Genomic DNA, 1153433 nt, shown 5'->3' with positions numbered 1-1153433 from the left:
TGCTCGTCCATAATTGTATACCTACCTGTGGTGGGGTTTTTTTTTTCTATCTTCTTCATACTAGTAGTTTAGGAGTCTGCTGACAGTGTCCAGCAGGTCCGTCATTATATTATATATACCTGCAGTAGTGATATATATATATTTTTTATATCATTATCATCTCTATACTAGCAGACGCAGTACGGTAGTCCACGGCTGTAGCTACCTCTGTGTCGTCAGTGCTCGTCCATAATTGTATACCTACCTGTGGTGGGGTTTTTTTTTCTATCTTCTTCATACTAGTAGTTTAGGAGTCTGCTGACAGTGTCCAGCAGGTCCGTCATTATATTATATATACCTGCAGTAGTGATATATATATATTTTTTATATCATTATCATCTCTATACTAGCAGACACAGTACGGTAGTCCACGGCTGTAGCTACCTCTGTGTCGTCAGTGCTCGTCCATAATTGTATACCTACCTGTGGTGGTTTTTTTTTTCTATCTTCTTCATACTAGTAGTTTAGGAGTCTGCTGACAGTGTCCAGCAGGTCCGTCATTATATTATATATACCTGCAGTAGTGATATATATATATTTTTTTATATCATTATCATCTCTATACTAGCAGACGCAGTACGGTAGTCCACGGCTGTAGCTACCTCTGTGTCGTCAGTCACTCGTCATCCATAAGTATACTAGTATCCATCCATCTCCATTGTTTACCTGAGGTGCCTTTTAGTTGTGCCTATTAAAATATGGAGAACAAAAATGTTGAGGTTCCAAAAATAGGGAAAGATCAAGATCCACTTCCACCTCGTGCTGAAGCTGCTGCCACTAGTCATGGCCGAGACGATGAAATTCCATCAACGTCGTCTGCCAAGGCCGATGCCCAATGTCATAGTACAGAGCATGTAAAATCCAAAACACAAAATATCAGTAAAAAAAGGACTCAAAAATCTAAAATAAAATCGTCGGAGGAGAAGCGTAAACTTGCCAATATGCCATTTACCACACGGAGTGTCAAGGAACGGCTGAGGCCCTGGCCTATGTTCATGGCTAGTGGTTCAGCTTCACATGAGGATGGAAGCACTCAGCCTCTCGCTAGAAAAATGAAAAGACTTAAGCTGGCAAAAGCACAGCAAAGAACTGTGCGTTCTTCGAAATCACAAATCCACAAGGAGAGTCCAATTGTGTCGGTTGCGATGCCTGACCTTCCCAACACTGGACGTGAAGAGCATGCGCCTTCCACCATTTGCACGCCCCCTGCAAGTGCTGGAAGGAGCACCCGCAGTCCAGTTCCTGATAGTCAGATTGAAGATGTCAGTGTTGAAGTACACCAGGATGAGGAGGATATGGGTGTTGCTGGCGCTGGGGAGGAAATTGACAAGGAGGATTCTGATGGTGAGGTGGTTTGTTTAAGTCAGGCACCCGGGGAGACACCTGTTGTCCGTGGGAGGAATATGGCCATTGACATGCCTGGTGAAAATACCAAAAAAATCAGCTCTTCGGTGTGGAAGTATTTCAACAGAAATGCGGACAACAGGTGTCAAGCCGTGTGTTGCCTTTGTCAAGCTGTAATAAGTAGGGGTAAGGACGTTAACCACCTCGGAACATCCTCTCTTATACGTCACCTGCAGCGCATTCATCATAAGTCAGTGACAAGTTCAAAAACTTTGGGCGACAGCGGAAGCAGTCCACTGACCAGTAAATCCCTTCCTCTTGTAACCAAGCTCACGCAAACCACCCCACCAACTCCCTCAGTGTCAATTTCTTCCTTCCCCAGGAATGCCAATAGTCCTGCAGGCCATGTCACTGGCAATTCTGACGAGTCCTCTCCTGCCTGGGATTCTTCCGATGCATCCTTGAGTGTAACGCCTACTGCTGCTGGCGCTGCTGTTGTTGCTGCTGGGAGTCGATGGTCATCCCAGAGGGGAAGTCGTAAGACCACTTTTACTACTTCCACCAAGCAATTGACTGTCCAACAGTCCTTTGCGAGGAAGATGAAATATCACAGCAGTCATCCTGCTGCAAAGCGGATAACTGAGGCCTTGGCATCCTGGGCGGTGAGAAACGTGGTTCCGGTATCCATCATTACTGCAGAGCCAACTATAGACTTGTTTGAGGTACTGTGTCCCCGGTACCAAATACCATCTAGGTTCCATTTCTCTAGGCAGGCGATACCGAAAATGTACACAGACCTCAGAAAAAGACTCACCAGTGTCCTAAAAAATGCAGTTGTACCCAATGTCCACTTAACCACGGACATGTGGACAAGTGGAGCAGGGCAGACTCAGGACTATATGACTGTGACAACCCACTGGGTAGATGTATTGACTCCCGCCGCAAGAACAGCAGCGGCGGCACCAGTAGCAGCATCTCGCAAACGCCAACTCTTTCCTAGGCAGGCTACGCTTTGTATCACCGCTTTCCAGAATACGCACACAGCTGAAAACCTCTTACGGCAACTGAGGAAGATCATCGCAGAATGGCTTACCCCAATTGGACTCTCCTGTGGATTTGTGGCATCGGACAACGCCAGCAATATTGTGTGTGCATTAAATCTGGGCAAATTCCAGCACGTCCCATGTTTTGCACATACCTTGAATTTGGTGGTGCAGAATTATTTAAAAAACGACAGGGGCGTGCAAGAGATGCTGTCGGTGGCCAGAAGAATTGCGGGACACTTTCGGCGTACAGGCACCACATACAGAAGACTGGAGCAACACCAAAAACGCCTGAACCTGCCCTGCCATCATCTGAAGCAAGAAGTGGTAACGAGGTGGAATTCAACCCTCTATATGCTTCAGAGGTTGGAGGAGCAGCAAAAGGCCATTCAAGCCTATACAACTGACCACGATATAGGAGGTGGAATGCACCTGTCTCAAGCGCAGTGGAGAATGATTTCAACGTTGTGCAAGGTTCTGCAACCTTTTGAACTTGCCACACGTGAAGTCAGTTCAGACACTGCCAGCCTGAGTCAGGTCATTCCCCTCATCAGGCTTTTGCAGAAGAAGCTGGAGACATTGAAGGAGGAGCTAACACTGAGCGATTCCGCTAGGCATGTGGGACTTGTGGATGGAGCCCTTAATTCGCTTAACAAGGATTCACGGGTGGTCAATCTGTTGAAATCAGAGCACTACATTTTGGCCACCGTGCTCGATCCTAGATTTAAAACCTACGTTGTATCGCTCTTTCCGGCAGACACAAGTCTGCAGGGGTTCAAAGAACTGCTGGTGAGAAAATTGTCAAGTCAAGCGGAACGCGACCTGTCAACATCTCCTCCTTCACATTCTCCCGCAACTGGGGGTGCGAGGAAAAGGCTCAGAATTCCGAGCCCACTCGCTGGCGGTGATGCAGGGAAGTCTGGAGCGACTGCTGATGCTGACATCTGGTCCGGACTGAAGGACCTGCCAACGATTACGGACATGTCGTCTACTGTCACTGCATATGATTCTCTCACCATTGAAAGAATGGTGGAGGATTATATGAGTGACCGCATCCAAGTAGGCACGTCAGACAGTCCGTACGTATACTGGCAGGAAAAAGAGGCAATTTGGAGGCCCTTGCACAAACTGGCTTTATTCTACCTAAGTTGCCCTCCCACAAGTGTGTACTCCGAAAGAGTGTTTAGTGCCGCCGCTCACCTTGTCAGCAATCGGCGTACGAGGTTACTTCCAGAAAATGTGGAGAAGATGATGTTCATTAAAATGAATTATAATCAATTCCTCCATGGAGACATTCACCAGCAGCAATTGCCTCCACAAAGTACACAGGGAGCTGTGATGGTGGATTCCAGTGGGGACGAATTGATAATCTGTGAGGAGGGGGATGTACACGGTGATGAATCGAAGGATGATGATGAGGTGGACATCTTGCCTCTGTAGAGCCAGTTTGTGCAAGGAGAGATTAATTGCTTCTTTTTTGGTGGGGGTCCAAACCAACCCGTCATTTCAGTCACAGTCGTGTGGCAGACCCTGTCACTGAAATGATGGGTTGGTTAAAGTGTGCATGTCCTGTTTATACAACATAAGGGTGGGTGGGAGGGCCCAAGGACAATTCCATCTTGCACCTCTTTTTGCTTTCATTTTTCTTTGCGTCATGTGCTGTTTGGGGAGTGTTTTTTGGAAGGGCCATCCTGCGTGACACTGCAGTGCCACTCCTAGATGGGCCAGGTGTTTGTGTCGGCCACTAGGGTCGCTTATCTTAGTCACACAGCTACCTCATTGCGCCACTTTTTTTTCTTCTTTGCGTCATGTGCTGTTTGGGGAGTATTTTTTGGAAGGGCCATCCTGCGTGACACTGCAGTGCCACTCCTAGATGGGCCAGGTGTTTGTGTCGGCCACTAGGGTCACTTATCTTAGTCACACAGCTACCTCATTGCGCCTCTTTTTTTCTTCTTTGCGTCATGTGCTGTTTGGGGAGTATTTTTTGGAAGGGCCATCCGGCCTGACACTGCAGTGCCACTCCTAGATGGGCCAGGTGTTTGTGTCGGCCACTAGGGTCGCTTAGCTTACTCACACAGCTACCTCATTGCGCCTCTTTTTTTCTTTGCGTCATGTGCTGTTTGGGGAGTGTTTTTTGGAAGGGCCATCCTGCGTGACACTGCAGTGCCACTCCTAGATGGGCCAGGTGTTTGTGTCGGCCACTTGGGTCGCTGAGCTTAGTCACACAGCTACCTCATTGCGCCTCTTTTTTTCTTTGCGTCATGTGCTGTTTGGGGAGTGTTTTTTGGAAGGGCCATCCTGCGTGACACTGCAGTGACACTCCTAGATGGGCCAGGTGTTTGTGTCGGCCACTTGGGTCGCTGAGCTTAGTCACACAGCTACCTCATTGCGCCTCTTTTTTTCTTTGCGTCATGTGCTGTTTGGGGAGTGTTTTTTGGAAGGGCCATCCTGCGTGACACTGCAGTGCCACTCCTAGATGGGCCAGGTGTTTGTGTCGGCCACTTGGGTCGCTGAGCTTAGTCACACAGCTACCTCATTGCGCCTCTTTTTTTCTTTGCGTCATGTGCTGTTTGGGGAGTGTTTTTTGGAAGGGCCATCCTGCGTGACACTGCAGTGCCACTCCTAGATGGGCCAGGTGTTTGTGTCGGCCGCTTGGGTCGCTGAGTTTAGTCATCCAGCGACCTCGGTGCAAATTTTAGGACTAAAAATAATATTGTGAGGTGTGAGGTGTTCAGAATAGACTGAAAATGAGTGGAAATTATGGTTATTGAGGTTAATAATACTTTGGGATCAAAATGACCCCCAAATTCTATGATTTAAGCTGTTTTTTAGGGTTTTTTGAAAAAAACACCCGAATCCAAAACACACCCGAATCCGACAAAAAAAATTCGGTGAGGTTTTGCCAAAACGCGTTCGAACCCAAAACACGGCCACGGAACCGAACCCAAAACCAAAACACAAAACCCGAAAAATTTCCGGTGCACATCTCTAGTTTATATGTCACCCTTGGGTTCAGTTATGTGGTGAGGGACAGGATTTGCTTCTGTTTGTCCACATAGTTTATAATAGGCAGCCACCAGCACTGGTTTTGTCTATTACATTGACTATAAATAATTTGACTTGGTCCTGGACCACCAACCCAGGGCACCCCTGCAAGAACCTCGTAACACCCCAGGGTGCCACGGCACACAGTTTGAGAACCACTGAGCTAACCCCTAACAGCAATGTATCTTTATTTCTAGGATACTACTGTATGTTACAACCTTTACCTGTGTGTTTCAAAAGTTGAAGCACTTCTTAAATCAAAGTGTTAATTTTTAGTATACGTGTGTGTACATTATATAGCTATGCAAATATTGTATTACAGTATGTACATGTGTTATATATATTATCTAATATATACACATGAAGAAGAGTGTGAAACATAGATCATTTTAATTTCTCATGACAATAAATTAATGTTTTATGTGCATAATTGTAACTAAATAGTTATACCTAAGGAATAACCCCATTCCACACGATCTATGCTGGACAAAACATTGCTCCTTTGCACGAATTGATGCCTTAATCCCTACCTCACACCTTTGGTGCTCTTTCCCACGGTGCATGGGGTTTGGCCACATCATAGTGAGGCACACTAACCTACTTCCACAATATGCCCATGGGAGATCTGGGGATAGGAAAGTGTGGCTGAGAGCAGCACAGTGCAATGAATGACACCATCATGGCCTATCCCCCTGTAACGTAATGCCATGATTTTTGGAGAACTGATAAATTATGGGAAGGAATCCCACTCTCCTTAGAGATGTGAGAATTATCCCAAATTAAGGAGTATATCGTAAATTCCTGGAGAAAAGGCAATAATGCGATGGGGACATCACCAAATCACAATAAGAGCGTGGTATGATGAGGTGGTGGGAACACCCCAGGGGTACACCTAGTGCTTTTGAAGCGCTAGGTTACCCTTTAACCCACTCCATCACTACTATACAGAGCAGCCGGCAATGCGAACCATGAAGCAAGGCGTGGACTCATATCCACCAGCTGACATCAGCATGGTACAGTCCACTGCAAGACTGGATCCTTCTGCAGCAGTCTTGGCAGGTGAGCTTTGGGCAGATCAGGACATCGGAGATGGGGTGTACTTTAAAGCCCCGATGTACAATAAAACAATGGGATCTCATATTTGTCACTCCAGTGGTCCCGGTTTTGCCTACTATGAGTACCCTGGTACCCACTGTCCCATGGTTTCCAGTAAAAGCCCTGTGTTATTCAGCACAATGCTGTTTTTTCTAGGAGCTGGGCTGGAATCATACTTTTATGCAGATTTCCCCGTAGAATCTGTAACCACGTGCTAAACAGACTGAAAGGGAAATCCCATGTTATGGGTTTTGCAGTTGTGACCCAGCCTGTGACTCATGGTGCTCATTACCACGTTACCAAGGAGACCATAAACTTGTTTTTCTCTTACTTGATTGGGAGCAATCCCTAAGCTCTGGTTCTCGTTATTAATTTATGTGGATTGCAGGTTTTCTTTGGGGGGTGGGGGGGTGTTGTTAACACTGTAGAGATGCATGCTTGTGCATTCATCATTATCAGCACATATCTTTCCTCTAGTCTTAGGAACATGCAAATTCTTACTTTTATGCATAAACACATCCAATCCACCTCTGCAGATGCAGGTAAATAAATGCAAGTGATATCTTACATTTGTCAGGACTTGCTGGGACATATAGTGGCACAATAGAACAAAAGGATCGCATTTTAGTGGTGCAGGTTTATGATTTATGTTTAAATTGTCCTGCACCCAATGGATCAAAGTGGAGTTATCTTTCTTTATTAATAATAATATTTCTGCGTTGTTTTAGATAGGTTGAGGTGGCAGCTCTGCATCTGTGTAGACGTAAGGGTTGTACTGTGCATGTGGGGGTTTCTGGTGTGCCTAATTAGAATTAGCTGCTGGTTTTTGTTGATATATGTAGGTTGTTGTAAACTACATTGTTTTACACTGTAGAGATGTGTGATGGTGCTGTCAGTATGCACAAGGTATCAAAATATACAGTACTAATTGACAGTAAGTGCTTCACAATTTTAGCAGCCTTATGTGTAATGGACACTACTACTGTGGACATTATGTATAAGAGTCACTAGTACTGTAGGCATTATGCGTATAAGGGGCACTGTTGTGGGCATCGTGTATAAGTGACACTATGTGGTATAACTTATAATGTGTATAAGGGGCACTACTGTGTGTCATATATGGGACACTTATTGTGAGACCACACCCAATTTTTGTGCCGCACACGTCCATTTGTAAAGTACAGTATGTGAGGGACGGTGCGCACCGCTAACAGTTTGCATCAGCTGGAAAATGCACCAAAAATGTATGATGTTCCCACACCTGTTGTACCGTGAAACATGTTTTTGTTGCTAAGGTACTGGGTGAAATTTGGGAGGGTTCCCTGGTCTCTCAGATGTCCAGGAGAACCCACACATTTCAGAAGTCTCCCAGGTATAATGGGGGTAATTCCAAGTTGATCGCAGCAGGAAATTTTTTAGCAGTTGGGCAAAACCATGTGCACTGCAGGGGAGGCAGATATAACATGTGCAGAGAGAGATAGATTCGGGTGTGGTAAGTTCAATCTGCAATCTAAATTGCAGTGTAAAAATAAAGCAGCCAGTATTTACCCTGCACAGAAACAAAATAACCCACCCAAATCTAACTCTCTCTGCAAATGTTATATCTGTCCCCCCTGCAGTGCACATGGTTTTGCCCAACTGCTAAAAAATATCCTACTGCGATCAACTTGGAATTACCCCCCATGTTAGAATAGGCAATTAGACACTCACTCATAATTAGCTCTTTTATCTTTACACATGTGTCTGTTTGTTTGCTACATGGTGGTGGTGGTGGGAACCGTCAAAATGTTACAAAGACCAGTCTAATAGCACTTATGGGCGACTCCCTGCATGAATTTACATTTTAGATTTTTTTTCCCCTGAATCACATTTAAAAACTGTGCATCCGTAAATTACCTTTACTGTCTTACACTTTATATAAATCTAGAACAATCACTATCCTGCACTCAGTGTGACTAAGGAAAGAAGAATCCTGGGATTTGTCAAAACACAGGCAGGACCATTCCCTGGGACAAAGTTTCATGAATAATACAAAGAAGATATTAATAACTTAGAAATATCTTCTTTGTATTATTCTAATCATTCTCATAATAAAAACTTGACAAATGCAGCACTCAGTTGCAAAAACAGGAACAGAGGACAGGTGAGGCAGCAATGAGCTCAACCTCAGCTCTTAGGTCAGAAGCTGCCTGGAGCACGGGGCAAAGTGCGCCGCTGCCAATAAAACGGAAAAATAGGATTTGAATTACCCACCGGTAAATCCTTTTCTCGTTGTCCGTAGGGGATACTTGGAATCCAGACTGGTCCACTAGGAGCCATGGGCATTATAGAAGTTTGATTAGGTGTGCTGGCTCCTCCCTCTATGCCCCTCCTGCCAGACTCAGTCTAGGTAACTGCCAAAGGAGACAGGCATACTTTGAGAGAAGGATATAGAAAAGGAAAGTGGTGAGATTTCGAACCAGCACAACCATAACAAGAGGAAAGCCATGCTAACCAAAACTTGTAAACAGGAACAGCAACAGCTGAACCAAACAACAGTAGTTAAATAATTAACCATGCAGGAAGAACGAAGCACCGGGCGGGCGCCCAGTATCCCCTACGGACTACGAGAAATGGTTTTACCGGTAGGTAATTAAAATCCTATTTTCTCTTACATCCTTAGGGATACTGGGAATCCATTTAGTACCATGGGGAAGTACCAAAGCTCCCAAACTGGGTGGGAGAGTGCTGAGGTTCCTGCAGAACTGATTGACCAAACTGAAGGTCCTCAGAGGTCAAAGTATCGAACTTGTAAAACTTAGCAAACGTGTTCGAACCTGACCAAGTAGCTGCTCAGCAGAGCTGTAAAGCCGAGACACCACGGGCAGCTGCCCAAGAAGAACCCACCGACCTAGTAGAGTGGGTCTGTACAGATTTTGGGACCGGCAAGCCTGCTGTGGAATAAGCATGCTGGATAGTGAGCCTGATCCAGACTGCAATTGACTGCTTTGAAGCAGGACACCCAATGTTATTGGAATCATAGAGAACGAACAGTGAGTCTGATTTCCTGTGACAAGCTGTTCTCTTTACATACACCTTAAAAGCCCTCACAACATCCAAAGACTTTGAGGTAGCAGAGGTGTCCGAAACAACTGGAACCACAATAGGTTGGTTTATGTGAAACGCGAACACCACCTTAGGAAGAAATTGCTGACGAGTCCTGAGTTCAGTTCTGTCCTCCTGGAAAATCAGGTAGGGGCTCTTGTAAGACAACGCCCCCAACTCCAACACATATCTTGCTGAAAGGCCAACATGTTGCCAAGACCAACATTGTGACGGTCTTCCACGTAAGGTACTTTACGTCTACCTCCTGTAACGGTTCAAATCAGTCCGATTGGAGGAACTGTAGCACCAAATTGAGATCCCAAAGTGCCGTGGGAGGCACAAAGGCAGGTTGGACGTGCAGAACGTCTGGACCTCAGGGAGAGAAGCCAATTATTTCTGAAAGAAACGTCTGGTCCTCAGGGAGAGAAGCCAATTATTTCTGAAAGAAAATAGACAAGGCCGAAATCTGGACTTTTATGGACCCTAGACGTAGGCCCACATCCACTCCCGACTGCAGAAAAAGAAGGAAACGTCCCAGATGAATTTCCACTGCAGAATATTGTCTGCTCTCACACCAAGAGACATATTTCTTCCAAATATGGTGGTAATGTTTAGATGTTACCCCCTTCCTGGCTTGGATCATAGTCGGGATTGCCTTGTCAGGAATCCATCTCCTGGCTAGAATCAGCTGTTCAACTTCCATGCCATTAAACGTAGCCGCGGTAAGTCTTGATAGACGAATGGGCCCTGTTGCAGAAGATCCTCGTGAAGAGGTAGAGGCCACGGATCTTCGAGCAGCATCTCAAGAAGATCTGCATACCAGGCCCTTCGTGGCCAGTCCGGAGCATTGAGTATTGCTTGAACCTTTTCTCTTTTTATTCTTTTTAGAATTCTTGGGATCAGAGGAAGTGGAGGAAACACATACAGCAGCTGGTAGACCCACAGAGTTGTCAGAGCGTCTACCGCCACTGCTTGTGGGTCTCTCGACCTGGAACAATACCGCTTGAGCTTCTTGTTAAATCAAGAGGCCATCATGTCGATTTGTGGATATCCCCACTGACGTGTCAACCACCGGAACACCTCCGGGTGAAGGCCCCACTCATATTCAGTGACATGTTGTAGGATACAATGTAATCAATGGATATTTGACTAAAATAGACCACTAATTGTCTTATAGTATCATTTTGTTTTTGACCATGATTTTCAACAAAGCATACAATGTAAGGAATGCCTTATTAAGATTAAAGCAAAACGTGGAACCTTTATACAGGAGAGAGTTTATTATATAAGGTTTATTTTGTATTTATGTTATATGTTGTCATGTCTATGTGAGTCATTTTTGAAGTCATATTAAAAGTTAAGTTTTAGATTCAATTAAGAGTGCCCCAACATAGAGAGTTGTCTTTACTACTCTTTGTCTCTACGGTTATATTTCACAACTCCTGGGAGCACCACCGGCTCAATTAATCATTCAGTTCTCAAATTTAAGTGTTCATTTCAGAACTATAATTTGTTATTTAATACTTAGCACAAGATACCGGTATCTATAATTATTTAAATGTTTCCCTTTTGGGATATACCCAGTGTGCCAAGTTTCTGTCCCCACTAATCTCTGCTCCTGTGAAACTGGTATGCATGATTTGAAGAATCTGTGAGGTGGGAGCTCCTGGAACTCCAGTCTGTAGTCCTGGGATATAAGGTCTATGACCCAGGGATCCTGGCATGATCTTGTACAGATGTGACTGAAGAATTTTAGTCGGGCTCCCACTCGACAGTCTTCCAGGCATCGCGGTCCACCGTCATGCAGAAGGTTTTAAGGAAGCAGAGCCTGAACTCTGTTCCTGTGAACCGGCAGTAGCTGGTTTGCGTGGTTTACCTCTAGCACCTCTGGCGGTGGCAGAGGAACCTCTGGCCTTGCCCCTAAACGTAGCCGTCTGAAAGGACTGTAAGTTGGACCCTGAATAGGTCTTCCTAGCTCGGGGAGATGCAGAAGGTAGGTATGTGAATTTACCCGCAGTAGCTTTGGAGATCCATTTGTTTAGTTCATCTCTAAATAAGGCCTAGTCTGTGAAAGGTAGGCCTTCCATGCCTTTCTTGGAGTCCGCATCTACAGTCCACTGACACATAAACCCCTGCGCGCAGACACTGCCATAGCTGTAGTGTGTGCATTAAGCAAGTCTATCTCTGTTATGGCTTCCACCATAAAGTTTGCAGAGTCCTGTATATGTTGCAGGAGCAAAATAATCTCCCCTTGAAGCAAGGTATCTAACCCCTCAATTAGGTTACCTGACCATTTAGCAATAGCTCGCGTAATCCACCCATATGCTATAGTGGGTCTCTGGGACACCCCTGCAGCAGTAAACAAAGATTTGAGTGTAGTCTCAACCTTACAATCAGCTGCATCCTTTAGGGAGGCTGCACCAGGAACAGGAAACACTATTTTACATGAGAGCCTGGTGACCGATGCATCCACTACCAGTGGATTCTCCCATGTTTTCCTATCCTCAGGAGGATAAGGAAAAGATGATAACCGTTTAGGGATTTGAAATTTCTTATCAGGATTAACGCACGGTTTTTCAGTCAGGGTATTTAGTTCCTTTGACACAGGAAAAGTGGCTGAGGATTTATTCTTTATATTAAAATAAGATTTCTCACTCTCCTCTGTCACCTTATCAGGGATATTCAGAACTTCTCTGATACTTTTTATGAGAGCCTCTATTCCCTGCGACAGAGTACCCTCCCCCACCTCTGAGTCCACCTCACCCTCCTCCATTTTTGACCCCTCATCATCAGAGTCAGATTGAAGGATATGGGCCAAAGTACGTTTTTGCGGACAAATGGCAGGGGACTGAGACGCTGGTTTGGGGACTGAGTCTTTTTTCATAAACTCAGTCATAGATTGTCTTAAGTATTCCGTCTCTTTCTTATTCAGAGATAACTTAGTAGAAATTGTGGAAATAATTCCCCTAATGGAGTCCAGCCATGCTGGTTCTGCCCCACTAGCCTTGGAAGGGATACTACACTGAGAACACACTAGTAAACCCCTGGAGAAGAGGAACACTGTGCCTTACACAGTGTCGGACTGGGGAATGAAGGGCCCACCGGGGGAATGCTGTTTTTAGGGGGCCATGCTTAAGGGTGTGGCCAGCTACCACAGAGGTTTGGCTAACCATTTCGGAGTACATGTTCTGTGCCCCTTGGTAAATATAGAATAAACCATGTTCTTGTGAAGTATAATGTAACACATGTATAACCTAATCCCTAGAGGAGGAGAGGGGCCCACAGGTAGTGGGGCCTACCGGCGGTTTCCCCTGTTTCCCTGTGGGACAGTCTGACCCTGGCCTTACATGAAACACACTCTTTGCCTGACATACTGTACCAGTAACAGCACACACACACAGGAAAAGGTTAAATGCACAATTAACCCAAAAGAGCCCTTCCAGGGAGACACAGAGAGAGTATGGAAGCAGCACACTGCGCCCTTATCACTAATGCCAAGCTTAGCCGGGTCGCAGACTAAGTACCTAGATTAGAGACTTAGTACACTAATAATTGTTCCCCCCCTGCTATGACCCGCTGGTACCGCTGAGGTAATCTGGAGTCTCTCCGGAGGAGCTGCGCGTCCCTGTCAGTCAGCGTCTGTGTCAGCTGCAGTAGGGAAAATGGCGCTTGTGAGCTGTTGGATCAGCCCATAGTGAAGCCCCGCCCCTTCATTGGCGCGCGGCCTTCCCGCTTTTCTTTATACTGGCTGTATGTGTCTGAGTGCATAAAATGGTGACAGACTCCTTTTATGGCTTTGTTGCCAGTCTGGGTACTGTGTCCGCTGTTCAGCGTCTGTGTCTGTACACAGTCGGGAGACACAGTCCACCCCGTTCAGAAGCCGTGCGTCTCTGTACCCTCATGCCGCCATAATGGCCGGTGACCTGCTAACTGGGACGCCGGCCTAGTACTCACCACTGTTCATTCTTCTGGCTCTGTTAGGGTTGGCGGCGTGTTCCGGGAATGTACGCACACCGTGGTGGAGCTTGCGAATAGTCCCCTCTGGAGCTAGCGTCCTGTCAGCGGGGAACAGGACCATTAACCCTGAGAGAGGTCCCCCCCCCCCGCTAAGTCCCACGAAGCAGGCATGCTGGTGCCATCCAGTCCTGCCTGAAAACAACAAACTCAGAAAATAAATGCAGAAAACTTTTCAGGAGCTTCCAGAGATGTGACCAGCTCCTACAGGGCACATTTTCTAAACTGAGTCTGGTAGGAGGGGCATAGAGGGAGGAGCCAGCCCACCTAATCAAACTTCTATAGTCCCATATCTCCTACTGGACCCGTCTATACCCCATGGTACTAAATGGATTCCCAGTATCCTCTAGGATGTAAGAGAAAGATAAATCCACATGGCAGGCAGCAGTGACATCTGCCTCACTAAGGGATGGGGGGGACTTGAGCACTCGATGCTGCCACCCGAGTCCCCCAGCAGCAGAGTAAGGTCCCAGTCAACAGGACTCCTGGTAGACCAGGGCCACTTATCACAGCGCAGCATCCTAGCCAAATACAAATAGAGCCCAGCAAAAGCTCCCAGCACCAAGGCTTGCTGTCTAACAATAGGGCCTCCAGGCCAGTTAAGGAGCCCGGGGATTAGAGCTGCATAGGGGCCCCAGGAGAGAGATGCACCCCGTCCCCTCATCTCCCCTGCTGCAATGGCGTTTGGCCATTAGAGGCAGAGACTGGAGAGCCCAGCGCCCAGGGGGTGCCCAGCACCTTGCTCTTAGCCAGCCGCACAGACAGCAGCTCTGACCTGTCCCACTGCCCGACTAAGCCCCTGTTCATGCACAGCAGTGACGAGCAGGTGGCATCATCAATACCAGGGTTTGTGCTTGGGGCGGGCTTGAGAAGCCGAATGCTGAGCCCTGGTAGGCAAGGAGGACCCCAACTAGTAGTCATGCAGCACCAAGCCGGGCACAGGAGGAGGACCTGTTCAGGGACGTGTACGAGCTGCACAACTATTACAAGGTAACCTGGGGCTGAGCAGTTGCAAACCCATGCCTTGTAAATGATTGTCGCTTTAATAAAGTCCGAGTTCGACCGGCATCCTGCACCTCCGGCAAACTCAGGTGCCATTACATCCCGCTGATACAGCCATATACATGAAAGTGCAAGTTCTGCTAAGCTTGAGTAATAAATAAAAACAAAGATTCTGTTGTGGGGAGGGACCTACCTCCGACGTATAAATAAAGATCTTTCAGATTAAACCATGGTCCAATTATGTTCCTACGGAAAGAAGGGGGCACAGTAATTCAGTAATGATCATCTCAGTGTAAATAACTTAGTTTTGTCCTCATGATCAAGAATAGAGCTCTTGGTATATTTACGTTTTTGTATCTTCTTATTAGAAATAAGTCTTACACAGTAAAATAAAAATGTCAAATTCTAATCCCTTTATAGATTTAATAATACTGTAGTATGATCTGGCAAAAATAGGCAGATCGGTAAAGCACATACAGTAACTTATACATGCATCATCTGCCTACCTAACAACTTTATGGCTTCGGGGATAGGGACGCAGCACGCAACCCGATAACAGGGCGAGACCTAGTGTGGAGTGGGCGTGGTCTTGCGCCACTGACCCGTGGTGCAGCATTTTGCGAGTGTGCCCAATGCTCCCGGAGCAGCTAGGCAGCCCCCAGCTCACCTCCAGGCAGTGAAAACATGCCGTGCTCATGCGCACAGCATCTATACAGAGATCACTTGCTGCTTTGCAGAGCAGAGCAGTGGGTGATCAAAGACTCCTCAACTGCTTCCCCCGCCCGCCCGCGGGACACTGCTGCCTGCGGGAGGGACAGCAGGATAGTGTCCGAATAGCGGGACTGTCCCTCTGGATTCGGCACAGTTGGGAGGTATGCATCTGTATGAAGATAAAAATCACGTGACAGTACATAGATTGGTCCATTATTTTAAATAGCTATTTATCAGTAATGCACTATAATAAGGTATCAAATGGTTTAGATAATTGATTCAGACTAATTATCAGTTTTTGCATATACAGTAGATAATAAATATTAGCACACAGATACAAGTTTTCTTAGAATTGATAATTAATTAAAAAAAACATAGTAACCGGAGCTTAATGAGATCCAATATATTAATTTGAGTAAATGATTGTCATTAATGTGATACAAAATATCATTTTAGCTAATTTCACAGCAAAGCGAATCCGTGTATTAGCATGGCCTTATACTATAACACAGAAAACGTTTTCTAGAGTATTTCAAAACTTGGGGCCTCATTCAGAGATGTACGCAAAGCTGATTTCTTCGCAGTTGGGCGATTATCAGCTGACTGCACATGCGTCTGAGTCGCACTGGTTTAGCGATGGTGGTCGCAGTGAGGATTTATTTGCAAAGTGATTGACAGTCAGGGGCCGTTTGGAGGAGGTAATGCATATACTATGGATGTCATACATTACTCTTCTTCAATATAATTACTCGCAGTAGTGGCTCGTGGTTTTGTAAGTGCTCAATTGAAAGGTTTCTAATAACACAACTCATTATTCAATGCCTGATAGACAATCTCCATGTGGACAATAAACTGCCAGAAAATGCCAGTATACAATTGTCACACTCCCCAATTAGGTAAATTGTGCATAAAAGAGAGAATGTGAGCCCTGCCGATGTGTGAGCATACAATAAGCTATTTATAGCGCCTCCATGCTTTATGCCGTCTCAGTGATTTGGCATGACACTACGTAGTATGTAATTTTGAAGGTGACCTTTAACATTTTTTTTCTAAAGACTTTCACACAATTGTAAAACAATTAAATCTGCAGTGTACTTTATTTTATGATTTTATCTCTTTATTATATATGTGGTCCAGTATGGTAAAGGGAAATATTTAGAGGTTATAAGGATGACGCTGAGTGAGTGCCTAGCCAGTTGGTGTAGTGTATATTGCATGACTTTGCCCAGAACAGTGTGCGCCCACAGATTTTTGTGGTCTTGACGGGTATATTCTAACATTGGTAATTAGATTAAGGACATGTTTGCAAATGTAGACTAGAAGATAAGATGCATGCATGTACACCTGACAAAGCCACATTGTTTTTTGGGGGTGGCCAATAGCGGCGGATCCTACTTACTTTTAGTATTCGGGCTGCTGTTACCCAGGTGCCTGGAGAGGAGGGGAGACAGCCAGCCCAGGTCCTGGCACCTGCGCAATGGATCTGGAAGGTGCCGAAACTGGTGCATTCGCAGACTGCACATTGCGACTGCGTACGTGCAGCCCATAGAAGCCGGATTGGGCTGTACAAAAGGCAGGGAGTGGCTTCCTACAGGAAGCCAGCTCTCTGCTTACTGCAGCCAAGCCTGGCAGTCCCAGTGGGAGGAAACACCTCCCAATGAGACTGCCTTGTGTGTCTGTGACTCACAGGTAGGACTTCCAATAGGAAGTCACAAGCAGCCACAGTAAAGCCAGTGCAGCCACGGACTGCATCTGGCTCACTGACACTGAGCAGTCTGGTGGTTTTTACCTGGGGGGCTGCAGTCCTGCAGCCCATAGGTAAAATCCTACACTGGTGCCCAAGGTCAAGGACAAATACTATCAAACTGCTCAGATCAGGCCCACTTTCTAGTGAAATGGGAAGGACAGTGGGGGCGCGATGATGTGATTCTCATAGAACAACATCATATTTACCATGCTCCCTCTTCTGGTATTTGCAGTATTACACCATAAGGGGATGAGGCCCACAGTGATCAGTTACATCTCCAATCCGGATACTCTCCTGAGGGGGAAAAAATTGAAACTGGAAAGTCTAGAGCCAACATTTGCACATAGTACATGGGTCATACAACTGGCTTAATTCCCTAGGAAAAATCCAATTTAATTGTACTTATCCTTTAATTTACTTTTCCCTTTGCAGAGCAACCATGGTTAAGTAGAATCTAAGTAAAAACATATACAGAAGGAACTGGTTGAAAGAAGATACAGCAGTGCAGATTTATTACAATAATGTTTATTAATCGCCCACAACATTACTGCACTTACTGTAATATAATTTGTGCTGGTGTCACAAACTGAAAACAGCCTGAGAATAGTTAAATAAATAAAGAGTCCTTGGGGTATATTTACTAAAGGTTGATTTTGGTCAATGTTGGTCGATGTTGGGCTTCCAGGGTTAAAACACACATTTACTAAAATTTAAAACTGAAAATAAATAAATAACTGCTAGTAAAAGTGTATTTTAATCCTGGAATCCCAACATTGATTAAGATTGATTTGAAATCAACCAGCATCGACCAAAATGGACCTTTAGTAAATATACCCCTTTGTGTTAAAACTTTAAACCAAGTAATATCTTATTCTTGGCCTAACAGTAACTTCAGAGGCATGTAAACATAAGTAGAACTGGAGAGTTGAAGCTGATTGGGTATACTCGACGGCTTGTCCAATCAGGAGACACTACAAACCAGAAATAAAAAGGGAATGCGTTAATAAATAAATAATGAGTTCCCCTATAATGTGTTCTATGTATGTGGCTTTGCTTTTTTCTAGGTGACTGAGTCACTTGAAATAATGCACTTTTAATAGAATCCATTTCATTTAGCATACTGAACACACTGTAGCAGTAGTTAGTTGTTGGTCCTTTTTTTCATATGGCAACAATATTTCCATAAGATTGAAATAATTGGAAGTCAATGGGCAGAATGTATTTTTATTGTATTATTACTGTACGATTGTCTATATACCAATGCAAAGTAGCCTGGATTTTTCATTATTATTCTTAGTGCAGCTTCCTATTATTTTTAGGGGTCATGTCAGGTGTAGCGTGTGTTTAATATAGTATGGTTCATTAGTAAAATGTTAATCCTCATTTCTCTTGCCACAATTTCAGAGTGGCTAATTCTTTTTTTTCCAGTACCCTTTTGCTTTGACAGATGCACTAAATACCTATGTAAGAATAAAAGGTCTGAATAATGAAGAGTCTTTAAAATAGTTTGGGGGTTTTTGCCTATCAGATATTTACTGCAGACTACTTACAAAGTGTATAGCGGTGGGATGGTACAAAATGAGGGTAAATCAATAATAATTTACATATATATATATATATATATATATATATAAATATAAAATCCTTTATTTATATGGTGCCACAAGAGGTCCACAGTGCCTTATAAAGTACATAAATAGAAGCAGAATGAACAAAACGGCAAAGGACGTGGTTTAAAAACATTGCCGTACCTGTAGTTATAATACTCAAATTAGCAGCAGGATGGCAGAAACCAACGCTTAGGGGGCACTGTAGGCAGTATGGAGTTGATGATGGCATAAGTGAGGGAAGGAAAAGCACATGAGGGAAGAGGGCCCTGCTTGTGAGAGCTTACATTCTAAAGGATAACAAATAAGTTGCGATGTTTATGAGTGAGTTTTAAATATGTTGTCTCACATGAACTGATTGCAATACAATGTACTGTTTTAATTAGCTAATGCAGCATTGTTTTCGATATGTGCTGCTTTCATCCAGCAGAGGGCATTGTTAAAATCACTTTCCCCTAAAGCGGTGATTTACAAAGCACAGAATGGTTGAGGTGCAACTGTTCATCCTGTGTGGTAGAGCAGTGTTCCTTGATTTGTGCAAGAGAACCTAGAATTCCACAAAGAGCACATAGGCTCATGAAGCAAAAGGGCTATGTTTGCAGAGGATTGTTGCTGGGGGTTCAGTATGATTGACCGGTGGTTAGGATGCCGGCGGTCACAATACTGACACCGGCATCCCAATCTGTGAAATCCCGACAGGGGCGAGGTAAGTATGTTCCCCCCTCTCCCATACCCCTAACCCGCCCATCCTGCAGCCTATCCCTAACCACCCCCCTTAGTGCCTAACCCTAACCTCCCCCAAGTGGTGCCTAAACCTAACCCCCCCCCCCTTCCCCACAACCTAACCCTAACCGTCCATTCGTAGTGCCTAAAATGAACCTCACCCTGGTGGTGTCTAACCCTAATCCCCCTCCCCGCTTTCTGACTCTAACTTCCCCCCTTAGTGCCTAACCCTAACCTCCCCACCCAGTGGTACCTAAACCTAACTCCGTCCCATTCCCCACAACCTAACCCTAACCATCCATTCGTAGTGCCTAAAATGAGCCTCCCTCTGGTGGTACCTAACTTTAACCCCCCTCCCTCCAGCCTGACCCTAACCTCCCCCACCCCTCCCAGCCTAACCCTAGCCTCCCCCCTTGGCCCTAACCCTAATCCACCCGCTACACTTACCTCAGGATGTCGGCTGTCGATATGCCGGCTGTTGGGATGCCTACTGTTAAGGTGGGTACACACTAATAGATATATCTGCAGATCAATTGATCTGCAGATATATCTATGGACGGATCGGGCATTGAGTTAAGCATACACACTGCCCGATCCATCGGGGACTGAGGTCATGAACTGGGCGGGCGTGTACACATGCCCGCCCAGTTCAGCTGTCAATAACCGCCGGCCGCAGCAGCATGTGTACGGGCGGTCGGCCGACCGCCCAGCACACACACAACGACGCGCCAATATATCGGTAGATATATTGGCCGTCGGCTGTGCTGCGCGGCCGACGCGATACGTCTGTGAACGACGGAGTTCACAGACGTATCGGCCGTACACACTGGCCAACGATCCCACGATATATCGATATATCGACCAGTGTACGGGCCTTTAGGATGTGCCGGCTGTCGAGATGCGGCGACGGTCTCCTGAGTCCTGACCCTGTCGGGATCCTGGCGTCTGCATTCTGATGGTTTCTGATGCATTCTGATGTCAGGATTCCGGCATCAGTATTCCAAATGCCGGGATCCCGACAGCCGGCATCTTAACCGCATTCTGTTGCTGGCAGCAGCTCCTTGTTGTATAAGGGATGTACTATAATCTGCAAATGCACCCACTTTCATCATCCATAAGGCTTTGCACCCCTTCATAAATAAACCCAGGGCAGCTAAGAGATTTATCAAGCACAGCACGTGGGGCGTGTCCATACCCTGTATGGACTGGGGTCATCTTTACATGCTGCACAAAAGGGAGTAGGGAGGTGTGATCACGCCATATTGGGGAGATTTGTTTTGTTTCCTTTTTCTGTCCCATTCCCACCCTCTTGACACCCCTGAACTAATCTCATTGTACACTATAATAAAATGAGACCACCAATGCTGGGTGGAGTTACTGTTCTCCATTAGCAAAACAGTTATGGGTCGTTGGATAGACACAACTTAGGTCGACAGTCATTAGGTCGACCATGGAAGGTCAACATGCATTAGGTCGACAGGGACAATAGACCAACATGGTCATTAGGTCGACATGTAGTAGGTCGACAGGTCAAAAGGTCGACATGGGTTGTTTGACTGTTTTTGGCATCGTTTTCTTCGTACAGTGACCGGGAACCCCAATTAGTGCACCGCGTCCCAACGCATGTATCGCTTCGCTCACCATGCTTCGGGCAAGGTGAAATAGATGAGTGTCTTAGCGCACACCTAGCATAAATGTGTGAATTAAACCTTGTGTTTGCAAAAAATATCCACAATGAGACAAAATCATAAAATGTCAATTTATTTATATTGGATAAAAATAAATGAAAAATAATAATTAAAGATAAATAGAGATATATAATAGGGTTCTAAAAAGCTTTATAGATCTTAAAGGTGAATGTTAATCTATGTAGCTTATACTACTAAAAACTCTTTTACCCCCTAGTACCGGTACTAGGGGGTAAAAGAGTTTTTAGTAGTATAAGATACATAGATTAACATTCACCTTTAAGATCTATAAAGCTTTTTAGAACCCTATTATATTTCTCTATTTATCTTTAATTATTATTTTTCATTTATTTTTATCCAATATAAATAAATTACCATTTTATGATTTTGTCTCATTGTGGATATTTTTTGCAAACACAAGGTTTAATTCACACATTTATGCTAGGTGTGCGCTAAGACACTCATCTATTTCATCTATCACGCCACAAGTGGGATCCGGTAGTATTCCCACATAGTGTCACGAGCAGCAACCAGCCAGAAGGGGGCTGTGTATAAGAATAGCGCAGTTTTTCATTTCTTTTTCTTTAACTTCGGGTAAGGTGCCTCGCTCTGCTACCGCTTCGCTCGGCGCAGGTTACCGTTCCAACCGTAGTCCACGTGGATCATTAAGTATGAAAAAAATCCAAAAAAATTAAAGAAACAAAAAAGTGAAAAACTCATGTCGACCTTTTGACCTGTGGACCTAGTACATGTCGACCTACTGACCATGCATAATGTATCTCAACCTTCAGTGGTTGACCTAATGACTGTCGACCTAAGCTGTGTCAACCTAACGATCGTATCCCAGCAAAATATATAGTCATTATTAAATATATAGCTCTAAAATGCTTTTTGGGTGTAATAGCCATTGCTAAGACTTGGCTGGGCAAGCACTGCATGACTATGTCACACCTGATTAGTGTAGGTTATCTATGTCACACTGTCTCCTGAATATAATAGGTTTACATTAGACACACAAGTGCATCAGGTGCAGAACTGATTGTGCAGAATGGGATTATTATACAGCCTTACAATACTTTACAGAACTTTGTAACGTAAGTCACCGAGATATAGAAGTTTGTGTGCGCTGCGCAGAGGGGGTGGGGAGAGGTGGGGTGAGGTGGGTGTTTGTCACTGTTTCCTATTTTTGCTTAGTACAGCTTAAAATACCACCCAAAATAAAATTTGTCTGGGCTGATCTAACCTATTGGTAAACATGCATACTTTACAGTTCCCGGTGTGATTTACACCAGAAAGCACTATCACGTTATGTGGGTAATTCAGATGTGGTTAAAGTTGCTTAGTCCGTCACAAAGTACTGAATGGGTCCTGCAACAACGGATGCAGGACATCAGACTGTCAGTGATTGACAGTCTGATGCCATTTGGGGGGCGGTGACCTCCGTTTCTTCAAATGGAGGCGTGTCGCCACCGTTGCAGGAGTGGGAAGAGGCCAGGATCCCCTGTCAGAGGATGGAGATTTCCTGACCTCTAGGTAGCAGCTGTGGTGGCCGACTTGCGCGATCCCATGGGTCACACAGCCGGCCGATGGTGTCGGAGATGATTTGTTACTGCCTTCTTGGACACAAATGGGATCAGTAATGCATGCAGGAGGTGTGACGCCCCCTGCTGCATTACTATATTAGTGCTATCCCTGCTGCTTCTACATAAGCAGAAGCATCAGCTCCTCCAACCACATTTGAGTGGGGGCCTATGGGTCTAATTCATGTTTGTATGCAATGTACCACGCAATGGAGCAATTATTGTCAGACCACGCATGTACTGCAATCACAATGCACACGTGCGAAGGTGCCGCTGCAATCTCGCTCGTCATGAGGATTACATTGCAAAGTGATTGACAGGAAGTGAGCATTTGGAGGCATCAGCTGGGAGTTTACAGGAAGTGGTTTACAAAACGCTGGCGTGTTATGGACGTTATCAGGGTGTGTATCTGCTCGTACGTGCTAAAACATGGCGCCTGTGCCGCCACTGCTGCTGTCCAGTCTGCGTAACCATAGACCATGTAGGCTGCGAATGAGTATGCAATTGCGAATGAGTTTGTGACGGCTCCGGTGGACGTCTCTTTACACTGCTGGGCGGCAGCGTCACTTGCTAATATTAGCAGCTCTGTAGCCTAGAGAATCTCAATTGCATTTGCGTAAAACATGAATTAGGCCCTATGCTCGGTCACTGAGCTCACTGTATAACAAGTTTCTGCCTCAGTAGTACAGTACTTCAAAGCTTCCTACGTATCAGTCAGCCCACTACTTTTAGTTCGGTGTTTTAATTATTTTCGTTTTAATTTCCTTGCATCATCTTGACAGGAAAATTAACGATTGTGCAAGTTTTGTTTTTCAGGCTTATTGAGAATCTCACCTTATGGAATTAGACAAATTCAGCTGCCATAGCAGCGTATTACTGAGGATATTTTGGACATTCACATCAGTCCCTGCCGCAGTGAAGTTTACAGTCTATAGTCCCACCACATGTACACACCTATCTACGGAATACATATGATTTGCCGGCAGTTGGGTTGCCATCGGTCACATGACCATCCACGGCATTCTGACACTGAAGATTCAGATATTGGAGGGGGAAAGTATTTCTATCCCCCATCCCACCCACCCCCGTCCCCTTCACTAGCCCTAGGGATAACTCCACCCCCACCCCAGTGCCAAACCCTAGTCACATGAAGAAAACAAAAAACTGTACACAGCTAGCTTGCACTGATCAATGTGACATGCAACATTTGTATATCTGTGTGTGACTGAGCCTGGATCTGTGTAATGGGTCCTGCACATTGGGCGATAATACTGAAAGATATGAAAATCTCGTTCATTAATGAATGAGATACCGTTCATATCTTTCAGGGTGGAGGCAGCAACGATGAAGGATGCGCAGCCCCGTGCTCGTTAATCGTTGGTGCCCAGTCGCTTGTGCAAGCATGCCAATATGGACAATCTCGTCCATATTACCATGCACTGCTATGGAGCCGGGTGACGGGGGGAGTGAAGAAACTTCACTCCTCCAGTCACCTCCACCCCCGCCGCCGGGACACCCGTCTGCCGTATCGGCGGTCGGGCAGCTCGGCCGCGGGTCGCGCAGTGTGTAGGGCCCTTAAGTATTACTCCAATGCAACTGCGACAAATTCCAAGTTGTGTTTAATCTGTAACTTTGTACCTGGTTAAAAGTAATTCCTGTGCGGATAAAGTTGCAGGCCAGCATCTGTAATACACTGTTGGGGTTAGAGAAGGATCTGCGATGGGATGCTCAAAGTACGGATTATCAGCATTTTGCACAGAACCCGGTCTGCTCGTGCACAAAGGGGTCCTGCGACGTAGTGCGCAGTACAGCATCAGACTGTTAGTGATTGACAGTCTGATGCTATTTGGGGGCGGTGATGACCTTCATTTCTCCAAACAGAGGCGGGTAGCAGTTGTGTATGGGAAAGGAAGAGGGATCTCAGTCGTTGGATGGAGATTTCCTGGCCTCTGCGACAGGCAGCTTGCACAAAGCCATGGGTGCCACAAGCCACCTGATGGTGAGTTACTGATCCGATACTGAGGGGCAGATGTATTAACCTGGAGAAGGCAAAAGGAAGTGATAAACCAGTGATATGTGCAAGGTGATAAAGGCAGCAGCCAATCAGATCCTAACTGTTAATTTACATATTGGAGATGATTGGCTGGTGTCTTTATCACCTTGCACATACAGTATCACTGGTTTATCACTTCCTTATGCCTTCTCCAGGTTAATACATCTACCCCTGAGTCCTAGGATGCAGGTTGGATCACTAATGCACTGCTGCATCACCATTCTGCGCTATCACTGCTGCTTCCAAGGAAGCAGCAGTGATAGTAACTCCAACCACTTCTGAATCAGGCCCAGTCAGTGGTGTTTCGCTGTGTCCGTAATGCGAATAACATGCACAAATTGAACTAAAAATACGGTACGCTACTCCTTGGATCGTATCAGTTGTTCTGGGCAAAAGCGGCACGGAAATTGGACAGCTTTATTATTTAAATAAAACAGTACAGAAGAAGGAGCAGTGGATCCACTTGTCCTAGCGCAAGTTCACTTTGAACAACATCTGCATGGGCCAATTGCCCTAACAACAATGGCAGAGAAGTGAAAAGGTCTCCAACTATAATACCAATAGCACATACAAAGTTCACCCAGCCAGGTGGAGCTGCTGACCACAGTAAGGCAAAATCAGCCTAGCCAGTGTACTTCACCAGTCATCAAGATGGCTACCTAACTGCCGTGCTTTTTGGCCAACCACTCACAAAGCTGACAGAATGCCATATAACAAAAAGCGGAGGGAAAGAAATTCAGGAAACAAGGAAACAGATCACAAGCCAACCACCCACTATAAACCTGAAGATACACCCAATTCTGCCTCTACTTAGCCATAGGCTGATCAATCTGACACCTCACCACATCCCAAAATGGAGTCCGCAATGTAAATTACATTTTACACACAACCTGTCCCAGCCTTGGGGGCTTATAGGCAATCCCGCTTACTTCAGCGTTCTGTTTTGTAATGTCAGTTATAGGCAATCCCGCTTACTTCAGCGTTCTATTTTGTAATGTCAGTTATAGGCAATCCCGCTAACTTCAGCGTTCTGTTTTGTAATGTCAGTTATAGGTAGTGATGAGCGGGTTCGGTTTCTCGGAAACCGAACCCCCCCGAACTTCACCCTTTTTACACGGGTCCGAGCCATACTCGGATTCTCCCGTATGGCTCGGGTAACCCGAGCGCGCCCGAACGTCATCATCCCGCTGTCGGATTCTTGCGAGATTTCTGATTTTATATAAGCAGCCGCGAGTCGCAGCCATTTTCACTCGTGCATTGCAAATGTTAGGGAGAGGACGTGGCTGGCGTCCTCTCCATTATTGTTGAATTTGATTGTGCATTATTGCTTAATTCATTGTTGGGAGGACTGGGGAGCAGCTGTATAATATAGGAGGAGTACAGTGCAGAGTTTTGCTGATCAGTGACCACCAGTTATCCGTTCTCTGCCTGAAAAAAACGCTCCATATCTGTGCTCAGTGTGCTGCATATATCTGTGCTCACACTGCTTAATTGTGGGGACTGGGGAGCAGCTGTATTATATAGCAGGAGTACAGTGCAGAGTTTTGCTGACAGTGACCACCAGTATACGTTGTCTGCCTGAAAAACACTCCATATCTGTGCTCAGTGTGCTACTTTATGTTAATGTGGGGACTGGGGACCACCAGTATAATTTATATTATATAGGAGGAGTACAGTGCAGAGTTTTGCTGACAGTGACCACCATTATACGTTGTCTGCCTGAAAAACACTCCATATCTGTGCTCAGTGTGCTGCTTTATTGTGGGGACTTGGGAGTCGGGACCACCAGTATAATATTATATAGGAGGAGTACAGTGCAGAGTTTTGCTGACACAGTGACCACCAGTATACTATATATAGCAGTACGGTACGGAAGGCCACTGCTGTACCTACCTCTGTGTCGTCATTAAGTATACTATCCATCTACATTCTATACCTGTGGTGCATTTTAGTTTTGCAGTTTGCTGACACAGTGACCACCAGTATACTATATATAGCAGTACGGTACGGAAGGCCACTGCTGTACCTACCTCTGTGTCGTCATTAAGTACACTATCCATCTACATTCTATACCTGTGGTGCATTTTAGACAGTTTTGCAGTTTGCTGACACAGTGACCACCAGTATACTATATATAGCAGTACGGTACGGAAGGCCACTGCTGTACCTACCTCTGTGTCGTCATTAAGTATACTATCCATCTACATTCTATACCTGTGGTGCATTTTAGTTTTGCAGTTTGCTGACACAGTGACCACCAGTATACTATATATAGCAGTACGGTACGGAAGGCCACTGCTGTACCTACCTCTGTGTCGTCATTAAGTATACTATCCATCTACATTCTATACCTGTGGTGCATTTCAGTTGTGCAGTTTGCTGACACAGTGACCACCAGTATATATAGCAGTACGGTACGGAAGGCCACTGCTTTACCTACCTCTGTGTCGTCATTAAGTATACTATCCATCTACATTCTATACCTGTGGTGCATTTTAGTTTTGCAGTTTGCTGACACAGTGACCACCAGTATACTATATATAGCAGTACGGAAGGCCACTGCTGTACCTACCTCTGTGTCATCATTAAGTATACTATCCATCTACATTCTATACCTGTGGTGCATTTTAGTTTTGCAGTTTGCTGACACAGTGACCACCAGTATACTATATATAGCAGTACGGTACGGAAGGCCACTGCTGTACCTACCTCTGTGTCGTCATTAAGTATACTATCCATCTACATTCTATACCTGTGGTGCATTTTAGTTTTGCAGATTGCTGACAGTGACCACCAGTATATATAGCAATACGGTACGGAAGGCCACTGCTCTACCTACCTCTGTGTCGTCAAGTATACTATCCATCCATACCTGTGGTGCATTTCAGTTGTGCGCAGTATATATAGTAGTAGGCCATTGCTATTGATAGTTACTGGCATATAATTCCACATATTAAAAAATGGATAACAAAAATGTGGAGGTTAAAATAGGGAAAGATCAAGATCCACTTCCACCTCGTGCTGAAGCTGCTGCCACTAGTCATGGCCGAGACGATGAAATGCCATCAACGTCGTCTGCCAAGGCCGATGCCCAATGTCATAGTAGAGAGCATGTAAAATCCAAAAAACAAAAGTTCAGTAAAATTACCCAAAAATCTAAATTAAAAGCGTCTGAGGAGAAGCGTAAACTTGCCAATATGCCATTTACGACACGGAGTGGCAAGGAACGGCTGAGGCCCCTGCCTATGTTCATGGCTAGTGGTTCAGCTTCACATGAGGATGGAAGCACTCATCCTCTCGCTAGAAAAATGAAAAGACTTAAGCTGGCAAAAGCACAGCAAAGAACTGTGCGTTCTTCTAAATCACAAATACCCAAGGAGAGTCCAATTGTGTCGGTTGCGATGCCTGACCTTCCCAACACTGGACGGGAAGAGCTTGCGCCTTCCACCATTTGCACGCCCCCTGCAAGTGCTGGAAGGAGCACCCACAGTCCAGTTCCTGATAGTCAAATTGAAGATGTCACTGTTGAAGTACACCAGGATGAGGATATTGGTGTTGCTGGCGCTGGGGAGGAAATTGACAAGGAGGATTCTGATGGTGAGGTGGTTTGTTTAAGTCAGGCACCCGGGGAGACACCTGTTGTCCGTGGGACGAATATGGCCATTGACATGCCTGGTCAAAATACAAAAAAAATCAGCTCTTAGGTGTGGAATTATTTCAACACAAATGCAGACAACAGGTGTCAAGCCGTGTGTTGCCTTTGTCAAGCTGTAATAAGTAGGGGTAAGGACGTTAACCACCTCGGAACATCCTCGCTTATACGTCACCTGCAGCGCATTCATCATAAGTCAGTGACAAGTTCAAAAACTTTGGGTGACAGCGGAAGCAGTCCACTGACCACTAAATCCCTTCCTCTTGTAACCAAGCTCCTGCAAACCACACCACCAACTCCCTCAGTGTCAATTTCCTCCTTACCCAGGAAAGCCAATAGTCCTGCAGGCCATGTCACTGGCAAGTCTGACGAGTCCTCTCCTGCCTGGGATTCCTCCGATGCATCCTTGAGTGTAACGCCTACTGCTGCTGGTGCTGCTGTTGTAGCTGCTGGGAGTCGATCGTCATCCCAGAGGGGAAGTCGGAAGACCACTTGTACTACTTCCAGTAAGCAATTGACTGTCCAACAGTCCTTTGCGAGGAAAGATGAAATATCACAGCAGTCATCCTGCTGCAAAGCAGATAACTCTGGCCTTGGCAGCCTGGGCGGTGAGAAACGTGGTTCCGGTATCCACCGTTAATTCAGAGGCAACTAGAGACTTGATTGAGGTACTGTGTCCCCGGTACCAAATACCATCTAGGTTCCATTTCTCTAGGCAGGCGATACCAAAAATGTACACAGACGTCAGAAAAGGACTCACCAGTGTCCTAAAAAATGCAGTTGAATCAATGTCCACTTAACCACGGACATGTGGACAAGTGGAGCAGGGCAGACTCAGGACTATATGACTGTGACAGCCCACTGGGTAGATGTATTGCCTCCCGCAGCAAGAACAGCAGCGGCGTCACCAGTAGCAGCATCTCGCAAACACCAACTCGTTCCTAGGCAGGCTACGCTTTGTATCACCGCTTTCCAGAAGAGGCACACAGCTGACAACCTCTTACGGAAACTGAGGAATATCATCGCAGAATGGCTTACCCCAATTGGACTCTCCTGGGGATTTGTGACATCGGACAACGCCAGCAATATTGTGCATGCTTTACATCTGGGCAAATTCCAGCACGTCCCATGTTTTGCACATACATTGAATTTGGTGGTGCAGAATTATTTAAAAAACGAGAGGGGCGTGCAAGAGATGCTGTCGGTGGCCCGAAGAATTGCGGGCCACTTTCGGCATTCAACCACCGCGTACAGAAGACTGGAGCACCACCAAACAATCCTGAACCTGCCCTGCCATCATCTGAAGCAAGAAGTGGTAACGAGGTGGAATTCAACCCTCTATATGCTTCAGGGGATGGAGGAGCAGCAAAAGGCCATTCAAGCCTATACATCTGGCCACGATATAGGCAAAGGAGGGGGAATGCACCTGACTCAAGCGCAGTGGAGAATGATTTCAACGTTGTGCAAGGTTCTGCAACCCTTTGAACTTGCCACACGTGAAGTCAGTTCAGACACTGCCAGCCTGAGTCAGGTCATTCCCCTCATCAGGCTTTTGCAGAAGAAGCTGGAGACATTGAAGGAGGAGCTAAAACAGAGCGATTCCGCTAGGCATGTGGGACTTGTGGATGGAGCCCTTAATTCGCTTAACCAGGATTCACGGGAGGTCAATCTGTTGAAATCAGAGCACTACATTTTGGCCACCGTGCTCGATCCTAGATTTATAACCTACGTTGTATCTCTCTTTCCGGCAGACACAAGTCTGCAGAGGTTCAAAGACCTGCTGGTGAGAAAATTGTCAAGTCAAGCGGAATGTGACCCGTCAACATCTCCTCCTTCACATTTTCCCGCAACTGGGGGTGCGAGGAAGAGGCTAAGAATTCCGAGCCCACCCGCTGGCGGTGATGCAGGGCAGTCTGGAGCGAGTGCTGACATCTGGTCCGGACTGAAGGACCTGCCAATGATTACTGACATGTCGTCTACTGTCACTTCATATGATTCACCATTGAAAGAATGGTGGAGGATTATATGAGTGACCGCATCCAAGTAGGCACGTCAGACAGTCCGTACGTATACTGGCAGGAAAAAGAGGCAATTTGGAGGCCCTTGCACAAACTGGCTTTATTCTACCTAAGTTGCCCTCCCTCCAGTGTGTACTCCGAAAGAGTGTTTAGTGCAGCCGCTCACCTTGTCAGCAATCGGCATACGAGGTTACTTCCAGAAAATGTGGAGAAGATGATGTTCATCAAAATGAATTATAATCAATTCCTCCGTGGAGACATTCACCAGTAGCAATTGCCTCCACAAAGTACACAGGGACCTGAGATGGTGGATTCCAGTGGGGACGAATTAATAATCTGTGAGGAGGGGGATGTACACAGTGAAAGGGGTGAGGAATCGGAGGATGATGATGAGGTGGACATCTTGCCTCTGTAGAGCCAGTTTATGCAAGGAGAGATTGATTGCTTCTTTTTTTGGTGGGGGCCCAAACCAACCAGTCATTTCAGTCACAGTCGTGTGGCAGACCCTGTCGCTGAAATGATGGGTTCGTTAAAGTGTGCATGTCCTGTTTATACAACATAAGGGTGGGTGGGAGGGCCCAAGGACAATTCCATCTTGCACCTCTTTTTTCTTTCATTTTTCTTTGCATCATGTGCTGTTTGGGGACAATTTTTTTGAAGTGCCATCCTTCCTGACACTGCAGTGCCACTCCTAGATGGGCCAGGTCTTTGTGTCGGCCACTTGTGTCGCTTAGCTTAGTCACACAGCGACCTTGGTGCGCCTCTTTTTTTCTTTGCATCATGTGCTGTTTGGGGACAATTTTTTTGAAGTGCCATCCTGCCTGACACTGCAGTGCCACTCCTAGATGGGCCAGGTGTTTGTGTTGGCCACTTGTGTCGCTTAGCTTAGTCACACAGCGACCTTGGTGCGCCTCTTTTTTTCTTTGCATCATGTGCTGTTTGGGGACTATTTTTTTGAAGTGCCATCATGCCTGACACTGCAGTGCCACTCCTAGATGGGCCAGGTGTTTGTGTCGGCCACTTGTGTCGCTTAGCTTAGCCATCCAGCGACCTTGGTGCAAATTTTAGGACTAAAAATAATATTGTGAGGTGTGAGGTGTTCAGAATAGACTGGAAATGAGTGGAAATTATGGTTATTGAGGTTAATAATACTATGGGATCAAAATGACCCCCAAATTCTATGATTTAAGCTGTTTTTGAGGGTTTTTTGTAAAAAAACACCCGAATCCAAAACACACCCGAATCCGACAAAAAATTTTCAGGGAGGTTTTGCCAAAACGCGTCCGAATCCAAAACACGGCCGCGGAACCGAATCCAAAACCAAAACACAAAACCCGAAAAATGTCCGGTGCACATCACTAGTTATAGGCCATCACAAATGGATACAGAGACTGGACTTTGCATTTCATTCTCTGTGACATTTTGGGATAGCTCTTAGGTTAGATTTGGTGTCATTAGACATTTGAGCAGACATTTATTTTAAACAGGATTTTTGCAATTCCATTTCCTATATACTGTATTTGCCCAGATCTGTGATTCTGTGACACATTTCCTAACGCTGGGCGTGTCTAGGAGCTTTCATTGGGTTAGCGCCAGGTCTATCAAACCCAACCCACAACTGATTGGCCGAGAAAAGCCCTCCCACACAGGTTACATCCAATGGGAGGCTCTGCCCTTTGCCTGCTGTGTGTTCCCTGGACTCCACTCAGCTGCAGAGGGACTCGCCATGGGGGAGAAGCTGCAGTGCCTGGCCCAGGCACAGGAGCCTTCACCGCCTGCTGCAGGGAGCGCCAACAAAGGTCAGCAGCTTAGCTGCTTCCAGGAGGAGAAGCAGGAGAAGCATTACCTGCACCTCCCCCTCTCCCAGCACCACTGGCCCCCTCCATCATCCACAGCACCACCGCAGCTACCCAACCGCTCTGGGCACCCACCCGCAGCACCACCGCACCCACCCCTCACCCACCAGCGGCATCCCCACAACCGCCCCTCCCCCACCCGCGGTGGCTCCGGACTCCCTCCCCCACCCGTGCCCCCTACCGGAGGCACCCCCTCCTCCACATGCGACACCCCCACAACCGCCCGTCCCCCACCTGTGGCACCCCCACACCCATCCCTCTTCCATCCGCAGCACCACCGCAACCGCCCCTCCCCCACCTGCAGCACACCTGCACCTCCCCCACCCACGGTGGCTCTGGACTCCCTCCCCAACCCACGGCACCCCCGTACCCGGCCCTCTCCCACCCGCAGCACCCCCGGCCCTCCCCCACCCGTGGCTCCCCCGCACTCATCCCTCTTCCATCCGCGGCACCCCCACACCTGCCCCTCCCGCACCCACAGTGGCTCCGGACTCCATCCCCAACCCACGGCACTCCCGCACCCGGCCCTCCCCCACCTGCAGCACCCCTGCACCCGCCCCTCCCCCACCCACGGTGGCTCCAAACTCCCTCCCCAACACGCTGCACCCGGCCCTCCAGCACTCGCGGCACCACCACACCCTCCCCCACCCGCGGCATCCCTGCAACCACCCCTCCCCATCCGCGGCAACCACAGACCCCCTCCCCCAACCGTGTCTCCCCAGCACCCGCCACTCCCCCAACCACAGCACCTACTAGGTTATTCATCGTGCCCTGCGTGCGCTATTCACGTCGTCGCAAGGGACTACGGCCAATTACTCATAGCACACCTTCGTCCGTGCAATATTTAACCATTCACAAAATTAAGATTGAAGGTAATACTCCCAAGGGCATGCAAGGGTTAAGGTGGCGTAGCCCCTGGTGACGGTGTGAAGAGCGCCTGTAGGGTGCGATGAGTCACCTAGTATTTCCATATTAAATAAACAGTATGAGTTTTATATTTTGCCTTTGTATTTTTAATGACTATGAATAAAGTGTGACATTTTAATGTACTGTAACCAGCGATGGGCTGGGGACGCTTTTCGGGCCTGGCATGCGTGTTCACGTTAAAGGCGGCGCTCGCACGCACATGAAAGGGGCGCTTGGATACTGCTCACCGTGCTGTGCCGCGAGTCATAGGGGAGTGGACTCGCAGCACGCCCCCACATATCTTAAAAACAGACCCTTCCGGTGGCGAGCGGCAAACAGAGAGCCGGGAGCTGCGTGTGGCCTTCCCGGCTCTCTCTGTGACCGGATCGGCCCCTCTGGCATTTGTCATAAGTGCCAGATGGGCAGTCCGGCCCTGACTGCAACTAGAACACAACTCATCATTTATCTAAATGGATATTGTGTGAATTTTAGAATTAATTATTGAGGGGATAGAATCATTGTGGGCCTGATTCAGAGGAGTATGCAGTTACAGCATTGGATGCAGCGTCTGATGTTTTCAGTCTGTTCATGTGTCAGAGTCAAACTGTGCATGCGTTCTGATAGATGCAATTTCACTGGGAGTTTCTTGGTGGTAACAAGGGGGGGGCTAAACAGTCAGAGGTGTGTAGTGGGCATGACGCAGTAATCCAGGCGGCCACATTCAGAACCTCTACACCTGCACAGGGCTGGTGCAATATCTGATGGTTGTGACAGATGGTGCGTCTTATGACAACCGTCAGCTGCTGCAGTAGCGGCTGTAGCAACAGAGACAGAAAAAACTGCAACTGCATCCACCTCTGAAGCAAGCCCTATATCTCAATCATTTTTCGAGCATTTTGGAGAGCAATCTCATCTCATGGAAAATGCTAAGTAATATATATTATGAAATTATACATTTAGAATTCGCAAACTGTTAATCTTATGACTGAAGCTTTATTATGGAGACAAACTGAGAGAGTGAGACAAACTGAGAGTGAGAGCAAGAGAGAGACACCTGGATCTAGCCCTCTTGTAAAACATTATATCAGCCAAGGAAATACACCGGATAGCAGAGATGGCACTCAGGGTCTCAGTATAGAACTGACCGTCAAAGTTTCCAACATTTCAGTTTTATTAACGGTTTTACTACTCCATATACCAAGCTCCTGAGTGTCACTTCTGCTTACTGTATATTCTGTATATACAGTACTGTGCAAAAGTTTTAGGCAGGTGTGGAAAAAATGCTGCAAAGTAAGAATGCTTTCAAAAATAGTGTTAATAGTTTATTTTTATCAATTAACAAAATGGAAAGCAAATGAACAGAAGAGAAATCTAAATCAAATCAATATTTGGTGTGACCACATTCCCCTTCAAAACAGCATCCGTTCTTCTAGGTACACTCGCACACAGTTTTTAAGGAACTCTGCAGGGAGGTTGTTCCAAACATCTTGAAGAACTAACCACATATCTTCTGAGGATGTAGGCTTGGTCAAATCTTCATGTAATCCCAGACAGACTCGATGATGTTGAGATCAGGGCTCTGTGGGGGCCATATCATCTCTTCCAGGACTCCTTGTTCTTTTTTACGCTAAAGATAGTTCTTAATGACATTGGCTGTATGTTTGGGGCCGTTGTCCTGCTGCAGAATAAATTTGGAGCCAATCAGATGCTTCCCTGATGCTATTGCGGGGGGTGGGGGGGGGGGGGGGGGGAGTCGGGAGGCAGAGCAGTGGTGAATAGGCACACAGGTGAATGTGTGCACACAGCATCTACTCACAGGAGACAGAGGGGTTGGGGGCATGGCCAGCAGCTCAAAGAGCTGCCCCGACAATGACAAAAACGGGAGGCATGGCTCGCGATTGTGGCAAACCGTGAAGCCATGCTCCTTTTAACTGAGGTCATGCCCCCTCATAGCCAAGCAGAATGTTGGGAGGTATACTACTGTAAAATTAGTACCACTGAGCAATAACAGACATCCACATGAGAAAATGCTAGAACACACACACACACACACTTATATAAAATGTAAGCTCTCACGAGTAGAGCCCTCTTCCCTCATGCACAGGGTCGGACTGGTCCACAGGGGTACAGGGGAAGCCACCGATAGGCCCCACTGCCTGGGGCCCCACTCCTTCCTCTAGGGATCAGGTTCCAGACTGTGCACTTGTATTATACATGGTAGATATGTTGCATTACACTGCACAAGTCTATTGTGTATTTCAGGCCTCTGTGGGGGTTGTCCACACCCCCTTTGTAGGCTGACCAAACCCCTAAGTATGGGCCCCTATCGCTGCATCCCCCCGGTGGGCCCTTCATGCCCCCAGTCCGACACTGCTCAGGCACTTATCCTTTTCTTACTTAAATCATCTTAGACGGCACCAAATCCCTTGGTTTTCTGTCACCCTGATACTTACTGTATGACAGTGTCATCTGCTGATGTAGTTATTAGAGATGAGCGCCGGAAATTTTTCGGGTTTTGTGTTTTGGTTTTGGGTTCGGTTCCGCGGCCGTGTTTTGGGTTCGACCGCGTTTTGGCAAAACCTCACCGAATTTTTTTTGTCGGATTCGGGTGTGTTTTGGATTCGGGTGTTTTTTTCCAAAAAACCTAAAAAACAGCTTAAATCATAGAATTTGGCGGTCATTTTGATCCCAAAGTATTATTAACCTCAAAAACCATAATTTCCACTCATTTTCAGTCTATTCTGAATACCTCACACCTCACAATATTATTTTTAGTCCTAAAATTTGCACCGAGGTCGCTGTGTGAGTAAGATAAGCGACCCTAGTGGCCGACACAAACACCGGGCCCATCTAGGAGTGGCACTGCAGTGTCACGCAGGATGGCCCTTCCAAAAAACCCTCCCCAAACAGCACATGACGCAAAGAAAAAAAGAGGCGCAATGAGGTAGCTGTGTGAGTAAGATTAGCGACCCTAGTGGCCGACACAAACACCGGGCCCATCTAGGAGTGGCACTGCAGTGTCACGCAGGATGTCCCTTCCAAAAAACCCTCCCCAAACAGCACATGACGCAAAGAAAAAAAGAGGCGCAATGAGGTAGCTGACTGTGTGAGTAAGATAAGCGACCCTAGTGGCCGACACAAACACCGGGCCCATCTAGGAGTGGCACTGCAGTGTCACGCAGGATGTCCCTTCCAAAAAACCCTCCCCAAACAGCACATGACGCAAAGAAAAAAAGAGGCGCAATGAGGTAGCTGACTGTGTGAGTAAGATAAGCGACCCTAGTGGCCGACACAAACACCGGGCCCATCTAGGAGTGGCACTGCAGTGTCACGCAGGATGTCCCTTCCAAAAAACCCTCCCCAAACAGCACATGACGCAAAGAAAAAAAGAGGCGCAATGAGGTAGCTGACTGTGTGAGTAAGATAAGCGACCCTAGTGGCCGACACAAACACCGGGCCCATCTAGGAGTGGCACTGCAGTGTCACGCAGGATGTCCCTTCCAAAAAACCCTCCCCAAACAGCACATGACGCAAAGAAAAAGAAAAGAAAAAAGAGGTGCAAGATGGAATTGTCCTTGGGCCCTCCCACCCACCCTTATGTTGTATAAACAGGACATGCACACTTTAACCAACCCATCATTTCAGTGACAGGGTCTGCCACACGACTGTGACTGATATGACGGGTTGGTTTGGACCCCCACCAAAAAAGAAGCAATTAATCTCTCCTTGCACAAACTGGCTCTACAGAGGCAAGATGTCCACCTCATCATCATCCTCCGATATATCACCGTGTACATCCCCCTCCTCACAGATTATCAATTCGTCCCCACTGGAATCCACCATCTCAGCTCCCTGTGTACTTTGTGGAGGCAATTGCTGCTGGTCAATGTCTCCACGGAGGAATTGATTATAATTCATTTTAATGAACATCATCTTCTCCACATTTTCTGGATGTAACCTCGTACGCCGATTGCTGACAAGGTGAGCGGCGGCACTAAACACTCTTTCGGAGTACACACTTGTGGGAGGGCAACTTAGGTAGAATAAAGCCAGTTTGTGCAAGGGCCTCCAAATTGCCTCTTTTTCCTGCCAGTATAAGTACGGACTGTGTGACGTGCCTACTTGGATGCGGTCACTCATATAATCCTCCACCATTCTTTCAATGGTGAGAGAATCATATGCAGTGACAGTAGACGACATGTCCGTAATCGTTGTCAGGTCCTTCAGTCCGGACCAGATGTCAGCATCGAAGAACGCACAGTTCTTTGCGGTGCTACTGCTTTTGCCAGCTTTAGTCTTTTCATTTTTCTAGCGAGAGGCTGAGTGCTTCCATCCTCATGTGAAGCTGAACCACTAGCCATGAACATAGGCCAGGGCCTCAGCCGTTCCTTGCCACTCCGTGTGGTAAATGGCATATTGGCAAGTTTACGCTTCTCCTCCGACAATTTTATTTTAGGTTTTGGAGTCCTTTTTTTACTGATATTTGGTGTTTTGGATTTGACATGCTCTGTACTATGACATTGGGCATCGGCCTTGGCAGACGACGTTGCTGGCATTTCATCGTCTCGGCCATGACTAGTGGCAGCAGCTTCAGCACGAGGTGGAAGTGGATCTTGATCTTTCCCTAATTTTGGAACCTCAACATTTTTGTTCTCCATATTTTAATAGGCACAACTAAAAGGCACCTCAGGTAAACAATGGAGATGGATGGATTGGATACTAGTATACAATTATGGACGGACTGCCGAGTGCCGACACAGAGGTAGCCACAGCCGTGAACTACCGCACTGTACTGTGTCTGCTGCTAATATATAGACTGGTTGATAAAGAGATAGTATACTCGTAACTAGTATGTATGTATAAAGAAAGAAAAAAAAACCACGGTTAGGTGGTATATACAATTATGGACGGGCTGCCGAGTGCCGACACAGAGGTAGCCACAGCCGTGAACTACCGCACTGTACTGTGTCTGCTGCTAATATAGACTGGTTGATAAAGAGATAGTATACTCGTAACTAGTATGTATGTATAAAGAAAGAAAAAAAAACCACGGTTAGGTGGTATATACAATTATGGACGGGCTGCCGAGTGCCGACACAGAGGTAGCCACAGCCGTGAACTACCGCACTGTACTGTGTCTGCTGCTAATATATAGACTGGTTGATAAAGAGATAGTATACTCGTAACTAGTATGTATGTATAAAGAAAGAAAAAAAAACCACGGTTAGGTGGTATATACAATTATGGACGGGCTGCCGAGTGCCGACACAGAGGTAGCCACAGCCGTGAACTACCGCACTGTACTGTGTCTGCTGCTAATATAGACTGGTTGATAAAGAGATAGTATACTCGTAACTAGTATGTATGTATAAAGAAAGAAAAAAAAACCACGGTTAGGTGGTATACAATTATGGACGGACTGCCTGCCGAGTGCAGACACAGAGGTAGCCACAGCCGTGAACTACCGTACTGTGTCTGCTGCGACTGGATGATAAATGATATAAAAAATATATATATATCACTACTGCAGCCGGACAGGTATATATTATATATTATATAATGACGGACCTGCTGGACACTGTCTGTCAGCAGAATGAGTTTTATTTTTATAGAATAAAAAACAAACAAACACACAAGTGAAGTCACACGACGAGTGTTTAACTTTTTCAGGCAATCACAATATAAGTATACTACTAACTATACTGGTGGTCAGTGTGGTCAGGTCACTGGTCAGTCACACTGGCAGTGGCACTCCTGCAGCAAAAGTGTGCACTGTTTAATTTTAATATAATATGTACTCCTGGCTCCTGCTATAACCTATAACTGGCACTGCAGTAGTGCTCCCCAGTCTCCCCCACAATTATAAGCTGTGTGAGCTGAGCAGTCAGACAGATATATAATATATATAGATGATGCAGCACACTGGCCTGAGCCTGAGCAGTGCACTGCACAGTGCACACAGATATGGTATGTGACTGACTGAGTCACTGTGTGTATCGCTTTTTTCAGGCAGAGAACGGATATATTAAATAAACTGCACTGTGTGTCTGGTGGTCACTCACTATATAATATATTATGTACTCCTGGCTCCTGCTATAACCTATAACTGGCACTGCAGTAGTGCTCCCCAGTCTCCCCCACAATTATAAGCTGTGTGAGCTGAGCAGTCAGACAGATATATATAATATTATATATAGATAATAGATGATGCAGCACACTGGCCTGAGCCTGAGCAGTGCACACAGATATGGTATGTGACTGACTGAGTCACTGTGTGTATCGCTTTTTTCAGGCAGAGAACGGATATATTAAATAAACTGCACTGTGTGTCTGGTGGTCACTCACTATATAATATATTATGTACTCCTGGCTCCTGCTATAACCTATAACTGGCACTGCAGTAGTGCTCCCCAGTCTCCCCCACAATTATAAGCTGTGTGAGCTGAGCAGTCAGACAGATATATATAATATTATATATAGATAATAGATGATGCAGCACACTGGCCTGAGCCTGAGCAGTGCACACAGATATGGTATGTGACTGAGTCACTGTGTGCTGTGTATCGCTTTTTTCAGGCAGAGAACGGATTATAAAGTAAACTGCACTGTCCTCACTAGTAAACTCTCTCCACTCAGTCTCTACACTTCTACAGTAACAGTACTCCTCCTAGTCAGCTCCAGTAAATCTCTCTCAGTCTCTTATAATCTAAATGGAGAGGACGCCAGCCACGTCCTCTCCCTATCAATCTCAATGCACGTGTGAAAATGGCGGCGACGCGCGGCTCCTTATATAGAATCCGAGTCTCGCGAGAATCCGACAGCGTCATGATGACGTTCGGGGCGCGCTCGGGTTAACCGAGCAAGGCGGGAAGATCCGAGTCTGCTCGGACCCGTGAAAAAAACCATGAAGTTCTGGCGGGTTCGGATTCAGAGAAACCGAACCCGCTCATCTCTAGTAGTTATGTTAATATACCCTGTACTTATATTGTCTACACTGTCCTATATTGTCTTCAACTGTAAGTCACTGTTTTGCTGTTTTTATATTTATATATTTCATTTATGTACTATGTAATTGGGTGCTGCAGATCCCTTGTGGCACCCTATAAATAAAGGATTTTATATATATATATATATATATATATATATATATATATATAAAATTACTATCCTTTATTTATACGGGTAAATGGAATAGGGTCCGAGTTGCCGGACTTCAGGCAAGAATGCCCATTTTTTAAGCGGCAATCATTTACAAGGCAAAATAAGCTTGGTTTTGCCTTGTAAATGATTGCCGCTTTAAAAATATGGCAACTCTCATCTCTGGCAACTCTGACCCTATTACATTTACCTCAGAGTATCTGTCTGCTGCTTGCAAACACTTCGAAAATGCACACAAAAAAAAAAAAAAATACTAAAAAGTTGCAATATGCTACAGTAAACACTGCTTAGTTTATAGCTACTGCGTGACAGGCTACACGGTTTTACATTAATTCCAATAGATCTGGATTTCAGAAGCTTATTTGTCTGCTAGATGAAAACACATAGCGTTTGTGATTGTCAGAAGCTTTGGAAACAGCGAGTGTACAGCAAACAGCAGATTCCAGAGACCGTAGTGATATAAATTAACAGCAGATATCAGCAGACATTTTACTGACCCCTACACCGCTGCTTCAAAAATGCAGTTGTACACCAGCTTCATTGTAAAGCTAATAAAGATTGCAATATTTTTCTGTAGACTGGGTCCACTGCAGAAGGGGCTGTGTGCCAGACCAGCATTGCGTAGGAGTCGGACGCATGAAGGGAAAAATCATTACTTGCTAAGAAGTGTGCAAATGAATGGCCACAGATACAGATTACTAGCCGTGTTCCGCCTTTTCTGATTTACATCCAATCACTTATAGTTCTCTGGTTTGGAAAGTCCCTCCCCTCCAATTTTTAAATATATATAAAATACATGGCTGCAGTATACAAACACTTTCAGTGTAGATAAAGTTCAAGTTGTTGCTTAATAAATAGATTATTATAAATAGCTTGTACCAAGAGGTAATATGTACAGTATGCCTGACAATAAATGATCTGTGTGTACAATACAGGTAGATGTAACGCAACTACAGTGTATAACTAGATAAACTTATTACATACAGTATGTGCTTTACTGTATAATGGATTTCAGCTAATGCTATTTGGAATCAAAATGGCTGCTCAAGTATGAGGAAAAAATTAGAGTAATTTGGAATCAAAATGGCCGCTCCAAGATGAGGTAAATAAACAAAATGACTGCCAAGCAATGAGTGAACTGGATCCAAAATGTTCATTACAAGCTGAAAATATCTAATAAAAATAAAAAAAAGAGGAGCAAAGTTTGTAATTTTAGGGCAAAATATATAAATGGTGTAATAGTCCCAAGAGCAACAACACAAAGCTAATGTCGATCTAGTAAAATAAATCTATTTACATTTTTTGGAAAGTGTTTTTTCATCCATAAAATTTAACAACGCAGATGTCCTGTGATTTGCATTTGCCAGAAGAGCCCATTAAACCAGGTAATTTTAATCAGGAAAAAAATGAGAACATTTACATACTTATACCTTTTGTTATCTAAAGAATGAGATGTGCATTGGCAATATGCTATTCAGCAACTTCTACGTTAAAACACTTTGAAGCTTGAACACATTGTAGCATTTAGCAAGTATAAATTAGTGGAACAGTCGGTAATAGCTTTGCTTATTTTCACAAAATACCAGTTAACATAATGTCACAATGCTTTTTAATTTTGCATTTTAAATATTGTTTGCATGTGTTTTATTTTAGCCTTAAAAAAGCAAAAAAAAAAAGCAATTGAACGGCTGTGTAATTAAAATGCTAAACAGCATGCGGATGGTTGATAAATATTTGCTCTAATTCCCGCAATGTGTTTTTTATAGACTGGTTGTACTGCAGAGTTTATAGAAATCTCTTAGCTGAAAATGTTAAGGTGGGTACACACTAGTAGATATATCTGCAGATCAATTGATCTGCAGATATATCTATGTACGGATCGGGCAGTGTGCTGTGCATACACACTGCCCGATCCGTCGGGGGACTGACGTCATGAACTGGGCGGGCGGGCGGGCGCCCGCCCAGTTCACGTGTCAATCACCGCCGGCCGCCGCAGCATGTGTACGGGCGGTCGGACGACCGCCCCATACACACACAGCGACGCGCCAATATATCGTTAGATATATTGGCCGTCGGCTGTGCTGCGCAGCCGACGCGATACGTCTGTGAACGACGGAGTTCACAGACGTATCGGCCATACACACTGGCCGACGGTCCCGCGATATATCGGCCGTTCAGGAGAATGGCCGATATATCGACCAGTGTGTACGGGCCTTTAGGCTATCGTTGTGATGTCATTAAAGATGAATATTTATTTATTTATTAACAGTTTCTTATATTACGCAGCATATTCTGTTGCGCTTTACAATAAGAACAACAGTTATAGAACAAAACTGGGTAAATACAGACAGACATAGAGGTAGGAAGGCCCTGCTCGCAAGCTTACAATCTATAGGGAAATAGGCATTGATACACAAGGATAGATGCTACCTATTGCATAATGGTCCACCAGATTGCTAGGTTCTTAATGGGTTGTATGATATGATCACCCAGCAATGTTGGCCAAGGGTCAGGAGGGTGTGAGAGTAAAGAAAGACAAGATATGTGAGGTTATGTGTGGACTGTACAGAGAGGATGCAATTAGATAGGGAAACACTGAAGGTTATGTGGGTGGGTTTGGAATTTGATAGGCTTGTCTGAAGAGGTGAGTTTTCAGAGAACATTTAAAGGTTTGGAGACTAGAGGTGAGTCTTATTGTGCATGGGAGGGCATTCCACAAAATGGGTAAGGGGGGTAATTCCAAGTTGATCGCAGCAGGATTTTTGTTAGCAATTGGGCAAAACCATGGGGGTCATTCCGAGTTGTTCGCTCGCAAGCGGATTTTAGCAGATTTGCTCATGCTAAGCCGCCGCCTACTGGGAGTGAATCTTAGCATCTTAAAATTGCGAACAAAGTATTCGCAATATTGCGATTACACACCTCATAGCAGTTTCTGAGTAGCTCCAGACTTACTCGGCATCTGCGATCATTTCAGTGCTTGTCGTTCCTGGTTTGACGTCACAAACACACCCAGCGTTCGCCCAGACACTCCCCCGTTTCTCCGGCCACTCCTGCGTTTTTTCCAGAAACGGTAGCGTTTTTTCCCACACGCCCATAAAACGGCCTGTTTCCGCCCAGTAACACCCATTTCCTGTCAATCACATTACGATCGCCAGAACGATGAAAATGCCGTGAGTAAAATTCCTAAGTGCATAGCAAATTTACTTGACGCAGTCGCAGTGCGGACATTGCGCATGCGCATTAAGCGGAAAATCGCTGCGATACGAAGATTTTTACCGAGCGAACAACTCGGAATGACCCCCCATGTGCACTGCAGGGGAGGCAGATATAACATGTGCAGAGAGAGTTAGATTTGGGTGCGGTGTGTTCAATCTGCAATCTAATTTGCAGTGTAAAAATAAAGCAGCCAGTATTTACCCTGCACAGAAATAAAATAACCCACCCAAATCTAACTCTTTCTGCACATGTTATATCTGCCTCCCCTGCAGTGCACATGGTTTTGCCCAATTGCTATAAAAAATCCTGCTGCGATCAACTTGGAATTACCCCCAAAGCCCAGATAAAGTCCTGTAATTTTGAGTGTGAAGTTGTGAACAAGTAATACGTGTGGATGAGAGACGCAGATTTTGTGCAGAGCGGAGAGGTCGGGTAGGGAGATATTTTGAGATGAGTGAAGAGATGTACAGTATGTTGGTGCAGGTTGGTTAATAGCCTTGTATGTAAGTAAAAGTATTTTATATTCAATACGATAGAATACCGGTAACCAATGGAGGGACTGACAGAGTGGATCTGCAGACGATTAACGTCTAGCGAGGAAGATTAGCCTCGCAGCTGCATTCAGAATGGATTGTAGTGGTGAGAGTCTCGTTTTGGGAAGACCAGTCAGGAGGAGACTATTACAATAATCAATGCGGGAGATAATGAGAGCATGGATTAGAGTTTTTGCTGTGTCTTGTGTAAGATATGGTCGTATTTTGGATATGTTTCTTAGATGTATGTAACATGATCTTGAGACAGATTGAATGTGGGTAACAAAGGACAGTTCAGAGTCAAGAATGACACCTAGGCAGCGAGCTTGTGGAGTAGGGATGATTGCCGAGTTCTCAACAGTGATAGAGATATCAGGTTGGTAACTATTGTAATGTAATGCTATTGCAATGTATTATTTTAAACACGATATTGTTAAATACTTGTAAATTAACCTTGGCACTATAATAAGTAAAATATTAACGCTACATACTGCCTCTCCCCTAGACCATCCTGCACCCTGGTCCATGCTGCCTCCCTGCTACATACTGCCTCCCCATGCTATATACTGCTTCCCCCTGCTCCATGCGGCTGTTGCCTACTCCCTGCTTCATACTGCCTCCCCATGCTCTGTACTGCCTCCCACTGCTCCATGCACCTATTGCCTTCACCCTGCTACGTACTGCCTCCCCATGCTCTGCACTTCTTCCCCCTGCTTTGTGCAGCTGTTGCCTTCCCCCTGCTACAAACTGCCTCCCCATGCTCTGCACTTCTTGCCCCTGCTCCGTGCAGCTGTGGCATTCCCCCTGCTACAAACTGCCTACCCATGCTCTGCCCTTCTTCCCCCTGCTCCGTGCAGCTGTGGCATTCCCCCTGCTATGTACATACGGCTTCCTACTATGTCCTGATCAGATCCCAGAGGGAGATGTAACTTCATTGTCATGGTTGCTCACCATGACAATGATAGTAAGTACAGTAGAAAAATTGACAAAAGTCTGTCACTAAGAAATAGAGATTGCTGACTAAGGTGGGTATTCAATTAAGTGCCCTTTTTTTCGACTGGTCGAAGAAATGGCACTAATTCAACACAGTGCATTCAATTGCGGGCGTTTTCGCCCATTTTTCAATCCATTTTCGCCTATACCATTTCACCTTTTTTTTGTTGAATCGGCATTGGCGCATTCAGCGTTAAATGCTGGAATCTATGGGTTTTCCCTCCTGCCAGTGGGTACATTTAATGCAGATTTTTCCTGGCAGGGGAAGTGTACCCTCTGGGGCTTAACATGCAGGGACGTGGCACTAATCGAATAGGTCCAGTCAGACAAAGCCCACTGCTGATTATCTTCGTGGACCTATTCAATTTAACCTACCCCTAAATCACACACATTATTTACTGTGCCAGTGGTTTTGGGTATGAATAGGGGTCTCTCTCTTATCCATTTATAGTTTTTTGTTTACATTATTTATATACCCTACACATATTATGCAGCGCTCTATAGAGACTTTTAATCATACACTCCAGTGGAACTTACAATCTATATTCCCTGCCACACATGAGGGTTATTTTTTTTTTGGCAGAATCCAATTAACCTACTAGCATGGTTTTGAATTGTGGGAAGAAACAGAAGCACCTGGAGTTAACCCTAGCAAACATATGGAGAATGTACAAACTCCACATACATATGGCATTGGCTAGAACAGAACTCATCACTATTGTTAGCCGCTGTGTCACTGTACTACCTTGTCTTACCACTACTGTTAGAAAGATAAGATCCTGAGAAAACATAGTGGAATTTATTTTACCAATAATTCAAACAGCTATTAAACAGTGACATTTTCATTTGAATACGGAAAGTGTACAGATGTTATAAAATCACCAATGATAATATAAAAAAAAAAATCACATTTAATAATCATTCAAACAGATGTGAACAAATGTTTACTTAGCAATATGTGTGTAGACTACGGTATTCAGTTCAGTCCTTGAAACCTAACATGCAGCGAATCAAACATAATCCAACATGATGTATTATAAAATATCTGTTAAAATTTTGAAAATGTGTTAGACTGTGTTCTAACTACACACATTTATATATTTAAATGACTACTAAACACCAACATTAAAATTCTCACATATGAACGCAGAGCAGAAATTGCACATACGGTAGTTTTTGTATTCATTAAATAAAAAGCTTAGTGCTTGTTAAGCATGCATCTGATTTTTATTAACTTTCTTCCAACAAATAATTATCTCATTTTCAAAGTCACTCTGGTAGGCACACAAGCTGCTAGTCACACACATACTGATGCAGACTCAGCGCCGTAAGAGAGTAGCAGTGCTTCCTGTGCCGGTCCTGCCCCCTAAACCCATGACATCATCATGTCACACCTAGGGGGTGGGGCCACTGACTTTTGTGAGTAATACTGTCCAAAGTATCGTAAGGACGCTGTGGGCAGCCCCCCAGGCAGCTCTGCACTACAGTTGCGCTACTTGCTATAGGGTGCTGACCCAGGCTATCTGTAAGTTACCTGTAGATGCGTTGGGGCAGTGACGGTGCCATCCACAGACAGGTGCGGATTTAGGGGTTGTGACACCCCTAGGCACAACAGTAAGGTTGTGCATATTTAATATATATGCATATTTACTAAGTAACAGCTTACAGGGGCAGTCCATTTACACTAAACTCAAGATTCCGTATGGTAGAGTGGAAATATTTTGCAATTATTGGTAAATTTTGGGCTGACAGTTCTAAAACAAGTATCCTAGTGCCGCCCCCCAACAAGTTCCTCCCCTAGGCACATGACTCATGTGCCTAATAGGAAATTCACCATTGTCCCAGGGCTTTGGGCCCTGTGCGAAGGTGCTGCTCGCATTCCCCTAGTTATAGCCAGCGGTGGATTGGCATGCCGGGACGCTGGCCTGGATTCCGTTTGGCCGGTCTGGTCCTCCCATCATTGGCTGCCCTGCCACCCCTATGCAGGCCGCCAGCCGCAATCGCGGCAGCGTTCACTGAAGCACTTTGACAATGGCCGCCGTCTGAGCTTCTGTGCATGCGCAGCAACCCCTCCTCCCCATAATGCATAGTATTCGGAGCCGTCAGTCACTACTGTTACGCCTCCCCTCCAGCCTGGGCCGTCACAGCAAGCGCACTGCAAAATGGACTTGTGGTGGCTGCTGCAGCTAGCAGGCACAGCAGGAGCCGACAACCAGCCAATTCTGACTGCGTCACACACCAGTTGTGTGACAGTCAGTAAGTAATGTACAACTAACTGGTGCAATACGTACAACAACTAACTGGTGCAATATGTATAATGTGCTTTACCTGGTGCATGGTGTATAATGTGCTCTACCTGGTGCAATGTGTATAACGTGCTCTGCTTGATGCAATATGTATAATGTGCTTTACCTGGTGCAATGTGTATAATGTGCTTTACCTTGTCCAATGTGTATAATGTGTTCTGCCTGGTGCAATGTGTATAATGTGCTCTGCCTGGTGCAATGTGTATAACGTGCTCTACCTGGTGTAATGTGTATAATGTGCTCTGCCTGGTGCAATGTGTATAATGTGCTCTACCTGGTGCAATGTGTATAATGTGCTCTACCTGGTGCAATGTGTATAATGGGCTTTACCTGGTCCAATGTGTATAATGTGCTCTGCCTGACGCAAAGTGTATAATGTGCTCTGCCTGGCGCAAAGTGTATAATGTACTTTACCTGATGCAATGTGTATAATGTGCTTTACCTGGTGCAATGTGAACAATGTGATTTACCTGGTCCAATATGTATAATATGCTTTACCTGGTGCAATGTGTATAATGTGCTTTACCTTGTCCAATGTGTATAATGTGTTCTGCCTGGTGCAATGTGTATAATGTGCTCTGCCTGGTGCAATGTGTATAACGTGCTCTACCTGGTGTAATGTGTATAATGTGCTCTGCCTGGTGCAATGTGTATAATGTGCTCTACCTGGTGCAATGTGTATAATGTGCTCTACCTGGTGCAATGTGTATAATGGGCTTTACCTGGTCCAATGTGTATAATGTGCTCTGCCTGACGCAAAGTGTATAATGTGCTCTGCCTGGCGCAAAGTGTATAATGTACTTTACCTGATGCAATGTGTATAATGTGCTTTACCTGGTGCAATGTGAACAATGTGATTTACCTGGTCCAATATGTATAATATGCTTTACCTGGTGCAATGTGTATAATGTGCTCTGCCTGGCGCAAAGTGTATAATGTGCTTTACCTGGTGCAATGTGTATAATGTGCTCTACCTGGCGCAATGTGTATAATGTACTTTACCTGATGAAATGTGTATAATGTGTTCTACCAGGTGCAATGTGTATAATGTGATTTACCTGGTCCCGTGTGTATAATGTGCTTTACCTGGTGCAATGTGTATAATGTTCTCCGCCTGGCGCAAAGTGTATAACGTGCTCTACCTTGTGCAATGTGTATAATGTGCTTTACCTGGTGCAATATGTATAATGTGCTCTGCCTGGCGCAAAGTGTATAATGTGCTCTACCTGGTGCAATGTGTATAATGTGCTCTGCTTTGTGCAATGTGTATAATGTGCTCTGCCTGGTGCAATGTGTATAATGTGCTCTGCCTGGTGCAGTGTGTATAATGTACTTTACCTGGTGCAATGTGTATAATGGGCTCTGCCTTGTGCAATGTGTATAATGTACTTTATCTGGTCCAATGTGTATAATGTGCTTAACCTGGCGCAAAGTGTATAATGTGCTCTGACTGGCGCAAAGTGTATAATGTGCTCTACCTGGTGCAATGTGTATAATGTGCTCTGCCTGGCGCAAAGTGTATAATGTGTTTTACCTGGTGCAATGTGTATAATGTGCTCTGCCTGGCGCAAAGTGTATTCCGTGCTCTACCTGGCGCAAAGTGTAGAACATGCTCTATCTAGCGCAATATGTAGAACATGCTCTACCTGGCACAGTGTGTATAGGATGTTCTACCTGGTGCAATGTGTATAAGCGGCACTACTGTGTGGTGTAATGTGAATTGGCAGTATTATGTGGCCACACCCCTTACCCATGAAGCCATGCCCCTAAAATTTTGCATCGTGCCTGCGGTGCACATTTTCCATGCATACCGATAACCAGGCCTTCTGAGCAGTAATCCCACCCACTTGACAGACTCCAGCCCCTCAACAGATCCCACCCCTATTAGGGCTGCTTCCATAAATTTCCTGGACTGGTTTTCGATCCCAATCTGCCCCTGGTTACAGCCCTGCATGTGATGACAGAGGGGTGAAAAAGTTGGAGGGAGGGTATATTTTACAGCACACAGAGCTGAAGGGTGTTACAAATACTCTCTGCTAACTACATCAGATTACATGTGACTGTGGCTGCCATGGTAGCCATTTGTCACTGCTGAAGCTCTGCATAAATCATTAATAACAGTCTGAAGAAATATACCAGGGACAATGTTGACCACAGAGTTTCTTGTTATTGCCTTCCACAGTCATTCATGTTAAATAAAAACAAACCTCATTTTTTCATGGGTAATACATTGTTTAGTGCTAATCTTATATTACACTGCATATTTCTATACTGTTTACCCCCCTTATCCATTACAGACAACTGTGGCAACTGGCAACTTCCATTTACAGTAATTAGCAGAGTGTCCTGAAGGAATGTCATAGAGGCATACTTACCTACTCTCCCGGAATGGCCGGGAGGCTCCCAAAAATCATGTGGCCCTCTCGGCCCCCCAGAAAAATAGGCAAGTCTTCCAATTCTGAAGGTCCTCAACTACCCGGCCGCCCGCTTAGTGAATAAAGTGGGCGGTCCGGGCAGTTGATGATGCGATTCTCGCAGAATCGTGTCATTATAGCCACGCCACCTGCAATATCGGCATTACAGAGTAGGGGCGTGGCTACAACGACGCAATTGCGGTACCCACACCCCCGTTCCGCCTCTGCCCCGCCCTTTCAAGCATCATAACCCCACCTCGCCCCCCTGCTGAGCCGGCCTGGCTGCTCTCTCCCGGAGACATCAGCCAGGATGTTGGTAAGTATGCATACATGTCACACCACGCCGGCAGGCGTGGTATGCTAGGCCGACAGCTATAACATTAACACTACATGCAGCACTCAGCTCCTGGCACAGTGTAGGAGTCGGCAGTGCAGCCACACAAGTCTCCTGGATCAGCCCAGCATCTCTGGGGGATGCTGTGCACACCTCCGAAGTGATAAAACAGGTCGCCCTCCCGTGAGGCCACACCCCTTTTGGCAGCGTGTGCCTTCGGTGTAAGAACAGGGTCCCTAGAGATGCCCCTGCCTGGTAATATATTATGTTAGTAGTAACTTAGGGTACAGATGTGTCTTAGGTGGTTAACCTATTAGCAGCTGTAATTTACCCCTGCTAATCTATTAGCCCTAATGCCGGCGTCCTGATCCCCCGATGCCAGCACTTATTGGGGATTATACTTCGGGTGTCTCAGACATAATCACTGATAAGTAGCCCTTTAGACCAATGATAACACATGGGTCCAGGAACTTATCCCCTATTTCCCGATAGCGGCACATTTTTCTTCCCCAAAAATGTAATAGGATAGCCCGATACTCACCATCAGGCTAAAATCGCCATATCAGCCTATTTTTTCTGGCCAAAAAATTGGTGGGGATAATAGGATACCCTCCCTTAGAGGAGAGTAGTGATTCTAACCCACTTAGAGGAGAGTAGTGATTTCTCCCCACTTAGAGGAGAGTAGTGATTTCTCCCCCCTTAGAGGAGAGTAGTGATTTCTACCCCCTTAGTGGAGAGTAGTTATTTCTACCCACCTTAGAGGAGAGTAGTGATTGCTCTCCTCTTAGAGGAGAGTAGTTATTTCTACCCCCCTTAGAGGATAGTAGTACTTTCTACCCCCCTTAGAGGAGAGTAGTACTTTCTACCCCCCTTAGAGGAGAGTAGTGATTTCTCCCCCCTTAGAGGAGAGTAGTGATTTCTAGTCCCCTTAGAGGAGAGTCGTGATTTCTAGCCCCCTTAGAGGGGAGTAGTACTTTCTACCCCCCTTAGAGGAGAGTAGTACTTTCTACCCCCCTTAGAGGAGAGTAGTGATTTCTCCCCCCTTAGAGGAGAGTAATGATTTCTACCCCCCTTAGAGGAGAGTAGTGATTTCATCCACCTTAGAGGAGAGTAGTGATGTCTACCCCCCTTAGAGGAGAGTAGTGAATTCTAGTGCCCTTAGAGGAGAGTAGTGATTTCTAGCCCCCTTAGAGGAGAATAGTACTTAATTCTAACCCCCCTTAGAAGAGAGTAGTACTTTCTACCCCCCCCCCCCCTCAGAGGAGAGTAGTGATTTCTAGCCCCCTTAGAGAAGAGTAGTACTTACCCCCCTTAGATGAGAGTAGTGATTTCTCTCCTCTTAGAGGAGAGTAGTTATTTCTACCCCCCTTAGAGGAGAGTAGTACTTTCTACCCCCCTTAGAGGAGTGTAGTACTTTCTACCCCCCTTAGAGGAGAGTAGTGATTTCTCCCCCCTTAGAGGAGAGTAGTGATTTCTAGTCCCCTTAGAGGAGAGTCATGATTTCTAGCCCCCTTAGAGGGGAGTAGTACTTTCTACCCCCCTTAGAGGAGAGTAGTACTTTCTACCCCCCTTAGAGGAGAGTAGTGATTTCTCCCCCCTTAGAGGAGAGTAGTGATGTCTACCCCCCTTAGAGGAGAGTAGTGATTTCTTCCCCCTTAGAGGAGAGTAGTGATTTCTACCCCCCTTAGAGGAGAGTAGTGAATTCTAGTGCCCTTAGAGGAGAGTAGTGATTTCTAGCCCCCTTAGAGGAGAATAGTACTTAATTCTAACCCCCCTTAGAAGAGAGTAGTACTTTCTACCCCCCCCCCCCCCCCCCTCAGAGGAGAGTAGTGATTTCTAGCCCCCTTGGAGAAGAGTAGTACTTACCCCCCACAGATGAGAGTAGTGATCTCTCCCCCCTTAGAGGAGAGTAGTGATTTCTCCCCCCTTAGAGGAGAGTAGTGATGTGCACCGGAAATTTTTCGGGTTTTGTGTTTTGGTTTTGGATTCGGTTCCGCGGCCGTGTTTTGGATTCGGACGCGTTTTGGCAAAACCTCCCTGAAAATTTTTTGTCGGATTCGGGTGTGTTTTGGATTCGGGTGTTTTTTTTACAAAAAACCCTCAAAAACAGCTTAAATCATAGAATTTGGGGGTCATTTTGATCCCATAGTATTATTAACCTCAATAACCATAATTTCCACTAATTTTCAGTCTATTCTGAACACCTCACACCTCACAATATTATTTTTAGTTCTAAAATTTGCACCGAGGTCGCTGGATGGCTAAGCTAAGCGACACAAGTGGCCGACACAAACACCTGGCCCATCTAGGAGTGGCACTGCAGTGTCAGACAGGATGGCACTTCAAAAAAATAGTCCCCAAACAGCACATGATGCAAAGAAAAAAAGAGGCGCAATGAGGTAGCTGTGTGACTAAGCTAAGCGACCAAAGTGGCTGACACAAACACCTGGCCCATCTAGGAGTGGCACTGCAGTGTCAGACAGGATGGCACTTCAAAAAAATAGTCCCCAAACAGCACATGATGCAAAGAAAAAAAGAGGCGCACCAAGGTCGCTGTGTGACTAACCTAAGCGACACAAGTGGCCGACACAAACACCTGTCCCATCTAGGAGTGGCACTGGAGTGTCAGACAGGATGGCACTTCAAAAAAATAGTCCCCAAACAGCACATGATGCAAAGAAAAAAAGAGGTGCACCAAGGTCGCTGTGTGACTAAGCTAAGCGACACAAGTGGCCGACACAAACACCTGGCCCATCTAGGAGTGGCACTGCAGTTTTCTAGTGAGAGGATGAGTGCTTCCATCCTCATGTGAATCTGAACCACTAGCCATGAACATAGGCCAGGGCCTCAGCCATTCCTTGCCACTCCGTGCCGTAAATGGCATATTGGCAAGTTTACGCTTCTCATCAGACGCTTTCAATTTTGATTTTTGGGTCATTTTACTGAACTTGTGTTTTTTGGATTTTACATGCTCTCTACTATGACATTGGGCATCGGCCTTGGCAGACGACGTTGATGGCATTTCAACGTCTCGGCCATGACTAGTGGCAGCAGCTTCAGCACGAGCTGGCAGTGGATCTTGATCTTTCCCTATTTTAACCTCCACATTTTTGTTCTCCATTTTTTAATGTGTGGAATTATATGCCAGTATCAATAGCAATGGCCTACTACTATATATACTGCGCACAACTGAAATGCACCACAGGTATGGATGGATAGTATACTTGACGACACAGAGGTAGGTAGAGCAGTGGCCTTCCGTACCGTACTGCTATATATACTGGTGGTCACTGTCAGCAAAACTCTGCACTGTACTCCTCCTATATAATACTGCTGGTCCCCAGTCCCCACAATAAAGCAGCGTTAGCACAGATATATGCAGCACACTGAGCACAGATATGGAGTGTTTTTCAGGCAGACAACGTATACTGGTGGTCACTGGTCAGCAAAACTCTGCACTGTACTCCTCCTATATAATATACTGGTGGTCCCCAGTACCCACAATAAAGCAGTGTGAGCACAGATATATGCAGCACACTGAGCACAGATATGGAGTGTTTTTCAGGCAGACAACGTATACTGGTGGTCACTGATCAGCAAAACTCTGCACTGTACTCCTCCTATATAATACAGCTGCTCCCCAGCCCTCCCCACAATTAAGCAATAAGCACAAATATTTGCATCAAGATTAATAAACGGAGAGGACGCCAGCCACGTCCTCTCCCTAACATTTCCAATGCACGAGTGAAAATGGCGGCGACGCGCGGCTGCTTATATAGAATCCGAATCTCGCGAGAATCCGACAGCGGGATGATGACGTTTGGGCGCACTCGGGTTAACCGAGCCATACGGGAGAATCCGAGTATGCCTCGGACCCGTGTAAAATGGGTTAAGTTCGGGGGGGTTCGGTTTCCGAGGAACCGAACCCGCTCATCACTAGAGGAGAGTAGTGATTTTGAATGAAGCTGTGTTACACAGTTTGGAAACTGATGGGCCTGATACACATGCGTCTAAGTCGCACTGCGATGAGCACGCAAATGCAGTCACAGAGAGGATTAATTCGCAGAGTGATTTATAGTCATGGACCGTATGGGGGATGGAATAGAAGAGTGGCGGCAAAAATGTGTGTCGCAAGCATTTTGTGGGCGAGTTTGAGACTGCGACTGTGATCCCATACGAAGCCGCAACGTCTCACTACCCGCACCCACGCTTTATGTCCATACAGCTACAGGAAACTTCAATAAGTGACTGATCTGTGACATCTGCTGCATTTTTGTACTCAGCACTTGGGCTCTGCAAAACCCCTGCGGGCATCTCAAAACAAATCCCGGCAACTGCGACATTTGCATATTTTTGCACATTTGCATACTATTTTGCGCATCTCTGAATCAGGCCCTACAGTACATTACTGTCCTTGATGGCAGTGGAGGGATAGGGCATTGTGTATATAGGCTTATAAGCCCTGTCCAGAACTCTCTACGCAGAAGGGTGTAATGACATTCCTAAGCAAATGTGATTACACTTCATGTAACGAAGTAGATGTGATGATGTCTGATGATGCTTGCTTAACGAAAATGACTGCGCACACCCCAGGCCGTGTACATGCTTGCATGCGTTTATCTCATGCACACATACAGAATCATGTGAAAGTGCACAATAACCTTGTACATTCACACTGGAATCATTACGATTCTGCTTAGATATACTTAGGGATGGGACATCGATATTATCATCAACATACAGTATTACCAATGATGGTGGGAAACATCGACATGTCGCCATCAATGGCATAAACCCTCACGAGCATTGTGTTTGCAAGACATTACTGTTTGATTACAGTTGCTGTCTTCTCCAAGAACCTAATCAGAAACCAGCAGGAGGCAGGAAGTTGAATACGAACGAAAATTGGTGCAAAACCATCAATGGAACAAAGAAAACAACAAAATCAGACGTCAACCTCAAAATATCTACTGTATGTTTACAAAACGTCAATGTAATATTCCCGTCCCTAGTTATGTGTACACTGTGCCTCCCAGCAATGAAAGCAGGCACATACAGTACCCACCATGTGTTTCGTGGCTGATGGGAACAATAAGAACAACATTCCAACCACTACTTTATAAAATGTGACACAAGAGTGAATCATACTTGCCTACTCTCCTGGAAAGGTTGGGAGGCTCCTGAAAATCGGGTGGCACTCGAAGCCCCACAGGGAAGTGGACAAGTCTCCCGCATACCACTGCACCCCCGCCGCACCCCCCTTCCCCCTGCGCACCAGCACCCTTTCCCTGCAGCATTATCCACCACCGGTAATGGGGCACTGAGAAGCGTTGGGCGGGACTACTATGATGCAATCACGTCACCACGCCCCCACACCGCCTCCTCCACACCCCCTCCTAAGTGATTTGGCTGCTCCCTTTTAGTAGACAAGTATGTAGTGAATATACATGGGTACTATAGACATAAGAAACCAACTTATCTATAAAGAACTTACCTGGGTATGGGGAACTTCTCTCCCAGCACTGTAACTTCTACATATTATATCAAATACCTACAAATCTATAAAGTTGTCTATCACAAGCCTCTTACCTTTGCAGTGCACCAAGAGAAGAACTGATGTTACCGCATGATTGGAGTATATGTAAACCATACCTCCCAACTGTCCCGATTTTCGCGGGACTGTCCCGTTTTTTTTGGCCTGTCCCGCTGTCCCTCCCGCGGGCTGCAGTGGCCCGCTGTGGGTGGGGGGGCAGTTGGGAGGCTCCCTATCACTCACTGCTCTGCTCAGTCCAGAGCAGAGCAGCGGTGAATAAACGCCGTGTGCGTGCATGCGCACAGTGTCTATTCCAGTGAGTCAGAGGGACTGGGGGCATGGCCAGCAACTTACAGAACGCTGGCCGTGTTCCCACTGTGACGAAAATTGGAGGGTTTAAATAGGCCACGCACCTTTTTTGGCACCGCACAGCTTCGCCGCGCCTGGAGTTCCTCCTTGAAGCCACCAGATGTTGGGAGGTATGTGTAAACCTTAGTGTGTACTCACCTAAAAACACTGATTGACTCGCAATTTTATATCCATAGACTTCACTGGACAGTGCCACCAAGTGTCCAAAGCATAACGCATATTTCAAACAATAACCTTATTTTATTGCATTTTATTAATTATTTTATTAAAGCAGTAATTTCATTTACAAAAAAATTATATTTATATATATATATATATATAGAGAGAGAGAGAGAGAGAGAGAGAGAGAGAGCGCAGAGGCGGCACTCTCAGGTCTTTGTAAAGGTAAAATACCAACAGGCGTCTAGCACCTTATTGCAATCATATATATATATATATATATATATATATATATTTACATAAATCGCTGTGGCAGACTATAAGAAGAATGTGTCCGTTGCATATTTATTCAGACTATTATTAATAATTTAGAATTTTACAAAGTTTCCAATGTGTCATTAGCCTACCTTACCAACCACAGTCATATGGTACATGATGCAGTTAGTAGAGAGGCTTTGAAATACCCATCTGAGAGGGTCATTCAGAACTGATCGCACGCTAGGTTTTTTCGCTGCGCTGCGATCAGGTCAGAACTGCGCATGCGTAATCACCGCAATGTACAGGCGCGTCGCACAGGTACAAAGCGGATCGTTGCTGTGCGATGAGTTTTACGAAGAATCCATTCGCACCGCCAATTGCAAGGAGATTGACAGGTAGAGGGCATTTGTGGGTGTCAACTGACCGTTTTCTGGGAGTGGTTGGAAAAATGCAGGCATGTCCAAGGGTTTGCAGGGCGGGTGTCTGACGTCAATTCCGGTCCCGGACAGGCTGAACTGATCGCATCGGCTGAGTAAGTCCTGGGCTACTCAGAAACCGCAAAAGATCTTTTTGTACCACTCGGCTGCACATGCGATCGCACACTTGCACAGCTAAAATACACTCCCCCTGTAGGCGGTGACTATCTGATTACAGCGCTGCAAAAAATAGCTAGCGAGCGATCAGGTCTGAATGACCCCCTGAGTCTGCAATGTGAACTGTTTGCATCCCACCCTGCTCCTACAGATGACATGGTATCTGGATGATAAAGACAGTCAATAGATAGGCACCAAACTGTATGTTAGACAGACATTAGGTCGACAGGGTCAAATGGTCGACATGAAACCGGTAGACAATACAAAAGGTCAACATAGTCAAAAGGTCGATATGAAATGGTCAACATAAAAAAGGTAGACATACCTTCTCTATCCATGTCGGCATAGAGTTGGTTATAAACCTTGTGGTGAGCGCAGCGCACAACCAAGCCACTGAGCCTGAAGCGTGGCGAGCGTATGCCTTTCTACAATTGGGGGTCCCAGGTGACAAAACTATCCACACAAACCCCAAAAATGAAAATAAATAAAAATAAATGGTGTCTACCTTTTTTATGTCGACCATTTTCATGTTGACCTTTTGACCATGTCAACCTTTTGACCCTGTCGACCTTTTGACTGTCTAACATGTGGTGTCTATCTATTGACTGTCTAACTAGACACTGTCTATCTATTATAGCACACCCGTCTGGGGTGAGGTTGGGCGACAAGGGGAGTGAGTTCAGTTGGCGTGTCTACGCTTTTGCAACAGCAACTGGCTCTTAATTGAATTGACCCCTAAGATTCTGTGTGTGTGTGATTGTCAGCCATACTGGAGATTTTGAAAAGTAGATCATGATTTATAGGAGTGCAACTAAAAAGAATGATCAGATGCATAACAGGATCTTATTTCACTGTTTCAATGAAACCAAGTCCATTTTGCAGATGGCTCTTACGAGTTTTAGTACTGCACATGCTCTGTAGCTGAGATTACACAACTGTGAGCAATTACAGGTGATCCAGAGTTGTGTGCAATGCCACTAGTGACTGATGGTGCGTAACTGGGTGGCCAAGGGGCATTCGCACTTAGACATTTATTATTTATTTATTAACAGTTTCTTATATAGCGCAGCATATTCCGTTGCACTTTACAATTAGAATAACAGTAATAGAACAAAACTGGGTAAAAACAGACAGACATAGAGGTAGGAAGGCCCTGCTCGCAAGCTTACAATCTATGTTATGCTGAGCTGAGCGCATGGAGATATCAATCTGACTTTAGATGACAGGGATTTTCAGAAGTGTATGTATTGCAAACTTGCCCACTCTGCCAGAATGAGCGGGAGGCTCCTGAAAATGTGTGGCGCTCCCGGCCTCCCGGAAGAGTGGACAAGTCTCCTGGAGCCGGACTTCACTCTCTGCCCAGCCGTCCACTTATAGAGTGACGTGGGCAGACTCGGTGGGCGGTGACGCAATTCATGCTGCATTGCGTCATTGTAGCCACAACCACCCCCCCCCCCCCCCCCACACACACATTTTACAATGCCGGCAAACACAGCACTGTACAGCGGGGGTGTGGTCACGCAGCCAAGCCCCCCGCACAGCCTCCTTAGCTTCATCACAACCCCAAACCGCTCCCTATCCCAAGCCACAGGCCCCGCTGAGCTGACCTGGGGGCAGACAGAAAATTGTCAACTATGATGTATTGTTTGTGGTGCTGCTGCCCCATAGATGTGGGATATCCTGAGTTTGCTGAGGGTTACTCAGATGTCCGATGGTCATGCAGAGTGGTCTGATGCTGCATCCTCTGACACAGCAGCAGATCACAAAAACTGGTAGTGGGCATCTTTTAGCTCAATACGCCTCCTGTGGCTTCTGCATATTTTCGCACAACCTCTGGGTATAATTATCATTTACCTCTGTATCAGGTCCCTAAATACTTGCACAGTCTTATTATTATACTATGCTGTGCAATTAAGGAGTGATAGTATACAAGGAGGTTGGAGGGTTTGTGGCATACTTGCTGACTCTCTGGCTGCCCCATGCTGGAGGGGGCAGCCGGGTCGGTATTACAGGGGGCTTGGTCTCATCGTGGTTGGGCGGCATGCGGGTGTGTATGTGCAGTTACGTCATTGTAGCTCCCTTCGCCCCCCCCACCCCACTATTCAATGCACTGATTATCAGCCATGACTAGCAGGGGGTGGGACTATGATGACATCAGCGTTCCTGGACTGCTGACTATGGGGAGGGGGCTTTGGGGTGAGGCCAGATCTGGGAGACTTGCCTACTTTTCCGGGGTGGGAGCGCCATCCGATTTTCAGGAGCCTCCAGGCAGTAGCGGATCTTGCCACGGGCAAGCAGTACTTTTGCCCGGGGCACCGCCTTCCGGAGGGCGCCGGCGCCATCCGGAGGGCACCGCACCATGGCAAGATCCGCTGCTGCTGTGCCCCCCACTGCCCGCTCTGTCCCGCTGCCGCTGCCCCCCGCTGTGAAGGGAACTAGACGCGTAGCGTCTAGTTTCCCTTCGTGGAGAGGACCTTTACTGTGCGGTGCGCGATGATGTCATCGTACACCACACGTGTCTAGTTTCCCTTCGTGGAGAGGACCTTTGCTGTGATGTCATCGCGCACCGCACATCATTTCAGCGGCGCTACTTCTGTACCGGGGGCGCAACTGACCACGCCCCCTGTATGAAGCCACGCCCCTATTGCCCGCCGGGGAGCTAAAAGCCCAAGAACCGGCCCTGCCTCCAGGCCGATCCGGGACGGTAGGCAACTATGGTTTGTGGCTAGTTTACTCAATGTAAATGAAAAAAAATTCACAAAACTATTTTCTGTCTGATAAGATGTCTTTTGTAATGACTCAGAAATAATTGATCAAAATTGGAAAAATGACGTTTGACAGGGAAGGGTCTGTACAGAAATGTTTAACCTATTAGGTGCTGCTCTGCGCCCTGTTTGTAAGAGCATTCCAAGCTGACTTTTTCATCGGATGGAATTAGAATGCTGAATGGGATCCTTATGATCAAACAATAACATAATGGCTTTTGTCTTGTGTCAGATTGCGTTAGCCAATATGAGAAGAGAAAATAAGCAGTGACTTGTGTTAGTGCCTCTGCTTTAAAAGGCCTTTCCATCTGGTCTGAAGCCGAAATCATCAGCATTGTAATTAAAATGCAATTACTGTCCCCCACCGCAATCCCAAGACAGCCATTCCATCTGTGTGATATTCAGTGGAAAAAGCACAATTTTTTGCACTTTTCTGGCCCTATTAAGTGTATTCTCTTTCTATTAATTAATGTAGCAGCACAGAGGGGTTCTTACATTGCAAGCCCTCGTGTCACAAACTGTGCAAACACAAAAGATATATTTGCATGTGTTTCTATAAAACTCTGCTCCGTCCCCGTGACACCGAACCTTAATTACATCTGACTAAATCTGTAATTAAAATGTATCACCAGCGCAGATTTACCTGCATGTGTGGGTGTTAGTGTGCATGCTTCTGTGACTGTCACAAATGAATCTCTCAGAGATGCTTAGATACAAAGATTAGGACGCAGCACAAAGGATGCAGTGTGCAGAATGAAAACGAAAAACAAAATACACGGAACAACGTGAAAACAAAGACGGCTGCGCCTTCAAGGGATTCTGTAAACCTCCTCCACATCAACAATAAGACACACTGTTTGTTTCAGTGGTTTCCTCATAGTTTCCCTGTTGTGTTATATATTTCAGCCAATATAGAAATCAAATATTTAATTCATTTGTGAAGGTCGTAAACCCAGCTCATATCTAAATGAAATGGCACAAAGACATAGAAGCCTAGCTACAGATATCCCCGGTAACGCACAAAGAGGGCCATTTAGATCTGATTGCTGGGCTGCTAATTTTGCTCTCCTGCGTTCAGATTGTCGCCGTTTCCAGGGGGAGTGTAAATTCACCATGCAAGCGTGTGCGATCGCATGTGTACGCCGAGCTGCTAAAATCCACTTTGTGCAGCCCAGGACTTCTCCTACAGTGCGATCACATCAGGCTGATCGGGGCCGGAGCTGACGTCAGACACCCTCCCTGAAAACGTTTGGGCACACCTGCGCTTTTCCGAACACTCCCAACAAACGGTCATTTGCCACCCACAAATGGCTACCTCCTGTCAATCACCTTGCGAACACCCGTGCAGATGGAATTTTCGCACCATCCCGTCGCTGACCAGCAATTCCCTTTGTTGTTGTCCGACACACGTGTGCATTGCGGTGCATACGCATGCGCAGTTAGTACCTGATCGCCCACTGTGCGAAAACGCACAGCAGCGATCAGATCTGAATGACCCCCAAAGACAACTATACAAACGCAGGTTTATAAATACTATACCTAGGAAAGTTATCTAATGGCACAGAAGTCGTATGACCTATTCAGTACAGTACAGTACAAGTGCCTTTCGGCATCTACAAGACCAGCAGAATACTGGTTTGCCATGAGTTCCATAACATACAGTTTGTATGTACAAAGGGGGTCATTCCGAGTTTATCGCTCGCTAGCAACTTTTTGCAGTGCTGCGATCAGATAGTCGCCGCCTACGGGGGAGTGTATTTTCGCTTTGCAAGTGTGCGAACGCTTTTGCAGCCGACGGCACAATTTTTTGTTTTGCAGTTTCTGAGTAGCTCTGGACTTAGCCTCTGCGATCACTTCAGTCTTTTTGTTCCCGGAATTGACGTCAGACACCCGCCCTGCAAATGCTTGGACACGCCTGCGTTTTTCCAAACACTCCCGAAAAACGGTCAGTTGACACCTATAAACGCCCTCTTTCTGTCAATCACTTTGCGTTCGGCTGTGCGAATGGATTCTTCATTAAATCCATCAACCAGCACCGATCCTCTTTGTAGCCGTACGACGCGCCTGCGCATTGCGGTGCATACGCATGCGCAGTTTTGCCGAGATTTAACCTGACCGCAGCGCTGCATAAAGTTGCTAGCAAGCGATCAACTCGGAATGACCCCATAGTTCTTTGCTTTGTGATGATAAAATGCTCATACAGATACATACTCATACATCATTGCTGCGCCAAACAGCCCCTCTTGATGCGCCAAGTCAAGTGAGGCTTTGCTAGCCCCGGGCATTTTCTTTGCATGTTTTTGACAAAAATGCATCTTAAGGCCCCCATACACTAGGCCAGGGGCTGGCTGGCAACTTTGGCCCAGCTTTTCACAGGGAATGCAATGCAAAAAGGCCCTGGAACACTTAAATTATGCTGGCCCAGGGTGCAGATGTCCCCTGCCCCCCTGCCCAGCCAGCCCCTGCACTAGGCCGACTTTTCTGAGCTGCATGTCACATCAGATTTCTCTAGAACTCTCCGGCAGCTTACCGGGAATTGGATTGGATCCTGGGCTTAAATTTTCACTAGATTCACTTCAGATATATCTGATGTAATCGATCATGTGCCGACAGATCGCATCAGATATATCTGATGCACACATGCTACATGTGATTAATCTGATGCGATATTTAAATAAAATAGGCTGGGCTGTCGCCGCGTCCTCGTGGTGGGTGGGAGTGGCCAGGGAGTGACGCTTTAGATGAATCTGATGCGATACATCTGAAGGAAAAAAAAACACTCTGATTTCTTCAGATAAATCCTTGGTGCACCACCAAAGATCTATAACTCAGACATATTTACAGGGAACCGTGCATCGGATCGGAGGAACTGTCCGATGTGACACTTTTCATCATATTTTTCAGTCAGATGCGTCGAAATCTAATGAAAACTGCCCAAATCGGACTAGTGGGTGGGGGCCTTTAGTCACAATGTGACTAGGACACACAAAGAGACTGTGCTGATTAATTTGATATGCGATATCTGTGTGTGACTGAGTCTCTGAATCTGTATATGAAGTGCTACAATGTAGCAGCTGCTGCTTTTTTCCATGCCACGTTCCATTGAGCTTTGCATGCAGATTCGGTCACGGATATGCAAGTGTTGCATATTAAATTACTCGTGAAAATATGTATAAAGTGGTATCTATAGTAAGCGCTATTCCATTTTGAGTAGTTGCAAAGTGCAGTCCAAATTAATGAGTCTGATTTGTATTGAAAGAAAACGACATGTGTTTTATTTGGACAAGTTACCAAAGGTATAAAGTGACACAGTGCACATACCCATGGATATACAATAACACATTCCCGGCCGGTAGAGCGCACACTTCCGGTTCCGGTTTAGCGGTGGAACGCAAACCGCAGGAACCAGGGAATTATTAACTTTACAGCACTTCCGGACTAGGCATTTAAATAGCGCCACAGGACACACACCAAAACATGCACTTGAAAAAGGATGACCTATCCGAAACGCGTTGTGCCAAAAATGGGACTTTGAACATTTGGACTCTTACCTGCACTCGAGCTGTATCCACCTGCATTGAGGCAAAGTCTGTGGTGTGTTGCTGGGCTGCCTGCTGGGAACCTATTTTAACATCAGGGCACACATCCCATACCTTAAACGGTATGAGCCAGAAGTACTGTTTTTCCAATTTATGACATCAGCACTGAGATTACCCTCACAAAATGTTGACATGTTAATGTTTACTAAAAGGTCTGTGCAATACTTTATCTTTTTTTGTATTTTTTATGTGTTATTTTATATACATGGACAGTGTCAGCACGCAGGGGCTTATGGCTACGTCAGTGGACTGCTGACACGGACTCCCAAAAAAAAAAAAAAAGTGTGGAAGGCCTTATTTGACGTTGAACTTGATAAGTGGATTTCCAGGGCTACTGCAGGTAAATCTACCTATCTTCCTTCTGCAGCTCCGCCGGCTAGAAAGACCTACTCAAGATCCAACTTACAGTCCTTTTGGATGGCAAAGTTTCGGGGCAGGGCCAGAGGTTCCTCTAACGCCGCCAGAGGTGGTAGAGGAAAACCAACCTCTGTTGGTTCTCAGGAACAGAGCTCCAGCTCTGTTGCCTCATAGCCTCCTGCATGATGGGGGGCCAACATGCCTGGAAGAAAGGCAGGCGGGAGCCCGGCTAAAATTCTTCAGTCACGTCTGGACAAGATCTTGCCAGGACCCCTGGGTCATAGACTTTATATCCCAGGGCTACAGGCTGCAGTTCCAGGATCTCCCACCTCACAGATTCTTCAAATTAGGCTTACCAGCTTCACAGGACGCAAGTCTAACCTTACAAGAAGCTATTCAAACACTGTTAATGACTCAGGTCAATGTTCCCGTTCCATCTCATATACAAAACAGTGGATACAATTCCAGCCTGTTTGTAGTTCCGAAACCGGAAGTTCGGTAAGACCGATTCTAAATCTCAAGTCTTTTAACCCGTACCTACGGGTGTTCAATTTCAAGATGGAGTCTCTTAGAGCGATGATCTCAGGTCTGGAAGAGGGAGAATTCATGGTATCTCTGGATATCAAAAATGCATACCTTCACATTCCGATATGGCCGCCTCATCAGGCTTACCTACGGTTTGTGTTGCAGGACTGTCACTACCAGTTTCAGGACCTGCCTTTTTGTCTCTCCACGGCACCAAGGGTATTCACCAAGGTGATGGCAGAGATGATGATGCTACTCCGCAAAAAGGGAGTGAACATTATTCCTTACCTGGACGATCTTCTAATAAAGTCTGCATCCAGGGAGCAGTTGTTGTAGAACACTGGTCTTACAACCAGATTGCTCCTGGATCATGGGTGGATTCTGAACCTACCAAAATCTCACCTAGTGCCAACACAGGAGCTCCTTTTCCTGGGACTGATCCTGGACACAGAGTCTCAGAAGGTGTTTCTTCCCTTGGAGAAGGCAACGGAAATCCAGTCTATGGTTCAGGCTGTCATAAAACCTACCCGAATATCAGTACATCAGTGCATCCGTCTTCTGGGGAAGATGGTGGCCTCTTACGAGGCAATTCAGTACAGAAGGTTTCATGCGAGGCCCTTCCAGCTGGATCTGTTGGACAAATGGTCCGGATCACATCTACACATGCATCAGAGGATATATCTGTCACCAAAGGCCAGGATCTCTCTCCTGTGGTGGTTGCAAACTTCTCACCTGGTGAAGGGTCCAAGCTTCTGGATTTAGAATTGGATTCTGTTAACCACCGACGCAAGCCTCAGAGGTTGGGGAGCAGTCACCCAGGGGGTGCAGTTTCAGGGAAGGTGGTCAAGTCAGGAAGTAAAACATCTTTCCCTTAAACATGCTTGAGGTCAGGGCAATCTACAATGCCCTTCTACAGGCCTCTTCTCTTCTTCAGAATCAGGCCATTCAGGTTCAGTCAGACAATGTGACGGTGGTGACGTAATAAACCGACAAGGCGGAACGAAAAGCAGAGCATCAATGTCAGAAGTGTCAAGAATCCTCCTCTGGACGGAGAAACATGCTGTGGCGTTGTCAGCAATCTTCATTCTGGGAGTAGACAACTGGGAAGCAGATTTCCTCAGCAGACACAACCTGCACCCGGGGTGATGGAGCCTCCACCCGGAGGTATTGAAGGACCTGACACGTCGGTGGGATTATCCTCAAATCGAGATGATGGCCTCTCATCTAAACAAGAAGCTGAGGCGGTATTGTTCCAGGTCGAGGGACCCACAGGCTGTGGCGGTCGACGCCATGACATCTCCGTGGGTATACCAACTGGTATTTCCTCCAATTCCTCTGATCCCAAGAGTTCTCAAAAGAATAAAAGGGAAGGAGTTCAGGCAGTCCTGGTTGCTCCTGACTGACCAATAAGGGCCTGGTATGCGGATCTTCTAAAGATGCTAGGTGAAGATCCGTCCACCTCTTCGAGAGGACCTTCTGCAACAGGGTCCGTTTGTTTATCAAGACTTACCACAGCTGCGTTTGACGGCATGGAAGTTGAGAGGCTAATTCTAGCCCAGAAAGGGATTCCCGACAAGGTCATCCCGACTATAATCCAAGCCAGGAAGGGGGATTCGTCACTACATTACCATCATACTGGCAAGGAATATGTCTCTTGGTGTGAGAGCAATCGATATTCTACGGTGGAATTTCATCTTATTCTATGGTGGAATTTCATCTGGAACATTTCCTCCTGTTCCTGCAGTCGGGAGTGGATGTGGGCCTACGCATAGGCTCCATAAAAGTTCAGATTTCAGCCTTGTCTATTTTCTTTCAGAAACAATTGGCTTCTGTACCGGAAGTACAGAAGTTCTTGAAGGTGTCCTTCGTATCCAACCTCTCTTTATGCCTCCTATGGCATCTTGGGTTCTCCAGTTGGTTCTGCAATTTTTTCCAGTCGGACTGGTTTGAACCATTACTGGAGGTAGAAGGAAAGTATCTTACGTGGAAGACCGTCACACTGTTGGCTTTGACTTCAGCAAGACATGTGTTGGAGCTAGGGGCATTGTCTCACAAGAGCCCCTACTTAATTTTCCATGAGGACAGAGCTGAACTCAGAACTCGTCAGCAATTCCTTCCTAAGGTGGTGTCGGCGTTTCACATCAACCAACCAATTGTAGTTCTGGTTGTTACTGACACACCAACTGTTTCAAAGTCCTTGGATGTGGTAAGGGCTTTGAAGATATATGTGAAGAGAACAGCTCGTACCAGGAAATCGGATTAACTGTTCGTTCTCTGTGATGCCAACAAGATTGGGTGTACTGCTTCTAAGCAGTCCATTGCAGGCTGGATCAGGCTTACTATCCAACATGCTTATTCCACGGCAGATTTGCCGATTCCAAACTCTGTTCAGGCCCACTCTACTAGGTCAGTGGGTTCCTCCTGGGCGGCTGCTGGGGGTCTCGGCAATACAGCTTTGCCAAGCTGCTACTTGGTCGGGTTCGTACACAGTTGCAAAAGTTTTACAAGTTCGATACCTTGGCTTCTGAGGACCTTCAGTTTGGTCAATCAGTTCTGCAGGAACATCAGCACTCTCCCATCCGGTTTGGGAGCTTTGGTACATACCCATGGTACTAAATGGATTCCCAGTATCCCCTAGGACGTAAGAGAAAATAGGATTTAAAATATCTACCGGTAAATCCATTTCTCGTAGTCTGTAGGCGATACTGGGTTCCCGCCCGATGCTGCGTTTTTCCTGCAAAGTTCTTTGTTAACTGTTGTTTGGCTCAGCTGTTGCTGTTCCTGTTTCAAGTTGTGGGTAGCATGGCTATCCTCTTGTTAAGGGTGTGCTGGTTCGAAATCTCACCACTTTGCTATTCTATTTTCCTTCTCGCGAAGTATGTCTGTCTCCTAAAGGCACAGTTTCCTAAACTGAGTCTGGTGGGAGGGGCATAGAGGGAGGAGCCAGCACATGTAGTTAAACTTCTTAAAGTTCCCATGGCTTCTAGTGGACCCGTCTATACCCCATGGTACTAAATGGATTCCCAGTATCCCCTACAGACTATAAGAAAAGGATTTACCGGTAGGTATTTAAAATCCTATTTTTTACCAGATAAAGGCCCAGATTTATCAAGCCTTGGAGAGTGATAAATTGCATATGATAAAGTACCAACCAATCAGCTCCTGTTATTTTTCAAATACAGCCTGTAACATGGCATTTAGGAGCTGGTTGGTTGGTACTTTATCACTCTCCAGGGCTTGATAAATCTGGGCCAAAACATCTCAACTGGAGAAAAATAACTCTCTAACTGTACAGCAGTGCTGTCACTAGACATTTTAGCGTTGTGTGCAAGAAATGGCATTGGCGCCCCCCTTTACATCAAATAGAGTCAGTGCTCGCCTTAGGCGCACTGAAAACATATAGGGGCGTTGCTTCATAGGGAAAGGGTGTGGCCACAAAATAATACCAATTCATATTACGGTGCACAGCATTCTCCATTATTCAAATTATGCAGCACAGTAGCGCTACTACACCAGGAAGAGCCCCTTTTACACATTACGGCAGCCAGTCCCCCTTTTTAAACATTACGGCAGACAGGGTCCCCTTTTTACACATTACGGCAGACAGGGTCCCCTTTTAACACATTATGGCAGACAGCGTCCCCTTTTTACACATTACGGCAGACAGCATCCCCTTTTTACACTTTACGGCAGACAGCATCCCCTTTTTACACATTACGGCAGACAGCGTCCCCTTTTTACACATTACAGCAGACAGCGTCCCCTTTTTACTAGAGATGTGCACCGGAAATTTTTCGGGTTTTGTGTTTTGGTTTTGGATTCGGTTCCGCGGCCGTATTTTGGATTCGTACGCGTTTTGGCAAAACCTCCCTGAAAATGTTTTGTCGGATTCGGGTGTTTTTTTTCAAAAACCCCTTAAAAAAAGCTTAAATCATAGAATTTGGAGGTAATTTTGATCCTATAGTATTATTAACCTCAATAACCACAATTTCCACTCATTTCCAGTCTATTCTGAACACGTCACACCTTACAATACTATTTTTAGTCCTAAAATTTGCCCCGAGGTCGCTGGATGACTAAGCTAAGCGACCCAAGAGGGCGGAACAAACACCTGGCACATCTAGGAGTGGCACTGCAGTGTCAGACAGGTTGGCACTTAAAAAAATTGGCCCCAAACAGCACATGATGCAAAGAAAAGAGAAAAAGAGGTGCACTGTGGTCGCTGGACGGCTAAGCTAAGCGACACAAACACCTCAATATCACAGGAATTATTCATTCTAATCAATGGTATTATTGGTCCAAATCACTGGAAGAAAATGACAAAATCACTGGAATTATTCGTTCTAATCAATGGTATTATTGGTCCAAATCACTGGAAGAAAATTACAAAATCACTGGAATTAGTCCTAAAAATTTGTAGAAAGTCGCTGCTTTCTGATTACAGAAATGCTCAGATATTCCTGCGAATCTTCCTCACCAAACGCACTACGTCCACCTCCCCTCTCCTACAAGCCTTCACTGGCTTCCCTTCCCTTTCAGAATCCAATTCAAACTTCTCACTCTCACTTACAAAGCCCTCACCCACTCCTCTCCCATTTACATCTCTGACCTTATCTCCCTTTACTCTCCCACCCGTCCTCTTCGCTCTGCTAACGCACGCCGCCTCTCCTGTCTTCTGATTACTTCCTCCCACTCCTATCTCCAAGATTTTTCACGTGCTGCTCCCTTCCTCTGGAATTCTTTACCTCTCCCCCTCAGACTCTCCACCACTCTACAAAACTTCAAACGGGCTCTTAAGACCCATTTCTTTACCAAACCCAACCAAATCTCATCCTAACCCTCTGTTCCACGCTCTCTATGTACCCCATCTGTGTCACCCCCTGTCTGTCTACCCCTCCCCTTAGAATGTAAGCTCTCACGAGTAGGGCCCTCTTCCCTCATGTGCTTATCCTTTTCTTACTTTAATAATCCTCAACTGCCCAAATCACGCAGTTTTTTGGCCACCTGGAACTTATCTCTGTCATTTACTGGTGTAGTTATGCTTAGTTACCCTGTACTTGTCCTAAATTGTCTTCAACTGTAAGTCACTGTTTTCCTGTTTTGATTATGTGAATATGTACTTTGTAACTGGGCGCTGCGGAACCCTTGTGGCGCCATATAAATAAAGGATAATAATAATAATACAGGTTGAGTATCCCATATCCAAATATCCGAAATACGGAATATTCCGAAATACGGACTTTTTGAGTGAGAGTGAGATAGTGAAACTTTTGTTTTTTGATGGCTCAATGTACACAAACTTTGTTTAATAAACACAGTTATTAAAAATATTGTATTAAATGACCTTCAGGCTGTGTGTATAAGGTGTATATGAAACATAAATGAATTGTGTGAATGTAGATACACTTTGTTTAATGCACAAAGTTATAAAAAATATTGGCTAAAATAACCTTCAGGCTGTGTGTAGAAGGTGTATATGAAACATAAATGCATTCTGTGCTTAGATTTAGGTCCCATCACCATGATATCTCATTATGGTATGCAATTATTCCAAAATACGGAAAAATCCCATATCCAAAATACCTCTGGTCCCAAGCATTTTGGATAAGGGATACTCAACCTGTAATAAAATCCACAATCCCTTCCCAGAGGAAAAAGAAATTGAGAAACCGTTGTTTGAGAACGTTTGTTCTCTTTCCCTTACAAAGGAACAAACCACTTTCCAAGAAGACTGACGTTTTTGGGATTATGGAGACATAATGTTTTTGAGTATAAATCCTAAAGCAGGTGGTGCAAGAGACCAGCCATGCAGTTTCTGAAATATTATGACAAAATGTTACTGTATTTCATAAGCACTCATTCCTAACTCTGCTAAGTACTGTTTGGTATACTGTATCTGGCTTCCATGAGGTAGTTGTCCATTATTTCAGCTTCCAATGACCTTTTTGAAAGCGGTAGAAGTTATTGATTCATATTTTTTATTTTTATTTTCCCCTATTTTTAATTTTCTCCTGCATAGCCCAGTAAAATGTTGCAATGTTAAGTATTGACTTGTGCCTTCTGGGGGTCCACTTCTTCACCAAACCCAACCAAATCTCATCCTAACCCTCTGTTCTACGTTCTCTATGTACCCCATCTGTGTCACCCATGTCTGTCTACCCCTCCCCTTTAGATTGTAAGATCTCACGAGCAGGGCCCTCTTCCCTCATGTGCTTATCCTTTGTCTTACTTTAATTATCTTCAACTGTACCACATCCAGCAGTCTTCTGCCACCTGATACTTATTCCAGTGTCATCTGCTGATGTAACTATGTGTATTTACCCTGTACTTGTCCTATACTGTCATCAACTGTAAATTGCTATTTCCCTGTTTGATTATTTATGTACTCTGTAATTGGGCGCTGCGGAACCCTTGTGGCGCCATATCAATAAAGGATAATAATAATAATAAAGGGTGTATAATCCCCAGGTGTATCTCACACATCGCTCAGTACAGTATATAGCATGGGTCTTCAACCTGCGACCCTCCAGCTGCTGTGGAACTACACATCCCAGCATGCCCTGCCTCAGTTTTAGCATACCTTAATAGCAAAACTGTGGCAGGGCATGCTGGGATGTGTAGTTTCACAGCAGCTGGAGGGCCACAGGATGAAGACCCATGGTATATAGGGTGTATAATCCCCAGGTGTATCTCACACATCACACAGTACAGTATATAGGGTGTATAATGCAGGTGTATCTCACACATCGCTCAGTACAGATTACAGGATGTATAATCACCAGGTGTATATCACACGTCGCACAGTACAGTATGCAGGATGTATAATTAATTATCAGGTGTATCACACACATCGCACAGTACAGTATATAGGGTGTATAATCCCATGGTGTATCTCACACATCGCTCAGTACAGTATACAGGGTGTATAATCACCAGGTGTATCACAAACGTTGCACAGTACAGTATACAGGGTGTATAATCCCCAGGTGTATCTCACACATCGCTCAGTACAGATTACAGGATGTATAAAATCACCAGGTGTATAACACACGTCGCACAGTACAGTATACCTACTGATCACAACAATGCAGCAGATCTTGAGCACTGATCAGGATACTAGAAGTGACACAGAGCTGCAAGATACAGCAATGGCCTACTGTACTGTACTATATGTATACTTCTGGTCACCAAAATGCTGCACTGTCTTACTATATACTGCTCACAATAATGCAGCACAGAGATAGTATACTTGACACAGAGCTGCAAGATACAGCAATAGCCTACTGTACTGTACTATATGTATACTGTTGGTCACCAAAATGCTGCACTGTCCTATTATATACTGCTCACAATAATGCAGCACAGAGATAGTATACTTGACACAGAGCTGCAAGATACAGCAATGGCCTACTGTACTGTACTATATGTATACTGCTGGTCACCAAAATGCTGCACTGTCCTACTATATACTGCTCACAATAATGCAGCACAGATATGGACAGAATACTTGACACAGAGCTGCAAGATACAGCAATGACCTACTGTACTGTACTACTATAATTATATACTGGTGGTCCCCAGTCCCCACAATGCAGCACACTGAGCACAGATATTTGCAGCACACTGAGCACAGATATGGAGCGTTTTCAGGCAGATAACGTAGATATTTTCAGCACACTGAGCACAGATATTTGCAGCACACTGAGCACAGATTACGGAGCTTTTCAGGGAGAGAACGCAGCCACGTCCTCTCCGTTCAATCTCCAATGCACAAGTGAAAATGGCGGCGACGCGCGGCTCTTTATATAGAATACGAATCTCGCGAGAATCCGACAGCGGGATGATGACGTTCGGGCGCGTTCAGGTTAACCGAGCAAGGCGGGAATATCCGAGGCTGCCTCGGAACCGTGTAAAATAGGTGAAGTTCGGGGGGGTTCGGATCTCGGAGAACCGAACCCGCTCATCTCTACTTTTTACACATTATGGCAGTCAGCATCCCCTTTTTACACATTATGGCAGACAGCGTCCCCTTTTTAGTTTTTACACATTAGGTAGACAGCGTCCCCTATTCACACATTACGACAGTCAGTGTCCCCTTTTTACACATCACGGCAGACAGCGTCTCATTTTTACACATTGCGACAGACAGCGTCCCCTTTTTACACATTACGGCAGACAGTCCTCCTTTTTACACATTACGGCACACAGCGTCCTCTTTTTACAGATTATGGCAGACAGTGTCTCATTACGGCAGACAGCATCCCCTTTTTACATATTACGGCAGTCAGCGTCCCCTTTTACACATTACAGCAGACAGCATCCCCTTTTTACACATTACGGCAGACAGCGTCCCCTTTGTACACATTACGGCAGACTGCATCCTCTTTTTACACATTATGGCAGACAGTGTCTCCTTTTTACACATTACGGCAGACAGCGTCCCCTTTTTACACATTACGGAAGTCAGCGTCCCCTTTTTACACATTACGGCAGTCAGTGTCCCCTTTTTACACATTACGGCAGTCAGTGTCCCCTTTTTACACATTACGGCAGACAGCGTCGCCTTTTTACACATTATGGCAGACAGCGTCCCCCTTTTTACACATTACAGCAGGCAGTCCCCCTTTTTACACATTACGGCAGACAGCGTTCCCCTTTTTACATATTACGGCAAACAGCATCCCCCTTTTTACACATTACAGCAGACAGTCCCCCTTTTTACACATTACGGCAGACAGCGTCCCCTTTTTACACATTATGGAAGTCAGCGCCCCCTTTTTACACATTACGGCATCAGCGTCCCCTTTTTACACATTACGACAGTCAGCGTCCCCTTTTTACACATTACGGAAGTCAGCGTCCCCTTTTTACACATCATGGCAGACAGCGTCCCCATTTTACACATTACGGCAGACAGCGTCCCCTTTTTACACATTACGGAAGTCAGCGTCCCCCTTTTTACATATTACGGAAGTCAGTGTCCCCTTTTTATACATTACGGCAGACAGTGTTGCCTTTTTACACATTATGGCATACAGTGTCCCCCTTTTTACACATTACAGCAGACAGTCCCCCTTTTTACACATTACAGCAGACAGCGTCCCCCTTTTTACACATTACGGCAGACAGCATCCCCCTTTTTACACATTACAGCAGACAGTCCTCCTTTTTACACATTACGGCAGACAGCGTCCCCTTTTCACACATTACGGAAGTCAGCGTCCCCTTTTTACACATTACGGCAGACAGCGTCCCCTTTTTACACATTACGGCAGACAACGTCCCCTTTTTACACATTACGGAAGTCAGCGTCCCCTTTTTACACATTACGGCAGTCAGTGTACCCTTTTTACACATTACGGCAGACAGCGTCCCCCTTTTTACACATTACGGAAGACAGCATCCCGCTTTTTACACATTACAGCAGACAGTCCCCCTTTTTACACATTACAGTAGACAGCGTCCCCCTTTTTACACATTATGGCAGCCAGTCCTCCTTTTTCACATTAGGTAGACGGGATAGATAGATAGATAGATAGATAGATAGATAGATAGATAGATAGATAGATAGATAGGATAGATAGATAGATAGACAGATAGACAGATAGAATAGATGATACTTACCATCTCTCTGCTGGCTCAGGTAGTCAGGCTCCTCGGTGCTGACAGCTCCAGAGGCAGGGGAGAAGGAGGAGGAGGGAGGGGGACTTGGAAGCCGCATCAGCACACTGTAATTGGTAGCGACGCCACATGCAGCTGTACCTCTCCTACCGTATTGCCTGGCCGCCGCCGCTGTGATGAGGGAAGCGCATCCCAGCATTCACAGCGGCAGCGGCCAGCCTATGTGGAAGGAGAGGGACAGCTGCAGCGGCGCCGCCACCAATTACATAGCGCTGCTGTGGCTCCCTCCTCCCCCTCCCTCCTCTTCCTTCTCTGCTGCCTCCGGAGCTGCTCCTCTCCTACTCCGGCGCTCACAGGCCGCTGACTCGGAATGTGGGTAGTTGCGCCCTCAGAGTGGCTGCACTGCGTGCCAGGCACACCTGGCACACACGTAGTTGCGGCTCTGCTGCACAGTATGCCAGCTTAACAGGTGACAGTATCACACTCTATTTGAATACGCACAGCACATTCCCTATTACCTTGGCTTTGTCTACCCTGCTCTAGTTCAGTAAATGCTATAGAAGAGAGGTGTAAGACAGTGTGCACAGCACATCCCCACACATTCACATAACAGCGTGATGACTGCTGCCTGTAACTGGGTCTTACACATTACTAATTTAGATGCAGCCCTAAATTAATAACTCAGGGCAACACTGTGTGCATGTCAAACTTGCCGCTATATTATGTGTATCATGAGCTATATTTGTAATAACTATAATTTAGCTCTGAATCTAATCATAGACGAGGTGGGGGAAATATGTATAGCATGTAACGTAATCATGTAAATTGTATGAATAATAGTTCCCATGTTTGTTTAGAATTACAACCGTGAGAGTCAGGCAACATGAATTCTGCCTAAACTGCATCAAATTGCTACATTTCTTCACAAAAAAAACAACCTAAAATTTAAGAATGACTACAATATATAGTAATATACCTTTCAGCATTCACCCAGCCCAAATCAGGCCTAAAGAAGCCCTGCCCCAAATTTGGCCAAGTAAATCCCTATATCATTCACAACGTGCCAAACTTACAAATCCGCTGTCCTCAGGGCCACCTGACGCATATGCGGGATTTGCGGTCACACAGAGCACCAGGCAGTAGAGGGCGCTGCTGTAGACAGTGAGTCACCGTGACTCATTCTCTAGTGGACACAGTTCTCTCTGCACCACAGAGCTGTGCGGCTTACCGGCTCCCAGCCCTCCCTCAATGCCCGGAAACAGGGAGAGGGAACATTGCAGCACGTGGTTACGATGGGGAGCTGTAGCAGCCCTATGACAGAGGTGAAAAGGTATGATCCTCTGCATGGCTGCCAGCTCTCCCTGCACAACATGTGTATGTGTGTGTCAGTGTGCCCCTGCTCCCTGTACAATGTCCCTTGTCACTATCTCTCTGTCACCCCTGCCTCAGTCATCCACTATTTCCCTGTCACCCCTGCCTCAGTCAGCCACTATCTCCCTATCACCCTTCTCAGTAACCCACTATCTCCCTGTCATCCCTGTCTCAGTCACCCACTATCTCCCTATCACCTGTCTCAGTCACCCACTATCTCCGTCACCTCTGCCTCACTATCTCCCTGTCATCCCTGTCTCAGTCACCCACTATCTCCCTGACACCCCTGCCTCAGTCACCCACTCTATCCCTGTCACACCTGCCTCAGTCACCCACTATCTCCCTGTCACCTCTGCCTCAGTCACCCACTATCTCCCTGTCACCCCTACCTCAGTCACCCACTATCTCCCTGTCATCCCAGTCTCAGTCACACACTATCTCCCTATCACCCATCTCATTCACCCACTATCTCCCTGTCACCCCTGCCTCAGTCACCCACTATCTCCCTGTCATCCCTGCCTCAGTCACCCACTATCTCCCTGTCACCCATGCCTCAATCACCCACTATCTTCCTGTCACCCCTGCCTCAGTCACCCACTATCTCCCTGTCACCCCTGCCTCAGTCACCCACTATCTCCCTGTCACCGCTTGCTCAGTCACCAACTATTTCCTCTTCACTCCTGCCTCAGTCACCCACTATCTCCCTGTCATCCCTGTCTCAGTCACCCACTATCACCCTATCAACCGTCTCAGTCACCCAATATCTCCCTGTCACCCCTGCCTCAGTCATCCACTCTATCCCTATCACCCCTGCCTTAGTCACCCACTATCTCCCTATCACCCTTCTCAGTCACCCACTATCTCCCTGTCACCTCTGCCTCAGTCACCAACTATCTCCCTGTCACCCCTGTCTCAGTCACCCACTATCTCCCTGTCATCCCTGTCTCAGTCACCCACTATCACCCTATCAACCGTCTCAGTCACCCAATATCTCCCTGTCACCCCTGCCTCAGTCATCCACTCTATCCCTATCACCCCTGCATTAGTCACCCACTATCTCCCTATCACCCTTCTCAGTCACCCACTATCTCCCTGTCACCTCTGCCTCAGTCACCAACTATCTCCCTGTCACCCCTGCCTCAGTCACCCACTATCTCCCTGTCACCCCTGCCTCAGTCACCCACTCTATCCCTGTCACATCTGCCTCAGTCACCCACTATCTCCCTGTCACCTCTGCCTCAGTCACCCACAATCACCCTGTCAATCCTGCCACAGTCACCCACTATTTCCCTGTCACCCCTGCCTCAGTCACCCACTATCTCCCTGTCAACCCTGTCTTAGTCACCCACTATCTCCCTGTCACCACAGCCTCAGTCACCCACTATCTCCCTGTCATCCCTGTCTCAGTCACCCACTATCTCCCTATCACCCATCTCAGTCACCCACTATCTCCCTGTCACCCCTGCCTCAGTCACCCACTATCTCCCTGTCATCCCTGCCTCAGTCACCCACTATCTCCCTGTCACCCATGCCTCAGTCACCCACTATCTCCCTGTCACCCCTGCCTCAGTCACCCACTATCTCCCTGTCATCCCTGCCTCAGTCACCCACTATCTCCCTGTCATCGCTTGCTCAGTCACCCACTATTTCCTTGTCACTCCTGCCTCAGTCACCCACTATCTCCCTGTCATCCCTGTCTCAGTCACCCACTATCACCCTATCACCCCTCAGTCACCCACTATCTCCCTGTCACCCCTGCCTCAGTCATCCACTCTATCCCTGTCACCCCTGCCTTAGTCACCCACTATCTCCCTGTCTGTCACCCATTATCTCCATATCACCCTTCTCAGTCACCCACTATCTCCCTGTCACCTCTTCCTCAGTCACCAACTATCTCCCTGTCACCCCTGCCTCAGTCACCCACTATCTCCCTGTCACCCCTGCCTCAGTCACCCACTCTATCCCTGTCACACCTGCCTCAGTCACCCACTATCTCCCTGTCACCTCTGCCTCAGTCACCCACTATCGCCCTGTCACTCCTGCCTCAGTCACCCACTATCTCCCTGTAACCCCTGCCTCAGTCATTCACTCAATCCCTGTCACCCTTGCCTCAGTCACCGACTATCTCCCTGTCACCCTTGCCTCAGTCACCCACTATCTCCGTCACCGCTTGCTCAGTCACCCACTATCTCCCTGTCACCACTTGCTCAGTCACCCACTATTTCCTTGTCACTCCTGCCTCAGTCACCCACTATCTCCCTGTCATCCCTGCCTCAGTCACCCACTATCTCACTGTCACCCCTGCTTCAGTCACCCACTATCTCCCTGTCACCCCTGCCTCAATCACCCACTATCTGTCACCACTGCCTCAGTCACCCACTATCTCCCGGTCACCGCTGCCTCAGTCACCCACTATCTCCGTCACCACTGCCTCAGTCACCCACTCTAACCCTGTCACCCCTGCCTCAGTCACCCACTATCTTCCTGTCACACCTGCCTCAAAAAAATAAGAATTTACTTACCGATAATTCTATTTCTCGTAGTCCGTAGTTGATGCTGGGGACTCCGTCAGGACCATGGGGAATAGCGGGCTCCGCAGGAGACAGGGCACATCTAAAAAAGCTTTTAGGTCACATGGTGTGTACTGGCTCCTCCCCCTATGACCCTCCTCCAAGCCTCAGTTAGGTACTGTGCCCGGACGAGCGTACACAATAAGGAAGGATCTTGAATCCCGGGTAAGACTCATACCAGCCACACCAATCACACCGTACAACTTGTGATCTGAACCCAGTTAACAGTATGATAACAAAACGAAGTAGCCTCTGAAAAGATGGCTCACAACAATAGTAATAACCCGATTTTTGTAACAATAACTATGTACAAGCATTGCAGACAATCCGCACTTGGGATGGGCGCCCAGCATCCACTACGGACTACGAGAAATAGAATTATCGGTAAGTAAATTCTTATTTTCTCTAACGTCCTAGTGGATGCTGGGGACTCCGTCAGGACCATGGGGATTATACCAAAGCTCCCAAACGGGCGGGAGAGTGCGGATGACTCTGCAGCACCGAATGAGAGAACTCCAGGTCCTCCTTAGCCAGAGTATCAAATTTGTAAAATTTTACAAACGTGTTCTCCCCTGACCACGTAGCTGCTCGGCAAAGTTGTAATGCCGAGACTCCTCGGGCAGCCGCCCAGGATGAGCCCACCTTCCTTGTGGAATGGGCATCTACATATTTCGGCTGTGGCAGGCCTGCCACAGAATGTGCAAGCTGAATTGTACTACAAATCCAGCGTGCAATAGACTGCTTAGAAGCAGGAGCACCCAGCTTGTTGGGTGCATACAATATAAACAGCAAGTCAGACTTTCTGACTCCAGCCGTCCTAACTATATATATATATATATATATATATATATATATATATTTTTAGGGCCCTGACAACGTCTAGTAACTTGGAGTCCTCCAAGTCCCTAGTAGCCGCAGGCACCACAACAGGTTGTTTCAGGTGAAAACGCTGACACCCCTTTAGGAAGAAACTGGAGACGAGTCCCAGTTCTGCCCTGTTCAAATGGAAAATTTTAATATGGGCTTTTGTAAGACAAAGCCGCCCATTCTGACAATCGCCTGGCCGAGGCCAGGGCTAACACATGGTCACTTCCCATGTGAGATATTGGTCGACAGCATGGTCACTTTCCATGTGAGATATTTCAAATCCACAGATTTGAGCTGTTCAAACCAATATGATTTTAAGAAATCCCAACACTATGTTGAAAACCTCACGGTGCCCCTAGAGGCACAAAAAAGCTGTATATGCAATACACCCTTTACAATCTGGACTTCAGGAACTGAAGTCAATTCTTTCTGGAAGAAAATCTACAGGGCCGAAATTTAAATGTTAATGAACCCCAATTTGAGGCCCAAAACACTCCTGTTTTCAGGAAGTGTAGAAATCGACCTAGTTGAATTTCCGTCGTGGAGCCTTCCTGGCCTCACCCACGCAACATATTTTCACCACATGTGGTGATGACGTTGTGCGGTCACCTCCTTCCTGGCTTTGACCAGGGTAGGTATGACCTCTTATGGAATGCCTTTTCCCTTCAGGATCCGGCATTCAACCGCCATGCCGTCAAACGCAGCCGCGGTAAATCTTGGAATAGACATGGTACTTGCTGAAGCAAGTCCCTTCTTAGCTCCCCAGGCGCTTAGTCCTCTGTGAGCATTTCTTGAAGTTCCGGGTACCAAGTCCCTCTTGGCCAATCCGGAGCCACTAGTATAGTTCATACTCCTCTATGTCTTATAATTCTCAATACCTTGGTTATGAGAAACAGAGGAGGGAACACATACACTGACTGGTACACCCACGGTGTTACCAGAACATCCACAGCTATCGCCTGAAGGTCTCATGACCTGGCGGAATACCTGTCCCGTTTTTTGTTCGGGCGGGACGCCATCATGTCCACCTTTGGTCTTTGCCAACGGTCCACAATCATGTTGAAAAACTTCCCTATGAAGTTTCCACTCTCCCGGGTGGAGGTCATGCCTGCTGAGGAAGTCTGCTTCCCAGTCGTCCACTCCCGGAAAGAACACTGCTGACAGTGCTATCACATGATTTTCCGCCTAGCGAAAAATCCTTGCAGTTTTGTCACTGCCCTCCTGCTTCTTGTGCCGCCCTTTCTGTTTACGTGGGCGACTGCCGTGATGTTATCCCACTGGATCAATACCGGCTGACCTTGAAGCAGAGGTCTAGCTAAGTTTAGAACATTATAAATTTGCTCTAAGCTTATTTATGCGGAGAGAATTCTCCAGACTTAATCACACTTCCCTGGAAATTTTTTTCCCTGTGTGACTGTTCCCCAGCCTCTCAGGCTGGCCTCCGTGGTCACCGGCATCCAATCCTGAATGCCGAATTTGCGGCCCTCTAGAAGATGAGCACTCTGTAATCACCACAGGAGAGACACCCTTGTCCTTGGATATAGGGTTATCCGCTGATGCATCTGAGGATGCGATCCGGACCATTTGTCCAGCAGATCCCACTGAAGAGTTCTTGCGGGAAATCTGCCGAATGGAATTGCTTCGTAATAAGCCACCATTTTTACCAGGACTCTTGTGCAATGATGCACTGACACTTTTCCTGGTTTTAGGAGGATCCCGATTAGCTCGGATAACTCCCTGGCTTTCTCCACTGGGAGAAACACGTTTTTCTGGACTGTGTCCAGAATCATCCCTAGGAACAGTAGACGTGTCGTCGGAAAAAGCTGCGATTTTGGAATATTTAGAATCCCCTCGTGCTGTCGTAGAACTACTTAAGATAGTGCTACTCCGACCTCCAACTGTTCTCTGGACCTTGCCCTTATCAGGAAAGCGTCCATGTTTCTTTTAAGAAAAATCATCATTCCGGTCATTACCTTGGTAAAGACCCGGGGCGCCGTGGACAATCCAAACGGCCGCGTCTGAACTGATAGTGACAGTTCTGTACCAGGAACCTGAAGTACCCTTGGTGAGAAGGGCAAATTTGGACCTGTAGGTAAGCGTCCCTGATATCCAGTGATACCATATCGTCCCCTACTTCCTGGTTCGCTATCACTGCTCCGAGTGACTCCATCTTGATTTGAACGCTTGTATGTAAGTGTTCAAATATTTCAGATCTCACCGAGCCGGTTGGCTTCAGTACCACAATATAGTGTGGAATACTACCCCCTTCCTTGTTGTAAGAAGGGTACTTTGATTATCACCTGCTGGGAATACAGCCTGTGAATTGTGTGAGGGGGAGACGTCTCGAATTTCCAATGTACACCTGGGATATTACATGTAGGATCCCGGAGTTCCCTTGCGAGTGTTGCTGAAACTCTTGAGATGACCCCCTACCGCACCTGAGTCCGCTTGTACGGCCCCAGCGTTATGCTGCGGACTTGGCAGAAGCCGTGAGGAGCTTCTGTTCCTGGGAATGAGCTGCTTGCTGCAGTCTTCTTCCCTTTCCTCTACCCCTGGGCAGATATGACTGGCCTTTGCCCGCCTGCCCGTATGGGGACGAAAGGACTGAGACTGAAAAGACTGTGTCCTTTTCTGCCAATATGTGACTCGGGGTAACAAAAGGTGGATTTTTCAGCTGTTGCCATGGCCACCAGGTCCAATGGACCGCCCCTTTATACGGCAATACTTCCATATGCCGTCTGGAATCTGCCTCACCTGACCACTGTCGTGTCTTCGTCTGGCAGATATGTACATCACATTTACTCTTGATGCCAGAATGCACATATGCCTCTGCGCATCACGCATATATAGAAATGCATCCTTAAAATGCTCTATAGACAATAAAATCCTGTCCCTGTCAAGGGTATCAAAATTTTCAGTCAGGAAATCCGACCAAGCCCCCTCAGCGCTGCACATCCAGGCTGAGGCGATTGCTGGTCGTAGTATAACACCAGTATGTGTGTATATACTGTTATGATATTTTCCAGCTTCCTATCAGCTGGCTCCTTGAGGGCGGCCGTATCTAGAAACGGTAACGCCATGTTTTTTATAAGCGTGTGAGCGCCTTATCCACCCTAAGGTGTGTTTTCCAACTCGCCCTTACTTCTGGCGGGAAAAGGGTATACCGCCCATAACTTTCTATCGGAGGAACCCCACGTATCATCACACACTTCATTTAATTTATCTGATTCAGGCAAAACTACAAGTAGTTTATTCCCACCCTACAAAATACCCTTATTTGTGGTACTTGTGGTATCAGAAATATGTAACACCTCCTTCATTGCCCTTAACATGTAACTTGTGGCCCTAAAGGAAAAGTACGTTTGTTTCTTCACCGTCGACACTGGGGTCAGTGTCCGTGTCAGTGTCTGTCGACCGACTGAGGTAAATGGGCGTTTTTACAAGCCCCTGACGGTGTCTGAGACGCCTGGACCGATACTAATTTGTCCGCCGGCTGTCTCATGTCGTCAACCGGCTTGCAGCGTGTTGACATTATCACGTAATTCCATAAGTAAGCCATCCATTCCGGTGTCGACTCCCTAGAGAGTGACATCACCATTACAGGCAATTTTCTCCGTCTCCTCACCAACATTTTCCTCATACATGTCGACACACCCGTACCGACCTACAGCACACACACAGGGAATGCTCTGATAGAGGACAGGACCCACTAGCCCTTTGGGGAGACAGAGGGAGAGTTTGCCAGCACACACCAAAAGCGCCATAATGTATATAACAACCCTAGAAGGTGTTGTTTCTATATATGCGCTCTTAATATATAATTATATCGCCAATTTATGCCCCCCTTCTCTTTAACCCTGTTTCTGTAGTGCAGGGGAGAGTGGGAGCCTTCCTCACCAGCGGAGCTGGTCAGGAAAATGGCGCTGAGTGCTGAGGAGAATAAGCTCCGCCCCTTTCTCAGCGGGCTTTTCTCCCGGTTATTAGGAAAACTGGCCTGGGTTAAATACATACATATAGCCTTAATGGCTATATGTGATGTATTTATTTGCCTCTAAGGTAATCTATATTGCTGCCCAGGGCGCCCCCAGCAGCGCCCTGCACCCTCCGTGACCGAGATCAGTGAGCCGTGTAGCAACAATGGCGCACAGCTGCAGTGCTGTGCGCTACCTTCATGAAGACTGAGAAGTCTTCTGCCGCCTGTTTCCGGACCTCCGTTCTGCCGTTCTTCAGCGTCTGTAAGGGGGATCGGCGGCGCGGCTCCGGGACGAACCCCAGGCTGACCTGTGTTCCGACTCCCTCTGGAGCTCAGTGTCCAGTAGCCTAAGACTTCAATCCTCCTGCACGCAGGTGAGTTGCAAGTCTCTCCCCTAAGTCCCTCGTTGCAGTGATCCTGTCGCCAGCAGGAATCACTGATTAGAAACCTAAAAAAAAACTTTTCTACACAGCTCTTTAAGAGAGCCACCTAGATTGCACCCTCTCGGACGGGCACAAAAACCTAACTGAGGCTTGGAGGAGGGTCATAGGGGGAGGAGCCAGTACACACCATGTGACCTAAAAGCTTTTTTAGATGTGCCCTGTCTCCTGCGGAGCCCGCTATTCCCCATGGTCCTGACGGAGTCCCCAGCATCCACTAGGACGTTAGAGAAAACACTATTTCCTTGTCACTCCTGCCTCAGTCAGCCACTATCTCCCTGTCACCCCTGCTTCAGTCACCCACTATCTCCCTGTCTCCCCTGCCTCAATCACCCACTTTCTCCCTGTCACCCCTGCCTCAGTCACCCACTCTATCCCTGTCACACCTGCCTCAGTCACCCACTATCTCCCTGTCACCTCTGCCTCAGTCATCCACTATCGCCCTGTCAATCCTGCCACAGTCACCCACTATCTCCCTGTCACTCCTGCCTCAATCACCCACTATCTCCCTGTCACCGCTGACTCAGTAACCCACTCTCTCCCTGTCACCGCTGCCTCAGTCACCCACTATTTCCTTGTCAATCCTGCCTCAATCTTCCTGTCACCCCTTTCTCACCAGTTACCCCCTAACTTCCTGTCACCCTGCCTCACCAGTTACCTACTATCAGTTGTGTAGCCACACCCCTTTCTTGTAAGACCACACCCCTTTTGTTGCACGTGCCTTTGGCACGCACTGTCTCTTTAGAAAGTTTATCCCATCAAGGGGCGCCACAATTGATTTTTGCTTGCTAAAAAAAAATAAGCTTAGGCCGGCCATGGCTGTCCTGAAAGCTCCACCCCTTTTAGGGCCCACAATTTGGAATCATTGTCCACATGTATTTTTTATAATGCCAACCTGAAAATATATCAAGGTTCGGGGTTAAAATTAATCAAATTTTGCAGAGAGATAAAGTGGAGAGAGAAAAAGAACCAGCCAATCAGCTCCTAACTGCCATGTTACAGGCTGTGCTAGAAAAATGACAGAAGCTGATTGGTTGGTTCTGTACTTTTTCTCTCTCCAAGATTTGATAAATCTCCTCCTACAGTACTGTAGGTGCCATTTGATCGTCACTAAATAGAGAGGCATAAAAGATATTACCAGCTCTCTCTGGGCACACAGGGTAACTTACAAGATGTACTGTATGTACTAAACTCTATCTAAGTTATATATGGGTCCGGGAACTCATCCCGGATCCCATGTGATATCGGCCAATAGTGAGTAGTTTACCGCATGGCAAAAACAGGCTACAATTGGATAGCCCGATAATACCATCAGGCTAAAATCTTGATATTAGTCCATTTTTGCAGTGCACTAAACTACCGCTGGCAATAGGATTCCTCCTTTACACTGTTCGTCAGAAAGTGGTGATCTAGTGACATCTATAAATATAATCAAACTGTAAAGGTTGTGTCTGTAAATGCCTTTTTTTTTTTTAGAAATATACTTCTAGGGACTGTTTATGGACTATGGAGACAACAAAATATTTGTAGGAATTTATGTCTGTTTGTTCATTCCGGCACCACGCAAAAACTACTGATGTATTTGGATTGCATTTTCACTATTGTATAGCTTAGTGACCTACAAAGAAACTGGGGAATATATGATCTCTAGGTGACATCAGGGACAGGAGCAATAAAGGAAAAACTGGACGCTTGACACTTGGCATTGTGCGGCTTGCTCATGAGTTAGTAGCCCCAAGCATCTTTTTGTGTTAATCCCTGAAGAAAAAACTGCAAATATTGTGTACAACGAAATTTTGTGATCAATTTGTACAATATCAAATATATATCACAATATTAGATGGCACTACTGTTTTTAAAATTAGTTCCGCTGAGCAATAACAGACACCCACGCGAGCGAATCTGCAGGCAAACGTGTACTTTAATACAATTACAACCCCTATCATTAGTTGATCAATGATATTAGATGCACACACCAAATGGGTACAAAAGACTCACCAAACACACTTGGGGGTTAATCCTATTAGCCGCGACGATATCGCAGGTGTGAATCATCGCAGAAGCGGCCACACTTAACGGCGGCCCGAATTCGCACAACAGTGCTTGCTGCTCCATAGGGCTCCAGGCTTTGGGGAGAAACCAGCCAGCGAGTGGCACAAGGTCGGGTGCCGTTGCCGGCATTTAAACGCTGCGGCAACGTCACATCGTGGATAACAGGATCGACCCTTTGGTGTTCATTTACAAACATCTTTCAGAGAACGAAAAAATACACTAGTGGAAAAGTCTGATGGGAATCTACTGTATGCTGGGTTAACCAACATTTACAAGAAAAGAACAAAGTTGATAGTTTATTATCCAACAAATTAAAATCCAATAAGGCAATGCAAGCTATATATGATATTAAACAGATAGACAAACAATGTTAAGAGCTTAAACAAATCAATGGAATGTTTAAATCATATTACCAAACTCTTTATAAATACATGAAACAACTACAAAAATATTACTCTGCAAATTATTGAATACCCCCGACCTTTAAACTGACCGGACCTGACTCCTCATAGATTGTCCATTTAAAGGAAATTACAGCAAACGAAATGCAACTGGCTATTAAATCCTGGAATCTCTCTAAGGCTCCAGGGCATGATGGTTTCCCTATGATATATTGCAAGACAATCAATGAAACTCTCGCTCAACACCTAGCTAGCACTATTAATAAGATTGGAAAGGGGGCATATTCTTACTCTGACAACGCCAGAGCTAAAATCATTATTATCCCCAAAGCCTGACAAGGGCTCAAGAAACTGTGCTAACTACAGGCTAGTATCATGGGGGGTCATTCTGAGTTGATCGCTCGCTAGCAGTTTTTAGCAGCCATGCAAACGCTATGCCGCCGCCCACTGGGATTGTATTTTAGCTTAGCAGAAGTGCGAACGGTTGTATCGCAGAGCGCCTGCAAAAAAATGTTGTGTAGTTTCAGAGTAGCTCAAAACCTACTAAACGCTTGCGATCACTTCAGACTATTCAGTTCCGGATTTGACGTCACACACCCACCCAGCGTTCGCCCAGCCACGCCTGCGTTTTCCCTGGCACGCCTGCGTTTTTCCAAACACTCCCTGAAAACGGTCAGTTGCCACCCAGAAATGCCCACTTCATGTTCATCACTCTGCGGCAACCAGTGCGACTGAAATGCATCGCTAGACCCTGTGCAAAATTACATCGTTCGTTGTGCCCGTACGTCATGCGTGCGCATTGTGCCGTATACGCATGCGCAGAATTGCCATTTTTTAGCCTGATCGCTGCGCTGCGAACAAATGCAGCTAGTGATCAACTCGGAATGATCCCCATTGTTCAATGTGGAACTTCTAAAAGTAACCGCATTGCTCACCAATTTATTAAATACCTTGTTGACAAATATTATAAATCCTGATCATGCGAGATTGGTTCCTTCCCGACAGATGTAACATTTATAAATATAAGATGCACTCACATATATATAGGCGTTTGACTTCATACTAAAGAAACTTCAGAAATATGGATTCTTACAGGCTTCTTACAGGCTATTGCTGTTCTATATCACGGCAGTAGTGTTTACTGGTGTCACATCAGATTCCCATCAAGTAATAGAACACGTCAAGTTCCCCATATCCCCATTTCATATTTACATTAATTACAGGATCTCTGACTACCAGACAAAGAATCCAGGGTGTAGATGGAAGATAGTCACTTCAAAATCATCTTATTTTCTGACAAGGTCCTACTGACTCTAACCAAATCCATGACGTTGATCCCCGAACTTTCATAGGCAGGAAGAAACAATGAAATCAATGTTCAGATATTCAGATATTTATAATTGTCCTTACTCTTGAAGTGTGGAACATAACCAACAAAAATCTCCATCTGTCATACTGCCCAAGCCAATTGACCCCAACATGGAACCATCCATGGATAAAACAAGAAGCAGAAGGAGAATTCTCTAATCATTGGATACCGGCAAATATTTTGAAAAAATTAGCTCTCATTTACTGTAATTCCAGAGAAAAAACAGATGTAAAAGTAAATTCTTCTAATAATTTAAAATATTACAGTTTGCAATTCCCTCAAATGAATTTCTTCTCTTTGGGAAATGTCCCAATTTAATTAAGCATGTGTCTTATCATCTTTTCAGAGCAGGGCAATTTAATTTCAATACCATACAGTCTTAACCCCGAAATACTGTAATCAGGGAATTGCATGAAACATGGTGGGTGTTCTTCTAGAATAGATAGAGACACTTAGAACCAAAGTAGCTCTAAGCCCAAAAATGTAATTAGTGGTTCCAATGTATACAGTAAATGGTATATAACACATGAACATCTACTACACCACATATATTTAAACATATCTAACCAGTGTTGCAAAAATTATGGCATGATTGGTTCCTTTACCCTTATATGGTGGTCTTGTCTAGCGATATACAGCAGTTGCTGTCATGGAAAACCTAGAAGATTAAGGAGTAGATGTACTAAGCAGTGAAAAGAGTTGAGAAGTGAGCCAGTGGAGAAGTTGCCCATTACAACCAATCAGAATTGAAATAACACTTCTAATAATAATTAGCTAGTGATGTGCACATTTTTCGGGTTTTGTGTTTTGGTTTTGGATTCGGTTCCGCGGCCGTGTTTTGGATTCGGACGCATTTTGGCAAAACCTCTCTGAAAATTTTTTATCGGATTCGGGTGTGTTTTGGATTCGGGTGTTTTTTTTTACAAAAAAACCCTCAAAAACAGCTTAAATCATAGAATTTGGGGGTCATTTTGATGCCACAGTATTATTAACCTCAATAACCATAATTTCCACTCATTTCCAGTCTATTCTGAACACCTCACACCTCACAATAATATTTTTAGTCCTAAAATTTGCACCAAGGTCGCTGAATGACTAAGTTAAGCGACCCAAGTGGCCAACACAAACACCTGGCCCATCTAGGAGTGGCACTGCAGTGTCAGACAGGATGGCACTTCAAAAAATAGTCCCCAAACAGCACATGATGCAAAGAAAAAAAGAGGTGCACCAAGGTCGCTGTGTGACTAAGCTAAGCGACCCAAGTGGCCGACACAAACACCTGGCCCATCTAGGAGTGGCACTGCAGTATCAGACAGGATGGCAGATTTAAAAAATAGTCCCCAAACAGCACATGATGCAAAGAAAAAAAGAGGTGCAATGAGGTAGCTGTGTGACTAAGCTAAGCGACCCAAGTGGCCGACACAAACACCTGGCCCATCTAGGAGTGGCACTGCAGTGTCAGACAGGATGGCAGATTTAAAAAATAGTCCCCAAACATAACATGATGCAAAGAAAAAAAGAGGTGCACCAAGGTCGCTGGATGGCTAGGCTAAGCGACCCAAGTGGCCGACACAAGCACCTGGCCCATCTAGGAGTGACACTGCAGTTTTCTAACGAGAGGATGAGTGCTTCCATCCTCATGTGAATCTGAACCACTAGCCATGAACATAGGGCCTCAGCCGTTCCTTGCCACTCCGTGTCGTAAATGGCATATTGGCAAGTTTACGCTTCTCATCAGACGCTTTTAATTTAGATTTTGGTCATTTTACTGAACTTTTGTTTTTTGGATTTTACATGCTCTGTACTATGACATTGGGCATCGGCCTTGGCAGACGACGTTGATGGCATTTCAACGTCTCGGCCGTGACTAGTGGCAGCAGCTTCAGCACGAGGTGGAAGTGGATCTTTATCTTTCCCTATTTTACCCTCCACAATTTTGTTCTCCATTTTTTAATGTGTGGAATTATATGCCAGTAATATATCAATAGCAATGGCCTACTGTACCGTACTGCTATATATTATATACTGGTGGTCAGCAAAATTATGCACTGTCCTCCTACTACTGCGCACAACAACTAAAATGCACCACAGGTATGGATGGATAGTATACTTGACAACATAGAGGTAGGTAGAGCAGTGGACTACTGTACCGTACTGCTATATATTATATACTGGTGGTCAGCAAAATTATGCACTGTCCTCCTACTACTGCGCACAACAACTAAAATGCACCACAGGTATGGATGGATAGTATACTTGACGACACAGAGGTAGGTAGAGCAGTGGACTACTGTACCGTACTGCTATATATTATGATAGAGTCAAATATTTACCTTTTAACATAAGCTATATACTAATACCGTGTAGCCGTAATGGCCGCTAAACCACGTGCACGTGCTGCGTACTTTATACGCAGTTTGCTTATAAAGAACCGTACGTGGTACGCACGTTGCGTACACACGTTGCGCTGAGTGTATGGAATACACGCAGCGAGCGTACACACAGTTGTTAACCTTTAAACCTTTTTCAATGAACACTGTAAGGGTATGCTTATACTGTAAACCTTAGTACTGTAATATTACCACAATGTAACGATGATTAACCTTTGTTATATGAAAGCTGTTTGAGCGATTGAGACGCTCAGAAACCCTCTATAATGACTGGTGAAACACACACTGCTTGCTAAGGTTCCAACACCTTTATAGATGATATTTCGTACGTAAAAAGGGGAAAACAGTTACAGCTCATACACTACAGACCTAACATTAATACCTAAAACAGAATAACTAAACAGAAATATAAACAATAGCGAACGATCGCAAATACACATAAACAGAAAGAGAATAAATGGCAAACACTTAAAGGATAACAAAAAGAGAACAATTGCATACACACAGAGTAACGAAATGGCCACAGAGAAACTTACACACGTGGGAATGACTCGCAGGCGCTATCTGGAAACCAGCCTTCAGCTTTTCACCATGAAAACCTTTGTAGAGAGAAGTGAGTGCTGGTCTAGCTATGGTGGTCTTTATATACACATCCTACAGTACAATACAATGGTCCCTACAATCTCATTGTTTATTGGACACAGGAATGTGTCTCTGCATTATAACAAAAGGTCATAGGTGGATTTGAACAGGTGGGCTGTGACTATTTCAAACTGCTCAGGTGGGAGGTATCCACAGGATTCCCGCCGCATGGATAATGAACTGCAAATACAGTAAATGTCCATAAACTTCTTATAGACATAACTATACGCAGGAGCGATTAATCTCTTCCTAACCAACACCGGAATGTTTCTAATAAAATACTCTTTAGTTAGACACTAGACACCACCGTTCAACCTTTGCCTGACCCTTCATATCATGCAAAGAGGAATCCCTGAGTCCACGAACAATTTACACTAATTATACTCGCAGACATTATTAAGGGGACCATTATCTACAAAACGCACTATATTAGTTAACTATGCTATAAACGAGTCGCCCGCTACAAGCTCATAAACTCTACCGTAAATACGCATATACCGCGCGTAATCGCCGGAGCGAGTGTACGCAATTTGCGGACATGTGCACGTACGGCAGACTAAATGCACGAGCAGCGGGCATGTGCATTGGGGTTAGTATAAGGCATTGTGGATTACGATATTTTTCGACTTTGACAATTATATACTGGTGGTCAGCAAAATTATGCACTGTCCTCCTACTACTGCGCACAACAACTAAAATGCACCACAGGTATGGATGGATAGTATACTTGATGACACAGAGGTAGGTAGAGCAGTGGACTACTGTACCGTACTGCTATATATTATATACTGGTGGTCAGCAAAATTATGCACTGTCCTCCTACTACAGCACACAACAACTAAAATGCACCACAGGTATGGATGAATAGTATATTTGACGACACAGAGGTAGGTAGAGCAGTGGACTACTGTACCGTACTGCTATATATTATATACTGGTGGACAGCAAAATTATGCACTGTCCTCCTACTACTGCGCACAACAACTAAAATGCACCACAGGTATGGATGGATAGTATATTTGACGACACAGAGGTAGGTAGAGCAGTGGACTACTGTACCATACTGCTATATATTATATACTGGTGGTCAGCAAAATTATGCACTGTCCTCCTACTACTGCGCACAACAACTAAAATGCACCACAGGTATGGATGGATAGTATACTTGACAACATAGAGGTAGGTAGAGCAGTGGACTACTGTACCGTACTGCTATATATTATATACTGGTGGTCAGCAAAATTATGCACTGTCCTCCTAATACTGCGCACAACAACTAAAATGCACCACAGGTATGGATGGATAGTATACTTGACGACACAGAGGTAGGTAGAGCAGTGGACTACTGTACCGTACTGCTATATATTATGATAGAGTCAAATATTTACCTTTTAACATAAGCTATATACTAATACCGTGTAGCCGTAATGGCCGCTAAACCACGTGCACGTGCTGCGTACTTTATACGCAGTTTGCTTATAAAGAACCGTACGTGGTATGCACGTTGCGTACACACGCTGCGCTGAGTGTATGGAATACACGCAGCGAGCGTACACACAGTTGTTAACCTTTAAACCTTTTTCAATGAACACTGTAAGGGTATGCTTATACTGTAAACCTTAGTACTGTAATATTACCACAATGTAACGATGATTAACCTTTGTTATATGAAAGCTGTTTGAGCGATTGAGACGCTCAGAAACCCTCTATAATGACTGGTGAAACACACACTGCTTGCTAAGGTTCCAACACCTTTATAGATGATATTTCGTACGTAAAAAGGGGAAAACAGTTACAGCTCATACACTACAGACCTAACATTAATACCTAAAACAGAATAACTAAACAGAAATATAAACAATAGCGAACGATCGCAAATACACATAAACAGAAAGAGAATAAATGGCAAACACTTAAAGGATAACAAAAAGAGAACAATTGCATACACACAGAGTAACGAAATGGCCACAGAGAAACTTACACACGTGGGAATGACTCGCAGGCGCTATCTGGAAACCAGCCCTCAGCTTTTCACCATGAAAACCTTTGTAGAGAGAAGTGAGTGCTGGTCTAGCTATGGTGGTCTTTATATACACATCCTACAGTACAATACAATGGTCCCTACAATCTCATTGTTTATTGGACACAGGAATGTGTCTCTGCATTATAACAAAAGGTCGAAGGTGGATTTGAACAGGTGGGCTGTGACTATTTCAAACTGCTCAGGTGGGAGGTATCCACAGGATTCCCGCCGCATGGATAATGAACTGCAAATACAGTCAATGTCCATAAACTTCTTATAGACATAACTATACGCAGGAGCGATTAATCTCTTCCTAACCAACACCGGAATGTTTCTAATAAAATACTCTTTAGTTAGACACTAGACACCACCGTTCAACCTTTGCCTGACCCTTCGTATCATGCAAAGAGGAATCCCTGAGTCCACGAACAATTTACACTAATTATACTCGCAGACATTATTAAGGGGACCATTATCTACAAAACGCACTATATTAGTTAACTATGCTATAAACGAGTCGCCCGCTACAAGCTCATAAACTCTACCGTAAATACGCATATACCGCGCGTAATCGCCGGAGCGAGTGTACGCAATTTGCGGACATGTGCACGTACGGCAGACTGAATGCACGAGCAGCGGGCATGTGCATTGGGGTTAGTATAAGGCATTGTGGATTACGATATTTTTCGACTTTGACAGTCCACCCTTTGGCAGTCAACAATAACTGCCACTTTCCAAACAATTCAAACAGAAAAATATATATGTCATCGTGGATTACCTTATTATGATTGGGTAGAGGGAGGAGAGGAGAAGGTGGGAAAGATATGACCTAGTGAGATAGTGAAAGCATGTGTGTATGAAATCCATGTCTGAGGGGTCATGTATCATCGTGCCGTACATGTTCTTAATCAAGCTTCGAGGTATTGCGAAGTATACATTTGAATCCTTCTTATCCCGTATTAAGGGTCTGTGGATGGGCTGTCAAACTCTACCGAGCTCTTTTCGGCTTTTGGTTACAACAAATGGGGTGCACATTAGTTGATGATACATGAAAGGGGAGAATATGTGAGTGCTAATATGTGAAAATCACCTGTCGACTATGTGGGGTACTACCTGGAGGTTGTAGAGATGAAGATAAGAAACATGCGTTATAAATGCAGTCATGTGATTATGTATGTCTTCGCCGATTGGGGTCTTGTTGATGTCTTGTCTGATGTCTTGTCCGGATCGTCGTATCTTTACTGTAGCTTTGAGATTTATTGACAAACAAAAAGCTTCTTCAAGTGTCCATAAAAAGAATTACAGTCTCTAAAAGCTCGTTAGGTGTCTGTGACACAGTTCATCAGTGGTCTTGTATAGGGGGTCATCAAATTCTTCTTCCAGGCGGATCTCTTGGTACCTCGGAGAAAATCAAAGGAGAAACGGGTGAAAGAAACGGACCGTGGAATCACATTTTATCACAACATTGTCTCGATTGACGGGTCATAAATTAAATTAGTTGTTGTTACAATGCCCTCACTCCTCAGACTCATCAATTTGGTACTACGCTTGCAATTTGTTAGAATCAGAACACATCTGAATACCAGACCAATCAGTACGATAACTCCCAGAATACATAGGAGGAACTTCCCTACAGTAACGATAACATTTTGAGCCCATTCTCCTAAACCTGAGAACCAATTTCGTGGGTTCAACCATGATACCCAGCCGGTTAGTTCATTACCCACAGAAGCAAGGGTTAGGTTGTGCCTCCTTCGGAACTCCCACTTCAATTGCAAGATATCGTCCATCTTTTGATCTATGACTTCTGTTGGGTCCTCAGTGCTGTTTGTGATATATGTACAACATTTCACACCATACTGAGTTGCTAGGGTGACACAATACCCTCCTGTCACTGCTGTGAGGTAATTTAGAACCATCCTGTGCTGTGCCAGTTCCGTTTTGTAAGCTTGCAATTCTCTCCCGGTATACCTGAAGGTGTCATCATACATCTCGGTGATATTATCTAACAGGTTCGCTAGCGCAGTTATATACCTATAATTTATAACTCCTCTGGCGGTACGGGTGATATCTAACGCGAGTAGGAATTGAATCCCGGTGGATTCGTGAATCAAATCAGAGGCCGCATGCTCTGTCCTATCTACAAGGTGTCTCTTTACAATGTGTTCGTAATGAGTGTGAGTGTAAGGAGCTTGGGCACTGCGGTGAATGTCTTTCATTTTGTTATGGGTAATGGTTATTATTTTCCAACGTAACACAATCCCTCTGAGTTTGGGGCAAGCCACTTATACGCCTTTCTCCCACATATGAAATATGAATCATCGGGGAGAACATATGGGATAGAAAATGACATAACCATATTACAAACCTTCCATAAAAACAGTCCTATCCCTAACTCTCTCATTTGTCTAGTACACGTATCAGGCTGTATGACATGTGCACAGTATCCTGGTGATACTTCTCTAACTCGCATGATCCTACTTCCTAGAGTGTACCTATACCGGAAATATTTTCCACTGTCGGCTATGTGGCGTATAAGCTCTGAATCTATGGGCATTCTGTCGGCTCTGTGTGAAAATGTCATGGTTTGGTTGTTCCATGACACCTCCCAATTTCCCGGCTTTCGGGGATTGGAAATGTTAAAACATATTAGGGACCTATCTACATGGTATTGTTGGAGCTTCAAACTAGGAGGACTAGAAATATTAAATCTCTTGTCCACCGGTCTCCCACCCGTTAACGCAAGTACCTCATCTACCGTTAAAGGATATGGCACTAGTCCTGACTTTCTATGACCTTGAGGTACTTGTGAGCATACCCAACAGTCTGTCTGATTTAACACTTTACCCACCAATGAGTGATAGTCACTCAATGGATGCCGGCCCATGTTGATATTAAAACGGGACTGACATTCCTTGATGCAACCGTCCTCAACTATGTTGTCACAATTTCTACAAATACAATTCTCTTCAGCTAACAATCCTTCACAATGTCTATTAATAACATGGCTACCAGATCGTTTTCTAATACTCGCCTTTGCTCGGTGATTGTGTTGTTCTTGGAATTCTCTGCCTCCATCTTGATCATCAGAACCCATTCCAGATCCCTCTTTGGCCTCTCTGGTACTCTCGCCGAAACAGACTGCTCTGGTCAACAACAGGGTCAACAGGAAAATCCGGAACACAGTCTCTTGGGGCAAGTCTATCTTAGAGGAGGGAAAGGAGAAGAATAAGAAGGGGGGAGGAGAATAGGAGGGAGATGGGAACTGGAGAAAATAACAAAAGGGAAAAAGAAATCTGGCTCGACAACCGCCTCCGATCTTATTGTTTTCAGCGCTCAGGTGTCGTTTCAACCTTCCTGGAACAGACACTCTAGTGATACAATTTCCTCTACCGTCTGTTCTTTGTCAACTCTGGATCAGCGACCTTCTTACAGTGAGACGAATGAACCCAAGTCTCTCTCTCGGCAACCTTTAACGCTGTCGTGCTGGTCAATAAGACTTGATATGGTCCTTCCCATCTGTTAATAAGGCAACCTGAGCGTAAAAAGTTTTGAATCATTACATAATCCCCAGGTTCAATGTCATGACAATTACTGTCTGTCAGATCAGGAATCACTAGCTTTAGATTGTCATTTTGATTCCTTAACTGCTTACTCATCTTAACCAGATATTTTACAGTTACTTCATTGTTACATTTCAAATCATCCTGGGGGTCAATCATTACATGAGGTTGTCGACCAAACAGAATCTCAAAGGGTGACAGGTTAAGAGGGGACCTGGGAGTGGTTCTGATGCTATACAATACAAGTGGCAAAGCTTCCGGCCACAACAATCCTGTTTCAGCCATCACTTTGCTCAATTTGTTCTTAATAGTGCTGTTTACTCTTTCCACTTTCGCACTCGCCTGGGGGCGGTACGGAGTATGCAGCTTACTATTAATTCCCATCAATTTACACATTACCTGAAAGACTTCACCTGTAAAATGGGTACCCCTATCGCTTTCAATTATCCTAGGGATACCATACCTGCACACAAATTCCTGCACAATTTTCTTTGCAGTAAACGTAGCGGTATTTGTGGCAGCAGGAATGCTTCAACCCAATTTGAGAACACATCAATACAAACCAATACATACTTTAAATTTCTACAAGGTGGTAATTGTATGAAATCAATTTGTATTACCTGGAAAGGACCATCTGTAGGAGGGATATGGGATGGCTCTGTTGGTATTGCCTTTCTGATATTCTTCCTCAAGCAGGTGAGACATGTCATCGCTCTTTTACCCGCATGGGAAGAAAATCCTGGTGCGCACCAATATGCTCTTACCAACTTACACATTCCTTCTTTGCCTAGATGAGTCAGCCCATGTGCCGCTTCCGCTAGACTTGGAAGGTATGCTCTGGGTGCCACTGGCTTACCTTGTCCATCTGTCCAGAGTCCTGAGGACTCCTGGCCATATCCTTTTGACCTCCAAACTGCCTTTTCTTGTGGTGAACACAAATTTTGCATTTCATACAATTTCTGTGTGTTTACAGTATTAAATACCATCAGTTGAGCGGTGTCTGTCTGTATGGGGGTACTGGCTGCTGATTTAGCAGCTTCGTCTGCTCGGCTGTTACCAAGTGACACTGGGTCTTGGCTGTATGTGTGGGCTTTACACTTGATAACAGCCACTCTGTCAGGTTCTTGTATTGCTGCTAAAAGTCTTTTGATGTGGGTTGCATGTGCCACGGGTGTGCCAGCTGCCGTCATGAAATTTCTGAGGCGCCATAGGGCCCCGAAATCATGAACTACTCCAAAGGCGTACCTAGAATCTGTGTAGATATTGGCTGACTTACCTTTAGCCAATTCACACGCTCTGGTTAGGGCGACCAGTTCAGCAACTTGTGCTGAGTGAGGTGGGCCCAGGGGTTCCGCTTCTATGGTACCTTTGTCGTCTACGACTGCGTATCCAGTACACAAGTCTCCCGAGTCCGTCTGTCTGTGACAACTACCGTCAGTGTAGAAAGTAAAATCTACACCTTCTAGTGGATTGTCACTGATGTCAGGCCTTGCCGTGAAATTTTGGGTCAAATATTCCATACAATCATGTGAGTCAGTGTCTGTACTAAATCCTCCTTCGCCATCATTCTCATCCCCCACCCTTTGTGCCTGTCCAGGCACACCTGGGAGATACGTTGCCGGATTTAGTGCACTGCATCTCTTTATGGTGATGTTTACAGGGGCCATTAGTGCTAATTCCCACCTTGTAAACCGTGCGGATGAGACGTGTCTGGTTTGGGCAGAATTTAATAAGGCTGACACTGCATGAGGTGTATGAATTGTGAGGTTGTGTCCTAGCACTACATCTTCTCTTTTACTTACTAGCAATGCCATTGCTGCAACACTTCGCAAGCATGTGGGGAGGGATCGCGCTACCGTGTCTAGCTGAGCGCTGTAGTAGGCTACCGGCCTGCTGGCATCACCGTGCTTCTGGGTTAAGACACTTGCCGCACATCCAGCATTTTCCGTACCATACAGTTCAAAGGGTTTTCCATAATCTGGCATACCCAATGCTGGTGCCTGCGTTAGGCACTGCTTGAGTCTCTCAAATGCCAGTTCAGACTCATCTGTGTGCGAAATCCGATCTGGTTTGTTTGATGAGACCATTTCCTGCAAAGGTAGGGCTAGTATGGAAAATCCTGGGATCCAGTTACGACAGTACCCACACATTCCTAGGAACGTGCAAATCTGTTGCTGAGTCTGTGGCAGGGTCATGTCATGAATTGCCTGTACTCTATCAGTGGTGAGGTGTCTCAGTCCTTGTGTCAAACAATGCCCCAAATATTTTACCTTGGTTTGGCATAATTGCAACTTGTCCTTTGAAACCATGTGTCCTGTATCAGAAAGATGAAACAGAAGCTGTTTCGTGTCTCTCAAGGATGATTCGAGTGAATCAGAACACAGCAGTAAGTCGTCTACATACTGTATTAATATTGATCCGCTCTTAGGTTGAAAGGATTGTAAACAATCATGCAAAGCCTGCGAGAAAATACTTGGGCTGTCGATGAAACCTTGTGGTAAACGAGTCCAGGTGTACTGTACTCCTCTATATGTAAATGCAAACAAATATTGACTGTCAGGGAGCAGAGGTCAATTACAGTGAAAAATTTGGCAGTGGGAGGGATTTGCATAAGGATGACAGCTGGATTTGGCACTACGGGGAATTGGCTCTCAACTATTTTGTTGATCCCCCTTAGATCCTGCACTAACCTGTAACCCCTCCCCCCACTCTATTTCACAGGGAAGATGGGACTATTGGCAGTGCTGGACGTTCTAACCAGAATGCCCTGTTGTAGCAATCGCTCTATTACTGGGTAGACTCCTAACTCCACCTCTGGCTTCAGAGGATACTGTGGGATTTTTGGAGCTATCCTACCATCTTTTACTTGAACTACTACAGGAGCTACATTTGCCATTAATCCAGTGTCTTGTCCATCCTTAGTCCAAAGTGATTCCGGTATCTGGGAAATCATTTCCTCTACCTTGGACGGACACCTATCTGTAACAGCAGTATGCATCATTAACCTTTGTGGGGAATCTAGCATATCCTGTACTTCCTGAGCATGATTCTCGGGAATATCTAAGAACACACCTCCAGGAGTACAATATATGACACACCCCATCTTGCACAGTAAATATCTCCCAAGTAGATTAGTCGGAGCCAATGCAGCTAGCAAAAAGGAATGCTTGGTCTGCAAAGGCCCTATCGTAATCTCTGCTGGTTTGCTTAAAGGGTAGTGTTGTACTACTCCTGTTACTCCCATGGCTGGAATTGTCTTACCAGTGGTCTTCATACCCACTGCTGAATTTATCACTGACTTGGCCGCCCCCGTATCTACAAGGAAAGGTAGAGATCTACCAGCTACATCAATTGTGACCTCGGGTTCACTGCCAAGGCTCGCAATTAATTTCACTGGCTGTAGACTACAGGTGTGGCCCCACCCCTATTGTATGTGGTGACCTCCCCGGAGTGCGTTGGCAGCTACAACATGTGAAGGGGGTACCTGGGAATTATCAGAGACTTGCCAGTCTCTTTTTGGTGGGTACCTTTTTGTTTCCCCTGCATGTGGCTCATAACTCCGTCTCTGCGGTCCCTGATCCCAATTACGTGTGTCTTGTCGTTGTCTAGGGGGTTGATGATATACCTTGTGTGTGTCTTTAAACATACAATTCCGTGCAATATGTCCCTCTTTTTGACAGTTGTAACATTTTATTACATTTGACTTACCCACAGGGGTCTGAGGCCTATACTGAGGTGGCTTTGTTGTAAGGGCTTGTATACTCACTGCCATCAGCTTATCGCCCTGTGACTCCCTGTGTCTCATGATGTTCCGATCATGATCAATAGCGGCCTCTCTCAAAGTAGCCACCGACAAACCTCGCCAACATGGTTGGGTGGTCTGTACCCTCGTCCTCAATACTTCCTTTAAACCATCCATTAACACAGAAACTGCTACTTCCCTATGATGCACATTTGTCTTAATGTCTTCTATTCCTGTATACTTAGCCATTTCCTGCAATGCCCGATGGAAGTAATCAGAAGCCATTTCACCCTCTTTTTGTCTTATGGAGAAGATTTTCTTCCACTTGACAACAGCTGGGAAATATGTTCCTAACTGCAGGTTTATGCGTCTTACATTCTCCTGATTGTACTCATCAGTGAGGGGCATTTCTTCATCTAACCCACAATCAGTGATAAATCTCACAGAGTCAATGTTGGGGGGCAAACATGCCCTCAACACTGTTCGCCAATCTTTGTTATTGGGTTCTGCGGAGTTACCTAGTTCTCTAACAAACCTTTGACATGCAACTAGATCTTTCCTAGGATCAGGGAATTCAGACATAATTGCTCTTAATTCTGTCCGGGAAAAAGGGCAGTGCATCGCAATGTTTCTGACGGGAGTGACTCCCGAAGTGTCAGTTTTCCCATTTGGGACCGCAATTACCCTGACAGGATTAAGTTCAATAACGTCCCTCTGGGTTGATTCTACAATATGTGGTGTAATTGTTTCTGCGTAGTGTACAGTGCCGTACTTACCTGCCGACACGACCTCACCTGTCCCTCCACTAGGGGCCTTTGCTACTCCTCTTACTGGTTGGGCCGTGCCCACTGTAGTCTCTGCTATGGTGGCTGCTAGAGAGAGAGCCGATATTGTGGTAGGCTCATCTTCCTGCTCGCAATCCTGGGGGAAGTTTAAGATGGGATACAACTTGCACGGGTTAACAGTAGTATCAATACACTTATCCACTTTACTCTTATCACTAACACATTTATTAAGTACATTTTTATCATATACCAGTGTGCCATTCTCTGCAGCCATTTTCTCTCCTGTTATGTATGGTGGTGGTGGTGCGGTAGCTATCAGTTTCCTGATAGGATTGGAACCAGCTGCTTGAGCTAATCCTCTTTGAATCTCACCTTCCTGTTGCCATAACTGTAAATAATCATAATGTCTAATTCTTTGCTTCCCGGACTTTATTAGACATATCCTTCTTCTTAAATTGTGCAACACCTCAGGATTAAAACTGCCCACCCTGGGGAACTTTTCCCCATCGTTCACAGTCATTCGTTCCCATTCATTGCATAAAACCTCGGCGTGTGAACCATATTTCTCACACATTATGTACCTGGCCGACCCAGCTGGTCGTGGTACTGAATCAACCTGAACCTTGGTTGATCGCCCCTTACTTGAGCAACTGGCCCCCATTATTTTGCAGGTATTTGCTTTTTTTCAGCGAATTTCCTACAAAAACAACCAAGTTCCCAGAGGTAAGGCGACGGTGAAAGTTCAACGAGTACCTTCACTCACTTCTCGCCCACGTCGACCAATACGCCCACACACTGCCTTAGCGCTGGCGTACTCAACCCAGGGCCCCTGCAACCTGAACCTCTATTTACTGGGGCGTGTGGGAGTATGCTACCCTCCCCAGTAAATATCAGTTGCTGGAGAATTCCTGTGTGATCAGCGAACCTCCCTTAAAATAAAAAAAACCTACACAAATCACGTTAGAATGTACAAATAGCGTTTATGATCCCACAAAACTGAATGGGTATCAAGGTAACCAACTAATGCACACAATTACGTGCGGTACAGTCGCACTGCGGTTAAGTAACTATTACTTATTCGCCTTACGACCAGCGGAATCGGTTGTTTAGGCTGCGAAACCTTCAGCCGGAGCGTATTCTCAACACGGGCCTATATGGGTTTTGCGTTAACCTCTCTGTGGGTTGCGCCCACTACCTCTGACCTTTCTTAAGTCAGGGTCTTCAACCTTAGCGACCTTCTGGTCTGCTGTAACACTAATTGCTCCTTTTACCTTAAATCACTGTTAACGTGAGATGGCCTTCTCCCACGCCACCACGTGTTCACTTCACGGGTGTACTTCTACGAGATCTCGAATTCTCTAAAGGTTCACCCAATAAAAAGAAAAAATTCACTTGCATACACACGCTTCTTTTACTTTGATTTTTCTGTACAGAAAATTTGTTTCATTCAGGTAACACAGATTAATCCCAGAGGAGCTGCAGCAAGAGAAGGATCTTTTTTAAACTAGTTTTGGGAACTGAAAGAACTTGTGCTATTATCACGTGGCTACTATACCGCCCACACTAAAACAATGCTATCGTGTGATTTGTATCTAGTGGGCGTATCTGTACGCACGTTGCGTAAACACGCTACGTGTGTACGCCTTTGCGTCGCGTACGCTTGACTCGCACTCGGTGAGAGACACGTGTACACAGGCTGGATACGTCTACAGTAACACAAATAACACGCTTCTATAAATGTAAGCGATATTTCACTATAATCACTTACCGTACACCACACAGTATCTTCTATGCTGTGTGCGTGTTTTTACAATTACTCCCTTAAGTATTACTGTTTACTTTTAACTAAAATAGCAGCAAATTTTCTCAGTACGTTATCAAATGCAAATGGCAAACAGGATGGTGAGATATGCGAAAAATACACAAAATGAGAATACAGGTGTGTGCGTGTGTTGCGTATGCAATTTGCACCAATACAGAAATTTAAACCAGAATTAAAACAATAGCTGTATGTTCTTACCTTTCGGTTCCAGATACCACCAGCATTCCTGAAACCGAGCGGAGCAGACGCTTATCTAATCAGCACTACTGTATCCCCAACCACAAACACGGATACAGGGGATACTACCTTTCCGCCCTTTGCTGATAGATAAAGTCTGCCTGGTTCCGCCAAGCTGTGGATATGAGGAGGACGGACGAGGCCCCAATTGATAGTCAAATATTTACCTTTTAACATAAGCTATATACTAATACCGTGTATACTAATGGCCGCTAAACCACGTGCACGTGCTGCGTACTTTATACGCAGTTTGCTTATAAAGAACCGTACGTGGTACGCACGTTGCGTACACACGCTGCGCTGAGTGTATGGAATACACGCAGCGAGCATACACACAGTTGTTAACCTTTAAACCTTTTTCAATGAACACTGTAAGGGTATGCTTATACTGTAAACCTTAGTATTGTAATATTACCACAATGTAACGATGATTAACCTTTGTTATATGAAAGCTGTTTGAGCGATTGAGACGCTCAGAAACCCTCTATAATGACTGGTGAAACACACACTGCTTGCTAAGGTTCCAACACCTTTATAGATGATATTTCGTACGTAAAAAGGGGAAAACAGTTACAGCTCATACACTACAGACCTAACATTAATACCTAAAACAGAATAACTAAACAGAAATATAAACAATAGCGAACGATCGCAAATACACATAAACAGAAAGAGAATAAATGGCAAACACTTAAAGGATAACAAAAAGAGAACAATTGCATACACACAGAGTAACGAAATGGCCACAGAGAAACTTACACACGTGGGAATGACTCGCAGGCGCGATCTGGAAACCAGCCCTCAGCTTTTCACCATGAAAACCTTTGTAGAGAGAAGTGAGTGCTGGTATAGCTATGGTGGTCTTTATATACACATCCTACAGTACAATACAATGGTCCCTACAATCTCATTGTTTATTGGACACAGAAATGTGTCTCTGCATTATAACAAAAGGTCATAGGTGGATTTGAACAGGTGGGCTGTGACTATTTCAAACTGCTCAGGTGGGAGGTATCCACAGGATTCCCGCCGCATGGATAATGAACTGCAAATACAGTAAATGTCCATAAACTTCTTATAGACATAACTATACGCAGAAGCGATTAATCTCTTCCTAACCAACACCGGAATGTTTCTAATAAAATACTCTTTAGTTAGACACTAGACACCACCGTTCAACCTTTGCCTGACCCTTCGTATCATGCAAAGAGGAATCCCTGAGTACACGAACAATTTACACTAATTATACTCGCAGACATTATTAAGGGGACCATTATCTACAAAACGCACTATATTAGTTAACTATGCTATAAACGAGTCGCCCGCTACAAGCTCATAAACTCTACCGTAAATACACATATACCGCGCGTAATCGCCGGAGCGAGTGTACGCAATTTGCGGACATGTGCACGTACGGCAGACTGAATGCACGAGCAGCGGGCATGTGCATTGGGGTTAGTATAAGGCATTGTGGATTACGATATTTTTCGACTTTGACAATTATATACTGGTGGTCAGCAAAATTATGCACTGTCCTCCTACTACTGCGCACAACAACTAAAATGCACCACAGGTATGGATGGATAGTATACTTGATGACACAGAGGTAGGTAGAGCAGTGGACTACTGTACCGTACTGCTATATATTATATACTGGTGGTCAGCAAAATTATGCACTGTCCTCCTACTACAGCACACAACAACTAAAATGCACCACAGGTATGGATGAATAGTATACTTGACGACACAGAGGTAGGTAGAGCAGTGGACTACTGTACCGTACTGCTATATATTATATACTGGTGGTCAGCAAAATTTTGCACTGTCCTCCTACTACTGCGCACAACAACTAAAATGCACCACAGGTATGGATGGATAGTATACTTGACGACACAGAGGTAGGTAGAGCAGTGGACTACTGTACCGTACTGCTATATATTATATACTGGTGGTCAGCAAAATTATGCACTGTCCTCCTACTACTGCACAAAACTTAAATGCACCACAGGTATGGATGGATAATATACTTGACGACACAGAGGTAGGTAGAGCAGTGGACTACTGTACCGTACTGCTATATATTATATACTGGTGGTCAGCAAAATTATGCACTGTCCTCCTACTACTGCGCACAACAACTAAAATGCACCACAGGTATGGAGGGATAGTATACTTGACGACACAGAGGTAGGTAGAGCAGTGGCCTACTGTACCGTATTGCTATATATTATATACTGGTGGTCAGCAAAATTATGCACTGTCCTCCTACTACTGCGCACAACAACTAAAATGCACCACAGGTATGGAGGGATAGTATACTTGACGACACAGAGGTAGGTAGAGCAGTGGACTACTGTACCGTATTGCTATATATTATATACTGGTGGTCAGCAAAATTATGCACTGTCCTCCTACTACAGCACACAACAACTAAAATGCACCACAGGTATGGAGGGATAGTATACTTGACGACACAGAGGTAGGTAGAGCAGTGGACTACTGTACCGTATTGCTATATATTATATACTGGTAGTCAGCAAAATTATGCACTGTCCTCCTACTACTGCGCACAACAACTAAAATGCACCACAGGTATGGATGGATAGTATACTTGACGACACAGAGGTACGTAGAGCAGTGGACTACTGTACCGTACTGCTATATATTATATACTGGTGGTCAGCAAAATTATGCACTGTACTCCTACTACTGCGCACAACAACTAAAATGCACCACAGGTATGGATGGATAGTATACTTGACGACACAGAGGTACGTAGAGCAGTGGACTACTGTACCGTACTGCTATATATTATATACTGGTGGTCAGCAAAATTATGCACTGTACTCCTACTACTGCGCACAACAACTAAAATGCACCACAGGTATGGATGGATAGTATACTTGACGACACAGAGGTAGGTAGAGCAGTGGCCTACTGTACCGTATTGCTATATATTATATACTGGTGGTCAGCAAAATTATGCACTGTCCTCCTACTACTGCGCACAACAACTAAAATGCACCACAGGTATGGAGGGATAGTATACTTGACGACACAGAGGTAGGTAGAGCAGTGGACTACTGTACCGTATTGCTATATATTATATACTGGTGGTCAGCAAAATTATGCACTGTCCTCCTACTACAGCACACAACAACTAAAATGCACCACAGGTATGGATGGATAGTATACTTGACGACACAGAGGTAGGTAGAGCAGTGGACTACTGTACCGTACTGCTATATATTATATACTGGTGGTCAGCAAAATTATGCACTGTACTCCTACTACTGCGCACAACAACTAAAATGCACCACAGGTATGGATGGATATACTTGACGCCACAGAGGTAGGTAGAGCAGTGGACTACTGTACCGTATTGATATAATACTGGTGGTCACTGGTCAGCAAAATTCTGCACTGCCCTCCTACTATATACTACAATGCAGCACAGATATGGAGCGTTTTTCAGGCAGAGAACGTATAATACTGGTGGTCACTGGTCAGCAAAACTCTGCACTGTCCTCCTACTATATAATACTGGTGGTCCCCAGTCCCCACAATAAAGCACACTGAGCACAGATATTTGCAGCACACTGAGCACAGATATTGGTCGTTTTTCAGGCAGAGAACGTAGATATTTTCAGCACACTGAGCACAGATATTTGCAAGCACACTGAGCACAAATATTTGCAACACACTGAGCACAGATATTTGCAGCATACTGAGCACACCTGAGAGAACGCTGCACACGTCCTCTCCCTATCATCTCCAATGCACGAGTGAAAATGGCGGCGACGCGCGGCTCCTTATATAGAATACAAATCTCGCGAGAATCCGACAGCGGGATGATGACGTTCGGGCGTGCTCGGGTTAACCGAGCAAGGCGGGAGGATCCGAGTCTGTCTCGGACCCGTGTAAAATGGGTGAAGTTCGGGGGGGTTCGGATTCCGAGAAACCGAACCCGCTCATCTCTAATTAGCATAATATAAAATCATACAGACCAGCTGATTGGTTACCATGGGCAACTTCTCCACTCTTATCACTGCTTAGTACATCTCCCCCTAATTCTAAGAGAGAGAAGAAGGGCTATCAACATTGTGGTAATAACAATATTAAATCAATGGAAGTATTGTAAAAAATGTGTGTATTGTAAAAAATGTGTGAAAGGGTCAACCCGGGTTGACCCTTTCACACAGACGAAATACTGTGTTGATCCCCAAATTACCGGGTAGAAATTCTGGACCCGGTGATTTGCTTGTCTGTGTGAAAGGGGGGTCAAGCAGGGACCAGCAAAACGACCTGTCATTGAAATGCCGGGTAAAAGCCGTGACTTTCATACATTTCTGTCTGAAAGTGATAGAAAGGACGCAGCAGAGTGATAGAAAGGACGCAGCAGAGTGATAGAAAGGACGCAGCAGAGTGATATAAAGGACGCAGCAGAGTGATATAAAGGATGCAGCAGAGTGATATAAAGGACGCAGCAGAGTGATATAAAGGACGCAGCAGAGTGATATAAAGGACGCAGCAGAGTGATATAAAGGACGCAGCAGAGTGATATAAAGGACGCAGCAGAGTGATATAAAGGACGCAGCAGAGTGATATAAAGGACGCAGCAGAGTGATATAAAGGATGCAGCAGAGTGATATAAAGGACGCAGCAGAGTGATATAAAGGACGCAGCAGAGTGATATAAAGGACGCAGCAGAGTGATATAAAGGACGCAGCAGAGTGATATAAAGGACGCAGCAGAGTGATATAAAGGATGCAGCAGAGTGATATAAAGGACGCAGCAGAGTGATATAAAGGACGCAGCAGAGTGATATAAAGGACGCAGCAGAGTGATATAAAGGACGCAGCAGAGTGATATAAAGGACGCAGCAGAGTGATATAAAGGACGCAGCAGAGTGATATAAAGGACGCAGCAGAGTGATATAAAGGACGCAGCAGAGTGATATAAAGGACGCAGCAGAGTGATATAAAGGACGCAGCAGAGTGATATAAAGGACGCAGCAGAGTGATATAAAGGATGCAGCAGAGTGATATAAAGGACGCAGCAAGGAACTCTAAAGCCTGGCTTTATCAATATAGAGTGGCATAATAGCTTTCATACAAAGAAGGTACCCTTTTGTTTCAGCAATTCCTCAGCTTCCAGCAGAACCTGCATCTTTCCATACAGACCATAGTGATAATGCACCTCAAATCACTTTAACATTTTAAGTATAATTTATGCCTTTATTTTAATTATTGCTTAAATTTGCGCTTGATCTATTAGAGGAATCTTCCTTTCCCACAGGGCTCTTCAGACTAACTAAAACTCAAAGAAAATGTTAAAAGAGTAAATCTCCCAATTGCCGCTACAGTTCTTCTACTTAATAAATCGTGGACTCTACTAATAAGGTAACAAGTTGATTCTGAATATCTGCCATGCAGCCAAATATGAAACTGCGTGAATATAACATCCTAATCAAATTGTACAAGATTTGCAAAAAATGATAATTAATTATACTATTCATCCCCAATTCCAGATCCTTCATCTCCTTTTTCTCCCACCGCCTTCTTTTTATTCACTTCCTCTCTTTCCCTTTGTCTCTGCATAAACCCCAACTCAGAAGTATTTACCTGGACCTTTTAATAATTCCATACACATTAATCCATGGTTCTTGGCATTATCCGAGGAGCACCCATAGCAGATATGATAAAGAATGACAGGACCAGTTTTGTAATTTATTTAATTACACACACTGGAGGTGCAATCCAAAGTTTGATCCAATTATCCATTTGGGCGTTATCGTTCATGCAACGCAAGCCACGCATCGGTAATGATGTCATTATGTCAACCCCCTTTTCATCCCCTTAGAGGAGGTTTATTAAAATTCTAATTACGTAGTTTTCCTATTTCCCACCTGAAGAATGCCTATGTTATATTTCAGCTTCCTAACATATCGGGAAGTAAGAGAATTAGAGTCAGTCATTCAGTGAGTGAGGGCTTTCGCATATATATATATATATATATATATATATACATGTTTGTAGTCATGTGTATATATATATATATATATATATATACAAGCAAGAATCCGGCACTCAGACTGAATCCGACAATAGTCTTGCCAGGTGCCCTCCGTATTAAGCTGATCAGCATACAGCCCTATATAGCATCGATACCCGGCGGCACTCTGGACTTCTTATTCGGAAAGAATCACCAACACATGTTTAAGTTTATCCACTTAAACATGTGTTGGTGATTCTTTCCGAATAAGAAGTCCAGAGTGCCGCCGGGTATCGATGCTATATAAATATATATATATATATATATATATATACATATATATATATATAGAGAGAGAGGGGGGGGGAGAGGAACAGACGGGCGGCACTCGGAGCTTTTGTTTTAGTAGGTAAAGTGCAGTGACTTTATTGTCAACCTTAACATCAACCTTTCGGGGTCGCAGCCCCGTCGTCAGGACAAAGGCTCCGAGTGCCGCCCGTCTGTTCCTCTGTATTACTGGGCTGCAACCCCGTGGGAAGGCACCGGGAGCAAGGTACGCATTACAAAGGGTCTGCGAGTGCCAAGTCGTTCTGAACTATATATATATATATATATATATATATATATATGTTGGTGGAAGGCGGCACTCAGGAGACTTTCACAAATGTAGAAAAACATGCTTTATTGTGCGTCTACGTTTCGGGAGTCGCACTCCCTTCCTCAGGACACAGCAAAACAAAGTATATATATATATGTGTGTGTGTGTGTGTGTAACAATGTACGGTGGAATAGACTGTGATTTACATGCATTTTTATTACTGATGTAGAGTTGAATGCAAGTCCATTTGCAGAGCCATTTTGCATGTTTTCACACTGCGCATGTTCCGAAACAAAGCATATACAACTATGGACCATGCAGAGACATATACATCTCAATCTCATCTCCAATTAATGCTGGGACGGTGTAACTACTGTATGTTGTAACTGCGCAGATAGTTCTGAAGCAACACAGAGTGTTGATGTAATTGCTGACTGTGCTAAGGGGTGTGATACAGGTGCTGGATGCTGGTGGTCAGAAGACCAACAGCGGCATCCCAATAGAGGAGATATCGACAGAGATTCGGTAAGTGTACTTACCCTCCCCATACCCTCCTAACCCGAACCCTCCCTTTCCGCAGCCTAACCCTGAACATATCCCATGTAGAGCTGTGCCTGTGTGTAATTACACATGCTGGTGCCAGTGTACACTGATTATGATCGTAGCTATGAAACCTAGCGTACAGATAGAGGTCTTGTGGCAGAGAAGTATACTGGTGAATATAGTACAAATATGTGGACGCTCAACGATGATCCCTCAATCCCTGGGATTGGAGCTGGATCGGCGGGATCCCGGGATTTAGGGCCAAAAACGGCCGGGATTGGCCACCATAGTATATATACATTGAATATCAGTGGGCTGCTATAAGCCTGGATTGGCTTAAACCATGAGGCTGGGGGCAGGCTTGAGTGGTGGTGTGGTTTGTTATTTAAGACTCTTCAGGGCTCAGGCCTCTTTCAATCAAGAAAATTACCCCACGCTTCCTATATTTCTTAGCGGTTGTAATTGTTAGCTATTTTGGCCGGAAAGCACAACTAATAATCATTAGCCTGAGAGCAGTTGGCTTGGTGGAGTCACTCACCTTCACTGAGATAGTTACCCTCACAGGGGCAGCAAAACCGCCTTTAAAGTGGAATACTATGTTAGAAGTTTTACCTAGATTGCCTGCTTTTGTTTTAAGGGCACCCATCGGTCAGACACATTCTGCAATGCAACTGTTGTTGGGTTTGCATTGTTGGGCTGTACCGAGTAATGAACGTCCTTTCTATACCACTATACAGTTCTTGGTTTACTCTCAATAAATAGATAACCTGTTAAACTCCAAATTCTTGCATCTGTGTCTTTATTTCTTACGTTTATTTACAGGTGCACATACACGCACAAGACACACCTTAACTGTTAGTAGGTTTATATAGGTTTATATTAGCGTATAACACTTCCTGCTTCTCCTCAGTCATTACAGAACAAAGCAGGAAGGGACATCGACAAGATGTATTAACATCTTGTCAGCCGAAGCCGGCGATGGCCTCCGAGTACAGAGCACGTCAGCTCAGATCAGATGCGCTGTGTCTCCTTCCCGCATGCGCAGTATCTCGTTACTCACGCGAGATCCCCAGCACAGTCCGGAGCTGGCACCTGCCACAGCCAGGGACAGCTCTGCCCCTGCGGTGGTGTATGGGCATCGCCACCTGCAGCTGTCGAAATTGACAGCTGCAGGTGTCGGAACGGTCAGTGATGCTGACCGTTTATACATTGCCCGTGCATATTGGCCTGCTGTCTTTTGCGATATGGACAGGCATGCATGTCGCCTATGTTACTATGCCCGCACCACAGCCATTATACCTGGGGGAAAAGCGGTATAGCGCACATAACATGCGCTTATACCGCTTCTTCCCCATAGCGCCAGTTCATACATTTACCCCATAATTCTGTGCATGTAATGCTGGAGCAAATACAGACACCTTGTTTTGAAGACTGCATAGGTCCTGTATTGAAGATGTGCGGTTCAGTCCTCCAGACATTCGACTCCATCTGAATTTTGTAGATCCGAACTTAACCCAAAACTCGCTGCAGAACTCCTGACTCGGTTCAGATCTTCAAAATCCCAATTTTAGATTGTAAAAATTACATGATTTTAGATGTTTTTATAGACGTTTATGGGGGGAGGGAGGTTTATCAATGATTATCAATTTTTTAATCAAGTTTTTTTGTCCCACCAAACCGAAAACCGAATCTGAACACCTGAGGGTGGTTTTGCCAATACCAAAACACGATGATGAATTAGAACCAAAACTCAGGGGTCCGCGCACATCTCAACTCTAATATGTGCTCTCAGCAGGTGCTTAACTCCCAGAGGCAATGGAGGTGCCTGCCTCCGGACTCCATGCCCTGAAGGGACACTTGCACGTACAGCAGTACCTGTGTGGTTCAGGGCTGGATCCAAGTGTGACCGCTGCTCTTCTAACAGAGCTCTGCAGCACACCCACTGCGGCTGAATAGTTAAATGACTCTATCCCAGGAGTCCTGCTAACACCTGCTATAGGGGGACGACTCCCGCTTGTTACCACTCAGCCTGTGCTGCAGCAGGTGATGGTGCAACCACCACTGCTGCTGGACTGTGAGAGGGGACCCACAGGTGAACGCTGATTCTGCATGCTGTAGACAGCTGAATCTTGTGAGTCTTACCCTGAGTCACCGGTCATTGTCACACAGCATAGCTGGACCCCTGACAATTCACTGCGGGCTCCAGTCCCTGCAGACTGGCTGATAGATCTATCTATATAATTCTGTACGTTTCACACAAATTCGCATACACCAAGGGGGTCATTCAGACTTGATCGCTGCTAAGCGTTTTTGCACAGCGGGCGATCAGGTCCTAACTGCGCGTGCGTATGTGCAGCAATTCGCACACGCATCAGACAAGGCCATCGCCAGTCAGCAACGGGATGGTGCTAAAAATCCGATCGCACGGGCGTTTGCAAGGTGATTGACAGGAAGAGGCCATTTGTGGGTGGCAACTGAGTGTTTTACCGGGAGTGTCTGGAAAAATGCAGATGTGCCCAAGCGTTTTCAGGGAGGGTGTCTGACGTCAGCTCCGGCCCCGTTCAGCCTGATTCTATCGCACTGGAGGAGTCAGTCCTGGGCTGCGCACACACTGCACAAAGTGTTTTTTAGCAGCTCGGCGTACAAATAGGATCGCACACTTACACAGTGAATATACACTCCCCTGGAGGCGGCGACTATCTGAACGCAGGACAGCAAAATAAGCAGCCCAGCGATCAGGTTTGAATGACCCCCTATATTTGTTCCCTTTTTCTTTAAAGGGGGGGGGGACCAAACACCAACTTACCTGCGGGTGACTGAGATGAACGTACGCCCGTGGCTCTCAGGAACAGATATGGCAAATATAGAATGATGGCACTGTGAAAAATTTCTGGCAGTAACTATGATTCTATAGTTGCATTATTCTATAGTTGCATTATTCTATAGTTGCATAGTTGCTTTATTTTCGAAAATAATGCAACTTTAGAGTTATACCTGTCTGCAGTGTATCGGCTTTCATTGGAAAAATGTATTTTTGGTGAAAGAAGCTGTTTAGGCCACAAAGACGCACACTTCAGTTAACACACATTGCGATTGACATGCGCAGTTAATGTGCTGTATATAGCAAAGCTAAATGCCGCAATGAATTCCTGAACTTAAACACGTTTCCAGGCGAGACGTTGCACATTTAACTTTTCCACTTTGCCAGCTGAAAACAGTTAGTGAAACTCAATGTAATTTTAATCACCAGCTTTTTATCATCACTTATCTTTTGGTGGTGTCTCTGAGCTATCTTGCTGAATTTGTCAGTAAATAATTGCATTTATCTTTAACAAGGTTATATTGAAGAACCATCTATAGCAGGGGAAACAATTGCTGCATCAGCACCAGTGTCGCAGGATGAAGGGCATTAATTACAAGGGAAATTAAAAGGACTTGCGGCAACATTCAGCTCCTTGCACATCATGGACACGAGGCAGGAAAGCCAAATTGGGTTTGTTTTAAAGTTTTAGTTGTAAACTTTTTGTGAGTGTGTGTACTGGTGTGTTAACACATTCCAAACACATATCATCAGTTAGGAGCGTTCCTTCTCCTTTTGCTGCAGGAAGAAGTAGCAGAGTTCAGGCCCAATTTTCCCTACTGACACCCAAAATTAGGATTGTCTGACCAGTGGTGTCCCAAGTGGGGTGCGGGCCGCTCCCAGGTGTCACCCTTCCAGGGGGTGACAGGAAAATTGCAACTATTCTGCAGTAACAGGAGCCGGCCGCATACTTGCCGATATTCTGGCTGCTCTCTGCGGGAGAGAACAGCCAGGTCGGCTCAGCAGGGGGGCAGGGGCAGGCTCTGACGTGGGGAGGAGGTGGACCGGAGGCGGGGCGGAGGCGGAGCAGGGACGGGCCGGGGGCGGAGTTATACGTCACATCGTTTAAGCCACGTCCCCCGCTCTGTAATGCCGCGATCCCCGGCATTACACTGCAGGGGGCGTGGCTATGATGACGCGATTCAGCAAGAATCGCGTCATCAACTGCCCGGACCGCCCACTTTACACAGTAAGTGGGCGGACGGGCAGGGTGACAGCTCGTTCCGGGAGACTTGCCTGCTCTTCCGTGGGGCCGGGAGGGTCACCCGATTTTCGGGAGCCTCCCGGCCATTCCGGGAGAGTAGGCAAGTATGGAGCCGGGTGCTGCCGTGTAACATGAACCTGCAGCACATGGCTCCTGTCACTGAGAAAGTGCCGTCAGTGCTGGAAGAGTCTCAGGGGGCAGGCTGGAATGAGATAAGTAGGGGCTTCCTCCGCAAAGCCACAACCCATTTAGTGAAGGGCCACGCCAACTTTTTGGATGGGGGTCTCTTGGCTACACCAGCTGTCACCAACCCTGGTTTCACCACTGCGTCTGACCATGGACCTTTCGATGGTCAACATTCCACTTAATAAATGTAGGTGGTGGTGTAACCTGAATCCAATCAGCAACTCTCACTCCAACAGAGTAGGGACTGATAGTGGATTCCTTTTCTCTTCATTATCAAGTGGGTGATTCCATGATGATGTAATTCATGTCTTTGGTTCTTGTCCCCGTGAGGACGTCATTTGTAACATTGTGCAGTGCTGTGCGGGGCCTGAGGATGGAAATCATGTCATCACTCATTGTGTTATTCCAAAACATGGGAAGAGGGATTGATATTATACAAATTGCATCACCAATGCCTCTTGGAAGTAGGAAAGTATGTCAATACACATTCTGAAATATTATCAGAACTTCCAAACAGTTTAAATAACCACAGAGAGCCTCATACCTTGATAAAGTCATAGGTTCCTAGTGCATTGATGGCCCCCATTCTCATGGTGATTTGTTTAACTCACAAACAGACCGCCTCCACTGTGTGTGCATCAATAGCTATTGGGGGCAAACCAAGGGGCACTCTAAGCGGCGCTTCCCCACCTACTTGGAAGTGCCCCCTCTTCCCCAGGTGCTCTGTAGTTCCCTTCCTACTTTACTGCCTCTTACCGTCCCCAACTGGTAGTGTGGAGATCCTCAGTCTGAGAGTGTGACATTATAACCATGCGTCACTTGCCCAATGTAACAGTGAGTAAGAAGCTGCTGTTTGCTTCTCATCTATGTAAGAGGCCAGCACATCATATGGGGGCGCCACGGGGGCTTTAAAAACACTGAATGATATTATGCAACTAATCAAGTTGTTTTTAGATGCCCCCTCACTACTGGCACCTTAGGCAACCTAGGTTTACCCATATATGCCGACATCCTGGCTGCCCTCTCCGGGATAGAGCAGCCAGGTCGGCTCAGCAGGGGAGCGGGGCAGGGCTCTGACGTGCATAGGGGGTGTGGGGCGGAGGTGGAGCGGGGGTGGGGTTATCGCAGCACATAATTTGAGCCACGCCCCCTGCTTTGTATTGCCGCGATTACCGGCATTATACAGCAGGGGGCGTGGCTATGATGATGCGATTCAGCAAGAATTGCGTCGACTGCCCGGACCACCCACTTTACTCACTAAGTGGGCGGCCAGGCAGGGGGGGGGGGGATTTGAAAAATAGGGAGACTTGCCTGCTCTTCCGGGGTTTACATAATGGTAGCACCAGCCCTTCTAGCCTCTCGCCCAAATAACATGCCATCATCCCCATGGCACAGTGCTCTAATAATCTCTGAAATTAGGAGATTGTCCGTGTTGGGGAGGGCGGATAAGCGGTGCGGTTGCTGTTACACTCAAAACAAGATAACCACAATATTTACAGATATTAAATCCCAATGCTACAGTACAGTATATTACTTTAAATAAAAAAATAAAGCTGACCAGTGAGTAAGAAATATAATGGAAACAGCTGCAATCTAGATGCACAAGCGTCATGTGTTTGACATGTACTGAACACGTCTTATGTAAACCATAGTAGGTGCATAGCTTATTTGTTTATCGATAATTGTGACTTTGTGTATTTATATAATTGATTATGACATTCTCTATATTACAGATTTGTGCTGTCTACATACAGAATTATAGAAGACATTTACCGGAAGAGCTTTTTAATGATCATTATGGATTTTAAACATAGCTACAACACGAATGTGGGGTTTATTAGACATTAGGCTAAAGATTAGGTGAATAAAACTCCTAGCTACAAAGTTGTGCAATGCCACAGAACAGACATTGTCTACACTGTATGTAATATTCTAGTGGGTGGTGGCCGACAATCAGAGCAAGCATTTATATACAGTAGTGCCGAGAAAGATCATTTGGGGGTCCGGACTATGGATAGACAGTGTCTAGATAGAAAGTAAATAGGTAGACTCCATATGGCTGACAGGGTTAAAAAGTCAACAGATACAGAAGGTTGACAGATACAAAAGGTCAACAGGGCTTAAAGGTCCAACATAGCAATGGTCGACACAAGTTTTTGGGGGTTTTCAAATTTTTCTCAGCTTTTGCTTGGTTTACCATCCACGTAGACTACGATTGGAAACAGTAAACTTGCCCGAAGTGTGGCAAGTGAATTGTAGCGAGCGAAGCGGGTCCACGAGGGTCTATATTTACACTAATTGGGGTCACAGACAATGAAACATACAAAATGGCGACCTTTTTTATGTCGACCAATTCCATATCGCCCTTCTTACTTGTTGACCTTTTGGCCTTGTAAACTAATGCCTGTTGACCATATAGTGTCAACCCATTGACTGTCTATAATAACTATAGGTCTTCTATACCACACCCGATCATGTGTTACCTAGGACATATAATTGCCCTCTCACTATCACTCCCCAACTAGCAGAATACAAGTTTGCTCCCAATCATTAGAGGAAGGTAGGCATGAACTGGATGGATAATATCACATACCTGCTTCTATGCATCTGGTCAGGTATAACTGGAGCCTCTTAGTGCTATAGGAAGATTATTACACATGCTAGCCGTGATCCGGTCATGTGACCGGCATTTGGCATCCCGGCGGCCACCATGCTGATGCCGGGATCCCACCTGCTCACCAGCCCAACAGTCAGCATGCCAACTGATAAGGACTATTCCCACTTGTGTCCACGAAACCCATAGAGTAGGAATAAAACCTGCGGCGAGCAGAGCGCGCCACCAAGCCTGCTGCGTGGCGAGCCCGCAAGGTGCTTTGTTGTGCTCATACCACCACCACCACCCCCGCCCTCCCGCCGGCATTCTGCTGCCGGGATCCTGGGGTTGGTATGCTGACTATCAGGATCCCCAGTGCCGGTCTCCCAGCCCCAACCCTGCTAGCCAATTACCAGATCTATAGTAATCTTCTGAGCGCATTTTCCAACATGAGGTTTTTGGAAACTAACCAATCAAGAACCTGGCCAGCATTAGGGAGCAATAAGTATTTTGGTTCAGTTTGTAACTTTATTCTTAGCAGTTGTATTTTGCTTCCCATTTGAAGGTCCAACATAGCTATTATCTAAAGCAAACAGGAAAGTGGTCTTATTCAAAATGATTTATAACAGCTCTGGAAATGAAAATTGACTCCAGAGAACTAGAGAATGAAATTGTGGATAGAGATAAGCACTAAAAACTAACCTGTTACATGTGACGGTATATACTGTAATAAATATTTCACAAAAGTATTTCTTATTTTTTTTAAATAGGCATACAGGTACAGGAAAGCGACAGTGACAGAATGCTAAGGTCCATATGTAACAGCCTGCAATATACGGACACCGGTATGATTCAAACACACGCTAGCTTTAAAGCAGCAATTCGTTTAAGGCTAAACCAAAAATAAATTGACATGTTAAATCTAGCGTCTGCCGTCTCTTATAGGAATCATGCCGGCGCCCTCTAACCGTGGGCTAATACATATGGGTCTACACAGTTTTTTTTTCTATTTTGTGGATACTGGCCTATTACCTTACATGGGCTGGGTGGTTTATATATATATATTGTGAGCACAGTCTGGAGTGTGAGTGAGAATGGTTTGAACTTGATTCTGGGAGGGGCAAGAAGCCAGTGGAACAATTTTCAGAGAGCGGTAGCGGAGGTGGAGTGGTGAGAGAGGAAAATCAGGTGGGCAGTAGTGTTAAGAATATAAAACAACAGAAGTGGGGCAATAAGGGACATCAGTAGACCAAGAAGAAGTACAGTAATATCGCAGCAATAAAGGCGAGAGATGACAAGGGTGTGGTTTGAGGGTGTTAGTGATGGGTTGGGTATGAAATGCCGGCTGTTGGGATGCCGGCGATCAGGAGACCGACAGTGACATTCCGACAGTCGAAATTCTGACAGGGGTTGGCAAGTGATGTAACCAGTGTCGGACTGGAACATGAAGGGCCCACCGGGAGAATGCAGTTGTAGGGGCCCATGCTTAGGGCTATGGCCAGCCACCACAGAGATTTGTCTAAACATTAGAAACTGTATGTTCTAGGCCCCTTGATAAATATATATAGTAAATACAGCTAGTGCATGCCTGATAATGTACCAGAGTAATAACAGCAATGCACTGTAGAGAATACACCATAGTCCTGTGCAATATAATGTAACACATGTATAGTGTATAACTCAAGGGCACAGTCTGGAACCTGCTACATAGAAGAGGATGTGGGCCCACAGGCAGTGGGGCCCACCAGTGTTTTCCCCTGTACCCCTGTGGGCTAGTCCAACCCTGGATGTAACCCTCCCATTACCCTACCCTAACCCTCCCTTTTAGGTGCCTAACCCTAACACCGCCCCCCCGCTGCCTAACCCTAACCGCGCTGGATGTTGCCTAAACCTAACCTCCCTGACATCACCCTAAATCTAACCACCTGACCCCCGCAGACTAACCCTAAACCACTGGTGCTGACTAACCCTAAGCACCACTCCGTGCACCCTAAACTTAACCCAAACACCCCCACCCCCTCGCACCCTAACCCTAAGTCTGTAAGGGGATTCCCAAACCTAACCCCGGCATAGTACTTACCCGATCTGCATTGTGTACGTTCGGGATCGCGGCGGTCTGTATTCTGGTGTCATTGTCCTGTACCCTTTCAGGATTCCAGTGCATTCCGATCGACGGGATATTAATCGCATCCCTTAGTGACTGCCAGGCTGAGAAAGGTTTAGGTGGAAGAGGTGGAAGACAGGCAATACAAAGATTTGGAGGGTTTTCAGAGAACATTTAATGATTTAAAGATTGTGGGAGAGCCTAAGCGATCATACTAGGGAATGCAATAAGTGGGTAGGGCCCCGGGAGACTTGATTGTTCACTTTTTTTTTTCTCCAGAAAGTGGCAACATTTTCTGGATCACTAAAATTTTGTCCATCTCTACATCCTACATCCTAGTAACCAGTTTCCCACTACCGAGAGCTTCACTTACCAGTGAGGGGAGAATCTGTCCCTCTGTTCTTGTAGAGCCTAATGTTGATTTTCTAGAAGAGGAATATGTCAAGTCGCTGATACCCTTTTCAGACAAAAATCCTGGCAATTAATTACCCGACATTTCAGTGCCGGGTTGTTCGCGGTTTCTGCCTGACCTCCCTTTCACACAGAGAAGCAAATTAAGAATTTCGTCTCGGTTATTTGCGGATCAACACGGGTATTTCGTATGTGTGAAAGGGTCAACTTGGGTCGAAATTCCCGGGTCTCCGACCTTGGTAAATTCCTGGATCTAAGTACCGGAAATTTCAACCCAGATTTACCCTTTCCCTCAGAAAAAGGACCCGTGTTTTTCAGCAAATTACCAGGTAATTTTATTTTCTGTGTGAAAGGGGTATGAGATACCAAATGTATTCTTACATCATTCCTTTGGCTTTCTGAAGGTATTTTGCAAAAAGCAAAACGTATGCACTGAACCACAAATACAGTTTCTGCTGTGTCCCTGTTTTGTACCTAATCTTCCACCAAGAGCAAAATGGCTGCATTTATGAAGGAGCAAACCTGACAATGTTGTTGCCACCTGCCAGACAAAAGCGACATCTCTGTACTAACTGGAATCTACATTTTTTTATCGCTGCAGCAGGAGAACCACGCGTTCATGGTCCTAATGTAACAGGTGGAACCTGCCAAGGCTATCCAATACATACTGAGGTTTCCTCACTCACTAGCATCAATGCGCCTCATAGCGTGAGGCACCCAGTGCGACTGCGTCACTCTGAGATTAGTAGCGTACCATAACTTTCTTTACATTTTGCACCTCAGAGGCAGCAAAAGCCACTCATAGTGTACCAGAGACGCCCCCCTGGCTGCAACTTTAACTGCACAGGAATTAATGTTACACACGTACAGTCACAGGGTAAGCACAACGGAACTTGGCGTGAGGAAACGCCACCACTACTCGCCTCGAAGACCTGTTTACACAGATTCAGACTCAGTTGCACACAGATGTAGAATTGTCTCACATCAAATTGATCAATGTCATTTAGCTACGTAATTTTGTTGCTCCCAGCTGTTTTATATATGCATATAAGAAGCACATTTTAAGCAAGAAAGATGCTTTCCGCGTCAGGGTCGTCCAGGGCCTAGCACAGTGAGAGGGGCTATTTTAGTGCAACTGTAGCCACAGTGTATAAGGACACAGCTATACCCTGGTTGAAGATTTGGTGAGGGAGCATGTTGCATTTTTTTCAGCAAGTGCCTGACAATTAATACTAATACCTACAGTAACTTACACCAAAACAGTATATTCATTTAAGCTAGGATGAGAACAATAGTTATTTCACATTGCACAAAACTTGTATGCTTTGGTCTTTTCTTTCATCAGACAAGTGTAAGGTAATGCACTGTGGGGGCAAGACCAAAAATTACACCTACAGTACATACTAAATGGGGTGATACTAGGGCATTCTGTACTGGAAAAAGACTTAGGGGTTCACATAGATAACAAATAAAGCAGCAGTACCCAAAGTAGGAGTGCAGCAAAGAAGGCTAATAAGATATTAGCATGCATAAATCTGGGAATTGATGCAAGGGACGAGAGTATTATACTCCCATTATATAAATCACTAATGAGGCCACATCTTGAATACTGTGTGCAATTTTGGGCACCATATTACAAAGAGGATATCCTAGAGCTAGAAAAGGTTCAGAGGCGGGCGACCAAACTAATCAAGGGCATGGAGATGCTGGAATAGGAGGAAAGGCTTGCAAGGCTATGCCTGTTTACATTGGAAAAGAGGAGACTAAGAGGGGACATGATCAACATCTACAAATATATAAGGGGTCAATACACAGAGCTCGGTAGGGACCTGTTTTCTATAAGATCAGCACAGAGGACACGTGGTCACTCGCTTAGGTTAGAGGAGAGGAGTTTCCGCACATTGAGGCAAAAAGGTTTTTTCCCAGTAAGGACAATACGTGTTTGGAATTCCCTGCCTGAGAGAGTAGTAACAGCAGACTCAGTCAACACCTTTAAGAATGGGTTAAATAAATTCCTATTGGATAAAGATATTCAGGGTTATGGTGCGTAGGCACGCATTATAGTTAATATAACTAGTCCTAACATAAAAATAACTAGTCTTATAATAAGACTACATAGGAGACCACAAATAGGTTGAACTCGATGGACAATTGTCTCTTTTAACCTTAGTTACTAGTGAAGTGATAAAGTGGAAGGTGATAATGCACCAGCCAGTGAGCTCCTAACTGTCATTTTTCAAACCCAGCCTGTGACATGGAAGTTAAGAGCTGATTGGCTAGTGCGTTATCACCTTCCACTTTATCACTTCACCAGGCTTAATACATCTGCCCCTATGTTACTAGTGCAATCTGTTACGGTGCCATCTGGTGGAAGAAAAAAGTATTACTGGTAATTTCAATATTAGGTTTTGTAAACCAAATGCGATGTACTGTGTTTCCTTTAAGAGTCAGTGAACATCAGTTGGATGAGATTGGGTTGTCCCACTGTAAATCAAAATGTACTATAGCAGCAAGGCAGAATACAGTACTTGTATGCATTGGCATTAACAGTATTCAGTGCATGAATACCAAAAATGTGTCCACAGTCAGATTTTTGCATAGTTTTACTTTTGACTTGCATCTCCTTATGTCTGGAAATGGTTAAGAAGGATTTGAAAGCATAAGCAGAAAGTGTGTGCTCACATTAGTGTGACACAGACACAATGCAAAAATTCTTGCATTCCCAAATATGCCTCCTATGAAGCATAACTCTTGTGGACAGTGAAGGCTGGTGGATACATGAAGATGACAAACTATTTAACCACTTCTGATTGAGTGCTTGCTTATTGACCTCTCTGACTGATACAAAGAGGAGTCTCTATAATAGATGCCCATTTTCCCAACAATCTCTGCATGCACAGTAAAAAAATCACTATGACAATGGCCATCAGAATACTGCTTGTTCGACAGCTAGAGTAGATGGTGCGGTCTGATACAACTTAATACACTAGCTCTACATTATATCAAGTTACGGGTATTGAAGAACTAGATCAGAGGCCCGAGGGAGGTGGAGTATATATGTTGTGGAAGGCACTTAAAGGAAGGATTGGTTAGTAACTTAATTTGATTTGTTTGATTCCGAAAATTACAATTAATCATTAGAGGCATTAGTGACAGTCTTTGTTGCATCAACAAAAATATTTATTGGTTATTGCACTAATCCGACCATTACTAATTTGCAACATATTTTTAATAACCAAAAAAAGAATACAATTTTATAGGCAAGGATTCCTGACAAGGCTTACAAAGCTAAGAAAATGAACAGCTGCAGAACTGCAAATATTCCAAAATTCACCAACAAACGGCCCATAATTAAAAGAAAAGCAGTACAAGATGGAATTATCCTAGGGCCCTCGCTTATGTTGTAAAGGAAAGGACATGCACAGTTTAGCAAACCAAGCACTTCAGCAACAGGGACTCCAGCTTTTGGGGCAGAAGTGCTTAGTTTGTTTGGGCCCTACAAAATAAACTACCAATGGGCAGCTGACGGTGCTGGCAATGATCTCTACAGAGGCTCTACAGAGGTAAGATGTCTTCGCCATTATCCTCCTCATCCTCACCCTGATTAGTGTGTTCATCATCTTTACAAAATATTAATTTGTCCCCGCTGGAATCCACTATTACAAATGCCCCTGTGATGTAATTGCTGGGAAAAGGTCTACTTCATGGAATTTGTCGCACATTTTTATGAGTATCATCCTTTTCACATTTTAAGGAAGTAGACTCACAACAATTGCTGATAAGGTTCCCGGCTGTGCTGAAAACTCTTTCAGAGTACACACTGGAAGGTAGGGAGCTTAAATAATGCAAAGCCAGTTTGTACAAGGGCCTCCAACTTATAATTTTTTCCTCCAAGTACTCAAAGGGACTGCCTGACATGCTCATTTGTACACTGTCATCAAAATAATTATCCACCATTCTTTGGATGTTGCCTGTATCTGATGGAGTCACGGTAGAGATGTTGCTACTTTTTGGGCAATTCTTTTAGATACGACCAGATGTCAAAATGTTGTGTTGTTGACTCTTCTGCATCACCGGTAGGAAAGCTCAGTTTTTTCCTAGCAACACCAGTTGATGGAGAAACTGAAAGAGGAGACATTGTCTTCATGTCACATGCCGCTTGAGATGACAACTTGCTCACCAGGAGCTCTTTACAGCTCTTAAGACCTGTGTCCATTGGAAAGAAAGAAATCAACATATGACTGAAACCTAGGATCAAGTACGGTTGACAAAATATAGTGATCCAATATCAAGATACTGACAACCCTTAGATCCTGGCAAAGCAAAGTCTGACAAACTTAGCGGAATCACTTTGTTTCATCTCCTTCAATTTCTCGAGCTGCTTTTCCAAATGTCTGATTAGGGGAAACACCTGACTCAAGCTGGCAGTTTCTTAACTCAAATCACAGGTGACTACTTTGAAGGGTTTCAGCGCCTTGCACAACATAGACATTATTCTCCACTGTACTAGAGTAATATGCATTCCCCCGCCTCTCCCTATGTCATGACTCGTTGTGTAGCTTTGAATGGCTTTTTGCTGTTCATCCATCCACTGAAGCATATAAAGGGTGGAATTCCACCTTGTTATTACCTCTTGCTTCAGCTGATGCCAGGACAAATTGAACTGTTCTTCTCTTCTTCTCATCTCCTCATAATATTTGTTGCATTATCAGAAATAAAAAATCCAGAGGAGTCCAAGCGCGTTAAGCCATTTTGCAATGACATCTCTGAGTTTTTCTAAGAGATTGTCACCAGTATGCCTCTTAATGAAGCCGGGGACAAAGAGTGTAGCCTACCTCTAAATGAGTTGGTGTTTGTTAGATGCTGCTGCTGTTCCTACTGCTGAAGGCAATTCACCCACCCAGTGGGCTGTCACATTCATGTAATCTTTAGTTTACCCATTTCCGCTAGTCCACATATCTTTGGATAAGTGGACAGTGGGTACAACGGCATATTGGGGGCCAATAATTACTTTTTTTTTTTACGTCCATTTACAGACTGGGAATTGCTTTTCTAGTAAAATGGAATCTAGATGGGATTTGGTAGCGGGGACACAGGACCTCCATTAACTGTCTAAAACGGTTATCATCCATATCAGCGCACTGCACAAATATTACAGCAGTGACCCTTGACTGACCCACTGACCATTAGACAAGGTAGCCCAGCCTTCCTGTGTTGGCTGAATGCACACAAGTTGGAAAAAAATAAAATTTGGTTTACTTAGTGTCAGTGATAGTGACCAGTAGTGACAACCACAATGGCACAAACACAGCCTTTTCTTTTTTTACAGACAGGGAGCCCATAGCCCTGAACGGGATCCGGTCTGTAGGTCGACACTGTCTAGGTCGACAACTATAGGTCGACATGGATGGAAGGTCGACAGGGTTTCTAGGTCAACATTTACTAGGTCGACAGGTCAAAAGGTCGACATGAGTTTTTCAAATTTTTTTGAACTTTTTCATACTTAACGATCCACGTGGACTACGATTGGAATGGTAATCTGTGCCGAGCGAAGCGAGGCACCTCGCCCCAAGGCATGGCGAGCGAAGCGAGCCATGTGAGGGGACACGGTGCACTAAATGGGGTTCCCGGTCACTCTGCGAAGAAAACGACACCCCAAAAAAAACAACCTCATCTCGACCTTTAGACCTGTTGACCTACCACATGTCAACCTAGAAACCCTGTCGACCTTCCATCCATGTCGACCTACTGACTGTCGACCTATAGTGGTCAACCTAAACATTGTCGACCTAGATACTGTCGATTTGATGATCCACACCCGCCCTGAACAGTCCAGGCTCCCTTACTCCACTCCACACAGACAGTGCCCCTGCCTATACAGACTTGTAGGCACACTGACTGTGCACTACAGGAGCTGCTGCTAGCTGTCACTGAGAGCCCTGCCTACACTGCCAACTCTGTCAAATCTCACTCGTGAAATGGCGCACGAACACAGTGAGTGACTTTTATATGCGAGTCAAAACACGCAAGATCTTATGCTAATGCATCAAATAATACGGCTTTCACAGACGCATATGGGTCTAAGGGAGAGGTGTACTAAGCGGTGAAAAAAGTGGAGAAGTGAGCCTGTGGAGAAGTTGCCCATGGCAACCAATCAGCCTTAAGGTAACATTAATGATGTGCATACTATAAAATTATACAGGGCAGCTGATTGACTGCTGTGGGCAACTTCTCCACTGGCTCACTTCACTGTTTTCACTGCTTAGTACATCATCACTAAATAGCCCATTACATATGCAGTAACGTTCTGCATATGTTATGTAATGGGCCATTCATTATTAGGGGTCTAATAGGATATTCAGCAAATTCTTCAGATGGTAGTGGTTCTCAGAGTAGGACTCCTTCCGCCGCCTCCTCACTGTGTGACCAACGGCAATGTGCAGGCCTGACCTCAAGTCACACTAGTGCAGAAGATGTAGAGCAGCTGGCCCCGCACCGTAACAATGTCGCAGTGCCGTAACTAGATATTTTACCGCTGTGTGCAAGAAAAAGCATTCCCGTCTGACGCCCGTTTCACCCCGCAGCACAGCAGGGGACCTTTCCATCACCCCCCATCGTCCAGGAACCAGGACAGTTCCCTCAGCTCCCTAGCTGCTATCCGGATTCCGGCCGAGCAGAATGCAAGAGGCGGAGCTGCTGGGCTGATGAGTCAAGCATGCCAGGGGAGGCAAACGACAGGGTTCCTCTTCTCGTTCTGTTCCCCTGAATCCACCTATGAGCGCAGCGGTGAATAATAAACTCTTCAGCACTGCACCGCTGCCTACAGCAGACAGCGCTGCAACACAGGACAGGGCAGCCAATCGGGGTCACAGTGCACAATGCGCTCTCACCTAAAGTGCGCTATGTGCAACTGTAGTTACCGCCCTGATGTTGAATTGCCCTGGTGGTAAGTATACCACGCCGCAAGTTGGATACTTAATCGATACTTAGTTGGATGTGTACGGCCCTCGATGAGGACTAGACCCATAAGAAGTTAATGTATCAAGCAATGAAGAATAGGAGTACACATTACCCCCCCCCCCCCCCCTCTCCATTGCATCAGATCACATAAATGCATACTTACCTACTTTTTGGCAGCTCTCTCCGGGAGAGAGCTGCCAGGACGGCTCAGTGGAGGGGCTGGGCTGAACAATGATGAGAGGAGGAGGCGTAACGGGGTGTGACGGAGGAGGGGCAGAGGCAGAACGAGGGCGAGGTTACAGCGGGACACTGCTTAAGCCACGCCCCCCGCTCTGTAATGCCGCTATAACCGGCATTTTACAGCAGGGGGCGTGACTATGATGACGCGATTCAACAAGAATCGCGTCATCTACTGTCCGGACCGCCCACTTTACTCTCAAAGTGGGCGGCCGGGCAGGGGGGTACTGAAAAACCGGGAGACTTGCCTGCTCTTCCGTGGGGCCGGGAGGGTCACCCGATTTTCAGGAGCCTCCCGGCCATTCCGGGAGAGTAGGCAAGTATGCATAAATGATGAGGAACATTTGATGTGCATATTGCATCTCATATGCTACGCACCTTTCCATATCGTTCTGCTGTATAAAATGTAGCATATGAGCTAGATTAACCTAGGACCTTTGCCTGGCAGATTCCTCTCTAACATGGAAAGTAATAAAGCACAGATCCTTGCGTGTTGCTCCTGAATGGAAACGAGTAAATCATGCATAATATGTGATGTCAATATAAGCTGTTCAATATATATAATGAAAAACACATTCGATATAAAAGCCGTGAAGCAAGACACAAAATATTATGCATATACAAAAACAGAATTCAATATTATTTGTGGACCAATTGGCCCAGGAACATTGTGGCTCTCACCCTAAAAACCAGAAGTGATTGGATAGGGCTCTGGTCCATCCATGCCCCCATCAGAGCTGTACTTTACTGCATAGCTTCCTAATGGTCCAGCAAGTCTTACCTTGTATCCTGACCACTACACTTGGTTTTGTCAGAGCTCAGACTATGGACATGGTTCTAAATCATGCTCAGAGAGAACAGGCAAGATAATGAACTGTTGTGTTTAAGTCAGCACTGAAGCTCAGGATGTGTATTCTGTATTGTTGCAGCCTGTAAATAAGGGTATGCTATCCGCCTCCTTTATTTTCTCTGCTCTAATGTAATCAGAGCATGAGTAGCGAGCGCAGTTCACCTTTGTCTGCATTAGATTGACCATGATATGAGCTTCACGGAGTGGGGAATGGAACGTCTCTGCAATCAGTACATAAATGTAATAAAAGAGAGAAGTGACTGCAGAGCTGATGGGAGAAGCGTGCAAAGATTCGCTGTGGTAACCTTCAGCAGGCAGCACTATGCACTGCTTCCAAATAAGCTTTCTTATCACACTTCTTTATCACATCAACCTCCTCAGGTTTAACTTAATCCGTAACATATGGTTTATTGCCTTCTTACAGTATTTGGAATTTTAGATATGAAAGAGGTCAATGAAAAAAATGCAGTTTAATTGGAGCAGGGGAGGGCTGTTTGGGAGAAGCTGGATGCCCTACAATGGTCCTAGCGGCATCCCTTCATCTTAGCTTCATAAACTTGTGCATCAAACACCTGGCTGCGTGGATATTTACTTAAACGTGTGAGCTGGACTGATGGGTAAGTAGCGGAACGAGGAGGCGTAATAGACAGCGCATGGGAACAGAACAGGAGACAGCTCTGATCAGGTGTCAGCCACAATTGCTGGGTATCCCGCTTCTCCTAACCTACAATAGTCTTCAGCCATAGTAGCAGCCATTTCTTTTAGGGCTTATTCACATAGTTACGCAGTGCACAGTGCATGCAATGCAATAATACAGCGCTAACAGCATTTGCAGTGCTCCTCCCACGGCACAAAACCTAAGCGCGTTGTGGGAGGATGGTAATCAGTAGCAGAACCCAGAGCATAGTTACTTACATTAACTTATTGTGTTCCAGGAGATCCAGTTGGGAGGGATGGGGCCGTGACACCATATATCGTGTCATTGTGGCCTTGCCCTTATGATGTAATGCTACAATTCACTGCTTTGCATTGAGGAGGGGAAGAAATAGTAGAGATGTGCACCGGAAATTTTTCGGGTTTTGTGTTTTGGTTTTGGGTTCGGTTCCGTGGCCGTGTTTTGGGTTCGAACGCGTTTTGGCAAAACCTCACCGATTTTTTTTTTGTCGGATTCGGGTGTGTTTTGGATTCGGGTGTTTTTTTCAAAAAAACCCTAAAAAACAGCTTAAATCATAGAATTTGGGGGTCATTTTGATCCCAAAGTATTATTAACCTCAATAACCATAATTTCCACTCATTTTCAGTCTATTCTGAACACCTCACACCTCACAATATTATTTTTAGTCCTAAAATTTGCACCGAGGTCGCTGGATGACTAAGCTCAGCGACCCAAGTGGCCGACACAAACACCTGGCCCATCTAGGAGTGGCACTGCAGTGTCACGCAGGATGGCCCTTCCAAAAAACACTCCCCAAACAGCACATGACGCAAAGAAAAAAAGAGGCGCAATGAGGTAGCTGTGTGACTAAGCTCAGCGACCCTAGTGGCCGACACAAACACCTGGCCCATCTAGGAGTGGCACTGCAGTGTCACGCAGGATTGCCCTTCCAAAAAACACTCCCCAAACAGCACATGACGCAAAGAAAAAAAGAGGCGCAATGAGGTAGCTGTGTGAGTAAGCTAAGCGACCCTAGTGGCCGACACAAACACCTGGCCCATCTGGGAGTGGCACTGCAGTGTCACGCAGGATGGCCCTTCCAAAAAACACTCCCCAAACAGCACATGACGCAAAGAAAAATGAAAAAAAAAAAGAGGTGCAAGATGGAATTGTCCTTGGGCCCTCCCACCCACCCTTATGTTGTATAAACAGGACATGCACACTTTAACCAACCCATAATTTCAGTGACAGGGTCTGCCACACGACTGTGACTGAAATGACGGGTTGGTTTGGACCCCCACCAAAAAAGAAGCAATTAATCTCTCCTTGCACAAACTGGCTCTACAGAGGCAAGATGTCCACCTCATCATCATCCTCCGATTCATCACCATGTACATCCCCCTCCTCACAGATTATCAATTCGTCCCCACTGGAATCCACCATCACAGCTCCCTGTGTACTTTGTGGAGGCAATTGCTGCTGGTGAATGTCTCCATGGAGGAATTGATTATAATTCATTTTAATGAACATCATCTTCTCCACATTTTCTGGAAGTAACCTCGTACGCCGATTGCTGACAAGGTGAGCGGCGGCACTAAACACTCTTTCGGAGTACACACTTGTGGGAGGGCAACTTAGGTAGAATAAAGCCAGTTTGTGCAAGGGCCTCCAAATTGCCTCTTTTTCCTGCCAGTATACGTACGGATTGTCTGACGTGCCTACTTGGATGCGGTCACTCATATAATCCTCCACCATTCTTTCAATGGTGAGAGAATCATATGCAGTGACAGTAGACGACATGTCCGTACTCCGTAATCGTTGTCAGGTCCTTCAGTCCGGACCAGATGTCAGCATCAGCAGTCGCTCCAGACTGCCCTGCATCACCGCCAGCGGGAGGGCTCGGAATTCTGAGCCTTTTCCTCGCACCCCCAGTTGCGGGAGAATGTGAAGGAGGAGATGTTGACAGGTCGCGTTCCGCTTGACTTGACAATTTTCTCACCAGCAGTTCTTTGAACCCCTGCAGACTTGTGTCTGCCGGAAAGAGAGATACAACGTAGGTTTTAAATCTAGGATCGAGCACGGTGGCCAAAATGTAGTGCTCTGATTTCAACAGATTGACCACCCGTGAATCCTTGTTAAGCGAATTAAGGGCTCCGTCCACAAGTCCCACATGCCTAGCGGAATCGCTCAGTGTTAGCTCCTCCTTCAATGTCTCCAGCTTCTTCTGCAAAAGCCTGATGAGGGGAATGACCTAACTCAGGCTGGCAGTGTCTGAACTGACTTCACGTGTGGCAAGTTCAAAAGGTTGCAGAACCTTGCACAACGTTGAAATCATTCTCCACTGCGCTTGAGACAGGTGCATTCCACCTCCTATATCGTGGTCAGTTGTATAGGCTTGAATGGCCTTTTGCTGCTCCTCCAACCTCTGAAGCATATAGAGGGTTGAATTCCACCTCGTTACCACTTCTTGCTTCAGATGATGGCAGGGCAGGTTCAGGCGTTTTTGGTGTTGCTCCAGTCTTCTGTACGTGGTGCCTGTACGCCGAAAGTGTCCCGCAATTCTTCTGGCCACCGACAGCATCTCTTGCACGCCCCTCGCGTTTTTTAAATAATTCTGCACCACCAAATTCAAGGTATGTGCAAAACATGGGACGTGCTGGAATTTGCCCATATTTAATGCACACACAATATTGCTGGCGTTGTCCGATGCCACAAATCCACAGGAGAGTCCAATTGGGGTAAGCCATTCTGCGATGATCTTCCTCAGTTGTCGTAAGAGGTTTTTAGCTGTGTGCGTATTCTGGAAAGCGGTGATACAAAGCGTAGCCTGCCTAGGAAAGAGTTGGCGTTTGCGAGATGCTGCTACTGGTGCCGCCGCTGCTGTTCTTGCGGCGGGAGTCAATACATCTACCCAGTGGGCTGTCACAGTCATATAGTCCTGAGTCTGCCCTGCTCCACTTGTCCACATGTCCGTGGTTAAGTGGACATTGGGTACAACTGCATTTTTTAGGACACTGGTGAGTCTTTTTCTGAGGTCTGTGTACATTTTCGGTATCGCCTGCCTAGAGAAATGGAACCTAGATGGTATTTGGTACCGGGGACACAGTACCTCAATCAAGTCTATAGTTGGCTCTGCAGTAATGATGGATACCGGAACCACGTTTCTCACCGCCCAGGATGCCAAGGCCTCAGTTATCCGCTTTGCAGTAGGATGACTGCAGTGATATTTCATCTTCCTCGCAAAGGACTGTTGGACAGTCAATTGCTTGGTGGTAGTAGTAAAAGTGGTCATACGACTTCCCCTCTGGGATGACCATCGACTCCCAGCAGCAACAACAGCAGCGCCAGCAGTAGTAGGCGTTACACTCAAGGATGCATCGGAGGAATACCAGGCAGGAGAGGACTCGTCAGAATTGCCAGTGACATGGCCTGCAGGACTATTGGCATTCCTGGGGAAGGAGGAAATTGACACTGAGGGAGTTGGTGGGGTGGTTTGCGTGAGCTTGGTTACAAGAGGAAGGGATTTACTGGTCAGTGGACTGCTTCCGCTGTCGCCCAAAGTTTTTGAACTTGTCACTGACTTATGATGAATGCGCTGCAGGTGACGTATAAGGGAGGATGTTCCGAGGTGGTTAACGTCCTTACCCCTACTTATTACAGCTTGACAAAGGCAACACACGGCTTGACACCTGTTGTCCGCATTTCTGTTGAAATACTTCCACACCGAAGAGCTGATTTTTTGGGTATTTTCACCAGGCATGTCAATGGCCATATTCCTCCCACGGACAACAGGTGTCTCCCCGGGTGCCTGACTTAAACAAACCACCTCACCATCAGAATCCTCCTTGTCAATTTCCTCCCCAGCGCCAGCAACACCCATATCCTCCTCATCCTGGTGTACTTCAACACTGACATCTTCAATCTGACTATCAGGAACTGGACTGCGGGTGCTCCTTCCAGCACTTGCAGGGGGCGTGCAAATGGTGGAAGGCGCATGCTCTTCACGTCCAGTGTTGGGAAGGTCAGGCATCGCAACCGACACAATTGGACTCTCCTTGTGGATTTGTGATTTCGAAGAACGCACAGTTCTTTGCGGTGCTTTTGCCAGCTTAAGTCTTTTCATTTTTCTAGCGAGAGGCTGAGTGCTTCCATCCTCATGTGAAGCTGAACCACTAGCCATGAACATAGGCCAGGGCCTCAGCCGTTCCTTGCCACTCCGTGTGGTAAATGGCATATTGGCAAGTTTACGCTTCTCCTCCGACGATTTTATTTTAGATTTTTGAGTCCTTTTTTTACTGATATTTTGTGTTTTGGATTTTACATGCTCTGTACTATGACATTGGGCATCGGCCTTGGCAGACGACGTTGATGGAATTTCATCGTCTCGGCCATGACTAGTGGCAGCAGCTTCAGCACGAGGTGGAAGTGGATCTTGATCTTTCCCTATTTTTGGAACCTCAACATTTTTGTTCTCCATATTTTAATAGGCACAACTAAAAGGCACCTTAGGTAAACAATGGAGATGGATGGATACTAGTATACTTATGGATGACGAGTGACTGACGACACAGAGGTAGCTACAGCCGTGGACTACCGTACTGCGTCTGCTAGTATAGAGATGATAATGATATAAAAAATATATATATATCACTACTGCAGGTATATATAATATAATGACGGACCTGCTGGACACTGTCAGCAGACTCCTAAACTACTAGTATGAAGAAGATAGAAAAAAAACCCCCACCACAGGTAGGTATACAATTATGGACGAGCACTGACGACACAGAGGTAGCTACAGCCGTGGACTACCGTACTGCGTCTGCTAGTATAGAGATGATAATGATATAAAAAATATATATATATCACTACTGCAGGTATATATAATATAATGACGGACCTGCTGGACACTGTCAGCAGACTCCTAAACTACTAGTATGAAGAAGATAGAAAAAAAAACCCCACCACAGGTAGGTATACAATTATGGACGAGCACTGACGACACAGAGGTAGCCACAGCCGTGGACTACCGTACTGCGTCTGCTAATATAGAGATGATAAAGATGATAGAGATGAACGAAAAAAATACAACACTACTGCAGGTAAATATTTATATAATATAATGAATGACGGACCTGCTGGACACTGTCAGCAGAATGCGTTTATAGAATAAAAAAAAAAACACCACAGGAGTGTTTAACTTTTTCAGGCAGACAATATACTGGTGGTCACTGGTCAGTCACACTGGCAGCAAAAGTGTGCACTGTACTCCTGCTATAACTGCACCCCAGTCTCCCCACAATTCAGCTGTGTGAGCAGTGAGCACTCAGCACAGTCAGATATACATAGATATATCATGCAGCACACTGAGGCTGAGCACAGATATGGTATGGAGCGTTTTTTTCAGGCAGAGAACGGATTAAAAAAAACTAGCAAAACTCTGCACTGACTGTACTCCTCCTAACAGCTCTCCCCAATCCTCCCCACAATAAGCTAAGCAGCAATCAGATCAACTAACTACTAACAGTAACTATAAACGGAGAGGACGCCAGCCACGTCCTCTCCCTATCAATCTCAATGCACGTGTGAAAATGGCTGCGACGCGCGGCTCCTTATATAGAATCCGAGTCTCGCGATAGAATTCGAGCCTCGCGAGAATCCGACAGCGGGATGATGACGTTCGGGCGCGCTCGGGTTAGCCGAGCAAGGCGGGAAGATCCGAGTCTGCCTCGGACCCGTGTAAAAAGGCTGAAGTTCGGGGGGGTTCGGATTCCGAGGAACCGAACCCGCTCATCTCTAAGAAATAGGCGGAGTTCAGGAGACTTGTGTATTGCTACTGTGAGACACAGAGGCAGAACTCTGGGAGGCAACGGAGTCAGCTGCCGCCGGACTCCTGCTTTGAAGGGGGTCACCTCTCCTCCTGTTCCATGTGTTCAGTGACATTAATCAGCCGGTATCTCTTCCATAGCCAACTTCCCCACTAGTCACACCTTACAAATCACACCCTCTTTATTATAGATACACTGGAAGCAGACACCTTACTGATGAAGCTATTTGCCCCTATAAAGGAAACATGAGAATTCTTACTATATGAAGTTATTTCTCAGACAATTACAAGTAACTTCATATACTGTAGTTAGAATTCTCATACTTCCTACGCATGAGCAGATATCTCCATCAGTAAGGTGCATGCTTCCAGTGTAATAGGTTGTGGGTTCTAATCCTGGATATGACACTTGCAAATTAATTGTCAGAGAAATAATCAGCATTGTGAGTGACTGAGCAGATCTATGTAGTGTGTGGCTGGACCCCTACATAGATCTGCCTAGTTGCAACGGTTTTGCAGTAGCTTCATATAGTTAGAATCTGCAGGCTTGCTATGCAGGAGCAAATATGTGTGTATATCTATCTATCTATATATATGGCGTATAGGACCGGCACTCACCTCTCACAGAATATTTTCTCCGGTGCCCTCTGAAAATAATCAATATTCCAAATACATCGTACAAGCAGCGGCACTCGGAGGCTTTCACAGGTGTAAAAAATTGTGAAGATTTATTCCATATGGCCTGAACATATTGTAATATGGAATAAATCTTCACAATTTTTTACACCTGTGAAAGCCTCCGAATGCCGCTGCTTGTACGATGTATTTGGAATATCTATCGATATATATATATATATATATATATATATATATATATATATTGTAACACTGTAGGGGTGCAAGGCGCCTCTTCCTGGGGAATATGGCAGCACGCAGCAGCTAAGGAACAACACAAGTCCAGTTTCTGGTACAACTGGCCCCGGCCAGTTTTATTGAAACAGAAAATAAAACAAACACCAAAAGAAAATACCTTGCCTGTCCGGCACTAACTAAACACAAGATGTTCCTAACTATCACTAAACAAAAACACAGGGTTCTCCAGTAAACACTGTATAGCTCACTTGTATCCGGAAGCGTGTTTCTCTCACACAGATCCCTCCAGTCTTCCCAGGCAGTCTGCCCATACTAATCAGGCTAGCAGCCCTATAACACTCTTACACAGCTGAAACCCTGATTAGCCCTCTGTGAGGCGAAAGACCCGAACTGGGCCCAATGTCTAGAACTCGCCTTATCTCTCTCTCAGAGCCTTTACCCAGCTTTTACAGCAAACTGAAAAGGTTCTGACAAAACAAAAGCATTTTTCCTAGAAGTTTTCATTTTCTAAAACATGTAAGACAAGAACCTGGGACAAACATACCTGCCCTCAAACACTATCCCAGTGTTCTTGTCACATATCCCCCTCCCCTGTTTCGACCTAGGGGCCGGAACACTTGTAGCCCCCAAACAGAAGATGCGAGACAATGCATCTGCGTTGGCCAATTGTGTTCCAGGTCTATGTTCGACCGTAAACTTAAAGTCCTGCAACGCTAGAAACCATCTAGTTACACGAGCATTCTTGCCTCTATTTACATACATCCATTTTAAAGGGGCATGGTCTGTCACTAGTCTGAATTGTCTACCCAAGAGGTAATATCTCAAGGTATCTAGTGCCCACTTAATGGCCAAAGCCTCCTTTTCCACAATGGCATACCTTTTTTCATGCTCATTGAGTTTCCTACTCAAATAAATGATAGGGTGTTCGTCCCCATCTCTGGTTTGGGACAGCACAGCACCTATCCCTACCTCTGAGGCATCTGTCTGTACCACAAATTCTTTTGAAAAATCTGGTGTTATCAACACCGGTTGTGAACACAAAGCCACTTTTAACGCTTGGAACGCTTTTTCTGCATCAGGGTTCCATTTCACCATATTTGACTGCTTCCCTTTGGTAAGGTCTGACAACGGCACCGCTGTGGTCGCAAAATTGGGAATAAACCGTCTATAGTACCCAGTAATTCCCAAAAAAGCCCTTACCTGTTTTTTATTCACTGGACGAGGCCAGTTTTGAATAGCATCAATTTTATTCAATTGGGGCCTAATCAGACCTCTGCCTATGGTGAAGCCCAAGTATTTGACCTCCTCCATTGCGAGGCAGCACTTCTTTGGGTTAGCAGTTAACCCTGCCTCTCTGATTGAGTCCAGTACTGCTTGTACTTTAACCAAATGGGACCCCCAGTCTGTACTGTGAATTACCACATCATCCAAATAGGCAGCTGCATATTTTCTATGGGGCCTCAAAATTTTATCCATCGCCCGTTGAAAGGTTGCTGGAGCCCCATGCAACCCAAAGGGTAACATCTTATACTGGTACAGCCCCTCCGGAACCGAGAAGGCTGTTTTTTCTTTGGCGCTATCAGATAAAGGTATTTGCCAGTAACCTTTGGTCAGGTCCAATGTGGTGAGAAACCTGGCTGTTCCCAGCCTTTCTACAAGCTCATCCACACGGGGCATGGGGTATGCGTCAAACTTGGACACCTCATTTAACTTACGAAAGTCATTACAGAAGCGTATGCTACCGTCGGGCTTCGGGATGAGCACTATGGGACTGGACCACTCACTGTTAGACTCCTCTATGACTCCAAGTTCTAACATGGTTTTAACTTCTTTAGAAATAGATTCTCGCTGAGCTTCAGGAATCCTATATGGCTTTAAATGAACCCTGACCCCTGGTTCTGTGACAATGTCATGTTTTATTATGGTTGTTCGGCCAGGCAGCTCTGAAAATATCTCCCTATTTTGGATGAGAAATTCTTTAACCTGATTGTTCTGATCAGCTGATAATGTCTCTGACACCTTCACTGCGGGAAGCAACCGGGGTGAAGACACCGAAGGGCAAGGCTCCGCTGACAGAGACAACCTATCTTTCCAGGGTTTGATTAAGTTAACATGGTAGATCTGTTCGGGTTTTCTCTTTCCCGGCTGGTATACTTTGTAATTAACCTCATTCACTTTTTCCCTAATCTCAAAATGGACCCTGCCATTTAGCTAGGAATTTGCTTTCCACAGTGGGTACCAAAACAAGAACTCTATCTCCAGGAGCAAATTCCCATATCTTGGCACTCCGGTTATAGACCCTCTGTTGAGCACTTTGGGCCTGTTCCATGTGCTCTCTGACAACAGGTACCACGGCTGCAATCCTATCCTGCATTTGTGTTACATGTTCAATAACGCTCCTATAAGGAGTGAGCTGTCCTTCCCACGTCTCTTTGGCAATGTCCAACAGCCCTCTGGGGTGTCTACCATACAACAAATCAAATGGAGAAAACCCCGTAGAGGACTGAGGAACTTCTCTGATGGCCATTAACAAGTAGGGCAACAAACAATCCCAGTTTTTCCCATCTCTCTCAACAACCTTTTTTAACATACTTTTTAATGTTTTATTAAACCTTTCCACCAACCCGTCGGTTTGGGGATGGTAGATGGACGTCCTGAGGTGAGTGACCTTAAATAATTTGCACAATTCTTTCATGATCCTTGACATAAATTGAGTACCTTGGTCAGTCAAAATTTCTTTTGGTATTCCCACTCTACTAAATACCTGCACCAGCTCCCTAGCTATCGCCTTGGTTGTGATAGTGCGTAAAGGGACAGCCTCAGGATATCGAGTGGCATAGTCCATAATTACCAGGATATACTGATGGTCCCGAGCAGACTTTAACAAGGGCCCCACGAGATCCATGGCTATTCTGTCAAACGGGACCTCTATAATAGGCATGGGAACTAGTGGGCTCCTAAAATGGGGTCTAGGGGCATGATACTGGCATTCAGGACAGGAAGAACAATATTCAGACACTTCTTTATAAACCCCTGGCCAAAAGAACCTTTGTAAAATTCTTTGTGTTTTTTTCTGCCCCTAAATGTCCTGCGGTAACGTGACTATGAGCTAAATCTAGTACCGTTCTCCGATAAGGCTCGGGAACTACCAGCTGTTCCACCACATCCTCACCCTTTTTGACAATGTGGTACAAGAGCTCATTACAGATGGCCATGTGGGGATACGTAACCCTGTCACCTGGTACCACAGGCTCCCCATTAACAATCTTAACATTCTCTCTAGCCTTTATCAAGGTAGGATCCTTTAACTGTTCAGATGCAAACAGATCCTTTTTTACCTCCAGGTCAGGCACACTTTCGTTTCTAACTACTATGTCTCTGTTCCCAGCAAGAGGGTCCTCACTGGACTCCCCGTCTGTCACTTCCCCAGCCAAACTGGCAAAAGGCAAAGGGTCAGAAAGTTCCGAAGACACACGTACATCCATACAATCACCGGTATTACCAACTGGCTCTTCACTTCTCACATCTGTTGATAAACGTGATTCCCACAGTTTCCAAAAATGAGGAAAATCCCTCCCTATTATGGCCTTATGCACCAAGGTGGGGACCAGTCCTACTTTAACCATTGCTGACCCACAACATGTTTCTATATTCACTTCAGCAGTGACATAATATTGGGTATCCCCATGTATGCAAGTTACCCCAATAGGTATTTGCTGGACCTTTAAGGGGTTCACTAACCCCGCTTTCACGAGGATAACTAAACTTCCTGAATCTAGCAAGGCCTCTACCCGGTTACCCTCTAAGAACACATCACACATTTGTTTTTCCAGCTCAGGTGAAGGTACCACAGTACAGGCTAACCTAGCAAAGAAAGACATTCTGCGACATTCAAAGGCAGCATCACATTGCATGGGTTCTTGCATGACTGGGCAATTGGCAATAACATGACCTGGCATACCACATCTAAAACATTTAACCACATGATTATCAACCCGTTTGGGCAACATAGACCGTTCTAGCCCCATTGGCCTGTCTCCAGGGCCAGTGTTTACAGTCTCTCCAGCCTTGCGTTCTCTTAACCGCCCAGCAACGTTTTCCCACGGAACAGTCTTACCAGTCTTTACTGAAGGGCGCTGTCGAGGATCTATGGGTTGCTGGGTGGTCATCAGTAGTTCCTCTGCTGCCAAATACCGCTCTACCATGTCCACTAATTGGTCAGCAGTACCCGGGTTTCCATGGCTCACCCACTTGCGCAGGACCATGGGCAAAGATCTCAAGTAGCGGTCCATGACGACTCTTTCAACCATCTGGGGACCAGTTAATGTCTCTGGCTGTAGCCATTTTTTTGTTAGCTGAATAAGGTCGTGCATCTGGGAGCGCGGAGGCTTCTCCATGGCGTACACCCAACGGTGCACCCGTTGTGCTCGTACTGACAGCGTGACTCCCAGGCGGGTCAGGATCTCAGTCTTTAGTTTATCATAGTCCCGAGCCTCAGCAGGGCTTAAATCAAAGTACGCTTTTTGGGGCTCACCTGACAAAAAAGGTGCCAGCAGACTGGCCCACTGCGCTTTCGGCCAGTTCTCACGCTCGGCAGTCCTTTCAAACGTGGTCAGGTAGGCCTCCAAATCATCAGCCTCTGTCATTTTCTAGAGGAAGTGACTGGCCCGTATAGAACTAGAGCTGGTCGGAGCACTGACGGCCACATCTCCAACCCGAGCTGCAAGTCTCTGCACCACTTCTGCTAAGGCCTCTCTATCCTGACGCTGTTGCCTCCAATTTTCCTCCATTGCCACCTGCTGCTGTCTGTTGGCCTCCTGCTGTAGTCTCCAATTTTCCTCCATAGCCACCTGCTGCTGTCTGTTGGCCTCTTGCTGAGCCGCTGTAGCTTGCAGCAGGGCTTTAAGCAGTTCCTCCATGTCGACAGATTTTTCAGGCGGCTTTGTAGCTGCTTTCACCCAGGACATATATCAAACCCTCGGGGTGAGTCTCAGCAACTTCACACTGGGCTGTATCTGCATAAACCACCGTTTTCTGCAGGCCTCATAAAGCTGCTGCTTTCACTTATGCGCAGAGCGGCATGCTCGCATTCTCCACCAAGTTGTAACACTGTAGGGGTGCAAGGCGCCTCTTCCTGGGGAATATGGCAGCACGCAGCAGCTAAGGAACAACACAAGTCCAGTTTCTGGTACAACTGGCCCCGGACAGTTTTATTGAAACAGAAAATAAAACAAACACCAAAAGAAAATACCTTGCCTGTCCGGCACTAACTAAACACAAGATGTTCCTAACTATCACTAAACAAAAACACAGGGTTCTCCAGTAAACACTGTATAGCTCACTTGTATCCGGAAGCGTGTTTCTCTCACACAGATCCCTCCAGTCTTCCCAGGCAGTCTGCCCATACTAATCAGGCTAGCAGCCCTATAACACTCTTACACAGCTGAAACCCTGATTAGCCCTCTGTGAGGCCAAAGACCCGAACTGGGCCCAATGTCTAGAACTCGCCTTATCTCTCTCTCAGAGCCTTTACCCAGCTTTTACAGCAAACTGAAAAGGTTCTGACAAAACAAAACCATTTTTCCTAGAAGTTTTCATTTTCTAAAACATGTAAGACAAGAACCTGGGACAAACATACCTGCCCTCAAACACTATCCCAGTGTTCTTGTCACAATATATATATATATATATAGTCCCTCTATTGCTTTATGAGCAAATAGCACGTCACTCCAGGTTACTGAAAAAAGGATTTTAATAATTGCCGCTGCTCGTGTAAAACATGACTGGAAAAAGCACTAAGTGCTGCAGAGAACAGAGTGAGTCACTCTGTTCTCTGCAGAACTTAGTGCTTTTTCCAGTCATGTTTTACACGAGCAGCGGCAATACATCCTGATGACGGGACTAGGTCTTGAAACGAGCCGTTGAGATTTTGTCATGCTGCACATTTAATCATTGTATGACTATGGAATTTGTCATGGATTATTAAAATCCTTTTTTCAGTAACCTGGAGTGACGTGCTATTTGCTCATTTAGGAATAGAGGGACTATACAAATACAGCACGGGCACCTAGGTCACTGGTTTTCTCTATATAAGGAGTGCCGGATGATTTAAAGATACATATATATATATATATATATAGGGGCACCAATATTTTTCTTGCCTTCGGGCAACTGGGACAAACTTACGCCACTGGTGAGACAGTAGAGCTACGGGTCATATAGAGCCAGAAGACCTGAGTCACAGGCACAATGACTGTAGTTGGGGGTGCGGGCCGCACCTGGGTGTTACCCAGTGAGGGGTGAAACCAAAATGATGACTCCCTCTCAGTGACAGGAGCCGGGTGCTGCACTGTAACATTACATGCAGCACCCGGCTCGTGTCACAGTGTCGGAGCTGACACAGCATATACTGACTGGTCCCTAGCAGCAGCACGTATCTCCAGGACCCCCGGAGTGATGAAAATGGGGGTCCAGGTCGCAAGGCCATGCCCCACCTGCAAGGTCACACACCTATCCACGAGGCCCCGCCCCTTTTGTCAGTGAGTACATTCAGCCCGCGAACATTATGTCCTCCTGCACCAGGCAGGGATGCTCCTGTACTAATGTGAAATTGTGGGGGGGTTGTGCATCTGTAAGTGGTAAACAGCGCCACCTAGCTGCCGCAACCACAGTAGCTTTCGGCATTTGCACCAGATTCCTGCTAGGTGCCAGAGATCTATTAAAAACAGGCTTCCCTTCCCCAAACGCATGACTTGCATTGAGCGTTAGATACATGCATACCTCCCAACAAGCCATGCGTGACCTGAAAAGAGGCAAGGCCATGGGTGGGAGAAGCGTGGCTTCCGCATAGTGGGCGTGACCTCACTCAGTGGACCCGGTTTTCCGTCATTTTGGGGGGCATGCCCATCGCTCCCTGAGCAGTTGGGCAGCCCCCTGCTCCTCTCCCAGCACTGAATACATACCATTCACATGCGCACAGCATGTATTCAGAGATCACTCGCTGTTTTGTAGAGCAGTGGGTGATCAGAGGCTCCCCCAACTGCCCCCCCGTGGGACACTGCTGCCCGTAGGAGGGACAGCGGGACAGTGTCCAAATAGCGGGACTGTCCCGCTGGAGTCGGGACAGTTGGGAGGTATGTACATGCCCATGACGCTCCCTTGACACACCCACAAAACAAGGCGGGCCCTTGAGCTTACATTGTTGATGACCACTTGCCGGATGGAAACACCAATTTCACGAAAATACAGATCCAGCCAACCTCAGTCCCATAGGACGGACATACAGATGGAGCCGTGATCATCTGAGGCTGCTCCATCGCAGGCGTGCACTCCCGGCGTGACTAGGCGATCCGTCCACCTAGCCCTGCTGGGAGTGTACAGAGACTCTCGCCCGTTCTAGTGTGGCTCCATCTGTATACAGAAAAATGTGTATATTTGTATCTGCATATGCGCTGTATGCGGGTTGGGGCTGTGTTACCGGTGGCCGGGTTCCCGAGGGCCAGCAACCCGGGATCCCGGCTGCAGAATGCCGGCAGGAGGTTCTATTCCCACTCTATGGGTGTCATGGACACCCGCGAGTGGGAATAGTCCCTTTTAGTCGACATCCCGACTGTCAGGATTTTCAGGGTTCGGGATGCAGGCGGAAGTATTAACTACATCCATAACTACATCCCCTGTATGCAAACACTTGCCACTGACACCCTGCACAGAGATACGTCCATCTCAGATCAGAGTGTACATTTGTGAAAACATAATTAGATGCTACTCAGAGTAAGAGGGGCCTAATTCACACCTGATCGCTAGGGTGCGTTTTTTGCATCCTTGCGATCCGGTAGTTGCTACCTACAGGGGAGGGGGAAATCACTGTGCAGGGGTGCGATCGCATGTGCAGGAGAGCTGCATAAACAGAAGTTTATGTAGTCTCAGCACAGACCAGGACTTACTCTTCCAGTGCGATGATCGGGGTCGGAGCTGACGTCAGAAGCCCTCCCTTCAAACGCCCGGTCCCTCCTGCGTTTCTCTGGACACTCCTTAAAAACGGTAAGTTGCCACCCACAAATGGCCTCTTCCTGTCAGTCACCTTGCGAGCGCCCGTGCAATCGCTTTTCTCGTACCATCCCGTTGCTGCCCGGCGATCCCTGTCGCTGCGGACCGAAGCACCTGCGCATTGCGGTGCATGCGCAGTTCAGACCTGATCGCAGGCTGTACGAAAACACAGCCTAGCGATCAGATCTGAATTAGGCCCTGGTCCATTTATCAAATAGCACTGAAAACAGGACACAGAAAATATGTTTAAGGCATAATCATCTGTGGTTTTCAACTCTAATTCTCAAATACCTACAACAGGTCAAGTTATCAGGATTTCTTCCTGTGGAACTAAGTGGGATAACTACTGACCCAGCAAAATAAACTCATAAATTTCACTCGCCTGTGAATGATTAAAGAAATCCAGACAACATGACCTGTTGTGGGTACTACAGGATGGTAGTTGAAAACCACTAAATTATACTTTTGTATACACTGCATAAACTATCCCTGTGCAGTTATGTGTCTGGAAATCAATTGTCATCCCTCTTTAAATTAGAGATGAGCGGTTTCGGTTCTCAGAGAACCCAACCCTATCGAACTTCACGTCCCGAGCCCGGATCCGACCCCGGCTAGGGTTTTCCTGCCTGACTCGGAAACCAGAACGAGGCAAAACGTCATCATCCTGCTGTCAGATTCTCGCGGGGTTTGGATACCATATAAGGAGTCGCGCATCGCTGCCATTTTTACTCCAGTCCTGGAGAGTGTAGTGAGAGTGTCTGTGCGGGCGGGAAAGTGGGGTGGCGATTATAGTGCTGTCTTGTGTTGCTCAGTTCAGTGTGGTGTCTTATGCTGCATCAATCAGTCCAGTGACCAGTCACAGTGGTGGTGTCCTCTGCTGCCATATGTCCAGTGCTGCTGTATAATAAGTGCTGCTGTATAATAAGTCCCTTACAGTGTCACTGTGTTGTCCTGCATCAGACCAGTGGTAGTGTCCTGTGCATCAGTCAGTCCAGTGACCAGTCACAGTGGTGGTGTCCCCTGCTGCCATATGTCCAGTGCTGCTGTATAATAAGTCCCTTACAGTGTCGCTGTGTTGTCCTGCATCAGACCAGTGGTATTGTCCTGTGCATCAGTCAGTCCAGTGACCAGTCACAGTGGTGGTGTCCTCTGCTGCCATATGTCCAGTGCTGCTGTATAATAAGTCCCTTACAGTGTCGCTGTGTTGTCCTGCATCAGTCAGTCCAGTGACCAGTCACAGTGGTGGTGTCCCCTGCTGCCATATGTCCAGTGCTGCTGTATAAGTCCCTTACAGTGTCGCTGTGTTGTCCTGCATCAGACCAGTGCTAGTGTCCTGTGCATCAGTCAGTCCAGTGACCAGTCACAGTGGTGGTGTCCTCTGCTGCCATATGTCCAGTGCTGCTGTATAATAAGTCCCTCACAGTGTCGCTGTGTTGTCCTGCATCAGACCAGTGGTATTGTCCTGTGCATCAGTCAGTCCAGTGACCAGTCACAGTGGTGGTGTCCTCTGCTGCCATATGTCCAGTGCTGCTGTATAATAAGTCCCTCACAGTGTCGCTGTGTTGTCCTGCATCAGACCAGTGGTATTGTCCTGTGTATCAGTCAGTCCAGTGACCAGTCACAGTGGTGGTGTCCCCTGCTGCCATATGTCCAGTGCTGCTGTATAAGTCCCTTACAGTGTCGCTGTGTTGTCCTGCATCAGACCAGTGCTAGTGTCCTGTGTATCAGTCAGTCCAGTGACCAGTCACAGTGGTGGTGTCCTCTGCTGCCATATGTCCAGTGCTGCTGTATAATAAGTCCCTGACAGTGTCGCTGTGTTGTCCTGCATCAGACCAGTGCTAGTGTCCTGTGTATCAGTCAGTCCAGTGACCAGTCACAGTGGTGGTGTCCTCTGCTGCCATATGTCCAGTGCTGCTGTATAATAAGTCCCTTACAGTGTCGCTGTGTTGTCCTGCATTAGACCAGTGGTAGTGTCCTGTGCATCAGTCAGTCCAGTGACCAGTCACAGTGGTGGTGTCCTCTGCTGCCATATGTCCAGTGCTGCTGTATAATAAGTCCCTTACAGTGTCGCTGTGTTGTCCTGCATCAGACCAGTGGTAGTGTCCTGTGCTGTATATTATTTACTCCAAATAAAGGGGTTATTAACATTTAATCCAAACATAATTTTTACAGGGTTTGCCCTGTGTAGTGTAGGGGTACACTCTCCTGTGCCGCATATTGGGGGTCATTCCGAGTTGATCGCTAGCTGCCGTTGTTTGCTGCGTAACGATCAGTGGAAAAAATGGCTAATCTGCACATGCGTTTGCTCCGCAATGCGCACATGCGTCGTATGGGTACAAAGTCCATTGTGGTTTTGCACTGGTTCTAGCGACAATTCCAATCGCACAGCCGGCCGCAAGGAGATTGACAGAAAGAGGGCGTTTCTGGGTGTGAACTGACCGTTTTCAGGGGGTGCTTAGAAAAACGCAGGCGTGGCTGGGCGTTCGCTGGGCGGGTGTGTGACGTCAAAAGCCGTCCCTCCGTCGTTAGAATCAATGCACACGAAGAGTAACTACAGGGCTGGTCTTGTTTTGCACAACACGACTTTGCAGGCGCTCTGCTGCACAAGCGTTCGCACTTCTGCAAAGCGAAAATACACCCCCCAGTGGGCGGTGACAAAGCGTTTGCACGGCAGCTAAAAACATTGTGTTATATAACTCACTCCAGAAAAATAATGGAGAACAAAAATTTGGAAATAGGGAAAGATCAAGAACCACTTCCTCCTAGTGCTGAAGCTGCTGCCACTAGTCATGACATAGATGATGAAATGCCATCAACGTCGTCTGCCAAGGCCGATGCCCAATGTCATAGTAGAGGGCCGCTGCCTCAAACAACAGGGGAAGTCACTCCCACAATAGACATAAAAACAACAATAAAATGGAGGATGCGCTGTAATACAATATTAAAATGAACAATGTCAAAGAGCAAATAGAGATTCTCTAATTGAGCAATTTAATGAAAAATAATGTCTTTTTTATATTATTTTTCATTAAATTGCTCAATTAGAGAATCTCTATTTGCTCTTTGACATTGTTCATTTTAATATTGTATTACAGTGCAGCCTCCATTTTATTGTTGTTTTTATCTCCTTGGGATTTGTGATATCGGACAACGCCATCAATATTGTGCATGCATTACATCTGGGCAAATTCCAGCATGTCCCATGTTTTGCAATTAATTTGGAGGTGCAGAATTTTTTTGAAAAATGACAGGGACGTGCAGGAGATGCTGTCGGTGGCCCGAAAAATTGCGGGCCACTTTCAACATTCAGCCACCTCGTGCCGAAGACTGGAGCGCCATTAAACACTCCTGAACCTGTCCTGCCATCACCTGAAGCAAGAAGTGGTAACGAGGTGGAATTCAACACTCTATATGCTTCAGAGGATGGAGGAGCAGCAAAAGGCCATTCAAGCCTATACATCCACCTACGATATAGGCAAAGGAGGAGGAATGCACCTGACTCAAGCACAGTGGAGAATGATTTCCGTCTTGTGCAAGGTTCTCCAACCCTTCGAACTTGCCACACGTGAAGTCAGTTCAGACACTGCCAGCTTGAGTCAGGTCATTCCCCTCATCAGGCTTATGCAGAAGCAGGTGGAGAAATTGAAGGAAGAGCTAAGACAGAGCGATTCCGCAAAGTATGTGGGACTTGTGGATGGAGCCTTTTATTTGCTTTGCCATGATTCAAGGGTGGTCAATCTGTTGAAATCAGAACACTACATTTTGGCCACCGTACTCGATCCTAGGTTTAAAGCCTACGTTGTATCTCTCTTTTCGGCAGACACAAGTCTGCAGAGGTTCAAAGACCTGCTGGCGAGAAAATTGTCAACTGAAGCAGAATGTGACCCGTCAACAGCTCCTCCTTCATTCTCTCCCGCCACTGGGGCTGCAAGGAAAAGGATAAGATTTCCTAGCCCACCGCTGGCAGTGATGCAGGGCAGTCAGGAGCGAGTGCTGACATCTGGTCCGGACTGAAGGACCTGCCAACGATTACTGACATGTCTACTGTCACTGCATATGATTCCGTCACCATTGAAAGAATGGTGGAGGATTATATGAGTGACAGCATCCAAGTAGGCATGTCAGACAGTCCATATGTATACTGGCAGGAAAAAGAGGCAATTTGGTCGCCCTTGCACAAACTGGCTTTATTTTGCCTAAATTGCCCCCCTCCAGTGTGAACTCCGAAAGCGTGTTTAGTGCAGCCGGTCACCTTGTCAGCAATCGGCTTAGGAGGTTACTTCCACAAAATGTGGAGAAGATGATGTTCATCAAAATGAATTATAATCAATTCCTCCAGGTAGACCTTTACCAGCAATTGCCTCCAGGAAGTACACAGGATGAGGTCGACATCTTGCCTATGTAGAGCCAGTTTGTGCAAGGAGAGATTGATTGCTTCTTTTTTGGTGGGGGTCCAAACATACCAGTCATTTCAGCCACAGTCGTGTGGCAGACCCTGTCGCTGAAATGATTGGTTTGTTAAAGTATGCATGTCCTGTTTATACAACATAAGGGTGGGTGAGAGGGACCAAGGACAATTCCATCTTGCACCTCTTTTTCTTCTGTCTGACACTGCCGTACAACTCCAGGGGTACTGCCGTATAAGTCCAGTCCAGTGGTGCAGTCTTGTGCTGCATCAGTCCAGTGGTGGTGTCTTGTGCTGCCATAAATCCAGTGGTGGTGTCCTGTGCTGTATATTATTTACTCCAAATAAAAGGGTTATATACATTACTTATATTATTATCCAAATCATTTTTACAGGGTTTGCCCTGTGTGGTGTAGGGGTACGCTCGCCTGTGCTGCATATTATTATAATAGCTCCAAATAAAAGGGTTATTATTGTCCAAATTAATTTCACAGGCTTTGCCGTGTGTGTGTATGTGGTTTAGGGGTACGCTCTCCTGTGCCACAAATATTGTGCGTGTATTACATCTGGGCAAATTCCACCACGTCCCATGTTGTTTGTGATGCACACTTGTGTCGCTTAGCGTAGTCATACAGCTACCTCATTGCACCTCTTTTTCTTCTTTGCATAATGTGCTGTTTGGGGCCTAGTTTTTTTAAGTGCCATCCTGTCTGCCATTGCAGTGACACTCCTAAATGGGCCAGGTGTTTGTGCCACACACTTGTGTCGCTTAGCTTAGCCATCCAGCTACCTAATTGCACCTCTTTTTCTTCTTTGCATCATGTGCTGTTTGGGGCCTATTTTTTAAATCTGCCATCCTGTCTGACACTGCAGCGCCACTCTTAGATGTGCCAGGTGTTTGTGTCGCACACTTGTGTCGCTTAGCTTAGCCATCCAGCTACCTAATTGCACCTCTTTTTCTTCTTTCTATCATGTGCTGTTTGGGGCCTATTTTTTAAATCTGCCATCCTGTCTGACACTGCAGTGCCACTCCTAGATGGGCCAAATGTTTGTGCCGCACACTTGTGTCGCTTAGCTTAGTCATCCAGCCACCTCGGTGCAACCTTTTGGCCTAAAAACAATATTGTGAGGTGTGAGGTGTTCAGAATAGACTGGAAATTAGTGGAAATGAATGTTATAGAGGTTAATAATACTGTAGGATCAAAATTACCCCAAATTATGTGATTTTAGCTGTTTTTATTTAGTTTTTTTTTTAAATCATCCAAATCCAAAACCAAAACACGAAAGGGTGGTTTTGGCAAAACCAATCCTGATCCAAAACACGAGCATGGAACCAGAGCCAAAACACGAAAAGTGCCCGCCGGACATCTCTACTTTAAATAAGAATTTAAATATTTTAAGCTATTTCCAAGTGTTTTACTTCTATGATATGGCAGCATGTCGGGAGTCACAAGTGTAGCAAGTTACGCAGTTACAGTACGTACATGGCTTTCAATATGTTTTTTTTTTATCATGCTGATAAAAAGGACATACTGTATAATAACTGTATACATAATCTTACGCTTAGAGAGCTAGGTTTAAAAAAAATTACATGTTTATTGCAAGGGTAACATCTAGTTTCTCCTCGTGGAGAGGACCTTTCCCATAAGCCCCTGGGTCCATGTCACAAACTTTTTGGCATAGTAACCTGTGGCAAGCGAAGCATGGCGGGCAAAGCGAGACCGCGAGGGTCCAATGATGCATGGATAAAACGAAATAACCTCAGAGAATGGATAAAACATTTAGGTGCTGTAAGGGCGGAAGTTATCTTCTGCCCTCACGTTATGTCACTTCCTAGTCCTGATCACGAAGAGAAAATATACACAACCTTATTACAATGAGCAGCATAAATTATATCCTCTCTGTATGAAACTGTCTTTCCATGATTGGAGTTCTCTTGCGTACATTTTGGCTTCTTGTCTCCATTCTATATTTGTTTGGTCATTTGTGCAGTAATATTGTGTATGACAATGACAACAAAAACAATTCTCAGTCCTCTTATCTGAGTTTCTAATACAACCACTGAATGTTCGATTTATATGTAGATTAGATAAATTTGCCCATGAGCAAAGCAAATTTCATTCCTAAAACCTGATGTGACTATTGGGCCTAATTTGAGGGTTGAGTTCTCTTGAGCTAAATTTGTATTACCTCTTGTCCTTGGTTTATTGTAATAAAGAAAGTGACTCTTCACTGAAGCAGTGTCTCTCATTTAGCTACCAGCCAAAATGTAAAAACGTACATAGCGAATCAACTGATCTATTACAATAAAATGTCTTTTTTGTTATGCTTATATGGGCCACGCTGCATCGGAGCCCAGATGGTTTCTGGCGGTTATGGAGCAAAGACTACTCTCATATGCTCTGTATACTGTGCGCTGTAACAGAATTGGCAGAATTCCGCTTACCGTGTGCTGGGCTACTGTGTGAACCTACGTGGTTGTGCCTGCTCTGATCATACGTGTTTGCTAACACATTCATTTTCTCTTCAGAGCATTCTTACCTACAGGTATTCTCCCTGATCCTCAGGGAGACTCCAGAATTTTCATGTAGTTCCCAGGGCACCTGGAAGGGTGGGTGGCCCTCCTGCCTCCCACCTCCAACCCACTTACTATTGAAGTGGGCCGGCTGGGGGGAATAATACAGAAAATTGCAGGCCTATGCAAAGGGGGCGGAGCGATTACAACTTAATTGTATAAGAATTGCATCATTTTGGTCATGCCCCCTCTTCATAAACCAGCCCCATCTCCCCTCCAGGCCTTTCCAGGAGGGAAGACAGTAAAAGTCGTCAAGTATGCGTCAAAGCTATTGTAGCAAAACAGAGAGGGCAGGGAAAAGGTTCTATGCTGTGCCGGCAAGCCTATGGGGTATATTTTATTAAAGAATATTTGTGGAAAATACCTGAAAACACCCATTTTCCCAGGGTACCCACAAATATTATGCCCCCCCCCCCCCCCCCCCCCTGTATGAAACAAGTAGGGGCCGTAGCACATACAGTCTGTCCAATATCTGCTGCAGCCGTTCCATTTCCAAACGCAAAGCACAAGTGCATTTCTTTGGAAGCTGCTAAACTGTTGGATTTACCAGGCTTCGGAATGCAAAGATGCCCCGGCAGCTAACTCGTCTTCAGATAGCGTTAGCCTGTTGAAGCCAATAAGCTACACACGGCACTATTTTTAGGAGTGGGTTCCTCCCACTGACTGCTTGCACATATTACAACAGCACAATGAGGGTCCAACATAAATTGCCTTTACTGAAAAAAGCAAATGTGAATCCAAAAGCACTTTTGGGAGAGAGGAGAACCACTTCCAGTAAGCCACAGGTTCCTCATATAATAGGGCAATGCATAGCATAATAAAAGCCCAATAAAACCAAAATATATGGCATAAAAAAAATCTACTGTATAATTCAGTGATCAGCAAATCAAGAGCAGCTCTCAACTTTTGCAGCACTGTTATAACCCAAGCATATGACTGTTTTTTGAGATGGGATTACAAGATTTCATAGATCTATCTTAGAGATCTCCCAGCTGGCCCTGTACAAAATGTCCTGTTTCAAACCAGACTCCACATCTCAGCACCCTTATCTAGATTGAGAATACGTATTGTACATACAGTATGGAACCAGATCCAGAAACTTCGAAAGGACTCAGTTTCAAAACAACTGATAGATCACCAGCAAATATAAGTAATTACAGTTATAACCATATATTGATGATATATCGTGTGATAGTGTGTGCCCAGCTTTACAGCACATTGTAAATTGAAATTGAACTAGGAGGTATACCAGCCCAAGTCCAAATGGGTCAGTTGCTGTGCTGACATTTCTGATCAAAGTAAATAAACAGAAAAAAGACTATAGGTCACTGAGAACGGGTTCAGTATGATTTGCCAATGGACGGGATGCCGGCTGTCAGTATACCGACAGCGGCATCCGGTCCATCAGAATCCCAACGGACCCCATTAATAACCCTAACCCTTACCTTTTCCCTACCCTTACCCTCCCTTGTGGGTACCCTAACCTTCCCTGGTGGTGCATAACCCTGACCTGCCCCACTTGGTGACTAACCCTAACCTCCCCTTCTAAGTGCCTAAACCTAACCCTCCCTGCCCGGTCCCTATCCCTAACCTTCCCATCCCTGCTCCCTAACCCCCCTACTCCTGCCTGAACCTAACACACACCCCCCCGGACACCAGCGCATCCTGCTGTGAGGACGATCGGGATGCTTGCTGTCGGCAATGTGACCCCAGCATCCCGAGCGGCGTCGGTATGTAGATGCCGGCATTGCATCCTCCCTCGGGATTCCTGCATCGGTATATTGACCGCCAGGATCCCATCCGTCGGGAAGCTAACTGCTTCCCCTGAGAACACACAGTCAACCCAAAGTAAGCTCATTATGCATGATGTCACACCTCTCTTCTAATAGGACACGCCCCTTTTGTCAACCAAAAACCACGTAGTGAGAATAAAGTAATAAAGGGAATGGGACACTGGTAAATATTAAATTCGGAGCGCTGCAATATAACTTAATCATGGCGTGGAAGAAAAATGATTATGTCTTATAACTAATTACATGTTAATCATAAGGCAACTGTAAACAGAAAAAAATAATTGCGGAAAAAACCCAGCGTTTGACCTGTGGTAAGCCTGGATATGCGCAGGTGTGTCTTCATTCCTGGTAATATGTTTGCAGACCATTATGGCCGTATTTGTAGGGAAGCAGCACATATTGAGCCACAGCATGTTGCCTTGCAGAGATGGCAATGTTATAAAGAAATACTCTTGAGTTGGTCTGGAAATGTGGTCCTTTATAAGTACAGGACAAAACTGATCAATGCCAGCCTTTGGTGGATAAGTGCACATTTCTACAGTATGTGCAATCCAAGCAATGAAATAAAATGTTTCACAATAGGATGCGGTTAAGGTGCCGGCTGTTGGGATCCCAGCAGTCGGAATTCTGACGATAGAATCCTGACACCCGTCAGAATGCCAACGCCAGAACATTAACAGGGTCAGGAGACCTACGCCGCAATCCCGGCAGCCGGCATCCCGAACTTAAGTATAACGGGAAGTTTAGGATTAGGGTCTGGGGGGAGGGGGGAATTTAGGTTTAGGCATTACCTGGGAGGGTTAGGGTTTAGCTCTGCGCGAGGGTGGGAGAGGTTTGAGTTTGGATGTGGGGAGGGTGGCTGTCTTAGGGTTGGCCACCAATGGGGGGGATGTTATTTTTAGGCACTAAGGGGGAAGGTTTAGGCTTAGGCTGCAGGACAAGGGGGGGGGGGTAGGTTTAGGCAGCACCGCGGGGAGGTTAGGGTTAGGCACTAAGATGGGAGGTTAGGCTTAGGTTGCGGGAAGGGTGGGTTAGGGTTAGGAGGTAGGGGAGAGGGGGGAACATACTTACCTCGCCCCTGTCGGGATATCAAATATTGGGATGCCGGAGTTGGTAATGTTACAACCAGCATCTGCCAGGAAATCATACTGAACCCTTCAATACCCTGTAATAGTTTAAGCCTACTTGAGTAGAACAAAAACATAAGTGAAATTGCTATTTTGTATAAAGAGTAGGACGCTGGATGCGGTTTTACACTTATGCACAATATATTCAGACCACTGAGGCACATACTGCACTTGCTAAATTAAGCTATTTTGGGGTTGAGGTTGCATCCCATCAGAGAGGGGGTGTGGCTGCAGAAATCTGGGGGCGTGACTATTTTTTTCTGAACAATTCCATTTTTTAAGCCATGCTCAGTAGAGGAACCAACCTCCATAGTTAGGGTGTGTACACACGGTGAGATCCCTGCTATGTTCGATTGTGACTATGCGATTTCCCTTGAACTCCCCCAGAGCCCAGATAGCACAGATTGCACAGATTTTGACTATCTGTGCTTGAGATTTTTTCTATGTACGATTTTGACTAAGTGCCAATTTTGACTATACTTTGTTCTAGATTGTACACTAGATAGTCAAGATTGACTTGCCTGCACAGTCTATCTAGCCTTACGATACCGACCCCACGGGAGCGCGCATCGGGATCGAATGTGTATCGCAATCTGCCTAGCACCAGGAGATATGCACTAACTTTTCATAAGATTTTGACTATATAGTCAAAATCTCACAGATTTATCTCACCGTGTGTACACACCCTTAGACTTGCCATACTATCCCTTTAAACTGGGACACGAATGAATTACACAGGTTCTGTGGCTGATTAAAACCAGGTGACATGCAGGATTGAAGTCAAACAGCCACAGAACCTGTGTAATTCATGAGTGGCCTGGATTAAAGAGATAGTATGGTAAGCCTATCCATGGTGTATACTATAGTAATTACCCACAAAATGGGACAAATGTCCAGATCATGGGACGGTGGTAAAGTTCTACAGTATGAAGTCAGAACTGTCACTTTTGAAATCAGATTGTTAGGGAGGGGTTGGGTACGGGATCCCAGCAGTCGGAATACCAACGCCAGGATCCCAACTGCCAGAATGCCGGCAGGGGGGGGGGCCAGCGCAACAAAGCTTGCAACAAAGCTTGCTTGCCATAGGTTCTATCCCCACTCCATGGGTGTCGTAGACACCCAGAAGTGGGAATAGCTGTGGCGGCGCTGCCGTCATTCTGGTGGTCAGGATCCCGGTTGTCGGAATTCTGACCGCCGGCATCCTGACTACATCCCGATGGGAGATATGCCTTGGGCGTGCTTTGCGAATTCCCATCAGTTGCCAACAACTTCACAACTTAAATACAGTCACATAATGTATCCTTTGTCAATGCCGTCCAGCTATTTACTGTAGATGAGATAAACCTGTGTGATATGTTACAAATATGTATTTTCACAGACTGTACACCATAAAAAAAAATGATTTGCACAACACAATCTATGGATATTGTCTGAGCTTCAAAATCCCCTGAACCTGCCGTGACAACATTTGCAAATACTCATTATTTAAAAGAGAAAAGAGAGGAAAAACTAGTTTTGGCCAGAAGCTTAATTTCTTTATTGGATCTACTGCAAATTGTGATACCTTTAAGCAACGCAGCATGAACGTTATTAAATAGCTGTATGGTTAGTATATATTATCGGTACATCGTATGACTGCAGATGTTCTGTTCTCTTTATTGGTTTGCTGTTCTAGATTAGTAATACATGCTGCAATGATATAAAGTGTCTGGAGAGCCTGTCTGTGAGCGTTTTGCGTGCAAACTGCTTTCCACGTGAATATTTATTTCCTTCCTTGAAACAAACAGGAAGTCCCAAGACTAGTGATATAGGGAACATGCCACTAATTGAGCGCTGGCCTAATACTGTACACCAAGTCCTGATAGCTCCTCTTAGGCTTTCACAGTGAGCGTCTTCTGGAGTCACTGATGAAAACAGCATGGAAGTCAATGTGAGCCACTGGAAATGGATAGAACTGTTATACTGTCTCAGCAGTTAATGTGCGTTTAAATGTTTTTCAGGCGGTTAATGCAGTAATTCCTGCCTTCCAGTTTGCTATCTAACGGTCTAATGACTGCTGAGGCATACTGTATGTTTTAGATTTAGCTTTATGTTTTGTTCAGCTAACTTAAATGGTTTACAATTACAGAAAAATAATAATTTGTAAGATGGCTAAATGAACGTCTCTTGTTAATGAGTTTTAAAAAGTTTACGTGGAAACAAAAAGGAACGGATAAGCTTGTTTTACATTTACCTGGAGGGACACTTGTGAGGTTTAGGGGACTATTTATCATAAAAAATTTGCAGGATACTCCATGAGAAACAGGGCGTACCCGTAGGGCTGCCATCAGAAATTATGGGGCCCGGGACTGACAAAATAGGCAGACCCCCACCCTATTCTTTAAGTGATACAGATACTATGCTCCAGCGATGTATCACATAATCACTAAAAGTAATCCTATTATTCTGTACTTCAAGAAGAGTAAAGGGCACAACTGGCCTGGTGATTTAAGCAGAATTCACTAGGAGAGCAAAGAGTTTCACAAGCATTGGCCTCACTACAGGAGGGGGCGGTGACATGGACTAGCTGGGTGGCAAAGCTGAGTAACGGCACAAGCATGTCCACTTTGGGTCTCTGCTAGGGATCACTTTGGAACCATCTTAGCTGGCCCCGAGACCAGAGTAGAAGATGTCTCAAGCACTGGTATTTGTGAGGGTGTGTGGATTCTGTCACAAGAAAAAGATGGAGGTACAGTAGTTTCCCAATAAGCCAAGGGTTCTCCTTTTAAGAAGTGCTATCAGAAGAATGAAGCTCGTGTTTAGAAATGTCATAATTGGAGAAAGGCTGCACCTGTGCCTGTGATGGAAAAGGAAAGAGATGGATAGAAAAAGACTGTACTGATGGTCCGATTCCTCTTTTTCTGCTGTCCCATTTACATGCGGCACTCCCCAAGCCGGCAGAGGCGGACGCGGCTCCTCTTCTCTTCACTAATGCAGCTTGACATCATGAAGTCATGACATCATGCTACACCATATAATAAACTTTATTGTACAGCGAGTAGCAGCCATCAGGGTTTTTCTGCATCTGCTTTCTCCTGCTTGTTACTGATGTGCGAGCGGCGAGTGGCGGGCAGTTCGAGTGGGCGATCCCCGACAGGTGTACCCACAGTACCCTCTTGATGGCGACCCTGCGTACCCGCAAATATTTAGTATCCCCCAGATGTATTATGGAGGGATTGAAGATATCTGCTGCTGTCCCTCCTTTTCCAAAAACAAAATAGGTCTCTAAATGATGTTACCCTATAGCAACCTATGGACTACAACGTTGCCTCCGGCTCCCTCTCTGCCGGCCCCCTGTGATGCATGCACCGGCCTGGGTGTGGTACAAAAGATGTACAGTTGCACAATACAGGTACAGTATAAACAAAGGAATACTACATACAGTATGTATTAGGAAATGTAATATTTAACGGGTTAACCAGTCTAACTATAGGAAGCTTGATAACTAGACAGGTTAGCTTTGAACTTATACTTAAAACTTAAGGGGAGATGTATCAAATCTTTTAAAGAGGACATTTGCAGAAGTTGCCTGTAACAACCAGTCAGCTTGTAGCTATCATTTATCTAGCATATAAAATGATAGGTAAAATCTACTTGGTTGCTATGTGCACTGACCTTACCAATGCCTGAAATCATATGTTCACCAGAGCTTGGGTAACATCATTGTCTTTGTGCAGGGTTGTAGATGGGGGCTGGTTGGGATAGCTGTCATACTGACACCTCTAGTACTGCAGAAACACTTGGGGGTAAATGTAAAAGCCTGCTGCCGGCAGGCCTCAGCAAGTTTCCGGTTGCTTTTGCCTTCAAAACGATTGCCCCTTTAAAACATTGCGCCGACTCGCTGGTAACTCCCCGATGCCTGCCAGCTGCAGGCAGAGATGCCTAATATCTTTTCACCAATTTTACACTCCCGAACCACATGAACTAAAATATTGTGGGGCAGATTTATTACGCCTGGTAAAGTGATAAAGTGGAAGGCGATAATGCTCCAGCCAATCAGCTCCTAACTACCATGTCACAGGCTGGGTTTGAAAAAATGACAGTTAGGAGCTGATTGGCTGGTGCGTTATCACCTTCCACTTTATCACTACACCAGGCTTAATAAATCTGCCCCTGAATTATATATGAAGGAGACAAAGCTCCGTCTAACTGGAAATCTGAAAATGAGAAATGACAGAGATAACCGTTTTATTGTTCAGGATCCACCTTATGCTGACGGCAAAATATTTTCCTTAAAGAAGAATTTTAATAAAATAAAATTTGCCTCTTGATAACTAATAATATCACAGGACGTCCTTTAATTGGTTGTACGCAGCAGGGCAACATGAAAGCACTTGGAGGTAAATGCATAATTGCCAACCGCCAGCCCTATATCACACCGAGGTCCATCACACCTGGGGCTCATTAGCTACAACTACGCATCTGGAAGGACGACAGAGAACAGCAGTTACGGGTCTGTCTTTCTGGCTCAACAGGTGCTAGAGCAGCTCTGAAAAGCGTCTAGTTATAATATATAGTCTGTCCCTGCTGTTCAGGTGGGTGGTCTTCAGTATTCCGACTGACGGGATCCCGGCGCACAGTATACCGGCGCCGGGATCCCGACAGCCGGCATACCGACACTTATTCTCCCTCGTGGGAGTCCACAACCCCCCTGGAGGGAGAATAAAATAGCGTGATAGCGCGCCACCGTTCCCGTAGCGTGGTGAGCGCAGCGAGCCCGCAAGGGGCTCATTTGCGCTCGCCACACTGTCGGTAAGCCGGCGGTCGGCCTCCCGGTGTCGGTATGCTGGTCGCCGGGAGCCCGACCGCCGGCATACCATAGTGAACCCGATCAGGTGATTCCCGAAACACGACAACAAAGCCGAAACAGGTTCTACCACAGCAACTCACCACACCCAGTAACTGGGACTGTGATAGTCGCGTGCTCAAAAGAAAATAGAAAGGGAAATATAAGCTTCTAAGTTCTAACGACATTGGGCCTGATTCAGACCTGATTGCTGCTGTGCGTTTTCTCAAAGCAGAGATTATCGATTGACTGCGCATGCATATGCACCGCAATGCGCACGCGCGTCGATAAACAGTGACAGGCTGGTGCAAAAATTTTGATCGCACAGCCATTCGCTAGCTGATTGACAGCAAGAGGCCGTTTCTGGGTGGTAACTGACTAGAGATGAGCGGGTTCGGTTTCTTTGAATCCGAACCCGCACGAACTTCACTTTTTTTTTCACGGGTCCGAGCGACTCGGATCTTCCCGCCTTGCTCGGTTAACCCGAGCGCGCCCGAACGTCATCATGACGCTGTCGGATTCTCGCGAGACTTGGATTCTATATAAGGAGCCGCGCGTCGCCGCCATTTTCACACGTGCATTGAGATTGATAGGGAGAGGACGTGGCTGGCGTCCTCTCCATTAGAATAGATTAGAAGAGAGAGAGAGAGAGAGAGATTGTGCAGACAGAGTTTACCACAGTGACCAGTGCAGTTGTTGTTAAGTTAACTTTTATTTAATATATCCGTTCTCTGCTATATCCGTTCTCTGCCTGAAAAAAACGATACACAGCAGTCACACAGTGTGACTCAGTCTGTGTGCACTCAGCTCAGCCCAGTGTGCTGCACATCAATGTATAAAAGCTTATAATAATTGTGGGGGAGACTGGGGAGCACTGCAGGTTGTTATAGCAGGAGCCAGGAGTACATAATATTATATTAATTTAAAATTAAACAGTGCACACTTTTGCTGCAGGAGTGCCACTGCCAGTGTGACTAGTGGTGACCAGTGCCTGACCACCAGTATAGTAGTATATTGTTGTATACTATCTCTTTATCAACCAGTCTATATTAGCAGCAGACACAGTACAGTGCGGTAGTTCACGGCTGTGGCTACCTCTGTGTCGGCAGTCGGCACTCGGCAGGCAGTCCGTCCATCCATAATTGTATAATTATATACCACCTAACCGTGGTATTTTTTTTTCTTTCTTTATACCGTCGTCATAGTCATACTAGTTGTTACGAGTATACTACTATCTCTTTATCAACCAGTGTACAGTGCGGTAGTTCACGGCTGTGGCTACCTCTGTGTCGGCAGTCGGCAGGCAGTCCGTCCATCCATAATTGTATTATAATATATACCACCTAACCGTGGTTTTTTTTTCATTCTTTATACCGTCATAGTGTCATACTAGTTGTTACGAGTATACTACTATCTCTTTATCAACCAGTGTACAGTGCGGTAGTTCACGGCTGTGGCTACCTCTGTGTCGGCAGTCGGCAGGCAGTCCGTCCATCCATAATTGTATTATAATATATACCACCTAACCGTGGTTTTTTTTTCATTCTTTATACCGTCATAGTCAGTCATACTAGTTGTTACGAGTATACTACTATCTCTTTATCAACCAGTGTACAGTGCGGTAGTTCACGGCTGTGGCTACCTCTGTGTCGGAACTCGGCAGGCAGTCCGTCCATCCATAATTGTATTACAATATATACCACCTAACCGTGGTTTTTTTTTCATTCTTTATACCGTCATAGTCAGTCATACTAGTTGTTACGAGTATACTACTATCTCTTTATCAACCAGTGTACAGTGCGGTAGTTCACGGCTGTGGCTACCTCTGTGTCGGAACTCGGCAGGCAGTCCGTCCATCCATAATTGTATTACAATATATACCACCTAACCGTGGTTTTTTTTTCATTCTTTATACCGTCATAGTCAGTCATACTAGTTGTTACGAGTATACTACTATCTCTTTATCAACCAGTGTACAGTGCGGTAGTTCACGGCTGTGGCTACCTCTGTGTCGGAACTCGGCAGGCAGTCCGTCTATCCATAATTGTATTATTATAATATATACCACCTAACCGTGGTATTTTTTTCATTCTTTATACCGTCATAGTGTCATACTAGTTGTTACGAGTATACTACTATCTCTTTATCAACCAGTGTACAGTGCGGTAGTTCACGGCTGTGGCTACCTCTGTGTCGGCAGTCGGCAGGCAGTCCGTCCATCCATAATTGTATTATAATATATACCACCTAACCGTGGTTTTTTTTTCATTCTTTATACCGTCATAGTCAGTCATACTAGTTGTTACGAGTATACTACAATCTCTTTATCAACCAGTGTACAGTGCGGTAGTTCACGGCTGTGGCTACCTCTGTGTCGGAACTCGGCAGGCAGTCCGTCCATCCATAATTGTATTACAATATATACCACCTAACCGTGGTTTTTTTTTCATTCTTTATACCGTCATAGTCAGTCATACTAGTTGTTACGAGTATACTACTATCTCTTTATCAACCAGTGTACAGTGCGGTAGTTCACGGCTGTGGCTACCTCTGTGTCGGAACTCGGCAGGCAGTCCGTCCATCCATAATTGTATTATTATAATATATACCACCTAACCGTGGTTTTTTTTTCATTCTTTATACCGTCATAGTGTCATACTAGTTGTTACGAGTATACTACTATCTCTTTATCAACCAGTGTACAGTGCGGTAGTTCACGGCTGTGGCTACCTCTGTGTCGGCAGTCGGCAGGCAGTCCGTCCATCCATAATTGTATTATAATATATACCACCTAACCGTGGTTTTTTTTTCATTCTTTATACCGTCATAGTCAGTCATACTAGTTGTTACGAGTATACTACTATCTCTTTATCAACCAGTGTACAGTGCGGTAGTTCACGGCTGTGGCTACCTCTGTGTCGGAACTCGGCAGGCAGTCCGTCCATCCATAATTGTATTACAATATATACCACCTAACCGTGGTTTTTTTTTCATTCTTTATACCGTCATAGTCAGTCATACTAGTTGTTACGAGTATACTACTATCTCTTTATCAACCAGTGTACAGTGCGGTAGTTCACGGCTGTGGCTACCTCTGTGTCGGCACTCGGCAGGCAGTCCGTCCATCCATAATTGTATTACAATATATACCACCTAACCGTGGTTTTTTTATACCACCTAACCGTGGCAGTCCGTCCATAATTGTATACTAGTATCCAATCCATCCATCTCCATTGTTTACCTGAGGTGCCTTTTAGTTCTGCCTATAAAATATGGAGAACAAAAAAGTTGAGGTTCCAAAATTAGGGAAAGATCAAGATCCACTTCCACCTCGTGCTGAAGCTGCTGCCACTAGTCATGGCCGAGACGATGAAATGCCAGCAACGTCGTCTGCCAAGGCCGATGCCCAATGTCATAGTACAGAGCATGTCAAATCCAAAACACCAAATATCAGAAAAAAAAGGACTCCAAAACCTAAAATAAAATTGTCGGAGGAGAAGCGTAAACTTGCCAATATGCCATTTACCACACGGAGTGGCAAGGAACGGCTGAGGCCCTGGCCTATGTTCATGGCTAGTGGTTCAGCTTCACATGAGGATGGAAGCACTCAGCCTCTCGCTAGAAAACTGAAAAGACTCAAGCTGGCAAAAGCACCGCAAAGAACTGTGCGTTCTTTGAAATCCCAAATCCACAAGGAGAGTCCAATTGTGTTGTTTGCGATGCCTGACCTTCCCAACACTGGACGTGAAGAGCATGCGCCTTCCACTATTTGCATGCCCCCTGCAAGTGCTGGAAGGAGCACCCGCAGTCCAGTTCCTGATAGTCAGATTGAAGATGTCAGTGTTGAAGTACACCAGGATGAGGAGGATATGGGTGTTGCTGGCGCTGGGGAGGAAATTGACCAGAAGGATTCTGATGGTGAGGTGGTTTGTTTAAGTCAGGCACCCGGGGAGACACCTGTTGTCCGTGGGAGGAATATGGCCGTTGACATGCCAGGTGAAAATACCAAAAAAATCAGCTCTTCGGTGTGGAGGTATTTCACCAGAAATGCGGACAACAGGTGTCAAGCCGTGTGTTCCCTTTGTCAAGCTGTAATAAGTAGGGGTAAGGACGTTAACCACCTCGGAACATCCTCCCTTATACGTCACCTGCAGCGCATTCATAATAAGTCAGTGACAAGTTCAAAAACTTTGGGTGACAGCGGAAGCAGTCCACTGACCAGTAAATCCCTTCCTCTTGTAACCAAGCTCACGCAAACCACCCCACCAACTCCCTCAGTGTCAATTTCCTCCTTCCCCAGGAATGCCAATAGTCCTGCAGGCCATGTCACTGGCAAGTCTGACGAGTCCTCTCCTGCCTGGGATTCCTCCGATGCATCCTTGCGTGTAACGCCTACTGCTGCTGGCGCTGCTGTTGTTGCCGCTGGGAGTCGATGGTCATCCCAGAGGGGAAGTCGTAAGCCCACTTGTACTACTTCCAGTAAGCAATTGACTGTTCAACAGTCCTTTGCGAGGAAGATGAAATATCACAGCAGTCATCCTACTGCAAAGCGGATAACTGAGTCCTTGACAACTATGTTGGTGTTAGACGTGCGTCCGGTATCCGCCGTTAGTTCACAGGGAACTAGACAATTTATTGAGGCAGTGTGCCCCCGTTACCAAATACCATCTAGGTTCCACTTCTCTAGGCAGGCGATACCGAGAATGTACACGGACGTCAGAAAAAGACTCACCAGTGTCCTAAAAAATGCAGTTGTACCCAATGTCCACTTAACCACGGACATGTGGACAAGTGGAGCAGGGCAGGGTCAGGACTATATGACTGTGACAGCCCACTGGGTAGATGTATGGACTCCCGCCGCAAGAACAGCAGCGGCGGCACCAGTAGCAGCATCTCGCAAACGCCAACTCTTTCCTAGGCAGGCTACGCTTTGTATCACCGCTTTCCAGAATACGCACACAGCTGAAAACCTCTTACGGCAACTGAGGAAGATCATCGCGGAATGGCTTACCCCAATTGGACTCTCCTGTGGATTTGTGGCATCGGACAACGCCAGCAATATTGTGTGTGCATTAAATATGGGCAAATTCCAGCACGTCCCATGTTTTGCACATACCTTGAATTTGGTGGTGCAGAATTTTTTAAAAAACGACAGGGGCGTGCAAGAGATGCTGTCGGTGGCCAGAAAAATTGCGGGACACTTTCGGCGTACAGGCACCACGTACAGAAGACTGGAGCACCACCAAAAACTACTGAACCTGCCCTGCCATCATCTGAAGCAAGAAGTGGTAACGAGGTGGAATTCAACCCTCTATATGCTTCAGAGGTTGGAGGAGCAGCAAAAGGCCATTCAAGCCTATACAATTGAGCACGATATAGGAGATGGAATGCACCTGTCTCAAGTGCAGTGGAGAATGATTTCAACGTTGTGCAAGGTTCTGATGCCCTTTGAACTTGCCACACGTGAAGTCAGTTCAGACACTGCCAGCCTGAGTCAGGTCATTCCCCTCATCAGGCTTTTGCAGAAGAAGCTGGAGGCATTGAAGAAGGAGCTAACACGGAGCGATTCCGCTAGGCATGTGGGACTTGTGGATGCAGCCCTTAATTCGCTTAACAAGGATTCACGGGTGGTCAATCTGTTGAAATCAGAGCACTACATTTTGGCCACCGTGCTCGATCCTAGATTTAAAGCCTACCTTGGATCTCTCTTTCCGGCAGACACAGGTCTGCTGGGGTTGAAAGACCTGCTGGTGACAAAATTGTCAAGTCAAGCGGAACGCGACCTGTCAACATCTCCTCCTTCACATTCTCCCGCAACTGGGGGTGCGAGGAAAAGGCTCAGAATTCCGAGCCCACCCGCTGGCGGTGATGCAGGGCAGTCTGGAGCGACTGCTGATGCTGACATCTGGTCCGGACTGAAGGACCTGACAACGATTACGGACATGTCGTCTACTGTCACTGCATATGATTCTCTCAACATTGATAGAATGGTGGAGGATTATATGAGTGACCGCATCCAAGTAGGCACGTCACACAGTCCGTACTTATACTGGCAGGAAAAAGAGGCAATTTGGAGGCCCTTGCACAAACTGGCTTTATTCTACCTAAGTTGCCCTCCCACAAGTGTGTACTCCGAAAGAGTGTTTAGTGCCGCCGCTCACCTTGTCAGCAATCGGCGTACGAGGTTACATCCAGAAAATGTGGAGAAGATGATGTTCATTAAAATGAATTATAATCAATTCCTCCGCGGAGACATTGACCAGCAGCAATTGCCTCCACAAAGTACACAGGGAGCTGAGATGGTGGATTCCAGTGGGGACGAATTGATAATCTGTGAGGAGGGGGATGTACACGGTGATATATCGGAGGGTGAAGATGAGGTGGACATCTTGCCTCTGTAGAGCCAGTTTGTGCAAGGAGAGATTAATTGCTTCTTTTTTGGGGGGGGTCCAAACCAACCCGTCATATCAGTCACAGTCGTGTGGCAGACCCTGTCACTGAAATGATGGGTTGGTTAAAGTGTGCATGTCCTGTTTTGTTTATACAACATAAGGGTGGGTGGGAGGGCCCAAGGATAATTCCATCTTGCACCTCTTTTTTCTTTTCTTTTTCTTTGCATCATGTGCTGATTGGGGAGGGTTTTTTGGAAGGGACATCCTGCGTGACACTGCAGTGCCACTCCTAGATGGGCCCGGTGTTTGTGTCGGCCACTAGGGTCGCTAATCTTACTCACACAGCTACCTCATTGCGCCTCTTTTTTTCTTTGCGTCATGTGCTGTTTGGGGAGGGTTTTTTGGAAGGGACATCCTGCGTGACACTGCAGTGCCACTCCTAGATGTGCCCGGTGTTTGTGTCGGCCACTAGGGTCGCTAATCTTACTCACACAGTCAGCTACCTCATTGCGCCTCTTTTTTTCTTTGCGTCATGTGCTGTTTGGGGAGGGTTTTTTGGAAGGGCCATCCTGCGTGACACTGCAGTGCCACTCCTAGATGGGCCCGGTGTTTGTGTCGGCCACTAGGGTCGCTAATCTTACTCACACAGCTACCTCATTGCGCCTCTTTTTTTCTTTGCGTCATGTGCTGTTTGGGGAGGGTTTTTTGGAAGGGACATCCTGCGTGACACTGCAGTGCCACTCCTAGATGGGCCCGGTGTTTGTGTCGGCCACTAGGGTCGCTTATCTTACTCACACAGCGACCTCGGTGCAAATTTTAGGACTAAAAATAATATTGTGAGGTGTGAGGTATTCAGAATAGACTGAAAATGAGTGTAAATTATGGTTTTTGAGGTTAATAATACTTTGGGATCAAAATGACCCCCAAATTCTATGATTTAAGCTGTTTTTTAGTGTTTTTGGAAAAAAACACCCGAATCCAAAACACACCCGAATCCGACAAAAATAATTCGGTGAGGTTTTGCCAAAACGGGTTCGAACCCAAAACACGGCCGCGGAACCGAACCCAAAACCAAAACACAAAACCCGAAAAATTTCAGGCGCTCATCTCTATAACTGACTGCTTTCTGGGAGTGTCAGGAAAAACACAGGTGTGCCCAAGCATTTTCTGGGAGGGTGTGTGACGTCAGCTCCGGACCCGATCAGCCTGTTCTCATCACACTGTAGGAGTAAGTCCTGGGCTACGCACACTGGGGGTCATTCCGAGTTGTTCGCTCGTTAGCTGCTTTTAGCAGCTTTGCACACGCTAAGCCACCGCCTACTGGGAGTGTATCTTAGCTTATCAAAATTGCGAACGAAAGATTAGCAGAATTGCGAATAGACACTTCTTAGCAGTTTCTGAGTAGCTCCAGACTTACTCGGCATCTGCGATCAGTTCAGTCAGTTTCGTTCCTGGTTTGACGACACAAACACACCCAGCGTTCGCCCAGACACTCCTCCGTTTCTCCAGCCACTCCCGCGTTTTTCCCAGAAACGGTAGCGTTTTTTCGCACACACCCATAAAACGGCCAGTTTCCGCCCAGAAACACCCACTTCCTGTCAATCACATTACGATCACCAGAACGAAGAAAAAACCTCGTAATGTCGTGAGTAAAATACCTAACTGCATAGCAAATTTACTTGGCGCAGTCGCACTGCGGGCATTGCGCATGCGCATTAGCGACTAATCACTCCGTTGCGAGAAAAAAATACAGAGCGAACAACTCGGAATGACCACCACTGCACACACTGGAAAAACCATTTATTGTGGACGAGTTGCGAATGGATTTGCAGCTGTCCACTGACTGAGGGACATTTTCGCACTGCATACACATGCAATCACACACTTGCACAGGCAAATTTACACCCCCCCTTGGGTGGCGACTATCTGGTCGCAGGACAGCAAAATGTGCAGCACAGCGATCAGGTCTGAATCACCCTCTAGGGCCTTAGTCAGACCTGAATGCTGCTGCTGCTGCTGCGCAGAGGACGCATTTAGAAGGCCTGCGCACCGTGTGTGACCCTTCACCATGCGATCGCATCCCGGAAGGATGCTATCACATGGTGATAGACAAGTGATGGGCTTCCGGGGGGCGGTGACGCAGCGTTGGCGAGGAGGAGAGCAGGAAACGCAGGCATGTCATGGGAGTTTTCGGGGCGCCTCTATTTGATATGATCGCAATTGAATTGTGATGGCGTCGTGGGGTGGAGGTACACATGCTGGGCTGGCTTACCCTGTGCTGGACGACCCCAAGCATGTGAGTACTCTAAAGAACCCCCATAGGGACTGATGCAGAGTTGGCTAGTTTGATCAGCGAGTCTTGCGTGAATTTTCTTATGGAAATAGTACAGGTGATGCATAGTATAATACAATTCATTGGCATTTACACTCGGACCTGAATAGGCCCAACGGGGTTTTGAGTGCAGGGGTGTGAGACGAGAGTGGTGACATCACCCAGACCACAGCACCATCGCTACACCATTGCAACTGCATATGGCTTGCAGGGTCCCAGGGATGGCTACCCGCAACAAGTAGCACAGCTGCAAAGCCGCCCGGAGTATCCAAGGGATGCTCCTGGCAGGCAACCTGCATCCTGAGTAGCTACTGGCCAGCGTCCCCGCCTCTCAGACGTTATGTCATAATGTTATGGGTTTAGGAGGCAGGGACGGCACAGGGCGGCATAAAGGCGCATTCAGAGCATTCATCGTTCAGTGATAGTATGATCACAGGACTACAGGCTATGCAGGTGTGGAGATAAATGACAATATGCCAATGATGTCTCTTGCAAGCTAACAATACAGGGTTGGTGCAAATGCACATTGATGATAATAATTAGCAGTAAGCCATGCACGCACACAGACAATGGGGGTCATTCCGAGTTGTTCGCTCGCAAGCTGCTTTTAGCAGCTTTGCACACGCTAAGCCGCCGCCTACTGGGAGTGAATCTTAGCTTAGCAAAATTGCGAACGAAAGATTAGCAGAATTGCGAATAGACACTTCTTAGCAGTTTCTGAGTAGCTCCACACTTACTCGGCATCTGCGATCAGTTCAGTGCTTGTCGTTCCTGGTTTGATGTCACAAACACACCCAGCGTTCGCCCAGACACTCCCCCGTTTCTCCAGCCACTCCCGCGTTTTTCCCAGAAACGGTAGCGTTTTTTCGCACACACCCATAAAACGGCCAGTTTCCACCCAGAAACACCCACTTCCTGTCAATCACATTACGATCACCAGAACGAAGAAAAAAACCTCGTAATGCCGTGAGTAAAATACCTAACTGCATAGCAAATTTACTTGGCGAGGTCGCACTGCGGACATTGCGCATGCGCATTAGCGACTAATCACTCCGTTGCGAGAAAAAAATAACGAGCGAACAACTCGGAATGACCCCCATGGTCACATCTAGACATGCGTCTGCATATACACATACATGTGTATATATATATATATATACAATATATATATCTCCTATATATTAGCCCAGATCTGTGACTTTGTGACTCATTTGCTAACGCTGGGCGGAGTCACATTGCTGGGCGGTGTAAAGTCAGAGATCTGCCCTAATATATTGGAGAGATATAGGAGAATAGGATAATTACTAGAGATGAGCGGGTTCGGTTTCTCTGAATCCGAACCCGCCCGAACTTCATGTTTTTTAACACGGGTCCGAGCGACTCGGATCTTCCCGCCTTGCTCGGTTAACCCGAGCGCGCCCGAACGTCATCATCACGCTGTCGGATTCTCGCGAGGCTCGGATTCTATCGCGAGACTCGGATTCTATATAAGGAGCCGCGCGTCGCGGCCATTTTCACACGTGCATTGAGATTGATAGGGAGAGGACGTGGCTGGCGTCCTCTCCGTTTAGAAATTAAAATAGATAGGAGAGTGAGAGTGAGACACTTCATTTACTTACTGGAGCTTAGGAGGAGTTATACTAGTGACTGATGACCAGTGACCTGACCACCAGTGCAGTTTTATAATTTATTATTATTTAATAATCCGTTCTGTTCTTGTTCTCTGCCTGAAAAAAACGATACACAGTGACTCAGTCACACTCACATACCATATCTGTGCTCAGCCCAGTGTGCTGCATCATCTATGTATAATATCTGACTGTGCTCACACAGCTGAATTGTGGGGGAGACTGGGGAGCAGTTATAGGTTATAGCAGGAGCCAGGAGTACATATTAAACAGTGCACACTTTTGCTGCCAGAGTGCCACTGCCAGTGTGACTGACCACTGACCACTGTGACCAGTGACCTGACCACACTGACCACCAGTATAGTATATTGTGATTGAATGTCTGCCTGAAAAAGTACACTCGTCGTGTGACTTGTGTGGTGTTTTTTTATTCTATAAAAATTAAAAAACTCATTCTGCTGACAGACAGTGTCCAGCAGGTCCGTCATTATATAATATATACCTGTCCGGCTGCAGTAGTGATATATATATATTTTTTATATCATTATTTATCATCCAGTCTATACTAGCAGCAGACACAGTACGGTAGTTCACGGCTGTAGCTACCTCTGTGTCGGCACTCGGCAGTCCATCCATAATTGTATACCACCTACCCGTGGTTTTTTTTTTCTTTCTTCTTTATACATACTACATCTCATTATCATCCAGTCTATATTAGCAGCAGACACAGTACAGTACGGTAGTCCACGGCTGTAGCTACCTCTGTGTCGGCACTCGGCAGTCCATCCATAATTGTATACCACCTACCCGTGGTTTTTTTTTTTCTTTCTTCTTTATACATACTACATCTCATTATCATCCAGTCTATATTAGCAGCAGACACAGTACAGTACGGTAGTCCATGGCTGTAGCTACCTCTGTGTCGGCACTCGGCAGTCCATCCATAATTGTATACCACCTACCCGTGGTTTTTTTTTTCTTTCTTCTTTATACATACTATATCTCATTATCATCCAGTCTATATTAGCAGCAGACACAGTACAGTACGGTAGTCCACGGCTGTAGCTATCTCTGTGTCGGCACTCGGCAGTCCATCCATAATTGTATACCACCTACCCGTGGTTTTTTTTTTCTTTCTTCTTTATACATACTACATCTCATTATCAACCAGTCTATATTAGCAGCAGACACAGTACAGTACGGTAGTCCACGGCTGTAGCTACCTCTGTGTCGGCACTCGGCAGTCTATCCATAATTGTATACCACCTACCCGTGTTTTTTTTTTCTTTCTTCTTTATACATACTACATCTCATTATCAACCAGTCTATATTAGCAGCAGACACAGTACGGTAGTTCACGGCTGTAGCTACCTCTGTGTCGGCACTCGGCAGTCCATCCATAATTGTATACCACCTACCCGTGGTTTTTTTTTTCTTTCTTCTTTATACATACTACATCTCATTATCATCCAGTCTATATTAGCAGCAGACACAGTACAGTACGGTAGTCCACGGCTGTAGCTAGCTCTGTGTCGGCACTCGGCAGTCCATCCATAATTGTATACCACCTACCCGTGGTTTTTTTTTTCTTTCTTCTTTATACATACTACATCTCATTATCATCCAGTCTATATAAGCAGCAGACACAGTACAGTACGGTAGTCCACGGCTGTAGCTACCTCTGTGTCGGCACTCGGCAGTCCATCCATAATTGTATACCACCTACCCGTGTTTTTTTTTTTTCTTTCTTCTTTATACATACTACATCTCTTTATCAACCAGTCTATATTAGCAGCAGACACAGTACAGTACGGTAGTCCACGGCTGTAGCTACCTCTGTGTCGGCACTCGGCAGTCCATCCATAATTGTATACCACCTACCCGTGGTTTTTTTTTTCTTTCTTCTTTATACATACTACATCTCATTATCATCCAGTCTATATTAGCAGCAGACAGTACAGTATGGTAGTCCACGGCTGTAGCTACCTCTGTGTCGGCACTCAGCAGTCCATCCATAATTGTATACCACCTACCCGTGGTTTTTTTTTCTTTCTTCTTTATACATACTACATCTCATTATCATCCAGTCTATATTAGCAGCAGACACAGTACAGTACGGTAGTCCACGGCTGTAGCTACCTCTGTGTCGGCACTCAGCAGTCCATCCATAATTGTATACCACCTACCCGTGTTTTTTTTTTCTTTCTTCTTTATACATACTACATCTCATTATCAACCAGTCTATATTAGCAGCAGACACAGTACAGTACGGTAGTCCACGGCTGTAGCTACCTCTGTGTCGGCACTCGGCAGTCCATCCATAATTGTATACCACCTAGTCCTACCCGTGGTTTTTTTTTTCTTTCTTCTTTATACATACTACATCTCATTATCATCCAGTCTATATTAGCAGCAGACACAGTACAGTACGGTAGTCCACGGCTGTAGCTACCTCTGTGTCGGCACTCGGCAGTCCATCCATAATTGTATACCACCTACCCGTGGTTTTTTCTTTTCTTTCTTCTTTATACATACTACATCTAATTATCAACCAGTCTATATTAGCAGCAGACACAGTACAGTACGGTAGTCCACGGCTGTAGCTACCTCTGTGTCGGCACTCGGCAGTCCATCCATAATTGTATACCACCTAGTCCTACCCGTGGTTTTTTTTTTCTTTCTTCTTTATACATACTACATCTCATTATCATCCAGTCTATATTAGCAGCAGACACAGTACAGTACGGTAGTCCACGGCTGTAGCTACCTCTGTGTTGGCACTCGGCAGTCCATCCATAATTGTATACCACCTACCCGTGGTTTTTTTTTTCTTTCTTCTTTATACATACTACATCTCATTATCAACCAGTCTATATTAGCAGCAGACACAGTACAGTACGGTAGTCCACGGCTGTAGCTACCTCTGTGTCGGCACTCGGCAGTCCATCCATAATTGTATACCACCTAGTCCTACCCGTGGTTTTTTTTTTCTTTCTTCTTTATACATACTACATCTCATTATCATCCAGTCTATATTAGCAGCAGACACAGTACAGTACGGTAGTCCACGGCTGTAGCTACCTCTGTGTCGGCACTCGGCAGTCCATCCATAATTGTATACCACCTACCTGTGGTTTTTTCTTTTCTTTCTTCTTTATACATACTACATCTCATTATCAACCAGTCTATATTAGCAGCAGACACAGTACAGTACGGTAGTCCACGGCTGTAGCTACCTCTGTGTTGGCACTCGGCAGTCCATCCATAATTGTATACCACCTAGTCCTACCCGTGGTTTTTTTTTTCTTTCTTCTTTATACATACTACATCTCATTATCATCCAGTCTATATTAGCAGCAGACACAGTACAGTACGGTAGTCCACGGCTGTAGCTACCTCTGTGTCGGCACTCGGCAGTCCATCCATAATTGTATACCACCTACCCGTGGTTTTTTTTTCTTTCTTATTTATACATACTACATCTCATTATCAACCAGTCTATATTAGCAGCAGACACAGTACAGTACGGTAGTCCACAGCTGTAGCTACCTCTGTGTCGGCACTCGGCAGTCCATCCATAATTGTATACTAGTATCCATCCATCTCCATTGTTTACCTGAGGTGCCTTTTAGTTGTGCCTATTAAAATATGGAGAACAAAAATGTTGAGGTTCCAAAATTAGGGAAAGATCAAGATAAATAAAATTTTCGGAGGAGAAGCGTAAACTTGCCAATATGCCATTTACCACACGGAGTGGCAAGGAACGGCTGAGGCCCTGGCCTATGTTCATGGCTAGTGGTTCAGCTTCACATGAGGATGGAAGCACTCAGCCTCTCGCTAGAAAACTGAAAAGACTCAAGCTGGCAAAAGCACCGCAAAGAACTGTGCGTTCTTCGAAATCCCAAATCCACAAGGAGAGTCCAATTGTGTCGGTTGCGATGCCTGACCTTCCCAACACTGGACGTGAAGAGCATGCGCCTTCCACCATTTGCACGCCCCCTGCAAGTGCTGGAAGGAGCACCCGCAGTCCAGTTCCTGATAGTCAGATTGAAGATGTCAGTGTTGAAGTACACCAGGATGAGGAGGATATGGGTGTTGCTGGCGCTGGGGAGGAAATTGACCAGGAGGATTCTGATGGTGAGGTGGTTTGTTTAAGTCAGGCACCCGGGGAGACACCTGTTGTCCGTGGGAGGAATATGGCCATTGACATGCCTGGTGAAAATACCAAAAAGATCAGCTCTTCGGTGTGGAAGTATTTCAACAGAAATGCGGACAACAGGTGTCAAGCCGTGTGTTGCCTTTGTCAAGCTGTAATAAGTAGGGGTAAGGACGTTAACCACTTCGGAACATCCTCCCTTATACGTCACCTGCAGCGCATTCATAATAAGTGACAATGCTAAATTCCTTTGTCGTATAAACAACCCTTTATGAAGTCTAAGAACACAGTACGCTGTTTACTTAAGAAGTACCGTAAGGGTACGCTAGTTGCGTAACGATCGCTCAGCCGTAGGCGAGACGCTCAAGCGTCGCGTTCGCTCACGGCCCAGTGATCACAGCACGTTAATGGCTATGACTAGAGTAACGATTCGCTATGGCGTAGCGGACGCTCGAGACCACGAGGAGATCACCAGCGGCGCAGACGCTCACAACGCTATACCTTTATGTCTAAACCTTTTATCAATGTAATACACGGAATACCTTAATGTGAATACAGGGTGTAAGTGCAACCTTGTGTTCCCTGTCTAACTACAAAGCTGCTTGAGCGTCACCGACGCTCAAGTGAACACAACACTATGAGAAAATACACAGATACCTGTTTAGGGTCCAAAGCCTATCAACTGTATTATATCTAATATACTTGTAAAAGGGGATAACAGTACAAATGATACACTACAATATAACAGAGACTTCCTAACCAAAATACAATACTATCTAATACAATACAATACTATGCTGATCTAATACAGTACAATACTAGTCAATGAGAGATACGAGAGAAAAAGAAGGGAGAGAGACGGAGAGAGAGAGAGATTGGCTCACAGTAAGACAATATGATTACGGAGAGAAACTTACGCACAAGGGTAAACGATCGCATGCGCCTGGACATCCAGCACCCGATTTTCAGCAATGAGAACCGTTGAAGAGTGAGAGCTGGATGTGGTCGGCCTGCCTATTTATGCCCCACACACAATGCAATCCTACAGTCCCTACAATCCCATTGTCCATTGGACGTCGGAATTCGGCCCTGTATCATAACAAAAGGTCATAGGTTGATTCATACAGGTGGGCTGTGACGATCTCAAACAGCTCAGGTGGGTGGGGAACTAGGTTTCCCGCCGCATACCTGAGTATGAGTAAATAGTAGAAATGGACATAAACTTCTTATGTCCATAACTATCCGCACGAGCGATTAATACGCTCCAAACCAACACCGGAATATTGCTAATTAAATACTCTTCCGATGGGTACCAAACACTGCTGTATGATTCCTGTTAGACCCTTCGTACAATACAAAGAGGGATTCCTCTGCTCAGGGACATTCTATATTAACCAAACTTTCAGAATCTATCAAAGGGACCATGATCTACAAACTACATTAATTGTGAAAATATGTAACGATTGGGTCGCACGCTACGACTACATACTCTTTACCGTAAATACGCATACCGATGCGAGCGGGTGCACGCATCAGCGGGTATGCGCTATCACGGGAAAGCGCACGCATGCGCAGCACGGACCAGCATGAGGTGCAAATATGGCAGCGTGTATAGGGATATTTTTCTGACTTTGACAGTCCACCCTTTGGCAGTCAATAATAACTGCCACCTTCTAAAACATTTCAAAAGGAGAAAAATATATGTCAGGGGTTAATTCATTTCCATGGTTGGGTAGGGAGGAGAGAGGAGTAGGTGTGAAGAGGGTATGACCTAGTGTGATAGCAGAAGCATGTGTGTATGAGTCCATGTTTGGAGGGTCATGTATCATCGTGCCGTACGTGTTGTAAATCAAGCTTCGAGGTATTGCGAAGTATACATTTGAATTCCTTCTTATCCCGTGGTACGGGTCTGTGGATGGGCTGTCAAACTTTACCGAGCTCATTTCGGCTTTCAGTTGTAACAAAAATGGGGATGCACATTTTAGTTGATGATACATGAATGGGGGAGGTATGTGGTTGTTGATATCTGTGCCTGTATTCCCTATACTATGTGTGTTATTACCTGAGGGTTGTAGAGATGAAAATGAAGAACACTTATGGAAAATGCAATGATATTCTATGTCAGGTAAATGTACATCTGTCGTCGAAGTTTTGTTCGGTATCAGTTGAAAGTCGTCTTCTTTGCGCTGTTTTGCTCCTTAGGCATGAGCAACAAGCTTTGTCAGTGCCATCAGATTTACAAAGAATGTTGGGCTAGCGTGAGTTTAAAAATACTAGGGAAACTGGGGATCCATGGCAAAGTTCATCAAGTGTCCATTTCTCAAGTGGTCAAAACTCTTTCTTTGGTCCGTCCGTTGTCTGTATAGCGTCTCGTCAACTTCCTCGTCCAAGGGGGTCTTGTTATCTTGGAGAAAAGCAGAAAAACAGGTGAAAGAAACGGACCGTATAATCGCATTTTCATCACATCCTGGTTTCTATCATTGGGTCATAAATCAGATCCAGGTTAATTACGGTTTCCTCACTCCTCAAGCTCATCACTTTTGTACTTTGTTTGCACCTCATTAAAGCCTGCCCGCATCTAAATATCAATCCAATGGATATAACAACACCCAAGATACATAGTAGAAACTTTCCAACATCCATTATGACTCCTTGAGCCCAGTCTCCTAAACCGGAGAACCAATTTCGCGGGTTCAACCATGACACCCAACCAGTCAGCTCATTACCTACAGCAGTAAGGGTGAGATTGTGTTTTCGACGAAATTCCCACTTTAATTGCAGAATATCGTCCATCTTTTGGTCTATGACCTCTACCGGATCCTCGGTGCTATTTGTGATATACGTGCAACACTTTATGCCGTACTGTGTTGCCAATGTAACACAATATCCGCCTGTTACTGCTGTAAGATAATTAAGAACCATCCTATGCTGAACTAGTTCTGTTTTATAAGCTTGAAGTTCTCTTCCAGTGTATCTGAATGTGTCATCATACATTTCAGTGATATTATCTAACAAATTGGCGAGTGCGGAAATGTATCTATAATTCATCACTCCTCGAGCGGTGCGAGTGAAATCTAACGCTACCAGAACCTGAATCCCGGTGGATTCATGGATAAGATCAGAGGCCGGATGCTCTAACCTTTCTGACAGTTGTCTTTTAACTCGGTGCTCGTAATGAGTGTGAGTATAAGGAGCTTGGGCACCACGGTGTATGTCCTTCATTTTGTCATGTGTAACAGTCATCACTTCAGGCAATACTTTTCCAATATAACACAATCCTTCAGAGTTTGGGGCCAGCCACTTGTACGCCTTTCTCCCGCATATGAAATATGCATCATCGGGGAGAACATATGGGACGGAGAAGGACATTACCATGTTACACACCTTCCAGGTGAACTCTCCTGACCCTAATTCTTCCATCTGCTTAATGCACGTATCAGTTTGTACGATATGTGCACAGTATCCTGGTGATACCTCTCCAACTCTAGTAATCCTATTTCCTAAGGTATATCGATACCGGAAAGATTTTCCTCTACTGGCTATGTGGCGTACAAGCTCTGTATCTGTAGGCATTCTATCTGCTCTGTGTGAAAAGGTCATGGTAAGGTTGCTCCATGACACTTCCCAATTTCCCGGCTTACGGGGATTGGAGATATTAAAACATATTAGGGACTTATCCACATGATATTGGTGGAACTTCAAACTAGGAGGGCTGGAGATATTAAACCTCCTGTCCACCGGTCTCCCACCCTTTAGCTCAAGTACCTCCCCTATCGTTAAAGGAAATGGTACTAGCCCTGATTTGCTATGACCCTGAGGTACTTGAGAGCATACCCAACAATCTGTTTTATTTAACACGTTACCCACTAAGGAGTGATGGTCACTCAATGGATGCTGGTCCATATGGATATTAAGACTGGATTGGCATTTCTTGTTACAGAGCCTACAGATACAGTTTTTCTTTTTGAACTAACACTCCTTCAAAGAAAATGTTTACAGATAACATGGTTGTTAGATCGTGCCCGGTACTCGCCTTTGCTTGGTGATTGAGTTGCTATTGGAAATTTACACCTCCGTCTCAGTCATCAGGACCTTTCTGGATCCTTTCTCGACCTCACTGGTACTCTCACCGAAACAGACTGCTCTGGTCAACATCATGGTTAACGGGAAAATCCATATCACAGTCTCTTGGGGCAAGTCCATCTTACAGGAGGAGAAAAGAAGAAATTTGTAAAGGGGGTATAAGAAAACAGTTTGAGGGGGAGAGAACTTGTTACGATAATAAGTTCTCTCGTCTTGTTGTTCTTCTTGTTCTGCTGTCCTCTCAAAGGTGCTGTCTCTCAGTCTTCCAAACGAACATTCTGGTGATGCAATATTCCTTCCTAACCGGCGATCTTTCTGTAAGGAGAAAAAATCTGGCATTACCATTGGTCCAACTGAGGGGTGACATACCATCTTTAAACCATGAAAACATGAGTGAGAAGAGAGAGAAAAACAAAAAAAAAACACAAGAGATAGAGAACAATTCATGTGTATATATACATTACATAACTCAACAATAACCATCAATAAGAAAAGAGAAATAAAATATTTTTAAACATTGTCAACATTAAGAAAACATTGTTAGCGTTAGAAAAACATTGTCAGATTATTAGGCTGTCATATCTACGTGTCTAATGGTCTCCTTGAGCAGTCCCTCCCCACCAGCACCTGCATTACTCCACTGTCTGTATCTGGCCAGAAATACATTGTGGCGGAGGTCATGCTGGGGTTTGGTAGACTTCTGCAAGGACCAAGTGGGTATGCAATGTGTGAATTCTTACCAATACTCGTCAGAGATGGGGATAGAGAGAGAGAGAGAAAAACAGTTTTCACAAATACATTTACAACTTTTCACCTGGTCATTCCTGTGTCTTCAGTGAATGACCTCCCACTTTATTAACCGTTACCTCAGGCTTGCCTCCATTCCTAATAATCACCTTTCCTGCCTATGTGATCCTTGATTATAATGGTGTGTATTTTAATTTTGCTCATTTCTTGGTCTAGGGGGTCTAACTTTATGTGGGTTATTACAGTTGTTGGCATAATGCCCTTCTCTTCTACAATTGTAGCAAATCCTTGGCTTTCTCCATGTGCTAGGGGCCTGGGATTCCGGTCGACTTGATGCATTCTCTAGTGCTTGGATGTTTAGTGTCATCAACCGCTCTCCCTGCGCTTCCCTGGTTCTTTTGATATTTCGGTCATGCTCGATAGCGGACTCTCTTAATGCCGCAACCGAGATACCTCTCCAATGAGGTATTGAAGTTTGTACCCTAATTTTTAGTGTGTCTTTCAAGTTGCTCGCTAATACGGACACAGCTACCTCTCTGTGGTGTACATTAGTTTCAATGTCATCTATACCAGTGTACCTAGCCATATCCTGCAGAGCCCGGTGAAAATACTCTTCTGCGGATTCACCTTCTTTTTGTCTTATTGTATAGATTTTATTCCACTTTGCTACTGTAGGAAAATATTCTTTCAACTGTAGATTGATTCTTTTTACATTATCTTGGTTATACTTGTTTGTTAGTGGCACTTCCTCATCTAGCTTACAATCAGTGATAAATTTCAATGAATCAACATCGGGGGGTAAACATGCCCTCAAAACTGTCCTCCAATCTTTGTTACTTGGCTCTGCAGTATGTCCTAGCACTCTAATGTATCTTTGACAAGCAACTAAGTCTTTCCTGGGATCAGGAAATTCAGACAGAATTGTTCTTAATTCTGTTCGGGAAAAAGGGCAGTACATGGCGATGTTCCTGACAGGAGTGATTCCTGAAGAGTCAGTTTCCCCATTTGGTACTGTGATTACCCTAACAGGATTAAGTCCAGTAATGTCATTCTGAATTGATTCTATGATATAAGGTACATTTGTTTGTGCGTGATGTATATTACCATACGTACCTGTGGACACGACCTCACCTGACCCTCCATTAGGGGGTTTGATTACAGTTTTTACCGATTGGGTCGCGTCCACCTGGATGTCTTGTGTGATGGCTTCTGGAAGAGGTGTCGACATCGTTCTGGGTTCATTTTCTTGTTGGTGTTCCTGAGGAAAGTTTAACATGGGGTGCGACTTGCATGGGTTAATAGTTGTACATTCAACAGCATTACAATTAGCATTGTTACATTTATCACATTTATTCTTATTATCTGTACTACTGTTGCTAAGAGCATTTTTATTGTTTACCCTTGTGCTTTTCTCCGCAACCACAATCCCCTCCATCGCCATCTCTCCCCTCTCAAGATGAAAGTTAGGTAAGTAAGTTACATTTCTTTGCATTTCACCCTCCTGTTGCCATATCTGTAAACAATCATAATGCTTGATTCGTCTCTTTGCTGATTTGATGAGACATATCCTTCGCCTTAAATTATGCAACACCTCTGAGTCAAAACTACCTATCCCGGGAAATGGTACCTTATCCCCCGCAGTCATTCGTGTCCATTCATCACAAAAGGTCTCAGAGTGGGGACCATATTTCCCCCACATTACTAACCGAGCAGACCCTCGGGGTCTGCAAGCCTCTGGAGTCTGAATCCTGACCTCCGACCGTCTCTGTATTGTGCACTTGGCTGCCATTGTGGACCTTTTTAACACAGAAAAACTTCCTAAAATGCACCAAACACAGAACTTCGTTGGAAATCCTTAAAGCTCTTCCACTGAACTTCTTCTGCTCCGGGTATCTCCGTTCCGCCTTCTAGCAGACACGTGTAGCCGTTGCAGGCCCTATCTCTAGAGATTTTCCTGAGAAAATTCCCTTCCTTTTTCTTTTACACAAATCACGCTTGCATGTGCTCCCTACAACACGTACGAGGGCAAGATTTACGCATGGATATACGACCTCATATCACGTTGCGTTATTGGTCACACATACAACCGTGCGGTCCAATCGTACCACTTATAGACACTTGTTGCCCATAAATGGTAGGATCATTGGAGTCTCCCTACTGTGCTCCAAAACAGCCAGAGCGTAATACAACGAAAACTTTATCACACTCTGTTGCACGTTTTCACTCAGATCGTGCTCATCACGTTCCACATAGATCACAAAGTTCACAAAGCGGGATTATCACATAGATCACAAAGTCCACAAAGCGGGATTCAATACACTCATACCGTTTTCAACCCAATATCATTCTTATAGTTTTCTGATCAGAAAAATCATTTCCCGTAGTCTGATAGCTCTCCCCAGAGGTATTACAGTAAAGTAAGGTATTTAAACTAAGTTTTGGAAAGCTGAAATCAATTTGTGCTATTTATCGCCTTGCGCTATTTACCGCGTTGCGCTATTTATCGCCTTGCGTTATTTATCGCGTTGCGCTATTTATCGCCTGTTGTTTGAGTTACATGGGCGTACCCAGACGCTCCGTTGCGTAATATACGCTGCGTGCGTCGGCCTTTGGATTGTGTACGCAAGTCTTTGTTAGAGACACACGTACGCAAAGCAAAGATCCACCGTAACACAATTTATACTTTTATCAATGTAGATGATCCTTGATCATCTACCACGCACCACACTGACAAGCTGTGTGTTTGTCTATGTTTTAACTATGTTACCTTTACTCAACTTATTGAAATAGCGGCAAATTTCTCTCAGCACTTTTATCAACTATAAAACTAGCAGACAGGAGAGTGATATACGAAAATACACAAATGAAAAAGAAATGCAGATATATATGTGCGTGCGTGTGTACGCAAGACAGAAGAGAAATAAACAGTTTTAAAAGACACAAGCGTTTTGTTCTTACTTCCGGTTCCCGGATTCCTTCAGCACTCTTTATCTAAGTGAAGCAGACGCTTATCCCGTCAGCACTGGGAGACAACCTCCCACCCTTTGCTGGGGGATAATGTCTGCTGATCTACCTAGTGCAGATATGAGAAGGATAGGACGAGTCCCCAATTGACAATGCTAAATTCCTTTGTCGTATAAACAACCCTTTATGAAGTCTAAGAACACAGTACGCTGTTTACTTAAGAAGTACCGTAAGGGTACGCTAGTTGCGTAACGATCGCTCAGCCGTAGGCGAGATGCTCAAGCGTCGCGTTCGCTCACGGCCCAGTGATCACAGCACGTTAATGGCTATGACTAGAGTAACGATTCGCTATGGCGTAGCGGACGCTCGAGACCACGAGGAGATCACCAGCGGCGCAGACGCTCACAACGCTATACCTTTATGTCTAAACCTTTTATCAATGTAATACACGGAATACCTTAATGTGAATACAGGGTGTAAGTGCAACCTTGTGTTCCCTGTCTAACTACAAAGCTGCTTGAGCGTCACCGACGCTCAAGTGAACACAACACTATGAGAAAATACACAGATACCTGTTTAGGGTCCAAAGCCTATCAACTGTATTATATCTAATATACTTGTAAAAGGGGATAACAGTACAAATGATACACTACAATATAACAGAGACTTCCTAACCAAAATACAATACTATCTAATACAATACAATACTATGCTGATCTAATACAGTACAATACTAGTCAATGAGAGATACGAGAGAAAAAGAAGGGAGAGAGACGGAGAGAGAGAGAGATTGGCTCACAGTAAGACAATATGATTACGGAGAGAAACTTACGCACAAGGGTAAACGATCGCATGCGCCTGGACATCCAGCACCCGATTTTCAGCAATGAGAACCGTTGAAGAGTGAGAGCTGGATGTGGTCGGCCTGCCTATTTATGCCCCACACACAATGCAATCCTACAGTCCCTACAATCCCATTGTCCATTGGACGTCGGAATTCGGCCCTGTATCATAACAAAAGGTCATAGGTTGATTCATACAGGTGGGCTGTGACGATCTCAAACAGCTCAGGTGGGTGGGGAACTAGGTTTCCCGCCGCATACCTGAGTATGAGTAAATAGTAGAAATGGACATAAACTTCTTATGTCCATAACTATCCGCACGAGCGATTAATACGCTCCAAACCAACACCGGAATATTGCTAATTAAATACTCTTCCGATGGGTACCAAACACTGCTGTATGATTCCTGTTAGACCCTTCGTACAATACAAAGAGGGATTCCTCTGCTCAGGGACATTCTATATTAACCAAACTTTCAGAATCTATCAAAGGGACCATGATCTACAAACTACATTAATTGTGAAAATATGTAACGATTGGGTCGCACGCTACGACTACATACTCTTTACCGTAAATACGCATACCGATGCGAGCGGGTGCACGCATCAGCGGGTATGCGCTATCACGGGAAAGCGCACGCATGCGCAGCACGGACCAGCATGAGGTGCAAATATGGCAGCGTGTATAGGGATATTTTTCTGACTTTGACATAAGTCAGTGACAAGTTCAAAAACATTGGGCGACAGCGGAAGCAGTCCACTGACCAGTAAATCCCTTCCTCTTGTAACCAAGCTCACGCAAACCACCCCACCAACTCCCTCAGTGTCAATTTCCTCCTTCCCCAGGAATGCCAATAGTCCTGCAGGCCATGTCACTGGCAATTCTGACGAGTCCTCTCCTGCCTGGGATTCCTCCGATGCATCCTTGCGTGTAACGCCTACTGCTGCTGGCGCTGCTGTTGTTGCTGCTGGGAGTCGATGGTCATCCCAGAGGGGAAGTCGTAAGCCCACTTGTACTACTTCCAGTAAGCAATTGACTGTTCAACAGTCCTTTGCGAGGAAGATGAAATATCACAGCAGTCATCCTGCTGCAAAGCGGATAACTGAGGCCTTGACAACTATGTTGGTGTTAGACATGCGTCCGGTATCCGCCGTTAGTTCACAGGGAACTAGACAATTTATTGAGGCAGTGTGCCCCCGTTACCAAATACCATCTAGGTTCCACTTCTCTAGGCAGGCGATACCGAGAATGTACACGGACGTCAGAAAAAGACTCACCAGTGTCCTAAAAAATGCAGTTGTACCCAATGTCCACTTAACCACGGACATGTGGACAAGTGGAGCAGGGAAGGGTCAGGACTATATGACTGTGACAGCCCACTGGGTAGATGTATGGACTCCCGCCGCAAGAACAGCAGCGGCGGCACCAGTAGCAGCATCTCGCAAACGCCAACTCTTTCCTAGGCAGGCTACGCTTTGTATCACCGGTTTCCAGAATACGCACACAGCTGAAAACCTCTTACGGCAACTGAGGAAGATCATCGCGGAATGGCTTACCCCAATTGGACTCTCCTGTGGATTTGTGGCATCGGACAACGCCAGCAATATTGTGTGTGCATTAAATATGGGCAAATTCCAGCACGTCCCATGTTTTGCACATACCTTGAATTTGGTGGTGCAGAATTTTTTAAAAAACGACAGGGGCGTGCAAGAGATGCTGTCGGTGGCCAGAAGAATTGCGGGACACTTTCGGCGTACAGGCACCACGTACAGAAGACTGGAGCACCACCAAAAACTACTGAACCTGCCCTGCCATCATCTGAAGCAAGAAGTGGTAACGAGGTGGAATTCAACCCTCTATATGCTTCAGAGGTTGGAGGAGCAGCAAAAGGCCATTCAAGCCTATACAATTGAGCACGATATAGGAGGTGGAATGCACCTGTCTCAAGCGCAGTGGAGAATGATTTCAACGTTGTGCAAGGTTCTGATGCCCTTTGAACTTGCCACACGTGAAGTCAGTTCAGACACTGCCAGCCTGAGTCAGGTCATTCCCCTCATCAGGCTTTTGCAGAAGAAGCTGGAGACATTGAAGGAGGAGCTAACACGGAGCGATTCCGCTAGGCATGTGGGACTTGTGGATGGAGCCCTTAATTCGCTTAACAAGGATTCACGGGTGGTCAATCTGTTGAAATCAGAGCACTACATTTTGGCCACCGTGCTCGATCCTAGATTTAAAGCCTACCTTGGATCTCTCTTTCCGGCAGACACAAGTCTTCTGGGGTTGAAAGACCTGCTGGTGAGAAAATTGTCAAGTCAAGCGGAACGCGACCTGTCAACATCTCCTCCTTCACATTCTCCCGCAACTGGGGGTGCGAGGAAAAGGCTCAGAATTCCGAGCCCACCCGCTGGCGGTGATGCAGGGCAGTCTGGAGCGACTGCTGATGCTGACATCTGGTCCGGACTGAAGGACCTGACAACGATTACGGACATGTCGTCTACTGTCACTGCATATGATTCTCTCAACATTGAAAGAATGGTGGAGGATTATATGAGTGACCGCATCCAAGTAGGCACGTCACACAGTCCGTACTTATACTGGCAGGAAAAAGAGGCAATTTGGAGGCCCTTGCACAAACTGGCTTTATTCTACCTAAGTTGCCCTCCCACAAGTGTGTACTCCGAAAGAGTGTTTAGTGCCGCCGCTCACCTTGTCAGCAATCGGCGTACGAGGTTACATCCAGAAAATGTGGAGAAGATGATGTTCATTAAAATGAATTATAATCAATTCCTCCGCGGAGACATTGACCAGCAGCAATTGCCTCCACAAAGTACACAGGGAGCTGAGATGGTGGATTCCAGTGGGGACGAATTGATAATCTGTGAGGAGGGGGATGTACACGGTGATATATCGGAGGATGATGATGAGGTGGACATCTTGCCTCTGTAGAGCCAGTTTGTGCAAGGAGAGATTAATTGCTTCTTTTTTGGTGGGGGTCCAAACCAACCCGTCATATCAGTCACAGTCGTGTGGCAGACCCTGTCACTGAAATGATGGGTTGGTTAAAGTGTGCATGTCCTGTTTATACAACATAAGGGTGGGTGGGAGGGCCCAAGGACAATTCCATCTTGCACCTCTTTTTTCTTTAATTTTTCTTTGCGTCATGTGCTGTTTGGGGAGGGTTTTTTGGAAGGGACATCCTGCGTGACACTGCAGTGCCACTCCTAGATGGGCCCGGTGTTTGTGTCGGCCACTAGGGTCGCTTATCTTACTCACACGGCTACCTCATTGCGCCTCTTTTTTTCTTTGCGTCATGTGCTGTTTGGGGAGAGTTTTTTGGAAGGGACATCCTGCGTGACACTGCAGTGACACTCCTAGATGGGCCCGGTGTTTGTGTCGGCCACTAGGGTCGCTTATCTTACTCACACAGCTACCTCATTGCGCCTCTTTTTTTCTTTGCGTCATGTGCTGTTTGGGGAGGGTTTTTTGGAAGGGACATCCTGCGTGACACTGCAGTGCCACTCCTAGATGGGCCCGGTGTTTGTGTCGGCCACTAGGGTCGCTTCTCTTACTCACACAGCTACCTCATTGCGCCTCTTTTTTTCTTTGCGTCATGTGCTGTTTGGGGAGGGTTTTTTGGAAGGGACATCCTGCGTGACACTGCAGTGCCACTCCTAGATGGGCCCGGTGTTTGTGTCGGCCACTAGGGTCGCTTATCTTACTCACACAGCTACCTCATTGCGCCTCTTTTTTTCTTTGCGTCATGTGCTGTTTGGGGAGGGTTTTTTGGAAGGGACATCCTGCGTGACACTGCAGTGCCACTCCTAGATGGGCCCGGTGTTTGTGTCGGCCACTAGGGTCGCTTATCTTACTCACACAGCTACCTCATTGCGCCTCTTTTTTTCTTTGCGTCATGTGCTGTTTGGGGAGGGTTTTTTGGAAGGGACATCCTGCGTGACACTGCAGTGCCACTCCTAGATGGGCCCGGTGTTTGTGTCGGCCACTAGGGTCGCTTATCTTACTCACACAGCTACCTCATTGCGCCTCTTTTTTTCTTTGCGTCATGTGCTGTTTGGGGAGGGTTTTTTGGAAGGGACATCCTGCGTGACACTGCAGTGCCACTCCTAGATGGGCCCGGTGTTTGTGTCGGCCACTAGGGTCGCTTATCTTACTCACACAGCTACCTCATTGCGCCTCTTTTTTTCTTTGCGTCATGTGCTGTTTGGGGAGGGGTTTTTGGAAGGGACATCCTGCGTGACACTGCAGTGACACTCCTAGATGGGCCCGGTGTTTGTGTCGGCCACTAGGGTCGCTTATCTTACTCACACAGCTACCTCATTGCGCCTCTTTTTTTCTTTGCGTCATGTGCTGTTTGGGGAGGGTTTTTTGGAAGGGACATCCTGCGTGACACTGCAGTGCCACTCCTAGATGGGCCAGGTGTTTGTGTCGGCCACTAGGGTCGCTTAGCTTAGTCATCCAGCGACCTCGGTGCAAATTTTAGGACTAAAAATAATATTGTGAGGTGTGAGGTATTCAGAATAGACTGAAAATGAGTGGAAATGATGGTTTTTGAGGTTAATAATACTTTGGGATCAAAATGACCCCCAAATTCTATGATTTAAGCTGTTTTTTAGGTTTTTTGGAAAAAAACACCCGAATCCAAAACACACCCGAATCCGACAAAAAAAATTCGGTTAGGTTTTGCCAAAACGCGGTCGAACCCAAAACACGGCCGCGGAACCGAACCCAAAACCAAAACACAAAACCCAAAAAATTTCCGGCGCTCATCTCTAATAATTACACAGGCGAATAGGCTATATAGATAGAATTATTGATGATACAAGTACCGCAGGATGTACTCAGAACAATACAGACCGCTGGTGGATTGTGTGGAGACATCAGCAGTTGCACCACGTTAAGGCTCCATCCAGGTCCCGCCCCCGACACCAGCCATTGGACAGATGGCGGAAGCCCGGGCTGTGATTGGCCGCTGCGGCTAGCTGCGAGCAGCGCAATACTTGACTCCTGCTGGGCCCCCTCTCACACATGGAGCTGCTGCCGGACACTGGGATGCCACGCGGTGGACAGATCGGTAAGGTGCCCGTGCCCGCCGTCCCCAGACTCATCCGCCGTCCCCGCTAGATGGAGGGAGCTGGGGATGCTCTGGAGCATGCACACCAAACCGCTCCTCTGCCCCTGCGTGCTCCAGAGCGGTATCAGGCACAACCTCTGCCTACTCGCCCTGACCTACAGCAACAAGTGCATACCCGGCCACTATGTGCGGACACCGGAGCGGGGGCAGCAGCAGTAGCAGGCGGAGGGAGCCTGAGGAGAAGGGGGACACCCAGCACATAGATCCAGAGGCTGCAGACCTGCATCTCCCTTCATATACAGGGTAACCCACCTCCCCACTATCTTATACTGTATATGCATTAATGTATTCAGCCTCTGTATAACATATATACTAAACCTACCTCCATCCCACCCACAGCACACCCACCCCTACACCACCCGTAGAGCCTCTGGAACCCATCCACTGCACCCCCGCCCCTCCCCCACCCACGTAATCCCAGTCCCTCACCGGCCCACCGCACCACTGGACCCCCAACACCACCCGCAGCACACCCGCCCCTTCCCCACCTGCAACACCTCTGGAACCCCTCCACCACACCACCACCTCTGCCCGTCCCCCACCCACATAACCTCAGCCCCTCACCAACCCACCGCACCACTGAACCCCCAACACCACTCGTGGCACACCCGCCCCTTCCCCACCCGCAACGCCTCTGGAACCCCTCCACCATCCACCGCACCCCCACCCCTGCACCTCCCCCACCCACATAACCTCAGCCCCTCACCGGCCCGCCGCACCACCCACTGTACACCTACCCCTTCCCCACCCCTAGCACCTCCGGAACCCCTGCCACATACGCAACAGTCCTGCACCTGGCCATCCCTCACCCCAGCACCTCCAACGTTACCCCAAACACAGCACTTCCCACCCCCTCCTCCATCCACCACTCCTCCCCCACCACCTCCTGACCCCCTCTCCCACCTGCACCCCCCCCCACATATGCCCCCCCTCCACCCGCAGCATGCACAGACACCCTCCCCCATATGCGGTCACCCCTGTGCTGTTCACGCCCACAAAAGGGCCTACGCCCCCTTCACCATCAAACTCACTATTGCCGTTCAATATTTACACACTCACAAAACTAGATATGCACCAACCACTCCTGCTATATATTTGGCCAGATCTGTGACTTTGTGACTCATCTTCAAATGCTGCCCAGAGACACAATGCTGGGCGGAGTCACAGATCTAACGTGTCTGGCCCACCCACTGCTGCTGTGATTGCTGTGTGCTCTCCCTCACGCTCCTGCCTCCCTCCACACTGCTGCTTGGTGCGTCCCGCCGCCATGTGTGAGAGCTGCAGAGCCGGGTAGTGCTGTTGTGCTTTCCCCACCTCCGTCTTCCTCACGTGTCAAGGTGGCCACGCAAGAGAGGCAGCCGAGACATCCCTGTTTGTCCCCTTGACCTCAGCATCCACCGGCCACACCTCCTGCCTCCTCCTCCCCCAGCCCACGCCTACCCACTTACCTGCGGCTACTGCTGCACCACCCACGCACCACAATCCCCCACACATGGACATGCTGGACCAGAGCCTGGACTCCACCGCCGCCGCCAGCTGTATGCCCTGTGTACTGCCCTGCGTGTCTGTTGCTCCTATCTCACGCCATGCGTATGTTATTTTTATTAGAAGCGCACAAGGGGGTCATTCCAAGTTGATCATTCGCTAGCTACTTTTTGCAGCCGTGCAAACGCATAGTCGCTGGCCACTGGGGAGTGTCTTCTAGCTTTGCAAGTGTGCGTATGCCTGTGCAGCCGAGCAGTACAAAAATAATTTGTGCAGTTTCTGAGCAGGTCTGAACTTACTCAGCCGCTGCGATCACTTCAGCCTGTCCACTCCCGGAATTGACACCTGCCATGCAAATGCTTGGACACGCCTCCATTTTTCCAACCACTCCTTCAAAACGGTCAGTTGATACCCACCTGTCAATCTTCTTGCAATCAGCTGTGCAAATGGATTCTTCGTTAAATCCATCGCCCAGCACCGATCTGCTTTGAACCCATACGATTGGAAGTCATCTGTGGTGATGTTCTGTAGATCACACTGGTGCAGTGTGTGCAGTGCATATGGGCCTCTCGGGACCAGGGGGGTCCACACGGCCCATGCAGCAGCCATTTTATCAGATGTAGCCATGCTCATCTTTGCTGTAATGCAACATGCTGCAACACTGCTTGCTGCATGGCGTGCCAAGCTGCGACTATTCACAGCCAGCGATCGCTCCATTGATTCCTAAAGGAATTAATGAAGTGATCGCTGGCTGGGAATAGTCACAGCTTGGCACGCCATGCAGCATGCTACATCGCAGTAGGATGAGTACGACTATATCTGTACTCACCTCTTCGGAGTCCGGCATCTGCTGCGGCAGCCCTGTAGAAACACTGGGAAAACTGTGCAGCGCCCATTTTTCTGTCGGTTTGCACATGCACAGTAAAGGGAATCACAGTGAAAGTGTCAGTCACGACATTTCCCAGAGTCCTGCGCATAAATAGTAGACTATAGCACAGCGCTAGAGTCTACTAGCGGCACCGTGAGTCCCATGACGAGAGACTACGCTGCAGGTAAGAGAGAGAGGAAGGGGCTTGGACGGAGTCTCCACATGGGCCCCATTCTCTCTTACAATACCCTGGGTGGATCATTTGCATGATTGGCCTATTTCAGGACACCTCTGGTTGGATGAATGTGTCAAGGCCATGGAGACTATGGAACAGATCAATCTCAATGCCCAGGTGGGTTGGATATCTGTGTTGGGTAGATAGAGGTAGGATGTTCACTTACTTGGGTTTTAAGGGCATCTGATCGGGAAGAAGACTTTCTTCAAAGAAGACACTGGGGTACCTCTGCTACAGTCTATCATGGTGGGAAAATGATCAGTTGTGTCCAAGGCCTCTGTCAACAGTGGTTTGAGAAATCAGCTAAATCACCAGACCAAATGAGTAACATGTAGTAGAAAGGGTCAGACCACAGAGGTTGAGCCTGAGGATGCGGGCACGTGGCCAATTGGGCAACATGTGGCAGCCTGTAGAGGAGCCCAGACAATTTGAGCAGCCAGTAAAGATTTGAAGCAGCCAGAGCAGACAGATAGCAATAGCAGCTAAACCGCTAGACAGATGAAGGGCTCAGTGAGCCAGATGTTGAAACGATATCACTCCCAATGGCTTGGGGTGATGTGGAGCCAGGGGAAACCTTGGCAGTTTATAGTCTGGGTCACTGGAGTTAAGTAAGTGGCAGAAGAGCCCCATTCAGCCAGGGAAACATCTTTACGTGGTTAAAGCTTTTTTAGGTGTATGAATGGACAAAATACACATCCAACTCTAAATGACCATACAAATATATAGGTACAGTATATGGCACAAAAAGAATGAACAATCCTGGTCTAGAGCTAAGTACAGTAGCCTGAAGTTAGGTGCCCACTTGAATGATCCAATCATATGAACATCGGATTTCCAGTGTATTTACTACTCATATATTGCTTCTATCAGAATGTAAAAAAGTCCTGAAAGACTGTTGGGTGCTGTTTTTAATGCACTATGATGGCCCAATTATGTACACACTAGATTTCAGAGCAGATCTGACAGGTATTGGAACGATCGTTGGCCCCAGGTGCTGTACACATGTGGTGCATTAATCAGAAGGGGTAGCCAAGAATTGGTTGTTCGATCCCTTTATCATAGAGTGTGCACCCAGCTTAACAAGTGAGTGCTGGATTGGCCACAGTAGATTACTACTGCACTGTGTAAGTTTGTGTCTGTCTATCTATCTATCTATCTATCTATCTATCTATCTATCAGGATTCAGTTTATAACAGCAAGTAGTAAAAGTCTGGAGTTAATATTTCTGTATTGTGATATATAGGTAGCTGAAGAATTATTAGTGTGATCACAAACACACTTTAACTAAAACATGCAGGGCTATAAGTAGGGGTGCCAGGGCTGTGCCGCCTACACAGAGCACAGTGGTCTTAGGGGGGGCAACGTCACTGCCCCATGTCTCTTGCCTGTGGCTGGCAGGTTGCCTTGAATTATCGCCCTGGGAGCATTCTCACAATGCCCTCTGTGCAGTGCTGCACTTCCCCGGTGCAGATGCTCCTCCCCCTCAGTGCAACATCATAACGTGTTATGCACTTGGGGGCATCCTGGAGCCCTGCTACGGCTCTTATAACATATGTATCGGGGTAAGGGGGTTAAGTCCCCTTTGATTTCTAATGTACACTTAATTATATATGCTAGTAAGACATATTCAAAACACAATAACTAGAAACAGCCTCTAGTAAGCCCTGTTTATAAGTATTTTGAATTTTAATTTAAGGCCTTTGTACAGACATTATGTTGCAGTGTAATGTATGATTAGAACATTCTATTTATTCCCTTGCCTTTGGAAACCTGTTGGGTTCAGCAACTGCATTAATCCAGTCATATTATATTCTACCTGCTCTACTGCTAATGAGCTCACTGGGGACTTCATCATCATTTGTACACATACTACAGACAAAGACCAACAAGACTGTGAGTTAATCTTCATCATAATGACCCTTGCCCTGAACTTGGATTTTATCTCAACCAGTAAGTAATTAAAATCCGCTCTTCAGTTTGAGGAGACATATGCCATTTGCATGTGTACATTTATTCAAACATTTATTTAAACTCTACCGACTGTTGCATGATATACCTTATGTAGGTTAGGTTTCTCCTGGATATAGTCTCAGCGGAGGGCCTATATTTAATGACTTAAGGTCACAGAGGTTTTCACCCCCTCATGACCAGACCAAGAAACCTATTCATCATCCGGGGCATGAGTTGCGGCAGGGGGATACTTAATTACCAGAGCAATTCAGCATTGCTCCGGTGCGGGGACAGCTGCTATGAAAAGCTCCGCAAGAGCACTGCCGGCTATGCTGAAAGAGCAGCGATTGAGAAGGGGCATCACAACTTCCCACCGAACATAGCACACTGCAGCCCATAGGTGGAACGGCAGGACAGTGCATGAAAAGTGGGACTTTCCCACCAAAATCAGCACTGTTGGGAGTGGTTGATATGAAATGACAACGTTCAGGATGCCGGTGGTCACATGACCGACTGCGGTCACCCTGATTTTGAAAATGCCAAAAGGGGACAAGGTAATTAATTTACCCCTCCCCTGCCCCCTAACCTAACCCTCCTTTGGTGGCGACTAGAGCTAAGATAGTGGGCGGTAGCAGCTATGGATAATCACGGGGGGGCGGCTGGGGCTAAGACTCTGGGGGGAGGGGGGGTGGCTACAGCTAACCCCCCTTGTGGGGTCAAACCGTAACCCCTTCACCCCTCCACACCGGTCCTAACCCTAACACGAATACTTACATTCGGGATGCTGGCGGTCGGAGTTCCGGCGTTGGGATTCCAAGTGGTGTTGGGATTCCGGCATCGGTCATCTGACCGCTGGCATCTACACTGCATCCCGTTGGGACGTATGGTTACATACTGTAGGACACTTCTTGTGAAACTTCAGTCTGTATGAAGCTTTTGGCAAGTGATTATAGGGGAAATATATGCAATTTATACGTAGTGTGCATTTCTGACATATACGTCTGTAGTTTGTAGATATTGTTAATTTGTTTATTTTCCTTATATCACTATGATTACTCACATATATAATAGTTGAATGGGTTTAGCCATTCTTTCCACTAAGGAAAATATGTATACTTTACATGTAACTTTCACTATTGTATAATCTATTGTCCTTTGCCTTCTTAAGCATTTACATTTTCCATGCATTTTAACAGCTCACCAAATTACAAAACGAATGAAAATTGGTTCTTGTTTCAATATGAATTGCAATAAATAAAGATTGTACAAATGCATCCTATTCATTTTAGTATTGATTACTAGGAAGGTAGAAAATGATGTCGTAAAAAATTCAGTTGAATCCCTAACTTAATCCAAACCCTAATTAGCAAAACAATTGTAAACAGGGGACTGGCTAAATGATCAAATCATATTTGTAATGTTCTTTTCTGGAAATTACATAGTTGTATAATTACATCGTTAGTAAGACTGAAAAAAATAAAAAGACAAAGGTCCAACATGTTTAATCCATCATAAATTCTAATCGTGTGGTTCCAGATTGAAGTAGGCAAATCAAACCACCAGCGAGACAGTTGCCAATCTGGCCTCGGGGGAAACAAAAATTCTTGATTACATGAATGGCTTTTGGATTAATTTCCTGGATCAATCGCCCCCTTTAATGTCCTCTATTAATAACAGCTAAAGATCCATTTTTTGCAAATTGTGTTAATTAATTTGCAATCTCCACCTCCCGTGGAGAGGAAGTGACACATGCTATGAATTCAGTAAAAAGCTTTAGGGTTCAGCCAAATCCCAAGCCAAATCCTGGATTCCGTGCAAACAGGGCTCTTTCTTCCGTAAAAGAGATATCTTGAGGATGTCTCAAGAAATGTTAGATGCGTAGACTGAAAATAAGAATAAATGTAAAAGGCAGGGCCCAGAGGCAGAACTCTGGGAGGCAACAGAGTCATCTGCCGCCGGGCTCCTGCTCTGAAGGGGGGCACCTCTCCTCCCATTCTGTGACACCACTGAATTAAGTTAATTGATAGCTGTCGCTGTCTTTTCAGTGGCGGACTTCCTCACTGGTCCCTGCACCTTACAAATCACACCCTCTTTATTATACTGAATATACACATTTTACAAGTATCACACCCAGGATTAGAAATCACACCCTATTACACTGGAAGCAGACACCTTACTGATGAAGCTGTTTGCTCCTGTATAGGAAATATGAGAAGTTTAACTATATGAAGATACTTCTCTGGCAATTACACGTAACTACATATAGTTAGAATTCTCATGCTTCCTCTACAGGAGCAAATGACTCCTTCAGTAAAGTGTCTGCTGGCAGTGTAACAGATCATGGGTTCTAATCCTGGGTATGACTGCTAAGAAATGTGTGATTTAAAATAAAAGACAATTAAATGTATAAATACAGTATATAATTTTTTTTCAGAACACTCCATAACACACACACACACACACACACACACACACACACACACACACACACACACACACACACACACACACATTTATCTTAATATAGGATATAGGGGGGCACCAATATTTATCTTGCCTCCGGGCAACAGTGACGAACTTACGCCACTGGCAGGGCCATAACTAGGGGTGTGCGAGTGGAGCTGTCACACAGAGTGCGGACTTTGGGGCAGTACTGTCGCTGCCCCACGGTCCCTGCATCACTGCCCCGCCCTCCCGGAGCATCTTGTGAATGCTATGGGAAGTTCTGTTCTTCCCGGTTGCTGGTGGCCCCACCCATTTGGCATAACATCACGCTCTCAGGAAGCGTAGCCAGTACAGGGCATCGTAAAGCATTGTTACAGAGCTGGTAAATGAAAATGGTTTAAAATTGGTTTCATGAATACCAATGAATGATTTCCTAACCGTTGGTTTACCAAAGCTGACGACGAGGGGCGGCTATGACCAATAGATTTAAAATAGCAACTATAATAAATGTTAAATCAGGCTTAACATTCATTGCAGTTATCAATTTAAATCCATAGGTTAACCGACGATAGGTGGCTTTGATAAACTGATCAAACGCTGGCTTGTGGTCAGATAGTTACTGCCAATGCGTGAACCTCTGGACCAAAATCACTGATATGTCCAGTCTGTGCAATGGTTACCACTCTGAGACGCAAATCAAAATTGTGCACAGAGGACCTGATTCAGAGATGGACGGATAGTCAATGCCGTTTGTAAGCAGCTTCGAATTGCCGTCCGAGTTGAAGGAGGAACATGCAGGAGAAGTCTCAGTAGAAGTGATTCCTCCTGAATGTAGCTGTGATCCCACCACTGCAACCAACGTCACAAGCTGTGATCCAACATCGCGACCATCGTTTCCATGCTTACGCAGCTGGCCAACGGAAGCTGGGGCTGCAAGGCTCTCCCCTCCCTGGAAACAGGGGCAATATGCCACCTTTCCTAGGAACACAGGTCTCCCCCCAACTCCTCCCCACCCCCTCAATGTCTGATTGACAGAGTGGAACTGTGGGAGACATTGCAAAGCCCATTCTGCATATGTGCAGAACGGACTTTGTGCAGCAGCAGAATCCTGATAATAGGGACCTGCGTGTTGCCGCCCACCTGCATTGAGCTCTGAATTAGGCCCAGAGATATTGATTTCAGTGGGCATTCCTGGGAGGTAACAGGGAAGGGGATTAGCCAGACGCAGGTGTGTTAGGCGACTGAAGATGCAGTAGCACTGACACAGAAGACCATATTAAGTTGGCATAATTGCACCTGCCATAGGGCTGGTAGAATGTTGTGACAGATGGTGCACCTAACTGTCGACCTAGATAGAATTGCGCAGCCCCGGAGATGCGATCCCATCACAGTGATGCGAACGTCTCTGTCTGATTGACAGGCAAAGGTGCTCGCAGGGTGGTCGGGTTGGCAACGAGGCGTTGAGGAGGCATGGTGACGAAAATGTAGGGCAGTCCGGGCCATTTTTGGGGCAGCCACTGTAGCGGAAAAGATGGAGCCGGTGCGCCCGTATATTATTATTATTATTATTATTATCCTTTATTTATATGGCGCCACAAGGGTTCCGCAGTGCCCAATTACAAAGTACATATGCACATAATCAAAACAGGAAAACAGTGACTTACAGTTAAAGGCAATATAGGACAAGAACTGGGTAACTAAGCATAACTACACCAGTAGACGACACTGAGATAAATTTCAAGGTGGCCAAAATTTGGGCAGTTGAGGATTATTAAAGTAAGAAAAGGATAAGCACATGAGGGAAGAGGGCCCTACTCGTGAGAGCTTACATTCTAAAGGGAAGGGGCAGACAGACAGGGGTGACAAAGATGGGGTAGACCAAGCATGGGACAGGGGGTTAGGATGAGATTTGGCTGGGTTTGGTAAAGAATAGTGATGTGCACCTGAAATTTTTCGGGTTTTGTGTTTTGGTTTTGTGTTCGGTTCCGTGGCCGTGTTTTGGGTTCGAACGCGTTTTGGCAAAACCTCACCGATTTTTTTTTTGTCGGATTCGGGTGTGTTTTGGATTCGGGTTTTTTTTTCAAAAAACCCTAAAAAACAGCTTAAATCATAGAATTTGGGGGTCATTTTGATCCCATAGTATTATTAACCTCAATAACCATAATTTCCACTCATTTTCAGTCTATTCTGAACACCTCACACCTCACAATATTATTTTTAGTCCTAAAATTTGCACCGAGGTCGCTGGATGGCTAAGCTAAGCGACACAAGTGGCCGACACAAACACCTGGCCCATCTAGGAGTGGCACTAGAGTGTCAGACAGGATGGCACTTAAAAAAATAGTCCCCAAACAGCACATGATGCAAAGAAAAAAAGAGCTGCACCAAAGTCGTTGTGTGACTAAGCTAAGCGACCCAAGTGGCCGACACAAACACCTGGCCCATCTAGGAGTGGCACTGCAGTGTCACGCAGGATGGCCCTTCCAAAAAATACTCCCCAAACAGCACATGACGCAAAGAAAAAAAGAGGCGCAATGAGGTAGCTGTGTGACGACTAAGCTAAGCGACCCTAGTGGCCAACACAAACACCTGGCCCATCTAGGAGTGGCACTGCAGTGTCAGACAGGATGGCACTTAAAAAAATAGTCCCCAAACAGCACATGATGCAAAGAAAAAAAGAGCTGCACCAAAGTCGTTGTGTGACTAAGCTAAGCGACCCAAGTGGCCGACACAAACACCTGGCCCATCTAGGAGTGGCACTGCAGTGTCACGCAGGATGGCCCTTCCAAAAAATACTCCCCAAACAGCACATGACGCAAAGAAAAAAAGAGGCGCAATGAGGTAGCTGTGTGACGACTAAGCTAAGCGACCCTAGTGGCCGACACAAACACCTGGCCCATCTAGGAGTGGCACTGCAGTGTCACGCAGGATGGCCCTTCCAAAAAATACTCCCCAAACAGCACATGACGCAAAGAAAAAAAGAGGCGCAAGCTCTTCCCGTCCAGTGTTGGGAAGGTCAGGCATCGCAACCGACACAATTGGACTCTCCTTTGGGATTTGTGATTTCGAAGAACGCACAGTTCTTTGCTGTGCTTTTGCCGCTAGTCTTTTCTTTTTTCTAGCGAGAGGATGAGTGCTTCCATCCTCATGTGAAGCTGAACCACTAGCCATGAACATAGGCCACGGCCTCAGCCGTTCCTTGCCACTCCGTGTCGTAAATGGCATATTGGCAAGTTTACGCTTCTCCTCAGACGCTTTTAATTTTGATTTTTGGGTTATTTTTTTACTGATCTTTTGTGTTTTGGATTTTACATGCTCTGTACTATGACATTGGGCATCGGCCTTGGCAGACGACGTTGATGGCATTTCATCGTCTCGGCCATGACTAGTGGCAGCAGCTTCAGCACGAGGTGGAAGTGGCTCTTGATCTTTCCCTATTTTTTTAACCTCCACATTTTTGTTCTCCATATTTTAATGCGCACAACTAAAAGCCACCACAGGTATACAATGTAGATGGATGGATAGTATAGTATTATATTACTTATGGAGGACGAGTGCACTGACGACACAGAGGTAGGTACAGCCGTGGCCTACCGTACTGCTTATATATATAATATACTGTATATAACGGACCTGGTGGACACTGTCAGCAGACTGCTAAACTAGTATGAAGAAAAAAAAAACCACCACAGGTAGGTATACAATACAATGTAGATGGATGGATAGTAAGTATAGTATTATATTACTTATGGAGGACGAGTGCACTGACGACACAGAGGTAGGTACAGCCGTGGCCTACCGTACTGCTTATATATATAATATACTGTATATAACGGACCTGGTGGACACTGTCAGCAGACTGCTAAACTAGTATGAAGAAAAAAAAAACAACCACCACAGGTAGGTATACAATACAATGTAGATGGATGGATAGTAAGTATAGTATTATATTACTTATGGAGGACGAGTGCACTGACGACACAGAGGTAGATACAGCCGTGGCCTACCGTACTGCTTATATATATAATATACTGTATATAACGGACCTGGTGGACACTGTCAGCAGACTGCTAAACTAGTATGAAGAAAAAAAAAACCACCACAGGTAGGTATACAATAATGTAGATGGATGGATGGATAGTATAGTACAGGTATTATATTACTTATGGAGGACGAGTGCACTGACGACACAGAGGTAGGTACAGCCGTGGCCTACCGTACTGCTTATATATATAATATACTGTATATAACGGACCTGGTGGACACTGTCAGCAGACTGCTAAACTAGTATGAAGAAAAAAAAAAGCCACCACAGGAGTGTTTTTCAGGCAGACAAACGTATACTGGACTGGTGGTCACTGTCAGCAAAACTGTGCACTGTACTCCTGCTATAACTGCTCCCCAGTCCCCACAATTAGGCAGTGTGAGCAGTGCACTCAGCACAGATATATCATGCAGCAGTGCAGCACACTGAGCACAGATATGGTGGAGCGTTTTTTTTAAGGCAGAGAAAAAAAGGATTAAACTAACTCACTGGTGGTAAACCCTGCACTGTACTCCCTAACAGCTGCTCCCCGTCCCCAATCCTCCCCACATAACTAAGTCACTCAGTTTACTCTGTTCTTTTCTAATATAACGGAGAGGACGCCAGCCACGTCCTCTCCCTATCAATCTCAATGCACGTGTGAAAATGGCGGCGACGCGCGGCTCCTTATATAGAATACGAATCTCGCGAGAATCCGACAGCGGGATGATGACGTTCGGGCGCGCTCGGGTTAACCGAGCAAGGCGGGAGGATCCGAGTCGCTCGGACCCGTGTAAAAAAAAGGTGAAGTTCGGGCGGGTCGGATCCCGAGGATCCGAACCCGCTCATCACTAGTAAAGAAGTGGGTCTTAAGAGCCCGTTTGAAGTTCTGTAGGGAGGTGGAGAGTCTGAGGGCAGGGGCAAACGCAGGATTTAGTCAGGGGGGTTTCCGTGGGGTCTACTACGGCATATCGGCGCTCGGGATCCCAGCGCCCAGCATACCGGCGCTGGTATCCCGACCACCGGTATGCCAGCAGCGGGGCGAGCGCAAAAGAGCCCCTTTGCGGGCTCGCTGTGCTTGCCATGCTGCGGGCACGGTGTTATGCTACATGTGCCACGCTATTTATTTTCCCTCCAGGGGTGTCGGTATGTCGGGTGTTGGGATTCCGGCGCCGGTATGCTGAGCACCGGGATCCTGACAGCCGGAATATGAAGTTCCACCCGTTTCCGTGTGTGTATGTACGTATATATCTATACTGTATGTATATATATATATAGATATATAATTATATATACATATATATTAAATGTACATATATATAGCACACAAATTCATACATACACACATACATACACAAACATACAGACATACACAAGCACACAAACGAACACACATACTTACATAAATACATACCTACAATTACATACAAACACGCAAACTTCATATACAGTATACATACCGTATATGCTGTACATACCAGGCACCAGGGTCAGGGAGGCAGGAGAACACTAGCGGCAATCACTGTAAGGACGGAGGAAGCTGCTATGGCTGAGCACGAGCAGCCAGCAGCTCCCCCCGGACATTCTCTATGCAGAGAGCTACTGTATGTAGCTCTCTGCTGCAGGAGCAGTTCCGCAGACACGATTGCGGTTGCGATCGCGACTTTTACTGAGACGGAGACAGCAGTGTCTCCGTCTCAAAAATAAAAAGTTTTGCTCATCGGGGGAGTTCCAGGTACTTGGAAACCCCCCCCTGCGTGCGCCACTGGAGGGGGAGAGGTAAAGAATTCCAGAGAAAGGGAGCAGCCCGTGAAAAATCTTGGCAATAGGAGTGGGAGGAAGTAATCAGAAGACAGAAGAGTCGGTGTGCATTAGCAGAGCGAAGAGGACGGGTGGGAGAGTAAAGGGAGATAAGGTCATAGATGTAAATGGGAGAGGAGTGGGTGAATGCTTTGTAAGTGAGTGTGAGAAGTTTGAATTGGATTCTGAAAGGAAAGGGAAGCCAGTGAAGGGCTTGTAGGAGAGGGGAGGTGGATGTAGTGTGTTTGGTGAGGAAGATGAGCCGGGCTGCAGCATTGAGGATAGATTGGAGTGAAGAGAGGTAATTGTCAGGGAGGCCAGTTAGGAGGAGATTACAGTAATCCAGTCTGGAAATAATCAGTGAGTGAATAATAGTCTTGGTGGCATCCTGGGTGAGAAAGGGTCTGATCCTGGAATTTTTTTTTTTAGATGAAAATGACAGGTTTGTGAGAGGTACTGAATGTGTGGTTTGAAGGAGAGGGAGGAGTCAAGGATTACGCCAAAACAGCGTACTTGGGGATTAGAGGAGATAGTCGTGCCATCAATGGATAATGAGATTGTGGGAGGTGAGGCTGTGCGGGAGGGTGGGAAGATGATCAGCTCAGTCATAGACATGTTGAGTTTAAGAAAGCGCTGGGACATTCAGGAGGAGATAGCAGAGAGACAGTTGGAGGTACGAGTGAGGAGAGCCGGGGAGAGATCAGGGGAGGAAAGGTAGATTTGAGTGTCATCAGCATAGAGGTACTATTGGAAGTTAAAAGAACCAATGAGTTCACCTAAAGAGGACGTATAGAGAGAGAAAAGGAGTGGACCAAGAACAGAGCCTTGGGGGACACCAACAGTTAGTGAAAGTGGGTGGGAGGTAGTGTCATGAGAGGAGAGAGAGAAGGAACGATCAGAGAGGTAGGAGTACAGTCAGAAGAGGGCAGTATCACGCAGACCAAGATAGTGAAGGATTTGCAGAAGAAGAGGGTGGTGCACAGTTTCAAAAGCAGCAGAGAGGTCAAGAAGAATAAGCAGAGCGTAGTGGCCCTTAGATTTGGCTGCAAGGAGTTCTTTGCAGACTTTTGTGAGGGCAGTGTCAGTGAAGACAATGGAAACCAGACTGGAATGGGTCAAGCAGTGAGTGAGAGGAAAGAAAGGCAGTGAGGCGATTATAGACAATATGCTCAAGGGGTTTGGAGGCAATAGGGAGGAAAGAGATGGGTAGATAGTTGGAGAGGGTGTTTGGATCAAGGGTAGGTTTTATTAGAATAGGGAAGACAAGAGGGATAAAAAGATACCCTGGGGTATTCGGGCGCTGTGAGGCGAGGTGCTTGGCTAAGCAGCAGCCAGTTTTTTAGGGGAGTCACTCCCTATATGGTAGCAAAGAAAAGAAAAGGAGGCTGCGCTGTTTAGAGGAAAGAACAGTACCAAACACTACGTGTGTATAATTTTTTAAAAAACAATTTATTAAAAAGACAATAATAACTCTTTAAGAAAAGCAGTTTTTCGTGCAAAATAAGCCAATTAAGCAGGAAATGATTTAGCCAATTATATAGGATGGATAGAGTTTACCCCTGGAGGTGATTCAGGACTGATGTTTTGTATTCTCAGGATCCGTTCCACATTTCGCCCATAGATAGTATGTCCAGTTAGATTCCACTGTAAAGAGTCCCTTTTAGATGGTAATGTAGAGAGTCCAATTATTTTTTTTTTTTTTAATTATACACACGTAGTGTTTGGTAGAGATGAGCGGGTTCGGTTTCTTTGAATCCGAACCCGCACGAACTTCACTTTTTTTTTCACGGGTCCGAGCGACTCGGATCTTCCCGCCTTGCTCGGTTAACCCGAGCGCGCCCGAACGTCATCATGACGCTGTCGGATTCTCGCGAGACTCGGATTCTATATAAGGAGCCGCGCGTCGCCGCCATTTTCACACGTGCATTGAGATTGATAGGGAGAGGACGTGGCTGGCGTCCTCTCCATTAGAATAGATTAGAAGAGAGAGAGAGAGAGAGAGATTGTGCAGACAGAGTTTACCACAGTGACCAGTGCAGTTGTTGCTAAGTTAACTTTTATTTAATATATCCGTTCTCTGCTATATCCGTTCTCTGCCTGAAAAAAACGATACACAGCAGTCACACAGTGTGACTCAGTCTGTGTGCACTCAGCTCAGCCCAGTGTGCTGCACATCAATGTATAAAAGCTTATAATAATTGTGGGGGAGACTGGGGAGCACTGCAGGTTGTTATAGCAGGAGCCAGGAGTACATAATATTATATTAATTTAAAATTAAACAGTGCACACTTTTGCTGCAGGAGTGCCACTGCCAGTGTGACTAGTGGTGACCAGTGCCTGACCACCAGTATAGTAGTATATTGTTGTATACTATCTCTTTATCAACCAGTCTATATTAGCAGCAGACACAGTACAGTGCGGTAGTTCACGGCTGTGGCTACCTCTGTGTCGGCAGTCGGCACTCGGCAGGCAGTCCGTCCATCCATAATTGTATAATTATATACCACCTAACCGTGGTATTTTTTTTTCTTTCTTTATACCGTCGTCATAGTCATACTAGTTGTTACGAGTATACTACTATCTCTTTATCAACCAGTGTACAGTGCGGTAGTTCACGGCTGTGGCTACCTCTGTGTCGGCAGTCGGCAGGCAGTCCGTCCATCCATAATTGTATTATTATAATATATACCACCTAACCGTGGTTTTTTTTTCATTCTTTATACCGTCATAGTGTCATACTAGTTGTTACGAGTATACTACTATCTCTTTATCAACCAGTGTACAGTGCGGTAGTTCACGGCTGTGGCTACCTCTGTGTCGGCAGTCGGCAGGCAGTCCGTCCATCCATAATTGTATTATAATATATACCACCTAACCGTGGTTTTTTTTTCATTCTTTATACCGTCATAGTCAGTCATACTAGTTGTTACGAGTATACTACTATCTCTTTATCAACCAGTGTACAGTGCGGTAGTTCACGGCTGTGGCTACCTCTGTGTCGGAACTCGGCAGGCAGTCCGTCCATCCATAATTGTATTATTATAATATATACCACCTAACCGTGGTTTTTTTTTCATTCTTTATACCGTCATAGTGTCATACTAGTTGTTACGAGTATACTACTATCTCTTTATCAACCAGTGTACAGTGCGGTAGTTCACGGCTGTGGCTACCTCTGTGTCGGCAGTCGGCAGGCAGTCCGTCCATCCATAATTGTATTATAATATATACCACCTAACCGTGGTTTTTTTTTCATTCTTTATACCGTCATAGTCAGTCATACTAGTTGTTACGAGTATACTACTATCTCTTTATCAACCAGTGTACAGTGCGGTAGTTCACGGCTGTGGCTACCTCTGTGTCGGAACTCGGCAGGCAGTCCGTCCATCCATAATTGTATTACAATATATACCACCTAACCGTGGTTTTTTTTTCATTCTTTATACCGTCATAGTCAGTCATACTAGTTGTTACGAGTATACTACTATCTCTTTATCAACCAGTGTACAGTGCGGTAGTTCACGGCTGTGGCTACCTCTGTGTCGGAACTCGGCAGGCAGTCCGTCCATCCATAATTGTATTATTATAATATATACCACCTAACCGTGGTTTTTTTTTCATTCTTTATACCGTCATAGTGTCATACTAGTTGTTACGAGTATACTACTATCTCTTTATCAACCAGTGTACAGTGCGGTAGTTCACGGGTGTGGCTACCTCTGTGTCGGCAGTCGGCAGGCAGTCCGTCCATCCATAATTGTATTATAATATATACCACCTAACCGTGGTTTTTTTTTCATTCTTTATACCGTCATAGTCAGTCATACTAGTTGTTACGAGTATACTACTATCTCTTTATCAACCAGTGTACAGTGCGGTAGTTCACGGCTGTGGCTACCTCTGTGTCGGAACTCGGCAGGCAGTCCGTCCATCCATAATTGTATTACAATATATACCACCTAACCGTGGTTTTTTTTTTCATTCTTTATACCGTCATAGTCAGTCATACTAGTTGTTACGAGTATACTACTATCTCTTTATCAACCAGTGTACAGTGCGGTAGTTCACGGCTGTGGCTACCTCTGTGTCGGAACTCGGCAGGCAGTCCGTCCATCCATAATTGTATTACAATATATACCACCTAACCGTGGTTTTTTTATACCACCTAACCGTGGCAGTCCGTCCATAATTGTATACTAGTATCCAATCCATCCATCTCCATTGTTTACCTGAGGTGCCTTTTAGTTCTGCCTATAAAATATGGAGAACAAAAAAGTTGAGGTTCCAAAATTAGGGAAAGATCAAGATCCACTTCCACCTCGTGCTGAAGCTGCTGCCACTAGTCATGGCCGAGACGATGAAATGCCAGCAACGTCGTCTGCCAAGGCCGATGCCCAATGTCATAGTACAGAGCATGTCAAATCCAAAACACCAAATATCAGAAAAAAAAGGACTCCAAAACCTAAAATAAAATTGTCGGAGGAGAAGCGTAAACTTGCCAATATGCCATTTACCACACGGAGTGGCAAGGAACGGCTGAGGCCCTGGCCTATGTTCATGGCTAGTGGTTCAGCTTCACATGAGGATGGAAGCACTCAGCCTCTCGCTAGAAAACTGAAAAGACTCAAGCTGGCAAAAGCACCGCAAAGAACTGTGCGTTCTTTGAAATCCCAAATCCACAAGGAGAGTCCAATTGTGTCGTTTGCGATGCCTGACCTTCCCAACACTGGACGTGAAGAGCATGCGCCTTCCACTATTTGCATGCCCCCTGCAAGTGCTGGAAGGAGCACCCGCAGTCCAGTTCCTGATAGTCAGATTGAAGATGTCAGTGTTGAAGTACACCAGGATGAGGAGGATATGGGTGTTGCTGGCGCTGGGGAGGAAATTGACCAGAAGGATTCTGATGGTGAGGTGGTTTGTTTAAGTCAGGCACCCGGGGAGACACCTGTTGTCCGTGGGAGGAATATGGCCGTTGACATGCCAGGTGAAAATACCAAAAAAATCAGCTCTTCGGTGTGGAGGTATTTCACCAGAAATGCGGACAACAGGTGTCAAGCCGTGTGTTCCCTTTGTCAAGCTGTAATAAGTAGGGGTAAGGACGTTAACCACCTCGGAACATCCTCCCTTATACGTCACCTGCAGCGCATTCATAATAAGTCAGTGACAAGTTCAAAAACTTTGGGTGACAGCGGAAGCAGTCCACTGACCAGTAAATCCCTTCCTCTTGTAACCAAGCTCACGCAAACCACCCCACCAACTCCCTCAGTGTCAATTTCCTCCTTCCCCAGGAATGCCAATAGTCCTGCAGGCCATGTCACTGGCAAGTCTGACGAGTCCTCTCCTGCCTGGGATTCCTCCGATGCATCCTTGCGTGTAACGCCTACTGCTGCTGGCGCTGCTGTTGTTGCCGCTGGGAGTCGATGGTCATCCCAGAGGGGAAGTCGTAAGCCCACTTGTACTACTTCCAGTAAGCAATTGACTGTTCAACAGTCCTTTGCGAGGAAGATGAAATATCACAGCAGTCATCCTACTGCAAAGCGGATAACTGAGTCCTTGACAACTATGTTGGTGTTAGACGTGCGTCCGGTATCCGCCGTTAGTTCACAGGGAACTAGACAATTTATTGAGGCAGTGTGCCCCCGTTACCAAATACCATCTAGGTTCCACTTCTCTAGGCAGGCGATACCGAGAATGTACACGGACGTCAGAAAAAGACTCACCAGTGTCCTAAAAAATGCAGTTGTACCCAATGTCCACTTAACCACGGACATGTGGACAAGTGGAGCAGGGCAGGGTCAGGACTATATGACTGTGACAGCCCACTGGGTAGATGTATGGACTCCCGCCGCAAGAACAGCAGCGGCGGCACCAGTAGCAGCATCTCGCAAACGCCAACTCTTTCCTAGGCAGGCTACGCTTTGTATCACCGCTTTCCAGAATACGCACACAGCTGAAAACCTCTTACGGCAACTGAGGAAGATCATCGCGGAATGGCTTACCCCAATTGGACTCTCCTGTGGATTTGTGGCATCGGACAACGCCAGCAATATTGTGTGTGCATTAAATATGGGCAAATTCCAGCACGTCCCATGTTTTGCACATACCTTGAATTTGGTGGTGCAGAATTTTTTAAAAAACGACAGGGGCGTGCAAGAGATGCTGTCGGTGGCCAGAAAAATTGCGGGACACTTTCGGCGTACAGGCACCACGTACAGAAGACTGGAGCACCACCAAAAACTACTGAACCTGCCCTGCCATCATCTGAAGCAAGAAGTGGTAACGAGGTGGAATTCAACCCTCTATATGCTTCAGAGGTTGGAGGAGCAGCAAAAGGCCATTCAAGCCTATACAATTGAGCACGATATAGGAGATGGAATGCACCTGTCTCAAGTGCAGTGGAGAATGATTTCAACGTTGTGCAAGGTTCTGATGCCCTTTGAACTTGCCACACGTGAAGTCAGTTCAGACACTGCCAGCCTGAGTCAGGTCATTCCCCTCATCAGGCTTTTGCAGAAGAAGCTGGAGGCATTGAAGAAGGAGCCAACACGGAGCGATTCCGCTAGGCATGTGGGACTTGTGGATGCAGCCCTTAATTCGCTTAACAAGGATTCACGGGTGGTCAATCTGTTGAAATCAGAGCACTACATTTTGGCCACCGTGCTCGATCCTAGATTTAAAGCCTACCTTGGATCTCTCTTTCCGGCAGACACAGGTCTGCTGGGGTTGAAAGACCTGCTGGTGACAAAATTGTCAAGTCAAGCGGAACGCGACCTGTCAACATCTCCTCCTTCACATTCTCCCGCAACTGGGGGTGCGAGGAAAAGGCTCAGAATTCCGAGCCCACCCGCTGGCGGTGATGCAGGGCAGTCTGGAGCGACTGCTGATGCTGACATCTGGTCCGGACTGAAGGACCTGACAACGATTACGGACATGTCGTCTACTGTCACTGCATATGATTCTCTCAACATTGATAGAATGGTGGAGGATTATATGAGTGACCGCATCCAAGTAGGCACGTCACACAGTCCGTACTTATACTGGCAGGAAAAAGAGGCAATTTGGAGGCCCTTGCACAAACTGGCTTTATTCTACCTAAGTTGCCCTCCCACAAGTGTGTACTCCGAAAGAGTGTTTAGTGCCGCCGCTCACCTTGTCAGCAATCGGCGTACGAGGTTACATCCAGAAAATGTGGAGAAGATGATGTTCATTAAAATGAATTATAATCAATTCCTCCGCGGAGACATTGACCAGCAGCAATTGCCTCCACAAAGTACACAGGGAGCTGAGATGGTGGATTCCAGTGGGGACGAATTGATAATCTGTGAGGAGGGGGATGTACACGGTGATATATCGGAGGGTGAAGATGAGGTGGACATCTTGCCTCTGTAGAGCCAGTTTGTGCAAGGAGAGATTAATTGCTTCTTTTTTGGGGGGGGTCCAAACCAACCCGTCATATCAGTCACAGTCGTGTGGCAGACCCTGTCACTGAAATGATGGGTTGGTTAAAGTGTGCATGTCCTGTTTTGTTTATACAACATAAGGGTGGGTGGGAGGGCCCAAGGATAATTCCATCTTGCACCTCTTTTTTCTTTTCTTTTTCTTTGCATCATGTGCTGATTGGGGAGGGTTTTTTGGAAGGGACATCCTGCGTGACACTGCAGTGCCACTCCTAGATGGGCCCGGTGTTTGTGTCGGCCACTAGGGTCGCTAATCTTACTCACACAGCTACCTCATTGCGCCTCTTTTTTTCTTTGCGTCATGTGCTGTTTGGGGAGGGTTTTTTGGAAGGGACATCCTGCGTGACACTGCAGTGCCACTCCTAGATGTGCCCGGTGTTTGTGTCGGCCACTAGGGTCGCTAATCTTACTCACACAGTCAGCTACCTCATTGCGCCTCTTTTTTTCTTTGCGTCATGTGCTGTTTGGGGAGGGTTTTTTGGAAGGGCCATCCTGCGTGACACTGCAGTGACACTCCTAGATGGGCCCGGTGTTTGTGTCGGCCACTAGGGTCGCTAATCTTACTCACACAGCTACCTCATTGCGCCTCTTTTTTTCTTTGCGTCATGTGCTGTTTGGGGAGGGTTTTTTGGAAGGGACATCCTGCGTGACACTGCAGTGCCACTCCTAGATGGGCCCGGTGTTTGTGTCGGCCACTAGGGTCGCTTATCTTACTCACACAGCGACCTCGGTGCAAATTTTAGGACTAAAAATAATATTGTGAGGTGTGAGGTATTCAGAATAGACTGAAAATGAGTGTAAATTATGGTTTTTGAGGTTAATAATACTTTGGGATCAAAATGACCCCCAAATTCTATGATTTAAGCTGTTTTTTAGTGTTTTTGGAAAAAAACACCCGAATCCAAAACACACCCGAATCCGACAAAAATAATTCGGTGAGGTTTTGCCAAAACGCGTTCGAACCCAAAACACGGCCGCGGAACCGAACCCAAAACCAAAACACAAAACCCGAAAAATTTCAGGCGCTCATCTCTAGTGTTTGGTACTGTTTTTTCCTCTAAACAGCGCAGCCTCCTTTTCTTTTCTAGGGAAGACAAGAGCATGCTTGAAGGCAGAGGGGACAGTGCCTGATGAGAGGGAGAGATTGAGAAGGTGGGCAAGATGGGAACAGGCAGGAGAGAGGTAGTGGAGGAGGTGGGAGGGGATAGGGTCAAGTGGGCAGGTGGGGAGGGGGACAGATAAGGGCCATGACTTCCTCACCAGATACATAGGAGAAAGATGTCAGAGTTGGTGAGAGGGAAGGGGAGGGGTGGCAAGGGATGGGTGGTGGCTGGTTGCTGGTCTGGTGGGATGTGATGTCCTGACGTATGAAGTCAATCTTGGATGTGAAATAAGTGGCAAAGTCAAGAGCAGACAATGAGGAAGGGAAAGGAGTTGGTGGTGGGCAGAGGAGAGAGTTAACCGTCGCAAAGAGGTGCCGGGGGTTGGAAGACTGGGTAGTGATGAGAATTTTGAAGTATGAATGTTTAGCGAGGGAAAGGGCAGCACTTAAGGATGAGAGCATAAATTTGAAATGGAGGAAGTCTAAGAGCGTGTTTTCCTCCACTGTCGCTCGGCAGTACGTGTGCATTTTTGTAGATATCTGGTGCATTTAGTTTGCCAGGGTTGAGGTATTGATCTGCGAGGGTGAATAGTGGTTGGTGGAGCAACAGAGTCAAGAGCAGAAGTAAGATATGCAGCCTATGCAGCCTGGCTGAGTATATAGGGGGCTTCCAGTAATTCCCGATGCCTGTGTTGTGTTCAAAATGCAGGGTGGCCCTTTACATGCTGGGCGGCCCCCAGTATGCAATCGTAAGCAGGTGTATTTTTGCTATTTTAGCAAAACTGCAACTGAAGCTGAATAAGGTCCTAAGAACACACTGGCGTATTTCCAATTTGTCCAGTGTACGCGGTGCACACGGGCCCCTGGGGGTCCAAGGGGGCCCACACTGCACACCGTGCACCCATTAATAGACTAATAATAATAATAATACTTACCCTCCGGAGTCCCGTGGCGCAGCAGCAGCGCTGCCGAAATCACTGCGCCATTTTCCCGGTGTTTCGTGCATGTGCAGTAGGTAAATCACTGGGAAAATGGCTGCCGCACCACTTTCCTGGAGATCTGCGCATGCGCTGTAGACTCTGGGACAGCGCTAGGGTCCCCTAGTGCCCAGAGTCTATACAACGCTGCCGGCTAGAGATGAGGGAGCCCAGCCGGAGCCTGCACATGGGCCTCCTCTCTAGAAACACCCCTGTAAGAACAGTAAGGCGTGTGCGCAGAATTAAAAAGTGATGCAGCCCAACACAGATACATATCAATCATAGGTTCAGTAGGGCAGGTGCAAATAAAAAGTGATGAAGAAGATGATGACCTTCACTAGTGTTATGGCAATTACCACCAACAAAGAAAAGGAATTCTTTTAACCACAAAGTCTTTGTTATTATCCAGATATAGGGCCTAATTCGGCATGACTCGTAGTTGTGCAAAAATTCGCACAACTACAACTCATTCCACTAACATGCGGGGAACCGCCCAGCACAGGGCAAGGCCGCCCGCATGCCGGGACACCCCCCCCCCTGCTGAAATGCAAGGGTTTTGCTGAACTGCGAAGTGCTGGCATATTAAGGGTAGGCCTCTGCCTGCACAGCCTAGCTGTGACCCACCTCACAAATGGTCTGGACACGAATGCGCTGTCTGGCCCGAGCCCCCCCAATGTTGTGTCGACACCCATTAATCACTGCATCGATGCCCTTACCCGACCAGCAAACACCTCTGCCTGTCAATCAGGCAGAGGCGTTCACATAAGTTAGATGTCGTTGCATCTCACTGTGTGCGCACGCGCAGTACGGCTCCTGCGCGTGCGCACACTGCACAAGGCCTTCAGTATGCGATGCACCTATTCGTCTGTGATAGTAGCAGCCATCATTATCAGTGTGCAGCCTTACCCTTGGTGAAAGAGATTTTTCTAAAGACAAACGCAAGCCTCTGAATACCGTGTGTGACACAATTCTGCCTGCATGTCCATGACACTCTCACTCTACGTGCCACCCAGTCACAGCCATTTCAGCCTCATGCAGGGCCGTCTTTTCGTATGGGCTCAATGGGCTCTTGCCCAAGGGCCCCAGGAGTATAAGGGCCCTAAGCTGATAGCTGAGGGTTCCCTCTTTCCAGGGGTACCAGATTTTTGAAAATCGGCCTTGGGGAACCGGAGATATCCAACGTGAAAGCAGTGGTCCCCATCCGAGCCTATTAATTGCTCTTCCCAGCCAGATATCTCAGGTTCTGTCTAACATAGAGTTTTTCTGAGGGTATAATCCAAAAGCTGAGACTCTCCCCTTTTGCTGGACACTATCAGCTTGTCTCTACTGTGCCCAGAGCTAGAGATATCAGCCTTCCAGCAGCTGGTCCCTGCTCCAGCTCCACACGCCTGGTATACAGTTTTATATATTCATTGGAGGATTGCTCTGGCTCCTGACCTCTGATCCCCAAGTCCCCAGAACCTTCTGAAAGGTGGGACTCTCTAGTTTTTTATCCCATTCAAAGCTAAGAAATATATTTTCAGGAACTTGAGATATCTGCAGTCAAGCAAGCTGCCCTCCCACCAGAAAATGATGAATATTAAGCACACTCCATTAGCCACCCCTCCCCAGCGTATTAAACACCCCCTACCACCCCGGAAGTCAAGTACCAGAGCGCCGTCATTCAGCCCAATGCCCCCTTCTACAGTTTAGTGTTCTCCCTCCCACCCCATCTGTGCAGTAAAGGAGCAATTAGCAGAAATTACTGCTCCAGGTCCTACATGCTGAAAGGAAGATAGAACACTCCCTACCGCCCGCGGGACATCAAAGCTGCCGCTGATAGCACACCCCACCCCTACCGCTGGAGGATGGGTAGGGGGCCCAATGCATTGCTGTGCCCAGGGGCCTACACTGCCGTTAAGACGGCCCTGGCCTCATGTGAGATGTATATGGCCACGGATCACTCATAGATCTTCGAAGTTGCATATACTGACCTCATATGCATGTGCAGTGTGAAGGGACTTGTGGCCAACTATGAATGAGGCCCATAGTCTTTAGCTGTACTGTAAGGGTGATATTGCAGTTACTAGTTTTCTTATTAACCTTGTTGTTCTGGCATTTTCAAAAGTTTGGGGGTCTATTCATGAAGCAGTGAAAAGAGTGGAGAATTGCCATGGCAACCAATCAGCTGCTCTGTATAATTCTATAGTATGCAAATTATAAATGTTACATCAATGCTGATTGGTCGCCATCGGCAACTTCTCCACCGGCTCACTTCTCCACTCACTTCTCCACTCTTATCACTGCTTAATGAATAGACCCCATTGTCACTTATTCCAAGCACTACGTGACCAGCCAGCACACTGCACGCACATTACATATCAACATACACGGCTAAATGTAATAGCCCCCAAGTTCCGGAGATGCTGCCCATTTTTTAGAGTAGCAATAATTTACAAGGCAAAACCAGATTGCCACATCGCTTCGCTCGCCATGCATTGGGCAAGATGCCTCTCTCCGCTACCGCTGCGATCGGCACAGGTTACTGTTCCCAATCGTAGTCCACATAGATGGTAAAGTATGAAAAAGGTGAATAAAATTGCTAAAAAGCCCCATAAAGCTGTGTCGTCTATATGTGTGTCAACCATTTGAACCTGCCGACCAAATGCACTGTCGACTTTTTACATGTCAACCTACTGACCATGTCGATCTTATGAACGTCAACCACTATTGGTCACCCTAATGACGGTCGACTTTTTCAATGTCGCCCTATAGTCCGAATGGGATCCGGTCTCTAGGTCGACAGTAACTAGGTTGACACTATCTAAGTCAACCACTATCGGTCGACAGTAACTAGGTCAACAGGGTCTCTAGGCCGACATGTTCTAGGTCGACAAGTCAAAAGGTCAACATGAGTTTTTCACATTTTTTTTTCTTTTGTTGAACCTTTTCATATTTAACGATCCACGTGGACTACGATTGGAATGGTAATCTGTGCCAAGCGAAGCGAGGCACCTTGCCCAAAGCAAGGAGGCACGAGGGGGCACGGTGCACTAATTGGGGTTCCCGGTCACTCTACGAGGAAAACGGCACAAAAAATATATATTAAAAAACTCATGTCGACCTTTTGACCTGTCGACCTAGACCATGTCAACCTAAAGACCCTGTCGACCTAGAGACCCTGTCGACCTAGTTACTGTCAACCAATAGTGGTCGACCTAGACACTGTCGCCGGTGCATGCCAGACGGCCGAAGGTCGTAGCTGGGCTGCGGTCGCCTCTGTCTGATTGACAGGCAGAGGCGGTCGCTGGGCGGGAGGGAACGGAACGGCAGCATTTGGCCACCGCTTCGTGGGCGCGGTCCAGCCAACGCAGGCGTGGCCGGACCGTAGGGGAGCGGCCCGCAGCGTCTACGTGACGCCATAAGCAGCCGCTGCGTGCCAGGGAGGGACGAGTAGCTCCCGGGCAGCATGCTAAAGCTGCGCTGGTTGGGAGCTACTCTTGAAGTGCACAGGCATCGCCGCTGTGCGATACCTATGCACTTCTGCGGGGGGGGGGGGGGGGCGCACTGACATGCGGGGCGCATGTCAGTGTGAATGATCGTAGCTGTGCTAAATTTAGCACAGCTACGATCATCTCGGAATGAGAGCCCCAGTCCGAATACCCTTTTGTTATGAGCACACAGCCAACAGAAAGACTTGCATGAAAAATAAGACTGTATCCCATGAATAAACGATAAAGAAAAACATGAATTTGTTGTTTATACTTAATGTATTGATTTCATTCTGTCAGTAGACTGGGTCGGAGGTTAACTCATCGCTAATTAAGATATGCAGGCTAATACTTTGAACCAGACTAGATATTTTTCTTGCAAAAGAAATGAATTTAGCAGCGATGAACTTGCAAGAAATGAGGTCACTACAGAGATGCAGGAAGCCGGTACATTTAATACAGCGCTGTATATTCATGACCCAGGCCAGGGTTTATGTAAAATAAAAAAGAAACAAATAAAAGTTTTGCTTCTAATCTGCACGTAAAAAAACACTTTTTAAAACATTTTTTTTAAACCATCTCATATTATTACTTTGTTGGAACAAATGTAATAGTTTATGTAATTAGAATAATTAGAATTCTGTAAGCTATATTAAATACTAAGGGTTTTTTTTTAAATAGAGAATTGGAAAACTTTTAGTCCACAATTATGATAAGCTGAGAAGATTACCAGTTATATAATTAAGCTGTATTGGGTACAGTCAATACAATGGGATCCTACTAATAAATAAACTCAGCATATTATTTGCACACATTTAGGTCTATGGGGTGTAGTATGGTATGCCAGCGGCCAGGCTCCCGGCAGCCACCATACCGGCACTGGGATCCCAACCGCCGGCATACCAAAAGGGAGAAAAGGTGTCGGTATGCCGGGTGTCGGAATTCCGGTGCTGGTATACTGTGCGCCGGGATCCCATCAGCCAGCAAACTGAATACCACCCTGTCTATGTACCAGATAAAAATAGGCCCATCACCATGACTGCATGATACCCAGCCGGTCACATGATTGCCATAAAGCAAGTCCTTGAGTCCTGTTTGGAGAAAGAGCGCTATATAAATAAAATTATTATTATTATTATTATTATTATTATTATTATTATAAGAATTAAAATGATATTTCCACTTTCCTTACAAAGTGATGCTATTTTTCTACTGTAATGTATTTTGGGAGACATTGGGACTTATATTACATGCCCCTATGTCACTATCCACACCCGCACAGCATTAGCCACGCCTCCTCAACTTCTTACAATAGGCCCTTGATCATTATCAGCTCCAGGCCCATGTGGACCTTAATCCGGCCCTGGTGTTTGTGTGCGCGCGTGTGGGAGGGGGGGGGGGATTATATACAGATGGAGCACTGCTCATCTATCCCTTTAATAAAATTAATTGAGCCAGTGCTGTCAGACTTAATCCCCTGCTGTGTTGTTCTCTCTGTATTGTATTGCATCTGAGAACAATATATGAAAGGCTTATGCTAATAAACCTTGGTGCACCTAGGCGCAGCAGAGAATGCTAGATGAGTGAGGCTTCATCTGTATAACAATGAGAGATGAGGGGCATGTGTTGCAAGGGGAGGCAGGGCTGGAGACATAAAGGGAACACAAAGGGTGGGAAGTCTCACAACTCAGAATTGGATTGGCTCACTGGGGTATTTACAGGAACCGCTGCCAGTCCATATATGCTGGGACGGTATTTAGAGGCACCCAGCTCCCTGCACCCTGATGTACAGTCAGTATCACTGACATCATAGCGATGCTGACTGTAGGTGGGAGTGTAGAGAGCTGGGTGACTCTAAACACTGTCCCGGCATACACGGACTGGCAGCAGATTTTGGTAATATACCTGTGAGCTAAGGGCCAGACTGGCTCACAGGTGCACAGGGGAAAACCCCGGTGGACCCCATACCCACCTCTATGGGTCAGTAACTTGGTGGAGCAGGATCAGAATGAACATGTGTGCTTGGTTTGTTCTATGGAAACTACAGCAAGATTTGCCATCCTGCCAATCAGAATAGGTGGTCCCGACACACCCCTGTCCCCTCTTTTGTAAAGGGGCCCTGTTCATTACATGTCCTCTCTTAACAGTTACCCAAATCCCTCCATGGTGCCTCACCCTCTCTGGTGGATGGCCACACCCCTTAAGTTTGGGCTTTAACCACTGGATTCCCGGTAAATGCTCTTGTAATCCTGGGGCCCAATTAAAAAGATAGCTCTGCTGATGGGGCAGTCTGATTCTGTCACTACATGACAGAGATACATTTTTTGACAAGGCTAATGTATGGGCTGGAGACCCATAGTGTACATACGGGTCAGGGCCCCAGATCATATTAACCCCTCACTACAAGCTCTTCCTATTAATCTAGGGAGGTATTATGGGCCATAGCCTGTAGTGAACATCTGGGGAAAGTTGATTTCTAACCTGAAAGTACAGTAAGAAGGTATAGGCTTTAGAACAGTGGAGGAGCAGAGCTTTGGAAGGGACAGAAAGACAATTGTAGTCTTCAAAATGGAATGGATCAGAAGAATGTGGGTCTTGGAACTGACTTGGAGCCTGTGTAAAACGCATGCTTAAGAAGCATCTGGATCATGACTAGAATGTTGGCCTTAGATGGTATTAAAACCAATAGGTGAACTGTGAGGGGTCTGGAACCATTTATTCCCTGCCCAACCTTACAATCTAATCTGTCCTATATCTCAGCCTACACATCAATCAACCACATCATCCTACTAGCCACTGAACAAACTGTGTTTCCTCTGTTTTACGCACACACTTCATTAAATACTGAATGGTCCTAAGACAGAGAATAACACAGACAGAAAAGAAACGAGACTCCGGAAATGTCTCTGCTTGTCTGAGCCACTGGCGGCAATGGTGTCTGCATTATAATAAAAGAAATCAGCGGTAAGAGCAATAACCTTGCTTTCCAGTTATTATGGAAAATCACAAACTGAACCTGTCCGTTCAGTGATGTGGATATTACTGAATTTCATGAAGCACAGTTAGCATTACAAAGTTTCCTGATCTAATTTCTTTTTAGTCCTATGCAGCTTAAACTGGTTTTGTATAATAAAAAATTATAATAACATCGTAGATTGTAATATAGTAGGCTATATTTCAACAAATTCAATTTTCATGAGACCGACTCAGGTGGTTATTTATTACTGTGTATGTACATATAATCTAGATGTTTTGAAGGTGACTCGGGCTGACTGAGTAAGTAAGCCTGAGAATGCCAGCTAAAGCATTTGCTCAGCAACTAAGGTACCTATTACAAGCTCAACTCTGCATGAAGGACAATTTGGAGCTTGGAGAAGAAGGAAGCTAAATCAAGGACAATGGGAGCATTAAACGGCACGGCGCATATAGACCAAAGCACAATTAAAGCCGTGGTGAAAGAACCAGGAATCTAAGGGGTATACAGAATAAGAAGAAGGGTTCATTCATGAACACATAAAAATACTTAAACAAAGATAGACAAGTGACAATAGAGAAAATATAATATCAGGTGTCTGCAAACATTCACTGCGGAAATCAGGCAGAGTTGATTGTACGGTATTGCAGGTCTCGCCCCCTCCTGAATACTGAGCTGTGATAGTCTATATGTTTGAAGATTAGCCAGCTCAACTGTACCTACGGGCATAGAACAATAGACAGTGTAGGGAATAGAAGGGGGTACAGGTGTAAAAGTGCATATGAAAAATAACACGACTCATAACTTACTGCAAAACTTAAAAGAGGTAAACAAATGAGAAAAAAAAATACAGTAAGTGATCTTGTAACCGGGAGTGTGCTAAGTCATTCTGCGAAAACTTTAGCAGGCAAACAACATCTTTTACGTGTCCTTGGATCTTCCAATAGAGTAAATACAACAATTTTTTTGCAGCAAAAATTTTATTTTTTTAACTACCCGATTAAACATGATGCACTATATGGATCTCGGCGGTCGGGATGCATTCCAAATAGGGTCACAAGTCCAGTGCCGGGATACCAAGTGAGCTACTGCCGGACCGTCTGAGAGGTAAGCTGCAGGGAGGGAGGTTAGGTTTAAGTTGTGGTGGAGAGCATTGGCGTTAGGCTGCGGGGTGGGGGTGAGGGTAGGTTAGATTTAGGTACCCCTGAGGAGAGTTAGGGTTAGGCTGCGGGTAGAGGGAGTTAGGTTTAAGCACCGCCGGGTAGGGTTAGGCTGTGGGTTGGGTTAGATTTAGGCTGCTAAAAGGAAGGGTTAGGGGGCCATTGGGGGAAGGTAAGTATACTTACCTTCCCCTGTTGGGATTCAGAACATCAGGATGCCACGGTCATCAATCCCAGCCCCGCTATACAACTGCCACTGGTTGCTTCATTGTAGGCACAGTCCTGCCACTAATTTTCCAAAATGCAAATAGACAGATGAGCTGCAAAGAAAAATCCTTTTCAATTTCTTTTGTGACAAATTACAATTGTTTTTCCCCCCCAAAAAGTAAACAGAAAGTGTCTGATTTTCTTTAGCATTTAATTAGGTCAATAACATCTATTTTAAAATGCCCCCGTGACATTTCCCAGTGTCCACAGGGGCATGAAGAATGGGGCGTACGATTACTCGTGCCTAGGCTTGTTTGAGAGGCCTGACAGGGGCCTGGGCCAGCTGTTGAGGGGGACAATTGCTTTTGCTTTGTAGGGGCAGACATAGTATCTTTCATTGATTTTTCCGGGGAGGTGCGGTTACACCTCCTGAATGGGGCCACACCCCTTCAGTATCACTCAGGCCCACAAGGCTCTCCATGGTCCTGAAAGTCCATATGTCTCCACTGTAGCTTTACTCCCCTGCCAATACGTGTATCTTCTAGTATTAACCCACCACCACCACCCTTCCAGTGTCCATATATTTCCATTGTAATATTATAGCCGCCCCACCCAACCCTAGTGGCAATAAGTGCCTTGGTTGAATTAAGCCCCTCCCCCAAGTGGGAATCATTACTCCTAGTGGCATTTACATTAACCCCTCTACCTCATGTAGAGCGTATCGGAAACCCTCTGCACTGCTACCACCAGCAGTAGCTGTGACCCAAATGTACATCAGTGTGGGAATAAGATATATATATATATATATATAGAGAGAGAGAGAGAAAGAGATAGATAGATAGATAGATAGATAGATAGATAGATCGATAGCTAATATGCTCCTTACTGTGATGTATTAGACGTCACCAACGCGTTTCGTGTCCAAATGAAAGTATTAGACTGCTTTCCTACAACAGAAAGAATATCTGTAGTAAGCCACACAGCAATGTCTAGTGAGATTCTGTGGCAGGTGAAGGGTTAGAGTTGGGAAAGGTGCAGCGGTTGTGCTGAATTAATTTCATACCAGTTATATCTGGCTGAGGTAAAAATGGAAGAAAAACGATGGAAGAAAAGAATGAAGCACGGAAGCTTAGGTATTGTTCAGTTATATCAGCCACTGTAACGTGTATAATCTTTATCACTGTGTATCCATTGCATGTGTCTACATTGTGGTGAAAATATTGTTATCCTTTATGACTTATGACACCAGAGAGTGACAAATAGCCTGATGCAGAGGTGCACGCAGATCATGAGGTGCTGCGATTAATCATGATTTCTCAAGTGTGAAAATATGCAAATGCCAGTGTAAGCATTCCCCTTGTGAACGTCCATGCGATGGACTGAGCAAACCCTGCGACGCCCACTGTACTTATCTGAGCAATGCTCAAGTGCACCGGGGAAACTAATCACTCCACTGCCTGGTGCAAAGTTTCTGCTGTAATTTTCTATAGATATGACCAGGGCTGTTTTTTTGCCCGGAACAGAATGCCATTTCTGCAGGTCTTTGAAAAATGACATTATCAAGAACGCTATTCCGGAACCTTCTGTGACTGTCAGCAGGGCCACTGGCACTTCCAAAAACTCCACTGGCAGAGTGCCAGCCAGGTGGGCACGTGCAGGGGTGAGTGAGGATCACACCCTGCGTCAAGCACAGTCTCCTCTACCGGGTGATCGTGTGACTGTCCTGATAGACGAGGCAGTGGAGGAGGAGAAGCGCTGCGGTTAATGAGTGATGGGGTCCGGCAGCAGTAGGAAGTGAGTTGAGTGCTGGGAACGTGCGGGGTCCCTGGTGCTCAGCAGGGCAGGCTGGGGGCAATATGTTGTGTGTCACCAGTTGCCCTCACTGGAAGAGAGGTGTGCAGTGGCATGACATGGTGGCAGCAGTCATGGTGAGTTTGGGATGTCGGTCCTTCCGTCAGGGTTATCTCCCATTGTGATGCCCAGCACCCCCTCCTCTTACTCCCCTTACCCTACAGTTGCATGTATATTGCTGGTCACTATACTGTATGCTGTTGCTGAGTGACACAGCTGCCTGTACTTTGCAGGGGGCTATTACTGTGCCTGCGTATTAGAGCCAAGCATACAGATAGCCAGCAGTGTACAGTACAATATATGTCTCCCTGACCCACTATCCAGTCATCAGTGTATATGTCTCCCTTCCTCCCCCGCAGCCATCAGTGTATACAGTATGTCTCCCTTCCTCCCCCGCAGCCATCAGTGTATACAGTATGTCTCCCTTCCTCCCCCGCAGCCATCAGTGTATACAGTATGTCTCCCTTCCTCCCCCGCAGCCATCAGTGTATACAGTATGTCTCCCTTCCTCCCCCGCAGCCATCAGTGTATACACTGTCTCCCTTTCTCCCCCGCAGCCATCAGTGTATACACTGTCTCCCTTCCTCCCCCGCAGCCATCAGTGTATACAGTATCTCTCCCTTCCTCCCCCGCAGCCATCAGTGTATACAGTATGTCTCCCTTCCTCCCCCGCAGCCATCAGTGTATACAGTATCTCTCCCTTCCTCCCCCGCAGCCATCAGTGTATACAGTATGTTTCCCTTCCTCCCCCGCAGCCATCAGTGTATACAGTATCTCTCCCTTCCTCCCCCGCAGCCATCAGTGTATACAGTATGTCTCCCTTCCTCCCCCGCAGCCATCAGTGTATACAGTATGTTTCCCTTCCTCCCCCGCAGCCATCAGTGTATACAGTATGTCTCCCTTTCTCCCCCGCAGCCATCAGTGTATACAGTATGTCTCCTTTTCTCCCCCGCAGCCATCAGTGTATACAGTATGTCTCCCTTCCTCCCCCGCAGCCATCAGTGTATACAGTATGTTTCCCTTCCTCCCCCGCAGCCATCAGTGTATACAGTATGTCTCCCTTTCTCCCCCGCAGCCATCAGTGTATACAGTATGTCTCCCTTTCTCCCCCGCAGCCATCAGTGTATACAGTATGTTTCCCTTCCTCCCCCGCAGCCATCAGTGTATACAGTATGTCTCCCTTTCTCCTACGCAGCCATCAGTGTATACAGTATGTCTCCCTTTCTCCCCCGCAGCCATCAGTGTATACAGTATGTCTCCCTTTCTCCCCCGCAGCCATCAGTGTATACAGTATGTCTCCCTTTCTCCCCCGCAGCCATCAGTGTATACAGTATGTTTCCCTTCCTCCCTCGCAGCCATCAGTGTATACAGTATGTCTCCTTTTCTCCCCCGCAGCCATCAGTGTATACAGTATGTTTCCCTTCCTCCCTCGCAGCCATCAGTGTATACAGTATGTCTCCTTTTCTCCCCCGCCGCCATCAGTGTATACAGTATGTCTCCCTTTCTCCCCCGCAGCCATCAGTGTATACAGTATGTCTCCTTCCTCCCTCGCAGCCATCAGTGTATACAGTATGTCTCCTTTTCTCCCCCGCAGCCATCAGTGTATACAGTATGTCTCCCTTTCTCCCCCGCAGCCATCAGTGTATACAGTATGTCTCCTTTTCTCCCCCGCAGCCATCAGTGTATACAGTATCTCTCCCTTTCTCCCCCGCAGCCATCAGTGTATACAGTATGTCTCCCTTCCTCCCCCGAAGCCATCAGTGTATACAGTATGTCTCCCTTCCTCCCCCGCAGCCATCAGTGTATACAGTATGTCTCCCTTTCTCCCCCGCAGCCATCAGTGTATACAGTATGTCTCCCTTCCTCCCCCGCAGCCATCAGTGTATACAGTATGTCTCCCTTCCTCCCCCGAAGCCATCAGTGTATACAGTATGTCTCCCTTCCTCCCCCGCAGCCATCAGTGTATACACTGTCTCCTTTTCTCCCCCGCAGCCATCAGTGTATACAGTATGTCTCCCTTCCTCCCCCGCAGCCATCAGTGTATACACTGTCTCCTTTTCTCCCCCGCAGCCATCAGTGTATACAGTATGTCTCCCTTCCTCCCCCGAAGCCATCAGTGTATACAGTATGTCTCCCTTCCTCCCCCGCAGCCATCAGTGTATACACTGTCTCCTTTTCTCCACCGCAGCCATCAGTGTATACAGTATGTCTCCCTTCCTCCCCAGCAGCCATCAGTGTATACCATATGTCTCCCTGCCCATCCAGCTTCCACTGCGTTGTCTCCATGTCACCCTCCCCCCAATCACCGGAGTGTATTGTCTCCATGTTCCCCCAAGCCCCAGTATTTATCTGCATCATCTGGCTTTTAAAGAGTTTTGTATGTGGATCTGACTTTTTTCTAAACATTGTATGTGGATCTGACTTTTTTTTGGGTACATTGTATGTGGATCTGACTTTTTTTTTGGTACATTGTATGTGGATCTGACTTTTTTTTTTGGTACATTGTATGTGGATCTGACTTTTTTTTTGGTACATTGTATGTGGATCTGACTTTTTTTTTTGGTACATTGTATGTGGATCTGACTTTTTTTTTTGGTACATTGTATGTGGATCTGACTTTTTTTTTTGGTACATTGTATGTGGATCTGACTTTTTTTTCGGTACATTGTATGTGGATCTGACTTTTTTTCAGTACGTTGTATGTGGATCTGACTTTTTTCGGTACATTGTATGTGGATCTGACTTTTTTTTGGTACATTGTATGTGGATCTGACTTTTTTTCAGTACGTTGTATGTGGATCTGACTTTTTTTTTGTACATTGTATGTGGATCTGACTTTTTTTCGGTACATTGTATGTGGATCTGACTTTTTTTTGGTACATTGTATGTGGATCTGACTTTTTTTCAGTACGTTGTATGTGGATCTGACTTTTTTTTTGTACATTGTATGTGGATCTGACTTTTTTTCGGTACATTGTATGTGGATCTGACTTTTTTTTCGATACATTGTATGTGGATCTGACTTTTTTTTCGGTACATTGTATGTGGATCTGGATTTTTTCTAAACATTGTATGTGGATCTGACTTTTTTCGGTACATTGTATGTGGATCTGACTTTTTTCGGTACATTGTATGTGGATCTGACTTTTTTTTCGGCACATTGTATGTGGATCTGACTTTTTTTTCGGTACATTGTATGTGGATCTGACTTTTTATCAGTACGTTGTATGTGGATCTGACTTTTTTTTTGGTACATTGTATGTGGATCTGACTTTTTCTCCGATACATTGTATGTGGATCTGACTTTTTTCGGCACATTGTATGTGGATCTGACTTTTTTTCGATACATTGTATGTGGATCTGACTTTTTTCGGTACAGTGTATGTGGATCTGACTTTTTTCGGTACAGTGTATGTGGATATGACTTTTTTTTGGTACATTGTATGTGGATCTGACTTTTTTCGGTACATTGTATGTGGATCTGACTTTTTTTTGGTACATTGTATGTGGATCTGACTTTTTTCGATACATTGTATGTGGATCTGACTTTTTTCGGTACATTGTATGTGGATCTGACTTTTTTTTTCGGCACATTGTATGTGGATCTGACTTTTTTTTTGGTACATTGTATGTGGATCTGACTTTTTTCGGTACAGTGTATGTGGATCTGACTTTTTTTTGGTACATTGTATGTGGATCTGACTTTTTTTCGATACATTGTATGTGGATCTGACTTTTTTCGGTACATTGTATGTGGATCTGACTTTTTTTCGATACATTGTATGTGGATCTGACTTTTTTCGGTACATTGTATGTGGATCTGACTTTTTTTTCGGTACAGTGTATGTGGATCTGACTTTTTTTTTTGTACATTGTATGTGGATCTGACTTTTTTCGGTACAGTGTATGTGGATCTGACTTTTTTTCGGTACATTGTATGTGGATCTGACTTTTTTTCGATACATTGTATGTGGATCTGATTTTTTTCGGTACATTGTATGTGGATCTGATTTTTTTTCGATACATTGTATGTGGATCTGACTTTTTTCGGTACATTGTATGTGGATCTGACTTTTTTTTCGGTACAGTGTATGTGGATCTGACTTTTTTTTTTGGTACATTGTATGTGGATCTGACTTTTTTCGGTACAGTGTATGTGGATCTGACTTTTTTTTGGTACATTGTATGTGGATCTGACTTTTTTTCGATACATTGTATGTGGATCTGACTTTTTTCGGTACATTGTATGTGGATCTGACTTTTTTTTTGGTACATTGTATGTGGATCTGACTTTTTTCGGCACATTGTATGTGGATCTGACTTTTTTTTTGTACATTGTATGTGGATCTGACTTTTTTTTTGGTACATTGTATGTGGATCTGACTTTTTTTCAGTACGTTGTATGTGGATCTGACTTTTTTTCGGTACATTGTATGTGGATCTGACTTTTTTTTTGGTACATTGTATGTGGATCTAACTTTTTTTTGGGTACATTGTATGTGGATCTGACTTTTTTGGGTACATTGTATGTGGATCTGACTTTTTTTTCGGCACATTGTATGTGGATCTGACTTTTTTTTCGGTACATTGTATGTGGATCTGACTTTTTTGCAGTACGTTGTATGTGGATCTGACTTTTATTTTGGTACATTGTATGTGGATCTGACTTTTTTTCGATACATTGTATGTGGATCTGACTTTTTTCGGCACATTGTATGTGGATCTGACTTTTTTTCGATACATTGTATGTGGATCTGACTTTTTTCGGTACAGTGTATGTGGATCTGACTTTTTTCGGTACAGTGTATGTGGATCTGACTTTTTTCGGCACATTGTATGTGGATCTGACTTTTTTTTTTGGTACATTGTATGTGGATCTGACTTTTTTTTTTGGTACATTGTATGTGGATCTGACTTTTTTTCAGTACGTTGTAAGTGGATCTGACTTTTTTTGATACATTGTATGTGGATCTGACTTTTTTCGGTACATTGTATGTGGATCTGACTTTTTTTTGGTACATTGTATGTGGATCTGACTTTTTTCGGCACATTGTATGTGGATCTGACTTTTTTTTTGGTACATTGTATGTGGATCTGACTTTTTTTTTGGTACATTGTATGTGGATCTGACTTTTTTTCAGTACGTTGTATGTGGATCTGACTTTTTTTCGGTACATTGTATGTGGATCTGACTTTTTTTTTGGTACATTGTATGTGGATCTAACTTTTTTTTGGGTACATTGTATGTGGATCTGACTTTTTTCGGTACATTGTATGTGGATCTGACTTTTTTTTCGGCACATTGTATGTGGATCTGACTTTTTTTTCGGTACATTGTATGTGGATCTGACTTTTTTGCAGTACGTTGTATGTGGATCTGACTTTTATTTTGGTACATTGTATGTGGATCTGACTTTTTTTCGATACATTGTATGTGGATCTGACTTTTTTCGGCACATTGTATGTGGATCTGACTTTTTTTCGATACATTGTATGTGGATCTGACTTTTTTCGGTACAGTGTATGTGGATCTGACTTTTTTCGGTACAGTGTATGTGGATCTGTCTTTTTTTTGGTACATTGTATGTGGATCTGACTTTTTTTCGATACATTGTATGTGGATCTGACTTTTTTCGGCACATTGTATGTGGATCTGACTTTTTTCGGTACATTGTATGTGGATCTGACTTTTTTTTGGTACATTGTATGTGGATCTGACATTTTTTCGATACATTGTATGTGGATCTGACTTTTTTCGGTACATTGTATGTGGATCTGACTTTTTTTCGGCACATTGTATGTGGATCTGACTTTTTTTTTGGTACATTGTATGTGGATCTGACTTTTTTCGGTACAGTGTATGTGGATCTGACTTTTTTTGGTACATTGTATGTGGATCTGACTTTTTTTCGATACATTGTATGTGGATCTGACTTTTTTCGGTACATTGTATGTGGATCTGACTTTTTTTCGATACATTGTATGTGGATCTGACTTTTTTTTTATACATTGTATGTGGATCTGACTTTTTTTTCGATACATTGTATGTGGATCTGACTTTTTTTCAGTACATTGTATGTGGATCTGACTTTTTTCGGTACATTGTATGTGGATCTGACTTTTTTCGGTACATTGTATGTGGATCTGACTTTTTTTTCTGCACATTGTATGTGGATCTGACTTTTTTTCGGTACATTGTATGTGGATCTGACTTTTTTTCAGTACGTTGTATGTGGATCTGACTTTTTTTTTGGTACATTGTATGTGGATCTGACTTTTTTTCGATACATTGTATGTGGATCTGACTTTTTTCGGCACATTGTATGTGGATCTGACTTTTTTTCGATACATTGTATGTGGATCTGACTTTTTTCGGTACAGTGTATGTGGATCTGACTTTTTTCGGTACAGTGTATGTGGATCTGTCTTTTTTTTGGTACATTGTATGTGGATCTGACTTTTTTTCGATACATTGTATGTGGATCTGACTTTTTTTGGCACATTGTTTGTGGATCTGAATTTTTTTGGTACATTGTATGTGGATCTGACTTTTTTTTTGGACATTGTATGTGGATCTGACTTTTTTTCGATACATTGTATGTGGATCTGACTTTTTTCGGTACATTGTATGTGGATCTGACTTTTTTTCGGCACATTGTATGTGGATCTGACTTTTTTTTTGGTACATTGTATGTGGATCTGACTTTTTTCGGTACAGTGTATGTGGATCTGACTTTTTTTTGGTACATTGTATGTGGATCTGACTTTTTTTCGATACATTGTATGTGGATCTGACTTTTTTCGGTACATTGTATGTGGATCTGACTTTTTTTTCGGCACATTGTATGTGGATCTGACTTTTTTTTTGGTACATTGTATGTGGATCTGACTTTTTTTCAGTACGTTGTATGTGGATCTGACTTTTTTTCGATACATTGTATGTGGATCTGACTTTTTTTTCGATACATTGTATGTGGATCTGACTTTTTTCGGCACATTGTATGTGGATCTGACTTTTTTTTCGGTACATTGTATGTGGATCTGGATTTTTTCTAAACATTGTATGTGGATTTGACTTTTTTTGGTACATTGTATGTGGATCTGACTTTTTTCGGTACATTGTATGTGGATCTGACTTTTTTTTCGGTACAGTGTATGTGGATCTGATTTTTTTTCCAGTACATTGTATGTGGATCTGACTTTTTTCGGCACATTGTATGTGGATCTGACTTTTTTTTCGGTACAGTGTATGTGGATCTGACTTTTTTCGGTACATTGTATGTGGATCTGACTTTTTTTGGTACATTGTATGTGGATCTGACTTTTTTCGGTACATTGTATGTGGATCTGACTTTTTTTTCCGGTACAGTGTATGTGGATCTGACTTTTTTCTGTACATTGTATGTGGAACTGACTTTTTTTTCGGTACAGTGTATGTGGATCTGACTTTTTTTCCCAGTACATTGTATGTGGATCTGACTTTTTTTTTCTGTACATTGTATGTGGATCTGACTTTTTTCGGTACATTGTATGTGGATCTGACTTTTTTTTCGGTACATTGTATGTGGATCTGACTTTTTTCGGTACATTGTATGTGGATCTGACTTTTTTTCAGTACATTGTATGTGGATCTGACTTTTTTCGGTACATTGTATGTGGATCTGACTTTTTTCTAAACATTGTATGTGGATTTGACTTTTTTTGGTACATTGTATGTGGATCTGACTTTTTTCGGTACATTGTATGTGGATCTGACCTTTTTTCGGTACAGTGTATGTGGATCTGATTTTTTTTCCAGTACATTGTATGTGGATCTGACTTTTTTCGGCACATTGTATGTGGATCTGACTTTTTTTTCGGTACAGTGTATGTGGATCTGACTTTTTTCGGTACATTGTATGTGGATCTGACTTTTTTTGGTACATTGTATGTGGATCTGACTTTTTTCGGTACATTGTATGTGGATCTGACTTTTTTTTTCGGTACAGTGTATGTGGATCTGACTTTTTTCTGTACATTGTATGTGGATCTGACTTTGTTTTCGGTACAGTGTATGTGGATCTGACTTTTTTTCCCAGTACATTGTATGTGGATCTGACTTTTTTTTTCTGTACATTGTATGTGGATCTGACTTTTTTCGGTACATTGTATGTGGATCTGACTTTTTTTTCGGTACATTGTATGTGGATCTGACTTTTTTCGGTACATTGTATGTGGATCTGACTTTTTTTCAGTACATTGTATGTGGATCTGACTTTTTTCGGTACATTGTATGTGGATCTGACTTTTTCTAAACATTGTATGTGAATTTGACTTTTTTTGGTACATTGTATGTGGATCTGACTTTTTTCGGTACATTGTATGTGGATCTGACTTTTTTTTCGGTACAGTGTATGTGGATCTGATTTTTTTTCCAGTACATTGTATGTGGATCTGACTTTTTTCGGCACATTGTATGTGGATCTGACTTTTTTTTCGGTACAGTGTATGTGGATCTGACTTTTTTCGGTACATTGTATGTGGATCTGACTTTTTTTGGTACATTGTATGTGGATCTGACTTTTTTCGGTACATTGTATGTGGATCTGACTTTTTTTTTCGGTACAGTGTATGTGGATCTGACTTTTTTCTGTACATTGTATGTGGATCTGACTTTTTTTTCTGTACAGTGTATGTGGATCTGACTTTTTTTCCCAGTACATTGTATGTGGATCTGACTTTTTTTTTCTGTACATTGTATGTGGATCTGACTTTTTTCGGTACATTGTATGTGGATCTGCCTTTTTTTTTCCGGTACATTGTATGTGGATCTGACTTTTTTCGGTACATTGTATGTGGATCTGACTTTTTTTTCAGTACATTGTATGTGGATCTGACTTTTTTTCAGTACATTGTATGTGGATCTGACTTTTTTCGGTACATTGTATGTGGATCTGACTTTTTTTCGGTACATTGTATGTAGATCTGACTTTTTTCGGTACATTGTATGTGGATCTGACTTTTTTCGGTACATTGTATGTGGATCTGACTTTTTTTTCGGTACATTGTATGTGGATCTGACTTTTTTCGGTACAGTGTATGTGGATCTGACTTTTTTTGGTACATTGTATGTGGATCTGACTTTTTTTCGATACATTGTATGTGGATCTGACTTTTTTCGGTACATTGTATGTGGATCTGACTTTTTTTCGATACATTGTATGTGGATCTGACTTTTTTTTTATACATTGTATGTGGATCTGACTTTTTTTTCGATACATTGTATGTGGATCTGACTTTTTTTCAGTACATTGTATGTGGATCTGACTTTTTTCGGTACATTGTATGTGGATCTGACTTTTTTCGGTACATTGTATGTGGATCTGACTTTTTTTTCGGTACAGTGTATGTGGATCTGTCTTTTTTTTGGTACATTGTATGTGGATCTGACTTTTTTTCGATACATTGTATGTGGATCTGACTTTTTTTGGCACATTGTTTGTGGATCTGAATTTTTTCGGTACATTGTATGTGGATCTGACTTTTTTTTGGTACATTGTATGTGGATCTGACTTTTTTTCGATACATTGTATGTGGATCTGACTTTTTTCGGTACATTGTATGTGGATCTGACTTTTTTTTTGGTAAATTGTATGTGGATCTGACTTTTTTCGGTACAGTGTATGTGGATCTGACTTTTTTTTGGTACATTGTATGTGGATCTGACTTTTTTTCAATACATTGTATGTGGATCTGACTTTTTTCGGTACATTGTATGTGGATCTGACTTTTTTTTCGGCACATTGTATGTGGATCTGACTTTTTTTTTGGTACATTGTATGTGATTCTGACTTTTTTTCAGTACGTTGTATGTGGATCTGACTTTTTTTCGATACATTGTATGTGGATCTGACTTTTTTTTCGATACATTGTATGTGGATCTGACTTTTTTCGGCACATTGTATGTGGATCTGACTTTTTTTTCGGTACATTGTATGTGGATCTGGATTTTTTCTAAACATTGTATGTGGATTTGACTTTTTTTGGTACATTGTATGTGGATCTGACTTTTTTCGGTACATTGTATGTGGATCTGACTTTTTTTTCGGTACAGTGTATGTGGATCTGATTTTTTTTCCAGTACATTGTATGTGGATCTGACTTTTTTCGGCACATTGTATGTGGATCTGACTTTTTTTTCGGTACAGTGTATGTGGATCTGACTTTTTTCGGTACATTGTATGTGGATCTGACTTTTTTTGGTACATTGTATGTGGATCTGACTTTTTTCGGTACATTGTATGTGGATCTGACTTTTTTTTCCGGTACAGTGTATGTGGATCTGACTTTTTTCTGTACATTGTATGTGGATCTGACTTTTTTTTCGGTACAGTGTATGTGGATCTGACTTTTTTTCCCAGTACATTGTATGTGGATCTGACTTTTTTTTTCTGTACATTGTATGTGGATCTGACTTTTTTCGGTACATTGTATGTGGATCTGACTTTTTTTTCGGTACATTGTATGTGGATCTGACTTTTTTCGGTACATTGTATGTGGATCTGACTTTTTTTCAGTACATTGTATGTGGATCTGACTTTTTTCGGTACATTGTATGTGGATCTGACTTTTTTCTAAACATTGTATGTGGATTTGACTTTTTTTGGTACATTGTATGTGGATCTGACTTTTTTTTCGGTACAGTGTATGTGGATCTGATTTTTTTTCCAGTACATTGTATGTGGATCTGACTTTTTTCGGCACATTGTATGTGGATCTGACTTTTTTTTCGGTACAGTGTATGTGGATCTGACTTTTTTCGGTACATTGTATGTGGATCTGACTTTTTTTGGTACATTGTATGTGGATCTGACTTTTTTCTAAACATTGTATGTGAATTTGACTTTTTTTGGTACATTGTATGTGGATCTGACTTTTTTCGGTACATTGTATGTGGATCTGACTTTTTTTTCGGTACAGTGTATGTGGATCTGATTTTTTTTCCAGTACATTGTATGTGGATCTGACTTTTTTCGGCACATTGTATGTGGATCTGACTTTTTTTTCGGTACAGTGTATGTGGATCTGACTTTTTTCGGTACATTGTATGTGGATCTGACTTTTTTTGGTACATTGTATGTGGATCTGACTTTTTTCGGTACATTGTATGTGGATCTGACTTTTTTTTTCGGTACAGTGTATGTGGATCTGACTTTTTTCTGTACATTGTATGTGGATCTGACTTTTTTTTCTGTACAGTGTATGTGGATCTGACTTTTTTTCCCAGTACATTGTATGTGGATCTGACTTTTTTTTTCTGTACATTGTATGTGGATCTGACTTTTTTCGGTACATTGTATGTGGATCTGCCTTTTTTTTTCCGGTACATTGTATGTGGATCTGACTTTTTTCTGTACATTGTATGTGGATCTGACTTTTTTTTCAGTACATTGTATGTGGATCTGACTTTTTTTCAGTACATTGTATGTGGATCTGACTTTTTTCGGTACATTGTATGTGGATCTGACTTTTTTTCGGTACATTGTATGTAGATCTGACTTTTTTCGGTACATTGTATGTGGATCTGACTTTTTTCGGTACATTGTATGTGGATCTGCCTTTTTTTTTTCGGTACATTGTATGTGGATCTGACTTTTTTCGGTACATTGTATGTGGATCTGACTTTTTTTCAGTACATTGTATGTGGATCTGACTTTTTTTCAGTACATTGTATGTGGATCTGACTTTTTTCGGTACATTGTATGTGGATCTGACTTTTTTTCGGTACATTGTATGTGGATCTGACTTTTTTTCGGTACATTGTATGTAGATCTGACTTTTTTCGGTACATTGTATGTGGATCTGACTTTTTTCGGTACATTGTATGTGGATCTGCCTTTTTTTTTTCGGTACATTGTATGTGGATCTGACTTTTTTCGGTACATTGTATGTGGATCTGACTTTTTTTCAGTACATTGTATGTGGATCTGACTTTTTTTCAGTACATTGTATGTGGATCTGACTTTTTTCGGTACATTGTATGTGGATCTGACTTTTTTTCAGTACATTGTATGTGGATCTGACTTTTTTTCAGTACAGTGTATGTGGATCTGACTTTTTTCGGTACATTGTATGTGGATCTGGTTTTTGTCTAAACATTCTATGGGGATCTGACTTTTTTCGGTACATTGTTTGGGGATCTGGATTTTTTCTAAACATTTTATGGGGATCTGACTTTTTTGGTGCTTTGTGTGTGGATCTGGCTTTTTTCATTGCAATGATCTGGCTTTGTATTTGTATTTAGTATGGAGTCTGGTTTTCTGTGGATGTGTGTTTGAACTTACAGACATGTTCTCTCTTTAGTTTAATATATTTTATGATAGATTGACATGTCACAATAACACCCACCGCCACAGAACAAACTTTGACCATTTTTTTTAAATTAGCTTACACATCGATTGATGCCCCACCCCACTGTAGCTACTCCCACATTACCCACAGCTCCGCCCACCCCAGGAGTTCCTGAAACTATTATGACTGCGGCGCTGTGAACGAGATAGCAACCGCATGCTGAATCACACCCATGACAGCAATATATTGGTCATCTTAAATAAGTAGCTCATAAAGTTTCTTCTTTTCTGAATTCTAAAATAAATAAAAAAAACACATTGTATAAATGAATAAAGCTAAAATGAATTCTGGATTTGATCGTATGTTTAGCTGTGGCAGTCACAGACCATTTCCCCATCAAAGCAGTTTTGTCAATTTAAGTGCCATAAGAGATATGTAAATGTATTGTCAAAATGGATTTTTTGGGCCTTAAGTAATGATAACAGTTCTTTTTTTCAGTCTAAACATGTCATTTTCCATATCAGTATTTGGAATATATTAACACGCATTAGCATAACTTTGTAAAATTAAAAAGCAGAACAGTATGGAATTGGATTTTGAGCCACCGAGAACAACGAAAATGAATCTTTTGTTAATATACCAACGCGCCATTTAAAAAAATCAACAGCATCCATGTTAGGATTCTATTACACGCAACAAATCAAAACACCGAGCAGTGATACTTATTTTAGAAATAACAGGCCAAAGGCAGGGCCGGTTCCGGGGCTTCTTGCGCCCCGGGCGGCATTAGGGGGCTTGGCTTCATACAGGGGGCGTGGTCAGTTACGCCCCCTATACTGTAGTAGGATGTGCGGTGCGCGATGACGTCATTGCGCACCGCACAGCAAAGGTCCTCTCCACGAAGGTAAACTAGACGCTAAGCGTCTAATTCCCTTCGTGGAGAGGACCTTTGCTGTGCGGTGCGCGATGACGTCAACGCGCACCACACATCATTACAGTAAAGGTCCTCTCCACGAAGGGAAACTAGACGCGTAGCGTCTAGTTTCCCTTCACAACGGGCAGCCGACGAAGGGAAACTAGACGCTACGCGTCTAGTTTCCCTTCACAGCGGACAGCGGGCAGCGGCAGCGGGGGGCACAGCAGCAGCGGATCTTGCCATGGTGCGGCGCCCTCCGGATGGCGCCGGCATTAAAGTAAAACACATTTAAAGATTAATTACTATTTAAGCTTGATTAACATAGTATAGAGCTATATGAGGGTGGATCAATAAGTAAGGTAACAAGTCCACCCACGTGTGTACTGGGGTTGGGTACCTGTGACGGTCACCATACGGACGGCGGGATCCCGGCTTTTAGATGGCCAGTGGGGGGGGGGAGTATCGCCAAGGACCGTATGAGTATGGCCGGCGGGGGTGGTTACCACAGGGTCTATTCCCACGCAGTAGCGGATCTTGCCACGGGCAGGTAGGACTTTTGCTCGGGGCGCCGCCTTTCAAAGGGCGCCGGCGTCATCCGGAGGGCGCTGCACCATGGCAAGATCCGCTACTGTGCCCCAGGCTGTGTCCCCCGCTGTGTCCGCTGCTGGTCCTCCGCTGTGAAGGGAACTAGACGCTACCCGTCTAGTTTCCCTTCGTGGAGAGGACCTTTGCTGTGCGGTGTGCGATGATGTCATTGAGCACCGCACAGCATTGTGGGACTGACACAGACGCTAGGGGTCATAATTGACCTCTAGTGTCTATCTATGCTGTGCTATGGGAGAGACGTCATGACGTCTCTCCCATAGATCCGAGGAGAGGAGCGGCGCCGGCGGAGGTCTGCAGCGGTCGGGAATCAGGAGCAGGGATAGTAAGAATGAAAAAAAGTTTGTGTAAGCGGCACTACTCCTATAGGGGGCACAAATGGGGGCACAACTCTACAGTGGGCGTAACTGACCACGCCCCCTGTATGAAGCCATGCCCCCATTTTCTGCCCGGGGCGCCAAAAGGGCTAGAACCGGCCCTGTTCCCACTCTATGGGTGTCATGGACACCCATGAGTGGCAGTAGTCCCTGTCTGTCGGCATGCCGACTGTCGGGCTATTCACCATTTGGAATCACGTCATCGGTATAGTGACCGGTGGTCGGTCACATAACCGCATCCTGTGTAATGTTCTCTATTGCAATTAAATTTCCTGTCAGGCCAGAGCACTGCTTCCCCTCACGGCTATTAGACTGCTCCTCATATCAGTCATACTGTTCCTTCATCAGGTGTAAGATGGTAGGGCTGGCGGGAACATGTTCACACACTGCGGCGCGTAGTGTGGTCAGATTTCTGCATCTAAAGGACACATCAGCAGCTGAAATTCATTGCCACCTCGTGGAGGTGTACCGTGATAACGTCATGTCACAGAAACAGGATTGGGTTTAGTGCACTGACTTTGATAATGGCAGGACAGACGTTCAGGATAAGCAGCGATCAGACAGGCCAAACACATCCAACACAGATGGCAATTTGTGCTGCGCTGAAGGTCTTAGTCAGGAAGAGAGACGCATTTGAGTTATGGGCCCTACACACTGGCCGACATCACTGCACGATATGAACGATCTCGTTCATTAATGAACGAGATAACGTTCATATCGTGCAGTGTGGAGGCACTAGCGATGAACGATGCGCGCACCCGTGCTCGTTCATCGCTGGTGCCCTGTCGGCTGTGCATGCAGGCCAATATGGACGAGATCGTCCATATTTGCCTGCACGTCTATGGAGCCGGGTGACGGGGGGAGTGAAGAAACTTCACTCTCCCCATCACTGCCCCCCCACCGCCGGGTCGCTCGGCGGCCGTATCGGCGGTCGGGCAGCTCGGCGGCACATTGCCGAGTCTGTAGGGCCCATTAGTGATATTGCTGATAAACTCAAGATTTCAGTTGGTACTGTGCACGGCATCCATCATGAGCAACTGGGGTACAGGAAAACGTGTTCACCCTGGGCACCGAAGCAACTTACAGATGTTCGCAAAACCAATAGGATGGGATAGTCTCTCATGCAGCGGTACCTAGTAGCATACTGATCAGGGACTACTGAGCCGTGTCTACATTCTACAAAGAGAAGTACACTTGTGGCAGACTGCATCATCATCAGAGACATAGGGCCTAATTCAGACAAAAGGCACAGGTCCGAGCCCAAACAGCATAGAATAGTGCAAAATTTCGATTGCACGGCGTACGCAAGGTGATTGACAGGAAGTGGACATTTGGGCGTGGTAACTGCCCGCTTTCTGGGAGTGTCAGGAAAAACGCAGGCGTTCCCAAGCGTTTTCAGGGAGGGTGTGTGACGTCAGCGCCGGCCCTGATCAGCCTGTTTGTATCGCACTGTAGGAGTAAGTCCTGGGCTCAGTATCGGACTGGGGCAAGAAGGGCCCACCGAGTAAATGCAGTAGTAGGGGCCCATGCTTAATGGTGTGGCTAGGCAATAGTGCAGGTGTGGCCACCCACCACAGAGGCCCGGCTAACCAAAGAGTGCATGGGATGGGCCCCTTGATAAATATATATATAGTAAACACTGCTTGTGCATGCATGATAATGTAGAAGATTAATAACAGCAATGCACTACAGATAATAATATACCATAGTCTAGTGCAGTATAAGGTAACATATGTATAATTAAAGTGCACTAGGATACAGTATGGAACCTAATCCCTAGAGGAGGGTGTGGGCCCACCGGTGGTTTTCCCCTGTTGGCCAATCCGACCCTGCCTGGGCTACACACAGGCTGCACAGACTGGAAAAATCATCAGATGGTGAGTGAGTTGCGAACGGATTTGCAGCTGTCCGCTGCCTGGCGAAGCTTTCGCATGGCATACACATGCATTTGCACACTTGCAGAGGGCGGGTCTTCACTCTCCCTGGGCAGCGACTATCTGATCGCAGACCTCTGCTAATTTGCAGCACAGCGATCAGGTCTGAATTAGGCCCATAGTGTGAGGTAAGTGTATTTTTGGTATATTTGGTGTTACATGTATTGGCACACACACAGGGGAGAGATTTTTAGGTGCGGAGGTTGAGGGGGGTCGGGTTTGAGAGTGACAGAGATATTAGGCCTCAAGATTTCTGTTGCCAGTCCTGCTGTGGGCTATGTACAGTTGTGTGTATGTGTAAATATCATACCTACCAACATTTACACACATATCAAATCTCAATGACATCCCATCCACCCAAACAACTTCCTGATTCACCCAAACACCGCCCCACAGAAACACCCACTTTGGGGTAAACACACAGGTTTAATATTATATCCAGGTAATTTGTATTAACAAAGGGTAGCTTCCATTTATAATAGTGAGCTAAATATTATACTCATTTGATGTTACATTTTCTAAGTGCTTCAGAAAAGCAGCCAAAGAGGGTTGTCTTTGTTACATGAATATGGACCAAAGCTGCATTTCTGTCACACCCCTGATGAAGCCCATATGATGAAATGCGCAGGGTAGCCTCAATGCTGAATCGTCTATCACAAATTCAGCACTTCCTCTGGTATGCAATATTTGATGATCTAGGAATTTGTAAGCTCCAGTGGGATCTGTAGCACCAGACAAGCCTTATTATTACTACCAGTTATTTATATAGTGCACACATATTCAGCGGCGCTTTACAGAGAATAAGCCTTCATTTCTTTTTACAAACTAGATTATTTTGACCTAGTAAATGCACTTTAATAAAAGTTAGTATATAAAATAAGATTTTTAAACAAATATAAAACACTGAACTTGGACTTATTAAGGGGGACATTTACTAAGCAGTGATAAGAGCAGAGAAGTGAGCCAGTGGAGAAGTTGTCCCATCAACCAATCAGCAGCTCTGTATAATTTTATAGTATGCAAATTATAGATGTTACTTCAGTGCTGATTGGTTGATGGGGCAACTTCTCCACTGGCTCACTTCTCTGCTCTTATCACTGTTTAGTAAATGTCCCCCTAAATACAGTAAATGGGGTTCATCTGCTTCATGAGGGATGTAAAGAGCCATATGGGCTAAATCAATAAGCATTGAAATGCTACCGAATATTCCGCAATCAGTGTAGATATATCACCCAACGGTCCAGATTTTTGCGTGACAATCCCTTTTTTTGGGACGGTCCCGCTGTCCCACCCGTGGACCACAGTGTCCTGAGGTGGGGGAGGGGCAGTTGGTAAGCCTCCTTTCACTAGCAGCTCTGCAGTGAATAGAAGCTGTATGCATGCGTACAGCGTCTATTCATGGGTGACAGACGGACTGATGGCATGCCAACAGCTCATAGAGTGATGAACGATGGGGGGCGTGTCTCGGGTTCACAGCATTGCCTCGAAACCATGCCCCCTTTTATACATAAGTCACACCCCTTTTTGGGAGCGCGCTACTTCGGGCGCATGAGAGGTCCCTCTTTAAGTTTTCAAAATATTGGGAGGTATGAGATAGGCTCAACGTCGCTATTTGTTTTTCCCTGAATGGTACATTGCGGCTGAGTCACTAAATCAATCATCCCCATAGCCTGTGTTTTTGAACCTTTAGAATTTATAGTAACTGTCCCTTTAAACCGGGACACTCATGAATTACACAGGTTCTGTGGCTGATAGAAACCAGGAGAAATACTAGCTTGAAGTCAGCCAGCCACAGAACCTGTGTGATTCATGAGTGTCCCAGTTTAAAGGGACAGTATGGTAAGCCTATGCATAAAACATACACATGTGAATAGACAAGTGGGGAATCTTTTACACAGAAACTGCTTATCCAGAAACATTTATAATTGCTGCTGGTAAGTAATCATTTCATAGGAATAAGAAAAGTCTCCTAAATTCACTGTGAAGAGCACTGCAAAATGATCTAATGATCAAGGGAATGCCACGTGTAATAAGATATTTACTACCTTGTAGATTTTAGACATTGCTCTCTTATTTATCCAGAAATCATTATAGCCTAAGAATTCCAGACAATAGCACTACACCTACATTTGCTGTAAATGTGTCAGTCCTACCTAAAGCCTAATAAGGACCCCATGGGACCCAAAATCATGCACTTTGGTCTCAAAAATCCTAAAGCTAAATACAGTATTAATGGCACTATACTGGAAACTACTGAGGAGGAAAGGGATCTAGGAGTCACTATTTCAGATGACTTAAAGGCAGGTAAGCAATGTAACAAGGCAATGAGGAAGGCTAGTCAGATGCTTGGCTGCATTGGGAGAGGAATCAGCAGCAGAAAGAAAGAAGTAATAATGCCACTGTATAGGTCATTGGTACGGCCTCATCTAGAATACTGTATTCAGTTCTGGAGGCCATATCTTCAAAAGGATATTAATACATTAGAAACTGTACAAAGGAGGGCAACTAAAATGGTGCATGGCCTACATCACAAAACATACCCAGAAAGACTAAGAAATCTCAATATGTATAGTTTGGAGCAGAGAAGGGAAAGGGGGGACATGATAGAAACTTTCAAATATATCAAGGGTTTTAACAAAGTCCAGGAGGGAAACATTCTCCAAATGAAGAGAAGCAATAGGACACGAGGACATGCACTGAGACTATAGGGGGGGAGGTTCAGGGGAAATTTGCGGAAAAATTATTTCACAGAAAGGGTAGTGGACAAGTGGAATAGCCTCCCATCAGAGGTGGTAGAGGCTAAGACAGTAGAGCAATTTAAACATGCATGGGATAGACATAAGGATATCCTTACAAAGAAATAAGGATCAAATAAGGTTAGAGATAAAAATAATATAAAAAAAAAAAAAGGGGCAGATTAGATGGGCCAAGTGGTTCTTATCTGCCGACAAATTCTATGTTTCTATGTTTCTAAGCATTAGGCTGGTTTAGTCCTCCCTCCCTTCCCTTATTTGTCAAAATAGAACGCTTGTTAAAGTAATCCAGGCCCTTCAGTGCCCACTGGGCTACAGGCGGGAGTTTAGGATGCCTAATAGATTATCCGACTCTTGTACCCCATACAGAATGAATTGACTGTCAAAGCACAACTCAATTTATAAACTTGATGCAACGTAAGGTTTATTCTATGACAGCTCCAACCTATACCTGGGTCTCAGTAGTTTCAATTAAGCAAAAATCTTACACTTTAATAGAAAACATAGGGGGGTAATTCCAAGTTGATCGCAGCAGGAATTCTGTTAGCAATTGGGCAAAACCATGTGCACTGCAGGGGAGGCAGATATAACATGTGCAGAGAGAGTTAGATTCGGGTGCGGTGAGTTCAGGGCCGGTTCGAATGCCCTCGGCGCCCCGGGCAGGGAATGGGGGCGTGGCTTACTACAGGGGGCGTGGCCAGTCACGCCCCCTGTACAGCAGAAGCGCCGCTTAAATGCTGAGCGGTGCGCGATGACGTCATCGCGCACCGCACAGCAAAAGGTCCTCTCCGCGAAGGGAAACTAGACGCGTAGTGTCTAGTTCCCTTCGCGGAGAGGACCTTTGCTGTGCGGTGCGTGATGACGTCATCGCGCACCGCTCAGTAATGGTCCTCTTTGCGAAGGGAAACTAGACGCTACGCGTCTAGTTCCCTTCACGGGACCAGAGCCGCAGGAGCCGGGGGGACACAGCGGGCAGCGGAGGGCACAGCAGTGGCGGATCTTGCCATGGTGCGGCGCCCTCCGGATGGCGCCAGCGCCCTCCGGAAGGCGGCGCCCCGGGCAAAAGTACTGCTTGCCCGTGGCAAGATCCGCTACAGGGTGAGTTCAATCTGCAATCTAATTTGCTGTGTAAAAATAAAGCAGCCAGTATTTACCCTGCGCAGAAACAAAATAACCCACCCAAATCTAACTCTCTCTGCACATGTTATATCTGCCCCCCCTGCAGTGCACATGGTTTTGCCCAAATGCTAAAAAATTTCCTGCTGCGATCAACTTGGAATTACCCCCATAGATACATCACAGAACTCCCCACATTCTTCAGACAGAAACTGTGTTGATTTATTAAAGCAACAATTATGTAAGTCCATTGGCCTGATTCAGAGAGGGAATTCTGTAAGCAGCAGCAGTCCCAAATTATTATAATGTCGCAGGAAGTGTCATAAGGAAAAGACACCCTCCTGTAGCGTCTCTGATCTGCGGCTGCGGCCAGAGATACAGCATCGGAACACTATTGGATCACCATCGGGAAACATCAGCCAGCTGAGTAAGCCTAATCTTACTTAGGATGGCAGCCCAAACTGCCCTGCTGAGGCCAGTAGATCTGCATCGGAAGACACAGACACTGGCCTTGACATGCCCAGAAAATGGTACCAAACTGCCCCTGCTTTCTGAAACATCCACCCTCTGTGCCCTACACCGCGTCGCAGCACATACGCACTCCCAATATCTGACAACTGCGAGAAAAATTTAAAATTCGTCCATCTCTGAATCAGACTCTACGTTGTGGGCAGGCGACAGATTTGCTCACACCACACCCCAATACGTAAATCTGCTGATTTAATAAACCAACACTGGCTGAAAGACACAATGAGTTCTGTGAAATGTCTGCAAGATTTCTTGGTCTTGCTAAATGCAAATTACCAGTCACCATGGTGATGATGTTGCAGATGGAGCCTCTGTTATCTTACCTGGCTGAGGCGCACATGCGCACTCCCGGCGTGACTAGCAGATCCGTCCGCCTAGTCACGCCTGGAGTGCACGAGCCGCTTCCCATTCAGAGCGTCTCTGTACTGGCGAGCGGACGGAGACGCTCTCCATTAAGGTGAATGGGGCGCGTCTTCATCTGGGCGCGCGCGCCCGTCCAGACGGAGACGCTCACAGTGACTAGGTGTGCCCAGGCTAGCGCGCCTAGTCACACAAAGAGCCTGAATAACGGAGGCTATATCTGTATCCCTTCTTCTCCCTTTTGAAGGGACACAATTGGGGGAATACAATTGTTTTGGGTGTCTAATTGTCCTGTTTAAACAGGACTTTTTAGACACCCAATTAATTATCACTATTCAGTAGCTGTTTGGGCGTGTAAAGCGGCTAAACCCATCTAAGGTTCAGCTTCATTCGAACGCCCAAAGCGCACATTTCCTCATGCAACGCCGGAGGCTGCGAGAAGAAATGTGAACAATTGAATTGCTCCCTGTTTTGCACCCTCTAGTGGCAGCCACGGATTGAAAGTTTCTTGAAACAATTGAATCGGCCTCATACTGTATGTTTTAAGTAGAAACCTATAATGTGAGCTTTTGTGCAGTTTGGAAAATGTCCCCTGTACTACAGTATATTAGAATGAAAACTGCGTAAATTAGAAAAACAGAAAAACCCACAGGTTAAACCATCCAATGAAAAACCATGAAAGTGTGGTAGAAAACTGGATCCCCGGTGGAGAGAGAGCGGGTGCTCACACTCACTGGGCAGCGTATTATAGTGACTGGTGTGGGCATACAACAGAGGAAGATTGCTGTTTACATGATCACTATCTCATGCTGTAATCCTTGTTTTTGTAACACATCTTCTTATAACACAGCTCCTGTGACATGACGTCAGGATTGAGCACTGTCTTCTATATCCGCCATCAGGAGTTTATTATTCTTTATTACCTTATTGTAGGTACCAGAGTGTTTGCAATCTCCAATTTATATTCATGAATGCAAGGTTAATAATGTTACGGACACAGCCATTGTTCTGCTGTTGATCCCAGACATATGACAGGGGAGCCATGGCAGTATATCTGTTTCCAAACATCTGGCTTCTCCTGGGCTTACTTTGATTTCTTAGCTAAGATTTGCTGTGTATAAAGTCAGTCGCTGGCAGTGTCTTTTATCTTCATTATACTGATGCCAGTGGGGCATCCCCATGGCATCAAGCGACCATCCTGATCCATCCTCTACTCTAGGACTGAATATCCAGCTTGTCTACTCATTAGAATCTACACTACCGTATGTGTAGTAAGGCATTTCTATACCCCAATATATGGCACAAATCTGGGAGATCACTTAGGGAACTATGTACTAAGCCTTGGAAGGTGACAAAGTGGACGGAGATAAAGTACCAGCCAACCAGCTCCTAACTTTCATTTTTCAAATACAGCCTGTAACATGACAGGTAGGAGCTGATTGTCTGTTACTTTTGGGTTTATGTACTAATGTGTCTATGTACTAAGCCTTGGAGAGAGATAAAGTACCTAGCAATCAGGTCTTAACTGCCATGTTACAGGTTGTGTTTGAAAAATGACAGAATCTGATTGGCTGATATTTTGTCTTTTTACAAGGCTTAGTGCATAGACCCCCTTAATAATGGGTGGTCTTCAGGTTGTCGGCGGCCGGGCTACCGACGACCACCATACCGGCGCCTGAATCCCGACCGCTGGCATACCGTCAACTTTTCTTCCTCTTGGGGGTCCACGACCCCTCTGGAGGGAGAATAGATAGCGTGGCGCGATTAGCGCTCCACCGTGCCCGCAGCATGTCGAGAGCAGCGAGCCCGCAAGGGGCTCATTTGTGCTCACCCAGCTGTCGGTATGCCGGCAGTCGGGATTCCGGCGCCGGTATGCTGGTCGCCGGGAGCCTGACCGCCGGCAACACATACTACACCCCCTAATAATAAATAGCTATATAGAAAATAACGGTGGAGAGGAAAAAGTGGTGCTCAACTCAAGCGTGATGGAGAACTACACGCAAGCTGGCTGTTATTAAACCTGCATTTGCCCATATACTGTATACACAGTTGCAGCATCTACAGTATGCAACAGCACAACCATTATCCGTACCCTTGGTGTCATAGCAATCGTAATTCTCAGGGAGTATTTGCCCCGGCCCTAATCTTGGTGCAAGGGATCCGTCTAACAATCCATCATGTCACCCTCTCTAAACTAAAGGGACACTACAATGATATGTCTGAGGCTGAAGTCGGAAGCTATTTCCCTTGAACTCTCCCGGGAGCTTCCCGGAAGTGGTTCCATATGATTCCATACGATTTGGTACATTTTGCATGCAATATATCGTGTGCGATCCCAGCCATGCCTGCGGGAACCAACATATCACGAGTGCAGCATTAACGAACTAGGGGAGCCGATCCGACCCTCACGGGAACGTGCATCAGATCGGAAACACATCCAAAATGCCCGATTTCACCTGATATATCGGCCCGAATGCCCGAAATTGTATGAATTCGAGCATTATCGTTCTAGTGTATGGGGCCCTTAAGCCCAAGTGCAATCCTCAGTTATAACCCTTCAGCAGCAACTGAAGATGCCAATAAATTGCATACAGGGCAGTAGAGAGCCGGCTGTGCACAGGTACTTTTCAGGGGGCATGGCCTAATCACAGAGGGTGTGGTCATGCAAAAAAATACTGAATAAAATGGTGTTTTAAGCACATCAATGGCCACACAGCAGCCAGCACACAGCAGCATGTGCTGGGCTGAGGAATAGACCTGCAGCTGCTTCCAGGTAAGGGGAAGGGGGCCTGGGGCCCCCTCTGGGCCCCTCAATCAGACCTGGGCCTGGGTAATTTACCCCCCCTCTCTGCACCACTGGTTGCATACAACCACATCTCTAGTAAATGTATGAACTTGGCCCTAGAGTATGCTCAGTGTGAAACAGACCCACATACAGCAGCTCTTCATCAGCTCCTTAGTGATTAACAAATGATAAATTCCAGTGCAAACAAATCAAAATGGCAGCCAACCTTGAGCCAGATAGGAAACCCTGCAGATAATGCAGAATGCCTCATAGTGTAATATTCGTATTTACATATAAGTAATCATAAAGTGAATTTAAGTATAAATAAATCATCCTTACTGATCTGTCATACCCTGTAATCTGTCATACCCTGGTCTTGTTCCCGGTGAAAGAAGGATTAACTGCCCGTGATTCCTAACAGAGAGACGGAGGATCGGTTGTGGGAGAGAGCGGCTCCGGGGCTTGATTGCTATGTGAAGGACGGAACGCACCATTTTAAACTGAGATGTATGTGAGCATTTGTTTTTAATAAATGGAATTGTAAACCTTTTACTTACACCTGCGCCCTCCATTCTTCTTTCGTTTTATATATATATATATATATATATATATATATATATATATAATTATTATTTTTTTATTATTATTATTATTATTATTATTATTATTTTCACCAGTTATTTTTTGGCAATGAATGGGTTAATAACACTGTCTCCCCAAAATAGCAGAATGAATGTAAGAAAGATGGATGAGGGGGGAAGGGACACGACTTTTAGGAGGCTGATGGACACATCCTCACCTCAGTAATGTCAGTGGGAAATTCCCACTTTTATGAGTGCCACTGTCTGATCCTGCGGAACTCCGCCAGCGGTCAGCCACAGAACACTTCAAGTTCTGTGTGTGGGTTGGCGGGCCGTGTGCGGGATGACAGGACAGCGCAGGACGGACGGGCGTGAGGGAGCGTGGTGTGATGTCAGCATGTCACACCGCAGCCAGGAACACAGCACAGGGCGGCCAGGAGCACAGCGCGGGGTGGGCATGAGGGAGCGTGGTGTGACGTCAGAACGTCACATCGCGAGCCGGCCGGTGCTGGACGGGGCTGTGTCTCGGCAGCGCGACCGTCCATTACCCCCAGGAATTTAATTTTTACCCCATTTGGGGTAATTTACCCCTGTTCGCTGACCACTGATCTACCTATATGTTTTGCAAACTGGCACTTACTATTAATTCATACCGATTATTTACTGTATGCTGCTCCATGTTATTAGTGTTTCAATATCAACTGAATAATCTACTTTTACTTTTAACTGTTAGCTAGTGTATACTTTCTGACTGTCTCCTCTTCAAAAAGAGGAGCTGGGAGCTTTCAGGCCCTTCAGCCTCGTGTCCTGGATGGCAGCACTGGTTGCACCACCCTTGATATAGACCTTCTGACAAGGTACTGTGTGTGTGTGTAATGATTGGCTACATGATGTGAGCCCATCACATTACATGTGTTTAGAATTTTCCAACTTGCGTTTGTAACTTTGTATCAAGATAGTTTTCCTGTGCCCAGAACAATATCTTAAATACAGGTAGGGTGTGATTCATATTTGTACGAAAACCAGATGGTTTGCAACTTTGCACACATTTGATCTGCATACAATCCTGCGATTTATCGCACCAATGCGGTCGAAATCGAAGGATTGTACCAGATATCTCACAAGTGTATGGGCACCATAACTCTCTCTGCACATGTTATATATGCCCCCCACCCCTCCACCCCCCCTGCAGTGCACATGGTTTTGCCCATTAGAGAACAATTTTGCTGCTGCAATCAGCTCTGAATTAGGCCCAAACATGTGCAGGCCCTATGTGCAGAAAGGATAGTTTAGCAAAAAGTGACACTTGCATTTTACAGATGACAGAAATTAGTTATTTGTGACATGCACACCCAGCTCATAAATGCAGGTATAATATCAGTGCTTGTGGAGGTGGGGGCCGCACTACCGGCGGGATCCTGGTATTGTGACCGGCGGTCTCCTGACCGCCGATCACATAACTACATCCCATTTGTGGCAACACAGATCAATAGGTTTTGTTCCGCGAATAAAATAATGAAAGCAATTGATCTATTACTGTATGTCAGTGCCCATGGATTTTTGAAAAGTTTATGGAATGCATTTATTTTCAATTGTGTTGTATAAACTGAAATTAGATCATGCTAAAACAGGGCCATTGGTGGTCATTCCGAGTTGTTCGCTCGTTGCCGATTTTCGCTATATTGCGATTAGTCGCTTACTGTGCATGCGCAAGGTTCGAAGAGCGCATGCGCTTAGTTATTTTACACAAAAGTTAGGTATTTTACTCACGGCATAACGAGGATTTTTCATCGTTCTGGTGTTCGTAGTGTGATTGACAGGAAGTGGGTGTTTCTGGGCGGAAACTGGCCGTTTTCTGGGAGTGTGCGAAAAAACGCTGGCGTTTCTGGGGAAAAATGCGGGAGTGTCTGAAGAAACGGGGGAGTGTCTGGGCGAACGCTGGGTGTGTTTGTGACGTCAAACCAGGAATGAAACTGACTGAACTGATCGCAATGGCTGAGTAATTCTGGAGCTACTCAGAAACTGCTAAGAAATTTCTATTCGCAATTCTGCTAATCTTTCGTTCGCAATTCTGCTAAGCTAAGATACACTCCCAGAGGGCGGCGGCTTAGCGTTTGCAATGCTTCTAAAAGCAGCTAGCGAGCGAACAACTCGGAATGAGGGCCATTGTTAGGTTTCTATCATCGGATTGGGTTTGCGCAATGGCGTTTGGGATCCTGCCAGTCACCATACCGACATCGGGATCCCGAGCTTTAGACTGCTGGTAGGGGGGGGTCGACCGCCGGTCACATAACTACATCCCCTATCATCATAGTGACACCATAAGCAGTTACTTATGACCATAGCGCTAACTAATGTACTAAGGTATATCTATTACCGGGAACTGCTCTATAGAGAAACAGTAACATTATACATACAGTTATTCTATGCAGAGGCAGAACTCTGGGAGGCAATGGAGTCATTCTGCTGCCGGGCTCCTGCTCTGAAGGGGGGCACCTCTCCTCCCATTCTGTGACACCATTGAATTAAGTTAATTGATAGCTGTCGCTGTCTTTTCAGTGGCCGACTTCCTCACTGGTCCCTGCACACTACAAATCACACCCTGTTTTATTATACTGTAGATACACATTTTACACTTATCACACCCAGGATTAGAAACCACAGCCTATTACACTGGAAGCAGACACCTTACTGATGAAGCTGTTTGCTCCTGTATAGGAAATATGAGAATTTTAACTACAGTATATGAAGATACTTCTCTGACAATTACACGTAACTTCATATTGGGGGTCATTCCGAGTTGTTCGCTCGCTAGCAGATTTTAGCAGCATTGCACACGCTAGGCCACCGCCCTCTGGGAGTGTATCTTAGCATAGCAGAATTGTGAACGAAAGATTAGCAGAATTGCGAATAGAAAATTCTTAGCAGTTTCTGAGTAGCTCGAGACTTACTCCTACACTGCGATCAGCTCAGCCCATTTCGTTACTGGTTTGACGTCACAAACACGCCCTGCGTTTGGCCAGCCACTCCCCCGTTTCTCCAGACACTCCCGCGTTTTATCCTGGCACGCCTGCGTTTTTCCGCACACTCCCTGAAAACGGTCAGTTTCCGCCCAGAAACACCCACTTTCTATCAATCACACTCCGATCAATTCAACGATGAAAATTCTTTGTTCGGACGTGAGTAAATCTACTAAGTTTTGAGCTAAAATACTTAGCGCATGCGCACCGCGTGCCATGCGCATGCGCACTTTTGCCTTAATTGCTCCGTTGCGAAAATCGGCAACGAGCGAACAACTCGGAATGACCCCCATAGTTAGAATTCTCATGCTTCCTCTACAGGAGCAAATAACTCCATCAGTAAAGTGTCTGCTTTTAGTGTAATAGGTCATGGGTTCTAATCCTGGGTATGTGGGTATGACTGCTAAGAAATGTGTGATTTAAAATAAAAGACAATTAAATGTATAAATTAGAGATGAGCGGGTTCGGTTCCTCGGAATCCGAACCCGCCCGAACTTCAGGTTTTTTTACACGGGGCCGAGCGACTCAGATCTTCCCGCCTTGCTCGGTTAACCCGAGCGCGCCCGAACGTCATCATCCCGCTGTCGGATTCTCGCGAGGCTCGTATTCTATCGCGAGACTCGGATTCTATATAAGGAGCCGCGCGTCGCCGCCATTTTCACACGTGCATTGAGATTGATAGGGAGAGGACGTGGCTGGCGTCCTCTCCGTTTATAGAGAAGAGAGTGAGACTAGAGTAGAGAGAGACACAGTATTTATTTTAGTAATTTTGGGGAGCATTAGGAGGAGTACTACTACTTGCTGAAGTGATAGTGTGACTGTATATCTGACTTGTGGGGGAGACAGTGGGGAGCAGTTAGAGTCTGAGAGCAGGAGTACATATTTTAACGTACAGTGCACACTTTTGCTGCCAGAGTGCCACACTGCCATTGTGACCACACTGACCACCAGAATATATTGTGATTGTCTGCTTAGGAGTACTACTTGCAAGTTGCTGATAGTGTGACCAGTGACCTGACCACCAGTTTAATTAATCACCACCAGTTTAATATATATATAATTGTATATAATATATATATAATTGTATACCACCTACCCGTGTTTTTTTTTTTCTTTCTTCTTGATACATACTACTATAGTAGCTTACTGTAGCAGTCTGCGGTGCTGCTGAGCTGACAGTGTCCAGCAGGTCCGTCATCAGTCATTACATAATAAATATATATACCTGTCCGGCTGCAGTACTAGTGATATTATATATATATATATATATATTAATTTCATCTCATTATCATCCAGTCTATATTAGCAGCAGACACAGTACGGTAGTCCACGGCTGTAGCTACCTCTGTGTCGGCAGTCGCTCGTCCATCCATAATTGTATACCACCTACCCGTGTTTTTTTTTCTTTTTTTTCTTCTTGATACATACTACTATAGTAGCTTACTGTAGCAGTCTGCGGTGCTGCTGAGCTGACAGTGTCCAGCAGGTCCGTCATCAGTCATTACATAATAAATATATATACCTGTCCGGCTGCAGTACTAGTGATATTATATATATATATATTAATTTCATCTCATTATCATCCAGTCTATATTAGCAGCAGACACAGTACGGTAGTCCACGGCTGTAGCTACCTCTGTGTCGGCAGTCGCTCGTCCATCCATAATTGTATACCACCTACCCGTGTTTTTTTTTTTTTCTTTCTTCTTGATACATACTACTATAGTAGCTTACTGTAGCAGTCTGCGGTGCTGCTGAGCTGACAGTGTCCAGCAGGTCCGTCATCAGTCATTACATAATAAATATATATACCTGTCCGGCTGCAGTACTAGTGATATTATATATATATATATACAGGTTGAGTATCCCATATCCAAATATTCCGAAATACGGAATATTCCGAAATACGGACTTTTTTGAATGAGAGTGAGATAGTGAAAACTTTGTTTTTTGATGGCTCAATGTACACAAACTTTGTTTAATACACAAAGTTATTAAAAATATTGTATTAAATGACCTTCAGGCTGTGTGTATAAGGTGTATATGAAACCTAAATGAATTGTGTGTATGTACACACACTTTGTTTAATGCACAAAGTTATAAAAAATATTGGCTAAAATTGCCTTCAGGCTGTGTATATAAGGTGTATATGTAACATAAATGTATTCTGTGCTTAGATTTATGTCCCATCACCATGATATCTCATTATGGTATGCGATTATTCCAAAATACGGAAAAATCCCATAACCAAAATACGTCTGGTCCCAAGCATTTTGGATAAGGGATACTCAACCTGTATTAATTTCATCTCATTATCATCCAGTCTATATTAGCAGCAGACACAGTACGGTAGTCCACGGCTGTAGCTACCTCTGTGTCGGCAGTCGCTCGTCCATCCATAATTGTATACCACCTACCCGTGTTTTTTTTTTTTTCTTTCTTCTTGATACATACTACTATAGTAGCTTACTGTAGCAGTCTGCGGTGCTGCTGAGCTGACAGTGTCCAGCAGGTCCGTCATCAGTCATTACATAATAAATATATATACCTGTCCGGCTGCAGTACTAGTGATATTATATATATATATATTAATTTCATCTCATTATCATCCAGTCTATATTAGCAGCAGACACAGTACGGTAGTCCACGGCTGTAGCTACCTCTGTGTCGGCAGTCGCTCGTCCATCCATAATTGTATACCACCTACCCGTGTTTTTTTTTTTCTTTCTTCTTGATACATACTACTATAGTAGCTTACTGTAGCAGTCTGCGGTGCTGCTGAGCTGACAGTGTCCAGCAGGTCCGTCATCAGTCATTACATAATAAATATATATACCTGTCCGGCTGCAGTACTAGTGATATTATATATATATATATATTAATTTCATCTCATTATCATCCAGTCTATATTAGCAGCAGACACAGTACGGTAGTCCACGGCTGTAGCTACCTCTGTGTCGGCAGTCGCTCGTCCATCCATAATTGTATACCACCTACCCATGGTTTTTTTTTTCTTTCTTCTTGATACATACTACTATAGTAGCTTACTGTAGCAGTCTGCGGTGCTGCTGAGCTGACAGTGTCCAGCAGGTCCGTCATCAGTCATTACATAATAAATATATATACCTGTCCGGCTGCAGTACTAGTGATATTATATATATATATATATATATATATTAATTTCATCTCATTATCATCCAGTCTATATTAGCAGCAGACACAGTACGGTAGTCCACGGCTGTAGCTACCTCTGTGTCGGCAGTCGCTCGTCCATCCATAATTGTATACCACCTACCCGTGGTTTTTTTTTTTCTTTCTTCTTGATACATACTACTATAGTAGCTTACTGTAGCAGTCTGCGGTGCTGCTGAGCTGACAGTGTCCAGCAGGTCCGTCATCAGTCATTACATAATAAATATATATACCTGTCCGGCTGCAGTACTAGTGATATTATATATATATATATATTAATTTCATCTCATTATCATCCAGTCTATATTAGCAGCAGAAACAGTACGGTAGTCCACGGCTGTAGCTACCTCTGTGTCGGCAGTCGCTCGTCCATCCATAAGTATACTAGTATCCATCCGTCTCCATTGTTTACCTGAGGTGCCTTTTAGTTGTGCCTATTAAAATATGGAGAACAAAAATGTTGAGGTTCCAAAATTAGGGAAAGATCAAGATCCACTTCCACCTCGTGCTGAAGCTGCTGCCACTAGTCATGGCCGAGACGATGAAATGCCAGCAACGTCGTCTGCCAAGGCCGATGCCCAATGTCATAGTACAGAGCATGTAAAATCCAAAACACCAAATATCAGTAAAAAAAGGACTCCAAAATCTAAAATAAAATTGTCGGAGGAGAAGCGTAAACTTGCCAATATGCCATTTACCACACGGAGTGGCAAGGAACGGCTGAGGCCCTGGCCTATGTTCATGGCTAGTGGTTCAGCTTCACATGAGGATGGAAGCACTCAGCCTCTCGCTAGAAAAATGAAAAGACTCAAGCTGGCAAAAGCACCGCAAAGAACTGTGCGTTCTTCGAAATCCCAAATCCACAAGGAGAGTCCAATTGTGTCGGTTGCGATGCCTGACCTTCCCAACACTGGACGTGAAGAGCATGCGCCTTCCACCATTTGCACGCCCCCTGCAAGTGCTGGAAGGAGCACCCGCAGTCCAGTTCCTGATAGTCAGATTGAAGATGTCAGTGTTGAAGTACACCAGGATGAGGAGGATATGGGTGTTGCTGGCGCTGGGGAGGAAATTGACAAGGAGGATTCTGATGGTGAGGTGGTTTGTTTAAGTCAGGCACCCGGGGAGACACCTGTTGTCCGTGGGAGGAATATGGCCGTTGACATGCCTGGTGAAAATACCAAAAAAATCAGCTCTTCGGTGTGGAAGTATTTCAACAGAAATGCGGACAACATTTGTCAAGCCGTGTGTTGCCTTTGTCAAGCTGTAATAAGTAGGGGTAAGGACGTTAACCACCTCGGAACATCCTCCCTTATACGTCACCTGCAGCGCATTCATAATAAGTCAGTGACAAGTTCAAAAACTTTGGGTGACAGCGGAAGCAGTCCACTGACCAGTAAATCCCTTCCTCTTGTAACCAAGCTCACGCAAACCACCCCACCAACTCCCTCAGTGTCAATTTCATCCTTCCCCAGGAATGCCAATAGTCCTGCAGACCATGTCACTGGCAATTCTGACGATTCCTCTCCTGCCTGGGATTCCTCCGATGCATCCTTGCGTGTAACGCCTACTGCTGCTGGCGCTGCTGTTGTTGCTGCTGGGAGTCGATGGTCATCCCAGAGGGGAAATCGTAAGACCACTTTTACTACTTCCACCAAGCAATTGACTGTCCAACAGTCCTTTGCGAGGAAGATGAAATATCACAGCAGTCATCCTGCTGCAAAGCGGATAACTGAGGCCTTGACAACTATGTTGGTGTTAGACGTGCGTCCGGTATCCGCCGTTAGTTCACAGGGAACTAGACAATTTCTTGAGGTAGTGTGCCCCCGTTACCAAATACCATCTAGGTTCCACTTCTCTAGGCAGGCGATACCGAGAATGTACACGGACGTCAGAAAAAGACTCACCAGTGTCCTAAAAAATGCAGTTTTACCCAATGTCCACTTAACCACGGACATGTGGACAAGTGGAGCAGGGCAGGGTCAGGACTATATGACTGTGACAGCCCACTGGGTAGATGTATGGACTCCCGCCGCAAGAACAGCAGCGGCGGCACCAGTAGCAGCATCTCGCAAACGCCAACTCTTTCCTAGGCAGGCTACGCTTTGTATCACCGGTTTCCAGAATACGCACACAGCTGAAAACCTCTTACGGCAACTGAGGAAGATCATCGTGGAATGGCTTACCCCAATTGGACTCTCCTGGGGATTTGTGGCATCGGACAACGCCAGCAATATTGTGTGTGCATTAAATATGGGCAAATTCCAGCACGTCCCATGTTTTGCACATACCTTGAATTTGGTGGTGCAGAATTTTTTAAAAAACGACAGGGGCGTGCAAGAGATGCTGTCGGTGGCCAGAAGAATTGCGGGACACTTTCGGCGTACAGGCACCACGTACAGAAAACTGGAGCAACACAAAAAACGCCTGAACCTGCCCTGCCATCATCTGAAGCAAGAAGTGGTAACGAGGTGGAATTCAACCCTATATATGCTTCAGAGGTTGGAGGAGCAGCAAAAGGCCATTCAAGCCTATACAATTCAGCACGATATAGGAGGTGGAATGCACCTGTCTCAAGCGCAGTGGAGAATGATTTCAACGTTGTGCAAGGTTCTGCTGCCCTTTGAACTTGCCACACGTGAAGTCAGTTCAGACACTGCCAGCCTGAGTCAGGTCATTCCCGTCATCAGGCTTTTGCAGAAGAAGCTGGAGACATTGAAGGAGGAGCTAACACGGAGCGATTCCGCTAGGCATGTGGGACTTGTGGATGGAGCCCTTAATTCGCTTAACAAGGATTCACGGGTGGTCAATCTGTTGAAATCAGAGCACTACATTTTGGCCACCGTGCTCGATCCTAGATTTAAAACCTACCTTGGATCTCTCTTTCCGGCAGACACAAGTCTGCTGGGGTTCAAAGACCTGCTGGTGAGAAAATTGTCAAGTCAAGCGGAACGCGACCTGTCAACATCTCCTCCTTCACATTCTCCCGCAACTGGGGGTGCGAGGAAAAGGCTCAGAATTCCGAGCCCACCCGCTGGCGGTGATGCAGGGCAGTCTGGAGCGACTGCTGATGCTGACATCTGGTCCGGACTGAAGGACCTGACAACGATTACGGACATGTCGTCTACTGTCACTGCATATGATTCTCTCCCCATTGAAAGAATGGTGGAGGATTATATGAGTGACCGCATCCAAGTAGGCACGTCACACAGTCCGTACTTATACTGGCAGGAAAAAGAGGCAATTTGGAGGCCTTTGCACAAACTGGCTTTATTCTACCTAAGTTGCCCTCCCACAAGTGTGTACTCCGAAAGAGTGTTTAGTGCCGCCGCTCAACTTGTCAGCAATCGGCGTACGAGGTTACTTCCAGAAAATGTGGAGAAGATGATGTTCATTAAAATGAATTATAATCAATTCCTCCGTGGAGACATTGACCAGCAGCAATTGCCTCCACAAAGTACACAGGGAGCTGAGATGGTGGATTCCAGTGGGGACGAATTGATAATCTGTGAGGAGGGGGATGTACACGGTGATATATCGGAGGATGATGATGAGGTGGACATCTTGCCTCTGTAGAGTCAGTTTGTGCAAGGAGAGATTAATTGCTTCTTTTTTGGTGGGGGTCCAAACCAACCCGTCATTTAAGTCACAGTCGTGTGGCAGACCCTGTCACTGAAATGATGGGTTGGTTAAAGTGTGCATGTCCTGTTTATACAACATAAGGGTGGGTGGGAGGGCCCAAGGACAATTCCGTCTTGCACCTCTTTTTTCTTTTTTTCTTCTTTGCGTCATGTGCTGTTTGGGGAGTGTTTTTTGGAAGGGCCATCCTGCGTGACACTGCAGTGCCACTCCTAGATGGGCCAGGTGTTTGTGTCGGCCACTAGGGTCGCTTATCTTACTCACACAGCTACCTCATTGCGCCTCTTTTTTTCTTTGCGTCATGTGCTGTTTGGGGAGTGTTTTTTGGAAGGGCCATCCTGCGTGACACTGCAGTGCCACTCCTAGATGGGCCAGGTGTTTGTGTCGGCCACTAGGGTCGCTTATCTTACTCACACAGCTACCTCATTGCGCCTCTTTTTTTCTTTGCGTCATGTGCTGTTTGGGGAGTGTTTTTTGGAAGGGCCATCCTGCGTGACACTGCAGTGCCACTCCTAGATGGGCCAGGTGTTTGTGTCGGCCACTAGGGTCGCTTATCTTACTCACACAGCTACCTTATTGCGCCTCTTTTTTTCTTTGCGTCATGTGCTGTTTGGGGAGTGTTTTTTGGAAGGGCCATCCTGCGTGACACTGCAGTGCCACTCCTAGATGGGCCAGGTGTTTGTGTCGGCCACTAGGGTCGCTTATCTTACTCACACAGCTACCTCATTGCGCCTCTTTTTTTCTTTGCGTCATGTGCTGTTTGGGGAGTGTTTTTTGGAAGGGCCATCCTGCGTGACACTGCAGTGCCACTCCTAGATGGGCCAGGTGTTTGTGTCGGCCACTAGGGTCGCTTATCTTACTCACACAGCTACCTCATTGCGCCTCTTTTTTTCTTTGCGTCATGTGCTGTTTGGGGAGTGTTTTTTGGAAGGGCCATCCTGCGTGACACTGCAGTGCCACTCCTAGATGGGCCAGGTGTTTGTGTCGGCCACTAGGGTCGCTTATCTTACTCACACAGCTACCTCATTGCGCCTCTTTTTTTCTTTGCGTCATGTGCTGTTTGGGGAGTGTTTTTTGGAAGGGCCATCCTGCGTGACACTGCAGTGCCACTCCTAGATGGGCCAGGTGTTTGTGTCGGCCACTAGGGTCGCTTATCTTACTCACACAGCTACCTCATTGCGCCTCTTTTTTTCTTTGCGTCATGTGCTGTTTGGGGAGTGTTTTTTGGAAGGGCCATCCTGCGTGACACTGCAGTGCCACTCCTAGATGGGCCAGGTGTTTGTGTTTGTGCCAGGGTCGCTTAGCTTAGTCATCCAGCGACCTCGGTGCAAATTTTAGGACTAAAAATAATATTGTGAGGTGTGAGGTATTCAGAATAGACTGAAAATGAGTGGAAATTATGGTTTTTGAGGTTAATAATACTTTGGGGTCAAAATGACCCCCAAATTCTATGATTTAAGCTGTTTTTTAGTGTTTTTTGAAAAAAACACCCGAATCCAAAACACACCCGAATCCGACAAAAAAAATTCGGTGAGGTTTTGCCAAAACGCGGTCGAACCCAAAACACGGCCGCGGAACCGAACCCAAAACCAAAACACAAAACCCGAAAAATTTCAAGTGCACATCTCTAGTATAAATACAGTATATAATTTTTTTTCAGAACACTCCACACACACACACACACACACACACACAACACACACACACACACACACAAACAGTCACACACACACATACATTTATCTTAATATAGGAAATAGGAGGGCACCAATATTTATCTTGCCTCCGGGCGACTGTGAAGAACTTACGCCACTGATTCTATGTTCTGTAGAAAATGCATGAATCATTTATATGGGCATTTGTTTTTATTTTATACAGTGCAAGTTTCCAAACCGTGTATCTTTTCCCAGACTGTTCATCGTCTCCGTATAAAATACTGCATCTGTATTCAAATGCTGTGTGATTCTGCCTTGGCGTTTAAACAATGTACATTTCACCTTATGTCACAGTGGTTTAGCGTCAAATTGATTGCATGGTTTGGATATACTGTATACGAATGAGTTCATGTTTTTATCTGTTTCATTGCAATTCTGCCAGCACAGAATCAAAAGAAAAGAGACAGTACAAGGTATTGCAATATTTGCTTTCGTTTTCTATAACATATACTTGAAATTAATACTCTGAGACAGTGGCGTATCTATAACAGGTGCATTGTGTGCGGTGCACACGGGCCCTGGGTCCAGAGGGGGCCCACACCGCACACACTGCACTAATTTCTTCTATACTTACGTTTCTGGTGTCTGTGAGTGGGCTCCCTCCTCTCCGGTCCAGTAGCTGGCAGTGGCGCTGTTAGCGCTCTGTCTGATCACTAGTGACTCTGGCGCAGTGCCAGAGTCTACAGCGCATCCGCAGGTCTCCGAAAAAATGGCCGCCGCGCCATTTTTCTGGAGACTTGCACTTGCGCTGTAGACTCTGGCACTGTGCCAGAGTCTCTAGTGCTCAGACAGAGTGCTAACAGCGCCGCTGCCGGCTACGGGACAGGAGAGGAGCGGGTCCACACCTGGAGACTGCACACGGGTCCCCTCCTCTCTAGATACGCCCCTGCTCTGAGAGGTGTAATTGTGCGTTCACATGATTAAAGAGTGGGCAGGAAAAATACCTTTTGAAGGCAGAACTGTATGTTTTGTTCATATGTTTGTAAATCCAGTCATAAGGACACAGAGACATGTGAGTTCACTGCTGTGCTTTTTATTCCATCACCAACTCCAGGCACACTGCACACTGGACCACCCACTTCCCAGCATCCCCCTGGTCCCAGGGACCATCACTGAAGATTCAGGCTTACACAGATTAGTAAGGGAGTGTCTACAAATATTAAGCATTCTAATACACTAACATCACATCCTCTTTTCTTTAAAGATAAGCCCTGTACGCTTCAATGCAACAATTAACAACATCATATTAAGAACATCATCTAACACGTTTCAATGAGTCTCTCAGGTCTGCGTATTTCCCTTTTGGGTCTTTCATACACAGTCTGTGTTTCATCTACCATGTTGGACCTTTCTAGAATCGTGGTTTGTTCACCATTATGAGGATCATCATACATGTCAGATGAAGGGTATTCTTCAGTCATGTTGTATTCATTATGGTTAGGTTGAGATCTTAAATCCACCCGATTTCTTCTTACTTCCGTTCCATGCCCTGTACGTATAGTATAAGATCTTGGTGCTACTTGTGCTTGCACAATACCTTTACTGCACCCAAATACCTTTCTCGTGATCTCTGAGACGGACTTGGTCACCCGATTTTAGATCAGATAAGCTTTTTGCTCGCCTGTCATGGAACAGTTTCTGTTTCGCCTGTTGACGTTCCTTACTCAGTCTGACCAACGCTGAGTTATGTGTATTAAGCAGTTCATCATGTATCGGGATATGTGCTCTAATCCTCCTTCCCATCAGCATTTGTGCAGGAGAAAGTCCATTCTGTAAAGGTGTACTGCGGTAGATTAAAAGACTTTTGTAGAAATCTTCTTTACCTTCTTGAGCTTTTTTCATGAGACTCTTTACAGTTTTTACTGAACTTTCCACCAACCCATTTGAGCGTGGATAGTGGGGACTTGACGTAGTATGGACAAATTCCCACTCAGCAGCAAATTGTCTAAATTCAGCACTGGAAAACTGAGCACCATTGTCAGTGAACACTTCCATAGGAACACCATGCCTTGCAAAGATTGACTTCATGCAATTGATTACGGCTTTACTAGTAGTTGCATGTAGTGTCTCCCCCTCAGGGTAGTTAGAGTAATAATCAGTCACGACAATGTACGTTTTCCCATTACAATCAAACAAATCTGCACCAACTTTCTGGTACAGTCTCTCTGGCACTGCGTGAGGACTCAGTGGCTCGACTTGTTGTTTCGATCTATACATAAGACATAATTCACATGTAGCTGTAGTCTGTGCTATGTCTTGGTTCATTCTTGGCCAATACATAACTTCACGTGCTCTCCGCTTACATTTTTCTTCTCCTAAGTGGCCTTCATGTATCTTGCACAGCATAGTTTTTCTTAGTCGTGCAGGTATGACAACCCTATTGCCTTTGTAAATAATACCATCGACAACTGTAAGGTCACTGCGGTACATCCAATATTCATGGATAGACAGCGGGCACGCATGTTTTTCTGCTGGCCAACCTTTCAACACTTTCATTGTGTCATCTGTCTCAGTTTCTTTCCTAATCTGTTCTTGTCTTGCAAGAGACACTGGTGGAGAAGCTACGATCAAATTAACATAGGCTTCTATCTCTTCATCTATCAGACTTTTGTAACCTTCACTTTTGTCCACAGCACGAGAAAGTGTATCAGCAATGTACATGTATTTGCCGGGACTGTACAGCAAGTGTACATCATATTTCTGTAGTCTGATAAGCATTCGTTGAATTCTCATGGGACAGTCATGTAATGATTTAGTCATGATAGCTACCAATGGCTTGTGGTCAGTTTCCACTGTAAATGTTTGACCATACACAAACTGATGAAATCGCTCACATGCATATGTGATCGCTAGAAGTTCTTTTTCTATCTGAGCATACCATGTTTCAGCACTTGTCAGTGCTCTTGATGCATAGATTACTGGTTGCCATGTATCCTCATGTTCTTGTAACAGCACTGAGCCTAGGCCAAATTTCGAAGCATCTGCTGAAATTCTTATTCTTTTCGCAGGATCAAAGAATTTTAGCACTGGTTGCTCTGTAATGATCTGTTTCAAGTTTTGCCAACTTTCTTCTTGTTCATGTGACCACATCCACTCGTTATCTTTGTCCAACAACCATCTAAGAGAGGCTGTTCGTTCAGAGAGTTGAGAAATAAACTTTCCTAAGTAAGTATTCATTCCTAGGAATCTTCTGACGTCGTCTTTGTTGTTAGGATGTTCCATGTTCACTATGGCTGATATTTTCCTTGGGTCTGGTTTTACACCTTGATCCGAGACTACGTCGCCCATAAAAGTAAGTGTATTCACGCCAAATTCACATTTGTCCTTGTTTAGCTTTAGATTCACTTTCTTGACAAGTTCCATTACTTGTCTCAATCTAGAATCATATTCTTCCTTTGTAGATCCCCAGACAATAATGTGTAACATCATTGTTTCAACATCTGGAATATGTTCAAAAATCATGTGTATCTTTTTGTGATATACTTCTGGAGCAGACAATATTCCATATGGTAGTCGAAGAAATCTGTATCAACCTTCTGGTGTATTAAATGTACAAAGCTTTGAGCTGGCCTCATCTAGCTTCATTTGCCAGAATCCTGAAGATGCGTCCAATTTACTGAACCATTTTGCTCCCGCAAATTGCGACATGATTTCATCTCTGGTTGGTAGTTTGAAATGTTCTCGTTTAATAGCTTTGTTTAAATCTCTGGGGTCTAGACATATTCTGAGTTGTCCATTTTTCTTTTCAACAATTACTAAGGAACTTACCCATTCAGTAGGCTCATCAACTTTCTATATCACACCCAAGACTTCCATGCGATTTAACTCTTGTTTCAGTTTTTCTCTCAGCGCAAACGGCACTTTTCTACAGGGGTGTATCACTTAAGAAACTTGTGTGTCTATATTTATTGTATGCTCTCCAGGCAAACAACCTAGACCTTCAAACAAGTCTCTGTATTCTGTAAACATCGATTTGCAGTCATCTTCTACTTGTGATGTCACCAAAAAAACTTTCTTTAGCAAGCTTAGTTTCTCACAGGAACTTAATCCTAGAATCGGTTGCACATTTTTATCCACAATCAGTAGAGATGTTTTAAACTGTTGACCCTTATATTTCAGTGTCACTAAGCATGTACCTTTCACAGGAATTTCCTCCCCAGTGTACCCTGTAACTTTCACTTTGGCTGGATGTATTTTAGGTTTTACTCTAAAAGTCTTATAGTCTTGAAACAATATTAAATTCACCTGCGCGCCAGTATCAAGCTTAAAGGGAATGACAATCTCGTTCACAGTTAAAGGGACAATCCATTCTTTCTCATCTGCACTGCAAAGTTCAATGCAATCCACAAAGAATTCCTCTGTTTGTTTAACAGCATGCACAATGGTTGTTTTACTTTTCATTTAACAGCATTTGGCAAAGTGATTAAGTCTACCACATTTCATGCAGGTTTTGCCATAAGCCGGGCACATTTTAGGATTGTGAGCATTTCCACATCTACTACACATTTCCTTATTAGACTGTGGCTTAGACTGCTTCATTCTTGAGAATGGAGGTTTGCTTGGCTCTGTTTTGTGCACTACATGGACAGCAGCATCAACATCCTTGTGTAACTTTTTGGCATGAAATCTAGTTACTTTTGCAGATCTGCACATAGTCACTGCCTTTTCTAGTGTTAGATCTTGCTCTTTCAGCAATCTCTCTCTGAGTCCATTATCAGGTATTCCACAGACAATACGATCTCTAATCAGTGAATCCTTTAAATCACCAAACTCACAGGTTTTACTGAGTGATTGCAGCTCTGTAACATACTGATCAAATCCATCTGCAGACTTCTGATCACATGTGAAAAACTTATATCTTTCATATGTCACATTTTTCCTTGGCACAAAGTAATCTTCAAACTTTTGCATTATAGAAGATAGCACCATATTCTGCTCCTCAGCAGACTGAAAACTATTATAAATGTCCAGCACATCCTCTCCTATCACATGGAGGAAAATGGATGCCTTCATTTTGTCAGCCTCTGTATCAGCTCCACATGCAGCAATATATATTAAACCTTTGCTTAAATCTTTTCCAGTTGTCAGACAAGTTACCAGACATCAGCATGCCGGTTGGAGGAGCCAGTTTATCCATGGTTACTCACTGTTTGAAGAGAGGAGAACACGGCAGGCTTTGCAGACACCGAGTATCAGAGCCTTACAGACTTCTGCAAGATTCTTTCACACTCTGAGAGCACTAGCAGTCCAAGTTAAACTTCTTCTGACACCATGGTGGTCATTCCGAGTTGTTCGCTCTGTAATTTTCTTCGCAATGCAGCGATTTTCCGCTAATTGCGCATGCGCAATGTTCGCACTGCGACTGCGCCAAGTAAATTTGCTATGCAGTTAGGAATTTTACTCACGGCATTACGAGGTTTTTTCTTCGTTCTGGTGATCGTAATGTGATTGACAGGAAGTGGGTGTTTCTGGGCGGAAACTGGCCGTTTTATGGGTGTGTGTGAAAAAACGCTGCCGTTTCTGGGGAAAACGCGGGAGTGTCTGAAGAAACGGGGGAGTGTCTGGGCGAACGCTGGGAGTGTTTGTGACGTCAAACCAGGAACGAAACTGACTGAACTGATCGCAGTTGCCGAGTAAGTGTGGAGCTACTCAGAAACTGCTAAGAAGTGTCTATTCGCAATTCTACTAATCTTTCGTTCGCAATTTTACTATGCTAAGATTCACTCCCAGTAGGCGGCGGCTTAGCGTGTGCAATGCTGCTAAAACAACTCGGAATGAGGGCCCATGTTTTGTTCATATGTTTGTAAATCCAGTCATCAGGACACAGAGGCATGTGAGTTCACTGCTGTGCTTTTTATTCCATCACCAACTCCAGGCACACTGCACACTGGACCACCCACTTCCCAGCATCCCCCTGGTCCCAGGGACCATCACTGATGATTCAGGCTTACACAGATTAGTAAGGGAGTGTCTACAAATATTAAGCATTCTAATACATTAACATCACACTGTATTTTCATATTTAAATATAAATTAGGAAATAAAAAGGATTGGCATTTAGTGTGATTCTGAATTGAATGCAGGTGTGGACAGTAGCCACAATATTTACTACTTTATGCTGATGTGAGTATTCATGATGCTTTTACATGTAGTTGTACTATACCTCCCACATATGACCACTTCCTAGTGAAGTGTGCAGAACGTGGCGATAAATACAGGGAACCTGCAGCCCCTGAGAAGGGGACAGGGCCTAGTGATGTGATTCTTCAGTAATTGCAACATTTTAGCCCCACCCCTTTGTAAATTTTAACCAATAGTAACATTTTCCTCACGAGGGGGCAGGGCGTAATGGTGCAGAGAGATGTAGGGTGGTAGGAATGGGATATGGAGATGCAGGCTGGTGGGGAGGGGATATAGAGACGCAGGCCTGTAGAGATGGGATAGAGAGATGCAGAGCAGTAGGGAAGGGACAGAGGGCGGGATGTACTAAATGACATCACCGCCATTCGTCACGATGCTAAGCGCATATGTACTTTCATAGGCGCTTAGCATTGCGAAGGACAGCTCGTCCGATAACAGCTGTCCTCCACGATACCTGGCGTCTCCTTGGGTTTCGGGCCCCTTGTGTCATTCTGCGCATGTGCAGAATGACGGAGCCGGCCGTAGGGCATGCTGGGAGGGATCCTCACACAGCGCTGCGGTGAGAAGTCCATAGCCTTCTATGGGGTATCGCCAGCAAAAGCTGGCGAACCCCTCCGCAGCGCTGTCCTGCTGGCCGGGTGTTGTTAGTACATTAGGAAAATGAATGGGGGGTTTACCGCATTTTTGTTTAGTACATCCCGCCCCCAGAGATGCAGACACAGTACAATTTACTGTGCTGTACTTGTAGCAGTTTATTAGGGCCGTATCATGTGTGCCTGACAAAAGTCTCCTCACTGCCAGTAAGTAAGCCGAGGAAGGAGGAGAGGAGTGAAAGTAGTGGAGATGATGGATCCCTGGGGCGGAGATAATAACAGGCCCACACAGCGGTCCCTGTGTGGGAAGATGTGTTTCACTACCAGCTGCAGGGAGCACTCAGGGGCAGGGAGAGCTCACTACACAAATGCCTCTTTCACTTAAACACACGCACATACCTCATTCTCTTAAACACACACATACCTCTTTCCCATAAACACACACACATGCCTCTTTCGCTTAAACATACACATACCTCTTTCACATAAACACACACACATGCCTCTTTTGCTTTCACACACATGCCTTTTTCACTTACACACACATGCCCCTTTTGCTTGCACACACGCACCTCTTTCACTTACACGCACACACACCTCTTTCACTTACGCACACATGTTTCTTGCACACACATGCCTCTTTCACTTACACACACCTCTCGCTTACACACGCCTCTTTCACTTACAAACACACTTCTCGCTTACACACACATGCTCTTTCAGTTACACACGTGCCCCTTTTGCTTACACACACACATGCCCCTTTCGCTTACACACACACATGCCCCTTTCACTTACACAAACACATGCCTCTTTTTCTTATACACAAACACATGCCTCTTTCGCTTACACACACACACAGTCGCCTCTTTCACTTACACACACACACACACACACACACACACACACACCCCTCTTTCACTTACACACACATGCACCTTTCGCTTACACACACTTCCAGCTTACACACACATGCCTCTTTCACTTAAACACACACACATCTCTTAACACACGCATGCCACTTTCATTTACACACATGCCTCTTTCGCTTAAACACTCACACACAGACATGTCTCTTTCACTTAAACACACAACTTTCCTTAAAAAAACACAGACATACACACACACAATTGCCTCTTTCACTTACACACGCACACACACACACACACACACACACGCCTCTTTCACTCACACACACACATGCCCCTTTCACTTACACACACATGCCTCTTTCACTTACACACACACACACACATGCCTCTTCCACATACACACACATGCCTCTTAACACACACATGCCTCTTTCACTTACACACATACACACATGCCTCTTTCGCTTAAACACTCACACACAGACATGTCTCTTTCACTTAAACACACAACTTTCCTTAAAAAAACAGACATACCCATACACCTCACTGAAAAAAAAGAAACATTAACACATTAACACAACATTTATTAAAGTCACTGCTGGCACCCCACCCCCCACATGCACCACACACATGCACAGTGCACCTTGAGGCAGGTGCTGCCAGTGCATATCTGTGACTATCAGCCTGGATGGAGGCAGAGTCAGAGAATGCTTCACCCGGCCCTCTCAATTGGAAGGGCCTGGGAGGAGCTGGGTGCTGGAGCTCCCCCTAGCTGCAGGCAGTGCCGGCTCCCAAGAGAGATGAGGAGGCAGCTGCCGTGTCACTGACACAGCTCTGCTCCTCCATTTAAGAAAATAATGCAGCAGCGGCGATGAATCAGTGGGCAGTGGGAGACAATGGAGGAGAGATGCACCCTTCAGATTAGGAGCCCGGTGGCAGCCGACTCCACTGCCTCCCACAGTTCCGCCACTGGCGTTAGGGTTAGCGTTAGAGTTGCTATTAGGGTTAGCGTTAGCATTAGGGTTTCAGTTAGGGTTATGGACACACTCACATTAAAAAGACACTGGGACAACGTCAATGATATTGACAATGTTGCCCCACATGTGAATTTTGCTAAGAATTGACAATACGCATATATATATGACACTGAACCTAAGTCACTTAGATAGTCCCTGTCCATTAATTATCTATGAACACCTCACGCTGAAATGAATCAGTGTTAGAGGGGGCATAGAGTGTCTTTGATAAGCAGCTTGGAAAGAGAGAGAGCGATTCCCTAAATCGGGAAGCATTTGATATGCCAGCTGTCGGGATCCCGGCGCTCACCATACCGAAGCCGGAATCCCGACAGCCAGCATACCGACAACTATTCTCCCTGTTGGGGTGTCCACGACACCCCTGGGGGGAGAATAAATAGCGTGGTGCGTGTAGCGTGCCACCGTGCCCTCAGCGTGGCGAGCACAGCGAGCCCGCAAGGGGTTCATTTGCGTTCTTATGCTGGGCGCCGGGATCCCAAGCGCCGGCATAACATACTATACCCCCCTAAATCATTTGAGCCTACAGTTTCTTTAAGAAAACTTTTGTTACTGTAATTTAATACAACTTGGAACGTAACTCCTACCATGACATTTCTGGAATTTTACGTTTCAGTACTCATTTGCCAGTAAATGAAATGTAATTCTTCACGTCCTATGAGGAGTGGCATTATATTAATGTGATTCTTCCTATCATATTGATGTGGAACTGATAATATTCTACTGGGAATATGATATAATCATATAAACGTTGCGGAAGTATTTAAAAAAAAATAGTTACTATATTATTTCTAGCTCACTGACAGCCAATCTACCCGGGAGGAACTGCATTTTTTTTTTGTTTGTTTCTAAAGCCATTTATAAGATCCCAAATTAGACAATTATTGGACAATTTTAGCGTAGATACACAGCCAAGAACCACGCTGTCCCAGAGATCTTCAAACAATTGCTCTTAAGAGAAAATAAGCAGTCTCAATACCATTTATAATGTGGATAATTACCTTACAGTATTGTGGGAAGGTGCTTGGAAGGATTGTCATGTCATGGCTCAACAATCATTTTTGAGATGCAATGCTTTTTCAATTAAGAAATGCAAATGCCTTTAATGATCTGCTCTGCTGTGTTTAGAAAAGGTCATAGGAAACTTTTATCGCTGTTTACAGGAAAGACATTTTTGTACTCCTTGTCATTTCCATAATGTTCTCCTAGGTGCATTTCCACATTCGGATCTGTGTGTCCTTTTTCTCCTTTATATTACAGAAAGTGCACTGCCTTCTTACTTGTGTTTTTTTTATACTTGCGTCACATTTAATGGTTTATGTCTTCTTTCAGAAGCTTTTAGCAAGCTCAAGTAATCCCCATATTTGCTTTTTTTTTTCTTTTTTGAGCTGCAGACTCGTAATGCTGTGATTAGCATAGCAGTCAATTTATTATATAAGCTACTTAAAGAGCACAGGTATACTACAGTATCTCTGGCTCTCCAGTAATTGTCAGATAGAATGAAACTTATAAAGGGTCTAAGTAGGATGGCCAATCCCGGGACTGGCATTGGCGGGATCCCAGGATTTTGGTCTGAGATTGGCCCGGGATTGAATCCCGTAATTGGAGCATCCAATCCCGGGATTTGGGCCAAAGTTTTTTATATAATGCCGGGCAGCGTCTGAGCCGGCTCCTGGCTTTACGCAGTGCGCAGCTTGACGTGGTGTTAGAGGTCACACTGCACAGAACAGCACAAGCCGCGCCATTGGACGGAAATCCCGCACCACCGCCTGCTGTCCAGACTCTTTGCTAGCTGGACCCGCCGACAGCACCACCACCTGCCGCCGGACACGCCGACAGGCCAGCCACCTGCCGACCAGACAGCCGACAGCCATATCTGAGGAGGGTGAGTATTTCTTTTTTTTTTCCTAGCCAATCTTGGGTATCCTGGGAATCCCGGGCCGTTTTTCAATCCTGAGTCCCAGGATGTTAAAAAGCGGCCCGGGATTTGCCTCCCTAGGTCTAACTTGAGAGCAAATCACCCATAATTGCTCCTTTTATGTTCATCCATATGCAGAGGCATATGCATCTTCACAACTAGACAAGGACCCTAGCTAGGAGTGGAAAACGGTTCCCAGGCTACAGAGGCACAGAGGGCGGCATCAGTGCAGAGTCGCCAAGAGCATCTTAAGGAGTTCAGCTTGATCCTGTTTCTGTTGGCCCTGCCCCTTTTGTGACATCATGATGTCACGTGTCTGAGATGAAGGGTGGGCAAAGAACACATTTTGGACCTGCTACAGCCGTGAGCTCGACCATCCCTATCCTTATGCTTGGTTTCATACCCATCATCATTATCAGAACACTCCTGAACCAACTGTATATCTGGTTCAAAAGATAATCTGAACAAATACATTTATATGCATACGTGGCCGACAACTTCGCATAGCCTGAAATTATGCTGACAAGCCCACACTGGTCATTGCCTACATATGAACACCCCGTTACTACCCAGTTATACACCATTTACCTTCAGGTGGATATGTAACTGTGTCATGTACCAGGAGCGTCACACCATGACACCCAGTGCGCTGTAAATACTCCTGCACGCAGCCAAGGCACATGCCGGCAAAAAGAGGGCATGGACTCGCGAGAAGGGGCATGGCCTCACGGCCCAACCCCAGAGGCATCGGAGATACTGTCCCCGGAGACTGCCTAGCTGCACTGCCGGCTCCTACACTGTGACAGAAGCCGAGTGCTGCATGTAATGTACCAGTGCATCACCTGGCTCCTGTCACTGAGGAGAAGCTGCCATTTTGTTATCATCCCTCGGAGGGTGACACCCGGGTGCAGCCACAACCCCCTAGGGACACCACTGTAGTGTACATCTCTGCATCGCCCGTACTTGGGATCCGGTCTCTAAGTCGACAATAAGTAGGTTGACAATGTTTAGGTCGATCACTATTGGTCGACAGTAACTAGGTCGACAGGGTGTCAAGGTCGACAGGGTCTTTAGGTCGACATGTTCTAGGTCGACAGGTCAAAAGGTCGACATGAGTTTTTAATTTTTTTCCTTTTTTTGAACTTTTTCATACTTAACGATCCACACGGACTACGACTGGGAATAATAACCTCTGCCGAGCGCAGCGGTAGCGGGGCGAGGCACCTTGCATGAAGCATGGCGAGCAAAGCGAGTCATGCACGGGGACAAGGTGCACTAATAGAGGTTCCCTGTCACTGTACGCAGAAAAAGACACCAAGAAAAAAATAAGAATTTACTCACCGGTAATTCTATTTCTCGTAGTCCGTAGTGGATGCTGGGAACTCCGTAAGGACCATGGGAATAGCGGCTCCGCAGGAGGCTGGGCACTCTAGAAAGATTTATGACTACCTGGTGTGCACTGGCTCCTCCCACCATGACCCTCCTCCAAGCCTCAGTTAGGATACTGTGCCCGGACGAGCTGACATAATAAGGAAGGATTTTGAATCCCGGGTAAGATTCATACCAGCCACACCAATCACACCATACAACTCGTGATACTATATCCAGTTTGACAGTATGAAAACAACTGAGCCTCTCAACAGATGGCTCAACAATAACCCTTTAGTTAGCAATAACTATTTACAAGTATTGCAGACAATCCGCACTTGGGATGGGCGCCCAGCATCCACTACGGACTACGAGAAATAGAATTACCGGTGAGTAAATTCTTATTTTCTCTGACGTCCTAGTGGATGCTGGGAACTACGTAAGGACCATGGGGATTATACCAAAGCTCCCAAACGAGCGGGAGAGTGCGGATGACTCTGCAGCACCGAATGAGAGAACTCCAGGTCCTCCTCAGCCAGGGTATCAAATTTGTAGAATTTTGCAAACGAGTTTGCCCCTGACCAAGTAGCTGCTCGGCAAAGTTGTAAAGCCGAGACCCCTCGGGCAGCTGCCCAAGATGAGCCTACCTTACTTGTGGAATGGGCATTTACAGATTTTGGCTGTGGCAGGCCTGCCACAGAATGTGCAAGCTGAATTGTACTACAAATCCAGCGAGCAATAGTCTGCTTAGAAGCAGGAGCACCCAGCTTGTTGGGTGCATACAGGATAAACAGCGAGTCAGATTTTCTGACTCCAGCCGTCCTGGAAACATATATTTTCAGGGCCCTGACTACGTCTAGCAACTTGGAGTCCTCCAAATCCCTAGTAGCCGCAGGCACCACAATAGGCTGGTTCAGGTGAAACGCTGACACCACCTTAGGGAGAAACTGGGGACGAGTCCTCAATTCTGCCCTATCCATATGGAAAATCAGATAAGGGCTTTTACATGATAAAGCCGCCAATTCTGACACTCGCCTGGCTGAAGCCAAGGCCAATAACATGACCACTTTCCATGTGAGATATTTTAGATCCACGGTTTTTAGTGGCTCAAACCAATGTGATTTTAAGAAACTCAACACCACGTTGAGATCCCAAGGTGCCACAGGAGGCACAAACGGGGGCTGAATATGCAGCACTCCTTTCACAAATGTCTGAACTTCAGGTACTGAAGCTAGTTCTTTTTGAAAGAAAATCGACAGAGCCGAGATCTGTACTTTAATGGAGCCTAGTTTTAGGCCCATATTCACTCCTGCTTGCAGGAAATGCAGAAATCGACCTAGTTGAAATTCCTCTGTTGGGGCCTTTTTGGCCTCGCACCATGCAACATATTTCCGCCATATGCGGTGATAATGCTTTGCCGTAACATCTTTCCTGGCTTTAATAAGCGTAGGAATGACTTCCTCCGGAATACCCTTTTCCTTCAGGATCCGGCGTTCAACCGCCATGCCGTCAAACGCAGCCGCGGTAAGTCTTGGAACAGACAGGGCCCCTGCTGTAGCAGGTCCTGTCTGAGCGGCAGAGGCCACGGGTCCTCTGAGATCATCTCTTGAAGTTCCGGGTACCACGCTCGTCTTGGCCAATCCGGAACCACGAGAATTGTGTTTACTCCTCGCTTTCTTATTATTCTCAATACCTTTGGTATGAGAGGCAGAGGAGGGAACACATAAACCGACTGGTACACCCACGGTGTCACTAGAGCGTCCACTGTAGGAGCAGGGATTTTGCTTGACTTAGGGCATTGTAAATGGCCCTTAGTTCCAGAATATTTATGTGAAGGGAAGTCTCCTGACTCGACCATAGTCCTTGGAAGTTTCTTCCCCGTGTGACTGCCCCCCAGCCTCGAAGGCTGGCATCCATGGTCACCAGGACCCAGTCCTGTATGCCGAACCTGCGGCCCTCCAGAAGATGGGCACTCTGCAGCCACCACAGTAGAGACACCCTGGTTCTTGGAGACAGGGTTATTAAGCGATGCATCTGAAGATGCGATCCGGACCATTTGTCCAATAGGTCCCACTGAAAGATTCTGGCATGGAACCTGCCGAAGGGAATTGCTTCGTAAGAAGCTACCATCTTTCCCAGGACCCGCGTGCAGTGATGCACCGATACCTGTTTTGGTTTCAGGAGGTCTCTGACTAGAGATGACAACTCCCTGGCTTTCTCCTCCGGGAGAAACACTTTTTTCTGGACTGTATCCAGGATCATACCCAGGAACAGTAGCCGTGTCGTCGGAACCAGCTGTGACTTTGGGATATTCAGAATCCAGCCGTGCTGGTGCAGCACTTCCTGAGATAGTGCTACTCCCACCAACAACTGTTCCTTGGATCTCGCCTTTATTAGGAGATCGTCCAAGTACGGGATAATTAAAACTCCCTTTTTTCGAAGGAGTATCATCATTTCCGCCATAACCTTGGTAAATACCCTCGGTGCCGTGGACAGTCCAAACGGCAGCGTCTGGAATTGGTAATGGCAATCCTGTACCACAAATCTGAGGTACTCCTGGTGAGGATGGTAAATGGGGACATGCAAGTAAGCATCCTTGATGTCTAGGGATACCATGTAATCCCCCTCGTCCAGGCTTGCAATAACCGCCCTGAGCGATTCCATCTTGAACTTGAATTTTTTTATGTATGTGTTCAAGGATTTCAAATTTAAAATGGGTCTCACCGAACCGTCCGGTTTCGGCTCCACAAATAGTGTGGAATAGTAACCCCGGCCTTGTTGAAGTAGGGGTACCTTGATTATCACCTGCTGGGAATACAGCTTGTGAATTGCCGCTAGCACCGCCTCCCTGTCTGAGGGAGCAATCGGCAAGGCAGATTTTAGGAACCGGTGGGGTGGAGACGCCTCGAATTCCAGTTTGTACCCCTGAGATACTATTTGAAGGATCCAGGGATCCACCTGTGAGCGAGCCCACTGATCGCTGAAATTCTTGAGGCGGCCCCCCACCGTACCTGGCTCCGCCTGTGGAGCCCCACCGTCATGTGGCGGACTTGGAAGAAGAAGCGGGGGAGGACTTTTGGTCCTGGGAACCTGCTGTTTGTTGCAGCCTTTTTCCCCTACCTCTGCCTCAGGACAGAAAAGACCCGCCTTTTCCACGCTTGTTTTTCTGGGTCCGAAAGGACTGAACCTGATAAAACGGCGCCTTCTTAGGCTGTGAGGGGACATGGGGTAAAAATGATGACTTCCCAGACGTTGCTGTGGAAACTAGGTCCGAGAGACCATCCCCAAATAATTCCTCACCCTTATAAGGCAAAACTTCCATGTGCCTTTTAGAATCTGCATCTCCTGTCCACTGGCGAGTCCATAAGCCTCTCCTAGCAGAAATGGACAATGCACTTACTTTAGACGCCAGCCGGCAGATTTCCCTCTGTGCATCTCTCATATATAAGACTGAGTCTTTGATATGGTCTATGGTTAGCAGGATCGTGTCTCTGTCTAGTGTGTCAATATTTTCTGACAGTTTATCTGACCACGCGGCGGCAGCACTGCACATCCATGCTGACGCAATAGCTGGTCTAAGTATAATGCCTGAGTGTGTATATACAGACTTCAGGATCGCCTCCTGCTTTCTATCAGCAGGTTCCTTGAGGGCGGCCGTATCCGGAGACGGTAGTGCCACCTTTTTAGACAAACGTGTGAGCGCTTTATCCACCCTAGGAGGTGTTTCCCAACGTGACCTATCCTCTGGCGGGAAAGGGAACGCCATTAGTACCTTCTTAGGAATTACCAATTTTTTATCAGGGAAAGCCCACGCTTCTTCACACACTTCATTTAATTCATCTGATGGGGGAAAAACTACGGGTAGTTTTTTCTCCCCAAACATAATACCCTTTTTAGTGGTACCTGTAGTTATATCAAAAATGTGTAACACCTCTTTCATTGCCTCAATCATGCAGTGAATGGCCTTAGTGGGCATCAGGTTAGACTCATCGTCGTCGACACTGGTGTCAGTATCAGTGTCGACATCTGGGTCTGCGGTCTGAGGTAGCGGGCGTTTCAGAGCCCCTGATGACCTTTGAGACGCCTGGACAGGCACGAGCTGAGAAGTCGGCTGTCCCACATTTGGCATGTCGTCAAATTTCTTATGTAAGGAGTCTATATGTGCACTCATTTCTTTCCATAAGCTCATCCACTCAGGTGTCTGCCCCGCAGGGGGTGACATCCCTTCTAAAGGCATCTGCTCCGTCTCCACATCATTATCCTCATCAAACATGTCGACACAGCCGTACCGACACACCGCACACACATAGGGAATGCTCCAACAGAGGACAGGACCCACAAAAGCCCTTTGGGGGGACAGAGTGAGAGTATGCCAGCACACACCAGAGCGCTATATAATGCAGGGACTAACTGAGTTATGTCCCCTATAGCTGCTTTTTCTATATAAATGTATACTGCGCCTAAATTTAGTGCCCCCCCTCTCTTTTTTACCCTTTTCTGTAGTGTAGACTGCAGGGGAGAGCCAGGGAGCTTCCTTCCAGCGGAGCTGTGAGGGAAAAATGGCGCCAGTGTGCTGCAGGAGATAGCTCCGCCCCTTTTCCGGCGGACTATTCTCCCGCTTTTTCCTATATTCTGGCAGGGGTATTTTCCACATATATAGCCTCTGGGGCTATATATTGTGGTATTTTTGCCAGCCAAGGTGTTATTATTATTGCTTCTCAGGGCGCCCCCCCCCAGCGCCCTGCACCCTCAGTGACCGGAGTGTGAAGTGTGTGTGAGGAGCAATGGCGCACAGCTGCAGTGCTGTGCGCTACCTTGGTGAAGACCGATGTCTTCTGCCGCCGTTTTTCCGGACCTCTTCTTGCTTCTGGCTCTGTAAGGGGGGCGGCGGCGCGGCTCCAGGACCGAACACCAAGGCTGGGCCTGCGGTCGATCCCTCTGGAGCTAATGGTGTCCAGTAGCCTAAGAAGCCCAAGCTGGCTGCAAGCAGGCAGGTTCGCTTCTTCTCCCCTTAGTCCCTCGCTGCAGTGAGCCTGTTGCCAGCAGGTCTCACTGAAAATAAAAAACCTAATTTCTATACTTTCTTTCTAAAGGCTCAGGAGAGCCCCTAGTGTGCATCCAACCTCGGCCGGGCACAAAATCTAACTGAGGCTTGGAGGAGGGTCATGGTGGGAGGAGCCAGTGCACACCAGGTAGTCATAAATCTTTCTAGAGTGCCCAGCCTCCTTCGGAGCCCGCTATTCCCATGGTCCTTACGGAGTTCCCAGCATCCACTAGGACGTCAGAGAAATTAAAAACTCATGTCGACCTTTCGACCTGTCGACTTAGACCATGTCGACCTAGAAACCCTGTCGACCTAGCATCCCTATTGACCTAGTTACTGTCGACCAATAGTGGTCGACCCAAACATGGCCGTCCTAGACACTGTCGTCCCTATGAATTACACCCCCCGTACTTGCCTGCACGTAGTTCCAGAGCATGGGTAGTGTGGAAATACACAAGATACTGTGGGCGGTATTCAAATGATATATCACACCCAATCTCCTTTCCAAAGTGATCCCCGTTATCGCGCATATCGCACCCATAGTAATCAGGCTTAGCTGCGTAAAGGTTTGGGCGCCCTCGCTACCCTGGGGGTAGCGAGCTGAAATGATTATACTAAGCCCATCAGCAGAAACAGAATGGTTGTGGAAGGGGGTGAAAAGAATTGAATACCGTCCTGTAAGTCTGCAAAACCAACTTGCAGCAGCACCAAAATGTGTAGGAATAACATGGCAACCGCATAAGTCAGAGGTTCCCAAACGCGGTCCTCAAGGCACCCCAACGGACTGTCCAGGTTTTAATTTATCCATGCTTGGCCACAGGTGACTTAATTAGCACCTCAGTCAATTTAATTTAACCATCTGTGCTGAGCCATGGATATACCTAAAACCTGGACTGTTGGGGTGCCTTGAGGACTGCGTTTGGGAACCTCTGGCATAAGGCATACCATATTGAAAAGTAGACGTCTGGGTATCTATAATAATTTTTTTTTTTTTTAAATTGCCCTCTGTTAACCATGATTTGGTTATTAAATATAAGCAGTTTACAGTACAAGTGACTGGTTTACGTCTGCGCCTCTCTATTGAGTTATTCACATGACACACTTCCATTTATTGAAATGAGTCATTTCTAAGCAAGAATTCCCTCATACCTTAATGCACTAATGTTTATGTCATCCACTTCCATGTCACTGGCACTGCATTGCCTTGTCTCTCAAGGCTCTATACTTCCAGTAAAGTGTGTCATTGATTAGGACGACATGCACAAATGATGAGTCTTGGAAAGACCCTGAATGACTCATCTCCCACAAACAGTATAGTATGTCTACCTGCAGGCAGCACTTCCATATTCCATCTACTGTATGTGTAACCCCATTGGGAAATCCTCATGATCTCATGGAACTATTGCTAGTAAAGCAGAATGAGATAATTCTGCTGCGTTTTGTCTTAATAATTTAATAAAAAACTGAGAAGTGATTACCACTCTAATTAGGGTCATATACACAGTATTCTGCTTATTATGTAAAAGGACACCAGCTCTCATGAAAGCATTTGAGAGGTGCAATATTTACAGCAGTAGTCAACGTTCAGTGTTACGTGCTTCCATTATTTATATGTGTGTAGATACAAGGGGGTGGTTCCAAAGTAAAGAGGCCCAGGCCTGCCAAAGAGGCAAAGCCAGACGCCCAGAGCCACCAAGACAAACTTGTGGGCTTCCTGGGGGACCGGGGGATGGGCCAAAGTATCTTATCTCTTCAGGATAAAAAAACCCCAATAAAAACAATGAAAAATACTAGAAGACAGTTCCATAGGGTGCTCGCTCTGCAGTGCGGGGGGGGGGGGGGGGCTGATGAGGGGGTGTCACTGAGGTGGGGTAGATTATCCTCCCCCACAGCTTGATGGGCTTCCTACTGGCCCCTCAGATAATGCTGGGCCCAGATAATCAACACCCGCTATCCTCACTCTCAGCGGCCCTAATGAAGCCACAATGTTGTGGTGCTGGGGTGCAACATCTGCAGAGGGGCCCAAAATTCCCAGTGTGGCCCATGTTCCCATCGCCATTGCCATGCTCCCTTCGTTGCAGTGCCTGCAATTTCTCATGGATGCCCTGAGACTAAATGGTACTACATCAGAACTGGGGCTTCCTGTACTCAGTCAAATATATCTAAGTATCTAAACTTTCTCTGTTTAGCTACATTAGGGCCCGATTCAGCATGGAACCCATCTACGATGCCTTCGCATGCTGAAGCCCTTTTGCAGTGTGCGCACGTGCATCTCACATGTGTGTATGCCTCTGTCTGACTGATCTTATCTTGTGAGCATGTGCAGTGTGAATGGTAATGCGAGTGCAGAGAGCGACCGATCTCTTATAGCACAGCAGCCATCGTATCCCCAATTTAAAAATGATGGATGGTGTAGAACAATAACTTGCACTCTGATACACAACAAACAAACAAACAAACAAACAAACAAACATATCTTACATTCTTTCAAGGTAGAGGAACATCCAGAGGTGTAGCTAGGTGCCATGGTGCCCAGAGCAAGGGTATGTTTTGGCGCACCTCCCCTTTACTGAATTGGGGGCATGTTACATTTCAAACGAAAAAAATAGAAAAAGCCAACATTGGTGACAGGGCCGGTTCTAGACCTTGTGGAGCTTAGGGTGAAAGTTTATTTTGGGCTCCTCTCATGAGCAAAACAGGGACAGTGCGCGTCGAAGGCACGCCAAAAAAATATAGGGGCGGTTATGCCACAGTAGAGCCGCTTATACATGTTTCTCTGCAGCTTCTAATGCAGAGTGAGGTGCTGTAGCAGCAGCTGAGGCAGAGAAAAGTGCTGTAGCATCAATGTAGAGAGAGGTGCTGTAGCAGCTGAGGCAGAGAGGGGTGCTGCAACGGCTGAAGCAGAAAGAGGTGCTGCAGCAGCCAGGACAGAAAGAGATGCTACAGCAACTGGGGCAGATAGAGGTGCTGCAGTAGTCGAAGCAGAGAGTGGTGTAGCAGGTCAGAAGTTACCTGCTGCACAGTTACAAGCAGACAGTGAGACATACAGTATAAAGAGGGCGGCAGAGTTCCGGCATGTGCTGACTGTGTCTCCTGCTGTCACCTCTAGCCTGCCCTGTTCACTACCTAGTCTCCAACACCGAGTCAGTGTGCGCTCCTCTGCTTCTCCTCCTCCTGCTCTGCAGCTGCCTGTACAGCGGCCCCTGGTATAGTGGGCAGAAGCAGGGGGTGAGCAGGCGGTGCGCCCTCTAACTTTTTTGGCGCCCGGAGCTCGTGCTCCACCGGAGCCACCCTCGCTACACCCCTGGGAACGTCTACATATATACATCTGTAGATGATATTTATAGCTGCTTCACGGAAGGCGAATTGTGTGTTACGTTTGGCGCTTCCTTCAATGCTTGCAGGTAGAGCTCGAGTTGGCGCTTACTACTGTACAGAGGCGGAACTACCGCCAGTGCAACCAGTGCGTTGCACTGGGGCCCGCCTCTGTCCAGGGGCCCAAAGCATGTAATGAGTCAAACTGACTCATTACATGCCACTGTGCGCTGCGGGCAACCGCTGCCCGCAGCGCACAGCCGCCCGGATAGGAGAGGAGCAGCGGTAGTGTACGGGGGAGAAGGAGGAGGAGGGAGCCGAAGGAGGGAGCAGCAGCAGCGCTTTACTACTGGTGGAGGCGCTGCTGCTGCTGCCCCTCTGCTTCACTATAGGCTGTCTTCCGAGAACAGCCTATAGTGAAGCAGAGGGGCAGCAGCAGCAGCGCCTCCACCAATGACACAGCGCTGCTGCGGCTCCCTCCTCCACCTCCCTCCTCCTTCTCTCCAGCCCGGGAATCGTCTGACTCTGCACCGAGGAGCCTGAGCCAGCGGAGAGGGTAAGTATAATTCTTTCTTTCTGTCTCTTTCTTTCTGTCTCTTTCTTTCTTTGTTGGGACTGCCTGCCGCTATGTGTAAAAATGGGGGACTGCCTGCCGCAATGTGTAAAAATGGGGGACTGCCTGCCGCAATGTGCAAAAATGGGGGACTGCCTGCCGCTATGTGTAAAAATGGGGGACTGCCTGCCGCAATGTGTAAAAATGGGGGACTGCCTGCCGCAATGTGCAAAAATGGGGGACTGCCTGCCGCAATGTGTAAAAAGGGGGGACTGCCTGCCGCAATGTGTAAAAAGGGGGAATCTGCCTGCCGCAATGTGTAAAAAGGGGGGACTGCCTGCCGCAATGTGTAAAAAGGGGGGACTGCCTGCCGCTATGTGTAAAAATGGGGAATCTGCCTGCCGCTATGTGTAAAAAGGGGGAATCTGCCTGCCGTAATGTGTAAAAAGGGGGACGCTGTATGCCGTAATGTGTAACAAGGGCACGCTGTCTGCCGTAATGTGTAAAAAGGGGACGCTGTCTGCCGTTATGTGTAAAAAGTGCACGCTGTATGCCGTAATGTGTAAAAAGGGGGACGCTGTCTGCCGTTATGTGTAAAAAGTGTACGCTGTCTGCCGCTATGTTTAACAAGGGCACGCTGTCTGCCGTTATGTGTAAAAAGTGTACGCTGTCTGCCGCTATGTGTAACAAGGGCACGCTGTCTGCCGTTATGTGTAAAAAGGGGACGCTGTCTGCCGTTATGTGTAAAAAGTGCACGCTGTCTGCCGTAATGTGTAAAAAGGGGGACGCTGTCTTCCGTTATGTGTAAAAAGTGTACGCTGTCTGCCGCTATGTTTAACAAGGGCACGCTGTCTGCCGTTAGGTGTGTAAAAAGTGTATGCTGTCTGCCGTTATGTGTAAAAAGTGTACGCTGTCTGCCGCTATGTGTAAAAAGGGCACGCTGTCTGCCGTAATGTGTAAAAAGGGGGACGCTGTCTGCCGTAATGTGTAAAAAGGGGACGCTGTCTGCCGTAATGTGTAAAAAGAGGAATCTGTCCGCTGTAAGGTGTAAAAGGGTCTCTACCTGGTGTAGTGGTGCTACTGTGCGGCGTAATTTGAAGAATGGAGACTACTGTGCACCGTTTTATGAATTGGTATTATTTTTTGGCCACACCCCTTCCCCACGAAGCCACGCCACTATGTATTTTTGCGCGCGCCTACGGCGCGCACTGCCCCCACGTGCAGGGGTGGGGCTCCGATGCCGTTTCTTGCACACAGTGCTAAAATGTCTAGTTACAGCACTGTTGCTAGGTATCCATTTCTCTGGCCCTGAGCAGGTCCCCCTCACCAGATCCTCTCCAGGAGTGAGGGGGTGGGCTTGGATGGGATGTGGGGGGGGGCCAAAGCATTTTGTCGCACCTGGGCCCACCGCTCGCTAGTTCCGCCACTGCTACTGTAAATAGTCACTTTCACTCTATAACAGATCCTGTCAATAGTAAATAACTCACAATTTCAAGCTGCCATTCTAGAGAAAAATGATAGTCTTTACTTTGATTTATAAGCCACGTGAAACAGATTTACCGGACCTCAGGTGGTAATATACGAGAGACCCAGTACATGCTACATGTAGCTAAACTGCTGGAAAAGTACTGTCTCTGACTGTGTGATTACTCTATACAATATTAATAGCCTGTGCTTTCAACCCCAGCTCTTATGTGCAATTCAAAATGTAAGTGGAATGCTTTGTGGTACTCAGTATTAGACTCAAGTATTGACCACGAAAATGCTTCAGATCTTATGCAATGCATTACATCAATTTTATGCTTTGTTCTTAACGTCTGTGCTGGCCAGAATATATAGCTTATGTTAATTACAAAATCGATGCTCTAAAATAGTTAATGTGTATTGGCGAGAAACAGACATTATTCAGCAATTCTAAAGTGACTTTCCAAACATGAATATCTGATAGAGCTTCTGTGCAACAGCAGTTTTCATATTAGGGATAGACATCTCAGCAGTAAGAGACAGTCATCTCCCACCAGCCTGATCCATGTTGTTTCTTGTCGTATAGTTTTAATTTATTTCTTCAGCTACCCCAGACGATTACACTGTCAAGAACATGTGTGATGTTGTGACTCAAGTGCTTGGAGAGCAAAATTAATAATTTAATGGCTGGCAATCAGTGAGCAACACAATTGACACTCATTGATAAGCTGCCTGTAATCTCCTTTTAAATCAATTTGTTTTTCAGTGCTTAGTGATTGTAGTACACTGATGAGGAGTAGGACGCACTTGCAACATTTATTCCGAAATCACTTTATACAGGTTGAGTATCCCTTATCCGAAATGCTTGGGACCAGAGGTATTTTGGATATGGGATTTTTCTGCATTTTGGAATAATTGCATACCATAATGATATATCATGGAGATGGGACCTAAGAATGCATTTATGTTACATATACACTTTATACACACAGCCTGAAGGTCATTTTAGCCAATATTTTTTATAACTTTGTGCATTAAACAAAGTGTGTCTACATTCACACAATTCATTTATGTTTCATATACACCTTATACACACAGCCTGAAGGTCATTTAATACAATATTTATAATAACTTTGTATATTAAACAAAGCCTGTGTACATTGAGCCATCAAAAAACAAAGGATTCACTATCTCACTCTCACTCAAAAAAGTCCGTATTTCGGAATATTCCGTATTTCGGAATATTTGGATATGGGATACTCAACCTGTATAATTAAAAGAACTATATCATACTTCCCAACATCTTATAAGCATACAGTAGATCAGGACAAAGTGTGGCCGTGATGTCAATAGGGTGTGGCCATGCTGCAGAGGTGTGTGGCCACACTGAAATGGACTAGGCGGCTCTTTCTCCCTCTCCTGTCTAAGCAGTGACTTTTATACTACAGCACGCATCGGTGACAGGTGTTTGCCACATCCATTCTCCACTGCTTTAAAGTGTAAATGGGTCATACCTCTCAATTCCTGGGCAATGCAGTCCCGATTATGACAGAGGGACAAAGCCCTCAAATAGACACTGTCTAAAAACAGGTAAAACAGGTAATACTTTACAGAAATCTGTCCTGATTTTGACAGACATATCCTTGGACTTACAGTAGCTGCAGGGCATGTTAGGCTTTATGTCCTGCTCATTACTGAAAGTGGGTGCCACACACACTTATTGTGCACGCAGAAATGCAAGAGTTATTTTAGAGGAGTGTTATGCACACCAGTGCCAGCAGGAATGTACTGGTGTCTGAACGGAGAGGGATGCAAAACAAATGAACTCACAGACAGACTGGGGAATATGACATTACATACATAGAAGGTGATAGGGTAACAAAATAAACACAAAGTGAACAGAGAAGCCCAAAGGCTAAGAAACTGGGTGTCTCCCTAGTATTAGGAATGCTCAGATGGAAAGAAGCGAGATGTTGTGATTTAATACGTAGAGAACCCGAAATGCTGTTGCTAAGGGCAACAGCAAAACCCTAAAGGGTTACCAACGGGTGTGGCAGTAAACTCCTTGGTCAGAGATGGAATAATAGACACAAGGAGAGTCTCCACAATCCTAGTCCTCACTTGCAGTGCACTGGTTCAGCTTACTGCCACTAAACTGACACCTGAACACCTTGCACAGTGAGAAAGGATTTTGGCAGGCAAGTCTGAGAATACAGCCGCAAACCTGCTAGGTTCACAGAGTAGCAAAAGAACCCCAGCAGGTTAAACAACTGACTCCAGTCTTACTGCTAGGTCTGGATTGGCAGAGTGTAATACCAAATCCCAAGGCCTATTTGCAGTAAGCAACAAACAAATACAAAGTTTACACAGTACTAGCTAGCTTTCAGGAACTGACTAACCAACAAAGATTCAGCAGCATCTGCCTAACCTGAGAAGAGGGTTTATATAGCAGGTGCGGTCCATGCCCCACTCAGACCTCACAGACTGTGAGCACAAAAACCAGCACCGGATCCCCTACCGTGCACAGAGCCTGTAACCACTGCACAGCAAAAGACCCGAACCGGAGTATCAGCTACGCTCAGGTTACTCCGCTAGCACTTGTCTCCCGGTTGCCATGACGACGTGGCAGCACAGAGCAGGAGACCCTAACAGTACCCCCCCCCTCTGACGAGGGGTCAAATAACCTCTACCACTGGGTTTATCGGGGAACTGCGAGAAGAAAGAGCGTAACAGTCTGGGGGCATGAAGATCACAACTGCGCACCCACGACCGCTCCTTCGGGCCATACCCCTTCCAGTGCACCAAAAATGACAGCCGACCCCGAACCATCTTGGAGTCAAGAATCCTTTCAACAACAAACTCCCTCTGGCCACGTATCAGAAGAGGGGAAGGTCTTCCACTGGAAGAAGGATTACAAATCGCCCGTTTTAAAAGGGAACAATGAAATGTTTTATTGATACCCAAAGAACGGGGTAGATCTAACTGAAATGCCACCGGATTGATAACCCTAGTGATCTTATAAGGACCGATGAACCGGGGGCCTAACTTATGAGATGGCTGTCTCAACTTCAAATTCTTGGTAGACAACCAGACGAAGTCTCCTAATTTGAAGCTGCAGGGTCTTTTCCGCTTATCAAAAACCCTTTTGGTCACTAATGACACAGACACAAGGGCTTTCTTCACTTTCCTCCAAATACCTCTAAGGACCAAAACCACAGAGGAACCACCAGGCGTGGAGTCCTGGGGGTCAAAAGAATTGGCCTTAGGATGATGCCCATACACACAAAGGAAGGGAGAGATCCCTGTAGCAGAGTAAGCCGCGTTGTTATAGGCAAACTCCGCCATGGACAGATGAGCAACCCAGTCAGTCTGACACTTGGAGACATAACACCTGAGGAACTGCTCCAAGGACTGGTTCACCCTTTCAGTCTGCCCATTAGACTGCGGATGGTAGCCTGACGACAAGCTGACAGAAATCTGGAGATCGGAACAAAATGCCCTCCAGAATTTGGCCACAAACTGGGATCCGCGGTCAGAGACCACATCAAGTGGCAACCCGTGGAGGCGCACAACATGCAGCATAAATAATTTAGACAGGCGTCTGGCCGATGGCAGCCCAACCAATGGAACGAAGTGCGCCATCTTCGAAAATCTGTCAACGACAACCCAGATGGCTGTCATCCCCGAGGATTTGGGCAAGTCCACCACAAAATCCATTGAAATGTGGGTCCATGGCTTAGATGGAATAGAGAGTGGATGTAATGGGCCAACAGGAACCCCTCTAGGAGTCTTATTTCGGGCACAGATGTCACATGCCCGAACCCACTGATCCACATCCCTAGCCACCGAGGGCCACCACACCGCCCTAGATAGCAACTCCCGAGTTCTGGCAATACCCGGGTGACCTGCCGACTTCTTGGCATGGAATTCCAGGAACTCTCGCTGTCTTAACCTAGGAGGCACAAACAAAAGACCTACCGGAAGGTCTGGAGGAGCCTGCCCCTGTGCTCTAAGGACTAATGACAAGAGGTCCTGGGTAATGCCCACTTTAATACATGATGGGGACACAATGGGCAATGGCTCCTCGGTGGTCTCCTGGATTGGAGCAATACTCAGCGAGAGCGCATCAGCCTTGATGTTTTTTGACCCAGGGCGATATGTTATCAAAAAATTAAAGCGAGCAAAAAACAAAGCCCATCGTGCCTGCCTGGCATTGAGGTGCTTCGCTGACTCTAAATATGCCAAATTCTTATGGTCGGTGAGAATTGAGACCACAAACTTAGCCCCCTCAAGCCAGTGTCTCCACTCCTCGAGTGCATCCTTAATAGCCAACAATTCCCGGTTACCCACGTCATAATTCATCTCGGCAGGCAAAAATTTACGGGAAAAGTAAGCACAGGGATGAAGGCGATTATCAGACACCCCCATCTGAGAGAACACTGCCCCAATACCCATCTCAGAGGCATCCACCTCCACCACAAAAGGACGCTCTGGATCTGGGTGTCGCAGCACCTTGGCCGAGACAAATGCCCTTTTGAGATGGGCAAAAGCCGCTTTGGCCTCACAAGACAAGTGAGCAACATCCGCCCCTTTCTTAGTGAGTGCCACCAAGGGCGCCACTATAGACGAAAATCCAGCGATAAATCGTCTATAAAAATTTGCAAAGCCCAGAAAACGCTGAAGCGCCTTCAAACTAGTGGGCTGCACCCAATCCAGGACTGCCTGTACCTTGGAACCCTCCATTTGGAAACCTTCTGGGGAGATAATATATCCTAGAAATGCGATTTGCTGAACTTCAAATTCGTACTTCTCCAGCTTCGCCCCAAGCCGGTGGTCTCTGAGTTTCTGGAGGACTAAGCGTACATGCTTCCGATGTTCCTCCAGGGAATGGGAGAAGATTAGGACGTCATCTAAGTATACAACTAAGAATATATCCAAATATTCCCTGAGCACATCGTTCATGAAGTCCTGGAAGACTGCCGGGGCATTACAGAGCCCAAAAGGCATCACCAAATATTCATAATGCCCTGAGTGGGTATTAAAGGCAGTCTTCCATTCATCCCCCTCTCTTATTCGGATTAGATTGTACGCCCCGCGTAGGTCAATCTTAGAAAAAATGGTGGCAGTACGAAGCTGGTCAAACAAGACCGAAATGAGAGGCAGTGGGTATGAGTTTTTAATCGTGATACGGTTCAATTCCCTGAAGTCGATGCAGGGTCGCAACGAACCGTCCTTTTTACCCACGAAGAAGAACCCCGACCCAACTGGAGACTGTGAAGGTCTGATAAATCCCTTAGCCAAGTTCTCCTGAATGTACTCTGCCATAGCCTGAGTCTCAGGACGAGACAGGGAGTACAACCTGCTCTTGGGAAGCTTAGCATTCGGCAACAAATCAATGGCACAGTCATAGGGGCGATGGGGAGGTAGTACCTCTGCAACTCTTTTGGAGAACACGTCCGCAAAATCTGCATAACACCCTGGCAATCCTGGCAAACTTAGCTGCGAAAGCCTGACTGGAAGGCTCAAGCAACTCCTGAAACAATCAGTACCCCAACTAAGAATCTCCCCAGAGACCCAGTCAAATTGAGGATTGTGGGCCCTTAACCAGGGTAACCCCAACACCAATGGGGCAAAAGTACAGACAGTCACATAAAAGGACAATTTTTCAGAGTGTGTGGCTCCAATAAACAAAGAAATCTGGCTAGTGCAAGAGGTAATTTTACCCTGGGATAATGGTTCCCCGTTTAACCCACAAATCTCAATCTCCGATGCCAAGGGTACTAAGGGAACAGAGTGTTTCAGGGCGAATTGGCGGTCCATAAAAACCCCGTCGGCCCCACTGTCCACAAAGGCCTCAGTCTTGACAGTTTGACCGAGGATCTTCAAGGTCACCGGAATGATAAAAGTCTTCTTGGGAAATTCTGACTTCTGGCCTGACAGGATATTTCCCATCACCCTCAGGCCCTGAAGTTTTACGGCTTTTCTGGGCATGATACTACCACATGACCTTTATTCCCACAGTACAAACATAACCCCTGCTGTCTCCTCCGCGTCTTCTCACGCGAGGCGAGGCGGGTAGCCCCAATCTGCATAGGCTCCTCGGAAAATTCCTCAGAGTCTGAGGTTCCCTTGGGAAAGAAGGAAACCTCGGTCTCCCTTTCAAGCCTGCGCTCTCTCAGCCGTCTATCCACCCGAATGGATAACTGCATGAGCTGATCCAAGCTATCAGGCAAGGGATATTGTACCAGTTGGTCTTTTAACTGGTTAGAAAGACCTCTTCGGTACTGGTGTCTCAGGGCTGGGTCATTCCACTGGGTATCATGGGCCAACCTCCGAAACTCCGTACAATAAACCTCAACTGGCCTTCGCCCTTGCTTAAGGATCGAAATCTGAGCCTCGGCTGAGGCCGTCTTGTCAGGGTCATCATACAGCATGCCCAGTGCCGTAAAAAAAGCATCAACACTTTTAAGCGACGGACAGTCAGGCTGCAACCCATATGCCCAGACCTGTGGGTCTCCTTGTAGCAAGGAAATCACTATGCCCACCCGCTGAATCTCCGACCCAGAAGACTGAGGCCTAAGCTGGAAATATAGCTTGCAGCTCTCCTTGAAACAAAAGAACTGCGAGCGATCTCCAGAAAAACGATCCGGGAGATTTACTTTCGGCTCCTTAACCCCTGAAGGCACTGCTGCTGCGGGAGCTCCGCCAGCGGCCTGCGAGGTGTGCATTTTAATGGACAAATCATTAAATTGTCGAGTCAGGACCTGCACCTGATCGACCACCTGTTGCAAAGTATTTTGAGGGGTATGCTCCATATTCCCACAAAATTTCAACAGGAGTATTAGGCTGCTGAATATGTTATGCACACCAGTGCCAGCAGGAATGTACTGGTGTCTGAACGGAGAGGGATGCAAAACAAATGAACTCACAGACAGACTGGGGAATATGACATTACATACATAGAAGGTGATAGGGTAACAAAATAAACACAAAGTGAACAGAGAAGCCCAAAGGCTAAGAAACTGGGTGTCTCCCTAGTATTAGGAATGCTCAGATGGAAAGAAGCGAGATGTTGTGATTTAATACGTAGAGAACCCGAAATGCTGTTGCTAAGGGCAACAGCAAAACCCTAAAGGGTTACCAACGGGTGTGGCAGTAAACTCCTTGGTCAGAGATGGAATAATAGACACAAGGAGAGTCTCCACAATCCTAGTCCTCACTTGCAGTGCACTGGTTCAGCTTACTGCCACTAAACTGACACCTGAACACCTTGCACAGTGAGAAAGGATTTTGGCAGGCAAGTCTGAGAATACAGCCGCAAACCTGCTAGGTTCACAGAGTAGCAAAAGAACCCCAGCAGGTTAAACAACTGACTCCAGTCTTACTGCTAGGTCTGGATTGGCAGAGTGTAATACCAAATCCCAAGGCCTATTTGCAGTAAGCAACAAACAAATACAAAGTTTACACAGTACTAGCTAGCTTTCAGGAACTGACTAACCAACAAAGATTCAGCAGCATCTGCCTAACCTGAGAAGAGGGTTTATATAGCAGGTGCTGTCCACGCCCCACTCAGACCTCACAGACTGTGAGCACAAAAACCAGCACCGGATCCCCTACCGTGCACAGAGCCTGTAACCACTGCACAGCAAAAGACCCGAACCGGAGTATCAGCTACGCTCAGGTTACTCCGCTAGCACTTGTCTCCCTGTTGCCATGACGACGTGGCAGCACAGAGCAGGAGACCCTAACAAGGAGTGGCCATCACCAAGTGTGACCATGCTCCCTTTCTTGTCCCGCTATGCTAGGAGGTACGGTAACTGATCATTGAAAGAGTAGAGCAGGTGATAATCAGTTATTCCCATTAGACACAACACTGTCCTCTAAATCAAGAACAGTATCTGGATAAGGCAAACCTTGTAAAGCCACAGCCACTACTTTTGCACCAACATTTTCTTTCAATCTGTCACATCTAGACACATCTTGCTACAAGACTATAGGCAAGGTGGGTCATTAGACAGCCTTGGAGTGTCATGTGATTGTTCAAAATATCATCTGATAACTAGAGATGAGCGGGTTCGGTTCCTCTGAATCCGAACCCGCCCGAACTTCAGGTTTTTTACACGGGTCCGAGCAGGCTCGGATCTTCCCGCCTTGCTCGGCTAACCCGAGCGCGCCCGAACGTCATCATCACGCTGTCGGATTCTCGCGAGGCTCGGATTCTATCGCGAGCCTCGGATTCTATATAAGGAGCCGCGCGTCGCCGCCATTTTCACACGTGCATTGAGAGTCATAGGGAGAGGACGTGGCTGGCGTCCTCTCCGTTTAGAGAAGAGAGAGACACAGTATTTTGGGGAGCATTATTAGGAGGAGTACTACTATACTGTATACTACTATACTACTTGCTGAAGTGATATTTATAGATTAGATAATAGATAGTGTGACTGTAAGTGTATTATCTGACTTGTGGGGGAGACACTGACAGTGGGGAGCAGTTAGAGTCTGAGAGCAGGACTCAGGAGTACATATAACGTACAGTGCACACTTTTGCTGCCAGAGTCAGTGCCACACTGCCATTGTTGTGACCACACTGACCACCAGTATAATAATATATTTTGTGATTGTCTGCTTAGGCCTCGGAGTACTAGTTGCAAGTTGCAACGTGACCTGAAGTGACCACCAGTTTAATAATCAATCACCACCAGTTTAATATATATATATATATATATAATTGTATATAATATATATATATATATATAATATTGTATACCACCTACCCGTGGTTTTTTTTTTTTCATTCTTCTTTATACATACTACTATAGTAGCTTACTGTAGCAGTCTGCGGTGCTGTGCTGACCTGACAGTGTCCAGCAGGTCCGTCATCAGTCATTACATAATAAATATATATAGTACCTGTCCGGCTGCAGTACTAGTGATATTATATTGATTTCATCTCATTATCAATAATTTATCATCCAGTCTAGACTCTATATTAGCAGCAGACACAGTACGTTAGTCCACGGCTGTAGCTACCTCTGTGTCGGCACTCGGCAGTCCATCCATAATTGTATACCACCTACCCGTGGTTTTTTTTTTCTTTCTTCTTTGTACATACTACTATAGAGTATAGTAGCTTACTGTAGCAGTCTGCGGTGCTGCTGAGCTGACAGTGTCCAGCAGGTCCGTCATCAGTCATCATTACCTAATAAATATATTATCTACCTGTCCGGCTGCAGTACTAGTGATATTATATATACATACATATATATATTGATTTCATCTCATTATCAATCATCCAGTCTATATTAGCAGCAGACACAGTACGTTAGTCCACGGCTGTAGCTACCTCTGTGTCGGCACTCGGCAGTCCATCCATAATTGTATACCACCTACCCGTGGTTTTTTTTTTTCTTTCTTCTTTGTACATACTACTATAGTATAGTAGCTTACTGTAGCAGTCTGCGGTGCTGCTGAGCTGACAGTGTCCAGCAGGTCCGTCATCAGTCATCATTACCTAATAAATATATTATCTACCTGTCCGGCTGCAGTACTAGTGATATTATATATACATACATATATATATATTGATTTCATCTCATTATCATCCAGTCTATGGCCCTCATTCCGAGTTGATCGGTCGCAAGGCGAATTTAGCAGAGTTACACACGCTAAGCCTACGCCTACTGGAAGTGTATCTTAGCTTCTTAAAATTGCGACCGATGTAATCGCAATATTGCGATTACAAACTACTGAGCAGTTTCTGAGTAACTTCAACCTTACTCTGCCTGTGCGATCAGTTCAGTGCTTGTCGTTCCTGGTTTGACGTCACAAACACACCCAGCGTTCGCCCAGACACTCCCCCGTTTCTCCAGCCACTCCTGCGTTTTTTCCGGAAACGGTAGCGTTTTCAACCACACGCCCATAAAACGCCGTGTTTCCGCCCAGTAACACCCATTTCCTGTCAATCACATTACGATCGCCGGAGCGATGAAAAAGCCGTGAGTAAAAATACTATCTTCATTGTTAAATTACTTGGCGCAGTCGCAGTGCGAATATTGCGCATGCGTACTAAGCGGATTTTCATTGCGATGCGATGAAAAATACCGAGCGAACGACTCGGAATGAGGGCCTATATTAGCAGCAGACACAGTACGGTAGTCCACGGCTGTAGCTACCTCTGTGTCGGCACTCGGCAGTCCATCCATAATTGTATACCACCTACCCGTGGTTTTTTTTTTCTTTCTTCTTTGTACATACTACTATAGTATAGTAGCTTACTGTAGCAGTCTGCGGTGCTGCTGAGCTGACAGTGTCCAGCAGGTCCGTCATCAGTCATCATTACCTAATAAATATATTATCTACCTGTCCGGCTGCAGTACTAGTGATATTATATATACATACATATATATATATTGATTTCATCTCATTATCATCCAGTCTATATTAGCAACAGACACAGTACGGTAGTCCACGGCTGTAGCTACCTCTGTGTCGGCACTCGGCAGTCCATCCATAAGTATACTAGTATCCATCCATCTCCATTGTTTACCTGAGGTGCCTTTTAGTTGTGCCTATTAAAATATGGAGAACAAAAATGTTGAGGTTCCAAAATTAGGGAAAGATCAAGATCCACTTCCACCTCGTGCTGAAGCTGCTGCCACTAGTCATGGCCGAGACGATGAAATGCCAGCAACGTCGTCTGCCAAGGCCGATGCCCAATGTCATAGTACAGAGCATGTCAAATCCAAAACACCAAATATCAGTAAAAAAAGGACTCCAAAACCTAAAATAAAATTGTCGGAGGAGAAGCGTAAACTTGCCAATATGCCATTTACCACACGGAGTGGCAAGGAACGGCTGAGGCCCTGGCCTATGTTCATGGCTAGTGGTTCAGCTTCACATGAGGATGGAAGCACTCAGCCTCTCGCTAGAAAACTGAAAAGACTCAAGCTGGCAAAAGCACCGCAAAGAACTGTGCATTCTTCGAAATCCCAAATCCACAAGGAGAGTCCAATTGTGTCGGTTGCGATGCCTGACCTTCCCAACACTGGACGTGAAGAGCATGCGCCTTCCACCATTTGCACGCCCCCTGCAAGTGCTGGAAGGAGCACCCGCAGTCCAGTTCCTGATAGTCAGATTGAAGATGTCAGTGTTGAAGTACACCAGGATGAGGAGGATATGGGTGTTGCTGGCGCTGGGGAGGAAATTGACCAGGAGGATTCTGATGGTGAGGTGGTTTGTTTAAGTCAGGCACCCGGGGAGACACCTGTTGTCCGTGGGAGGAATAGGGCCATTGACATGCCTGGTCAAAATACAAAAAAAATCAGCTCTTCGGTGTGGAAGTATTTCACCAGAAATGCGGACAACATTTGTCAAGCCGTGTGTTGCCTTTGTCAAGCTGTAATAAGTAGGGGTAAGGACGTTAACCACCTCGGAACATCCTCCCTTATACGTCACCTGCAGCGCATTCATAATAAGTCAGTGACAAGTTCAAAAACTTTGGGTGACAGCGGAAGCAGTCGACTGACCAGTAAATCCCTTCCTCTTGTAACCAAGCTCACGCAAACCACCCCACCAACTCCCTCAGTGTCAATTTCCTCCTTACCCAGGAATACCAATAGTCCTGCAGGCCATGTCACTGGCAATTCTAACGAGTCCTCTCCTGCCTGGGATTCCTCCGATGCATCCTTGAGTGTAATGCCTACTGCTGCTGGCGCTGCTGTTGTTGCTGCTGGGAGTCGATCGTCATCCCAGAGGGGAAGTCGTAAGCCCACTTGTACTACTTCCAGTAAGCAATTGACTGTCCAACAGTCCTTTGCGAGGAAGATGAAATATCACAGCAGTCATCCTGCTGCAAAGCGGATAACTGAGGCCTTGACAACTATGTTGGTGTTAGACGTGCGTCCGGTATCCGCCGTTAGTTCACAGGGAACTAGACAATTTATTAAGGCAGTGTGCCCCCGTTACCAAATACCATCTAGGTTCCACTTCTCTAGGCAGGCGATACCGAGAATGTACACGGACGTCAGAAAAAGACTCACCAGTGTCCTAAAAAATGCAGTTGTACCCAATGTCCACTTAACCACGGACATGTGGACAAGTGGAGCAGGGCAGGGTCAGGACTATATGACTGTGACAGCCCACTGGGTAGATGTATGGACTCCCGCCGCAAGAACAGCAGCGGCGGCACCAGTAGCAGCATCTCGCAAACGCCAACTCTTTCCTAGGCAGGCTACGCTTTGTATCACCGCTTTCCAGAATACGCACACAGCTGAAAACCTCTTACGGCAACTGAGGAAGATCATCGCGGAATGGCTTACCCCAATTGGACTCTCCTGTGGATTTGTGGCATCGGACAACGCCAGCAATATTGTGTGTGCATTAAATATGGGCAAATTCCAGCACGTCCCATGTTTTGCACATACCTTGAATTTGGTGGTGCAGAATTTTTTAAAAAACGACAGGGGCGTGCAAGAGATGCTGTCGGTGGCCAGAAGAATTGCGGGACACTTTCGGCGTACAGGCACCACGTACAGAAGACTGGAGCACCACCAAAAACTACTGAACCTGCCCTGCCATCATCTGTAGCAAGAAGTGGTAACGAGGTGGAATTCAACCCTCTATATGCTTCAGAGGTTGGAGGAGCAGCAAAAGGCCATTCAAGCCTATACAATTGAGCACGATATAGGAGGTGGAATGCACCTGTCTCAAGCGCAGTGGAGAATGATTTCAACGTTGTGCAAGGTTCTGATGCCCTTTGAACTTGCCACACGTGAAGTCAGTTCAGACACTGCCAGCCTGAGTCAGGTCATTCCCCTCATCAGGCTTTTGCAGAAGAAGCTGGAGACATTGAAGGAGGAGCTAACACGGAGCGATTCCGCTAGGCATGTGGGACTTGTGGATGGAGCCCTTAATTCGCTTAACAAGGATTCACGGGTGGTCAATCTGTTGAAATCAGAGCACTACATTTTGGCCACCGTGCTCGATCCTAGATTTAAAGCCTACCTTGGATCTCTCTTTCCGGCAGACACAAGTCTGCTGGGGTTCAAAGACCTGCTGGTGACAAAATTGTCAAGTCAAGCGGAACGCGACCTGTCAACATCTCCTCCTTCACATTCTCCCGCAACTGGGGGTGCGAGGAAAAGGCTCAGAATTCCGAGCCCACCCGCTGGCGGTGATGCAGGGCAGTCTGGAGTAACTGCTGATGCTGACATCTGGTCCGGACTGAAGGACCTGACAACGATTACGGACATGTCGTCTACTGTCACTGCATATGATTCTCTCACCATTGAAAGAATGGTGGAGGATTATATGAGTGACCGCATCCAAGTAGGCACGTCACACAGTCCGTACTTATACTGGCAGGAAAAAGAGGCAATTTGGAGGCCCTTGCACAAACTGGCTTTATTCTACCTAAGTTGCCCTCCCACAAGTGTGTACTCCGAAAGAGTGTTTAGTGCCGCCGCTCACCTTGTCAGCAATCGGCGTACGAGGTTACATCCAGAAAATGTGGAGAAGATGATGTTCATTAAAATGAATTATAATCAATTCCTCCGTGGAGACATTGACCAGCAGCAATTGCCTCCACAAAGTACACAGGGAGCTGAGATGGTGGATTCCAGTGGGGACGAATTGATAATCTGTGAGGAGGGGGATGTTCACGGTGATATATCGGAGGATGATGATGAGGTGGACATCTTGCCTCTGTAGAGCCAGTTTGTGCAAGGAGAGATTAATTGCTTCTTTTTTGGTGGGGGTCCAAACCAACCCGTCATTTCAGTCACAGTCGTGTGGCAGACCCTGTCACTGAAATGATGGGTTGGTTAAAGTGTGCATGTCCTGTTTATACAACATAAGGGTGGGTGGGAGGGCCCAAGGACAATTCCATCTTGCACCTCTTTTTTCTTTCATTTTTCTTTGCGTCATGTGCTGTTTGTGGAATGTTTTTTGGAAGGGCCATCCTGCGTGACACTGCAGTGCCACTCCTAGATGGGCCCGGTGTTTGTGTCGGCCACTAGGGTCGCTTATCTTACTCACACAGCTACCTCATTGCGCCTCTTTTTTTCTTTGCGTCATGTGCTGTTTGGGGAGGGTTTTTTGGAAGGGCCATCCTGCGTGACACTGCAGTGCCACTCCTAGATGGGCACGGTGTTTGTGTCGGCCACTAGGGTCGCTTATCTTACTCACACAGCTACCTCATTGCGCCTCTTTTTTTCTTTGCGTCATGTGCTGTTTGGGGAGGGTTTTTTGGAAGGGCCATCCTGCGTGACACTGCAGTGCCACTCCTAGATGGGCACGGTGTTTGTGTCGGCCACTAGGGTCGCTTATCTTACTCACACAGCTACCTCATTGCGCCTTTTTTTTTTCTTTGCGTCATGTGCTGTTTGGGGAGGGTTTTTTGGAAGGGCCATCCTGCGTGACACTGCAGTGCCACTCCTAGATGGGCCCGGTGTTTGTGTCGGCCACTAGGGTCGCTTATCTTACTCACACAGCTACCTCATTGCGCCTCTTTTTTTCTTTGCGTCATGTGCTGTTTGGGGAGGGTTTTTTGGAAGGGCCATCCTGCGTGACACTGCAGTGCCACTCCTAGATGGGCCCGGTGTTTGTGTCGGCCACTAGGGTCGCTTATCTTACTCACACAGCTACCTCATTGCGCCTCTTTTTTTCTTTGCGTCATGTGCTGTTTGGGGAGGGTTTTTTGGAAGGGCCATCCTGCGTGACACTGCAGTGCCACTCCTAGATGGGCCCGGTGTTTGTGTCGGCCACTAGGGTCGCTTATCTTACTCACACAGCTACCTCATTGCGCCTCTTTTTTTCTTTGCGTCATGTGCTGTTTGGGGAGGGTTTTTTGGAAGGGCCATCCTGCGTGACACTGCAGTGCCACTCCTAGATGGGCCCGGTGTTTGTGTCGGCCACTAGGGTCGCTTATCTTACTCACACAGCTACCTCATTGCGCCTCTTTTTTTCTTTGCGTCATGTGCTGTTTGGGGAGGGTTTTTTGGAAGGGCCATCCTGCGTGACACTGCAGTGCCACTCCTAGATGGGCACGGTGTTTGTGTCGGCCACTAGGGTCGCTTATCTTACTCACACAGCTACCTCATTGCGCCTCTTTTTTTCTTTGCGTCATGTGCTGTTTGGGGAGGGTTTTTTGGAAGGGCCATCCTGCGTGACACTGCAGTGCCACTCCTAGATGGGCACGGTGTTTGTGTCGGCCACTAGGGTCGCTTAGCTTAGTCATCCAGCGACCTAGGTGCAAATTTTAGGACTAAAAATAATATTGTGAGGTGTGAGGTATTCAGAATAGACTGAAAATGAGTGGAAATTATGGTTTTTGAGGTTAATAATACTTTGGGATCAAAATGACCCCCAAATTCTATGATTTAAGCTGTTTTTTAGTGTTTTTTTAAAAAAACACCCGAATCCAAAACACACCTGAATCCGACAAAAAAAATTCGGTGAGGTTTTGCCAAAACGCGGTCGAACCCAAAACACGGCCGCGGAACCGAACCCAAAACCAAAACACAAAACTCGAAAAATTTCAAGTGCACATCTCTACTGATAACCCAATAGCAACCCTAAATGGCTGTCTAGCTGAACTACAGGAGTGGATGAGCGCCAGTTGGCTGCGACTGAACCCGGATAAAACAGAGGTCCTTATGATACGACCGCAACATCAAAGGACAAGACTGCAGCATAGCCAACCAACTGGACTTACACTCGGGGATTCAGAATTACAGACCAGTGATCGTGTGCGGAATCTTGGCATTGTCCTGGATGGTGGCTTGACACTTAAACATCACATATCAGCCACAATCAAATCCTCATTCTTTCACATGAGGAACATAGCCAGAATCAAGCACTTAATTCCCTCAGATGATATGCCAAAAGTCATACATGCATTTGTATCATCTCGTTTAGACTACTGTAATGCCCTCTACCTTGGTCTACCAGCAAAATAATTGCAACGCTTACAGCTGGTGCAAAACACAGCTGCCAGGCTATTAACCAACCAGCCCCGTTCTAGCCACATAACACGCATCCTCTACTCCCTTCACTGGCTGCCTGTAAGATGGCGAATCATCTTCAAGATTGGCTTACTGAGTTTCAAAGCATTACATGACCAAGGCCCAAGGTACCTGAAGCAGCTTCTGACCCCATACTGCCCCACTCGATTACTGCGATCTGTAGATGAAGGACTTTTAGCAGTACCTAGAATCTACCGTAATTCATCTGGGGGTCGAGCTTTTAGTCATGCGGCTCCGACTCTATGGAACTCACTTCCCCGCACAGTGCGAGAGGCCCCAACTATAGAATCCTTCAAAAGTAGACTCAAGACTTTCCTGTTTACTCAAGCATTTCCATAATGTCCTTTTTAGTATCTTCATGCTTCTGTATTTTATGAAAACGTACTTCATTATTTTCTGTACTATATTATGCTATGTATCTGTTAAGCGCCTTGAGTCCTATTGGAGAAAGAGCGCTATATTAATAAAATTATTATTATTATTATCTTTGGCCCTGACGTCGGCATACAAATCAAACATTCTATCAAACATCTATGGATCCCATTTCTCTTTCTTGCAAAGTAGTAAGGGCCTTGATGATGCAAATCACAATATCGGGTCCAGATTCTCGTCATCATGCAGAAAAGGTTGACCTGACGATGCGAAACGCGCAATGATGGACTTGCCCCACCAAACAGTATCACGCAATATATCACGCAATGTGTCATTGTGCAGTGGGGAGCAGGGCTATAATGATGCCAATTTGGGCTCTTGCCCCTTGGATCAGAAATAGGCAATTTAGTCATACTTACTGTCAATCCGGCTTCCCCCCTCCAGGGCCAGTTTGAAGCAGTGCGGGGTGTGATGCAGCAGCGGGGGCATGGCGAGGATGGCAGATGACTTATAGGGTGCGGGAATGAGAGCAAGGCCGCACGTTTGCATCATCGTTGCCCCATCCCCACCTTTATCGGCATTGCTAGGCAGGGGCCGGGATGACTCAAATCACACCATCTGACCCCCGGGCCGCCCACTTTGGAAAGCGGTATGGGGGGGTTGCCAGGGGATGCGGGCGGGGGGAAACGGGTGGCTGGATGATTTTCGGGAGCCTCCTGGCCATCCCGGGACAGTAGGCAAGTATGAATTTAGTTCAGTGCAAAAAGGGTATCAGTCCTTGCACAAGCTTTGGAAGGAACTCCTCATCCGATTTATAATTTATTCAAGATACTGTCATTATTCTGCAATGTTTTTAATTGTGAATTTCCAGCCTGCAGTCATAACGACGGCTGTTCTACACACCATCACTAATGACAGATTTTAATAGAGATCCCTGTTTCCTTGTCCAGATACGGCAATGTGCAAATACAGACCTGTTTAAACTGATAGTCTCTACTACATCTTTTTTCTGTATAATGATCTGTGTTACTTGGACATTTACTATGCTTTAAGTGTTCCCTTTGGAAAAAGAAATGTTTTAACTGGCAAAATTACAATTCGCCAGTGGGCATGTGCATATTTAACTACCCATCAATTACTCATTTGTTGAAGCAAAGCATTTTACCACTGTTAGTAGCCAAAAAAAACAAACATTTTGAGATGTCCATTAATATTCCAAATGTCCCTCTAATAAATCACTTCTAACAAGGAAACTAGGTGATTTGGAAAACCGTGATAGTATACACTACAAAAAATACTTATTTCATCTATGTATATTTTGTAGATCACTTTTTCATAAGAAATAGAAGACGACTTCCTAGACACAGGTATATATGTGTACAAAATACGGTAACTTTAAATCTATATTTCTGATTATTTCCTCATGCAGGGTTTCCTCTAAGTCGACCGCAGCATAGTATTCAGCAGTGTATTAAGATCAGGGGAGATTAAACCTTCTGGGGGCCTGAGGCACTTCAGACAGGGGGGTCCACACCCAATCCTCCAGCCCTCCCTCTCTTGTCAGCAGTGCGCGGGACTCAGCCGGCTAAACTGCAGCAGTGCCGCGGGTACTGTCATTTACTGCAGCAATGGACAGCAATCACCAATGGGAGTTGTCTGAGCTTCACTCACAGGTGCTGTTGGGTCCCCCGAGATGTGGCTGGTGACACTGTGACTTCAGCAACGGCAAGTGCATCGCCACTCTGCTGCAGTGAGAGTCGGAGACTAGCGGTTGCAACAGAAATCCTAAGCAGAGGGATCCGGTGCACATTGTCCCTGCACCCCCCCCCCCCATCCAGCTGCACACAGGCCCCCTACATCAAAGTGGGCCCTCCTGTACCAGTTTGTATCTCCCACATGGTACATCAGCTCCCCAAACCTCTACCATGGTGCCATTATTTTGATGATGAATTCGTCATGTGCCAAAGAGCTCTAATAGTTAGTGCTAGTATGGACCACCCTCTCCTTCTGCAAATGCGTGATACTGCCCTCTCCTGACTGTCCTACTTCCTCTCTGATTGTTTCTTCTCTGTTTCCTCTCATGACGCCACCTAACTGGAAATTCCACTAACTGTAGGTGTCCCCCAAGGTTTTGTTCTTTCTCCTCTAATTTTTTCTCTCTATTTGTCCTATTTAGGTGAGCTCATTAGTTATTTTAACTTCCAATTTCTATGCTGATGACACTCAAATCTACCTTGACCTACCCCATGCTCTCCTCACTCGTATCTCCAACTGTCTCTCCACTATCTCTTCCTGGATGTCCCAGCGCTTTCTTAAACTCAACATGTCTAAGAGCTGATCATCTTCCTAACCTCCCACGCAACCCCACCTTCCATAATCTCATTATCTATAGATGGCATGACTATCTCCTCAAACCCCCAAGAACGCTGTCTTGGAGCAAACGTTGACTACTACCTCTCCTTCAAACCACACATTCAGCACCTCTCACAAACCTGCCATTTTCATGTAAAAAATATTTCTAGGGTTAGCAAAAGTGTTATTTGAGCACGCAAACGACACTTTTTGCGTTGCGCCCAGCACTTTGGTTTAGCTGTTTTATTTGGCAGAACATGGCCTATCTGGGCATGATTAGCACAATAAAAAATTCTTTGAATTGTGCCCCGTGATCTCCCATCACTTTAGACGGGAGATTGGGCACACAAAACAATTGAAATGCCCCCATAAAGCATAAAACATAAAAGTCAACAAACGTACAAGATGTTGGCTCTAGTAATCAGCTGAAGTGCTCTATTTGACTAATAATTTTGACTTGTGAAGTTGTGACCTAGTACTTCATATTAGGATTCTTTAAGCTAGCGGTGTTCACTGAAGGAAAACAATATTATGGACAGGCTTTCATTCATGTGCATTTAAAGTAGAGATGCACGAATTTGGATTTACTCCGTTTCTAACACCAAATAATTTCTCCTGATTTTTCTTTTTGGCTATCCAGAACACATGACAGCCTTATAGCCAATCACATGACGTTTTGAGATCCAAGTAAATCAGGATAAATCCGGGTATATACGAAACCGCACATCACTCATTTAAGGCCATGAAAATACATGTTTGACAAACTTATCATATAATATCTCAGTATCAGGGTTAATATAATGTAAATAAGTCAATTAAACAGTCATCAATAATTACTATGATGTAGTTAAATTAAAATGTACAACAGCAAGGTTGATTCCATTACCAAAACAGGTTAAAAAGTTTGATTACTCAAATTTTGAGAAATTACCTCAAAATTCAGTTTTGTATTAAAGTATACTATGCTCTTTACCCACTTGGGGATTCCGTTACTTTATTAAAAAATGTGTCCAGGTTTCACAAATTGTTATACTTTTACCAAATATATGTAGATGTACCCCCAGGATGTCCCCATCTTGTAATACAATTGTGAAAATGAAGAGTTACAGATGTGTCCATTTAGATCTTTGCATCGCGGGCTATAGACAGCAGCACGATGTGGCGTTGCGTACCTTTGCGCACGCTCCAACTTGCAGTATATGCACCTAGCAGGGGGCAGCCATTATACGTTTGTGTGGTTCATAGGGTTGACCCTAACTAGGTCGACAGTCACTAGGTCGACCACTATTGGTCCAGAGACCTGAAATAGGTCAACACGGTCATCAGGTCAAACATGAAAAAGGTCAACATGGGAATAGGTCTACATGAGGGGTTTTTTTTTTTTTACTTGGTGTATTTTTCTTCGTAAAGTGACCGGGAACCACAATTACTGCACCGTGTCCCCTCTCATGGCTTGCTTCGCCCGCCATACTTCGAGCAAGGTGCCTTGCCGCGCTTGGCACAAGTTACTATTCCCAGTAGTAGTGCATGTGGATTGTAAAGTATGAAAAGGTAAAAAAAAAAAAAAATTGTGAAAACCTCATGTCGACCATTTCATGTGTCGACCTACTGACCATTTCGACCTAAAGACCATGTCGACCTAAAGCATGTCAACCAATAGTGGTCGACCTAAAGACCGGGTGCCATTCTAAGTAGTGGGAAGCGGTTCTGCCGCTGCCCACTACTACTAGGAGCCAGCACAGGGTATTTTATGTGTGTAGCGGGAGCTTGTGCTTCCGCTACATGCTTATGTGCAGCAGGGAACTGACGGCCAGAGTGGGAGCGTGCATATGCACGTTCCCACAATTATACACATACAATAGACATACTGTAGCTGCCAGATGCTACGCTATGTCTCGATGCATACATCCGGCAGCAAAGATGTCTGAGGACACATCTGTAATTCTGGAAGCTGAATTTATCACTTTTGTTTACACACACTAATACCCCTTTTCCACCCCTTTTCCACTAGCTCAAAAAACACGGGTAAATGCACAGGGGCGCGCATTTACCTGTGTTTTTTGCAAGTGGAAAAGGGTCCCCCCGCAAAAACCAGGATCAAGTGACCCGTGAATCCTACCCGGGTAACTACCTGGGTAGGACACGGGAATGATCCGGGTAGGGTTGTAGTGTAAACGGGAGCCGTGTCGATGCGACACGGCTCCCGTTTACACTGTATGGAAGGGCGGCACTGGGAGATCATGTGATCTCCCAGCGCCGCCCCTGCCGTGTCACTAGCAGCATCACCAACTCGGCAATATGCTGATGGGAAAGGAGGCTGAGCACGGGCCGCAGCCGGGTAGCACCCGTGTCAGGCTCCCGGCTGCGACCCGTGATCATAGGTGGAAAAGGGGTAATAGTAACATGTGTGATTATAGGTGTTTCCGTTGCTGACTTTGAAAGTAGCCTGATTAATCAAGGATAACTTACACAGAATAGCACTTGTTGTTTTGATAGTATTTTATATGGGGTTTATTGTGGTCTGTTGGGTTATGACAAATTGATCACTGTAGTGCTGACAGTTGTATACAGAATAGAGTTTATCACTGTAAAAAGGTGATTCCGTTACTGGTGGCATTGCCCCAAACCTAACAGCAAATGCGTATTTTACCGATAAACCAAATGTTTAAAAATTTTTGAATATCTGATGTACTTTATGCCATTATTTTTATCCTTTACTATTTTTGAAAATGCGCATAAGCGAATGTGGACACAAATATGTACAAACTCAGTATCAGGCCTCATATGTCAGAATGATACTATAAGAGTTAGTCTATGATAATTTAGTTATTATAGTAGGTGGCATTATTTACTTCTGTCATTGGGTAATATACACAGGGCAGTTTTAACAGCATTGAGCCACTACACACCCATTCACGGTCGAGAACCAATAAAAAAAATCATAATATGCCCCTCCTGTGGTCCTGTCCCAGCTCTCCATATGGTTCCATACAGTGAATGGCTGTCATCTCTCTGATTGGTGGATAGCTCCAGGCATCCGCCAATCAGCATGCTGACAGCCATTCACTGTCTGACTGCAGCCTGGGCGGCAGGTAGACAATGCTACTTTGCTGCTCTGATTGTATGATTTAGATATTAGGTAGAAAATAGACAACACTGATCAGTCTTTTTTTTGTAAGATGATTCATATTATAGCTGTAAACAGATATTAAGCCATAACCAAATCAATTTAGGGATATCCTTCTATGACTTTTCAGCAATCTCTGTGAAGGGTTAAAAGAATAATATATCTAAAATATATGATCCATAAAGATAAACAGCATGATTGCCATTAATTTTCCCAGAGTCCGAAAGAAAATGGAATTTTTTTAACTCTGGAAATCTAAAATATATTTATATATAATGTCAATATTTTTATCTATCTATCTATCTATCTATCTATCTATCTATCTATCTATCTATCTATCTATCTATCTATCTATCTATCTATCATCATATCACTGTGGACTGGCCCCCTGCAATACAAAGCTGCAATTCATTATTCAGGGCCGCGATGATATGAAACAACGTGAATCACATTATCAGCAGGAGTGAATTGGATAGCATATATATACCATGCTTGCCTACTTTCCTGAAATGTCCAGGAGGCTCCCAATTTTCAGGGAGTTCCTGGATCCCAGAAGAGCAGGGGTTTTAAGTAGAGATGAGCGGGTTCGGTTTCTTTGAATCCGAACCCGCACGAACTTCACTTTTTTTTTCACGGGTCCGAGCGACTCGGATCTTCCCGCCTTGCTCGGTTAACCCGAGCGCGCCCGAACGTCATCATGACGCTGTCGGATTCTCGCGAGACTCGGATTCTATATAAGGAGCCGCGCGTCGCCGCCATTTTCACACGTGCATTGAGATTGATAGGGAGAGGACGTGGCTGGCGTCCTCTCCATTTAGATTAGATTTAGAAGAGAGAGAGAGAGAGAGATTGCTGTGATACTGTAGATTAGAAGAGAGTGCAGAGTGCAGACAGAGTTTAGTGACTGACGACCACAGTGACCAGTGACCACCAGAGACAGTGCAGTTGTTTGTTTTATTTAATATATCCGTTCTCTGCCTGAAAAAAACGATACACAGTCACACAGTGACTCAGTCTGTGTGCACTGCTCAGCCCAGTGTGCTGCACATCAATGTATTGTATATAAAGCTTATAATTGTGGGGGAGACTGGGGAGCACTGCAGGTTGTTATAGCAGGAGCCAGGAGTACATGATAAATAATATTATATTAAAATTAAACAGTGCACACTTTTGCTGCAGGAGTGCCACTGCCAGTGTGACTAGTGGTGACCAGTGCCTGACCACCAGTATATTAGTAGTATTGTATACTATCTCTTTATCAACCAGTCTATATTAGCAGCAGACACAGTACAGTGCGGTAGTTCACGGCTGTGGCTACCTCTGTGTCGGCACTCGGCAGGCAGTCCGTCCATCCATAATTGTATTATATACCACCTAACCGTGGTTTTTTTTTTCTTTCTTTATACCGTCGTCATAGTCATACTAGTTGTTACGAGTATACTACTATCTCTTTATCAACCAGTGTACAGTGCGGTAGTTCACGGCTGTGGCTACCTCTGTGTCGGAACTCGGCAGGCAGTCCGTCCATCCATAATTGTATTATAATATATACCACCTAACCGTGGTTTTTTTTTCGTTCTTTATACCGTCGTCATACTAGTTGTTACGAGTATACTACTATCTCTTTATCAACCAGTGTACAGTGCGGTAGTTCACGGCTGTGGCTACCTCTGTGTCGGAACTCGGCAGGCAGTCCGTCCATCCATAATTGTATTATAATATATACCACCTAACCGTGTTTTTTTTTTCGTTCTTTATACCGTCGTCATACTAGTTGTTACGAGTATACTACTATCTCTTTATCAACCAGTGTACAGTGCGGTAGTTCACGGCTGTGGCTACCTCTGTGTCGGCACTCGGCAGGCAGTCCGTCCAACCATAATTGTATTATATACCACCTAACCGTGTTTTTTTTTTCATTCTTTATACCGTCGTCATACTAGTTGTTACGAGTATACTACTATCTCTTTATCAACCAGTGTACAGTGCGGTAGTTCACGGCTGTGGCTACCTCTGTGTCGGCACTCGGCAGGCAGTCCGTCCAACCATAATTGTATTATATACCACCTAACCGTGGTTTTTTTTTCATTCTTTATACCGTCGTCATACTAGTTGTTACGAGTATACTACTATCTCTTTATCAACCAGTGTACAGTGCGGTAGTTCACGGCTGTGGCTACCTCTGTGTCGGCACTCGGCAGCCCGTCCATAATTGTATATACCAGTGACCTAACCGTGGTTTTTTTTTCTTTCTTTATACATACATACTAGTTACGAGTATACTATCTCTTTATCAACCAGTCTATATATTAGCAGCAGACACAGTACAGTGCGGTAGTTCACGGCTGTGGCTACCTCTGTGTCGGCACTCGGCAGCCCGTCCATAATTGTATATACCACCTAACCGTGGTTTGTTTTTTTTTCTTTCTTTATACATACATACTAGTTACGAGTATACTATCTCTTTATCAACCAGTCTATATATTAGCAGCAGACACAGTACAGTGCGGTAGTTCACGGCTGTGGCTACCTCTGTGTCGGCACTCCGCAGCCCGTCCATAATTGTATATACCAGTGACCTAACCGTGGTTTTTTTTTCTTTCTTTATACATACATACTAGTTACGAGTATACTATCTCTTTATCAACCAGTCTATATATTAGCAGCAGACACAGTACAGTGCGGTAGTTCACGGCTGTGGCTACCTCTGTGTCGGCACTCGGCAGCCCGTCCATAATTGTATATACCAGTGACCTAACCGTGGTTTTTTTTTCTTTCTTTATACATACATACTAGTTACGAGTATACTATCTCTTTATCAACCAGTCTATATATTAGCAGCAGACACAGTACAGTGCGGTAGTTCACGGCTGTGGCTACCTCTGTGTCGGCACTCGGCAGCCCGTCCATAATTGTATATACCAGTGACCTAACCGTGGTTTTTTTTTCTTTCTTTATACATACATACTAGTTACGAGTATACTATCTCTTTATCAACCAGTCTATATATTAGCAGCAGACACAGTACAGTGCGGTAGTTCACGGCTGTGGCTACCTCTGTGTCGGCACTCGGCAGCCCGTCCATAATTGTATACTAGTATCCAATCCATCCATCTGCATTGTTTACCTGAGGTGCCTTTTAGTTGTGCCTATTAAAATATGGAGAACAAAAATGTTGAGGTTCCAAAATTAGGGAAAGATCAAGATCCACTTCCACCTCGTGCTGAAGCTGCTGCCACTAGTCATGGCCGAGACGATGAAATGCCAGCAACGTCGTCTGCCAAGGCCGATGCCCAATGGCATAGTACAGAGCATGTCAAAACCAAAACACCAAATATCAGTAAAAAAAGGACTCCAAAACCTAAAATAAAATTGTCGGAGGAGAAGCGTAAACTTGCCAATATGCCATTTACCACACGGAGTGGCAAGGAACGGCTGAGGCCCTGGCCTATGTTCATGGCTAGTGGTTCAGCTTCACATGAGGATGGAAGCACTCAGCCTCTCGCTAGAAAACTGAAAAGACTCAAGCTGGCAAAAGCACCGCAAAGAACTGTGCGTTCTTTGAAATCCCAAATCCACAAGGAGAGTCCAATTGTGTCGGTTGCGATGCCTGACCTTCCCAACACTGGACGTGAAGAGCATGCGCCTTCCACCATTTGCACGCCCCCTGCAAGTGCTGGAAGGAGCACCCGCAGTCCAGTTCCTGATAGTCAGATTGAAGATGTCAGTGTTGAAGTACACCAGGATGAGGAGGATATGGGTGTTGCTGGCGCTGGGGAGGAAATTGACCAGGAGGATTCTGATGGTGAGGTGGTTTGTTTAAGTCAGGCACCCGGGGAGACACCTGTTGTCCGTGGGAGGAATATGGCCGTTGACATGCCAGGTGAAAATACCAAAAAAATCAGCTCTTCGGTGTGGAGGTATTTCACCAGAAATGCGGACAACAGGTGTCAAGCCGTGTGTTCCCTTTGTCAAGCTGTAATAAGTAGGGGTAAGGACGTTAACCACCTCGGAACATCCTCCCTTATACGTCACCTGCAGCGCATTCATAATAAGTCAGTGACAAGTTCAAAAACTTTGGGTGACAGCGGAAGCAGTCCACTGACCAGTAAATCCCTTCCTCTTGTAACCAAGCTCACGCAAACCACCCCACCAACTCCCTCAGTGTCAATTTCCTCCTTCCCCAGGAATGGCAATAGTCCTGCAGGCCATGTCACTGGCAAGTCTGACGAGTCCTCTCCTGCCTGGGATTCCTCCGATGCATCCTTGCGTGTAACGCCTACTGCTGCTGGCGCTGCTGTTGTTGCCGCTGGGAGTCGATGGTCATCCCAGAGGGGAAGTCGTAAGCCCACTTGTACTACTTCCAGTAAGCAATTGACTGTTCAACAGTCCTTTGCGAGGAAGATGAAATATCACAGCAGTCATCCTACTGCAAAGCGGATAACTGAGTCCTTGACAACTATGTTGGTGTTAGACGTGCGTCCGGTATCCGCCGTTAGTTCACAGGGAACTAGACAATTTATTGAGGCAGTGTGCCCCCGTTACCAAATACCATCTAGGTTCCACTTCTCTAGGCAGGCGATACCGAGAATGTACACGGACGTCAGAAAAAGACTCACCAGTCTCCTAAAAAATGCAGTTGTACCCAATGTCCACTTAACCACGGACATGTGGACAAGTGGAGCAGGGCAGGGTCAGGACTATATGACTGTGACAGCCCACTGGGTAGATGTATGGACTCCCGCCGCAAGAACAGCAGCGGCGGCACCAGTAGCAGCATCTCGCAAACGCCAACTCTTTCCTAGGCAGGCTACGCTTTGTATCACCGCTTTCCAGAATACGCACACAGCTGAAAACCTCTTACGGCAACTGAGGAAGATCATCGCGGAATGGCTTACCCCAATTGGACTCTCCTGTGGATTTGTGGCATCGGACAACGCCAGCAATATTGTGTGTGCATTAAATATGGGCAAATTCCAGCACGTCCCATGTTTTGCACATACCTTGAATTTGGTGGTGCAGAATTTTTTAAAAAACGACAGGGGCGTGCAAGAGATGCTGTCGGTGGCCAGAAAAATTGCGGGACACTTTCGGCGTACAGGCACCACGTACAGAAGACTGGAGCACCACCAAAAACTACTGAACCTGCCCTGCCATCATCTGAAGCAAGAAGTGGTAACGAGGTGGAATTCAACCCTCTATATGCTTCAGAGGTTGGAGGAGCAGCAAAAGGCCATTCAAGCCTATACAATTGAGCACGATATAGGAGATGGAATGCACCTGTCTCAAGTGCAGTGGAGAATGATTTCAACGTTGTGCAAGGTTCTGATGCCCTTTGAACTTGCCACACGTGAAGTCAGTTCAGACACTGCCAGCCTGAGTCAGGTCATTCCCCTCATCAGGCTTTTGCAGAAGAAGCTGGAGGCATTGAAGAAGGAGCTAAAAGGGAGCGATTCCGCTAGGCATGTGGGACTTGTGGATGCAGCCCTTAATTCGCTTAACAAGGATTCACGGGTGGTCAATCTGTTGAAATCAGAGCACTACATTTTGGCCACCGTGCTCGATCCTAGATTTAAAGCCTACCTTGGATCTCTCTTTCCGGCAGACACAGGTCTGCTGGGGTTGAAAGACCTGCTGGTGACAAAATTGTCAAGTCAAGCGGAACGCGACCTGTCAACATCTCCTCCTTCACATTCTCCCGCAACTGGGGGTGCGAGGAAAAGGCTCAGAATTCCGAGCCCACCCGCTGGCGGTGATGCAGGGCAGTCTGGAGCGACTGCTGATGCTGACATCTGGTCCGGACTGAAGGACCTGACGATTACGGACATGTCGTCTACTGTCACTGCATATGATTCTCTCAACATTGATAGAATGGTGGAGGATTATATGAGTGACCGCATCCAAGTAGGCACGTCACACAGTCCGTACTTATACTGGCAGGAAAAAGAGGCAATTTGGAGGCCCTTGCACAAACTGGCTTTATTCTACCTAAGTTGCCCTCCCACAAGTGTGTACTCCGAAAGAGTGTTTAGTGCCGCCGCTCACCTTGTCAGCAATCGGCGTACGAGGTTACATCCAGAAAATGTGGAGAAGATGATGTTCATTAAAATGAATTATAATCAATTCCTCCGCGGAGACATTGACCAGCAGCAATTGCCTACACAAAGTACACAGGGAGCTGAGATGGTGGATTCCAGTGGGGACGAATTGATAATCTGTGAGGAGGGGGATGTACACGGTGATATATCGGAGGGTGAAGATGAGGTGGACATCTTGCCTCTGTAGAGCCAGTTTGTGCAAGGAGAGATTAATTGCTTCTTTTTTGGGGGGGGTCCAAACCAACCCGTCATATCAGTCACAGTCGTGTGGCAGACCCTGTCACTGAAATGATGGGTTGGTTAAAGTGTGCATGTCCTGTTTTGTTTATACAACATAAGGGTGGGTGGGAGGGCCCAAGGACAATTCCATCTTGCACCTCTTTTTTCTTTTCTTTTTCTTTGCGTCATGTGCTGTTTGGGGAGGGTTTTTTGGAAGGGACATCCTGCGTGACACTGCAGTGCCACTCCTAGATGGGCCCGGTGTTTGTGTCGGCCACTAGGGTCGCTAATCTTACTCACACAGCTACCTCATTGCGCCTCTTTTTTTCTTTGCGTCATGTGCTGTTTGGGGAGGGTTTTTTGGAAGGGACATCCTGCGTGACACTGCAGTGCCACTCCTAGATGGGCCCGGTGTTTGTGTCGGCCACTAGGGTCGCTTATCTTACTCACACAGCGACCTCGGTGCAAATTTTAGGACTAAAAATAATATTGTGAGGTGTGAGGTATTCAGAATAGACTGAAAATGAGTGTAAATTATGGTTTTTGAGGTTAATAATACTTTGGGATCAAAATGACCCCCAAATTCTATGATTTAAGCTGTTTTTTAGTGTTTTTGGAAAAAAACACCCGAATCCAAAACACACCCGAATCCGACAAAAATAATTCGGTGAGGTTTTGCCAAAACGCGTTCGAACCCAAAACACGGCCGCGGAACCGAACCCAAAACCAAAACACAAAACCCGAAAAATTTCAGGCGCTCATCTCTAGTTTTAAGCATGAAGCAGTGAAAAGAGTGGAGAATTAAGCCACTGGAGAAGTTGGCCATGGCAACCAATCAGCTTCTCTGTATAATTTTATAGTATGCAAATTATAAATGTTACTTCAGTGCTGATTGGCTCTTCTCCACTGGCTCACTTCTCCACAGTTTTCACTGCTTCATGAATAGACCCCTTGGTCTTCTTCCCACCTACCACTCACTTCCAAGAGAAATGGGAAGGACTGGGAGCATAATGCCGCAATTTTCCAGTCCATGGGGAGTGGGCGGGGCATCATGTCATAGTTCTATGAGAATCACATAATTTTAGCTCCACCCCTCTTCATAGACACAAAGTGCTCGTCAGGCCCCCATCAGCAATCAGCTGCATCTCCCCTCTGGGATAGCAGTAACTTTGCCAAGATGGCTCTTATCGGGTCCCATTACATGGCAAAAGAAATTTCTTAAATTCAAGTGAAAATATTCAATGTTTTAATACTAATGTATTATGGTGCTGGCATTGCTTGTTTTTCATTATATCATAAATAAAACTCTATTTAGATACATATATAAAGCTGTCGCTGCATGCAGGTATTTGGCAATCATAGTAAATTGTGTCCAAACATTATTGCACCTATGGCGAGTGTACACATTTCACGATGCGCATAAGATGTGACATCATCAAGGCAAACGATATTGAGCATACACACTGATATCGTTACTGATATCGTCCGTGATGGCATCCACCCACAAAGGTACATGCGGTCTTGTCCAATATCTTAAGATTGCAAGGCTCGAGCGGGTACAATGCGGATCGCCGCTCAGCGATGGGTTTGTGCGACGGATCCGTTCGCACGGGCGATCGCAAGGAGATTGACAGGAAGAAGGCGTTTGTGGATTGCAAACGGACCGTTTTCAGGGAGTGTCTGGAAAATTGCAGGCGTGGCCATACGTTTGCAGGGAGGGATCCTGACGTCAATTCCGGTCCCGGACAGGCTGAAGTGATTGCAGCGGCTGAGTAAGTCCTGGGCTGCGCAGAGACTGCACAAAATCTGTTTGTACAGCTCTGCTACACATGCGATCGCACACTTGCACAGCTAAAATACACTACCCCTGTAGACGGCGACTATCTGATCGCAGCAGTGCAAAAATCGCCTGCTAGCGATCAGGTCTGAATTACCCCCAATGTGAACGATATATCATCCAATCCTAAGAGTCAAAAATACTGTAATTCTCATTTCTAAGCAACATGTTACCAGGATCAATAAAATGTCAACTGGGAATGAGGAAGTAAAGTCGGCCAAGGAGCACAGTTTACAGTACCAGTATGTGATACTAATAGACTCTCATGGAATCTGTGTGAATGTGTAAGGAAAAGTGGTGGATCAAAGGCGACAAAAAATTATGGACATAATAATATAATACAAAAAGGGATCATCAAACCAATATACTCCTTCATTTGTGCTGTTAGGCAAGGTATCCCCGTCTAGTACCTCCTGACAGGGACACGATATTCCAATACAGACATGCAAATTAACAAAGAAAGCAACTATGTGTAATAATGTCCCAAGTTAAATCAAAAACAAATTGTGTTCGGAAAATGAGAGGTGGTTCTGTAGATTTCCGTGGCAGATATAGGAATAGGATCTCCCCACCACTCAAATTGGTAAACAGTGTACCGAAGACTCACTTAGAGTGTGTGGTCGAAAGACACGTAAAGGTTTCGTTTAAAAAAGGTCACAAAAAGATGGACTGGACTCAGTGCTGAGACCAGCTGGCTTTATCCCGGAGACTCTGGGGGTCATTCCGAGTTGAGCGTAGCTGTGCCAAATTTAGCAGGGTGACGCCCAGCACAGGGCTGGTCCGCCCTGCATGTCAGTTCCACAACCGGCACAAATACAAAAGCGATGCCTTTGGATTTGAGGAGTAACTCCCGGCCAGCGCAGCTCCTGCGGCTGGCCGGGAGTTAATTGTCGCTACCGCTGGCCCGCCCCCCCCCCCCCCCCAACGGTCAGCCTCCTCCCATCCAGCGACTGCCTGTCTCAGTGGCAATCGATAGGCAGTGCGCCGGCGCATGCACAATTCCGACCCGATCACTGCGCTGCGACAAACTGCAGTGAGCGATCAGGTCGGAATGACCCCCTCTGATCAATCACTCTGGCAGGTATGCTGAAGTCTTAATACAGGTTTGAGTCCGGACATGGTGACCTGTTTCTTGACTTTTTGATTTACCGTTGCCACTACTCACCATCTGATTGGGACATTTAACTGTGTACATGGACTTCCATAGGACTTTTCCTGCATCATTCTTTTAATGTTATTTTAATTTGCTTTGTAATACATTTTTCTTGATTACGTCCTTCTGGTGTGGGTACGCACTGTTTTCCTGATCGGCACCACCATTTCGGTCCAGTCCTTCTTTGTGACCTTCTACCACGGAAACCTGGGTGTGTTATGGAAGGTAGATAGTAACTAGGTCGACAGTGTCTAGGTCGACCACTATTGGTTGACAGTAACTAGGTCGACAGGGTCTCTAGGTCGACAGGGTCTCTAGGTCGACAGGGTCTAGGTCGACATGAGTTTTATGTTTTTTGGTGTCGTTTTCTTCGTAGAGTGACCGGGAACCCCAATTAGTGCACCGTGTCCCCTCGCATGGCTCGCCTCTTAGCTGCGCCCGCAGGAGGCCCGCTGCCATGTTTCTGTTAGTGGTGGCTGTATGTGATGTCACGCAGTCGCCATGACCATGCCTCCGCCACGCTCCCATTCGTGCCCCCCCATTTGCCAGCCTCTACCCCCGCAATGCTCCATCTTCGCCTAGGAAAATGGAGCATTGCCGCCCCATCCCCCCTACCCGGCGACCGCCTCTGCCTGATTGACAGGCAGAGGCGATCGCATTTTCTGTCCCCCCCCACACAGAAAATGCAGGCGCATGCGCAAGATGGGTGCTGCGCATGCGCCCTCATCTTTTTTATACATTTTGCGGTTGGATCGCACACTGCGATCCAACCTGAGTTAGCCCCACAATAATTTAACTTGTGACATTATTACACAATGTTGCTTTCTATGTTTATTTGCATGTCTGTATTGGAATATCGTGTCCCTGTGAGGAGGTACTAGACGGGGATACCTTGCCTAACAGCAGAAATCAAGGAGTATATTGGTTTGATAATCCCTTTTTGTATTATATTATTATGTCCGTAATTATCTGTCGCCTTTGATCCACCACTTTTCCTTACACATTCCCCTTATTCCCGCTATCTAATTGAGCAGATACCTAGTGGTTAGGATTGGGCTGACTTTTCCTTGCGCCCGGGCTCATTCTTACATTTCACTTTAGCCCTTCTCTCATGGAATCTGATAGCTTGCACAGAGCCAATTGGTTCTGCCTGTGTATGGGAAGTTTTCATCTCTTTTCAGTGTTCCCTGTTGTATTATATTATTTTAGCAATGTTTTCTATCCAGCTTTAAATACAAGAAATAGTTATTTCCCCTGCTTATTTTAACTGTAAAGAAATGACTTAAAGAAGCAAGAAACAGGTCATGTTAGGCAACTTTTAGACAATAATCAAACCTAATTACCATGACACGCTAAAAATCTACTACAAAGGCAGCTGTGGCTCTGGCATGCGATCATCTCGTGCTTTTACATTCTACATCTAAGAAAACTTTCTCAGTCTCTAATGAGTAATCAAGGATTGAAGTTTCTAGGCTACAAAAATCCTGTTGTGGTTCGGAAGGCAGCAACCTAACACCCAAATCAATACTATATTACTCTCTCCGCAGGCAAAAGCTGCTGGGTCAGAGAAATCATGAAAAATTCATATCGGAGGTGGTCAAGTTATCCATAAGACGGCAAAAATAATGCAATATCTAAAGATCCCCTGAGCAATCGAAGACACTTTATAGATTTCACTGTGGATAAGTGCTGGTTTGTTTCATCTCTGCACCTTAATACTGTTGCTATCTTAGTTTTGACAGTACATGTGGACACTTTGATCTATATTTATAGTCTTTCTTATGTTTTTTACTCATTCTTCAATAACCCATTTTTGAGTGGCTGCTACATTACGCAGACTGGGGATAAGTCTCCTGGCTCTTGGGTCATACTAATATCATGGAACAAAGCAATTCTCAGGTGTTAAAGGAGGATAAACAAGTCTGTTGTACAGTATGAACATTGTACATAGATCTGTTTGACACCAAAATCTTTTCTGATTCCATTTGGCAAGAGCCTAAAATCATTGCTCTGTGCTGTTTGAAGATTCTGCTCCTTCCACTATCTAACTTTCAGTCTGTGGCTTCCTGTTTGCCTACTACCACTTTCTTACTTCAAGACAGTAGTACTGTAAAATGCAATACTGTTCTCATTGGCTCACATGAGTGGTCTCTTACAAGATAAGTAGACACATACTATGGTACTTATGCATAGTACGCACTGTGCCAGTTTGCTGAACATAACTAGTATGAAATCTCTATGCATGCTTACAAACGCATATATGTATTCCAGGCCTGTCCATATCTGGTATTTGCAACTATTTATGACTTGAAAGGTCCTACCAGGATAGACGTGAGAGATTTAGAGCAGGTACAGATTACCTTGGCCCTCTGGGGCCCATACAAGACCCAGATCAACTTAAGAGGAGCAGCAATGACCCCCATATAGTGCTTCAAATGGAAAAGTATGGCGTAGCCACACCTCCAAATTTGTTGACACCCCTTTTCTAGTTCTGGTGCTTGCCTGATGTCTCGTGGGTGGAATGGGATAGGGAGGAGTACTGATTTGCAGAAGCAGGCATATAGACCTCATAGGAGGCATATATTTTGTACATGCCAGAAGTCAGGGGAAAATACATACTGACAAGGATGACTTGGTGTAAAGCAAGCATATATGCTGCTGAGGCATAGGTATCTTCAGACGAGGAAAGCTGCGCATATGGGTAGAAAGGTATCCGGTCTATAGATCTACACTAAAAAGGTCTACAGTCAATAAGTCTACCACTAATGGTCGACTTGCATTAGGTCATTATGGTCAAAAGGTCAACAGGTTCAAAAGGTTGACATGACACTGGTCAACACACATATTGTCAACACTAGGTTTTTTATTTTTATTTATTTAAACTTTTTCATACTTTACCATCCGCGTGGACTACAATTGGGAATAGTTACCTGTGCCAGGTACAGCGGGAGTGGAGCGAGGCACCTTGCCCGAAGCGTGAGCCTTGCAAGGGGACTCGATACACTGCTGGGGCTTTTTGTGGCAGAAAAGTGGCAAAGCACCCCCTTCCCCCAAAAAAAAATAGTGTTGACCTTTTTGTGCCGACTGCATCCATGTCGGCCCTTTATACTTGTCGACCTTTTCTACGGTCTACTTATGTCTACCTAATTTATGTTGACCATAAGTGGTCGACCTATTGACTGTAGACCTTTTTTTAGTGTAGATCTAATGATCCACACCCAATAGAAATGTGTTATTTTTGCATGTACTTTTTGTGGCCATTTCCTGAACAACTACAGTATGCATCAGCCCTACTGTATGTGCGGCTTTGATTTAATTGGCTAACAGTTGTTCTCTCGCTGCTGGTTTCCAAACTGGAGCCATATGGACTAACGAAAAAAATGATATGACCCTAAATGCATCTTAAAAATGGAATGCCCACTTTACAGCCCAGAGCTGTTCTTTTAGCAAAATGGCAAATCAAATATCCACAATAGGACATAGCAGACAAGATGTAAATTATGTACAAGCAGTCAAGTAATAATAGTAATCGCACGTAGCACTTTCATTGGGCGGAATACATCAAATTACTCAGTCTTCTATTCAGATCTCTCTCCAGCAGCAGACGGAATGTTTGCTTAGTGCGCTTGTAATTTTAGATATCACACATGTATTTTACACAATGGATAACCTGATATTTTGTGTCTGCTTTATAAGACATAACAAAATGTTTCTCACTTGAAGAACATTATGTTTCAAGACTGGAAAACTTAAAGGAGAAATATCACTATAATGTGGTCTATTTTACAATAACATTATAAAAGCAAAGATATCAAAATATAACTATAATGTCACTCTCTATTTATCAATATTGAGGAAATGCCAGGAGGAAATAATTAAAGCATATTTATTAATGTATATTTGCAGAATAATTGGTATTTTCAAGGGTATCCACAATTATTAAGCATCCCCAGGATTTAAGAAGGTGGGTCCTTAGCAGAGATCACCGATGTCTGCCGTGGTCTTTCCATTTCCGACCGCAAAGTAGCCCCCATAGTTTTCTATGGGAGCCAGTGCTATAATAGGGTGGCACTGCATTCTGTGCGCTTCCTGTCCACTGAGCTTGTAACATCATGATATTGCACCAAAGGGGCGGAGCCACCAGCACTGAGAAGTACGGTATTGCCTGGGGGAACCGTAGGATGTTGTGCAGCAATGCAGTGTGTAGTGGCAATACTGACTGCAGGGTGTCATGCCAGACACCCTGCTAGCCAGATACAGGGGTTGTGGAGCAGTGACGCTTCCAACCAAAAGGCCTTTTGCCCTGGGCAACGGCACTGCTGAGACTCCCCTAGAGACCCTGATGGGAGCTGCTGTGTTGTTGGTCATACCATGCTTGGCCTCTGCAGCTAATGCCATCTGAAGACCAGAGATCCAAAGCAGGAAGTAAAGAGATCATGTATGATTATTCATCGCAGAACGTGGCAGCGCCCCAGCATGAAAAAGTCCTGGGCTCCTTCTGGGAGTGAGCAGATTATTAAAATGATATACAATGTCAATAGTAATAATGTTGGCATGAGAATGCTGACATGGTCATTTTGTAGACACTGATGAAATGTTGACATGTTAGATTATCAAAATATTGTCCCTGGTGGACCAGCACTGACTTACCTGCTCCTGATGGCTACAGCGGCTACAGCACAGCTAATGTGTTCCCGGTGGTCATGTGACCATCAGTTCCAAGTCAGACCGCCGATCCTCCAGTGTTCCAGCAAGTATTATTCTACTAGTACTCAGGGCCGGCGCCACAATTAGGCAGCTTTAGGCAGCTGCCTATGGGCGCTGGCCACTGGAGGGCGGCACGCTCCCACTGAATCTGTTTTATTATGTTTTCCTAAGCTGCTCTTGCAGCGGCCGAGGCGCGGGACCAGCCAGCCAGCTGCAGCCGCCGCTGTTTGTCACTCTCACCACCGGCAGTGCTGACACCCATCTGTTGTGCTGCTGGCTGTCCTGTGGGGTGTTGGGCACAAGGGGGCAGTGTGAGGTTGTGGAAGCAGTATAGCAGCGCAGTGGCAGCAGAGAGCCATGCGTCTGACAGCAGAGCCCTGCGTGCAACCCAGTACCAGCAGAAGAAGAGGAGCAGGGGAAGTGGTGACAGGAGGAGCCCAATCCCCAGGGACGCTGGGCTGCTGCAGGCTGCTGGAGGGAGGGATGTAATCAGTAGTGTAAACGAGACCACGCCCCTTTAACTTAGGTCACGCCCCTTTTCCACCCATGGACGGCAAAAGGGGGATAATAGGGTGTGCTCCAGATGTCACCAGGTCCAGGTGACGCCTCTGACAAGGAGAACACCATCCAGTGAACACCTCCATAGGGGAATGGATTTCAGAGAAGACTCAGGTATGGCTCATCAGCGTATAATACCTGACTAATCACAGTTGACTTAGGGCTCTAGTATCAGGAAGAACCAGGTGGTGGCACCCCCTCCCTTAGGTGATAAAAGTCTGCAGCACTGTGCGGCATGGATATGCAGTGGCAAAACTAGAGAGGGTGCAGGGGAAATAACTGCTATATTGCCCAGCCAGCAAGCAATCCCATTCAGAGCAATATAAAGATGGGGGGGGAGTACCCAGGGCCCCAGTCTCTAATGGGGACCCCCGGCCGGAGCTGCTGTACAGTGACGGTTCAACTTCTCTTCATGCTTCAACATCAGCAGCAGCCTCCCAGCAACAGCGCAGCAGCAGAAGCTGCTGCAGACTGCGGAGCTTAGCGAACAGTTGGATCGTCTGCCTGCCCTGCTGCACCTACAGTATATCTGTACCCTCAGCGGGACGCGGCCTGAGCAGAGGTCAGTGTATAAAGTTATGTGTGTATGTGTGTGTGTGTGCTTGGTGGTTGGGGGGGGGGCGTTAAATATATTTTCTAAAGTGGAATTGAGCGCAGTTAACTAATATTTACAAGATGGGGATGAGGTGTGATCATCAAATATTGAAGAGGTGGGGATTATATATAATGGATGCGAGGTGTCATTAAATATATAAGGGGTGGATGTGATGAGTTGCTGGGAAGGGGAAAGAGAGAGACACACACACATATACATACATACATACATACATACATACAGAGAGGTGACAGGTTGCAGTCTATTGACTTGTTAATAGTTTCAAAAACGTCCTATATTCCTATGGTTCGGGTTAGCGCCCATTGTCAGGCATTATATTGTGCCCAATGATGGACACAAGCCCAAAATCGTTTTTGTAAACTATTAACAAGTCTGCTGAGTGCAACCTGTCATCTCTTTGCATCTATTGGGTCTACCAACCCTGTCACCATTTGCGAGTGCCAGACACATGGAACAGGTTTTATATATATATATATATATATTATTGAGTATAGTTTGCCGCGCTTGTGGAAAAAAGCTGCTCAAGTTGTTGTTTGACGTGTATAGAAATTTGGACCGAGCGCTTGTGTGTGCAAATGTATGATGTTCTAAGAAAAATCAAAAAAAGTGAGTAATAAAAATAAATATAAAAAAATATAAATAAATATAAAAAATAAAAAATAATAAAAAATAAAAATAAAATAAAATAAAAATTAAAGGGGTTGGGAATGGGGAATTGGGAAGGGGAGGAAGTGCAATGTTTACAGCTCCTTTTTTGAAAAATTGTGGAGCTTGTGGACACTTTTGTGAGAGGGTACAGTCTGTCCTTGAAAAAGATTCCTGCTGCGATTCGAAACGCGTTGGAGTATAAGAAGAATAAAGCAAACACAGAGGACACCGAGGATACGAAGCCAGCCGCCGCTAGCGCCCGAATACCGGAAGTAAACATCGCAACTTCCGGTTTGACGAACGGAGCCGCGGCCACAGTGCGGCTAGGAGGAGAAGATCACAAGTTACAGCACCTGAACGCTGCCACCAAAGCCTCCAGCCGCATTTACACAGTTATATAGGGTAAGTCAGGGAAAGTTCCCAGCACAAAAGAACAGACTGTACCCTCTCACAAAAGTGTCCACAAGCTCCACAATTTTTCAAAAAAGGAGCTGTAAACATTGCACTTCCTCCCCTTCCCAATTCCCCATTCCCAACCCCTTTAATTTTTATTTTATTTTATTTTATTTTTATTTTTTATTATTTTTTATTTTTTATATTTATTTATATTTTTTTATATTTATTTTTATTACTCACTTTTTTTTTTATTTTTCTTAGTACATCATACATTTGCACACACAAGCGCTCGGTCCAAATTTCTATATATATATATATATATATATATGTATATATATATAATCTCCTGCAAATGGGGAGGTGGCACAGTGGGCACAGTCAGGGGTGCGGTGGTGACGTGAGGGAGAGGCCCCCCTATCTTAAGTGCCCCAGGCCCCCCAAAGACTTAATCTGGCCCTGGTCCCACTGCACCCTTTTGGGGGGGGAAAAATATTTTTTTAATTAGTACTGCCACGCATCGGGATCGGGACTCGGCAGTTTACTTCCTGGAAGGGAGGGTGGGAGGCAGGGTGCAGAGCTTACCTCAATGTGTGACTGGCGCCGCTTGAGGGAACCCAGAAGCATACAGTATCTGCAATAGCGCTGCATAGCTGACAGACAGATTGTGTTTGGACAGTGCCACACAGAATCACTGACGGTGAGCCCCCCTCCCCTACCACCCGTCCTGTCTGTCTGTCCGTCTATGCTCTGGTGTTCTGTCTATGCCACCCCACTTCCATCTGTCCATCTACCTATAACCCCCCCACCACCACCACCGTCTGTCTATGCCCAGCCCATCATCCATCTATGCCCCCATATGGTTTTTTACCTATGCCCCCACGTCCATCTATCCATCTATGCCCCCATATAGTACTGTGTCCATCTATGCTCCCCCCCACCATCCATCTATGCAAGCCCCCCGTCCATCTGTTCATCTATCCATCTATGCTCCCATGTGGTACTCTGTCCGTCTATGCCCACCTTGTCCATTTTTCCATCTATGCCCCTATATGGTGCTCCGTCCGTCTGCCCCCTTGTCCGTCTATGACCCATATGGTGCTCTGTCTGTTCGTCTACGCACCCCGTCCATCTATCCATCTATGCCCCCATATGGTGCTCCGTCCGTCCGTATATGCCCCCTTGTCCGTCTATGACCCATATGGTGCTCTGTCTGTCCGTCTACGCACCCCATCCATCTATCCATCTATGCCCCCATATGGTGCTCTGTCCATCCATTCGTCTGTCCATCTATGCCTCTCCCTGTCCGTCCGTCTGTCTATGCCCCGTCTGCCCATCCATGCCCCATATGGTGCTCTGTCTGTTCGTCTATGCCCCTGTCTGTCCATCTATGCTCCCCCCCCCCCGTCCCGTGCTGTAGTCAGGTAGTGTCTCTCCTGCTCGCTCCCCCCCCTCTCTCTCTCTCTCTAACACCCTCTCTTGTGCCTCTCTCTCTTTCTAACACTGTCCCTCTCACCCTCACTTTCTTCCTGACTCTCTCTGACACTGTCTCTCTCTCCCTGACACTATCTCTTTCTTCGACACTGTCTCTCTCTCTCCCTGACACTGTCTCTCTTCCTCTCTCTCTCTCTCTCTCTCTCTCGCTCTCTCTCTCCGACACTGTCTCTCTCACTGACCCCCTGTCTCTACCTCTTTCTCTCCCTGAAACTCACTCTCTCTTCCCTATATCTCTCCCTCCCTCCCTGACACTTTCTCTCTCACTCCCGCTCGCACTCCCTCCTTTCTCTCTGTCTCTCTGATGCCATCTCTCTCAATCCCCTCTCAACCCCATTCTCCCTGACACCCTCTCTCTCGCTCCTCTCTCTCCTTCTCTCCCCCTGATACCCTCTTTGTCTCTCACTCCCCTCTCTCTCTCCTAAGGGGCATTGTAAAGACAATGATGGGGGGGGGGGGACTTTCAAGAATTTGCAATGGGGCCCACAAAGTATTAGTTTCACCTGTGGATCATAGTGGTCCATTATCTTAAGGAGATCTGTAGTAGTGTGCCAGTCACTAACAGCAGCATGACTCCGCTATAAAATGCACAGGAACACAATAATCCATGCTATCATAGTCATAAAGAGTTATGCACAGTGACAGCAGTGGTATCTGCCACATAGTCATAGAGATGTATGTACGGGGACAGCACTGATTCTTGCGCCACAGTCATAGAGATGTCTTCACAGGGATAGCACTGACTCCTGACACCATAGTCATAGAGATGTATCTATAGAGTCCAGGGCTGATCCCACCTTTAGGCAGCTTTACATAGTTGCATAGGGTGCGGGGATCCTGGGGGGTTCCCCTAAGTCTGGCTGTCACAAAATGAAGGATGTCTCTGAGAGGTACCCTTGTTGCAGTTAATGCAGATGGTGGCTATGGAACTTCTAAGACACCACAACCACCGATTCATGCGAGGGGCTGAAAAGAGGGTATTGCTGTGTGTGTGTGTGTGTAGGGGTGGGGGGGAGTAGGCTGAAGTTTTGCCTAGGGAGCCAAGAAACCTTGCACCGGCCATGCTAGTACTAGTGTCTAACCCTAACTCTCCTGCCTTAACCTGAATTTCAACATTCTGACAATGTCAACATCATAACAGTCAACACTGCAATGACTACATCCCTTTAAATAAAATGATTGCATATAGCGCTTATTACAGCAACTCTTGACAAGGTCAGAGTATTATAATATCATTACGGATAGCCGTAGAAGTAATAAACATAGTTATTATGTTAGTGATCTGATGACAGCAGCAATGCTTGTGGACCTGAGTCTAATCTTTACTTGCTCTTTTAAGATTGAAAGAAGCACTTATGGAAGCTACTTAAATAATCATGAACATAAATTGACTATAGCATGAGAGTTGTTGTAGATCATCAATATTCTGTTTTATGAAGTGCAGATCAAATACAAAGTGCATCATCGCAGAATCTGGGAGAGCGCCACAATAAAACTGGAAGATAAAAAGAACACAGTAGCCTACAGTAGCACAGTGGACAGTTGACCATTCTAACAGTAATTTGTAATATTACACAGAAATAAAACAAAATTCATCAAACATACAAAGTGAGGGGCTTCGGGAATATGATAGGAAAACAGCATTAAGATATTTGTACGGGATGTGGATAAGAGGTGGGCTCTCGGTATCCAGGCAATCGCAACACCGACGCCGGAATCCCGACACCCGTCAGAATGTCGAGGCCAGTATCCCGACAGGGCCAAGAGACTGTAAGTATAGGATTAGTATTAGGGTCGGGAGGGGAGGGGGTGTTTAGGTTTAGGCACCACCCAGGGGGGTTAGGGTTAGGTTGTGAGGGAGGGGGGATTAGGCTGCAGGTAGTTAGGCTGCGGGGAAGGGGGTTAGGCATCACAGCGGGGAGGTTAGGGTCAGGCTGCAGGGATGCGGGGGTTAGGGTTAGGCATCACAGGGGGTAGGTTAGGGTTAGGCACGGGTTCTATTCCCACTCTATGGGTGTCGTGGACACCCACGAGTGGGAATAGTCCCTGTTGGTCGGCATGACGGCCGTCGGGATAATGAGGGGGCGGGATGTAGGTGGAGGTGTTGTAGCAGCTCATTAAATAACCAGAAGCATTTATTGTTTACTCTGCACCTGTTGCCTGAAACTATTCCTTTTGGGTTCCCTGCCACAGTGTATGACCCAGCTTACTCCTTATGACCCTCTTTGGGTGCCTGACCGGTATCATGGCTGTTTGCTTATATGCCAACCACAGTTACATTAAGTGTCTGCTACTCTATACAACTACTGTAGATTATACTTGAATGCTCATGAATTGCTTTCATTAAACGGATCCAGAATATAATGAGCTCTGTCCCCTTGGATTTCAGCTAAACGCAACAATATCATGACTGGACTCAATCACAAACAATAGTCCATGGAAGATATACCTATTGAGCATTCCATAGCATGTTAAATAATGCGAATAGAATGCCAGAGTTGGAATTCCCAAAAGATATTTTCATAGCATTTCAGTTACAGCTGGAAGCCGGAAATTCATGTTATTTCACAAAAGACGCAGAACGCACATTGTAGTTTTGTAGGCTGCAGGAGGGGCTGGTTAGGGTTAGGCTGTGGGAGAGGATGGTTAGGGTTAGGCTGCAGGAGGGGATGGTTAGGGTTAGGCTCTGGGAGAGGATGGTTAGGGTTAGACTGCAGGAGGGGATGGTTAGGGTTAGGCTGCAGGAAGGGATGGTTAGGGTTAGGCTCTGGGAGAGGATGGTTAGGGTTAGACTGCAGGAGGGGATGGTTAGGGTTAGACTGCAGGAGGGGATGGTTAGGGTTAGGCTGCAGGAAGGGATGGTTAGGGTTAGGCTCTGGGAGAGGATGGTTAGGGTTAGACTGCAGGAGAGGATGGTTAGGGTTAGACTGCAGGAGGGGATGGTTAGGGTTAGACTGCAGGAGAGGATGGTTAGGGTTAGACTGCAGGAGGGGATGGTTAGGGTTAGACTGCAGGAGGGGATGGTTAGGGTTAGACTGCAGGAGGGGATGGTTAGGGTTAGACTGCAGGAGGGGATGGTTAGGGTTAGGCTGCAGGAAGGGATGGTTAGGGTTAGACTGCAGGTTAGGCTGTGGGAGAGGATGGTTAGGGTTAGGCTGCAGGAGGGGATGGTTAGGGTTAGGCTCTGGGAGAGGATGGTTAGGGTTAGACTGCAGGAGGGGATGGTTAGGGTTAGGCTGTGGGAGAGGATGGTTAGGGTTAGGCTGCAGGAGGGGATGGTTAGGGTTAGGCTGCAGGAGGGGATGGTTAGGGTTAGGCTGCAGGAGGGGATGGTTAGGGTTAGACTGCAGGAGGGGATGGTTAGGGTTAGACTGCAGGAGGGGATGGTTAGGGTTAGGCTCTGGGAGAGGATGGTTAGGGTTAGACTGCAGGAGGGGATGGTTAGGGTTAGACTGCAGGAGGGGATGGTTAGGGTTAGGCTCTGGGAGAGGATGGTTAGGGTTAGACTGCAGGAGGGGATGGTTAGGGTTAGACTGCAGGAGGGGATGGTTAGGGTTAGGCTGCAGGAAGGGATGGTTAGGCTGTGGGAGGGGACAGCACAGCTACGATCAACTCTGAATGACCTCCAATGTGTTTTAATTTGATAATGAGTGGTAACATTAGTGCAGCCGCAGTGCTGCACAGTGATGGGCACCCTGGTAGCAACAACCTTTGCAGTTATTTTACAGTAACAGGAATTAGACATCACTTACACTACAGCCAATCCATATATGAAAAATTATTTGATAATAATTTTATCATGATGTGTCTAATATAAAAATAATGTTTGCGCGTCTTGCAAATAATTGAGTTCAACCTTTCTTTCATTGACCATATGGGCTACACTGACATTGAATATCATGTACTATTGAGCAAATCAGTGTATTATGGTTTGTACTAAGGCGTTTAGTAAACTGAAGTGCGTGAATGCTTTGATCACCATGACAGCATTCACCTAACATAGGCACCCAGAGACATAACCTATGGACAGTCTCTGCAGTAACGCAGGAATTGTTCTACATTCAAAGACTTTGATAGGGCAGCAGAGGGTCTAGTACAAAGGTTATCCCCAAGGGTAATGGAAGCTTTTCCACCTCTAGATCTAGTATAAGAGGTATTAAAAAAGAAAAGAAAAGAAGAAGTTTGGAAAAATAGATGAGTGCAGGGAACAGTTTTGAAATATATATATGTATATTTATATATATATATATATATATATATATATAATTTTTTTTAAGTATATCACCCATACTGTTTACTATTGTAAAAAGTTATTCTGAATAACTGGGATAGTGTATGGTGTGTATGGTGTGTGTTATTATTCTATTATAGCTATTTATTGACCTGATTCTAGAATCAAGTAAAAATGGCTGGTTCTATATTGTTTATGTAGCTAACCTATTTATCATTGCCTGTATGATGGTGGTGGTGGGGTTTGGTATGGGGTTGAGTATGATATGTTGTCAGCCATTCCTCGTATCAACATGGTCATAATGTTGACATTGGCAATGTCAACATTTATCATGTAGACAGTAATGAAATTGGTGGCCCAGTGGTGACTTACCTTCTCTGGGTGGCTGCAGCGGCTCCAGTGGTGTCTTCCTGGATCCGGCAGTCATGTGACCATCACTTCTGGGTCAGGCCTTCAATCCTCCGCCATACTGGTAAATATTTCCCCGCTATCACAAACCCTAGTCCCTAGGCCACCTTCTAGTGCCTGACTTTGTAACCCCCCCAAAGCCTAACCCTAACCTCCCCCACAGCCTAACCCTCACACCCACAGTCTAGCCTTAACTTAACCCCGCAGCCTAACCCTTAACTTCTTACCCACAGTCTTACATTACAGTCAACATGCCTCCCATCTGCCATAGTCATAGCCAGGAAAAATGGGTGTGGCCTTGCTGAAGTGGGCACGGTATTGTTAAAATGGTCGTAGTTTTGCAGGAAAATGTTACCTTTACCATAATATGAGCCAAACAGTAATGCCACTAGCCCCATATTATGCCCCACACTGTATTGCCCCTAGCGCCATATTATGCCCCACACAGTAATGCCCCTTGCACCAAAGTTTGCCCCACACATTAATGCCCCTTGTTATGCCTCACACAGTAATGCCCCTTGCACCATGCCTCAGTAATAATCACATCAATGCCCCTTAAAACTGGCACTGTTCCTGGTCCTGCTCATTGTCAGGGGTTGTTTCATGCTGCTGCTAGCCAGGCCTGTTCCCTCCGCTGCCGCCCCTGCCGCCACATTCCTGGCAGGCACTGCTGTGCCATTGCCTGCCTCCTTTCCCTGGGCTCTGTCTAAATGTCCCTTCCAAAATGGCCATTTTGGGAGGGACGTTTTCACAGTATTCTATGTGGCTGGCCAGACTGCATAGAATACTGCACACATTGCACGGCTGGCCAGACCGCATAGAATACTGCACACATTGCACGGCTGGCCAGACCGCATAGAATACTGCACACATTGCATGGCTGGCCAGACCACATAGAATACTGCACACATTGCACGGCTGGCCAGACCGCATAGAATACTGCACACATTGCATGGCTGGCCAGACCGCATAGAATACTGCACACATTGCATGGCTGGCCAAACCACATAGAATACTGCACACATTGCACGGCTGGCCAGACCGCATAGAATACTGCACACATTGCATGGCTGGCCAGACCACATAGAATACTGCACACATTGCACGGCTGGCCAGACCGCATAGAATACTGCACACATTGCATGGCTGGCCAGACCGCATAGAATACTGCACACATTGCATGGCTGGCCAAACCACATAGAATACTGCACACATTGCACGGCTGGCCAGACCGCATAGAATACTGCACACATTGCATGGCTGGCCAGACCGCATAGAATACTGCACACATTGCACGGCTGACCAGACCACATAGAATACTGCACACATTGCACGGCTGGCCAGACCGCATGGAATACTGCACACATTGCACGGCTGGACAGACCGCATAGAATACTGCACACATTGCATGGCTGGCCAGACCGCATAGAATACTGCACACATTGCATGGCTGGCCAAACCACATAGAATACTGCACACATTGCACGGCTGGCCAGACCGCATAGAATACTGCACACATTGCATGGCTGGCCAGACCGCATAGAATACTGCACACATTGCACGGCTGACCAGACCACATAGAATACTGCACACATTGCACGGCTGGCCAGACCGCATAGAATACTGCACACATTGCACGGCTGGCCAGACCGCATAGAATACTGTACACATTGCACGGCTGGCAAGACCGCGTAGAATACTGCACACATTGCACGGCTGGCCAGACCGCATAGAATACTGCACACATTGCACGGCTGGCCAGACCGCGTAGAATACTGCACACATTGCATGGCTGGCCAGACCGCATAGAATACTGCACACATTGCATGGCTGACCAGACCACATAGAATACTGCACACATTGCACGGCTGGCCAGACCGCATGGAATACTGCACACATTGCACGGCTGGACAGACCGCATAGAATACTGCACACATTGCATGGCTGGCCAGACCGCATAGAATACTGCACACATTGCATGGCTGGCCAAACCACATAGAATACTGCACACATTGCACGGCTGGCCAGACCGCATAGAATACTGCACACATTGCATGGCTGGCCAGACCGCATAGAATACTGCACACATTGCATGGCTGACCAGACCACATAGAATACTGCACACATTGCACGGCTGGCCAGACCGCATAGAATACTGCACACATTGCACGGCTGGCCAGACCGCATAGAATACTGTACACATTGCACGGCTGGCCAGACCGCGTAGAATACTGCACACATTGCATGGCTGGCCAGACCGCATAGAATACTGCACACATTGCACGGCTGGCCAGACCGCGTAGAATACTGCACACATTGCACGGCTAGCCAGACCGCGTAGAATACTGCACACATTGCACGGCTGGCTAGACAACATAGAATACTGCACACATTTGCCCTTATTCCGAGTAGTTCGCTCGCTAGCTGCTTTTAGCAGCCGTGCAAACGCTAAGCCGCCGCCCTCTGGGAGTGTATTTTAGCTTAGCAGAAGTGCAAACGAAAGGATCGCAGCGCGGCAACAAAAAAAGATTGTGCAGTTTCTGAGCAGCACCAGACCTACTCAGCGCTTGCGATCCCTTCAGACTACTTAGTTCCTGTTTTGACGTCACAAACACGCCCTGCGTTCGGCCAGCCATGCCTGCGTTTCCCCAGGCACGCCTGCGTTTGTATCTGACACGCCTGCGTTTTCCCACACACTCCCAGAAAACGGTCAGTTACCTCCCAGAAACACCCACTTCCTGTCAATCACTCTGCGGCCAGCACTGCGACTGAAAAGCTTCGCTCGACCTTGTGTGAAACTGCTACGGCTGTTGTGAAAGTACATCGCGCATGCACATTGTGGCACTTACGCATGCGCAGAAGTGCCGCTTTTTTTACTAAACGCTGCGCTGTGACCGAAAACAGCTAGCGAACAACTCGGAATGACCAAGAAAACGTGAAAGTGTGATCCTACTAAATTGGGCGCCGCCTGAATTGTGCTACCGCCACACAAATGTGATCAAATGGAAATATACATTCCTTGTAGATGCTTCATGAACCTTCCCATCCACATCGGATTTTTTTTTATATCATCCACTCCGCATGTGGGAAGAAAACATAAAGATTTTCATGTGCAGTACAGTAGATTTATTACAATACACACAGATAAAACAACATAAATCACTCTAATGTTCCACAGTGGTGTCCCCAAGGGACTGAACAATTACCAGATGTAGTGGAGAACTGATGGTAAGCAGTTCTCAACAACAGTTCTTATTAATCATCCGAAGGAGGTCCACCCGGGTAGGCAAACTCCGGATAACGATCAGTCTGGTTCCCGCTCAGCACCCTCAAGACAGCTCCAGAAACCTGGACTCTCCAACACAGTAGACCAACGCGTTTCAACCCTTTTAAATTGTGTCTTTCTCAAGGCAGTGTGTTGGAGCATGGTTCCTACAGTCCTTTTAAGTGTGGTCCATCCAATCAAAAAAGTCCCTCCAGTGACGTCCGTTTCCCGCTTTTTTCAGACTCCCGCTTCTTATTAGGAAATACATCACAATCGTCTCTGCTCCCTCTGACCGGCGCTCCGTCTCTGACGTGCCTCCTGCAGGAGACGCGTCATCCAGAGCGGCCGTCAGTCCAGACCGGAAGTTTCCCGAGGACACCGTCATCACGTGCTTCCGCTCTATCGACATCCTGGCGGAAGTGTCCAATAGTTCATATAAACGGCCTGGCGGAAATGTCCAAGTATTGAATGTAAACAGAAGAACTAATTCCTCACTTATAGAGTCCACATTTAGTCCTTAAATAGTAAAACACCTATTGCAAAGATAAAAAACATTGAAGATAGAACAAAGCATTAGCTTAAAAAATATATTAATTAAAAATGATTAAAAATAGCAGCATGAATTGACAAACAGTGAAATACAAAAACTAAAATGTCTATCTATAAAAACCATTTCAGTTCAGCTCGGAATGACTACCTTTGCACGGCTGGCCAGACCGCATAGAATACTGCACACATTGCATGGCTGGCCAGACCACATAGAATACTTCACACATTGCACGGCTGGCCAGACCGCATAGAATACTGCACATACTGCACGGCTGGCCAGACCGCATAGAATACTGCACACATTGCACGGCTGGCCAGACCGCATAGAATACTGCACACATTGCACGGCTGACCAGACCGCATAGAATACTGCACACATTGCACGGCTGGCCAGACCGCATAGAATACTGCACACATTGCACGGCTGGCTAGACCACATAGAATACTGCACACATTGTCCCTCATTCCGAGTTGTTCGCTCGCTAGCTGCTTTTAGCAGCCGTGCAAACGCTAAGCCGCCGCCCTCTGGGAGTGTATTTTAGCTTAGCAGAAGTGCAAACGAAAGGATCGCAGCGCGGCAACAAAAAAAGATTGTGCAGTTTCTGAGCAGCACCAGACCTACTCAGCGCTTGCGATCCCTTCAGACTATTTAGTTCCTGTTTTGACGTCACAAACACGCCCTGCGTTCGGCCAGCCATGCCTGCGTTTCCCCAGGCACGCCTGCGTTTGTATCTGACACGCCTGCGTTTTCCCACACACTCCCAGAAAACGGTCAGTTACCTCCCAGAAACACCCACTTCCTGTCAATCACTCTGCGGCCAGCACTGCGACTGAAAAGCTTCGCTCGACCTTGTGTGAAACTGCTACCGCTGTTGTGAAAGTACGTCGCGCGTGCACATTGTGGCACTTACGCATGCGCAGAAGTGCCGCTTTTTTGACTGAACGCTGCGCTGTGACCGAAAACAACTAGCGAACAACTTGGAATGACCAAGAAAACGTGAAAGTGTGATCCTGCTAAATTGGGCGCCGCCTGAATTGTGCTACCGCCACACAAATGTGATCAAATGGAAATATACATTCCTTGTAGATGCTTCATGAACCTTCCCATCCACATCGGATTTTTTTATATATCATCCACTCCGCATGTGGGAAGAAAACATAAAGATTTTCATGTGCAGTACAGTAGATTTATTACAATACACACAGAGAAAACAACATAAATCACTCTAATGTTCCACAGTGGTGTCCCCAAGGGACTGAACAATTACCAGATGTAGTGGAGAACTGATGGTAAGCAGTTCTCAACAACAGTTCTTATTAATCATCCGAAGGAGGTCCACCCGGGTAGGCAAACTCCGGATAACGATCAGTCTGGTTCCCGCTCAGCACCCTCAAGACAGCTCCAGAAACCTGGACTCTCCAACACAGTAGACCAACGCGTTTCAACCCTTTTAAATTGTGTCTTTCTCAAGGCAGTGTGTTGGAGCATGGTTCCTACAGTCCTTTTAAGTGTGGTCCATCCAATCAAAAAAGTCCCTCCAGTGACGTCCGTTTCCCGCTTTTTTCAGACTCCCGCTTCTTATTAGGAAATACATCACAATCGTCTCTGCTCCCTCTGACCGGCACCTGTCTCTGACGTGCCTCCTGCAGGAGACGCGTCATCCAGAGCGGCCGTCAGTCCAGACCGGAAGTTTCCAGAGGACACCGTCATCACGTGCTTCCGCTCTATCGACATCCTGGCGGAAGTGTCCAATAGTTCATATAAACGGCCTGGCGGAAATGTCCAAGTATTGAATGTAAACAAAAGAACTCATTCCTCACTTATAGAGTCCACATTTAGGGGCAGATGTATTAACCGGGAGAAGGCATAAGGAAGTGATAAACCAGTGATATGTGCAAGGTGATAAAGGCAACAGCCAATCAGATCCTAACTGTTAATTTACATATTGGAGCTGATTGGCTGATGCCTTTATCACCTTGCACATATCACTGGTTTATCACTTCCTTATGCCTTCTCCAGGTTAATACATCTGCCCCTTAGTCCTTTAATAGTAAAACACCTATTGCAAAGATAAAAAAACATTGAAGATAGAACAAAGCATTAGCTTAAAAAAAATATTAATTAAAAATGATTAAAAATAGCAGCATGAATTGACAAACAGTGAAATACAAAAACTAAAATGTCTATCTATAAAAACCATTTCAGTTCAGCTCGGAATGACCACCTTTGCACGGCTGGCCAGACCGCATAGAATACTGCACACATTGCACGGCTGGCCAGACCGCATAGAATACTGCACACATTGCATGGCTGGCCAGACCACATAGAATACTGCACACATTGCACGGCTGGCCAGACCGCATAGAATACTGCACACATTGCACGGCTGGCCAGACCGCATAGAATACTGCACACATTGCATGGCTGGCCAGACCGCATAGAATACTTCACACATTGCACGGCTGACCAGACCGCATAGAATACTTCACACATTGCACGGCTGGCCAGACAGCATAGAATACTTCACACATTGCACGGCTGGCCAGACCGCATAGAATACTGCACACATTGCACGGCTGGCCAGACCGCATAGAATACTGCACACATTGCACGGCTGGCCAGACCGCATAGAATACTGCACACATTGCACGGCTGGCCAGACCGCATAGAATACTGCACACATTGCACGGCTGGCCAGACCGCATAGAATACTGCACACATTGCACGGCTGGCCAGACCGCATAGAATACTGCACACATTGCATGGCTGGCCAGACCGCATAGAATACTGCACACATTGCATGGCTGGCCAGACCGCATAGAATACTTCACACATTGCACGGCTGACCAGACCGCATAGAATACTGCACACATTGCACGGCTAGCCAGACCGCATAGAATACTGCACACATTGCACGGCTGGCCAGACCGCATAGAATACTGCACACATTGCATTGCTGGCCAGACCGCATAGAATACTGCACACATTGCACGGCTAGCCAGACCGCATAGAATACTGCACACATTGCACGGCTGGTCAGACCGCATAGAATACTGCACACATTGCATGGCTGGCCAGACCGCATAGAATACTGCACACATTGCACGGCTGGCCAGACCGCATAGAATACTGCACACATTGCATGGCTGGCCAGACCGCATAGAATACTGCACACATTGCACGGCTAGCCAGACCGCATAGAATACTGCACACATTGCACGGCTGGCTAGACCGCATAGAATACTGCACACATTGCACGGCTGGCCAGACCGCATAGAATACTGCACACATTGCACGGCTGGCCAGACCGCATAGAATACTGCACACATTGCACGGCTGGCCAGACCGCATAGAATACTGCACACATTGCATGGCTGGCCAGACCGCATAGAATACTGCACACATTGCATGGCTGGCCAGACCGCATAGAATACTGCACACATTGCACGGCTGGCCAGACCGCATAGAATACTGCACACATTGCACGGCTGGCCAGACCGCATAGAATACTGCACACATTGCACGGCTGGCCAGACCGCATAGAATACTGCACACATTGCACGGCTGGCCAGACCGCATAGAATACTGCACACATTGCACGGCTGGCCAGACCGCATAGAATACTGCACACATTGCACGGTTGGCAAGACCACATAGAATACTGCACACATTGCACGGCTGGCCAGACCGCATAGTATACTGTACACAATAGCCACGGACTGGTTCCCCGTGCGAATGCATGACTGGCCTTGCCCTAAAAATGCTACTGATCCCCCCATCTTTTTTAAGTGTTCCTGTTTGACAGTGTACATCAATATCTGTTCTCTAGATGATGATTATATTATTATTATGATTATTATGATTATGATTATTATTATTATTATATTTTATTTATAGGTATACACAAAGTATTCACAGCACATTACTTGGTTAAAAAAAAAAAATTGTACCAATACATACAGTAGGAAAACTATAACAAAATTATACAATCCTACATAGGGTGGTTGAGGGGAAGGGTAGAGCATCTCATTATGGCTAGTGAAAGTAATAAATATAAATACACTTGGAGGAGGAGAAGGAAGAACTTACCAGCAATGATCCTGTTCCCAACAAATGGGCAGACACACAGGATCAGAGAGTTTGGGTAGGTAAAAACCACTAAATCAAAACACAACTATTGTAGAAAATAAACTTCAATCAGGAATAAACTTAAGAGGAGAAAGTAATCCTTGTTTACATAACTGGCATTATATTTTAGTAATTTATTCTGAAGAACATTCAGAGATAGGCAAATATAGAGTTGGGCTGGCCCACAGGAGAGCAGGGAAAATCCCTGGTGGGCCACACTGCCCGAGGACTCCACCCCCTCCACTAATGTCAGACTGTGTACTCGAATTATACATTGTTACTCTATTAGAAGGTCTGCTGCATGGTAGAGTAGGAACATGGATGAACATGGGTGCTTGGTTTATTTCTACAGCAACCACATCAAAACTGTCCTGGTAATGAAATTAATGTAGGTGCAAACAAATGTAAAAATAAACCCCCCCCCCAAAAAACTAACGTTTAAATCATCCCAATGGTAATAAACCTCCGTGGTAGCTGGCCACAACCCTTAATCATGGACCCCTGCCACAGAATTTTCCCGGTGGACCAGTCTGACACTGGACAAACCAATGGGTAATAATACCTTCAGGTACTACTTACTGTTAAGCCCTTTTCCACTGATGACCCGGGAAATTACCAGGTCTAAGCCTGATCCTGGTAATTAGCAGGGTCGGGAACCTTTGTCCTGGGTAGTTTGCATTTACAATGACCAAAATCCTGGGTTGATGTGCATTCACGTGCAAAAACCCAGGATATTGAAGTCAGTGGAAAAGGGGTTTTACGGGTTAAAGGATGTGGCTGTCAAGGTCATTATTATTTTATTTAATAATAAATACTAAATAGCACCTCCATCAGCCATGCATGGAGAAGGCTACTGAAACATTCTGTACAACTGCTTTGTGGTTATTTTTGTCCATTGTGAGGCCTTAGAGACCTTTTATTACTGTCAATCAAAATCTTCCAGAAATTGCTGTTGCTGCATGACTAAGACGTCTACATAGTACCTGATCTAGTAAGCAAAATCTAAACACAGAAAATATCAGAGATATGTATTATGAATTGTTAAATACTCACGATTCTACATGGACTGTGGTCTTCACCAATTTATCAAGGTCCGAAAAGCAAGCTTTGCAGAGCCTGACCCCCTGATAGCTACTGTATGTACCCCTCCTTTAGATGGCGATAGTCACTTTAGCCTATAGGCATCAGAATTGCCATATTGGGAACCTTCCCTGGTAGCCTGGAGTGTGTGTATTCATAACCCAATGACCATGTATATACAGTTCTAAAAGATCCTTCACTGCTATGATAAGGAACCGGTGACAGTGCTTCTAATGACATAAAGAGGGGAGATGTACTAAGCAGTGATAAAAGTGGAGAAGTGAGCCAGTGGAGAAGTAGCCCATGGCATCCAATCAGCATTGACGTAACATTTATCATTTGCATACTATAAAAGTATACAGAGCAGCTGATTGGTTGCCATGGGCAACTTCTCCACTGGCTCACTTCTCCACTTTTATCACTGCTTAGTACATGTCCCCTAGTCTCCTGTGTAAAGCGCTGATTTTTCTGATAAATTGACATACTGACAATAATGCCAATATCAAATGTCAATAAACATGTAAAACTGTGGACATGTACATATAGACCCCTTAACGTGGAACAGCCAAAATGATAAAATAAATTCCTTGATCTTTGATGCTTGTCATCGTTCATCAACCAACTAATTAAGGCAGAGGTTCTCAAAAGCAGTCTTCAAGCCACCCCAATGGTCCAGATTTTAAGAATATCCATGGCTCAGCACAGATGGTTAAATCAAATTGACTGAGGTACTAATTAAGTCACCTGTGGACAAGCATGGATGTACTTAAAACCTGGATTGTTGGGGTGTCTTGAGGACCGCGTTTGAGTACCTCTAGATTAAGGTATTGTTCCTTCCACAAATCTGCTTCAGCGCATTATAAGTAAACAAATTTGCATCAGGGTTGCAGAACAGTATTTCTAGCAATCCAATGGGATAGAAAAATAACTATTTCAGTGCTTCCCAAACGCGGTCCTCAAGGCACCCCAACAGTCCAGGTTTTAAGGATATTCATGCTTGGGCACAGGCAACATAGGGGCAGATGTATTAAGTCTGGAGAAGTGATAAATCAGTGATAAGTACAAGGTAATAACGCACCAGCCAATCAGCTCCAATATGTAAAATGACAATTAGGAGCTGATTGGCTGGTGCATTATCACCTTCCACTTATCACTGCTTTATCACTTCTTCAGGCTTAATACATCTGCCCCTTAATTAGTACTTCATTCAGTTTGATTATACCATTTGTGCTCAAGCAGGGATATCCTTAAAACCTGGACCGTTGGGGTGCCTTGAGGAACGCTTATGAGAAGTGAGAACCACTGAGCTAGTGGAATCTCCATGCATGGCATACTTGCCTACCTGACCCTCTCCATGAGGGAGAAACTGCTCTGTTCCTGGACCTTCCTGGTAATGTATGATTGCCATCACCTGCGGTGAAACACCTTTCTAAAGGGCCCTACTCACTGGCCGACCCGCCGCCGAGCTGCCCGACGGCGGATACGGCCGACGAGCGACCCGGCGGCGGGGGGGCAGTGACGGGGGGAGTGAAGTTTCTTCACTCCCCCCGTCACGCGGCTGCATTGAAGTGCAGGCAAATATGGACGAGATCGTCCATATTGGCCTGCATGCACAGCCGACGGGAGACCAGCGATGAACGAGCGCGGGGCCGCGCATGGTTCATCGCAGGAGTCTCCACACTGAAAGATATGAACGAGTTCTCGTTCATTTATGAACGAGATCGTTCCTATCTTTCAAAAAATCGGCCAGTGTGTAGGGCCCTTTAGCAATTAACTAGCTCACCACAGGTGATGGCAATCATACATTACCAGGAAAGTCCAGGAACAGAGCATTTTCTCCCTCATGGAGAGGATCAGGTAGGCAAGTATGATGCACGCACATCTCTTCTTCAGTCAGATCTCAACATATTTTGTAAATAACATCACTAACATTCCCCACTCCAGTGCGGAATGTTAGTGATGTTATTTACAAAATATGTTCTCTTTTTTTTTATTGGTTCTGGAATCCCCATCTTAAAAATTGAGCCTGTTTCCACTGTATGATAATGCAGCATATTTAAATGCTGAACGTCTGACATTGTATCAAAGCATTTGTATTATTTATTTCTTTGGGCTTGATGTTTCTTTGACTCTTTGGCTGACACCACAGGGTGCCAAACACTTATGACAGTTTACAATGGAAAAACAATATTGTTTTTAGTTAACAATGTTAGCTATGAATATATATTGACAGTATTTTCACTGCAGATTTTGCTGCCAACATAATACAAAGCAAATAGCATTCAATATATTGAAACACTCTAGGGAGTTAAAGAGTTTCAGGAACAAATTTATGGCATTAAGTGCGGAATACGAAATCTAATGAAAATGCAAATCTGCGAGTACTTTGCACACACACACGCTTACAAGAAATATACTGGCAAAGTGATAGAATTAACCTCTTCACCTCTGATGAGGTTTTTCACTGATTACAGCATTTATAGCAAAAAGGATTCAGCCACTTTTCCGTGAATGGCTTATTAAATAGCCCTGTTAATACGCTTGTGATCCATTATAGTTAGAGCAAGTAGCACAGACTCCGTATGGAACGTACATGACTAACAATGGCAGACATGTTGGACTAAGGATTTTTTGTTTTAAGCTTTGATATGTCTTTGTGGCTGACAAGGTCATTACTTGTGTTGTTTGGTTATACAACTTGTAATGGCAGCTAAGGATGTGTGGCAGCTATTTAACATACAGTTGTCAAGTTGAGAAGGATCTAAGTATATATAATTCAGGGTCGGGAACTAGAAAAATGCCATTTAATTGAATCACTCAAGCTCCCGAGTGGGACTAAATTAGTGTCTATAAGGAAATGAGTTTTAGTAATTGAGACTAACGGCAGATGGAGTAAAACACGGTGAAATGGATTCTCCCGCTGACTCTAAAAACTAAACTTATAATTCATGTTTATTCAATTATGGACAGATGATGGTCCAAGTCCAGTTATCTTATCCTTCCTGATTTAAATACATGTTCTAAAAGCAATTTTCTCATCTATTTTTCTTCAAACTCTACCAAGCAATCCACTCACAGACACAAATTGTAGACATTACATAAAAACCACTTGGCCCATCTAGTCTGCTCTAAACACATATACATACACACGCTTACACAACAGGGTTCATTTTTTTCTCAGGAGACAATTAACCTACAGTACCAGTATATTTTTGGATTTTGGGAGGAAACCGAAGTACCCGGAGGAAGCCCACATAAGCATGGGGAGAATATACAAACTCCACACAGTTAGTGCCATGGTGGGAATCGAACCCAAGACCTGAGTGCATATAGGCAATAATGCTAACCACTACACCATCCGTACTGCTATTAGTACTGTATAATTTATTTGTTTACTTTTACATACATTTTTAGGTTTTTATGTGATTTGAAACATATTACATGGAATACATGTGTGATATTTTCAATATGGTCTTTTGATCAAAAGATGAAAAACTATTTTTTCAATTTTTCAAATGTTATTGCTTCACATGAATTGAGTGGACAGAAATAGAAAAAATACGTATGTTCATGTTATATACAGTCTTAAATACTGAAATTAACAGCAGGGGTCAAGGCTGCCCCTAGATACAACAGTATCGGTCACCCCCAATCATATCACGGCCCCCTTCATGTTGGGACCTCCAACCTCACCCCCCCCCCCCACACACACACACACACACACACACACACCACCACCACAATTTACTGACCATTTCCCCCCTCCTCCCTCAACAGTTGCAAAATAAAATAAAACAGTTGTAATGAGAAAAAAAAATCACCTGGCCTCATCTTGCCATAGTCCTAGCAGAGCTCCCATGCATGAAAGCCTGCTGTGCCGCCCTCTTAGCCAAGTGTCACCCCTAGGCAGGTGCCTCACATGCCCAGTGGGAAATACATCACTGCTAATGAGGGACCTACATCTAAATGGCAATAACCTGATTCCCAGATGCCAATCTGATAAACCGATTGGTGTTCCAGGATTCCGATGACTGGTGATCTCACAGGGGGAGGTTGCATTTTTGGTGTGTCAAATATATACGTATACTGTATTGTTAGTTGATTGCGGATGCACACTTGTCAGGAGTATCGTTTGGGACGGAAGCACCCGATCCGCTGACTGAGATGAGATTTATAGGTGGAATGCACGCCACGATACTTGTGAAGCGAGCCATGCGAGGGGACGCGGCGCTCTAACTGGGGTTCCCCGTCACTGTACAAAAAAAAACAACACCAAAAACAGTCAAAAAAACCCATGTCGACCTTTTGACCTGTCGACCTTGCATATGTCGACCTAATGACCCTGTCAACCTAGACACCCTGTCGACCTAGTGCATGTCAACCTTTAGTGGTCGACCTAATGCATGTCGACCAAACGACCCATACCCCTACTACCAGTGCTGGATTTGTCACTAGGCACGTGCCTACGGGCGGCACCTGCTGGGGGCAGCAAGGCAGTCCCCACCCCTTGCACTAGAATAACGGCACTGCAGGGCCGGATTTCCAATTCCAATTTCATTACCATGAATCACACTGACAAATCAGGATGAGGGCATTGTGGGTGTGTGTGTGTGTGTGTGTGTGTGGGGGGGGGGGGGGTCAATTTGCAGGTCCCATTACTAGTATTAATAATAAAATGATTATATCTTTAGGTCTGGACAGTGGCATTACTAGATGGAGTTTTCACAAGCAGAGGGATGGGGGTATTATGGCCACTTAGATGCATAGATGCATACAATTATCATATTATTATTCTTATTAAATACTTTATTCTTTACATAGTTGAATGTGCTGAAAACAAAATCACACAAAAATTATCAATGGAAATCAAATTTATTAACCCATGGAGGTCTGGATTTGGAGTCACCCTCAAAAATAAAGTGGAAAAACACACTACAGGCTGATCCAACTTTGATGTAATGTCCTTAAAACAAGTCAAAATGAGGCTCAGTAGTGTATGTGGCCTCCACGTGCCTGTATGACCTCCCTACAACCCACACAAGTGGCTCAGGTAGTGCAGCTCATACAGGATGGCACATCAATGCGAGCTGTGGCAAGAAGGTTTGCTGTGTCTGTCAGCATGGAGGCGCTACCAGGAGACAGGCCAGTACATCAGGAGACGTGGAGGAGGCCGTAGGAGGGCAACAATCCAGCAGCAGGACCGCTACCTCCGCCTTTGTGCAAGGAGGAACAGGAGGAGCACTGCCAGAGCCCTGCAAAATGACCTCCAGCAAGCTACAAATGTGCATGTGTCTACTCAAATGATCAGAAACAGACTCCATGAGGGTGGTATGAGGGCCCGACGCCCACAGGTGGAGGTTGTGCTTACAGCCCAACACCGTGCAGGACGTTTGGCATTTTCCAGAGAACACCAAGATTAGCAAATTCGCCACTGGCACCCTGTGCTCTTCACAGATGAAAGCAGGTTCTCACTGTGCACATGTGACAGATGTGACAGAGTCTGGAGATGCCAAGGAGAATGTTCTGTTGCCTGCAATATCCTCCAGCATGACCGGTTTGGCAGTGGGTCAGTAATGGTGTGGGATGGCATTTCTTTGGGGGGCCGCACAGCCCTCCATGTGCTCACCAGAGGTAGCCTGACTGCCATTAGGTACCAAGATGAGATCCTCAGACCCCTTGTGAGACCATATGCTGGTGCGGTTGGCCCTGGGTTCCTCCTAATGCAAGACAATGCTAGACCTCATGTGGCTGGAGTGTGTCAGCAGTTCCTGCAAGACGAAGGCATTGATGCTATGGACTGGCCCGCCCGTTCCCCAGACCTAAATCCAGTTGAGCACATCTGGAACATCATGTCTCGCTCCATCCACCAACGCCACGTTGCACCACAGACTGTCCAGGAGTTGGCGGATGCTTTAGTCCAGGTCTGGGAGGAGATCCCTCAGGAGTCCATCCGCCACCTCATCAGGAGCATGCCCAGGCGTTGTAGGGAGGTCATACAGGCACGAGGAGGCCACAGACACTACTGAGCCTCATTTTGACTTGTTTTAAGGACATTACATCAAAGTTGGATCAGCCTGTAGTGTATTTTTCCACTTTAATTTTGAGGGTGACTCCAAATCCAGACCTCCATGGGTTAATAAATTTGATTTCCATTGATAATTTTTGTGTGATTTTGTTGTCAGCACATTCAACTATGTAAAGAACAAAGTATTTAATAAGAATATTTTATTCATTCAGATCTAGGATGTGTTATTTTAGTGTTCCCTTTATTTTTTTGAGCAGTGTATTTTAATTTTGCCTGCAGTGAAAGGTGAGTATTCTTCCTGCCATGAGTAATTCTGAACAGCACAGTGACAGAGGGGTTAAATTGTACAGCATGCGGCCAGGCAGTGCTCTGAAGACCGTCTTATAAAGAGAGCATGATACAGTGTATTCCACAATACAAATGACATATTTAAACTCGGGAGGAGGTATATTAATTCTTTTAGCTTTCAGGAACAGAAGATTTAAGACCGTGCACTGTTCTGCCTGGAATTCAGATTTCTGAAGCTCATCTTCTAGAATGTTCTGCTTATGTATTTCTTTGTCAGAGCATTAGGGGCCCTGAGCCACTAATGCTCCAAAATGTGCAATTCAACACTATAACATGTCTCTTTGTTATGATAATTGTCTCATCCTCACTGCTGCAAGAACATCTGTTGTTCCATACTAAATACAAAGCACTGTCGGTCGCTTCATCGTCTGCCTTAACCTGAAGTTTAATGCCTCTCTGCGTCACCAAAAGGAACAGCATTGGAGATCCCCGAAATACAGTAACCACTGCTAGAAACACCAGATATAGATTGTGGATCTATTAAAAGAAAGGTATTGTGTCTGTCATCTGCATGCTAATGCGGACTAGTGTAGATCAAAAGGACGCATTTCTAAGAGACAACAGAGACAACTTAGATTTCAGTGGCCCAGAAGGCTGAACAAACACTCTGTAATTGGAAATATAATCATACAAATGCATGTATGTAAATGTCACTATGTCAGGGGATTTGCAGTCTTTCTATTGTACCATCAATGGGGGTCATTCCGAGTTGATCGCTCACTGCCGATTTTCGCAACGCAGCGATCAGGTGAAATAACGGCATTTCTGCGCATGCGTATGGGCTGCAATGCACACGCGCGTCGTACGGGTACAAAGCTCGTTGTGGTTGTGCACAGGTTGTAGCGAAGTTTTCCTTCGCACTGACAGCCGCAAGAAGATTGACAGGAAGGGGGCGTTTCTGGGTGTCAACTGACCATTTTCAGGGAGTGTTTGCAAAAACGCAGGCGTGTCTGAAAAAACGCAGGCGTGGCTGGGCGTTCGCTGGGCGGGTGTATGACGTCAAATCCAGACACGAATAGGCTGAAGTGATCGCAAGCGCTGAGTAGGTTCAGAGCTACTCTGAAACTGCACAAACTTTTTTTCAGAGCTTGGCTGCACAAGCGTTCGCACTCCTGCCAATCTAAAATACACTCCACAGTGGGCGGCGGCATAGCGTTTGCATGGCTGCTAAAACTAGCTAGCGAGCGATCAACTCGGAATGACCCCCAATGTGCTGGAGTTTGCATTCTGAATTTTAGATAGCAAATTAGCACCGTGAGCATAAATCAGATGTGGACACCAGGGCTGTTGATCGGGCCCCAGTACTGGGAGGGAGCATGGCTTTCTCGATTAGTTGTGGCCAGGCCACACTTACTCTCACACACCTTAGTATCAAGGCATACCTCCAAACTTTGCTCTCTTCTAGGGAGGGACATCATTGCGCACAGAAGGCATGCGCCCAAAATTAAGGGTCGTGGCCTATCAGCTAGGGGGCATGGCCTCACGGCAAGGAACATGATCGCAAGCCATGCCCCCGTTTTTTGTCATTATGGGGGCAGAAACAGCGCTCAGTGAGCTGCTGGCCAGGCCCCCTGTCCCTCTCTGCCGGGATTAGACGCTGTGCGCATGTGCACAGCATCTATTCACCGCTGCTCTGCTCAGATCAGCGAGTGACAGGAGGGACCTCCCAACTGCCCCACCACCGCGGGACACTGCGACCCGCGGGTGGGACAGCGGGACAGACCGTGAAAAACGGGACAGTCCCGCCAAAATCGAGACAGTTGGGAGGTATGAGCAAGGTGAAAATATACTATGCGCGCCCCGTAAAGCGGTCCCATGCACCTCACAGTGGGGGGCGCTGGTAGGTGCTCAGATGGGCAAATGTATGTGTGTGTGTGGGGGGAGGGAGGGGTCGACTGTGATTACTCCACCCCCCACCGCACATAATGTAGGGAGAGAGAGAGAACTGACGTGTGTACCTACCAAGACTTATCGCGTTTACAACAACAACAAGCCCTGGTTCAACGCCCAGCTCAGGCAACTTCGTCGGGCCAAAGAGGAGGCCTATAGCAGTGGTGAGCACTATACAACTGAACGAGGAACTCTCTGACTAAAGAAATCAGTCTAACAAAAAGTGGTTCACGGACAAGCTGACAAACGATCTCTCCACCAATGATCCCGTATCTGTATGGAAAGGAATGTAATCCATAACCAACTACAAGAAAACATCGAGTCCACCACCATGCACCAAGACCTAGCAGACGAGCTGAACCACTTTTATTGCAGGTTCGCAAAAGAAGTCCCCTGCGACCCCGAACACCGACGGCCAACTCCAGGCACTGCAAGTCGACGAAGAAGAGGTGGAGGCACTGTTCAAAAGGGCCAAACCCAGGAAAGCTGATGGAGTGTCACCATCTGCCCTGAAAGCATATACGAGTCAGCTCGCCCCCATATTCACCATGATCTTCAACAAATCGTTGGAGCTACAGAAAGTCCCGTCCTGCCTCAAAAGGTCCACTATCGTCCTGGTCCCCAAGAAACCCTCTATCACGACTACAGGCCAATAGCACTGACGTCTGTGGTCATGAAAAATGTTCGAGCGTCTGGTTTTGAATCACCTAAAAACTGAGACTGGATCCCAACTGGACCCCCTACAGCTCGCCTATCGATCGAATCGGTGTGTCCAGGCAGGGCCGCAACTAGGGGGGGGGCTAGGGGGGCATGTGACCCGGGCGCTGGATCAGAGGGGGCGCCAGGACAGTCACTTTAATGCCTTAACACCGGCCTCCCCCTGCGGCTGCAAGGAGCCGGACGCACTGGACTGAATAAACCGCTGAGACTGGCGCACAGTTTACACGCCGCCACGGCCAGCCAAGTACCGGGCACTGACTGTCAGCCGCTACCTGGGAGAGCCGACGCCTCCGCAGTGACGCTCCAGGCCTGGGTGATGACAGCAGCCAATCAGCACCGGCTGCCCCGGGCTCGCTCCGGGCTTCGTGTGCAGCAAACAGGAGTGCAGGAAGAGCCGGGTGCGGTGAACAGCAGTCGGCTGTGGGTGATGACTGCTCCACCTGCCTGTGCAACCAGCGTAAGGAGAGACACCCGGGGCCAGAGGTAGGCAGCTGCCGCATTCGTGCATTATATAACACAGGGGAGGGGGACTACAAGTTCCAGCCGGTGGGACAGGCACACCTGCCGTGTAATGAGCAGCATCTCCAGGTCAGTTAATTGCACCGTACACCCATGCCTGGCTGCAGCTGCTTCCAGGCACTGTCAGTGTACAGTCCTCATATCATATGCTGCACTAGTGTCTGTGATAGAGGGATGGTAGTGTACTCATTGCTGTATATTATACACCTGCCATACACCCATGCCGTTTTATATTTTTTCTGTTAATTTGTATTTTTATTACAATCTGTTTTATTTTATTTCTGTATTTTTTTATTTGTGGGGGTGGGGTGGGGTGGTGGTGGTGGTGAGGGGTGCCAAATTACTGCCTTGCCCCGGGCGCTGAAAATCCTAGTTTCGGCCCTGGTCCAGGGTGCAGTCAACCTGGGCCTGCACTACATTCTACAGCAGCTAGACATTCCCGGTACCTACGCGAGGGTCCTGTTTGTCGATTTCAGCTCGGCCTTCAATACAATCATCCCCAGCATCCTCCACCCCAAATTACTTCGCCTAGAGGTCCCAGAAGCTACCTGTTCCTGGATAGTAGACTTCCTGACAGATAGGACACAGGTGGTGAAAGCGGGGGAATTCACCTCTCAAGCGCGTTCCATTGGTACAGGGGCCCCTCAGGGCTGTGTCCTCTCACCCCTGCTCTTCTCCCTGTACACAAATGACTGCACCTCAGAGGCGCAATCAGTAAAGATCATCAAATTCGCAGACGACACCACCGTCATCGGCCTCATCAAGGACGGGGACAAATCGGCCTATAGACAGGAAGTAGACCGGTTGGCCCAGTGGTGCAGCCACAACAACCTTGAGCTCAACCCCCTCAAAACTGTCGAGATGATAGTGGACTTCAGGAAGAAGTCAGCTAGTGCACCTCCGCTAACGATTGCTGACAGTGTGGTTTCGCTAGTGGACTCCTTCAAGTTCCTAGGGACCACAATCTCCCAGGATCTTAAATTGGGGTCCAATGCTGGCGCCACTGTCTGGAAAGTGCAGCAGAGGTTGTTCTTCCTCAGGCAACTAAGTTCAACATCCCACAGAAGGTTCTGCTCCGCAATTGTGGAGCTGGTACTGTGCTCCTCGATACTGGTATAGTACGGCTCCGCCAGCGCGAGGGACAAATGCAGGCTCCAAAAGGTGGTTAGAACCGCAGAGAACATCATCGGGACCTGTACCTGTCCCTGTCCAGAGCTAAAAAGCGGGCAACGAAGATAGTAAAGGACCGGCTACAGCATGTTTAACTTGCTTCCTTCAGGGCCGTCCATGCCGGGTCCACCAGAAGCCTCAAAAGTTTCTTTCCCCAAGTGGTCCGTCTGCTGAACTCCTGAACATTGACTGACTAGACGACCATGTAACTCACTTGTGTCCCTATGGTACACCTATCTGTATGATTTTACTTGCCCCCACCTGCTTATTTGTTACCTACTTAGCTGTTATATAGAAAACCGAAGACAAATTCTTAGTATACGCAAGTATACCTGGCCAATAAAGCTGATTCTGATTCTGCCACAGCAGCCTCTCTCCCCAGCCCAGTGCACAGCAGCAGTCTCTTCTCTCTCCCTGCCCAAAGCACCGGTGCCGCTGTATTTATCACTTTCCCCAGCTGTAGGTTGCTCCGATATTCCATGGTGCAAATGATGTGTGACCGATCGTATGTCTTAATACGCAAGTGTCGAATTAGAGGTGCAGCCGGTGAGCATCGCTGTGTAAATTACAGCTGCTGCAGCATTAGTGTACTAATTTCTCAATTCTGCTGCATACAAAGGTACAGTTACCAGGGGATTAGCACCCACCTTTGTGTTATCAGTTCATATGAGGAGCCTTGTTCTTCCACTAATGAACTCAGTTTTCCTCTTTTTTCCTTTTGTTTTATTTCTACAAGGGAGATCTTAAAGAATCCTAGGGGACAATGTTTTTACAGTGCTAATACAATTGGTGTGAATCATTCTTGCCTACTTTTTAATGGAGATCCAGGTCACGAAGGTCCAGGTGGAAAGTGCAGGATGTGTGACATCATGTCCTCATTTAAAGTACTTTTTTGCAGGGAAAAAAAAGGTGGTCAGTCTCCTGCAAAAGTGCACTCAATAGTCACAGTATGAAATGCTGCTTTTGGAGATAGGTGCAAGTAAGCGCGCTTAGACGTCTAAGAAACGCCGCCCTATTCTCCTGTCTGATGGCACACATTATGCATTCCCACAGAGGCGTTCGAAAAGGGGACGAGGCTTTGCGGGTATGGGTCGTGGCCACTTCACTATAGGGGCGTGGCCTCAATGGAAGCCTCCCCCTGGTTACATCACTCTGGGGGCGTGCCAATGCTGGACTGCCCCCGGAGACTAGTGTCTGCACTTCTGGCTCTTCTCAGTGACATGAGGCGAGTGCTGCAGGACGTATGTCACACTGCAGCACCCAGCTCCTGTAGCTGCAGAGGAGCAAGCATTTTGGTGTCACCTCCTGGAAGGGTGACACCCAGGTGCACCCCCCTTGTGATGCCTCTGATGTTGAGCATTGTGGAATTAGCACGTAAGGCGCACAATTATGGTCACCACAGATAATAGCCAATTCTATCGCTCAACGGGGGTGATTCCGAGTTGATCGCTCGCTGCCGCTTTTCGCAGCATAGAGATCAGGCTAAAAACCGGCTGTTCTGCGCATGCGTATGGGCTGCAGGGCGCACGCGCTAAGTACTTTCACACAAAACTATGCAATTTTACACAGGGCCGAGCGACGCTTTTCAGTCGCTCTGCTGATCGGTGAGTGATTGACAGGAAGTGGGTGTTTCTGGGTGGTAACTGACCGTTTTCCGGAAGTGTGCTAAAAAAAACGCAGGCGTGTCAGGCAAAAACGCAGGAGTGGCTGGAGAAACGGGGGAGTGGCTGACCGAATGCAGGGCGTGTTTGTTAGAGATGAGCGGGTTCGGTTTCTCTGAATCCGAACCCGCCCGAACTTCATGTTTTTTTTCACGGGTCCGAGCGACTCGGATCTTCCCGCCTTGCTCGGTTAACCCGAGCGCGCCCGAACGTCATCATGACGCTGTCGGATTCTCGCGAGGCTCGGATTCTATCGCGAGACTCGGATTCTATATAAAGAGCCGCGCGTCGCCGCCATTTTCACACGTGCATTGAGATTGATAGGGAGAGGACGTGGCTGGCGTCCTCTCCGTTTAGACACTTGATTTACTAATTTTGGGGAGCATTAGGAGTACTCAGTAGTGTACAGTGCAGAGTTTTGCTGATAGTGACCAGTGACTGACCACCACTTTTATTTATAATCCGTTCTCTGCCTGAAAAAAGCGATACACAGCACACAGTGACTCAGTCACATACCATATCTGTGTGCACTGCTCAGGCTCCGGCCAGTGTGCTGCATCATCTATTATCTATATATAATATTATATATATCTGTCTGACTGCTCAGCTCACACAGCTTATAATTGTGGGGGAGACTGGGGAGCACTACTGCAGTGCCAGTTATAGGTTATAGCAGGAGCCAGGAGTACATAATATATTATATAGTGAGTGACCACCAGACACACAGTGCAGTTTATTTAATATATCCGTTCTCTGCCTGAAAAAAGCGATACACACAGTGACTCAGTCAGTCACATACCATATCTGTGTGCACTGCTCAGGCTCAGGCCAGTGTGCTGCATCATCTATATATATATTATATATCTGTCTGACTGCTCAGCTCACACAGCTTATAATTGTGGGGGAGACTGGGGAGCACTACTGCAGTGCCAGTTATAGGTTATAGCAGGAGCCAGGAGTACATAATATTATATTAAAATTAAACAGTGCACACTTTTGCTGCAGGAGTGCCACTGCCAGTGTGACTAGTGACCAGTGACCTGACCACCAGTATATAATATTAGTAGTATACTATCTCTTTATCAACCAGTCTATGGCCCTCATTCTGAGTTGATCGCAGCAGCAAGAAAGTTAGCAATTGGGCAAAACCATGTGCACTGCAGGAGGGGTAGATATAACATGTGTAGAGAGAGTTAGATTTGGGTGGGGTGTGTTCAATCTGCAATCTAATTTGCAGTGTAAAAATAAAGCAGCCAGTATTTACCCTGCACAGAAACAAAATAACCCACCCAAATCTAACTCTCTCTGCACATGATATATCTGCTTCCCCTGCAGTGCACATGGTTTTGCCCAATTGCTAACTTTCTTGCTGCTGCGATCAACTCAGAATGAGGGCCTATATTAGCAGCAGACACAGTACAGTGCGGTAGTTCACGGCTGTGGCTACCTCTGTGTCGGCACTCGGCAGCCCGTCCATAATTGTATATACCACCTAACCGTGTTTTTTTTTTCTTTCTTTATACATACATACTAGTTACGAGTATACTATCTCTTTATCAACCAGTCTATATATTAGCAGCAGACACAGTACAGTGCGGTAGTTCACGGCTGTGGCTACCTCTGTGTCGGCACTCGGCAGCCCGTCCATAATTGTATATACCACCTAACCGTGGTTTTTTTTTCTTTCTTTATACATACATACTAGTTACGAGTATACTATCTCTTTATCAACCAGTCTATATATTAGCAGCAGACACAGTACAGTGCGGTAGTTCACGGCTGTGGCTACCTCTGTGTCGGCACTCGGCAGCCCGTCCATAATTGTATATACCACCTAACCGTGGTTTTTTTTTCTTTCTTTATACATACATACTAGTTACGAGTATACTATCTCTTTATCAACCAGTCTATATATTAGCAGCAGACACAGTACAGTGCGGTAGTTCACGGCTGTGGCTACCTCTGTGTCGGCACTCGGCAGCCCGTCCATAATTGTATATACCACCTAACCGTGGTTTTTTTTTCTTTCTTTATACATACATACTAGTTACGAGTATACTATCTCTTTATCAACCAGTCTATATATTAGCAGCAGACACAGTACAGTGCGGTAGTTCACGGCTGTGGCTACCTCTGTGTCGGCACTCGGCAGCCCGTCCATAATTGTATATACCACCTAACCGTGGTTTTTTTTTCTTTCTTTATACATACATACTAGTTACGAGTATACTATCTCTTTATCAACCAGTCTATATATTAGCAGCAGACACAGTACAGTGCGGTAGTTCACGGCTGTGGCTACCTCTGTGTCGGCACTCGGCAGCCCGTCCATAATTGTATATACCACCTAACCGTGGTTTTTTTTTCTTTCTTTATACATACATACTAGTTACGAGTATACTATCTCTTTATCAACCAGTCTATATATTAGCAGCAGACACAGTACAGTGCGGTAGTTCACGGCTGTGGCTACCTCTGTGTCGGCACTCGGCAGCCCGTCCATAATTGTATATACCACCTAACCGTGGTTTTTTTTTCTTTCTTTATACATACATACTAGTTACGAGTATACTATCTCTTTATCAACCAGTCTATATATTAGCAGCAGACACAGTACAGTGCGGTAGTTCACGGCTGTGGCTACCTCTGTGTCGGCACTCGGCAGCCCGTCCATAATTGTATATACCACCTAACCGTGGTTTTTTTTTCTTTCTTTATACATACATACTAGTTACGAGTATACTATCTCTTTATCAACCAGTCTATATATTAGCAGCAGACACAGTACAGTGCGGTAGTTCACGGCTGTGGCTACCTCTGTGTCGGCACTCGGCAGCCCGTCCATAATTGTATACTAGTATCCAATCCATCCATCTCCATTGTTTACCTGAGGTGCCTTTTAGTTGTGCCTATTAAAATATGGAGAACAAAAATGTTGAGGTTCCAAAATTAGGGAAAGATCAAGATCCACTTCCACCTCGTGCTGAAGCTGCTGCCACTAGTCATGGCCGAGACGATGAAATGCCAGCAACGTCGTCTGCCAAGGCCGATGCCCAATGGCATAGTACAGAGCATGTCAAAACCAAAACACCAAATATCAGTAAAAAAAGGACTCCAAAACCTAAAATAAAATTGTCGGAGGAGAAGCGTAAACTTGCCAATATGCCATTTACCACACGGAGTGGCAAGGAACGGCTGAGGCCCTGGCCTATGTTCATGGCTAGTGGTTCAGCTTCACATGAGGATGGAAGCACTCAGCCTCTCGCTAGAAAACTGAAAAGACTCAAGCTGGCAAAAGCACCGCAAAGAACTGTGCGTTCTTTGAAATCCCAAATCCACAAGGAGAGTCCAATTGTGTCGGTTGCGATGCCTGACCTTCCCAACACTGGACGTGAAGAGCATGCGCCTTCCACCATTTGCACGCCCCCTGCAAGTGCTGGAAGGAGCACCCGCAGTCCAGTTCCTGATAGTCAGATTGAAGATGTCAGTGTTGAAGTACACCAGGATGAGGAGGAAATGGGTGTTGCTGGCGCTGGGGAGGAAATTGACCAGGAGGATTCTGATGGTGAGGTGGTTTGTTTAAGTCAGGCACCCGGGGAGACACCTGTTGTCCGTGGGAGGAATATGGCCGTTGACATGCCAGGTGAAAATACCAAAAAAATCAGCTCTTCGGTGTGGAGGTATTTCACCAGAAATGCGGACAACAGGTGTCAAGCCGTGTGTTCCCTTTGTCAAGCTGTAATAAGTAGAGGTAAGGACGTTAACCACCTCGGAACATCCTCCCTTATACGTCACCTGCAGCGCATTCATAATAAGTCAGTGACAAGTTCAAAAACTTTGGGTGACAGCGGAAGCAGTCCACTGACCAGTAAATCCCTTCCTCTTGTAACCAAGCTCACGCAAACCACCCCACCAACTCCCTCAGTGTCAATTTCCTCCTTCCCCAGGAATGCCAATAGTCCTGCAGGCCATGTCACTGGCAAGTCTGACGAGTCCTCTCCTGCCTGGGATTCCTCCGATGCATCCTTGCGTGTAACGCCTACTGCTGCTGGCGCTGCTGTTGTTGCCGCTGGGAGTCGATGGTCATCCCAGAGGGGAAGTCGTAAGCCCACATGTACTACTTCCAGTAAGCAATTGACTGTTCAACAGTCCTTTGCGAGGAAGATGAAATATCACAGCAGTCATCCTACTGCAAAGCGGATAACTGAGTCCTTGACAACTATGTTGGTGTTAGACGTGCGTCCGGTATCCGCCGTTAGTTCACAGGGAACTAGACAATTTATTGAGGCAGTGTGCCCCCGTTACCAAATACCATCTAGGTTCCACTTCTGTAGGCAGGCGATACCGAGAATGTACACGGACGTCAGAAAAAGACTCACCAGTGTCCTAAAAAATGCAGTTGTACCCAATGTCCACTTAACCACGGACATGTGGACAAGTGGAGCAGGGCAGGGTCAGGACTATATGACTGTGACAGCCCACTGGGTAGATGTATGGACTCCCGCCGCAAGAACAGCAGCGGCGGCACCAGTAGCAGCATCTCGCAAACGCCAACTCTTTCCTAGGCAGGCTACGCTTTGTATCACCGCTTTCCAGAATACGCACACAGCTGAAAACCTCTTACGGCAACTGAGGAAGATCATCGCGGAATGGCTTACCCCAATTGGACTCTCCTGTGGATTTGTGGCATCGGACAACGCCAGCAATATTGTGTGTGCATTAAATATGGGCAAATTCCAGCACGTCCCATGTTTTGCACATACCTTGAATTTGGTGGTGCAGAATTTTTTAAAAAACGACAGGGGCGTGCAAGAGATGCTGTCGGTGGCCAGAAAAATTGCGGGACACTTTCGGCGTACAGGCACCACGTACAGAAGACTGGAGCACCACCAAAAACTACTGAACCTGCCCTGCCATCATCTGAAGCAAGAAGTGGTAACGAGGTGGAATTCAACCCTCTATATGCTTCAGAGGTTGGAGGAGCAGCAAAAGGCCATTCAAGCCTATACAATTGAGCACGATATAGGAGATGGAATGCACCTGTCTCAAGCGCAGTGGAGAATGATTTCAACGTTGTGCAAGGTCCTGATGCCCTTTGAACTTGCCACACGTGAAGTCAGTTCAGACACTGCCAGCCTGAGTCAGGTCATTCCCCTCATCAGGCTTTTGCAGAAGAAGCTGGAGGCATTGAAGAAGGAGCTAAAAGGGAGCGATTCCGCTAGGCATGTGGGACTTGTGGATGGAGCCCTTAATTCGCTTAACAAGGATTCACGGGTGGTCAATCTGTTGAAATCAGAGCACGACATTTTGGCCACCGTGCTCGATCCTAGATTTAAAGCCTACCTTGGATCTCTCTTTCCGGCAGACACAGGTCTGCTGGGGTTGAAAGACCTGCTGGTGACAAAATTGTCAAGTCAAGCGGAACGCGACCTGTCAACATCTCCTCCTTCACATTCTCCCGCAACTGGGGGTGCGAGGAAAAGGCTCAGAATTCCGAGCCCACCCGCTGGCGGTGATGCAGGGCAGTCTGGAGCGACTGCTGATGCTGACATCTGGTCCGGACTGAAGGACCTGACAACGATTACGGACATGTCGTCTACTGTCACTGCATATGATTCTCTCAACATTGATAGAATGGTGGAGGATTATATGAGTGACCGCATCCAAGTAGGCACGTCACACAGTCCGTACTTATACTGGCAGGAAAAAGAGGCAATTTGGAGGCCCTTGCACAAACTGGCTTTATTCTACCTAAGTTGCCCTCCCACAAGTGTGTACTCCGAAAGAGTGTTTAGTGCCGCCGCTCACCTTGTCAGCAATCGGCGTACGAGGTTACATCCAGAAAATGTGGAGAAGATGATGTTCATTAAAATGAATTATAATCAATTCCTCCGCGGAGACATTGACTAGCAGCAATTGCCTCCACAAAGTACACAGGGAGCTGAGATGGTGGATTCCAGTGGGGACGAATTGATAATCTGTGAGGAGGGGGATGTACACGGTGATATATCGGAGGGTGAAGATGAGGTGGACATCTTGCCTCTGTAGAGCCAGTTTGTGCAAGGAGAGATTAATTGCTTCTTTTTTGGGGGGGGTCCAAACCAACCCGTCATATCAGTCACAGTCGTGTGGCAGACCCTGTCACTGAAATGATGGGTTGGTTAAAGTGTGCATGTCCTGTTTTGTTTATACAACATAAGGGTGGGTGGGAGGGCCCAAGGACAATTCCATCTTGCACCTCTTTTTTCTTTTCTTTTTCTTTGCATCATGTGCTGATTGGGGAGGGTTTTTTGGAAGGGACATCCTGCGTGACACTGCAGTGCCACTCCTAGATGGGCCCGGTGTTTGTGTCGGCCACTAGGGTCGCTAATCTTACTCACACAGTCAGCTACCTCATTGCGCCTCTTTTTTTCTTTGCGTCATGTGCTGTTTGGGGAGGGTTTTTTGGAAGGGACATCCTGCGTGACACTGCAGTGCCACTCCTAGATGGGCCCGGTGTTTGTGTCGGCCACTAGGGTCGCTAATCTTACTCACACAGTCAGCTACCTCATTGCGCCTCTTTTTTTCTTTGCGTCATGTGCTGTTTGGGGAGGGTTTTTTGGAAGGGACATCCTGCGTGACACTGCAGTGCCACTCCTAGATGGGCCCGGTGTTTGTGTCGGCCACTAGGGTCGCTAATCTTACTCACACAGTCAGCTACCTCATTGCGCCTCTTTTTTTCTTTGCGTCATGTGCTGTTTGGGGAGGGTTTTTTGGAAGGGACATCCTGCGTGACACTGCAGTGCCACTCCTAGATGTGCCCGGTGTTTGTGTCGGCCACTAGGGTCGCTAATCTTACTCACACAGCTACCTCATTGCGCCTCTTTTTTTCTTTGCGTCATGTGCTGTTTGGGGAGGGTTTTTTGGAAGGGACATCCTGCGTGACACTGCAGTGCCACTCCTAGATGGGCCCGGTGTTTGTGTCGGCCACTAGGGTCGCTAATCTTACTCACACAGTCAGCTACCTCATTGCGCCTCTTTTTTTCTTTGCGTCATGTGCTGTTTGGGGAGGGTTTTTTGGAAGGGCCATCCTGCGTGACACTGCAGTGCCACTCCTAGATGGGCCCGGTGTTTGTGTCGGCCACTAGGGTCGCTAATCTTACTCACACAGCTACCTCATTGCGCCTCTTTTTTTCTTTGCGTCATGTGCTGTTTGGGGAGGGTTTTTTGGAAGGGCCATCCTGCGTGACACTGCAGTGCCACTCCTAGATGGGCCCGGTGTTTGTGTCGGCCACTAGGGTCGCTAATCTTACTCACACAGCTACCTCATTGCGCCTCTTTTTTTCTTTGCGTCATGTGCTGTTTGGGGAGGGTTTTTTGGAAGGGACATCCTGCGTGACACTGCAGTGCCACTCCTAGATGGGCCCGGTGTTTGTGTCGGCCACTAGGGTCGCTAATCTTACTCACACAGCTACCTCATTGCGCCTCTTTTTTTCTTTGCGTCATGTGCTGTTTGGGGAGGGTTTTTTGGAAGGGACATCCTGCGTGACACTGCAGTGCCACTCCTAGATGGGCCCGGTGTTTGTGTCGGCCACTAGGGTCGCTTATCTTACTCACACAGCGACCTCGGTGCAAATTTTAGGACTAAAAATAATATTGTGAGGTGTGAGGTATTCAGAATAGACTGAAAATGAGTGTAAATTATGGTTTTTGAGGTTAATAATACTTTGGGATCAAAATGACCCCCAAATTCTATGATTTAAGCTGTTTTTTAGTGTTTTTGGAAAAAAACACCCGAATCCAAAACACACCCGAATCCGACAAAAAAAATTCGGTGAGGTTTTGCCAAAACGCGTTCGAACCCAAAACACGGCCGCGGAACCGAACCCAAAACCAAAACACAAAACCCGAAAAATTTCAGGCGCTCATCTCTAGTGTTTGTGACATCAAACCAGGAACCAAACAGTCTGCAGTGATCGCAATCTAGGAGTAGGTCTGGAGCCACTCTGAAACTGCATAAAAAGATTTTCTAGCAGTTCTGCTAACCTTTCGTTCGCTATTCTGCTAAACTAAGATACACTCCCAGAGGGCGGCGGCCAAGCGTGTGCACTGCTGCTAAAAGCAGCTAGCGAGCGATCAACTCGGAATGAGGGCCAATACTCATTGTTCAATTTGGTCACGCCTGCGGATAGTCAAATCAGATGAGACTGGATTAGTAATCTGAAGTTTACCCCACACACAGATAATAAATGATCTTGTTGCATTTAATAGGACAGTTATCTGGCATCACAGACAGTCATATTAGGGCAATGCAAGGTGTAATAGTAAGCCAATTACTGCAATATCATATCATAGCATGTTGCCAATTTTAGTTAAGTAATTTTACTAGTGGCCTTGAGAGGATCCCTTAAATGTAGTCTTGATACCATCACATACTTGTCAGTTTATTGTGTAATCTCCATGGTTACCACCTGTGCTTTCCAGCAAATCATTTAAAGCATCCGGACTATTTCTTTGTTTGTGTCACCCTTAGACACAAACAGTGGCGCCGAGAGAGGGGGGTGGGGGGAGGGTACAAATTACCTGGGCCCAGGTCTGATGGAGGGGCCCGCTGGGGGCCCAGGTCCATGCCTCCTGTGATTAGGCCATGCACCCTGAAAAGTACCTGGGCCCAGCCAGGCTGTCTACTGCCCTGGCTGGGAGACATGCCATGGTCCTGTAAGTGGGTGCTTCTCATATACTGAACACGCCCCCAAAGAGATGTGGCCATGCCCCCGGCATGCTGTGGTCACACCCCCTCGAGGGGGGCAGGGGGCCCTGGAAGTTGTTATACCGGGGCCCAGGATTTCTCTTGGCAGCCCTGGATACAACACATACCTGCTTTACTCTCTGTACTGGATACAACTGAGACCAGGGCAAAGAAAATTAACTCTTTCTATATAGCAAACATACATTGCTGAAGAGCACAGCATGAAGATACGATTTGAGTTTGTCTACCATGTATCATTTATCTGGGAGTATTACCATAACTGTGTAGGGCAGGCCTGGCCAACCTGTGGCTCTCCAGCTGTTGTAAAACTACAAGTCCCATCATGCCTTGCCAAAGTTTTGCTATTAGGGAATGCTAAAACTGTGGCAAGGCATGCTGGGATGTGCAGTTTCACAACATCTGGAGAGCTATAGGTTGGCCAAGCCTGGTGTAGGGCATACGTGTGGTGAAAGAAAAATAAACTCATGAAAGTAAATAGTTAATATTCCCAGTTATATAAACATAAAATAGAAGCATACGGCTGTACAATTGGATATATTTTATACAAAAAAAAAAAATCAGCACCAGATGAAATGACGGCATAAAACAATGTATTAATGTAAAAAAATGCTATGAGCAAAGTTAGACAACAGAAGAGAACACCCCTACCCCTAAGGGTTCTCAAACTATATGGGACGTTGTTAGACTATAAGGCACAGTAGGGAACATTTGCATCACAAACCCTGCTGAGAGTCAGCCATCTCACCTCAGTACAATGTGATTCAAAGCCTTCAGGCAAGAAAGGGGTTATATTCAATTTAGTAAAGGTCACTTTTGAAAAATTAAAATGATATTTATAGCTTTGGAAATAAACTGCTTTTATGAAGTCATATATATATATATATATATATATATATATATATATATATATATAAATCACAGAGTAGTGCCCGGCACTCCAGTATCCCCCAGGGTATAGTGCTGTGGTGCCTTCCCGGTGGCCAAGGGTCACAAAATGATACAGCAAGAAAACTTGGCGGCACTCAGCAGACTTCTTTCAATCCTTTAATATGGTCTTAAAGCCGACATGTTTCGGGGCTTGTACCCCGTCCTCAGGGCCAGAACAGAGAAACTCTGTTCTGGCCCTGAGGACGGGGTACAAGCCCCGAAACATGTCGGCTTTAAGACCATATTAAAGGATTGAAAGAAGTCTGCTGAGTGCCGCCAAGTTTTCTTGCTGTATATATATATATATATATATATAATATATACACATACATACATACATACATACATACATACATACATACATACAAGTAGAGAGATGGGCAGCATTCAAAGGACTTAACTGATGTGTAGAAGATAAATGAATTTATTTTCTACTACACATCAGTTGAGTCCTTTGAGTGCTGCCCGTTTCTCTACTTGTGTCAATGTTAAAGATGGTGGAACGTGGTCTATCAATCTGTATTTAAGCGATATAAAGCTCTGGGTAGCCAGCGCAAAATGCCTAGCGACTGGCTGCTCAATTTTTCCTGATGCTAAAGCAGCCTTAATAGATGAACGGTGAGCTGCCATCCGTTCTTTAAAAAGCCGTTCGGCCTTGCCCACATAAGACAAGCCGCAAGGGCACACTATCTGGTACACAGTGAATATAGTGTTGCAATTCAATCTATGTCTTATATATAGGGGCTTACCAGTATGCGGATGGTAAAAAGTATCACATTCCACCATCTTTACGTGGTGGTAACCGTGGTCTGAAATTATTGCAGTGTGACGCTCGCTGGATCTTTCGTTTGGGGACATTAGCCCCAAAGGGGCCAATAAGGCATTAACTTATTGGCTGCTAATAGCTAACAATGTATATTACATGGTGCTATACATAGGCGTGCGCAGCACATTTTATTAGGGGGTGCACCGTTGGAGGGGTGTGTCTAGCACCGACTTTTGGGCGTGTCTAGCACCATCTATTGATGGTCAACGCAATATAAAATATCCACCCTTGTACCAATCCTAATAATGCAGAAGCATTGTCAGATGTTGTGGTGTGCACCAAACAAATACCCCTGATGGCACTCACTGCAATTACAGTGCTCTTCCTCAGCCTGGTCTGGCTCCCCCTCTCTTTCCCCTGCAAGCTCCAGCAGCTTACTTACAAGTCAGTAACTCACTGATACTGACAGTCGTAGACTAGTACTGCTGCTGCTTGAAAAACGAGTGACGTGTCAATGCTGCTGCATACCGCCTGCCAGTATTGAATTTGTCTTCCTAAGAGGAATGTTGGTTGCATGCTGCTCCTCATCAGTGGCTGGCATTGGCATAGAATAGAAGGAGAGAGGTGGGCATGTGGCGGGTGTGACGGTTTGGCATGCGAGCAGCATGACGTCATCACGTCACATCACGCAGTTTTTGTACATGGAGATGGAGCCGGGAGTTTGAAAGCCGGTGGCAATGGCACACTTGATTAATCCAGGCGTCCGGTCAGTAATGCAGTCCTGACAGGGTGCAACGCAGAGGAGTCAGTAATCATCCTGCTCAGCGATCGCTGCATCAGGCATGTGAGATCGGGGTACCGGACTTTAGGGGGTGCCTGTGCGCACCAGGCACCCCCCCTACGCACACCTATGGTGCTATATCAGTTAGTATATATTTGCTTTTTCAGTCCTATATGATTGTGTTCATGTCTGTATTGTTGTGTATGTTTAGATGTTTCCATGGTGATGGGTATTGCACGTGACGGCCGGCGCGCCTTCTGACAGCGTCATGACGTCATCGCGTATGCGCTGCCGCCGGGTGTGCAGTCCCGCTGCGGACTGGCGCCACACTGGGTGATTTCTCTTTTTAAAGGGTTGATGTTCTATTACTTTTTGTATTACCTGATGAAAATGCTGCTCCATTAAAAGGCATTGAAACGTTGTTCTTCATTATACATCCGCCTGCAAATCAATGGAATGCCGCACCATCTCTGCGCTGTATTTACTCATATTGTGAGGGCACCCAATGTTACATGTGTTAAGTGGCCGTGCCGGACCCCTGCTTGTTATATATATACAGGTTGAGTATCCCATATCCAAATATTCAGAAATACGGAATATTCCAAAATACGGACTTTTTTGAGTGAGAGTGAGATAGTGAAACCTTTGTTTTTTGATGGCTCAATGTACACAAACTTTGTTTAATACACAAAATTATTAAAAATATTGTATTAAATGACCTTTAGGCTGTGTGTGTATAAGGTGTATATGAAACATAAATGAATTGTGCGAATGTAGACACACTTTGTTTAATGCACAAAGTTATAAAAAATATTGTCTAATTACCTTCAGGCTGTGTGTATAAGGTGTAACTGAAACATAAATGCATTCTGTGCTTATATTTAGGTCCCATCACCATGATATCTCACTATGGTATGCAGTTATTCCAAAATACGGAAAAATCCGATATCCAAAATTCCTCTGGTCCCAAGCATTTTGGATAAGGGATACTCAACCTGTATAAGGATTCGGTATGATATACCGATGGACGAGATGCCAGCGGTCAGAATAACAACAGCGGCATTCTGACCATCAGAATCCCAACAGCCCCCCAGAAAGTACCTTAACCCTCCCCTGAACCCTACCCTTACCCTAACCCTCCTTGTGAGTGCCTAAACCTAACCCTCCCCGGTGGTGCCTTACCCTAACCCTCCTTTCCATGCTGCCTAAACTTAACCCTCCCTGCTTGGTGCCTAATCCTAACCTCCCCTTGTAGGTGCCTAACCCTAACCCCCCCTCCCCGGTACCTAACCATCCCCTTCCCATCCCTGCACCCTAAACCTACCCCCTCCTAATGCCTATACCTAACCTCCCACCCCCTGTGGCAGGACGCGAGCATTTGGGATTCCAGGTGTCAGCATTTTGATACAGGAATCCTGTTTGGTGGCATTGTACCTACAACCCATATATATAGTAAATATCATCTGCATGACTATATATATATATATATATATATATATATATATATATATATATATATGAAAATGGAGTCAATAAAAGCGCCTACTAGTGTTGGTGGGAAAACCTGTGCATTCAGGTGTGGTAATTAAAACAATGAATAGCAACTTAGATTTAAACACTTTCAGGCTGATGACTCCTAGAAGCGGGGCATGTAAAAAAAAGATAAAAGCAACATAGTGTGTACTGTTTTTAAAACAATATTTCTACAGCAGCTCAAGATTTAGGAATTCTGCTAATTCCAATAATTATTAAGAGAGCAAAGTAAAAATAAAAACAGCAACAATTTAATAGGCACAATCCTGCCACAAATGCAGGTAACAAACGTACAAGAATCTTTTAAAAAAATAGGCAAGTCATCTGTCCATAAATGCAGGTAACACACGTACAGGATTGAATAATAAAAACAGCTTATCTGTCCGCATATGGGGAGTCCAAAGGGTAAGCAGCAGGTCCCTGACCCAATGCGTTTCGTCCTATTATGAGGACTTCATCAAGGGGATAATCATTGTGGGCAAAACAGGATATTTATAGTACTAGTAAGTGGTCACATGTTTAAGCATATGGGTATGACATCACTTCCTATCAAAAAAACTAAGATAAACTAGTATATATATATATATATATATATATATATAAAGAGTTTAGACAGTGATTATTAGTAGCGACAAAGAAAATATATAACAGGAGCAGATAAAACAATTTGTAATCAATATAAAAGGATTAAGAGAGCGAGTGGTTAAAAAACAGCGGTGGAACACAAAAAGCGACACTTCCGTCTGCGATAGCTATGGAACGCAAAATTACGTCACTTCCGCCGAAAATTATAAAACAAGTTCTAGCAATAGCTATATGATTTATATTATGAGTTTTTTTGTAAGAGGCAAACTTAGTGAATCAGCTGAGGACAAAGATAACATAAAAAATATACATAAAAAGAGGTAGAGAAGGCGGGTAGTTAGAGGATGGCGGTGGAACGCAAACGTCACTTCCGCAACAGTGGTGGGACGCAGACGCGTCATTTCCGCTGGGGGGGGGCGGGGAACTAACAGTATTATGTAGGGATGTAAATAACGTTGCTTGCAAGGTATTAAACAGTCAATAATAGGAAGCTAATTCTGTTGGAATGATGGTTTCGTACTATAACGATGACGTCATATCCGGGTGTCTGTGGCTCCAGGTGGAACGCATAATGAGGCGCACAGTCTCTTCCACTTTTTCTCATAGGCAGTCAAACATCATTTAATGGTTAGATGAAAAAGGGTCATTTCCGGTAGTCGACACGCACGGCCATCTTTGCTAGGCTAGTTCTTGGTATAATGTATAGTATTGGGCAAGATCCTGGAACGTACAGCCATTATAAATATAGAAAATGAATAAACAGAGTATGTTGTAATGAAATATATAAGGACTTTCAATTGTGAAAAAAAGTAAATAAAGTGCATAATTTAGATGTATGATCTAAATGTGAGTGCTTTTTTTTTTCAACATTAAGTTTTTTATTTATGGTATAGAATCAAAACAAAAACACCATAAAGACAAAAGAGAATAGAATAACAATGGGGCAAAAACAATATTATAGGGGGGGAGACAGGACATCTAAAAGCAGTACAGAAAACACAAGAGTATACATAAATCATGGATTTTCTATAAGTAGAGGGTCGCCCAAGTCACAGGGAGGGCTCTGTATGGTGGGGGACGAAGGTAAGATCGCCTTATTCTTGGAGATGTACGTATGCCAGAGGAGCCACTTCATGATAGGGGAAGAGGGGGATGTAGAGTATGTAGCGTCCCTGGTTTCCATCTCAAAATGGAAGTGGGTCTTAGAAATAACTTTAGCAAAGGGGGGGGGGGGGGGAGGGATATTTCCAGTTTTGAGCAATTGTAGCTCTGGCTGCAATTAAAATGTGACCGAGGACATAGCGAGTTGACTTGGGGACAGTGTCTGGGTACCAGTGCAGCAACGCCAAGGAGGGGTCCTGAGTCAGGCTGAGGTCAGTGACCGAATGAATAAGGTCATATACTTTATCCCAAAAGGGGCGTAGGGCAGAGCAGTCCCAGAAAACATGCAAGAGTGTACCTTCGTGGTGGCAGAGGCACCAGCAAAATTTAGAGGTGGACGGCCAGATCGTGTATAGCTTAGAAGGGGTAAAATACGGTCTATGTAAAAGTTTAATGTGCATTTCGGTGTGGTTAGTACACTTAGAAAGGGAGAAAGAAGAAAGATGAATAGATTCCCACTGTTTAAGAGTGAAAGTACGATGGAGATCAGCTTCCCACTTAATTTGAGGGGCAGATTTAGTCATGGCGATCGGAGGGGACAACAAATTATACCAGTCAGAAATGGCTCCACGAGATGAAAGTTTAGTCAATCTATTCAGAACACTGGTAGTGGGGAGTTGAAAGACGTTAGGGTTAGTGGCCATACCAACTATCCAGTGTTTAAGTTGGTAATAATAGAGCCAGGCTGAAGGGTCGAGGTTATATTTAGCTTGTAGATCAGGAAACGGCAATAGGGAGGCCGGGGAGAAGATATCAGTGAGGGATTCCAAACCTAAACGTCTCCAATAGGAGAAATGGAGAGAAGGTAACACTTTATCTAATGCAGAGAGAGAAATGTTTCTAGTGGGTACTGTAATGTTAAAGGAAGGTGTGAGTCTAGAGTCCCAAATTGTGAGGACGTCGGTTATGGAAGAGGGTGACAACGGATAGCGGAAGCGAAGTTGTCGGGGTAGCCACAAGAGATCGGTGAAGGGGGAGTCCCGAAATAGGGCACGTTCCAGATCTACCCATGGTTTAGCGTGGGGAGGGAGAGACAGATCGGACAATTGGGAGAGCATAGACGCTTCATGGTACCTGAGTAAGTCGGGGAGTGTGAGGCCGCCCTGTGACTTAGAGCGAACCATACATGTGTAGGCCAATCGAGGAGGTTTACATTTCCAAACATACGATAACATCAACCTTCGCATCTGGGTTAACAGTTTACGAGGAACTGCATATGGGATGGCACGGAATAAATACATGAGTTTTGGTAACATCATCTTGAATGCTGCTAAGCGGCCCAGCCAGGAGACCTCGTAGCCCATCCAAGTAGAAGTCAGTGAGGATAGGTGAGACAATAGAGGCACATAATTGAGAATGTGGACATTTTGGAAATGAGAGGGAATGCAGATTCCCAGGTAAGTTAAGGAGGATTCTTTCCATGTATATGGAAAGCGCGCCTTGAGGGACTGTAAAACAGAGGTTGGAATATTAATAGGGAGGGCATCCGATTTCGCAATATTCAACTTATAATATAAAACAGCGCTAAAGCGCCCCAAAATATAATGGAGGATGGGCAGCGAGGTCCCCGGGTCAGAAACAAACAGTAAAACATTGTCTGCGAAAAGGCAAAGCTTATGGGGAGTATCACAAACAGTAAGACCGGGAAATTTTGGGGAGTCTCGAATCATTTGGGCAAGGGGTTCAATAGCTAACACGAATATCAGCGGGGAAAGGGGGCACCCCTGCCTGGTACCATTGGAGATACGAAATGGGAGGAAAGGAAACCATTACTAAATATTCTAGCAGAGGGGCCATTGTAAAGAGCTAAGATAGAGCGGAGGATGTCCCAGCGGAGACCAAACCTGGATAACACCCGGCTCATATAACCCCAATGGAGGCGATCGAACGCCTTTTCGGCGTAGAGAGAGAGTAGGAGAAACGATTAATTAGTACGGGAAGACCATTCAACTAGATCGAGGACTCTCCGGGTATTGTCGGGGGCCTGACGGCCAAGGACAAAACCTACTTGGTCTGGGTGGATGAGATTCGGGAGTAAGGGATTCAAGCGATTGGCTATTAGCTTAGCATAAATTTTTAGATCGTGTTAAGGAGAGCAATAGGTCGGTAATTCTTGCAGTCAGAGGGGTCTTTACCCAGTTTTGGGATGGTTACAATTTGAGCTTCAACCATTTCCGCCGGGAAGGACCCTGTATTGTAGGCCTGGGAGTAGAGCTGCAGGAGGAGAGGGGAGAGTACCGGACTGAACGTGGAATAAAAGGAGTTAATAAAGCCATCAGGGCCGGGAGCTTTGTCTTTTGGCAATTGTCGAATCACGAGTTGTATCTCCTCCAGAGACCAAGGGGCATTCAGGGATGTCAGGGCGTCTTCATCCAAGAAGGGGAGGGAAAGGCCATCCAAAAAGGAAGAGATAGAAGCCGCAGAGGGCTGAGGTATAGTAGAATCCTCACGCAGGTTATATAATTTTGCATAGAATTTGGAAAATAAATTAGCAATATCAAGGGGATTAAGGCACGGTTTGCCTGAAGGGGCAATGAGGCATTTGATACGATTACGGGCCTGGCGGCTACGAAGCTTGCGCGCTAGTAAACGGGTGGCCTTGTTTTCTGCCATATAAAATTTGCTGCGGAAGCGAGCTAGGGCCGATTGCATATGAAGCATAAAAAGCTTCTGGAGTAGGGCTCGCACCTCCTGGAGCCGTTTACGCAAAGCACGAGTAGGACGGGTTTGATTCTGAGACTCCAAAGACCGTAAAGACAACTCTAAGTCAGCCTGCGTTTTCTTAGAGCTAACCTTGAGTTGAGCCCCTTTTTGGATAGGCGTGCCACGGAGCACGGCTTTCAGAGCGCACCAATACGTAAAGATAGAAGTATCCGCAGGGGCATTGGTCTGCATATACATTGATAAAGAGTCAGTAAGGGCCTTCAGAGTCTCAGGATTCGTCAATTGATATTCCGGGAGTCGCCAAGGGCGGGGAGGGGAATGATGCGAACCCAAGTCCCAGGACCACAATACAGGGGCATGATCTGACCAAGTAATGGGAAGAATTTTAGTTTTACGAGTATGTTGGAGAGTCCTCTTGTCCAGAAGAACGAGGTCGATCCTAGAATAACTGTTATGAACAGCAGAAAAAAAAAGTATAATTTCTCTCTGTAGAGGAGAAGACGCGCCAAGCATCATACAGGTCGAACTCCGCAAGTAGTTTTTTAAAAGCAAGGGACGGGCCTATATCTCGAAGAGGGGGACTAGGGCCTTGCGAGGAAGATCTATCCACTTTAGGGTCGAGGACTAGATTAAAATCTCCTAGTAGTATAAGCGCCCCCTGTCTAATCCTACATAGTTCCTCAAGGAGTTCCCGCAAAAACGGGATTTGACGGGAATTAGGGGCATACACGGATACAAGGGTCACTAAAGTGTTGTCAATAGTACCAACAAGGATGAGATAACGGCCATTTTTATCCTGGATTTGTCGCTGTAGAGTAAAAGGAGTGTGTCTATGGAACAGTATAGCCACGCCGTTACGTTTAGCGGGGCCATTAGCAGTATAACACGTGGGGTACCTATGGTCTCGAAAAACAGGGGGGGACAAAAAACAAGAGGAAAAATGTGTCTCTTGAAGAGCCACAATATCAGCTCTATAATTATGAAACGTAGAAAGAGCCAGTCTACGCTTATGAGGGGAATTGAGGCCTTTGACATTGAAAGAAATAATCTTAACCATCAATGAACAGAAAAGCAAAAGCGCGTATGGGTGCCATGGAAGTACCTGTCTGGGGAACATGAAATAGGGAAAAAGTACAAAGGAGAAAAAAAAGGGGGGTGGGGAGAATCAGGAAAACACAAAAAGAACCCAAAAGGCCCAGTATATCGAGCCACAGTAGGTGCCGCAAAAAAAAAAAAAGGAGGCAACATAGTTAACTTGTGGGGGGAGGCCATTGCAAGCCCCACCCATGGAACCTAATACATAACAACACATGGTAGAACCACAAAAGATTATGCATATAAACGAAGCATGGGGGCATAAAAAATACAGCAGACATCATATACAGATACAAGAATGAAACAATATTTGCGAGAGTAACATCAGAACCCAGTGCCAGTCCAGGGAGGACAGTAACGAAAGTCCCTTCAAAGACGAAAACCCACGTCAGGGACAATCCATAAGAACGTGAAGAGACAACAGAACTAAAGAACATAAAATGTCCCAGCATCAGGCGTCCTGGATCCAATCAGCAGGGGCTAGAAAAGGTAAAGGCATCGAGTCGGCAGGATATCAGCCCACCTTGGACCAGTCCGATTGCACTGGAGGGCCTTGAGAAGACAGCCGGACCGAAACAGGGATGTTCCAGTCGGTCAAGATTTTGACGCCAGCATCCAGCGATGAGATGACGAAGGTGGAGCCATCATTCCGAACCAGCAGTTTAACCGGGAAACCCCATCTATATTGTATTTCCTGGTCACGGAGGGCCTTCGTAATAGGTTGGAAGGATCTACGTTTATTTATAGTGTGGAGTGACAGATCCGGAAATATTTGTAAGCTGTCCAAGACATCCAAGTCCTCTGCCATACGGGTGGCCTTAAGAACATCCTCTTTGATGTGAAAGAAATGGAGACGTAGGAGAGCTACTCGGAGCGGAACGAGGCTTCGGCAGGCGATGTATTCTATCAATCAATAGATCTCGGGTGTCGACGGAGAGCAGTAATTTTTTAAAGAGGGAAAGAGCGAAATCTTGAAGGTCGGTGGTCAGAACCGTTTCCGGAACACCCCTGATTTTAAGGTTGTTTCTGCGGGATCTGTCCTCAAGATCGGCTAGCTTGTCTTTAACGGCCGACAGTTCCGCCAAGGCCGAGTTGTGGGAGGTAAGAAGCTCGTTGTGAGAAGATACCAACTCCTGCACTTTATCCTCCAAGTTGATGGTGCGGAGGCCGATATCGGTCACTTCACCAGCAAGCTGAGTGATAGAAGACTGGAGATCGGTGGTGATATCCGTTCGTAGGGCCTGGAGCATTTGGTGAAGCGTGGGGACAGTAAGAGGTGCATCCGAGGCAAGGTCCGGCCCAGGGGCGGGGAGTGTGTAGCGGTGGATGTGGAGACCGCACTGAGCTTCCCCTCTAATACGGGTTCAGGGGTGCGATTAGAGACAAACTTAATAGGAGGTGCGAGGGCGATATCTTGGATTTTTTAGGAGGCATGATGCCCGTCCGGAGAGTGTAGTAATAAACAGCAATAAAAATGTCAGAAAGGTTGAAATTTGTGGTTCAGCTTCAGGCAAGAGGCATTAGCGGTTCCATGGGTGCATAGGAGAGACGTTACACGGGCAGCATGATGTGAAGGGGGGTATCCGCAGGGCGTCTACACCACACCTGTGGTGGTCTGACCCTCGGGAGCTATATATATATATTTTGTTTATTTTCTTTATGGTATAAGAAATATACACTGGGTTCTCCAATACACCTTACCCTTGCAAAGGACAGAGTTTGCTGTGGCTGATTACCAGGGTGACTCAGCTGAGGGGGATACTGTCCCTAGAGCCACTAGACAGAAACTTATGACACCTGTTAGAGTGTGTACACATCTAGTGTCTCCCGGTGTTTGTTTTCTGCAGTGCCCACAATCAAGATGGCCGCCGCTGCGTCCGCTTCCAGGCTACAGCAGCCTGTAGTGCCCACACTGAAGATGGCCGCCGTGGTGTCTGCTCCAGGGACTCCCCGCAGACCTGGTGCCACTCACCGGCTCCGGGCCGCACTCTCCTGCAGCGCAAGGCCCAGCGAGAGCCACCGCTCCCAGGCAGAAGCAGCCTCGGTCTCCGGCTCTCACTTCACTTCCGGATCCCCGCAGTGAGCCGCGGAAGTGTCAGACACTGCCCTGGCCGCTACCGCCACCACAGTCCTCGGTCTGAAGGGTGAAGGCAGGCCGCAACCCGCAGGAGCCCGAAAACCGGCTCCCCGATTCCGCGGACCTGCTCAAACACCGCAGCGATGCTTCAGCAAGGTAGAGGGGCAGTGTCAGGGCGCTAGGGAGGGTTTCTGTCACGTATAAACCCTAATCTAGTCACTGAGCATACGGAGCTCTCGTTACAGGCAACCTCTCTCTATGGTGTCCAGGCCACGCCCTAAATGTGAGTGCTTTGATTAAATATATGCATGCTGAATAGTGACCATAAATAAATGGTGCATAGATTAACGGTGTGATAACCAAGATACATTTATACCATAATCATTTGCATATGATATTGAAGTGTCTAAAATATTTTTAATAGTATAATACAAAAAAATTACTTATAAGAAAGGTGCGATCTCAAATCCTTCGTTAAATCCTAAAGGTGCCATCGTTCTCAGTTCACATATCCAGAACATTTCTCTCTTTGAAAGTTTATTCAGGATGTCTCCGCCCCGTTCGCCGAGGTTGACAACTTCTATACTTTTGAAAGTAAGGTCTTCTATATACTGCTGAAAAAAATAAAGGGAACACTTAAACAACACAATGTAACTCCAAGTCAATCACACTTCTGTGATATCAAACTGTCCACTTAGGAAGCAACACTGATTGACAATCAATTTCACATGCTGTTGTGCAAATGGAATAGACAACAGGTGGAAATTATAGGCAATTAGCAAGACACCCCCAATAAAGGAGTTGTTCTGCAGGTGATGACCACAGACCACTTCTCAGCTCCTATGCTTTCTGGCTGATGTTTTGGTCACTTTTGAAGGCTGGCGGTGCTTTCACTCTAGTGGTAGCATGAGACGGAGTCTACAACCCACACAAGTGGCTCAGGTAGTGCAGCTCATCCAGGATGGCACATCAATGCGAGTTGTGGCAAGAAGGTTTGCTGTGTCTGTCAGAGTAGTGTCCAGAGCATGGAGGCGCTACCATGAGACAGGCCAGTACATCAGGAGACGTGGAGGAGGCCATAGGAGGGCAACAACCCAGCAGCAGGACCGCTACCTCCGCCTTTGTGCAAGGAGGAACAGGAGGAGCACTGCCAGAGCCCTGCAAAATGATCTCCAGCAAGCCACAAATGTGCATATGTCTACTCAAATGATCAGAAACAGACTCCATGAGGGTGGTATGAGGGCCCGACGTCCACAGGTGGGGGTTGTGCTTACAGCCCAACACCGTGCAGGACGTTTGGCATTTGCCAGAGAACACCAAGATTGGCAAATTCGCCACTGGCGCCCTGTGCTCTTCGCAGATGAAAGCAGGTTCTCACTGAGCACATGTGACAGATGTGACAGAGTCTGGAGACGACAAGGAGAACGTTCTTCTGCCTGCAACATCCTCTAGCATGACCGGTTTGGCAGTGGGTCAGTAATGGTGTGGGGTGGCATTTCTTTGGGGGGCCGCACAGCCCTCCATGTGCTTGCCAGAGGTAGCCTGACTGCCATTAGGTACCGAGATGAGATCCTCAGACCCCTTGTGAGACCATATGCTGGTGCGGTTGGCCCTGGGTTCCTCCTAATGCAAGACAATGCTACACCTCATGTGGCTAGAGTGTGTCAGCAGTTCCTGCAAGACGAAGGCATTGATGCTATGGACTGGCCCGCCCGTTCCCCAGACCTGAATCCAATTGAGCACATCTGGGACATCATGTCTCGCTCCATCCACCACAGACTGTCCAGGAGTTGGCGGATGCTTTAGTCCAGGTCTGGGAGGAGATCCCTCAGGAGACCATCCGCCACCTCATCAGGAGCATGCCCAAGCGTTGTAGGGAGGTCATACAGGCACGTGGAGGCCACACACACTACTGAGCCTCATTTTGACTTGTTTTAAGGACATTACATCAAAGTTGGATCAGCCTGTAGTGTGTTTTTCCACTTTAATTTTGAGTGTGACTCCAAATCCAGACCTCCATGGGTTAATAAATATGATTTCCATTGATAATTTTTGTGTGATTTTGTTGTCAGCACATTCAACTATGTAAAGAACAAAGTATTTAATAAGAATATTTCATTCATTCAGATCTAGGATGTGTTATTTTAGTGTTCCCTTTATTTTTTTGAGCAGTGTATATATATATATATATATATATTTTTTTTTAGACACACACACACATATATATTTATACAGTATATATACATATATATATATATATACACACACACACACACACACACACACACACACACACACACACACACACACGACATTAGAACAAGTTCTCCCTCCTCGCTTTCTGTAAGAGAATTTTTAGTGCTGCTGCGGCGCTTTCAGGGAGCGATCTTGACAGCAGCACAGATGGGATACTAGTAAAACAATTCTGATTGGGATGAGCTGAACTTTACTCCTGGTTTATGACACCTAATTCTCTGAGCAAATGGTTTGAAGCCCCCACCTTTTTCTATAGCTCCTAACACAAAGCTTTTGTAGAGCATGTCAGGGAACTTGCAGTAACTGACTAATATTACTCTTAAATAAAAAAATAAAAAAAAAAGTCAGCCCATCTAATACTATCAGCAGCTGCCACCAGATAAAAATAATGAGCTACAGGGGCACTGAGCTAGTGCTAGTATGAAAATTAGACGCTTTCATGTAGCTCCTCCATCTGCAAGGAAATTATAAGAGCCGTCAGTGCCGTTGAGTGTTAGAGCAGACATTTTCAATCTAGGATTATGTGTTCAACTGTAGCTTCTTTGTGCTAAAGGCTGTTATGTGAGTGTAAAGATGCTGATTTTTTTGTACTGCTCACGAGAAGAAGCCGTGACTCCGTTCTCTGCCTCCTGGAAACGTTGCTTTATTTTTAAAGGAAGCCGTCTCGTGTCTAAAACCCTCATTTAGAACAAATGGGGAAGCGTTTTGGTGATGTTAAAAGGGGATGTTCATACCAGTCCCCCTCTTTATATATCCTACTCTCCCTGCTAATTGGGGTGGGATTCCTAACCTGGAATCCCTGCTGTTACTTAATGGCAGGACCCATGCTGCGCTTCTTATTTAAGGGCAGTCACTGCAACTCACAGTGTAGGAGCACTCAAGCCGTCCAGGCTGATTCATCAGAGCAGAATGGAACATGTCTATTCGGCGCTATGGAATGGGACTGGACAGATTAAGTTCTCCTGTGCTGTGAGAGGCAGTGGCTGCATTCATATAAAGAAATGAGCTGCCTGGCATCAGGTCAACTTGGGAATTTCAGAGGAGGAACCTGGGATTTGCGGCACAGAGGAGCAGAACATACAAAATCAACAGGGAAAAATGGACTTGGTTATTATAATGGTTATTTTTCTGATTGTTAGAAAATCGCCGCTGTTTATTGGTTGAAAGGTGAAATCACCGACTGTGTATGACAATTTCAAAACCCATAAATCACATATTGCTTAGAGAAAACTTCTATTATTAATTACAAAAGAACCCCCACCCTCCCTCTTAGTAACTAATGGGACTTGCAACTCAACACTAACTAATTATAAAGTAATTATATCTTATTAAAACCAAAAGTCACAGCCTTTTAGGGTGCACAATATATGTTATATTGCAATGGGGGCATTACTCTATTAAAAAAAGAAGGCACAAGATTTACAGTATCTTATTTCCATGGTACCCCAAAAGTGGTACAATGTTGCTTAGAATTGGCATTTCTAGGTGTGGGGTATCTTAGAAGAACAGGCACTAAGAAGAACTAAGAAGAACTAAGTAGCATGGTTTGCTACTAAAGAAGGGTGCTGGACTTTTTTGTTTTCTTTTAACACTTTATTTCTTTATTTTTTTATTTGATCTATTACTGGCCTATTAATCATTACTGATGGCCCGGCCGTTACACATGCAGAAACACTAGTTACCGCATACTTTATGTAATGGGCCATTCATCATTAGAGGTCCAATAGGACCACTTGATATTCAACCAACTCTGTACGGTCCCAACTGATGAATAAGTCCCCGTTTGCGGGGTGGGCCGCAGAGGCTGCATGACATCACACGCAACCGCTGCGACCATAAACATGGCGAGTCGACGCCTGCCTCTGCAGCTAGGCTGCGTAGGCAGAGAGCTACTCGGCAGGTGCGAAAGCATTACCGCTGTGCAATGTTGCGGGGGGGCAGGACCCAGCATGCGAAGCGGACTTACCCTGTCCTGGGCATCCCCCTGCATGCCAAAGATTTTGATTGTAGATGTGCGTTTTTTCATACATCTACGATCAGGTGTGCATTAGACCCAAAGTCACACTTTTTGCACCTATTGTACTCGCTGTCACGTGTAGTAACTATGCGTCAAATTCTCTTCTGCTAACATCTGATAGTGCATAACAGAATAGAATATACCGCCACCTACTGACTTTACTGAGCTAGGATACTTAAGTCGGGTACACACTGGAGCAATGTTTACCCAGATAAAATGCTGGTCGATGTGCCAACATATTGTTACAGCGGTACACATCAGATCAATGTAATAAAGGACAGGACAATCCCTCGTTCCGTTCTTCATTAACTTGTACAGCGCTACATGCGATTTTGTCCGGTAGGCCGCGCAAGAAGGCCAACTGGAAGATATCGCTAACATGCGCAGAAGTGCACTGATTGCCCGTACACACTGTACTATCCGGCCGATATGTCGTTCTGATATGGCCGGAAAATACACATCAGCCTGATATCGCTCCAGTGTGTACCAGGCTTAAGAGTCGCTTCATTAGAATACAGCTCTAAGGATCTTCTAAATGCAGCTACTACACAACAGTGCTGCAAGACAAAAGTAAAAAAGATAGAAATATTTTTATAACACAGTGAGCATTCATCATTGAGATTTGTAATGAAATGAGACAGCATATTGACAAGCCGTGTACGAAGACGGCTTCTGTTCACCACTCGTCAATACGCTGTCTCTGTCTTTTCTAGTCAATTTAGATGCTGTATTAGAAATAAGAAAGTCCTTCTAATGACAATTTTATGATGCCCATTGGTTGAGCAAATACCCTCTTTTGATGTTGTGCCTAATGACTATACTAATATTGTATAGTGTACAGTACTGTTTCTACGGCATAGGTGTATATTTAATAACTACAGTAAATGATGGTTTTCATCGATCTTCATCAATTTCAAATAGATGAAAATCGATCTAATTCAGTACTGTTTCAGGGGCTAAAACACATATTTACTAACATTTAAAAATCAATTATCAAAAATAGTCTGTTAGTAAATGTGTGCTATAGCTCCTGAAACACAATATCAATTTAGATCATATTTGTATGGTGGGCTTTACATCACTAGACCCCTCACTAGGGTGGGCTTTACATCACTAGACCCCGCCCTCAAATTGCCACGATTCATGGGTCCACTGGGAGGAGGCTAACTGATGTGAATTTGTGTCATTTAGCCCTGCCCCCTCCACACGGAACCTCAATTCCCAGTATGTTCTGCTAATACTGCCCGCTTCACTGGGAAGTGAGTGGGATGCAGGAGTTTCGGACAATCTTCCGTGGGTGCGGGGGACTGCCAGGAAAAAACGTGAGTCTCCCGGCACTGGCAGGAGAGTAGGGAAGTATGATTTAGATCGATTTTCATTCTAAACTCTATAAAAACGACCTTTAGGGAATATACCCCTTATTGGCTCAAAAGTCTATTGAGGATTCTATTTAATAAGTGACCTAAGGAAAGGACCTATGGAAGAAAGGAACATTTCATCCCATGAAATGCCATAAAATAACACAAAGCATAGAATAAAAGCAAAGCAGAAGACATAAGAATGTACATCCCGCCCATCGCCGGTCATCGCAGCGATGCCGTAATAACATGTGTGATTGGTATCGCAATGCAATGATAGAGGCCCCTTGTTATACCTGTGAGAGGGTGTGCGGGGGTTTCCGTCACCTACCAGCCCTGGGAGATGATGTCTGTAGCCAGTCCTGGGCTCCTCCTCCTCCCTGCAGACGGAAGGACAACTAGCGGGGTAGGAGGATGTTGGGGGATCAGAGAGAAAGGCGGGAGGCTGACAGAATACAGGTGAGGGGGTTCGGCGTGAGGGGTTGCGGAGTGGGCAGCCAGGGTTTACTACATTTGAAAATGCAGTAAAAACCCAGAAAACTGTGTTTTTACCACATTTTTTTTTTAGTGATTCCTGCTCCAGAACAGAAATTAAAATCATCCAAAAAATTAAAATAGATGAATAATATGAATGAAATTATGTGTTCAGAAAAGTTAGCAAAAAAAAAATCTTACTGTAGTTACATTAATACAATATTTTGAAAAACAAACAAACCACTTCTCCAATGCAGGATAGATTTCAGTATATTGGGCTGATACTGTTTTCTCCCACACACTGCAGATAGGAAAGTATCAGAGACATGAAATACCCCTGGCTGCACTGTACCTCGTTATCTGCAGTTACAGCCAGTGGACTGAAGGTTGTTCCAGGGTAGGATGTGACCCAAACATCCTTTCAACCACTTTAAGAATCAGAACAATTGACTAAATAGAGTATAATAAAAACTAATGTATGTGAAAAAAATAAATGTCAGTGTTTATATTACCTACTATATAAAAGTGAAAATGTGCCCTTCTGTCTGTCTTTCTATACAAATCCACAGTTTACAAGCAAAGATCGTGAAATTTCACATACGAGCGTATTAAAACACGCTGGGGGCAACTAAATTTTTTTTTAAATCCCTAGCACCCCTAGGGGGCGGGACAGCAGCACAGAGTATATCAGGAGACAGCATAACTCCGGAATTGCTGTACCCATGCACTCCAAAATTGGTACACATCTGCCTTACAATCTGGAAACAAACACTGCGGGGGAAGACACCCCTAGCACCCCTAGGGGTGAGGCAGCAGCACTGAGTATTTCAGCAGACAGCATAACTGTGGAAGACCTGGAGCACTTTATACCAAACTTGGTACACATCTTACTTACAATCTGGGAACAAACTCTGTGGGAGTAAGACATCCCTAGCACCCCTAGTTTTTCAGTAGACAGCATAACTCTGGAATACCTGGAGCAATTTACACAAAACTTGCTACTCATATGACTTACACTCTGGGAACAAACACTGTGGGGGTAACGCACCACTAGTACCCCTAGAGGTGGGCCAGCAGCATAGACTATATCAGGACATGCATGATATGTCAGTGATGACAGGGCTGCATGTGACAGGGCCAGTGACATGATGTGAGGAGGGGAATGCAGGTAGCACAAACCCACACACAGCGAGTTATATAGTGGAAGTAGCACGGTCCCGCAGCAGCACAGAGTATATCAGGAGATACATAATGTGCTGTACTATATAAGAAACTGAAAGAAGATCGATAATTTCACAGGGGCACTGACATTATGTGAGGAGGGAAATGGAGGCAGCAGGAAGCCACAGACTGAGAGTTGTATAGTGGGAAGAGCAGGGTCCCTTGGGGACCAAAAAGGGGTACGGCCACTACACAAAGTGTGTCAAGGAAGCAAGATATGCCTACTGTATATACTAGATCTCCAACCAACGTAAATTAACGAACAACTATCATTTTAATTTACAATTCTCATCCCGTAAGCGAAGCACAGGTATTCAGCTATCTACAATGTTATTTATACTGTGTGTTTAATATTTACATTTATTTTGTAAAAAGACATTCTTAAAATCCCAGGCAACGCCGGGTACTCCAACCTAGTAACTACATAAACCTCAACCACAACTAACTAGGGGATTCTTTTATGACCAGACCAATTGAAACTTTTTGTCATGCGTCCTTTTAAACAGGAATAACTTATTTATTTGAATTATTTTTGTCTTCTGGTACAGATATATCTTGTATAAGCATTACTGAACATTACTGAGGGGAAAGCAGGAAAATAATAGGACAAAAGAAAGTTTTCCTATAGTTGTGTCCAAAGACAAAGCAATGAATCATTTGTGTAAACATCGGTCATCTGAGAAACAATCAGGTTACTTAGGATTGCTGGGAAATTAACACAGCTGAAGCCAGTGAATCCAGGACGCAGCCACTGGATTCAGCACGCTCAGAAAATATGGACAACACCCCCTCATTGACTCCAATGCTGCCCATCGCCGCTCCCGCTACAGCCCCCAAACAGAACACGGAATCTGCACATGTGCAATGCGTATATCTCTTACTATGGGAATTGTATGTACAACTCTGAATCTGGAATGCCCATTGGTGGGTGCAGTTGGTGCTTAACAACAAAGGCATAAAAACATAGACAGGGGACCACCAATGATTTACACCAATAAATGGACATCCTTGCTGTGTGAAATGGGAGGTGGCATGTCATCATAGAAAGGGCAGGGCCTATCAGCATGCTGGGGGTAGGTCTTAGCTCTTAAAAAAGTTGCTGGCTCTCAGCCATGTTTCGGGTCTTTGATGGTAAAAGCATTGTTAGCAGAAATCATCAATGGTTGATAACAATCAATAGTCGATGGTCATCCCTCTTCCTCCCACCACTGGCTTGAGTCCCTGCCGGTCCACCTCCCCCGCCCCCCCCCCCCTTCCCAGAAAGCCTTGGCCTAGGTAATCTGTCTATACAAGGTCTGACAAAAGAGCAAAAACACTATTTTTAAAAAACGTATTTGAAATTATAGTACATTATTATTTACTTTTTATTGTTATGAACTCTTGACAATGGTATATCTGTAATGGGTGCAAGTGTCCAGGGGGGGCACACACCGCGGCGCACACCCTGCCCCTATTTCTCTATACTTACCTGACTGTAGTCCAGCATTGGCAGCCGCAGCTCTGCAAAATCACTGGGAAAATGGTGTGGCGGCCATTTTCCTGGCATTTTGCGCATGCACAGTAGGGAAAACACTGGGAAAATGGGCGCCGGTCAATATTCCCGGAGACCTGTGCATGCACAGTAGACTCTGTCCCAGATCTTACTAGTGCTCAGAACACTAAGCAGCGCTGCCTGGTAGAGGGGAGGGGGCCCGGACGGAGGGGGGCCCTGACTCTTGCTATAACTTCCTGTTACTACAGAATTTCAGAGTAATATATATTTTATGTGGATATACTTGTATCGTTTGCTTCCGCATTATTCCTTCTGCCATTTTGCATGTTGAATTTTAAAATAAACAGCACTAAGCTGCTTTTTGTGTAGACATTTTCTCAGGGAATAACAGAATACACAATATAGGATATGGAGATATATAATCATGCGTACATTTTAGAGGGTAGAAAAAAATTCTACTCTTTCTGTAAGAGACACCAAACTCATGAAAGCAACAGTGAAAACCCTGAGCGCTGGTAGTTTATTAGAGAAGTGGAGACAGCAGATGATCATATAATAGTGTTTATATAATAACAGTTATGTGCGGAGCATTTCAACAGCAATACAGATCTACAGCGCAGCAGAGATAAAACAGAATGGAAACAAGATAAACAGACATAAGAACAAAATACTGGTGACAAAAGTGATACATCAAGAGCCCTAACACTTTAACACAGCCACTCACAACGTCTATTGACTTAAGAGTAAATGATGTTTACAACAGTTACAAAAAACAATTAGAGATCTTAAATTACCTTCAAATACAGTACATCCTTCCCAGTAAGGTCACAGTAACGCTTTGCATTAAAACAGCTTGAATAATAATTGAAGAAATCTTACAGCACTTGGCATAATAAGGTTAATACTAGATAACTACGGTATGTAGCCCTCTGTAACCCTATTGCCATGCAGATGCCTAGTTGCCTACTCTTCTGGAATGTCCAGAAGACTCTAGAATTTAAGAGAGTGCTCTAGGGGGATGCAGTCATAATGTCGACACCACAATGTTGACAGTTATGATGTGGACATTGTTGCTATGTCGACATGAAACATATTGACATGTTCAAATTGTCACCATTCTGCAGGGTTAGGGTTAGACTGCGGAGCGAAGTGATAGGGTTAGGCTGCGGAGTAGAGAGTTAGGGTTAGGTTGCAGGAGTGGGGGGTTAGGCTGCAGAGTGGAGAGTTAGGGTTAGGCTACCGGAGCAAAGGGTTAAGGTTAGGCTGCAGAGTGGAGAGTTAGGGTTAGGCTGCAGGAGCAGAGGATTAGGGTTAGGCTGCGGGAGTGAAGGATGAGGCTGCGGAGTGGAGAGTTAGGGTTAGGCTGCAAGAGTGGAGGGTTAGGGTTATGCTGTGAGAGCAGAGGGTTAGGCTGAGGGATCTGAAGGTTAGTCTGCAGGAGCAGAGGGTTATGATTAGGCTGCAGGAGATCATCAGGATTAGGCTGCATTAGGCCTAACCCTCTGCAGCGATACAATACTATACACTAGTGTCTAACCACTGGCATATTTATAAGTGCACATGGGTCCCCAGGGTACAGGGGGCAACACCACACACACTGCACCCATTTTTTCCAATACTTACCCCCTGGAGTCCCACGACAGCAGCACAGGGCTGCAGAAATCACCAGGAAAAATTGTGCAGCAGCCATTTCCCCAGTTATCTGTGCATGCACACAGAGCCAGCCATATGCATAGGCAAACTAGGCAAATGCCTACGGCATTTGGTATGCTTAGGGGCAGAAGCAGCTTCTGCTGATTAAAATTATATGCAGCATGCCTATAGTCTGTGTGTGACTGCGGCTGTATCTGCATACGAAATGCTACGTTACAGTGTATTCCTGGAAATCACTGTAATTTAGCATTTCATATGCAGATACAGCCACAGTCACACACAGAATATAGTCATGCCACATATAATTTTAATTAGCAGAAGCTGCTTGTGCATCCTAGCCACATAGTAATGCAAATAAGACACATTTTTGTCAAAAAAGACGCCCAACGTTAGCAGAGCTGCCAGCTGACTCACACCAGGCACCTCCTGCTGCATGGCGTATTGGGGAAAGATGTATGAGGGCACATTTGTATCCAAGCAGAGGCCGATGTCACAGTGTTAGCAGCCATGTGAGTGCTGTGTGTGCGGGTGGGTTGGTTGTGCAGTAGTGTTCGGCATATGTATAAGGGGCATTATGTGTGTCATGTCCATAAATGCATTAATAATGTGTGGCATACGTGTACTAATGTGGGGCACTATGTGTGTAATTATGTGTATAAGGGCACTAATAATGTGCGGCATATGTGAAAGGTACATTGTGTGTCATTATGTGTATAAGGCCACTAAAATGTGTGGCATATGTGTAAGGGAAATTATGTGTATAAGGGCACTAATAATGTGTGACATATGTGATAGGGACATTATGTGTATAAGGGCACTAATAATATGTGGCTATGTGTAATGTACATTATGTGTAAAAGGGCATTAATAAGGGTAGGCATAATGTGTAAGGCGCATTATGTTTATAAGGACATAATTTATGTCAATCATATGTGTAAGGGGCATTACTGTGTGGCATTATGTATATAAGGCATTACTAATGTGTGGCATTATGTGTATAAGGTGCTCTACTGTGTGGCGTAATGTATAGAAAGGGCACTACTGTGTGATCTAATGTGAATAAAGAGCAATATGGTGTGGTGTAATGTGATTAAGGAGCAATTCAATGTGATGTAATGTTAATAAGGGGCACTACTGTCAGGAGTAACATATATAAGGTAACGTGGTACTACTGTGTGATGTAACATGAATAAGGGACACTATCGCATGATAAAATGTGAATAAAGTGGCACTGTGTGGCCTAATTTGAATTGGGGGTACTACTGTATGGCCATGCCCCTTCCCAGCAAAATCATGCCCCTTTTTGGGCTGTGCACCGAATGTGTGCACTGTTACTATTTAAAATATAGGGGTTAAGAGCACCAAAATGAGGATTGCTATGGGTGAGGGATGATGGTGCTGGGAAAGGGGTGCAGGGTCAGAGTAGCGGCAGTGCTAGAGGGCACCAGCCAAAATTTTGCCTAGGGCATCATATTGGTTAGGGCCAGCTCTGCATGCACAGTAAGTGTAGAGTGCGCATGCACAGATCTCTGGGAAAATGGTGCGGTGGCCATTTTCCCAGAGATCTGCGCATGCACTCTACACTCTGGGACAGCGCAAGGGTCCCCTAGTGACCCTATTGCCCAGAGCTACAGTACTGCTGGGTAGAAAGGAGGAGGCCCAGACAGAGCTTGCACAACCAATAACAGCACTGTTTGTTGTAACTTAGCTTATACTAACCCCAGGCTAAAGACAACTAAGGTTTCAGTGGCCAGACAAATGGAGATCTGGATTGTGCAATAGTAAAAAGACATTTTATATTGCTCATCAGATGGGGTACTGCATTGTATACTTAGTAAACAATATAGTAGTCTTTTACCTCTACCAATGTATAATAGCACAACATGTACTGTACTGCAGTGTAGACAGATGATATCAGCAATACCACTATACCTGACTGCCTGCAGTGCTGAAGAACCTAACTTTAGTTTCTGCATTATTGTGGTCAAGCTTCACTGGTAATCTTATTATATTGAACCCAATACATCATTTTGGATTTTTTAGTCCTCTACACAAGATTTATCCATATGGGCAGTGTCAATCCGTGTATAGCCCCTGATTGTCTGTTTCAACACAGGGTGGCAGGGGGGGCATGGGGGAGGGCACACCATACTTACCGACTTTTTCATTCTCCTCTCCGGGAGAAGCCTGGAAAAGAGACAAAACATGTCACTTTGGGGGGCAGGGCGTAACTGACTTGTCAGTAGGCCCCCTCTCCCAGCACTAGGAAACACACGTGACTCGCAGGTCTACAGTGATGGGCGGAGCTTAAGACCCGCCCCCAAGTCAGGAAAACATATACGATTCGCATGTCTACAGAAAGGGGCGGGGCTTAAGGCCAGCGCCCAACTCAGCAAAACACCATCTCATTTCAGCCGTTTAGCCCTGCCCCCTTCTTGCGGACCTGCGATTGCCGGAGACTTTTACACCATCTTGCAGCGCCATCTTCACAGTGATATTTGGGAAGATGACACTGACAACTAGAAAGCAAAGACTCTGACACAGTGCCAGAATCTTTGCTTTCAATGTGCGGTTCAGCATCATGAATATATCACAGGGAAGATGGCGCTGCCACAGGTAAACCCCAGGTACAGATGGAGCCCTCCTCATCTATCCCTTTAATAGGATTAAGTGAGCCAGGGCAGTCGGACTTAATCCCCTGCTGTAATGACTTAATCCCCTGCTGTATTGTTCTCTCTGTATTGTATTGCAGCTGAGAACAATAGATGAAGGGTTTATGCTAATAAGCCTTGGTGCACCTAAGCACAGTAGAGAAGCCTAGATGAGCGAGGCTCCATCTGTATACCCCGGGGGGAGGGGAGGGCAGCAGACCCGGCCCATGTTGGGCCGCTCTAGCAGCCCAGACCCAGGTAATTAGTACCCCCTCTCTCTGCTCCACTGACTCTGGGGTCCTCTTACTATATGTTAAGTGGACAGTGCCATGAAAAGCTGTCCTAGCTTGAAAGGCAATCCTGAAAATAAAAAGGTATACAGGTTGAGTATCCCATATCCAAATATTCCAAAATTCGTAATATTCCGAAATCCGGAATTTTTTGAGTGAGAGTGAGATAGTGAAACCTTTGTTTTCTGATGGCTCAATGTACACAAACTTTGGGGTATATTTACTAAGCTCCCGATTTTGACCGAGATGCCGTTTTTTCTTCAAAGTGTCATGTCGGGAATTTACTAAGCAAAAATCTCGGCAGTGATGAGGGCATTCGTAATATTTTGGAAGTCCTAGGAAAAAATCACGTATCAATACACCATCGGTCAAATACGCCTGCTATTTGGTAGAAATCGGGAATTTACTAAAAAGTGCAAATCACAAACACTGCCGACAATAGCCAAACACTGCCGTGATAAAATACAAATCGTGAAAAAGTGCTAAAAAAACCCAGACCTGCTTTTTTTTTACCGTGTTTTGATAGGCATGCACGGATCCATGAGAACCGTGCATGTTTATCAGTGGGAAGGGGATGGGAAAGTGTTATTTTTAGGGGGGAAAAAATGCGTGGGGTCCCCCCTCCTAAGCAAAACCAGCCTCGGGCTCTTTGAGCCGGCCCTGGTTGCAAAAATATGGGGGGGAAAATGATAGAGGTTCCCCCATATTTAAACAACCAGCACCGGGCTCTGCGCCTGGTCCTGGTTCCAAAAATACGGGGGACAAAAAGCGTAGGGGTCCCCAGTATTTCTGAAACCAGCACCAGGCTCCACTAGCCAGATACATAATGCCACAGCCGGGGGACACTTTTATATAGCTCCAGGCGGCCCTGGCATTACATAACCAACTAGTCACCCCTGGCCGGGGTACCCTGGAGGAGTGGGGACCCCTTCAATCAAGGGGTCCCCCCCCTCCAGCCACCCAAGGACCAGGGGTGAAGCCCGAGGCTGTCCCCCCCATCCAAGGGCTGCGGATGGGAGGCTGATAACCATTGTGTAAAAAAATGAATATTGTTTTTAGTAGCAGTACTACAAGTCCCAGCAAGCCTCCCCCGCAAGCTGGTACTTGGAGAACCACAAGTACCAGCATGCGGAGGAAAACCGGGCCCGCTGGTACCTGTAGTACTACTACTAAAAAAATACCCCAATAAAAACATAAGACACACACCTTTAAAGTAAAACTTTAATGCATACATACACACCTCCATATACACATACTTACCTATGTTCACACGAGGGTCGGTCTTCTTCTCCATGTAGAATCCATTGTGTACCTGTGGAAAAAATTATACTCACATACTCCAGTGTAGAAGCCTCTTCTTCTAGTAATCCATTTGTAATCCAGGTACTTGTCAAAATAAAAAAACGGACACCCGACCTCGCACTGAAAGGGGCCCCATGTTTTCACATGGGACCCCTTTCCCCGAATGCCAGAAACCCCCTCTGACTTATGTCTAAGAGGGTTTCTTCAGCCAATCAGGGAGCGCCACGTTGTGGCACCCTCCTGATTGGCTGTGTGCTCCTGTACTGTATGACCTGCGGCACACGGCAGTGTTACAATGTAGCGCCTATGCGCTCCATTGTAACCAATGGTGGGAACTTTGTGGTCAGCGGTGAGGTTACTTTCGGTCACCCGCTGACCACAAAGTTCCCACCATTGGTTACAATGGAGCGCATAGGCGCTACATTGTAACACTGCCGTGTGCCGCCTGTCATACAGTACAGGAGCACACAGCCGATCAGGAGGATGCCACAACGTGGCGTTCCCTGATTGGCTGATGGAACCCACTTAGACATAAGTCAGAGGGGGTTCCTGGCATTCGGGGAAAGGGGTCCCATGTGAAAACATGGGTCCCCTTTCAGCGCGAGGTCGGGTGTCCATTTTTTTATTTTGACAAGTACCTGGATTACAACTGGATTAAAAGAAGAAGAGGCTTCTACACTGGATTTTGTGAGTATAATTTTTTCCACAGGTACACCATGGATTCTACATGGAGAAGAGGACCGACCCTCGTGTGAACATAAGGTAAGTATGTGTATATGGAGGTGTGTATGTATGTATTAAAGTTATACTTTCAAGGTGTGTGTCTTATGTTTTTATTGGGGTATTTTTTTAGTAGTAGTACTACAGGTACCAGCGGGCCCGGTTTTCCTCCGCATGCTGGTACTTGTGGTTCTCCAAGTACCAGCTTGCGGGGGAGGCTTGCTGGGACTTGTAGTACTGCTACTAAAAACAATATTCATTTTTTTACACAACGGCTATCAGCCTCCCATCCGCAGCCCATGGATGGGGGGACAGCCTCGGGCTTCACCCCTGGTCCTTGGGTGGCTGGAGGGGGGGACCCCTTGATTGAAGGGGTCCCCACTCCTCCAGGGTACCCCGGCCAGGGGTGACTAGTTGGTTATGCAATGCCAGGGCCGCCGGGAGCTATATAAAAGTGTCCCCCGGCTGTGGCATTATGTATCTGGCTAGTGGAGCCCGGTGCTGGTTTCAGAAATACGGGGGACCCCTACGCTTTTTGTCCCCCGTATTTTTGGAACCAGGACCAGGCGCAGAGCCCGGTGCTGGTTGTTGAAATATGGGGGAACCTCTATCATTTCCCCCCCCCATATTTTTGCAACCAGGACCGGCTCAAAGAGCCCGAGGCTGGTTTTGCTTAGGAGGGGGGACCCCACGCATTTTTTTTTTCCAATTTAACACTGATTTTTTTTTTAAAAAAAGTGCACAATGAAGCCCAGCACGGATCTCTCAGATCCGGACGAGATTCATTGTATTAAAGTCGGCAGTGTTTTACAAGTCACTCACGTAAAACACTGCCTAAAAAAACCGAATGACATCGACATCGGTAAAACCGAAAATGCAGAATACGGCAGCTTAGTAAATTAGTCGTACTAAATTCAAAAAGTTGCATATTTACACTTTCGATGTCATTCGTGATTGAACTTTGACCTCAAACGGAAAATTACGAATCTTAGTAAATTTACCCCTTTGTTTAATACACAGTTATTAAAAATATTGTATTAAATTACCTTCAGGCGGTGTGTATATGGTGTATATGAAACATAAATGCATTCTGTGGTTAGACTTGGTCCCATCGCCATGATATCTCATTATGGTATGCAATTATTCCAAAACACAGAAATATCTGATATCCAAAATACTTCTGGTCCCAAGCATTTTGGATATGGGATACTCAACCTGTATTTAAGACCAAACTCATCTAACTGGAGCCACACCCATTCACTTTCCACACCCCTTACATGTGGAACGTTCTAAAGTCATTGGTGCCAGCAGCAATTCAGAGCTACTTTGGTTGAATTACAGAGGATTTGAAGTGGCCTAAAGCTTTGCTAGTATTGGTTGCACCCTGCAAGGATATTGTACACCCCCAACGTGTCATATAACCATGTCTCTTTTTTTGCCCGCAAATCACATCACCCTCAATTTGTTCCAGTTCCCTCTATGACAATCTTGTAATGCATGCAAACACAGGCCCAGATGTAATAGCCTGAGATTTGCAGGCATCGGTGCAATATCACTTCTAGACTTAAAGAGGCAATTTGCCTTAAAATTGCAGTGTTAAATCTAGCATCTTTGTTGACATAATTGCTCTGTTGCCTGCTTTGACATTTGGGCTATAGATGTAGTTAGGGCTATCTCAATGTGTTATTTCAATCCAAATGATAAACTAAAATAAAGGCTAGCTAAGCTGTATTTCTTGGATAAACTTGATATGTTATATAGGAAATACCTTTTGGGCAATCGCGTATCTATAATGGGTGTTGTGTTTGCTTTGGGCCCACACCACACACCCTGCACCCAATATATCTACATTTCCGGAGTCTGGCACCAGCGCTGCAGAAATCTCTGGGAACGTTGCGCTTGCACCATGTTCCAAGAGACCTGCACATGTGCAGTAGGGAAATCACCAGTAATATGGCGCAGGTTCCATGTTCCGGAAATCTACCTGTAGACTCTGGCACAGGCAGGTCTCCGGGAACATGGCACATGCGCCATGAGTCTACCATGAGTCTACCATGCAACTGCGCTAGCGAGAGAGGAGGGTCTGCATGAAGACTGCACACATGCTCCCTCAACTTTTAAACCGCCCCTGCTTTTGGGATGACAGCGGACACGGGTTGGTGGTCCAGGGCCAATTATTTATGGTCAATCTCATATGCAAAACCAGTGCTTGTGGCTTCCAATCACATAATATGTGGGCAAAAATAAAAAAGAAGCAAATCTTGTTCCTCACCACACAATGGACCTAAAGATGACATATAAACTAGTGATGAGCGGGTTCGGTTTCTCGGAAACCGAACCCCCCCCGAACTTCACGCTTTTTACACGGGTCCGAGGCAGACTCGGATCTTCCCGCCTTGCTCGGTTAACCCGAGCGCGCCCGAACGTCATCATCCCGCTGTCGGATTCTCGCGAGGCTCGGATTCTATCGCGAGACTCGGATTCTATATAAGGAGCCGGGCGTCGCCGCCATTTTCACACGTGCATTGAGATTGATAGGGAGAGGACGTGGCTGGCGTCCTCTCCGTTTAGAGTAGACTAGAGAGTAGTAGAGAGTGACACTTGATTTACTAATTTTGGGGAGCATATTAGGAGTACTACTTGCTGATAGTGTGACCAGTGACCACCAGTTTAATTAATCCGTTCTCTGCCTGAAAAAAAACGATACACAGTGTGACACAGTCACATACCATATCTGTGCTCAGCCTCAGTGTGCCCTCAGTGTGCTGCATCATCTATGTAATACTGTATATCTGACTGTGCTGAGTGCTCACTGCTCACACAGCTTAATTGTGGGGGAGACTGGGGAGCAGTTATAGCAGGAGTACATATTTTAACAGTGCACACTTTTGCTGCCAGAGTGCCACTGCCAGTGCCAGTGTGACTGACCAGTGACCAGAGGCGTAACTAGGGTTTTTGGAGCCCAGGGCAAGATCAATAATGGCGCCCCCTCCCCCCCCCCCAAAAAAAAAAAATAATTTTTTTTTTCTTAATAAAAATAATAAATTAATAAAATGATAATAAAAAAAAAAATACAAAAGGAAAGTATGTGCAGACGCCACTGGTGTCACTGCATATAAAGATGTCAGGGTGTGTGTGTATGTATGTGTATGTAGGTGCGGTGGTCGAAGTTGAATTTTTGAAGGTGGAATGAAAGAGTGCAGATAGCAATTATGCGCGCGCGCTCCGGAAAAGGGGGCGTGGTCACTCAAAAGGGGCGTGTCCTTCCGTGTAGTAGGACCCCTTATACTATCTAGTACTGGTGCCCCTTTCACATTATAGCACACGGTATGAGCCGAAATTCACATTATAGCACACAGTATGAGCCGAAATTCACATTGCCCCACACGGCATGAGCCGAAATTCACATTATAGCACACAGTATGAGCCGAAATTCACATTACCCCACATGGTATGAGCCAAAATTCACATTATAGCACACGGTATGAGCCGAAATTCACATTATAGCACACGGTATGAGCCAAAATTCACATTACTCCACATGGTATGAGCCAAAATTCACATTTCCCCACATGGTATGAGCAGAAATTCACATTACAGCACACGGTATGAGCCGAAATTCACATTACAGCACACGGAATGAGCCAAAATTCACATTACCCCACATAGTATGAGCCGAAATTCACATTATAGCACACGGTATTAGCCAAAATTCACGTTACAGCACATGATATGAGCCAAAATTCCCATTATAGAGTTAGGGGATCCTACCCCCAGAATTAACATGGCCTGTGGGGCACTATGATGAGGGGAGCCCACCCCCTTAATAGACTAATTGCAGAGTTTAGCAGCGGAAGGGCTGCAGCGGTTTCTCACCCCAAGCTGCGGCGCTTCTGCCACCTCCGACACTCCACATCTTCGGCACCACCCGGGATGCAGAGCACCGCACCGGGTATGCACCCTTTTCAGTGTGGCCTGCTGCGCTCCGAAGGGGTTCTTGTTTCATGCTGCAGGATCCCGATGTGCGCCTTCCTCCCCGCTGTTACTGTCACGGTAAGCATTAGTATCGTTTACCGCAGAGGCCATTTTCTGAGGCATATGTGTTAAACCTCAGGAACTGAGATGCCCTTCTCACCATACAGCTGTGTGGCCGAGCCGGGCGGGGGGACAGCCAGCAGCAGCATGCCGGATATCAGCAGCAGAGGGTGCGGGCTGTACATACTTGAGGCAGCTGGATATTCAACAGTGCTGAAAGCCTCCGGAGCCCGCACCCCCGGAGCTGCAGTACACCGGCAGAGGACACCCATCCCCCGAACCCTGCGTAGCCCAAAGCCGGAGATCAGCAGCATGTTGAACGCGGAAGCAGAAGCTGCTTATTGCCGGTCAGCATGCTGCTGATCTCCGGCTTTGGGCTCCGCATGTGCATTACAGCCCCCACCCTCGGCTGCTGATATCCGGCATGCTGCCCCTGCTGCTGGCTTTCCACCCGCCCGGCTCGCCCACCCAGCTGGATGGTGAGTGAGAAGGGCATCTCAGTGCCCGTGGTTTAATACATATCTCTCTTCGGTAAATGGCCATTAGTACATCCCACACACACTGATTACACACACACAGACTGGCCACCCCCAAATCCTACACACACCCACTCAGACTACACACACACACACACACACATTCTCATACTTTCCTCTCCCCCACACACACACTGGACTGCAAAAATTTACACACACTGACACTGTTCCACACACACACAATTAACACACACTCACACTGTCCCACACACACAATTAACACACACGCACACTGTCCCACACACCAGTGGCGTGCGGTGAGGTCAGTGGCGTGCGGTGAGGCACTACAGCCATAATGTCCGCCGAATCCTGTCGATGAACCCTACCGCCACCGAGCCAATGCCCACCACTGCTTCTGAGCCGATGCCCGCTGCCACCACCAATGGCTTACAAACTCGCCCACCATCAACTGACCCAGCCCTCCGCCACTAATTTGCAACTCAGTCCAAAGTCGCCAATGCCCGCTGCATGCCTGCTCATCATACTTATGATATATTGTACATTTTTATAGAAAAAATTAATAATCAGTGTTTGGGACTGGGAAGGGAGCGGGAGGAGGACATGAATGCAATTTTGTTGTCCAGGGTTTCCATTAACTTAATGGAGAAGGGTCTGAATGGGTTAAAAATAAAAAAAAAACTGCGTGAGGTCCCCCTCCTAAGTATAACCAGCCTCGGGCTCTTTGAGCCGGTCCTGGTTGTTTAAATACTGGGAAAAAATTGGACAGGGGTTCCCCGTATTTAGACAACCAGCATCGGGCTCTTAGTCCAGTCCTGGTTCCAAAAATACGGGGGACAAAAGATGTAGGGGTCCCCCCGTATTTTTAAAACCAGCACCGGGCTCCACTAGCCAGGGACATAATGCCACAGCCAGGGGACACATTTATGTAGGTCCCTGCGGCCGTGGCATTACCCCCCCAACTAGTCACCACTGGCCGGGGTTCCCTGGAGGAGTGGGGACCCCTTAAATCAAGGGGTCACCCCCCCTCCAGGCACCCAAGGGCCAGGGGTGAAGCCCGAGGCTGTCCCCCCCATCCGTGGGCTGTGGATGGGAGGCTGATAGTCATGTAAGTAAAAAAATAATATTGTTTTTTGTTGTGGAACTACAAGGCTCAGAAAGCCTCCCCGCTTGCTGGTACTGGGAGAACCTCAAGTACCAACATGCAGGGAAATAACGGGCCCGCCGGTACCTGTAGTTCTACAACAGAAAAAATACCCAAATAAAAACACAACTCACACACCGTGACAGTAAAAATTTATTAAAGCACACTGACACACTCACACATACTTACCTATATCCCACGCCGGTCACGTCCACTTGTCCAGTAGAATCTAATAGGGGTACCTGTAAAAATGAGAGACAGATTACTTACCTACATCCCACGCCGGTCACGTCCACTTGTCCAGTAGAATCCAATAGCGTTACCTGTAAAAATGAGAGACAGATTACTTACCTACATCCCACGCCGGTCACGTCCACTTGTCCAGTAGAATCCAGTAGGGGTACCTGTAAAAATGAGAGACAGATTACTTGCCTACATCCCACGCTGGTCACGTCCACTTGTCCAGTAGAATTTAATAGGGGTACCTGTAAAAATGAGAGACAGATTACTTACCTACATCCCACGCCGGTCACGTCCACTTGTCCAGTAGAATCCAATAGGGGAATCTGTCAAAATGAGAGACAGATTACTTACCTACATCCCACGCCGGTCACGTCCACTTGTCCAGTAGAATCCAATAGGGGTACCTGTAAAAATGAGAGACAGATTACTTACCTATATCCCACGCTGGTCATGTCCACTTGTCCAGTAGAATCCAGTAGGGGAATCTGTAAAAATGAGAGACAGATTACTTACCTACATCCCACGCCGGTCACGTCCACTTGTCCAGTAGAATCCAATAGGGGTACCTGTGAAAATGAGAGAGAGATTACTTACCTACATCCCACGCAGATCACGTCCACTTGTCCAGTAGAATCCAATAGGGGTACCTGTAAAAATGAGAGACAGATTACTTACCTACATCCCACGCCGGTCACGTCCACTTGTCCAGTAGAATCCAATAGCGTTACCTGTAAAAATGAGAGACAGATTACTTACCTATATCCCACGCTGGTCACGTCCACTTGTCCAGTAGAATCCAGTAGGGGAATCTGTAAAAATGAGAGACAGATTACTTACCTACATCCCACGCCGGTCACGTCCACTTGTCCAGTAGAATCCAATAGCGTTACCTGTAAAAATGAGAGACAGATTACTTACCTATATCCCACGCTGGTCACGTCCACTTGTCCAGTAGAATCCAGTAGGGGAATCTGTAAAAATGAGAGACAGATTACTTACCTACATCCCACGCCGATCACGTCCACTTGTCCAGTAGAATTCAATAGGGGTACCTGTAAAAATTAAAATGATACTTACAAACTGCAATCCACAGGAGGAGAGAGAGAGAGAGAGAGAGAGAGAGGGGGGGGGGGGGGAGACTAACCTGCTGCTGCTGCTGGGGAGACCGGCACACACTGCAGGGCCACGACGGGAGGACGGAGCCGGCGGAGGAGGGGGAGAGCCGCACACCGCCGCTCCTGTCAGCGGCAGCGGAGGAGGATGGGGCGCACATTACAGACGCCAATAACCGCCGGGACAATTAACACACACACACACAATTAACACACGCACACTGTCCCACACACAATTAACACGCACGCACGCACACTATCCCACACACACAAATAACACACACGCACACTGTCCCACACACAATTAACAAACACGCACTTTCCCACACACACACAATTAACACACTCACACTGTCCCACACACACACACACAATTAACACACACACACTGTCACACACACACACAATTAACAAACACGCACTGTTCCACACACACAATTAACACACTCACACTGTCACACAGACACACACAATTAACACACGCACACTGTCCCACACACACACACGCAGTCACACACACACAATTTACACACACTCAAACTGTCCCACACACACAATTAACACTCACACTGTCCCACACACACACAATGTCCCACACACAACACACACGCACACTGTCCGACACACACACACTTAACACACACACACACAAAAAAAAAATGTCCCGCACCCCCTTCCCGCTCACCTGCACGCCACTCACTGCTGTCAGGGCTGAGGGCAGGGGCCGCACGCACGCCCCCCCCCCCCCGAGGTCGCGCACGCGCATGCGCGCACCTCCGCGATCGCGCACACACACAGTCACTTTGCAGGGGGGAGTAGGGGGAGGCTCCTGGCTGCCGCTGCCTGTCTATTGTGACAGGCACAGCAGCCGGGGAGACAGGGAAAGCGCCGCGGGTAGCGCCGGCGGAATCCCTGAAGCATGGGGCGAGTGGGCCGTGCAGGTGCCGGTGGCGCCCCCCTCTGTTGGGGCTGCCATGGCGCCCAGGGCACGTGCCCTGCTCGCCCCGTGCTAGATACGCCTCTGCCAGTGACCACTGACCACCAGTATATTGTGATTGTCTGCCTGAAAAAGTGAAACACTCGTCGTGTGGTGTTTCTTTTTATTCTATAAACGCATTCTGCTGACAGTGTCCAGCAGGTCCGTCATTATATAATATATACCTGTCCGGCTGCAGTAGTGATATATATATATTTTTTATATCATTATCATCCAGTCTATATTAGCACTGCAGCAGACGCAGTACGGTAGTCCACGGCTGTAGCTACCTCTGTGTCGGCAGTCGCTCGTCCATCCATAATTGTATACCACCTACCCGTGGTGTTTTTTTTTTTTCTATCTTCTTGATACTAGTAGCTTACTTTAGGAATATGCAGTGCTGAGCTGACAGTGTCCAGAAGGTCCGTCATTATATAATATAAACCTGTCCGGCTGCAGTAGTGATATATATATATATTTTTTATATCATTATCATCCAGTCTATATTAGCAGCAGACGCAGTACGGTAGTCCACGGCTGTAGCTACCTCTGTGTCGGCAGTCGCTCGTCCATCCATAATTGTATACCACCTACCCGTGGTGTTTTTTTTTTTCTATCTTCTTGATACTAGTAGCTTACTTTAGAAGTCTGCAGTGCTGAGCTGACAGTGTCCAGCAGGTCCGTCATTATATAATATATACCTGTCCGGCTGCAGTAGTGATATATATATATTTTATATCTCATTATCATCCAGTCTATATTAGCAGCAGACGCAGTACGGTAGTCCACGGCTGTAGCTACCTCTGTGTCGGCAGTCGCTCGTCCATCCATAATTGTATACCACCTACCTGTGGTGTTTTTTTTTTTCTATCTTCTTGATACTACTAGTAGCTTACTTTAGGAGTCTGCAGTGCTGAGCTGACAGTGTCCAGCAGGTCCGTCATTATATAATATATACCTGTCCGGCTGCAGTAGTGATATATATATATATTTTTTTTATATCATTATCATCCAGTCTATATTAGCAGCAGACGCAGTACGGTAGTCCACGGCTGTAGCTACCTCTGTGTCGGCAGTCGCTCGTCCATCCATAATTGTATACCACCTACCTGTGGTGTTTTTTTTTTTCTATCTTCTTGATACTAGTAGCTTACTTTAGGAGTCTGCAGTGCTGAGCTGACAGTGTCCAGCAGGTCCGTCATTATATAATATATACCTGTCCGGCTGCAGTAGTGATATATATATATATTTTTTATATCATTATCATCCAGTCTATATTAGCAGCAGACGCAGTACGGTAGTCCACGGCTGTAGCTACCTCTGTGTCGGCAGTCGCTCGTCAATCCATAAGTATACTAGTATCCATCCATCTCCATTGTTTACCTGAGGTGCCTTTTAGTTGTGCCTATTAAAATATGGAGAACAAAAATGTTGAGTTTCCAAAAATAGGTAAAGATCAAGATCGACTTCCACCTCGTGCTGAAGCTGCTGCCACTAGTCATGGCCGAGACGATGAAATGCCAGCAACGTCGTCTGCAAAGGCCGATGCCCAATGTCATAGTACAGAGCATGTAAAATCCAAAACACCAAATATCAGTAAAAAAAGGACTAAAAAATCTAAAATAAAATCGTCGGAGGAGAAGCGTAAACTTGCCAATATGCCATTTACCACACGGAGTGGCAAGGAACGGCTGAGGCCCTGGCCTATGTTCATGGCTAGTGGTTCAGCTTCACATGAGGATGGAAGCACTCAGCCTCTCGCTAGAAAAATGAAAAGACTCAAGCTGGCAAAAGCACAGCAAAGAACTGTGCGTTCTTCGAAATCACAAATCCACAAGGAGAGTCCAATTGTGTCGTTTGCGATGCCTGACCTTCCCAACACTGGACGTGAAGAGCATGCACCTTCCACCATTTGCACGCCCCCTGCAAGTTCTGGAAGGAGCACCCGCAGTCCAGTTCCTGATAGTCAGATTGAAGATGTCAGTGTTGAAGTACATCAGGATGAGGAGGATATGGGTGTTGCTGGCGCTGGGGAGGAAATTGACCAGGAGGATTCTGATGGTGAGGTGGTTTGTTTAAGTCAGGCACCCGGGGAGACACCTGTTGTCCGTGGGAGGAATAGGGCCATTGACATGCCTGGTGAAAATACCAAAAAAATCAGCTCTTCGGTGTGGAAGTATTTCAACAGAAATGCGGACAACATTTGTCAAGACGTGTGTTGCCTTTGTCAAGCTGTAATAAGTAGGGGTAAGGACGTTAACCACCTCGGAACATCCTCCCTTATACGTCACCTGCAGCGCATTCATCATAAGTCAGTGACAAGTTCAAAAACTTTGGGCGACAGCGGAAGCAGTCCACTGACCAGTAAATCCCTTCCTCTTGTAACCAAGCTCACGCAAACCCCACCAACTCCCTCAGTGTCAATTTCCTCCTTCCCCAGGAATGCCAATAGTCCTGCAGGCCATGTCACTGGCAATTCTGACGAGTCCTCTCCTGCCTGGGATTCCTCCGATGCATCCTTGCGTGTAACGCCTACTGCTGCTGGCGCTGCTGTTGTTGCTGCTGGGAGTCGATGGTCATCCCAGAGGGGAAGCCGTACTCGTAAGACCACTTTTACTACTTCCACCAAGCAATTGACTGTCCAACAGTCCTTTGCGAGGAAGATGAAATATCACAGCAGTCATCCTGCTGCAAAGCGGATAACTGAGGCCTTGGCATCCTGGGCGGTGAGAAACGTGGTTCCGGTATCCATCATTACTGCAGAGGCAACTAGAGACTTGTTGGAGGTACTGTGTCCCCGGTACCAAATACCATCTAGGTTCCATTTCTCTAGGCAGGCGATACCGAAAATGTACACAGACCTCAGAAAAAGACTCACCAGTGTCCTAAAAAATGCAGTTGTACCCAATGTCCACTTAACCACGGACATGTGGACAAGTGGAGCAGGGCAGGCTCAGGACTATATGACTGTGACAGCCCACTGGGTAGATGTATGGACTCCCGCCGCAAGAACAGCAGCGGCGGCACCAGTAGCAGCATCTCGCAAACGCCAACTCTTTCCTAGGCAGGCTACGCTTTGTATCACCGCTTTCCAGAATACGCACACAGCTAAAAACCTCTTACGGCAACTGAGGAAGATCATCGCAGAATGGCTTACCCCAATTGGACTCTCCTGTGGATTTGTGGCATCGGACAACGCTAGCAATATTGTGTGTGCATTAAATATGGGCAAATTCCAGCACGTCCCATGTTTTGCACATACCTTGAATTTGGTGGTGCAGAATTATTTAAAAAACGAGAGGGGCGTGCAAGAGATGCTGTCGGTGGCCAGAAGAATTGCGGGACACTTTCGGCGTACAGGCACCACGTACAGAAGACTGGAGCAACACCAAAAACGCCTGAACCTGCCCTGCCATCATCTGAAGCAAGAAGTGGTAACAAGGTGGAATTCAACCCTCTATATGCTTCAGAGGTTGGAGGAGCAGCAAAAGGCCATTCAAGCCTATACAACTGAGCACGATATAGGAGGTGGAATGCACCTGTCTCAAGCGCAGTGGAGAATGATTTCAACGTTGTGCAAGGTTCTGCAACCTTTTGAACTTGCCACACGTGAAGTCAGTTCAGACACTGCCAGCCTGAGTCAGGTCATTCCCCTCATCAGGCTTTTGCAGAAGAAGCTGGAGACATTGAAGGAGGAGCTAACACAGAGCGATTCCGCTAGGCATGTGGGACTTGTGGATGGAGCCCTTAATTCGCTTAACAAGGATTCACGGGTGGTCAATCTGTTGAAATCAGAGCACTACATTTTGGCCACCGTGCTCGATCCTAGATTTAAAACCTACCTTGGATCTCTCTTTCCGGCAGACACAAGTCTGCTGGGGTTCAAAGAACTGCTGGTGACAAAATTGTCAAGTCAAGCGGAACGCGACCTGTCAACATCTCCTCCTTCACATTCTCCCGCAACTGGGGATGCGAGGAAAAGGCTCAGAATTCCGAGCCCACCCGCGGGCAGTCTGGAGCGACTGCTGATGCTGACATCTGGTCCGGACTGAAGGACCTGACAACGATTACGGACATGTCGTCTACTGTCACTGCATATGATTCTCTCCCCATTGAAAGAATGGTGGAGGATTATATGAGTGACCGCATCCAAGTAGGCACGTCAGACAGTCCGTACTTATACTGGCAGGAAAAAGAGTCAATTTGGAGGCCCTTGCACAAACTGGCTTTATTCTACCTAAGTTGCCCTCCCACAAGTGTGTACTCCGAAAGAGTGTTTAGTGCCGCCGCTCACCTTGTCAGCAATCGGCGTACGAGGTTACATCCAGAAAATGTGGAGAAGATGATGTTCATTAAAATGAATTATAATCAATTCCTCCGTGGAGACATTGACCAGCAGCAATTGCCTCCACAAAGTACACAGGGAGCTGAGATGGTGGATTCCAGTGGGGACGAATTGATAATCTGTGAGGAGGGGGATGTACACGGTGATATATCGGAGGATGATGATGAGGTGGACATCTTGCCTCTGTAGAGCCAGTTTGTGCAAGGAGAGATTAATTGCTTCTTTTTTGGTGGGGGTCCAAACCAACCCGTCATTTCAGTCACAGTCGTGTGGCAGACCCTGTCACTGAAATGATGGGTTGGTTAAAGTGTGCATGTCCTGTTTATACAACATAAGGGTGGGTGGGAGGGCCCAAGGACAATTCCATCTTGCACCTCTTTTTTCTTTCATTTTTCTTTGCTTCATGTGCTGTTTGGGGAGTGTTTTTTGGAAGGGCCATCCTGCGTGACACTGCAGTGCCACTGCTAGATGGGCCAGGTGTTTGTGTCGGCCACTAGGGTCGCTTAGCTTACTCACACAGCTACCTCATTGCGCCTCTTTTTTTCTTTGCGTCATGTGCTGTTTGGGGAGTGTTTTTTGGAAGGGCCATCCTGCGTGACACTGCAGTGCCACTCCTAGATGGGCCAGGTGTTTGTGTCGGCCACTAGGGTCGCTTAGCTTACTCACACAGCTACCTCATTGCGCCTCTTTTTTTTTTGCGTCATGTGCTGTTTGGGGAGTGTTTTTTGGAAGGGCCATCCTGCGTGACACTGCAGTGCCACTCCTAGATGGCCCAGGTGTTTGTGTCGGCCACTAGGGTCGCTTAGCTTACTCACACAGCTACCTCATTGCGCCTCTTTTTTTCTTTGCGTCATGTGCTGTTTGGGGAGTGTTTTTTGGAAGGGCCATCCTGCGTGACACTGCAGTGCCACTCCTAGATGGGCCAGGTGTTTGTGTCGGCCACTAGGGTTGCTTAGCTTACTCACACAGCTACCTCATTGCGCCTCTTTTTTTCTTTGCGTCATGTGCTGTTTGGTGAGTGTTTTTTGGAAGGGCCATCCTGCGTGACACTGCAGTGCCACTCCTAGATGGGCCAGGTGTTTGTGTCGGCCACTAGGGTCGCTTAGCTTACTCACACAGCTACCTCATTGCGCCTCTTTTTTTCTTTGCGTCATGTGCTGTTTGGGGAGTGTTTTTTGGAAGGGCCATCCTGCGTGACACTGCAGTGCCACTCCTAGATGGGCCAGGTGTTTGTGTCGGCCACTAGGGTCGCTCAGCTTACTCACACAGCTACCTCATTGCGCCTCTTTTTTTCTTTGCGTCATGTGCTGTTTGGGGAGTGTTTTTTGGAAGGGCCATCCTGCGTGACACTGCAGTGCCACTCCTAGATGGGCCAGGTGTTTGTGTCGGCCACTTGGGTCGCTTAGCTTACTCACACAGCTACCTCATTGCGCCTCTTTTTTTCTTTGCGTCATGTGCTGTTTGGGGAGTGTTTTTTGGAAGGGCCATCCTGCGTGACACTGCAGTGCCACTCCTAGATGGGCCAGGTGTTTGTGTCGGCCACTAGGGTCGCTTAGCTTACTCACACAGCTACCTCATTGCGCCTCTTTTTTTCTTTGCGTCATGTGCTGTTTGGGGAGTGTTTTTTGGAAGGGCCATCCTGCGTGACACTGCAGTGCCACTCCTAGATGGGCCAGGTGTTTGTGTCGGCCACTAGGGTCGCTTAGCTTACTCACACAGCTACCTCATTGCGCCTTTTTTTCTTTGCGTCATGTGCTGTTTGGGGAGTGTTTTTTGGAAGGGCCATCCTGCGTGACACTGCAGTGACACTCCTAGATGGGCCAGGTGTTTGTGTCGGCCACTTGGGTCGCTTAGCTTAGCCATCCAGCGACCTCGGTGCAAATTTTAGGACTAAAAATAATATTGTGAGGTGTGAGGTGTTCAGAATAGACTGAAAATGAGTGGAAAATAAGATTTTACTTACCGATAAATCTATTTCTCGTAGTCCGTAGTGGATGCTGGGGACTCCGTCAGGACCATGGGGATTAGCGGCTCCGCAGGAGACAGGGCACAAAACTAAAGCTTTAGGATCAGGTGGTGTGTACTGGCTCCTCCCCCTATGACCCTCCTCCAAGCCTCAGTTAGGATACTGTGCCCGGACGAGCGTACACAATAAGGAAGGATATTGAATCCCGGGTAAGACTCATACCAGCCACACCAATCACACCGTATAACTTGTGATCTGAACCCAGTTAACAGTATGACAAACGTAGGAGCCTCTGAACAGACGGCTCACAACAATAACAACCCGATTTTTTTGTAACAACAACTATGTACAAGTATTGCAGACAATCCGCACTTGGGATGGGCGCCCAGCATCCACTACGGACTACGAGAAATAGATTTATCGGTAAGTAAAATCTTATTTTCTCTGACGTCCTAAGTGGATGCTGGGGACTCCGTCAGGACCATGGGGATTATACCAAAGCTCCCAAACGGGCGGGAGAGTGCGGATGACTCTGCAGCACCGAGTGAGAGAACTCCAGGTCCTCCTCAGCCAGGGTATCAAATTTGTAGAATTTTACAAACGTATTTGCTCCTGACCAAGTAGCAGCTCGGCAAAGTTGTAAAGCCGAGACCCCTCGGGCAGTCGCCCAAGATGAGCCCACCTTCCTTGTGGAATGGGCATTAATATATTTTGGCTGTGGCAGTCCTGCCACAGAATGTGCAAGCTGAATTGTACTACACATTCAACTAGCAATCGTCTGCTTAGAAGCAAGAGCACCCAGTTTTTTGGGTGCATACAGGATAACAGCAAGTCAGTTTTCCTGACTCCAGCCGTCCTGGAATCTATATTTTCAGGGCCCTGACAACATCTAGCAACTTGGAGTCCTCCAAGTCTCTAATAGCCGCAGGTACCACAATAAGCTGGTTCAGATGAAACGCTGACACCAACTTAGGGAGAAACTGGGGACGAGTCCGCAGCTCTGCCCTGTCCGAATGGACAATCAGATATGGGCTTTTGTGAGACAAAGCCGCCAATTCTGACACTAGCCTGGCCGAGGCCAGGGCCAACATCATGGTCACTTTCCATGTGAGATATTTCAAATCCACAGATTTGAGCGGTTTAAACCAACGTGATTTGAGGAATCCCAGGACTACGTTGAGATCCCACAGTGCCACTGGAGGCACAAAAGGGGGTTGTATATGCAGTACTCCCTTGTCAAATTTCTGGACTTCAGGAACTGAAGCCAATTCTTTCTGGAAGAAAATCGACAGGGCCGAAATTTGAACCTTAATGGACCCCAATTTGAGGCCCATAGACACTCCTGTTTGCAGGAAATGCAGGAATCGACCGAGTTGAAATTTCTTCGTGGGGCCTTCCTGGCCTCACACCACGCAACATATTTTCGCCACATGTGGTGATAATGTTGTGCGGTCACCTCCTTCCTGGCTTTGACCAGGTTAGGAATGACCTCTTCCGGAATGCCTTTTTCCCTTAGGATCCGGCGTTAAACCGCCATGCCGTCAAACGCAGCCGCGGTAAGTCTTGGAACAGACATGGTACTTGCTGAAACAAGTCCCTTCTTATCGGCAGAGGCCCTGAGTCCTCTGTGAGCATCTCTTGAAGTTCCGGGTACCAAGTCCTTCTTGGCCCATCCGGAGCCACGAGTATAGTTCTTACTCCTCTACGTCTTATAATTCTCAGTACCTTTGGTATGAGAAGCAGAGGAGGGAACACATACACCGACTGGTACACCCCTGGTGTTACCAGAACGTCCACAGCTATTGCCTGAGGGTCTCTTGACCTGGCGCAATACCTGTCCAGTTTTTTGTTCAGGCGGGACGTCATCATGTCCACCTTTGGTCTTTCCCAATGGTGCACAATCATGTGGAAAAAAATTTCTCGATGAAGTCCCCACTCTCCCGGGTGGAGGTCGTGCTGAGGAAGTCTGCTTCCCAGTTGTCCACTCCCGGAATGAAAACTGCTGACAGTGCTATCACATGATTTTCCGCCCAGCGAAGAATCCTTGCAGTTTCTGCCATTGTCCTCCTGCTTCTTGTGCCGCCCTGTCTGTTTATGTGGGCGACTGCCGTGATGTTGTCCCACTGGATCAATACCGGCTGACCTTGAAGCAGAGGTCTTGCTAAGCTTAGAGCATTGTAAATTGCTCTTAGCTCCAGTATATTTATGCGGAGATAAGTCCCCAGACTTGATCACACTCCCTGGAAATTTTTTCCCTGTGTGACTGTTCCCCAGCCTTTCAAGCTGGAATCCATGGTCACCAGGACCCAGTCCTGAATGCATAACTGTGGCCCTTTAGTAGATGAGCACTCTGCAGCCACCACAGAAGAGACACCCTTGTCCTTGGAGACAGGGTTATCCGCTGATGCATCTGAAGATGCGATCTGGACCATTTGTCCAGCAGATTCCACTGAAAAGTTCTTGCGTGAAATCTGCCGAATGGAATCGCTTCGTAAGAAGCCACCAATTTTCCCAGGACCCTTGTGCAATGATGCACTGACAGTTTTCCTGGTTTTTGGAGGTTCCTGACTAGCTCGGATAACTCCCTGGCTTTCTCCTCCGGGAGAAAACACCTTTTTCTAGACTGTGTCCAGAATCATCCCTAGGGACAGCAGACGTGTCGTCGGAGACAGCTGCGATTTTGGAATATTTAGAATCCACCCGTGCTGTCGTAGAACTACTTGAGATAGTGCTACTCAGACCTCCAACTGTTCTCTGGACCTTGCCCTTATCAGGAGATCGTCCAAGTAAGGGATAATTAAGACGCCTTTTCTTTGAAGAAGAATCATCATTTCGGCCATTACCTTGGTAAAGACCCGGGGTGCCGTGGACAATCCAAACGGCAGCGTCTGAAACTGATAGTGACAGTTTTGTACCACGAACCTGAGGTACCCTTTGTGAGAAGGGCAAATTTGGACATGGAGGTAAGCATCCTTGATGTCCAGGGACACCATATAGTCCCCTTCTTCCTGGTTCGCTATCACTGCTCTGAGTGACTCCCTTTAGAATAGGTCTCACCGAGCCGTCTGGCTTCAGTACCACAATATAGTGTGGAATAATACCCCGTTACTTGTTGTAGGAGGGGTACTTTGATTATCACCTGCTGGGAATACAGCTTGTGAGTTGTTTCCAATACTGCCTCCCTGTCGGAGGTAGACGTTGGTAAAGCAAACTTCAGGAACCTGCGAGGGGGAGACGTCTCGAATTTCCAATCTGTACCCCTGGGATACTACTTGTAGGATCCAGGGGTCCACTTGCGAGTGAGCCCACTGCGTGCTGAAACTCTTGAGACGACCCCCCACCGCACCTGTTTTTACGGCCCCAGCGTCATGCTGAGGACTTGGCAGAAGCGGTGGAAGGCTTCTGTTCCTGGGAATGGGCTGCCTGCTGCAGTCTTCTTCCCTTACCTCTATCCCTGGGCAGATATTATGGGGACGAAAGGACTGAGGCTGAAAAGACTATGTCTTTTTCTGCTGAGATGTGACTTGGGGTAAAAAAAAGGTGGATTTTCTAGCTGTTGCCGTGGCCACCAGGTCCGATGGACCGACCCCAAATAACTCCTCCCCTTTATACGGCAATACTTCCATGTGCCGTTTGGAATCTGCATCACCTGACCACTGTCGTGTCCATAAACATCGTCTGGCAGATATGGACATCGCACTTACTCTTGATGCCAGAGTTTCGCATATATAGAAATGCATCTTTTAAATGCTCTATAGTCAATAAAATACTGTCCCTGTCAAGGGTATCAATATTTCCAGTCAGGGAATCCGACCAAGCCACCCCAGCGCTGCCCATCCAGGCTGAGGCGATCGCTGGTCGCAGTATAACACCAGTATGTGTGTATATACTTTTAGGATATTTTCCAACCTCCTATCAGTTGGCTCCTTGAGGGCGTCCGTATCTGGAGACGGTAACGCCACTTGTTTTTATAAGCGTGTGAGCGCCTTATCCACCCTAAGGTGTGTTTCCCAACGCGCCATAACTTCTGGCGGGAAAGGGTATACCGCCAATAATTTTCTATCGGGGGAAACCCACGCATCATCACACACTTCATTTAATTTTTCTGATTCAGGAAAAACCACATGTAGTTTTTTCACACTCCACATAATACCCTTTTTTGTGGTACTTGTAGTATCAGAAATATGTAACATCTCCTTCATTGCCCTTAACAAGTAACGTGTGGCCCTAAAGGAAAATACGTTTGTTTCTTCACCGTCGACACTGGAGTCAGTGTCCGTGTCTGTGTCTGTGTCGACCGACTGAGGTAAAAAGGACGTTTTAACGCCCCTGACGGTGTTTTAGACGCCTGGACAGGTACTAATTGGTTTGCCGGCCGTCTCATGTCGTCAACCGACCTTGCAGCGTGTTGACATTATCACGTAATTCCTTAAATAAGCCATCCATTCCGGTGTCGACTCCCTAGAGAGTGACATCACCATTACCGGCAATTGCTCCGCCTCCTCACCAACATCGTCCTCATACATGTCGACACACAAGTACCGACACACAGCACACACACAGGGAATGCTCTGATAGAGGACAGGACCCCACTAGCCCTTTGGGGAGACAGAGGGAGAGTTTGCCAGCACACACCAAAAACGCTATATTATACAGGGACAACCTTTATATAAGTGTTTTTCCCTTATAGCATTTTAATATATATATACATATCGCCAAATAAGTGCCCCCCCTCTCTGTTTTAACCCTGTTTCTGTAGTGCAGTGCAGGGGAGAGCCTGGGAGCCTTCCCACCAGCATTTCTGTGAGGGAAAATGGCGCTGTGTGCTGAGGAGAATAGGCCCCGCCCCCTTTTCGGCGGGCTTCTTCTCCCGTTTTTCTGAGACCTGGCAGGGGTTAAATACATCCATATAGCCTCCAGGGGCTATATGTGATGTATTTTTAGCCAGAATAAGGTATTATACATTGCTGCCCAGGGCGCCCCCAGCAACGCCCTGCACCCTCCGTGACCGTTGGTGTGAAGTGTGTGACAACAATGGCGCGCAGCTGCAGTGCTGTGCGCTACCTTCATGAAGACTGAAAAGCCTTCTGCCGCCGGTTTCTGGACCTTCAATCTTCAGCATCTGCAAGGGGGGTCGGCGGCGCGGCTCCGGGACGAACCCCAGGGTGAGACCTGTGTTCCGACTCCCTCTGGAGCTAATGGTGTCCAGTAGCCTAAGAAGCCAATCCATCCTGCACGCAGGTGAGTTGAACTTCTCTCCCCTAAGTCCCTCGATGCAGTGAGCCTGTTGCCAGCAGGACTCACTGAAAATAAGAAACCTAAAAACTTTTTCTAAGCAGCTCCTTAAGAGAGCCACCTAGATTGCACCCTGCTCGGACGGGCACAAAAACCTAACTGAGGCTTGGAGGAGGGTCATAGGGGGAGGAGCCAGTACACACCACCTGATCCTAAAGCTTTAGTTTTGTGCCCTGTCTCCTGCGGAGCCGCTAATCCCCATGGTCCTGACGGAGTCCCCAGCATCCACTTAGGACGTCAGAGAAATTATGGTTATTGAGGTTAATAATACTTTGGGATCAAAATGACCCCCAAATTCTATGATTTAAGCTGTTTTTTAGGGTTTTTTGAAAAAAACACCCGAATCCAAAACACACCCGAATCCGACAAAAAAAATTCGGTGAGGTTTTGCCAAAACCCGTTCGAACCCAAAACACGGCCGTGGAACCGAACCCAAAACCAAAACACAAAACCCGAAAAATTACGGTGCTCATCACTAATATAAACACAATTCACTTGATTTAATATTTCTTTCTACATTTCTCAATGAGAAACTTTTGGCCTAGGGGTGGCTTGAAAAAAATTCTTATACGCTGGGGCGCCATGATTCAAAAAAGTTTGGAAACCACTGATATACTGTATGATGTAACTAATTATTAAAGCGGTGTAATAGCTATAACAAGTTATCAAGGGTGCAAAGAAAAACAGTTTATAAAATAATGGGGGCAGGGTGATCATTCTGAACAAAATACACCCGCAATTATATACTGAAAAGCCCTGAAATCGCTATATAGGTGCAGCACACAGCTCTTCTGGCTGAGTCATGCCTGTTCTCCCTTACAGTCTATCCGTATAGATTCTCGAAACAAATGAAATCAGTTAAACCTTTGTGAATCCATGAATATCTCCCAGAAGAAGAGAGTATTGACTGCATAGGAGAGAAAAGAGTTAAACATCTGGGGAGGGGTGGACCTAGCTGTTAGGAAAGTACAGCCTTTAAGGGGAGGGCTTGATATATATAGGGAAGGCGAGGCCATTTTAAGTCTCTTGGTGATTTGGTTTTATGCAAGACAGTGCTGCGTCTCCCTAGGAAAAGGGGGACAAAGCCTGATAATGCAGAGGAGACAAAGATCCCCTTTTGAAGGGATCTGCATCACTGGGAGAGGCACAGGCGATCCTCTGCAAATCATCTGGCTGTGAGTACTGGTTGTATTAAGGGCCAGTTAGCACAGCTTCCTGCATATGACAGGTTTTAGAAACCATTTATTGTGGTCAGTTTCCCCCTCCCCTCTGTATCGCAGCGGACACACCGCTGTGAGGCGGCCGGGATCCCTCCCGCAAAGTTTCCCCTAACAGGGAGGCGCCCTGCGGGACCTGATCGAGCGGTCCCAGCGCGCCCAGCCAGCGGGAGATCCCAATGCCGTGCGGCGGTGCACATGCCCTCAGCCGCCGGAGGCGGGGAGCAGGGGAGAGACGCGGCAGTGAGCACGCAGCTGAGGAGATTTACTCAGCTGCGGGCAGGCACTGAATGGGTGCTAATCACCAGCGGCCAGGGGGAGAGCCGCGTCCGGGACATTACCAGCGTGCGGGGAGACACTGTATGGCGCCGCTACGGGACTTGGTGTGAAACGGTCTCGTAGCGCATGCGCACACCAGAGACGCCGCAGTGTTTCCGGGCGGCTGTAGGAGAAGTTCTCCTCAGCTTTGTGTGGGGGAGAGGCCGCTCAGTACAATAGCGCGCCTCCCCATATGGTTAGAATTATTAAAAAGGTCTTAATAGTCAGCTATCTTAAATATCCCAAACGAGCGCCATTTACGGGGAAGGGATAGCCCCCCCCCCCCCCTGTATAGATCAGAGGGATGTTTTATGTATGCCAATAGCTCCCTCTAATGGCGAAAAAGTATATGCAGAAATGTGAGGATCTACTTTACAAAATAATCCTTTGGACTATTGTATGTCCAAAGGACTTCTATTATAAAGATCCTGAAAGGAATACAACGAAGCAAGCGGATACCAACTCTACCGCGTAGCTGAGTTACAGTTAAGGGTGTATATCGGCATGTCGGCTGGTGGTTTAAACGTTTTTCCCCCATTTATTTATATATATACATTTCTCATGTTCTGGATTCTATGTAAAGAAGAGAACAGTAATACCAGCCGGATCCGATAGCCTTGCTCCGTCATCACTCACAGCCTTTCTCTTCCTAGTTAAAAGGGTGGCAGTGCTGTGAAATACCCTGGTACGGGGTTTTAACCAACATGTCTAAAGCAAGGACCCTACACCTGGAAACAGTGCTCCGCATAGGTCATGGCAAAGGACTTGGCAGATGGAATCTCCAGGTGAATCGCAAAATCACGCATGCAGCACTAGAAAAAGGCTGCGAGATTTATATATATATTCATTTATAAGCTAGGATCAGACCGGTAACGGCAGGGGAGCACGGTCGCTGCGTATTCCACGCGGGGTGCCCGGCGTGCGCCGCAGGTGGGGGCCGCCCCCCCCCCCCCCCTTTTTTGTTTTATCTTCCACAGAGGACCGAGGTGACAGGGATTTGGCAGACTTCGTGATTGACGATGATTGGAAGGATGACGACGAAGAATCCGGGTCGGAGAGGTCGACGGCATCCGGTGAGTTGGGACAGTCTTTATCAAATTCCGCCGCGAGCTCGAGTTCGCGTAACTCTTCATCCCCCTCCTCATCCTCCTCTTGGGCATCGCAGACGTCCGACGCTGATAGTACTGCTAGGACACGGAAGGAGACTGAGAAACTTGCCAAAAGGGCGGCAAAGCAGCAGAAGAGGCGTAAGCGGCAGGCGAATGTGGGAAGAGGAGCGTAGGGCGAAGAAGAGGCGAGATCTTCCGGGGGTAGTGCGCTGCGGGTATACGGCAGTGACGCGGGGCCTGCGAGATAGCTTCCGCAAACAGATACGTAGGGGTGACTTTGTAGACTATTTGGTTTGACTAAGGCCATGAAGAAGGATTACAAAGCGGCGGCCGCTACAAAGGGCATGGGGGCGGAAGCTTCCAGGTCTTTTGATAAATGGCTGGCCGGATTGGGGTGTTTGCGGCTTGCTATTTGGAGGACAGGCCGGAAGAGCACGTGAATATCACCCGGTACCTTCATCTAGTGCACGACATGCAGCGCACATCCTGGGGTTCGGAATGGCGGCGATATGACCAAGAGTTTCGGGAGAAGCAGGACAGGTTACGGGTCATGGACTTCGCGTTCAAAGACCTGGAGGTCTGTCTCAAAGTGACCCGGGCATCCCAGCGGGAGGACGAGACCCAGGAACAGGGTACGGGGGGGCGCCGCGGGGGGTCGTCAGCGCAGGGAGCGGGCGCGGACGGGGCATTTGCCAAAACAGGCGGATTGGCCGTTCGCATGGGCGGGCGGTCTGCCCCTCGGGGGAAATGCTTCGCTTTTAACAGCGGAGCATGTTCATTGACAAACAGTGCCGTTTTCGCCACTCTTGCCAGCAGGGCGGTGGAACCCAACCAGCCTCCTTTCGTTCCAAAGGGGGACGACAGGGCAATCGGGGGAAACAACCCTACCCTAAGCAGGCCGCGAGCGGGACCGCTCAGCAGGGCACCAGCGCCAGTTAAGTTGGAAACTATGGGTAAATGGTTGGGTCTTTATCCTAATAAACGGGATGCAAATTTTTGGTTAGATGTTTTTAAGTTCGGGTTCCGCTTGCCTGTTGCAAGCGAGATGTCCGTGCGTGCGCACAGAACCTTCAATCCGCCCGAGCTTCGCCGATGGTGTTGCGGGAAAAGTGGATAGGGAGCTCAGGTTGAGCAGGATGGAGGGGCCGTTTAAGTCAATCCCGGTGGATGACTTGGTCATCTCCCCGGTTCGGGTGGTGCCAAAGAAGACTCCGGGCGCCTTTCGGCTGATTCAGCATTTTTCTTACCCGCCACGAGCGTCGGTCAGCGACGCCATACCACCGGCTCATTGCTCGGTGGTGTATCAGTCGTTCGACGAGACGCTAGGTATGGTCCGCAGCTACGGGAGCGGGGCCCTCATGGCTAGGATCGATGTTGAGTCAGCTTTTAGATTACTGCGGCATCCTGTCTATCAATTTTGGGGGAATGAAATTGACACCGTGGCGGGAGAGTGTAGCCCGCCCCAGGACGAAGTGTCAAAGCTCCGCGAAACTATTCGCCGTTTCAACGGCTCGCGTAAAGTCACGCTGCGGCAGGCTCAGTCCGTGCGGGGCATGCTGAACTTTGCTTGTCGGGTGATACCGATGGGCAGGGTTTTCTGCAGGAAGCTCGACAGAGCTGCAGCGGGGTGTGCCAGGCCGCATCATTTCGTTCGTTTGTCCTCTGAGTTAAAAAGGGATTTGGCCGTTTGGGCTTCATTCCTGGAGGAATTCAACGGGGTGAGCATATGGCAAGCGCCAGCCATTGACAGCGAGAGTTTGCAGTTTTTTACCAATGCTGCGGGTTCCTCTGGATTCGGCTGTCTTCTGTAGGGATCGTGGTGTGCGGCATCTTGGCCGGCGAAGTGGCATAGCGAAGGTCTTAAAAAGGATCTGGTGCTGCTTGAGCTTTTTTCCCATTATGGTGGCGCTGGAAGTTTGGGGCGATCGGTTGGCTAACCGCAGCATAGTGTTCAGGGAGTTAATCTGGCCGTGGTACATGCGATTAATAACCAAAGGGCGAAATCGCTGGTGGTACTACGGGTTCTTGTACAACTGCTTTTCACTTGCTTGCGTAAGAACCTATAGTTCCGGACGCAGCACGTGCTCGGGTTGGAAAACGAAATCGCAGACGCGTTGTCGCGTGGACAGTGGGAGAGATTTCGGGGGTTTGGCTCCCAAGGCCGAAGAGCAAGGTTTTCACTGTCCCGGTTATGTTTGGCAGGTGACCGTACCGGACTGAAGGGTTTAGCGTTGCGGTCAATCGCGCCGGACACGCGCAAGGTGTACGGACAGGCTTGGAGTGAGTGGGAGGAATTTGTCCGGGGGCGGCAACATCAAGGTAAGAGCAGGCATCGGCTGTTGCTTTCTGTTAGGTGGCAGCGCTACGTCTCCGACAGGTCACGAGCAGTGGTTTCTCGGTACTTGGCAGGCATTTCTTTTTCTGCAAGCTGCGAGGCGTCCCTGACGTAACGAAAAGCGAAGTTCTGCGGAAGGCAGTGAAAGGGTGGGCGCGAGTTGCGCCGTCGCCACCAGATAGGAGGCGGCCATCGATGCGGCTTTGTTGCCGGCCGTAATAATGGCCGGAGGGCGAGTTGAGTCGTCCAGGTTTGAGACGCTTTTGTTTAGTTTGGCGTTCTCGATGGCTTTCCACGGAGCCTTTCGATTTTCTGAGTTGTTAGCGCCTTCCAAGAGAGCAGATTCGCGTTTGCTGGTCGAGGACTTGGTAGTGGGTGAGAGGTCCTGGCTGTGCAGGTTACGACGCTCCAAGACGGATCAGGTGGGGAGAGGGCGCTGGGTTACAATGGTATCAGCGCTGGAAGAGAGCGTTGCCCGGTGAGGCTGGCACTGCAATACGTGGGGGTGCGACCCGTTAAGGAGGGGTCTGGGCTGTTGCATTATGATGGGCTGCCAGTCACGAAATACCAGTTTCAATGGATGCTGAGTCGCTGTTTGGCGGGCCTGGGCCTCCCACCCACTGCTTTTGGTACCCACTCCTTTCGCATAGGCGCAGTGACGTCGGCTGCTGCGGCGGGCTACTCCAGAACGGATATACAGGCGGTGGGGCGATGGAAAGCAGCGAGTTATAGACGATATATTCGCCCCGTCGCATGAGAGGTCGGTTTGCGCTTGGTGCTTTGCGTAAAGTCGCAATGTATTATGCTGTTACAGTTCTGTGAATTTGTGGTGTTGTGCGTCTGTTGGTGTTACCCCTTTTGTTTTGTTTTTGTTTGTTATCCTACTCAGGGATTAGCTACTCGCCGTTGCTGGCATGAGTCGGCAGCGGGGGTCTGGAGTTATTTGCGATTTTTTGCCTGACTTGACGGACTGAATTCTAATCCATAATTCGGCTAATTTGGTCTAATCAGAGTCCCTCAGCAGGTCTTTACGTTTCACCTCCAGCTGAGTTATTACATGTGTTTCCCATTTTATACCCCCCCCCCCCTTCCACCCCCCCCCCTGTTTTTATTTCGTTTAATTTTATTTGATTTTCCCCCTTTGTGTCTTTAATTGCACTTCTAAATTGGCAACGAAAAGTGGTGCAGTCGGCTAGGCCGTGACTGCTGCAACAGCGAGTCCTAAAGTTTTCTTTTTTGGCAGATCCTTCAGTATAAACAATGAATAAGCCTCTTAGTAATCAATCCTACCCCTCTTTTTCCCTTCAGGATGGTTTTAAGTCAATTTGACCATTTGGGTGGTTGGCCACTCTTACATTTACGGGGCGGCCAGGTTTGTGGCCTCAGAAGGGTCTCAGGCATTGTTTGGAATACAGGGTGTCAGATGGCTTGGCTGGCGCGGAATGATGTGGGGTGAGCTGAGTAGTAGGTTAGTGAGTCAGGCCAGCAAGCATGGAGTCCCTAAGGTTTTCGTTGTCCATCTAGGGGGCAGCGACTAGGGGAAGAGGACATCCTTGGAGCTGCGGTGGGCCATGATACAGGATCTGGCAAGTGTGACCGCGCAATGGACCAATTTGTGTGTTGGTTTTTTCCATGATGGTGCCGAGATTTGTGTTGGAGGGGTGTGGCGGATGGTCGCCGGATTGATGAGGCCCGGAAAATGGTGTAAGGAGCTGTGGCACAGTGGGTGCTGTCCCACGGCGGGTAGGGTGGTCCGCCACCCGAGGATACGGTGCAGAGACAGCCACCTTTTCCGGTGCGATGGAGTACATCTATCCGAGGAGGAGATGATGTTTTTTCTGGAGGATCTAGGTTTCGCTTTGCAGGAGTTAGGGTAGGTTTCTGGTGGCGGTGCGAAAGACTTTGGGGATGAGTCTTTCGCTGTTGGCGGAAAAGAACGGCAGTTTCGTATGGTAGAGAAAACTGTAGTGTTTTACAGTTTGTTGTGGTTTAGGTGCACTCACCTCCATCGACTTATGGCCGCTTGACCACCCATCCGGGAAGGCAGCGGCAGGGCACCCAGGAGCGGTGGGTAGCCACTGTGGGGGTTGAGTTGTCACCTATTACCAGTTTATGGTAAGCTTTTAGTAAATTTATAGGATTGAGTTATTTAAGTTAATTTAGATTAAGGAGCCGTTCTTTTGGGCCGCCACCATATGCCAGATGGAGCGGCATATTAAATTAATCTCTTTTTATTACAGGTTTCCTAATGGTTAGGGACAAATAAATAGCTAGCAATTTTCTGCCAAATTCAAGTCTCAGTGTCGTTATTTCTGGTTATGATTATGAATGCTTTACTTTCAAAGAAAGGGGTCCACCAAATATCACTAAGATGTTTAGAAGAGAGTATTGACTGCATAGGAGAGAAAAGAGTTAAACATCTGGGGAGGGGTGGACCTAGCTGTTAGGAAAGTACAGCCTTTAAGGGGAGGGCTTGATATATATAGGGAAGGCGAGGCCATTTTAAGTCTCTTGGTGATTTGGTTTCCCTCCCTCCCGCCCTGGTAGTTGGAGATTGTGGCACGTGGTGCTTTGGCTCTAAGTTGTTGGCTGTTTTCGTTGGCTATTTATTGGCGGAAAAGAACGGCAGTTTCGTATGGTAGAGAAAACTGTAGTGTTTTACAGTTTGTTGTGGTTTAGGTGCACTCACCTCCATCGACTTATGGCCGCTTGACCACCCATCCGGGAAGGCAGCGGCAGGGCACCCAGGAGCGGTGGGTAGCCACTGTGGGGGTTGAGTTGTCACCTATTACCAGTTTATGGTAAGCTTTTAGTAAATTTATAGGATTGAGTTATTTAAGTTAATTTAGATTAAGGAGCCGTTCTTTTGGGCCGCCACCATATGCCAGATGGAGCGGCATATTAAATTAATCTCTTTTTATTACAGGTTTCCTAATGGTTAGGGACAAATAAATAGCTAGCAATTTTCTGCCAAATTCAAGTCTCAGTGTCGTTATTTCTGGTTATGATTATGAATGCTTTACTTTCAAAGAAAGGGGTCCACCAAATATCACTAAGATGTTTATAACAATGCTTCAATTGCACGTTCAAGCACAATGCACACAGCTGAATGAAAATGAGAATTGCAGACTATTTATAAAAGAGCAGATCTCTGAACTCTAAACAAGTTTTGATATTATTAATAGATTGAAATTAATCAAACTGCAGTTCTCATATCTGTCCAGTGTAAAACATATTGCATAAATCATATTATTTGCATAACAATTCACCATTGCCATCGGAACTACGTTGCTTTCCTAACTTACAGTATCATTCACATTCAGTGGCATATCTTTAATCGGTGCCAGGTGTGTGGTGCACACGGGCCCCTGAGTCCAGGAAGCCGGCACTGTACATGCTGCACCAATTTCTGGAATAGTTACCCATGCGGAGTCTCGACTCGCTGACATCAGTGCTGCACAAATCACTGGGGAAATGGTGCGGCATTCAATTTCCTGGCATTTCTTGCAAATGCGCAGTGGGAAACTCACGGGGAAAATGTCCAGCACGCCATTTCCCTAAAGACCTGCGCAATCCATTCCATACAGCACATCTACAGTGGTGCCCATTATTCACATTATACCGCAAGCAGAGCCCCTTATACTTGTTACGCCACACAACAGAGCCCCTTATACACGTTATGTCAGACAGCAGAGCCCCTTATACACATTACACCAGACAGCAGAACCCCTTATACACGTTACCCCAGACAGCATAGCACTTATACACGATACGCCAGACAGCAGAGCCCCTCATACTTGTTATGCCACACAACAGAGCCCCTTATACACGTTACGCCAGACAGCAGAGCCCCTTATACACGTTACACCAGACAGCAGAGCCCCTTATACACGTTACACCAGACAGCAGAACCCCTTATACTTGTTATGCCACACAACAGAGGCCCCTATCACGTTACGCCAGACAGCAGAGCCCCTTATAAACGTTACACCAGACAGCAAAGCCCCTTATACATGTTACGTCAGACAGTAGAGCCCCTTATACACGTTACGCCAGACAACAGAGCACCCTTATACGCGTTATGCCAGACAGCAGAGCCCCTTATACATGTTATGCCAGACAGCAGAGCCCCTTATATACGTTACGCCATACAACGGAGCCCCTTATACACGTTACGCCAGACAGCAGAGCCCCTTATACATATATTAATAAAATCCAAAGGCACCACAGAAGGGAAAAGTAGGGGACACAATGGGGAGGGTGGGGCCACAGGGGGTAGAGTGGGGGACACAGGGGGTAGAGTGGGGACACAGAGGGAGAGTAGGGAACACAGGGGGAGAGACGTAGACACAGGGAGGAAAGAATGGGACAGCGGGGATCACGGCACCACACAGGAGGAACACTATGTGAAGAGGCGCAGGTACTCACCTGCAACAATGGCCATGCATCGGGGGGAGCAGCAGCCGACTTGTAGCAGCTCCGGTGCCGGAATGATCACAAAGGGAACCCAGTAGCCTGGGCTGCACCTGCCCCCCAGAGCTCTATCTGTGGCTTGGCTCTTTCCTGGGCAGAGATGTCCAGGGTCTGCTGGCAGTCCGCCAGCTCGGTCTCGTAGAGCTCCTTCAGGCCGCTGGCCACCAGGCTGCGCACCTCCTCCCACTCGGTAACATGCAGCTGCAGCACCCTGTTCTCGCTCTCCATGCTCTGCACATGGCCAGACGGTCATTGAGCTGCTGCAGTGTCTCTTTCTCCTGCAGGCGGGAGATGCAGGTCGGGCTGAATGGGGTGGTCATGCTGCTGCACTGGCCAGACTGCCGGGTGGGGGTAGCTGTCGCCATGAGATCGGGCGCAAGGTGATAGCGGGCTCTATGTGAGTGCACCAGCTCCTACACGGTCGCTCCACATAGACTGCAGCAAGTACGGAAGACCTGGGAGCAGTGATAACGGGCAGCCCGCGTACAATATGAGCTGCAGCGCAGGAGAGTGGGAGGTTTGTCCTCAAAATGGCACCATAAAGAGGGCTTGTCACTGTCGGGCAGAACGGCGTACCGGCTGCCAATCTCCTAGCGGTATGCCGTACCGCCATACTTTCACCGCTGCTGTTGGCATAAAGTGTGTGAGATCACAGCTTATGTATAGTGTAAGATCACTGTAGGTACGGTGGTGCCTATTTACCAAAGGTCATTTGCGGAATATCCCCTGAAAATACAGTACCTGGGGATATCTCAGTGTCCCATGAATGTATCCACACATCCAGTCTCCTGTACCCACAGACTACATAGATGTGTAAGGTGACTGACTGCAGGCAATCGGGATGCATGAGCAGTGCGACTTTTATGCATACACAGTACAAAAAACATGGATCAACTGTGCACATACAGTATCGACACTGTGTCCCCTACCCTTGTCCAGGCACTAAAACAAAGGCATAACTACCATAGGTGCAGGGGGTGCAGCTGCAATGGGGCCCAGAGCGGACAGGTATCCATTTGGATGGTCGACCATGTTATGGTCGACAGTCATTAGGTCGACCACTATTGGTCGATATTGACATGGTCGACATGGACACATGGTCAACACATGAAAATGGTCGCCGCGTAAAAGGTTGACACATGAAAAGGTCGACATGAGTTTTAAAAAAAAATATATTTTGTGGAACTTTTTCACACTTTACGATCCACATGGACTACAACTAGGAACGGTAACCTGTGCCGAGCGCAGCGAGTCACCTTGCCCGAAGCATGGAGAGCGAAGCGAGCCATGCGAGGGGACGCGGTGCACTAACTGGGGTTCCCTGTCACTTTACGCATAAAACTACATCAAAAAGTAAACAAAGCATGTCGACAGTTCCACGTGTCGACCTTTCATGTGTCGACATTTTCATGTGTCGACCATTTGTCCATGTCGACCATGACAATGTCAACCAATAGTGGTCAACCTAATGACTGTCAACCATAACATGGTCGACCATTCATACCGGAACCGAGCGGACATGGTGGGTAATTCAGACCTTATCGCTGCTGTGCGTTTTCGCACAGCAGGCGCTGAGGCACAAACTGCGCATGTGTATGCACCGCGATGCGCAGGTGTGTCTCATGGGTACAAAGCAGATCGCCACTCAGCGATGGGTTTGTGCGATGGATCCGTTGACACGGGCGATCGCAAGGAGATTGACAGGAAGAGGGTGTTTGTGGGTGTCAACTGACCTTTTCAGGGAGTATCTGGAAAAACACAGGGGTGTCCATGCATTAGCAGGGAGGGTTCCTGACGTCAATTCTGGTCCCGGACAGGCTGAAGTGATCGCAGCGGCTGAGTAAGTCCTGGGCTGCACAGAGACACAAATCTGTTCGTACAGCTCTGCTACATATGCGTTCGTACACTTGCACAGCTAAAATACACTCCCCCTGTAGGCGGCGACTATCTGATTACAGCAGTGCAAAAATCGCTGCCCAGCGATCAGGTCTGAATTAGGCCCATGATGTGTAATCACACCCCCATTTCATGTCGGCACCGAAAGCTTGAGCACAAGAACTCGAATGTGAGGACATCTAGTGGCGGCCAAAAAGCAGAATGCATCCACCACACATAACTACACAACACATACATATACACACACATCACACATACATATACCACACACATATATACACATCACACACAAATGCACACACCTATATATACACTAGCGTTTTCCAGCAGTTTTGCTCTTGTGGATGTCTGTTCCGTGGAACTAATTTTACGAAGACAATACAGGTTGAGTATCCCATATCCAAATATTCCGAAATACGGAATATTCCGAAATACGGACTTTTTTGAGGGAGAGTGAGATAGTGAAACCTTTGTTTTTTGATGGCTCAATGTACACAAACTTGTTTAATACACAAAGTTATTAATAATATTGTATTAAATGACCTTCAGGCTGTGTATATAAGGTGTATATGAAACATAAATAAATTGTGTGAATGTACACACACTTTGTTTAATGCACAAAGTTATAAAAAATATTGGCTAAAATGACCTTCAGGCTGTGTGTATAAGGTGTATATGTAACATAAATACATTCTGTGCTTAGATTTAGGTCCCAACACCATGATATCTCCTTATGGTATGCAATTATTCCGAAATACGGAAAAATCCGATATCCAAAATACCTCTGGTCCCAAGTGTTTTGGATAAGGGATACTCAATTTGTAGTAGCATCTTATATTGTGATGTATTTTAATATTTTATATTGTAGACATAAACCTCATATAGTCTGAGGATTGTCCGTAACATAAACTATAACATTTTAACACTTAATTATAATAAATAAAGACACGGAGACTTGAATTTGGCAGAAATTGTTAGCTATTTATTTAAGTGAACCATTAACTGTGAATAATTAAACTAAAGTATGGTGGCCAGAAAGAACGGCTAAACAACCCTATCCCATAGATAACTATCTTATAAAACAGAACTTACGTAAACCTTCCAACACACAAATAGGTATCCGCTCAACCTCCATCCTGACTACCCACCCGTGAAGGTGATGAGGCTGCCACCCGTGAAGGCGGTCCAGCAGATGTAAAACCAGTCAGCGAAGGAGAGCGCACCTAAAAATCAACAACCAAACGACCTCCAATCCACTCTTTAATACAACAAATGTTAACTTGCCGTTCTTTCCCGCCAACAGCGAAGTTCTGTTCCACAGAAACTACGCACCGCCACCATACCCCTAACCTACCGAACCAACCACCGAACACAGATCCTCCAAAAACATAGATAGTCCCTGTCCTGTCAAGTGCACACCATCAGGTCTAAACAAGTAGAAGTACCGAAACTTGATCCGCTGATGCCAAACCACGGCACCGCCATGGGCCACCACAAACTTAGCCACCACAGCATTCACCTTCCGGCGAGCCACATCGATCGCCCGACAATCCACCACTCCACGCCAACACAACCGCGGCACCATACAAGACCAGATAAGCCTACAGCCTGGCAAGGCGCCCAAAATCACTTGCAGATCCTGAATAATGGCCAATCGAAGATTCACTGCCTTCCTCCTACCTAGGTCGTTCCCTCCTAAGTGAATCACCAACAGTTTGGGGATGCCAAACCGCCGAACCTGCTCCATAAGCTTCGCTTTCAGGTCATGCCAAAGCATACCACGCACACCTATCCACCGCACATCATCCGAACCCACAAAGCAAGGAGCCCCTTCCGTAGCCAAAAAATTGGCTGCCCAATAAACATAGGAATGGCCAATCACCCACACATCACACACATCCACCCGCCAACCTAAAAGGGAAAAAACAGATAAACAAATGTGAATATGGGAGATAAAACCAAACCCAGCCCAGAACAGGAACCATCTATCAGAATGAGGATCTGCCAAAAAGAAAAAATTGAATAGAGGACTATAACTTTCCTCTTGAACAAGCTTCAGGCCAATCGAAGCAACAGAAAGAAACAAAAGGAAAAAACAAAAAAACATAAAGGGGGGGGGGGAGTTAGAGCTGGGAGGGGGGGGGTTTGGGGGGAACACAGAATAACTCGGCTGGAGGTGAAACGTAAAAACCTGCTGAGGAACTTGTAGTTAGATGCCAATTAGCCGAATTGAATGAATTAAGCCAAAGTAGTTCGTCAGTTCAGGCAAAAAATTGCGAAGCACTCCAGACCCCCACTGCCAGCAGTGGCGAGTAGCTAGCCATCCGAGTAGGGAGGACAGGGGAGACAAACAAAACAGCACGAACACACTGAACTGAAACACATAACGCAGTAAATGAACAACATGTTAGTAGAAACAAACTCGCTTACGCAACAGCGGACCGAATGTAACGCTTATAATCTGCCGACTTCCAGCGGCCCAAAGCCTTAATTTCGTCCACAGCGCGCCCTGCAGATGCTGCGGAAGTGGCGGCCCCGATTCTAAAGGAATGTGAACTAAAGTCCCGAGGGGAGAGGCCCAAACTGGACAGGCAGCGCCGCATCATCCATGTAAATTGGTACTTCGTCAATGGCGACCCATCGTAATGTAGCAGCCAAGACCCCTCAGACAAGGGCCTGACCTGCGCATACCGACTAGCCAACGCCACCGGACAACAGTCCTCACCACCCGATGGTGCCAAAGAGATCCAATGGCCTCTACCCATCTGATCAGTTTAGGAGCGGCGCAGCCTGCACAGCACGGACCCCCCACCCACGACAACATCCGCGCGCCGCATCATGGCCTTGGACTTTTTAGAAGCCGCAACCAGCTCAGAAACCCTGAACGCGCCATGGAAAGCCATGGAAAAAGCCAGCTGAAACAGGAGCGCTTCAAAACGGGAGTCCGCCACCCCCGCCACCAAGAGGTAAGAAAGCAGGGATGCATCAATAGGGCGCCGACCATCAGGAGGGACCGGTGCCGAGCGCGCCCAACCTCTAAGCGCCCTCACCAGCAGGAAACCCTTCGTAAAATCCAGCATACCCTTCAATTTAGAATAAAAGGATATCCCGGCGAGGTATCGAGACACCACGGCCCTCGATCTCCCCGTTACGAAGAGTTGCCAAACGAAGTCTAGAAACAAGCTCTGACCCCTCGTACCTCTAGGCCCTTGGTCACGGGAAAAGTCTTCCCACTCCTTCCAGGCCCGACGGTATCCAGCGAGAGTGGACGGAGCCAAAGACAGCTCTGCTAGCCCTTCCAATCCGCCATGATGACCTGCCAAGAAGGGCAGGGCAAACCTGCCGAATCAGCCTCCGGGGCCAGCAAACGGAACCTATCCCACTGCCCCCTGGACAATGCATCGGCGATCCCATTATCAACCCCGGGGACGTGTTGAGCCCTAAACAGAATATTGCTGCGCATACAAGTCAGCACGAGTCGCGACAACACCCGGAGGGCCTTAGCTCTTTCGTTGTTAACCGCGTGCACGACCCCTAAGTTATCGCAGCGGAAGAGAATACTGCGATCGCGTAGGCGCTCTCCCCAAACCTCCAAGGCCACCATGATGGGAAAAAGCTCCAGCGAGAACAGGTCGCCGATCAGCCCCTCCCGCGACCAAGACTCGGGCCATGAGGCCGCGCACCAAGCCTCGTCTAAGTAACAACCGAACCCCGACGACCCTGCCGCATCCGTAAACAACTGCAGGTCGAAACTGTCAACGAGCGGGGCCATCCAGATCAGCACACCATTGAAATCCGCCAGAAACGAAACCCACATAGCGAGGTCCCGCCTAATCTCAGCCGAGAAACGGACAAAATGGTGCGGCTTGGACACCCGAGCCGTGGACCGTTCCAACTTCCGACAAAAAACCCGGCCCATGGGAATCACCCGACAGGCAAAGTTCAACAGGCCTAGGAGGGATTGAGCCTCCCACAACGTCACCTTACGCCGCTCCGAGTACTGCGCAATGGACTCCCGAAGCTTCGCAACCTTGTCCTGAGGCAGCCGGCAAGCCCCCGCGACCGTATCGATCTCAATACCTAAAAAGGATAAACAGGAGAGGGACCCCTCCATCTTGTCCTCGGCCACAGGGACGCCAAAATGCCCCAACAAGGCACGCAGCGAAAACAGCAGGAAACCACAGCGAGGAGAACCCGCGGGCCCCACGCACAAAAAAATCATCCAAGTAATGTGCAATCCTGCTACCTCCGCAAGAAAACTCCACACACCAATGTAAAAAGGCTAAACTTTTCGAAAAATGCACACAAAACGGAACACCCCATAGGCAGACACTTGTCTACAAAGTATTCCTCCCCGACGCGGAAACCCATGAATCGAAACGACTCCGGGTGCAAAGGGGAGCAAGCGTAAAGCCGATTCAACATCCAGTTTAGCCATGAGGGCCCCGGGGCCACAGCCCCCGAACCATGTCCAAAGCTTCCTCAAAGGACTGATACACCACCGAACAATATTCCGGCGAAATTGCATCGTTCACCGAGGACCCAGATGGATAAGACAAATGTTGAATGACCCGGAACTTACCCGGAGCCTTTTTGGGCACGACCCCCACCGGGGAAATAATTAAATCCTCGATAGGCGGCAGTGCAAAGGGGCCCGCCATTCTCCCCAGGCGAACCTCCTGCTCAACCTTTTCCCGAAGCACGTCGGGGAAATCCCGAGCAGACTGCAGGTTCCTGGCGGCCCAAACCAAAACCTCCCCCCACCACTGGTAAACGAAAACCCGACGCAAAACCCTCCCGCAGAAATTTTGCGTCGTCTGTGTTTGGATACCACCCCGACCAAACGAACCGGGGTCGGTGCCCTAACTAGCGGCAAGCCCCCCAGCTGTTTTTCCGGCTGGGCCCGCGGCCGCCCTGAGACCCGGTCGCCCCCCGCGGAAGCAATTGGAAGCAGGGTGGGATCCGTTACATCGTAAGCAAAGGTGGCGAAAACGACCCCGTTGCCCGAGGGGGCACGTGGAATTGTTGAACGCGAAACACTTCCCCTTCACCGGCGCCTGCTGCGGAGAATGGGCCGCGGCCCAAGGGCGGCGCGGCAGAGCCTCAACCGCGGGCCAAAACTGACTCGCCGCCGCAGCCTGTGCCACAGCCGCCCCCTTAGTCACCATCTTCATATCCTGCGCTCGCGTGACCCGAAGCCATACCTCCACATCTTTGCATCCGAAGTCAATGATGTGCAGGCAATCCTGCTTCTGACAAAATTGCTTGTCATAATGCAGCCACGAATCGTCCTTAGACTGACGCTGCATGTCATGCACGAGGTGGATATACCTGATGACGTTCATGTGTTCATCAGGGCGATCCTCCAAGTAGCACGCCGCGAAGACACAGAAACCCGCCAACCAGTTGTCATACGAGCGGAAGGCCTCCGCCCCAATACCGCCCTTCGCAAGCGCTTCCTTACCTTCCCTCTTGGTGTCCTCCGTCAACGTAAAAAGGTTGACGTATTCCCCCCGTCTAATCTTCCTCCTGCAACTCTCACGCAACCCTCGCAAGACTGCCGTGCACTCGCAGCGAACCACGCCCGGCAAATTACGCCTCCTCCATTCCCGACGGGAACTACTACAACTCTTCCGACACCGTTTATCCCGGTGCCGCGCCTCACGCTGCGCGTACTTGATAGCCCTCTTCCTAGCCTTTCCGGTGCTACTAACCGCAGACTGGCACGACGAAGAAGAGGAAGAAGATCTACTTGATGTACTGCCGTACGAGGAAGAAGAGGACCCCAGTGACATAGCAACTGTATCGGCGTCCCACTCACCAGCAGGCCCGCCTACGGAAGGCGAAACGTCGGCCACGACTGGCTCCTCGTCCTGATCGCCATCCGGATCCGCACCTGAAAAAGAAGGGACAACCGCCACAGGAGCCGAAGCCCCCCCGGCGGGAATGAAAGCAGACGCCCCTGCGGGCGATGGGGTAGCGCTACCCAGCAATGCAGCGGCGGAGCCCAGACTGCGACACGCCTGTAGAAACTGCGCCATGGCGGGGCCAGAAGCACCTGGGAGAACGGCCGCGTCGACCGAAGCGGGAACCACGAGGATGGCTCCAAACGCGTCTTCACGCCGCCCAGGTCGGCCCCGCCTGGGACCGGCGCTAGCCGCTCTAAGAACCCCCATTCTCTCCTGCGGTGCACCATGAGCCACAGCGCTGCGCCGGCCCCCACTGCCCCCCCCCACCGCCTCCAGGCATCACCCCCCCCCCCCCCTCTGGTCCCGTACCAACACCACCAAAGGCCCCCGGGATCCCCCCCTGCTAGAGCGAGGAGAGCGCCCAGGGAGTCCAGCAGCCTCACGGGCGCGCGCACGCGCCCGCAACACGGAAATCGCCTGGCTTAAGGGACGGCCAGTGGAAGAGCCACTGGCCCCATCCCTACAAGCAGTCCCCTCATTCTCTGGGGAGCCGCCGGTGACTCTCAGCGGTGGAGGGTGCAGGGAACGCGCGCGCACGCGTCCCCGCACCGCAGCAGCTGGCGGGGGATTCACACCAGCGGGCACCCCGGCCGGCTCCCCCCGCCGGCTGCCAGATCCAGTTCGCAACCGGCCGCCGCCCTGTCCCCCGCCAGCCGCCGCCGCGCCAGAGGGATCCCCCCCGGCGCCCGCGGCCTAGCCGGCAAAGGGGCGGACGCATGCGCAGCCGCACGCGCCCGTGGACGGGCGCCCGCAGCAGCGCCAGCAGGCTCAGCCCCGGCCGTGAGCAAAGTGCTCAGGCCCGGGGCACCGGACGCCGGCTTCCGAGCAGGAGCTGCATCAATATAGCGGGCATGGGGGCCAGAGGAGCGGCGGGGATGGGGCATGGCAGGCCACAAGTTCATACCCTCCAACTGTACCTTTTTAATAGGTACAGTACCTTTTTTTTTTTTTTTTTTAATGGTCTGTACCGATTTTTGGCTCTTAAAACTTCCATTGAAAGCATAGGAAATGGGCGTGGCCACGCTCCCCTTACCCACGGCCACGCCCCTTTTTCGGATTTGTACCAATTTTTCTGTGTAAAATGTTGGAGGGTATGCAAGTTAATCCCAGGTAATGGGGACAGAGGAGCACAGTATAAAGCACACTGCCACAGCAGCAGCAACCTAATATTTCACAATGTGCAAGCAGCACAGCAAGGACACAAAGGGGGGAAGTGCACTCACCCTCACCACGACAAAAGCAGAAGAGGCTGACCCAGCCCCTTTCTCAGGCTTAAGAACCCATTCCACCTACCCCCAACATTCATTCCTATTGGCTAACAATAAAACTCCCATAATGCCTTACCGTCCTGCCCCCAGACTAGCTGAGGTTTAACCCACTCCTCTCCTATTCTGTGAATTCGTTCTCCTTAACGAAAAAATGTAGCGTGGCTACATCGGTATAGTCATCAAGAGGAGTTTCTTCCTAGGTCACTAAGCTATACAACAGTGTAATTGAAATCCAAATACCTCCCATAGTTTTGGCCTTATGCCGGAACGAAGAGACAAACAAAAATTCTGAAAAAAGGGTTTTGTGTCTCCATAGTTCATGCACAGTCCCAAGGAGTATGTAAAGACACAACCATTACAACTTCATTATAAGTATATATATATATATATATATATATACACACTATCTCGGATACGGCACTCGGAAATTAAAACTCAGACAATGGCAGGTAAGTAGATCAACTCTTTGTCAGGATACATCCGAGATGGTATGTTGGGTCCTGGCAGGGGACACCTAGGAAGGCACTGGACATGGGGGGGTCATTCCGAGGTAACTATTTTTTGCAGCGCTGCGATCACATAGTCGCCGCCTATGGGGGAGTGTATTTTCGCTTTGCATGTGCAGCCGAGCGGTACAAAAAGGTTCTGTGCAGTTTCTGAGTAGGTCAGAACTTACACAGCCGCTGCGATCACTTCAGCCTGTCCGGTCCCAGAATTGACGTCAGACACCCGCCCTGCAAACGCTTGGACACGCCTGCATTTTTCCAAACACTCCCTGAAAACGGTCAGTTGCCACCCACAAACGCGTTCTTCTTGTCAATCTCCTTGCGAACGGCTGTGCGAATGGATTCTTCGTTAAATCCATCGCCCAGCAACAAACCGCTTTGTAACCGTACGACACGACTGCGCATTGCGGTGCATATGCATGCGCAGTTTTGCCGAATTTTGACCTGAACACAGCGCTGCAAAAAATAGCTAGCGTGCGATCAGGTCAGAATGACGCCCATGGTATGAAATGGCTACTGGTGTGCAGCCTTCAAGTTACGTTTTATATATATTCATATATATATATATATATATATATATATATACATATATAGCATCGGAGGTGCGGCAATCCTGGCGGCTTGGAGAAGAAGACTCGTGTGACAGCATATGAAGACAACATTTCAATGACTTTTAATCCGTCATTTTCATCAGATACCTGATGAAAATGACGGATTAGAAGTAATTGAAACGTTGTCTTCATATGCTGTCACACGAGTCTTCTTCTCCAAGCCGCCAGGAGTGCCGCACCTCCGACGCTGTATGTACTTAACTGTGAGGGCACCCGTGCATTTGACCTTGTATTGGGAGAGCCGGGCACTCTGCGCCTATATATATATATATATATATATATATATATTATACAGTATATGTGTCGGCTGACCGTCGGGATCTCAACCGGCAAATTGATTGCCTCCCATATATATATATATATATATATATATATATATATGTTTAACAAAGAATTATATATATAACCAAATTACGCTATAATAATTCGCCTTAGACCCAAAATGTCCTTGGGGAAGATCAGCTGCTATTCTCCAAATAGGTCCTCCTGCCAGTCGAGAACCAGGCGGTTAACAATGTATATCAAATCCCAAATGTGATCAAATCCCAAATTGAAGGTGTATCCTAAAGAGAAAAAAGTTAAAGAGACACTACAGTACTACCTGTTGTGAGTGCTCTCCATACAACCATCTACATATATATATGTTTGTCTGTATTAGTGATGAGTGGGTTCGGTTCCTCGGAAACCGAACCCCCCCGAACTTCACCCATTTTACACGGGTCCGAGGCATACTCGGATTCTCCCGTATGGCTCGGTTAACCCGAGCGCGCCTGAACGTCATCATCCCGCGGTCGGATTCTCGCGAGATTCGTATTCTATATAAGGAGCCGCGCGTCGCCGCCATTTTCACTCGTGCATCGGAAATGTTAGGGAGAGGACGTGGCTGGCGTCCTCTCCGTTTATTAATGTTGCTGCAAATATTTGTGCTTATTGCTTAATTGTGGGGACTGGGGAGCAGCTGTATTATATAGGAGGAGTACAGTGCAGAGTTTTGCTGATCAGTGACCACCAGTTTTATCCGTTCTCTGCCTGAAAAACGCTCCATATCTGTGCTCAGTGTGCTGCATATATCTGTGCTCACACTGCTTTATTGTGGGGACTGGGGACCAGCAGTATTATATAGGAAGAGTACAGTGCAGAGTTTTGCTGACAGTGACCACCAGTATATATAGCAGTACGGTACGGAAGGCCACTGCTCTACCTACCTCTGTGTCGTCAAGTATACTATCCATCTAGATTCTATACCTGTGTTGCATTTTAGTTTTGCAGTTTGCTGACAGTGACCACCAGTATATATAGCAGTACGGTATGGAAGGCCACTGCTCTACCCACCTCTGTGTCGTCAAGTATACTATCCATCTAGATTCTATACCTGTGGTGCATGTTAGTTTTGCAGTTTGCTGACAGTGACCACCAGTATATATAGCAGTACGGTACGGAAGGCCACTGCTCTACCTACCTCTGTGTCATCAAGTATACTATCCATCTAGATTCTATACCTGTGGTGCATTTTAGTTTTGCAGTTTGCTGACAGTGACCACCAGTATATATAGCAGTACGGTACGGAAGGCCACTGCTCTACCTACCTCTGTGTCGTCAAGTATACTATCCATCTAGATTCTATACCTGTGTTGCATGTTAGTTTTGCAGTTTGCTGACAGTGACCACCAGTATATATAGCAGTACGGTACGGAAGGCCACTGCTCTACCTATCTCTGTGTCGTCAAGTATACTATCCATCTAGATTCTATACCTGTGTTGCATTTTAGTTTTGCAGTTTGCTGACAGTGACCACCAGTATATATAGCAGTACGGTACGGAAGGCCACTGCTCTACCTACCTCTGTGTCATCAAGTATACTATCCATCTAGATTCTATACCTGTGGTGCATTTTAGTTTTGCAGTTTGCTGACAGTGACCACCAGTATATATAGCAGTACGGTACGGAAGGCCACTGCTCTACCTACCTCTGTGACTTCAAGTATACTATCCATCTAGATTCTATACCTGTAGTGCATTTTAGTTTTGCAGTTTGCTGACAGTGACCACCAGTATATATAGCAGTACGGTACGGAAGGCCACTGCTCTACCTACCTCTGTGTCATCAAGTATACTATCCATCTAGATTCTATACCTGTGGTGCATTTTAGTTTTGCAGTTTGCTGACAGTGACCACCAGTATATATAGCAGTACGGTACGGAAGGCCACTGCTCTACCTACCTCTGTGTCGTCAAGTATACTATCCATCTAGATTCTATACCTGTGTTGCATTTTAGTTTTTCAGTTTGCTGACAGTGACCACCAGTATATATAGCAGTACGGTACGGAAGGCCACTGCTCTACCTACCTCTGTGTCGTCAAGTATACTATCCATCTAGATTCTATACCTGTGGTGCATTTTAGTTTTGCAGTTTGCTGACAGTGACCACCAGTATATATAGCAGTACGGTACGGAAGGCCACTGCTCTACCTACCTCTGTGTCGTCAAGTATACTATCCATCTAGATTCTATACCTGTGGTGCATTTTAGTTTTGTAGTTTGCTGACAGTGACCACCAGTATATATAGCAGTACGGTACGGAAGGCCACTGCTCTACCTACCTCTGTGTCATCAAGTATACTATCCATCTAGATTCTATACCTGTGGTGCATTTTAGTTTTGCAGTTTGCTGACAGTGACCACCAGTATATATAGCAGTACGGTACGGAAGACCACTGCTCTACCTACCTCTGTGTCATCAAGTATACTATCCATCTAGATTCTATACCTGTGGTGCATTTTAGTTTTGCAGTTTGCTGACAGTGACCACCAGTATATATAGCAGTACGGTACGGAAGGCCACTGCTCTACCTACCTCTGTGTCGTCAAGTATACTATCCATCTAGATTCTATGCCTGTGGGGCATTTTAGTTTTGCAGTTTGCTGACAGTGACCACCAGTATATATAGCAGTACGGTACGGAAGGCCACTGCTCTACCTACCTCTGTGTCGTCAAGTATACTATCCATCTAGATTCTATACCTGTGGTGCATTTTAGTTTTGCAGTTTGCTGACAGTGACCACCAGTATATATAGCAGTATGGTACGGAAGGCCACTGCTCTACCTACCTCTGTGTCGTCAAGTATACTATCCATCTAGATTCTATACCTGTGGTGCATTTTAGTTTTGCAGTTTGCTGACAGTGACCACCAGTATATATAGCAGTACGGTACGGAAGGCCACTGCTCTACCTACCTCTGTGTCGTCAAGTATACTATCCATCTAGATTCTATACCTGTGGTGCATTTTAGTTTTGCAGTTTGCTGACAGTGCCCACCAGTATATATAGTAGTACGGTACGGAAGGCCACTGCTCTACCTACCTCTGTGTCGTCAAGTATACTATCCATCTAGATTCTATGCCTGTGGGGCATTTTAGTTTTGCAGTTTGCTGACAGTGAGCACCAGTATATATAGCAGTACGGTACGGAAGGCCACTGCTCTACCTACCTCTGTGTCGTCAAGTATACTATCCATCTTGATTCTATACCTGTGGTGCATTTTAGTTTTGCAGTTTGCTGACAGTGACTACCAGTATATATAGCACTATGGTACGGAAGGCCACTGCTCTACCTACCTCTGTGTCGTCAAGTATACTATCCATCTTGATTCTATACCTGTGGTGCATTTTAGTTTTGCAGTTTGCTGACAGTGACCACCAGTATATATAGCAATACGGTACGGAAGGCCACTGCTCTACCTACCTTTGTGTCGTCAAGTATACTATCCATCCATACCTGTGGTGCATTTCAGTTGTGCGCAGTATATATAGTAGTAGGCCATTGCTATTGATACTGGCATATAATTCCACACATTAAAAAATGGAGAACAAAAATGTGGAGGTTAAAATAGGGAAAGATCAAGATCCACTTCCACCTCGTGCTGAAGCTGCTGCCACTAGTCATGGCCGAGACGATGTAATGCCATCAACGTCGTCTGCCAAGGCCGATGCCCAATGTCATAGTAGAGAGCATGTAACATCCAAAAAACAAAAGTTCAGTAAAATGACCCAAAAATCAAAATTAAAAGCGTCTGAGGAGAAGCGTAAACTTGCCAATATGCCATTTACGACACGGAGTGGTAAGGAACGGCTGAGGCCCTGGCCTATGTTCATGGCTAGTAGTTCAGATTCACATGAGGATGGAAGCACTCATCCTCTCGCTAGACAAATGAAAAGACTTAAGCTGGCAAAAGCACAGCAAAGAACTGTGCGTTCTTCTAAATCACAAATCCCCAAGGAGAGTCCAATTGTGTCAGTTGCGATGCCTGACCTTCCCAACACAGGACAGGAAGAGCTTGCGCCTTCCACCATTTGCACGCCCCCTGCAAGTGCTGGAAGGAGCATCCGCAGTCCAGTTCCTGATAGTCAAATTGAAGATGTCACTGTTGAAGTACACCAGGATGAGGATATGGGTGTTGCTGGCGCTGGGGAGGAAATTGACAAGGAGGATTCTGATGGTGAGGTGGTTTGTTTAAGTCAGGCACCTGGGGAGACACCTGTTGTCTGTGGGACGAATATGGCCATTGACATGTCTGGTCAAAATACAAAAAAAATCCCCTCTTCGGTGTGGAATTATTTCAACACAAATGCGGACAGGTGTCAAGCCGTGTGTTGCCTTTGTCAAGCTGTAATAAGTAAGGGTAAGGACGTTAACCCCCTAGGAACATCCTCCCTTATACGTCACCTGGACCGCATTCATCAGAAGTCAGTGACAAGTACCAAATACCATCTAGGTTCCATTTCTCTAGGCAGGCGATACCGAAAATGTACACAGACGTCAGAAAAAGAGTCACCAGTGTCCTAAAAAATGCAGTTGTACCCAATGTCCACTTAACCACGGACATGTGGACAAGTGGAGCAGGGCAGACTCAGGACTATATGACTGTGACAGCCCACTGGGTAGATGTATTGCCTCCCGCAGCAAGAACAGCAGCGGCGGCACCAGTAGCAGCATCTCGCAAACGCCAACTCGTTCCTAGGCAGGCTACGCTTTGTATCACCGCTTTCCATAAGAGGCACACAGCTGACAACCTCTTACGGAAACTGAGGAACATCATCGCAGAATGGCTTACCCCAATTGGACTCTCCTGGGGATTTGTGACATCGGACAATGCCACCAATATTGTGCGTGTATTACATCTGGGCAAATTCCAGCACGTCCCATGTTTTGCACATACATTGAATTTGGTGGTGCAGAATTATTTAAAAAACGACAGGGGCATGCAAGAGATGCTGTCGGTGGCCCGAAGAATTGCGGGCCACTTTCGGCATTCAGCCACCGCGTGCCGAAGACTGGAGCACCAGCAAACAGTCCTGAACCTGCCCTGCCATCATCTGAAGCAAGAGGTGGTAACGAGGTGGAATTCAACCCTCTATATGCTTCAGAGGATGGAGGAGCAGCAAAAGGCCATTCAAGCCTATACATCTGCCCACGATATACGCAAAGGAGGGGGGAATGCACCTGACTCAAGCGCAGTGGAGAATGATTTCAACGTTGTGCAACCCTTTGAACTTGCCACACGTGAAGTCAGTTCAGACACTGCCAGCCTGAGTCAGGTCATTCCCCTCATCAGGCTTTTGCAGAAGAGCTGGAGACATTGAAGGAGGAGCTAAAACAGAGCGATTCCGCTAGGCATGTGGGACTTGTGGATGGAGCCCTTAATTCGCTTAACCAGGATTCACGGGTGGTCAATCTGTTGAAATCAGAGCATTACATTTTGGCCACCGTGCTCGATCCTAGATTTAAAACCAACATTGTATCTCTCTTTCCAGCAGACACAAGTCTGCAGAGGTTCAAAGACCTGCTGGTGAGAAAATTGTCAAGTCAAGCGGAACGTGACCCGTCAACAGCTCCTCCTTCACATTCTCCCGCAACTGGGGGTGCGAGGAAAAGGCTAAGAATTCCGAGCCCACCCGCTGGCGGTGATGCAGAGCAGTCTGGAGCGAGTGCTGACATCTGGTCCGGACTGAAGGACCTGCCAACGATTACTGACATGTCGTCTACTGTCACTGCATATGATTCTGTCACCATTGAAAGAATGGTGGAGGATTATATGAGTGACCGCATCCAAGTAGGCACGTCAGACAGTCCGTACGTATACTGGCAGGAAAAAGAGGCAATTTGGAGGCCCTTGCACAAACTGGCTTTATTCTACCTAAGTTGCCCTCCCTCCAGTGTATACTCCGAAAGAGTGTTTAGTGCAGCCGCTCACCTTGTCAGCAATCGGCGTACGAGGTTACTTCCAGAAAATGTGGAAAGATGATGCTCATCAAAATGAATTATAATCAATTCCTCCGTGGAGACATTCACCAGCAATTGCCTCCAGAAAGTACACAGGGATCTGAGATGGTGGATTCCAGTGGGGACGAATTAATAATCTGTGAGGAGGGGGATGTACACAGTGAAAGGGGTGAGGAATCGGAGGATGATGATGAGGTGGACATCTTGCCTCTGTAGAGCCAGTTTGTGCAAGGAGAGATTGATTGCTTCTTTTTTGGTGGGGGCCCAAACCAACCAGTCATTTCAGTCACAGTCGTGTGGCAGACCCTGTCGCTGAAATGATGGGTTCGTTAAAGTGTGCATGTCCTGTTTATACAACATAAGGGTGGGTGGGAGGGCCCAAGGACAATTCCATCTTGCACCTCTTTTTTCTTTCATTTTTCTTTGCATCATGTGCTGTTTGGGGACTATTTTTTTAAGTGCCATCTTGTCTGACACTGCAGTGCCACTCCTAGATGGGCCAGGTGTTTGTGTCGGCCACTTGTGTCGCTTAGCTTAGTCACACAGCGACCTTGGTGCGCCTCTTTTTTTCTTTGCATCATGTGCTGTTTGGGGACTATTTTTTTGAAGTGCCATCCTACCTGACACTGCAGTGCCACTCCTAGATGGGCCAGGTGTTTGTGTCGGCCACTTGTGTCGCTTAGCTTAGCCATCCAGCAACCTCGGTGCAAATTTTAGGACTAAAAATAATATTGTGAGGTGTGAGGTGTTCAGAATAGACTGAAAATGAGTGTAAATTATGGTTATTGAGGTTAATAATAATATGGGATCAAAATGACCCCCAAATTCTATGATTTAAGCTGTTTTTGAGGGTTTTTTGTAAAAAAACACCCGTATCCAAAACACACCCGAATCCGACAAAAAATTTTCAGGGAGGTTTTGGCAAAACGCGTCCGAATCCAAAACACGGCCGCGGAACCGAATCCAAAACCAAAACACAAAGCCCGAAAAATTTCCGGTGCACATCTCTAGTCTTTATGTATGTTCATCATAAACTCGAGAACTAATAGATTCCTGAGTAACATAAGCTATGAATCATCTTGCTATCATGCTACTTGGCTAATTAGCAAACACAATAATGGGGGTGATTCCGAGTTGTTCGCTCGCTAGCTGCTTTTAGCAGCATTGCACAAGCTAAGCCGCCGCCCTCTGGGAGTGTATCTTAGCTTAGCAGAATAGCAAACAAAAGATTAGCAGAATTGCGAATAGAAATTTCTTAGCAGTTTCTGAGTAGCTCCAGACTTACTCAGCCATTGCGATCAGCTCAGTCCTTTTCGTTCCTGGTTTGACGTCACAAACACACCCAGCGTTTGCCCAACCACTCCCCCGTTTCTCCAGCCACTCCTGCGTTTTGCAACTTGAACGCCTGCGTTTTTCCGCACACTCCCATAAAACGGCCAGTTTCCGCCCAGAAACACCCACTTCCTGTCAATCACACTACGATCAGCACAGCGATGAAAAAGCTTTGTTATGCCGTGAGTAAAATACCTAACTTTTGTGTAAAATAACTAAGCGTATGCGCTCTGCAAACTTTGCGCATGCAATTCGGAATGACCCCCAGTATATGCACCAAATCATCTCTGTCATTGTGCAACAGAGCAGGCAACGGGAATCAGATCCACACATGGGTAATGGGGTGGGGGGGGGGGGGGGGGGTCAGAGACACATGTGTAAAGACGCGTGCCTGTACGGAAGAGATGGGGCAAGGCAGGGCCAGTCAGTGGTGGGTGGGGTTCACGTGTGTTGGTGCCCTCATGATTGTGCCTACACATGCATACATAGTTGCCGTATCACTACCACAACACACCCAATAAAGATGAAACATGTACAAGTCAGGGACGTGCAGTCAGGGGAGGCAGGGGAGGCAGTGCCTCCCCTGCCATTAATGAGCCAGTTATGATTAAAATAATATAATGAAGATACTTATGACACATATTCTGTGTCATAAGTAATCTCTTTATATTATACTATGCATTTTAATATTTTTAATCACCTCGGGAGGCACTATTAGCAGTGCCTCCCATTAACAACTAGAAAGGTTGAGAGAAATGGGGGCGGGGCCACGCACTGGGCTGTGAAAGCCCATTAAAAAACGACGGGGGAAGCGGCACTTATGCCAGTGCCTCGTTGACAGGGGAAACCCGCCCCTGTCAGCGAGGCAGATGTGATTGGACAGCGGATCCAGTACTGGATCCGCTGGTCCAATCACCGATAGGCATTGAGCTGCAGCTGCGGCGGGACCCGGCGCTACAGTGGAGCCGCCGGTAGCATCTACAGGAGAGGACCTTCTGGAGCCACCACTACAGGACCGCGGCGGGAGCAGGGGGCAGCGGCAGCGGCGGGACCCGGCGCTACAGTAGAGCCGCATGCACAGGAGCGCGGCGTGTGGCCAGCGGCGGCGGCGGGACCCGTTGTTGGAGCTGCCTACAGCAGCGGCAGCTCCAGCTCCAGAGATAACGGGAGCACCACAGCTGGGGACAGCGCGGAGGCTCCGGACAGCGCTGATACCTGACCACCCAGGCGAGGGGGTGGGGGGGCAGTTGTGGGGTGGGAAGTGTCTGGCCAGCTCACCCCCAGATCACTTAGACTGCAGCTCACCCCCAGATCACTTGTACTGCAGGGTCAAGGAAAAATAAATAAAATAAATGTAAAAAAATTATTTATCTGTATCACAGCTGCCCGCCGCCCACCGCTGACCAGCACTCACTGCCGCACGCAGCACCGCCACTGAAAGCTGACCACCGCAGACAACTGGCGGCGGTCAGAGGGACATCAACGCCGCAGCGACGAAGGACAGCTTAGTACCGCTGCATCCCCTGCAGACCATGGGCTCATCTGCCACCGACAACCACAGTCCCTTCCGCACCTCCGCTGCACATATCAGGTAATGTTCCCCTGCTTCCGTATGTCCCTGCTGTCACTCTCTCCCTGTATGGGTATGGGTCATACCGTGTGCTATAATGTGAATTTCGGCTCATACCGTGTGCTGTAATGTGAATTTCAGCTCATTCAGTGTGCTACAATGTGAATATCGGCTCATCCCGTGTGGTAAAATATGAATTTCGGGTCATACGGTGTACTGTAATGTGAATTTCGGCTCATACAGTTTGCTATAATCTGAATTTCGGCTCATACAGTGTGCTGTAATATGAATTTCGGCTCATACCGTGTTCTGTAATGTAAATTTCAGCTCATACCGTGTGCTGTAATGTGAATTTCGGCTCATACCGTGTGCTATAATGTGAATATCGGCTCATTCCGTGTGGTAAAATGTGAATTTAGGGTCATACGGTGTGCTGTAATGTGAATTCCGGCTCATACAGTGTGCTGTAATGTGAATTTCAGCTCATACAGTGTGCTATAATCTGAATTTTGGCTCATACAGTGTGCTGTAATGTGAATTTCGGCTCATACCGTGTGCTGTAATGTGAATTTCGGCTCATACCGTGTGGTAAAATATGAATTTCAGCTCATATGGTATGCTGTAATGTGAATTTTGGCTCATACCGTGTGCTGTAATGGGAATTTCAGCTCATACCATATGCTGTAATGTGAATTTCGGCTCATACTGTGTGGTATCAGGTGAAAGGGGCGCCGGTACTAGATAGTATAAGGGGTCCTACTACACTGAAGGACACACGCCTGTTTGAGTGACCCCCCTCCCCCCCCCCCCCTTTTCCGGAGGAGAGCGCATAATTGCAACCTTCACTTCTCCATACCCCCACTTAAAAATCTCAGTGCCTCCCCAGCCAGGGACCTCACCGCACGCCACTGGTACAAGTGACAAACTCAAGTCTACGTCTATAGTGTTCCGGTTGCACAGGCACTGTGTGTGCTGGCTTCTTATGAGTCAGACGTGTCCATGCAATCCTTAAGAATTTTCATATTAGTATCTGTGCACTTTTGTTAAGATATCTGTTTTTCTCATACGTCCTAGAGGATGCTGGGGTCACTTCAAGATCCATGGGGTATAGACGGGATCCGCAGGAGACATGGGCACTTTAAGACTTTCAAAGGGGTGTGAACTGGCTCCTCCCTCTATGCCCCTCCTCCAGACTCCAGTTTAGAATCTGTGCCCAGGCAGACTGGATGCACTCTGAGGAGCTCTACTGAGTTTTTCTGAAAAGACTTTATGTTAGGTTTTGTTATGTTCAGGGAGAACTGCTGGTAACAGTCTCCCTGCTTCGTGGGACTTAGGGGAGAGAAGTTAGACCTACTTCTGTGAGTTTCAAGGCTCTGCTTCTTTGGCTACAGGACACCATTAGCTCCTGAGGGTCTGATCGCTAGGTACGCCTAGATGCTCGTTCCCAGAGCCCGCCGTCATCTCCCTTGCAGAGCCAGAAGTCAGAAGACAGGTGAGTAGAAGATCTAAAGACTTCAGTGATGGCTTTGAGGTACCGCACAGCCATTGCACGCTGCGCGCCATGCTCCCACTACACAGCGGCAATACAGAGTGCAGGGTGTGGGCGCCCTGGGCAGCATATCTACCTGGCAAGAGTGGACTAAGGGGGTCATTCCGAGTTGTTCGCTCGTTGATGATTTTCGCTATATTGTGATTAGTCGCTTACTGCGCTTGCGCAAGGTTCGCAGAGCGCATGCGCTTAGTTATTTTACACAAAAGTTAGGTATTTTACTCACGGCATAACGAGGATTTTTCATCGTTCTGGTGATCGTAGTGTGATTGACAGGAAGTGGGTGTTTCTGGGCGGAAACTGGCCGTTTTCTGGGAGTGTGCGAAAAAACGCTGGCGTTTCTGGGAAAAACGCGGGAGTGTCTGAAGAAACGGGGGAGTGTCTGGCCGAACGCTGGGTGTGTTTGTGACGTCAAACCAGGAACGAAACTGACTAAACTGATCGCAATGGCTGAGTAAGTCTCGAGCTACTCAGAAACTGCTAAGAAATTTCTATTCGCAATTCTGCTAACCTTTCGTTCGCACTTCTGCTAAGCTAAGATACACTCCCAGAGGGCGGCTGCTTAGGGTGTGCAATGCTGCTAAAAGCAGCTAGCGAGCGAACAACTTGGAATGAGGGCCTAAGTGCCAGGGCACTGTCCTGACCTCCGCCAGTATAAATATTTTTTTAAAAAGAGCAGGTCTGAAGCGTGCCATTACGGGGGCGGAGCTTAGCCCTCACAGCACACAGCCCGGCGCCATTTTCTCTACACAAGGCTGCAGAGACGCTGGTCCTTCCTCACACTACTGTACAAGTAACAGGGTGCAAAACGGGGAGGGGGGGGGGGACACAGTTATTTTGGTGCATTATGTGTAACTTATAAAAGCGCTGCAGGTCTGGAACATTTTCTGTGGTGTTTTTAGAGATGAGCGGGTTCGGTTTCTCTGAATCCGAACCCGCCAGAACTTCATGTTTTTTTTCACGGGTCCGAGCGACTCGGATCTTCCCGCCTTGCTCGGTTAACCCGAGCGCGCCCGAACGTCATCATGACGCTGTCGGATTCTCGCGAGGCTCGGATTCTATCGCGAGACTCGGATTCTATATAAGGAGCCGCGCGTCGCCGCCATTTTCACACGTGCATTGAGATTGATAGGGAGAGGACGTGGCTGGCGTCCTCTCCGTTTAGAATTAGAATAGATTAGAGAGACACTTGATTTACTAATTTTGGGGAGCATTAGGAGTACTCAGTAGTGTACAGTGCAGAGTTTTGCTGATAGTGACCAGTGACCACCACTTTTATTTATAATCCGTTCTCTGCCTGAAAAAAGCGATACACAGCACACAGTGACTCAGTCACATACCATATCTGTGTGCACTGCTCAGGCTCAGGCCAGTGTGCTGCATCATCTATTATCTATATATAATATTATATATATCTGTCTGACTGCTCAGCTCACACAGCTTATAATTGTGGGGGAGACTGGGGAGCACTACTGCAGTGCCAGTTATAGGTTATAGCAGGAGCCAGGAGTACATAATATAATCCGTTCTCTGCCTGAAAAAAGCGATACACAGCACACAGTGACTCAGTCACATACCATATCTGTGTGCACTGCTCAGGCTCAGGCCAGTGTGCTGCATCATCTATTATCTATATATAATATTATATATATCTGTCTGACTGCTCAGCTCACACAGCTTATAATTGTGGGGGAGACTGGGGAGCACTACTGCAGTGCCAGTTATAGGTTATAGCAGGAGCCAGGAGTACATAATATATTATATAGTGAGTGACCACCAGACACACAGTGCAGTTTATTTAATATATCCGTTCTCTGCCTGAAAAAAGCGATACACACAGTGACTCAGTCAGTCACATACCATATCTGTGTGCGCTGCTCAGGCTCAGGCCAGTGTGCTGCATCATCTATATATATTATATATCTGTCTGACTGCTCAGCTCACACAGCTTATAATTGTGGGGGAGACTGGGGAGCACTACTGCAGTGCCAGTTATAGGTTATAGCAGGAGCCAGGAGTACATAATATTATATTAAAATTAAACAGTGCACACTTTTGCTGCAGGAGTGCCACTGCCAGTGTGACTAGTGACCAGTGACCTGACCACCAGTATATAATATTAGTAGTATACTATCTCTTTATCAACCAGTCTATATTAGCAGCAGACACAGTACAGTGCGGTAGTTCACGGCTGTGGCTACCTCTGTGTCGGCACTCGGCAGCCCGTCCATAATTGTATATACCACCTAACCGTGGTTTTTTTTTCTTTCTTTATACATACATACTAGTTACGAGTATACTATCTCTTTATCAACCAGTCTATATATTAGCAGCAGACACAGTACAGTGCGGTAGTTCACGGCTGTGGCTACCTCTGTGTCGGCACTCGGCAGCCCGTCCATAATTGTATATACCACCTAACCGTGGTTTTTTTTTCTTTCTTTATACATACATACTAGTTACGAGTATACTATCTCTTTATCAACCAGTCTATATATTAGCAGCAGACACAGTACAGTGCGGTAGTTCACGGCTGTGGCTACCTCTGTGTGGCACTCGGCAGCCCGTCCATAATTGTATATACCACCTAACCGTGGTTTTTTTTTCATTCTTTATTCATACATACTAGTTACGAGTATACTATCTCTTTATCAACCAGTCTATATTAGCAGCAGACACAGTACAGTGCGGTAGTTCACGGCTGTGGCTACCTCTGTGTCGGCACTCGGCAGCCCGTCCATAATTGTATATACCACCTAACCGTGGTTTTTTTTTCTTTCTTTATACATACATACTAGTTACGAGTATACTATCTCTTTATCAACCAGTCTATATATTAGCAGCAGACACAGTACAGTGCGGTAGTTCACGGCTGTGGCTACCTCTGTGTCGGCACTCGGCAGCCCGTCCATAATTGTATATACCACCTAACCGTGGTTTTTTTTTCTTTCTTTATACATACATACTAGTTACGAGTATACTATCTCTTTATCAACCAGTCTATATATTAGCAGCAGACACAGTACAGTGCGGTAGTTCACGGCTGTGGCTACCTCTGTGTCGGCACTCGGCAAGCCCGTCCATAATTCTATATACCACCTAACCGTGGTTTTTTTTTCTTTCTTTATACATACATACTAGTTACGAGTATACTATCTCTTTATCAACCAGTCTATATATTAGCAGCAGACACAGTACAGTGCGGTAGTTCACGGCTGTGGCTACCTCTGTGTCGGCACTCGGCAGCCCGTCCATAATTGTATATACCACCTAACCGTGGTTTTTTTTTCTTTCTTTATACATACATACTAGTTACGAGTATACTATCTCTTTATCAACCAGTCTATATATTAGCAGCAGACACAGTACAGTGCGGTAGTTCACGGCTGTGGCTACCTCTGTGTCGGCACTCGGCAGCCCGTCCATAATTGTATATACCACCTAACCGTGGTTTTTTTTTCTTTCTTTATACATACATACTAGTTACGAGTATACTATCTCTTTATCAACCAGTCTATATATTAGCAGCAGACACAGTACAGTGCGGTAGTTCATGGCTGTGGCTACCTCTGTGTCGGCACTCGGCAGCCCGTCCATAATTGTATATACCACCTAACCGTGGTTTTTTTTTCTTTCTTTATACATACATACTAGTTACGAGTATACTATCTCTTTATCAACCAGTCTATATATTAGCAGCAGACACAGTACAGTGCGGTAGTTCACGGCTGTGGCTACCTCTGTGTCGGCACTCGGCAGCCCGTCCATAATTGTATACTAGTATCCAATCCATCCATCTCCATTGTTTACCTGAGGTGCCTTTTAGTTGTGCCTATTAAAATATGGAGAACAAAAATGTTGAGGTTCCAAAATTAGGGAAAGATCAAGATCCACTTCCACCTCGTGCTGAAGCTGCTGCCACTAGTCATGGCCGAGACGATGAAATGCCAGCAACGTCGTCTGCCAAGGCCGATGCCCAATGGCATAGTACAGAGCATGTCAAAACCAAAACACCAAATATCAGTAAAAAAAGGACTCCAAAACCTAAAATAAAATTGTCGGAGGAGAAGCGTAAACTTGCCAATATGCCATTTACCACACGGAGTGGCAAGGAACGGCTGAGGCCCTGGCCTATGTTCATGGCTAGTGGTTCAGCTTCACATGAGGATGGAAGCACTCAGCCTCTCGCTAGAAAACTGAAAAGACTCAAGCTGGCAAAAGCACCGCAAAGAACTGTGCGTTCTTTGAAATCCCAAATCCACAAGGAGAGTCCAATTGTGTCGGTTGCGATGCCTGACCTTCCCAACACTGGACGTGAAGAGCATGCGCCTTCCACCATTTGCACGCCCCCTGCAAGTGCTGGAAGGAGCACCCGCAGTCCAGTTCCTGATAGTCAGATTGAAGATGTCAGTGTTGAAGTACACCAGGATGAGGAGGATATGGGTGTTGCTGGCGCTGGGGAGGAAATTGACCAGGAGGATTCTGATGGTGAGGTGGTTTGTTTAAGTCAGGCACCCGGGGAGACACCTGTTGTCCGTGGGAGGAATATGGCCGTTGACATGCCAGGTGAAAATACCAAAAAAATCAGCTCTTCGGTGTGGAGGTATTTCACCAGAAATGCGGACAACAGGTGTCAAGCCGTGTGTTCCCTTTGTCAAGCTGTAATAAGTAGGGGTAAGGACGTTAACCACCTCGGAACATCCTCCCTTATACGTCACCTGCAGCGCATTCATAATAAGTCAGTGACAAGTTCAAAAACTTTGGGTGACAGCGGAAGCAGTCCACTGACCAGTAAATCCCTTCCTCTTGTAACCAAGCTCACGCAAACCACCCCACCAACTCCCTCAGTGTCAATTTCCTCCTTCCCCAGGAATGCCAATAGTCCTGCAGGCCATGTCACTGGCAATTCTGACGAGTCCTCTCCTGCCTGGGATTCCTCCGATGCATCCTTGCGTGTAATGCCTACTGCTGCTGGCGCTGCTGTTGTTGCCGCTGGGAGTCGATGGTCATCCCAGAGGGGAAGTCGTAAGCCCACTTGTACTACTTCCAGTAAGCAATTGACTGTTCAACAGTCCTTTGCGAGGAAGATGAAATATCACAGCAGTCATCCTACTGCAAAGCGGATAACTGAGTCCTTGACAACTATGTTGGTGTTAGACGTGCGTCCGGTATCCGCCGTTAGTTCACAGGGAACTAGACAATTTATTGAGGCAGTGTGCCCCCGTTACCAAATACCATCTAGGTTCCACTTCTCTAGGCAGGCGATACCGAGAATGTACACGGACGTCAGAAAAAGACTCACCAGTGTCCTAAAAAATGCAGTTGTACCCAATGTCCACTTAACCACGGACATGTGGACAAGTGGAGCAGGGCAGGGTCAGGACTATATGACTGTGACAGCCCACTGGGTAGATGTATGGACTCCCGCCGCAAGAACAGCAGCGGCGGCACCAGTAGCAGCATCTCGCAAACGCCAACTCTTTCCTAGGCAGGCTACGCTTTGTATCACCGCTTTCCAGAATACGCACACAGCTGAAAACCTCTTACGGCAACTGAGGAAGATCATCGCGGAATGGCTTACCCCAATTGGACTCTCCTGTGGATTTGTGGCATCGGACAACGCCAGCAATATTGTGTGTGCATTAAATATGGGCAAATTCCAGCACGTCCCATGTTTTGCACATACCTTGAATTTGGTGGTGCAGAATTTTTTAAAAAACGACAGGGGCGTGCAAGAGATGCTGTCGGTGGCCAGAAAAATTGCGGGACACTTTCGGCGTACAGGCACCACGTACAGAAGACTGGAGCACCACCAAAAACTACTGAACCTGCCCTGCCATCATCTGAAGCAAGAAGTGGTAACGAGGTGGAATTCAACCCTCTATATGCTTCAGAGGTTGGAGGAGCAGCAAAAGGCCATTCAAGCCTATACAATTGAGCACGATATAGTAGGTGGAATGCACCTGTCTCAAGTGCAGTGGAGAATGATTTCAACGTTGTGCAAGGTTCTGATGCCCTTTGAACTTGCCACACGTGAAGTCAGTTCAGACACTGCCAGCCTGAGTCAGGTCATTCCCCTCATCAGGCTTTTGCAGAAGAAGCTGGAGGCATTGAAGAAGGAGCTAAAAGGGAGCGATTCCGCTAGGCATGTGGGACTTGTGGATGCAGCCCTTAATTCGCTTAACAAGGATTCACGGGTGGTCAATCTGTTGAAATCAGAGCACTACATTTTGGCCACCGTGCTCGATCCTAGATTTAAAGCCTACCTTGGATCTCTCTTTCCGGCAGACACAGGTCTGCTGGGGTTGAAAGACCTGCTGGTGACAAAATTGTCAAGTCAAGCGGAACGCGACCTGTCAACATCTCCTCCTTCACATTCTCCCGCAACTGGGGGTGCGAGGAAAAGGCTCAGAATTCCGAGCCCACCCGCATCCAAGTAGGCACGTCACACAGTCCGTACTTATACTGGCAGGAAAAAGAGGCAATTTGGAGGCCCTTGCACAAACTGGCTTTATTCTACCTAAGTTGCCCTCCCACAAGTGTGTACTCCGAAAGAGTGTTTAGTGCCGCCGCTCACCTTGTCAGCAATCGGCGTACGAGGTTACATCCAGAAAATGTGGAGAAGATGATGTTCATTAAAATGAATTATAATCAATTCCTCCGCGGAGACATTGACCAGCAGCAATTGCCTCCACAAAGTACACAGGGAGCTGAGATGGTGGATTCCAGTGGGGACGAATTGATAATCTGTGAGGAGGGGGATGTACACGGTGATATATCGGAGGGTGAAGATGAGGTGGACATCTTGCCTCTGTAGAGCCAGTTTGTACAAGGAGAGATTAATTGCTTCTTTTTTGGGGGGGGTCCAAACCAACCCGTCATATCAGTCACAGTCGTGTGGCAGACCCTGTCACTGAAATGATGGGTTGGTTAAAGTGTGCATGTCCTGTTTTGTTTATACAACATAAGGGTGGGTGGGAGGGCCCAAGGACAATTCCATCTTGCACCTCTTTTATCTTTTCTTTTTCTTTGCATCATGTGCTGATTGGGGAGGGTTTTTTGGAAGGGACATCCTGCGTGACACTGCAGTGCCACTCCTAGATGGGCCCGGTGTTTGTGTCGGCCACTAGGGTCGCTAATCTTACTCACACAGTCAGCTACCTCATTGCGCCTCTTTTTTTCTTTGCGTCATGTGCTGTTTGGGGAGGGTTTTTTGGAAGGGACATCCTGCGTGACACTGCAGTGCCACTCCTAGATGGGCCCGGTGTTTGTGTCGGCCACTAGGGTCGCTAATCTTACTCACACAGTCAGCTACCTCATTGCGCCTCTTTTTTTCTTTGCGTCATGTGCTGTTTGGGGAGGGTTTTTTGGAAGGGACATCCTGCGTGACACTGCAGTGCCACTCCTAGATGGGCCCGGTGTTTGTGTCGGCCACTAGGGTCGCTAATCTTACTCACACAGTCAGCTACCTCATTGCGCCTCTTTTTTTCTTTGCGTCATGTGCTGTTTGGGGAGGGTTTTTTGGAAGGGCCATCCTGCGTGACACTGCAGTGCCACTCCTAGATGGGCCCGGTGTTTGTGTCGGCCACTAGGGTCGCTAATCTTACTCACACAGCTACCTCATTGCGCCTCTTTTTTTCTTTGCGTCATGTGCTGTTTGGGGAGGGTTTTTTGGAAGGGCCATCCTGCGTGACACTGCAGTGCCACTCCTAGATGGGCCCGGTGTTTGTGTCGGCCACTAGGGTCGCTAATCTTACTCACACAGCTACCTCATTGCGCCTCTTTTTTTCTTTGCGTCATGTGCTGTTTGGGGAGGGTTTTTTGGAAGGGCCATCCTGCGTGACACTGCAGTGCCACTCCTAGATGGGCCCGGTGTTTGTGTCGGCCACTAGGGTCGCTAATCTTACTCACACAGCTACCTCATTGCGCCTCTTTTTTTCTTTGCGTCATGTGCTGTTTGGGGAGGGTTTTTTGGAAGGGACATCCTGCGTGACACTGCAGTGCCACTCCTAGATGGGCCCGGTGTTTGTGTCGGCCACTAGGGTCGCTTATCTTACTCACACAGCGACCTCGGTGCAAATTTTAGGACTAAAAATAATATTGTGAGGTGTGAGGTATTCAGAATAGACTGAAAATGAGTGTAAATTATGGTTTTTGAGGTTAATAATACTTTGGGATCAAAATGACCCCCAAATTCTATGATTTAAGCTGTTTTTTAGTGTTTTTGGAAAAAAACACCCGAATCCAAAACACACCCGAATCCGACAAAAAAAATTCGGTGAGGTTTTGCCAAAACGCGTTCGAACCCAAAACACGGCCGCGGAACCGAACCCAAAACCAAAACACAAAACCCGAAAAATTTCAGGCACTCATCTCTAGGTGTTTTCAGACTGGGATTGGGCGCTGGGGTGTGAGCTGGCAATAACTCCCTCTATGTCTCCCTGACAGGCTTTACTGTGGGTCTGTCCCCTATACGCCCAGTGTGTCTGCGTGTGTTGGGTCCACGTGTGTCGGCATGTCTGAGGCGGAGGGCTCTTCCCAGGAGGAGACTATGTTAGGGACACAAACAGCTGCGGGAGTGACCCTGTCGGCACCACCGACACCTGATTGGGTAAATGTGTTGAGTGCTTTGAATGCTAATGTGGCTCTGATAAATAAGAGATTGGATAAATCTGAGTCTCAGAACCAGGCATGGAAGAAATCCGTAGAGGATGTGTTGATTCAAGTCCAGACCCCCTCGGGGTCACAAAAACGTTAATTTGCCCAGCTGGCTGACACGGATACCGACACGGACACTGACTCAAGTGTCGACTATAGGGATGCCAGATTAGATACAAAACTGGCAAAGAGCATTCAGTATATGATTGTGGCAATAAAAGGTTACATATCACTGAGGACCCTACTGTTCCTGATACTAGGGTCTGTATGTATAAAGGAAAGAAACCTGAGGTAACGTTTCCTCCCTCTCATGAACTGAACATGCTTTGTGAAAAGGTTTGGGAAAATCCTGACAAAAGGTTTCAGATTCCCAAAAGGATTCCAGTGGCGTATCCGTTTCCCTCTGGGGATAGGGAAAAATGGGAGTCACCCCCCATTGTGGACAAAGCTCTCTCTATCTAGGCTATCCAAAAAGGTGGCTCTTCCGTCCCCTGACACGGCAGCCCTAAAGGATCCTGTGGATCGTAGGCAGGAAAATACATTGAAATCCATTTATGTCACCACGGGTACGCTACTCAGACCAGCCATTGCATCTGCGTGGGTGAGTAGCGCTATCGAAAAATGGGCAGATAACTTGTCATCTGAAATAGATACCCTGGATAGGGATAGCGTTCTTTTGACACTAGGTTATATCAGGGATGCTGCAGTCTACCTAAAGGAAGCTGCGAGGGATATTGGACTCTTGGGATCAAGGGCCAATGCGATGGCAGTCTCGGCTAGGAGAGCATTGTGGATTAATCAAAGGAATGCTGATGCTGACTCTAAGAAAGCTATGGAGTCTCTACCGTATAAAGGTGGTGTATTGTTTGATGACGGCTTCGCTGATTTGGTATCTACGGCTACCGCGGGTAAGTCATCATTTTTACCTTATGTGCCTGCACCACAAAAGAAACACCACAATCAGATGCAGTCCTTTCGGCCCAATAAATACAGAAAAGGCCGAGGGTCTTCCTTCCTTGCTAATAGAGCAAAGGGAAATGGTAAAAAATCACCGGCCGTTGCCGGTTCCCAGGAACAGAAGTCCTCCCCGGCTTCTGCCAAATCCACCGCATGACGCTGGGGCTCCTCTGCGGGAGTCCGCACCGGTGGGGGCACGTCTCAAGCTCTTCAGTCAGTTCTGAGCTCGGTCGGCCCTGGACCCATGGGTTTTAGAAATAGTGTCCCAAGAGGGCCTTACCAGCTTCTCTTCCAGACAGGGAGGTGGTATGCGCCGCAATACAACAATTGTGTCACAATCAAGTCACTGTCAGGGTTCCCCCGTCGCAACAGGGAGAAGGCTTTTACTCGAGCCTGTTCGTGGTCCCGGAGCCAGACGGCTCAGTCAGACCAATCCTGAACCTCAAATCCCTAAATTTCTACCTAAGGAAATTCAAATTCAAGACGGGCACTGATCTCTAGTCTGGAGGATGGGGATTTAATGGTGTCGGTAGACATAAAGGATGCCTACTTACATGTTCCCATTTATCCCCCACATCAGGCTTACCTGAGGTTTGCAGTTCAGGATTGTCATCACCAATTTCAGACGCTGCCGTTTGGTCTGTCCACGGCTCCGAGGATTTTCACCAAAGTAATGGCCGAAATGATGGTTCTCCTGCACAAGCAAGGGGTCACAATTATCCCATACTTGTACGATCTCCTGATAAAGGCGAGGTCCAAGGACCAATTACTGAAGAACATTACGCTCTCCCTGACAATTTTGCAGCAACATGGTTGGCTCCTAAACTTGCCAAAATCACAGTTGGTTCCGACGAGACGGCTGTCGTTTTTGGGAATGATTCTGGACACAGAATTACAGAGAGTTTTTCTTCCAGTAGTGTCAAAGTCAGAAAAATGTCTCTATGCACGTTGCCATATTTGCACCGCACACTGGTCCGCGCTGCGCATGCGTACGCTCTCCCGTGAAGGCGCATACCCGCAATAGCGTGCACTCGCAGGCGCGGTATGCGTATTTACGGTAGAGTTTATGTAGTCGTAGCGTGCGACTCATTCGTTACATATTTTCACAATTAATGTAGTTTATAGATCATGATCCCTTTGATAGATTCTGAAAGTTTGGTTAATATAGAATGTCCCTGAGCTGAGGAATCCCTCTTTGTATTGTACGAAGGGTCTGACAGGAATCATACAGCAGTGTTTGGTACCCATCGGAAGAGTATTTAATTAGCAATATTCCGGTGTTGGTTTGGAGCGTATTAATCGCTCGTGCGAATAGTTATGGACATAAGAAGTTTATGTCCATTTCTATTATTTACTCATACTCAGGTATGCGGCGGGAAACCCAGTTTCCCACCCACCTGAGCTGTTGGAAATCGTCACAGCCCACCTGTATGAATCAACCTATGACCTTTTGTTATGATGCGAAGCCGGATTCCTGTGTCCAATGGACGACAAGATTGTAGGGACCATTGGATTGCATTATGTGTGGGGCATAAATAGGCAGGCCGACCACATCCAGCACTCTCTCATCAACGGTTTTCTGCTGATAACCGGGAGCTGGATATCGAGGCGCATGCGATCGTCACCCTTTGTGCGTAAGTTTTCTCTCCGTAATCATTGTCTTACTGTGAGCCAATTTCTCTCATCTCTCTCCATTTCTCTCTCTCTCCCTCTTTCTCGTTTCTCTCACATCTCCCCTAGACTAGTATTGAATTGTATTAGATAGTATTGTATTTTGGTTAGGAAGTCTCTGTTATATTGTAGTGTATCATTTGTACTGTTATCCCCTTTTATAAGTATATTAGATATAATACAGTTAATAGGCTTTGGACCCTAAACCAGTATCTGTGTATTTTCTATAGTGTTAATTGTTCACTTGAGCGTCGGTGACGCTCAAGCAGCTTTGTAGTTAGTCAGGTTACACAAGGTTGCACTTACACCCTGTATTCACATTAAGTTATTCTGAGTATTTCATTGGTATAAGGTTTAAACATTAAGGTATAGCGTTGTGAGCGTCTGCGCCGCTGGTGACCTCCTCGTGGTCTCGAGCGTATGCTACGCCATAGCGAATCATTACTCTAGTCATAACCAATAACGTGTCTTGTGATCACTGGGCCGTGAGCGAACGTGACGCTTGAGCGTCTCGCCTACGGCGGAGCGATCGTTACGCAAATAGCGTACCCTTACGGTACTTCTTAAGCAAACAGCGTACAGTGTTCTTAGACTTCATAAAGGGTTGTTTATACGACAAAGGAATTTAGCATCGTCAATTGGGGACTCGTCCTATCCTTCTCATATCTGCACTAGGTAGATCAGCAGACATTATCCCCCCAGCAAAGGGTGGGAGGTTGTCTCGCAGTGCTGACGGGATAAGCGTCTGCTTCGCTTAGATAAAGAGTGCTGAAGGAATCCGGGAACCGGAAGTAAGAACAAAACGCTTGTGTCTTTTAAAACTGTTTTATTTCTCTTCTGTCTTGCGTATACACGCACGCATACATATATATCTGCATTTCTTTTTCAATTTCGTATATCACTATTCCTGTTTGCCAATTTTTATAGTTGATAGAAAGTGCTAAAAGAGATTTGCTGTTATTTTCATAGTAGAGGTAATAGTTAAAATATAGACCAACACACGGCTTGTCTGGGAGATAAGGCAGTCAGTGTGGTGTGCGGTAGATGATCAGGGATCATCTACATTGATAAAAATAGAAATTGTGTTACGGTGGATCTTTGTTTTGCGTACACGTGTCCCTAACAAAAGACTTGCGTACGCAATCCAAAGGCAGACGCACGCAGCGTACATTACGCAACGTAGCGTCTGGTTACGCCCACGTAGCTCAAGTCACGAAAAGCGATAATTAGCGCAAAGGCGATAAGTAACGCACAGCGGTAGATAACGCGACGCGGTAAATAACGCAAATCTATTTTTGGAAAAAATCTGAAATTTAGTTTAACAGATCCTGCTCCTAATTGGTAACACAGTTGGACTGAAGAAAAAATTTCTGCGCAGAAATAGATATAGAAACAAAAGTGTACATGTGTTGAGTGAGTGTGTTTTTATCACATAAGTTTATATAACTTAGAGGTTGAACCAAAAGGAAAGTCGGGTACTCGTCAAGGGACATACGTGTAAGTGACATATACGGTGGCTAGGGAGGCATCCCTGGTTAAATAATATTTGAGCATTAGAGTATAGCGGACCATAAGGTAACAAGACCAGGAGGTCATAAGGTAACAAGACCAGGAGGTCACAAGGTACTAAAAGGTCCGCTATAAAGGTACAAGAGGCACAACGCCTGGGGTGTTGGTGCAGAACCCATATAGGCCATAAGCTCATGCTGAAGGAATCGCGGCCGGAAACATCGATTCCATTAAATCTCTCAGTACATAACAGGTAGTGCTTATGTACTGAACGATTGGACCGCACGTAATTGTGTGCAGTAGTTAGTAATCTGACCTAATACCATTAGAGTAAAGTGGTCACAAACGCTATTTGTACATTCTGACGTGATTTGTGTAATTTTTTATTTTTAAAAGGGAAGTTCGCTGGTCACTCAGGAACTATCTAACAACCCCACCTTTACTGGAAAGAGTAAGTGTCCTGCGGGTAACCCTCATATGTTCCAGTAAAATAAAGGTTCACAGGGGCCCTGGGTTGGGTACCGCAGCTCTGGTTACAGTGATTGCAGTACTGGCCAACGTGGGCGAGAAGTAAGTGGGGTACTTGGTAAACCGCCACCGCCGGCCTGCCCAGGACATCTTGGTTTGTTTGTAAGGGTTCGCTGAAAACCTTGATATAAAGATCCAAGGAGGAATAAGCAACACCTGCAGATTATGGGGGCCATTTGTTCAGGTAGGGGGCGATCAACCTCGGTTCGGGTTGATTTAGGGAACCGGCCAGTCGGGTCGGCACGATATGTGATGTGTGAGAAATATGGAAATCACGCTGAAGTTTTATGTGATGAATGGGAGAGAATGACTGTCACTGTACAAGACAGGGAGAAATTCCCAAGAATAGGTAGCTCCAGTCCAGAAGTGTTACAAAATTTAAGGAGGAGGATATGTCTCATTGAACCAACAAAGAGACGAAGTAAACATTATGATTATTTGCAGTTAGGGCAACAGGAAGGTGAATTACAAAGAGATTCAATTGACTTTTCTGAGAGGAGAGATAATGGCATCGGGGGAGGAGTTGATTGCGGAGAGAAAAGCACAAGGTTGAACAATAAAAACGCTCTTAGCAACTGTAGTATAGATTATAAGAATAAGTGTAATAACTGTAACAATGATTATTGTAATACTGTTGAATGTACAACTATTAACCAGTGCAAGTTGCACCCCATGTCAAACTTCCCTAAGGAATACAAACAAGAAAGTGAACCCAGAACGATGTCAGCACCTCTTCCAGCAACCATCACAAAAGCCATCCAGGTGGACGCGACCAAATTGGTAAAGGCAATAATCGAACCCCCTAACGGAGGGTCAGGTGAGGTCGTGTCCACAGGTACGTACAATGTTTCATATCACGCACAAACAGATGTACCCCAAAATGTAAGACCAACACCAGATGATGTAACTGAGCTCGATCTGGCCAGGGTGATCTCAGTCCCCAATGGGAAGACTGACGATCAGGGAATCATTCCCGTCAAGGACAGTGCAATGCGCTGTCTCTGGTCCCGGACCGAATTGAGATCAATTATGTCTGAATTTCCTGATCCTAGGAAAAATCTAGCCAAATGTCAAAAGTTTATTAAAGAACTAGGAAACGCCACAGAACCCACCAACAAAGAGTGGCGGACAGTGCTGAGGGCATGTTTGCCCTCCAGGGTTGACCCTGAAAAATTCATTGCTGATTGTAAATTAAACACGGAGGTACCTTGTATGGAGGAACACAATCAGGAATGTATTAGGCAGATTAACCGACAGTTAGGAATATATTTCCCAGCTACTGTCAAGTGGAATGACATTTTCTCCATAAGGCAAAACGAAAGGGAAAATGTTTCTAATTATTTCAATCGAGCACTGCAAATAATGGCTAGAAACACTGGGATCGCAGACATCAAGACAAATGCACAACATAAAGGAATAGCGGTTAAGGTATTAATGAATGGTTTAAAAGATGAATTAAAAACAAGGGTACAGACCACCAACCCAAACTGGAGAGATATCTCGGTGACCGCACTAAGAGAGGCCGTCATCAATCATGATCAGAATATCACCAGATACAGAGAGTCACAAAGAGATAAGTTAATGGCAGCAAATATACAGGCCCAAACCACCAGACCACCCCAACAAAAGCCCCACACCCCTGCGAGAAATCCAGATATGGAAGTCTGTTACAATTGTCATAAAAAGGGACATTTTGCAAGAGATTGTAGATCAAGAGAAAGACAACACCATAATCATAAAATCCAAGGAATCAGGGAAGTACAGGGGAAACGATTGATGATGATGAGCATCCGAGCGTTTGAGGAGGCATCAAATCAACCAAAACCTCAGGTCATTGACACGTGGAGGAAGCCCAGGATTTGTTATCATTGTAGAAGAGAAGGGCATTATGCCAACAACTGTAATAACCCACATAAAGTTAGACCCCCTAGACCAAGAAATGAGCAAAATTACAACACACACCATTATAATCAGGGATCACATAGGCAGGAAAGGTGATTATTAGGAATGGAGGCAAGCCTGAGGTAACGGTTAATAAAGTGGGAGGTCATTCACTGGAGACACAGGAATGACCAGGTGAAAAGTTGTAAATGTATTTGTGAAAAATGTTTTTTTTCTCTCTCTCTCTATCTATCCCCATCTCTGACGAGTAGTGGTAAGAATTCACACATTGCATATCCACTTGGTCCTTGCAGAAGTCTACCAAACCCCAGCATGACCTCCGCCACAATGTATTTCTGGCCAGATACAGACAGTGGAGTAATGCAGGTGCTGGTGGGGAGGGACTGCTCAAGGAGACCATTAGACACATAGATATGACAGCCTAATAAGTCTGACAATGTTTTCTTAATGTTGACAATGTTTAAAAATGCTTTGTTTCTCTTTTCTTATTGGTGGTTATTGTCGAGTTATGTAATGTATATATGCACATGAATTGTTCTCTATCTCATTTGTTTTTTTTTGTTGTCTCTCTCTTCCCACTCATGTTTCCATGGTTTAAAGATGCTATGTCACCCCTCAGTTGGACCAATGGTAATGCCAGATTTTTGCTCCTTACAGAAAGATCGTCGGTTAGGAAGGAATATTGCATCACCAGAATGTTCGTTTGGAAGACTGAGAGACAGCACCTTTGAGAGGACAGCAGAACAAGAAGAACAACAAGACGAGAGAACTTATTATCGTAACAAGTTCTCTCCCCCTCAAACTGTTTCTTATACCCCCTTTACAAATTTCTTCTTTTCTCCTCCTGTAAGATGGACTTGCCCCAAGAGACTGTGATATGGATTTTCCCGTTAACCATGATGTTGACCAGAGCAGTCTGTTTCGGTGAGAGTACCAGTGAGGTCGAGAAAGGATCCAGAAAGGTCCTGATGACTGAGACGGAGGTGTAAATTTCCAATAGCAACCCAATCACCAAGCAAAGGCGAGTACCGGGCACGATCTAACAACCATGTTATCTGTAAACATTTTCTTTGAAGGATTGTTAGTTCAAAAAGAAAAAAAACTGTATCTGTAGGCTCGGTAACAATAATGCCAATCCAGTTTTAATATCCATATGGACCGGCATCCATTGAGTGACTATCACTCCTTAGTGGGTAGCGTGTTAAATGAGACAGATTGTTGGGTAGGTTCTCAAGTACCTCAAGGGCATAGCAAATCAGGGCTAGTACCATTTCCTTTAACGGTAGGGGAGGTACTTGAGCTAAGTGGTGGGAGACCGGTGGACCGGAGGTTTAACATCTCCAGCCCTCCTAGTTTGAAGCTCCACCAATACCATGTGGATAGGTCCCTCTTATGTTTTAATATCTCCAATCCCCGTAAGCCGGGAAATTGGGAAGTGTCATGGAGCAACCTTACCATGACCTTTTCACACAGAGCAGATAGAATGCCTACAGATACAGAGCTGGTACGCCACATAGCCAGTAGAGGAAAATCTTTCCGGTATCGATATACCTTAGGAAATAGGATTACTAGAGTTGGAGAGGTATCACCAGGATACTGTGCACATATCGTACAAACTGATACGTGCATTAAGCAGATGGAAGAATTAGGGTCAGGAGATTTCACCTGGAAGGTTTGTAACATGATCATGTCCTTCTCCGTCCCTTATGTTCTCCCCGATGATGCATATTTCATATGCGGGAGAAAGGCGTACAAGTGGCTTGCCCCAAACTCTGAAGGATTGTGTTATATTGGAAAAGTATTGCCTGAAGTGATGACTGTTACACATGACAAAATGAAGGACATACACCGTGGTGCCCAAGCTCCTTATACTCACACTCATTACGAGCACCGAGTTAAAAGACAACTGTCAGAAAGGTTAGAGCATCCGGCCTCTGATCTTATCCATGAATCCACCGGGATTCAGGTTCTGGTAGCGTTAGATTTCACTCGTACCGCTCGGGGAGTGATGAATTATAGATACATTTCCGCACTCGCCAATTTGTTAGATAATATCACTGAAATGTATGATGACACGTTTAGATACACTGGAAGAGAACTTCAAGCTTACAAAACAGAACTAGTTCAGCATAGGATGGTTCTTAATTATCTTACAGCAGTAACAGGCGGATATTGTGTTACATTGGCAACACAGTATGGCATAAAGTGTTGCACGTATATCACAAATAGCACCGAGGATCCGGTAGAGGTCATAGACCAAAAGATGGACGATATTTTGCAATTAAAGTGGGAATTTCGTCGAAAACACAATCTCACCCTTGCTGCTGTAGGTAATGAGCTGACTGGTTGGGTGTCATGGTTGAACCCGCGAAATTGGTTCTCCGGTTTAGGAGACTGGGCTCAAGGAGTCATAATGGATGTTGGAAAGTTTCTACTATGTATCTTGGGTGTCGTTATATCGATTGGATTGATATTTAGATGCGGGCAGGCTTTAATGAGGTGCAAACAAAGTACAAAAGTGATGAGCTTGAGAAGTGAGGAAACTGTAATTAACCTGGATTTGATTTATGACCCAATGATAGAAACCAGGATGTGATGAAAATGCGATTATACGGTCCGTTTCTTTCACCTGTTTTTCTGCTTTTCTCCCAGATTCAAAGACCCCCTTGGACGAGGAAGCTGACGAGACGAGATGTATACAGACAACAGACAAGCACCAAAGATGAAGTTTTGACAACCTATGATATGGACACTTGATGAACTTTGCCATGGATCCCCAGTTTCCCTAGTATTTTTAAACTCACGCTAGCCCAACATTTTTTGTAAATCTGATGGCACTGACAAAGCTTGTTGCTCATGCCTAAGGAGCAAAACAGCGCAAAGAAGACGACTCTCAACAGATACCGAACACAACTTCAACAACAGATGTACATTTCCCTGACATAGAATATCATTGCATTTTTCGTAAGTGTTCTTTATCTTCATCTCTACAACCCTCAGGTAACGACACACATAGACGATAGGGAATACAGGCACAGATATCAGCAACCACATACCTCCCCCATTCATGTATCATCAACTAAAATGTGCATCCCCATTTTGTTACAACCACAGCCGAAATGAGCTCGGTAGAGTTTGACAGCCCATCCACAGACCTGTACCACAGGATAAGAAGGAATTCAAATGTATACTTCGCAATACCTCGAAGCTTGATTTACCACACGTACGGCACGATGATACATGACCCTCCAAACATGGACTCATACACACATGCTTCTGCTTTCTCACTAGGTCATACCCTCTTCACACCTACTCCACTCTTCTTCCTTACCCCACCATGGAAATCAATTAACCCCTGACTTACATTTTTCTCCTTTTTGAAATGTTTTAGAAGGTGGCAGTTATTATTGACTGCCAAAGGGTGGACTGTCAAAGTCAGAAAAATGTCTCTATGCACGTTGCCATATTTGCACCGCACACTGGTCCGCGCTGCGCATGCGTACGCTCTCCCGTGAAGGCGCATACCCGCAATAGCGTGCACTCGCAGGCGCGGTATGCGTATTTACGGTAGAGTTTATGTAGTCGTAGCGTGCGACTCATTCGTTACATATTTTCACAATTAATGTAGTTTATAGATCATGATCCCTTTGATAGATTCTGAAAGTTTGGTTAATATAGAATGTCCCTGAGCTGAGGAATCCCTCTTTGTATTGTACGAAGGGTCTGACAGGAATCATACAGCAGTGTTTGGTACCCATCGGAAGAGTATTTAATTAGCAATATTCCGGTGTTGGTTTGGAGCGTATTAATCGCTCGTGCGAATAGTTATGGACATAAGAAGTTTATGTCCATTTCTATTATTTACTCATACTCAGGTATGCGGCGGGAAACCCAGTTTCCCACCCACCTGAGCTGTTGGAAATCGTCACAGCCCACCTGTATGAATCAACCTATGACCTTTTGTTATGATGCGAAGCCGGATTCCTGTGTCCAATGGACGACAAGATTGTAGGGACCATTGGATTGCATTATGTGTGGGGCATAAATAGGCAGGCCGACCACATCCAGCACTCTCTCATCAACGGTTTTCTGCTGATAACCGGGAGCTGGATATCGAGGCGCATGCGATCGTCGCCCTTTGTGCGTAAGTTTTCTCTCCGTAATCATTGTCTTACTGTGAGCCAATTTCTCTCATCTCTCTCCATTTCTCTCTCTCTCCCTCTTTCTCGTTTCTCTCACATCTCCCCTAGACTAGTATTGAATTGTATTAGATAGTATTGTATTTTGGTTAGGAAGTCTCTGTTATATTGTAGTGTATCATTTGTACTGTTATCCCCTTTTATAAGTATATTAGATATAATACAGTTAATAGGCTTTGGACCCTAAACCAGTATCTGTGTATTTTCTATAGTGTTAAGTGTTCACTTGAGCGTCGGTGACGCTCAAGCAGCTTTGTAGTTAGTCAGGTTACACAAGGTTGCACTTACACCCTGTATTCACATTAAGTTATTCTGAGTATTTCATTGGTATAAGGTTTAAACATTAAGGTATAGCGTTGTGAGCGTCTGCGCCGCTGGTGACCTCCTCGTGGTCTCGAGCGTATGCTACGCCATAGCGAATCATTACTCTAGTCATAACCAATAACGTGTCTTGTGATCACTGGGCCGTGAGCGAACGTGACGCTTGAGCGTCTCGCCTACGGCGGAGCGATCGTTACGCAAATAGCGTACCCTTACGGTACTTCTTAAGCAAACAGCGTACAGTGTTCTTAGACTTCATAAAGGGTTGTTTATACGACAAAGGAATTTAGCATTGTCAGTAGAAAAGGCACTGGAAATTCAGAACCTGGTCAAACAAATTCTGAAACCAGCAAAAGTATCGATTCATCAATGCACTCGGTTGCTGGAGAAGATGGTGGCGGCCTACGAGGCCATTCAGTTTGGCAGATTCCATGCCAGAGTGTTTCAGTGGGACCAGTTGGACAAGTGGTCCGGGTCCCATCTGCACATGCACCGAAGGATAATCCTGTCTTCCAGGACCAGAATCTCACTCCTGTGGTGGCTGCACAGCTCTCACTTTATAGAGGGACGCAGGTTCGGGATCCAGGACTGGATCTTAGTGACCACGGATGCGAGTCTCCGAGGCTGGGGAGCAGTCACTCAGGGGGAAAGCTTCCAGGGAAGATGGTCAAGCCAGGAAATTTGTCTACACATAAACGTTCTGGAGCTAAGGGCCTTTTACAACGGCCTTCTGCAAGCGGTACATCTTCTTCGCAATCGGCCCGTCTTGATTCAGGCGGACAACATAACAGCAGTACGGTACATAAACCGCCAGGGCGGAACAAAAAGCAGAGTGGCAATGGCAGAGGCCACAAAGGTGCTCCGTTGGGCGGAAAGGCATACAAGCGCTCTGTCAGCGATCTTCATTTCAGGAGTGGGCAACTGGGAAGCAGACTTCCTCAGCAGACACGATCTCCATCCAGGAGAGTGGGGTCTTCATCAAGAGGTCTTTGCAGAAGTGACAAGTCTTTGGGGAATTCCTCAAATAGACATGATGGCGTCTCGCCTCAACAAGAAACTTCAGAGATATTGTTCCAGGTCGAGAGACCCTCAAGCACTAGCAGTGGACGCCCTAGTGACACCGTGGGTGTTTCGGTCGGTGTACGTGTTTCCTCCGCTTCCACTCATTCCAAAAGTGATAAAGATCATAAGAAGAACAAAGTTTCAAGCGATCCTCATTGTTCCAGACTGGCAAAGGAGGGCTTGGTATCCAGATCTTCAGGAATTACTCATAGGAGATCCCTGGCCTCTTCCTCTGAAGGAGGATCTGTTACAGCAGGGGTCGTGCGTGTTCCAAGACTTACCGCGACTTCGTTTGACGGCTTGGAGGTTGAACGCCGAATCCTAGCCCGAAAGGGTATTCCCGAGGAGGTCATCCCCACTTTTGTTCAGGTCAGGAAAGGAGTAACGTCTAAACATTTCCACCGTATTTGGAGAAAATACGTGTCTTGGTGTGAATCCAAGAAGGTTCCTGTGGAAGAATTTCAGTTAGGACGTTTTCTCCATTTTCTGCAAGCCGGTGTGGATGCGGGCCTAAAGTTGGGCTCCATTAAAGTACAAAAACAATTGGCTTCCCTTCTAGAAGTTCAGACCTTTGTGAAAGGCGTGTTGCACATCCAACCTCCCTTTGTGCCCCCTGTGGCACCATGGGATCTTAACGTGGGTTGCAATTCCTTCAATCTCATTGGTTTGAACCTTTACAAAAGGTGGAGTTGAAATTCCTCACTTGGAAAGTGGTCATGCTGTTGGCCTTGGCATCCGCCAGGCGGGTGTCTGAATTGGCGGCCTTGACTCACATGAGCCCTTATTTGATCTTTCATCAAGATAGAGCAGAGTTGAGGACTCGTCAGCAGTTTCTGCCAAAAGTGGTTTCGTCGTTCCACTTAAACCAACCTATTGTGGTGCCAGTGGCTACTGACGCCTTGCTGGAATCGAAGTTTCTTGACGTAGTCAGAACTTTGAAAATTTATGTGGCCAGAACGGCTCAGTTTAGGAAAACGGAGACTCTGTTTGTCCTGTATGTTCACAACAAAATTGGGGCTCCTGCTTCCAAGCAGACTATTGCGCGCTGGACCTGTCATACGATTCAGCAGGCTCATTCTACGGCTGGATTGCTGTTACCGAAATCGGTGAAGGCCCACTCTACCAGAAAGGTGGGTTCGTCCTGGGCGGCAGCCCGTGGGGTCTCGGCATTACAACTTTGCCGAGCGGCTACTTGCAAAGTTCTACAAGTTTGATACCCTGGCTGATGAGGACCTCATGTTTGGTCAATCGGTGCTGCAGAGTCATCCGCACTCTCCCACCCGTTCTAGAGCTTTGGTATAAATCCCATGGTTCTTGAAGTGACCCCCGCATCCTCTAGGATGAGAAAAATAAGAATTTACTTACCGATAATTCTATTTCTCGTAGTCCGTAGTGGATGCTGGGGACTCCGTCAGGACCATGGGGAATAGCGGCTCCGCAGGAGACAGGGCACAAAAGTAAAAGCTTTAGGATCAGGTGGTGTGCACTGGCTCCTCCCCCCATGACCCTCCTCCAAGCCTCAGTTAGGATACTGTGCCCGGACGAGCGTACACAATAAGGAAGGATTTTGAATCCCGGGTAAGACTCATACCAGCCACACCAATCACACTGTACAACCTGTGATCTGAACCCAGTTAACAGCATGATAACAGCGGAGCCTCTGAAAAGATGGCTCACAACAATAATAACCCGATTTTTGTAACAATAACTATGTACAAGTATTGCAGACAATCCGCACTTGGGATGGGCGCCCAGCATCCACTACGGACTACGAGAAATAGAATTATCGGTAAGTAAATTCTTATTTTCTCTGACGTCCTAAGTGGATGCTGGGGACTCCGTCAGGACCATGGGGATTATACCAAAGCTCCCAAACGGGCGGGAGAGTGCGGATGACTCTGCAGCACCGAGTGAGAGAACTCCAGGTCCTCCTCAGCCAGGGTGTGTCCCTGACCAAGTAGCAGCTCGGCAAAGTTGTAAAGCCGAGAACCCTCGGGCAGCCGCCCAAGATGAGCCCACCTTCCTTGTGGAATGGGCATTTACATATTTTGGCTGTGGCAGACCTGCCACAGAATGTGCAAGCTGAATTGTACTACACATCCAACTAGCAATCGTCTGCTTAGAAGCAAGAGCACCCAGTTTGTTGGGTGCATACAGGATAACAGCAAGTCAGTTTTCCTGACTCCAGCCGTCCTGGAAACCTATATTTTCAGGGCCCTGACAACATCTAGCAACTTGGAGTCCTCCAAGTCCCTAGTAGCCGCAGGTACCACAATAAGCTGGTTCAGGTGAAACACTGACACCACCTTAGGGAGAAACAGGGGACGAGTCCGCAGCTCTGCACTGTCCGAATGGACAATCAGATATGGGCTTTTGTGAGACAAAGCCGCCAATTCTGACACTCGCCTGGCCGAGGCCAAGGCCAACATCATGGTCACTTTCCATGTGAGATATTTCAAATCCACAGATTTGAGCGGTTTAAACCAATGTGATTTGAGGAATCCCAGAACTACGTTGAGATCCCACAGTGCCACTGGAGGCACAAAAGGGGGTTGTATATGCAGTACTCCCTTGACAAACTTCTGGACTTCAGGAACTGAAGCCAATTCTTTCTGGAAGAAAATCGACAGGGCCGAAATTTGAACCTTAATGGACCCCAATTTGAGGCCCATAGACACTCCTGTTTGCAGGAAATGCAGGAATCGACCGAGTTGAAATTTCTTCGTGGGGCCTTCCTGGCCTCACACCACGCAACATATTTTCGCCACATGTGGTGATAATGTTGTGCGGTCACCTCCTTCCTGGCTTTGACCAGGGTAGGAATGACCTCTTCCGGAATGCCTTTTTCCCTTAGGATCCGGCGTTCAACCGCCATGCCGTCAAACACAGCCGCGGTAAGTCTTGGAACAGACATGGTACTTGCTGAAGCAAGTCCCTTCTTAGCGGCAGAGGCCATGAGTCCTCTGTGAGCATCTCTTGAAGTTCCGGGTACCAAGTCCTTCTTGGCCAATCCGGAGCCACGAGTATAGTTCTTACTCCTCTACGTCTTATAATTCTCAGTACCTTAGGTATGAGAAGCAGAGGAGGGAACACATACACCGACTGGTACACCCACGGTGTTACCAGAACGTCCACAGCTATTGCCTGAGGGTCTCTTGACCTGGCGCAATACCTGTCCAGTTTTTTGTTCAGGCGGGACGCCATCATGTCCACCTTTGGTCTTTCCCAACGGTTCACAATCATGTGGAAGACTTCCCGATGAAGTCCCCACTCTCCCGGGTGGAGGTCGTGCTGAGGAAGTCTGCTTCCCAGTTGTCCACTCCCGGAATGAACACTGCTGACAGTGCTATCACATGATTTTCCGCCCAGCGAAGAATCCTTGCAGTTTCTGCCATTGCCCTCCTGCTTCTTGTGCCGCCCTGTCTGTTTACGTGGGCGACTGCCGTGATGTTGTCCCACTGGATCAATACCGGCTGACCTTGAAGCAGAGGTCTTGCTAAGCTTAGAGCATTGTAAATTGTTCTTAGCTCCAGTATATTTATGTGGAGAGAAGTCTCCAGACTTGATCACACTCCCTGGAAATTTTTTCCTTGTGTGACTGCTCCCCAGCCTTTCAGGCTGGCATCCGTGGTCACCAGGACCCAGTCCTGAATGCCGAATCTGTGGCCCTTTAGTAGATGAGCACTCTGCAGCCACCACAGAAGAGACACCCTTGTCCTTGGAGACAGGGTTATCCGCTGATGCATCTGAAGATGCGATCTGGACCATTTTCCCAGCAGATCCCACTGAAAAGTTCTTGCGTGGAATCTGCCGAATGGAATCGCTTCGTAAGAAGCCACCATTTTTCCCAGGACCCTTGTGCATTGATGCACTGACACTTGGCCTGGTTTTAGGAGGTTCCTGACTACAGTAGCTCGGATAACTCCCTGGCTTTCTCCTCCGGGAGAAACACCTTTTTCTGGACTGTGTCCAGAATCATCCCTAGGAACAGCAGACGTGTCGTCGGAGACAGCTGCGATTTTGGAATATTTAGAATCCACCCGTGCTGTCGTAGAACTACTTGAGATAGTGCTACTCCGACCTCCAACTGTTCTCTGGACCTTGCCCTTATCAGGAGATCGTCCAAGTAAGGGATAATTAAGACGCCTTTTCTTTGAAGAAGAATCATCATTTCGGCCATTACCTTGGTAAAGACCCGGGGTGCCGTGGACAATCCAAACGGCAGCGTCTGAAACTGATAGTGACAGTTTTGTACCATGAACCTGAGGTACCCTTGGTGAGAAGGGCAAATTGGGACATGGAGGTAAGCATCCTTGATGTCCAGGGACACATATAGTCCCCTTCTTTCTGGTTCGCTATCACTGCTCTGAGTGACTCCATCTTGATTTGAACCTTTGTATGTAAGTGTTCAAATATTTCAGATTTAGAATAGGTCTCACCGAGCCGTCTGGCTTCAGTACCACAATATAGTGTGGAATAATACCCCTTTCCTTGTTGTAGGAGGGGTACTTTGATTATCACCTGCTGGGAATACAGCTTGTGAATTGTTTCCAATACTGCCTCCCTGTCGGAGGGAGACGTTGGTAAAGCAAACTTCAGGAACCTGCGAGGGGGAGACGTCTCGAATTTCCAATCTGTACCCCTGGGATACTACTTGTAGGATCCAGGGGTCCACTTGCGAGTAAGCCCACTGCGTGCTGAAACTCTTGAGACGACCCCCCACCGCACCTGTTTGTACGGCCCCAGCGTCATGCTGAGGACTTGGCAGAAGCGGTGGAAGGCTTCTGTTCCTGGGAATGGGCTGCCTGCTGCAGTCTTCTTCCCTTATGGGGACGAAAGGACTGAGGCTGAAAAGACGATGTCTTTTTCTGCTGAGATGTGACTTGGGGTAAAAAGGTGGATTTTCCAGCTGTTGCCGTGGCCACCAGATCCGATGGACCGACCCCAAATAACTCCTCCCCTTTATACGGCAATACTTGCATGTGCCGTTTGGAATCTGCATCACCTGACCACTGTCGTGTCCATAAACATCTTCTGGCAGATATGGACATCGCACTTACTCTTGATGCCAGAGTGCAAATATCCCTCTGTGCATCTCGCATATATAGAAATGCATCCTTTAAATGCTCTATAGTCAATAAAATACTGTCCCTGTCAAGGGTATCAATATTTCCAGTCAGGGAATCCGACCAAGCCACCCCAGCGCTGCCCATCCAGGCTGAGGCGATCGCTGGTCGCAGTATAACACCAGTATGTGTGTATATACTTTTTAGGATATTTTCCAGCCTCCTATCAGTTGGCTCCTTGAGGGCGGCCGTATCTGGAGACGGTAACGCCACTTGTTTTGATAAGCGTGTGAGCGCCTTATCCACCCTAAGGGGTGTTTCCCAACGCGCCATAACTTCTGGCGGGAAAGGGTATACCGCCAATAATTTTCTATCGGGGGAAACCCACGCATCATCACACACTTCATTTAATTTATCTGATTCAGGAAAAACCACATGTAGTTTTTTCACACTCCACATAATACCCTTTTTTGTGGTACTTGTAGTATCAGAAATATGTAACATCTCCTTCATTGCCCTTAACAAGTAACGTGTGGCCCTAAAGGAAAATACGTTTGTTTCTTCACCGTCGACACTGGAGTCAGTGTCCGTGTCTGTGTCTGTGTCGACCGACTGAGGTAAAAGGACGTTTTAACGCCCCTGACGGTGTTTGAGACGCCTGGACAGGTACTAATTGGTTTGCCAGCCGTCTCATGTCGTCAACCGACCTTGCAGCGTGTTGACATTATCACGTAATTCCTTAAATAAGCCATCCATTCCGGTGTCGACTCCCTAGAGAGTGACATCACCATTACAGGCAATTGCTCCGCCTCCTCACCAACATCGTCCTCATACATGTCGACACACACGTACCGACACACAGCACACACACAGGGAATGCTCTGATAGAGGACAGGACCCCACTAGCCCTTTGGGGAGACAGAGGGAGAGTTTGCCAGCACACACCAAAAACGCTATAATTATACAGGGACAACCTTTATATAAGTGTTTTTCCCTTATAGCATTTTATTATATATATACATATCGCCAAATAAGTGCCCCCCCTCTCTGTTTTAACCCTGTTTCTGTAGTGCAGTGCAGGGGAGAGCCTGGGAGCCTTCCCACCAGCATTTCTGTGAGGGAAAATGGCGCTGTGTGCTGAGGAGAATAGGCCCCGCCCCCTTTTCGGCGGGCTTCTTCTGCCGTTTTTCTGAGACCTGGCAGGGGTTAAATACATCCATATAGCCCCCAGGGGCTATATGTGATGTATTTTTAGCCAGAATAAGGTACTATCATTGCTGCCCAGGGCGCCCCCCCCAGCGCCCTGCACCCTCAGTGACCGCTGCTATGAAGTGTGCTGACAACAATGGCGCACAGCTGCAGTGCTGTGCGCTACCTTATGAAGACTGAAAAGTCTTCTGCCGCCGGTTTCTGGACCTCTTAACTTTTCGGCATCTGCAAGGGGGTCGGCGGCGCGGCTCCGGGACGAACCCCAGGGTGAGACCTGTGTTCCGACTCCCTCTGGAGCTAATGGTGTCCAGTAGCCTAAGAAGCCAATCCATCCTGCACGCAGGTGAGTTCACTTCTCTCCCCTAAGTCCCTCGTAGCAGTGAGCCTGTTGCCAGCAGGACTCACTGAAAATAAAAAACCTAAAAACTTTTTCTAAGCAGCTCTTTAGGAGAGCCACCTAGATTGCACCCTTCTTGGCCGGGCACAAAAATCTAACTGAGGCTTGGAGGAGGGTCATGGGGGGAGGAGCCAGTGCACACCACCTGATCCTAAAGCTTTTACTTTTGTGCCCTGTCTCCTGCGGAGCCGCTATTCCCCATGGTCCTGACGGAGTCCCCAGCATCCACTTAGGACGTCAGAGAAATAGGATTTTAATACCTACCGGTAAATCCTTTTCTCTTAGTCCGTAGAGGATGCTGGGCGCCTGTCCCAGTGCGTACTGTATCTGCAGTTATTAGTTGTGGTTACACACATGTTGTGTTACGTTTATAGTCAGCCTGTTGCTGATGTTGTTCATGCCATTGACTTGCGTTGTGTTTAATGCCATGTTGTACGGCGTGCTAGAGGTGTGAGCTGGTATGTATCTCACCTTAGTTTGACAATAAATCCTTTTCCTCGAAATGCCCGTCTCCCTGGGCACAGTTCCTATAACTGGAGTCTGGAGGAGGGGCATAGGGGGAGGAGCCAGTTCACACCCATTTGAAAGTCTTAAAGTGCCCATGTCTCCTGCGGATCCCGTCTATACCCCATAGTTCTTGAAGTGACCCCAGCATCCTCTACGGACTAAGAGAAAAGGATTTACCGGTAGGTATTAAAATCCTATTTTATTCTTCAACACTATTTAATTGATGAAATAAATATTACTCAAATAAATAACTACAAGATATTAAGGGGTCTATTTACTAAGCCTTGGATGGAGATAAAGTCGATGGAGATAAAGTACCAGCCAATCGGCTCCTAACTGCCATGCCACATGCTGTGTTTGTAAAATGACAGTTAGGAGCTGATTGGCTGGTAATTTATCTGTGCCCACTTTATCTCCATCCAAGGCTTAGGAAATAGACCTGTGAGAACTAGAAAAAGGTGACAGAAAAAAATGTATCAGTGAATAAAATGAATAATCTCGTGGCAGCCCATGTCACACACCGTAAGTGATATTTCATTGCGATAAGGTATCCTAATTATTGGGACAAATTCCCTGTGTACAGTATGGCAAATCTGCCCCTAAAGCTGGGTATTCATTAGACACATTTTTTAATGATTTATCATTTTGAGCCGAATCGGAACAATAAATCGTCCAGTGTGTCCTCACTATCGCGAGCTCCATTGCATCATTCATCACATCTTCCCATCTGTCGTACATGCAGGTCAGTCTGATGATATTGTCAACGATCGTCTAGGGTGTATGCCCTAGCTACATATATGCCTGATATATTCATAACGACCAAACGACACAAGATACAGGTGTGTAAACTTATAGGCCCTACACACTGGGCGATAATACTCAAAGATATGAACGATCTCGTTCATTAATGAACGAGATACCATTCATATCTCTGAGTGTGGAGGCACAAGCGATGAACGATGCGCGGCCCCGCTCTCGTTCATCGCTGGTGCCCCGTCGCCTGTGCATGCAGGCCAATATGGACGATCTCGTCCATATTTGCCTGCACTTGTATGGAGCCGGGTGACGGGGGGAGTGAAGAAACTCCCCCGTCACTGCCCCCAGCCGCCGGGTCGCCCGTCGGCCGTATCCGCCGTCAGGCAGCTTGGCGGCGGATCGCTCAATGTGTATGGCTCTTAACATCTAGCCTCCCTGAATGTTAAACAGCCCTTCTATTTATGGCATGCTTTGACTTTTTCCATTAAAATGCATCTTATTCACAAAACGATTTCAATAGGATGCACAAGCAGACCCTGCTGATTAAAATTATATGCAGCATGCCTGTATTCTGTGTGCAGCACCGACTGTATCTGTATACAAAATGCTACACTACAGTGTTTTCCTAGTAACATAGCATTCTGTATGCAGTTACAGCCTGCAGATGCACAAAGAATATAGGCATGCTGCATATCATTTTACTCAGCAGAGTCTGCTTGTGCGTCCTATTTGCATAGCGATTTGAATAATTTGGCAAAAAAAGACGCCCGATACTAACAGAGTTGCATGGGACCTGTCAGCTCACTTATACCTGGCATCTCCCGCTACATGGCGTATTGAGGCAAGATGTATGAGGACACATCTGTATATCATTCAGTCGTTTGTAAGACTGCACAGTGTGTATACACTGTAGGGATTATTAAGAGATGAACGTAGGTCGCTGCATACGCAGCCAGATCTGAGTTCATCTCCGCACATGCTTGGGGCTGCCCAGAACAGGAAAAGGCCACCCAGCATGTGTGAGGGCCCCCCCCCCCCCCCCCGATGCGTCCGCATTTAGATTGCAGAGGCATTGGATAAAAGGTTAACTGCCCACGTAATGCTGAAACTCCACAACGCCCACGCCTGTCAATCACATTGCGGCCGCATCCTTCAATCATCCTGTCAATCACATGGAAGACCACCTGCGTCCAGGTCTGAATCGGACTCTATATTGTTTGTCTGGGGGATCATTTGAAAATGGGATTACCATCGCGTCACTGCACATCATATAATGTGACCCCAATTTTAGTGTTCCCCACAAGCTGCTGAATAAAAACAGTTGCTTTGAATGTACTATGAAGTGCCCCCTTTTTATTATGTTACAGCATTTGCATAAAACAAAAGGGACATTTAGCTGTATTTCAGTGATATATTGTTAGTTTAATAAAAAAAAAATGCCCTCGCTACACAATTTCTATTTCACAGCTGCAGTATATCTAAATAAAGCAGCCGACACAAAAGGACGAGAATGGATTTACCCCTGAAAGCAATCTTCTAACGGTACGTCCTCTGTGGATCCATACAATTGAGTTGGTGAGCATTCTCCGCTTGCTACTCAGGGAGCAATTTTATATTTTGTTATCAGCAGTTTTATATTCTGGTGATCTGATGTAAGATATCTATTTACTGCTGTAACTTATGCCTAGCCAGTGACATTTACAGTGAAGCAAATAGACATAAGACCGTCTCCAGCCAAAACTTTTTAACCATTATAAAATGGTGTATCACTTGCAATTCCAATGTATCCATCTGTAAATTGTAAAGCACTAATGTTTACTAATTCAGAATACAGTGAGTACTAATATATTACAGATACATACCTCCCAACTGTCCCGATTTTCGCGGGACAGTCCCGTTTTTTGGGGACTGTCCCGCTGTCCCACCCGCGGGCCGCAGTGTCCCGCGGTGGGGGGGGGGGGGGGCAGTTGGGAGTCTCTGTCTCTCGCTGCCCTGCTTAGCAGAGCAGCGGAGAATAGACGCTGTGCGCATGCGCACAGCGTCTATTCATTGGAGACAGAGGGAGAGGGGGCATGCCAGCGGCTCACAGAGCGCTGGGCATGCCCCTTCAGTGACGAAAACAGGGGGCGTGGCTCGCGATCGCGGGTCCTCCCGCGAAGCCACGCCCCTTTTCGCGGGCCACGCCCCCTTTTCGGGAGCGCGCGCGGCTTCGCCGCGCATATGTCCCTCTTCACAGATGACAAAAGTTGGGAGGTATGCAGATACCATCAGCTAAACATGGGTAATGCATACCTAGCTACTTTAGAAAAAGCATTTCAGGGAGATTGTGAAAGTAGCGCCTACACTTGTCCCTTACAGCTTTACCAACAAAGCATTTGCATCTCGGGCTGTGTGCCGTGGCATAATGTATGCTACCGCTACCCATACAGTATATCTGGTGGAGCCGGCGGAGGTAGCGGGGAGCATAAGTATAGAGGAGGGCCTGCGGAGGTCCATTAGCAAGAGTAGCGGGAAGCTATGGGCCCACTACCCGTAGCTTTGTCTGTGGTAGCTGGCGATGGTAGCGGCCTCACACTACCCCATAGAAGTGAATGGGGAGCTGGCGCCTGCAGCAGGATACGGGAGGGAACGCTATGCCGCGATGTGTACGCATTGCGTCAGCACCGTAACAAGCTGCTATATGCTGGCCACATCTGTATAAGCATGTCTTCAGAGAGGCGTGCCATAAAAATGACATATCCAAATCTAAATAGGCTCCAAATCTACTTGTTAATGAAAAGAAAATGGATATTTATTAGCGGGAGGCACTCCATATCCCGGCTGTCGGGATCCCGGCGCACTGCATATCGGCACTGGGATACCGACAACTACTCTCCCTCTTGGGGTGTCCATGACACCCCCCTGGAGGGATAATAAATAGCATACGCGTGCCACCGTGCCTGCAGCGTGGCGAGTGCAGTGAGCCCGCAAGGAGCTCTTTTGTGTTTGCCCCGCTGCCGACATTCCGGTGGTCGGGATCCCGGCGCCGATATACTGGGCGCTGGGATGCCGAGCACCGGTATATTGTAGTACACTCTTATTAGCGCTTGCTCGTGTATTGTGTTATAACAATAGGTTTGATATCAGTGACCACGAGAAACCTTATGTAAAAAGGCATGTAGCCATATTCATCATTGTGCTTTCTAACCTATGCAGGGAAATGGCACTGATGATCCCATTTGAATGTATGTAGCTCTGATTTCTCCTCCTCCAAGAATATAACTGCTACATAACGGGGGTAAGGTACAATCCGGGACATTTCTAGACTCGTCAGGGAGAGCGCTACTATTTCAGGAGTCTCCCTGACAATCAGGGAGATTTGGAATAATGTTGAATTTGTACCTTTGTAAGCTTAGTATCTTTACGTAATACAGTACGACGTGCCTGGTGTGACGGAAACGCCAGTAGCCTGCCGTACTTTTAGGTAAATTTTAGCTTTATACTCTCATTGCAAAGCCACTCAGTTTACCAGAGATGCTGGGCTGCAAATTTTACCGCACAGGAAGGTTTACACACATATGGCGTATCAAATGAAACATAACGCAACTTTACCTGAAGAAAAACCGCAGCTGCTCACATCAGAACCTTTTTAACACAGGTTCACATTTTAAGTGAAAAAGATGTTTGGAGCTTGTGAATCGTGGAGGAACTGCGTGCTGAGAAGAGCTGTTAACACGACAGAAGCCACAGTACAAAAGGACACATATGTACATTATTATTATTATTATTATTATTATTATTATCCTTTATTTATATGGCGCCACAAGGGTTTCGCAGCACCTATTTATAGAGTACATAAGCAAATAATCAAAACAGGAAAACAGTGACTTACAGTTGAAGACAATATAGGAGAAGTACAGGGTAACTAAACATAACTACATCAGAAGATGACACTGAGATAATTTCAGGATTTGGGGCAGTTGAGGTTATTAAAGTAAGAAAAGGATAAGCACATGGGGAAAGAGGGTCCTACTTGTGAGAGCTTACATTCTAAAGGGGTGGGGCAGACAGGCAGGGGTGACACAGATGGGGTAGACCGAGCGTGGACTTCTTCAAGCCAACTTCTATTTAGGGTCTAAATTCTAATCAATTATTCAGTTGTTTTTTTTTAACTATAACATGGATTTTTTTGCATTTCCATTCTCTTCAGTGTAATCCTTAACTCACACTTATTAATGTCACCAAAGGGTCCCAAAGTAATTAATGAATGTTTAGGTGGAAGATCTAAGCCACTGAGCTGTAGTAAGCTACTCTCCAAAATATTTTCCTAAATTTTGCTGGTGAAATGCTCTGTTCATTTCAATCATTAAGGAGTACAAAACTAGAACAAACGGCTTGGGTATGATTGGTCAACAGTTATGTCGACATATAAATGTTGACATAATTGAACTGTTGACATGCTCAGCATGTCGACAGTGACCATTCGCCTACATGGATGATACAGTATGTCGAAATGATGAACTCTCGATAAATAATCCTTTGTGGTCTAGTTGTGTCTTACTTTCTGGTTTAGCAGTGTCTCACAGCACCTTCTGATCTAGTGTAGTCTTCCCTTCTGGTCTAGCAGTGTCTTACCTTCTGGCCTAGTGGTGTCTTACCTTCTGGTCTAGTGATGTCTTACCTTCTGGTCTAGTGGTGTCTTACCTTCAGGTCTAGCGGAGTCTTACCTTCTGGTCTAGCGGTGTTCGATCCTTCATGTCTAGCGGAGTCTTACCTTCTGGTCTAGCAACCTATTACTTTCTGATCTAGCAATGTTTTACCTTCTGGTCTAGCAGTGTCTTACCTTCTGGTCTAGCGATTTCTTACCTTTTGTTTTAGCGATGTCTTACCTGCTGGTCTAGCGGTGTCTTACCTTCTGATCTAGCGATGTTTTACCTTCTGGTCTAGCAGTGTCTTACCTTCTGGTCTAGCGATGTCTTACCTTCTGGTCTAGCGATGTTTTACCTTCTGGTCTAGCAGTGTCTTACCTTCTGGTCTAGCAGTGTCTTACCTTCTGGTCTAGCGATGTCTTACCTTTTGTTTTAGCGATGTCTTACCTGCTGGTCTAGCGGTGTCTTACCTTCTGATCTAGCAATGTTTTACCTTCTGGTCTAGCAGTGTCTTACCTTCTGGTCTAGCGATGTCTTACCTTCTGGTCTAGCGATGTTTTACCTTCTGGTCTAGCAGTGTCTTACCTTCTGGTCTAGCAGTGTCTTACCTTCTGGTCTAGCGATGTCTTACCTTTTGTTCTAGCGATGTCTTACCTGCTGGTCTAGCTGTGTCTTACCTTCTGATCTAGTGATGTTATACCTTCTGGTCTAGCGGTGTCTTACCTTCTGGTCTAGCGATGTCTTACCTTCTGGTCTAGCGATGTTTTACCTTCTGGTCTAGCGATGTCTTACCTTCTAGTCTAGCAGTTTCTTACCTTCTGGTCTAGCAGTGTCTTACCTTTTGTGTAGCGGTGTCTTACCTTCTGGTCTAGTGATGTCTTACCTTTTGGTCTAGTGATGTCTTACCTTCTGGTCTACTGATGTTTTACCTTCTGGTCTAGAGGTGTCTTACCTTCTGGTCTAGCGGTCTTACCTTCTGGTCTAGAGGTGTCTTACCTTCTGGTCTAGCGGTCTTACCTTCTGATCTAGCAGTGTCTTACCTTCTGGTCTAGCCGTGTCTTACCTTCCAGTTGAGTGGTGTCTTACCTTCGGGTGGCATACTATTAAACCCTTTATCCCTAAACCTAATTTCTACCCCTAACTCTAACCTTGCCCCTAGTGCCTAACCATAACCTTCCCAGCGTCGCCTAACTCTAGCCATTGCCATCCTCAGCATGTTGACATTTCAAATGGAAACAGTTCAGATATCGAAACTGTGAACATGTTGACACTGAGGATGCTGACATAGTGCTTGGTGACCGTTCAAACCTTGTTGACATTCTCATGTCGACATTGTGGCATTGACATTATGAATGTTGACATGGTTACTGCCGACCAGGGCCGTAAGGGTGCACAGGGCGGGAAAGTTTGGGGGCGTACTAGCCGTACCTTCCGTCGGCTGCATGCCGCCCCCTCCAATGTCTCTCGGCTCCTGCTCTGTGTAGGGAGAGATGTTGTGTCTTCTCCCTTAGTGCCGTGGGAGCTGTTCTGCTTCTTGGAGCGTCTGTAAGATGCTCTGAGCAGCAACTAGTGAACAGATGCACTGAGACCCACCCACCCTCCCCCTGGGGTGATTAGCAATGATGGTGTGAGCGCCGTCCAGAGGGTGGGTGAAGCACAGGCTGCAGTGTCGCCCTGTTATGGTGCTGCTGACAACCTTCTCACCAGATACCGCACAAACTGAAAACAGGTAAAACAAAAGATTCTTCCATTTACAATCTCTCCAGAAGACGTGGGGAATGAGCTGCTGCTTGGAGAAACATTCTCTGAAGTTATTTTGTAACCAATACGATTTCGACAATTGTATTGATTTGTATCTATACTCCCACTGTAACCAGCTGCAAAGCATCTTTTCGTATTGAGATGGGAGAGGAATATGAGCCCTGTGCCAAGTTTAAATAAAAGGAAACATTACTGTATGATATAAATAAATTCTTATACTGATTAAATCTAGTAAACCAGAAATTACATATATTGGCCTTTAGAGATGAATGCAAATAGAATTGCAAACGGTGTCCAAAAAAAACCCCAACTTATATTTTTGTGATCCGTTCAGAGTTAGAGGCATTTGTCGTTTTGTAGTTGAGGCTCCCTCTCGTTCATGTACTTGAGATAGATTCAACTTGGATACGACAGGAGGTCACTGCAAGTACTAAAAAAACACAGGGGGTCAATCCAACCCGATCGCTCGCTGCAGTTTATCGCAGCGCAGCGATCGGGTCGGAACTGCGCATGCGCCGGTGCCGCAGTGTGCCGGCGCATAACGGATGGCCGAAGGCCGTTGTTTCCTAGCGATCGCCTCTGCCTAATTGACAGGCAGAGGCGGTCGCTGGGCGGGAGGGGGCGGCAAGGCGGTGTTTGCCCGCCGTTATGGGGGCACGGTCCGGCCAACACAGGCGTGGCAGGACCGTGCGGGGGGCGGGCCGCAGCGGCTGTGTGACATCACATGCAGCCGCTGCGACCAGGGGCAGCGACAATCAACTCCCGGCCAGCTGCAGGAGCTGCGCTGGCCGGGAGTTACTCCACAAGTACAAAAGCATCGGCGCTGCCCTGTGCTGGGCGTCCCCCCGCATGTCAGGGAAGATGATCGTAGCTGTGCTAAATTTAGCACAGCTACGATCAACTCAGAATGACCCCCACAGTACAGTTAATGGCTGAATAGTGCAGATAATAAGCACCCAAATGGACTGGAACATATGAAATACAAAACAGGTGCAAATACAGATTTTTTTTTTGATTTTTTTTAAATGGGTACAATTACTTAGCCAAATTCTAAGCATGGGAACCCAACTGCAAATATCAGCCGGGAGGTACATTTTATGCCCACATGAGCTTCTTGTTCTAAAACAGCCTCGTGCCCCAACTCCTGCTTGGCGCAGACCTCCATAGTTCAAACATCCACTCAATGCATACTTACCTACATTTCTAACCTCCTCTCTAGGAGATGCCCGGAAGTAGGTGGGTGGCGATGGGGCAGAGCTGAGCTAATTGTGTCATAAGGCCCTGCCCACTCGCTAGTAAAATTATGAGATTGGGCCAAAGTTTGCATAGGAGTGACGCAAATTGTCATTGGGTCCCGCCTCCGTCCGCCGGGTCCGCAATTTCACCATATTTATCTCCCCATTCTGCCCACTTCACTATGAAGTGGGCAGATTGCGGAAGAGGTGCACACTCTTCCAGGGCTGCGGGGACTACTCGAGAAGCTGGGTGTCTCCCACAGAATCCAGGAGAGTACGTAAGTGTGACTCAATGGCAGATCTATAATGGGTGCAAGGTGCGCGGTGCATACAGGCCCCTGGGTCCAGGGAATCCACCTATTTCTGCACAAGATGTTCCCCTTATGCCAGTACTATGTAACCTTTCTGATCTGAGCCCGCTAATGCCTCATGTATTATTTTTTACATTTTTATTAAAAATCAGTTTCTGTTACACAGTATTTGAGTTTTTTAATGTACAGTACATTTAATATCATAGTATATTTCTGTTTAATGTGCACTGTTTTCTATACTGTTTTTATATTGCATTTTACAGATATTTTCTAGAATTGTGATTGCTAGATTTTGAAGGTGACTTCATAACTAGATGGTTATTTTTGCTTACATCAATATTGTCTTAATTTAATGTTTATGTTTTATTTAATCAAATTCTGAGCCCACAATTGCTCACCCTGTTGGAATGGGCAGGGTGCCCATCAACAAATCTCCTATCCAGAAATCTATGGATGGCAGAGGTTACCTGAAACTCAGCATTGACTGTTTTTTATGCTGACACTTGTAATATAAATCTGGCTCATACATTTATGACTGTCAGTATGGAATTTTGCAGCCATATTACAGTGGCATATCTATAATGGGTGCGGTGTACACAGGCCTATGGGGCCCACAACACACAACCTGCACTGATTTCTTGAATACCTACCCCTCTGGAGTCCCACGTCGGCGGCAGCAGTGCTGCACAAGTCACTAGGATAATGGCCATTTTCCTGGTGTTTCACACATGCACAGTAGGAAAATCACTGGGAAAATGGCCACCATGCCATTTCCCTTTGGAGCTGAACATGTGCACTAGACTCTGGAACAGTGCTAGGGTCTCCTAGTGACCCTAGTGCTCGGAGACTACTGCGCTGTCTGCTAGAGAGGAGGTTCCCCAGATGGAGACTGCACAAGCAGTTGCACACGCATGGGGGGTTTCCGAGTACTTGGAAACCTCCCCTGCCAGGTCGATCCATCGCAGTTCAGCGATTATTATTTATGTATTTGTGAGAGGAGCCGCGAGCTTGGGCTGTGATCTGTGCTGCCACGGATTTTGCCCGAGAAGGGCTGTATTTTGAAAGCTGCAATAATTTACAAGGCAAATCCATTCTTTAACGAAATCTTGGACCTCTGCCAACTTGGGCCCTATTACATTTACACCGTTGTGTCTTTTTTGCTCATTATTTAACTCAATATGCATCTTTTCACACTGCTAATGCAATAAAAGCTCAAGCTTTTCATACCCTGCACACCACTAGTGGATCTGCATGCTACAGCATTGTGAAATATACATTAATCTAAGAAAAAGGCCTTAGATGGGGGACTGATATGACAGCCACACTATGAATCCCACCACACCGCATTCTGCAAATGTACACTGCCACAACTGCGTGCAGGGCCATAACTAGGTGCTGCCCCTAGTGCCCAGTGTGCAGGGCCCCAGGGGCAGCACTGTCACTGCCCTACACAACCACTACATTTGGCTAATACAGTACCCTGGAATTAGTATTGCTGCTGTAGGGCACCCAGAGCGTCCTTTGGATACTCCATACACACACCCTGCAGCCTTGACAGCCGCCAGGAATGTTCTGAGGAAGCTCTGGGCAGTACCACACTTCCTGGTACTGGTGGCCCTGCCGCCTCTGTGCGACTTCATGTTGTGGCACTGATAGCGAGAAAAGGGGCAAATCTTAACTCCCTAGTGCTATCTGGGTGTGGCATCTAAGTTGCACCATATACAGTAGAGCAAAAACACTAGTTGTATGAGTACACATCTGCAAATGTTCTCCCATATGTGTCAGTCCCACATCAGATACACTTCCACTTAACCTGGTCATTAATACAAGAGAAATGTAAAACATTGATTTGGATAGCGGAAAATGCATTAGATTTCATTTAAAAAAAACACCTCTATAATACAGTATGTATAGTATTTCATCTTGTATACAATTAAAAGTAGCAATGAATTATATGTCCATAAAATCATATATCTCCACTGTCATCATCATCATCATCATCATCATCATCATCATCATCATCGTCACCATCATCAATGAATAAGGTGCTATCAGCTTCAGAGGTCAATCCCCAATCAAAGCAGCTACAGCCAGCTAGTGCCTGCAACAATCCTCAGCATCAGTGTGCATTGGCACCGGCCCGTAGGTACCCGCAAGTGACACTATTACTGACACATCTACAGTATATGTATCCCCTGTGGATCTGCCTCTCCCTTATTATACTCATTCTGCATATGCACGACCCTTCCCTCCCTTTTTACACTTTCGGGAGCAGGTTCTGTTGCCATACATCTGTAGGCATACGCTTTATTTGAAGGCGAGCGCAGTACACATTTGCATATGTCACTAAGCACATGGGCATACGCCCAACTCAGATAGAACCTAGAGTTTTTAATGTGCTAAATTGTAGACTGCAATAGAAAAAAAAATGCGGAGCTTTTACTGTTATCTCAGTAATAAAATCCAGAGTTTTTATGCTTCCAATAAAAAATAAAAGGTGAAATGATACAGCATGTGTTGGCTGCGTTTGATTACATTATGGCATTTTCTAAAACTGCACTCACATTTGTTTATGAAATTGTAACACAAAACAAGATTATGGGTTATGAAGAGCAGTATAAATGAAACAAATGGCACTTGAAATTCTTATTTAACGTCACTTAAGAAAGAGAAGTCCTCTGTGGTTTAAAGGAGAAAGCCATGATAACATCTCAGAAAGAAAAGCGCAAAACACCATTATTGCTGTCTCCAAACAATACTTTTATGCTCCATGTCAGTGACGTTCTGAGAATTGTTAATGAAAAGCTTATTTTTTAGAACACATTTCATGATCTCTAAAACAAAATATATATTAGGAGTTAATGTGGATTACGTATTTGAAGCATTGTACTGTTCCTTGTTAACCGCATCAAAAGGAAGATTAACAACTTGGATGCAAGAATGTTGGGCTTTCTGCAGATGTGCGTTTGACACTACAATCATCTTGCACTAGTCTGACATGAGCCTAAATGTGGGTACACACTAGAGCGACGGGGATTTGTTCCGAAGTCGGAAGATTGTGTGTACACACTGGGGCGAATCTAATGAAGGTCGGAACAAACATGTTCCGTCCTTCATTAGCATAATAGAGGATGCTAGTGACAACGCTTGGTTTTATGTGCAGCACATTGAACCAAGCGTCCATCGCTAGCGTCCACGGGTGCACACAATCCCCCGTACACACTGAGCGATGTAGGTAATATATTGTTATGATATTGTGCCGACATTGCTGTAGTGTGTACCCAGCTTAACACAAACCTCCCAACTTTGGTCGTGCTGGAGGAGGGACAGCTGCGCGCGCCAAAGTTATCATGTTGGCGCCAGCTCTGCATATGTAGCAAAATGTGATTTTTTTTTTCTGCATGCATTGTACATTTCAGTTGTCTCCAGCTCCTAATGTTTCTGGTTCAGAGGCGCACGTTGTAGCGATGCGGAACGCAAAGCCGCCGATGTTTTCAGTCTGCGCATGTGTCCAAATCGCAATGTGCGTGCGTCCTGATGGTTACCACCATGAGACGCCGATTGGAATTGCATGCAGACAGATTGCTTTCTGTGAGTGTTCCTGGAGGATGGCGGTCATTAGGTCGACATACATTGGGTCGACCACGTTTGGTCGACATGCATTAGGTTACATGATCACTAGGTGAACCTGGTCATTAGGTCGACATGTACTAGGTCGACATGGAAAAAGGTCGACATTAGTTTTTCAAAAAAAAATTCATTTGTTGACCTTTTTCATACTTAACGATCCACGTGGACTACAATTGGGAACGGTAACCTGTGCCGAGCGCAGTGGTAGCGGAGCGAAGCGACACAAAAAACAACAACTCATGTCGACCTAGCACATGTCGATCTACTGACCATGTAAACCTAGTGATCATGTCGACCTAATGCATGTCGACCAAACGTGGTCGACTCAATGTATGTCGACCTAACTCGTGTCGACCTAATGAACCACACCCGTTCCTGGGAGATAAGAGGGTGGCATCTAACGACACCGGTGGCCGTATTCAGACAGCAAAACTGCACATACCATAGGGCTGATGCAATCTTGGATGTTGCAACAGATGGTGCACCATAGTATGCGTCGAGCTGGAACAGCGCTTCTGCTTGTAGGCGTCTCAGTAGGCTCAGAATCGGTCTCGGTATTAGGATAAAGACGCAGTCACTGTTGCAGAAAAAGCTTTTGCATGCAATTCGGCAGAAAGTATATCATTCTTATTAGTTGTCCGCACCTTATATTTTCTTTTGCACTTTAAAAATATGTTTTGTGTTGCTGCAAACCTATTTAAATGTTGTGAAAGATTAATGAGCATGTAAATAAATAATATAAGAGGATGGGATTATATTTGTTTCATGTTTTATTATGTAGAAAATATATTGCTTTAATCTTTATACAGTAGCACTGATTTTAATAATAAGTATACACTATATACCCTATGTGCTGTTTCTGTTCTCTGCCTGCTTATCCCTCCTGCTTCCCCTTTCCTCTTAGCAGCAATAGTATTATTGACCTTGTTATTTAATTCCTAAACAATATTGTCCGTTTATTATTCATTAAATATTATATTATCCACATAACTCACATGTTACTGTTTATTGTTAATATGAACCCAATAATAAATTAACAAAATACTTCTGCACTCTAAATGTATGTTTTAATTGTTTGGACCCCTTATTTGTTAATTAGAAACAATTGTATATGTATATGCAGGTGCAAACACGCACTCTAAAGGGGGGTACTCACGGAGCGATATTCTAAGCAATCTGACTAGATTGCTTAGAATTTGAGCATTATCGCTCCGAGTGTACCCCCTACAGCGATGCGCAGCCCCGCGCATCGCTATTGCTGGTGCTAGATTGGTGCAGGCCAATCTAGCGGGTCACTCACTTCAAATGAGCGCCCCCCGCACGCTCAGCACAGATCGCGTTGTGCTGAGCGGCGGGAGAGATGTGTGCTGAGCGGTTCGCTCAGCACACATCTCTCCCGCATCGGCCCGTCTATATGGGCCTTAACTACTAAACACTGCTACTCAGAACAGTTATAATAAACTCTGCAATTTATCATAGAGTAAAATTGGGGTGCTTAGCATAATTTTGCCAAATATATGGTCCCTCCGTCCGCGACCAGGTGACCTCATCTGGTGGGTTGCTAACATTCAGCTACTGCAACGGGAAAAAAGAAGACTCTTCTAGGGGCACTCTTAACTTTTGTAAATACAATAACATCCTAACATTCCTAAGGTTCAAGTCCAGAGCATGGGCCCCTTAATTTTAATGTTACATTGCAGTTTATTATAATTGTTCTGATTAGCAGTGTGCAGTACTTAGAGTGTGCACCTGCATTTTCTCTTTTTCTCCGTGTGGTACTACTAGTCCCAGCATGGTAGCACCTTTCATTATGCTTAGAATTTGGGTTAGCAGGCCAGCCCCCCAGTAATTATATACTGTATGTATGTTTAAGGGGTTTCTGTATGATGTTCTGGTTGGACAGGTAGCTCATGATGCATGCAGGGTCACCTCTATTTTTTGGCGATTTCTTTCAGCGTAATTTCCAGCAATTTGCAAACTCACCGATTATTACATTGGATGATTTTCTTTTAAAACACTGAAAAAACACTTACCTTGAAAAAGGGTCTGGAACAGACCTGAAACGCGTTGGTGCTGTGAGAGGGATCATCCAGACGACTGTGGGCAAGAGTGATTACCGGTTCCAGGGAGCTGTTAACCCGGGTGGCTACCTGAGATTTGCTATTACACCTATGCGAGTTTGAGAACTTTTTTAGGTTCTCCTACTATCCGGTATTTGGAGAGAGAACAGAACGAAAGAAAGAATGCTGTGTGGATAGAAGGAGAAATCGATCTATTACATGCTGATGATACAAGCCACGTACAGGAACGTATATTGCTGATCTATTCTCTTATACCCACTGAGATTATATCTATGCATATGTGGAGATAGAAGGGCGCCATTTTCTGATTCACTCACTTTTTAACTTTGTAACTATTTTTGGGAGTGGAGGGAACACCCCTGTTGTGTTTTGGATTTAGGCTGCTCCTTATTGTTTTGCGCACTTACCTGGGAGCTAGGTCTTTTTTCACTAAGATATCAAATACACCTTAAAAGGCACATAATGACCTTAATGCCAATGGTCCAAAAAAGTATATTGTATGTATGGTAGCATCACAATATGCAAACGTAGGGAAATCTCTTTCGGGGGTAGACTGTACTGGATAAATAATAGCTAGAATCTGATTATTGATATCGGCAACATTCCCATTTTTCTTTTTAGAATTTTTCATAAATCTAACATTAGGTCTGTTATTGAGCAAAATTGCTATCTGCAGCTCAATCTTATCAATCTTGTTTGCATTGCAATGGGAATTTTAAATGGGAGAAATATTGATTGAGGGCCTAATTCAAGGTTGATTGCAAAACAACATTATCCTCTAATGGGCAAAATCAGGTGGGGCACATATAACATGCGCAGAGAGAGTTAGATTTGGGTTGGGTTATATTGTTTCTGTGCAGGGTAAATACTGCTTTATTTTTACACTGCAATTTAGATTTCAGTTTGAAATCACCCCACCCAAATCTAATTCTCTCTGCACATGTTACATCATCCCCACCTGCAGTGCACATGGTTTTGCCCATTAGAGGAAAATGTTGGTTTGTAATCGACCTTGAATTAGCCCCTAAATAAATAGTTATATGTAAAAGTATAAGTCTATTTCATTATATAGGATAACTATAAATATCACCACACAGTCGCAGATCTCCTGTCAGGACACCTTGGGGAAAGGTCTCCCGATGCCCCACCCTTAGCACCTTGGCAAATCCGTCATGCTCCTAGGCAACACCCTATCACTTTGTACCTGGAGCTTATAGGTGAAGTCCAGGATTAGGCAGCGACATTCACACAGTGCAGTCTGTGTAAATGTGTACTCTATAAATGGCCTTGCATTACCTGTAGCACATAGTCATTTACATAGGCTGCATTTCCACTCTGTGTTGGCATGGTGGTAAATGGCTGCGGCAGGCATAACCACATGGCAGATGACTTAACCAAGGGCGGTTTATTAAGCAGGTAGAAGCAGGAACAGGTAAATGCAGGATTAATAGCAGGTTCAGGGTGACAGCATTTGGTTACGCTGGGCATTGTGGTGCGACAGCTTGAACACTCACTGTGAAGGATCATGTAGCGATGGCACTGGAAAAGTTATTACACAGTGTGGTGGTGTATTAATGGGGTTTATACACTCCTCTACTGCAGGGGGTACTCAGGGGCACATCAGCTAGCATGGTTGGATGGAAGCGAAAGATGCAACGGGCTGCTGCGCATGTAAAAAAGGCGCAGTTCGAAGGCCGCACATTCGGCAAGCGCTCCAGGTCATAGTGCTGTCTGGCTATGGAAAGTAACAGAGGCAGCGCAGAGCGCTCCTCTAACAGTTTGTACCGTTCAAAGTTGGAGCTGTTCCTCCTTCCTCTCTCCTGGGCACCCCCCTGACAGCTAACGCTTTCATTGCCTCCAGGAGTTACGTCACTGTCACCACAATTCAGGGCTATACAAATCAAAGGAGCAGATTTATCAAAATGTCTAAGGGCAAATTTAGTACAATGTAGGTCTAAATTTGCTGATCCTGACACAATTCTGGCAAGATAATCGCTAGATTTCAAGTGGCAATTAATTTAAAGGCAAAAAAATGGCTTTGCTTTTAAAACTAATCGCTACTTTAAATCTGCTGGTTATCTCACTGTAATCAAGATCAGCAAACTGGACCATTTTGATCAAAGTTTATAAAAAGTCTGAATGACATCCCTACTTTATATGCGAATTGTTCGTGTCTTATTGTGTTGTTTACTAGTAATATCCCGTTTTGAAAATGGAGATATTAAATTAAATACATATTAAAAGTTACAAACCCCCAAGTCTTTCTCAAAGTCCAAACCAAAGAGGCAGATTTTTTGGATTGATGGGGGAGATCTATTCCTGTTCTATGGATAATTTATCAATAGAAGTCAAGATATTGTAGTAAAATTCCTAAGAGTGACTACATCTGCAATATTCAAAAACAATTTTAGAATGAGCTCTACCCTATGTGTACTGTAAGACATAAAAGTGGATATGCTGAAATCTGATGCTAACAGTGGAATCTTTGGTCCTTCCTAATACTTGATTCCACTCATCATCATTAAAGCTGCAAACATCCATCTGTGTCCTAGGGTGAGATTCAAATGTTATCGCCCCCTATCTCCCATCTAATATTACTGGAGATCGCAGGGGGCAATATACAAATGTCCCCCATTTTCACACCCACAGCAGTCGGTTTTAGCTGCATAAAGTGGCTAAACCCAACTAAACTATTGGGCGCAATGCAAAAAGTCCCATTTAATTGCCAAAACGGGTCACTCTTCGCGCATTTCAGTGTGCCACCCCCTGGGGTAGCAAGCTGAAATGCTGATGTTATGCCCACCGGCAGCAACATTTGAATGGCTGCTGGCAGGGGCAATTGTGGGAGGGAGGGGGGGCAGACATTTGAATCTCGCCCCTAGTGTCATTAAAAAGCTATATATTTAATTGTGTTTGTTCCTGCTCACGACAGCACTAGCTATTTATGTAAACTGTTTTATTTTACACAGCGGGAGATAAATAAATCTCTTCCACTCCAATTTCACAAAAAGAAATTGAGATCAAGCTCACATTGAGACTTGTCAATAACTGATATAAAGGTTAGCATAATTTGGTTGCTTACCTGGTGCCCATGGCCGTGCCAAGAATATGGCAATACCAACTTTTATCAAACATTAAATAATTATGTCCAAAAATAAAACGGTTGGAACAGTAATGAAATAATTCAATCTAAGAGTTCAACAGTGGCTTGAAAGTAATTTATGGTTCTGCAGTCTGCTGTAGTTTGACAATGAATTATAAAAATGTCATCTTTAATATTCCAATTATGTAGCTGGGTTATTTTTCATTAATATTAGTCTCTGTTACTGTAATGTGAATGTGAGTCAGTTACTTTTGTTTTAAGTACTATATAAACAAGAAGACTGACAATGTGTTTCTGAGAAAGTCTGTTTCTGACATTCTGCCATTAAAGCAATAATGCCATTTCTTGAAAGGGATGAAGGATAATATAACAAATGATCATTTACGAGACCCCATTATCTAGCTGTTTCATGTAAGTTGGCTAGATGATAAATATATTGCTTAGTTGGATAATAAACTAATCTTTGATACATTTTAATGTTATTTAAGATTCTTGTAGACTACATACAGATGTGTCCACTTACATCTTTGCTCTTTGTGGTACAAGTCATGTTACACATAACGTGTGAGTGCAGTGTAACTCGGCAGCACCGAGCGTCTTCTTTTGCTTAGACGTAAAGTAATGTAATAGGTCGCACGAGCAGCTTCTGCTGATTAAAATGTGACCGTGACTGTATTTGCATACAAAATGTTATGCTAAAGTGTTTTCATGGAAAACACTGTAACGTGTCATTTCGGATGCAGATAGAGCCGCAATTACACACAGAATATAGGCATGGCGCATATAATTGAATCTATTACATTACTTTGTGTCTAAGAAGCATTTTTTTTTTTAAATGCAAAAACATATGCACCCAACTCCTATTAGTACACTTGAGTTTGATATTAATCATCATTATCAGTGCACACTTGCACCAGCCTACTATTGATGGAAAATATACTCTTCCGATCAGGCATATTGTTGTCTGAATTGCCCACATCTGCATTGACCAGTGCAGCCAAGTGATGCCGCTTCAGTGTATATGCAATTGAAATGAGTCCAGTTCACTCAGCTCTAGGTAGGGGTGCCGAGTGGGAGGGAGACTGGATACTTAGTGCCCGGGTTGTTGGAGCATCCTGGCCAGCTGCTGAGGTCAAATGTCCCTTTTTGCAGCGCAAGGTACCACTTTCTGTTGCTGCGCATAATATTTTCCTTTGTTTTTTTATGGTGATGCTGTGGTCTTGCCTCCCAGATTGGGCTACGCCGCCTTCAGTACTTGTCTCAGCGCCCACGGCTTGGGGGCACACACAGTGCAAAACACACACAAGATACTCAGCTCCAAAAGGAATATTTTCAGTTCATCATCAGATCAATTATCATTGATCTTATGATGGGTGGTCTTCAGTATGCCGGCGGTCGGGCTCCCGGCGACCAGCATACCGGCGCCGGGAGCCCGACAGCCGGCATCCGACACTTATTCTCCCTCGTGGGGGTCCACGACCCCCCTGGAGGGAGAATAAAATAGTGTGGCGCGCGTAGCGCGCCACCGTGCCCTTAGCGTGGCGAGCGCAGCGAGCCCGCAAGGGGCTCATTTGCGCTCGCCACACTGTCGGTAAGCCGGCGGTCGGGCTCCCGGCGCCGGTATGCTGGTCGCCGGGAGCCCGACCGCCGGCATATCGTAGTGAACCCCTTATGATGAACTACATGCATCCTCTAGACATGTAATAATATCTTTAAAGTTTCTGTAAATTTCTTTGGCTTATTTGGCAAGTGCAAACAGCATTGTATGATTCATTTTTACATTATGTAATGTCTCATTCCAGTGATTTTTGAAAGTTGCTCAGTGTTGACTTTTAGATCTAGAGAAAGTTGCTGATTTACATATGAAAGTAGCACAAGAGATGCAATTGGATTCTAGAAACATCGCTTTCTTTGTAAAATATGTTTAGCTTAAGCTCCTAGTGGTTTTTTTATACAATGATGTAAACCCGTTGTTTTCTTGTAGCTGGATTTGATGGGTTTTTTATAACAGTTCAGTGACTATTATTTCCCAGTCGTCAGAACTCAAAATACTTTAGTTCTGCTCCTTCTAAATTCTGTTGTTTGAATTTTTTCAACACAAAGTATCAGTTTTGCCCCAAAAACCAATGATCTTACATTATCTGTAGCTATGATTAAAGACTACTGCTGCTAGATTTGTGATATACTGAATTTTGATATGTAAAGAAAGATATATTTAATTTATATTTTGTTCTTTATCAACACCAATGTGATTTGATAACTGTTTATATTAAAATTTTATTTTAATATGATATTTGTAAACAAGGAGGTTCATTGAGAGATGGATGTAAGCCTAATTTATTTGCATAATAATATTATATTTGCATATAATACATATTTCCTTACTATGTACCACAAACATCTATTTGGTGATGGACAACATCACAGAACGGTGAAATAAATAAGTACAGTATTGTCACACATATTGTTTGGTACATTATGTGATAGGATCTCTTTAAATGTTTCCGTTTTTGTATTTAGTTCTGCTTTAAAAACCATAATCAACAAATTGCTGGAACCGTGAATATTGTGCACATAGTGTGTACATGTCAGAAGATTAGCCTGAGATAATTACCTATTAAGAACTGAATTATTACCATCAGCTGTCAGACTCAGAGACCAGTTTTCTCTATTTATATATCTGGTAGAGTGTCAATCTTTGGACAGCCAATCCAATTTCAGCGCTACCCAAGCTTTACTTTCTTACAATATAAACACATTCTAGAAAATGTAGTAAATTATGGGACGGAAGGAACATATGAAATTCAAACTCTAGAAATACTGAAGCCACTTTCCTAATTACATTGCAAAACTGACATTTGGGATCTATCTTCCGCTTTTTACATCCAGACAAAAATACACACATTGGGGATATTTTGTAAACTATTGGGCTTTAGTAATGATAATTATGATATTTGATAACCACTTATTGTGGCTGTAAGAAATGATGTGTCAGTAGACTTATGCATGGACAGGGGATCCAAAAGAATGTGTTAAAAGTAAAGTAATGCTACTGTAGTGCAATCAGTTCACTTCTTTGGGAATGACTTAATCCCCTGCTGTATTGTTCTCTCTGTATTGTATTGCAGCCGAGAACAATGGGGGTCATTCCTAGTTGATCGTAGCTGTGCTAAATTTAGCACAGCTACGATCATGTTCCCTGACATGCGGGGTGACGCCCAGCACAGAGCTAGCCCGCCCCGCATGTCTGTCCGGCTTCTCCACACAAGTACAAAAGCATCGCACAGCGGCCATGCTCTTGTACTTGTTGAGTAACTCCCGGCCAGCGCAGCTCCTACGGCTGACCGGGAGTTGCTCGTCGCTGCCCCAGGTCGCAGCGGCTGCGTGTGATGTCACGCAGCCACTGCGGCCCGCCCCCCGCACGGTCTGGCCGCGCCTGCGTTGGCCGGATGCGCACTCAAAATGGTGGCCAAACGCCGTTGTGCCGTCCCCTCCCGCCCAGCGACCACCTCTGCCTGTCAATCAGGCAGAGGCGATCGCTAGGAAATGACGGCCTTTGGCCGTCCGGCATGCGCTGGCGCACTGCGGCGCCGGCGCATGCGCAGTTCCGACCCGATCGCTGCGAACAACTGCAGCGAGCGATAGGGTCGGAATTACCCCAATAGATGAAAGGCTTATGCTAATAAACCCTGGTGCACCTAGGTGCAGCAGAGAAGGCTAGATGAGCGAGGCTCCATCTGTAGATAGATACAGTACTGTAGATAGATAGATAGATAGATAGATAGATAGATAGATAGATAGATAGATAGATAGATAGATAGAAAGTTTTTAGATTTTCAGAATGGACTTTAAAATAAAACTTACATAATGGAAAATATTTTTTTGGGCCCAGGACAGGTTCAGGAACACAGTTCCTGATTATGTCATATTTAATAAGAGTTCCTGCTGGTTCTTGCTGACAAATAGCACTGCCTTTAACAGTAAAAGGTGCAGAAAGTATCCTATAGGGTATGCGTTTAAGATGCCAGCTGTTGGGATCCGAGCAGTAGGAATCCCGACACTGAAATCCAGTCACCGGTTAAAATGCCGACAACGGAATCCCGTCAGGGTCAGGAAACTGACACCGGAATCCCGCCAGTCGGCATCCCGAATGTAAGTACAGCGGGCGGGTAAGGGTTATGGCTGGGAGGGGAGGTTATGTTTAGGCGCCACATGGGGGGTTAGGGTTAGACTGCGGCGGGATGGTTAGGATTAGGCTTCGGGAAGGGAGGTTTAGGTTTAGGCTGCGGAGGGGGTTAGCCACCACTAGGGGCAGGTTAGGCTGAGCGCTAAGGGGGGTGAGTTAGGATTAGGCTACGAGAAATGAGGGTTAGGGGATAAGGGAGAGGGGGAACATACTTACCTCGGCCCTGTCTGGATTTAACACTTCGGGGTACCTGCATCGGTATTGTGACCGCTGGCATTCTGTCTGCTTCCCAATAATACTGAATCCCCCTATAGGTTACAATGGCTTTCGCACTCTGGAGCTTGGTAAATGTGTTAATAAAGCAGCACCCACAGAAACCTATGGGGACTGCTTCTGCAGTCAAAACTATTTTAGTACAGTAAGTATCCATGTACATACATTCAGAGGATGCTCAATATTTATGGGTACCCCCTGAAAACATCCACAAATCTAAATTGCCAAATAGGCCCCTTTAGGTGTTTAATCCTGCAACACTCTTATTTGTCCTAGGCGAGTTGATCTCTTTAATACTGTAGCACAGATGGCACACATTCACATGCACCAGGATGAGACTAAGAACATTTCTGGCCGGGTATCCAGTTCCTCTGTGTTTGCTGGGAAAACGTCAGAACTTTCTAAATGTCCACGTTTCAGGTCACTAACTGCAAATCACCTACTGATGGTCACTTAGTTTTATTATAAAGACAAGAGGATCATTTTCTTTCCCTGGGAAATAGAAGCAATAATTATGATGCATAGATTGGGAAAAACCATCCCTTATGATTGATATAAAATTAAAGCAAATGGGAATGCATAAGCCCAACCATTAGCAGTTAAGATAATTTATTTCCCTTCAGATAATATTATAGGGGGAAGAAGAGATTTAAAAAGAGAATGTGGTCTAACAATAAACAATTTAATTAACAAGAATAGGGAAAATTCATCATGTATCTGCTGCCAGTAATGAGCCGACAGTGATTTCCTTAATGAAATAGGACTTTCTTTGTATTGTAATGTATAAGTTACCATGTAAATAGACGAACTACAGCCAAGGGCTCATTCACACGTGCAAGCAAACTGCAGATCTAGGCTAAATTGTCTCACTGATATAATAAGTATATCATTATAATAAGAATTTACTCACCGGTAATTCTATTTCTCGTAGTCCGTAGTGGATGCTGGGTACTCCGTAAGGACCATGGGGAATAGACGGGCTCCGCAGGAGACTGGGCACTCTTTAAAGAAAGATTAGGTACTACATCTGGTGTGCACTGGCTCCTCCCTCTATGCCCCTCCTCCAGACCTCAGTTAGGGAAAATGTGCCCGGAAGAGCTGACATTACTAGGAAAGGATTTGGAATCCAGGGTAAGACTCATACCAGCACACCAATCACACCGTACAACTTGTGATAACTATACCCAGTTAACAGTATGAACAATAGCTGAGCCTCATTCAACAGATGGCTCAGAACAATAACCCTATAGTTAAGCAATAACTATATACAAGTATTGCAGAAGTCCGCACTTGGGACGGGCTCCCAGCATCCACTACGGACTACGAGAAATAGAATTACCGGTGAGTAAATTCTTATTTTCTCTGACGTCCTAGTGGATGCTGGGTACTCCGTAAGGACCATGGGGATTATACCAAAGCTCCAAAAACGGGCGGGAGAGTGCGGATGACTCTGCAGCACCGAATGAGCAAACTCAAGGTCCTCCTCAGCCAGGGTATCAAACTTGTAGAATTTTGCAAACGTGTTTGACCCCGACCAGGTAGCAGCTCGGCAAAGTTGTAATGCCGAGACCCCTTGGGCAGCCGCCCAAGAAGAGCCCCCTTCCTCGTGGAATGGGCTTTCACTGATTTAGGATGCGGCAGTCCAGCCGCAGAATGTGCAAGTTGAATCGTGCTACAGATCCAGCGAGCAATAGTCTGCTTTGAAGCAGGAGCACCCAGCTTGTTGGGTGCATGCAGGATAAACAGCGAGTCAGTATTGCTGACTCTAGCCGTCCTGGAAACATAGATTTACAGGGCCCCCGACTACGTCCAGCAACTTGGAATCCTCCAAGTCCCGAGTAGCCGCAGGCACCACAATAAGTTGGTTCAAATGAAACGCTGATACCACCTTAGGGAGAAATTGGGGACGAATCCTCAATTCTGCCCTGTCCATATGGAAGATCAGATAAGGGCTTTTACATGACAAAGCCGCCAATTCTGACACACGCCCAGCCGAAGCCAAGGCCAAAAACATGACCACTTTCCACGTGAGATACTTCAACTCCACGGTCTGAAGTGGCCCAAAACAATGTGATTTTAGGAAATCCAACACTACGTTGAGATCCCAAGGTGCCACTGGAGGCACAAAAGGGGGCTGAATATACAGCACTCCCTTAACAACGTCTGAACTTCAGGCAGCGTCTTTCCTAGCCTTTAACAGCGTAGGAATCACTTCATCTGGAACGCCCTTTTCCGTTAGGATCCGGCGTTCAACCGCCAAGCCTTCAAACGCAGCCGCGGTAAGTCTTGGAACAGACAGGGCCCCATGCAGTAGCAGGTCCTGTCTGAGAGACAGAGGCCATGGGTCCTCCGAGATCATTTCTTGTAGTTCTGGGTACCAAGTTCTTCTTGGCCAATCCGGAACTACGAGTATAGTTCTTATTCCTCTCTTACTTACTATCCTCAGTACCTTGGGTATGAGAGGAAGAGGAGGGAACACATAAACCGACTGGTACACCCACGGTGTCACTAGTGCGTCCACAGCTATCGCCTGAGGGTCTCTTGACCTGGCGCAATACTTTTTTAGCTTTTTGTTGAGGCGGGACGCCATCATGTCCACCTGTGGCCGTTCCCAACGGTTCACAATCTGCGTGAAGACTTCTGGATGAAGTCCCCACTCTCCCGGGTGGAGGTCGTGCCTGCTGAGGAAGTCTGCTTCCTAGTTTTCCACACCCGAAATGAACACTGCTGACAGTGTTAGCACGTGATACTCCGTCCATCGGAGAATCCTTGTGGCTACTGCCAACGCCATCCTGCTTCTTGTGCCGCCTTGTCGGTTTACATGGGCGACAGCCGTGATGTTGTCTGACTGAATCAGCTCCGGCTGGTTTTGAAGCAGGGGTTCTGCTTGACTTAGGGCATTATAAATGGCCCTTAGGTCCAGAATATTTATGTGTAGGGAAGTCTCCTGACTCGACCATTGTCCTTGGAAGTTTCTTCCCTGAGTGACTGCTCCCCAACCTCGGAGGCTTGCATCCGTGGTCACCAGGACCCAGTCCTGAATGCCGAATCTGCGGCCCTCGAGAAGATGAGCACTCTGCAGCCACCACAGCAGAGACACCCTGGCCCTCGGGGACAGGGTGATCAGCCGATGTATCTGAAGATGCGATCCTCACTTGTCTAACAGGTCCCACTGAAAATTCCTTGCATGGAACCTGCCGAAGGGATATGCTTCGTAAGAAGCTACCATCTTTTCCAGGACTCGCGTGCAATGATGCACCGACACCTGTTTTGGTTTCAGGAGGTCTCTGACCAGAGATGACAACTCCTTGGCCTTCTCCTCCGGGAGAAACACCTTCTTCTGTTCTGTGTCCAGAAACATGCCCAATATCAGCAGACGCGTCGTAGGAACCCGTTGCGACTTTGGGATATTCAGAATCCAGCCGTGCTGTTGTAGCACTTCCTGAGATAGTGCTACTCCGATCAACGACTGCTCCTTGGACCTCGCCTTTATAAGGAGATCGTCCAAGTACGGGATAATTATAACTACCTTCTTTCGAAGGAGTATCATCATTTTGGCCATTACCTTGGAACACACCCTCGGTGCCGTGGACAGACCAAACGGCAACGTCTGGAATTGGTAATGGCAGTTCTGTACCACAACCCTGAGGTACTCCTGGTGAGGTGGGTAAATGGGGACATTAAGCATCCATGATGTCCAGTGATACCATAATATCCCCCTCTTCCAGGCTTGCAATAACCGCCCTGAGCGATTCTATTTTGAACTTGAACTTCCTTATATAAGTGTTCAAGGATTTCAATTTTAGAATGGGTCTCACCGAACCGTCTGGTTTCGGTATCACAAACATTGTGGAATAGTAACCTCGTCCCTGTTGAAGGAGAGGAACTTTGATTATCACCTTACTTTCTTTATAGTGAACTCAGGAGAGCCCACTAAGTGCATCCAGCTCTGGCCGGGCACAGATTCTAACTGAGGTCTGGAGGAGGGGCATAGAGGGAGGAGCCAGTGCACACCAGATGTAGTACCTAATCTTTCTTTAAAGAGTGCCCAGTCTCCTGCGAGCCCGTCTATTCCCCATGGTCCTTACGGAGTACCCAGCATCCACTAGGACGTCAGAGAAAATATGAGTGATATAATGAGAGGACTGTGAGCAAAACACTCGTACACGGCCGGCATTTTAGTCAGTATATACAATTTAAATAGGGACTAATTTACTGTAGATATAATGGTGTGATGTATACACTACGTTCTATAACTCAACTATGATAGAAACTGGCTGCCTCAAAGATACCGCTACAATTCTGGCTGCATCCAGTGGCAGAAATTCCACCACTGCAGGAGATACAAATGCTATGGGGCCAACAGGCAATACCCATCTACCCTCCTAAGTCCTGAGAATGGGCATAGGCTGGTGCATGCACAGTGATGTCAGTGAAGTCTAGTTTGGAGACTACTTTTGAACATGCTCCAGGTTGTACCCTGATGCTTTGTTCAGCCTGTCTGATTCCATAATAAGAAAGCAGTGATTCTAGAGACATGTTTGCTAACAGGGGCGAGTACTGTATATAGTACTGTATAGCTTTTTACATTTTTCTAACCAGAATTCCTAGTTCTTCTCCTACACTCGGTGGGGGCCCCCGGACAACAAACTTGTGGGGGCCCCTTTCAGAGAGAGAGAGATAGAGAGAGGTGTGTGTGTCCTATAGAGAGAGAGAGAGGTGTGTGTCTGTGTGTCCCTTTGAGAGAGGTGTGTGTCCCTTTGAGAGAGAGGTTTTGTGTGTGTGTGTGTGTGTGTGTGTGTGTGTGTGTGTGTGTGTGTGTGTCCAATTGAGAGAGAGTGAGAGGTGTGTGTGTGTGTGTGTGTGTGTGTGTGTGTGTCCCTTTGAGAGAGAGGTTGTGTGTGTATGTCTTACCCACCTGCTAGCGACGACCAGCTCAATTCCTCCTCCGTCCACTCTTCACCTTGCAGCTCCAGCATGCTTGCTGCCTCGGGTCTCCCCAAAAGCACTATTGCGACACCTGCACTGAACCTCCGCGGCGGCCGCTATATACAGTGCAGCTAAACCGCCGAGGAGTCCATCTCATTACATACACATTGAAGGCCCTATATGTGTGGGGGCCCCAGGACGACCGCCCCTGTCGCCCCCAACCCCACACCCCACCTTCATTAATCTGGCACTGATCTACCTAGAGCCAGGAACTAGTACTGCATATTTAATTACCAAATGACTGGTGCAAAGAAGTAGGGCTATGCTGTACCTACAATTATAATGTGTCTGGAGCCAGGAACTAGTACTGTACCTGCATATGCAATCTGCATGGAAAAAGGAACTAGTGCTGCACCTGCTGTACCTGCAATTCACACTTGACTGTTTGGAGCCAAGAATTAGTGCTGCACCTGCAATTATTACAGTCTATAATGATTTTTTTTCTGGTACTAATTTTTTTATGTGCACTGATTTACATTTACTACACCTAGATAGGGTTGTGTCTATGTTACCTTTGTGCTCAGGACCTGGAAGTGACATAACGAGACGGCAGGAGACAGCTTCTGCCCTTACAGCACATAAATGTTTTCTCCGTTCGTTTGAGGGTTTTGTTTTTTTCTATGCACCTTTGGACCCTTGCGAGCTCGCTTCGCTCACCACACTTCAGGCTCGGTGTCTGGCTCCGCTCATCTTCGCTCGCCACAGATTACTATTCCAAATAGTTTGTAATAGCCCCTTTACACTGCCAATGCCGGATCCCACCAGGGAATTGGAAGCGGGTTCTTCCCGGGTGGGATCCGGCATTGGCAGCTGATGCAGGCTTTCCCGACCCGGCAATAAGCCGGGCAGGTTGCCATAGCAGCAGGGGGGGCGGAGGCGGGGGCGGAGGTGGAGGCGGCGCTGGGAGATGAGCTCATCTCCGCGCCACCTCTCCCTATCTAGTAAACGGGTCCCGGGTCGCATCGACCCGGGAGCCCGTTTACGCAGCCAATGACCCGGTATTCAACTCGGGTATAACACTGCTTTATACCAGGGTTGGATTGCCGGGTCAGGCGACCCGCGATTTCGGCAAGGCCCCTTTCACACCGCACGCCGACCCGTGTCGACCCGGCAATATGCCGGGTTATTTGTGCAGTGTGAAAGGGGTATAACATGGACCCAGGGGGTTATGGGATAGGTCCTCTCCACGAAGGGAAACTAGACGCTACCATCTAGATATGCTTTCCTGTTCTATCTATATTCAGATACTAGGTCCTCCAGGGTCAGGAGTACACAGCTTTCCTTGAAGACCCATAGTACAGGGAAATATTCTAAGCAAAATTATTTATTTATTATCAAAAATAATTAGATTTTATTTATATATATTTTTTAAATGTTTGTCAACATTTAATTTAACTTAGTAACATATTTTATTACAAGGGGAACTGAAAACCCAAGTCAGGTACTGTACTTCCGCTTCAACTTAGAGATGTGCACCGGAAATTTTTCGGGTTTTGTGTTTTGCTTTTGGATTCGGTTCCGCGGTCGTGTTTTGGATTCGGACGCGTTTTGCCAAAACCTCCCTGAAAATGTTTTGTCGGATTCGGGTGTGTTTTGGATTCGGGTGTTTTTTTACAAAAAACCCTCAAAAACAGCTTAAATCATAGAATTTGGGGGTCATTTTGATCCCATAGTATTATTAACCTCAATAACCATAATTTACACTCATTTTCAGTCTATTCTGAACACCTCACACCTCACAATATTATTTTTAGTCCTAAAATTTGCACCAAGGTCGCTGGATGGCTAAGCTAAGCGACACAAGTGGCCGACACAAACACCTGGCCCATCTAGGAGTGGCACTGCAGTGTCAGGCAGGATGGCACTTCAAAAAAATAGTACCCAAACAGCACATGATGCAAAGAAAAAAAGAGGCGCACCAAGGTCGCTGTGTGACTAAGCTAAGCGACACAAGTGGCCGACACAAACACCTGGCCCATCTAGGAGTGGCACTGCAGTGTCAAACAGGATGGCACTTAAAAAAAATTGTGCCCAAACAGCACATGATGCAAAGAAAAAAAGAGGCGCACCAAGGTCACTGTGTGACTAAGCTAAGCGACACAAGTGGCCGACACAAACACCTGGCCCATCTAGGAGTGGCACTGCAGTGTCAGACAGGATGGCACTTCAAAAAAATTGTCCCCAAACAGCACATGATGCAAAGAAAAAAAAAGGCGCACCAAGGTCGCTGTGTGACTAAGCTAAGCGACACAAGTGGCCGACACAAACACATGGCCCATCTAGGAGTGGCACTGCAGTGTCAGACAGGATGGCACTTAAAAATATAGTCCCCAAACAGCACATGATGCAAAGAAAAATGAAAGAAAAAAGAGGTGCAACATGGAATTGTCCTTGGGCCCTCCCACCCACCCTTATGTTGTATAAACAGGACATGCACACTTTAACGAACCCATCATTTCAGCGACAGGGTCTGCCACACGACTGTGACTGAAATGACTGGTTGGTTTGGGCCCCCACCAAAAAAGAAGCAATCAATCTCTCCTTGCACAAACTGGCTCTACAGAGGCAAGATGTCCACCTCATTATCATCCTCCGATTCCTCACCCCTTTCACTGTGTACATCCCCCTCCTCACAGATTATTAATTCGTCCCCACTGGAATCCACCATCTCAGATCCCTGTGTACTTTCTGGAGGCAATTGCTGGTGAATGTCTCCACGGAGGAATTGATTATAATTAATTTTGATGAACATCATCTTCTCCACATTTTCTGGAAGTAACCTCGTACGCCAATTGCTGACAAGGTGAGCGGCTGCACTAAACACTCTTTCGGAGTACACACTGGAGGGAGGGCAACTTAGGTAGAATAAAGCCAGTTTGTGCAAGGGCCTCCAAATTGCCTCTTTTTCCTGCCAGTATACGTACGGACTGTTTGACGTGCCTACTTGGATGCGGTCACTCATATAATCCTCCACCATTCTTTCAATGGTGACAGAATCATATGCAGTGACAGTAGACGACATGTCAGTAATCGTTGGCAGGTCCTTCAGTCCGGACCAGATGTCAGCACTTGCTCCAGACTGCTCTGCGTCACCGCCAGCGGGTGGGCTCGGAATTCTTAGCCTTTTCCTCGCACCCCCAGTTGCGGGAGAATGTGAAGGAGGAGCTGTTGACGGGTCACGTTCCGCTTGACTTGACAATTTTCTCACCAGCAGGTCTTTGAACCTCTGCAGACTTGTGTCTGCTGGAAAGAGAGATACAATGTAGGTTTTAAATCTAGGATCGAGCACGGTGGCCAAAATGTAGTGCTCTGATTTCAACAGATTGACCACCCGTGAATCCTGGTTAAGCGAATTAAGGCTCCATCCACAAGTCCCACATGCCTAGCGGAATCGCTCTGTTTTAGCTCCTCCTTCAATGTCTCCAGCTTCTTCTGCAAAAGCCTGATGAGGGGAATGACCTGACTCAGGCTGGCAGTGTCTGAACTGACTTCACGTGTGGCAAGTTCAAAGGGTTGCAGAACCATGCACAATGTTGAAATCATTCTCCACTGCGCTTGAGTCAGGTGCATTCCCCCTCCTTTGCCTATATCGTGGGCAGATGTATAGGCTTGAATGGCGTTTTGCTGCTCCTCCATCCTCTGAAGCACATAGAGGGTTGAATTCCACCTCGTTACCACCTCTTGCTTCAGATGATGGCAGGGCAGGTTCAGGACTGTTTGCTGGTGCTCCAGTCTTCGGCACGCGGTGGCTGAATGCCGAAAGTGGCCCGCAATTCTTCGGGCCACCGACAGCATCTCTTGCACGCCCCTGTCATTTTTTAAATAATTCTGCACCACCAAATTCAATGTATGTGCAAAACATGGGACGTGCTGGAATTTGCCCAGATGTAATGCACGCACAATATTGGTGGCGTTGTCCGATGTCACAAATCCCCAGGAGAGTCCAATTGGGGTAAGCCATTCTGCGATGATGTTCCTCAGTTTCCGTAAGAGGTTGTCAGCTGTGTGCCTCTTATGGAAAGCGGTGATACAAAGCGTAGCCTGCCTAGGAACGAGTTGGCGTTTGCTAGATACTGCTACTGGTGCCGCCGCTGCTGTTCTTGCTGCGGGAGGCAATACATCTACCCAGTGGGCTGTCACAGTCATATAGTCCTGAGTCTGCCCTGCTCCACTTGTCCACATGTCCGTGGTTAAGTGGACATTGGGTACAACTGCATTTTTTAGGACACTGGTGACTCTTTTTCTGACGTCTGTGTACATATTCGGTATCACCTGCCTAGAGAAATGGAACCTAGATGATATTTGGTACCGGGGACACAGTACCTCAATCAAGTCTCTAGTTGCCTGTGAATTAATGGTGGATACCAGACACATGTTTCTCACCACCCAGGCTGACAAGACCTGAGTTATCCGCTTTGCAGCAGGATGACTGCTGTGATATTTCATCTTCCTCGCAAAGGACTGTTGGACAGTCAATTGCTTACTGGAAGTAGTACAAGTGGTCTTCCGACTTCCCCTCTGGGATGACGATCGACTCCCAGCAGCAACAATAGCAGCGCCAGCAGCAGTAGGCGTTACACTCAAGGATGCATCGGAGGAATCCCAGGCAGGAGAGGACTCGTCAGACTTGCCAGTGACATGGCCTGCAGGACTATTGGCTTTCCTGTGTAAGGTGGAAATTGACACTGAGGGAGTTGGTGGTGTGGTTTGCAGGAGCTTGGTTACAAGAGGAAGGGATTTAGTGGTCAGTGGACTGCTTCCGCTGTCATCCAAAGTTTTTGAACTTGTCACTGACTTCTGATGAATGTGGTCCAGGTGACGTATAAGGGAGGATGTTCCTAGGTGGTTAACGTCCTTACCCCTACTTATTACAGCTTGACAAAGGCAACACACGGCTTGACACCTGTTGTCCGCATTTGTGTTGAAATAATTCCATACCGAAGAGGTGATTTTTTTTGTATTTTGACCAGGCATGTCAATGGCCATATTCGTCCCACGGACAACAGATGTCTCCCCGGGTGCCTGACTTAAACAAACCACCTCACCATCAGAATCCTCCTTGTCAATTTCCTCCCCAGCGCCAGCAACACCCATATCCTCATCCTGGTGTACTTCAACAGTGACATCTTCAATTTGACTATCAGGAACTGGACTGCGGGTGCTCCTTCCAGCACTTGCAGGGGGCGTGCAAATGGTGGAAGGCGCAAGCTCTTCCTGTCCAGTGTTGGGAAGGTCAGGCATCGCAACCGACACAATTGGACTCTCCTTGGGGATTTGTGATTTAGAAGAACGCACAGTTCTTTGCTGTGCTTTTGCCAGCTTAAGTATTTTCATTTTTCTAGCGAGAGGATGAGTGCTTCCATCCTCATGTGAATCTGAACCACTAGCCATGAACATAGGCCAGGGCCTCAGCCGTTCCTTGCCACTCCGTGTCGTAAATGGCATATTGGCAAGTTTACGGTTCTCATCAGATGCTTTCAATTTTGATTTTTGGGTCATTTTACTGAACTTTTGTTTTTTGGATTTTACATGCTCTCTACTATGACATTGGGCATCGGCCTTGGCAGACAACGTTGATGGCATTTCATCGTCTCGGCCATGACTAGTGGCAGCAGCTTCAGCACGAGGTGGAAGTGGATCTTGATCTTTCCCTATTTTAACCTCCACATTTTTGTTCTCCATTTTTTAATGTGTGGAATTATATGCCAGTATCAATAGCAATGGCCTACTACTATATATACTGCGCACAACTGAAATGCACCACAGGTATGGATGGATAGTATACTTGACGACACAGAGGTAGGTAGAGCAGTGGCCTTCCGTACCGTACTGCTATATATACTGGTGGTCACTGTCAGCAAACTGCAAAACTAAAATGCACCACAGGTATAGAATCTAGATGGATAGTATACTTGACGACACAGAGGTAGGTAGAGCAGTGGCCTTCCGTACCGTACTGCTATGTATACTGGTGGTCACTGTCAGCAAACTGCAAAACTAAAATGCACCACAGGTATAGAATCTAGATGAATAGTATACTTGACGACACAGAGGTAGGTAGAGCAGTGGCCTTCCGTACTGTACTGCTATATATACTGGTGGTCACTGTCAACAAACTGCAAAACTAAAATGCACCACAGGTATAGAATCTAGATGGATAGTATACTTGACAACACAGAGGTAGGTAGAGTAGTGGCCTTCCGTACCGTACTGCTATATACTGTATACTGGTGGTCACTGTCAGCAAAACTCTGCACTGTACTCTTCCTATATAATACTGCTGGTCCCCAGTCCCCACAATAAAGCAGTGTGAGCACAGATATATGCAGCACACTGAGCACAGATATGGAGCGTTTTTCAGGCAGAGAACGGATAAAACTGGTGGTCACTGATCAGCAAAACTCTGCACTGTACTCCTCCTATATAATACAGCTGCTCCCCAGTCCCCACAATTAAGCAATAAGCACAAATATTTGCAGCAACATTAATAAACGGAGAGGACGCCAGCCACGTCCTCTCCCTAACATTTCCAATGCACGAGTGAAAATGGCGGCGACGCGCGGCTCCTTATATAGAATACGAATCTCGCGAGAATCCGACCGCGGGATGATGACGTTCGGGTGCGCTCGGGTTAACCGAGCCATATGGGAGAATCCGAGTATGCCTCGGACCCGTGTAAAATGGGTGAAGTTCGGGGGAGTTCGGTTTCCGAGGAACCGAACCCGCTCATCACTACTTCAACTGCGTATGAATGAACCAAGTCTAAGCCAGAACAGTGTTAATACTAATCTTACTGCTGCCAGAAGGTATAGACAGGCAGCGGATATTACTCAACTACTACTGAATCATGGCAATAAGATGTTTTCTGTCACTGTGACCGGCCTTTTAAACACTTTTTAGTAAATATACCCCACAGTGCATATATGTTTTTACTTTTAAGGAGTACACACTTGGCTGACAGCGCCACGACTAACTGACACAGCAGCTGCTCGACCGATTTTGGTAAGGATACACACTTACCCATCGCTGCATGATATGACTGGCCAGAAATCACAACCGGATGGGCATTTAAATTTGCCTGCCGAATTGTGATGTCATTGTCAGCGGTTCTTGCTGCCAGCATATCAGTTGCATGTACACACAGTCAGATGTCCCAGTATATAGTATCTGTGCTGCAAGCCTGCCGTGATATGCCTGTGAACGACATCGGTCGGGTGTATACACAAGCCGGTGCACTTAACCACGTGTCGTTCACCGGCTGTACGAACGATATATCGCCTAGTGTGTACCCAGCATGAGAGACCAAAAATTAAATAAAAATGAAATAAAATAAAAAAAAAACACAAAAAAACATAGGTGAATTGCTTTTCTATAGGCTAAGACGTTAATTCAAGTTGATATACTTACTGTGTGTTCCACTAAATGAGGTCTAAGCATAGATTAAATTCAAGCAGGTCTCATCTTGACGGAAATTGCAAGAGATGAAAAAAAGATTATAAGGAGAGATATAATAAAAACAGACCTCACAAGTCAGGCTAAATAGTAAAACCATTCCTTTCATGTAGACTATAGAGGAAGCAAATATCCTGAGTTGCACAGATATATGGTATCTCCCTGCCACATCTCCTTGTCTCCTAGTTCACACACATTCTCATTCACTCACAGAGTACTGTATATCATTTGATTGGAGAAAACTAAAGAACAGCAGGTAGTGGATTGATAAGAAAAAGGATCCAGAATCACATAAGCATTTTTTATGATGTCTCGTTTTTGTTCCAACTAATACACGGGACTATGCATGCATGTTCCATCAAAAACTAGAATCAGATCAAAAGTAACAGACCTTATTAATATTTAAGAAAATATAATAGCGGCATTATGACAAAGTGTTCATGAGCAATTCAAAAGGACAGTATGTGATTATAATCATCCATTGTGTTTGTGCTGTGTGCAGCGTTCCATTTCTTTTTACCCATACAGATGCATTCACAATACAGATGGAATAATAGATGGTTTAAAAAAGAAAACTGTTTAATTTTATGTCATATCTATCTATTTATTATTGAGACGCTTCTGTACGTCTGATTTTATTGCCGCAATTTAACAGCAAAAATATCACCGGTGGCAGATGGGCGGTACTCTGGACTGCTTACCCGGAAGTGCTGGTCCGGAATGGTAAAGGTTAACCAACCACTTAAAAAGGAATGGCCTTTTGAAAGAATGCGTAAACGTGAGCTGGCTAGTTGGCTGATGCATGCACAGTGGAACCGAGAGCCGAGATGTGGGGTTCAAGTTCCAGTGATGTCTAAAGCTAGATTGAATTTATTTTAAATAATTAAATAAAACATATATTTTGAATATTATTGAATTAAAAAATGCTTTATTGTCAGAATAAACCATTTTTAAACATGTTTACTTATTTTCTCATGCTGGACTCCAGGAGAACCAGAGTGGGTATGTCAAGGTTGGAGGATGCAGGGGACAATGATGCCGCAATTCGAAACACAGTGGTGTAATGCCATGATTGGGAATTTGAGCAGCTGGGGCAACGGTTAAACCAGTGTAGTGGGCAGAGACTTTGGGAGAGTGGACAGACATGTTTTTAAATTATTTGTATCTATTGCTGCCATCCAGAGATGAGGGTAACAGAAAAGGCCGTTTCTACTATTACATTTTGGTGATTTTTGCTAGAAGCATAAAAATGAAGAATGAGACTATACTAAATACTACACAAAGGAAGATAAGTCATACATGGATCCTCCCTACAGTGGTGCAGAGGGGGGGAAGCAGGTACTAATTACCCTGGGCCTGTTGGAGGGGTATGAGTCCATGAGCCCACTCCCTTATTACCCATTAGGCTGTGGCACTGCAGCCTCTCTTCCCAGCCGAGCCTTCTGCACTGAAACCACCGCCCAACCATTCCAGCTTATTTTTTCCAGGATGGTGGTAAAGAGTTCTCTCTTGATTCCTGAAATCTCCATATAACATTTGCACTGAGCAATGTGCATTCCTTTCACTAAAAAACTCACAGAACTGTAAGTAACTCTCAGAACCAGGTGACGCTCATAGCTCTACATGTGACTCAACCCTCCAAAGATGAATGAGTCCAAGTGAAAGTAAAGAGGGAATCCCCTTGAGTGTTATGTGTTAAGTGTTGCAAAAGGCATCTTTTTGGAAAGCGATTAAGGGGCTGATGCATCAAGCAGTGAAAAAAGTATAGAAGGTGACCAGTGGACAAAATGCCCATAGCAACCAGTTAGCATTGAGGTAGCAATTATCAAGTATATTCTATAAATGATAGGTTGCTACAGTGCCGTAACTAGACATTTTAGCGCTGTGTGCAAGAAACGGCATCGGCACCCCCCCTTAATGCAAACCGGCGGCAGTGCGCGCCGTAGGCGCGAGCAAATAATATAGGGGCGTGACTTCATGGGAAGGGGTGTGTCCACAAAATAATACCAATTCATATAATGGTGCACAGTAGTCTCCATTATTCAAATTACGCCGCACAGTAGCGCCACTACACCAGGTAGAGACCCTTTTTCACATTACGGCGGACAGATTCCCCTTTTTACACATTACGGCAGACAGCGTCCCCTTTTTACACATTACGGCAGACAGCGCCTCCTTTTACACATTACGGCAGACAGCATGCCCTTTTTACACATTACGGCAGACAGCGTCTACTTTTTGACACATTATGGCAGATAAAGTCCCCTTTTACACATTACGGCAGACAGTGTCCCCTTTTTACACATTACGGCAGACAGCGTCCCCTTTTTTACATATTAAGGCAGACAGCATCCCCTTTTTACACATTACGGCAGAGTCCCTTTTTTACACATTACAGCAGACAGCGTCCCCTTTTTTACACATTAAGGCAGACAGTGTCCCCTTTTTACACATTACAGCAGACAGCATCCTCTTTTTACACATTACGGCAGACAGCATCCCCCTTTTTACACATTACGGCAGATGGCGTCCCTTTTTACACATTACGACAGAGAGCATCCCCTTTTTACACATTACGGCAGACAACGTCCCCTCTTACACATTACGGCAGACAGAGTCCACCTTTTACACGTTACGGCAGACAGAGACCCCCTTTTACACACTAAGGCAGGCAGAGTCCCCCTTTTACATGTTACGGCAGGATAGGTCCCCCTTTTACACATTATGGCAGGCAGAGTCCTCCTTTAACACAGTACGGCAGGCAGATTCCCCCTTACACCCCCCCCACCACCACCACCCTTAGAGTGTAGTGTAGTGTGGTGTAGTGTAGTGTTGTCTACTGTAGTGAAGTGTAGTGTAATATACTGTAGTGTAGTGTAGTGTACTGTAGTGAAGTGTAGTGTAGTTTAGTGTCTGTGTAGGCACTTACGTGATGTGTACGTTCTTCCAGTGCTGTTGCTGGCTCCTGACTCCTCCTGACAGACTGTCCACTTTACAGACAGAGAAACTCAGCCGCAGCGGTGCCGGGACCTTAGCAGCAGTGGCGGCTTAAGCTGGACACAGGCGGGCGGGCGGCGGCTTCAGCGGGACACAGGTGCGCGGGCGGCGGCTTCAGCGGGACACAGGCGGTTGGGTGGGCGGAAGCTTCAGCAGGACACAGTCGGGCGGGCGGCAGCAGCTTCAGCGGGACGCAGGCGGCAGCGTCGTCAGTGGGACACAGGCGGCGCCGCCTACAGCAGTGAGTCATGAGTCCTACTCGGAGCTAGCGGCCGTGCGGTTGTGATGCTCGATGGTGCGCCCTCAGGGCATTTGCGCTGTGGGCAAGGCACCATCGGCACACACCTAGTTACGGCTCTGGGTTGCTATGGGCAACTTCTCCATCAATCCACCTCTCTGTTCTTTTCACTGCTTGACATATCAGTCAGACTTTGTAGGAGCCTAATTACCAATTGATCTTTGTATTCAATGGAGTCTTGGGGCTTAATTCAGACCTGATCGTAGCAGCAACTTTGTTAGCAGTTGGGCAAAACCATGTGCAGTGCAGGTGTGGCAGATATACAATGTGCAGAAAGAGTTAGATTTGGGTGGGGTGTGTTCAAACTGAAATCTAAATTGCAATGTAAAAATAAAGCAGACAGTATTTACCCTGCACAGAAACAATATAACCCACCCAAACCTAACTCTCTCTGCAAATGTTATATCTGCCCCACCTGCAGTGCACATAGTTTTGCCCAACAATGGGGGTCATTCCGAGTTGATCGCTTGCTAGCTGTTTTCAGCAGCCGTGCAAACGCTATGCCGCCTCCCACTGGGAGTGTATTTTAGCTTAGCAGAAGTGCGAACGAAAGGATCGCAGAGCGGCTACAAAAAAAATATGTGCAGTTTCTGAGTAGCTCCAGGCCTACTCAGCGCTTGCGATCACTTCAGACCATTCAGTTCCGGATTTGACGTCACAAACACGCCGTGCGTTCGCCCAGCCACGCCTGCATTTTTCCTGGCACACCTGCGTTTTTTCAAACACTCCCTGAAAACAGTTAGTTGACACCCGGAAACGCCCTCTTCCTGTCAATACCTCTGCGGCCAGCAGTGCGACTGAAAAGCTTCGCTAGACCTTGTGTAAAAATACATTGGCCGTTGTGAAAGTATGTCGCGTGTGCGCACTGCGCCGCATGCGCAGAAGTACCGGTTTTTACATTAATCGCAGCGCAGCGAACATTTTTAGCTAGCGATCAACTCGGAATGACCCCCTAAGTTGCTGCTACGATCAGGTCTGAATTAGGCCCTTGATCACCGCGATAAGGTTTATTAATGTTATGAAACAAAGATATATCACTGGGACAACTGGGCGATAATCAGCTGCCCCGGAGGAACTGGCCTGGAGCAGAAAGACTTGACTTTTTCTGATTTGTCAGGCCAGCCTACTGTATTTAGCACATGCATGAGTTGGCTTAAGGAAGCAGAACTAAAAGCCCAGTATTAAAAGCCATAAAAATATAAAATAATAAACAAATCCAAAAAATCAAGAACAATAAATACATTTTTAATGGCTGAAATTTGTTATCACCATCCTGAACCGATACTAGTGCCAAGTCCCAATTGTCTCAGTTCTCCAAATGCAACAGGCGCCGTTTCGACTAAATGTAGGCATTTCTGGGCAGGGTGGTTTAGGCAGATTGGAGTGGGATTTGAGTAGATTGGGGTGGGGCTTGGGGACAAGAGGGTAGGATTTGGGGGGTTGGGGTTGTTTTACCGGCGGCCGGAATCCCGGTTGTCAGCATCCCGGGATCCCGGCCGTAGACTGCCGGGGAAGGGGGGGTGTTGGGCGGGCGAGCCACAGGTTCTATTCCCACTCTATGGGAAGTCTGTTAGTCGGCATGCCCACTGTCGGGATTTTGCACGGGCGGGATGTAGGGGTCAGTATTATGACCGCTGGTCTCCTGACTACATCCCGATTTGGGTAGACTTAGTGAGGTTTTGGAGTATTTGGGTGGGGTTTGGTGGATTGGGGTGTGGCTTGGGTAGAATGGGGTTGGGGTTGGGGTTTGAATAGATTGTCCTGGGTTTTGGGTGGATTAGGGTGGAGTTTGGGTAGATTGGAGTAGAATTTGAGTAGATTGAAGTGGGATTTGGGGCTTGATTGAGTAATGTCCTATTTTATCCCAGTTTGGCATTTGAAAATGTTGGCATGTACACCTCCTGAATGTATAGAATTAGGAAGAACAGTACCGACTGACGTGCCTGTCCTACCTTCCCTTATCTCATGCTCTCGTCCCAATTCTCAGTAGAATTAAATGAAAAGCTACATCACCAGTGAAAACTCCTATTTTCCCTGGCAATAGGATAATAAATCTACCGCTATACAGTACAGTTAGTTTTGTTTCAAATACCGGTGTGGGCAGTATCTATGCTACTGTACCTGCAGCTTGGCTCTAGACTTCTTACTGTTCCAGCATTTGTCTGTTACGTAGCATGTGCGAGTAGCTAGTGAGAGCATTCACAATCAAAGCTCCCTGCTCATAATAGTATTTTAGAGCTTTCTACTAACAATACTTCCTAGTGAATACGATTAGTGTATTGTAACATGATCAGATAGAAAAAGCAAGGAGTCATGTTAAGCTCTTTGTCACTCCACAAGAGTTTAGTTTAAAGGTTGCCAAGCAACAGGACAATAGCCGGAGATGAACATACATTTGAAAGGTTGAATATAAAAAGAAAGAAAGAAAATTGCTGTAAAAAAAAAAAAAAAAAATAGTGGGAACTATATCTGTGTTCTATACCTACCAATTGCCACAAAGTGAAGTATGTTGCTTTGGTCTATTAAAGGAATGGAGGAATGGAGAGAAAGCTAATATAAATTTATTTGTGTTATTTGCTGTCCACAGCACATTTATTTGTATTATTATGACTACAGTACAAACTAGATTATTGCAGATTGAGTACATTTTGCGGTTGCTGGTAAGTGTAGATAAACAGATAGCAGATGGCCGACAGCAAATGGAACTGACATTCTCTTACATACATTTTCAGTGTGTGCCTTATGGGTCTATTTAATGGTGGGAGAAAAGCCCATTCTAACCATATCTATCTATCTATCTATCTATCTATCTATCTATCTATCTATCTAAATATCTATCTGTCTAACTCATACTTATCGACAGGGTGCCCCATAAGGATGGACATTAAACATCAATGATTCAAAATTATTTATTGGCTATGCTCATTGTTGAATACTTTTACCATCAATGGGGGGAAATTTTGGTTTCCCGCCATCGATGATACAGAACCACCCAATGGTTTTGTTTTGTTTTTCTTCAAGGTGCCGGGACACGGAGCCTAGCTCTGGCCCCCCCAATGCACCCATGAAATCCCACGCCCAGGTTCTGATTGGCCCGCAACCCAGTGAATGTGAAAGCAGGGGTGACCATCAGTGGGTGAAACCATCAGTAGTTCCCTTGCAGATGGTTTCACACCAACGAGGTTAACCATGAATGGTACCATCAATGGTGACGATTGATGGTTAACCCACTGATGGCCATCCCTACTGTCCCATCCCAGGGGACATGGAAGGGGCGGCGCAATTTTTGGGGTTATTGTGGCCCTGCTGCTGCTATATAATGCAGCAATTTACAGCATTATTCTTGGCCACAATGGCATGATTCAATGCAAATTTATGCAGAGAGAGATGAATAACCTGAAATGGTACAAAGGTGAGCAGTATACTGCTAGAGGTTTTTAGGTTAGTGCAATTTTTGAGAGTTATTTAAAAATGGCCTTTTCCTCACTCAGGAAACAAGTTATGGGTTAAAAACCTACAGCTGTTCTGCAACAATGAAAACGAGACCTGCTTGGGCCCTGGCGCACCGCCGGTGGACTACTGAAGACTGGAAGAAGGCCTTACAGACCGATGGATCAAAGTTTGAAATGCTTGATTCATCAGACAGGTTTTTTGGGCCTGATTCAGTGATGTACGCAAAACCAATGGTTTGCGACTGACATGGTGATGGGACAGGGGTGGCCACCAGTACCGTTTTACAAACTTTTGTAGCCATGTCGAAGCCAGGGTCTGGCAGATTACTCTGAGTAAGCATTGGATGATGACGGCCACCATGGTGAGATGATGATCTGAGGCTGCATCTTCGGACGCCTCCTGCGGCAATAGCATATTTTCACATCCAATGACGCAGCAGTAAAGCAAATAGTGTCCGTTTCTGAATCAGGCCCTTTGTACGCTGCGGAGTAGGAGAAAGAATGGTTCCTCCGTGTGTCGGGTTTATTTACTAAGTGTCGGTTTGTAAAAGCCGCCACTTCCCGGTGTGTTTAAAAGCCCATAATGTATATGCTTTCAGTGGCAAATTATTACCTCATGACTTTCTGAAGTATATCTGACAAAACGTGTTGGGCGGCCTCCTACATTGTGTTTGTCATGCGGTGGAGCAGCAGCTTACAGAGGACCACAGCTTATACAGTAGATGCTTAGGACTGGATTGGGACTTCTGCTTTACCATGGAAAGATAAGTACCGCAGTTAATAGGCGCTGACTGTAAAGGGGGGTACACATGGAGAGATCCGTGCTTAATTTCTAAGCAATCTGACTAGATTGCTTAGAAATTATGCACGGATCTCTCAGTGTGTATGCCCATAACGATAGCGATGCGCGGCCCTGCGCGTCGCTTTCGCCGGTTCTAGATTGTGCCTTGTCAGGATGCTCACTTCACCACTGTGTGAAGTGAGCGCTCCCCGTCCCGTCCCCCTCCGCTCAGCACACATCTCTACCGTGTGTATCCCTTTAAGAATTCTTGTGGTCAGATACAGTACATGTTGGCTATTTTAATATAAGATTTGCTTATATAGGGTTTATATAATTTTGTGAATTGAAGAACTAACAAGAAAGACCAGATAAGCTCACAATTCTCTTTCCCAAAATTCACATAGGTTTGCCTTCTAGGTGTGTGGTGATTGCCTTCATTTTATCATTTGTACTATATTAAAGCATACTTCCCAACTTTCCTCCATCATGAACTTCGTGCACCTGAAATAAGGGGGCGTGGCCTCACAGCTAGTGGGCATGGCTTAGAGGAAAATGTTGTGCTCAGGAAGCCACGCCTCCATTTTTCATCATTGTGGGGGCACGCCCAGCGCTCCAGGAGCAGCTGTACATGCCTGCAGTCCCTCTTTAGGTGCCATGAGCATGAAAAATGGGACTGTCCCACCAAAATTGGGACACTTGGGAGGTATCAATTGAAGTGAGTCTATAAATAGACATGAGCAAGGATGCACCCATGTATTTGAATACAGTATGTGAACAACTGCAAGTGCATGCTGGCTTATACTATAGATATTTATATATTTATCTACTTTGGTTGTACATTTTGTCAGCAAAATAAACATTCAGTGCCTGAGGCATTACAGAGGTTCGCTTACAACGCTCCTGTATAATCACCTGTATGCTTTGTTTATTTTGACAGGGTGTCATACACAATCTGTCTACTGACAAACATGTGTGGCTGCATTTTCATGGATTTGTTTACTAGCGCTTGTATCACCTCTACAGTGATTAATCTCAATCAATAGTTTTCTTTTAAGTGGTTTTGATTCCCGTACTTCCTACTGTGTCATTTCATAGAATGTTCCTGGAAGTGACTTACGTCTTACAGAGAGTACACAGTGTCATCCGAATGTAGATAACCTCGGCTGGTAATTGGACCCTCACCCATGCAGCTTCTTACTAGCCTGGCTAATGCCAGGAGCAAGTCGGATAGGAGATCTCTTTGTTCCCTACAGGTAGCCCAAAATCAGTCAAAATCCCCTGTGTTATAACTTCTGATTAAAACGATTCCCTCATTGTTTTATTTTCTAACTTTGGTCTCTTATCATATGTTATAGGGGGTCATTCCAAACCGATCGCTCGCTGCAGTTTATCGCAGCGATCGGATCGGAACTGCACATGCGCTGGCACCGCAGTGCGCCGGCGCATGGCAGCCGTCGTTGCCTAGCGATCGCCTCTGAGGCAGAGGCGTCGCTGTAGTGATCGGGTCAGAACTGCGCATGCGCTGGCGGCGCAGTGCGCCGGCGCATGTCCGCCCGTCGCTGTGCTACGATTGCCTCTGCCTGATTGAAGGGCAGAGGCGGTCGATGGGCGGGAGGGGGCGAAATGGCGGCGTTTGGCCTCCGTTTCATGTGCGCGGTCCGGCCAACGCAGGCGTTGCCGGACCATGCGGGGAGTGGCCCGCAGCGGCTGCTTGACCTCATACGCAGTGACTGCGGGCCGGGGAGCGAAGAGTAGCTCCCGGCTAGCACGCTAAAGCTGTGCTGGTCGGGAGCTACTCTTGAAGTGCAAAGGCATCGCCGCTGTGTGATGCCTTTGCACTTCTGCGGGGGGGGGGGCGGTACTGACATGCGGGGCGGACTAGCCCTGTGCTGGGTGTCCCCCCGCATGTCTGAGTGCCTGATCATAGCTGTGCTAAATTTAGCACAGCTGCGATCAACACAAAATGACCCCCAGAGTTCCGTGAAATTAGACTGTGCATGGATATACCATTAATACAATAGATTGTACAGTATATACAATTTATATTAGTATATTTTTAAGTTGATTTTTGTTTCACCAAATTAGCTGCCTCCTTCAATGGTGCTAATTACTCTACAAAGCTTAATCCTACAAGCAGAAAGCCATTGTTTCTGTCTTTGTCCCATAAATCCCATATTATAGCACAAAACATTCCTGTCAGTTTCATTCATGTCAATAATCATATTATTTATTAACATTTATTTGTTATTTATTGACAGTTATTTATATACATCTATTATGCAGTGCTTTACAGAGAATATTAGTTATCAGAATATTAGTTATTAGAATATTAGAATATAGTCATTCACATCAGTTCCTGCCCCAGTGGAGTTTACAACCTATATGCCCTATCACATAGACACACACACACACACACACACACACACACACACACACACACACACACACACACACACACACACACTAGGGATTACTTTTGTCAGGAGTCAATTAACCTACCAATATGACTTGCAATGTGGGAGGAGCCGGAGCAACCAAGGGAAAAAAAAACAAATACACTTTGAGAGGACATACAAATTGAATACAGATATCCCATGACCAAGAATTGTCAAGACCTCAGTGCCGTGAAGTAGTAATGCTTAACACTACACCATCCATGCTGTCAGTTACAATACAATAACATTTCTCTTTGGTCAAGATATTTAGAGTCTAGAGATGTGCAACGGACACTTTTCATGTTTTGTGTTTTGGTTTTGGATCTGGTTCCCTGCTCATGTTTTGGATCTGTATAGGTTTTGCCAAAACTACCCTCTCGGGATTTGGTTTTGGCTTTGGATCTGGATGATTTTAAAAAAAACCCATAAAAATAGCTAAAATCACAGAATTTGGGGTAATTTTGATCCTACGGTATTATTAACCTCAATAGCATTACTTTCCACTCCTTTCCAGTCTATTCTGAACACCTCACACCTCACAATATTGTTTTAGGCCTAAAAGTTGCACCGAGGTCAATGTATGACTAAGCTAAGCGACACAAGTGTGCGGCACAAACACCTGGCCCATCTAGGAGTGGCACTGCTGTGGCAGACAGGATGGCACTTAAAAAAACTAGTCTCCAACCAGCACATCATGCAAAGAAGTAAGAGGTGCAAGGAGGTAGCTGTATGACTAAGCTAAGTGACACAATTGTGCGACACAAACACCTGGCCCATCTAGGAGTGGTACGCAGTGGATGAATGCCAAAAGTGGTCCGCAATTTTTCAGGCCACCGACAGCATCTCCTGCACACCCCTGTCATTTCTCAAAAAAATTCTGCACCACCAAATTAATTGTATGTGCAAAACATGGGACGTGCTGGAATTTGCCCAGATGTAATGCACGCACAATATTGGTGGCGTTGTCCGATATCACAAATCCCCTGGAGAGTCTAAGTGGGGTAAGCCATTGTGCGATGATGTCCCTTAGTTTCCGTAAGAGGTTGTCAGCTGTGTGCCTCTTACGGAAACCGGTGATACAAAGCGTAGCCTGCCTAGGAACGAGCTGGCGTTTGTGAGATGCTGCTACTGGTGCCACTGCTGTTGTTGCTGCGGGAGGCAGTGGCGGATCTAGACTTAACTTTTAGGGGGGGCGGTTTAAGAATAATGACTCCTCCCCCTAATCATAGCCCCTCCCACTTAGTAATGCCCTTCCCGTTCGCTTCTAAAATTTCCTATTGTTGCCATTACTAATAAAATGTTGCCAGTTAGTGGAGAGAACCCTGCGCACTGGTGATACAGACTGGCGAATCGCCATTCCTTCCATCAGGGGTGGTAGAGGATAAGACAGTAGGGCAATTTAAACATGCATGGGATAGACATAAGGATATTCTTACAAAGAAATAAGGATCAGATAGGGTTAGAGATAAAAATAATGTAAAAAAAAAAAAAAGGGGGCAGACTAGATGGGCCAAGTGGTTCTTATCTGCCGACAAATTCTGTTTCTACAGCACACAGAATGAGCCGAAATTCACATTATAGCACACTGAATGAGCCGACATTCACATTATAGCACACTGTATGAGCTGAAATTCACATCATAGCACACTGAATGAGCTGAAATTCACATTGTAGCACACTGTATGAGCCGAAATTCACATTATAGCACACAGAATGAGCTAAAATTCACATTATAGCACACAGTATGATCCAAAATTCACATTATAGCACACTGAATGAGCCGAAATTCACATTGTAGCACACTGAATGAGCCGAAATTTACATTGTAGCACACTGAATGAGCCGAAATTCACATCATAGCACACTGAATGAGCCGAAATTTACATTGTAGCACACTGAATGAGCCGAAATTCACATTATAGCACACTGAATGAGCCGAAATTCACATTGTAGCACACTGAATGAGCCGAAATTCACATGATAGCACGCAGAATGAGGGAAAATTCACATGATAGCACGCAGAATGAGGGAAAAATCACATTATAGCACACTGTATGAGGCAAAAATGACGTTATAGCACGCAGAATGAGCCGAAATTGACATTATAGCACGCAGAATGAGGCAAAATTCACATGATAGCACGCAGAATGAGGGAAAATTCACATTATAGCACGCAGAATGAGGCAAAATTCACATGATAGCATGCAGAATGAGGGAAAAATCACATTATAGCACACTGTATGAGGCAAAAATGACATGATAGCACGCAGAATGAGGCAAAATTCACATGATAATAGCACGCAGAATGAGCCGAAATTTACATTATAGCACGCAGAATGAGGTAAAATTCACATGATAGCACGCAGAATGAGGCAAAATTCACATGATAGCACGCAGAATGAGCCGAAATTGACATTATAGCACGCAGAATGAGGCAAAATTCACATGATAGCACGCAGAATGAGGCAAAATTCACATGATAGCACGCAGAATGAGCCGAAATTGACATTATAGCACGCAGAATGAGGCAAAATTCACATGATAGCACGCAGAATGAGGCAAAATTCACATGATAGCACGCAGAATGAGCCGAAATTGACATTATAGCATGCAGAATGAGGCAAAATTCACATGATAGCACGCAGAATGAGGCAAAATTCACATGATAGCACGCAGAATGAGCCGAAATTGACATTATAGCACGCAGAATGAGGCAAAATTCACATGATAGCACGCAGAATGAGGGAAAAATCACATTATAGCACACTGTATGAGGCAAAAATGACATAGCACACAGAATGAGGCAAAATTCAGCCAAATAATGCAGGGAGAAGGGGGGGGGGGGAGAGAAATGGGAGACACACACACACACACACACACACTCACACTCACACACACACACACACTCACACACTAACACACACACACACACACACACACACTCACACACTCACACACACTTCCACCTCATAGATGGAGGCCGGGTCCCGCCGCGGTATTGGGAACGGGGTGCAGAGCGGTGCAGCGCGGCGGAGGACGAAGACAGAGAGAGAGCGTCCTGACGCGCATACAGGAAGGAGGGGGCGTGGTCAGAACAGAGGTCGCTGTACGCGCGTCAGGACGCTCCTCTCTCTCCTCGTACCCCACCGCGCTGCACCGCTCTCCACCCCGTTCCCAATACCGCGCCGGGACCCGGCCTCCATCCCGGTGCCGGTATATGTAGGGGGGGCGTTCGCCCTAATCGCCCCCCGCTAAATCCGCCACTGGCGGGAGGCAATACATCTACCCAGTGGGCTGTCACAGTCATGTAGTCCTTAGTTTGCCCTGCTCCACTTATCCATATATCCGTGGTTAAGTGGACAGTGGGTACAACCGCATTTTTCAGGACACTGAGGACACTTTTCTTAATGGAATCGCTTTCCTAGTGAAGTGGAATCTAGATGGGATTTGGTACTGGGGACACACTACCTCCATCAATTGTCTAAATCCCACTTTACTAATGGCGGATACTGGACGCACGTCTAACACCAGCATAGCTGTTAAGGCCTCAGTAATCCGCTTTGCAACAGGATGACTGCTGTCATATTTCATCTTCCTCGCAAAGGACTGTTAGACAGTCAATTGCTTAGTTGAAGTAGTACAAGTGGTCTTCCGACTTCCCCTCTGGGATGACGATCGACTCCTAGCAGCAACAACAGCAGCGGCAGCAACAGCAACAGTAGGAGGAAGTGGTTCTTGATCTTTCCCTATTTTATCCTCCAAATTTTTGTTCTCCATTATTTTTCTGGAGTTATATAACAATATGCAGCACAGGAGAGCGTACTTCTACACCACACAGGGCAAACCCTGTAAAAAGGATTTGTATTAAATATTAATAACCCCTTTATTTGGAGTAAATAATATACAGCACAGGACAGCACCAATGCTTATATGGCAGCACCACTGGGCTGGACTTATTCGGCAGTACCACTGAACTTATACAGCAGTATCACTGGACTTATACAGCAGTATCACTTTACTTATACGGCAGTATCACTGAGCTTATACAGCAGTATCACTGGACTTATACGGCAGTACCACTGGTCATATACAACAGTATCACTGGACTTATATGGCAGTATCTTTATTTGGAGTAAATAATATACAGCAGAGGACAACACCACTGAACTTATATGGCAGCACCACTGGACTGGACTTATACGACAGTACCACTGAACTTATACAGCAGTATCACTGGACTTATACGGCAGTATCACTGAGCTTATACTGCAGTATCACTGGACTTATACGGTAGTACGACTGGACTGGATTTATAAAGCAGTACCACTGGACCTATACGGCAGTACCACTGGACTTATACAGCAGTACCACTGGACTTATACGGCAGTACCACTGGACTTATACAGCAGTACCACTGGACTTTAATGGCAGTATCACTGGACTTATACGGCAATACCACTGGACATATACGGTAGTATCACTGGACTTATACGGCAATACCACTGGACTTATACGGCAGTATCACTGGACTTGTACGGCAGTACCACTAGACTTATTCGGCAGTATCACTGGACTTATACGGCAGTACCACTGGACATATACTGCAGTATCACTGGACTTATATGGCAGTACCACTGGACTTATACAGCAGTATCACTAGACTTATACGGCAGTAACCACTGGACATATACGGCAGTATCACTGGACTTATACGGCAGTGCCACTGCACTTATACGGCAGTATCACTGGACTTATTCGGCAGTATCACTGGACTTATAGGGCAGTACCACTGGACTGGATTTATACGGCAGTACCACTGGACTTATACAGCAGTACCACTGGACTGGATTTATACTGCAGTACCACTGGACTTATACGGCAGTATCACTGGATTATTATTTATTAACATTTATTTGCTATTTATTGACAGTTATTTATATACATCTATTACGCAGTGCTTTACAGAGAATATTAGTTATCAGAATATTAGTTATTAGAATATTAGAATATAGTCATTCACATCAGTTCCTGCCCCAGTGGAGTTTACAACCTATATGCCCTATCACATAGACACACACACACACACACACACACACACACACACACACACACACACACACACACACACACACACACACACGGGATTACTTTTGTCAGGAGTCAAGTAACCTACCAATATGACTTGCAATGTGGGAGGAGCCGGAGCAACCAAGGGGAAAAGAAACAAATACACTTTGAGAGGACATACAAATTGAATACAGATATCCCATGACCAAGAATTGTCAAGACCTCAGTGCCGTGAAGTAGTAATGCTTACCACTACACTATCCATGCTGTCAGTTACAATACAATAACATTTCTCTTTGGTCAAGATATTTAGACTAGAGATGTGCGACGGACACTTTTCATGTTTTGTGTTTTGGTTTTGGATCTGGTTCCCTGCTCATGTTTTGGATCTGTATAGGTTTTGCCAAAACTACCCTCTCGGGATTTGGTTTTGGTTTTGGATCTGGATGATTTTTAAAAAAAAACATAAAAATAGCTAAAATCACAGAATTTGGGGTAATTTTGATCCTACTGTATTATTAACCTCAATAGCATTACTTTCCACTCCTTTCCAGTCTATTCTGAACACCTCACACCTCACAATATTGTTTTAGGCCTAAAAGTTGCACCGAGGTCAATGTATGACTAAGCTAAGCGACACAAGTGTGCGGCACAAATACCTGGCCCATCTAGGAGTGGCACTGCTGTGGCAGACAGGATGGCACTTAAAAAAACTAGTCTCCAACCAGCACATCATGCAAAGAAGTAAGAGGTGCAAGGAGGTAGCTGTATGACTAAGCTAAGTGACACAATTGTGCGACACAAACACCTGGCCCATCTAGGAGTGGTACGCAGTGGATGAATGCCAAAAGTGGTCCGCAATTTTTCAGGCCACCGACAGCATCTCCTGCACACCCCTGTCATTTCTCAAAAAAATTCTGCACCACCAAATTAATTGTATGTGCAAAACATGGGACGTGCTGGAATTTGCCCAGATGTAATGCACGCACAATATTGGTGGCGTTGTCCGATATCACAAATCCCCTGGAGAGTCTAAGTGGGGTAAGCCATTGTGCGATGATGTCCCTTAGTTTCCGTAAGAGGTTGTCAGCTGTGTGCCTCTTACGGAAACCGGTGATACAAAGCGTAGCCTGCCTAGGAACGAGCTGGCGTTTGTGAGATGCTGCTACTGGTGCCACTGCTGTTGTTGCTGCTGGAGGCAGTGGCGGATCTAGACTTAACTTTTAGGGGGGGCGGTTTAAGAATGATGACTCCTCCCCCTAATCATAGCCCCTCCCACTTAGTAATGCCCTTCCCGTTCGCTTCTAAAATTTCCTATTGTTGCCATTACTAATAAAATGTTGCCAGTTAGTGGAGAGAACCCTGCGCACTGGTGATACAGACTGGCGAATCGCCATTCCTTCCATCAGGGGTGGTAGAGGATAAGACAGTAGGGCAATTTAAACATGCATGGGATAGACATAAGGATATACTTACAAAGAAATAAGGATCAGATAAGGTTAGAGATAAAAATAATGTAAAAAAAAAAAAAAAGGGGCAGACTAGATGGGCCAAGTGGTTCTTATCTGCCGACAAATTCTGTTTCTACAGCACACAGAATGAGCCGAAATTCACATTATAGCACACTGAATGAGCCGACATTCACATTATAGCACACTGTATGAGCTGAAATTCACATCATAGCACACTGTATGAGCCGAAATTCACATTATAGCACACAGAATGAGCTAAAATTCACATTATAGCACACAGTATGATCCAAAATTCACATTATAGCACACTGAATGAGCCGAAATTCACAATGTAGCACACTGAATGAGCCGAAATTTACATTGTAGCACACTGAATGAGCCGAAATTCACATCATAGCACACTGAATGAGCCGAAATTTACATTGTAGCACACTGAATGAGCCGAAATTCACATTATAGCACACTGAATGAGCCGAAATTCACATTGTAGCACACTGAATGAGCCGCAAATTCACATGATAGCACGCAGAATGAGGGAAAATTCACATGATAGCACGCAGAGTGAGGGAAAAATCACATTATAGCACACTGTATGAGGCAAAAATGACGTTATAGCACGCAGAATGAGCCGAAATTGACATTATAGCACGCAGAATGAGGCAAAATTCACATGATAGCACGCAGAATGAGGGAAAATTCACATTATAGCACGCAGAATGAGGCAAAATTCACATGATAGCATGCAGAATGAGGGAAAAATCACATTATAGCACACTGTATGAAGCAAAAATAACATGATAGCACGCAGAATGAGGCAAAATTCACATGATAGCACGCAGAATGAGCCGAAATTGACATTATAGCACGCAGAATGAGGCAAAATTCACATGATAGCACGCAGAATGAGGCAAAATTCACATGATAGCACGCAGAATGAGCCGAAATTGACATTATAGCACGCAGAATGAGGCAAAATTCACATGATAGCACGCAGAATGAGCCGAAATTGACATTATAGCACGCAGAATGAGGCAAAATTCACATGATAGCACGCAGAATGAGGCAAAATTCACATGATAGCACGCAGAATGAGCCGAAATTGACATTATAGCATGCAGAATGAGGCAAAATTCACATGATAGCACGCAGAATGAGGCAAAATTCACATGATAGCACGCTGAATGAGCCGAAATTGACATTATAGCACGCAGAATGAGGCAAAATTCACATGATAGCACGCAGAATGAGGGAAAAATCACATTATAGCACACTGTATGAGGCAAAAATGACATAGCACACAGAATGAGGCAAAATTCAGCCAAATAATGCAGGGAGAAGGGGGGGGGGAGAGAAATGGGAGACACACACACACACACACACACTCACACACTAACACACACACACACTCACACACTCACACACACTCCCACCTCATAGATGGAGGCCGGGTCCCGCCGCGGTATTGGGAACGGGGTGCAGAGCGGTGCAGCGCGGCGGAGGACGAAGACAGAGAGAGAGCGTCCTGACACGCATACAGGAAGGAGGGGGCGTGGTCAGAACAGAGGTCGCTATACGCGCGTCAGGACGCTCCTCTCTCTCCTCGTACCCCGCCACGCTGCACCGCTCTCCACCCCGTTCCCAATACCGCGCCGGGACCCGGCCTCCATCCCGGTGCCGGTATATGTAGGGGGGCGTTCGCCCTAATCGCCCCCCGCTAAATCCGCCACTGGCGGGAGGCAATACATCTACCCAGTGGGCTGTCCCAGTCATGTAGTCCTTAGTTTGCCCTGCTCCACTTATTCATATATCCGTGGTTAAGTGGACAGTGGGTACAACCGCATTTTTCAGGACACTGAGGACACTTTTCTTAATGTTCTTGTACAGTCCGGGAATCGCTTTCCTAGTGAAGTGGAATCTAGATGGGATTTGGTACTGGGGACACACTACCTCCATCAATTGTCTAAATCCCACTTTACTAATGGCGGATACTGGACGCACGTCTAACACCAGCATAGCTGTTAAGGCCTCAGTAATCCGCTTTGCAACAGGATGACTGCTGTCATATTTCATCTTCCTCGCAAAGGACTGTTAGACAGTCAATTGCTTAGTTGAAGTAGTACAAGTGGTCTTCCGACTTCCCCTCTGGGATGACGATCGACTCCTAGCAGCAACAACAGCAGCGGCAGCAACAGCAACAGTAGGAGGAAGTGGTTCTTGATCTTTCCCTATTTTATCCTCCAAATTTTTGTTCTCCATTATTTTTCTGGAGTTATATAACAATATGCAGCACAGGAGAGCGTACTTCTACACCACACAGGGCAAACCCTGTAAAAAGGATTTGTATTAAATATTAATAACCCCTTTATTTGGAGTAAATAATATACAGCACAGGACAGCACCAATGCTTATATGGCAGCACCACTGGGCTGGACTTATTCGGCAGTACCACTGAACTTATACAGCAGTATCACTGGACTTATACAGCAGTATCACTTTACTTATACGGCAGTATCACTGAGCTTATACAGCAGTATCACTGGACTTATACGGCAGTACCACTGGTCATATACAACAGTATCACTGGACTTATATGGCAGTATCTTTATTTGGAGTAAATAATATACAGCAGAGGACAACACCACTGAACTTATATGGCAGCACCACTGGGCTGGACTTATTCGGCAGTACCACTGAACTTATACAGCAATACCACTGGACTTATACGGCAGTATCACTGGACTTATACGGCAGTACCACTGGACATATACTGCAGTATCACTGGACTTATATGGCAGTACCACTGGACTTATACAGCAGTATCACTAGACTTATACGGCAGTAACCACTGGACATATACGGCAATATCAGTGGACTTATACGGCAGTGCCACTGCACTTATATGGCAGTATCACTGGACTTATTCGCAAGTATCACTGGACTTATAGGGCAGTACCACTGGACTGGATTTATACGGCAGTACCACTGGACTTATACAGCAGTACCACTGGACTGGATTTATACTGCAGTACCACTGGACTTATACGGCAGTATCACTGGATTTATAAGGCAGTACCACTGGACTGGATTTATACGGCAGTACCACTGGACTTAAATAGCAGTACCACTGGACTGGATATATACGGCAGTAACACTGGACTTATACGGCAGTACCACTGGACTGGATTTATACGGCAGTACCACTGGACTTATATGGCAGTAACACTGGACATATACGGCAGTATCACTGGACTTATACGGCAGTACTACTGGACTTAGACGGCAGTATCATTGGACTTATATGGCAGTACCACTGGACTTATATGGCAGAACCACTGGACTGGATTTATACGGCAGTATCACTGGACTTTTTTGACAGTACCACTGGACTGCATTTATACTGCAGTACCACTGGACTTATACAGCAGCATCACTGGATTTATACAGCAGTACCACTGGACTTATCCGGCAGTAACACTGGACATATACGGCAGTATCACTGGACTTATACGGCAGTACCACTGGACATATATGACAGTATCACTGGACTTATACGGCAGTACCACTGGACTTATACGGCAGTATCACTGGACTTAAACGGCAGTACCACTGGACTGGTTATATACAGCAGTACCACTGGACTTATACGGCAGTACCACTGGACTGGATTTATAAAGCAGTATAACTGGACTTATACGGCAGTACCACTGGACATATACGGCAGTACCACTGGACTTATACGGAAGTATCACTGGACTTATACGGCAGTACCACTGGACTGGATTTATATGGCAGTACCACTGGACTTATACGGCAGTACCACTGGACTGGATTTATACGGCAGTACCACTGGACTTATACGGCAGTATCACTGGACTTATACGGCAGTACCACTAGACTTATGCGGCAGTACAACTGGACTTATGTGGCAGTACCACTGGACTGGATTTATACGGCAGTACCATTGGACTTATACGGCAGTACCACTGTACTGGATTTATACGGCAATACCACTATACTGGATTTATACGGCAGTACCACTGGACTGATACTGCAGTACCACTAGACTTATATGGCAGTACCACTGGACTGGATTTATACAGCAGTATCACTGGACTTATACGGCAGTACCACTGGACTTACACGGTAGTACCATGGACATATACGGCAGTATCACTGGACTTATATGGCAGTACCACTGGACTTATACGGCAGTACCACTGGACTGGATTTATACAGCAGTATCACTGGACTTATACGGCAGTACCACTGGACTTACACTGCGGTACCATGTACATATACGGCAGTATCACTGGACTTATATGGCAGTACCACTGGACTGATACGGCAGTACCACTGGACTGGATTTATACGGCAGTATCACTGGACTTATACGGCGGTACCACTGGACTTATACGGCAGTATCACTGGACTTATACGGCAGTACCACTGGACTTATAAGGCAGTACTACTGGATTGGATTTATACGGCAGTATCACTGGACTTATACGGCAGTACCACTGGTCTTATACAGCAGCACAGGGACACCACCACTGGACTGATGCAGGACAACACAGCACCACTGCAATGGACTGGACTTATACAGCAGCACTGGTGGACATATGGCAGCAGAGGACACCACCACTGTGACTGTACTGATACAGCACAAGACACCACCATTGGACTGATGCAGCACAACACAGCATCACTGGACTGGACTTATACAGCAGCACTGGACATATGGCAGCAGAGGACACCACCAGTGAGACTGAACTGATGCAGCACAAGACACCACCACTGGACTGATGCAGCACAAGACAGCACTGGAATGACACGCATAATACAGAGTAGATTGCCACACCGCTTTCCCACACAGACACACTGAAGAGAGAGATACATCCTTTCGCTACACTCTCCAGGACTGGAGTGAAAATGGCAGTGACGCTCGGCTCCTTATATGGAATCCAAAACGTTTTGCCTTGTTCTGGTTACCGAGTCTGGTGGGAAGTCCCGAGCGGGACTCGGATCCGGGCTCAGGACGTGATGTTCGGTAGGGTTTGGTTCTCAGGGAACTGAACCCGCTCATCTCTAATTTAGACAGACAATTATGTGCCCAGTAGCAAACTTTTGTAAAAGCCCCAATTTACTTAAAAAATTGTGTGTGTAATTATATCCCCAGAGTCATGGCTAGTACCCCCAAAATATACCAAATTCAAACCCAACTAAAGTGACCAAACAACCTGCCCCTTACCCCCACCCCCCACACCACCCGTCTGTTCCACTTCACAAAAACTGTTTCTGCTCTTCCTCCTACCGTAAGATTTCTAACAATTAAGAAGCAGCGGCTTCTTCCACCATGGATCTTACGTATGCCCTTTGGTGGTGCTGCTGAGCAAGAAAACCCAAACATAAATGGGGCAGGTTCATCTCTGAGTAATGATGTGCTCCACAACAAAACATTATTATTATTATTATTATTTATTTATATACATTTTTATTTTTGGTAGCAGAACAACATAACTTTTTAAATGCTACTGTCCTTGTAACTCCTTCAAAGGGAGGGGTTACCCCCTCTGTGAGTGATAAATAGGCTCCCCCAACAGGGTTTAGAATACCGGTGCTCAGCATTCCGGCAGTCTAAATGCAGACGCTGGAATCCCGACACTGCTAGATGCCGACGCCAGCAACCCGTCATGGATCAATATGCATATGTATCCAACCCATTCATATATAGAGCAGTGTTTTGGCAGAAATCCGTACCAACCATACTCCTTGTCCATTTCTTATAAGTATTCCATGCCACTAGCTCATAGAGTAATAGTATATCATTGTATATAAGAGCGATTCAGGTTACTTTTAAATAAGATTTAAGTGTACGATCAACCATGAAACACAAAGGTATACTGAATATTTATGATGATAATAAAAGGTCTCTGTTCCCGTCAATCCACCTTGACCCTAAATACTTCCTCCTACCTTTAGAGCTCCCAATGCTGCCTAAACACCAAAATAAATTACTGCGCCACGTGGCCTATGCAACGACTTGTCAAATTGCAGCGAACTGGAAATCGCCCTCCCCACCTTCTACACAAATGGAAATTGCTCGCATTTGGCATGTGTACAGGATAGAATACATGGCCAGTATTATTAAGCAATCTGGCAAATCATTTGACAAGACCTGGGCACCATGGCTGGTCCTTCAGAATACCCCCTCCCCATTTACTAGCTAGCTAGGTCAAGATCCCCTTTCCATTTGAGCTATCTAGTCGGGACTCCCACCACTCGGACTTCCTTCCCCTTCCTCTGCTTTCACCCTTTCTTTTTTTTCTTTGTCTTTATGATTTTCTTGTCCTCTTTAGTGTTTGGCCGTGCTACTAACCTAGAGGACATTTCTTTTCAAATAATCTTTAAAAAAAGGTTCACGTACAGTATGTTCTTACATTGTTATTTCCATGTTGTATATAGTGCGTATTTTGTTGTGTGTCACATGGTCATTGTATTGTACCGTGAGCCGCCTAATAAAAACTTCTTAAAAAAAAAAAGAAAAATGTCTCTGTTCCCCATCTCCTTCCTTATACAACTGGCCCTATAGCCAATGCATTCCTTGCTAAGCATAGTTTCTGGTGAGACACAGTATGACACTGTTCAAGGTGTTAAAAGGATAGAGAAATGAAAATATGACAACAGTATGAACTACCAATCCTTTGTTAGTAAATGCTTGTGCAACGGGATATCAGGTAATTAAGTCTAGCATATACTTTCATATGATTATCAAACAATTATGCCAAGAAACATTCCCTATAAAAACATCTGGAGATCATTGCTCAGCAGACAGAATGGGTGACAGGCACAGTGAACCTCCCATTCTCCAGACTGCCTCACACATCCCTCTGATCTCTATAGTCAACCACACCAGCCTTTTCACTTACATGCAAGTATAAAATAAAAGCAAATTTAGGCCAGAACATTTAGCAAATATCTCAAACCGAATATTTGTTACAATTTAGCAAAGATTGTTTTAAACCTTTTATTGCGGCAATATAACACAAAGCGCCAGAAAATCAAACAATAATTACAACACTGGGCAAAATCAGAAGATGTCATTGATACGACAACAATTCATAGAATACAGAACAAGCATCCTAGATATAACAAATTATTTCTTATCAGAAAAGTAGTAATATACTGCAAAGGTAAAATAAGTACAGTGTCGCAGTTCATGTGACACTGTAATGTTACCTTTTGGACATTCAGAAAAAAACAGGCATAGTCTGAATATTAAATACAAAAATGAAAGCAACTAGAAAACTACAAACAAAGCCCAACTGTTGATTAAAAATAGTCTTGACTTACCTGGTATTCTTTCACATTCTCCACCGTAAAGTTAAACCAGACACGAAACCGTGGGTTACATGTATCAGGTCTGATAAAGAGATCATACTCAAATTCTGTGATGTAATCCACTCTGCCAAGGTTACCTATTATAAGATAAATTTTGTTGATTAAAAAAGTGCATAAAATCACAAAAAGCAAAGAAAGCAATCTTTAAAGATAATTCTACATATTTGAAAGTATTTGACAAGATGTTTAAACCTATTCATTTACAAATAATAAAAATAATAATAATAATAATAATAATAATAATTTATTTATAAAGCGCCCTATCTCCAATAGGACTCAATGTACTTAATAGATAGAATGAATATAATACAGTACAGAAACAATAAAGTACACAAAAGCTTTTCACAAAATATAGAAGGGCATGGAGGTACTAAAGGGATATTAAGGGAATGATTAAGGAAACAGGTCTTACTTTTTGAACAAATAAATGTTTTATTATTATTATTATTTCACTTAAATTTTTGAAAATGTTTATAAGAAGTGGTACTGCAATGGGTACCAGATTTGCTCCCAATCTTGTCAACTCTTCTACTGAAAGATGTAATAACAATTACTTTAAATGGCATAAAAGGATTTACACTTAAAAAAATAAATCAATTGGTCAGTTAATTATTTTGAAAGATTTGTTTGAAAATGATGCAATGAATAATGCTTGTATATATTTTATAAAAAGTACTTTTATTGTTAAGGAAAAAAATTATAATTAGATGTAGCAGAACACTAAACATCTATTTTAAAACAATGATAGCATTTGTTGATGTGTTTCTATGTTAGAAAATAAAAAAGAATATTGCTGTGAGATGCCTATGTCTCTCAAAAGGGTTGATGTTATAATAAGGAAGTTGGTGGTACATTATGTTCTGTGATGTACTGTTGATGTGAGAGAAGTTGGAAAATTAGTGTGTTCAAAGATGATGTCACCAGAGTGGGCATTTGGAGAACCTGCAATTGCATGTTTAGTTCAATATATTGTTATAAACAAATAACTCATGTAATTTCACCCTGAAACACTTGAATTTCACACTAATTGTGTGTATTTGCTATGGCTGTTTGTGAATTGTTTTTATTTGCTTTTTGTAATTTAGTAATTTTACCAGATCATATATAAAGAAGTGTTACACAGTGTACTTGGGATTTTAAGTACACAATTACAAAGGTACTGTAACACTTGCTGACCTACAGTTGCACGAGCAGCATCAATGTGGTGTCAGTTGGATTAGTTAGAAAATAAACAAGATAAGGTGGAAAAATTAAGCTTGAATAATCCTCTGTAGTACCATGAGCAAGTGCACCCACTTATACAATAGTGTGGTGTCTGGGAGTCATGTCATCTCTTGCACTTTGCAAGAGATCATTTTACAAACATGGTCAAAATCGTCCTAAAATTAATTTGACACATAAAAAAACTTAAAACAAAGAAATATTTTAGGAGAAAATCTACAAGGTTAAATTCATTATGCTGTTTTTACTGTTGGAACCAAATCCAGTATCCATAGTATTCTCAAATGTAGATTGATATGATGTAATAAATTATTATTATTAATAATAATAATAATAATAATAATAATAATAATAATATGTATTATTATTTAATAATAATAATAGTAGTAATAATAATAATGATAATAATAATTATTATTATTATTATTATTATTAAGACTATAATTCTCCAAATTAATTAATTAATTTCTGAAGCTGTTAGCAAAACCCTGCTGCTTGTATTTCATTCTGACCTTTCTAAGTATGGTTGCTGAGGCATAACACTGGCAACCAATCATCACTCTGAGAGCTAGTACATGACTGACAGGCTGTCTGGAGTGAAAAGGTAAGTTTAGTTGAAGGAGGTTTCACACCTCTCGACTAATTTTTGAAATGGGAACTGGGAGATGTACCATACCTTCTAGAAAGGACATGTGCAAAAGTTGTCCAGAACAACTGCTCAGCTTCTAGCTATCATTTATAAAGTGCTTTCATAGCTACAATCATTTGTGATGCTGTAGACCAATGTAGTCAGTTGTTGCTTTTATATCTGTCCTGTTCTATGTTGAACCAATGTAGCATGCACTTGCTCTGGGTAAGATGGCTCCACAATACACCTCTTGCTTTGGAGCCATCACATGAGTCTTAAAGTTTGCACCACATTATGGAAATAAGGCATGCCATTGGCTGGTCATTGCCTTTTCATCTTATTTGCACCGCAGACGCAGTGAAACCCTGCTCACAGTGTACTAGAGATGCTTTACAGTGACTTTTACCGTGCAGGAGTCCGTTTTAAACATGTACAAAGTCACAGATGAAGCACAATGGAACTTGGTTTAAGAAAAAGCCACATCCCCATTATTGTAGCACTTTGTACAGTAGCAAGGCAATAATCATAGTGTTCCCTCTAGGCTGTTTCAGTTGGTCACCTGCCTAATTTTACTATAACTGTACTAAAATGAGCCCTGTAGAGGTACCCTGGGGCCTTGCTTATCACACGTTGACCTTGTGGCGGGCTCACAGTACCCTGTATTCCACTGTACTGCTGCTGTATACTCCACGCATCAAAATATGTACAGAGTAAATGGCGCTTCACAAAGACAGTAAGACACACACCTAAACTAGGCTCTAAAAGCTGCTCTCCGGATGTGGGTGGGCTGCCCCAACGGAACAATGCAAAAGTGAAAGAAAGCGCTCCCATCTTTTTCTTATACTCCACGGATGCCTGGGCTTGTGCCCCTCTGTGTGTGGATAAACACCTGGCCGCCAGGTGAAAAGATGCCATGCACATGTGTACAGCGTCTGTTCACAGTTCAGGTGGGGCATGGGGGCAGCCCAGCATCACAGCGAGTGCTGGGCAAGCCTCCTAGATTGATGGAAAGTGGGGCATGCCTCGAGATTGTACCCCTTCACGAAGTTTATAGCCTTTTTGGGTGCAGATCCGCCCTCTCTGATAATTGGTGTTCTGCTCTAAGTGGACCCCAGAGTGAACACTAAATAGGGTCTGGTAGTTTTAGAGTTATGTGGCAGTAAAAAATAGACAGGTGAGTGTTTTTGAAAGCAGAGTAAGTAAACAAAATCTCAAAAAAGTTAAAGGTAATTGGAACAGCATACAGTAATGTGGGTCTAAATGGAGAGAGGGTTGGTAGGGACGTAAAAGCAGCTTCCTTTGTTTTCCTAGGAATACATGATTATACAGTATGTGTTAAAGCGCCTTATTTCAGAGCAATATTCTTGACTTTCATTTTCAGCAAATCGCTTCTATAAAATATAATTATCACTTGGTCATCCTCATTAAACATTGTGATTGAAGTTAATGCATTTTGCTGTGTGCATTTTATTGAATGAAGGCACATTCAGTAATGTTGATTTGCAGAAGGTTCCTGGCGAGAAATAAAGTATATTTATTTTGATTTTCCACTGCAATGGTATTATCATGAAAGTAAAAGCAGAACAAAACACAGGAAAATCACTTTGTGCCGCTATGCTTGAGTCTACTATTCTTTCAAATAAAGAGGGAGTCACGTTTGGATCATCCCATCTCTTTTTACCTGCACACCTCACGTATTTTTTTTTACAGAAGCCCAAGTTGTGTGCTCCAATCACACAGTGCAGTGCAAAACTGTGCTGGGGGCTTGAGTCTGTAGACCCTCTCCAAAGGGAGAAGGGCCCTGTTACTCCCCATCAACCAGAACCCAATGGCCTCTAAGGAGGGAAAAGGTAATCTTCAGGTCCCTCTATGCTGAAGTAAGGTGGACCTCTTTACATCCTCAGATCCCAGAGCTAAAAAGTCCCTTAGGAAATAAGGGTTTTCAGGTTGCCCCTTTCTCCCTGAGGTTTTCAAAGAAATTTACCCCAGGGAACAAATTCTTCAGCTTTCCCAATAAGGAAAGACCCGATATTTTGGGGAGTGGGCAACGCATAAAGGTCAAACCAAAACTAGAGATGAGCGCCTGAAATTTTTCGGGTTTTGTGTTTTGGTTTTGGGTTCGGTTCCGCGGCCGTGTTTTGGGTTCGAACGCATTTTGGCAAAACCTCACCGAATTTTTTTTGTCGGATTCGGGTGTGTTTTGGATTCGGGTGTTTTTTTCAAAAAACACTAAAAAACAGCTTAAATCATAGAATCTGGGGGTCATTTTGATCCCAAAGTATTATTAACCTCAAAAACCATAATTTACACTCATTTTCAGTCTATTCTGAATACCTCACACCTCACAATATTATTTTTAGTCCTAAAATTTGCACCGAGGTCGCTGTGTGAGTAAGATAAGCGACCCTAGTGGCCGACACAAACACCGGGCCCATCTAGGAGTGGCACTGCAGTGTCACGCAGGATGTCCCTTCCAAAAAAACCTCCCCAAACAGCACATGACGCAAAGAAAAAAAGAGGCGCAATGAGGTAGCTGTGTGAGTAAGATTAGCGACCCTAGTGGCCGACACAAACACCGGGCCCATCTAGGAGTGGCACTGCAGTGTCACGCAGGATGGCCCTTCCAAAAAACCCTCCCCAAACAGCACATGACGCAAAGAAAAAAAGAGGCGCAATGAGGTAGCTGTGTGAGTAAGATTAGCGACCCTAGTGGCCGACACAAACACCGGGCCCATCTAGGAGTGGCACTGCAGTGTCACGCAGGATGTCCCTTCCAAAAAACCCTCCCCAAACAGCACATGACGCAAAGAAAAAAAGAGGCGCAATGAGGTAGCTGTGTGAGTAAGATTAGCGACCCTAGTGGCCGACACAAACACCGGGCCCATCTAGGAGTGGCACTGCAGTGTCACGCAGGATGTCCCTTCCAAAAAACCCTCCCCAAACAGCACATGACGCAAAGAAAAAAAGAGGCGCAATGAGGTAGCTGACTGTGTGAGTAAGATTAGCGACCCTAGTGGCCAACACAAACACCGGGCCCATTTAGGAGTGGCACTGCAGTGTCACGCAGGATGTCCCTTCCAAAAAACCCTCCCCAATCAGCACATGATGCAAAGAAAAAGGTTAGGTGGTATACAATTATGGACGGACTGCCTGCCGAGTGCAGACACAGAGGTAGCCACAGCCGTGAAATACCGTACTGTACTGTGTCTGCTGCTAATATAGACTGGTTGATAAAGAGATGTCGTAGTAGTATGTATGTATAAAGAAGAAAAAAAAACCACGGTTAGGTGGTATACAATTATGGACGGACTGCCTGCCGAGTGCAGACACAGAGGTAGCCACAGCCGTGAACTACCGTACTGTGTCTGCTGCGACTGGATGATAAATGATATAAAAAATATATATATATATCACTACTGCAGCCGGACAGGTATATATTATATATTATATAATGACGGACCTGCTGGACACTGTCTGTCAGCAGAATGAGTTTTATTTTTATAGAATAAAAAAAAAAACAACACACAAGTGAAGTCACACGACGAGTGTTTAACTTTTTCAGGCAATCACAATATAAGTATACTACTAACTATACTGGTGGTCAGTGTGGTCAGGTCACTGGTCAGTCACACTGGCAGTGGCACTCCTGCAGCAAAAGTGTGCACTGTTTAATTTTAATATAATATTATGTACTCCTGGCTCCTGCTATAACCTATAACTGGCACTGCAGTGCTCCCCAGTCTCCCCCACAATTATAAGCTGTGTGAGCTGAGCAGTCAGACAGATATATAATATATATAGATGATGCAGCACACTGGGCTGAGCCTGAGCAGTGCACACAGATATGGTATGTGACTGAGTCACTGTGTGTATCGCTTTTTTCAGGCAGAGAACGGATATATAAATAAACTGCACTGTCTGGTGGTCACTCACTATATAATATTATGTACTCCTGGCTCCTGCTATAACCTATAACTGGCACTGCAGTGCTCCCCAGTCTCCCCCACAATTATAAGCTGTGTGAGCTGAGCAGTCAGACAGATATATAATATATATAGATGATGCAGCACACTGGGCTGAGCCTGAGCAGTGCACACAGATATGGTATGTGACTGAGTCACTGTGTGTATCGCTTTTTTCAGGCAGAGAACGGATATATTAAATAAACTGCACTGTCTGGTGGTCACTCACTAGTAAACTCTCTGCACTCTCTACACTTCTACAGTACTCCTCCTAGTCCTAAGCTCCAGTAAATCTCTCTCTCTTATAATCTAAATGGAGAGGACGCCAGCCACGTCCTCTCAGTATCAATCTCAATGCACGTGTGAAAATGGCGGCGACGCGCGGCTCCTTATATAGAATCCGAGTCTCGCGAGAATCCGACAGCGTCATGATGACGTTCGGGCGCGCTCGGGTTAACCGAGCAAGGCGGGAGGATCCGAGTCTGCTCGGACCCGTGAAAAAAACCATGAAGTTCGGGCGGGTTCGGATTCAGAGAAACCGAACCCGCTCATCTCTAACCAAAACCCCATCAAAAAATACAAAAAGGTGACAAAAAATATATCTAGCTCAGGTGTAGTGTATAAAATGTGCAATAAATAGTGTCATAAGAGCCCCAGCCTTTCAGCTGGTAATATAAATATTATCCTTGCCCAGGCCAAAAGGCAAGGACAAATGAAAAAGGGAGCTACTTGAAAAACAAAAAGTGCCTGGTGCAAAGTGCTGTTTCAATCAGTACCAGCGGCTCATAGCACCTCAGGCTTCCGGCAGCTGGGCTCTTGCTCAGAGCACCAGGTGACAGACCATAGTCTATTGGGGGAACCCATAGTGTACACCCGATTCTAGCCAAAAGGCAGTGGATGGGTAAGATCTTTATTGAGATGTAATTTTTTTTACCTGTTCAGTGCAAACATGTGACACTGGAGGAGCCATCTGTGAGACAAGAGACAACTGCCCATAGGCGGATCATCCATTAGGCATTGAGGGGCCCAAATTATCCTAACCTGGTTTTTTTTTTTTATTATTAAATAATGGAGAAGAGAATGTGGCCTAAACTGATATGTTTTCTAGGGCCGCATCCAGCTATACAAATGACTCAAAATGTCAATATACTGTACAATGGCATAGTCAGGGGGTGCAGTCGGAGCACCCCCAACTAAAAATCAGCCCCCAATCTGTATTTGTGCTGGTCCCAGGCACCTACAGTGCATCTGGAAAGTATTCACAGCGCTTCACTTTTTCCACATTTTGTTATGTTACAGCCTTATTCCAAAATGGAATAAATTCATTTTTCCCTCACAATTCTACACACAATGGCCCTCATTCCGAGTTGATCGCTCGCTAGCTGCTTTTAGCAGCAGTGCAAACGCTAAGCTGCCGCCCTCTGGGAGTGTATTTTAGCTTAGCAGAAGTGCAAACGAAAGGATTGCTGTGCTACTACAAAAAAAAATTGTGCAGTTTCAGAGTAGCTGCAGGCCTACTCCTACCTTGCGATCACTTCAGACTATTTAGTTCCTGTTTTGACGTCACATACACGCCCTGCGTTCGGCCAGCCACTCCCCCATTTCCCCAGCCGCTCCTGTGTTTTTATCTGGCACGCCTGCGTTATTACACACACTCCCCGAAAACGGTCAGTTACCACTCAGAAACACCCACTTCCTGTCAATCACTCAACGATCAGCAGTGCGACTGAAAAGCGTCGCTAGAGCTTGTGTAAAACTACATTTTGTGAAAGTACGACGCGCATGCGCAGTGCGCCCCATACACATGCGCAGAATTGCAGTTTTTTGACCTTATCGCTTTGCTGCGAACGAAAGCAGCTAGCGATCAACTCGGAATGACCCCCAATGCCCCATAATGACAATGTGACAAAAGTTTTTTTTGTGATTTTTGCAAATATATTAAAAATAAAAAACTAAGAAATCACATGTACATAAGTATTCACAGCCTTTGCTCAATACGTTGGTGATGCACCTTTGGCAGCAATTACAGCCTCAAGTATTTTTTAATATGATGCCACAAGCTTGGCCAGCTTTGGGCAGTTTCGCCCATTCCTCTTTGCAGCACCTCTCAAGCTCAGGTTGGATGGGAAGTGTCAGTGCACAGTTATTTTCAGATCTCTCCAGAGATGTTTAATTGGATTCAAGCCTGTGCTCTGGCTGGGCCACTCAAGGACATTCACAGAGTTGTCCTGAAGTCCCTCCTTTGATATATTGGATGTGTGCTCAGGGTCGTTGTCCTGCTGAAAGATGAACTGTCGCCCCAGTCTGAGGTCAAGTACGCTCTGAAGCAGATTTTCCTCCAGGATGTCCCTGTACATTGCTGCATTCATCTTTCCCTCTAATCTGACTAGTCTCCCAGTTGCTGCCGCTGAAAAACATCCTCACTTCATGATGCTGCCACCACCATGCTTCACTGTAGGGATGGTATTGGCCTGATGATGAGCAGTACCTGGTTTACTCCAAACATGACACTGGCATTGACACCAAAGAGTTCAATCTTTGTCTCATCGGACCACAGAATTTTGTTTCTCATGGTGTGAGAGTCCTTCAGGTGCATTTTGGCAAACTACAGGCGGGCTGCCATGTGCTTTTCACTAAGCAGTGGCTTCTGTCTGGCCACTCTACCATACAGGCCTGAATGGTGGATTGCTGCAGAGATGGTTGTCCTTCTGGAAGGTTCTCCTCTCTCCACAGAGGACTGCTGTAGCTCTGACAGAGTGACCATCGGGTTCTTGATTACCTCCCTAAATAGGGCCCTTCTCCGATCGCTGAGTTTCGACAGCCGGCCAGCTCTAGGAAGAGTTCTGGTGGTTCTGAACTTCTTTCATTTATGTATGATGGAGGTCACTGTGCTCATTGGGACCTTCAAAGCAGCAGATATTTTCTGTACCCTTCCCCAGATTTGTGCCTCGAGACAACCCTGTCTCGGTGGTCTACAGACAATTCCTTTGACTTTATGTTTGGTTTGTGCTCAGACATGCACTGTCAAGTGTGGGACCTTATATAGACAGGTATGTGCCTTTCCAAATCATGTCCAATCAACTGAATTTACCACAGGTGGATTCCAATTAAGCTGTAGAAACATCTCAAGAATGATCAGTGGAAACAGGATGCACCTGAACAGGGCCGTCTTAACAGCAGTGTGGGCCCCTGGGCACAGCAATGTACTGGGGCCCCTACCCATCCTCCAGGGGGGGGCTATCAGCGGCAGCTTTGATGTCCTGCGGGGGTAGGGGGGTTCTATCTTCCGCTCAGCATGTAGAACCTGGAGCAGTAATCTGCTAATTACTCCTTTACTGCACAGATGGGGCAGGATGGAGAACACTAAACTGTAGAAGGGGGCATTGGGCTGAATGAAGGGGCCCGGTACATAACCTCCAGGGTGGCAGGGAGTGTTTAATACACAGGGGAGGTGTGGATAGCGGTGGGCTTATTATTCATTATTTTCTGGTGAGACAGCAGCTTGCATGACTGTAGATATCTCAAGTTCCTGGAAAATGATTTCTTAGATTTGAATGGGATAAAAATGAGAAAGTCTCACCTGTCAGGAGGTTCTGGGGACTTGGGGATCAGAGTTCAGGAGCCAGGGCAATCCACCAATGAAAATATAAAACTGCATCCCAGGTGTGTGGAGCTGGAGCAGGGACCAGCTGCTTGAAGGCTGATATCTCTGGTTCTGGGCATAGTAGAGACAAGCTGCCAGTGTCCACCAAAAGTGGAGAGTCCCAGATTTTGAAATGTATCCTCAGAAAAACTCTACATCATACAAAGCCTGAGATATCTGGCTGGCAAGAGCAATTAACAGGCTTGGATGGGGACCACTGCTTTGAAGTCGGATATCTCTGGTTCCCTATGGCCGATTTTCAAAAATTTGGTACCTCTGGAAAGAGGGGACCCTCAGCTATCAGCCTAGGACCCTTATACTCCTGGGGCCCTTGGGCAAGAGCCCATTGAGCCCATACGAAAAGACGGCCCTGCACCTGAACTCAATTTTGAGCTTCATGGCAAAGGCTGTGAATACTTATGTAGTACATGTGATTTCTTAGTTTTTTATTTTTAATACATTTGCAAAAATATAAAAAAAAAGTTTTTTCACGTTGTCATTATGGGGTATTGTGTGTAGAGTTTTGAGGAAAAAAAACAATTTATTCCATTTTGAAATAAGGCTGTAACATAAAATGTGGAAAAAGTGAAGCGCTGTGAATACTTTCTGGATGCACTGTATAAGGAATATATGATGTGTGCCGCCGCCGCCACTATAAATTATGCATCGCCCAGTGCAACTGATGTTTCATTGTATTGGGGACACAATATTTATTTATTTTATTTATTACCAGTTATTTATATAGCGCACACATATTCTGCAATGCTTTACATCAGTCCCTGACTGAAGTCCCTGCCCCAGTGGAGCTTACAATCTATTTTTCCCTACCACATGTACACTGACGTCGGCCCGGGAACATTGCTAATTCATATCGCTGTCTCTCTGGGATATTTTTTCATCAGGTGGCCAGCAGGGGGCGCTGCGGTGGCAGCCCGGGCACTTTTGATTTCTACTGGGGTTTTGGGTTTACTGTTTTTTTTCCCCATTTTTTCAGGTGGCCAGCAGGGGGCAATGCAGCGAGGAGACCGCGGGACGCCACCACGCCACCCACGCGGGCCGGGTACTTTTCTTCTGTTTTTTGGACTGTTTTTTTTTTTTAAATTCCCCCAACCGCCCAGCGAGGGGCACCGCAGCAGAGGAGACCAGGGGAAACCGCCCCGTCCACCTGTGATGTACACGCACACACATTCACATTAGGGTTAATTTTGCTGGGATCCAATTAACCTACCAGTATTTTTTTAAATTGTGGGAGGAAATCAGAGCACCCGGAGGAAACCCACGCAAGTACAGGGAGAATATACAAACTCCGCACAGTTAGGGCCATGGTGGGAATTGAACTCATGACCTCAGTGCTCATTACACCATCCGTACTGCATAAAACATGACATGCAAATAGGGGGGCACGTGGGGGGTCTCATGGTCCTTATAAAGGGGCACAGAGGAAACAACTAAGCCTGGGGCCTTTTTTCCATATTCTCTTCCCTTCATGTCAAAAGCTATCTACACTTCTATCAGAATAATGTACATTTCCTGCATTTTGTGCCTGCAAACAACTGACCTGTAATTTTATTGGCTCATGGGCAGTAAGCAGTCATCACATGATCTGTTATAAATATAAACATGAATCAAAACTGCACAAACTTCACATTGATACATTTTCTGTTACTTTTTAATAGTGATGAGCGGGTTCGGTTCTTCGGAATCCGAACCCCCCCCCCCCGAACTTCACCCATTTTACACGGTTCCGAGGCAGACTCGGATCCTCCCGCCTTGCTCGGTTAACCCGAGCACGCCCGAACGTCATCATCCCGCTGTCGGATTCTCGCGAGATTCGTATTCTATATAAGGAGCCGCGCGTCGCCGCCATTTTCACTCGTGCATTGGAGATGATAGGGAGAGGATGTGTGCAGCGTTCTCTCAGTTGTGTTCAGTGTGGTGCAAATATCTGTGCTCAGTGTGCTGCAAATATCTGTGCTCAGTGTGCTTGCAAATATCTGTGCTCAGTGTGCTGAAAATATCTGTGCTCAGTGTGCTTGCAAATATCTGTGCTCAGTGTGCTGAAAATATCTACGTTCTCTGCCTGAAAAACGCTCCATATCTGTGCTGCATTGTAGTATATAGTAGGAGGACAGTGCAGAATTTTGCTGACCACCAGTATTATATAGCAGTACGGTACAGTAGTCCACTGCTCTACCTACCTCTGTGTCGTCAAGTATACTATCCATTCATACCTGTGGTGCATTTTAGTTGTGCGCAGTATATATAGTAGGAGGACAGTGCAGAATTTTGCTGACCACCAGTATATAATATATAGCAGTACGGTACAGAAGTCCACTGCTCTACCTACCTCTGTGTCGTCAAGTATACTATCCATCCATACCTGTGGTGCATTTTAGTTGTGCGCAGTATTATATAGTAGGAGGACAGTGCAGAATTTTGCTGACCACCAGTATATATATATAGCAGTACGGTACAGCAGTCCATTGCTCTACCTCTGTGTCGTCAAGTATACTACAAAAGTTCAGTAAAATGACCCAAAAATAAAAATGAAAAGCATCTGATGAGAAGCGTAAACTTGCCAATATGCCATATATGACACGGAGTGGCAAGGAACGGCTGAGGCCCTGGCTTATGTTCGTGGCTAGTGGTTCAGATTCACATGAGGATGGAAGCGCTCATCCTCAAGCTAGAAAACTGCAGTGCCACTCCTAGGTGGGCCAGGTGTTTGTGTCGGCCACTTGGGTCGCTTAGCTTAGCCATCCAGCGACCTTGGTGCACCTCTTTTTTTCTTTGCATCATGTGCTGTTTGGGGACTATTTTTTAAATCGGCCATCCTGTCTGACACTGCAGTGCCACTCCTAGATGGGCCAGGTGTTTGTGTCGGCCACTTGGGTCGCTTAGCTTAGCCATCCAGCGACCTTGGTGCACCTCTTTTTTTCTTTGCATCATGTGCTGTTTGGGGACTATTTTTTAAATCGGCCATCCTGTCTGACACTGCAGTGCCACTCCTAGATGGGCCAGGTGTTTGTGTCGGCCACTTGGGTTGCTTAGCTTAGCCATCCAGCGACCTTGGTGCACCTCTTTTTTTCTTTGCATCATGTGATGTTTGGGGACTATTTTTTAAATCGGCCATCCTGTCTGACACTGCAGTGCCACTCCTAGATGGGCCAGGTGTTTGTGTCGGCCACTTGGGTCGCTTAGTTTAGTCATCCAGCTACCTTGGTGCAAATTTTAGGACTAAAAATAATATTGTGAGGTGTGAGGTGTTCAGAATAGACTGGAAATGAGTGGAAATTATGGTTATTGAAGTTATTAATACTATGGGATAAAAATGACCCCCAAATTCTATGATTTAAGCTGTTTTTGAGGGTTTTTTGTAAAAAAAAAAAAAACGAATCCAAAACACACCCGAAACCGACAAAAAATTTTCAGGGAGGTTTTGCCAAAACGCGTCCGAATCCAAACACGGCCGCGGAACCGAATCTAAAACCAAAACACAAAACCCGAAAAATTTCCGGTGCACATCACTACTTTTTAAGAAGATATTTGTAGATAATGTTAAATGCTTACTGCTACTGTAATGTGACCATGAAGGAATTAGCTTGTCATTATAGCAGGCTACTGACTTACAGTTACCTGGTGAGTATTCTAAACATCAGCAAGATGAATAATGTTCATCCAACATATTTATTGCACGGAAAGAGCAACAAACCATCATTTCTCTTCTCCCAAACTCATCATTTCAACCACATTATTGATTGGATGGTGCCCTGCACAATTAAATTGATCAAACAGCCATGTCTGAAACTATGCTTGAATGATCTAATTTCTAGAGACTTCCTTTGAGCACAACTGTCTCCAGACACAGAGGGCCAAATGACATAGAGACAGATGTTCTGGGGAGTGAGCTGAATGTCCGCCTTGTATTCCCCTATCTTTCTGGACAGTTGATACGCTCACATGCTTGCCAGCGTTCTCATTGGTCAGCCACTTTTCATGGTCGGTTTGATCAGCGTGATTGGATAAAACTTTGGCAGTTTGGAATTATTATTTATTGCTAACTGTAACAGATTTCCAAGGACAACCCATATTTAAAAAATGTTTCCATTTAAATGGAAAGCTATTTTTCATGTTTCCTTTTAGTATGTATTCTGGTCTATGGATGAACGGTTCACTAAGGAGCATATTTATTATTGACTGCAGTCTGGCAAAATAATATATATTCCTAATGACTGCAGTTCGCTGCAATAAGGAATTTATGTAAATGTATGATTTCTGGTCACCGGCCCTTATAAGAGCCTGTCATGGCAATCAGTAAGAAGTAAAGTGATCACATATGCAATTTACTGAAATAATTAATTCAGGTTTGGTCACTGTTGTGCTAAAAGCGCAAAGTACAGATGTTAGGTACTTTGCGCATGTGCCGTACCCATCCTGCATCATCGAACGCAGTATGGCAGCAGATGTCAAGTGATTGCCAGTCTGCAGTTATTTGGGGGTGGGGAGTGGGCACTGTTTCCCAAAACAGAGGCGTGTTGTCTCTGTTTTGTGGGAGTGCCAAGGCCAGGGTCTCTGTCCTCGGGGTTCATTCAGCTGGATGATGGTGTTGTAGGAGATCCGAAGCTGCAACCGGAGACGCATCAGAGGATCACACAGGCATGCAGGAGGCATCTACTTATACCAGACGCCTCCTGCTGCATTACCATATAAGAGCATTGCTGACGATGCTGCTTCCAAGTAAGCAGCATCGATGTTTATTCCAACCACATGTGAATCACCCCCCCAATGTGCAGGATGTAGACCGTAGGCTACAAGGACTAACATCATCTGAAGATGGCATTAGCTGACAGGACTAAGCTTAGGGGCTGCTTTTGCAATGAAAACTGAGAGACCGCGGCAGACCTTATTTATTTGATCATTCATAAGTATCATAAGTGTCAGGGCCGTAACTCATACTTAGCTACTCTACCAGAAGCCCTGAGAGACTCCAGATTTTTCAGGTAGTCTCACAGACCTCCTAAACATTGGGTGGAAATGCAGCATTTTAGTAGCAACTGTAAAAAAAAGTTATTATATTTGAAGAAGATGGTCCTAAATCACAGGTTGTACGGTTAAATTCCATCCACCATGCGCATTTCCAGGTTTATTCATAAACCAGCAAAAGCTGGTTCATCCCCTTTTAATGGTGCCAGTTCCAAAGACCAAATAGTGGGCATAACTGAAATGTTCTTTGGCACAGCTCCGCACAAACATCCCCCAGTGCTGGTCTGTATGTCATGTGGTTAAAATATGTCCAGTTTTGTAAATTTACATGTTAAGACTTACCTCCCAACTTTGTAGAAAGAGAGCTCAGGACATAGGTGGGGCATGGTCTAGTTGGAAGGGGCGTGGCCTTGTGAGCCACTCCCCCATTTTTGTCATGCTCCCAGTCCCTCTCTCTCATAAATAGATGCTGCGTGCATGCAGAGCAGCTGGTGAGAGTGAGCCTTCTGCCACCCCCCTCCCCACTGCATGTATGGCGGCGGGACAGTGCCCTAGAAGCGGGACTGTTCCACCAAGATTGGGATGGTTTAGGTATGGTTAAACACGTTGAGGTGAAATAATCAGGTGCAGTCTCAGTGCAAAATTATCTTAGTATCATAAATTGGGGCAGAGTCAGAGTTTTTTGCTACAGTCTGGATCATTGTCGCTACTCGGTCCTTCCCTGGTATAGATCCATGCACTGTGAGGGTACGTACACACTGAAAAACTGACATACCAAACCAACACTCCCATAAGATGCAACATCTCCATGAATCCTTTTAGCCCCCCCTGCTACCTCCCAGTCACGACTCACTGTCCAGGAATGCCCCTCAAGTTTCTGCTACCATGCAGCTCCGTGATGCAGCTCAGATTGCTCCAATGATATCCCTGTTGCTTCCAACTCAGAGTCATCCCTATATCTCAAATCCATCAAATCGTACAACTCTATTACAGGGCACCACCTCTGTTTTGCCCCTTCGAGATGGTTTAAACCCCTTTCACACCAAGATTTTGACCTGGGTTATTGCTGGGTTGACCTGGGTTGCGGATCGCTGTAAAAGGGTCTCCTGATAAAAACCTGGGTCAAGTGACCCAAGTAGCTACCAGGGTTGGTCCGGGAAATACCCGGGTTGCGGGGCAGTGTGAACGGGTAACCCGGGTTATCCGACCCGGATCCCATTTAAACCTTTTGGAGAGCTGGCTCACTGGCGCTTACAGATTATGTCATCTCCAAGTGCCGGCAGAGGAGAAGCCCTGGCAATATCCCAGATGCAGCCGGTGGTGTGAACAGGTTTCCAGTCACTGTGACATGGCTTGAAACTTGTGTTCAGTGACCCCGACCGGACCTCAGATTGTAGTTTGAAAGGGGTATTAGATGGCTATAAACCATAAAATGCAGAGGTTCTCAAATGGGTTGCAGTTATGTGACCGGCGGTCAGGGGACCGACGGTCACAATACTGGCCCCTGAATCCCGCCCGCTCACAATCCTGATGGTTGGCATGCCGACCAGCAGGGACTATTCCTACTCGTCCACGACACCCATAGAGTGAGAATAGAACCTGTGGCGAGCACAGCGAGCCACTGAAGCCACTGTTTGGCGAGTGCAGCAAACCCACAAGGGGTTTGTTGCGTTGTCCCCCCCATACCGTGATACCGGCGTCAGTATGCTGACCAGCAGTCTCCTGACCACCGGTCATGCATACCACACCCTCTCAAACACAGTCCTCAAAGCACCCCAATGGTCCAAGTTTTAAGTTTATCCATGTTTGGCCACAGGTGACTTTATTATCACCTCAGTCAATTTTATTTAACCATCTTGGCTGAGCCATGGATACACCTAAAACCTGGACTGTTGGGGTGCCTTGAGGACCACGTTTGAGAACCTCTGATATAATGCCTGGCCAGTTGCCTAAACCAAACTGGCTTATTAAATGTGGTGATATATCAGTCTCTGTACCTGGTACCTTCTTTATTAATAATTGTCCACAGTGTGTATCTGTATTAAATCATGGTTCTTTATTTAGTTAAGGGATTCCGTGCTGACTTTTTTAATTAAAACTTTATATGAAACTAGGAAAGGTAGTGAATTCAAACTATTTATTGTTTTGTCTAAGTAAAGAACAGATATGTGGAATGTGCTTCTAACTAAAAGAATAATTATCATAAAAGTAAAATTATTAAATGTATCTATAAAATGTATAAATAAAAGTGTCAAAGTTTGTGGTATAGAGTGTAAAACTTTTACGGTCCCTTTAAGTTTGTGTAGCTAACAAAACGCAAAACCCAACAAAATAAAAATAAAAATAATTGTACACAAAATATTATAGCCGCATATCAATGAAATGAAATAAATTCAAACATTATACAAGATACAAGTACATTATACAAGATACATGTACAAGTCACCTACAAAATGTAACACAATATTAAGCAGTAAGTGGCTAGAACCTGCTAAATTATGATTAAATTCAAGTGCTGGAAAGCGAAATATATTTCTGCCAAGTGATATGAATCAAATCTGTTTCATAAAGCTAAATGCAAGTTAATTGCAGGCGTTTAGCAATATACAATAACAAACTGAAAAGTACAGTATGTGACTGACTGTGTCCATGCCAGCAGTATGGCATTTAGATACAGTAACACATTGAAATATAAATCTAATTTAAAAGAGTAGAAAATAAATCAATATTATACAAGGGTTTTTTTTATGTTTTTTTGTTTTTTAAATGATCATCAACCAATTCCAACAAATTGACATTGAAATAAAAGAACCCTTAAGCAAAATGCAGTGCCCCAGCTTACTATGTTTTCACTACAGCTTAGTTGAAACTAGAGCGTGGCAGAGTATTTCCTCCCTTCCATTCAAAAACAATTAAGGGCGTAATTCAATCAGCCTAAAAAATTTCAGGAACACAAAAACATGCTTTTACTGCGGTTTTTTTGCCCAATGTTTTTTTTTTTTGGGGGGGGGGGGGGGCAATTCAATTGTACTGTAGGCCGTTTTTTTTTTTAGCAAAGAATGTCCAGTTTTTGGGCAAAAACGTATATGACATTGGCGTATTTATAATGGGTGCACCCATTATTTTTAATACTTACCTTCCAGAGCCCTGAGGCGCAGCAGCAGCACTGCAAAAACCAATGGGATAATGACGCAGCACCATTTTCCCGGTGTTGTGCACATGCACAGTAGGAAACTCACTGGGAAAATGGCCGTAGTGCCATTTTCCAGCGATCTGTAGAAATACAGCGCATGGGCCTCCTCCTCTCTAGAAACGCCCCTGGTATAGGATACGTGATAAGTTCCCGGGCCTATGTGTTTTTTTGTGGGCTGGCTTCGTGGCTAATTGGATAGCCTCTAGGGATCAATAAGTGCAGGTAAATGAATTCCCCCCTAAAACTACAATGCATGACCATAGGACAGAAGATAGAGGGCCTTATTTAGCATTAGGGGTAAATCCAGTTGGAAGGTGCCACCTTGCACTTTGGAAAAGCTATGTCCAGGTGCAGGTAGGGGTCAAATTTAAAATGTATGCAGAGAGTTAATGGGAACAGTGCATGCTAGCTCAACTCTATGGGGCCTATTTATCAAATCATGTTGATATATTCAGATAATCAAAGATTCCTTATTGCAGCGAATTGCAATGATATGGATTCAAAATCTTTAATAATCGGGGCACACAACAAAAAATTATAAATATACCCCTATATTACAATAGTATCCGGTCAACTTGTCAACAGTCAGATGGTTGACACCAAAGTATCAACAGGTTTTGAATGTTGACAGTCAGAGGTCAACAATCAATATGCAAACATCAGGGACGTTTTAACAGAGGAGGGGGCCACTATGCAGACTCTGCATGGCGCAGAAGTCTCCGGCTTTGTGCCAGAGTCTACTGTGCATGCGCATGTCTCTGGAAACATGGCACCTGCCAAGCTCCAGGCATGAATTTACCTACTGCGCATGCACAGCGGCCATTTTGTTTGGGATTTTCACCGCAGCTGCAGAGCCCGACGTGGGAGTCCGAAAAAGGTAAGTATTAAAATATGGGTGCAGTGTGTTTGGTGTGACCCCCTCCCCACCCCCACCCACCCACACACACACACACACCCTGGACCCAGCGGCCTGTGTGCACTTCACACATTGAACCCATTATAGAAACAGCAATGGTAATCAAACGTTTAGGTCAACATGGGTAAAATGTCGGCATGTTCGGAATGTCGACACCAAAATGTTGACATATTTTTTTGTTGATTTTTAGGATTAGGTTTAGGGCTAGGTTTAGACTTAGTTTTAGGTTTAGGCTTAAGCTAACATAACCAAGAAATGAAATGTCAATATGTCAGTGTCGACATTCTGAACATGTCGACAATTTAACCATGTCAACCTAATTAATTGTCGACCTAATGACCATGTTGACCTTTTGACTATCAACATTGAGAACCTGTCGACATTCTGGTATGAATCTTCTAAATATCATCTAGTCATACCATGCCCATCACAGTATAAAAATAAAGCTGCCCAGTGTTTATGAACAACCTGTCAATGCAGGAAATATTTCCCTGTATGCTATAAAATTGCATTTGCACCCCTTGCATTGCGACATGGCTTATCAAGGTGCAAATTTGCACCTTGTAGCATAATAGGCTCCTAAATCTATATGGGGCCCAAAGCAAGGTGACTTAGGGCAATAAGCTGAAATTATAAAGCATGGGATATCAGTGATGTTTTCTGCTATCGAGAAAGGCTTTGGTAAAATGTAAGGCTGTACCCATTAAATGAGTACATCTAAATAAAGTTTTCCCAAACACCAAAGACCGTGTCTAGCCATGGCTAGAACCGCAACACTCCCGCCTCAGCCAGTGTCATCCGTTTTTTATCAGATTTCTGTGTACAGAATATGTTATTTCTAGGCTAGCTGGATATGAAAAATCTTTATTAGCGTAACATACAGTAACATGCCTCTCAGAAGATGGTTACATACTCTAAATTAAAAGAAATATCCTATACACAATCAAATGCCTTTAACACACACTAAGGGCAGTATTTAATTAGCCATTGTAATTAACTGCACCTAATTAGTCTGCCAGGGCTATTCAATTATAGCCACTGGCAGCCCGCGATAAACCAGCGGTTGCACTTGCCACAGTTTTCTATTCGAGCCTGAGGGAGGCTCAAACAGAAATCAGCGGTAAGAGCCCTTGTTGCATGTGCTGTAAATTTATTAACCCAAAGCTCTCGGTACTTATCCCAGAATCAATGGGTTAATGTGCATTAACAGCAGATGTACTGGTCCTAATCTCATTTTCAAATGAATCAATACTGCAATCCCTGAGGAATGGTAGAGAGCATGTGATTAGGTCCTTTTGCCAAAATGTGTCTCATTATAAATAGAGATGAGCGGGTTCGGTTCCTCTGAATCCGAACCCGCCCGAACTTCAGGTTTTTTACACGGGTCCGAGCAGGCTCGGATCTTCCCGCCTTGCTCGGCTAACCCGAGCGCGCCCGAACGTCATCATCACGCTGTCGGATTCTCGCGAGGCTCGGATTCTATCGCGAGACTCGGATTCTATATAAGGAGCCGCGCGTCGCCGCCATTTTCACACGTGCATTGAGAGTCATAGGGAGAGGACGTGGCTGGCATCCTCTCCGTTTAGAGAAGAGAGAGACACAGTATTTTCGGGGAGCATTATTAGGAGGAGTACTACTGTATACTACTATACTACTTGCTGAAGTGATATTTATAGATTAGATAGTGTGACTGTAAGTGTATTATCTGACTTGTGGGGGAGACACTGACAGTGGGGAGCAGTTAGAGTCTGAGAGCAGGACTCAGGAGTACATATAACGTACAGTGCACACTTTTGCTGCCAGAGTCAGTGCCACACTGCCATTGTTGTGACCACACTGACCACCAGTATAATAATATATTTTGTGATTGTCTGCTTAGGCCTCGGAGTACTAGTTGCAAGTTGCAACGTGACCTGTCCTGAAGTGACCACCAGTTTAATAATCAATCACCACCAGTTTAATATATATATATATATATATATATAATTGTATATAATATATATATATATATATATATATATAATATTGTATACCACCTACCCGTGGTTTTTTTTTTTCATTCTTCTTTATACATACTACTATAGTAGCTTACTGTAGCAGTCTGCGGTGCTGTGCTGACCTGACAGTGTCCAGCAGGTCCGTCATCAGTCATTACATAATAAATATATATAGTACCTGTCCGGCTGCAGTACTAGTGATATTATATTGATTTCATCTCATTATCAATAATTTATCATCCAGTCTAGACTCTATATTAGCAGCAGACACAGTACGTTAGTCCACGGCTGTAGCTACCTCTGTGTCGGCACTCGGCAGTCCATCCATAATTGTATACCACCTACCCGTGGTTTTTTTCTTTTCTTTCTTCTTTGTACATAATACTATAGAGTATAGTAGCTTACTGTAGCAGTCTGCGGTGCTGCTGAGCTGACAGTGTCCAGCAGGTCCGTCATCAGTCATCATTACCTAATAAATATATTATCTACCTGTCCGGCTGCAGTACTAGTGATATTATATATACATACATATATATATTGATTTCATCTCAGTATCAATCATCCAGTCTATATTAGCAGCAGACACAGTACGTTAGTCCACGGCTGTAGCTACCTCTGTGTCGGCACTCAGCAGTCCATCCATAATTGTATACCACCTACCCGTGGTTTTTTTCTTTTCTTTCTTCTTTGTACATACTACTATAGTATAGTAGCTTACTGTAGCAGTCTGCGGTGCTGCTGAGCTGACAGTGTCCAGCAGGTCCGTCATCAGTCATCATTACCTAATAAATATATTATCTACCTGTCCGGCTGCAGTACTAGTGATATTATATATACATACATACATATATATATTGATTTCATCTCATTATCAATCATCCAGTCTATATTAGCAGCAGACACAGTACGTTAGTCCACGGCTGTAGCTACCTCTGTGTCGGCACTCGGCAGTCCATCCATAATTGTATACCACCTACCCGTGGTTTTTTTCTTTCTTTCTTCTTTGTACATACTACTATAGAGTATAGTAGCTTACTGTAGCAGTCTGCGGTGCTGCTGAGCTGACAGTGTCCAGCAGGTCCGTCATCAGTCATCATTACCTAATAAATATATTATCTACCTGTCCGGCTGCAGTACTAGTGATATTATATATACATACAGATATATATTGATTTCATCTCATTATCAATCATCCAGTCTATATTAGCAGCAGACACAGTACGTTAGTCCACGGCTGTAGCTACCTCTGTGTCGGCACTCAGCAGTCCATCCATAATTGTATAACACCTACCCGTGGTTTTTTTTTTTTCTTTCTTCTTTGTACATACTACTATAGTATAGTAGCTTACTGTAGCAGTCTGTGGTGCTGCTGAGCTGACAGTGTCCAGCAGGTCCGTCATCAGTCATCATTACCTAATAAATATATTATCTACCTGTCCGGCTGCAGTACTAGTGATATTATATATACATACATATAAATATTGATTTCATCTAATTATCAATCATCCAGTCTATATTAGCAGCAGACACAGTACGTTAGTCCACGGCTGTAGCTACCTCTGTGTCGGCACTCGGCAGTCCATCCATAATTGTATACCACCTACCCGTGGTTTTTTCTTTTCTTTCTTCTTTGTACATACTACTATAGTATAGTAGCTTACTGTAGCAGTCTGCGGTGCTGCTGAGCTGACAGTGTCCAGCAGGTCCATCATCAGTCATCATTACCTAATAAATATATTATCTACCTGTCCGGCTGCAGTACTAGTGAAATTATATATACATACATATATATATTGATTTCATCTCATTATCAATCATCCAGTCTATATTAGCAGCAGACACAGTACGTTAGTCCACGGCTGTAGCTACATCTGTGTCGGCACTCGGCAGTCCATCCATAATTGTATACCACCTACCCGTGTTTTTTTTTTTTCTTTCTTCTTTGTACATACTACTATAGTATAGTAGCTTACTGTAGCAGTCTGCGGTGCTGCTGAGCTGACAGTGTCCAGCAGGTCCGTCATCAGTCATCATTACCTAATAAATATATTATCTACCTGTCCGGCTGCAGTACTAGTGATATTATATATACATACATATATATATTGATTTCATCTCATTATCAATCATCCAGTCTATATTAGCAGCAGACACAGTACGTTAGTCCACGGCTGTAGCTACCTCTGTGTCGGCACTCGGCAGTCCATCCATAATTGTATACCACCTACCCGTGGTTTTTTTTTTCTTTCTTCTTTGTACATACTACTATAGTATAGTAGCTTACTGTAGCAGTCTGCGGTGCTGCTGAGCTGACAGTGTCCAGCAGGTCCGTCATCAGTCATCATTACCTAATAAATATATTATCTACCTGTCCGGCTGCAGTACTAGTGATATTATATATATACATACATATATATATATTGATTTCATCTCATTATCATCCAGTCTATATTAGCAGCAGACACAGTACGGTAGTCCACGGCTGTAGCTACCTCTGTGTCGGCACTCGGCAGTCCATCCATAAGTATACTAGTATCCATCCATCTCCATTGTTTACCTGAGGTGCCTTTTAGTTGTGCCTATTAAAATATGGAGAACAAAAATGTTGAGGTTCCAAAATTAGGGAAAGATCAAGATCCACTTCCACCTCGTGCTGAAGCTGCTGCCACTAGTCATGGCCGAGACGATGAAATGCCAGCAACGTCGTCTGCCAAGGCCGATGCCCAATGTCATAGTACAGAGCATGTCAAATCCAAAACACCAAATATCAGTAAAAAAAGGACTCCAAAACCTAAAATAAAATTGTCGGAGGAGAAGCGTAAACTTGCCAATATGCCATTTACCACACGGAGTGGCAAGGAACGGCTGAGGCCCTGGCCTATGTTCATGGCTAGTGGTTCAGCTTCACATGAGGATGGAAGCACTCAGCCTCTCGCTAGAAAACTGAAAAGACTCAAGCTGGCAAAAGCACCGCAAAGAACTGTGCGTTCTTCGAAATCCCAAATCCACAAGGAGAGTCCAATTGTGTCGGTTGCGATTCCTGACCTTCCCAACACTGGACGTGAAGAGCATGCGCCTTCCACCATTTGCACGCCCCCTGCAAGTGCTGGAAGGAGCACCCGCAGTCCAGTTCCTGATAGTCAGATTGAAGATGTCAGTGTTGAAGTACACCAGGATGAGGAGGATATGGGTGTTGCTGGCGCTGGGGAGGAAATTGACCAGGAGGATTCTGATGGTGAGGTGGTTTGTTTAAGTCAGGCACCCGGGGCAGACACCTGTTGTCCGTGGGAGGAATATGGCCGTTGACATGCCTGGTGAAAATACCAAAAAAATCAGCTCTTCAGTGTGGAGGTATTTCAACAGAAAAGCGGACAACAGGTGTCAAGCCGTGTGTTGCCTTTGTCAAGCTGTAATAAGTAGGGGTAAGGACATTAACCACCTCGGAACATCCTCCCTTATACGTCACCTGCAGCGCATTCATAATAAGTCAGTGACAAGTTCAAAAACTTTGGGCGACAGCGGAAGCAGTCCACTGACCAGTAAATCCCTTCCTCTTGTAACCAAGCTCACGCAAACCACCCCACCAACTCCCTCAGTGTCAATTTCCTCCTTCCCCAGGAATGCCAATAGTCCTGCAGGCCATGTCACTGGCAAATCTGACGAGTCCTCTCCTGCCTGGGATTCCTCCGATGCATCCTTGCGTGTAACGCCTACTGCTGCTGGCGCTGCTGTTGTTGCTGCTGGGAGTCGATGGTCATCCCAGAGGGGAAGTCGTAAGCCCACTTGTACTACTTCCAGTAAGCAATTGACTGTCCAACAGTCCTTTGCGAGGAAGATGAAATATCACAGCAGTCATCCTGCTGCAAAGCGGATAACTGAGGCCTTGACAACTATGTTGGTGTTAGACGTGCGTCTGGTATCCGCCGTTAGTTCACAGGGAACTAGACAATTTATTGAGGCAGTGTGCCCCCGTTACCAAATACCATCTAGGTTCCACTTCTCTAGGCAGGCGATACCGAGAATGTACACGGACGTCAGAAAAAGACTCACCAGTGTCCTAAAAAATGCAGTTGTACCCAATGTCCACTTAACCACGGACATGTGGACAAGTGGAGCAGGGCAGGGTCAGGACTATATGACTGTGACAGCCCACTGGGTAGATGTATGGACTCCCGCCGCAAGAACAGCAGCGGCGGCACCAGTAGCAGCATCTCGCAAACGCCAACTCTTTCCTAGGCAGGCTACGCTTTGTATCACCGCTTTCCAGAATACGCACACAGCTGAAAACCTCTTACGGCAACTGAGGAAGATCATCGCGGAATGGCTTACCCCAATTGGACTCTCCTGTGGATTTGTGGCATCGGACAACGCCAGCAATATTGTGTGTGCATTAAATATGGGCAAATTCCAGCACGTCCCATGTTTTGCACATACCTTGAATTTGGTGGTGCAGAATTTTTTAAAAAACGACAGGGGCGTGCAAGAGATGCTGTCGGTGGCCAGAAGAATTGCGGGACACTTTCGGCGTACAGGCACCACGTACAGAAGACTGGAGCACCACCAAAAACTAATGAACCTGCCCTGCCATCATCTGAAGCAAGAAGTGGTAACGAGGTGGAATTCAACCCTCTATATGCTTCAGAGGTTGGAGGAGCAGCAAAAGGCCATTCAAGCCTATACAATTGAGCACGATATAGGAGGTGGAATGCACCTGTCTCAAGCGCAGTGGAGAATGATTTCAACGTTGTGCAAGGTTCTGATGCCCTTTGAACTTGCCACACGTGAAGTCAGTTCAGACACTGCCAGCCTGAGTCAGGTCATTCCCCTCATCAGGCTTTTGCAGAAGAAGCTGGAGACATTGAAGGAGGAGCTAACACGGAGCGATTCCGCTAGGCATGTGGGACTTGTGGATGGAGCCCTTAATTCGCTTAACAAGGATTCACGGGTGGTCAATCTGTTGAAATCAGAGCACTACATTTTGGCCACCGTGCTCGATCCTAGATTTAAAGCCTACCTTGGATCTCTCTTTCCGGCAGACACAAGTCTGCTGGGGTTGAAAGACCTGCTGGTGAGAAAATTGTCAAGTCAAGCGGAACGCGACCTGTCAACATCTCCTCCTTCACATTCTCCCGCAACTGGGGGTGCGAGGAAAAGGCTCAGAATTCCGAGCCCACCCGCTGGCGGTGATGCAGGGCAGTCTGGAGTGACTGCTGATGCTGACATCTGGTCCGGACTGAAGGACCTGACAACGATTACGGACATGTCGTCTACTGTCACTGCATATGATTCTCTCACCATTGAAAGAATGGTGGAGGATTATATGAGTGACCGCATCCAAGTAGGCACGTCACACAGTCCGTACTTATACTGGCAGGAAAAAGAGTCAATTTGGAGGCCCTTGCACAAACTGGCTTTATTCTACCTAAGTTGCCCTCCCACAAGTGTGTACTCCGAAAGAGTGTTTAGTGCCGCCGCTCACCTTGTCAGCAATCGGCGTACGAGGTTACATCCAGAAAATGTGGAGAAGATGATGTTCATTAAAATGAATTATAATCAATTCCTCCGTGGAGACATTGACCAGCAGCAATTGCCTCCACAAAGTACACAGGGAGCTGAGATGGTGGATTCCAGTGGGGACGAATTGATAATCTGTGAGGAGGGGGATGTACATGGTGATATATCGGAGGATGATGATGAGGTGGACATCTTGCCTCTGTAGAGCCAGTTTGTGCAAGGAGAGATTAATTGCTTCTTTTTTGGTGGGGGTCCAAACCAACCCGTCATTTCAGTCACAGTCGTGTGGCAGACCCTGTCACTGAAATGATGGGTTGGTTAAAGTGTGCATGTCCTGTTTATACAACATAAGGGTGAGTGGGAGGGCCCAAGGACAATTCCATCTTGCACCTCTTTTTTCTTTCATTTTTCTTTGCGTCATGTGCTGTTTGGGGAGGGTTTTTTGGAAGGGATATCCTGCGTGACACTGCAGTGCCACTCCTAGATGGGCCCGGTGTTTGTGTCGGCCACTAGGGTCGCTTATCTTACTCACACAGCTACCTCATTGCGCCTCTTTTTTTCTTTGCGTCATGTGCTGTTTGGGGAGGGTTTTTTGGAAGGGACATCCTGCGTGACACTGCAGTGACACTCCTAGATGGGCCCGGTGTTTGTGTCGGCCACTAGGGTCGCTTATCTTACTCACACAGCTACCTCATTGCGCCTCTTTTTTTCTTTGCGTCATGTGCTGTTTGGGGAGGGTTTTTTGGAAGGGACATCCTGCGTGACACTGCAGTGACACTCCTAGATGGGCCCGGTGTTTGTGTCGGCCACTAGGGTCGCTTATCTTACTCACACAGCTACCTCATTGCGCCTCTTTTTTTCTTTGCGTCATGTGCTGTTTGGGGAGGGTTTTTTGGAAGGGACATCCTGCGTGACACTGCAGTGACACTCCTAGATGGGCCCGGTGTTTGTGTCGGCCACTAGGGTCGCTTATCTTACTCACACAGCTACCTCATTGCGCCTCTTTTTTTCTTTGCGTCATGTGCTGTTTGGGGAGGGTTTTTTGGAAGGGACATCCTGCGTGACACTGCAGTGACACTCCTAGATGGGCCCGGTGTTTGTGTCGGCCACTAGGGTCGCTTATCTTACTCACACAGCTACCTCATTGCGCCTCTTTTTTTCTTTGCGTCATGTGCTGTTTGGGGAGGGTTTTTTGGAAGGGACATCCTGCGTGACACTGCAGTGACACTCCTAGATGGGCCCGGTGTTTGTGTCGGCCACTAGGGTCGCTTAGCTTAGTCATCCAGCGACCTAGGTGCAAATTTTAGGACTAAAAATAATATTGTGAGGTGTGAGGTATTCAGAATAGACTGAAAATGAGTGTAAATTATGGTTTTTGAGGTTAATAATACTTTGGGATCAAAATGACCCCCAAATTCTATGATTTAAGCTGTTTTTTAGTGTTTTTTGAAAAAAACACCCGAATCCAAAACACACCCGAATCCGACAAAAAAAATTCGGTGAGGTTTTGCCAAAACGCGGTCGAACCCAAAACACGGCCGCGGAACCGAACCCAAAACCAAAACACAAAACCCGAAAAATTTCCGGCGCTCATCTCTAATTATAAATAAAGTTGTGATTAAACATTGTCATAATTAGTACAGTAGGTGCCTCCAACAGAATTGTAAATAAACAGTTTAATGTTGTTCCTGGAAATGAGGACACCACAAAACAGAACTGAATTCCCACAGCGTACCACAGTAAAGTGTTGTGTTGACCTGCCACATCATGACTCTGCTACAATCTTCTAAGGCTGTAAATCCAATCCTCCTATATGATAGTGCAATATCCCATTAGGAAAGGATGGCCTTTGGGAGATCTATCGGTCTTCAATACTAGCTGGCAGTGTTGGGCTGGGGCATGAGGGGCCCACCGGGGGATGCCGTGGTAGGGCCCTTGTTTAGGGGTATGGCCAGTCTCCAAAGGGGGTGTGGCCAGCCAATACATTGAATTGCCAAACCATTAGAGAGTACATGGTCTGGGCCCCTTGATAAATAGATAAATATTGCTAGTGAATGCATGATATTGCACCAGATTAATCACAGCAATGCACTGTAGAGAATACATCATAGTCCTGTGCAGTATAAGGTAACATATGTTTAAATCAAGTGCACAGTCTGGTACCTGATCCCTAGAGGAGGAGGAGGCCCCAGGCAGTGGGACCCACTGGGGGTTTCCCCTGTACCCCCTGTGGGCCAGTCCAACCCTGCTAGGTGGCATGGACTCTGAGCAGACATGGGTGCCTTATTCTTTTTGGTGCCTCCCCCCTTTACAGGCACCCCTTATAAAGGGACTCAAACGGAAGGGTCTTTAACAAAGATGAAAATAGGCTTTCATTTATACCCATGCAAAAAACACCTTAAAAAACCCATAAACGACTTTTGCCTACTTCTTACGCCCACCCCCCTTCCCTTCCGGGATCTTCAAGTGGAGGGAGAATGGTCATGGTTGTAACCAGAGTCTCAGGGGGCATAGGCCCGGGTTATAAAGTTGCATACCAATTTCCCAGATTTGCCTGCAAAGCAATTGAGTGTCCATCCTTAGGTTAATTTATGTGGTGAGGGTCAGGATTTGCTTCAGTTTGTCCACATATTTTGTGATTCGAAGCCACAAACACTGTTTTTGCCTAATACATTACATACAATAATAATTTCAGTTGGTCCAGAACCACCAACCCAGTTCACCCTTGCAAGTGCCCCAAGGCACCCCAGGGTGCCACTACACCCAGATTGAGAACCACTGAATAAGGGAGGGGTGTCTCTCAAGAAGCACTGGGACAGAGGTTCTTTCAATATGTGCTATGAGGCCCACAAAGTATCGGTTACGCCCCAGGGCGTGGTTATGCAATTTATGGCATTACAGGCCCAGCGTACACATTTCACAGGTTGAACCGGATCCATTACGTGGTCTACTTTCCTGGGAGTGCCCAAATTCAGGAGTCACCTAAACATTCTGGGAGAGTTGGCAAGTACAATTACAGTAGTCGTGTTTCCAAGTGTTAAATTGTGTTAAACTTCAGCTACGTACACAATTCAGGATATTTCTGGCTCCTATTTTTTTGTCTTACATGCAGACGTTTTCCCACCTGTATTAATAAACAGAATATAACAAAGAGAGTAAAAAAATGTGTCACATCATCACAAGTATATGTATGAAGAAGCACAGCAATAAACCTTTCATCGTACCGGTAATAATTCCAGAGTTTAAAATCTCTTAGATTAAAGCCATTTTGGGATATACTGTATACAAAAATAAAGGATTTTATTGTTATTCTTTGATCACAGGCTATAGAACCTGCCGATTAAAGGATGTTTGCATATTGAAAGCTACACTGTAATTGCTTTTTGTGGTTCTGCTGATGCAAGCTTCATTCCCCAATGAGCCTGATGAGATCACACACAGCCATACTAAGCCATTAGAGCCCCCTTATCAACAGGCCACTATCCATTATCCTAAATGGAAAGTGGTATGGTTGAAAAACAGGAAGCTTCAAAGTAATGGGGTTAAAATGGATCTTTATGCTTGATAAATAATGTATGTAGTAAGAATCTGAAAGCCCATATGGTTCATTGCAAGATGTGGACTATATGCTCCTAAATGCTTTATAATAATATCTTACTTTCCGCTGAGTGTTCTTGCTAGATATCTGCGAGAGAAGTCCACCAAAGCTCTTCTTTTCTGTTATTTAAGGCATGTAAAAGGTCTTACAAAAAGATTGTAGCGGAACTGCTAAAGCACATACTGGATGCCATTTTACAGCTGCATACCTCCCAACATGTCCCTCTCCAGGAGGGACACAATGCTCTGCTTCTGGACTTTTCTCTTAATTTAAGATTGCTGGCACCTGTGTTGAACAGGTTAATGGATAAGAAAGGTGTTTCAGCACAGGTGAGGGCAATCATAAATTAAGAGAAAAGTCCAGGAACAGAGCATTCTGTCCCTCCTGGAGAGGGTCATGTTGGGAGGTATGCAGCTGTTATTTAGTTATGTAAAATCATTGCAAGTTCACTGAAAGATTTGCATGAAGCTAATAAACTTCACCTTTCAAAAGCATCGGATTCAGTATGATTTACCGGCAGGCGGTATGCTGGCTGTTCATATACCGTCAGCGCCATCCAGCCCGCCAGAATGCCGGTAGTGGAGCTACTGCAAAGAGCCCCCTTGCAGGCTTGGTGGCTCGCTGCGCTCACCACAGGATCTATTCCCATTCTATGGACACCCACGAGTGGGAATAGTCCTGTTTTGCCGGTATTCCGGCTGGCGGCATTGTCAGCTGTTGGGATTCCGGTGTCATTATCCTGACCGTCAGTATCCCGATAGCTGGCAAATTAAACGAATCCCGTCACATCACAGCCCTCCAAATCCTCTTACCGCACCCAACGCAGTCTGTATGCCTCATGGCATGTCTCCACTTCTCAGATTCCACATGTTATTAAAAACATAGAACCTAGGTGATAGTGTTTCCTAAGTGACAGTGCGACACGGGCTCTGCCATCTTACCTTTGATCATCTGACCTTCCTTACCCAATCCTGTATCCCACTGATTCACATGATCACTTCAGCCTATCTGCTTCCTAAGCTGCCTATTTAAACTCCACAGATGCACAAGCACATTGCCAGTACAACTTGTCTCACCACTAGTTCCTGGTTCCTGGTCAGTAGCTCTGTCTACTGACTTTATCTACCTGTCACACTCTCACTGTATCCAGCATTCCTGAACAAACCTCTCAGCACTGTGCTAGTGCTCTCCTCTGGTGCTCAGCCTGGCCATACACCAGTCTGCTCCTGTCTGCATTATTCAAAGACCTGCTGGAAGCCGTGTAGCCTTTCCTGTGTATCACCACCTATAACAACATATCCTAGAGCTTCCCGCACTTACCAACCCATGAACTTACTGGTTTCCTGTACAAAAGTCATAACTAGTATATTTGTGCAAACAGTTATCATCATCTGCTAAACCAGTGTAGGTTTCAAGCAGCATTACAGTGTGCTAACATCTCAGCTAAACTCCAGCTGGCTGATTACAATTTCTTGGTAAGCGAATATAGATTTTGATGCCCCTTGAAAGATATAAGCTTCTTAAAGTGACAGCGTGTGCACTGCAAAAAGTGGTGTGGTCTCAGAAGGAAGAGGTGTGGCCACACAATCGTACCCCCAAGGGTACAGGGAGATAGTGGATGACAGGGAGATAGTGGATGACAGGGTGATAGTAAGGGACTGGGGAGACAGGGGTGACAGGGAGATAGTAAGGGACTGGGGAGGCAACAGTGAAAGGGAGATAGTGGTTGATCCGGAGATAGCGGATGACAGGGTGATAGTAAGGGACTGGGGAGACAGGGGTGACAGGGAGATATTGGGTGACAGGGAGGTAGTAAGTTACTGGAGAGGCAGGGGTGACAGGGAGATAGTGGGTGACAGGGAGATAGTGGGTGACAGCGTGATAGTAAGGGACTGGGGAGACAGGGGTGACAGGGAGATAGTGGGTGACAGGGAGATAGTAAGGGACTGGGGAGGCATCGGTGAAAGGGAGATAGTGGGTGATAGGGAGATAATGGATGACAGGGTGATAGTAAGGGACTGGAGAGGCAGGGGTGATGGCGATAGTGGGTGACAGGGAGATAGCAAGTGACTGGGGAGGCAGGGGTGATAGGGAGATAGTTGGTCACAGGGAGATAGTGGATGACAGGAAGATAGTAACTGACTGGGAGGCAGGGGTGAAAGCGAGATAGTGGTGACAGGGAGATAGTGAGTGACTGGGGAAGCAGGGGTGAAAGGGAGATAGTGAGTGACTTGGGAGGCAGGGGTGACAAGTAGATAGTGAGTTACTGGGGAGGCAGGGGTGACAGGGAGATAGTGAATGATTTGGGAGGCAGGGGTGACAAGTAGATAGTGAGTGACTGGGTAGGCAGGGGTGACATGGAGATGTTAAGTGACTTGGGAGGCAGGAGTGACAGGAAAATAGTGGGTGACAGGGGCATTGTGTATACAGTATCTATCTATACACACTACAGCTACACGTAACACAGCACATACAAACAATACCCCCTCTAGTCACTGTTTACTACATATACTACACCTATACTGTATAAAGATTGTATACACACTGCACCTACACATACTGTAATACATCACTAGTCACTGATCCCCCATGTGCTTCACACTGTGACCTGACACTCCACCCCAGTACCGGGGCTCCTCTGCTCCTGGCTGGACAGCCACTTCCACCGGGATCCGCAATGGAAGGTGGTAGGGAGGCAATGGCTGGCGGGTGGGCAGCAGCAGTAATGGGCGCACAGTCGGCGTCTGGCAGCAGCGTCGGGAGTTTCAGCATGTGCGACAGGCCAATAGATCATGATGGCGCCCTTACAGTTTGGCGACGTACGCATCTGTGTAACGTGCCTAATGGGCCGGCCAGCCCTGCCTGTGCTGTACACAGACATTCAGCTTCCATTACATATTCTACTAGCTATGGGCGCACGTATTAGAGTGTATCCTGTATTCACTGTGTTGTTAACACCGTTCTTAAAGCACCACACACCTTCAAGTGTTCTAGGTTTTGGCAGTGTTAAGCCACGGTTAGGCAGTTCAGCAGTGCCTCTACCTAGGATTAATCTGCCCTGCCTCACTGCTCCTGCCAATTCTGACCAATGAGTAAAAGCATTATCCGTGCACTCAGTTTCACTCACGCCAGTTCTCACCAAGTGGTCTTCTGTGCCCACAACAAATACAGAATCTGACATATGTTCATCAACAGGAAAAATTGGAACTATATGGTGCCCGCTATATTGTATATAGTTTAGTGGGGGCTCCTCCCTCTGTTTTAGGACACGAACAGTATCCAACTGGATTCTCCACCCTCAGTGTCCAGACACTAAAGATACCCAACTGGATGCTCCTCCACCAGAAGGGTCAGAGATAACAGTGTACCGGGCCTCAAGATTTCTGTTGCCGGCCCTGACTGTATGTACTGTATTTAATTTTGTGATACAGGATTATTTAATTGACATTTAAGGGCTGGAGAAGATGCATATATATTTGCTTTCTCTGTTTAGTGGCAAAAGAGCTACAAAGCATCCTAGGAGGGGCCTGCATACATGGGAAAACATACTTCTAAGTGCATGTTGAGTTGACATATAGAAAAAACAGATTCTAACAACGCATAATAAAGAAATGTCCTGTTAATCTAAGAATTTAGTTAATAATTGAGGCATACCGCCCAACATACTCAAATATCAATAGCAGAGCAGAGGGTGTGATCATGGTGAAATGGGGATAGATACATAGAATTTCATGGCACATAAGAACCACTTGGCCCATCTGCCCCTTTTTTTTTATCATTTAGGTAACCTCAACCCTATTTGATCCTTAGTAAGGATATTCCTATGTCTATCCCAAGCGTGTTTAAATTGCTCTACGCTCTTAAAGGGTCATTCCGAGTTGATCGCTTGCTAGCAACTTTTTGCAGCGCTGCGATCAGATAGTCGCCGCCTATGGGGGAGTGTATTTTAGCTTTGCAAGTGTGCGAACGCTTTTTCAGCCGAGTAGTACAAAAAAGTTTTTTGCTGTTTCTGAGTAGCTCTGGATTTACTCAGCCGCTGCGATCACTTCAGTCTTTTTGGTCCCGGAATTAACGTCAGACACCCGCCCTGCAAACGTTTGGACACACCTGCGTTTTTACAAACACTCCAAGAAAACGGTCAGTTGACACCCACAAATTCCCTCTTTCTGTCAATCACCTTGCGATCAGCTGTGCAAATGGATTCTTTGTTAAATCCATCGGCCAGCACCGATCCTCTTTGTACCCGTACGTCGCGCCTGCGCATTGCGGTGTATACGCATGCGCAGTTTTTGCTGAGATTTAACCTGATCGCAGCGCTGCAAAAAGTTGCTAGCGAGCGCTCAACTCGGAATGTCCCCCTTAGCCTCTACCACCTCTGACGGGAGGCTGTCCCCTTAATTGGTATCATGAATGGCAGTATTAAGGCCAAACCAAGAGAAATTTTATGAGCACACCTCCCAACATCTGGACACAGGGGTGTGGCTACAGCATGCTGGAGGTGTGGTCATAACACAGAGGCGGAGGGACCACTCCCACAGTGAACATGACTATAACCACTAGGTGGTGCTAATATTTTTTAAAATGCATGGCTATACAAAAACAAAATTTTATTGCTGCATGTGATCCTGTCTGTATGTATAAAATTATCTCCAAAAAGCATTAATTATTCTTTTTGTTTGTTTCCTTTCTGGTACTATCTGAAGAACAGGTCTCCATAATAATTATTATTTTATACAATGTTGAACCACAATGAGTTAACACAAAATACTGTATATTTATTTCCCTTGTATTTTGTCAGCTCAAAGTTTTGAGTAAAGCTTGGAAAAAAAACACAAAAGTTTGTCGCATAGGCCCCTTTCCACATGCAAGATAATTATATTACATTATTAATTATAATTTATCTCTTGCACAGGGCAAACCCATGTAACATTTATTTGGCTATTTAAATGCATTTCCATATATTTGAATAAATTACATCCTAAGAAATATCTGATGATATTATGTTACATACTGAGTGAGTATGGTGCCTGCTGCACAGTAAATGTTATACAGGCATGCATATTTATAATGGCACCATTTTATTTACATTTTTATCAACATACAGTATTCTACGTACTGAAATATACTTAAAAGGGAGTAATGCCATATGGAAGTATTACAATATTTATAAAAGTAAAAAACATACTACTTTATTATGACTATATAAAACATAAACATTACAATGCATGTGGTGCAGTGTGTAAATACTGATAATAAAGTTAGTAAATTAAACAGCAAAATAAAATGAAAATGATATAGAGGGTGATACACTTTTAAACGTACACCCACTGCTACAGTGACGTATCTTGCGTGAAATGCATTCTCACATACACACTTAATTCGCCATCTCAGCCCAGTGTCATTGAGCCAGATGCCGTCCGTGACAGTACTGGCTTTACTGTGACTGGCAATGACTTCCTATAGGAAGTTCTACCTGTCAGTCACAGACACTACAGACAGTCCAATTGGGAGGTGTTTCCTCCCTCTGGGACTGTCAGACCGGGCTGCGATATGCAGAGAGCGTACTCCCAGTAGGAAGCCACTCCCTGCCTTTCGTGCAGCCCCTAACCGGCTTCTATGTGCTGCAGCCAATGCAGTACCTATGTACCACCCAATGGTGAAAATGTATATAACACTTAACTGTGACAGGGAAGGTGGGCCCTTCTCAGCTCTGGGCCCCAAAGCAGCTGCACTCCCTACACCTATGGTAGCAACGCCCTTGCCCCCTCCTACAAGTAGTTAGGAGGCGCCGCTGCATACAACCAAAGAGGTGGAACAGGGGGGTGAAGGGGCGTTTTCTCAAAGTTCAGTAAGGGAGTGTTCATGTTATTATTACAATTACATCTTTTAAGTAATGTACACCCATTTTTCTTCTAACTCTGCATAGCCCCACAGTGTTAAATGTAGTGTTTTTAGGTATGCACATATAGGGGAGGAAAACAGTTGTTTTTTGGTGCATGTTAAGTAATGAACGCCCAACGGATGATATTCAGTTGTTCTTCAGATGAGCATGAGTGCCGCAGGTGCCTGTTACTTATCACGCCCAAATGCCCTGGATTTAGACACATAAATCGACTAAGCCTGTGCGAAGTATTGGGCATGCTGCCGCAGCCCGAATTTGGGCAGATTTCTGTTCACAACCTCAGGAAGCTGTAAGCAGATCTAATGGGCGCTCACGGCACATGCGCCCAATGCCAAAGCGACTGTATATTCCCCGTCAGGGACACACCACTACTTGCAGTCGCTCTAAACCAATTGAATTTCCCCCTTAGCATTATTAACTGTCTCAGAAATCTGAATGGGGAGCTTGGTGTATTGGGTGTGATGAGGGTCAGTTAAACAATTCATTGCCTTACGTAATGATACCCATTTAAAAAATTGTGTCTGAAATGCTATAGTGCTTTGGTTAATAAAAGTACTGAATGAAAAAACCCCATCAAACCAACTTAATAATATTGGATATGGCAGAAAAACCCTTGAGAGCCTGATATTAGTTTGGTGCCTGAAAAGGAAGCAGTCCAATGCGTAAGATAATAATACGAATAAAAGTCGGCACAGATGTACCAAGAGATTAGTGACAACTGGACCACCACTATTTTACCACATTGCAGCATTCATGATCATGAGTTAGGTTTCTGTTTTGTATAACAGTGCCATTAGCGCAATAATTAATTGAATGGTTTTGCTTGTAGTACCCCTATTGGCCACTTGGTGGAATCTTACACCACATACCCATATTATATTAATTCCTAAGATTCAACACACCACTGTGTGGTGAGACAGCAACCCTCTTCTCTCGTCAACCCTGTTTTTAACAAATAAGTAAAAAAATGCTGTGTGCTTCCCCTCCTAAAATCATTAACTAGCCCCATGCTAGTCAGTCTTGAACTGAATCCTCTATATACAATGCCTTCATGAATTAGGGAGGTTGGAGTTAAAACAGGAGCACATGTCCATCTCAAATACTACAAGACCTGGGCTAAGCAGAACTGGGGCTCTTTTTGGCATGGCTGTAACTAGGGGGACACTGTGGCATCTGGGTGTGGCTTGCAGGGTGCATGGTACTGCACCCTGGACTCTAGAAGGATACCTGAGAGCTGCGTTCACATTTCTTTTCTTTTATTTATACTGTGTTCCTACTGACCTTGAGGTTTATTGCTTGCTGTTAATGTCAAATAATTCAAACCTGCTCTGCTCTATATTAGTTGTTCCTGGGTAACTCTGGCATCTGTAGGTTATTAGCCTTTTTGTCATGTGGCCTAGACCATCTGCTTTTGGAATTACATGAAACTCATTTTCTATATATGTTGCATTTGTCATGCACTTAGTATTGAGAACCATCTGTGAGATGTCCACTCCTGTACAATGGTGGGTTAATGTGCTGTACTAAAGTGAATCTGCCTGACATTATGTTGTACGTCTATCTAGAAGAAACGTTTTTTATGTTTAATCTATGATTGTTGCAGTTTGGAGATAATAATGGTTACAGGAACGATAGTAGTACTTAACCATGTGTGCCATACAATATAAAGAGCCGTCTTAACAGCAGTGTAGGTCCCTGGGCAAAGCAAAGCACTGGGGCCCCTACCCATCCTCCAGCAGTAGGGTAGGGGGGTACTATCAGCGGCAGCTTTGATGTGCCGCAGATGGTAGGGGGTGTTCTATCTTCTGCCCAGCATGTAGGACCTGGAGCAGTAATTTCTGCTAATTACTTCTTTAATGCACAGATGGAGGAGGATGGGGCGGGAGGGTGAACACTAAACTGTAAAATTGAGCATTGGGTCGAATGAAATGGCCCAGGTACATGACTTCCAGGGTGGTAGGAGGTGTTTAATATAGATATGAACTGAACATCCCCGAACTTCACTACCCGAGCCCGGATCCGAGTCAGGCTCGGGTTTTCCCGCCTGACTCGGAAACCAGAACGATGCAAAACGTCATTATCCCGCTGTCGGATTCTCACTGGGTTTGGATTCCATATAAGGTGCCGCACGTCGCCACCATTTTCACTCCGGCATCTGAGAGTGTAGCGAGAGGACGTGTCTCCGTCCTCAGTGTCCTTCAGTGTCCTGCATCAGTACAGTGGTAGTGTCTTGTGCTGCATCAGTCCAGTCACACTGGTGGTGTCCTCTGCTGCCATATGTCCAGTGCTGCTGTATAAGTCCAGTCCAGTGGTGCTGTCTTGTGCTGCATCAGTTCAGTGGTAGTGTCTTGTGCTGCATCAGTCCAGTCACAGTGGTGGTGTCCTCTGCTGCCATATGTCCAGTGCTGCTGTATAAGTCCAGTCCATTGCAGCGGTGCTGTGTTGTCCTGCATAAGTACAGTGGTAGTGTCTTGTGCTGCATCAGTCCAGTCACAGTGGTGGTGTCCTCTGCTGCCATATGTCCAGTGCTGCTGTATAAGTCCAGTCCATTGCAGTGGTGCTGTGTTGTCCTGCATCAGTCCAGTGGTGGTGTCCATGTGCTGCTGTATATGTCCAGTGGTACCGCCGTATATGTCCAGTGGTACTGCCGTATATGTCCAGTGGTACTGCCATATAATTCCAGTGATACTGCCGTATATGCCGTTTACTGCCCTCTCCTTCTGCAAATCCTTCACTCTCTTTGTCTGCGTGATACTGCCCTCTCCTGGCTGTCCTCCTACCTCTCTGATCGTTCCTTCTCTGTCTCCTCTCATGATCAGGGCCGGTTCAGGGGCTTTTTGCGCCCCGGGCGGCAATAGAAGGCGTGGCTTCATACAGGGGGCGTGGTCAGTTACGCCCCCTGTACAGTAGTAGAACCGCTGAAATTATGTGCGGTGCGCGATGACGTCATTGCGCACCTCACAGCAAAGGTCCTCTCCACGAAGGAAAACTAGACGCTACGCATCTAGTTCCCTTCGTGGAGAGGACCTTTGCTGTGCGGTGCGCGATGACATAAACGCGCACTGCACATCATTACAGTAAAGGTCCTCTCCCCAAAGGGAAACTAGACGCGTAGCGTCTAGTTTCCCTTCACAGCAGCGGATCTTGCCATGGTGCGGCGCACTCCGGAAGGCGACGGCGCCCTCCGGAAGGCGACGGCGCCCTCCGGAAGGCGGCGCCCCGGGCAAAAGTCCTGCTTGCCCTTGGCAAGATCCGCTACTGCTCATGATGCTACCCCCCCCCCCCACTTCCACTAACTGTTGGTGTCCCCCAAGGCTCTGTTCTTGGTCCTCTCCTTTTCTCACTCTATACGTCCTCTTTAGGTGAACTCATTAGTTCTTTTAACTTCCAATACCACCTCTATGCTAATAACACAAATCTACCTCTCCTCCCCTGACCTCTCCCCCGCTCTCCTCACTCCTCATCTCCAACTGTCTTTCTGCTATCTCTTCCTGGATGTCCCAGTGCTTTTTTAAACTCAACATGTCTAAGACTGAGCTGATCATCTTCCCACCCTCCCGCACAACCTCACCTCCCACAATCTCATTATCCATTGATGGCACGACTATCTCCTCTAGCCCCCAGGTACGCTGTCTTGGCGTAATCCTTGACTCCTCCCTCTCATTCAAACCACACATTAAGCACCTCTCACAAACCTGTCATCTTCATCTCAAAAACATTTCCAGAATCAGACCTTTTCTCACCCAGGATGCCACTAAGATCATTATTCACTCACTGATTATTTCCAGACTGGACTACTGTAATCTCCTCCTAACTGGCCTCCCTGACAATTACCTCGCTCCACTCCAAACTATCCTCAATGCTGCTGCCCAGCTCATCTTCCTCACCAAATGCACTATGTCCACCTCCCCTCTCCTAGAAGCTCTTCGCTGGCTTCCTTTCCCTTTCAGAATCCAATTCAAACATCTCACACTCACTTATAAAGCCCTCACTCACTCCTCTCCCATTTACATCTCTGACCTTATCTCCCTTTACTCTCCCACCCGTCCTCTTCGCTCTGCTAATGCACGCCGACACTCCTGTCTTCTGATTACTGCCTCCCACTCCTATCTCCAAGATTTTTCATGTGTTGCACCCTTTCTCTGGAATTCTCTACCTCTCCCCCTCAGACTCTCCACCTCTCTACAAAACTTCAAACGGGCTCTTAAGACCCGCTTCTTTACCAAACCCAGCCAAATCTCATCCTAACCCTCTGTTCCACGCTCTCTATGTACCCCATCTGTGTCACCCCTGTCTGTCCAACCCTCCCCTTAGAACAGGGGTGTCAAAGACAAGGCCCGCGGGCCAAATCCGGCCCGCCAGACCTCGTCTGATGGCCCGCGGTGCCGCCGCCATGAAACCCCCTTCTCCCGAGTGCCCAGCTCGGGGGGGGCGGGGTTTCGCGGAATGACGCGATTGCGTCGTGACGTCACGGCGCAAACGCGTCATTCAACGAAACCCCGTCGGAGGAGGGAGAAGGGAGCCGCGCAGACGAGGAGGGAGAGGCGGCTGAAGAGCGGCGAGAACCGCTTCAAATGTAAGTCAGCCCCTCTCCCTTCCTCTCTTTCTCTCTCTCTCTCCCTCCTTCCACCACCTGCCACAATGTGTAAAATGGGGACCTGTGCCTGCCACAATGTGTAAAATGGGGACCTGTGCCTGCCACAATGTGTAAAATGGGGACCTGTGCCTGCCACAATGTGTAAAATGGGGACCTGTGCCTGCCGCAATGTGTAAAATGGGGACCTGTACCTGCCGCTATGTGTAAAATGGGGACCTGTGCCTGCCACAATGTGTAAAATGGGGACCTGTACCTGCCGCAATGTGTAAAATGGGGACCTGTGCCTGCCGCAATGTGTAAAATGGGGACCTGTGCCTGCCACAATGTGTAAAATGGGGACCTGTACCTGCCGCAATGTGTAAAATGGGGACCTGTGCCTGCCGCAATGTGTAAAATGGGGACCTGTACCTGCCGCTATGTGTAAAATGGGGACCTGTACCTGCCACAATGTGTAAAATGGGGACCTGTACCTGCCGCTATGTGTAAAATGGGGACCTGTGCCTGCCGCAATGTGTAAAATGGGGACCTGTACCTGCCGCAATGTGTAAAATGGGGACCTGTGCCTGCCGCAATGTGTAAAATGGGGACCTGTGCCTGCCACAATGTGTAAAATGGGGACCTGTACCTGCCGCAATGTGTAAAATGGGGACCTGTGCCTGCCACAATGTGTAAAATGGGGACCTGTACCTGCCGCTATGTGTAAAATGGGGACCTGTGCACTATAAAAGGGGGCACATGGCTGGGCACTATAAAAGGGGGCACATGGCTGGGCACTTTAAAAGGGGGCAGATGGCTGGGCACATATAAGGCAGGTGGAGCGGTAAATTTTGGATATACTGACCTACAGATACAACCGGCCCTTTGATGGGGACCAAACTGCTGATGCGGCCCCCGATGAATTTGAGTTTGACACCCCTGCCTTAGAATGTAAGCTCTCACGAGTAGGGCCCTCTTCCCTCATGTGCTTATCCTTTTCTTACTTTAATAATCCTCAACTGCCCAAATCCCGCAGTTTTGTGGCCACCTTGGAACTTATCTCTGTCGTTTACTAGTGTAGTTATGCTTAGTTACCCTGTACTTGTCCTATATTGTCTTCAACTGTAAGTCACTGTCTTCCTGTTTTGATTATGTGCATATGTACTCTGTAATTGGGCGCTGCGGAACACTTGTGGCGCCATATAAATAAAGGATAATAATAATAATATGTCCACTGGTACTGCCATATAATTCCAGTGATACTGCCATATATGTCCAGAGGTACTGCCGTATAAATCCAGTGATACTGCCGTATACAGTATGTCCAGTGGTACTGACAAATAAACCGAGTGGTACTGGCATATAAATCCAGGGATACTGCCGTATAATTCCAGTGATACTGCCGTATAATTCCAGTGGTACTGGCGTATAAGTCCAGTGATACTGCCATATAAATCCAGTCCATTGCAGTGGTGCTGTGTTGTCCTGCATCAGTCCAGTTGTTATGTCCCTGTGCTGCTGTATATGTCCAGTGGTACTGCCGTATATGTCCAGTGGTACTGCCATATAATTTCAGTGATACTGCCGTATATGTCCAGTGGTACTGCCGTATAAATCCAGTCATACTGCCGTATACAGTATGTCCAGTGGTACTGACGTATAAACCCAGTGGTACTGGCGTATAAATTCAGTGATACTGCTGTATAATTCCAGTGATACTGCCGTATAATTCCGTGGTACTGGCATATAAATCCAGTGATACTACCACATAAATCCAGTCCAGTGGTACTGCTGTATAAGTCCAGAGGTACTACCGTATAATTCCAGATATACTACCGCATAATTCCAGTGATATTGCCGTATAATTCCAGTGGTACTGGCATATAAATCCAGTGATACCGACGTATAAATCCAGTCCAGTGGTACTGACGTATAAATCCAGTGGTACTGCCGTATAATTCCAGTGATGCTGCAGTATAATTCCAGTGATACTGCCGTATAATTCCAGTGGTACGGCCGAATAAATCCAGTGGTACTGCAGTATAATTCCAGTGATACTGCCGTATAATTCCAGTGGTACTGGCGTATAATTCCAGTGGTACTGGCATATAATTCAAGTGGTACTGGCGTATAAGTCCAGTGATACTGCTGTATAAATCCAGAAAAGTGGTACTGCCATATAAGTCCAATGGTACTGTCGTATAATTCCAGTGATACTGCCGTATAATTCCAGTGGTACTGGTGTATAAGTCCAGTCATACTGCCATATAAATCCAGTCCAGTGGTACTGCTGTATAATTCCATGATATTGCTGTATAATTCCAGTGGTACTGGCATATAAATCCAGTGATCCTGCCGTATAAATCCAGTCCAGTGGTACTGCCGTATAAGTCCAGTGGTACTGCTGTATAATTCCAGTGATACTGCAGTATATTTCCAGTGGTACTGGCGTATAAATCCATTGATCCTGCGTATAAATCCAGTCCAGTGGTACTGCCGTATAAATCCAGTGATACTGCCGTATATGTCCAGTGATACTGCCGTATAATTCCAGTGGTACTGGCGTATAAATCCAGTAATACTGCCGTATAAATCCAGTCCAGTTATACTGCCATATAATTCCAGTGGTACTGGCGTATAATTCCACTGATACTGCAGTATAAATCCAGTCCAGTGGTGCTGCCATTTAAGTTCAGTGGTGCTGTCCTGTGCTGTATATTATTTACTCCAAATAAAGGGGTTATTAATATTTAATCCAAATAATTTTCACAGGGTTTTCCCTGTGTGGTGTAGAGGTACGCTCTCCTGTACCGAATATTGTTATATAACTCCAGAAAAATAATGCAGAACAAAAATTTGGAGGATAAAAAAGGGAAAGATCAAGAACCACTTTCTCCTAGTGCTGAAGCTGCTGCCACTAGTCATAACATAGACGATGAAATGCCATCAACGTTGTCTGCCAAGGCTGATGTCCAATGTTATAGCAGAGGGCATGTAAAACCCAAAAAGCCAAAGTTCAGTAAAAAGACCCTAAAAAATAAATTGAAATGGTCTGAGGAGAAACGTACACTTGCCAATATGCCATTTACGACATGGAACGGCAAGGAATGGCTAAGGCCCTGGCCAGTGGCGTAACTACTGCCCCCGCAGTCCTCGCGGTGGCTTGGGGGAGAGGGGCTGCTAGGGCGCCGCCACTAATTTAGAGTAGGGATGAGCGGGTTCGGTTCCTCGGAATCCGAACCCGCCCGAACTTCAGTTTTTTTTACACGGGGCCGAGCGACTCGGATCTTCCCGCCTTGCTCGGTTAACCCGAGCGCGCCCGAACGTCATCATCCCGCTGTCGGATTCTCGCGAGGCTCGGATTCTATCGCGAGACTCGGATTCTATATAAGGAGCCGCGCGTCGCCGCCATTTTCACACGTGCATTGAGATTCATAGGGAGAGGACGTGGCTGGCGTCCTCTCCGTTTATAGAGAAGAGAGTGAGACAGTAGAGAGAGACACAGTAGTAATTTTGGGGAGCATTAGGAGGAGTACTAGTAGTTACTTGCTGAAGTGATAGATAGTGTGACTGTATTATCTGACTTGTGGGGGAGACACTGACAGTGGGGAGCAGTTAGAGTCTGAGAGCAGGACTCAGGAGTACATATAACGTACAGTGCACACTTTTGCTGCCAGAGTGCCACACTGCCATTGTGACCACACTGACCACCAGTATAATATATATTGTGATTGTCTGCTTAGGAGTACTACTTGCAAGTTGCTGATAGTGTGACCAGTGACCTGACCACCAGTTTAATAATCACCACCAGTGAGTTTAATATATATATATATATATATATATATATATATATATATATGGAGTAAAAAGGTTCTCATGGGAGCCAATCAGCCTTTAGATTAATAATATTTAACAATATTTAAAAGGTTTTTATTTATACACAAATAAAAGGTACTTGTAACCTAAAAATTCGACATTGATACAATTGTCTAAAAATTCAGTAAAACGATTTCACAATCTTATACATAGACATTTTTAGTTGATATGAGGAATTTATAGTCAGGTAATCACAATCAGAACTTGAAAAGGACGTGTATCCAACCAGATGCTTGTGGTGGTGACTTCGCAGTATTGGGTCAAAAAAGTCACCACCACAAGCAGAGGGTATTTCTTATTGGTTTGAGACTAGTGGTAAAGCGCAGAAAAGGGTTACCTCTTGTTTTGTAATATATATATATATATATATATATATAATTGTATATAATATATATATAATATTGTATACCACCTACCCGTGTTTTTTTTTTTTTTTCTTCTTTATACATACTACTATAGTAGCGTACTGTAGCAGTCTGCGGTGCTGCTGAGCTGACAGTGTCCAGCAGGTCCGTCATCAGTCATTACATAATAAATATATATACCTGTCCGGCTGCAGTACTAGTGATATTATATATATATATATTGATTTCATCTCATTATCATACAGTCTATATTAGCAGCAGACACAGTACGGTAGTCCACGGCTGTAGCTACCTCTGTGTCGGCAGTCGCTCGTCCATCCATAATTGTATACCACCTACCCGTGGTTTTTTTTTTTCTTTCTTCTTTATACATACTACTATAGTAGCTTACTGTAGCAGTCTGCGGTGCTGCTGAGCTGACAGTGTCCAGCAGGTCCATCATCAGTCATTACATAATAAATATATATACCTGTCCGGCTGCAGTACTAGTGATATTATATATATATATATATATATTGATTTCATCTCATTATCATCCAGTCTATATTAGCAGCAGACACAGTACGGTAGTCCACGGCTGTAGCTACCTCTGTGTCGGCAGTCGCTCGTCCATCCATAATTGTATACCACCTACCCGTGGTTTTTTTTTTTTTCTTATTTATACATACTACTATAGTAGCTTACTGTAGCAGTCTGCGGTGCTGCTGAGCTGACAGTGTCCAGCAGGTCCGTCATCAGTCATTACATAATAAATATATCTACCTGTCCGGCTGCAGTACTAGTGATATTATATATATATATATATATATATATATATATATTGATTTCATCTCATTATCATCCAGTCTATATTAGCAGCAGACACAGTACGGTAGTCCACGGCTGTAGCTCCCTCTGTGTCGGCAGTCGCTCGTCCATCCATAATTGTATACCACCTACCCGTGGTTTTTTTTTCTTTCTTATTTATACATACTACTATAGTAGCTTACTGTAGCAGTCTGCGGTGCTGCTGAGCTGACAGTGTCCAGCAGGTCCGTCATCAGTCATTACATAATAAATATGTCTACCTGTCCGGCTGCAGTACTAGTGTGATATAATATATATTGATTTCATCTCATTATCATCCAGTCTATATTAGCAGCAGACACAGTACGGTAGTCCACGGCTGTAGCTACCTCTGTGTCGCCAGTCGCTTGTCCATCCATAATTGTATACCACCTACCCGTGGTTTTTTTTTTCTTTCTTCTTTATACATACTACTATAGTAGCTTACTGTAGCAGTCTGCGGTGCTGCTGAGCTGACAGTGTCCAGCAGGTCCGTCATCAGTCATTACATAATAAATATATCTACCTGTCCGGCTGCAGTACTAGTGTGATATAATATATATTGATTTCATCTCATTATCATCCAGTCTATATTAGCAGCAGACACAGTACGGTAGTCCACGGCTGTAGCTACCTCTGTGTCGGCAGTCGCTCGTCCATCCATAATTGTATACCACCTACCCGTGGTTTTTTTTTTTCTTTCTTCTTTATACATACTACTATAGTAGCTTACTGTAGCAGTCTGCGGTGCTGCTGAGCTGACAGTGTCCAGCAGGTCCGTCATCAGTCATTACATAATAAATATATCTACCTGTCCGGCTGCAGTACTAGTGTGATATAATATATATTGATTTCATCTCATTATCATCCAGTCTATATTAGCAGCAGACACAGTACGGTAGTCCACGGCTGTAGCTACCTCTGTGTCTTTTAGTTGTGCCTATTAAAATATGGAGAACAAAAATGTTGAGGTTCCAAAATTAGGGAAAGATCAAGATCCACTTCCACCTCGTGCTGAAGCTGCTGCCACTAGTCATGGCCGAGACGATGAAATGCCAGCAACGTCGTCTGCCAAGGCCGATGCCCAATGTCATAGTACGGAGCATGTAAAATCCAAAACACCAAATATCAGTAAAAAAAGGACTCCAAAATCTAAAATAAAATTGTCGGAGGAGAAGCGTAAACTTGCCAATATGCCATTTACCACACGGAGTGGCAAGGAACGGCTGAGGCCCTGGCCTATGTTCATGGCTAGTGGTTCAGCTTTACATGAGGATGGAAGCACTCAGCCTCTCGCTAGAAAACTGAAAAGACTCAAGCTGGCAAAAGCACCGCAAAGAACTGTGCGTTCTTCGAAATCCCAAATCCACAAGGAGAGTCCAATTGTGTCGGTTGCGATGCCTGACCTTCCCAACACTGGACGTGAAGAGCATGCGCCTTCCACCATTTGCACGCTCCCTGCAAGTGCTGGAAGGAGCACCCGCAGTCCAGTTCCTGATAGTCAGATTGAAGATGTCAGTGTTGAAGTACACCAGGATGAGGAGGATATGGGTGTTGCTGGCGCTGGGGAGGAAATTGACAAGGAGGATTCTGATGGTGAGGTGGTTTGTTTAAGTCAGGCACCCGGGGAGACACCTGTTGTCCGTGGGAGGAATAGGGCCGTTGACATGCCTGGTGAAAATACCAAAAAAATCAGCTCTTCGGTGTGGAAGTATTTCACCAGAAATGCGGACAACATTTGTCAAGCCGTGTGTTGCCTTTGTCAAGCTGTAATAAGTAGGGGTAAGGACGTTAACCACCTCGGAACATCCTCCCTTATACGTCACCTGCAGCGCATTCATAATAAGTCAGTGACAAGTTCAAAAACTTTGGGCGACAGCGGAAGCAGTCCACTGACCAGTAAATCCCTTCCTCTTGTAACCAAGCTCACGCAAACCACCCCACCAACTCCCTCAGTGTCAATTTCCTCCTTCCCCAGGAATGCCAATAGTCCTGCAGGCCATGTCACTGGCAATTCTGACGAGTCCTCTCCTGCCTGGGATTCCTCCGATGCATCCTTGCGTGTAACACCTACTGCTGCTGGCGCTGCTGTTGTTGCTGCTGGGAGTCGATGGTCATCCCAGAGGGGAAGTCGTAAGCCCACTTTTACTACTTCCACCAAGCAATTGACTGTCCAACAGTCCTTTGCGAGGAAGATGAAATATCACAGCAGTCATCCTGTTGCAAAGCGGATAACTGAGGCCTTGACAACTATGTTGGTGTTAGACGTGCGTCCGGTATCCGCCGTTAGTTCACAGGGAACTAGACAATTTCTTGAGGTAGTGTGCCCCCGTTACCAAATACCATCTAGGTTCCATTTCTCTAGGCAGGCGATACCGAGAATGTACACGGACGTCAGAAAAAGACTCACCAGTGTCCTAAAAAATGCAGTTGTACCCAATGTCCACTTAACCACGGACATGTGGACAAGTGGAGCAGGGCAGGGTCAGGACTATATGACTGTGACAGCCCACTGGGTAGATGTATGGACTCCCGCCGCAAGAACAGCAGCGGCGGCACCAGTAGCAGCATCTCGCAAACGCCAACTCTTTCCTAGGCAGGCTACGCTTTGTATCACCGGTTTCCAGAATACGCACACAGCTGAAAACCTCTTACGGCAACTGAGGAAGATCATCGCGGAATGGCTTACCCCAATTGGACTCTCCTGTGGATTTGTGGCATCGGACAACGCCAGCAATATTGTGTGTGCATTAAATATGGGCAAATTCCAGCACGTCCCATGTTTTGCACATACCTTGAATTTGGTGGTGCAGAATTTTTTAAAAAACGACAGGGGCGTGCAAGAGATGCTGTCGGTGGCCAGAAGAATTGCGGGACACTTTCGGCGTACAGGCACCACGTACAGAAGACTGGAGCACCACCAAAAACGCCTGAACCTGCCCTGCCATCATCTGAAGCAAGAAGTGGTAACGAGGTGGAATTCAACCCTCTATATGCTTCAGAGGTTGGAGGAGCAGCAAAAGGCCATTCAAGCCTATACAATTGAGCACGATATAGGAGGTGGAATGTACCTGTCTCAAGCGCAGTGGAGAATGATTTCAACGTTGTGCAAGGTTCTGCAACCTTTTGAACTTGCCACACGTGAAGTCAGTTCAGACACTGCCAGCCTGAGTCAGGTCATTCCCCTCATCAGGCTTTTGCAGAAGAAGCTGGAGGCATTGAAGGAGGAGCTAAAAGGGAGCGATTCCGCTAGGCATGTGGGACTTGTGGATGGAGCCCTTAATTCGCTTAACAAGGATTCACGGGTGGTCAATCTGTTGAAATCAGAGCACTACATTTTGGCCACCGTGCTCGATCCTAGATTTAAAACCTACCGTGGATCTCTCTTTCCGGCAGACACAAGTCTGCTGGGGTTCAAAGACCTGCTGGTGACAAAATTGTCAAGTCAAGCGGAACGCGACCTGTCAACATCTCCTCCTTCACATTCTCCCGCAACTGGGGGTGCGAGGAAAAGGCTCAGAATTCCGAGCCCACCCGCTGGCGGTGATGCAGGGCAGTCTGGAGCGACTGCTGATGCTGACATCTGGTCCGGACTGAAGGACCTGACAACGATTACGGACATGTCGTCTACTGTCACTGCATATGATTCTCTCACCATTGAAAGAATGGTGGAGGATTATATGAGTGACCGCATCCAAGTAGGCACGTCAGACAGTCCGTACTTATACTGGCAGGAAAAAGAGGCAATTTGGAGGCCCTTGCACAAACTGGCTTTATTCTACCTAAGTTGCCCTCCCACAAGTGTGTACTCCGAAAGAGTGTTTAGTGCCGCCGCTCACCTTGTCAGCAATCTGCGTACGAGGTTACTTCCAGAAAATGTGGAGAAGATGATGTTCATTAAAATTAATTATAATCAATTCCTCCGTGGAGACATTGACCAGCAGCAATTGCCTCCACAAAGTACACAGGGAGCTGAGATGGTGGATTCCAGTGGGGACGAATTGATAATCTGTGAGGAGCGGGATGTACACGGTGATATATCGGAGGATGATGATGAGGTGGACATCTTGCCTCTGTAGAGCCAGTTTGTGTAAGGAGAGATTAATTGCTTCTTTTTCGGTGGGGGTCCAAACCAACCCGTCATTTCAGTCACAGTCGTGTGGCAGACCCTGTCACTGAAATGATGGGTTGGTTAAAGTGTGCATGTCCTGTTTATACAACATAAGGGTGGGTGGGAGGGCCCAAGGACAATTCCATCTTGCACCTCTTTTTTCTTTCATTTTTCTTTGCGGCATGTGCTGTTTGGGGAGTGTTTTTTGGAAGGGCCATCCTGCGTGACCAAAAAAACCAAAAACACAAAAAAAAACCAAAACACAAAACCCGAAAAATTTCAAGTGCACATCCCTAATTTAGAGCAGATTGACATGCGGACGAGCGTCCGCATGTCAATCTGTTTTCACTAACCCTCCCTGCTGTAAGGAGGGACACGGAGGGCACAGCGCGCGCCTCTCCCGTGTCCCTCCTGCGTCTCCGGCGGGTCTAATAAAGGAAGTGCCGTTCGTGAGCTCTGATTGGCTCACGAACCGGCACTTCCTTTAACAGACCCGCCGGAGGGACACAGGAGAGGCGCGCACTGTGCCCTCCGTGTCCCTCCAACACAAAACAGCGGGAGGGGGGGGGGTCACTGAGGGGTGTGTATGTGTACCTGGCACATTGGGGGGGAGCTATATTTGGCACTGTGGGGGAATATCTAGCACTGGGGGCATATGTGGCACTGGGGGGGGGTATATTTGGCACTGTGGGGGAATATCTGGCACTGGGGGCATATGTGGCACTGGGGGGGGGTATATGTGTACCTGGCACATGGGGGGGTTATATTTGGCACTGTGGGGGAATATCTGGCACTGGGGGCATATGTGGCACTGGGGGGGTATATTTGGCACTGGGGGAATATCTGGCACTGGGGGCATATGTGGCACTGGGTGGGGGGTATATGTGTACCTGGCACATGGGGGGGGGGGCTATATTTGGCACTGGGGGCGTGTGAGTACCTGGCACCGTGGGGGAATATCTGGCACTGGGGACATATGTGGTACTGGGAGCACAGCCTTAGCAACAAGCACTACCCCCTAGCAACAAGCATGACACCCAGTGCATGAAACCCCTGGCAACGAGCATGACACCCAGTGCATGAAACACCTGGCAACGAGCATGACACCCTGAGCATGAAAACCCCTGGCACCGTGCATGGAACCAAGAGCATGAAACCCCTGGCAACGAGCAGGTAATTTAAAAGTAATTAGAAGCCTTACTGTAGGACTTAATGTGTAATGGGCATTACGGTGTGTGGCATAATGTATCACGGACATTGCAGTGTGTGTCAGAATGTGTCACAGTCATTACGGTGTGTGGCATACTATATCACGGGCATTGTATGTGGTATAATGTCTCAGGGGCATTGCAGTGTGGCATAGGGTATAACGGGCATTGCGGTATGTGTCACAGGCATTACAGTGTGTGGTATACTATATCACGGGCATTGTGATATGTGGTATAATGTCTATGGGTCATTGCAGTGTGTGGCATAATGTATCACGGACATTGCGGTGTGTGTCATAATGTGTCAGGCATTACGTTGTGTTGTATACTATATCACGGGCATTGTGGTAAGTGGTATAATGTCTCAGGGTCATTGCAGTGTGGCATAATGTATAACGGGCATTGCGGTGTGGGGCATAGGGTATAACGGGCATTACGTTATGTGTCAGGCATTACTGTGTGTTGTATACTATATCACGGGCATTGTGGTATGTGGTATAATGTCTCAGGGTCATTGTGGTGTATGTCATAATGTGTCACAGACATTGTATGTGCTATAATGTATCAGGGGCATTGCAGTGTGTAGCATAATGTATAACGGGCATTGCGATTCCTGTCATAATGTGTCACAGGCATTACGGTGTGTGGCATAATGTGTCACAGGCATTACGGTGTGTGGCATAATGTGTCGGGGGCATTATGGTGTGTGCATATTGTGTCATGTGCATTATTGTGTGTGGCATAATGTCTAAGGGCCATTGCAGTATGTGGCATAATGTATACTGGGCATTACTAGGAAAAATGACAAATAATGTAAGGGGCATGAATCAGGATTATTTTTCTTTCCTGTGGTGGCTAACGTCTGGGCGTGCAGGTTGCAAAACTGGGGTATAAGGAAGTCTTTTCCTGCAATGCCACGCCCCTTTATGCGAAGCCACGCCCATTCAAAATTTCTAGTTACGCCACTGGCCCTGGCCCATGTTCATGACTAGTGGTTCAGCTTCACACGACGATGGAAGCCCTCATCCTCCCGCTAGAAAAATGATAAGAGTTAAGCTGGCAAAAGCACAGCAAAGAACTGTGCGTTTTAAGATGTTATCACAAATCCCCAAGGAGAGTCCAAGTGTGTCGGAGGTTGCGATGCCTGACCTTCCCAACACTGGACGGGAAGAGGTGGCTCCTTCCACCATTTGAACGCCCCCTCTGCAAGTGCTGGAAGTAGCACCCATAGTCCAGTTTCTGATATTCAAATTGAAGATGTCACTGTTGAAGTACACCAGGATGAGGATATGGGTGTTGCTGGCGCTGAGGAGGAAATTGACGATGAGGATTCTGATCGTGATGTGGTTTGTTTAAATCAGGCACCAGGGGAGACACCTGTTGTCCGTGGGATGAATAAGCCCATTGTGATGCCTGGGCAAAAATAAGAATTTACTTACCGATAATTCTATTTCTCGTAGTCCGTAGTGGATGCTGGGGACTCCGTCAGGACCATGGGGAATAGCGGCTCCGCAGGAGACAGGGCACAAAAGTAAAAGCTTTAGGATCAGGTGGTGTGCACTGGCTCCTCCCCCTATGACCCTCCTCCAAGCCTCAGTTAGGATACTGTGCCCGGACGAGCGTACACAATAAGGAAGGATTTTGAATCCCGGGTAAGACTCATACCAGCCACACCAATCACACTGTACAACCTGTGATCTGAACCCAGTTAACAGCATGATAACAGCGGAGCCTCTGAAAAGATGGCTCACAACAATAATAACCCGATTTTTGTAACAATAACTATGTACAAGTATTGCAGACAATCCGCACTTGGGATGGGCGCCCAGCATCCACTACGGACTACGAGAAATAGAATTATCGGTAAGTAAATTCTTATTTTCTCTGACGTCCTAAGTGGATGCTGGGGACTCCGTCAGGACCATGGGGATTATACCAAAGCTCCCAAACGGGCGGGAGAGTGCGGATCACTCTGCAGCACCGAGTGAGAGAACTCCAGGTCCTCCTCAGCCAGGGTGTGCCCCTGACCAAGTAGCAGCTCGGCAAAGTTGTAAAGCCGAGACCCCTCGGGCAGCCGCCCAAGATGAGCCCACCTTCCTTGTGGAATGGGCATTTACATATTTTGGCTGTGGCAGGCCTGCCACAGAATGTGCAAGTTGAATTGTACTACACATCCAACTAGCAATCGTCTGCTTAGAAGCAAGAGCACCCAGTTTGTTGGGTGCATACAGGATAACAGCAAGTCAGTTTTCCTGACTCCAGCCGTCCTGGAAACCTATATTTTCAGGGCCCTGACAACATCTAGCAACTTGGAGTCCTCCAAGTCCCTAGTAGCCGCAGGTACCACAATAAGCTGGTTCAGGTGAAATGCTGACACCACCTTAGGGAGAAACTGGGGACGAGTCCGCAGCTCTGCCCTGTCCGAATGGACAATCAGATATGGGCTTTTGTGAGACAAATCCGCCAATTCTGACACTCGCCTGGCCGAGGCCAGGGCCAACATCATGGTCACTTTCCATGTGAGATATTTCAAATCCACAGATTTGAGCGGTTTAAACCAATGTGATTTGAGGAATCCCAGAACTACGTTGAGATCCCACAAAAGGGGGTTGTATATGCAGTACTCCCTTGACAAACTTCTGGACTTCAGGAACTGAAGCCAATTCTTTCTGGAAGAAAATCGACAGGGCCGAAATTTGAACCTTAATGGATCCCAATTTGAGGCCCATAGACACTCCTGTTTGCAGGAAATGCAGGAATCGACCGAGTTGAAATTTCTTCGTGGGGCCTTCCTGGCCTCACACCACGCAACATATTTTCGCCACATGTGGTGATAATGTTGTGCGGTCACCTCCTTCCTGGCTTTGACCAGGGTAGGAGTGACCTTTTCCGGAATGCCTTTTTCCCTTAGGATCCGGCGTTCAACCGCCATGCCGTCAAACGCAGCCGCGGTAAGTCTTGGAACAGACATGGTACTTGCTGAAGCAAGTCCCTTCTTAGCGGCAGAGGCCATGAGTCCTCTGTGAGCATCTCTTGAAGTTCCGGGTACCAAGTCCTTCTTGGCCAATCCGGAGCCACGAGTATAGTTCTTACTCCTCTACGTCTTATAATTCTCAGTACCTTAGGTATGAGAAGCAGAGGAGGGAACACATACACCGACTGGTATACCCACGGTGTTACCAGAACGTCCACAGCTATTGCCTGAGGGTCTCTTGACCTGGCGCAATACCTGTCCAGTTTTTTGTTCAGGCGGGACGCCATCATGTCCACCTTTGGTTTTTCCCAATGGTTCACAATCATGTGGAAGACTTCCGTGTGAAGTCCCCACTCTCCCGGATGGAGGTCGTGCCTGCTGAGGAAGTCTGCTTCCCAGTTGTCCACTCCCGGAATGAACACTGCTGACAGTGCTATCACATGATTTTCCGCCCAGCGAAGAATCCTTGCAGCTTCTGCCATTGCCCTCCTGCTTCTTGTGTCGCCCTGTCTGTTTACGTGGGCGACTGCCGTGATGTTGTCCGAGTGGATCAGCACCGGTTGACTTTGAAGCAGAGGTCTTCCTAGGCTCAGAGCATTGTAAATTGCCCTTAGCTCCAGTATATTTATGTGGAGAGAAGTCTCCAGACTTGACCACACTCCTTGGAAATTTCTTCCCTGTGTGACTGCTCCCCAGCCTCTCAGGCTGGCATCCGTGGTCACCAGGACCCAGTCCTGAATGCCGAATCTGCTGCCCTCTAGTAGATGAGCACTCTGCAACCACCACAGAAGAGACACCCTTGTCCTTGGAGACAGGATTATCCGCTGATGCATCTGAAGATGCGATCCGGACCATTCGTCCAGCAGATCCCACTGAAAAATTCTTTCGTGAAATCTGCCGAATGGAATCGCTTCGTAAGAAGCTACCATTTTTCCCAGGACTCTTGTGCATTGATGCACTGACACTTGGCCTGGTTCTAGGAGGTTCCTAACTAGCTCGGATAACTCCCAGGCTTTCTCCTCCGGGAGAAACACCTTTTTCTGGACTGTGTCCAGAATCATCCCTAGTAACAGCAGACGTGTCGTCGGAATCAGCTGCGATTTTGGAATATTTAGAATCCACCCGTGCTGTCGTAGAACTACTTGAGATAGTGCTACTCCGACCTCCAACTGTTCTCTGGACCTTGCCCTTATCAGGAGATCGTCCAAGTAAGGGATAATTAAGACGCCTTTTCTTTGAAGAAGAATCATCATTTCGGCCATTACCTTGGTAAAGACCCGGGGTGCCGTGGACAATCCAAACGGCAGCGTCTGAAACTGATAGTGACAGTTCTGTACCACGAACCTGAGGTACCCTTGGTGAGAAGGGCAATTTGGGACATGGAGGTAAGTATCCTTGATGTCCAGGGACACCATATAGTCCCCTTCTTCCTGGTTCGCTATCACTGCTCTGAGTGACTCCATCTTGATTTGAACCTTTGTATGTAAGTGTTCAAAGATTTCAGATTTAGAATAAATCTCACCGAGCCGTCTGGCTTCAGTACCACAAATAGTGTGGAATAATACCCCTTTCCTTGTTGTAGGAGGGGTACTTTGATTATCACCTGCTGGGAATACAGCTTGTGAATTGTTTCCAATACTGCCTCCCTGTCGGAGGGAGACGTTGGTAAAGCAGATTTCAGGAACCTGCGAGGGGGAGACGTCTCGAATTTCCAATCTGTACCCCTGGGATACTACTTGTAGGATCCAGGGGTCCACTTGCGAGTGAGCCCACTGCGCGCTGAAACTCTTGAGACGACTCCCCCCCACCGCACCTGAGTCCGCTTGTACGGCCCCAGCGTCATGCTGAGGACTTGGCAGAAGCGGTGGAGGGCTTCTGTTCCTGGGAAGGGGCTGCCTGCTGCAGTCTTCTTCCGTTCCTCTACCCCTGGGCAGATATGACTGGCCTTTTGCCCGCTTGCCCTTATGGGGACGAAAGGACTGAGGCTGAAAAGACGGTGTCTTTATCTGCTGAGATGTGACTTGGGGTAAAAAGGTGGATTTTCCAGCTGTTGCCGTGGCCACCAGGTCCGATGGACTGACCCCAAATAACTCCTCCCCTTTATACGGCAATACTGCCATTTGGAATCTGCATCACCTGACCACTGTCGTGTCCATAAACATCTTCTGGCAGACATGGACATCGCACTTACTCTTGATGCCAGAGTGCAAATATCCCTCTGTGCATCTCGCATATATAGAAATGCATCCTTTAAATGCTCTATAGTCAATAAAATACTGTCCCTGTCAAGGGTATCAATATTTTCAGTCAGGGAATCCGACCAAGCCACCCCAGCGCTGCACATCCAGGCTGAGGCGATTGCTGGTCGCAGTATAACACCAGTATGTGTGTATATACTTTTTAGGATATTTTCCAGCCTCCTATTAGCTGGCTCCTTGAGGGCGGCCGTATCTGGAGACGGTAACGCCACTTGTTTTGATAAGCGTGTGAGCGCCTTTAATTTTCTATCGGGGGAGACCCACGCATCATCACACACTTCATTTAATTTATCTGATTCAGGAAAAACTACAGGTAGTTTTTTCACACCCCACATAATACCCTTTTTTGTGGTACTTGTAGTATCAGAAATATGTAACACCTCCTTCATTGCCCTTAACATGTAACGTGTGGCCCTAATGGAAAATACGTTTGTTTCTTCACCGTCGACACTGGAGTCAGTGTCCGTGTCTGTGTCTGTGTCGACCGACTGAGGTAATGGGCGTTTTAAAGCCCCTGACGGTGTTTGAGACGCCTGGACAGGTACTAATTGGTTTGCCGGCCGTCTCATGTCGTCAACCGACCTTGCAGCTTGTTGACATTATCACGTAATTCCCTAAATAAGCCATCCATTCCGGTGTCGACTCCCTGGAGAGTGACTTCACCATTACAGGCAATTGCTCCGCCTCCTCACCAACATCGTCCTCATACATGTCGACACACACGTACCGACACACAGCACACACACAGGGAATGCTCTGATAGAGGACAGGACCCCACTAGCCCTTTGGGGAGACAGAGGGAGAGTTTGCCAGCACACACCAAAACGCTATAATTTTACAGGGACAACCTTATATAAGTGTTTTCCCTTATAGCATCTTAATATGTAATAATATCGCCACAAAAATGCCCCCCCTCTCTGTTTTAACCCTGTTTCTGTAGTGCAGTGCAGGGGAGAGCCTGGGAGCCTTCCCACCAGCAGTTCTGTGAGGGAAAATGGCGCTGTGTGCTGAGGAGAATAGGCCCCGCCCCCTTTTCGGCGGGCTTCTTCTCCCGTTTTTCTGACAACCTGGCAGGGGTTAAATACATCCATATAGCCCCAGGGGCTATATGTGATGTATTTTTAGCCAGCATAGGTACTTTCATTGCTGCTCAGGGCGCCCCCCCCAGCGCCCTGCACCCTCAGTGACCGTTGGTGTGAAGTGTGCTGAGAGCAATGGCGCACAGCTGCAGTGCTGTGCGCTACCTTAAGAAGACTGGGAAGTCTTCAGCCGCCGATTTCTGGACCTCTTCTCTCTTCAGCATCTGCAAGGGGGTCGGCGGCGCGGCTCCGGTGACCCATCCAGGCTGTACCTGTGATCGTCCCTCTGGAGCTAGTGTCCAGTAGCCTAAGAAGCCAATCCATCCTGCACGCAGGTGAGTTCACTTCTTCTCCCCTAAGTCCCTCGATGCAGTGAGCCTGTTGTCAGCAGGACTCACTGAAAATAAAAAAACCTAACAAAAACTTTTACTCTAAGCAGCTCTTTAGGAGAGCCACCTAGATTGCACCCTTCTCGGCCGGGCACAAAGATCTAACTGAGGCTTGGAGGAGGGTCATAGGGGAAGGAGCCAGTGCACACCACCTGATCCTAAAGCTTTTACTTTTGTGCCCTGTCTCCTGCGGAGCCGCTATTCCCCATGGTCCTGACGGCGTCCCCAGCATCCACTTAGGACGTCAGAGAAATACCAAAAAAGCCACCTCTTCGGTGTGGAATTATTTCTCCACAAATCCGGACAACAGGTGTTAAGCCATGTGTTGCCTCTGTCAATTTGTAATAAGTAGGGGTAAGGACGTTAACCACCTAGGAACATCCTCCCTTATACGTCACCTGCTGCACATTCATCAGAAGTCAGTGTCAAGTTGTGAAACTTTGGGTAAGAGCTTAAGCAGTCCACTGACACCTAAATCCCTTCTTCCTCTTGTACCCAAGCTCCTGCAAGCCACACCACCAACTCCCTCAATGTCAACTTCCTCCTCAGTCAGGAATGTCTGTAGTCCTGCAGGCCATGTCACTGGCAAGACTGATGAGTCCTCTCCTAACTGGGGTTCCTCTGGAGGATCCTTGAGTGGTACACCTACTACTACAGTTGGTGCCGCTGCTGTTGTTGCTGCTGGGAGTCGATCGTCATCCCAGAGGGAAAGTCGGAAGACCACTTGTACTACTTCAAGTAATCAATTGACTGTCCAACAGTCCTTTGTGAGGAAGATGAAATATGACAGCAGTCATCCTGTTGCAAAGTGGATAACTGAGACCTTGACAGCTATGTTGGTGTTAGATGTGCATCCGGTATCCGCCATTAGTTCAGTGGGACTTAGAGAATTGATGGAGGTAGTGTCCCCATGGTACCAAATCCTATCTAGGTTCCACTTCACTAGGCAGGCGATACCGAGAATGTACAGAGACGCCAGAAAAAGTGTCCTCAGTGTCCTAAAAAATGCAGTTGTACCCACTGTCCACTTAACCACGGACATGTGGACAAGTGGAACAGGGCAGACTAAGGACTATATGACTGTGACAGCCCACTGAAAAGATGTATTGCCTCCCACAGCAACAACAGCAGCGGCACCAGTAGCAGCATCTTGCAAACGCCAACTCGTTCCTAGGCAGGCTATGCTTTGTATCACCACTTTCCGTAAGAGGCACACTGCTGACAACCTCTTATGGAAACTGTGGGATATCATCGCACAATGGCTTACCCCAATTAGACACTCTTGGGGATTTGGGATATCGGACAACGCCACCAATATTCTGCGTGCATTACATCTGGGCAAATTCCAGCACGTCCCATGTTTTGCACATACAATTAATTTGGTGGTGCGCTGAATTTTTTGAAAAATGACAGGGGCGCGCAGGAGATGCTGTCGGTGGCCCCAAAAAATTGCGGGCCACTTTTGACATTCAGCCACCGCATGCCGAAAACTGGAGCGCCAGCAAACACTTCTGAACCTGCCCTGCCATCACCTGAAGCAAGAGGTGGTAACGAGGTGGAATTCAGCACTCTATATGCTTCATAGGATGGAGGAGCAGCAAAAGGCCATTCAAGCCTATACATCCACCTATGATATAGGCAAAGGAGGGGGAATGCACCTGACTCAAGCACAGTGGAGAATGATTTCCGTCCTGTGCAAGGTTCTACAACCCTTCGAACTTGCCACACATGAAGTCAGTTCAGACACTGCCAGCTTGAGTCAGGTCATTCCCCTCATCAGGCTTTTGCAGAATCAGCTGTAGAAATTGAAGGTGGAGCTAAGACGGAGCGATTCCGCAAAGTATGTGGGACTTGTGCATGGAGGCCTTCATTCGCTTTGCCAGGATTCAAGGGTGGTCAATCTGTTGAAATCAGAGCACTACATTTTGGCCACCGTGCTCGATCCTAGGTTAAGGCCTATGTTGTATCTGTCTTTCCGGCAGACACAAGTCTGCAGAGGTTCAAAGACCTGCTGGTGAGAAAATTGTCAACTCAAGTGGAACGTGACCCGTTAACAGCTCCTCCTTCATTTTCCCCCGCAACTGGGGCTGCGAGGAAAAGGAAAAGATTTCCTAGCCCACCCGCTAGCGGTGATGCAGGGCAGTCAGGAGCGAGTGCTGACATCTGGTCCAGACTGAAGGACCTGCCAACGATTACTGACATGTCTACTGTCACTGCATATGATTCTGTCACCATTGAAAGAATGGTGGAGGATTATATGAGTGACAACATCCAAGTAGGCATGTCAGACAGTCCGTATGTAAACTGGCAGGAAAAAGAGGCAACTTGGATGCTCTTGCACAAACTGGCTTTATTTTACCTAAGTGCCCCCTCTCCAGTGTGTACTCCGAAAGAGTGTTTAGTGCAGCCGGTAACCTTGTCAGCGATCGGCGTAGGAGGTTAGATAATGTTCATCAAAATGAATTATAAATTCCTCCGGGAAGACCTTTACCAGCAATTGCCTCCAGAAACTACACAGGGACCTGTGATGGTGGATTCCAGTGGGGACGAATTAATACTCTGTGAGGAGGAGGAGGATGTACACACTGAAAGGGGTGAGGAATCAGAGGATGAGGTCGACATCTTGCCTCTGTAGAGCCAGTTTGTTCAAGGAGAGATTGATTGCTTCTTTTTTGGTGGGGGCCCAAACAAACCAGTAATTTCAGCCACAGTCGTGTGGCAGACCCTGTCGCTGAAATGATTGGTTTGTTAAAGTGTGCATGTCCTGTTTATACAACATAAGGGTGGGTGGGAGGGCCCAAGGACAATTCCATCTTGCACCTCTTTTTCTTCTTTGCATCATGTGCTGTTTGGGGACTAGTTTTTTAAAGTGCCATCCTGTCTGACACTGCCGTACAACTCTAGGGGTACAGTGTATAAGTCATGGGGTACTGCCGTATAAGTCCAGTCTAGTGGTGCTGTCTTGTGCTGCCATAAGTCCAGTGGTGGTGTCCTGTGCTGTATATTTACTCCAAATAAAAGGGTTATATACATTACTTATATTATTATCCAAATAATTTTTACAGGGTTTGCCCTGTGTGGTGTAGGGGTACGCTCGCCTGTGCTGCATATTATTATAATAGCACCAAATAAAAGGGTTTTTATTATCCAAATTAATTTTACAGGCTTTGCCGTGTGTGTGTGTGTGTGTGTGTGTGTGTGTGTGTGTGTGTGTGTGTGTGTGTGTGTGTGGTTTAGGGGTATGCTCTCCTGTGCTACCAATATTGTGCCTGTATTCCATCTGGCTAAATTCCAGCACGTCTCATGTTGTTTGTGCCGCACACTTGTGTCACTTTTGTATAGAAAGTATAGAGAGCTAATATGGCGCCAAATCTGAACCAAAGCAGCTACCCCTTTTGCACCGATGGTAATCCCTTTTACCAAAGTGTATATGTGAACATGTATAGAGTTGGTACAATAGGGTGCGCTTAAAGGTGAATCTAAAATGTGGCAAATTCACCCAAATTTGGGTGAATATTATTTTAAGAAGAAGGCTTTTCAGTTTTTATGTGTATTTGTTTTATTTGTATCTGAATGACTATTGTATTAAATCTTCCCTATATAAATATACTACACTATATGCTTTTTTATCTGTTTCCTTGCATATGGAATTTGTCTAAAGGACCTTGTGCATATATAAAGTATTAAGGGAAGTATTACTTTTATTATTTCCACATCAAAGGGATTGAATTTGCCACATTTTAGATTCACCTTTAAGCGCACCCTATTGTACCAACTCTATACATGTTCACTTGTGTCACTTATAGAGATGAGCGGGTTCGGTTTCTCTGAATCCGAACCCGCCAGAACTTCATGTTTTTTTTCACGGGTCCGAGCGACTCGGATCTTCCCGCCTTGCTCGGTTAACCCGAGCGCGCCCGAACGTCATCATGACGCTGTCGGATTCTCGCGAGGCTCGGATTCTATCGCGAGACTCGGATTCTATATAAGGAGCCGCGCGTCGCCGCCATTTTCACACGTGCATTGAGATTGATAGGGAGAGGACGTGGCTGGCGTTCTCTCCGTTTAGAATAGATTAGAGAGACACTTGATTTACTAATTTTGGGGAGCATTAGGAGTACTCAGTAGTGTACAGTGCAGAGTTTTGCTGATAGTGACCAGTGACCACCAGTTTTATTTATAATCCGTTCTCTGCCTGAAAAAAGCGATACAGAGCACACAGTGACTCAGTCACATACCATATCTGTGTGCACTGCTCAGGCTCAGGCCAGTGTGCTGCATCATCTATTATCTATATATATAATATTATATATATCTGTCTGACTGCTCAGCTCACACAGCTTATAATTGTGGGGGAGACTGGGGAGCACTACTGCAGTGCCAGTTATAGGTTATAGCAGGAGCCAGGAGTACATAATATATTATATAGTGAGTGACCACCAGACACACAGTGCAGTTTATTTAATATATCCGTTCTCTGCCTGAAAAAAGCGATACACACAGTGACTCAGTCAGTCACATACCATATCTGTGTGCACTGCTCAGGCTCAGGCCAGTGTGCTGCATCATCTATATATATTATATATCTGTCTGACTGCTCAGCTCACACAGCTTATAATTGTGGGGGAGACTGGGGAGCACTACTGCAGTGCCAGTTATAGGTTATAGCAGGAGCCAGGAGTACATAATATTATATTAAAATTAAACAGTGCACACTTTTGCTGCAGGAGTGCCACTGCCAGTGTGACTAGTGACCAGTGACCTGACCACCAGTATATATAATATTAGTAGTATACTATCTCTTTATCAACCAGTCTATATTAGCAGCAGACACAGTACAGTGCGGTAGTTCACGGCTGTGGCTACCTCTGTGTCGGCACTCGGCAGCCCGTCCATAATTGTATATACCACCTAACCGTGGTTTTTTTTTCTTTCTTTATACATACATACTAGTTACGAGTATACTATCTCTTTATCAACCAGTCTATATATTAGCAGCAGACACAGTACAGTGCGGTAGTTCACGGCTGTGGCTACCTCTGTGTCGGCACTCGGCAGCCCGTCCATAATTGTATATACCACCTAACCGTGGTTTTTTTTTCTTTCTTTATACATACATACTAGTTACGAGTATACTATCTCTTTATCAACCAGTCTATATATTAGCAGCAGACACAGTACAGTGCGGTAGTTCACGGCTGTGGCTACCTCTGTGTCGGCACTCGGCAGCCCGTCCATAATTGTATATACCACCTAACCGTGGTTTTTTTTTCTTTCTTTATACATACATACTAGTTACGAGTATACTATCTCTTTATCAACCAGTCTATATATTAGCAGCAGACACAGTACAGTGCGGTAGTTCACGGCTGTGGCTACCTCTGTGTCGGCACTCGGCAGCCCGTCCATAATTGTATACTAGTATCCAATCCATCCATCTCCATTGTTTACCTGAGGTGCCTTTTAGTTGTGCCTATTAAAATATGGAGAACAAAAATGTTGAGGTTCCAAAATTAGGGAAAGATCAAGATCCACTTCCACCTCGTGCTGAAGCTGCTGCCACTAGTCATGGCCGAGACGATGAAATGCCAGCAACGTCGTCTGCCAAGGCCGATGCCCAATGGCATAGTACAGAGCATGTCAAAACCAAAACACCAAATATCAGTAAAAAAAGGACTCCAAAACCTAAAATAAAATTGTCGGAGGAGAAGCGTAAACTTGCCAATATGCCATTTACCACACGGAGTGGCAAGGAACGGCTGAGGCCCTGGCCTATGTTCATGGCTAGTGGTTCAGCTTCACATGAGGATGGAAGCACTCAGCCTCTCGCTAGAAAACTGAAAAGACTCAAGCTGGCAAAAGCACCGCAAAGAACTGTGCGTTCTTTGAAATCCCAAATCCACAAGGAGAGTCCAATTGTGTCGGTTGCGATGCCTGACCTTCCCAACACTGGACGTGAAGAGCATGCGCCTTCCACCATTTGCACGCCCCCTGCAAGTGCTGGAAGGAGCACCCGCAGTCCAGTTCCTGATAGTCAGATTGAAGATGTCAGTGTTGAAGTACACCAGGATGAGGAGGATATGGGTGTTGCTGGCGCTGGGGAGGAAATTGACCAGGAGGATTCTGATGGTGAGGTGGTTTGTTTAAGTCAGGCACCCGGGGAGACACCTGTTGTCCGTGGGAGGAATATGGCCGTTGACATGCCAGGTGAAAATACCAAAAAAATCAGCTCTTCGGTGTGGAGGTATTTCACCAGAAATGCGGACAACAGGTGTCAAGCCGTGTGTTGCCTTTGTCAAGCTGTAATAAGTAGGGGTAAGGACGTTAACCACCTCGGAACATCCTCCCTTATACGTCACCTGCAGCGCATTCATAATAAGTCAGTGACAAGTTCAAAAACTTTGGGTGACAGCGGAAGCAGTCCACTGACCAGTAAATCCCTTCCTCTTGTAACCAAGCTCACGCAAACCACCCCACCAACTCCCTCAGTGTCAATTTCCTCCTTCCCCAGGAATGCCAATAGTCCTGCAGGCCATGTCACTGGCAATTCTGACGAGTCCTCTCCTGCCTGGGATTCCTCCGATGCATCCTTGCGTGTAACGCCTACTGCTGCTGGCGCTGCTGTTGTTGCCGCTGGGAGTCGATGGTCATCCCAGAGGGGAAGTCGTAAGCCCACTTGTACTACTTCCAGTAAGCAATTGACTGTTCAACAGTCCTTTGCGAGGAAGATGAAATATCACAGCAGTCATCCTACTGCAAAGCGGATAACTGAGGCCTTGGCATCCTGGGTGGTGAGAAACGTGGTTCCGGTATCCATCATTACTGCAGAGCCAACTAGAGACTTGTTGGAGGTACTGTGTCCCCGGTACCAAATACCATCTAGGTTCCATTTCTCTAGGCAGGCGATACCGAAAATGTACACAGACCTCAGAAAAAGAGTCACCAGTGTCCTAAAAAATGCAGCTGTACCCAATGTCCACTTAACCACGGACATGTGGACAAGTGGAGCAGGGCAGGGTCAGGACTATATGACTGTGACAGCCCACTGGGTAGATGTATGGACTCCCGCCGCAAGAACAGCAGCGGCGGCACCAGTAGCAGCATCTCGCAAACGCCAACTCTTTCCTAGGCAGGCTACGCTTTGTATCACCGCTTTCCAGAATACGCACACAGCTGAAAACCTCTTACGGCAACTGAGGAAGATCATCGCGGAATGGCTTACCCCAATTGGACTCTCCTGTGGATTTGTGGCATCGGACAACGCCAGCAATATTGTGTGTGCATTAAATATGGGCAAATTCCAGCACGTCCCATGTTTTGCACATACCTTGAATTTGGTGGTGCAGAATTTTTTAAAAAACGACAGGGGCGTGCAAGAGATGCTGTCGGTGGCCAGAAAAATTGCGGGACACTTTCGGCGTACAGGCACCACGTACAGAAGACTGGAGCACCACCAAAAACTACTGAACCTGCCCTGCCATCATCTGAAGCAAGAAGTGGTAACGAGGTGGAATTCAACCCTCTATATGCTTCAGAGGTTGGAGGAGCAGCAAAAGGCCATTCAAGCCTATACAATTGAGCACGATATAGTAGGTGGAATGCACCTGTCTCAAGTGCAGTGGAGAATGATTTCAACGTTGTGCAAGGTTCTGATGCCCTTTGAACTTGCCACACGTGAAGTCAGTTCAGACACTGCCAGCCTGAGTCAGGTCATTCCCCTCATCAGGCTTTTGCAGAAGAAGCTGGAGGCATTGAAGAAGGAGCTAAAAGGGAGCGATTCCGCTAGGCATGTGGGACTTGTGGATGCAGCCCTTAATTCGCTTAACAAGGATTCACGGGTGGTCAATCTGTTGAAATCAGAGCACTACATTTTGGCCACCGTGCTCGATCCTAGATTTAAAGCCTACCTTGGATCTCTCTTTCCGGCAGACACAGGTCTGCTGGGGTTGAAAGACCTGCTGGTGACAAAATTGTCAAGTCAAGCGGAACGCGACCTGTCAACATCTCCTCCTTCACATTCTCCCGCAACTGGGGGTGCGAGGAAAAGGCTCAGAATTCCGAGCCCACCCGCTGGCGGTGATGCAGGGCAGTCTGGAGCGACTGCTGATGCTGACATCTGGTCCGGACTGAAGGACCTGACAACGATTACGGACATGTCGTCTACTGTCACTGCATATGATTCTCTCAACATTGATAGAATGGTGGAGGATTATATGAGTGACCGCATCCAAGTAGGCACGTCACACAGTCCGTACTTATACTGGCAGGAAAAAGAGGCAATTTGGAGGCCCTTGCACAAACTGGCTTTATTCTACCTAAGTTGCCCTCCCACAAGTGTGTACTCCGAAAGAGTGTTTAGTGCCGCCGCTCACCTTGTCAGCAATCGGCGTACGAGGTTACATCCAGAAAATGTGGAGAAGATGATGTTCATTAAAATGAATTATAATCAATTCCTCCGCGGAGACATTGACCAGCAGCAATTGCCTCCACAAAGTACACAGGGAGCTGAGATGGTGGATTCCAGTGGGGACGAATTGATAATCTGTGAGGAGGGTGATGTACACGGTGATATATCGGAGGGTGAAGATGAGGTGGACATCTTGCCTCTGTAGAGCCAGTTTGTGCAAGGAGAGATTAATTGCTTCTTTTTTGGGGGGGGTCCAAACCAACCCGTCATATCAGTCACAGTCGTGTGGCAGACCCTGTCACTGAAATGATGGGTTGGTTAAAGTGTGCATGTCCTGTTTTGTTTACACAACATAAGGGTGGGTGGGAGGGCCCAAGGACAATTCCATCTTGCACCTCTTTTTTCTTTTCTTTTTCTTTGCATCATGTGCTGATTGGGGAGGGTTTTTTGGAAGGGACATCCTGCGTGACACTGCAGTGCCACTCCTAGATGGGCCCGGTGTTTGTGTCGGCCACTAGGGTCGCTAATCTTACTCACACAGTCAGCTACCTCATTGCGCCTCTTTTTTTCTTTGCGTCATGTGCTGTTTGGGGAGGGTTTTTTGGAAGGGACATCCTGCGTGACACTGCAGTGCCACTCCTAGATGGGCCCGGTGTTTGTGTCGGCCACTAGGGTCGCTAATCTTACTCACACAGTCAGCTACCTCATTGCGCCTCTTTTTTTCTTTGCGTCATGTGCTGTTTGGGGAGGGTTTTTTGGAAGGGACATCCTGCGTGACACTGCAGTGCCACTCCTAGATGGGCCCGGTGTTTGTGTCGGCCACTAGGGTCGCTAATCTTACTCACACAGCTACCTCATTGCGCCTCTTTTTTTCTTTGCGTCATGTGCTGTTTGGGGAGGGTTTTTTGGAAGGGACATCCTGCGTGACACTGCAGTGCCACTCCTAGATGGGCCCGGTGTTTGTGTCGGCCACTAGGGTCGCTAATCTTACTCACACAGCTACCTCATTGCGCCTCTTTTTTTCTTTGCGTCATGTGCTGTTTGGGGAGGGTTTTTTGGAAGGGCCATCCTGCGTGACACTGCAGTGACACTCCTAGATGGGCCCGGTGTTTGTGCCGGCCACTAGGGTCGCTAATCTTACTCACACAGCTACCTCATTGCGCCTCTTTTTTTCTTTGCGTCATGTGCTGTTTGGGGAGGGTTTTTTGGAAGGGCCATCCTGCGTGACACTGCAGTGACACTCCTAGATGGGCCCGGTGTTTGTGTCGGCCACTAGGGTCGCTAATCTTACTCACACAGCTACCTCATTGCGCCTCTTTTTTTCTTTGCGTCATGTGCTGTTTGGGGAGGGTTTTTTGGAAGGGACATCCTGCGTGACACTGCAGTGCCACTCCTAGATGGGCCCGGTGTTTGTGTCGGCCACTAGGGTCGCTTATCTTACTCACACAGCGACCTCGGTGCAAATTTTAGGACTAAAAATAATATTGTGAGGTGTGAGGTATTCAGAATAGACTGAAAATGAGTGTAAATTATGGTTTTTGAGGTTAATAATACTTTGGGATCAAAATGACCCCCAAATTCTATGATTTAAGCTGTTTTTTAGTGTTTTTTGAAAAAAACACCCGAATCCAAAACACACCCGAATCCGACAAAAAAAATTCGGTGAGGTTTTGCCAAAACGCGTTCGAACCCAAAACACGGCCGCGGAACCGAACCCAAAACCAAAACACAAAACCCGAAAAATTTCAGGCGCTCATCTCTAGTCACTTAGCTTAGTCATACAGCTACCTCATTGCACCTATTTTTCTTCTTTGCATGATGTGCTGTTTGGGGTCTAGTTTTTTTAAGTGCCATCCTGACTGCAACTGCATTGCCACTCCTAGATAGGCCAGGTGTTTGTGCCGCACACTTGTGTCACTTAGCTTAGTCATACAGCTACCTCATTGCACCTCTTTTTCTTCTTTGCATGATGTGCTATTTGGGGCCTAGTTTATTTAAGTGCCATCCTGTCTGCCATTGCAGTGCCACTCCTAGATGGGCCAGGTGTTTGTGCTGCACATTTGTGTCGCTTAGCTAAGCCATCCAGCTACCTAATTGCACCTCTTATTCTTCTTTGCATCATGTGCTGTTTGGGGCCTATTTTTTAAATCTGCCATCCGGTCTGCCACTGCAGTGACACTCCTAGATGGGCCAGGTGTTTGTGCCGCACACTTGTGTCGCTTAGTTTAGTCATCCAGCCACCTTGGTGCAACCTTTTGGCCTGAAAACAATATTGTGAGATGTTCAGAATAGACTGGAAATGAATGTTATTGAGGTTAATAATACCGTAGGATCAGAATTTCCCCCAAATTCTGTGATTTTAGCTGTTTTTATGTTTTTTTTGCAAAAATCATCCAGATCCAAAACCAAAACACGAAAGGGTGGTTTTGGCAAAACCAATCCAGATCCAAAACACGAGCAAGGAACCAGAACTAAAACCAAAACACAAAACACGAAAAGTGCCCACCGCACATCTCTACTGAAAACTAGAGATGTACAGCTGGCACTTTTCGTGTTTTGTGTTTTGGTTTTGTTTCTATTTCCACTTTCGTGTTTTGGTTTTGCCAAAACCACCCTTTCGTGTTTTGGTTTTGGATCTGGATTTATATGGCAGCACCACTGGATTGGATTTATACAGAATTATATGGATTTATATGGAATTATACGGCAGGATAACTGGAATTATACGGCAGTATTCCGAGAATTTTACGGCAATATCACAGGAATTATACGCCAATGTCACAGGAATTATACGTCAGTATCACAGGAATTATACGCCAGTATTCCGAGAATTATACAGCAATGTCACAGGAATTATACGCCAGTATTCCAAGAATTATACGGCAATATCACAGGAATTATACGCCAGTATTCCGAGAATTATATAGCAATATCACAGGAATTATACGGCAATGTCACAGGAATTATACGCCAGTATCACCGGAATTATATGGCAGTATCACAGGAATTATACGCCAGTATTCCGAGAATTATACGGCAATGTCACAGGAATTATACGCCAGTATTCCGAGAATTCTATAGCAATATCACAGGAATTATACGGCAATGTCACAGGAATTATACGGCAATGTCACAGGAATTATACGCCAGTATCACCAGAATTATATGGCAGTATCACAGGAATTATACGCCAGTATTCCGAGAATTATACGGCAATGTCACAATAATTATACGCCAGTATTCCAAGAATTTTATGGCAATATCACAGGAATTATACGGCAGTGTCACAGGAACTATACAGCAATGTCACAGGAATTATACGTCAGTATCACGGGAATTATATGGCAGTATCACAGGAATTATACGCCAGTATTCAGAGAATTTTACGGCAATGCCACAGGAATTATACACCAGTGTCATGGGAATTATACGGCAATATCACGGGAATTATAAGGCAGTATCACAGGAATTATACGGCAGTAACACTGGATATATGGCAGCAGAGGACACCACCACTGTGACTGGTCACTGGACTGATGCTGCACAAGACACTACCCCTGGTCTGATGCAAGACAACACAGCACCACTGAAAGGGACTTATACAGCTACACTGGATATAAGGCAGCAGAGGACACCACCACTGTGACTGGTCACTGGACTGATGCTGCACAAGACACTACCCCTGGTCTGATGCAAGACAACACAGCAAAAATACAAGGTACTTATACAGCAGCCAGCAGCACTGGGGACATATAGCAGCAGAGGACACCAACACTGTGACTGGTTGGACTGATGCAGCATAAGACACTGACTACACTGGACTGGACTGAGCAGCACAACACAGCACAAGACTCGCCACCCCACTTTCCCACCCCCACACAGACACTGGGGACAGAGACACGTCCTCTCGCTACACTCTCCGAGACTGGAGTGAAAATGGCTGCGATTCGGGTTTCTGAGTCAGACGGGAAAACTCGAGCCTGGCTCAGAACCGGACTCGAATGGTGAAGTTCGGTACGGTTCGGTTCTCTGAGAGCCGAACCCGCTCATCTCTACTGAAAACCCAGCTGTTCATCAAATTGTACCCTTCCACATAACCTAGTTTCAAGGCCACTCTCCCAACTCACTACCTCATGCCTTGGCCATCTCTGCCTCGCTTACTACCTACCATCAGACCACCTTTTTGCTTGCTCGCACCTCATGTCACAGGTCTATCTCTCCCCTAGATTGCAAGCTCCTTGGATAAGGGCCCTCTTCCCTACTGTTCTTACAACCCGTTTCTCTCTTCACTTCAAATACAGCTCTCTGCTACTCAGCAAATGCCTATACTTGCATCTCCTCTCACTTGTTACCGTTAATCTCTTCCAATGGCTGCCCATCCCTTTTACGCCGACTGCTTCCTTTCATCTTGGCTGTAGTGTGTACTAAGAATTGTGTTGCTAATTGTTACCTGCGCTCTGTTTTAGTTTTTCTGTTACTGTACTGTTAAATTCTGTGTACTATGTATTGTTCTAATGTGTGTCGTATGTACGGCACTGCAAAACACTTGTGGCGCCTTATACATAAAATGTAATAATAATAATAATAATCATAAAGATCCCTGCCATCATCATCACCACCATTAATCACTTGATGACTGACGTTTCAATGTAAAATGTTATCAAATAATTGAAGAGGGGGCGTGGCCTGACTGGGTATGGAGTAGGACGTGTATTCCTAGCTCCCCAGCCTCATTGATCCTGTAAAACATCCTGCTGCCCGTGTGTATATGCCCACCTGGCCCTGCCTGGCTGCCTGAACGCTTGCTGCCCGTTGTGGGCTTTATTTCAGTGTGCTCCTGTGTCCTGTGTCCCTGCAAGCTTCACTTCAGTGTGCCGTGCTGATCCCGGCCTGCATGTGGCCGCCGCCATTTTGGAATTATCTGCAGTGACCTTGTGCTCTTTTGGAGACGCCTGGCCGATCTCGGTCACCCACCCTTGCCCGGAGGACGGCCCGTGGAGCCCTGCTCTCTGACCTGGCGCTTCTCCCTCCTGCTCTCCGTGTGGAGGTTGTGCTGGCCGCGGGTCGCGGCTGGGCGCCATCTTGCGGTTGGCGGCACGGGCGGACGGAGCTCCTGACTGGATTTGCCTCTCACCACTGCTGCCTGCCCGGTGGGCGGGGGAACCCGCCGCTGTGTGTGCCCTGATCGCGGACCTCCGCAGTATATTGATCCTCTGGCTGGGACTGTGGGTCTGTGGGGCTCTGGCGGGCGCCGTCTTGGGGTTGGCAGCAGGGGCTGCATTCCTCCAACCTGCATCTCTCCTGCTCCTGAGCTGCTGAAAGTGGGGACTCTGCCTCTGCACTACCTGGGAGCGCTGGGCTGGATGGCTGAGAATCCCTGTAGTGGGGACATAAACTGATTGACACTGCACTATTTCCTGGAGTCTGCTGGGAGGTCTGTTTTCTATCCCTCTGTTACAGTGTTGCCTGTCTCTGATATTGGAGGTTCCTCTGTGCTCCTGAGCTGCGTGCCACCCTACTATAACAACACAAGTTGCCCCCTGCAGTCGGTATCTCTGAGGTGGCACTTCTACACTTGTGCCTCTCTTTTCTACCTGTCCTGGGATTTATAACATCACCCTTGATTTTTTGGTCCTGAGTTGTGGGCCTGATGGTCCGCAAGCGCCATGCCTCCGCTGCGGCCCGCTTAGCGCAATTTGCCCACGTGGTTCAGACCCCGGTTCCCCCTGCATCTTCTTCGCCATCTTCAGCCGCTTCCTCCCCCTCCTCTCCCACTATGGCGGGGGTTGCTGAGGTTACCATGTCCCAACTTTTGCAAGACATCACTGATTCTGAGAAGAGGCTCGCTGATAGGGTGGCAGAGGTGCACATAGATATTTCACTTCTACGTCAAGATATGCAGAAACTCAGGGACAGAGTTGGGGAGACAGAGAACCGCATTTCCTCGCTGGAAGACTCCTGTGCACCTATCCCTGTCCGTCTCACTTCCCTGGAAACTGAGATGTCTTCCTGCAAGCTTAAAGTGACGGATATCGGAGGACGCCTTAGGCAAAATAATGTTCGCTTCGTGGACCTTCCTGAAAAGGCGGAGGGGTCTCAACCGGAACAATTTCTGGAATCCTGGCTACTGTTGACATTTGGAAAAGATTTGTTCACCCCGCAGTTTGCTGTAGAGAGGGCTCATCGAGTTCCTACTCGTCCTCTCCCACCGGGCGCACAGCCTAGGACCTTCATCGCCAAAATTCTTCACTTTAAGGACAGGGATACTATTCTGCGACTTGCTAGAATTAAAGGCCAGCTGGAGCATGGGGGTCAGAGGGTGGCTGTGTTTCAGGACTTTTCGTCTGAAGTCCAGAAATCTCGCTCGCAATTTACTCAGGTTAAGCAGCGGCTTCGTGCTCTTCAACTCCAATACTCTATGCTGTATCCTGCACGACTTCGGGTGGTGTCCGGTAATCGTACACATTTCTTCGATAATCCAAGAGAAGCATCTGCCTGGATTGATCTACAACCTCCACCTCCTGCTGCTCCACCCTGAGGGACTTTTATACTTCTATATGTGTTTCTTATTTGAATGTTGCGTTTTTCTGAGAAAGTCTTCTTTTTGCCAGGGCTGGTGAATGTTTGGCATGGGCAAGTTTCTTTTGATGATAGGCTGGGGACTTCATGTCCTCAAGGTTATGGGGTGTTAGTTGCCCCACAGATAGTTTATTTTGAGTTTATTGATTCTCTTCTAGAGTCAATCTAATGTTTGGGAATAGGTGTACCTATGTTTGGGTTCGTATGCGGGGAGGGGGCGGTTGGGTTTTGTTATTTTTCTTACCCATGTTTTTTGTATTTTCCTATGTGTTTTTCTTGTGCTACTTTGTTCTGAAAGTGGTGGATCATGGTTACTTTATTTTTGTGTGGGAGATTGCTGGTACCGTGCTGGAGTGCGGTTGGCTTACTGTTGCCGTACTCGAATACTATATACTACTATGATGAACATTTTCTCATGGAACGTTAGAGGCCTTAATGATAAGGTTAAACGTTCCCTTGTGTTAAAGTATATTAAGTCTCAAAATCCTGGATTGGTTTGTTTTATGGAGACACAACTTATTGGTAGTCCAGTTCTTTCACTTAAAAAGCCTTGGGTGGGGTGGGCGTTTCACTCCACTTTCCATTCTAATTCCAGGGGTGTTTCACTGTTAAGCCGTAAAAGTTTGCATTTCGTCTGTACTAAGGTCCAAATTGATCCACTGGGATGCTATGTTTTTTTAGCTGGCACTATACACGGCTCCGCTTTTGTGTTACTAGCTATATATATTCCTCCTCCTTATAACTCTGAAATTTTGGTGAAGGCCTGTGCCTTCATGCAGGACTTCCCCTCCGCCCTGGCTATATGTATTGGTGATTTTAATGCTGTTTTGGATGAGGCTGCTGATAGATGGAGACCTGTTACCCAACAAGTGGCTCCTAGACCCACTGCCTTTGCCCATCTGATTTCTGAACTTGGCCTAGTGGATGTCTGGCGTTTGCGTAACCCCACAGACAGTTGTTTTTCCTGTTTCTCAGGCTCATATGGGGTATTTTCCCGTATTGATATGGCGCTGCTTACACGCTCCCTACTCCCCTGTGTTTCCTCGGTGAGATACTTATCACGTGGGATTTCTGATCCCTCCCCTATATTGTTATCTATAGGTTTTGATATACCCAGGGGGCATCATTCTGGAAGTTTAATCCTTTCTGGCTGACCCAGATGGGTGCAGCCTCCGAACTAATTGCGCTCTGGGAGGAGTTTTTCACTATAAATCCTATTTGTGATAATGCTTTATTGATATGGGATGCTTATAAGGCTTTTCTTCGGGGTTCATTAATATCCAGAGTTGCCCAGCTGAAGATATCTAGTAGACAGCTTGAGTGGGAACTGGAGAGGAGGAGTGCGGAGCTTGAACAGATCTATTTGCGTAGTGGCCTCGCCGCGGATCGGGTGGAATGGCTGGTTGTCCATAAGCAGTTGACGGACCTACTCCTTGATAAATCCAAGAGGAGTTTACTTTTCCGAGCTCATGATTTTTATATTCAGGGAGATCGTTCGGGAAGGTTTTTGGCCTACCTGGCAAGACAGGAGTTGCCCCCCGTCACTGTGCACAGCATCAGGGGTGTGTCTGGTGTTGTATGCACTGACACCCCTTCTATAGCTTCTAGTTTCTACACACACTTTTCAGATGTTTATAGATCCAAGGTGCAGTATACGTACTCAGCATTGTCTAATTATTTTTATAAAATAGAGGTTCCTTCCTTAAGTCCCGAGTCACAAAATTTTTTGGATGCCCCCTTTACGTTAGAGGAGATTAAAACTGCCATTATGTCTTTTCCCAATAACAAGTCCCCAGGGGTTGATGGTCTCCCTATCGAACTGTATAAAACCCATTTGGATATAGCGGGGCTCTGGGTTGCGGGCCAGGAGGAAAAAACTGGGTTGTATGCAGACGACATGATCCTATTTTTAAAAGATGTATCCCCCTCATTGCCTGCCCTTTTGGAATTGCTACTGGAATTTGTTTTTTTGGGGGGTATTTCTATTAACTGGAGCAAATCTGTGGTGTTCCCGTTAAGTCCCTCTACTTTACCCACACCTTCTTATGACCTTCCCCTCCAATGGTGCACTCAATTTAAATACCTTGGTATTGAAATCTCTCATTGCCCTAAGGATTTTGTTACCCTGAATTTGACCCCTCAAATTGATAATCTACGTATGAAGGCACGCATCTGGCAGAAACTCCCTTTAACTGTGACGGGCCGTGTAAATATTATCAAAATGATTATTCAACCCAAATTTCTTTATGTACTACAGAATTCACCGGTTTATATCCCTGCCTCACAATTTTCGTTGATTTCCCGATATATTACTTCCTTTATCTGGGGTGCTAAGCGGACACGTATTGCATGTAAAACACTTAGTAGACCCAGAGCTGAGGGTGGTTTGGCCTTACCGGATATACGGTTATATTATTTGGCTGCCCAACTTGTACAACTTTATGAATGGGTTACTCCTGGGGATTATGGGAGCCTTCCAGTGGCTCTTTTAGATAGGGCTGGCCACTCCTTTTCTCCGTTGCAGTTTTTATTAGCTAATACTCCGCTGACCTCTCTCCCCCCATTGTTGCAACAGGCTCGTGGGGTATTGCTGGCGGCTGAGAAGCTGCTGGGAGATCCCACGGTGGACCCCTGATCTCCACTTTGGAATAATATAAATTTCTCCGAACTCTTTAAAATGGAGGGTGGTTTGATTTGGACTTTATATGAGGTGACTGCAGTGGGGAAACTTTACCGGGATGAGGTACTCCATAGTTATGAATATCTGTCCACTAGTTATGGTATCCCTAGACAGTGTTTTTTTCGTTATCTGCAGCTCAGGCATGCTCCGACGGCACAGTGGCGGGGCTCTGCTCCACAACTTTCTGAATCCCCTGTTCATAAATTAATTCGTACTCTGCCTTCTCGTGGAAGGGTTTCTGCTTCGTATGCCTCACTTCTCTCCTCCTCTGATTTGGATGGGCTGCCCACCCTCAAGGCTAAATGGATGCATGATTTAGGTGAAATTGGTGAGGAGGATTGGAATCATATATTGGCCTCCCCGCGTGCGGCCTTGGCGAGTGCTAGAGTCCAGCAAATACAGCTTTATATTTTACATAGGATATATTGGACTCCTTCTCGTCTGTTTAAATTTGGAGGCTCGACCTCTGATGAATGCCCAAAATGCTCTGCTCCAGCTGCTGGGTTCTGGCACTTGCTTTGGCAATGCCCGCGGGTGTATGCCTTTTGGGAGGATGTCACGACAACTGTAGCCCGTACGGGTATTCGGATCCCATTGTTGACGCCGCGTATTTGTATATTTGGTCTTGATTTAAGGGACTGCCTCCCGCTTCACTCCTGCCTTTATGTGAATATTGCTCTGGCATCGGCCCGAGCAAGTGTATCGCTCGTACCTGGATGGCTCGTGCTCCTCCGTCATCTGCTGAATAGGTTGACCTTGTAAACTCCACCCTTTCCCATGAACGATTTATGTACACTAAACGTAATTCTCTAATGAAATTTCATAAGATTTGGGCTCTTTGGAGGAACTCCCCATACTCTATTGACCCCCTGCCTTAAATAATGAGTATGTGTGTCGGTGGCAGCGGTGTACTGCTTCGGGTACGGCCCGGCTCGCCTCCATTTATTCTTTTCTTATGTATTCTAGCACGATACTTGATCCTTATTTCCATTCTTCTATGTCTGTTTTAATATGTTCTGAGGAGTGGATGTGACTGTGTCCTATATCCGCATAATGCAATAAATGTATAGAGGAACTACTTGCAAAGCACAAATTTGATTTTGTTAATGTTATTAGAATTTTTTGTTGTTGTAATGTTCTTTTATGTTTTTTTTTTCTTTCTTGTTTTTTCTCTTGCAAAACAATAAAAATACTTGATTTAAAATAAATAAATAATTGAATGAAGAGGAAAAAATTTGATCCCCGCCCCCTCAACAAAAAAAAAAACATGTGAATAAAATAAAAAAAACCTAGGTGAGTCATCATGGGCACATCTACAATCTATCTATCTATCTATCTATCTATCTATCTATCTATCTATCTATCTATCTATCTATCTATCTACAGTGATGCTTGAAAGTCTGAGAACTAGTGATGTGCACTGGAAATTTTTCAAGTTTGTGTTTTGGTTTTGGATTCGGTTCCGCAGCCGTGTTTTGGATTCGACGCATTTTGGCAAAACCTCCCTGAAAATTTTTTGGCGGATTCGGGTGTGTTTTGGATTCGGGTGTTTTTTTACAAAAAACCCTCAAAAACAGCTTAAATCATAGAATTTGGGGGTCATTTTGATCCCATAGTATTATTAACCTCAATAACCATCATTTACACTCATTTCCAGTCTATTCTGAACACCTCACACCTCACAATATTATTTTTAGTCCTAAAATTTGCACCGAGGTCGCTGGATGACTAAGCTAAGCGACCCAAGTGGCCGACACAAACACCTGGCCCATCCAGGAGTGGCACTGCAGTGTCAGACAGGATGGCTGATTAAAAAAATTGTCCCCAAACAGCACATGATGCAAAGAACAAAAGAGGCGCAATGAGGTAGCTGTGTGACTAAGCTAAGCGACCCAAGTGGCCGACACAAACACCTGGCCCATCTAGGAGTGGCACTGCATTGTCAGACAGGATGGCACTTCAAAAAAATAGTCCCCAAACAGCACATGATGCAAAGAAAAAAAAGAGACGCAATGAGGTAGCTGTGTGACTAAGCTAAGCGACCCAAGTGGCCGACACAAACACCTGGCCCATCTAGGAGTGGCACTGCAGTGTCAGACAGGATGGCAGATTAAAAAAAATAGTCCCCAAACAGCACATGATGCAAAGAAAACAAGAGGCGCACCAAGGTCGCTGTGTGACTAAGATAAGCGACCCAAGTGGCCGACACAAACACCTGGCCCATCTAGGAGTGGCACTGCAGTGTCAGACAGGATGGCACTTCAAAAAATAGTCCCCAAACAGCATATGATGCAAAGAAAAATGAAAGAAAAAAGAGGTGCAAGATGGAATTGTCCTTGGGCCCTCCCACCCCTCCCACCCACCCTTATGTTGTATAAACAGGACATGCACACTTTAACAAACCCATCATTTCTGGAGGCAATTGCTGGTGAATGTCTCCACGGAGGAATTGATTATAATTCATTTTGATGAACATAATCTTCTCCACATTTTCTGGAAGTAACCTCGTACGCCGATTGCTGACAAGGTGAGCGGCTGCACTAAACACTCTTTCAGCGTACACACTTGAGGGGGGGCAACTTAGGTAAAATAAAGCCAGTTTGTGCAAGGGCCTCCAAATTGCCTCTTTTTCCTGCCAGTATACGTACAGACTGTCTGACGTGCCTACTTGGATGCGGTCACTCATATATTCCTCCACCATTCTTTCAATGGTGACAGAATTATATGCAGTGACAGTAGACGACATGTCAGTAATCGTTGGCAGGTCCTTCAGTCCGGACCAGATGTCAGCACTCGCTGCAGACTGCCCTGAATCACCGCCAGCGGGTGGGCTCGGAATTCCTAGCCTTTTCCTCGCAGCCCCAGTTGCGGGAGAATGTGAAGGAGGAGCTGTTGACGGGTCACGTTCCGCTTGACTTGACAATTTTGCTCACCAGCAGGTCTTTGAACCTCTGCAGACTTGTGTCTGCTGGAAAGAGAGATACAACGTAGGTTTTAAATCTAGGATCGAGCACGGTGGCCAAAATGTAGTGCTCTGATTTCAACAGATTGACCACCCGTGAATCCTGGTTAAGCAAGTCCATCCACAAGTCCCACGTGCCTAACGGAATCGCTCTGTTTTAGCTCCTCCTTCAATCTCTCCAGATTCTTCTGCAAAAGCCTGATGAGGGGAATGACCTGACTCAGGCTGGCAGTGTCTGAACTGACTACACGAGTGGCAAGTTCAAAGGGTTGGAGAACCTTGCACAACGTTGAAATCATTCTCCACTGCGATTGAGTCAGGTGCATTCCCCCTCCTTTGCCTATATTGTAGGTAGCTGTATAGGCTTGAATGGCCTTTTGCTGCTCCTCCATCCTATGAAGCATATAGAGGGTTGAATTCCACCTCGTTACCACCTCTTGCTTCAGATGATGGCAGGGCAGGTTCAGGAGTGTTTGCTGGTGTTCCAGTCTTCGGCACGCGGTGGCTGAATGCCGAAAGTGGCCCGCGATTCTTCGGGCCACCGACAGCATCTCTTGCACGCCCCTGTCGTTTTTTAAATAATTCTGCACCACCAAATTCAATGTATGTGCAAAACATGGGACGTGCTGGAATTTGCCCAGATGTAATGCACGCACAATATTGGTGGCATTGTCCGATGTCACAAATCCCCAGGAGAGTCCAATTGGGGTAAGCCATTCTGCGATGATGTTCCTCAGTTTCCGTAAGAGGTTGTCAGCGGTGTGCCTTTTATGGAAAACGGTGATACAAAGCGTAGCCTGCCTAGGAACGAGTTGGCGTTTGCAAGATGCTGCTACTGGTGCCGCCGCTGCTGTTCTTGCTGCGGGAGGCATTACATCTACCCAGTGGGCTGTCACAGTCATATAGTCCTGAGTCTGCCCTGGTCCACTTGTCCACATGTCCGTGGTTAAGTGGACATTAGGTACAACTGCATTTTTTAGGACACTGGTGACTCTTTTTCTGAGGTCTGTGTACATTTTCGGTATCGCCTGCCTAGAGAAATGGAACCTAGATGGTATTTGGTACCGGGGACACAGTACCTCAATCAATTCTCTAGTTCCCTGTGAATTAACGGTGGATACCGGAAACACGTTTCTCACCACCCAGGCTGCCAAGGCCTGAGTTATCCGCTTTGCAGCAGGATGACTGCTGTGATATTTCATCTTCCTCGCAAAAGACTGTTGGACAGTCAATTGCTTACTGGAAGTAGTACAAGTGGTCTTCCGACTTCCCCTCTGGGATGACGATCGACTCCCAGCAGCAACAACAGCAGCGCCAGCAGCAGTAGGCGTTACACTCAAGGATGCATCGGAGGAATCCTAGGCAGGAGAGGACTCGTCAGACTTGACAGTGACATGGCCTGCAGGACTATTGGCTTTCCTGTCTAAGAAGGAAATTGACACTGAGGGAGTTGGTGGTGTGGTTTGCAGGAGCTTGGTTACAAGAGGAAGGGATTTAGTTGGCAGTGGACTGCTTCCGCTGTCACCCAAAGTTTTTGAACTTGTCAATGACTTCTGATATGCGCTCCAGGTGACGTATAAGGGAGGATGTTCCTAGGTGGTTAACGTCCTTACCCCTACTTATTACAGCTTGACAAAGGCAACACACGGCTTGACGCCAGTTGTCCGCATTTCTGTTGAAATAATTCCACACCGAAGAGGTGATTTTTTTTGTATTTTGACCAGGCATGTCATTGGCCATATTCATCCCACGGACAACAGGTGTCTCCCCGGGTGCCTGACTTAAACAAACCACCTCACCATCAGAATCCTTCTTGTCAATTTCCTCCCCAGCGCCAGCAACATCCATATCCTCATCCTGGTGTACATCAACAGTGACATCTTCAATTTGACTATCAGGAACTGGCCTGCGGGTGCTCCTTCCAGCACTTGCAGGGGGCGTGCAAATTGTGGAAGGCGCCACCTCTTCCCGTTCAGGGTTGGGAAGGTCAGGCATCGCAACCGACACAATTGGACTCTCCTTGGGGATTTGTGATTTAGAATAACGCACAGTTCTTTGCTGTGCTTTTGCCATCTTAAGTCTTTTAAGTTTTCTAGCAGGAGGATGAGTGCTTCCATCCTCATGTGAAGCTGACCCACTAGTCATGAGGAACATAGGAGAGGGACTCAGCCGTTCCTTGCCACTCCGTGTCGTAAATGGCATATTGGCAAGTTTACGCTTCTCCTCAGACGATTTTAATTTTGATTTTTGGGTCATTTTACTGAACTTTTGTTTTTTGGATTTTACATGCTCTCTACTATGACATTGGGCATCGGCCTTGGCAGACGACGTTGATGGCATTTCATCGTCTCGGCCATGACTAGTGGCAGCAGCTTCAGCACGAGGTGGAAGTGGATCTTGATCTTTCCCTATTTTACCCTCCAGATTTTTGTTCTCCATTTTTTAATGTGTGGAATTATATGCCAGTAATATATTTATCAATAGCAATGGCCTACTACTATATATACTGCGCACAAAAACTGAAATGCACCACAGGTATGGATGGATAGTATACTTGATGACACAGAAGTAGGTAGAGCAGTGGCCTACTGTACCGTACTGCTATATATTATATACTGGTGGTCAGCAAACTGTGCAAAACTGAAATGCACCACAGATATGGATGGATAGTATACTTGATGACACAGAAGTAGGTAGAGCAGTGGCCTTCTGTACCGTACTGCTATATATTATATACTGGTGGTCAGCAAACTGTGCAAAACTGAAATGCACCACAGGTATGGATGGATAGTATACTTGACGACACAGAGGTAGGTAGAGCAGTGGCCTACTGTACCGTACTGCTATATATTATATACTGGTGGTCAGCAAACTGTGCAAAACTGAAATGCACCACAGGTATGGATGGATGTATACTTGACGACACAGAGGTAGGTAGAGCAGTGGCCTACTGTACCGTACTGCTATATATTATATACTGGTGGTCAGCAAACTGTGCAAAACTGAAATGCACCACAGGTATGGATGGATAGTATACTTGACGACACAGAGGTAGGTAGAGCAGTGGCCTACTGTACTGTACTGTTATATATTATATACTGGTGGTCAGCAAACTGTGCAAAACTGAAATGCACCACAGGTATGGATGGATAGTATACTTGACGACACAGAGGTAGGTAGAGCAGTGGCCTTCTGTACCGTACTGCTATATATTATATACTGGTGGTCAGCAAACTGTGCAAAACTGAAATGCACCACAGGTATGGATGGATAGTATACTTGACGACACAGAGGTAGGAAGAGCAGTGGCCTACTGTACTGTACTGTTATATATTATATACTGGTGGTCAGCAAACTGTGCAAAACTGAAATGCACCACAGGTATGGATGGATAGTATACTTGACGACACAGAGGTAGGTAGAGCAGTGGCCTTCTGTACCGTACTGCTATATATTATATACTGGTGGTCAGCAAACTGTGCAAAACTGAAATGCACCACAGGTATGGATGGATAGTATACTTGACGACACAGAGGTAGGTAGAGCAGTGGCCTTCTGTACCGTACTGCTATATATTATATACTGGTGGTCAGCAAACTGTGCAAAACTGAAATGCACCACAGGTATGGATGGATAGTATACTTGACGATACAGAGGTAGGTAGAGCAGTGGCCTACTGTACCGTACTGCTATATATTATATATACTGATGGTCAGCAAACTGTGCAAAACTGAAATGCACCACAGGTATGGATGGATATTATACTTGACGACACAGAGGTAGGTAGAGCAGTGGCCTACTGTACTGTACTGTAATATATTATATACTGGTGGTCAGCAAACTGTGCAAAACTGAAATGCACCACAGGTATGGATGGATAGTATACTTGACGACACAGAGCTAGGTAGAGCAGTGGCCTTCTGTACCGTACTGCTATATATTATATACTGGTGGTCAGCAAACTGTGCAAAACTGAAATGCACCACAGGTATGGATGGATAGTATACCTGACGATACAGAGGTAGGTAGAGCAGTGGCCTTCTGTACCGTACTGCTATATATTATATACTGGTGGTCAGCAAACTGTGCAAAACTGAAATGCACCACAGGTATGGATGGATAGTATACTTGACGATACAGAGGTAGGTAGAGCAGTGGCCTACTGTACCGTACTGCTATATATTATATATACTGATGGTCAGCAAACTGTGCAAAACTGAAATGCACCACAGGTATGGATGGATAGTATACTTGACGACACAGAGGTAGGTAGAGCAGTGGCCTACTGTACCGTACTGCTATATATTATATACTGGTGGTCAGCAAACTGTGCAAAACTGAAATGCACCACAGGTATGGATGGGATAGTATACTTGACGACACAGAGGTAGAGCAGTGGACTACTGTACCGTACTGCTATATATTTATATATAGTTATACTGGTGGTCAGCAAAATTCTGCACTGTCCTCCTACTATATACTACAATGCAGCACAGATATGGAGCATTTTTCAGGCAGAGAACGTATAATACTGGTGGTCACTGGTCAGCAAAACTCTGCACTGTCCTCCTACTATATAATACTGCTGGTCCCCAGTCCCCACAATAAAGCAATTAGCACACTGAGCACAGATATTTGCAGCACACTGAGCACAGATATGGAGCGTTTTTCAGGCAGAGAACGTAGATATTTGCACTTGCAGCACACTGAGCACAGATATTTGCAGCACACTGAGCACAGATATTTGCAGCCCACTGAACATAGAAACTGAGAGGACGCCAGCCACGTCCTCTCACGGTCATCTCCAATGCACAAGTGAAAAATGGCGGTGACGCACGGCTCCTTATATAGAATACGAATCTCGCGAGAATCCGACTGCGGGATGATGACGTTCAGGCGCGCTCAGGTTAACCGAGCAAGGCGGGAGGATCCGAGTTGCTCGGACCCGTGCAAAAAAAAGTGAAGTTCGGGCGGGTTCGGATCCCGAGGATCCGAACCCGCTCATCACTACTGAGAACCCTTTAGAATTTTCTATAATTCTGCTGAAATTTGGTCTAAAGCTTCCTCAGATTTTCACACAAGTCCTAAAAGTTGATAAAGAGAATAAAATCAAACAAATAAGACAAAATATTTAGAGGTGCTTATTTTTTTATGGAGGGCCTCAGAAGAAGAGTTGTTGATGCTCATCAAGCTGGAAAATTTTTACAATACCATCTCTAAAGAGTTTGGTCTCCACCAATCAACAGTCAGACAGATTGCATACAAATGGAGGAAATTCCAGACCATTATTACCCTGCCTAGGAGTGGTCGACCAACAAAGATCACGCAAAGATCAAGGTGTCTAATAGTTTGCAAGGTCACAAATGAAACTAAGGTAACCTCTAAGCAACTGAAGGGCTTTCTCACATTAGCTAATGTTAATTTAATGTTTATGTTAATTCCACCATCAGGAGGACACTGAACAACAATGGTGTACATGGCAGGATTGCAAGGAGAAAGCCGCTGCTCTCCAAAAAGAACATTGCTGCCCGTCTGCAGTCTGCTAAAGATCACCTGAAAGACTATTGTAACAATGTTTTGTGGACAGATGAGTCCAAAATAGAGCTTTTTGGATTAAATGAGAAGCGTTATTTTTGGACAAAGAAGAAAACTGCATTCCAGAATAAAAACCTCATACCATCTGTAAAACACGGTGGCATGGTATCACAGTTAAGGTCTGTTTTGCTACATCTGGACCAGGACGACTTGACATCATTGATGGGACAATGAATTTTTAATTTATACCAGAAGATTCTAAAGTAAAATGTCATGGACATCTGTCCATGATCTGCATCATAAGAAACCATTGGTCATGTGCAGGGCTGGTTCTAGACCTTGTGGTGTCCGGGGCGAAAGTTTCCTATGGGGGCCCCCTTTCCCCCCAATTTTTTTTTATAAATAAATAAATAAATTAAATAAAACAGGGTTAGTGCACACCTTCGGCGTGCATTAAAAAATAAGGGCATGGCTTCATTTGGAAGCAACATGGCCACAGAATAGCACCAATAGTACAGAATAGTACCAAATAGTAGTGTCTGTCAGTCACATTACACCACACAGTAGTACCCCTAATACACATTACACCAGGTAGAGCCCCTTATACAACACAGAAAAAAAACAAAGCCACAGGGAGAAAAAAAAACCCTGATTCATTACATTATTTGTTATTTTTCTTCCTTATAGTAATGCCACACACCACAATGCTCCTTACACATTATGCCACATACTGTAATGTCCATTATACATTATTCCACACATCGTAATGGGATGTAGTTATGTGACTGGCGGTCAGGAGATCGCCGGTCACATTATCGATGACTACATCCTGAACCCTCTAAATCCTGACAGTCGGCATGCTAACTAGTAGGGACTATTCACACTCGTGGGTGTCCACGACACCCATAGAGTGGGAATAGAACCCGTGGAGAGCGCAGCTCACCACCGAGCCCGCAAAGGGCTTAGTTGCGCTCACTCCCCATTCTGCTGCCGAAATCCCGCGGTCAGTATGCTGACCGCCGGGATCCCAGGCCAAGCATACCCAACCCATCGTAATCCCACATTATGCCACACACCTTAACGCCCATTACACATCATGCCACACACCGTAATGCCTATTACAAATTATGCCACACACTGTAATGCCCATTACATGTTATGTCACACATAATGCCCATTACACATTATGCCACACACTGTAATGCCTATTACATCTTATGTCACACACCGTAATGCTCATTAGACGTTATGCCACAAACCGTAATGCCCATTACACTTTATGCCCCACACCATAATGCCTAATACAACTTATGCCACACTCTGTAATTTCGATTACACGTTATGCCACACACCGTAATGTCCATTACATATTATGCCACACACCGTAATAACCATTACACGTCATGCCACACACCGTAATGCCCATTACACGTTATACCCCTGACACCATTTTATGCTCCATACACAATAATGTCCCTTACAAATTATGCCCCACAGTAAGGCTTCTTATTACTTTTAACTTACCTGTTGTTGCCATGGGTCTCATGCTCATTGCCAGGGGTCTCATTCATTGCCAAGGGTATCCTGCTCTGGTTTCAATGCTTGTTGCCAGGGGTCTCATGCTTGTTGCCAAGGGATTCATGCTTGTTGCTAAGGGTTTCATGCTCATTGTCAGGGGTTTCATTCCCTGAGTTCCATGTTCATTGCCAGGGGTATCCTCCTCATTGCCAGGGGTCTCATGCCCGTTGCCAAGGGTTTTATGCTTGTTGTCATGGGTTTCATGCTCTGGGTTCCATTCTCATTGCCAGGGGTTTCCTGCTCATTGCCAGGGATCTCATGCTCATTGCCATGGGTCTTATGCATGTTGCCAGGGGTTTCCTGCTCGTTTCCAGGGGGTCAATGCTCGTTGTCAGGGGTTTACATGGACAATGCATTTCTGCATCTTCTGCTGCCAACAGCATTTCCAGAGCTATCCGATGCTAGAGTTCAAGTAGAACAAGTAGGACCTCTAGCGTCTGTCTCCCTGCTGTCCTCCAGATGCTAGAGGTCAAAAAGGGCCTCTAGCATCTGCCTCCCTCCTTGGTGTCGGCTGCAGTGGGCAGCCACACAGTCCCCGGTGCCTGCTCTAGCCATTGTTAGTGTGCATGATGCGGACTGCGGCCACTTGCAGGATGACTGTGGTCTGAGGCAGCTGCCCTCCTAAACCACACCTAAAACCGTTCCTGGCCATGGACAAAGACAAAGACCAAAAGCACACAAGTCATTCGACCAAAGAATAATACATTTAAAGTTTTGGAATGGCCAAGTCAAAGTTCTGACCTTTATCCAATCTACAATGTTGTAGAAGGACCTGAAGCGGACAGTTCATGGGAGAAAACCCACCAATAAAACAGAGTTGAAGCTGTTTTGTATAGAGGAAAGGGTTAAAATTCTCTAAGCTGATGTTCAGAACTAATCAACAATTACTGGAAATGTTTACATGCAGCTATTGCTGCACAAGGGGGATCATAGCAGATACGGAAAGTAAAGGTTCACATACTTTTGTCAGTCACAGATATGTGATATTGGATAATTTTCCTCAATGAAAAAATTAGCACATCTGTTTTTTTTTTGTCTCATTTCTTTGATTTGGTTCTCTTAATCTACTTTTAGGACTCGTGTGAAATCTGAGGCAATATTAGGCCAACTTTTAGCAGAAATAGTGAAAATTCAGAAGGGTTCACAAACTTTCATGCACCACTGTATCTATCGATCTATCTACCTAGGGTGGGGTTGGGGGTGCTGCAAGGGCTGGGGGAAAGTACAAAGGGGAAGCTGATAGGGAAGAGTGGAGGAACATATGAAGTGGGAGGTGAAAAAGGCAATCTGGCTGGTCCAAGAGAAGGGGCCAGTTCACAGTAATTAGCCACAGACTGTAAGGGCTGGAGCTGGGTGCAATGGGGAGGAGGGCCCTGGGGCCGGGAAGAGAAAGGCTGCGGGGAGGGAGGAGGTAGAGCAGTCAGAAAGGAGACTTTTTCCATCCTGACATTGCCCATGGTAAGCCTAATTGACGGCCTTACTATGGTCCTCATAACCCAGTATATTGACTGGTGCCTTTCAAAAATATCTTTTTGGGGGGTGGAGGTAACCCATCCCCTTGTTTCCCTGTTTCTGACACCTATGCGTATCTATAATGGATGCAGGGTGTGTGGTGCACACTGGGGTGCCCACACTGCACACCCTGCACCCATAAAGTATTCTTACTTCTCCAGTGTTCGATGCTGCAGAAATCAACGGGAAAATATAGAGCAGACATTTTTTCTGGAGATTTGGGAATGTGCAGCAGGGACATCACTGGGCACAGTGCCAGAGTCTACTCTGTTATTTGGCCAGCGAGAAAGAGCGGACCTCACATGGAGACTAGAGACTCCTTCCTTTCTTAAACCACCCATGCCAGGAGTTCTCTCATCTTCTATTGCTCGTGGGTGTTCAGGTTATGGTGCAAAATAGTAAAATGATATTAGTACTGCATATTTGCACATTGTTTCTCAAACTTGGTCCTCAGAACCCCAAACAGTTGACGTTTTCCAGGTAATCCAGCAGGTGCACAGGTTTAGGCATTACTCACTGACACATTTTAAAAGATCCACAGGAGGTGCTATTTCACCTCTGATTCTTTGAGGAGACCTGGAAAACATGAACTGCTTTGCGTCCTGAGAACTGAGTCAGAGAAGCTATGCAGTAGCATTTTTAATATGAAACTGTGCCCAGCTATATTGTCAGGTCCGTCTTTTCATATGGGCAGTTGCCCAAGGGCTCCATAAGTATAAGGGCCCTAGGCTAATAGCTGAGAGTACCCTTTTTCAAAGGGTGCCAGATATTTGAAAATCGGCCCTGGGGAACCGGAGTTATCCGACTTCAAAGCAGTGGTCCCCATCTAAACCTGTTAATTGCTTTTCCCAGACAGATATCTCAGGTTCTGTCTGACTTAAAATTTTTCTGGAACTCTCCCCTTGGCAGCTTGTTTCTTCTATGCCCAAAACCAGAGCTAACAGCCTTCCAGCAGCTGGTCCCTGCTCTAGTTCCACATGCATGGTATGCAGTTTTGTATTTTGTCGGTGGATTGCTCTGGCTCCTGAACTCTGATCCCCAAGTCCCAAGTTCTGAAAGGTGTGACTCTCTAGTTTGTTATCCCACTGAAAGCTAAGAAATCTATTTTCAGGAACTTGAGATATCTGCAATCTGCCCTCCAACTAGAAAAAGATTAATGCATACTCCACTGTCCACACCTACCCTGCGTATTAAACTAGAGATGTTTTGTGTTTTGGTTTTGGTTCTGGTTCCATGCTCGTGTTCTGGATCTGGATTGGTTTTGCCAAAACCACCCTTTTGTGTTTTGGTTTTGGATCTGGGTGATTTTTGAAAAAAACATAAAAACAGCTAAGATCACAGAATTTGGGGGTAATTTTGATCCTACGGTATTATTAACCTCAATAACATTCATTTCCACTCATTTCCAGTCTATTCTGAATGCCTCACACCTCACAATATTGTTTTTAGGCCAAAAGGTTGCACCAAGGTGGCTGTATGACTAAGCTAAGCGACATAAGTGCGCGGCACAAACACCTGCCCCATCTAGGAGTGGCACTGCAGTTGCAGACAGGATGGCAGATTTAAAAAATAGGCCCCAAACAGCACATCATGCAAAGAAGTAAAAGAGGTGCAATGAGGTAGCTTTATGACTAAGCTAAGCGAAACAAGTGTGGGGCACAAACAACATGGGATGTGCTGGAGTTTACCCAGGTGTAATACACGCACAATATTGGTGGCACAGGAGAGCGTACCCCTAAACCACACACACACACACACACACACACACACACACACACACACACACACACACACACACACAGCAAAGCCTGTAAAATTAATTTGGATAATAAAAACCCTTTTATTTGGCGCTATTATAATAATATGCAGCACAGGCGAGCGTACCCCTACACCACACAGGGCAAACCTTGTAAAAATTATTTGGATAATAATATAAGTAATGTATATAACCCTTTTATTTGGAGTAAATAATATACAGCACAGGACACCACCACTAAAATTATGGCAGCACAAGACACCACCACTGGACTGGACTTATACGGCAATGGCCCTGGACCTATACGGCAGTACCCCTGGAGTTGTACGGTAGTGTCACACAGGATGGCACTTTAAAAAAAACTAGTCCCCAAACAGCACATGATGCAAAGAAGAAAAAGAAGTGCAAGTTGGAATTGTCCTTGGGCCTTCCCACCCACCCTTATGTTGTATAAACAGGACATGCACACTTTAACAAACCAATCATTTCAGCGACAGGGTCTGCCACACGACTGTGGCTGAAATGACTGGTTTGTTTGGGCTCCCACCAAAAAAGAATCAATCAATTTCTCCTTGCACAAACTGGCTCTACAGAAGCAAGATGTAGACCTCATCATCCGATTCCTCACCCCTTTCAGTTTGTACATCCTCCTCCTCACAGAGTATTAATTCGTCCCCACTGGAATCCACCATCACAGGTCCCTGTGTAGTTTCTGGAGGCAATTGCTGGTAAAGGTCTTCATGTAGGAATTTATAATTCATTTTGCTGAACATCATCTTCTCCACATTTTGTGGAAGTAACCTTCTACGCCGATCGCTGACAAGGTGAGCGGCTGCACTAAACACTCTTTCGGAGTACACACTGGAGGGGGGCAACTTAGATAAAATAAAGCCAGTTTGTGCAAGGGCAGCCAAATTGCCTCTTTTTCCTGCCAGTATACATATGGACTGTCTCACATGCCTACTTGGATGCTGTCACTCATATAATCCTCCACCATTCTTTCAATGGTGACAGAATCATATGCAGTGACAGTAGACATGTCAGTAATCGTTGGCAGATCCTTCAGTCCAGACCAGATATCAGCACTCACTCCTGACTGTCCAGCATCACCGCCAGTGGGTGGGCTAGGAAATCTTATCCTTTCCCTCGCAGTTGCGGGAGAAAATTAAGGAGGAGCTGTTGACGGGTCACGTACCGCTTGAGTTGGCAATTTTCTCACCAGCAGGTCTTTGAACCTCTGCAGACTTGTTTCTGCTGGAAAGAGAGATACAACATAGGCTTTAAACCTGAGATCGAGCACGGTGGCCAAAATGTAGTGCTCTGATTTCAACAGATTGACCACCCTTGAATCCTGGCAAAGCGAATGAAGGGCTATAAACACAAGTCCCACATACTTTGCGGAATCGCTCCGTCTTAGCTCCACCTTCAATTTCTCCAGCTGCTTCTGCAAAAGCCTGATGAGGGGAATGATCTCACTCAAGCTGGCAGTGTCTGAACTGACTTCATGTGTGGCAAGTTCGAAGGGTTGGAGAACCTTGCACAAGACGGAAATCATTCTCCACTGCGCTTGAGTCAGGTGCATTCCCCCTCCTTTGCCTATATCATAGGTGGATGTATAGGCTTGAATGGCCTTTTGCTGCTCCTCCATCCTCTGAAGCATATCGAGTGTTGAATTTTTCGGGCCACCGACAGCATCTCCTGCACACCAAATTAATTGTATGTGCAAAACATTGGACCTGCTGGAATTTGCCCAGATGTAATACACGCACAATATTGGTGGCATTGTCCTATATCACAAATCCCCAGGAGACTCTAATTGGGGTAAGCCATTGTGCGATGATGTCCCACAGTTTCCGTAAGAGGTTGTCAGCGGTGTGCCTCTGTTAGGGTCTCCTGCTCTGTGCTGCCACGTCGTCATGGCAACCGGGAGACAAGTGCTAGCAGAGTAACCTGAGCGTAGCTGATACTCCGGTTCGGGTCTTTTGCTGTGCAGTGGTTACAGGCTCTGTGCACGGCAGGGGATCCGGTGCTGGTTTTTGTGCTCACAGTCTGTGAGGTCTGAGTGGGGCGTGGACAGCACCTGCTATATAAACCCTCTTCTCAGGTTAGGCAGATGCTGCTGAATCTTTGTTGGTTAGTCAGTTCCTGAAAGCTAGCTAGTACTGTGTAAACTTTGTATTTGTTTGTTGCTTACTGCAAATAGGCCTTGGGATTTGGTATTACACTCTGCCAATCCAGACCTAGCAGTAAGACTGGAGTCAGTCGTTTAACCTGCTGGGGTTCTTTTGCTACTCTGTGAACCTAGCAAGTTTGCGGCTGTATTCTCAGACTTGCCTGCCAAAATCCTTTCTCACTGTGCAAGGTGTTCAGGTGTCAGTTTAGTGGCAGTAAGCTGAACCAGTGCACTGCAAGTGAGGACTAGGATTGTGGAGACTCTCCTTGTGTCTATTATTCCATCTCTGACCAAGGAGTTTACTGCCACACCCGTTGGTAACCCTTTAGGGTTTTGCTGTTGCCCTTAGCAACAGCATTTCGGGTTCTCTACGTATTAAATCACAACATCTCGCTTATTTCCATCTGAGCATTCCTAATACTAGGGAGACACCCAGTTTCTTAGCCTTTGGGCTTCTCTGTTCACTTTGTGTTTATTTTGTTACCCTATCACCTTCTGTGTATGTAATGTCATATTCCCCAGTCTGTCTGTGAGTTCATTTGTTTTGCATCCCTCTCCGTTCAGACACCAGTACATTCCTGCTGGCACTGGTGTGCATAACAGCCTCTTACGGAAAGCGGTGATACATAGCGTAGCCTGCCTAGGAATGAGTTGGCATTTGCGAGATGCTGCTACTGGTGCAGCTGCTGTTGTTGCTGCGGGAGGCAAAACATCTACCGAGTGGGCTGTCACAGTCATATAGTCCTTAGTCTGCCCTGTTCCACTTGTCCACATGTCTGTGGTTAAGTGGACAGTGGGTACAACTGCATTTTTTAGGATACTGAGAACACTTTTTCTGACGCCTCTGTACATTCTCGGTATCGCCTGCCTAGTGAAGTGGAACCTAGATGGGATTTGGTACAGGGGACACACTACCTCCATCAATTCTGTAAGTCCCACTGAACTAATGGCGGATACCGGATGCACGTCTAACACCAACATAGATGTCAAGGCCTCAGTTATCCGCTTTGCAACAGGATGACTGCTGTCATATTTCATCTTCCTCACAAAGGACTGTTGCTTACTTGAAGTAGTACAAGGGGTCTTCCGACTTCCCCTCTGGGATGATGATCGACTCCCAGCAGCAACAACAGCAGCGGCAGCAACAGCATGCGTACCACTCAAGGATCCTCCAGAGGAATCCCGGTTAGGAGAGGACTCCTCAGTCTTGACAGTGACATGGCCTAGGTGGTTAACGTCCTTACCCCTACTTATTACAGACTGACAGAGGCAACACATGGCTTGACACCTGTTGTCCGGATTTGTGGAGAAATAATTCCACACCGAAGAGGTGGCTTTTTTGGTATTTTTCCCAGGCATCACAATGGGCTTATTCATCCCACGGACAACAGGTGTTTCCCCTGGTGCCTGATTTAAACAAACCACATCAGCATCAGAATCCTTATTGTCAACTTCCTCCTCAGCGCCAGCAGCACCCATATCCTTATCCTGGTGTACTTCAACAGTGACATCTTCAATTTGAATATCAGAAACTGGACTTTGGGTGCTACTTCCAGCACTTGCAGAGGGCATGCAAATAGTGGAAGGAGCCACCTCTTCCCATCCAGTGTTGAGTAGGTCAGGCATCGCAACCGCCGACACACTTGGACTCTCTTTGGGGATTTGTGATAACATCTTAGAACGCACAGTTCTTTGCTGTGCTTTTGCCAGTTTAACTCTTATCATTTTTCTAGCGGGAGGATGAGGGCTTCCATCGTCATGTGAAGCTGAACCACTAGTCATGAACAGGGGCCAGGGCCTTAGCCGTTCCTTGCCACTCCGTGTCGTAAATGGCATATTGGCAAGTTTACGTTTCTCCTCAGACCATTTCAATTTATTTTTTTGTGTCTCTTTACGTGCCCTCTACTATCACATTGGGCATTGGCCTTGGCAGACAACGTCGATGGCATTTCATCGTCTATGTCATGACTAGTGGCAGCAGCTTTAGCACTAGGAGAAAGTGGTTCTTGATCTTTCCCTATTTTATCCTCCAAATTTTTGTTCTCCGTTATTTTTCTGGAGTTATATATCAATATGCGGTACAGGAGAGCATACCTCTACACCACACAGGGCAAATCCTGTGAAAATTATTTGGATTAAATATTAATAACCCCTTTATTTGGAGTAAATAATATACAGCACAGGACAGTACTACTGAACTTATATGGCAGCACCACTGGACTGGACATATACGGAGGTATCACTGGATTTATACGGCAGTACCATTGACATATACAGCAGTATCACTGGACTGGATTTATACGCCAGTACCACTGGATTTATACAGCAGTATAGGCAGATTCGGGAGGGGGGTCATTCAGGCCCATGCCCCCCGGCATTTCTGACTTCTTTTTTGTTTCAAAAGGAGAACAGCAGCAGCACTACTGCTATTTCCATCAGTCAGATTTGATAAAAGAGCTGGCAGGCACTAGGACTTGCCGTGGCTCTAACAGCAAGTCTATGTGGTAACCAATGGGGAGGCCCCCTGATCACACCGCAACCTACTTCCCCCACTGCCAGCCGGCCAGAGTCCAGCCCAGGTGCAGGGTTCAAATGCCAGCATCGAGTATGACTGTTACTTATGACGGCACAGAAAGCCTCATTAGCCCTCACTGCACCGCACAGTTTCCCAGCACTTTCTCCTCCACTTCCTTTACCACCATGCTAGGTGCAGTCAAACTCAGCCTCAGCTTTGAGAAGGCAGCCTATGTGATTGTGACAGGGCTGTCCTGCAGATGTCTTATGCTGCTTGTTGGAGATCCAGCTGGCTGCTTCTGCTAATCAAAGATGGGCAGTTTGTGTCCTGCAGTCTGAGTCTCAGTGCAGTGCCCAAAACAAGGTATGCTGCACCTGCCACCACCAACTAAAAACTTTAATAATTATATTGTGCTGGGGTGCATTCCAGGCTCCCATAACTAATGGAACAGGTGACCAACATTTCAAGGCCCAATCAGCCTTTTCATCAGGGTGAAACATTGGCAATAAACCAGCAATAATGCGCTCCTACAGCCATTCATTACCTGATGGTGTACTCTGTGAGGCCACACCCCCTGTGATACCATGCCCCTTATCTGGGAGCATGCGTGCCTTAGGTGCATGTAAATATAACTATTACCGTTCATCCACCTATCATGGTGCCCCCCCTATCACTTTCTTCTGGATCTGCCCCTGTACGGCAGTACCACTGGACATATACGGCAGTATCACTGGATTTATACGGCAGTACCACTGGACATATACGACAGTATCACTGGACTGGATTTAAGCGCCAGTACCACTGGATTTATACGGCAGTACCAGTGGACATATGCAGCAGTATCACTGGACATATACGGCAGTATCAATGGACATATACTGCAGTATCGCTGGATTTATACGGCAGTACCGCTGGACATATACGGCAGTATCACTGTACATATACGGCAGTATCACTGGACTGGATATATACGGCAGTACCATTGGACATATACTGCAGTACCACTGGACATATATGGCAGTATCACTGGAATTATATGGCAGTACCACTGGACATATACAGAAGAATTACTGGACTGGATTTGTACGCCAGTACCAGTGGACTTATACGCCAGTACCACTGGAGTTATACGGCAGTACCACTGGACATATACGGCAGTATCACTGGACTGGATTTATACGACAGTATCACTGGATTTATATGGCAGCACCACTGGACAGATACGGCAGTATCACTGGATTTATACGGCACTACCACTGGACATATACAGCAGTATCACTGGACTGGATTTATATGCCAGTACCGTTTGAATTATAAGGCAGTACCACTGGACATATACGGCAGTATCACTGGACTGGATTTATATGGCAGTACCGCTGGAATTATACGCTAGTACTACTGGAATTATACGGCAGTATCACTGGAATTATACGGCAGTACCACTGGAATTATACGGCAGTACCACTGGACATAAACGGCAGTATCACTGGACTGGAATTATCTGGCAGTATCACTGGAATTATACGGCAGTACCATTGGAATTATATGGCAGTACCACTGGACATATACGGCAGTATCACTAGACATATACGGCAGTATCACTGGACTGGATTTATACACCAGTACCACTATAATTATATGCCAGTACCACTGGACATATACGGCAGTATCACTGGATTTATACGGCAGTATCGCTAGACATATACGGCAGTACCACTGGACATATACAGCAGCACATGGACACCACCACTGGACTGATGCAGGATAACACAGCACCACTGCAATGGACTGGACTTATACAGCAGCACTGGACATATGGCAGCAGAGGACACCACCACTGTGACTGGACTGATGCAGCACAAGACATCACCACTGGACTGATGCAGCACAACACAGCACCACTGGACTAGACTTATACAGCTGCACTGGACATATGGCAGCAGAGGACACCACCACTGTGACTGGACTGATGCAGCACAAGACACCACCACTGGACTGATGCAGCACAAGACACCACCACTGAACTGATGCAGCACAACACAGCACCATTTGACTGGACTTATACAGCAGCACTGGACATATGGCAGCAGAAGATACCACCACTGTGACTGGACTGATGCAGCACAAGACACCACCACTGGACTGATGCAGCACAACACAGCACCACTGGACTGGACTTATACAGCTGCACTGGACATATGGCAGCAGAGGACACCACCACTGTGACTGGACTGATGCAGCACAAGACACTACCACTGAACTGATGAAGGACACTGAGGACGGAGACACGTCCTCTCTCTACACTCTCCAATGCCGGAGTGAAAATGGCGGTGACGTGCGGCTCCTTATATAGAATCCAAACCCCCGCGAGAATCCGACAGCGGGATGATGACGTTTTACCTCGTTCTGGTTTCCGAGTCAGAATCCGGGCTCGGGTAGTGAAGTTTGGGGGTATCCGGTTCTCAGGGAACCGAACCCGCTCCTCTCTAGTTTTCAGTGTCCATTTGAAGCTTTGCAAGGTCGGGAGAGTCTAATAGAGCAAGGTAGCTCATTCCAGTGAAGTGGGGCAATTCTTGGATTTGAGCATCGGATGCATTGACCCGGGTAGAGGAGAAGCGATGTCATTGGCCGACCGGAGTGGGCGGGAGGGAATATGTAGGGAGATGAGGTTGGAGATGTAGGGAGCAGTGGAGTTAGAGAGGGCCTTGTACATGAGGGTGAGGCGTTTGAGGGGAAATGGGAGTCAGTGCAGTTTTTGTGGAACGGGAGTGGCAGATGTGGAGCGGCGGGAGAGGAAGAGTCTAGCTGCAAAGTTGAGAACAGATTGGAGGGGAGCAAGATGGGAGCATGGGAGGCCAATGAGGAGAATGTTGCAATAGTCGGGCCGTGAGATGACCAGTAAGTGAATAATAAGTTTATTTACACTCTGGGAGAGGAACGTCCTATTATGAGCGATGTTGCATACAGTGCCGTAACTAGACATTTTAGTGCTGTGTGCAAGAAACGGCATCGGCACCCCCCCTTAATGCAAACCGGCGGCAGTGCGCGCCGTAGGCGCGAGCAAATAATATAGGGGCGTGACTTCATGGGAAGGGGTGTGTCCACAAAATAATACCAGTTCATATAATGGTGCACAGTAGTCTCCATTATTCAAATTATGCCGCACAGTAGCGCCACTACACCAGGTAGAGACCCTTTTTCACATTACGGCGGACAGATTCCCCTTTTTACACATTACGGGAGACAGCGTCCCCTTTTTACACATTACGGCAGACAGCGCCTCCTTTTACACATTACGGCAGACAGCATGCCCTTTTTACACATTACGGCAGACAGCGTCCACTTTTTTACACATTACGGCAGACAGAGTCCCCTTTTACACATTACGGCAGACAGTGTCCCCTTTTTACACATTACGGCAGACAGAGCCCCCTTTTTTACATATCAAGGCAGACAGCATCCCCTTTTTACACATTACGGCAGAGTCCCTTTTTTACACATTACAGCGGACAGCGTCCCCTTTTTTACACATTAAGGCAGACAGCGTCCCCTTTTTACACATTATGACAGAGTCCCCTTTTTACACATTACAGCAGACAGCATCCTCTTTTTACACATTACGGCAGACAGCGTCCCCCTTTTTACACATTACGGCAGATGGCGTCCCTTTTTACACATTACGACAGACAGCATCCCCTTTTTACACATTACGGCAGACAACGTCCCCTCTTACACTTTATGGCAGATAGAGTCCACCTTTTACACGTTACGGCAGACAGAGACCCCCTTTTACACATTAAGGCAGGCAGAGTCCCCCTTTTACATGTTACGGCAGGATAGGTCCCCCTTTTACACATTATGGTAGGCAGAGTCCCCCTTTAACACAGTACGGCAGGCAGATTCCCCCTTACACCCCCCCCCACCACCACCCTTAGAGTGTAGTGTAGTGTACTGTGGTGAAGTGTACTGTGGTGTAGTGTAGTGTTGTCTACTGTAGTGAAGTGTAGTGTAATATACTGTAGTGTAGTGTAGTGAAGTGTAGTGTAGTGTAGTGTCTGTGTAGGCACTTACGTGATGTGTACGTTCTTCCAGTGCTGTTGCTGGCTCCTGACTCCTCCTGACAGACTGTCCACTTTACAGGCAGAGAAACTCAGCCGCAGCGGTGCCGGGACCTTAGCAGCAGTGGCGGCTTAAGCTGGACACAGGTGGGTGGGGGGCGGCTTCAGCGGGACACAGGTGCGCGGGCGGCGGCTTCAGCGGGACACAGGCGGTTGGGTGGGCGGAAGCTTCAGCAGGACACAGTCGGGCAGGCGGCAGCAGCTTCAGCGGGACGCAGGCGGCGGCGCCGTCAGTGGGACACAGGCGGCGCCGCCTACAGCAGTGAGTCGTGAGTCCTACTCGGAGCTAGCGGTTGTGATGCTCGATGGTGCGCGCTCAGTGCATTTGCGCTGTGGGCAAGGCACCATCGGCACACACCTAGTTACGGCTCTGGTTGCATAGCTGAAACCGAAAAGATTGAGCCAGAGACTTAACATGGGGGGTGAAGGAGAGGGAGGAGTCAAGAGTGACACCCAAGCAGCGGAATTGGGAAACAGGGAAGATAATGGTGTTGTCAAGAGTGATAGAGTGACAGAGATATTAGGGAGGATGGAGACCCTGGATGGGTATATGCTGCATGTTATCTTTAGTATATGACTGCATCATGATATGCATTTTGTGGGTCATAGGCTTATTTAACATACTGTCTATGCTGAGATGACATTATCTTTAATGTGTGGAACTCAGAATAAATATGTAAATGCACCAATTTTGCATTGGGCACTCTACGTGCACATGAGCCACTATGGAATGTTTCCGGAGTCACACACAAGTCTTTGGCAGGTGCTAATTACCTGGGCCCTGTCTTCTTAGAGGTGCCCAGCGGGGGCCGGGTCTGTGCGCCCCCTTGCTTACCTATCAGCCAGCAGCAGCCTCTCCCCAGCATACGCTGCTGTGTGGTGGGCTGCGGTCGCTCAAGGGACTCCTCTGCCTGCAGGTAGCATAGAACGATAGCACTGATCGCAACCCCCACCCTGGATCTGAACCTGGCTAAGGTGTGCATGGCAGCCCCCTTTGCCTGTCAACGCCGATTCGCAGTGTGTAAGTAGTTTGCAAAGTCGTTTTTTAAAGGGGCATGGTCACACCTCAGTGATTAGGCCACTCCCCAGCAGTACTTGGGCCCAGGCTAGCTATCTATGGCTCTGCATGACCGCAGCCAACATATGCATCTTACAGCAGGTACGTAACTCAGAAGCTACTAATGGATTACTGCATGGGCGTTACAAATTGACAACTTGTCTGAAGCATACTGGGTGACAACTGGGCATTTGTGCGTACAGGAAGCATCACAGTGAGCTCGCGCTGGTGCCACTCCCAAAATGCCCCATATCACAGTTAGACAGATCTGGCCAACTTCCATCCAACTCAGAATAAGACGGAGATATTAAAAAGGTGTAAATTCACTTCTGCGTGTATGCTGTAAGCTAAAACTCGCCATTTGCGTCCGTGCTAAGAAATCCGTCCGACTCACAGTCAGGCCCAATCCATGTAAATATTGTCATTTGAGAGCCCATTACACAGAGTAGAGAAGGAAAATAACACACAATGTCAAAAACTTTGTACAAAGGACTCCAAAAGTATAGTATTTTGCTTTCCATTGTATAAGGACAAAAGCGCTCCTCCTTTGGTCCTTGTGTTTCAGTTAAATAAAAAGCAAATTTGTAAAGCAAAGAAAATTGTGCCTTTCAGAGAAACAAGAGTGGGAGCGTAGGGAGCAATCAATAACCCGTATCTACAGATTTCAAGTAAGAGCTGTCATGTTCAACTCCTGCTGATTTTTAGGATGAATAGATAAGGGCTTTCAGTGTAACACCCTAATTATAATGACAACGTGATATTGTTGCATCCAGTATGATCACTAAGTACCATTACCTGAAGTACAGCCTGTCTTGTTGGATTCAACACAGTCAGGGGAGTTTAATAAGGCTTTGTAAGAGAAATCTGTGTGCAAGGAGGTTGTTTTCCGTTGGTGAAACGTGAATAGTACGAAAATGTTTTCAGGTGTTAAAAATAGAATTATAAGTGGTGGATGTTACCTAGGGGCGCAGAGCTGCAGCCTGCCTAGTAAAATTTACCACACCAATGAGAGTGTGGTGGTGGCTTCCCTTAGGCCGCTGTCCCTGCTAATCACCAGGGCCACCAAGAGTGGGGAAGACTGGGTACTAATTACCTGGGCTTGGACTTGTTGCAGGGGCCCACAGGCCCTCCAACCTGCTTACCTGTCGGTAGCAGCTCTCTAACCAGCCCAGCTGCAGTGGTGCCAGGGAGGCTGCTGCCTCTGTGTGAGTGTGTATGGGTGTGTGTGGTTGTGGTGGTGGGTGGAACAATCACACTGATTTCCCCCCCTTTTCAGCATACAAAAACAGGGTTTTTATCTTTTTTCTAAGGGGGCATGGCCACGCCTCCTGTGGTCAGGCCAAGCAGCTCCAAAAGTACCCAGGCCGGGAACTTCTCTCTATGGCCTTGCTAATAACTTCCGAACAGGGGGAGGTGTTTTCTTCCCCTGGAACTACCAGTCCAGACTGCAATTAGCAGAGAGAACATTTCCAGTGGGAAGCCACTCCCTGCTATAACTGCAGACCAGTCTGGCTTGTAAAGGCAGCCCCTAGAACCTTGCTTAGAGATTTGGGCACATGCAGTGGTACAAGCAGAAATTTTTTCTTCGTGGTACTGATAGTGAAAATGGGCGTGGTCACGATTCATGAGGGGCGTGGTCACACAAAACTAGGGGAGTGGCTACATGACAATAGGGGCATGGCCACATTATGCCACATACCATAATGCCCCTTACACATTATGCCAAACACTGTAATGCCCATTACACATTATGCCACACACTGTAATGCTTATTACACATTATGCCACACACCGTAATGCATATTACACATTATGCCATACACCTTAATGCCCATTACACATTATGCCAGGCACCGTAACACCCATTACACATTATGCTACACACCGTAATGCCCATTACACATTATGCCATACACCGTAATACCTTGCATATTATACCACACACCGTAATGCCTCTTACATATTATGCCACACACAGTTATGCCACTGACACCATTTTATGTCCCACAAATAAAAATGCCCCTTATAAATGTTGCCCCAGTGGTGGGCTGGTGGTACTGAGTACCACCACCATATTTCTCTTACGTCCTAGAGGATGCTGGGGACTCCGTAAGGACCATGGGGTATAGACGGGCTCCACAGGAGACATGGGCACTCCAAATAACTTTTAGTATGGGTGTGCACTGGCTCCTCCCTCTATGCCCCTCCTCCAGACCTCAGTTGGATTCTATGCCCAGAGGAGAATGGGTGCTCTACAGGGGAGCTCTACTGAGTTTCTCTGATAAAAGAATTTTGTTAGGTTTTTTATTATTTTCAGGGAGCACTGCTGGCAACAGGCTCCCTGCATCGAGAGAGGAGAGAGAAGCAGACCTACTTACATGATAGGCTCTGCTTCTTAGGCTACTGGACACCATTAGCTCCAGAGGTATCGGAATGCAGGTATCCCCCTGCCGTTCGTCTCAGAGCCGCGCCACCGTCCTCCTCGCAGAGCCGGAAGATAGAAGCCGGGTGAGTATAAGAAGAAAGAAGACGTCTAAGGTGGCAGAAGATTTCTGATCTTCACTGAGGTAATTGCTCCATTGCTCCCACACGTTACACACACGGCAGGCACTGATGGGTGCAGGACGCAGGGCGTGCGCCCTGGGCAGCAATATATACTTCTTTTCTTGGCATGATAAACACATATGGGCTGCGGAGTCAGTGAATATGTTTACCCCCGCCATTATCTGTAAATTTGAGCGGGACCGAAGCCCGCCACTAGAGGGGGCGGAGCTTGGTCGCACAGCACTAACCAGCGCCATTTTCTCCACAGTGTGCTGAAGGAAGCTGTCTCCCCTGACTCTCCCCTGCAGAATGGTGATACAGGGCTGAAAAAGAGGGGGGCACATTTTGGCGCAGTGAGTGTATTACACGATTGACATATTATAAAAGCGCTATATCTGGGAATTGTTTCCAGTGTCAGTTGGCGCTGGGTGTGTGCTGGCATACTCTCTCTCTGTCTCTCCAAAGGGCCTTGTTGGGGACCTGTCCCCTTATAGATAGATCCCTGTGTGTGTGAGGGTGTCGGAACGCGTGTGTCGACATGTCTGAAGCGGAAGGCTCATCCAAGGAGGAGGTGGAGCAGATGATTGTGGTGTCTCCGTCGGCAACGCCGACTCATGATTGGTATGATATGTGGAATATTTGAAATGCTAATGTGACCTTATTACATAAAAGAATGGACAAAGCTGAGTCCAAGGAAACAGCAGAGAGTCAATACGCGGAATTGGCTGGGTCACAGGTCCCGTCAGGGTCTCAAAAGCGTCTCTTATCACAAATAGTAGACACTGATACCGACACGGATTCTGACTCCAGTGTCGACTATGATGAGGCAAGGTTGCACCCTAAGGTGACCAAAAGTATTCATTATATGATTGTGGCAATAAAAGATGTTTTGCATATTACAGATGACCCCTCTGTTCCTGACACGAGGGTACACGTTTAAGGGGAAGAAACCTGAGGTAACGTTTTCTCCATCTCATGAACTGAACGAATTGTTTGAAAAAGCTTGGGAAACTCCAGACAAAAAACTGCAGATTCCCAAGAGGATCCTTATGGCGTATCCTTTCCCTGCAAAGGACAGGGTACGCTGGGAATCCTCGCCCAGGGTGGACAAGACATTAACGCGTCTGTCCAAGAAGGTGGCGCTACTGTCTCCAGACACCGCGGCCCTTAAGGATCCTGCGGATCGTAGACAGGAGACTACCTTAAAGTCTATTTATGCACATACAGGGGCTTTACTCAGGCCGGCAATAGCATCGGCATGGGTCTGTAGCGCTGTTGCAGCATGGACAGATATCTTGTTGGCTGACATGGATACCCTGGACAAGGATACCGTTGTCCTGACTTTAGGCCACATTAAGGACGCAGTCTTGTATATGAGAGACGCTCAAAGAGACGTGGGGCTGCTTGGTTCCAGAGCCAACGCCATGGCGGTTTCAGCAAGGCGAGCTCTGTGGACCCGCCAATGGTCGGGTGATGCCGACTCAAAAAAGCATATGGAGGTTTTACCTTACAAGGGTGACGTTTTATTTGGGGATGGTCTTGCGGACCTGGCTTCCACAGCTACCACGGGTAAATCTAAATTTTTGCCTTTTGTTCCCCCACAGCAAAAGAAAACCCCACAATATCAGATGCAGTCCTTTCGGTCGCATAAGTCCAGAAGAGGTCGGGGCTCCTCTTTCCTCGCCAGAGGTAAGGGTAGAGGTAAGAGAACACCTGCTTCGGCTAGTTCCCAGGAGCAGAAGTCCTCCCCGGCTTCTGCTAAATCCACCGCATGACGCTGGGGCTGCACGGAGGGAGTCCGCACCGGTGGGGGCACGTCTTCGACTCTTCAGCCAGGTCTGGGTCCTATCGGGCGTGGATCCTTTGGCGTTGGAAATTGTGTCCCAAGGTTACAAACTGGAGTTCGAAGAGGTGCCTCCTCGCCGATTTCTCAAGTCGGCTTTGCCAACTTCTTCCCCGGAGAGGGGAGTAGTATTAGATGCAATTCAAAAGCTGTGTCAACAGCAAGTGATTGTCAAGGTTCCCCTAGGCCAACAGGGAAAAGGGTACTATTCAACAATGTTTGTGGTCCCGAAGCCGGATGGTTCGGTCAGACCAATTTTGAATCTTAAATCACTAAACTTTACTTGAAAAAGTTCAAATTCAAGATGGAATTACTCCGGACTGTGATATCCAGTCTGGAAGCAGGGGATTTTATGGTGTCACTGGACGTGAAGGATGCCTACCGTCATGTCCCCATATTTCCTCTTCATCAAAAATACCTACGTTTCGTGGTACAGGACTGTCATTACCAGTTTCAGACGTTGCCGTTTGGGCTTTCCACGGCCCAGAGGATTTTCACCAAGGTAATGGCAGAAATGATGGTGCTCCTGCGCAAGCAGGGTGTCACAATTATCCCGTACTTGGACGATCTCCATTGCTGAAAGGCGTGTCACTCTCCCTGAGAGCGTTACATCAACACGGTTGGATTCTCAATCTGCCAAAGTCACAGTTGCTTCCAACGACTCAGACTTAACTAGCGCGTTCTCAGGTTCTTCTGATTCTTAAGATCCCATGGAATTTCTTTGCTCAGGATCGAATCCCATATGAAACAAAGGATATGTGTATATAGTGAAGTACTATTTTAATAGTAAACATATAACACATGCAAATACATCCAATACAATTGATAAAAGATGATAAAAAAGTTAATATAAAATTGATAAGCAATCCAATATATTGCACAATCCCTTCAAGCATACATATGAGGACGGGCTAATTACCAGATGATTCTGAACTGTGGTTTAGACAGTTCAAACAGCGCATGAAAGATGTAATGTGGGGTTACCGGATCTTCCCACCATGCCACTCAGATCTTGTTGAGAGCCTGGTTCTTACGTCCGTCCTCGGGCTTGTTCAGGAAACAACCTACGCGTTTCTACCCCTGCCTGGGGTCTTTCTCAAGGTTTGCAAGCTGAATGATTCACTTCCTCCTACTCCTGTTATTTAAACCACAATCTCCCAATCAGAAGGCTAGGCGCCCAGCTGAATCCTATACATCATCATTTCCTACAAGTCCCATGATCCTCTGCCAGAGCGTCCATAGCAACTTCCTAATCCTTTATACAGATTCTGGGCGGGTTTGTTGCCATAACAACCCCAACTTCCTCTACACATACATCCCGTATGGCTGCCAAGGGCTGTATAAGCATACCTTTTGCTGCACCGCCCCCTTAGTCCGTGTAGCTGCTCGTTGCCATGCCAACCAGCTTCTCCTTGTATCATTCACTTCCGCACACTGTAGCGCGACGTCACTTCCGGTCCCGTTGTCATGGGGACCGGACGCTCGAAGCGCTCCGTTCTGGCGGTGTCCTATGGCAGGTTCAATGTTCCTCCTTTGGACAGGATTCCTATCCTGGCCTCCCTGCTTTCGGTGTCCGGAGCTTTTATTGTTGTTTGTAGGTTTTCACCACAATTAATTCTTTTCCCTAGAGAGGTAACGTCACTTCCGGTCCCGTTGTCATGGGAACCGGAGGGCTTGATCTTTTACGTCCTGGATTTTCCCCTATCATTTGTCCATGGGGGAAAAAATTCTTATGGGTAGAAGTCATTATACTCAGCTGATGGCATATCCAAGTGCAACTCTTTGTCCATGTTTCCTAAAATGTAATTTAGGAGACAATCACCACATAAAATCCGATTTAAAAGAAAGTCACAGTATAATAGGATGTATAAAATAAGTAAAAACACCTAATACCTTATAAAATACCATCTTATTAAAATGAAGTATATCTAAAGAAACCATTTTACTTCAAAATCAGAATTGATCCCTCCCGGCTTCAGAGTGCCAAACTCATATATTAGCTGCATTTCTTTCTTAGCTAGCTGACTTGACACATCCTTACACCTCCAGTTGTTCTTTACATGTTTTATTCCACAAAAGCGTTTAATGGCTAAAGTGCTACACTGATGTACCACCCTAAAGTGTTCAGACAGCGCATGTGTGCTTAGGCCTTTCTTTATATTTCTCAAGTGTTCGCTAATGCGAGTTTTCAATGTTCTAGAGGTGCGGCCTAAGTACCAGAGTCCACATGTGCACTCTATTGCATACACAACATTCGATGTGTTGCACATGATAAATTCATTTATCTTCCAATCCCTTTTAATGATGGTAACTTGTGTGATCTTACTGGTGTCCGACCGGATTCCTCTACATCCCGAACAGAGGCCGCAGTGGAAAAAACCTTTCGATTTTATAGTGCACATGGCTCTCTTGGGGGGAAAAGCACTCCTCACTAAGTTGGTTTTCAAATTCGGTGCTTTTCTGAAGATACATTTAGGTTTTGTTGGAATTATTGTACCTATCACAGGATCTTTTTGTAATACCTTCCAATGCCTTGCTAAAGTTTTTTCTATATTTCTATACTGGCTATTGTATGTGGTAATGAAAGCCCAGTCAAATACGGAGTTTTCCTTTCTCTTCCCCGTATTGTTGGGCTGTAGAAGGATATTCCTATCCATTCTGGCTACTCTGTTTCTGGCATCCGAGACTTTCTCCTTATTATACCCTGATGCTTCAAATCTGGATTGCATCTCCTCTGCTTGTTTAAGATAAGTTTCTTCCTTGGTGCAATTTCTTTTGAGTCTCCTGAATTGCCCTTCAGGGATTGAACCTAGCCAGTCTGGATGGTGGCAGCTTTTGGCATTGATATAGACTCCTGAGTCGGTAGGTTTACTGAAGGTCCTAGTGTTAAAATTGCAATTCTCTATGTATACCGATATATCCAGAAAATTGACCACTTCATAGCTTTTTTCGAAGGTGAAATGTATGTTCAAACTATTTGTGTTGAGGTACCTAAAAAATTCCTCCAAAAGGGTCTCTCCACCTCTCCACACGAAAAAAACGTCATCTATGTACCTTTTCCACAGCACAGAGGTTCGCTCCAAAGGGGCAGTGGCTCCAGATTTTTTCGTCTTCCCACTGCCCCATAAAGATGTTGGCATAACTTGGAGCGAACCTGGTGCCCATGGCTGTCCCCACACACTGTAGGTAAAAGGTACCATTAAAAGAAAAATAATTATTTTGCAATATGAAATTTACCCCCTTTAATAAAAATTCTTGGAGGTCCTTATTGAGTTCACTATTGGCGAGTGCAATCTGTAATGCTCTCAAGCCTGCCTCATGTTCAATTATAGTATAAAGTGACCTCACGTCGGCCGTGACTAACATCAGTCCTTCCTCCCATGCTATTTCCTTTATGGTCCTCAGGAAATCTCCTGTATCCTTTAAATGAGCTTTATTCTTCGAGACTAGTGGCTGTAGGAAGTAGTCAATGTACTCTGATAGGTTGGAGGTTATTGAACCTATTCCAGAAACGATAGGACGCCCCGGAGGTTTCTTCGGATCCTTGTGGACCTTCGGCAGGACGTAAAACACCGGGATCACGGGCTCTGTAATACAGATGAATTTAATTTCCTTTTCTTGCAATGTCCCCTTTTGATGGTATTCTTCTATCAATTCTCCTAACGCCTTTTGTATTCTTCCTGTTGGATCCGATCTTAAACGGCGATAAGTCGTTCCATCCTCTATTTGTCTCTTTATTTCGTTCTCATATTCCTCCCTTGTCATAATGACTACCCCCCCCCCTTTGTCAGTGGGTTTGATAATCAAATCCTCATTGGCCCTCAAGCTTTTAAGTGCTTCACGCTCCTTAAAAGTCAGATTGGGTCTGGGGACCCTTGTTTCCATATGTTGAATATCGTCAGACACTAATTTCAAGAAAGTCTCTATAATATTTCCCTTGACATGTGTTGGATAAAAAACTGATTTTGGTTTAAAAGAGGTATCTGTTTTTTCTGGAATATTTGTAGCGGCCCCATCTTCCTTCATCAGAAAACATTTCTTAATGCATAGTTTTCTTATATATTTGTGCAAATCCACATATGTGCTAAACTTATTAAGAGAAAGTGCCGGTGCGTACTTCATTGGATTGCTTATCAATTTTATATTAACTTTTTTATCATCTTTTATCAATTGTATTGGATGTATTTGCATGTGTTATATATTTACTATTAAAATAGTACTTCACTATATACACATATCCTTTGTTTCATATGGGATTCGATCCTGAGCAAAGAAATTCCATGGGATCTTAAGAATCAGAAGAACCTGAGAACGCGCTAGTTAAGGTCACTTTATACTATAATCAAACATGAGGCAGGCTTGAGAGCATTACAGATTGCACTCGCCAATAGTGAACTCAATAAGGACCTCCAAGAATTTTTATTAAAGGGGGTAAATTTCATATTGCAAAATAATTATTTTTCTTTTAATGGTACCTTTTACCTACAGTGTGTGGGGACAGCCATGGGCACCAGGTTCGCTCCAAGTTATGCCAACATCTTTATGGGGCAGTGGGAAGACGAAAAAATCTGGAGCCACTGCCCCTTTGGAGCGAACCTGGTGCTGTGGAAAAGGTACATAGATGACGTTTTTTTCGTGTGGAGAGGTGGAGAGACCCTTTTGGAGGAATTTTTTAGGTACCTCAACACAAATAGTTTGAACATACATTTCACCTTCGAAAAAAGCTATGAAGTGGTCAATTTTCTGGATATATCGGTATACATAGAGAATTGCAATTTTAACACTAGGACCTTCAGTAAACCTACCGACTCAGGAGTCTATATCAATGCCAAAAGCTGCCACCATCCAGACTGGCTAGGTTCAATCCCTGAAGGGCAATTCAGGAGACTCAAAAGAAATTGCACCAAGGAAGAAACTTATCTTAAACAAGCAGAGGAGATGCAATCCAGATTTGAAGCATCTGGGTATAATAAGGAGAAAGTCTCGGATGCCAGAAACAGAGTAGCCAGAATGGATAGGAATATCCTTCTACAGCCCAACAATACGGGGAAGAGAAAGGAAAACTCCGTATTTGACTGGGCTTTCATTACCACATACAATAGCCAGTATAGAAATATAGAAAAAACTTTAGCAAGGCATTGGAAGGTATTACAAAAAGATCCTGTGATAGGTACAATAATTCCAACAAAACCTAAATGTATCTTCAGAAAAGCACCGAATTTGAAAACCAACTTAGTGAGGAGTGCTTTTCCCCCCAAGAGAGCCATGGGCACTATAAAATCGAAAGGTTTTTTCCACTGCGGCCTCTGTTTGGGATGTAGAGGAATCCGGTCGGACACCAGTAAGATCACACAAGTTACCATCAATAAAAGGGATTGGAAGATAAATGAATTTATCATGTGCAACACATCGAATGTTGTGTATGCAATAGAGTGCACATGTGGACTCTGGTACTTAGGCCGCACCTCTAGAACATTGAAAACTCGCATTAGCGAACACTTGAGAAATATAAAGAAAGGCCTAAGCACACATGCGCTGTCTGAACACTTTAGGGTGGTACATCAGTGTAGCACTTTAGCCATTAAACGCTTTTGTGGAATAAAACATGTAAAGAACAACTGGAGGTGTAAGGATGTGTCAAGTCAGCTAGCTAAGAAAGAAATGCAGCTAATATATGAGTTTGGCACTCTGAAGCCGGGAGGGATCAATTCTGATTTTGAAGTAAAATGGTTTCTTTAGATATACTTCATTTTAATAAGATGGTATTTTATAAGGTATTAGGTGTTTTTACTTATTTTATGCATCCTATTATACTGTGACTTTCTTTTAAATCAGATTTTATGTGGTGATTGTCTCCTAAATTACATTTTAGGAAACATGGACAAAGAGTTGCACTTGGATATGCCATCAGCTGAGTATAATGACTTCTACCCATAAGAATTTTTTCCCCCATGGACAAATGATAGGGGAAAATCCAGGACGTAAAAGATCAAGCCCTCCGGTTCCCATGACAACGGGACCGGAAGTGACGTTACCTCTCTAGGGAAAAGAATTAATTGTGGTGAAAACCTGCAAACAACAATAAAAGCTCCGGACACCGAAAGCAGGGAGGCCAGGATAGGAATCCTGTCCAAAGGAGGAACATTGAACCTGCCATAGGACACCGCCAGAACGGAGCGCTTCGAGCGTCCGGTCCCCATGACAACGGGACCGGAAGTGACGTCGCGCTACAGTGTGCGGAAGTGAATAATACAAGGAGAAGCGGGTTGGCATGGCAACTAGTGATGAGCGCCTGAAATTTTTCGGGTTTTATGTTTTGGTTTTGGGTTCGGTTCCGCGGCCGTGTTTTGGGTTCGACCGCGTTTTGGCAAAACCTCACCGAATTTTTTTTGTCGGATTCGGGTGTGTTTTGGATTCGGGTGTTTTTTTCAAAAAACCCTAAAAAACAGCTTAAATCATAGAATTTGGGGGTCATTTTGATCCCATATTATTATTAACCTCAAAAACCATAATTTCCACTCATTTTCAGTCTATTCTGAATACCTCACACCTCACAATATTATTTTTAGTCCTAAAATTTGCACCGAGGTCGCTGGATGACTAAGCTAAGCGACCCTAGTGGCCGACACAAACACCTGGCCCATCTAGGAGTGGCACTGCAGTGTCACGCAGGATGTCCCTTCCAAAAAACCCTCCCCAAACAGCACATGACGCAAAGAAAAAAAGAGGCGCAATGAGGTAGCTGTGTGAGTAAGATTAGCGACCCTAGTGGCCGACACAAACACCGGGCCCATTTAGGAGTGGCACTGCAGTGTCACGCAGGATGTCCCTTCCAAAAAACCCTCCCCAAACAGCACATGACGCAAAGAAAAAAAGAGGCGCAATGAGGTAGCTGTGTGAGTAAGATTAGCGACCCTAGTGGCCGACACAAACACCGGGCCCATCTTGGAGTGGCACTGCAGTGTCACGTAGGATGTCCCTTCCAAAAAACCCTCCCCAAACAGCACATGACGCAAAGAAAAAAAGAGGCGCAATGAGGTAGCTGTGTGAGTAAGATTAGCGACCGTAGTGGCCGACACAAACACCGGGCCCATTTAGGAGTGGCACTGCAGTGTCACGCAGGATGTCCCTTCCAAAAAACCCTCCCCAAACAGCACATGACGCAAAGAAAAAAAGAGGCGCAATGAGGTAGCTGTGTGAGTAAGATTAGCGACCCTAGTGGCCGACACAAACACCGGGCCCATCTAGGAGTGGTACTGCAGTGTCACGCAGGATGTCCCTTCCAAAAAACCCTCCCCAAACAGCACATGACGCAAAGAAAAAAAGAGGCGCAATGAGGTAGCTGTGTGAGTAAGATTAGCGACCGTAGTGGCCGACACAAACACCGGGCCCATTTAGGAGTGGCACTGCAGTGTCACGCAGGATGTCCCTTCCAAAAAACCCTCCCCAAACAGCACATGACGCAAAGAAAAAAAGAGGCGCAATGAGGTAGCTGTGTGAGTAAGATTAGCGACCCTAGTGGCCGACACAAACACCGGGCCCATCTAGGAGTGGCACTGCAGTGTCACGCAGGATGGCCCTTCCAAAAAACCCTCCCCAAACAGCACATGACGCAAAGAAAAAAAGAGGCGCAATGAGGTAGCTGACTGTGTGAGTAAGATAAGCGACCCTAGTGGCCGACACAAACACCGGGCCCATTTAGGAGTGGCACTGCAGTGTCACGCAGGATGTCCCTTCCAAAAAAACCTCCCCAAACAGCACATGACGCAAAGAAAAATAAAAGAAAAAAGAGGTGCAAGATGGAATTGTCCTTGGGCCCTCCCACCCACCCTTATGTTGTATAAACAAAACAGGACATGCACACTTTAACCAACCCATCATTTCAGTGACAGGGTCTGCCACACGACTGTGACTGATATGACGGGTTGGTTTGGACCCCCCCCAAAAAAGAAGCAATTAATCTCTCCTTGCACAAACTGGCTCTACAGAGGCAAGATGTCCACCTCATCATCATCCTCCGATATATCACGTGTACATCCCCCTCCTCACAGATTATCAATTCGTCCCCACTGGAATCCACCATCTCAGCTCCCTGTGTACTTTGTGGAGGCAATTGCTGCTGGTCAATGTCTCCGCGGAGGAATTGATTATAATTCATTTTAATGAACATCATCTTCTCCACATTTTCTGGATGTAACCTCGTACGCCAATTGCTGACAAGGTGAGCGGCGGCACTAAACACTCTTTCGGAGTACACACTTGTGGGAGGGCAACTTAGGTAGAATAAAGCCAGTTTGTGCAAGGGCCTCCAAATTGCCTCTTTTTCCTGCCAGTATAAGTATGGACTGTGTGACGTGCCTACTTGGATGCGGTCACTCAAATAATCCTCCACCATTCTTTCAATGGTGAGAGAATCATATGCAGTGACAGTAGACGACATGTCCGTAATCGTTGTCAGGTCCTTCAGTCCGGACCAGATGTCAGCATCAGCAGTCGCTCCAGACTGCCCTGCATCACCGCCAGCGGGTGGGCTCGGAATTCTGAGCCTTTTCCTCGCACCCCCAGTTGCGGGAGAATGTGAAGGAGGAGATGTTGACAGGTCGCGTTCCGCTTGACTTGACAATTTTCTCACCAGCAGGTCTTTCAACCCCAGCAGACTTGTGTCTGCCAGAAAGAGAGATCCAAGGTAGGCTTTAAATCTAGGATCGAGCATGGTGGCCAAAATGTAGTGCTCTGATTTCAACAGATTGACCACCCGTGAATCCTTGTTAAGCGAATTAAGGGCTCCATCCACAAGTCCCACATGCCTAGCGGAATCTCTCCGTGTTAGCTCCTCCTTCAATGTCTCCAGCTTCTTCTGCAAAAGCCTGATGAGGGGAATGACCTGACTCAGGCTGGCAGTGTCTGAACTGACTTCACGTGTGGCAAGTTCAAAGGGCAGCAGAACCTTGCACAACGTTGAAATCATTCTCCACTGCGCTTGAGACAGGTGCATTCCACCTCCTATATCGTGCTCAATTGTATAGGCTTGAATGGCCTTTTGCTGCTCCTCCAACCTCTGAAGCATATAGAGGGTTGAATTCCACCTCGTTACCACTTCTTGCTTCAGATGATGGCAGGGCAGGTTCAGTAGTTTTTGGTGGTGCTCCAGTCTTCTGTACGTGGTGCCTGTACGCCGAAAGTGTCCCGCAATTCTTCTGGCCACCGACAACATCTCTTGCACGCCCCTGTCGTTTTTTAAATAATTCTGCACCACCAAATTCAAGGTATGTGCAAAACATGGGACGTGCTGGAATTTGACCATATTTAATGCACACACAATATTGCTGGCGTTGTCCGATGCCACAAATCCACAGGAGAGTCCAATTGGGGTAAGCCATTCCGCGATGATCTTCCTCAGTTGCCGTAAGAGGTTTTCAGCTGTGTGCGTATTCTGGAAAGCGGTGATTCAAAGCGTAGCCTGCCTAGGAAAGAGTTGGCGTTTGCGAGATGCTGCTACTGGTGCCGCCGCTGCTGTTCTTGTCCATACATCTACCCAGTGGGCTGTCACAGTCATATAGTCCTGACCCTGCCCTGCTCCACTTGTCCACATGTCCGTGGTTAAGTGGACATTGGGTACAGCTGCATTTTTTAGGACACTGGTGACTCTTTTTCTGAGGTCTGTGTACATTTTCGGTATCGCCTGCCTTGAGAAATGGAACCTAGATGGTATTTGGTACCGGGGACACAGTACCTCCAACAAGTCTCTAGTTGGCTCTGCAGTAATGATGGATACCGGAACCACGTTTCTCACCACCCAGGATGCCAAGGCCTCAGTTATCCGCTTTGCAGTAGGATGACTGCTGTGATATTTCATCTTCCTCGCAAAGGACTGTTGGACAGTCAATTGCTTGGTGGAAGTAGTAAAAGTGGTCTTACGACTTCCCCTCTGGGATGACCATCGACTCCCAGCAGCAACAACAGCAGCGCCAGCAGCAGTAGGCGTTACACGCAAGGATGCATCGGAGGAATCCCAGGCAGGAGAGGAATCATCAGAATTGCCAGTGACATGGCCTGCAGGACTATTGGCATTCCTGGGGAAGGAGGAAATTGACACTGAGGGAGTTGGTGGGGTGGTTTGCGTGAGCTTGGTTACAAGAGGAAGGGATTTACTGGTCAGTGGACTGCTTCCGCTGTCACCCAAAGTTTTTGAACTTGTCACTGACTTATTATGAATGCGCTGCAGGTGACGTATAAGGGAGGATGTTCCGAGGTGGTTAACGTCCTTACCCCTACTTATTACAGCTTGACAAAGGGAACACACGGCTTGACACCTGTTGTCCGCATTTCTGTTGAAATACCTCCACACCGAAGAGCTGATTTTTTTGGTATTTTCACCAGGCATGTCAACGGCCATATTCCTCCCACGGACAACAGGTGTCTCCCCGGGTGCCTGACTTAAACAAACCACCTCACCATCAGAATCCTCCTGGTCAATTTCCTCCCCAGCGCCAGCAACACCCATATCCTCCTCATCCTGGTGTACTTCAACACTGACATCTTCAATCTGACTATCAGGAACTGGACTGCGGGTGCTCCTTCCAGCACTTGCAGGGGGCGTGCAAATGGTGGAAGGCGCATGCTCTTCACGTCCAGTGTTGGGAAGGTCAGGCATCGCAACCGACACAATTGGACTCTCCTTGTGGATTTGGGATTTCGAAGAACGCACAGTTCTTTGCGGTGCTACTGCTTTTGCCAGCTTGAGTCTTTTCATTTTTCTAGCGAGAGGCTGAGTGCCTCCATCCTCATGTGAAGCTGAACCACTAGCCATGAACATAGGCCAGGGCCTCAGCCGTTCCTTGCCACTCCGTGTGGTAAATGGCATATTGGCAAGTTTACGCTTCTCCTCCGACAATTTTATTTTAGGTTTTGGAGTCCTTTTTTTACTGATATTTGGTGTTTTGGATTTGACATGCTCTGTACTATGACATTGGGCATCGGCCTTGGCAGACGACGTTGCTGGCATTTCATCGTCTCGGCCATCACTAGTGGCAGCAGCTTCAGCACGAGGTGGAAGTGGATCTTGATCTTTCCCTAATTTTGGAACCTCAACATTTTTGTTCTCCATATTTTAATAGGCACAACTAAAAGGCACCTCAGGTAAACAATGGAGATGGATGGATACTAGTATACAATTATGGACGGACTGCCGAGTGCCGACACAGAGGTAGCTACAGCCGTGAACTACCGTACTGTACTGTGTCTGCTGCTAATATAGACTGGTTGATAAAGAGATGTAGTAGTATGTATGTATAAAGAAGAAAGAAAAAAAAACCACAGGTAGGTGGTATACAATTATGGACGGACTGCCGAGTGCCGACACAGAGGTAGCTACAGCCGTGGACTACCGTACTGTACTGTGTCTGCTGCTAATATAGACTGGTTGATAAAGAGATGTAGTAGTATGTATGTATAAAGAAGAAAGAAAAAAAAACCACGGGTAGGTGGTATACAATTATGGACGGACTGCCGAGTGCCGACACAGAGGTAGCTACAGCCATGAACTACCGTACTGTACTGTGTCTGCTGCTAATATAGACTGGTTGATAAAGAGATGTAGTATTATGTATGTATAAAGAAGAAAGAAAAAAAAACCACGGGTAGGTGGTATACAATTATGGACGGACTGCCGAGTGCCGACACAGAGGTAGCTACAGCCGTGGACTACTGTACTGTACTGTGTCTGCTGCTAATATAGACTGGTTGATAAAGAGATGTAGTAGTATGTATGTATAAAGAAGAAAGAAAAAAAAACCACGGGTAGGTGGTATACAATTATGGACGGACTGCCGAGTGCCGACACAGAGGTAGCTACAGCCGTGAACTACCGTACTGTACTGTGTCTGCTGCTAATATAGACTGGTTGATAAAGAGATGTAGTAGTATGTATGTATAAAGAAGAAAGAAAAAAAAAACCACGGGTAGGTGGTATACAATTATGGACGGACTGCCGAGTGCCGACACAGAGGTAGCTACAGCCGTGGACTACCGTACTGTACTGTGTCTGCTGCTAATATAGACTGGTTGATAAAGAGATGTAGTAGTATGTATGTATAAAGAAGAAAGAAAAAAAAACCACGGGTAGGTGGTATACAATTATGGACGGACTGCCGAGTGCCGACACAGAGGTAGCTACAGCCGTGAACTACCGTACTGTACTGTGTCTGCTGCTAATATAGACTGGTTGATAAAGAGATGTAGTAGTATGTATGTATAAAGAAGAAAGAAAAAAAAACCACGGGTAGGTGGTATGCAATTATGGACGGACTGCCGAGTGCCGACACAGAGGTAGCTACAGCCGTGGACTACCGTACTGTACTGTGTCTGCTGCTAATATAGACTGGTTGATAAAGAGATGTAGTAGTATGTATGTATAAAGAAGAAAGAAAAAAAAACCACGGGTAGGTGGTATACAATTATGGACGGACTGCCGAGTGCCGACACAGAGGTAGCTACAGCCGTGGACTACCGTACTGTACTGTGTCTGCTGCTAATATAGACTGGTTGATAAAGAGATGTAGTAGTATGTATGTATAAAGAAGAAAGAAAAAAAACCACGGGTAGGTGGTATACAATTATGGACGGACTGCCGAGTGCCGACACAGAGGTAGCTACAGCTGTGAACTACCGTACTGTACTGTGTCTGCTGCTAATATAGACTGGTTGATAAAGAGATGTAGTAGTATGTATGTATAAAGAAGAAAGAAAAAAAAACCACGGGTAGGTGGTATACAATTATGGACGGACTGCCGAGTGCCGACACAGAGGTAGCTACAGCCGTGGACTACCGTACTGTACTGTGTCTGCTGCTAATATAGACTGGTTGATAAAGAGATGTAGTAGTATGTATGTATAAAGAAGAAAGAAAAAAAAACCTCGGGTAGGTGGTATACAATTATGGACGGACTGCCGAGTGCCGACACAGAGGTAGCTACAGCCGTGAACTACCGTACTGTACTGTGTCTGCTGCTAATATAGACTGGTTGATAAAGAGATGTAGTAGTATGTATGTATAAAGAAGAAAGAAAAAAAAAACACGGGTAGGTGGTATACAATTATGGACGGACTGCCGAGTGCCGACACAGAGGTAGCTACAGCCGTGGACTACCGTACTGTACTGTGTCTGCTGCTAATATAGACTGGTTGATAAAGAGATGTAGTAGTATGTATGTATTTAGAAGAAAAAAAAAACACGGGTAGGTGGTATACAATTATGGACGGACTGCCGAGTGCCGACACAGAGGTAGCTACAGCCGTGAACTACCGTACTGTACTGTGTCTGCTGGAAATATAGACTGGTTGATAAAGAGATGTAGTAGTATGTATGTATAAAGAAGAAAGAAAAAAAACCACGGGTAGGTGGTATACAATTATGGACGGACTGCCGAGTGCCGACACAGAGGTAGCTACAGCCGTGGACTACCGTACTGTACTGTGTCTGCTGCTAATATAGACTGGTTGATAAAGAGATGTAGTAGTATGTATGTATAAAGAAGAAAGAAAAAAAAAACCACGGGTAGGTGGTATACAATTATGGATGGACTGCCGAGTGCCGACACAGAGGTAGCTACAGCCGTGAACTACCGTACTGTGTCTGCTGCGACTGGATGATAAATAATGATATAAAAATATATATATATATCACTACTGCAGCCGGACAGGTATATATTATATAATGACGGACCTGCTGGACACTGTCTGTCAGCAGAATGAGTTTTTTATAGAATAAAAAAAAAAACACCACACAAGTGAAGTCACACGACGAGTGTTTAACTTTTTCAGGCAATCACAATATAGTATACTACTAACTATACTGGTGGTCAGTGTGGTCAGGTCACTGGTCAGTCACACTGGCAGTGGCACTCCTGCAGCAAAAGTGTGCACTGTTTAATTTTAATATAATATGTACTCCTGGCTCCTGCTATAACCTATAACTGGCACTGCAGTGCTCCCCAGTCTCCCCCACAATTATAAGCTGTGTGAGCTGAGCACAGTCAGATATATATACATAGATGATGCAGCACACTGGGCTGAGCAGTGCACACAGATATGGTATGTGACTGAGTCACTGTGTGTATCGTTTTTTTCAGGCAGAGAACGGATATATTAAATAAAACTGCACTGTCTGGTGGTCACTGTGGTCAGTCACTAGTAAACTCTGCACTCTCTACACTTCTACAGTACTCCTAAGCTCCAGTAAATCAGGTCAATCTCTCTCTCTCTCTCTTCTAATCTAAATGGAGAGGACGCCAGCCACGTCCTCTCCCTATCAATCTCAATGCACGTGTGAAAATGGCGGCGACGCGCGGCTCCTTATATAGAATCCGAGTCTCGCGAGAATCCGACAGCGTCATGATGACGTTCGGGCGCGCTCGGGTTAACCGAGCAAGGCGGGAGGATCCGAGTCTGCTCGGACCCGTGAAAAAAACCATGAAGTTCGGGCGGGTTCGGATTCAGAGAAACCGAACCCGCTCATCTCTAATGGCAACGAGCAGCTACACGGACTAAGAGGGCGGTGCAGCAAAAGGTATGCTTATACAGCCCTTAGCAGCCATACGGGATGTATGTGTAGAGGAAGTTGGGGTTGTTATGGCAACAAACCCGCCCAGAATCTGTATAAAGGATTAGGAAGTTGCTATGGACGCTCTGGCAGAGGATCATGGGACTTGTAGGAAATGATGATGTATAGGATTCAGCTGGGCGCCTAGCCTTCTGATTGGGAGATTGTGGTTTAAATAACAGGAGTAGGAGGAAGTGAATCATTCAGCTTGCAAACCTTGAGAAAGACCCCAGGCAGGGGTAGAAACGCGTAGGTTGTTTCCTGAACAAGCCCGAGGACGGACGTAAGAACCAGGCTCTCAACAAGATCTGAGTGGCATGGTGGGAAGATCCGGTAACCCCACATTACATCTTTCATGCGCTGTTTGAACTGTCTAAACCACAGTTCAGAATCATCTGGTAATTAGCCCGTCCTCATATGTATGCTTGAAGGGATTGTGCAATATATTGGATTGCTTATCAATTTTATATTAACTTTTTTATCATCTTTTATCAATTGTATTGGATGTATTTGCATGTGTTATATGTTTACTATTAAAATAGTACTTCACTATATACACATATCCTTTGTTTCATATGGGATTCGATCCTGAGCAAAGAAATTCCATGGGATCTTAAGAATCAGAAGAACCTGAGAACGCGCTAGTTAAGTCTTGGTCTCTATTTTTCTGTTGTGCACTATATGGGTGAGGGGTGAAGGAAAAACCTCCTTAGAAACTTTGAGACTATACTAGCTGCTGAACTTGCGCACGACGGTATCCTATTCAATTTTGTATTGCTTCCAACGACTCGACTATCTTTCCTAGGCATGATTCTGGACACGGAACAGAAGAGGGTTTTTCTACCAATAGAAAAAGCCCAGGACATCCAGAACATGGTCAGGGACCTGCTAAAACCAAGAAGAGTGTCGGTGCATCAATGCACTCGTGTTCTGGGATAAATGGTGGCAGCCTACGAGGCCATTCCCTTCGGCAGGTTCCATGCAAGGACGCTTCAGTGGGACCTTCTCGACAAATGGTCGGGGTCCCATCTACACCTTCATCAAAAGATAAGCCTGTCCCCCAGGGCCAGGGTGTCTCTCCTGTGGTGGCTGCAGAGTGCTCACCTTCTAGAGGGTTGCAGGTTCGGCATTCAGGACTGGGTTCTGGTGACCCCGAACGCGAGCCTCCGAGGATGGGGAGCAGTCACAAAAGGAAGAAATTTTCAGGGGATATGGTCAAGCCAGGAGGCTTGTCTACACATCAACGTACTGGAATTGAGGGCCATATACAACGGCCTTCGACAAGCGGAGTATCTTCTTCGCGACCTACCGGTTCTGATTCAATCAGATAACATCACAGCAGTGGCTCATGTAAACCGCCAAAGGCGGGACAAGGAGCAGAGTGGCTATGGTGGAAGCCACAAGAATTCTGCGCTGGGCAGAAAATCACGTAAGTGTTCTGTCAGCAGTCTTCATACCGGGAGTGGACAACTGGGAAGCAGACTTCCTCAGCAGACACGATCTCCATCCAGGAGAGTGGGGACTTCATCAAGAGGTCTTTGCAGAGATAGCATGATGGCGTCACGCCTCAACAAAAAGCTTTGGAGGTATTGTGCCAGGTCAAGGGACCCTCAGGCAGTAGCGGTAGACGCCCTAGTGACACCATGGGTGTTTCAGTCGGTCTATGTGTTCCATCCTCTTGCTCTCATCTCAAAAGTGTTGAGAATCATAAGACGAAACAGAGTACAAGCAATACTCGTGGTTCAAAAGTGGCCTCGAAGGGCCTGGTATTCGGATCTTCAGGAAATGCTCACGGAAGATCCGTGGCCTCTTCCTCTCAGGGAAGACTTGTTACAGCAGGGGCCTTGCATGTTCCAAGACTTACCGCGGTTGCGTTTGACGGCAAGGCGGTTGAACACCAGATCCTAGCAGAGAGAGGTATTTCAGAGGAAGTTATCCCTACTCTGATAAAGGCTAGGAAGGAGGTAACGGCGAAGCATTATCACTGTATCTGGGGGAAATATGTATCTTGGTGTGAAACCAAGAATGCTCCTACGGAAGATTTCCATCTGGGCCGTTTTCTCCACTTCCTACAGACGGGAGTGGATATGGGCCTAAAATTAGGCTCAATTAAGGTACAGATTTCGGCCCTATCTATATTTTTTCAAAAAGAATTGGCTTCTCTCCCAGAAGGCCAAACTTTTGTGAAGGGAGTGCTGCACATCCAGCCTCCTTTTGTGCCACCAGTGGCGCCATGGGACCTTGACGTGGTGTTACAGTTCCTTAAGTCCCACTGGTTTGAACCTCTTCAAACGGTGGAATTAAAATTTCTCACCTGGAAGGTAGTTATGTTATTAGCCTTGGCATCTGCAAGGCAGGTGTCGGAGTTGGCGGCCTTGTCTCAAAAGAGCCCCTACTTGATTTTTCATGTGGATAGAGCAGAGTTGAGGACTCATCCTCAATTTCTGCCTAAGGTGGTCTCTTCTTTTCATTTGAACCAACCTATTGTGGTGCCTGTGGCTACGGGTGACTTGGAGGACTCCAAGTCCCTGGATGTGGTCAGGGCCTTGAAAATTTACGTAACCAGGACAGCTAGGGTTAGGAAAACAGAGGCTCTATTTGTCCTATATGCAGCCAACAAGGTTGGCGCGCCTGCTTCTAAGCAGACTATTGCTCGCTGGATCTGTAACACGATTCAGCAGGCTCATTCTACGGCTGGATTGCCGGTACCAAATTCGGTAAAGGCCCATTCCACTAGGAAGGTGGGCTCTTCTTGGGCGGCTGCCCGAGGCGTCACAGCATTACAGTTGTGCCGAGCAGCTACTTGGTCGGGTTCAAACACTTTTGCAAAATTCTACAAGTTTGATACCCTGGCTGATGAGGACCTCGCGTTTGCTCAATCGGTGCTGCTCATCCGCACTCTCCTGCCCGGTTTGGAGCTTTGGTATAAACGCCCTGGTCCTTACGGAGTCCCCAGCATCCTCTAGGACGTAAGAGAAAATAAGATTTTAAACCTACCGGTAAATCTTTTTCTCCTAGTCCGTAGAGGATGCTGGGCGCCCGTCCCAGTGCGGACTAAATCTGCAAGACTTGTATATAGTTGTTGCTTACATAAGGGTTATGTTACAGTTAAGATCGGTCTTTGACTGATACTGTTTTTTGTTCATACTGTTAACCCGGTTGCGTATATTCCAGGTTATACAGTGTGTTTGGTGTGGGCTGGTATGAATCCTGCCCTTAGATTTACAAAATCCTTTCCTCGTATTGTCCATCTCCTCTGGGCACAGTTTCTCTAGCTGAGGTCTGGCGGAGGGGCATAGAGGGAGGAGCCAGTGCACTCCCATACTAAAAGTTCTTTGGAGTGCCCATCTCTCCTGCGGGGCCCGTCTATACCCCATGGTCCTTACAGAGTCCCCAGCATCCTCTACGGACTAGGAGAAAAAGATTTACCGGTAGGTTTAAAATCTTATTTTCTTAATTGTACTCTGTACCACGCTGTATCACCCTACTTTCAGCAATGGGCACATGTGGCCTTATAATCTAATGGCCTTGTCCACTTCATGTGTTCTCATGATGTCACATGCTCAGGGGGTATGGCCAGCACAAGGCATAGTATTTCCTTGCTATGGCCCTGATGAATTTCCCTTTATGCCTGGTCATTATTTCTTAGTACCTGTCACAGGAATGTCACATCTGGAGAGTTGCTACATGTGTGTCTTCCTGCAGAGAATCTCAAATCTCCTGGCAGGGGTCACGTGTAAAGACCAGAGGCTCATTAAACTCTGTGCCTCTGCTACTGTCAGTGGAAATCCACGTTGATTCTAAGTAAATTGGCTAAACAGTCTATAAAGTTACACTAAGACTTATTAGTTGTGGATTTTGCTATTTCATAGATTCACTTTTAATTTTTAAAACAATACCACATAGCAGTTTATTTTCTTCAATAGCAAGTTCAGTGCAGCACCATTTAAGTATGATTTACTATCTCCTTTTCACAATCTCTCTGGAGGTTACAAAATACACAGATACAGACAAACAACTCTTGTCATATGTGAAGGCAACGGAAAGGAGAGGAAGGTAGCAGCACATGCGGGGAGGGGGGGGGGGTGTAATCTGAGTACTCACAAACCCAGCATGATGGACCAACATGAGTGCATCTCTATGCTAATACTACAGCCAGTGGGATTACTATTGTGGGCCAGAATGTCCACTTGAACATGGATGATGGTGCCAGTGCAACTGCAGCAAAAGCCACAGTTGCTGGCCACAAAATGCCCGTGACACTCTGCATCTGTCTAGCCATCCCGCTGTTACCTAACAGTAAAGCCCACTGAAATTGCCCCTCTCTGCAAACAAATTTGTTCTTCATCCCCAGCAGTAACCATCAGTACGCATGCATAGAGCGACACAGACTCATACATAGACTGAGAACATCATCTGCTTGCATCCGACATCAACACTTTGTCACCTCTAAAACAGGTCTTCTAAGTGCCCCCTTGGGGTTTGTACTGTTTGTCATCCATTTTTAGGTCCAGTGTGGCAGGGACCTTTACACTTGATTTAAGTGTGAAGTATTAGTAACTATAAGCACAGAATAAAGGTGCTGTGTTTAGATAGATAGATAGATAGATAGATAGATAGATAGATAGATAGATAGATAGATAGATAGATAGATAGATAGAATATACAAGGTGATTTTGCAGTGCATTGAGCAGACAGAGCTCAGAGGGGCAATACAAGTCTCTCTGCTCACTGCATCATCTTCCATATGACTGTGGTTGCCATGGTACTCACATGGCACTAAAGAAATATAACTCACTGATAGCAGCATGATAAAACAAACCAAAAATATATTAGGTAAATAGTTACCACAGTTATGTTTAAAAAAATAAACCAATTTTATCATGGGACTGCTGCTTTAACAGAGCTTTAGTGGAAAAAAAAACTTTGGTCCAGATTTGTCAAGCCTTGGAGAGTGATAAATTGCACGGTGATAAAGTACCAACTAATCAGCTCCTAACTGTCATTTTTCAAACACAGCCTGTAACATGGCAGTTAGGACCTGATCGGTTGGTATTTTATCATCGTGCAATTTACCACTCTCCAAAGCGTGATAAATCTGGGCCACCAGAAAGTGTATGCAACATCTACACGGAGTGAATGAAATTATAAATTAACTGACTCTTGCTTTTTTTTCTATATAAGCAGTAGAGTTCTTTACTATTTAAATTTTAGGGATATCCCCATAAAAGAATGTTCCACTGACAAAGAGATTTCACATATTAAGGAGATCATAAAGAACATGCTGACATCCCTATCCCTCACAGCTTGAAATATATTGACCAGCCCATGGATCTGTTTCAAGAGGCGCATTGTTGCCAGCTGGTCAGACATATTTCCTTCACTTTTCATCTCTTTCTGTGAAGCGGAATCTTTTAGACCATTGCTGTTGGCTACAATGGAAAGGATAACAAAAGGGATCCTGCAACAATTTCATTCACAAAAACAAGACAAGCTGCGGCTATAAGTAACATGTATCTAGATGCACGCTATGTGGGTATTGAGCTAAATTTACTACAGAATATCATGTTAGTTAGAAGAAAATAAATTGTACGCTCTGACACTGATTTTAAATGACAGAAACCTTCTGTGACTGGACTACTGTGAATGGAGATAGGGCTCTTACAAGTGTGTCCTCATACATCCAGCCTCAATACACCATGCAGCGCGGGATCAGTATGATTTGCCGATGGATGGGATGTGGTGGTTAGAATACCGACAGCGGCATCCAGTCCATCAGAATCCCAACAGCCCCCCAGTAAGCCCCCTAACCCTCCCCTGCCTCCTACCCTAACCCTCCTTTGTGGGTGCCTAACCCTAACCCTCCCCGGTGGTGTTTAACTATAACCCTTCCCACTTTGGGGCTAATTCAGATTGATCGTAGCAGCAACTTTGTTAGCAGTTGGGCAAATCCATGTGCACTGCAGGTGGGGCAGATATAACATGTGCAGAGAGAGTTAGATTTGGGTGGGGTGTGTTCAAACTGAAATCTAAGTTGCAGTGTAAAAATAAAGCAGCCAGTATTTACCCTGCACAGAAACAATATAACCCACCCAAATCTAACTCTCTTTGGACGTTATATCTGCTAACAAATTTGCCTAAACCTAACCCACCCCGCTTGATGCCTAACCCTAACCTCCCCTTCTATGCGCCTAATCCTAATCCGCCCTCGCTGGTCCCTAACCCTAACCTTCCCGGCCCTGCAGCCTAACCCTAACACCCATTCATCTGCCTAAACCTAACCTCCACCCCCAGCAGGATACCAGCGCGTCCCGCTGTCCGGACGATTGGGATGCCGGCTGTCGGTATATCTGCTTTCCTGCTGCACGAGATGCCTGGAATGAGTGAGCCGCCAGGTCCTGCCTGACTCTGCTAACGCTGGGCGTCTTTTTTTGCTGAAAATGCATCTTAGCTGCAATGCAATGCTTCTAGGAGACTGTGTTGATTAATTCGATATATGACACTTGTATATATTGTGTGACTGAGTCTGTATACGGAGCAGAATAGAATTTGCTTGGAATAAAGCTGTGGCTGTTACATTGTAGCACTTCAGATACAGATTCAGTCACACACAGATATACAAGTGTCATATATCAAATTAATCAGCACAGTCTCCTTGTGCGCCCTAGTCACGTTACGTTGTGACTAAGACGCATTTTTGCAAAAAGAAGCAAAAAAGATGCCAGACAATTCTCATGCTACATGGCGTGCCAAGAAGGGGTGTGTGTCGTGACTGCAGCAAAGATGAATGAGAACACATCTGTATATATGGGCGGTATACTGTATGTTGCACATTCTGTGCAATCGTTTAGGACTCATACCGCTCACTTCAGACAACTGGGAGTGGTAGTATGACTCACAGAGGTTCTGGACTACTGTATACAGGTTGAAGGGTATTCCTGTTTTCCGCCATGTGGTTAAATGATCTGTACTGGTGTCACGAAGGAACACATCAGTGAATAATTCACATCCCCTTAGCCCTTATAGTAAGACCACCTACCACTCAGTGCTAGGTGATTAACTTGTGTAACTAGGTGACTGACCTGTGTACCTGTCCTGCTTTCTATCTTTTCTGTGCACCAACCTGATTACACTCCTGACCTCATACTGCAAGCTTCCATCTGCCAGTTTGAGTCTGCCTTCTGCTCTTGCTCTGCATGGCTACATCTGCCTGTTTGTACTTGTTCTCTGATCAAGCTCCACATCTTCCTGTTACCTACTTTTTGTAATGCTGAGTATTATTCCTGCACTGGTATCAATGGCTCTACACACTTTCGCTGATGATCTAAGTGTTAATTGCTGATCTGATTGCTACAAGCTCTGTGATGGCTTGAAAACTACAAGACAGTGAGCAACATTGAGAAAGAGACATGTTATTGCACATTTTAAGAAGTGTCTTTTCAACAGGAGTTCTGCTCAAGTTAACAGTTAATAAATGTGAATTACCTGTGAATCGATCAAAATGTTACTGTCTGCCAGGGTTGGACTTGCTTACAGGGAATCTAGGGATCAGGTTCCAGACTGCGCACTTGAATGATAAGGTTACCTTAGGACTGCATAGGACTATACTGTATTTACTACAGAGCATTGCTGTTACCGATCTGGTACATTATCATACATGCACTAGCTGTCAGCTGCGGCAGGGTGTTCTGGGACGCGCCGGCTAGGCAACGGGGCCGGCACATCACTTCCGCCGCTGAGCGTCCATCTCCGGCCGGTTGCCTAGCAACCGGGGCCGCCCTGCACTCCGGGACGCTGCACACTGCGCGCCTCTCAACAGCTGGGCAATTAGGTCTGGGGAGGCAGGTCTGCTGGCTCTCCTGTGATAGGTCAATAGGACCTTTTTATGGGAGCCAGGATTAGGCAGCCTCGCCGGTGATAGCTTCTTGTGAGCTGTGTCCTGCCTTGGGAGTATTCCAGTGCTGTCAGTCTGTTCCTGTATGCGGCATCCTGTGTCCAGTTGTCCGGAGCCTCATCCCTGATATCCGATCCAGACCTCCTCTCCAGTGATCCTGCATCGGCTACCTTGGGGAGCCCTGTTCCTTCTGTGTGCACCATACCCGGTGTCGTGAGTAGCGGCTCTGCCGCACCTTTCGCAATGGCCAAGTTATTATTTTCTTCTTGCTTTTGGGTTTCTGCGGAGGTTCCGCAATTGTTGTCCACGCCGAGCGGCGACGATTTGTATTTGCATTTAGGACAACGTTACTTTTGTTATGGTTATTCTTGGCGGCCGCACCGCACATAATTTAGGAATCATTTTTGAAGTTTCCTTTTTCTTGTGTGTTTGTCTTAGTCAGTCTTCCCCTTGTTCTCCCTCGGCCTCGGTTAACGCCTTATCACTCGCTAAGAGGGGCATCGGAGTCGGGCAGACCTAATCCGCCCGTCAAACGCGGCTGCCGTGGGCCCAAGAAAACATAGTCTCGCAGACGTTGACCGACCACTTTGGAGAGACAATGGAGTCAGGGTTTCTGTTTAGTGTTGCTGCATACCCCAGTTCAGTCGCAGCTTCACGCATCTCTACCTGGAACTCCTCTGCTGCCACCCTATCTCCTGAGTTCCAAGTACGCAGAACATAACACTAGCAGTGTTTACTATGTATATGTATCAAAGGGCACAGCCCATGCACTCTCTAATGGCTAGGCAAACAATATGGTGGCTGGCCACACCCCCTCTGGAGACTGGTGACAACCCAAAGCATGGGCCCCTACCACTGCATTCTGCTATCATCGGCAGTAAACCCCAGTAAGATTTTGCTTCCATCATTTGTTGTCGTCATCTCACGTTGGAGATTGATCTGGTTATTTAAAAAAAAAATGTTTTATTTATTTACTTAAATAAATTATTTTTCCTCTTCTACTCTTTGAGAAAGTCGTAGTGTAGATGATACAAAATGCGTCAGAGTTTGTAGCTCTTTTCCTGGTTGGTTATGATTCTACACTGTGGGGGTAATTCTGACTGCACTGCTGTAGCGGCAGCAATCGCAGCCTGAATTACTTTGTGGAGGCGCACTGCGCGTGCGCACCCTGGGAGCCCAGTGAAATGCTAACAGCATCTCACCAGTGCGATCGGCTCCGCCTGATTGACAGGCAGAGGCAGTCGCAGGGCGTGCAAACGTCGTTGGAACGCTGTTGGCGGGGCGCAGTCCGGACAACGGAGGCGTGTCTGGACCATTGGGGTGACGGGCTGCGGTGGCTGCGTGACATCATGCGCAGCTGCTGCGACCCAGGACGCAGCGAGTAGCTGCCTGCCAGCGCACAGGTGCTGTGCTGGCAGGGAGCTATCAGCGGGTGCGAAAGCATTGCCACTGTGCAATGCTTCTGTACCTGTGTGGGAAAGGGGCAGGGCCAGACATGCGGGGTGGACCAGCCCTGTGCTCGGTGTCTTCCCGCATGTCTGTGACACTGATTCTGAATTAGGCCCAATCTGTGGAAGTTTGCATTCTTGTGAAACAACATTGAGCTTGTGATACTGTACCTATAGCCGGTGCACACCAAAGGGGTAATGAATTGACTGCAGTCATTAACTTACAGTATACTATAACTATAACAAGTGTCATTCTTAACATTTATCACTGCAGATCTGGTTTCGCCCATAATAATGAAATTTTATGTATGTATTATTGGCCAGAGGTGTGTAAGGGGCCCTACACATTTGACGATGCGCCGCCGAGGTGCCCGACGGCCGAAACGGCCGACGAGCGACACGGCGGCGGGGAGGCAGTGACGGGGGGAGTGAAGTTTCTTCACTCCCCCCGTCACGCGGCTGCATTGAAGTGCAGGCAAATATGGACGAGATCGTCCATATTGGCCTGCATGCACAGCCGACGGGAGACCAGCGATGAACGAGCGCGGGGCCGCGCATCGTTCATCGCTGGAGTCTCCACACTGAAAGATATGAACGAGTTCTCGTTCATTTATGAACGAGATCGTTCATATCTTTCAGAAAATCGGCCAGTGTGTAGGGCCTATTAGAGTGGGAGATGCTAATGGATTTACAAAGAACCTGTGGATACATCACTTATATTTTTCTGTTAATTGATTTTGCAGTTACTTACCAATTGGATATTCAATACATGCAAGAATCGGAGCTGAAGTCAACATATCTCCAATTAATGTACTTTAAAAACATCTATATTTATAGATACTAGTGTTTGCCTGCGGCTTCGCTCACGTGGATGTCTGTTATTGCTTAGCGGAATTAATTTTACAAAAACAGTAGTGCCATCTAATATTGCAATGTGTATAAAATGTATTTGTAAATAATATTTACAGGTTTTCCTTCAGAGATTAACACACAAAGATGCTTAGGGCTATTAGCTCGTGAGCAAGCCACGTAAAGCTGCTCATGGGAGAAGCAGCTGGTCCTGAGATCTACACCTGCAGTCCTGAGCATTTGCACCTGCGACTTGTTAATCATCATAAAGAAGCAGATACTTACAGAAAACTGTAGATGCTTGAATTGAAAAGGAAAATTGGGGGTAATTCCAAGTTGATGGCAGCAGGATTTTTGATAGCAATTGGGCAAAACCATGGCCCTCATTCCGAGTTGTTCGCTCGTTATTTTTCTTCGCATCAGTGCGATTTTCCGCTAACTGCGCATGCGCAATGTTCGCACTGCGGCTGCGTCAAGTAAATTTGCTAAGAAGTTTGGTATTTTACTCACGGCGTTACGAGGTTTTTTCTTCGTTCTGGTGTTCGGAGTGTGATTGACAGGAAGTGGGTGTTTTTGGGCGGAAACTGACCGTTTTATGGGTGTGTGTGAAAAAACGCTGCCGTTTCTGGGAAAAACGCGGGAGTGGCTGGAGAAACGGGGGAGTGTCTGGGCGAACGCTGGGTATGTTTGTGACGTCAAACCAGGAACGAAACTGACTGAACTGATCGCAGTGGCAGAGTAAGTCTCGAGCTACTCAAAAACTGCTAAGAAATTTCTATTCGCAATTTTGAGAATCTTTCGTTCGCAATTCTGCTAAGCTAAGAGTCACTCCCAGTAGGCGGCGGCTTAGCGTGTGCAATGCTGCTAAAAGCAGCTTGCAAGTGAACAACTCGGAATGAGGGCCCATGTGCACTGCAGGGGAGGCAGATATAACATGTGCAGAGAGAGTTAGATTTGGGTGGGTTATTTTATTTCTGTGCAGGGTAAATACTGGCTGCTTTATTTTTACAATGCAAATTAGATTGCAGATTGAACACACCACACCCAAATCTAACTCTCTCTGCACATGTTATATCTGCCTCCCCTGCAGTGCACATGGTTTTGCCCAGTTGCTAACAGAATTCCTGCTGCGATCAACTTGGAATTACCCCCATTGTTGGGGATAAAGGGTGTATGTGGTATAAACACAGTCTCACCCATAAGAACTATTGATTTGTGGTGGGTTTTAATGATCGGCGCCAAAACACTCCAAGGGTTCTCAAAAACCAATAATCCTCCGCAGGCATGGGATAAATTCATAAAACAAATTTTTAATATATACAATTGAATAGCATAATAAAAACATTACCACTGACCCACCGGTTCCATTGCGGCTGCTAATAAACCTCCTTTATTGCGCAGTATAAAGTGCATGTAATCTACACTTTCCATACAGTGTCACTCATAGGCAAACACAATGGGGGGTTCTGGTTGCCCGGAAACTAGAGATGAGCGGGTTCGGTTCTCTGAGAACTGAACCCTACCGAACTTCACGTGTCAAACACGGGTCCGAGCCAGGCTCAGTTGTTCCCGCCTGACTCGGAAAACCCGAACGAGGCAAAACGTCATCCGCGAGATTCGGATTCCATATAAAGAGCCGCGCGTCATCGCCATTTTCACTCGTGCATTGTAGAGGGTACAGAGAGGACGTGGCTACGTTCTCTCAGTGTCAAATCTCAGTATCAGTGCTCAGTATCAGTGCTTATTGCTGCTCAGTAATACTAGTACAGTGTCTCTCTTGTGCTGCATCTTGCTGCTGTAGGGTGCTGTGGTAGTAGTGTCCTGTGACTGCATCGGTCATCATCATTCCAGTCACAGTGGTATCTGGGGGGGTGACAATTCCAGAGTGCTTTTGTGCTGCACACTAATACTAGTACAGTGTCTTGTACTGCATCGTGTCATCGTGCTCAGTGTCAGTTCTCCGTAGTATCATCAGTGCTCAGTATCATCAGTGCTCAGTATCACTGCTCATTGTCTTGTGGTGCTCAGTAATACTACATTACTAATACTAGTACAGTGTCTTGTGCTAATCGTGCTGCTCAATGTCAGTTCTCCGTAGTATCATCAGTGCTCAGTATCATCAGTGCTCAGTATCACTGCTCATTGTCTTGTCATGCTCAGTAATACTACATTACTAATACTAGTACAGTGTCTTGTGCTAATCGTGCTGCTCAGTGTCAGTTCTCTGTAGTCTCATCAGTGCTCAGTATCATCAGTGCTCAGTATAATCAGTGCTCAGTATCACTGCTCATTGTCTTGTGGTGCTCAGTAATACTACATTACTAATACTAGTACAGAGTCTTGTGCTAATCGTGCTGCTCCGTGTCAGTTCTCCGTAGTATCATCAGTGCTCAGTATAATCAGTGCTCAGTATCACTGCTCATTGTCTTGTGGTGCTCAGTAATACTACATTACTAATACTAATACAGTGTCTTGTGCTGCATCTTGCTGCTGTAGGGTGCGGTGGTAGTGTCCTGTCACTGTGCATAGGTCATTATCATTCCAGTCACAGTGGTATCTGGTATCTATCTAGTAGTATCTAATTCCAGACATTACTGCCGTCTAATTCCAGATATATTACTGCCATATAATTCCCCACATTAAAAAATGGAGAACAAAAATTTGGAGGCTAAAATAGGGAAAGATCAAGATCCACTTCCACCTAGTGCTGAAGCTGCTGCCACTAGTCATGGCAGAGACGATGAAATGACATCAACGTCGTCTGCCAAGGCCGATGCCCAATGTCATAGTAGAGAGCATGTAAAATCCAAAAAGCAAAAGTCCAGTAAAATGACCCAAAAATCGAAATTAAAATCGTCTGAGGAGAAGCGTAAACTTGCCAGTATGCCATTTACGACACCTAGTGGCAAGGAACGGCTAAGACCCTCTCCTATGTTCCTCATGACTAGTTGTTCAACTTCACATGACGATGGAAGCACTCATCCTCCCGCTAGAAAAATGAAAATAGTTAAGCTGGCAAAAGCACAGCAAAAAACTGTGCGTTCTTCTAAATCACAAATCCCCAAGGAGAGTCCAATTGTGTCGGTTGCGATGCCTGACCTTCCCAACACTGGACGGGAAGAGGTGGCTCCTTCCACCATTTGCACACCCCCTGCAAGTGCTGGAAGGAGCATCCACAGTCCAGTTCCTGAAATTCAAATTGAAGATGTCACTGTTGAAGTACACCAGGATGAGGATATGGGTGTTGCTGGCGCTGAGTAGGAAATTGACGAGGAGGATTCTGACGGTGAGGTGGTTTGATTACGTTAGGCACCTGAGGAGACATCTGTTGTCCGTGAGATGAATAAGACCATTGACACGCCTGGTTAAAATACAAAAAAAATCACCTCTTCGGTGTGGAATTATTTCAACAGAAATGCGGACAACAGGTGTCAAGCCTTGTGTTGCATTTGTCAAGCTGTAATAAGTAGGGGTAAGGACGTTAACCACCTAGGAACATCCACCCTTATACGTCACCTGGAGCGCATTCATCAGAAGTCATTGACAAGTTCAAAAACTTTGGGTGACAGCGGAAGCAGTCCACTGACAACTAAATTCCTTCTTCCGCTTGTACCCAAGCTCTTGCAAACCACACCACCAACACTCTCAATGTCAATTTCCTCGTTAGACAGGAACGCCAATAGTCCTGCAGGCCATGTTACTGGCAAGTCTGACGAGTCCTCTCCTAACTGGGATTCCTCCGATGGATCCTTGAGTGGAACGCCTACTGCTGCTGTTGCTGCTGGCGCTGCTGTTGTTGCTGCTGGGAGTTGATCGTCATCCCAGAGGGGAAGTCGGAAGACCACTTGTACTACTTCCAGTAAGCAATTGACTGTCCAACAGTCCTTTGCGAGGAAGATGAAATATCACAGCAGTCATCCTGTTGCAAAGCGGGTAACTCAGGCCTTGACAACTATGTTGGTGTTAGACGTGCGTCCGGTATCCACCGTAAGTTCACAGGGACTTAAAGAATTGCTTGAGGTAGTGTGTCCCCGGTACAAAATCCCATCTAGGTTCCACTTCTCTAGGCAGGCGATACCGAGAATGTACACAGACGTCAGAAAAAGTGTCCTCAGTGTCCTAAAAAATGCAGTTGTACCCACTGTCCACTTAACCACGGACATGTGGACAAGTGGATCAGGGCAGACTAAAGAGTATATTATTGTGACAGCCCACTGGGTAGATGTATTGCCTCCCGCAGCAACAACAGTGGCGGCACCAGTAGCAGCATCTCGCTAATGCCAACTCGTTCCTAGGCAGGCTACGCTTTGTATCACCGCTTTCCATAAGTGGCACACAGCTGACAACCTCTTAAGGAAACTGAGGAACATCATCGCAGATTGGCTTACCCCAATTGGACTCTCCTGGGGATTTGTGGTATCGGACAACGCCACCAATATTGTGCGTGCATTACATGTGGGCAAATTCCAGCACCTCCCATGTTTTGCACATACAATTAATTTGGTGGTGCAGAATTTTTTGAAAAACGACAGGGACGTGCAGGAGATGCTGTTGGTGGCCCAAAAAATTGCGGGCCACTTTCGGCATTCAGCCACCGCGTGCCGAAGACTGGAGCGCCAGCAAACACTCCTGAACATGCCCTGCCATCAGCTGAAGCAAGAGGTGGTAACGAGGTGGAATTCAACCCTCTTAATGCTTCAGAGGATGGAGGAGCAGCAAAAGGCCATTCAAGCCTATACAGTTACCTACGATATAGGCAAAGGAGGGGGAATGCACCTGACTCAAACGCAGTGGAGAATGATTTCCATGTTGTGCAAGGTTCTCCAACACTTTGAACTTGCCACACGTGAAGTCAGTTCAGACACTGCCAGCCTAAGTCAGGTCATTCCCCTCATCAGGCTTTTGCAGAAGAAGCTGGAGAGATTGAAGGAGGAGCTAAAACAGAGCGATTCCGCTAGGCATGTGGGACTTGTGGATGGAGCCCTTCATTCGCTTAACCAGGATTCACGGGTGGTCAATCTGTTGAAATCAGAGCACTACATTTTGGCCACCGTGCTCGATCCTAGGTTTAAAGCCTACGTTGTATCTCTCTTTCCGGCAGACACAAGTCTGCAGATGTTCAAACACCTGCTGGTGAGACAATTGTCAACTCAAGCGGAACGTGACCCGCCAACAGCTCCTCCTTAATTTTCTACCACCACTGGAGCTGCCAGGAAAAGGATAACATTTCCAAAACCACACGCTGGCGGTGATGCAGGGCAGTCAGGAGCAAGTGCTAACATCTGGTCCGGACTGAAGGACCTGCCAACGATTACTGACATGTCTACTGTCACTGCATATGATTCTGTCACCATTAAAAGAATGGTGGAGGATTATATGAGTGACAGCATCCAAGTAGGCATGTCAGACAGTCCGTACGTATACTGGCAGGAAAAAGAGGCAATTTGGAGGCCCTTGCACAAACTGGCTTTATTTTACCTAAGTTGCCCCCCCTCCAGTGTGTACTCAGAAAAAGTGTTTAGTTCAGCCGGTCACCTTGTCAGCGATCGTCGTAGGAGGTTACTTCCAGAAAATGTGGAGAAGATGATGTTCATCAAAATTAATTATAAATTCCTCCATGGAGACATTTACCAGCAATTGCCTCCAGAAAGTACACAGGGACCTGTGATGGTGGATTCCAGTGAGGATGAATTAATACTCTGTGAGGAGGAAGATGTACACAGTGAAAGGGGTGCGGAATCGGAGGATGAGGATGAGGTGGACATCTTGCCTCTGTAGAGCTAGTTTGTGCAAGGAGCCCAAACCAACCAGTCATTTCAGCCACAGTCATTTGGCAGACCCTGTGACTGAAATGATTGGTTTGTTAAAGTGTGCATGTCCTGTTTATACAACATAGGGGTGGGTGGGAGGGCCCAAGGACAAGTCCATCTTGCACCTCTTTTTTATTTATCTTTGCATCATGTGCTGTTTGTAGATGGGCCAGGTGTTTGTGCCGCCCACTTGGGTCGCTTAGCTTAGTCATCCAGCGACCTCGGTGCAAATTGTAGGACTAAAAATAACATTGTGAGGTGTGAGGTGTTCAGAATAGACTGGAAATGAGTGGAAATTATGGTTATTTAGGTTAGTAATACTATAGGATCAAAATTATCCCCAAATTCTATGATTTTAGCTGTTTTTGAGGTTTTTTTAAAAAAAACACCCGAATCCAAAACGCATTCGAATCCGACAAAAATCCGAAAGGGTGGTTTTGCCAAAACGCGTCCGAATCCAAAAAACGACCGCTGCATATCTCTTCCGGAAACCCCCTCCTATTGGCCAGCAGCTCAAATGATAATAGCCTATAATACGTTTACTAGAGCTGCAACCACAACATGCAGTTTAAAGCACAGAGCAGAGTTGCACATGCCTAGTGGTAGCAGCTTCTTCCCCCAAGTTTGCTGTGTGTGTGGATCTGAGTGCTCAATCAGTGCACTGGACTAGAGAGTAGCTACCAGGAAGAAGAGACAGGCACTTTACCCTGAGGTGGGATAATGTGTGCTTAGAAAGTGCAGTTCTGTCGTTACTGGTTCCATTAAACCAACCCTAATATCCTGTCCCTAATACCCTAACACAGTGGTTCTCAACCTGTGTGCCTTGGGACCCTGGGGTGCCTCGAGGCACTTGCAAGGGTGCCTTAGATTGGTGTTTCAGAACCAATTAAAATTATTTATGGTTAATATAATAGGCAAAACCAGCGCTAGTGGCTGTCAGTCATAAAATATGTGGACAAACAGAAGCAAATGTTGTCCCTCACCACACAATTAAACCTAAGGATGATATATAAACACAATTTACATATACCCCTTTCACATCGCCAAAATAAACAGTTTTTTTGCCGGGTTGCTGCCGGGTCAACCCGGGTCAAGGTGTAGTGTGAAAGCGCCAAAGTGAATATCCCGGATCGAGCAACCCGGCATTTCAACCCGGGTTAAACACGGGTCGGACCCGGATCGTTGTGCAGTGTGAAAGCCTATTCAACCCGGGTCTCAGAAAAAGGTGCTGATTGGCTATTTATATGTCTGACGACACTAAATTGGTTGTGGAGGAAAGACGGCGCACAGGGCTACCCTATTGCAGGTATAATATATAGATAGACCGGAATACAACTAAATAATAAGATAAATATTCCCCTATTTTTGGGTAGAACAAATTATTGTACTCACAGATGAAAAAACCGGTGCTCCCTTAAGTTGTAAAGAACAATTCACATAAATACAGGAGAAGAAAAGACAACTCTTTTTCATGGGGCACTCTTTACAGATAATCTAAAACTTAACTTTTATTAGTAGAAATTAGGACTCACATTGACATACTAACATATAACATATATTCACAATTAAGATAATAGAGATGTCACTGACTTGACCTCAAGAGGTACTATCTAAATTACCTTCTGACTCAAAAAATCTATACCTGATAATAAATTTATTACATAAGTATCTATGTCTAGCCAGTGTCTTGCCAAAGATTGGTTGTGACCAAACACACCAATCAGATGTTTATTAAGCTCCAATCTCTGATGTATTGTGACAATTAATAATTCCTACAATTGTATATAAGTCAATAGAAGCAGCTGGCAGGACACACTCCCAAATAGTCATATATGCTAGGGCCGAATTTTTCAGCCAATCACAGATATGTAATTTTATGACTAGTTGGAATATGACACAAAATAATGATAAACAAATATAAAAATATATATAGAAGGAGAAAGTCAGAAGGAAGAAAGGGAAAAATAGGTGACTAAATGCCGGGTTTCTGCTTTTGGTAATCTGCTAAAAAGCATCGAATTACCAATGAGAGAACCACCTAGAGCACATGCACCAATCCCAAGACCTGTATCTGCTGTTAACTTATACTGCCCAATTAAGGGCAAAGTTAATGAGAGTGCAGGGGAGAGGTCCCTAATCAGTGAATTAAATCTATATAATTTAATACTTATACGCCCATTGAAAAATTGATGATAATAATGATTATGATAATAACCACAATATTTATGGTTTTAAACCATTTATGACCATTCAGTCATACTAAAATATTATAACATCCAAAGAGAACACTCTAAAATCCAAAAGGACAAAGGAGTAACTAATCAAGTAATTCTCCTATCCAATTAGGATATTATCAGTTAATTAATATAATTGACCAGAAAGTCTCTAGGAAATACAGATTTCATATGCAATAACATCCAGAATTTCTACTGTCCTCAATTATATCAGTCGACATTGAATTGAAGATGAGAGGATCCCTTGGGCGTTTATGCAAATTGAAAAAAGCGTGCTTCTGCTGTTGGTATCTCAATAAATGAGTTAAGCCAATGAGAGTACACAGAAAAGAGAGAAAAAATCATCATATAACTGATATATCCATATCCTTATGAGTATGTTCATGGGTTGTATAGTAACATACCATGTACCTGAGTATCTAGTAAATTAGCCCTCGTATATTCTGTTGATATCTATAATAAATATAACATTATTTTTTCAAAAGTGTAATTGAGGTTATTTCAATAGAAACAGACTATATTAGTCTAGGTACAACTACAATGGTTTTATCAAAAATGCATCATATTTGCATGGTATTTGTTATCAAAATTTCATCATATTTGTATAATAAGAAAATTGCATCATATTTGCAATCAGCGTTAAATATACACGTCACCAATTAATTGATTAATAGTCCATTAAATTATGTACAACTTAACTGCTAACGGCAAGAAAGATGAAGAATAATTGTACTTATCTGCTGCAGACTTGCCGACATCAACTTCCCTTTTATTAATTACACCTGATGCAGTATCCCGGATTAGATGATAGAAATCCATCTACGATCCAGCTCCATTTAGTGAAGTAGCGGAGTGCAGTAACAGTGACTGTTTTCTTATAAGTCTCCCCCTCTACATATAACACTAATACAGGGGCCACTGGATCAAATTAATGGATGGATTAAACAAACATGTTACTAAACTCTTGGTCAGTCAATCAAAGTGGCATCTAAAGCCACTGCAGGCAGCGTCCGGCTCACAGCCGATTCTCGAGTTCACACTCGGAGGCTGCAACTGCTAAGTCCCGGGAGCAACTGAATCACAGTAAAAAACGGGTCAAATGACCATATTTTATGCTCACAGTCAATTGATCAGAGCAGTATGAGGAGCCGCTGCAGACAGCGTCCGGCTTAAAGCCGATTCCTGAGTTCTCACTCGGAGGCTGCAGCCGCTAAGTCCCGGGTCCGCATCCAGAGGTAGAGATAGCAGTATAGGTGACATGCACATACGCTGTGTGTCCGTATCCTCCGACGTGCACGTTTCACCTGGGCGGCTTCGTCAGGAAGTGTAGTGTCCTACCTACTGGCCTAGGTATTTACCTGTACAGGTATCTCTCTCTAACCAATCGCTGTGTGTATTGAATCCACCTAATTAATTCCCGAACAGATTGGTTTCTGGGACATGTAGTTTCAAACACAGACAAATTCAGATAAATGAATATACAAATTCCCATATGGCCGGCAGTAATAATAGAAACAAAAGCAAAAACAGAAGCTATGTAGCTACTGATATAAGACAATAATAGTGATTTCAGGACATAGAAAGACATATACTCATCTCTGAAAATTATAAATAATAAATATATATGGGAATAAATATCAAATGAATATAAATAAACAATGAAAATATTATATTGTTATGTTAGAAGAAGGAGAAGAACAAAAAAAAAAAGGAGAAGAACAAAAAAAAAAAAATGTCTGCTCAGAGCAGTCCCCAGTCCCTCATTTTATTTACATCGATGTGAGCCAGAAAAGTCAATTTTAAATCGTATCACAGTGTTAACATGGGTGACCCGGGTTCAGTGTGAGAGACATAAACCCAGGAATAACCCGGGTTAAAACTACAATGTGAAAGGGTCTCAGCTTGCTAGGTCCCGAGTCGGACCCAGGTTCAAAAGCCGATTTTGACCTGGGTTTGCAATCTGAAAGTGGTATTAATGTAATATTACTTTTTAAATTTCTCAATAAGAAACTTTTGGCCTAGGGGTTCCGTGAAAAAAAAATATTTCTTATACTCTAGGGCACAGGTTCTCAAACTCGGTCCTCAGGACCCCACACGGTTCATGTTTTGCAGGTCACCTGTAGATTTTTGAAATGTGACAGCTGGTAATACACAGTGCAGCTGCCGGGTGACATGGAAAACGTGAACCGTGTGGGGTCCTGAGGACCGAGTTTGAGAACCACTGCTCTAGGGCACCGTGATTCAAAAAGTTTTGGAACCACTGCCCAAATACCTAACTCTATTATCCTAACTCAAACTGCTAAACCAACCATAATACTCTAACCCCAAATGGCAGACTGGAGGGGCCATCTGATTCTTATCCGTCATCAAATTCTATATTTCTATTGTGTATGTTTGTTAATTTATTTATTTATTTATTTATTTTATTTAGTTAGTTATTATTGGACGTTTAACCTTTTACTGACCACATATTTACAGTATATCAGTTAAATATGTTTGATACAGCCTATACTATACACAATCTATAGTGTTAATTATTAATACTGTATTTCAAGTAATATTTACTGTTTAAAAAGACTAAAGTGCACCTATATGTTTCAGTGTCTGTACTAGTTTCTTCTACTGCTCCCTCAGGCTCCCACATATGCTCCAGTGTTCTGCAGAGCGGGAGTCTGTGGATTGCATTTGGAAACACCCCTCTAGAAATCTTGCGTTTGCCACTATCATCTGCACAACGTCCTGTTAGTATCTCTGTCTCAATAAGGTTCCTCTGCAGAGCGGTCACTTTAAATCAGGTTCCAATGATAACTTGGGCAAGTTCCGCAGAAGCATGATCGGAACACCAACTTTCAGTGCGCCAAGTGTCAAGTAGAGATGAGCGCCTGAAATTTTTCGGGTTTTGTGTTTTGGTTTTGGGTTCGGTTCCGCGGCCGTGTTTTGGGTTCGAACGCGTTTTGGCAAAACCTCACCGAATTTTTTTTGTCGGATTCGGGTGTGTTTTGGATTCGGGTGTTTTTTTCAAAAAACACTAAAAAACAGCTTAAATCATAGAATTTGGGGGTCATTTTGATCCCAAAGTATTATTAACCTCAAAAACCATAATTTACACTCATTTTCAGTCTATTCTGAATACCTCACACCTCACAATATTATTTTTAGTCCTAAAATTTGCACCGAGGTCGCTGTGTGAGTAAGATAAGCGACCCTAGTGGCCGACACAAACACCGGGCCCATCTAGGAGTGGCACTGCAGTGTCACGCAGGATGTCCCTTCCAAAAAACCCTCCCCAAACAGCACATGACGCAAAGAAAAAAAGAGGCGCAATGAGGTAGCTGTGTGAGTAAGATTAGCGACCCTAGTGGCCGACACAAACACCGGGCCCATCTAGGAGTGGCACTGCAGTGTCACGCAGGATGGCCCTTCCAAAAAACCCTCCCCAAACAGCACATGACGCAAAGAAAAAAAGAGGCGCAATGAGGTAGCTGTGTGAGTAAGATTAGCGACCCTAGTGGCCGACACAAACACCGGGCCCATCTAGGAGTGGCACTGCAGTGTCACGCAGGATGTCCCTTCCAAAAAACCCTCCCCAAACAGCTCATGACGCAAAGAAAAAAAGAGGCGCAATGAGGTAGCTGTGTGAGTAAGATTAGCGACCCTAGTGGCCGACACAAACACCGGGCCCATCTAGGAGTGGCACTGCAGTGTCACGCAGGATGTCCCTTCCAAAAAACCCTCCCCAAACAGCACATGACGCAAAGAAAAAAAGAGGCGCAATGAGGTAGCTGACTGTGTGAGTAAGATTAGCGACCCTAGTGGCCGACACAAACACCGGGCCCATCTAGGAGTGGCACTGCAGTGTCACGCAGGATGTCCCTTCCAAAAAACCCTCCCCAATCAGCACATGATGCAAAGAAAAAGAAAAGAAAAAAGAGGTGCAAGATGGAATTGTCATTGGGCCCTCCCACAGACCCTTATGTTGTATAAACAAAACAGGACATGCACACTTTAACCAACCCATCATTTCAGTGACAGGGTCTGCCACACGACTGTGACTGATATGACGGGTTGGTTTGGACCCCCCCCAAAAAAGAAGCAATTAATCTCTCCTTGCACAAACTGGCTCTACAGAGGCAAGATGTCCACCTCATCTTCACCCTCCGATATATCACCGTGTACATCCCCCTCCTCACAGATTATCAATTCGTCCCCACTGGAATCCACCATCTCAGCTCCCTGTGTACTTTGTGGAGGCAATTGCTGCTGGTCAATGTCTCCGCGGAGGAATTGATTATAATTCATTTTAATGAACATCATCTTCTCCACATTTTCTGGATGTAACCTCGTACGCCGATTGCTGACAAGGTGAGCGGCGGCACTAAACACTCTTTCGGAGTACACACTTGTGGGAGGGCAACTTAGGTAGAATAAAGCCAGTTTGTGCAAGGGCCTCCAAATTGCCTCTTTTTCCTGCCAGTATAAGTACGGACTGTGTGACGTGCCTACTTGGATGCGGTCACTCATATAATCCTCCACCATTCTATCAATGTTGAGAGAATCATATGCAGTGACAGTAGACGACATGTCCGTAATCGTTGTCAGGTCCTTCAGTCCGGACCAGATGTCAGCATCAGCAGTCGCTCCAGACTGCCCTGCATCACCGCCAGCGGGTGGGCTCGGAATTCTGAGCCTTTTCCTCGCACCCCCAGTTGCGGGAGAATGTGAAGGAGGAGATGTTGACAGGTCGCGTTCCGCTTGACTTGACAATTTTGTCACCAGCAGGTCTTTCAACCCCAGCAGACTTGTGTCTGCCGGAAAGAGAGATCCAAGGTAGGCTTTAAATCTAGGATCGAGCACGGTGGCCAAAATGTAGTGCTCTGATTTCAACAGATTGACCACCCGTGAATCCTTGTTAAGCGAATTAAGGGCTGCATCCACAAGTCCCACATGCCTAGCGGAATCGCTCCCTTTTAGCTCCTTCTTCAATGCCTCCAGCTTCTTCTGCAAAAGCCTGATGAGGGGAATGACCTGACTCAGGCTGGCAGTGTCTGAACTGACTTCACGTGTGGCAAGTTCAAAGGGCATCAGAACCTTGCACAACGTTGAAATCATTCTCCACTGCACTTGAGACAGGTGCATTCCACCTCCTATATCGTGCTCAATTGTATAGGCTTGAATGGCCTTTTGCTGCTCCTCCAACCTCTGAAGCATATAGAGGGTTGAATTCCACCTCGTTACCACTTCTTGCTTCAGATGATGGCAGGGCAGGTTCAGTAGTTTTTGGTGGTGCTCCAGTCTTCTGTACGTGGTGCCTGTACGCCGAAAGTGTCCCGCAATTCTTCTGGCCACCGACAGCATCTCTTGCACGCCCCTGTCGTTTTTTAAAAAATTCTGCACCACCAAATTCAAGGTATGTGCAAAACATGGGACGTGCTGGAATTTGCCCATATTTAATGCACACACAATATTGCTGGCGTTGTCCGATGCCACAAATCCACAGGAGAGTCCAATTGGGGTAAGCCATTCCGCGATGATCTTCCTCAGTTGCCGTAAGAGGTTTTCAGCTGTGTGCGTATTCTGGAAAGCGGTGATACAAAGCGTAGCCTGCCTAGGAAAGAGTTGGCGTTTGCGAGATGCTGCTACTGGTGCCGCCGCTGCTGTTCTTGCGGCGGGAGTCCATACATCTACCCAGTGGGCTGTCACAGTCATATAGTCCTGACCCTGCCCTGCTCCACTTGTCCACATGTCCGTGGTTAAGTGGACATTGGGTACAACTGCATTTTTTAGGACACTGGTGAGTCTTTTTCTGACGTCCGTGTACATTCTCGGTATCGCCTGCCTAGAGAAGTGGAACCTAGATGGTATTTGGTAACGGGGGCACACTGCCTCAATAAATTGTCTAGTTCCCTGTGAACTAACGGCGGATACCGGACGCACGTCTAACACCAACATAGTTGTCAAGGCCTCAGTTATCCGCTTTGCAGTAGGATGACTGCTGTGATATTTCATCTTCCTCGCAAAGGACTGTTGAACAGTCAATTGCTTACTGGAAGTAGTACAAGTGGGCTTACGACTTCCCCTCTGGGATGACCATCGACTCCCAGCGGCAACAACAGCAGCGCCAGCAGCAGTAGGCGTTACACGCAAGGATGCATCGGAGGAATCCCAGGCAGGAGAGGACTCGTCAGAATTGCCAGTGACATGGCCTGCAGGACTATTGGCATTCCTGGGGAAGGAGGAAATTGACACTGAGGGAGTTGGTGGGGTGGTTTGCGTGAGCTTGGTTACAAGAGGAAGGGATTTACTGGTCAGTGGACTGCTTCCGCTGTCACCCAAAGTTTTTGAACTTGTCACTGACTTATTATGAATGCGCTGCAGGTGACGTATAAGGGAGGATGTTCCGAGGTGGTTAACGTCCTTACCCCTACTTATTACAGCTTGACAAAGGGAACACACGGCTTGACACCTGTTGTCCGCATTTCTGGTGAAATACCTCCACACCGAAGAGCTGATTTTTTTGGTATTTTCACCTGGCATGTCAACGGCCATATTCCTCCCACGGACAACAGGTGTCTCCCCGGGTGCCTGACTTAAACAAACCACCTCACCATCAGAATCCTCCTGGTCAATTTCCTCCCCAGCGCCAGCAACACCCATATCCTCCTCATCCTGGTGTACTTCAACACTGACATCTTCAATCTGACTATCAGGAACTGGACTGCGGGTGCTCCTTCCAGCACTTGCAGGGGGCGTGCAAATGGTGGAAGGCGCATGCTCTTCACGTCCAGTGTTGGGAAGGTCAGGCATCGCAACCGACACAATTGGACTCTCCTTGTGGATTTGGGATTTCGAAGAATGCACAGTTCTTTGCTGTGCTGCTTTTGCCAGCTTGAGTCTTTTCATTTTTCTAGCGAGAGGCTGAGTGCTTCCATCCTCATGTGAAGCTGAACCACTAGCCATGAACATAGGCCAGGGCCTCAGCCGTTCCTTGCCACTCCGTGTGGTAAATGGCATATTGGCAAGTTTACGCTTCTCCTCCGACAATTTTATTTTAGGTTTTGGAGTCCTTTTTTTTCTGATATTTGGTGTTTTGGATTTGACATGCTCTGTACTATGACATTGGGCATCGGCCTTGGCAGACGACGTTGCTGGCATTTCATCGTCTCGGCCATGACTAGTGGCAGCAGCTTCAGCACGAGGTGGAAGTGGATCTTGATCTTTCCCTAATTTTGGAACCTCAACATTTTTGTTCTCCATATTTTAATAGGCACAACTAAAAGGCACCTCAGGTAAACAATGGAGATGGATACTAGTATACAATTATGGACTGCCTGCCGACTGCAGACACAGAGGTAGCCACAGCCGTGAACTACCGTACTGTACTGTGTCTGCAGCTAATATAGACTGGTTGATAAAGAGAAGATGTCTATGTAACTATGTATGTATAAAGAAGACTGAAAAAAATCCACGGTTAGGTGGTATACAATTATGGACGGACTGCCTGCCGAGTGCAGACACAGAGGTAGCCACAGCCGTGAACTACCGTACTGTACTGTGTCTGCAGCTAATATAGACTGGTTGATAAAGAGAAGATGTCTATGTAACTATGTATGTATAAAGAAGAATGAAAAAAAACCACGGTTAGGTGGTATACAATTATGGACGGACTGCCTGCCGAGTGCAGACACAGAGGTAGCCACAGCCGTGAACTACCGTACTGTACTGTGTCTGCAGCTAATATAGACTGGTTGATAAAGAGAAGATGTCTATGTAACTATGTATGTATAAAGAAGAATGAAAAAAATCCACGGTTAGGTGGTATTACAATTATGGACGGACTGCCTGCCGAGTGCAGAGACACAGAGGTAGCCACAGCCGTGAACTACCGTACTGTGTCTGCTGCGACTGGATGATAAATGATATAAAAAATATATATATATCACTACTGCAGCCGGACAGGTATATATTATATATTATATAATGACGGACCTGCTGGACACTGTCTGTCAGCAGAATGAGTTTTATTTTTATAGAATAAAAAAAAAAAAACACACAAGTGAAGTCACACGACGAGTGTTTAACTTTTTCAGGCAATCACAATATAAGTATACTACTAACTATACTGGTGGTCAGTGTGGTCAGGTCACTGGTCAGTCACACTGGCAGTGGCACTCCTGCAGCAAAAGTGTGCACTGTTTAATTTTAATATAATATGTACTCCTGGCTCCTGCTATAACCTATAACTGGCACTGCAGTAGTGCTCCCCAGTCTCCCCCACAATTATAAGCTGTGTGAGCTGAGCAGTCAGACAGATATATAATATATATAGATGATGCAGCACACTGGCCTGAGCCTGAGCAGTGCACACAGATATGGTATGTGACTGACTGAGTCACTGTGTGTATCGCTTTTTTCAGGCAGAGAACGGATATATTAAATAAACTGCACTGTGTGTCTGGTGGTCACTCACTATATAATATATTATGTACTCCTGGCTCCTGCTATAACCTATAACTGGCACTGCAGTAGTGCTCCCCAGTCTCCCCCACAATTATAAGCTGTGTGAGCTGAGCAGTCAGACAGATATATATAATATTATATATAGATAATAGATGATGCAGCACACTGGCCTGAGCCTGAGCAGTGCACACAGATATGGTATGTGACTGACTGAGTCACTGTGTGTATCGCTTTTTTCAGGCAGAGAACGGATATATTAAATAAACTGCACTGTGTGTCTGGTGGTCACTCACTATATAATATATTATGTACTCCTGGCTCCTGCTATAACCTATAACTGGCACTGCAGTAGTGCTCCCCAGTCTCCCCCACAATTATAAGCTGTGTGAGCTGAGCAGTCAGACAGATATATATAATATTATATATAGATAATAGATGATGCAGCACACTGGCCTGAGCCTGAGCAGTGCACACAGATATGGTATGTGACTGACTGAGTCACTGTGTGTATCGCTTTTTTCAGGCAGAGAACGGATATATTAAATAAACTGCACTGTGTGTCTGGTGGTCACTCACTATATAATATATTATGTACTCCTGGCTCCTGCTATAACCTATAACTGGCACTGCAGTAGTGCTCCCCAGTCTCCCCCACAATTATAAGCTGTGTGAGCTGAGCAGTCAGACAGATATATATAATATTATATATAGATAATAGATGATGCAGCACACTGGCCTGAGCCTGAGCAGTGCACACAGATATGGTATGTGACTGACTGAGTCACTGTGTGTATCGCTTTTTTCAGGCAGAGAATGGATATATTAAATAAACTAGAGATGAGCGGGTTCGGTTTCTTTGAATCCGAACCCGCACGAACTTCACTTTTTTTTCCACGGGTCCGAGCGACTCGGATCTTCCCGCCTTGCTCGGTTAACCCGAGCGCGCCCGAACGTCATCATGACGCTGTCGGATTCTCGCGAGGCTCGGATTCTATCGCGAGACTCGGATTCTATATAAGGAGCCGCGCGTCGCCGCCATTTTCACTCGTGCATTGAGATTGATAGGGAGAGGACGTGTCTGGCGTCCTCTCCATTAGAATAGAGATAGATAGATTAGATAGAGAGAGATTGTGCAGAGTCGCAGACAGAGTTAGTTTACCACAGTCAGTGACCAGTGCAGTTGCTAGTTAACTTTTATTTAATATAATATATCCGTTCACTTCTCTCTGCTATATCCGTTCTCTGCCTGAAAAAAAAAACGATACACAGCACAGTCAGTCACACAGTGTGACTCAGTCTGTGTGCACTCAGCTCAGCCCAGTGTGCTGCACAGTCATCAATGTATAAATTAAAAGCTTATAATTAATTGTGGGGGAGACTGGGGAGCACTGCAGGTTGTTAGCAGGAGCCAGGAGTACAATTATATTAATTAACAGTGCACACTTTTGCTGCAGGAGTGGTGACCAGTGCCTGACCACCAGTATAGTATTGTTGTATACTACTAATATCTCTTTAAATATCAACCAGTCTATATTAGCAGCAGACACAGTACAGTGCGGTAGTTCACGGCTGTGGCTACCTCTGTGTCGGCACACGGCAGGCAGTCCGTCCGACCAGAATTGTATTATTTATTATTATATACCTACCACCTAACCGTGGTTTTTTTTTCATTCTTTATACCGTCATAGTGTCATCCTAATTGTTACGAGTATACTACTATCTCTTTATCAACCAGTGTACAGTGCGGTAGTTCACGGCTGTGGCTACCTCTGTGTCGGCACACGGCAGGCAGTCCGTCCGACCAGAATTGTATTATTTATTATTATATACCTACCACCTAACCGTGGTTTTTTTTTCATTCTTTATACCGTCATAGTGTCATCCTAATTGTTACGAGTATACTACTATCTCTTTATCAACCAGTGTACAGTGCGGTAGTTCACGGCTGTGGCTACCTCTGTGTCGGCACACGGCAGGCAGTCCGTCCGACCAGAATTGTATTATTTATTATTATATACCTACCACCTAACCGTGGTTTTTTTTTCATTCTTTATACCGTCATAGTGTCATCCTAATTGTTACGAGTATACTACTATCTCTTTATCAACCAGTGTACAGTGCGGTAGTTCACGGCTGTGGCTACCTCTGTGTCGGCAGTCGGCAGGCAGTCCGTCCATCCATAATTGTATTATTATTATAATATATACCACCTAACCGTGGTTTTTTTTTCATTCTTTATACCGTCATAGTGTCATACTAGTTGTTACGAGTATACTACTATCTCTTTATCAACCAGTGTACAGTGCGGTAGTTCACGGCTGTGGCTACCTCTGTGTCGGCAGTCGGCAGGCAGTCCGTCCATCCATAATTGTATTATTATTATAATATATACCACCTAACTGTGGTTTTTTTTGCATTCTTTATACCGTCGTCATAGTGTCATACTAGTTGTTACGAGTATACTACTATCTCTTTATCAACCAGTGTACAGTGCGGTAGTTCACGGCTGTGGCTACCTCTGTGTCGGCAGTCGGCAGGCAGTCCGTCCATCCATAATTGTATTATTATTATAATATATACCACCTAACCGTGGTTTTTTTTTCATTCTTTATACCGTCGTCATAGTGTCATACTAGTTGTTACGAGTATACTACTATCTCTTTATCAACCAGTGTACAGTGCGGTAGTTCACGGCTGTGGCTACCTCTGTGTCGGCAGTCGGCAGGCAGTCCGTCCATCCATAATTGTATTATTATTATAATATATACCACCTAACCGTGGTTTTTTTTTCATTCTTTATACCGTCATAGTGTCATACTAGTTGTTACGAGTATACTACTATCTCTTTATCAACCAGTGTACAGTGCGGTAGTTCACGGCTGTGGCTACCTCTGTGTCGGCAGTCGGCAGGCAGTCCGTCCATCCATAATTGTATTATTATTATAATATATACCACCTAACTGTGGTTTTTTTTGCATTCTTTATACCGTCGTCATAGTGTCATACTAGTTGTTACGAGTATACTACTATCTCTTTATCAACCAGTGTACAGTGCGGTAGTTCACGGCTGTGGCTACCTCTGTGTCGGCAGTCGGCAGGCAGTCCGTCCATCCATAATTGTATTATTATTATAATATATACCACCTAACCGTGGTTTTTTTTTCATTCTTTATACCGTCGTCATAGTGTCATACTAGTTGTTACGAGTATACTACTATCTCTTTATCAACCAGTGTACAGTGCGGTAGTTCACGGCTGTGGCTACCTCTGTGTCGGCAGTCGGCAGGCAGTCCGTCCATCCATAATTGTATTATTATTATAATATATACCACCTAACCGTGGTTTTTTTATACCACCTAACCGTGGCAGTCCGTCCATAATTGTATACTAGTATCCAATCCATCCATCTCCATTGTTTACCTGAGGTGCCTTTTAGTTCTGCCTATAAAATATGGAGAACAAAAAAGTTGAGGTTCCAAAATTAGGGAAAGATCAAGATCCACTTCCACCTCGTGCTGAAGCTGCTGCCACTAGTCATGGCCGAGACAATGAAATGCCAGCAACGTCGTCTGCCAAGGCCGATGCCCAATGTCATAGTACAGAGCATGTCAAATCCAAAACACCAAATATCAGAAAAAAAAGGACTCCAAAACCTAAAATAAAATTGTCGGAGGAGAAGCGTAAACTTGCCAATATGCCATTTACCACACGGAGTGGCAAGGAACGGCTGAGGCCCTGGCCTATGTTCATGGCTAGTGGTTCAGCTTCACATGAGGATGGAAGCACTCAGCCTCTCGCTAGAAAACTGAAAAGACTCAAGCTGGCAAAAGCACCGCAAAGAACTGTGCGTTCTTTGAAATCCCAAATCCACAAGGAGAGTCCAATTGTGTCGTTTGCGATGCCTGACCTTCCCAACACTGGACGTGAAGAGCATGCGCCTTCCACTATTTGCATGCCCCCTGCAAGTGCTGGAAGGAGCACCCGCAGTCCAGTTCCTGATAGTCAGATTGAAGATGTCAGTGTTGAAGTACACCAGGATGAGGAGGATATGGGTGTTGCTGGCGCTGGGGAGGAAATTGACCAGGAGGATTCTGATGGTGAGGTGGTTTGTTTAAGTCAGGCACCCGGGGAGACACCTGTTGTCCGTGGGAGGAATATGGCCGTTGACATGCCAGGTGAAAATACCAAAAAAATCAGCTCTTCGGTGTGGAGGTATTTCACCAGAAATGCGGACAACAGGTGTCAAGCCGTGTGTTCCCTTTGTCAAGCTGTAATAAGTAGGGGTAAGGACGTTAACCACCTCGGAACATCCTCCCTTATACGTCACCTGCAGCGCATTCATAATAAGTCAGTGACAAGTTCAAAAACTTTGGGTGACAGCGGAAGCAGTCCACTGACCAGTAAATCCCTTCCTCTTGTAACCAAGCTCACGCAAACCACCCCACCAACTCCCTCAGTGTCAATTTCCTCCTTCCCCAGGAATGCCAATAGTCCTGCAGGCCATGTCACTGGCAAGTCTGACGAGTCCTCTCCTGCCTGGGATTCCTCCGATGCATCCTTGCGTGTAACGCCTACTGCTGCTGGCGCTGCTGCTGTTGCCGCTGGGAGTCGATGGTCATCCCAGAGGGGAAGTCGTAAGCCCACTTGTACTACTTCCAGTAAGCAATTGACTGTTCAACAGTCCTTTGCGAGGAAGATGAAATATCACAGCAGTCATCCTACTGCAAAGCGGATAACTGAGTCCTTGACAACTATGTTGGTGTTAGACGTGCGTCCGGTATCCGCCGTTAGTTCACAGGGAACTAGACAATTTATTGAGGCAGTGTGCCCCCGTTACCAAATACCATCTAGGTTCCACTTCTCTAGGCAGGCGATACCGAGAATGTACACGGACGTCAGAAAAAGACTCACCAGTGTCCTAAAAAATGCAGTTGTACCCAATGTCCACTTAACCACGGACATGTGGACAAGTGGAGCAGGGCAGGGTCAGGACTATATGACTGTGACAGCCCACTGGGTAGATGTATGGACTCCCGCCGCAAGAACAGCAGCGGCGGCACCAGTAGCAGCATCTCGCAAACGCCAACTCTTTCCTAGGCAGGCTACGCTTTGTATCACCGCTTTCCAGAATACGCACACAGCTGAAAACCTCTTACGGCAACTGAGGAAGATCATCGCGGAATGGCTTACCCCAATTGGACTCTCCTGTGGATTTGTGGCATCGGACAACGCCAGCAATATTGTGTGTGCATTAAATATGGGCAAATTCCAGCACGTCCCATGTTTTGCACATACCTTGAATTTGGTGGTGCAGAATTTTTTAAAAAACGACAGGGGCGTGCAAGAGATGCTGTCGGTGGCCAGAAAAATTGCGGGACACTTTCGGCGTACAGGCACCACGTACAGAAGACTGGAGCACCACCAAAAACTACTGAACCTGCCCTGCCATCATCTGAAGCAAGAAGTGGTAACGAGGTGGAATTCAACCCTCTATATGCTTCAGAGGTTGGAGGAGCAGCAAAAGGCCATTCAAGCCTATACAATTGAGCACGATATAGGAGATGGAATGCACCTGTCTCAAGTGCAGTGGAGAATGATTTCAACGTTGTGCAAGGTTCTGATGCCCTTTGAACTTGCCACACGTGAAGTCAGTTCAGACACTGCCAGCCTGAGTCAGGTCATTCCCCTCATCAGGCTTTTGCAGAAGAAGCTGGAGGCATTGAAGAAGGAGCTAACACGGAGCGATTCCGCTAGGCATGTGGGACTTGTGGATGCAGCCCTTAATTCGCTTAACAAGGATTCACGGGTGGTCAATCTGTTGAAATCAGAGCACTACATTTTGGCCACCGTGCTCGATCCTAGATTTAAAGCCTACCTTGGATCTCTCTTTCCGGCAGACACAGGTCTGCTGGGGTTGAAAGACCTGCTGGTGACAAAATTGTCAAGTCAAGCGGAACGCGACCTGTCAACATCTCCTCCTTCACATTCTCCCGCAACTGGGGGTGCGAGGAAAAGGCTCAGAATTCCGAGCCCACCCGCTGGCGGTGATGCAGGGCAGTCTGGAGCGACTGCTGATGCTGACATCTGGTCCGGACTGAAGGACCTGACAACGATTACGGACATGTCGTCTACTGTCACTGCATATGATTCTCTCAACATTGATAGAATGGTGGAGGATTATATGAGTGACCGCATCCAAGTAGGCACGTCACACAGTCCGTACTTATACTGGCAGGAAAAAGAGGCAATTTGGAGGCCCTTGCACAAACTGGCTTTATTCTACCTAAGTTGCCCTCCCACAAGTGTGTACTCCGAAAGAGTGTTTAGTGCCGCCGCTCACCTTGTCAGCAATCGGCGTACGAGGTTACATCCAGAAAATGTGGAGAAGATGATGTTCATTAAAATGAATTATAATCAATTCCTCCGCGGAGACATTGACCAGCAGCAATTGCCTCCACAAAGTACACAGGGAGCTGAGATGGTGGATTCCAGTGGGGACGAATTGATAATCTGTGAGGAGGGGGATGTACACGGTGATATATCGGAGGGTGAAGATGAGGTGGACATCTTGCCTCTGTAGAGCCAGTTTGTGCAAGGAGAGATTAATTGCTTCTTTTTTGGGGGGGGTCCAAACCAACCCGTCATATCAGTCACAGTCGTGTGGCAGACCCTGTCACTGAAATGATGGGTTGGTTAAAGTGTGCATGTCCTGTTTTGTTTATACAACATAAGGGTGGGTGGGAGGGCCCAAGGATAATTCCATCTTGCACCTCTTTTTTCTTTTCTTTTTCTTTGCATCATGTGCTGATTGGGGAGGGTTTTTTGGAAGGGACATCCTGCGTGACACTGCAGTGCCACTCCTAGATGGGCCCGGTGTTTGTGTCGGCCACTAGGGTCGCTAATCTTACTCACACAGCTACCTCATTGCGCCTCTTTTTTTCTTTGCGTCATGTGCTGTTTGGGGAGGGTTTTTTGGAAGGGACATCCTGCGTGACACTGCAGTGCCACTCCTAGATGTGCCCGGTGTTTGTGTCGGCCACTAGGGTCGCTAATCTTACTCACACAGTCAGCTACCTCATTGCGCCTCTTTTTTTCTTTGCGTCATGTGCTGTTTGGGGAGGGTTTTTTGGAAGGGCCATCCTGCGTGACACTGCAGTGCCACTCCTAGATGGGCCCGGTGTTTGTGTCGGCCACTAGGGTCGCTTATCTTACTCACACAGCGACCTCGGTGCAAATTTTAGGACTAAAAATAATATTGTGAGGTGTGATGTGTTCAGAATAGGCTGAAAATGAGTGTAAATTATGTTTTTTGAGGTTAATAATACTTTGGGATCAAAATTACCCCCAAATTCTATGATTTAAGCTGTTTTTTAGGGTTTTTTTAAAAAAACACCCGAATCCAAAACACACCCGAATCCGACAAAAAAAATTCGGTGAGGTTTTGCCAAAACGCGGTCGAACCCAAAACACGGCCGCGGAACCGAACCCAAAACCAAAACACAAAACCCGAAAAATTTCCGGCGCTCATCTCTAAAATAAACTGCACTGTGTGTCTGGTGGTCACTCACTATATAATATATTATGTACTCCTGGCTCCTGCTATAACCTATAACTGGCACTGCAGTAGTGCTCCCCAGTCTCCCCCACAATTATAAGCTGTGTGAGCTGAGCAGTCAGACAGATATATATAATATTATATATAGATAATAGATGATGCAGCACACTGGCCTGAGCCTGAGCAGTGCACACAGATATGGTATGTGACTGACTGAGTCACTGTGTGTATCGCTTTTTTCAGGCAGAGAACGGATATATTAAATAAACTGCACTGTGTGTCTGGTGGTCACTCACTATATAATATATTATGTACTCCTGGCTCCTGCTATAACCTATAACTGGCACTGCAGTAGTGCTCCCCAGTCTCCCCCACAATTATAAGCTGTGTGAGCTGAGCAGTCAGACAGATATATATAATATTATATATAGATAATAGATGATGCAGCACACTGGCCTGAGCCTGAGCAGTGCACACAGATATGGTATGTGACTGACTGAGTCACTGTGTGTATCGCTTTTTTCAGGCAGAGAACGGATATATTAAATAAACTGCACTGTGTGTCTGGTGGTCACTCACTATATAATATATTATGTACTCCTGGCTCCTGCTATAACCTATAACTGGCACTGCAGTAGTGCTCCCCAGTCTCCCCCACAATTATAAGCTGTGTGAGCTGAGCAGTCAGACAGATATATATAATATTATATATAGATAATAGATGATGCAGCACACTGGCCTGAGCCTGAGCAGTGCACACAGATATGGTATGTGACTGAGTCACTGTGTGCTGTGTATCGCTTTTTTCAGGCAGAGAACGGATTATAAAGTAAACTGCACTGTCCTCACTAGTAAACTCTCTCCACTCAGTCTCTACACTTCTACAGTGACAGTACTCCTCCTAGTCAGCTCCAGTAAATCTCTCTCAGTCTCTTATAATCTAAATGGAGAGGACGCCAGCCACGTCCTCTCCCTATCAATCTCAATGCACGTGTGAAAATGGCGGCGACGCGCGGCTCCTTATATAGAATCCGAGTCTCGCGATAGAATCCGAGCCTCGCGAGAATCCGACAGCGTCATGATGACGTTCGGGCGCGCTCGGGTTAACCGAGCAAGGCGGGAAGATCCGAGTCGCTCGGACCCGTGAAAAAAAACATGAAGTTCTGGCGGGTTCGGATTCAGAGAAACCGAACCCGCTCATCTCTAGTGTCAAGCGCCTGTTTTTTCCTTTATTGCTTCTCTCCCTGATGTCACATCAAGATCATACATACTGTACCTCAGTTTCTTTCTAGGTCTCTAAGCTATACAATAGTCAAGATGCGTTCCAAATTCATCCAGTCGTTTCTGCATGATGCCGGAACGAAATGACAGACAGACAAAAATTCTGATTTTTTTTTTTCATCTCCATAGTTCATAAACAGTCCCTAGAAGTATATTTCTCAAACAATATTTGCTATGCACAGACACAACCCTTACAGGTATTTTTATCATATGCATAGATATACTGTGTATAGATATATTCTACATCACATGGACAACATATCAAACATATCATATGCTCTTTGTAATTGTATTGAGAAAATGCTTATAAACTCATTTTTGTCTATCACCATTTCATGGGTGCCAGTGCAGGCCCATCAGTTACTCGCTAGCAGGTCAATGTGAGAGAGTACTCAGTCTTATGTATGTATGATGGTAGGTGCATCATCTCACTGTTCGGTCAGTCTCTGTCCTTTCCCTATAAAAGACAAGACTTGGTTATGTCTCACAGACTTTGAGTCATTTCAGCTAGCTGAGACTTGGGTATAATTCCGCTGAATTGTATTTTGGATTTTTGACCTTGGTTCTCTCCTGACTTTGCATGTACAGTGATACCCCTGAAACCTGCTTGCGAATTGCGATCCAAGCTTCTCATCTTGTCATTTGGTATTACATATCTTATTTGTTTTGAGTTCAGAAATGTGAACTTGCATTTAAACCTAATCTTTGCCTGCCTGTTCCTTTAACCCCATCCTGCTTACATTCTGTATGTCTACATCCAAGGTGGGCAGATCTTAGGTTGAGTGGTGATGAGATTCTGGGGGGTGTCAGCTCAGTTAAGCTCTTCTCAGCCCATAGTTGCAGAGACTTACAAGGGTCAGGTGTTTACCAGGAACCCCCACAAAAGAGTTCTTTCCTTCTCTATACCTCTTTGAACTACAGTATATGGCCACTCTGAAGGAGCACCACCACTATCCAATAATTTGTGATAAATTAGGATTTTTTTTTAATCCAAATTAATGATTAGGATTCAGCTAATACTTAAGAAAATTAGACTTAACAGGCGCAGTGAACAAATTTTTCCTCTACCCCCACAAGAAAGATCGGACTTCATTGCCGACACCTCTTAGGTCGTGTCCATCCAGGTAGGTCCTCAGTGTAATCATGAGAATAGGGAAGGACACCAGGACAGAACTCTGAACTGGAATAGGTCATATGGTAAAGTCCAAAGACAGGCAGGAAGTCAGGATAGATGGAAGCCAGAATTGCCAAGTCATAATGCAGGTTCAGGCTGGTGGAGTATAAAAGAATAAATGGGCCATGGTCCAAGGCCAGACAGAAAAATATCCAGGTGACAAGTTGAGGTCAGGAAGCCAGAAGGCAACATCATTCAAAGAACAAACCAGGTCAGCAACAGAAATCAGTCAATTAGGATTCAGCAGAATCCTGGAAGATAGGCAATATGTCCAGCATTGAAATGGAGGTGGAATGGCCATTTATTGACTGCTGGGCCAATGGGAAGAAATGGCTCTATTGCATACGCAAATAAGATGTATCTGTTTGCAACCAGGAACTGCGACCGGTTGCACAATACATCTGGAATGCATCCCAGAAAATAGCTGTGTGAACAACTGTTATGGAACATATCCCAGAAGCACAATACGTACAAATTCAATGAACTGTTGTTGGATATCAATTGCTTCTGCTTTATAACACTTGGGTTCTGGTGAAGTTGACAGGATCCATAACTTAACTTATGGTTCCTGACTACCAGTTTAACTTGAATACACTTTACACAAACATCATAAACATACCCTGTACTCAGGAGAACTAGTCAAATGGTTTGTGCACATGCACTGGAACTTTCACAGCTCCCAGTGCATGTGCATGGGAGCATAGGTCTTTGAGTCTTCTCTAAAAGAAGAAATTACCCATTGACCTTCAACCGCAGGACCCATAGAAGCGCTTAGGGGTAAAAGATATTCAGCCCAGCTTATTTTTTTTTAGCAAGAAATTTTCAGGTTTCTGAACATTCATTGAGGCAGCATGAGAATGTTGATATGGCTGATATGTTTGACATCAAACGAGTTGACATGTTCAAAATGTCAACACTAACATTGATGTAATATCGAAATTGCTGAATTGTAGACCATGTGTTTTGTACATTCATTCAATCCCTAACCCTAACGGTAGCCCTAACCCTAATGCTAACCATACCCTTATCACTAAACCTAAGCCTTATACATATGTTAACATTTTGACAATGTTGAAATGTCATATGTCAACATCCTGTCAATAACATTTTACAAGTATTGACATTATTGATATTGACATTTTAACCATGCCAACATCATAAACGTCGATCTTCTTGTGTCAACATTACATACCTCCCAACATTGGTGGCCAGAGGATCGGGACCATCTGCACCTAAGGCGTGCCCGCGAAGTGGGAGGAGCCTCAGGGAACAGGGGCAGAGCTTCACATCACAGACACGCCCCCAGGCTTTCCCTGCTGCTATGCAGAGCAGAGGTGTGTGTCTTCCCCCCAACTGCCCCCTTCCCCACCGCGGGACACTGCGACCCAGAGGTGGGACAGCAGGACAGTCCTAGGAAAACGGGACTGTCCCGCTGAATGCAGGACAGTTGGAAGGTATGACATTATGAATGTTCCATTTCACTGGTGACAGCCCACATATTGTAGCCCCATAGTATTCATGCAATTGGTATTCTGGTCAGAGGACTAAGTCATGGTCCATTACATGGGCATCTATATGATCTTCACCAATAGGCTGAGAAGCAGTCTCTAAAATGCACATAGAAATTAATATATATTTGTTTTACTATGGTATCTAGTCAGGATCTCGACGATCAAGATCACAGCAGATGAAATACTGACCCCGGAATCCCGAAACTGCTTGGAATGCTGGTGCCGGCATCCCAAATGAGATCACAATCCCGGCGCGGCATCCCAACAGCCAGGATCCCGAATGACTGGCTGCTGTCCCGCATGAAGGGGGGTAGGTTTAGGCACCACCAGGGAGGGTTAGGGTTAGGCTGTGGGAGGGGAGAGTTAGGTTTAGGCTTCTTTCTTTCATAGTGCTGTCAAGGGTTTGGAGTAATCTACAGTACAGGTATTGTATTGTTTTTAGATCGCAATTCCATGATGACCACCAATATATTTGTATTCTATAAACTGTCTCCTTTAGTGCCGCTAAGGGGGATTTGTCTTGTTCTGTAATATATAATAGTTACTGAGCATCAAATATCCCTTGTAAAAAGGGAGTACTAATGTTGAGTGCCTGTAGCTTTTATTACCACTGATGTTTTAAGCAGTGCAAAATAATATTGTTTGTTATCTATAAATCATACCTGCCTACTGTCCCGGCCCACTGGGAGACACCCGATTTTTCAGGTAGTCCCCCACACCCTAGTGAAGTAGGTAGAATGGTAGTCCCCAACACATCTAGTGAAGTGTGCAGAATGGGGAGAATAACACTGGAAATCTGTGGTCAGCGTGGAGGGGGCAGGGCCTAAAGATGCATATTCTATTGTAATCGCATAATTTTGGCACCGCCTCTTATTCAAATATGCGGGATTCACAGCATTTTGCCATTAGGTGGTGGGGTCTAATTACGCAGATATTCCGGGCCCACCCGCATCTCCTCTACAGGCATCTCCCAGAGAGGAAGATACAGAAGTAGGTAAGCATGCTATAAATACACAGGGGTAAATTTACTAAGGTGGGAGTTCAATTTAAGATGTGATGTTGCTTATAGCAACCAATCAGATTCTACTTCTCATTTTTCTAGCACCTTCTAGAAGATAATACCTGGAATCTGATTGGTTGTTACGGGCAACATCCCATCTTAAATAGAACTCCCATATTAGTAAATGGGGTGGTATTCATGTGACCGCCGGTCAGCTGACCGACAGTCACATGACCTCCTCCACCAGCCCGACGGGTCATTGTCCCGATGGTCGGCATGCCGACCAACAGGGACTATTTCCACTCGTGGGTGTCCACGACACCCATAGAGTGGGAATAGAACCCGTGGCGACCGCAGGTCGCCACGAGCCCGCCGCGTGGCGAGCGCAGCGAGCCCGCAAGGGGCTTGCTGCACTCGCCCCTCCTCGCCGGGATCCCGGCGTCGGTATGCTGCCGGGATCCCGGCATCGGTAAGCTGACCGGCGGTCAGGAGACCGCGGGTCAGCCGTACTACACCTTAGTAAATGTACTCCATAGTGTCTGCCAGAATGGTAGGGTGTAGGCAATGGGGGTCATTCCGAGTTGATCGCTAGCTAAAAATGTTCGCTGCGCTGCGATTAAGGAAAAATCTGGCACTTCTTCGCATGCGTATGCGGCGCAGTGCACACGCGTGACGTACTTTCACAACAACCGATGTATTTTTACATAAGGTCTAGTGAAGCTTTTCAGTCGCACTGCTGACCGCAGAGTGATTGACAGGAAGAGGGCGTTTCTGGGTGTCAACTGACCGTTTTCAGGGAGTGTTCGAAAAAACGCAAGCGTGCCAGGAAAAACACAGGCGTGGCTGCGAGAACGCAGGGCGTGTTTGTGACGTCAAATCCGGAACTGAACAGAAGTGATCGCAAGCGCTGAGTAGGTCTGGAGCTACTCTGAAACTGCACAATTTTTTGTAGCCGCTCTGCGATCCTTTCGTTCGCACTTCTGCTAAGCTAAAATACACTCCCAGAGGGCGGCGGCTTAGAGTTTGCATGGCTGCTAAAAACAGCTAGCGAGCGATCAACTCGGAATGACCCCCAATATGCGGTTAGAAGCAATGCTGACTCCCGTCAAATCCCATAGTGTTTAGCAGAGTAATTGGTGATTTTGAGGTACCGTATACTACTACATGAGGGAGGTCCAGGAGATGAGATACAGGTGGCTAGTGGCAAGGCATCACAAATCTGTTAATCAGACTAGCCCCCCCCTCCCATTTCACAATGCCGCAGATCATGGCGTCGCACAGTGCAGGCATGGGAACAATCACATGACTTGCAGAGAATGGCTTCATCATGCCCCATGCAGCACCCATCCCATATGATGTGAGCAGGATGCAGGAGCTCTTCCGGGAGTCCATTGGGGCATATTAACCACTTGCCGGCCACTAACATTTGTGATGCTGCCGCAGCAAGGAGTGCATTACCTGGCCAGGTCACATCCTATACATTAGAGATGCTACTCTGCTTCTGTCGTACATGCAGAATGGATCTCCTCCTCCTGCACCAGACCCCTGGGATTGATGTTGCGGTCTGTGACTGCTGACATCACTTCCAAAATTGCGCCCCAGAATGCCATGCGAGCGGCACTTTGAAGTGCATCCATCTAAACTAAAAGTGCAAGGAGAGGAACATAGGGCCTAATTCAGCGGCAGCGATCGTAGCCTGATGCCCTATGTCTAGTGCGCACGCGCAGCAGCGGCACTGCACTTGTGCACACAGTGCACTGCTGCCATCGCTTCTGCCTGATTGACAAGCAGAGGCGATCGCGTGGCAGGAGGGGGGCGTGCCAACGGCGTTAGGACGCCGTTGGGGGGCACGGAAGAGACAACGCAGGCGTGTCTGGACCATCGCTGAGGAGGGCCGCAGCGGCTACGTGACGTCAAACGCAGCCACTGCGACTCAGAACATGGTGCAGCTAGCCCTGTGCTGGGCATCACCCCGCATGTCAGAGTATCTGATCATAGATGTGCTAAATTTAGCACATCTACGATCAGGTCTTAATCCCCCCCCCCCCCCTTAGTCTTTAGCAACATAAATATTAGAGATGAGCGCCGGAAATTTTTCGGGTTTTGTGTTTTGGTTTTGGGTTCGGTTCCGCGGCCGTGTTTTGGGTTCGACCGCGTTTTGGCAAAACCTCACCGAATTTTTTTTTGTCGGATTCGCTGGATGACTAAGCTAAGCGACCCTAGTGGCCGACACAAACACCGGGCCCATCTAGGAGTGTCACTGCAGTGTCACGCAGGATGTCCCTTCCAAAAAACCCACCCCAAACAGCACATGACGCAAAGAAAAAAAGAGGCGCAATGAGGTAGCTGTGTGAGTAAGATAAGCGACCCTAGTGGCCGACACAAACACCGGGCCCATCTAGGAGTGTCACTGCAGTGTCACGCAGGATGTCCCTTCCAAAAAACCCTCCCCAAACAGCACATGACGCAAAGAAAAAAAGAGGCGCAATGAGGTAGCTGTGTGAGTAAGATAAGCGACCCTAGTGGCCGACACAAACACCGGGCCCATCTAGGAGTGTCACTGCAGTGTCACGCAGGATGTCCCTTCCAAAAAACCCTCCCCAAACAGCACATGACGCAAAGAAAAAAAGAGGCGCAATGAGGTAGCTGTGTGAGTAAGATAAGCGACCCTAGTGGCCGACACAAACACCGGGCCCATCTAGAAGTGTCACTGCAGTGTCACGCAGGATGTCCCTTCCAAAAAACCCTCCCCAAACAGCACATGACGCAAAGAAAAAAAGAGGCGCAATGAGGTAGCTGTGTGAGTAAGATAAGCGACCCTAGTGGCCGACACAAACACCGGGCCCATCTAGGAGTGTCACTGCAGTGTCACGCAGGATGTCCCTTCCAAAAAACCCTCCCCAAACAGCACATGACGCAAAGAAAAAAAGAGGCGCAATGAGGTAGCTGTGTGAGTAAGATAAGCGACCCTAGTGGCCGACACAAACACCGGGCCCATCTAGGAGTGTCACTGCAGTGTCACGCAGGATGTCCCTTCCAAAAAACCCTCCCCAAACAGCACATGACGCAAAGAAAAAAAGAGGCGCAATGAGGTAGCTGTGTGAGTAAGATAAGCGACCCTAGTGGCCGACACAAACACCGGGCCCATCTAGGAGTGTCACTGCAGTGTCACGCAGGATGTCCCTTCCAAAAAACCCTCCCCAAACAGCACATGACACAAAGAAAAAAAGAGGCGCAATGAGGTAGCTGTGTGAGTAAGATAAGCGACCATAGTGGCCGACACAAACACCGGGCCCATCTAGGAGTGTCACTGCAGTGTCACGCAGGATGTCCCTTCCAAAAAACCCTCCCCAAACAGCACATGACGCAAAGAAAAAAAGAGGCGCAATGAGGTAGCTGTGTGAGTAAGATAAGCGACCCTAGTGGCCGACACAAACACCGGGCCCATCTAGGAGTGTCACTGCAGTGTCACGCAGGATGTCCCTTCCAAAAAACCCTCCCCAAACAGCACATGACGCAAAGAAAAAAAGAGGCGCAATGAGGTAGCTGTGTGAGTAAGATAAGCGACCCTAGTGGCCGACACAAACACCGGGCCCATCTAGGAGTGGCACTGCAGTGTCACGCAGGATGTCCCTTCCAAAAAACCCTCCCCAAACAGCACATGACGCAAAGAAAAATTACAGAAAAAAGAGGTGCAAGATGGAATTGTCCTTGGGCCCTCCCACCCACCCTTATGTTATATAAACAGGACATGCACACTTTAACCAACCCATCATTTCAGTGACAGGGTCTGCCACACGACTGTGACTGAAATGACGGGTTGGTTTGGACCCCCACCAAAAAAGAAGCAATTAATCTCTCCTTGCACAAACTGGCTCTACAGAGGCAAGATGTCCACCTCATCATCATCCTCCGATATATCACCGTGTACATCCCCCTCCTCACAGATTTTCAATTCGTCCCCACTGGAATCCACCATCTCAGCTTCCTGTGTACTTTGTGGAGGCAATTGCTGCTGGTCAATGTCTCCACGGAGGAATTGATTATAATTCATTTTAATGAACATCATCTTCTCCACATTTTCTGGATGTAACCTCGTACGCCGATTGCTGACAAGGTGAGCGGCGGCACTAAACACTCTTTCGGAGTACACACTTGTGGGAGGGCAACTTAGGTAGAATAAAGCCAGTTTGTGCAAGGGCCTCCAAATTGCCTCTTTTTCCTGCCAGTATAAGTACGGACTGTGTGACGTGCCTACTTGGATGCGGTCACTCATATAATCCTCCACCATTCTTTCAATGGTGAGAGAATCATATGCAGTGACAGTAGACGACATGTCCGTAATCGTTGTCAGGTCCTTCAGTCCGGACCAGATGTCAGCATCAGCAGTCGCTCAAGACTGCCCTGCATCACCGCCAGCGGGTGGGCTCGGAATTCTGAGCCTTTTCCTCGCACCCCCAGTTGCGGGAGAATGTGAAGGAGGAGATGTTGACAGGTCGCGTTCCGCTTGACTTGACAATTTTCTCACCAGCAGGTCTTTCAACCCCAGCAGACTTGTGTCTGCCGGAAAGAGAGATCCAAGGTAGGCTTTAAATCTAGGATCGAGCACGGTGGCCAAATTGTAGTGCTCTGATTTCAACAGATTGACCACCCGTGAATCCTTGTTAAGCGAATTAAGGGCTCCATCCACAAGTCCCACATGCCTAGCGGAATCGCTCCGTGTTAGCTCCTCCTTCAATGTCTCCAGCTTCTTCTGCAAAAGCCTGATGAGGGGAATGACCTGACTCAGGCTGGCAGTGTCTGAACTGACTTCACGTGTGGCAAGTTCAAAGGGCATCAGAACCTTGCACAACGTTGAAATCATTCTCCACTGCACTTGAGACAGGTGCATTCCACCTCCTATATCGTGCTCAATTGTATAGGCTTGAATGGCCTTTTGCTGCTCCTCCAACCTCTGAAGCATATAGAGGGTTGAATTCCACCTCGTTACCACTTCTTGCTTCAGATGATGGCAGGGCAGGTTCAGTAGTTTTTGGTGGTGCTCCAGTCTTCTGTACGTGGTGCCTGTACGCCGAAAGTGCCCCGCAATTCTTCTGGCCACCGACAGCATCTCTTGCACGCCCCTGTCGTTTTTTAAAAAATTCTGCACCACCAAATTCAAGGTATGTGCAAAACATGGGACGTGCTGGAATTTGCCCATATTTAATGCACACACAATATTGCTGGCGTTGTCCGATGCCACAAATCCACAGGAGAGTCCAATTGGGGTAAGCCATTCCGCGATGATCTTCCTCAGTTGCCGTAAGAGGTTTTCAGCTGTGTGCGTATTCTGGAAAGCGGTGATACAAAGCGTAGCCTGCCTAGGAAAGAGTTGGCGTTTGCGAGATGCTGCTACTGGTGCCGCCGCTGCTGTTCTTGCGGCGGGAGTCCATACATCTACCCAGTGGGCTGTCACAGTCATATAGTCCTGACCCTGCCCTGCTCCACTTGTCCACATGTCCGTGGTTAAGTGGACATTGGGTACAACTGCATTTTTTAGGACACTGGTGAGTCTTTTTCTGACGTCCGTGTACATTCTCGGTATCGCCTGCCTAGAGAAGTGGAACCTAGATGGTATTTGGTAACGGGGGCACACTGCCTCAATAAATTGTCTAGTTCCCTGTGAACTAACGGCGGATACCGGACGCACGTCTAACACCAACATAGTTGTCAAGGCCTCAGTTATCCGCTTTGCAGCAGGATGACTGCTGTGATATTTCATCTTCCTCGCAAAGGACTGTTGGACAGTCAATTGCTTACTGGAAGTAGTACAAGTGGGCTTACGACTTCCCCTCTGGGATGACCATCGACTCCCAGCAGCAACAACAGCAGCGCCAGCAGCAGTAGGCGTTACACGCAAGGATGCATCGGAGGAATCCCAGGCAGGAGAGGACTCGTCAGAATTGCCAGTGACATGGCCTGCAGGACTATTGGCATTCCTGGGGAAGGAGGAAATTGACACTGAGGGAGTTGGTGGGGTGGTTTGCGTGAGCTTGGTTACAAGAGGAAGGGATTTACTGGTCAGTGGACTGCTTCCGCTGTCGCCCAAAGTTTTTGAACTTGTCACTGACTTATTATGAATGCGCTGCAGGTGACGTATAAGGGAGGATGTTCCGAGGTGGTTAACGTCCTTACCCCTACTTATTACAGCTTGACAAAGGCAACACACGGCTTGACACCTGTTGTCCGCTTTTCTGTTGAAATACCTCCACACTGAAGAGCTGATTTTTTTGGTATTTTCACCAGGCATGTCAACGGCCATATTCCTCCCATGGACAACAGGTGTCTCCCCGGGTGCCTGACTTAAACAAACTACCTCACCATCAGAATCCTCCTGGTCAATTTCCTCCCCAGCGCCAGCAACACCCATATCCTCCTCATCCTGGTGTACTTCAACACTGACATCTTCAATCTGACTATCAGGAACTGGACTGCGGGTGCTCCTTCCAGCACTTGCAGGGGGCGTGCAAATGGTGGAAGGCGCATGCTCTTCACGTCCAGTGTTGGGAAGGTCAGGCATCGCAACCGACACAATTGGACTCTCCTTGTGGATTTGGAATTTCGAAGAACGCACAGTTCTTTGCTGTGCTTTTGCCAGCTTGAGTCTTTTCAGTTTTCTAGCGAGAGGCTGAGTGCTTCCATCCTCATGTGAAGCTGAACCACTAGCTATGAACATAGGCCAGGGCCTCAGCCGTTCCTTGCCACTCCGTGTGGTAAATGGCATATTGGCAAGTTTACGCTTCTCCTCCGACAATTTTATTTTAGGTTTTGGAGTCCTTTTTTTACTGATATTTGGTGTTTTGGATTTGACATGCTCTGTACTATGACATTGGGCATCGGCCTTGGCAGACGACGTTGCTGGCATTTCATCGTCTCGGCCATGACTAGTGGCAGCAGCTTCAGCACGAGGTGGAAGTGGATCTTGATCTTTCCCTAATTTTGGAACCTCAACATTTTTGTTCTCCATATTTTAATAGGCACAACTAAAAGGCACCTCAGGTAAACAATGGAGATGGATGGATACTAGTATACTTATGGATGGACTGCCGAGTGCCGACACAGAGGTAGCTACAGCCGTGGACTACCGTACTGTACTGTGTCTGCTGCTAATATAGACTGGTTGATAATGTGATGTAGCATGTATAAAGAAGAAAGAAAAAAAAAACCACGGGTAGGTGGTATACAATTATGGATGGACTGCCGAGTGCCGACACAGAGGTAGCTACAGCCGTGGACTACCGTACTGTACTGTGTCTGCTGCTAATATAGACTGGTTGATAATGAGATGTAGTATGTATAAAGAAGAAAGAAAAAAAAACCCACGGGTAGGTGGTATACAATTATGGATGGACTGCCGAGTGCCGACACAGAGGTAGCTACAGCCGTGGACTACCGTACTGTACTGTGTCTGCTGCTAATATAGACTGGTTGATAATGAGATGTAGTATGTATAAAGAAGAAAGAAAAAAAAACCACGGGTAGGTGGTATACAATTATGGATGGACTGCCGAGTGCCGACACAGAGGTAGCTACAGCCGTGGACTACCGTACTGTACTGTGTCTGCTGCTAATATAGACTGGATGATAATGAGATGTAGTATGTATAAAGAAGAAAGAAAAAAAAACCACGGGTAGGTGGTATACAATTATGGATGGACTGCCGAGTGCCGACACAGAGGTAGCTACAGCCATGGACTACCGTACTGTACTGTGTCTGCTGCTAATATAGACTGGATGATAATGAGATGTAGTATGTATAAAGAAGAAAGAAAAAAAAAACCACGGGTAGGTGGTATACAATTATGGATGGACTGCCGAGTGCCGACACAGAGGTAGCTACAGCCGTGGACTACCGTACTGTACTGTGTCTGCTGCTAATATAGACTGGTTGATAATGAGATGTAGTATGTATAAAGAAGAAAGAAAAAAAAAACCACGGGTAGGTGGTATACAATTATGGATGGACTGCCGAGTGCCGACACAGAGGTAGCTACAGCCGTGGACTACCGTACTGTACTGTGTCTGCTGCTAATATAGACTGGATGATAATGAGATGTAGTATGTATAAAGAAGAAAGAAAAAAAAACCACGGGTAGGTGGTATACAATTATGGATGGACTGCCGAGTGCCGACACAGAGGTAGCTACAGCCGTGGACTACCGTACTGTACTGTGTCTGCTGCTAATATAGACTGGATGATAATGAGATGTAGTATGTATAAAGAAGAAAGAAAAAAAAAACCACGGGTAGGTGGTATACAATTATGGATGGACTGCCGAGTGCCGAGTGCCGACACAGAGGTAGCTACAGCCGTGGACTACTGTACTGTACTGTGTCTGCTGCTAATATAGACTGGATGATAATGAGATGTAGTATGTATAAAGAAGAAAGAAGAAAAAAACCACGGGTAGGTGGTATACAATTATGGATGGACTGCCGAGTGCCGACACAGAGGTAGCTACAGCCGTGGACTACCGTACTGTACTGTGTCTGCTGCTAATATAGACTGGTTGATAATGAGATGTAGTATGTATAAAGAAGAAAGAAAAAAAAAACCACGGGTAGGTGGTATACAATTATGGATGGACTGCCGAGTGCCGAGTGCCGACACAGAGGTAGCTACAGCCGTGGACTACTGTACTGTACTGTGTCTGCTGCTAATATAGACTGGATGATAATGAGATGTAGTATGTATAAAGAAGAAAGAAAAAAAAAACCACGGGTAGGTGGTATACAATTATGGATGGACTGCCGAGTGCCGACACAGAGGTAGCTACAGCCGTGGACTACCGTACTGTACTGTGTCTGCTGCTAATATAGACTGGATGATAATGAGATGTAGTATGTATGTATAAAGAAGAAAGAAAAAAAAACCACGGGTAGGTGGTATACAATTATGGATGGACTGCCGAGTGCCGACACAGAGGTAGCTACAGCCGTGAACTACCGTAGTGTGTCTGCTGCTAATATAGACTGGTTGATAATGAGATGTAGTATGTATAAAGAAGAAAGAAAAAAAAAACCACGGGTAGGTGGTATACAATTATGGATGGACTGCCGAGTGCCGACACAGAGGTAGCTACAGCCGTGGACTACCGTACTGTACTGTGTCTGCTGCTAATATAGACTGGATGATAATGAGATGTAGTATGTATAAAGAAGAAAGAAAAAAAAACCACGGGTAGGTGGTATACAATTATGGATGGACTGCCGAGTGCCGACACAGAGGTAGCTACAGCCGTGAACTACCGTACTGTGTCTGCTGCTAGTAGACTGGATGATAAATAATGATATAAAAAATATATATATATCACTACTGCAGCCGGACAGGTATATATTATATAATGACGGACCTGCTGGAGTGGACACTGTCTGTCAGCAGAATGAGTTTTTTAATTTTTATAGAATAAAAAAACACCACACAAGTCACACGACGAGTGTACTTTTTCAGGCAGACATTCAATCACAATATACTATACTGGTGGTCAGTGTGGTCAGGTCACTGGTCACAGTGGTCAGTGGTCAGTCACACTGGCAGTGGCACTCTGGCAGCAAAAGTGTGCACTGTTTAATATGTACTCCTGGCTCCTGCTATAACCTATAACTGCTCCCCAGTCTCCCCCACAATTAAGCTGTGTGAGCACAGTCAGATATTATACATAGATGATGCAGCACACTGGGCTGAGCACAGATATGGTATGTGAGTGTGACTGAGTCACTGTGTATCGTTTTTTTCAGGCAGAGAACAAGAACAGAACGGATTATTAAATAATAATAAATTATAAAACTGCACTGGTGGTCAGGTCACTGGTCATCAGTCACTAGTATAACTCCTCCTAAGCTCCAGTAAGTAAATGAAGTGTCTCACTCTCCTATCTATTTTAATTTCTAAACGGAGAGGACGCCAGCCACGTCCTCTCCCTATCAATCTCAATGCACGTGTGAAAATGGCCGCGACGCGCGGCTCCTTATATAGAATCCGAGTCTCGCGATAGAATCCGAGCCTCGCGAGAATCCGACAGCGTGATGATGACGTTCGGGCGCGCTCGGGTTAACCGAGCAAGGCGGGAAGATCCGAGTCGCTCGGACCCGTGTAAAAAAACATGAAGTTCGGGCGGGTTCGGATTCAGAGAAACCGAACCCGCTCATCTCTAATAAATATGCTGATCTCTGCGTGCATGGGGGACTGAACCCCACACTCTGCTATGCTCTGCAATAAGGTGAGGAGGCGGAGTATGACACGGGAAGTGGATCTATGACTTTACAATGTGGACGTGGAGGGTGAAAAAGCCCTAGTTATACTATATATATACATTTTTCAAAAATGCATTCTAAACGTTCTTAAATATAAAAAAGCCTGACAATTTCTGACCATATTTTGGGAAAACAAATCATCAGTTAAGTGGTTAAGGGGGAGATGTACTAAGCAGAGATAAAAGTGAAAAAGGGAGCCATAGCAACCAATCAGCTGCACTGTATACCTTTATAGTATGCAAATTATAAATGTTACGTCAATGCTGATAGGTTGCCATGGGCAACTTCTCCACCAGCTCACTTCTCCGCTTTTATCACTGCTTAGTACATCTCCCCCTTCGAGTCTCGCGGATGTTCCAGGAGAATCCTGTAGATAAGTATGGTGTAATCAGTGCTGAAAGTAGGGTGGTACGGAGTACCATTAAGAAATATGGTGGTGGTCAGGGCCGGTGCTAGGGTGTTCGGCGCCCCCCAGCAAACTATAAATTTGCGCCCTCCCTCTCATACCGTAGTTAATAAAATGAGAGCGTGCGTCGGAGGCCGCAAAAAAGGATTATGGTTTCCCACGGGGTGTGACCACACAACAGTACCTCCAATTCAAATTATGTCACACAGTAGCACAATCTTATTCACATTTTACCGCACATAGAATGAGACGAAATTCACATTATAGCACACAGAATGAGCCAAAATTCACATTATAGCACACAGAATGAGCCGAAATTCACATTATAGCACACAGAATGAGCCGAAATTCACATTATAGCACACGGTAGGACCCGAAATTCACGTTATAGCACACGGTATGAGCTGAAATTCACATTATACCACACGGTATGAGACGAAATTCAAATAATAGCACATAGAATGAGCCAAAATTCCCAGTATACCACACGGTATGAGACGAAATTCAAATAATAGCACATAGAATGAGCCGAAATTCACATTATAGCACACAGAATGAGCCGAAATTCACATTATAGCACACGGTAGGACCCGAAATTCACATTATAGCACACAGAATGAGCCGAAATTCACATTATAGCACACAGAATGAGCCGAAATTCACATTATAGCACACAGAATGAGCCGAAATTCACATTATAGCACACAGAATGAGCCGAAATTCACATTATAGCACACGGTAGGACCCGAAATTCACATTATAGCACACGGTATGAGCTGAAATTCACATTATACCACACGGTATGAGACGAAATTCAAATAATAGCACATAGAATGAGCCAAAATTCCCAGTATACCACACGGTATGAGACGAAATTCAAATAATAGCACATAGAATGAGCCGAAATTCACATTATAGCACACAGAATGAGCCGAAATTCAAATGATGCCATATGGAGACAAAATTCAGGGAGAGTGACAGCAGGGACAGGGAGAGAAAGAGGGAAAGTGACAGCAGGGACATAGGGAAAGGGAGCATGACTGAGAGAGGGATAGTAAGGGCATACAATAGGGACTAGGGAGAGAGAAAGGCAGCAGGGTAAGATTACCTATTTAGCAGCGGCGGTGCTGAGGATGCTGTTGTCTGCGGTGCAGTGGATGAGAAGGCTGTGGTCGGCATGGTGCGGAGGATGCAGAGGTGCAGAGAAGGACTGAGGGCGGCGGCAGGGCGGCGGCGGTGTAGCAGAGGAGGAGGCAGAGGGCGGTGCAAGGAGGAGGAAGCTGTGGTTGGCGGCACTGCGGCTCCTATGACCACAGCGCCACTATTTCAAATCCGCCGTGGACCTGCAGCCAATCCGGAGGGGGCAGGATAAGATCAGTGGTGAGGAGCAGGAGGGGACAGGATGGGAGCAGGAGGGGGCAGGATGGGAGCAGTGGTGCGCAGCAGGAGGGGGCAAGATGGGAGTAGTGGTGCGGAGCAGGATGGGAGCAGTGGTGTAGAGCGGGGGGGGGACAGGATAGGAGCAGTGGTGCGGAGCAGGGGGGGCAGGATGGTAGTGAAAGGTACTCGCTCTCGCTCGCTAAGTTAAACAAGAATGTCACCTGCTACCCACAGCTCCCAGGTCCCGGCCGCCGTTGTTCCCTCTGTGGACAGTGGCAGCAGCCTCACACAGGAGCCGCGGCGCTAAGACAGATAGCCAGAGCAAGTGTGACTAGAGCTCCTGCCATGTCCCGCTCCTCCGTCTCCTCACAAGTCCCATCAACAGAGCAGCTCTCCTGTGCTCCAGGAGCCTCATACCGGGGAGTCGACAGGAGAAGCGTGGAGACACTACATGGCACACGAACGAGACGTGACCGGGCGCCTCGAGGGCGCATTAATCGGCAGCATGGGGGGACACATTAACCGGCGGCAAGCTTGTGAGTGGGGGGTGCCATGATGCCTATGGTCTGCACACTGCTATTAGTAAAATAAAAACAAAAAACTTTCTTACATATATTACACATACATTATAAATAATTATACATACATTACATATACATTATACATAATTATACATACTGTCCACAGGAGGGGACGGGTGCAGTGCGGTGCAGAACAATTACTTAAGAGTTGGGGAGGAGAGGGGAGGGAGACTGTGACCTCACCAGAGAAAAGAGCCGTGTGGACCGGTGAAGAAGATCCGCTTCTCGTTGCCGAAGACGCAATGAGAAGAGTGAGTAAGGTAGCCGACGCCAGGACGCTACAGTGTGACAAGCGCACAGCAGCAGGGATGCTGATCAGGGACAGCGCCTCTCCAGCCCAGTGCTCCGTGCTTTGCATCCCTTCGCTGAGCGTGTTATGCCGGGCCTGGTGACAGGAGGGGCAGGTCAGGGACGGGAGGAGACCACCTTTCTCCTTGTAGCCCATGGCTAGTAGCAGCGCACCGTTATTAGTCCTGCTGACTGAGCCATTGGTTGAGGGCCCCCAAGTGCTGTGGGCACCCATGCATTGCACTGGCTGCTGCGGCGAAAGTTCCACCTCTGCCATCTACCGTTAATGCCTGCAGACAGGCCCGGCGCTACCTGCTCAGCAAAGAGATGCAAAGCAAGTAGGCGCCTGATTGGAGAGGCGCCTTCCTGCTCTGCATCCCTGTGCTGCGCTGCCCTGAGCCTGGCCTGACCCCCTGCTGCTGCCGCCTGCAAATGCAGAATGCAACGGCACCAGGAGCCAATGTTCTGGTATCTGGGATAGAAAGGTCAGGAGGAAAAAGTATAGCAGTTAGATGGCACCGCCGGGCCCTGGAAGGGGGCTTTGGTCCTCGATGTGTGACAGTAGGATCCTTATAGAGCATATTAGCAAATGCAGGTGAAAGATGACTATTATCATCTATCATGTCATCATCCATCTGTGTACTAACAGGCCACAGCAAAACCAGACATGATTCAACTATTTAGCCCAATTGGCAAACTGAGCCGAGTTTAGACAAGTGGCTGTATCAGCCGATGTGTGACATTGTAAGGTACATCTATACAGATTCTTCCCTCACTCTGCTTATGTTTACCAGTAACTGGTAAATACTGCATGAGTAAGGGATTGTAAGCACTTGCAGCTTGATACCAACTTGTGGTGGAGGTGTCCTGCACCCTGTTCTCTGCATTATAAGCAGACTTTATACAGTAGGGATTTATTGATTTATACGAAGTTTGTTGTTTATACCACCTGGATGCTGGATAGGCCGAAAATAGAGGCGTTCATTCATCATGCAGTGAGTTTAGACATCAACTTGTTTATAGGGCGGAATCGGAGTTGTATGATAATCCTGCTGCAACTGCAACCCCATACTCAGGTAAAGTGCTAAAATGCTAGTTTAAGTTTCCCCCACATGTACAAGCGTGAAATGGACTGTGTAATACGTGAAACACGTACTTTACTTATCTGAGCACTGTGCAGATCCCTCAGCTGGCCCATGCACTCCCCCAGGCTGCAGAAGTGAAATTTCTACACACACAAACACAAATACATACATACACACATATACATATATACAGACAGTACATACACACACTTTCTCTCACCTTTTTTCCATCCACTTACAGACAGTATCACAGGCTGGTTGGAGGGAAGGGATCTGCCCTGCCTCAGCTTGGGGATCCCGTTTAGCCCCGCCCCTTTTCGTTCGTGTAACCCCGCCCCCTTTAGTCCGTGTAGCTCCGCCCACCTTCCATCCGCTCATCATGCCTCTGTAGGGAAGGAGGGAGGGCTTTAAACGGACGGCGCTGCTGCCTGTCAGTTTGCATTTGCAGGCGGCAGCAGCAGGGGGTCAGGCCAGGCTCAGGGCAGCGCAGCACAGGAATGCAGAGCAGGAAGGCGCCTCTCCAATCAGGCGCCTACCTGCTTTGCGTCCCTTTGCTGAGCGGGTAGCGCCGGGCCTGGTGGTGGTACTCAGTACCACCAGCCCACTGCTGGGGCATAATCTACAAGGGACATTTTTGTAAAATGGTGTCACTGGCATAACTGTGTGTGGCATAATATGTAATAGGCGTTTCCATGAGTTACATAATGTGTAATGGCAGTACGGATGGTGTAATGGGTAGCATTACTGCCTCACAGCACTGAGATCATGGGTTTGATTCCCACCATGTCCCGAACTGTGTGGAGTTTGTATATTCTCCCCGTGCTTGCATGGGTTTCCTCCAGGTACTCCGGTTTCCTCCCACAATCCCAAAATATACTGGTAGGTTAATTGTCTCCCAACAAAACAAAAGAAATTAACACTAGCTTGAATGTGTGTGCGTATATGTGGTAGGGGATATAGATTGTAAACTCAGCTGGGGCAGGGACTGATGTGAATGGGCAAATATTCTCTCTGTAAATCGCTGTGGAATATGTGTGCGCTATATAGATAACTGGTAATAAATAAACAATGGACATTACAGTGTGTGGCATAATGTGTAATGGGTGTTACGTGTGTGGCATAATGTGTAATAGGCATTACGGTGGGTGGCATAATGTGTAATGGACATTACGGTGTGTGGCATAATGTGTAACAAGCATAATGTGTCAGGGGCATTACTGTGTGTGGCATAATGTGTAATGGCATTACGGTGTGGCATAATGTGTAATAAGCATTATGTTGTGTGGCATAATGTGTAATAAGCATTATAGTGTGTGGCATAATGTGTAATGTGCATTACGGTGTTTGGCATAATATGTAAGGGGTATTGCGGTGTGTTGCATAAAGTGGCCATGCCCCTATTGTCGTGTAGCCATTCCCCTAGTTTTGTGTGACCATGCCCCTCATGACACATGACCATGCCCATTTTTACTATCAGTACCAGTAAGAAAAAAATTCTACTTGCACCACTGGGTGTAATCAAATTACAGCCAAACTTGAGATGTATTTAATTTTACACTGCAGATGATTATAAACTATTGCTATCTGTTATCAGTCATTCAGATGTAGAGAGGTCCACTATCTATCTATCTATCTATCTATCTATCTATCTATCTATCTGTAGCCTTACTGAAAGGAATTCAGATCTGCATAGGAAAAGTGCCTCCTCCATGATCATTGCATTTTTCCCTAATAGTGTCTTCTCTCCACCTGGAAGTAGCACATGTCTATGCTACTACAGTCACTGCTCTTCAGTATAAGGCATCTTGTATTTTATGCCTAGTGGTCTGTTAATACAGAAAATAAGTCGCTCTGATTTTTAAATGTGTAATTTCTGGATTCTGCCAGAAGTGAATGATTGCTATAGCAACACTGGAAACGATGGAACTTCTGCACGACAATTTACTTGTTCAAAATTTTTCTATTCTATTCATGGGATGGAAAATTCATGCTTGGAGGAGATGCACATAATTACATATACTTCCATACAAATTCCTTTCCTGTTTCTGCCTGTCGAGATAACAGAGAAGAGGCTAAAAATGGCAAAAGCAACTTGCAAGCTTCCTATTATTGCACAAAACAGTAAAATATAAAATCTTGGCGATTACAATTGAAGGATTTCATGTAGCGACACCCAACACTGTTTATTGAATGAGTTATGTTTTCAAAATTTGCTCAGTCCAGTCCAGCAATACATTATTATTACTATTTTGGGAAGAGTGATATCTTGACACGTTGTTACAGGTTGGAAACAGCTAATCATGTGGTTCAATGGACTGGAAATAAGTGAGCTCTTAAATGACATTTAGACCAATGAAAAGTACAGAAGGAGATTTAGTGGAACTGTGACAGAGAAGTACAGATAAGTCTGCACTTTATTGTTTGTGCGACTATTTTTAAAGAATTTAATAATACAACTAATGAAACAAAATAGTGTAGAAATAATGCATTACTGTCTTGGTCGTCCTAAAATGGGTTTGGTCCACAATGCCGACGGACTGGATGCCGGCGGTCAGAATACTGACTGCGGCATCCTGACAGTGTGAATCCCGACAGGGGGAAAGAAAGGATACTATCCTTCCCCCAATGGCCACCTAACCCTCCCTTCCCACAGCCTAAATTTAACCCACCCCCCGCAGCCAAACCTAACCCTCCCCGGTGGTGCCTAACCCTTTTCCCCCTTCATACCGCCTAAATCTAACCCTCATTTTCCCGCAGTCTAACCCTAAACCTCCCCAGGGGGAGCCTAAACCTAACTCCCTCTTCCCGCAATCTAAACCTATCCCCCCCTCCCTGCAGCCTAACCCTAACCCTCTCCACATAACCCCCCCCCCCACAGCTTACCTGGCCTGCGGTCCGGCAGTGGGACATTCAGGTTCCGGTTGTAGGTATGCCGGTGCCGAGATTGTGATCCCATTTGAGATTCTGGCACCGACATTCTCAGCTGTGTTAGTATTCCGGTGTCAGTATTTTGACAGCTGGGATCCCAACCGTTCAGATCCTGACCAGATCCCCCTAAAACTAGGAAATAAATGTGCATTGGCTGTGAGCTATTATTAGCATCTGGTCACATGGTTGACAGTAACCATTTAGATATTTATCATGGTTGACAGTTACCATGTCGAAACGTGAAATGTCGGCATTCTGAGGTTAGGGACAGACTCCAATGGGAGGGTTAGGTTTAGGCTGCGAGGGGATGGCGGGGTTAAAGTTAAGCACTAGGGGGTATATTTACTAATATTCGTGTTTGCGTCGATTTGTGTTGTGTTTAAACTCATTTTTTATCGGATGCATTTTACTGCAACTTTTTGAATCCTGATACGGTAATTTACTAAGCTGCCGAGATTGGCACATTCGTGTTTTCCGATGTCGATGTGATTCATAATGTCAGGCAGTGTTTTACGGGAGTGATGAGTAAAACACTGCCTGACAAAACACAATGAATCCCGGCCGGATCTGTGAGATCCGTGCAGGGCTTCATTGTGTACCTTAAAAAAAAGTGTTTCAAGTGTTAAAAATTCTGAAAAAAATTGCGTGGGGTCCCCCCTCCTAAGCATAACCAGCCTCGGGCTCTTTGAGCCGGTCCTGGTTGTAAAAATACGGGGGGAAAATTGACAGAGGTTCCCCCATATTTTAACAACCAGCACCGGGCTCTGCGCCTGGTCCTGGTGCAAAAAATATGGGGGACAAAAGACGTAGGCATCCCCCGTATTTTTAACACCAGCGGGGGACACTTTTATATTGGTCCCTGCGGCCGTGGCATTACCCCCCCAACTAGTCACCCCTGGCCGGGGTACCCTAGAGGAGTGGGGACCCCATAAATCAAGGGGTCCCCCCTCCAGCCACCCAAGGGCCAGGGGTGAAGCCCGAGGCTGTCCCCCCCATCCAAGGGCGGAGGATGGGAGGCTGATAGCCTTTTGTGTTAAAAATAGAATAGTTTATTGTAGCAGAACTACAAATCCCAGCAAGCCTCCCACAAAAGGTGTTACTTGGAGAACCACAAGTACCAGCATGCGGGGGGGGGGAAACGGGCCCACTGGTACCTGTAGTTCTACTACAAAAAAATACCCAAATAAAAACAAAACACACACACACCTTGAAAGTAAAAATTTTTAAACATACATGCACACTTACATTCATACATGCTTACCTAGGTTGACACGAAGCAGTCGGTCCCCTTGTCCAGTAGAATCCCGGAGTACCTGTAAATAAAATTATACTTGCAAAGAATCCGGGTTAGATCGGTCCTCTTCTTATAAGTTATAATCCACGGACTTGTAAAAATAAAAAAACGAAAAACCCGAACCACGCACTGAAAGGGGATCCATGTTTACACATGGATCCCCTTTCCCCGTCTGGCGGGACCCCCCGTGACTCCTGTCAAAGAGGGTCCCTTCAGCCAATCAGGGAGCGCCACGTCATGGCACTCTCCTGATTGGCTGTGCGCTCCTGAGTTGTCAGTCAGGCTGCGCACTGTAGATGCAATGTAGCGCATAGGCGCTCCATTGTATACAATGGTGGGAACTTTGCGGTCTGCGGTAGACAGCGAGGTTAAGTGGGGTCACTCTTGTGGTTGGCCCCACTTAACCTCGTGGTCTACCGCAGACCGCAAAGTTACCACCATTGGATAAGATGGAGCGCCTATGCGCTACATTGTATCTACAGTGCGCAGCCTGACTGACAGCTCAGGAGCGCACAGCCAATCAGGAGAGTGCCATGACGTGGTGCTCCCTGATTGGCTGAAGGGACCCTCTTTGACAGGAGTCTCGGGGACTCCCGTCAGATGGGGAAAGGGGATCCATGTGTAAACATAAATCCCCTTTCAGTGCGTGGTTCGGGTTTTTCGTTTTTTTATTTTTACAAGTCCGTGGATTATAACTTATAAGAAGAGGACCGATCTACCCCGGATTCTTTGTAAGTATAATTTTATTTACAGGTACCCCAGGATTCTACTGGACAAGGGGACCGAGTGCTTCGTGTCAACATAGGTAAGTATGTATGAATGTAAGTGTGCATGTATGTTTAATAAAATTTTACTTTCAAGGTGTGTGTGTGTTTTGTTTTTATTTGGGTATTTTTTTGTAGTTCTCCAAGTACCAGCTTGTGGGGGAGGCTTGCTGGGACTTGTAGTTCTGCTACAAAAAACAATATTCTATTTTTTACTCAAAAGGCTATCAGTCTCCCATCTGCCGCCTTTGGATGGGGGGGACAGCCTCGGGCTTCACCCCTGGCCCTTGGATGGCTGGAGGGGGGGACCCCTTGATTTAAGGGGTCCACACTCCTCCAGGGTACCCCGGCCAGGGGTGACTAGTTGGGGGGGTAATGCCACGGCCGCAGGGACCAATATAAAAGTGTCCCCCGGCTGTAGCATTATCTCTCTGGCTAGTGGAGCCCGGTGCTGGTGTTAAAAATACGGGGGACCCCTACATCTTTTGTCCCCCGTATTTTTTGCACCAGGACCAGGCGCAGACCCCGGTGCTGGTTGTCAAAATATGGGGGAACCCCAGTCAATTTCCCTCCCATATTTTTACCACCAGGACCGGCTTAAAGAGCCCGAGGCTGGTTATGCTTAGGAGGGGGGACCCCACGCAATTTTTTACATTTTTTTGACACTAAACAGACCCTTTCCCATAGATAACCATGCACAGATCTCACTGATCCATGCATGATTATCCAAACTCGCCTGGAAAAAGCAGGTCTATTTTTTTGCTGCTTTTTTAACGATTCGCAAAAAAAAACTACCGCAATAGAGCATTCAGAAACTAACACCCAAATACGAATGAATAGTAAATTCCCGTGTTGTATGAACAAACAGCCGCGTTTGACCGATGGTCTATTCATTCGTATTTCTGAACTTAGCCGTGAAAACCATTACGAATTGCCCAAACACTGCCGAGATTTGTGCTTAGTAAATTCCCGTGTTGCCACTTAGAAAAAAAAAACACAAATCGGACTAACACTAAATTTTAGTAAATATACCCCTAGGACCTCTCAGAGGTCTGACCCAGAAGTGATGGTCACATGACCATGCAGATATTCTCCTGTCACCCTGATGACTGTTGACAAAACATACAAAACCCCTGTTATCCAGCTCTGCTATTCGGACACTGGGGGTCATTCCGAGTTGTTCGCTCGTTATTTTTTTCTCGCAACGGAGCGATTAGTCGCTAATGCGCATGCGCAATGTCCGCAGTGCGACTGCGCCAAGTAAATTTGCTATGTAGTTAGGAATTTTACTCACGGCATTACGAGGTTTTTTCTTCGTTCTGGTGATCGTAATGTGATTGACAGGAAGTGGGTGTTTCTGGGCGGAAACTGGCCGTTTTATGGGAGTGATTGAAAAAACGCTACCGTTTCTGGGAAAAACGCGTGAGTGGCTGGAGAAACGGAGGAGTGTCTGTGCGAACGCTGGGTGTGTTTGTGACGTCAAACCAGGAACGACAAGCACTGAACTGATCGCACTGGAAGAGTAAGTCTCGAGCTACTCAGAAACTGCACAGAGAAGTCTTTTCGCAATATTGCGAATCTTTCGTTCGCAATTTTGCTAAGCTAAGATTCACTCCCATTAGGCGGCGGCTTAGCGTGTGCAAAGCTGCTAAAAGCAGCTTGCGAGCGAACAACTCGGAATGAGGGCCACTGTCCTGATGTCCCACCCATGGGCTGCAGTGTCCTGTGGGCGCAGGAAATGTTGGGAGAGCATTTGATCACCCACTGCTCTGCAAAGTAGCGAGTGATCTCTACATACAAAGCAGTTGCTCAAGGAGCACTGGGCACTCCCCAAAATGCAGAATAAGTGGACAATGAGATAATGGTAGTATGTCTACCCCAAATCCAATATCTGACAGTCCGTGAAAAACGGGACTGTCCCGCGAAAATTGGGAGAGTTGGGAGGTATTAATTAATGATTATTTTTGGTTACTTTCTATGGGGTCGTATTTTTATTAAACTGCTATCCTGTCATGTTTCATACTGTAGATGTGCTAAAGCCTTTTCAATTGCCGTGTGTTTGTGCCGCTGCTCTTTCACTTAGTAACCAGCCAGCTCACTGCAACTTTTGGCCTAAACTGGATGAAAACAATATTGTGAGCTGTGAGGTGGTCAAAGTCAGGGCCGTAACTAGGTGTGTGCCGATGGTGCCTTGCCCACAGCGCAAGTCCAGTGAAGGTGCACCATCTGGCAGCACACCCCTTCCTACGGCTGTTTTTGTCAGTGATGGAATAGTGAAATTTCCGCTGCCTCCGTAAGGGACGGGGAGCGCACCATTTGGTGTTACCCGTCGTGCGGTAATTCTGGCTGTGAGCTCCGCCACCACCTCTGAAGTGGAAAGGGAGTGCTCCTTCAGCCACCTGGTCCCGTATAGGATCTGCCGTTGCCTCTGTTGATGCCGCCAGGGAGACCCGTCGCCTGTGACGTGGAGAGGGATCACTCCTTCAGCCGCCTGGTCCTGTATAGGAGCCGCCGCGGCCTCTATTGATGCCGCCAGGGAGACCCGCCTACTCTGAAGTGGAGAGACGCCTGGGGGTATATTTACTAAGGTCCCGATTTTTTCTGAGTTTGTATTTTTTTCCTAAGTGTCATCTCTGTAATTTACTAAACACAAATCTCGGCAGTGTTGGGGCTATTCGTATTGTTTTTCCCGGCTGAGTTCACAAATACGAATGAATAGACCATCGGTCAAACGCGGCTGTTATTTGATACAACTCGGTAATTTACTAAGAATTTGTATTCTCAATCACTGCCAACAATAGCCAAACACTGCCGGGAAAGCATAGAAATCGTGAAAAAAAAAGCAGTTTTAAAATAGACCTGCTTTTTGGTGGCGTGTTCAGATAGTCATGTACGGATCAGTGAGATCCGTGCATGCTTATCTGTGGAAAGGGGTCTGAAAGTGTTAAAAATCAAAGAAAAAAATTGTATGGGGTCCCCCCTCCTAAGCATAACCAGCCTCGGGCTCTTTGAGCCGGCCCTGGTTGTTTAAATACCGGGGGAAAATTGACTGGGTTCCTCCATATTTAGACAACCAGCTCTGGGCTCTTGGGCCGGCCCTGGTTCCAAAAATATGGGGGACAAAAAGACGTAGGGGTCTCCCGTATTTTTAAAACCAGCACCAGGCTCCAGTAGCCGAGAATATAATGCCACAGCCGGGGGTCACTTTTATATAGGTCCCTGCGGCCGTGGCATTACCCACCCCAACTAGTCACCCCTGACTGTGGTTCCCTGGAGGAGTGGGGACCCCTTAAATCATTCCCCCTATTCTAGCTGGTGCGCTACTCCTGATTGACAGGCTAGTAGCGCACAGCCAATCAGGAGAGCACCATGACGTGGCACTCTCTGATTGGCTGCTGGGATCTCCAGTGACAGAAAAAAGAGCGGGAAGACCATGCACCATTGAAGGGGCGGGGCTTCACTATGAGCGGATCCAGCAGCACACCAGCGCCATTTTCCCTCTGCAGCTGACACAGACACTGACTGACAGGGACGCGCAGCTCCTCCGGAGAGACTCCAGATTACCTCAGCGGTACCAGGTGGTCATAGCAGGGGGGAGCGACTATTAGTGTACTAAATCCCTAATCTAGGTACTTAGTCTGCAACCCAGCTAAGCTTGGCATTAGCGTTAAGGGCGAATTTAACCTTTTACTGTGTGTGTGTGTGTGTGTGTGTGTGTGTGTGTGTGCTGTCACTGTTACAGTATGTCAGGCAAAGAGTGTGTTTCATGTAAGGCACAGTGTTCCTCTTCCCCAGGGGGTTCACTAGTGTGTATTCAATGTAGTGTCCCTTCCCAGGCTAGTGGGGCAGAACCGGCATGGCTGGACTCCATTAGGGGAATGATTTCCACAATCTCTACTAAGTTATCTCGGAATGAGAAAGAGACGCAATAGTTAAGACAATCTATGACTAAGTTTATGAAAAGAGACACCAGTACCCAAACCAGCGTCTCAGTCCCCTGCCATTTGTCCGCAAAACCGCACTTTGGCAGAAAAACACGCTGTGGCATTGTCGGCGGTCTTCATTCCAGAGTAGACAACTGGTAAGCAGATGTCCTCAGCAGACACGACCTGCACCCGGGGAAGTGGGGCCTTCACCCGGAGGTGTTCCGGTGGTTGACACTTCGGTGGAGATATCCACAAATCAACATGATTTGCTCTCTTGACTCAACAATCAGCTCAAGCGGTATTGTTCCAGGTCGAGAGACCCACAAGCAGTGACGGTGGATGATCTGATGACTCCGTGGGTCTACCAGCTGGTGTACGTGTTTCCTCCACTTCCTCTGATCCCAAGAATTCTAAAAAGAATAGAAAGGGAAAAGGTTCAACCACTCCTCATTGCTCTGGACTGGCCAAGAAGGGCCTGGTATGCGGATCTTCTCGAGATGCTGATCGAAGATCCATGGCCTCTACCTCTTTATGAGGATCATCTGCAACAGGGCCCGTTCGTCTATCAAGCCTTATCGCGGCTACGTTTAATGGCATGGAAGTTGATTCTAGCCAGGAGAGGAATTCCTGACAAGGTCATCCTGACTAATGATCCAAGTCAGGAAGTGGGTAACGTCTAAACATTAACACCGTATCTGGAAGAAATATGTCTCTTGGTGTGAGAGCAGACAATATTCTGCGGTAGAATTCCATCTGGGACGTTTCCTGCTTTCTGCAGTCAGGAGTGGATGTGGGCCTACGTCTAGGCTCTATAAAAGTCCAGATTTCGGCCTTGTCTATTTTCTTATAGAAACAATTGGCTTCTCTTCCTGAGGTCCAGACGTTCTTGAAAGGTGTTTTGCACATCCAACCTCCCTTTGTGCCTCCCACGGCACCTTGGGATCTCAATTTGGTACTGCAGTTCCTCCAATCGGACTGATTTGAACCGTTACAGGAGGTTGACGTAAAGTACCTCACGTGGAAGACCGTCACACTGTTGGCTTGGCTTCAGAAAGATGTGTGCCGGAGTTGGGGGCGTTGTCTTACAAGAGCCCCTACCTAATTTTCCATGTGGACAGAGCTGAACTCAGAACTCGTCAGCAATTTCTTCCTAAGGTGGTGTCCGTGTTTCACATAAACCAAATTCAAATGATCACTAAGCTGGATGTCAGGACCGACTTCGATCAGCTGTTCGGATGTATAAGACACATCTGTACATCTAACTGCAGCATACTTGCCTACTTTTATGGTTTCCTTTCTGAGCTTCTCCTGGAATGGAGACACTGCAGGACACCGTCTTGTCACTAAGCCCCGCTCCACCATGGTACAATGTTGTGATTCGCCGGTTCCCAGGCAGGGGCTGAATGATACACATGAGCCCCGCCCCTTCTGTAGGGAGCCGCGAACCCCAGGTATAATATCCTCATCTTGCCTGCATCTCTAGGAAGAGGTCAGGATGCGGAAGATTCGGACACACTTTATGGGTGTGGCGGACTACATGTAAAAATCGTGAATTTCCTGCAACCTACAGGAGAGCAAACAAGTGTACCCCAAAGTAGTTAGTAAGATCTACTGGTTGATGAAAAGACACTAATACTTTTCAAGGTTTGCTCATGTATTGTGATTTACAAGTGGCTCCAGATAAGTGTCCATAAGAAATCTTATTTATGCATGTAACCATAGGAATCATGGGACCAGGCTTGGACTGGCCCACAGGGGTACAGGGGAAACCACCGGTGGGCCCCACTGCCTAGGGGCCCATCTCCTGCTCTAAGGATCAAGTTCCAGACTGTGCACTTGATATATACATCATACATATGTTATCTTATACTGGACTATGGTGTATTTTCTACAGTGCATTTCTGTTATTAATCTGGTACATTATCATGCATGCAGCAGCTGAATTTACTGTATATATTTATGAAGAGGCCCAGACGTTGCACTCTCTAATGGTTAGTCAGACCAATGAGGTAGCAGGCCACACCTCCTCTGTGGACTGGTCACACCCCTAAACATGGGCCCCTACCGCTGCATTCCCCCGGTGGGCCCTACATGCCCCAGTCCGACACTGCATGGGACAGATGTATTAAGCCTGGAGAAGGCATAAAGAAGTGATAAAGCGAAGATAAGTGCAAGGTGATAACGCACCAGCCAATCAGCTCCTAACTGTCAATCTACATAATGGAGCTGATTTGCTGGTGCATTATCACCTTGCACTTATCACTGCTTAATCACTTCTTCGTGTTTAATACATCTGGCCCGTGTCCTGCATACCCAAAATATGGTATTTAGTAATATTACACAGGTTCCTGCATAGTATAAATACAAAATGGATTTCTTTATGGATCTCACTGCTGAATTACCAGATGTCCTGATTTTCTGTATGAGAAGACAGTCACATAAGTACTGAATAAGTGTGTAATACAGACCTGTGTAAGTATCCCTCAGAAGTCACACATCTCTCTTCCTCACTGAGGATTTTAAGATGAAACGGAGACCTAGAGGGTCTTAGACAAGCCTCAGGCAATATACAGGGAAAGGTCAAACACTCTGCTGTGGAACAACAACTTATCAGCCAGCTTGCAGCCCTTTTTATTTACACTTATTGGTCCCAAAGGTAGTGCACTCAGCGCAGGTCGTGATTAGTTTGTAATGCTTTTGCCAGGAATGGAAAAGGAGACTAATTTGTAACAATGTGCTGTTGCCTGCTCATGAACTTTGTGAGTAGTCTGCGCCCGGCAACGCGTGTGTGACTAGGCCGGATAATGAGCACTGAAACCGCAGCTGTCTGGGAGAAGAATTTGGTCAGGCTCCGACTTTAGAAAGTCACTGGATAACTGCTTACCTGGGTTCCCAGTGTAACAGCAAACAATTCAGTAATAAACCAATGACAAATTCTTTAGGGACAATACACAAATCATCTGAAAGAGTCCAGACAAACCTCACACCATGAATCACAGGTAGTATATTAGAAGCATACTGCGTACTTTGGAAAAAGCATTTCAGGGTCATTTTGAAAGTAACGCCTAGGTACCAAAGGGACGTGTCTTGATGAGCCCAAGGGATATATCTAACTCCACCTTTGCACCTTTGGCATACCTCCAAAACATCCCAATTTCAATTTCCCAAGGGGCAATCCCGCTTATCGGGCACTGTCCCGCTATCCCACCAGTGAGCTGCATTGTCCCATGGACATGCAGGAGGTCATGGGGGGCACACTGTCAGTGGTGGAAAGGCTAGGGTTAGGCTGCGGGAACACAGGGTTAGGGTTAGGGGGGTACAGGAGGAGGGTATCTGGATGCTGGTATCGGTTTTATGACCGCCTGCAATTCCATCCGCCGACATATCGTATGTATTCCATCTAGAATTGAGATTTCCTGTACAGACAGTGCATGAACACAAATAATTTAGGAGATCCTGGTAAAATAATCTTCTCACAGTAGAATTTAAATCTTGTTTTTAATAATCCTGAATGTAAATGAAAAACACAAAGCACAGAAAATACCGTATGTTCATTTCTCATACTTTTGCTGCAGTAACTGGGTTTGAAGGCTATTTTCATTATCACCTGCAGTAGAATGTGGACAAGACAGTGATAGGACATTAGCAGGCTCTACAGCTTTTTATTCTATAAACATTCATCCTTCCGGAGCAGGCAGCAATTTGATTGACACAAAGACCAGAATGGCTGATATGTCCGTTTCACCTTTTGGACTTCTGCTGAGTTATAAATGATAAACCAGCATTAATATTCTTCCCTTATAAATAATATAAAACCTTAGTAGTAAATCACCCATTACTTAACAGTCATGCTTTCAACTTGTATGCAAGATTGGACTCCCTAAAGAACATTTAACAGGTGATGCATTTATATCTGTTTAGATATCCTCTAGATGTCCATGATGGTGTCACTCTTATAAGTAAAATCTTTGTCAGGTTGTTGCATCTAATCAGGGATCCTCACATGCATTCATAAAAATCCATTCTATATTCCCTGATGTTGTGTGCTGGAGGAATTAAATTGGCTATCCCAGCAACGACTTCTAACACAGCTCACTGTCCGTTGCTGAAACATATTTCAAGATACTCAAGTAATTTTTTATTTATGGGATTATACAGCATCCAGTAGTGAAACAGAGAAGAAAATAGCTATTGCTGTCCATCCAGTTAACCAGGAGTCATGTTGATACAAATTGCATTGTGGACACTGGATGCTGGGTATATAACTGTACTGAGTCTGAATTTATAAAAATGTATCTCCCCTTGGGGCACAAACCATGGATGGTTTGTTGCTTTCACTTATTTAAATGATGATACCATGGAATAAATCTATTGTGCAATAATCACATGACCTGAACAAAAATGGGATTTTAATTATCTGCCGTTAAATCCTTTTCTCGTAGTCCGTAGGGGATACTGGGAATCCATTTAGTACCATGGGGGTATAGACGGGTCCACTAGTAGCCATGGGCACTTTAAGAAATTGATAGTGTACACTGGCTCCTCCCTCTATGCCCCTCCTACTTGACTCAGTCTAGGAAACTGTGCTCGAGGAGATGGCCATACTTTGAGAGAAGGATAGATAAGGAAAGTGGTGAGATTACGAACCAGCACACACAGAATAATAGGAAAGCCATGCTAACCAAACCTGAAACAGGAACAGCAACAGCTGAACAAACCAGAATACTTAACCAAGAAACAGGGCAGGAAGAACAAAGCACCGGGCGGGCGCCCAGTATCCCATATAGACTACAAGAAAAGGATTTACCGGTAGGTAATTAAAATCCTATTTTTTTCTTACATCCTAGGGGATACTGGGAATCCATTTAGTACCATGGGGAAGTACCAAAGCTCCCAAACCGGGTGGGAGAGTGTTGAGGTTCCTGCAGAACTGACTGACCAACTGAAGGTCCTCAGAAGCCAAAGTATCGAACTTGTAAAACTTAGCAAACGTGTTCGAACCTGACCAAGTAGCTGCTCAGCAGAGCTGTAAAGCCGAGACACCGCGGGCAGCCGCCCAAGAAGAATCAACCAACCTAGTAGAGTGGGTCTGTACAGATTTGGAAATTGCCAAACCTGTCTTGGAATAAGCATGCTGGATATTGAGCGATATTGAGCCTGATCCAGCGTGCAATGCACTGTTTTGAAGCAGGACACCCAATCTTATTGGGATCATAGAGAACGAACAACGAGTCCGACTTCCTGAGACGAGCAGTCCGCTTCACATATATCTTCAAAGACCTTCCAACATCCAAAGACTTGGAATTAGCACAGGTGTCCGTAACAACTGGAACCACTATTGGTTGATGTGGAACGCGGACACCACCTTAGGAAGAAATTGCTGACGAGTCCTGAGTTCAGCTCTGTCCTCATGAAAAATCAAGTAGGGGCTCTTGTGAGACAATGCCCTCAGTTCTGACACACGCCTTGCTGAAGCCAAGGACAACAATGTGACGGTCTTCCACGTAAGATACTTTACGTCTACCTCCTGTAATGTTTCAAACCAGTCCGACTGGAGGAACTGCAGCACCAAATTGAGATCCCAAAGTGCCGTGAGGGTCACAAAGGGAGGTTGGATGTGCAGAACACCTTTCAAGAACATCTGGACCTCAGGGAGAGAAGCCAATTGTTTCTGAAAGAAAACAGACAAGGCTGAAATCTGGACTTTTATGGAGCCTAGGCGTAGGCCCACATCCATTCCCGAGTGCAGAAAAAGCAGGAAATGTCCCAGATGAAATTCCACCGCAGAATATTGTCTGCTTTCACACAAAGAGACATATTTCTTCCAGATACGATGGTAATGTTTAAACGTTACCCCTTTTCTGGCTTGGATCATAGTCGGGATGACCTTGAATGGCTTCCCTCTTTTGGCTAGGATCAGCCGTTCAACTTCCATGCCGTTAAACGTAGCCATGGTAAGTCTTGATAGATGAACGGGCCCTGTTGCAGAAGATCCAGAAGAGGTAGAGGCCACGGATCTTCGATCAGCATCTCGAGGAGATCCGCATACCAAGCCCATCTTGGCCAGTCCGGAGTAATGAGGATTGCCTGAGACTTTTCCCTTTTTAGAAATCTTGTGATCAGAGGAAGTGGAGGAAACATGTACAGCAGTTGGTAAACTCATGGAGTTGTCAGGGCATCCACCGCCACTGCCTGTGCGTCTCTCGACCTGGAACAATACCTCTTGAGCTTCTTGTTGGACATCATGTCGATCTGTGGGTAACCCCACCGACGCGTCAGGCACTGGAACACCTCCAAGTGAAGGCCCTATTCCCCTGGGAGCAGGTCGTGTCTGCTGAGGGAGTCTGCTTCCCAGTTGTCCCCTCCCGAAATGAAGACTGCCGACAACACCACGGCATGTTTTTCCACCCAGAGGAGAATTCTTGACACCTCTGACATTGCGGCTCTGCTTTTCGTTCCGCCTTGTTGGTTGATGTACGTCACCGCCGTCACATTGTTCGACTGCACCTGAATGGCCTGATTCTGAAGAAGAGACGAGGCCTGCAGAAGAGCATTGTAGATAGCTCTGAGTACCAGGATGTTTATGGGAAGGGTGACCTACAGATTTGACTATCTTCCCTGAAACTGTATCCCTTGGGTGACTGCGCCCCAACCTCTAAGACTTGCGTCTGTGGTTAGTAGAATCCAATTCTGAATTCCAAACCTCCGACCCTCGACTAGGTGAGAAATTTGTAGCCACCACAGGAGGGATATCTTGGCTTTTGGCAACATACGAATCCTCTGGTGCATGTGAAGTTGCCATCCGGACCATTTGCCCAAAAGATCCAATTGGAACCTTCCGTACTGAATCACCTCGTAAGAGGCCACCATTTACCCCAGAAGGCGAATGCACAGATGCACCGAGATCCAAGTTGGCTTCAGAACAGCCCGAACCATCGATTGGATTATCACTGCCTTTTCCAAGGAAAGGCATACTTTCTGAGACTCTGTGTCCAGTATCATTCCCAGAAATGAAGCCTCTGTGTTGGTTCTAGGTGAGATTTTGGTAGATTCAGAATCCACCCATGATCCAGGAGTATTTTGGTTGAGAGACCAATGCTCTCCAACAACTGCTCCCTGGACGGTGCCTTTATCAGAAGATCATCCAGGTACGGAATTATGTTCACTCCTCGTTTGCTGAGAAGTAACATAATCTCTGCCATCACTTTGGTGAACACCCTCGGTGCCATGGAGAGACCAAATGGCAGGGCCTGGAACTGGTAGTGATAGTCCTGCAGAGCAAACCGTAAATAAGCCTGATGAGGCGGACAGATCGGGATGTGAAGGTACGCATCCTTGATATCCAGGGACACTAATAATTCTCCCTCCTCCAGACCTGAGATCACCGCTCTGAGAGACTCCATCTTGAATTTGAACAACGGGTTTAACAACTTGAGGTTCAAAATCAGTCTTACCAAACTGTTCGGTTTCGGTAATACAAACAAGCTGGAATAGTTACCCTTGTTTTGTAGGTGAGGTGGAACTGGAACAATGACCTGGGTCTGTACCAGTTTTTGAATGGCATCCTGTAAGGTTATACTGGTAAGCCTGATTTGAATAATCTGTGAGGTGGGAGCTCCTGGAACTCCTGGAGCTCATGTAGCCCTGGGATATAAGATTTATGACCCAGGGATCCTAGCACGATCATGTCCCGATATGACTGAAGAATTTTAGCCGGGATCCCACCCACCAGTCTTCCAGGCATCGCGGTCCACCGTCATGCTGAAGGTTTTGAGGAAGCAGAGCCTGAGCCCTGTTCCTGTGTACCAGCAGTTGCTGACTTACGTGGTTTACCTCTAGCACCTCTGGTGGCGGTAGAAGGACCTCTGGCCTTGCCCCTAAACTTGGCAGTCCGAAAGGACTGTAAATTGGGTCCTGAGTAGGCCTTCCTAGCTGGGGGAGCTGCAGAGGGTAGGTACGTGGACTTACCTGCATTAGCCTTGGAGATCCATTTGTCTATTTCATCTCCAAATAAGGCCTCGTCTGTGAAGGGTAGGCCTTCCACGCCTTTCCTGGAGTCTGCATCCGCAGTTCACTGGCGTAGCCATAAGCCCCTGTGTGCCGACATTGCCATAGCTGTAGTGCGTGCATTAAGCAAGCCTATTTATTTTATGTCTTCCACCATAAAGGTCGCAGAGTCCTGTATATGGGTGGTCATTCCGAGTTGTTCGCTCGTTGCTGTTTTTCGCAACCGAGCGATTAGGTGGGAAATGCGCATGCGCATGGTACGCAGTATGCCTGCGTTCACTAATTTAACACAAAACTTTGGAGATTTACACAAGCTAGAGCGACGTTTTATCAATGCTCGAGTGATCGTAGTGTGATTGACAGGAAGTGGGTGTTTCTGGGCGGAAACTGGACGTTTTCAGGGAGTGTGCTAAAAAACGCAGGCGTGCCAGGTAAAAATGCAGGAGTGGCTGGAGAAACGGGGGAGTGGCTGGCCGAACGCAGGGCGTGTTTGTGACGTCAAACCAGGAACTAATTGGACTGAGGTGATCGCAATCTAGGAGTAGGTCTGGAGCTACTCAGAAACTGCAAGGAATTATTTATTAGCAGTTCTGCTAATCTTTCGTTCGCTATTCTGCTAAACTAAAATACACTCCCAGAGGGCGGCGGCCCAGCGTTTGCAATGCTGCTAAAAGCAGCTAGTGAGCGAACAACTCGGAATGACCACCAGGTTGCAGGAACAAGATAATCTCCTCCTGAGGCAAGGTGTCCAACCCTTCAATCAGGTTACCCAACCATTTAGCAATGGCTCTTGTAATCCACCCACATGCTATAGTGGGTCTCTGGGCCACCCCAGCAGCTGTATACAAAGATTTGAGCGTAGTCTCAATTTTACGATTAGATGCGTCTTTTGGGGAGGCTGTACCCGGGACATCCACTATCGGTGGATTTTCCCATTTTTTCCTATCCGCAGGAGTAAAAGAAAAGGATGATAACAACCGTTTAGGGATTTGAAATTTCCTATCACCCACGGTTCTTCAAACAGGGTATTTAGTTCCTTTGACACAGGAAAAGTGGCTGAGGATTTCTTTTTTTATATTAAAATAAGATTTCTCACACTCCTCTGTCACCTTATTAGGGATATTCAGACCTTCTCTGATAGCCTCTATAAGAGCCTCTATTCCCTGCAACAGAGTCCACCTCACCCTCCTCCATTTCTGACCTTTCATCATCCAAGTCAGACTGCAGGATATGGGCCAAAGTGCGTTTTGCAGACTGAGACGCTGATTTGGGTACTGAGTCTCTTTTCATAAACTCTGTCATAGATTGTCTTAAGTATTGCGTCTCTTTCTCATTCCGAGATAACTTAGTAGAGATTGTGGAAATCATTCCCCTAATGGAGTTCTGCCCCACTAGCCTGGGGCGGGATACTACACTGAGTACACACTAGTGAACCCCCTGGGGAAGAGGAACACTGTGCCTTACATGAAACACACTCTTTGCCCGACATACTGTAACAGTGACAGCACACACACACACACACACGCACACACACACAAAAAGGTTAAATGCACAATTAACCCACAAAGAGCCCTTCAAGGGAGACACAGAGGGAGTATGGAACCAGCACACAGCGCCCTTAATGCTAATGCCAAGCCCTCAGCATGTAAAACTCTGTAGAAGCAACAGAAAAGAAACAACTGTGGTACAGCGCTTTGCAGACTTCCTGCACATGAGATTCTGGGGCAGATGTATTAACCTGGAGAAGGCATAAGGAAGTGATAAACCAGTGATATGTGCAAGGTGATAAAGACACCAGCCAATCAGCTCCAATATGTAAATTAACAGTTAGGATCTGATTGGCTGGTGCCTTTATCACCTTGCACATCTCACTGGCTTATCACTTCTTTATCCCTTCTCCAGGTTAATACATCTGCCCCTCTGTCTCTGTGCTTGGTACTGTATATATCATTCTCTAAACCTCAGTAGTTAAAGTGTTGACTCCAAGTGATAGCATCTAACTGACAATCTAAGGAGTGACTACTCCGGAAATGGAAATGCTTATTAGCATGTAAGTAGGGTAACAAACATTTAAACAAATGAACATCTGTTCACATCTAAATCATCCTTTATAAACAGAGCTCCTATTCAGTGAAAAATAACAGACTAATAATATAATGGGATATATTCAGCTTGTTTTCTCCTCTAAAGATTACAGCTACTATACCAGGTTATTAGCATAGTTCTATAAGTGGCTCTGCACGCTTCAACGTTCCTTCTCTCTCTCTCTCTCTCTTTCTCTCTTTCGTTCTCTTTCTCACACCCTCTCTAGTGGTGTATGTATTTTATTATGTTACATTGGCCCTCATTCCGAGTTGTTCGCTCGCAAGGCGAATGTAGCAGAGTTACACACGCTAAGCCGCCGCCTACTGGGAGTGAATCTTAGCTTCTTAAAATTGCGACCGACGTACGCGCAATATTGCGATTACAAACGAGTTAGCAGTTTCAGAGTAGCTCCAGACTTACTCTGCCTGTGCGATCATTTCAGTGCTTGTCGTTCCTGGTTGACGTCACAAACACACCCAGCGTTCGCCCAGGCACTCCCACCGTTTCCCCGGCCACTCCTGCGTTTTTTCCGGAAACGGTAGCGTTTTCAGCCACACGCCCCTGAAACGCCGTGTTTCCGCCCAGTAACACCCATTTCCTGTCAATCACATTACGATCGCCGGAGCGAAGAAAAAGCCGTGAGTAAAATTACTTTCTTCATAGTAAAGTTACTTGGCGCAGTCGCAGTGCGAACATTGCGCATGCGTACTAAGCGGATTTTCACTGCGATGCGATGAAAAATACCGAGCGAACAACTCGGAATGAGGGCCGTTAATCACATTATTGCTCGATTCTGCACTGTTTCCCATGAGGTACCAAAGAAATGCCTGAGCGATTTAAAAGGAATGTACCATCTAGAGGAACACTACATACTTAATTCAAATTAATTCCCTCTAGCTAAAAGTCAGAGTTACATTAAAAAGACAAGTTTTATTCCGCAGTTATTAAAGTTTGAAATTGCCCCTTTTAATGACATAACTCCCTGATCCTCAGCCAAAGTGATGATCACCTCCATCTGCTAACAAGTATTACTATCTATCACTAACTGTACTTTTATTAAACTGTTTAACATATCAACTACAATGTAAAATGTCAGTTTTGAAGACTAATGAATAATCAATAGCACACAGTAGGCACATGTGCACCACCACTTCACTTCCAATCCACATTCACAAATTGTCCATTATCAGGAAAGATGTGGCTAAGACGCATCAAGAGACATGTACAGTATAAAAGGCTTCTTCACATCCGAGAACATTAAATTAATTTTTTATGTGTTATTTAATGCAGGAAAAGCCTATAAAAAATAGCTTTCACTGTTTTAATTTATACTATTTGTATTCTTAAGTGTTAACACTATTATCAGTTCTAAAACATAGGATGATGTATATTTTATGCGCTAACAGGCATCTTTTTCAGTTGTTCTGGATACATATCAGCCAAAAACATTAAAAGTGCACCACACATACATATGTTATTATGCTTTTATCAAACACTGAATCTACTGTGACAAGATTGCTGGAATAGTGGTGAAAGGCAGATATTTGCCCCAGGTTTCTCACCTACAGGTGAAACTCAGAAAATTAGAATATTGTGCCAAAGTTCATTTATTTCAGTAATTCGACTTAAAAGGTGAAACTAATATATCATATAGACTCATTACATGCAAAGTGAGATATTTCAAGCCTTTATTTGTTATAATTTTGATGATTGTGGCTTACAGTTTAAGAAAACCCCAAATCCAAAATCTCTGAAAATTAGAATATTACATAAAAAATATTACATAAAAAATAGGATTTTAATACCTACCGGTAAATCCTTTTCTCTTAGTCCGTAGAGGATGCTAGGGTCACATCAAGAACCATGGGGTATAGACAGGATCCACAGGAGACATGGGCACTTTAAGACTTTCTTAGGGGTGTGAACTGGCTCCTCCCTCTATGCCCCTCCTCCAGACTCCAGTTATAGGAACTGTGCCCAGGCAGACGGACATTTCGAGGAAAAGGATTTATTGTTAAACTAAGGTGAGATACATACCAGCTCACACCTCAAGCACGCCGTACAACATGGCATTTAACACAATGCAAGTCAACGGCATGAACAACATCAGCAACAGGCTGACTATAAACGTAACACAACATGTGTGTAACCACACTAATAACTGCAGATACAGTACGCACTGGGACGGGCGCCCAGCATCCTCTACTGACTAAGAGAAAAGGATTTACCGGTAGGTATTAAAATCCTATTTTTTAATGCATCCTAGAGGATGCTGGGGTCACATCAAGAACCATGGGGTTTATACCAAAGCTCTAGCACGGGCGGGAGAGTGCGGATGACTCTGCAGCACCGATTGACCAAACATGAGGTCCTCATTAGCCAGGGTATCAAACTTGTAGAACTTCGCAAAGGTGTTTGAACCCGACCAAGTAGCTGCTCGGCAAAATTGTAATGTGGAGACCCCCCGGGCAGCCGCCCAGGACGAGCCCACCTTTCTGGTAGAATGGGCCTTCACTGATTTCGGTAACGGCAATCCAGCCGTAGAATGAGCATGCTGAATCGTATGACAGATCTAGCGCGCAATAGTCTGCTTGGAAGCAGGAGCCCCAATTTTATTGTGAGCATACAGGACAAACAGAGCCTCTGTTTTCCTAAACTGAGCCGTTATGGCGACATAAATTTTCAAAGCTCTTACTGCATCGAGAAACTTCGATTCCAGCAAGGCGTCAGTAGCCACTGGCACCACAATAGGCTGGTTCAAGTGGAACGACGAAACCACTTTTGGCAGAAACTGCTGACGGGTCCTCAACTCTGCTCTATCTTCATGGAAGATCAAATAAGGGATCTTGTGAGACATGGCCGCCAATTCAGACACCCGCCTTGCGGATGCCGAGGCCAACAGCATGACCACTTTCCAAGTAAGGAATTTCAACTCTACCTTCTGCAACGGTTCAAACCAATGAGATTGAAGGAATTGCAACACCATGTTAAGATCCCATGGTGCCACAGGGGGCACAAAGGGAGGTTGGATGTGCAACACGCCCTTCACGAAGGTCTGAACTTCTGGAAGGGAGGCCAATTGTTTTTGGAAGAAAACCGATAAAGCTGAAATTTGAACTTTAATTGAGCCCAACTTTAGGCCCGCATCCACACCGGTTTGTAGAAAATGGAGAAAACGTCCTAACTGAAATTCTTCCGTAGGAGCCTTCTTGGATTCACACCAAGACACATATTTTCTCCAAATACGGTGGTAATGTTTAGACGTTACTCCTTTCCTGGCCTGAATAAGAGTGGGGATGACTTCCTTGGGAATACCCTTTCGGGCTAGGATCCGGCGTTCAACGTCCAAACCATCAAATGAAGTTGCGGTAAGTCTTGGAACACGCACAGCCCCTCTGTAACAGATCCTCCCTCAGAGGAAGAGGCCAGGGATCTCCTATGAGTAATTCCTGAAGATCTGGATACCAAGCCCTTCTTGGCCAGTCTGGAACAATGAGGATCGCTTGAACCTTTGTTCTTCTTATGATCTCTATCACTTTTGGAATGAGTGGAAGTGGAGGAAACAAGTACACCGACTGAAACACCCACGGTGTCACCAGGGCGTCCACTGCTATTGCTTGAGGGTCCTCGACCTGGAACAATATCTCTGAAGTTTCTTGTTGAGGCGAGACGCCATCATGTCTATTTGAGGAATTCACCAAAGACTTGTCACTTCTGCAAAGACCTCTTGATGAAGACCCCACTCTCATGAATGGAGATCGTGTCTGCTGAGGAAGTCTGCTTCCCAGTTGTCTACTCCTAGAATGAAGATCGCTGACAAAGCGCTTGTATGCCTTTCCGCCCAATGGAGCACCGTTGTGTCCTCTGCCATTGCCGCTCTGCTCTTTGTTCCGCCCTGGCGGTTTATGTATGCTACTGCTGTTATGTTGTCCAACTGAATCAAGACGGGCCGGTCGCGAAGATGTTCCGCTTGCAGAAGGCCGTTGTGAATGGCCCTTAACTCCAGAACATTTATGTGTAGACACATTTCCTGGCTTGACCATCTTCCCTGGAAGCTTTCCCCCTGTGTGACTGCTCCCCAGCCTCGGAGACTCGCATCCGTTGTCACTAAGATCCAGTCCTGGATTCCGAACATGCGTCCCTCTAGAAGGTGAGAGCTGTGTAGCCACCACAGGAGTGAGATTCTCGTCTCGGAAGACAAGGTTATCCTTCGGTGCATGTGCAGATGGGACCCGGACCACTTGTCCAACAGGTCCCACTGAAACATTCTGGCATGGAATCTGCCAAACTGAATGGCCTCGTAGGCCGCCACCATCTTCCCCAGCAACCGAGTGCATTGATGGATCGATACGCTTGTTGGTTTCAGCATTTGTTTGACCAGGCTCTGAATCTCCAGAGCCTTTTCCACTGGAAGAAATACTCTCTGTAATTCTGTGTCCAGAATCATTCCCAAAAATGACAGCCGTCTCGTCGGAAACCAACTGTGATTTTGGCAAGTTTAGAAGCCAACCATGTTGCTGCAGAATTGTCAGGGAGAGTGTAATGTTCTGCATCAATTGGTCCCTGGATCTCGCCTTTATCAGGAGATCGTCCAAGTATGGGATAATCGTGACTCCTTGATTGCGTAGGAGAACCATCATTTCGGCCATTACTTTGGTGAAAACCCTTGGAGCCGTGGACAGACCAAACAGCAACGTCTGAAATTGGTAATGACAATCCCGAACTGCAAACCTCAGGTAAGCCTGATGTGGGGGATAAATGGGAACATGCAAGTAGGCATCCTTTATGTCTACCGACACCATAAAATCCCCCTCCTCCAGACTGGAGATCACTGCCCGGAGAGATTCCATCTTGAATTTGAATTTTTTTAGATAGAAATTGAGGGATTTGAGGTTCAGGATTGGTCTGACTGAGCCGTCTGGCTTCGGGACCACGAACAGGCTCGAATAAAAGCCTTCTACCTGTTGTGACGGGGGAACCCTGACAATGACTTGATTGTGACACAATTTTTGTATTGCGGCGCATACTACCTCCCTGTCTGGAAGTGAAGCTGGCAAGGCTGATTTGAAAAATCGGTGAGGGGGGACGTCTTGAAACTCCAGTTTGTACCCTTGGGACACTATTTCTAAAACCCATGGGTCCAGGGCCGACCGAGCCCAGAACTGACTGAAGAGCCTGAGACGTGCCCCCACCAGTGCGGACTCCCGCAGAGGAGCCCCAGCGTCATGTGGTGAACTTGGTAGAAGCCGGGGAGGACTTCTGCTCCTGGGAACCGTAGCAAGGAAGGAAGACCCTCAGCCCTTTCTGTATTTATTGGGCCGAAAGGACTGCATCTGATAGTGGTGTGCTTTCTTTTGTGGTGCAGGCACATAGGGTAAAACTTATGACTTACCCGCGGTAGCCGTAGATACCAAATCAGTGAGGCCATCACCAAACAACACACCACCTTTATACGGTAGATACTCCATAGCTTTCTTAGAGTCAGCATCAGCATTCCATTGATGAATCCACAATGCTCTCCTAGCTGAGACCGCCATGGCATTGGCCCGTGATCCCAAGAGGCCAATATCTCTCATCGCTTCCTTTAGGTAGACTGCAGCGTCCCTGATATGACCTAGTGTCAAAAGAATGCTATCCCTATCCAGGGTATCCATTTCAGATGACAAGTTATCTGCCCATTTTTCAATTGCACTACTCACCCACGCAGATGCAATGGCTGGCCTGAGTAGTGTACCCATGGTGACATAAATATATTTCAATGTACTTTCCTGTCTACGATCTGCAGGGTCCTTTAGGGCTGCCGTATCAGGGGACGGGAGAGCCACCTTTTTGGACAGCCGTGACAGAGCTTTGTCCACAATGGGGGGTGACTCCCATTTTTCCCTATCCACAGAGGGAAACGTATACGCCACTACAATTCTTTTGGGAACCTGAAACTTTTTGTCAGGACTTTCCCAAACCTTTTCACAAAGCATGTTCAGTTCATGAGAGGGAGGAAATGCTACCTCAGGTTTCTTCCCTTTATACATACAGACCCTAGTATCAGGAACAGTAGGGTCCTCAGTGATATGTAATACATCTTTTATAGCCACAATCATGTACTGAATGCTCTTTGCCAGTTTTGGATCTAATCTGGCATCACTATAGTCGACACTTGAGTCAGTATCCATGTCGGTATCCGTGTCTGCCAGCTGGGCAAATGAACGTTTTTGTGATCCCGAGGGGGTCTGGACTTGAAACAACACATCCTCAATGGATTTCTTCCAAGCCTGGTTCTGAGACTCAGATTTATCCAATCTTTTATTTATCAGAGCCACATTTGCATTCCAAGCACTCAAAACATTCACCCAATCAGGTGTCAGCGGTGCCGACAGGGTCCCTCCCACAGGCGTCTGTGTCCCTAACATAGTCTCCTCCTGGGAGGAGCACTCCACCTCAGACATGCCGACACACGTGCACCCACACACGCAGATACACTGGGCGTATAGGGAACAGACCTACAGTAGAGCCTGTCAGAGAGACACAGAGGGAGATATTGCCAGCTCACACCCCAGCGCCCAAACCCGGTCTGAAAACACTATAGAAAATGTCCCAGACCTGCAGCGCTTTTATAAAGTACATATAGGGGTATATGCAATTCCGGACGAATTGCGACTTTTTTTCGCCCGTTTTTAAATTTGACACAATTCGACCGTCGAATCCCGGCCGGCGGGTGCCGGAATTCGACATATTCAATTAAAAACGGATTCGACAGTCCCGCTGTCGAAAAACGGACCAATTGACGGATAAGTGCGTCCTGGATTCAACTTTTCGGACGGCACAAATATGGCTAAAAAACCCTAAAAAAAATTGTGTGGGGTCCCCCCTCCTAAGCATAACCAGCCTCGGGCTCTTTGAGCCGGTCCTGGTTGTAAAAATACGGGGGGGGGGAATTGACAGGGGATCCCCCGTATTTTTAGAACCAGCACCGGGCTCTGCATCCGGTCCTGGTGCCAAAAATACGGGGGACAAAAAGCGTAGGGGTCCCCCGTATTTTTAACACCAGTACCGGGCTCCACTAGCTGGAGAGATAATGCCACAGCCGGGGGACACTTTTATACCGGTCCCTGCGGCCCTGGCATTAAATCCCCAAATTAGTCACCCCTAGCCGGGGTACCCTGGAGGAGTGGGGACCCTTAAATCAAGGGGTGCCCCCCCTCCAGCCACCCAATGGCCAGGGGTGAAGCCCGAGGCTGTGCCCCCATCCATGGGCTGCGGATGGGGGGCTGATAGCCTTGTGACAAATAAAAGAATATTGTTTTTTGCAGCAGAACTACAAATCCCAGCAAGCCTCCCCCGCAAGCTGGTACTTGGAGAACCACAAGTACCAGCATGCGGGGGTAAAACGGGCCCTCTGGTACCTGTAGTTCTTCTGCAAAAAAAATACCCAAATAAAAACAGGACACGCACACCGTGAAAGTAAAACTTTATTACATACATGCCGACACACACATACTTACCTATGTTCACACGCCGACTCTGTCCACGTCTCCAAGTAGAATCCAGGGTACCTGAAAATAAAATTATACTCACCTAAATCCAGTGTGTCCTGTTCTTTTTTTGTAATCCACGTACTTGGCAAAAAAAACAAACCGCATACCCGATCCACGCACTGAAAGGGGTCCCATGTTTACACATGGGACCCCTTTCCCCGAATGCTGAGACCCCCCCTGACTTCTGTCACAGAGGGTCCATTCAGCCAATCAGGGAGCGCCACGTCGTGGCACTCTCCTGATTGGCTATGCGCGTCTGAGCTGACAGACAGCGCATCGCACAGCCGCTGCATTATCTTCAATGGTGGGAACTTTGCGGTCAGCGGTGAGGTTACCGAGTGACCTCACCGCTGACCGCAAAGTTCTGAAAAGTCTGTTTTTTTGTCGAAAAGTACTGTATTGCATTGTTGAATATTTTTTCGACATTTGCGGCAATTCGACCGCAATTGCATGTACCCCATAATGCATCAAAATCACTGTGCCTCCCCCCCCCCCCCGTTTTGCACCCTGTTACTTGTACAGCAGTGTGAGGAAGGACCAGCGTCTCTGCAGCCTTGTGGATAGAAAATGGCATCGGGCTGTGTGCTGTGAGGGCTAAGCCCCGCCCCCGTAATGGCGCGCTTCAGACCCGCTCTTTTTAAAACTTTTTTATACTGGCGGGGGTCCGGACAGTGTCCTGGCACATAGTCCGCTCTTGTCAGGTAGTGATTTGAGGTTAAAATGCTGCCCAGGACGCCCCCCCCGCGCCCTGCACCCTGTAGAGCCTCTGAGTGTGGGAGCATGGCGCGCAGCGCGGCCGCCGTGCGGTACCTCAAAGCCGTCACTGAAGTCTTCTGATCTTCTACTCACCTGTCTTCTGACTTCTGGCTCTGCAAGGGGGGTGATGGCGGGCTCTGGGAAGAAGCATCTAGGCGTACCTAGCGATCAGACCCTCAGGAGCTAATGGTGTCCTGTAGCCAAAGAAGCAGAGCCTTTGAACTCACAGAAGTAGTTCTGACTTCTCTCCCCTAAGTCCCACGAAGCAGAGAGACTGTTGCCAGCAGTGCTCCCTGAAAATAAAAAACCTAACATAAAGTTTTTTCAGAGAAACTCAGTAGAGCTCCTCAGTGTGCATCCAGTCTGCCTGGGCACAGATTCTAAACTGGAGTCTGGAGGAGGGGCATAGAGGGAGGAGCCAGTTCTGAAAAGTATAATCATGCATATGTACTCAGTACTTGGTTTGGGCCCCTTTTGCGTGAATTACTGCCTCAGTGCGGCGTGGCATGGATTCTATCAGCCTGTGGCACTGCTTGTCACAACTGAGGGCCTGAGCTGATAGGAGGAAGCCTCAGTTGTAGGGGCTGGGGTGAAGCTAAACTTCAGAGGTTTTATCAGACCCCTGGACATATGAGTAGGATGTAGAAAAGTTGCCCGAAGGCATGACCATGACAACCAGGATTAAAAGTCAATAAGTATTTATTAACAGAACTCCATGTAATCACAGCAGTAATAAGTCAATGAAAATATACAGCAGATTTGGTAAAAACAGTTCCTGGAGAACTACGGGTTGGCAACAGCCACAGGGTACTGGTAGCAGTAGGTACAGTTCTTAATGTCCCAGAGATGGAATGTCCTTACCAGACACGTCCGTAATATGAGGTATAACTAAGGAACACACCAGCAGATGTTTCACTGGAAGCTGGTAGCACTGTAGTTGAGGTAGCTGCTGAAGACGCTGGATGGAACCAGCCAGGTGTTAAGACATGGAGTAGATGCTGGATGGAACCAGCCAGATAGTAGAATGAAGCTAGAGAGCGAAGATGTAGAAACCGATGGTTTGCAGGTACCGATGGTATGCAGGTAACCGCTGGAAAAGCACCGGCTCTTTAAGAAAGCTGATCACTGCTGGAAGCAGATGAGACTGGAGCTGGAGACTGGAGCAAACACAGGAGACTATAGAGTCAGGCTGCACCGCAAGATGGTAGGCTGGTGCGGGTCTCTTAGTGGAATCTGGAAACAGGAGCTGGAAACCTGAAATGGAAACAACCACAGGAGAGAGAGACTAGAAACAAGGTTTGACAACCAAAGCACTGACGATTTCCTGGTTCAGGCTCAATCCCTTTATACCCTTAGGTATGCAGGGATTGGATGAACAATTAGGCAGACTACAGCGGAGCTATGGATTGGAGGACAGGATCATGTGACTAGAACTAAAATGGCTGCGCCCATACCGGCCAGTGGAGGGAAACCTTGTTTGTAACACCACATGGAGATTCCTCTGTAATGGCGGCGGTGAACACAGAGAACGCCGACTTGCGTCTCAGACCTCCAGCGCGGATGGCCACGGCCGCAGTAGATGAGGAGTGCCACATAACCTGTAATGCATTGAGAATACTCAGACGATGCCCGAGGACACACCGGCAGGTGACACCATGCCAGTCGCCCGGGCACTGGAAGGACAATATCCACGGACCAGCAGAGATGAGACATGACATATGAATGCTAGCAACACAGCTGGGAACCGGGCCTAGGACGCTGAGCCAGCCTCAGGAGACACCTGAAAGGTAAATAATGGCGTCCAGATACCCGGATCGTGACACTACTGAGGGTTTATGGAAGACCAGGATGCTTCAATAGCGGCCTTCAGCTCTTCTGCATTGTTCCGTCTCATGTCTCTCATCTTTCTCTTGGCAGTGCCCGGCGAAGGTATTCTGACCGGCGGTCTCCTGACCACCGGTCACGCAATACACATCCGTAAAATATATCCAGCAGCTTGGAGTTGGTAGAAAGATCCTTTTAAATTAAAGTCCACCAATCAGAAAAGATCCAGAAAGGAAAGAGGTCTAATGAACAATAGATAGCAGCTGTGAGGCTGCACGTAGTAGCTGTCATTCAGAGAGGTCTCCCAGCAGCCCCCGCAGCCATTCGGCGTCACAGTCTTCTGGCAACCAGAGAAGCAGTGAGCCCTGGCATTCTGGTCGCCAAGGAGCTGGCAGCCAGATGCTGGGCGGAAGCTAGCATCTCCTAGCAACCGCAGGGAACGAGCCATGGCGGCTCGTGACACACATGTTGCATGACTTATGTTACATGTGACTCACGTTACAATATATTTATTGTTTTTTAAAATTATGCCCTTAATATACTTTCATCTATTTCAGCATTATAATAGTACTTATCACACAATATACTACAATCTTTTAGTAGCATAAATATACTAAAATGTTAGCAGTTATGTGAAATTTAATTTTCATGTATTGTGTCCTATATTTTATGGAATGACCCAAGTAATGCAAATACAGTAGATGGCAGGAATTCATATCATAATGATTCATATAATCAGACCAAGGCACAATTAGATAACTAGAATCATCTTCCGATAATCATCATCGTCAGTGCTCATTTGCACCAGAGCTAGAATACCTGCTAGAGAAACACTACCTGGCAGGTGCATATGAATCCGTGTCCGGGTATGGCTCGCATATTTACATGAATCTGAATGTACTGTACTTGGCCTATACTTAGCTAGCCCTCTCCACAACTGTAGGTGTAAGATGCGACTCTGCGAAAATGGAGGGGCACACTGTAAGTATTTAGGCAAATAGAGCATATGCTTAATGCTACATGAGACCCTAAATGACTCCTTGAGTCTTTGATGGTCAAAGCTATGTGACAAAATTGAGCTCCAGCTACGGACATGGAGGCAGAAGCACCAAGATGAGGGGGGGGGGGCTACTAATTGCATGTGCTTATATGTGGGACCCGGACGGGGCCCCGGTCCGCCACCCCTCCTCAGCGCAGCAGCCGTGGTACATCAGGTAGCAGCCTCTCTCCCCAGCCCAGCACACGTTGCTGTGACTATATACAGATATATCCTTACTTGTTGTCGCCTGTGATGTGTACACATCGTGGGTGGCATACTGTATCGTGGCGTGGGGTCTCAGGAGCATGCGTAAGCGCGCTGCCACTGTACCATGCACTGCTCTGGGGGAGATAGCGGGCGCTGCATGCTCTGGGAGGGAACGCTGTGTAGTGGTGCGCAACAGGACACACTGCTATATGCAGCAACAACAAGTAAGGACACATCTGTAGAGTAAAAAAAGCCCGCACAAAACAATAGTGCAATATAACTGGACAACAAACACCCATGTGATGCCACCATAAATGAAATAAATGCCTGCGCAGTGGACTTAATCTTTATATGATATGTTATCATATAATATCCTGATGTTCTGTGATTGTGATCAACCCAAAGAAGCTCCAAAAAAGTCAATAAATACACTTGTGTGACACCGTAAAACACCAAACACACAGGGGGTCATTCCGAGTTGATTGCTCGCTGCAGTTTTTCGAAGCGCAGCGAACAGGTTACTACTGCGCATGCATATGCACCGCAATGCGCACGTGTGTCGTACGGGTACAAAGCGTATCGTTGCTGGGCGATGGATTTAACGAAGAATCCATTCGCACAGCCGATCGCAAGGAGATTGACAGGAAGAGGGCGTTTATGGGTGTCAACTGACCGTTTTCAGGGAGTGTTTGGAAAAATGCAGGCGTGTCCAGGCATTTGCAGGGCAAGTGTCTGACGTCAATTCCAGGACCAAAAAGACTGAAGTGGTCGCAAGGGCTGAGTAGGGTCAGAGCTACTCAGAAACTGCAAAAAACTTTTTTGTCCCGCTCGGCTGCACACGCGTTCGCACACTTGCAAAGCGAAAATACACTCCCCCGTGGGCTGCGACTATGCGTTTGCACGGCTGCTAAAAGTAGCTAGCGAGCGATCAACTCGGAATGACCCCCATAATTTCTAAGTGAGTAAATTGCCTCCATGCCAGACTATGACAGCTTATCTGCTTAATAGAAGTCTCTGAATTTTCTAAACCTAAGGTGGACGCAGATGCAGACCCAAACGGCGTCTGCATCTTTGGTGGTCATGTGCCTATGGCTTCATGCAATTGCTGCTACAAAGTCCTTCCTTGGTGTACATATGTACATATGAATGTGCAAGGATTGAGACAACCACTGTCAGCTTCCGTACACGCTGCAATAACACTTGCTGCATCTTTAGACAGCACCATCGAAATTTACACTAGTTCAATGGTTCTCAGACTGTGTGCCGTGGCACCCTGGGGTACCTCAGGACACTTGCAGGGGTGCCCTGGGTTGGTGATCCAGGACCAATTCAGATTATTTATGGTCAATGTAATAGACAAAACCAGCGCTGGTGCCTGTCAATCATAAAATATGTGTACAAACAGAAGCAAATCCTGTCCCTCCCCTCATAACTGATACAAAGGATGACATGTAAACACAATTTACTTAATTTAATATTTTATTTTTGAATTTCTCAATAAGAAACTTTTGGCCTAGGGGTGCCGTGAAAAAAATTCTGATACTCTAGGGCGCCATGATTCAAAAAAGTTGAGGAACCACTTCACTACTTCATATTTATCATCAGAGTATGGCCTCCAAATTGAACTACTTAGTATCTGGTTATGCAGCCAGTTCAGCGGCATACTGCAACACACACATAAGATGGACAATGCCCATGCATATGATAAGCCACCTCCACGTCACTGCCCAGGAACACCCATCATTTTTCCAAGACATCTCTGATACCGTGCATCTTGGCTACAATAGTGCCTTTGTGCATAGAGTCTAGGAATTTTCACGTACACGCAGGGGTGTATCTAGAGAGGAGGGGACCCGTGTGCAGTCTCCGGATGTGGGCCCCCTCCTTTCCCGTCCCATAGCCGGCAGCAGCGCTGTTAGCGCTCTGTATTCTGGCACAGTGCCAGAGTCTACAGCGCATACGGAAGTCTCCGAAAAACGAGATTTATGGTAAGAACTTACCATTGTTAAATCTCTTTCTGCGAGGTACACTGGGCTCCACAAGGATTAACATCGGGGTGTAGAGTAGGATCTTGATCCGAGGCACCAACAAGCTCAAAGCTTTTGACTGTTACCAAGATGCACAGCGCCGCCTACTCTATAACCCCGCTTCCGTGCACAGGAGCTCAGTTTCGTTAACCAGCCCAATGCAGTAGCAGGTACCAGAGACGACAATCACTCATAGCCAATTACACCACACACTCACCACCGGAGAGGGTGTCAGTGGCTATACCAATACTAACCCAAAGAAGCCAAGTGCGTCAGGGTGGGCGCCTTGTGGAGCCCAGTGTACCTCGCAGAAAGTGATTTAACAACGGTAAGTTCTTACCATAAATCTCGTTTACTGCTGCGGGGTACACTGGGCTCCACAAGGATTAACATTGGGGATGTCCTAAAGCAATTCCTCATGGGAGGGGACGCACTGTAGCGGGCACAAGAACCCGGCGTCCAAAGGAGTCATCCTGGGAGGCGGAAGTATCAAAGGCATAGAACCTTATAAACGTGTTCCCTGAGGACCACGTAGCCGCCTTGCACAATTGTTCAAGGGTCGCACCACGGTGGGCCGCCCAAGAAGGTCCAACCGACCGAGTAGCATAGGCTTTGATGGTAGCAGGAGCTGGACGACCAGCCTGTACATAAGCATGTGCAATCACCATTCCAATCCATCTGGCCAAGGTCTGCTTGGAAGCAGGCCAGCCACGTTTGTGAAAACCAAACAGTACAAACAGAGAATCAGATTTCCTAATGGAGGATGTTCTCTTCACATAGATATGGAGAGCCCGTACCACATCCAAAGACCGCTCTTTGGAAGACAACTCAGGAGAATTAAAGGCCGGAACCACAATCTCCTGTTTAAGGTGGAATGAAGACACCACCTTGGGTAAATAACCCGGTCGCGTTCTAAGAACCGCCCGGTCACGATGAAAAATCAAATGGGGGGGCTTGCAGGATAAGGCACCCAAGTCCGAGACCCTTCTAGCTGAAGCAATAGCCAGCAAAAATAGCACCTTAAGGGAAAGCCACTTAAGGTCAGCAGAGGCAAGAGGTTCAAATGGAGACTCTTGCAAGGCCTCCAGTACCACCGACAGATCCCAAGTGGCCACAGGAGATACATAAGGAGGCTGAATCCGCAACACGCCCTGAGTGAATGTATGAACATCCGGAAGGACAGCAATCTTTCTCTGAAACCAAACCGACAAGGCAGAAATGTGAACCTTGAGGGAGGCCAGACGCAGGCCTAAGTCCAGGCCCTGTTGTAGGAAGGCCAACAGTTTGGCCGTGCTAAACTTGAAAACGTCATGATTGTGAGACGCACACCAAGTAAAGTAAGCATTCCAGACCCTATGGTAAATCCGAGCAGTAGCCTGCTTACGGGCCTTCAACATAGTTTGAACGACCTCTTTAGAAAAACCCTTGGCCCTCAGGATGGAAGCTTCAAGAGCTATGCCATCAAAGCCAGATGGACCACATCCTGGTAAACACAAGGGCCCTGAACGAGAAGATCTGGTCGTTGTGGAAGTAGAAGGGGACGATCTAGCGAGAGGCCCTGTAGATCAGAGAACCAGTGCCGTCTGGGCCACGCTGGAGCGATCAGAAGTAGGTTTCCTCCTTCTTGCTTGAACTTCCGTATTACTCTGGGCAGGAGTGACACCGGAGGGAACACGTACGGCAGCCAAAAGTTCCATGGGATTGACAGAGCATCCACGAACGCTGCTTGAGGATCCCTTGTCCTTGTTCTGAAGACCGGAACCTTGTGATTGTGTCGAGACGCCATCAGGTCCACATCTGGTAGGCCCCACGTGTCCACGAGAAGTTGAAACACCTCTGGATGGAGGCTCCATTCTCTGGCGTGTACGTCCTGATGACTGAGAAAGTCCGCTTCCCAGTTTAGGACCCCAGAATGAACACTGCGGATATGACCGGCAGATGACGTTCTGCCCACTGAAGAATCCGTGATACTTCCCTCGTTGCCATGCGGCTTCAAGTGCCGCCTTGATGATTGATGTACGCCACCGTGGTGGCGTTGTCCGATTGTACTTGAACAGGTCTGTTCTGTATTTGATGCTGGGCCATTGTCAATGCATTGAACGCTGCCCGCAGTTCCAGAATATTTATCGGGAGTAGAGACTCCTCCCTGGTCAACCGACCCTGAAGAGAGTGTTGTTCCAACACCGTGCCCCAACCTCTCAGACTGGCATCCGTCTTCAGCAGGACCCAATTGGGTATCCAGAAGGGACGGCCCCTGCTCAATCGTTGGTCCTGAAGCCACCAGCTCAGTGACAGGCGGACCTCCGGAGACAATGAGATCATGTAAGATCTGATCCGGTGAGGCAGGCCGTCCCACTTGGTCATAATTAACTTCTGCAGAGGGCGAGAATGGAATTGAGCATACTCCACCATGTCGAAAGCCGACACCATGAGACCTAGCACTTGCATTGCCGAATGTATTGACACTTGCGGACGAGATAGGAAGCATCGAATCCTGTCCTGAAGCTTCAGGACTTTCTCCTGAGACAAGAACAACCGTTGGTTGTGAGTTTCCAATAATGCTCCCAGATGTAACATGCTCCGAGCAGGAACCAGGGAGGATTTCTTCCAGTTGATCAGCCACCCGTGGGCCTTCATGCACTGGACCGTCAGATCGAGATGACACAGGAGAAGTTCTGGGGAATTCGCCAGGATAAACAAATCATCCAAGTACGGTAGGATCCTGACCCCTTGAAAGCGGAGTGTAGCCATCATGACCGCCATAACTTTGGTGAAAACTCGGGGAGCCGTTGTCAAACCAAAGGGTAACGCCCGAAATTGGTAATGAAGGTTGCCCACCGCAAACCTCAGGTACTGCTGATGAGACACCGCAATAGGAATATGTAGGTAGGCATCCTGTATGTCCAGGGAGACCATAAAGTCCCCAGGTTCCAAGGCCAGAACAATAGAGCGCAGAGTTTCCATACGAAACTTGGAGACCCGCACATGCTTGTTCAAGGACTTCAGATTGAGAATGGGCCGAGAGGACCCGTTTGGTTTCGGGACTAGGAACAGCAGTGAATAGTACCCCTTGCCTCTCTGAGCCAGAGGCACCTGTACCACCACTCCTGTGGTCAGGAGGGAATGTACCACCGAGTGCAAAGTGTTTGCTTTTGCCAGATCCAGAGGCACATCTGTCAGGCAAAATCGATGAGGGGGACGATTCTTGAAGGGTATGGCGTAACCTCGAGCGACGACTTCCCTTACCCAGGTATCTGAAGTGGTCTTCAACCATTCCTGGGCAAAACCTAGAAGTCGGCCCCCCACCCTGGGATCCCCCAGAGGGAGGCCCGCCCCGTCATGTGGCAGGCTTATCAGTTTTGGAAGCGGGCTGACGGGCGGCCCAGGCACGATTCGGTCTGGGCTTTGCAGGTCTGGAAGCATGAGCTTGCTTTGGGTACGCCTGACCTTTTGCTTTACCTGGAGGACGAAAGGGCCGAGGGAAAGTACTTTTAGCCTTCTGTGCGGAAGGAGCCGTACTAGGTAGGCAAGCTGTTTTAGCAGTAGCCAGATCAGCCACAATCTTATTGAGGTCTTCTCCAAAGAGAATGTCTCCCTTGAAAGGAAGCACCGCCAGGGTTTTCTTGGAATCCATATCCACCGACCAGGATCTCAACCAAAGGATACGTATGGCCAAGACGGACGTAGTTGCAGCCTTGGCCGCCAGCACCCCGGCATCGGAGGCCGCCTCCTTAAGGTACAGAGAAGCTGTGGTAATATACGAGAGACATTGTCGAGCATGATCAGATGCGCTGGAAGGCAGATCCGCCTCAAGCTCCTGAGCCCACGCCTCAACAGCTTCAGCAGCCCATGTTGCTGCAATGGTTGGCCTATGCACAGCCCCCGTTAGGGTGTAAATTGCTTTTAAACAACCCTCCACACGTCTATCCATCGGTTCCTTCAGAGAGGTGACGGTAGTTACTGGCAGAGCAGAGGAAACTACCATGCGCGCCACATGAGAATCTACGGGCGGAGGAGTTTCCCAATTCTTACATATCTCCGCAGCAAAGAGGATAGCGAGCCAACAGTCTCTTATTCGGTGTGAATTTTGTCCCCGGATTTTCCCAGGATTCCTGACGTATGTCAACCAGGTGTTCAGAATGAGGTAAAACTTGTTTAACCACCTTCTTACGTTTAAACCTATCCGGTTTCTTAGAGACAGGCTCAGGATCATCAGACACCTGAAGGATGAGCCTAATTGCCTCAATCAAACCCGGGACATCCACCACTGATTTCCCTTCCCCATCAGAAACATTTGAGTCAGTGTCTGTGGGATCAGTATATGCACCATCCTCCTCAGAGGACGTGTCTGGGATAGCAGTAGATTGGGAGGAGGTAATGACACATTTAGAAGACAACTTAGTCTTAGGCGGGCGAGAGTGACACTTAGATTTAGTCAATGACCGGTTCAAATGTTGTAACTGAGTGGAGATTTGATCTGCCCATGGCGGATTAATAGCAGGGACCATAAACTTCTGCATTGGCACAGGTGGTCCCACAGGGGGGGGGGGGGGCAATTTAGTTACAAGCGTATTTAACAGCGCGGAAAAGGTAGCCCAAGGTGGGTCCTGTGATGCCCCCTGTGCTACAGACACACTGGGGGGTAAGGAACCCCCTGAACCTGTATTCTCAGCTGCCATATTTTCCTCCAACACGTCTGCGGCATCACCACCACGCAATGTGGGAGAAGCCCCAGCTCCGTTGCCATGTGTAGCTGACATACTAATGTGCACAATATCGGGCAACCTGGTACAAGTCTTAGCAGTGATATACCTAGCAAGAACCCCCAGTGAAGGCTATGACAGCACAAACCGGGAGTTCTAGAGATGACTATAGGTCACAAGGAAAAATACACAGCAAGTATACCTTGTGAAACAAATCCTATATTATTCAGAAAAACCTTATACACCTAGCCCCCTCAGGTACAGGAATATAGGAGTAGCACGCTGAATGAAATACCCCAATAAGGCAGCCATGCAGCAGCTACATGCACACACACATATATAGTCACAAGCGTACCATGCAGAAGTTATGTACCATAAAACTGCACTGGACTAGCAATACAAAGTAATACTCAGTATGGCTATATGTGTCAACAATAGATATAACAAAGCACAGTAGATACTGGATGTATATCACAGGGTGTTTGTACCACACAACACTGAATGTATGCACTCTTTCTTAACTAACACTGTCCCAGTGGCAGGTAGAATACATAAGTGTCCTGTAAGAAGCACAGCGCTGGCGATCAGGCGGCTTTACAGAGGAGGATTTGCCCCAGCAGTCCCAGGAACAGCGCAGCTCTGTCTGTGATGGCTGCTGACAGGGAGTGTGGGAGAGAAATGCTGCTCCAGGGCGGGAACATTTGCAGAAATGGCGCCCTGGGGCTGGGGCCACAAGTTAGACCTACTCCCCCTGCTGGCATCCACACTGGGTGCTGCGGGCATTGAAAAACGGGTTTATTAAGTGTAAAAAAAACCAGACCTGTGCCCTGTTCATGTCCCTGGTGGCTAGTGGAGCGGCTGCCCAATAACAGTGTCCACGCCAGCGCACGCACGGCCGCGCTGGATCGCGGTAATGAGTGGCTAAAGAGACCTCTTACCTCCCCCGTTCCTGCAGCCACGCGATCCGGGAGGACAGCGGTGTGTGTGTGTGACTGATGCTGGAAGGAACCGGAGCCTCCGCTGCAGTGATCCGGCAACCAGGGCGCGGGAGTATACAGCGCCGCTGGGGTGATGGAGCTGCAGTCTGAAAAGTCTATGAGACTTTACACTCTGCAGCCCTGAAGTCTTGTTAGAAGAATTCTTTTGTCTTTTCCTCAAAAAAAGCCATCAATACGCTGCCAAAGGCAGCCCTCCTGTTAAGTGCCTGCTTACTGCATGGCACCAACTTACAAACTGAGCTCCTGTGCACGGAGGCGGGGTTATAGAGGAGGCGGCACTGTGCATCTTGGGAACAGTCAAAAGCTTTGCGCCTGTTGGTGCCTTGGATCAAGATCTTACTCTACACCCCGATGTTAATCCTTGTGGAGCCCAGTGTACCCCGCAGCAGAAAAATGGTGCAGCGGCCATTTTTTCGGAGACCTGCACATGCGCTGTAGACTCTGGCACTGTGCCAGAGTCTCTAGTGCTCAAACAGAGCGCTAACAGCGCTGCTGCTGGCTACGGGACGGGAGAGGAGGGGGCCCACACCCGGACACCAGAAAGGCAAGTATTTAGAAGAAATGGGCGCAGTGTGAGCAGTGTGGGCCCCCTCTGGACTCAGGGGCCCGTGTGCACCGCACACACTGCACCCATTATAGATACGCCAGTGCGTACACGTAGCAGCAAAAGATAATCTCTACACCGTGAACATGGGCATTGCATACATTAACAATGTTTAGAGTACACTGCTGCATCTACACTATCTACTGGAATATCTACAGCATCTCCTACTGGGAGGAGCTGGGTGTTTTTTGTTGAAGGCAGGTCAGAAGTCATCCTATACCACTATGTCCCAAACCCGGTCCTCATGGCCCACTCACAGTCCAGGTACTGAGGATATCCATGCATGAGCACAGGTGACTTAATTACAGTACCTTTAGTGTCTGCAAAATATTTTATAAATACTGTAGGAGGCTGTGGGCGAAGAGGAATAATGCAGTAAGGCAGGGGAGTCTGGAATCTCTCTGTACTCGCTGTGAGCTGTCCATGGTGCTGAAGAGGAATAATGCAGTAAGGCAGGGGAGTCTGGAATCTCTCTGTACTCGCTGTGAGCTGTCCATGGTGCTGAAGTGATGGCTACTGACAGGGCTGCTCCTTACAGTAACTGAACTACTGCACAACCCGCAGGGCTACAAACAATTGTGTTTCATCAATAATTAGTTTGATTTACCCACCTTTGCTGAAGCAGGGATATCCCTAGTGACTGAGCCTCAAGGGGGCTATGAGGACCAGGCTTGATAAACACTGTTCTATACTTTTAATGGAATTCCTACTGCACTGACCAGTTCCTTTTTTTTTTTTTTTTTACAGAAAACTGGATATTAGGTGAGTCACACAGGTCTGATTTGGAGTTAGAAGCAAAGCAAAAAAAAAAGAGCCAGTACTTTGCACATCGATAAATCCATGTTGTGCTGCAGGTGGCAGATTTAAAATGTGCAGAGAGTTTTAGATTTGGGAGGGGCGTGTCATTTCTAAATTGCAGTATACAGTATCTATAAAGCTGACCAGTATTTGTGGGCTACATGCAAAAGAAGCCAGTATTTACCCTGCATGCAAAAAAATTAATATATTTGTACCCTCTGCATTGCTACATCATTTGTTCTAGATACAAAGTTACTTTTTGCTTTTCTCCCAGCTCAGAATTAGACCCACAAAGTGATACATATAATAAAGGCAATGTGAATATTTTATCACTTTCATTATTCATTGAAGACACATATGGGGCAGAACGGTTGGTGTAATGGTTAGCATTACACAGCACTGAGGTCATAGGTTTGATTCCCACCATGGCCCTAACTGTGTGGCGTTTGTATATTCTCCCCGTACTTGCGTGGGTTTCCTCTGGGTACTCCGGTTTCCTCCCACAATCCAAAAATATACTGGTCGGTCAATTGGCTCCCAAAAAAACCCTAACCCTAGTGTGAATGTGTATGTGTGGTAGGCAATATAGATCGGAATATGTGTGCGATATATAAATAACTGATATTAATAATAATAGTATGGATAGACCAAGCAGTATTTTAGAATTAAAATGCAGAAGGCATACTTGCCTATGTTTGTTTTCTCTCCCTCAAGATGGCTGGTGCAGATGACCACTGCTGGGGGCAGGGATGGCTGCGTCTTGTCATTAGGTTCTGCCACCTACTGTAGTGCTGCAAAGAACGATTCTGTGTAGAGGAGGCAAGGCCAAAATGATGCGAATCATATAGAATTGTGTCATTTTGCCTCCTCTCATGGACCCACAAATTGCAGCATTATGCTCCCAGTGTTTCCCATTTAAATAGTTGTCACGACACAGGAGGACCACCTATTCTTCAGAGAGACTCTCTGAAAATTCGGAAGTCTCCTGGACATTCTACTACAATAGGTAGGTATGGGTAGTGGCCATTGCAGTGGCATTTTTATAGTGTTTCTACTGTCACCATTGCCAGTCTAAGCTATCCACAAACATAACCATACTGTAGATGGATTTCCCAAGGTCCACAATCCAGGAATTGCTAATGAGACTCATCCGTACAGAGAGGCTGTGTGCCCATAACTGACCATTAGTGTTGATGCAAATATGGCACAATACAGTTATTCATGTTCCAATTAGTATGATCGTCCATTAGATGACTCTGCATTGTATGAATCCAGGTGAATTTAGTGAAAAAGGACTGTGGCACAAAAGGAGAGAAGTTCTCCAGAGCCCCAGATAAATTAAAATGGGCAGTATAATTTCAGACATATAGACAAGACTAAGAAGATGATGGATACCTAAATCTCATACTAAAATAAAAGACTATAGAAATGGTCAGTCCAGTGTAAGAAAAACTGTGACAGTAGAAGACTACCAAACAAAGCCTTCAGGTATACCAGATATGGAAACATATGCCAAAGCATGAGTGTAATATTTGGAAGGATGGATTAAGATAAATCCCTGCTAATATGTCAAAGCTGTAAAACTACAGAAACATCATTCCTATTCTCTTTATTTGGTAATATAAGAAATGGAGGTCCTGCTCACATATGCATTGATTCTGAGTTGAGAGCAAAGAAAAGAGAGCCAGTAACTTTGCACCTTCACTGCAGGTGGGGCAGATGCAACATGTGGAGAGATTTAGATGTGGGTGGGGCGTATCCAAACTCAGATCTAAATTGCAATGCAACAATGAAGCGGTCCCGCATTTACGTATAATTGCAGCTAGTATTCATTCCACATGCAAAACATATAAATGTAGTGGCACCCCTTACATTGCAACTTGGTTGGTTCCAGATACAAAGTCACTTGTTTTAATTGTTTGTTTTTTTTGCTTTTCCCCAAACACAGACCCATTGACCTACAGCTTAAGGCATCTGCATGTCCCGGTTACGCAGAGATGTCCAGGATCAGTCTTTGAAGGTAACTTCAGGGCTGTGCTTACTATTTGAGCAGATTAGGCAAATGTCCCTGGTAGCATTTAATCAGGGGGTAGACTAAAGATTTAAGAATATTTTGTTTACATTTTACATTTTAAGTTTCTTTTTTTTACTTCTTGGTCTTTGGCTACCAGATATTTTTCCTAGTAACATAATGGAGAAGGAGGTACTAGAGAGGTATAGAGCAACATGTGGGCACTACGGTAACTGTTTTAGGACACAATTACTCAACATCAATTCTAAATCATTAATTTAGTTAAGCTATGTTAAAGAATTTTTGTCTTTGCTCTTCAAATACTGGCTGAAATGAATGTCACTCAACCTTAAACATGGCTATTAGTGTGATAGGTCTCCTTTCTGCTGACATTGAGATAGACAGGTATGGAAAAGATATCAAGTTCCTCCTAGAACTAATATTTGCATCTGGAGGTTTGCTTCATTTTTATAATGCAAGATTGTGACCAGGGGTGGATTAAGAGAGGAGGGGGGCCATATGTGGCCTACATGTGGGCCCAGGGCCGTCTCTTCCATTTTGCTTAATGGATAGTAAGGTTTGTAACTGCTCCCGTGTTGCGTGCACAGAAATAAATACACATATTCCTCCATATGGGAAGCTGTGAGCCAGACCGCCATTGTCCATACACTTGGGGGGTAATTCCAAGTTGATCGCAGCAGGATTGTTGATAGCAACTGGGCAAAACCATGTGCACTGCAGGGTGGGCAGATATAACTTGTGCAGAGAGAGTTAGATTTGGGTGTGGTGTGTTCAATCTGCAATCTCATTTGCAGTGTAAAAATAAAGCAGCCAGTATTACCCTGCACAGAAATAAAATAACCCACCCAAATCTAACTCTCTCTGCACATGTTATATCTGCCTCCCCTGCAGTGCACATGGTTTTGCCCAGTTGCTATCAACAATCCTGCTGCGATCAACTTGGAATTACCCCCTTGGTTTCGTAGCCATCATCGTCATCAATGCACACTTGCACAAACCATATCCATGGTGCAGAAAGGCAAATTAAGGAAAAAGGAAGTGGCCCAAGAGCTTACATTCTAAAGGGCATATGTAAATTTATATCAACCGAACTATCCAAACAATTGTTTCTGAAACCTAAAAGAAACATTGAGGAATGGGGATGTTTTCATGTTCTATGAATTTATTGAGTTCAGACTATCAAAATGGCCCCTTTAACAAGAAACAAATTTTTGGTTTAGTCCCTACCCATAGTTGTCTTCCTGGATAACCTCTTAGAAATCCAACAAAATAGTGAACCCCCTGAATACCACGCAGTGCTCCCCCTGGTGGCCTCCTCCCATGTTGCCCAAGTACTCACCTCACAGCCAGACTACAAAGCAGAGCGGCTCTTGAGTCCCCAAAACAGTGACAGAGAAGTGGTGTCACATGACACTGATGTGGGGACTTGCAAGCTGTTCTGCAGTGCATGCAGAATGCAAAGCTGCAGTAGCCACTGTCTGGGAACAGGTGCTACTGGGATCACGGCAACTGCAGGGTCAGACTGTGTGGGGGTCCCCGAGGTATGTGGGGGACCCCTGGGCCCACTGTCCCTGTTGCTCCCCCTTATTCCGGTACTGCATATTGGTTTGTTCACAGCAGTACAATTGATTTTGGAAAATAAGCTATACTGGTAAAATTGCTATCATTACCATAAAAAGCATAGTAACAAACATTATTACTTCTCACCCAAATATCCCACTTTTTGTCATCTCTCGGATCTAAGTATATACTTTTATGCTATATGTCATGATTTTCCTTACTGTAAAAAGATCCTCTCTGTGGTATACCAGAAGCCAATTGCTTTCAATTCTAAAAATAAAGCTCTTATATGCTCCAGTGAGTATCTGACCTGATCTGAACTGTCAGGCAGAGAACTGGAAACAATTTAGGATAATAAAATTGAAAGTTGTCCATTAGTGTTATCAAAGAAATTTCTTTAAAGGTCTTATTTACATTGTATTTGACACTTTGCAGACCAATCTTTCTATCTACTGTACGTCTTCTGTCTGTCATTCTGATGAGAAGGTCTCGATGTACCACAAATGGGGACATGTTTAGTAATTATCGGTCTTCGACCCAATAATTATAATTTATTATTGCCATTGTTTACTGCAATAAGAATTTGCGATTCGCCGGGATGTACTAAAAAATCAAATCCATGGACAGGCAGTGGTGCGCATGGGGGAAGGGGGGGAGAGGGTTGCTGAGAACCACGAAACTCGCCCTACAGACTTCTTTTTTAACAATGGCTGTGGCCCATGGCCCACATTTGGATCCTGTAATCTGCAGGTCGATGCGGAGGGGGTGGGGCCAATATGAAGCAATTCCATTAGAATCACTTAATTTGGTGGAGCCTAATAACATGGTGCCCAGTCCCATTCCTATCTACATCCAGAAGCTGGTGCAGGTTACAAAGGTGCGTGTGTGTGTGTGTGTGTGTGTGTGTGTGTGTGTGTGTGTGTGTGTGCGTGTGCGTGTGTGCGTGTGTGTGTGTGTGTGTGTGTGTGTGTGTGTGTGTGTGTGACATATGTGATATACTATATGGGTTGGGTATGCGTGACTGTCGGTCACCATACCAACAGCAGTATGGGAATAGTCCCTGTTGGTCGGCATGCCGACTGCTGGGATTGTAAGTGGTCGGGATGTAGGGGGAGGTATTGTCTCCTAAACACCGGTAACATAACTACATCCCTACTATATATGTGTGTGATCAGTGGCGTCACAAGCCGGGTGCGGGGGGTGCGGCCCGCACCTGGGTGTGATGCCTACTAAGGGGTGACACCACACTGTGGGCTCCTCCGCAGTGACAGGAGCCGAGCACTGCAGTGTGAAAGTCTGCTACAGCACCCGGCTCCTGTCATAGCAGAGGAGCTGACAGCGCTGGTAGACTGTCTCCGGGGGCAGCTCAGTACAGCCCAACATCTCCAGAGATGTTGGGCACGCCCCCGGAGTGATGCCCCAGCGAGGCCATGCCCCTTTGTTGTCGACCACGCCCACTTTTTGCCGCGAGCGCGTACCGGGTGTCACTACACCCGGTGACGCCACTGTGTGTGATTATATATATATATATATATATATATATATTACAGTACATGGATGTCTATTTAACATACAGTACTGTACAGTAAAGTAGTTCTTGCGCTATAGTGTATTTCATTGGAGACCTCACGCATGCGCAATGGTGATTCTTGCGCTATAGTATTCTATTGGACATCTCACGCATACACAATAGTGATTTTAAAAAGCAACATGTGGTGGATGATTGTTGGTATTACACTCACCGGTAACGCCATACGCCATGCTAAGCTCTGTGTGCCTCCCTACGACTAGACGCGCCGTCTTGTACCCACGCACACTGATCGGGATTATCGCCATAGACAGCCTAGATGAGCGAGGCTCCATCTGTACGGGGGCTGCTTTTGTGGTCAAAAATGCTGCAGTCCCCTGTATATAAATGGCAGGGATACTTAATATTTGCGGGTATTTCCGGGGGATATTCCACAAATATTCATTGAGAAATGTGCCCCATGGTATGAAATATCCCATTGCAGCGGAGATTTGGTACAAATGATTAATTTTTACTCATCATTTCCATTCCTTACGCATTTAATGCCTGAATGATTATACTAAATTTCTCTCCTGGATGATTTAAAAAACCTAACCACAACTGTCAGAATAAAACTAAGATTATATAAAAACACTTTGGTGCAAACTAACTAGTTTTTATATAGCTGGCAGGCAACATAATCTAATCTTCATTTCTTGACTGTTAACTCGCATTTATATTAGCGCACTATGGGGGTCATTCCGAGTTGATCGCTAGATAAAAATGTTTACAGCGCATCGATTAAGTGAAAAAGCGGCACTTCAGCGCATGTGTATGCGGCGCAATGCGCACGCGCGACGTATTTTCACAACAACCGATGTAGTTTTACACAAGATCTAGCGAGGCTTTTAATTCGCAATGTCTGCCGCAGAGTGATTGACATGAAGTGGGCGTTTCTGGGTGTCAACTGACCGTTTTCAGGGAGTGTTCGAAAAAACGCAGGTGTGCCAGGAAAAATGCAGGCATGGCTGGGAGAACGCAGGGCGTATTTGTGACGTCAAATCCAGAACTGAACAGTCTGAAGTGATCGCAAGCGCTGAGTAGGTCTGGAGATACTCTGAAACTGCACAATTTTTTTTTTGTAGCCGCTCTGCGATCCTTTCGTTCGCACTTCTGCTAAGCTAAGATGCACTCCCAGTGGGCGGCGGTATAGCGTTTGCACGGCTGCTAAAAACAGCTAGCGAGCGATCAACTCGAAATGACCACCTAAATGCATCTTCTGTCCTGTCAGGGTGGTAATCACGTGACCGGCGGTCACATGACCTCCACCGGCATCCCGCACCCTCACTATCCCGATGTTCGGCATGCCGACCAACAGGGACTACTTCCACTCGTGGGTGTCTACGACACCCATAGAGTGGGAATAGAACCCGTGGCGACCGCAGGTCGCCACTGAGCCCGCAGCGTGGTGAGCGCAGCGAGCCCGCAAGGGGCTTGCTGCACTCGCCCCTCCCCGCTGGGATCCCGGCATCGGTATGCTGACCGGCTGTCTCCTGACCGCCGGTCAGACATACTACACCCGTCCTGTCACTGTGCCTGTGGGTGCAGGATGGCCCTATTTTCATGACTGTGGTCAGGTGCTCATGCTTCAATGGATATAGTTTGTATTTTTTTACATAGCAGTGATTCCATTACTATGGTATATTAGTAAGGTGTTTTTTTTTAAACACATACTGTACATCTATCCTCAATTCCACTGACTTTAACTCACCAAGCTTCCCACCGCAGTCTTTTTCACTAAAAATGATGCGCATGACTAGTGCAACAAAAGTACGACGCAGCGGTACCCTGAGTACTGACTCTGGTACCCAGCGTCAATGTGTGACTAAGGGGGAGATGTACTAAGCAGTGAAAAGAGTGGAGATGTGAGCCAGTGGAGAAGTTGCCCACTGAAATGTTAGATTGAATAGCTTCGCACATCGCAACTGTTTCGATTTTGTAGTCTCACTATCAGAACGGTCATCCCGATTTGCAATAGATGGTGGTTTTATGGCACTGCCAGTCCATCACCTAATTTACCATCGGCCAACGTTAGAAGGTATGGGGGGGTATACACGGAGAGATGTATGCTTAATTTCTAAGCAATCTCTAGACATTAAACATGGCTCTCTCCATTTGTATGCCCCGTAGTGATAGCCGCGTTGCTATCGCCGGTTCTAGATCAGCCTGCATGCATTCACAATCTAGTTACATCACTTCGCCCCCCCTTCCGCCTTCACTCAGCACACATCGCGCTAGGTACTGAGCGGGGCGAGAGATGTGTGCTGAGCGTTCTGTGATAGATCGCTCAGCACACATCTCCCCATGTGTACCTCCCTTTAGCTTACACTTGGGATTGAAACATATCTACAAATTTATAGTAGTAACACTGTCTGCCCTTGTGACAGTGACTCCATACTTCCTCTAGTTATGGAAAAGCGTGAGAATTTTTTCTTTTGTTTTTTTTTCTTGAGCATGGTTCCCTCTGTGGATGGGTCTCAAAATTTTTAGCAATGCATCTCATGATTAAAGGGATTACAAGCCTTTATTCCTAGCAATGAGCATCTAGCAGATCCTTTTCGGAAGTCTTCGTTCCTAGGAGGTCATTCCGAGTTGTTCGCTCGTTGCCGATTTTCACAACGGAGCGATTAATGCGAAAATGCGCATGCGCATGGTACGCAGTGTGCATGCGGTAAGTATTTTAGCTCAAAACTTAGTAGATTTACTCGCGGCAGGACGAAAAATTTTCATCGTTGAAGTGATCAGAGTGTGATTGACAGGAAGTGGGTGTTTCTGGGCGGAAACTGACCGTTTTCTGGGAGTGGGCGGAAAAACGCAGGCGTGCCAGGATAAAACGCGGGAGTGTTTGGAGAAACGGGGGAGTGGCTGGCCAAACGCAGGGCGTGTTTGTGACGTCAAACCAGGAACGAAATGGGCTGAGCTGATCGCAGTGTAGGAGTAAGTCTCGAGCTACTCAGAAACTGCTAGGAATTTTCTATTCGCTATTCTGCTGATCTTTCGTTTGCAATTCTGCTAAGCGAAGATACACTCCCAGAGGGCGGCGGCCTAGCGTGTGCAATGCTGCTAAAAGCAGCTAGCGAGCGAACAACTCGGAATCACCACCCTAATCCTGTGTGTGCTTACTCAGACACATGGCTAAAACCCAACAATTTATGTTGCAGTTGTGATACAACCACAGCTACATCTTGTAGACACACATTGTGTTATCGTGGTAGTGGGTCTTCAGCTGACTGCTAAACTAATGTATCGTGTTTGGCAACAGTGCAGCCTTTTTGCATCTGTGGGTTGAACTTTGTATGGAAATTAGTTCTCACCGATAGTAAACAATCATTCTCGTAGAGAGATATCTGTAGTGACCACAGGCATTTCAGTCGCTACACGTTAATGCAGCCGCCATTCCCCCCCCCCCTTTCTCCTGATCAGAGGCAGATTTTGAATACATCTCAGAATTCTGTTGTTGCAAATGTATCATTTAAATTAGATTACTGTAAGCCTGCAGTATATTTAAAAATGACAAGAATAAATAAATGTACCATGAACGAATAAACTTAGTTATATAAAACAAAACTGACAAGAGAAAACAATAAAGTTAACTTCATGTTAACACTACAGGAAGAAATGCTACAGTATCTATCCTATTTAATTACAAAACAATTGAAATGATTCCATCATCGCAGCAGACAGACGCTGGGTCTGATTCAGAGAAAGATGTCGGTAGCACAGCCGACTCATGTTCGGTTGCAGCTGCTGTGCGAAGATACTGGGGGAGATTCAAATGTTTGAAAGTCGGTTGGGTGTCTGTTTTTTCCTGTCTATTAGATAGGAAAAATCAGACACCCAACTGACTTTTCAAACATTTGAATCTCCCCCATAGTATGCTTATGATGCAGCTGGCCTCTTTCTTGCTTGTGTGATCCGCAGCTGCATCTAAAGATGCAGCAACGGATCACTGTGCGTGAACATCTGCCATCTGAGCAGGGGCTTTTTAACAGAGGTGGGGGCACCTGTGCAGACTCCTGGTAAGCCCCCTCCTCTTCACGGTGAGGTAGACTCTGGCCTTGTGCCCGCGCACAAAAAAGGGTCCTGGGAACACATCACAAGGGAAGGGCCATTCGTCGGGGGAAGGGGGGTGGGGTGGCCTCATGGCATGCCCCATCTCCCTGCACGCCAACCAAGCACAGCGCCAAAAAGCAGAGCTACTTGGCCAGACTATTTTCCAGTAGTGCCAGAAGGCCAGTCCAGCCTTGCCATCAGCAATAATGTGCATATTGATTTTAAGGGATCATTGTCTGGCATCAAGGTCATTTTGGGGGCAATTGGCAAATATCAGCTCCAATACTACATAGTGTGGAACCAAGTTTAGTAATGAAACCTGGAGCTTTGCATGAAACAAGAACAGTTACCTGTGAGAAGGTAAGCTGAAAAACCTGTCTTCTCCACAGCACAAATGAATTGCACCAGTAAACCTTCTACAATCTAAAACTGCTGCTGCTCATGTTTATTATGCTATCACTCATTGCACCACACATAAAATTAAAGAGTATCTCCTATATCCCTGAAAATACCTGGTGCATGCTGCACTGTCAGTGTGAACTAGCATTCAAATACCTATGGCTGGGTAAAATAACCAGTGCCGTAGCAAGGCATTTCTGCACCCTATGCCAGTCACATCCTCTGGGCCCAAAATGTCATGACATCATGCAGAGGGCGCAGGGCCAGCAGCACCTGTAATTGCAGCACTTACTGGACCATCCTCAGGCTGGGGTACTAATTATCCGGGCCTGAGCTGCTGGAGGGCCACAGGTCCGCTGCCCCCCTCCCCCCCAATTCCTTAAGGCCGGCGGCATCTTCCCAGTGATATCTTCGGGAAAATATTGCCCACACATTAAAAGCAAAGACTCTGGCACTGTGTTAGTCTTTGCTCTCTAGTGCACATTACCAGGGCCCAGCGTGGCTTTCTATGCCCCTGGTAAGAGCTGCTGTGTGCAAGTTTGCAGTCTGGAACGTCAAAAGGATGCTCCAGTGGCACTGCAGCCGCTCTGTTCTTTAAACCTTATTCAGCTTCAGTTGCAGTTTTGCTAATTTAGCAAAACTGCAACTGCTAGCACTCGCACGCTGGGGTCCGCCCAGCATGATAATTGTCGCCAGCAATGTGATTGCAATGCCGTGTCGTTGCCCCACAAATGTCTCTGCCTGTCAATCAGGCAGAGGCGTTCGCAATGCGATCGCATCTCCCAGGCCCGGTACATGCAGAACGGGCCCTGCGCGTGCGCACTGGCACGGAAATCAGCCACATGCAATCTCAACGCTTAAGCGATGCTTGCTGAATAAGAGTCATTGTGCTGGTTACGGCACTGAGAAGAACGTCCTAGTAAATGCTATATAAAACAACAGGCACAATAATTAACTTTAGGCCTTAAACTCACAATACATACCCAACACAATGATTGGCGGAATGTGTGTACCATGAAGAGAAACAATTACGCACAGGTTTGAAATTCAATTTGATTGTTACTGTGCGAGTCACTATAATTACCCATTCCAAGCGATCATGTGCAGCAGCAGAGAGAAAAAACTGGGTTAGATCAAGCATCTTGAGTATTTCAATAACAGACATGTCTTAATTATAATGTGAATAAATGTAATTAAAAACTCTACTGTACTTGGAGCTGCAACATGACCAAAAAAGCAATCTAATATTACAACTATGATCCAACATAATGTAAGCCTGTAACATACTGTGCGATGCCGCAATCACCTGGGAATGCTTACGTCCTCATTGCTGGAAAAGACAACTAGAGTAAGGGTGATATTCAACTGAAATATCGCGCTTGATCTCCCATCTAAGTTACTGGAGATTGCGGGACGATATTGAATTGACCCCAATTATCGCCCCTATCATGCCCATAGGCTAAACCCAACTAAAGTCATGGACGCGAATCACGAAAATTCCAGCTTGGGCACCCAAACGTATCACTTTGTCGTGCACTTCAGCTGAAATGGTGATGTCGCACCCGTCAGCAGCAACATTTGAAATTTGAATAGCTGCCGTTGGGCACGATAGGAGCCAGGAGGGGGCAGCAACAACTGAATTCCACCCTAAGTGTCTGATTCTTCTGTTTGGTTGAGGTGGGCTTGAATCTGCAAAGTTTCAAGCCAAGACAGTCAGCTGCCTGCATTTTATAAATGCAGTCTGCAGGCTAATCATGGCTAACAGATCCAAGTAGGTTAATTGGCTCCCAACAAAAATTATCCCTAGGGCGTGCATATACTGTACATTGTCACACGGACTTTTAAAAGTACTTTCTTACCTACCGGTATCTGTCCTGGTTGGCGCAGAGGTTCATGCGCACCGTGTCCGCACATCACTTCCAGAGGTCCGTCGGTGCTGATATCACATTAGGTCTTCTGCAGTGGCTGCGGCTTCTGCGCATAGCACTTCACACCACTGTCATCCATTGGTTTAGTGTTGTTCTTCATTATACACACTTACTGGTGTTTGTGCCTAGTCAGAGTTTCCCTCCAAGTCCGGACATGGGCGCTGCCATCTTGGATTCCATCAGCTGATCATCCATTGTCCAATCCTGGAGCTCCTTTCGTCAGCTGACTACAACATCCAATGAATCTACCCTGCAAGGTATAAAGGGAACTTCTTGAGATTATCAATTTGTCAGTACAACAGTCTCTATACAGGAAGTAACAGCTCTGTGCTGAACTCCTTCATTTCAGTGACTTTGTCTTTCCACAGTACTGTCAGTGTCAAGATTCTGGATAAAGCTCAGTCAGCACTCCAGTCTGTTCCGGTTCCATTCCAGATACTATTGTTATTTGAAATTTGTCTTTTCTTCAATACTGCCAGTGTCAAGATTCCAGATCAAGCCCGGTCAGCACTCCAGTCCGTTCTTGTTCCATTCCGGATACTATTGTTATTTGAACTTTGTCTTTCCACAGTACTGCCAGTGTCAAGATTCTGGTTCAAGTCCAGTCAGCACTCCAGTATGTTCCGGTTCCATTCCAGATACTATTGTTATTTGAACCTTGTCTTTTCTTCAATACTGCCAGTGTCAAGATACCGGATCAAGCCCGGTCAGCACCCCAGTCCGTTCTGGTTCCATTCTGGTTATTATTGTTATTTGAACTTTGTCTTTCCACAGTACTGCCAGTGTCAAGATTCTGGTTCAAGTCCAGTCAGCACTCCAGTATGTTCCGGTTCCATTCCAGATACTATTGTTATTTGAACTTTGTCTTTTCTTCAATACTGCCAGTGTCAAGATACCGGATCAAGCCCGTTCAGCACCCCAGTCCGTTCTGGTTCCATTCTGGTTATTATTGTTATTTGAACTTTGTCTTTCTTCAGTCCATTCCGGTTCTATTCCGGTCATCATTTCTGTGGCTAACCTGGTATCTTCTGTGATCATACAGTACTGTATCTGCAGTGAATTATGGACGTTGTTCTTTAATAAAGTTTTTTTTATACTATATCTGCCTCCGGGCTTGTCACTGCTAGAACACCAACGATTCTTCCAAGTACATGCACCATACCTGGTTAAAGCCTCCTCACTTCATTCATATTCACTCTTTGTCAGCTCCATCTACAAACAAACGCCTACCCAAACCAAACCCAACCCTCAGGCATGACATACATGTGTATGGGGCAGACTAGATGGGCCAAGTGGTTCTTATCTGCCGTCAAAATCCTATGATTCTAGCAATGCACGGGTCAATCAGAGCTAGTCATAGCTCCATACCCGGCATGGTGGCTTCCATTAACCACTGTGAGCAAAACACCAAAGCTCTATGGTGAGCAAAGAGGTCTTGCAAAAGAACTGGGGCTTTTCATCCACTGCCCAGGTTAAGCCTCTGCTGGACAAGCTGACATGGCCCAGCTGTCAAGCGTGCAGACCCCTGTGGGGAATGACAGATGCAAAGCGTACCCCTCTATGTCCTCCAAGGTTGGCTGAGAAGGTAAGGCTTCAGTGGAGCACCTTTATTAGATACAAGGCCACCAAAGAATTTGCCAGAATTATTGCACTCGGCCCTGTCCTCTGTTAGGGTAATACTTTCAGGCATTAGGCATAGTGCTTTGTTAATACCGATTGCTGAGTCTGTGCCCTGGTTTGTAGTTTGGCATTAGGTCCATGGGCTATTGAGAGCAAAAGGCGCTGTAACACCACTGAGCACTAGGAACCAGTGACATGCGATGGGGTGAGGCAGGTGAGGCAGAGACTTGCCTGTCATACTAACATTTGTGCCAGAGTTTTGATTGCATAAGTATATGAAAAATACAAAGAATGAAATATTTTCTTTGCATTATTCTAATCATTTTTATAGGCAAAACTCTGGAGTAAATAGTCTATGGCAGGTGAGGCAGAGCCTCCCCTGCCTACTATTTCCGCACATCTCTGGTCAAAACTCAACAAATTTCCAGGAGTTTATACTGCTGCACCTGTGTATAATGCCCAGATGTACCCTTTGGCTCATATATTGCGTGGAAATCTGGCTCTGGTGCTAACCAGTGCATCCTGAGCCATTGAGCTCACCACACGTCCCTGCTAAGAACACGCTACCTGATCTCTGGAGACTAGGCTCCTGCCTACATTTAGCCAGGTACCAGGCCCAGGTGATAGGGCACTAGGCCTCAGGTGTATTTTGTGCATAGCCTACTGTAACTCCACATAGAAGCCAGATAGCACCACAGATTAAATGAATCCCATATTACTGCCAAATTAGACTCTGAAGGTTACCTGTCCCCATTAGCAATTGCGTGTTTGTAAGGTCCCTGACCCCTTTCTGTACACCGTGTTTTAGGCAGACTGCACCTCTAACATATAACATATATAAATAATACACATAAATGGGCCAAACGGTTATGGATTGTGGATGGTAATAATGGGATTGTATTAAAAGTATGGAATGGCTTTTGAATTTGGCTTCTCATGAGGACCCATAAAAATCACGGGTGTAGATCATTAGATCGAAAGTGTCTAGGTCGACAATATTTAGGTTGACCACTATAGGTCGACAGTCAGTAGGTCGACAGGGTCAGAAGGTCGACATGTTCTAGGTTGACAGGTCAAAAGGTCGACATGAGGTGTGAGGTTTTTTGTGTCGTTTTCTTCGTAGAGTGACCGGGAACCCCAATTAGTGCACCATGTCCCCTCGCATGGCTCGCTTCGCTCGCCATGCTTCGGGCAAGGTGCCTCGCTTCACTTGGCACAGATTACCGTTCCAATCGTAGTCCACGTGGATCGTTAAGTATGAAAAAGTAAAAAACAGATTTTTTGAACTGTCGACCTAGAACATGTCGACCTTCTTACCCTGTCGACCTTCTGACCCTGTTGACCTAGTGACTGTCGACCTATAGTTTTCGACCTAAACATTGTCGACCTAGACACTGCCGATCTTCAGACCGGATCCCAAAAGTCACGCCCTTTTGGGGAGAAAGAGGCTGCACAAACATCTGCCAACCTTTGTAAAAACCATAAATATCTAATATCCACCCACTGAATTTAATTTAATCTTGTCCTGAAATCTCGTGGGGACAATTCCGTCTGCATTCATGTACTCAGCTCGCAGTTAGATAGGAACACTCCAATCTCCTCCTATCAAATGGTGCTAAATGTTACACTTCTGACAGATCCACTATCTTCATGCTCAGATCCATTTACTTTCCATAAATGCTGATGCGATGACATCTCAAAACAGAGAATGCACTTTGGGAGTGCATATTTGCACTTTCATAATTGATCCATAGGGACTGATAAGCAAAAGTGCAAATCATGGACAGTAGGTGCAAGACACTATTAGAAGCAAGATATATTGTAGGTGTCAAGACATTTATTAGCCATTACTAAGGGGCCTATTCATCACTGGGGGTCAAATGCCCCCCTATGATTAAGTATCAAACTCGCCACGAGTTCCAGTGGTATACTTATCACCAGAGCAATTCAGCCTTGAAAAGCAGCTCGCCCTGCAATCCCGTTACTCACCACACTTGTTGCTGGCTTCTGCACATGTGCGACCTGAGGTCACGCATGCGCACAGCCGCTGGGCACACAGTGAGAAGACCACAGAGGGAACCACCCTTTCCCTTAGATAGGCGTGGGGCTCCGAGAACCAGCGCCATCTGAAGATGGTGTTTGTGCTCACAGGCAAATATTGCTGAATATTAGGCAGCCGCATCGAACTCCTCATAATGAATAGCCCATTACATAAAACATGGTAAACTAGCGTGATGATGAATAGTCTCCTAAGTCTCTTGCTCTACACAAGTAGCTGGGCTACTGTAGCTCAAGCAATGTAAATATTTCAGGAACAGATGTGAGACTTTAGGACGACACAAAACTGCACTGCTTTACGTGTGCAGATATGCCTAATTGCCTAGCGGAATGCATGACACCATCCCAATTTTGGTTTTTGGAAATGCCCATGTTAAAGGGGGTTGCTCCAACCTTTGTTAGGTTGATGTTCCTCTGGAAATACACGTGATGGAAAAAGTAAAAATTTTAAATTTCACAAAATACAGACTATTTCCTTTCCAAAAACACCCTCTTCAGGAATTCATCTTCAAGTTATTCTCCTAATATACTGTTCAGCTTAGCCTCTGAAATGCCTTCAATTATTCACGTCAGTGAGACGACAAGAGAACATACTGTAAAGACACTATTTATTATGTGTCACTTTGTTTATTTGAAGCTGTTTATTACTTCAAAAAAAGAGAAAATATAACAATTAGCAGTGTCTATTATATTATGATAATATAGACAACACAGATCTGTGACCACTACAAACCCTCCCCCACCCCTAACAATGCTAGAACTCATTAGGCTACTGGAGGTGTAATTGTCCTACTGCACCGAGGGGAACAGCAGGCACCCGGAAGAGGACAGTTATGCTCAGTCTGTGACATTAGTGCGACCGCAGTGTCTTCGTCTACCTCCCTATCGGAAATAGCCTTCTAGTGTGTTAGTTGAAATGGTCCCTCTTGATCCAATACAAATCAGAACAAATTACACAGTTACTTCAACTTCAATATATTTGTGACATTGATGTTGTGGAATTGTTTTAGTTTAATTTTAGTTTTCATATTGTTATTAGACAAGTGGTTGTTAACTTTTATAAGTGCTCGTACCCCTTTAGTTTTCATAAGTTTTTCTTATGCCCCTTGTCAAGTGTTATTGTGTACTGTATGATTACTTGGTAGCAGAAAATTAAGCATCCGTCATGCAGTCAGTGGTGCCGAGAGAGGAGGGGGAGACGGTACAAATTACCCGGGCCCAGGTCTGATGGAGGGGCCCAGTGAGGGCCCAGGCCCCCTTCCCCTTACCTAGCAGCTGCAGCTCTTTTCCTCAGCCCATCACACACCGCTGTGTACTGGGCGCAGTGTGGCCATCGTGGTGCTTAAAATACTATTTTTTTCAGTATTTTTTTCTAAGGGTACATGACTACACCTCCTGTGATTAGGCCACGCCCCTTGAAAAGTACCTGGGCCCATCCCGGCTCTCGACTGCCCTGCATACAGTTAGCCTCATGGGAGGTATCACCTACCATCCTAAATTGTAATATAGTAGAAATGAAAAAGTATCCATCCCATCCTCAATAAACCAAAAATAACTAATTCCTTCTATATAAAAAAATGAGAAATCCCCCAGTCGATCCCACTCCTTACTTGCCTGCTTTTAATACAAATTTCAGGGAGATTAGAGCGGTGCAAAGAATAAGTGGCATGACCAAGGCAGTGGGGAGTGGCATGCCACAGAGGGGGTGGGTAATGCTTTGCCCAAGGGGCATATATGCTCCACCCATGGGGCATATATATTTATTCTTATTCAATAAAAAGTTATTATAAATTTAGTATATGACACACATGTGCTATGAAATGTATATAAAATATATATGCATGCTCAAGCTTATTGGGTTTTATTGGTGGTTGGCCTGTCTTCATCAACCAGATATTAAATGATCTGCTGCTGTCAGCAGAGCCCCATGCCTCAAATGAGTGAGAACCTCTTCTGTCAGTACAGGTCAGGATACTTAGGCTTAAGGGGCATAACCAGTCAGTCAGGAGTCTAATCTACTCCTCCTCCTTGATGTCTGGCTGGCTCACCACTAGCCTCATGTTTTTCCATTTGCCCTCTGCTGACATCTTGCCTCAGTTTTCTTCCCTTTTGCTCCTACCCATCCCTGCCATTCTAATTGTTCCTTTTCCTCATGACTCCTCCCCTCCTGCTTTCCCATCCCCTCCTGTTTCACACTATCCTCCTTCCCATTTTATACGGTCTTACGCATATGTAGTCCAGATTTGAGATGGGGCAATGGAATCTGGGATTTCCGCCTACTCTCCGGGGTCAACTGGAGGCTTTGCATTGATACGGGAGTCTCCTGCAGAATCCGGGAAGGTAGGCACCCTTGCCCCATTTGCAATGTCAAGAAAATTAAATGACAATAATTTCGTAATTTTATTCACATCAAAAAATGGAGATAGATAGACTTCATCCATAAGACACAGTACACACCAACACATTGTTGTGTTGGAATGGGACACGTATTGAACGCGCAATGTACAAGTGAAAATGTCAGTGTATGAAACTACGTAGGGTCAGGGCCGTCTTCACAACAGTGTAGGCCCCCGGGGAAAACAATGCACTGGGGCCCCTACCCATCTTCCAGCGATAGGGTTGGGGGTGTTATCAGCAGCTTTGATGTCCCGCGGGCTGTAGGGTATCTTCCACTCAGCATGTAGGACCTGGGGCAGTAATTTCTGCTAATTACTCCTTTACTGCACAGATGGTGGGAGATGGGGCGGGAGGGAGAACAGTTAAATGTAGAAGATAGTGGAGTGGGCTTAATATTCCTTATTTTCCGTGGGGAGGCAGATCTTTACTGCAGATATCTCCAGTTCCTGAAAATAGATTTCTTAGCTTTAATGGGATAAAAAAAACCTAGAGAGTCTCACCTTTCAGGAGGTTCTGGGGACTTGGGGATCAGAGTTCAGGAGCCAGAGCAATCCACCGACGAAAATATAAAACTGCATAGCAGGCATGTGGAGCTGGAGCAGTTACCCGATGCTGGAAGGCTGATCTCTCTGGTTCTGGGCTTAGTAGAGACAAGCTGCCAGGGTCCACCCAAACCCCAGCTTTTGGATTATATCCTCAGAAAAACTCCAAGTCAAACAGAACCTGAGATATCCTACTGGTAAGAACAATTAACAGGCTCAGATGAGCCAAATAATCTGGTACCTCTGGAAAAAGAAGACCTTCAGATATCAGCCTAAGGCCCTTATAGTCCTGGGGCCTTTAGGCAACTGCCCATTAAGCCCATACAAAAAGATGGCCCTGCGTAGCATGTCTCATGCCCCAAGCTTCAACATTTTCTACCGCAAAGAGTACAGGCACCCCTGGTAATTAAAGAACCACTGTAATAGACTATTTATTATTATTATTATTATTATGAATGTATCTGAAAATTCAAGTGTTGGATCCTTTATATGTGCAATTAACCCTAAAAAGTGTTAGTTACAAGGTTATGTGCAGGGCTTAAAGATGGCTGAAATGGGGTGGAACTGTGTTCCGTCAGTTGTCCGCCTCCGCCAGCTCACCTTGCCCAGATTGTTGTGTCCCCGCTTTGCACCGTGCCTCCCACATTAATAGATAAGGCAGATGGTCGGCGCTATACAGTGACTCTCTTGTCTTAGCCCACCTCCCACAGTCACCCCCTGATGGATTGCAAAGTTGTTTGGTGGGCTGCATGATCCAGTTACGTATGGACTGTGTAGAAGATAATTGGATAGGACAGCTTATGGAGGTAATGGAGGAGGATTTGGAGTCTAGAGGAAAATATTGTGCGTGGGAGGGCATTCACAAAGTGGGTGCTGCACAAATAAAGTCCAGTAACCGTGACTCGGAGCATGTAATGCATGTATATGAGAGATGCAGATCTTGTGCAGAACAGAAGTGCGAGCTGGGAGATATTGTGAGATAAGAGAAGGGATGTATATCGGTGTAGTATGGTTAATAGAATTGTGTCAGTGGAAGTATTTTATATGGAAATTTGTAAAATACAGGCAAACAATGGACTGACAGAGCGTAGCAGCAGACGATTAAAGTCTTGCATGAAGGGGAGGGACCAGGGGCATGGCATCTGACAGGTGGGCGAGAAAGGGAAGAGCCAGCGACAAGGCATCCACAAAAAGGGGGTGAGCTTCATCACCTTTCTAGGACCACTTTAAGCTGTGGGTATTTATCTGGTAATCTGGCCATAAAAGGGTCTTTTTAACAAGAAAAGGTGGTGGTGTGGGTGAGATGGTGAATCTTGTTAATCCAACTCTGGCCCATAAGACAAATGGCAGTGCTGACAAAAGGCTATGGAGATGGAAAACTAAATGTAAATGGGAGGCAGGTGGCTTACATTTTCACAGCAACATAACTCCTGGAGGTTAACATAGACAACTGGGCGTCAGATGTTGAGGTGACGCCTGCAACGGCACCAAAACGGGGGGTGGGGGGGAGGGAAGGGAACCCTAGTACAGAACACGAGGCTGGAGCCAATAAGACATGTGTGACGTGGCTGAAGTCAGATAAAGCTCTGCGCCAGTGTACTTTGGGTGTGGATCATAGCATAGACAGCAACTAGGTCGACCACTATTGGTCGACAGTGACTAGGTCGACACCTGAAATAGGTTAACATGGTCACTAGGTCGACATAAACAAGGTCGACATGGAAAAAGGTAGACATGAGTTTTTTAAAGTTTTCTTTTGGGGTTGTTCACTTTGTAAAGTGACCCGGGAACCCCAGTTAGTGCACCGTGTCCCCTCACATAACTCGCTTTGCTCGCCATGCTTCGGGCAAGGTGCCTCGCTGCGCCCAGCACAGGTTACCATTCCCAGTTGTAGTCCACGTGGATCGTAAAGTATAAAAAAAGCCCAAAAAATGGGGGAAAAATGGGAAAAACGCATGTCGACCTTTTCCATGTCGATCTTGTTCATGTCGATCTGGTGACCATGTCGACCTATAGACCATATAGACCAATAGTGGTCGAGCTAATGACTCTCAACCTAAGTACTGTCGAACTAAGGACCGGATACCGAGACCTGATTTTCTTAAATCGGAAAAAAATCGCTGAAATGTCTGTGGTATTTTCTCAATGTATTATATGAGCTAAATAAATGTATAAGTATTTATTTACATTTAATTAAGGATGCCGTTTTAAATCCCATTAATTATTGAGTTGACTAGTTTAATTTGAAAGAATTTTTATTTCAATACCTTATTTGCAGACAAATCTGTATAGCGAGGAAGCCGTTTCAAAGCATAATGCATTTAGTACATTTAATTAATCAGTTTATCAAATACATGAATTAATTAGAGGGCAAAATATAGCAAGCACAGGATCATTTAAATTGTTTATATATAGCTAAGTAAGAGGCTGATCTACTCATGTGAATGCATCCTATGCCGCACCACTGTATTCTATTAATATATGCTCTAGCATTGAGTCCCTGGGTGGTCTGTCTGTATAGCAGTACAGAAACATATTTATGTCATTACTTAGGTCCAGCATTTCCTGCAGTGCTGGGGAAAGTATGTATTATATACGGATACAGAAAACTACTCAGGGTAAACGAATACTTTTGTATGAGGCTAATACAATCAAATGTAATGCAGAACAATTTCCCCTTGTTATTTCTCTTACAAGATATGTAATGTCGCCGAGGGCCTGATTCTACATTGCATGCAGCCATGGCGACGTAGCCATCTTTACTACCTTATGGTAGTTTGGGTGTTTTATATAGAGATGAGCGGGTTCGGATTTAACGCCAGAATTAACGCCAGTTCGGTTTTATCCGGATTTTTCCTATTGGCTAATGGCTATCCAAAACACGTGACATCCGTGAGCCAATAAGATGCCGTTTTGAGAACCGAGTAAATCCGAGTAAAACCGAGTAAAACCGAACCCGCTCATCTCTATTTATAGATCTACACATTTTAGATAAGACAGTCAATAGGTCAATCCAGAGCCGTCTCTAACCAAAGTGATGCCCTAGGCCAGATTTTGTCTGGTGCCCCCTTGTACAGACACTAGTTCCGCCTGTCACCCTGTACCCCTTTCCCAGCACCATCACCCCTCACCCATAGCAGTCCTCATTTTGGTGCTTCTACCCCCTATATTTTAAATAGGAACAGTGTGCACATTCAGTGTGCAGCCCAAAACGTTGCGCGTACTTGCTGGGAAGGGGCATGGCCACACAATAATACCCCCAGTTGAAATGACACCACACAGTAGTGCAACTTTATTCACGTTATATCATGCAATAGTGTCTCTTATTCACGTTACATCACACAGTAGTACCACGTTACAGATTGACAGTGTCTAAGGTCAACAGGAACAAAAGGTCAACATAGAAATGGTCGACACAAAAAATGTGTCAATTTCACAGTCTGTGACCATGATTAGTGCAAATGTAGACTCTCGCTGGCTTGCTTCGCGAGCTGCACTTCGGGCAAGGTGCTCACTGCGCTCACCACAGGTTACTATTCCCAATCGTAGTCCACCTGGATGTGGGTGTGGCCTCACAGGAAGTTACCCATTTACATCACTCTGGGACAGAGCTGGATGATGTTGGTTGCCCCCCACCCCGTAGCACAATGATATTGGCCGCTGAAAATCCAACCCCCCCTTTAATAACTCACCAGCTGTACATTTGCTCAGGTGCTCGTATACACATTGCGCCAGGTCGAGTCTCTTATTCACATTGTGCCAGGTAGCCCCTTGTACACATTGCACTAGGTAGTCCCTTATACACATTGCACCGCCACGAGGAGGGGGTAGGACTGCTGTGCTGCTCCTCTGGTTTGGAGGGGGGTGGAACTGATGTGTCGCCCCCCCAGCAGGTGTCGCCCCTAGGCACGTGCCTCACATGCCTAGTGGGAAATCTGGCATGAATCACCAGGATCCTGGGAAACTCCACCTGCACTGCCAGCTCCTTCTCAGTGACAGCAGCAGAGGGCTGCAGGATAATGCCCCACTGTTACACCCGACTCCCGATCACTGTGGACGACATGGCATTTTGGTGTCACCACCTGAAAAGGTGACACACGGGTGCCTTCCAAACCCCCCTTGTGACACCTCCGCTGGCAGGCATACAGCCATTTAGCTACGCTACCTACTGCCTGCAGAGAAGACTGATCGTACACAGGTGGGTTGCCCATAGTGCAGTCCTCCTAATTCATGCCACTTCCCCTCTGAGTACAGCTGGCTGACAAGTTACTTGCGTTAATGCTCAGCATTGCATGCCTTTTATTTTTCTCTCTCTCTCCAACTCTCGATTCTTTCTCTCCCCATACTCTCGGGCTGATTATGCATTACAAGCAAAGCAATAAAACAATATACACTGCTCAAAAAAAGAAAGGGAACACTTAAACAACACAATGTAACTCCAAGTCAATCACACTTCTGTGAAATCAAACTGTCCACTTAGGAAGCAACACTGATTGACAATCAATTTCACATGCTGTTGTGCAAATGGAATAGACAACAGGTGGAAATTATAGGCAATTAGCAAGATACCCCCAATAAAGGAGTTCTTCTGCAGGTGGTGACCACAGACCACTTCTCAGCTCCTATGCTTTCTGGCTGATGTTTTGGTCACTTTTGAAAGCTGGCGGTGCTTTCACTCTAGTGGTAGCATGAGACGGAGTCTACAACCCACACAAGTGGCTCAGGTAGTGCAGCTCATCCAGGATGGCACATCAATGCGAGCTGTGTCAAGAAGGTTTGCTGGGTCTGCCGGCGTAGTGTCCAGAGCATGGAGGCGCTACCAGGAGACAGGCCAGTACATCAGGAGACATGGAGGAGCCCGTAGGAGGGCAACAACCCAGCAGCAGGACCGCTACCTCCACCTTTGTGCAAGAATGAACAGGAGGAGTACTGCCAGAGCCCTGCAAAATTACCTCCAGCAAGCCACAAATGTGCATGTGTCTACTCAAATGATCAGAAACAGACTCCACGAAGGTGGTATGAGGGCCCGACGTGCTTACAGCCCAACACCGTGCAGGATGTTTGGCATTTGCCAGAGAACACCAAGATTGGCAAATTCGCCACTGGTGCCCTGTGCTCTTCACAGATGAAAGCAGGTTCTCACTGAGCACATGTGACTGACGTGACAGAGTCTGGAGACACCAAGGAGAACGTTCTGCTGCCTGCAACATCCTCCAGCATGACTGGTTTGGCAGTGGGTCAGTAATGGTGTGGGGTGGCATTTCTTTGGGGGGCCACACAGCCCTCCATGTGCTCGCCAGAGGTAGCCTGACTGCCATTAGGTACCAAGATGAGATCCTCAGATCCCTTGTGAGACCATATGCTGGTGCGGTTGGCCCTGGGTTCCTCCTAATGCAAGACAATGTTAGACCTCATGTGGCTGGAGTGTGTCAGCAGTTCCTACAAGACGAAGGCATTGATGCTATAGACTGGCCCGCCCGTTCCCCAGACCTGAATCCAATTGAGCACATCTGGGACATCATGTCTCGCTCCATTCACCAAAACCACAGACTGTCCAGGAGTTGGCAGATGCTTTAGTCCAGGTCTGGGAGGAGATCCCTCAGGAGACCATCCGCCACCTCATCAGGAGCATGCCCAGGCATTGTAGGGTGGTCATATAGGCACGTGGAGGCCACACACACTACTGAGCCTCATTTTGACTTGTTTTAAGGACATTACATCAAAGTTGGATCAGCCTGTAGTGTGTTTTTCCACTTTAATTTTGCGTGTGACTCCAAATCCAGACCTCCATGGGTTAATAAATTTGATTTTCATTGATAATTTTTGTGTGATTTTTTGTCAGCACATTCAACTATGTAAAGAACAAAGTATTTAATAAGAATATTTCATTCATTCAGATCTAGGATGTGTTATTTTAGTGTTCCCTTTATTTTTTTGAGCAGTGTATTTATCACCATCCGAATCTGATAATGCGGATGACAGGTGATAAACTAGACCAAACTGGCACTGCGATAATGGAGTAAAGTACATTTCATGGATGTATCAATTATCGCATGCAGGGATAGAGCTCCCATCTCTACTACCCCCGCACTGCAGAAAGCACCCCCCACCCCCAGATTTTATACTTACCAGTTGCAGGAGCTGGTGTCCGCTGCTCCAGGTGGCTGCCGGGCGCCGGGTCCTTCTTCTGCACTGTGACCCCCGGTGCTGTAAAGTGAGCTGCCATTTTGCAGCGTAACTTTACTGCACAGGGGGTCACAGCGCAGCATATTGAGGTCCCGGCGCCTGGCAACCCGCACAGGAGCACCGATCCCCGGCTCCTAGGATAGGTAAGTATTTTTATTTATTTTTTCTTTACACTGTAAACAGCTTGTGTGTCACAGAGCTGATCACACCGCCGTGTTCTCTGCCTGGGCTGGCGAAATTATCACAAGGCACACTTCAGTGTTTTTTTACATTTCTTTTTTTAGTAAATACGGCCACATCGCATTTCCCATTAAAAGTATGGGAAATGCGATGTGAGTTACTATAAAAAGAGTGAATCAAAGGGTTTGGAGCAGTTTTTCACGAAAACTGCTCCAAAAGCCCTTTAATACATTGGAGTGATACTAAAATATTGTGAAAGCGGTGTGAAAACACCCTTTTTCACATTATTTTAGGAAAAATTATGTTAATAAATAGACCCCAATATATAGTCATTTTATATCTAGATTTCACCATGTTGAAATGCAAGAGGAGCAGATACATTTTTTATTTTTGTATTTTATTGCATGCAGAGTAAATACTGGCTACTTTTGCACGTAACCCACAAATGCTGGACAGCTTTATTTGTACACTGCAATTTACAGCAATTTTAAGTTCAGAACTTCAGACACGCCCCTCTCGCATCTAAATCTCTGCATACAGTATGTTACATTTGCCCCACCTGTAGTGCAGCATGGTTTTACCAAGATGTAAAGTTACTGCCTTTCTGCCATGCTCCCAACTCTGAATCAGCTTCTCTCTCACTCGACACTCCCCACCTCTTCCTCTCTCTTCTCCCCACTCTCCTGTCCTTCTCTCTTCCCTGTTGTCTCTCTCTCTCTCTCTCACTGCCTCTTTACTCTCTCTGGTGCATCGCTGACTCAGATTGGAGGGATCAGGGACAGACCACCTGTCATTAAATGCCAAAGCGATTACAGTACATCGGGCCTAATTTAGACCTGATCGCTCCCTAGGGTTTTTTTGCACTGCTGAGGAGATAGTTGCCGCCCATAGGGGAGTGTATTTTCACTTTGCAAGTGTGCGAACGCATGTGTAGCAGAGATGTACAAACAGATCTTGTGCAGTCTCTGAGTAACCCAGGACTTACACTTCAGCCTGTCGGGGACCGGAATTGACGTCAGGAACCCTCCCTGCAAACGCATGGACATGCCTGCGTTTTTCCAACCCCTCCCAGAAAACGGTAGGTTACCACCCACAAACGCCTTCTTCTGTCAATCTCCTTGCAATCGCCCGTGCGAATGGATTCTTCACACAAACCCATCGCTGGGCGACGATCCGCTTTGTACCTGTGCAACGCGCCTGCGCATTGAGGTGCATACGCATGCGCAGTTCTGACCTGATCGCAGCGCTGCAAATAACGCTAGCGAGCAATCAGGTCTGAATTACCCACATCATTTTTATCAACATTCATTTTTATCATATATAGACAAGGCTCCATAATCAATGATAGAGAGACTGGATCCTAATCCTGGGACATGTGATAATACAGCAATCCGGTGCATGAGACTTGGTCCCCACATAAGAGATCAAATGACATAAATTATGTGTTTGTAAAGCTGCTTATAAGTTATACAATAGAAATGGCAATTAAAGCCATAACTGTGTTAAGGTAAGTGTTTTCTGAATATGACATCTAATGATGTCTGACCTCGGTCTGCGGTTCTAGAACACAAGTAACTGGGTGGACTGTCTAATATGTCCATTTGATCTCAGCTGTCAGATGTCACGTCACAGTAGATATTCATTGTACTGTATGTATAATATGCAGGTACAAGGGAGATATGAATATGTTGTTTCTTTAATACCATTCAGAAATGCACTCTTCTGTCAGCCCGAAGATTATTCCCATACGCTGCAAATGAGAATAAAATCTGATAAAACAGAAAGTCCAGACAGACAAGAGCGCAAATCAAAAAAAAATAAAATCTTTCTGCTCATCTTTTGCAGATATGAATAGCCTGCTATAGATGTACGGTAATACAGGCCTACTCTCTGAAATCCAGTACAAAGGAACAACATCTTGTTGACAGTCAACATTTATCTCCATATTCCCCTGCCGTGCTGTAAAAACATTCTGCTGTTGGGATACAAAAAAGCAATTTCACAACCAAGGACAATTCAGCAAGGCAAACAGCTGAAATAAAACCAGAGGGGGTCATTAATCAGGGGACACAGAGTGACAAAATTCCAAGGCTGCACAATCTGCATTATTTTTGCATAACGTTACGTAGCAAATTGGTCTCCGACAGGTGTTTGTACTTAAACAAATGTCACGTGTTTGATTCCGGATAGACAGCATTACGTTGTATACAGGATGTGTCTGTGAAGATGGGTCACAGAAACTTACCTCTGTTCGAGAACAATACAAAGTGGGCGAGGACGGTGGACGGGAAGAAGAATGGGAAAACAATGGGCAACATTTTGAGTGATTAGTCCGTAAAATAATCTGTGTGGTATACAAAGTGTTAAAAGAGAATGTGCGCAAACAACCCTGGGCTACCATTCAGTGCAACTCTGGGGTGTAGAGTCCTATTGGAGAAAGAGCACTATATAAATACAGTTAGCATCCCGAATGTAAGTATGATGGGGAGGGTTAGGTCTAGGCTGCGGGGGGTGCACGGGGGGGGGGGGGGGTGGCTGGGAGGGTCGGGCATCAGGGGTTAGGGTTAGGCACTAGGAGGACGGTTATGGTTAGGCTGCAGGAGGGGATGAGGAGGCGATGCTGCACACTTTGAGAGTCGGGGGCAGACCTTCCTGTCATTAGACTCTGCCCCAACATGGAAAATCTGCAATTTGCAGGTCCGCTGGATGTGGTAGGACTAAAACAATGCCCACTCACAGGGTTTCAGTGGACTACCTGAAAAATCGTAAGTCTCCTGCACAGGGGCGTAACTAGAAATTTTTCTCCCCCAAGCCAAAACATTCTCTGGTGCCCCCCCCCCCCCTAATTGGCACTAGTAAAGCGCTGGAAAAGGGGGCGTGGTCTTGCTGAAATGGGCGTGTTATATGAACTGTCGGTTTGTTAGCAAATCAGAGCTCACGAACCGGCAGTTCATTTAATAGACACGCTGCTGCCGTCGAAGACCCAGGAGGGACACACAGGAGAGGCGCACACTGTGCCCTCCCGTGTCCTTCCCAAAATAGCAGAAGCAGTGGCTGCAGGGCCCTAGTTCCGCCACTGCTACTGCAACTTCTGGGAAAATAGACAAGCATGACAAAGACTCAGCTGAGGCTTCGACAAAAGACACAGCATTATCTGTGCCTGACTCAGAATCAGCCCCAATGTGTCAAGATTGCAGTGTCTGCAAATGTTTATGTACTGTAGTTGTTAGAAAGCAGACCAGAGTCACAAGATATGTTTTATTACATGTCGCAACGAGAAAACTGAAATTTAATGTTTGTGTAACATGGAGAAGCTTGTAGCAGAGTATAGGCTAGGTGCTGCTGCACCAAGGGGGTAATTCCAAGTTGATCGCAGCAGGATTTTTGATAGCAATTGGGCAAAACCATGTGCACTGCAGGGGAGGCAGATATAACATGTGCAGAAAGAGTTAGATTTGGATGGGTTATTTATTTTATTTCTGTGCAGGGTAAATACTGGCTGCTTTATTTTTACACTGCAATTTAGATTGCAGATTGAACTCACCACACCCAAATCTAACTCTATCTGCACATTTTATATCTGCCTCCCCTGCAGTGCACATGGTTTTGCCCAATTGCTAACAAAAATCCTGCTGCGATCAACTTGGAATTACCCCCCAAGTGTCTGCAGCCATCTTGTAGATCCTTTCATAGGGGTGTGGTCCATTGAGTCGACCCTAACTAGGACGACAGTCATTAGGTCGACCACTATTGGTCAACATTATGTCGACACCTGAAATAAGTCGACATGGACATGAGGTCGACACGGGAAAGGTCGACATGGAAAAAGGTCAACATGAATTTTTGTTAAAAAAAAAAATTGTCTTTTTTTCATAAACTGACCGGGAACCCCAATTAATGCACCGTGTCCCCTCGCGTGGCTCGCTATTCCCAATCATAGTCCACGTGGATCATAAAGTAAGAAAATGTTAAAAAATTTTTTTACAGCAAATTGTGTGATTTCTACAAGTCCCAGGTGGTGTTGCCATTTGTATTTTCAGTGTGACACCTGCTGCACTTTCCAGTCTCAGAGTTGCAGGCACGTTAGCCGTGACTGCTGCATAGTGTTAATAAAACTCATTCAGGTCAAGTAGCAGTTCTGCTGAAAAGCTAATGCCGTCCAGCATGTGAAGCACCGCCCTGTGATGCGTTCGCATTTCAAATGTGAATGCATCACAGAAATCTAGTACCATAGAGAATAACGGTTGCTCCCCTGCATGCGCAGCCAGGCTGCATATGCAGGTGCACCAGCGGCATGTTTTCCATCACATCGATCGCACGTAACGCCACCTGCCCACTGTGAAAACGGCCATGACACGCTTGCTTTTCCCCACCAATGCCGCGTTGATGTGGCCGTACGCGCCGACTGTTTATCACTATGTGATCGCATGATGCTAGGATGTGATTGCATTGTGAAAAGTCCGCGCGCATGCAATGCAAATGCAACACATATACGCAGACGGCCGATAATCGGGTGATCTGAGTTTTTGCAATTTCGCAACTAAAGCTGAATAAGGCCCTCAGGGCTTAATTCAAGGTTGATTGCAAAAGTAAAATCTTCCTCTAATGGGAAAAACCATGTGCAGTGCAGGTGGGGCAGATATAACATGTGCAGAGAGAGTTAGATTTGGGTGGGGGGTGTTCAAACAGAAATGTAAATTACAGTGTAAAAATAAAGCAACCAGTATTTACTCTGCACAGAAACAAAACAACCCACCCAAATCTAACTTTTTCTGCAAATGTTATATCTGCCACACCTGCAGTGCACATGGTTTTGCCCATTAGAGAAAGATTTTGATTTTGCAATCAACCTTGAATTAGGCCCTTAATGCAGATATTGGCCCTCATTCCGAGTTGTTCGCTCGCTAGCTGCTTTTAGCAGCTGTGCAAACGCTAAGCCTCCGCCTCTGGGAGTGTATCTTAGCTTAGCAGAAGTGCGAACGAAAGGATCGCATAGCGACTACAAAATAATAAACCTCATATAGTCTGAGGATTGTCCGTAACATAAACCATAACATCTTAACACTTAACTATAATAAATAAAGACACGGAGACTTGAATTTGGCAGAAATTGTTAGCTATTTATTTAAGTGAACTATTAACTGTGAATAATTAAACTAAAGTATGGTGGCCAGAAAGAACGGCTAAACAACCCTATCCCATAGATAACTATCTTATAAAACAGAACTTACGTAAACCTTCCAACACACAAATAGGTATTCGCTCAACCTCCATCCTGACTACCCACCCGTGAAGGTGATGAGGCTGCCACCCGTGAAGGCGGTCCAGCAGATGTAAAACCAGTCAGCGAAGGAGAGCGCACCTAAAATCAACAACCAAATGACCTCCAATTCACTCTTTAAACCAACAAATGTTAACTTGCCGTTCTTTCCCGCCACAACCCAAACCATGACAACCCACAGCACGAAAATAGTAGGGATGTGCACTTGAAATTTTTCGGGTTTTGTGTTTTGGTTTTGGGTTCGGTTCCGCGGCCGTGTTTTGGGTTCGACCGCGTTTTGGCAAAAACTCACCGAATTTTTTTTGTCGGATTCGGGTGTGTTTTGGATTCGGGTGTTTTTTTCAAAAAACCCTAAAAAACAGCTTAAATCATAGAATTTGGGGGTCATTTTGATCCCAAAGTATTATTAACCTCAAAAACCATAATTTCCACTCATTTTCAGTCTATTCTGAATACCTCACACCTCACAATATTATTTTTAGTCCTAAAATTTGCACCGAGGTCGCTGGATGACTAAGCTAAGCGACCCTAGTGGCCGACACAAACACCTGGCCCATCTAGGAGTGGCACTGCAGTGTCACGCAGGATGGCCCTTCCAAAAAACACTCCCCAAACAGCACATGACGCAAAGAAGAAAAAAAGAGGCGCAATGAGGTAGCTGTGTGAGTAAGATAAGCGACCCTAGTGGCCGACACAAACACCTGGCCCATCTAGGAGTGGCACTGCAGTGTCACGCAGGATGGCCCTTCCAAAAAACACTCCCCAAACAGCACATGACGCAAAGAAGAAAAAAGAGGCGCAATGAGGCAGCTGTGTGAGTAAGATAAGCGACCCTAGTGGCCGACACAAACACCTGGCCCATCTAGGAGTGGCACTGCAGTGTCACGCAGGATGGCCCTTCCAAAAAACACTCCCCAAACAGCACATGACGCAAAGAAGAAAAAAAGAGGCGCAATGAGGTAGCTGTGTGAGTAAGCTAAGCAACCCTAGTGGCCGACACAAACACCTGGCCCATCTAGGAGTGGCACTGCAGTGTCACGCAGGATGGCCCTTCCAAAAAACACTCCCCAAACAGCACATGACGCAAAGAAGAAAAAAAGAGGCGCAATGAGGTAGCTGTGTGAGGAAGCTAAGCGACCCTAGTGGCCGACACAAACACCTGGCCCATCTAGGAGTGGCACTGCAGTGTCACGCAGGATGGCCCTTCCAAAAAACACTCCCCAAACAGCACATGACGCAAAGAAGAAAAAAAGAGGCGCAATGAGGTAGCTGTGTGAGTAAGATAAGTGACCCTAGTGGCCGACACAAACACCTGGCCCATCTAGGAGTGGCACTGCAGAGTCACGCAGGATGGCCCTTCCAAAAAACACTCCCCAAACAGCACATGACGCAAAGAAGAAAAAAAGAGGCGCAATGAGGTAGCTGTGTGAGTAAGCTAAGCGACCCTAGTGGCCGACACAAACACCTGGCCCATCTAGGAGTGGCACTGCAGTGTCACGCAGGATGGCCCTTCCAAAAAACACTCCCCAAACAGCACATGACGCAAAGAAAAAAAGAGGCGCAATGAGGTAGCTGTGTGAGTAAGCTAAGCGACCCTAGTGGCCGACACAAACACCTGGCCCATCTAGGAGTGGCACTGCAGTGTCACGCAGGATGGCCCTTCCAAAAAACACTCCCCAAACAGCACATGACGCAAAGAAGAAAAAAAGAGGCGCAATGAGGTAGCTGTGTGAGTAAGCTAAGCGACCCTAGTGGCCGACACAAACACCAGGCCCATCTAGGAGTGGCACTGCAGTGTCACGCAGGATGGCCCTTCCAAAAAACACTCCCCAAACAGCACATGACGCAAAGAAGAAAAAAAGAGGCGCAATGAGGTAGCTGTGTGAGTAAGATAAGCGACCCTAGTGGCCGACACAAACACCTGGCCCATCTAGGAGTGGCACTGCAGTGTCACGCAGGATGGCCCTTCCAAAAAACACTCCCCAAACAGCACATGACGCAAAGAAGAAAAAAAGAGGCGCAATGAGGCAGCTGTGTGAGTAAGATAAGCGACCCTAGTGGCCGACACAAACACCTGGCCCATCTAGGAGTGGCACTGCAGTGTCACGCAGGATGGCCCTTCCAAAAAACACTCCCCAAACAGCACATGACGCAAAGAAGAAAAAAAGAGGCGCAATGAGGTAGCTGTGTGAGTAAGCTAAGCGACCCTAGTGGCCGACACAAACACCTGGCCCATCTAGGAGTGGCACTGCAGTGTCACGCAGGATGGCCCTTCCAAAAAACACTCCCCAAACAGCACATGACGCAAAGAAGAAAAAAAGAGGCGCAATGAGGTAGCTGTGTGAGGAAGCTAAGCGACCCTAGTGGCCGACACAAACACCTGGCCCATCTAGGAGTGGCACTGCAGTGTCACGCAGGATGGCCCTTCCAAAAAACACTCCCCAAACAGCACATGACGCAAAGAAGAAAAAAAGAGGCGCAATGAGGTAGCTGTGTGAGTAAGATAAGCGACCCTAGTGGCCGACACAAACACCTGGCCCATCTAGGAGTGGCACTGCAGTGTCACGCAGGATGGCCCTTCCAAAAAACACTCCCCAAACAGCACATGACGCAAAGAAGAAAAAAAGAGGCGCAACGAGGTAGCTGTGTGAGTAAGCTAAGCGACCCTAGTGGCCGACACAAACACCTGGCCCATCTAGGAGTGGCACTGCAGTGTCACGCAGGATGGCCCTTCCAAAAAACACTCCCCAAATAGCACATGACGCAAAGAAGAAAAAAAGAGGCGCAATGAGGAAGCTGTGTGAGTAAGCTAAGCGACCCTAGTGGCCGACACAACACCTGGCCCATCTAGGAGTGGCACTGCAGTGTCACGCAGGATGGCCCTTCCAAAAAACACTCCCCAAACAGCACATGACGCAAAGAAGAAAAAAAGAGGCGCAATGAGGTAGCTGTGTGAGTAAGATAAGCGACCCTAGTGGCCGACACAAACACCTGGCCCATCTAGGAGTGGCACTGCAGTGTCACGCAGGATGGCCCTTCCAAAAAACACTCCCCAAACAGCACATGACGCTAAGAAAAATGAAAGAAAAAAGAGGTGCAAGATGGAATTCTCCTTGGGCCCTCCCACCCACCCTTATGTTGTATAAACAGGACATGCACACTTTAACCAACCCATCATTTCAGTGACAGGGTCTGCCACACGACTGTGACTGAAATGACGGGTTGGTTTGGACCCCCACCGAAAAAGAAGCAATTAATCTCTCCTTGCACAAACTGGCTCTACAGAGGCAAGATGTCCACCTCATCATCATCCTCCGATATATCACCGTGTACATCCCGCTCCTCACAGATTATCAATTCGTCCCCACTGGAATCCACCATCTCAGCTCCCTGTGTACTTTGTGGAGGCAATTGCTGCTGGTCAATGTCTCCACGGAGGAATTGATTATAATTCATTTTAATGAACATCATCTTCTCCACATTTTCTGGAAGTAACCTCGTACGCCGATTGCTGACAAGGTGTGCAGCGGCACTAAACACTCTTTCAGAGTACACACTTGTGGGAGGGCAACTTAGGTAGAATAAAGCCAGTTTGTGCAAGGGCCTCCAAATTGCCTCTTTTTCCTGCCAGTATAAGTACGGACTGTCTGACGTGCCTACTTGGATGCGGTCACTCATATAATCCTCCACCATTCTTTCAATGGTGAGAGAATCATATGCAGTGACAGTAGACGACATGTCCGTAATCGTTGTCAGGTCCTTCAGTCCGGACCAGATGTCAGCATCAGCAGTCGCTCCAGACTGCCCTGCATCACCGCCAGCGGGTGGGCTCGGAATTCTGAGCCTTTTCCTCGCACCCCCAGTTGCGGGAGAATGTGAAGGAGGAGATGTTGACAGGTCGCGTTCCGCTTGACTTGACAATTTTCTCACCAGCAGGTCTTTGAACCCCAGCAGACTTGTGTCTGCCAGAAAGAGAGATCCAAGGTAGGTTTTAAATCTAGGATCGAGCACGGTGGCCAAAATGTAGTGCTCTGATTTCAACAGATTGACCACCCGTGAATCCTTGTTAAGCGAATTAAGGGCTCCATCCACAAGTCCCACATGCCTAGCGGAATCGCTCCCTTTTAGCTCCTCCTTCAATGCCTCCAGCTTCTTCTGCAAAAGCCTGATGAGGGGAATGACCTGACTCAGGCTGGCAGTGTCTGAACTGACTTCACGTGTGGCAAGTTCAAAAGGTTGCAGAACCTTGCACAACGTTGAAATCATTCTCCACTGCGCTTGAGACAGGTACATTCCACCTCCTATATCGTGCTCAATTGTATAGGCTTGAATGGCCTTTTGCTGCTCCTCCAACCTCTGAAGCATATAGAGGGTTGAATTCCACCTCGTTACCACTTCTTGCTTCAGATGATGGCAGGGCAGGTTCAGGCGTTTTTGGTGGTGCTCCAGTCTTCTGTACGTGGTGCCTGTACGCCGAAAGTGTCCCGCAATTCTTCTGGCCACCGACAGCATCTCTTGCACGCCCCTGTCGTTTTTTAAAAAATTCTGCACCACCAAATTCAAGGTATGTGCAAAACATGGGACGTGCTAGAATTTGCCCATATTTAATGCACACACAATATTGCTGGCGTTGTCCGATGCCACAAATCCACAGGAGAGTCCAATTGGGGTAATGATCTTCCTCAGTTGCCGTAAGAGGTTTTCAGCTGTGTGCGTATTCTGGAAACCGGTGATACAAAGCGTAGCCTGCCTAGGAAAGAGTTGGCGTTTGCGAGATGCTGCTACTGGTGCTGCTGTTCTTGCGGCGGGAGTCCATACATCTACCCAGTGGGCTGTCACAGTCATATAGTCCTGACCCTGCCCTGCTCCACTTGTCCACATGTCCGTGGTTAAGTGGACATTGGGTACAACTGCATTTTTTAGGACACTGGTGAGTCTTTTTCTGACGTCTGTGTACATTCTCGGTATCGCCTGCCTAGAGAAGTGGAACCTAGATGGTACTTGGTAACGAGGGGCACACTACCTCAAGAAATTGTCTAGTTCCCTGTGAACTAACGGCGGATACCGGACGCACGTCTAACACCAACATAGTTGTCAAGGCCTCAGTTATCCGCTTTGCAACAGGATGACTGCTGTGATATTTCATCTTCCTCGCAAAGGACTGTTGGACAGTCAATTGCTTGGTGGAAGTAGTACAAGTGGGCTTACGACTTCCCCTCTGGGATGACCATCGACTCCCAGCAGCAACAACAGCAGCGCCAGCAGCAGTAGGCATTACACGCAAGGATGCATCGGAGGAATCCCAGGCAGGAGAGGACTCGTCAGAATTGCCAGTGACATGGCCTGCAGGACTATTTGCATTCCTGGGGAAGGAGGAAATTGACACTGAGGGAGTAGGTGGGGTGGTTTGCGTGAGCTTGGTTACAAGAGGAAGGGATTTACTGGTCAGTGGACTGCTTCCGCTGTCGCCCAAAGTTTTTGAACTTGTCACTGACTTATTATGAATGCGCTGCAGGTGACGTATAAGGGAGGATGTTCCGAGGTGGTTAACGTCCTTACCCCTACTTATTACAGCTTGACAAAGGCAACACACGGCTTGACAAATGTTGTCCGCATTTCTGGTGAAATACTTCCACACCGAAGAGCTGATTTTTTTGGTATTTTCACCAGGCATGTCAACGGCCCTATTCCTCCCACGGACAAAGGTGTCTCCCCGGGTGCCTGACTTAAACAAACCACCTCACCATCAGAATCCTCCTTGTCAATTTCCTCCCCAGCGCCAGCAACACCCATATCCTCCTCATCCTGGTGTACTTCAACACTGACATCTTCAATCTGACTATCAGGAACTGGACTGCGGGTGCTCCTTCCAGCACTTGCAGGGGGCGTGCAAATGGTGGAAGGCGCATGCTCTTCACGTCCAGTGTTGGGAAGGTCAGGCATCGCAACCGACACAATTGGACTCTCCTTGTGGATTTGGGATTTCGAAGAACGCACAGTTCTTTGCAGTGCTTTTGCCAGCTTGAGTCTTTTCAGTTTTCTAGCGAGAGGCTGAGTGCTTCCATCCTCATGTGAAGCTGAACCACTAGCCATGAACATAGGCCAGGGCCTCAGCCGTTCCTTGCCACTCCGTGTAGTAAATGGCAAGTTTACGCTTCTCCTCCGACAATTTTATTTTAGATTTTGGAGTCCTTTTTTTACTGATATTTGGTGTTTTGGATTTTACATGCTCTGTACTATGACATTGGGCATCGGCCTTGGCAGACGACGTTGCTGGCATTTCATCGTCTCGGCCATGACTAGTGGCAGCAGCTTCAGCACGAGGTGGAAGTGGATCTTGATCTTTCCCTAATTTTGGAACCTCAACATTTTTGTTCTCCATATTTTAATAGGCACAACTAAAAGACACAGAGGTAGCTACAGCCGTGGACTACCGTACTGTGTCTGCTGCTAATATAGACTGGATGATAATGAGATGAAATCAATATATATTATATCACACTAGTACTGCAGCCGGACAGGTAGATATATTTATTATGTAATGACTGATGACGGACCTGCTGGACACTGTCAGCTCAGCAGCACCGCAGACTGCTACAGTAAGCTACTATAGTAGTATGTATAAAGAAGAAAGAAAAAAAAAAAACCACGGGTAGGTGGTATACAATTATGGATGGACGAGCGACTGCCGACACAGAGGTAGCTACAGCCATGGACTACCGTACTGTGTCTGCTGCTAATATAGACTGGATGATAATGAGATGAAATCAATATATATATATAATATCACTAGTACTGCAGCCGGACAGGTAGATATATTTATTATGTAATGACTGATGACGGACCTGCTGGACACTGTCAGCTCAGCAGCACCGCAGACTGCTACAGTAAGCTACTATAGTAGTATGTATAAAGAAGAAAAAAAAAAACCACGGGTAGGTGGTATACAATTATGGATGGACGAGCGACTGCCGACACAGAGGTAGCTACAGCCGTGGACTACCGTACTGTGTCTGCTGCTAATATAGACTGGATGATAATGAGATGAAATCAATATATATATATATATAATATCACTAGTACTGCAGCCGGACAGGTAGATATATTTATTATGTAATGACTGATGACGGACCTGCTGGACACTGTCAGCTCAGCAGCACCGCAGACTGCTACAGTAAGCTACTATAGTAGTATGTATAAAGAAGAAAGAAAAAAAAAAAACACGGGTAGGTGGTATACAATTATGGATGGACGAGCGACTGCCGACACAGAGGTAGCTACAGCCGTGGACTACCGTACTGTGTCTGCTGCTAATATAGACTGGATGATAATGAGATGAAATCAATATATATATATATAATATCACTAGTACTGCAGCCGGACAGGTATATATATTTATTATGTAATGACTGATGACGGACCTGCTGGACACTGTCAGCTCAGCAGCACCGCAGACTGCTACAGTAAGCTACTATAGTAGTATGTATAAAGAAGAAAGAAAAAAAAAAACACGGGTAGGTGGTATACAATTATGGATGGACGAGCGACTGCCGACACAGAGGTAGCTACAGCCGTGGACTACCGTACTGTGTCTGCTGCTAATATAGACTGGATGATAATGAGATGAAATCAATATATATATATATATATAATATCACTAGTACTGCAGCCGGACAGGTAGATATATTTATTATGTAATGACTGATGACGGACCTGCTGGACACTGTCAGCTCAGCAGCACCGCAGACTGCTACAGTAAGCTACTATAGTAGTATGTATAAAGAAGAAAGAAAAAAAAAACCACGGGTAGGTGGTATACAATTATGGATGGACGAGCGACTGCCGACACAGAGGTAGCTACAGCCGTGGACTACCGTACTGTGTCTGCTGCTAATATAGACTGGATGATAATGAGATGAAATCAATATATATATATATATATATAATATCACTAGTACTGCAGCCGGACAGGTATATATATTTATTATGTAATGACTGATGACGGACCTGCTGGACACTGTCAGCTCAGCAGCACCGCAGACTGCTACAGTAAGCTACTATAGTAGTATGTATAAAGAAGAAAGAAAAAAAAAAACCACGGGTAGGTGGTATACAATTATGGATGGACGAGCGACTGCCGACACAGAGGTAGCTACAGCCGTGGACTACCGTACTGTGTCTGCTGCTAATATAGACTGGATGATAATGAGATGAAATCAATATATATATATATAATATCACTAGTACTGCAGCCGGACAGGTATATATATTTATTATGTAATGACTGATGACGGACCTGCTGGACACTGTCAGCTCAGCAGCACCGCAGACTGCTACAGTAAGCTACTATAGTAGTATGTATAAAGAAGAAAGAAAAAAAAAACCACGGGTAGGTGGTATACAATTATGGATGGACGAGCGACTGCCGACACAGAGGTAGCTACAGCCGTGGACTACCGTACTGTGTCTGCTGCTAATATAGACTGGATGATAATGAGATGAAATCAATATATATATAATATCACTAGTACTGCAGCCGGACAGGTATATATATTTATTATGTAATGACTGATGACGGACCTGCTGGACACTGTCAGCTCAGCAGCACCGCAGACTGCTACAGTAAGCTACTATAGTAGTATGTATAAAGAAGAAAGAAAAGAAAAAAACCACGGGTAGGTGGTATACAATTATGGATGGACGAGCGACTGCCGACACAGAGGTAGCTACAGCCGTGGACTACCGTACTGTGTCTGCTGCTAATATAGACTGGATGATAATGAGATGAAATCAATATATATATATATAATATCACTAGTACTGCAGCCGGACAGGTATATATATTTATTATGTAATGACTGATGACGGACCTGCTGGACACTGTCAGCTCAGCAGCACCGCAGACTGCTACAGTAAGCTACTATAGTAGTATGTATAAAGAAGAAAGAAAAAAAAAAACCACGGGTAGGTGGAATACAATATTATATATATATTATATACAATTATATATATATATATATATATATATATTAAACTCACTGGTGGTGATTATTAAACTGGTGGTCAGGTCACTGGTCACACTATCAGCAACTTGCAAGTAGTACTCCTAAGCAGACAATCACAATATATATTATACTGGTGGTCAGTGTGGTCACAATGGCAGTGTGGCACTCTGGCAGCAAAAGTGTGCACTGTACGTTATATGTACTCCTGAGTCCTGCTCTCAGACTCTAACTGCTCCCCACTGTCAGTGTCTCCCCCACAAGTCAGATAATACAGTCACACTATCTATCACTTCAGCAAGTAACTACTAGTACTCCTCCTAATGCTCCCCAAAATTACTACTGTGTCTCTCTCTACTGTCTCACTCTCTTCTCTATAAACGGAGAGGACGCCAGCCACGTCCTCTCCCTATGAATCTCAATGCACGTGTGAAAATGGCGGCGACGCGCGGCTCCTTATATAGAATCCGAGTCTCGCGATAGAATCCGAACCTCGCGAGAATCCGACAGCGGGATGATGACGTTCGGGCGCGCTCGGGTTAACCGAGCAAGGCGGGAAGATCCGAGTCGCTCGGCCCCGTGTAAAAAAAACTGAAGTTCGGGCGGGTTCGGATTCCGAGGAACCGAACCCGCTCATCTCTAGAAAATACCCAACGCAACAACAAAATCAAACACCACCAGTAGGGAGGGAGGGTGGGACGACAAAAGCAGAAGAGGCTGACCCAGCCCCTTTCTCAGGCTTAAGAACCCATTCCACCTACCCCCAACATTCATTCCTATTGGCTAACAATAATACTTCCATAATGCCTTACCGTCCTGCCCCCAGACTAGCTGAGGTTTAACCCACTCCTCTCCTATTCTGTCAATTCGTTCTCCTAAACCTCATATAGTCTGAGGATTGTCCGTAACATAAACCATAACATCTTAACACTTAACTATAATAAATAAAGACACGGAGACTTGAATTTGGCAGAAATTGTTAGCTATTTATTTAAGTGAACTATTAACTGTGAATAATTAAACTAAAGTATGGTGGCCAGAAAGAACGGCTAAACAACCCTATCCCATAGATAACTATCTTATAAAACAGAACTTACGTAAACCTTCCAACACACAAATAGGTATCCGCTCAACCTCCATCCTGACTACCCACCCGTGAAGGTGATGAGGCTGCCACCCGTGAAGGCGGTCCAGCAGATGTAAAACCAGTCAGCGAAGGAGAGCGCACCTAAAATCAACAACCAAATGACCTCCAATTCACTCTTTAAACCAACAAATGTTAACTTGCCGTTCTTTCCCGCCAACAGCGAAGTTCTGTTCTACAGAACTACACACCGCCACCATACCCCTAACCTACCGAACCAACCACCGAAAACAGATCCTCCAAAAATATAGATAGTCCCTGTCCTGTCAAGTGCACACCATCCGATCTAAACAAGTAGAAGTGCCGAAACTTGATCCGCTGATGCCAAACCACAGCACCGCCATGGGCCACCACAAACTTAGCCACCGCGGCATTCACCTTCCGGCGAGCCACATCGATCACTCGACCATCCACCACTCCACGCCAACACAACCGCGGCACCATACAAGACCAGATAAGCCTACAGCCTGGCCAAGCGTCAGAAATCACTTGCAGATCCTGAATAATGGCCAATCGAAGATTCACTGCCTTCCTCCTACCTAGGTCGTTCCCTCCTAAGTGAATCACCAACAGTTTGGGGATGCCAAACCGCCGAACCTGCTCCATAAGCTTCGCTTTCATGTCATGCCAAAGCATACCACGCATACCTATCCACCGCACATCATCCGAGCCCACAAAGCAAGGAGCCCCTTCTGTAGCCAAAAATTTGGCTGCCCAATAAACATAGGAATGGCCAATCACCCACACATCACACACATCCACCCGCCAACCTAAAGGGGGGAAAAACAGATAAACAAATGTGAATATGTAAGGTAAAACCAAACCCAGCCCAGAACAGGAACCAACTATCAGAGCGAGGATCTGACAAAAAGAAAAAATTTGAATAGAGGACTATAACTTTCCTCTTGAACAAGCTTCAAGCCAATCGAAGCAACAGAAAGACACAAAAGGAAAAAACAAAATAACAAAACAAAGGGGGGGGGGGGTTAGAGCTGGAAGGGGGGGGGGGGTTGGGGGGAACACAGAATAGCTCGGCTGGAGGTGAAACGTAAAAACCTGCTGAGGAACTTGTAATTAGATGCCAATTGGCCGAATTGAATAAATTAAGCCAAATCAGTTTGTCAGTTCAGGCAAAAAATCGCGAAGCACTCCAGACCCATACTGCCAGCAGTGGCGAGTAGCTAGCCATCCGAGTAGGGAGGACAGGGGAGACAAACAATACAGTACGAACACACTAAACTGAAACACACAATGCAGTAACACAAACAACATGTTAGTAGAACAAACTCGCCTACACAACAACGGGCCGAATGTAACGCTTATAAGCCGCCGACTTCCAGCAGCCCAAAGCCTTAATTTCGTCCACGGCGCGCCCTGCAGATGCTGCGGAAGTGGCGGCCCCTATTCTAAAGGAATGGGAACCAAAGTCCCTAGGCAAGAGGCCCAAACTGGACAGGCAGCGCCGCATCATCTATGTAAACTGGTACTTCGTTAATGGCGACCCGTCGTAATGCAGGAGCCAAGACCCCTCAGACGAGGGCCTGACCTCCGCATACCGACCAGCCAATGCCACCGGACAACAGTCCCCACCACCCGATGGTGTCAAAGTGAGCCAATGCCCTCTACCCATCTGATCAGTTTTTGAGCGGCGCAGCCTGCACAGCACGGACCCCCCACCCACAATAACATCCGCGCACCGCATAAAGGCCTCGGTTTTCTTAGAAGCCGCAACTAGCTCAGAAACCCTGAATGCACCATGGAACGCCATGGAAAAGGCCAGCTGAAACAGGAGCGTTTCAAAACGGGAGTCCGCTACCCCCGCCACCGACCCTAAGAGGGAAGAAAGCAGGGATGCATCAATAGGGCGTCGGCCATCGGGAGGCACCGGAGCCGAACGCGCCCAACCTCTAAGCGCCCTTGCAAGCAGGAAACCCTTCGTAAAATCCGGCATACCCTTCAATTTAGAATAAAAGGATATCCCGGCGAGGTATCGAGACACCACGGCCCTCGATCTCCTCGTTACGAAGAGTTGCCAAACGAAGTCTAGCAACAAGCTCTGACCCCTCTTACCTCTAGGCCCTTCGTCACGGGAAAAGTCTTCCCACTCCTTCCAGGCCCTACGGTCTTTCGCGCCGCAGCAGCCGGCGGAGAACCCACGCCAGCGGGCTCCCCGGCTGGCTCTCCCCGCCGGCTGCCCGCTGCACCCGCCCGCCGCCCAGCCCAAGGGCAGCCGCAGGCGTGCCTGAGGGAACCCCCGCCGGCCGCGGCCTAGCCAGCGACGGGGCGGACGCACGAGCCGCCACGCGCGCCCGAGAACGAGCGCCCGCAGCAGCGCCAGCAGGAACAGACCCGGCCGCGAGCGGAGCGCTCCGGCCCGATGCACCGGAGGCCGGCTCCCGAGTAGGGGCCGCATCAAGGAAGCGGGCAGGGGGGACAGAGGAGCGGCGAGGACGGGGCATGTCAGGCAGAAGTAGAATCCCGGGCAAGAGGACAGATGGGGCACAGCAACAGCAGCTATGACAATGGCACAGAAAATTAGGATGCAGCACAGCAAGAGACAAAAGGGGGTAGAGCACTCACCCTCACCACGACAAAAGCAGAAGAGGCTGACCCAGCCCCTTTCTCAAGCTTAAGAACCCATTCCACCTACCCCCAACATTCATTCCTATTGGCTAACAATAATACTCCCATAATGCCTTACCGTACTACCCCCAGACTAGCTGAGGTTTAACCCACTCCTCTCCTATTCTGTCAATTCGTTCTCCTTTTGTGCAGCTTCAGAGTAGCTCCAGACATATTCCTAGCTTGCGATCACTGCAGACTATTTAGTTCCTGTTTTGATGTCACGAACACGCCCTGCGTTCGGCCAGCCACGCCTACATTTCACCAGTCACGCCTGCGTTTTTATCTGGCATGCCTGCGTTTTTTTCACTCACTCTCTGAAAACGGTCAGTTGACACCCAGAAACACCCACTTCCTGTCAATCACTCTGCGGCTGCCTGTGCGAATGAAAAGCGTCGCTAGTCCTTGTGTGAAACTACATCGTTCGTTGTAATAGTACGACGCGCGTGCGCACTGTACCGCATACGCATGCGCAGAACTGCCTTTTTTTGCCTAATCGCTGCGCTGTTAACGAAAGCAGCTAGCGATCAACTCGGAATGAGGGCCATTGACCCAAATGCTCTATGTGACTGCTCCACTCTAACCAAGGTGCAAGATATCCATCTGAGATCACAGCCTGCAATTCTGCATAAGTGCCATGGACACACCCTCGCCCAAACGCCCCATTACAACTCAGTAACTCCTATTAAGCCACAAGTGGATATGCGAATAAATTGCATACAACTCTGAATGTCACCCACTGCCTCTCCCTGTCACCCCTGCTTCTCCCTGTCACCCACTGCCCCTAACTGCCATTCACTGCCTCTACCATCACCCTCTGCCTCTCCCCTGCATAATTATCTCCCCATCACCTTCTCTTTCCTGTCAAACCATCACCCTCTTCATGTCCTTCTCTGCTTCCGCCTGTCACCTACTGCATCTCTCTATCGCTTACTTCCTCTCCCCATTACCTTTTCTCTGTCACCCACTGCCTTTCTCTGTCATGCTTTCCTGTCACCAACTGCCACTCCGTCTCCCACTATCTTGCCCCATCACCCTCTGCCTCTCCCCTGCGTGACTATCTTACCATCACCCTCTCTTGCCTGCTGCCCCCTGCCTCTCCAAGGCATCACCCTCTGTATATGGATATGGCATTCCCTTTGAGGCCACACCCAATGTTGCGAGGTCACGCCCTTACTGCAAGGCCATACCAACTTTTCCAGAAATGTTCCTTCAGTGAGCACAAATAACAGTCCCCCCCACCTCTTTACCTGTCATGTTTCCCCCCCCCCACTGTAATTTTGTTCTGGATCCACCCCTGAATGTGTATTTACATCGGAGTAATTCCATAAGAAATTGCAGTGGTCATTTGTATGAGGGCAAACAACTATGTTTGAGCTAGACAAGCAAATATTCATAATACAGTATATGCTGCTTGTCCACTTATTCTGCAGTTAGTAGATGAGCATTGCAGTTATTGTATGTCCTTGACTATTAACAGAGTAAATGTAAACTTTAAATATATCCAATTTCTATCTTAAAAGTCATGCAGTAATGGCATTTATGAGTAGGATGCCTTTGTGTGTACAGTTACATTTTTAAAAAGTTGACATGCCATTAAAAAATTAAAATAGGGCATATCGTTTAAGAATTGCTGCTGCTTTTTATGTGGAAAGAAAAGACATCTCCAACAGATGTGCCGAGAATTATCTTGGTGCATTTAGAGAATATTTACTGTAGATAAAATAAAATAAACAGGAATACTTCATGATAACCCTATCTACAGCGATGAGTCCCAAACAGAAGATCTCAGACTAGAAATTGAGAGACAAAGGGCTAAATTTACTAAGCAGTGAATTTGGTGTTATTTAGAACCCGCTGGAATCCGCCGTCAATTGATGCCGGTTTTATTAACCTGGAGAAGGCATAAGGAAGTGATAAACCAGTGATATGTGCAAGGTGATAAAGGCACCAGCCAATCAGACCCTAACTGTTAAGTTACATACTTATCACTGGTTTATCACTTCCTTATGACTTCTCCAGGTTAATACATCTGCCCCTCAGTGTGGAGTCACCCTACTATAACGTTAACCAGATCCTAACTGGGCAGCCCAGGCTGCATTCCCTTGGAAAGCTCTCGGAGTGTTGAGAAACCACAAAACCGCCAGGATTTAGAACCCACTGCTTAGTAACTTTTGCCCAAAATGAGACTAAAGACAGAAAAAAAAGCGAGATAGCCTTACAAACAACAGGATAGAGGAAAAGAGAGGGAGAAGGAGAACCCGTGAGAGATTGAATAATACATGGTGTGTGTCTAGCGAATTGCTAGTGGAAGACTTTGAATTGCATTTAAAATAAAACAATAGGAAAATGATAATTGCATTTTCCCTCACTGTAATTTTAAATATACACCAAGGGCAATAGATGGTAATTACTCAATAGCTAATCCCATACACTGTATTCTATTAATATCAGTGTGTACTACTATACACATACCAGAGAAAGCTGAATATTGTAGTCAAGACCAAGATATTCAGGATATCTGTGTGCTGGGTACCCCATATTGCAATGCTGACCAGTATGATGTGATATATATTTATATTTTTGCCTTCATTTTGTAATGCAGGTGGGTATGCGGATGCATCGCGCTGATTTCAGCATACTGTATATGCGCAGTAGAAAGTAATCCACTGAATCAACTATACAAACACGGATGGATAAGTGCAGATAAATTGATCGGAACATTCTTTCAGTGAGAAGGGCATTTCTGGGTGTTAAATGGGCAGTGACCATGCTTATGCACAGAACTGTTCCATTAGAGGGGTGTCTTAGGAGTGTAAGTATTAGAGATGAGCGCCTGAAATTTTTCGGGTTTTGTGTTTTGGTTTTGGATTCGGTTCCGCGGCCGTGTTTTGGGTTCGACCGCGTTTTGGCAAAACCTCACCGAATTTTTTTTGTCGGATTCGGGTGTGTTTTGGATTCGGGTGTTTTTTTCAAAAAACCCTAAAAAACAGCTTAAATCATAGAATTTGGGGGTCATTTTGATCCCATATTATTATTAACCTCAAAAACCATAATTTCCACTCATTTTCAGTCTATTCTGAATACCTCACACCTCACAATATTATTTTTAGTCCTAAAATTTGCACCAAGGTCGCTGGATGACTAAGCTAAGCGACACTAGTGGCCGACACAAACACCTGGCCCATCTAGGAGTGGCACTGCAGTGTCACGCAGGATGTCCCTTCCAAAAAACCCTCCCCAATCAGCACATGACGCAAAGAAAAAAAGAGGCGCAATGAGGTAGCTGACTGTGTGAGTAAGATAAGCGACCCTAGTGGCCGACACAAACACCGGGCCCATTTAGGAGTGGCACTGCAGTGTCACGCAGGATGTCCCTTCCAAAAAACCCTCCCCAATCAGCACATGACGCAAAGAAAAAAAGAGGCGCAATGAGGTAGCTGACTGTGTGAGTAAGATTAGCGACCCTAGTGGCCGACACAAACACCGGGCCCATTTAGGAGTGGCACTGCAGTGTCACGCAGGATGTCCCTTCCAAAAAACTCTCCCCAATCAGCACATGACGCAAAGAAAAAAAGAGGCGCAATGAGGTAGCTGACTGTGTGAGTAAGATTAGCGACCCTAGTGGCCGACACAAACACCGGGCCCATTTAGGAGTGGCACTGCAGTGTCACGCAGGATGTCCCTTCCAAAAAACCCTCCCCAATCAGCACATGACGCAAAGAAAAAAAGAGGCGCAATGAGGTAGCTGACTGTGTGAGTAAGATTAGCGACCCTAGTGGCCGACACAAACACCGGGCCCATTTAGGAGTGGCACTGCAGTGTCACGCAGGATGTCCCTTCCAAAAAACCCTCCCCAAACAGCACATGACGCAAAGAAAAATAAAAGAAAAAAGAGGTGCAAGATGGAATTGTCCTTGGGCCCTCCCACCCACCCTTATGTTGTATAAACAAAACAGGACATGCACACTTTAACCAACCCATCATTTCAGTGACAGGGTCTGCCACACGACTGTGACTGATATGACGGGTTGGTTTGGACCCCCCCCAAAAAAGAAGCAATTAATCTCTCCTTGCACAAACTGGCTCTACAGAGGCAAGATGTCCACCTCATCATCACCCTCCGATATATCACCGTGTACATCCCCCTCCTCACAGATTATCAATTCGTCCCCACTGGAATCCACCATCTCAGCTCCCTGTGTACTTTGTGGAGGCAATTGCTGCTGGTCAATGTCTCCGCGGAGGAATTGATTATAATTCATTTTAATGAACATCATCTTCTCCACATTTTCTGGATGTAACCTCGTACGCCGATTGCTGACAAGGTGAGCGGCGGCACTAAACACTCTTTCGGAGTACACACTTGTGGGAGGGCAACTTAGGTAGAATAAAGCCAGTTTGTGCAATGGCCTCCAAATTGCCTCTTTTTCCTGCCAGTATAAGTATGGACTGTGTGACATGCCTACTTGGATGCGGTCACTCATATAATCCTCCACCATTCTTTCAATGGTGAGAGAATCATATGCAGTGACAGTAGACGACATGTCCGTAATCGTTGTCAGGTCCTTCAGTCCGGACCAGATGTCAGCATCAGCAGTCGCTCCAGACTGCCCTGCATCACCGCCAGCGGGTGGGCTCGGAATTCTGAGCCTTTTCCTCGCACCCCCAGTTGCGGGAGAATGTGAAGGAGGAGATGTTGACAGGTCGCGTTCCGCTTGACTTGACAATTTTCTCACCAGCAGGTCTTTCAACCCCAGCAGACTTGTGTTTGCCGGAAAGAGAGATCCAAGGTAGGCTTTAAATCTAGGATCGAGCACGGTGGCCAAAATGTAGTGCTCTGATTTCAACAGATTGACCACCCGTGAATCCTTGTTAAGCGAATTAAGGGCTCCATCCACAAGTCCCACATGCCTAGCGGAATCGCTCCGTGTTAGCTCCTCCTTCAATGTCTCCAGCTTCTTCTGCAAAAGCCTGATGAGGGGAATGACCTGACTCAGGCTGGCAGTGTCTGAACTGACTTCACGTGTGGCAAGTTCAAAGGGCATCAGAACCTTGCACAACGTTGAAATCATTCTCCACTGCGCTTGAGACAGGTGCATTCCACCTCCTATATCGTGCTCAATTGTATAGGCTTGAATGGCCTTTTGCTGCTCCTCCAACCTCTGAAGCATATAGAGGGTTGAATTCCACCTCGTTACCACTTCTTGCTTCAGATGATGGCAGGGCAGGTTCAGTAGTTTTTGGTGGTGCTCCAGTCTTCTGTACGTGGTGCCTGTACGCCGAAAGTGTCCCGCAATTTTTCTGGCCACCGACAGCATCTCTTGCACGCCCCTGTCGTTTTTTAAATAATTCTGCACCACCAAATTCAAGGTATGTGCAAAACATGGGACGTGCTGGAATTTGCCCATATTTAATGCACACACAATATTGCTGGCGTTGTCCGATGCCACAAATCCACAGGAGAGTCCAATTGGGGTAAGCCATTCCGCGATGATCTTCCTCAGTTGCCGTAAGAGGTTTTCAGCTGTGTGCGTATTCTGGAAAGCGGTGATACAAAGCGTAGCCTGCCTAGGAAAGAGTTGGCGTTTGCGAGATGCTGCTACTGGTGCCGCCGCTGCTGTTCTTGCGGCGGGAGTCCATACATCTACCCAGTGGGCTGTCACAGTCATATAGTCCTGACCCTGCCCTGCTCCACTTGTCCACATGTCCGTGGTTAAGTGGACATTGGGTACAACTGCATTTTTTAGGACACTGGTGAGTCTTTTTCTGAGGTCTGTGTACATTTTCGGTATCGCCTGCCTAGAGAAGTGGAACCTAGATGGTATTTGGTAACGGGGGCACACTGCCTCAATAAATTGTCTAGTTCCCTGTGAACTAACGGCGGATACCGGATGCACGTCTAACACCAACATAGTTGTCAAGGCCTCAGTTATCCGCTTTGCAGCAGGATGACTGCTGTGATATTTCATCTTCCTCGCTAAGGACTGTTGAACAGTCAATTGCTTACTGGAAGTAGTACAAGTGGGCTTACGACTTCCCCTCTGGGATGACCATCGACTCCCAGCAGCAACAACAGCAGCGCCAGCAGCAGTAGGCGTTACACGCAAGGATGCATCGGAGGAATCCCAGGCAGGAGAGGACTCGTCAGAATTGGCAGTGACATGGCCTGCAGGACTATTGGCATTCCTGGGGAAGGAGGAAATTGACACTGAGGGAGTTGGTGGGGTGGTTTGCGTGAGCTTGGTTACAAGAGGAAGGGATTTACTGGTCAGTGGACTGCTTCCGCTGTCACCCAAAGTTTTTGAACTTGTCACTGACTTATTATGAATGCGCTGCAGGTGACGTATAAGGGAGGATGTTCCGAGGTGGTTAACGTCCTTACCCCTACTTATTACAGCTTGACAAAGGGAACACACGGCTTGACACCTGTTGTCCGCATTTCTGTTGAAATAGTTCCACACCGAAGAGCTGATTTTTTTGGCATTTTCACCAGGCATGTCAACGGCCATATTCCTCCCACGGACAACAGGTGTCTCCCCGGGTGCCTGACTTAAACAAACCACCTCACCATCAGAATCCTCCTGGTCAATTTCCTCCCCAGCGCCAGCAACACCCATATCCTCCTCATCCTGGTGTACTTCAACACTGACATCTTCAATCTGACTATCAGGAACTGGACTGCGGGTGCTCCTTCCAGCACTTGCAGGGGGCGTGCAAATGGTGGAAGGCGCATGCTCTTCACGTCCAGTGTTGGGAAGGTCAGGCATCGCAACCGACACAATTGGACTCTCCTTGTGGATTTGGGATTTCGAAGAACGCACAGTTCTTTGCGGTGCTACTGCTTTTGCCAGCTTGAGTCTTTTCATTTTTCTAGCGAGAGGCTGAGTGCCTCCATCCTCATGTGAAGCTGAACCACTAGCCATGAACATAGGCCAGGGCCTCAGCCGTTCCTTGCCACTCCGTGTGGTAAATGGCATATTGGCAAGTTTACGCTTCTCCTCCGACAATTTTATTTTAGGTTTTGGAGTCCTTTTTTTACTGATATTTGGTTTTTTGGATTTGACATGCTCTGTACTATGACATTGGGCATCGGCCTTGGCAGACGACGTTGCTGGCATTTCATCGTCTCGGCCATGACTAGTGGCAGCAGCTTCAGCACGAGGTGGAAGTGGATCTTGATCTTTCCCTAATTTTGGAACCTCAAAATTTTTGTTCTCCATATTTTAATAGGCACAACTAAAAGGCACCTCAGGTAAACAATGGAGATGGATGGATACTAGTATACAATTATGGACGGACTGCCGAGTGCCGACACAGAGGTAGCTACAGCCGTGAACTACCGTACTGTGTCTGCTGCTAATATAAACTGGTTGATAAAGAGATGTAGTAGTATGTATGTATAAAGAAGAAAGAAAAAAAAACCACGGGTAGGTGGTATACAATTATGGACGGACTGCCGAGTGCCGACACAGAGGTAGCCACAGCCGTGAACTACCGTACTGTACTGTGTCTGCTGCTAATATAGACTGGTTGATAAAGAGATGTCGTAGTATGTATGTATGAAGAAGAAAGAAAAAAAAACCACGGTTAGGTGGTATACAATTATGGACGGACTGCCGAGTGCCGACACAGAGGTAGCCACAGCCGTGAACTACCGTACTGTACTGTGTCTGCTGCTAATATAGACTGGTTGATAAAGAGATGTCGTAGTATGTATGTATAAAGAAGAAAGAAAAAAAAAACCACGGTTAGGTGGTATACAATTATGGACGGACTGCCGAGTGCCGACACAGAGGTAGCCACAGCCGTGAACTACCGTACTGTACTGTGTCTGCTGCTAATATAGACTGGTTGATAAAGAGATGTCGTAGTATGTATGTATGAAGAAGAAAGAAAAAAAAACCACGGTTAGGTGGTATACAATTATGGACGGACTGCCGAGTGCCGACACAGAGGTAGCCACAGCCGTGAACTACCGTACTGTACTGTGTCTGCTGCTAATATAGACTGGTTGATAAAGAGATGTCGTAGTATGTATGTATGAAGAAGAAAGAAAAAAAAACCACGGTTAGGTGGTATACAATTATGGACGGACTGCCGAGTGCCGACACAGAGGTAGCCACAGCCGTGAACTACCGTACTGTACTGTGTCTGCTGCTAATATATAGACTGGTTGATAAAGAGATGTCGTAGTATGTATGTATAAAGAAGAAAGAAAAAAAAACCACGGTTAGGTGGTATACAATTATGGACGGACTGCCGAGTGCCGACACAGAGGTAGCCACAGCCGTGAACTACCGTACTGTACTGTGTCTGCTGCTAATATAGACTGGTTGATAAAGAGATGTCGTAGTATGTATGTATGAAGAAGAAAGAAAAAAAAACCACGGTTAGGTGGTATACAATTATGGACGGACTGCCGAGTGCCGACACAGAGGTAGCCACAGCCGTGAACTACCGTACTGTACTGTGTCTGCTGCTAATATAGACTGGTTGATAAAGAGATGTCGTAGTATGTATGTATAAAGAAGAAAGAAAAAAAAAACCACGGTTAGGTGGTATACAATTATGGACGGACTGCCGAGTGCCGACACAGAGGTAGCCACAGCCGTGAACTACCGTACTGTACTGTGTCTGCTGCTAATATAGACTGGTTGATAAAGAGATGTAGTAGTATGTATGTATAAAGAAGAAAGAAAAAAAAACCACGGGTAGGTGGTATACAATTATGGATGGACTGCCGAGTGCCGACACAGAGGTAGCTACAGCCGTGAACTACCGTACTGTGTCTGCTGCGACTGGATGATAAATAATGATATAAAAAATATATATATATATCACTACTGCAGCCGGACAGGTATATATATTATATAATGACGGACCTGCTGGACACTGTCTGTCAGCAGAATGAGTTTTTTATAGAATAAAAAAAAAAACACCACACAAGTGAAGTCACACGACGAGTGTTTAACTTTTTCAGGCAATCACAATATAGTATACTACTAACTATACTGGTGGTCAGTGTGGTCAGGTCACTGGTCAGTCACACTGGCAGTGGCACTCCTTCAGCAAAAGTGTGCACTGTTTAATTTTAATATAATATGTACTCCTGCTATAACCTATAACTGGCACTGCAGTGCTCCCCAGTCTCCCCCACAATTATAAGCTGTGTGAGCTGAGCACAGTCAGATATATAATATATACATAGATGATGCAGCACACTGGGCTGAGCAGTGCACACAGATATGGTATGTGACTGTCTTGTACTCCTGGCTCCTGCTATAACCTATAACTGGCACTGCAGTGCTCCCCAGTCTCCCCCACAATTATAAGCTGTGTGAGCTGAGCACAGTCAGATATATATACATAGATGATGCAGGCATGCAGCACACTGGGCTGAGCAGTGCACACAGATATGGTATGTGACTGAGTCACTGTGTGTACCGTTTTTTTCAGGCAGAGAACGGATATATTAAATAAAACAACTGCACTGCTGGTGGTCACTGTGGTCAGTCACTAAACTCTGCACTCTCTTCTACAGTATCAGCCTCAGGTCAATCTCTCTCTCTCTCTCCTAATCTAAATGGAGAGGACGCCAGCCACGTCCTCTCCCTATCAATCTCAATGCACGTGTGAAAATGGCGGCGACGCGCGGCTCCTTATATAGAATCCGAGTCTCGCGAGAATCCGACAGCGTCATGATGACGTTCGGGCGCGCTCGGGTTAACCGAGCAAGGCGGGAAGATCCGAGTCGCTCGGACCCGTGAAAAAAAACATGAAGTTCGTGCGGGTTCGGATTCAGAGAAACCGAACCCGCTCATCTCTAGTAAGTATGTAGCGTACAGATCTTTTGTTGGCTGCTGCAGCTGCAGAAGATAAAACAGTGGGTGGGACATGGGTGGCACGGCATTCCACATTCAGACGTACGGATGTACGGCATAGATGGGCTGATTCTCCCATTAGCACAAGCTAGTAGTAGGCTACCATAGCCATACAAAACAACAGCCGCAGATGCGTCCGATTCAGAATCACTATTTTGCACATTTATATTGCTACCAGTGAAGGAAGATACCAGTTAGTCATTGCAAATAATAGGGCATTGTGTTTCATTATAATGGTTTCTAGAGTTCCGCCAACAGAGGTGAGGAACAGGGATAGCCTTTTATTATATCGGTTGTGTTCTGTTGGTGTGGTTTTACCTTCAGAGTCTATCTCCACAGGGTAAGTCAGTAATTGGTCATGTTATTTGCAGCGGCTTCAGCATTACTTATTAATGTGGCTTGTCTGCTAAGAATCACTACGGGTGCTAAGGAGGAAGAGTGGTGGGTACAAAGCACCTCTGCACAGGCCTATCTAGGGGCCCAAGAGTGTGTAGTAGAGGCATAACCATGCCCTTCACACAGGGGTGGAGTAACTGAAGAGGGGGCAGATACTATTCGGGTCCCTCCTCTCTAAAGTGTGCCAAAGTCTACTGCGCATGCGCAGGTCTCCAGAAACATAGTACCAGCCATATTTTGCTGACTTTTCACTAATGCACATGCGCAGAGGCCATTTTCCCGGATGATTTTTGCCATGGCTGCAGCTCCAACCCGGGACTCCAGAATGGTAAGTAACTAAACATGGGGGCGGTGTGGGCCCCCCTGGACCCAGGAGCCTGTGTGCACCACAGATACTCCAATGCCCTCACAATGCTACAACCATTCTGCCTGTACCACAGTAACAACATGTGACCACACCTCCTCTGTTCCCACCACCCTCGGTTGTCCACGCACCCAGCATGGCCGCAACTAGAGGGGGGGGGCATGTGCCCTGGGTGCAAGACTAGAGGTGTGTGTGTGTGTGCAGACTTGAGACGGCTGGTCAGTACCTAGCAGGAAGGAATGAGAGGTCCAGCAGATGGAGCTCCCTATTATGGCCATGTCCCCGGTGGTGTCAGGACGCATCGCTATGGAGACAGAGCATACCACCATACCCGGGGGGTGGGGGTGGTTATAATCACTCACACACATGCTGAGTGTTGCTGGCAGCACAATGGACACCACCATGATACTGATTGACAGTGATGACTTGGTGTCACTCACCACCCACGCTGTACTGAGTGCGGCTTGTGTCCCTCCCACCCTGTGGCCGGTGAGGGTACAGCCTGGCTTACGCTCCTGCTCTGGAGGCATTATGGTGTCTCTGTGTCCGCTGTTGCCATGACTCTAAGCTCCAGGGGGACCCACAAGCTTTCTCATCCGAACCAACAAGGGAACCAGCTGTTGAGTGACCCTAGCCCTGATAACGTCTATAGCATCAGGTCGGGGTCCAGTGCTGTGCAGCCAGGGTTCCTGTCATCCTGAAGTAAGACCTGGGTATGTCATGGCTCCCACGGACCCTCCTATCCTAGTGTAAGACCCCTTTTTTGCAGGCTGTCCCTTTATAAACTGTGGTAGGGAGGGAGTTGGATATTAAATTTATGACAGAAAAGGGGGGTGCCAAGCTGCTCTCCTGCCCCGGTCGACAGAAATCCTAGTTCCGGCCCTGCCCTCAGAATTAGGGCCCATCTGATATCACATAAGACTAAAGAACAATAGTACATATCAGAGCATTTACACTTCTACCAATGTGGCGAGGACTAATGTACAGTAAATGTCGGGTGTAGTACGGGTGACCAGCGGTCTGCTGACCGCCGGTCACCTTACCGACGCCGGGATCCCGGCAGCATACCGACGCCGGGATCCCGGCGGGGAGGGGCGAGTGCAGCAAGCCCCTTGCGGGCTCGCTGCGCTCGCCACGCTGCGGGCTCGGTGGCGACCTGCGGTCGCCACGGGTTCTATTCCCACTCTATGGGTGTCGTGGACACCCACGAGTGGAAATAGTCCCTGTTGGTCGGCATGCCGACCATCGGGATAGTGAGCCGTCGGGCTCGCGGAGGAGGTCATGTGACTGTCGGTCAGCCGACCGGCGGTCACATGACTACCACCCGTAAATGTCTATCAGGCAGCGCTCTGTAATAGGATGTTGCTATATAAATAAGCATACATAATGTCTACTGTTCGCAGCAGTGACCATGTATTTAGACCGAAGCATCAAAGACTATGAAGAAAATATTCTGAAATGGCCGAAAATATTGCTGAGGGGCCATAGCACGGGATTATTTGTTTACAGTAATTCCTTTTCTGCTGAGGAGCCAGCACCACGCTGAGCAATGCATCGCAGGCCTCTGGCAAAGAGCAGTTCAAGAGAAGCGTTCACCAACAAGTGTTGACAAGAAGCAAATTTCTACATTTCACACTAGGTTTATTTCAGGAATCTCTGTAAATATCGGTTATCCTTTTATAATGAAAACTGTGGTGAAATGTGTAGCAATCCATAAAATACCTCATCTAAGACCAATTTATATTAATATTAATAAAAGAGGAAGAGCATATATTAGAGAAATAACTGTAAGAGGAAAAGACAAGAGTACGTGGGAACATGTGCACTACAGCCACAGCAGCTGTGTATGGGGTGCAATAGGGCAGCTGGCACCTTTGCTGCATATTATGGGACTGATGTAGACTTGGATGAAAGTATTGAGCATACCATTAGTATTTGAATACCGCTTGTATGTACAATAAATTGGTATCCGGTCTTTAGGTCGACACTCATTAGGTCGACCACTATTGGTCAACATGCATTATGTTGACATGGTCACTAGGTCGGCATGGTCACTATGTTGACATGGCAAAGGTCAACACATGAAAAGGTCGACATAAGTTTTTCACATTTTCACATTTTTTTGCATTTGTTGAACTTTTTCATACTTTACGATCCACGTGGACTACGATTGGGAATGGTATCCTGTGCCGAGCGCAGCGGTAGCAGAGCGAGGCACCTTGCCCGAAGCATGGCGAGCAAAGCGAGCCATGCGAGGGGACACTGTGCACTAATTGGGGTCCTTTACCAAGAAAATGACACCAAAAAAACATTAAAAAACTCATGTCGACCTTTATCCATGTCCACATTTTCCATGTCGACCTAATGACCACGTCGACCTATTTCAGGTGTTTACCTAGTCACTGTCGACCAACAGTGGTCAACCTAATGACTGTCGACCTAGTTACTGTCGACCCAATGATCCACACTCCAATAAAGTCTTATTCTTCCATTGGTATGCAGATTCAGTTGTGTCTTACATGTGCCATTCCTTATATTTATGGAGGCAGAAAGGGGAGAGGCACATGCATAGGCATACTGTATCTATAATGGGTGCACATGGGCCCATGGGTCCAGGGGGGGCCCCACCACACACTCTGCGCCTATATTCAGTTAATTACCCCTCTGGAGTCCCAAGTCGGCACTGCTACTACAGCAGAAATCATGCGGCACAGTGGCTATATTCCCAGTTATTCACGCATGCGTAGTAGAGATTTGTTTCAGGGAACATAGCGGCACCATTCCGGAGACCTGCACATGCGCAATGGAGATTAGTTACTGGGAACGTGGGGGACGCCATGTTTCCAGAGACCTGCGCATGTACAATAGAGTTTAGGGACAGGGAACTTGGCATGTGAGTCTACTACGCCACAGATAGAAGGGGACCGACACGGAGTGTACACATGGGCCCTCTCCTCTCTGAGGGACATGCAAGTGTAAAGGGCCCTACTCATTTGACGATGCGCCGCCGAGGTGCCAGACGGCCGAAACGGCCGACGAGCGACCCGGCGGCGGGGAAGCAGTGACGGGGGAGTAAAGTTTCTTCACTCCCCCCGTCACGCGGCTGCATTGAAGTGCAGGCAAATATGGACGAGATCGTCCATATTGGCCTGCATGCACAGCCGACGGGAGACCAGCGATGAACGAGCGCGGGGCCGCGCATCGTTCATCGCTGGAGTCTCCACACTGAAAGATATGAACGAGTTCTCGTTCATTTATGAACGAGATCGTTCATATCTTTCAGAAAATCGGCCAGTGTGTAGGGCCTATTAGGGCGCTCATGCTAATGCAACTTAGCAAGCTGTTTCAAAGGTGGACACTGTTTTGATGTCTTTGTAGATTGCCAGTGGTTGGAGGACTGTACGTGCATCGGAGACGCATTGTGCATGTGCCTCCATACAGCTTTGTGTCCTGTAAGCCGCAGCCTGATTGCCATGCTGCTGACGTTTGTGGGTGGTGACAGGGAGCATTACAGAAAATGGGGGGTGTCGTCCCCACCAGTTTTCTGGGCATGCCGAAGAGCCAGCGGCTGCGTCCTCGAATGCAGTGCCACTGGCTTTGCTGGACATCCTCAGTAACCTGAGGGTTACTCAGATGTCTGATGGACTTGCCGATGTTCACGCTATGGATCCCATGCCGTGTCTTCAGATGCAGCAAGCGGATCTGACAATATGCCAGTGGACATTTTTGTTAAAAGACACCACCTACTACATTAGCATGTACTCAATCTGCAGCACCAATCCACACTGCACACACCTCTCATCAGCCCTAAAGATCATACCTGCTGATGTTGAAGGGCTGGTCACCGGGAAGTCCGGGGATACTGGGTTATTCAGGTGGGTGGGTAATTTCAGCATCTCTGCACCCACAACATTTTTGCTGTGATTAATTCCGACATTACATTGCCCACTTTACCTGAGAAGTGGCGGTATGTGGGAGGGTTGCCCACTGTCACAAAATCCAGCAGACTCACACCCAAATTCAAGAGGGGCCGGGAAGTTTTGGCAGAGTGGGCAGCATGACAAAGATGTATATGGACCTGCCAGATGGCATACAACTTGTTGGTGCTCATCTACCGATGATGATGGCAAGCAGCAGCCACATCTGATTGGTTGAGTCCATCTTGATCCCTCCTACTGATACTAGGCACATTATTAGACTGAAGTCAATAGCCTCAAGAAGCCAATTTTGTGGTAAAAACGTGATTTTACCGCAAACCGCGAAAAAGTGCCTATTCAATTGTCAGCGAAAACAGATTTGCAGTAATTTTACAGCAAATTAAAATCCCTATTCTAAGTTAAAAAATTTCAGGAATTGGTTCAGAACCCCTGGGACACCCACCTGAATGACTAATTAGGCACTTACCTGTAGAAGTTTTTAATTATTATTAATTGGCCAATAATGACATGTGAAAAAGTTTAAAATTATGGAAATTGGGGTACAAGGTATGGGACACGTATAGTGGGACGATTTTTGAGTGGGACAAGTGTTTTTAAGCTTGCAGGTGGGAGTAATTGGTCCCCTAAAATGAATGAAATAATAAGATTTTAAACCTACCGGTAAATCTTTTTCTCCTAGTCCGTAGAGGATGCTGGGGACTCCGTAAGGACCATGGGGAATAGACGGGCTCCGCAGGAGACATGGGCACTAAAAAAAGAACTTTAGGTATGAGTGTGCACTGGCTCCTCCCTCTATGCCCCTCCTCCAGACCTCAGTTAGAGAAACTGTGCCCAGAGGAGACGGACAGTACGAGGAAAGGATTTTTGTTAATCTAAGGGCAAGATTCATACCAGCCCACACCATTCACACCGTATAACTTGTGATATACGGACCAGTTAACAGTATGAAACAACACAGCATCAGTCCGAGACTGAACAAAACTGTAACATAACTCTTATGTAAGCAAAACTATATACAAGTCTTGCAGATGTAGTCCGCACTGGGACGGGCGCCCAGCATCCTCTACGGACTAGGAGAAAAAGATTTACCGGTAGGTTTAAAATCTTATTTTCTCTTACGTCCTAGTGGATGCTGGGGACTCCGTAAGGACCATGGGGATTATACCAAAGCTCCCAAACGGGCGGGAGAGTGCGGATGACTCTGCAGCACCGACTGAGCAAACAGGAGGTCCTCATCAGCCAGGGTATCAAACTTGTAGAACTTTGCAAAGGTGTTTGAACCCGACCAAGTAGCAGCTCGGCACAGTTGTAATGCCGAGACCCCGCGGGCAGCTGCCCACGAAGAGCCCACCTTCCTAGTGTAATGGGCCTTTACCGATTTTGGTAACGGCAATCCAGCCGTAGAATGAGCCTGCTGAATCGTGTTACAGATCCAGCGAGCAATAGTCTGCTTCGAAGCAGGAGCGCCAACTTTGTTGGCTGCATACAGGACAAACAGAGCTTCTGCTTTTCTGACCCTAGCCGTTCAGGCCACGTAAATTTTCAAAGCCCTGACCACATCAAGGGACTCGGAATCCTCCAAGTCTCACGTAGCCACAGGCACCACAATAGGTTAGTTCATATGAAAAGATGAAACCACCTTAGGCAAGAATTAGGGACGGGTCCGCAATTCCGCTCTATCCACATGGAAAACCAGATAGGGGCTTTTATGAGACAAAGCCGCCAACTCCGACACTCGCCTAGCCGAAGCCAAGGCTAACAACATGACCACTTTCCAAGTGAGATATTTTAATTCCACCGTTTTAAGTGGTTCAAACCAGTGCGACTTAAGGAAACTCAACACCACGTTAAGGTCCCCAGGCGCCACCGGAGGTACAAAAGGAGGCTGAATATGCAGCACTCCCTTCACAAAAGTCTGTACTTCTGGGAGAGAAGCTAATTCTTTCTGAAAGAAAATGGATAGGGCAGAAATCTGAACCTTAATGGAGCCTAATTTCAGGCCCAAATTCACTCCAGTTTGTAGGAAGTGAAGGAAACGGCCCAGATGGAATTCTTCCGTAGGAGCATTCCTGGCCTCGCACCAAGAAACATACTTCCGCCATATACGGTGATAATGTTTAGCAGTCACGTCCTTCCTAGCCTTTATCAGAGTAGAAATGACCTCATCCGGAATGCCCTTTTCCGCTAGGATCCGGCGTTCAACCGCCCTGCCGTCAAACGCAGCCGCGGTAAGTCTTGGAACAGACAGGGCCCCTGTTGTAACAGGTCCTGTCTTAGAGGAAGAGGCCACGGATCTTCTGTGAGCATTTCCTGCAGATCCGGATACCAGGCCCTTCGCAGCCAATCTGGAACAATGAGAATTGTCTGTACTCCTCTTTTTCTTATTATTCTCAACACCTTGGGAATGAGAGGAAGAGGAGGAAACACATAGACCGACTGGAACACCCACGGTGTCACCAGGGCATCCACAGCCACCTCCTGAGGGTCTCTTGACCTGGCGCAATACCTCTGTAGTTTCTTGTTGAGGCGGGACGCCATCATGTCTATCTGGGGCAGTCCCCACTGACTTGTAATCTGTGCGAAGACTTCCTGATGAAGTCCCCACTCTCCTGGATGTAGATCGTGTCTGCTGAGGAAGTCTGCTTCCCAGTTGTCCACTCCCGGAATGAACACTGCTGTCAGTGCGCTTACATGATTTTCCGCCCAGCGAAGAATCCTGGTGGCTTCCGCCATTGCCACTCTGCTCCTTGTGCCGCCTTGGCGGTTTACATGAGCCACTGCGGTGATGTTGTCTGACTAAATCAGAACCAGTAGGTCGCGAAGCAAAGTCTCCGCTTGACGAAGGGCGTTGTATATGGCCCTCAGCTCCAGAACGTTGATGTGAAGACAAGTCTCCTGGCTTGACCAAAGACCTTGGAAGCTTCTTCCCTGTGTGACTGCTCCCCAACCTCGGAGGCTCGCGTCCGTGGTTACCAGAATCCAGTCCTGAATGCCGAACCTGCGACCCTCTAGAAGGTGAGCACTCTGCAGCCACCACAGGAGAGATACCCTAGCCCTGGGGGACAGGGTGATCATCTGATGAAACTGTAGATGTGACCCGGACCACTTGTCCAGTAGTTCCCATTGGAAAGTCCTCGCATGGAACTTGCCGAAGGGAATGGCCTCGTAAGACGCCACCATCTTTCCCAGGACTCGAGTGCAGTGATGCACCGACACCCTTTTTGGTTTCAATAGGTCCCTGACCAGAGTCATGAGTTCCTGGGCCTTTTCTATCGGAAGATAGACCCTTTTCTGGTCCGTATCCAGAATCATGCTTAAGAAGGCCAAACGAGTCGTAGGAACCAACTGTGACTTCGGGATGTTGGGAATCCAGCCGTGTTGTTGTAACACCTTCAGCAAGAGTGATACGCTGTTCAGCAACTGCTCTCGTGATCTCGCTTTTATCAGGAGATCATCCAAGTATGGGATAATTGTGATACCCTGTTTGCGCAGTAGCACCATAATTTCCGCCATTACTTTGGTGAAAATCCTCGGGGCCGTGGAAAGCCCAAACGGCAACGTCTGAAATTGGTAATGACAATCCTGTACCGCAAATCTCAGGTATGCCTGATGAGGTGGATATATGGGAACATGAAGGTATGCATCCTTTATGTCCAGGGACACCATATAATCCCCCCCCCCCCTTCCAGGCTGGCGATGACCGCTCTGAGCGATTCCATCTTGAACTTGAACATTTTCAAGTATAGGTTTAAGGATTTTAAATGTAAAATGGGTCTGACCGAACCGTGCGGTTTCGGGACTACAAACAGGGTTGAGTAATACCCCATCCCTTGTTGAAGCAGGGGAACTTTGACCACCACTTGTTGAAGACACAATTTTTGAATTGCATTTAAAACTATCTCATTCTCTGGGGGAGAGGCTGGTAGGGCCGACTTGAAAAAGCGTCGAGGAGGCACCTCTTCGAATTCCAGCTTGTAACCCTGGGAAACAATTTCTATTGCCCAGGGATCCACCTGTGAGTGAACCCATATGTGGCTGAAAAGTCGAAGACGTGCCCCCACTGGGGCGGACTCCCTCAGCGGAGCCCCAGCGTCATGCGGTGGATTTTGTAGAGGCTGGGGAGGACTTCTACTCCTGGGAACTAGCTGTGGTTGGCAGCTTTTTCCCCCCTCCCTTACCTCTGGCAAGAAAAGACGATCCCCGTACTCTCTTGTTTTTATGCGACCGAAAGGACTGCATCTGATAATGTGGCGCTTTCTTAGGCTGTGAAGAAACATAAGGCAGAAAAGTTGATTTACCTGCCGTGGCTGTGGAAACTAGGTCCGAGAGACCTTCCCCAAACAATTCCTCACCTTTGTAAGGTAAAACCTCCATATGTCTCTTCGAGTCGGCATCACCCGTCCATTGTCGGGTCCATAGGACTCGTCTAGCAGAAACCGCCATAGCGTTGACTCTAGAACCCAGTAGGCCAATGTCTCTTTGAGCATCTCTCATATATAAGACAGCATCTTTAATATGACCCAGGGTCAATAAAATGGTATCCTTATCCAGGGTATCAAGTTCCGCCGATAAGGTATCTGTCCACGCTGTTACAGTGCTACAAACCCAAGCCGACGCTATCGCCGGTCTGAGTAAGGTACCAGAATGTGTGTAAATGGACTTCAAGGTAACCTCCTGCTTGCGATCAGCAGGATCCCTGAGGGTTGCCGTATCATGGGATGGCAGCGCTACCTTTTTGGATAAGCGTGTCAACGCTTTGTCCACCCTTGGAGAGGATTCCCACCGTATCCTGTCCTTATTCCGGAAAAGATACGCCATAAGAATCCTTTTGGGAATCTGCAGTTTCTTGTCTGGAGATTCCCAAGCCTTTTCAAATAACTCGTTCAGCTCATGAGATGGGGGAAAGGATACCACAGGTTTCTTCTCCTTAAACATGTGCATCCTCGTGTCAGGGACCGAGGGTTCATCTGTGATATGCACAGGGCCGGTTCAAGGGCGCATAGCGCCCCGGGCAGGAAAGGGGACGTGGCCTAATACAGGGGGCGTGGTCAGTTACGCCCCCTGTACATTCTAGCACCGCTTGAATGCTGAGCGATGCGCGATGACGTCATCGCGCACCGCACAGCAAAAGGTCCTCTCCACGAAGGGAAACTAGACGCTATGCGTCTAGTTCCCTTCGTGGAGAGGACCTTTGCTGTGCGGTGCGCGATGACGTCATCGCGCACCGCTCAGCAAAGTTACTCTCCACGAAGGGAAACTAGACGCATAGCGTCTAGTTCCCTTCACAGGGGACGGCAGCGGGCATTTGAGGCGGACGGGGGACACAGCGGGCAGCAGTGGCGGATCTTGCCACGGTGCGGCGCCCTCCGGATGGCGCCAGCGCCCTCCGGAAGGCGGCGCCCCGGGCAAAAGTCCTGCTTGCCCGTGGCAAGATCCGCTACTGGATATGCAGTACCTCTTTTATTGCAATAATCATATAGTGAATACTTTTAGCCAATTTTGGCTGTAACTTTGCATCCTCGTAGTCGACACTGGAGTCAGAATCCGTGTCGGTATTAGTGTCTACTATTTGGGATAGTGGGCGCTTTTGAGACCCCGAAGGTCCCTGCGACATAGTATCAGGCAGGGCTTGACTCCCTGGACTCAGCTTTGTCCAACCTTTTGTGTAATAAATTTACATTAGCATTTAAAACATTCCACATATCCAACCAGTCAGGTGTCGGTGTTGCCGATGGAGACACCACAATCATTTGCTCCACCTCCTCCCTAGGAGAGCCTTCAACCTCAGACATGCCGACACACGCGTACTGACACACCACACACTCAGGGAATCCTCTTATCTGAAGACAGTTCCCCCACAAGGCCCTTTGGAGAGACAGAGAGAGAGAGTATGCCAGCACACACCCAGCTCCAAATTAACCCAGGAAAAAACAATATATTTTTTTACCCAGATAGCGCTATTATATTCATCTGCGCCAAATTACGTGCCCCCCCCCCCCTTCTTTCAAACCTTCTTTCACCGTGTAAGCAGGGGAGAGTCCGGGGAGTTTCCTCTCAGCGGTGTGCTGTGGAGAAAATGGCGCTGGTGAGTGCTGAGGAACAAGCTCCGCCCCCTCAGCGGCGGGCTTCGGTCCCGCTGAAATCATTTAAAAAACTGGCGGGGGATCTCTTATATACAGTGTAGAGTCTGTATATACTCTTTTTAGCCAGATCGGAGGTTTAAATAGCTGCCCAGGGCGCCCCCCCTGCGCCCTGCACCCTTACAGTGCCTGCCGTGTGTGTGTGTTGTTTGGGAGCAATGGCGGGCAGCGTTACCGCTGCGCGTTACCTCAGTGAAGATCCGAAGTCTTCTGCCGCCTCTGAAGTCTTCTTTCTTCTCATACTCACCCGGCTTCTATCTTCCGGCTCTGTGAGGATGACGGCGGCGCGGCTCCGGGACGAATGGCGAGGGTGAGACCTGCGTTCCGTTCCCTCTGGAGCTAATGGTGTCCAGTAGCCTAAGAAGCAGTGCCTAGTATTAAAGTAGGTCTGCTTCTCTCCCCTCAGTCCCTCGATGCAGGGAGTCTGTTGCCAGCAGGCTCCCTGAAAATAAAAAACCTAACAAAATTTCTTTCTATCAGGAAACTCAGGAGAGCTCCCTGTAATGCACCCAGTCTCCTCTGGGCACAGTATCAAACTGAGGTCTGGAGGAGGGGCATAGAGGGAGGAGCCAGTGCACACCCATACCTAAAGTTCTTTTTTTAGTGCCCATGTCTCCTGCGGAGCCCGTCTATTCCCCATGGTCCTTACGGAGTCCCCAGCATCCTCTAGGACGTAAGAGAAATATACTTATACCAATCTTTATGTACCCTGAATTTAATTTTAGCACTTATTTTGCTGAAAAAAATAGCTTTCTATCATTTTTTAAATAATAAAAAAAATGAATATACTGTACAGTAGCAGCCATTTGGCCTAATTTATGTACCAGAAATATTTTTAACTACAGGTTGAGTATCCCATATCCAAATATTCCGAAATACGGAATATTCCGAAATACAGACTTTTTTGAGTGAGAGTGAGATAGTGAAACCTTTGTTTTTTGATGACTCAATGTACACAAACTTTGTTTAATACACACAGTTATTAAAAATATTGTATTAAATGACCTTCAGGCTGTGTGTATAAGGTGTATATGAAACATAAATGAATTGTGTGAATGTAGACACACTTTGTTTAATGCACAAAGTTATAAAAAATATTGGCTAAAATTGCCTACAGGCTGTGTGTATACGGTGTATATGTAACATAAATGCATTCTGTGCTTAGACTTGGGTCCCATCACCATGATATCTCATTATGGTATGCAATTATTCCAATTATTCCAAAATACGGAAAAATCTGATATCCAAAATACGTCTGGTCCCAAGCATTTTGGATAAGGGATACTCAACCTGTAATAATAAACTTTTATACTGCTATTCGATGTTAGTTTAGATTTTTTTTTTAGGGGGTAAGGACAGATTAACCCAATTTTCACTTTTCACTTTCAGCAACAATTTTTGAGGTAATCCCGTTTTCAAATATTTGCAATTGAATAGGTGAATCGTGGGAGCGCATATACCTGCAAAAAGCCTGTTTTCGCAGCAAGAAAGGTGCAAAAATGAATGAAAACTGAATTTGGCCGTATGTGTGGTATTAGCGTGGCTAATATGGTCTTCTCACATTATTTCATTGATTTATATTTGCATTTGGCCGGGGCACGACAGAAGGTTCCCATTAGAGTTTTTTTATTAAAGGGGAAGACAATAAATTGGATGACATTCAGGTGACCGATACCAGAATCCTGACAGCCGGTGAAATACCGACAGACGGAATCCGATCACCGCCGGGTATTCCCACACGGTTGGTGGGTCCAAGCCACCAACCGAGTGGGAATAGAACCTGTGGCGAGGGAAGCAAGTCACTAGGCCCAATGCGTGGTGAGCGCAGAGAGCCCGTGAGGCGACTCGCTGCCTCCCGCCGGGATTTCTTATGTATCCCCAATAAATACTTGAATTTATTTGAACTTGATTAGTACTTTTATTTTATTTTTGTATCTGTAGTTAATTGTATTTTACATGATAACTGAGATCATAGTATTTACTGAGCAGGCACATACAGGATGTGCAGGCAGTTTGTTGACATTCAGATTGTTGACGCTGAACATGTCGACATGCACAATCGCCCCTGGTCTGACTATATATAAGAGGAGAAGGCACTCATCATTGTAGTAAATGTGAATTGGTTTATTAAAGTACATTTCCACCAGGAAATGGACCTATGTCAAGACACAAAGCACACTAACCACACCCCACAGTGGAGACCATAAGCTTGTGTTACATAAATGTAACGGTATCCGTTCACATGGTCGACCATGTTATGGTCGACAGTCATTAGGTCGACCACTATTGGGAGGGGACGCGGTGCACTAATTGGGGTTCCCAGTCACTTTACACAAAAAACGACACCAAAAAAAGTTTAAAAAACTCATGTCGACCTTTTCATGTGTCGATCTTTCATGTGTCGACCATTTTCATGTGTCGACCATGTGTCCATGTCAACCATGTCACTGTCGACCAATAGTGGTCGACTTAATGACTGTCGACCATAACATGGTCGACCATTCATACCGGAACCAAATGTAACTAGGTGGGAAAGTGCAGCAGATATCGGAGTTTTTGATCACACAAACAAGTGTTATGGGCGCTGTTGTTTCTGAGATTTACCAAGTTCCAGAATGAGAATCCCCATTAACTAACGTCATCTTTAGGGGGCAGTCAGTATTTTGGCACGTATGGCTGTACAATTTTTTGTTGTTATCGATGGCAATAAAAGAAGGACAACTGGCTGCACAAGTGAAATCAAAATTGCAGTGTAAAAATAAAGCTAACATTTGTTGGCTACATGCAAAAGCAGCCAATATTTACTCTGCACAGACAAAAATATAAATGTGTTTGCTTCCCTTGCATGGCAACATGGTTTGTTCCAGGCACACAGTAACTTGCTTTTTTTGCTTTACTTGCATATATAAATCAGGCCTTATGTGCTATATACTGATAAAGCAAATTTGAATGAAGCCATTTTTAAAAAAAACCTATATATAATTAATGGAATGCGGTTATGTGACCGGCACTGCACCGACGCCGGAATCCCACCCGATGGAAAGCCTGACAGTCGGCATGCCGACTGACAGGGACTATTCCTACTTGTGGGTGTCCACGACACGCATAGAGTGGGGGAAAAAAACAGTGCCGCCACCGAGCCTGCACTCTAAACACCAGAATCCCTGCGTCGGTATGGTATGGTGACCGGCGGTATCCCAACCGCCAGTCACCCATACCCAACCCATAAATAATATATTACACTTAGATGGGAAAGTGTTTTAACTTATATATTTAATTACATGCATTTCTCTAAGTGACCACTTGGAAATCTAGTTCAAAGGGCACGTGAATCCATTACAAAAGGTGGATACAGACATTTATCACATTCTTTACAAAGGAGTACCAATGATCCCATGATGCTCCGGGGTTGAAGACAAGCCCACTGATACATTCAGAAACTTTTCCCCAAAAACTTTGAACCAAAGGACATTTAAAGACATACCTGATCATGTGTATACTCCCTGTTCAGTTCATTATTATTATTATTATTATTATTATTATCATCATCCTTTATTTATATGGCGCCACAAGGGTTCCGCAGCGCCCAATTACAGAGTACATAAACAAATAATCAAACAGGAAAACAGCAATTTACAGTTGATGACAGTATAGGACAAGTACAGGGTAAATAAACATAGTTACATCAGCAGATGACACTGGAATAAGTATCAGGTGGCAGAAGACTGATGGAATTGGTGCAGTTGAAGATTATTAAAGTAAGAAAGGATAAGCACATTCATAAAACTTATTCCACTTAATACAGATGTCTGTATTAGGGAGGCCAATCACAGGATGTTTTTTCAATCCCGGGACATGGGATTGAAAAATGGACAATCCCAGGATACCCGGAATTGGCTAGTGAAAAAAAAAAAAAAATATTCCTCCTCCTCAGATCCGGCTGTTGGAGGGTCAGGGCGGCAGTACTGTCGGTGGGTCTGGGCGGGGATCTGGCTGGCGGCAGGTGCAGGCATTCCTGCCGGCGGAGCAGCTTGCACTGTTCTGCACAGCATGACCTCTAACACCATGTCACACTGCGCAGTGCGCACAGCCAGGGTCAGGGGGAGTTGGGCAGCATCTCAGCCGTATTCTGAACTGGCCCAGATGCTGCCTCCCATTAAAAAAAAGCATTGGCCCAAATCCCGGGATTGGAAGCTACAATCCCTAGATTCAATCCTGGCCAATTTTAGGCAAAAATCACGGGATCCCGCCGATCCCATGATCTGTCACTGTATGTCCTAGCTAAAAGTATGATTTATATTTTATAAAACTTTTTATATCAACATTATTTTATATGGATATTCAATTATTATATGTAGTTTAACAGTACCTTCCCGATGCTGTGTAGGGGAAAGCTACAGAGTTCCTGCAGTGGCTTCTACCGGTGGTAGCAGATGATAGACATCGTATACTAGGATTAGTAAATAGGGAGAATCCCTAAATTGGGTGAAAATGGATTTAGAGATCTTCTCCCTTTAATAAATACACCCTTAATATTGTACCATATAAGACTGTTGAGACTGTGGCTCATAGTTGCAGAAATTCTGGCTGCCCATTCTCGAAAGGAAGCAAAGTGCAGAATAATGTGTAACTTGCATGCAAGCACAGACTGGGGGCGAGTATACTGTGCACATATGAAAAGGGACGTGGCCACCCATCATGGGCTCATGCCGCAAGTCAAGGCCTCACAGCATGTCCCATCTCAGCATATAGGCCTTTAGGTGGTCAGAGTTCTTAGCCAGGCCTTTAGGTGGTCAGTACGACTCATCAGACCATCTGCCCTTCTGACATCTGCAGTCTGGCCATGCTTGCATGGAAGTACTGTTTCTTCACAATCTTTGACCGGAATGTAATAAAGTCCGAGTACGGTGGCTGTGCGGAACGCTGGCTGAACTTGGACATTTTTATAAAGGGGCAATCATGTACAACCATGCCTTGTACATGATTGGCTCTTTAAAAAAAAGTCAGAGTTCAACCGGCATCCCACACGGCTGCCGAACTTGGACTTCTTTACATCCCGCCCCCATACCTCCCAACATTCAGAGGAGAAAAAGAGGGACATTCTGCGTGGCAAAAAAGGGGAGTGACCTGTGAGAAATGGGGTGTGGCTTCACAGGGATGCCACAATCACAGGCCACGCCTCCTATTTTAGTCACAGTGGGAGCACGGCCGGCTCTCTGTGAGCTGCTGGCTATGCCCCCAGTCCCTCTGCCTCCCAAGAATAGACGCTAATCACCACTGCTCTGCTCTGAACTGAGCGAGTGCAGGAGCCTCCCAACTGCCCCCCCCCCCCCACTTCCCCGCCTCACCGCGGGACAGACCCAAAAAACTGGACTTTCCCACGAAAATCGGGACAGTTGGGAGGTATGCGCCCCTTATCTCATTTTATTTGTCCGCCATCTGAAGCAAGCAAAGTTATCCAGCTGTTAGTGAGCATCATAGTTTTGCATTTATGTCACAGGGTTAAACACCGATGTACTGTAATAGTAGATATTACTATTCTACTGTGCTAAAGATAATGTAGACACAGGACTCTCTGCAAGTATCTTGCTTAACCTGCACTGCCTTTCCCTTAATCATCCAGGCTCTGATTACATTTTGTGACTGACTTGTTTTGAATTACTTTTCATATATGAAGCACTGTTGTTAATATATAACACTAATGATCCCATGGTGTAATAGATCTAATTGCCATCTAAAGAGCTCTTTGTCATACAGTACTTACCATTCTACAGAGACTGGTATTATCCCTGAGAATATAGGTTATTGCCAGTATATAAATCATGCTCATTCAGTGTGCTGTGTTGTACAGTATTCTGACCTTCTGCGGAGGTCTATTTACTCTTGTTTAATAACCATGTGTTTTGTCCTAACCGCTGACACTGTATCGTTTTTATTAGCGCCATTGTATTGTTTGACTGTTTAGTACTGGTTTTACCATTTCTTTGTTCAGCTCTTGGAATCAGTAGCGGATCTTGCTACGGGCAAGCAGGATTTTTGTCCGGAGCGCCGCCTTCCAGAGGGCAAGAGCCTCTGTGGCAATTGCCGTGGCAAGATCCGCTACTGGTGCCCGGTGCTGTGTAGATGCGGTGCTGTGTGGTGCGCGATGAAGTCATCGCGCACCGCACTGCATTGTGGGAGCGGCACATAGAAACTAGAGGTCATAATTGACCTCTAATGTCTATGCGGTGCTATGGGAGAGACGTCATGACTTCTCTCCCATAGATTCGAGGAGCGGCGCCGGCGGCCGGAGACGGAGGGCAGCAGGGGTCGGGAAGCAGGAGCGGGGATTGTGAGTATTAATTAATTTATTTTCTTTTTTTTGTAAGCGGCGCAACTAGGGGGCACAACTCTACAGGGGGCACAGTACTGGGGGCAATACCACTGGGGGCACAACTCTACAGGGGGCACAGTACTGGGGGCAATACTACTGGGGGCACAACTCTACAGGGAGCATAGTATTGGGGGCAATACTACTGTGGGCACAGCTACAGGGGGGCATAACTGACCACGCCCATTCTCCATGAAGCCACGACCCTTTTTTCCGCCTGGGGCGCCACAAGGTCTAGATCTGGCCCTGCTTGGAATGTACATTTTTCCTTCATTTTGGGCCTGATTGTCGGATGAGTCGGACGCAAAGGGGCGGAAAGTGCGGAAATCCACGGAAGCCAAACTGACTATGCTAATGGGAATATCTGTCCGACTACGCCAGTTTCTGTGTGGCTTCATACATAGGCATCGCACTGACCACTGTTTTTCTGGCCACAGCCGTCATTCGTAAGTATCAGCACTTGCCCCTCACCACCCCCCCTTTCCCCATGCAAGGTGCAAAAGATTCATCTGAAATGTGTCCCATGTCTGTCTACATGTCTCAAATAATTATGGAAGTTAGGCTACACACACATGACACACGTCTGTAATATCCCCAAAAATATAATTAGTTCTCTTCATTTTTACTGCTTATATAGTGTATATTTTGTTGTTGCATTTTACTTTTAGCACAACGGCTGTCAGTGGCTTTCTCTCAGTGTAGCGGTGTGTGGTAGCGCTGGCGGCTGGTCACTGTAACGTCGACCACATGCGGCTCCTATCAGTGGCTCTCCTAGACAAAGGGCTTTGTGCCTGAAATGCGTTGGACATACAACAAAACAGCAGAGGAGTTTGTGAGCAAGTAAGCCCCGAGCTGCTGATGGGGGACTGCACACAGAGGAGACCAGCCGCCAGCACAACCATACACCGCAGCGCTGAGAGAGAGCCACTGACAGCCGTTGCGCTGAGAGAGAGACGCTGATAGGAGCCGCATGTGGTCAACATTACAGGTACTTTTAGACAGGGACAGATAGGAATTTTTAAAAAGTACCTGTATTTGAAATCAGCATTAAAAGGAATCCCCTCCTCATATGGACTGTAACCATTTCTACCAAAGAGCTGTATACATTCATTTAACCATGTTTTCATTTTAGGTTTTGCACAAACACATATGGTATTACATTTTCAAGCGCTCTGAAATTATTTATTCATTGATGTCTTTGAATAACTGAGAAGTTTAAACAAAGTATTCATTTAGAAATGAAACTTTAACAATGCTTTTATAAAGGCCTGTATAAATCAGATGGCACCAAAAAACTGCAATTTACAGTATATCTAATTACCAGATAATCTGTTTAAATAAGAACACAGGAGCCAGACACCTCATTCTAAAATGCTTCAACAGAACAAATCCATCTGTTTGACAAGTAGACAGAGATTCGGAATGTGAATGTAGGATGTGTAATAAGTAAATACTGTACAGCAATAATGCGGGTAGAAATGTAAGTCAGATCTTTCTCTGAGCGTAATAGAAACACACAGTACAGCTAGGGAGGCCAATCCCGGGCCATTTTTTCAATCCTAGGTATCAGAATTGAAAAATTATCAATCCCACATAACTGACCCAAATCAGGACGGGGTGGGAGTGGGTCACTTACTGAGTGGAGGTGAGATGCGGGGCAGTGGAGGTGGTGAGTTCCAGCGGTCAGCTGGCTGCGCAGCTTGACCTCTGACTTCATGTCACGCTGTGCAGTGCACACAGCCAGGGGCAGGGGGAGCCGGGCAGTGTCTGAGCCTCCTGGGGACACTCAAAGCTGCCTGGCATAGAAAAAAGTAAGGTGGTGGCCAATCCTGAAATCCCTGGGACTGGAAGCTCCAATCCCGGGATTGAATCCCGGCCAATTTTAAGGCCGGGATCCCAGGATCCCGCCGATACTGATCCCGGGATTGGCCACCATAAGTACACAAATGTACACAGGTACACAAATGGCTATCTGTCAGGCTGTGCCACATGAGGACTCAGTGAAATGTATTTTATCGATGGCGTTCATTGGTAATGTGTACCAATGTCATAATCAAGTAATGGTCACGGCTTTTTCAAGGGGACTATGAGCTGTTTGCCACCCAATTGGTGGGAAATAGCTAAAGGTTTTGATCGCCTTGGTGAGTGCCGGGGGATGTGGGGGGAGAGGCTTTTCAATAAAATGTATACACAGTTTATTTTTGCAAATGAGACAATGATAGCTGATGATGTTGATGAATTAAAGGTCTGTTTAGTCAACGTAAAATTGCTTTTCTCCATCATTTTAGCTGGAGCTAGCCTAAAAGATAAAGAAATATTGTTTCTCTATATTTATTCTAGAGAAAAGTGCAGAGAAATCACTGACTTCTTTGCCTTTTCATTTGTTTCAGTTCATAGGTTTCAAAGGGGGCTGCACAAAAACGTTATTTCTCATAAATGCTACATAGAAACATAGAAACATAGAATTTGATGGCAGATAAGAACCACTTGGCCCATCTAGTCTGCCCCTTTTTTTTTTATCCTTTAGGTAATCGCAACCCTTTTTGAACCTTAATTCTTTGTAAGGATATTCATATGCCTATCCCAAGCATGTTTAAATTGGTCTACAGTCTTAGACTCTACCACCTCTGATGGGAGGCTATTCCACTTATCCACTACCCTTTCTGTGAAGTAATTTTTCCTTAAATTTCCCCTGAACCTCCCCCCCTCCAGTCTCAGTGTATGTCCTCGAGTTCTAATACTTCTCTTCCTTTGAAGAATGTTTCCCTCCTGAACTTTGTTAAGACCCTTGATATATTTGAAAGTTTCTATCATGTCCCCCCTTTCCCTTCTCTCCACCAAACTATACATGTTAAGATCTTTTTAGCCTTTCCGGGTAAGTTTTGTGATGTAGGCCATGCACCATTTTAGTTGCCCTTCTTTGTACATTCTCTAATGTATTTATATCTTTCTGGAGATATGGTCTCCAGAACTGGACACAGTATTCCAGATGAGGCCACACCAATGACCTATACAGTGGCATTATCACTTCTTTTTTCCTGCTACTGATTCCTCTCCCTATGCAACCAAGCATCTGACTTGCCTTTCTCATTGCCTTGTTGCATTGCTTTCCTGCCTTCAAGTCACTTGAAATAGCGACTCCTAAATCCCTTTCCTCCTCAGTAGTTTCCATTACAGTACCCTTGATACTATATTTAGCCTTTGGGTTTTTGAGAACCAAGTGCATGATTTTGCATTTTTTAGCATTAAACTGTAGTTGCCACGTTCTTGACCATTTCTCAAGCCTACCTAGGTCATCAATCATTTGTTTTACCCCTCCCGGTGTGTCTACTCTGTTGCATATCTTTGTATCATCTGCAAAAAGGCATACCTTCCCTTCAATACCATTTGCAATGTCACCAACAAAGATATTTAAGAGAACTGGACCAAGTACAGATCCCTGGGGTACTCCACTGGTAACATTTCCCTCCATAGATTGCACTCCATTAACTACAACTGTCTGCTTCCTATCCTGCAACCAGGTTCTTATCCATTTAACTATTTTATAATCCACCCCCACGCTTTCAAGTTTATTTAGCAGTCTGCGATGTGGGACCGTATCAAATGCCTTACTAAAGTCTAAATATGCTACATCTACAGCTCCCCCTTGATCTATTATTTTCGTCACAGAGTCAAAAAAAGTCAATAAGATTTGTTTGGCATGATCTCCCACCAGTAAATCCATGCTGTTTTGGATCCTGTAAATTGTTTGATTTAAGATATTCCACAACTCTTTCTTTTAATAGTTTTTCCATTACTTTCCCCACTACTGATGTAAGGCCTACTGGTCTGTAGTTGCCTGCTTCTTCCCTGCTTCCACTCTTGTGCAGCGGAACTACATTTGCTCTTTTCCAGTCCTCTGGAATGGCACCTGTACTTAGAGACTGGTTAAATAATTCTGTTAAAGGTGTAACTAGCACATCTTTTAGCTCTTTGAGTATCCTTGGGTGTATCCCATCTGGCCCCATTGATTTATCCACTTTTAGTTTTGAAAGTTCTGCTAGGACCTTCTCCTCTGTAAATGTACTTTCATCTACCAGATTTTTATGAATGTCCTTGCAACTTAACTGTGGCCCCATACCTTCTTCTGTAGTAAATACTGAGCAAAAATAATTATTTAGGTGATCTGCTATTGCCTTATCTCCCTCCACCAAATGCTCACTCTCTGTCTTAAGTCTTATTATTCCTCCATTTGATTTTCTCCTTTCACTTATATACTTAAAAAAAGTTTTGCCCCCTTTATCTACTGACTGGGCCATTTTCTCCTCAGCTTCTGCCTGATGGCATTATGTCTGCCCGCATCGGAGAATAGCAATACGAGACCATTATCTTTCTGGCTTTCTCTGAGAGTGCAGGGCTTTCACAGGTCCCTCAGACCCACTCCGCACGTATGTAAGTAGGTGCATGCGCATAAAATTATAAGCTGCTGTCTTTCGCATTTGAAAAAGACAGTAATATTGGTACAGTTCTCTCCTCACCGGGACTGTTCTTTTCACAGCAGATGACTTTAATTAAATACAGAGAATATGAACACATAATGTGGAATGCCTTGGTAGTTATGGATAAACTGTGTTTTGGAAATGACTTTAAAATCACTTGATTGTCAAGGTTGCAGCTACTTGTTTTCCCCTCCATAAGTCCATATTATAAATAGACACTTACCATATTGCCCGTACACACTAAAATGATTTAATGAACAATGTAACAATCCCTTGTTCTGTCCTTCATTAACCTGCACTGGGTCGCCTGCAATATCTTCCAACCCACGAAAGTGCATAGTCGGGCACTACACACTGCCTGATATGCAGGATATATTGTTCCAATTTGGATAGAAACAACATACAGTATCGTGGCGATATTGGCATAGTGTGTACCCATCCTTAGGGGGGAATCCAATTAACCGCAGGGTTTGCCACATGGGGAAAAGCTTTGGGTTTCATATTTGGAGTTATTCAATAAAAATGCCTCTTTCCCATGCGGCAAATCCATTGATATTGCGTAAAATGCGGAATAAATAGCATTTTAATTACCTACCGGTAAATCCTTTTCTCGTAGTCTGTAGGGGATACTGGGATTCCATTTAGTACCATGGGGTATAGACGGGTCCACTAGGAGCCTTGGCCACTTTAAAAATTTGATAGTGTACGCTGGCTCCTCCTCTATGCCCCTCCTACCAGACTCAGTCTAGGAAACTGTGCCCGAGGAGACGGACATACTTTGAGAGGATAGATAAGGAAAGTGGTGAGATTACGAACCAGCACACACAGAACAAGAGGAAAGCCATCCTGACCAAACTTGAAAACAGGAACAGCTGAACCAAGCAACATTCCTGAACCAAGTAACAGTGCAGGAAGAACGAAGCACCGGGTGGGTATCCAGTATCCCCTACGAACTATGATAAAAGGATTTACCAGTAGGTAATTAAATTCTATTTTCTCTTACGTTCTAGGGGATACTGGGATTCCATTTAGTAACATGGGGAAGTACCAAAGCTCCCAAACTGGGTGGGAGAGTGCTGTGGTTCCTGCAGAACTGATTGACCAAACTGAAGGTCCTCAGAGGCCAAAGTATCGAACTTGTAAAACTTAGCAAACGTGTTCAAACCTGACTAAGTAGCTGCTCGGCAGAGCTTTAAAGCCGAGACACCCTGGGCAGTCGCCCAAGAAGAACCCACCGACTTAGTAGAGTGGGCCTGTACAGATTTTGGAACCGGCAAGCCTGCCGTGGAATAAGCATGCTGAATAGTGAGCCTGATCCAGCGTGCAATGGACTGCTTTGAAGCAGGACACCCAATGTTATTGGGATCATTGAGAACAAACAGTGAGTCGGATTTACTGTGACTAGCTGTTCTCTTTACATACACCTTCAAAGCCCTCACAGCATCCAAAGACTTTGAAGTAGCACTGGCACAGATGTGTCCGTAACAGCCAGAAGCACAATAAGTTGGTTGATGTGAAATGCGGACACCACCCTAGGAAGAAATTGCTGACGAGTTCTGAGTTCAGCTATGTCCTCATGGAAAATTAAGTAGGGACTCTTGTAAGACAACGCCCCCAACTCCGACACACGTCTTGCTGAAGCCAAGGCCAACAGTGTGATGGTCTTCCACGTAAGGTACTTTACGTCAACCTCCTGTAACGGTTCAAACCAGTCCGATTGAAGGAACTGCAGCACCAAATTGAGATCCCAAGGTGCTGTGGGAGGCACAAAGGGAGGTTGGATGCGCAGAACACCTTTCAAGAACGTCTGGACCTCAGGAAGAGAAGCCAATTGTTTCTGAAAGAAAATAGACAAGGCCGAAATCTGGACTTTTATGGAGCCTAGACGTAGGCCCACATCCACTCTCGACTGCAGATAAAGCAGGAGACGTCCCAGATGAAATTCCACCGCAGAATATTGTCTGTTCTCACACCAAGAGACATACTTCTTCCATATATGGTGGTAATGTTTAGACGTTACACCCTTCCTGGCTTGGATCATAGTCGGGATGACCTTGTCAGGAATCCCTCTGCTGGCTAGAATCAGCCGTTGAACTTCCATGCTGTTGAACGTAGCCATGGTAAGTCTTGATAGACGAACGGGCCCTGTTTCAGAAGATCCTCGCGAAGAGGTAGAGGCCATGGATCTTCGATCAGCATCTCAAGAAGATCCGTATACCATTTCACTTTTTATTCTCTTTAGAATTCTTGGGATCAGAGGAAGTGGAGGAAACACGTACACCAGCTGGTAGACCCATGGAGTTGTCAGAGTGTCTACCGCCACTGCTCGTGGTTCTCTCAACCTGGAACAATACCGCTTCAGCTTCTTGTTGAGTTGCGGGGCCATCATGTCGATCTGTGGATATCCCCACCAACGTGTCAACCACTGGAACACCTCCGGGTGAAGGCCCCACTCCTCCAGGTGCAGGTCGTGCTTGCTGAGGAAGTCTGCTTCCCAGTTGTCTACTCCCGGAATGAAGCCTGCAAACAACGCCACGGCGTGTTTTTCTGCCCAGAGGAGAATTCTTGACAACTCTGACATTGCTGCTCTGCTTTTCGTTACGCCCTGTCGGTTCATGTACGTTACCGCCGTCACATTGTCCGACTTTATTTGAATGGCCTGATTCCGAAGTAGAGATGAGGCCTGCAGAAGGGCGTTGTAGATAGCCCTGAGCTCCAGGATGCTTATTGGAAGGACGACTTCCTGACTTGATCATCTTCATTGAAACTGCACCCCCTGGGTGACTGCACCCCAACCACTAAGGCTTGTGCTTTTGGCGACAGACGGATCCTCTGGTGCATGTGAAGATGTGATCCAGACCATTTGTCCAATAGATCTAGCTGAAAGGGCCTCGCATGAAACCCTCCGTACTGAAGCGCTTCGTAAGAGGCCACCATTTTCCCCAGCAGGTGAATGCACAGATGCACCGGGATCCGGGTTGGTTTCAGGACAGCACGAACCATCGACTGGATTACCATAGCCTTCTCCAAGGGAAGGAGCACTCTCTGAGACTCTGTGTCCAGTATTATTTCTGTGGTTAGCAGAATCCAATTTTGAATCTCGAACCTCCAACCCACGATGAGGTGAGAAGTCTGTAGTCACCACAGAAAGGAGATTGCGTCAGTCCCAGGTGAGATTTTTGTACATTCAGAATCCACCCATGATCCAGGAGTAGTCTGGTTGAGAGGCCAATGCTGTCCAACAACCGCTCTCTAGATTGTGCCTTTATCAGAAAATCATCCAGGTACGTAATTACTGTATGTTCACTCCCTGTTTGCGGAGTAGAAACATCGTCTCTGCCATCACTTTGGTGAATACCCTCGGTGCCGTGGAGAGACCAAATGGCATGGCCTGGAACCGGTAGTGATAGTCCTGCAGTGCAAACCGTAGATAAGCCTCCTCCAGATCTGAGATCTCTGCTCTCAGAGACTCCATCTTGAATTTGAACACTCGTAAGTACGGGTTCAACGACTTGAGGTTCAAAATCGGTCTTACCGAACCATCCGGTTTCAGTACTACAAACAAGTTGGAATAATACCCCTTGTTTTGCAGATGAGGTGGAACTGGAACAATGACCTGAGTCTGTACCAGTTTTTGAATGGCATCCTGTAAAGTTATACTTGCCAACTGGTAAGCCTGATTTGAAGAATCTGTGAGGTGGGAACTCCTGGAACTCCAGTCTGTAGCCCTTGGAAATAAGATCTATGACCCTGGGATCCTGGCATGAACCTGACCAGATGTGACTGAAGAACAGTTGCTGGTTTGCGTGGTTTACCTCTAGCACCTCTGGCAGCGGAAGAAGAACCTCTGGCCTTGCTCCTAAACTTGGCAGTCCGTAAAGACTGTAAATTGGGCTGTAAATTTGTACCTGAGTAAGCCTTCCTGGCTGGGGGAGCTGCAGAAGGAAGATATGTGGACTTACCCACAGTAGCTTTGGAGATCCATTGGTCTAGTTCATCTCCAAATAAGGCCTCTCCTGTGAGGCCTTCCACGCCTTTCCTGGAGTCCACGTCTGCAGTCCACTGGCGTAGCCATAAGCCCCTGTGTGCTGACACTGCTATAGCAGTGGTGCGTTCATTAAACAAGCCTATTTCTTTAATGGCTTCCACCATAAAGTTTGCAGAGTCCTGTATAAATTGCAGGAGTAAAATAAACTCCCCTTGAGACAAGGTATCAAATCCCTCAATCAGGTTACCCAACCACTTGGCAGTGGCTTTAGGAGTCCACCCACGTGCTATAGTAGGTCCTTGGGCCACCCCAGCAGCTGTATACAAGGATTTGAGTGTGGTCTCAATTTTATGATCAGCCGTGTCTTTCAGGGAGGCTGTATCCGGAACAGGCAATACAAATTTTCGTGACAGCCTGGATACTGATGCATCCACTATCGGTGGATCTTCCCATTTTTTCCTATTCTCAGGAGGAAAAGGAAAAGATGATAGCAACCTTTTAGGGATTTGAAATTTCCTATCAGGATTAACCCACAGTTCTTCAAACAGGATATTTAGTTCCTCTGACACAGGAAAAGTGACTGAGGATTTCTTTTTTATATTAAATAAGATTCCTCAGTCTCTTCTGTCACCTTATCAGGGATAAGCAGAACTTCTCTGATAGCCTCTATGAGAGCCTCTATTCCCTGAGTCAGACTGCAGGATATGGGCCAAAGTACATTTTTGCAGACAAATGGCAGGGGACTGAGACGCCGGTTTGGGTACTGAGTCTCTTTTCATAAACTCAGTCATAGATTGTATTAAGTATTGCGTCTCTCTCTCTCATTGCAGGACAATTTAGCAGAAATATTGGAAATCATTCCCCTAATGGAGTCCAGCCATGCTGGCTCTGCCCTGCTAGCCTGGGAAGGTACTATACAGTGAGTACACACTAGTGAAACCCTTGGAGAAGAGGAACACTGTGCCTTACATGAAACACACTCTTTGCCCGACATACTGTAACAGTGACAGCACACACACACACACACACAGGAAAAGGTTAAATGCATAATTAACCCACAAAGAGCCCTTCCATGGAGACACAGAGAAAGTATTGAGCCAGCACACAGAGTCCTTACCGCTAATGTCAAGCTTAGCCGGGTCACAGACTAAGTAACTAGAAAAGGGACTTAGGGGGTAATTCAGACCTGATCGCACGCTAGTTTTTTTTGCTGCACTGCGATCAGGTCAGAAATGCGTATGCACCGCAATGCGCAGGCACGTCTCTTGGGTACAAATCGGATTGTTGCTGTGCGATGGGTTTTACGAAGAATCAATTCGCACAGCCGATCGCAAGGAGATTGACAGGAAGAGGGCGTTTGTGGGTGTCAACTAACCTTTTTCTGGGAATGGTTGGAAAAGTGCAGGCGTCTGATGTCAATTCCGGTCCCGGACAGGCTGAAGTGATCGCAGCAGCTGAGTAAGTCCTGGGCTACTCAGAAACTGCAAAAGATCTTTTTGTACCGCTCGGCTGCACATACGATCGCACACTTGCACAGTTAAAATACACTCCCCCTCTAGGCGGCGACTATCTGATCGCAGCGCTGCAAAAAACTGCTAGCGAGCGATCAGGTCTGAATGACCCCCAGAGTACACTAATAACTGCTCCTCCCCTGCTATGACCCCCTGGCAATGCTGAGGTATCTGGAGCCTCTCCGGAGGAGCTGCGCATCTCTGTCAGTTAGCGTCTGTGTCAGCTGCAGAGGGAAAATGGCACTGGTGAGCTGCTGGATCCGCTCATAGGAAAGCCCCGCCCCTTCAATGGCACGCAGTCTTCCCGCTCTTTTTTATACTGGCTGAAGTAAGTTAGTGCCTAAAATGGAGTCAGCCCCCTTTTAAGTCTGTAATGCCAGTCTGGGTACTGTGTACACATATAGTGTACTGAGACTCAGTTCGCCCCCTCAGAATCTGTGCGTCTGCACTGTGTACTGAGTCTGGAGACCCAGCCGCCCCATGTAGAAGCTGTGCATCTCCGTAACGTCATGCCGCCATAATGGCAGCGACCTGCTAACCAGGACGCCGGCTTAGTACTCACCACTCTTCTTTCTTCTGGCTCTGTTAGGGGTGGCGGCATTCTGCGAGAATGTACACTCGCCGTGGTGGGGCTTGCGAATAGTTCCCTCAGGAGCTATTGTCCTGTCAGCGGGGAACGGGACCATTAACCCTTCAAGAGGTTGGGCTGTTCCCCTCCCTAAGTCCCACGAAGCAGGCAGGCTGGTGCCAACCAATACTGTCTGAAAATAACAAAACATATAAAGTAAATGCAGAAAACTCTTCAGGAGCTTCCAGAGACGTGACCGGCTCCTCCGGGCACATTTTCGAAACTGAGTCTGGTAGGAGGGGCATAGAAGGAGGAGCCAGCGCACACTATCAAATTCTTAAAGTGCCCAAGACTCCTAGTGGACCCGCCTATACCCCATGGTACTAAATGGATTCCCAGTATCCCCTAGGACGTAAGGGAAAATGGGTTTCCCCGCACTCAGACTTTTTCTCGCAGATACTGACGTTGCAAGCAAAAGTCCACAACTCGATCTTAACACATGGGGTAATGCCTAATTGAATAGGTCGGCACGGATAATTAGTAATACACAGAGCTTTCTTGGTTCTTATCCTACATGCAGTATCTAACCGCTCTTTCATTGTTCATTTTTCTGAATCCACCTCCTCTTCGCTACCTCTATCAGTTGGAGTACCACAAGGCTCAGTCTTGTGTCCTCTGCTTTTCCCAATCTATAGTTACCACATCTTTTGGCATCTAATCAGCTCTATCAGATTTCAGTATCATCTGTAGGCGGATGACACTCAAATCTACCTATCCTCACCAGATTTATCATTATCTGTATTGGTCCATTTCACAGAATGCCTGACGATTTTGGATGTCATCTCGCCACCTCAAACTTAATTTCTCTTACGTCCTACAGGATGCTGGGGTCCACATTAGTACCATGGGGGTATAGACAAGTCCACTAGGAGCCACTGGCACTTTAAGAGTTTGAGAGTGGGCTGGCTCCTCCCTCTACGCCCCTCCTACCAGTCTCAGTCTAGAAAATGTGCCCGGAGGAGCCGGTCCTAGAGCTTCTTTAGTTTTATTATTTTTCTAAGAGTTAATTTAGGCACAGGGAGGCTGCTGGCAACAGCCTCCCTGCTTCGTGGGACTTAGAGGGGAAGTATTATCCGCCCGGAGGGGTTTTGAGCCACTATCTCCGCTGACAGGACATTAGCTCCTGAGGGTGATGATCGTTAGCCGCCCCAGGCGACCGCTCACTCCCACAGCATGCCGCCACCCTCTAACAGAGCCAGAAGATTTCCGGTGGCAAGTGAGTCACCGGCCCCCTCAGCAAGCGGGGAGCCGGTGTGAAGATGCCGGCAACAGGGTGGGAGCGCAGTATTAACGGCGCTCTGGAGGCTCAGCGGTACGTAGTGTGGTGCTGTGAGGAGCGCCCTGAGCCAGCGCCTATACCCTACACTGGTCAGCACGCCTGTCAGGGACCTCGGTTACACTGCCAGCAAAAATCATCAGGCCAGTATAAAGAATGGAAGAGCAAGAAGCAGCGCCATGTTCAGGGGGCGGAGCTTCTCCTCAGAGCGGACCCAGCATCATTCAGCACCATTTTCCTGCCTGCAGATCCTGTACAGAGATGCTGACAGGTTAGAGCTGTCCTTCCAAGCAACTCCAGCTATCCTGTGCGGTACCAACGGGTTGTAGAAGGGGGGGGAGGCTGTGTAAATACTGTGTAGTCTATTAAGGTACACAGTAAGCGCTAGGTAGTTGCATTATATCTACCTCAGTATGCGCTGTGTGTGGGTTGGCTCCAATCTCTGTGTCTCTCTGTGGCATTCTTGGGGGAAAACTGTGTCTGACATTTCCCTGTGTGTGGGGGGGTGTTTGTTTTCTCACATAGCCATGTCTAGGGACTCTGTGTCTTATGCTGCAGGGGACATTTCCTCTCAGGAGGAATCCATTCCATGTACACAGGAATGTAATGTAACCTGCTTCTGGTTCCTCAAAATCCTCAGCATGACGGTGGACCGCACAACCTGGAGGACGGACTGATGGGTGCGAGACGTTTCTGCAACGTCTCGGTGTCATCCGACCTGGATCCCTGGGTACAGGCTATTGTGTCCCAGGGGTACAGACGGGAGTTTCAAAAACTCCCGCCTCACCGATTCTTCAAATCAGGCTTACCAGCTTTGCTGACAGACAGGGCTATCCTACGGGAAGCCATCCGAAAATTGGAAAAGTCACAGGTCATTGTCCCAGTTCCACCTCATATGCAAAATAAGGGTTATTATTCAAACCTTTTCATGGTACCAAACCGGATGGTTCGGTCAGACCAATTTTGAACTTGAAATCATTGAATCCTTAGCTGAGGGCGTTCAAATTCAAAATGGAGTCTCTCAGAGCAGTGATTTCTAGAGGAGGGAGAATTCCTGGTATCCCTGGATATCAAGGATGCGTAACTCCACATTCCGATTTGGCCGCCACACCAGGCTTATCTCAGATTTGCACTGTTAGACAGTCACTATTAATTTCAGGCACTGCCATTCGGCCTCTCCACAGCACCGAGGGTGTTAACCAAGGTGATGGCCGAGATGATGGTTCTCCTCCGCAGACAGGGGGTGAACATAATCCCATATGTGGACAATCTGCTGATACAGGCATCATCCCGGGAGACGTTGTTGCAGTCCATTGTTCTCACGACTCATCTGCTCAGGGAACACGGTTGGATCCTGAACCTTCCAAAGACACATTTGGAGCCGACTAGGAGATTGTCTATTCTGGGGATGATCCTCGACATGGAAGTGCAGAGGGTGTTTCTACCGGAGGAGAAAGCATTGGTGATTCAAACAATGGGCCGGGGTGTCCTGAAGCCAACCCGGGAATCGGTTCATCAGTGCATTCGCCTTCTGGGGAAGATGGTTGCCTCCTACGAGGAACTACAGTACGGAAGGTTTCATGCTCGGTCCTTCCAACTGGATCTCCTAGACAAATGGTCGCGTTCTCACCTACACATGCACCAGAGGGTACATCTGTTGCCGAAAGCCAGGATTTCACTCCTCTGGCGGCTGCAAATGCCTCAACTTCTGGAGGGCTGCAGGTTCGGGATTTAGGACTAGGTCCTTCTTACCACGGATGCAAGTCTCCGGGGCTGGGGCACAGTCACTCCGGGGGAAACCTTCCAAGGAAGGTGGCCAAGCCTGGAATCCTGTCTTCAAGCGGCTCATCTTCTGCGAGATCGAGCCATTCAAGTGCAGTCGAAAATGTAACGAAGGTGGCCTACATAAACCGACAGGGCAGAACGAAAAGCAGAGCTGCAATGTCAGAGGTAACAAGAATCATCCTCTGGCCAGAAAAGCATGCGGTGGCGCTATCTGCAATCTTCATTCTTCATTCTGGGAGTAGACAACTGGGAAGCGGACTTCCTCAGCAGACACGATCTCCATCCAGGAGAATGGGGACTCCATCCGGAGGTGTTCACGGAGGTAACAGATCTTTGGGGTGTACCTCAAATAGACATGATGGCCTCTCATCTCAACAAGAAGCTTCGGAGGTATTGTTCCAGGTCAAGGGACCCCGCAAGCCGTGACTCCGTGGGTGTTCCAGTTGGTGTACGTGTTTCCTCCACTTCCACTCATTCCAAGAGTTCTAAGACTCATAAGGAGAACAAGAGTTCAGGCAATCCTCATTGCTCCAGACTGGCCAAGAAGGGCATGGTACGCGGATATTCTGGATCTACTGCTGGAAGAGCAGAGGCCTCTTCCTCTTCAGGAGGACATGCTGCAGTAGGGGCCGTTCACTTATCAAGACTTACCATGGCTACGTTTGATGGCATGGAGGTTGAACGCCAGATATTAGCTCGGAAGGGCATTCCGAACAAGGTTATTCCTACCCTGATACAGGCTAGGAAAGGAGTAACGTCTACACATTACCATCGTATTTGGAAAAAATATGTTTCTTGGTGTGAGTCCAAGAAGTTTCCTACGGTGGAGTTTCAACTGGGACGGTTTCTCCTCTTCCTGCAAGCAGGTGTCGATATGGGCCTGAGGTTGGGATCCGTAAAGGTCCAGATTTTGGCCCTATCCATTTTCTTCCAGAAACAATCAGCTTCCCTCCCTGAGGTTCAGACTTTCTTTAAAGGGGTTCTGCACATCCAGCCCCCCTTTGTGCCGCCTACGGTGCCCTGGGATCTTAACGTGGTGTTACAGTTCCTCCAATCGGATTGGTTCGAACCTCTACCGGAGGTTGAGGTCAAGTTTCTCACGTGGAAGGCTGTCACTTTGTTGGCCTTAGCTTCTGCTAGACGTGTGTCGGAGTTGGAGGCTTTGTCTTGTAAGAGCCCCTACTTGATCTTCCATGAAGATAGGGATGAGCTCCAGACACGTCAGCAGTTCCTTCCGAAGGTTGTGTCGGCATTTCATATCAACCAACCTATTGTGGTGCCAGTGGCTACTGACTCCTCAATTTCATCAAAGTCCTTCGATGTTATAAGGGCTCTGAAAATCTATGTGAAGAGGACTGTACGTCACAGATAATCGGACTCTCTTTTTGTCTTGTATGATCCCAAGAAACTTGGGTATCCTGCTACTAAGCAGTCATTTTCTCGCTGGATTAGGTTCACTATCCAGCATGCGTATTCTACGGCAGGATTGCCGTGTCCTAAGTCTGTTAATGCCCACTCTACTCGTAAGGTGGATTCTTCCTGGGCGGCTGCCCGGGGTGTTTCTGCTTTACAGCTTTGCCGAGCGGCTACTTGGTCTGGGTCGAACACGTTTGCAAAGTTTCTACAAGTTCGATACTTTGGCCTCTGAGGACCTGAAGTTTGGTCAATCAGTTCTGCAGGAGCCTCCGTGCTCTCCCTCCCATTCTGGGAGCTTTGGTACATCCCCATGGTACTAATGTGGACCCCAGCATCTTCTAGGACGTAAGATAAAATAGGATTTTAATTACCTACCGGTAAATCCTTTTCTCGTAGTCCCTAGAGGATGCTGGGTGCCCGCCCAGCGCTTCGTGATCCTGCAGTGGTTACTGTTAGGTTCCTGGTGCTCAGAACAAGGGAGATGTTGTGCAGTGAGTCCTGAGCACCAGAATGTGACGCTGAAATAAGGTGTGGTGTGGAAATAGCCCCTAGCACCCTACCTCCGTTGTTTTACCCGTGTGGTCAGTTCACGCCTGAGTGACTATGGTTTCTTGGGCCCACGGCAGCCGCGTTTAAAGGGCGGATTAGGTCTGCCCAACTCCGATGCCCCCAGGTCTTAGCGTGAGACAAGGCGTGAACCGAGACAGGATAATAACAAGGGGACCTCTGACTAAAACAACAGAAAGCTAGGGGCTACTAACTACCCTAAAACTAAATATATGTGCGGCACGCCGCCAAAGGAAAAGAACAACCAAGGAAATGCTGTCCACTCGCCGACACAATACTGTTGTGTACCGGCGGTGACAGCATAAGCAGAACCCTCTGCAAAACACCAGTAACAAAATATAACCAAAGAATACTGCGGCCTAGGCCGACGGACGCGGCAAAGCCGCTACTCACGGAACCGGCACAAACACTGGCAAACGGACAGGAACCCCCAATGTAGCCGACACAGACTCTCAGAACCGGAGGACAGGCAGAATCCCAAACGACAGACCGGTGGATACCAAGAAGCCAGAAACTCGACTAGGCACAGACAAAGCCACAGGACTTCTGGACAGGAACACTTCACGGCAGGACACAGGAACCGACACAGGAATCGACACAGGAACCAACACTGGAAGCTGCTAGACAGACACTGCTAGACAGGAGCTCAGGAACTGGCAGGGACTAGCTCAGAACGCAAGAACTCTGGAAGTCTAGAAAGCTGGAAATATCACCAGCGTCTGTGAATTGCACTGAGCCAGCATATAATAGAGAGTCTTAATTAATTATGTCGTGCAGCTGCCCTGCTGCACAACTGAGAGGTGCAATCAACAGACAGGTGAGGCTGAACACATGGGAACAAGCTGCAATTACACAGACTCACCACTGGCAGCAAACAAGAATATTCTTAAACCAGAGCAACGGAAAAACCTGGCCTGCAAGACAACTATAAACATAAAATAGGAATGAACCACTACCTGTGGTTCATAACAGTTACTTAGTTCAGTACTGCTTAGTTCTTGGTTAAGTACTGTTTTGTTACTTGGTTAAGTAATATTGTTCAGTGGTTGCTGATTTTTCAAGCTGGTTACCTTGGTTTGCCTTGTATGTGTGAGCTGGTGTGAATCTCGCCACTATCTGTGTAATATCCTTCTCTCGAAGTTGTCCGTCTCCTCGGGCACTGCTTCTAGACTGAGTCTGGTAGGAGGGTCCTAGAGGGAGGAGCCAGCCCACGCTCTCAAACTCCTAAAGTGCCAGTGGCTCCTAGTGGACCCATCTATACCCCCATGGTACTAATGTAGACCCCAGCATCCTCTGCGGACTACAGAAAAAAGAATTTACCGGTAGGTAATTAAAATCCTATTATTTACAAAACAGAATTATTATATTTCCACTAACCAATAGTAGTTACCAACCTGATATATCTATCACTGTTGATAACAAAACAATTAATCTTGCCCCACAAGCTCACTGCCTAGGTGTCATCCTTGACTCTGAATTGTCCTTTGTCCCCCACATTCAATCTGTCTCAAAATCATGTTATATACATCTAAAAACATTTCCAAAATCGACCATACCTTACACAAGAGACACGACTCTGCAAAATCTCTAATCCATGCTCTCATTATCTCCTGCACTGATTATTGCAATAGATTATTCTTAGTGGTCTTACCATTACAATCCATTCTGCATGCAAGTGCAAGGCTAATCTTCCTCACTAGACGTTCATCGTCTGCAGATCCAATCTGTCAGTCCCTCCATTGGTTACTTGTATGCTAACATATTCAGTATAAAATACCTTTACTTACACACAAGACCATTAACCAAACTTCACCAACTTACATTTCTTCGCTTATCTCACAATATCTCCCAACCCGACCTCTTCACTCTTCACAAGATCTGTGTTTCTCATTCAAACATATTTTCACTCCCATTCACAATTGCAAGACTTTCCTTAGGTTGCACCCAGTCTGTGGAATGCCTTTCCACGCACAATAAGACTCTCCTCTAGACTCCAAAGCGTCAAGTGTTCCCTGAAAATTCACCTCTTCAGGTAACCTTATCAATATTCAAGAACTGCCCACATAAGCCTTCATAAGCTTTCCTATCAAATTACATCCAAACTGTAGAGTCCACACATATCCTCACATTTTTTCTCTTTCTTCACTTTCCCATCTTCCTGACCCCAGGCCAACATTGTTGTGTGACCATATCATAAAGCCCACCAAGAACCTATGCAATAAATAACACCTATCTTTTGTATCAATGCCTATTTCCCTATAGATTGTAAGCTTGCGAGCAGGGCCTCCCTACTTCTATGTCTGTCTGTTATTACCCAGTTTTGTTTAGTCACTGATGTTTCCAATTGTACAGTGCAATGGAATTTCTGTGCTACATAAGAAACTGTTCAGAAATAATTAATAATTAATACCCCTTTTCCACTGCCAAAATAACCTGAGTTAATGCCGAGTCTATCCGGGTCGTGGCTTGGTGTAAATGGGGCCTTAAAAAATAAGCTGGGTCCAGTGACCTCGAATTTGACCCTAGTAGCTACCAGGGTCTTACCCCGGAAAGACACTGAGCCTGCAGTGTAAATGGGTGAACCAGGTCATCCACCCCTGGTCCCGTTATAGTCCTAAGGAGAGCTGGCTCACCGGCGCTTGGAGATGATGTCATCTCCAAGCACCAGCTGAGGGAAGACCCACCACTAACCCAGGTACAGCCTGTAGTGTGAATGGGGTTTCAAGCTAATGTGACACGGCTTGAAACCATGTAATATTACTAGTGATGTGCACCGTACATTTTTCGGATTTTGTGTTTTGGTTTTGGATTCGGTTCCGCGGCCGTGTTTTGGATTCGGACGCGTTTTGGCAAAACCTACCTGAAAAGTTTTTGTCGGATTCGGGTGTTTTTTTACAAAAACCCCTCAAAAACAGCTTAAATCATAGAATTTGGGGGTCATTTTGATCCCATAGTATTATTAACCTCAATAACCATAATTTCCACTCATTTCCAGTCTATTCTGAACACCTCACACCTCACAATATTATTTTTAGTCCTAAAATTTGCACCGAGGTCGCTGGATGACTAAGCTAAGCGACCCAAGTGGCCGACACAAACACCTGGCCCATCTAGGAGTGGCACTGCAGTGTCAGACAAGATGGCACTTCAAAAAAATAGTCCCCAAACAGCACATGATGCAAAGAAAAAAAGAGGCGCAATGAGGTAGCTGTGTGACTAAGCTAAGCGACCCAAGTAGCCGACACAAACACCTGGCCCATCTAGGAGTGGCACTGCAGTGTCAGACAGGATGGCACTTCAAAAAAATAGTCCCCAAACAGCACATGAAGCAAAGAAAAAAAGAGGCGCAATGAGGTGGCTGTGTGACTAAGCTAAGCGACCCAAGTGGCCGACACAAACACCTGGCCCATCTAGGAGTGGCACTGCAGTTTTCTCGCGAGAGGATGAGTGCTTCCATTCTCATGTGAAGCTGAACCACTAGCCATGAACATAGGCCAGGGCCTCAGCCGTTCCTTGCCACTCCGTGTCGTAAATGGCATATTGGCAAGTTTACGCTTCTCCTCAGACGCTTTTAATTTTGATTTTTGGGTCATTTTACTGAACTTTTGTTTTTTGGATTTTACATGCTCTCTACTATGACATTGGGCATCGGCCTTGGCAGACGACGTTGATGGCATTTCATCGTCTCGGCCATGACTAGTGGCAGTAGCTTCAGCACGAGGTGGAAGTGGATCTTGATCTTTCCCTATTTTACCCTCCACATTTTTGTTCTCCATTTTTTAATGTGTGGAATTATATGCCAGTATCAATAGCAATGGCCTACTACTATATATACTGCGCACAACTGACATGCACCACAGGTATGGATGGATTGTATACTTGACGACACAGAGGTAGGTAGAGCAGTGGCCTACTGTACCGTACTACTATATATTATATACTGGTGGTCAGCAAACTGTGCAAAACTGAAATGCACCACAGGTATGGATGGATAGTATACTTGACGACACAGAGGTAGGTAGAGCAGTGGCCTTCTGTACCGTACTGCTATATATTATATACTGGTGGTCAGCAAACTGTGCAAAACTGAAATGCACCACAGGTATGGATGGATAGTATACTTGACGACACAGAGGTAGGTAGAGCAGTGGCCTACTGTACCGTACTGCTATATATTATTTACTGGTGGTCAGCAAACTGTGCAAAACCGAAATGCACCACAGGTATGGATGGATAGTATACTTGACGACACAGAGGTAGGTAGAGCAGTGGCCTACTGTACCGTACTGCTATATATTATATACTGGTGGTCAGCAAAATTATGCACTGTACTCCTACTATATACTACAATGCAGCACAGATATGGAGCGTTTTTCAGGCAGAGAACGTTTTATTACTGGTGGTCACTGGTCAGCAAAACTCTGCACTGTACTCCTCCTATATAATACTGGTGGTCCCCAGTCCCCACAATAAAGCAGTGTGAGCACAGATATATGCAGCACACTGAGCACAGATATGGAGCGTTTTTCAGGCAGAGAACGTATAATACTGGTGGTCGGTCACTGGTCAGCAAAACTCTGCACTGTACTCCTCCTATATAATACTGGTGGTCCCCAGTCCCCACAATAAAGCAGTGTGAGCACAGATATATGCAGCACACTGAGCACAGATATGGAGCGTTTTTCAGGCAGAGAACGTATAATACTGGTGGTCACTGGTCAGCAAAACTCTGTACTGTACTCCTCCTATATAATACTGCTGGTCCCCAGTCCCCACAATAAAGCAGTGTGAGCACAGATATATGCAGTACACTGAGCACAGATATGGAGTGTTTTTCAGGCAGAGAACGTATAATACTGGTGGTCACTGGTCAGCAAAACTCTGCACTGTACTCCTCCTATATAATACTGCTGGTCCCCAGTCCCCACAATAAAGCAGTGAGCACAGATATTTGCAGCCACCTGAATAAAACTGAGAGGACGCCAGCCATGTCCTCTCACTATCATTTCCAATGCACGAGTGAAAAATGGCGGCGACGCGCGGCTCCTTATATAGAATCCAAATCTCGCGAGAATCCGACAGCGGGATGATGACGTTCGGGCGCGCTCGGGTTAACCGAGCAAGGCGGGAAGATTCGAATCTGCCTCAGAACCGTGTAAAATGGGTGAAGTACGGGGGGGGGGGGGGGGGTTCGGATTCTGACGAACCGAACCCGCTCATCACTAAATATTACACAGGTCAGACTCGGGTTTTGTGGTGGAAAAGGGGTATAAATGGATTCCCCCCTTAATATTGATGTGGATGGAAAATCAGGAGTTTAGCTTTCCTCTGTCCCTGTTCTTATTTTCTATAGCTACTAAACCTCCAGCCCATAGTATTCATAATGATTATAACATAAAAGGTTTACAAATAGGCTCTTTAACTGAGAGCATCACATTGTATGCAGATAATTCTCTTCTGTTTTTAGATGAAAGGCACAAAGTCCTATTGATCAGTTTGATAACTTCTCTGGTATTAGAAAGAACTGGAACAAACCTTTGATCTTGCAGATTGACTCACAACCTTACATAAACATTCCTTCTAGATATTCCTTGATGTAGACAAATTCATTGAAATACCTTAAAGTAACAGACATGCTATATTTGGAAAGAGTACATAATTAATCTTAAATACAACCCAGTCAGACACCCTTTTCTCATATAATGTACCTTATGTACTGCAGCATTCGCCAATAGTACAACTTTGCAGACTCTTGATACAGTAAATATACATTCCCTCTATATAGTGAGCTACAGGTCTGCTGTTGTGTCTTATATGACGAAAGAAAGGAGAGCAGAAGTTATTTTAAGGAAATGCATTAATTATTATAATAAAACTTTTATCAAAGCTGGGAGAGAGATAAAATTGTGAGAGATAATGTACCAACCAATCCGCTCCTGTTATTTTTCAAACACAGCCTGTAAAATATAAGGCAGAAGCTGATTGGCTGGTACTTTATCTCTTAACATGTTTTATTTAATTATGTAATTTTTTTTTAATGAAGTATTTTTAGATAAGAATACTAATTATAACAAAACCATAACTTGTATATTATATAGCATTTTTTTCTTTAATACGGTAAACTGCAAAGTGAATAATAATAATGTGATATACAAATAATATATTTCACATAACAAAATAAGCTTACAGAGGTGTCCTCAATCTTCCTACAGCTATCCCTACGCTGCCATGATGCGCAAGAAGGCTGGCATGATTTCCATACTGCCAGTGGCGTAAGTTCGTCCCAATTGCCCGGAGGCAAGTTCATACCAATTGCCCCCCCCCCTTATATTTAGATAAATATATGTATGTATGTGTGCATAATATACAGTATGTATGTGTGTGCGCGCGCGCGTGTGTGTTTGTGTGTGTGGAGTGTTCTGAATTTTTTATTTACTGTATACTGTATATAGTTTATTTACATTTCATTGTCTTTTATTTTAATCACACATTTCTTAGCAGTCATAACCAGGATTAGAACCCACTGACAGCAGACACTTTACGGATGGAGCTATTTGCTCCAGTACAGGAAGCATGAGAATTGTAACTATATAAAGTTATGTGTCATTGTCAGAGAAGTAACTTCATATAGTGAAAAGATAGTGGCAGCCATCAATTAACTTATTTCAATGGTGTCACAGAATGGGAGGAGAAGAGCCCCCCTTCAGAGCAGGAGCCCGGCGGCAGATGACTCCGTTGCCTCCCAGAGTTCTGCCTCTGCATACTGCTATTTTTTCCTGCTACTTTATCCCTTTATTGTGCAAATTTTTCCTCAATCTTGCAATTTAGCTTGCAAATAGTGTACCAGGGGCCTGATTCACTATAATTTGCAAATGTGAGAACACGCGCACTGATCGATTATCATCAGACTGTGCATACGCTGCAAATGCATTGTGCATGCGCGGAGGGCAAAATGCAATCGCTCTGTGCTTGCAGCCTAAACGAAAAGCGATCACAGTTTGATTGACAGGAAGTAATTGTTCATGGGTGGTAACATGGCGTTTGTGGGGACATTTCTACTGCGCATGCTCGAATCACCGGGAAAATGGCAACAGCAACCATTTTCCTGGTGATTTATGCAGATCTGCAGCCAGCACCGGGCCAACCGAGTGGTAGGTATAATAATTAAATGGGTGCAGGATGTGCGGTGTGTGGGGCCCCTTGGACCTTGCGCCCATTACAGATACGCCAGTGAATTGGATGACATATGTAGAAAGATCCTTAAGGGTCACTACATCTGGGTCACTCTGTAGATAGTCACCTGCCCATCCAAAAACAATTTTTGAATAGTGAGATACAGATATAGAAACGTTCATACGCATCGCTGCAGCAACTTGATGTGGCAGGCTGCGACTATATGCACCTGCAATTGTATAATGCAAAGTCAATGGATTGCAGATGCGAGTAGTCGCATGTGCACTGCACACTAACGTACACATGCATCGCGGCAAACTAGATGCACTTGTGAGTAGTCGTGTTTAGTCCCTCCCTGTACTTGATAACACTCTTTATCTGCAAAACCGGGAGCGTTGTACTCCCATCGATATCTAGAAGTCATTAATCCATCTGAGAGTATTAGAAGCATCAAAAAAACATAAATGCAGCACGGGAGATCAATCTGCTGAGTCTTTTTTTTAATGGAATTTCTTAAACTGGACAGTGTAAGCTATTGGAGGATGAACCTCAAACATAATCCAGACCTGATCGCAGCAGCAAATTTGTTAGCTAAGGAGAGAGAATTGACTGCATAGGAAAGGAAAGAGTTAAACATCTGGGGAGGGGTGGACCTAGCTGTTAGGAAAGTACAGCCTTTTAGGGGGAGGGTTTGATATATATAGGGAAGGTGAGGCCATCTTAGTTCTCTTGGTGGATTTGCTTTGGGGTGAGTGCTGCTTTGCAGAATCCCCCCATTTTTTTTCCGGATTTATACATTTCAGTGTTTTGTCAGCTAGTCATGGGCAAAGTGATTCACTGAGCTGAGCTGAGACACATGACTCAGTTCAGTGAAGTGTCTGGAGTCAGTGTCTCGGCACATGAGTCATGACTCATCTGTAGTGGAATGTGTTGCAGAGACTGCACATGAATCAGTGAGTTGCCAGTGCTGGAGGATCAGTGCTGGACTCATGGAGTTATTCAGCTGCAGTGATTGTGCAGTGTATCTGGGGGAGGCAGCTGCTTATGCCCTGATTGTTAATAATATATTAACATAGATTTACTGTTATGTTGATATATTATTAATAACCACTTATTGCATACTAGTTAGAGAATATGACATTACTTTTGGCTGAGGAGAGAAAGCTTAACAGCCATGAAACACATCATTCATTCTGTAACTAAACCAAATAAAAACATTTTTTTTTTATTTTGCATACTTTGCTAATTGGATGATTTTAGGTGGCCTTGGATTTATTATATTATACACTATCTAGCCTCCAGGGAGTTTGCCACCCACAATCACACTGAGCAGGATCAGTGAGCACTGAGCCGAGAGCCCTGTACCACAGGGGCTCCACCTCCTGCTGCATGAATCGGATTCATTCACTGAGTCTACACAGTGTACAACTGTCTCAACTCACTGGCAGACTCAGGATGAATCATGATTCATGACATGGATCAGGCACAGCAGCACAGCACCCACTGACTGGTGAGTCGTGACTGCTCCCTCCCCCCTCCCACTGGGTGTCACCTGGTATAGCCTCTGGCCAATCACAGCTAAAGACAGCAGAACACACTGACTGAAGGACACAGGACACAGAGTTTCCTCCCTCTGTCTGAGAGAAGCTGCTGCTGCTGCTGTCTCGACTCATGAAACAGTGAGTGACTCGAGTCATTCACACTTCCTGATGATTCGAGTCACTGTGTTGAGACAGAGTCAGTAGCCATCTCTATTGTCAGCTCCCTGCATTTAGGTCACACATCAGTGCTCTGGCTGCCACTCGCCCACGACGGTCCGCCAGGACCCTAGCCCGTTACCGCTCATCTGGCGGTGGGGGCTGGTTCCGGGGGCGAGCTGGCTGGCCCTGGGGACGGCGTCCCGTCTCCTAGGGCCTCCTCGAGGGATCTGGCGGAAGCCGGGCCGGCTGTGACTGGCGGGAGCGGCCGACGAGGAGGATCAGAGAGGGAGTCAGGCCGCCCGGAGGTGGGCGGGCAGCAGCCCTTGCCTCCGGGCATGGCCGGGGAAGCCCCAGAGCCGGGAGCCCGCAGGAGCGCGCCGCGCCGGGCGCTCATCCAGGGACCGGAGACTGAGTTCGATGCCCAGCTCTTCCCCCTTGCCGGGGCCGGCTAGTGGTTCCAGGCGGGGGGAGGGCACTGGGCGGGGGACGTGGCCAGCCGAGCGAGGCCTGTCGCAGGGCCTCGCACGGCGTCATCCCCAAACGCTTCGGCTGAGAGAGCACGGACCGGAAGCGGTGGGACGCGCGCGCGCCCACGCGCGGCTCCGGCGGCGCCGCTTTCCTCCTTGTCTCCTCAGCCCTCTCCCCCGCAGCCGGAACACGGTGTGGAGCGGAGAGGGAGGGGGAGAGGCAGTGATCAACCAGGTTAAGCTAATGGGGCTCTTAATGCAGGAGCCCAGACAAGAGGCCTTGTGGTGACAGAGAGCAGTGGGGCGCGCGCCCACGCTCGCCTCTGGCGCCGCTAGCCGCGCACGTGTGTGCGCAGCAGCGCCGCCGGCCCTGCTGTCTCCCCTGCTATCTCCCAGGCAGCCGGAGTCCGGCGGGAGCCGGGGGGAGACAGGGCAATTATGATCACTGGCAGGGCAGTGCGATACCAAGGAGAAGGGGTGCGGCAGCAAGAGGTCACGGGGTGCGCGCACGGGAGGTGCGCGAGCCCGTGTCCACTGCAAGCGGAGCGGTGCGCACGCGCTCTGCTGCGCCGCGGGGTTCCCGGTCTTTTCAGATCACTCCCCCGGGGCCGGAATCTAGCGGCCTGCGGGGGAGGAGGGGGGACAGGGAATGGGTTAGTGGCCGCGGGGCTGCTGCACGCGCCGCAGGAGCTCGCGGCGGTCCCACCCCCCCTCTGCGGCATCGGATAGTTCCGATACACGGGAAGAGGGGACAAATTCAGAGGCGAGGGCAGTGCGGGCGTCGACAGCGGTGCCTCCGCTTTCCCGCAAGGGCAGCGTGCGTCGGATGCCCGGCACACGCATGTCGGGCGGCGAGCACGTGGTCGCACGCGGGCCCCGGCGAAGGACCCAGGACCGCGTTTTGGGGCAGTCACGACCCCTCCGGAGCGCTGGCTCGGCCCTGGCCACAGCGGTGAAGGTGTTAGGGCCGCTAGCCGCGGCTGCCTCCCCTAGAACGGTTGTTCGTTCCGGCGGGCTGCGGGCTATGACGGCGCAGCGGGTGGCACGCACCTGCCGTGAGCTCGGGACGGTCGCCGCAGAATTACAACAGGGTCCAGGGCAGGACGCGGGGGAGCTCACGGCCGCAACGCCCCCAGCACGGAGGCCGCGGCATGTGCCGCGAGTGCTGGAGGGGTCCTCCGCTTCTTCCTCTTTTTCAAGGGAGCTCGGGGATGAGGCGATGGCAGATTTCGAGGAGGAAGGCAACGATTTGGACGCGCCGGAAGATTCCATGTCGGGGCAGTCGGCAGCATCAGGTAAGGTGGTGCAGTCGGTATTCGGGTTCCTCCACGAGCTCTAGTTCGCGTAGTTCTTCCTCTTCCTCCTCTTCATCTTCAATGTCGTCACAGGCGTCCGAAGTCAGTAGCACAACTAGGGCAAAGAAGCGGGCAACTAAATTCGCCAAGAGGGCAGCGGGCCAGCGGAACAGGCGCAAGCGGCTTAGCGAGGAAGCGCGTAGGGCCAAGAAGCTCGCAATTTGCCCGGTGTCGTGCGATTCGTCTATACTGCTGTACTGCGGGGGCTGCGAGATAGCTGCCGCAAGAAGATTTGGAGGGGGGACTTCGTGGACGTGTTCGTATTGACGAAGGTCGCGAAGAAAGAGTATAAGGTGGCGGCGCAAAGAAGGGCATCGGGGCTGAGGCATTCCGTACCTTCGATAATTGCCTGGCCGGGTTCTGGGTCTTCGCGGCATCTTACCTGGAGGACAGGCCGGCAGAGCACACGAATATAATTAGGTACCTGCATCTCGTACATGACATGCAGCGCACGTCTTCGGGATCGGAGTGGCGCAGGTACGATCAGGAATTCAGGGAACAACAGGAAGGTTTGCAGGTCATGGACTTCGGGTTCAAGGACGTTGAGGTTGGGCTCAAGGTCACCCGGGCTTCGCTACAGGCGGAGGAGCCCCGGAAGCCGGGGGCGGATGGGCACCACGCAGGGTCGTCCTCCCAGGGGTTCGGCGCGGACGGCGGATTGGCCAAGTCAGGTAGGTCGGCAGTCCGCGCAGGGGGGCGTGCCACCACAAAAGGAAAATGTTTCGCGTTTAACAACGCGGCGTGTTCCTTCGGGGGATGACTTGGTCATCTCTCCAGTGGGGGTGGTTCCTAAGAAGGCTCCAGGCGCCTTCCGGCTCATTTGAGTTCGCTTTTAGGTGTGTACTGCCGGAAGCTGTGAAGGGCGACTGCGGGGTGTGCCAGAACGCACCATTTCGTGCGTTTGTCCTCAGAGATTAAGAGGGAGTTGGCAATATGGGCCTCATTCCTCGAGGACTTCAACGGGGTGTGTATATGGCAGGCCCCAATGGCGGACAGCGCTAGGTTGCAGCTGTTCACCGACGCAGCGGGCTCCTCTGGATTCGGTTGCCATCTGGAGGGATCTTGGTGCGCGGCCTCGTGGCCGGCAGAATGGCATCGCGGGGGTTTCACGAAGGACCTTTTGCTTCTGGAGTTTTTCCCATTATGGTGGCGTTGGAGGTCTGGGGCGATCGACTGGCTAATCGCAGCATTTTGTTTAGATGCGATTATCTGGGCGTGGTGCATGCGATTAATAACCAGAGGGCAAAGTCGTTGGTGGTTATGCGGGTGCTAGGGCAATTGCTTTTGACATGCTTGCGTAGGAACCTGTGGTTCCGCGCGCAACATGTGCCCGGTTTGGAGAATGGGATTGTCGACGCTTTGTCGCGAGGACAGTGGGAGAGGTGTTGGTTGTTGGCACCTGAGGCCAACGAGCAAGGTTTTCATTGTCCCGGTTAGGTTTGGCAGGTGATCGGGCCGGACTGGAGGGTATAGCGTTGCGGTCAGTCGCGCCAGCCACGCTCCAGGCTTACGGACATGCTTGGAATGAGTGGGAGGAGTTTGTCCAAGGTCGTCAGCAACAAGGTAAGAGCAGGCATCGGCTGATGCTTTCTTTTATTTGGCAGCTGTATGTTTCAGGTAGGTCCCGAGCGGTGGTATCCCGGTACTTGGCTGGGGTCTGGTTTTCTGCAAGCTGCGGGGCGTCCCCGATGTGACAAAAAGCGATGTTCTGCGGAAGGCAATGAAAGGGTGGACGCGAGTGGCGCCGACGCCCCCGGATAGGAGGCGGCCCATCGATGCGGCTTTGTTGCCGGCCGTCATCGCGGCGGTGGGGCGAGTCGCGTCGTCCAGGTTTGAGACACTTTTGTGCAGTTTGGCGTTCTCATTGGCTTACCACGGGGCCTTTAGGGTTTCGGAGTTGGTAGCGCCTTCCAAGAGAGCAGAGTCGCGCATGCTGGTCGGAGACGTAGTAGTGTGTGAGAGGTCCTTGCTGTGCAGATTAAGGCGCTCTAAGACGGACCAAGTGGGGAGAGGTCGCTGGGTCACTATGGTTCCAGCGCAAGAGGAGAGCGTTTGCCCAGTAGGTCTGGCGATGCAATATGTGGCGGTGCGACCCGTTAGGGAGGGGTCATGGCTATTGCATTATGACGGGCTGCCAGTGACGAAATAAGAGTTCCGTTGGATGCTGAGTCGTTGTTTAGCGAGCTTGGGCCTCCCACCCGCTGCGTTCGGTACCCATTCCTTTCGAATAGGCGCGGCGACGTCGGCTGCTGCGGCGGGTTTCTCCAGATCTGAAATCCAGGCGGTGGGGCGAGGGAAGTCGTCAAGTTACAGACGATATATTCGCCCCGTTGCATGAGAGGTCGGATTGCGCTTAGTGCTTTGTTTTATTTGCAATGTATTATGTTGTACCAGTTCTGTGAGTTATGGTGTTGTGCGTCTGTTGGTGTTTTCCCCTTTTGTTATCCTACTCAGGGATTAGCTACTCGCCGTTGCTGGCATGAGTCGGCAGCAGGGGTCTGGAGTTATTTTGCGATTTTTTGCCTGACTTGACGGACTGAATTCTAATCTACAATTCGGCTAATCTGGTCTAATCAGAGTCCCTCCGCAGGTCTTTACGCTTTCACCTCCAGCTGAGTTATTACATGTGTTTCCCATTTTATACCCCCCTCCCCCCCCCCCCTCCCTGTTTTATTTCGTTAGTTTTATTTGATCTTTCCCCTTTGTGTCTTTAATTGCGCTTTAAATTGGCAACGAAGCATGGTGCAGTTCGGCTAGGCCGTGACTGCTGCAATAGCGAGATCTAAAGTTTTTTCTTTTTGGCAGATCCTTCAGTGTAAACAATTAATAAGCCTCTTAGTAATCAATTTTACCCATCTTTTCCCCTTCAGGATGGTTTGACGACAATTTGGCCATTTGGGTGGTTGGCCACTCTTACATTTACTGGGCGGCCAGGTTTGTGGCCTCGGAGGGGGCTCAGGCATTGCTTGGAGCACAGGGTGTCAGATGGCTTGGCTGGCGAGGAATGATGTGGGGTGAGCTGAGGAGTAGGTTAGTGAGTCAGGCCAGCAAGCATGGAGTCCCTAGGGTCTTGGTTGTCCATCTAGGTGGCAACGACCTGGGGAAGAGGACATCCTTGGATCTGCGGTGGGCCATGATACATGATCTGGCAAGTGTGGCCGCAACATGGACCAATTGTGTGTTGGTTTTTTCAATGATGGTGCCAAGATTGTGTTGGAGGGGTGTGGCGGATGGGCGCCAGATTGACGAGGCCCGGAAAAAGGTGAACGGGGCGGTGGCAAAGTGGGTGCTGTCCCACGGAGGGAGGGTGGTTCGCCACCCGAGGATTCGGTTCAGAGACAGCCACCTTTTCCGGCATGATGGAGTACATCTATCCAATGAGGGGATGATGTTTTTTCTGGAGGATCTAGGTTTCGCTTTGCAGGAGTTAGGGTAGGTTTATGGTGGCGGTGCGAAAGACTTTGGGGATGAGTCTTTCGCTGTTGGCGGAAAAGAACGGCAGTTTTGTATTGTAGGGAAAACTGTAGTGTTTTACAGTTTGTTGTGGTTTAGGTGCACTCACCTCCATCGACTTATGGCCGCTTGACCACCCGTCCGGGAAGGCAGCGGCAGGGCACCCAGGAGCGGTGGGTAGTCACTGTGGGGGTTGAGTTGTCACCTATTACCGGTTTATGATAAGTTTTAGTAAATTTATAGGATTAGTTATTTAAGGTTAATTTAGGTTAATTGAGCCGTTCTTTTGGACCGCCACCATATGCCGGCTGGAGCGGCATATTAAATTAATTTCTTTATTACAGGTTTGCTAATGGATAGGGACAAATAAATAGCTAGCAATTTTCTGCCAAAATTCAAGTCTCCGTGTCGTTATTTCTGGTTCTAGGTTATGAATGCTTTACTTTCAAAGAAAGGGGTCCACCAAATATCACTAGGATGTTTAGGAGAGAGAATTGACTGCATAGGAAAGGAAAGAGTTAAACATCTTGGGAGGGGTGGACCTAGCTGTTAGGAAAGTACAGCCTTTTAGGGGGAGGGTTTGATATCTATAGGGAAGGTGAGGCCATCTTAGTTCTCTTGGTGGATTTGCTTTCCCACCCTCCCGCCCTGGTACTAAGAGATTCTGGCACGTGGTGCTTTGGCGTTAAGTTGTTGGCTGGTGTATCGTTGGCTATTTATTGGCGGAAAAGAACGGCAGTTTTGTATTGTAGGGAAAACTGTAGTGTTTTACAGTTTGTTGTGGTTTAGGTGCACTCACCTCCATCGACTTATGGCCGCTTGACCACCCGTCCGGGAAGGCAGCGGCAGGGCACCCAGGAGCGGTGGGTAGTCACTGTGGGGGTTGAGTTGTCACCTATTACCGGTTTATGATAAGTTTTAGTAAATTTATAGGATTAGTTATTTAAGGTTAATTTAGGTTAATTGAGCCGTTCTTTTGGACCGCCACCATATGCCGGCTGGAGCGGCATATTAAATTAATTTCTTTATTACAGGTTTGCTAATGGATAGGGACAAATAAATAGCTAGCAATTTTCTGCCAAAATTCAAGTCTCCGTGTCGTTATTTCTGGTTCTAGGTTATGAATGCTTTACTTTCAAAGAAAGGGGTCCACCAAATATCACTAGGATGTTTAGGAGAGAGAATTGACTGCATAGGAAAGGAAAGAGTTAAACATCTTGGGAGGGGTGGACCTAGCTGTTAGGAAAGTACAGCCTTTTAGGGGGAGGGTTTGATATCTATAGGGAAGGTGAGGCCATCTTAGTTCTCTTGGTGGATTTGCTTTCCCACCCTCCCGCCCTGGTACTAAGAGATTCTGGCACGTGGTGCTTTGGCGTTAAGTTGTTGGCTGGTGTATCGTTGGCTATTTATTGGCGGAAAAGAACGGCAGTTTTGTATTGTAGGGAAAACTGTAGTGTTTTACAGTTTGTTGTGGTTTAGGTGCACTCACCTCCATCGACTTATGGCCGCTTGACCACCCGTCCGGGAAGGCAGCGGCAGGGCACCCAGGAGCGGTGGGTAGTTACTGTGGGGGTTGAGTTGTCACCTATTACCGGTTTATGATAAGTTTTAGTAAATTTATAGGATTAGTTATTTAAGGTTAATTTAGGTTAATTGAGCCGTTCTTTTGGGCCGCCACCATATGCCGGCTGGAGCGGCATATTAAATTAATTTCTTTATTACAGGTTTGCTAATGGATAGGGACAAATAAATAGCTAGCAATTTTCTGCCAAAATTCAAGTCTCCGTGTCGTTATTTCTGGTTCTAGGTTATGAATGCTTTACTTTCAAAGAAAGGGGTCCACCAAATATCACTAGGATGTTTATGGGCAAAACCATGTGCATTGCAGGGGAGGCAGATATAACATGTGCAGAGAGAGTTAGGTTTGGGTGGGGGGTGTTCAAACTGAAATCTAAATTGCAGTGTAAAAATAAAGCAGCCAGTATTTACCCTGCACAGAAACAATATAACCCACCCAAATCTAACTCTCTCTGCACATGTTATATCTGCCCCGGGTGTAGTATTGTATGCCGGCGGCCGGGCTCCCGGCGACCAGCATACCGGCACCGGAATCCCGACCGCCGGCATACTGACAGCGTGGCGAGCGAAAATAAGCCCCTTGCAGGCTCGCTACGCTCGCCATGCTGCGGGCCACGCTATTTATTCTCCCTCCAGAGGGGTTGTGGACCCCCAAGAGGGAGATAAAGTGTCGGTATACTGTGCGCCGGGATCCCGACAGCCGGCAACCTGAAGACCACCCATCTGCCCCACCTGCACTGCACATGGTTTTGCCCATTAGCTAACAAATTTGCGGCTGAGATCAGGTCTGAATTAGGCCCTGTGACTCCACAGTGTGTATCTCAGTTGTAGGTATATAAAGAAACAGAATTTTGATACGGAAACTTCAGATTTAAGTTGATCAAAAGATTTTAGATGTCCAGCATTATTGATCTGACCAAATAATAAGATATCAAATTTGCTTGATTCATACCTAAGAGTCTGATCAATCTGGGGGACCACCTACCAAACTACAGGGACGTCTGGATCAGTGTGTGTTCAACGCAATAGTATGCTACTCTAGAGCAAAACTGCCTGCTTAAGGAGAACATAAGTGGAACATACAGTATTTCTACACTTTGTCTAACAAGCAGACACTGCAAAGCAGGAACAGATTTAGGGCCACATGGACCTAGAGCTCAGATTGTTCAAGGACCTATACTGAGATGTGGAGGAGCTGAGGTCAGTGCTGTGTGGGTGTGGCCAAAGCCTCATGGGCATGTACACACCCTACACTATGAGCCCCAATGGTACCCTACATACATACAAAGTAGAAACTTATGTTTTCTGGCTGACTGTGTGCCTGCTAGGCAGCTGGCCATCATCATGCTGTAGCTCCATCCGCCCCTTGTTAATCTGGTGCTGCTGCCTAGGAGTTCTAATGGATTCCATAATACTTTTTGCAAAGACTGCAAAGGTCCATGTTGATGATGATGATGATAAAGAATCTTTGCACCAGCTGTTAAGTACCCACAGACGGTATTTGTGTGGGTCTTACTGTACTCAAGACAAATTTGCGCACTCCTTCACTCAACTGTTCCACCTCTCGGAGCAAAACTGTGGTATAAGCAACTCTGCGCACACCCTTATGAATACATTCTCTCTGCAAGCATCGGTATATATATATGTACAATTCATGCTATGCAAAATGTCATCATCAGGCCCACATACAGTTAATTCACAAGCTCGCTAAGGCAATAGGTAGGATTGATGAATTTCATGCTATAAAACTTACCACTTTCGAAGCAGGCATCAAATATCAAGTGCCCTTTCTTTGGTTGCCCATAAAAGTCAGGAGGAGTAACTATCAGTTTGCCAACATTCCGAGACATGACGGCTGTGTCACTTTCCATTCCATTTCCTGTGTTAAACAGAAACACATATATAGTCAATATTAACTTTACATCGCCACATTGGGCAGGACAAAAAGCATCACATTCAAGTTAAACACGGAATGGGGGAATTACATTGTCTGACATCCTCTTGTCTACATCATGCCATTTAGCCGTGGCGTCATTACGGGAGTGCGGGCCGCAACCGGCTGTCACCCGCCGAGGGGTTACACCAAAATGCCGGCTCCTGCTCAGTTACAGGAGCTAGGTGCTGTACTGTAGCATTATACACAGCACTTTGCTCCTGTCACAGTGTAGAAGCCGGCACTGCAGACAAACAATATCTGGAGGCAGTCCAGTATCTCCGGGACCCCTGAACAGTGTTACCCAGTGGTGGGCAACAATGCCCCACAAGGCTACGCCCTGTTTCCCATGAGGCCACGCCCCTTCCCACAATACCACATCCCTTCCTGTGAGGTCACGCCCATTCCCACAATGTCACGTCCCCTTTTTGCCACAAAACATAGTGATGCCTCTGCATTTAGTATCCATGGAACAGTGGAGTGGTGATGCTTTGTTGCATTATGGAAAACATGCATGGAAGATTAGAGGAATGCCTGTGCAGAGACGGAGGTCACCTCGAAGATGTGATCTTTAAGAAATAATTGGCATACTATGTACTTTGAGATGGCATATTTGTAATTCGGGTAAAAAAAATATTATTTAATTACTGAGTTTTTAAAAATGCCCATTTCCCTGCCCCACCCTATTCTTTTAAAAATATGGATTTACGGGGAGATACGGTATCTACTGCAGTCTCCCATTATCGTTCACAAAAGCAGCCCTCATAGGTTTCTATATAGGCTGCTAAAATAAAATGTACCAAGCTTGTAGCCTATGGGCTATACAGTAATATGTACAGTTTTTCAGGGTAGGTAGTTAAAGATCAATTATTAGAATTTAAGGACTGGACAAAGCACCTTTATCCACAAAATATATCAGTAACTAGACTATCAACATTTAAAATAACATTGTTACTACCTTCATTAACTCCCAAGTACCAATAATTTATAAATATCCCCCTATGAGTTCTGCTTTTGCTAACTGGGAGCTACCATGCTGTAAGTGGCCGGACCTACTGTATGCTATAGAGTACATAACTTGCCAACTCTGCCCTGATTGTTAGGGAGACTCCCTGAAATAGTAGCAATCTCCCTGACTCCCTGAAGAGTTTAGAATATCCCTGATTGCACCTTACTCCCATTATGTAGCTGCTATAGGGGGTAATTCAGACCTGATCGCGGGTGGTCTTCTGTATGCCGAATGTCGGGATCCCGGCGCACAGTATACCGGCGCCGGAATCCCGACACCCGGCATACCGACAACTATTCTCCCTCGTGGGGGTCCACGACCTCCCTGGAGGGAGAATAAAATAGTGTGGCGCGCGTATCGCGCCACCGTGCCCGCAGCGTGGTGAGCGCAGCGAGCCCGCAAGGGGCTCCTTTGCGCTCGCCACGCTGTCGGTATGCCAGCGGTTGGGCTCCCGGCGCCGGTATGCTGGGCGCCGGGAGCCCGAGCGCCAGCATACCGTACGACACCCCTGATCGCTGTTGTGCATTTTCGCACATCGAGCGATCAGGTGTGAACTGTACATGCGAATGCACCACAATGCGCAGGCGCAACGGTCCGCAGCGAGGAGAAGCGTCAGACAGCGACGGGATGGTGTGACAAATCCATTCGCACCGGTGATCACAAGAAGATTGACAGGAAGAAGGCCGTTTGTGGGTGGCAACTGACCGTTTCTAGGAAGTGTCTGGAAAAACACAGGAGGGAGCCGGCGTTTTGTGGGAGAATACGTGACGTCAGTTCCGGCCCCGATCATCGCAGAGGCCGAGTAAGTCCTGGGCTGGTGCCAACCTAAGGTGTGTCGACCAATTAGTGTCGACCTAAGTGGTGTCAACCTAATTGGTGTCGACCTTGAGTCCCAGACCCGATTAGGGTTAGGCTGCAAGAAGGAAGGGTTAGGGTTAGGCTGCGGTAAGGGAGGGTAAGGGTTTGGAGAGGGTTAGAATTCTTGCCTTGTAGGTGCCGGGATTATGACTGTCAGGATGGCGGTGTCAGTCATGTGACCGATGGCATCATCAGCGCCGGACTCCCGTACCCAACACATACACACAGAGGATGAAAATACCAGGATGACAGCAATACTTTGTAACATCGGTCAGGGAACACTGCACAGTTCCTAGCTGGAGAGACAGTCTAGTTGTGGGACATTCATGTGACATCCACCCCTGAGACATCTCCGCCCTGCTCCACCCTGCTGCTTTCATGGCTCCCAGCCAGACACTCTTGGCACATACTGTAACTGGTGCCAGAGGTTTCCATCCCCTTCATCATATCGAAATATTTATTTCAGGTTCGGTTTTACTTTAAATGATAAAAGAAGGGAAGACAAATATGTTCCAGGTCCTTATGGCTTTTCACATTTTTACATATTCTACAATTTAGCAATTTTAATAAATGATTGCATGGGATATCAACGTACTTTTTGCATATATTAAAGTTCCGGTTCTCATTCTCAGATACAAATGTTAAAAGCATGCCGTGAATTTGAAGAGGGGATGCTCCCTTCGAAAACTGAAACAGTAATACTCCAGCATTTTTAATAGAATACTCCAGTGGAATATGTCAGTTTACATGACAAGCTGTCACTGATAAGTATTCGTATTATTAAGGTGCCAAATACATTCACATTTTATATTCATCTTTTAGTCACATAAATAGTGAAGTTTTGACATGCTTAAATCAAAACTTCAAGCAATGTAGAATTAAATTATATTAATATTCCTTGTAAATCTATGTTTACTCTACATTTCCTGCCAATATGTTTACAATATTGCTTCGTCAGTTGTGCTGCTCTCTCGGAGTGTTGCCATAATTGTAGTCTGGGAAGGATTCATTATTGGAATTAATACCACTGAGGATGAAGTTTATGAGTCAACTGAGTGTGCAGTCAGAGTATAATATTTCAAAGAAACATATATATTATGGTAACAGACACAAGGGATACTACAAAAAAGCACAGAATAAAATGATAGTACCAATAAGTCATTTTAGAATTAAAGCACAAAGAAGCTTATTCCAAGTAGTTGTGCATTGTTGGACTATTCATTCTTCCTACGTAGTCCCTTATTATAGCCCTTCTATGAGGGTACCACTTCACTGGGGATATGTACTTTAAAGGTTAACAATAACAATATAGGGATTCATAATGTCGATACCATACCTGCCGACTTTCTGGCTGCTCTGGGAGCAGACAGTTCGGCTCAACAGGGGGCGGTGCTCCTGAAAAGGGGGCGGGCAAGGGGCGTGGAGACGAGAGTGCATCATCGTGGCTCCGCCCCCACTATACAACACCAGCATTACCTGCATTGTACAGTGGGGGGCGTGGCTGCGATGGCTCGATTTAACGCAAATTGCATCATCGCCCCTCCCACACTTCCACTAGTATTTGGCGGCTGCGGGGGGTGAGCAAGGGTCAGTGCGGGGGTGTAGGGGGGGGGGCAAGATGGATGCGAGAGGCTTGCCTACTTTTCCGGGAGGCCGTTCTGGTCATTTCGGGAGAGTAGGCAAGTATGGACACATGATGTCGACAGTTATGTCAGCATTGTTATATACTGGCAGACAAGATGTTGACACTCAGAATGTCAACAGGTGAAATGTCAACACTGTCAGAATGTTGATAAAAGGGCTAGGCTGTGGGCGGGAGAGTAAAGGGCCCCATACATTTATGCAACCACATGTCGCAGGCGATCGCAGGCGATCGCCCCGGCAGCCTCCCGGAGGGCAGGATCGCCCAAGATACATCGTATGCTGTCCTTTTGCATACGATGTAGCTTGGGCGATCCCAGCCATGCCCCCAGGTCGATTCTGATTGAATGTGCAGCACATTCAATCTGGAGGATCCGATCCGATGCTCACGGCAATGCGCATCAGATCGGAAACTCCTCCAAAATGCCCGATTTCATCCGATATATTGGGCCGAATGCCCAAAATCAGATGAAATCGGGCATTATCGCTCTAGTGTATGGGGCCCTTTTGGGTTAGGCTGCAGGGGGAGGTTAGAGTTAGTCTGAGTGCAGAAAGCTAGGGTTAGGCACTAAAGGGAGGGTTATAGGTAGTGATTAGGGATAGGGAAGAAATACTTAAGAACACTGAATTGGAAGTCTGACCGGAAGGGATGGTCACATGACCGCTGGGTCCCGGAAGATGCCACTGCAGTCACCAGGAGAATGTACTGTAAGTTACCTCTAGGCAATGAGAACATTCTAACATAGAAACATTTCATTACTGTCTATATGATAAATGTTGACATGGTCAACGTATCATGACAACATGATGATTGTCGCCGACATTGCAACTGACGTTATTTCATAACTAACCCCCACTGGGATTCTTAACATTACTAGTTACCAGTCTCTGGGGTAAATTTACTAAGGTGGGAGGTTTTTTTTTTAGAACTGGTGATGTTGCCCATAGCAACCAATCAGATTCTATTATCTTCTAGAAGCGGCTGTTAAGCTAATGTTAAGTAGAATCTAATTCCCATCTTAGTAGAATCTAACTCCCACCTTAGTAAATTTACCCCTCTGTGTCTGACAGTTTGGAGAGGAGCTATCAGCACTGGTGGATCGTACCTCTATATATTCAAGCAGCTCATATAGGGTGTGTGCAACATAACTGGATTAGTCAGTAGGAAAACCAATTTCCAATCCTGACTGAGCAATGAGTACTTGCTGATAGGAGAGTGAATGCATGAGAGTGTCAGTGTGGGTATAGCCTTCTGGGTAAAGCCGGAGCTATTTGTATCACGGCACCCTTTCCTTGCTTTATCTTTCTCACCACCCTGGGTAATAGGGTGATTGGAGGAAACACATAAGCCATGTGAAAGTCCCATCTCACTGACAGGGCATCCACAAAGATCGCTCTGGGATCCTTTGTTCTTGACCCGTATGCGAGAACTTTGTTGTTCTGACGGGACGCCATGAGATCTATCTCTGGCAACCCCCACTTGTATACTAGACTCTGGAAGACCTCCGGGTGTAGAGTCCATTCGCTTGCCTGAATGGTGTGTCGACTGAGAAAATCTGCTTCCCAGTTTAGGACCCCCGGAACAAACACTGCGGACAAGGGGCCTAACTCAGACCTGATCGTAGCCCTACGATCAGGCACACTGACATGCGGGGGGACGCCCAGCACAGGGCTAGTCCGCCCCGCATGTCAGGCCCGTCCCCCCTTTCCCACCGCAGATGTACAAAAGCATTGCACAGCTCTCGGCCAGCGCAGCTTTTGCGTGTTGGCTTGGAGCTACTCATCACTGCCCGAGTCGCAGTGGCTGCGTGTGACATCACGTAGCTGATGCAGCCCGCCCCCCGCACGGTCTGGCGACACCTGCATTGGCCAGACTGCGCCAACAAAACAGCGGGCAAATGCAGCCGTGCCGCCCTGCGACCACATCTGACTGTCAATCAGTCAGAGGCAATCGATAGGCAATGACAGCCGTCTGACATGATCGCTGCGCTGCGATGAACGGCAGCGTGCGATCAAGTCAGAATGACCCCCTTGGCTGGATGAAGTTCTGCCCACTTTAGTATGTGACTTACCTCCTTCATCTCTTTTCGACTGTGAGTTCCTCCCTGATGGTTGAGGTATGCTAATGCCGTCGCATTGTCCGAGTGGATCTGGATTGGTTTTTCCCGAAGAATGGCCTTTGCCTGAATCAGTGCCATGTATATGGTCCGAAGTTCCAATATATTTATTGGCAGGCAACCTTCTTCCTTGGTCCATTGCCCCTGGAAACACAACCTTCCTGACACTGCTCCCCAGCCCTGGAGACTGGCATCCGTTGTCAGAATTTCCCAATCTGATATCCAAAAGGGTCTCCCCTTGTCCAGATGGGATGTCTGTAGCCAGGGCCACATTAAGGTCTGTGGGGGCCCCTGGGCAACAAATTTGTGGGGCCCCCACACACTGTCCTCCCAACTGCAAAAAAACATTGGAGTAGGAGTACAGCATTTACCTGTCTCCTCTCCGTCCTTCTCGGCAGCTGAGCTGTTCCTTACTGCTGCGGCCACCGTGGAACTTCACTCACAGCAGTGTGAAGTCTCGCGAGATAATGTCAAATCTCGCGAGACTTCACACTGAAGCTCCTCGGCGGCCGCAGCTGTAATGGAACATCTCAGCTGCCGAGAAGGACGGAGAGGAGACAGGGAAATGCTGTACTCCTACTCTGATGTGTTTTTGCAGTTGTGAGGACAGTGTGTGGGGGCCCCACTTGTGTGAGGGCCCTGGGACGACCGCCCCTTCCGCCCTGCCGTCAATCCGGCTCTGTCTGTAGCCACCAGGCTAATGACCTTCTTACTTCTATCGTAAGAACCATAGTCTGCGTTTTTATCGTCTGATGTAATTCATTCCATTTGGCAAGAATCAGATGCTGCAGAGGCCTCGAGTGGAACTGTGCATACTCCACCATGTCGAATGTTGACACCATCAATCCCATCACACGCATTGCTGAGTGAATGGATACCTTTTGACTCTGTAACAAGCACTGAATCCTTGACTGAACTTTGGATATCTTGTTCAGAGGTAGAATTACTCTCTGAAGACTTGAATCTAGTACAGCCCCCAAGTGAGTCATCCGCTGTGTCGGAACCAGAGACGATTTTGCCCAATTTATGAGCCACCCGTGTCTTTGCAGACACGTTATTGTCTGTTGCAGATGACATAGAAGCAATTCCTGCGACTGTGCCAGGATTAATAGATCGTCGAGGTATGGAAAAACTCTTATCCCCTGCTGGCGGAGATAAGCTGCCATTACCACCATAATCTTGGTAAATACTCTGGGGGCTGTGGCTAACCTGAAAGGTAGGGCCTGGAACTGAAAATGCTGTTGGAGGATAGTAAATCTGAGATAACACTGATGGGACAGTGCTATAGGAACATATAGGTAAGCATCCTGTTTATCCAGGGATACCATATAATCCCCTGTCTCCATGGCCAAAATTATGGAACGTAAAAGTCTCCATATGAAACCGAGGTACCCAAATGTATTTGTTCAGCACTTTCAGATCGAGAATGGGCCGGAATGACCCATTTGGTTTCTGAACTAGAAACAGGTTGGAGTCAAAACCACTGGCTAATTAGCCTGTTTCTTTTGAGAGGCTGCTGCTAGAAGTGATAAACCGCAGGTGGGAAGCTGCAAGTAAAGGTTAATTGTGTAACCTATCCCTGGTACAGGAGTTGGAGGAATTATCCGTTCAGCTATACTGGATAATGTCTGTGCAAACATAGCCCAAGGTGGATCAACTTGCACCTGAATCTGCCTTGTATTTTTCAAGAGACCCTGGTGAAAGCTAAAACAATTTGCACACAAACCATCCTGAACCAAATCCTGAGAGGTTAACACAGCTTTGCAAGACAGACATGATATGAGTGTTGGTGTTGCTGTTAGGGTATCTTCCTCACCTTTGCCGCTCTTAGACATGATAAATTGTCAACACTTCCACAGTGTACTACACAATTTGTGACTGTAATCACTGTAAGCTTTTTAAAGTGACATACAATCCGACCCTACCCATGCACCAACATTGAGGATCGGAATAGAAAAAAACTGACAGAATTATAGTAAAGGAAATGTTATTCCCAGCGCTCACTCATTATACAAACGTAGAGCTTTATGTTTTTTTAAAAATAAACTGATTTAATTTCTTTATAAAAATATAAATACATATAATGAATATAATATATATGTTTACTGTATTAAAAAATCCTAATACCGGTATTACATATACGGACAAACAAATAGTGTGAAAAAAAGTAGCTGAAGATTCAGAGTGAAAACAATGGAATGAAATAAATAGATGAAATAAAATAAATAGAATAGAATAGAGTGGATAGAAACGCTAGTGTGCATTTTATTCTACCCACCAATATGTATACGTGGTTTCTTATTAGAAAATAGATAGTTCCAAAAGTCCAGAAAGGTGTTTTGACTTGCTTAGTATCTTTTTTCGTTCTCTAGGTATTTCCTTTATAGAACAACTGATACTATGTTTCAACCAATGCAATGATAATGGTTACAGTGTCTCAGTTCAAGTGGATAACTTGTGAGGTGTTACTCACGGACTCTCTGTTGCCGGAGGTGCCTGCCCGCACTGGTCCGGAAAAACCCCTTTGAGTCCAACTGGATGTCCCTGCTGGAGGCGCGTGCAGGCGCTGGTCTGGGGTACGTGTGTGTCTGCCAGCAGACTGAATGGAGCTGTGCTGCGGGAGGACAATGTGATCTGTGTCCAAGTCCGTAGCCAATCTACGCGTTTCACCTGCAGTCTCGGGCTTCGTCAGGATGTCCATTCATTCATACTCTGTCCCTTTGTTCTCTGGTCTGCCCTTTCTCGTGGGTTGTATAGAGCACGTTACCTCCGCCCTTACTCGGTGTCTCTCCGTGCAATTGTCTGTGTTTTTGTTCCTGATGTTTTCTGTTCTATTTGATTTTCGATATCTTGAGTTCGGCACGGTGCTGTATTCTGTGCCGCAGATCAGCCACTGGTGCTTTCTGTGGTTACTAGCATGATTTCCACAGAAAGCACAGCTCCATTTAGTCTGCCGGCAGACACACACGTACCCAGGACCAGCGCTTGAACTGAGACACTGTAACCATTATAATTGCATTGGTTGAAACATAGTATCAGTTGTTCTATAAAGGAAATACCAAGAGAACGAAAAGATACTAAGCAAGTCAAAACACCTTTCTGGACTTTTGGAACTATCTATTTTCTAATAAGAAACCACGTATACATATTGGTGGGTAGAGTAAAACGCACATTAGCGTTTCTATCCACTCTATTCTATTCTATTTATTTTATTTAATCTAATTATTTCATTCTATTGTTTTCACTCTGAATCTTCAGCTACTTTTTTCACACTATTTGTTTGTCCGTATATGTAATACCGGTATTAGGATTTTTTTAATAGAGTAAACATATATATTATATGTATTTATATTTTTATAAAGAAAATAAATCAGTTTATTTTTAAAAAAACATATAGCCCTACGTTTGTATAATGAGTGAGCGCTGGGAGTAACATTTCCTTTGTAAACATTATACCTTTAAGGTTTGTGGTAACCTTATTCTTCTCCATAGCTGCTACTCTGTACAACTACTAGGTGTAATCGCAGCCCTCAGAAACCCCAAGTACTACAGAATTATAGTAAAGTCAGCAATCACACTAGCAGTCAGTCACATGTTATACATTAGTATAATACGCAATATGAGCACATCATCAACTAAAACTACATTTCAAGTATGTATATTACTACACTGCTCAAAAAAATAAAGGGAACACTAAAATAACACATCCTAGATCTGAATGAATGAAATATTCTTATTAAATACTTTGTTCTTTACATAGTTGAATGCGCTGACAACAAAATCACACAAAAATTATCAATGGAAATTAAATTTATTAACCCATGGAGGTCTGGATTTGGAGTCACACTAAAAATTAAAGTGGAAAAACACACTACAGGCTGATCCAACTTTGATGTAATGTCCTTAAAACAAGTCAAAATGAGGCTCAGTAGTGTGTGTGGCCTCCACGTGCCTGTATGACCTCCCTACAACCCACACAAGTGGCTCAGGTAGTGCAGCTCATCCAGGATGGCACATCAATGCGAGCTGTGGCAAGAAGGTTTGCTGTGTCTGTCAGCGTAGTGTCCAGAGCATGGAGGCGCTACCAGGAGACAGGCCAGTACATCAGGAGACGTGGAGGAGGCCGTAGGAGGGCAACAACCCAGCAGCAGGACCGCTACCTCCGCCTTTGTGCAAGGAGGAACAGGAGGAGCACTGCCAGAGCCCTGCAAAATGACCTCCAGCAAGCCACAAATGTGCATGTGTCTACTCAAACGATCAGAAATAGACTCCATGAGGGTGGTATGAGGGCCCGACGTCCACAAGTGGGGGTTGTGCTTACAGCCCAACACCGTGCAGGATGTTTGGCATTTGCCAGAGAACACCAAGATTGGCAAATTCGCCACTGGCGCCCTGTGCTCTTCACAGACGAAAGCAGGTTCTCACTGAGCACATGTGACAGACGTGACAGAGTCTGGAGACGCCAAGGAGAATGTTCTGCTGCCTGCAACATCCTCCAGCATGACCGGTTTGGCAGTGGATCAGTAATGGTGTGGGGTGGCATTTCTTTGGGGGGCCGCACTGCCCTCCATGTGCTCGCCAGAGGTAGCCTGACTGCCATTAGGTACCGAGATGAGATCCTCAGACCCCTTGTGAGACCATATGCTGGTGCGGTTGGCCCTGGGTTCCTCCTAATGCAAGACAATGCTAGACCTCATGTGGCTGGAGTGTGTCAGCAGTTCCTGCAAGACGAAGGCATTGACGCTATGGACTGGCCCGCCCGTTCCCCAGACCTGAATCCAATTGAGCACATCTGGGACATCATGTCTCGCTCCATCCACCAACGCTACGTTGCACCACAGACTGTCCAGGAGTTGGCGGATGCTTTAGTCCGGGTCTGGGAGGAGATCCCTCAGGAGACCATCCGCCACCTCATCAGGAGCATGCCCAGGCATTGTAGGGAGGTCATACAGGCACGTGTAGGCCACACACACTACTGAGCCTCATTTTGACTTGTTTTAAGGACATTACATCAAAGTTGGATCAGCCTGTAGTGTGTTTTTCCACTTTAATTTTGAGGGTGACTCCAAATCCAGACCTCCATGGGTTAATAAATTTAATTTCCATTGATAATTTTTGTGTGATTTTGGTGTCAGCACATTCAACTATGTAAAGAACAAAGTATTTAATAAGAATATTTCATGCATTCAGATCTAGGATGTGTTATTTTAGTGTTCCCTTTATTTTTTTTGAGCAGTGTATATCATGTTTAAACAGATCTACCGTATTCAGATTTCAGACGCATAGCGAAGAAACAACAGTAATAGTATACAGACTCATATGCAATAGGCACTTATCTAACTATTCATACTCAAAAAGGTAGATAGAGACTTAGTGCTGTATTACCCGTACTCAGTAGAGTGGGATACAGGGAGACTTACCTCGCTTCCAGGACCAACAATACGTTTGCGAACGCTGAATGGATCCAGACGCTACTAGTGTACACTGCCATTCCATGAACCTATAGTGAACACAGATGCTCAGTGAACACAGACGCACCAGTCACACAGCCGCCTATGCTGCGACAGGGTCCCCTTTGTGTACAGCGTCTGAGATGGAAGCGGGAAAACAGTTGATGGCAGGAGACTCAGAGGAAACTGGTCATGAACCGGGGGGAGGGTGACCAGGAGAGCGTCTGACTCCCTACTGCCGACATGAACCCTAGGGATCACGGCCTCATACTATTCCTGGAGCCTCTGATCCCTAAGGCTTAGCACTGGTGCACCCGAGGTGGCAGCCACGTCAGCGACTGTTTGGTAGTCTCCTCCCAAAACAGTGCGGCTGTGTACATATTAACCTTCTAAGCGGAACCGATGCCTTACCTTCTCCCCGTGCTCCGGCCTCAGCCTGGTAACGTCTGCTGGACCTGCTGGTATATCCGACACAGAGAAAAAATAGTAAGACTATAAAAATAAAATAAGAAAGCTTAGGGCTGCTAAAAACTAGCAGCCCTCTGACCATGGTTCGGCTCCTGCCGCACCAAACAAAAAACTGATTTGCCTGAGCCAGGAGGCGGGGATATATGGACGGGCCCGTTGCATGCTGGGAAGCCGAAAAGCTTTGACCGATTGGTGCAAATCTGCTGTCGCTTCATCATGTCCCAATGTTATCCTGTGGATAACCTGTGGACCCTGCCGGAAAAAGTATCTCTTTAACTATCTGCATAAATATGTAAAAAGAAAAACAAGTTAACATTTGAAAATAAATTTAATGTGAACAAAATGTGCAAACATACAACCAATAAAACATCAAAATAACTATATTATGTTACTATTTTTTTTTAGGTTGGATCTCTCCCTCTGACACTACTCTGCTCAGTCCTCAGCTTAGGTGGAGTTGTCGGAGTGGATTGTGACGGTGTTGCCTGACTGCTTGTGGATGATGCTGTGGCAACTGTAAGTTGGGCCCTTGCTCATGCAGCTCTCTGTATCGTAAGTTGGACTTCAGGTTTGCTTGCAAATGGTCTCAGTCAGTTCTTCTGACCAATATTTGAGGCCATTCTGCTGCAGGTGAATCGGGTGCTGTCATACCTCCCAACTGTTCCAATTCTCGGCGGACAGTCTTGTTTTTTCGGACTGTCCCACCCGCGAGCCGCTGTGTCCCGCAGTGGGGGTAGGGGCCTAGGGGGCAGTTGGGTGGCACAGCATCTATTCACAGAGACAAGAGGAACTGGATGCATGCCACCAGCTCACAGGGCGCTGGTCATGCACCCATAGTATGGCAAAAGGGGGCGTGGCTTGTGATTGAGGCAGTTCCTTGAAGCCACGTCCCCTGTTGAGGCCAAAATCCCCTTTTTCTGGGTGGGTGCGGCTTCGCCGTGCTGGAGTCCCTCTTCCGTCCTCATGAAAGTTGGGAGGTATGCGCTGTTATTGCTGTTTAACTTGCGCAGGTGGGAGCTGACTGAAGCCAACTATCTGGATTGTTCCAAAAATAATATTCAGCTGAAGCTGCCCTGGTGCCAAACACATGAGATGGTGATGTTGCTGGGAGGACAAGTCCCGCTGAGAATCCTGTGTGGCCGGTATTGTATTTTCTCGCCGGCTCAGCAGGATCCGCCGATGTGCTCCTCCGCTGGCTCATCCTCCACGACTACTGGACAGGATAGGGTGGAAATGTGCAAGAAGGGCCTGAAAAAAACAAAAGAATGTGTAAGTGCGGCATACTGGAATGTTAACAGATATTGGAAAGTTCCAAAAGCCATTTAATTCTTATCAGTGAGTGGGGGAGTTTTATGGCCCCAAAACCAGTTCTGGCAGACCCTGCCACATGTAGGGGTTTAGGACAGGAAGTGCAGGGGGATTTTAGCAAAAGGAACAAAGCACAGGACAGTTCAGTGTGAGCGGAGGACTGAGATGGAGGGCACAGGCTAGTGTCCAGGAGAAATGCAGTCTGGGGACAGTGGAACAAGCATCTATAACTCCACAGTCCCTGGCATTATGGAACAGCATGTAGGTGCTGCTAGGAAGAGCAAGAGATATCCAGATTTGCAGTGTAAGAGAAGTTACAGCATGAACAATCAGTGGAAGAAATAAAGGGGATCTTCCCCTTCAGGGGTACCCCAGAAGCAGGATGGGAGGTGTGAGTCTGCGGGAGAGGACGAGCTGGGTGAGTGATAGGAAATCACGTTTGGCGGAAGGCCCCCAGTAACGTTTCCATGAGAGATCCCGTTTAGATAGAGCCCCTAGCGAATGGGGGAGAGCACACTGAAATTAATCTCAGTTTGCGGAAGCCGCACTACTGATTCCCAGAGACTGCGCTGGTATGTACTGTACTGTAATGCTGTTATTGCCCATGAAGCAAATGAAAGGAGATGTAACCTGATGTAACCCAAATGAATATTGTGCTGGAGAGAAGAAAAAGAAGTTAAATGTTACTGTCGTGATAACCCTGTCTGAACTGTGAATAAACTGCTTGCTTATGTGATGAGACGGCCTGGTGTGCAATGCTTATTAAAATCACTGAAGGACCTGCCGCTGCCCGGCTATCACAACTTGGCGTCCACGAACAGGATCGGTACCGAAGATTTACTTCACAATTTGGGGAAAACTTTATTGGGAGGGGCCCATGAAAGCCACCTACCTCTTCTGACCCAGCGAACTGGGGAAGAAAGGGCCGGCACAGGCAGGTTCTAAGTGTTTGGCACCATTGTCAGAAGATGTTGGAACATTCATGATCATCTGTAACCCAGGACTGTAATTCACATGAAAAAGGCAGCAGTATATGTGATTTGTATTTCATGTGATGTTTTGCATGCCATGTTTTTCTGCTCATGTGATTGTTATATTTTGTGTTTGCATGCCATATTTTTCTGCTCATGTAATTGTTATATTGTGTGTTTGGATGCCATGTTTTTCTGGTCATGTGATTGTTATATTGTGTGTGATATATACTGTAATTATCCTTGTTTATTGTGTGTTATGTTTTGACCTTGCTATAGAGTATAAGAGACTGTTCCTTGCTAGACTTTTTGCAAGCTGATAGGTATATTGCGTGGGGACACGCAAGATTTTAGCAGGGGTGTATGTGGCATACTGGAATGTTAACAGATATTGGAAAGTTCCAAAAGCCATTTAATTCTTATCAGTGAGTGGGGGAGTTTTATGGCCACAAAACCAGTTCTGGCAGACCCTGCCACATGTAGGGGTTTAGGACAGGAAGTGCAGGGGGATTTTAGCAAAAGGAACAAAACACAGGACAGTTCAGTGTGAGCTGAGGACTGAGATGGAGGGCACAGGCTAGTGTCCAGGAGAAACGCAGTCTGGGGACTGTGGAACAAGCATCTATAACTCCACAGTCCCTGGCATTATGGAACAGCATGTAGGTGCTGCTAGGAAGAGCAAGAGATATCCAGATTTGCAGTGTAAGAGAAGTTACAGCATGAACAATCAGTGGAAGAAATAAAGGGGATCTTCCCCTTCAGGGGTACCCCAGAAGTAGGATGGGAGGTGTGAGTCTGCGGGAGAGGACGAGCTGGGTGAGTGATAGGAAATCACGTTTGGCGGAAGGCCCCCAGTAACGTGTCCATGAGAGATCCCGTTTAGATAGAGCCCCTAGCGAATGGGGGAGAGCACACTGAAATTAATCTGTTTGCGGAAGCCGCACTACTGATTCCCAGAGACTGCGCTGGTATGTACTGTACTGTAATGCTGTTATTGCCCGTGAAGCAAATGAAAGGAGATGTAACCTGATGTAACCCAAATGAATATTGTGCTGGAGAGAAGAAAAAGAAGTTAAATGTTACTGTCGTGATAACCCTGTCTGAACTGTGAATAAACTGCTTGCTTATGTGATGAGACGGCCTGGTGTGCAATGCTTATTAAAATCACTGAAGGACCTGCCGCTGCCCGGCTATCACATAAGCATTCAGTAACATCACAGTATGTGCCTCAGAAAACACTACTGCTGCCTGCTCCAGCCTTAGAATGCCCTTGGTATTTTTAAAAATAGATTTGTCTATTTATAAAAGGATTAAACTGTATTGCTCGGGTCGATTTTACAAAAGTGACATTTACAATTTTTTATGAAAAAAAGTGATGCTGGTTATTTAATTATAAAAAATGTGCAAACAACCAAGGAGCTATGTATAATCCAAGGACCACTAAATCCTCCAAACAAGATGTAACTACAGTATATAAGACAAACAAATACTATAAAAAGGCACTCAGTACAATTCCAGATAAAACTGTATCTCAGCAGCAAATTTGTTAGCTAATGGGCAAAACCATGGGGGGTAATTCTGAGTTGATCGCAGCAGGAACTTTGGGGGTCATTCCGAGTTGTTCGTTCGTTGACGATTTTCGCTATACTGCGATTAGTCGCTTACTGCGCATGCGCAAGGCTCGCAGAGCGCATGCGCTTAGTTATTTTACACAAAAGTTAGGTATTTTACTCACGGCATAACAAAGCTTTTTCATCGTTCCGGTGATCGTAGTGTGATTGACAGGAAGTGGGTGTTTCTGTGCGGAAACTGGCCGTTTTCTGGGAGTGTGCAAAAAAACGCTGGCGTTTCTGGGAAAAACGCGGGAGTGTCTGAAGAAACGGGGGAGTGTCTGGGCGAACGCTGGGTGTGTTTGTGACGTCAAACCAGGAACGAAACTGACTGAACTGATCGCAGTGTAGGAGTAAGTCTCGAGCTACTCAGAAACTGCTAAGAAATTTCTATTCGCAATTCTGCTAATCTTTGGTTCGCAATTCTGCTATGCTAAAATACACTCCCAGAGGGCGGCGGCTTAGCGTGTGCAATGCTGCTAAAAGCAGCTAGCGAGCGAACAACTCGGAATGAGGGCCTTTGTTAGCAGTTGGGCAAAACCATGTGCACTGCAGGGGGGGCAGATATAACATGTGCAGAGAGAGTTAGATTTGGGTGTGGTGTGTTCAATCTGCAATCTAAATTGCAGTGTAAAAATAAAGCAGCCAGTATTTACCCTGCACAGAAACAAAATAACCCACCCAAATCTAACTCTCTCTGCACATGTTATATCATGTTTTAGCAGGTCTGTTGTAAAAGCTAGGTTTAAATGCTGCCCCCTAAAAATCCATGTTTTAAGGATAGTCCTGCTTGAGCACATGTGACCTTATAGGGGTTTTGTTTTTAGAGCAAATGTGATGTCATGCTCTGTTTTCATAAATATCCCTAAATATGGCTTGTTATGTCACCCCCTACATCCATTTTATGTCAAATTGCTTTCCAATGGTTGTGTAGACTGATATGTTTACATTTTAAATGCTGGTGTGTTTTTGTTTTTTGTCTTTTTTATTATTATTAATTTAATTAATCAGTTATTGATACAGCGCTGGCCGTGCCCCCACTGTGCCGAAAATTGGAGTCGTGGCTCACGATCGCGTCATCCACGTGAGGCCATGGCTCTTTTCAATAGACCACGCCCCCTTTTCGCCACACCAGAAATCCCCCCTTCTATAATCCAAATATTGGGAGGTAAAGTACCATGACAAAACGCACACCAGCACGGGGAGCATATACAAACTCCACACAGTTAGGAATCAAACCCCTGTCCTCAGTGCTGTGAGGCAGCAATGCTAACCATTACATTGTCCATGATGCTCATTTTGAGGGTCGTTTGACATTGTTTAGGCTTGTCATGTGTTAGTAGGTCTGTTGTAAATACTACAGTAGTTTTACTGTAATTGTTGCCCCCTGAAAATCCATGTTTTATGGCTATTATGTCTCATATGGAGGCGGCCATTTTGGGTGAGACAAAACAATTAAAATGTATTATTTCCCCTATAGTCACCGGAGTGAGTGCCTGCCACTGAAGGACACACCCCTTAGTGGCAATAGATACGCCCATAGGTTTAGCTAGGCACACCCTTTGGGTGGAGCATGACACACTGCATTCTGTCTACACCTACTGTACAATCTCCCTGAAACTAGTTTTGAAAAGTAGGCAAGTATGCCACACCTCTATAATTCATCCACGCCCCCTAGTTGTTATCACTGCTAACTTTTTTACTTTGCAATTTAGGACTACTCACCAGCTACATCTCCTTCATCCTGTGGTGGCTGGAAGCATTTGGCTGACGCCTTCTCTCTGGGTGGTGCAGCTGTGGAAAAGTGTAAAGAATCATGATTCATTAAGGTACAAGACTGGACCGTAAGATAACTCTTGTTTGTACTATGAATAGCAAACAAACATCAGCTACTCCAGACAAACTACGCCACCTATATTATTATTATTATTATTATTATTATTATTATTATTATCTTCTTACATTATTTTTCTGTATAATAAAAACTGACACACAAATCATCATGATGTAGAAGATTGTGGTTGGCTCATACTATGGTATACAGCAAAACACATCATACTGAATTACTGATTACATGGGACACTGGCCCTCTTTCCGAGTTGATCGCTCGCTAGCTGCTTTTAGCAGCAGTGCAAACGCTAGGCCGCCGCCCTCTGGGAGTGTATCTTAGCTTAGCAGAAGTGCGAACGAAAGGATCGCAGAACTGCTACAAAAAAATGATTGTGCATTTTCTGAGCAGCTCGAAACGTACTCCTTCCTTGCGATCACTACAGACTGTTTAGTTCCTACTTTGACGTCACAAACACGCGCTGCGTTCGGCCAGCCACTCCCCCGTTTCCCCAGGCACGCCTGCGTTTTTACCTGACACGCCTGCGTTTTTTAGCACACTCCCGGAAAACGGTCAGGTACCTCCCAGAAACATCCACTTCCTGTCAATCACTCACCGATCAGCAGAGTCGCTCAGTCACTCGTCCTTGTGTAAAACTGCATAGTTTTGTGTGAAAGTACGTCGCGCATGCGCCCTGCGGCCTGTACGCATGCGCAGTTTAGCTGTTTTTTTTACCTGATCGCTGCGCTGCGAAAATCGGCAGCGAGCGATCAACTTGGAATGAGGGCCACGGTTTCCTGTTTTCATACTTATGAGTTTATTCATGAATCAGTGAAAAGTGTGGAGAAGTGAACCAGTGGAAAAGTTGCCTGTGGCAACCAATCAACATTGAAGTAACATTTAGCATACTATAAAATGATACAGAGCAGCTGATTGGTTGCCATGGGCAACTTCTCTACTGGCTCACTTCTCCACACTTTTCACTGCTTCATGAATAGACCCCTTATTATTGTGTGTTACTCACCAGGCTGGTGCTGAGACGTAGCCCAATTGTGTGACCATGTGCAGGATTTCCGGTGTTATGAGCTGAAGCATCTCCACCTCGTATGAGCTACTGCCCATATGCAGTAGTGGTCCCCAGCCAGTCGCCCTTTCTGCATGCTGCTCCTCAGAATGCTTCTCTTTGAGCCACCTATTAATATCTGAGAAAAGCCTGCAGCCACTGTCAAGATTGCTCAAGGGTGTGTGCGTCGTTTACCTGGGGGAGAGATGGAACCAGGATGCACTATGGGAAGATTGCAAGTTAGAGGAGGCATTGTGATGCTGGGAAACCTTGGGACCTGCCATTCATGTGGATGTTACTGTACTTTGACACGTACCAACTACCTAAATATTGTTGAAGACCAAGTACCTCTTGGATAATTTGCCCTGCCACACTGCACAAATTGTTCAGGAATGATTTGAGGAACATGAGAAAGAGTTCAAAGTGCTGACTTGGCCTCCAAACTCCCCAGATCTCAATCCGACTGTGCATCTGTGGGATGTGCTAGAAAAAAAGTCCACACCACCTCACAACGCCGGGCCGTTTTTGCTGGATTTGGTTCTGATCTGGTTCTGATTCGTCGGCCGGATTTGGATTTGCCAAACCGCCGTGACTGGTTTTGGATTTGGATTTTTTTTTTAATTTACAAAAAAAAAGCTAAAATCACTTACTGTAATTTGGGCCTTTTTATGTCCCTAGAGTATTATTAACCTCAATAACATTAATTTCCAGTCATTTGCAGACAATTTTGACAACCTTACAGCTCACAATGTTGTTTTCAACCACTTTTGGCCAAAGTCTGCAGCAAGCTGGCTGGTTTACTAAGCGACAGAGCAGCGACACAAACACACGGCAGTTTACAGCATATCTATGAATCACTGACCCACAGCAGTGGGAGAAATAAACGGTGGTGCAAGATGGAATTGTCCTTGGGCCCTTCCCACCAACCCTTATGCTGGATATGGAAAAAAGGACAAGCACAATTTAACAAACCAAGCCCTCCAGTGACAGGGAAACTGCGTGAATTACAGGGTTAGCTGCACGTGACGACAGCGCACTAGGATACAGCGTACCAAATAGTACAAAAAATAAACTTTACAATATATTTTTTCTTTGTTTTATACCTTGCTGCTTCTTTCAAACTGTGTGAATCACAGGGTTAGATGCACGTGAAGAACGCGCACTAAGTATAGTGCACCAAATAGTACAAACAATAGAAATTAACGCTAATTTTTACATAACTTGCAGCTCCTTTCAAACTGTGTGAATCACAGGGTTAGATGCACAAGAAGAAAGTGCACTAGGGTACCGCGCACCCCCTTGTGAGACTCTGAGTCTCGAGTGGACACAGCACAGTTAACAGCAGAGTCAACACAGCATACAGTGTACCCCTACCAGAGGCGTAGCGTGGAGACATGACACCCGGAGCAGGGTCATGTCACAGCGCCCCCACCCACCACCACCACCAACAACACAACCATACATACATACATAAATACATATATAGATTCACACACATTTAGGCACATACATACATAAACACACAGATATATGCACATATACAGTACAAACACACATAAACACACAAATGTACACACAGATATACACATATACAGTACACGCAGACATACATAAACACACATATTCACAGGTATATACACACAGACATACATAAACACACAAATATACACAGATATACGCACATATACATATACACATAAATACACAAATATACACACAGATATACACATATACAGTACACGCAGACATACATAAACACACATATTCACAGGTATATACACACAGACATACATAAACACACAAATATACACAGATATACGCACATATACATATACACATAAACACACAAATATACACACAGATATACACATATACATACATAAACATACACACATACACAGACATACACACACAGACACAGTGGTCGAAGTGGGCCGGTATGCGGCGGTATGGCATACCGTCAAGTTACCACAAACCCAGACGTCTTTTTTTTTTATAGCAGTGTGCATCAGTGTGTAAGGGGAGGCAGCCACAGCGTGTGAGTGCACTCTCAGGAAGGGGATAAGTGTGTGCTTATGAGGAGCTGTGCGCTGCTGTGTGAGTAACCTAGGGATACAGCAGCCGCCTGAGCCTCAGAGTAGCAGGGGCGGGGCCGGACAGCAGGACACCCACCCCCGCCGGCACAGCGCACACATCCGGGCATCAGCCGGAGATGGCTCAGGCTGCAGACTCCATGTAGCGACGGGGCAGCCCAGGGCACAAGGTGGTGGGTGAGCGACACAGCACCGTGTGCGTGTCATAAAGTGTGTCATGTGCTGTATAAGTGTGTCAGAGTGCGGTCTGTGTGTGTGGCCGCCGGGCGCTGTGTAGAGGTGTGTGTGGGCTGTGCGTCAGTGGGGATTGTCCCTGCCAGCCTGTGGGTGTCTCCTCTGTGCCCTGTCCTGTGTGACTTCCTATCATGCAGTGAGCAGGCAGTGCCTGTGGGGTGTATGTGGCTGCTCCCAGTGCTCGAAGTGGGCCGGTATACACTAGTATGGCATACCGGCACTTTGATCACTGAAAACCCCCGTCGCCGCCGCCTTTCAAATTCCGCGCTGGAACCAGCAGCCAATCAGGAGCGACCACTCCTGATTGGCTGCCGGTCCATGGCAGATTTCAAATGGTGGACGCTGCCCCAGGCCGTCTCCTCACCACCACTGCTGCCCACGTCTTCCACAACACTGCCTGCTTGTTTCATATCACTGAATGCAAATACCTGACAGCCAGGAAGGTTCTTCTGACAAGCCTCCAAACCTCCCATCTTCCTTTACAACACACCACACTACACTGCTCTTGACTCTCTGCATTGCAATCAGTGACATGGAACATGCAGGCAGTGTGGTGGCCACCCCTTCCCTCTCCTAAAGTCTCTCCTCCTACCCCGAGATCCCGGCTCTCAGCTCTGTCCCCAGCGGCGCCTGGAGCTCAAGCTCCACCCGTTCTGCCATCGCTACACGCACCCCTGACCCCTACAGTTACACACACTAATAGACCCTCCACACTGCAAATACGGCCCCTTGTGAGACTCTGGACACAGCAGTTGCAGGCTTGCAGCAGTGTATCACCTATACATATACTTAATAGACTGACAGTCTAGTATATGTATTATGTTCCACTTTCCTTCCTATATAGTAATAAATGAATGTTCCCCCCTAAATATATATATATATATATATATATATATTTTATTTTTTTATTTTTTTAATGCAGAGTTACCGCAGCACACATCAGCGTGCTGCTATCTCCGGGAAATGGCGCTGAGTCCTGACCACGGCACCTTTTATAGAATCCAAGTCCCGCGAGAATCTGACGGTGGGATGATGATGTTCGACCTCGCACTGGGATATGAGTCTGGCTCAGATACCGGTGAGGAATCCGCACCGCTCATCCCTAATATAAATATATGTTTTATATATATATATATATATATATATATATATATATATTGTGGTAAGAGGGCTTGTATATATATCGTGGTGAGAGGGGTTGTCTCTCTCCACAATTGCCCACATTCTGGTGGGATCAGCTCCCTCCAAGGGAGAAGAAAACAAAGCCTGTCCATTCTGTACCTGTAGTGGAGGTTTATAATTCCGGGCTTTCTGAATTGCACAGCTGCAACTAGAGAAACAGAAGTCTGGGTTTTCCAGCTCACCCAGAGACGGCAGGAAGTCAGGTGCAGGAGAGGGGTTTAAAACTCCCCAACACCAACAACGCATTGTGCTGATACCTATTAGGGGCCAGTCGCAGGGATCAGTTTGCAGTGTAAGGGACTATGGACATTGGCCGTGCCGGAGAGCATGGCATGTGAGTGGCTGCAAGCCACTACAGAGGACTGATGATGGAGCACAAGAAGTGCTAGGACTTTTTTTGTGTTTTTATTTTTCTGTTTGTACCTGTGTTACCAGGCCCAAGCCTGAATACACTCTGCACAGTGTCTGCTACCAGTAAAGACGATGTGTTGTTACCGGAATACCTGCCTGCAAGTCCTTATTTCAAGTACCTGTGTTGCAATATATGTATAATATATATATTAGAGATGAGCGCCTGAAATTTTTCGGGTTTTGTGTTTTGGTTTTGGGTTCGGTTCCGCGGCCGTGTTTTGGGTTCGAACGCGTTTTGGCAAAACCTCACCGAATTATTTTTGTCGGATTCGGGTGTGTTTTGGATTCGGGTGTTTTTTTCCAAAAACACTAAAAAACAGCTTAAATCATAGAATTTGGGGGTCATTTTGATCCCAAAGTATTATTAACCTCAAAAACCATAATTTACACTCATTTTCAGTCTATTCTGAATACCTCACACCTCACAATATTATTTTTAGTCCTAAAATTTGCACCGAGGTCGCTGTGTGAGTAAGATAAGCGACCCTAGTGGCCGACACAAACACCGGGCCCATCTAGGAGTGGCACTGTAGTGTCACGCAGGATGTCCCTTCCAAAAAACCCTCCCCAAACAGCACATGACGCAAAGAAAAAAAGAGGCGCAATGAGGTAGCTGTGTGAGTAAGATTAGCGACCCTAGTGGCCGACACAAACACCGGGCCCATCTAGGAGTGGCACTGCAGTGTCACGCAGGATGGCCCTTCCAAAAAACCCTCCCCAAACAGCACATGACGCAAAGAAAAAAAGAGGCGCAATGAGGTAGCTGACTGTGTGAGTAAGATTAGCGACCCTAGTGGCCGACACAAACACCGGGCCCATCTAGGAGTGGCACTGCAGTGTCACGCAGGATGGCCCTTCCAAAAAACCCTCCCCAAACAGCACATGACGCAAAGAAAAAAAGAGGCGCAATGAGGTAGCTGACTGTGTGAGTAAGATTAGCGACCCTAGTGGCCGACACAAACACCGGGCCCATCTAGGAGTGGCACTGCAGTGTCACGCAGGATGTCCCTTCCAAAAAACCCTCCCCAAACAGCACATGACGCAAAGAAAAAAAGAGGCGCAATGAGGTAGCTGTGTGAGTAAGATTAGCGACCCTAGTGGCCGACACAAACACCGGGCCCATCTAGGAGTGGCACTGCAGTGTCACGCAGGATGTCCCTTCCAAAAAACCCTCCCCAATCAGCACATGATGCAAAGAAAAAGAAAAGAAAAAAGAGGTGCAAGATGGAATTATCCTTGGGCCCTCCCACCCACCCTTATGTTGTATAAACAAAACAGGACATGCACACTTTAACCAACCCATCATTTCAGTGACAGGGTCTGCCACACGACTGTGACTGATATGACGGGTTGGTTTGGACCCCCCCCAAAAAAGAAGCAATTAATCTCTCCTTGCACAAACTGGCTCTACAGAAGCAAGATGTCCACCTCATCTTCACCCTCCGATATATCACCGTGTACATCCCCCTCCTCACAGATTATCAATTCGTCCCCACTGGAATCCACCATCTCAGCTCCCTGTGTACTTTGTGGAGGCAATTGCTGCTGGTCAATGTCTCCGCGGAGGAATTGATTATAATTCATTTTAATGAACATCATCTTCTCCACATTTTCTGGATGTAACCTCGTACGCCGATTGCTGACAAGGTGAGCGGCGGCACTAAACACTCTTTCGGAGTACACACTTGTGGGAGGGCAACTTAGGTAGAATAAAGCCAGTTTGTGCAAGGGCCTCCAAATTGCCTCTTTTTCCTGCCAGTATAAGTACGGACTGTGTGACGTGCCTACTTGGATGCGGTCACTCATATAATCCTCCACCATTCTATCAATGTTGAGAGAATCATATGCAGTGACAGTAGACGACATGTCCGTAATCGTTGTCAGGTACTTCAGTCCGGACCAGATGTCAGCATCAGCAGTCGCTCCAGACTGCCCTGCATCACCGCCAGCGGGTGGGCTCGGAATTCTGAGCCTTTTCCTCGCACCCCCAGTTGCGGGAGAATGTGAAGGAGGAGATGTTGACAGGTCGCGTTCCGCTTGACTTGACAATTTTGTCACCAGCAGGTCTTTCAACCCCAGCAGACCTGTGTCTGCCAGAAAGAGAGATCCAAGGTAGGCTTTAAATCTAGGATCGAGCACGGTGGCCAAAATGTAGTGCTCTGATTTCAACAGATTGACCACCCGTGAATCCTTGTTAAGCGAATTAAGGGCTGCATCCACAAGTCCCACATGCCTAGCGGAATCGCTCCCTTTTAGCTCCTTCTTCAATGCCTCCAGCTTCTTCTGCAAAAGCCTGATGAGGGGAATGACCTGACTCAGGCTGGCAGTGTCTGAACTGACTTCACGTGTGGCAAGTTCAAAGGGCATCAGAACCTTGCACAACGTTGAAATCATTCTCCACTGCACTTGAGACAGGTGCATTCCATCTCCTATATCGTGCTCAATTGTATAGGCTTGAATGGCCTTTTGCTGCTCCTCCAACCTCTGAAGCATATAGAGGGTTGAATTCCACCTCGTTACCACTTCTTGCTTCAGATGATGGCAGGGCAGGTTCAGTAGTTTTTGGTGGTGCTCCAGTCTTCTGTACGTGGTGCCTGTACGCCGAAAGTGTCCCGCAATTTTTCTGGCCACCGACAGCATCTCTTGCACGCCCCTGTCGTTTTAAAAAAAATTCTGCACCACCAAATTCAAGGTATGTGCAAAACATGGGACGTGCTGGAATTTGCCCATATTTAATGCACACACAATATTGCTGGCGTTGTCCGATGCCACAAATCCACAGGAGAGTCCAATTGGGGTAAGCCATTCCGCGATGATCTTCCTCAGTTGCCGTAAGAGGTTTTCAGCTGTGTGCGTATTCTGGAAAGCGGTGATACAAAGCGTAGCCTGCCTAGGAAAGAGTTGGCGTTTGCAAGATGCTGCTACTGGTGCCGCCGCTGCTGTTCTTGCGGCGGGAGTCCATACATCTACCCAGTGGGCTGTCACAGTCATATAGTCCTGACCCTGCCCTGCTCCACTTGTCCACATGTCCGTGGTTAAGTGGACATTGGGTACAACTGCATTTTTTAGGAGACTGGTGAGTCTTTTTCTGACGTCCGTGTACATTCTCGGTATCGCCTGCCTAGAGAAGTGGAACCTAGATGGTATTTGGTAACGGGGGCACACTGCCTCAATAAATTGTCTAGTTCCCTGTGAACTAACGGCGGATACCGGACGCACGTCTAACACCAACATAGTTGTCAAGGACTCAGTTATCCGCTTTGCAGTAGGATGACTGCTGTGATATTTCATCTTCCTCGCAAAGGACTGTTGAACAGTCAATTGCTTACTGGAAGTAGTACAAGTGGGCTTACGACTTCCCCTCTGGGATGACCATCGACTCCCAGCGGCAACAACAGCAGCGCCAGCAGCAGTAGGCGTTACACGCAAGGATGCATCGGAGGAATCCCAGGCAGGAGAGGACTCGTCAGACTTGCCAGTGACATGGCCTGCAGGACTATTGGCATTCCTGGGGAAGGAGGAAATTGACACTGAGGGAGTTGGTGGGGTGGTTTGCGTGAGCTTGGTTACAAGAGGAAGGGATTTACTGGTCAGTGGACTGCTTCCGCTGTCACCCAAAGTTTTTGAACTTGTCACTGACTTATTATGAATGCGCTGCAGGTGACGTATAAGGGAGGATGTTCCGAGGTGGTTAACGTCCTTACCCCTACTTATTACAGCTTGACAAAGGGAACACACGGCTTGACACCTGTTGTCCGCATTTCTGGTGAAATACCTCCACACCGAAGAGCTGATTTTTTTGGTATTTTCACCTGGCATGTCAACGGCCATATTCCTCCCACGGACAACAGGTGTCTCCCCGGGTGCCTGACTTAAACAAACCACCTCACCATCAGAATCCTCCTGGTCAATTTCCTCCCCAGCGCCAGCAACACCCATATCCTCCTCATCCTGGTGTACTTCAACACTGACATCTTCAATCTGACTATCAGGAACTGGACTGCGGGTGCTCCTTCCAGCACTTGCAGGGGGCGTGCAAATGGTGGAAGGCGCATGCTCTTCACGTCCAGTGTTGGGAAGGTCAGGCATCGCAACCGACACAATTGGACTCTCCTTGTGGATTTGGGATTTCAAAGAACGCACAGTTCTTTGCGGTGCTTTTGCCAGCTTGAGTCTTTTCAGTTTTCTAGCGAGAGGCTGAGTGCTTCCATCCTCATGTGAAGCTGAACCACTAGCCATGAACATAGGCCAGGGCCTCAGCCGTTCCTTGCCACTCCGTGTGGTAAATGGCATATTGGCAAGTTTACGCTTCTCCTCCGACAATTTTATTTTAGGTTTTGGAGTCCTTTTTTTACTGATATTTGGTGTTTTGGTTTTGACATGCTCTGTACTATGCCATTGGGCATCGGCCTTGGCAGACGACGTTGCTGGCATTTCATCGTCTCGGCCATGACTAGTGGCAGCAGCTTCAGCACGAGGTGGAAGTGGATCTTGATCTTTCCCTAATTTTGGAACCTCAACATTTTTGTTCTCCATATTTTAATAGGCACAACTAAAAGGCACCTCAGGTAAACAATGGAGATGGATGGATTGGATACTAGTATACAATTATGGACGGGCTGCCGAGTGCCGACACAGAGGTAGCCACAGCCGTGAACTACCGCACTGTACTGTGTCTGCTGCTAATATATAGACTGGTTGATAAAGAGATAGTATACTCGTAACTAGTATGTATGTATAAAGAAAGAAAAAAAAACCACGGTTAGGTCACTGGTATATACAATTATGGACGGGCTGCCGAGTGCCGACACAGAGGTAGCCACAGCCGTGAACTACCGCACTGTACTGTGTCTGCTGCTAATATATAGACTGGTTGATAAAGAGATAGTATACTCGTAACTAGTATGTATGTATAAAGAAAGAAAAAAAAACCACGGTTAGGTCACTGGTATATACAATTATGGACGGGCTGCCGAGTGCCGACACAGAGGTAGCCACAGCCGTGAACTACCGCACTGTACTGTGTCTGCTGCTAATATATAGACTGGTTGATAAAGAGATAGTATACTCGTAACTAGTATGTATGTATAAAGAAAGAAAAAAAAACCACGGTTAGGTCACTGGTATATACAATTATGGACGGGCTGCCGAGTGCCGACACAGAGGTAGCCACAGCCGTGAACTACCGCACTGTACTGTGTCTGCTGCTAATATATAGACTGGTTGATAAAGAGATAGTATACTCGTAACTAGTATGTATGTATAAAGAAAGAAAAAAAAACCACGGTTAGGTGGTATATACAATTATGGACGGGCTGCCGAGTGCCGACACAGAGGTAGCCACAGCCGTGAACTACCGCACTGTACTGTGTCTGCTGCTAATATATAGACTGGTTGATAAAGAGATAGTATACTCGTAACTAGTATGTATGTATAAAGAAAGAAAAAAAAACCACGGTTAGGTCACTGGTATATACAATTATGGACGGGCTGCCGAGTGCCGACACAGAGGTAGCCACAGCCGTGAACTACCGCACTGTACTGTGTCTGCTGCTAATATATAGACTGGTTGATAAAGAGATAGTATACTCGTAACTAGTATGTATGTATAAAGAAAGAAAAAAAAACCACGGTTAGGTCACTGGTATATACAATTATGGACGGGCTGCCGAGTGCCGACACAGAGGTAGCCACAGCCGTGAACTACCGCACTGTACTGTGTCTGCTGCAAATATATAGACTGGTTGATAAAGAGATAGTATACTCGTAACTAGTATGTATGTATAAAGAAAGAAAAAAAAACCACGGTTAGGTGGTATATACAATTATGGACGGGCTGCCGAGTGCCGACACAGAGGTAGCCACAGCCGTGAACTACCGCACTGTACTGTGTCTGCTGCTAATATATAGACTGGTTGATAAAGAGATAGTATACTCGTAACTAGTATGTATGTATAAAGAAAGAAAAAAAAACCACGGTTAGGTCACTGGTATATACAATTATGGACGGGCTGCCGAGTGCCGACACAGAGGTAGCCACAGCCGTGAACTACCGCACTGTACTGTGTCTGCTGCTAATATATAGACTGGTTGATAAAGAGATAGTATACTCGTAACTAGTATGTATGTATAAAGAAAGAAAAAAAAAACACGGTTAGGTCACTGGTATATACAATTATGGACGGGCTGCCGAGTGCCGACACAGAGGTAGCCACAGCCGTGAACTACCGCACTGTACTGTGTCTGCTGCTAATATATAGACTGGTTGATAAAGAGATAGTATACTCGTAACTAGTATGTATGTATAAAGAAAGAAAAAAAAACCACGGTTAGGTCACTGGTATATACAATTATGGACGGGCTGCGGAGTGCCGACACAGAGGTAGCCACAGCCGTGAACTACCGCACTGTACTGTGTCTGCTGCTAATATAGACTGGTTGATAAAGAGATAGTATACTACTAATATTATATACTGGTGGTCAGGTCACTGGTCACTAGTCACACTGGCAGTGGCACTCCTGCAGCAAAAGTGTGCACTGTTTAATTTTAATATAATATTATGTACTCCTGGCTCCTGCTATAACCTATAACTGGCACTGCAGTAGTGCTCCCCAGTCTCCCCCACAATTATAAGCTGTGTGAGCTGAGCAGTCAGACAGATATATAATATATATAGATGATGCAGCACACTGGCCTGAGCCTGAGCAGTGCACACAGATATGGTATGTATGTGACTGAGTCACTGTGTGCTGTGTATCGCTTTTTTCAGGCAGAGAACGGATTATAAATAAAAGTGGTGGTCACTGGTCACTATCAGCAAAACTCTGCACTGTACACTACTGAGTACTCCTAATGCTCCCCAAAATTAGTAAATCAAGTGTCTAAACGGAGAGGACGCCAGCCACGTCCTCTCCCTATCAATCTCAATGCACGTGTGAAAATGGCGGCGACGCGCGGCTCCTTATATAGAATCCGAGTCTCGCGATAGAATCCGAGCCTCGCGAGAATCCGACAGCGTCATGATGACGTTCGGGCGCGCTCGGGTTAACCGAGCAAGGCGGGAAGATCCGAGTCGCTCGGACTCGTGAAAAAAAACATGAAGTTCTGGCGGGTTCGGATTCAGAGAAACCGAACCCGCTCATCTCTAATATATATATATATATATATATACGGTATATACAAAGAAAACCTTTTTCACATGCTTCAGAAGCAGCACCTCACAGTTGAACCCCTGTTATAGGGTATGAAAGAAGTGTAGAAATGTAGAAACCAGAGGAAGCTGTGACTTCAAAGAAGTTAGTACAGGATTTAAGAAACAAATGTTCAAAAGTTTGAGTGTGTTCCAACAGGACTTGATTTGAGACTTCAACCTGAGACTATTGTTAGATGGAATCTTAGGCCACCAAATAGATTAAACTCAGCTGAGGGCTTATATCCTGTTAGATCAGTGGTTCTCAAACTCTGTCCTCAGGACCCCAAACAGTTCAAGTTTTCTAGATCACCTAGCAGGTGCACAGGTGTGTTCATTACTCACTGACACATTTGAAAAGATTGACAGGGGGAGCTAATTATTTCACTAATGATTCTGTGAGGAGACCTGGAAAACATGAACTGTTCGGGGTCCTGAGGACCTAGGATGAGAACCTATCTGTTAGACAACCGATCTTGGGGACATAAATCAACTAAAAATGTCCAACCTCAGAAAGAGAATGGAACATGGGAGGCCATCCAATGCGTTTCGTCTCCAAGACTTCATCAGGGGTACTGTATATATAACAAATTGAATATCTCCTTTATGAGCAGTAAGAGCTATAGCTCATGTCTGTGCACACCCCTTCTAATGGCTCCCACTGCCACTACTGATTCTCCATGCCTGACAGAAAGGGTGGGGGTAAGAGTGAGGGGTTCGCTCTCCAGGTTTAACGTAAAAAAAAGTAGATATTTATTGAAGAATCATGTCAGTGCCTTTACTACTGACATGATGTGACAAGAAACATTTGTCATTCAAAATTAAATATTAAACTAAATGAGTTTTACTAGATGAGACCAAACGGGGGGGAGGGGGATATTAAAATAAAAGATATCAAAATAAACAATCATTTATTGTTCTTCAATGTAATACAGTGGTGCTTGAAAGTTTGTTAACTCTTAAGAGTATTTTACATTTCTGCTGAAATTTAGCTTAAAACTACCTCAGATTTTCACACAAGTCCTAAAAGTAAAGAGAACCAAATCAGGCAAATGAGACAAAAAAAGTAGACATGCTCATTCTTTTATTGGGGAAAATTATCCAATATCACATATCTGTGAGTGGCAAAAGTATGTGAACCTTTGCTATCAGTATCTGGTATGACCCCTGTGTGCAGCAATAACTGCATGTAAACGTTTCCGGTAATTGTTGATTAGTCCTAAAATCGGCTTGGAGGACTTTCACCCCATTCCTCCATACAAAACAGCTTAAACTCTGTTATGTTGGTGGGTTTCCTCCTTTGAACTGCTCGCTTCAGGTCCTTCCACAACATTTTGATTGGATTAAGGTCAGTACTTTGACTTGGCCATTCCAAAACTTTAAATTTAGTCTTTAATCATTCTTTGGTCAAATTACTTGTGTGCTTTGGGTGGGTTGTCTTGCTGCATGACCCACGTTCTCTTGAGATGCAGTTCATGGACAGATGCTAACATTTTCCTTTAGAATATTCTGGTATAATTCAGAGGTCATTGGCCCATCAATGATGGCAAGTTGTTCTGGGCCAGATGCAGCAAAATAGCCCCAAACCACGATATCACCACCACTGTATTTCACAGATGGTATTTATGCTGGAATGCAGTATTCTCCTTTCTCCTAACATAACACTTCTCATTTAAACCAAAAAGCTCTATTTTGGACTCATCTATCCAGAAAATAGTGTTCCAATAGCCTTCTGGCAAACTGCAGATGGGCAGCTATGTTCTTTTTGGAGAGCAGCGGCTTTTTCCTTGCAATCCTGCCATGCACACCATTGTTGTTCAGTGATTAGCATTAGCTAATGTCAGAAAGGCCTTCACTTACTTAGTGGTTACCATACCTTGGGTTCCTTGCAAACTATTAGACGCCTTGCTCTTGGCATGCTCTTTGTTGGTCGACCACTCCTGGGGAGGCTAATAATGGTCTGGAATTTCCTCCATTTGTACACAATCTGTTTGACTGTTGATTGGTGGAGTTCAAAATCTATTTAGAGATGGTTTTGTAACCTTTTCCAGCCTGATGAGCATCAACAACTCTTCTTCTGAGGTCCTCAGAAATCTCATTTGTTCGTGGCATGATACACTTCCACAAACGTGTTGTGAACACCAGACTTTGATAGAATCCTGTTCTTTTAAAAAGACAGGTTGTCCACTCACACCTGATTGTCCTTCCATAGATTGAAAATACCTGACTCTATAATTTCTTGCGATAAGAGCTGTCCTTTGTGATTATAGTACTTCCAGGTTTAGGACCGAGAGTCCTATCAGCACATGCGTCGAGTGATGCATGTGCCATGGGGAGTGCTGGGAAGGATCCAGTTGGATCCCTCTCAGAAGGGGCAGTGCTATAGAAGTTCATAGGCTTCTACTGGGCACAACCACATCCAAGCCCTGGGGCTTGGTGCATGTGCGGTATCTTTCCAAACCTCAGAAAACGGCACTTTCTGAGATTTGGCCACATTTTTATGTTCCTGCATACCGCCCAGTGTGTGTTATACAACTGCTCATTAGAGTAAAACCCTGTAGCTGACCTTGTTTCCTTGTTCCAGACTAGCTTGGGGATTGTGGAAAGTGTTGTTTTGCCTTGAAGTGAGGAATGCTGTAATGTAAAACAGAATCGGAAAAAAAATATCAAGAGAGTAAACTATGATCTAAATTTTGCCAGCAGACCAAATTAATTTATTTTATATTTTGAGAATTAGGTTTCTGTATTTTAAACTTGTTTCAGGAATTGTACAAACTCAAATATTTATGGTAGAAGTTGTCTCAAAAATAACCCCCTTGTTATTTTCTGCCTGTTTCACCCACTGATACTTTCCCTTCATGTCCCAATGAGCCCTTTCAACCCAATTTACCCCCTTTACTCCTTCCAATAGAGAGCTCACATACCCTCTGCCTCTCCCTGTCACCCTCTGCCTCTACCCTTCACCCTTTGCCTGTCATCCCCTACCTCTCCTTAGGCCTAATTCAGACCTGATCGGTGCTGTGCGATTTCGCATGCCAGACAGCAAACGGCCGTCTCAGCCCTGCGATCGCCTCTGTCTGATTGACAGGCAGAGGCATTCACTGGGTGGGAGGAGGAAGGCCGGCGTCATTTGGACGCCGTTTTAGGGGCGCAGTCCGGGCAACGTTGGTGTGCCCGGACCATGCAGGGGGCGGGTCGCGGCGGCTGCATGATGTCACACGCAGCTGCTGCGACCCTCACAGCGACAAGTAGCTCCCTGCCAGTGCGCAGGAGCTGCGCTGGTAGGGAGATACTCTTCAAGTACAAAAGCATCGCCGCTGTGCGATGCTTTTGTACTTGTGTGTGTGTGGGGGGGGGGTCAGACCTGACATGCGGGGCGGACTAGCCCTTTGCTGGGCGTCCCCCCCGCATGTCTGTGTGACTGATCGTAGAAGTGCTAAAATAGGATTTGAATGACCTACTGTACCGATAAATCCTTTTCTCGTAGTCGGTAGAGGATACTGGGGATCCATTTAGTACCATGGGGTATAGACAGGTCCACTAGGAGCCATGGGCACTTTAAGAATTTGATAGTGTCGGCTGGCTCCTCCCTCTATGCCCCTCTTACCACACTCAGTCTAGGAAACTGTGCCCGAGGAGACGGACATACTTTGAGAGTAGGATATAAAAGGATAGTGGTGAGGTTCCGAACCAGCACACACAAATAAGAGGTACGCCATGCTAACCAAACTTGGAACAGGAACTGCAACAGCTGAACCAAACAACAATACTTAACTAAGTAACAGTGCAGGACGAATGAAGCACTGGGTGGGCGCCCAGTATCATCTACGGACTACGAGAAAAGGATTTACCGGTAGGTAATTAAAATCCTATTTTCTCTTACATCCTAGAGGATACTGGGTATCTATGTAGTACCATGGGGAAGTACCAAAGCTCCCAAACCGGGTGGGAGAGTGCCGAGGTTCCTGCAGAACTGATTGACCAAACTGAAGGTCCTCAGAGGCCAAGGTATCGAACTTGTAGAACTTTGCAAACGTGTTCGAACCCAGCCAAGTAGCTGTTCGGCAGAGCTGTGAGGCCGAGACACTGCGGGCAGCCGCCCAAGAAGAACTGACCGACCTAGTCGAGTGGGCCTGTACAGATTTAAGAATCAGCAATCCTGCCGTGGAATAAGCATGCTGGATAGTGAGTCTGATCCAACGTGCAATTGACTGCTTTGAAGCAGGACACCCAATCTTATTGGGATCGTAAAGAACAAACAGCGAGTTCGATTTCCTGTGACAAGCTGTTCTCTTCACATACACCTTCAAAGCCCTCACAACATCCAAAGACTTTGAAGTAACAGAGGTGTCGGTCACAACCGGAACCACAATTGGTTGGTTGATGTGAAACACCAACACCATCTTAGGAAGAAATTGCTGACAAGTCCTGAGTCCAGCTCTATCCTCATGGAAGATTAAATAGGGGCTCTTGTAAGACAACGCCCCCAGCTCCGACACACGTCTTGCAGAAGCCGAGGCCAACAGTGTGATGGTTTTCCACGGAAGATATTTTACGTCTACCTCCTGTAACGGTTCTAACCAGTCCAATTGGAGGAACTGCAGCAACAAATTGAGATCCCAAGGTGCCGTGGGAGGCACAATGGGAGGCTGGATGTATGAACTCGTTTCAAAAATGTCTGGACCTCAGGAAGAGCAGCCAATTGTTTCTGAAAGAAAATGGACAAGGCTGAAATCTGGACTTTTATAGAGCCCAAACGTAGGCCCACATCCACACCGGACTGCAGAAAAAGCAGGAAACGTCCCAGATGAAATTCCACCGCAGAATATTTTCAGCTCTCACACCAAAAGACGTATTTCTTCCAAATACGGTGGTAATGTTTAGATGTTACCCCCTTCCTGGCTTGCATCATAGTCAGGATGACCTTGTCAGGAATCCCTCTCCTGGCTAGAATCAGCAGTTCAACTTCCATGCCGTCAAACGTAGCCGTGTTAAGTCTTGACAGACGAACGGCCCCTGTTGCAAGAGATCCTGCGAAGAGGTAGTGGCCACGGATCTTCCAGGAGCATCCCCAGAAGGACCGCATACCAGGCCCTTCTTGGCAAGTCCAGAGCAATGAGAATTGCTTGAACTTTTTCCCTTTTTATTCTTTTGAGAATTCTTGGGATCAGCGGAAGTAGAGGGAACACGTACACCATCTGATAGACCCATGGAGTTGTCAGAGAGTCAGCTGCCACTACCTGTGGGTCTCTCGACCTGGAACAATACAGCTTGAGCTTCTTGTTGAGATGAGGCCATTATGTCGATTTGTGGACAACCCCATCGACGTGTCAAGCACCTGAACACCTCCGAGTGAAGGCCCCACTTCCCCGGGTGCAGGTCGGGTCTGCTGAGGAAGTCTGCTTCTCAGTTGTCTACTCCCAGAATGAAGACTGCTGACAACGTCACAGCGTGTTTTACTGCCAATAGGAGAATTCTTGATACCTCTGATATTGCTGCGCTGCTTTTCTTTTCTCCCTGTCGGTTTATGTACGTTACTGCCATCACACTGTCTGACTGAACCTAAATGGCTCGATCTTGAAGAGATATGAGGCCTGCAGAAGGGTGTTGTATACAGCCCTGAGTTCCAGAATGTTGATTGGAAGGACGACTTCCTGACTTGACCATCTTGCTTGAAACTGCACCCCCTGGGTGACCGCTCCCCATCCTCTGAGGCTTGCGTCTGTGGTTAGTAAAATCCTATTCTGAATCCCGAACATTCGGCCCTCGATTAGGTGAGAAGTCTGTAGCCACCACATAAGGGAGATCCTGGTCTTTGGTGAAAGACGGATCCTCTGGTGCATGTGAAGATGCGATCCGGACCATTTGTCCAACAGATCCAGCTGGAAGGACCTCGCATGAAACCTTCCGTACTGAAGCGCCTCGTAAGAGGCCACCATTTTCCCCAGAAGGCGAATGCATAGATGCACCGATATCCGTGTTGGCTTCAGGACATCCCGAACCATTGACTGGATTACCAATGCCTTTTCCAACAGAAGAAAAACTTTCTGCAACTCTGTGTCCAGTATCATTCCCAGAAATGGGAGCCTCCGAGTTGGCTCTAAATGAGATTTCGGGAGATTTAGAATCCACCCGTGATCCAGGAGTAGTTTGATTGTGAAACCAATGCTCAACAACCTTTCCCTGGACGGTGCTTTTATCATAAGATCGTCCACGTACGGAATTATGTTCACTCCCTGCTTGCGAAGGAGAAACATCATCTCTGTCATCACCTTGGTGAACACCCTCGGTGCCGTGGAGAGACCAAATGACAGGGCCTGGAACTGCTAGTGACAGTCCTGTAGTGCAAAGTGTAGATAATCCTGGTGAGGTTGCCAGGTCGGAATGTGAAGGTACGCATCCTTGATATCCAGAGACACTAGGAATTCCTCCTCCTCCAGACCTGAGATCACCGCTCTCAGAGACTCCATGTTGAATTTGAACACTCGTAAATACAGGTTCAACGATTTTAGATTCAAAATCGGTCTCACTGAACCATCTGGTTTTGGTACTACAAACAAGATGGAATAATACCCCTTGTTTGCAGATGAGGTGGAACTGGAACAATGAACTGAGTCTGTACCAGTTTTTAAATGGCATCCTGTAAGGTTATACTTGCCTCTTGTGAAGCTGGTAAGCCTGATTTGAAGAATCTGTGAGGTGGGAGCTCCTGAAACTCCAGTCTGTAGCCCTGGTAAATAAGAACTATGACCCAGGAATCCTGGCATGATGTTGTCCAGATGTGACTGAAATTTCTTAGTCGGGCTCCCACCTGCCAGTCTTCCAGGCCACGCGGTCCACCGTCATGCAGAAGGCTTTGAGGAAGTAGAACTGGAGCTCTGTTCCTGAGAACCCGGCAGTTGCTGGTTTGCGTGGTTTACCTCTAGCGCCTTTGTTGGCAGTAGAAGATCCTCTGACTTTGCCCTTAAACTTGGCAGTCCGAAAGGACAGTATGGTAGGTCCTGAGTAGGTCTTCCTGGTTGGGGGAGCTGCAGAAGGAATATATGTGGACTTACCTGCAGTAGCTTTGGAGATCCATTTGTCCAGTTCATCTCCAAATAAGGCCTCTCCTGTGAAGGATAGGCCTTCCACGCCTTTCCTGGAGTCTGCTTCCACCATAAAATTCTCAGAGTCCTGTATATGTTGCAGGAGTAACACAATCTCCCCCCTAGATAAGGAGTCCAAGCCTTTAATAAGGTTACCCAGCCATTTAGCAATGGCTTTAGTAATCCACGCACATGCTATAGTGGGTCTCTGGGCCACCCCAGCAGCTGTGCACAAGGATTTGAGTGTAGTCTCAATCTTATGATCAGTTGTGTCTTTCAGGGAGGCTGCAGGATATGGGCCAGAGTATGTTTTTGTGGACAAATGGCAAGGGACTGAGAGGCTTGTTTGGGGACTGAGTCTCTGTCCATAATCTCATCCACAGACTGTCTTCAGTATTGCGTCTCTTTCTCATTGCGGGACAATTTATTAGATAATAGCTGGAGTACCCGGCATTGCCCGCTATTTTAAGAATGTAAATACTAAACACACAGTAGAAATAACATTGTAGAAAGCTGAATACCCGTGCTTCGCTACGGGAAGAGGATGGTAAATTACAATGATAGTTCGTTAATTTACATTGGTTGGAGATCTAGTATATAGGCATATCTTGCTTCCCTGACACACTTTGTGTAGTGGCCGGACCCCTTTTTGGTCCCCCAAGGGACCCTGCTCTTCCCACTATACAACTCTCAGTCGGTGGCTTCCTGCTGCCTCCATTACCCTCCTCACATCATGTCAGTGCCCCTGTGAAATTATCGATTTTTTACAATTTCTTATATAGCGCAGCACATTATGTATCTCCTGATATACTCTGTGCTGCTGGGGGACCGTGATACTTCCACTATATAACTCTCAGTGTGTGGGTTTGTGCTACCTGCATTCCCCTCCTCACATCATGTCACTGGCCCTGTCACATGCAGCCCTGTCATCACTGACATATCATGCATGCCCTGATATAGTCTGTGCTGCTGGCCCACTAGGTGGTGTGTTACCCCCACAGTGTTTGTTCCCAGAGTGTAAGTCATACAGTATGTGTAGCAAGTTTGGTGTAAATTGCATCAGGCATTCCAGAGTTATGTTGCCTGCTGAAAAACTCTGCCCTGCTGCCTCAGCCCTAGGGGTGTCTAGCCCCCACAGAGTTTGTTCCCAGATTGTAAGTCAGATGTTTACCAAGTTTGGTGTAAATTGCTCCAGGCCTTATACAGTTTTGCTGTCTGCTGACATACTCTGTGCTGCTGTCCCACCCCTAGAGGTGCTAGGGGTGTCTGACCCCCATAGTGTAAGTCATATGTGTACCAAGTTTGTTGTAAATTGCTGCAGGCATTTCAGAGTTATGCTGTCTGCTGAAATACTCAGCGCTGCTGGCTCACCCCTAGGGGTAATTTTTGTGCTTAAAATGGAGACAGAACCGTTTTAAGGCTTTGTTTGCCAGTGTAGGTACTGTGTACAGTGTACTGAGACGCAGTTGTGTACTGAGTCTGGAGATGCAATCTGCCCCGGTTAGAAGCTGTGCGTCTCCGTACACTCATGCCGCCATAATGGTCGGCGACCGGCTAACCAGGACGCAGTCTTAATACTCACCACTCTTCTTTCTTCTGGCTCTGTTAGGGGTGGCGGCGTGCTGCGGGAATGTACACTCACCGGGGAACGGGACCATTAACCCTTCAAGAGGTTGGGCCGTTCCCCCCCTTAAGTCCCACGAAGCAGGCAGGCTGGTGCCATCCAGTTCTGCCTGAAAATAACAAACAGAAAAATAAATGCAGAAAACTCAGACCACACTATCAAATTCTTAAAGTGCCCATGGCTCCTAGTGGACCCGTCTATGCCCCATGGTACTAAATGGATCCCCAGTATCCTCTAGGACGTAAGAGAAATTTAGCACATCTACGATCAGGTCTGAATTAGGTCCGCTGTCTCCCTCTTCCCCCTTTACGCCCTCCAATAGAGAACTCACATACCCTCTGCTTCTCCCTGTCACCCTCTGCCTCTCCCTGTTACCCTCTCACTCAACCCTTCACCCTCTGCCTCTACCTGTCTCCCTCTTCCCCCTTTACACCCTCCAATAAAGAACTCACAAACAAACTCTGCCTCTCCCCATCACCCTCTGCCTCTCCCTGTCACCCTCTGCCTCTCCCTGTCATCCTCTTCCTGTCACCCATTGACTCTCATTTTCACTGTGTCTCCCTCTCACCATCTCTCTCTTTCATCACCCACTGCCTCTCCCTTTTACCTACTCTCCATCACCCTCTGCCTCTGCTACCCTTTCCCTGTTACTCTCTTCCTGTCACCAACAGTTTCTCATGGTCACCCTCTGCCTTTCCCTGTCACTCACTGCTTCTCATTGTCACCCTCTGCTTGTCATTCTCTTTCTAAGTGTCCAAGATTACCCGTTAAAATAATAAAACGCCCATCCTTATCTATGTGTGAGGAACATAGAGTAAATGGAGTTTTAGAATTTATCATAATGGCCACCCCATTATGTTTTGATTGACTCGAAGAATAAAAAACCATTGGGTAACGTTTGGTGGTAAGGGTTGGGTGTGACTGGGCTTTAAAATGAGTCTCCTGAATGAATACTAGTCCCGCCTTAAGAGATCGAAATAAGGACGAACGTTTCTGGGGGGTGTTGAGGCCCTTGACGTTCAGAGATGCCAGCAACAGGGGCATCATGAGTTGCAATTAAGAGGAGGAGGAGAAAGAGAGAAAAAAAGGGGGAAGAGAACAGGTGGGAAGTCCCGGCCCGTCAGAGGAAAGAGAAGAGTAAGATATAGTCGACCAGGAGAGGGTATTAGAAAGGGGAGGGGTCCGTGCTAAGGTTCCTCCAGACCAGCAAGGAGGAACAGGCACAGAAAGTAGGACCAACTGGTCCAGAGTGGGGAAGTACCTGGTAATAACCGTACTCCCTCCAAGGAGATAAGGTGGAGGAAGAGTGTGTTTACAATTAAGAGTTCAGCAATGTGAACTCGTGGATTATATAGAACTAGGTGATACATCGCGCCCTACGGGCGCTCTTCACACCGTCGTAAGGGGCTACACCCCCGTAATCTCTACAGAAAAGTGAAGGTGTAGAATAGTAGTTGTTTACTTGGTTTTGGTGGAATGGGAGCTTTGTGTATTTGGAAATGGTATGTGTTAATGGGTTGAGTGGTGTTGGGTGGGGAGTGGGGTTGAAGGAGATGGTGGACGGGGTTTGGATATGGTGTGTGTGTGTGGGAGGAAGGGTTGGTATTGAGTAGGAGTCACAGGGGGAGGAGGGTATGGTAAATGTATTGTATGGATTCTGGTGGTGTGGTAAGGGTAGGTGGTTGTGGTGGATGGATGTAGGTTGTCTGTGATGTGTGTTTGGTGTGTTGGTGAGGGATTGGTTTGGTGGTTGAAGGTACTGTTGTGGGTGTGAAGTTATTGGCAATACGAAGGGTGGATGGTATTGGTTGGGGGATGAAGTGGGGTGGGCAAGTGTATGGGTGGGTAAGAGTAACGGTATATACTGTGGTTTTGGTGGTAGTGATGTTGGTGTCGAAAGAAGTGTGGCGTTGGTGAAATGTTTGTTTGTTGGGCTCAGTGTGGAGGTGGAGGGATTTTTTTGGTGGTATAGGTGGTGGATTTCCACAGTGTGTGTGTGGGTGGAGGGTATGTTGGGTCATGTAGTGTGTAGGGGTGTGTGGTAGTTGGATGGTGATGGTTGTGGTGAAGGGTAGCTTTGTGTGTAGGCATGTTTGGTGGTGGAAGGTGGGTAGTAGGTGTTTACATAGCTAGATGTATGTACTTGTGAGTTGTGGGGGTTGGGTGGGGGATGCGCAGGTTGGTGCATTGCTGTGGTAGTTATCAAACGTAATTGCTGTGTATTAGTACAGGAAGTGGGTTTGGGTGCAGTGAGTGGGGTGGGGTTGGTACTGGTGGGGTTAGGGTGTGATGTAGCTTGTGTTTGTTAGAGGGGAGTGGGGGGGAATGTGTTGTGTGTGGGTGAGGAGTGGAGTCAGAAGGGCATTGTGGATGGCGTGTTGCTGGGGAGGATATGTTGTTATTGTGGCTGTACATACTGTGCATGGGTGAGGGTTGGTTGTCGGGTGTATTGAATGAGGTTAGGAGTAAGGGCGCGCAGTGTGTGTAGTAGAATTGGCTTTTTTAGAGGTGTGGGCAAAAGGGGATTAAGTGTATGTCACAAGGCCTAGTTAGGACAGCTTGGTGGAGGTTAGTGTGGCTTATGGTGAGGGGCTTAGGATTTATGTGAGAGATGGTGTAGGGTTTATATGTGCAGTGTGCAGGATGGTGAAGGTAGAGTGGTGGCTAGAGTGTTGGTTGTGAGGTGTAATGGGGGTGGGTGAGATGGTGTGGGTGGTGGCTGATTAGGCAGGATGGTGTAAGGGTGCAGTTGGGTGTGTATGCTTGGGGCTAGCATTGATGGATGTTGTAGGGAACAAAAGACATAGGAATTGTAGGAATAGTGGGTGTGAGGTTGAAGGGGAATGGGTGAGGGTGTTGTAAGGTGTCATGGAAATTTGAGTGTCATATGGTGACGGTGGGTGGTTTGTGATGGGTATTGGTGGTGAGGTGTGTGTTGGGGAGGGGCTTTGTGAAAAGGGAAGGGTGTGTAGAGCTGTGTGTGGTGTTAGCGGGGTGATGTACGTGTGTTAAATAGGTGGTAGCTACGGTGGAGATGTGTATTGGTGTTTAATTGTGCGGAGCGCTTAGGGTTGGAGAGGTGGCTGGGGTATTGTCGCGTGTGTGTGGTTGAGTGGCGTGCAGGTGTGTAATGATGCAGTAGCTGTGTTATGGTGCAGGGAATGAGTGTTTTAGGGGTGGGATGGTATGTAAGATGTTGTGTGTTGAGTGCGTTTGGTCTTACAGCTGTGGTGTGCCTAGGCTGGTTGTGTGCACGTGTGTTGTAAAATGTGGTGTTGAAGATGGTGTGTACTGTAGGTGGGTTGTCAGAGGGCCTTTAGGAAATGGTCCAGGGTAAGGGAAGTGGTGTATGATGATTGGCAAAGGTTTTGTGGAAGGTAGGTTGACAGAGCGTGCTTTGTGTGGAAGAGGTGGTAGATAGGTGGAGGTACCTGGGGGTTGGGTAGGTGGGGTATGAGTAGGGCCATGGTGTGTATGTATTGGTGCTTGGTTGGTGATGTTATGGAGTGGGTAGGGTGCTGAAGGTGTTGTGGAAGGGGTACTGGTGATTTGCAGGGGTAGGGGGATAGTGGTAGGTGAGGGAAAGATGGTGTGGGGGTGTGGATGTGTGGGTGTGGGCAGGTGTGTGTATGTGTTCTGGGGTGTGTCGTAGGGGTGACTGGTTATGGGTGTTTGAGGTTTCCATGTGTTGTGTGTGATTTATTTGGAGGCTATTGTAAGGTGTGCTATGGTCAGTGGTGGTGTTTTTGGTTGAGTGGGGTGTGGAGATAGTCAAAGTTGTGTTGTTGCAAATGGGTTGGTGGAGGGGTGATGTATTTGTGAAGGGTGGTAGGGAAATAAGGTGCTAGTGTGTTTGAGGGGGTGGGCTTGTGAGGTGGTGTTGGAGAGGCATGCGCATTGTTGTTGGGGGTGTGGTTTAGTGAGGAGGAGTTGTGTTAAGGTGTGGATGTGGGATGGAAATGTAGGTTGTGACACGTAGTGTGGAAAGATGGTGTGGAAGGTTGTGCGTGTGTTGTGTGTCTGGTTAGAGAAGGGGATATGTCGATGTGATTGTAGAGTTGGAGTGTAAAATGCCTTATGTAGCTGTTGTCAGTGGTGGTGGGTGTCCTGTGTGGAGGATGAGACTGTTAGAGACTAAATGGTGGTAGAGTGAGCGATTGAGTTATTGTGTGGGGGTGTGTAAGGTTTGGTGTATGGTGTCCTTTAGATGGGGGAGTTGGGTATGGTAGAGGGGGTGCATAGGTGGGGTTGTTGGGTAAAGGTAGGTGTATTATGGGTAGGGACATAGTTGTTATATGATTAGTTTAGTGGTGTGTTGTGATAGGGAGTGTGGATGGTGGTGAAGGTTTTTTGGATTTGGTAGTGGTGGTAGGGTGGGTGAAGGGGATTGCTTGGAGTGGGCCAGTAATTGTGTGTATAGTGTGTATTGGGAAGTGTGCAGGAAGGTGGATGGTTAATGTGTAGTTGGTGTGGGGTAGGGGGGAGGGATGGGTGAGCAGGCAAGACTTAGTAAAGTTGGTGGTGTTGTGCATGTGTTGGGCAGGGGGATGAGTGACTGTGTCCAACACGGTACTAGCATCTCTCGTGACCGCAAGGGCGGTAGTCAGTGCATGTCCACAGCACAGCCATCCGCAGTTAGCTGGGTTTGGAGGACAGGGGTGTTGGTACTCCTGTCCCCAGCGGGACATATATATTAGCGTTGTGATTCTGTGCCTGGCTGTGTAACACAGGTAGGTGGATTAGGGGTAGGGGCATAGTTGTTATGGGTTTAGGTGGAAGGTGGTTTGTGATAGGGTGTGTGCAGGGTGAAGAAAGTTGTGTTGATTTTGGAGTGGTGGTAGGGCGTGTGAAGTTTATGTTATGGAGGGGGGCTGAAAATGTGTATGTTGTCTATGTGTGTGTTTGTAGGGTAGAGGTGTAGTGTTGTGGGATATGTGTGGTTGTGATGGGTACAGATAATATGTGTAGAGGGTGAGAGTGTGGACGTGGTATGTGTTGTATTGAGTGGATGCAGCATGGTGGAGGGGGGTGAAGGATCAATGTTTGTTTTGTTTGTGTGGTCAGAAAGGGATACATAGATTGTGTGTGGTGTACAGAAAAATGTGTGATTGGGGAGGTGTGTAGAGTTAGTTTGGAGGGTGGATGTGGTGTGGGGAGTGTATAAGTTGGTGTAGGGGTGAGGGGTTAGGTGGTGTAGGAGTTGTGTGTGTGTGTTTGTGAAAGATGTTGTTGTAAGGTGGCATAGGTGTGGGTGTTCTGTATAGTGTGTTTTGTGTAAGATATTGTGTTGTGTGTTGTGTGGATGGGAGTTTGGGGTGGAGAGCAGCAATTGGCATGTGGGTGTGTGGTTGTGATAGTAGAAATGTTGTGGGCTAATAGGTGGGGTGATGGTTTTTCAGAATCCATGAGGTGTATATAGAGAGGTAGGTGGGTGTGTATTAGGGCTAGTGTGGTGTTATGCAGGCTTGTGGCGGGTGTGTAAGGGAATGGGGGTGTTGGAGTGTTATGTTGGAGTGGTAAGTTGGTGTGTGTGTGGGGTTAAGAAAAAGAGTAGGGTAGTGATGTATGGTGCCTGTGGAATAGAGTGGGGGTGAGTGTCTGGCTCTGTATGTATTGGTGTAGGGGTGAGGCATGGGGGTAGTGAGAGGAAGCAGAAAGTAGGTTGAATAGGAGTAGGGTCCTAGTAGTAATGAGTTTTTGGGGAGGGTGTGTTGTGATTGGGTGTGTGTAGGGTGTGTAAAGTAGTGGGTTTTGTGGACTGGTGGTAGGGTGTGTTAAGTAGAATGTGTGGAGTGTGCGTATAAATATGTCAGTAGTGCATGTGGTTGTTTGTAGGGTAGAGGGGTAGTGTTGTAGGGTAGTAATAATCAGTGTTAAGTGTCATAGTGTGTAGGTGGTAGGTGTTGTAGGTATTGCATGATGGATTGTGGTGGGTGGTGAAGGAACAATGTTTGGAGCGTAGTTTGATGTGTAAGGGGTACATGGATTGAGCTTTGAGTAGCAAATATGGTGTGTTTGGGGGCCTCAGCTGAGTGAGGGTGGAGGGTGGATGTGGTGTGGCCAGTGTATAAATTGGTGTAGAGGTGAGGGGTGGGTGAGGTTATAGGAGGTCAGGTAGTTGTAGGAGTTGTATGTGTGTGCTGTAGGATGAGTTTGTTGGAAGGTGGCATGGCTGTGTGTTGTATGTTTTGGGAGTATTGTGTAGGCTATTGTGGTGTGTGTGGTGTGTGTGTGGAAGTGTGAGGTGTTGGGGGGGGGGCATGAATTGGCATGCTTTTGCTTGTGTGTGTTGGACGGCTCCATTGTGGGCAGATTGTTGTGTTAATGGGTTGACAGAATGCATGGGCTGTATAGAGAGGGAGGTGGGTGTGTAGTAGGGGTAGTGTGGTGGTGGGTAGGATTGTGGAGGGTGTGGAAGGTAATGTGGGTGTTTCAGTGTAATTGTAGAGGGGTAAGTGGTTGTGTGTGTGGGTAAGTAAAAACTGTTGGGTAGTGATGTATGGTGCTTGCGTAGTACACCCACCTTCCCCACCACGGCGGCACAGACAGGGGCAACATAGAGGTCTGCAAACCCCCCCACCATGTGTTGGTTTGCAGGTGTGCTGCGGATACACAGTGGTGGAAACACGGGGGCCACAGTGAAGGTTTCAGGCCTCCCCACTACCCCAGCACAAAGTGTATGATACAGGGGACTCCATCCCACACTGTACCGGGAGCCGGCATCACCACAACGGGGGGACCCTGTGCACATCCACAGCAGCGTCTCCCGCAGCTGCCTGGGTGGGGGTGACAGGGCTGTTGGCACTCCTGTCCCCAGCGGCAGGTGTAAAAAAAAAGTCTCCCATTGCAGCAGTATCCTGCGGCACCCCCACCCTGGCAAGAGAGAAAAAAGAAAAAGGCAAACAATAATAGATGGCCAACACCCCCCCCCCATTATATCAGCCATCTTGTTGCCCCAATATCAGTCATCTCCCCCCCCTTTATAAGGCATCACCCTCCCCCCCTTCCCCCACAATATCAGGCATCCCAGTCTCTCTCCCTTCCCCCCCCCCCCCCAATATCAGCCTTCCTCCCAAGGTGGGGAAGGGGGGGTGTGGGTGCGCTGCTGCTGGCTCGTATGTAAGCCACATATATTATTGTGTGGCTGATGGTGGTGGGGGCTGCGGGTGCATGGGGAGGGTGTTGGGTGAAGGTTGCGCTGGGTGATGTGGGAGTGGCGAGAGGCGTGTCGGGCGCAGGCAGACTGGTGCGGGTGACGGGGGGGAGAAGGGCAGAGGGAGCTGGCGTGGTAGTGAGGGAGGCTGGCGGTGTGGTGTTGCCCGCCTCCGTGACACAGTGTGTGCAGCGGTAGTGGGGAAAGGGGGGGAGCGGTGTGTGCGGCCCTGTTGGCCGCCGGAAGACAGGTGCGGGTGACGGGGGTGGTGAAGGGCAGAGGGAGTTGGCGTGGTAGTGAGGGAGGCTGCCGGTGTGGTGTCAGCCGCCTCCATCAGCGGTAGTGGGGAGGGGGGGAGCGGTATGTGCGGCTCTATCGTCCGGCGGAAGACAGGTGCTGGTGAAGGGCATAGGGTTCTGGCGTGGTAATGAGGGAGGCTGGCGGTCTGGTGACGGGCGCCTCCGTGACACAGTGTGTGCAGCGGTGTTGGGGAGCGGTGTGTGCGGGCAGGGTGTGGAGGGCGTTAAGCCGTGAGTGTGTGGCCGCAGCGCAGCTGCAGTCTTACAGATGGTAGGGGGGGTTAGCGTTGGCGTCGGTTGCGGGTGTGTGTCCCGCCGTGGTGGGGAAGGTGGGTGTGCTAGGTGGTGGTGGGTGTTTGCAGGGGAGGGGTGGTGTGGGGTGAGGCTGTGTGGGTGTCCATGCTTACTTGGCAGTGTGGGGCGTCACTGCACTGCTGGCTTGTGGCTGGGAATGGTCTGTTGAATCTCTGGCTGGTGGTCCCTTCTGTGGTGTGTGGTGTGCTGCCACTGGGACAGGGCAGGAGCTGCTAAGTCCGTCCAGGTCTGTGACTCCACCCAGCGTTAGAAAGCCAGGCACAGAGTCACAGGGCTAATATATAGGAGATGAGTGAGGGATCGTGTCCCTCCAGTGGTGAGGTATTCAGAAAGTGAATTGACAATGGCCATAGGGTAAAGATCATAGGAAAGAAGTGACATAGAAATGCAATAACAATAAAAGATAAACATTAACACTGGTTAAATATATGCAGATCAAACACGACTGACCTGTTAACGGCAACCTGTACACTAATTCCTCAAATATATTGTCAAGGAGGTTGTTACACTCCCCATTGAGGCGCTCCAGGTCATACGTCTAAACATTTCCAGAATGACCAGGACGCCATCTGAAAAACATTAAAAATCAAGACGAGGCGGGGAGGATCTTGTAACTAATTTGTAAAAATATGGTTGCACTAAGTACAGTGGAAAAGCTAAACAATGCTAAAAAAAAACGAGTATCAGCAGGAGAATGCAATGCTTAAAACATGAAAAACATATAGAAGGGTGACAAAAAACCGCTAATACATTATATGCATTAAATGTTGACAGGTAGAATGAGCCAGAGCATATAAAACTGAGCTATGCGTGGGCTAGGGCACTTCTACCAAAAGAAGGTGCAGACATCAGTAGATGCGAGAGTGGCTAGGTTGTCTGGTGGTAGGAGGTTGTTGCTGGTGGTGAGTCGGAGTCCTCCAAGTGTGACAGAAAATCTCTACCCTCTCTCGGGTCTCTGATGATAATTATTTTTCCATTGAGGTCTATCAGTTGCTTGAAGGGGAACCCCCAGTGGTATCGAATTCCGCACGTACGAAGCGCGGAAGTCAGATCCTTAAGCTCTCTCCTTTTGAGTAGCGTGGAGGGAGCCAAGTCCTGAAAAACTGCAGTTTAGCATTTTCAAATAGGATGTATGGCTTGCTCCGGGTAGGATTAAGAACCAGTTCCTTGTCCTTAAAGTTGAGAAAGCGCAAAATGACATCCCTGGGGGGGTCACTATCACGCGGTCTGGGTCGGAGAGCTCTATGGGCTCTTTCTAATGGTAGTTATCGAGATCCCAGGGTCGGCATGACGGTGGAGAATAGCTTGTGCAGGTACGCCTCGAGAGTCGCAGGAAGAATGGATTCCGGGATATTATGTATGCGGAGGTTATTTCTCCTTTCGCAATTCTCCAGATCCTCGTTCTTGTCGCGTAGTTCCGATATGTCCCGAATAAGATGGTCGATGTCTCTAATGGTCTCGCTCTGTTCCTAGTGAAGAGTGTCTTGTCGGAATTCCAATTTGGAGGTTCTAGAGGACAGAGACGTTATATCTGACTTGATGGAAGCAACCACGTTGTCCAGTTTGGACTCCAATGATTCCTTGAAGTCCATGATGAGCGATTTCAGGGCTAGAATGTCCTCTTTGGTTGATAGGGCGGGAGACGAGGATGAGTCCTCCTTGTCTGACACCGAGAGACTAGGTGAAGGGGGACCAGAGAGTGAGGATGGTTTGTCATTTTTGTCGGCCCTGGTGAAATGTTGGGTTATGTCCGTCTCCGCTCGCTTTCTGATGGCGGCGGTGGATTTAGACATAGCAGCAACACGGCAGATTGGACGAGTCGGGATAGGTCAGATAAAGTGCCGAAGCGGCACACGTTGATATGCAAGCGAGATGGCCTGAGATTGAACCACTGGAGGGCTGGGATAAGGTGTGTTCAGTGGGGCATGGAGCCCGTCGGCAGTAGTGTAGAAGGGGAGTCACAGGTCACAAAATGGTTCACTTCGGATTGTGTCTATAATCAGAGTAGCATTAGATGAGACAGGAGATACGGTCACCCCTGTATGTAAAATGAAGTAATATTCAGAATCCCGAGACGGATATTGGAAAGCCAGCCATATGAAATGTGGAGGAGGGGGTCCAGGATTGGGAGCGGGGGCCGTTGTATGGCTCCCCTTCGCCTCAGTGCACTGCGCCGTACACTTAGCCCACAACAGTGGGGGGCCGTGAGGTCACAGCTACAGTATCCTTAATTACAGGGACGGGTCGCAAAGGGGTTATGCAGGTGATGGGGAAGAGGGCCTAGAGCAAGGAATGTATGCAGGGGCCAAGTATGGCCACGCCTCACCTCGGGTTATTACAGCCACTTGCAGCGTCCTCCACAGCAGGGATCTCCAGCAGTAGCGGTCATGCAGCCAGGAGCAGTGCAGCTTCATATAGGACACAGGAAGGCTAAAATGGCTGCTGTCAGCGGGGATCCGGTGGCCGCCATCCTGGCAGCGCCTGGGAGATAAGAGGAGGGCAGCCACTGTCCCGCAAGCCCCACAGCGGGAGCGCCCACAGCAGGTACAGGGGGGGCCGCAGCAAGCGAGGTCCGCGATCCGGTGACCGGGCGTCTCAGGCAGGCATCTCCAGTGGCAAGCAGTAATTGAGGCCGCTGTCTTGGGGGAGCGGGTAGGCCGCAATCCGCGGGAGCTCCAGGAGTGCTCCCCGATTCCGCGGACCGTACCCTTCGGTAGCAGGAGGGAAAGTGAGGTGAAGGGTCTCAAGGAGTGGAGTGCTGGCAGCCCAGGGAGTGGGATTTATGGCCTGGGAAGCAATTAAAAGGGAGAGCCCAGGAGATGCACATCCACTCACTCAAGCAGTCAGGCCACGCCCTCCTGCTTGTCATTCTCTTTCTTTCCGTCACCCTCTTTCTCTCCCCATCACCCACTACCATGTGGCATATTATAAACTTGGGTGGAAGAGTGGGTCCCAAAGCACAGTGTGCACCAGGGCCTACCACTCACAAGTTCTGCCTCTGCAAAGGGATAAGTTATATTCTCCACTCAGGAAGAAGCAATTCCAGTCATGTGGTATAGAGTGTAGATGAGACTTTTTCCATTATCATGCCAGTTTACATATGGCTTTACAAAAGACGTAGAAGACAATTTAAGCTGTTTGTGTAATCCTGGGAATGCTAAACCAAACACAATATGTCAGGAATTTTTGAGGACTGTAGTTTTTAAAACTATCCATTAAGTTTATGACACCATCTGAGTATTTAATAACCTTGGGTCATGACTACCATATGTGGAGGAAAGAGCCAGTATGCTACAGAACTCTATTAGCATAAATACAATATTTGTGTGCATGTCACTGAACCTCTCTTATATGTAAATTCCGCCTACATAAGGTCCTGACAACAGTCGCACCCTGTGGAGTTTCTGTGTGAATAATCTATCCACGGAATTTCAATGAGATACATCATTATTTTTTTAAGGAAATTCCTAGAATAAATCATTTGTATGGCAGTGGTGTACTTTGCCACTCTGTGATAGACTAAAGGGGCCCAAATATACATTGCATCATGGTCCTGCACTACAGGTTATGCAAGACATACATCTACAGCCCCAATTCCCCATTCTGACGACCCAATCTGGTAACTGGCAATCCGATTGTCATTGATTATTGGCAATCCGTGCGGATCAGGGAAAAACAGCATGTTTAAAATCCAATTTTGGCGATCCCAACCAGTTTTTGGTCAGAATCGGCAAGTGGGCTCCAATTCCCCGACCCTGTCATTGGCAGAACGGGGAATTGCCCCGATTTCTGCCTGATGTATGCAGTAGCGGATCTTGCTATGGGCACACAGGATTTTTGCCTGGGGCGCCGCCTTCCGGAGGGTGCCGCCGCCATCTGGAGAGCGCCGCCACCATGGCAAGATCCGCTACTGTTGGTCAGTGCCCCCCGGTGCTGTGAAGAAAATTAGACGCTACCCGTCTAGTTTCCCTTCGTGGAGAGGACTTTTGCTGTGCGGTGCGCTATGACGTCAACGTGCATCGCACAGCATTGTGGGACTGGCACATAGACGCTAGGGGTCATAATTAACCTCTAGTGTCTTTGCTGTGCTATGGGAGAGACGTCATGACGTCTCTCCCGTAGATCCGATTTTTTTTAAATTTTGTAAGCGGCACTACTCAGCTGGGGGCACAAACTAGGGCACAACTCTACGGGGGGCACAAATTGGGGCACAACTCTACAGGGGGCACAAATGGGGGCACAACTCTACAGCGGGCATAACTGACCACGCCCCTGTATGAAGCCACGCCCCTAATTATGCCCAGGGCGCCACAAGGGCTAGAACCGGCTCTGGATGTATGCCCCATTAGTCAGTGGAAATGACTCAAAACTGTTAAAGCTGGGTACACTACACACTAGACTAGACAATGTTGCCAAATCCGTGGATCGGAGCGACATATTGGGTACAGTACATCGTTTAGTGTGTACCCATAATAGGCGCGCTACCATGGGTTGCTAGCGATGACATGCTGCAAAATGCCCCCTCCTCCTCCATCGGACCCAGCATCGGCAAGTGTGTACCCAGCTGTACTTTAGCATTTATTGCTCCTGAGAATGGCAAGCCAAGGAGTTATCTCCAGCTACAGACCAAGCTAATTGCTTTAAAGAACTTTAGCAATAAGGTTGTACATTTTTCAAAGCAACTTTGAGGCCGTCTTTTGCATAGAATGATGGGTTCTTTGTTATTTGTTACCTACAAACGCTGCGATAATTGTATGATTAGCTTGCATAAAATTATCATACTGACCAAAAAAAAAAAATCCCTGGGTGTTTGGATAATATATTATAATGGTAAGAGCAGAGCCATTACATGGACTTTTATGTTGCAGCCTGACAAATACTACAGCAACCCAAGATAGAACTGTAACTTTTCCTTGCTTGAATATCCATAACTATAATTAATCAATAATAGCTCTCACGGCCCAGTGATTCTATCCCTGCAGGTAATACATTTGCTGAAGAAAAGGCCATATAAATGTTAAAGTATACGTGCTAATTCTGTGCTGTGTCAAGTGTGACAGGAGAGTGCAGTAAACCCCTAAATTGCCTATAAATGTGTTACATAAATAGATGCAATGAAACAACGAGCTGTATTGTGTCATTGGCTGCTCATATGACTGCTATAGACTCCATGTAAAATGTAATGACAGGAGTCTATGGTATTACAAACAGCAATAAAACATAAGGGATATTAAATGCCAGGGCATTAGGGCCCTGATTCCGAGTTGATCGCTCGCTAGCTATTTTTTGCAGAGCAGCGATCAGATAGTCGCCGCCCACAGGAGAGTGTATTTTCACTTTGCAAGTGTGCAATTGCATGTGCAGCCGAGCGGGATGAAAATGTTTGTTGCAGTTTCTGAGTAGGTCTGAACTTACTCAGCCCTTGCGATCACTTCAGCCTGTCCGGTCCCGTAACTGACGTCAGACACCCGTCAGTGTCCTGCAAACGCCTGGACACACACGCCTGTGTTTTCCCTACCACTCCCAGAAAACGGTCAGTTGACACCCATAAACGCCTTCTTCCTGTCAATCTCCTTGCGTTCGGTTGTGCAAATGGATTCGCCGCTAGAAGCATTGCACAGCAACAATGCTGTTTGTACCAGTACGACGCGCGTGCGCGTTGCTGTGCATACTCATGCGCAGTAGTAACCTGATCGCTACGCTCTGAAAAACGGCAGCGAGCGATCAACTCGGAATGAGGGCCTAGGTTAGGTCATTTTTAAGTTGCATGACCAATATATCCTGCTGATTGGTTCTGGCCTTAGTAATAGGGTTCCAACCCTTGCATCGTTTAATTCGTACAGCCTCCAGTTTAATAACATTACTGTCGTTTTCTCACGTTGCTGACTCATTTACAGCTTAAAGATAATGAGGCTGATTCTGTGTCAGATACACTGCCAGTGTGTACTTGCCAACTCTCCCATCAGGGCCAAATCAACAATGGGGCAGATGGAGCTACAGCTCCAGGTCCCAGATAAAAATAGGCCCATCACCATTCTTCTTTTACATATTTTGGGAAACATTGAATCTTATAGTGTAGGGAGTGTACATGACCCATATGTCACTTGCCACACCCACACAGCATTAGCCACACCTCTTCAACTTCTCACAGTAGGCTCTTGATCATTTCCAGCCCCAGGCCCATGTGGACCTCAATCCAGCCCTGCATCAGGGAGACTCCCTGAAAGAGTAACAATCTCCCTAACTCCCCGAAGGGTCTAGAATCTCCCTGATTGCACCTTACCCCTATTATGTAGCTATTATATTCTTAGCATACTTGCCTACTCTCCCGGATTGACCGGGAAGCTCTCAAAACTTGAGTGGCGCTCCCGCCTACCCAGAAAAGAAGGAAAGTCTCCCGGAATTTCCCCCCTCTCTGGTCCCTCTTCCACCTGTTTCCTGTGTGAAAGTGGGCGGGGCAATTACATGATTCACTCATGTTCGTGTCATCATAGCTCTACCCCATAATCTGGGCATTGTACAGCGGAGGGGCAGCGCTGCGATGGCACAATCTCGCCTCCACGCCCAATCGGGACGTAGACTTTTACCAAAAACCGCCTTTTTGTTCAGCCGACCTAGCTGCCTTCTCCCAGATAGAGGAGCCAGAAGGTCAGCAAGTATGATTGTTGAGAGGAAAAAGCAATCTGAGCTACAGTATATACATTCAAATTAGATGAGTGGGTCCAGTTCTCTGGGAACCGGACCCACCCGAAGTTAGCTATGCGAGCCAGGATCCGAGTCCGTCTTGGGTTTTCCCGCCTGACTCGGATCCCAAAATCAAGCAAAACGTCATCCTCCTGTTGTCAAATTCTCACGATTTTGGATTCTATAAAGGTCCCAGGTGATTGGCGCCATTTCACTCTGGCTGTGGAGCTTGTACAGTGCAGATGTGTCTGTGTTGTGTCTGTCCAGCGGTGCTGTTTGTCCATCAGAGGTGCTGTGTGGTCCATCAGATGTGCAGTGTTGTCCATCCAGGGGGTGCTGATGTATCCTCCAGGGGTGCTCTGTCCATCCATCCAGGGGCTCTTCCCCAGAGTTAAAAAAATAAAACTAATATAATATTCTAATTTAAAATTTATTAAAAAAAAAATTTTTGTGCTGTACCCCAGTATACATCCAGGGGCTGCTGTGTATGTATGGGGTGCCCTGTCCGTCCATCCAGGAACACTGCCCCAGTGTTAAAAAAAATAAAAATAATATTTTATTAATTTAAATTAAAAAAATATTTTTTTTGTGGTGTACGCCAGTATACATCCAGGGGCTGCTGTGTCTGTATGGGGTGCCATGTCCGTCCATCCAGGAGCACTGCCCCAGTGTTAAAAAAATAAAAAATAAAATATTTTATTAATTTAAATTAAAAAAATATTATTATTTTTTGTGGCGTACGCCAGTATACATCCAGGGGCTGCTGTGTCTGTATAGGGTTGCTCTGGCCCAGTGTAAAATGAAAATAATAAAAGCTAAAAATCCTAAAATATAATTATTAAAAAAAAGTTTTGCTTTTGTTTGTGCTGTACCCCAGTGTACTATATAATTTTTTGTTTTATTTTCATAAGTACTGTGACACTGCAGGTCAGACCGCAGTATATTATTATTTCGTACTCATACACGTATTGTGTTACACTGTTGGTGAAGGTGGTACCACAGTGTAATACAGATGGAGCCACACTAATCACACCGCCTAGACGTGCCTATCGCAGCGCCTGGGCCGTACATACGTCCATGACGTGCACGCGCCCCATTCACTACAATGGGAGCATCTCTGTGCACTCAAGAACGTGGCTCCATCTGTATATTTAATTTTGTACTCATACATGTATTGTGCGACACTGTTGGTGAAGGTGTTACCACAGTAATATCTTTTATTTCATATTCATACACATATTGTGTGACCCTGTTGGTGAGGGTCAACCACAGTGTAATATATTTTATTTCGTACTCATACACATATTGTGTGACACTGTTGGTGAATGTCAACCACAGTGTAATATATTTTATTGCCTACTCATACACATATTGTGTGACACTGTTGGTGAAGTTGGTACCACAGTAATATATTTTATTTCGTACTCACACACGTATTGTTCGACACTGTTGGTGAAGGTGGTACCAGAGTAATATATTTTATTTCGCACTCATACACATATTGTGCGACACTCTGGGTGAAGTTGGTACCACAGTAATATATTTAATTTCGTACTCATACATGCATTGTGTGACACTGTAGGTGAAAGTAAACCGTAGTGTTAGATTATTATCTCTGAGCTCTGACTCATATGTATTGTGACACTACTGGGGATATTCAATTACCCGCACCGTCTGCGGGTGTAAAATAGAGATGAGCGGGTTCGGTTTCTCTGAATCCGAACCCGCACGAACTTCATGGTTTTTTTCACGGGTCCGAGCGACTCGGATCTTCCCGCCTTGCTCGGTTAACCCGAGCGCGCCCGAACGTCATCATGACGCTGTCGGATTCTCGCGAGGCTCGGATTCTATAGCGAGACTCGGATTCTATATAAGGAGCCGCGCGTCGCCGCCATTTTCACACGTGCATTGAGATTGATAGGGAGAGGACGTGGCTGGCGTCCTCTCCGTTTAGAATAGATTAGAGAGACACTTGATTTACTAATTTTGGGGAGCATTAGGAGTACTCAGTACAGTGCAGAGTTTTGCTGATAGTGACCACCAGTTTTATTTATAATCCGTTCTCTGCCTGAAAAAAGCGATACACAGCACACAGTGACTCAGTCACATACCATATCTGTGTGCACTGCTCAGGCTCAGGCCAGTGTGCTGCATCATCTATTATCTATATATAATATTATATATATCTGTCTGACTGCTCAGCTCACACAGCTTATAATTGTGGGGGAGACTGGGGAGCACTACTGCAGTGCCAGTTATAGGTTATAGCAGGAGCCAGGAGTACATAATATATTATATAGTGAGTGACCACCAGACACACAGTGCAGTTTATTTAATATATCCGTTCTCTGCCTGAAAAAAGCGATACACACAGTGACTCAGTCAGTCACATACCATATCTGTGTGCACTGCTCAGGCTCAGGCCAGTGTGCTGCATCATCTATATATATTATATATCTGTCTGACTGCTCAGCTCACACAGCTTATAATTGTGGGGGAGACTGGGGAGCACTACTGCAGTGCCAGTTATAGGTTATAGCAGGAGCCAGGAGTACATAATATTATATTAAAACAGTGCACACTTTTGCTGCAGGAGTGCCACTGCCAGTGTGACTAGTGACCAGTGACCTGACCACCAGTATATATAATATTAGTAGTATACTATCTCTTTATCAACCAGTCTATATTAGCAGCAGACACAGTACAGTGCGGTAGTTCACGGCTGTGGCTACCTCTGTGTCGGCACTCGGCAGCCCGTCCATAATTGTATATACCACCTAACCGTGGTTTTTTTTTCTTTCTTTATACATACATACTAGTTACGAGTATACTATCTCTTTATCAACCAGTCTATATATTAGCAGCAGACACAGTACAGTGCGGTAGTTCACGGCTGTGGCTACCTCTGTGTCGGCACTCGGCAGCCCGTCCATAATTGTATATACCACCTAACCGTGTTTTTTTTTTCTTTCTTTATACATACATACTAGTTACGAGTATACTATCTCTTTATCAACCAGTCTATATATTAGCAGCAGACACAGTACAGTGCGGTAGTTCACGGCTGTGGCTACCTCTGTGTCGGCACTCGGCAGCCCGTCCATAATTGTATATACCACCTAACCGTGGTTTTTTTTTCTTTCTTTATACATACATACTAGTTACGAGTATACTATCTCTTTATCAACCAGTCTATATATTAGCAGCAGACACAGTACAGTGCGGTAGTTCACGGCTGTGGCTACCTCTGTGTCGGCACTCGGCAGCCCGTCCATAATTGTATATACCACCTAACCGTGGTTTTTTTTTTCTTTCTTTATACATACATACTAGTTACGAGTATACTATCTCTTTATCAACCAGTCTATATATTAGCAGCAGACACAGTACAGTGCGGTAGTTCACGGCTGTGGCTACCTCTGTGTCGGCACTCGGCAGCCCGTCCATAATTGTATATACCACCTAACCGTGGTTTTTTTTTCTTTCTTTATACATACATACTAGTTACGAGTATACTATCTCTTTATCAACCAGTCTATATATTAGCAGCAGACACAGTACAGTGCGGTAGTTCACGGCTGTGGCTACCTCTGTGTCGGCACTCGGCAGCCCGTCCATAATTGTATATACCACCTAACCGTGGTTTTTTTTTCTTTCTTTATACATACATACTAGTTACGAGTATACTATCTCTTTATCAACCAGTCTATATATTAGCAGCAGACACAGTACAGTGCGGTAGTTCACGGCTGTGGCTACCTCTGTGTCGGCACTCGGCAGCCCGTCCATAATTGTATATACCACCTAACCGTGGTTTTTTTTTCTTTCTTTATACATACATACTAGTTACGAGTATACTATCTCTTTATCAACCAGTCTATATATTAGCAGCAGACACAGTACAGTGCGGTAGTTCACGGCTGTGGCTACCTCTGTGTCGGCACTCGGCAGCCCGTCCATAATTGTATATACCACCTAACCGTGGTTTTTTTTTCTTTCTTTATACATACATACTAGTTACGAGTATACTATCTCTTTATCAACCAGTCTATATATTAGCAGCAGACACAGTACAGTGCGGTAGTTCACGGCTGTGGCTACCTCTGTGTCGGCACTCGGCAGCCCGTCCATAATTGTATATACCACCTAACCGTGGTTTTTTTTTCTTTCTTTATACATACATACTAGTTACGAGTATACTATCTCTTTATCAACCAGTCTATATATTAGCAGCAGACACAGTACAGTGCGGTAGTTCACAGCTGTGGCTACCTCTGTGTCGGCACTCGGCAGCCCGTCCATAATTGTATATACCACCAAACCGTGGTTTTTTTTTCTTTCTTAATACATACATACTAGTTACGAGTATACTATCTCTTTATCAACCAGTCTATATATTAGCAGCAGACACAGTACAGTGCGGTAGTTCACGGCTGTGGCTACCTCTGTGTCGGCACTCGGCAGCCCGTCCATAATTGTATACTAGTATCCAATCCATCCATCTCCATTGTTTACCTGAGGTGCCTTTTAGTTGTGCCTATTAAAATATGGAGAACAAAAATGTTGAGGTTCCAAAATTAGGGAAAGATCAAGATCCACTTCCACCTCGTGCTGAAGCTGCTGCCACTAGTCATGGCCGAGACGATGAAATGCCAGCAACGTCGTCTGCCAAGGCCGATGCCCAATGGCATAGTACAGAGCATGTCAAAACCAAAACACCAAATATCAGTAAAAAAAGGACTCCAAAACCTAAAATAAAATTGTCGGAGGAGAAGCGTAAACTTGCCAATATGCCATTTACCACACGGAGTGGCAAGGAACGGCTGAGGCCCTGGCCTATGTTCATGGCTAGTGGTTCAGCTTCACATGAGGATGGAAGCACTCAGCCTCTCGCTAGAAAACTGAAAAGACTCAAGCTGGCAAAAGCACCGCAAAGAACTGTGCGTTCTTTGAAATCCCAAATCCACAAGGAGAGTCCAATTGTGTCGGTTGCGATGCCTGACCTTCCCAACACTGGACGTGAAGAGCATGCGCCTTCCACCATTTGCACGCCCCCTGCAAGTGCTGGAAGGAGCACCCGCAGTCCAGTTCCTGATAGTCAGATTGAAGATGTCAGTGTTGAAGTACACCAGGATGAGGAGGATATGGGTGTTGCTGGCGCTGGGGAGGAAATTGACCAGGAGGATTCTGATGGTGAGGTGGTTTGTTTAAGTCAGGCACCCGGGGAGACACCTGTTGTCCGTGGGAGGAATATGGCCGTTGACATGCCAGGTGAAAATACCAAAAAAATCAGCTCTTCGGTGTGGAGGTATTTCACCAGAAATGCGGACAACAGGTGTCAAGCCGTGTGTTCCCTTTGTCAAGCTGTAATAAGTAGGGGTAAGGACGTTAACCACCTCGGAACATCCTCCCTTATACGTCACCTGCAGCGCATTCATAATAAGTCAGTGACAAGTTCAAAAACTTTGGGTGACAGCGGAAGCAGTCCACTGACCAGTAAATCCCTTCCTCTTGTAACCAAGCTCACGCAAACCACCCCACCAACTCCCTCAGTGTCAATTTCCTCCTTCCCCAGGAATGCCAATAGTCCTGCAGGCCATGTCACTGGCAATTCTGACGAGTCCTCTCCTGCCTGGGATTCCTCCGATGCATCCTTGCGTGTAACGCCTACTGCTGCTGGCGCTGCTGTTGTTGCCGCTGGGAGTCGATGGTCATCCCAGAGGGGAAGTCGTAAGCCCACTTGTACTACTTCCAGTAAGCAATTGACTGTTCAACAGTCCTTTGCGAGGAAGATGAAATATCACAGCAGTCATCCTACTGCAAAGCGGATAACTGAGTCCTTGACAACTATGTTGGTGTTAGACGTGCGTCCGGTATCCGCCGTTAGTTCACAGGGAACTAGACAATTTATTGAGGCAGTGTGCCCCCGTTACCAAATACCATCTAGGTTCCACTTCTCTAGGCAGGCGATACCGAGAATGTACACGGACGTCAGAAAAAGACTCACCAGTGTCCTAAAAAATGCAGTTGTACCCAATGTCCACTTAACCACGGACATGTGGACAAGTGGGGTCAGGACTATATGACTGTGACAGCCCACTGGGTAGATGTATGGACTCCCGCCGCAAGAACAGCAGCGGCGGCACCAGTAGCAGCATCTCGCAAACGCCAACTCTTTCCTAGGCAGGCTACGCTTTGTATCACCGCTTTCCAGAATACGCACACAGCTGAAAACCTCTTACGGCAACTGAGGAAGATCATCGCGGAATGGCTTACCCCAATTGGACTCTCCTGTGGATTTGTGGCATCGGACAACGCCAGCAATATTGTGTGTGCATTAAATATGGGCAAATTCCAGCACGTCCCATGTTTTGCACATACCTTGAATTTGGTGGTGCAGAATTTTTTAAAAAACGACAGGGGCGTGCAAGAGATGCTGTCGGTGGCCAGAAAAATTGCGGGACACTTTCGGCGTACAGGCACCACGTACAGAAGACTGGAGCACCACCAAAAACTACTGAACCTGCCCTGCCATCATCTGAAGCAAGAAGTGGTAACGAGGTGGAATTCAACCCTCTATATGCTTCAGAGGTTGGAGGAGCAGCAAAAGGCCATTCAAGCCTATACAATTGAGCACGATATAGTAGGTGGAATGCACCTGTCTCAAGTGCAGTGGAGAATGATTTCAACGTTGTGCAAGGTTCTGATGCCCTTTGAACTTGCCACACGTGAAGTCAGTTCAGACACTGCCAGCCTGAGTCAGGTCATTCCCCTCATCAGGCTTTTGCAGAAGAAGCTGGAGGCATTGAAGGAGGAGCTAAAAGGGAGCGATTCCGCTAGGCATGTGGGACTTGTGGATGCAGCCCTTAATTCGCTTAACAAGGATTCACGGGTGGTCAATCTGTTGAAATCAGAGCACTACATTTTGGCCACCGTGCTCGATCCTAGATTTAAAGCCTACCTTGGATCTCTCTTTCCGGCAGACACAGGTCTGCTGGGGTTGAAAGACCTGCTGGTGACAAAATTGTCAAGTCAAGCGGAACGCGACCTGTCAACATCTCCTCCTTCACATTCTCCCGCAACTGGGGGTGCGAGGAAAAGGCTCAGAATTCCGAGCCCACCCGCTGGCGGTGATGCAGGGCAGTCTGGAGCGACTGCTGATGCTGACATCTGGTCCGGACTGAAGGACCTGACAACGATTACGGACATGTCGTCTACTGTCACTGCATATGATTCTCTCAACATTGATAGAATGGTGGAGGATTATATGAGTGACCGCATCCAAGTAGGCACGTCACACAGTCCGTACTTATACTGGCAGGAAAAAGAGGCAATTTGGAGGCCCTTGCACAAACTGGCTTTATTCTACCTAAGTTGCCCTCCCACAAGTGTGTACTCCGAAAGAGTGTTTAGTGCCGCCGCTCACCTTGTCAGCAATCGGCGTACGAGGTTACATCCAGAAAATGTGGAGAAGATGATGTTCATTAAAATGAATTATAATCAATTCCTCCGCGGAGACATTGACCAGCAGCAATTGCCTCCACAAAGTACACAGGGAGCTGAGATGGTGGATTCCAGTGGGGACGAATTGATAATCTGTGAGGAGGGGGATGTACACGGTGATATATCGGAGGGTGAAGATGAGGTGGACATCTTGCCTCTGTAGAGCCAGTTTGTGCAAGGAGAGATTAATTGCTTCTTTTTTGGGGGGGGTCCAAACCAACCCGTCATATCAGTCACAGTCGTGTGGCAGACCCTGTCACTGAAATGATGGGTTGGTTAAAGTGTGCATGTCCTGTTTTGTTTATACAACATAAGGGTGGGTGGGAGGGCCCAAGGACAATTCCATCTTGCACCTCTTTTTTCTTTTTCTTTGCATCATGTGCTGATTGGGGAGGGTTTTTTGGAAGGGACATCCTGCGTGACACTGCAGTGCCACTCCTAGATGGGCCCGGTGTTTGTGTCGGCCACTAGGGTCGCTAATCTTACTCACACAGTCAGCTACCTCATTGCGCCTCTTTTTTTCTTTGCGTCATGTGCTGTTTGGGGAGGGTTTTTTGGAAGGGACATCCTGCGTGACACTGCAGTGCCACTCCTAGATGGGCCCGGTGTTTGTGTCGGCCACTAGGGTCGCTAATCTTACTCACACAGCTACCTCATTGCGCCTCTTTTTTTCTTTGCGTCATGTGCTGTTTGGGGAGGGTTTTTTGGAAGGGACATCCTGCGTGACACTGCAGTGCCACTCCTAGATCGGCCCGGTGTTTGTGTCGGCCACTAGGGTCGCTAATCTTACTCACACAGCTACCTCATTGCGCCTCTTTTTTTCTTTGCGTCATGTGCTGTTTGGGGAGGGTTTTTTGGAAGGGCCATCCTGCGTGACACTGCAGTGCCACTCCTAGATGGGCCCGGTGTTTGTGTCGGCCACTAGGGTCGCTAATCTTACTCACACAGCTACCTCATTGCGCCTCTTTTTTTCTTTGCGTCATGTGCTGTTTGGGGAGGGTTTTTTGGAAGGGACATCCTGCGTGACACTGCAGTGCCACTCCTAGATGGGCCCGGTGTTTGTGTCGGCCACTAGGGTCGCTTATCTTACTCACACAGCGACCTCGGTGCAAATTTTAGGACTAAAAATAATATTGTGAGGTGTGAGGTATTCAGAATAGACTGAAAATTAGTGTAAATTATGGTTTTTGAGGTTAATAATACTTTGGGATCAAAATGACCCCCAAATTCTATGATTTAAGCTGTTTTTTAGTGTTTTTTGAAAAAAACACCCGAATCCAAAACACACCCGAATCCGACAAAAAAAATTCGGTGAGGTTTTGCCAAAACGCGTTCGAACCCAAAACACGGCCGCGGAACCGAACCCAAAACCAAAACACAAAACCCGAAAAATTTCAGGCGCTCATCTCTAGTGTAAAAGTCTTGGGGGGGCTATCTAATTAGCCCCGATAAGCCAGCAGACTAAGCAAAATCCCCGATAACAGACCCGTTTTCATCCGAAAACTGAGCTATTTCACCCGAAAACACACAAGTTTCACTGAACCTGTGTATTTTCAGGTGAAAATGCACTTTTTAACGGCTGATCAAATCAAATAGGCCGACCGCAAAACCTGAAGATACATCAGGAGGTTTTACTCCCAATGTCCTTTCGGGGTGGCTAATTGAAAATCCCCCTAGAGGTGGTACATTTTTTGTACAAATTGTGGTGTGTGCTGTACTCCACTTGGATTTTGTTTGTTAATAGATATGGGGGATGACTAATTGAGAGGAGAACAGGAAACATATACTAGTGCTGCAGGTGCTGCCACCAGTCATGATGATACAAGTCCGTCAACATCATCCACTAAGGCTGATGCCCAAAGGCATAGATGGCTTAAATCAGGGCATGTAAAATCAAAGAAAAAGTAAAAGTCAGATTAGTGCAATAACCTATAAAAATTGTTGTCTATGCCCATAAAAACCGTCGCCAATGCTCCCAATGATTCATTTCAATTTTTAAAATCAAACAAATTAAATTAAATTAAATTACTAATCAATCCTTCCTTCTACTACATACATATTCTACCTCCCTTGGGCCCCTGATCTAGTTTTAGATAAACATGCTGCTTGCAATCCACATCATATGTTTAAATGTATGTGATGTTTTTCTTGCCATTTCCTATGTATGTGATTGAATTTATTGTGGATAGCTAGAGTAGTTTTTGTCTGATTACCCACCCTGTGCAATTTGTTCTTTGATCAATTAGCATTTCAATCCGGTGACCAAATGTTCAGAGGTAGGCCTATTCTTAATCAGAGACAGTATTTCTTTAGATTTAGTTAAGGGGTCAGCTTGCTGGGGGTAGCTTGCGTGGATTTTAATAAGTGTGGATTTAAGAAGTGTGTTATCCGAACAGTTAAAAAAGCAGTTGAAAAAACATTGAACAACATCAAGGAAAGGTAACTTACTTTTACAACTTACTCCTACTCCACTTTAACCCAAGAAAACACAAACAACCACAGCATGTTCATCAAACTACTGTTTCTTATTTCTATTCATGGAATTCTCACCAAATTTCACACATTTTACACTCACTCTGAAACTCACCCCTCTGTGCACATTACAGCTTCTATTCTCCACTCCCCTCTTCTAACCACTCATGAGCTTTATACTTACTTCTCTGCAAGTACTTTGACAACCACAATTGGCTACCAGAATAAACACTCGCAAACATCCACCAATATTTATCTCACTCTTCTGCTTTTATTAGCTGGTGACATATCACCAAATCCAGGCCCCAACCACCTTTCCCTCTCACACTCAGCTGTCACAAAACAACATAGAAATCCATCTAACCTCATAAATATCACGTGTCTCCCATCCCCCTCCAAGTCCCTAAAATGTGCCTTATTGAATGCACGCTCTGTTTGCAACAAATTAACATCCATCCATGACCTCTTCATATCTCACAACTTTAATCTGCTGGCTATAACAGAAACATGGCTCACACAATCAGACACGGCCTCCCCTGCAGCACTGTCACATGGTGGTTTCCACTTCACACACACATCTAGGCCTAATAATAGTAAAGGTGGTGGGGTTGGAATCTTACTGTCACAGTTTTTCACATACACTGTTCTACCTCAGGTTCCATCACTCGCATTCACATCATTTGAAGTTCACTCTATCAGGATTTTCACCCCCTTCTCTCTGCGTGTTGCAGCTATCTATCGCCCTCCTGGGCAACCTAAACAACAATTTCTAGAAGATTTTTCTGCCTGGCTCCCACACTTCTTATCCTCTGACATCTCCACCATCATTATGGGCGATTTCAATATAGCTCTTGACAGTCCACAATCTGTTCATGCATCCAAACTCCTCTCTCTAGCCTCCTCTCTTGGCCTAACCCAATGGTCCGACTCCTCTACTCACCAGGAGGGCCACTGCCTTGATCTTGTGTTCACCAGGCTCTGCTCAGTTTCCCAACTCATTAACACTCCTTTCCCTCTCTCTGATCACAACCTGATCACCTTCACAATCTCTTCTATTACTTTAAATTCTAGGACACTAAAACCAAGCAAGCCTCCTCTAACACGCAGAAATACTAACAATATAAATTTTCAACAACTTTCCACTTCTCTGCAACAACGTCTCTCAACAATCTCTACATTCACCACACCTGGCACTGCTGTATCCCACCTGCACCAGACCCTAGAGAGTGCCCTTGATGAAGTTGCTCCAGCTACCCATCACACTCCACGTAGGCTTGGATGCCAACCATGGCACTCTAAATCAACAAGACACCTACAAAAACTGTCACCTAAGGAAGAACGTCAGTGGCGGAAATCTCAGAATCCAAGTGACTTTCTCACATATAAGACTACCTACCACTCCTATCGTCAGGCCCTGGACACTGCCAAACAAACATATTTCCAATCTCTCATCTCTTATCATGCCACCAACCCCAAACGACTTTTTAATACATTTAAATCACTTCTTTACCCTCCCTCACCTCCCCCACTAGCTACTATCAGTGCACAAGAACTTGCTTCCTACTTCAAGGATAAGATTGATAAAATCCGAGATAAAATGGTATGCTCTAACTCAGCCAGTGACCTGCTCAAATCCCTATCTGAACCCTCTGGCACTTTCTCTTCATTTGATCCCACAAGTGAAGATGAAGTATCAACACTCTTTTCATCCTCCTACTCCACTACCTCTCCTCTTGATCCTATACCCTCACAGGTCAGCAAAAGTTTGTCTCCTGTGCTTATCCCAACCTTAACTAAAATCTGTAATCTCTCTCTCTCTACTGGCATCTTTCCATCTCTGTTTAAACATGCAGTGATTACTCCCATTCTGAAAAAACACAACTCTGACCCAAACACACTCTCTAACTACCGTCCCATTTCTCAGCTACCCAGTCCCTCCAAGCTACTTGAGAGACTTGCCTACATTCGCCTTACACACTTTCTTAACTCTCACAACTTACTGGACCCACTTCAGTCAGGCTTTCATGCCCAACACTCCACGGAGACGGCACTGACCAAAGTAGTGAATGATCTGGTCACTGCTAGATCAAAAGGCCATTACACACTACTTATTCTTCTAGATCTCTCTGCTGCTTTTGACACTGTTGACCACTCTCTTCTCATACAAACACTAGAGTCCCTAGGTCTTCAGGACACAGCCCTTACTTGGTTCTCATCCTACCTATCTAATCGATCTTTCAGTGTTCACTTCTCTGATTCTACCTCCTCTTCTCTACCTCTATCAGTTGGAGTACCGCAAGGCTCAGTCTTAGGTCCTCTGCTTTTCTCAATCTATACCTCCTCTCTTGGTAAATTAATCAGCTCCTTCGGATTTCAGTATCCTTTGTACGCTGATGATACTCAAATCTACCTATCCTCCCCAGATTTATCACCATCTGTATTGGCTCGTGTCACTGGATGCCTGTCTGCCATTTCATCTTGGATGTCATCTCGCCATCTCAAACTCAACATTTCCAAAACAGAATTTATTATTTTCCCACCAGCTAAGGGTAGTTACCAACCTGATATTGCCATAACTGTTGACAATGCAACTATCCACCCTACCCCACAAGCTCGCTGCCTAGGTGTCATCCTTGACTCTGAACTGTCGTTTGTTCCACACATTCAATCTGTCTCTAAATCATGTTACATGCACCTTAAAAACATATCCAAAATACGCCCTTATCTTACACAAGACACTGCAAAAACTCTGATCCATGCACTCATCATCTCCCGCATTGATTATTGCAATAGTCTCCTTACTGGTCTTCCCAAACATAGGCTCTCATCACTTCAATCCATTTTAAATGCAGCTGCGCGGCAAATCTTCCTCGCCAGACGTTCTTCGTCTGCTGATCCGCTCTGTCAGTTTCCATTGGTTACCGGTATTCTACCGTGTCAAATATAAAATACTTTTACTTACATACAAGGCTATTACCCAAACTGCACCATCATACATCTCCTCACTCATCTCAAAATATCTCCCTACCAGACCCCTCCGCTCTGCACAAGATCTGTATCTCTCATCCAGATGTATTACCTGTTCCCACTCAAAATTACAGGACTTTAACCGGGCTTCACCCACTCTGTGGAATGCCCTCCCACGCACAATAAGACTCTCCACTAGTCTCCAAACCTTTAAACATTCCCTGAAAACTCATCTCTTCAGACAAGCCTACCAAATTCCTGACCCACACACATAACCTTCAATGCTTCCCTATCCAGTTACATTCCCTCTGCACAGTCCCCATAACCTCACATTTTGTCTTCCAACATTGCTGGGTGATCATATCATACAACCCACTAAGAACCTAGCAATCTAGGGAAACATTACGTAACAGGTTGCATCTATCCTTGTGTATCAATACCTATTTCCCTATAGATTGTAAGCTTGCGAGCAGGGCCTTCCTACCGCTATGTCTGTCTTTGCCCTGTTTTGTTCTATAACTGTTGTTGTAATTGTAAAGCGCAACGGAATATGCTGCGCTATATAAGAAACTGCTAATAAATAATAATAAATAATCTGTGTCAGACCATTTTTGATGATTTTGGTTTCATATTTTGTTTTTTAATTACAAAAAAGCTAAAATAACATGATTTGGCCTTTTTTTTTTGTTACTAGGGTATTATTAACCCCAATAACATTAATTTCCAGTCAATTTTGAACACAATACAATCAAAAATATACATTGTGCAATATATATTTTTAGATGCTGTAATCACCTGTACAGATTATTTTCAGCCTCAATGTAGGATCAGTTCCTGAAAGTCATGTTTGACCTGCAGTAGGATCCACTCGTTGGAGTAGTTTGGCAACAACGGGTGAAGTGCCTCAGGTTGCCTCAGCCAGCTTTTCGCAAGGTATGTACCATGTAAATAAATATGTATATTTTTGACTAATAACTAATTTGTGTATTAATTAAACATATTTTCACTTTATTGCAGACATCCTGGCAGAAAGGGAGTGAAATTGCACCGAGTCCTGGCTGCGGCTCCCTTATATGGAATCCAAAACCTGCAACAATACTGTGAGGTGGTCAAAATTGACTGGAAATAAGTGGAAGTTAATGTTAATGAGGTTTATAATACAGTAGGAACAAAAACAGGACAAAATTCGGGTTCATAACAGCACACCCTGCACCAATATAATTATATTTACCCCCTCTGGAGTCCCGCGGCGGCACTGCAAACAGAAATCACTGCGATAATGGCACAGTACTGTACATATGTCATGTTCCCGAAGACCTGCCCATTTGCAGTAGACTCTGGCATGAAGCGCCTCTCTGTGGCTGCTACCAGAGAGCAGGGGGCCCTTGCAGTCCCATCGTCTCTTAATCCACCCCTGGTGGGCGTGTTATGGGAGTGTAGCTGATAGTGGTTGTGAATTCAGATGCACAACTGGTCACATTGGAGACCATACTTAAAGGGGGCGTGTACTGATAATGGCAATGAAAAAAAATTATTTTCACTACAACTTATAAAATCTTATTGATTAGGTCTACAATGTTTTGTTGGGCCAGTCTGTAAATATACGCATGGGCAGGGGCTTATTAAGACAGGAGGGGGAATGTGTACAGTCTCCATCTGGGTCCCCCTCCTCTCTATCTGAAAGCAGAGAAGGACTCGGAGCACTAGGGCCCTTGAAGACCTTAGCGATATACCAGAGTCCAGTGTGCATTCATAGGTCTCCAGGGAAATGGCGCAGCAGCCATTTTCCTAATGGTTTTCCTACTGCGCATGTGCACAATGCCAAGAAAATGGCTGCCATGCCATTTTCCTGGTGATTTGTGCAGTGTTGCTGCCACCGACGCGGGACTTTGGAGGGGTAAGTAAGTATTTAAGAAATGGGTGCAGGGTGTGCAGTGTGGGCCCCCCGGTGGCCCATTTGCACCGCACACCTTGCACCCATTATAGATACGCGACTGCGCATGCTTCAGGGAGCAAGATTGCTCAGGTGTCTACCAGACATCCCAGGACAGATGTAGGATGTGTGGTGCACATGGGCTCATGGGTCCAGGAGGGCCCTGAAGCTCATATTATAGGAGGGGTGACAGGGGTGGTCATATTGGGGACCCCACACACTCCTAATTACACTAGAGTACTCCACATTTCCGCACAACCACATTTCTGCACAGCCACAAAGCAGGGGGGTGGGAGGGGTGCGCGGCACTATCCTACACATGTAGGGCAGCCCAGCAAGTGCAATGGGGGTGCGTCAATAAAAGAACTGCATGCTACGGGGCCTGGCGGACAACTACTTCCGCCACCATCATAACTCATCCTCTGTTAACCCCTGCAGGAGGACGTGCCCCACCACCTCCCTGCCTGGCATGGATCAGCAGTTTAGTACCACTGTCCGGCCACCAGGTGGAGAGGCCTGGCTCACCCAGCCCTCCCTGCTCCCCCGGCCCGTGGATGGAAGTGAGCTGCAGCCCTCCCTCTTTCTTCACAGTGTTCAAAGTGCCAGAGCTGTGTGCTCCCGCTGTGGGCTGTGGGGAGGCTGTGTGTCCCTGCTGTGTGTGTGTAGGGGGGTGCTGTGTGTCCCTGCTGTGTGTGTGTAGGGGGGTGCTGTGTGCCCGTGCTGTGTGTGTGTGTGGGGGGGGGGGGGTGCTGAGTGCCCCTGCTGTGTGTGTGATTAGTGGGGGGGGGCACATCTTTGGTGCCCCTTAATCCGGTCCTGGCTAGAAGTAACAACTGTAGTATACTGTATTCAGAACGATGGCTCTTCACTGGAGCTAGCAAAGAGTCTACAATGTGCCCGAATGTTTGCTCTTCTGCACATACACTGCCTGAACAGGTAGCGGGCACTCAGCACCATCGAGGATAGGGGGCCCACTACACATAAGCCTCCCCAGCTCTTGACACATGTATGGCTTACAACAGTCTCTTGGAATGTTTAGGGGAGAAGGTAAATATGTGATTACTGAGGGTTGAGAATTTAACTTTCTCAGTAAATTTACTGACAGATGTAAACCACTACTGAGCTTAACTTTAAGCGCAATGCAATATACCTGTGCTACATATCAGTAAATGTTAATAAATAAACTTGTTCAACAATAAAAACATATCTGACAACAGTCCTAATTTACAGACTTAAAAAAAGGGTGTGACCTTAACCAAAATGAGCACACCATGGACTAGTCTGGGCTGATTTTAGCATAGTTTGGGCATAATGGGCATGACTTATTTTCCCTGCATTTGCAATACAAAGGGTAGGATAAAAAAAAGCAAATATAATTCCATATAATTGGTAAAACCAGGAGAGGCCAGACCTGCCGGGAAATCTCTTGGAACAAACTACTGGAGGAGGATGCACATGTGTGTGGGGGAGTACCTATGCCCCTTTGTAAATTTTGGGCCCTCTTCTGGGTCTTTGCTAGGGGGGTCATGCATGGCAGTACTATATTAACATGCCTCCCTGAGAGGCAGAACCCCAGTCTTCCCCAGGCCTAGATACTTCTTTATCCCCATTCCTCCCTCTCTGTGCCCATCACAAAGGCCATACCTCCCAACATGGAACAAGTTGGGCACCTAGGCACACTCTCATGTAAAACAGGGGCGTGGCCATATTACTGAAATGGATGGTGTCCCTCTGAAAACAGGACTGTTGGGGCATGGCAGTGGGTGATCAGATGTGCACTATTTACACCAGTGACACATTTGCAAACAATATGAAGACAAATACAAAATAATAATACAAAGTTGAATCGGTTTGTATCTACTTCCATGGTTTGTATTTTATTAAAGAACACTTTGTTTGGCAGGTGCAATGGCAGATGCAGGTGGCTTGTTAAGAAACAAATCCATGAGTAAATCACAGGAAATGCGTTTTATATATAGCTGGACAGGTATTTCGAACCCCCGTGGAGGCAGCAGACAAGCACAAGGTAAAAATACAGGCTTTAATTCCAGAAATAGGGGCAAACATAATTAGTGGAAGAAAAGCCAGGTTCCCCACTGGGCAAAGCAGCAAGTAAAAAGTAAAACAAACTGTGCTACCTAAGATACACATGTTTAGCACTTAACACACCTCATGCTGACCATTCCATAATTAATCCTAAGGGTACATATACCTATAAATGGTTATTTTCTAACTATAACATACCACAATTACCAACATTTTTTCTTTCCCCTCCGGCTGATGCAGGTGGCCACTTGGGGTGAGGAATTGTATCCTTTGATCTCACCCCGGCAATCACCTGAATCACAGCATCACACAGAGGCAAGGCTATGATGACGCAATGCACGAATGGTGGTGGGGGTTCTGGCTATGGCAAACTGGGGAGTCCGTTAGCTGGCTTGGCTGAATCACTAAGTTTATCCAGTACCAGTGGGGTAGGGGAGGGGGATATCATTTTCAACTTTATTAAGTAATAACAAAAAAGAAAAAAAGCAATTTCAAAGCGTACAAAAGCATTGCACGGCGGCGATGCTCGTGTACCTGTAGAGTATCTCCCTACCAGCGCAGCTCCTGCACGCTGACAGGGAGTTACCCGTCGCTCTCTGGGTCACAGCAGCTGCATGTGACGTCACGCAGCCACCATGGCCCGCCCCCGCACGGTCCAGGCACGCCTGAGTTGCCCGGACCGCACCCCCAAAACAGTGGCACAACGCCGCTGACCTGCCGGCCCCCTCCACCCAGCGAATGCCTCTGCCTGTGAATGCAAGCGCAGTTCAGACCTGTGCGCCCGCTGGGCGAAAACGCACAGCAGTTTTCAGGTCTGAATTAGGCCCATAGTACATCAAACAAATTGCCATCCAGTATGTTTCAAAAATGTTTGTGCTGTCAATCAGGGTTGGACTGGCCCACTGGGGTACATGGGAAACCCCCGGTGGGCCCAACTGAAAGAGGGCCTACCTGCTCTTCTAGGGATCAGCCAGGTTCCAGACTGCACTTGAATTACACATATGGAGGGTCATTCCAAGTTGTTCGCTCGTTATTTTTTTCTTGCAACGGAGCGATTAGTCGCTAATGCGCATGCGCAATGTCCGCAGTGCGACTGCGCCAAGTAAATTTGCTATGCAGTTAGGTATTTTACTCACGGCATTACAAGGTTTCTTCTTCGTTCTGGTGATCGTAATGTGATTGACAGGAAGTGGGTGTTTCTGGGCGGAAACTGGCCGTTTTATGGGTGTGTGCGAAAAAACGCTACCGTTTCTGGGGAAAACGCGGGAGTGGCTGGAGAAACGGAGGAGTGTCTGGGCGAACGCTGGGTGTGTTTGTGACGTCAAACCAGGAACGAAACTGACTGAACTGATCGCAGATGCCGAATAAGTCTGGAGCTACTCAGAAACTGCTAAGAAGTGTCTATTCGCAATTCTGCTAATCTTTCGTTCGCAATTTTGATAAGCTAAGATTCACTCCCAGTAGGCGGCGGCTTAGCGTGTGCAAAGCTGCTAAAAGCAGCTTGCGAGCGAACAACTCGGAATGACCCCACTGTTACATTATACTGCACAGGACTATGGTGTATGTTCCACATTTCACTGCTGTTATCAATCTGATATATTATGTATATGTACTAGCAGTATTTACTAAATATATTTATGATGAGGCCAGACCATTCACTCGTAGGGGGTTTATTCAAATACCCACAACAGTGCCGCCGGCACAAAAAATTAGTTTTTTTCTGAAAAGTAAGAAATTACCAGAATTTGCAATCCTTGTGAGAGCGTGCTGACCGCCACTACACCCCCCCCCCCCCTTGACAAAGCAGAAATTGCAATCACACTGCAATTTCTACGTGATCACAAAAAATGGGGTAGCCTTCTGCTGGCGCAGTCTGGCTGTGCCCGCAGGAGACCCTCTTGCCATTTTTATGACCTCTGTGGCTGCATGTGACTTTACGCAGCCGCACCCATCACGCCCCAGCTGCTCCCACCATTCACGCCTCCATGCCCCCCTCCCCCCAAAGCTCCGTCTCCACCTTGGAAATGGAGCGTTGTCGCCCCCCAGTGAACGCCCTGCGAAAGCCTCTGCCTGTTTGACAGGCAGAGGCGGACGCATTTTCTGCGGGGACCCGCCAAAAATACGGGCAAATGCACAGGATATGCCCATCCTTTTAGCATTTTTTTTCGGTTGGATCGCGTATTGCGATCTTTTTAAGGTGTTTATCCCATGAAAATGCTACTTTAACATTAAAAAAAAATCACGTTTTCTCTGGCAAAGGAATGCCAGCATAGAAAGTGCCCCAGCTACACATCAGTGCCAGCATGCTGCTATATACAGGCAACGGAGAGGGTCTCGGGGGGAGTTGCTACTATTGGCAAAGTGCTGCAAGTTATTAAGCAACAAAAATAGATGTTTTAAAGTGGACAAACCCTTTAATTTTCTTCATCCCTGAAACTGTACACAGCAAAAGTGTAAGGGATTGTAGCTGCTTTCATCTAAGCAAGAAACCTTCACTTAACCAACCTCCAAAAAGCTGCCAGTCTGCCCCAGGCCATAGATCAAATACAGTTCAAGATTTTTCAAGAAAATAGCAGACGCTGTGGGCCATACAGTTCTTATCTGCTGCTAAATTCTGTTTCAGTTAGCTGCCAGGAGAGAGAGGCCACGCCACTGTATGTACTGGGGATCTGTCAATATAACACAGGGGTTAAAGATAACAAACATATTGCAACATGTAATGTATCCAGAACTGTTTCTAGCTTCAACTTATATTAAACTCCGCGACAGGTGTGTGCCATATGCCATGCTAAACATTTTTTTGATGTTTTGAGAAAACTTAAGGCAAACTGTGTACATGTGTAGGTGCTACAGTGCACCTGATTAAAACGCAGTACAAAAATATCGCTTTTTGATTTCAACAAATCTGTTTTTCTTCCCATAAATAGATCTTGTTTATTGTTTAGTAATTGTTGTCTTTCCAGATATGTTGCACATGGACATATAAATGGAAAACGGATGCTACAAAAATACAAGTTGGACTATGAGGAGCAAAGAATGTAATGGAGTCTTATGTACCACCCTAGTCCCCATAACAGGCAGTATACAGTACATCAGCTTTGCAGAAAAGCATCAGGTCCCTTTATGAAGATACAGATGGGTCCATGTTTATCTTGACCTTTAATAGGATTAACTGAGATTGGGCAGTCGGATTTAGGGGGTCATTCCGACCCAATTGCTCGCTGCAGTTTGTCGCAGCGTAGCGAACGGGTCGGAACCACGCATGCACTGGCGCCGCAGTGTGCTGGCGCATGGCAGTCGTCGCTGCCTAGCGATCGCCTCTGAGACAAAGGCGGTCGCTGGGTGGGAGGGGGATGAACGGCGGCGTTAAGCCGCTGTTTAGGAGGCACGGTCTGGCCAATGCAGGCGTGGCCGGACCGTTGGGGGCGGCGGGCCACGGCGGCTGCGTGACGTCTCACGCAGCCGCTGCATCCAGCGGCAGCGACAAACAACTCCCAGCTACCCGCAGGAGCTGCGCTGGCCGGGAGTTACTCCTAAAATACAAAAGCATCGCCGATGTGCGATGCTTTTGTAATTGTGCGGGGGGTTGGGGGGCGGCACTGATATGCGGGGCGGACTAGCCCCGCATGTCAGGGTAGATGTTCGTAGCTGTGCTAAATTTAACACGGCTAATATCAACTCGGAATGACCCCCTTAATCCCCTGCTGTATTTTTCTCTGTATTGTGTTGCAGCTGAGAACAATAGATGAAGGGTTTACAGTATGTTAATAAACCATGTTGTGCCTGGGCGCAGCAAACTAGCCACGATAACCGTGGACCCATCTGTAAGTGGTACGCAACTCAGTTGCATCGCCACTTCTGGCTGAAGGGGCGTCACCAGGGGCGGAACTACTGGCGGGGCAGGCAGTGCATTGCACTGGGGCCCCGCCGCACTCAGGGGCCCACAGCCGCCGGCCGGCATTTAGAACAGATTGACATGCGGACGAACGTCCGCATGTCAATCTGCGGTCTCCTCTCCCTCCCTGCTGCGGTGCCTGCTCCCCGGCCCCCCCTCCCCCCCTATGTGTTGGAGGGACATGAGCGCATCGCGCGTCTCTCCTGTGTCCCTCCTGGCTCTCCCCCAGCTGTCTAAGGAAGCATGTGCCGTTCGTGAGCTCTGATTGGCTCACGAACGGCACTTCCTTCATTAGACCGGCCGGGGGGAGAGCCAGGAGGGACACAGGAGAGACGCGCGATGCGCTCGTGTCCCTCCAACACATAGAGGGGGGAGGGGGGGCCGGGGGAGCAGGCACTGCGGCATATACCTGGCACTGGGGGGACAGATCTGGCACTGGGGACATATACCTGGCACTGGGGGGACAGATCTGGCACTGGGGACATATACCTGGCACTGGGGGGACAGATCTGGCACTGGGGACATATACCTTGCACTGGGGGGGGCATATACCCGGCACTGAGGGCATGTACCTGGCACTGGGGGGGCATATACCCGGCACTGGGGGGGGGGGCATATACCTGGCACTGGGGGCATGTACCTGGCACTGGGGGCATATACCTGGCACTGGGGGGGGGGCATATACCTGGCACTGGGGGGGGGGGGCATATACCCAGCACTGGAGGCATATACCTGGCACTGGGGGGGAAGCAGGCACTGGGGGGGGAATATCTGGCACTGGGGGCATATACCCGGCATTGGGGGGGCATATACCCGGCACTGGGGGCATATACCTGGCACTGGGGGGGAATATCTGGCGCTGGGGGCATATACCTGGCACTGGGAGCATATAACTGGCACTGGGGGGCATGTACCTGGCACTGGGGGCATATACCTGGCACTGGGGGCATATACCTGGCACTGGGGGGGAATATCTGGCACTGTGGGAGAATATCTGGCACTGGGGGGGCATATACCCGGCACTGGGGGCATATACCTGGCACTGGGGGGGCATATACCTGGCACTGGGGGCATATAACTGGCACTGGGGGCATGTACCTGGCACTGGGGGCATATACCTGGCACTGGGGGCATATACCTGGCACTGGGGGGGAATATCTGGCACTGTGGGAGAATATCTGGCACTGGGTGCATATACCTGGCACTGTGGGGGAATATCTGGCACTGGGAGCATATGTGGCACTGGGAGCACGGCCCTAGCAACAAGCACTACCCACTAGCAACGAGCATGACACCCAGTGCATGAAACCCCTGGCAACGAGCATGACATCCTGGCACCGTGCATGGAACCAAGTGCATGAAACCCCTGGCAACAAGCAGGTAATTTAAAAGTAATTGGAAGCCTTACTGTAGAACTTAATGTGTAATGGGCATTACGGTGTGTGGCATAATGTATCACGGACATTGCGGTGTGTGTCATAATGTTTCAGGCATTACGGTGTGTTGTATACTATATCACGGGCATTGTGGTATGTGGTATAATGTCTCAGGATCATTGTGGTGTGTGTCATACTGTGTCACAGACATTGTATGTGCTATAATGTATCAGAGGCATTGCAGTGTGTAGCATAATGTATAACGGGCATTGCGATTCCTGGCATAATGTGTCACACGCATTACGGTGTGTGGAATAATGTGTCACAGGCATTACGGTGTATGGCATAATGTGTCGGGGGCATTACGGTGTGTGGCATAATGTGTCGGGGGCATTACAGTGTGTGGCATAATGTGTAGGGGGCATTACGGTGTGTGCATATTGTGTCATGTGCATTATTGTCAGTGATCGCAAAAACGCGCTATGGCGCGTATTTTACCCAGAAACAGCCGCCCAGGACTCACATTTAGAAGATGAGCGGGTCCCACAGGACGCGCTCATCTGAATATGTGTTTGCATGTGTTAAGCCTGTCAGCGGAATGCAGGAGGTGACTGGCTGTTTCCTCGGCCAATCACCTCCTGTAGTCTCCATCCAATCACAGCCTGCAGCATCTCCCGCTTTGAATCCTGCTCCCCGCCAGCACATGAATCTGTGCTGCAGGGCTGACAGACTGGCCCCGCTCATCCGGCTCCACTGCCGCTCTGCCGCCAGCACCCTCCTCTGCGACTGGGAGTACAGCTCCGGATCTGCCCGCCGCCACCCCCCTACCCGGGACCCGCTCAACGCCCCACCGAGACCCGACAACTACCTTCCAGCAGGAGCCGGCCGGGCTGCGCAGCTCCCGCTGTAGGTAAGCAGTAGACAGTGCTGCATCGCCCCGCTTCACCTGGAGTAGCTGGTGCAGATGCGGGATGTCCGGGGGCTGCAAGCTCCGTGTGTGCAATGTGAGGCCGCTCAGAGTGTCAGGGCCTCACTGACACCATTTTTCTGACAGCACAGTGCAGTGAGTGCACTGGCACAAGTAGCCAGCCTGCGCCGCAGCATGAAGGAGCTATCTGTGAAATCGCAAGCAGAGGCTGGCAAGAAGGAGCTCCTCCGATCGCTTCCCCTGACGGGCTGGCCACTGCTAAATATACCAGTAATCAGTACAACTGTGCAGTGACACTGACTTTCCCATTGCACCTGGGGCTCCACTACTTTGACACAGTTGGAACTGATTATCGGTATATTTAGCAGTGGCCAGCCCGTCAGGGGAAGCGATTGGACGAGCTCCTTCTTGCCAGAGAACAGCCTCTGCTTGCGATTTCACATAGAGCTCCTCCAGGCTGCGGCTACTACAGGCGCAGTCTGGCTACTTGTGCCAGTGCACTCACTGCACTGTGCTGTCAGAAAAAATGGTGAGTGTCAGTGAGTTGCTGCTGGGGGCGGAACCACTTGTGTCAAACGGCTCCTTCGTGCAACTGGAGGTGATAAGTGAGTGGTTACTGCAATGTGCCTCAGTGCTCTACCAGGCGCATTGTGTATAATAACGTGCTCTACCAGGCGCATTGTGTATAATAACGTGTTCTACCTGGCGCAATGTGTATAATAACGTGTTCTACCTGGTGCAATGTGTATGATAACGTGCTCTACCAGGCGCATTGTGTATAATAACGTGCTCTACCAGGCGCATTGTGTATAATAACGTGTTCTACCTGGCGCAATGTGTATGATAACGTGCTCTACCTGGCGCAATGTGTATGATAACGTGTTCTACCTGGCGCAATGTGTATGATAACGTGCTCTACCTAGTGCAATGTGTATAATAACGTGCTCTACCTAGTGCAATGTGTATAATAACGTGCTCTACCTAGTGCAATGTGTATAATAACGTGCTCTACCTAGTGCAATGTGTATAATAATGTGCTCTACCTAGTGCAATGTGTATAATAACGTGCTCTACCAGGCGCATTGTGTATAATAACGTGTTCTACCTAGTGCAATGTGTATTATAACGTGCTCTACCTGGCGCATTGTGTATAATAACGTGTTCTACCTGGCGCAATGTGTATGAAAATGTGCTCTACCAGGCGCATTGTGTATAATAATGTGTTCTACCTGGCGCAATGTGGCTGATAACGTGCTCTACCAGGCGCATTGTGTATAATAACGTGCTCTACCTGGCGCAATGTGTATAATAACGTGTTCTACCTGGCGCAATGTGTATGATAACGTGCTCTACCTGGCGCAATGTGTATGATAACGTGCTCTACCTGGCGCAATGTGTATGATAACGTGCTCTACCTGGCGCAATGTGTATGATAACGTGCTCTACCATGCGCATTGTGTATAATAACGTGCTCTACCATGCGCATTGTGTATAATAACGTGTTCTACCTGACGCAATGTGTATGATAACTTGCTCTACCTAGCGGCAATGTGTATGATAACTTGCTCTACCTGATGCAATGTGTATGATAACTTGCTCTACCTGATGCAATGTGTATGATAACTTGCTCTACCTAGCGGCAATGTGTATGATAACATGCTCTGCCTGGCGCAATGTGTATGATAACTTGCTCTACCTAGCGGCAATGTGTATGATAACGTGCTCTACCTGGCGCAGTGTGTATAACGTGTTCTACCTGGTGCACTGTGTATGATAAAGTGCTCTACCTAGCGGCAATGTGTATGAAAACGTGCTCTACCTGGTGCAAAGTGTATGACGTGCTGTACCTGGTGCAAAGTGTATGACGTGCTGTACCTGGTGCAAAGTGCATGACGTGCTGTACCTGGAGCAAAGTGTATGACGTGATCTACCTGGATCAGTGTGCATAGGAGGTTCTACCTGGTGCAATGTGTATAAGCGCCACTACTGTGTGGTGTAATGTGAATTGACACTATTATGTGGTCACGCCCCTTCCCTATGGGGAATCTGCCTGCCGCTATGTATAAAAATGGGGAATCTGCCTGCCGCTATGTATAAAAATGGGGAATCTGCCTGCCGCTATGTATAAAAATGGGGAATCTGCCTGCCGCTATGTATAAAAATGGGGAATCTGCCTGCCGCTATGTGTAAAAAGGTAGAATCTGCCTGCCGTAATGTGTAAAAAGGGCACGCTATCTGCCGTTATGTGTAAAGTGTATGGTGTCTGCCGTAATGTGTAAAATGGGGACGCTGTCTGCCGTAATGTGTAAAAAGTGCACGCTGTCTGCCGCTATGTGTAACGAGGGCACGCTGTCTGCCGCTATGTGTAACGAGGGCACGCTGTCTGCCATTGTGTAAAAAGTGTATGCTGTCTGCCGCTATGTGTAACGAGGGCACGCTGTCTGCCGTTATGTGTAAAAAGTGCACGCTGTCTGCCGTTATGTGTAAAAAGGGGAATCTGTTCGCTGTAAGGAGTAAAAGGGTCTCTACCTGGTGTAGTGGTGCTACTGTGCGGCGTAATTTGAAGAATGGAGACTACTGTGCACCGTTTTATGAATTGGTATTATTTTGTGGACACACCCCTTCCCCACGAAGCCACGCCTACGGCGCGCACTGCTCATGGGGTGGACTTGGATGGATGGGATGGGGGGGGGGGGGCCAAAGCATTTTGTTGCACCTGGGCCCACCGCTTGCTTGTTCCGCCACTGGGCGTCACTGAGTGGTATCGGCAGGGGTGAAGAGAGGGAAGTTTGAGGAGGTACTAATTACCTAGGCCTGGGATTGTTGGAGAGGCCCGTTGGCGCCCCTTCTTACCTGTCAGGGGAAGCAGCCTCTCTCCCCAGACCAGCACATACTGCTGTGCAGTGCCATTTTTAGGGCCGGGCCAGCTGAAAAAAATCGCACAGGGCGCCGGCCCGCTGCCACTGTGAGCAGACTGTGGCAGTATTCTAAGCAACCAGTGGCACCGAGAGGGGAGGAGAAGGTTCTCTTTCTCCGGGCCTGCTGGAGGAGATCTGTTGTAGGCAGCGGCACTAGGAGCGGGCAGAGGGGGTCATTCGGAGTTGATCGTAGCTGTGCTAAATTTAGCACAGCTACGATCTTCTTCCCTGACATGCGGGGGGATGCCCAGCACAGGGCTAGCCCGCCCCGCATGTCAGTCCGGCTCCCCTCGCAGAAGTGCAAAGGCATCGCACAGAGGCGATGACTTTGCACTTCAAGAGTAGCTCCCGGGCAGCGCAGCTTTAGCGTGCTGGCCGGGAGCTACTCATCGCTCCCCGGCCCACAGTGGCTGCGCGTGACGTCACGCAGTCGCTGCGGCCCACCCCCCGTTCAGTCCAGCCACGCCTGCGTTGGCCGGACCAAACCCACAAAACAGCAGCCAAACGCCGCGTTCCACCCCTCCCGCCCAGCGATCGACTCTGCCTGTCAATCAGGCAGAGGCGATCACATCCCTGCTACGGCCTTCGGCCGTCTGGCATGCGCCGGCGCACTACGGTGCCAGCGCATGCGCAGAAGGGACCTGTTCGCTCTTCTGCATTAAAACGCAGCGAGCAAACGGGTCAGAATGACCCCACAAGAGAGGAGAGATTGCAGCAGCGTCTCTCTCCAGCCCAACACACATGCTGCTGTGTGCTGCACTGGGGAGAGAGGCCGCTGCAGAAGCAGTCACTCCTCTCTCTCCCATTTTATTTATATTAGTGAAATATGTTTGATACAGCCTATACTAAAGACTATTAGTGTTAAATATTAATACTGTATTACATACAGTATAAAATGTATAAAAATGTTAATGTCCAGGGTCGGTACTAGGTTCTTCTACCGTTCCCCCAGACTAATGCGCTTGCTCTAACGTTCCGCAGAGTGGGAGATTGTGGATTGCATTTGGAAACCCCCCTCTAAAAATCCTGCATCTGCCACCGGTGTGACCATGCCTCCGTGATTGGGCAACACCTCCCTACATTATACAGGCCACGCTCGTCTCTACAGCCCTGGGCAGTTAACACAGAGGCTGGGTTCAAAGGGGGGATAGTCAACATAACTACTAAGTATACAGAGTTGTATGAACAGGTAATTATGCCTGATTTCATAGGATTGGGCTGATGAGATTGCACACTGATAATGATGGTAGGTATGACACCATGCGTACGGATGGGGCTGGTCAGTACACATATGCATACAAGTCAGTGTAGGGGTAAATATACACAATTAGTTCCATGCACACAAGGCAAGAGCAAACATGGTGACTAGCGTTCTACTCTGCATTATGCCAAATATGAACATAGCATGAAATGTTCTCATAGAGTTGGTAGTTACTTACTCAAAAGCTAGGTAGAAATAAAGTATTGGACTCTAACATTAGAATCACAAGCAAGAGGGCTGCAAGAGGGGCTGCAAGAGATCCATTTGAGGGCTGATGGTGGATTCTGGTGTGTCTCGAGCCTCAACCAGGTAATAACAGGAGCGTCTGTGTATATGGCAGTTCATTCAACTTGTTAATGTTTTAACTGAGCAACAGCAACTACAGGTTTTCTGGCCTGGTAAGCATGCCGATATTCCCTTACGGTAAGGTCAATGTTAACCACTACTTAATGATCTCTCCAACCAACGTTGCAGCATTCCTTCACCGATGGAAGCATTGTCTACAAGGATCGTCTATGTATTAAAAGTATGTATATATATATATATATATATATATATATATATATAGATTACAGTCTGTCCGGCACTCCCATGTAACAGTTACCTTGACCCGGTGCCCTCACTGTATGGAAAGATGTAGACAGGCAGAGGTGCGGCACTCAGGGCTCAGGATTAGAACAGAACGAGGCGACCACCATGTCAGCAAAGTTTGCTGACATGGTGGTCGCCTCGTTCTGTTCTAATCTTGAACCCTGTGTGCCGCACCTCTGCCTGTCTATATATATATATATATATAGTTACACACGTATTACACTTTAATGGGGTGGCTCTTTGGAGCATTAGGCCCATTCCCATCATAGCAAAATGCTGTGAATGGCGAGTCCATGAGGAAGGGTTGGGACTAAAATGATGAGAATGAAGTCATTTTAGTCTCGTCCCGTCTATATGGACCTGTGACTCTCAGTATTACCTACTCATCCTGTCTACTTCACTAGGAAGTTGGCAGGTTGTGGGGGATCCACACTGTCTCTATCACTAGTCTTCCACACTTCTGGAAAGTAGGCAAGTATGCCTAGAGAAAGCCGTGTACATTGTCCAGGCCCTAACTAAGGGGTTCATGGCGGCTCCCGGACAGGGGGTCCTCTGTAGAAGCTACATCCCTTGCATTCCATCTCTTCAGACAAGCCTACCAAGTTTCAGACCCACACACATAACCTTCACAGCTTCCCTATCAAGTTACATCCCCTCTGTACAGTCCACATAAACTCACATTTTGTCTTCCAACATTGCTGGGTGATCATATCATATACAACCCATTAAGAACCTAGCAACCTGGGGAACCATTATGTGACAAGTAGCATCTATCCTTGTGTATCAATGCCTATTTCCCTATAGATTGTAAGCTTGCGAGCAGGGCCTTCCTACCTCTGTCTGTCTGTCTGTCTGTCTTTACCCAGTTTTGTTCTATAATTGTTGTTCTAATTGTAAAGCGCAACGGAATATGCTGCGCTATATAAGAAACTGCTAATAAATAAATAAATAAAATTCCTGGTTCCCCAGAGAGGCCCTGGAACTTTGTAAATTATACTACCACCTTGGTGCTCCTGTCTATAACTACATTATACCTATACAGTACTTACCGGTTTTCTGAGTTTACACTATTGCCGCAGTCGGACCAAACAGCCCTTCTCTGAGCGCCAGGTCCTGTGTGACTCGGCTTCCAGAGTGTCTTTTTTGCTAAAATGTAACGGGTGATTCAGACCTGATCACTGCTGTGCGTATTCGCACAGCGGGCGATCAGCAATAGACTGCGCACGCGCGTTGGCAAACAACAACAGGCATCGCCGGTCAGCGATAGGCTGGTGCGAAAAATTCTAATCGCACAGCCATTTGCATGCCGATTGACAGGAAGAGGCCGTTTGTGGGTGGTAACTGCCCGTTTTCTGGGAATGTCAGGGAAAACGCAGGCGTTCGCAAGTGTTTTCAGGGAGGATGTGTGACTTCAACTCCGGCCCGGATCAGCCTGTTCTCATCGCACTGTAGGAGTAAGTCCTGGGCTGTGCACACACTGCACAAACTTGAAAAATCATTCACTGGTGAGTGAGGTGCGAACGCATTTGCAGATGTCTGCTGACTGAGGAAATTTTATCAGCTCGGCGTACACATGTGATCGCACACTTGCACAGTGCGAATATACACTCCCCTTGGGCGGCGACTATCTGATTGCAGGACAACAGATTTAGCAGCCTAGTGATCAGGTCTGAATCACCCCCCATAGTCACAATATGATGCGATGAAACCTTTCATAAGACTGAACAATTTGTTTTTCGACTTAGTAGATCTGTGTGCAACCATTCAAAAAGCCTATGAAAAATGCTCATTGTGCTCATTGTGCGGAGACTGTTTCACAGCACACACAAACCTACATGCTATCTGTATTTTGCCTTGCAGAAGGTGTTCTGTTTATGGGAGATAGTGCAGGTAACAATGTAATGTAGCAGTTTCTATGGCAACCTAAGCTTTGGAAATGAGTAGCAGATTAAACAAGCTCATCACGGGAGAACAGATTCTTAGAGCATCGGCTGTACTGTCCCGAGACCACAACAAATGAGGCTCTTTTCTTTTAAGATATTTCATTTTTCTCTCTTTTTCCCAAGAATAAATTCATCTGTAAAGATAATGTTCCCTCCCCTGGCTGTTTAGGACTGACTCTTCCTTTCCTTTAATTATTCGCCCCTGTGGTGATTAAATGACTGGTGACAAGTCGTAAGTAGGGGAAAAAAGGCACTGTAGACTAATAACTGGCGCAGGAAATAACAAATTACCCGGAACAAAATGTTCTATTTATGCTTAATATATTGAGCCTTTGAAATCTAAATGATAACATTAAAAGTATCAGAATGAGTTCTGTAATAATTATCTATTTCATTCTCTTTAAAAAAAAAAAAAGGTGAAGCAACAAAACCTGACTTGTGGTTGCTTACCATAGGGTTAGGTCAAAGGTTAAAGGTGACACAATAAAAATGGTTTAAAATGTCTCCAGTAGGATTTACAGAAAATGTGTCGTATTCATAGTTAATAAAAAACTGAGCAGGATCCTTCACAAAACAACAATTTGCAGGAATTTCTTGCAGATGCATCTTGCGTGTTTTCATACTCCGGGGGTTATTCAGAATTGGTTGCAGATACACATATTGCTATTGAAGCAAAACCTGCGACCATACTACTCACACGCTGGGGGTCGCTCAGCACAGGGCAAGGCTGCACAGTATGTGCTGCACTGCCCGTGATGCGATCGCAATTCAATTGCGATCGCATTGAATATAGGTTGACCCCTGTCTGTGCAGCCAAGCGGCGTAGGCAGGGGCATCGCCACCATGTTTCCTATTGCAGGAAACACAGGCGACGTCATTGGCCTCCCCCGAAAACGGCCATGACACGTTTTCGTTCCTCCTCCCCCTCACCAACGCCGCATTGCTGCCCCGGACACCCGTCGCCTGTCAATCAGTATGCGATCGCATTCTTCCAGGATGCAATTGCCTAGTGAAGGGTCACGCACGCGCTCTACAGCTGCCCTTTGGACGCAGCCCTGTATGGACGCAGCAGCTGCATTCATCTCTGAATAAGACTCAGTGCATGCTCAGAAACTGAGAACATGCAGACACTGTAGCGGCAGAACAGAGGAAAATCATTTCAATAATATCTACACATATATAGGGTTGGACTGGCCTACAGGGAGACAGGGGAAATTCCCAGTGGGACCCACTACCTAAGTCCCCGCCTCCTTCATTATGGGTCACGTTCCGGACCATGCACTCGAATAATACATTGTTACTCTATTAAAGGGTCAGTTACTCGGTGGAGCAGGACCACAGACTGGTGGCTGGCATAGGCCGCTACCATTGCATTCCCCCGATGGGCACTTCATGCCCTAGTCCAGCACTGCACTTATGTCTGAAGACGTTCATATGGCTTTATCACATATGCAAAGACTGTGAGGGTGTATTGCACATTTGCATAAGGACTGTCATTAGCAAACGAACCAGGGACGTAAAGATAACGTGGTAGATGAGTTTCCACAGTATACATTTCAATAAAGTGTATTTAACAGTTATAAATATGTGTTTTTTATATACCTTTTCATAACGTACTGGAGTTTTATAAACCCCTTACCATTATACTGTGACTAATGAGGTAGCAAAATTGCTACTATAGGGATAACAGTATTCCTCATTACCATAGTCCCAACAGCCAAGGGGAGGCGGTATTTTTTTTAAGTTGGGATGTTAGTCATTGTGAGGACGGAGTACTGTTTTTTGGGGGAGGATTTGAGGGGAAGAGGGGGATGGAGGGCACCCCACAGAGGTTTTCTCCATGTTGAACAGCCTGGGTCTTGTTCCCATTATCACAGGGAACAGTCCTAATGGGATGTAGTGAAAAGGTTGGCAATAACAATTTTGACATTCATAATGTCTACGCCACAATGTTGATAGTTATGATGTTGACATTTATAAAATGTTGACAGTGTCTAGGTAGACAGTTAATAGGTCAACAACATATGGTCAACATGTATTAGGTCGACAAGTACAAAAGGTTAACAAGGTGAAAAGGTCGACGTGACAATGGTCGACACAAAAATGGTAGACCCAAGTTTTTTCTGTTTTTTTTTTAGGCCAAATCCTTTATATTCCTTGTGAGATGTGTTTAGCATGTGACTGATGCCGGAATTCCGACACCAGTGGGGGGACCGGCATTGAAATCCCAATACCAGTCGGGAGACCAGTGCCGGAAGACTGTCAGCTGACATCCTGAAGGTGAGTATCAGGGTAACTGTTAGGTTTAGGGCCCAGGGGAGGGGGTGTGTGTGTTAGCGTTAGACACTAGGGGGGTTGTTTATCCCTAGCTGCCACCCCCGTAAAAGTTAGGGTTAGGGCGTGGGAGGAAAAAATACCTACCCCCCGAAGTTGGGAATTTCAACGACGGGATGCCTGTTTCAGTCATGTGACCACCGGTATCTCAACGAGCAGTATTTCACTACCCTCAGTACAAATGTGTACCTTTGCGGACTTGCTTCACTCATCATGCTTCGGGCAAGGTGGATCGCTCCGTAACTGCTTCGTTCGCCACAGGTTACATAGTAACATAGTATCTAAGGTTGAAAAAAGACAATTTGTCCATCGAGTTCAACCTATTTGTTGTCTCCTATGCAGGATTATTTTGGTCTAAATTTTGTCTGATGCTGCTGTCAGCCGTTGTGTTTTATTCCCTTTCGTAGTAACTATAGTGCGCGACTACGCACCATAACCCTGGATATCCTTATCCATTAGGAATTTATCTAACCCATTCTTGAAGGTGTTGACTGATTCCGCCATTACAACTCCCTCAGGCAGGGAATTCCAAACACATATTGTCCTTACTGTGAAAAAACCTTTACGCTGCATTGTGCGGAATCTCTTCTCCTCTAACCTAAGTGAGTGTCCACGAGTTCTCTGTATTGATCTTACCAAAAACAGGTCCCACGCCAGCTCTGTGTATTGTCCCCTTATATATTTGTAGATGTTGATCATGTCCCCTCTTAGTATCCTCTTTTCCGGTGTAAACATGCCTAGCCTTGCAAGCCTTTCCTCGTATTCCAGTGTCTCCATGCCCTTAATTAGTTTGGTCGCCCGCCTCTGAACCTTTTCTAGCTCCAGGATATCGTTTTTGTAGTATGGTGCCCAAAATTGTACACAGTATTCAAGATGTGGCTTCACTAGTGATTTATATAATGGGAGTATAACAATCTTGTCCCTTGCATCAATTCCACGTTTTATGCATGCTGATATCTTATTAGCCTTCTCTGCTGCAATCCTACTTCAGGTACTACTGCTTAGTTTGCTCTCTATGTGAACCCCTAAGTCCTTTTCCAGTACAGAATCCCCTAATATTACCCGATTTAGTATGTAGGTGTTATTTTTGTTCTTGCTACCACAGTGCATTACCTTACACTTGTCTGCATTGAAGCGCATTCTCCATTTGGCTGCCCATGCTTCTAGTTTAACTAAGTCATTCTGAAGAGACTCAGCATCCTCCTCTATATTTATAACCTTACACAATTTGGTATTTTTGTCAACTCTCCATATTTCTTACCCACCTGCAATACCCCAAGCGCAGTCGTTTTCTTTCTCTAAACAATTTGGTATTGTCTGCAAAAATTGACACCATGCTCTCTAGACCTGCTGTTAGGTCGTTAATGAAAATGTTGAACAATAGTGGTCCTAGTACAGACCTTGTGGCACACCACTTAGCACTTCAGTCCAATTTGAAAATGATCCCTTAACCACAATGCGCTGCTCCCTATTATCTAACCAATTTTTGACCCAAGTGCATATTGTGCTCCCTAGCCCTATTTCTTATAGCTTATAGATAAGTCGCATGTGTGGTACTGTGTTGAAAGCTTTGGCAACGTCTAAAAAGATTACATCCACCTCCTTACCCTGATCAAGGTTCGCACTTACTGTTTCATAAAAGCCAAGTAAGTTGGTTTGGCATGATCTGTCCTTCACAAATCCATGTTGATTCCTTTTAATTACCTTATTGGCTGCAAGGAACTTCTGAATACTATCCCTTTGAATACCTTCCAATACTTTCCCCACTATAGATGTAAGACTAACAGCTTTACTTCCCTTTTTGAATATTGGCACTACTTCCGCTATACGCCAGTCTTTGGGAACCATACCTGATATAACTGAATCTTTAAAGATCAAAAATAGCGGTCTTGCAAGTTCAGAGTGAAGCTCCATTAGAACCCTTGGGTGAATTCCATCGGGACCTGGTGACTTATTAATCTTAAATTTTTTTAATCTGTCACAGTTTACCTCCTCACTTAAATAAGCACTTATCAGTGGGACACTATCATTATTGAGATTGTGTGTTAGTCCCTGAATTTGGTCCTCTCTTGTAAATAGTACCGTTGAAAAAAACTCATTTAGTTTGTCTGCTATGTCATTATCATTTTTCATTTGGCTGCCCATGCTTCTAGTTTAACTAAGTCATTCTGAAGAGACTCAGCATCCTATATTTATAACCTTACACAATTTGGTATTGTCTGAAAAAATTGACACCATGGCCCTCATTCCGAGTTGTTCGCTCGGTAAAAATCTTCGCATCGCAGCGATTTTCCGCTTAATGCGCAAGCGCAATGTTCGCACTGCGACTGCGCCAAGTAAATTTGCTATGAAGTTAGGATTTTTACTCACAGCTTTTTCTTCGCTCAGGCAATCGTAGTGTGATTGACAGGAAATGGGTGTTACTGGGCGGAAACAGGCCGTTTTATGGGCGTGTGGGAAAAAACGCTACCGTTTCCGGAAAAAACGCAGGAGTGGCCGGAGAAACGGAGGAGTGTCTGGGCGAACGCTGGGTGTGTTTATGACGTCAAACCAGGAACGACAAGCACTGTACTGATCGCAGATGCCGAGTAAGTCTGAAGCTACTCTGAAACTGCTAAGTAGTTTGTAATCGCAATATTGCGAATACATCGTTCGCAATTTTAAGAAGCTAAGATTCACTCCCAGTAGGCGGCGGCTTAGCGTGTGTAACTCTGCTAAAATCGCCTTGCGAGCGAACAACTCGGAATGAGGGCCCATGCTCTCTAGACCTGCTGTTAGGTCGTTAAGAAAAATGTTGAACAATAGTGGTCCTAGTACAGACCTTGTGGCACACCACTTAGCACTTCAGTCCAATTTGAAAATGATCCCTTAACCACAATGCGCTGCTCCCTATTATCTAACCAATTTTTGACACAAGTGCATATTGTGCTCCCTAGCCCTATTTCTTATAGCTTATAGATAAGTCACATGTGTGGTACTGTGTTGAAAGCTTTGGCAAAGTCTAAAAAGATTACATCCACCTCCTTACCCTGATCAAGGTTCGCACTTACTGTTTCATAAAAGCCAAGTAATTTGGTTTGACATGATCTGTCCTTCACAAATCCATGTTGATTCCTTTTAATGACCTTATTGGCTGCAAGGAACTTCTGAATACTATCTCTTAGAATACCTTCCAATACTTTCCCCACTATAGATGTAAGACTATCTGGTCTATAATTACCTGGTTCAGCTTTACTTCCCTTTTTGAATATAGGCACTACTTCCGCTATACGCCAGTCTTTGGGAACCATACCTGATATAACTGAATCTTTAAAGATCAAAAATAGCGGTCTTGCAAGTTCAGAGTGAAGCTCCATTAGAACCCTTGGGTGAATTCCATCGGGACCTGGTGACTTATTAATCTTAAAAAAAATTGAATCTGTCACAGTTTACCTCCTCACTTAAATAAGCACTTATCAGTGGGACACTATCATTATTGAGATAGGGGGTCATTCCGAGTTGTTCGCTCGCAAGCTGCTTTTAGCAGCTTTGCACACGCTAAGCCGCCGCCTACTGGGAGTGAATCTTAGCTTATCAAATTGCGAACGAAAGATTCACAATATTGCGAAAAGACTTCTCTGTGCAGTTTCTGAGTAGCTCGAGACTTACTCTGCCAGTGCGATCAGTTCAGTGCTTGTCGTTCCTGGTTTGACGTCACAAACACACCCAGCGTTTTTACCAGAAACTGTAGCGTTTTTTCGCACACACCCATAAAATGGCCTGTTTCCGCCCAGAAACACCCACTTCCTGTCAATCACATTACGATCACCAGAACGAAGAAAAAACCTTGTCATGCCGTGAGTAAAATACCTAACTGCATAGCAAATTTACTTGGCGCAGTCGCACTGCGGACATTGCGCAGGCGCATTAGCGACTAATCGCTCCGTTGCAAGAAAAAAATAACGAGCGAACAACTCGGAATGACCCTCATTGTGTGTTAGTCCCTGAATTTGGTCCTCTCTTGTAAATAGTACCGTTGAAAAAAACTCATTTAGTTTGTCCGCTATGTCATTATCATTTTTGATTAAGACTCCCAACGTGTCTTTTAAAGGCCATATACTCTCCTTCTTTAATCTCTTGCTGTTGATGTATTTAAATATTTTTTTGGGATTCGCTTTGCTTTACTTTGCTACTAGTTTTTCAGTTTCTACTTTAGCCGCTCTTATTTCTTTTTTGCATAATTTGTTACAGTCCTTATAGTGCTGAAATGACTCCACATTCCCGTCAGATTTGTATTTTTTAAATGCTCGCCTTTTCTTGCCCATAAGTTCCTTTATCTTTTTGTTAAGCCACATTGGTTTGGGATTTTTATTCCTTTTTTTGCTGCTCATGGGAATAAATTTGAGAGTATTTTTAACTAGTAGTGATTTAAATACATCCCATTTCGCCTTAGTATTTTTTCCTTGAAACAAAATTTCCCATTCAATATCCCATAAAACTTCCCTCATCATGTCAAAGTTGGCTTTGCTAAAGTTTAGAGTCCTACGGTAGTTGAGCCAGTATAGGACTGTTTATGAAAACTGATATTGAATGTGACCATATTGTGGTCGCTGTTTCCTATGGGCTCCCCTACTATAATATATGATACCAATTCCCCATTGTTTGTTAATACCATGTCTAAGATTGCATTGTACCTGGTAGGTTCCTCGATTAGTTGAACTAAGTAGTTAGCATTTAGTGTGTTTAAAAACATATCACATGAATCGTTTTTCCACTTTATCTCTGGATAGTTAAAATCTCACTACTATGTCTCCTACTCCTGCTGCTCTTTCAGTTTGCTTCAGTAACAACTCCTCATCAGATACATTAATACCAGGCGGCCTGTAGCATACACCCAATACTAACTTTTTTATTCATTTACCCCCGCATGCAATTTCTACCCATAACGTCTCAACAGTGTCTACAGTCCCCTCCTGCATATCTTCCCATATATCAGGTTTTAAAAACTGCTTTACGTAAAGACACATCCCTCCACCCTTTTTATTTAGTCTGTCTCTCCTGAACAGCGTATAACCCTCTAGATTGACTGTCCAATCATGAGATTCGTCCCACCAAGTTTCAGTAATGCCTATAATATCATACTGTTTGCTTGCTGCAAGTATTTCTAGTTTGCCCTTTTTACCTGTAAGGCTTCTAGCGTTTATATACATACAATTAAGATAAGTATTTCCCCTTGTGCTAGGGACATCATTCACCTTATGTAGCAATGATGACCCGTAATCGTTACTAGTTAGTGTTTTGCTAAAACCTTTTTTAGTACCCATGTTAATAACCTTTCCGGCCGCTCTTTTCCTCCCCCCTACTCCTCCCCCATTTCGTTTACTACCGCCATCCCCACTATTCTCACTGCATGACCCGTAGTTTCTAATTAAACCCTCCCCCCAGGCTCCTAGTTTAAAATCTCCTCCAACCTTCTAACCATCCTTCCCCAGCACCGCTGCCCTCTTCTCATTCAGGTGCAATCCATCACGACAAAATAGATGGCGCCTGACTGAGAAGTCCGCCCAGTGTTCCAGGAACACAAACCCCTCTTAACTGCACCAATCCCTAAGCCACACATTTACCTCCTTAATCTCCCTCTGCCTCCCTGGACTAGCACAGGGCATGGGTAATATTTTGGAGAATATTACCATAGATGTCCTTGCCTTAAGTTTCTTGCCTAAGTCCCTATAGTCTTTCTTAAGGACATCCCACCTTCCACTAACTTTGTCATTGGTGCCAACATGCACTAAGACTGCTGGGTCCTTCCCTGCCCCTCCCAACAATCTATCTACCTGGTCTGCGATGTGCTGCACCCAGGAGACAACAGACTGTATGGCAATCATGGTCCTGGTAGCAGATTCCTGATAATGGAATCCACTACCACCACAATCTGACTAGGTTCCTCACTATCTTTTATCCCAACTGCGCCAGAGGGACCGCTCCTCTGGTTGCTAGAGGGAACAGTCACCTCCGGCACCGTCATTTCCTCACTATCCTCCACCGAATCCTTGTCCAATCAGGCGAATTTGTTGGGGTTTGATAGTTCAGAGATGTCGAGCCTCTCCCTCTTTTTCTTCTTTCTGTGACCCAACTAGCTGCATGGTCATCCTAATCCTCATCTACCGGTGACCCCTCCCGCAACTCCTCCACCCCTCTATCTAGGCCTTGCTCGAGATTGTAAATCCCCCTCAGTCGCGTAACGGTTGCTCTAGATCAGTTATCTGGGCTTCCAGGGCAACCGCTCGCTCACACTTAATGCTAAAAGCTTTTCCTGGATGGGCCCCGTAACTTCCTGCGCTGTGCTAAACATGCAACAGCGCAGGCAGCAGTGGGAAAGACACTGAGTTATCTGTGGGCCCAACGAGGCCCCCTAGAACAACGAGGCCCAGTACAGCTGTTCCCCCAGTCAAACCCCACCATCGCCAGGCCTGACAAAATCATATCTATACTTCTTATAATTCATAGGATGCTTTCCTAATCTTACTTTATGGCATTTTCCACTAACATTTCTCAAAGAATTCGACAGAATAGAACCATAAACACATCCAAAACAAATAAACAATTGTGACTGTTAGTGGACTGAATAAAGGCAAAATGGCAAAATTCTTCTGTTGAGCCTGACTTTGTAAAGGTTATGCCTCATTTCTTTTGTACCCAGTGATCCTATTCAATGATCTCTAATTCTCCTTTCTAGACAGACAGAAACGTGTTTACATGCCTGGAAGGATTCTTAGCTTGGAGAAACATTTCCGTCCAATAACAGTTCTGCGAGATTTAATCCCTCTAATCACATTAAATATGGCCGGCGTTGTAAATTTCTTTATGTTTACAAAAGGCCAATCGATAACTCATTTTCTGTTGTTGCCAATTCATGTTGTTTAGGGTCTGTAGTTATAAAAGGTTTTTAATGTTGGGAAAATATTCTATGTATATAAATATACAGTATATATATATACATATATATATATATATATATATACATACTGTATATACCTATACTAGCATAGCCTACCCATCTTTGCCAAGTGATTATTAATTTTATTCAATTATACATTTTTTTAGTTCATTCGTCTTTTTTAATATCTTCTATAGCAAAAAAAATAATATATTTTCTTATTGTTTACAAATTAATTCTGTCTTTAAATACCTCATTGTCCTTTTGGAGGTTACCATAATGTCCTATGTTGCACCACCCCTGATGAAGTCAACAACGAATCGCATTGGGTATTTGAAATCTGTTTCCGCATTACTGTAAAGCCACATTTAGTAAAAGCTCACGTACTGTCTAGGATGGTATAAAAAGTGGCAACATTTCATCAAGCAGAAAAAGTGGTATCAGATCTCCAGCTATTTGGAGCTTATATTAATTGTTATTGGTAGTGTAAAAAGTTTTTATATGGAAACATTTCTTAATAAGTTTTGTAATATTTTTATTATATGTCAAACTGTGTCACTATAGGGTACATTTGAATTAATGGTATATCAGCTTTCACGAGATGAAACCATCACTTGTAAGATAGACCACATATGTGATATCACACAGTGTCTACCAAAGTGGTTGGGTACGGGAGACCGGCGGCCTAACCCTAACCCTCCCTGGGACAATTACGTTTGGGATCCCAACGGTCGAGATTCTGGCAACGGCATTCCACCATGTGTCAGGATTGCAATGCCACTTCCTCAGGGGTAGGTAAAGTGTATATGTATATATATCAGATGACTCCATAGTGTGATATTATGGCATTAGGTTAATTCCCTGATTGAGTATTAAAATTTGGCAAATTATCTTGGAAGTGTAACAGTGATGTGACACATTGGGGTCAATCCCATTATCTACGAAGTTGCAGTTGCAACAACGTAGAAACACCCCGCCCCATGCAGCTGCACTTACTCGCACCGTGAATGAACGTACGTGAAATTGGATTGAGACCATGAATTTCTCTGAAACAGATCATGATCTCTGTTACTAGTGTGCTACAATGTGGTCAAAATTAAGTAGATAGTGCATAAAAAAAATCTATACAAAATTTGACAATGAAAAATTTCTATTTTAAAATTACCATAAATGTTCCTTAATCTCAAATATTCTGACACTATTGCTCCCTGCAAACTGTGCTCCAACCTCTATGATTTTCCTTAAAGTGAAGTACAGTAATAAATCTTCTTATGTTCTATCCCATATTTCTCACACATTCTTACAATCTTCTACATTATTTTGGTTATTCTTAGATGTGTCAACATACTGTTTGCCACAATAACAATTGTACCCCACCAAGTCATAAAATAGTCTAAATTAAAAAACCTGAGCCTTACCACTAGATTAAAAATGCTTTCCTTTATTACTATGGGTACAGACGTAACAAAATAAAATATAAACCAGGTTAGCAGTATGTTACTTATATGGGATTCTGCTGCACTTGTTGAAGAGTGGCAGCATCTTAAAACAATTACAGATTTTAGTAGTACTATTAACACAATTTTTTTTCCCTCTAAAGTTAAATGTAATTTACAGACACAATAGACCACTACGGGCACAACAATTATACTAAAATATGCCAATATGTACGAAGGTGGTTCAATAAGTAAGGTAACATGACCTCTCACATGTGCAATGTATATCACTCTAATTTCCCATCAGGCCAGAGCAGGTAGACCACTGTTTTCCCTCACGGCCAATAGACTGTGCCCAATATCAGTCATACTGTTTCAACATCAGGTGTAAGATGACGGGGTCGGCGGGAACATGGTCACACAGTAAGATGTGTTGTGTAATCAAATTTCTGCATCTTAAGGGCACATCAGTAGCTTAAATTAATCTCCAACTGTCGAGGTGTATGGTGATATGTCATGTTATGACACAGTTTTCGCTGATCACCTGCCATCGATGATCAACAATTTGTCAGAGGATTGGGGGGGAAAAACTGCATGTTAAAAATCCCAACTCGCCGATCCCAACCATTTTTTTGATCGGAACTGGCAAATTGGGGGAATCCTACATGTTGGATTTCGCTAAAACCCTGACCCCAGAATCGACAGAACAAGGTAATGCCCTGATTTCTGCCTGATGTACAGTATGGACCCCATAACTGACTGATGATGTGGAATCTGTGGTCTGAGCCAAGGTTACTGTGTAATTAAAATAATATAACACTCAAGAAAATAAAAGCCACTTCTTCCTGGCATGGTTAAGCCTGGAATGTAAAAGTAGAATTTTTTTTTTAGCAAAACATCCCATGTTAAGCTATTAAAAGCATGGTCGTTTAAATTTCGGACTTAAATATGCCAGAAAGCGGGGGCTTTTACACGCCGCCATTTAGAGATTAAATCCCCTAGTCTGCAACTTCACCAAAACTGCGGCCAGTACCAGTGTTAGCAAGTTTGGACTGTTTAAAACAATGACAACAAGACAACCAATAACATTATTCAAGTCAAAGTAAGTTTCTTTTCTACCATTTTTCTTCTGTGCTTTAAACCAGTGGTTCACAGCCTCAACCCACAAGTGTGCACGTGTCATGTGTCACATTGCGGCAATTTACTAATGAGATACATTATTCACAAACTGAATGACAGGCAGGACCATTTCTGGGAGGTAAAGGGAGTGGCAGCAAAAATGCATACATGTCATAACCGCTTTTGGGGCCTGTGATCCCGTATGCAGAAAACATGGTGCTAGCGTCTCAGTTCCTCAGGATTGTGACATTTGAGTGATCTGCCATTGAAGCTGCATCTTTGTACGCAGTTGATTGGATCTACGAAGTCGCCTGTGGGCACCTAAATACAAATCCTGGCCGCTGAGATATTTGCATATTTTCGCACAGTATCTGGCACGGGATCAGAGCTGCAAATGCATTAACATACCGTGCATATCTGACTCAGGCCCTTAGTACCTTCAACACATGTGGGTGTATGTCATCTGAGCCAAGTGTTTTTCTGTCTTATCCTTGTTTAGGTGCAACTACACCTCCTCTTGTGTTATGGCCCCCATACATTACCGATGGTTTGCCGCTATTTCCCAATCTTCCGATGGCCGGTTCGGGGGAATCGGAAATATTAAACATGTTTAAAGATATCAAATCCCCCCATCCCGACAGAAAATGTTCCGGATCAGTCCAAGCCTAGAAGTCCATGAGTGGGAATATCACTGCTACTTTGAGGACAATGCCGGAGCTTTTCAATAGGACTTTTTCTGTGTCCAAAACAAGCTGCAAGAGGTCATCCATCTAACCACCAAGTTGGTAACTACCACTGTCGCATACTTTCTTTCCTGGACTGTGGCCAGTCTCCGTGGACAAATCCTACATATAAATCCCGGCTCATATATTTCTAGTAATTAATTGCAGTGCTAATGTGTCGCCTTTTATTTTATGAAATTTGTTTTTCTTTTAATTCATTATTTACCACTTTTACATTGCAACGGGAATCTTTTTAAAGTGTACCATCTTATGAATACAGGTTGAGTATCCCATATCCAAATATTCCGAAATACGGACTTTTTTGAACGAGAGTGAGATAGTGAAGCCTTTGTTTTTTGATGACTCAATGTACACAAACTTTGTTTAATGCACAAAGTTATTAAAAATATTGTATTAAATGACCTTCAGGCTGTGTGTATAAGTTGTATATGAAACATAAATGAATTGTGTGAATGTAGACACACTTTGTTTAATGCACAAAGTTTTAAAAAATATTGGCTAAAATTGCCTTCAGGCTGTGTGTATAAGGTGTATATGTAACATAAATGCATTCTGTGCTTAGATTTAGGTCCCATCACCATGATATCTCATTATGGTATGCAATTATTCCAAAATACGGAAAAATAAGAATTTACTTAATAATTCTATTTCTCGGAGTCCGTAGTGGATGCTGGGGTTCCTGAAAGGACCATGGGGAATAGCGGCTCCGCAGGAGACAGGGCACAAAAAGTAAAGCTTTATGATCAGGTGGTGTGTACTGGCTCCTCCCCCTATGACCCTCCTCCAAGCCTCAGTTAGGATACTGTGCCCGGACGAGCGTACACAATAAGGAAGGATTTTGAATCCCGGGTAAGACTCATACCAGCCACACCAATCATACTGTACAACCTGTGATCTGAACCCAGTTAACAGTATGAGAACAGAGGAGCCTCTGAAAGATGGCTCACTACAACAATAACCCGATTTAGTTAACAATAACTATGTACAAGTATTGCAGATAATCCGCACTTGGGATGGGCGCCCAGCATCCACTACGGACTCCGAGAAATAGAATTATCGGTAAGTAAATTCTTATTTTCTCTATCGTCCTAGTGGATGCTGGGGTTCCTGAAAGGACCATGGGGATTATACCAAAGCTCCCAAACGGGCGGGAGAGTGCGGATGACTCTGCAGCACCGAATGAGAGAACTCCAGGTCCTCCTTAGCCAGGGTATCAAATTTGTAGGATTTTACAAACGTGTTCTCCCCCGACCACGTAGCCGCTCGGCAAAGTTGTAAAGCCGAGACCCCTCGGGCAGCCGCCCAAGATGAGCCCACCTTCCTTGTGGAATGGGCATTTACATATTTTTGGCTGTGGCAAGCCTGCCACAGAATGTGCAAGCTGAATTGTACTACAAATCCAACGAGCAATAGTCTGCTTAGAAGCAGGGGCACCCAGCTTGTTGGGTGCATACAGGATAAAACAGCAAGTCAGATTTCCTGACTCCAGCCGACCTGGAAAACTATATTTTCAGGGCCCTGACAACATCCAGCAACTTGGAGTCCTCCAAGTCCCTAGTAGCCGCAGGTACCACAATAAGCTGGTTCAGGTGAAACGCTGACACCACCTTAGAGATAAACTGGGGACGAGTCCGCAGCTTTGCTCTGTCCGAATGGACAATCAGATATGGCTTTGTGAGACAAAGCCGCCAATTTTGACACTCGCCTGGCCGAGGCCAGGACCAACCGCATGTTCACTTTTCATGCGAGATATATCAAATCCACAGATTTGAGTGGTTTAAACCAATGTGATTTTTGGAATCCCCAAAACTACGTTGAGATCCCCCAGTGCCACTGGAGACATCAAAAGGGGTTGTATATGCAGTACTCCCTTGACAAACTTCTGGACTTCAGGAACTGAAGCCAATTCTTTCTGGAAGAAAATCGACAGGCCGAAATTTGAACCTTAATGGACCCCAATTTGAGGCCCATAGACACTCCTGTTTGCAGGAAATATAGGAATTAACCTAGTTGAAATTCTTCCGTGGAGCCTTCCTGGCCTCACACCATGGAACATATTTTCACCTAAACTGTGATAATGTTGTGCGGTCACCTCCTTCCTGGCTCTGACCAGGGTAGGGATGACCTCTTCCGGAATGCCTTTTTCCCTTAGGATCCGGCGTTCACCCGCCCCTGCGTCAACGCAGCTGCGGTAAGTCTTGGAACAGACATGATTCTTGCTGAATCAAGACCCTTCTTATCTCTTGAAGTTCCGGTTACCAAGTCTTTCTTGGCCAAACCGGAGCCACGAGTATAATTCTTACTCCTCTCCTTCCTATAATTCTCAATACCCTGGGTATGAGAGGCAGAGGAGGGAACACATACCCGACTGGTACACCCACGGTGTTACCAGAGCGACCCAGCTATTGCCTGAGGGTCTCTTGACCTGGCGCTTCAGGTGGGACGCCATCTTATGACCACCTTTGGTCTTTCCCAACGGTTTACAATCATGTGGAAACTTCCAGATGAAGTTCCCACTTTTCCGAGTGGAATTCATTCCTGCTGAGGAAATTCAGTTTTCCACTCCCGGAATGAACACTGCTGACAGTGTTATCACATGATTTTTCGCTCAGCGAAAAGTTCTTGCTGTCATTGCCCTCCTGCTTCTTGTGCCGCCCCGTCTGTTTACGTGGGCGACTGCCATGATGATGTCCGACCAGATCAGCACCGACTGACTTTGAAGCAGAGGTCTTCCTAGGCTCAGAGCATTGTAAATTGCTCTTAGCTCCAGTATATTCATGTGGAGAAAAATCTCCAGACTTGACCACACTCCTTGGAAATTTCTTCCCTGTGTGACTGCTTCCCAGCCTCTCAGGCTGGCATCCGTGGTCACCAGAACACAGTCCTGAATGCTGAATGTGCTGTCCTCTAGAAGATGAGCACTCTGCAGCCCCCACATAAGAGACACCCTTGTCCTTGGAGACAGGATTATCTGCTGATGCATCTGAAGATGCGATCCGGACCATTCGTTTGCGTGAGATCTGCCGAATGGAATTGCTTCGTAAGAAGCCACCATTTTTCCCAAGACTCCTGTGCATTGATGCACTGATACTTGGCCTGGTTTTAGGAGGTTTCAGACTAGTTCGGATAGCTCCTTGGCTTTCTCCTCCAGGAGAAACACCTTTTTCTGGACTATGCCCAGAATCATTCCTAGGAACAGCAGACGTATCGTCGGAAAAACGCTGCGATTTTTGGAATATTAGAATCCACTCGTGCTGTCGTAGAACTACTTTAGATAGTGCTATTCCGACCTCCAACTGTTCTCTGGACGTTTCCCTTTTCAGGATATCGTCCAAGTAAGGGATAATTAAGATGCCCTTTTCTTTGAAGAGAATCATCTTTTCGGCCATTACCTTGGTAAAGGCCCGGGGTGCCGTGGATAATTCAACGGCAGCGTCAGAAACTGATATTGACAGTTCTGTACCACGAACCATAGGTACCCTTGTTGAGAAGGGCAAATTTGGACATGGAGGTAATCCTTGATGTCCAGGGACACCATATAGTCCCCTTTTTTCCGGTTCACTATCACTGTTCTGAGTGACTCCATCTTGATTTGAACCTTTGTATGTAAGTGTTCAAAGATTTCAGATTTAGAATATGTCTCACCAAGCCGTCTGGCTTCAGTAACACAATATAGTGTGGAAGACTAATACCCTTTTCCTTGATTGTAGAAGGGGTACTTTGATTATCACCTGCTGGAAATACAGCTTGTGAATTTTTTTCCAATACTGCCTCCCTGTCGGAGGGAGCCTTTGGTAAAGCAGACTTCAGGAACCTGCGAGGAAAAGATGTCTCGAATCTCCAAACTGTACCCCTGGGATAATACTTTGTACGATCTAGGGGTCAACTTGCGAGTGATCCCACTGCACGCTGAGACTCTTGAGACGACCCCCCACCTCACCTGAGTCAGCTTGCACGGCCCCAGCGTCCTGCTGAGGACTTGGCAGACTCGGTGGAGGGCTTCTGTTCCTGGAAAGGGGCTGCCTTCTGCAGTCTACTTCCCTTTCCTCTATGTCTGGGCAGATATGACTGGCCTTTTGCCCGCATGCCCTTATGGGAACGGAAGGATTGAGGCTGAAAAGACAGTGTCTCTTTCTGCTGAGATGTGACTTGGGGTAAAAAGGTTGGATTTCCAAGCTGTTGCCGTGGCCCCCAGGTCCGATGGACCGACCCCAAGTACCTCCTCTCCTTTATACGACCATACTTTCATGTGCCGTATGGGATCTGCATCACCTGACCACTGTCGTGTCCATAACATCTTCTGGCAGATATGGACAACGCACTTATCTTGATGCCAGAGTGCAAATATCCCTCTGTGCATCTCGCATATATATATATATATAGACTGCATCCTATTAAATGCTCTATATCACTAAAATATTTTCAGTCAGGGAATCCGACCAAGCCAACCCAGCACTGCATTTCCAGGCTGAGGCGATCGCTGGTCGCAGTATAACCACCGTATGTGTGTATATACTTTTTAGGATATTACTCCAGCTTCATATCAGCTGGCTCCTTGAGGGCGGCCGTATCTGAAGACGGTAACGCCACATGATAAGCGTGTGAGCGCCTTATCCACCCTAAGGGGTGTTTCCCAACTCGCCCTAACTTCTGGCGGGAAAAGGTATAACGCCAATATTTGCTATCGGGGTAAATCCACGCCTCATCACACACTTCATTTTATTTTATCTGATTTAGGAAAAACTACGGTAGTTTTTTCACTCCCACATAATACCCATCTTTGTGGTACTTGTAGTATCAGAAATATGTAACACCTCCTTCATTGCCCTTAACGTGTGGCCCTAATGAGGAATGCGTTTGTTTATTCACCGTCGACACTGGATTCAGTGTCCGTGTCAGTGTCTGTGTCGACCGACTAAGGTAAACGGGCGTTTTAAACCCCTGACGGTGTTCTTGAGACGTCTGGACCGGTACTAATTGTTTGTCGGCCGTCTCATGTCGTCAACCGACCTTGCAGCGTGTTGACATTATCACGTAATTCCCTAAATAAGCCATCCATTCCGGTGTCGACTCCCTAGAGAGTGACATCACCATTACAGGCAATTTGCTCCGCCTCCTCACCAACATCGTCCTCAAACATGTCGACACACACGTACCGACACACCAGCACACACACAGGGAATGCTCTGATAGAGGACAGGACCCACTAGCCCTTTGGAGAGACAGAGGGAGAGTTTGCCAGCACACACCAAAAACGCTATAATTATATAGGGACAACCTTATATAAGTGTTTTCCCTTATAGCATCTTTATATATATTTCTAACGCCAAATTAGTGCCCCCCCTCTCTGTTTTAACCCTGTTTCTGTAGTGCAGTGCAGGGGAGAGCCTGGGAGCCTTCCCTCCAGCCTTTCTGTGAGGGAAAATGGCGCTGTGTGCTGAGGAGATAGGCCCCGCCCCTTTTTCGGCGGGCTCGTCTCCCGCTCTTCAACGGATTCTGGCAGGGGTTAAATATCTCCATATAGCCCCCGGAGGCTATATGTGAGGTATTTTTTGCCAAATAACAGGTTTCCATTGCTGCCCAGGGCGCCCCCCCCCAGCGCCCTGCACCCTCAGTGACTGCCGTGTGAAGTGTGCTGAGAGCAATGGCGCACAGCTGCAGTGCTGTGCGCTACCTTAAGAAGACTGAGGAGTCTTCTGCCGCCGATTCTGGACCTTCTTCTCTTTTCAGCATCTGCAAGGGGGCCGGCGGCGAGGCTCCGGTGACCCATCCAGGCTGTACCTGTGATCGTCCCTCTGGAGCTAATGTCCAGTAGCCAAAGAAGCCAATCCATCCTGCACGCAGGTGAGTTCACTTCTTCTCCCCTAAGTCCCTCGATGCAGTGATCCTGTTGCCAGCAGGACTCACTGTAAAATAAAAAACCTAAGCTAAACTTTTCTAAGCAGCTCTTTAGGAGAGCCACCTAGATTGCACCCTTCTCGGCCGGGCACAAAAACCTAACTGAGGCTTGGAGGAGGGTCATAGGGGGAGGAGCCAGTACACACCACCTGATCATAAAGCTTTACTTTTTGTGCCCTGTCTCCTGCGGAGCCGCAATTCCCCATGGTCCTTTCAGGAACCCCAGCATCCACTAGGACGATAGAGAAAATCCCATATCCAAAATACCTCTGGTCCCAAGCATTTTGGATAAGGGATACTCAACCTGTATATGTAAAATCTCTTGTACCATATCCAGCTTATAGCACTGTTTCACTTTTTCTTAATAGCCGCTTCAGGTGATGCCTACTCAATTTCAGTGCCAGATCTATTGCCTTTGGAAATGAATACTCACATGGGCTCATGTAAATGCCCGCCTAGACCCAGAGCCGGATTAAGGAGGGTGCCCAGGGGTCAGTACCCCGGGCCCCCCTGGCTTAAGGGACCCCCCGGCCGGAGCTCTGCACGGCTCTTCAGGTTGCTGGGGCAGGAGGGATCCACGCTGCGGGGGAGGAGTGCGGCTGTGCATGCGGCTTCCTCCCCCCTCCTCTCGGGCAGCACGGTCAGGAACTGAATCAAGCAATCTCCAGCCTTCGCTGCTGCCAGAAGAGATGCTACTGGCGGCGGAGGCTGCAGATTACTTGACTCAGTCCCCGACCGTGCTGACCAAGAGGAGGGGTGAGGAAGCCACATGCACAGCCGCACACCTTTCCCGGCTGCGTGGATCCCTCCTGCCCCAGCAGCCTGGTGTCTTCTCTTCTCTCCTTGCTGCAGCGTGGCTCTCGTTGCCTGTGATCGGGGGAGGTGAGCAGCGCATGCAGTCGGGGGGTACTGGTGGTCAGTGGTGGTGGCCCTCCTGTCTTGGGTGCCCTGGGTCCCCCGAGGGCTTAATCCGGCCCTGCCTAGATCGTGACGTCAGTCAGGACGGATCGGGCAGTGTATATGCACAACTCACTGCCCAATATGGCTATAGATATATCTGCAGATCCATTGTTCTGCAGATATATCTACCAGTGTGTACCCACCATCAGTGTCATACTGTATATCAAATTAATCAGCACAGTCTCCTCATGTGTGCTACTTGCATTGTGATTAAGACACATTTTTCGCAAAAAAGACGCCCGACGCTAGAAGATTCTCACATGACCTGGCGTGCCAAAAGGGGCTGTTTGGCATGATTGCAGCAAAGTTGTAAGAGGATATATCCGTTTGGGGGCCTTTAGACAAGTATTAAGTAATGGTCTGTATAAGCTATTGTTACACATTTGCTTGCATATGTTTCCCCCGTGTGACTACAGATGGGAAAAAAATTATTGAAATGACCAGTATTATCTTCAATTATTTACCTACTTTGCCATCATTTAGTCAAAGAACATTGTAGTTTGCATTTTCCTTCGCTATACTTTGTTGTTTTCGGACAGATTCGCTCAGTGGCGGAACTAAGGTCACAGTAGGGGGTGGAGTTAGAGGTTGAATATACATGCACTAAACCTGTTGATACTCAGCAGTCGTTTCTGCCCTGCTCTCTTGAAAGTAGAGTGAGTGCCAATGGGGGTCATTCCGAGTTGTTCGCTCGCTAGCTGCTTTTAGCAGCATTGCACACGCTAGGCCCGCCGCCCTCTGGGAGTGTATCTTAGCTTAGCAGAATAGCGAACGAAAGATTATCAGAATTGCTACTAAATAAATTCATGCAGTTTCTGAGTAGCTCCAGACCTACTCCTAGATTGCGGTCCGTTTAGTTCCTGGTTTGACGTCACAAACACGCCCTGCGTTCGGCCAGCCACTCCCCCGTTTCTCCAGCCACTCCCGCGTTTTTCCCTGGCACGCCTGCGTTTTTTAGCACACTCCCGGAAAACGCTCAGTTACCTCCCAGGAACGCCCCTTTCCTGTCAATCACTCACCGATCAGCAGTGCGACTGAAAAGCACCGCACGGACACCAGCAAATCTACTAAGTTTTGTGTTAAATAACTCAGCACATGCGCGCTGCGAACCATGCGCGCAATTTCCACCTAATCGCTGCGTTGTGAAAAACGGCAACGAGCGAACAACTCGGAATGACCACCAATGAGGCTACAGCATCATGGCCGAATACTTACCCTATTTTTGCAATGGAGCTTGGTGATGCACTGTATTGCTCCTGGACTTGCTATAACTTGCAATCTGTTTCAGCTTCAACATTGGCTACCTGTTTTCCTTTTTTACTTATTTTGCTACATTCATTGTATTTCTATAATTCATTTTCAGTCTTATCCATTTTTAACAACTCAAAAGTAATTTTCCTTTTATTATCTCCAATGCTCATTTTTAACAACATTGGTTGCCTTTTATTCCTATAAATTGTGTTGGCATATGGCTAGTACTTGCAGCACAATTTAAAATATGTATTCAATTTTCCTATTTGGTTTCTGTGCTATTATTTAAGAGAACACATTGCCAGATTATAAGACTCAATAATTTCTCACCTGATTGAACCCCGTCTTTCTAAAATATCATATCTTTTTGTATCTCTCTTACAAGATATTTTATATATTTGTAGTTGGGTTATAATATAAACAAAACAGAATAAAAATTTTACTGGTGTCTATGTCACCTTGTATACGTGCTGTACTAATAAGGATTCTATATATATTCAGAGTTTTTTTTTTTTTTTATAAAAGTTCACCAGGCAGGTCTTAAACAGACTTTTACGAACACCCAACTGCTACTGTATATCTTTCCTTCCATTTCTTATCAGCTGTATTAAGTATTACAGTCATTCTATTGTATACCATTTAAATACTCTGGCAGAGTTGCACAAGAATCATATTTACATGTCCTATGCTTCTCAGACGTACCTCCGTACGAAAGTTGCTATCAGACATAGTAGGTCAGTAGCTTGTACTTACTAGGTGAGGCACTGATGTCTCCTGGGGCTAATGTCCATTGACTCTTCCTATCTGCCTCAATGATCAGCAATGATGGGGGTCACTCAGACCAGAACGCTCGCTAGCTGTTTTTTGCAGTCCTGCATTCGCATAGTTGCCGCCCACTGGGGAGTGTAATTTAGCTGTGCAAGTGTGCGATCGCTTGTGCAGCCGAGCTATACAAAAAAACTTTGTGCAGTTTCTGAGTTGCCCAGAACTTACTCAGCCGCTGCGATCACTTCAGCCTGTCCGGGGCCGGAATTGACGTCAGACACCCGCCCTTCAAACGCTTGGACACGCCTGCCTTTTTTACAACCACTCCCTCAAAACTCACAGTTGCCACCCACAAACGCCTTCTTCCTGTCAATCTCCTTGTGATCGCCCGTACGAATGGATTCTTCGTAAAACCCATCGCACAGCAACGATCTGCTTTGTACCCGTGCGATGCGCCTGCGAATTGCGGTGCATACACATGCGCAGTTCTGACCTGATCGCAGCGCTGCAAAAAACGCTAGCGAGCGATCAGGTCTGAATGACCCTCGATTTCCTCTATAGAATGGGAACACTGCTCTCCTTGATTTTTAAATATGTGGTCAGCTGATTGTTGACATCTCTGTGGGCGTCAGGTTAGATACATTTGCCTATAAAACCCAGCCTCTGGCAAGAGATGGCTGTCACAGTATTAGGCTTCCCACCTAGTCCTGTGTACCTGTTTCTGAAGATATACATATATGACCCAGCTTGTCTCTAATCTGCTTCTTGTTACATCCCTTGGCCCCGATCTTGTTTGTTGTAGAACATCTGCTTGTAATCCACTCATTGCTTTATCCTTTTGGCTCTGTTGCATTAGCTTTGAGTACTGAATCTTGGTTTCTGTCTACTCTCCAGCCTACAACACTAAGAACCGATTCTGAAGGCCGTGGCCTGCATGCCGACAATACCTAAGCCTTCCTTCTAGGGGTACATGGTGAAAACTGCTGGCATGTTAGATTCCATGCCTTTGTTATTGGCTTTACTAGTTTTAACTGAAATAGTCCTGATATCTGCTTTCAAATCATGACAGTAGCCAGCCTTTGACTAAAATAAGAGGTAAAGAGGAAAAATCCTTGGAGACATCATTGTAACACCTCCATGACTCTACGGTGGAAATCTGGGACATAGTTGCCGGCCTAGTCATTATTACTAATGGGCCTGTTATGCATGCAGTAACTTTCCATGTGTTTTATGTAACAAGCCGATCCATTATTAGGGGACCGATAGGGTCACTTAATACCCAGTAAACTCTGAAAACTAAAAGTTTTGGGGAGTTTTTTGGTCCAGTGCTGCTTCAGACGGCACTGGACCTCAGAACCCTGCTCCTTCCTGTGGGAAGGTGGTCCATGGTTGCAAAGAAGGATCTGAGTATACCTCTGGCAATGTGGCCTATTATGAGAAGCAGAGGGGGTGTGACCAGTGCTGTGTGGTTTTGGCCAAGGCCAGTGCCATGCAGACCCCGTACACTATTTGCCCCAATATCTCCCTATATATGTAACAGTATAAAAATTGTGTGGAAAACAAAACGAGTTTTATGGTAAGAACGAACCGTTGTTAAAACTCTTTCTGCGAGGTACACTGGGCTCCACAAGGATGGACAATGGGGTGTAGAGTAGGATCTTGATCCGAGGCACCAACAGGCTCAAAGCTTTGACTGTTCCCAGAATGCACAGCGCCGCCTCCTCTATAACCCCGCCTCCCTGCACAGGAGCTCAGTTTTTAGTTAACCAGCCCAATGCAGTAGCAGGAAAAGAGACGACAACGGTTAGTAGCCACATACACCACACTCTCAAGACAGGAGAAGTGTCAGTGGGTAATGCCATACCAACCCAAAGAAGCTAAGTGCGTCAGGGTGGGCGCCTTGTGGAGCCCAGTGTACCTCGCAGAAAGAGTTTTAACAATGGTAAGTTCTTACCATTAACCTCGTTTTCTACCTGCGGGGTACACTGGGCTCCACAAGGATGGACAATGCGGATGTCGTAAAGCAGTTCCTTATGGGAGGGGACGCACTGTAGCGGGCACAAGAACCCGGCGTCCAAAGGAAGCATCCTGGGAAGCAGCAGTATCGAAGGCATAGAACCTTATGAACGTGTTCACAGAGGACCACGTAGCCGCCTTGCACAATTGGTCAAGGGTCGCAACACGATGGGCCGCCCAAGAAGGTCCAACAGACCGAATAGAATGGGCCGTAATGTGAGCAGGAGCTGACAAACCTGCTTTCACATAAGCATGTGCAATCACCATTCTAATCCACCTGGCAGGGTCTGCTTGTGAGCAGGCCAGCCACGTTTGTGAAATCCAAACAAAACAAAGAGAGAATCAGATTTTCGAATAGAAGCAGTTCTCTTCACATAGATACGGAGAGCCCGTATCACATCCAAAGACCGCTCTTTGGAAGGCAAATCAGGAGAGACAAAGGCCGGAACCACAATGTCCGGATTAAGGTGGAACGAGGACACCACCTTCGGTAAATAACCGGGACGAGTCCGAAGTACCGCCCGGTCACGGTGAAAAATCAGATATGGGGAACTACAGGAAAGGGCACCCAAATCCGACACTCTTCTAGCAGAGGCAATAGCCAGCAAGAACACCACCTTAAGGGAAAGCCACTTAAGGTCAGCTGAACCAAGGGGTTCAAACGGAGGATCCTGCAATGCCTCCAAAACCACCGACAAGTCCCAAGGAGCCACAGGCGGGACATAGGGAGGTTGGATACGCAACACACCCTGAGTGAAAGTATGAACATCAGGTAAAGTCGCAATTTTTCTCTGAAACCACACCAAGGCAGAAATATGAACCTTGAGGGAGGCCAGACACAGGCCTAAATCCAGGCCCTGTTGCAGAAAAGCCAAAAGTTTGGCTGTACTAAACTTGGAAGCGTCATAATTGTTAGATGCGCACCAAACAAAGTAGGAATGCCAGACCCTATGGTAAATCCGGGCAGAAGCCGGTTTCCGGGGCCGCAACATAGTTTTAATGACCTCTTCAGAAAAACCCTTAGCCCTCAAGACGGAAGCTTCAAGAGCCACGCCGTCAAAGACAGCCGGGCTAGGTCCTGGTAGACACAGGGGCCCTGAACGAGGAGGTCTGGGCGTTGTGGAAGTAGAATTGGACGCACTGACGATAGGCCCTGCAGGTCTGAGAACCAGTGCCGTCTGGGCCACGCTGGAGCTATGAGAAGCAGATTTCCTTTTTCTTGCTTGAACTTCCGAATTACCCTGGGCAGGAGTGACACCAGAGGGAACACATACGGCAGCTGAAACCTCCACGGCACCGCCAGCGCATCCACGAATGCTGCTTGAGGATCCCTTGTCCTTGCTCCGAAGACCGGATCCTTGTGATTGTGTCGAGACGCCATCAGATCTACATCTGGAAGACCCCACTTTTCCACTAGGAGTTGAAACACTTCTGGATGGAGGCCCCACTCGCTGGCATGCACGTCCTGACGACTGAGAAAGTCCGCTTCCCAATTCAGGCCCCCTGGAATGAATACTGCCGATATGGCCGGTAGATGGCGTTCTGCCCAATGTACAATCCGTGAGACTTCCTTCATTGCCAAACGGCTTTGAGTGCCGCCTTGATGATTTATGTAAGCCACTGTGGTGGAGTTGTCCGACTGTACTTGAACAGGACGGTTCTGAACTAAATGCTGGGCCAGGTTCAATGCATTGAAGACCGCCCGCAATTCCAGAATATTGATCGAGAGGAGATATTCCTCCTTGGGCCACCGACCCTGAGGGAGTGTTGCTCCAGCACCGCACACCAACCTCTTAGACTGGCATCTGTCGTCAACAGGATCCAGTTGGATATCCAGAAGGGACGGCCCCTGCACAGTTGTTGGTCCTGGAGCCACCAGAGCAGCGACAGACGGACCTCCGAAGTCAATGAGATAATTTGAGACCTGATCCAGTGAGGCAGGCCATCCCACTTGGCTAGAATCAGCCTCTGGAGGGGGCAAGAATGGAATTGAGCATACTCCACCATGTTGAATGCTGACACCATGAGGCTCAGCACCTGCATAGCCGAATGTATCGACACTTGCGGACGAGAAAGGAAGCAACGAATCCTGTCCTGAAGCTTCAGGACCTTCTCCTGACACAAGAACAACCTCTGGTTGTGAGTGTCCAATAGCGCTTCCAGATGCACCATGCTCTGAGCAGGGATCAGGGAGGATTTCTTCCAGTTGATGAGCCACCCGTGGGCTTGTAGAAACCAGACCGTCATATCCAGATGACGTAGGAGAAGTTCTGGGGAATTTGCCAGGATTAACAAGTCGTCCAGATACGGCAGTATCCTGACCCCTTGACGGTGGAGTACCACTGTCATCACCGCCATTACTTTGGTGAAGACTCGCGGAGCCGTTGTTAAACCAAAAGGTTACGCCCGAAACTGGTAATGGAGGTTGCCAATAGCAAACCTCTGGTATTGCTGATGTGACGCTGCTATAGGAATATGCAGGTAAGCATCCTGTATGTCCAGGGAGACCATATAGTCCCCAGGTTCCAAGGCTAGAACTATAGAGCGAAGGGTTTCCATACGGAACTTGGAAACCTTCACAAACCTGTTCAATACCTTGAGATTGAGAATGGGCCGGGAGGACCCATTCGGTTTCAGGACTAAAAACAGCGGAGAATAGTACCCCCGGCCCCTCTGCGCAAGAGGCACCTGTACTACGACTCCTGTATCCGGGAGGGTCTGTACCACCGAATGCAGAGTGTTTGCCTTTGTCTGGTCCAACGGGACATCTGTCTGGCAAAATCAATGAGGGGGTTGGTTTTTGAAGGCTATGGCGTAACCTTGAGTGACGACTTACCGTACCCAGGCATCTGAAGTGGTTTTCAACCATTCCTGGGTATACCCTAGAAGCCGGCCCCCCACCCTGGGATCCCCCAGGGGGAGGCCTGCCCCGTCATGCAGCAGGCTTATCGGCCTTGGAAGCTGGCTGACGGGCCGCCCAGGCTCTTTTTGGCTTCGGCTTACCAGGTTTGGAAGTGCGGGCCTGCTTGTTGTACGCCTGACCTTTTGCTTTACCTGAAGGACGAAAGGGGCGAAAGGACGTACCTTTAGCCTTCGACATAGAAGGAGCGGTACTTGGCAGACAGGCAGTTTTGGCAGTAGCCAAGTCAGCCACTATCTTATTTAAGTCCTCCCCAAACAGAATATCCCCCTTGAAAGGGAGTACCTCCAGGGTTTTCTAGAGTCCAGATCCACAGACCAGGGCCAGTATTTACTAATATTCGTGTTTGAGTCAGTTTGTGGAGTGTTTAAACTCCTTTGTTATCGGGTGCATTTTCATGCAACTTTTTGAATTGAGATACGCTAATTTACGAAGCTGTCATCTTATTTGTTTTCGTGTTTTCCGATGTCGTTGGCATTCGTATTTTTTGGGGTCATTTACGGCCGACATTAACGTTTGCGTACGGGTTTTTATTGTTTGTAGTTGGGTTTTTTTCTTTGTTAAACGCGGCAGTGTTTTTTTTAGACCATGGCCGCATTTTCACTTTTAGTTTCGGTTTTCATCCCTGTTCGTGATTGGTTGTGTTTCAGATGTAGGAGTGTCTGTGCGCAACCATATAAATACGCCCCAAACCGTCCGCACCTCGTGGGTTTAGTTAGTGGTGAGGAGAGAGGTTGTGCAGTGGAGTTTGGTGAGTAGTGTTTGTTTGGAGTATTTTTTGCGAGTTCTGAGTGTTGTATTGTGTTTGAAAGTAGTTTTGTCATTCTTGTTGTCTTATATTTTTTGGTTTTGTCTCAATTTTTGTCCAAGTTTTTTTAATTTATAGTCCCTTGTCAGTGTTTGTGTGTGTGTGTGTGTGTGTGTGTGTGTGTGTGTGTGTGTGTGTGTGTGTGTGTGTGATTAGTGTAGTGGTAGTGGAGGAGTGTTTTGTTTGTCTTTTTTTTTCTGTGTTAATTGTTTAGTCACACAATTATGTGTGACTCAGAGGTGGCTGAGGTGAGTGAGGTGGAGGGTGTTAGTGAGGGGGAGGAGGTCGGTCAGGTGGAGGAGGTGAGTGTTAGTGAGGTTAGTGGGGTGGAGGAGGTTGGTGAGGTTGCTGCAGCAGCCTCAAGTGACAGTGATGGTGGGCGTAATGTAAAGTTTAGTTATGCAGAAAATGTGGCATTGGTGCGGGAGCTGATGAAGTATCAGTGGCAGCTATTTGGGCCTGAGTCCGCCAAGGTGCCAACACGGAAGACGGTGTTGTGGGCGAAAGTAGTTGCTGCTGTAAATAGGACACGTGCCGCAAACGGTACTATGACATAAAGCGACGTGTCAAGTCCAAAATGGCCAAGGAGGCGAAGTCGGCTCGCAAAACCGGTGGTGGTCCGCCCTTTATTGCCACATATCTGGACTACGAGGAGCCCATGCGGACTATAATCCCTCCAGAAGTAGTGTCTGCAACCCATGTCCGGGATTCCAATCGCCCCAGGAAGGATGGTGAGCATGTGTATTTGCCTTAACATTCTATGACATTACTTCTGGCTTACTGCATGTTTTAAATGTGTGTCATGTGACGTTGCATATTACTCCCATCTTCAAGTGTGCGTCATCAAATACATTGTTTTGGGTCATGTTTCATACAAAAGTCAATGTAACGTCTTACTTGCTTGTATGTCATGTGGTTTTTGAACAGTACATTTTCCATGTGTAGTTTGGACTTGGTGTGTCATTGAATTGTCCAGCAATAATGTTTTACTTTTGCACATTGTACATTTTGAAAGTTGGACTATGTTTTTTATTTCAGTTATCCATGTGCAATGTTTCCAAATCAGTGGTTGATATGTTAGAGGCTGGAGTAGTGCAAATTGTCTTTGAAGGCAGTTACATGTGTAATTTCATTAGTACTCAATGTAATATTGTTTAAGTCAAGGCCACTATTTGCTGGTTCATTTTGAGTCTGTATTTGTACACTGACACAACAACTGCAGACTTAGTTACCTTACTGTATTTTTTTTTTTGTTGGCCTCATATTGTGGTAATGTGTGTTTGGAGTGCCACATCACAGACCTATTTCTATATTGCATCTGTAATTTTTTTCCTTTTATTAGAAAATGAAGCTGTGTGTGTTTTGGCTTGTTAGTGTATGTTTTTGGAATTGTGTCCTATGTCTGTGTCCTGTATATGATTCCCTGTGTTGCACTTTCCATAGTGCATATGGCTATTGGACAATGTTTTGGGTTTGATGTTGTGCTTTTTGTGTTTAATGTCCTTATTTTTAGATTCATAATAAAACATCCATTTTTTTAAGATGTAATGTTTCTAAGCATAATAGGTGGATGTATTAACAATAGCATGAATTTTTATTTATTTTTTTGGATTTACAGTGTTGAAAAAAAGCAGTACTGGTCGTCCTACAGTCACTCCCATCACATCTGATGATGATGACGCTGCGGAAGCAGGTAAAGTGTCCATTGTAGTATAGGTTAGGTTTGTAAATGAATGGCCATAACAAAATGTCACTTTCAATACTAGGTCCATCCAAAGAAGTCTTAAGCAGCAGAAGGCACACTTCTGGAACACACCACAAAAAACATCTGCCAGCAAAGAAAGCAAGGTCTGATGTCCAGGGCCAACCACAGCAGGCTACCCCGCCACGAAGATTATCTACTGTTTGTTCGGTGCCCCCACTCCAAATTTTGGACACACCTCCAAGAAGTCAACCACACTCCCCTCATCTTAATTGTGAGTAACAAACTGTGATAACAATTAAAAATGTCAGATCTTTAAAAAACCATTTACTTAAACTCATTAAGTAAATACCCATCAAAATCTGCTATACTTACCCAAGTCAGTAAAACATGAAATGGAAACCTAACAAAATGGCCTTCACAACATCCAGTAAAGATATGTATGTCCACTTCAGCCATACAGTAGCACATTGTGTGGAAGATGCTGCAACAGAAACTCATGTGTAAGCTTTGCAAATAGTAAGGTTGTTAGAATCATTTACACATGTGTGTTTGTCCTAACATTGCCAACTGCATACAAAAACATTACTATGTTTTGGGTGGAGACACTATAAGGCAACACATTATGGATTACAATGTGTTTTAGGCAGGAGTATGTCTGATATACCATACAACTCACGTGTTTGCTTTCAGAATGAAATAACCAGACACATTTGCAAAAAAACAGACATATGTATGTATTTAAGTAATGAGTGATGATGTTGCTAGGCCGGATATCTGAAAGCACCAGTCCATTACATGTGTTCCATGTTTAGTGCTTTGTACCAATGTATTAAACATATGGATAAGTAACGGATAAATGTTTTTAATTTCAGCTTCTAGTCCTGGTACCAGCATCCCTCCGCAACAACAGCAACACAGTGACATGGATGACACAATCATGTTAGAAATGCATCCAGTAATCGAAGGAATCAGCCCCCCAGCACCTGTTAGTGCTCCACCACATCAAAGCACACCACCACCCCAACAGAGCCCAACAACACCAGTAACACAAGGCCCTGATCAAGTGTTCAGGACCATTTGGGCTAGACAGCAGGCCACTAATGAAGATTGCCTGCGTAGGCAGACCCAAATGTTTGCAAGCCTACCATCTCACCTCAGACGAATCAGCAGAAATCTGAGTAGACAAAATGAAACAAACACAAGAATTGCAAATACCATGGAAATCATGCGTGCAGACATTACACATGACATGGGCAACTTACAGCGCATAATGGAAGAACAGCACAGACAACAGCAAAGCTATATCAACATTTTAGAAAGCAATCAAATGATCAATGAATTCATGTCCAGAATTGTAGACAATCAAAATGCTGCAACACGTGAACTCAATGCCACCCTCACTAACCTCAATGAAACACTCAGATCCCTGCAGCAACAGCAAACAAGCAGCAGTTCTGGTACGACTACTCCAAATGTAACGCCAGTGTCATCACCACCAAGGCGCTCCACCAGAGCATGCCAACACGACAGTGGTAAAGGCAAAGGCCAGGACAAGCAACCACCCAAATAAACATTAAAAAAAACACACCCATTTCTTTAAAGAGAAGAGAAACAAAACACTTACAAAGTGTATGATTAACAGAATATATATAACACTTAGCTCCTTGACAATTTGTACAACGTCATTAATTATAACTGGTACAAACAACAACAGGAATTTTGTACGCACATTTCTTCTTTAACATCTTTGTATTTTTTGTTAGCAGGAAACTGTTGTTTGAGCTGCACATAGATGTTAGCATGCAGAAAGTAGACCACTTGATTTTTTTCTAATCATTACTCTTTTTAGATTCTAATCATTCTTTGAGCCAGAAGACATACTAATTGGCAGCCAGGCAGATTGTCTTAAGAAGGCAGAAAGAAGACCACTTGATTTTTTTCTAATCATTACTCTTTCTAGATTCTAATCATTCTTTGAGCCAGCAGACAGACTAATTGGCAGCCAGGCAGATTGTCTTAAGCAGGCAGAAAGAAGACCACTTGATTTTTTTCTAATTATTACTCTTTCTAGATTCTAATCATTCTTTGAGCCAGCAGACAGACTAATTGGCAGCCAGGCAGATTGTCTTAAGCAGGCAGAAAGAAGACCACTTGATTTTTTTCTAATCATTACTCTTTCTAGATTCTAATCATTCTTTGAGCTGGCAGACAGACTAATTGGCAGCCAGGCAGATTGTCTTAAGCAGGCAGAAAGAAGACCACTTGATTTTTTTCTAATCATTACTCTTTCTATATTCTAATCATTCTTTGAGCCAGCAGACAGACTAATTGGCAGCCAGGCAGATTCATCCATGACCAATACAATTTACAATGTGAATTGTAACTGTTTTACATTTCTTCTCTAGACGAATTGACAAGAAAAACACAATTGAGTTGGCTAAAAGTGTCCTAATATGTTGGGGGTAATATTTAGATAATTCAGTCCGAAAATGACTGACATTATTGTTGTGCCATGTTTGTGTGTGTTAAAAAATAAGTAATCAGATTTAAAAACATGATGCACAAACAACATTTGAAATATTTGAAAGTTGAACACAAATGTGTGTAATAATGGATATATGTTGAAAAATGTGTATTGCCTTACAAATCTACAAGTTTTAGCCAGCAAACATAAGGAAATAAATTATTTTGCATGAGAGAAGTTTGTGTCCTTTTTATAGGCATCCTAATTCAGGTTAGAATGATTTGTAAGTGTCAACACAAGTTTACACGGCTGAAAAAAGCAGGTCTATTTTTTTGCTGCGGTTTTTAACGAATCGCAAACAAATACGACCGCAATTGAGCACTCAGAGACTAACACCCAAATACGAATGAATAGTGAATTCCCGTATTGTATGAAATAACAGGCGCGTTTGACCGATGGTCTATTCATTCGTATTTGTGTACTTTGCCGTTCAAACCATTACGAATGTCCCAAACACTGCCGAGATTTGTGCTTAGTGAATTGGCCAAACTCGGATTTTTAGTAAATACGGGCCCAGGATCTCAGCCACAATATCCTGCGAGCCAGGACTGACGTAGTAGAGGCCTTGGCTGCTAGGATACCGGCATCAGAAGCCACCTCTTTAATATAGCGAGAAGCTGTGACAATATATGACAAGCATTGTCTAGCATGGTCAGAGGAGATTTCAGCTTCTAACTCCAAGGCCCATGCTTCAATAGCCTCTGCAGCCCATGTAGCTGCAATAGTGGGCCTTTGTGCAGCACCCGTGAGGGTGTAAATCGCTTTAAGACAACCCTCCACACGTTTATCCGTAGGCTCTTTTATAGACGTGACGGTAGTGACAGGCAGAGCTGAGGAAACCACCATCCCATTCCTAGCCACATGTGAGTCCACTGGAGAAGGCGTTTCCCAATTCTTAGACAGCTCTGGCGCAAGGGGATAGTGAGCCAGCATCTTCTTTTGAGGCACAAACTTCGTACCCGGGTTTTCCCAGGGTTCCTGACGTATATCCACTAGGTAATCAGAGTGAGGTCAAACTTGTTTAACCACCTTCTGACGCTTGAACCTATCACGTTTCTTAGGAGGGACGGAAGGCTCGGGATCATCCGTAATCTGTAGAATTAACTTAATAGCCTCCAAAAGGTCAGGAACATCCACATGTGAAACACCCTCCCCATCAGCCGTATCTGAGTCAGAACCTGTGGGGTCAGTGTAAGTGCCGTCTTCATCAGACGAGGTGTCAGTGACAGCAGTGGATTGTGAGGAGACAAGCGCTCGCTTAGAGGACCCCTTGGACTTAGGCGAGCGATGGTCAGACTTTTTAGTAGTCAGGGACTGGTTCAACTTCTTCAATTGAGCAGATAAATCGTCCGCCCACGGCGGGTTAGCTGCAGGGACCACATACGGTTGTACCGGCATCGGGGGTCCCATGGGGGGTGTTAGTTTATGAACTAGCGTATGCAGAAGCGTGAAAAAAGCGGCCCACGGTGGGTCATTATGTGCCTCCGTTGCCACAGTCCCACTGGGGGGCACCAGAGCCCACAGCTGCTATATTCGCCTCATAGTGATCTGTGGCATCAGCAACACCGGCAGTGTGTTCAGCCCCAGAACCGTTACCCTCAGAAGCAGACATGATATAACTTGCAGTATCAGGTAACACAGTACAATTGGTAGCAGCACAATACCTCCTACCCAAACCTCTGCGCAGTGTAGTCAGCACAAGCAGGGATACAGGAAAGATATGGTGACTAAATCACAGAGAAAAATACCTATTAGAGTATATCTTTGTGAAAAATCTGTATCAATATAAAACCTGACGCACCAAGCCCCCTCAGGTTATAGAATGTAGGTATAGCAGGTTGAGTGAAAGACACGAAATGGACACCACTCAGCTATCAAATGCACACACAGATAGTCACAGTTTGTACAATGCAGAGGTTATTACTAACAATAATACTGCACTGGACTAGCTTATATATATAGCTATATAGGCAATAGATATATCACTGCATAGTAAGAACTGGATGTATATCACAGGGTAATTGTACTAGAAAACCCTGACTAAATGCACTCTTTCTTAACTAGCACTGACTGAAAAGGCAGGTAGAATACTTAAGTGTCATGTAAAGTCACAGCACTGACAACCAGGCGGCTTTACACAGGAGGATTTGCCCAAGCAGTCCCAGGAACAGTGAAGCTGAGGGATAATGGCGCACAGACACTGACAGAGAGTGAGGGAGAGACAGATATGCAGCTCCAGGGCGGGAACATTTGCGGGAAATGGCGCGCTGGGGCTGGGGCTTCAGGTCTAAGCCTTATCCCCCTGCTGGCAAAACCACCGGTTACTGCGGGCTCTTAGTAAACTGGTTTAGATATAAAACCTGACCTGCGCCCATGCCCTGGTGATCTAGTGGGATCGCCTGTACTACCACAGTGTCCACCGCCAGTGCGCGTGGCCCACCTCCCACTGACTGCGCCGGATCGCGATAAAGATCGGGTCCCGCAAGCGGGACCCACTCACCACCTCCCGTAGCGCGGCCACGCGATCCCGGAGAGCCCCCGTCGTGTGTGCCTGACGTGAAGAAAACCGGAGCCTCCTGCTGTAGTTACCCGGCAACCAGGGCTCGGGAGTGTACAGCGCCGCTGGGAAAGCTGAAGCTGCAGCAGTGAATGTCTCCTGACATTTACCAACTCTGCTGCCCTTGAAGTCTTCACTTTTTCTTCCAAAAAAAGCTCTTTTTAGGGCTGCCTGGAGCAGCCCCTCTGTTAAGTGCCTGCTTACTGCAGCACCAACTACAAAACTGAGCTCCTGTGCAGGGAGGCGGGGTTATAGATGAGGCGGCGCTGTGCATTCTGGGAACAGTCAAAGCTTTGAGCCTTTTGGTGCCTCGGATCAAGATCCTACTCTACACCCGATTGTCCATCCTTGTGGAGCCCAGTGTACCCCGCAGCAGAAATATAATTTAATGCTTATGATTTATGGCCGAATGTGTGGCCAGCCGGTGGCTGGTTATCATCATGCTGAAAAAAGAATTTGTTTGAAATATCTTCTTTGTATTATTCTAATAATTTTTATAGCCAAAACTCTGGAGTAAAAAGTCTATGGCAGGTGACGCAGTGCCTCACCTGCTGACCATTTCTACATATCTCTTATCAAAACTCACCAAATTTCCAGGAGTTTATACTGCTGCACCTGTGTATAATGCCCAGATGTACGCTTTGGTTCATATATTGTGTGTAAATCTGGCTCTAGCCCGTGCCTCCTGAGCCATTTACCTCACCGCACATCCCTGCTGTGGTGCCTGCGACAGCTTGTTACTGCAGCGAGTCCTTTTATCTCTGGCGCTCGGCGGCGGCTGATAACTGCAGTGTGTCCTGATGTCTGTGGCTCCGTAGAAAGTGCTAACCAAACGCGTTTTGGGCAGCATGCCCTTTATCAAGGATAGCTTTAAAATGGCTCAAAGTCCTCTTTTATTAGAGAAAACTTTACGAAAAAAGGAAGTGGTCACTTTTAATTCAGTAAAAAAGGCAGCTGCCTTATGTTCCTGTCCATTGGGACAGAGTCCATATTTAGTAGTAGGTAATGCGTATTCTAAATAAAATATGAAGCATGTGTGTTATGGTAAATGTTTTTATGTATATGTTTTTTTATATTTGTATAGAAACTATGATTTAATAATAAAAATGCATTTACTGTAGTTCGACGTCGACATTTAGTCCCATTGGACTCAAGGGCCAGTATTTACTAAAAATTCGAGTTTGGCCGATTTGTGTTTTTTTTTCTAAGTCCCAATCCGGGAATTCACTAAGCAGAAAACTCGGCAGTGTCTGGTCTATTCGTAATGGTTTGATTGGCAAAGTTCTGACATACGAATGAATAGACCATCGGTCAAACGCGGCTGTTATTTCATACAATACGGGCATTCACTATTCATTCGTATTTGGTGTTAGTCTCTGAGTGCTCAAGTGCGGGTCTATTTTTTTTCGATTCGTTAAAAAAAGCAGCAAAAAAATAGACCTGCTTTTTCCAGTCGAGTTTGGATAACTATGCACGGATCAGTGAGATCTGTGCATGGTTATCTAAGGAAAAGGGTCTGTTTAGTGTAAAAACTGTAAAAAAAATTGCGTGGGGTCCCCCCCAGCCTCTGGCTCTTTGAGCAGGTCCTGGTTGAAAAAATCTGGGGGGAAAATTGACATGGGTTCCCCCATATTTAATCAACCAGCACCGGGCTCTGCGCCTGGTCCTGGTGAAAAAAATACGGGGGACAAAAAGCGTAGGGGTCCCCCATATTTTTTGAACCAGCACCGGGCTCCACTAGTCAGAGAGATAATGCCACAGCCGGGGGACACTTTTATATAGGTCCCTGCGGCCCTGGCATTAAATCACTAACTAGTCACCCCTGGCCGGGGTACCCTGGAGGAGTGGGAACCCCTTAAATCAAGGGGTCCCCCCCTCCAGCCACCCAAGGGCCAGGGGTGAAGCCCGAGGCTGTCCCCCCCCCATCCATGGGCTGCGGATGGGGGGCTGATAGCCAAGTGTAAAATAAAAGAATATTGTTTTTTGCACAAGAACTACAAGTCCCTGCAAGCCTCCCCGCAAGCTGGTACTTGGAGAACCACAAGTACCAGCATGCGGGGGTTAAACGGGCCCGCTGGTACCTATAGTTCTTCTGCAAAAAAAATACCCAAATAAAAACAGGACACACACACCTTGAAAGTACAACTTTATTACATACATTCCGACATACACATACTTACCTGTGTTCAGATGCCGACTCGGTCCACGTCTCGACATCGATTCCAGGGTACCTGAAAATAAAATTATACTCACCTAAATCCAGTGTGTCGTGTCCTTTTTTAATAATCCATGTACTTGGCAAAAAAACAAACCGCATACCCGATACACGCACTGAAAGGGGTCCCATGTTTACACATGGGACCCCTTTCCCCGACTGCCAGGACCCCCCTGACTCCTGTCAAAGAAGGTCCCTTCAGCCAATCACGACGTGGCGCTCCCTGATTGGCTGAAGGGACCCACTTTGACAGGAGTCAGGGGGGGTCCTGGCAGTCAGGGAAAGGGGTCCCATGTGTAAACATGGGACCCCTTTCAGAGCGTGGTCAGGTTTCCGTTTTTTTGTTTTGCCAAGTACGTGGATTATACATTGGACACAATCTACACTGGATTATGTGAGTATAATTTTTTTCACAGGTACCCCAAGGATTCTACAGGGACAAGAGGACAGAGCCTCGTGTGAACATACTGTAGGTAAGTATGTATGTTTGGAGGTGTGCATGTATGTAATAAAATTATACTTTCACGGTGTGTGTGTCCTGTTTTTTGGGGGGTATTTTTTTAGTAGTAGTACTACAGGTACCAGCGGGACCAGTTTTCCATCGCATGCTGGTACTTGTTGTTCTCCAAGTACCAGCTTGCGGGGGAGGCTTGCTGGGACTTGTAGTACTGCTACTAAAAACAATATTCACATTTTTTCAAAAGGCTATCAGCCCCCCATCCGCCGCCCTTGGATGGGGGGACAGCCTCGGGCTTCACCCCTGGCCCTTGGGTGGCTGGAGGGGGGGACCCCTTGATTTAAGGGGTTCCCACTCCCCCAGGGTACCCCGGCCAGGGGTGACTAGTTGGGTATGTAATGCCAGGGCCGCAGGGACCACTATAAAAGTGTCCCCCGGCTGTGGCATTATGTACCTGGCTAGTAGAGCCCGGTGCTGGTTTCAAAAATACGGGGGAACCCTATGCTTTTTGTCCCCCGTATTTTTGGAACCAGGACCAGGCGCAGAGCCCGGTGCTGATTGATTAAATATGGGGGAACCCCTGTAATTTTTCCCCCCATATTTTTTCAACCAGGACCGGCTCAAAGAGCCCGAGGCTGGTTATGCTTAGGAGGGGGGACCCCACGCAATTTTTTAAAGATTTTTAAACACTTTAAAAACCTTTTTAAGGTACACAATGAAGCCCTGTATGGATCTCACAGATCCGGCCGGGATTCCTTGTGTTTTGTCAGGCAGTGTTTTACTCATCACTCCCGTAAAACACTGCCTGATATTACGAATCACATCGACATCGGAAAATACGAATTGTGAAAAGTCGACAGCTTAGTGAATGACCGTATCAGGATTCAAAAAGTTGCAGTAAAATGCACCCCATACCATTCGAGTTCAAACACCCTTCAAAACGGTCAAAACACGAATCTTTGTAAATATACCCCAAGGTGTTCATGTAATATATCCATCTTGTTTCATTCTTTTTTAATTCGGTCGATATGTTACCTCCTCTCCAGTTTTTATTCACTTTTTGAATTCCAAGGAATTTAAGACTAGTATAGTAAATGTTCAGAAATCCTAGTTTTTAATTGCCTCTTTGTCTGGACGATGTATTGGTGGCCTCAAAGGCATTCAAGCAGGTAAATTACACCTTCAGTATGGCAGGTGATTTGTTCTTTTATCTTATACTTCTTCTTGGTTACGTTTGATTGAAATTCTTTTATTGGACGCGCTGTGTTTTCTTTTGTTGTTCTACATGCTATACATTTAAGACAATGGTAGCTTCCATTAGGATCTTTATTTTGTCCACTTTTTGGTTTTATGAAACTTGTCACGAGTTTCGTCTAAGGCTTTTCGCCCTTTTGTAGATTATTCTAGGATTTTCGCTAATAAATGGTTGAAGTGTTATATCTAGATGCAGAATATTCCAGTGTTTCTTGAATATTGAATTGTGTGATAAATACTGTATCAGGATGTTAATTTATTTATTTTTGTTTATACTGGATAAGGTCCTTTCTATCAAACGATTCCATGTTTTCCGAACATATTCTTAACATCAAAAAGGGACTGGGCACACATAGTGTATCCAAACACTATGCAGAACAACATAATAAAGATCCGACTAGTCTTAAATTCCTTGGAATTAAAAAAAGTTAATAAAAACTGGAGAGGCAGTGACATATCGACCGAATTAAAAAAGAATGAAACAAGATGGATATATTACATGAACACCAATGGGACTAAATGTCGACGTCGAACTAAATGCATTTTTATAATTAAATCATAGTTTTTATTAAATCAGCCAGAGATCAATGGACACACACACAGGTACTAAGAATAGGGAAAGTATAGAAATTGTATCTGCCTCTGCTCCCACTAGTTACCATCGATCAAGTACCTGATGTGTTCCCTATATAAAAATGGCACTTTGAACACCCGTTTAAAATATGCTGTGAACTCCATCATTTTCACAAAAGGGCTGTAAACAAATTAACCTCCCTTTTTTTCTTATAGGTTTTGCGTTCATATAACTAACATTCAAGCACTCTTATTTGTTTATTTATTATCTGTTAATCTAGTCTGGCTGCAACCATCAGAGGTTGCTATGTGGTCTGCAAAGCTGTCAGATTTACCAGAGTTTGGCCCTGGCAGCTAATCAGCGGGAGACAATTCCTCTGGAACCCTCCCAAGCAATTAGCTAATGTCAGAAAGGCCTTCATTTGCTGAGAGGTTACCTTGGGTTCCTTTGTGACCTTGCAAACTATTAGACGCCTTGCTGTTGGAGTGATCTTTGCTGGTCGACCATTCCTGGGGAGTGTCTTAATGGTCTGGAATTTCCTCCATTTGTATACAATCAGTCTGACTTGGTGGAGTCCAAACTCTTTAGAGATGGTTTTGTAACCTTTTCCAGCCTGATGAGCATAAACAACTCTTCTTCTGAGGTCCTAAGAGATCTCCTATGTTCGTGGCATGATACACTTCCACAAACATGAACATCAGAGGTTGATAGATCCCTGTTCTTTTAAAAAGACAGTTTGTCCACTCACATCTGATTGTAATCCCATAGATGGAAAATACCTAACTCTAATTTCACATTCAAAATATCTGCTCAGCCTAAAGGTTCACATACTTCTGCCACTCACAGGTATGTGATACTGGATCATTTTACTCAATAAAAAAATGAGCGCATCTAATTTTTTTGTCTCATTTGTTTGATTTGGTTCTTTTTATCTACTTTTAGGAAATCTGAGGTCATTTTAAGTCAAATTTTAGCAGAAATATAGAAAATTCTGAAAGGTTCACAAACTTTCAACCACCACTGTACATATTGCACATGTATTGTAATGATTATAAGCTGATACATTCTGCAGGAAGTCTCCTGGATAAATCCCATTATCTGCATCTGACACTGACATTTTCTAGAATTACATTATTACACCATATTTGGCTTCATGATATCCATTCATGTTGTCATCAGCGTTTTGCACTATTCTCTACTCATCCATTACATGTCCTTTTTATCCTTGAATACACTTCAAGGGGCGGAGAATTCCCATATTTGGTGGCATTGCTGATCTAGCAGGAGTCTACAAAGCTTTACTAGGCAAAGAAAATTGGAATCTGTTTTCACCATCCTCCAGTTATCACTCCTTGGCCACAGCTTTCAACAGGAACATATTGAAAAAACAAACATTAATATACCCCCATAGACCGATGTAAACACTCAAAATAGAAAGCTGCAACACCAAAAGGCATCCCAAATGTCATGTATTGTTATGGCTTATTTAAAGCACAAGTGCAGCTTAGACGGACATAGTGTAGGGCTCAAACTAATTACAGGTGCGAGCAAGTACAACTCCAGGTTTAAGCTGCACTTTTAGTACCACCGAATTCTCAACAGAGATGCTTACAAAATCTGCAAATCTGGGGCGAGAGAGGGACACGCATTTGAGTCCTGTTTTTACGAAGTTGGTGGTAAGCGCCTAGAAGGGGGTAATTCCACCTCCTCCATGACTAGCCTGTGCAATCACTACCCTACTAATACCCCTATCAGAGCCCCTCGTGCCCAGGTCACAAGGGTGAAGGAGAGACACCGTTGCTGCCCTGGGTATTTGGTGCCTGGAATGGCGGCCTGCAGATCCACCAGAGATCCTTAGGATGCACTGGTAGCTCAGCTAACTGGTCCAGGCGGTAGCAAGTGATGTCATGATGTCACATGTGCCAGGCCAGCCAAAAGCATATTATTGTCTTACTTCAGCTCTGCATATGCCTTCCCCACCACTTGAATCTCATAAAAAAATCTTGCCATAAAAAAAACCCAAAGTCTTCTGTACATTGGTTTAAAACTAAGTACAGATGTGTCCTCATGCATCTATGCTGAAAAGGGCTGCATGCCATTGCAGTCCTTTATTTTGCTAAAATTTGTGGGTGCATGCATACAGATGGGTCCATGGTTATCTTGACTAGTTTTCTGCGCCTAGGCACAACATGATTTATTAGCATAAACCCTTCATCTATTGTTCTCAACTGCAATACACTACAGAGAACAATACAGCAGGGGATTAAGTCATTACAGCAGGGGATTAAGTACGACTGGCCAGTCTCAGTTAATCTTATTAAAGGTCAACATAAACGTGGACCCATCTGTATGCATGCACTCACGAATGGTGCTGAGAAGACGGGACTAAACCGTGGGTAGCAGGAGCATACACATTCTGCTAGGAATCTTTGCCTACGATGCGAACGCATCCCAGGCATAGATGTATAAGAAAACATCTGTACATTCATGATCCTAGTAGTTTGCAGACACTTTGAGCTCCTCCTATTGCAAAATCACTGGCGTATTTATAATGTGTGCAGTGTGTGTGGTGCACACGGCCCCCCGGGGTCCCACAACGCACATCCTGCACCCATTTTTCAATAATCACCCTCCGGATTATCACGTCCACAGCAGTAGCGCTGCAGAAATCACCAGGAAAATTGTGCGGCGCCCATTTTGTCTGCATTTTGCACATGCGCACTATGGAAATCACTGGAACCATGGCTTCCACGTAATTTTTCCGGAAATCTGCGCGTGCACACTAGACTCTGGGACAGCGCTAGGGTCCCCTATTGACCCTAGTGCCCAGAGTATACAGTGCTGCCGGCAAGAGAAGACGGCGTCTGCACATGGGTCTCCTCCATAAAGTCTAGAGCATTTTCACAAAAACAGGTGCAAAGGTCATAAATACTTCATACTTGAATAAAGCCCAGTACTCACGGGCCGATCAAGGAGAGATGCGTGCTGAGCGAACCGCTCAGCACACATCTCTCCTGCCGCTCAGCACAGCGCGATCTGTGCTGAGCGTGCGGGGGGAGACGGGGGGGCCGCTCACTTCACCCAGCGGGTGAAGTGAGCGACCCGCTAGATTGGCCTGCATGCAGGCCAATCTAGCAGCGGCGATAGCGATGTGCGGGGCCGCGCATCGCTATCGCCGAGGGGGCTACACACGGAGCGATCCTGCCGATATTCTAAGCAATCTAGTCAGATTGCTTAGAATATCGCTCCGTGAGTACCCCCCTTAAGTGCATCATCAAGGCCCCGCCCACTTCCTTAGTGAAAAGGTGGAATCCCTTTCCTGGACTACTTTGGGAGTCTTCTGTACTTTCTGGGGGAGTAGGCAAGTATGATACACAGTAGGTGGGGAATCAGTATGGATGACCGATGGTCGGATCCCAGCGTTCATAATACCGACGTTGGGATCCCAATGTTCAAAATACAGACAAGGATGAGTGGAGGGTATTTCCCCCTCTTCCCTACCCCATGAACCCTAACACTTTGGTCCCGCAACCTAAAGGTAACCTCCCCCTTTTGTGCATGAACCTAATCACCCTCCGGAGGTGCCTAAACCTAACCTCCCAACCCCGCTGCCTAAACCTAACCATTTCTCCCCCGCAGCCTGACCCTAACCTCCCCTAGGAGTGCCTAACCCTAACCCTCCCTCCCCGCAACCTAACCCTATCCACTCCCCCCCCCCCCTGCAGCTTAACCCTAACTCCCCTGGGTGGCACCTAAACCTAACCCCCCTTCCCGTCTCTAAACCTAACCCGCCGGCTGGTCTAATGGTTGGAATGCCGGCTGTCGGGATTCCGGCGTTGGTCTTCGGCCCCATTTAGAGTTCGGACATCGGGATTCCAACGTGTGTCGGGATTCCTGCGTCTGTATTTCGGCTGCCGGGATCCCGACAACCTGCATATTCACTGCATCCTGTAGGTGGTAGATGTCCTTTAATAAATGATATTCAGTAACCACTTGTGATAGATCAGGTATGTAATACCGGCAGATGGGATGCCGGCAGCGAATTCCCTCGCAGGCTCACTGCGCTTGCCACGCATTGGGTATGGTGGCGAGCTTAGCTCGCTACAGGTTCTATTCCCACTTGATTGGTGGCGTGGACCCACTAACCGAATGGGAATTACGGGTAGGTGTCGGTATTCCGTCCATCGGTAAACTGCCGGCTGTTGGGATTCTGGCGTCGGTCTCTGAACGCCGGGATCCTGACAGCTGGAATTTTGACTGCATCCCCCTGTGACTCATAACCCATTAATAGAGTAGTGAATATATGCGGCGGGATGTCATGTTTTAAATGTCCGAGTTCATCTGGCACCTGGCACGGCCGCCGGACTCGGGCGGCATTATATTCCGTCGATGATGTGAGAAAACTGTTGACCTTGATACCATGGCTGACAGATCATTGCTATGGAGGCAGAGCACACTTGTGCAGTGTAAGTACTCTCTTCAATTCAAAAACAAAAAAACATATCTATTATCTAATACTATTTATTGATGTAAATAGTATTAAAAAGCCATTCGACCAAATGTAAGGAAACAGTTTTCACTAATGAATGTGGAGAACCCTCCCCACAAAACATTAGCATCCCAAAGTATACTTTACATGAATTGTAGCTTACTGACAAGTCTACATAAAGCAGGGAGAGATGCTTTTATAGAACAGCATAATGCATTAAACGTTTGACTGAGTAGTGTTGTGACTAATAGAATCGTTACATAAAAGTGGCAAAATGAGATTATATTCATTGTACCAAGATAATTGCAAATAAAGTGTTTAGTATATTGAAATGACAACTAATTTTGCTCTGCATTACGCCTCATGTAGAAATCTGCATTCCATTCCATACATTTCAATAGACCCCTTTAATGGAATAATTTAAAAGCCAGATTTTATTTTTAATAAAAAACAAAAACAACACACTAAACAGATTAACGGAGACACACATATTTATTAAAGCGCAGGTTTATAGCAATGGAGATGTTACCCATAGCAACCAATGGGATTGTAGCTATTGTCTTCTAGAAGGTGCTAGATAAAGGATAAGTAGAATCTAATTGGTTGCTATGGGCAACATCTTTACTTCTATAAAACTGCACTTTAGTAAATATACCCCAATAATACACAAGATATTATATTACTTCTCTCAAATTAATAGTTAGGACCAAATGTACAGATGTGTCCGCATACACTTGGTGCAGTCACGCCAAATAACTCTTCTCGGTGCACATGATCCTGTATGAGTGTACTTGTGCTGAGAGTCTTTTTGCACATCTTTTTCGCTTGAATTTGCCTCTTGGTTTCAATGCGATGCGGCAAAACCGCTTCACGAGACTGCACTGATTTATTTGAGATACGACACTTGTACATCTGAGATGGCGTGAAAATACCGGCAGTAGGGATACCGCCAGTCAGGAGGCCGACAGTGGGATATCGACGGCCAGATTCTCAATATATAAGGTAAGTACAGTGGGGATTGGCATGTTATACCACCACATGGGATGCCAGATGTCAGTATACGACATCGGCATCCCAAGCGATGGAATGCCGGCAGGGGGATGAGCTCAACTAAGCCCCTTGCGGGCTCGGTCACAGGTTCTATTCTCCCTCTATGGATGTCGTGGACACCCATAGAGGGGGAATCACCTACTTCGCCGGTATACTGGCGGCGGTTTGGTAACCCAGTCGGGATCCCGGCATCGGTATTGTGACCGCCGGTTACCAACGATCGGTATGCTGACCGCATACCGTACAGTGCTTGGGGTTAGAGTTTGACACTAGGTGGAGGGTTAGCCGAAGGGCGAGGTTTAGGCTGCGGGAGGGAACAGTTGGGGTTAGGCTGCAGGAGGGGGAGGCAGAGGCGTATCTAGGGTAGGGCGAGTGGGGCACGTGCCCTGGGCGCCTTGGCAGGCCCAGGAGAGGTGGGCGCCGCCGGCGGCCAGGGCATCATGCCCCACTCGCCCCCGTCAACCCGAAATGTGAGGGGAGGAGAGCGCAGCGTCTCTCCCTCCCCTCACCGCCGCTGCCAGCAGCACTGCTGTGTCCGGTCTCTGGCGTTAGCCAATCAGAGCTTGCGGACCGGCTCCTGATTGGCTGCCGGTCCGCGAGCTCTGATTGGCTAGCGAACCGGCGCCAGACAGCCGCCAGAGACCAGGAGCGGTGAGGGGAAGGAGAGGCGCTGCGCTCTCCTTCCCTCACATAACAACAAGCGGCCGGTGAGTGACCGGGGCAGGGGGGGGGGGGGAGGCGGCACAGTGGGGCATGTATCTGGCACCAAATGGGGCATGTAACTGGCACTGAGTGGGGCCTGGCACTGTGGGGCATGTAACTGGCACTGTGGGGCATGTATCTGGCACTGTGGGGCAATGTAACTGGCACTGTGGGGCATGTATCTGGCACTATGGGGCAATGTAACTGGCACTGTGGGGCAATGTATCTGGCACTGTGGGGCAATGTATCTGGCACTGTGGGGCATGTAACTGGCACTGTGGGGCATGTATCTGGCACTGTGCGGCAATGTAACTGGCACTGTGGGGCATGTATCTGGCACTGTGGGGCAATGTAACTGGCACTGTGGGGCAATGTATCTGGCACTGTGGGGCAATGTATCTGGCACTGTGGGGCAATGTATCCGGCACTGTGGGGCAATGTATCCGGCACTGTGGGGCAATGTAACTGGCACTGTGGGGCATGTATGTGGCACTGTGGGGCAATGTAACTGGCACTGTGGGGCAATGTAACTGGCACTGTGGGGCAATGTATCTGGCACTGTGGGGCAATGTATCCGGCACTGTGGGGCAATGTATCCGGCACTGTGGGGCATGTATCCGGCACTGTGGGGCATGTATCCGGCACTGTGGGGCAATGTAACTGGCACTGTGTGGCATGTATCTGGCACTGTGGGGCAATGTAACTGGCACTGTGGGGCAATGTAACTGGCACTGTGGATCATGTATCTGGCACATTGGGGCATGTATCCGGCACTGTGGGGCAATGTAACTGGCACTGTGGGGCAATGTAACTGGCACTGTGGGGCAATGTAACTGGCACATGTATCTGGCACTGAGTGGGGCATGTATCTGGCACTGTGGGGCAATGTATCTGGCACTGTGGGGCATGTATCCGGCACTGTGGGGCATTGTATCTGGCACTGTGATGCAATGTAACTGGCACTGTGGGCCATTTTCAGTGGCAACACTCCTTCTGGAGCGTGGCCACACCCATTCTGGAGCGTGACCACGCCCATTTTTTCGTCGCGCACACATGCTTCTTTTTGTGTGTGTGTTTTTTTTTTGTTTTTTTTTGGGGGGGGCGCCATTTTCCAGCTTGCCCTGGGCTCCGAAAACCCTAGCTAAGCCTCTGGGGGGAGGTTAGGGTTAGGCTGCGGGAGGGGTGCGTTAGGGTAGGGAGAAAATACTTATCAGGATATATCAGACTCCCGACTGCTGGGATTTTGTACCCAACATCTATGTGCGAATGAGTGAATCTGTATATGAAGATATACTGGGGGTCATTCCGAGTTGTTCGCTCGTTAATTTTTTCTCGCAACGGAGCGATTAGTCGCTAATGCGCATGCGCAATGTCCGCAGTGCGACTGCGCCAAGTAAATTTGCTATGCAGTTAGGTATTTTACTCACGGCATTACGAGGTTTTTTCTTCGTTCTGGTGTTCGTAATGTGATTGACAGGAAGTGGGTGTTTCTGGGCGGAAACTGGCCGTTTTATGGGTGTGTGCAAAAAAACACTACCGTTTCTGGGGAAAACGCGGGAGTGGCTGGAGAAACGGAGGAGTGTCTGGGCGAACGCTGGGTGTGTTTGTGACGTCAAACCAGGAACGACAAGCACTGAACTGATCGCAGATGCCGAGTAAGTCTCGAGCTACTCAGAAACTGCACAGAGATGTCTTTTCGCTATATTGCGAATCTTTCGTTCGCAATTTTAAGAAGCTAAGATTCACTCCCAGTAGGCGGCGGCTTAGCGTGTGTAAAGCTGCTAAAAGCAGCTTGCGAGCGAACAACTCGGAATGACCCCCACAATGCAGCAGCCGTGGCTTTTTCCGTTGTGCTTCATCTGCGACTTTGTACATATTTAAACCTAATTCCTGTGCAGTTATAGTCGCAGTTCGGTGTCTCAGGTACAGACTGAATGGTGTTTCACTGTGTCTGTGGTGCAAATAAGAAACACATTTTAAGAAAATGTCTCTTTGCTACACCACCCTGCGCAGCTCACTCGTGGTACTGTAACTAGGGACCTTATTCAGTATAGATATGCATCGCTCATCGTGGCTAAATTTTTCCATGATCGCGTGCACATCTGGAGTGGGCACGCATCTTATACGCACACGCACCCCATTCGCATGAATGGGAGTGGCAACTGCCACAGCTTGGTACAGCTAGCTGCGGGCGCGCCTAGTGACGCCGAGAGTGCCTGTTTAGCACAGATGTAGCCACAATGGGCGTGGCTACATCTGTAATTATAGAATCTCGCCATGAGAGGCATTCACCATCACAGTTATAAGAACTTCAGGGATGTTGCAGAGTTGAACGTAACTCAGCCGCTATTGTTCCGGCATTACGGTCTTAAAAATGTGAGGATATTCACTGTACTGCCCTGATCCATTGCTTGGTTTCAGAGATGTCATCACTATCAGAGCGCAATTACACCAGCCCTAGCCATGGTGCAGGAAGTCCATCTGAAAGCAAATAGAAATCTGCACACGCACATCCCTGCATAGCCCCTCAATACTGTACATGCTAACCTCAGCCTACAAGAGAATTCCCGATCACCACCCAGGTGCAATTATTCAGCTGCAATTGGAAATACGAATGAGATGAAAACTCGCTCGTAGATGTGTGTTATCGGCAATGGAACATGAACAAGTGTAATCCATCAACCAGATGAACTATTCATCTGTCCCAAAATCCTTTTAAATATGCAACTAAACCCACAGAAACAACACACGCTATGTTAGAGGTATGTATTCCCATATGTGCATCTGAACAAAGAGGCAGGTTTATTTATTTATTTTTTATTCAAATCAGTGACTTGGTATCTGGGTTGAATTTTCACAGAAATATGGCAGCAGGCTTGAACAATTTGTGCAAGTTGCCATTCTGATATAGGGGGTCATTCTGACCTGAACACATGCTGCAGTTCTTCACAGCGCAGCGTTCAGGTCAGAACTGCGCATGAGCCGGCGATCGCCTCTGGCCGACGGCTGTCGTTGCCTAGCGATCACCTCTGCCTAATTAACAGGCAGAGGCTGTCGCTGGGCGGGTGGGGGTGGCACGGCAGCATTTGGCCGCCATTTTGTGGGCGCAGTCCGGCCAACACAGGCATGGCCGGACCAGCGGTGAATAGACGCAGTGTCTATTCACAGGAAACAGAGGATCTGGGGGCATGCCAGCAACTCACAGAGCACTGGCCATACCCACACAGTGAAAGAAAACGGGGGTATGGCATTCCCGCAAAGCCACGCCACTTTTCTGTAGGCCATGCCCCCTTTCGGCCACAGTGCGGCACCCCGCTTCTCCATCTCCCTATGTTGGGAGGTATGATATCACATGTTGCTGTCATGGGTAAAAGGAGTGATTTATTTGTGTTTCAAAAAGGGATGATTATCGGCTTACGGGACAAGGGTCAGAGGCGGAACTACCGGCAGGGCAAGCAGTGCGTTGCACTGGGGCCCGCCTCTGTCTAGGGGCCCAAGCATGTAATAAGTCAAACTGACTCATTATATGCCGCTGTGCGCTGCGGGCAACCGCTGCCCGCAGCGCACAGCCGCCCACAGAGGAGAGGAGCAGCGGCACGGACGGGGGAAGGAGGAGGACGGAGGTGAAGGAGGGAGCCGCAGCAGCGCTTTGTTACTGGTGGAGGCGCTGCTGCTGCTGCCCCTCCGCTTCACTATAGGCTGTCTTCCGAGAACAGCCTATAGTGAAGCAGGGGGGCAGCAGCAGCAGCTCCTCCACCAATAACACAGCGCTGCTGCAGCTCCCTCCTCCACCTCGTCTACTGCCCGGGAATCGTCAAGCTGCACGAGGAGCCTGAGCCAGCGGAGAGGGTAAGTATGATTCTACTTTCTTTCTTTCTCTTTCTTTCTTTCTTTCTTTCTTTCTTTCTTTCTTTCTTTCTTTCTTTCTTTCTTTCTTTCTTTCTTTCTTTCTTTCTGTCTCTTTCTTTATTTCTTTCTGTCTCTTTCTTTCTTTATTTGTTGGGACTGCCTGCCGCTATGTGTAAAAATGGGGGACTGCCTACCGCAATGTGTAAAAAGGGTGGACTGCCTGCCGCTATGTGTAAAAATGGGGGACTGCCTGCCGCAATGTGTAAAAAGGGGGGACTGCCTGCCGCAATGTGTAAAAATGGGGAATCTGCCTGCCGCAATGTGTAAAAACGGGGGACTGCCGCAACGTGTAAAAAGGGGGAATCTGCCTGCCATAATGTGTAACAAGGGCACGCTGTCTGCCGTAATGTGTAACAAGGGCACGCTGTCTGCCGTAATGTGTAACAAGGGCACGCTGTCTGCCGTAATGTGTAACAAGGGCACGCTGTCTGCCGTAATGTGTAACAAGGGCACGCTGTCTGCCATAATGTGTAACAAGGGCACGCTGTCTGCCGCTATGTGTAAAAAGTGTACGTTGTCTGCCGTTATGTGTAAAAAGTGTACGCTGTCTGCCGTAATGTGTAAAAAGGGGACGCTGTCTGCCGTAATGTGTAAAAAGGGGGACGCTGTCTGCCGTTATGTGTAAAAAGTGTACGCTGTCTGCCGTTATGTTTAACAAGGGCACGCTGTCTGCCGTTATGTGTAAAAAGTGTACGCTGTCTGCCGTAATGTATAAAAAGGGGGACGCTGTCTGCCATATTGTGTAAAAAGGGGACGCTGTCTGCCGTAATGTGTAAAAAGAGGAATCTGTTCGCTGTAAGGTGTAAAAGGGTCTCTACCTGGTGTAGTGGTGCTACTGTGCGGCGTCATTTGAAGAATGGAGACTACTGTGCACCGTTTTAGGAATTGGTATTATTTTGTGGCCTCACCCCTTCCCCGCGAAGCCACGCCACTATGTATTTTTGCGCGCGCCTACGGCGCGCACTGCCCCTGTTTTGCATACAGGGGTGGGGCTCCGATGCCGTTTCTTGCACACAGTGCTAAAATGTCTAGTTACGGCACTGTTGCTAGGTATCCATTTCTCTGGCCCTGAGCAGGTCCCCCTCACCAGATCCTCTCAAGGGGTGAGGGGGTGGACTTGGATGGGATGGGGGGGGGGGGGCCCAAAGCATTTTGTCGCACCTGGGCCCACCGCTTGCTAGTTCCGCCACTGACAAGGGTGGCAGTATTTCTGAAACAGCGCCGCTTGTGAACTGTCCGTGTGCTGCTGTGGTGAAGGTGTATCGTGACTGGATAAATGGCACCATTGCGAATAACCGACGTGGAAAATGCGGAGCACCACGTGCCATTGATATTGATGTGAGAGGTGAATGTCAGCTATGAAGATGCGTGAGGGCTGACCGACAGTCCAAATTTTGCAGGGCTACGATCATGACCATAGACATGCAAGGGGACGCCCAGCACAGGGCTATCCCGCCCCGCATGTCAGTGCCGCCCCCCCCCACAGAAGTGCAAAAGCATCGCACACCGGTAATACTTTTGCACTTTAGGAGTAGCTCCCGGCCAGCGCAGCTTTAGTGTGCTGGCCAGGAGCTACTCGTCGCTCCCTGGCCCGCAGCACCTGCGTTTGCCGGACCGCGCCCACGAAATGGCAGCCAAACGCCGCCGTTCCACCCTTCTGCCCAGTGACCACCTCTTTCTGTCAATCAGTCAAAGGCGATCGTAGCGCATTGACGGCCTTCGGCCGTCTGGCATGCGCCGGTGCTCTGTGGCACCAGCGCATGCGCAGTTATGACCCGATCGCACCGCTGCAATAAACTGCAGCGTGTGATCGGGTCAGAATGACCCCACAGCTTTCCCAAATTTGCAAGAGTAGGAAAGTTTGCTGAACTACCACAAATGCAGTAGTAGCCCCCACACTCACTGCTAGGCTTACTCAGCACACCCTGTGGCCCTCTATTCTATTTTCTGCACAGAGAATGCCTTGTGCAGAAGGGGCCCACTCTCTGCTATTTACAAAGCAGAGCAGTTAGGTAGTGAGCTACAATGGCATCCATGAGTCCCATGTCACTAGAGAGAGCCACAAAATTCAGGAGTCTCACAGACATAATTGCCTACTCTCACGGAACATCCGGGAGGCTTCCAAAAAATCGAGTGGCGCTCCCACCCACCCGGAAAGTTGGGCAAGTCTCCATCCAGCCGCTTGTACCACCCGCCATCTGCTCGTAAACCCTCCCTCACCTGAGTGGACACCCGATTACAGTGCACAATTGGGTGGTACGAGGGTGCCTGATGATGCGATTCGTGATGAACTGCATCATCGTAGCTCTGCCCCCACCTGTTTCCTTAGCACTGTACTGAGGGCAGTGGAACCGCAATGATGCAATCGTGCTGCCACATCGCCCGTCTTTGCGGTCACCACACGCCACACCCTTATGCGCTTACCGGGCTATGCACTGATCAGGAGCAGCAAAGTCAGCAAGTGTGGTATGCAAGTGTTATCAGAGCGGGCCTAATTCAAGGTTGATTGCAAAACAACGTTTTCCTCTAATGGGCAAAACCATGTGCACTGCAGGTGGGGCGGATGTAACATATACATAGAGAGTTAGACTTGGGTGGGGTGTGTTCAAACTGAAATCTAAATTGCAGTGTAAAAATAAAGCAGCCAGTATTTACCCTGCACAGAAACAATATAAGCCACCCAAATCTAACTCTCTCTGCAAATGTTATATCTGCCACACCTGCAGTGCACATTGGGGGTCATTCCGAGTTGATCACAGCCAGCAACTTTTTGCTGCTGCTGCGATCAACTAATCCCCGCCCATGGGGGGTAATTCTGAGTTGATCGCAGCAGGAACTTTGTTAGCAGTTGGGCAAAACCATGTGCACTGCAGGGGAGGCAGATATAACATGTGCAGAGAGAGATAGATCTGGGTGTGGTGAGTTCAATCTGCAATCTAAATTGCAGTGTAAAAATAAAGCAGTCAGTATTTACCCTGCACAGAAACAAAATAACCCACCCAAATCTAACTCTCTGCAAATGTTATATCTGCCCCCCCCCCTGTAGTTCACATGGTTTTGCCCAACTGCTAAAAAATTTCCTGCTGCGATCAACTTGGAATTACCCCCATGGGGGAGTGTATTTTAGCATAGCAGGGCTGCGATCGCTTGTGCAGCCCTGCTATGCTTAAAAATGTTCCTGCAAAACAAGACCAGCCCTACAGCTACTTACCCTGTGCAACGGATCCAGCGATGAAGATCCCGGTCCTGACATCAGACATCCGCCCTCCGTTCTCCTGGACACGCCTGCGTTCTTCTTACCACTCCCCGAAAACGGCCTCCAACGGTGAGTATCCGCCCCGGAACGTCTCTCCGCTGTCAATCTTCTTCCGTCCAGCGCTGTGTCTTTTCTTCTCACTAGGCGCTCCATTGCCTGGGCAACGGCCCGCATGCGCAGTTCTGACCCCGTTCGCACCGCAGAGAATAACTGCTGCGTGTGAACGAGTCAGAATGACCCCCATTGTTTTGCCCATTTGAGGAAAACGTTGTTTTGCAATCAACCTTGAATTAGGGCATGTCTGAATCCATGACAGAAAGCTAGTGGTTCAGGATGCAAAAGTAAGTAGTGATTTGCAGAGATCTTCCCAGAATTCTCAGGTAAGGTTTAAGCCTTCATCCTTTAGTTCTGTGAAACAATACTGGTTGTTAAACTAGCCACAAAAATGTGAAAGCTCTTAAAAAATATATATTTAATTGCCCAGAAAGAAAGGTTATAGCACTGCTAAAGGAGAGCGGCAGCAGAACCATCTATATATCAGTAACAGAACCCTGCTGAATACAAGCAATGGTGGACATCCAAGAGGAGAGACCCTCATCAACATTTCAAGGGAAGGAAGAATAAACAAAAACTAAAAATTCCTTTAAAACAGTAAGCCCCATAAGGGAATACATGTGCTTCAAATAGAGAATACACAATCAGGTTTCCTGCATGGTGCCTGACTTGTGGAGCCACAGAAAACAGAAACATCAATGTTGAGATTATATTTTATTTTCTCCACACCCTTGCATTGGAATTTGATATTTCAGTGATTTCGAGATTTTTGCCATGAGACACTGTCACTCAAAGTCAGATTTTGGGCCTAATTCAGGTTGGATCGCAAAACGTGATCCAACGGCAAAAAAAAAATCTAAAAATATGTGAGTGCATGCGCAGTGCCCGTCCTGCGCATGTGCCCTCATTTTCTGCAGGGGGGGGCGCAGTAAATGCGATCGCCTCTGCCTGTCAATCAGGCAGAGACTGTCTTGGGGTGGGGGCAGCAACGATCCATTTCTTAGGCGTTGCGGGGGCGGAGGCAGGCAAGTGGGGAGGATGTTTTAGAAGTGGGGGGCGTGGCATGGGCGTGATCGTGGCGGCTCCGTGACATCACACGCAGCAGCCACAATCAGAAACATGGCAGCGAACCTCCAGCAGGCGCAGCTAAACTGCGCCGGCAGGAGGCAATTTTAATTTCTGCTACCAAGCAGAAATTGCGATGCAATCGCAATTTCTGCTTGTTGAAAAGGGTGAGGTGGCGGCCAGCATGCTGGGCGGCCTTGCCCTGTGATGGGTGACCGCCAGCATGCCATCCAAAGGATTGCAAATCCTTTCAGAATTTGCAATCCTCACTGAATTAGGCCCAATAATTCTTAAATATTTAAGGGCTCATTTATCAAGCCTTGGAGAGTGATAAATAGCACGGTGGTAAAGTACCAGCCAACCAGCTCTTAACTGCCGTGTTACAGGCATTGGGCCAGATGTATTAACTTGGAGACGGCATAAGGAAGTGATAAACCAGTGATATGTGCAAGGTGATAAAGGCACCAGCCAATCAGCTACAATATGTAAATGAACAGTTAGGATCTGATTGGCTGGTGCCTTTATCACCTTGCACATTTCACTGGTTTATCACTTCCTTATGCCGTCTCCAGGTTAATACATCTGCCCCAGTGTTTCAAAAAATGACAGTTAGGAGCTGATTGGCTGGTGCCTTTATCACCTTGCACATATCACTGGTTTATCACTTCCTTATGCCATCTCCAGGTTAATACATCTGCCCCAATGTTTGAAAAATGACAGTTAGGAGCTGATTGGTTGGTACTTTATCACTGTGCAAATTATTACACTCCAAGGCTTGATAAATCTAGGCATAAAACTCTTTTCTCTATTATTATACTAGTAATAATGAGCGACTGCTAATATCAGGCCCATTTCTAACATACAGATTGATAGTTGCTAACAAGCTGAACAATAATAAGAATTTACTTACCGATAATTCTATTTCTCGTAGTCCGTAGTGGATGCTGGGAACTCCGTAAGGACCATGGGGAATAGCGGCTCCGCAGGAGACTGGGCACAAAAGTAAAGCTTTAGGACTACCTGGTGTGCACTGGCTCCTCCCCCTATGACCCTCCTCCAAGCCTCAGTTAGGATACTGTGCCCGGACGAGCGTACACAATAAGGAAGGATTTTGAATCCCGGGTAAGACTCATACCAGCCACACCAATCACACCGTACAACCTGTGATCTGAACCCAGTTAACAGCATGATAACAGAGGAGCCTCTGAAAAGATGGCTCACAACAATAATAACCCGATTTTTGTAACAATAACTATGTACAAGTATTGCAGACAATCCGCACTTGGGATGGGCGCCCAGCATCCACTACGGACTACGAGAAATAGAATTATCGGTAAGTAAATTCTTATTTTCTCTGACGTCCTAGTGGATGCTGGGAACTCCGTAAGGACCATGGGGATTATACCAAAGCTCCCAAACGGGCGGGAGAGTGCGGATGACTCTGCAGCACCGAATGAGAGAACTCCAGGTCCTCCTCAGCCAGGGTATCAAATTTGTAGAATTTAGCAAACGTGTTTGCCCCTGACCAAGTAGCTGCTCGGCAAAGTTGTAAAGCCGAGACCCCTCGGGCAGCCGCCCAAGATGAGCCCACCTTCCTTGTGGAATGGGCTTTTACAGATTTTGGCTGTGGCAGGCCTGCCACAGAATGTGCAAGCTGAATTGTACTACAAATCCAACGAGCAATAGTCTGCTTAGAAGCAGGAGCACCCAGCTTGTTGGGTGCATACAGGATAAACAGCGAGTCAGATTTTCTGACTCCAGCCGTCCTGGAAACATATATTTTCAGGGCCCTGACTACGTCCAGCAACTTGGAGTCCTCCAAGTCCCTAGTAGCCGCAGGTACCACAATAGGTTGGTTCAGATGAAACACTGAAACCACCTTAGGGAGAAAATGAGGACGAGTCCTCAATTCCGCCCTGTCTGAATGGAAGAACAGATAAGGGCTTTTACAGGATAAAGCCCGCCAATTCTGACACGTGCCTGGCCGAGGCCAGGGCCAACAACATGACCACTTTCCATGTGAGATATTTTAACTCCACAGATTCAAGTGGTTCAAACCAATGTGACTTTAGGAACCCCAAAACTACATTGAGATCCCAAGGTGCCACTGGAGGCACAAAGGGAGGCTGTATATGCAGTACCCCTTTTACAGACGTCTGAACTTCAGGTAGTGAAGCTAGTTCTTTCTGGAAGAAAATTGACAGGGCCGAAATTTGAACCTTAATGGACCCCAATTTTAGGCCCATAGACACTCCTGTTTACAGGAAATGCAGGAATCGACCTAGTTGAAATTCCTCCATCGGGGCCTTACTGGCCTCGCACCACGCAACATATTTTCGCCAAATGCGGTGATAATGCTTTGCGGTTATATCCTTCCTGGCTTGACCAGGGTAGGGATGACTTCATCCGGAATGCCTTTTTCCTTCAGGATCCGGCGTTCAACCGCCCTGCCGTCAAACGCAGCCGCGGTAAGTCTTGGAATAGACAGGGTCCTTGCTGGAGCAGGTCCCTTCTTAGAGGTAGAGGCCACGGGTCCTCCGTGAGCATCTCTTGAAGTTCCGGGTACCAAGTCCTTCTTGGCCAATCCGGAGCCACGAGTATAGTTCTTACTCCCCTCAGTCTTATAATTCTCAGTACTTTTGGTATGAGAGGAAGAGGAGGGAACACATACACTGACTGGTACACCCACGGTGTTACCAGAGCGTCAACAGCTATTGCCTGAGGGTCCCTTGACCTGGCGCAATACCTGTCCAATTTTTTGTTTAGGCGGGACGCCATCATGTCCACCTTTGGTTTTTCCCAATGGTTTACAATCATGTGGAAGACTTCTGGGTGAAGTCCCCACTCTCCCGGGTGGAGGTCGTGCCTGCTGAGGAAGTCTGCTTCCCAGTTGTCCACTCCCGGAATGAACACTGCTGACAGTGCTATCACATGATTTTCCGCCCAGCGAAAAATCCTTGCAGCTTCTGCCATTGCCCTCCTGCTTCTTGTGCCGTCCTGTCTGTTTACGTGGGCGACTGCCGTGATGTTGTCCGACTGGATCAGCACCGGCTGACCTTGAAGCAGAGGTCTTGCTTGGCTTAGGGCATTGTAAATGGCCCTTAGCTCCAAAATATTTATGTGAAGTGATGTCTCCAGGCTTGACCACAAGCCCTGGAAATTTCTTCCCTGTGTGACTGCTCCCCAGCCTCGCAGGCTGGCATCCGTGGTCACCAGGACCCAGTCCTGAATGCCGAATCTGTGGCCCTCTAGAAGATGAGCACTCTGCAACCACCACAGGAGAGACACCCTTGTCTTTGGTGACAGGGTTATCCGCTGATGCATCTGAAGATGCGATCCGGACCATTTGTCCAGCAGGTCCCACTGGAAAGTTCTTGCGTGGAATCTGCCGAATGGAATTGCTTCGTAGGAAGCCACCATTTTTCCCAGGACCCTTGTGCACTGATGCACTGACACTTGGCCTGGTTTTAGGAGGTTTCTGACTAGTTCGGATAACTCCCTGGCTTTCTCCTCCGGGAGAAAACACCTTTTTCTGGACTGTGTCCAGGATCATCCCTAGGAATAGAAGGCGTGTCGTCGGGATCAGCTGCGATTTTGGAATATTGAAAATCCAACCGTGCTGCCGCAGCACTATCTGGGATAGTGCTACCCCGACTTCCAACTGTTCCCTGGATCTTGCCCTTATCAGGAGATCGTCCAAGTAAGGGATAACTAAAACTCCCTTCTTTCGAAGGAGTATCATCATTTCGGCCATTACCTTGGTAAAGACCCGGGGTGCCGTGGACAATCCAAACGGCAGCGTCTGAAACTGATAGTGACAGTTCTGTACCACAAACCTGAGGTACCCTTGGAGAAGGGTAAATTGGGACATGTAGGTAAGCATCTTTGATGTCCAGAGAGACCATATAGTCCCCTTCTTCCAGGTTTGCAATCACTGCTCTGAGTGACTCCATCTTGAATTTGAACCTTTGTATGTAAGTGTTCAAGGATTTTAGATTTAAAATTGGTCTCACCGAGCCGTCCGGCTTCGGTACCACAAATAGTGTGGAATAGTACCCCTTTCCCTGTTGCAGGAGGGGTACCTTGATTATCACCTGCTGGGAATACAGCCTGTGAATGGCTTGCAATACTGTCTCCCTATCTGAGGGAGACGTCGGTAAAGCAGACTTTATGAAACAGCGAGGGGGAGACGTCTCGAATTTCTTGAGACGGGCCCCCACCGTGCCTGAGACCGCTTGTAAAGCCCAGTGTCATGCTGAGGACTTTGCGGAGGCGGGAGAGGGCTTTTGTTCCTGGGAATTGGCTGTTTGCTGCAGCCTTTTTCCTCTCCCTCTGCCACGGGGCAGAAATGAGGCGCCTTTTGCCCGCTTGCCCTTATGGGGCCGAAAGGACTGCGCCTGATAATACGGCGTCTTCTTAGGTTGAGAAGCTACCTGGGGTAAAAATGTGGATTTTCCAGCCGTTGCCGTGGCCACCAGGTCTGTTAGACCTACCCCAAATAACTCCTCCCTTTTATAAGGCGATACTTCCATATGCCTTTTGGAATCAGCATCACCTGACCACTGTCTTGTCCATAACCCTCTTCTGGCAGAAATGGACAGCGCACTTACTCTTGATGCCAGTCGGCAAATATCCCTCTGTGCATCACGCATATATAGAAATGCATCTTTTAAATGCTCTATAGTTAGTAATATACTGTCCCTATCTAGGGTATCAATATTGTCAGTCAGGGAATCCGACCAAGCCACCCCAGCACTGCACATCCAGGCTGAGGCGATTGCTGGTCGCAGTATCACACCCGTGTGAGTGTATATACATTTTAGGATATTTTACTGCTTTCTGTCAGCAGGTTCCTTAAGGGCGGCCGTATCCGGGGACGGTAGTGCCACCTGTTTAGACAAGCGTGTGAGCGCTTTATTCACCCTAAGGGGTGTTTCCCAACGTGCCCTATCCTCTGGCGGGAAGGGGTATGATGCTAATAACTTTTTAGGAATTAACAGTTTTTATCGGGGGAAACCCACGCATCATCACACACTTCATTTAATTCCTCAGATGCAGGAAAAACTACAGGCAGTTTTTTCTCACCCAACATAATACCCTTTTTAGTGGTACTGGTATTATCAGAAATGTGTAAAAACATTTTCCATAGCCTCAATCATGTAACGTGTGGCCCTACTGGAAGTCACATTCGTCTCTTAATCGTCGACACTGGAGTCAGTATCCGTGTCGGCGTCTGTATCTGCCATCTGCGGTAACGGGCGTTTTAGAGCCCCAGATGGCTTTTGAGACACCTGGACAGGCACAGGCTGAGTCGCCGGCTGTCTCATGTCATCAATCTTTTGTAAAGAGCTGACACTGTCACATAATTCCTTCCATAAGCTCATCCACTCAGGTGTCGACTCCCTAGGGGGTGACATCTCTGTTACAGGCAATTGCTCCGCCTCCACCTCATTTTCCTCCTCATACATGTCGACACCACGTACCGACACACAGCACACACACAGGGAATGCTCTGATAGAGGACAGGACCCCACTAGCCCTTTGGGGAGACAGAGGGAGAGTATGCCAGCACACACCAGAGCGCTATATATATATATACAGTGATAACCTTATAGAAGTGTTTTTCCCCTTATAGCTGCTGTATTGTTATGCTGCGCCTAATTAGTGCCCCCCTCTCTTTTTTAACCCCTTTCTGTAGTGTAGTAACTGCAGGGGAGAGCCAGGGAGCTTCCCTCCAACGGAGCTGTGAGAGAAAATGGCGCCAGTGTGCTGAGGAGATAGGCTCCGCCCCCTTCTCGGCGGCCTTTTCTCCCGTTTTTCTGTGGAATCTCGCAGGGGTTAAAATTCATCCATATAGCCCTGGGGGCTATATGTGATGTATTTTCGCCAGCCAAGGTGTTTTTATTGCTGCTCAGGGCGCCCCCCCCCTAGCGCCCTGCACCCTCAGTGACCGAAGTGTGAAGTGTGCTGAGGAGCAATGGCGCACAGCTGCAGTGCTGTGCGCTACCTTGGTGAAGACAGGATGTCTTCTGCCGCCGATTTTTCCGGACCTCTTCTTGCTTCTGGCTCTGTAAGGGGGCCGGCGGCGCGGCTCTGGGACCGAGCTCCGAGGCTGGGCCTGTGTTCGGTCCCTCTGGAGCTAATGGTGTCCAGTAGCCTAAGAAGCCCAATCCACTCTGCACGCAGGTGAGTTCTGCCAGCAGGTCTCACTGAAAATAAAAAGCCTAAAACTAAACTTTCACTAAGAAGCTCAGGAGAGCCCCTAGTGTGCACCCTTCTCAGCCGGGCACAAAAATCTAACTGAGGCTTGGAGGAGGGTCATAGGGGGAGGAGCCAGTGCACACCAGGTAGTCCTAAAGCTTTACTTTTGTGCCCAGTCTCCTGCGGAGCCGCTATTCCCTATGGTCCTTACGGAGTTCCCAGCATCCACTAGGACGTCAGAGAAAAACATTGTTGAAACAATTTATTACAGTTGGAAGTAGAATAAACAAACAAACAAACATTCTCCATGCAGCTGAAACAAAAACAAACAAGGCTATGTAATATATGTGATTATTCTATATTCAGATCAATTTGTTTAATTTCTGCGCTTTTTCCATTTGTGTTTTCCTTCTTGACAAAAATAAACGCAATTAAATAAACTGCATAAAAGGTTCCAGGAATCTGCTGGACACTTCCCAAGTCTACATGACCACTTAACTTAAGATTGGAACAATGCCACCGAATACATATACACAATGCATAATTTAATAGCACCATATTGTATAATCAATCTCTTTCTTGCTCTTGACCAGCAATGGATACATTGGAATAAATAATGTATTAGCACAACTATAGTGGGTCCAGAATTGGGCTTTTTAAACAGGTTTTCTTTTTAAACTTACCATATGGGAGCAGTTAATGGATTAGAGTCTTGAGATCAAATAACAACATAATGAGGATAAGAGGTAAGGTTTTGACAGGTTACCATGTATTATACTGTAATGTCCCAACCTCTTGTCATCTTCTCAGATATGGACTTCTCTTTCTGGGTCAGTGAGCTAGTCTCAAGCACACAGATATATGACAAATTGTCATGAGTGTAGAAAAGGCCAATTCAAGTGACCACAGAAGCCAATCCTGGACTATAAAACTTGAATGGAATTAGATTCTATATAGTTAGACATTATATTTTTCATGCAGCCATGTTAAAGGGCATTTTACTGAAACATGAATTTTATTTTTAAAACAATGGCCCTCATTCCGAGTTGATCGCTCGCTAGTTACTTTTTGCAGCCGTGCAAATGCATAGTCGCCGCCCAAGGGGGAGTGTATTTTCGCTTTGCAAGTGTGCGAACGCTTGTGCAGCCGAGCGGGACGAAAATTTTTTTGGCAGTTTCTGAGTAGCTCTGGACTTACTCAGCCCTTGCGATCACTTCAGTCTTTTTGGTCCCGGAATTGATGTCAGACACCCGCTCTGCAAACGCTTGGACACACCTGCGTTTTTCCAAACACACCCAGAAAACGGTCAGTTGCCACCCGCAAACGCCCTCTTCCTGTCAATCTCCTTGCGATCGGCTGTGCGAATAGATTCTTCGTTAAATCCTTCGCCCAGCAATGATCCGCTTTGTACCTGTGCGACACGGCTGCGCATTGCAGTGCATACGCATGCGCAGTCATAGGCGTGCGCAGACGCCGACATGTGGGTGCTGCTCTGGACTCCCCCCCCTCCGCCAGGTAACTGACTACGTCCTCCACCCTTTCCACTGGGACATAAGACTGCTCACCTGGGCCGACCAGGTAAGCAGTCTATATCCAGGACAGGGGAGGTGAGAGAAGACTATAATGCTGTGAAGGGGGGAAGTCCAGAGCGGCACCCGCATGTCAGCGTCTGCGCACGCCTATGTGCGCAGTAGTAACCTGTTTGCGCCGCTGTGAAAAATGGCAGCGAGCGATGAACTCAGAATGACCTCGAATGAGGCTTCTTTAGTACCATCGCTGCAATAAGATCCCTTTTCTGCCATATGGGGCCTGATTCAGGTCCCAATACTTTCATGCCTCTTCCCAGTCACCACTCAGGAATGCCCATGGCTGTACGCTGACAGTTCTATTGCAAGTGACTCCGTACACAACACCGGTGTCTGCGCACACTCAGTGGTAAACGTCTCTGGACTTTTCACACATGTGCAGTAGCAAAAGAAATTCTCAACTGCACTGATCAGCATTGCTTCAACCTCTGAATCAGGCCCACAGGAACAGAGAACATAAGATTTTACACTTACCGGTAAATCTATTTCTCGTAGTCCGTAGAGGATGCTGGGACTCCGTAAGGACCATGGGGAATAGACGGGCTCCGCAGGAGACATGGGCACTTTAAGAAAGACTTTAGACTCTGGGTGTGCACTGGCTCCTCCCTCTATGCCCCTCCTCCAGACCTCAGTTAGAGAAACTGTGCCCAGAGGAGATGGACAGTACGAGGAAAGGATTTTTGTTAATCCAAGGGCAAGATACATACCAGCCACACCAATCACACCGTATAACTTGTGATAAACTACCCAGTTAACAGTATGAACAAACAACATAGTCTCGGTCCAAACCGATGAACTATAATATAACCCTTATGTAAGCAATAACCATATACAAGTCTTGCAGAAGAAGTCCGCACCTGGGACGGGCGCCCAGCATCCTCTACGGACTACGAGAAATAGATTTACCGGTAAGTGTAAAATCTCATTTTCACTAACGTCCTAGAGGATTCTGGGACTCCGTAAGGACCATGGGGATTATACCAAAGCTCCCAAACGGGCGGTAGAGTGCGGATGACTCTGCAGCACCGATTGAGCAAACAGGAGGTCCTCCTCAGCCAGGGTATCAAACTTCTAGAACTTTGCAAAAGTGTTTGACCCCGACCAAGTAGCAGCTCGGCACAGCTGTAGTGCCGAGACCCCTCGGGCAGCCGCCCAAGACGAGCCCACCTTCCTAGTGGAATGGGCCTTAACCAATTTCGGTAACGGCAATCCTGCTGTAGAATGCGCCTGCTGAATCGTGTCACAGATCCAGCGAGCAATAGTCTGCTTTGAAGCAGGGCCGCCAACCTTGTTGGCTGCATACAGGACAAACAGTGCTTCTGTTTTTCTGATCCTAGCCGTTCTGGCCACGTAAATTTTCAAAGCCCTGACCACATCAAGGGACTCAGAATCCTCCAAGTCACGTGTAGCCACAGGCACGACAATAGGTTGGTTCATATGAAAGGATGAGACCACCTTAGGTAGGAATTGAGGACGGGTCCGCAACTCCGCTCTATCCATATGGAAAACCAGATAGGGGCTTTTATGTGATAAAGCCGCCAATTCCGAAACTCGCCTAGCCGAAGCCAAGGCTAACAACATGACCACCTTCCAAGTGAGATATTTCAACTCCACTGTTTTAAGTGGTTCAAACCAATGTGACTTAAGGAAACTTAACACCACGTTAAGGTCCCAAGGCGCCACCGGAGGTACAAAAGGAGGCTGAATATGCAGTACTCCCTTCACAAGAGTCTGCACTTCAGGTAAAGAGGCCAGTTCCTTTTGAAAGAAAATGGATAAGGCCGAAATCTGAACTTTAATGGAGCCTAATTTTAGGCCCAAATTCACTCCAGTTTCTAGGAAGTGAAGAAAACGGCCTAGATGGAATTCTTCCGTAGGAGCATTCCAGGCCTCACACCAAGAAACATATTTTCGCCATATTCGGTGATAATGTTTAGACGTCACGTCCTTCCTAGCCTTTATTAGCGTAGGAATGACCTCATCCGGAATACCTTTTTCCGCTAGGATCCGGCGTTCAACCGCCATGCCGTCAAACGCAGCCGCGGTAAGTCTTGGAACAGACAGGGACCTTGTTGTAACAGGTCCTGCCTTAGAGGAAGAGGCCACGGATCTTCTGTGAGCATTTCTTGCAGATCCGGATACCAGGTCCTTCGTGGCCAATCTGGAACAATGAGAATTGTTCTCACTCCTCTTCTTCTTATTATCCTCAACACCTTGGGTATGAGAGGAAGAGGAGGAAACACATATACCGACTGGAACACCCACGGTGTCACTAGGGCGTCCACAGCTACCGCCTGAGGGTCTCTTGACCTGGCGCAATACCTTTGTAGCTTTTTGTTGAGACGGGATGCCATCATGTCTATTTGGGGTAGTCCCCACCGACTTGCAATGTGCGCAAAGACTTCCTGATGAAGTCCCCACTCTCCCGGATGCAGATCGTGTCTGCTGAGGAAGTCTGCTTCCCAGTTGTCCACTCCCGGAATGAACACTACTGACAGAGCGCTTACATGATTCTCCACCCAGCGAAGAATTCTGGTGGCTTCCACCATTGCCACTCTGCTCCTTGTGCCGCCTTGGCGGTTTACATGAGCTACTGCGGTGATGTTGTCTGACTGGATCAGAACTGGTCGATTGCGAAGTAAGATCTCCGCTTGACGTAGGGCGTTGTATATGGCCCTTAGTTCCAGGATGTTGATGTGAAGACTAGTCTCTTGACTTGACCAAAGTCCTTGGAAATTTCTTCCCTGTGTGACTGCTCCCCAACCTCGGAGGCTCGCGTCCGTGGTCACCAGGATCCAGTCCTGAATGCTGAACCTGCGGCCTTCCAGGAGGTGAGCACTGTGCAGCCACCACAGGAGAGATATCCTGGCTCTGGGAGACAGGGTGATCCTTTGATGCATTTGTAAATGAGACCCGGACCATTTGTCCAGTAGGTCCCATTGAAAAGTCCTCGCATGGAACCTGCCGAAGGGGATGGCCTCGTACGATGCCACCATCTTCCCCAGGACACGGGTGCAGTGAAGCACTGAAACCTATTTTGGCTTTAATAGGTTCCTGACCAGAGCTATGAGCTCCTGAGCCTTTTTCATCGGAAGAAAAACCTTTTTCTGTTCTGTGTCCAGAATCAGGCCCAAAAAGGTCAGACGCGTTGTAGGAACCAGCTGGGACTTCGGAATATTGAGAATCCAGCCGTGCTGTTGCAACGTCCTCACTGACAGTGACACGCTGTCCAGTAACTTCTCTCGAGATCTCGCCTTTATGAGGAGATCGTCCAAGTATGGGATAATTGTGACACCCTGCTTGCGCAGGAGCACCATCATTTCCGCCATTACCTTGGTGAAAATTCTCGGGGCCGTGGAAAGCCCAAACGGCAACGTCTTAAAATTGGTAATGACAGTCCTGTACCGCAAATCTCAGGAATGCCTGGTGAGGAAGAAAAATCGGAACATGAAGGTAAGCATCCTTTATGTCCAGGGAAACCATCCAATCCCCCCCCTCCAGGCTGGCGGTGACCGCTCCGAGCGATTCCATCTTGAACTTGAACTTTTTCAAGTACAGGTTCAGGGATTTCAGATTCAAAATGGGTCTGACCGAACCGTCCGGTTTCGGAACCACAAACAGGGTTGAGTAATACTCCTTTCCTTGCTGGAGAAGAGGAACCTTGACTATCACCTGTTGCAGGTACAATTTTTGAATTGCAGGTAACACTAACTCCCTTTCTGACGGAGAAGCTGGCAGAGCCGATTTGAAAAACCGGCGAGGAGGCATCTCTTTGAATTCCAGCCTGTATCCCTGAGAAACAATCTCTATTGCCCATGGATCCACCTGTGAGTGAACCAAGACGTGGCTGAAAAATCGAAGACGTGCCCCCACTTGATCTGGCCCCCCCAGGCAAGCCCCAGCGTCATGCGGTGGATTTTGCAGACGTAGGGGGGGACTTCTGCTCCTGGGAACTAGCTGTGTGCAGCTTTTTTCCTTTGCCTTTACCTCTGGCAAGAAAGGACGATCCCCGTACCTTTTTGCTTTTATTTGAACGAAAGGACTGCATTTGGTAATGAGGTGCCTTCTTAGTATGTTGTGGGGGAACATAAGGTAAAAAATTTGATTTACCAGCCGTAGCAGTAGAGACAAGGTCCGAGAGGCCTTCTCCAAACAACTCCTCCCCCTTGTAAGGCAACGACTCCATATGCCGCTTTGAGTCGGCATCCCCCGTCCACTGTCAGGTCCACAAGAGTCGCCTAGCAGAAATAGACATAGCATTTATTCTGGAGCTTAGTAAACAAATGTCTCTTTGAGCATCCCTCATATATAACGCAGCATCCTTGATATGCTCTAGGGTCATTAGAATGGTATCCTTATCTAGGGTCTCAATCTCCGTAGACAAGGAATCTGTCCATGCTGCGACAGCACTACAAACCCAGGCCGATGCCATAGCCGGCCTAACAATAGTACATGAATGTGTGTAAATGTACTTCATGGTAACTTCCTGCCTGCGATCAGCAGGTTCCTTGAGGGAAGCCGTATCCTGAGAAGGCAGTGACACCTTTTTGGACAAACGTGTCAGCGCCTTGTCAACTTTTGGCGAAGATTCCCAGCGTATCCTATCAGTTTGTGGAAAAGGATACGCCATGAGAATCCTTTTGGGAACTTGTGGTCTCCTATCCGGAGATTCCCAAGCCTTTTCGCACAAGTCACTTAATTCAAATGAGGATGGAAAGGTGACTTCAGGCTTTTTCCCTTTATACATGTGTACCTTCGTGTCATGGACAGGGGGTTCCTCAGTAATATGCAAAACCTTTTTAATAGCAATGATCATGTAACGAATACCTTTAGCCACTTTTGGCTGTAATTTTGCATCCTCATAGTCGACACTGGAATCTGAATCCGTGTCAGTATCTGTGTCAGTGATCTGGGATAATGTGCATTTCTGAGACCCAGAAGGTCCCAGTGCCACTGGGACAGGCATGGTCTGACTACCTGACTGATCCCTAGCCTCAGTCTTGTCTAATCTCTTATGCAATAAATTTACATTAGCATTCAAGACATTCCACATATCCATCCAGTCCGGTGTCGGCGTTGCCGACGGTGACCTGACAATCATGCACTCCCCCTCCTCCTTAGGCGAGCCTTCATCGTCAGACATGTCGACACACGCGTACCGACACACTCCACACACACAGGGAAACTCTTTTCTGAAGACAGGTTCCCCTTTAGGCCCTTTGGAGAGACAGAGAGAGAGTATGCAGCACACACCCCAGCGCTATATGACCCCGGAGAAAAACACAGAATGTTTACCCAGTAGCGCTGCTGTAATGTATAATCGCCAATTATGTGCCCCCCCTCTACTTTAAAACCCTCTTTCACCATGTGTCAAGCAGGGGAGAGTCCGGGGAGCTTCCTCTCAGCGGTGCTGTGGAGAGAAAATGGCGCTGGTGAGTGCTGAGGGAGAAGCCCCGCCCCCTCGGCTGCGGGCTTCTGTCCTGCTCAAACTTAATAAAATATGGTGGGGGCTCTTTTATATACATGTACAGTGCCCACCTGTACATGTATATAGTCATTTGCCATAGGAGAGGTATTCTATTGCTGCCCAGGGCGCCCCCCCTGCGCCCTGCACCCTTACAGTGACCGGAGTGTGTGAGGTGTATGGGAGCAATGACGCACAGCTGCAGTACTGTGCGTTACCTCAGTGAAGCACCCGAGGGCTTCTGCCGCCTTAGTCTTCTTTCTTCGTTTCTTCCGGCTCTGTGAGAACGGCGGCGCGGCTCTGGGATGAACGCCCAGGACGAACCTGTGTTCCACTCACTCAGGAGATAATGGTGTCCAGTAGCCGAGAAGCAGAGCCTATCATTTAAGTAGGTCTGCTCCTCTCTCCTCAGTCCCTCGATGCAGGGAGTTTGTTGCCAGCAGAGCTCCCTGAAAATAAGAAAAAAACCTAACAAAATGCTTTCTTAGCAGGAAACTCAGGAGAGCTCCCTGCAGTGCACCCATCTTCCTCTGGGCACAGTCTAAAACTGAGGTCTGGAGGAGGGGCATAGAGGGAGGAGCCAGTGCACACCCAGAGTCTAAAGTCTTTCTTAAAGTGCCCATGTCTCCTGCGGAGCCCGTCTATTCCCCATGGTCCTTACGGAGTCCTAGCATCCTCTAGGACGTTAGAGAAACAGAGACTGCAAACATGCACGTTGTCACAGTGTGCTCACTATGGGTCTGAGTCATGATTGTACTGTAAGTATTTGTCTCCTCCCTTTTATCCCCGCCTCATGGTGCACCAATGAACACGGCCGTCTTAACAACGTTGTAGGCCCTGGGCAAAGCAATGCACTAGGGGCCCTATCACCCATTCATGGGAATATCGATATGTCCTCATACAGCTTTGTGTCAGTCACACCAAACAGCGCCTTGTGACATGCCAGGTCGTGTGAGAATCTTCTAGCATTGGGCATGTGAGAATCTTCTAGCATTGGGCGTCTTTTTCTCCTAACGTTAGCAGAGTTGCATGGGATCTGGTGGCTGACATCTCGCGCTGCATGGCGTATTGAGGCTATATGTAGGAGAATGCATCTGTATATGAAACAAAAATCATAACTCACCAGTCCTGCATACCCGCACCTTTACTCCACAGTGAATGGCTGTCAGCACTCTGATTGGTGGACAGCCCCAGCCATCCATCAATCAGCATGCTGGCAGCCATTCACTGTTCGGCTTCAGGCTGGAAGGCAGGTAGAGAATGCTGCCTGGCCGCTCTGATTGTGTGTAATTTATAATCAGAGCAGCTGGACAGCATTCTCAACCTGCCTCCCAGTAAGCTTCGGAGGTACCTGCTCAAAGGCCCCTAAAACTGCGGGACCCTGGGCATCTGCCCAGTGTGCCGATAAAGCATCTAAAGACGCACTAAGACGGACTTGCACAGCGGCAAGTCACTGCAAGCGCACATCTCAGTTCTGTAGAGATTGGCTGCGGCATTAGCATAAAGTTGCAGGCATGGCTGCCATACAAGACTCAGCCATGCCTGCGTGTGACTCTAAGCCAGGCCCATAGAGGTTTTGTCAGCCTTCAGTCTAAATATTTAGTATACAAAATATAAAATCTGGTTTCCTGTTATTTGCCATCCGCAGCATTATAACTAATCACATCTGCACGCAAAGGTCATCCATTCAGCAGCAGGCAAAATAACACAGGCTACAGTGTATAAATGAACAAAGACAAAATCGTACCAGTGTTATTTTACTCATTTGTGAACCTTTAGATAGACACCACTTTGCCAGCATACAGCACTCGGTCTCCTAGGTATCCTGCCGAGCTTGTCTGCCATCTGCTATCCCAAAAATCTACAGACGGATACATGCTTTAGTCACTTATTCCTCTGGGAAAAATGGCTCCCTGCTGCTGGAGAAAATGATCTATGTACAGTACAAGCAATATGAACAAATCCTCTTCATAAGGCACCAGGCTCGCTCTGCAGAATGACTAGCCCCTACACTTTACCATATTAGCAGCAACAGCACAAGAGTTCTCCAACAAATCAATGGCGTGTGGTGTCTGATTTGTATCTGTTCAAAGACTGGCTCGGTGGAAAATGCGGAGAACAATGGCTTTTCATAATGTATATTCAAATAATAGCTTTTCCATAGAAAGAAAATCTTTAATACACTCTAACTATTCTACATTAGCTCTATCACAACATGATGAAGTGAGCTGTGTGTTACAGACGCTACATCTCTGTGTTCACCCTCTTGGAAGCTTAACATAGATTACATTAGTCTCATATATGATGCTGTAAACCGGCCAGGGTGAAATTCATAAGGTTGTTGGTCCAAATTGGAGTCTCATAAAAAATAAAAAAAATAAAACTAAAGCAAGGGCATTTTATTTGTTCCTAAACTGTAAAAAAAGAAACTATTTATAATATATTAGTACTAGAGATGAGCGGGTCCGATTCTCTGAGAACCGGACCCACCAGAACTTTGGTATCCGAGCCCGACTCGGGTTTTCCCGCCTTACTTGGATCCCAAATCGAGGCAAAACATCATCATCCCGCTGTCGGATTCTCGCGGGTTTTGGATTCTAAAAAGGTTCCCGGTGATCGGCGCCATTTTCACTCCGGCTGTGGACGTGTCCGTCTCAGTACTGTGTTGTCTGACTGGCGTGGGGCTGGTGTCAGGGGTGCTCTGTCTGCTGTATCTGAAAGGGGTGTTCTGTCTAGTGATTTGCACCGGAAATTTTTCGCGTTTTGTGTTTTGGTTTTGGGTTCGGTTCCGCGGCCGTGTTTTGGATTCGGACGCGTTTTGGCAAAACCTCACAGAAAATTTTTTGTCGGATTCGGGTGTGTTTTGGATTCGGGTGTTTTTTTCAAAAAACCCTCAAAAACAGCTTAAATCATAGAATTTGGGGGTCATTTTGATCCCATAGTATTATTAACCTCAATAACCATAATTTCCACTCATTTCCAGTCTATTCTGAACACCTCACACCTCACAATATTATTTTTAGTCCTACAATTTGCACCAAGGTCGCTGGATGACTAAGCTAAGCGACCCAAGTGGCCGACACAAACACCTGGCCCATCTAGGAGTGGCACTGCAGTGTCAGACAGGATGGCCGATTTAAAAAAATAGTCACCAAACAGCACATGATGCAAAGAAAAAAAGAGGCGCACCAAGGTGGCTGTTTGACTAAGCTAAGTGACTCAAGTGGCCGACACAAACACCTGGCCCATCTAGGAGTGGCACTGCAGTGTCAGGCAGGATGGCCCTTCAAAAAAATTATCCCCAAACAGCACATGATGCAAAGAAAAAAAGAGGCGCACCAAGGTCGCTGTGTGACTAAGCTAAGCGACACAAGTGGCCGACACAAACACCTGGCCCATCTAGGAGTGGCACTGCAGTGTCAGGCAGGATGGCCCTTCAAAAAAATTGTCCCCAAACAGCACATGATGCAAAGAAAAAAAGAGGCGCACCAAGGTCGCTGTGTGACTAAGCTAAGCGACACAAGTGGCCGACACAAACACCTGGCCCATCTAGGAGTGGCACTGCAGTGTCAATCAAGACAGGATGACACTTCCAAAAAATTGTCCCCAAACAGCACATGATGCAAAGAAAAAAAGAGGCGCACCAAGGTGGCTGTGTGACTAAGCTAAGCGACACAAGTGGCCGACACAAACACCTGGCCCATCTAGGAGTGGCACTGCAGTATCAATCAAGACAGGATGGCACTTCCAACAAATTGTCCCCAAACAGCACATGATGCAAAGAAAAAAAGAGGCGCACCAAGGTGGCTGTGTGACTAAGCTAAGCGACACAAGTGGCCGACACAAACACCTGGCCCATCTAGGAGTGGCACTGCAGTGTCAATCAAGACAGGATGGCACTTCCAAAAAATTGTCCCCAAACAGCACATGATGCAAAGAAAAAAAGAGGCGCACCAAGGTGGCTGTGTGACTAAGCTAAGCGACACAAGTGGCCGACACAAACACCTGGCCCATCTAGGAGTGGCACTGCAGTGTCAGGCAGGATGGCCCTTCAAAAAAATTGTCCCCAAACAGCACATGATGCAAAGAAAAAAAGAGGCGCACCAAGGTGGCTGTGTGACTAAGCTAAGCGACACAAGTGGCCGACACAAACACCTGGCCTATCTAGGAGTGGCACTGCAGTGTCAATCAAGACAGGATGGCACTTCCAAAAAATTGTCCCCAAACAGCACATGATGCAAAGAAAAATGAAAGAAAAAAGAGGTGCAAGATGGAATTGTCCTTGGGCCCTCCCACCAACCCTTATGTTGTATAAACAGGACATGCACACTTTAACGAACCCATCATTTCAGCGACAGGGTCTGCCACACGACTGTGACTGAAATGACTGGTTGGTTTGTGCCCCCACCAAAAAAGAAGCAATCAATCTCTCCTTGCACAAACTGGCTCTACAGAGGCAAGATGTCCACCTCATCATCATCCTCCGATTCCTCACCCCTTTCACTGTGTACATCCCCCTCCTCACAGATTATTAATTCGTCCCCACTGGAATCCACCAACTCAGGTACCCGTGTACTTTGTGGAGGCAATTGCTGCTGGTGAATGTCTCCACGGAGGAATTGATTATAATTCATTTTGATGAACATCATCTTCTTCACATTTTCTGGAAGTAACCTTGTACGCCGATTGCTGACAAGGTGAGCGGCTGCACTAAACACTCTTTCGGAGTACACACTGGAGGGAGGGCAACTTAGGTAGAATAAAGCCAGTTTGTGCAAGGGCCTCCAAATTGCCTCTTTTTCCTGCCAGTATACGTACGGACTGTCTGACGTGCCTACTAGGATGCGGTCACTCATATAATCCTCCACCATTCTTTCCATGGTGAGAGAATCATATGCAGTGACAGTAGACGACATGTCAGTAATCATTGGCAGGTCCTTCAGTCCGGACCAGATGTCAGCACTCGCTCCAGACTGCCCTGCATCACCGCCAGCGGGTGGGCTAGGAATTCTTAGCCTTTTCCTCGCACCCCCAGTTGCGGGAGAATGTGAAGGAGGAGATGTTGATGGGTCACGTTCCGCTTGACTTGACAATTTTCTCACCAGCAGGTCTTTGAACCTCTGCAGACTTGTGTCTGCCGGAAAGAGAGATACAACGTAGGTTTTAAATCTAGGATCGAGCACGGTGGCCAAAATGTAGTGCTCTGATTTCAACAGATTGACCACCCGTGAATCCTGGTTAAGCGAATTAAGGGCTCCAACCACAAGTCACACATGCCTAGCGGAATCGCTCTGTTTTAGCTCCTCCTTCAATGTCTCCAGCTTCTTCTGCAAAAGCCTGATGAGGGGAATGACCTGACTCAGGCTGGCAGTGTCTGAACCGACTTCACGTGTGGCAAGTTCAAAGGGTTGCAGAACCTTGCACAACGTTGAAATCATTCTCCACTGCGCTTGAGTCAGGTGCATTCCCCCTCCTTTGCCTATATCGTGGGCAGATGTATAGGCTTGAATGGCCTTTTGCTGCTCCTCCATCCTCTGAAGCATATAGAGGGTTGAATTCCACCTCGTTACCACCTCTTGCTTCAGATGATGGCAGGGCAGGTTCAGGAATGTTTGGTGGTGCTCCAGTCTTCTGTTCGCGGTGCCTGAATGCAGAAAGTGGCCCGCAATTCTTCGGGCCACCGACAGCATCTCTTGCACGCCCCTGTCGTTTTTTAAATAATTCTGCACCACCAAATTCAATGTATGTGCAAAACATGGGACGTGCTGGAGTTTGCCCAGATGTAATGCACGCACAATATTGTTGGCGTTGTCCGATGTCACAAATCCCCAGGAGAGTCCAATTGGGGTAAGCCATTCTGCGATGATCTTCCTCAGTTGCCGTAAGAGGTTGTCAGCTGTGTGCCTATTCTGGAAAGCGGCGATACAAAGCGTAGCCTGCCTAGGAACGAGTTGGCATTTGCGAGATGCTGCTACTGGTGCCGCCGCTGCTGTTCTTGCTGCGGGAGGCAATACATCTACCCAGTGGGCTGTCACAGTCATATAGTCCTGAGTCTGCCCTGCTCCACTTGTCCACATGTCCGTGGTTAAGTGGACATTGGGTACAACTGCATTTTTTAGGACACTGGTGAGTCTTTTTCTGAGGTCTGTGTACATTTTCGGTATCGCCTGCCTAGAGAAATGGAACCTAGATGGTATTTGGTACCGGGGACACAGTACCTCAATCAAGTCTATAGTTGCCTCTGAATTAACGATGGATACCAGAACCACGTTTCTCACCGCCCAGGCTGCCAAGGCCTGAGTTATCTGCTTTGCAGCAGGATGACTGCTGTGATATTTCATCTTCCTCGCAAAGGACTGTTGGACAGTCAATTGCTTACTGGAAGTAGTACAAGTGGTCTGCCGACTTCCCCTCTGGGATGACGATCGACTCCCAGCAGCAACAACAGCAGCGCCAGCAGCAGTAGGCGTTACACTCAAGGATGCATCGGAGGAATCCCAGGCAGGAGAGGACTCGTCAGACTTGACAGTGACATGGCCTGCAGGACTATTGGCTTTCCTGGGTAAGGAGGAAATTGACACTGAGGGAGTTGGTGGTGTGGTTTGCAGGAGCTTGGTTACAAAAGGAAGGGATTTAGTGGTCAGTGGACTGCTTCCGCTGTCACCCAAAGTTTTTGAACTTGTCACTGACTTATGATGAATGCGCTGCAGGTGACGTATAAGGGAGGATGTTCCGAGGTGGTTAACGTCCTTACCCCTACTTATTACAGCTTGACAAAGGCAACACACGGCTTGACACCTGTTGTCCGCATTTGTTTTGAAATAATTCCACACCGAAGAGCTGATTTTTTTTGTATTTTGACCAGGCATGTCAATGGCCATATTCCTCCCACGGACAACAGGTGTCTCCCCGGGTGCCTGACTTAAACAAACCACCTCACCATCAGAATCCTCCTTGTCAATTTCCTCCCCAGCGCCAGCAACACCCATATCCTCATCCTGGTGTACTTCAACAGTGACATCTTCAATTTGACTATCAGGAACTGGACTGCGGGTGCTCCTTCCAGCACTTGCAGGGGGCGTGCAAATGGTGGAAGGCGCAAGCTCTTCCCATCCAGTGTTGGGAAGGTCAGGCATCGCAACCGACCCAATTGGACTCTCCTTGGGGATTTGTGATTTTGAAGAACGCACAGTTCTTTGCTGTGCTTTTGCCAGCTTAAGTCTTTTCTTTTTTCTAGCGAAAGGATGAGTGCTTCCATCCTCATGTGAAGCTGAACCACTAGCCAAGAACATAGGCCAGGGCCTCAGCCGTTCCTTGCCACTCCGTGTCGTAAATGGCATATTGGCAAGTTTACGCTTCTCCTCAGACGCTTTTAATTTTGATTTTTGGGTCATTTTACTGAAATTTTGTGTTTTGGATTTTACATGCTCTCTACTATGACATTGGGCATCGGCCTTGGCAGACGACGTTGATGGCATTTCATCGTCTCGGCCATGACTAGTGGCAGCAGCTTCAGCACGAGGTGGAAGTGGATCTTGATCTTTCCCTTTAACCTCCACATTTTTGTTCTCCATTTTTTAATGTGTGGAATTATATGCCAGTATCAATAGCAATGGCCTACTACTATATTTACTGCGCAAAACTAAAATGCACCACAGGTATAGAATGTAGATGGGTAGTATACTTAATGGATGACGAGTGACGACACAGAGGTAGGTACACAGCAGTGGCCTACCGTACTGCTATATATAGTATACTGGTGGACACTGTCAGCAAACTGCAAAACTAAAATGCACCACAGGTATAGAATGTAGATGGATAGTATACTTAATGGATGACGAGTGACGACACAGAGGTAGGTACACAGCAGTGGCCTACCGTACTGCTATATATAGTATACTGGTGGACACTGTCAGCAAACTGCAAAACTAAAATGCACCACAGGTATAGAATGTAGATGGATAGTATACTTAATGGATGACGAGTGACGACACAGAGGTAGGTACACAGCAGTGGCCTACCGTACTGCTATATATAGTATACTGGTGGACACTGTCAGCAAACTGCAAAACTAAAATGCACCACAGGTATAGAATGTAGATGGATAGTATACTTAATGGATGATGAGTGATGACACAGAGGTAGGTACACAGCAGTGGCCTACCGTACTGCTATATATAGTATACTGGTGGACACTGTCAGCAAACTGCAAAACTAAAATGCACCACAGGTATAGAATGTAGATGGATAGTATACTTAATGGATGACGAGTGACGACACAGAGGTAGGTACAGCAGTGGCCTACCGTACTGCTATATATAGTATACTGGTGGACACTGTCAGCAAACTGCAAAACTAAAATGCACCACAGGTATAGAATGTAGATGGATAGTATACTTAATGGATGACGAGTGACGACACAGAGGTAGGTACAGCAGTGGCCTACCGTACTGCTATATATAGTATACTGGTGGACACTGTCAGCAAACTGCAAAACTAAAATGCACCACAGGTATAGAATGTAGATGGATAGTATACTTAATGGATGACGAGTGACGACACAGAGGTAGGTACACAGCAGTGGCCTACCGTACTGCTATATATAGTATACTGGTGGACACTGTCAGCAAACTGCAAAACTAAAATGCACCACAGGTATAGAATGTAGATGGATAGTATACTTAATGGATGATGAGTGACGACACAGAGGTAGGTACAGCAGTGGCCTACCGTACTGCTATATATAGTATACTGGTGGACACTGTCAGCAAACTGCAAAACTAAAATGCACCACAGGTATAGAATGTAGATGGATAGTATACTTAATGGATGACGACACAGAGGTAGGTACAGCAGTGCACTCTGCACTGTACTCCTCCTATATAATATTAATTATACTGGTGGTCCCCAGTCCCCACAATAAAGCAGCACACTGAGCACAGATATGGAGTGTTTTTTCAGGCAGACAACGTATACTGGTGGTCACTGTCAGCAAAACTCTGCACTGTACTCCTGCTATAGCTGCTCCCCAGTCCCCACAATGAAGCAGTGTGAGCACTCAGCACAGATATATTATGCAGCACACTGAGCACAGATATGGTATGGAGCGTTTTTTTCAGGCAGAGAACGGATAAAAACTGGTGGTCACTTATCAGCAAAACTCTGCACTGTACTCCTCCTAACAGCTGCTCCCCAATCCTCCCCACAATTAAGCAATAAACAACCAATGAATCAAGTTCTGTCTTCTACAATAAACGGAGAGGACGCCAGCCACGTCCTCTCCCTATCATCTCCAATGCACGAGTGAAAATGGCGGCGACGCGCGGCTGCTTATATAGAATCCGAATCTCGCGAGAATCCGACAGCGGGATGATGACGTTCGGGCGCGCTCGGGTTAGCCGAGCAAGGCGGGAAGGTTCGAACCTGCCTCGGACCCGTGTAAACAAGGTGAAGTTCGGGGGGGTTCAGTTTCCGAGAAACCGAACCCGCTCATCACTAGTTCTGTCTGCTGTATCTGAAAGGGGTGTTCTATCTGCTGTATCTGAAAGGGGTGCTCTCTCTGTCTGCTGTATCTGAAAGGGGTATTCTATCTGCTGTATCTGAAAGGGGTGTTCTGTCTGCTGTATCTAAAAGGGGTGATCTCTCTGTCTGCTGTATCTGAAAGGGGTGCTCTGTCTGCTGTATCTGAAAGGGGTGTTCTATCTGCTGTATCTGAAAGGGGTGTTCTGTCTGCTGTATCTGAAAGGGGTGTTCTATCTGCTGTATCTGAAAGGGGTGCTCTCTCTGCCTGCTGTATCTGAAAGGGGTGCTCTGTCTGCTGTATCTGAAAGGGGTGCTCTCTCTGCTGTATCTGAAAGGGGTGTTCTGTCTGCTGTATCTGAAAGGGGTGCTCTCTCTGCTGTATCTGAAAGGGGTGTTCTGTCTGCTGTATCTGAAAGGGGTGCTCTCTCTGTCTGCTGTATCTGAAAGGGGTGCTCTGTCTGCTGTATCTGAAAGGGGTGTTCTGTCTGCTGTATCTGAAAGGAGTGCTCTCTCTGTCTGCTGTATCTGAAAGGGGTGTTCTGTCTGCTGTATCTGAAAGGGGTGCTCTCTCTGTCTGCTGTATCTGAATGAAAGGGGTGCTCTGTCTGCTGTATCTGAAAGGAGTGCTCTCTCTGCCTGCTGTATCTGAAAGGGGTGCTCTCTCTGTCTGCTGTATCTGAAAGGGGTGCTCTGCAGAGGCGTATCTAGGGTAGGGCGAGTGGGGCACGTGCCCTGGGCGCCTTGGCAGGCCCAGGAGAGGGGGGCGCCGCCGGCGACCAGGGCATCATGCCCCACTCGCCCCCGTCAACCCTAAATGTGAGGGGAGGAGAGCGCAGCGTCTCTCCCTCCCCTCACCGCCTCTGCCAGCACTAGCAGCGCTGCTGTGTCCAGTCTCCGGCGCTAGCCAATCAGAGCTTGCGGACCGGCTCCTGATTGGCTGCCGGCCTGCGAGCTCTGATTGGCTAGCGAACCGGCGCCAGACAGCCACCGGAGACCTGGAGCGGTGAGGGGAAGGAGAGGTGCTGCGCTGCGCTCTCCTCCCCTCACATAGAGCAAGCGGTGAGTGACGGGGGGGGGGGGGGGCTCGGCGGCACAGTGGGGCATGTATCTGGCACCAAATGGGGCATATGTAACTGGCACTGAGTGGGGCCTGGCACTGTGGGGCATGTAACTGGCACTGTGGGGCAATGTAACTGGCATTGTGGGGCATGTAACGCACTGTGGGGCATGTAACTGGCACTGTGGGGCAATGTAACTGGCATTGTGGGGCATGTAACTGGCACTGTGGGGCATGTAAATGGCACTGTGGGGCAATGTAACTGGCACTGTGGGGCAATGTAACTGGCACTGTGGGGCAATGTAACTGGCATTGTGGGGCATGTATCTGGCACTGTGGGGCAATGTAACTGGCACTGTGGGGCAATGTAACTGGCACTGTGGGGCATGTAACTGGCACTGTGGGGCAATGTAACTGGCACTGTGGGGCATGTATCTGGCACTGTGGGGCATGTATCTGGAACTGTGGGGCAATGTAACTGGCACTGTGGGGCAATGTAACTGGCACTGTGGGGCATGTATCTGGCACTGTGGGGCATGTATCTGGCACTGTGGGGCAATGTAACTGGCACTGTGAGGCAATGTAACTGGCACTGTGGGGCAATGTAACTGGCACTGTGGGGCAATGTATCTGGCACTGTGGATCAATGTATCCGGCACTGTGTGGCATGTATCCGGCACTGTGGGGCAATGTAACTGGCACTGTGGGGCATGTATCCGGCACTGTGGGGCATTATATCTGGCACTGGGGGGCAATGTAACTGGCACTGTGGGGCATTGTATCTGGCACTGGGGGGCAATGTAACTGGCACTGTGGGGCATTGTATCTGGCACTGTGGGGCAATGTAACTGGCACTGTGGGGCATTGTATCTGGCACTGTGGGGCAATGTAACTGGCACTGTGGGCCATTTTCAGTGGCCACACCCCTTCTGGAGCGTGGCCACACCCCTTCTGGTGCATGGCCACGCCCATTTTTCGCTGCGCGCTGGGGGGTACCATTTTACATCTTCCCCTGGGCTCCAAAAACCCTAGTTACGCCTCTGGTGCTCTGTTTGCTGTATCTGAAAGGGGTGCTCTCTCTGCCTGCTGTATCTGAAAGGGGTGCTCTGTCTGCTGTATCTGAAAGGGGTGTTCTCTCTGCTGTATCTGAAGGGGCTGCTCTGTCCATACATCCAGGGAGCTCTGCTCCAGTGTTAATTAAATTAGTCCAGTAACATCCAGGGGCTGGTGTGTCCTATCCTTATAAGTCCAGGGGTGTTGTTGTCTGGTGTATCTGACAAGTGGTGATCTGTCCATATACAGTGCATCCAGGGGTTCGGCCCCATTGTTAAAAAAGCCCCCAGTATACTGTGTGTAAAGTGTGTATACATCCAGAGGCTGGTGTGTCGTATATATGTTTCGGTCCAGGGGTACTCTGTCCACCTATGGGTGATCTGTCCATACATCCAGGGGCTTCGCCCCAGTGTCAACTTAAAATAATATATATATATATATATATATATATATATATCTTTTTTGTTTGTACTGTTTACTGTACAATTTTTTATACTTATTACTTAATACTCGTACATGTATTGTGCTACACTGTGATATTAAACCACAGTGTTTGATTATTATTTCATACTCATACACACATTGTGCCACACTGTTGGTGATATTAAACCGCAGTGTTTGATTACTATTTCGCACTAATTCACGTATTGTGCCACACTGAAGGTGTTAAAAAATTTTACAAATTGTGTGTGCTGTACCCCACTTCACTCATGTTTGTGGATATGGAAGACAAACAATTGAAAGGAGAGCAGGAAGTACATACTAGTGGTGCAGGTACAGCCAGCAGTCATGACTACAAGTCCGTCAACGCCATCTACTAAGGCCGATGCCCAGGGGCATAGAGAACTTAAGCCAGGGCATGTAAAATCATTTGATTGTAGAGTGGTAAAGAAAAAAAAATCAAACGGAAAATTAGCTGCAAAGGCAGTCAGACAAACTGTGCATTCAGAATCAGAACCATCAGACATTCCTGAGGAACGTTTAGGAGAGTCCACGTCAGCTATGTGTGAGTCTGACATTTCTCACACTGTCCTCATAGAGAAGCCTCTTTCACCTCCTTCCACCATTTCTGTACTATCTGCACATGTGGGGAGCAGTACAAGTAAAGATGGTGATGATGAGGAAGACATAATAGAAATTGAGGATTAGTGTGTAGAAGTGGAACAGGATGAGGGGGATATGTGTGTACTACTTCTATCTGACACTGAGGATGTTGATGATGTTGCTGGTGTAAGTCAGCCATCAGTGGCTGCAGTTGTTGACCGTGATAAAAATAAAGCCATTGTGATGTCTGGGCAGAAGACCAAAAAAGCCACCTCTTGGGTGTGTAATTATTTTTACTCCAATCCTGACAATGTTTGTGAAAGCATCTGCTCCATTTGTGAGGCCAAAGTTAGTAGAGGTAGGAAGTAGGAACGTTAGCCATCTAGGCACCTCCTCCATGTTACATAATTTGCAGCAAAGGCATGAAATGTATTTTACAAGAATAAATAAGAATTTACTTACCGATAATTCTATTTCTCGTAGTCCGTAGTGGATGCTGGGGACTCCGTCAGGACCATGGGGAATAGCGGCTCCGCAGGAGACAGGGCACAAAAATAAAGCTTTAGGATTAGGTGGTGTGTACTGGCTCCTCCCCCTATGACCCTCCTCCAAGCCTCAGTTAGGATACTGTGCCCGGACGAGCGTACACAATAAGGAAGGATATTGAATCCCGGGTAAGACTCATACCAGCCACACCAATCACACCATATAACTTGTGATCTGAACCCAGTTAACAGTATGACAAACGTAGGAGCCTCTGAACAGACGGCTCACAACAATAACAACCCGAATTTGTTTGTAACAATAACTATGTACAAGTATTGCAGACAATCCGCACTTGGGATGGGCGCCCAGCATCCACTACGGACTACGAGAAATAGAATTATCGGTAAGTAAATTCTTATTTTCTCTAACGTCCTAAGTGGATGCTGGGGACTCCGTCAGGACCATGGGGATTATACCAAAGCTCCCAAACGGGCGGGAGAGTGCGGATGACTCTGCAGCACCGAATGAGAGAACTCAAGGTCCTCCTCAGCCAGGGTATCAAATTTGTAGAATTTTGCAAACGTGTTTGCCCCTGACCAAGTAGCAGCTCGGCAGAGTTGTAATGCCGAGACCCCCTGGGCAGCCGCCCAGGATGAGCCCACTTTCCTTGTGGAATGGGCCTTGACAGATTTAGGTTGTGGCAAGCCTGCCACAGAATGTGCAAGTTGAATTGTGCTACAAATCCAACGAGCAATCGTCTGCTTAGAAGCAGGAGCACCCATCTTGTTGGGTGCATACAATATAAACAGTGAGTCAGACTTTCTGACTCCCGCCGTTCTTGAAATATATATTTTCAATGCCCGGACCACGTCCAACAACTTGGAATCCTCCAAATCGTTAGTAGCCGCAGGCACCACAATAGACTGGTTCAGGTGAAACGCTGACACCACCTTAGGCAGAAAATGAGGACGCGTCCGCAGTTCTGCCCTGTCCGTATGGAAAATCAGATATGGGCTCTTATATGATAAAGCCGCCAATTCTGATACTCTCCTGGCTGAAGCCAGGGCCAGTAGCATGGTTACTTTCCATGTAAGATACTTCAACTCCACCGATTTGAGCGGCTCAAACCAATGGGATTTGAGAAAATCCAAGACTACATTAAGATCCCACGGTGCCACTGGGGGCACAACCGGGGGCTGTATATGTAGTACTCCTTTTACAAAAGTCTGGACTTCAGGAACTGAAGCCAATTCTTTCTGGAAGAAAATCGACAGGGCCGAAATTTGAACCTTAATGGACCCCAATTTGAGGCCCATAGACAATCCTGTTTGCAGGAAATGTAGGAATCGACCCAGTTGAAATTCCTCCGTGGGGGCCTTCCTGGCCTCACACCACGCAACATATTTCCTCCAAATGCGGTGATAATGTTGTGCAGTCACCTCCTTCCTGGCTTTTACCAGTGTAGGAATGACCTCTTCCGGAATGCCTTTTTCCCTTAGAATTCGGCGTTCAACCGCCATGCCGTCAAACGCAGCCGCGGTAAGTCTTGGAATAGACACGGTCCCTGCTGAAGCAGGTCCCGTCTTAGAGGTAGAGGCCACGGATCCTCCGTGAGCATCTCTTGAAGTTCCGGGTACCAAGTTCTTCTTGGCCAATCCGGAGCCACTAGTATCGTTCTTACTCCCTTTTGCCGTATAATTCTCAGTACTTTTGGTATGAGAGGCAGAGGAGGGAACACATACACTGACTGGAACACCCACGGTGTTACCAGAGCGTCCACAGCTATTGCCTGAGGGTCTCTTGACCTGGCGCAATACCTGTCCAGTTTTTTGTTGAGGCGGGACGCCATCATATCCACCATTGGTTTTTCCCAACGGTTCACAATCATGTGGAAGACTTCTGGATGAAGTCCCCACTCTCCCGGGTGTAGATCGTGTCTGCTGAGGAAGTCTGCTTCCCAGTTGTCCACTCCCGGAATGAATACTGCTGACAGTGCTATCACATGATCTTCCGCCCAGCGAAGAATCCTTGCAGCTTCTGCCATTGCTGTCCTGCTTCTTGTGCCGCCCTGTCTATTTACGTGGGCGACTGCCGTGATGTTGTCCGACTGGATCAACACCGGCTGACCCTGAAGCAGGGGTTTTGCCAGACTTAGAGCATTGTAAACCGCTCTTAGCTCCAGTATATTTATGTGAAGAGACATCTCCAGGCTTGACCATACTCCCTGGAAGTTTCTTCCCTGTGTGACCGCTCCCCAGCCTCTCAGACTGGCATCCGTGGTCACCAGGACCCAGTCCTGTATGCCGAATCTGCTGCCCTCTAACAGATGAGCACTCTGCAACCACCACAGAAGAGACACCCTTGTCCGTGGCGATAAGGTTATCCGCTGATGCATCTGCAGATGTGATCCGGACCATTTGTCCAGCAGATCCCACTGAAAAGTTCGTGCGTGGAATCTGCCGAATGGAATCGCTTCGTAAGAAGCCACCATCTTTCCCAGGACTCTTGTGCATTGATGCACAGACACTTTCCCTGGTTTTAGGAGGTTCCTGACAAGTTCGGATAACTCCCTGGCTTTCTCCTCCGGAAGAAACACCTTTTTCTGAACCGTGTCCAGAATCATTCCCAGGAACAGCAGACGTGTCGTCGGGGTCAACTGAGATTTTCGAAAATTTAGAATCCACCCGTGTTGTTGCAGCACTAGTCGGGTTAGTGCTACTCCGTCCTCCAGCTGTTCTCTGGACCTTGCCCTTATCAGGAGATCGTCCAAGTAAGGGATAATTAATACGCCTCTTCTTCGCAGAAGAATCATCATTTCGGCCATTACCTTGGTAAAGACCCGTGGTGCCGTGGACAATCCAAACGGCAGCGTCTGAAACTGATAATGACAGTTTTGCACCACGAACCTGAGGTACCCTTGATGTGAAGGGCAAATTGGGACATGCAGGTAAGCATCCTTTATGTCCAGGGACACCATAAAGTCCCCTTCTTCCAGATTCGCTATCACTGCTCTGAGTGACTCCATCTTGAACTTGAATTTTTGTATGTACAGGTTCAAAGATTTCAGATTTAGAATAGGTCTTACCGAGCCGTCCGGCTTCGGTACCACAAATAGCGTGGAGTAATACCCCTTTCCCTGTTGTAGGAGGGGTACCTTGACTATCACCTGCTGAGAAAACAGCTTGTGAATGGCTTCCAATACCGTCGCCCTGTCTGAGGGAGACGTTGGCAAAGCAGACTTTAGGAACCTGCGAGGGGGAGACTTCTCGAATTCCAACCTGTAACCCTGAGATACTACCTGCAGGATCCAGGGGTCCACCTGTGAGCAAGCCCACTGTGCGCTGAAATTCTTGAGTCGACCCCCCACCGCTCCTGAGTCCGCTTGTAAGGCCCCAGCGTCATGCTGAGGGCTTTGCAGAACCCTGAGAGGGCTTCTGTTCCTGGGCAGGGGCTGCTTGCTGCCCTCTCTTACCCCTTCCTCTGCCCCGAGGCAGATATGACTGTCCTTTTGTCCGCTTGTTCTTATAGGACCGAAAGGACTGCGGCTGAAAAGACGGTGTCTTTTTCTGTTGGGAGGGGGTCTGAGGTAAAAAGGTGGATTTTCCGGCAGTTGCCGTGGCCACCAGATCCGATAGACCGACGCCAAATAATTCCTCCCCTTTATACGGCAATACTTCCATATGTCGTTTGGAATCCGCATCACCTGACCACTGTCGCGTCCATAAACTCCTTCTGGCAGATATGGACATCGCATTTACTCTCGATGCCAGAGTGCAAATATCTCTCTGAGCATCTCGCATATAAAGGAAAGCATCCTTTAATTGCTCTATAGTCAATAAAATACTGTCCCTATCCAGGGTATCAATATTTTCAGTCAGGGAATCCAACCAGACGACCCCAGCACTGCACATCCAGGCTGAGGCGATGGCTGGTCGCAGTATAACACCAGTATGTGTGTATATACTTTTTAGGGTAGTTTCCAGTCTCCTATCAGCTGGATCCCTGAGGGCGGCCGTATCAGGAGACGGTAACGCCACTTGTTTTGATAAGCGTGTGAGCGCCTTATCCACCCTAGGGGGTGTTTCCCAGCGCGCCCTAACCTCTGGCGGGAAAGGGTATAATGCTAATAACTTTTTTGAAATTAGCACTTTTCTATCTGGGTTAACCCACGCTTCATCACATACATCATTTAATTCCTCTGATTCAGGAAAAACTACAGGTAGTTTTTTCACCCCCCACATAATACCCCTTTTTGTGGTACTTGCAGTATCAGAGATATGCAAAGCCTCCTTCATTGCCGTGATCATATAACGTGTGGCCCTACTTGAAAATACGTTTGTTTCATCACCGTCGACACTAGATTCAGTGTCTGTGTCTGGGTCTGTGTCGACCGACTGAGGTAAAGGGCGCTTTACAGCCCCTGACGGTGTCTGAGACGCCTGGGCAGGTACTAACTGGTTTGCCGGCCGTCTCATGTCGTTAACTGATTTTTGTAATGTGCTGACATTATCACGTAATTCCATAAACAAAGCCATCCATTCCGGTGTCGACTCCCTGGGGGGTGACATCACCATTATCGGCAAATGCTCTGCCTCCACACCAACATAGTCCTCATACATGTCGACACACACGTACCGACACACAGCAGACACACAGGGAATGCTCTTATCGAAGACAGGACCCCACTAGCCCTTTGGGGAGACAGAGGGAGAGTTTGCCAGCACACACCCAAGCGCTATAATATATATGGGAACAACCTTATATAAGTGTTGTTCCTTATAGCAGCTTAAATATATCAAAATATCGCCCAAAAATGCCCCCCCTCTCTGTTTTACCCTGTTTCTGTAGTGCAGTGCAGGGGAGAGTCCTGGGAGCCTTCCTCACAGCGGAGCTGAGCAGGAAAATGGCGCTGTGTGCTGAGGAGAATAAGCCCCGCCCCCTATTTCGGCGGGCTTTTCTCCCGGAGTTTTAGATATCTGGCATGGGTTAAATACATACATATAGCCTCAATGGCTATATGTGATGTATTCTTTTGCCATAAAGGTATTAAATATTGCTGCCCAGGGCGCCCCCAGCAGCGCCCTGCACCCTCCGTGACCGCTTGGTGTGAAGTGTGTGACAACAATGGCGCACAGCTGCAGTGCTGTGCGCTACCTTCATGAAGACTGAAGAGCCTTCTGCCGCCTGTTTCCGGACCTTCAATCTTCAGCATCTGTAAGGGGGGTCGGCGGCGCGGCTCCGGGACGAACCCCAGGGTGAGACCTGTGTTCCGACTCCCTCTGGAGCTAATGGTGTCCAGTAGCCTAAGAATCCAATCCATCCTGCACGCAAGTGAGTTGAAATTCTCTCCCCTAAGTCCCTCGATGCAGTGAGCCTGTTGCCAGCAGGACTCACTGAAAATAAAAAACCTAAAAACTTTTTCTAAGCAGCTCTTTAGGAGAGCCACCTAGATTGTACCCTGCTCGGACGGGCACAAAAACCTAACTGAGGCTTGGAGGAGGGTCATAGGGGGAGGAGCCAGTACACACCACCTAATCCTAAAGCTTTATTTTTGTGCCCTGTCTCCTGCGGAGCCGCTATTCCCCATGGTCCTGACGGAGTCCCCAGCATCCACTTAGGACGTTAGAGAAAATGGAATTAACACCCTCATCATCAACATCCTCATTACTGATTGGAGGTACAGTAGTCTACTAAAAAATTGTTTTGTGGGGGCTCAAACAAACCAATCATTTCAGCCACAACTGACAGTCCCTGTCGCTGAATTGATTGGTTTGTTAAACTGTGCATGTCCTGTTTCATATATACAACACAAGGGAGGGTGGGAGGACCCCCATTTCAAATTATGCCACACAGAAGCACAATCTTATTCACAGTACCCTGCGCATAGTAGTGCTGTTTATACACATAATATCCCCAGTAGTAGCGCCGGTTATACGCATAATAGCCCCTGTAGTAGCGCCGGTTACACGCATAAAAGCCCCTGTAGTAGCAGTGGTTACACGCATAAAAGCCCCTGTAGTAGCACCGGTTATATGCATAATAGCCGCTGTAGTAGCGCCGGTTATATATAATGCTCCATAGGCATGCACAGCTAATTTTATTAGGGGGTGCACCGCAGGAGGGGCGTGTCTAGCAGTATTTTATATTCTCTCAGTAAAATCACATAGCTTAATCTAATTTCTCTCTACTTCCTAATGATAATGCAGAGATAATACACCCCAGAAAAATAAAATGAAACTAGCCGGTACTGTCTGTCTGCTAGACTGCTACAGCATAACCCTGAGCCTTAGCTGCCGCTGCACCCTATCGCTGCTTACACTTCTCCAACCTATCCCTGACCCAGTGGCGGAACTAGCGAGTGGTGGGCCGAGGTGCATGCCTATGTAATGCCCTCAGAAGTGTCACATATACACACACATGCTGTAGATACCCATACACACACACATACATACAAATAGATACACACACACACACTTTCTCACTCTCCTTCAACATACCATTTGGCTGGCTGGAATCTGGATCTGCAGCATCTTCTGTCCTCCTCCTGCAGCCTGTTCCTGTGTAGCCCCACCCCTTGGTGCCGCGTAGCCCCGCCTCCTTTCTGGCCAGGACACAGAGGGGCACTGCATGGGGCTAGAGGGAAGCTTCAAGCTGCCGGCGCCGCTGCCTGTCAAACGGTATGACAGGCACAGCAGACGGCAGCAGCAGCAGGGAACAGAGCAGGGACAGCGCCTCTCCCAGCCTGGCGCCTACCTGCACTGCATCCCTTTGCTACTTCTCTGATTTTTCTATGTGATGTTCAAAATGTTTTACAACAATAAATAGACAATGCATAGGCAAAATGCAACAGTTATGGCCTCCATACATCAGCTACATATTGCCGCTAGCTCCCGATCACCCGTCAGCCAGGTTAGGGAATCAAGAATATTAAGCATGTTTAAAAATCCTGATTCCCCCATTCCCGGCCCGAAAACAGTCAGGATCGGCAAATCAAGCATTTTGAACATGTTCAATTTTCCTGATTTCCTGACAGAATGCTGATCATCGATGGCCATATCGGCGGATCAGCAGTTCTGTCCAGGACGGGGAATCGGCACTTAGGTGTATGGGGGCCATAACATACAATAGTGAGATAACAATCACTACATAAAACGTACATACTAAAAGAATCAGGCAGTGAGTGCAAAATATAGCTAATGCTTAAATCTAAATGATCAATTAACAATGTTTGTACTACAAGTCTTTTGATGCATGTTATATATTTAATACATATCTATAAAATGAACTATTAAATATTTGATTCAATTTCACACACAAAAAACATATAAAATGTATGATTGAATGTGCTTTATGATTTCATGTCCTTTACAAACATAATAACAAGCCTACATGCTATTTCCATTCCAGACACTAATCAAGTAAACAACAGTCTGAATACAGCACTGGAGTAAATTATAAAAGCCAAGGATACAAAATGACATTACCAATATTTAACTTTAACACACAGAAGCTATCACAACAATAGCAAGCATTATAACATATAATATACTCACGTATAGCTGGAAGGCAGATCTAACTCACGGGACTAAGTCAATGGACTTTTAACAAATCGAAAGGTCAGAAAATGCATAAGTAAAAAACAGAATTATACTAACAAGACTTTTAACTATTCCAAATTCATTTAATATTCTAGGCAGATTTACTGAATTTGCCAAGGACAGAATATTTTCCTTCCAAGTTACTGTTCTGCCTGTGATTTACTGATATCTCAGAGGCGTATAAATGCCTGATGGGCGCGCGTGCAATGGACGCCCTCCATTGAGCAGCGCCCCCCCAGCACCCTGCATCTTACCCTGTGCCAGCAAACGGGTCCCTCCTCTGCCACGGCGCTACCTTGCCAGTGATATTTGGGAATATGGGGCACAAGAGAGCAAAGGCTCTGACACTGTGCCAAAGTTTTTGCTTCAACTGCGCCGCACCATCTTTATGGCAAGTATAATCAGGGTGTAGGGTGTGCGTTACTGAAATCCCCCCCCCCCACCCTCTCTTCCCTCCCCCGGATCATACTTGCCTACTATCCCAGATTCTGTGGGAGACACAGAATTTTTACAGCAGTCCCTGCAGCCCCGGAAGAGTGGGCACACCTGCCGCATCCTCGCCCATTTCCTAGTAAAGTGGGCAGAATTGGGAAATAAATAACAAGAATCTGGGGGTCCCCGAGGAGAGGCAGGGCCTAGTAATGCATTTCTATTCAAATGTGCCATTATGGACCCGCCTCTGTGAAAATACAGTATGCGCCAATCACAGCAAATTTCCTGTGAGGAGGTGAGGCCAAATGATGCAATTAGTGTGGCCCGGCCCCGCCCCCATTGCCGCCCACGAGCAATTCCTCTCTGGGCCTCTTCCGGAGAGGAAGAATAAAATACATGCAAGTATGCCGTGGATGCCGGGGCCTGTCTGCACCGGTATCCGGTCTCTAGGTCGACAAGACTTAGGTCGACAGTGTCTAGGTCGACCATTATTGATCGACAGAAAGTAGGTCAACATGGTTTCTAGGTCAACAGGGACTCTAGGTCGACATGTTCTAGGTCGACATGACAAAAGATAAACATGAGTTTTTCAATTTTTTTTTACTTTTTCATACTTTACGATCCACGTGGACTACAATTGGGAACGGTAACCTGAGCAGAGCGCAGAGGTAGCGGAGCGAGGCACCTTCCCTGAAGTTCGCTTGCCATGCGAGGGGACACGGTGCACTAATTTGGGTTCCCGGTCACTTTACGAAGGAAAAGACACCAAAAAAAGTGAAAAAACTCATGTCGACCTTATATCATGTTGACCTAGTACATGTCGACATAGAATTCCTGTTGACCTAGAACCCATGTCGACCTACTTACTATCGACCAATGGTGGTCGACCTAGATACTGTCGACCTAACTCTTGTTGACCCTCCATACCACACCAGTATGCACTGCATATCCTGCACCCATTATAAATATACCTATGTGATATCTGTAGTTTGCGGCAGATTATACTATGTTAAAACATATACAGTATAAAAAAATTAATTGAGTCACCCTAAAATAAAGGTGAAACGACACACCCTACTCATGTAACTCACTCCTTATTTGCATGAAATACTGTTTTAATAAGACAAATACTATCAGAGCTCTGGTGCCAAAAATCCAAAATATTGGGAGAGTAGGCAACCCTGGGTAGAGGGCAGCACACAGCGGTATCAAATGGTGTATAAAGCAGCACTGCCAATGGGGGGCGTACTCCCCCTTAAACCACAGCAACAACTGTGAAAATCTTCTTGAACTGATATCATTTATCCAGCTCTTTGCAAAGATACAATGACAATAAATACTGTCATATGCAATGTTTTTGTGATCAAGATCATTTCTGGAAGTTACATGGAGTTCACTGTGAGAACAAGGAAAATTAAATTCTATTTAAATAACTTAAGTTAATAAGACATTCATGACGAAGAAAAGAAAAAAGTGGGTAAAGATATCTCATGTTGGCAAAACAATTATTTCACTCAGTCGTTCTACTAAAAGGTATTAAGAAACAAATTAAATTTCTATATCTGTATTCTGTGCCAGTGCTACACAATGTATTAGTGCCGTATCTAGGAAAAAAGTGAATTACTGAGAAATAAATACATAACCCAGAAACCAGAATTATATTAACTATTTGCAATACGTTATTATTCTTTTTATGAAATTTGTCATAATTTCTAAGTTATACAGAATTTAATAAACATAAAATATTAGATAAGTGAAGCGGATGTAGTGGCAAACGCAGGATTTCTAGAGGGGTGTGGTTCATTGGGTCGACATGAGTTAGGTCGACGTACATTGGGTCGACCACATTTGGTCGACATGCATTAGGTCGACATGATCACTAGGTCGACACGGTCATTAGGTGGACATGGGAAAATGTCGACATTAGTTTTTTTACTTTTTTGGTGTCGTTTACTTCGTAAATTGACTGGGAACCCCAATTAGTGCGCCGTGTACCCTCGCTGCACTCGCTTCACTTTCCATGCTTCAGGCAAGGGGCCTCGCTGCGCTCGGCACAGCTTACCGTTCCCAATTGTAGTCCACGTGGATAGTTAAGCATGAAAAAGGTAAAAAAATGAAAACAAATTTAAAAACTCATGTCAACCTTTTCCCATGTCGACCTAATGACCACGTCGACCTAGTGATCATGTTGACCTAATGCATGTTGACCAAACGTGGTTGACCCAATGTATGTCGACCTAACTCACGTCGACCTAATGACCGCCATCCTTCTAGAGGGGGGTTTCCAAATGCATTCCATAATACTCCACTCTGTAGAACACTGGAGCAAGTGCGGGAGTCTGGGGGAGCAGGAGAAGAACCCAGTAACGACTATGGACATTAATTAAATTGGTCTTGGACCAATGGACATTAAAGACATTGGTCTTTTTATACACTGCATACTGTATGGAAAACAGTATTAATATTTAACACTATAGAGTACTGCACTTTCTAAGCACACCTTCTCCCACCTCATTATAAGGCTCCTGTCTCTTCTTCCTGGTAGCTACTCTCTGGTGTGGTGCACCGATTGAGGACTCAGATCCACACACACAGCAAATTTGGAAGCTATTACCACTGCTCTGTCCCTTAAACTGCATGATGTGGCAGCAGCTCTAGTAATTGTATTATATACCATTACTATTGTCATCATTTGAGACTCTTGCCAAGAGGAGGGGAGATTTCCAGGCAAAGCGGACCCCCCCGCCCCCCCTCCTGCGTTTGTCTATGGGATGGTGGCCCAAACAAGGGCTTCTTGGTGATGATGCTGGTTTGGAGCCAGGGCTCCTATTTTCTACCACTGCAGTATGGTTTTACCCACTGCCTGGATGCTCTTGTGAAATCAGAGATCCATAAACACACATGAACTTACTGCTGAGCAATACACACACACACACACATATATATATATATATATATATATATATATGTGTGTGTGTGTGTGTGTGTGTTCCAGAGCCCGGCACTCACAGTGATGGAAGTAATGGACGAGGTTACTTCCACAGATACCTAGGTAAACGAAGAGAAAGAGGCGCACTCTTCGCACTTTTTATTCTAAACAAAAGTCACTGTACCACTCTTCGTTTTATATATATATATATATATATATATATATATCTTGGGTAGACAATTCAGACTAGTGACAGATCACGCCCCTTTAAAATGGATGTATGTAAATAGAGGTCAGAATGCTCGGGTAACTAGATGGTTTCTAGCATTGCAGGATTTTAAGTTTACTGTTGAACATAGATTGGGTACACAATTGGCCAACGCAGATGCATTGTCCCGCATCTTCTGTTTGGGGGCTACAAGTGTTCCGGCCCCTAGGTCGAAACAGGGGAGGGGGATATGTGACAAGAACACTGGAATAGTGTTTGAGGGCAGGTATGTTTGTCCCAGGTTCTTGTCTTACCTGTATTAGAAAAATGAAAACTTCTAGGAAAATGTTTTGTTCTGTCAGAACCTTTTCAGTTTATTGGAAAAGCTGGATAAGGGCCCTGAAAGAAAGACAGGGCAAGTTCCAGACGTTGGGCCCAGTTTGGGTCTTTGGCCTCACAGAGGGCTAATCAGGGTTTCAGCTGTGTAAGTGGGTTATAGGGCTGCTAGCCTGATTAGTGTAGGCAGACTGCCTGGCAAGACTGCAGGATCTCTGTGAGAGAAATACGCTTCCTTATACACATGAGCCATACAGTGTTGACTGGAAAACTCTGTGGTTTTTTTTTGTTTAGAGACAGTTAGGAACGTCTTGTGTTTAGTTAGTGCCGGACAGGCAAGGTATTTTCTTTTGATGTTTGTTTTGTTTTCTGCTTAATAAAACTGGTCGTGGCCAGTTGCACCACACACTGTACTTGTGTGATTCCTCAGCTGCTGCTTGCTGCCATTTACCCAACGAAATGGCACCTTGTTCCCTTACAGTGTTACAACTTGGTGGGGAATGCGAGCATTCCGTTCTGCGCATAAGTTAAAAAAGCAGCAGCTTTATGAGGCCTGCAGAAAACGGTGGTTTATGCAGATACAGCCCAGTGTAAAGTTGCTGAGACTCACCCCTGAGGGTTTGATATATGTCCTGGGTGAAAGCAGCTACAAAGCCGCCTGAAAAATCTGTCGACATGGAGGAACTGCTTAAAGCCCTGCTGCAAGCTACAGCGGCTCAGCAGGAGGCCAACAGACAGCAGCAGGTGGCGATGGAGGAAAATTGGAGACTACAGCGAGAGATCTTAACAGAAGTGGTGCAGAGCCTTGCAGCCCAGATTGGAGATGTGGCCGTCAGTGCTCCATCCAGCTCTAGTTCTATACGGGCCAGTCACTTCCTGCAGAAAATGACAGAGGCTGATGATGTGGAAGCCTACCTGACCACGTTTGAAAGGACTGCCGAGCGTGAGAACTGGCCAAAAGCACAGTGGGCCAGTCTGCTGGCACCTTTTCTGTCAGGTGAGCCCCAAAAAGCGTACTTTGATTTAAGCCCTGCTGAGGCTCGGGACTATGATAAACTAAAGACTGAGATCCTGACCCGCCTGGGAGTCACGCTGTCAGTACGAGCACAACGGGTGCACCGTTGGGTGTACGCCATGGTGAAGCCTCCTCGCTCCCAGATGCACGACCTTATTCAGCTAACAAAAAAATGGTTACAGCCAGAGACATTAACTGGTCCCCAGATGGTTGAAAGAGTCGTCATGGACCGCTATTTGAGATCTTTGCCCATGGTCCTGCGCAAGTGGGTGAGCCATGGAAACCCGGGTACTGCTGACCAATTAGTAGACATGGTAGAGAGGTATTTGGCAGCAGAGGAATTACTGATGACCACCCAGCAACCCATAGATCCTCGACAGTGCCCTTCAGTAAAGACTGGTAAGACTGTTCCGTGTGAAAACGTTGCTGGGTGGTTAAGAGAACGCAAAACTGGAGAGACTGTAAACACTGGCCCTGGACACAGGCCAATGGGGCTAGAACGGTCTATGCTGCCCAAACGGGCTGACAATCATGTGATTAAATGTTTTAGGTGTGGTATGCCAGGTCATGTTATTGCCAATTGCCCAGTCACGCAAGAACCCATGCAATGTGATGCTGCCTTTGAATGTCGCAGAATGTCTTTCTTTGCTAGGTTAGCCTGTACTGTGGTACCTTCACCTGAGCTGGAAAAACAAATGTGTGATGTGTTCTTAGAGGGTAACCGGGTAGAGGCCTTGCTAGATTCAGGAAGTTTAGTACCCTCGTGAAAGCTGGGATAGTGAACCCCTTAAAGGTACAGCAAATACCTATTGGGGTAACTTGCATACATGGAGATACCCAATATTAATGTCACTGCTAAAGTGAATATAGAAACTTGTTGTGGGTCAGCAATGGTTAAAGTAGGACTGGTCCCCACCTTGGTGCATGAGGCCATAATAGGGAGGGATTTCCTCATTTTTGGAAACTGTGGGAATCACGTTTATCAACAGATGTGAGAAGTAAAGAGCCAGTTGATAATACCGGTGATTTTATGGATGTACGTGTGTCTTCGGAACTTTCTGACCCTTTGCCTTTTGCTAGTTTGGCTGGGGAAGTGACAGATGGGGAGTCCAGTGTGGACCCTCTTGCTGGGAACAGAGACATAGTAGTTAGAACTGAAAGCGTGCCTGACCTGGAGGTAAAGAAGGATCTGTTTGGTAGTTCCCCAGCCTTATCGGAGAACGGTACTAGATTTAGCTCACAGTCACGTTACAGCAGGACATTTAGGGGCAGAAAAAAACACTGAAAGAGTTTTACAAAGGTTCTTTTGGCCAGGGGTTTATAAAGAAGTGTCTGAATATTGTTCTTCCTGTCCTGAATGCCAGTACCATGCCCCTAGACCCCATTTCAGGAGCCCACTAGTTCCCATGCCTATTATAGAGGTCCCGTTTGACAGAATAGCCATGGATCTCGTGGGGCCCTTGTTAAAGTCCGCTCGGGGCCATCAGTATATCCTGGTAATTATGGACTATGCCACTCGATATCCTGAGGCTGTCCCTTTACGCACTATCACAACCAAGGCGATAGCTAGGGAGCTGGTGCAGGTTTTTAGTAGAGTGGGAATATCAAAAGAAATTTTGACTGACTAAGGTACTCCATTTATGTCAAGGATCATGAAAGAATTGTGCAAATTATTTAAGGTCACTCACCTCAGGACGTCTATCTACCATCCCCAAACTGATGGGTTGGTGGAAAGGTTCAATAAAACATTAAAAAGTATGTTAAAGAAGGTTGTTCATAGAGATGGGAAAAACTCGGATTGTTTGTTGCCCTACTTGTTAATGGCCATCAGAGAAGTTCCTCAGTCCTCTACGGGGTTTTCTCCATTTGATTTGTTGTATGGTAGACACCCCAGAGGGCTGTTGAACATTGCCAAAGAGACGTGAGAAGGACAGCCCACTCCTTATAGAAGCGTTATTGAACATGTAACACAAATGCAGGATAGGATTGCAGCTGTGGTACCTATTGTCAGAGAGCACATTGAACAGGCCCAAAGTGCTCAACAGAGGGTATATAACCGGAGTGCCAAGATACGGGAATTTGCTACCGGAGATAGAGTTCTTGTTTTGGTACCCACTGTGGAAAGCAAGTTCCTAGCTAAATGGCAGGGTCCATTTGAGATTAGGGAAAAAGTGAATGAGGTTAATTACAAAGTATACCAACCGGGAAAGAGAAAACCCAAACAAATCTACCATGTTAACTTAATCATACCCTGGAAAGATAGGTTGTCTCTGTCAGCGGAGCCTTGCCCTTCGGTGTCTTCACCTCGGTTGCTTCCCGCCGTAAAGGTGTCAGAGACATTATCAGCTGATCAGAACAATCAAGTTAAAGAATTTCTCATCCAAAATAGGGAGAAATTTTCAGAGCTGCCTGGCAAAACGACCATAATAAAACATGACATTGTCACAGAACCAGGGGTCAGGGTCCATTTAAAGCCATATAGGATTCCTGAAGCTCAGCGAGAAGCTGTTTCTAAAGAAGTTAAAACCATGTTAGAACTTGGAGTCATAGAGGAATCTAACAGTGAGTGGTCCAGTCCCATAGTTCTCATCCCGAAGCCAGACGGTAGCATACGCTTCTGTAATTACTTTTGTAAGTTAAATGAGGTGTCCAACTTTGACGCATACCCCATGCCCCGTGTAGATGAGCTTATAGAAAGGCTGGGAACAGCCAGTTTTCTCACAACGTTGGACCTGACCAAAGGGTACTGGCAAATACCTTTAACTGATAGCGCAAAAGAAAAAACAGCCTTTTCGGTTCCAGAGGGGCTATACCAGTATAAGATGTTACCCTTTGGGTTGCATGGGGCTCCAGCAACCTTTCAACGGGCGATGGATAAAATTTTGAGGCCCCATAGAAAATATGCAGCTGCCTATTTGGATGATGTGGTAATTCACAGTACAGACTGGGGGTCCCATTTGGTTAAAGTGCAAGCAGTACTGGACTCAATCAGAGAGGCAGGGTTAACTTCTAACCCAAAGAAGTGCTGCCTCGCAATGGAGGAGGTCAAATACTTGGGCTTCACCATAGGCAGAGGTCTGATTAGGCCCCAATTTAATAAAATTGATGCTATTCAAAACTGGCCTCGTCCAGTGAATAAAAAACAGGTAAGGGCTTTTTTGGGAATAACTGGGTACTATAGACGATTTATTCCCAATTTTGCGACCACAGCAGTGCCATTGTCAGACCTTACCAAAAGGAAGCAGTCAAATATGGTGAGATGGAACCCTGATGCAGAAAAAGAGTTCCAAACATTAAAAGTGGCTTTGTGTGCACAACCGGTATTGATAACACCAGATTTTTTGAAATAATTTGTTGTACAGACAGATGCCTCAGAGGTAGGGATAGGGGCTGTGTTGTCCCAAACCAGAGATGGGGACAAACACACTATCATTTATTTGAGTAGGAAACTCAATGAGCATGAAAAAAGGTATGCCATTGTGGGAAAAGAGGCTTTGGCCATTAAGTGGGCACTAGATACCTTGAGATATTACCTCTTGGGTAGACAATTCAGACTAGTGACAGATCACGCCCCTTTAAAATGGATGGATGTAAATAGAGGTCAGAATGCTCGTGTAACTAGATGGTTTCTAGCATTGCAGGATTTTAAGTTTACTGTTGAACATAGACCGGGTACACAATTGGCCAACGAAGATGCATTGTCCCGCATCTTCTGTTTGGGGGCTACAAGTGTTCCGGCCCCTAGGTCGAAACAGGGGAGGGGGATATGTGACAAGAACACTGGAATAGTGTTTGAGGGCAGGTATGTTTGTCCCAGGTTCTTGTCTTACCTGTATTAGAAAAATGAAAACTGCTAGGAAAATGTTTTGTTTTGTCAGAACCTTTTCAGTTTATTGGAAAAGCTGGATAAGGGCCCTAAAAGAAAGATAGAGCAAGTTCCAGACGTTGGGCCCAGTTCGGGTCTTTGGCCTCACAGAGGCCTAATCAGGGTTTCAGCTGTGTAAGTGGGTTATAGGGCTGCTAGCCTGATTAGTGTAGGCAGACTGCCTGGGAAGACTGCAGGATCATTGTGAGAGAAATACGCTTCCCTATACAAGTGAGCCATACAGTGTTGACTGGAAAACTCTGATTTTTTTTGTTTAGAGACAGTTAGGAACGTCTTGTGTTTAGTTAGTGCCTATATATATATATATATATATATATAGTTGTGCTCATAAGTTTACATACCCTAGCAGAATTTGTGATTTTCTGGCCATTTGTCAGAGAATATGAATGATAACTCACAAACTTTTCTTTCACTCATGGTTAGTGGTTGGGTGAAGCCATTTATTGTCAAACAACTGTGTTTACTCTTTTTAAATCATAATGACAACAGAAACTACCCAAATGACCCTGATCAAAAGTTTACATACCCCAGTTCTTAACACCGTGTATTGCCCCCTTTAACATCAATGACAACTTGAAGTCTTTTGTGGTAGTTGTAGATGAGGCTCTTTATTTTCTCAGATGGTAAAGCTGCCCATTCTTCTTGGCAAAAAGCCTCCAGTTCCTGTAAATTCTTGGGCTGTCTTGCATGAACTGCACGTTTGAGATCTCCCCAGAGTGACTCAATGATATTGAGGTCAGGAGACTGAGATGGACACTCCAGAACCTTCACTTTAATCTGCTCTAGCCAATGACAGATCGACTTGGCCTTGTATTTTGGGTCATTGTCATGTTGGAACATTCAAGTACGTCCCATGCGCAGCTTCCGGGCTGATGAGTGCAAATTTTCCTCCAGTATTTTCTGATAACATGCTGCATTCATCTTGCCATCAATTTTGACCAAGTTTCCAGTGATTTTGTAGCTCACACATCCCCAAAACATCAGCGATCCACCTCAGTGTTTCACAGTAGGAATGGTGTACCTTTCATCATAGGCCTCGTTGACTCCTTTCCAAATGTAATGTTTATGGTTGTGGCCAAAAAGTTCAATTTTGGTCTCATCACTCCAAATGACTTTGTTCCAGAAGTTTTGAAGCTTGTCTCTGTGCTGTTTGGAGTATTGTAAGTGGGATGCTTTGTGGCATTTGCGTAGTAATGGCTTTCTTCTGGTGACTGGACCATGCAGCCCATTTTTCTTCAAATGCCTCCTAATTGTGCATCTTGAAACAACCACACCACTTTTTTTCAGAGAGTCCTGTATTTCAGCTGAAGTTATTTGTGGATTTTTCTTTGCATCCCGAACAATTTTCCTGGCAGTTGTGGCTGAAATTTTTGTTGGTCTACCTGACCGTGATTTGGTTTCCACAGAATCCCTCATTTTCCACTTCTTAATTAGAGGTTGAACACTGTTGATTGGCATTCTCAATTGCTTGGATATCTTTTTATATCCCTGTTTTATACAGTTCAATTACCATTTCCCGCAGATCCTTTGACAATTCTTTTGCTTTCCCCATGACTCAGAATCCAGACACGTCAGTGCAGCACTGGATGAAAGATGCAAGGGTCTCTCAGGAGTCCAGAAACTCACTGACCTTTTATACACACACACTGATTACAAGCAAACAGATCACAGGTGAGGATGGTTACCTTTAGTAGCCATTCAAACCCGTTTGTGTCAACTTGTGTGCATGTTATCAGGCCAAAATCTCCAGGGTATGTAGACTTTTGATCAGGGTCATTTGGGTAGTTTCTGTTGTCATTATGATTTAAACAGAGTAAACACAGTTGTTTGACAATAAATGTCATCATCCAACCACTAACCATGAGTGAAAGAAAAGTTTGTGAGTTATCATTAATATTCTCTGACAAATGGCCAGAAAATCACAAATTCTGCTAGGGTATGTAAACTTATGAGCACAACTGTATATATCTCTACAGGCGGCACTACAAGGATTTTAAATATAAGACAGCTCCACATGCATTATCAGTCAACGTTTCAGACAAAAGGTGTACAATTAAATACCTTAAATGTTGACTGATAGAGCGGAGTGCAGGTTAAACACGTGTTTATATAGATATACTGTACATATATATATATATATATATATTTGTTTTTATGAAGTTAGTAAAACAATACAATATAATAAACGCTATATCATTATTAGGAGGGAATGCAGTTACCCCTCTCTCCCCCCACCACCACCACCACCAGGTGGCATATAAATCATGTGTATATTTATCCTGTTGCTTTGCTTGACCAATCATTATCCTCTATACACAAATCAGAACACAATACAACTGATTAGCTCCTTCTTGAATTCTTTAGTGTTTAGGATTTTGTAGAAACAGATGTTAGAAGTGTTATATAACGCTACGAACGTCATCTTTTTTCTGGTATTGCAGCTTTATTTTCTTTGTCCAAAAATCAGAAGCTGTACTAGTTGACAATAAGCCTGTCACAGAGCATGGCTGATGTCACTGATTTGTATACACTGCAGAGCTAGTGGTTGATGTTGTCTTACCATAGGTGCGGGTCTAACTGATGTCTATTGATTGACATCTAACCTTAAGCTGGGTACACACTGGCCGATATATCAGCCATTCATGGACGCATCGATGGGTGTGTATCACCGATATGTCTGGGAATGACGTTATTCACAGAAATATCGTGTCAGCCCTGTAGCACAGCCGATGGCTGATATGTCTGCAGCTATATCGGTGCTTTGTGCTGTGTGTCTGGGCGGTCTACAGATTGCCCGTACACTTGCTGCAGAGGCCGTCAGTGACTAACATCACAACTGGGCGGGCATATGTAAATCCCAGCCCAGTTGTGAAGTCAGGCACAACACATCGGGCCTATGATCGGTAAGTGCAGTATACAGTAGGTCGGGGAATCGGACGGACAGGCGATACATCGTCAAAGTGTCAGCTGGCAGAAGCTCCCCTCTCTCTCTCCTGGCAGCCAGTATATGCTGCTGTGACCTGGTGGGGAGGTTGCCGCGGCTGAGCTACAGCAGTCCTACTCCGCCAGTGGGAGTGGGGGTGGGGAAGATCACACTGAACACGACCCCCCCCCCCCCCCCTCCATTGATCTTCCCCTGGCTTAGGTGCAAATGGTGCCCCCCTGTGCAGTATTATTTTTTTAAGTCTTTATTTTTTTAAAGCATTGGGCCATGACCTCTACATTACCCCGGCTGAGCTACCCTTCCTCTCTAGGCCCGTTAATGACCTTGGGTATCCCATACGCAGTTTAAATAGATATTGCAAATAGAGTTACCAGACAAAAACAGGAGCCACATCAGTGGCTACAGAACATGACCTTGATTGTGGATCATAGCAGGATATGTATCAAAGCATCTAAAATGTACATGATAAATCCTAGCCATAAGCTGATATGGTGTAATGGGCAGCTTCTCCACTTGCCCAATTCTCTACTCTTTAGTAGAGATGAGCGGGTTCGGTTCCTCGGAATCCGAACCCGCCCGAACTTCAGTTTTTTTTTACACGGGTCCGAGTGACTCGGATCTTCCCGCCTTGCTCGGTTAACCCGAGCGCACCCGAACGTCATCATCACGCTGTCGGATTCTCGCGAGGCTCGGATTCTATCGCGAGACTCGGATTCTATATAAGGAGCCGCGCGTCGCCGCCATTTTCACACGTGCATTGAGATTCATAGGGAGAGGACGTGGCTGGCGTCCTCTCCGTTTATAGAGATTCGAGAAGAGAGTGAGACAGAGAGAGACACAGTAGTAATTTGGGGAGCATTAGGAGGAGTACTACTACTACTAGTACTTGCTGAAGTGATAGAGATAGTGTGACTGTATTATCTGACTTGTGGGGGAGACACTGACAGTGGGGAGCAGTTAGAGTCTGAGAGCAGGACTCAGGACTCAGGAGTACATATAACGTACAGTGCACACTTTTGCTGCCAGAGTGACACACTGCCATTGTTTGTGACCACACTGACCACCAGTATAATATATATTGTGATTGTCTGCTTAGGACTCAGGAGTACTACTTGCAAGTTGCTGATAGTGTGACCAGTGACCTGACCACCAGTTTAATAATCACCACCAGTTTATGAGTTTAATATATAATTGTATATAATATATATATATATAATATTGTATACCACCTAGCACCTACCCGTGTTTTTTTCTTTTCTTTCTTTCTTCTTTATACATACTACTATAGTAGCTTACTGTAGCAGTCTGCGGTGCTGCTGAGCTGACAGTGTCCAGCAGGTCCGTCATCAGTCATTACATAATAAATATATATACCTGTCCGGCTGAAGTACTAGTGATATTATATAATTATATATATATATATTGATTTCATCTCATTATCATCCAGTCTATATTATCAGCAGACACAGTACGTTAGTCCACGGCTGTAGCTACCTCTGTGTCGGCACTCGGCAGTCCATCCATAATTGTATACCACCTACTCGTGTTTTTTTTTTTTTCTTTCTTCTTTATACATACTACTATAGTAGCTTACTGTAGCAGTCTGCGGTGCTGCTGAGCTGACAGTGTCCAGCAGGTCCGTCATCAGTCATTACATAATAAATATATATACCTGTCCGGCTGCAGTACTAGTGATATTATATATACATATATATTGATTTCATCTCATTATCATCCAGTCTATATTATCAGCAGACACAGTACGTTAGTCCACGGCTGTAGCTACCTCTGTGTCGGCACTCGGCAGTCCATCCATAATTGTATACCACCTACCCGTGGTTTTTTTTTTTTCTTTCTTCTTTATACATACTACTATAGTAGCTTACTGTAGCAGTCTGCGGTGCTGCTGAGCTGACAGTGTCCAGCAGGTCCGTCATCAGTCATTACATAATAAATATATATACCTGTCCGGCTGCAGTACTAGTGATATTATATATACATATATATTGATTTCATCTCATTATCATCCAGTCTATATTATCAGCAGACACAGTACGGTAGTCCACGGCTGTAGCTACCTCTGTGTCGGCACTCGGCAGTCCATCCATAATTGTATACCACCTACCCGTGGTTTTTTTTTTCTTTCTTCTTTATACATACTACTATAGTAGCTTACTGTAGCAGTCTGCGGTGCTGCTGAGCTGACAGTGTCCAGCAGGTCCGTCATCAGTCATTACATAATAAATATATATACCTGTCCGGCTGCAGTACTAGTGATATTATATATACATATATATTGATTTCATCTCATTATCATCCAGTCTATATTATCAGCAGACACAGTACGGTAGTCCACGGCTGTAGCTACCTCTGTGTCGGCACTCGGCAGTCCATCCATAATTGTATACCACCTACCCGTGGTTTTTTTTTTTTCTTTCTTCTTTATACATACTACTATAGTAGCTTACTGTAGCAGTCTGCGGTGCTGCTGAGCTGACAGTGTCCAGCAGGTCCGTCATCAGTCATTACATAATAAATATATATACCTGTCCGGCTGCAGTACTAGTGATATTATATATACATATATATTGATTTCATCTCATTATCATCCAGTCTATATTATCAGCAGACACAGTACGTTAGTCCACGGCTGTAGCTACCTCTGTGTCGGCACTCGGCAGTCCATCCATAATTGTATACCACCTACCCGTGGTTTTTTTCTTTCTTTCTTCTTTATACATACTACTATAGTAGCTTACTGTAGCAGTCTGCGGTGCTGCTGAGCTGACAGTGTCCAGCAGGCCCGTCATCAGTCATTACATAATAAATATATATACCTGTCCGGCTGCAGTACTAGTGATATTATATATACATATATATTGATTTCATCTCATTATCATCCAGTCTATATTAGCAGCAGACACAGTACGGTAGTCCACGGCTGTAGCTACCTCTGTGTCGGCACTCGGCAGTCCATCCATAAGTATACTAGTATCCATCCATCTCCATTGTTTACCTGAGGTGCCTTTTAGTTGTGCCTATTAAAATATGGAGAACAAAAATGTTGAGGTTCCAAAATTAGGGAAAGATCAAGATCCACTTCCACCTCGTGCTGAAGCTGCTGCCACTAGTCATGGCCGAGACGATGAAATGCCAGCAACGTCGTCTGCCAAGGCCGATGCCCAATGTCATAGTACAGAGCATGTAAAATCCAAAACACCAAATATCAGTAAAAAAAGGACTCCAAAACCTAAAATAAAATTGTCGGAGGAGAAGCGTAAACTTGCCAATATGCCATTTACCACACGGAGTGGCAAGGAACGGCTGAGGCCCTGGCCTATGTTCATGGCTAGTGGTTCAGCTTCACATGAGGATGGAAGCACTCAGCCTCTCGCTAGAAAAATGAAAAGACTCAAGATGGCAAAAGCAGTAGCACCGCAAAGAACTGTGCGTTCTTCGAAATCCCAAATCCACAAGGAGAGTCCGACTCCAATTGTGTCGGTTGCGATGCCTGACCTTCCCAACACTGGACGTGAAGAGCATGCGCCTTCCACCATTTGCACGCCCCCTGCAAGTGCTGGAAGGAGCACCCGCAGTCCAGTTCCTGATAGTCAGATTGAAGATGTCAGTGTTGAAGTACACCAGGATGAGGAGGATATGGGTGTTGCTGGCGCTGGGGAGGAAATTGACCAGGAGGATTCTGATGGTGAGGTGGTTTGTTTAAGTCAGGCACCCGGGGAGACACCTGTTGTCCGTGGGAGGAATATGGCCATTGACATGCCTGGTGAAAATACCAAAGAAATCAGCTCTTCGGTGTGGAAGTATTTCAACAGAAATGCGGACAACAGGTGTCAAGCCGTGTGTTGCCTTTGTCAAGCTGTAATAAGTAGGGGTAAGGACGTTAACCACCTCGGAACATCCTCCCTTATACGTCACCTGCAGCGCATTCATAATAAGTCAGTGACAAGTTCAAAAACTTTGGGTGACAGCGGAAGCAGTCCACTGACCAGTAAATCCCTTCCTCTTGTAACCAAGCTCACGCAAACCACCCCACCAACTCCCTCAGTGTCAATTATCTCCTTACCCAGGAATGCCAATAGTCCTGCAGGCCATGTCACTGGCAATTCTGACGAGTCCTCTCCTGCCTGGGATTCCTCCGATGCATCCTTGAGTGTAATGCCTACTGCTGCTGGCGCTGCTGTTGTTGCTGCTGGGAGTCGATCGTCATCCCAGAGGGGAAGTCGTAAGCCCACTTGTACTACTTCCAGTAAGCAATTGACTGTCCAACAGTCCTTTGCGAGGAAGATGAAATATCACAGCAGTCATCCTGCTGCAAAGCGGATAACTGAGGCCTTGACAACTATGTTGGTGTTAGACGTGCGTCCGGTATCCGCCGTTAGTTCACAGGGAACTAGACAATTTCTTGAGGTAGTGTGCCCCCGTTACCAAATACCATCTAGGTTCCACTTCTCTAGGCAGGCGATACCGAGAATGTACACGGACGTCAGAAAAAGACTCACCAGTGTCCTAAAAAATGCAGTTGTACCCAATGTCCACTTAACCACGGACATGTGGACAAGTGGAGCAGGGCAGGGTCAGGACTATATGACTGTGACAGCCCACTGGGTAGATGTATGGACTCCCGCCGCAAGAACAGCAGCGGCGGCACCAGTAGCAGCATCTCGCAAACGCCAACTCTTTCCTAGGCAGGCTACGCTTTGTATCACCGCTTTCCAGAATACGCACACAGCTGAAAACCTCTTACGGCAACTGAGGAAGATCATCGCGGAATGGCTTACCCCAATTGGACTCTCCTGTGGATTTGTGGCATCGGACAACGCCAGCAATATTGTGTGTGCATTAAATCTGGGCAAATTCCAGCACGTCCCATGTTTTGCACATACCTTGAATTTGGTGGTGCAGAATTTTTTAAAAAACGACAGGGGTGTGCAAGAGATGCTGTCGGTGGCCAGAAGAATTGCGGGACACTTTCGGCGTACAGGCACCACGTACAGAAGACTGGAGCACCACCAAAAACAACTGAACCTGCCCTGCCATCATCTGAAGCAAGAAGTGGTAACGAGGTGGAATTCAACCCTCTATATGCTTCAGAGGTTGGAGGAGCAGCAAAAGGCCATTCAAGCCTATACAATTCAGCACGATATAGGAGGTGGAATGCACCTGTCTCAAGCGCAGTGGAGAATGATTTCAACATTGTGCAAGGTTCTGATGCCCTTTGAACTTGCCACACGTGAAGTCAGTTCAGACACTGCCACTGTCAGGTCATTCCCCTCATCAGGCTTTTGCAGAAGAAGCTGGAGACATTGAAGGAGGAGCTGACACGGAGCGATTCCGCTAGGCATGTGGGACTTGTGGATGGAGCCCTTAATTCGCTTAACAAGGATTCACGGGTGGTCAATCTGTTGAAATCAGAGCACTACATTTTGGCCACCATGCTCGATCCTAGATTTAAAGCCTACCTTGGATCTCTCTTTCCGGCAGACACAAGTCTGCTGGGGTTCAAAGACCTGCTGGTGAGAAAATTGTCAAGTCAAGCGGAACGCGACCTGTCAACATCTCCTCCTTCACATTCTCCCGCAACTGGGGGTGCGAGGAAAAGGCTCAGAATTCCAAACCCACCCGCTGGCGGTGATGCAGGGCAGTCTGGAGCGACTGCTGATGCTGACATCTGGTCCGGACTGAAGGACCTGACAACGATTACGGACATGTCGTCTACTGTCACTGCATATGATTCTCTCACCATTGAAAGAATGGTGGAGGATTATATGAGTGACCGCATCCAAGTAGGCACGTCACACAGTCCGTACTTATACTGGCAGGAAAAAGAGGCAATTTGGAGGCCCTTGCACAAACTGGCTTTATTCTACCTAAGTTGCCCTCCCACAAGTGTGTACTCCGAAAGAGTGTTTAGTGCCGCCGCTCACCTTGTCAGCAATCGGCGTACGAGGTTACATCCAGAAAATGTGGAGAAGATGATGTTCATTAAAATGAATTATAATCAATTCCTCCGTGGAGACATTGACCAGCAGCAATTGCCTCCACAAAGTACACAGGGAGCTGAGATGGTGGATTCCAGTGGGGACGAATTGATAATCTGTAAGGAGGGGGATGTACACGGTGATATATCGGAGGATGATGATGAGGTGGACATCTTGCCTCTGTAGAGCCAGTTTGTGCAAGGAGAGATTAATTGCTTCTTTTTTGGTGGGGGTCCAAACCAACCCGTCATTTCAGTCACAGTCGTGTGGCAGACCCTGTCACTGAAATGATGGGTTGGTTAAAGTGTGCATGTCCTGTTTATACAACATAAGGGTGGGTGGGAGGGCCCAAGGACAATTCCATCTTGCACCTCTTTTTTCTTTAATTTTTCTTTGCGTCATGTGCTGTTTGGGGAGTATTTTTTGGAAGGGCCATCCTGCGTGACACTGCAGTGCCACTCCTAGATGGGCACGGTGTTTGTGTCGGCCACTAGGGTCGCTTATCTTACTCACACAGCTACCTCATTGCGCCTCTTTTTTTCTTTGCGTCATGTGCTGTTTGGGGAGGGTTTTTTGGAAGGGCCATCCTGCGTGACACTGCAGTGCCACTCCTAGATGGGCCCGGTGTTTGTGTCGGCCACTAGGGTCGCTTATCTTACTCACACAGCTACCTCATTGCGCCTCTTTTTTTCTTTGCGTCATGTGCTGTTTGGGGAGGGTTTTTTGGAAGGGCCATCCTGCGTGACACTGCAGTGCCACTCCTAGATGGGCCCGGTGTTTGTGTCGGCCACTAGGGTCGCTTATCTTACTCACACAGCTACCTCATTGCGCCTCTTTTTTTCTTTGCGTCATGTGCTGTTTGGGGAGGGTTTTTTGGAAGGGACATCCTGCGTGACACTGCAGTGCCACTCCTAGATGGGCCCGGTGTTTGTGTCGGCCACTAGGGTCGCTTATCTTACTCACACAGCTACCTCATTGCGCCTCTTTTTTTCTTTGCGTCATGTGCTGTTTGGGGAGGGTTTTTTGGAAGGGACATCCTGCGTGACACTGCAGTGCCACTCCTAGATGGGCCAGGTGTTTGTGTCGGCCACTAGGGTCGCTTATCTTACTCACACAGCTACCTCATTGCGCCTCTTTTTTTCTTTGCGTCATGTGCTGTTTGGGGAGTATTTTTTGGAAGGGCCATCCTGCGTGACACTGCAGTGCCACTCCTAGATGGGCCTGGTGTTTGTGTCGGCCACTAGGGTCGCTTATCTTACTCACACAGCTACCTCATTGCGCCTCTTTTTTTCTTTGCGTCATGTGCTGTTTGGGGAAGGTTTTTTGGAAGGGACATCCTGCGTGACACTGCAGTGCCACTCCTAGATGGGCCCGGTGTTTGTGTCGGCCACTAGGGTCGCTTATCTTACTCACACAGCTACCTCATTGCGCCTCTTTTTTTCTTTGCGTCATGTGCTGTTTGGGGAGGGTTTTTTGGAAGGGACATCCTGCGTGACACTGCAGTGCCACTCCTAGATGGGCCCGGTGTTTGTGTCGGCCACTAGGGTCGCTTATCTTACTCACACAGCTACCTCATTGCGCCTCTTTTTTTCTTTGCGTCATGTGCTGTTTGGGGAGGGTTTTTTGGAAGGGCCATCCTGCGTGACACTGCAGTGCCACTCCTAGATGGGCCCGGTGTTTGTGTCGGCCACTAGGGTCGCTTATCTTACTCACACAGCTACCTCATTGCGCCTCTTTTTTTCTTTGCATCATGTGCTGTTTGGGGAGGGTTTTTTGGAAGGGACATCCTGCGTGACACTGCAGTGCCACTCCTAGATGGGCCCGGTGTTTGTGTCGGCCACTAGGGTCGCTTATCTTACTCACACAGCTACCTCATTGCGCCTCTTTTTTTCTTTGCGTCATGTGCTGTTTGGGGAGGGTTTTTTGGAAGGGACATCCTGCGTGACACTGCAGTGCCACTCCTAGATGGGCCCGGTGTTTGTGTCGGCCACTAGGGTCGCTTATCTTACTCACACAGCTACCTCATTGCGCCTCTTTTTTTCTTTGCGTCATGTGCTGTTTGGGGAGGGTTTTTTGGAAGGGACATCCTGCGTGACACTGCAGTGCCACTCCTAGATGGGCCCGGTGTTTGTGTCGGCCGCTAGGGTCGCTTATCTTACTCACACAGCTACCTCATTGCGTCTCTTTTTTTCTTTGCGTCATGTGCTGTTTGGGGAGGGTTTTTTGGAAGGGACATCCTGCGTGACACTGCAGTGCCACTCCTAGATGGGCCCGGTGTTTGTGTCGGCCACTAGGGTCGCTTATCTTACTCACATAGCTACCTCATTGCGCCTCTTTTTTTCTTTGCGTCATGTGCTGTTTGGGGAGGGTTTTTTGGAAGGGACATCCTGCGTGACACTGCAGTGCCACTCCTAGATGGGCCCGGTGTTTGTGTCGGCCACTAGGGTCGCTTATCTTACTCACACAGCTACCTCATTGCGCCTCTTTTTTTCTTTGCGTCATGTGCTGTTTGGGGAGGGTTTTTTGGAAGGGACATCCTGCGTGACACTGCAGTGCCACTCCTAGATGGGCCAGGTGTTTGTGTCGGCCACTAGGGTCGCTTATCTTACTCACACAGCTACCTCATTGCGCCTCTTTTTTTCTTTGCGTCATGTGCTGTTTGGGGAGGGTTTTTTGGAAGGGCCATCCTGCGTGACACTGCAGTGCCACTCCTAGATGGGCCAGGTGTTTGTGTCGGCCACTAAGGTCGCTTAGCTTAGTCATCCAGCGACCTCGGTGCAAATTTTAGGACTAAAAATAATATTGTGAGGTGTGAGGTATTCAGAATAGACTGAAAATGAGTGGAAATTATGGTTTTTGACGTTAATAATACTTTGGGATCAAAATGACCCCCAAATTCTATGATTTAAGCTGTTTTTTAGTGTTTTTTGAAAAAAAACACCCGAATCCAAAACACACCCGAATCCGACAAAAAAAATTCGGTGAGGTTTTGCCAAAACGCGGTCGAACCCAAAACACGGCCGCGGAACCGAACCCAAAACCAAAACACAAAACCCGAAAAATTTCAAGTGCACATCTCTACTCTTTAGAAGCTTTGATTTATCTCCCTCATAGACTGAAAAAAGTCATCCCAAGGATATATCTGAGATTCAGATTTGTTTTACTTCAAAGTAAGTAGTTTAGGAAGATCTTTTCTAAAGAGAATATCATTTTGTACTGAAGGTCTGAAACAAGAAACTTGAGAAACATTATATGCTGATTGAAGGTAATTTAAACCAGAATTATTGTAAACAAGACTGATGTATTCACAAATTATAAATGGTCCAATGAATGGTGGGGTAAATTTAAAGGCTCCCAAGCTGGGCTGTCATCAAAAATTGTGGGGAAGATTCTGCCACACCACTCCACACCTATGTGATGTCATATATTGTGATATTAGACCTACGCATGAAAGATTCACAGAAAGCTGATGCGCAGTTGAAGGCTTGTTTTAAGAAGTCTTCATTCTGCATCAACTATCTGTTGTTTCACAGCCTGGTGCAGCAGTACAGATATTAGTAGTAGGAGACAGGGGTGGGCCGAGCCTCTGTAAGGGCTCGGGACACCAGTCTCCACAGTCTCCGCCTGACGGCTGCCCTGCCCCCAACCACTAGGCCGACTTGTCTGAGCTGCATGTCGCATAAGATCTCTCTTGAACTCTCCCTGCAACTTCCCGGGAATCATATCGGATCCTGGGCTTAAATTTTCACTAGATTCACTTCAGATATATCTGACGCGATCTATCATGTGCCGACCTGATTTCTTAAGATTCAGATAAATCCTTGGTACAGCACCAAAGATCTATTGCTCAGACATATTTGACAAGGGACCGCGCATTGGATCGGAGGAGCCGTCCGACGTGACACTTTTTATCAGATTTTTCGGTCAGATGCGTCGAAATCTGATGCAAAGTACCCAAATCGGACTAGTGGATGGGGGTCAAGGATGTAGAAGAGGTAGAAGAGGTGCAGATCATTGATACTTGTCATCAAATGTAATCTGATTAGATAGATAACAAAGATGGTAGAGAACACAGACTGTGGACCTTAGGGTGGGCACCAGAGATGGGGCTTTGTCTGTAGATTTGTGAGCATGATTACTGTTTGGAAACCACCACCCAAGGATGTAAATGTGCCAGTCACCTTGGTAAGTGGAAATATAAGTCCATTATAGGCTCAAGGTCCTGGTGTAAACTCTATGTCAGCCCATTAGACTGGGGTTGATATACAGAATACAAATGATATTTGATGTATTTAGGCATAACCATTGCAGATATGGTGGTAGCTGGGATTAAATAGCTAGCACAATAAAATGGACACTGTGGTTGTAAGGCAATGAAAAATACAAGGGTAAAGAAAAAGAAAAATCAGATATTGGTAAAGGAATGTGAGAAACAGGAAACCAACAGTGGGGGCGATTCAATTGTTTCTCCCCGCGGCAGCCACTAGGGGGCGCAAAACAGAGCAATCTAATTGTTGCTCTCTTTAAATGCCTGTTAGTCGTGGGGATGACATTTCATCTCACAGCCTCTTGAGGTGCGAGACGAAATGTGCACTAAGGACTTTATTCAGAGATGGATGCATATAGTTGCATACGCAGCCAGATCTACATCCATCTCCTCAAATGCTTGGGGCCGCCCAGCACAGGGCAAGGCAGCCCAGCATGTGTCACACAGTACATCCACAATTAAATTGCAGACGCATCAAATTAAGGTTGACCCCTGGCAGCGCAGCCTGGCTTGCCACCATTTTTTAAATCGGAGTGGCTGCCGCTGTCAATCATACTGCGGCCGCATCCTTCTGAGATCCGGCCGCAATGTGTAAAGTCTCTCAGGCACGACGCGGTCACTGCGCAAGCGCAGTTAGCCGATGCAGCCAAACTGCGCTGCAGGGCCGTTAATGCGGCCAAGTCTGAATAAGGCCCTAAGTCAGCACTTTCAGCATCCAAACAGGAATTTGGACACCTAAAGCAGGACTTTAGACGGGTTTAGCCATTTTACACGGCTAAACCCTGTCTGCTTGAGTGCGACATGCATGAGCAACCAATCACAACTGAATTGTCACTGTTGTTTGGGTGTCTAAACATCCCGCATAGACGGGAAACATACACGCCCAAAAACAATTGAAACGCCTCCAATGGATGCAAGCCCTAGAACAGGACCTGTCAGGAAGTTTGGTTAGGGCCAAGGTAATCCTATAAAAAAAAAGGATTCTAGGGTTTTGAAATGAAGAAGGACAATTGCGCCTAATACAAAACTTGTGCATTAAGGGGAATATTTCTACTATAAATAGGGGATCCTAGAATCATAATTCAATCAATCGCCATCATAAAAAATGTAGATTTCCAAGAGTAACAATAGATTGGCATGATTGAATGAAGGCTTTTTAAATAAAGTTACTGGCAGCCCCTAAATTCAGTTAGCGGTGAACAGAATTTCACACCACAAGATCAGTACAGGAAGATGATCTTAGAGGGGGAGCTGTTACTGATGCGCAGGATAGCCTATCCCGAAACCCCTACTGTACACCTCCAGTTTTTGGAGGCAGTGGCCCTTGGCACCAAAATACATACATAGAACCAGAACTGTCTTCAGAAAGATGGAAACAGTCTACATACAGATGGGTCCATGTTTATCTTGGCTTTTAATAGGATTAATTGAGACTGGGCAGTCGGACATAATCCCCTGCTGTAATGACTTAGGGGGTCATTCCGACCCGATCGCAGTGTGCTTTCGTTCGCACAGCTGCGACTGGGTCACTACTACGCATGCGCGGGGGCTGTAATGTGCACGTGCGTCGTTGCACGGCGACACCCGTCACCGGGCAACGACGCTGACTACGAAGAAAGCGGTCGCAGCGGCGACCACAAGAAGACTGACTGCAGGAAGGCGTTCCGGGGTGGCAACTCACCGTTGGAGGCCGTTTTTGGGGAGTGGTAAGGAAAATGTAGGTGTGTCCAGGCGAACGGAGGGCGGATGTCTGACGTCAAAGCCGAGCCCATCATCGCTGGATCCATCGCACAGTGGGGGTCATTCCGAGTTGTTCGCTCGTTATTTTTTTCTCGCAACGGAGCGATTAGTCGCTAATGCGCATGCACAATGTCCGCAGTGCGACTGCGCCAAGTAAATTTGCTATGCAGTTAGGTATTTTACTCACGGCATTACGAGGTTTTTTCTTCGTTCTGGTGATCGTAATGTGATTGACAGGAAGTGGGTGTTTCTGGGCGGAAACAGGCCGTTTTATGGGTGTGTGCGAAAAAACGCTGCCGTTTCTGGGAAAAACGCGGGAGTGGCTGGAGAAACGGAGGAGTATCTGGCCGAACGCTGGGTGTGTTTGTGACGTCAAACCAGGAACGACAAGCACTGAACTGATCGCAGATGCCGAGTAAGTCTGGAGCTACTCAGAAACTGCTAAGAAGTGTCTATTCGCAATTTTGCTAATCTTTCGTTCGCAATTTTGATAAGCTAAGATTCACTCCCAGTAGGCGGCGGCTTAGCGTGTGCAAAGCTGCTAAAAGCAGCTTGCGAGCGAACAACTCGGAACGACCCCCAGTGTGAATATGTCCAGGGCTGGTCTTGTTTTGCAGGAAACTTTTTTAGCATAGCAGGGCTGCACAATCGTTCGCAGTCCTGCTATGCTAAAATACACTCCCCCATAGGCTGTGATTAGTTGATCGCACCAGCAGCAAAAAGTTGCTTGGTGCGATCAACTTGGAATGAGGGCCTTAATCCCCTGATGTATTGTTCTCTGTGTTGTATTGCCGCTGAGAACAATAGATTAAGGGTTTATGTAAATAAACCATGGTGTGCCTAGGCGCAGCAAAGAAGCCAAGATAACCGTGGATCTATCTGTACATAAGTCTTTTGGACAAGAAAGTAATTGTTTCAACATATTAGAATCCAGTAGAGGAGAATGCATCTTTCAGGAACATTTTCTTTCTTTGGAATGGTCTCTAAATCAGACATCAATTTTATTGCAGAGTTATGATTTTTTTTTTTAAGAGATCTTGACATAATACTGCCTGCCAGCTCATCATTAATTCTTTCTATAGGGCTTTGCCAGAAAGAGGCTACTTGGGCTTCATTGTTTAAGCCAAGCTTGAAGGGTAATGTATGAAAATGAATGACATTCAGACCCACAATTATGGTATTTTGTCCAAGGATGAAATAAAGGCGCAACATTATGTAAAAAGGATTTTATTCTCTTCCCAAAGAGGTGAGACACTCTAAAAGTTTCTTTGGAGAGAAGATAAATTATATATGTCACTCATACTCATTCAAAGATGATGTTTCTAAGCTGTGCTGTAACTCAGACTTGAACACACATTAACATTTTCGGGTTTAATTGGATACCCCCCTTAGTAAATTCACCCCGTGGTGTCTATCCACCTAGGCAAATAACCCCCACAAGGACAAGATGAATTTCATTATGAGGCATACACATGTCATGTATCTCCTCTCTGGGCTTTCTTGAAGAGGAAATGATAAAAACTGGTTAGTTTGCCCTATACTAGGTGCCAAAGATAATTCTCCAAAAAGATGGAATTTTGCTTACATACAATACAGCTCTTAATAGTCCGCAGTTGTGTCAACACGCCTTTACTGACCTTTGCTTATATGAGAACGCCTTGCTGCTCCCCAGGTCTGCCTTTTCAGAAGTACAGTAAGGGGTTTATTTAATTCAATTCCAAATTCCTGACTTGTCGGAAAAACTGCAGCTTCCGACAATTTCAGGTCGAATCCAGATTCAACATATTCAATGAAACTGATGTTTATCCGACAAGTCAGAAATTCTGACTTGTCGGAAAACGTGGATTGGTGGATTAGCCGCGGATCCACGTGTTTTGTCGGATTTGAGGCCAAATCCGACAGGTTTTAGCCCCGTTTCCAACAATATCAAAATCTTTTACAAATATATTTTTCCAACTGTAACTGGAAATTAGAGTGTTGTGGACAGAGAGCTTTTATGCTACCTTAAAGAAAAAAAATTTGTGGTTCTTTTTTAAAGACAGACGTTGTCCTATTGGAATGAATGAGATTCGTCAAGACGGTTTCACTGAGGAAGATGCAAGTAGCATTTAGGCCCAGCAAGAACTCAGCTGAAGGAAAGAAGAGCTTCCTAGAAGTCTATGTTATTTCTTCTGCACCTGTCACACTAGTGATGAAACCAGCTGCTGAAACACTGCTTAGGTACCATGTAGAGCTCTTCAGGCAGTTTTCCCTGCCAACAGCAGTAACGCTCTGAGATCCTGAAGAGGTTCCTGCTCTCACTGTTTTTCTGCTGAGTAAAAGGTTCTTGTATGACACCATCCTTAGGGAAATGTCACATGAGCAACCTAAACGCTGCTTTTTAAGTGTAGTATTCAATCGGTAAACCACTGATACATAGTAATACATGGAGTCGCAGAACAAGCGGTTATAAAACCTCCTATCATTATTATTTTTTTTATATATAAAAACTGATATTCTCCCAAACACTTTATAGCACATGATATTATTATTATTATTTTAAACTTTTTAGTTTAGTTACGCCATAATAAAAGCTATATAGCGTTAAAATAATAAACACAGGGCCTAATTCAATTGAGCGATTATCGGCTGACTGCTCATGCGCTGTGATCGCTCTGAACACGTGTCAAGGTTCCTTTGCGATTGAGCAGTGAGGATATAATCATATAAGCAGTGAGGATATAATATAATTGAGCAGTGAGGATGTGGGAGATAACGGGGAATGGCAGCAAAAATGCAGGCGTCATTGCCATTTTTGGGGAGTGTATCTGACATCATGGGTGTGTATCTGCATCACTACTGCCACGGCCAGTCTGCGTAGCCACAGAACTACTCGAGCAATCGATATTCCTCTTTATTGCGTATAGTCTACGGATATTGCGAATGAGTTTGCGATTTCTCCGGTCAGCGTCTCTTTGCACTTCTGGCCGGCAGCTTCACGTGCTTACATTTGCAGTTCTGTAGCCTGGAAAATCACAACTGCATTAGCATACACCTCTGAATTAGACCAACAGATCACTATCACCTGTCATGTTAACAGTCTCCATTTTCTAGAAGTCCAATATATTACATAAAACTTACAGTATTGACTATGAAAAAATGCTGGCATCATTTCTTTTAAGCCCAATCTTACTCCGTAAACGTGTGGAGAATGGAGGGTCGCCTCATCCCTGAAGAAGTTATGTTCAAATGCATTGGACCTCCTTTCTGAGGGGCAGATGTATTAACCTAGAGAAGGCATAAGGAAGTGATAAACCAGTGATATGTGCAAGGTGATAAAGGCACCAGCCAATCAGCTCCAATATGTAAATTAACAGTTAGGATCTGATTGGCTGCTGCGTTTATCACCTTGCACATATCATTGGTTTATCACTTCCTTATGCCTTCTCCAGATTAATACATCTGCCCCTGATTGTGCTATCTTACTGGTACTGTGCTAAATACTAGCTAGAGCTGAGATTAGGGTCATTTGTAGCGGAGATACACAAATCCATCTTTCCTCCTTAAGGACTACCTTGTTTTCAGTTACGCTGTATTGTCTTATTTAAAATGTACATATATCATATTAATAGCGGGGATGTACTAACGTACACCGCCGCCCATCGCGTCGATGCTAATCGAATATGTACTAACATATGCGATTAGCACCGCAATGCGATGACAGAGGCCCCCTGAGACACCTGTGAGAGTCCTCTGTCTGCTCCAACACCTCCCAGCCACGGGGGGTGACGTTTGCCGGGAATCCCCGGGCTCCTCCTCCTCCCCCCTGCAGCCAGAAGGACAAATGGCTGTGCTGCGGGGGAGGAGGATGTTGGGGGATCATGAAGCGTGCTGGGAGTCTACAAGGATGGAGGTGTGGGCAGCGGCGTGGGGTGGTGGGATGCGGTAAGAAGCCCATAGGCTTCTATAAGGTATTGCCATAAAAAGATGACGATACTCTCCGCATCGATATACGGGCGGCCAGGGGTTAGTCCATTTGAAAATGTGGTAAAATCCCAGAGAACGGGTGTTTTACTGTATTTTTCCTTTAGTACATCCCGCTGTTAGGGTTCAGTTCCATTAGCCATAATTTAATTTTACACACAGGCGAGAGTAAGTGCAGATAGATGCCGCACATACAGTAGGCTGGATTTGAGGATTTTGGTTCAAAGCCGTATGGCATCTCAAAATCCACGAATCTGGAGCATGACAGGGCAACGAGAGGGCGAGTTCCGATGCCTAACCAGCATTTATACACCGTCACAATGGCCCTCCTCACGTGAGGGCGAGTTGATTGAATTGAGCCCTCTAAATGAATACTACACTATTAGTGGCTACTGGTACTACTTTGTGGGTGCTTCATTTCATGTGTGGGTGTCTTTTCAGAGACAGATAAAGTTTGTAGATTACTTTTGGGGTCAGATTGCTTATGGAGTCCCATGAGATATTGAAATGCTACACTACATTATGCCGTCACGTTCTCTTAATATAAATAAATCTAATACAGTATTTAGTGTCCGCAGTCGATAATCCCCGCATGCTTAGTTCCACTGCAGTGACACTACGGAGGTTCTAGCAGACAGACCAGTCACCATGGTGCTGCGGTTAGCAACCTCCTGTCACATGTAACACTTCCTGCCTCAGGTGCTGCTAGTGATGGTGATTACAGGGGCTGGACTGTTACTCCTTCCTCATTGGTGGATCATGCTTTAAAAGTCCATCCTGCCAGCACCTCAGAGTTGATTATATTACCTCTGTCTTGGAGCCGGCCCTAATCAATCTGATGTTCTAGGCAAGATTTTGGCTGGTGCTCCATAACACCGGCTCTAGTTCTGCCTCTGACCCAGCACCCCTCTTCCAGCACAATACCCATCACCCAGCATCACAGCAGCAGCCTGTAAGACTCATCACCCCCCACCCATAGCAATCCTCATCCACAGAGCTGTCATTAGACATTTTGGTGCCCTGTGCCAGCAAGTGCAGTGGCACACTCACATTTTAAACAGGGACAGTGCGTGTTGAAGGCGTGCACCCCCCAAAAAAGTTGCGTGGTCTTGTGGGAAGGAGCATGGCCACAAAATAGTACCCGCAACACAAATTACACCACACAGTGATGCAACCTTATGCACATTACATCAAGGGAAGTGTCCTTTATTCACAGTACCCCACACAGTAGTACCCCTTTACCTTAAACATGTTACGCCTCACAGTAATGCCCTTATGCACATAATGCCACATAGTAATGCCCCTTACACATTATGACACACATTACTAAAGCCCAATCTTCCTCTTCACCCCCTCCCCCCTTCCCCGCAGCATCTTCACAGCACTCAACCAGCCAAGGAGACTGTGACCTCAGCCTCAATCTACCTGGACTCTGCAGATATTGAAGCTGTCATGTGCTCCTCACTCTATGCTCAGCTCAGAAGAGCAAAAGAAGAGCAGGGTGCACCACTACTAATTTACATTGCAGCGGTTGCCCAGCAATTCTCAGACTGCTACAGCAGCTGGTTACACCTACAGAGCATCTGTGCTCTGTGCCAGGGCACCAGCCGAACCCCTTAGTTACAGTCAGTGCCACTCACCCAGCAAACAGAACCTCATACAGAACGTCTCTGACCTCTCTCCGCAAAGCACCTCTCATTCAGCAGCACAGATCATAGCAAAAAACATCACCAATTACCCCTCACAGGCCAGCCAGCACACAGCACCAGCACCCCTCAAGACACAGCAGTCAGCTCAGCACCCCTCAATACCTGCTGAGCTGACTTTCATCAAAGCATTTTTATAATACTTTATAAAGCTGGCTGCCTGTGGGCTGTGGCAATGTGCATCTGTACGCCCCTGCAGTTGGCTCTGGCTGGCTGAATCCTGACTATTGACTTGTGGGGGTGGCTAGCAGGCTGAAAGGAGTCAGAGCAGGTGTAGCCTGCTGGACTCCGCAAAGGCCCATGGAAGGAGGAGCTGCTGCGGCTGAGCATGAACAGCAACCCTCTACCATCAACCATTTCTCTGACGTCCTAGTGGATGCTGGGGACTCCGTAAGGACCATGGGGAATAGCGGCTCCGCAGGAGACTGGGCACAGCTAAGAAAGATTTAGGACTACCTGGTGTGCACTGGCTCCTCCCACTATGACCCTCCTCCAGACTTCAGTTAGAATCCTGTGCCCGGCTGAGCTGGATGCACACTAGGGGCTCTCCTGAGCTCCTAGAGAGAAAGTATATTTTAGGTTTTTTATTTTACAGTGAGATCTGCTGGCAACAGACTCACTGCAGCGAGGGACTAAGGGGAGAAGAAGCGAACCTACCTAACTGGTGGTAGCTTGGGCTTCTTAGGCTACTGGACACCATTAGCTCCAGAGGGATCGACCGCATGGAACCGGCCATTGATGTTCGGTCCCGGAGCCGCGCCGCCGGCCCCCTTACAGAGCCAGAAGCAAGAAGAATCCGGAAAATCGGCGGCAGAAGACATCAGTCTTCACCAAGGTAGCGCACAGCACTGCAGCTGTGCGCCATTGCTCCTCATACACACTTCACACTCCGGTCACTGAGGGTGCAGGGCGCTGGGGGGGGGGGGGCGCCCTGAGAAGCAATAAATACACCTTGGCTGGCAAATATATCACAATATATAGCCCCAGAGGCTATATATGTGATAAATACCCCTGCCAGAATCCATAAAAAAGCGGGAGAAAAGTCAGCCGAAAAAGGGGCGGAGCTATCTCCCTCAGCACACTGGCGCCATTTCTCCCTCACAGCTCCGCTGGAAGGAAGCTCCCTGGCTCTCCCCTGCAGTCTACACTACAGAAAAGGGTAAAAAAGAGAGGGGGGGCACTAAATTTAGGCGCAATATACATATAGCAGCTATAAGGGGATATAATTTAGTTAATCCCTGATTTATATAGCGCTCTGGTGTGTGCTGGCATACTCTCTCTCTGTCTCCCCAAAGGGCTTTGTGGGGTCCTGTCTTCTGTCAGAGCATTCCCTGTGTGTGTGCGGTGTGTCGGTACGGCTGTGTCGACATGTTTGATGAGGAGACTTATGTGGAGGAGGAGCAGGTGCCTATAAATGTGTTGTCACCGGGCAGACACCGGAGTGGATGGACTTGTGGAAGGAATTACGCGAAAGTGTCGACTCCTTACATAAAAAATTTGACGACATGCCAAATGCGGGGCAGCTGGCTTCTCAGCCCGTGCCTGCCCAGACGTCTCAAAAGTCATCAGGGGCTCTAAAACGCCCGCTACCTCAGATGGCAGACACAGATGTCGACACGGATACTGATACCAGTGTCGACGACGAAGAGACTAATGTAATGTCCAATAGGGCCACTCGTTATATGATTGAGGCAATGAAAAATGTTTTACACATTTCTGAGGTGACCCCATATTATGTTTGGGGAGAAAAAACTACCAGTAGTTTTTCCCCCTTCTGAAGAATTGAATGAAGTGTGTGAACTAGCGTGGGCTTCCCCCGATAAAAAATTGGTAATTTCAAAAAAATTACTAATGGCGTACCCTTTCCCGCCAGAGGATAGGTCACGTTGGGAAACACCCCCTAGGGTGGATAAAGCACTTACGCGCTTATCAAAAAAGGTGGCACTGCCGTCCCAGGATACGGCCGCCCTAAAGGAACCTGCTGACAGAAAGCAGGAGGCTCTCCAGAAAGCTATATATACACACACTGGTATTATACTGAGACCAGCTATTGCCTCAGCATGGATGTGCAGTGCTGCAGCTGCATGGTCAGACTCCCTGTCAGAAAACATTGACACCCTAGACAGGGACACTATATTGCTAAACGTAGAGCCTATTAAAGACGCTGTCTTTTACATAAGAGATGCACAGAGGGATATTTGCCGGCTGGCATCAAAAATAAGTGCACTGTCCATTTGTGCCAGGAGAGGGTTATGGACTCGGCAGTGGACAGGTGATGCAGATTCTAAAAGGCACATGGAAGTTTTGCCTTATAAGGGTGAGGAGTTGTTCGGGGATGGTCTTTCAGACTTAGTGTCCACAGCAACAGCTGGGAAGTCAGCATTTTTGCCACATGTCCCCTCACAACCAAAGAGAGCACCGTATTATCAGGTGCAGTCCTTTCGCCCCCAAAAGAGCAGACGGGGTTAGAGGCGCGTCCTTTCTGCCCAGAGGCAGAGGTAGGGGAAAAAAGCTGCAGCATACAGCCACTTCCCAGGAACAAAAGTCCTCCCCCGCTTCTTCTGCTAAGTCCGCCGCATGACGCTGGGGCTCAGCAGGCGGAGCCAGGTACGGTGGGGGGCCGTCTCAAAAACTTCAGCAATCAGTGGGCTCGCTCACAGGTAGATCCCTGGATCCTTCAAGTGGTATCTCAGGGGTACAGGCTGGAATTCGAGACATCCCCCCCCCCCCGCCGTTTCCTCAAATCTGCCTTACCAACGACTCCTTCAGAAAGGGAGGCTGTGTTAGATGCAATTCACAAGCTGTATTCCCAGCAGGTGATAGTCAAGGTGCCCCTACTTCAACAAGGACGGGGTTACTATTTCACAATGTTTGTGGTACCGAAACCGGACGGTTCGGTGAGACCCATTTTAAATTTGAAATCCTTGAACACATATTTAAGAAAATTCAAGTTCAAGATGGAATCGCTCAGGGCGGTTATTGCAAGCCTGGAAGAGGGAGATTACATGGTATCTCTGGACATCAAGGATGCTTACCTGCATGTCCCCATTTACCATCCTCACCAGGAGTACCTCAGATTTGTGGTATAGGATTGTCATTACCAATTCCAGACGTTGCCGTTCGGCCTGTCCACGGCACCGAGGGTATTTACCAAGGTAATGGCCGAAATGATGATACTCCTTCGGAAAAAGGGAGTTTTAATTATCCCATACTTGGATGATCTCCTGATAAGGGCGAGGTCCAGAGAGCAGTTGTTGGTCGGCGTAGCATTATCTCAGGAGGTGCTACACCAGCACGGTTGGATTCTGAATATTCCAAAGTCTCAGCTGGTTCCGGCGACACGTCTACTGTTCCTGGGGATGATTCTGGACACAGTCCAGAAAAAAGTGTTTCTCCCAGAGGAGAAAGCCAAGGAGCTGTCATCTCTAGTGAGAGGCCTCCTGAAACCAAAACAGGTGTCGGTGCATCATTGCACGCGAGTCCTGGAAAAGATGGTAGCTTCCTACGAAGCGATTCCATTCGGCAGGTTCCATGCCAGAACCTTTCAGTGGGACCTGTTGGACCAATGGTCCGGATCGCATCTTCAAATGCATCGGTTGATAACCCTGTCTCCAAGGACCAGGGTGTCTCTGCTGTGGTGGCTGCAGAGTGCTCATCTCAGAGAGGGCCGCAGATTCGGCATACAGGACTGGGTCCTGGTGACCACGGATGCCAGCCTTCGGGGCTGGGGTGCAGTCACACGGGGAAGAAACTTCCAAGGACTTTGGTCAAGTCAGGAGACTTCCCTACACATAAATGTTCTGGAACTGAGGGCCATTTACAATGCCCTAAGTCAAGCAAAGCCCCTGCTTCAAAACCAGCCGGTTCTGATCCAGTCAGACAACATCACGGCAGTCGCCCATGTAAATCGACAGGGCGGCACAAGAAGCAGGACGGCGATGGCAGAAGCCACAAGGATTCTCCGATGGGCGGAAAATCACGTGTTAGCACTGTCAGCAGTGTTCATTCCGGGAGTGGACAACTGGGAAGCAGACTTCCTCAGCAGGCACGACCTCCACCCGGGAGAGTGGGGACTTCATCCAGAAGTCTTCCAACTGATTGTAAACCGTTGGGAAAAGCCACAGGTGGTCATGATGGCGTCCCGCTTAAACAAAAAGATAGAAAAATATTGCGCCAGGTCAAGAGACCCTCAGGCGATAGCTGTGGACGCTCTAGTGACACCGTGGGTGTACCGGTCGGTTTATGTGTTCCCTCCTCTTCCTCTCATACCCAAGGTACTAAGGATAATAAAGAAAAGAGGAGTAAGAACTATTCTCATTGTTCCAGATTGGCCAAGAAGGTCTTGGTACCCGGAACTTCAAGAATTAATCTCAGAGGACCCATGGCCTCTGCCGCTCAGACAGAACCTGCTGCTGCAGGGGCCCTGTCTGTTCCAAGACTTACCGCGGCTGCGTTTAACGGCATGGCGGTTGAACACCGGATCCTAAAAGAAAAGGGTATTCCGGAGGATGTCATTCCTACGCTTATTAAAGCTAGAAAAGATGTAACCGTACAACATTATCACCGCATATGGTGAAAATATGTTGCGTGGTGTGAGGCCAGGAAGGCCCCAACGGAGGAATTCCAGCTAGGTCGATTTCTGCACTTCCTACAGTCAGGGGTGACTATGGGCCTAAAACTGGGTTCCATTAAGGTCCAGATTTCGGCTCTGTCGATTTTCTTCCAAAAAGAACTGGCTTCACTGCCTGAAGTTCAGACATTTGTCAAGGGAGTGCTGCATATTCAGCCTCCTTTTGTGCCTCCAGTGGCACCGTGGGACCTCAACGTGGTGTTGGGTTTCCTAAAGTCACATTGGTTTGAGCCACTCAAAACCGTGGATTTAAAATATCTCACGTGGAAAGTGGTCATGCTTTTGGCATTGGCTTCGGCAAGGCGTGTGTCAGAATTGGCGGCTTTGTCATGTAAAAGCCCCTATTTGATTTTCCATATGGATAGGGCAGAATTGAGGACTCGTCCCCAGTTTCTTCCTAAGGTGGTATCAGCTTTTCACTTGAACCAACCTATCGTGGTGCCTGCGGCTACTAGGGACTTGGAGGACTCCAAGTTACTGGACGTAGTCAGGGCCTTGAAAATTTATGTTTCCAGGACGGCTGGAGTCAGGAAGACTGACTCGCTATTTATCCTGTATGCACCAAACAAGATGGGTGCTCCTGCTTCAAAGCAGACTATTGCTCGCTGGATTTGTAGCACAATTCAGCTTGCGCGTTCTGTGGCTGGCCTGCCGCAGCCTAAATCTGTAAAAGCCCATTCCACGAGGAAAGTGGGCTCTTCTTGGGCGGCTGCCCGAGGGGTCTCGGCTTTACAACTTTGCCGAGCTGCTACTTGGTCAGGGGCAAACACGTTTGCAACATTCTACAAATTTGATACCCTGGCTGAGGAGGACCTTGAGTTCTCTCATTCGGTGCTGCAGAGTCATCCGCACTCTCCAGCCCGTTTGGGAGCTTTGGTATAATCCCCATGGTCCTTATGGAGTCCCCAGCATCCACTAGGACGTCAGAGAAAATAAGAATTTACTTACCGATAATTCTATTTCTCGGAGTCCGTAGTGGATGCTGGGGTTCCTGAAAGGACCATGGGGATTAGCGGCTCCGCAGGAGACAGGGCACAAAAAGTAAAGCTTTAGGATCAGGTGGTGTGCACTGGCTCCTCCCCCCATGACCCTCCTCCAAGCCTCAGTTAGGATACTGTGCCCGGACGAGCGTACGCAATAAGGAAGGATTTTGAATCCCGGGTAAGACTCATACCAGCCACACCAATCACACTGTACAACCTGTGATCTGAACCCAGTTAACAGTATGATAACAGCGGAGCCTCTGAAAAGATGGCTCACAACAATAATAACCCGATTTTTGTAACTATGTACAAGTATTGCAGATAATCCGCACTTGGGATGGGCGCCCAGCATCCACTACGGACTCCGAGAAATAGAATTATCGGTAAGTAAATTCTTATTTTCTCTATCGTCCTAGTGGATGCTGGGGTTCCTGAAAGGACCATGGGGATTATACCAAAGCTCCCAAACGGGCGGGAGAGTGCGGATGACTCTGCAGCACCGAATGAGAGAACTCCAGGTCCTCCTTAGCCAGGGTATCAAATTTGTAGGATTTTACAAACGTGTTTGCCCCTGACTAAATAGCCGCTCGGCAAAGTTGTAAAGCCAAGACCCCTCGGGCAGCCGCCCAAGATGAGCCCACCTTCCTTGTGGAATGGGCATTTACATATTTTGGCTGTGGCAGGCCTGCCACAGAATGTGCAAGCTGAATTGTATTACACATCCAACTAGCAATAGTCTGCTTAGAAGCAAGAGCACCCAGTTTGTTGGGTGCATACAGGATAACAGCAAGTCAGTTTTCCTGACTCCAGCCGTCCTGGAACCTATACTTTCAGGGCCCTGACAACATCCAGCAACTTGGAGTCCTCCAAGTCCCCAGTAGGCGCAAGGCACCACAATAAGCTGGTTCAGGTGAAACACTGACACCACCTTAGGGAGAGAACTGGGGACGAGTCCGCAGCTCTGCCCTGTCCAAATGGACAAACAGATATGGGCTTTTTTGAGAAAAAAACCACCAATTTGACACTCGCCTGGTCCAGGCCAGGGCCAAGAGCATGGTCACTTTTCATGTGAGATGCTTCAAATCCACAGATTTGACTGGTTTTAAACCAATGTGATTTGAGGAATCCCAGAACTACGTTGAGATCCCACAGTGCCACTGGAGGCACAAAAGGGGGTTGTATATGCAATACTCCCTTGACAAACTTCTGGACTTCAGGAACTGAAGCCAATTCTTTCTGGAAGAAAATTGACAGGGCCGAAATTTGAACCTTAATGGACCCCAATTTGAGGCCCATAGACACTCCTGTTTGCAGGAAATGCAGGAATCGACCGAGTTGAAATTTCTTCGTGGGGCCTTTCTGGCCTCACACCACGCAACATATTTTTGCCACATGTGGTGATAATGTTGTGCGGTCACCTCCTTTCTGGCTTTGACCAGGGTAGGAATGACCTCTTCCGGAATGCCTTTTTCCCTTAGGATCCGGCGTTCCACCACCATGCCGTCAAACGCAGCTGCGGTAAGTCTTGTAACAGACATGGTACTTGCTGAAACAAGTCCCTTCTTAGCGGTAGAGGCCATAAGTCCTCTGTGAGCATCTCTTGAAGTTCCGGGTACCAAGTCCTTCTTGGCCAATCCGGAGCCATGAGTATAGTTCTTACTCCTCTACGTCTTATAATTCTCAGTACCTTAGGTATGAGAAGCAGAGGATGGAACACATACACCGACTGGTACACCCACGGTGTTACCAGAACGTCCACAGCTATTGCCTGAGGGTCTCTTAACCTGGCGCAATACCTGTCCCGTTTTTTGTTCAGACGGGACGCCATCATGTCCACCTTTGGTATTTCCCAACGGTTTACAATCATGTGGAAAACTTCCCGATGAAGTTTCCACTCTGCCGGGTGGAGGTCGTGCCTGCTGAGGAAGTCTGCTTCCCAGTTTCCATTCCCGGAATGAAACACTGCTGACAGTGCTATCACATGATTTTCCGCCCAGCGAAAAGTCCTTGCAGTTTTTGCCATTGCCCTCCTGCTTCTTGTGCCGCCCTGTCTATTTACGTGGGCGACTGCCGTGATGTTTTTCCCACTGGATCAATACCGGCTGACCTTGAAGCAGAGGTCTTGCTAAGCTTAGAGCATTATAAATTTACCCTTAGCTCCAGTATATTTATGTGGAGAAAAGTCTCCAGACTTGATCACACTCCCTGGAAATTTTTTCCTTGTGTGACTGCTCCCCAGCCTCTCGGGCTGGCCTCCGTGGTCACCAGCATCCAATCCTGAATGCCGAATCTGCGGCCCTCTAGAAGATGAGCACTCTGTAACCACCACAGGAGAGACACCCTTGTCCTTGGATATAGGGTTATCCGCTGATGCATCTGAAGATGCGATCCGGACCATTTGTCCAGCAGATCCCACTGAAAAGTTCTTGCGTGAAATCTGCCGAATGGAATTGCTTCGTAGGAAGTCACCATTTTTACCAGGACCCTTGTGCAATGATGCACTGATTTTAGGAGGTTCCTGACTAGCTCGGATAACTCCCTGGCTTTCTCCCCCGGGAGAAACACCTTTTTCTGGACTGTGTCCAGAATCATCCCTAGGCACAGCAGACTTGTCGTCGGGATCAGCTACGATTTTGGAATATTTAGAATCCACCCGTGCTGTTGTAGCAGTATCCGAGATAGTGCTACTCCGACCTCCAACTGTTCCCTGGACTTTGCCCTTATCAGGAGATCGTCCAAGTAAGGGATAATTAAGACGCCTTTTCTTCGAAGACGAATCATCATTTCGGCCATTACCTTGGTAAAGACCCGGGGTGCCGTGGACAATCCAAACGGCAGCGTCTGAAACTGATAGTGACAGTTCTGTACCACGAACCTGAGGTACCCTTAGTGAGAAGGGCAAATTTGGGACATGGAGGTAAGCATCCCTGATGTCTCGGGACACTATATAGTCCCCTTCTTCCTGGTTCGTTATCACTGCTCTGAGTGACTCCATTTTGATTTGAACCTTTGTAAGTGTTCAAATTTTTTTAGATTTAGAATAGGTCTCACCTAGCCTTCTGGCTTCAGTACCACAATATAGTGTGGGATAATACCCCTTTTCTTGTTGTAGGAGGGGTAATTTGATTATCACCTGCTGGGAATACAGCTTGTGAATTGTTTCCCATACTGCCTCCTTGTCGGAGGGAGACCTTGGTAAAACAGACTTCAGGAGCCTGCGAAGGGGAAACGTCTCGACATTCCAATCTGTACCCCTGGGATACTATTTGTAGGATCCAGGGGTCCTGTACGGTCCCAGCGTCATGCTGAGAGCTTGGCAGAAGCGGTGGAACGCTTCTGTTCCTGGGAATGGGCTGCCTGCTGCAGTCTTCTTCCCTTTCCTCTATCCCTGGGCAGATATGACTCTTATAGGGACGAAAGGACTGAGGCTGAAAAGACGGTGTCTTTTTCTGCAGAGATGTGACTTAGGGTAAAAACTGTGGATTTTCCAGCAGTTGCCGTGGCCACCAGGTCCGATGGACCGACCCCAAATAACTCCTCTTCCTTTATACGGCAATACACCTTTGTGCCGTTTGGAATCTGCATCACCTGACCACTGTTGTGTCCATAAACATCTTCTGGCAGATATGGACATCGCACTTACTCTTGATGCCAGAGTGCAAATATCCCTCTGTGCATCTCGCATATATAGAAATGCATCCTTTAAATGCTCTATAGTCAATAAAATACTGTCCCTGTCAAGGGTATCAATATTTTTAGTCAGGGAATGCGACCAAGCCACCCCAGCTCTGCACATCCAGGCTGAGGCGATCGCTGGTCGCAGTATAACACCAGTATGTGTGTATATACTTTTTATGATATTTTCCAGCCTCCTGTCAGCTGGCTCCTTGAGGACGGCCCTATCTATAGACGGTACCGCCACTTGTTTTGATAAGCGTGTGAGCGCCTTATCCACCCTAAGGGGTGTTTCCCAGCGCGCCCTAACTTCTGGCGGGAAAGGGTATACCGCCAATAATTTTCTATCGGGGGGAACCCACGCATCATCACACACTTCATTTAATTTATCTGATTCAGGAAAAACTACGGTAGTTTTTTCACATCCCACATAATACCCTCTTTTGTGGTACTTGTAGTATCAGAAATATGTAACACCTCCTTCATTGCCCTTAACGTGTGGCCCTAATAAGGAATACGTTTGTTTATTCACCGTCGACACTGGATTCAGTGTCCGTGTCTGTGTCTGTGTCGACCGACTAAAGTAAACGGGCGTTTTAAAACCCCTGACGGTGTTTTTGAGACGTCTGGACCGGTACTAATTGTTTGTCGGCCGTCTCATGTCGTCAACCGACCTTGCAGCGTGTTGACATTATCACGTAATTTCCTAAATAAGCCATCCATTCCGGTGTCGACTCCCTAGAGAGTGACATCACCATTACAGGCAATTGCTCCGCCTCCTCACCAACATCGTCCTCATACATGTCGACACACACGTACCGACACACAGCACACACACAGGGAATGCTCTGATAGAGGACAGGACCCACTAGCCCTTTGGAGAGACAGAGGGAGAGTTTGCCAGCACACACCAAAAACGCTATAATTATATAGGGACAACCTTATATAAGTGTTTTCCCTTATAGCATCTTTTTTATATATTTCTAACGCCAAATTAGTGCCCCCCCTCTCTGTTTTAACCCTGTTTCTGTAGTGCAGTGCAGGGGAGAGCCTGGGAGCCTTCCCTCCAGCCTTTCTGTGAGGGAAAATGGCGCTGTGTGCTGAGGAGATAGGCCCCGCCCCTTTTTCGGCGGGCTCGTCTCCCGCTCTTCAACGGATTCTGGCAGGGGTTAAATATCTCCATATAGCCCCCGGAGGCTATATGTGAGGTATTTTTTGCCAAAACATAGGTTTACATTGCCTCCCAGGGCGCCCCCCTCCCAGCGCCCTGCACCCTCAGTGACTGCCGTGTGAAGTGTGCTGAGAGCAATGGCGCACAGCTGCAGTGCTGTGCGCTACCTTAAGAAGACTGAGGAGTCTTCTGCCGCCGATTCTGGACCTTCTTCTCTTTTCAGCATCTGCAAGGGGGCCGGCGGCGAGGCTCCGGTGACCATCCAGGCTGTACCTGTGATCGTCCCTCTGGAGCTAATGTCCAGTAGCCAAAGAAGCCAATCCATCCTGCACGCAGGTGAGTTCACTTCTTCTCCCCTAAGTACCTCGTTGCAGTGATCCTGTTGCCAGCAGGACTCACTGTAAAATAAAAAACCTAAGCTAAACTTTTCTAAGCAGCTCTTTAGGAGAGCCACCTAGATTGCACCCTTCTCGGCCGGGCACAAAAATCTAACTGAGGCTTGGAGGAGGGTCATGGGGGGAGGAGCCAGTGCACACCACCTGATCCTAAAGCTTTACTTTTTGTGCCCTGTCTCCTGCGGAGCCGCTAATCCCCATGGTCCTTTCAGGAACCCCAGCATCCACTAGGACGATAGAGAAAATAAGATTTTACTCACCGGTAAATCTATTTCTCGTAGTCCGTAATGGATGCTGGGCGCCCGTCCCAAGTGCGGACTGTCTGCAATACTTGTATATAGTTATTGTTAACTACAAGGGTTATTGTTGAGCCATCTTTTGAGAGGCTCTGTTGTGTTCATACTGTTAACTGGGTATATTATCACGAGTTATACGGTGTGATTGGTGTGGCTGGTATGAGTCTTACCCTGGATTCAAAATCCTTCCTTATTGTGTCAGCTCTTCCGGGCACAGTATCCTTACTGAAGTCTGGAGGAGGGTCATAGTGGGAGGAGCCAGTGCACACCAGGTAGTCCTAAATCTTTCTTAGCTGTGCCCAGTCTCCTGCGGAGCCGCTATTCCCCATGGTCCTTACGGAGTCCCCAGCATCCACTACGGACGACAAGAAATAGATTTACCGGTGAGTAAAATCTTATTTTTTGTTACTGCCCGATGCTTTCTTTGCTCCTCGCTCCGGTGCTTCCGCTGCTGTCAGCTCAGCTACATATGCTGCCGCCCAATCAGAGCTTAGCTGAGAGCTCCAATTGCAGTAGGTCACCAAATGCAGACTGCCAGGGCCATCTGCTCGTCCTGCGGCTGCCCACTGTGTCAAGCTGACTCTGAGCTGGCCCTAGTCTTGAAATGAATGCCCCTAGGCATTTGCCTAGTTGGGATGTGGTCAGGATCCTGACTTTGGGAATTCCGGTGTTCGGAATACCGACGCCGGGATCCCGACATGGATTACAATTCTGGTGCCGGTATCCTGCATGCCAGTATCCCAAACTGTTGCCACTCAGGACAGGTAAGCTTGGGGGTGGGGGTTTAGGTTTAGGCTGTGGGGGGAGGGTTAGGGATAGGCTGTGGAGGTGGGAGGGTTAGGCTGCGGGGAAGGGGGTTAGGGACCCACGAGGAGGGTTAGGCTGCCAGGGAGGGAGGGTTAGGTTTAGGCTGCGGGAAGGGAAGGTTAGGGTTAGGCACCACCGGGGAGGGTTAAGGTTAGGCTGCGGAAAGGGTTAGGGGGGGTTAGGGACTAGGGTTAGGTACCCCACGGTTTAGGTGTTCGGATTCCCAGCGCCGGGATGCAGCAGTCGGTATTTTGACTGTCTGCATCCCAACCGCTGGGATATCATATACATTCCTATACATAGGGCCGACTCTATGTCTAGCTGTCTCTGCTGCCTCACCTTATCCTGGTGCCTCCTGTATATCTAACGTGTAAGGACATTCCAGCTCCCATCCTGAGTCTATCATATTGGTGTACCATCCATTCCTAGAGCGGCAATCCATTAGGTGGTAGGATTTTACTACCTTGAGTCAAAGTCCTGGGGGCATCTAAGTACATGCAGATATTAATCTAACATTACATATATATAAGACATTATATTCATGACATACTTAACACTAATCATTTGAATTTATTTTTGTTTACATTTCTCTTTTTTACATGTAACAAAAAAAAATATGTTAAATTGTCCATTTTTTTCTTTATTAACCATTTGTTAATACATAAGGTAATTGCAATCTTTTTCTGTCTTCTCTCCAGGAGAGACCCAGAGAGAAGATGAAGCTGGCCACTTTGAGGGGGTTTAGCCGAGCTGTCATTAGGCCCTGCCCCCACAACATGGCACCACCATTCCAGTGATTATCTCCCCATCCTGCCTGCTTCACTAGGAAGCAGGCATAATGCGGGAGATCAGTCTACTTTTCTGGGGTTGCGGGGGGACCACACTAAAAATCAGGAGCCTCCCATGACTTCTGGGAGAGTAATTAGAGTTAATATCATAGAAACATAGAATTTGACGACAGATAAGAACCACTTGGCCCATCTAGTCTGCCCATGTGCACACACACACACACACACACACACTCACACACACACACACACACACACACACACACACACACACACACACTTAAAAGAATTTTGTCGGGAGACAATTGACATACCAGTATATATTTGGATTGTGGGAGGAAACTGGAGTATCTAGAACAAGTCCACAAAAGCATAATAATAAGATTTTACTTACCGGTAAATCTATTTCTCGTAGTCCGTAGACGATGCTGGGACTCCGTAAGGACCATGGGGAATAGACGGGCTCCGCAGGAGATAGGGCACTTTAAGAAAGCTTTGGACTCTGGGTGTGCACTGGCTCCTCCCTCTATGCCCCTCCTCCAGACCTCAGTTAGGGAAACTGTGCCCAGAGGCGATGGACAGTACGAGGAAGGATTTTTGTAAATCTAAGGGCGAGATTCATACTAGCCACACCAATCACACCGTATAACTTGTGATAAACTTAACCAGTTAACTGTATGAACAACAACATAGCCACGGTTCCACCGAAAAACTATAACATAACCCTTATGTAAGCAATAACTATATACAAGTCTTGCAGAAGAAGTCCGCACTTGGGACGGGTGCCCAGCATCCTCTACGGACTACGAGAAATAGATTTACCGGTAAGTAAAATCTTATTTTCTCTAACGTCCTTGAGGATGCTGGTACTCCGTAAGGACCATGGGGATTATACCAAAGCTCCCAAATGGGCGGGAGAGTGCGGATGACTCTGCAGCACCGATTGAGCAAACAGGAGGTCCTCCTCAGCCAGGGTATCAAACTTATAGAACTTTGCAAAGGTGTTTGTCCCCGACCAAGTAGCTGCTCGGCACAACTGTAATGCCGAGACCCCTCGGGCAGCCGCCCAAGAAGAGCCCACTTTCCTAGTGGAGTGGGCCTTAACCGATTTCGGTAACGGCAATCCTGCCGTAGAATGCGCCTGCTGAATCGTGTTACAGATCCATCGAGCAATAGTCTGCTATGAAGCAGGAGCGCCAACCTTGTTGGCCGCATACAGAACGAACAAAGCTTCAGTCTTCCTGATTCTAGCCGTTCTGATCACATAAATCTTCAAAGCCCTGACTACATCCAGGGACTCGGAATCCTCCAAGTCCCGTGTAGCCACAGGCACGACAATAGGTTGGTTCACATGAAAAGATGAGACCACTTTTGCCAGAAAGTGAGGGCGAGTCCTCAACTCTGCCCTATCCACGTGAAAAACCAAGTATGGGCTTTTATGTGATAAAGCCGCCAATTCGGAAACACGTCTTGCCGAAGCTAACGCCAACAACATGACCACTTTCCACGTGAGGTATTTCAACTCCACAGTTTTGAGTGGTTCAAACCAAGGTGACTTGAGGAAACGTAACACCACGTTAAGATCCCAAGGCGCCACCGGAGGCACAAAGGGAGGCTGAATATGCAGCACTCCCTTCACAAAGGTCTGTACTTCAGGAATAGAGGCCAATTCTCTTTGAAAGAAAATGGATAAGGTCGAAATCTGGAGCTTTATGGACCCTAATTTTAGGCCCAAAGTCACTCCTGTTTGAAGGAAGTGAAGTAGACGGCCCAAATGGAACTCCTCCGTAGGAGCAGCTCTGGCCTCACACCAAGAAACATATTTCCGCCATATACGGTGATAATGTTTTAACGTCACGTCTTTCCTAGCCTTGATCAGGGTAGGAATGACTTCCTCCGGAATCCCTTTTTCTGCTAGGATCCGGCGTTCAACCGCCATGCCGTCAAACGCAGCCGCGGTAAGTCTTGGAACAGACAGGGCCCCTGCCGCAGCAGGTCCTGCCTTAGAGGAAGAGGCCACGGATCCCCTGCGAGCAACTCTTGCAGCTCCGCATACCAAGTCCTCCGTGGCCAATCCGGAACAATGAGTATTGTTCTGACCCTGCTTCTTCGTATTATTCTCAACACCTTGGGTATCAGAGGAAGAGGAGGAAACACATAGACCGATCTGAACACCCAAGGTGTCACCAGAGCGTCTACCGCTACCGCCTGAGGGTCCCTTGACCTGGCGCAATACCGCTTTAGCTTTTTGTTGAGACGGGATGCCATCATGTCGATTTGAGGCAGTCCCCAACGATCCGTGATCTGTGCGAAGACTTCTTGATGAAGTCCCCACTCTCCCGGATGCAGGTCGTGCCTGTTGACGAAGTCCGCTTCCCAGTTGTCCACCCCCGGGATGAACACCGCTGACAGCGCGCTTACATGGCCTTCCGCCCAGCGTAGAATCCTGGTCGCTTCTGCCATGGCCATTCTGCTCCTTGTTCCGCCTTGGCGGTTTATATGAGCCACTGCCGTGACATTGTCTAACTGAATCAGAACCGGTTTTCTCCAAAGCAATTCCTCCGCTTGACGCAGGGCGTTGTATATGGCCCTCAACTCCAGGACGTTGATGTGGAGACAAGACTCTAGGCTTGACCAGAGACCTTGGAAATTTCTTCCCAGTGTCACTGCTCCCCAGCCTCGGAGGCTTGCGTCCGTGGTCACCATGACCCAGTTCTGAAAGCCGAACCTGCGACCTTCTAGTAGGTGAGCACTGTTCAGCCACCACAGGAGAGATACCCTGGTCCTGGGAGACAGGGTGATCCTTTGATGCATTTGTAAATGGGACCCGGACCACTTGTCCAAGAGGTCCCATTGAAAAGTCCTCACATGGAACCTGCCGAAAGGGATGGCCTCGTAGGAAGCCACCATCTTCCCCAGGACCCGCGTGCAATGATGCACTGAAACCTTTTTTGGTTTTAATAGGTTCCTGACCATGGCTATGAGTTCCTGAACCTTTTCGATCGGAAGAAAAACCTTTTTCTGGTCTGTGTCTAGAATCAGCCCCAAAAAGGTCAGACGCGTTGTAGGGACTAGCTGGGACTTCGGTATATTGAGAATCCAGCCGTGTATCTGCAACGTCTTCATGGACAGAGACACGCTGTCCAGCAACCTCTCCCGAGATCTCTCCTTTATGAGGAGATCGTCTAAGTATGGGATAATTGTGACCCCCTGCATGTGCAGGAGCACCATCATTTCCGCCATTTCCTTGGTGAAAATTCTCGGGGCCGTGGAAAGCCCATACGGCAACGTCTGAAATTGGTAGTGACAGTCCTGCACTGCAAATCTCAGGAACGCCTGATGCGGGGGGAATATCGGAACATGAAGGTAAGCATCCTTTATGTCCAGGGACACCATCCAATCCCCCCCCTCCAGGCTGGCGATGACCGCCCTGAGTGATTCCATTTTGAACCTGAACCTCTTCAAGTACAGGTTCCGAGATTTCAGGTTTAAAATGGGTCTGACCGAACCGTCCGGTTTCGGGACCACAAACAGGGTTGAGTAATATCCCTCTCCTTGCTGGAGATGAGGAACTGTGACAATCACCTGTTGAATATACAATTTTTGGATTGCTGCCAACACTAGCTCCCTCTCTGACGGGGAAGCCGGCAGAGCCGATTTGAAAAATCGGCGAGGAGGCAAGTCTTCGAATTCCAGCCTGTATCCCTGAGAAACAATCTCTAATGCCCAGGGATCCACCTGCGAGTGAAACCAGACATGGCTGAAAAACCGAAGACGAGCCCCCACCAGATCTGCCTCCCCTCGGAAAGCCCCAGCGTCATGCGGTGGACTTTGCAGACGCAGGGGAGGACTTCTGCTCTTGGGAACTAGCTGTGTGCAGCTTTTTTCCCCTGCCTTTCCCTCTGGCAACAAAGGATGATCCACGTACCTTCTTGTTTTTATTGGAACGAAAGGACTGCATTTGATAATGAGGTGCCTTTTTTGTATGCTGCGGGGGGACATAAGGTAAGAAATTTGACTTACCAGCCGTAGCCGTAGAGACAAGATCCGAGAGGCCGTCTCCAAACAAATCCCCCCCTTTGTAAGGCAAGGACTCCATATGCCGCTTTGAATCGGCATCTCCCGTCCACTGTCGGGTCCACAAGAGCCGCCTAGCAGAAATAGACATAGCATTTATTCTGGAGCTTAATAAACAAATGTCTCTCTGAGCATCCCTCATATACAAGGCAGCATCTCTGATATGCTCTATGGTCATTTGAATGGCGTCCCTATCTAAGGTGTAAATTTCCGTAGATAAGGAATCTGCCCATGCCACAACCGCACTACAAACCCAGGCCGACGCCATAGCCGGTCGAGCAATAGTACCGGAATGATTGTAAATGTGCTTTAAGGTAATTTCCTGCCTGCGATCAGCAGGTTCCTTGAGGGAAGCCGTATCCTGAGAAGGCAGTGACACCTTTTTGGACAAACGTGTCAGCGCCTTGTCAACTTTTGGCAAAGATTCCCAGCGTATCCTATCAGTTTGTGGAAAAGGATACGCCATGAGAATCCTTTTGGGAACTTGTGGTCTCCTATCCGGAGATTCCCAAGCCTTTTCGCACAAGTCACTTAATTCAAATGAGGATGGAAAAGTGACTTCAGGCTTTTTCCCTTTATACATGTGTACCCTCGTGTCAGGGACAGGGGGTTCCTCAGTAATATGCAAAACCTCTTTAATGGCAATAATCATGTACCGTATACCCTTAGCCACCTTTGGCTGTAATTTTGCATCTTCATAGTCGACACTAGAGTCAGTATCTGTGTCATCGATCTGGGATATGGTGCGCTTCTGAGACCCCGAAGGAGTCCAAAGCTTTCTTAAAGTGCCCTATCTCCTGCGGAGCCCGTCTATTCCCCATGGTCCTTACGGAGTCCCAGCATCCTCAAAGACGTTAGAGAAATACAAACTCCACACAGTTAGGGCCATGGTCGGAATTGAACCCATGGCCTCAGTTCTGTGAGGCAGTAATGCTAACCATTACACCATCTGTGCTGCCCATATATCTGTCATATATAGGTCGCCATAAGCTACTAGCATAAGTGGTGCATGCTGACATTGGGGGTCATTCCAAGTTGATCGTAGCTGTGCTAGATTTAGCACAGCTACGATCATCTTCCCAGACATGCGGGGGGACGTCCAGCACAGGGCTAGTCCGCCCCGCATGTCAGTCCGGCCCCCCCACATAAGTACAAAAGCATCTCACAGTGGGCGATGCTTTTGTACTTGAAGAGTAACTCCCGGCCAGTGCAGCTCCTGCGGCTGGCCGGGAGTTACTCGTCGCTGCCCCGGGTCGCAGCGGCGGCGTGTGACATCATGCAGCCCCTGCTGCACACCCCCCACACATGTGACCACGCCTGCGTTGGCAGGACCACGCCCCGAAAACTGCGGCCAAATGCCGCCATGCAGCCCCCTCCCGCCCAGCAACCGCCTCTAGGTAACGGCGGCCCTCGGCTGTCTGGCATGCGCCGGCGCACTGTGGCGCTGGCGCATGCGCATTTCCGACCCGATCGCTGCGTTGTGAACAACTGCGGCGTGCGATTGGGTCGGAATGATCCCCATTGTCTAAACAGATTGCAAATAAGTTTTGCACACTGCTGTATATATCAAGGTTGTTAAACTCGGCATTGGTGTTATATAACTACTTCTATATGTTTTATGCTAAAACCATATATTTTTACCAATTAAATTAGTGTTAATTAATGGTGTCAAGCAGGTGCTTTCAGTAGGTTTTTGTGTTTGTTTCGATAACAGACTAAAGTGTTGCCCACAACATAAAAATGAGACAGAGCTGGGTGAATAGTTTGTCCGTCAGAAATCTTTTAGTAAGAAAATAAATAGGCTTCCAAGCATGTTTTTTTTTTTTCCACGCTCATCCCACGTATTTCTTAAGGTTGATGGATTTTTGATATCTCATATATTGTAAGATGGGACAGTGAGTACACTATTGATTAGATATGATATCAATTTTTATTTGTCTTGTACCATTACACAAGTTATAGGATATGTCGAAATGATTAATCTTATCACAGTAGCCGAACATCAAGTGATGCATAGACCTACTGTTCTTGTAAAATTGTGGATTAATGTTACAAGACAAAAGTAATGTTATATCTCATTACATTTACTGGAAGCTTAAATACAAATAATAATTGTAATTTCACTATAGAAGTGTGAGTGCATCCAGGAAATTCACCAAATAATACTGTGACCAGCAGGGGCAAATGTAGGATTTCTACATGCTTGATTTCAGAACAAAGCACATAAAACACTTGTAACGATAATAATTAAATTCGGACAGTACAATGTATATAAATGTAATAACATAGGTTAAATGAGCAAAAATGAGGGCCATACCCTTTTACACTGCCCAAATAACCCTGGTTATTGCCTGGTTTACCCAGGTCGGGCTGCAGTGTAAACGGTTCCTTAAAAAATTACCTGGTCGATTTAACAGGCAATCTTATCCAGGTCTTGACCAGGGTTGAACATGGTTAGTACCCGTGTTGAGGCGCAGTGTAAACAGGTAAGCCTGATCATCCCACTCAGGATCCGTTTACAGCAATGAGAAAGCCCATAACTCCCAGCGTCCTGCGGGCAGTCGGGAGGTTGGGGGGCAGGGCGCACGCAGTCTCCGCTGGTCTCTGCCCTGCTAAGCAGACAGCAGTGGTGACGGGGTGAAGGAGAATGGATGCTGCGCGCATGAGTGCAGAATCCATTCACTACACAGAGACGGAGGCTGGGGGCAGCCCAGAAGCTGCCAGAGTGGGCATTCTGGGGTTCCCAATCAGTGGATTTCCAGGCGCTTGGAGATGATGTCATCTACAAGCCCCGGCCTTAAGGACACTGCACCTGTGTGCAGTGTGAACAGTGCCGACCTGGGATCATCGCAGTGAAAACGGGGGAAATCCCGGGTCTGACCCGGATTGGAACCATGTTCCAAATCCCGTGGCGGATCCCGGATTTTGGTATAAAAGGGATATAACAGATGGAGGTTAATGAATAGTGACTGCGGCTTTTGTTGCAGCCTCTACTGCAAATTTATGCTGCAGCAGCAGTCAATGGGCTGTATACTGAGACACCCACCGGCATGCTGCAGCAGCAGTCAATGGGCTGTATACTGAGACACCCACCGGCGAAAGCCATCCCCCAGTCACTACCCAGGAACACCTATCAGAACTGCGTAGATCTCCATACAATTCCAATCGGTGTCCCCAAGTGGTTACCATCAGTATGCATGCACAGATTTAAAATATTGGACTCTTGTGTCCACCGCTGAATCAGGCCCTAGACTTTCTTTTATTCCCTGTCACAGTATTTACTAAAGAGTGAAAGGGTTACGTCTTTCCCTATTTAGTAAGTCATCAAAGCCGATGACTAGAATAAGCCGTCTCTAGCATGATTAGACAGACCCAAGACTGGCTGACAAAGCACTAGATGTCCCCTTACTACTGTCAGCCAGTTTTGCTGGGACCAGTGCTGAGTATCATTCATCTGTCCCAGTGTGTGTGAGGGGAGGGAGGCAGAGTCACAGAGGATGGACAAACATGGTGGAAAGGAGGAGATGAAGTGGAGGTGGGCTGCAGGGCTGCACAAAAGCAGTGTAATCTGTCTTCTGTGTAAATGGCTGCGCGCTGTGAGGGTCATTCTGACCCGTTCACTCGCTGATGTTTGTCGCAGTCGAGCAAACGGGTCTCTACGGCGCATGCGCCGGTGCCATAGTGCACCAGCACATGCCAGATGGCCGAAGGCCATAGCAGGGCTGCGATCGCCTCTGCCTGATTGACAGGCAGAGGCGATCGCTGGGCGGGAGGGGGCGGAATGGCAGCGTTTAGCCGCCATTTCATGGGAGCTGTCCGGCCAACGCTGCGGGCTGGGGAGCGGTGAGTAGCTCCCGGCCAGCACGCTAAAGCTGCGCTGGCCGGGAGCTACTCTTGAAGTTCAAAGGCATCGCCGCTGTGCGATGCCTTTGCACTTCTGCGGGGGGGGGTCAGCACTGACATGAGGGGTGGACTATCCCTGTGCTGGGCGTCCCCCCGCATGTCAGTGTGAATGATCGTAGCTGTGCTAAATTTAGCTCAGCCACGATCAACTCGGAATGACCCCCAGTATCTCTAATTGTACAAGCAGCGCATCCCTCTGGGGCACTTCTCTGCATCAAAGCTCGCAGTTTGACCTGCGGATCAGGTAGCGACACGGATAGAACACTAGTGCATACAGATTGATTTATCCTTCAACGGACCACAGTATTTCAGGGCGATAACAGGGCATGGAACTCTGCTGTCACGTGAGAGTATCATGGGAGTGTCATACGCATGTAAACATGTAAGACTTCCTTGCTCAATCGTAGCACGCAAACAGAAGGTGGGGGGTTTATGTTTCAGGGTCTAAATCACACATTTTCTAACTACAGTAGATGATTTTTTACATTGTTTAAAAAAAATGTCAAAAATCATCTGTTAGTAAATGTGGGATTTAGACCTTGAAACACAAAATCAATCACAAATTGACCAAAAATCAACCAAAATCGACCCAAATAGACTTTTTGTAAATATACCCTGGATCGTCTGTTTCAGAGAGATCTCCTGCACACAATACAGAGCTGGTGTAAAATTGTAAATTCAAATACTAATGATGCCAGCTGTGACTACGGATGTAAGGACAGTGGGCAGGACTGGCGTCCACATGCAGTGGCATGGATTTGTACTATACAAAGGCAAATACTCGCATTACCATAGTGTAATAAGCAGGCATCTTCAGATAGATGGAAAACTGGCCTGGGCACATTGGCGTATCTATAATGGGAGCATAGTATGCGGTGCACGCGGGCTCATGGGTCCAGGGGACCCCACAGCACACACACTGCACCCATGTGTAACTACTTACCTTTCTGGAGTCCTGCATCGGTGCTGCAGCCGCGGCAATAATCACTGGTAACAACTTAGGCTGCCGCACATGCCCACAATGCCAAAGTCTCTGCGCTGTAAACAGTGGCGTAACTAGAATTTTTTTTCCCCCAAGCCAAAACATTCTCTGACGCCCCCCTTCATAATTGCCACTAGTATGGCGATGAATCTGCGCACGCCGAAGGGGCGTGACCTTGCTGAAATGAGCGTGGCTTTGCATATAGGGGCGTGGCATTGCAGGAAAAGACTACCTTATACCCCAGTTTTGCAACCTGTTTGCCCAGACGTTGGCCACCACAGGAAAAAAAATAATACTGATTCATGCCCCTTACATTATTTGTCATTTTTCCTCCTTATAATATTGCCCAGTATACATCATGCCACATACTGCAATGGCCCTTAGACATTATGCCACACACAATAATGCCCATGACACAATATGTCACACACCATAATGCCCCCGACACATTATGCCACACCGTAATGCCTGTGACACATTATGGCACGAAATGTCCGTGATACATTATGCCACACACTGCAATGTCCGTGATACATTTTGACACACACTGCAATGACCCTGAGACATTATACCACATACCACAATGCCCGTGATATAGTATACCACAGACCGTAATGCCTGTGACACATACTGCAATGCCCGTTATACCCTATGCCACACACTGCAATGCCCGTTATACATTATGCCACACATTGCAATGACTCTGAGACATTATACCTCATACCACAATGCCCGTGATATAGTATACCACACACCGCAATGCCTGTGACACATACCACAATGTCCGTTATACATTATGCCACACACTGCAATGCCCCTGAGACATTATACCACATACCACAATGCCTGTGATATAGTATACCACACACCGTAATGCCTGTGACACATTACAACACACACCGCAATGTCCGTGATACATTATGCCACACACCGTAATGCCCATTACACATTAAGTCCTACAGTAAGGCTTCTAGTTACTTTTAAATTACCTACTCGTTGCCAGGGGTTTCATGCTCTTGGTTCCATGTACGGTGCCAGGGGTTTTCATGCTCAGGGTGTCATGCTCGTTGCCAGGGGTTTCATGCGGTAGGTGTTATGCTTGTTGCCATGTGCTGGGTTTCAAGCTTTTTGCCAGGGGGCAATATTCGTTGCCAGGGGTTTCATGTACTAGGTGTCATGCTCGTTGCTAGGGGGTAATGCTTGTTGCCAGGGATTTCATGAGCTGGGTGTTGTGCTTGTAACCAGGGGGAAATGCTTGTTGCTTTGGCTGTGCTCCCAGTGCCACATATGCCCCTAGTGACAGATATTCCCCCACAGTGCCAGATACACATATGCCCCCAGTGCCCCATATGCCCCCCCCCCCAGTGCCAGCTACACACATACCCCCAGTGCCAGGTACACATATACCCCCAGCGCCAAATATGCCCCCCCCAGTGTCAGGTACACATATACCCCCAGTGCCAAATATGCCCCCCAGTGCCAGCTACACATATACCCTCAGTGCCAAATATGCCCGCCCAGTGCCAGGTACACATATACTCGCAGTGCCAAACATGCCCCCCCCCAGCGCCAGGTACAGATATACCCCCCGGTGCCATATATGCCCCCCCCCCAGTGCCAGGTACACATATACCCCCAGTGCCAAACATGCCCCCCCAGTGCCAGGTACAGATATAGCCCCCAGTGTCAAATATGCCCCCATAGTGCCAAATATGCCCCCCCCCCCCCAGTGCCAGGTACACATATACCTCCCAGTGCCAAATATGCCCGCCCAGTGCCAGGTACACCCGCCAAACCTCCCCCCCCCCCCCGGGCTCCCCCGCTGCTGTGCGTTTTCGGAAGGAGCCGGAGGGCACAGTGCACGCCTCTCTTGTGTATCCCTCCTGTGTCTCCAGCGGCGTGTTTGTCAAATGAAGTGTCGGTTCGTGAGCCAATCAGAGCTCACGAACCGGCACTTCATTTAACAGACACGCCGCTGCCGACGGAGACCCAGGAGGGACACACAGGAGAGGCGCGCACTATGCCCTCCGTGTCCTTCCCAAAACAATCAGTGGCGGCGGCGCCCCCGCAGCCCTGCGCCTCCAAGCGATCGCCTCCAAGCGATCGCAGTGGCTGCGGGGCTCTAGTTACGCCGCTGGCCGTAGAGACGAGGGGCACGCATGGAGTCTGCAAACGGGCCCCTTCCCCTGTGAATCCTCCCATGCCTGGGCGCATGCGACTCAGAATCAGATCCATAATATTATGCCATCGCCGCCTACACCTGATTTAACACTGTACAATACTTTCGATTCCAACTTTCATGTATCTTTAAAATACACCTTCTAGCGGGTATAGATTTGGGATTCCCTTATGCAAGGTGCTTGTCCTGGAATTTCCGGGAGAACCTTAACTCTATGTGTGTTATTCCAGGCTCCTGAGGGAGGGCTCCTATATACAGTATAGTCCTGAGGGAGTAGACAAACCTCCCTGATCCCACCCACCCCAGTAAAGTGGGTGAGGTAGGGTCGTGATGATGCCATGATGGGTTGGGGCAGTGATAAGCAATTCCTGACCACCCGCTTAGAACTCCTCCTACTTGAGGGCAAAAATATGTTCATGGTCTAAACATATTTTCATGTTTTACATTTTATTGCACATTTTAGTGAGCAACTATAAATTGTACATTTTTATAAACAACATACTGAAAACACGTGAGATTTTATTACTCATACATGTACAGTATAATATGAGCAGGTTTTCCAACCGCCACCTAATTCGTCTGTATCCCACATCACAAAACCGCCCTTACGGTCTCTGATTTTCTGGAATTAAAACAAAACCTGCAGTTCTTAAGGCCCCCATCCACTAGGGCAGGGATGGGGAACCTTCGGCCCTCCAGCTGTTGTTGAACTACACATCCTAGCATGCCCTGCAACAGTTTCAGCATTGCCAAATAGCAAAACTGTAACAAGGCATGCTGGTATGTGTAGTTCAACAACAGCTGGAGGGCCGAAGGTTCCCCATCCCTGCACTAGGGAGTTTTATCTGAGTTGGATCCATTTTTCCTGCAATCTGGCTGGGAGCTTCCCGGGACCCCTGCGATTGCGATTTGCTACTTCAGCATATTTTTTACATATGATTTATCTCATGCAATCTAACGTTATTAAACCTATTTCTGTGTGATCGAGATAAATATAAAGTGCAGCACGTGTGATCTGCGATTGCGATGGGAGACACATGGGAGCGAGCCTCGCATCGCAATAGTACGAAAAGGACATGCAATGCGACACTTTTCATGCAATCCGTCTCAGCAATTCGTCTGAATCGCATAAAAACAGGCCATATCGCACTAGTGGATGGGGGCCTTTACTTTGATGAATTGCACAGTTAGATAACAATACAAAAACATGCATTTTAGATTGCGGCTCAAAAAGACTGCACTTTGAACTATACCTTTCATCCTACAGCTTGATAGAGAAACATTTCTTTGGCACTGGGTGGCCAACACTCTGCAGACATAATTGACTGCCATGTAACAGCCACTGCGGTTTGCTTAGAGTATTACTATTGCTTATTTTAGCACCTCAGCGTGCTACGTGCTCCTCTAAAGTAAGGGCAAAGCCTGTTAGATAGGTATCACACTTAGCTGGAGGTAACTTGCTCTCGCCTGGTATATTGGCCAGCAACTTAATGAACTCAGTGTCTCGGGAGATCTTGCAGCTAAATCCGGAATATATTTTTTTAATGCTTCAACAAAATAATATCAAGTGCATCGTTCTTTGTATAAAACACATCTGTTTAGTTTTATGTGGAGCACACAGAGTGAGATCTATGCTGTATGAGCACATCAGCTAGATGAATCATTGCCAAACCTTCATTTATCCTTAGAGTAAAAGTGAAGACCAGGAATCAATTTTCATAGTATTAACTGCATGACGTTTTCATTCCAGCTTTTGGAATTACATCAGCTAACACGCATAGATTTTCTATAAAAGTGAAAAACGTACTTTGGTGGATGACTGTATGACCAGCCACAGCTCGTTGTATTATAATTTGTGGGAACTGATGGGAAGGAGGACAATAGAAGAAGCATTAAATAAATATTGCTGTCAATATAAAATAAAAGTGTCAGCGTCATCCGCATATTTGAATGGACAAGCTAGAACGGCTGAAAACAAACCATATACGCTATGCTAGTAAATAGGGCCATTCCTTAATTACCCTTAAATCCATTACACAGTTTGTCATTTCTTATTCCATGCTGTAATTACTGCACTGCTCTTATCAGCCCACTTTAAATTAAACTATTATCTCTCCTGCTAATAATGCTTCGTGCATCTCCTTTTCTTCCTCTCCGTACTGCATCTTCCACCAGCTGCTTACCCATCGCTAATAATAAAACCGAAAGCCGCACAAGGGGCACCTATAGCATTAATAAAAATTGGGCAGGGAATCCATACAAGTAGTATTTGAATAAATGTGAAAAATTGAAGACATATATTTTAATTTATTTTGTAAATATAGACCACTTTATCCCCATCATACTTCCCCTCTGTATCCCCATTAAACATCCTACTTTATCCCCATCAAACATCTCCACTTTATCCCCATCAAACATTCCCATCAAAGTGTCCTCACTATCCTATCCTCAAATAGCCCTGTTTGACCCGTTACTGAAAATACGACTAAGCTGCGTTGCTCTGGTGGCAGCATGCCTGAACGTTACCCTGCAGTCCGTATCGCTGCTGAGGTGGCGCCCAGAGCGTTCTTTGGACAATCCTGGCAGATATCCTGCAGTCCGTACAGCCACTCAGCGCAGCCTCTAGAAGCTCTGGGGAGCAGTACTGTACTTCCTGGTGTTGACATCTGTGTGATGTCATGATGTCATGCGCTCAGGGAGCGTCATGTTACGGCAATGCTGAATACCACTAGGGGATCTGCATGCTTTAGCAGTGCGACAAGGATGCTAAACTGAAACAAGAGACCAAGAACCAATAAAACTGAGCTGCGCAATGTGTTTAGCAATGTAACATAGTGTGCATTTGCAGTGTAACAAAGACAATAAAGCATACTTCCCAAATGTTCCGATTTCAGCAGGACAGTCCCATTTTTCTAGGACTGTCCTGCTCCGCTGCAGAGCAGCTGAGAATGGATGACAAAAAATAAGATTTTAAACCTACCGGTAAATCTTTTTCTTCTAGTCCGTAGAGGATGCTGGGGACTCCGTAAGGACCATGGGGATAGACGGCTCCGCAGGAGACATGGGCACTGTAAAGCTTTAGAATGGGTGTGCACTGGCTCCTCCCTCTATGCCCCTCCTCCAGACCTCAGTTATGACTGTGCCCAGAGGAGACTGACAGTACGAGGAAAAGGATTTTATTATCTAAGGGCGAGATACACACCAGCCCACACCATAAACACTGTACAACATGGTATACAATAACCAGTTAACAGTATGAACAAAACAGCATCAGCCAGAGGCCGATCTCAACTGTAACTTAACCCTTAAGTATGCAATAACTATATACAAGTCTTGCAGAATGTTTCCGCACTGGGACGGGCACCCAGCATCCTCTATGGACTAGGAGAAAAAGATTTACCGGTAGGTTTAAAATCTTATTTTCTCTTACGTCCTAGAGGATGCTGGGGACTCCGTAAGGACCATGGGGATTATACCAAAGCTCCAAAACGGGAGGGAGAGTGCGGATGACTCTGCAGCACCGATTGAGCAAACATGAGGCTCTCATCAGCCAGGGTATCAAACTTGTAGAATTTTGCAAAAGTGTTTGACCCCGACCAAGTAGCTGCACGGCCAAGCTGTAATGCCGAGACGCCTCGTGCAGCCGCACAAGAAGAGCCCACCTTCCTAGTGGAATGGGCCTTTACTGAATTTGGTACCGGCAATCCAGCCGTAGAATGAGCCTGTTGAATCGTGTTACAGATCCAGTGAGCAATAGTCTGCTTAGAAGCAGGAGTGCCAACCTTGCTGGCTGCATACAGGACAAACAGTGCCTCTGTTTTCCTAACCGTAGCCGTTCTGGCTCAATAATCTTTAAGGCCCTGACTACATCAAGGGACTTGGAATTCTCCAAGGCCCCGTAGCCACAGGCCCACAATAGGTTGGTTCATATGAAATGACGAAACCACTTTAGGCAGAAATTGAGGACGAGTCCTCAACTCTGCCCTATCCGCATGGAAAACCAGATAGGGGCTCTTGAAAGACAAGGCCGCCAATTCGGACACCCGCCTCGCAGATGCCAAGGCCAATAACATGACCACTTTCCAAGTGAGAAACTTCGATTCAACTGTCAAAAGAGGTTGGATGTGCAACACTCCTTTTACAAAAAACTGGACTTATGTGAGAGAAGCCAATACCTTCTGAAAGAATATGTATAAGGCAGAAATCTGCACCTTAACGGAGCCTAACTTTCGGCCCATATCCACTCCTGTATGTAGAAAATGGATAAAACGTCCTAGTTGGACATTCTCAGTAGGAGCATTCTTGGCTTCACACCAAGACACGTATTTTCTCCCGAAACGGTGATAGTGATTCGCCGTAACATCTTTTCTAGCTTTATTAAGAGTAGGAATGATCTGGAATACCCTTTTAGCTAGGATTTGGTGTTCAACCGCCATGCCGTCCAACGTAACCACAGTGAGTCTTGGAACACGCACGGCCTCTGTAGTAGCAGGTCCACCCTGAGAGGAAGGGGCCCCTGAAGATCTGCATACCAGGCCCTTCGAGGCCAATCTGGAACAATGAGTATCGTCTGCACTCTTGTTCGTCTTATAATTCTCAATATTTTTGAGATGAGAGGAAGTGGAGGGAACACATAGACCGACTGAAAACACCCACGGTGTCACCAGGGCGTCCACCGCCGCTGCCTGAGGGTCCGTCGACCTGGACAATACATCTGAATCTTCCTGTTGAGGTGTGATGCCATCATGTCTATTTGAGGAAGTCCCCAACGACTTGTCACTTCTGTAAAGCCTTCCTGATGAAGTTTCCACTCTCCTGGATGGAGATTGTGTCTGCTGAGGAAGTCTGCTTCCCAGTTGTCTGGAATGAAGACCGCTGACAGTTTGCTTACATGATTTTCCACCCAGCGAAGAATCCTGTTGGCTTCTGCCATTACTGCTCTGCTTTTTGTCCTGCCCTGGCGGTTCACATGCGCCACTGCCGTGACGTTGTCTGATTGGATCAGAACAGGTAGGTTGCAAAGAAAATTCTCCGCTTGTTTGAGGCCGTTGTAAATGGACCTTAATTCCAGCACATTGATGTGTAGGCAAGCCTCTTGGCTTGACCGTATTCCCTAAAAAAAATTTCCCTGTGTGACTGCTCCCCATCCTCGGAGGCTCACGTCCGTGGTCACAAGAACCCAATCCTTGCCGAACCTGCGACCCTCTAGAAGGTGAGTACTCTGGAGCCACCACAGGAGAGAGAGAGAGACCCTGGCCCGGGGGGACAGGGCAATCTTCCAATGCATGTGCAGGTGGGACCCTGACCACTTGTCCAGAAGGTCCCACTGAAAAGTCCGTGTGGAATGGCCTCGTAGGCCGCCACCATCTTTCCTAATACATGAGTGCATTGATGAGCTGACACTCTTTTTTTGGGGGTTTTAACAGGTCTCTGACCATGTTCTGGAGTACTTGGGCTTTTTTCTCTGGGAGAAAGACCTTTTGTTTTTTTGTGTCCAGAATCATGCCCAGAAACGACAGTCGAGTTGTTGGAACCAACTGCGACTTTGGTAGATTTAGGATCCAGCCGTGTTGTTGTAGTATTCTCAGGGAGAGAGATACGCTTTGTAACAATTTTTCCCTTGAACTCGCCTTTATTAGGAGATCGTCCAAGTACGGGATAATTGTGACGCCTTGCTTGCGCAGGAGCGCCATCAATTCCGCCATTACCTCGTCGGGGCCGTGGAACGGCCAAACGGCAACGCCTGAAATTGGTAAGAACAATCCTGTACAGCAAATCTCAGGTACGTCCGATAAGGAGGATAAATGGGGACATGAAGGTATGCATCCTTTATGTCTAGTGACACCATAAAAACTCCCCCTTCCAGGCTGGAGATCACTACCCGGAGAGATTCCATCTTGAATTTGAACCTTTTCAGATATAGGTTCAGGGATTTTTAGATTCAGAATGGGCCTGACCGAGCTATCCGGTTTCGGGACCACAAAAAAGCTTGAATAAAACCCCTTCCCCTGTTGTATCAGGGGAACCTTGATAATCACTTACTGATGATACAGTTTCTGTATGGCAGCTGCCAATGTTTTCCTCTCTGGGAAGGAAATTGGCAAGACCGATTTTAAAAATCGGTGAGGAGGCACAGCTTCGAATTCTAGTTTGCATCCCTGGGATACAAATTCTACCACCCAAGGACCCAAGTCCGACTGAACCCAGACTCGGCTGAAGAGTCGAAGACGTGCCCCCACCGGCACGGACTCCCTCAGCGGAGCCCCAGCGTCATGCAGTGGATTTTCCAGAGGACGGGGAGGCTTTTTGTCCCTGGGAACTAGCCGTAGGAGGCGCTGTTTTCCCTCTACCTCCACCTCTGGCGAGGAAGGAAGAGTCCCGACCCTTTCTGGACTTATGCGACCTAAAGGACTGCCTCTGATATTGAGGTGTTTTCCTTTGCTGTGGGGAAACATAAGGCAAAAAATAAGATTTTACTTACCGGTAAATCTATTTGTCGTAGTCCGTAGAGGATGCTGGGAACTCCGTAAGGACCATGGGCTCCGCAGGAGACATGGGCACTTTAAGAAAGAATTTAGTTCCTGGTGTGCACTGGCTCCTCCCTCTATGCCCCTCCTCCAGACCACAGTTAGAGAAACTGCCCAGAGGAGATGGACAGTACAAGGAAAGGATTTTGTTAATCCAAGGGCAAGATTCATACCAGCCACACCAATCACACCGTATAACTTGTGATAACTACCCAGTTAACAGTATGAAAACAACATATCATCAGTGCAAGACCGATGCAACTATAACGTAACCCTTATTGAAGCAATAACTATATACAAGTATTGCAGAAGAAGTCTGCACTTGGGACGGGCGCCCAGCATCCTCTACGGACTACGAGAAATAGATTTACCGGTAAGTAAAATCTTATTTTCTCTAACGTCCTAGAGGATGCTGGGGACTCCGTAAGGACCATGGGATTATACCAAAGCTCCCAAACGGGCGGGAGAGCGCGGATGACTCTGCAGCACCGATTGAGCAAACATGAGGTCCTCCTCAGCCAGGGTATCAAACTTATAGAATTTTGCAAAAGTGTTTGAACCCGACCAAGTAGCAGCTCGACACAGCTGTAGTGCCGAGACCCCCCGGGCAGCCGCCCAAGAAGAGCCCACCTTCCTAGTGGAATGGGCCTTGACCGATTTTGGTAACGGCAATCCAGCCGTAGAATGCGCTTGCTGAATCGTGTTACAAATCCAGCGAGCAATAGTTTGCTTTGAAGCAGGGGCACCAATCTTGTTGGATGCATACAGGACAAACAGCGCTTCAGTTTTCCTGACTCTAGCCGTTCTGGCCACGTAAATTTTCAAAGCCCTGACCACATCAAGTAACTCGGAATCCTCCAAGTCACGTGTAGCCACAGGCACCACAATAGGTTGGTTCATATGAAAAGATGATACCACTTTCGGCAGAAATTGCGAACGGGTCCGCAATTCTGCTCTATCCATATGGAAAACCAGATAGGGGCTTTTATGTGACAAAGCCGCTAATTCTGACACACGCCTAGCCGAAGCCAAGGTTAATAACATGACCACCTTCCACGTGAGATATTTTAACTGCACCGTTTTAAGTGGTTCAAACCAGTGTGACTTTAGGAAACTTAACACCACGTTAAGATCCCAAGGTGCCACCGGAGGCACAAAAGGAGGCTGAATATGCAGCATTCCTTTTACAAACGTCTGAACTTCTGGTAGAGAAGCCAACTCTTTTTGAAAGAAAATGGATAGTGCCGAAATCTGAACCTTAATGGAGCCTAAGTTTTAGGCCCAAATTCACTCCAGTTTGTAGGAAGTGAAGGAAACGGCCCAGATGGAATTCTTCCGTAGGAGCATTCCTGGCCTCACACCAAGAAACATATTTTCGCCATATACGGTGATAATGTTAAGATGTCACGTCCTTCCTAGCCTTTATCAGCGTAGGAATGACCTCATCCGGAATGCCTTTTTCCGCTAGGATCTGGCGTTCAACCGCCATGCCGTCAAACGCAGCCGCGGTAAGTCTTGGAACAGACACGGGCCCTGTTGCAACAGGTCCTGCCTTAGAGGAAGAGGCCACGGATCTTCTGTAAGCATTTCCTGCAGATCCGGATACCAGATCCTTCATGGCCAATCTGGAACAATGAGGATTGTTCTCACTCCTCCTTTTTCTTATTATTCTCAACCCTTGGGTATGAGAGGAAGAGGAGGAAATACATAGACTGACTGCAACACCCACGGTGTCACTAGGGAGTCTATCGCTACTGCCTGAGGGTCTCTTGACCAGGCGCAATAACTCTGCAGCTTTTTGTTGAGGCGGGACGCCATCCTATCTATCTGTGGCAGTCCCCACCGAACTGCAATCTGTGCGAAGACTTCCTGATGAAGTCTCCACTCTCCAGGACGTATGTCTGGTGAGGAAGTCTGCTTCCCAGTTGTTCACTTCCGGAATGAACACTGTTGACAGTGCTCTTACATGATTCTCCGCCCCAGAGAAGAATTCTGGTGGCTTTCGCCATCGCCACTCTGCTCCTTGTGCCGCCTTGGCGGTTTACATGAGCTACTGCGGTGACGTTGTCTGACTGGATCAGAACCGGTTGGAAGAAAGGTCTCCGCTTGATGTAGGCCGTTGTATATGGCCCTTAGTTCCAATATGTTGATGTGAAGACAAGTCTCTTGACTTGACCAAAGACCTTGGAAATTTCTTCCCTGTGTGACTGCTCCCCAGCCTCGGAGGCTCGCGTCCGTGGTCACCAGGATCTAGTCCTGAATGCCGAATCTGCGGCCCTACAGAAGGTGAGCGCTCTGCAGCCACCACAGGAGAGATACCCTGGCCCTGGGGGATAGGGTGATCATCTGATGAATCTGTAGATGTGACCCGGACCACTTGTCCAGTAGGTCCCATTGGAAAGTCCTCGCATGGAACCTGCTGAAGGGAATGTTTTTCCCAGGACTTGAGTGCAGTGATGCACTGACACCTGTCTTGGTTTCAATAGGTCCCTGACTAGAGTCATGAGTTCCTGGGCCTTCTCTATCTGAAGGTAAACCCATTTCTGGTCTGTATCCAGAATCATACCCAAGAAGGGTAGACGAGTTATAGGAACCAACTGTGAACTCGGGAAATTGAGAATCCAGCCGTGTTGCTGTGACACCTTCAGCGAAAGTGACACGCTGTTCAACAACTGCTCTTTTGATCTCGCCCTTATTAGGAGATCGTCCAAGTATGGGACAACTGTGACTCCTTGCTTGCGTAGGAGTACCATTATTTCCGCCAATTACCCTGAAATTGGTAATGACAATCCTGTACCGCAATTGTCAGGTACGCCTGATGGGGTGGATAAATGGGAACATGAAGGTATGCAGCCTTTATGTTTAGATACACCATCAAATCCCCCCCTTTCAGGCTGGCGATGATCGCTCTGGGCGATTCCACTTTAAATTTGAACCTTTTCCCGTATAGGTTCAGAGATTTTAATTTTAAAATAGGTCTGACCGAACCGTACGGTTTCGGGACTACAGCCAAGGTTGAGTCATACCGCCTTCCTTGTTGCAGGAGGGGAACCTTGAGCACCACCTGTTGGAGATACAATGTGTGAATTGTATTTAATATTATCTCCCTTTCTGGGGGAGAAGCCGGTAGGTCCAATAAGGAAAAACCGGCGAGGAGGCACCTTTCGAATTCCAGCTTGTAACCCTGAGAAACAATTTTTTATTGCCCCGGGAACCACCTGTGAGTGAACTCAGATGTGGCTGAAGAGTCGAAGACGCGCTCCCACTGGGGCGGACTCCCTTAGCGGAGCTCCAGCGTCATGCGTTGGATGTAGTAGAGGCCGGGGAGGACTTCTGTTCCTGGGAACTAGCTGTGCCCTGGGCCCTTACCTCTGGTAAGAAAGGACGCTCCTCGTACTTTCTTGTTATTCTGCGACCGAAAGGACTGCATTTGATAATGTCGTGCTTTCTTAGGCTGTGAGGGAATATAAGGCAAAAGATCAGAATTACCAGCTATAGCTGTGGAGACCAGGTCCAAGAGCCCTTCTCCACACAATTCCTCAGCCTTGTAAGGTAAACCTTCCATATGCCTCTTTTAGTCGGCATCACCTGTCCATTGCATGTTCCACAGGACACTTCTAGCAGAAATCGACATAGCGTTGACTCTAGAACCCAGTAGACTAATGTCTCTTTGGGCATGTTTTATATATATATATATATATATATATATATATTTATAAGACAGCATCTTATATCTATATATATATATATATATTATATATATATATAGCACAGAAGATATAGGCGGCACTCAAAGGACTTAAGATGCTGATAATATAACGGCACTAACGCGTCTTAAGTCCTTTGAGTGCCGCCTATATCTTCTCTGCTGCATATTCCACTTTTAGTGGTAAGGAAGGCACCAAGGCGATTCCTAACTTGTCAGACGGAGAGCCAGCCAACGCAACAATTCTATATATATATATATATATATATATAAAGTATTGTAATGCCCGGCACTCCCAATATATTGAAATTAATCCGGGTGCCCTCCGCAGCAAACAATCCACAAAAAAGCAAAGAAATGGCAGCGGCACTCCGTTAAGGTAAAAAAGCAAATGTGTATTTTAAGTCAAAAATAACATCACAATGGTCACATGAAGAACCAACGTTTCGGGGTCCTGAGACCCCTTTGTCAAGGCGTGAACAGTGTGTACAAGAAACCCACTTACCTTTATAGCACCCAGGTGAATCCCACACGTGGAAGTGAGCAGGGCCGGACGCCGTCAGCCTCGGGGACCGCCGGGGAACTTCCGGCGTCTCCAGGAAGTGACGAGATGTCGGGTGTGTGACGCGGTCGCCATAGCAACCAGCGTCGCGTCCCGGAGCACCCGCGCCGGCCCTGTAAAACAAAGTGACAGGGAAAGACTAAGACAGTGGTGACTGACTATTAGGAGGAGCACTCTGTACTGTAAAAACACAGCAGGGACCAGACAAAATATAAATGACTGGGACACAGTGTATGAGGAGTTGAGATGTATGAAAGATCGCTTGAATGATATGTGTGTAGTGGCGTGATAAAATGACGTCAGAAGTGTGCAGAGGTGTATAGAGGGCATGACAGGAGAGAGCTGAGGGGAAAATTGAGAAATGAAGGAGTGGGAAGAGAAGGGAGAGCTGACAGATGTTTGTGAATTAAAGCAGAAATGGAAGAAAAAGCAATGTAAATGAGACGGAAGCGATGGAATATGTGAGGGAAAACGGAAAAAAGCGGCTGTGTGGTGTGTATGTGGTGGAACTAAAATGTAAAAGGCTGAGTCTGTGTAATGTGAAGAAAGAAGACCTGGGAAAGACCCTGAGGGTAAAAGGAAAATAAACGGGGAGAAGATGGTGTGTGACGTGACGCTGAATATGTAAAACGTGCTGACCGTGCTGTGTATAAAAACAAAAAAATAATAAAAACCTAAAAAAAATTCCCAGAAACATGAAGTGACAAGCTGGACAAAGTGAAGATGTGAGAAATGGCGAAGAGTGAGAGATGCAGTGTGCACTAAAGAGAGGTAGAGAAGAAAAAGGGAAAAGAAAAAGGTGAAACCGAAAGGGCGGTGAGGAGAAGTAGGCAGGCTATGCACAGTGAATGCTTCAAGAGCTCTATTACAATTCGGGCCTTAACTAGTGCCTTGTTGGACATTAGAGCATTGAGTTCAGTGTATTAAAGACTGTTCCACTGGATCTTGTCATTAAGTCCCCTTGGTGGGAAAGTTTCCAATTTAAATATCCAGCGAGCCTCCAACCTCAATAGAGCCCCATTCCTGTCGCCCCCTCTGAGTTGTGCTGGGACGTGATCTATAATCATGTGTTTCAATGACTCTACTGAATGTCCCGTTGCTGCAAAGTGTTGCGCCACTGGCTGATCAGAGCTCCCCTTCTTGATGGCCGCGTTGATGGCTGACCTATGTTGTGCCATCCTTGTTCTGAAGCTGGTGATGGTCTTGCCTACGTACCCTAACCCGCATGGGCAGGTGATAAAGTATACCACATGAGTAGATGTACAGGTCATGACATGCTTCAATTTAAACGTTAGGTCCTTGGATGGATGTTTAATGGATGATCCGTTAATCATGTTCTTACAAGTAGTGCACCCCAGGCATTTATAGCAGCCTGGCTGTTTAGTGAGGAAGTGAGGCGATGTAGAGCTGGTGAAGCCCGTAATGTCAGCATGTACAATCATGTCTTTGATGTTTCTGGCCCTCACGAAACAGTTCATTGGCCTCCTGTTTTTGAAACAAGCTAGTTTCTCATCAGTGGCCACTATGGGCCGCAACGCCCGGGTGGCCCGTTGGACCACCGGGCTGGAAGTACAGAACTGGCTTTTCCAGGGTATTATGTCGTCCTTCTTTCTTATATATATATATATATATACATATACATATATATACATATACTAGGGTTAATAACATGGTATCCTTATCTAGGGTTTCAATCTCCGCTGATAAGGTATCTGTCCACGCTGCTACAGCGCTATAAACCCATGCCGACACAATCGCCGGTCTGAGTAGTGTACCAGAATGTGTGTAAATGGACTTCAAAGTACTTTTACTGCAAGCTATCTGCAGGATCCCTGAGGATAGCTGTTAAGTCAGCGCTACCTTTTGGGTAAACGTGACAAAGCTTTGTCCACCCTAGGGGAAGATTCCCATCGTATCCTGGCCCTAGTAGGGAAAGGATACTCCCTGAGAATTCTTTGTGGGAATCTGCAGTCTCTTGTCTGGAGATTCCTGCTCTTTTTCTTCATGAGAGGAGGGAAATTTACCTCAGCTTTCTTCCCCTTAAACATGTGTACCCTCGTGTCAGGGACAGATGAGTCATCAGTGATATGCAAAACATCTTTTATTACAATAATCATATATTGAATACATTTCTGCCAGTTTTGGCTGTAACTTTGCATTATCGTAGTCGACACTGGAGTCAGACTACGTGTCGATATCAGTGTCTATTATTTTGGATAGTGAGCATTGTGAGACTCTGAAGGTCTCTGCGACATAGGGACAGACCTGTGTAGATTCACTGTCTGTTCTCTAATCCTTTGTGCAATAAATTTACTCCAGCACTTTATTTCACATATCCAATCAGGTGTCGACGTTGTCGACGGAGACACCACTCACACACACATTTGCTCCATCTCCTCCTCAGGAGAGCCTTTTACCTCAGACATGTCGACACACACGTACCGACACACCACACACTCAGGGAATGCTCATCTGAAGATAATTCCCCCACAAGGCCCTTTGGAGAGACAGAGAGAGAGTATGCCAGCACACACCCCAGCGCTATATGACCCAGGAAAAAACACAGCAATTTAATGTTTACCCAGTAGCGCTGTTATTATCTGCGCCAAATTATGTGCCCCCCCTCTTCTTTAAAACCCTCTCTTCTACCGTGGTATAAGCAGGGGAGAGTCCGGGGAGCTTCCTCTCAGCGGTGCTGTGGAGAAAAACATGGCGCTGGTGAGTGCTGAGGGAGAAGCCCCGCCCCCTCGACGGCGGGCTTCTGTCCCGCTAAAAGTGTAAAACTGGCGGGGGGCTACTGCATATATACAGTGTCCAGCTGTATATATGCTCCTTTTGCCAAATAAGAGGTTTATATTGCTGCCCAGGGCGCCCCCCTCTGTGCCCTGCACCCTTACAGTGACCGGACTATGTGAGGTGTGTGGGAGCAATGGCGCACAGCTGCAGTGCTGTGCGTTACCTCAGTGAAGATCATGAAGTCTTCTGCCGCCTCTGAAGTCTTCATTTCTTCTCATACTCACCCGGCTTCTATCTTCCTGCTCTGCGAGGGGGACGGCGGCGCGGCTCCGGGACGGACGGCGAGGGTGAGATCCTGCGCACCAATCCCTCTGGAGCTAATGGTGTCCAGTAGCCTAAGAAGCAGGACCTAGCTTCAGAGAGTAGGGCTGCTTCTCTCCCCTCAGTCCCACGATGCAGTGCATCCAGTCTCCACTGGGCACAGGAATCAACTGAGGTCTGGAGGAGGGGCATAGAGGGAGTAGCCAGTGCACACCCATTCTGAAGCTTTACAGTGCCGTCTATCCCCATGGTCCTTTCGGAGTCCCCAGCATCCTCTAGGACGTAAGAGAAATGGGGGCGTTACTTGCGATGTCTCCATTCCCCTTAAGGCCACGCCTCCTAATTTTGGGTGTGCACATTTGTCCCACTTACTGCAGCAAACTTGGGAGTATAATAAAGTAGCCTTGCACCATATAGCACAGAAACGCTTGGTGAATACGGACACATCTGCAGTTTTATCTTACCACATATTACAAAAAGCTTTTGCAAAATACATCCAGCCTTGTAATATAACACACAAATATGTTCCAACATCCCGCTTTGGAATCATCATCTAAGGCAGGGGTGGGGAACCTTATTTCTACCGAGGGCCATTTGGATATTTATAAAATCCTTCGGGGGCCATACAAGTCTGCCCCCGCGCGCGCCAAAAAAATGGGTGTGGCCAGTTAAAATGGGACGAGATACACATATGCCCCCAATAGTGCAGTGCCAGATCCACAATTGCCCTCACAGTGCCAGGTATACAAATGCCCCTCACAGTGCCAGGTATACAAATGCCCCCACAGTGCCAGGCATACAAATGCCCCTCACAGTGCCAGGCATACAGATGCCCCCACAGTGCCAGGTATACAAATGCCCCCACAGTGCCAGGTATACAAATGCCCCTCACAGTGCCAGGTATACAGATGCCCCCACAGTGCCAGGTATACAAATGCCCCCACAGTGCCAGGTATACAAATGCCCCTCACAGTGCCAGGTATACAAATGCCCCCACAGTGCCAGGTATACAAATGCCCCTCACAGTGCCAGGTATACAGATGCCCCGACAGTGCCAGGTATACAAATGCCCCCACAGTGCCAGGTATACAAATGCCCCCACAGTGCCAGGTATATAAATTCCCCTCACAGTGCCAGGTATACAGATGCTCCCACAGTGCCAGGTATACAAATGCCCCTCACAGTGCCAGGTATACAGATGTCCCCACAGTGCCAGGTATACAGATGTCCCCACAGTGCCAGGTATACAGATGCCCCTCACAGTGCCAGGTATACAGATGCCCCCACAGTGCCAGGTATACAAATGTCCCCACAGTGCCAGGTATACAGATGCCCCCACAGTGCCAGGTATACAGATGCCCCTCAGTGCCAGGTATACAGATGTCCCCACAGTGCCAGGTATACAAATGCCCCTCACAGTGCCAGGTATACAGATGCCCCCACAGTGCCAGGTATACAAATGCCCCTCACAGTGCCAGGTATACAGATGTCCCCACAGTGCCAGGTATACAGATGCCCCCACAGTGCCAGGTATACAAATGCCCCTCACAGTGCAGGTATACAGATGTCCCCACAGTGCCAGGTATACAAATGCCCCTCACAGTGCCAGGTATACAGATGCCCCCACAGTGCCAGGTATACAGATGTCCCCACAGTGCCAGGTATACAGATGTCCCCACAGTGCCAGGTATACAGATGCCCCCACAGTGCCAGGTATACAGATGACCCCACAGTGCCAGGTATACAGATGCCCCCACAGTGCCAGGTATACAGATGCCCCCACAGTGCCAGGTATACAGATGACCCCCACAGTGCCAGGTATACAGATGCCCCCCCCGTCTCCCCCCCCCCCCCCGTCCCACTTACCGCTCCTTTCGGCAGGTACACGGAGGAGAGCGCGGCTATGTTGGGCGGCGGCGTGTAAGACTTGAAACCAACCGCCGGTTCGAGAGCCAATCAGAGCTCGCGGACCGGCACCCGCGGTTCCTGATTGGCTGTCGGTCCGCGAGCTCTGATTGGCTCACGAACAAGCGGCTGGTTTCAAGTCCTACACGCCGCCGCCGCCCGACAATAGCCGCGCTCTCCTCCGTGTGGTGACAGCTGAGACACGCTGCCGCCGGACTGTGCGGCAGCGTGTCTCACTGAGAGGAGCGGGTGGGCCGGACCAAACGGCTTCGCGGGCCTTATACGGCCCGCAGGCCGGAGGTTCCCCACCCCTGATCTTAGGGCATATCCATTTCTAATGGTGTTTTTAAGATAGCGACATCAAGTTAGATTGTTCTTAAATGCAACTTTGCAGGTTCCCAGGGGTTAAAGTGAGCCGGAATGGGGTGGAACTGCGTTCCGTCAGTTCCACTTGGAGACGGACTCCAGCTCACCTAACCCGATGTGTGCCCGGCGCCGAAAAGAGATGCCGGGCACCCGCTGAGATTGTGTTCCCTAGCGGGTGCCCGGTTCCCTCTCCACAGCAGAAGCCGGTCAGTGTGCGCTACGCTATATAGTGCCAAGGAGTGGACGCCGGAAGGACTGCAGTGGTTGGACGCGGGAGCGGGGCTTGGTGAGTATTGTGTTTTATTTTTTTTTCATATGTGTGAGTGTATTAGCGGCATTTCTACTGGGGGCAAACTACAAGGGGGCAAACTGCATGGGGGCTAACTACTGGGGGGCTAAACTACTGGGGGCATTACTACTGGGGGGGCTAAACTACAGGGCGGCTAAACTACTGGGGGCAAACTACATGGGGGCTAACTACTGGGGGCAAACTACAGGCGACATTACTACTGGGGGCAATACTACATTACCATTAAGGGCATTACTATTGGGGGCACTACAAAAGAGGGCATTGTAAAGGGGGCACTTCATAAGGGGCATCACTCCTGGGGACATAAGGGGCACTACTACTATGGGCATTGCATAAGCGGCACCACTACTATGGGCTCTATATAAGGGGCACTACCACTGTGGGCACTACCAGTACAGTGGACATTGCATAAGGGGCACTGCTACTGTGGGCATTGTAAAAGGGGCGCTACTGCTGTGGGCATTATGTGTATTACAGGGTGCTACTACTGTGGGCATTATGTGTATTAGGGGTGCTACTATTGTGGTCCTTGTGTATAAGGGGCACTAATGTGTGTCATAACATGAATAAGGGACACTACTATGTGGTGTAATGTGCTACTGTGTGGCATAATTTTAATTGAGGATACTATTGTGTGGCCACGCCCCTTTCTTTTTGAGACCACGCCCTTTTTTGGGATGTGTGCCTACGGCACGCACAATACCTTTATTACATGAGCGCCGGGGGGGAGGGGGTGGTGAGTTCCACCATCTCTCTAGGACCACTTTAAGCACTGCATGTTCCTATTTCCAAAATGTTACTGGCTAATGATTGCATTGACTTTTTTATTTATTTACATTTCTGCACAGTAATATAACCCTAACAACATGTCACATGGGTATTTTATCACTCCGATTCTCAAGCAAAGCTGCAATCCCTACTATGACCATTAATGTGCCCTTAAAGTACTTTTTTACATTAATTATAATGGAGTCAAAACCTCAGCAAATTGTAGCTGCAATTTATGTCTCTACAACAGATTGCCCTTTAGCGACAGAATAATATGGATGTGGAGTGTCTAGCAAATGGACCTTGATGAAGCAGACTAACCACAATGAAATAAAATGTTTAAAAATATTCAAACTGTCAAAATTCCCAGAAAAATGACAATGGCTATTATAATAATTTAACAGTACATATTCTACCGTATTCAACAGTATTCTACCGTATTCAATATAAAATACTTTTACTTACATACAAGGCTATTAACCAAACTGTGTCAACATACATCTCTTCACTCATCTGAAAATATCTCCTTACCCGACCTCTCCGCTCTGCACAAGATCTGCGGCTCTCATCCACATGCATTACTTGCTCCCACTCAAAATTACAGGACTGTATTTGGGCTACGCCCACTCTGTGGAATGCCCTCCCATGCACAAGTTAACTCACCTCTAGTCTCCAAACTTTCCCTGAAAACTTACCTCTTCATACACTCTTATCAAATTCCGGACCCACCCACATAACCTTCAATGCCACCCTATCTAATTACATCCCCTCTGTACAGTCCACACAAAATCTCACATATTTTGTTTTTCTTCACTTTCACCCCCTTCTGACCCTTGGCCAACATTGCTGGGTGACCATATCATACAGCCCATTAAGAACCTTTGCAATCTGGTGGACCGTTATGCAATAGGTAGCATCTATCCTTGTGTATCAATGCCTAATTCCCTATAGATTGTAAGATTGCGAGCAGGGCCTTCCTACTAGAGATGAGCGGGTTCGGTTTCTTTGAATCCGAACCCGCACGAACTTCACTTTTTTTTTCACGGGTCCGAGCGACTCGGATCTTCCCGCCTTGCTCGGTTAACCCGAGCGCGCCCGAACGTCATCATGACGCTGTCGGATTCTCGCGAGACTCGGATTCTATATAAGGAGCCGCGCGTCGCCGCCATTTTCACACGTGCATTGAGATTGATAGGGAGAGGACGTGGCTGGCGTCCTCTCCATTAGAATAGATTAGAAGAGAGAGAGAGAGAGAGAGATTGTGCAGACAGAGTTTACCACAGTGACCAGTGCAGTTGTTGTTAAGTTAACTTTTATTTAATATATCCGTTCTCTGCTATATCCGTTCTCTGCCTGAAAAAAACGATACACAGCAGTCACACAGTGTGACTCAGTCTGTGTGCACTCAGCTCAGCCCAGTGTGCTGCACATCAATGTATAAAAGCTTATAATAATTGTGGGGGAGACTGGGGAGCACTGCAGGTTGTTATAGCAGGAGCCAGGAGTACATAATATTATATTAATTTAAAATTAAACAGTGCACACTTTTGCTGCAGGAGTGCCACTGCCAGTGTGACTAGTGGTGACCAGTGCCTGACCACCAGTATAGTAGTATATTGTTGTATACTATCTCTTTATCAACCAGTCTATATTAGCAGCAGACACAGTACAGTGCGGTAGTTCACGGCTGTGGCTACCTCTGTGTCGGCAGTCGGCACTCGGCAGGCAGTCCGTCCATCCATAATTGTATAATTATATACCACCTAACCGTGGTATTTTTTTTTCTTTCTTTATACCGTCGTCATAGTCATACTAGTTGTTACGAGTATACTACTATCTCTTTATCAACCAGTGTACAGTGCGGTAGTTCACGGCTGTGGCTACCTCTGTGTCGGCAGTCGGCAGGCAGTCCGTCCATCCATAATTGTATTATTATAATATATACCACCTAACCGTGGTTTTTTTTTCATTCTTTATACCGTCATAGTGTCATACTAGTTGTTACGAGTATACTACTATCTCTTTATCAACCAGTGTACAGTGCGGTAGTTCACGGCTGTGGCTACCTCTGTGTCGGCAGTCGGCAGGCAGTCCGTCCATCCATAATTGTATTATAATATATACCACCTAACCGTGGTTTTTTTTTCATTCTTTATACCGTCATAGTGTCATACTAGTTGTTACGAGTATACTACTATCTCTTTATCAACCAGTGTACAGTGCGGTAGTTCACGGCTGTGGCTACCTCTGTGTCGGCAGTCGGCAGGCAGTCCGTCCATCCATAATTGTATTATAATATATACCACCTAACCGTGGTTTTTTTATACCACCTAACCGTGGCAGTCCGTCCATAATTGTATACTAGTATCCAATCCATCCATCTCCATTGTTTACCTGAGGTGCCTTTTAGTTCTGCCTATAAAATATGGAGAACAAAAAAGTTGAGGTTCCAAAATTAGGGAAAGATCAAGATCCACTTCCACCTCGTGCTGAAGCTGCTGCCACTAGTCATGGCCGAGACGATGAAATGCCAGCAACGTCGTCTGCCAAGGCCGATGCCCAATGTCATAGTACAGAGCATGTCAAATCCAAAACACCAAATATCAGAAAAAAAAGGACTCCAAAACCTAAAATAAAATTGTCGGAGGAGAAGCGTAAACTTGCCAATATGCCATTTACCACACGGAGTGGCAAGGAACGGCTGAGGCCCTGGCCTATGTTCATGGCTAGTGGTTCAGCTTCACATGAGGATGGAAGCACTCAGCCTCTCGCTAGAAAACTGAAAAGACTCAAGCTGGCAAAAGCACCGCAAAGAACTGTGCGTTCTTTGAAATCCCAAATCCACAAGGAGAGTCCAATTGTGTCGTTTGCGATGCCTGACCTTCCCAACACTGGACGTGAAGAGCATGCGCCTTCCACTATTTGCATGCCCCCTGCAAGTGCTGGAAGGAGCACCCGCAGTCCAGTTCCTGATAGTCAGATTGAAGATGTCAGTGTTGAAGTACACCAGGATGAGGAGGATATGGGTGTTGCTGGCGCTGGGGAGGAAATTGACCAGAAGGATTCTGATGGTGAGGTGGTTTGTTTAAGTCAGGCACCCGGGGAGACACCTGTTGTCCGTGGGAGGAATATGGCCGTTGACATGCCAGGTGAAAATACCAAAAAAATCAGCTCTTCGGTGTGGAGGTATTTCACCAGAAATGCGGACAACAGGTGTCAAGCCGTGTGTTCCCTTTGTCAAGCTGTAATAAGTAGGGGTAAGGACGTTAACCACCTCGGAACATCCTCCCTTATACGTCACCTGCAGCGCATTCATAATAAGTCAGTGACAAGTTCAAAAACTTTGGGTGACAGCGGAAGCAGTCCACTGACCAGTAAATCCCTTCCTCTTGTAACCAAGCTCACGCAAACCACCCCACCAACTCCCTCAGTGTCAATTTCCTCCTTCCCCAGGAATGCCAATAGTCCTGCAGGCCATGTCACTGGCAAGTCTGACGAGTCCTCTCCTGCCTGGGATTCCTCCGATGCATCCTTGCGTGTAACGCCTACTGCTGCTGGCGCTGCTGTTGTTGCCGCTGGGAGTCGATGGTCATCCCAGAGGGGAAGTCGTAAGCCCACTTGTACTACTTCCAGTAAGCAATTGACTGTTCAACAGTCCTTTGCGAGGAAGATGAAATATCACAGCAGTCATCCTACTGCAAAGCGGATAACTGAGTCCTTGACAACTATGTTGGTGTTAGACGTGCGTCCGGTATCCGCCGTTAGTTCACAGGGAACTAGACAATTTATTGAGGCAGTGTGCCCCCGTTACCAAATACCATCTAGGTTCCACTTCTCTAGGCAGGCGATACCGAGAATGTACACGGACGTCAGAAAAAGACTCACCAGTGTCCTAAAAAATGCAGTTGTACCCAATGTCCACTTAACCACGGACATGTGGACAAGTGGAGCAGGGCAGGGTCAGGACTATATGACTGTGACAGCCCACTGGGTAGATGTATGGACTCCCGCCGCAAGAACAGCAGCGGCGGCACCAGTAGCAGCATCTCGCAAACGCCAACTCTTTCCTAGGCAGGCTACGCTTTGTATCACCGCTTTCCAGAATACGCACACAGCTGAAAACCTCTTACGGCAACTGAGGAAGATCATCGCGGAATGGCTTACCCCAATTGGACTCTCCTGTGGATTTGTGGCATCGGACATCGCCAGCAATATTGTGTGTGCATTAAATATGGGCAAATTCCAGCACGTCCCATGTTTTGCACATACCTTGAATTTGGTGGTGCAGAATTTTTTAAAAAACGACAGGGGTGTGCAAGAGATGCTGTCGGTGGCCAGAAGAATTGCGGGACACTTTCGGCGTACAGGCACCACGTACAGAAGACTGGAGCACCACCAAAAACTACTGAACCTGCCCTGCCATCATCTGAAGCAAGAAGTGGTAACGAGGTGGAATTCAACCCTCTATATGCTTCAGAGGTTGGAGGAGCAGCAAAAGGCCATTCAAGCCTATACAATTGAGCACGATATAGGAGATGGAATGCACCTGTCTCAAGTGCAGTGGAGAATGATTTCAACGTTGTGCAAGGTTCTGATGCCCTTTGAACTTGCCACACGTGAAGTCAGTTCAGACACTGCCAGCCTGAGTCAGGTCATTCCCCTCATCAGGCTTTTGCAGAAGAAGCTGGAGGCATTGAAGAAGGAGCTAACACGGAGCGATTCCGCTAGGCATGTGGGACTTGTGGATGCAGCCCTTAATTCGCTTAACAAGGATTCACGGGTGGTCAATCTGTTGAAATCAGAGCACTACATTTTGGCCACCGTGCTCGATCCTAGATTTAAAGCCTACCTTGGATCTCTCTTTCCGGCAGACACAGGTCTGCTGGGGTTGAAAGACCTGCTGGTGACAAAATTGTCAAGTCAAGCGGAACGCGACCTGTCAACATCTCCTCCTTCACATTCTCCCGCAACTGGGGGTGCGAGGAAAAGGCTCAGAATTCCGAGCCCACCCGCTGGCGGTGATGCAGGGCAGTCTGGAGCGACTGCTGATGCTGACATCTGGTCCGGACTGAAGGACCTGACAACGATTACGGACATGTCGTCTACTGTCACTGCATATGATTCTCTCAACATTGATAGAATGGTGGAGGATTATATGAGTGACCGCATCCAAGTAGGCACGTCACACAGTCCGTACTTATACTGGCAGGAAAAAGAGGCAATTTGGAGGCCCTTGCACAAACTGGCTTTATTCTACCTAAGTTGCCCTCCCACAAGTGTGTACTCCGAAAGAGTGTTTAGTGCCGCCGCTCACCTTGTCAGCAATCGGCGTACGAGGTTACATCCAGAAAATGTGGAGAAGATGATGTTCATTAAAATGAATTATAATCAATTCCTCCGCGGAGACATTGACCAGCAGCAATTGCCTCCACAAAGTACACAGGGAGCTGAGATGGTGGATTCCAGTGGGGACGAATTGATAATCTGTGAGGAGGGGGATGTACACGGTGATATATCGGAGGGTGAAGATGAGGTGGACATCTTGCCTCTGTAGAGCCAGTTTGTGCAAGGAGAGATTAATTGCTTCTTTTTTGGGGGGGGTCCAAACCAACCCGTCATATCAGTCACAGTCGTGTGGCAGACCCTGTCACTGAAATGATGGGTTGGTTAAAGTGTGCATGTCCTGTTTTGTTTATACAACATAAGGGTGGGTGGGAGGGCCCAAGGATAATTCCATCTTGCACCTCTTTTTTCTTTTCTTTTTCTTTGCATCATGTGCTGATTGGGGAGGGTTTTTTGGAAGGGACATCCTGCGTGACACTGCAGTGCCACTCCTAGATGGGCCCGGTGTTTGTGTCGGCCACTAGGGTCGCTAATCTTACTCACACAGCTACCTCATTGCGCCTCTTTTTTTCTTTGCGTCATGTGCTGTTTGGGGAGGGTTTTTTGGAAGGGACATCCTGCGTGACACTGCAGTGCCACTCCTAGATGTGCCCGGTGTTTGTGTCGGCCACTAGGGTCGCTAATCTTACTCACACAGTCAGCTACCTCATTGCGCCTCTTTTTTTCTTTGCGTCATGTGCTGTTTGGGGAGGGTTTTTTGGAAGGGCCATCCTGCGTGACACTGCAGTGCCACTCCTAGATGGGCCCGGTGTTTGTGTCGGCCACTAGGGTCGCTAATCTTACTCACACAGCTACCTCATTGCGCCTCTTTTTTTCTTTGCGTCATGTGCTGTTTGGGGAGGGTTTTTTGGAAGGGACATCCTGCGTGACACTGCAGTGCCACTCCTAGATGGGCCCGGTGTTTGTGTCGGCCACTAGGGTCGCTTATCTTACTCACACAGCGACCTCGGTGCAAATTTTAGGACTAAAAATAATATTGTGAGGTGTGAGGTATTCAGAATAGACTGAAAATGAGTGTAAATTATGGTTTTTGAGGTTAATAATACTTTGGGATCAAAATGACCCCCAAATTCTATGATTTAAGCTGTTTTTTAGTGTTTTTGGAAAAAAACACCCGAATCCAAAACACACCCGAATCCGACAAAAATAATTCGGTGAGGTTTTGCCAAAACGCGTTCGAACCCAAAACACGGCCGCGGAACCGAACCCAAAACCAAAACACAAAACCCGAAAAATTTCAGGCGCTCATCTCTACTTCCTACCTCTATGTCTGTTTGTACCCAGTTCTGTTCTATTACAGTTGTTCTAATTGTAAAGCTGCGCTATATAAGAAACTGTTAAGAAATAAATAAAATCATTTAAAACTATTAATCATACACTTTTTCGTCTCCAAAGTTTTAAAGAGGATCTGTAATCTCTATAGCACAGTATGGCAGGCTCTCTTTTTGCTTACGGATGTACTGCTGTCAGGAATAACTCTATGGCTTGGGCAAGAAGTACGCTCATTCAATTGATGGTCATGCAAATCTACTCAGAATGCTAAGCAGCCTGGCTTATACCCCTTTCAGACCGCCACCTTGTAACCCGGGTTATTGCACATGAGCGCGCACTAACCCGGGTTGCTGTGTGGTCTGAAAGGTGCCAGGGGAAATATCCCGGGTCGAGTGACCCGGTATTTCAACCTTGGTAGCGACCAGGGTTGAACGGCTTCAATCCGGATCACTGTTTGGTGGTGAACGGGTTGCCGGGTCGATGCGACCCTTTTCCCGTTTACATCTGATCTCCAAGTGCCGCCTCGGCATGCGTCACTGCTGACATCACCAACCCAACAATATGCCGGGCTGGGGACAGCAGTGTGAAAGGGGCCGAGGCGGGTCGCACCCGGGAAGCAGGAACGTGCAGTCAGGGGAGGCAGTGCCTCCCCTGTCATTAATGATTAAAATAATACAAAAAAGATACTTATGACACATATTCTGTGTCATAAGTATCTCCTTTATTATTCTAATCATTATCAAGGTGTTAATGTGTTTGGGAGGCACCGATCGTGGTGCCTCCCGTTGTGAATGGAAAAGGTGTGGGAGCAGGGGGCGGGCGGGGACAAGCCATGGGCAGGAAAAATTACATAGGAAAGCGGCACCATTAGAGGTGCCACTTTCATACAGGGACGTGCTTTCAACCTATGAAAGCACGCCCCTGTGAGTGAGGCCACAGTGATTGGCCAGCGGATCTGTCACTGGATCCGCTGTCATCACTTGGTAGGCTTGGCGGCGGGATGTGGCGGAGGTGCGGGCGGCGGTGGCGGAGGGGGGATGCAGCGTAGGTGCAGACGGCGGGATGCGGCAGAGGTGCGGGTGGCGGTGGTGGCGGGACGCGGCAGGCAGGGCCATTCTGCAGAGTTTGGCAGCGGAGCGGTACCAGTTTCAAATATGGCGCCTCAGCGTCATTTTTGAAATTCAAGATGGCCACTGCGAGTCAATCATGGCTCGCCACGTCATCACCCCGCCCCCTCCCACTGACTTATATAAGTCAGCGCGAGGCAGCGGCGTCAGCGCGAGGCAGCGGCGTCAGTCCGACGGCGGAAGAGGAGCAGTGAAGAGCTCCTGAAGACAGAAGACACCGTGGAAGTCCTGGATGGGCGGCGGCTATGCAAAAGAGCTTAACAGCCGCCGCCCACCAGGTAAAGACACTGGAAGCCCTGGGAAGGCGGCGGCCATGCAAAAGAGCTTAAAGGCCGCCGCCCACCAGGTGAATGCGCCGGAGGAAGACGCCGGAAGCCCTGGGGAGGTGGCGCCCCCCCACAGGTGAAGACGACAGAAGCCCTGGGAAGGCGGCGGCCAGGCAAAAGAGCTTAAAGGCCGCCGCCAGCCAGGTGAAGAACTTGAGTAATAAAACTTTTTTTTAAAGACAGTGTTGTGGTTTTTTTTTATATTTTCTTTACAGGTGGACTACAGGTGCCAGCGGGCCCTTTATGTCCGGGCATGCTGGCACTTGTGGTTCTCCAAGTGCCAGCATGCTGGGGCAGGCTAGCTGGGACCTGTAGGCCACCTGTAAAGAACAATGTTAGCATACAATGAACCCCGCACCCACCGCCACCAGGGGTGCGGGGCATAGCACTGGGCTGATAGCTGGTTGTTGCTCGGAAGGGGGGACTCCATTTTAATTTTGGGGGGGCCCCGCTTTCTGAGGAATTCCAGCCCTGGGCTGACTGGCTTGGGGGGCACTTTAATGGCACGGCAGGGGGACCCCACACTGAGTGTCTCCCCTGCTATGGCATTATCCCCCCTGGCTGGTTCTGCCTGGTGCTGGTTTTAGTGGTGTGTGGGGGGACTACACTTTTTATTTGTTTCTTCCCTCAATGGGGGTAAGGGGGGGGGGGGGGGTTAGCTGCCAGTGCCTCCCCAGCCACTGACCTCACCGCACGTCACTGCCGGGAAGCACCCATGTACGGCTCCCGGGTGCGACCCACCAAGTGCGGTCTGAAAGGGGTATAACATGGTAACTGCAGTAACTGCTTTTCTCCAGTGATAAATGCTGGCTTCAAGCAGGGGGCTGGGAGGGAAAGAGTACAGTTTTTATGCACATAATCTTTCTTACAATTTTTCAATACTATTTAGGGCATATGAAATCGGGATAAAATAACCTAATCCATGATCCAGCCAAACTCTATACCGATCTTCCCAAACCTTTCCCCGATGCAGAAAGAAAAACTCACTTTTGGGAGAAACTCTGTGACCTATTGAGGTCAGAGAATCAGGACTGCAACCCCCCTTCTCCCAAATTGGGAAAGTTGGGCGCTATGGAAATGGATTATTTAAACTGGTCCCTATGCCACTTCTGGCAGCTACTCACAAAATTATACATTGCACATAATGGATACATTGCAGAGTTGAATGCATCTTTATGGCAGGACTACCCCTATGCACATGCTTTGCTTCATAGCTGTCAGCATTATCCGTGTGTATGTGTTTGCACCAGCCATAGGAGTGCGCAGCGCATTTTATTAGGGGGTGCATCGTCGGAGGGGTGTGTCTAGCACCACCTTTTGGGCATGTCTAGCACTATCTATTAACGGTCAATGCAATATAAAATATCCACCCTCCCTTGTACCAATCCTAATAAAGCAGATACATTGTCAGATGTTGTGGTGTGCACCAAACAAACACCCCTGATGGCACTCACTGCAATTACACTGCTCCTCCTTAGCCTGATCTGGCTCCCCCTCTCTTTCCCCTGCAAGCTGCAGTAACTCACTGACACTGACAGTCGCAGACTAGTACTGCTGCTGCCGGAAAAATGAGTGACGTGTCAATGCTGCTGCCGACTGCCTGCCAGTATTGAATTTGTCTTCCTAAGTGGAACGCTGGCTGTATGCTGCTCCTCATCAGTGGCTGTCGTTGGCATAGCATAGAAGGAGAGAGGTGGGCGTGTGGCGGGTTTGACGGGTGGGCATGTGAGCAGCATGACGTAATCACGTCACATCACGCTGTTTTTGTACATGGAGGTGGAGCTGGGAGTTTGAAAGTTGGTGGCAGTGGCATCCTTGATTAACCCAGGCATCCGGTCAGTAATGCAGTCCTGACAGGGTGCAGCGCAGAGGGGACAGTAATCAGCCTGCTCGGCGATCGCTGCATCAGGCATGTGAGATCGGGGTGCCAGACATTAGGGGGTGCCTGTGCACACCAGGCACCCCCCCCTGCGCACACCTATGGCACCAGCACTATCCTTGCTAGATAAGATGCCCTTAGTGAACCTTATCTACGAGCAGGCTCGTACTGGCCTGCCGGGGGACCGGGGGATTCTCCAGTGGTTTATAACCACGCCCAGTTGTGTAGAGGGACGGGTCCGTCACAGATTATCAGGCGGCCAAGCAGTTATGCTCGTTATCGCCGGAGCCGCCGAGTGAGCAGTGATCAGGTTACTCGGCGGGCGGCGGCTGCAGGCTGGGAGGCTGCATGCTCTTCCATCTTATTTTGGGCTCTGTTCCCAGAGGAGCCGTGTGGGGAGCGGGGGCACGTCACGCTGGGTCATGATGTCACGCGGTAGACCCTTCCACACTCTGAGACTGCTCACGGAGCAGAGAGTGCCTGCCGGAGGCGCCCAGACCCATCAATCCTACCCTCAGCACAGCCCCAATGCACAGCAATGCAGCAGCTACAGAACCTGATTAGGTAAATGATTTGTGGGCTGCCTGTCAATCATACAGTATATTGAAGGTTATTGGGATGAAATTTCCCCAAATGCCTGATATCGAACATTGTTTACACCATGATTTTATATAACTGGCACAGATGGGGCAGTATGTATAACTGGCACAAAGGGGGCATATGTGTATCTGCCACTGCTGGGGGCATATGTGTATCAGGCACTGCTGGGGGCATATGTCTATCTGGCACACCACTACTGGGGGCATATGTGTATCTGGCACAGCACTACTTGGGGGTATGTATATCTGGCACTACTGGGGGCATATGTGTATCTGGCACAGCACTACTTGGGGGTATGTATATCTGGCACTACTGGGGGCATATGTGTATCTGGCACTGCACTACTGGGGGCATATGTGTATCTGGCACTGCTGGGGGCATATGTGTATCTGGCACTGCACTACTGGGGGCATATGTGTATCTGGCACTGCTGTGGGCGTATGTGTATCTGGCACTGCACTACTGGGGGCATATGTGTATATGGCACTGCACTACAGAGGGCATATGTGTTTCTGGCACTGCACTACTGGGGGGTATGTGTATCTGGCACTGCTGGGGGCATATATGTATCTGGCACTATTGGGGGCATATGTGTACCTGCCACTATTGGGTGCATATGTGTAACTGGCACTGCACTAATGGGGGCATATGTGTATCTGGCACTGCACTACTGGGGGCATATGTGTATCTGGCACTCTACTGGGGTGATTATGTGTATCTGGCACTCTACTGGGGTCATTATGTGTATCTGACACTATACTGGGTCCTTATGTGTATCTGGCACTCTACTGGGGTCATTATGTGTAGTATCTGGTGCATATACTACTGTTCTCTCCCGGTGTAACAACAGCTTTAAGTGGGCAGCGAGGAAGAGCTCTTTTTCTTTATATGCTATGCTAGGTGGCACCTACAGACGTGTACACAAACATCTTTGCTATATCCCGTCATGTATGTCACGGTTTTGCATGCCAAAGGCTCAGAGATTTAGCCATGCCTTGTGATTTTTCTTAATTTGCTTCCTTATTATGTTACTTTATACATATTCTATTATGGCAAACAAAAAATGTAAAATCCATCCACTCACTACTTGTGAAAAACAGCTTAGCCGTGTTTTGCATGTTGTGCTAAATTGAGCAAAATAGCAAAGATGTAAGTGCACACATCTGCATAATGGCTGGCCACTCCTCTCTGGTCACATGGCCACACCCCTTCCAGAATATGGCAATGCCCCTTAGTGGGCCCCTGTGATTGCATTTCCCTGGTGGGCCCTTTATACCCCAGTCCGACACAGTTTACAAGAGAATGTCCTTTTACATCCTAGTCACAGGTAGTGATACGACTGAGATGCTAATGACTCCGCATTGCCCTTAATTGTATATGGTGTGGCTCTGGAGCATATGCAGAATGAAAAAGTGCAAGATACACTGGGCAAACAGACTTGTCCCAATATCTCCACATAACACTGTGGGGGTTATTCAGACCTGTTTGCACGCTAGCTTTTTTTGCAGTGCTGCGATCAGGTCAGAACTGCGCATGCATATGCACCGCAATGCGCAGGTGCGTCGCACGGGTACAAAGCGGATCGTTGCTGTGCGATGGGTTTTACAAAGAATCCATTCGCATGGGCGTTCGCAAGGAAATTGACAGGAAGAAGCCGTTTGTGAGTGGCAACTGACCGTTTTCAGGGAGTGGTTGGGGAAATGCAGGCGTGTTCAAGAGTCTGCAGGGCGGGTGTCTGACGTCAATTCCGGCCCCGGACAGGCTGAAGTGATCGCAGCGGCTGAGTAAGTCCTGGGCTACTCAGAAACTGCACAAAGTTTTTTTGTACCGCTCGGCTGCACATGCGTTCGCACACTTACAAAGCTAAAATACACTCCCCTATGGGCGGCGACTATGCGAACGCAGGACTGCAAAAAAACCTTAGCAAGCGATCAGGTCTGAATGAGGCCCCATATTAGTGCCTAGAACAGTGGTTCTCAAACTGTGTGCCGTGGCATCCTGGTGTGCCTCAGGACACTTGCAGGGGTGCCTTGGATTGGTGGTCCATGACCAATTCAAATTATTTATGGTCAATGTAATAGGCAAAACCAGTGCTGGTGGCTGCCAATCATAAAATATGTTGACAAACAGAAGCAAATCTTGTCCCTCACCACATAACTGACCTAAGGATGACATATAAACACAATTCACTTCATTTAATATTTCTTTCTCTTACGTCCTAGAGGATGCTCGGGACTCCGTAAGGACATTGGGGTATAGACGGGCTCCGCAGGAGACATGGGCACTATAAAGAACTTTAGAATGGGTGTGCACTGGCTCCTCCCTCTATGCCCCTCCTCCAGACCTCAGTTAGATCCTGTGCCCAGAGGAGATAGGGTGCATTACAGGGGAGCTCTTCTGAGTTTCTCTGAAAAAGAATTTTGTTAGGTTTTTTATTTTCAGGGAGCACTGCTGGCAACAGGCTCCCTGCATCGTGGGACTGAGGAGAGAGAAGCAGACCTACTTAAGTGATAGGCTCTGCTTCTTAGGCTACTGGACACCATTAGCTCCAGAGGGAGTCGGAACGCAGGTCTCCCCTCGCTGTTCGTCCCAGAGCAGCGCCGCCGTCCTCCTTGCAGAGCCGGAAGATAGAAGCCGGGTGAGTATGAGAAGAAAAGAAGACTTCAAGGTGGCAGAAGACTTCAGATCTTCCCTGAGGTAAGCGCGCAGCGGTAACGCTGCGCGCCATTGCTCCCACACAACACACACTAGCAGGCACTGATGGGTGCAGGGCGCAAGGGGGGCGCCCTGGGCAGCAATATAAACCTCTAAGGCTGGCATATGAGTATTATAGGCTGCGGAGGCAGTAGTTATATAAATCCCCCGCCAGTATTATAAAATTGAGCGGGACCGAAGCCCGCCGCTGGAGGGGGTGGAGCTTGGTCCTACAGCACTAACCAGCGCCATTTTGTCCACAAAGCACTGCAGAGAAGCTGGCTCCCCGGACTCTCCCCTGCTGAACACGGTGGCGCAGGGCAAAAAAGAGGGGGGGGGGGGGGCACTTGTAAGGCGCAGTGAGTGTTTTATACATAATTACATTAAAAAGCGCTATATATTCTGGGAATTTGTTTTCCGGTGTCATTTGGCGCTGGGGGTGTGCTGGCATACTCTCTCTCTGTCTCTCCTAAGGGCCTTATTGGGGGACTATCTCCAGATAAATATCCCTGTGTTTGTGGGGGTGTCGGTACGAGTGTGTCGGCATGTCTGAAGCGGAAGGCTCATCTAAGGAGGAGGTGGAGCAGATGATTCGGGTGTCTCCGTCGGCAACGCTGACACCTGATTGGTTGGACATGTGGAATGTTTTAAATGCAAATGTGACCTTACTGCATAAGAGGTTGGACAAAGCAGAGTCCAGGGAAAAAACAGGGAGTCAATCCATGGATTTGACTGGGTCACAGGGCCCTGCAGGGTCTCAAAAACGTTCTCTATTCCAAATAGCAGACACTGATAGCGACACGGATTCTGACTCCAGTGTCGACTACGATGATGCAAGGTTACACCCAAGGGTGGCCAAAAGTATTAATTATATGATTATTGCAATAAAAGATGTTTTGCATATCACAGATGACCCCTCTGTCCCTGACACGAGGGTGCGCATGTATAAGGAAAAGAAACCTGAGGTAACCTTTCCCTCATCTCATGAGCAGAACGAGTTATTTGAAAAAGCTTGGGAAACTCCAGAAAAAAAAACCCTGCAGATTCCCAAGAGGATTCTTATGGCGTATCCTTTCCCTGCACAGGATGGGGTACGGTGGGAATCCTCGCCCTTAAAATCTATTTATACACATACGGGGGCTTTACCCAGACCGGCAATAGCATCGGCATGGGTATGTAGCGCGGTTGCAGCTTGGACAGATACCTTGTCAGCTGACATTGATACCCTAGATAGGGATACCATTTTATTGACCTTAGGTCACATTAAAGACGCAGTCTTATATATGAGAGACGCTCAGAGAGACGTTGGGCTGCTAGGTTCAAGAGCCAACGCCATGGCGATTTCTGCTAGGCGAGCCCTGTGGACCCACCAATGGATGGGTGATGCAGACTCAAAGTAGCATATGGAGGTTTTACCTTACAAGGGTGAGGTTTTATTTGGGGAAGGTCTCGCGGACCTGGTTTCCACAGCTACCGCGGGTAAATCTACCTTTTTGCCTTTTGTTCCCCCACAGCAAAAGAAAACTCCACAATATCAGATGCAGTCCTTTCGGTCGCATAGGTCCAGAAGAGGTCGGGGCTCATCCTTCCTCGCCAGAGGTAAGGGTAGAGGGAAAAGAATGCCTGCGACGGCTAGTTCCCAGGAACAGAAGTCCTCCCCGGCTTCTACTAAATCCACCGCATGACGCTGGGGCTCCACTGAGGGAGTCCGCACCGGTGGGGGCACGTCTTCGACTCTTCAGCCAGGTCTGGCGTCTGTCAGACGTGGATCCTTGGGCGACGGAAATTGTATCCCAAGGCTACAAACTAGAATTTGAAGAGGTGCCCCCTCGCCGATTTTTCAAATCGGCCTTGCCAGCTTCTCCCCCAGAGAGGGAAGTAGTGTTAGCTGCAATTCAAAAGCTGTGTCAACAGCAAGTGATTGTCACGGTTCCCCTAATCCAACAGGGAAAAGGGTACTATTCAACCCTGTTCGTGGTCCCGAAGCCGGATGGCTCGGTCAGACCCATTTTAAATCTGAAATCCCTAAACCTGTACTTGAAAAAGTTCAAATTCAAGATGGAATCGCTCCGGGCAGTGATCTCCAGTCTGGAAGGGGGGGATTTTATGGTGTCACTGGACATAAAGGATGCATACCTTCATGTCCCCATATATCCTCCTCATCAGGAGTATCTGAGATTCGCTGTACAGGACTGTCATTACCAGTTTCAGACGTTGCCGTTTGGGCTCTCCACGGCCCCGAGGATTTTCACCAAGGTGATGGCGGAGATGATGGTGCTCCTGCGCAGGCAGGGAGTCATCATTATCCCGTACTTGGACGATCTCCTGATAAAAGCGAGATCGAGAGATCAATTGCTGAAAAGCGTGTCACTCTCCCTGAGAGTGCTACAACAGCACGGTTGGATTCTAAATCTGCCAAAGTCATAATTGATTCCAACGACTCGACTATCATTCATAGGCATGATTCTGGACACGGAGCAGAAGAGGGTTTTTCTCCCAATGGAGAAAGCCCAGGACATCCAGAACATGGTCAAAGACCTGCTAAAACCAAAAAGAGTGTCGGTTCATCAATGCACTCGAGTTCTGGGGAAAATGGTGGCAGCTTACGAGGCCATCCCCTTCGGCAGGTTTCATGCGAGGACATTTCAGTGGGACCTTCTGGACAAGTGGTCGGAGTCCCATCTACAAATACATCAGAAGATAAGCCTGTCCCCCAGGGCCAGGGTGTCTCTCCTGTGGTGGCTGCAGAGTGCTCACCTTCTAGAGGGTCGCAGATTCGGCATTCAAGACTGGGTTCTGATAACCACGGACGCGAGCCTCCGAGGATGGGGAGCAGTCACACAAGGAAGGAATTTTCAGGGATTGTGGTCAAGCCAGGAGGCTTGTCTACACATCAACGTACTGGAATTAAGGGCCATATACAACGGCCTATGACAAGCGGAGAATCTTCTTCGCGACCTACCGGTGCTGATTCAATCAGACAATGTCACAACCGTGGCTCATGTAAACCGCCAAGGCGGGACAAGGAGCAGAGTGGCAATGGCGGAAGCCACCAGGATTCTGCGCTGGGCAGAAAGTCACGTAAGTGCTTTGTCAGCGGTATTCATTCCAGGAGTGGACAACTGGGAAGCAGACTTCCTCAGCAGACACGATCTCCATCCAGGAGAGTGGGGACTTCATCAGGAAGTCTTCACACAGATTGCAAGTCAGTGGGGACTGCCCCAGATAGACATGATAGCGTCCCGCCTCAACAAGAAACTACAGAGGTATTGCGCCAGGTCAAGAGACCCTCAGGCGGTGGCAGTGGACGCCCTGGTGACACCGTGGGTGTTCCAGTCGGTCTATGTGTTTCCTCCTCTTCCTCTCATCCCCAAGGTATTGAGAATCATAAGAAGAAGAGTACAAACAATTCTCATTGTTCCAGATTGGCTGCGAAGGGCCTGGTATCCGGATCTGCAGGGATTGCTCACAGAAGATCTGTGGCCTCTTCATCTAAGACAGGACCTGTTACAACAGGGGCCCTGTCTGTTCCAAGACTTACCGCGGCTGCGTTTGACGGCATGGTGGTTGAACGCCGGATCCTAGCGGAAAAGGGCATTCCGGATGAGGTCATTCCTAGTCTGATAAAGGCTAGGAAGGACGTGACAGCTAAACATTATCACCGTATATGGCGGAAGTATGTTTCTTGGTGTGAGTCCAGGAATGCTTCTCCGGAAGAATTCCATCTGGGCCGTTTCCTTCACTTCCTACAGACTGGAGTGAATTTGGGCCTAAAATTAGGCTCCATTAAGGTTCAGATTTCGGCCCTATCCATCTTCTTTCAGAAGGAATTGGCTTCTCTCCCAGAAGTGCAGACTTTTGTGAAGGGAGTACTGCATATTCAGCCTCCTTTTGTACCTCCAATGGCACCCTGGGACCTTAACGTGGTGTTGCGGTTCCTTAAGTCTCACTGGTTTGAACCACTTAAAATGGTGGAATTAAAATATCTCACTTGGAAAGTGGTCATGTTGTTAACCTTGGCATCGGCTAGGCGAGTAAAAATGGGTCTGACCTTGCGATCAGCAGGATCCCTGAGGGTTGCCGTATCTTGGGATGGCAGCACTACCTTTTTGGATAAGCGTGTCAACGCTTTGTCCACCCTTAGGGAGGATTCCCACCGTATCCTGTCCTTAGTCGGGAAAGGATACGCCATAAGAATCCTTTTGGGAATCTGTAGTTTCTTGTCTGGAGATTCCCAAGCCTTTTCAAATAACTCGTTCAGCTCATGAGATGGGGGAAAGGTTACCTCGGGTTTCTTTTCCTTGTACATGCGCACCCTCGTGTCAGGGACAGAGGGGTCATCTGTGATATGCAGTACATCCTTTATTGCAATAATCATATATTGAATACTTTTAGCCAACTTTGGCTGTAACTTTGCATCATCGTAGTCGACACTGGAGTCAGAATCCGTGTTGGTATTAGTGTCTACTATTTGGGATAGTGGGCGCTTTTGAGACCCAGAAGGTCCTTGCGACATATTGCCAGGCAGGGCTTGACTCCCTGTACACTCCCTGGACTCAGCTTTGTCCAACCTTTTGTGCAATAAATTCACATTAGCACTTAAAACATTCCACATATCCAACCAGTCAGGTGTCGGTGTTGCCGACGGAGACACCACAATCATTTGCTCCACCTCCTCCCTAGGAGAGCCTTCTACCTCAGACATGCCGACACACGCGTACCGACACACCACACACTCAGGGAATTCTCTTATCTGAAGACAGTTCCCCCACAAGGCCCTTTGGAGAGACAGAGAGAGAGTATGCCAGCACACACCCAGCGCCAATGACCCAGGTAAAAACAATATTTTTACCCAGATAGCGCTATTATATAACACTGCGACAAATTACGTGCCCCCCCTTCTTTCAAACCCTCTTTCACCGTGTTCAGCAGGGGAGAGTCCGGGGAACTTCCTCTCAGTGGTGTGCTGTGGAGAAAATGGCGCTGGTGAGTGCTGAGGATCAAGCTCCGCCCCCTCAGCGGCGGGATTCGTTCCCGCTGAAATCTTTTAAAAAACTGGCGGGGGATCTCCATATACAGTGCAGAGCCTGTATATATGCATTTTAGCCAGATCGGAGGTTTAAATTGCTGCCCAGGGCGCACCCCCTGCGCCCTGCACCCTTACAGTGCCTGCCGTGTGTGTGTTGTGTGGGAGCAATGGCGCTGCGCGTTACCGCTGCGCGTTACCTCAGTGAAGATCCGAAGTCTTCTGCCGCCTCTGAAGTCTTCTTTCTTCTCATACTCACCCGGCTTCTATCTTCCGGCTCTGTGAGGAGGACGGCGGCGCGGCTCCGGGACGAACGGCGAGGGTGAGACCTGCCTTCCGACTCCCTCTGGAGCTAATGGTGTCCAGTAGCCTAAGAAGCAGAGCCTAGCATTAAAGTAGGTCTGCTTCTCTCCCCTCAGTCCCTCGATGCAGGGAGTCTGTTGCCAGCAGGCTCCCTGAAAATAAAAAACCTAACAAAATTACTTTCTTTCAGGAAACTCAGGAGAGCTCCCTGTAATGCACCCAGTCTCTTCTGGGCACAGTATCAAACTGAGGTCTGGAGGAGGGGCATAGAGGGAGGAGCCAGTGCACACCCATACCTAAAGTTATTTTTTAGTGCCCATGTCTCCTGCGGAGCCCGTCTATTCCCCATGGTCCTTACGAAGTCCCCAGCATCCTCTAGGACGTAAGCGAAATTAAATTGACTGAAGTACTAATTAAGTCTCCTGTGCTCAAGCATGGATATCCTTAAAACCTGGACTGTAATGGTAGAGTTTTGGAACCTCTGAATTAGCCACTACTCAAGCAGAGGCTGCTGTGTTTACTATAAGAGGCGCAGCCAGATTGTCAGCACTGAACAAACTCTTTCTTTGGTAAAAACCCCCAAAAAACTTTAGGTTAGCAAAAACTGAAAAATAATGTAAATTTCATAGTAATATAATAAGGCATTTCTCAGGAAACAAGTAATGGGCTATGAACTTACAGCATCCTGCAGCACTGGAAGTAAACCAAACATTGAAAGTTGATTAAAACAATTCCTACTGGTGTTCCAATTTCTGTTGATTACTTGATTTCAAGACCACTGTCTATATAAAGTAGTGTTAGAATTGACTGTTATTACACCCACTGAGGCATTATTTGGACAGTATTGTACTATAGGAACTGGTATATTACAATCATAAAAGCTAAAGACCAGATGATGGTCTTATGGACTGATGAATGAAACACAGGGTGATTGTATGCCATGGAGTAGGCTACCACAGCATATTACACCACCATGCAATACCTTTTGGTCTATGCCTAGATTGTCAAGGGTTCATCCATCCTTCAGCATGATAATGACCCAAAACGTACCTCAGACAGAATAACCTTTGAGAAAAATGATAAGATAGTAGGCTAGAGATCATTGAATGGCTAGCAAAATCTTCAGACTTTGAAATGGATTGGGATGAACAGGACAGAAGGATGAAAGGAAACCAACCTACAAGTGCAACACATTTGTGGGAACTTCTGCAACAGTGTTAAAAAGAACTTCCCGAGCAATATTTCCATTGTAGAAAGAATGTCATTAGTGTGTTATAGCATTTTGCAGCACCATGCAATACTCTCACGTATAGTTGGTCAAAGGTTTATGCTACAGCAAGATCATGCTGTCTGGTGTTACCTCCATTGACCATTTGGCCATTTGTGGACAGGTGTACTATATCTTTTCATTTAGTGAGGTGTAGTCGTGGTGTAAAGGACAGAGTGTGATTCCTGATTGGGAGGGGGGGGGGAACAAACAAACAAACACTGAACAACATCACCAAACAGGTAATTTCAACTTTAAACTTGTTATTTTTTGTACTGTCTGGACATGGCTACTAATAACAGATGCACAGACAAAATTCTTAAAGCTATGTGTGCAAATGCTAGGAGCTTAGGAGACAAAATTCCAGAGCTAACTGCGATAATGACAAGGGATAACCTGGATATTGTCGCAATTACTGAGTCATGGTGCAATGAGAATCATGACTGGGACATAGCTATACCAGGATACAATTTATTTAGGAAGGATAGAATGGGAAGAATAGGAGGAGGGGTAGCAATGTATGTGAAAAAAAGCATAAATGCTACTTTAATACAAAATGTTGAGGACAAAACTGAGGCCCTTTGGGTCACCACGGAAACTGGGGAGAAGGACATTATTCGCATTGGGGTGATCTATAGACCACCAGGCCATGGGCAGGATTTGGACAGGAACCTATTGTTGGACATCTCTAAATTGGCTTTAAAGGGAGAAGTTATAATCATAGGAGACTTTAATTTACCTGATGTAAATTGGGAGGGGTCCTTTGCAAGTTCAGCTACAAGTGGCAAATTTCTAAATTCCTTACAGGGAGTATCTCTCAAGCAATTGGTGAGGGAGCCCACTCGCAAAGACTCAATATTAGATTTGATCCTTAAAAATGGTGACAGGATATCAGACATATATGTGGGTGAGCACCTGGGATCCAGAGATCATCAAGCAGTATGGTTTAGTATAAAGACAGGATCCAACTCCTGTCACACTAAAACAAAGGTGTTGGATTTTAGAAATGCTGACTTTGCAAAAATGGGGAGATGTTTAAGTGAGTCATTGGCAGACTGGAGGAACTTGGAAGGAGTGCAGGAGAGATGGGAAAAACTGAAAAGTGCAACACTAAGGGCAACAGACCTTTGTATCAAAAGGCTTAGGAAAAGCACCAGGAAAAGGAAGCCAATGTGGTTCACAAAAGAAGTATCAACCAGTGTGAAAGCAAAAAAGATGGCTTTTAGGAAATACAAACAGACTCAAAATAATAATGACAAAGAGGTGTATCTTGACAGACGGAAGGATGCTCAGAAAGTGATCAGACGTGCAAAGGCAGAAGCTGAGGAGACAATGGCCCAGTCGGTAGATAAAGGGGGCAAAACTTTTTTTAAGTATATAAATGAAAGGAGAAAATCAAATGGAGAAATAATAAGACTTAAGACAGGAGAGTGAGAATTTGGTGGAGGTAGACAAGGCAATAGCAGATCACCTAAATAATAATTTTTGCTCAGTATTTACTACAGAAGGAGAAGGGAAGGGGCCACAGTTATATTGCAAGGACATTCATAAAAATAAGGTAGATGAAAGTACATTTACAGAGGAGAAGGTCCTAACTGAACTTTCAAAACTAAAAGTGGATAAATCAATGGGGCCAGATGGGATACACCCAAGGATACTAAAAGAGCTAAAAGATGTGCTGGTGGCACCATTAACAGAATTATTTAACCAGTCACTAAATACAGGTGCCATTCCAGAGGACTGGAAAAGAGCAAATGTAGTTCCATTGTACAAAAGTGGAAGCAAGGAATAAGCAAGTAACTACAGACCAGTAAGCCTTACATCAGTAGTAGGGAAAGTAATGGAAAAACTACTAAAAGAAAGAGTTGTGGAATATCTTAAATCAAACAACTTACAGGATCCAAAACAGCATGGATTTACTGGTGGGAGATCATGCCAAACAAATCTTATTGACTTTTTTGACTCTGTGATGAAAATAATAGATCAAGGGGGAGCTGTAGATGTAGCATATCTAGACTTTAGTAAGGCATTTGACACTGTCCCACATCGCAGACTGCTAAATAAATTTGAAAGTGTGGGGGTGGATTATAGAATAGTTAAATGGATAAGAACCTGGTTGCAGGATAGGAAACAGACAGTTGTAGTAAATGGAGTGCAATCTATGGAGGGAAATGTTACCAGTGGAGTACCCCAGGGATCTGTACTCGGACCAGTTCTCTTTAATATCTTTGTTGGTGACATTGCAAATGGTATTGAAGGGAAAGTATGCCTTTTTGCAGATGATACAAAGATATGCAACAGGGTAGACACACCAGGAGGGGTAAAACAAATGATTGATGACCTACCTAGGCTTGAAAAATGGTCAAGAACATGGCAACTACAGTTTAATGCAAAAAAATGCAAAATCATGCACTTGGGTCTCAAAAACCCAAAGGCTAAATATAGTATCAAGGGTACTATAATGGAAACTGAGGAGGAAAGGGATTTAGGAGTCACTATTTCAAGTGACTTAAAGGCAGGAAAGCAATGCAACAAAGCAATGAGAAAGGCAAGTCAGATGCTTGGTTGCATAGGGAGAGGAATCAGTAGCAAGAAAAGAGAAGTAATAATGCCACTGTATAGGTCATTGGTGCGGCCTCATCTGGAATACTGTGTCCAGTTCTGGAGACCATATCTCCAGAAGGATATAAATACATTAGAGAGTGTACAAAGAAGGGCAACTAAAATGGTGCATGGCCTACATCACAAAACTTACCCGGAAAGGCTAAAAGATCTTAACATGTATAGTATGGAGGAGAGAAGGGAAAGGGGAGACATGATAGAAACGTTCAAATATACCAAAGGTTTTAACAATGTTCAGGAGGGAAACATTTTTCAAAGGAAGAGAAGTATTAGAACTCGAGGACATACACTGAAACTGGAGGGAGGCAGGTTCAGGGGAAATTTAAGGAAAAATTATTTCACAGAAAGGGTAGTGGATAAGTGGAATAGCCTCCCATCAGAGGTGATAGAGGCTAAGACTGTGGAGCAGTTTAAACATGCTTGGGATAGGCATGTGAATATCCTTACAAGGAATTAAGGTTCAAAGAGGGTTGCGATTACCTAAAGGATAAAAAAAATGGGCAGACTAGATGGTCCAAGTGGTTCTTATCTGCCGTCAAATTCTATGTTTCTATGTTTCTATCATTTCGGTATAGCATACCTTCAGGCTATGTCAGAACTAACTTTGATTAAAATAACAAGGCAGTAGGCTTCAAATCCTGAGAGCTACATGCTACCTGCAGTCTCCAGACTCCAATTGTATAACTGTCTCTGGAAAGCAGTCTGTACTGTATGGGGGTAACTGGTATGCTCTCTGTGCTGTATGGCGGTCACTGGGATGCTGTCTGCACTATATGGTGGTCACTACACTGCAGTCTGACCTGTATGGCGCTCAATGTATGCTGTCTAATCAACATGGCGGTCACTGTGATGTTCACTGTATTGTGTGGCAGTTAATTGGGTGTTCTTTTTTTGTATGGTGGTCACATGGATATCTCTTTTTTGTAAAGTGGCTAGGGCTAACTCTGTCTACATGTCTGTAGACCATGCCAACATTATTTGGTCCTGTCTACATGAAGCCACTTTTAGAATTTCTTCCACACCCACTTTATGTTGTCAATTCACCCCTGAAGATGCTTAATACTGCTAGAAGTCACATTCTTTGTAAAATGTTAACACTCTCTATTATTTTTATTTTGTGCATACTTTCATAGAACCTTTTTTTTTTTTTTTTTAAGCAGTGTGTAACGGAGAAAAAAACTTGGCAGAGCCTCCTCTCCTTCCATACTATCAGCCATGTGAATGGCAGGATAATTTTAATTTGCATTCAGTCCAACACGGAACAAATGATGTTTCGTGAGAATGTTACTTTTCTGAAAAAATATTTTTCAATTACTACATTTTACAGCTAGCTAATTCACAATTTTTACGCTGAGGCAGAACATTTTACCTTTGGATTGTGAAACACTAAATGACTGACTGTAAATACTGTTATTTGTTATGTGCTACAAAAATGAGCTAGTTGAGCGGCAGACAGAATCTATTTATAATTTGCGGAAAACTGGCAACCAGTTGTAGAAGATAGACTAATGGAAATGTCATGTAAAATGACAATACATTTAACTGTTTGAAGGATGTGACTAGGGGCATGCATGCTGCATTGACTTGTCAGATAAAGAGAGGAAAAATGTGTCTTGTATGTACTTTCTGGAAAATAGGAAATGCTAGAAAGTACATTTGCATATTATGTACCATCGGATTAATTATCTATAGCAGTGGGAAGCAAACCGTCCAATATACTTTACAGACAGTTGGTGCGGTAACTACAGCTACAAAATGTTCCTTTGTTCAGAGATCCATCCTTAATTCTGCCACACATAAAATGTAGCAACTGGTGAAAAGGGGGTTACATGCAGCCATAAGAGGGGCAAATGATCCTATCATGATCAAAATAAAACTTTGTGGATTTATTAGCAACAGTATGAATTTTTTTTTTTTTTTCAAACATTTTTTAAATTGACTTTTTGAGAAAATCCAAATTTTGCTTTTGAAAATTTGTACATTTTGCATTTGTATGGAAATATACTGCTGTGTTATATTTAGGGGGATATCCAATTAGCCCTGGTAATTTACCGGGGCTACTTGTCCCACCGGAGGCTATCCTATTACCCCCGATAAGCCACTGCTTACCTGATGCTGCCCCATGTGCTGGCTGCTGACAGCTCCCGATGCAGTGCTGCTCCTCTGGCTCCCCCCGGTCACATGGCCGCTCCCCTGTCATGTGACTGCTGCCGTAGGCGGAGGAGAGGGAGGATGCAGTCACGGCGCTGCCATAGCTTCTCCGCCGGGTGACAGCTTCCGGGCCGTGGCACCATGCCTGCAGTCCCAGTCTCATGCTGCTGCTGCAGCGAGCATGGGACACAACAGGTTGTCATGGTCATCAGGGATTTGGTTTCGCCTGGCTGTTTCTACCGAAAACACACAGGTTTCACAAAACGTGTGTTTTCGGGAGAATGGGATTTTTTTTACAGACGATCAATCTGGATAGCCTGTAAAAAAATAATCGGTGAAACATCGGGAAAAATCACAAAAAACTTAAGTTTTTCGCACCCCTTGTCTTACCGGGGCTAATAGCATATCCCCCTCCCGCGTTATCTGAAAGCCCATAAAAAGAGGTTTAAAATGAGACCTTGCCCAACTCTCTAGCTCAATTAGATGGTTTGCAAGTGCAATGTAAAAAAAGTTGCCACTTTTAAGGCATAAAACTTCAATACCGTTGTATACATCAGCCTAAGATTTGGGGGCTTTCTTAACACCCATGGCAGCACTTATTATACCAAATTTCATCACAATGTTAAAGTCAGTCTGAAAGGGTTACATTCCAATTGCTGGCGGTCGAGATCCCAGCTGTCATGATACCGACAGCGAGATCCCGTCTGCCAGAATGCCGGCAGCGGAGCGAGCAATAGAAAGCCCCTTGCGGGGTCGCTGCGCTCTCCATGCTGCAGTCACGGTGGTTCGCTTCACTCGCCACAGGTTATATTCTCTCTTTATGGGTGTCGTGGACACCCACAGAGGGAGAATATCCTGTCTCGCCAGTATTCCAGCGACGGCATTTCACCCCGTCGGGATACGGGCATCGGTATTGTGCCCACTGGGATCCCGACTGGTGGTATGGTTAGCGCTTCTCGCCTGAAACCTGTGTTGATTTGGTGTGGAATAACCCTGTACTGTATTGCTAGCGGAAGGTTTGTGAGAGCATGTCGCCACGTCGCCCTAGTTCAACAGTCAACAGTATAGTAAGGAAAACATATGTGGCTCTTTATATACAGTAACTACATGACAATAATAATAATAATAATTGAATGTAAAGGTGATTCCACTGTATACTACAGACAGTAGCGGATCTTGCCACGGGCAAGCAGGACTTTTGCCCGGGGCGCCGCCTTCCGGAGGGCGCCGGCACCATCCGGAGGGCGCCGCACCATGGCAAGATCCGCCACTGTGCCCCCCGCAGTGCCCCGCTGTGACCCCCGCTTTGAAGGGAACCAGACGCATAGCGTCTAGTTTCCCTTCATGGAGAAGACCTTTGTTGTGCGGTGCGCGATGACGTCATCACGCACCGCACAGCAAAGATCCTCTCCATGAAGGGAAACTAGATGCTACGATCTAGTTTCCCTTCATGGAGAGGACCTTTGCTGTGCGGTGCGCGATGACGTCATCGCACACCGCACAGCATAGTGGCACAGACACTAGGGGTCATAATTGACCTCTAGTGTCTATGCTGTTCTATGGGAGAGACGTAATAACGTCTCTCCCATAGATCGAGGAGAGGAGAGGAAAGGAGAGGAGCGGCGCCGGCGGAGGAGGTCTGCAGCGGTCTGGATCAGGAACGGGGATAGTAAGTATACTTTTTTTATTTATTTTTTTCTTTCAGCGGCGCTACAGGGGGACAAATGGGGGCGTAACTGACCACGCCCCCATTTGAAGCCACGCCTCTATACTTTGCCCAGGGCGCCACAAGGGCAAGAACCGGCCCTGACTACAGATGGAGCAAGTGCATGTCACCTTCTCAGGGAGGATCCACGGGAGAGGGAAGCCAGGGCAGGGGGGGCAGGGGAGGGAAGAGCCAGGTGGGCTGAATCACTGTGTCTTCATGGCCCCAACCCCTATACAATTCGGTGATTCGTGGCTTAGTAAAGCAGTGTGCTCAGCCACCCAGACCACACACTTCACTTGTGAGTATCCTTGACTTTCTGATAGAATAGGCTACTGTATGGTTTCTTTGAGACAAAAGGAGTAAATTGATACTATTCTCACGCTGTGAGTGAAGCGTGAGTTCCGCCACACTCACAGACATAATTTACATAATACAGTATGGCCCAGTATGACGCTCTATTTCCCCCAAAGTCACTGGGCTGAAGTTGGTCCACCTATATATCATGACAGTACAGGTTGTCATGGAAATTAGTCCCATGAGCTTGCAATCTGCAACAGAGCACTTAAACTATTTTATTTGATATCTTCAAGTCCTGTGCGGACCCGATTGTTTTGCATTGCCATCGTAAATTTATGCCATATTTTGCACAGACCACTTTATTTTCATTCGCAATTACTGTATATGGTTTTCAGGACAATTTGGAGAAAATGCTTTTTTATAAATAGTACTATCCGGCTCTTAGTAAATGAGCTAATTCATAGCCTGTGGCACTAAAACTGACATTGTAAGCTAGATGGACAAAAAGTGCTGATTTAAAAATAGAGCACATTAAAATAAATGCAAAGATGCAAAAATGACAACAAAGATCATTTATGTATAGTGTATGTGTATTGTAGACACAAGTGGTTTAAATCTACCTATTTTCCGCTCTGTTAAATAAAGGCACGCTAGAGATGGATGTTTGTGGGGATTACTGATCCTATGAGCAGATGATTTTAGCCTGGATAAATGATAAAGAGGAAGGTGATAATGCACCAGCCAGTCAGCTCCTGTCATTTTTCAAGGGTGTGGATCATTAGATCGACAGTGTCTAGGTCGATAATGTTTAGGTCGACCACTAAAGGTCGACAGTCACTAGGTCGACAGGGTCAGAAGGTCGACATGTTCTAGGTCGACAGGCCAAAAGGTCGACATGATTTTTTTTCTTTTCTTTTGGTGTCGTTTTCTTTGTAGAGTGACCGGGAACCCCAATTAGTGCACCGTGTCCCCTCGCATGGCTCGCTTCGCTTGCCATGCTTCAGATTACCGTTCCAATCGTAGTCCACGTGGATCGTTAAGTGTGAAAAAGAAAAAAAAAAGGAAAAAAATGTGACCTTTTAACCTGTCGACCTAGAACATGTTGACCTTCTGACCCTGTCGACCTTCTGACCCTGTCAACCTAGTGACTGTCGACTTATAGTGGTCGACCTAAACATTGTCGATCTTCAGACCGGATCCCATTTTTCAAACCCAGCCTGTAACGTGACAGTTAGGAGCTGATTGGCTGGTGCGTTATCACCTTCTACTTTATCACTTCTCCAGGCTTAGGGCCCGATTCAGACCTGATCGCTGTTTTTGCACAGTGGGCGATTATCGATAGACTGTGCATACGTATGCACCGCAATGCACGTCGCCAAACAACAACAGGCACCGCCAAACAGCGACAGGCTGGTGCCTAAATTTCAATCACACAGCCATTCGCTTGCTGATTGACAGGAAGAGGCCGTTTGTGGGTGGTAACTGACCGTTTTCTGGGAGTGTCAGGGAAAATGCAGGAGTTTCCAAGATGGTGTGTGCGACGTCAGTTCCGGACCCGATCAGCCCGTTCTCATCGCACTATAGGAGTAAGTCCTGGGCTGCGCACACACTGGTAAAAACATGTGATGGTGAGTGAGGTGCGAACGGATTTGCAGCTGTCCACTGACTGAGGGATATTAGTAGCACAACTTGCACAGGTGAATTTACACTCCCCTTGGGCGGCGACTATCTGATCGCAGAACAGCAAAATTAGCAGCACAGCGATCAGGTCTGAATTACTCCCTTAATACATCTGCCCCCTAGTGAGGAGACGCGTTAGCCTGCATACTTTGGGAGCTGTAAGCTGCACTAGAGATTCTGATTGGTTGACAGTAATGTGCAGCAGACCCATTTTTTTTATTCTCACCACCACTCCTACAGAATGTCTCTTAGGAAACTCGCTCCAAATATAACAGAACAGTGTACAAATATTATACAGACCCTAAGGGAAAAACCGAATTACATTAAGTATATGTTTATCCGTCAAAAGCACAAATGTACGACTACAGGCCCTTAAACAGAAATATAAAAATATTAAAAAAAACTGCCTTGCACAAGCTCTGCCTAGGTGAGAATTGTCGTTATGACTAGCATGAAATGTAAGTACATTGCAAAAACCTAACAAAGTACATAACAGCTTATCCATATTTTTTATACGAAATACAAAAAAAAGAGAATGTCCTCATTAAAAGAAAAACATTTCATAAGAATGAGCAAAGTGAAAGGGAGAAATCACAGCTCTTCTTGACACAACTCCTACACTGAGCTGATTATAGCTGCAGAACCATGTAGGGACCTTTATCTAATAAAGCACCCAGCATATGAAGCTGGAACATGCTTTAACTCAGAATGTGCAGTACCAACACTATGGGCTAAATCAGTAGCGGATCTTGCCACGGGCAAGCAGGACTTTTGCCCGGGGCGCCGCCTTCCGGAGGGCGCCGCACCATGGCAAGATCCGCCACTGCTGTGCCCTCCGCTGCCCGCTGTGTCCCCCGGCTCTGCGGCTGTGGTCCCGGCTGTGGTCCCCTGTGAAGGGAACTAGACGCGTAGCGTCTAGTTTCCCATCGCGGAGAGGACCTTTGCTGAGCGGTGCGCGATGACGTCATCGCGCACCGCACAGGAAAGGTCCTCTCCGCGAAGGGAACTAGAAGCTACGCCTCTAGTTTCCCTTCGTGGAGAGGACCTTTTGCTGTGCGGTGCGCGATGACGTCATCGCGCACCGCTCAGCATTTAAGCGGCGCTTCTACTGTACAGGGGGCGTAACTGACCACGCCCCCTGTATTAAGCCACGCCCCAATTCCCTGCCCGGGGCGCCGAGGGCCCTCGAACCGGCCCTGGGCTAAATGTAATGGCCGGTGAGTTGCAGGCACCTAAAAGCTTTTGCCAATTTAAACACTTGATTTAAAGCGGCAATGATTTAAATGACAATACCAGGTTGGTTTGGCCTTTTAAATTATTGGCGCTTTAAATCTAGCAGCTAAATCGCTGAAAACTCATGGGTGCCTACAATTCTCAGGCAGGCCTGTAACTAAGGATGTCCAAGAGATGCATCGCACAGACAGCAGCTCTATGGGGGCATCACCGCTGTTGCCTCATGGCCCTTGCTGCTGTAGTGCCGACCGGAGCCTCCTTTGGACGCTCCAGACACTCACAACCTGTACAGTCGATCAGGGCATCTTCTGGACACTCTGGGCAGTGCACTGCTGTCCTGTTACACCGCTGTTCACAGGCTATTACATTTATCCCTATACCATAGCTCCCAACTGTCATAATTTTCGCATTTCTTTGGGACTGTTCCGCTGTCCAACCATTGGGCCGCAGTGGCCCGCTGTTGGGGCGGGGGGGGGGGGGGGGAGTTGGGAGGCTCCCTGTCCCTCACTGCTCTATGCATGTGCACAACATCTACTCATGGGAGACAGAGGGATTGGGGGCATGCCTGCAGCTCATAGAGAGCTGGGCATGCCCCTACAGCAGTGGAAAATAGGATTTGAATTACCTACCGGTATATCCTATTCTCATAGTCCATAGAGGATACTGGGGATCCATTTAGTACCATGGGTTATAGACGTGTCTACTAGGAGCCATGGGCACTTTAAGAATTTGATAGTGTGGGCTGGCTCCTCCCTCTATTCCCCTCCTACCAGACTCAGTCTAGGAAACTGTGCCCGAGGAGAAGGACATACTTTGAGAGAAGGATATAAAAGGATAGTGGTGAGATTCCGAACCAGCACACACAAACAAGAGGTAAGCCATGCTAACCAAACTTGGAACAGGAACAGCAACTGCTGAACCAAACAACAATACTTAACCAAGTAACAGTGCAGGACGAACGAAGCACTGGGCAGGTGCCGAGTATCATCTACAGACTACGAGAAAAGGATTTACTAGTAGGTAATTAAAATCCTATTTTCTCTTACGTCCTAGAGGATACTGGGGATCTATTTAGTACTATGGGGATGTACCAAAGCTCCCAAACCGGGTGGGAGAGTGCTGAGGGTCCTGCAGAACTGATTGACCATACTGAAGGTCCTCAGAGGCCAAGGTATCGAACATATAGAACTTTGCAAACGTGTTCGAACCTGACCAGTAGCTGTTCGGCAGAGCTGTAAGGCTGAGACAGCGTGGGCAGCCACCCAAGAAGAACTAACTGACCTAGTCGAGTGGGCCTGTACAGATTTTGGAATCAGCAAACCTGCTGTGGAATAAGCATGCTGGATAGTGAGCCTGATCCAACGTGCAATTGACTGCTTTGAAGCAGGACACCCAATCTTATTGGGATTGTAAAGAACAAACAGCGAGTCCAATTTCCTGTGGCGAGCTGTTCTCTTCACATACATCTTCAAAGCCCTCACAATATCCAAAGATTTTGAAGTAACAGAGGTGTCGGTAACAACCAGATCCACAATAGGTTGGTTGATGTGAAACGCCGACACCACCTTAAGAAGAAATTGCTGACAAGTCCTGAGTTCAGCTCTGTCCTCATGGAAGATTAAATAGGAGCTCTTGTTAGACAACACCCCCAGGTCCAACACATGTCTTGCTGAGGCCAAGGCCAACAGTTTCACGGTTTTTCATTTAAGATGTTTTACGTCTACCTCCTGTAACGGTTAAAACCAGTCCGATTGTGGGAACAGCAGCACCAAATTGAGATCCCAAGGTGCCGTGGGAGGCACAAATGGAGGCTGGATGTGCAGAACCCCTTTCAAGAATGTCTGGACCTCAGGCAGAGACGCCAATTGTGTCTGAAAGAAAATGGACAAGGCTGAAATCTGGACTTTTATGGAGCCCAGACATAGGCCCACATCCACACACGACTGCAGAAAAAGCAGGAAACGTCCCAGATGAAATTCCACCGCAGAATATTTTCTGCTCTTACACCAAGAGACATATTTCTTCCAAATACGGTGGTAATGCTTAGACGTTACCCCCTTCCTGGCTTGGATCATAGTCGGGATGACTTTGTCAGGAATTGCTCTCCTGGCTAGAATCAGCTGTTCAACTTCCATGCTGTCAAACTTAGCCGTGTTAAGTCTTGATAGACGAACGGCCCCTGTTGCAGGAGATCCTCGCGAAGAGGTAGAGGCCATGGATCTTCCAGGAGCATCTCCAGAAGGTCCCCGTACCAGGCCCTTCTTGGCCAATCCGGAGTAACGAGAATTGCTTGAACCTTTTCCCTTTTTATTCTATTCAGAATTCTTGGGATCAGCGGAAGTGGGGGGAACACGTACACCATCTGATAGACCCATGGAGTTGTCAGAGAGTCCACTGCCACTGTCTGTGGGTCTCTTGACCTGGAACAATACCGCTTGATCTTCTTGTTGAGACGAGAGGCCCTCATGTTGATTTATGGACTTCCCCATCGACGTGTCAAGCACCTGAACACCTCCGGGTGAAGGCCCCACTCCCCCGGTGCAGGTCGTGTCTGCTGAGGAAGTCTGCTTCCCAGTTGTCTACTCCTGGAATGAAGACCGCCAACAACGCCACAGCGTGTTTTTCTGCCCAGAGGAGAATTCTTGATACCTCTGACATTGCCGCTCTGCTTTTCGTTCCTCCCTGTCCGACTGAACTTGAATGGCCCGATCTTGAAAAAGATATGAGGCCTGCAGAAGGGTGTTGTATAAAGCCCTGTCTTCCAAAATGTTGATTGGAAGGACGACTTCCTGACTTGGCCATCTTCCTTTAAACTGCACCCCCTGGGTGACTGCTCCCCAACCTCTGAGGCTTGCGTCTGTTGTTAGCAGAATCCAATTCTGAATCCTGAAATGTTGGACCTCGATTAGGTGAGAAGTCTGTAGCCACCACAGAAGGGAGATCCTGGCCTTTGGCGACAGACGGATCCTCTGATGCATGTGAAGATGCGATCTGGACCATTTGTCCAACAGATCCAGCTAGAAGGACCTTGCATGAAACCTTCCGTACTGAAGTGCCTGGTAAGAGGCCACCATTTTCCCCAGAAGGCGAATGCATAGATGCACCGATATCCATGTTGGCTTCAGGACATCCCGAAACATCGACTGGATTACCAATGCCTTTTCCAATGGAAGAAAAACTTTCTGCAACATTGTGTCTAGTATCATTCCCAGAAATAGGAGCCTCCGAGTTGGCTCTAAATGAGATTTTGGGAGATTTAGAATCCACCCGTGATCCAGGAGTAGTTTGGTTGTGAGACCAATGCTGGCCAACAACCTTTCCCTGGACGGTGCCTTTATCAGAAGATCGTCCAGGTACGGAATTATGTTCACTCCCTGCTTGTGAAGGAGAAACATCATCTCTGCCATCACCTTGGTGAACACCCTCGGTGCCGTGGAGAGACCAAATGGCAGGACCTGGAATTGGTAGTGACAGTCCCGTAGTGCAAAGTGTAGATAAGCCTGGTGAGGCGGACAGATCGGAATGTGAATGTACGCATCCTTGATATTCAGAAATACTCTAGACCTGAGATCACCGATCTCAAGAGTCTCCATCTTGAATTTGAACACTCGTAAGTACGGGTTCAACGATTTCAGATTCAAAATCGGTCTCACCGATTCGTCTGGTTTCGGTACTACAAACAAGTTGGAATAGTACCCCTTGTTTTGCAGATGAGGTGGAACTGGAACAATGACCTGAGTCTGTACCAGTTTTTGTATGGCTTGCTGTAAGGTTATACTTGCCTCTTGTGAAGCTGGTAAGCCTGATTTGAAGAATCTGTGAGGTGGAAGCTCCTGAAACTCCAGTCTGTAGCCCTGGGAAATAAAATCTATGATCCAGGGATCTGGCATGATGTTGTCCAGATGTGACTGAAGTTTTTTAGTCGGGCCCCCACCTGCCAGTCTTCCAGTCCATGCGGTCCACCGTCATGCAGAAGGCTTTGAGGAAGCAGAACCGGAGCTCTGTTCCTGAGAACCGGCAGTTGCTGGTTTGCGTGCTTTACCTCTAGCACCTCTGTTGGCAGTAGAAGATCCTCTGACTTTGCCCTTAAACTTGGCAGTCTGAAAGACTGTAGGGTAGGTCCTGAGTAGGCCTTCCTGGTTGGGGGAGCTGCAGAAGGAAGATATGTGGACTTACCCGCAGTAGCTTTGGAGATTCATTTGTCCAGTTCATCTCCAAATAAGGCCTCTCCTGTGAAGGGTAGGCCTTCCATGCCTTTCCTGAAGTCCGCGTCTGCAGTCCACTGGCGTAACCATAAGCCCCTGCGTGCTGATACTGCCATAGCAGTGGCACGTGCATTAAGCAAACCTACTTCTTTTATGGCTTCCACCATAAAGTTCGCAGAGTCCTGTATATGTTGTAGGAATCCAACCCTTCAATAAGGTTACCCGACCATTTAGCCATGGCTTTAGTAATCCACGCACATGCTATAGTGGGTCTCTGAGCCACCCCAGCAGCTGTGTACAAGTATTTGAGTGTAGTCTCAATCTTACGATCAGCTGTATCTTTCAGGGAGGCTGCACCAGGGACGGGTAACACAATCTTCCATGACAACCTGGACACAGATGCATCCACTATCGGTGGACTTTTTTATTTTTTCCTATCCTCAGGACGAAAAGGAAAAGATGAGAGTAACCTTTTAGGGATTTGAAATTTCTTATCAGGATTAACCCACGGTTCTTCAGACAGGGTATTCAATTCCTTTGACACAGGAAAAGTGACTGAGGACTTCTTTTTACATTAAAATACGATTCCTCACACTCCTCTGTCACCTTATCAGGAATTTGTAGCACATCTCTGATACTGTAGCTTCTATAAGAGCCTGTATTCCCTGTGACAGAGCAGTGTTCCCCCCTTCTGAATCCACCTCTCCCTCCTCCATGTCTGACCACTCAGCATCAGAGTCAGACTGCAGGGTATGGGCCAGAGTTCGTTTTTGTGGACAAATGGCAAGGGACTGATATGCTTGTTTGGGGACTGAGTCTCTGTTCATAATCTCATCCATGGACTGTCTTAAGTATTGCGTCTCTTTCTCATTGCGGGACAATTTATTAGAAATATTAGAAATCATTCCTTTGAGGGAATCCAGCCACGCTGGTTCAGCCCCACTAGCCTGAGAAGGTGCACTACACTGAGTACATAGTAGTGAGCTCCCTGGGGAAGAGGAACACTCTGCTGTACATGAAACACACTCTTTGCCTGACATATTGTAAATGTGACAGCACACACACACACACACACACACACACACACACACACACACTCACACACACACAGGAAAGGTTAAAACACAATTAACCCACAAAGAGACCTTCCGGGTAGAGACAGAGGTATTTGGAGCCAGCACACCGCGCCCTTATTGCTAATGCCAAGCTTAGCCGGGTCGCAGACTAAGTACCCAGATTGGGGACTTAGTACACAAATAATCGCTCCCCACATTCTATAACCTCCTGGTACCGCTGAGGTAATCTGGAGTTACACCGGAGGAGCTGCGCGTCCCTGTCAGTCAGCGTCTGTATCCACTGCAGAGGGAAAATGGCGCTGGTGAGCTGCTGAATTCGCTCATAGTGAAGCCCCGCCCCTTCAATGATGTGCGGTCTTCCCGCTTTTTTTATACTGGCTGAGGTAATTTGTGATTAAAATGGAGACAGAACCGTTTTAAGGCTTAGTTTGCCAGTGTGGTTACGGTGTACTGTGTACGGAGTCTGGAGACGCAATCCGCCCCGGTTAGACGTCGTGCGTCTCTGTACCCTCATGTCGCCATAACGGCCGGCGACCCACTAGCCGGGATGCCGGCTTACTACTCACCACTCTTCTTTCTTCTGGCTGTGTTAGGGGTGGCGGCATGCTGCGGGAATGTACGCTTGCTGTGGTGGGGCTTGCAAATAGCTCCCTGTCAGCGGGGAACGGGACCATTAACCCTTCAAGAGGTTGGGCCGTTCCGCCCCCTTAGTCCCACGAAGCAAGCAGGCTGGTGCCATCCAGTCCTGCCTGAAAATAACAAACAGAAAAATAAATGCAGAAAACTCCTCAGGAGCTTCCATAAGCGTGACCGGCTCCTCCAGGCACATTTTCTAAACTGAGTCTGGTAGGAGGTGCATAGAGGGAGGAGCCAGCACATACTATCAAATTCTTAAAGTGCCCATGGCTCCTATTGGACCCGTGTATACCCCATGGTACTAAATGGATCCCCAGTATCCTCTAGGATGTACGAGAAAACAGGGAGCGTGCGCTGAAGGTGTAAGAGACGTTCCGAGTCCATGTTTTACACTGTTGGGAGGTATGCTATACCATGTCACCAATGACACAAGTCCGGAATATAATGAATAGTTAATCTCTTCGTGTAAATCATAGGGATTTTAGAAGTCACAGAGAAGTACAGTGACAATAAAATAAAAAGGTACGAGGTCAACTATGAAGTTGAACAGCATTATATACAGTACAGTACGTAAGGGTGCTCTGGGCCCACTTATCCACTTACATTATAAGCGGTGTTAGACCTTATAATGGTGTAATGGTTGGCATTACTACCTCACAGCACTGAGGTCTTGGTTCAATTCCCAACGTAGCTGTGTGGAGTTTTGATGTTTCTCTGGTGCTTGCATGGGTTTCTTCCAAGTCCTCTGGTTTTCCCCCACAACACAAAAACATACTGGAGGGTTAACTGGATTCTGACCACACAAAAAAAATCAACCCTAGAGGATATGTGTGTACATGGGGTAGGGAATACAGGGGGTCATTCAGATCTGATCGCTGTGCAGCTAATTTTGTTGTCCTGCGTTCAGATAGTCGCCACCTTCACGGGGCGTGTATATTCGCTGTGCAAGTGTTCGAAACTATGTGTACGCTGAGCTGCTAAAATTCAGTGTGTGCAGTCTGTGCAAAACCCAGGACTTACTCCTTCAGTGCGATGAGAACAGGCTGCTCGGGGCCGGATGCGGACGTCACACACCCTCCTTGAAAATGCTTGGGAACGCCTGCATTTTTCCGGACACTCCTAGTAAATGGTCAGTTACCACCCACAAATAGCCTCTTCCTGTCAATCATCTGTCGAACGCCCATGCAATTGTTTTTTTCGCACCATCCCGTTGCTGATCAGCGATGCCCGTTGTTGTTGTCCAACGCGTGTGCGCATTGCGGTACATACGCATGTGCCATTAGTACCTGATCGCCCGCTGTGTGAAAACAGCAGCGACAGATCTGAATGACCCCGAATAGATTGTAAACTCCACTGGGACAGGGACTGATTGCAAAAATATTCTCTGTAAATCACTGTGGTATACTGTATGTACTATATGTTTTATAGATAGAACTGTTAATAAGTTAAAACACACAATTTCCTTAACAATACTGAAGTGATAACAACAGAGTACACTGTTTATAATACAGTAATACTTGTTTATTAAAACTATTATACTAAATCAGCAATAATACTTTAGTATTACGAGGAAAATAAACAGAAAGGACATAGGGGGTCATTCCGAGTTGATCGTAGCTGTGCCAAATTTAGCACAGCTACGATCATGTTCCCAGACATGTGGGGGGAGACCCAGCACAGGGCTAGTCCGCCCCGCATGTCAGTGCCCCCCCCCCTGCAGAAGTGCAAAGGCATCGCACAGCGGCGATGCCTCTGCACTTCAAGAGTAGCTCCCGACCAGCGCAGCTTTAGCGTGCTGGCCGGGAGCTACTCACCGCTCCCCGGCCCGCAGCGGCTGCGTGTGACATCACGCAGCCGCTGCGGGCCACTCCCTGCACGGTCCGGCCACGCCTGCTTTGGCCGGACCGCGCCCACGAAACGGCGGCCAAACACCACAGTTTCGCCTCCTCCCGCCCATCGACCGCCTCTGCCTGTCAATCAGGCAGAGGCGATCGTAGCGCAGCGACGGGCGGCCATGCGCCGGCGCACTGCGGCGCCGGCGCATGCGCGGTTCTGACCCAATCGCTACGCTGCGAAAAACTGCACCGTGCGATCGGGTCAGAATTACCCCCATAGAATAAACAGGTAACTTTCCTTTATAACAGCAAAGATGTACAATAGAAAATCAGTTACAATTCTAATCTCTCTTTCTTTAAATAAATGGGAGACATGTACAGACGGAGGTTATTATACATAATAATATATTTCCAGCAGCAGAGAAGCACAGTGGGAGATTTCTTACACGTATATATATATTTTTTGTAGAACAGTCCACTCAGATGATTTCATTTGACAGATTTTTTTTTTAAGAATGATATAAAGTATTCTTATTCTATTATATAAATAGTACATTTAAATGTCAATATACTGGACAGACTTCTTTATAGTATATTCCCACCTTATATATTGTAATACTTATCAACTCTCCTAAAAGGAGCTCTATCCAGACCTGCTCTTACTGTACGTAAAGGTGCCCATACACTAGTTCGATTTAGGCCGATTTAATCCGATTCCGACGTTTCGGGTCGATAAATCGGATCAAAACTGGGAAATTGCATGTGTTTTACCTACGATCCAATGCGTGGCACCGTGAGCATCGGATCGGAGAACCCCAGAGTGGAAGTACTGCACTATAGATATATCGTATCGGCAGCCTTGGCTGGGGTCGCATACGATACATCGTATACGATCCTGCCACCGGGAAGCTGCCGGGCGGTTCAAGGGTGATGGTATACGACTTCTCTCCTCCGAGAAGTCACATAAGTGTATGGCCAGCTTTAGAAATACACCCCAGGTCCTGATACAATTACTAGTGATGCAGTTTCTGTCAATCACTGGGCGCTCCTACACTAACTCTGAGTAGTTGGTTTGCAGACAGTGCCACTTTGAAGTGTCAGTGGTTACATAAGAAACAAGCAATTGTTGATAATATATTTAGTATATTCAGAAGGGACAGGCAGGGCCAAATAACACCTACATACTAAATGGGGTAATATTAGGGGATTCTGTACTGGAAAAAGACTTAGGGGTTCACATAGATAACAAATTAAGCAGCAGTACCCAAAGTAGGAGTGCAGCAAAGAAGGCTAATAAGATATTAGCATGCATAAAACGGGGAATTGATGCAAGGGACGAGAGTGTTATACTCCCATTATATAAATCACTAGTGAGGCCTCATCTTAAATACTGTGTGCAATTTTGGGCACCATATTACAAAAAGGATATCCTGGAGCTAGAAAAGGTTCAGAGGCGGGCAACCAAACTAATCAAGGGTGGAGACACTGGAATACGAGGAAAGGCTTGCAAGGCTAGGCATGTTTACATTGGAAAAGAGGAGACTAAGAGGGGACATGATCAACATCTACAAATATATAAGGGGTCAATACACAGAGCTTGGGAGGGACCTGTTTTCTATAAGATCAGCACAGAGGACACGTGGTCACTCGCTTAGGTTAGAGGAGAGGCGTTTCCGCACATTGAGGCAAAAAGTTTTTTTTCACAGTAAGGACAATACGTGTTTAGAATTCCCTGCCTGAGAGAGTAGTAACTGCGGACTCAGTCAACACCTTTAAGAATGGGTTAGATAAATTCCTATTGGATAAAGATATTCAGGGTTATGGTGCGTAGGCACGCATTATAGTTAATATAACTAGTCCTAACATAAAAATAACTAGTCCTATAATAAGACTGCATAGGAGACCACAAATAGGTTGAACTCGATGGACAATTGTCTTTTTTCAACCTTAGTTACTATGTTACTATGTTAATAATGGGACAGATGGGACTACAGCTCCAGGACTCCACATAAAAGTAGGCCCATCACCATAACAGTATGATGCATACTTACCTACATTTGAGGTTTCCTATCCGGGAGAAGCCCAGGGAGGAGATGAAGGTAGCCGGAGATGGAGGCAGGGCCAGACTAGTCGTGTCATTAAGCCATCCAATCACGGTAAAATTCTGCGATTCTCACATATTTGAATAGGGGTGGTGCTAAAAAACCACGAATACCATAGAATTGAGTCATTTTCCCCCGTCTCCTCCTCGGTGACCGTGGATTACTATTATTATTCTCCTAATTCTGCCCACGGGAGTGGAGCCCACTCTTCCGGGGTTGCAGGAGACTACTGAAAAATGAGTTGCATCCCGCAGGATCCAGGAGCGTAGCCAATACAAGCATGATGACAACCACCTGCCTCCGCGGTCATCCAAAAAATCATAAGTACAGTATTAAAATAGTAATTTTATTTTCCTTGCAAAATTATGTTTTTTTTTCTACTTTTACATATTTAAAGAAACATTGGGGATATAGTGTAGGCAGAGGGTGTACACACCCATATGGCCCTGGCCACACCCACACATCACCGGTCATAGCTCCACTGCTTCTACTAATTGGCCCTTGATCATTTTCAGCCCCAGGCCCAGGTGGACCTGAGGACTGGGTATTATTAACATACATAAAAAAATGTGTCCAAAATTTGTTAGTCTAGTACTGCAGTCCAAAGGGGTCAATAAGATCCCAGAGCTTTTCAGCCTAGGGTTGGCAGCCTCATGAAGATGGCAGTACACAATGTTTCTTTTGCGTGCCCCCATCACATACAGTAGTAGCATCAACCCTGCACTGACCAGCCTGGAAATGGCTTTACTGTAGTAGGGGGACCCAGGGCCGGCAACAGAAATCTTATATAGACTCAGGAGGGACTCACCACAGCCAGGGTGTCTCTGGTGTCTGGAGCAGCTGTGGAACTAGTGCTGCACCGAGGCCAAGCACCATGAAGAGGCACGCAGCTGGCAGCAGTATGAGTCACTGGCTCATTACACCCTGCCTGCTGCTACGCCATGGGCTCCAAGAAGTAAGGAAGCCTGGATGTGATCCCGGTCAGCGAGGGAGAAGGGTGATCTCATCACCCGTCACCTTGGGACCACACCGCTGCGGGCTGTCACGCGCTTGTCCTGCTCCCTGCTGGACCACTACTGCATGCTGGGAGAAGGGGGAGGGAGGATCTTAGAAGCATGCTGTGTGGATTCAAGACTCGGAGATGTCAGCATCTACCCTGAAGAGCCTTGCCGGAGCCAGAGAGAGCCAGCCAGGAGATGGTAGGTGCAAACTATGCTGTGGAAAAAACAAACATGTAAATATCAGTGAGTGTATGTGCGTGTGTGTGTGTTTTGGGGGGAGGGGGGGTGTTTAACTGTGTTTTTATTATGCTATGGGAGTGTGTGTGTATTTTTTATGCTATGTGTGTGTATATGTGTTTAGCTGTGTGTGTTTTGCTGTGTGTATTTTGCTGTTTGTGTGATGTGTTTTGAGATGTGTGTTTTGCTGAGTGTGTGTTTTGCTAGGATGTGTGGTTAGCTGTATGTTTGTGTCTGTTTTTACTATGGGTGTATGTTTGTGTATGTGTTTTGTCGTGTGTGTGTTTTACTATGCGTGTGTATACAGTATATACTGTATAAATATCCATATCTATTTATCTAGATATAGAAACAGTACACTCATTAGTAAATGTTGTCATGCACATCAGGTAGACACTGGCATAATGTGAATAAGGGGCTCTACTGCGTGGCATAACGTTTATAAGGAGTACTGCTGTGCAGTGTAACGTGAATAAGGGGCTCTACTGTGTGGCATAACGTTTATAAGGAGTACTGCTGTGCAGTGTAACGTGAATAAGGGGCTCTACTGTGTGGCATAACGTTTATAAGGAGTACTGCTGTGCAGTGCAACAGGAATAAGGGGCTCTACTGTGTGGTATAACGTTTGTAAGGAGTACTTCTGTACAGTGTAATGTGAATAAGGGGCTTCACTCTGTGGCATAATGTTTATAAGGAGTACTGCTATGCAGTGTAATGTGAATAAGGGGCTCTACTGTGTGGCATAACGTTTATAAGGAGTACTGCTGTGCAGTGTAACATGAATAAGGGGCTCTACTGTGTGGCATAACGTTTCTAAGGAGTACTTATGTGCAGTGTAACGTGAATAAGGGGCTCCACTCTGTGGCATAACGTTTATAAGGAGTACTGCTATGCAGTGTAACGTGAATAAGGTGCTCTAATCTGTGGCATAACGTTTATAAGGAGTACTGCTATGCAGTGTAACGTGAATAAGGTGCTCTACTCTGTGGCATAACGTTTATAAGGAGTACTGCTATGCAGTGTAATGTGAATAAGGGGCTCTACTGTGTGGCATAACGTTTATAAGCAGTACTGCTGTGCAGTGTAACATGAATAAGGGGCTCTACTGTGTGGCATAACGTTTATAAGGAGTACTTATGTGCAGTGTAACGTGAATAAGGGGCTCCACTCTGTGGCATAACGTTTATAAGGAGTACTGCTATGCAGTGTAACGTGAATAAGGTGCTCTACTCTGTGGCATAACGTTTATAAGGAGTACTGCTATGCAGTGTAATGTGAATAAGGGGCTCTACTGTGTGGCATAACGTTTATAAGGAGTACTGCTGTGCAGTGTAACGTGAATAAGGGGTTCTACTCTGTGGCATAATGTTTGAGTACTTATGTGCAGTGTAACGTGAATAAGGTGCTCTACTGTGTGGCATAACGTTTATAAGGAGTACTGCTGTGCAGTGTAACGTGAATAAGGTGCTCTACTGTGTGGCATAACGTTTATAAGGAGTACTGCTATGCAGTGTAACGTGAATAAGGTGCTCTACTCTGTGGCATAACGTTTATAAGGAGTACTGCTGTGCAGTGTAACGTGAATAAGGTGCTCTACTGTGTGGCATAACGTTTATAAGGAGTACTGCTATGCAGTGTAACGTGAATAAGGTGCTCTACTGTGTGGCATAACGTTTATAAGGAGTACTGCTGTGCAGTGTAACGTGAATAAGGTGCTCTACTGTGTGGCATAACGTTTATAAGGAGTACTGCTATGCAGTGTAACGTGAATAAGGTGCTCTACTGTGTGGCATAACGTTTATAAGGAGTGCTACTGTGTGACGTAACCTGTATAAGAAGCACTACCAACACCCTGCCGTCGGCCACGCACCCTGAGCACCTACCACGCTTCCACCTCCCAGAGGAGGGGACAGCACAGTAGGCAACTATGTTACACCATCCGAACTTCACTAATCTGTGCCACTGGCGTATTTATAATGGGTGCAGTGTGTGCAGTGCACACAGGCCCCCAGGGTCCAGGGGATCCACACCGCACACCCTGCACCCATCATTTTTAATACCCTCTGCACAGCAGCAGCGCTGCTGAAATCACTTGGAAAATGGCCACGGCACAATTTTCCTGGTAATATGCGTATTTTCGCTAGTTATTTTTTTATCACCATTCTAAATGTATAGTGTGAATAAGCAGGATACAACCATCGCCTTTATAACTATTATCTGATTGCTAGTAAATTGAAAGGCTGCTATAATGAATAGTGATCCAGCTCACAATATGTACTATGCTACCTTAATATTTTTGGATTGCTGTTGAACTGCAATGTTTTCATATTTCAAATAAAAAAATATAAATAATATCAGCAAATTGGGAATGCGGAAAATGACACCTCTTGGCTCATTCGGGTATTGGTAACCTTTTCATGTAGACCTTATTTTGGCAAAATCTTCAAAATACTAACAATTCACTTTTCATTTTGACAAATATAATATATACAAATTATTTGATATTGTCTGACTAAATGTAATTTTGTTTTTTATTGTTTCTGTAAATATTCACAAACAGCATTATTAAATTCTCTACTAGTTTTAACCCAGATTGCAACAATATATATTCGGGTTCATACATGTTGTAGAAGGGAACTAATTAATAAATAACAGTATATCATTAGTGATATACAAGATTAGCTGGTCTTTAAAACTCTGTAAGTGGTTAATTATCATAACAATAATCCATTAGTAATAATTAGTACTGTGTGGCAGGTCTCTGACACTGAAATGTTGCAGTCTAACAATAATTATTACTAGTAATTAGCAGTTTGTTGTGAGGATCCCAACTTAATGAAGAAAATAAAAACTGCAATCACCACTATGGATATTTAGCAACATGTCAGAGACATAGATAACCCTGACAGCTGCACTGTGGTAACAATACATAATGATACTTAATGGTAATGACACTAGAACGAGTACATCACAGGTTCCTGGCAAAGAAATAGTTCTGCACACAACAATAAGATAATCAGTGTACTGTCTACATAATCAGTCTGGTTAACAGAACTCTCTGTCAGCAAAAGACCAACACAGCTATTATAATAATAATTTTATATATATATATATATATATATATATATATATAAATAACACAGCACTTGGTCTGGCACTCCTCGTTCCCGCAAGGTAACAGCTTCGGTGCCCTCCCTGAGCAAACAGGCTCTGTATAAATTGGTGGAAGGCGGCACTCTGGAGACTTTCACAAATGTGGAAAAACGTGCTTTATTGTGCGTCTACGTTTCGGGAGTCGCACTCCCTTCCTCAGGTCACACCCATAATCTGAAGGTCAATTAGTACCTAAAAGGAATACATTCTCAGCAATTCCACGCTTTGTTTGTATTGACATATTTTGGGGAAGCCATTTTTTGATGTGAACCCCTGATGAAGTCCTAACGGACGAAACGCGTTGGGTTTCTACGAATTTCGGTTTCTATGAATTTGTGAACAGATCACACATGCTTTTTCGTGTTGAAGAATAAGCACTTCACCGAACGACTGAGAACATCATACTATAGATTATTAGAAATTAATGTATTACTCAATTAACATGTGTGATCCTTCTATTCATGTTATGGAAGTTTATATGACAATACTGTAATATGTTGTTTTAATAAACGATATTTTCATCATATGAATTAGATATCTGTGGTGGTCAAGCTCCCAAGAGAACCCTTTTCTTTTGTCTATATATATATATATATATATATATATATAATAAGAATTTACTTACCGATAATTCTATTTCTCGTAGTCCGTAGTGGATGCTGGGGACTCCGTCAGGACCATGGGGAATAGCGGGCTCCGCAGGAGACAGGGCACATCTAAAAAAGCTTTTAGGTCACATGGTGTGTACTGGCTCCTCCCCCTATGACCCTCCTCCAAGCCTCAGTTAGGTACTGTGCCCGGACGAGCGTACACAATAAGGAAGGATCTTGAATCCCGGGTAAGACTCATACCAGCCACACCAATCACACCGTACAACTTGTGATCTGAACCCAGTTAACAGTATGATAACAAAACGAAGTAGCCTCCGAAAAGATGGCTCACAACAATAGTAATAACCCGATTTTTGTAACAATAACTATGTACAAGCATTGCAGACAATCCGCACTTGGGATGGGCGCCCAGCATCCACTACGGACTACGAGAAATAGAATTATCGGTAAGTAAATTCTTATTTTCTCTAACGTCCTAGTGGATGCTGGGGACTCCGTCAGGACCATGGGGATTATACCAAAGCTCCCAAACGGGCGGGAGAGTGCGGATGACTCTGCAGCACCGAATGAGAGAACTCCAGGTCCTCCTTAGCCAGAGTATCAAAATTTGTAAAATTTTACAAACGTGTTCTCCCCTGACCACGTAGCTGCTCGGCAAAGTTGTAATGCCGAGACTCCTCGGGCAGCCGCCCAGGATGAGCCCACCTTCCTTGTGGAATGGGCATCTACATATTTCGTCTGTGGCAGGCCTGCCACAGAATGTGCAAGCTGAATTGTACTACAAATCCAGCGTGCAATAGACTGCTTAGAAGCATGAGCACCCAGCTTGTTGGGTGTATACAGTATAAACAGCAAGTCAGACTTTCTGACTCCAGCCGTCCTAACTATATATATATATATATATATATATTTTTAGGGCCCTGACCACGTCTAGTAACTTGGAGTCCTCCAAGTCCCTAGTAGCCGCAGGCACCACAAGAGGTTGTTTCAGGTGAAAACGCTGACACCCCTTTATGAAGAAACTGGAGACGAGTCCCAGTTCTGTCCTGTTCAAATGGAAAATTTTAATATGGGCTTTTGTAAGACAAAGCCGCCCATTCTGACAATCGCCTGGCCGAGGCCAGGGCTAACAACATGGTCACTTCCCATGTGAGATATTTGTCAACAGCATGGTCACTTTCCATGTGAGATATTTCAAATCCACAGATTTGAGCGGTTCAAACCAATATGATTTTAAGAAATCCCAACACTATGTTGAGATCTCACGGTGCCCCTAGGGGCACAAAAAAGCTGTATATGCAATACATCCTTTACAATCTGGACTTCAGGAACTGAAGTCAATTCTTTCTGGAAGAAAATCTACAGGGCCGAAATTTAAATGTTAATGAACCCCAATTTGAGGTCCAAAACACTCCTGTTTTCAGGAAGTGTAGAAATCGACCTAGTTGAATTTCCGTCGTGGAGCCTTCCTGGCCTCACCCACGCAACATATTTTCACCACATGTGGTGATGACGTTGTGCGGTCACCTCCTTCCTGGCTTTGACCAGGGTAGGTATGACCTCTTATGGAATGCCTTTTCCCCTCAGGATCCGGCATTCAACCGCCATGCCGTCAAACGCAGCCGCGGTAAGTCTTGGAATAGACATGGTACTTGCTGAATCAAGTCCCTTCTTAGCTCCCCAGGCCCTTAGTCCTCTGTGAGCATTTCTTGAAGTTCCGGGTACCAAGTCCCTCTTGGCCAATCCGGAGCCACTAGTATAGTTCATACTCCTCTATGTCTTATAATTCTCAATACCCTGGTTATGAGAAACAGAGGAGGGAACACATACACAGACTGGTACACCCACGGTGTTACCAGAACATCCACAGCTATCGCCTGAAGGTCTCATGACCTGGCGGAATACCTGTCCCGTTTTTTGTTCGGGCGGGACGCCATCATGTCCACCTTTGGTCTTTGCCAACGGTCCACAATCATGTTGAAAAACTTCCCTATGAAGTTTCCACTCTCCCGGGTGGAGGTCATGCCTGCTGAGGAAGTCTGCTTCCCAGTCGTCCACTCCCGGAAAGAACACTGCTGACAGTGCTATCACATGATTTTCCGCCTAGCGAAAAATCCTTGCAGTCTTCACTGCCCTCCTGCTTCTTGTGCCGCCCTTCTGTTTACGTGGGCGACTGCCGTGATGTTATCCCACTGGATCAATACCGGCTGACCTTGAAGCAGAGGTCTAGCTAAGTTTAGAGCATTATAAAATTGCTCTAAGCTTATTTATGCGGAGAGAATTCTCCAGACTTAATCACACTTCCCTGGAAATTTTTTCCCTGTGTGACTGTTCCCCAGCCTCTCAGGCTGGCCTCCGTGGTCACCGGCATCCAATCCTGAATGCCGAATCTGCGGCCCTCTAGAAGATGAGCACTCTGTAATCACCACAGGAGAGACACCCTTTTCCTTGGATATAGGGTTATCCGCTGATGCATCTGAGGATGCGATCCGGACCATTTGTCCAGCAGATCCCACTGAAGAGTTCTTGCGGGAAATCTGCCGAATGGAATTGCTTCGTAATAAGCCACCATTTTTACCAGGACTCTTGTGCAATGATGCACTGACACTTTTCCTGGTTTTAGGAGGATCCCGATTAGCTCGGATAACTCCCTGGTTTTCTCCACTGGGAGAAACACGTTTTTCTGGACTGTGTCCAGAATCTTCCCTAGGAACAGTAGACGTGTCGTCGGAAAAAGCTGCGATTTTGGAATATTTAGAATCCACTCGTGCTGTCGTAGAACTACTTAAGATAGTGCTACTCCGACCTCCAACTGTTCTCTGGACCTTGCCCTTATCAGGAAAGCGTCCATGTTTCTTTTAAGAAAAATCATCATTCCGGCCATTACCTTGGTAAAGACCCGGGGCGCCGTGGACAATCCAAACGGCAGCGTCTGAACTGATAGTGACAGTTCTGTACCAGGAACCTGAAGTACCCTTGGTGAGAAGGGCAAATTTGGACCTGTAGGTAAACGTCCCTGATATCCAGTGACATCATATCGTCCCCTTCTTCCTGGTTCGCTATCACTGCTCCGAGTGACTCCATCTTGATTTGAACGCTTGTATGTAAGTGTTCAAATATTTCAGATCTCACCGAGCCGGTTGGCTTCAGTACCACAATATAGTGTGGAATACTACCCCCTTCCTTGTTGTAAGAAGGGTACTTTGATTATCACCTGCTGGGATTACAGCCTGTGAATTGTGTGAGGGGGAGACGTCTCGAATTTCCAATGTACACCTGGGATATTACATGTAGGATCCCGGAGTTCCCTTGCGAGTGTTGCTGAAACTCTTGAGATGACCCCCTACCGCACCTGAGTCCGCTTGTACGGCCCCAGCGTTATGCTGCGGACTTGGCAGAAGCCGTGAGGAGCTTCTGTTCCTGGGAATGAGCTGCTTGCTGCAGTCTTCTTCCCTTTCCTCTCCCCCTGGGCAGATATGACTGGCCTTCGCCCGCCTGCCCGTATGGGGACGAAAGGACTGAGACTGAAAAGACTGTGTCCTTTTCTGCCAATATGTGACTCGGGGTAACAAAAGGTGGATTTTTCAGCTGTTGCCATGGCCACCAGGTCCAATGGACCGCCCCTTTATACGGCAATACTTCCATATGCCGTCTGGAATCTGCCTCACCTGACCACTGTCGTGTCTTCGTCTGGCAGATATGTACATCACATTTACTCTTGATGCCAGAATGCAAATATGCCTCTGCGCATCACACATATATAGAAATGCATCCTTAAAATGCTCTATAGACAATAAAATCCTGTCCCTGTCAAGGGTATCAAAATTTTCAGTCAGGAAATCCGACCAAGCCCCCTCAGCGCTGCACATCCAGGCTGAGGCGATTGCTGGTCGTAGTATAACACCAGTATGTGTGTATATACTGTTATGATATTTTCCAGCTTCCTATCAGCTGGCTCCTTGAGGGCGGCCGTATCTGGAAACGGTAACGCCATGTTTTTTATAAGCGTGTGAGCGCCTTGTCCACCCTAAGGTGTGTTTTCCAACTCGCCCTTACTACTGGCGGGAAAAAGGGTATACCGCCCATAACTTTCTGTCGGAGGAACCCCACGTATCATCACACACTTCATTTAATTTATCTGATTCAGGCAAAACTACAAGTAGTTTATTCCCACCCTACAAAATACCCTTATTTGTGGTACTTGTGGTATCAGAAATACGTAACACCTCCTTCATTGCCCTTAACATGTAACTTGTGGCCCTAAAGGAAAAATACGTTTGTTTCTTCACCGTCGACACTGGGGTCAGTGTCCGTGTCAGTGTCTGTCGACCGACTGAGGTAAATGGGCGTTTTTACAAGCCCCTGACGGTGTCTGAGACGCCTGGACCGATACTAATTTGTCCGCCGGCTGTCTCATGTCGTCAACCGGCTTGCAGCGTGTTGACATTATCACGTAATTCCATAAGTAAGCCATCCATTCTGGTGTCGACTCCCTAGAGAGTGACATCACCATTACAGGCAATTTTCTCCGTCTCCTCACCAACATTTTCCTCATACATGTCGACACACACGTACCGACCTACAGCACACACATACAGGGAATGCTCTGATAGAGGACAGGACCCACTAGCCCTTTGGGGAGACAGAGGGAGAGTTTGCCAGCACACACCAAAAGCGCCATAATGTATATAACAACCCTAGAAGGTGTTGTTTCTATATATGGGCTCTTAATATATAATTATATCGCCAATTTATGCCCCCCTTCTCTTTAACCCTGTTTCTGTAGTGCAGGGGAGAGTGGGAGCCTTCCTCACCAGCGGAGCTGGTCAGGAAAATGGCGCTGAGTGCTGAGGAGAATAAGCTCCGCCCCTTTCACGGCGGGCTTTTCTCCCGGTTATTAGGAAAACTGGCCTGGGTTAAATATATACATATAGCCTTAATGGCTATATGTGATGTATTTATTTGCCTCTAAGGTAATCTATATTGCTGCCCAGGGCGCCCCCAGCAGCGCCCTGCACCCTCCGTGACCGAGATCAGTGAGCCGTGTAGCAACAATGGCGCACAGCTGCAGTGCTGTGCGCTACCTTCATGAAGACTGAGGAGTCTTCTGCCGCCTGTTTCCGGACCTCCGTTCTGCCGTTCTTCAGCGTCTGTAAGGGGGATCGGCGGCGCGGCTCCGGGACGAACCCCAGGCTGACCTGTGTTCCGACTCCCTCTGGAGCTCAGTGTCCAGTAGCCTAAAACTTCAATCCTCCTGCACGCAGGTGAGTTGCAAGTCTCTCCCCTAAGTCCCTCGTTGCAGTGATCCTGTCGCCAGCAGGAATCACTGATTAGAAACCTAAAAAAAAAAACTTTTCTAAACAGCTCTTTAAGAGAGCCACCTAGATTGCACCCTCTCGGACGGGCACAAAAACCTAACTGAGGCTTGGAGGAGGGTCATAGGGGGAGGAGCCAGTACACACCATGTGACCTAAAAGCTTTTTTAGATGTGCCCTGTCTCCTGCGGAGCCCGCTATTCCCCATGGTCCTGACGGAGTCCCCAGCATCCACTAGGACGTTAGAGAAATATATATACACACACACATATGCACTGCATTTATGTTGATAGATATAATTAGATGGCAGATAGATAGATAGATAGATAGATAGATAGATAGATAGATAGATAGATAGATAGAATGTAGTTGGCATCCCAACGTTTGGAATGCAGGAGATCAGAAGACCAGCGCCAGAATCCCGACACCCAACAGAATCCAGACGCCGGAGTCCTGACAGTCGATATTCCGAACGTAAGTATGCAGGGGATGTAGAGGCATTTCTATAATGTGTGCAAGGTGTGCGGTGCACACCCGGCACCCATATATTAAACTTACCCCTCCAGAGTCCCGCGGCTGTGATTTGCTCATGCACACTGGAGATGTCTCCATGAACAAGGAGATGCTGCCATGTTTCTGGAGACCTGCGCATGTGCAGTAGACTCTGGCAGAGGAGAGGGGGCCTGCAAACGGAGCCTGCACGCGGGCCCTCTCTTCTCTTAAAACTCCCCTACGGGGAGGGTTAGGCTGTGGGGGTGGGTTAGAGTTAGGCTGCGGAAAGTGAGGATAGGGTTAGGCTGTAGAATTAGAGGATTAGGGTTAGGTTGCAGTAATTTGGGGTTTGGGAGAGGGTTATCATGCTTACCTACCAGGTGTCGGGATTCTGGGCATCGGGATGCCGCTGTCGGGCATGTGACTGCCAGCATTCTGAACGCCGGTCTCCCATACACAACCCAGATAGATAGATAGATAGATAGATAGATAGATAGATAGATAGATAGATAGATAGATAGATAATCGTTGGTAGACAGACAGACAGATAATTGGTGGTAGGTAGATAGATAGATAGATAGATAGATAGATAGATAGATAGATAGATAGATAGATAGATAGATAGATCGATAGATAGTTGGTGGTAGATAAAATTAGATAAATGTGTAAATACAGTCTGTGACATAACACGTTAGGCTTGGTCTTGGTAACACCATTGGGACTCCCAGGGACTCCAACACCAGAGAGGAGAACATCGTGGACCGGCATGCTGAGGTATCTGAGGAGGCCAACAGTGTGGTATGTATTTGCCTGATGATATATCTGTGTGGGGGGTGCCTGGAAGCTTTTTCGTATAAAACCATGCGCTAATCAGCCCACAGCGCTGTTTTAATTGGTACGAGGCAGATGTAATACCTGCGTCCATTTTTATATTACTATTATCTATCACTAAAACATTTATACACTATGGAGGCTCCCCCTATTCGACTCTTTTCTACAGATTAATTCACCCGTTGGGATTCCAGGATCTAATACATACAGGGGTGCAGCATATCTGACGTGTGGATCTAAAGCGTGTGAAGAATTGGTTACATTTCTGATAGATACTAGGTAGATAGATAGATAGATAGATAGATAGATAGATAGATAGATAGATAGATAGATAGATACTGTAGATAGATAGATTAGATAGATAATATTCACAATGGAAAATTAGTATTCATTTCATTCTAAATATACATCACATAGAAATGTTATAATATCAATCAAGCCATATTAAAATCATGAAAATGCAATTACATTACCCACAGAAAGTCTACGTGTAAATAATTAATCTATCACAGCAATTACTGCCTCCACTAAGAGACACTAATAATAATGACTATGGGATAAGTGCTGCTCGCTCACACCACTCCCACACTCCCCGCACCACACACGTACTTGTCTCTGAGTCCCCGCTGCTGGCCGCCATGTTTGTTGTCATCCACGGACGGGAGCAGAGACGCCGCTGTACCGCTGCCAAGGCAACCGGTGACGTCGTGCGGTGGGTGGAGCGTGTGACACCACACGTGGGGGCGTGCCGGGAGCTGTCTCAGGTGCTGAGTGAGCTGCGTTTGGCGGTGGGGAGAGACGGTCATGTGACACGGGCTGCTTGTGCTGTGACACAGACCTGGTATACCTGTACTGTTAGCTGGCACATTGAGATACAGTACACGCTGCACAGCCTTTACAGTGCAACACCCACTGCTGTGGAAATGCAAGTCCCAGTATGTTAAGAACATGTTCTTTTAGGGTATGCTGGGACCAGTGGTCCAACAAGAACCGGAATGCAACTGCTCTACTGATGCTTAAGTGAATAACATTGTATACCTGTCTGCCTGGAGGGGGGAGGGGGGGAGGGGGGGAGAGGAGGAGGAGGAGGAAGCACTGAAGTACCGGGCCCTTATAGAGAGGGGGGCCTACTCCTTGCTCCTACTGCCAATACCTGGAGAGCTGCACAGGCTGCGCAATAAAAGTGGGCTGATGCGCATGGAGGACTTTAAAGTAAAACAAACCTTCCCTGCAGGTCCGCAATGCTCCTATATGTAACGTCACGATGTGTGAAATCGCATAGGGGTGTAGCGGTGTGGGAGAAACTTAATTTTTTTGTGGGGAGCCTGTCTATTTTTGTCAGTCTTGGGCCCCATAATTTCTGATGGCAGCCCTGCTGATTGGAATCCCTCTTTGGATCAGAGCCTGGCAGTACAGTTGGTGTTGTGGTTAGTATTACTGCAGAACAAACTGTGGTCATGAGTTCAATTCCCAGTTATGATCAATCTGTGCGGCGGAATCTCTATGTTCACCTTATGTTTGCTTGGGTTGCCTTTCGTCCCACTTTCTAAAAGTATACTGGTAGGATAACTGGCTGGCAATTAAAAAAGTAACCCTATTGTGTGTGTATATGTCCATCTGATAGGGAATATAGGGCCAATTCAATTCAGCGTGATGTTCTGCCAGCATCACCGTGACTACAGCTGTATACAGTAGTGCAGGTGAGTAAAGGCACATCATGTCTATTTTGCTGAATTAAATTCACCCCATAGATTGCAAGCAGCACTGGGGCAGGGACTGATATGAATGACTGAAACAGCATTTATGTACAATTGCGCTTACACTGTATATGATGAAACGGTTCTAGATGTGGAGTTCACATGTAGTCAAACGTAGGAACACTGAATTATAAGGGAATGAACCCTTATGGAATATAACTATAAAAAAGAATAACACAATAGTGCAAATAGGCTAGTAAAGGGTGAGATTTCCTTTAATGATCTGTATGTTCAACTCACAGACACAGGTTTTTAGAGAGCGTATCACAATAAAGATGGTTCACAGCTAAGGATAGTCAAAACAAATCCATAATTCTTTCTTGTGATAAGATGGAGACGACTGTAATGGAACAAAAAAGTGCAATAGTGCAAAACCGAATGTGCAAATGAACAATTTAATTAGCACCAAGTACACTCACAAACAAAGATTTAAAAAAGCTTGTAGAAAACTGGATGGAAGGAGTCACATATACTTATCAAGAGATAAGTGTCCACAGATGTCCCACAGTGTTCCGGATACTAAGGGGAATTTTCTCAGGGATGCTCCGATTCCAAACAGTTCCAGGATAGCCACAGCTGCTTAAGCACATTCGGTTTTGCACTATTGCACTTTTTTGTTCCATTACAGTCGTCTCCATCTTATCACAAGAAAGAATTATGGATTTGTTTTGACTATCCTTAGCTGTGAACCATCTTTATTGTGATACGCTCTCTAAAAACCTGTGTCTGTGAGTTGAACATACAGATCATTAAAGGAAATCTCACCCTTTACTAGCCTATTTGCACTATTGTGTTATTCTTTTTTATAGTTATATTCCATAAGGGTTCATTCCCTTATAATTCAGTGTTCCTACGTTTGACTACATGTGAACTCCACATCTAGAACCGTTTCATCATATACAGTGTAAGCGCAATTGTACATTTTATTTACCACGTACTGTATTTTTTCTGAAAAATTTGGTGATTTTTTCTCTAAGTGTATATGCTGCTTTTTAAACACTGTATTTTTTGCGCAGATATCACAATATTTATCTTTTCATTTGAAACAGCATTTCTCACAGATTAAATAATTGTATACAACATGAAAAGGGAAATATAAGTATCTTGATCTTGAAGAAAAAGAGGTCAGGGATCTTTGTTTCCTGTGACAATACTGCACAGTGCAGTAATACTCTTCTAGTGATTTATAAGAAAACATATTAGGTACTGTATATTCTGCTTGGTTGCCTACATGTGTTTCCTAATAAAAAATAATACAGATTATTAACTACTGTATGTATGGTACCTAATTTCTGGTTTAGGAATTAATCTGCAATGTGTATTTCAGTATTGCTTCTGCTCTTGCTTTTACCACTGATTTACTAATTGCCATAACTAGCACTCTTATATGTTAAAAACAACTTTTAGGGGGGAATTCAATTGTTTGAAAAGTCAGTTGGATGTCTGTTTTGTCCTAATAGACAGGAAAAAACAGACACCCATCTGACTTTTCAAACAATTGAATTCCACCCTTAGGGTCCAATTTAGAGTTAGGGGAAAATCCAGAAGGAAAGTTCAATATTACACCTTTATGTTGCAATCATGGGTAGATTGGGAAAGGGGATGGGGGCTTCTGATGTAGGATTAGGGATCATCCTTGCTCTGCTCTAAACTTCAGGTGGCATTTCACCAGGTGTCGGGATTCTGGCATCGGTATCCTGACAGCCGGGATCCTACAGCCGGCAAATTGAACGCATACCCACAGTATTTGTGTACCACATGCAGATGCGGGAAGTTTTTCTATTCAAGACATCATTGCATTTGCCCCCTTTATATCACAACATGCTTTGTGGAGGTGCAAATGTGTATTCTTTGCTAGATTTATTCCAGCTCTACATCCAATTAAGATTACGGCAATAGGAAAATTCTGAATGAGACTGCTACCCCATTGTGAAATGGCATGGATTCCTCAATGTGACATACAAATTTAAAGGCTTATATTGAGAGATTCTTTCCAAATGACATTATTGTATTCTATTGATGTCAGTTATTTCTAGTGCATGGGACGGCTGCTCTGTCATGACTGTTGGTCAGCCCACACCACTGTTGTGTCTACTGTGTCAGTAGACAATCTCACTTATGTTTTATAATTCTCACTATAGTTGTAGACTTTTGAAGTCTTCTTAATGTGTACTGTTGGAAAAAATAAAATAATCACACGATGCAGAAATGAATGACATGGGAGAGACAGATCAGATTAAAATAATTATTTTGTGGTGTTGAATACACCACCTGTAATGGTGGAAAACCATAGTACAACACAAACATTACTTGATTGGCTATTAGTACTAAATTGAATTGTGTAGTTGAAGCAGCAATAAGCAACAGAACTTGATAAACCGTCATCCAGCCTGCTATTGATCCAACATACATTGCACTAATGATCTGAGGTGTGAATTGCTGGTGATTAATGAGCCATTAGCAGCTGACATACTGATGTAAATTTAGGTTACTATAGAAAAAAATTCACATATTCATAGCCTGCAGCTGGAATATTGGAGTACCAAGGATTAGCTCGGTGCTACAGAGTACAAAGGCGAACAGCGTAATAACACCCACTCATCCTCTGCTTTATTAGATCTTGGGGGAAAAAACACATTTTGAGTAGTTTGTTTTTTTTCAAAGTAGTTCATATGTATATGTATAAATAAACTCAGGGCAACCAAGGTTTTCATTCATGAATGAACTCTGCATTGCACACCTGTTTATATGGCGACACAAACCTAAGAGCTTGAAAGTGACTGTTGTGAAAGGTGTACATAATCTAGGGGGTTATTCAGGTTTGTTTGCTAACAAAAAAAGTTAGCAATTGGCCAAAACCCTGTGCACTGCAGGTGGGGCAGATGTAAATTATTATGTGCAGAGAGAGTTAGATTTGGGTGGGTTATATTGTTTCTGTGCAGAGGAAATACTGGTTGCTTCATTTCTAGACTGCAATTTAGATTTCAGTTTGAACACACTACACCCAAATCTAAATCTCCCTGCACTTGTTACATCTGCCCCACCTGCAGTGCAACATGGTTTTGCCTAATTGCTAACTTTTTTGGTTTGCTGAAACCTGAATAACCCAAATAGTCAGAATGGTCTGAACAAAGCATTCAACATTTAATACACCTGGATATGATTGGTATCCAGTCTACAGAGCTACACTAAAAAGGTCTACAGTCAATAGGTCGACCACTAATAGTCAACATGCATTAGGTCGACAGGGTCAAAAGGTCGACATGTAAAAAGTTTACAGTTCAAGAGGTTGGCAAAAGTTGTTTTTTTTAATCAACTTTTTCATACTTTACCATCCATGTGGACTACAAGTGGAAATAGTAACCAGCGCCGAGCGCATCGGTAGCCGAGCGAGGCACCTTGCCGAAGTATGGTGAGCGAAGCAAGCTATTTGAGAGGACGTGGGGCTTGTTTGTGGCAGAAAAGTGACAAAACATTTAAAAAAACAAAAATAAATTGTGTTTACCTTTTTGTGTCAACCATTTCCATGTCGACCTATTGAACCTGTCGACATTTTCTATGTCTACCTATTCCATGTTGACATTTTGACTCTGTCAACCTAATACATGTCAACCATTAGTGGTGAACCTATTAGCTGTAGACCTTTTAGTGTAGAGCTAATAATCCACACCCAATATGATCAGAAAAGCTAAAACATTATTTTATTTTGCAGGATGAGATTTACTGTCTGCCGGAAAAATGATGTGAAAATGTAGATTCCCCCTTAATGTCGTTTAATCCCAACGGGATGTTGCTAAACCCTTTTCATTCATGTGAATGTTACATGGTTGCATGTGAGTATTTTGGTGTACAACAGGGGTTCTCAACTCCGGTACGCAAGTACCACCAACAGGTCATGCTTTGTGTATTCTTTAATCATGCACAGGTGAGGTTATCTATTTTGCTTGGGTTAGAAATTATCCCACCTTCTCCCACAGACAGAAATCCTCAAAACATGTCCTGTTGGGAAACTTAAGTGTTGAGGTTGAGAACCACTGGTGTAAGATATTACTGCTAACATTCATGAAAAAAATTAAAAAATTGCAACAAATCTTGTTTATGCAGCCACATTTAGAATCTTATGCAGATCTGGATGCATAAAAAAATGTGTAAGCATACGTTTGTATGTAATACAGAGCAGAGCTGGATTAAGGGGGAAAGGCGTGGGGGCAAGTAGAGCATGCCCCTCAAATTTGCGACGAAAGCGTTCATAACTTAGGCTGGTAGCTAAAAAATTGGTGGAAAACAAACAGCTTGGGGTCTCTAAAAAGAAGTCCCTACCAGCAGTAGGGTATCACAGACTTTGTCCAACAACCATACTGTGAATCAGTTCTAACCGTTCAACACGGATCTGAGTTCCCTAGGATAGGGGTTCACAACCACGGTCCTCAAGGTACAAGAACAGCCCAGGTTTTAAGGATATGCTAAATTGAACACAGGTGACTTAATATCTCAGTTATTTTTATTTAATTATCTGTGCTCAAGCATGGATATCACTAAAACATGGACTGTTAGTGTGCCTTGAGGACCAAGTTTGGGAATCACTGCCTTAGGGCAGTAGTTCTCACCCTCGATCCTTAGGTCCCCACACAGTTTACGTTTTCGTAGAATTATCAAAATTGGTTAGCCATATGCCGGGGGTCATATGTAGAAGAGCCGTCAGAGCATGTCAGGCTATTAATACGGTTACGGGTACGTTTAGCCTGAAGTTGGCGAGCCAGCAAAGAGTCAGCATTATTGGATTTTTTGTAAAATCTCTGCTTGGCCCATAAGAGGGCTTGGGAAGCCTTAGTGGAGAGGAACTGGTCTATTTGGTCCTTGATGGAAAGGATTTTAAGATATGTGCGTTGTTTAGGGTGATGTTGATGTAAATGAGTCAGGGAAGTTAAGGTAGTCTCCAAGTCTCGTATGTGTGCCTGGGTGGCTTTACTCTGTGCAATAGACAAACCAATAAAAGAACCACGGAGGGTAGCCTTATGGGCTTCCCAAATCGTCAGTGGAGGGATGTCAGGAGTGTTGTTAAGAGTGTAAAAGTCAGTTATGGCTGAGCTAAGAATAGCTATGATATCAGGTTTGAGGAGCAAAGCATCATTAAGGCGCCATGTACGCATGGAAGGGCTCAAGTGGGGAGTATTGATATCCACTTCCACCGCTAGATGATCTAACTACGAGACCAGAGAGGACCGGGCACCAGGGAGATTTTGAGAGGTCGTCCAATCGACAAACAGATAATCAATGCTTGTGTGGAGATCGTGAGGTGGAGAGTAATGTGTATAGCCTTTAGCTGAGGGATAGAGCACCCGCCAGGCATCATATAGATCATAGTGAGATAGATGCGAAAGGAAACGTTTTGAGAGTTTAGCATGGGAGGGGAGAGCTGAATTGATACGAGATCTGTCTAGGTGGGGTTTTACGGTAGCATTGAAATCACCACCAATGATGGTTAGGCATCGGGATAGTTGTGCAAGATGGGCGAAAAAAGTTGAGTAAAGGGAGCTCTGCTGCATAATCGGAGCATAAACTGAGGCCAGTATGATAGGAGATTGATTATAAGAACTAGTCAGGATAATAAATCTACCATTAGCATCGTAAATAGTGTTATTAATAGTAACGGGAAGGTCACGGTGTAACAGTATGGCAGTGCCACGCCACTTCGAAGACAGATGAATAATAGACATGTGGATATTTTTTGCAAGCTAGGGATGGACGGGGAGGTTTAAGATGAGTTTCCTGCAGCATAACAATATCAGGATTGCATCTAGTAAAATACTGAATTGCCATGGCACGTTTAGTAGGGGAGTTAAGGACATTTACATTAAGAGATTTCACTTTCAGAGTCATGGGGGATCATAAAGCATGGACAGAGAGATAAAAGGAATGGAAACACCGACCGAATCAAGAGAAAGAAAGAAAGAAAGAAAGAAAGAAAGAAAGAAAGAAAGAAAGAAAGAAAGAAAGAAAGAAAGAAAATGAAGAACAAAAGAGAAGACAAGAAAATGGGAGAACGAAGAAGAAGACAGGAGGATCCCCCCCTGAGGAATAGGGGAAGTTCAATCAAGTAAGGGTAAAGGACACGAAGACCTACCCTAAAGTGGGAAGCGTGGACAAGGGTGAGAGCCAACGAGGAAGCAGAGAGTTCACTGGGGAACGAGAGGTATACATAAAAAAGAACAGAGATGAAACCAAGGCGGGAAGGGAAAGAAATACATACATGATACCAAACAAAATTAGATGAGAAGGCAGTCGGGAGAATCAGAAATGACAGAGGTAAGAGGTAAGAAAATATCAGAACATGAAACAAAACATAGACAAATACCTCCCCGGAGTAGCCGCCCCGAGCCATGTAATATCATCACATAGACCAGCAATAGTAAGCAAATAGGATCAGGTGAAGCACCCCGGGGAGGTAAAAATCCAACTAGGGCCGAAAACCGCAAGGTATGGAGTAGTGACAGAAATGTGGTCATAATCACAGTAACACATGAGGTGTCTTGTCAAACATATCGAAAAGCAAGTACACTAAAATAAAGTAAAAGAGTCAGAAACAGACCAAAACAGTACTGTCAGATTAAAAGAACTGCGAAAGCCATGCGGGCAGGTGAACAGTAAAAGAATGGAATTAAAAAACAAAACACAATATATCAATGCAGTCAAGCAACAGACCAGTCTGGAGCAGCAGCTGGAGGGCTGCCCCGATGAGTGGCCGTCGCCTGTTGCAGGAACTCCGGGAGATCAACAATAATACCAAACTTTTGTAGCAGTTCATAGCCTTGAAGAGGTGATTTAACAACGTGCATGGCGCCATCTTTAGAAACAACAAGTTAAAACGGAAAGCCCCATCTGTATTTAATAGAGTGGTTTCTCAGGGCTTTAGTGACGTTGACTAGATCACGCCTCTTCCGGAGAGTCGATGGAGACAAGTCTTGGAACAATTGAAGTTGGGATCCAGCGTAGTCAACAACTGGTGTGCCTCTGACTGCAGACATTATCTGTTCCTTAGATCGAAACTAGTGAAATCGAAGGATGACATCATGAGGTGGTTGTGAAGGTGGAGGTTTTGCACGAAGGGCCCGGTAAGCTTGATCCAGGAGGAGAAAAGACTTAGAAATATCCAGGACCAAATGTAGAAAGAGGCCTTCCAGGTATGCAGGAAGTGCATAAGGAGTCACCGATTCAGGAACATTGCGGATATGCAGATTGTGTCGTCTGTTCCTATTCTCAAGATCTTCAAGGTGGTCCTTGAAGGTGTCCATTTCAAGCCTCACATCGGCAAGTTCCTGTTCTCCCACCTTCTGGTACTGACACAGCTCGTCCATTTTATGCTCAAGGGCATCAGTGCGGGAGCCCAAATCAGCCAGTTCGGTCCTAAAGTCAGCGAGGATAGATCTCATCTCTGTTTGAATGGTTTGAGTAACAATAGCAATGATAGCTGTGGGGGAGAGAGTCTCAACAGACATGGCGGGATCTTCAGAATCAGAAGCCTGGTCCGCAGCAGAGAGATGCTTTGGAAGAGTACCGGTTTTCTCCCATGTGCATAGAATATTCGGTTTAGGGGTCGCAGAATTCTTGCGGTTTCTCTGTGATATCGTGAGCAGGAGTAAATGTGTGCGTGAGAATGCAAAGACTTCATGCTGCTCAACAGAGGCTATCGAAGATGGAGGATGTGTGGTATCCGATGAAGAACACTGCTACAGGAGGAATGTCTCTACATCACATAAGAAAGAAACCTCTCAATTCCCCAATGGCAAATTATGTAAAATCATAATATAGTGTGGAGGAGATCTGAGAGAGAAGGGGCTAGGCTATGCTGATGGTAACACATTGCAGCCACCTCGGAGGCACACTGGGACAAACTGCAGGCTGTAGAAGAAGGTAGGGGCCGTGCCTGCACAGATCACCACCAATCCAAACTACATTGGAGGCACTATAGGGGTGCAGCAGCAGACGGACTGTACAGCTCAAAAGTCCCAGGATAAAGGAAGCAGCTGAAAGGGTAAAGCAATATCACACTAGTGTAGCCTAATACCAGGGCTGGGGGAGCACAGGATAGCTTACAGTACATGAAGCATTAGAGGTGCAGTGGGACACAAAGACTCTTGTACCTGAGCGTGGCACCTGTGAAGGGTAGAAGCAGCTGGTAGCAGGATTATAGAGGGCAGTCCTTCTGACAGAGGTGGGAGTCAGCCCGGTCCCCGGGAGCCGCCGGGAAGATGGCTGCCGCACTGCAGATGGAGAAGCAGCACTCAGTCCCCACAGGTCTTCATGGGCAGCAGCCGCCAGCGGCGGAGATAGCAGGAGGGAGCCATCCGGAAGGGAGCCTGTGTCCACAGTTTACGTTTTGCAGGTCACCTGGCAGGTGCACAGTTGTACTCATTACTCACTGACACATTTTAAAACGTCCACTAAGCACTAAGGCTCTGCTTACCCTTCAGGTTTGATGGGTGTTGGGTAATAAAATAGTAAAAAAAAAAAACAGATTTAAGCCAGCATGCTTTGTCCTTCCTAAAGTGTTAGGAAATGCTGGTGCACAGGGCCATAGAGAGCTCGCCCGAGCCCCGATAATGGGCCTAATTCAGACCTGATCGCAGCAGCAAAATTTGTTCTCTAATGGGCAAAACCATGTGCACTGCAGGTGTGGCAGATATAACATGTGCAGAGAGAGAGTTAGATGTGGGTGGGTTATTTTGTTTATATGCAGGGTAAATACTGGCTTCTTTATTTTTACACTACAATTTAGTTTTCAGTTTGAACTCACTACACCCAAATCTAACTCTCTCTGCACATGTTACATCTACCCCACCTGCAGTGCACATGGTTTTGCTCATTATATTTTGCTGCTGTGATCAGGTCTGAAGTAGGCCCAATGTTAGTACTTGTAGAACTAAAGGTGCCTGCATCCGGGGCAATCTGGGACCTGTAAGTCACCTGTAACAATATAAGCACTCTCTGACATTTTCCCTCTTTAACCCCTTTATAACTTAAAGAGTTCCAGATGGGGGGTGGGACTAAGATCTTTGGAGGGATCGCTACATAGACATATTATGGAGCTATCCTTCATCTGTACAATGGGGGTCATTCCGACCCGATCGCTCACTGCAGTTTATCGTCAGCCTTCGTTGCCTAGCTATCGCCTCGGAGGCAGAGGCTGTCGCTGGGCGGGTGGGGGCTGGACGGCGGTGTTAATCCGCCATATATGGGGCGCGGTCCAGCCAACGCAGGCGTGGCCGGACCGTTGGGGGGGGGAAGCAAAGAGTAACTCCTGAGCGCAAGAGCATCGCCACTGTGCGATGCTTTTGCATATCTGCGGGGGGACTGACATGCGGGGCGGACTAGCCTGATCGTAGCTGTGCTAAATTTAGCACAGCTACGATCAACTCGGAGTGACCCCCAATATGCTGGGTGTCATCCGATCCTTTAGCAGAGTATTTCCAGCAACAGTCCACATTATAGTGCCTGAAGCAGGTAGCAGATGGTTATTCAGTTCAGGACAGAAGTGATTTCATTTTCACTTATTTATTTATCTATTTATTTCTTTTAATAATAGTTTGTTCTAAGATTTATTTATTTTTGTGGTTAATCACATTTTGTTTACTTGGAACTCTGAATCAGGCCCATAGTTAGTCTGACTATATTATCCCTTTAACTGGGACACTCATGAATTACACAGGGTCTGTGGCTGGCTGACTACAAGCCTACATTTCACCTGGTTTTAAGCAGCCACAGAATCTGTGTAATTCATGAGTGTCCCAGGTTAAAGGGATAATATGGTCAGCCTACCATAGTGCCCCTTATAAATAACACATACAACATGCTTAATTTTAACAGGAATGAAGACAGTACAGTATGTACTGTATCAACAATCTCATGTTCTCTATTAAGGGAAAAATATAAATAAATATACAGATGAGCATTTGCTAACAGTACAAGAGTCAAAATGTAATCATTTCAGAAGTAAAGACAAAAAAACACACCCAAAAAATATAATTTGAAAGCGAAAAAAAAATAAGGCCACCCATCATTTCTTACACATGAAGCATTCCTCCCAACATATAGGAGTATATTATCCTGACGCTTGTGTGTGCCAAAGGTTTGCTTCCAACAAGGGGCATGGAATTGTGGGAAAGGGGCGTGGCCATGTGGCATGGCCCTATTTCCATCCCTCTTGGGAATGCCCAGCACTGCTGGAAATACTGCTGCTCCAGGCTCTCCTTGCACTGTGTAGATCCATGGCATCTATTCACCCACTGCTTTTACCCCAGCAGGACACTGTGGCCTTTTGGTGGAATGGTGGGGCAGTGGCCAAAGTGAGGCGTTGGGGTGGTATGATGAAGGGCTGGATGCGGTTTTGAACACATGTGGAGTGTATTCACACAGCGCACGGACCCAGGCTTACACAAATACCAGTGATACAGAATCATTACACATTTCAGCCTGACTGAGGAAGTATCACACAGGCCAGTGGTTCCCAAACATGGTCCTCAAGCCACCCTAACAGTCCAGGTTTTTAAGGATATCCATGGCTGAGCACAGATGGTTAAATCAAAATGACAGAGGTATTAATTAATTGCTCAAGCTTGGATATCCTTAAAACCTTTGCCCATTAGGGTGCCTTGAGGACTAAGTTTGGGAACCACTGACATAGGCAAAGTTCAGTGAGGGCATCTTGATGTATAATTGTGGGCGAGCAAGTTTGGATAGGGGCATATATGTACAACTCTCATACCGGTGAATATACATAATTATTTCCATGCAAAGTTAGAGCATCTTTAACCCAGTATCAAGCCCATGATCTCCTCAGAGTATATGTGTACTTATTTTTATTTGTGTTGCCATTTTTTCCCCAATTAAATCTGTCTGTGCCCCTCTGTGATTTTATATTTATATATATACTAGGTGATTCATCGCGCCCTACGGGCGCTCTTCACACCGTTGTAAGGGGCTACGCCCCTGTAACCCCCCAGAGAAATGTGAAGGTGTAGAATAGTAGTTTGAGTGTTTTTTTTGGTGGAAGTGGGGGTGGGGGTGAGGGTGGTGGTGGTGGTGGGGGTTTGAGGTGTATGTGTTTTACGGTTAGGGGCAGATGTTGTATGTGATAGGTTTTGGGTGGTTTTGTGCTGCATTGTGGAGGGGGGTGAAGGGACTGTGGGTGGCGGAGTGTGTTGTGGGAAGGTGTAGCAAGGATGGGGAAGGTGTTTTGTGTGTGCAGCTGGCGGGGGAGGGTGCGTGCGTGTTGCTAGGAGTGTGAAGGGTGAGTGTGTGTGTGTGTGTGTGTGTAAGGGAGAAGAGGTTGCATTGTTTGTGTGCTGATAGGCGATGGTATGTCTCTGGCTGCTGGAGCTGTAAAGTGTTGTGGTGATAGGGCTGTGTGGGACCATGAGGTGGCACTTGTCCCCCCCCTTGTGATGGGGGCATGCAAGTGTGGATTAGGGCAAAAGGCATTGCTGCACATACTGGGATGGATGATAGTGCAAGGTGGGCGTCTGTGAGTGTCTGCGTTGGGTGTATAGAATCTGGAATGTGCACTCGTGTCCCTTGTCCCGAGGTGTGGGTGTCTGGTGCTGGCGTGGAACATACATGTCTCCCGCGGGGCTGGGGGCAGTTGCTGCGATACACCTAACGGAAGTAGAGAGAGGTGCGGGGTGCTTGCAGTGTGATGCGGCGTCGCATGTGCAGCAACGGGCAGTGTTAACATGGTGTGTGCTGGTCCGTTGTGCGGACGGCGGCTCCCGGCCAGCATGTCCCCTCAGTAGCTGGATTTGGTAGCTGGTGACGGGGTTTGGCGGAGGGAGGGTTCCGTGGTGTGGGGTGCGGGTGTCAGTCGGGGTCTGGGTGGCTGTGTGTTGCCGGGAAAGGAGGCGCTCATTTCCACATGGCCGCAGTGTGTGTGTGAGCTGGCAGCTGTGTCCGGAGCGGAGCATGGTGCGTGCCATGGGAGTGTTGTGTGCGCAGGGATGGGTGGGTGGCGTGGCGTTGTGCAAATGGCGTGCGGTGGTCTGCATGGCCCCCCTGTGTTAGGTGGTGATGGGGTTGCATAAGTGAGGGGTCCATGGCATGGGGTGTGGGTGTACACATGGCCGGATTAAGCCCTGGGGGGACCCAGGGCACCCAAGACAGGAGTGCGCACCATCACCCCCCCCCCCCCCCGCTGATCACCAGCACCCCTCCCCCCGCAGATTACCAGGAGAAAATCAGGCCGCTAATAACCATCCCTCTTCCTTCTCTCTCTCTCCCCCCCCCCCCCCCCCACCCCCTCCTCTGCTGCTCGCGCTTCTCACCTGGCTCACACAGGCAACTGGAGCGCTGCAGCAGGTTGAGAGGACACCAGGTTGCCGGGGCAGGAGTGATCCACGCTGGCGGGGGCGGAGTGCGGGCTGTGCATGCGGCTTCCTCCTCTCGGCCAGCATGGCCGAGCAATCTCCAGCCTCCGCCACCAGCAGCATCTCTCCTGATAGCGGCGGAGGCTGGAGTTTGCTCGGCCATGCTGGCCGAGAGGAGGAAGCCGCATGCACAGCCCGCACTTCGCCCCCGGCAGTGTGGATCCCTCCTACCCACCTGAATGGGGACAGAGCTCCGGCTGAGGGGACCTGTAAGTTAGGGATCCCCCTTAATGCGGCTCTTGTGTGAGCGGGCGCGGTGTGGCGTCCATCCAGTGGCTGATTGTGTCCGCCTCCCTACTGATGTGCTGTACAGGGCAGAGGCCGTTGCCTCCCCCCAGCACTGTAACTCCACCCAGCGTTACGGCCAGGCACAGAGTCAGACTTGGGCTAATATATAGGAGATATATATATATGGTGGTGCAATCAGGAACAGTGGCAGCTGTGTCCTCTCTCTACACCGTCTGATCCTTCAGGTGTAGCAACGCGTACATGTTGCGCAAGCAAGGTCTCCATGCGGCCGCAGGTGCACCAGTCCCTTGTGCATGCGCTATATGCGCGGCCCCCTCCGGTGCAGTAGGAAGATGGTGCGCAGGCTGGTGCTGCTCCCAGGGCCAATGGGCATGGGCAGCGCGGTCATGTGCTCGGTGCTGGGCTTGCGCCCTGCGCTTGCTGTGTGAGGGATAGGCAGAGCGGAGCTTCACCGATATACCAATAACTACGGGGGGCACCACAGGGGGTTATGGCTCCTGTCCTCCTGGTGAGGGTTTGTCAGGGAGGTATCAAGGAGCCGGTGGTATGGACCCTGTATGGGACACAGGGGGGTAGGGAGGGGATACAGAGATGCAGGGCGATAGGGAGGGGATACAGAGACGCGGGGCGGTAGGGAGGGGATACAGAGACGCAGACCGGTAGGAAGGGGCTAGGGAGGGGCTAGAGAGAGGCGTGGCGGTAGTGAGGGGATAGAGAGAGGTGTGGCGGTAGGGAGGGGATACAGAGACGTGGGGCGGTAGGGAGCGGACAGAGAGACACGGGGCTGTAGGGAGGGGATAGAGAGATGCGGGGCGGTAGGGAGGGGAAAGAGACGTGGGGCGGTAGGGAGGGGATAGAGAGAGGCGGGGCGGTAGGGAGGGGATACAGAGACGCGGGGCGGTAGTGAGGGGAAAGAGAGACTCGGGGCGGTAGGGAGGGGATAGAGAGACGCGGGGAGGCAGGGAGGGGATAGAGAGACGCGGGGCGGTAGGGAGGGGAAAGAAACGCGGGCGGTAGGGAGGGGAAAGAGAGATGCAGGGCGGTAGGGAGGGGATAGAGAGACGCGGGGTGGTAAAGAGGGGAAAGAGAGACGCCGGGCGGTAGGGAGGGGATAGAGAGAGGTGGGGCGGCAGGGAGGGGATACAGTGACGCGGGGCGGTAGGGAGGGCATACAGAGATGCGGGACGGCAAGAAAGAGAGACGCAGGGCGGCAGGGAGGGGATAGAGAGACGCGGGCGGTATTGAGGGGAAAGAGAGACGCGGGGCGGTAGGGAGGGGAAAGAGAGACATGGGGTGGTAGGGAGTGGATAGAGAGAGGCCGGGCAGTAGGGAGGGGATGCAGAGACGCGGGGCGGTAGGGAGGGGAAAGAGAGACGTGGAGCGGTAGGGAGGGGATAGAGAGAGGCGGGCGGCAGGGAGGGGATACAGAGACGCGGGGCGGTAGGGAGGGGATACAGAGACGCGGGGCAGCAAGGAGGGGAAAGAGAGACGCGGGGCGGCAGGGAGGGGATAGAGAGACGCTGGGTGGCAGGGAGGGGATACAGAGACGCGGGGCGGTAGGGAGGGGAAAGAGAGACGCATGGCGGTAGGGAGGGGATAGGGAGACGCGGGGCGGTAGGGAGGGGAAAGAGAGACGCAGGGCGGTAGGGAGGGGATAGAGAGACGCGGGGCGGTAGGGAGGGGATAGAGAGACGCGGGGCGGTAGGGAGGGGATACAGAGACGCGGGGCGGTAGGTAGGGGAAAAAGAGACGCGGGGTGGTAGGGAGAGGATAGAGAGAGGTGGGGCGGCAGGGAGGGGATAGAGAGACGCGGGGTGGTAGGGAGGGTCCCCAGTGAGGAAGCTGATGAAGAAAGTGGGGGAAGTAGTGGAGGGGGTGGACTTGTGTAAAGTGGTGACCAGACATAGATACAGTGGGCAGGATGGTTGGAGGTACTCACCGTTGGGGTTGTGGGTGGCTGCTGCAGGCTGTGAAATAGTATTCTATCCAGAGGTGTCACCAGGTGTGGGAGAGCAGTCTGTCCTATTACATTTCCTTCAGAACCCCCCTCCCCGTCACGCGGCAAACAGGGGGCGTGGTCTAATGTAAAAGGGGCGTGGCCTCACGGGTATGTTCTCTCTCGCTCCGGGGGTGTTTCCAGCATGCCTGTAGATGCTGGCAGCCCCCGGAGACTGGAGTGTGTGTGTGCCGTCTCCTCTCTGTGACAGGAGGCGAGTGTTGCAGGAGATGATGTCACTGCAGCACTCGGCTCCTGTCACAGCAGGAGAGCTGACAGCTAGATGTGTGCGGAGGAGGCGGCGGGTCTGTGTACGCGGCGCAGGGAGGGCTATGAAAGCCTTCTCCTGCGCCACCCGTCCCTCATATTGTCTATTCCTGTGGCGGGAGCTGTTGTTCCCCCGGCGCTGCGGCCGGGGAGTCGGAGACGCTGGGGGGGGGGAAGGGGTGTGAGATGGACAGGCAGCAGGAGCAGAGACTTGCTGCACATGTGGTGGGCGGGCTATGTGACTCCGCCCACCGCTGTGACTTCGCCCAGCGTTACGGCCAGGCACAGAGTCACAGATTTGGGCTAATATATAGGAGATATATATATATTTACCCCTTGAAGAAGTCTCATCAGACGAAACGCGTTGGGTGACCTATACCTACCTCATTCTAAGATAAGGAAAAATTCTATATTATACCTTTTTTAGTGCGTATATTCATTTAAGTGTTTTTAGTTCAGTTGTGTATATATTGTTGTCCCTATTTCTCTAATGTCCTAGTGGATGCTGGGAACTCCGCAAGGACCATGGGGAATAGCGGGCTCCGAAGGAGGCTGGGCACTCTAGAAAGATCTTAGACTACCTGGTGTGCACTGGCTCCTCCCACCATGACCCTCCTCCAAGCCTCAGTTAGATTTCGTGCCCGGCCGAGGTTGGATGCACACTAGGGGCTCTCCTGAGCTCTTAGAAAGTTATAGTCTTAGAATTGGTTATTTTCAGTGAGACCTGCTGGCAACAGGCTCACTGCAGCGAGGGACTAAGGGGAGAAGAAGCGAACTCGCCTGCTTGCAGCCGGATTGGGCTTCTTAGGCTACTGGACACCATTAGCTCCAGAGGGATCGACCGCAGGCCCAGCCTTGATGTTCGGTCCCGGAGCCGCGCCGCCGTCCCCCTTACAGAGCCAGAAGCAAGAAGATGGTCCGGAAAATCGGCGGCATGAAGACTCTGTCTTCACCAAGGTAGCGCACAGCACTGCAGCTGTGCGCCATTGCTCCTCTCACACACTTCACACTCCGGTCACTGAGGGTGCAGGGCGCTGGGGGGGGCGCCCTGAGGCAGCAATAAAAACACCTTGGCTGGCTAAAATACCTCAATATATGGCCCCAGGGGCTATATATGAGGTAAATACCCCTGCCAGAATTCCATAAAAAACGAGAGAATAGGCCGCGAAAAAGGGGCGGAGCCTATCTCCTCAGCACACTGGCGCCATTTTTCCCTCACAGCTCGGCTGGAGGGAAGCTCCCTGGCTCTTCCCTGCAATTCTACAGTACAGTAAGAGGGAAAAGAGAAGGGGGCATTAAAATTGGCACTGTATACAGTATATTATATAAAAGCTATTAGGGACATAACTCAGTTAGTCCCTGTATATATATAGCGCTCTGGTGTGTGCTGGCATACTCTTACTCTGTCCCCCCAAAGGGCTTTTGTGGGTCCTGTCCTCGTTTAGAGCATTCCCTGTGTGTCTGCGGTGTGTCGGTACGGCTGTGTCGACATGTTGAATGAGGAGGCTTATATGGTGACAGAACAGAGGCCGATATATGTGATGTCGCCCCCTGTGGGGCCGACACCAGAGTGGATGGATAGGTGAAAGGTATTAACCGACAGTGTCAACTCCTTACATAAAAGGGTGGATGACGTAACAGCAGTGGGACAGCCGGCTTCGCAGCCCGCGCCTGCCCAGGCGTCTCAAAGGCCATCAGGGGCTCAAAAACGCCCGCTCTCTCAGATGGCAGACACAGATGTCGACACGGAGTCTGACTCCAGTGTCGACAAGGTGGAGACATATACACAATCCACTAGGAACATCCGTGACGTGATCCCGGCAATAAAAAATGTGTTATACATTTCTGACTTTAACCCAAGCACCTCTAAAAATGGGTTTTAGGTTTGGGGAGAAAAAACAGGCAGTGTTTTGTTCCCCCATCAGATGAATAAATTAAGTGTGTGAAAGCGTGGGTTCCCCCGTTAAGAAACTGGTAATTTATAAAAAGTTACTGATGGCGTACCCTTTCCCGCCAGGTGGATAAGTTACGCTGGGAGATATCCCCTAGGGTGGATAAGGCGCTCACACGTTTGTCAAAAAAGGTGGCACTGCCGTCTTAGGATACGGCCACTTTAATAGGTACCTGTTGATAAAAAACAGGAGGCTATCCTGAAGTCTGTATTTACACACTCAGGTACTAGACTGAGACCTGCAGATAGTGCTGCTGCAGCGTGGTCGGTGACCCTGTCAAACAGGGATACTAGTTGGAAAACATAAAAACATATTAAAGACGTCGTCTTATATATGGGGGATGCACAGAGGGATATTTTGCCGGCTGGCATCCAAAATAAATGTAATGTCCATTCTGTCAGGAGGGTATTAGAGACCTGTCACTGGACAGGTGATGCTGACTTAAAAAGCGCATAGAGAGCCTTATAAGGGTGAGGAATTATTTGGGAATGGTCTCTGGGACCTCGTATCCACAGCAACTGCTGGGAAGAAATAATTTTACCTCAGGTTTCCTCACAGACAAAGGTACAGTCCTTTCGGCTTCAGAAAAGCAAGCGGGTCAAATGGCGCTTCCTTCCTGTACAGAGACAAGGGTAGAGGGAAAAAAGCTGCACCAGTCAGCCTGTTCCCAGAATCAAGATTCTTCCCCCGCCTCCTGTGAGGCCACACCATGACGCGGGTGCTCCACAGGTGTAGCCAGGTACGGTGGGGGGCCGTCTCAAAAAATTTCAGCAATTAGTGGGCTCGCTCACAGGTGGATCCCTGTTTCTTTCAAGTAGTATTTCAGGGGTACAAGCTGGAATTCGAGATGTCTCCCCCCAGCCGTTTCCTAAAATATGCCTTGCTGACAACTCCCTCAGGCAGGGAGGCTGTGCTAGAGGCAATTAATAAGCGGTATTCCCAGCAGGTAATACTCAAGGTGCCCCTACTTCAACAAGGACGGGGTTACTATTCCACACGGGTTGGGGTACCGAAACCGCATGGTTCGGTGTGACCCATTTTATATTTAAAATCCTTGAACACAAAAATTCAAGTTCAAGATGGAATCGCTCAGGGCGGTTATTCCAAGCCTGGACGAGGGGGATTACATGGTATCCTGGGACATCAAGGATGCTTACCTGCATGTCCCCATTTACCATCCTCGCCAGGAGTACCTCAGATTTGTGGTACAGGATTACCATTACCAAGTCCAGACACTGCCGTTTGGACTGTACATGGCACCGAGGGTGTTTTATCAAGGTAATGGCCGAAATGTTGATACTCCTTCAAAAAAAGGGAGTTGTAATTATCCCGTACTTGGACAATCTCGTTATAAGGGCGAGGTCCAAGGAGCAGTTGGTAGTCGGGGTAGCACTATTTTGGAAAGTGCTACAACAGCATGGTTGGATTCTAAACAGTCCAAAGTCACAGCTGGTTCCTATGACACGTCTACTGTTCCTGGGGATGGTTCTGGACATAAACCAGAAATAGTGTTTCTCCCGGAGGAGAAAGCCAAGGAGTTGTCATCTCTAGTCAGAGACCTCCTGAAGCCAAAATAGGTAGCGGTGCATCATTGCACGCGAGTCCTGGGAAAAATGGTAGCTTCCTACGAAGCAATCCCATTAGGCAGGTTCCATACAAGAACTTTTCAGAGGGACCTGTTGGACAAGTGGTCCGGATCGCATCTTCCGATGCATAGGCTGATAACCCTGTCTCCAAGGACCAGGGTATCTCTACTGTGGTGGCTGCAGAGTGCCCATCTTCAAGAGGGCCGCAGGTTCGGCATACAGGACTAGGTCCTAGTGACCATGGATTCCAGCCTTTGAGGCTGGGAGGCAGTCACACAGGGAAGAAATTTCCAGGGACTTTGGTCAAGTCAGGTTATTTCCCTACACATAAATATTCTGGACCTGAGGGCCATTTACAATGCCCTGAGGCCGGCAAGGCCTCTGCTTCAAAACCAGCCGGTACTGATCCAATCAGACAACATCACGGCAGTCGCCCATGTAAACCAACAGGGCGGCACAAGAAGCAGGATGGCGATGGCAGAAGCCACAAGGATTCTCCGATAGGCGGAAAATCATGTGTTAGCACTGTCAGCAGTGTTCATTCCCGGAGTGGACAACTGGGAAGCAGATCTTCTCAACAGACACGACCTCCACCCGGGAGAATGGGGACTTCCTCCAGAAGTCTTCCAATAGGATTGTACACCATTGGGAAAGGCCACAGGTGGACATGATGGCGTCCCGCCTCAACAAAAAGCTATAAAAGATATTGCACCGGGTCAAGGGACCCTCAGGCGATAGCTATGGACGCTCTGGTAACACCGTGGGTGTACCAGTCGGTTTATGTGTTCTCCCCTCTGCCTCTCATACCAAAGGTACTGAGAATAATAAGAAGGCGAGGAGTAAGAACGATACTCGTGGATGGCCAAGAAGAGCTTGGTACCCAGAACTTCAAGAATTTATATCAGAGGACCCATGGCCTCTGCCACTCAGACAGGACCTGCGGCAGCAGGGGCCCTGTCTGTTCCAAGACTTACCGCGGCTGCGTTTGTCGGCATGGCGGTTGAACGCCGGATCCTGAAGGAAAAGGGCATTCCGGAGGAAGTCATTCCTACGCTTACTAAAGCCAGGAAAGAGGTTACAGCAACTCATTATCACCGCATATGGCGAAAATATGTTGCATGGTGTGAGGCCGAAAGGGCCCCAACAGAGGAATTTCAACTAGGTCGATTTCTGCATTTCCTGCAAGCAGGAGTGACTATGGGCCTTAAATTGGGTTCCATTAAGGTACAGATCTCGGCTCTGTCGATTTTCTTTCAAAAAGAACTAGCTTCAGTACCTGAAGTTCAGACATTTATAAAAGGAGTGCTGCAGAGTCAGCCCCCGTTTGTGCCTCCTGTGGGATCTCAACGTGGTGTTGAGTTTCTTAAAATCACATTGGTTTGAACCACTAAAAACCGTGGATCTGAAATATCTCACGTGGAAGGTGGTTATGTTATTGGCCTTGGCTTCTGCCAGGCGAGTATCAAAGTTGGCGGCTTTGTCTTGTAAAAGCCCTTATTTGATTTTCCATATGGATAGGGCAGAATTGAGGACTCGTCCCCAGTTTCTCACAAAGGTGGTGTCAGCGTTTCACCTGAACCAGCCTATTGTGGTGCCTAGGCTACTAGGGACTTGGAGGACTCCAAGTTGCTAGACGTTGTCAGGGCACTGAAAATATATGTTTCCAGAACGGCTAGAGTCAGAAAATCTGACTCGCTGTTTATCCTATATGCACCTAACAAGCTGGGTGCTCCTGCTTCTAAGCAGACTATTGCTCGTTGGATTTGTAGTACAATTCAGCTTGCACATACTGTGGCAGGCCTGCCACAGCCAAAATCTGTCAATGCCCATTCCACAAGGAAGGTGGGCTCATCTTGGGCGGCTGCCCGAGAGGTCTCGGCTTTACAATTTTGCCGAGCAGCTACTTGGTCAGGGGCAAACACGTTTGCAAAAATTCTACAAATTTGATACCCTGGCTGAGGAGGACCTGGAGTTCTCTCATTCAGTGCTGCAGAGTCATCCGCACTCTCCCGCCCGTTTGGGAGCTTTGGTATAATCCCCATGGTCCTTACGGAGTTCCCAGCATCCACTAGGACGTTAGAGAAAATAAGAATTTACTCACCGGTAATTCTATTTCTCGTAGTCCGTAGTGGATGCTGGGCGCCCATCCCAAGTGCGGTTTATCTGCAATACTTGTACATAGTTATGGTTAACTAAATCGGGTTATTGTTGAGCCATCTGTTGAGAGGCTCTATTGTTTCATACTGTTAACTGTGTTTCATATCACGAGTTGTACGGTGTGATTGGTGTGGCTGGTATGAGTCTTACCCGGGATTCAAAATCCTTCCTTATTGTGTACGCTCGTCCGGGCACAGTACCTAACTGAGGCTTGGAGGAGGGTCATGGTGGGAGGAGCCAGTGCACACCAGGTAGTCTAAGATCTTTCTAGAGTGCCCAGCCTCCTTCGGAGCCCGCTATTCCCCATGGTCCTTACGGAGTTCCCAGCATCCACTACGGACTACGAGAAATAGAATTACCGGTGAGTAAATTCTTATTTTTTTATGTGTTTCTTTTATATTCATTTAATAAATACTTTTTAATATTTTAACTGGCAAACCTATTTTATTGACAACTTGGTCGCTATATATCCCTCATCCCCTCCTTTTTTCTTACATTAATTTCAGGGAATTACCACCCCTGTATTTATTTGAGGGAAACAGCTGACGCCCCAATAACAGTATAGGGGATTGTTTTATAAGCCAGCTATTATACAACATATTTGTTTTTATAACATGTGGCGCAGTATCAATCCTTGTTTTTATATATATATATATATATATATATATATATGCGGTTATGTGACCGGCGGTTGGGAGACCGCCAGTCATTATACCGACGCCGGAATCCCGCCCGGTGGAAATCCCGAAAGTTGGCATGCTGAGTGACAGGGACTATACCCACTCGTGGGTGTCAGTGCGTGCAGCGATCCACCGAGCCCACTGTGTGGTGAGCGCAGTGTACCCACAAGGGGTTGCGCTCGTCCCCGCCGGCATTCTAAACAATGGGAACCCAATGTCGGTATGGTGACCGGTGGTATTCCAACCACCGGTCACCCATACCCAACCCCTATATATCTATAGATTTTCTCATCCTCTGTAAAGCAGTTTCGATGACAGTCAGGATCATAGCTACTGTAGGAGTTTGCAAGCAGTGCCTGGAATTTCACCCGGCTGCCAGTAGAGCTGCTGCACCCAACAGCCTGCAGAGCCACCCGGAATGTCTTTAGGAGACCCCAAGCAGTGCTTTCCTTCTTGGTGTCTGTGGTCCTCAGCATGACATAGTGATAATACATAGTAGGGGGAAATCATCATGTTAATGTTACGGTGCTGGTGACAATACTTGAATTGCTATGAAGTTGTTTTCTTGCTATATGAATGACTTAAGAAGACTTTGTGTGAGAGCTTCTTGGGAATGCAAAAGCACAAACTCCCTTTCTGATGTGGCAAAACATTCCCCAATTTACTGCTTGTAGCACGCATCCAGCAGTGTTGCGATTAAGTAATATTCTCCTTTCTTGATCATTTCTACTCGCTTGTCAGTTTAAGTGCATATCAGCATACCGTGTTCCATGGCTGCTAATTCTTCACCACTTACAATGTCATCTTCTACCTCTGTTTCATCCTCAAACATAAATCAACAAGGGATTTGCTATCAAGGTAAAAAGTTACAAAATATCAAGTATATTTCTGGTTTATTATAAAATATATAAGACACCGCACTTCCAAATTCATTGTACAGATAAAACTTGAAACAAGCTCATCACTATTAAGGATAATAATAATAATAATAATAATAATAATAATTTTATTTATATAGCGCTCTTTGGGGGTCATTCCGAGTCGATCGTTAGCTGCCGTTGTTCGCTGCCGTTGTTCGCTGCGCAGCAATCAGTGGAAAAAACGGTTAATCTGTGCATGCACCGCAATGCGCACATGCGTCGTACGGGTACAAAGTCCATTGTGGTTTTGCACTGGTTCTAGCAACGATTCCAATCGCACAGCCGGCCGCAAGGTGATTGACAGAAAGAGGGCATTCCTGGGTGTCAACTGACCATTTCCAGGGAGTGTTTGGAAAAACGCAGGCGTGCCGGAGAAAACGCAGGCGTGGCTGGGCGAATGCTGGGCGGGTGTTTGACGTCAAAAGCCAACCCTCCAACGTTAGAATCAACGCACATGAAGAGTAAGTTCAGGGCTGGTCTTGTTTTGCACAAAATGTTTTTGCAGTCGCTCTGCTGCACAAGCATTCCCACTTCTGCAAAGCGAAAACTCGGAATGACCCCCTTTCTCCAATAGAACTTTAGACGCTTAGCAGATAGAGTGAACATTGGCCCTCATTCCGAGTTGATCGCTCGCTAGCTACTTTTAGCAGCCGTGCAAACGCATAGTCGCCGCTCACAGGGGAGTGTATATTCGCTTTGCAAGTGTGCGAATGTCTTTGCAGCGGAGCTCTGCAAAAACATTTTGTGCAGTTTCAGAGTAGGTCTGGACTTACTCAGTCCTTGCGATCACTTCAGTGTTTTTGTTCCCGGAATTGACGTCAGACATCCGCCCTGGAAAGCCTGGACACGCCTGTATTTTGCCAAACACTGCCCGTTGACACCGACAAATGCCCTCTTTCTGTCAATCTCCTTGCGAACGGAATCGTCGTAGAAGCCATCGCTGGGTAACGAACCACCTTGTACTTGTACGACGTGCCTGCGCATTGCGGTGCATACGCATGTGCAGATTAGCCCCATTCTGCCATGATCACTGCGCTGCGAAAATCCATAGCGAGCGATCAACTCGGAATGACCCCCATAATACAGTACAGAGACAATGATGTATGTACAGAAAAGCTTTTCAGAATATACAGAGAGCATGGAGATACTAAAGGGACATTAAGGAAATGCTTGAGTAAACAGGAAAGTCTTGAGTCTGGTTTTGAAGGATACTAGAGTGGGGGCCTCTCGAACTGTGTGGGGTAGTGACTAGTGAGTTCCATAGAGTCGGAGCCGCATGGCTAAAAGCTCGACCACAGATTTATTACGTGATATTCTGAGTACTGATAAAATTCCTTGGGCCATGGTCATGTAGTGCTTTGAAAGCCAGTAAGCCAATCCTGAAGTAGATTTGCCATCTTACAGGCAGCCAGTGGAGGGTCATTGGGTGTTATGTGGCCGGAACAGGACTGGTTGGTTAACAGCTTGACAGCTGTGTTTTGTACCAGCCGCAAGCTGTGCATTTCTGATTCTGATACCTGATGTTTAACCTTCGGGCAGGTGCAATGTTCGAAGTCACATAAACGGGCGCCTAAGAGACACATCCAGAGGCGTCAGAATGGGGGGGGCAAGGGGGCAGCATGCCCCCCCCCCAAACATGTCAGAAGCGCAGGCACTGGCGAGGGGGAGCGCTTACCCCCAGTTCACCATGGAGACGTCTACTTTAAAAACTCTACCACCGCAGCGTGCTACCCCATGTCTAGTCCTAGCCGACTCTTCACAGATGCATTACTGGGAGGAGGCGGGGATGTTCCAGCAGGCTCAGCATGGCCACGCCTCCCAGTAATGCATCCATGAAGAGCCAGCTAGGACTGGACATGGGGCAGCATAATGCGACCGCAGAGTTTTAAGTTAAAGTCTCCACAGTGATCTGGGGTAAGCACCCCCTGCACGGGGTGGGGGTGGGGGGAAATTGTGGGGAGGAGCGCCAAAATTTATTTTTTTCTATGCCCCACCCCAACCACAAAACATTCTGGCGCCCCTGGACACAACCTAAAAATAATGCGTTTGTAAACAAAATTTCTTTATTTTCGTTAAATCATCCAGAAACAACATTTCTAAGGGCTTTTAAACAAATTAATGAATAGTTTATGGAAAACAGTGGAATTTTATTCCAAAAAGTTATTCTGACAGCTATGAAACTTTTCTACATTTTTCATCAACACCAAGTAATGATAGAAAAAACAATGTGCCTGGTAGATCACTTTGTTCACTACGTTCACTGTGGAAGGCTGAGACAAAACTGACCTACACTGTATGCTATCAAGCATCATTAGATAAGTGACAGCTACACAACACCACCAGGGGCGCTGTCGACCTAGAAGAGAAGGGGCAGGAAAATTGTTAGAGTTGTGCCTATTAGATCAGTTGCGCCTGACTGAAGGTTAAGTGTCAAGGACAACGCCAAGATTCCGCACATGATCAGTGGTTTGTAATTTTGAACCCCCAAGTGTGAGTCCAGTTGGTTGGCTATGCTGCAGTCTTGTACTTTGATGTTGAGGTTCTATCATAAGGACCTCTGTTTTATCAGGATTCAGTCACAGCCAACTGGCACTCCACTCTTGAAGCTCAGCTAGACTGCCATTTAGTTCTCAGTACCCGGTGCAATGGACTGGTACAGTTGTTAATCATCTGCATATCAGTGGCAGACCAGGCCATGACGTCTGATTATTTCACCCAGTGGTAACATGCATACTGCTATACGACAGCCACTGTGATCGGTTCTTTGTGCAGGATGTACATGGCCCTGTGTGTATTGCACACCCTGCTCTCATGATGTCCCTACTGTGCGTTTCAAGAGTAAACCCATAGGGGCATATCCAATATCCAAAGAGTAGTCATTTTTCTTCTCGTGGTGCATGAAATTTTGAGCAGCCGCCAGGTTTTGATATTTAGTTAGATGTAAGAAATTTAGCTGCGGTAATCTCTACAGGAATTACCACTGATTTTTTTTTTCTTGCAGCCTCAGAGCAGTTGCAAAGTCAGGGAAAATCCCTGTTTTAAAGTAAAGATGTCAGGACTTGGGGGGTAATTCAGATCTGATCGCTGGGCTGCGTTTTTTGCTGCCCTGCGATCAGATAGTTGCCGCCTACAGGGGGAGTGTATTTTTGCTCGCAAGTGTGCAATCGCATGTGTAGTAGAGCCGGAGCTGACATCAGACACCCTCCCTAAAAAAACGCTTGAGCACGCCTGTGTTTTTCCGTACACTCCCTGAAATGGTCAGTTGCCACCCACAAATGGCCTCTTCCTGTCTATCTCCAAATTTGCCGGTACACGTGGTTTTCGCCAGTGCCGGATTTTAACGACCAGTCAAAAAAATGGCACGGGCGTTGATTCTACCTAAAAATTGGTGAAAAGGGATATTTTTTCGAGTGGTCGAAAAAACGGCACTAATTGAATACCCCCCCTGCCTCTTCTACTGGCAAAAGGAGACTCTGATTGTAAGATCAGTGTAGTGTTTTCTCTTAGAACGATACCGGGAAAATGTGTGCCACAGGGGCATTATGGCTACAGACATGGGACTTCTTTGAACCTTGGCTTCTTTATGTTTCACACACTTTGATGTCCTGGGACCTCATGTGGCATAAATTATTAAACTGAATTTAGGGTAAACTGTGCAAAATGATGTTGCAAACCTTAAAAATAACTCAATTCAGCCTTCACCTGACAAGTAAAAGTAACGAAAACCTCCTAAATTTAGGTACTGCATGCACTTCTATCCTTTTCTACTAAATGTGAGCCCATATTGGGCCATGGTATCATTGTGATCTCTACAACCATAATCATTAAACTGGTATTTACTATGAGGCTCATTCTGACGTGGGAGCAAAGCAAAATAAAGCAAGAAACTGCACCTTGGTAACAAAGGCGTAACTAGAAATCTTTCTCCCCTAAGCCAAAACATTCTCTGGCGTCCCCCCCCCCCCCAACTCCACCCCCCCATAATTGCCACTAGTAAAGAGATGAATCTGCTGCAAAAAGGGCGTGGCCTTGCTGAAATAGACGTGGCTTTGCATAAAGAGGCGTGACATTGCTGGAAAAGACTAACTTATTCCCCAGTTTTGCAACCTGCACGCCCAGACTTTGGCCACCACAGGAAAAAAAATAATCCTGATTCATGCCCCTTACATTATTTGTCATTTTTCCTCCTTATATTAATGCCCAGTATACATCCTGCCACATACTGCAATGGCCCTTAGACATTATGCCACACACAATAATGCCCATGACACAATATGCCACACACCATAATGCCTGTGACACATTATGCCACACCGTAATGCCTGTGACACATTATGACACGCATCGCAATGCCCGTTATACATTATGCTACACACTGCAAAGTCCGTGATATATTATGCCACACACTGCAATGCCCCTGAGACATTATACCACATACCACAATGCCCGTGATATAGTATGCCACACACCGTAATGCCTGTGACACATACCGCAATGCCCGTTATACCCTATGCCACACACCGCAATGCCTGTTATACATTATGCCACACATTGCAATGCCCCTGAGACATTATACCACATACCACAATGCCCGTGATATAGTATGTCACACGCAGTAATGTCTGTGACACATTATGACACACACCGCAATGTCCGTGATACATTATGCCATACACCGCAATGCCCATTACACATTAAGTCCTACAGTAAGGCTTCTAATTACTTTTAAATTACCTGCTCGTTGCCAGGGGTTTCATGCTCTTGGTTCCATGCAGGGTGCCAGGGGTTTTCATGCTCAGGGTGTCATGCTCGTTGCCAGGGGTTTCATGCGGTAGGTGTTATGCTTGTTGCCAGAGGTATCATGTGCTGGGTTTCAAGCTTGTTGCCAGCTGGTAATATTCGTTGCCAGGGGTTTCATGCACTGGGTGTCATGCTCATTGCTAGGGGGTAATGCTTGTTGCCAGGGATTTCATGAGCCGGGTGTTGTGCTTGTAACCAGGGGGTAATGCTTGTTGCTAGGGCTGTGCTCCCAGTGCTAAATATGCTCCCCCAGTGCCAAATATGACCCCCCTTCCCCAGTGCCAAATATGATCCCCCGGTGCCAAATATGCCCTCCCGGTGCCAAATATGACCCCCCATGCCTAATATGCTTCCCCGCTGCCTCCCGCTGCTGTGTGTTTTGGAAAGGAGGAAACGGAGGGCACAGTGCGCGCCTCTCCTGTGTGTCCCTCCTGGGTCTCCGGCGGCAGCGGCGTGTCTGTCAAATGAAGTGCTGGTTCGTGAGCAATTTATTTTGCTTTTCAGTTTCTCTCCATTTACAAAAGGCTAAAATAGAAGAACGTAGGATTTATAGATACCTATGGGATACAGAGAGCAGAGGTCGCTCGCGTCTGAGTGTGAAAACTGACCTTGCTAAAGCACATGCCATACACATAGCACATTTGATTATGGTGCATTTTCACATTGTCTCTGAGTTCCCATTGGGGTTAGTAAATTGTATTTACTTTGTCTTGTGTCTTCTGTATTAGCGCATGGTACACAGAGCACAGTACAATGGAACCAGGACAGAGCAGATACTGTACATTCATTTACAGTAAACAAGCCCTTGCAGCCAGCATTTGTACTTCTGCCCAGGTGCTCTGTGCTGGGAAAAAATCTTACTAATGGTCTCATGTAGTGTTGGATGCATTCGTGCCCCAGACGTGAGCCTGAAAAGACGCATTTGCCTAAAAACCGCACTTACATACAGTACCTGACTTACTGGACCCAGCGCACAATTCTCTATCTCTTCCGCTGCTAAGCCTGCTTTGCTTCCTAGCCAGGGGCCATGCGGCACTTTTGGTTCTTTTCTAGACTTGCGGGTGGGAATTCTTAATTTAAACCCTTCTCTGTGCTGGGGTTTTAAGTCTTTCTGCTTCTGACATCCCAGGTGCTGCTGCAGCTTCTCACCATTGTGTGTGCTATATTCTGACGGTAGCATCTAGATACCCTTCATGGAGAAAACATTTCCCATAATCCCCTAGGTCCATGTCACCAACTATTTGGAATAATAACCTGTGGCAAGCGGAGCGAGACACCGAACCCGAAGCGTGGTGAGCGAAGCGAGCCCGGTAGGGTACAATGGTGCATAGATTAAACAAAATAACCTAAAACAATCTGAGAATAGATTTTTTTTAAATGAACACGCTGTAAGGGCGGAAGTTCTCATCTGCCCTCTTGTGCTGTCACTTCCTGGTCCTTTGCACGAGGGGAACATAGACACAACCATATACTCACCCTGGCCTTTTTCTTATCATGGGGTTTGTTTGCTTCCCAGCATATTAAATTGTCATCAACAACATCATCATCATTGCCTCCCCTTGCACTGCCACCCCCTGCACTGTATAACCTATCTATGTTTTTTTTTCCAACTGGGTCATACTTGATATGGTTATTTGACACGCTGTAAGGGCGGAAGTTCTCATCTGCCCTCTTGTGCTGTCACTTCCTGGTCCTTTGCACGAGGGGAACATAGACACAACCATATACTGACCCTGGCCTTTTTCTTATCATGGGGTTTGTTTGCTTTCCAGCATATTAAATTGTCATCAACAACATCATCATCATTGCCTCCCCTTGCACTGCCACCCCCTGCACTGTATACCTTATCTATGTTTTTTTTTCCAACTGGGTCATACTTGATATGGTTATTTGACATAGTTGTGTATGTGCAGAATTGGGTTCATCAGGGTCGTCTTAACAGCAACGTAGGCCCTGGGCAATCAATGCACTAGGGCACCTACCTACCCATTCATGAGAATAATTGAATAAATTTTTTTTTATAACCCCCTTCTGTAGTCCGCACTATCATTCAACATGCTCAGAATCTCTCAACATGCTTCCATACAGTGAATGGCTATCAGTACTCTGACTGGTGGACAGCTTCAGCCATCCACCAGTTAGCATGCTGACAGCCATTCACTGTCTGGCTGAAGACTAGGAGGCAGGTAGAGAATGTTGAACTCTGATTGGTGGATAGCTTCAGCCACCCACCAGTCAGCATGCTGACAGCCATTAACTATCTGGCTGCAGCCTAAGAGGCAGGTATAGAGGCCTAGCCAACCATTGCTGAAAGCCCCTAGAATTGTGGGACCACGTGCAGCTGCCCAGTGTGCCTATACATTAAGATGGCCCTCTGGTTGAGTACCATTTAACCAAAAATATCAGCATTAGATAATGATTGTAAACCTAGGCTCTATTCACTTGAGCTATGTTTAATATGAATGGCATACATGGACTTTAGCTACTTTTAATATGAATGTTATACATGGCATGTTTCTTTAGCTCAAAATACCTTATGCTTTAATATGGACCTTTATGTATATTTCACAAAATATCCTCATAAATACACTTTTTTTTTCTTGAGAACTATAGATTTTCTCATGTGTTGATTTGCAATGTGTAAAAAAAAATAATAAAAAGAACTTGCCAAATTGTCACAGTAAAAGGTCCAAGCCTCTTGACTAGTATAACAAACTGTAAAAACAGTGTAGTGTAGTTTTACCTCTTTGACCTTAAAATAGAACACAAAAAAGTTTTTTTGTTTTTTATTCCTGAAAGATATGAGAAACAATTATAAAAGGTCGATGCAAGGCTTTTATCTTGATCTGAAAACTTGGCCTTTCAAACAAAAAAACAAAAATAAACAGTCAAGTTCTCAAATGAAGTTATGGTATACTGCGGCAAGAAAGCAAAGTACCTCTTCCTACAGAAGAAAGATCCACAAAACATGATCTGCTAAGTGTACTGAGAGTAGGCAAACCCTATTATTATACTCCCATCCTGAACTATTTACACTGTGCTATATTACACTGTTTCTGATTCTCCCAAGTAATCTTCAAATGCATTTAAGCTGAAACAAAGTAATGATATAAAATATATAACTTTAAGATGAAATAACTAATTTTTGCTATAGTAATAAATTTAGAAAATAAAATGGACATTGGGAGCAAACGTGAATTGTGAATTGGGAGCATCATGTGAAATGGGTCATATTGGAGGATTAGTTACATTGAAAGGACAAGTCGGTTGAAATAAGTAGTTATTGAGCAGAGAATGCTGGGAGTGGTGATTTAACGGTATCCGGTCTATAGATCTACACCAGAAGCGTGGCGAGCGAAGCGAGCCCGCGAGGGGACGCATTCCATAAAATTGACTATCCATATGTCACAAACTGTCACTATTAGTATGAAGTGGAGCGAAGCAAGCCACCGCGCCCAAAGTGAGCCTGCGAGGGGACGCATTTTATTAAAATTGGGGTCAAAATTTTTAAAAACACAAAAAAACACCACATTTCTTCTGTCTCAACATTTTGACCCTGTTGACCTTTTGACCCTATCAACCTTTTGACTATCGACCGTTTGACCATACGACTTTTTTACTGTCGACCATTTGACCTGTCGACCTTTTGACCCTGTAGACCTTTTTACTGTTGACCATTTGACCCGTCGACCTTTTGACTGTCGACCTTTTGACCCTGTTGACCTTTTACTGTTGACCTAATGAATGTTTATCTTTTTAATGTCTATTTTCTGCATCAGAACCTATTTACTGTAACTTGGACATATAGTGAACGATGTGACCATGGTTGCACTAGGGCTCTCATGCTGGTCCGTTCGGCCTGTGCCCCATGCCGTAATGTACCAATGTTTGGTACTTAGAATGCTTCATGTATTAAATATTAGTCACTGGAATTATATTATACATCGGCCCCTAGAATATTTTTTCTGCTGTATTGTTTTCTAGAATGTTCTGCCTATTGTATACAAATCATTATAATGCTCTATACAATGTGAAGATGCCACGAGAATAGTCTGTGCTTTGATAGATGGGACAGGTAGGAGTTGTATATGATTATAGTCCCATGTCATAATCAGAGCTGTAACTAGACTTTTTGGTGCCCTGTGCAAGAAAGAGAATTGGCGCCGCCCACCTCCATTTTTCCAATAGGGACATAAAGTGCATACCCTCGGGGGGAAGAGGCATGACAAAATTGATCCCAGAGAAAGCCCGTGCTGTGATGCCCCTTCCCACACACATTTATAGAACCCTGCAAGAAAATGGATTTAAACACAAATAGTCTTTATACCACATTCATGTACTTAACTTGAGAACTCACTGTTATTCAGTTACAATGCCCTTTATTTAATATCACATTTCAATATACTGTCATAGTCAGGGTTCAAACCCATAACCTGTTGCATTCCAGTCAAACACCCTACTCATTGAGCCAGTTGATCCTGTATAAAAGCTATGATATTTCTAACTATGTGAAGCTACTTATAATTAGTGCTGCAGGGTAGGGGGCCAACAGTGCTATGTGCACTCCGCATTACTCTAGTGACAGCCATGGCTTTATGTATTAATAATTGGTCACTAGAATTATATTATACACCGGCTACTAGAATATTTCTTCTGCTGTATATTACTCTCTAGAATACAAGTCATTTTAATGCTCTACATACTGTCATGTGAAGATGTCAGAAGAATAGTCTGTGCTTTGATAGATTGGACAGGTAGGAGTTGTATACTGTATGATTATAGTCCCGTGTCATAATGATTACTTCTTGCATTCACTGGCCATATAACTCACACCCACATTAAACAAAACATGCCTTTGCGGTTATTGTCACACTCATTTTTCCATTAAGATGTTCTAGAAGAAAAGCGTGGGTCATTTGCTTGTGTTTGCCCCCAGGCTACAGTTGGCAGTCAGCACGTGATCACAAGCATTAAAATATATTGCAATAAACACTTTGTAACCTGTGCTTATTATTATAATTTATGTATATTGTGCTACCAATTATAAATTGCTGTGTAAAGAGAATATTTGTTATTCACTGGAGATTACAGTGTAAATTGCAGGGGTGCAGAAAGAAGAGCGAGTGCAAATTTCTTCGTACCGCTATAGGGACGCATGTCATTGCACCATAGGAATTTAGACCCCTCCATCTGGTTAGTAGCCAATGAATCTTCTAGTATGTTTTAGGACATTGGCCCTCATTCCGAGTTGTTCGCTCGCTAGCTGCTTTTCGCAGCATTGCACACGCTAAGCCGCCGCCCTCTGGGAGTGAATCTTAGCTTAGCAGAATTCCGAACGAAAGATTCGCAAACTTGCGAATAGAAATTTCTTAGCAGTTTCTGAGTAGCTCGAGACTTACTCTGCCATTGCGATCAGTTCAGTCAGTTTCGTTCCTGGTTTGACGTCACAAACACACCCAGCGTTCGCCCAGGCACTCCCCCGTTTCTCCAGCCACTCCCACTCCTTCCTGTCAATCACACTCCGATCACCAGAACGAAGAAAAAACCTCGTAATGCCGTGAGTAAAATACCAAACTTCTTAGCAAATTTACTTGACGCAGCCACAGTGCGAACATTGCGCATGCGCAGTTAGCGGAAAATCGCACCGATGCCAAGGAAAATAAAGAGCGAACAACTCGGAATGAGGGCCCTTGGGAGAAAACTGGAGGACCCAGTGTAAACTCATGAAAATATAAAGAGACCATACATTCCCCACACATAGGGGGTCATTCCGAGTTGATCGTAGCTGAGCTAAATTTAGCACAGCTACGATCAGGAACACAGACATGTGGGGGGACGCCCGGCACAGGGCTAGCCCGCCCCGCATGTCAGTCCCTGCCCCGCCGCTGAAGTACAAAAGCATCACACAGCGGTGATGCTTTTGTACTTCATGAGTAGCTCCAGACCAGCGCAGCTTTTGCCAGGAGCTACTCGTCGCTGCCCAGCTTGCAGCGGCTGCGTGTGACATTACGCAGCTGCTGCGGCCCCCCTCCCGCAAGGTCCGGCCACACCTGCGTTGGCCGGACCGTGCCCACAAAATGGTGGTCAAACGCCGCCGTGCTCCCCCTCCCGCCCAGCGACCACCTCTGCCTGTCAATCAGGCAGAGACGATCGCTAGGCAACGACAGCTGTCGACTGTCAGCCATGCGCCGGCACACTGCGGCACCGACGCATGCGCAGTTCTGACCTGAATGCTGCGCTGCGAAGAACTGCAGCAAATGTTCAGGTCAGAATGACCCCCATAGTGTAGAAAGACAGATGAAAAATGCAGAGCTGCCCTAAAATTAAAAGCATACAGGTTTTCTTTTCACTATTCATTGAGAAATGTATTCCCTTGTTTTTCTGCCCTGAACATAATAGCATATATATGTGCAGCCTCAACATACTGTCACACTATTACATAAATGTTTTGAGCAGGGCCGAAACTAGGTGTGTGTCGAGTGTGCTCCACACATAGCGCTGCAGGCTAAGGGGTGTTGTTGACAGCACTTGTCAATTATCTGTCTCCTACCCCCACTCCTTCTGCCGCTAATACCTATACAGCATTCATGGACTTGACGATAACTCTTTGTTGTTCAGTCTCACTGTCCTTAATTAGATTTCAGGATGCTGATGTGCCTGGGATTCTAACCCAGTGCCTATGGTGCAGGAGCGGTTCAACGCACGGGCAAGCAGGGTGGGCGCCCGGGGCGCTGCGGTCCATGGCCACAGTCACCCTGGTTTTGGATTCGGTTTCGCGGCCGTGTTTTGGATTCGGACGCGTTTTGGCAAAACCTCCCTGAAAATTTTTTGTCGGATTCGGGTGTTTTTTTTTTCCAAAAAACCCTCAAAAACAGCTTAAATCATAGAATTTGGGGGTAATTTTGATTCCATAGTATTATTAACCTCAATAACTATAATTTCCACTCATTTCCAGTCTATTCACACCTCACAATATTATTTTTAGTCCTAAAATTTGCACCGAGGTCGCTGGATGACTAAGCTAAGCGACCCAAGAGGGCGGCACAAACACCTGGCCCATCTAGGAGTGGCACTGCAGTGGCAGACAGGATGGCACTTAAAAAAATTGGCCCCAAACAGCACATGATGCAAAGAAAAGAGAAAAAGAGGTGCACTGTGGTCGCTGGATGGCTAAGCTAAGCGACACAAACACCTCAATATCACAGGAATTATTTGTTCTAATCAATGGTATCATTGGTCCAAATCCCTGGAAGAAAATGACAAACTCACTGGAATTAAATGGCAGTAATGTCGGGGATTATATCAAATGGCAGTACCACTGGACATATACGGAAGTGTCAGACAGGATGGCACTTAAAAAATTAGTCCCCAAACAGCACATGATGCAAAGAAAAGAGAAAAAGAGGTGCACTGTGGTCGCTGGACGGCTAAGCTAAGCGATACAAACACCTCAATATCACATGAATTATTAGTTCTAATCAATGGTATTATTGGTCCAAATCACTGGAAGAAAATGACAAAATCACTGGAATTATTCGTTCTAATCAATGGTATTATTGGTCCAAATCACTGGAAGAAAATGACAAAATCACTGTAATCATTTGGCAAGATCACTGTAATTAATAATTAATTATAAATCACTGATATTAATTGGTAAAATCTCGCTTTCGCCTGCCTAGTGAAGTGGAATCTAGATGGGATTTTGTACCGGGGACCCAATAACTTCATCAATTGTCTAAATCCCAATGCACTAATGGCAGAAAATGGGCGCACGTCTAACAGCGCACTGATTATACTGAGCACTGATTATACTGATCACTGATTATACTGAGCACTGATTTTACTGAGCACTGATTATACTGAT

General features: G+C 46.5%; 1 protein-coding gene across 1 annotated transcript; it reads right to left on the bottom strand.

The window, feature by feature from the left end:
- Positions 1-512848: 512848 nt before the first annotated feature.
- Positions 512849-1117490, bottom strand: LOC134958734 (cytosolic carboxypeptidase 6-like). The gene is made up of 4 exons (XM_063941483.1): positions 1117399-1117490; positions 825602-825727; positions 512952-513076; positions 512849-512869 (listed from the first exon to the last, which is right to left on the bottom strand). Exons 1-4 carry the CDS (start codon positions 1117439-1117441, stop codon positions 512849-512851), a joined length of 315 nt encoding a protein of 104 aa, XP_063797553.1. The 5' UTR covers positions 1117442-1117490.
- Positions 1117491-1153433: the final 35943 nt, after the last annotated feature.

Source organism: Pseudophryne corroboree, chromosome 9 (assembly GCF_028390025.1).
Source record: "Pseudophryne corroboree isolate aPseCor3 chromosome 9, aPseCor3.hap2, whole genome shotgun sequence".
Taxonomy (NCBI): Eukaryota; Metazoa; Chordata; class Amphibia; order Anura; family Myobatrachidae; genus Pseudophryne; species Pseudophryne corroboree.
This window is presented reverse-complemented; position numbering and strand designations above follow the sequence as displayed.

Bases quoted from the DNA above. Each gene is read 5' to 3' on its own strand.
- LOC134958734 (XM_063941483.1), bottom strand. From the start codon at position 1,117,441: ATGACAACAAACATGGCGGCCAGCAGCGGGGACTCAGAGACAA. The intron at 825,728-1,117,398 runs GTACGTGTGTGG...TGTTTAACACAG, and splicing joins CAGCGGGGACTCAGAGACAA to GAAATGGAATGGAAAGTGAC. The intron at 512,870-512,951 runs GTAAGTCAAGAC...TTTAATATTCAG, and splicing joins AGAATGTGAAAGAATACCAG to ACTATGCCTGTTTTTTTCTG.